The 1,023,269-nt window shown below is 41.6% G+C and overlaps 2 protein-coding genes and 1 long non-coding RNA gene across 11 annotated transcripts; 2 read left to right on the top strand and 1 right to left on the bottom strand.

Annotated features, from left to right (window-relative positions):
- The first annotated feature begins 103,245 nt into the window (after positions 1 to 103,245).
- On the top strand, positions 103,246 to 949,775 carry IMMP2L (inner mitochondrial membrane peptidase subunit 2). Of its 8 annotated transcripts, none has more exons than XM_078851137.1 (6): positions 103,246 to 103,515; positions 139,895 to 140,032; positions 152,768 to 152,871; positions 702,650 to 702,715; positions 806,510 to 806,612; positions 949,134 to 949,775. In XM_078851137.1, exons 2-6 carry the CDS (start codon positions 139,898 to 139,900, stop codon positions 949,251 to 949,253), a joined length of 528 nt encoding a protein of 175 aa, XP_078707263.1. In that variant the 5' UTR covers positions 103,246 to 103,515; positions 139,895 to 139,897; the 3' UTR covers positions 949,254 to 949,775. The 8 variants fall into 8 exon arrangements, 7 of the variants coding, with proteins under 7 accessions (XP_078707263.1, XP_078707264.1, XP_078707265.1 ...); XM_078851138.1 differs by lacking the exon at positions 103,246 to 103,515 and adding an exon at positions 103,651 to 103,957; XM_078851139.1 differs by lacking the exon at positions 103,246 to 103,515 and adding an exon at positions 117,184 to 117,293.
- Positions 255,067 to 265,253, top strand: LOC140905219 (uncharacterized). The gene is made up of 2 exons (XR_012156796.1): positions 255,067 to 255,309; positions 264,073 to 265,253. It is a non-coding gene; the product is annotated as an uncharacterized LOC140905219 (long non-coding RNA).
- On the bottom strand, positions 537,432 to 582,991 carry LRRN3 (leucine rich repeat neuronal 3). Of its 2 annotated transcripts, XM_073328081.2 has the most exons (3): positions 582,620 to 582,991; positions 566,932 to 567,111; positions 537,432 to 540,406 (listed from the first exon to the last, which is right to left on the bottom strand). In XM_073328081.2, exon 3 carries the CDS (start codon positions 540,043 to 540,045, stop codon positions 537,919 to 537,921), a length of 2,127 nt encoding a protein of 708 aa, XP_073184182.1. In that variant the 5' UTR covers positions 540,046 to 540,406; positions 566,932 to 567,111; positions 582,620 to 582,991; the 3' UTR covers positions 537,432 to 537,918. The 2 variants fall into 2 exon arrangements, with proteins under 2 accessions (XP_073184182.1, XP_073184181.1); XM_073328080.2 differs by lacking the exon at positions 566,932 to 567,111.
- Positions 949,776 to 1,023,269: the final 73,494 nt, after the last annotated feature.

Here is a 1,023,269-nt window from a genome sequence, read left to right as displayed (position 1 = left end):
ATATAATAACATGTGAGTCAAAGTTTGTAAGTCCAAAATGATAGTAGAGATGTTGCAATCTGCCAGTTTCCCAGAAGTCTCTCAGGGATACCCAGAATAACTGGGGATCTCTGTCTTCTCATTCAGTTATTCCACCCTGTTAGAATCCAAACAGTCCAAAGATAAAGGATCTCTCTTTGAATCAGTAGTTATAGCTTCTTTTCACAGGCAACAATCTAAGAAGTGTCTGTACCCACACAATGGCCAGTTTCTTTGAATTTAGCTCTCTTCATTTGCATTCAGTGAGTTATTTAGTTACAGGGATATACATAATGGAAATGCTTGTCATTACATTATAATAGGAATAGATAAGTGAAAACAATACAAGTAACATTCCATTAGTTTTCATGAAGTTCTAACACTTGATACACTCTTACATTAATACACAGTTTGATCTAGGGTTATTTAATTACTAGGTATGTATAATGTAAATGTAATGTAATAGTAAACAACAGGATAAACATAGGCAAAAACAATACAATTAACATTGCCTCTGATCTCTATTAACACACAGGTGAATTGGCCTGAATATATACTAATATATTTAACGCCTTTGATAGTCACACACAAGTGAATTGGCCTAAAGCTCTGGCCTGAGCTAGTCTGTCAGTGTCACAGTACAAACACCCAGTTAAAATTGTTGTCAATAGTTTCATGATTGCTTTTCAATATTAACCAACATCTGTATAACACTTGTGATGGTCTTACTTCCAAATAAGGCAGTCAGAGTGTATCTGGGATCCCATAGTGGTAAGTGCAATATGAACTGGCCAGTTTTTTAGCAGTGCAGTACACTGCAGTTCAGAAGCTAGCTCTCTGAATTTCCAGTTATCAGAGGGGTATCCGTGTTAGTTTGTATCCACAAAAACAACGAAGAGTCTGGTGGCACCTTAACAGATTTATTTGAGCGTACACTTTCCTGGGTAAAAAACCCACTTCTTCAGATGTATGGAGTGAAAGTTACAGATACAGGCATAAATATATATTGGCACATGAAGAGACGGGAGTCACCTTGCAAGTGGAGAACCAATACTGAAGGCCAATTCAGTCAGGGTGGATGTGGTTCACTCCCAATAATTGATGAGGAGGTGTCAATGCCAAGAGAGGGAAAATTGCTTTTCTAGTGAGCCAGCCACTCCCAGTCCCTATTCAAGCCCAAATTGATGGTATTAAATTTGCAAATGAATGGTAGCTCAGCAGTTTCTCTTTGAAGTCTGTTTTGTTGAAGAATGGCTACTTTTAAATCTGTTGTTGAATGTCCAGGAAGCTTGAAGTGTTCTCCTACTGGCTTTTGTATGTTACCATTCCTGATGTCTGATTTGTGTCCATTTATCCTTTTACGTAGAGACTGTCCGGTTTGGCCAATGCACATGGCAGAGGGGCATTGCTGGCACATGATGGCATATATCACATAAGTAGATGTGCAGGTGAATGAGCCCCTGATGTGGCTGGTGTGGTCCTATGATGGTGTCACTAGAGTAGATATGGGGACAGAGAAGGCAACGAGGTTTGTTACAGGGATTGGTTCCTGGTCTAGTATTTCTGTGGTGTGGTGTCTAGTTGCTGGTGAGTATTTGCTTCAGGTTTGAGGGTTGTCTGTAAGTGAGGACTGGCCTGCCTGAATTTCCAGTGAAATTTCCAATGATGTTGATGGGCCTTGTGGTGGCCCTCTGCACAGGAGTGAATTTCACTCATAAAAATGTAGCCTTAGCTTTAAATTTAATGCAGATCCTGCCTTTAATGTAGATCTGCATAAAGAGGGGGCCTCCTGCAAATAGAATTTTTCCCCTCTACCATATGGAAATAGGGACTCATTCCCCTTATTCCTAGACCTCAGAGAAGCCTCTTTAAATGGTACCAGTGACTGGTGCTGAGAGAATAGGCAAAGACTGAGGGGGCCAGGCAGGAATGGGTGGACAGGTACGTGTAAGTGAGTGGGCCAGGAAGGAATTTGCGGGGCGGGGGGGTGGCGAGTGAGAGAGAGAGAGAGCACATCACATCATTCCTCTTCAGGCCTTAAGGAACTTTCCTTTAAAAAAAAAAAAAAAAAAACCTACTGCCTGGACTTTATTATCTTTTCTGCACAGCCTCTCTGATCCAGAGGTGGCAGGGTCAGGCATGGCCAGGGTGGCTATTTGGAAGCATCACTCCAATACACCCAGGGTACTGGCAGGCCCGAGCTCATGTGGAAGCTTAATACCTCATGACATAGTGATTAAAAAACTAGACTGATTAACATTAACATAGCACACGTTAATTGGATTAAAAGCTGGCTAACTAATAGGTCTCAATGTAATATAAACAGCCATCGAATGAATGTGTTTCTAGTTGGGTCCCCCAGGGGTCTTGCCCTATGCTTTTTAACATATGTATGAATTATCTGGAAGAAAACATAAAATTATCACTGATACAGTTTGCAGGTGATTCAAAAATTAGAGGAGTAGTAAATAATGAAGAGGACTGATCACTGATGCAGAGCAATCTGGATAGCTTGATAAACTGGGCACAAGCAAACAATTTGTGTTTCAATATGTCTAAATGTGTAAATGTATACAATTGGAACAAAATGTAGGCCATACTTACAGGACAGGGACTCTATTCTGGGAAGCAGTGACTCTGAGAAGGATTTGGGGAACATAGTAGATAATCAGCTGTACATGAGCTCCCATTGCAACACTGTGGCCATAAGGGCTAATGCAATCCTTGTATGCATAAGCAGGGAAATGTTGATTAGAAATAGAGAGGTTATTTTACCACTGTATTTGGCACTGGTGCAACCACTACTGCAATACTGTGTCCAGTTCTGGTGACAACAATTCGAGAAGGGTGTTGCTAAACTGGAGAGGGTTCAGAGAAGAGCCCCAAGAATGATTAAAAGATTAGAAAAGATGCCTTATATACTAATGAAGTTCAATCTATTTAGCTTAACAAAGAGAAGGATAAGAAGTGACTTGATTACAGTCTAGAAATATCTAGATGGAGAACAAATATTTAATAACTGGTTCTTCAAGAAGGGTGTAACACGATCCCATGTCTAGAAGTTGAAAGTAGACAAATTCATACTGGAAATATTGTTAACAGTGAGAGTAATTAACCATTGAAACAACTTACCAAAGGTTGTAATGGATTCTCCATTTCTGACAATTTTTAAATCAAGATTGGAAGTTTTTCTAAAAGATCTGCTCTACGAATTCTTCTACAGCCTGTGTTATATAGGAGGTCAGACTAGATGATCGCAATCATTCTTTCTGCCCTTGGAATCTACAAAATAAAGGAGCTCTGCATAGATGGCTGTGGCTTCCCACAGATCCCTGTGGATCCAGGCAGACTTGGCAGCTTTAGTTGTAGGCTTCATGGCTTTTCTACAGTGGAGGGACTAAAGCCCAATAAGAGAATATGAATAGAATTCTGCAAATGGACCCTCAAAGACAGTTCCTCCCAGCACTATCCTCCACACAGGATATAGTATGAGACGGGCTAATCTGGGCCACTGTTATAAACCACAGCCATAATTTTTATTAGGTGTCCTTATAAGGTCCCTGTGCTTTTAACCCAGTTGTTTACTGATATTTAGTTCAGCAAACTACATTGATTGGTGGTTTTTGTAAACATTAATGTACAACCTTGACATTAGGTGGACCAAACATTGAGAGAGGTCTGGGAATCACCTACTGAAGGTTTAGACCTGCGTGCCTCAATATATGTTCAATCATCGTCAGCTACATAGAGTGACTATTTCTTGGCAGTGGCATTCCTCTCATGCTAGTGGTGAAGAAAACAGTAAAAATTCTCAGTTGTGGATTATTTTAATATGGAACACTTTGCATCTGATAGCACAGGCTGCCACCTCTGCAAACTGCTGTACATCCAGGGTGCCTGGTGCAATGGGTAAACTTTCTGTGCCTAATTTAGAAACCACAATGACCAAAGGAGTTTGATAATGCAGTTCTAATTTGATGCTGTTGGTTTTCCTTTCATAAAAGAAATTATGGGAAGAAAGGAAAGGAAGGGAGGGAGAATTGGAGGTGGAGGGTCAAAATAAGGAGCAGATAAACTCACACTGAAGAGATAAGGATGCAGGAACAACTTTGAATCTAGGAAGCCTCACCCCAGCTGGACATGCTTCAGCTGGGGGAAGGGCTTACAAGGGAATCTCTTCAGCATAGCAAGGTGGCAGGTGGAGAGAGTTCAACCTGCACTCGCTGCCATGGAGGGACTATGTCAGAAGGGTATCCCCAGGAGGAGGACTGCTGCATGAAGCCAGGACTCCCCAGCCTGCAGAGGCCCAGGGGCACCCCAAGGAGGGACAGTACAGTAGGAAAAGACCAGGGGAAGGGACTTAGCAGGACCACAGGTAGCTTCGTACAGTTGCCCAAGAGGGGCCCTGGGTCAGAACCTGGTGGAGTGGGAGAGCCCGGGTTCCCCTACCACTAGATGAGGCTGCCACCTCAGACTCTAGCTGCTAGGTGGGAGCTCACCCACTCACAGGTGGATAATGAAGTAAAGTATTTTTTCAGTCAACCCAAAAACACAGAAACAGAGAATGAAGCTGTGGAAAGAGTTGTGGGGCTTTGGGGGGGGGGTTTGGGGGGGGGAGGGGATAAATAATTCTAATGAAAAAAACGAACCCAGTATAGTAAAAACTGTATAGTATCTATACTATAGTAGAGTAGGCCACCTACCTTATTCCAGCTTAAATGCTTCTGGGAGGGGGTAAGGTAATGGCCTAATGAATAATTTTAGCTTCATGTTTTTCTTTACATTGAATTTTCCGGGGGTTAGGGGAAGTGGGGTTGGAGAGGTGATCATCACAAATTACAGGAGAAAAGAGTCCAAGCCAGTTTTATGATGTTGCCTGTCACTGTTAGAGTTAGCTTATTCCTGGAATGAAGAACTCTATGTGCTCGCTCGCTCTCTCACTCGCACGCATTTTGCCATAACATTCTCCTCTCAGGGTATTTTAGAGAACAATTCAGCCTCCAAATACAATAGCAAGAAATGGCTGCTGTGATACAGCTCATAAACTGTTGAAATTTCTATGGTAGATTTAAATACGTGTTTTATATCATTGATTTACTATTACTACTGGATCCATTGGAGTACTTTAATTTGCTCCATTTGTTTGAAAATGATATAGCAGGGTGACATATTATACCTCTGCATATTTCTGAAATGTTAGTAACCCTGTTATTTCTTCTCACTGTTCATGGCTTCCCTAGAAGTGTCTATTCAAGGGAAGACTCTCATTTAACAGCAACCCAGACTAAACTCTACAGAGTGTGTTTCTGAGGATCATTTTTGTGGGGGATGCTCCCAGTGCTTAATTTATAATGAAAGAGGTGCCGGGGCTCAAGCAATTTTTACTTTCATAACTGATGCAGCAAGCGGACAGAGATGCCAGGGCTATGGACTGCCAAGCCAGGAGGTGCCAGGACTCAACCTTGGCTAGCCCTGGCACAAATTAAGCACTGGATTCTCCACAGGCATGTGCAGTCTCCTAGGATGATGATGACAAGGGTCTTTTAAAACATCAGCCAAGGGAGGCAGGGGATGGTTGCCTGTAGAGCGCACGCATTTAAGAATGTGTGTGTTGAGAGAGAGACTGCTCAAGGGACAGGGATTCTAAAATATATCAGGTCAGTAACCTAGTCAAACAGGATAATGTGGTCAAGGCACTGCACAGACAGTGCTTAAACAAAGAGTGAAGCTCAGTACAAAGTGTGCCCTGAAAGTGGAAATATTTGCTCTTACAGCCTGTTATTCCCCAGGCAAAAATACCTAGGGGTGGGGTGGGGTGGGGATGAAACAGTTTTCAGAGGGAACACGAAGGAGCTGAGCTCAGAGCAAGCTTTCTGCACTCCCCTGACCCTTGCCCTCCTTCCTGGTCTTCCGGCCAGTGCATCCTTCAAGAGAGGCAGTACTTTGCAGGAGTGCCCAGCAGGGGTGAACAAAAGGGTTTCATAGAACAAACTGTCACGTGTGCTTTGAAGCTCACTGCCTGCTGTAATCCAGAGAAGCTTTGCTGTCTGCTGTGAGAGGAGGATTCACTGCATGAGCACTATCTTCAGTCCAGATGGTAACTGAAGCCCACTGCTAGTGATGGTCTGATCAGCATGCTCCTGATCATGAGACACCCAGTTCACCTGCATTTGTACTGTGGCTGCAATAGAGCAAAGGGGTCTGATCCAATGCTCATTAAAGTCAATGGAAAGATTCCTATTGACTTCAGTGGGAGCTGGATTGAACCCATGGTGAGTTGGGAGGAATCAGCTGCTACATAATGAACAGGCCTCCCAACTGAAGGAAAGGCACAGGCTAATACTGAATACAATACACTTTGTTACTAACGTTTTAAAAAATCAACACACTCATGAGCTTTTTTAGCTGATGTATTACTGGGAGAAGCAACAAATACTTAACGTGCCATGCTATTCTTAGTCTATTATGGAAGAGGAAGATAGTGTACGTTGGACAGAAGCCTTTTCATATTGCCAAAGAAAGCTTTCACACATTTGCTGTCGCTCCCCTCCTTCCCTGGATCTGTACTGCAGAACTGAAGTAGGTCCTGTCAATAATCCTAAAGCCATATTTTCAAATGGATTCCAGTCTGAGTTATAGTAGTAAAACCTGACCTGCATGATGATAAACCAGCAAAAATCAAAGCAAGGCAAAAACAGGACTTCACACATATAAACAGAGTCATCCTCAGTGTAGGGGTCTTTTTGCAATCTCTTCACGGTAATAGTTTATTTCCGGCTGACTACAGTGTTTGATACTTTCAAAGCAGTGGGGCGTGACTGTATTCTCCAATAGTTTTAGATCTTTCAAAAGAGTTGAGAAATTATGAACATCATGTTAATTTTTGCCGCCTTGTAGAATAATATCAAAGAATGTATGTTGTTGTCCTGATTTAACATCTTAAGTTATTTCTGTATCCATGGGTTTGCAATTTCATACATTTCCACTTCAGTTAAAATTCATGTGATAGATTTTTCTCCCACCTCCACAGGAGAAAAAGAGAAGGATTCCTCCCATCTCTAAGTGGGCTTAGATATTTGGTTGTCTTTTCTCCCCAGAGATCCAGGGCAAAGGGTTGTTCACAATTCTCCTCACAGAAGATCGGGAACTGAGACAGGGTCTTCTCTCTGTTGGCCCCCACTTGCACAAGAGGAAGGTTATCTCCTGAGGCCAGCAATGCATGTGAGCCTAGCCCAGGGCTGCTGCAGACCACAGTCCAGAATAGTTGTTTTGCCAAACCTAACTGGGTCTTGAAAGGTTCGAGTTCAGTTACAAATTCTTAATGCATAAAGTAGATTTGAATTTAGGAAAAATGTGTCTGCCCAGCCCTAGTAATAAGTAGCTGGTGTCTAGTGCAAGGCAGGGAAATGTGTTTGCAACTGACAGGTTATCCCCTTAATGCCTTTTAGTGAACTAGTTCATCCCCTCCTGCATTAAATGCCTCCAGAGAGGGCTCTGTGGGAGGAGATGGGTATCACAGAGATTTCATAAGAACAGCCAGACTGGATCAGACCAAAGGTCCATCTAGCCCAGTACCCGGTCTTCCAACAGTGGGCAATACCAGCTGCCCCAAAGGGAATCAACAGACCAAGTAATCATCAAGTGATCCATCCCCTGTTGCCCATTCCCAGCTTCTGGCAAAGAGAAGCGAGGGACACCATCCCTAACCATCCTGGCTAATAACCACTGACGGACCTATCTTCCATGAATTTATCTAGTTCTTTTTTGAACCCTATTATAGTCTTGGCCTTCACAACATCCTCTGGCAAGGAGTTCCACAGGTTGACTGTGTGTTGTGTGAAAAAATATTTCCTTAAGTTTGTTTTAAATCTGCAGCCTATTAATTTCATTTGGTGACCCCTAGTTCTTGTGTTATGAAAAGGAATAAATAAGACTTATTTACTTTCTCCACACCAGTCATGATTGTATAGACCTCTATCATATCCGCCCTTAGTTGTCTCTTTTCCAAGATGAAAAGTCCCAGTTTTATTAATCTCTCCTCATACGGCAGCTGTTCAATACCCTTAATCATTTTTGTTGCCCTTTTCTGAGCCTTTTCCAATTCCAATATATCTTTTTTGAGATGCGGCGACCGGATCTGCACGCAATATTCAAGATGTGTGAGTACCAGGGATTTATATAGAGGCAATATGATATTTTCTGTCTGATTATCTATCCCTTTCTTAATGCTTCCCAACATTCTGTTTGCTTTTTTGACTGCCACTGCACATTGAGTGGATGTTTTCAGAGAACTATCCCCAATGACTCCAAGATCTCTTTCTTGAGTGGTAACAGCTAATTTAGACCACATCATTTTATATGTGTAGTTGGGATTATGTTTTCCAATGTGCATTACTTTGCATTTATCAACACTGAATTTCATCTTCCATTTTGTTGCCCAGTCACCCAGTTTTGAGAGATCCTTTTGTAGCTCTTTGCCATCTGCCTGGGGCTTAATATCTTGAGTAGTTTTGTATCATCTGCAAATTTTGCCACAATTTATTCCTACCATTTCTTTCCTATCTTTTAACCAGTTACCAATCCATAAGAGCCTTTGGTGAGGGACCTTGTTCAAAGGCTTTCTGAAAATCTAAGTACACTATATCCACTGGATTCCCCCTTGTCCACATGCATGCTGACCCCCTCAAAGTATTCTAGTAGATTGATGAGGCATGATTTTCCTTTACAGAAACCATGTTGACTCTTCCCCAACTACCATATATACTTGTTCATAAGCCGAATTTTTTTAGTGAAAAAGGGAAGCACCAGAGAAGGGAGTCAGCTTATGAACGGGTATAGAGAGGGAGAGGTGGGACACAGCCCCTCCCCCCAACAGAGGGAGCAAAGAGAGGCAGCAGAGACAGAAGGGAAGAGGCGGGGCCAGAGTCTCTCCATTTCTGGCTACACTGCTCTCCCCCGAGCCTCCGAAGCAGCTGCAGCTCCGGGGCTGGCAGGTTGCAGCCGTACCTATCGGCCTTGCCCCCCCAGAGCAGGCTCTGGCTGCACCGGCTATGCCACTCAACCCAGCCTGCTGGAACATGCTGCGGCTGCACCACCCAGTCTGACCCGCTGGAGTAGGCTGCAGCCGCACTGTCCAGCCTGCCGGAGCAGCTCCAGCCAGGCCAGAGACATCCTCCCCTGGCCCTCCCCAGATAAGGTAGGAAGGGATGGGCTGGGGAGAGTGTGGGGGTCCTGGGCTAGGGGTGGGGTCATGTGGGGGGTGGTCACAGGGGTTACCCCCCTGAATCCCAGCTTCTCCCCCCAAAAAATTTCCCCACCGGTTGCTGTCCCGGCCCGTCAGGGTAAGCAGCTGGTGCGCCGGGACACTTTGTTTACTTAGGTTTACCTCCATGCTCGAGGTAAACAAACCATCTCGACCCGCCGGTGGCTTATCCTGATGATCCGGGAGCCAAAGTTTGCTGACCCCTGAACTATAGGGATGGCTTATGAATGGGTCATAAAAATTTTCCATTTTTACTTACCATCTTGGGTGGGTCAGCTTATAAACGAACCTTATGATCGAGTATATATGGTTAAGTTCATCTATGTTGTCTGACAATTTTTGTTCTTTACTATAGTTTCAACCAGTTTGCCCAGTACTGAAGTCAGGCTTACCGGCCTGTAATTATCAGGATCACCTCTGGAGCCCTTTTTAAAATTAGCGTCACATTAGCTATCCTCCAGTCATTTGATGACTGATTTAAATGATAGGTTACAGGCTACAGTTAGTAGTTCTGCAATTTCACATTTGAGTTCCTTCAGAACTCTTGGGTGAATACCATCTGGTCGTGGTGACTTATTACTGTTTAGTTTATCAGTATGTTCCAAAACCTCCTCTAATGACACCAATCTGGGACCGTTCCTCAGTTTTGTCACCTGAAAAGAATGGCCCAGGTTTGGGAATCTCCCTCACATCCTCAGCTATGAAGACCAATGCAAAGAATTAATTTAGTTTCTCCACAATGGCCTTATCATCTTTGACTGCTCCTTTAGCATCTCAATCATCCAGTGGTCCCACTGGTTGTTCCCCACATCAGTCCTTCCAGGGGCAAGATTTGTCCTCCAATCCCCTTGGGACAAGGTGGCTGAATCTGTCCCTAAAACTTGGCTGATTCTTGGGAGCTCAGAGCCATAAATGCTGACTCTGACCCCTGCGGGAACTCTGCCTGGCACCCTGGAAGCACAGCTCTATTCAAGCCATATGGCAGAGATTCCCTCTGGCTACAGCAGTCCCAGGACCACCATGGGGGTTATGCAGAAAAAGACATACGGCCTTGGGGTGATTTACCTTTTCAGGGCAATGTCTGGGCGGCCCTCCAGGGAAACTCTCTAGCCTGTCCAGTCTCTATTTTACTCCCCTATGTGCACTCCCATTCACAGGGCCTGTGCATGGGGCAATTGTACCATGCTTGGATCTGGGGGCAGAGGGGTAGGTGGAATCCAGACTAGTGTATATAAAACTACAACTGTTCATCATCAGTCTTATCTAGTTTATTTTAGTTGTTTTTATTGTAACAGCTATTGATGAAAGCATTTTATAAATGCCATTAACAGATTGTTGGCACAATTATTTGTCATATCGTTCATGATAATCGTATTACTGTAACCCTAACCCTTTCCTCACACACCTCTTCCCTCTTTTTTGCTAGCCTCACTCCTCATATCATACCCAGAATTAGATTGCAAACTATTTGGGGCTGTAAATTGTGGGGTTTTTACTTGTTCTTTAAAGTGCCAAGATGCTTTTGGGTTACTGTAATAATAATAATAATAATAAACAATAATACAGTATGGTAGGTGAATCTGTGCAGATCGCATCACAAGCTGTCAAAAATACAGTGTAAAATTATTATGCTCCTTTTACTTAGGAAATTACTGCTCCTTTTCTTTGAAAAATGCATTTGGAGTCCTGCATTTATTTGGGTTTGTGAACTCGGCAGCTCCTTGGATTTTGTTATGGTTCATTTGGTTTGGTTATTTTTTAAGAACTCATCAGCCATTCTTTCCAGGTGAGTCTTGAGGAGTCATTCTGAGATCCTGAGGCAGCTACAATGATGTCTCTGCAGAAAACCCTTTGGCTATTTTGCTCATTAGTGACATTTTTATTCCACACAGAACTAGCTACAAGTATCTGACTGACCAGGAATACTCTGAGCAGGCAATAATATGCTTTCTGAAGCAACAGAAATGACAGCACATGGCAGGGTCAGCTTGTTAGCTATGTTTCTCTAATTAAAAACTTTACACATAGTGTAAGGTAAAAATTAGCTGTCAGAAATTTCATCTGATCATAATTGATCACATTAATAAATCTGTTCCAAACCAGACTTCCAAAATCAACTATGATCATGTAATCTCAATTAATGAGTAAACTAGTTAGAATAGCTGTCCATGACTGGACGCTCTACCTTACACAACTAGAATAGAAATAATTCCTGCCTGCAGGGAGAGATGCAGAACTATCTTGTAACTAGGGCTGTCAATTAATCGCAGTTAACTCACACGATTAACTCAAAAAAATTAATTGTGAATAATCACACTTTTAATTGCACTGTTAAACAATAGAATACCAATTGAAATTTATTAAATATGTGTGTCTTTCTACATTTTAAAATATATTGATTTTAATTACAACACAGAATACAAAGTGTGCAGTGCTCACTATATATTATTTTTATTACAAATATTTGCACTGTAAAAATGATAAAAGAAATAGTATTTTTCAATTCACCTCATACAAGTACTGTATTGCAATCTCTTTATCATCAAAGTGCAACTTACAAATGCAGACTTTGTTTTGTTTTTTGAGTGCAGTTATATAACAATGAACAATGTAAAACTTTAGAGCCTGCAAGTCCACTCAGTCTTACCTCTTGTTCAGCCAATCACTCAGACAAACAAGTTTGTTTACATTTACAGGAGATAATGCTGCCCGCTTCTTATTTACAATGTCACCTGAAAGTGATACCAGGTATTTGCATGGCACTTTTGTAGCTGGCATTGCAAGGTATTTATGTGCCAGATATGCTAAACATTCACATGCCCCTTCATGCTTTGACCACCATTCTTCCATGCTGATGATGCTCGTTAAAAAAAATGCATTAATTAAATTTGTGACCAAACTCCTTGGGGGAGAATTGCATGTCTCCTACTCTGTTTTACCGGCATTCTGCCATATATTTCAGGTTATAGCAGTCTCGGATGATGAGCCAGCACATGTTCATTTTAAGAACACTTTCACTGCAGATTTGACAAAACACAAAGAAGGTACCAATGTGAGATTTGTAAAGATAGCTACAGCACTCGACCCAAGATTTAATAATCTGAAGTGCTTTCTAAAATCTGAGAGGGAGGAGGTCTGGAACTTGCTTTCAGAAGAGTTAATAGAGCAACACTCCGATGCAGAAACTACAGAACCCAAACCACCAAAAAAGAAATTCAACCTTCTGCTAGTGGCATCTGACTCAGATCATGAAAATGAACATGCATCGGTCCTCACCACTTTGGATCGTTATTGAGCAGAACTGTCATCAGCATGGACACAGGTCCTCTGGAATCGTGGTTGAAGCATGAAGGGACATATGAATCTTTAGTGCACCTGGCACATAAATATCTTGTGACACCGGCAACAAAAGTGCCATGCGAACACCTGTTCTCACTTTCAGGTGACAGTGTAAACAAGATGCGGGCAGCATTATCTCCTGCAAATGTAAACAAACTTGTTTGAGCGACTGGCTGACCATGAAGTAGGACTGAGTGGACTTGTAGGTTCTAAAGTTTACATTGTTTTATTTTTGAGTGCAGTTATTTTTTTGTACATAATTCTACATTTGTAAGTTGCACTTTCATGATAAAGAGATTGCATTACGGTACTTGTGTTAGGTGAATTGAAAAAACTATTTCTTTTGGTTTTTACAGTGCAAATATTTGTAATAAAAATAATAATATAAAGTGAGCATTGTACACTTTGTATTCTGTGTTGTGATTGAAAACAAAATATTTGAAAATGTAGAAAATACCCAAAACTATTTCAATAAATGGTATTCTATTATTTTTTAACAGTGCGATTCATCAGGATTAATTTTTTTAATTACTTGACAGCCCTACTTGTAACATTAGCATGGTTTCTTGGACTGGACCGTCAGGACTAATCTTTTGGCTGTGGTTATAGTTTCAATCTTTGACAGAGGTCCTGTGATTCTGCATGTATTGTGGGTATAATACTTGACACAGAGGAGTCAGGACCTCCTCTTTGTCTAGTGCTAGGGGAATCTGTGGCCTCTTCAGATGATATATTGATTTTTCATAAAGCAGTAAATACTAAGGTTGGATTAGCCCAGACTGTCTCTGAAAACCATGAGATAAATAACCCTGATACCTACCTTGCTCTCCCAGGGGAAAAGAGGCTTCCATTTGGAAAAAACACCAGAGGTCAATGGTAGATTATAAATAAGGTCAGATGATATGTATTATTGAATATTTTAATTGTCTCAAATTTATTCAGGCAAAACCACTTTTCTATCCTTGTGTTTATATTTCACCTTCCTACGTTCATTTGTCTCTGAGGGCCAGTATTGTTTTATGTTTGGTGTTTTATTCTGAAGAGTTTTCAGAATGCAACTGGGAATAAATGATCATTTCCTTACATAATATACAACAGGAACCTCTAGTTTGTGTCACTAGAATGAAATTAGCCTAAAGCCAAAACAATCGACTGTATATTGCTTTCTTTAAGTTCTAAAAATCATCCAATCTAATGGCTATATGAAAAATTTATATAAGGCCTGGTAGTCACTCAGAGTGAAATTGCAAGCTGTTTATAACGAACCTGTACCATTCATAACCAGGTAGTTCAAAGGCAATCATCTTCCACAGATTACTCTTGAAATGCTCCATATGAGGTTGAGAAGTGAAGCTATCAAATTGCAGTTAGCACATAAGTCTTGGAAGGTATATGAAAAAATTCAGAAACAAATGGATATAACAAATTAGAACTTCTAAAATGCTCTTAGGTATACATGGGCCAGACAGTCCAAAGTCATTTTGGTGCCATTTACAAACATATTTTCCAGGGAGTAAAAGAATTCAAACCCTTATAGCATGCCACAATCTGCAATGGCTTTTTTCCCCCAGAATGGCTAGTATTCTTCTGAAGTATTGCAGGAACTCTAAAAATATTGTTAACGCTTTGAGCATAAAACTCTATAACACTGAATAGCTACATCTCATCGATACGGAATTCCAATTGAAATGTGAACTGTAAAAGCTTCAGAAAAAGAAATCTTTTAAGTTTAATGATTAGCCAAGTAACCGTTTGAAACCGAAGCACCTGAGTTGTGTTATGTTAGTGTAGTTATACTGGTGAGGGTCTATTGACTTCAAAGGAGTTATTCCTGATTTGCACTGGGCCAGACTATGAGCTGATATTTTTTTAAACAATTTCCTCTTCATTTACCTTCTAAGTCCTGAGTTTAGTTTTCTCCTTCCCTTAGTTTTCTCTTTCTGTATAACACAGGCCATAGGACTTCCCTGAATTAATTCCTGTACCACAGATGGCACATGAGTTTGATGTGTCAAGTCACTTCATAACAATCTTTTAAGAAAGTGGCACACGGATTGATAAATAGTTATTAATTTTAAGAAGGTATGTAAATTAATGAAGTTTGGGAGTGCTGAACTACAGAACATCTTTTAGAAAAATGTGATGTCACAGCCACGTAAAAAATTGGAACTCTATTGTGGGTAGGTATATGTTGATCGGTGGTTGGGCAGACAGCACCAATCAGACAAGTGGAGAAGTATATGATTTGTAATTATTTTGCTAAATGTACATTGTGACAAAGTTCCTCCTCTACCTTGATGCGTCTTGCGCTTATTGGTGGATTTGCTCACCTTGGAGCTTCATGGCAGCCCTCATCTTGGCCGTTTTTTGAACTCAGAGTCCAGGTCAACTCCTCCTGTGTCTGACCAGGAGTTGGGAGGTTTGGGGCTTGGCCGTTTTTGTGAACCCACAGTCCAGGTCAACTCCTCCTGTGTCTGACCAGGAGTTGGGAGGTTTGGGGCGGAACCTGGGCCTGCCCTCTACTCCGGGTTCTAGCCCAGGGCCCTGTGGAATGCAGCTGTCTAGAGTGCCTCCTGGAACAGCTGTGCGACAGCTACAACTCCCTAGGCTACTTTCCCAGGGCCTCCTCCCAACACCTTCTTTATCCTCACCACAGGATCTTCCTCCTGGTGTCTGACAATGCTTGTACTCCTCAGTCCAACGGTCCGCGTTCTTACTCTCAGCTCCTCACACATGCACCACAAACTGAAGTGAGCTCCTTTTTAAACCCAGGGGCCCTGATTAGCCTGCCTTAATTGATTCTAGCAGCTCCTTCATTGGCTGCAGGTGTTCTAATCAGCCTGTCTTAATTGTCTCCAGAAGGTTCCTGATTGTTCTGGAATCTTCCCTGTTGGGAAACAGAACGTCCTTTGCTTGCTCCTCAGCTATCTGCTTTCTATTCCTTTCTAAAGCCCCCTGGCCTCGATTTTTCTTACTTTCTGAACCTGCCTTAGTCCCCGCCCGACTGGGCCAGACGCTTTTTTTGCTTTGTTTTGATTCTTTGTTATTTTTTTCCGTCGACGTGCTAATCGGCCCTCAGCTTGCTGCCAGCACCCGCCCCCCCCCCACGCCTGCTTTCGGGCACAGCTATTTGCCTCAGCTGAGCCCCCCAGAGGAGTGGGGGGAAGATTGCCAATTTTGCTTTTCGGAGGGGGGAGTGGAAACCCCCAGACCCAGCCGTTTTGCTGGCAGCTCGGACTTTACAACATTCTCAGCATGCCGGAAGCCTTGGAACACAGCCAACACAGCTGGAGAAGAAGATTTCAGAAGATAGGAGAAATAATCCAGGAGAGCTATAAATCATCGTGAAGGGGGCCGTAAGACTGAGTAATTTTCTGAATTATACTCTCGTGGGGGGGAGTTTGACTGTGGTTACTTGCGCTTGTGGCGGCACAGGGGGTGTGGCGCGGAGCCCGCCCAGATCCATCGGTGCCCCTAACTCCCCCACCCTTACTACAGTTGTCACGGCCCCCCCGCCGTCTGTCCCTGCTGGCAACCTGCCATCTCCCTTCGGATCCAGCTGTTCGCTTTGAACTTTGCCTTTCGGACCGGACATAACGGCCGACCAACCGAGACTCTTTGGACAAACGTGTGTGGGTCTGCCCCCCCCCAGATTGCTTATCCCACAGCTTGCCCCTATTACTGGACCCCGATTTTGTTTCCCCCCCCCCAGTCCGACCCCCTCGGCATTTCCTCCCTCGCCTGCAGCCCGGCAGGGAGGAGCGGTTACTTTGCTTCCCCCCGGTGTCTCCCTGTCTCTCCCTGCTCACAATGGCGGGGAATGAGAGGGGCAAGGCCCCTCCAACAAAATCAGTTGTCCCTCCCCCACATCCCCCCATGCCCGACCCCCAAGGTCCCCCCACCACCACTATTGTTAAGATACTTGCCACACCCCCCCCACTGGGGCACCGGCGGCAGGAGGCACCGGGGTGATCACTGCTGCTGCTGCGCCCACCGCCCCCCCGGATTCTAGGAAACCCCCCCAGCTGGCCCAAAGGGCCAGGGTGGGATGAAAGGAAAGGGGCCCGCAAAAACCACTAAGCCCTCCCTGGCAGGGGCTGCCCCCACCTCTGTGGCCTCGTCATCAACCGTGGCGCCCCTCCCTGCGTTTCCCTCCACCAGCTCTGCGATTGTCCCTCCCCCGGCCCCCAGGACGTATGCCCGGGCGGTGACGGGCTCCCCCCTGCCTGCCGCCTCGTCATCTCGCCCCCCCCACCACCTCCGCCACCATCACCAGCGGCCGGGGCCCCTTCCCCGCCTTGACCAAGAGGCACGGTGTCCGTTGCCTCCTGGTGCCCGCCTCGCCCCACGTGGAGACATACGTGCAGGCGTTGGCGAAGGTGGTAGGACCCACGGCTATTGTGGCGGCCTCCAAGATGTATGGAAAGGTTGTTTTTTTCTTAGCCTCGGAGGCTGCCGCCCAGGAGGCGGTGGAGAGGGGCCTGGCGGTGGGGCGGGTTTTGTCCCCCTAGAGCCGCTAGAAGACCTGGGCGTTCGCCTTGTCCTCACCTCCGTTCCTCCCTTTTTACCCAATGTTGCCCTGTTACCCGCTCTCTCCACTCTGGGGAAACTTGTCTCTGTCATCAGCCCTCTCCCGTTGGGCTGCAAGGACCCCGCCCTCCGTCACGTCCTTTCGTTCCGCCGGCAAGTGTAGCTTCTACCGCCGGCAGGGGCGCGTGACAGAGAGGTGCTCGAGGGGTCTTTCTTAGTCCCCTACCAGGGAGCCCGCTATCGGGTCTTTTATTCTACCGGAGAGGCCCAGTGCTACCTCTGCCACTCAGCGGGGCATGTCCGCAGAGACTGCCCTTTGGCCTGGGGGGAGGGGCACCCGAAACCCCCGAGACCCGGCAGGACATCGGCCCCGTCGCTGCCGACGCCCCTAGCTGCCCGGCACCTGAAACCAACCCTCCTCCTACTCGACCCATCGCTGCTCCCGTCCAGGCCCAAGAGCTACCTTCCCTACAACGCCCGGGCGAGCAAGGGAGTTCCACCCTTGCTATTACCAATCCAGCAGAGCCTATGGAGGAGGGTGTGGCAAGGATATTACCGGGTATAGGAGAGGGCCCGCCCCAAGGAGAAACCCCCGCCCCTCATGCTGTTTCACCGCTATCCCCCCGAACACCTGAACCATCGCCTCCGCCCCCCGACACGACCCCTGCTAACCAACCCCCAGATGATGCTATGGAGGGCTGGACCCTAGTCCAGGGGAAGCGAGGCAAGCGGAAGGCTCGAGCTCTGCTGCATCCATCCGACGCAGAAGCCCCCCGGAAGACCAGGAAAGGAGGCACTGATATCGAGCCTCCCGCCACGACCACGAGTGAGATCCATCCGCTGGTGTCGGGAGGGGAAGACGGACTGGCATTGGAGGGCAGAATCCCCCCTCCACGGGAGACCCTCCCCTCCGAGACTTCTGAGGACGCCCCTTCTGCCTGGATACCACCCGAACCCCCCGCGGACCCCGAGGCGACCATTGAGGCGGGCCCTAGAGGAGAGGCCCCCGGGGTGGCAGGAGCTGGCCTCTCCCCCATGTATGCGGAGATTGAGGCCCTAGATTTGACCCTGGTCACCCAGGGAGGGGATGATCTACTGCCGGCTGGCCTCGAGCTGGGCAACCTTACCCCAGCCTCCCTTTCCCCATGCTCCCTTCCCCTAATTGCCTTCCTGGGCGAGCACCCTGCAGGAGGTGGTCCACCACCTGATGCCATGGCTGCTAAGACCACCATGGAGCCAGTGCCTAGCATTATTGGAAGCCCCCTCCCTTACCCCTTAACCCTTGACTCTGCTCAGGAGGCACTTTCCTTTAGCTGCTTGCCTCCTGAACCCCAGAGCCTTACCCCTGCCCCTGCCCTCACCCCGGTCCCTGCCCAAGTCCCCTCCTCCTGCAATGCTAATGCCACCCCTAGCGTTATTTCCTTTCCGCCTTTCGCAGATTCCCCCCAGGGAGCAGTCTTTGCACTTTCTAGGCGTGACCCATTAGGCGTTGCAATTTTTTCCCTGCCATCCCCTTCCACCCCAAGGCGTGAAATGAATTTAATAACCCCAGCCTGTCAGACGCTCCGTCAGTGGTCCGCACCCTGTCTACCCGCCTTAGCGGACCACGAGGCTGTATTAAGAGCCCCACCAGGGAATACCCCAGAAATCGTAACCCCACCCGCCCATGAGCTGCGGCATGCACTACGGAAGTTCCTAGAACACACCTGTGGCGCCCGCAATAGGGTACAGCTGGCTCTTCAGCTACGGGGGGACTTTGACCAAATCCTCCAGGCCACAAGGGCCCTTATACAGGAGGGCAGGGGGCAAGGAAGGCACGGTGCTGCGGCCTACGAGCGAGCCCGCGGCTTCCGACACGATCTACTCATCCACGGGATGGGTCACGGGTTGCTGTGCAACCCACCGGGGGCCCTGAACACCCCCACCAACAAGAAACCCCCACCCCTCCAGCCCTCCGCATGACGCCTCTTATTATTGTGACCCTGAATAACAGGGGCTGTAGGATGGCTCTCCGCAGGTCCCAGGTGCTCTCTTACCTTCGGGAAGGGGGGTACTCTGTAGTTTTCCTGCAGGAGACCCATACAGACCCGACCGCCGAGGACAGGTGGCAGCTGGAGTGGGGGGACGGGGCATACTTCAGCCACTTCACGACTTGGCAAACTGGAGTGGCGACCCATGTCTCCCCCAACCTACGGCCCGAGGTGCTAGGGGTCACTGAGGCCATGCTGGGCCACCTGCTGCACCTTCGAGTCCGTATGGAGGGGCTCGTGGTTAATCTTGTTAATATCTATGCCCCACAAATGAGCTCACGGCGGCCACAATTCTATCAGCGGGTGTCCGACTTTCTCGGCACCCTAGATTCGCACGTGTGCCTGGTCCTGGGAGGGGACTTTAACACCACCCTCGAGGAACGGGACCGCTCAGGGGCTGAGCCAAGCCCGGCCGCCGCGAATATTCTCCGAGGGATAGTTGAACATCACTCCCTAGTGGACGTCTGGCGTGACCATCACCCAGATGACACTTCCACGTTCACCTTTGTCCGGGTGGAGGCCCATCGGTCACACCACTCTCGGCTGGACCGTATTTATTTATCCCGTTTCCATCTTTCACAGGCCCACTCCTCCGCCATTCGGCCGGCCCCATTCTCCGACCATCATTTAGTCACCATAACGGTCTCCCTCCGTGCAGAGAGACCGGGGCCGGCCTACTGGCACTTTAACAACAGCCTGTTGGAGGACGAGAGCTTTGTGACATCCTTCCGGGAGTTTTGGCTGGCCTGGCGAGAGCAGTGGCATGCCTTTCCCTCGGTGCGGCGATGGTGGGATCTCGGGAAGGTGCGCGCCAAGCTCTTCTGCCCTGACTACACTCGGGGCACCAGCCGACGGAGAAATGCGGCGATAGAGCAGTTGGAACGGGAGGTCTTACAGATGGAGAGGCACCTGGCCGCCAACCCCGAGGACCCGTCCCTCTGCGGAGCGTGTCGGGAGAAGCGGGAAGAGCACCAGGCCCGAGGTGCCTTCGTTCAGTCCCACATCCGCCTCCTTTGGGAGATGGACCGCGGCTCCCGCTTCTTCTATGCCCTGGAGAAAACGAGGGGGGCCAAGAAACACGTCACCTGCCTTCTTGCGGAAGACGGCACCCCCCTCACGGATCCGGAGGAGATGTGTGGGAGGGCCCGTGACTTCTACACAAGCCTTTTCTCCCCGCAAGCGCCAGGATTGGTCGGATCCGGAGTGCTCTGGGAGGAACTCCCCACAGTCAGCGTAGGCGACCAAGACCAACTAGAGCTGCCTCTCACCCTGGCCGAGTTCTCGGAAGCCCTCCGTCGCATGCCCACCAATAAATCTCCGGGCATGGACGGGCTGACCGTGGAGTTTTACCGTGCGTTCTGGGACATCCTCGGCCCAGACCTAGTCACTGTCTGGGCTGAGTCCTTGCAGAGCGGGGTCCTCCCTCTGTCGTGCAGGCGAGCGGTGCTCGCCTTGCTGCCGAAGAAGGGGGACCTCTGCGATTTACGAAACTGGCGTCCCGTCTCACTCCTTAGCACAGATCACAAAATCATAGCGAAAGCAATCTCGCTGCAGCTAGGGTCCGTGATGGCGGACGTGATCCACCCAGACCAGACCTATACTGTCCCGGGTCGCAGCATTTTTGACAACCTATTTCTAGTCTGAGACCTTTTGGAACTCGGGCGGAGAGATGGTCTGTCGTTCGCCCTTCTGTCTCTTGATCAGGAGAAGGCGTTCGATAGAGTAGACCATGGGTTACTCCTGGGGACTCTGCAGGTGTTTGGATTCGGACCTCAGTTTGTGAGTTTTCTCCGGGTGCTGTATGCCTCCGCGGAGTGTTTGGTTAGGCTCAACTGGACCCTGACTGAACCGGTCAGCTTCGGGCGAGGAGTGCAGCTGGGTGCCCCCTCTCGGGCCAGTTGTACGCTCTGGCGATCGAGCCTTTCCTTTGTCTCCTCCGCAGGAGGATGACAGGGTTGGTGCTGCGGGAGCCAGGGCTGTGGCTGGTCCTGTCGGCGTACGCTGATGATGTACTCCTCGTGGTCCAGGACCCGGGCGACTTGGCACGAGTGGAGGCATGCCAGGCCATCTATTCGGCAGCCTCCTCCGCCCGAGTCAACTGGGTCAAGAGCTCTGGCTTGGCGGTGGGGGACTGGCGGCAGGTGAGCTCCCTCCCACCCGCGCTTCAGACCATCCGGTGGAGTGCGGGTCCACTGCTCTATCTCAGCGTTTACCTTTCCGCCACGCACCCTTCCCCGCTGGAGAACTGGTAAAATTTAGAGGGCGGGGTGATAGAGCGGATCTGGAAATGGACGAGGCTACTCCGATGTCTCTCCCTCCGAGGGAGAGCACTGGTGCTTAACCAACTAGTCCTGTCCACTCTCTGGTACCGGCTCAACACCCTGGTCCCAGCCCTGGGTTTCCTGACCCACCTCCGGAGATTGATTCTAGAGTTCTTCTGGTCAGGAATGCATTGGGCCCCTGTTGGAGTTCTTCATCTACCCCTGAAGGAAGGAGGGCAGGGCCTGAAGTGTCTGTACACTCAGGTCCGCGTTTTCCACCTCCAGGCCCTGCAGAGGCTCTTTTATAGTGCAAGTAGTTCGGCGTGGAGCATACTGGCGCACGCCTTCCTGCGCCGCTTCCAAGGGCTCCGATACGACCGGCAGCTCTTTTATCTTTGTCCAAGGGGTTTTCCGCGAGACCTCTCCGGGCTGCCGGTCTTCTACCAGGACCTCCTCCGGACCTGGAAACTGTTTCTAACGGCCAGGTCTGTGGCGGCCACCTTGGGAGCAGATCTCCTCACGGAGCCCCTGCTACACAACCCCCAGCTCCGTGTGCAGGTGGCGGAGTCCCGCTCGGTGCACCAGAGGTTGGTCCTGGCGGAAGTCACGAGGGTCGGAGACCTCCTGGACTACGACCGGAGAGACTGGCTGGATCCCCTGACGCTCGCTCGGCGCATGGGGCTTTCCAGCCCCCGTACCTCCCAGCGCGTACTTCAGGAGGTGAAGGCCGCCTTGACCCCCGCTGCTCGGGCTTATGTCAACCGAGCCTTGTGCGAGGGCGCAACCCGCCCATCCTCTACCCCAGGCCCGCCGGACCTTTCCATTGGGCCCCTACCCTGTAGATCCCAACAAACCCCTCACCCTTTCACTGCAAGCCGGCTGCATGAACTGCAGCCGGTCAGTTTTCAAATTGCACCATGGAAATATTTATACACACTCACGCTTCACACCCTTCACGTCCACACCCTGGTGTCCCGCCCTGATACAAAGTGGCGGGACCTCCTGCCACCTTTGGAGGGTGAGCAACCTTGATGGGCCAGCCTGTATTCCACCTTGGTCCCAAGGCCAGTCGGGTACATCAATTGGCGGCTCCTTCACGGAGCTGTGATCCTCAGTACATTCACGTATCCGGGCGGAGTTCCTCTGGGCGGCATCCACCTACTCCCTTGACGCTTTCGAGGAGCGGTGGGCGCTGTCCGGGGTTCTCTGCTCGGTGACCCCGTCCTGTTCCCTCCGTCTGACCCTTTGATTGAGGGGAAGAGCGAGAGACGCCAGCCCCAGCCGTTGCCGCTGTGGATACCATCATTACTGTCATCTAGGAGGGGTCCTATAATACATGGGTGTCTACCCCCTCCCCCCCACCGCTCACCTCGCAGTCGTGCCCATCTTGCCGGGCACTCTCAGGAGAGGGAGGATCGGTGACACTGGGTGCGGCACTAGGTAACTCGAGGGGGTGGAAGACCACGAGTGTCGAGGAAGCCCCCCCGCTCTGGGCCCAGGCTAGCCTGAACACTTCTCCCTCCTGAAAGCTGCTGTGTTATACCTTCTGTTTGTGTTGTTTTGTTGCATAGTTGTTTTGTTTCCTTTGGTAATTTTGTAAGTGTTACCAATAAACTTCTTTTCTGTTTCAAAAAAAAAAAGAAAAAAAAAAACCTTCCCTGTTACCCTACCCAGGGAAAAGGGACCTGCTTAACCTGGGGCTAATACATCTGCCTTCTATTACTGTCCTGTAGCCATCTGGCCCCACCCTGTCACAACATTTTTAGTCTACATGTATATTCCGTTAGGGTGAAATTCACTCTTGTGCTACCCAACATCTATGCACCTTGTAAGTGCTATTTACATTCTTGAAATAGGAAGTAAATGGCACTTACATGGTGCACAGGCCTTTTGCTAGTTCCCTGAAAAGTAGTGCATTTTACCCTTACTGATCTGTGATCTTAAACCATTTTGAAGAAGAACCTCACTCACCTTTACTTTATGAAATGTCACACTTTATAATCAGCACACAAACAGGCTCTCTCCTCGCCTCTCAACAAAGATGTGTCATGAAGTCTCAGATTACTATCATTGCATTATTTGTATGAAGTATATCACAGAACATTCACTAATATGTTACAAAGTATTATTATGTATGATTAAATCTAAACTTTAGCTGACAAAATACCACGCATCAAAAGTTTGTGTGTTGCCTTTTCCTGGCTTTTTTATTGTTCATTTTTAATTGGCAAGTTTTTCCACTGTGGATCTCCCATTCATGACCACAAATAAAGGAGGTTCAATTGTATTTCAAATGCTTTCAGTTTCACCTTTAAAGTATTGGGTTTTTTTCTGCTGTTGATACACAATCCTAGGGATCAAATCCTAGGGATCAAATCTCATTCGACCACAACAAAAGTTAACATTTCTGATTCTTAACACAAAAAACATTAGTCTTTTAGTAGAGGTTATCCACACACTGATTTAGTTGCAGGATTGAAGTCAGTCACCCAGATTCTCACCTCAGTGATGCCGATGTAAATATGGAGTAACTTCATTGGACTAAGTAGAGTTACCCTGGATTTACACTGCTATAACTTGGAGTAGAATAAAGGTATAATTTGAAGAGATCTGCAGGACATTGACATTTAGAGAGAAATCCTCAATTAAATAAGCCATCAATGTTAATTTGGAGTCAATAGAATCAAGCAGACAGTGTGAAACATTTGCATTACTCATACATATCTGGTGTTGGATGATGGAAATGCTTCATGAATATGGCATAAGGATGTTCATACAGCTACAAATTCATGAACAGTGCAGAAGGTAGCTAAGGAGACAGCTACCTGGCACTTGAACGGAGGGAATAAATCACTGGATTCTACCCTGAAGACATCTAAGTTAAGTAGTGGAATCTTCATATTCGTTTGTGACGGGGGTAGTAAAAAACTGTGTTGTGTTAGAATGTAACCTGGAGGAGTCATGGTAACCGACGCTTTGTTATATACTCTAACTGGGATTCACAAGGGGGATTTAGGTGCTGACACTTCTATTTTAGAGGTGCCTTGCCATTTACTGGAATTCACAAACCCAAATAGGCACCCAAGATCTCTATACAATGCATGAGGAGAATTACTTATTAGATGTATGCCCCTCCATTTCATACAGAACATAGGTCCTTCAACACTGTCTTCTATCTTCAGTGAGCTCTTCCTGCAGCCCTTGTCCCAAAATTATTTCCCTTGTGCCTCCATGTTACCTCCAACCCACTTTCCCCAACATCCGGGTTCTTATCCCCACCAGCTGCCTCCAACACCTGTAGCTTCACCACCCAGCCCTGAAAATTATGACCCTTACCCACTGCACTCAACTCCCATCACCATGCAGTATATAGCCATCCTGAAGTGCAGCACTCATTACACAGCACTCTAGACAGGAGGGCTGAGTATGATAACAGGACATACGCAAACCTGTGATTGTACCGTTCCCCACCCTACCCCCTTGACCTTTGTGTTTCCCAAGCAGTTGTGTTTCTTTTCAATAAATGAACTTTTTTCATTAAATGGATTTTTTTGCTTTGAAACCATTCTTTTTTATTGCATAACTTAAAAGATACTTTAGCCAAGGAAAGCTACAGGCACTGCAAGTCAGTGTATCATACGTAGTAAACACAGATTCCTACTATCATTTGAACCACTGCACTTCACTCCCGTGCAGGGCACCAGACATTACTGGTGGCTTTCAGCCTCAAATTGCTCCCTCAATGCATCCCTAATCCTTGCAGCCCCACGCTGGGCCCCTCTAATAGTCCTGCTCTCTGGCTGTTCAAATTCAGCTTCCAGGTGTTGAACCTCCGAGTTCCATGCCTGAGTGAATCTTTCACCCTTCCCTTCACAAATGTTATGGAGGGTACAGCACGCGGATATAACCGTGGGGATGCTGTTATCGGCCAGGTCCAGCTTCCCATACAGAGAGTGCCAGCGGCCCTTTAAACAGCCAAAAGCACACTCCACAGTCATTCTGCACCGCCTCAGGCTGTTGTTGAACCGCTCCTTGCTGCGGTCAAGGTTCCCTGTGTAGGGTTTCATGAGCCACGGCATTAAAGGGTAAGCGGGGTCTCCAAGGAACACAGTGGGCATGTCAACTTCCCCTACGGTGATCTTCTGGTCTGGGAAAAGTGTCCATTCTTGCAGCTTCCTGAATAGGCCCGTGTTCTGAAAGATGTGTGCAACATGCACCTTTCCAGGCCAGCCTGCGTTAATGTCTATGAAACACCCACAGTGATCCACAAGCGCCTGGAGAACCACAGAGAAATAGCCCTTCCGATTAACGTACTAGGAGGCTAGGTGGGCTGCAGCCAGAATTGGAATATGCATCCCCATCTATCGCCCCTCCGCAGTTAGGGAAACCCGTTTGTGCAAAGCCAGCCAAAATGTCATGCACATTACCCGGAATCATGGTTCTTCTGAACAGGATGCAATTAATGGCTCTGCAAACTTGCACCTACACAACTCCAGTGGTCAACTTCCCCACTCCAAACTGGTTAGTGCCTGATCAGTAGCTGTCTGGAGTTGCCAGCTTCCAGATTGCAATAGCTACCCACTTCTCCACTGTCAGGGCAGCTCTCAATCTCATGTCCTTGCGCTGCAGCGTGGGGGGCGAGCTCCTCACACTGTCCCATGAAAGTGGCTTTTCTCATCCGAAAGTTCTGCAGCCACTGCTCGTCATCCCAGACTTGCATGATGATGTGATCCCACCACTCAGTGCTTGTTTCCCGAGCCCAAAAGCCCCGTTCCACGGTGGTGAGCATGTCCGTGAATGCCACAAGCAATCTCCTGTCGTATGCATTACTTGCATCAATATCCTCGTCTGAGCCCTCACTGTCACTTTGGATCTTAAGGAGTAACTTGACTGCCAAACATGATGTGCTGATGAGACTCGTCAGCATATTCCTCAGCAGGTCAGGCTCCATTCCCGCAGACCGAAAGGTCATGTCCTCAGCCATGAAGACCGATGCAAATAATTCATTTAGTTGCTCCGCAGTACAAAAAATTTTGAAAGATGGTGCCAATTGTGGGTGGAAGTAGAGGGATTGCCGGGATGCAAACCGGTGCATCACGGGGTGTTGGGACAGCACCCAGAATGCCCTGTCCCCCTTCCCACAAGCCAGAATGGGAAGAGGTGCTCTGTGGGATAACTGCCCACAATGTACCGCTTCCAATGCCACTGCAAGTGCCTCAAATGAGGACATGCCAGTGCGCTTGCAGTTGTCAGTGTGGACAGACTGCAGTGCTTTCCCTACTGCACTCTGTGAAGGCTGGTTTAACTCAAAGTGCTCTATATCTGCAAGTGTAGCCATGCCCTAAAGTGCCACAAGGACTCTTCACCTGGTCCTAATTGAAAGCCATTTCACACACTATCAGCAGATACTATACTCAGGTGATGAGCCTTTGATCTTCAGGCTCCGAAATATTCTTTGCTAAGCCTTAAAGATTTTATTTTGAATGAACTCTACTCAAAGCCTGCTTTAGGGAGAGCTTTAAAAGCTTTCAAGAAGAAAAATATCCCTGTGGAACTTAACAAATACAAGCAGATTGGTAAAAATGACCTGCAGGTACTGCCATCTTGGTGAATTCTTAATGACAAATCTGAAAGCCTGAGCTCAATGTTTCCTTATTGCTTTGATAACGAGGTTGTGTGTTTGTAATATCTCCATAGTTGAAGGTTCCAGAACAGCTTCCAGATGCTTCCCTATTTTACATATATTCTATTCTTATTATCTGATCTTGTGAGATCTGTGACTTGGGGTATGACTACACTGGCAAAGTTTTTTATTAAAGCGCTTTAATTACAAGCACAGTTGAATGTCCACACTAGCTCCGTGTCGCTGGAGCACATCCACATTAGCAGCTCTTGCAACGACACACAGAGCAGTGCACTGTGGCAGCTATCCCGCTGTGCAACTGGCTGCGGGGTGCTTTGGGAAGAGTTTGCAATGCCTCATGGGGCAGGTACAGCCTCACATGATGCAGGTTTCTCAATCCCATTGCCAGCTGCTTTTCAACTGAAGTGGGGGATGGGGGGGGAGATTGTGTGACAGTGAGCATGTGTATGGGGGAGGGGGGAGAGACAGTGTGTGTATTGGGGGACAGTGTCTGCATGCTGTCTCGTAAATTCAGAAGTAACCAGTTCTGAGATGTGGGAGAGGGAGACCCAACCTCTGTCAGCCCCCTGTCCCCCGCCTCCCTCCCTAGCTCTGCACAGCACAGCCTCTCTCTGTCACATACACACATATGCACCCCTGCCTCTGTTCCTATTGTGGGAGACGACAGGAGCATTCCTCATTAATTATTTGCTTTGTATCCCAGAGCAGAGCAGCACAGCATGCCCTGACTGCTGGAAGGGAGCTTTGAAAGGGGAGGGGCCCATGCCTGCACGGCTGCTGAGTTCAAACCAATGAGCAGAGCCGTCACTCCAGGTATTGTGAAACACTTCAGGAGGCCAATTACAGCGATAAAAGCAATCAAGGCATTCACACTGGCACTACAGTGTTAAAGCCTCAGTGCAAAAACCTTTAGGACTCTCTTCCGGATAGTTTTATTACAGCACTGCAACTAGGGGTTTTGGCACAAAAAGTGGCTTGTTAGTGTGGACACCTCTGTTGTTTTAATTCAAATAGCTGACTTTTGGTGCAAAAACTTGCCAGTGTAGACCAGGCCTTGACTTCTTCAGTGGGGTTTTGTAGGGTCACAAGGCTTTGCTTTCCTAGAGCTGATTGCAGGCTTGAGGCCACAGGCTGTGCCTGAAGTGGAATACTTGTGGAAAGTGTATGGGTGCAGGTTTGTTTTTTTACACAAAGTGAATGGGGAAAAACTTTTACAACTTCAAAAACACGCAGGGATTTCTTTTTTTTTTTAATCAGCTGTGTAGCCGCAACATTTTGAGGGTTGGAAAAAAACTAAATTTGGCATGGAAATAGCCCTCATTTCATTTGATTTGTCCATATTTAACATGAGTTTTTGCCAAGCTTGTGAAAGTGTGTGGCAAAGAAAGAGAGTCCTGGACTGCTTTGGTGTGACCACAGTATCATTAAATTTAACATCCCTGTGGTTAGGAAAACACCACAGCAGCCCAACACTGTAGCATTTAATTTCAGAAAGGGGAACTACACAAAAATGAGGAAGTTAGTTAAACAGAAATTAAAAGGGCCAGCACCAAAAGTGAAATCCTTGAAAGCTGCATGGAAAATTTTTAAAGACACCATTACAGAGGCTCAATTTAAATGCCTAACCCAAATTAAAAAACAGGGAGAACCAAAAAGGTGCCACCATGGCAAAACAAAGGAAAAGAAGCAGTGAGAGGCAAAAAGGCATCCTTTAAATAGTGGAAGTTAAATCCTAGTGAGGAAAATAGAAAGGATCATAAATTCTGGCAAAAGATCAAGTGTAAAAATATAATTAGGAAGGCCATAAAAGAATTTGAAGACTCAAAGTAATAGCAAAAAATGTTTTAAGTGCATCAGAAGCAGGAAGCCTGCTTAACAACCAGTAGGGTCACTGGACGATCAAGATGGTAAAGGAGCACTCAAGGACGATAAGGCCATTGCGGAGCAACTAAATTAATTATTTGCATCGGTCTTCATGGCTGAGGATATGAGGAAGATTCCCAAACCTGAGCCATTCTTTTTAGGTGACAAATCTGAGGAACTGTCCCAGATTGAGGTGTCAGTGGAGGAGGTTTTGGAACAAATTGATCAACAGTAATAAGTCACTAGGACCAGATGGTATTCACCCAAGACTTCTGAAGGAACTCAAATGTGAAATTGCAGGACTACTAACTATAGTCTGTAACCTATCAAATCAGCTTCTGTACTAAATGACTGGAGGACAGCTAATGTGACATTAATTTGTAAACAGGGTTCCAGAGGTGATCCCAGTAATTACAGGCCAGTAAGCCTGACTTCAGTACCGGGCAAACTGGTTGCAATGATAGCAAAGAACAAAATTGTCAGACATATAGATTAATATAATTTCTTGGGGGAAGAGTGTCAAGGTTCCTTCCCCACTCTGAACTCTAGGGTACAGATGTGGGGACCTGCATAAAAACCTCCTAAGCTTACTTTTACCAGCTTAGGTTAAAACTTCCCCAAGGTACAAATTAATTTTATCCTTTGTCCTTGGAATATCCACTGCCACCACCCAACTCTAACTGGGTTTACTGGGAAATGCAGTTTGGACACATCTTTCCCCCCAAAATCGTCCCAACCCTTGCACCCCACTTCCTGGGAAAGGTTTGGTAAAAATCCTCACCAATTTTGCATAGGTGGCCACAGACCCAAACCCTTGGACTGAGAACAAGGAAAAAGCATTCAGTTTTCTTACAAGAAGACTTTTAATAGAAATAGAAGTAGATAGAAGTAAAGGAATCACCCCTGTAAAATCAGGATGGTAGATACCTTACAGGATAATTAGATTCAAAACATAGAGAATCCCTCTAGGCAAAACCTTAAGTTACAAAAAAGATACACAGACAGAAATAGTCATTCTATTCAGCACAATTCTTTTCTCAGCCATTTAAAGAAATCATAATCTAACGCATACCTAGCTAGATTACTTACTAAAAGTTCTAAGACTCCATTCCTGGTCTATCCCCAGCAAAAGCAGCATATAGACAGACCCACAGACCCTTTGTTTCTCTCCCTCCTCCCAGCTTTTGAAAGTATCTTGTCTCCTCATTGGTCATTTTGGTCAGGTGCCAGCGAGGTTACCTTTAGCTTCTTAACCCTTTACAGGTGAGAGGATTTTTCCTCTGGCCAGGAGGGACTTTAAAGGGGTTTACCCTTCCCTTTATATTTATGACAAAGAGTCAACATAGTTTTTGTAAAGGGAAATCATGCCTCACCAATCTACTAGAATTCTTTGAGGAGCTGTGATGCATGACCAGAAAGGGTTAATCCTCCTGCAGCATAAATGACTCAAATTCAACCCCTAAAAACATATGGGGAGATGATGTTTGTGTATTTACATATATATTGGTAGGGGTCAACAATGTAATTCAACAGTCCCCATCTATGCTGTATTCTGTTAATTCAGAGATCAAAAGAACTGTAAACATGGAATATTGCTGTATTCATCTCTCTTTAAAATGTATAGCTAATCATCTGCAAATGGTGTAAAAACAGGCAACTGACTTATGTTGATTTGTGTAGCTAAGTACCGGAGATTGACCTACTTCAAAGTTGCCACAATTACCTATTGTAAGTCAAGGGACTCCGACCTGTCAAAGAAGACTTGAAATTGTATAAAGGATTCATAGACACTAAGGTCAGAAGGGACCATTTTGATCATCTAGTCTGACCTGCACAACGCAGGCCACAGAATCTCACCCACCACTCCTGTGAAAAACCTCTCACCTATGTCTGAGCTACTGAAGTCCTCAAATCACGGTTTAAAGACTTAAAGGAGCAGAGAATCCTCCAACAAGTGACCCGTGCACTATGCTACAGTGCAAGACAAAAAATCTCCAGGGCCTCTTCCAATCTGCCCTGGAGGAAAATTCCTTCCCGACCCCAAATATGGTGATCAGCTAAACCCTGAGCATATGGGCAAGATTCACCAGCCAGATACTACAGAAAATTCTTTCCTGGGTAACTCAGATCCCACCCCATCTAACATCCCATCACAGGCCATTGGGCCTATTTACCATGAATATTTGAACATCAATTAATTACCAAAATCATGTTATCCCATCATACTATCTCCTCCATAAACTTATCGAGTTTAATCTTAAGGCCAGATAGACCTTTTGCCCCCACTGCTTCCCTTGGAAGGCTATTCCAAAACTTCACTCCTCTGACGGTTAGAAACCTTTGTCTAACTTCTAGTCTAAATTTCCTGGTGGCCAGTTTATATCCATTTGTTCTTGTGTCCACATTGATACTGAGCTTAAATAATTCCTCTCCCTCTCCGGTATTTATCCCTCTGATATATTTATAGAGAGCAATCATATCTCCTCTCAACCTTCTTTTAGTTAGGCTAAACAAGCCAAGCTCCTTGAGTCTCCTTTCATAAGACAAGTTTTCCATTCCTCGGATCATCCTAGTAGCTCTTCTCTGTACCTGTTCCAGTTTGAATTCATCCTTCTTAAACATGGGAGACCAGAACTGCACACAGTATTCCAGGTGAGGTCTCACCAGTGCCTTGTATAACTGTACTAAAACCTCCTTATCTCTACTGGAAATACCTCACCTGATGCACCCCAAGACCGCATTCGTTTTTTTCACCGCCATATCACATTGGCAGCTCATAGTCATCCTATGATCAACCAATACTCCAAGGTCCTTCTCCTCCTCGGTTACTTCTAATTGGTGCGTCCCCATCTTACAACTAAAATTCTTGTAAGGTTATGCATTTAGGGATTAATAACACTTCTCACTATTAAATTTCATCCTATTACTCCAGTTTACAAGGTCATCCAAGTCTTCCTGTATGATTTTCCCAGTCCTTCTCTAAATTGGCAATACCTTCCAGCTTTGTATCATCTGCAAACTTTATTAGCACACTCCCACTTTTGTGCCGAGGTCAGTAATAAAAAGATTAAATAAGATTGGTCCCAAAACTGATCCTTGAGGAACTCCACTGGTAACCTCCCTCCAGCCTGACAGTTCCCCTTTCAGTACAGCCTGCTGTAGTCTCCCTGTTAACCAATTATTTATCCACCTTTCAATTTTCCTATTGATCCCCATCTTATCCAATATAACTAATAATTGCCCATGTGGCACGGTATCAAACGCCTTACTGAAATCGAGGTAAATTAGATCCACTGCATTTCCTTTGCCTAAAAAATCTGTTACTTCCTCAAAGAAGGAGATCAGGTTGGTTTGGCACAATCTACCTTTTGTAAAACCATGTTGTATTTTGTCCCATTTACCATTGACCTCAATGTCCTTAACTACTTTCTTCTTCAAAATTTTTTCCAAGACCTTGCATACTACAGATGTCAAACTGACAGGCCTGTAGTTACCCGGATCTGCAAACCCCTGAGTTTACAGATTCATTAAAAATTCTTGCTAATGGGCTTGCAATTTCGTGTGCCAATTCCTTTAATATTCTTGGATGAAGATTATCTGGGCCCCCCGATTTAGTCCCATTAAGGTGTTAGAGAGTTTTGCTTCTACCTCAGATATGGTAATATCTACCTCCATATCCTCATTCCCATTTGTCATGCTACCATTATCCCTAAGATCCTCTTTAGTCTTATTAAAGACTGAGGCAAAGTATTTGTTTAGATATTGGGCCATGCCTAGATTATCCTTGACCTCCACTCCATCCTCAGTGTTTAGCAGTCCCCTTCTTTCTTTGCTTTCTTCTTATTTATATGGCTATAGAACCTTTTACTATTGGTTTTAATTCCCTTTGCAAGGTCCAACTCTACTTGACTTTTAGCCCATCTCACTTTATCCCTACATGTTCTGACCTCAATAAGGCAGCTTTCCTTGCTGATCCCTCCCATCTTCCACTCCCTGTACGTTTTCTGCTTTTTCTTCATCACCTCTCTGAGATGCTTGCTCATCCAGCTTGGTCTACAACTCCTGCCTATGAATTTTTTCCCCTTTCTTGGGATGCAAGCTTCCGATAGCTTTTGCTGCTTTGATTTAAAATAATCCCAGGCCTCCTCTGCCTTTAGATCCATAAATTCTTCAGTCCAATCCACTTCCCTAACTAATTTCCTTAATTTTTGAAAGTTAGCCCTTTTGAAATCAAAATCCCTAGCTGGAGATTTATTTTTGTTAATCCTTCCATTCAGTTTGAATGGAATTAGCTCATGATCACTTGAGCCAAGATTATCCCCTACAACCATTTCTTCTATGAGGTCCTCACTACTCACCAAAACCAAATCTAAAATGGCATCCCCTCTAGTCGGTTCAGCAACTACTTGATGAAGGAATCCATCAGCTATCGCATCTAGGAAAAGCTGAGCCCTATTATTATTACTAGCACTCGTCCTCCAGTCTATATCTGGGAAGTTAAAGTCTCCCATGATCACACAGTTTCCATTAGTATTTACTTTATTAAAAACATTAAAAAGGGCTCTATCCATATCCAAATTAGATCCCGGCAGTCTATAGCACACCCCAAGCACTATCCCAGGGGAGGCTCTAATAGTTTTCTTCCCCAATGTAATTTTTGCCCAGACGGACTCAGTCATATCCATTTCATCGCTTCTTATTTCTTTACATTCTACCTCATCATTGATATACAATGCTACTCCACCACCTTTGCCTTTATTTCGGTCTTTCCTAAACAGCACATACCCTTCAATAGCTGTTGTCCTGTCATGATTACTATTCCACCATGTTTCTGTTATCCCTATAATATCTGGTTTCACTTCCTGAATCAGTAGCTCTAGTTCCTCCACTTTGTTACCTAGGCTCCTCGCATTGGTGTACAAACATCTTAATTTTTGCTGTTGGCCTTGCTCACATTCTGTACCCTATTAGGCACGGTCATTCTACAGCCAGTATAACCTATTAGACTGGTCTCCACACTGCCCTTCCTCCTTATATACATTCTCCTACCCACGGCTGTATCCTTTATTCCTTCATTTTCTTCCCTCTCAATGCTAAAATCCGGCATGGAGATTACCTGGACATCTCCCAACCATCTCCCCCAGATTCCTAGTTTAAAGCTCTCTTAATCAGTTGTGCCAGCCTCCATCCTAGAAGTCTATTTCCTTCCCTACTCAGATTCATTGAAGTCCATCCTGAGAGAACTGTCCACGAATGCCTCCCAGTGGCCATACATCCCAAAGCCCTCCTTATAGCACCACTGCCTAAGCCATCTGTTCATAGTCATAATCTTGTCACACCTTTGTTGCCCTTCTCTAGGAACAGGCAGAATCCCACTAAAAATCACCTGAGCCTCGATTTCCTTAAGCGTCTTCCCCAGCCTAGCATAGTCTCCCTTAATACTTTCCAGCGAGACTCTAGCCATATCATTTGTTCCCACATGAAGGATAATTAGGGGATTCTTTCCTGCTCCCTTTAGGACCCTGTTCAACCTCAGGTCTACATCCCGTATCTTAGCACCTGGAAGACAGCACACCCTTCTCTTCTCTGGATCGGCTCTGGTTACAGGCCTATCTATTCTTCTCAGTAAAGAGTCCCCGATCACATAGACCTGCCTTTTCCTGGTGACGGTGCATTCTCCAATCTATCCCCTGTTCCCTCTGTCTGCAAGTTCTTTCCATTCCTATTCTCCCTTGTAATCCTCTTCAACCCATCCTGTATCCTCCTGGGGCTCATATTTGGTGTAGTCTCCATTGACTCTTCCCCTTTTCTTACAGGACTAGCCACTCTTCTCTTCTTCCTTGCCCTTGCACCTTCAGTGACTACCTGCTAACCCCCTTCTTCATTTTCCAACTCTGCAAACTTGTTCTTGAGCTCTGTTTCGCCTTCACTAGCCCATCTTTTCCCCTGCTGGTTCTTTTAGTCACATGCTTCCTCTGACCACTTTCCTCACCCAGTCTCCCCTCAGAATTCCTCAGTCCTGCTTCCATCTGCAAGTCTGAGCTTTTCCCTTCAGATACCTCATGTCTTTGCTCCATAATCTGCTTGATACCTCATGTCTTTGCTCCATAATCTGCTTTCTAAACTCTACCAGACTTTCCACCTGCATCTCCAAACCTCGGATCTTTTCCTCCATCAGCTCTATCAGACGGCACTTCATGCAGACAAAACTCTTACCAGGTACCCCCTCCAGGATCATGTAAATACCACAGCTTCCACATCCAGTCATCTTCATTGTGTCTTCCACTACATGGGTCACTCCCACTGCTGCCTCTGCCAGTGCCTTCTCACGTAGGTCCTGTTTGTGTTTCCCAGATTAACCACACCAAAACACCACCACCTACAGCAAAAACAACCCCCAAACAAGCACCACCAGGCAAACTCCCACTGAAACTCCCCTGTTTACAGCTCTGTTTGCTGGCTCCTGTGCAGCTGTCTGTGTCACTGCCTGACTGGCTGCTACCTTTATAGGACCCCTAGTCAGTGAAGCCCCGCCCCCTAATCAGGGCTCAGCTTCTCTCCCAGCACAAAGCCCCTGCAAGCCTCTACACATACAAATACAAAACCAAATACAAATACCTTCTCCTCCAACAGAACTCCCACTGAAACTCCCCTGTTTACAGCTCTGTTTGCTAGCTCCTGTGCCACTGCAGCTGGGTCCTGATCCTGTCATCTCAGATCTGCTTAAACTTCATCAGTTTGAGTCACAAGATTGAGATCCCAGTTAAGCTGGTACACACTGAATATAATATTGGACATTGGACCATAACCTAAAGAACTATTTGCAACTACAAAGCTCACCATCTCTGCTATGAATCTGAACCTCAAGAATTGAACTCATGTCTGTATGTATATTGATCTTTTAACCATACACTCTTTTCTTTTTTAATAAAATTTAGTTTAGTTAATAAGAATTGGCTGTAAGCGTGTATTTGGGTTAGATCTGGAATATTCATTAACCTGGGAGGTAATGTGTCTGATCCTTTGGGATTGATAGAACTTTTTTATATGATGAAGTAAGATTTTCATTAATCCTCATCATATCTGACTTGGATAAGTAGGTGGGTTATCCACCAGCTCCCCGCAGCCCCCCCGCCCTCCCAGCATTTACCTAGAGTGGCTCCGGCCTGGTGCGCACCAAGGGCAGAGCAGGCTCCCTCCCTGCGGTTCCCCGTTCCCGGCCAATGGAAGCTTCAGGGGCAGTACCTGGAGGAGCAGCCAGGGCAACACACAGACCCCTGTGCCCCCCGGCTTCCCCAGGTCCCAGCCCCTTCCCAGAGCGGCGCGGGGGCTGCGCAGGCAGGCAGGCAGGCAGCCTGCCATGCCCCCAGTGTGCGCTGGGCTGGACCCGCCCCATGAACCCTTCCTGCAGCTGAACCCCCTGCCCTGAGCCCCCCACTGAACCCCACACCCCTACTGCACCCTGACCCCCTGCCCTAAGCCCCCTGCTGCACCCCACAAACCTCCTGCACCCCAACCCCCTGCCTTGAGCCCCCCCGCATCCTGATCCCCTGACCTGAGCCACCTGCCACACCCTGAACACTGCCCCCCTTCACCCCAACCCCCTACCCTGAGCCCTCTGATGCACCCTGCACCCCTCCTGCACCCCCTGGGGGCAGGGAGGGGGCGGAGTTGGGGTGGGGATTTCAGGGAAGGGGTTGGAATGGGGGCAGGGAAGGGGTGGGAAGAGGCGGGGCAGGGGCGGGGGGTCGGGATGGTCAGTGGTGCAGCCCTCGGGCCAATGTACTAGTCTTCATGTGGCCCTCGTGGTCATTTGAGTTTGAGATCCCTGGTTTAGAACTTTTCATATAGGCCTAGATGAGGGGTAGCTAATAAAGAACAATACATGGCTAAGAGAAAGCTGGGGTAAACAGATAACCTTGTGTGTTTCAAGTCAGTGAGTGGAGTCAACATAACTCTGAATGTAATTGGGCATCCTTATCGCGAGTTATAGACACATGAAGTGCTGAGAAAGGCCTCACAGTTAACTCCCTAATGCAGGGAGAAGATAGCGGTACACTACCCCTCAGATTCCAGACAGAGTTCGGGGAGAGGCCTAATATGATTGACATGAGTTATGACACCCTCCCCTCACAGATGTATGCCAATCCTAGCCCACAGAAATGCAAGAGTAAAATTATAAACAATTGTTATTGTTATTAAGTACTAATTACTGCTGTTTCGCTTTAAATCTTCAGGAATGTACCTGTTGGTCAACCGGGAGAGCTGCTACCTCATTTCCTTGAACCCCAAAATTAGCATTTAACCTATATACTTTAATAGACATAGTTTGACGGTAATTACCTGTGTCTCAGCAATATGTTAATTTGAGCCATGGGCGGAGCCATTATGTAATCTTTTAGACCATAAAAGATAAGCTTATTGTGCTTATCTTGTCTTGCTGCTAGAACCTATCCAGGGGCTTGGAAAATCCCATCCCCATCGCTTCTCTCCACCCAATGAGCACCCTATATAATCTCTTGTATCAGCTGTTCTGCAGTGTCTCTGAGCCTAATAAGCAAAGTGACACTCTGCCAGTGCTGTGCGTAATAAACTCCTGTGCTTGACTCTACACGGTTCCTTCACAAAGTAAGCTGTAATGGGACAAGAGGGAAGTTCCTCTCATGGATTGGTTAAAAGATAGGAAACGCAGTGTAAGAATAAACAGTCAGTTTTCAGAATGGAGAGAGGTAAATAGTGGTGTCAGTGCTATTCAACATATTCATAAATGATCTTGAAAAAGGGGCAAACAATGAGGTGGCAACATTTACAGATGATACAAAACTACTCAAGATAGTTCATTCCCAGGCAGACTGCAAAGAGCTACCAAAGGATCTCTCAAAATTGGGTGACTGGGGAACAAAGTGGCAATGTTGATAAATGCGAAGTAATACACATTGGAAAACATAATTCCAACTATACATGTAAAATGATGGGGTCTAAATCAGCTGTTACCACTCAAGAAAGAGAATTTGGAGTCATTGTGGATAGTTCTCTGAAAACATCCATTCAATGTGCAGCGGCAGTCAAAAAAGCAAACAGAATGTTGGGAATCATTAAGAAAGGGATAGATAATAAGACAGAAAATATCATATTGTCTCTATATAAATCCCTGGTACTCACATATCTTGAATATTGCGTGCAGATCCGGTCGCCCCATCTCAAAAAAGATATATTGGAATTGGAAAAGGTTCAGAAAAGGGCAATAAAAATGATTACGGGTATGGAATGGCTTCCATATGAGGAGAGATTAATAAGACTGGGACTTTCCATTTTGGAAAAGAGACGACTAAGGGGGGAATATGATAGAGGTCTATAAAATCATGACTGGTGTGGAGAAAGTAAATAAGGAAGTGTTATTTACTCCTTCTCATAACACAAGAACTAGGGATCACCAAATGAAATTAATAGGCAGCAGATTTAAAACAAAAAGAAGTATTTTTTCACACAACGCACAGTCAGTCTGTAGAACTCTTTGCTAGAGGATGTTGTGAAGGTCAAGACTATAACAGGGTTCAAAAAAGAAGTAGATATGTTCATGGAGGATAGGTCCATCAATTGCTGTTAGCCAGGGATGGTGTCCCTAGCTTCTGTTTGCCAGAAGCTGAGAATGAGCAACAGGGGATGGATCACTTGATGATTACCTGCTTTGTTCATTCCCTCTGGGGAACCTGGCATTGGCCACTGTTGGAAGACAGGATCCTGGGCAAGATGGATCTTTTGTCTGACCCAGTATGGCCGCTCTTATGTTCTTAAATGCATGCCTGGACAATTAGCATGGCGGCTGTATGCTAGTTTGTCTTAGTTTCGTCTACTGGTGCAGTGCACCATTCTAGTGCTTTAGTGAAGACACTACTACGCCAACAGGAGAGCTTCTCCCGTGAACTTAGTTAATTCACCTCCCCAAGAGGCTGTAGCTATGTCAGCGGTAGAAGCTCTCCCATTAGCATAGCACTGTCAACAAGAGGGAGGGTGTTAGGACAGTATAACTACGTTGCTCAGGGGTCACACTCCAGTGACATAGTTGTACCGATAGAGATCTGTAGTGCAGACCTGGCCTTAGGCTCCTAAGCTCTTTTGAGGGGTGGTGCTTAGGTCACACCTCCTGTCCCCAGTATTTATTAACTAGCTTAGATGGCTCCCCACCTAGAATGTTGGCTTTTGTGGATTCCATTCTTATGTGCCTCTTGCCATGCAGTGTATGGGGACCCTAACTTGGAGCTGTGGATTCCAATAGGCAGCAGAGCCCCTAAAGTTAGGCAGTGCAACTCTGATCCTAAATCTTCTTTGAAGATCTGGCCCTATGTACCCTTTGTCTCCTCTGGCAGCATAAAGAGAGCTGTAGTCAGTAGAAATGGCCACATAAAATAATCCTTGTGCAAGGGACCTCCCCAGCCAGTTTAGCACTGTCATAAAGGGCTCTGTACTGGTTCTTCTCCCAGCCCACAGTGTAGTGAATGGATCAGGGCATTGCCATAATGATGTACGCTATGGCTATTCTCTGCTTCCTTGGGCCGATTGGAAACAGAGTGTAAGTTAAAGCAGTTTGCTCTGCATCCCTCCTGCTTGTAACTGAATAGCTTAATAGTGATTTTTTTTTTCCTTTCTCTAGTTCCATGAGCCAGAAACATTTAAACCCGAGAAGCTCCCCCTATCCCCACCACAAAAGTCAGTGGCTGCCAGCCAGACACTTCAAAGGCAAATGTTATGTCCTGTTGAGGTTCAGTGGACCATTGCAGAAGGAGAGGCGAGCGGTGACGCCAGAGTGAAGACAAAAAGTGGGAGAAGACTGGCACCACCTTAGGTGACAAAAGGCATTCCACACAACATCCACCATCACAGGCATCCCCATCTAAACACAAAAGAACTTTGTTTCTCAATTCTGGAACAACATCTAGATCACGTGAGGCTACTGATGTTGCAGAAATTGCCAGTGAGGGCCCAAAACGTCTTTCCAAAGAACAAATGAATTGCACTAGAGCTGCAGGTGTTCAGCACCTGTGAAAATCACATTACTGTTGTTTAAGTGCCTAATGTTAGGCAGAGACATTCGACAAATTTGGGTAAAGAGGCTAGAAAAATATTGCTCAACATACAGGATTGCTGTGCTTTGACATGAGCTTTTTTATGCTATTTTAACAAAAGATTTTACTGTTCTACCAGTGTGTGATAAGAATGTGATGTGTTCTGCAATAATAGAAGGCCACATAGAAAATTTCCTTCGATGCCCACTCCAGTAGATTATACATCTTAAATACCAACTGGGAATTAAATATTTCTCGAATTGGCTGTTACTAAGGAATTCGGTTAGGTGAGCTGGCCTTTGTTTCATACTGAATATTATGGGAACAGAAACACACTTGCTTTTTGTGCAAAGTATGAAAATAATAAATATGGATGTTTGTTTCCATTCAACCTCTGTAGCAAAAGACCAGCTTACACTGCAGCAATCTTTAGCCTGAAGTCCCCTTTAAGTCAGATAGGTAGAGGTTGCAGAATTGGGCTCCTGCTCTCCAAGGTTATGGTGAGTCTCATGATTAACTATTTCTGACTCTGTATTTATTTTGGTGATGATGTCATTCAGAAGTGCTGTACATTGTGGAAAGGACCGAACACTTGGAAGCTCAATACAGACCCCAAAAAATCCCATACATCCCCAAAGCTATAACTGTTCTTTGTATTTATTGGTGCAAAATAGATGTCTCCAGTATGGGCTTCTTTCAATGTCATTACGAAGTGAGCATTTATGGAGGATGTCTCACATGGGAGATCAAAGTTGCAATTTCAAAAATGGTTGCTGAAAGCCATTAGAGGAACTGGGGTTCAAACTGTATTTGCTGGTCTGATTTAAAACAGTTTTAAGCAGCTCTGGCTAACTTGATTCCAACAGGAATTTAAATTGGTTCAGCAAGCAGGATGTGCTTAGAGCCAGGATGTTCTGTCACTTTGCATCAGGGCCTAGAAAAATCTAGCCTATGGAAATGACAGAATAAATGTAGCTGCCAAGTTTTCTAAGCATGGATTCCAAAGTGTAACATTGACTGTCATTTATAAATGTAGTGAATTGAATGTATTACAGGGCCTGAATTAAGCAAAACATAGGCAATTCAAAATAAATAAAGCCCAATGTGGAATAAGTGAGGCACAACCATCTTTAAAGCACCTTTTTATAATGGCCTTAGCCAGGGTCACATTGTTGACTAGGAATTTATTATATCTGTCCCCTCAGCTCTGTTTCCTTGGGAGAACACTTTGATTAACTAATATACTATTGTGCATGTGTGAAAGGCACTTGTTTCACATTTGTAGACAACAATATTGGACATGTCACTGCTTTGTGAAGTGGAAGAGGGGAGAGTTTGGAGTAAAAGAGAGAGAACTGTTGGCATCCTCCTTAGTATGCAGCACTCAGGATAAGTGTCGATTCAGTAGTTCCACAGGAGTCAAGGCACAGTAGGATTTCATAATTGTACAGCTTAATGGTTCCTGTATATTATGAAAGACTGCTTCAGCCATTTGACTCACCCACACTCTCAGTTATTGCTCCAGTTGCCTAACCCCCACATGCACCCTCCTAATTTTCCCACTCCTATTTACCATTATTTAGCCATTCAGGTTTCAGTTTTTAATTTACTCATACTTTCACTGTTCAATCTTTCTGTCTCAGTAATTTTCACCTTGCTACCCTTACTCCCATTTTACTCCCACTCTCTTTAAAAGCCTTCTCATGCTGATTTTATGAAATATAGTAGAAGTAAAAGTGTTGTTTTTCACAGAAAAAAACCCACTTTTCATGGAGCAAAATCACAAATCTTACAGGGCAGCATTACATTTCATAAACACATTTTTAATGAACTGCAGAGGAAATTAATTTCCATTCACTTTTTAGCTTGTTGGGGCTCATAATGGGGCCTATAGGCCTTTTTTTGGTTTCGTCCTCTGGGCCAGTACAACTTCATCTCAGCTTTGCCTGTAAAAATACCTGTGAGACAGAATGAGGAGTACTTGTGGCACCTTAGAGACTAACAAATTTATTTAGGCATAAGCTTTCATGGGCTAAAACCCACTTCATCTGATGCATGCAGTGGAAAATACAGCAGGAAGATATATATAGATATAGATATATACACACAGAGAACATGAAAAAATGGGGTTTGCCATACCAACTTTAACGAGACTAATCAATTAAGGTGGGCTATTATCAGCAGGAGAAAAAAACTTTTGTAGTGATGATCAGGATTGCCCATTTCAAACAGTTGACAAGAAGGTGTGAGTAACAGTAGGGGAAAAATTAGCATGGGGAAATAGTTTTTAGTTTGTGTAATGATCCATCCACTCGCAGTCTTTATTCAAGCTTAATTTAACTGTGTCCAGTTTGCAAATTCCAGTTCTGCAGCCAAACCAGACAGTGTCTACGCAAAAGAATTAATGGACACAAATCAGACGTCAAGAATTATAACATTCAAAAACCAGTCAGAGAACACTTCGACCTCCCTGGACACTCAATTACAAACCTAAAAGTCGCAATTCTTCAACAAAAAGAACTTCAAAAACAGAGTCCAACAAGAAACTGCAGAACTGAAATTAATTTGTAAACTGGACACCTTTAACTTAGGCTTGAATAAAGACTGGGAGTGAATGGGTCATTACACAAACTAAAAACTATTTCCCCATGCTAATTTTTCCCCTACTGTTACTCACACCTTCTTGTCAACTGTTTGAAATGGGCTATCCTGATTATCACTACAAAAGATTTTTTTCTCCTGCTGATAATAGCCCACCTTAATTGATTAGTCTCATTAGAGTTGGTATGGCAACCCCCATTTTTTCATGTTCTCTGTATATATATATTTTCCACTGCATGCATCTGAAGTGGGTTTTAGCTCATGAAGGTTTATGCCTAAATAAATTTGTTAGTCTCTAAGCCCTGGTCTACACTAGGACTTTAGGTCGAATTTAGCAGCGTTAAATCGATTTAAACCTGCACCCGTCCACACAGTGAAGCCCTTTATTTCGACTTAAAGGGCTCTTAAAATCGATTTCCTTACTCCACCCCTGACAAGTGGATTAGCGCTTAAATCGACGTTCCCAGCTCGAATTTGGGGTACTGTGGACACAATTCGATGGTATTGGCCTCCGGGAGCTATCCCAGAGTGCTCCATTCTGACCGCTCTGGACAGCACTCTCAACTCAGATGCACTGGCCAGGTAGACAGGAAAAGAACCGCGAACTTTTGAATCTCATTTCCTGTTTGGCCAGCGTGGCAAGCTGCAGGTGACCATGCAGAGCTCATCAGCACAGGTGACCATGATGGAGTCCCAGAATCGCAAAAGAGCTCCAGCATGGACCGAACGGGAGGTATGGGATCTGATCGCTGTTTGGGGAGAGGAATCCGTGCTATCAGAACTCCGTTCCAGTTTTCGAAATGCCAAAACCTTTGTGAAAATCTCCCAGGGCATGAAGGACAGAGGCCATAACAGGGACCCGAAGCAGTGCCGCGTGAAACTGAAGGAGCTGAGGCAAGCCTTCCAGAAAACCAGAGAGGCGAACAGCCGCTCTGGGTCAGAGCCCCAAACATGCCGCTTCTATGATGAGCTGCATGCCATTTTAGGGGGTTCAGCCACTACTACCCCAGCCGTGTTGTTTGACTCCTTCAATGGAGATGGAGGCAATACGGAAGCAGGTTTTGGGGACGAAGAAGATGATGAGGAGGAGGAGGTTGTAGATAGCTCACAGCAAGCAAGCGGAGAAACCGGTTTTCCCGACAGCCAGGAACTGTTTCTCACCCTAGACCTGGAGCCAGTACCCCCCGAACCCACCCAAGGCTGCCTCCTGGACCCAGCAGGCAGAGAAGGGACCTCTGGTGAGTGTACCTTTTAAAATGCTATACATGGTTTAAAAGCAAGCATGTGAAAGGATTACTTTGCCCTGGCATTTGCGGTTCTCCTAGATGTAGTCCTAAAGCCTTTGCAAAAGGTTTCTGGGGAGGACAGCCTTATTGCGTCCTTCATGGTAGGACACTTTTATCACTCCAGGCCAGTAACACATACTCGGGAATCACTGTAGAACAAAGCATTGCAGTGTATGTTTGCTGGCATTCAACCAAAATCCGTTCTTTCTCTCTCTGTGTTATCCTCAGGAGAGTGAGATATAATTCATGGTCACCTGGTTGAAATAGGGTGCTTTTCTTCAGGGACACATTCCTGCTGTGCTGTTTGCCTGTGGCTGAACAGAAATGTTACCCGCTGTTAGCCACGGGGAGGGGGGAGGGTTGAGGGGGTAGTCACGCGGTGGGAGGAGGCAAAATGCGACCTTGTAATGAAAGCACATGTGCTATGTATGTAATGTTAACAGCAAGGTTTACCCTGAAAGAGTGTAGCCACTGTTTTATAAAATGTGTCTTTTTAAATACCGCTGTCCCTTTTTTTTTCTCCACCAGCTGCATGTGTTTCAATGATCACAGGATCTTCTCCTTCCCAGAGGCTAGTGAAGCTTAGAAAGTAAAAAAAAATGCACTTGCGATGAAATGTTCTCCGAGCTCATGCTGTCCTCCCACACTGACAGAGCACAGACGAATGCGTGGAGGCAAATAATGTCAGAGTGCAGGAAAGCACAAAATGACCGGGAGGAGAGGTGGAGGGCTGAAGAGAGTAAGTGGCGGGCTGAAGACAGGGCTGAAGCTCAAATGTGGCGGCAGCGTGATGAGAGAAGGCAGGATTCAATGCTGAGGCTGCTGCAGGACCAAACCAGAATGCTCCAGTGTATGGTTGAGCTGCAGCAAAGGCAGCTGGAGCACAGACTGCCACTGCTGCCCCTCTGTAACCAACCGCCCTCCTCCCCAAGTTCCATAGCCTCCACACCCAGACGCCCAAGAACGCGGTGGGGGGCCTCCGGCCAACCAGCGACTCCACAACAGAGGATTGCCCAAAAAAAAGAAGGCTGGCATTCAATAAATTTTAAAGTTGTAAACTTTTAAAGTGCTGTGCTTAAAGTGCTGTGTGGCATTTTCCTTCCCTCCTCCACCACCCCTCCTGGGATACCTTGGTAGTCATCCCCCTATTTGTGTGATGAATGAATAACGAATGCATGACTGTGAAGCAGCAATGACTTTATTGCCTCTGCAAGCGGTGATTAAAGGGAGGAGGGGAGGGTGGTTAGCTTACAGGGAAGTAGAGTGAACCAAGGGGCGGGGGGTTTCATCAAGGAGAAACAAACAGAACTTTCACACTGTACCCTGGCCAGTCATGAAACTGGTTTTCAAAGCTTCTCTGATGCGTACCGCGCCCTCCTGAGCTCTTCTAACCGCCCTGGTGTCTGGCTGCACGTAACCAGCAGCCAGGCGATTTGCCTCAATCTTCCATCCCGCCATAAACGTCTCCCCCTTACTCTCACAGATATTGTGGAGCACACAGCAAGCAGTAATAACAGTGGGAATATTGGTTTCGCTGAGGTCTAAGCGAGTCAGTAAACTGCGCCAGCGCGCCTTTAAACGTCCAAATGCACATTCTACCACCATTCTGCACTTGCTCAGCCTGTAGTTGAACAGCTCCTGACTACTGTCCAGGCTGCCTGTGTACGGCTTCATGAGCCATGGCATTAAGGGGTAGGCTGGGTCCCCAAGGATACATATAGGCATTTCAACATCCCCAACAGTTATTTTCTGGTCTGGGAAGAAAGTCCCTTCCTGCAGCTTTTGAAACAGACCAGAGTTCCTGAAGATGCGAGCGTCATGCACCTTTCCCAGCCATCCCACGTTGATGTTGGTGAAACGTCCCTTGTGATCCACCAGAGCTTGCAGCACTATCGAAAAGTACCCCTTGCGGTTTATGTACTCGCCGGCTTGGTGCTCTGGTGCCAAGATAGGGATATGGGTTCCGTCTATAGCCCCACCACAGTTAGGGAATCCCATTGCAGCAAAGCCATCCACTATGACCTGCACATTTCCCAGGGTCACTACCCTTGATATCAGCAGATCTTTGATTGCGTGAGCTACTTGCATCACAGCAGCCCCCACAGTAGATTTGCCCACTCCAAATTGATTCCCAACTGACCGGTAGCTGTCTGGCGTTGCAAGCTTCCACAGGGCTATCGCCACTCGCTTCTCAACTGTGAGGGCTGCTCTCATTCTGGTATTCATGCGCTTCAGGGCAGGGGAAAGCAAGTCACAAAGTTCCATGAAAGTGCCCTTACGCATGCGAAAGTTTCGCAGCCACTGGGAATCGTCCCAGACCTGCAACACTATGCGGTCCCACCAGTCTGTGCTTGTTTCCCGAGCCCAGAATCGGCGTTCCACAGCATGAACCTGCCCCATTAGCACCATGATGCATGCATTGGCAGGGCCCATGCTTTCAGAGAAATCTGTGTCCATGTCCTGATCACTCACAGGACCGCGCTGATGTCGCCTCCTCGCCCGGTATCGCTTTGCCAGGTTCTGGTGCTGCATATACTGCTGGATAATGCGTGTGGTGGTTGATGTGCTCCTAATTGCCAAAATGAGCTCAGCGGCCTCCATGCTTGCCTTGGTATGGCGTCCGCACAGAAAGAAGGCGCGGAACGATTGTCTGCCGTTGCTCTGACGGAGGGAGGGGCGACTGACGACACGGCTTACAGGGTTGGCTTCAGGGAGCTAAAATCAACAAAGGGTGTGCCTGTACATCAAGGAGTATTTCAGGCAGGACTGCACGGAGGGTTCCAATAAGAAATGGTGCACCAAAGTTATCGTTGTTATTGGAACAAGGAGGTTAGCCTGGCCTCTGATTGATACATGGCTAGATTAACCTCGCTGCGCCTTCTCTGTGACTGACTGCAGTGTGATCTAGACAGGGGAGGAGGAAAATGAGTCCAAAACAAATCTGGTCTATGTCTTGTTCTGACCCACTCCATCGATCCTTTACATCTTTGGCTGGCAGCAGACAAAAAAGGCGCGAAATGATTGTCTGCCCTTGCTTTCACGGGGGGAGGGAGGGTGGGAACGGGGTCCTGACGATATGTACCCAGAACCACCCGCGACAATGTTTTAGCCCCATCAGGCATTGGGATCTCAACCCAGAATTCCAATGGGCAGCGGAGACTGTGGGATAGCTACCCACAGTGCAACGCTCCAGAAGTCGACGCTTGCCTCGGTACTGTGGAAGCGCTCCGCCGAGTTAATGCACTTAATGCACTTAGAGCATTTTCTGTGGGGACACACACACTCGAATATATAAAACCGATTTCAAAAAAACCGACTTCTATAAATTCGACCTAATTTCGTATTGTAGACATACCCTAAGTGCCACAAGTACTCCTCGTTCCTTTTGCTGATACAGACTAACACGGCTACCACTCTGAAATCTATAAGACACAGGAGACTTGCACAGAGGAAGAAGAAATGGTGTTGGCTTCCTGAAGGCTGCTCTTAGCACATCCTCATGCTGAGATAAACCGTTTCCACATCTCTCAGCTGTTTTTACATACATGAGCAATAAACAAACATGGCAGAAAATTTCGGTGGCACCCAAATTAATATTATGTGCGAAATCTGGGATCATTCTGAAAATAATATAACCCTAAGTGAAAAATAAATACCCTCTGAAGGGGTCTACAGGCCTGTTCACATATAGGGAAGGCCTACAACCCTTTCCACCACACCGCCTCTTGATGGGTCAATAGGATTATGTAACTAAATTGAGCGAGGTTAGATGATTGGGAACAAATTCAGTGGGAACTCATTGCACTCCAAGGTCCAATGGATGTGCAAAAAAGAGGAAACGAAGGAAGTTGCTAACAGAGTGGGGGGAAATCTGGATGCAAACAGTGAAGAACCTTTGTTGTTCTACTAACCCCACAGTGGGTGGACTTTGATTTGTGCACTATTCTCACTGAACCAGCGGGTGCAGCCTGTGAAATATATGCCTAAAAATATGTGCTTTGTGGACTATATGCTAACCAAAACATGATAATTTATGCTAGTGGCCTGTGGTTGGACAAAGGCCTTGTGCAGAACATTGATTCTGAAAGAGGTCAGTATTATTGCTACAGGTCAGATAAATGAAGGCAGCTTCTTAACATTGTATCTCAGTTAGAAGTGTGTCAAAAGTGCTGTTGGGTGTTTGGGTTTTAGCACCTATTATATTTTGATTAGGGCTCTCTTGGATACTTGGCTTTAATGGAATTTGAGGAATTAAAAATGGCTTCACAAATCATTTTTTAATCTGATGAAGAAGGGAATGAAAAACAGGCCTGCTGTCATCTCTGAGTGTTTCAGGAAAATTGTAAATAAAGGAACAAGTCAATGGCTGGTTCACGCTTCATCAACTGCCTAACAACCTGTAACCAGCTAATTACACGTCTTTAAAATGCCCATACAAGAAAAATGAGTCATAATTAAGTTTCTCTAATGAGGGCAGGGGGGGATAGTGATTACTGATGCCAATCAGGTGAGATTTAACTCCTTAAGTAGTCCCTAGCAGTAAAGAATGTCATAGGAAAGGAATCTCATAGCAAATTAATGTTGACTATCTTGTAGTAAGAGTACAGACCACTGGTATTCTAATCTTAGTTCTGACAATGTCTCCTCCCCCATTTGCCCTTCGCTTTTAAGGAAGTCACATCATCTCTCTTCCTTAATGTCCCCAGCTGTAAAACACGGATGATAATGCTTATGCAGCTCAAGAGGATGTTCAAGATTAGTGAATTAATGTTGGTAAAATAAGACAAGCAGATATGCTAAGTGTCATGTCTGAGTTATGTTCCTAGTCCTGAATATTTAGGATATTACCACTCTTTACAGAAAGTCCACACACATTACTCCTTAGGGCTGTGGTATTTACATATTTGTCTGCCCTTTGAATTTTGTGGATCTGTGGAATAACTGTGGGTCAAGATTTTCAGATCCATGCTCCTGCCATTTACACCTTCCCCATTTCCCTCAATAAAGAGGTGTTTGCTTACACATTTTCATTCCCCTCTGCCTGAGAATCAACTTCCTAGTCTTATTCTTACCACTTTTTTTCTTCAGTGCATACAATGCCTAATATACACCAGAGCAGTAAATGTGATAGCCAATAGCTTAGCAAGAACGGAGGAATACAGCTGTACTAAGGTTCTCCCAATTGTATTTTTGGTATTTCCACACAGAATTTATAACCTACACCAAATTGGGGTGGAATTAGTTCTTTTGGCCTGCATTTGTTTTCAAAAACTGAACCATAGTAATTGCACCAGTATAAATACCAATGGTGTAGGTCCTGCCCTGTATCTACTCTAGCACTTACTAACAGTCCTGGCTGCCGTTCAGCTGCACCCCAGAGAGCCCTGCAGATACAATTTGCCCTGCAGACAGGCTGTGTGACTGCTGGTGGCCCTGCATAAAAGGCTACAAGTGTATAGAATTAGCCAGCAAGAAGTTGGGGAACCCAGGCCTAGCTCCCCTGAATGCTAACTGTGGTGTTTCTCACAGGTTTTAATGACACTCACAACCTGCTTCTCATTTACACTCAGGGTATGTCTACACTACGGAATAAGGTCGAATTTATAGAAGTCGGTTTTTTTTAAATCAGTTTTATATATTCGAGTGTGTGTGCCCCACAGAAAATGCTCTAAGTGCATTAAGTGCATTAACTCGGCGGAGCGCTTCCACAGTACCGAGGCTAGAGTCGACTTCCGGAGCGTTGCACTGTGGGTAGCTATCCCACAGTTCCCGCAGTCTCCGCTGCCCATTGGAATTCTGGGTTGAGATCCCAATGCCTGATGGGGCTAAAACATTGTCGCGGGTGGTTCTGGGTACATATCATCAGGCCCCCGTTCCCTCCCTCCCTCCGTGAAAGCAAGGGCAGATAATCGTTTCGCGCCTTTTTTCCTGAGTTACCTGTGCAGACGCCATACCACGGCAAGCATGGAGCCCGCTCAGGTAACCGTCACCCTATGACCCCTGGGTGCTGGCAGACGCGGTACGGCATTGCTACACAGTAGCAGCAACCCCTTGCCTTGTGGCAGCAGACGGTACAGTACGACTGGTAGCCGTCATCGTCATGTCCGAGGTGCTCCTGGCCACGTCGGCTGGGAGCGCCTGGACAGACATGGGCGCAGGGACTAAATTTGGAGTGACTTGACCAGGTCATTCTCTTTAGTCCTGCAGTCAGTCCTATTGAACCGTCTTATGGTGAGCGGGCAGGCAATACGGACTGCTAGCAGTCGTACTGTACCATCTTCTGCCAGGCAGGCAGGAGATGAGGATGGCTAGCAGTCGTTCTGTACCATCTTCTGCCAGGCAGGCAAGAGATGAGGATGGCTAGCAGTCGTTCTGTACCATCTTCTGCCGAGCAGCCATGAGATGTGGATGGCATGCAGTCCTTCTGCACCGTCTGCTGCCAGCCAAAGATGTAAAAGATAGATGGAGTGGATCAAAACAAGAAATAGACCAGATTTGTTCTGTATTCATTTGCTTCCCCCTGTCCCCCGTCTAGGGGACTCATTCTTCTAGGTCACACTGCAGTCACTCACAGAGAAGGTGCAGCAAGATAAATCTAGCCATGTATCAATCAGAGGCCAGGCTAACCTTCCTGTTCCAATAAGAACGATAACTTAGGTGCACCATTTCCTATTGGAACCCTCCGTGAAGTCCTGCTTGAAATACTCCTTGATGTAAAAACACCCCCTTTGTTGATTTTAGCTCCCTGAAGCCAACCCTGTAAGCCGTGTCCTCAGTCGCCCCTCCCTGCATCAGAGCAACAGCAAACAATCGGGCATCTGAGAGTGCTGTCCAGAGCAGTCATAATGGAGCACTCTGATGGGGCTAAAACATTGTCGCGGGTGGTTCTGGGTACGTATTGTCAGGCCCCCGTTCACTCCCTCCCTCCGTGAAATCAAGGGCAGACAATCGTTTCGAGCCTTTTTTCCTGAGTTACCTGTGCAGACGCCATACCACGGCAAGCATGGAGCCCGCTCAGGTAACCGTCACCCTATGTCTCCTGGGTGCTGGCAGACACGGTACGGCTTTGCTATACAGTAGCAGCAACCCATTGCCTTCTGGCAGCAGATGGTGCAGTATGACTGGTAGTCATCCTCGTCATGTCCGAGGTGCTCCTGGCCACGTCGGCTGGGAGCGCCTGGGCAGACATGGGTGCAGGGACTAAATTTGGAGTGACTTGACCAGGTCATTCTCTTTAGTCCTGCAGTCAGTCCTATTGAACCGTCTTATGGTGAGCAGGCAGGCGATACGGCCTGCTAGCAGTCGTACTGTACCATCTTCTGCCAGGCAGGCAAGAGATGAGGATGGCTAGCAGTCGTACTGTACCATCTTCTGCCAAGCAGCCATGAGATGTGGATGGCATGCAGTCCTTCTGCACTGTCTGCTGCCAGCCAAAGATGTAAAAGATAGATGGAGTGGGTCAAAACAAGAAATAGACCAGATTTGTTTTGTACTCATTTGCCTCCTCCCCTGTCTAGGGGACTCATTCTTCTAGGTCACACTGCAGTCACTCACAGAGAAGGTGCAGCGAGGTAAATCTAGCCATGTATCAATCAGAGGCCAGGCTAACCTCCTTGTTCTAATAAGAACGATAACTTAGGTGCACCATTTCTTATTGGAACCCTCCGTGAAGTCCTGCCTGAAATACTCCTTGATGTAAAGACACCCCCTTTGTTGATTTTAGCTCTCTGAAGCCAACCCTGTTAGCCGTGTCATCAGTCGCCCCTCCCTCCGTCAGAGCAACGGCAGACAATCGTTCCGCGCCTTTTTTCTGTGCGGACGCCATACCAAGGCAACCATGGAGGCTGCTCAGCTCACTTTGGCAATTAGGAGCACATTAAACACCACACGCATTATCCAGCAGTATATGCAGCACCAGAACCTGGCAAAGCGATACCGGGCGAGGAGGCGACGTCAGCGCGGTCACGTGAGTGATCAGGACATGGACACAGATTTCTCTGAAAGCATGGGCTCTGCCAATGCATGCATCATGGTGCTAATGGGGCAGGTTCATGCTGTGGAACGCCGATTCTGGGCTCGGGAAACAAGCATAGACTGGTGGGACCGCACAGTGTTGCAGGTCTGGGACGATTCCCAGTGGCTGCGAAACTTTTGCATGCGTAAGGGCACTTTCATGGAACTTTGTGACTTGCTTTCCCCTGCCCTGAGGCGCATGAATACCAAGATGAGAGCAGCCCTCACAGTTGAGAAGCGAGTGGCGATAGCCCTGTGGAAGCTTGCAACGCCAGACAGCTACCGGTCAGTTGGGAATCAATTTGGAGTGGGCAAATCTACTGTGGGGGCTGCTGTGATGCAAGTAGCCCACGCAATCAAAGATCTGCTGATATCAAGGGTAGGGACCCTGGGAAATGTGCAGGTCATAGTGGATGGCTTTGCTGCAATGGGATTCCCTAACTGTGGTGGGGCTATAGACGGAACCCATATCCCTATCTTGGCACCGGAGCACCAAGCCGGCGAGTACATAAACCGCAAGGGGTACTTTTCGATAGTGCTGCAAGCTCTGGTGGATCACAAGGGACGTTTCACCAACATCAACGTGGGATGGCCGGGAAAGGTGCATGATGCTTGCATCTTCAGGAACTCTGGTCTGTTTCAAAAGCTGCAGGAAGGGACTTTCTTCCCAGACCAGAAAATAACTGTTGGGGATGTTGAAATGCCTATATGTATCCTTGGGGACCCAGCCTACCCCTTAATGCCATGGCTCATGAAGCCGTACACAGGCAGCCTGGACAGTAGTCAGGAGCTGTTCAACTACAGGCTGAGCAAGTGCAGAATGGTGGTAGAATGTGCATTTGGACGTTTAAAGGCGCGCTGGCGCAGTTTACTGACTCGCTTAGACCTCAGCGAAACCAATATTCTCACTGTTATTACTGCTTGCTGTGTGCTCCACAATATCTGTGAGAATAAGGGGGAGACGTTTATGGCGGGGTGGGAGGTTGAGGCAAATTGCCTGGCTGCTGGTTACGCGCAGCCAGACACCAGGGCGGTTAGAAGAGCACAGGAGGGCGTGGTACGCATCAGAGAAGCTTTGAAAACCAGTTTCATGACTGGCCAGGCTACGGTGTGAAAGTTCTGTTTGTTTCTCCTTGATGAAATCCCCCGCCCCTTGGTTCACTCTACTTCCCTGTAAGCTAACCACCCACCCCTCCTCCCTTCAATCACCGCTTGCAGAGGCAATAAAGTCATTGTTGCTTCACATTCATGCATTCTTTATTCATTCATCACACAAATAGGGGGATGACTACCAAGGTAGCCCAGGAGGGGTGGTGGAGGAGGGAAGGAAAATGCCACACAGCACTTTAAAAATTTACAACTTTAAAATTTATTGAATGACAGCCTTCTTTTTTTTGGGTAATCCTCTGTGGTGCAGTGGCTGGTTGGCCGGAGGCTCCCCCACCACGTTCTTGGGCATCTGGGTGTGGAGGCTATGGAACTTGGGGAGGAGGGCGGTTGGTTACAGAGGGGCTGCAGTGGCAGTCTGTGCTCCAGCTGCCTTGTCTGCAGCTCAACCATACACTGGAGCATACTGGTTTGGTCCTGCAGCAGCCTCAGCATTGAATCCTGCCTCCTCTCATCACGCTACCGCCACATTTGAACTTCAGCCCTCTCTTCAGCCCGCCACTTACTCTCTTCAGCCCGCCACCTCTCCTCCCGGTCATTTTGTGCTTTCCTGCACTCTGACATTATTTGCCTCCACGCATTCGTCTGTGCTCTGTCAGTGTGGGAGGACAGCATGAGCTCGGAGAATATTTCATCGCGAGTGCGTTTTTTTTTCTTTCTAAGCTTCACTAGCCTCTGGGAAGGAGAAGATCCTGTGATCATTGAAACACATGCAGCTGGTGGAGAAAAAAAAGGGACAGCGGTGTTTAAAAAGACACATTTTATAAAACAGTGGCTACACTCTTTCAGGGTAAACCTTGCTGTTAACATTACATACATACCACATGTGCTTTCGTTACCAGGTCACATTTTGCCTCCCCCCACCGCGTGACTACCCCCTCAACCTTCCCCCCTCCCTGTGGCTAACAGCGGGGAACATTTCTGTTTAGCCACAGGCAAACAGTCCAGCAGGAATGGGCTCCTCTGAGTGTCCCGTGAAGAAAAGCACTCTATTTCAACCAGGTGACCATGAATTATATCTCACTCTCCTGAGGATAACACAGAGAGATAAAGAACGGATGTTGTTTGAATGCCAGCAAACATACACTGCAATGCTTTATTCTACAATGATTCCCGAGTACGTGTTACTGGCCTGGAGTGGTAAAGTGTCCTAACCATGAAGGACGCAATAAGGCTGCCCTCCCCAGAAACCTTTTGCAAAGGCTTTAGGACTACATCTAGGAGAACCGCGAATGCCAGGGCAAAGTAATCCTTTCACATGCTTGCTTTTAAACCATGTATAGTATTTTAAAAGGTACACTCACCAGAGGTCTCTTCTCCGCCTGCTGGGTCCAGGAGGTAGCCTTGGGTGAGTTCGGGGGGTACTGGCTCCCGGTCCAGGGTGAGAAACAGTTCCTGGCTGTCGGGAAAACCGGTTTCTCCACTTGCTTGCTGTGAGCTATCTACAACCTCATCATCATCATCTTCGTCCCCAAAACCTGCTTCCATATTGCCTCCATCTCCATTGAAGGAGTCAAACAACACAGCTGGGGTAGTGGTGGCTGAACCCCCTAAAATGGCATGCAGCTCATCATAGAAGCGGCGTGTTTGGGGCTCTGACCCGGAGCGGCCGTTCGCCTCTCTGGTTTTCTGGTAGGCTTGCCTCAGTTCCTTCAGTTTCACGCGGCGCTGCTTCGGGTCCCTGTTATGGCCTCTGTCCTTCATGCCCTGGGAGATTTTCACAAAGGTTTTGGCATTTCGAAAACTGGAGCGGAGTTCTGATAGCACGGATTCCTCTCCCCAAACAGCGATCAGATCCCGTACCTCCCGTTCGGTCCATGCTGGAGCTCTTTTGCGATTCTGGGACTCCATCATGGTCACCTCTGCTGATGAGCTCTGCATGGTCACCTGCAGCTTGCCACACTGGCCAAACAGGAAATGAGATTCAAAAGTTCGCGGTTCTTTTCCTGTCTACCTGGCCAGTGCATCTGAGTTGAGAGTGCTGTCCAGAGCAGTCACAATGGAGCACTCTGGGATAGCTCCCGGAGGCCAATACCATCGAATTGTGTCCACAGTACCCCAAACTCGAGCCGGCAACGTCGATTTAAGCGCTAATCCACTTGTCAGGGGTGGAGTAAGGAAATCGATTTTAAGAGCCCTTTAAGTCGAAATAAAGGGCTTCATTGTGTGGACGGGTGCAGGTTTAACGCTGCTAAATTCAACCTAAAGTCCTAGTGTAGACCAGGGCTAAGAGTATGTCTACACTGAAATTAAACATGCATGGCTGGGCCATGTCAGCTGACTCGGGCTCACAAGACTTGGGCTACAGGGTGTGTAAATTGCAATGTAGATATTCAGGCTTGGGCTGGAGCCTAGGCTCTGGGACCCCGTCGGTGAGGAGGGTTATTGGGGTATATTTTGTTGCATTTTGCTGAGTATGAGGAGTTAGATATACAGCCACATTCATGAAGAATAGTATACCATGCATCAAGTTTTTTATAAAAGGAAATAACTTGCTCTTGGGCCATCAACAGCGTTATCAATATTTCTTTCCTAAAAAGTGCGGGGGGGGTTTCTCTGTAGTGTCTACATTACTAACGCCACTGTTAAGTGTTCTAGTTGTTCTAAAACTTGTTCTAGTTGGCAGATTAAAACATGATTAGCAGTTGTAAAAACTTTGCGGGATGGGGGGAAGAAACTGCGTGGAAATGAAGAAGAAAAATATGGTCCTCCTTAGGGCTAAGAACTACTAGAAACTAGTCTTGATCTGCTAGACATTAGTATCTCGCTGGATTGTATGTGCTATCGTCGTATGTGAAGTTATGAAGTTTGGCTATGTATGTGTTACTGAAACATGTGAGGTTGAAAACACCCACAAGCAGCCTTTCATATACAACAGTAAAAAGGCCAAACAATGTTAATGGCATGTTGCAGAAATGCACACAAGTACAAGGGTTACCCCAAGAACTGTGTACAATGGAAACCTCTCAGAGATAGCACTACACAATGGGAACTGTTTGACCATCCAGGTCACAGCAAAAAAGCTTTCCAGCAAGTGGAAAGAAGATATAAAAGGGGGAAATGACATCATGATGGGACCTCACTCTCCCTACTACAAACCTGGAAACACCTGAGGAATAAAGACTGAACAGGGGGGAAGTGATAGTCCCAGGCTAAGGGATTTCTAGACTGTGTATGAAAACCAGGGAAACTCAAGCTGCAAAGCCAAGGCAGCTTGTGCCTTAAGAATCTGCCAGCCTGTTTATCACTTGAGGTGAGAATTTGTTAATTCATATCCTAGCTATCTAGTATGTTAAACTCAGTTTACAGTTTTGTTTATGTAGCGCCCCCTCTCCACCTGGTTACCTCCTTTAATGCCAATCCGCTTACAGATTTTGATGGACAGGTCTGGGTTCTTTTGGATCCCGCCACCCACTCACCGGGGTGTATTTTCTTTCTCTTTTTTTCCTATGAAATTATTTGGCGGTGCCTCCATCCCCCTCGCTCCTTCCTGGCAGGGTCACCAGGGCAGCTTGGGCGGAAAATTCTAACTACAGAGTAATCCCCTTTTACTTGCCAAATAGTTGGAGACTTCCAAGAAATAACACAAACACATAAAAATATATTCAACACAATAATTATATTAAACAGGAGTCAAATACAACATAACAGGATAAAACACATTTTTAGGGTCACCGGTGCCCACACTGCAAATACCCATGACTTGATGTAGCAAATGTACAATTAGTGTCCTGTTGGTATGCGTACTTTGCTGGGGCCCTTGATGACCTATAACCACAAAATTCTTCTCTGCAGTGGTTTAGCAGTGTGGCTGACTGGGTTCAGTACAGCCCAAAGGACTCACAAGTGGGAGAAGGTGGTAAATCTCTCCACAGGTGTAATATGCATCAGGTTATAAAATCCTCAAACCCTTACTCCTGGCTTGAGTACCGGGTCCCTAAAACAAATTCCCTGACTAACTAACTAAAAGATGGTGCACTCACAAACTCCATAAATGATCCTCAGGTTTGAAGATGACTCTGGACTCCTCAGTCACTGCAGAGGGGCTGCTCTCTGCTGGTAAGGATCCTCCCAAGGCAGGAATCAGGCAGTCGGTCCCAGGATTTCCCCTCACCACAAAGGGGTGCAGGGCTCAAGGTGTAGGTTACACAACTACACTAACATCCAAACTATAGCCTCCTAGCCCAGCCTCCAGTCACACACTCAGCAGGCAGCTTCCCTGGCTTAGCAGACAGAGCAGAGCTGACCATGTGGTTGACTGGTCTCACCTAGAGAGCTGGAGGGTAAACTCAGCCTGGCTGGGAAGTTTCCCAGCAAACGCTACAAATTGGGAATCATCAATGGGGAAAGAAAAACCCAGCTGAGGGATTGGCTGTCAGGTCCCTAGAGGCCGCCTTCTCAGGGGGAACCCTGCATGCAGGCCTGGGACTCACCAGCTCCCTACACAGCCAGTCCTGCCCTTTTCCTGGCTGGCTCCAGACTGACTACAAAATGGCTTCTCTCTGGGAGGGCCTCTCACTCCCTACGGGTTGTGGGGCGACTCTGAGTCCGCCTTGGCTCCCCCTCCCTACTAGGGACAGCGTGCCTCTCCCTGAGTTGCTAGCAGACAGAGTCCCAGGAATCTATGTAATCTCCTTGGGGGTTACATTTATTTACTAGGTAATCTGCTTTGATCTGTTTCTTATCACTTCTAATCACTTAAAATCTATCCTTTTGTAGTTAATAAATTTATTTTATGTTTTAATCCAAACCAGCATGCATTTGACTAAAGTGTCTGGGGAAAATCTCAGCATGGTTACCACAAGTGTGCATGATCCTCTTCACATTGAGGGAGAGGCAGACCAGTTGTTAAATCCATATACTGGCCAGATTTGACCAGGGCTGGATGGTACTGCTGGGAGGCTCATGGTTACAGAGCCTGCATGTGACTGCAGCTGGGTGTGTCCCTACCTGTGTGAATGCAGGTGAAAGTGCAAGCTTGGAGGGCTTTGTAATTTGTCACAGCAGCACAGTGTGAGCGGGAGCCCAGGCTGGTGGGTCAGAGAGCTCAGTGGTACCCCAGTTGCAGTTGGCACCCCCGGGGGGAACCCGTCACAACCATAATTAGCTATTGTAGGGTAGACAAAGCTTAAAACATGACAGCTGATTCCTAAGTATCCCAATTAAGGCAGCTAGGTCTTGTTTTCAGTGCATGGAAGCTTAAAGAGCAAGCTGTTGTATGGCAGTAGAAAGACAGGGAAGTGTCTATAAAGAGTGAGTGGGTACAGGAAATACTGTAGGTTATTGGAATCCTTACTCTGGACAATAAGGGATTTTATCACTTGGTTTAAGTTACCAAATTTTAGATTTATGTTCCACACTAGCCTGAGGGAAATAAGTATTTCTTCTTTGACTAGATACAGTTGTGTATTCCATTTGGGTGTGTACACTCCATGCACCAGAGCCAGAGAACTTTGCCTAGCAGTACCTGTAGGGTGTGGCACTCATGCTATGTGGCATAGCCACTCCCCTGGCCATATAAGGATGGTGCCACCTGACCCCTTCAATTCCTTCTCATCACCCAGGGCTAGAGTTGGAGCTCTGTGTGGTGTCTTCATGTCAGACTTTCACTTTCAGTTCTCTGGAAGCTTTTCTTGTATAGAGTAGTAGTAATCTCTTAGTTTTATCTTAAGTGTTAGTTTAGTGTTAGTAGAGTAGTTGGTTTCCCTGTGTGATGCCCTCACCAGGGTTCAAGCATTGTTCGTTATGTAGGGGGGCCATCCCCAGCAGTGACCCCCCAACAATGTGCTTGTTGTGTCTTGGCAGGGGACAAAATAAAGAGAGGTGCTCAATCTTTTAGTTGTTCACAAAGAGGACTCAGGTGGTGAGAGACTTGCAGTTGAAGCGGCACCTTCTGGAGCAGGCCTTGAGGCCCACTTTGGCACTGAGGTCTCATCTGATCGGCAGTTACCTTTGGATCCTGCAAGCGATGCTGCTCCATGCTTGGGCTCAGGCATTTCTCCCATTGTTCACCTTCCTCTGATATGGCAAAGAAGAGGTTCCATAAAATGAATCAGGAAAATTCAAAGGCTCAGAGACACTTCTCCTCCTCTTCTTCTTGGAGGAGGGCTGACCATCTTCCTACTTCCTCTGGCATGTGGGATTTAACAGGTCTGTCCAATTGCTGCCTGGTACCACACCAAGAGCAGCAAAGGCCCATACCATCAACTCTAGTTCTGGCTATGGGGCATCTGAGTATGGTACTGACAACATCACACCAGTGCCAACACCATTCCAGGACTACTTTGCCTCTCAGTCCTGGACTAACTGCTGGGTCAGGAGTTCTCTGGTGGTACGGCTTTGACTGGTTCATCCTCCATTGTGCCCCTGGCACCTTCTGGGCATGTTGCAGAGCTGCTAGGTCCAATAGCACGCAGCATTCACTACCTGAACTATTGACTATGGACTCAAGGCACGGCCTGACACCAAAGGTCCCCTCTATGCTGGTGCATCCTTTGACACCCTCATTGTCTTGGCAACAGTTCACTTCTCCCAGTACCAGGTAGGGCTGTGCCACTGGTGTTGATGCCCCACTCCTCTTCAGCATTAATTGCGCTTCCTCATTGGGTTTCAGATGAGTCTGACTGGCTGTTTGCTCCATCAGGGCTGGCTCCCACATTGTCACCACAGAATTTCCAGGATTCCTCAAGATCCAGGTCGGAGTAATCCTCCCACTCCTCATCAGATTGGCACCAGAGATTGCCCTCAGATCACTATCAGTACCAAGATTGGCATCTGACCCACAGTCTGGACCAGGGGTCTTGGCCTGGTCACCAATGCTTTGTCTGTATACCCAGTAGCCTCCATGGAATTCCAGGAACATTCCTCAGTCCCTGAGGTCCCGCTCCTCAACCCACCCCAGAGAGAGGTTACAAGTCCTGACAGTGACTCCTGCTCCCAAACAATCTCAGCTACAAGTGACTGCTGAGTCTGTTAACCCTGGACGTATGGGGCTCTTCTGACTGGATCCTATGGTACAAGAACAGGATCTGTCATTGGTGCAGCAAACCGCCCCTCGTTTTCTCTGGATGACTCTACCATGCTGGAACCTTCCTCTCCCTCAGTGTCTGCTGACTTTAAGGTGTATCAGACCTCCTGAAGTGTATGGCCATTACCTTGGATATCCAGGCAGAATTCCTGCAGGAAAATATGCATAAGCTGCTGGATATTATCCAATCATCAGCTCCATGGAGAGTAGCCCTCCTGATAAATGAGACTGTCCTGGAGCCTGCAAAGGCCCTCTGGAATACCCCAGCTTCATTTCCCCCTACAGTGAAGCATTTGGAGAAATGGTACTTCATTCCCATGCAAGGATTTGAGGGTTTCTACTCCCACCAGACTCCTAACTCCCTGGTGATCACTGCAGCAAATGACAGGTCATGACGGGGAAGGTATAAATCCACACCAAAGGACAGTGAGTCCAAGAGGATGAACTTGATGGGGAGAAAGATTTATACCTCCTCTTCCTGCAGATGGTCATTGCCAGCAGGCATTACTCTCTAAATATGTCTTTGTTAATTTGGCAGTCACATCTATGTTTACAGACAAGTTGGCAGAACTTCTAGGAAAGAGTTTAAAGTGTTCATTTCAGAAGGCTGTTTGGTGGCCAGTACTTTGTTGCAAGCCGCTCTGGACATGGCAGATGTGGTGGCCAGAATTATGGCATTGGCTGTGACCGTGAGGAGGGCCTGATGGGTGCAGAACACTGGCATTGTACCCAACATGCAACAGACTACTGAGGACTAATTGATTGAAGGTCAGGTTTTGTTTTCAGAAAAGACCACCAAAATCTTGCACTCTTTTAAAGGCTCCTGAGCTACTTTACGTGCTTTGGAAGCATGTACTCTGGCTGTGAAAAGAATCAACTATAGTGGTCAGCAGCAATGCTGCTCACATTGTTATTCCAGACAATCCTCCCTTCTTATGTGGCAGTGGGACTACACTAAAAAGAGTCACAGATATCAATGGAGAAGGTTCTCTGTTTCTGGGTTTAACTAGCCACCCCCACCAGCGTCTAGTAAACACTCATTTTGACTCATGTGTCCAGGACAGCGATGCAGTAGTAACCTCTCCCTTCTCCATCCTCCCTATTCAGGGACAGGCTGACCTGCTCTTACACTATTAGGCACTCGATTACAACAGACAACTGGGTCATAAGCACTGTCAGATTGGGTTATGCCATACAGTTCCTCTCCATCTATCCTCCTCAGCCTCTCCCACAATGCTTCCCTTTAGGGACTGCTCTCATGAGATGCTGCTTCTCAAGCAGGTTCAGTCTCTAATTACACTGGGGGCCCCGGAGGAGGTTCCCTTGCAGCATCAGAGGCAGTCATATTTCCTGGTCCCTAAGCCCAAGGAAGGGATGAGATCTATCCTTTACCTCCGCAATATCAACAAATACATCAAATACGTGAGATTCCATCCAGTCACCCAACAATTATCCTCCCTGCCTTGAATCATGACTGGTTTGCTACCCTGAACCTGCAGGATGCTTATTTCCACATAGCAATTCTGCCAAACCACAGGTTCCTGAGGTTTGTTGTAGGTGGCTGAAACTACCAGTACACTGTGCTGCTTTTTGGCTGGTCTTCCGCTCCCCAAGGTTTTACCATGTGTATGACTGTGGTATCAGCATAACTCTGGAAGAGGTGGAATTCATATCTTCCCATATCTGGATGACTGGTTATTGAAGGGCAAGTCCAGAGAGGAAGTTCTCTCTTATGTTCACTTCACATTACATCTACTTTATTATCTAGGTCTCATCCTAAACAGTGGGAAGTCAATGTTGGTTCTAACTCAAAGAGTCAAGTTCACTGGGCTCTAATAATCTATGAGCTTGAGAGTGTTTCTACCAACCAAGCAATTCCAGGCAATCTGCCACCTCTATCTGGAGTTGCAGTCACAAACCTCAACCACATCCTGAGCATGATAGGCCATATGGCCAGTCCAGTATTCCAGGCTGTGCCTGCATCCTCTTCAGATGTGGCCAAAGTTGGTCAGTCATCCAAATCACTATCCCTCGTATATGATGGTCCAACTGCCTCCTGCAATCCTGATGGACAATTTAGGACAAAGTGTGCCAAGACATTCCGTTTGCTTGCCCTCCACTGACCTGGACGATAGTCACTGATGCCTCCTTAATAGGTTGGAGAGCGCATCTGGATTTGTTGGAAGTTCAAGGCCTGTGGTCGGACTGAGAAGTTTTTCTGCAGATCAGTGTCCTGGAGCTTTGTGCCATCTGCAACGCCTGTCAGACCTTTCAGGATCACATCAGGGGTTCTCATACTCACTGGCAATACCACTGTGATATATTATGTAAACAGATGGGGAGGAGCACACTCCAGCATGTTTTGTCAGGAAGCAATCTGTAAGAACTTGTGGGACTAGAACCATTTCAGCATTGCCACTGGAAGCTTAGGCTGGGTTTCTGCTGGAGGACCCTGTGAAGCTAGGACCTGCAGGAAGTACTGTCCCGCAGGGCCTGAGTGGCTGCCCCTCACACCCCACTGATTGCTTCCTGGTTTAAATACTAGATTCGGCCAATCATGGGGAGCTGTCTGAGCAACAATGCAGACTGCTTGCTTGATTCCACTCCAGACCTTACTTGCTGTTGACGCTAGACCAGAGGTGGGCAAACTACGGCCCGCGGGCCCCTGAGCTCCTGGCCTGGGAGGCTTGCCCCCGTCCCGTCCCCCGCAGCAATGCTGCTGCACCGCCAGCACTCATGCAGGGCAGCGCGGCAGCATGTCTGCCTCCAGCCGGGCAGCGTGGCTGACAGACATGCCGCTCTCAGCGGCATGGTAAGGGGGCCGGGGGTCCTGAGGGGCAGTCAAGGGAAAGGGAGCGGTTGGATGGGGTGGAGGTTCGGGGGCGGTCGGTCAGGGGATGGGGAAAAACAGCGGGCGGTTGGATAGGGCAGAGGTTCTGGGGGGGGCAGGGGATGGGGAACAAGGGGGGTTAGATGGGGCGGGGTCCCGGGGGGGCGGTCAAGGGCGGGAACTGGGAGGGGTCGGATAGGGGTCGGGGGCCAGGCTGTTTGGGGAGGCACAGCCTTCCCTACTTGGCACCCTGATGTGGCCTTCGGGCCAAAAAGTTTGCCCACCCCTGCTCTAGACTCTGGCATCTTCTTCTTTCTTGCTTCTGTGTCAGAAAACTGCCTTCCCTGTGGTGCTAACATCTGCCAGGAGAGTGTGAGAGTTGTAGGCTTTAATGGCAGAGACTCCTTACGTGCAATTTTCCAAAGATAAAGTAACCCTGCAGATGCACCCTGGGTTTGTATCAAAGGAGGTTTCCAAGTTTCACTTGAACCGAGTTAAATATCTACCAGTGTTCTTCCCTAAGCCACATTCAACTCTAGAGGAGCAATGTCTTCACATGTTGGATGTCAGCCAATGTTTAGAACTAAGCCTTTCTTTTCCTTGCCTCATTGGTTTGTTTTGTATGCACACCAAATGAAGGGTCAAGTGGTTTCTTCAATGCATACCTTATACTAAAAACTAGCATAACACCCAGTTGCTATGCTGATTGGCACCACACATCTACATATTGAAAATTTTTTACACCAGCCCCACTACACATTTAGCATATTGAGGAATATATTCTGTAAAATATAGTGGTTAAGACCATGTTCTGGAAGTGGCTTGTGTTCATATTTGATTGCAGTAATTAACATTCATAATGTATTATTTTAGAGAAAAAAGAAAGCACAGGGAAAGTTTTGAGAGGACACAATTTGGTGAGTGACGAGGAAGAAAGGAAGCTAATAGGATAAAGAGAAGAACAGTTAGTTACTACTACTACTAATAATAATAATAATTAATAATAAAAATTGATTCACACAGTGTGCCTGTTCCTAACTAGCTATAACCAAAATGATGTTGGCTAAGATTCTAGAATAGATAGATAGATTCTAAGGCCAGAAGGGACCACTGTGATAATGTAGTCTGACCTTCTGTATATAACAGGCCACAGAATTTCTCCCAAATAATTACTAGTTCAAGGGTGGTTAATAGGCAGACTGCAGGTCAAATCCAGACCACCAGACTTTCCAGTGGACCGTGGGGGCTGAAGCCAAGCTGTGGAGCTGGACCGATCAGGGTTGAGGGCACTAGACCGGGGTGAGCAGGGGCTCCGGGAACTGCTCAGGGGCGGGCGGTTGGGCTGCGGGGCGAAGTTGTGTCCCTGGGCGGCTGCTTGTGCAGCCACATTCCCACTGGCAGCAGCGCAGGGATGGCAGGAGCGGTGGCATTGGGGGAGGGGATGTCTCCACACACACCCTGTGGGGAGTCTAATTTGTCTCCACTACACCCTGCCCCTCCAATCAGGGAGTGATGGCGTGTCATGTGCTCACTCTGCAGCCCATTCAGAGGGCAGTGGCTGTAGGGGTCAGGGAGTTTTGACTAGTGGGCTCTGGGCTCTTCCGGGCAACCCAGCTAGTAAGTGCCCTACCGGGTCTTGAAGCATCCACTTGAATTGGGGCACCAAGCATGGCATGTCCCCACCACCCACTGCAGACCCCATCCCAGCCTCGTGCCCTCCCCACCACCATCCTTTGGGGCCAGTACCCAGAGCCTTCTCTAGCCCCCCCCCCCCCACCCCCCAACCAACCTCTTTCCCTAGCCAGTCTGCCTCCAGTTGCCTGCTTCTGCCACATCCCAGTCTCCTCCCCCGACTTCCCCAGGGCTGCTATCTGGAGTCTCCTGGGTCCATCTCACTGCTAGCTGGATCATGGTCCAATAGCTTCACCTCTTGGCTCCAAGTTCCAAAGAACTCACACAGACACCCTGCTTTGCTGCCCAGATCCCAGCCCATACCCATTCCTTCTCCTGCCAGCCCCCATCTCTGCTACTTGGCTCACTGGGGGCACAGAGGAACATTTTTTGGGGGTGGGGCAGCAATACCAGGTGACTCGGCCCAGCCCTGCATGTCCTATTTTCAGTTTAGGGAAATATGGTCCCTCTGGGTGAGGTGGGCAGGGAACTGGCAGGTGATTGAGGAGTTGTGGTGGTGAGGGTTAGGGGAGGGAAGCTGGGTGGGGGGCAGTTGGGGGGTTATACGCCTACACTAATTTTATTTGACAAAACCAACGTTAATACCCTTTGTAAACTCAAAACAAATTCAAAACTTAAAACAGTTGTCTGAAAGTGTTTTAATGCTATTATTTGCATCTATTGGACATTTTATCTCCATCAAAGTCTCAGATATATTACATCTTTCTTTGAGGTTATTTTTAGGTTATACAATGGTTTCATTTAATGCACTAAAAATAAGCAATAGGCCCTGGATATATTACACATCATTGTATGTGTTCATTGAACAGGGGCACGTGTGGTATGACCAATGTTTCTCTGGAGTCTGGACCGTGACAAAAAATAATTGACTAACCCGCCCTAGTGTATATTTTTAGAAAAAATGTCCAATCTTGATTTAAAAATTGTCAGTGATGGGGAATCCACCAGAACCCTTGGTAAATTCAGGGCTTGCCAGGGATGAGTCCTAGCACCTCTAGGCTTGGTGGTTCATAGCCCTGACACCTTTGGGCTTGCTGCATCAGTATGGAAACAAAAAATTGCTTGAGTTACTCTTTCATTAAAAATAAAAAAATGGTAAATTGTTCAAATGGTTAGTTACCCCCATAGTTAAAAATTTTCACCTTATCTCCAGTCTGAATTTATCTAGATTCAACTTCCAACCATTGGATCATGTTATACCTTTGTCTGCTAGACTGAAGAATCCATTATTAAATATTTGTTCCTTAGAGGTACTGTGACGGGCTTAGGCTAGACTTGTACTATTCCAAGTTACTACACCACCCAGATCACCTCCTCCTTTATCCAGTGACGAGGATGATGATGAAATCTACTCCTCCTATCACTCCTTGCTAGCCACAGTTACCAGACCAGGTCCACCAGAACACCATGAATATCACCCCGACCTGAAACTCAAGGGTGCTACAGACACCCATGGATACCACCACCATTGCCATTCCCACGACAGTGGCCTTACTGGGACCCATGGGTGGCATACCGCCAATACTATGCTAAGCCTCCCAGTTCACACAGAGAGACAGAGCAGGGCATTCCCCATCACCCTCTATACCTGGACTCTCTGAACCTCTGGAAGAAGCAATTGAGGAATTGGAGGAGACTTCAGATCAAGAAGTCACCTCAGCTACCAATTTTTCATCCTCCTCTTTGGATGAAGACATCATGCCCCTCCGGCAACAATTCCACCCACATGTAAAAGGGTCGATAAAAAATATTAGGTTTCCATTTCCTTAGAGGGATTTTTGTTCTCCCATCCCACGCAAAACTCTTTGGTGGTAGAGGCTGTGAATGAAAGGGGCAGACAACATCAATCCAGAACCACTCCATATGACAGGGACTGGAAGCAGTTACACCTTTTTGGACATAAGGCCTACTTGTCAGCGACCCTACAATTTAGGATTGCCAACTACAAGGCATTGATGGCCAAAAATACACAAATTATTCAAAATGTCTGAATTTATTGATTTTTCACCTGAGGACAAAAAAGAGGAACTCAAAGCAACCATCTCGGAGAGCCACCTTCTTGCTTCAACAGCCTTACAAGCCTACCTGGACTCAGCAGACATGGTGGCATGTTCCATCGTCACGTCTGTAATCACGCAACAAGCTTTCTGGCTCCAACTCTCTGGATTGCACAAAGTAGTACAGGTTTAAAAATTTTGTTAAAGCTAATTTAAAAAATTATATAATACACAGATTAAGAAAAGAGTGTCTGTACATCTCGGTATAGTGCTTAGAGTATCCACAAATATGTTTGTTTTTAAAGTCATAAGATATGTATAGTGCATAATCACCAATAACCCAAATTTAGGTGAATAAATTTAAGAATATAATTTAGATATTAGCATCCAAGTCATGAGTGATGAACCTGAATACAAGTTATACAGAAAGTTGGTTGTGAAAAGCAAATATAGCAATGAGTGAAGATTGTCCCTCAGTAATTGAGAATTTAGGGTAGGTTGTCCATTTAGAAAATACAATCCATGAGGAAAGTATTTCAGTTACTTTCCCGGCTGCACTTCTCATCAGAACTCCAGCTCATCCCTCCTGATATTGTTGATGTCCGGTGATGTGATCTATGTAGATGTCCCTCAACCATCTGATGGCATCCGACACCATGAGTTGCCGCATCAGCCGAGCGTAGCACTGACCGATTATGCATTCTTTCAATACTTGCTCATTACTGGGGTCCCATTAACCCAGGGCTCCAATGATCAGCGCATGTGTCTGAATCTGGTAACCCTTAGCTCTCAAGGTTTCGGCCAGAGGGGCATATTTCTCCACCTTTCGAACTTGGGCATTGTGGAAGGCCGGGGTCCTGTTCTCAAAGAGCACTGTGACATCCACCATCATGATCTTCTGGTCCTCGTTGGTGATGACGATGTCCGGTTGCTGTTGGCTGTCAGTTCCAGGGATGGCAGAGTTTACTGCCACCTTCCCTACAGGTGGCAGGATGGCTCTGACTAGGTGATCTTGGATGGCATTATGTCGCAGCTGCCAGATTCTGGAATGGGGCTTGCAGCTACACAGGACGTGAGGTCGTGTCTCGTTGGCATAGCTGTACTTCCTGCATTGCTTGTCCCAATTCCCATGACGGAGAGCTCCGTTCAGCGGAACACAGTTGAGCCGGGCCCTGTGGATGAACCTCCAGTTGGCAAATCAGGTGAAGCTGCCCCCAGGGAGGAAGTGGTTGCTGGTGTCCCACTTGCACGTTACCTCAAAAGCCTTGCCCTGGTCCGTCTTCCACTTCAGGTTTTCCACATACTAGCAGAAGATGGCATCCTTCAGGGTCCTCACCAGCATGATTCTGGCTCTTGGAGTGATAATTGTGTGGTCCATGTTCTTCACCTGTGGCACCAGGACTCCCAGCTCATGGCGTTCCTCGCACCACGTCCAGCGGCAGCTGATACGCTTCTCCAGTCGTCGCATAGCGTTGTGGGCACGAGTCCAGAGCGAAGCAAAGTCTCTCCTGTCTCTTCCAAATTTGCCTTCCAGAGGCAAAGCAAAGTCTCTCCTGTCTCTTCCAAATTTGCCTGCTCAGGTAGGTGGCGACATCTTGGTTGGATGGGGTCCTTGCGATTCTATTCTTGATGACATTCTGCTTAGCACTTTCTGTGATGTTTCTTACCATGGCATCCGGGCACATCAGAAGACAGAAGGTGTGAGTGATCACTGCAACGTCACAGAGATCATCCATACGAGGGAGACTGGTGCCGCCCTGCCTGTGCAAGATGTACACCAGTTCACTGCTGGCTCTCTGGGGAAGAAACATTCACTTCTTCACTAGCTGCCTGATGGTGTTGTCTGCCTTGTTAAGAAGTACCTTCACCACGGCAGATCCCCTCAGGACAAATGAGATATGGGGGATCAGGAAGGTGTTCAAAGCATTGATCTTCTGCCATGGTGCCAGTAGGGAGGAGTTGATCCTGGCCACATCTCTAGGATCTCTGCGGTGGTATCCTCAGGTGTCTGCTGGATGCAGAAACCCATGGGAATGCTGAGATGGTGGTATGCTTGCCCATCCTCGAGGAAGATAATGGGTTCACCCTGGATCTGAAACAGTGTCACCTGGACCAAGTCCCTTCTACTGCCATCAATATGCAGGGATGCACACTTCCTAGCACTGAAGCCTTGGAGCTGCTCCCAGGAGCCTCCTGCTTACTATGCAGAGTGGGGGCATGGGGAAAGAGGTGCTGATGACAGAGTGTCCCCCGTACCCCATCTCCACGGAGTGTTTTGGGTTTTCAGCTATATAAACTCCAGTATTTTCTGCTTACGCAGAGCAGCTATGGCTGACTCTCCCTGTATATATATACTTGAATAAAGATCCTCAGGTGTTTCTGGTTTCAAACACAACATGTGGTTAATTTTCCACCACAGCATATTACCTCGATATAGTGCTGTCATAAATATAAAGGGAAGGGTAAACCCCTTTGAAATCCCTCCTGGCCAGGGGAAAGCTCCTCTCACCTGTAAAGGGTTAAGAAGCTAAAGGTAACCTCGCTGGCACCTGATCAAAATGACCAATGAGGAGACAAGATACTTTCAAAAGCTGGGAGGAGGGAGAGAAACAAAGGGTCTGTGTCTGTCTGTAGTCGTCTTGGCCAGGGACAGAACAGGAATGGAGTCTTAGAACTTTTAGTAAGTAATCTAGCTAGGTATGTGTTAGATTATGATTTCTTTAAATGGCTGAGAAAAGAATTGTGCTGAATAGAATAACTATTTCTGTCTGTGTATCTTTTTTGTAACTTAAGGTTTTGCCTAGAGGGGTTCTCTATGTTTTTGAATCTAATTATCCTGTAAGATATCTACCATCCTGATTTTACAGGGGGGATTTCTTTATTTCTATTTACTTCTATTTTTTATTAAAAGTCTTCTTGTAAAACACTGAATGCTTTTTCATTGTTCTCAGATCCAAGGGTTTGGGTCTGTGGTCACCTATGCAAATTGGTGAGGCTTTTTATCCAACATTTCCCAGGAAAGGGGGGGTGCAAGTGTTGGGAGGATTGTTCATTGTTCTTAAGATCCAAGGGTCTGGGTCTGTAGTCACCTAGGCAAATTGGTGAGGCTTTTTACCAAACCTTGTCCAGGAAGTGGGGTGCAAGGTTTTGGGGAAGTATTTTGGGGGGAAGGACGCGTCCAAACAGCTCTTCCCCAGTAACCAGTATTAGTTTGGTGGTGGTAGCGGCCAGTCCAAGGATAACGGGTGTAATATTTTGTACCTTGGGGAAGTTTTGACCTAAGCTGGTAAAGATAAGCTTAGGAGGTTTTTCATGCAGGTCCCCACATCTGTACCCTAGAGTTCAGAGTGGGGGAGGAACCTTGACAAGTGCACATAACAAAATTCATTGATGAAAAAAATTAGAGGGAACACTCATACAAAGTACTTCCTTTTGGCTTGTCAACGGTTCCACAGTTATTCTTGAAAGTCCTTGCGGTAGTGGCAGCTCACCTCTGCAGCCAAGAGGTCAATATTCCCCTATTTGGACAACTGCCTCCTCAAAGCCTTGATTCAAGAATAGGCCCTAGAATCTACCCAAAGCATAGTAGCTCTCTTTACACACTGTAGCTCACGAAATCTTATGCCCAAATAAATTGGTTAGTCTCTAAGGTGCCACTAGTACTCCTTTTCTTTTTGCGAATACAGACTAACACGGCTGCTACTCTGAAACCAACAACAATCAACGTTCTCACCTGTGGAGAGACTGGAGTTCATCAGGGCCTACCTCGACTCTCCAAAGGCTGCAGCCTCTCTGCCTCAGCACAGATTTACCACTCAGAGCAATTAAGTTGATTAAATCCAAGCCAGCCTGCAGACATCGGCCAGGCCCTGCCTCCAACTATTAGGCCCTAGGTCAGCAATGACATTTGTCATCAAGCACAACAGACTACATATGTAATGCCTGCAAGGCTGGCTCAGGGCAGTATATATTCCACACGAAGTATAAACAAGCATCTTATCATGCCAACCAAAGTAAAGAACTCTCTACACTGGTGGACTGAACCACACAATGTCTGTTCAGGAGTTCCCTTTGTACGGCCCCTCCCCATCAGTGATACTCACAATGGACACCTCTCTACTAGGCTGGGGGGCACACCTGTGCAACCACAGTACGCAAGGTCTCCCACAGTATTCTTGTCAGCAAGTTAAGGAAGTATGGGCTGGATGAATGCACTATAAGGTGGGTAGAAAGCTGGCTAGATTGTCGGGCTCAGCGGGTAGTGATCAATGGCTCCATGTCTAGTTGGCAGCCGGTGTCAAGTGGAGTGCCCCAAGGGTCGGTCCTGGGGCCGGTTTTGTTCAATATCTTCATAAATGATCTGGAGGATGGTGTGGATTGCACTCTCAGCAAATTTGCGGATGATACTAAACTGGGAGGAGTGGTAGATACGCTGGAGGGGAGGGATAGGATACAGAAGGACCTAGACAATTGGAGGATTGGGCCAAAAGAAATCTGATGAGGTTCAATAAGGATAAGTGCAGGGTCCTGCACTTAGGACGGAAGAACCCAATCCACAGCTACAGACTAGGGACCGAATGGCTAGGCAGCAGTTCTGCGGAAAAGGACCTAGGGGTGACAGTGGACGAGAAGCTGGATATGAGTCAGCAGTGTGCCCTTGTTGCCAAGAAGGCAAATGGCATTTTGGGATGTATAAGTAGGGGCATAGCGAGCAGATCGAGGGACGTGATCGTTCCCCTCTATTCGACATTGGTGAGGCCTCATCTGGAGTACTGTGTCCAGTTTTGGGCCCCACACTTCAAGAAGGATGTGGATAAATTGGAGAGAGTCCAGTGAAGGGCAACAAAAATGATTAGGGGTCTGGAACACATGAGTTATGAGGAGAGGCTGAGGGAGCTGGGATTGTTTAGCCTGCAGAAGAGAAGAATGAGGGGGGATTTGATAGCTGCTTTCAACTACCTGAAAGGGGGTTCCAAAGAGGATGGCTCTAGACTGTTCTCAATGGTAGCAGATGACAGAACGAGGAGTAATGGTCTCAAGTTGCAGTGGGGGCGGTTTAGATTGGATATTAGGAAAAACTTTTTCACTAAGAGGGTGGTGAAACACTGGAATGCGTTACCTAGGGAGGTGGTAGAATCTCCTTCCTTAGAGGTTTTTAAGGTCAGGCTTGACAAAGCCCTGGCTGGGATGATTTAACTGGGAATTGGTCCTGCTTCGAGCAGGGGGTTGGACTAGATGACCTTCTGGGGTCCCTTCCAACCCTGATATTCTATGATTCTATGATTCTATGGTCCCCATTAGCAGCAACATTACACATAAACCTACTGGAGATGTGGACAATCTGCAGTGCATGCTCACACTTCCTACCCATGATTAGGGACAAAACCATAAAGGTGTTGACGGACAACGTCGCTTGCATGTTTGGCTACAGAAGATGGCTACAGAAGAGTGATAGAAGGCAGATATATTAGTCCCAGATTAAATAGATCCCTGTTTGCTGGGTAAGGTAACAGGGGCAGTTTTTTTTTTTTTTTTTTTGAAACAGAAAGAAAGTTTATTGGTAACGCTTACAGAATTACCAAAGGAAACAAAACAACTATGCAACAAAACAACGCAATCAGAAGGTATAACACAGCAGCTTTCAGGAGGGAGAAGTGTTCAGGCTAGCCTGGGCCCAGAGCGGGGGGGCTTCCTCGACACTCGTGGTCTTCCACCCTCCTGAGTTACCTGGTGGCCTAGAGCGGGGGGGCTTCCTCGACACTCGTGGTCTTCCACCCCCTCGAGTTACCCAGTGCCGCGCCCAGTGTCACCGATCCTCCCCCTCCTGAGAGTGCCCGGTAAGATGGGCACGGCTGCGGGGTGGGCAGTTTAGGGAGGGTGGGGTAGACACCCATGTATTATAGGACCCCTCCTAGATGACAGGAAAGATGGTATCCATAGCGGCAAACGGCTGGGGCTGGCGTCTCTCGCTCTTCCCCTCAATCAAAGGGTCAGACGGAGGGAACCGGACGGGGTCACCGAGCAGAGAACCCCAGACAGCGCCCACCGCTCCTCGAAGGCTTCAAGGAAGTCGGTGGACGCCGCCCAGAGGAACTCCACTCGGATACGTGAGTGTACTGAGGATTGAAAAATGGCCCCACAATCGCAGGACACTTCATGGGCCAACCTCCTCTCTCTGGTCTTATAAATGGCTGTTTTAGCCAAAGCTAGGAGGAGGTTGACCAGAAGATCCCGCGACTTTGTGGGGCCACGAATGGGAAGTGTATAGATAAAAAGGTGGGGGGAAAAATGAAGCCAGAAGCGTAATAAAATATTTGTGAGGAACCGGAAAAGGGGCTGCAATCTGGCACACTCTAAATACACATGCGCCAGGGTTTCCCTCACATTACAAAAAGGACAAGTGTCCGGAATGGGGGTAAACCGTGTCAAAAACACGCCCGTGCTCACAGCTCCGTGAAGGAGCCGCCAACTGATGTCCCCGACGGGCCTTGGGACCAGGGTGGAATACAGGCTGGCCCACCGAGGTTGCTCACCCTCCAAAGGTGGCAGGAGATCCCGCCACTTTGTATCGGGGCGGGACACCAGGGTGTGGGCGTGAAGGGTGTGAAGCGTAAGTGTATATAAGTATTTCCGTGAAGCAATTTGAAAGCTAACCGGCTGCAGTTCGTGCAGCTGGCTTGCAGTGAAAGGGTGAGGGGTGTGTTCGGATCTACGGGGTGGGGGCCCGATGGAAAGGTCCGGCGGGCCTGGGGTAAGGGATGGGCGGGGTGCGCCCTCGCACAAGGCTCGGCTAACATAAGCCCGAGCAGCGGGGGTCAAGGCGGCCTTCACCTCCTGAAGTACGCGCCGGGGGGTACGGAGGCTGGAGAGCCCCATGCGCCGAGCGAGCATCGGGGGGTACGGAGGCTGGAGAGCCCCATGCGCCGAGCGAGCATCAGGGGATCCAGCCAGTCTCTCCGGTCGTAGTCCAGGAGGTCTCCGACCCTCGTAACTTCCGCCAGGACCAACCTCTGGCGCACCGAGCGGGACTCCGCCACCTGCACACAGAGCTGGGGGTTGTGTAGCAGGGGCTCCGTGAGGAGATCTGCCCCCACGGTGGCCGCCACAGACCTGGTTGTTAGAAACAATTTCCAGGTCCGGAGGAGGTCCTGGTAGAAGGCCGGCAGCCCGGAGAGGTCTCGCGGAAAACCCCTCGGAGAAAGATAAAAGAGCTGCCGGTCATATCGAAGCCCTTGGAAACGGCGCAGGAAGGCGTGCGCCAGTATGCTCCATGCCGAACTACTTGCACTATAAAAGAGCCTCTGCAGGGCCTGGAGGCGGAAAACGCGGACCTGAGTGTACAGACACTTCAGGCCCTGCCCTCCTTCCTTCAGGGGTAGATGAAGAACTCCAACAGGGGCCCAGTGCATTCCTGACCAGAAGAACTCTAGAATCAATCTCCGGAGGTGGGTCAGGAAACCCGGGGCCGGGGCCAGGGTGTTGAGCCGGTACCAGAGCGTGGACAGGACTAGTTGGTTAAGCACCAGTGCTCTCCCTCGGAGGGAGAGACATCGGAGAAGCCTCATCCATCTCCGGATCCGCTCTATCACCCCGCCCTCTAAATTTTGCCAGTTCTCCGGCGGGGAAGGATGCGTGGCGGAAAGGTAAACGCCGAGATAGAGCAGTGGACCCGCACTCCACCGGATGGTCTGAAGTGCGGGTGGGAGGGAGCTCACCTGCCACCAGTCCCCCACCGCCAAGCCAGAGCTCTTGACCCAGTTGACTCGGGCGGAGGAGGCTGCCGAATAGATGGCTTGGCATGCCTCCACTCGCGCCAAGTCGCCCGGGTCCTGGACCACGAGGAGTATGTCATCGGCGTACGCCGACAGGACCAGCCGCAGCTCCGGCTCCCGCAGCACCAACCCTGTCATCCTCCTGCGGAGGAGACAGAGGAAAGGCTTGATCGCCAGAGCATACAACTGGCCCGAGAGGGGGCACCCCTGCCGCACTCCTCGCCCGAAGCTGACCGGTTCAGTCAGGGTCCAGTTGAGCCTAACCAAACACTCCGCGGAGGCATACAGCACCCGGAGAAAACTCACAAACTGAGGTCCAAATCCAAACGCCTGCAGAGTGCTCAGGAGGTACCCATGGTCTACTCTATCAAACGCCTTCTCCTGATCAAGAGACAGGAGGGCGAACGATAGACCATCTCTCTGCCCGAGTTCCAAAAGGTCTCGGACGAGAAAGAGGTTGTCAAAAATGCTGCGACCCGGGACAGTATAGGTCTGGTCTGGGTGGACCACGTCCGCCATCACGGACCCTAGCCGCAGCGAGATTGCTTTCGCTACGATTTTGTAATCCGTGCTAAGGAGTGAGACGGGACGCCAGTTTCGTAGATCGCGGAGGTCCCCCTTCTTCGGCAGCAAAGCGAGCACCGCTCGCCTGCATGACAGAGGGAGGACCCCGCTCTGCAAGGACTCAGCCCAGACGGTGACTAGGTCTGGGCCGAGAATATCCCAGAACGCGCGGTAAAACTCCACGGTCAGCCCGTCCATGCCCGGAGATTTATTGGTGGGCATGCGACGGAGGGCTTCCGAGAACTCGGCCAGGGTGAGAGGCAGCTCTAGTCGGTCTCGGTTGCCCACGCTGACCGTGGGGAGTTCCTCCCAGAGCACCTCGCAAGCGTCAGGATCGGTCGGGTCCGGGGAGAAAAGGCTTGTGTAGAAGTCACGGGCCCTCCCACACATCTCCTCCGGACCCGTGAGGGGGGTGCCGTCTTCCGCAAGAAGGCAGGTGACGTGTTTCTTGGCCCCCCTCGTTTTCTCCAGGGCATAGAAGAAGCGGGAGCCGCGGTCCATCTCCCGAAGGAGGCGGATGCGGGATCGAACGAAGGCACCTCGGGCCCGGTGGTCCTCAAGGGCCCGGAGCTCCTCCCGCTTCTCCCGGCACGCTCCGCAGAGGGACGGGTCCTCGGGATCGGCGGCCAGGCGCCTCTCCATCTCTAAGACCTCCCGTTCCAGCTGCTCTATCGCCGCATTTCGCCGTCGGCTGGTGCCCCGAGTGTAGTCACGGCAGAAGAGCTTGGCGCGCACCTTCCCGAGATCCCACCATCGCCGCACCGAGGGAAAGGCACGCCACTGCTCTCGCCAGGCCAGCCAAAACTCCCGGAAGGACATCACAAAGCTCTCATCCTCCAACAGGCTGTTATTAAAGTGCCAATAGGCCGGCCCCGGTCTCTCTGCACGGAGGGAAACCGTTACAGCGACTAAATGATGATCGGAGAATGGGGCCGGCCGAATGGCGGAGGAGTGGGCCTGTGAAAGATGGAAACGGGATAAGTAAATACGGTCCAACCGAGAGTGGTGTGACCGATGGGCCTCCACCCGGACAAAGGTGAACGTGGAGGTGTCATCTGGGTGATGGTCGCGCCAGACGTCCACTAGGGAGTGATGGTCGACTATCCCTTGGAGAATATTCGCGGCGGCCGGACTCGGTTCGGCCCCTGAGCGGTCCCGTTCCTCTAGGGTGGTGTTAAAGTCCCCTCCCAGGACCAGGCACTCATGCGAATCCAGGGTGCCGAGAAAGTCGGACACCTGCTGATAAAATTGTGGGCGCCTGGAGCTCATTTGCGGGGCATAGATGTTAACAAGATTAACCACGAGCCCCTCCATACGGACTCGAAGGTGCAGCACGTGGCCCGGCACGGCCTCATTGACCCCTAGCACCTCAGGCCGTAGGTTGGGGGACAATAGGGTTGCCACTCCAGCCTGCCAGGTCGCAAAGTGGCTAAAGTATACCCCGTCCCCCCACTCCAGCCGCCACCTGTCCTCGGCGGCCGGGTCTGTATGGGTCTCCTGCAGGAAAACTACAGAGTACCTCCCCTCCCGAAGGTAAGAGAGCACCTGGGACCTGCGGAGAGCCATCCTACAGCCCCTGGTATTCAGGGTCGCAATAATAAGAGGCGTCATACGGAGGGCTGGGGGGGTGGGGGTCTCGTATTGGCGGGGGGGTTCAGGGCCCCCGGCGGGTTGCACAGCAACCCATGACCCATCCCGTGGGTGAGTAGATCGCTTCAGAAGCTGCGGGCTCGCTCGTAGGCCGCAGCACCGCGCTTTCCTTGCCCCCTGCCCTCCTTTATAAGGGCCTTTGTGGCCTGGAGGAGTTGATCAAAGTCCCCCCATAGCCGAAGAGCCAGCTGTGCCCTATCGCGGGCGCCACGGGAGTGCTCTAGGAACTTCCGTAGCGCATGCCGCAGCTCATGGGGGGGTGGGGTTACAATTCCCAAGGTATTCCCTGATGGGCCTCTTAATACAGCCTCGTGGTCCGCTAAGGCAGGTAGACAGGGTGCGGACCACCGACGGGGCGTCTGACAGGCTGGGGTTATTAAATTCATTTTACGGCTTGGGGTGGAGGGGGATGGCAGGGGAAAAATTGCCACTCCTAACGGGTCGCGACTAGAAAGTGCAAAGACTGCTCCCTGGGGGGAGTCTGCAAAAGGCAGAAAGGAAATAACCCCAGGGGCGGCATTAACATTGCAAGAGGAGGGACCTTGGGCAGGGGCAGGGGTGGGGGCAGGGGCAGGGGTAAGGCTCTGGGGTGCAGGAGGCGAGCAACTAAAGAAAAGTGCCTCCTGAGCAGAGTCAAGGGTTAAGGGGGAAGGGGAGGGGCTCCCAATAATGCTAGGTGCTGGCTCCATGGTGGTTTTAGCGGTCACGGCATCAGGTGGTGGACCGCCTTCTGCAGGGTGCTCACCCGGGAAGGCAAAAAGGGGGAGGGAGCATGGGGAAAGGGAGGCTGGGGTAAGGCTGCCCAGCTCGAGGCCAGCCGGCAGCAAATCATCCCCTCCCTGGGTGACCGGGGTCAAATCTAGGGCCTCAATCTCCGCATACACGGAGGAGAGGCCAACTCCTGCCACCCCGGGGGCCTCTCCTCTAGGGCCTGCCTCAACGGCCGCCTCGGGGTCCGCGGGGGGTTCGGGTAGCGTCCAGGCAGAAGGGGTGTCCTCAGAAGTCTCGGAGGGGAGGGTTTCCTGTGGAGGGGGGATTCTGCCCTCCAATGCCAGTCCGTCTTCCCCTCCCGACACCGGCAGATGGATCTCGCTCGCGGCCGTGGCGGGAGGCTCGATAGCAGTGCCTCCTTTCCTGGTCTTCCGGGGGGCTTCCGCGTCGGGTGGATGCAGCGGAGCTCGAGCCTTCCGCTTGCCTCGCTTCCCCTGGACTAGGGTCCAGCCCTCCATAGCATCATCTGGGGGTTGGTTAGCAGGGGTCGTGTCGGGGGGCGGAGGCAATGGTTTAGGGGTTCGGGGAGGTAGCGGTGGGGCAACATGAGGGGCGGGGGCTTCTCCTTGGGGAGGGCCCTCTCTTATACCCGATAATATCCTTGCCACACCCTCCTCCATGGGCTCTATTGGGGTGGTACTAGCAAGGGTGGAAACCCCTTGCTCGCCCGGGCATTGTAGGGAAGGTATCTCTTGGGCCCGGATGGGAGCAGCGATGGGTCGAGTAGGAGGAGGGTTGGTTTCAGGTACTGGGCAGCCAGGGGCGTCGGCAGCGACGGGGCCGATGTCCTGCCGGGTCTCCGGGGTTTCGGGTGCCCCTCCCCCCCGAGCCAAAGGGCAGTCTCTGCGGACATGCCCCGCTGAGCGGCAGAGGTAGCACCGGGCCTCTCCGGTAGAATAAAAGACCCGATAGCGGGCTCCCTCGTAGGGGACTAGAAAGGACCCCTCAAGCGCCTCTCCGTCACGCGCCCCTGCCGGTGGTAGAAGCTGCACTTGCCGGCGGAACGAAAAAATGTGACGGAGGGTGGGGTCCTTGCAGCCCAACGGGAGAGGGCTGATGACAGAAACAAGTTTCCCCAGGGTGGAAAGAGCGGGTAACAGGGCAGCATTGGGTAAGAAGGGAGGAACGGAGGTAAGGACGAGGCGAACGCCCAGGTCTTCTAACGGTTCTAGGGGGACAAACACCCCCCCTACCGTCAGGCCCCTCTCCACCACCTCCTGGGCGGCATCCTCCGAGGCTAAGAAGAAAACGACCTTCCCATACATCTTGGAGGCCGCCACAATAGCCGTGGGTCCTACCACCTTCGCCAACGCCTGCACGTATGTCTCCACATGGGGCGAGGCGGGCACCAGGAGGCAACGGACGCCGTGCTTCCTGGTCAAGGCGGGGAAAGGGCCTCGGCCGCTGGTGATGGTGGCGGAGGCAGGGGGGGGCGAGATGACGAGGTGGCAGGCAGCGGGGAGCCCGCTGCCGCCCGGGCGTACGTCCTGGGGGCCGGGGGAGGGACAATCGCAGAGCTGGTGGAGGGAAACGCTGGGAGGGGCGCCACGGTTGATGACGAGGCCGCAGCGGTGGGGGCAGCCCCTGCCATGGAGGGCTCAGTGGTTTTAGCGGGGCCCTTTCCTTTCCACCCGCCCTGGCCCTTCTGGCGAACCGGGGGGGGTTTCCTAGAATCTGGGGGGGGGGTGGGTGCAGCAGCAGCAGCAATCACCCTGGTGCCTCCTGCTACCGGTGCCCCAGCAGGGGGGGTGGCAAGTACCTTAACAATAGTAGTAGGGGGGGGACCTTGGGGGTCGGGCAGGGGTGGTGGTGGGGAAGGGACAACTAATTTTATTAAAGCAGTCTCGCCCCTCTCGTTCCCCGCCATTGTGAGCAGGGAGAGACAGGGAGACACCGGAAGGAGGAGGGGGGAGGGGAAAAGGCGGAATAGCCCCTCCTTCCGCTGGCTGCGGACGGGAAGGGAAAAAATGCCGAGGGAGGGGGGCTGGGAGGAGGGGGGGGAACAAAATCGGGGTCCAGTAAAAGGGGCAAGTTGTGGGATAAGCAATCCGGGGGGGGTGCAGACCCACACACGTTTGTCCAAAGAGTCTCAGTTGGTCGGTTGTTAGGTTCGGTCCGGAAGGCAAAGTTCAAAGCAAACAGCTGGATCCGAAGGGAGATGGCAGATTGCCAGCAGGGACAGACTGCAGGGGGGCCGTGACAGTTGTAATAACGATGGAGGGGTAGGGGCACCGATGGATCGGGGGTGGGGGTCTCCACGCCACACCCCCTGTGCCGCCACAAACGCAAGTAATCACAGTCAAACTCCCCCCCACGAGAGTATAATTCAGAAAGTTACTCAATCTGACGGCCTTCGTCACGATGATTTATATTATTTCTTCTGTCCGATGAAATCTCCGTCTCCGGCTGTGTTGGCTGTGTTCCAAGTCCTCCGGTATGTTAAGAATGTTGTAAGGTCCGAGCTGCTGGCAAAACGGCTGGGTCTGGGGGTTTCCACTCCCCCCTCCGGACAGCAAAATCGGCAATCTTCCCCCCCCTCCTCCGGGGGCTCAGCTGAGGCAAATAGCTGCGCCCGAAAGCAGGCGTGGGGGGGGATGGCCGGCGAAGGACGTAGACGGAAAAAAAACACAAAAAATGAAAAGAAAAATCAAAAAAGCGTCTGGCCCGGTCGGGGGGGGACTAAGGCAGGTCCAAAAAGTAAGAAAATCCGGGCCAGGGGGCTTTAGGAAAGAATAGAAAGCAGATAGCTGAGGAGCAAGCAAAAGACGTTCCGTTTCCTAACAGGGGCGGTTCCAGAACAAGCAGGAATTTGCTGGAACCAGTTAAGGCAGGCGGGCTAATTAGGACACCTGGAGCCAATTAAGAAGAAGCTGCTAGAATCAATTAGGACAGGCTGGCTAATCAGGGCACCTGGGTTTAAAAAGGAGCTCACTTCAGTTAGGGAGAGGTGCATAAGGAGCTGGGAGTGAGAGGATGTGCTGCTGGAGGACTGAGGAGTACAAGAGTTGTCAGACACCAGGAGTAAGGTCCTATGGTTGAGGATAAAGAAGGTGTTGGGAGGAGGCCATGGGGAAGTAGCCCAGGGAGTTGTAGCTGTCATCCAGCTGTTACAGGAGGCACTCTAGACAGCTGCAATCCACAGGGCCCTGGGCTGGAACCCAGAGTAGAGGGTGGGCCTGGTTTCTCCCCAAACCTCCCAACTCCTGATCAGACACAGGAGGAGTTGACCTGGACTGTGGGTTCCACCAGAGAGGAAGGTCTCTGGGCTGTTCCCCTACCCACATGGTGGATCAGCAGACACTGCGGGGGCGGGTTGTTCTCCTTTTCTCCATGCTGGCCAGTGATGAGGTTATCTGAGTGAACGGCAGATTTGAGCCATGAAAGGGGCCAAACTGAGGGCTGCTGTGAATCTCCGAGGCGAGCAAATCCGCCAATAAGTGCAGGACCCACCAAGGTAGAGGAGGAACTTTGTCACTATATATATATAGATAGATAGATAGATAAGGAGAGAGAGGAGGGGCATGGTCACACAGAAGCAATGTGACTATGGAAATAGTACATCTGCCATAACATTGACATCTTAGCCTCCTACCAACCAGGATGCCACAACATCACAGCAGATGCACTGAGCAGAACCTTTTCCCAAGACCACGAGTGGGAAATGAAACCAGGGTACTGCAGAATGTATTCAGATGCTGGGGGTTCCAACTATAGACCTCTTTGCAACAAACCGAATGCTAAGTGCCCATACTTCTGCTCCAGAGTGGGACTCGGACTCCGTTATCTCGGCAATGCCTTTCTCCACAAATGATACACATCTGCTGTACACCTTTCCCCCACCCCTCTCCTAGTCAGGATCATACAAAAGATAAGGACCAACAACTCCAGAGTCATCTTCATAGCTCTCACATGGCCCAGACAAACATGGTTTCCTTACCTCCTGAAGATGGATATGTGCCCACCACACACACTTCCACACTTCTCCTGTCTCAGGATGCTGGCCAGGTCTACCACTCTACCTGAAGGCATGGCTACTCCAGGGTTCTGACACAGTGAAACGACCTGTGCAGAGGAAGTAAGGGACATTCCTTTAAACACCAGAAGGTCCACTATGCAGTATACCTACCTTCACAACTGGAAAAGATTTCATACATGGTGTTAGAATAGGCAAACAATGGCAACTACCTCTCCTCTACCAATGGTATTGGATTACATACTGGAACTTAAGAAATCAGGTCTCTCCATTAGTTCGATTAGAGTACGCCTTGCAGCAATCATTGCATTCCACTACAAAGTGGACAAGTTCTCAATCTTTGCCTACCCTACCACCAAACCTTTTCTCAAGAATCTTCACAACCTCTACCCTGAAATACAAGCCCCCACTCCCTCATGAGACTTCAATCTGGTGCTGCAATGCCTTACAGGGCCCCCTTTTGAACCACTAGCAATGTACTCACTTCTACACTTCTCGCTATCTGTCTGATGAGTGGGAGAACTGAGGGACCTCATGGCACATCCCCCATACACAATATTTTTCAAAAACAAAGTTACTCTATGAGCACATCCCAAGTTCCTACCTAAAAATAGTTTTGTCATTCCATTTGAATCCACCCATCCATCTGCCATCATTCTTCCCAAAACTTCATGGGAACAAACCAAGCAGCAATACTTCATACCCTGGATGTCTGAAGGCTGCTAGCCTTTATACTGAAAGGACAAAGTCTTTCAGAAAGTCAAAGTCTTTCCATCACGGAATGATCTAAGGGAGATGCCATATCCAAACAAAGGCTGTCAAAATGGATCTCTGGCTGCACTGACTTTTGCTATCGTCATCAACAGATACAAACCTCACCAGGGACCCACACACACTCCACCAGAGCTTTTTCTACATTGATAGCCTTCCTCAATAATGTGCCCATTGTGGACATCTGCAGAGGAGCAACCTGGGTCTCTGCCCATACATTCACACTGCACTATGCCATAGAGCAGCACTTGACATCAAACAGTATACTGGGATTTGCAGTTTTATCACCTGCCATGACTGCAACTCCAAAGCCCCTCCCTTCCACGGAGGGGCACTGCTTTACAGTCACCTAAAGTGGAGCACCCCCAGGGACAGTCCTTGAAGAAGAGAAGTTACTCACCCTGTGCAGTAACTGAGGTTCTTTGAGATGCTTGTCCCTGTGGGTGCTCCACTACCCTCCTTCCTCCCCTCTGGACTTTTCACGCTAGAGACTCTGCAGTAGAGAAGGAACTGATGGATGGAGGGAGGGTTGGTCGCACATTGCTATGGAACTTCCCTAGGCAGCATGAGATGGGGACAGCGCATGTGCAGCCCAACCAGGTCCTGCTACTACAGGTCCTGATTACAAGTGCAGAGGCACAGATTTACCTGAAGTGGAGCACCCACAGGGACAGCCAGGTTGAATAATCTCAGTTATTGCACAGGGTAAGTAAACTTCTCTTTTCTTCCTGGTCACTGATAATGTTACTCCTGGGGGAATTCTGTGCCATTGCACAATGCAGAATTTTGCAGAAATTAACCTGCACACAGAATTTCCTTTCCCCCACAGAAATGGACTGCAGTGCTGCTGGCCACCACTAGGGGCCGCTGGACCCCGCAGAGCCCAGATCGCACCTAAAAGACACTGACAGGGGGAGGGAGAGGGAGCTAGAGCAGTGGTTCCCAAACTTTTTGGCATCACGCCCCCTTTTTAATTTTTGAGAAACCCTCACGCCCCCACCTCTCCTTTACCATCATCCAACCCCTCCCCCCGCTCCTTGTCCCCTGACCGCCCCCCTCCCAGGACCCCGCAGGGATTCCACCCCTTATCCAACCCCCCCTGCCCCCTGTCTCCTGACTGCCCCAACCCATATCCATCCCCCCATCCTCTGACAGGCCCCCTGGGACTCCCATGCATATCCACCCCCCCTGCTCCCTGTCTCCTGATCACCCCCCAGAACTTCCGCCCCATCCAACTGCTCCCTGTCCCCTGACTGCCCCCACCCTGGGACCTCCTGCCCCTTATCCAACCCCCTTCCCCCAGCTCACTTACCAGGCTGCTCAGAATGGCAAGACTGGCTTATTGGAAAACCTGGGAGGTGGCCGGGTGCAAGCCGCGCTGCCCGCGCAGCGGCATAGCCACAGCGGAGGGTGAACAGGAGGGGAGGGGCCGAGGGCTAGCTTCCCCGGCCGGGAGCTTAAAGGCCGGGCAGCCTTGTGTCCCCCTTGGAATTTCTTCACGCCCCCCAGTTTGGGAACCAGTGAGGTAGAGGGTCTCTGGCAGCTGCAGTTCCCAGCATACCCTGAGGGAAGGGGACAGTGGTGCGCAAGAAACTCCATGCAAGCCAGGGACCAAGCATCGGGCTGTTTCTCCCTCTGCATCCTGGGCTCTGGGGGGGAGGGAATGTGGGTATCTGGGCAAGGGGGGGTCATGTCTGGGCTGTGGGGGGAGAGGGTGAAGGCATCTGGGCAAGGGGGGGCGCAGCTAGGCTCAGGGGGGAGAGGGTACGGGTATCTGGGCTGGGATGGGCATGACTGGGCTCTGTGGGGAGCGGGTTTGTGTGTATTGGCTGGGGGGCACCATGGCTGGGCTCTGTGGGGAAGGGAGCAGAGAAACAGGAACTGGTTTATCATAGGGGTTTCTTTAACTCTACTCCTTGGGTATTTTTTGTGTGTGTCTGTTATAGACATACTTGCTGACAGGTATTTTGAAATAAATTACCAAAATAATTGAAACTGGTAGGATTGTGTAGGTAGGTAGGTAGGTAGGATTGCAGAATTTTAATTTTTTTGGCATAGAATGCCTCCAGGAGTAAAATGTTAAATAGTGTAGGGTCAAGAACTGATTCCTGCAGGACCTCACTAGAAACAGACCTGCTTGATAACAATTCTCTATTTACAGTTACATTTTGAGACTTATCAGTTAGCCAGTTTTTAATTAATTTAATATGCACTATGTTAATTTTATATAATTCTTTATATATATATATATATATATATATATAAAATTAATTCTTTTTAATAGTTTTTTAATCAAAATATCATGTGGTACCAATTCAAATGCCTTACATAAGTCTAAGTATCTTACATTTATCAATCACATTTGTAATCTCATAAAAAAAAATCAAGTTAGTTTGACAAGATAACCTAGTCTGATCCCCTGCATAACACAGGCTATTATAATTTCACCCAAGAATTCCTGTATTAAGCCTATAATTTCTGATTGAGTGAGAGCACATCTTTTAGAAACCCATCTGCCATGGTTACAGTATAAGCTACACTTTCAATCCCTTTAGTTCTTTGCAAGTGCATCCCCTAGCTGACATGCCAGGCTTCTTGCACTTCAATCTGGGTGAAACCACAAGATTCAACCACTCTGGGACTTGGTCTCCAAACTTCAGCCTGTCCATTTTTTCCAACAGTATTAACGCAACAGGCCCAACTTGATTTGGCACTTGTAAGCCCTTTCACTTTCAAATGAAAGTATTATTTGTTCACTCAAAGGTACATAGCACATAGAGTGAGGGGTAAAATAAATAAAGGTCTACATGCATATTCCCCTTTCCTTAACCCTTAATCTTTCCTTGTAAGCTTTCATACATTTCAGCTAGCCCAGTTACCTTTATCTCTGGATTAAGAGATGCAAACTACCCCACTGTAATTTCTCTCCCCCATCCCCCCCCACCCCATGTCTCCCTAGACAGTCTCTGGCTGTTCACTCAGCCTCCACCATTTTCTAGGCCAGGGGTTATCTAATATTAGATATCCTCCTTTTGATCCTAGACTTAGCCTTGGGAAGAATAAACCACTCTCAATTTGACTAGTGCCAGGTAGGTATATTCCCAATAAATAATTTCCCCATTGTATCCTCAAGGACTTTTATGTGTGTTATTGTTTTACTTTTCTTGATTGATTCCTTTAAGAATCTCTTTTGATGTACCTGGATAGCAAGTAGCCCTTCAGAAACAAACACAAAGAGAGATGCACCATATTCATTAAAAATAATACAGATATTTCCCAGTTTGTCACAACAGCCAGTCTTGATTTAAAGAATTACAATGGATTCCCCATCATTTTATCTCTTTGTCAATTGCCTCCACTCTTAAAATTTTGCAATTTATTTTCAATTTGAATTTGTCTGCTTTCAACTTCTAGCCATTGAAGCTGCAGAGCTGTGAACACATACTTAAACAGGCATTGGGCCAGAGAGAGTATCAGACTGACTCTGGGCAGGGTACTCACCCAGGATGTAGGAAACCCAGAGTCCAGACCCCCTGCTCTAATTAGTTATAAAAAGTGGAATAGCTTTAACAGGAAAGATTGAGGGAGCCCCACATCAAAATAGTCCATAGCTCAGTGGTTAGAGCACTTATCTGGACTCCAGCTTTGGTATTGACTTGACTTGTCTTTGAACTTTGACCACCTCCCTTAGACCTCTGGCCTTCAAGTGGACTCTGGCTATGGTTCTGATTTGCATTTGTCTGTGGACAATGATCTCCGTTTTGACCCATGCCTTCCCCGGTCTGTCCCAGACCTCGATTCCAGGACCACCCTTGGCCCAGGCCCAAACCTACATCTAGCTGTGACCCACACTCCAACCACTAGGCCCGATTATTGGAAGCAGAGCCTGACACCTACAGAGTACTCTGTCTGCTAGGCTAAAAGTTATGAGGGATGTCCTCCTTGTCTAGCTGTTTTCTGTGGAGCGAGATGGCCTCTGAGCACATCTAATAGATCGGGCCCGAAATGTGACATAGGCAAAAGAGCATCTATTCTCCCCTGGTTTGTGGATCACCAACTGGGGCTTAGGAGTCCAAGCAGAGAGGGAACTTTTACCGCAAAACCTACTCACTGAGTGAGTTTAGGCACCTACAGAGTACCCTGTCTGCTAGGCTAAAAGTTATGAGGGACGTCCTCCTTCTCTAGCTGTTTTCTGTGGAGCGAGATGGCCTCTGAGCACATCTACTAGATCGGACCCCAAATGTGACATAGGCAAAAGAGCATCTATTCTCCCCTGGTTTGTGGATCACCAACTGGGGCTTAGGAGTCCAAGCAGAGAGGGAACTTTTACTGCAAAACTTACTTACTGAGTGAGTTTAGGCACCTACAGGGTTAGGCAGTAGCTCAGCAGGGGTTTTGTGAATGCCAATAGGGCCTAAAACCAGGACTTAGATTACTAAAGTGGCAGTTTAGGTATATAGGGCTAAATTTTGAAAGGTTAATGGCAAATCTCAGTGTCTTTGTTCATTAATTCAAACTTGCTACTTCATTAACTAAGATAACTTGACTTCTCAGGAGAACAAATCAAAAGTATCCATACAAAGGAAGTTAAAACACAAAACAGGCAAATCCTCAAACTAATATTCTGAAAACATAATTTAAAAATAAGGGGAAGGTTGTTATGGTAGCTTATAAAAATATCCAAACCCAGTAAGCATCTAAATGAAATGCACAAAACCTGGTGTTTGCATATGTATTAGACATAGGCCCCAGTCCTGTGTTCCTTGTTAATGCAAGGAAAATGCAGGATTGGAGCCTTATGCAACAGGTACTGTGTAATATGTTCAGAGCACTTAGGAGTCACTACTCTAGGGGCAAACAAATATGCATTAATGAATTAAAGCTGGTAAAAGCTGAACAAAACTGTTTTTTATTTTTCCAGATGGCATGCTATTTATACAGTTTAAACAAAGCGTTTGAACTGAAAAATGAAAGTAGAAACTTCCAGGAACTAAATTGGTTTCATCAGAATTGCCATGGTAACTGCATTTGTGAGAAACATTATCGGCAGAGTCAGTATGTATTTTATTCTCTCTCTTAATAACTGATGGATCCAGGGTGCAACCGGAATAATTCCTAAGTAGGAGTGCCCAGAATTCTCCCTCTTCTGTGCTGCATCCAGCTCTTTTCCCTGTGCCACTCCCCATACCCAGTTCTGAGTGCTCTCATGCTGCCTTTGCACCCAGCCCCACACTCTCCCTCCTGTGTGTGTGCGCGCGCAAACACTCACTCTCTCTCCCCCCTTTGCTGCTCCATACCTAGCCCCCTGCTTTTCCCCCTGCTCCACGCACACTCCCTGCCTGTTGGTCCACACCAAGCCCCGTGCTCTTCCACTCACATTGCCCTGCACCTAGCCCTGTGATCTCCCTGCCCCACACTCAGACCTGAGCTCGTACCCAGAGAGGCAGTCAGGCTGAAGAGAAGCATCCCCACCAGGGGAGAGGCTAGTTCTGGGAGTCTCCGATCCCACCCTCCTTCTGTGTCTTTATTTCCCCGGGAAATGACAAAAGCCTGGATCCAATCTTCCCACCCTCCTGGGGACTGATTGTTCCCCATCCACCCCTGCCCACTCCACTTCTCCCTGAGGGCTGGGGCTGCCTGGTTCCCCTGTGTGCCAGGAGGACTGTAAACATGGGAGGAGGCAACGAGGTGCACTGAGTCGCAGCACCACTAAAATTTGGTTTGGTTTTTCCTATGTCCTAAGAGAGGTGAAACCGAGTGTGACATTTCCCAGGTGCGACCTGAACACTTCAGCCTGGGATGCGTTTTATACTGCTTTGCTAGTGAACAACAAGCCCCTCCTGTCATAAATATAAAGGGAAGGGTAACCACCTTTCTGTATACAGAACTATAAAATCCCTCCTGGCCAGAGGCCAAACCCTTTCACCTGTAAAGTGTTAAGAAGCTAAAAGATAACCTCGCTGGCACCTGATCAAAAAGCCCAATGAGGAGACAAGATACTTTCAAAGCTGGAGGGGGACGGGGGGGAAACAAAGGGTCTGTCTGTCTGTCTGTGTGATGCTTTTGCTGGGACCAGGTCAGGAATGCTCTTCAGAACTTCTGTTAAATTAGTAAGTAATCTAGCTAGAAATGCGTTAGATTTCCTTTTGTTTAAATGGCTGATAAATAAGCTGTGCTGAATGGAATGTATATTCCTGTTTTTGTGTCTTTTTGTAACTTAAGGTTTTGCCTAGAGGAATTCTCTATGTTTTGAATCTGATTACCCTGGAAGGTAAGCAGGTAACCCTGATTTTACAGAGGTGATTCGTTTACTTTTTCTTTAATTAAAATTCTTTTAAGATCCTGATTGCTTTTTCATTCTTCTTAAGATCCAAGGGTTTGGGTCTGTGTTCACCTATGCAAATTGGTGAGGATTTTTATCAAGCCTTCCCCAGGAGGGGGGCGGTGTAGGGTTTGGGGAGGATTTTGGGGGGAAAGATGTCTCCAAGTGGGCTCTTTCCCTGTTCTTTGTTTAACACGTTTGGTAGTGGCAGCATAGGGTCTAAGGACAAGGCAAAGTTTGTACCTTGGGGAAGTTTTTAACCTAAGCTGGTAAGAAAAAGCTTAGGGGGTCTTTCATGCAGGTCCCCACATCTGTACCCTAGAGTTCAGAGTGGGGAAGGAACCTTGACACCTCCACATTCTGCTCACAGCTGCGAGCAGGCAAAGTCACTCCCAGCTGAGTATATGAATGTTGTGCCCAGCCACCCATGTATCACATATAGGACAACACCCACATATCCCTCAGTCCCAGCCTTGGCCCCCCAAGAAATGTGTCTTGTACCATTCAATAGCCCACTGGACCATACAAACCCATAAATAGCTTGTCATTCCTACAATAGGTAATGAATATGCACCAGTCTTGTTGTCTCAAGTGGAGGTATCCCAAACACTTCAATCAAACACAATAGTTTAGATAAACCAATAAAATGAGTTTATTAATTAGAAAAAGACAGATTTTAAGTGATCATATGTGGTGATGCATAAAGGTCAGAATTGGTTACAAAAGAAATAAAAAGATAAACATGCAAGCTAATTCTTAAACTTTACCAAGCTAAGCGATCTTGAAAACAAACATAAAAAAGGAGGGGGCGGGTTTCCTCACCCCAAAGCTTACAGCAGTCCGTGCTGGCTGGGAAAGCCTTCCCCTGGTTCCAAAAGCTTCCTTTATTCTTTCACATTTGTAGTTGCTATGAGCAGAGATGGGGGTGAGGGGAGGAGGTAATTTTTGTGTTGTGAGTTATCCATTCTTATACCTTTTCCCCCCTCTTTTCCAGCTGGGGTATAGATAAAACAGTCCTGTGTACATGATGTGCAAAATGTCTTTTAGGTGAATTGTAAATTTCTTGCTTACACCTTTTGCATATTTGAAATTTGAGCAGTCTCAAAGATGACATGTACATTTTTTGTTTACAGTCTCTCCTGCTGGCGAATCGTTGTTTCAGCAGTTAATAGTTTTCTAACACCTGTGCTCAGTCCTTTGTTGTCTCTGAGGAGCTAGTTGTGGACATTCCCCAGAATTGCACCATATTTCAATAACACATATAGTAAAATATCATAGATTTACACACAGTGTTGTTACACACATTTTAACAGGATAATGATATTCAGCAGATTATGAGCTTTGAAATGCTACCTCACAATGCATACTTTGTACAAAATATATCATAGCCATATAAAAGTGGTGAACATGGGGTACAGTGTGTCACACTGAGTCAAATTTTCAGCTCCAGCCAGAGACCTGGCAGGGGGAAGGCTGAGTCCCCCAGCCTTAGAATCATAGAATATCAGAGTTGGAAGGGACCTCAGAAGATCATCTAGTCCAACCCCCTGCTCAAAGCAGGACCAATCCCCAATTTTTTTTGCCCCAGATCCCTAAATGTCACCCTCAAGGATTGAACTCACAACCCTGGGTTTAGGAGGCCAATGCTCAAACCACTGAGCTATTCCTCTTCCCGCTGTGTCTGCACCCACCACCAGAAGTGAATGAGGGTATTTGATTGTTCTTTCTTTCTTTGCCAAATTTCCAAATTGTTTCCTTCCCTCTCCACCATTGCATCCCTGGTTGGAGTTATGATTTGGGTGTCACACAAGAATTTGTTCAAGCTCTCTTGGATTTTTGAATAAATATCACGTCTTCAAAAACTATAATAGAGAGTATGTTGTATATTATGTGTTAGTCCTAATAATGCATGAATACAATGTGCTGCTCTTAGATGAGACAAAAACATTTTGTTTCATTCTGAGGTCAGTTGTGAAGCAGGGCTATACTATGTAGGGTTGATGTCTGCCTCTAGGCAGGATTTATATACCCACGCATTTTGCAATTCTGCAGTGCAATGCTGGATGTATTTCACTATATTTGGGCATGACTGATGTCATATTTTATATGTACATTCTTCCAATACTCAACAAAACACACCATGGGAACACCAACTTTAATTTTTAAAAAAGAGAGAACCTCTACAACCCTGATAAATGTTATCCTTGACGTTTTAGACAGCCTGCCTACTAATGTACAAGGAAATGTCAAGGGCTTTTACAGTTCCTTGCATTCTGTCACAGTGAAGCAAAAAAGCTAAAAGGATTCTCTGATTTATGGTGTGATCCACATCAATAGGCCTAAGTGACAGTCTAGTTACCACTGCAGAGAAAACATGCAATATACAGTATGTTGCCTCCTGTTGAGGCCTTAAGCTCATTTTCTTTTCAAAAGCAAAATTGCCCCACAGACCTCAGCAATGATTTCAAATATCATTGAATTCTCATCATGCCACTTCCATAAAAGATTCTAGGTTTTGGAGTAAGTGCTTTTATGATTTCACTAAGTTTTACATTTATATGATGTCTCTCGATGACAGGAAACTGAAAAAAGACAAACTGTCAGAACTAGCTACATCAGACCTCAGATTTTGCTTCTCTAGGAAGCAAGTTTTTGACACTGGATTATCATGGTATCAGAAGTGTTGCTAATAATTAGTTAGTTGACATTTCCATGTAAGACCCTCGGACCTTATTATCCTGGCAGTTATACACACACCACTCCCGTTGACTTCAATGAGAGTTGTATGTGCACAACTGATGAGATAGAGGCTCATAAGCATTGGAACTTAATGGATGGGCTATTTCAAACTGCATTAGACTGAAACTTCTAAGTAAATGTAGTGATGTTGCTTAGTTCCTTTTCAGAACCAGTGAATTGCACCCCACCTTACAACCTAGGGTAAGATTTTCAAACATGGCTAGTTATGTGGGGTATCCAAATTGAGGTGCCATCAAGGGGGCTGATTTTCTGAGTTCTTAATACCTTCTGAAAATTAGGCCCTTTTGAGATGTTTCAAGCCAGGCACTCAAAAATTGAAGCATGCAAAAATCACTCATCACTTTTGAAAATGTTGCCCATAGGGATGCAGCTGATTAGCCCTTGTGTGTTTCGTCTTTCCTCCTCCCCCAATTTGGGAACGGGCAAGGTAAGACCATTCTCTTTTGCAAACATATTTAGGGAGGGTGGCTTCCCCCTCACATTCCATTTAGCAGCAGGAAGACACTAAATGCTATTGACAGTAGTGCTGGGTGAATTTTTTGGGGAGTGGGATGAAAGTTTTATGGTGAAAAATGCAGATTTGGTAACACCAAAACATTTCATGAATTTGTATCAGCTTCACCAAATTATTCATGTCAAAAACCCTCCCCCTCAAAAATTCCAAAAAACTCACAATGTTTCTTAAGAAAATGTCAAAATGAAACATCTTGAATTTTTGGTTTTGAAGTTACTTTTTGTTTTAAATTTGTTAACTATTAAAAAATCAAAACCCTTTACATGGTTGAAATTTAAATGAAACATTTAGTTGTGAGCCAATGAATAAAAAAAATGTTTTATTCACCCAGCTCTGTACCACACATGTACAGGAAGAAGGCTACGGTGGGTTGACCTGTCCTACACCTATTGAATGAAGATAGGTGGCCCACTCCCTTGATGGTAAGTGTTGAGGCTTGCTTGTTTGGCTCTTTCCCAAAATTAAAATTGCAAGGAGTAAATCAGCTTCTGAAGATGCCAGGTGGGAGAAATGCGCTGACTTGCTGCCCTGAAAATGTCTGGAGACATTTGAAGGGAGTTTGCAGAGCACTGTCACAATTACTGTAAGGGTAAAGTGTGTGAAGAAACACAGGGCATATTGGGAATTTGGGAGGAAGGATGTCCAGTTGTCAATGACATTCCCAAATCTTTGAGTATTATTTTCATAGCAATGCCTCCTCTCCCTGCCCCCGCCCCCCCAAATAAAACATACAGGTTTTTCATGGCTTGAGCATTCATAATGGAAATTTAATACAATTCTAATTAGGGTCTTGCTTGCTGTTAAACACAGTCCATTTACCATAAACAGTGTGTGTGGGATAGCGCCTGGTATAACTTATAGAAAGCATGTATGTGTTTAAATTAACCTGTGATAGAGTGTTGGAAGCTAGCAGGTGAGCCACTGAGGCATCAATCAGCTTCCTGGAGAAGGATGATTGGGAATGTGCAAGCTAATTGGCTGATCAGGCTGGAAAGCTGGGTAAGCCAGTTAGTCCATGCACTGAGTGGTATAAGGAGGACTAGGGTGACCAGATGTCCCCATTTTATAGGGACAGTCCTGATATTTGGGACTTTTTCTTATACAGGCACCTATTACCCCGATTCTTCACACTTGCTATCTGGTCGCCCTAAAGAGGACATAGGAAAGAAGTACAAGGGGGAGAGAGGGAGTAACCAGGGCTAGCTGAGCCCAATGTGTTCAGACATCTCAAGGATGGGAACCCTCTGTTCCTCCCTGGCCTGGCAGGAAATGGTTAAAGCACTATATATAATACTGCTGCATGGGACTGTATTGGTAATAGGAATGTAAATAAATCATATGAAGTTGCTACCCAACGGAGAGAGTCTGAGAGGTTTCTGGGGCAGTTGGGGATGAAGTGTGCCCTGTTACACAACCTATTAGAGAAACGACATTTAAATTTTCTGCTATGCTAATTCTCTAGCTCAGCAACTTGGAAGTTCTGCTGTATTGGTGGCGTTTGAGTGGTTGGTGGAATGAAATCTGAGAGCTAAGCATGGAGAATTAGGATGTTGAGAGGACAGTTGCGTCTCTACAAGAATGTCTCATACCAATTGCTCTGTAGAATGAAAATATAGAAGCACTACTCAAGTCCTATATGCTCTGATATTTGATATCTAAGGAAAACATTATCCCCAAACCTACTGTATCCCAAATATACAAACTTATTATGTTTTCCTCAATCAATTATTTAGTTATTGGAGTTTTTCCTTTTCTTTACTCCATCCTCACTTTTTCTTCCTCTGATGTTTACCTTCATTTCCTAAGGTAAATCTCTCTCTCTCTGTATCGAACTGTCTTCCTCTTCCAGTCTGGCTTCAGAAAGCAGTTTCTCAAAGAAGGAAGAGGAGATTTTGACGGTCAACATGATTGCAATTCTTCCCTCTTCCCGTTTAAGTGTGTAAGTAATTGTAAAGAGAATCTTCAAAAATACGCTTGGTTTTTATTTCCGAGTTTTGTCAATATCTGGATAAATAAATGATAAAAAGATACCAATTGGTAGACAGGGATTGGAAGAAAGGAAAATGTGGTAGATTTAAATAGTGATGAAGTGAACAAAATAGGAAGATAGTTGAGGAGGAAAAGCAAGGTGTAGCAGGGGAAAAGAACATGAAGAATGGAGAGGAAAGGGAAGAAGTGGAGAAATACAACAGAAGAAAATCACAGATACTTATCTTTAATGGTTTAAGTGAAACACAAGTATCAAGTTTTTTTTAAATTCGAAGGCAAGATGGTGTGGCTTCGGGGAATGAGCACAAGGCTGGGTTTCAGGACTACAGCAGAGTCAGTGTCAGAGCTATGTTTAGAACTCAGGGACTTGCATGCAATTCTCAGAATAATCAGACCCCTGACTTCTGATCCCAAACACTTTACTTTGATTCCTCTGAGCCTTTAGGTAACTCACTTACCTTCTCTACCTTCATTTCCCGCTCTGTAAATTGGGATATTAATGCCTACCGACCTCAATAGGGTGTTGTAAGGACTGATTATTAAATATTTGAAAAATGTTCAAAGTTTAATGTGCTTTACTGAAGTGTTTTAAATATTATTAAAAGTTGAGCAACTTATTTTACAAATTATATGTACCTGCCTGACCAAACACCCTTACTTGGTTAGGACACACACAAACAGAGATGCTTCTAGAATTCATAGGAGTCCAAAATTTGTAGGTGTCACCTAATTTTGAAGTTGTATTTGCTGACATGGTCTCTGTTTTGGTTTTACAAAAGCCTCTAAAATACTGATTCTATCACCATCTTGTCTCTTGGTAGTTCTTCCTCCCCATGCCCCCAGACACTGTAAACAAGTCTCCAGTTTTTCACCATGTAACACCCTTTGGGGAGATCTTAAGTGACAAAACAGTAGCAACGCAACCTGTGTGGAACTTGGAAGGAAGAGCATAGATTGCAGAAGGGAAGAGTTGGAGAAAGCACCAGGAAGCCAATCTGTGTGCACAGCAGCTCTGTAAATGGCTTTCTTAATAAAGAGCCAGTTTAAGTTTAGAAATATGGAGTCCTCTCGTGTTGTTACCCAGCATGTAGCATATGAAACATGGTGGTAATGGTCAGTCTAGTGAGACCCACAGCAAGAGTGTGTTATTAACAGGAAAACAAGCAACGCCTAGATACAGAGCAAACAGGCTCAGACTACTAGGAATGTTGGATTTCCACATATTGCAGCACAAGAATGGAAACAGTGGAATTAATTTTTTTTAAAAGGAAGGTAATATAATTAATGTCAATCAACATGGATTTATGGAAAAATAAATATTGTCCAACTAACTTTGTGGGGTTTTTTTAAATGAGATTACAAGCTAGGTTGATAAAGGTGATAGTGCTGATGTAATATAGTGGGATTCCTGTAATGCATAGGACTTGGTACCATGAAACATTCTGATTAAAAACATCCTAGAAAGATACAAAATCAATGTGGTACACATTAAATGGATTAAAAACTCGCTAACCGACAGGTCTCAAAAATGTAAATGGAGAATTGACTGGGAGTGTCTCTAGAGGTGTCCCGCAGGGATTAGTTCTTGGCCCTACGTTATTTAACATTTTTATAAATGACCTGGAAGAAAACATAAAATTATTTCTTTTAATGTTACCAGATGACACAAACATTGGGGGAGTGGTAAATAGTGAAGAGGATAGGTCTCTGGTTCAGAGTGACCTGGATTGGATAGTAAGCTGGGCACAAACAAACAATATGCATTTCAATGCATCTGATCACAGTTTAAAAGTATGTGCGTAGGGAACATAATTTGATAATGGGCTCTTCCATCTAGCAGACAAAAGTCAAAAACTAAAATAACAGCACTTTGAAAGAATAAAATTACAGAGAATATCTGTGCATTGCAGGAAGTACCAACAAGTAACAACAACAACAATATAAGTATGTGTTGGGGGATGAGGGTGAAAGATTTCAGAGTAACAGCCATGTTAGTCTGTCTTTGCAAAAAGAAAAGGAGTACTTGTGGCACCTTAGAGACTAACCAATTTATTTCAGCATGAGCTTTCGTGAGCTCACTTGATCGGATGCATACCGTGGAAACTGCAGTAGACATTATATACACACAGAGACCATGAAACAATACCCCCTCCCACTTCACTGTCCTGCTGGTAATAGCTTATCTAAAGTGATCATCAAGTTGTGCCATTTCCAGCACAAATCCAGGTTTTCTCACCCCCCGCCCCCAAACTCACTCTCCTGCTGGTAATAGCCCATCCAAAGTGACCACTCTCTTCACAATGTGTATGATAATCAAGGTGGGTCATTTCCAGCACAAATCCAGGTTCTCTCACTCCCTCACCTCCCTCCAAAAACCACACACACAAACTCACTCTCCTGCTGGTAATAGCTTATCAAAAGTGACCACTCTCCCTACAATGTGCATGATAATCAAGGTGGGCCATTTCCAGCACAAATCCAGGGTGAAAGAGACAGTGTGTGAGCTCAGGGAGTGTGAGAGAGACTGCCTGCTGCCCCTTTAAGAGAACAGCACTCACTAGTCTGAAGGAAAGCTCCTTCAGACACAGCAGCAGCCGCCAGCAGCTCCGTCTCTCTCTTGGTGAGCCCTGTGCCCCGGCCCCCACACACACACCCTGCTCTGTGGCGATGGGGTACATGGGCAGGGGACAGCCTGACAGTGGTGCCCCTCCGCTCCCACCCCAGCATACAGGAAGCTCCTGGGAGCAGCTGCAGGGGCGGCTCCAAGGCAGGGGGCAGGAGCCGAGGGGCTGCAGACCCCGGGGGAAGGGCACCCCTGTTTATAATGCCCCCCGACCTTTGCTCAGTTCACCCGTATGTAAGGCCGGTCCTGAGAACAACTACCAGGGGTTGTGGTGGACTCTCCCTCACTGGCAGTTTTTAATTTAAGTTTGTATGTTTTTCTAAAATATATGTTTTGTTCAAAGAGTAATGAATTCAGGGAAGTTCTATAGTCTGTGTGTATGCAAGTCAGACCAGATGATCACAGAGGCCGAGTTTCCAACACCAATTTCGGTTCACTGATTTCTGATTCAACATTTTATTTCTTTATTTACCAAGCATGATCTTAACACAGTCCTTAACAAACTATGTCAAATTCAAAGCATAGTTTTTCTCAACAGTCTTAGTGACCAAACTTCTTAGGTCAAGACCCCTTCTTCTGTTTTATGGATGCTTCGTTTGTCCCTTCTTGTGCACTGAATCAATGAACACAGAGAGAGAGAGATAGAAAGAGGTGTCTGCCCCTTCTTTTTATAGTCCTGTCCCCTCTTTGAGGAGCGTTTCCAGCTGGGAGTAAAGGTGACAGGCAGTCTGTGTGGAAGGGTATGCCATGCTATTTCTTTCCTAAGATGTAGATTTTTCACTCTGACCCTTTATCCTGCCAAAGAATGGCCACTTAGCAGGTAATGGCCAATTGCCCTTGTTTACACTTGGCTGAGGGGTCAGCTTGCCCTTTGTCTGTGAGGAACTGGTTTGGCCACTCCCCAGAGTTGGAACATGTATTGGTAACACCATGCAGTGGAATCTTATAACTTTACATACAATGTTTCCACGCATATTTTACCAAGACACACACATTTTACCTGGTCACAGTAGATTAGCACTCTCACAGACTGGAGTAGTCTATCTACCAGACATTCAGGCAAGAACTATAATCAGAAAACTGAAGGCACATTTTGCAAGGTACGGCATAACTAAGGCTGCGCATTTGTCACGGAGGTCACAGATTCTGTGACGGTCCATGACTTCTGCAGCTGCCGGTGTGCCTAGCCAGGGGACGACTTGAGCAGCTCAGGCAGCTACTGAGCCAGTCGCACAGGCTGCTGCTGGGGCAGTCTCAGGCCACCATGCCCCCCTCCCTCAGCAGCAGCAGGAGTTTGGGTGTGGGAGGGGGCTGGGGCATGGGATGGGGTGAAGGCTCTGGGCAGCGCTTATCTTGGGAGCTTGGGTGCTGCTGCGGGGAGAGAGAACTGTGGGGAGTCCTCTCTCTCCACTGTAGCCCTGCGGCATCCTGCATCCCGGCCCCACCCCAAGTCTTCACCCCCAGCCAGAACCCTAACCCTCCCACACTCCAACCCTCTGCCCCAGCCCTGAGCCCCCTCCCACAATCCAAACCCGTCAGCGCCCCCCGCCATTAATTTTGTTATGTGCATCAATATGGAGGTGATGTCACGCTTTGCCTCCAGCATTTATAATGGTGTTAAATATATAAAAACATGTTTTTAATTTATAAGGGGGGTCATACTCAGAGGCTTGCTATGTGAAAGGGGTCACCAGTACAAAAGTTTGAGAACCTCTGTCCTAGGCAGAAGCGTGGCCAGGCAGCTCTGTGCACTGCCTCCGCCCTGAGTGCTGGCTCTGCAGCTCTCATTGGGTGGGAACAGCAGCCAATGGAAACTGCAGGGCTGGTGTCTGCAAGCAGAGGCAGTGCGCAGAGCTGCCTGGCTATGGCTCTGCCTAGAAGCTGAGGGGGGGGGGACATTGCCACTTCTGGGGAGGCACAGAGCCAGGTAGGGAGCCTACCAGCCCTGCCAACCCCCACCCCCCCAGCACCAGCAGGGGTCCCGGGCTGTGCGCCGCTGCCCCCCCCCCGAACCTGCGGTGCCCCCTAGGCCTCCCTCCAGTACTCACGGCGCCTCTGGGCCGCCCCCCGAGCACCCCCAGCACCTCCTGGGCCTCCCCCCCGAGCACCTGCGGCACCCCCAGGCTGCCCCCTCCCCCCCAAGATTTACTTAGGGGTATATAGTACAAGTTATGGACAGGGTATGGGCTGTGAATTTTTGTTTACTACCCGTGACCTGTCCATGACTTTTACTAAAAATACCCGTGACTAAAAGGTAGCCTTAGCCATAACTGACATGCTATGTACAGACAATAGGCCACAGTACATCACAGCAGAATTAAAATGGTTTAGTACTAAATGGAAACTTGAACACAAGATATCTTCCTCTGGGTACCCCCAAAGCAATCAGAAGGCAGAGTCAGCAGTAAAGACAGGCAAGAGACTGATGACAACAGAAAACGGACAGAGGAAGGAATCCCTATCTGGCAATGCTGGACCATCACAATATTCTCTCTCAGGGATTAGACAGTAGCCCAGCATAGGGAGTGACAGGCTGCAGAACAAGGACTCTGCTTCCCATGGGGGTCATCTGCTGCAATCCAGTCGAGGAGCAATGGACAGGATACAGAAACAATTAAGAGAATGCCAAGCTAGGCAGGCAGCCCGTTACAATAAAGAAGCCAAGGACCTGAGGCTTCTATGCACAGATGAGCAGGTCTGGGTTCAACCATCAAATAGCCACACAAAGAAATGGCAAAAGGCAATAGTCCAAACTAAAGTTGGACACGGGTCATATGAGGTAGCTAAGCTACAGTCTCCAGCCTCAGGTAGAGAGGAAACTGAGGACAATGGTGTACTTCTGGCAGACAGCGAGTATACTCAGACAAGACCAGGGCCAGGAGGACTTAGAAAAAGCCTCAGCCATCCTTTGGCCTGATGTAATCAGAAAAAATGTGGCTCAAGAGCAATAAAGAGAACCAACAGGACGCCATCCAACAGAAGGAAGACAGCCATAGCGTGGAAGCAAGTTCCCCACCAGTAGCTGTAACACAAACAAGAAGTAAGAGACTGCTTCAAAGACCAGCATATTTGAAAGACTATGAGACCTAGCAGACAGCAAGGGGCTGGAAGTAAAGTCATGTCCCTACAGTGGGCATGTCACCAAATGTTTGCATAAAAAACACAATAATCGTTGAAAGGAAAGCTATAGCAACCAGCATGGAAGTTGGAGGGAGTAGCACAGACTGCAGGAGGGAAGAGTTTGGAGGATGCACCAGCGAGCTTGTCTGTGTGCACCTGGCTTGAATGCTAACTGCAGTTGTAGCATCTCTATAACTAGTTCTCTTAATAAAGAACCAGTTTAGTTTTAGAAACATGTTGTTATCCAGCGGATGGTATATGAAACAAAAGGTTTCACTTTATTATCAAAAATTTAAAACTTGCTTTCCAGAGAGGCTTGCATTTTATGTTTTAAAGCTTCCAGCAGTTCTTTCATGGACAGCTCTCCTGCTGCGGAAGTGGGGGAGGATCAGTACCTCTTGCAGTAACTGTGCTCACACTTCATTTTTAGCATCTATATCTATGTATGTTGCTTAGGTCTTCCTCATTCTCCAAAAATTCAGGCAGTTCACAGTACTGATATCAGCTATTTAATAGAAACAATGTTGAAATAGGGGAGACAAGTGTGGCTTACTGCAGGGGCCTTCTCTCAACCTTTTTTGTTCTGAGCCCCCCTCCCCACCCAACATGCTATAAAAACTTCATGGCCCACCTGTGCCCCAACAACTTTTTCTGCATATCCAGTAGGTTAAAATCCAGGGAGGGCATTAGGGGGTAGCAAGCAGGGCAATTGCCTGGGGCCCTATGCCACAAGGGACCCTGCAAAGCTGAGTTACTCGGGCTTTAGCTTCAGCCCTGCGAGGTAGGGCTCAAGCTTTGGCTTCAGTTCCAGACCCAGGCGGTGGGGTCAGGCTTTGGCTTTCTGCCTTGGGCCCTAGTGTGTCTAACACCAGCACTGCTCTCTGGTTTATTTTGGCGGATTGCCTGAAACCTACTCATGGCACCCCAGAGGGATACTGACCCCTAGTTGAAAGCTGCTGACCTACTGGATGTAACGTTTAGGGTTACACCACCTTTGAAATGCAAAAAAAAAAAAAAAAGCCGCCCCCGCCAAGGCAAGCCTGCTGCAACCCCAACCACAAGGCAACTCTGGACTCCCCTCCCACAGCTTTAACAGCCACTTATAGTATCTAGAGAGATAACACATATAGATAAGATTGCTATCATTAACATAACAAGTCTCCTCACTCTCCTGTAGGGTGACCAGACAGGAAGTGTGAAAAATTGGGACCGGGTGGAGGATAATAGGAGCCTGTATAAGAAAAAGACCCCAAAATTGGGACTGTACCTATAAAATCGGGACATCTGGTCACCCTACTCTCCTGTGACTCAAAATCCTGTCGCACACACACATGTGGTGCGCTTGCGTGTGGTGGGCAAACAGCTGCTGTATTTTCAACAGTTTTGATCTGTTATCGCTTAAACTGCAGCACCTTTAGCTGGACACAGAAACTTTTAATATTAGATATCCCTGTGTATTGTGATAGTAATGCAAATCTTTAGACCCACATAAAAATACCCTGGCAGATTATTACTCAGGCAACTGGCAAATCAGTAAAAAAAACCAGACAGGCCAGTCAAATATTAGCCAGGTGGTAACTCTAGGACAGGGGTGGGCAAACTTTTTGGCTCGAGGGCCACAGGTGGGTATGGAAATTGTATGGTGGGCCATGAATGCTCACGAAATTGGGGGTTGGGGTGCGGGCTCTGGCTGGGGGTGCAGGCTCTGGGGTGGGGCCAGAAATGAGGAGTTTGATGCGGGACGGGGCTCCAGGCGGGGCAGGGGGTTGGGGTACAGGGAGGGTGAGGGCTCCAGTGGGGGTGTGGGCCCTGGGGTGGGGCTGGGGTTGGGGGTGCAGTAGGGTGCTCTGGACTAGGACCAAGGGGTTCAGAAGGTGTGAGGGGATGAGGGCTGGGGCAGGGGGTTGGGGCACAGGGGGGGGTTGTCAGGGGTGCAGGCTCTGAGCAGCGCTTACCTCAAGCAGCTCCCAGAAGCAGCGGTATGTCCCCACTCCCGCTCCTACGTGGAGGTGCAGCCAGGCAGCTCTGCACGCTGCCCCATCCGCAGGCGCTTGGGGCGGGGGCAGCATGCAAAACCCCCTTGCTGCCCCTACACGTAGGCAGGGCCGTCCCTAGGCAGGGCCATCCCTACCCATACACAAATTACACAGCTGCGTAGGGCACCAGGAAATTGAGGGCACCAAATTTCCTGGTGCCCTGCGCAGCTGTATGCTGCTCCAGCCCCTGCCCCTGCTTCGCCCCCACTGTGCCCTTCCCCAATGCCCCCACTCCTCCTCTGCCCTCACTCCGCCCTTCCCCAACGCCCTTGCACCCACTCCACCCCTTCTCCAAAGCCCCCACCCCTGTCTCCACTCCACTCCTTCCCACACCTGATCTGATCCAGCTCCACCCCCACTCCCCTGAGGACTGCAGCAGGGCTGGGCCTGCACTCAGTGGCAGCAGGAAGTGCAGCGCTGCCGGGGGGCAGTTCTGCCTTGCCCTCCAAGCCTGCCCCCCCCATTGGAGGTCTGGGGCCAGGCTCCCCCCCCGCAAGGTGTGTGTGTGGCTGCGTAGGGCCCCAGAATAGCTAGGGACAGCCCTGCACGTAGGAGCCAGAGGGGGGACATGCTGCTGCTTCTGGGAGCCATGCAGAGTGGGGCAAGCCCCTGACCCTCCTCCCTGGCTGGAGTGCCAGAGCGGGGCAAGTCCTGGACTCCACTCCCCAGCAGGCGCTTGAGGGCTGGATTAAAACATCTGGAGGGCCGGATGCGGCCCCTGGGCCTTAGTTTGCCTACCCCTGCCCTTGGAACCCTAGATGAGGACTCTGGAAACCTGGGTTTTATTCCAAGTACTGCCACTACCTGGCAGGGGTGTGCACAGGAATAAAAATCTGGCTGCTTTTGGAGGGAAAATTTCTGTTCCCATCCCCCTCACGGCCAGAGGAGCCGGCTCTCCTCCCGCTCCCCCATGTCCCCAGGGCTGGAGGAGCTGTCATCTCCCATTCCAGCAGAGTTCTGTGCCCCCACTAATGGGGGGGGGCTATGCCCCTGTTTGTACCCCTTTGCACACGCCCCTGCTGCCTGGGTTTTATTCCCAGCAACCCACTTCCCTTATCTGTGCCTTCCTTTCCACAATGGTAAAATGTGGATGATACTTAATTCCTTTGCCAAGCGCTTGGAGAAAAGCACTATTTATTATATTTCAAAAATTGGGGACAACTTGTAACAAAGATGTCCTATACTACTACTGGTAAGAGACCAAGACTTCTAGCTTGGTGTGAGCCACCTGCAAAAAGGTTAATACTTTTGAAATGCGAAAAGGAGCAGTGCCAGTGGTGATTCACTCCACCACTCATAGCTCAGTAACCTGCAAACACAGAGAGCTCTGGCTGTGCGTGCTGGGTCCCCTGCCACACACGCCCACCCTGAATTCTGCTTCATAGTAAGCCTGAACTGTTTGGCGAGCTGGCCACGCTAGGGCACGGTCAGGTGTGGGGACAGGCCCCGGAGGACACCATTGGCCGTGAACACTCTATTATGGGAACTGAATGACAAGGTCAGAGAAAGCCACTGTAGACAAATATTTTCCCCACAGGTGCATGCTGCAGTGCTAGGGCCTGTCCTGTTTGCTGCAGCATGAGCCAAAGCGTGTGGCAGGATCAACGAGCCTCCGTTTACGCTGCCATGATTTGGCTGGCGGCCCTGGCCGGGAGCCAGCTGGCTGCAGCAGGTTTCCCGTTGCGGGGAGCTGTGGGGCGGGCAAGCCCCAGGTTGCGGAGTGAGCTGGGGCCCGTTGCCCAGGCTGAAGGTGGGGGCTGTCCTCGAGCCGCACCCTGTGCTGAGGGGCTGCTCCACCTCGCCCCGTGCTCGCTCATCTCCAGCTACCGCGCGACCCGACCACCTCCCCCACAACCCCGCGGGGCCGAGCCTGCGCCGCACTGCTGGTCACGTGACCGAGAGGAGGCGGTTCACCAACCCCGCGGCCCCAGCCCCCTCTGGAGGACACGTGTTACGCGCACGTAACGAGCGCGTTCCCGCAGCTCGCGTCAATAGCTCGTTCAAACTGGGAGCGCTGAAAACTTGCGGTAAGTGGCGGCGCGCGGCGATGAGGGGGAGGGAGGAAAGCAACGGCAGCCGGGAGGGATCAGAACAGTCTGGGCCGCTAGCGGCGCGCACGCTGTGTGTGGGGGAGGGGCCTTTAGATAGGCGGGGAGGGAGCGGAGTTCCCGGGTGGGTGCATTCGGGGGACCCAAGAGAAGAAGAAGAGGAGGAGGAGGAGGAGGCCGGGGCGTGCGTGGCGCTGCGGCTGTAGTAATAACCCGAGGAAAGCTGCTCCCTGGCCAGGCGCGGTGCTCGCTCCGTTCGCTCCCAGTTGTCCCCCAGCGGAAACCCGGGAGCGGCTGCAGCCAAACGGCCCCCACCGACCCGCTCGGCACTAGCAGGCGCCTTGAAATAACAACTCCAGCGTCACGCGTTCACGTCACCGGCAGCGGGGAAGGGTCACGACCCGAGAACCCTGCTTAGAAGGTGACCCGAAAATAAATCGTCTTGACAAATGGTTTTATGGGATTTCCCCCGTACACGCCACGGGAACATTTTCTTAAGGACCCAGCCCAACCAGAGCAAAACGGTCCCTTTCTCCTCTACAGCGTATTAGAAAGTTTAGTCTGCGGGGAACGCTGGGAGAGCGCGGCCTGTCCGGTCTGGCGACCCCTTCAGGAAGAGGCGAGTCTTGCAAAGTATAAGACTGCCGCGGGTGAGACTCAGCTCATCCTAATCGCTGGCAGAAACACAGGTGCTACAGTGTATCAAACAGTAGGGGCCAGAGTGGCATGTGGGGTGCTGCCTGTGATCTTAGGTACACTGCTCTTGTTTGAGAGGTCTTTTTTGTGCTGGCCGACTCCTGCTTTGCTGCCTGCCAGCAAGTTATGCTGTATTGCTTCAGCCTGCTGGAGTATACAGCCAATTCATAGGAAGTTCTGTAAGTGGGATTTTTAAGAATACATCCTAAAGGGTACAAAACACTGGAAGACCTTCAGAATTGTTCTATATATTTAAAAACAACTCTGCCACTAATCTGACTCCCCCTCCTTGCTGACAGGATCAAGTCTCTAGTAGGTGTTATGTCACAGCAGGACCCCTCCCATCCTTTGAGTTTCTCTGCCGCTTACCCTGTTAAGATTCCTTCTTGGTGTTTGACTTCTCTCTCTCTCTCTCTCGATTTTTTTTTTTGAGAGAGAAAGAAAGTGTTTAAAGGCAAAGTTGGAGGGGAGAGGAAGAAAGTGAGTAAGAGACCAGATGTCGTCATGTTGAGGTATCCTTCTGCTCCCTGTTTGCTATGGTTCAGTGAGACACATTGATTAGAGCAGAGGCGTCTGACAAAAGAGTTGCTACTGATAGAGGAGGCAGCAGTGACAATACCCACTATTGGAGGAGCAATACAGATATAGCATTATTTTAGTTGGAAAAATGGCCTTCATGGTGGGATGTTTTAACAAGGGGCTTTTACTATAGTTTCAACCAGTTTCCCTGGTACTAAAATCAGGCTTACCGGCCTGCAATTGCTGGGATAACCTTTGGAGCCATTTTTAAAAATTGATGTCAAATTAGCTATCCTTCAGTCATTTGGTACAAAAGCTGATTTAAATGATAGGTTACAGACTACAGTTAGTAGTTATGCAGTTTTACATTTGAGTTCCTTCGGAACTCTTGAGTGAATACCATCTGGTCCTGGTGATTTATTACTGTTTAGTTTATAAGTTTGTTCCAAAATCTCCTCTTCTGACACCTCAATCTGGGACAGTTTGTCAGATTTGTCACTTAAAAAGAATGGCTCTGTTTTGGGAATCTCTCTCACATCCTCAGCTGTGAAGATGGATGCAAAGAATTCATTTAGTTTCTCTGCAATGGCCTTATCACCCTTGAGTGCTCCTTTAGCATCTTGATCATCCAGTGGCCCCACTGGTTTTTTAACAAGCTTCCTGCTTCTGATGTACTTAAATTTTTTTTTTGCTATTACTCTTTGAGTCTTTGGCTAACTGTTCTTCAAATCCTTTTTTGGCCTTCCTAATTATATTTTTACACTTCATTTGCCTGAGTTTGTGCCCCTTTCTATTTTCCTCAATAGGATTTAACTTCCACTTTTTAAAGGATGCCTTTTTACCTCTCACTGCTTCTTTTACTTTGTTGTTTAGCCATGGTGGCACTTTTTTGGTTCTCTTACTGTGTTTTTTAATTTGGGATATACATTTAAGTTGAGCCTCTATTATGGAGTCTTTAAAAAGTTTTCATGCAGCTTGCAGGGATTTCACCTTTTGTGCTGTACCTTTTAATTTCTGTTTAACTAACCTCCTCTTTTTTGGGTAGTTCCCCTTTCTGAAATTAAGTGCTACAGAGTTGGGCTGCTGTGGTATTTTCCCCACCACACAGATGTTAAATTTAATTATATGATGGTCACTGTTACCAAGCAGTCCAGCTATATTCACCTCTTGGACCAGATCCTGTGCTCCACTTAGGACTAAATCATGAATTGTCTCTCCTCTTGTGGGTTCCAGGACTAGCTGGTGTCAAGAAACTTTATCTCTGCATCATGTCTTGAGGTGACATGTACCCAGTCAATATGGGGATAGTTGAAATCCTCCCTTATTATTGATTTTATTTTAATAGTCTCTCTAATTTTTTTTGAGGATTTCACAGTCACTATCACCGTCCTGGTCAGATGGTTGGTAATATTCCTTTCGGTAATATATGTCGGTAATCAGAGTAGCAGCCGTGTTAGTCTGTATTCGCAAAAAGAAAAGGAGTACTTGCGGCATCTTAGAGACTTACAAATTTATTTGAGCATAAGCTTTTGTGAGCTACAGCTCACTTCATAGGATGCATGCAGTAGAAAATACAGTGGGGAGATTTTATATACACAGAGAACATGACACAATGGGTGTTACCATACACACTGTAATGGGAGTGATCAGGTAAGGTGAGCTATTACCAGCAGGAGAGCGGGGGAGGGAAATAACATTTTGTAGTGATAATCAAGGTGCGCCATTTCTAGCAGTTGACAAGAATGTGTGAGGAACAGTGGGGGAGGGGGGAATAAATATGGGGAAATAGTTTTACTTTGTGTAAATGACCCATCCACTCCCAGTCTCTATTCAAGCCAAAGTTAAAGTGTTCAGTTTGCAAATTAATTGCAATTCAGCAGTCTCTCGTTGGAGTCTGTTTTTGAAGTTTTTTTGTTGAAGAATTGCCACTTTGAGGTCTGTAATCGAGTGACCAAAGGATTGAAGTGTTCTCCGGCTGGTTTTTGAATGTTATAATTCTTGACGTCTGATTTGTGTCCATTTATTCTTTTACATAGAGACTGTCCAGTTTGGCCAATGTACAGGGCATTGCTGGCACATGATGGCATATATCACATTGGTAGATGTGCAGGTGAACGAGCCTCTGATAGTGTGGCTGATGTGATTAGGCCCTATGATGGTGTCCCCTGAATAGATATGTGGACACAGTTGGCAACGGGCTTTGTTGCAAGGATAGGTTCCTGGGTTAGTGTTTTTGTTGTGTGGTGTGTGGTTGCTGGTGAGTATTTGCTTCAGCTTGGGGGGCTGTCTGTAAGCAAGGACTGGCCTGTCTCCCAAGATCTGTGAGAGTGATGGGTCGTCCTTCAGAATAGGTTTTAGCTCCTTGATGATGCGTTGGAGAGGTTTTAGTTGGGGGCTGAAGGTGACGGCTAGTGGCGTTCTGTTATTTTCTTTGTTGGGCCTGTCCTGTAGTAGGTGACTTCTGATTACTCTTCTGGCTGTGTCAGTCTGTTTCTTCACTTCAGCAAGTGGGCATTGTAGTTGTAAGAATGCTTGACAGAGATCTTGTAGGTGTTTGTCTGAGGAGTTGGAGCAAATGCGGTTGTATTGTAGAGCTTGGCTATAGACAATGGATCGTGTGGTGTGGTCTGGATGAAAGCTGGAGGCATGTAGGTAGGAATAGTGGTCAGTAGGTTTCCGGTATAGGGTGGTGTTTATGTGACCATCGCTTATTAGCACCATAGTGTCCAGGAAGTGGATCTCTTGTGTGGACTGGTCCAGGCTGAGGTTGATGGTGGGATGGAAATTGTTGAAATCATGGTGGGATTCTTCAAGGGATTCTTTTGCATGGGTCCAGATGATGAAGATGTCATCAATGCAGTGCAAGTAGAGTAGGGGCATTAGGGGACGAGAGCTGAGGAAGCTTTGTTCTAAGTCAGCCATAAAAATGTTGGCATACTGTGGGGCCATGCGGGTACCCATAGCAGTGCCGCTGATTTGAAGGTATACATTGTCCCCAAATGTGAAATAGTTATGGGTGAGGACAAAGTCACAAAGTTCAACCACCAGGTTTGCCGTGACGTTATCGGGGATACTGTTCCTGACGGCTTGTAGTCCATCTTTGTGTGGAATGTTGGTGTAGAGGGCTTCTACATCCATAGTGGCGAAGATGGTGTTTTCAGGAAGATCATTGATGGATTGTCGTTTCCTCAGGAAGTCGGTGGTGTCTCGAAGATAGCTGGGAGTGCTGGTAGCGTAGGGCCTGAGGAGGGAGTCTACATAGCCAGACAATCCTGCTGTCAGGGTGCCAATGCCTTGAATGATGGGGCGACCAGGATTTCCAGGTAGAATACCGCTGGTCGGGGTTCTAGTGGTGTGTGTCTATGCGGATTTGTTCTTGGTGCTTTTTCAGGAAGTTTTTTGAGCAGATGGTGTAGTTTCTTTTGGTAACCCTCAGTGGGACAGAGGGTAATGGCTTGTAGAATTTGGTGTTGGAGAGCTGCGTAGCAGCCTCTTGTTCATATTCCGACCTATTCATTGTAATAACAGCACCTCCTTGTTAGCCTTTTTGATTATGATGTCAAAGTTGTTTCTGGCATTGTGTTCTGCATGGCTGAGGTTATGGAGCAAGTGATGCTGCTTTACCGCAATTTCAGCTCGTGTACTTTGGTGGAAGTACTCTATGTCGAAGTCCACTCTGTTGTTTCAACCTTCAGGAGGAGTCCTTCTTTTTGTAGTCTTGGTAGGAAGTTTCCAGAATCCTTCTTTTTGTAGTCTTGGTAGGAAGGTCTCTGTGGGTTAGTATGTTGTTCAGAGGTGTGTTGGAAATATTCCTTGAGTTGGAGATGCCAAAGATAGGATTCTAGGTCACCATAGAACTGTATTATGTTCGTGGGGGTGGAGGGGCAGAAGGAGAGGCCCCAAGATAGGACAGATTCTTCTGCTGGGCTAAGAGTATAGTTGGATAGATTAACAATATTGCTGGGTGGGTTAAGGGAACCACTGTTTTGGCCCCTTGTGGCATGTAGTAGTTTAGATAGTTTTGTGTCCTTTTTCTTTTGTAGAGAATCAAAGTGTGTGTTGTAAATGGCTTGTCTAGTTTTTGTAAAGTCCAGCCAGGAGGAAGTTTGTGTGGAAGGTTGTTTTGTTATGAGAGTATCCAGAGCTTATTCTTAATCTTTCCGTGTTTGCTATATAGGATGTTGATCAGGTGGTTCTGCAGTTTCTTTGAGAGTGTGTGGCACAAGCTGTCAGCAAAGTCTGTGTGGAGAAACTTTTTAAAAAAGTTCTTTCATGCGACCCTCATGGCTGCCAGCCGAGGTGGGACCGGGAGTGGGCAGGAGAGATTCACATGCCCCTCCCGACAATGTTGCTCCATCCTGCTGCTCCTAGGACCCTCCTAGGGGTTGCACTTGTCAATGTGTCATTCATAAAACTTTTGAGGTCTGTGCCCTGGGGTCCATTCACCTCGGGCAGCTCAGCTCCCTGCAAGCGGTTCCCTATCCCTGCTGTTGCTGGCACAGCCGTAGAGGAGGGACCCATGCAGCCATGCTGCTGGCTCTCTCTGCTGCAGGCTCCGCCCCTTGCAGCTCTCATTGGCTGGGGGAGAGGGACAGAGATACCATCATTAGTTGCTGGGCAGAGTCAGGTGTGGTGGCATGAGGCCAAGGGAGCGAGGGAAAAGGGTGGGAAACAGGCTGGGAGGTGGCGTGACTTGTGAGGCTCCAATGACAGCTCAAGGGGGCATGCTGCCTCCGTTCCCCCTCCCCGAGCACTAACTCCGTGGCCAGTGGGATAAGATAAGGTGAAGATAAGAAGAAAGGAATTAGGTTCTTTCTAGCTGTTGGCGCTGCAGGTCTGTGTAATGAAATGGGGCCCTTTATTTACTTTTTTACCCAGTGTCCCATGTAATGTTGGTAGGTTGTGTAGGAGAGGGCCATCTTACCAGGAGCACCAGAGGGCACTGAACCTGATGGGAGCATAATCCCAAACACACAGGGAGGGTCAGAACCACCCACTGCCCCATCTCATTAGGATAGTAGCCATGCTTCTCGCCCCCTGCATCTGACCAGTGGGCAGACCATGACTGTGCCTCCTCCTCAGCCGCTTTTGTGCCCAAGGAGGCTCAGCCCAGCAAGGTCCTTCTGTCAGCAGGGCATGTAGTGTGGAAAGTGGAGCATGAGCTGCCTTATGGTAGGATGGTGCTTGGTGGTCACTGAGAGACCAGGTTTCTATTCTTGGCGTTGCCTTTGCCAGTGATGTCTTGTGTGACCTTGGGCAAGGCCTCAGTTCCCCTGCTGTCCCACGAATAATAATACCCTCCCCCCCGTGTCTGTCTCTCTCTCTCACACACACACACACACACACACACTCTGCTTGTAAACAGCCTTACAGAGAGATGTCTCAACCTAAAAAAAGGAAAATTGACGACGGACACGGCCAATTCCAAGATAAGTGGACTGTTGATTACTTTGTCATTGGGTACAGACTGCCTCATGCCTGATCTGCAAAAACAAAGTTGCTGTTTTAAAAGACTACAGTATCAAACGACATTACACAACGAAACATGCAGAGCAATATGATAAATATCAGGGAGAAGAGAGAGAGAAGATGGTCTTACAATTGAAAAAAGAATTAGCAAAGCAGCAGTGGCTTTTTCAGAAGGCGAGAAAAGAGAGTCAGCAGTTTTGGCAAGCTAGGTCATGAGTGAAATGATTGCTAAGTGTGGGAAGCCATTTACTGATGGTGAATTTATTAAACAGTTCTTTCTTAAAGTCAGTGAGATTGTATATCCCAATAGGCTGATATTGCTAAAAACATCTCTCCTATCTCCAAATACAAGTAGCAGAGCGTATTCTTGAGCTCTCTAAAGATATTGATGGGCAGCTCCTCGAGAAAAGCACAGCTTTCCACGCATATTCAATCTCAATTAATGAGAGTACCGGTTTTGTTGACAGTGTGCAGCTTGCCATATTTGTGAGAGGCGTTGATGAAAACGTTGCAGTAACTGAAGAATTGCTCAGCTTGCCAACAATGTGTGGTAGAACAATGGCCAGTAAAATTTTTCACTGCCTCACAGAAGCACTGGCACAATATGGTCTGTCATGGCACTTGTTAGCAGGCTTGACCCCTGATGAGGCCCCAGCAATCATTGGTCAAAAAGACAGATTGGTGGCACTAGTACAAAGAAAGATGGCCGAGCAAAATGATGAACAACAAATAGCATTACACTGCATCCTTCACCAACAAGCACTATGCAGTAAATCTTTGAAGTTTGACAATGTCATGTCAGTTGTTGCGAAATGTGTGTATTACATTTGCTCAAGTTGCTTGCAGCACAGACAGTTTTGTGTTTTCTTGGAAGAAATTGAATCTAAATGCAGTGATTTGCTCTGCTTCACTGAGGTGCGCTGGCTAAGCAGGGGTTCTACTTTAAAGAGATTCTTTGAATTGAAAACAGAGATGAAAAGATTCATGGAAGAAATTAAAATGCCTGTACCACAATTTGAAGATCACAAATGGATGACAGATCTTGCTTTCTTTGTTGACGTAACAAGAGATGAATATGCTAAACCTGAAGCTGCAAGGTCCGGGCCAGCTGGGGACAGCAGTGTATGATGATGTGAGAGCATTCACAACTAAACTAAAATTGTGGAAAAATCAGATTTCTCGGGGGACTCTCACTCATTTCCCAGTATGCAAGTCACTTGTGGAAGAGCTCGGCTCTGAAATACAGTTCAGTGGTTCTGAATACATGACTAAGCTTGACCTGCTTTTACAAGAATTTGATCAGCAGTTTGCAGATGTCAGAAAGCACGAAGAAAGCTTCTCTATGTTTGCTAATCCATTTTCTGTTGATGTGAAAACAGCACCATGTGATTTACAAATGGAACTCATTGATATGCAGCGCAACAGATCTTTAAAGATTAAGTTCAGAGAAACCAAGGATGTCACCGAGTTCTTCAGACAGCTACCACCATCTTTCCCAAATCTTTGCAAAACCTTCAGAAAAATCATGTCCTTGTTTGCCAGTACTTACATTTGTGAGAAACTTTTTTCCACAATGAATATAAACAAGTCAAAATATTGAACACAACTGTCTGATGCACACCTTGCAACAATCCTGAAGCTTTAACTGTTCAGTCACTGAGGCCAAACATCAACAAAGCAGGGATGTCTGGCAAATCAGGTGTCTGGCAAACACTAAAAACTCTCTGGCAGGTGAATAATTGTATAAAGTTGTATAACAGTTTTAGTATTTCTAAGAAATTCCAAATAAAAAATACAGTATAAACTGTTTCTTTTCTGAACACCATCTTTAGTGACATTATTGGCCCCCTGGGAGGATTTGAGGACTGGCACTGGCCCTAAAGTAAATTGAGTTTGAGACCCCTAAATTAGACTTTGAATAAAAGAGACTTGCAAAATAAGATGAGAAGAAACCTCACAGGGATTTTCAGAATAAATTAGCAGAATGATTGATATGAGAGGCTTTGGAATTATCTTTGCTGCTCCAGCCTGCATCCAACATCTGTAATTCTTTAAAACTAAACAACATAACTACTACCATTATGATCAGATTTTCAGTCTTTTAAGTTATTTTACTCAATTTTTAAATGTTCAATCATTTTGCATAATTTTATGTGGTTATTTAAAGAAATTTACAATATTCTGTTGGAGAAATTATTGTATACTGTATACATAGTGTATACAGAAGTGAGAAATATCCAGCTCTGTTAAGCATTGTGCAGTATATGAACAGTTATGAAAAAAAATAAACTCTTCATAGTCAAATTGTCTTTTAATGATAAAACTAGTCACTAGCTACAGAGTATTCCTTTGTTCTGAGCATAATTGGAATTTTGATTTGGGATGTTTGGTGAGGACCCTGGGGTTCATGTGCAAGAGGTTTCAAATGGTTTCTGAAATACCCATATCTCCTAATTTGCCTTTGGTTCAGCAGTGGGTTTTCATCTTAAAAAGTATGTCAGACACCATTGCATTATGAGTTCATTCAGGACCTATTAAGCATAGTGACAATTCTAATTAATGTCTGAAAACTACATTTCCCTACTAACTGATGTTTATAGAGGCTGTTTAGATTCTACCCCTCCCCCAACCCCCAAGTTTTGAAAACTTGGCAGGAACTGATGAGTCTTCAGTTTCTAAGCAATTGCTTCCTTTGTATTGAAGATAAATTTATCAAAATGTGAAGGTCAATTTTCTAAACGCTACAAGAACTAAATTAATTGATAATATATATTTCCATGGGATACGTACTAGGAATTATAATGATTAGATAAATTGAACAATGAAACCTCCTGTTAATTAGTTATCAAACAGCTTCATTTCAGTCATTGCAGAGTAAATATTCTTGGATGTACAGACATGTATTTCTTTGTTTTACAATTTGTTTATTTAAAAAAAAAAGACTGTGCCATCAGTTGAGGAAAATATAGTCAATTTGAATAGATTGGCATACACGTTAGAGGATCTAAAATATTTGGAAAATTGTGTGGTTCTAACAGTTATATATATTTCCACAAAAAAATGCACAATATTCTGCCATCTGAACCAAAGAGATCAAATACTTCTAACTGGCATCTCACTGATCTGTTGTTTTGATCCTTCAATATGAAGGAGAATATGGCGTCTCCCATGTTATGAAGTAGGATAATGTATCTTTTGCTTTGTGAAAGTAGTGCTTGCCATCCATCTAACATATTTACAAATGAAAAATAACAACAGCGCTTTGCTCTTGCCTTCCTTCTAATGTCAGGAACATAACTTCTGGACACTTTAATTCTCTTATGTGTTTTTCTCCAAAGTTAGTATCATACCTTTCCCAAAGAATATTTACTACTAATTATTAGGCTTGAGCAAGGTACATTTATCCTTCAGTGTCAAGAAATGGATATGGCAACTGGCAAAGCATGCGTCTTGCCATGAATGTCAGATTCAAAATCAATATGGCAGCAAATACCGCTATGCAGAATGCACTGCGGTTGCTATTGCAATCTCATAGTGCCCGCTAATGTTCAAGGATAAAATTAATAAGTCACGGTAAAGGAAATATTTAAAAAAAAAATCAAAATTTGATACAATCGTATGACTTAAGAAACTAATCTGTAGAAACACTGAGTTCCATATTATGACAGTCAATTTGGCATCATTAGCAAATAATGTACAGTAATAATTTGTACCTTGATATCTTGTTGCGAGGTGCATGAAAAATATGTTTTAGTGACTTTATTCTGATTCTGTCTTTGGTCTTGTATATTCCTCAAGTTTATCCCTTGTGAAATGTTGATAAAAATTTAAAAAGCCCAAACTCCTTCTTTACAGAGATTCTGGGAGGACTAGTTAATTTTTGTAAACGCTCTGCAAATGGAAAGTGCCATCTAACTTGGCATACCCTGTTAAAGAAGTATGGACTGAATGAATGGACTGTAAGGTGGATCGAAAGCGGGCTAGATCGTCAGGCTCAATGTATAGTGATCAATGGCTCCATGCCTAGTTGGCAGTTGGTATCAAGTGGAGTTCCCTGGGGCCGGTTTTGTTCAATATTTTCATTAATGATAGAGGATGGCGTGGATTGCACCCTCAGCAAGTTTGCAGATGACACTAAACTGGGAGGAGAGGTAGATACGCTGGAGGGTAGGGATAGGATACAGAAGGACCTAGACAAATTAGAGGATTGGGCCAAAAGACATCTGATGAGGTTTAACAAGGACAAGTGCAGAGTCCTGCACTTACGTCAGAAGAATCCCATGCACCACTACAGACTAGGGACTGAATGGCTCGGCAGCAATTCTGCAGAAAAGGACCTAAGGGTTACAGTGGACGAGAAGCTGGATATGAGTCAACAGTGTGCCCTTGTTGTCAAGAAGGCTAACGGCATTTTGGGATGTATAAGTAGGGGCATTTCCAGCAGATCGAGGGACGTGATCGTTCCCCTCTATTTAACATTGGTAAGGCCTCATCTGGAGTACTGTGTCCAGTTTTGGGCCCCATGCTGCAAGAAGGATGTGGAAAAATTGGAAAGCGTCCAGCGGAGGGCAACAAAAATGATTTGGGGACTGGAACACATGACTTATGAGGAGAGGCTGAGGGAACTGGGATTGTTTAGTCTGCAGAAGAGAAGAATGAGGGGGGGATTTGATAACTGCTTTCAACTACCTGAAAGGGGGTTCCAAAGAGGATGGATCTAGACTGTTCTGAGTGGTAGCAGATGACAGAACGAGGAGTAATGATCTCAAGTTGCAGTGGGGGAGGTTTAGGTTGGATATTCGGAAAAACTTTTTCACTCGGAAGGTGGTGAAGCACTGGAATGCGTTACCCAGGGAGGTGGTGGAATCTCCTTCCTTTGAGGTTTTTAAGGTCAGGCTTGACAAAGCCTTGGCTGGGATGATTTAGCTGGGGATTGGTCCTGCTTTGAGCAGGCGGTTGGAGTAGATGACCTCCTGAGGTCCCTTCCAACCCTGATATTCTGTGATGATCTAACTTAAGCGTCATTCATTGTTTTCTTCCTTTGGTACAATTTTTAAAATAAATGTAACAAGATTTACTAAGTCATTAAATTGTCATACACATTGATCCCTGTAGGCCACTTGCACAGGAGAGAGGCTTGCTTTAATATTCTCAAATATTAATTGTCCATAAACCCAGGAGAATTCAGAAACTTCCTATCCCTCCCACGTTATGTGAAGATTTGTTCCTTGTTGCAAAATGTGCTGGAAAAGTCTGATTCAGAGATTTCCATGTTTTGAGTTGGCAGTCTTTCATTTTCTTTTTAACAAGGATTATTGATGCTTCACGAATATTTACATATTTTTATTTAAGCAAAGGTAAATGGGAAGTATTCACTATTTGGCTTTTGTTTTGTTTTGGATTTGCCTAAATTTGTTCTCAGGAAAGTCTATGTCCAAATTTGGTTGTTACAAACTATAAAAATCACTATTTGCAAGTGTACAGTAGAACATACAAAGGCTTATGCCTTAATTTTGTGAACGTTTCAATTGCATGGAACATACCATCATGGTCCACTGAGCCTTCTGCATTGTTCTGAAGCAGCCAAACAGAACCTTTAGACAGAGACAAAATGGTGGCTGGTTGGCTGCTGTGTTCTCTGCTCATCTTCTTATCAAAATGGCCCAGGGGAAAGTGCACTCTCTGGGAGTCAAATTATGAGTGTAGTCAGTGGGAGTTTTGGTAATAGGACCAAGATTTCACCCCATGAGTTTTAGATTAACCTCTTCTGCTGACTGGTGTTAAAGTGCACAGAACTATTATAGCCCTTATTATTGAGTAAGGCTTCATGCTCTTCCTCTAGGAGGAAGGCAAGTATCAGCTTCATCTCTTTTTACAGAAGGCATAACTGAGTGGTTGCACAAGATCCTTTCTAACAGAAGTAGGCTTAGAGCTCAGTTCTCTATGGATATGTCTACACTGCCGTTAGACATCTGCAGCTGGCCCATGGCAACTGACTCTGGTTAAGGGGCTTGCTGCAGACCAGAAAGGGCTAAAACCAGCCTGGGAAAGGGCTTCCCCTGGAGAATGAGAAGCAAAGGCTGATTGGAAAGGCAGCCACAGCTGGGGCCACTCCCCAATTAGGTTGTAGCTGGCCCTATAAAAGGCCAGTGAGCGAAGCTTAAGACACTCTCTCTAGCTTTTGAGAGGGAAGGACCTGACTGCCTGGGAGCTGAGCAGGGACCTGGGGGAAAGGCAAGAGGGGCTGGGGAGCTCCAGCCTGACAACCCCCCAGGCTGCAGGGCCTTGTGTGGAGCCTAAACCAGGTTCTGGGGCAGCCCGGGGCTAGGCAGAGGAAGCAGGTCCTACACCCTCCCCCTTCCCGCCCCGCCAAAGATGAGTGGCCATTACATGCTGCAGTCGGCCCCAGTGAGCGGGGGCTAAATGATTGGCAGTAGGCACTGAGGCAAGGTGGGATTAGGGGGTTGGCGGTTCCCTGGGGAGGGGAGACCCAGAGGCTGAGGGGGTACTGCTGGGGCAGAACCCCCAGACAAAGTGGCACCGGGGTCCGGAAGGGACACGGGGGCCAGCAGCGGCGACGACATTGGCCTGCAGAGGGTGCTCCGGAGCTGGAAAACTAGCTAATTTGCAGACAGCCATCAGGAGGCACCCCAGGGGTGAGTCATGCATCATTACAGGGCTGTTTATGGTTTTCGCTGTTTATGGGGCTGTTTATGTGGTGGTGGTGTTGGGCCTGAGACCGCAGCCTGAGCTCTGGGACCCTCCCACCTCAAAGGGTCTTAGGGCCCGGGCTCCAGCCGAAGTCTGAACATCTATACGGCAACTAAATAGCCCCTTAGCCTGAGTCCTACAAGCCAGAGTCAGCTAGTGTGGGCCAGCTGTGGGATTTGAATTGCAGTGTAGACATACCATTATAGGGAACGCCTAAGTTTTATCAACTTAGGCACACTGCCACAACCAGTTTGTGGGCAGCGAGACGTACTGGTTAGAGCCAGAGTCTGCATTCATGAGACAGGAGTCAAGAATTGGCTGGGTCAGGATATTGGGAAGTCAGAACCACAAGGTAAAAAAAGGTAAAAGTTTTTTCTTTGTGAGATTAGACCGGGGGTCAGCAACCTATGGCACGCATGCCAATTTTTAATGGCAGTCTGCTGGGGACAGCAGTGTGCAATTAAAAATCCTGCCCCCGCTCACTGCTCTCTCCTTGCAGGGCAGGCAAGCTTCCCCCTCCCCGCCTCTTCCCACAGTGTGCTGGGTTCCTACCCCTCCTCCTCTCCCTCCCTGCGGCCGATCAGCTGACGATCAGCTGATGGCTACTGAGGGGAGAGGGAAAAGTGGAGCCGCAGCGTGCTCGCTTTCTCTGCTCCGGCAATGTTGGGGAAGGGGGTGGAATCGGCATATCCCCTCCAGCCCCCTGCTGTGAGCCACTCAGGGCAGGGGACTGGGAACACCCCCATGACCCCAGTCCATACCCACAGCCCTCTGCCCTGACCCTGAACCCCCCATACTCCACAGCCCTCTGCCCTGACCCCTGCACCTCCCTCATACACCCAGCCCTCTGCCCTCACCCCTGCACCTCCCCTCACACCCTAGCCCTGTGCCCTGATCCCTGCACCCCCCCACAACCCCAGCCCTGACTCTGGCACACCCCCCCCCCCCACATACCTGGAACCCCCCGCCTGTCTCCCGCACCCTCCTCACACACTCCGAGCCCCCTGCCCTGACTCCTGCACCCCCCTTATTCCCACCCTGAGCACCAAACGGGAGCTTCTGCACACACACACCCCAGCCCTCTGCCCTGACCCCCACACGCCCTGGCCCTGACTCCGGCACCCCCCACATACCCAGCCCCCACCCCCACCCCGTGCCCTGACTCTTCCACCCCCACATCCACATCCCCACCCCCACCCTGAGTACCAAATGGGAGCTCCTGCACACACCGACATTCTCACCTGCACCCCTTGCACCAAATGGGAGCTGCCCAGGTAAGCGCTCTACACCCAAACCTCCTGCCCCAACCCTGAGCCCCCTCCCCCGTTCTAGCTCCTGGCCAGACCCTGCACCCCAACCTGCTCCTTCACCCCCAGCCTTGTTCTCAGTGCACTCCCACACTCATCTCAGTGCAGAGAGAGGACGAGAATGAGCCAGAACCAGGGAGAAAGTAGGAACCTACTCTATGTGGACAGGGCTGGGACCCCACCTGGCAGCGGGCTGAGCGGGGCCAGCAGCTGGGAGCCAGCAGATGGAACCCCAGACCGGTAGCGGGCTGAGCTGCTCAGCCCACTGCTGGTCTGGGGTCCCGGCCACCAGGCCTGCTCAGCCCGCTGCCGGTCTGGGGTTCTGGCTGCTGGTCTGGGGTTCTAGCTGCTGGCCCCTTGCCAGCTGGGGTCCCGGCTGCAGGCCCCGCTCAGCCCACTGCTGGCCTGGGTGAATGGAACCCCAGGTCAGCAGCGGGCTGGCGGTGTAAGATCAGCATTTTAATTTAATTTTAAATGAAGCTTCTTAAACATTTTGAAAACCTTGTTTACATACAACAATAGTTTAGTTATATAATATATAGACTTATGGAGAGAGACCTTCTAAAAAACGTTAAAATGTAGTATTGGCACGTGAAAGCTTAAAGTGAATAAATGAAGACTCAGCACACCACTTCTAAAAGGTTGCCGACCCCTGGATTAGACCATATTGAGTCCTTAAGGTGGCTGGTGACTTCTGTTTGCTGCACCGGTGAATGTTTATAATGTTCCATAGATGGACTTTAAGAATTCTGCTGAAACAATTTCAGGGCTAGCTGCACCTTGAATCCCTCTCTGGTGCTTCTAAATGCACCTCCTGTCAGGTGTTAGGCCTATAGCCTTAACCTATCTTTGGGAGAATCATGGGATTCCATCTAGAAGAGACTTGGTCTCCTGCTATAGCACCCTGTGTACCAACTGTGATTTTCCCAGCAGAACCAGCTGGGCTTGGTACTTGCAAGACCTCCCTCTGGGAGCTGTGATCAGGAGTTAATACAGTGACCAGGTAGCTTTCTTTTTAAAAAAAAAAAGTGTTGTTCAATCTTAGCAGTAAGAACACAGAAAAGGATTTAAAAACAACTAAACAGTGTATGCTCATGACTATTTTACCTGAGGTTTACCATCCCCTGAAAGCTTAGGAAGGCCCAGCTGCTTCAGACCCACTCCGCAGGGCCTGCATGTGTTACTCTGCCCCTTGTGAGTAGCTCATTGACAGCTGCTCTTGTCCCTTTTGCCCCATCAACTTACTTTTTGACAGTATCAAGTCCACTCCCAGCATTGGCAAAACAGCTGTGTAACTTTGGGTTGGAACCAAAAAGTCGTATTTTCACAGCTGGAAGCCCAGGTATTATTTCTTAACCTTCTGACCCATTTACTAGGAGGTGTTTTATCTGAACCCATCGTGTTGTGTTCCTGCTTGTTTCCTGATAGCCCTGTTGTTAAACTAAGCTAACGCATGCAGTAAAATAACCCTGTATTATTATACAGTAAACATTCCCATAAGCCAGTCACACACAGTACTCATACATTAATACAGAGCAGTATTCCTGAATTATTCTGTATCAGCATCATGCCCCGCACACGTGCCATTAGATAAATTGGTATGGTAGAAGAATAGTAGGGGGAAAACTATAGGAGGAAAAAGATTAATAGGCCTCCTTTTGGAACTAGAAAACACTCCCAAATGAAAACTTATGTAGAACTAATATATAGTGACAAAGTTCCGAGCCTTTAAGTGTGGGTCCCTCACTTCCTGGTGGATCCAGGGGCCTCAGAAACTCACTAAGGCCCCAATGTGACCTTCCTTTCACAGTGTAGTGGCAAGAGTCACAGCCTATTGAGTTACTTTCATCACAGGCCAGTATGGGAGATGGAAAGGGGAAATACCCCACAGTTTTTGTTGCTCCATAGAGCTCAGTAGGCACAGTTCGGCCTCCTGAATGGACCAAGTCTTCCTTCCCCTCTCAAGCGGATCTCTGTAGAGCAGTGGTTCCCAAACTTGTTCTGCCGCTTGTGCAGGGAAAGCCCCCGGCGGGCCGAGCTGGTTTGTTTACCTGCCATGTCCACAGGTTTGGCCGATCGCAGCTCCCAGTGGCTGTGGTTCGCTGCTCCAGGCCAATGGGAGCCACTGGAAGCGGCGGCCAGTAGTCCCTCGGCCTGCCTATATATATAGCTTCTGTGTGCCTCAGATATGCACCTTCTCATAAATGAGACAATAATTGTTAAATCTGTATGCATGCACCTACACCAGTGGTGGGCAACCTGTGGCCTGTGGGTGTCACGCAGCCCATCAGGGTAATCCCCTGGTCGGCCGCCGGACAGTTTGTTTCCATTTGCCTGGCTGCCCGCAGCTCCCAGCGGCCACGGGTTGTCGTTCCCAGCCAATGGGAGCTGTGGGTGGCGGGGCAAATGTAAACAAACTGTCTGGCAACCCACAAGCAGATTACCATGACAGGCCACAGGTTGCCCACCACTGACCTGCACAATGCAAAATATTGAAGATGTTTGTGGTCAGACTACATGATCATAGTTGTCCCTTGTGGCCTTAAAGCGCCTTTGAAAGATGACAAAAAAGGCACAAGGATGTAAAGAGGCCACACAATTTTTCTTTTAAGGTAACTGGTTAACAATTAGCTTTATCTCATTCATTACAGCTGCTAGAATAGCAATTAACTAGTTTTGCAAGTTGGACCAGTCATACTTAAAGCAGAAAAGTTCTGTTTTCCACTTGATTTTATATTTCACAGCATGTAGCAAAACCAAGCTCACTTTCTTTTCTGTTGTACTTTTGTATTTTGAAATCTTTCCCTGTTTTCCTTGCAAATCACATAGATGTGGATGCTTCCACAGTGACATTGACGCGCACAAAATTATTTTTCTTCTGATAAACTGACCAAAAACCAGACATTTAATTGGTTTGTGGAGATAAGGTTGTAGCCAATGATTTTAGTTTATTATTCATTTATTGTGTGATTATAATTAACTAACATGTAATGTCATATATAATCGTATGTTACACAGAGTTAAATTGTAGGATTATAGAAGTATGAAATTGATCATTAGTTAGATATCTAATGCATGATTATTCCTTCTAAGTACGTGGGGATGAAATGCAAGGCCAACAGGCAGAAAGATTTTAGCTTAGCCATACTAGGCCTTGGAGCTAAGAAATGCTTGACATAAGGAAGTGACCAAAGAATAACCTGATGCCCTAAGATTACGGGAAGAGATGTATCAATGGGTGATACTGCGGAAAAATTAACAGTAAAAGTAATTACAAGATACCCGGTAATCACATTTTTCTAACACATACCCTAACTGCAAAGTGCACCAAGTGCAGAAATGCTAATCGGGTATAGTCAGAATTACATTATAAAAGAGGGTACCCAGAGTGGGAATATTGAGCTCCCTATAGGAAACTCCAGCAGGAACCATCCGTCTACTGATGATCAAACCATGAGAGACCCATCAGACCCTAACACTACTGTTAAGGATGTGAGTATATTTATATTTGTAACTTGTGCATAGGTATGTAGAGAATTTCTATGTGCTTGGGTATTCATAACTTTAATTGTAACTTTAATAAAACTTGTAAAGGAGACTAAACCTTCTACTTGTGAATATATGTGGTCGTCACTCCCTTGGTCCTTGTGTTCCTAGAGACTCTAAGTCTATGTCTACACTTGCAGAGTTTTTTCGCTGACAGTTTTGTCGGTGCCAGGAAAGTGCTAAAAGAAAAATACTGGTTTGTGTTCACAGGCATCAGAGCGTGTTTACATATGCAGCACTTGCACAGCGGATGAGAGGAGTGCACTATGGTAGCTATCCCATTATGCACTGCTCAGGATACAAAGCAAATCATTATTGTGGCAGGGGTGGATATAAGTGTGTGACAGCCGCCAGAAGCAACCAGTCCTGAGGCAGAAGGAGAGGGAGACCCTGACCTCAGTCCCCGCCTCCCTCCCTAATTCTGCGCAGCACATTCTGTCTGCCTACCTCTGTTTGTATTGTGGGAGGCAGCCGGAGCATTCCACAATAATGATTTGTTTTGTGTCCTGGAGCAGTGACAGCACCGGCTGTCAGAAAGGAGCTAAAGGGGAGGGGGGGCGCATACGTGCAGGCAGGACTGCTGAATTTTAAAGAGTAGCCACTCCCGCTCTGCATTGTGGGACAGCTCCAGAGGGCAATTAGACCTGTAAAAGCAACCAAGAGTCTTCACTGGCACATCAGCACAAAAGCATCAGTGCAAAAAGACTCTTGTTGGGGTGGTTTTATTTTTGCGCTGAAACTCAGTAGTTTCAGCGTAAAATATGGATTTCCAGTGAAGATGCTAGCATAGTTTTTGCATAGAAATCTAACTTTTTGTGCTAAAACTGGCAAGTGTAGACATACTCTCCTACTTGCTTTAGATTTAGATGAACTTTCACTCTGTTAAGCTTCAGAGTAACAGCCGTGTTAGTCTGTATTCGCAAAAAGAAAAGGAGTACTTGTGGCACCTTAGAGACTAACCAATTTATTAGAGCATAAGCTTTCGTGAGCTACAGCTCACTTCCTCAGATGCATATCGTGGAAACTGCAGCAGGCTTTATATATACACAGAGAATATGAAACAATACCTATTGCCACCCCACTGTCCTGCTGGTAATAGGTTTCTACAAGTTTCTACAAGCCATTACCCTCTGATCCCACTGAGAGTTACCAAAAGCAACTACAGCATTTGCTCAAGAAACTCCCTGAAAAAGCACAAGATCAAATCCGCACAGACACACCCCTGGAACCCCGACCTGGGATATTCTATCTACTACCCAAGATCCATAAACCTGGAAATCCTGGGCGCCCCATCATCTCAGGCATTGGCACCCTGACAGCAGGATTGTCTGGCTATGTAGACTCCCTCCTCAGGCCCTACGCTACCAGCACTCCCAGCTACCTTCGAGACACCACTGACTTCCTGAGGAAACTTCAATCCATCGGTGATCTTCCTGATAACACCATCCTGGCCACTATGGATGTAGAAGCCCTCTACACCAACATTCCACACAAAGATGGACTACAAGCCGTCCAGAACACTATCCCCGATAATGTCACGGCTAACCTGGTGGCTGAACTTTGTGACTTTGTCCTTACCCATAACTACTTCACATTTGGGGACAATGTATACCTTCAGATCAGCGGCACTGCTATGGGTACCCGCATGGCCCCACAGTATGCCAACATTTTTATGGCTGATTTAGAACAACGCTTCCTCAGCTCTCGTCCCCTAAAGCCCCTACTCTACTTGCGCTATATTGATGACATCTTCATCATCTGGACCCATGGAAAAGAAGCCCTTGAGGAATTCCACCATGATTTCAACAATTTCCATCCCACCACCAACCTCAGCCTGGTCCAGTCCACACAAGAGATCCACTTCCTGGACACTACAGTGCTAATAAACAATGGTCACATAAACACCACCCTATACCGGAAACCTACTGACCGCTGTTCCTACCTGCATGCCTCCAGCTTTCACCCTGACCACACCACATGATCCATCGTCTACAGCCAAGCTCTGCGATACAACCGCATTTGCTCCAACCCCTCAGACAGAGACAAACACCTACAAGATCTCTGTCAAGCTTTCTTACAACTACAATACCCACCTGCAGAAGTAAAGAAACAGATTGATAGAGCCAGAAGAGTTCCCAGAAGTTACCTACTACAGGACAGGCCTAACAAAGAAAATAACAGAACGCCACTAGCCGTCACCTTCAGCCCCCAACTGAAACCCCTCCAACGCATTATTAAGGATCTACAACCTATCCTAAAGGATGACCCAACACTCTCACAAATCTTGGGAGACAGGCCAGTCCTTGCCTACAGACAGCCCCGCAACCTGAAGCAAATACTCACCAACAACCACATACCACACAACAGAACCACTAACCCAGGAACTTATCCTTGCAACAAAGCCCGTTGCCAATTGTGCCCACATATCTATTCAGGGGACACCATCACAGGGCCTAATAACATCAGCCACACTATCAGAGGCTCGTTCACCTGCACATCCACCAATGTGATATATGCCATCATGTGCCAGCAATGCCCCTCTGCCATGTACATTGGTCAAACTGGACAGTCTCTACGTAAAAGAATAAATGGACACAAATCAGATGTCAAGAATTATAACATTCATAAACCAGTCGGAGAACACTTCAATCTCTCTGGTCACGCGATCACAGACATGAAGGTCGCTATCTTAAAACAAAAAAACTTCAAATCCAGACTCCAGCGAGAAACTGCTGAATTGGAATTCATTTGCAAATTGGATACTATTAATTTAGGCTTAAATAGAGACTGGGAGTGGCTAAGTCATTATGCAAGGTAGCCTGTTTCCTCTTGTTTTTTCCTACCCCCCCCCCCCCACAGATGTTCTGGTTTAACTTGGATTTTAACTTGAAGAGTGGTCAGTTTGGATGAGCTATTACCAGCAGGAGAGTGAGTTTGTGTGTGTATGGGGGTGGGGGGGATGTGAGAAAACCTGGATTTGTGCAGGAAATAGCCCAACTTGATTGTCATGCACATTGTGTAAAGAGTTGTCACTTTGGATGGGCTATCACCAGCAGGAGAGTGAATTTGTGTGGGGGGGTGGAGGGTGAGAAAACCTGGATTTGTGCTGGAAATGGCCCACCTGATGATCACTTTAGATAAGCTATTACCAGCAGGACAGTGGGGTGGGAATAGGTATTGTTTCATATTCTCTGTGTATATATAAAGCCTGCTGCAGTTTCCACGATATGCATCTGATGAAGTGAGCTGTAGCTCACGAAAGCTTATGCTCTAATAAATTGGTTAGTCTCTAAGGTGCCACAAGTACTCCTTTTCTTTCTGTTAAGCTTGAAACTGTTACTCCCAGAGCCGAACCCGCGGTGGTGTAATACCACATTACCCTGTAGCCTTTTATTTAAAGTGAATTTTGTAATGTAAATATAGTCACTTGTTTTTGACCTAAACTAGTTATTTAAGTGGAGAAGAGAGGAAGAAAAAGATTGTTTAAAATAAACTGATATAATTTTTGGTTTTGTAGTTGTTTCACGTGTAGGCTGTGATTGCTTGCCTCTTCTCCCCCAGATGTTTTCTTGTAAAAGAACATCGGGGGTCATTTTCTTTTCTTTGTGGATGACTGCTAACACTGTGTTTTTACTGCTATGCTTCCCATTGCACTTCTGAGAGTAATTTTTAAGTGCTTATATTTGCAAATATATTGTAACTTGGGGCTTTCTGCATATTACTTGATGGGATTCTGCAGGCTGCTTGATAAACAGTGTCTTCTAATGTGCAGGCAAGCATAGGGAATCAAAATAACATTTATATGTAGAGAGCAATCTAAATAGCATCTCTGTTCCATATGTTGTAGTACCCACTAGAGGCTCATTATAATCTTGGACCTTTTGTGCACCAAACACTTCAGTCCAGATAATGCTGTGCTCCATCTGCCCTAATCTCTGAGTTGCACAATGTGAACTTCTTTGTACTTTGACCTGTTATGTACCAACACTTGATCCTTGCTATTCTGTGCAGTGTTGTGATTTTAAACAAGTTTTCTGTACTAAATCTCGAGTTAGCAAGGTTGCTGTTTTATGATGATCAGTTGTCTATTACTTGTTTTTACATTTTTTTAAAAAAAAGACTAATTTGTAAACACTGTGAAAAGGGCACACATTTCCAGGTTATTTCTGTCTACCCTTGCTATTCAATAATTGTTCCTGCAGCAGCATTTTCATGTGCTATGACTTGTTAATATATACAAGGTGCTTCTGGCTGGTTATCGATCCAGAATATGTGCTGTGTTGTTGAATTGTTTGAAGTCCTCTAATTTATTTACTCCCCGCCCCAAGGAATGACTCTTTGGAAGGGTAAATACCTAGCCTGTTCCATTGACACACTAGCCACATTTAGGCTAGTTCCCTGCTGGCATAAAATCTACAATTATTTGTGTGCTTCAGGAGCTACATAAACTCTTTTTTATGTATTTTGGGAAGCAGAAGAACTTTCCAGTGTGAAATTTTGAAATCAAATTATCACAGAAGGCTATTAGATTTTAAACTCTTCTAAAACTTTTGTTTTATTCACTAATATTAATCACTTCTTGTGACTATTTGTATGGAGAGATTTTTTACCAGAATGTATTTTCTTATTGTCCTGAAGTTTTTTTCTGTGAAATTTAATAAAAACCCAAACTGCTCAAACCCATTATCACTTAATGATAATGATAATGTTGTGAAACATCATAAATCTAATCTTTCTATAAGTATTTTGATACGCTATCTTTTGTTGTTGAATTTTTATGTTAAGAAGTTGTTTTGTGCATCAGACTTGCAAAATATCTGTTTAATATGGAAACTGAATTATCTTTCATTGCTCTTAGAGTAAAAAGCCTAGTAAATTTCTATAAGCTGTGCAAATAGTGTCCAAATAGTTATGATTAGAGTTCGTTGGGAACCAGAAATTCCATTCTGTGGGAAATTCCTCATATATATATATATATATAATAAAAATTCTGAAAATTGTCAGTTTGGGACCAATGAAACATTTAGTCTTGAGTAATGGTTTTAAATTCATATACAGTATTATATACAGGTGGATTTGATTTAAATCACTAGTCAGGAAGACTTGATTTAATCATGGATTTCTACATAAAAGTGCATTCTTGTTGGTTGTTGTAACCTTAATACATATTCTTCACAACTCAGATAGATGTTGGTTTCATTTTTAGAAGGTACACACTATACATTTTTAAAGTGATTTATTTTGAAAATTTTTCAGATTAGTTTTACAGCTATGCCAGAAAATGAATGATGGTTTGGTTATTTCGTTTACTAAAGGTAATTGAAGCAGATATTTATGAAGTCATTGGGAGGTGAACTATCTCCAATTCAACAGGTTAATGATTAGTATTTGGAGAATTTTCTTGCCATGCTGTATTAGGAAGAGAACATCACCAGACAGACATCTAAATTAACATTAATTTAACTAAAACAACATTATGTATTCTGGATTTTTTTCTTCAACAGCAAACATGTAATATTTTAACAAAACAAGCATATGCATTTTTTAATTTAGTTAAACATCCAAGTTTTTTAAAATCAGGTTTGTTTTTGTTAAAATTGTTTTTAATTAAAAGAGTTAAATACATTTTTTTTTCTAAAAAATATTTCAACTCAACTATGTCAGCCAGGTCATCATGAGAAACTTAAAATATTGGCTTCTCCAGCTAACTCAGTCGTCTTCACCTTCATTTTCCTGTGTGTTCATAATCTGGAAAAGAAAAACAAGCTTTCCTGCTTTTTCAGGTCCCAAACGATTTTTCAATTTGGAATGAATTAGTTCAAAGGAACAAAATATTCTTTCTACACCGGCAGAAGAAGCTACTACTGTTAAAAGTGAGATTACCACTTCAACAGTCTTGTGGATCCAAGTGCTTAAGTGATATCCACCAGTTCACTGGTGTGACTTTCTTTAAAACATCGTCAGCAAACATATATTTCTTGAATGGTTCACCCTTAGCTCTGAAGTTTATTATAGTTGGCATTATGGAGGGAGGATTGCTGTCTGGTTGCTGGATGTACATGTCCATGTCATAGCCAGCTCCTTTTCTTCAGCAGTTAAGGTTTGATCCTGTACGGAGTATTGAGAATATTTGCAAGAAAATGAGCTGGGAATAGTGCTTGTCCCATTGGTTTTATTTTTTTAATGCTTGTAATTTAGCTCTGTCATTGCATATTTTTCTTTTTAAGATCTCACTCAGTTTCTTCCAAATTTCAACAGCGTCCTCAATAAAACAGCTATTTCAAGGCTACAGAAATAGGCTTCAGGGTACTCAGAATCTGTTCAACATTTCTCTTAAGCCCAATGTTGAGAACTTTGGCTGTGACAGTGCCATCTATTTTTTCATGATTTTTTTCACAAACTGTCATCAGATTAGGCCAGTTCTTGATATAGTGCTCAAAACAATCCACTAATGAATTCCATCGCGTGTCTTGTGGGAGAGTTAGCTTGGTTACTCCCATTTTTTCAGAGCAGCTGCTTCAAAGTGGTTGTTACGGAAATATTTTGCAATTTCAACAACATTAGCCTTTATTTCTGGAACACTGAAGTCTTTGGCTAGGAGGTTCATCAAATGAGTACTGCAACTGTATGTTAGCTTCGGACTCTCTTCTAAATAATTTCTTCTCATCTTGGATACATTAGCAGCATTGTCTGTGACCAAGCTGCGTACTAGACATTTGAATTTCCCCCCCAGTTTGTTATAGCTTTTACTGCTGCTACTTGTAAGTGTTCTGCTGTGTGTGCATTTCCTGATGTATCAATTGTTTCTGTAAGGAAGACATTCCCTTCTTCTGTTGTCACACAAGCACGTACAAGAGGATCATTGTGGACATTGCTCCACCCATCAAGACTCAAGTTAATAATTTTACCCTCTAGACCTCTTGCACACTGCTCAATTCCTCTTTTTATACACTTTATCCAGCAATTTGCCTGCGACATCTGCTCTGTTGGGTGGACTGTATCCTAGTCTTAATGACTGAACCATATTAATGAAGTATGCGTTCTCAATTATACAGAAAGGAGAGTTTGTTGCATAAACAAACTGGGCAATATTTTCATCAATTACCTCGTTTTGTAATCTGATGGTTCTTATGACAAATTTATCTATGGCTGTTTCTGGATGATGGAGTTTTTTTTTTTTTTTTGCTACAGGTGATATACTGTGGCTATATATGATGTGACTGAAACACTAACATTGGCAGGTAACTCTGAAACTATAGAAAATGATGGTGATCTTGAAGGTGGATAGTGTTCAGAATCCTGTATGTTGAGGATGGATTCTCCTAAACAAAATAAGTCAGTGCAGTTATTTAATTATTATTACCATACCGCTCATTTAGTATTACTCATTGCATGCACTGACATTCAGTACTACTTTAAAGGTGAAATCATAAAAGGAAGATCTGCCTATTTCAGCTATTTATTTTTTATCACAACTGCATCTAAAATGATAGTACCATAGAGTAACAACTATATTTTTTGCTCAAACATGAGAATTGAAGAATAGTCCAGAAGGAAGACAGGCAGTCCTTAAGAAAGAAGTATGAAATAAAAAAGTTTATCAATCTGAAGATCCTGCATGTTGAGACATGTTCCTTCCATCATATTCAACACAGCTTTCTCCTGAGAAGAAACACTTCTCATGATGTTGTTTCGTACAGGCAAGCAGGCCTTGCATTTCTTTTTTGCACTGTTTGCATTTTGCATGCATGCCTCTTACCCACAGGTAGAGGAACTTCATTAAAATATTCCCAAACTGTGTCTCTTTTATGGGATGCTGCCATTATAGGTTTTCTGTTCTAGTGAGAGATCTCAAATCAATGAAGGCTACACTCAGAAAGACCTCAAGACTTCTGGAATATGCTGCTCAAACAGTTTTACTTTTGTTTCTACAGCCTATCCCTCCCTTCTCACATTTATCTCCAGACTTCTTTTCCTTGTCCTGATGTATTCTGCCCCCAACAATCTTCTGTTCATTGAACTTTTTGAAACTTTGCACTTTTAGAGAGAGGTAAGGGATTAACTCTGTGTACACAAATTTGCAGAGGACAGTAGGGTTGTGGTCTGTTATTTCTCACCTCTATATATTTATTTATTTATTTATTTTAAAACATTTTTGCTGTTAACAAGCATGTTATCTCTGGAGAGACAAATCCACAGTTTGAGAACTGCAAAACTAAGCATCTCTGATGGTATCTTCTAGACTGAGCACTAGGTCCCATTGGGTAGATTAACCTAAATCGATTCAGAAGCCCCTGGAACCCCATAAGATTGGGGTCCCTAATCCATGAACTCTTGGAACTCATTTACAAAATTTTTCTTAAACATTACATGAATATATTGCCTCCTACTATAGAATTAGAATTTTGAATTCCTATTCGATGATGAGATATCTTTGAGCTATAATGTATCTTATCTAAAACTATCTTTAGATAGATTTTTTTCTCAAAAAGCATTTTATCAAAAAAACTGATTTAAATTAAAAAAATCCTGTTTTTTATTTAAATTGATTTTTATCCACCCTAGAGTTCTCTTATCGTGCCTGCTCCTAAAACTCCATATTCATTTTCACCTTGATTCACAAGTCCAAACCTAAAATTCTGTACTGTTTTCTGTACTCCTACTGTGAAAGTTATCGATCTGCTCACATATACTCTTAGTTGCTGTCCATATGCAACTAACATATACTCTTAGTTGTTCTGGGCAGGGGCTTGATGTGAGATGCCCTGCTGCTCCCTTTCCATTAATATTACAGGTCCTACAGAAAATCTGTCAGGACAGAACTCTAATCCTTATTGCTCCCAACTGGCCGAGACAGTTCTGGTTTATGGATCTGCTGAAGCTCTCAGCTTGGCCACTTATTAGAAATCTGCCCATTTCCAGACCTTCTAACACAAAACAAGGATACTTTTGAGCATCCCAGTCTGGAATTGCAGCTCAAAGCCTGGTATTTGTATGAATATTGGACATAGAGTGCTAATGTTCCAGAATGGTGCAATCCATTCTCAATCAAAGGAGGAAAGTCTACTAGGAGATGTTATTCAGTAAGATGGAGGCGTTTCCTCTTAACTTGCGTTGCTGAGCCCATCTTCAGAATCCTGCTGGGTCCCTGCTGTGCTGGAATATTTATTTACCCTTAAGTCTTTGAGTCTCTCAAAGTTTGAGTCTCTCTTTAGTTCTCTTCAGGTTCACTTAGTAGCAATCAGTGCTTTTCATTCTCTAGTGGATAACTGCATGATCTCCATTCACCCTGCTACAGCTACATTTTTAAAGGGCATGAGCACTTTGTAGCACCTTTCCAGCATTAGTAAATTGAGGTCCCATTGGGGCATGAGCTTTCATTCTTTTGTTTCTCACTAAATCTCCTTTCAAAGCTCAGGCCACAGAGCATGTGGCTAATCTGTTTATGAAAGTGGCCTTTCTCATTGCCATAACATCAGCCAGAAAAGTCAGTGAGTTGGGGCACTCATTGTGGACCTGCCATATACTATCTTCCATAAAGAGAAGGTCTTGCTATGGCACCACTCAAAGTTTATCCATAAAGTAGTTTCTAAGTTTAATATGATGAATCAAACCATCCACTTGCTAATATTTTTTCCTAAACTGCATACCTCTGATAGAGAGGATGCGTCATTCTCTGGACATCTGAAGGGCATTGGATTTTTCTCTATGAAGAACAAGAATTAGTAGGCACCTAAACTGTTAGTTTCTGTAACAGAGAGCTCAAGAGGTCAGGATATATCTTGATATATATAAAGTGCAGAGACTTTCAAAATGTATATCTGGCTGTATTATCCTCTACTACCAACCAGCTCACATCTTTCCCTTGCAGGGGGTGAGTGATTATTCCACCAGAGCACAGACAATCTCTACTTCATCTCTGAGAGACGTATTGCTACTAGAGATATGTAGGCAGCTACCTGGTGCTCCTTGCTCACCTTCATGAGACATTATGCTTTGGTTAAGTCTTCTACTGCAGATACAGCTGTGGGAATACCAGTACTTTAGTCAGCTATCACTTCTGTATTATTGCACCCACGTCCTGTTTGACCACTGCTTGTTAATCTCCCATGTGTGGAATACACATAGAGACCATCACTTGTAGAAGGAATGGAGGTTACTTACTTGTAACTGGAGGGTCTTTGAGATGGGTGATCTGTATCTGTACTGCACTACCTGCACTCCATCCTCTTTCTCTGGATTTGTAATAAGAGTAGGAATTGGAAAGTCATCAGTACACACTGTCCTTTCTACCCTCTGGAGCACAAGGAGAGCTATGGTGCACATGTGGACCAACAGACTCTGCTTGCAAGAAAATTTCAGATTCAGGAGCATGGTGCTCATGTGTGGAATACAGCTAGGGACCAAACATCTTGGAAAAACTTCCAATTACAGGTAAGTAACCTCCATTTACATATAAAACAAAATCATAGCATGCTTTTCAGAGACTAAACTTGACTAACAGGTTAACCTCCAGTCTAAAGAAGTTTATCTCACCCAAAGTTCTTTCCAGCATTAATCCTGGGGAAATTCTGCACCACTGCGCAATGCAGAATTTGCACAGAATTAATGTTCTACATAGAATTTCATTTTTCCCTGCAGAATTGGTGCTGCAGAACTGCTGGCTGCCACTAGGGGCCACTGGACCCAGCAGAGACCAACTCTCCAGTTTGTAAATATAGGACACTGCCAAAGGGGAGTGAGAGGGGGAGCTGGAGGGTTCTGGGCAGCTGCAGTTCTGAGCACATCCTGAAGGAAGGAGGAGGCATGCAGCAAACTCCATACAAGCCCGGGACCCAGCATCGGACTTTTTCTCTCTTGATCCCTGGGCTCTGAAGGGTAGGGGAGTGTGGTTGTCTGGGCTGGAGTGGCACCCTGCGGCTAGGCTCTGGGGATAAGAGGTGTGGGTGTTTGGACTGGGGGGGTTCTGAGAGCAGGGAGTGTGAGTGTTTGGGCTGGTGAGGGTGCCCTGTGGCTGGGCTCGGGGGGAGGGTGGGGAAAGAGGGGTGTGGGGGTCAGAGCCTGAAGCGGCAGAGTTTTCCTCCAAGATGTGCCCAGCTGACAAATGATACACCAAGACGGAGGTGCCCAGCAAAAGCATAATAGAGAAACAGGAACTGGGTTGTCGTAGGGGTTTCTTTATCCCTGTGCACGTAGGGGAATCTTTTTTGTATTGTATTGTTATGGACTTGCTCACAGATATTTTGAAATAAATTACCCAAATAATTGAAACGGGTATGGTTATATAGTGTTGTTTTGACAAAAGATGCAGAACTTTAAATTTTTTTGGTGCAGAATTCCTCCGGGAGTATCAGCATTTCCAGTGAAGCCTGGTCGAGATCACACTTTCATGAAGAAAATTTGCTGTCCATTTACTTCCTGGGTGAGGGATACTGGGATGTCGTCTTTGTCTTCCAAATATAGAAGAGCAAACCTTTAATGTGCACCTCAAGATATGGTTCTCTCCTTCCACCATTTTTCTTGTTAGTTTCTTTCTGAAGTTCTCACAGTCTTCTTGTTTTCATTCAGTTCAGACAAGTGATAAGAGACCTGTTGTGAACAAGGTGACTCAATTTACATGTAAACAGATAGATGGATACGCATCTCTTGTCTGACAGAAAATCTGTTTTTCACCTATACTGATGACCAACCCCCAGACACAAACTTTAACAACATATTTTCAGCGTATATGCATAACTCCTTATGCAGCATCAATATATGTGTTTCTCAATGATATTGATGACCAGTGTGACACCAATTTTCACTTAAGAGATCAGATGACATGCTTTTTGTGAGCTAGAATGTACTTACCAGACTCAGGACATTTCTGTAACCCAGTGGTGGGCAACCTGTGGCCCGTGGGGTGCACGGAGCCCATCAGGGTAATCCTCTGGCGGGCTACAAGTTGGTTTGTTTATATTGACCGTCCACAGTCATGGCTGCCTGCAGCTCCCATTGGCTAGGAACGGCAAATTGCGGCCTGCCAGTGGATTACCCTGACGGGCTGCCTGTGGGCTGCAGGTTGTCCACCACTGTGTAACCCTTCTGCATCCTCTTTCTACTTAGCTTTAAGGTTCTTGAGTCATAGTATGTTTGGCATGTACTGGGAGGAAGTGAGCAGAGTGCCCTGCAGGACTCCTAAGCTTGTAAGGCACTATTGTGGTGGGGAAATTATGCTTTATGGTGTGATTTAGGGAGCAAGGAACCCAATAGAGTTTAGGGGTATGTCTAGAGACAATGGGCTTGTCTAAATTGGGATGAAAAATGTATCCACATTTTAAAACACTAGTAAGTTGTATTTTAATGTATTAGTTGGACAAGATAAATGCTAGTGGCAGCATAGTCTGCAACTCAACAACTTTAATGTGTGTTAAAGTCTGCACTGCCTTATCCACATTAGAGTTTTAAAATGTGATAACGGGTTAGTAACAGCCTTCGAACAATAAATCTTTAAATTCTAAACTAGGAATTTGTCTTGACTATCTCCATGTTTCCCCAGGCTCCTTTGCTTTCATGAATTAGATAACCCAATTTTCTGGCCTCACTTTGCTCCTTAAGTTCTGAATCTTGACTCCTGCTTCCTTTCCCAGCTTTGCCTCCCTGCAAAACTTCTAAATGCCAGTGAATGCATTGTGAGCCTTACTATGTCAGCAGGAATCATGGATCTGATGTATACTCTATTTAGGTCCACTTCAGCTCCTGATAATGTTAAACAAAACAAATGCAAAAAAGGGAAGCATATCTTGTACTGGGGGCAGGAGGCAGGTGATTCAAGGAAGCTCAGTAGGGAGCCAGGAGGGTTGCATGCTCTACCGGAGCGAGGAGAAACCTGAGGCTTTTGACTTCTGCAGGCATCTTAAGCTGGGTAGTGAAAGAAGGAAAGTGCTGGAGACGTTGCAGAACAACTGTCACTGGAGCCAGGGGACTTTGGAATCCTGTTACTTGTATTGAGCTCAGCTTCTGGTGGTGGCTGCTGTTTTTCCATGAGTCACATGTACGCATGGTAACATACAGTACATTCTTAAAGCACTTACATCTCGCATCAAATCCCTGAAGCTTAGTCAGTGACTGACAAAAATATTTATTCCTCCCACCCCCAAAGTAATTAGATAGCGACTGTGATATACATTGGGAATGCAATATTTTGTCTTAACGTTTAGTTTTGCTCTTAAGTCCTTTAGTCATGCTGGTTATTAATTATCTCACGTAACCAAGAGTGTGTGAGGTGCTTTAAAACACAGATAAGACATGGTCATAGGCCAAAAAAGCTTACAAACTAGTATTAGGCATGAAGCAACAAGTGGGTAACAAGACATTAGGGTGGGCTTGTGTAGGAAGGACAGGGGAAACACCAATAATATTATGTAGTTGGTGAAGGCTAATGCATATGTTGATGGATTAAAGAAGTTTTTTTTTTAATGTATTTGGATAGTTTCTTGTAGGTATCACAGAAGTGTATCTTCAAGATGGATTTAAACAAGGAGAGGGTAGTAGTCTGGCAGAGCAGCTTACAGAGGGTCATCCGTGCATAGGAATTGGTGGAGCTGGTGGTGCGGGAAGTGCACAAACAGGGTACTAGGGCTGACATCGCTGGAGGAGTGGAGTGGGCGGGAAGGGACATAAGAGCCAAGACTGGATATAGGGAGGTGTAGAATTATGCAGGGCCCAGAAAGTGAAGGCAGAAAACTTGGAAGTGATGCAGTGGAGAAGGGGGAGCCAGTGAGGGGACTGATGAAAGAGGGTGGTATGACATGGTTGGTTTGATGGGCAAGGAAGGTGATCTCAGAGGCTGTATTTTGTATGGAATAGTTCTAGGAGTGAGTTTCAGCTGATTCAGCCAATGGTTTGTTCTAAAACAATAAGATGGAAATACAGTATTTGTTAAATTTGTTTAGGATCAGTAAGTTTTTAACTTTGTGCTTCACAACCTGTTTCAGATACTTTGCAAAAGTAAATGAAGCAAATTGAGAATGATTTCAGAGAAAATGAGTTAATGAACTCTAATGTACAGGGAGAAAAGTCACTGAATCATGGAGGTAGACATATTAAATCTGTACATCAGTTATGCCTCTCTTATCACCAAGTATCACAGATGGTGATAAAGATCCACATGAGGAAAATCATTTGGAGAAGAGTTTTAAATCTCATGGAAGGCTAACGTCAAGAATGATAGAAAAGATATTTCAGTCTTTTGGGTGAAAGATCTTATCATTGATAAAATATTGAAATCTGTAAAGAATTCAAGTGAACATAGGCAGTGAGTTACATGGGCCTGTGGTGCCCGTGCTCCACCAATATTCAGAGCATGGGGGCCTGGCTCCACCAATGTTTGGGGCTGGGCCTCTCCCTCAGCTCTGCCCACTGCCTCCGCTCACCTCCCTTGGTTCGTCCCTGGGCAGCGGCTGGCTGCTGTTCCCCGCGCAGTTTTCCCTTGCTGGCTGGCTCCTTTCATGCTGTGCCCACCAGCACCACTCTGGCTAAAAGGGAGCGGGGCAGGCTGAGGTGGCTGCCGCTGCTGTGGTCTGCGGAGAGAGGAGGCACATGTGACATGATGGCAGCCCTCCCCCTGGGCCCTGACCCTTCACCAGTCTTGCACCCTGAACCCCTCATCCCCGGCCCCACTCTGCAGCCCTCAACCCCGCACCCTCTGCCCTAGACCCCTCCCACACCCAACCCCCCATCCCAGAACCCTCACCCCCAGCCAGAGCCCTCATGCCCCCCACACTCCCCCACATTGTGCAATGTAGGGAAACTGTTAAACGCTTACTGTTTCCAGTCCATTTTTACATTATTTAATAAAAAAAATATCGGCTTACAAGGCAGGTGTGCGGGAGACTTGGATGCGTTCTAGGCACCACCAAAAATTATACAAACCTGGCGCCCAAGCAAGTGAAAAACGTGCTTATTTATTTTGCAGAGCTGGCTCTTGTTACACAAGTTTAATACTTTATGAAGCTACTCTTCCATGTCTGGGACAGAAATGCAATTTGTAATATTATTTAATTAAATATACTTTGACTGTCTTACAAGACAAATAGTCTGTGTAGCACAACTGTGTTTCTGACAAGGAGTGAACAATAAGAAATTATAATATGTAACTTTAAAAATTCTAGGAGTACTTGTGGCACCTTGGAGACTAACAACTTTAGCTGTAGCTCACGAAAGCTTATGCTCAAATAAAGTTGTTAGTCTCTAAGGTGCCACAAGTACTCCTTTTCTTTTTGTGAATACAGACTAACACGGCTGTTTCTCTGAAACCTTTAAAAATTCTGTAGTTAAGAAGATTGAACCAAATTATTAAAAGAACTACAATATTTTCCTCCAAAAATACTTTGTTCATTCCACATAGTCATACTGGATGACTCTAGACTTCAGAGGAGGGCCCAGTCTATTCTCCTAACTATGCACAAATAACTCCTATTAAAGTTAGCAGAGTTGCACACATGGCGAGGAGAATAAATCTTATGTTTTGAGAGTTCAGTAAGTTAAAATGCTTCTTAAAAAGTAGCTTTTAGTGCTCTAGAACAGTGGTTTCCAAACTTGTTCCGCCGCTTGTGCAGGGAAAGCCCCTGGTGGGCCGGACCGGTTTGTTTGCCTGCCGCATCCGCAGGTTTGGCCGATTGTGGCTCCCAGTGGCTGCGGTTCGCTGCTCCAGGCCAGTGGGAGCTGCTGGAAGCGGCATGGGCCGAGGGACGTACTGGCCGCCGCTTCCAGCAGCTCCCATTGGCCTGGAGCAGCAAACCGCGGCCACTGGGAGCCACGATCGGCCGAACCTGCCGACACGGCAGGTAAACAAACCGGCCTGGCCCGCCAGGGGCTTTCTTTGCACAAGTGGCGGAACAAGTTTGGGAACTACTGTTCTAGAAATATGGTATACTGAAAGTGCTGAAGGTAAACTTGATTTAACCAGAGAAATGGGCAAAACACAGGTATAAATATCTTCACTTTGCTCCCCCAGTGTGCTTCAACACTGGGTTTCAGGGAACACTTTTAGGGATGGAGGGGTATTTCAGTCATATTCATCCAGTCATTTGTTTCTCATCTGTGAGAGCATCAAAAAAAAAATGTGCTGATTGTGCTGGTGATCTGTGTGAGAGAGATATGGACACATGTAAATTAGCAACTGGACTGAGGCCATCAGTTGTATTTAATATATGAATTGCTCTTCTGTAAATGCTGACATATTGCTTGGTTTTGTACATGACACAAATGTATTAATCCCAAGCCCAAAATCATGAATCAAGCATCCTCAAAATTACAAGTGACTCAAAGTTAGATATTTTTTAAAAATTAAATTTATGTTTTTGGTCTGTTTCCTGATTTTTTGAACTCCCCCATCCACCTCCTGTGTGTGTAATTTTCACACACACACACACACACACACACACACACACACACACACACACACACACAGAGTGTTGCCAACTCTTGCAAATTTATAATAAATAAAATGATTTTGGCCTTAAGTGCAGAATCTCTCACTTCAGAACCAAACGGAGATTGGGCACCATATAAACACATAGTAAGAGACAGTGCCTCTCCTGAAGCGCTTACTGGTACTGCAAAGCATGGTGATGAGTTTGTGATATGGGAGTGGGAACTGGGACTCACCAAATTCCTCTCATATAAAATCTACCAACTATCTATTAGATGGAAACAGAAATTCAAACTGGATGATTGACAAGGGAAAATCTGTGTTGCTTTTAGCAATGCCCTGAGGTAGCCAGTCCCCATTAAGGGCTAATGACATACCTTTGAGAATGAGGCTTGCTTTCTGGAAAAATAAGTTTATAAAATCAAGTTCTGACTTTTTTGGAGTTTGCACAAGCAGGGTCTTTCACACTGTGACAGTTTAAGACAGGAAGCCTGAATTTAATATGGTGGACAAGTGTAGTCAGTATATGGATTCAAAGAGTGAGGTGATGTCGTTAAAATACCAGGCAAGGAAGATGCACTTAGCAGCTGTGTTTTGTGTGGAGTGGTGGGTGATGGGATGTTACAAGGATGAAAGAGGATAAAGTTTCAGGAATCAAGACAGGAGACTTGGATATGAAGTGGTGACTTTAGAATTGAAAAGTCTATTTCATCACCAGCCTACTGAGTTGTCCAATCTTACACTCTGCTTTTAACTTATTAATGTTTTGGCAATAAATCAAGGAGTTACAGCAGTGCTGTATGTCCACGTGACTTATATGACTAATTACATTGGGCTGGTGTCTGAAACAATTGCAGTGGTGTTTGCTACACACTTTGTGTATGTGTTACTGTACGACGTTGGGATGAACTTTTATGTCCTGTGTTACAAAATGAATTACATCTTTCATATGCATAATCTAACTCTTTCTCTTCTTAGCCATAGATTTCATAATCTCCAATGGCAGGGAAAAAATATTTGGAAACACTGACATTATACTCTGATTCATTATGCTCCAATTTATTGTTTCCTTATAGTCGATAAGTTTTTGCTACAGATACATAACTGGGTTTTATCTGGCTATATTGCTGTTAACCAGTTTCAGAGTAGCAGCCGTGTTCGTCTGTATTCGCAAAAAGAAAAGGAGTACTTGTGGCACCTTAGAGACTAACAAATTTATTTGAGCATAAGCTTTCGTGAGCTACACTGAATGTATCTGATGAAGTGAGCTGTAGCTCACGAAAGCTTATGCTCAAATAAATTGGTTAGTCTCTAAGGTGCCACAAGTACTCCTTTTCTTACTGCTAACAGTTACATTAAGCAAATGGCTTGACTGTTACTCATTATTATCCAACTTACTTCTAAAAGTAAAATCCACATAAAATGGTTAAAATAGATAAAAAGTTAATGAGAGAATGCCATACATCAAACTCCATTTGTCTGTATCAGCAGATACATAACCTGTTTTAATCACTGCACGTTTCTGACTTTTTCTTCTGTTGTATACATTCATCTTTTCATAGCAGATGCTGAGGAGCACTGACAAATTATAGTTCATTGATCAATAAGAGTTCATTGCTTGATTATGATGAAAAACCCTGCTATTATTTCAGACTTGTTTTTACAGCGTTTCTGTTTTCTTCCTTCATCTTTTCAGATTATGGCACAGGCTCAAGGCTTGGGGAGGAGATACATTAAAGCCTTTTTTAAAGGCTTCTTTGTTGCTGTTCCTGTGACAGTGACTTTTCTAGATAGAGTGGCCTGTGTAGCAAGAGTGGAAGGAGCATCAATGCAGGTAACAAAGCTTTATTTACTGTTAAATTAAATCCATGTTTTTAGCAAGGCCTGTGTCTCAATTTTAAATAACTGATAACCCAGTTTTAAAGGTGGAGGGTGCAGCTGAGAAGGATTCTCTCTCTCCCTGCCTTCCTGATATTGTGTAGTAAAATGAAATGTATGGACAGGGCCTTACGTCATGGAGTGGTCTGCTTTCTAATATGTCACACGGGTACTCTGTAGTATGGCAAGAAAAGGCTCTTGGGAGTAAAACTTCACAGAATACTATAATTCCAAGGAAAGCAAAAAGGTATTTTTTCAACAATAGATCTTGCTAAAATTTTGGCAAATCCAGACATGCTCATTTTACAGTAGTAAAAATTTCAGTGTAGAATTTGGGGTCTGTGGAGGAGTTGTTTGTTTATGAAATGTTCTATTTAAAACACTATGCATTTTAATTTTAAAAGAAAAAACAACTATTACCAGACCTATTATTACTCATGACTGTGTACAGGTATCATTTCAATAAGGAACCTGTGGAACTAGTTGCCGGGGAATGTTGTTAAGGCCAAAACTACAATGGGGTTCAAAAAAGAATTAGATAAATTCATGGAGGATAGGTCCATCAATGGTTAGCATTGCCAACATGGTCAGTGATGCAACACCATGCCTTGGGTGTCCCTAACCTCTGACCACCAGAAGCTGGTAATGGACAACAGGGGATGGAACACTTGACGATTGTTCTGTTCGTTCCCTCTGAAGCGCCTGGTATTGGCCGCTGTCGGAAGACAGAATACTGGGCAAGATGGACCATTGGTTTAATACCCTGTATGGCTGTTCTTATATTGTTAAGCTGGAAAATAGATGGCTTGAAATTGTGCTAACACTTATTTTATTTATTGGGAAAGTGATAGTCTAGTGGGGTTATAGTGTATGCTCGTGATATATAAACTGGTGTACTAAAGCACATGAATATTCTGATATTTTTTGCGGTGTAAAGGGACATTTAAAAGGAAAGAAAAAATTGTCGCTGCTTCCCCTTACTGTGTTGTTGGGACTTTTCAAATGGATGCTGTTTCAATTTTGCAATTCTGTCAGAGTGACTCTCTTTGTCCGTTGCTTCATTGCATTCTGATGACCATATTCCAGTGTGTGTAGCTGCAGTACCTATCTTCTTCTGACAGTGCAATCGCCTGTCCCCCAGTGAAAATTACCTTCGTGTAGCAAGGGGATTGTCTTCCCTTTCTTCTTTAAGGATAATAGCGACTAGGGATGCATCAACTTCTGTTCCATTAAAGTTCCTGGACTTCTGGAGTAGATGAAGATCTCAGGAAGAGCAGAGACAGGTGTTGGGAGAGAGGAAGTGGTCTTGGGGAAAACTCAGGCTATTGTTTCTTTTAGGGACCAGGAGCCTTGTAGTGTAGTGTGGGGCAAGGCCTTCCCTCTCTCCCAGCCAACAGGATAAGCTCTGGGAAAGAGAGCATTATATATTCTTCCTCTTCTATCATAACGAGAGATGCTGGCAGGGGACAGCTAGCTGACTTGGGCCAGCCCAAGAGGGAAAGGACTGAGTTGCAAATGGGCCAGCTGGGAGAAGCTGGCTAAGGCTGCAAGGGGCCTGAAATTAGCACATAGGTCCCAGAAGGAGGGCTGTGGGACTCCTGAATGAGGGAAAAGAAATGTGCTTGAATACAGACTCCAGAAACAGGACTATGGGACCCCGGAACATAGGAGAAGAGACCTAGGTCTTGGAGAGCAGATTTTACTTTTAAAACACCATGTGTTGATGTTTCTCAAACAAAAATTTCATGGTATTTCCATTTTATAGGAAACTTCAAAAATATTTGGTTTACCAAATTTCAAAATGTTGACATTTCCCACTAAACGAGTTCAAGTTTTGCCAGCTCTACTTTTGTCCAATAGCTGAAAAATGTATGTTAATTTTTTAGCCCATTGAGTCAGGACCTCAGATTTACATCTCCTGAAAGGCATTATCTCCAACAATACAATACATTCTAGCACCAAGCTGGAATACTGGTTTACTGCTAATTTGGAGGGATGAGTGTTAAAAGCGAGTCCACATGATCTTTTGTATAAGATAAGTTTGAATAACACAAAAAACATAGTTCAAAACAAAGTTATACTTCTATGCTATATAACATATCTCACATTCTTATGTCATGACGTTTTTCAGAACACTACAAACCTTAACTAATTTTAAACATTGTAATAAAACATTCAGTTATTTTGATGTGAAGGTTTATTAGATCCAAACAAGACCAATCTTTTAGCAGGTATGTTATTTTAAAGAAATGTATCTCTCTCTCATACTGCAGAGCTTGAGAAAGGAAAACTACAAGTCACTGCTTTAGAATGCCATTTCTTTATCTAGCACTCCAGAAAGTGATTTATGTTGAATGCATTTGAAAGCTATAAGATAGAAGGGAATGTGAAATTTAGTCAGTGTGTAGCCTTATTTACCAATAGAATCAAAAGCTCTCACTGTATGATTTCCAAGATTTGATTTGTACTAGACCGCTTAGACTCCTGGCTTTTTGCACTCATCATTCTGGTTCCTGCTGAGTTTGAAATTAAAAGTTATGTCAAGAAGCAAGGAATAGGGCTTTCTCTTTTCAGATTTTCTGATTTTTGTTTTTATTTTGAACCCGGAATGTGTGTAATGTTGCTTCATAATCACTAAAGATTGTAACTCTTTTGATACTCTGGCAAATAGACTGCGTGGAGGTCCTCAAGAAAACAGATATTCTCAATCATTTCGGCAGACTTCACGAATTTCATTGTTTCATGTTGATTTCACATTTTCACAATGTTGAGAACTACCTATTGGAACCTTTCTTCCGCTCAGTCACCTCTTTATGGGTATTTATCACTAATCTGTAAAGTAATGCACCATTCAGTGTGTTTTTTTTTTTTTTGACCACACTTTACTGCTTCATCATCTGACTTTTTTTTCTTTTTAAATGTCCTTTTCTTTAAACCTCTAGTTGAGGGCTTGTTTCTTAGATGGTCAGAGTTATGTGCTCATTTAACATCTTGTTAGTAATACTGAACTTCAAATGGATTTGTGTTGATTTACAGCATTGAATAGATGTGACACAGAAACAGCTGGTGTGAAAATTTAGTAATTTACTGTTACGGATCTTGCAGTTTTTCGTGTAATGTTGACTATATACTTATTTTATAGGTTTCAGAGCAACAGTCATGTTAGTCTGTATTTGCAAAAAGAAAAGAGTATTTGTGGCACCTTAGAGACTAACCAATTTATTTGAGCATAAGCTTTCGTGAGCTACAGCTCACTTCATCGGATGTTTTATAGGGTTACTGTCCTATATAAATGAACCTTCCTTTTCAGTCTATATCTGTTCATGGCTTCTCCTGTTGAGTTACAATGCTTTCTGTTTGTCTGATACATTAAAGTTTCTTTATACTTCAGTGGATTGATCATGTTTATCCTAATCCTGTGGAAAAAGGAACCCCCTGATGGTTAATGAATGTAAGAATTCATATATCCAAATTAGCTGCTTTGAAATGTTAGATTGTGATTTTATTTCCAAGTTCAGCGACAAACAATTGAGTGTGCTAAACTAGGAATTCAGTCTGATGATCAATAACCTCAGACAAAGTACACCTGCCACTGTAAACTCTACACTAGCAAATATTTTTGAATATTATAATCCATTATGCAGTGTACCTGTTGTAATTACTTATTCTATGGCAATTTCTCCTTACATTATTATTGTAATATTAGGATTACTGTGACTATATGCTGCTTTGAATATTTCTCCTCTTCTTCAAGCTATAAGAAAATAAGCCTTGACCTTCTGGTGTCCACCAGCAGCATAACAAATATCAAGTTAATTATTATTTATTGTTAAAGGATGTATTGCTTCCCTTTTACTTACAGAAGCTTGTGACCTGTAAGGCTCCCATCATATGACTGGGACCTCAATTTACATGCTTTTAGTATTAGATTGGTTAGTAATTGGAGAGTCAAAGTGCTGTGTGACTTCTGCACCCTTGTCCTAAATTAGGACCTAGGTGTTCCATTTATACTGAGCTATTAAGCCAGGAGCTTGAACAAACTAGAGAGGTTTCAGACTAGAGCTATGTATGCAACATTCTTGGATTTTGTTTCCTTAAAAATAACAGCATTTATGGGTCCATTTGTTAACCCTCTTTCAGAAATAGCGTTAGGTGTGTTTGTGGATTTTTTTTTTGAACTTGGAGTTTTACTGCTAATAAAAAAGCATGGAGTGTAAGTTACCTGTAAACACAATTTTATATATGGTGTTAGTGTTCATGAAAGATGTCACAATTTATACTGTTTGCTAGAAGATTTATTATTGTTTGCGGGATACTGTAATGGTTAACGTGAAATGAGGGTCTTCTCCTTCAGGTTCTCCTCCCTTCTTCACGCCTTCTTCTCCTAAAGAACTGTTTCTATATGCCTCAGTAAGATGTCATTTCATTATATCAAGATGCTGTTGTGGGGTAGCAAAGCTTGTTATAAATTTCATTGGGTCCCTTGGATGTAATATTAAAACATAGCTATTAATGAATTGGGTACCAAGCCTCTGCCTCCAAACAAACCATGTCAGCAATACATTTTTAAAAACAGTATAATTTTCACAAACTTGGTGTAAGTTTTAGAATGCTGTGGAATACAATGATATTAATATAGCAACATCTATTTAAAATATAAGAGTGTGTATAATGTCACTGCTCATTAGAACAGAAGGCTGGGAGGCAACTGCCAGGCTGTAACTTGTGTGTCACTGACTTGCTGTTTGTCCTTGGGTAGATCAGCTTACTTTTCCATGCCTTAAAATCTCCATCTTTAAAATGAAGATAATACTCACTTATCTCACAGGGACCAGGGGTTGTGAGTTTTGATGAATGCTGACTTCGTATTTTGAAAGCTGTGTAAGCATAAAGTGTGAAATGCATCTACTCTTGGAGCCAGAGGCTCAAATTCCAACTGCATCGAACCCACCCTCCACCCTTATTGGGTTTCTTCACACAAAGATTTAGGCTATGTCTACATGCTGACCATTTATGTTGGCAAAGTATATGTCACTCAGGGGTGTGACTCCCCCTTCCCCCCGAGTGACATAAGTGACGCGTCTCCCACCGACGTAAATACTGCTGCTCGTTGGGGGTGGTTTAATTATGTTGACAGGAGAGCTCCCTCCCGTCGGCATAGAGCAGTTACACAAGAGATTTTACAGCGGCGCAGCTGCATCGGTACAGCTGTGCCATAAGAACGGCCGTGCTGGGTCAGACCAAAGGTCCGTATAGCCCAGTATCCTGTCTTCTGACAGTGGCCAATGCCAAGTGCCCCGGAAGGAATGAACTGGACAGGTATTCATCAAGTGATCCATCCTGTTGCCCATTCCCAGCTTCTGGCAATTGTAAGCTCTCTAGTTTAGACATAGTCTTAGTGTGCAGCAAGCTAGGGTGTGAATGTTTCAAACAGCGGTATGTCAAAGCACACTATGGAACTTTTAGTGCATGGCAGCAGGGTCCACACAGTGAGTTAGTGCACATTTAGGCTAGTGTGCTGTATATTTACAACCTGGCTTTCTGTGCACTAAGTCTCCATATAGACAAGCCCTTAGGTAGATAAGTTGAGTACCAGACAGTGCACTTGTGGGAGTCTTTTAGATGAAACTTTATGTAGCCCTCCCCACCGCTTTCCTCCCTGGGTTACTTGGGAACAGGCAATGCTAACCTGTGTGCCTGGGCACCTGATGTTGTTGATATTAAAGGAGATCCTGAGTATCCCAGTGGTGATGTTGGATAGGTGGGAATACTCTGTCCACCCCTCTACTGCAGTCCCTTTACTCCTAAAGGAATTTAAAATTGGTAGTGCCTCCACCTGGCTGGCCCCTGTACACACTCAATGGCGTGCCTTGGGAACCTTCAGGAATAAACCTATTCTTGTAATATTAATAACAATAATCTGTGGCATGGGTCTAAGTCAAAAATACCAATTACAAATAATATACATCCAATATACTAATATTAGAGTTAACATACCTTTACTTAACTACTTAAAGAAACAGAGTTTCTTAACTGACTGAGATTAAATGCCACTACTAATTTAAATCCACAGGGGACAGTTGAATAAAATCAAATAATATAGTGTAGAGTAATAAATGAAACTTATCTAACTGGCATTTACACTGTCACCATTTACCCCACCCCGGAGTAGAGCTCCCTGGGATTTCAGAGTCCTAGACGCTTGCATGGACATGCTTGAAGATCTGAAGCTGGAGACAGCACTCTGTTGGTTCTGTGTATCATCCCAGCCAAGGCAACAAGCTGCACAGCCCCTCTGAAGATTGGAGTTGGCCCCACCAACTGTCAGCAGCTCTTGGTCCTGGTCTGATAGGAAGATCACTCTGCCTCTTTTCAGACTCAGTCTCTCTGCTGTGCCCCTTCCCTTGCAAGTACTTTCCCAAACATGAGTAGGGGTTACTCACAGCTCCTTCATGGCAGGCTCACCTCAGTCAGCTCCAGGCACAGCAATAGTCTTTCCCCTGGCTCCAGTGAAGCCACAAACCATCTCTGAAGCTCCTTGCTCGATCAAAGCCCCAGCAGGATTTCTGCAGCAGCTCCTGGTATGGACAGATATGACAAGATTATGACTATCAACAGATGGCTTAGGCAGTGGTGCTATAAGGAGGGCTTTGGGATGTATGGCCACTGGGAGGCATTCATGGACAGAGGACAGTTCTCTCGGGATGGACTTCATCTGAGTAGGGAAGGAAGTAGACTTCTTGGATGGAGGCTGGCACAACTGATTAAGAGAGCTTTAAACTAGGAATTTGAGGGAGATGGTTGGGAGATGTCCAGGTAATCTCCACGCCGGATTTTAGCATTGAGAGGAAAGAAAACGAAGTAAGAGAGGTTACAGCCGTTGGTAGGAGGAAGGGCAGTGTAGATACCAGTCTAATAGGTTATACTGGCAGTAAAATGACCGTGTCTAATAGGGTACAGAATGTGAGTGAGGCCAAACAGCAAAAATTAAGATGTTCGTACATTAATGCGAGGAGCCTAGGTAACAAAATGGAGGAACTAGAGCTACTGGTGCAGGAAGTGAAACCAGATATTATAGGGATAACAGAAACACGGTGGAATGGTCGTCATGACAGGACAACAGCTATTGAAGGGTCTGTGCTGTTTAGAAAAGACCGAAATAAAGGTAAAGGTGGTGGAGTAGCATTGTATATCAATGATGAGGTAGAACGTAAAGAAATAAGAAGCGATGAAATGGATATGACTGAGTCCGTCTGGGCAAAAATTAAATTGGGGAAGAAAACTATTAGAGCCTCCCCTGGGATAGTGCTTGGATGTGCTATAGACTGCCAGGATCTAATTTGGATATGGATAGAGCCCTTTTTAATGTTTTTAATAAAGTAAATACTAATAGAAACTGTGTGATCATGGGAGACTTTAACTTCCCAGATATAGAGTGGAGGACGAGTGCTAGTAATAATAATAGGGCTCAGCTTTTCCTAGATGCGATAGCTGATGGATTCCTTCATCAAGTAATTGCTGAACCGACTAGAGGGGATGCCATTTTAGATTTGGTTTTGGTGAGTAGTGAGGACCTCATAGAAGAAATGGTTGTAGGGGATAATCTTGGCTCAAGTGATCATGAGCTAATTCCATTCAAACTGAATGGAAGGATTAACAAAAATAAATCTGCAGCTAGGGATTTTGATTTCAAAAGGGCTAACTTTCAAAAATTAAGGAAATTAGTTAGGGAAGTGGATTGGACTGAAGAATTTATGGATCTAAAGGCAGAGGAGGCCTGGGATTATTTTAAATCAAAGCTGCAGAAGCTATCGGAAGCCTGCATCCCAAGAAAGGGGAAAAAATTCATAAGCAGGAGTTGTAGACCAAGCTGGATGAGCAAGCCATCTCAGAGAGGTGATTAAGAAAAAGCAGAAAGCCTACAGGGAGTGGAAGAAGGGAGGGATCAGCAAGGAAAGCTACCTTATTGAGGTCAGAACATGTAGGGATAAAGTGAGACCGACTAAAAGTCAAGTAGAGTTGGACCTTGCAAAGGGAATTAAAACCAATAGTAAAAGGTTCTACAGTCATATAAATAAGAAGAAAACAAAGAAAGAAGAAGTGGGACTGCTAAACACTGATGATGGAGTGGAGGTCGAGGATAATCTAGGCATGGCCCAATATCTAAACAAATACTTTGCCTCAGTCTTTAGTAAGACTAAAGAGGATCTTAGGGATAATGGTAGCATGACAAATGGGTATGAGGATATGGAGGTAGATATTACAATATCTGAGGTAGAAGTGAAACTGAAACAGCTTAATGGGACTAAATTGGGGGGCCCAGATAATCTTCATCCAAGAATATTAAAAGAATTGGCACATGAAATTGCAAGCCCATTAGCAAGAATTTTTAATGAATCAGGGGTTATAACGTATGATTGGAGAATTGCTAACATAGTTCCTATTTTTAAGAAAGGGAAAAAAACGTGATCCGGGTAATTATAGGCCTGTTAGTTTGACATCTGTAGTATGCAAGGTCTTGGAAAAAATTTTGAAGGAGAAGGTATTTAAGGACATTGAAGTCAATGGTAAATGGGACAAAATACAACATGGTTTTACAAAAGGTAGATTGTGCCAAACCAACCTGATCTCCTTCTTTGAGAAAGTAACAGATTTTTTAGACAAAGGAAACGCAGTGGATCTAATTTACCTAGATATTAGTAAGGCATTTGATACCGTGCCACATGGGCAATTATTAGTTATATTGGATAAGATGGGGATCAATAGGAAAATTGAAAGGTGGATAAGGAATTGGTTAAAGGGGAGACTACAACGGGTCCTACTGAAAGGTGAACTATCAGGCTGGAGGGAGGTTACCAGTGGAGTTCCTCAAGGATTGGTTTTGTGACCAATCTTATTTAATCTTGGCACAAAAAGTGGGAGTGTGCTAATAAAGTTTGCGGATGATACAAAGCTGGGAGGTATTGCCAATTTAGAGAAGGACAGGGGTATCCTACAGGAGGATCTGGATGACCTTGTAAACTGGAGTAATAGTAATGGGATGAAATTTAATAGTGAGAAGTGTAAGGTTATGCATTTAGGGATTAATAACAAGAATTTTAGTTATAAGCTAGGGACGCATCAATTAGAAGTAACGGAGGAGGAAAAGGACCTTGGAGTATTGGTTGATCATAGGATGACTATGAGCTGCCAATGTGATATGGCCGTGAAAAAAGCCAATGCGGTCTTGGGGTGCATCAGGAGAGGTATTTCCAGTAGGGATAAGGAGGTTTTAGTACCGTTGTACAAGGCACTGGTGAGACCTCACTTGGAATACTGTGTGCAGTTCTGGTCTCCCATGTTTAAGAAGGATGAATTCAAACTGGAACAGGTACAGAGAAGGGCTACTAGGATAATCCAAGGAATGGAAAACTTGTCTTATGAAAGGAGACTCAAGGAGCTTGGATTGTTTAGCCTAACTAAAAGAAGGTTGAGGGGAGATATGATTGCTCTCTATAAATATATCAGAGGGATAAATACTGGAGAGGGAGAGGAATTATTTAAGCTCAGTACCAATGTGGACACAAGAAAAAATGGATATAAACTGGCCACCAGGAAATTTAGACTAGAAATTAGACAAAGGTTTCTAACCATCAGAGGAGTGAAGTTTTGGAATAACCTTCCAAAGGAAGTAGTGGGGGCAAAAGATCTATCTGGCTTTAAGATTAAACTCGATAAGTTTATGGAGGAGATGGTAGATGAGATAACATGGTTTTGGTAATTAAATATTCATGGTAAATAGGCCCAATGGCCTGTGATCGGATATTAGATGGGGTTGGATCCGAGTTACCCAGGAAAGAATTTTCTGTAGTATCTGGCTGGTGAATCTTGCCCATATGCTCAGGGTTTAGCTGATCGCCATATTTGGGGTCGGGAAGGAATTTTCCTCCAGGGCAGATTGGAAGAGGCCCTAGAGGTTTTTTGCCTTCCTCTGTAGCATGGGGCACGGGTCACTTGCTGGAGGATTCTCTGCTCCTTGAAGTCTTTAAACTATGATTTAAGCACTTCAGTAGCACAGCTATAGGTGTGAGGTTTTTTGCAGGAGTGGTGGGTGAAATTCTGTGGCCTGCGTTGTGCAGGAGGTCAGACTGGATGATCATAATGGTCCCTTCTGACCTAAATATCTATGAATTTGTGACAGAGCGCCACACCAGCAGTCTGGCTCCTTTCTCCCCCCACCCCAAAATGGAGCCCACTGCCTCCTCTCCCTGCACTCCCTGGAAGAGAAAGTCTCTCAGCCTTTGCCTAAGGCATCATGGGAGTTGTAATCTCTAAGGCTAGATTGCAGCACACAGGATCTTCCCAGCTGGAACACTCCCAATAAAGTTCAGAGGCCCCTCTAATAAAAGGGCCCTACAAATAAAAAATAGGGTCTGTGCATTCTACATAGACTTCAGAGATTCTATGGCACTTTCAATTAGATTAGGGGTTTGTGCTTTTGTCATTGCTTCAATATCCTTTCTTCTCACTATCATGCAGGATGCTACCGTCCAGTCCAGAGGTGGTTGCATTTCAGTGGCCTGAATATAGTTTGTGAATCATTTGCAAAGTAAAGTGCTATGCAAATGTAGATATTAGCCTTTGATGAAAGATGCTGCAAAAATGGAAAGTATTATAAGTAGGAAATAACATTTAAAAAATTCTGATGTCCACTGAAATATAGTTGTAATAAGCTGATTTCCCTTAACTGGTGCTTACTGTACATATAGTTTTTGTGAAATAACTATGATTATACCTGCCATTTCTAAACATTATAGATCAAATTCCATTGACCTGCATTGGAGTTTTGCCAATTTACACCAGTGGAAATTTGACCCTGTGAGTTTAAACCTGCAGATAAAAAGGAAACTATCTTTAGTAATTAGTACCCGACTAAAATAATGTATCATAAATAAATGTTTTATACCTTGTTCTGATGCTGATGTCTATGCATGATCTTCATTCTTGTTAATGTCACTTATAGGTGCTTTAAAACCTTGGTGGATCCATTTTTGTCTTATGTCCATAAGCTAATATCACACAAGTCCTATTTGAAATAAATTTTTGTCTGCCTCTGTCTGGGTAGGAAATAAAAGAGGAATGAGGAAACTCTGTTTATAATGAATAAAAATGGCATTTGATTTTAAGCAGCTTTATAAATAGAAAACAGAGTCAAGGAGAGGCGGGTGAGAAAATAGTGAATCATTACAATTACTTTAGTGAAGCTGAATTCTTTGTCAGAAATTCTAGGTAGTCTTTAGATTTAGCAACATAATTTGTAAATAATTATTGTGAATATAAGTAAACTGAGGCTACACTGAGTGATGACAGATTGATGAGAGCTCTAAGACAATGTGTTGTGAGGACTTCATTTCAATGCACTGTGCCCATTTGTTGTGATCATCATAGATATATCCAATGTGAGCTGGAGAACCCCAGAAGCTAATAGCTCATTGTTGGTGGAATGCTCCACATAAATGTCAAAGAACAGAGAACTGTAAGGTGAAGTCTAAAGTCTTTTCTGCCACAGATCAAGATACATGTCAGTTAGCACTGTAACATGACACCTGGAGCTCATTGAATATTTTCTGATGGAACACTTCCATTGGAAAATGCTGATTTGGTAGAATCAAGACATTCTGCTGTAGCATAATGATTGTCAAAACTTTCAGTGGAAACCAGGTAGGCGGACTAGCCTTGTTTCCTGCCAGCCTGGGTGCTCCCTGCTTCCCAGAGCAGCTGGGACGAAGCTGAAAAATTACATTTTGGTTGTCCTGTGCCTTTAAAAAAAGTTTTTTTTTAAACTTCTGATTCAGGACAAAAGATTTTTTTCAAAATTTTCCACGTGATGGAAATGCCATTTTTTCGACCAGCTCTGTTGGCGACTGTCTATTATGTCCTTGAAGAAGAGGTTAGCAGTCTCAAAGCTCTCTCAAGAGGCAGGTATTTGGTTGGACTGATGCCAACCTGACTGAGTACATTCACAAACTCTAAATCTGTCAAGCAAAAAGGCATGCTAGCAGATGACCTCCATTACATATTTCAGGGACAACATGAGTGATACTTGATACACACTATGGTGGAATGGCTCTTCTAAAAATGGTGTCACTCTTCATGAGTAGTTGTAGTGCAAAGCATTCTTAATTCCTGTTTCAGAGTAACAGCCGTGTTAGTCTGTTTCGCAAAAAGAAAAGGAGTACTTGTGGCATCTTAGAGACTAACCAATTTATTTGAGCATAAGCTTTCGTGAGCTACAGCTCACTTCATCGGATGCATCCGATGAAGTGAGCTGTAGCTCACGAAAGCTTATGCTCAAATAAATTACTTCTTTTCTTTTTGATTCCTGTTGTATCCTAATAAGAGTATGGAATTGCAGTTGAATTACAATTTGCATATTGTGCTGTATTGCAAGATGTACATTGTACTTTACTATAAATATATGGCATTTAACTATATCAGCACCTAATATAAGTAAGTTCCACTGAACATACTCTTCTCACCAGTGATTCAGATTCTGGTCCCATAAAACCAATGGCCCAAAAAATTTCATTAGCTTTAATGGGATCAGGATTGGGACCTCCCAGGAAATGGGAAGGAAGCTGGAGAGGAGGCGTTTTAGGAGAAATGTTGAATTTCTTACTTTTAACCTAAAACTGTTTTCCTCTTTCCTTAGCCTTCCTTGAATCCAGGGGAAAGACAGGTATCTGATGTGGTGCTTTTAAACCATTGGAGTATTAGGAATTATGAAGTGCAACGTGGAGACATTGTGTCATTAGTGTAAGTAATTTCAAATACATTCAATTCATATTTATGCACATCTTGAACCATCAGCATTGTAATAGGTTTTATCTGTAATGCCACGCTGTATTTTTGCATGTTGGCAATAACGCTATAGAGAAGATTGATCATATGAGCAACAAATGCATTATTATTGTAAATTTTCACCATACAAGAAATCTTCAAAGGGTTCATTATTTGCTTGAAAGGAGAAAAATGTGAAGTACTGTGTGGTATTATATAGATGTTTAGAAGAACTGCCAAGAAAAAGACGTGCGGTAAGGTATTTCAGATTTCTAATCAAGTAGAGTGATCAGTTCAATGATGATTATAGATCTGGAATACAGTAGGTTAAAAAAAATACATGGATTAATGGAGTATATGAAGAGAGTATTTTTTTAAGTCATGTTGCTTTATGGATATTTAATTCAGGAGGAAAAACCTTCTGTTTTCTTACTGTTTATCACATATCACAGTAACTTTTTTTTGGAAAAGTCTAACTACCACATTTAAGTTTAAGTAAGATCACAAAAACCAGACTTCTCTTTAAAGTACAACTTTATAAAAAACGGCTTATGAATTAGAACATGGAGGCTTATGTATCAAGCCAAAAGGTGGCACTGTTTCTCTGTTGAAAATATTCAAGACCATTAGAGGACAAAAATTCCATTTCAGTCTTAATGTAATATAGAAATGGAATGTCAAAGTGTGTATCACTGACACAATGATATAATACATTCTCATAGTATATGCTTGGATGGCTTAAGCTTAAGGTGTTTAGTTTTATAAGTAAAATGCACAGTATATAGACTTCAACTGAACTTGTCTTCTAAAGCTAATTTCCTTAGATTCCTTAGGTTTACATCTGTTTTAATGGACCACATTGTTATGGCTATCTGTCTACTGAGGTGGCAATTAATATCTAAATTTTACTACCAATTGTTTAAGCAAATATAAAAAAATCTACTCTAAGGCACGCTGTTCTTTTGTAGGATTATTTTGGATTTATTTTTCTGGTTCTTGAATGGGCTGCTGCATTTTCTGACAGATTTTTCTAAATGCTTTGACTAAAGTAGTATATTATTCATATTTGAGACACCTTACATTTTATGGAGGGCCTCCAAATTAAGGCCAGTTTATTGACTGACTGTGTGGAAGCAGATTCTACATGTGTATACGTACTTCTGCCCAAGTCACATCTTAGAGGTTACTTTAAATACAGTAGTGTATCTGGTTAGTAATTATTGGACTGAATAGAAGGTCAGTGAGTTTAACCAGGCACAAAGTGGAATAACAATGTTACGCAGTCATTATGATTTTAAAGGTTCCCTTCTAAAGTCTGATCCATCTGCATGGATTACTTTCATTTTGTCACACAGATGCCCTGTTTTCGAAACGTTCTTGTTACCAGCCTTTTACACGCTGGGTTATACAGTTGTGTCCTCATTACTCTTTTGTCTTCTGTTTGACAGGGTTGTTCCCTCAGTTAGTTGGTGGTGGAAAGAATATCCACCCATGTGGAAGAGGTCACATAGTAGCCATGCAGCTGTACTGAGTTTTTTTTTTTTCCTTGGGAAGTGTACAGAAGGCACAGAATAGTATGCTCAAAAGTCACTATGAGGAAAACAAAGAGGTGAAATTTAAGAAGATTCAGTATATTTTTTTATGTAGAACTATTAAAGGCTTCATATGTCATTACTTAATTTAGAGAATCTTATTATATGGGTTCATTAGAAATTGAGTTAAACTAGGACGCTGGCCTCTCCCTACTTCCTTCCAAACGTTGGAGAAGTTTAGATCCAAATTTTGTGACTTATGCCAATATATCATTATTCATTTTAAAGTCTGAGTATAACAATATGATGTGGTGAGCCTTGTATGATGTAGTATCCAGGTGAAACGAAATTGTGCAGGCACATGTTTATTAATTCTAGAGAATTAACTTCTGGTACATGAGTCTCTTTTATTGAGTAAATGGGTTAATTTCTTTATCCTACTCACCTTGATTCCCCACCTACAGTTATATGATTCAGTGGTCACTACATATGCTTTGTGTGTGTAATTTTACTAGCTTATTCTTGCATTGAGTGTTTGATATGGGCATCGCTATACTGCTTGTTAGAGGACTCCTTTGGATTCCGAGATTACAGGTATGTGTCGCTACACAGTTTACAGAATCAGCAACTGCATGTACACCCACATGATACATAGTCACTGGTTGTAGATGAGATGCATTATACAGTGGCATCAGTCCTTAAAAATATAAATTGACATACAGGGCCAGATTCTGGCTCTGGGTGTTGCTCTCCTGTCTTCAATGTGGATGAGTAACTGTGAGTTACTGATGGAAGAATTTGGTAGTAGAGATGAAGTTTGTGTAGTATGGAGGCTTGTAAAACCTAATGTGATTTCATAGTTTCCTTTTTAGTTTTAATCCATGCTTATAGATGGATGTGCAACCTGTGTTATATATATTAGGGCTGTCAAGCGATTAAAAAGTAATCGAACTGTTAATAATAGAATACCATTTATTTAAATATTTTTGGATATTTTCTACATTTTCAAATATATTGATTTCAATTACAACACAGAATACAAAGTGTACAGTGCTCACTTTATTTTTGAGTACAAGTATTTGCACTGTAAAAAAACCAGTATTAATCTAATTAATCTAATACAAGTACTGTAGTGTAATCTCTTTATCATGAAAGCTGAACTTTCAAATGTAGAATTATATACAAAAAAACCTGCATTCAAAAATAAAACAATGTAAAATTTAGACCCTGCAAGTCCACTCAGTCCTACTTCTTGGTCAGCCAATTGCTCAGACAAACAGGTTTGTTTACATTTGCAGGAGATAATGGTGGCCACTTCTAGTTTACAATGTCACCTGAAAGTGAGAACAGGCATTCTCATGGCACTGTTGTAGCCGGTGTCGCAAGATATTAACATGCCAGATGTGCTAAAGATTCATTTGTCCCTTCATGCTTCAACCGTCCCAGGGGACATACATCCATGCTGATGATGGGTTCTGCTTGATAACAAGCCAAAGCAGTGTGGCCCAATGCATGTTCATTTTCATTATCTGAGTTGGATGCCACCAGCAGAAGGTTGATTTTCTGTTGGTGGTTCAGGTTCTGTAGTTTCTGCATTGAAGTGATGGTCTTTTAAGACTTCTTAAAGTCTTAAATTCTCCACACCTTGTCTCTCTCAGATTTTGGAAGACACTTCAGATTCTTAAACCTTGGGTCAAGTGCTGTTGCTATCTTTAGAAATCGCACATTGGTACCTTCTTTGTGTTCTGTCAGATCTTCAGTGAAAGTGTTCTTAAAATGAACAACATGTGCTGGGTCATCATGCGAGACTGCTATAACATGAAATACATTGCAGAATTTGTGGCTAAAACAGAGCAGGGGACATACAATTTTCCCCCAAGGAGTTCAGTCACAAATTTAATGCATTATTTTTTAACAAGTGTCATCAACATGGAATGGTGGCCGAAGCATGAAGGGGCATAAGAATGTTCAACATTTTTGGCATGTAAGTACCTAGCAATACTGGCTACAAAAGTGCCATGCAAATGCCTGTTCTCACTTTCTGGTGACATTGTAATTAAGAAGAGGGCAGCATTATCTCCTATAAATGTAAGCAAACTTGTTTGTCTTAGTGATTTGGCTGAACAAGAAGTAGGACTGAGTGGATTTGTAGGCTCTGAAGTTTTACATTGTTTTGTTTTTGAGAGCAGTTATATAACAAAAAAAAAATTACATTTGTAAATTGCACTTTCATGACAAAAGTTTGTACTACAGTACTTGTATGAGGTGAATTGTAAAATACTATTTATTTTGTTTATCACTTTTACAGTGCAAATACTTGTAATAAAAATATTTCAATTGCAATACAGACTACAATAGACAATTTTTTGTCAGAAGGGCGTCACAGTGCAATGAAGTTTGAGACCCCCGTGATATAACCATATACTTAACACTCTATAGCGTATAACAATAATTTTTTAACATTTATCATTAACCATATATTCAATATTTAACCTTTAATAATTAAACATTAGACAATTTAACAGTTAAGCACTTAACACTAATCATCCAGTAAGCACTAGCCAGGCGGTTACTAGATGGGTAGGGGAAGATCTCACTCAGACCACAAAGAACCAGCTTTATTTACAGACAAAATCCACACATTCTAGGAATAAAAAGGTAAAATGGAAGATTAGACTTACACTCCTTCCCTTTGTGTCCCTCTTATTCATCTATTAAATGGTCCTTCTGTTCTGTCAGTAACAGAGTGCTGTCTGCTCCAGCCAGTGGCTTCCTCCCTGCAAGCTGCTGGCTATTTCTGAGGTGAGGAGCTGCCACTGAGGTGAACACTGGTTTCTGGTGGCAGATATGAAGCCCGCTTGGCTGCTGCTGCTGCGGTGGCCTCCTGCTGGCTAGGTAGATGGAACAGCTGTTGTCCAGGACAACCTTGGAATTCCATGATTGCTGCTGCTTTTATTGCTCCTTTACAAGCAGCTGCTTCTTTGCAGAGTTCTACTGCTGCTGCTTCTGAGGTGGCTTCTTCCTTGTAGGTATCTCACAGCTTCTTGTTCTTCCTGAAGGTCCCAATCCCACTACAAATTTAGCCTTTTGGCTGTCGCTCTTGTATACTGATTGGCTGAGCCTGAGTGACCAATCAGCTTTCAGAGATTAGCATATGTGAATTTGGCCCTGCCCAGTCACATGTACCTACACGTAATGGGAAGTTTCATATATTCCTATGGGCTGCTATACATTCCTATGGGATTTTGCTGAAATATTCCCCATCGGAAGTGATGCACTATTGTATCTCTATTACATCATCTGGAAATGATGCAACACTGTTCCCCTATTGCATCATCCCTATGCATTCCTCTGGGGCTTCTATGTACTCCTATGGGATTTTGCAGAGTCATTCCCCACAGGAAGTGGAATTTACCATTGTGTCACAGGAAGTGAAATTATTACATCATAGGTAATGGCTCCCTGTGTCTCTTAGAAATGGACTCCTCCACTACATCATCCCCGTATCTAAAATTTTGGTCAGCCATTTTGGATTTTCTAAATTTAAACTATTGTTAATTCCTATTTATTAAAGCTTTAATTTAAAAACTTATTACTGTTTTAAGCATTCCAAAAGGGTCCTGATTCAATCACCACTCTATAATTGTCCAGCTAAGAGAATTATAACTTTTTCTGATTTTTAAACCCTTTGAGGCTTTTCTGCAAGTTTTTATTAAAGGTGTCTATGAGGTAATTCAGACTGCTAGAGGCAAAGATCTTTTTCTGCAGTGCATATGTTAAAACATAAAAAATGCCTTTCCCCCCTCAATCTCATCTAAGCAGAGCATAAATCCTATATAAGGTGAGCCAAATTTTCAAAACCATGTTTGAGTCGGTTCAAAATGAATTCAACCATCACTAAAATTTGGCCCTTAACTTGGACATTACTGAATTACTAGGCTGTAATTTAAAATGAATAAGGTCTAATGACAGATTTTTTTTCTGGTAATTAAATGAATCTGAAGTACGAATATGAAGTAAATTAATTGAGTGTGTGTGATACATGTGGCTTTCTGCCATGGTGCTTTCCTTACATATTTATGTTGGGTAGCCTGTATCTAAAAATATAAAGCTTTGTTTTCTTTTTTTTTTTTTTAAATGCGTCTAGGTTATCTTCAGTGGTTAGAATCCAAGAACTTCATTGAGGTGTACACAATTAAAAAAGAGAGGTCATATTAATGGTAAAATAGTCCCTGATCCTGCAATAGGTATCATGGTGACCTCTGTGCGGGTAGAACTCTCAACCTGTGTGGAGCACCACTGAAATTAATAGGCTCCACTCACACATAGTGTACTGCAGAATTGGAGCCTATTTTGCCATGATGCCTAGTATAGGTTTGGGGATATCTTGTGTAATATTTTTATTTAAAAAGACATTGCCAAGGAATGATTTATAACACTAACATTTACTTTACATGTGTTTGTTGACAATCTGTGGTGACTGGGAATGAAATTTCCACTCCTCTCTTCCAGAGTTACTGGTATTTTTAATTTACTGTGGAAAAATATGGTTGGAACATTTGCTTTGGAGCCTTCTCCAGTGCGCACACTTGGAATTAGTTTTATACGGGCATGGCAAGAAAAAAAAGGGTAGGTCAAATTTTGGGATGAGTAAACTTGACATTATACTTTTTTAATTCAAACTTTAAAAACAGCAGACATATAACATATTTTAATATAGCTCTCTCTGTCACAGCTTCTTGTACTACTACATTCAGTTCACTAATGGCTGGGACAGTTTGACTCAGTTTAGTAGTGGAAATAGTATTGCTCTGATTCCAAATGCTGAATGTAGAAACTAACTTAACATTCAAAATGTTGTGCTTAATTTACACACTTAAAAACTGCTCATTTTACAGTGACTTACGACTAATGAAGCAGATTATACACCTAGGCATGCAAATGAAATCTTAAAAAAAAAACCAATGTGTGCACACTTGGATTCCAGTTAAGCAATTTTCAGGAACGCTATCTAAAGTGAAAAATGAAACTTCCTATAGTTACAGCATGAAGTCATCCATATTGATTGCTAAGGTCCTTCTAAAGGTTTGAAATTAAACCTTCTAAAAGACTGAAATTGAAGTGGAAAGAACACTAAAATATATATTATAAGGGACAACTCTGGAAATATTGAAATAAATGATCTAAAAGATCTTGTTGATGTGTAATTTATATAATTATATAACCTTTACTAGGCTTAGGAAATAAGTTAATGAAAATATTTACATAATGCCATTTATCTGGAAACTTTCACAAATAGCATTATGTACTTCATGTCCTGAACTACTGTGAAATATTGATGTGCACTACTCCATAGCTTGTGTTTCCCCACATACTATTAGTAGCTGCATTTCAATACTCAGTGAAGTATTGAGGAGGGTAATAATTATTAAATAAATTATAACAATACCTACCTCTTATATTGAACTTTTTTTTGTAGCTCTTGAAATGCTTTACAAAGGAGGGCAGTATCATTATCTCTGCTTTACAGATGGGGAAACTGAGGCAGAGAGGCACAGCAACTTGCTCAATGTCACTCAGCAGGCCAGTGGCTGAGCTTGAAATTCAAACCAGACCTCCTAAGTCCCAGTCCAGTGCACTGTCCACTAGGCCACACTGTCTCTGGCTGTAGTCAAAGCAGTTTATAGACATTTCCTAATAAATTCTAACAAAACCTCTGTGATAAAAGTATGTAGATAGCATATTTGAAATATTGAGCATTATAAAACTATATACATTTTACAGACAGGGAAACTGAGGCAGGGAGATTTTTCTTGTTTGCGGCTCATGTAGCATGAGTTTCAAAGTCTTCTAGTCTACAAACTCCCAGTCCCATGCTTAATTCACTACACCACTCTGCTGCCTGTGATTCCATTTTGTATATCAGTTTATCAAGCACTTTGGGCTCCTGTTCAAATGTACACTTAAAGAATAACTTTAGTCACTGTTTAAATACAACCATCAGATCATTGCAGTAAATTGCAGCAACTATTTAAACAGTTTACATCAAATATGCATGACTAATTAGGTGAGGAAATGAAGAATCTTGTAGAATTCAAACTATAGATGGAATTTTAGGTATGCAGAAGCCAAACCAGTGCCCTGTGACTAATTTAGCTTAACTGCTTACATGGGAGCAAATTCGCAATTAAGAAAATAACAACTATTACCTTGTTTGGACTTGCTGAGAAAAAGATAAAATATGGAAAAAGACCATTTTTAATAAAAGTAAGAATATTTTACTAGGCAAACACACGAGCTGTACTGCCTGTAATAGAAAAAATTCATTTATAACCTTCTGAGTCATATGTTCACTAAACACAATGTCAATTCACATATAACTAAACCTATGAGATTAAGTCTGTTTGTTTTTCTTTTTGAGATATGACTATTATACAACATGATGAAATTCTGTTTCATCTAGGAGCTTTATACAGTAAATTCAGATAGATAATTGCCTCAGCATGGCCTAGATAAAATTTGATTGTGACTTCCATGCTTTTGAGAGTCTTTCCCATACACCAGAATCAACTCAACATTAATTTTGTGATTTTAAAAATATAGTATTTGGGAATCATTTGAAGGCACAAAGATGCTAAATGTAAAGATGCTGAGTCTCTTGTGAAATCATCATAATATAGAGTTGGATGAGTGTGTTTTTTATGGTTATTTTGCTTGTCAAATACTTCTGGAGATAGAGTGCATGGAACCCTGGCCATTCTGTCCCTGTGTGATCTGCCATGTCTCTATAGGTATGCCTACACTGCATCTGGGAGTGAGCCTCCCAGTCCAGCTCCACAGAGTTGTGGTGACAGGGCTCATGCTAGCCTGCTAAAAATAAAATATGTAGACGTAGCTCAGGCTCTCAAGTCTAGGGAGTGGGCTTGAGAGTCCAAGCTCTAGCCCGAACTGCAAAGTCTACACTACTGCTTTTAGCATGCTAAGGTGAACCCATGCTAATGCAAGTCTCTGGACCTGAGCTGGGAGGCTCACTTCTGGATGCAGTTATACATATATCTGATATACTTGTACCAGTTTGTGTATATTTGTTACAGGTGTGTTTGTGACAATCTCTGTTGCTCTCTGACTTCTTTCCACAGGTCAGAATTTCTAAAGGTAGTTGCTATGGTCAGAAAAATGGTCACAATTATTAAATCCCAAACATTTTGAAATAAAGTTGAAATTTATGATACAAACTGAGAAATATGTTAGGCCTTATAAATTTCATGGAAACCAACATTTTGAGTGTTCAAATCATGAATTAACAAAAGTTTCCTTCCTTGTCATCAGTTTCCACCACCCCCTATATAATGTTCATAAAAGCCTATATATTTTACAGTTATTTTATTAATGAGTCTGTGCCTAAGAAGTGTAAAAAGATAATCCATACAAATGTATTTATTGAAAGGTACACTGAATTTTGATCAACCATTGCTACTCTGAACAGTCATTCATATTTTATTTTTAGCGTACTACCATGAGTCCTGTCACCACAACTCCCAAGACTGGGAGACTAAAGAACCTATATAAATGTAAACTTAGCATTTAGAATGCAGTGTGATGATCATAGTTTATGCTTTATTTCTTAAGATTTCAGAAACTTTTTTCCTGTCTCAAATATTGAACTAGAATACCTCTGCTTGACCTTCTGGAGTCTGCCTATTTCTGTTCTATTATTGTTTGTATTTAGGGCTCAATATATAGTCTTCTCGGATGCTGGACACTGCATGAAGAAGCTGTGCTGACATAGAAGTGAAATAATCACTTTACTTTTTGGGCCTTGGTGACCTCAAAAGATCCTCCTCTTTTCTTCTCTTTCTTTGGCTGGAGACAGAATTTTCATTGTTTTTTCTTGATAAAAATCATGTGTGTAATTCTACTTTTATTATCTTATGTACTTTATGGTCTTTTCTTAGATTAGATATTATACTATATATTACAGGTTTTATAGAGTTGGGGAAAGACAAACCTATTGTACCTTGTATTTGTAAAGTGGGTAAATTCTGTTTCCCAAATAAGGTTTTCAAGTACTGTACACAATCCTGGGTTTCATTAAAAAAAATGTTAGAAGCAGGCGTGCTCTAGACAGGCAATTTTTGTTGTACTGTTGAAATTGAAGTTACAGAGGGGAAAAGCTGCCCCAATTAGTCTTCCCTCTTCCTCCTTTCCTCCTCCTGCCCCTCCTGCCAAATGAAGTGAGCAGGCTTTACCAGGAATATCACTTGACTTGATTGCAAGAATCTTTCCTTATGAGTGGAAGGCTGGATTCCTTGAGCCAAAAAGTACCATATGTATGGACAGGCTGTGTTTAAAGATTTTTTTAAAGTTCACAATTAATCCTTAGAATTGGAAAGGAGGTAGTCTGTTTCGTGTTAGGTTCCTGTTAGGTGCGGAAATGAATTGTAGATTTAGAAAACCTGATGAAAGGAATGGCTGTAATGGAATAATTTGTGGAAAGATCCACTTTCATAGCATGACAAATGGAAAGTATACCAGCCAGTGAGACCACCATATTGTGTTCTATTTTATTTCAGTTCTTGTACTAGACTGGTCATCCAGGTATCTGCTTGCCACTTACTGAGAAAAGTTAAATAGTAAATTATCACTGGTTGCAATTTTTGTTATCTTATTTGTTAGCACACATTACGGGTTGATAAATAAATAACCGTCACTTCCATGGTTAAGCTCATCTGGCTGGCTGAAGCAAGCACTTTGCCTGTTGTTGAAGCTGACCAGAACATACCAATCAATATTGATAGAAGAAGCAACTGTCTTTCTACTGCAGCAACATCTATTAGATAAAATGATTACATCAGTCATTTGGTATAATAGGTGTAATATAACAGAGAACAGAACTTTGTAAAAGGATCAATATCCTCTACTTCAAAAATAAATGTTGAGGTACTGTAGCAACAGGAAATGATTACCTTTATTAGCCTTATTCCAATGATATCCCTTATTTAAGGGATATGTCTACACTTATTGTGGATGAATGCTGCGGTCAATAGTGAAGACCTGCTAAATCGACCGCAGATCGCTCTCCCTTCTCTGGTACTCCACCAGAATGAGACGCATAAGGTAAATTGATGGGAGAGTGTAAACACTGCAATAAGTTGACCTAAATTACATCGACTCCAGCTATGTTATTTACATAGCTGGAGTTGCGTAACTTAGGTAGACTTAACCCCGTAGTGTAGACCTTCCCTAAGTATATGGATCTGAGTTTGATAGCCAAAAATTCCTGTTAAAATATATGACTGTGTATACTAATTACACCCCAACATGTGTATATTTGTTTATGGCTGGCTAACTTCTTTACCGGGAGATTGCAGGCTGCAATCCTCATCCAACTAAAGTACTGCTAATGCAGTGGCTGAAGTGTGCTGAAAAAACTATCATTTATTATCACAGTGTGTTTAGTTATTGCTATTATTGCATGTGTGTGTGTACAGTTTTTATTCTCTCCTTAAAAGGTAGCAATGGGTAAAAAATAAAGTTTTGAACAGGTATACTAGATATAATACAATTATTTCACTTGTGTATTTCTACACAGACTGACACCTGTAGACTAATTCAGTCATAACCTCTGGAAAAACTTCCATTGACTGACAGGGTCAGGATTTTACCTGAGATTTTTATAACCTCATGTGTACAAATGCGCACTTGCCATTACAAAGATTTTGCTTCTGACCTGACTGTGCTCATACTGAAATAAATGGGAGTTATGCTGTTGTCTTCCATGGCAGTATTCAGTTGTGAATGAAAAATAAAAGGATAAGGGTTATATTAAGTTCCCACCAGAAATGTAATTGATTCTAGGAAGTGGGATAGAGGAGAGAAAAAAATTAGGTCTGTATGTGACCATTTGTATGAGCTCATATAAATTTTATAAGGTGACCAGGTACCATGGTGGTGGGAGCAATGTAAATATATAGGGAAGACCAGCAATTTTCTAAATCTAACTTGTGAAATGAAATCAGGTTCTTATTCTTTTTGGTCTCCTTTAATTTTTTTGTCAGTATGTGGGGGGAAAAATCCAAAGAAATCTACAAATGAAGTAACTTTTACTATTCTTTCTGTTATTCAGTGGAATAGTAAGCAATATAGAATGGGGTTTTCTCTCTTGTTCTTGATGACCAGCAGTCATAGTATTTTGAAGATAGTGGGTCTAAATGGGCAGCCAGCTGTTTGAAATATTGCAGAGATTACACCTGTGATTTGACTGGCTGGAAAGCCATCTGTGATCCTGTTGCTGTGGCTGACTTACAGCATGATGGTTGACTACTCTTTGGAAGTCATGTTGTGCAAATGGAGTTTAAAAGCTGTCCTGATTTAGAAAGATGTCATTTTTACTTTTTGAAATATTTATAATTTTGATCCTAGGAACTTGCTTTGATTTCAGAGGAGCCTAATGCTATATAAATGCCTGCTGTGCTGTATGTACAGTAAGGTAACAGAGTACACATCTTAGACATTTTTTATCCATATAAAGAATGTGGGTAATTTGGTAGCAGAATTTTTAAAATCAGATAAACCAATAAAATGCTTTGCTGCAGCCAAGTGTGTACAGATTATTTACACAGGGGCACTGGTATGCAGGTACCCTGTTAAAAGTTGTTTACTTCAGTATAATGGATAAAGCATGCTGCCAGGCCATCTGGAATGGCTCAAGAGCATGAGTACCAAACTCAGGGCAGACTGTTAAGAAGCCGGACACAAACTCCAAACGGGTTGGGAGTTCTGTACTTAGATTTTGCCAACCAAGTATCAAGTGTAAACTCCCCAGGCACTGTAATAGGCTAACCATGGAGTCACAGTCAGTTGCCTTGGGTATTCTGATCTATCTTGCCACCCAGGCACTCTTTCTTTTATGATAGATGGTCCCTCACACCAAAAATCACAATTATTCAGATTATTCCCAATTAGAAAGGGCCAGTCACTTACCCCAGATTAACTGCAATTTAGATCTTACACCAAAGAAAATGCCTGTAGCCAATCCTATGATTAACTAAAGATTTACTAAAGATTAAGATTAATTTACTAAAGATTTATTAAAGATTAAGAAAAAGAAATGAGAGTTTTTTACAAGGTTAAAGCAGATAAACATACACACAAGGAGTTAGTTTTATGTTTAAAAAGGTGTTAGAGGCTGCTGTAATATGCAAACTGTATATGTCCTTTAGGGCTGACCCAGGCTCAATAGCTGGGGGTTCCTTTCTTATGCTTAGAAAAATTGCCCTTTCAAAATCCAAGCAGTATAGAGAGACAATTCCTTTTTGTTGGGGGATTTTTATTTGCTTCCCCACAGAGCTCAAACTGATAGGATGTGTTCATGCTAATGTCTCCTCTTCATGGAGGGGTGGGGAAGATTGCAGTTAACGAAGTCTTTGTTTCAGAATGGCTCATTTGGTTTCAGTGGCCATTCTTGGTGGGCAGCACCTAGCCCCTTCTGTAGGAAGCCAGCATTTTACATTAATTAAAGCTTCTTTCCTGTTTGATGACTCAAACAATTACAGAGGATTACAATGCAAGCACTTATCACCGTATAATGTGGCGTACAGGTATTATAAGTGAGATTCATACATGCAGCATCCTACAAGTGTTTCATAAAGTCTAAACACATTTTTATAAATTTAGCGTGTGTTTTAATAATGGTAACATACAGGTGAACCAGACTGGTTCCAGCTGTATGTTTGTCAGTGCTCAGTTGAGTCCCAGGGACCTTGTCATGAGCTCGCACCTGGTCTGCCAGAGTGTCACACACAATCCTGCACTCAGACTGGCAGCTAAAATGAGTACTTCAGCAACAAATTGAGGATTTCAGTGCCCATAGGAGTATGTGGTGGTCAGTTTAGGTGCCCAGATAAAAAACCCCACAATAAATAGTAGCTTTTTATATTAGAATAATAAGGGGAACATTGACTTTTTTCTCTACACCTTTGTAGACCTTTGTTAAGGGCCAGATTCAGTCCTGCACTGAAGAGAGGGGCCTGAAGTGGGGCAGAGAATCTGGTCCTAGGGGGTTACTTAAAATATAGAAAAGCTATAAATTTGCCTCTTTAAAATAAGAAAATTCCAGGAATATTATAATAAATATTCCTTTTAGCTTGTTACAGAAGGAGCATGGGCCAAGATCTTCCCTCCTTCACTAGATTCATGGGAGGAAACTAACTCTGTATACATTTGGGCCTTTCTGTGGCCCCTAAACCATGCTGAGCCCCACAGCTACCTGAATAGTGATCTGTGCTCCAGGATTGGCTCTGTGTGCCTCTGACAGCCCCACCCCTCTGCATTGTGGTGAACCATGTGACTGGGGTCAACCCCTAGCTCCAGCTGCCCTCTGCAGAAAAGATTATACAGCCTTCAGTGGCATAGCACCCTTCCACGGGGAAAGGAGGTGAAATATGTGGTTGGAGAGTCTCCTTTGCGCAGGTATCTAAGGGTCAGGAGCTCGGCTTTGTCCTTCACTGATTGTTCCAGGGTGCTAATCCCGTCCTGCATGTACATGAACTGCCATGTTTTTTCTGTGCAATGTAGTTGTAGCTGTATGAGGCCCATGATATTAAGAGACGAGGCTTCTGTTTGCCAAAAGCTGGGAATGGGTGATGGATCACTTGATGATTACCATGGGCAGCGTGTATCATAGGCTGGGGCAGGCTAAGCCTCGCCAAACAGCCCCGCCTGGCCCCGATCACGCTCTGCCCCAAGGCCCCCTCCTGCTTGCTGCTTCCCTCTTGGCCCCAGCCCAGGCAGGCTGCTTCCTTTCAGGGAAGTGTGCTAGGGATGGGGTTAGGGTGGCTTGGGCTGCTTAGCACTTGGGGGCCCCTGGGCACTTGGGCTGGTTGGGCCATGGCACCTAGTGCTCTGGGGGCTGGAGGTGCTGGGGCTGTCTGCCTTGTGCTCAGGGGAGTCTGGGGGTGCTGGGGCCATGGGGCCTGGCACTCCAGGGCTGAAGGCCCTGGGGTGGGCGGGAGGGGGGGCTGGCAGCCACGGGGAGGCTTCTTGCATGTGGAGGCTGGTAGAAAGTGAACTTGGGAGGCAGTCACATAGCACTACAGGTTGCAGGACTCAACTGCCTACCTTTGGGTTCTGGATTGGAACCCCTACTCACTCTCTGATGAGGCTGGAGGCAAAAAGCCTATCCCTCATACTAGAGGCTCAGGACTAAGAAGTTCCCATATCCCAGAGAATCATGACTCTGGGGCTTTGGTTGGGTGAAGACTGAAGCTCTTTACAGAGCAGTGGAACTAGCCTTTGTTGGACTCTTTACATACCTCGGAAAGGGTGGGAAGCAACTTGTGTGCCAGATGGAGAGCTGAGTCGCAGAAAGATCACCACAGGACGGGAGCAGCTATCAACAGGGGCCACAGAGCCAGAATGTCATGTCCTTGCCCAACTACTAGGTGGTACCAGTGGGGAGCAGACCTCTTTACAGGTGTATATATGGAAATTGCCAAAAAAGTATCTAAAATTAGATTCTGAGCTACTCAACTTCTATCTTACCATGCAGTTTCATCATTGAAAAACTCTGTTGTATATCTCACGTTCTATAACCTGTGCTTGTGATCTTAATGTTCCTCTTAAGCATAATCTGAGATGCTGCCTTCTCAAAGCATTTAAGTCCCAGTGGTGCCAATGAATCTCCAAGTGCAAAGATCTGCTCACAAAGAGCAGCTTCCTGGATTGTGGCCCAGTTGTTCCTCCTTTTCATTTATTTTAAACAATTTAAGAATTAAATTCAAAATAAAAAAAATCTGTCTATATGTATGTACCACTACAACAATCCAGTCTGAAGATTGTCCCCCGAAAAAAGGATGGAAAAAATGGAACATCTTTTCCTAGTGATGATAACCCTTTTGAGATTACCTCATTTGTTCTAGTTTCTGTGAATTTACTCTCCTCTGAAGCATGTCAGTCCCTTGATATCAGGGTTTGCATTTTCCATTGCTAAATTGCTACACAAAATATATTAAAATATTCTGGAAAGGATGGCTCCAATGGCACCAAAGGGTTAACGAAGAAATGCATGTAGAGGGTTTATAATTTGGTTTATTACACTCGGAAGCTAACATGGAGTAATCTCACTTAAGCAACGAAGCATGAACTTTTAAACAAAATACTCAGGTGACTTTAACAGGAAAACAGTAGTTCCCTTGAGGTAATGCTGCTGTAAGAATGGAATTGCTTCTGCAGCTTGTAGGTTTAAAAAAAATTGATCCTAATAATGTTTTAGTCATGTTTATACGGTTTGTTGGTTTTCTTTCCATACAATCATAGAAATACTGATCTGATATATCACTATATGTGATATTTCTTCACACAATACATTATTCCAGAAATGACTTAATAATTTACATATCTTCAAAGTCTGTTGCAGCTGATCTCATATCTTTTAGATGAGAAACAAACTTCCCTTAGGCCATCTTAGTCATATTATGACCAACCATAAGTATTAATTGCAGGATGTTACTTCTAGGAACCATTCAACAAGTATATATGCTGGGAAAATGAATTCTGCTTACATATCAAAAACATTTATTTAAAATCTAACTGAAGATAAAAGAAAACCCTGGGTCAGGAACAGTAGTGAATAAATGGTCAGTCTGAATATTTTTACATGTAAGAAGTGAGCCTGGTCTTTATTTTGTATTATGCTGTCCCCTTCTCAAAAAACAAACACAAGACCGTGGCAAAAATCAAGTTTAAAATGGTAATTATGATCGTTGCTATATTTTCTAGGCAAGTGATATTAGCCAATAGACATGAATGAAAAATTCATCTTGTCATTGTTTTTAATGCAAATAGTTAGTACTGGAAACCTACTCTACCGAAATACATGCATTGTACATAAAGAAATACTGGTAATGAATGGAACTGGTAAAAACCAAATGAAAAAATCAGCTGATGCAAACCTCAGCGAAGGCTGTATATTTTTATAGCATTGTTTGTAGATTAAACATATTTTAGCAATGGAGATTTTTAAGAAATGAATGAGACATAACTGTGTTGTCTTTTTTATAATATTATCCGTTAGTGACCAGTGTCTGATATAACTTATACTTTATATTGACTTTAATTCAGTGGTTTTCAAACTTTTGTGTTGGTGACCCCTTTCACACAGCAAGCCTATGAGTGCGACCCCCCCCCTTATAAACTAAAAATCCACTGTTTAAATATTTAACACTATTATAAATGATGGAGGTGAAGTGGGGTTTTGGGGTGGAGGGAGACAGTGCACGACCCTCTACATAATAACCTTGTGACTCCCTGAGGAGTCACAACCCCCAGTTTGAGAACCCTTGCTTTAATTAGTTCTTTTAGGGGAAGCATTATCTCTCATTATGGGAGTGATGACTTCTAGGTTCTGTTCTACTCACATTTATTTGTATTACTGTGGTGCCTAGAAGCCCTAGGAATGGATCAGGACCCTGTTGTGGTAGGTGCTGTACAAATACAGAACAAAAAGATGGTGCATGCCCCAGAGAGTTTACAATCTAAGATGAGAGACAACAGATGGATAGAGACATAGATGGAAGAGTACAAGGAAATAATGAGCTATTACTGACCAGAATGATAGGCAGAGGTCTCAGTGCACTAGCAGCCTAACTGTAAAGTTTTTTTGTAGGCATCATGACAAAGGAGAAATTTCAGGAGAGTTTATAAAAGAATAATGAGGTAGCTTTGTGGAAGTTTACGGGGAGCTCCTCCTAAGTATGTGGGAGAAAGCATCAAGTAGCTTTTTTGAAATTTTAACAAATGGAGTGTGAAGGTTAGCATCATTGGCCCATTGTAGGCAGGAGCTCACATCTCAATAGTGAATGAAATGATCGGTTGGGTGTGTATAGGCCATGAAAGTGAAGGCATCCAGCTTATGTTTGATGCAATAGAAAAGGGGAACCAGTGGAGGTATGCAGCAGCAGCATTCTCAATGGATATGAGTGGGGGAAGAATTTGTAAAATTTGAATTTCCCAAGGCCAGAGAAAAGGATGTTGCACTAATTGAGTGTGAGATGATAATGTGGATGACAGTTTAGCTTTGTGGATGGATAAGAAAGGCTGTATCTCAGAGAAATTATGCAGAAAGAATTGGCAGTATTTAGAGAGAGCCTGGATGTGAGGACAAAGAGAGAGGTTTCTTATGAGCCAGAGTGACATGCAGGGTGGAGATGTTGATCATGAAAGGAGGGGGCTTGAGAGGAAGAGTGATTAGGAGCTCTGTTTTAACCATGTTAAGCTTGAGCTGATGGCTAGATAACCATGAGGAGACATCCAAGAAACAGGCTGAGGTTTTAGTTTGGACAGAAGACTGCTCTGGAGTACAAAGGTAGATTTGTGACCTGCCATAAGAATATAAGAATGGTCATGGGGGGGTCAAACCAATGGTCCATCTAGCCCAGTATTCTGTCTTCAGACAGTGGCCAATGCCAGATGCTTCAAAGGGAATGAAAAGAACAGGGCAATTATCAAGTTATCCATTCCCCCTATGTCCAGTCCCAACATATGGTAGTCAGAGGTTTAGAGACACCCGTATTGCATCCTTGACCATGTTGACTAATAGCCATAGATGGACCTATCTTCCATGAATTTATCTAATTATTTTTTGAACACAGTTATACTTTTGGCCTGCATAATATCCCCTGGAAATGAGTTCCACAGGTTGACTGTGTTGTGTGAAGGAGTACTTCCTTTTGTTTGTTTTAAACCTGCTGCCTATTAATTTTATTGGGTGACCCCTGGTTCATGTGTTGTATAAAGGAGTAAATAACATTCCCTATTCAGGTTATCCATGCCATTCATGATTTTACAGACCTCATGTTCCCCCTTGTCACCTCTTTTTTTCAAGCAGAAAAGTCCCAGACTTTTTAATCTCTTCACATATGGAAACTGTTCTATACCCTTAATAATTTTTGTTGCCTTTCTCTGTACTTTTTCCATTTCTAATGTATCTTTTTTGAGATGGGGCAACCAGAACTGCACACAGTATTCAAGGTGTGGGCGCACCATGGATTTATATAGTGGCATAATGGTATTTACTGTCTTATTATCGATCTCTTTCCTAATGGTTCCTAATATTCTGTGATGTCTCCAAGATCTCTTTCTTGAGTGGTAACAGCTAATTTAAACCCCATCATTTTATATGTATAGATGGGATTATGTTTTCTAATGTTCATTACTTTGTATTTATCAATATTGAATTGCATCTGCCATTTACTTACCCAGTCACTCAGTTCTGTGAGATCCCTTTGTAACTCTTTGCAGTCTGCTTCAGACTTAAATATCTTGAGTAATTTTGAATCAAATGTTGCCACCTCACTGTTGACCCCTTTTTTCCAGATCATTTATAAATATGTTGAACAGCATTGGTCCCAATACAGATCTGTCGGGGACACCACTACTTATCTCTCTCCGTTCTGAAAACTGATAATTTATTCCTACCCTTTGTGTTCTGTCTTTTAATCAGTTACTGATCCATGAAAGGACCTTCCCTCTTATCCCATGACTGCTTAATGTGCTTAAGAGCCTTTGGTGAGGGACCTTGTCAAAGGCTTTCTGAAAGTCCAAGTACACTATATCCACTGGATCATCTTGGTACACATGTTTGTTGACCCCCTCAAAGAATTCTAATAGATTGGTGAGGCATGATTTCCCTTTACAGATGTCGTGCTGACTCTTCCCCAGCAAAATTGTATTAATCTGTGAGTCAGCACAAAGTTGAATTTGTGTTTGTGGATGAGAATACCCAGAGATAATGTGTTACAGGAGAAGAGAAGGGGACCAAGGATCCAGCCTTGTGGAACTTCACCAGAAAGTTGGAGGAGAGATGAGGATGATCCTCCAAAGGTTGCTATGAGTGATTAGAGTGATTAGGAAGGAGTGATTAGAGAAGTAGGAGGAGAACCAGGAGAGGAAACCATAATGCAAACTGAGACATGACAAGATTTCAATAAGAGCATGATCAACAGTGTTGAAAGTGTCCAACAGGTTAAGGAAAATGAGGATGGAGTACTGGTTTTGAGTTTTGGCTAGGAGGAGGTAATTAAAGACTTTGGGAGTTTCAGTGGAGTGCAAGGGGCAGAAGCTGTGTAGGAGAGGGCCTAGAATAGAATTGGAGGACAGGATCTTCAGACAATGATTTTAAACAATGCGTTCACATACTTGCTGTATGACCTTGGGCAAGCCACTTCTTCCTTCTCTGGTGCACTTTCCCCATCATAAAATATATATTACACTTCATAAGCAAAAATCTATCTTAAAATTATTTAACTTTTGGAAATTTGTAGCTAAGGTTCGAACTACATCTTAACTCTTTCTACAATGGTCTGACCCTTGCCTATCTACCTCAGATTCCATTAGCATTCCACATATAAAGTGGAATAGATATTCTCTCTCTCTCTCTCTCTCTCCTGCTGTTGTTTCTTAGGCCTTGTCTGCACTACGCAGTTTTGTCTACAAAGTGTTAGCTTTCGTCGACAAAACAGTGATGTAAACACTGTGATGCTCCTCCCACCGATGTAACTGCCCTACAATGACAGAATAAAATCACTTGGATGAGTGTCATAGAGCTTTTTGCAGTATAGTTAGAGTGATGCAGCATCAGTGTAGATACTGCACTTGCTTATCTCACCCTGACTGGCTGCCAGGAGGTGTCCCACAATGCCCATCCTCATTTTTCTGGTCAGCAGTTTGAAATCTGCTGCCCTGAAGGTACACAGATGTGCACCTTTCCCCCATTTAAAGGCCTGGGAATTTTTGAAATTCCTCTTTCTGTTTGCTTGGCATGAACAGTTCAGACAGAATCTTCCCAGCTGACCATGCTGGCTTTCTGCAGTAAACGCTCTCCCGGATGGAGAACACCGGAACTGTTGGATCTGCTGAGTCTATGGGAGGAGTAGCAGCCATGTTACTCTGTATTCGCAAAAAGAAAAGGAGTACTTGTGGCACCTTAGAGACTAACCAATTTATTTGAGCATAAGCTTTCGTGAGCTACAGCTCACTTCATCAAGCTGTAGCTCACGAAAGCTTATGCTCAAATAAATTGGTTAGTCTCTAAGGTGCCACAAGTCCTCCTTTTCTTTTTATGGGAGGAGGCTGTGCAGTCACAGCTTTGCTCCGGCTGTAGGAACTTTTGAAACTTATGGGCTTATTGCTTGGAGAAGGGGCATGAGAGGAATACACTGGAGTGTCCTGCTAAGAGCAAGGAGCTGACGCAGACATACCAGAAGGCAAGACAGGTGGCAAAGACATGTGGTGTGGTGGCAAAGACATGCTGTTTCTATAACAAGCTACATACCATCCTCGGTAGCCACCCCACCTCCACCACCAAGAGCCCCGTGCATGCTTTGCGGGGCTGGAGGCAGCGGCCAGTGCATTCAACCCCAAGGACGAAGTGGTGGACGAGGAAGTGGGAGCTGGAGGATGATGTGGAGCACACGACAGGGTATTTTGGTTATCCGGTGCATCAGGATCTCTTTTCTACTCCAGAGGGGTCTAGCCAATCCCAGCACTATGGCTCTGGCATGCAGGATGCAGGAGAGGGGAGCTCTGGTAACTTGCTCATTTTGCTTTGATACTGCACGGCGAGAGGAGATTGAGCTCTCATGTACTTTGTTGCATGGTAGAGCAGGGATAAGGGACAGAAAGTAACAGAGCCTGTCCATCTATGTTGTGGGTCCACAGAGGAAAATTTGTTAATGTACATGGGGATGTCCCTGGAATCCTCCATTGTGATCTCTAGGAAACTTTCCTGTAGGTTTTCTGCAATCCTCTTCTGAAGATTCCTTGGCAGAGCTGCCTTGTTTTTCCTCCTGCTGTAGGAAACTTTGCCGCGCCACCTGGCAATTATTTCTGCAGGGATCAGAGCGGCACACAGGAAAGCAGCATACAGAGCCGGTCTGAAACCATACACAGGCAGGAGATGCACTCTTGCATCCTGAGTTACCCTTAGGAGTGAGATATCTGGTTCAATTACCTTAGCCTGTGGGAAAGGGTACCAATATTCAGAATTGTCTCCCTAGTCACTTGTAGTAACCCCCTTCACAAGCCATCCTTTGTCCCTTCTTGCCCATTCCTCTTGCCACCACTTCCCTCCATGAACTCATCATATTTGGGACTCACACCAACTTGTGTGCTAGCTCAGAGTCAGCAAGAAAGCTGTGTGTAACTTTTGTGATTCATGGCTGTGAGCGCACTCACAATACTGTCTCTGTTCATTATTTCTTTGGCTTCTGCAGATGTGCCTTTGAGGACCCACTCCTTCACACTGGCAGAGCACCTTTGTCAGATAAGGTGGTGAACCAGGAGGAGTAAAGAGGATATGTTTTGCAAAGTGCTGCATTCATCAGATGCATCACATAGCGAAACAAGAGCATGGAGGGAGACAATTTAATGGAAGGCTGAGGCTGGATAGCCTGGAAAGGACTTGGGGGCAGGAGTGGATGATAAAGCTTCTGGAAGGCCAGACAGAGACCAGGAAGTTCCTCATTACTCTGCAATCTAAGCACATTCGTGCATTATTTTCCCTGTGGCCACTACAGAACTCCTATCCATACCCTCTCGAAACTCCTCCACTGTAGTCCTCTTGTGTTCCCTGTCCCTCACAGTACTCTGTACATTCAGTGTTAAGAACTGGTTTCCCAGCAAAAGCTGGAGTTACACACAGCTATGAGAGCCCTAACTGTGAGACTGTTCCTTATTGTCATGTCCCCTGTTTCACCAAAAATTAGTGTTTTGTCCTGTTGTTAAACTTGAGCCTTCAAAATAAAATGACTGTTTCTTTGTGACATGCATATAGCCACTATGTTTCAGTGATAACACTGCCTGATGTAAATAGGAATATTTGCTCACTACAATTAATGCTCAGGAAGCGAGCACTACAGGGTTAATTCAACGTGACAAATAATCATTGCCTGGCTGAATGCATGACATAAAGACATATTACAGGGAATCATTGTCAAAATGCTCCTTTAAAGCCTCCATGTTTTGAATAGCCTCCTGCTGCACCCTGTGACGGGTTGGATCACAGAAACCCCCTTAGGATGGCCACCTGATGTGCCAAGACTACTTCTGCTCCTGCTTTCCTGCCCTGTCAGCTTAGGACTTCAGTGCCCTGCCTGGTTTGAGCCAGACCCGCTAGCATGCTGCAAACCCAGACCCAGGTCTGAACCATGTCCCCTAACAGCTGTAGGCTTAATTGAAAGCAACTTAATTGAAAGTGTTCCTGTCCTTGACACTCAGTTGCCCAACTCCCAGTGGGGTCTAAACCCTAAATAAATCCTTTTTACCTGTATAAAGCTTATACAGGGTAAACTCATAAATTGTTTGCCCTCTATAATACTGGCAGAGGGATATGCACCAGCTGTCCCTCCACCCCCGGTATTAATACATACTCTGGGTTAAGTAAAAAGTGATTTTATTAAATGCAGAAAGTAGGATTTAAGTGGTTCCAAGTAGTAACAGACAGAACAAAGTGAATGACCAAGAAAAATAAAATAAAACATGCAAGTCTAAGCCTAGTACAGTAATAAAACTGAATACAGATAAAATCTCACCCTCAGAGATGTTTCAGTAAGTTTCTATCACAGACTGGATGCCTTCCTAGTCTGGGTACAATCCTTTTCCCTGGTACAGCCCTTGTTCCAGCTTAGGTGGTAGCTAGGGGATTTCTCATGGGGGCTGCCCCTTTGTTCTGTTCCACCCACTTATATATCTTTTGCATAAGGAGGGAATCCTTTGTCCCTCTGGGTTCCCACCTCTCCTTCTCAGTGGAAAAGCACCAAGTTAAAGATGGATTCCAGTTCAGGTGACATGATCACATGTCACTGTAAGACTTCATTACTCACTTGCCAGCACACAGGAAGACTTACAAGTAAAACAGAGCCATCAGCATTCAGTTGTCCTGGTTAATGGGAGCCATTAAGATTCCAAACCACGATTAATGGCCCACACTTCGCATATCTACAATAGGATCTCTTAGTTATATTTCATATTTCTAGTTTCAGATACAAGAGTGATACATTTATACAAATAGGATGATCACACTCAGTAGATTATAAGCTTTGTAATGATACCTTACAAGAGACCTTTCGCATGAAGCATATTTTAATTATATTCACACTCATCAGCATACTTTCATAAAATCGTGCAGAGTGCAACGTCACACACCCCTCTAGTTGCCTTTGTATCTGGCTGCTCAAAATCAGCAGCCAGCCGTCCATACTGGGGAAACTTTTCCCCCTTCACTTTGCAAATATTATGCAGAGCACAGCAAGGATCACTGGAATATTTTCCTCTTTGAGGTCTAACCAGCCAAAACGACAGCACCAGTGACCTTTTAATCGGCCAAAGGAACATTCAGCGGTCATTCTGTACCTGTTGTTGAAGTGCTCATTGCTGCTGCCTAGGTTTGCGGTGTAAGGCTTCATGAGCCACAGGAGCAAGGAGTAGACAGGGTATGCAAGGATCACTATGGGCATTTGCACATCCCCCATTGGAATTGGCTGGTCTGGAAAGAAAGTCTCAGCGTGCAGCTTTCTATACAGTCCAGTGTTCTGAAAGATGCATGCATCATGCCCCTTCCCTGACCACCCTGCATTGATGTCAGTGAAATGGCTCTGCAAGACCATGCAGAAGTAGCCCTTTTGGTTGATGTACTCCGTCACAAGATGGTCGGGGGCCAAAATTTTGATATTGTTGCCCATTCTCTGGGAATCTGGCCAAGAAATAACTACAAACAAAGGTTGAACTAGAGCAGTACTGAGGATTGGTTTATTACTTGCTTCCCTTATTTGCGCAATTATACTCTCACACACATCCCATTCATACTGCTGGCAGACTGCAGGCACGCGGATGTTGGTTTTAATTTTGGGTGGCTGAGACTTTCCAGGTTCCACAGCTGCCCAGAGATCGGCCCGCTAGGCGACGAGAATCCCCGAAGTCCCTTTGGTAATATTTTGGTTTAAGCCGTGCGATTGGTTTCTTACACTATCTCACTCATTCCTTGCACTAATTGGTTGTATATTCATAAGTATGAATACAATTGGTAATATAGCTTTAAGTAGGCATATAACATTACTGGGGATTTTTCACTGCTTGTGGTTTTGACAGGAAACTGTGCAAATTGCACTTCAAGAGCAAGGTAACGACATTACAGGAAACCTACACAGACTGCATTTGAAAGAGCAAAAGGGGGGAGTTGATGGGGGGGAATGGGCTGCCCCTCCTCCTCATGGAGCTGTTGCTGTCTGGGGAAGGCCAAGCCATGGATGGGGCCGCGTCCGGCTACAGATATGCGTTCCATCTATCACCCCGCCACAGTTAGGGAAACCCATTGCCTCAAAGCCTCAAAGCCATCAATTATTTCTTACACGTTACCAAGAGTCACATTCTTCGTAGCAGGAGGTGATTAATGGCCCTGCACACTTGCATCACTACAACCCCCACAGTGGACTTTCCAACCCCAAACTGATTTGTGACTGACTGGTAGCAGTCTGGAGTTGCCATCTTCTGCACAGTGATCCCCACTCGCTTTTCCACAGTGAGGGCAGCTCTCATTCTGGTGTCATCTGCCACAGTGTTGGGGTGGGTTCTGTACACAGTTCCATGAAGGTGGATTTTTGCATCCAGAAGTTCTGCAGTCACTGCTTGTCATCCCATACATGCATCATGATGCAATCTCACCGCTAAGTGCTTGTTTCCTAGGCCTATAGTGATGGTCCACCATAGCAAGCTGCTCTGTAATGCCAGCAGCAATCTTGAATTATTTGTTTCCATGGCAAACAGCAGGGCAGGCATCACTGATTCACTCTCTGTTTTGCAGCTCATGAAATACTGCAGGCGCGCTGTGTTCATAACACTCATCACCAGACTGGTCCACAGCGCAGAATCCATGCGGTCAGGCAGAGGTGGCAGGCTCACAGTTTACAAGGGCAGTTAAAAAATTATGTGAAATGAAGTAGGAAGCTCATTGAATGATGGGACGGAAAGACCTGCATCATGAGATGGCATGCATGACCCCATGAAGTACCACAATCCACTCCAAGAGCTCCCAGCAGCCGAGGATGACAGAGGGTGGCAAGTTGCACAGTGGGATAACTACCCACTATGCAACGCTCTCTCTGTCGATGTGAAAGCAAAGACTGTGGATGTGAACCGCTGACACAAGGAGCATTGTATGGACGTGCACAACCGATTTTGTTATGGTCATTGACATAACTTAAGTTGACTTAACTCTGTAGTGTAGACATGGCCTTAGTATTGATTTATATTGCAGTGCCACCCAAAGGTCACAGAAATTCGTGACTTACCCCCACCATTGTTCTTACTGCTTTGGAGAAAGAGCCCTGAGACTCTGGCCACATGAAATGTATCTCTGCACTCTTATGAGTGCAGTACTTCACTGAAAGCACTTTTAATTTTGGTAATTAGTATCGACTGTAGCTGTTGTGAGGCCTCTCTTTGTTCAGTTTGTAGGGTGGATGGAATATAAGGAAGGACTCTTGTACATCACAGCACGCATTATCTATGTTCTGGATTTAGCAGTATTCTGGTGTGGCAGTCTGGGAATGCTGCACCCCACCAACTCCATTAGACCATAATGTTTCTGTTGAATTTAATATGAGGATACCTTATTCAGTCAATGCTGTACTTCTTGTATCTTTATTTTTGCTATTCAACTTAAGGAGTTTTACACTGCCTCTAAATTTTGTAAGTGCTGCAGAATTTTGTATTGAAAATACATGAGTGCATTGTAGGAACTGTCTTGGGAAACTGGAGACATTCTGACACCTGGGGTGGTGCAGGAGTCTGCTTGGGATTATAAAATAAGATTATCTGGACGTTTTTGAAATGATCATCCATAAAATAATGTAAGAATGTTGATATTTGCATTATTATCACTAAGCTTTAAAGTTAGCACCCCATTGAAGTGAAACCATCCTGACACCCTAGTTCTGCTCCCTCTGAAATCAAGGGCACACCTCTAGGGAATTTCAGTGGAAACAGGACTGGACCATTAGGCTCTGATCCAGAGGCTGCATATGTCAATGGAAAGGCTCCTATTGACTTCAGTGGGCTGTGGATGAGGCCCTATTATTTCAAGCTGTCTGCAGACGCTGTCAGAAATCACTTCACTCCAACTGAGTAAACAACATTGGAAGACTTTTCTCACAACCATAAATGACAAGCTTCATTCAAGTTTATAAATGACAGCTTGGATTCTAACACACTGTTCTGTGGCAAGGGTTTGGGAGCTTTATATAGATGTGTGGCCTGTATGGGAAACTTCCATTCCAAATATAAGATTGGAAAATATGAAAATGGCACGGAATAGTGTGTTGCCTATATAAAATGCACAGGGTACAGTGGAGTCTCTGGTCTGTTTTGAGGTGGTGAATGAGGAGAAAATGGCAAATGGTGAGAATATATACTGTATATAGCAATGAAGACATGATGTAAACACCTAGAGGATAATAGGGTTATAAGGCGTAGCCAGCATGGATTTGTCAAGAACTAATCATGGCAAACCGAGCTAAGTTGCCTCTTCAACAGGGATACTGGCATAGTGGATAAAGGGGAATCTGTAGATGTGATATATCTTGATTTTTAATAAGGCTTTTGACACAGTTCCATATGACATTCTCATAAGCAAACTAGGGAACTAGGAAATTACTGTAAGGTGGGTGCATAACTGGTTGACAGACCATACTCAAAGACAGGTTTCAGAGTAGCAGCCATGTTAGTCTGTATTTGCAAAAAGAAAAGGAGTACTTGTGGCACCTTAGAGACTAACAACTTTATTTGAGCATAAGCTTTCATGAGCTATAGGTCATTTAACTGGATGCATCCAATGAAGTGAGCTGTCACTCACGAAAGCTTATGCTCAAATAAATTGGTTAGTCTCTAAGGTGCCACAAGTACTCCTTTTCTTTTTACTCAAAGAGTAGCTATCAGTGGTTTGCTGTCAAACTGGGAGGGTATGCTAAAGGAGTCGTAGAGGGGTCAGTATGAGTCAACATTTTCATTAATGACTTGGATAGTAGAATGTGAATAGTGGAGAGAATGCTTACAAAATCTGGTGGTGACACCAAGTTGTGGGGGGGTTGAAAGCACTTTGAAACATAGGATGGGATGATTTAACTGGGAATTGGTCCTGCTTGGAGCAGGGGGTTGGACTAGATGACCTTCTGGGGTCCCTTCCAACCCTGATATTCTATGATTCTATGATTAAAATTCAAAACAACCTGGACAAATTGAGAAACTGGTCTGAAATCAACAAGATGAGATTCAATAAAGAAAATGCAAAGTACTGAACTTAGGAAAGAAAAATCAAATGTACAACTACAAAATGGGGAATAACTGGCTATGCAGTAATACTGCTGAAAATGATCTGGGGCTTATAATGGATCACAAATTGAATATAAGTCACCAAAGTAATGCAGTTGCAAAAAGGCTAATATCATTCTGGGCTGTATTAACAGTGTTGTATGTAAGCCACTGGAGATAATTATCCCGTTTAATCACCACTGGTGAGGTCTCAGTTGGAGTACTGTGTGTGTCCAGTTCCGGGCGCCACACTTTAAGGAAGATGTGCATAAATTGGGGAGAGTCCAGAGAAGAGCAACAGAAATGATACAAGATTTAGAAAATCTGACCTATGAAAAAAGGTTTTAAAAAAATTGGGTATGTTTAGTCTTGAGGAAAAAAATACTGTGTGTGGGGGGGGGATGAGGGGACCCTGGTAACAAAAGTCTTCAAGTACGTTAAGGGCTGTTTTTAAAGAAAAGAATGATCAATTGTTCGCCATATCCATTAAAGATAGGACAAGAAATAATTTGTTTAATCTGCAGCAAGGGAGATTTAGATTATATATCAGGAAAATCTTTCTAACTGTAAGGGTCATGAAGCTCTGGAATAGACTTCCAAGGGAGATTATGGAATTCCTGTCATTGGATATGTTTTTTTAGACACATATCTGTTAGGGATAGTCTAGATTTACTTGGTTCAGGGGGCTGGACTAGATGACTTCTCGAGGTCCCTTCCAGCCCTACATTTCTTAAGATTCTATAATTGTTGTCTCTAGATACAGCATTAAGAGAGTGGTCTGGTTGAAGGATTGGCTTTATGTGAGTAGTAGGTGGAGAGCTAAGGGACTTTGGGAACTGCTGAGTTAGAGCATATCTTTCAGAAAGTTATCCAATGTTGAGTTAAAGATTTCAAGTAACAGAGAATCCAGACTTCACCTTTCATTAAGGGTTCCTTCCTGTGCAGTTTATATTAATGAGTATTGTATTATATTTGTTTCACATGCAACTAAAAAGTTTACCTTGTAGTTCTAGCATGTCATTGTTTATCTGTATAGCCATTTCTCATTATTTCATGATCACATTAGTTGTATAAATCTAACATTTGTTGAATGTCTGGGGAGCTACTGTGAAAAAGAATCTGGATTTGAAGATGGTAGAGAATAAATACTTAAATAGTACCTCAGTTACCACAGAGATATGTAGCTTAGTGCCCTTTGGGGCTTCAGTGGTTAACAATGCATATCTTAAAGCAAATAAAAGTGACACCTTGTGAACATATTTCTTGTGTCACATAGTGTTTTATATGTTTTGCTTTAAGGGACAAATTAGTGACATTTTGAGACAGAACAATAATTTGGATGTTGCAAGAACTAGGGCAACTGTAATGAGAGAAGTGTGGTACTGCAGAATACAATCAGAAAGTACATTGTCAGCAAGCAAATGATAATAGCATCTTGTATGCCCAGAAGGCCTGCTGTGATATTTGTGTCTGCTTATGATCCCTTTACCCTCAGAGCAGTCTATTTTTAAATTGGTGCTGGGTATGACCTTAGTAAAGAAATGCTGTTGGAACATATTTAAATGCATGATTGTGCATGCTGTGTTCTTCAGTGCTATAGGACGCTGACAACTAAGTTTCCCCTCCCACCCACCTCAACAGGAGATTTGTATTAGTGTGCACTTTTCCTGAGTTCAAAGACTTCTTTGCTTAACATTAAATGTGAAAACTTTAATTAAAAATTATGTTCCATATCCTTAATGAAGTAATATTTTGGTTGAAGCCTTGAGAAAAGAGTTCAAATCATAGTTTCATCTTTTTAATGGTTTGATGGTCAGACATCATGTTAGAAAATGTGTTAACAAACATGTTTCAACTAATAAAGTGTTAAATATGACACAGCACTTAGTGTAGACAAGGAGAAATCATGTTTTAAAAAGTCTTAATTGGTTGTGGTCAATCCTAGTGGACCACAACTTGTCCTTGTCTAGTTCAGTACTATTTAACATTACCAGTGTTTAACATTGCCATTACTTAATACATTTTTAACATGGTAACTTACCAGTGTAGATAAGGCTTTAGATATTACAGTGCTTGTGAAACAGCCGGAACAGTCTGTATGAAATTCTACAAATAACAGTCTATGGAGTCTACATGGAGTTACATCAACAATCAGCTAGCAGCTAAAGCGGAGTTTCTGTGGGAATTTGGTTTTCAAAGAGAGTGGTGATTTTGTGTTCTGATGGTGCAGTTATTTGTTCCAGGTGTGTGGCTTGCTTCAGTGCTTGCTGGTATCCCTTAACAAGAGGGAAGTACTGATCTCGTTTGTCTTGGTTTAAAACCCAGCGACTAGCAAACATGAGAGCTGTGAATAGCTAGCAGCTAACTGGGGATTCTTTGGAAGTTTGTAAGTGGGAGATTTGCTGTGGGAAGTGGCGGTAGAGGAATTTTTTTCCTTCTCTCTTGTTTCTTCCAGAAGTAGGGTCTAGGTAAACAATGCTGGCTACTTAGGCAGCACCAGAAGTGAACCAAGGAGGAGAGGAGACATAATATGGTAGGCTACAGGAGCTGTGGGATGTACAGGGTTGCCAAATTTGGTTGGACAAATTCCTGGCGATTTCATCATATGACATCTTTAATTAAAGATTAATCTTTAATTCCTGGAGACTCCAGGACAATCCTGGAGAGTTGGTGACCCTAGAGGCACATTACCCTTGAGTGGGTATCTGATAGAAGGTACCTATGCATGAAATGTCACCTGATAGCACTTATGACAGAGAAGATTCAAGGATTAGCAATACAGCTAGAGATGATGATGGAATTCAGACAGGGATTTGTAGGTATAATGCAGGTGGGAGAGAGGAGGTGCTGCAGACAACTCAAAATTTGTGGACACTTCCCAGGGGAAAAAGGACCAGACGAGGAGAGTGTTCCATGGACGAGCGTGAACATAAGGACAAGGCAGAAGAAGAGACTAGCTAGTGGTGGTGAAATCGAGTTCAGTTACATGTTTTCTGCAGTGGGGAATGAGGAGGCGATACTGGCAGAAGGTGAGGTGGTTAGGAAGAAAAATAGGCACACCAGTCCCTACAGAAGAGAAGAAGAGGTGATGGAGGTAGCCAGAGACCAGAGGCTAAGGAAAAATGAGGGGACTGAACAGGGGACAAAACATAACACAGATTCATACCAGCACCAGGAAGAGACAGATCTATGTGGTTGGGGACTCCATGCTCAGAAGAATTGATAGGACTGTCACCAGACCAGATCCAGAGAAGAGAAGAGTGAGCTGTTTTCCAGATGCAGGGGTGAACCAGTAAGTGGTTATACCATTTTAGATTTGGTAATGGTGAGTATTGAGGACCTCATAGAAGAACTGGTTGTAGGGGACAACCTTGGTACAAGTGATCATGAGCTTTTTCAGCTTAAACTAAATAGAATGATAAACAAAAATAGATCTGCAACTAGGGTAATTGATTTAGAAAGGATACATTTAAAAAAATTAAGGGAATTAGGGAAGTGGACTGGACTTGAAGAACTCAAGATCTGAATGTGGAGGAGGCTTGGAATTACTTTAAGTAAAAGTTTCAGAAACTATCTGAAGCTTGCATCCCAAGCAAGGGGAAAAAATTCATAGGGAAGGGTTACAGACCAAGCTGGATGAGCAAGAATCCAAACAGGTGATTAAGAGAAAGCAGAAAGCTTACAAGGAATCGAAGATGGGAGGGATCAGCAAGGAAAGCTGCCTCTTGGAGGTCAGAAAGTGTAGGGATAAAGTGAGGACTGCCAAAACCCAAGCAGAGCTGGACCTTGCAAAGGAAATTAAAACCAACAGTGAAAGGTTCTATAGCCATATAAATAAAGAGAAAACAAGGAAAGAAGTGGGACCACTAAGTACTGAGGATGGAGATAATCTAGGCATGGCCCAACATCTAAACAAATACTTTGCCTCAGTTTTTAATAAGGGTAATGAAGAATTTAGGGGTAATGGTAGGGTAGCTAATGGTAATGAGTATATGGAAATAGAAATTACCACATCCAAAATGAAAGACGAACTCATACAGCTGAATGGGACTAAATCAGGGAGCCCAGATAATCTCTATCCAACAATATTAAAGGAACTGGCATATGAAATTGCAAGTCCAATAGCAAGGATTTTTAATGAGTCTGTGAACTCAGGGGTCATACACTAGGATTGGAGAATTGCTAATATAGTACCTATTTTTAAGAAAGGGGAAAAATGTGATCTGGGAAGCGACAGGCCGGTTAGTTTGACCTCAACTGTATGCAAGGTCTTGGAACAAATTTTGAAAGAGAAAATAGTTAAATGGTAATTGGGATAAAATACAACATGATTTTACAAAAGGTTGATTATTCCAGACCACCCTGATCTGTGTCTTTGAGAAGATACTTGATTTTTTAGACAAAGGAAATGCAATAGATCTAATCTAACTGGATTTCAGTAAGGTGTTTGATACAAGTTCCACATGGGAAATTATTAGTTAAATTGGAGAAGACAGCTTAATATGAGAATTGAAATGTGGATAAGGAACTGGTTAAAGGGAAGACTACAACGGGTCATACTGAAAGGTGAACTGTCAGGCTGGAGTGAGGTTCTTCAGGGATTGGTCTTGGGACCAATCTTATTTGATGTTTTTATTAATGACCTTTGCATAAAAAGTGGGAGGGTGCTAATAAAATTTGCAGATGACACAAAGTGGGGAGATTTTGCCAGTACAGAGGAGGACTGGAATATCATACAAGAAAATATGGATGACCTTGAAAACTGGAGTAATAGAAATGGGATGACATTTAATAGTGCAATAGTTATGCACTTAGGAACTAACAAGAATGTTTACTATAAACTGGGGATTTATCAGTCGGAAGTGACAGAAGAAGAGACAGACCTGAGTATATTCGTTGATCATAGAATGACTACGAGCTGCCAACGTGATGTGGCTATGAAAAAAGGTTAATGCATTCCTATGATGCCTCAGGCAAGGTATTTCCAGTAGAGACAGAGAAATATTTGTACGGTTATACAAGGCACTGATGTGACCTCATCTGGAACACTGTATGCAGTTCTGGTCTCCCATATTGAAGAAAGATGAATTCAAACTAGAACAGGAGCAAAGAAGGGCTACTAGGATGATCCGAGGAGTGGAAAACCTACTTCATGAGAGGAGACTCACAGAGCTTGGATTGTTTAGCCTAACCAAAAGATGGCTGAAGGGAGATATGATTGCTCTCTATGAAAACATCAGAAGCATAAATACCGGGGAGGGAGAGGCGTTATTTAAGTTAAGCACCAATGGACACAAGAACAAATGGATATAAACTAGCCATCAACAAGCTTAGATGAAGGTTGAACTTAGATGAAAGTTTCTAACCATCAGAGGAATGAAGTTATGGAACAGCCTTCCAAGGGGAGCAATGGGGACAAAAACCTAACTGGCTTCAAGACTGAACTTGATAAATTTATGGCAGGGATGGTATGATGGGACTGCCTAAAATAGCATGTAGCCAATCTGTAGCTGCTAGCAGCAAATATCTTCAATGGCTGGTGATGGGACACTAGGTAGGGAGAGCTCTGAGTTACTACAGAGAATCCTTTCCCAGCTATCTGGTTGGTGGGTCTTGCCCACGTGGTCAGGGTACAACTGATTTCCATCTCTGGGGTCAGGAAGGAATTTCCCCCCAGCTCAGATTGGCAGGGAACCCGGTGGTTTTTTGACTTCCTTTGCAGCATGGGGCACGGGTCACTTGCAGGTTTAAACTAGTGTAAATAGTGGACTCTGTAACTTGACATCTTTAAATCATGATTTGAGGACTTCAGTAACTCAGCTAGAAGTTCTGGGGTCTATTACAGAAGTGGGTGGGCCAAGGGTCTGTGGTTTGCAATGTGCAGGAACTTAGTCTAGATGATTATGAATGGTCTGTTCTGACCTTAGTGTTTATGAGGTGTGGACATGATGCTGAAAAGGACCCTGATGGAAGTGGGGAAAAATTAACTGTGCTGCATGTTGGGATGACTGACACCGCTATATTCCCACTGGAATGGATCAAGGATGACTACACTTGGCTGGGTAAGACGCTTAAAGAAGTGAATACTTCTTGTCCCTACAGAAGGAGGATGAAGGTGTTACATAGAAAAAAAAGATCCACAGGCACCTCAAGAATTGGTGCTGTGGGGCTCGTTTTGGGATGATTGACCATTGGGATTCATTCACAGAAAGAAGACTCTTCTTGACTGGTGGACTCCATTGAAGTGATTGGAATGATTGATAAGAAGGGCTTTAAACTAGGAGATGAGGGGAGAAGCATGTGAGGGGCAGGTCACTTGCCAGTATTATCTGGGTATATCTCAATCATTGCCCTGCCATTACAGGGGCCTTGGGCATTGGCGTGCCTTGTTCTCTCCCTGTGACCCATTATAATAGTGTGATCTCCTTTGGACTGTAATACTTTGGTCTAATTTTGGTTGTTGGGTTTAGTGTGCAGGTTATGGTGGCCTGTGATAGACAGTAGGTCAATGTAGATGACCTGGTGGTCCCTTCTGGCCTTAAACTCTATGACGTCATGTTAGAACGCAGCCATAATGAGTCACGTTAATGAATGAATTTAAACATGACCATTTGTACCTATACTGAGTGCTAAGTTTTGTTTAAATTTGAGTCCGCAACCATGTGTCAAAACTGAGTTCTGATGTGATGTAATTCTGAATTGCGCACAAGCCCACAGACTCAAGTGGTTTAAAACAAGAATGAGTAAGAATATAAGAGAAGGTCAGAGAAAAACAAAAGAAACTGCTAACATAACAGGAATTCTGAATCTCTGCTAGTCTCCTCTAGGTTCCCTTTAGGATTAGTAACAGTGACTTTAAAAACAGTACTTTACATTTCTGTACCACACTCCCCCCTTTCACCCAGTCTGTTCTCAACACACTAACTAGTGACCCTTATTTCTGTTAAATCCCTCTTTCCCGCAGCACCCACCCACTATATAGCTATAGAGATTTTCTCAGTTGTCTCCCGCAAAAGCTGGTTTCCCTCATGACAATACAGAAAGTTCTGATTCAAAGTAGTCACAGTTCTTTTGTTACTGTTTGAGAAGTGAATATTATTTGTTGATTGGTATGCGTATAGGCTTTTTCTAGTTGGTTTTCTAGTGTGGTTGAAGATCAGGTGCAAAACAAAATAAAATCTGTAAAATGTATGAATGAAGTTAGATGTATTTGAAAAAGTTTGTGTCTTGTAAAGGCTCTTTTTTTTGTTGTTGTACTAAGGATTTACACAGGGGTTGTAGCTATATGCAAGACAACTCAGCAGGGTTTTTCAGTTCACAGAATTTGCTAATATAGCAACAGTTAAATGACAAGGGAAATTTAAAGTTGAAGGGACTCTTCATCTCATGATTTGTAAAAGCTCTCTTGGGATATTGTTCCAGAAATTTCTGCCAGTAACCATATTTACTCATAATGCATTGCTTGAGTGTTACTATATTCAGCTGTATACTGTTTGCTAGAGCCCTTGAGGTAGTACGTTGCACCAACAAATATATTCTCTAGGTACTTGTGCCACTGTTAGCAATCATATGTAACAGCCATTGGCAATCATAAAACATACAGTGAGCATTTAGGCTTCTGATTAGTACAAAGTATTACTTTAGGCTAGAAACATGCCATCTGGGTATCCTTAATCTATTAGTTTTAGTCCTGCTTTGTGTGGTATCTTAATGCCATTGCAACTGTGACTGTGTCACAGGTTTAGTAAAAGTACTAAGCTTTGTTTTCCACAGTCTTGCAGAATCACATGGCTGCAGTTGACAGGATAGAACAGAATTAAAATAAACAAATACAAATGAATAATGTGCCATTAATTTTTTGTAGTAAACTGTATCTTCAGGAAGATAAGACTAGGGTAGTCTATTTATGGAATATTTTAATGTGGATAGCTTAACTCTTTCCCTCCCCTTTAAAAAGCTATGAGAACAAGTTATGTACTCTGTAACTGGCATGATAGCTAGTTACTTTGTCAACACATGAGACACCTGAGTTTGAAAGTGGCTTCAAGATTTTGATCTTGTAACCAGTGGGGGCAAAAATTTGGCATCTCTATGGTATCAGCACTACAACGATGCAAAATTATTCTTACGTTGATTAACTTTGTTGGGAACTTATGTTTCAATATTACGACTCAAATGCTCAGCTGGTGTAAATTGGTGAGGTTCTGTTAATATCAGTGGAGAAATATTGATTTTCACCAGCTTGACTATCTGTCCCTAAGTCCAGTGTCACTGAAACATTTTTAATAGTGGGGTTGCTGAAAGCCAGCCCCCTTACCCTTGTCCACCTCTTTTCCCCCTCAAGCTGGGGCTGGAAGCAGGGCTGTGTCTCTGGGATGCAGGGACCCAGACAGGGGTAAAGGGGCCGAGGCTGGGGACATAGCTGGGGGTGGGTATGGGGTCAGAGGTGGAGCCCCGGGCGCGGGGCGGCAATCTGGACCCTTGGTGCAGGGACATCAGCAGAGCCTTGGGTGCCAGGTTGCAGACGGGACCCTGGGTGCGGGACTGGGGGCCAGGACCCTGCATATGGGGCCGGGAGCGGAGCCCCGCATAAAACCTGGGGGTGCTGCAGCACCCCATGAACCCCTGCTTCCTATGCCTAAATCCTCCAGTCAACTCTCTGTAGCTTCATTGTTCATAAAAACACATTAAATCTCAAACAATATTCTGTTACAACATAAAACATGAACACAAAAGTCTTTTCATTGATTAAGAATATAATAAACCAAAACTTGGTAGATGTTGGTTTGAAATATGATCATACAAAGCGCTATGTTCCAGTATTGTTAGGATTGTGATATCTGCTAACAAATACAAGGTCCTTTGCATTCTAATTTGGATAATGCTTATTTTATGAATATAGTAAATGCAGTCTAGCCTTTCATTCTGGACCAGTAACAGGGTATTACTGGTTAAAAATGAAAGGCTAGACTGAATTTGTTATATACATATAACAATAAAATAGCTTATTAGGTAAATATTCAATTTTTATACACAGACAGTTCACATCCTGAAGCATTTACTTGTCATGCAGTATCGGAATGGCTCCAAAATGTCATATATGTACACATTATATATGTACACATTATAAAATCATTCACTGCATATTTCCAGTATTTCATAGGAGTAACCTTCCTTTGCCTATAAGTCATATCATCAAAGTGTGGGAGTCCCAGGTGTGAAAAGCTTTGCATTTTATAAGGTTGATATTTATTGATGTCTATAAAGGTCATCTTGCTTTGTGACAAGACAGATAATTTGGTTTTTTTCCCCACAAGCCAGGAGAAGCTTTTTAGTATTCCTTTCTTTTAGGTCTAAATTGAGTATAGTTTTAGCATAGTTTATAATCAAAACATTTTAAACAGTTAAAGCTGAAATGTTAAGTAAATTTATTTGTATTTGTTTTGCAGTTTATCAAATATTGTATCAAAATCCAGGGAGGATTTGATTTAAATCATGATTTAAATCACTAGTCAGGAAGACTCGATTTAATCATGGATTTCTACATAAAAGTGCATTCTTGTTGGTTGTTATAACCTTAATACATATTCTTCACAACTCAGAGATATATGTAGGTTTCATTTTTAGAAGGTACACACTATACATTTTTAAAGTGATTTATTTTGAAAACTATTCAGATTAGTTTTACAGATTGTAGAGAGGTTAGCTGGGGCTCGTCTCTCTCCGGGGCGGCAGGGAACCACACCGCCTCACTAAATTGTGGAATAGGTCTTGCGGGGAATTAGTCTGGCCACAGGAGTCATCCTCTGTGGCCTTTGTGAAGGTGGAAATACCATAGTAAGCCCAGGCCTAGATCAGGGCGGGGCACTGGTGGGTCAGGTGCTCAGGCCTTCAGGCAGGGGCTGAGCAATAACAGTATAGAAACAGTAGGCCCAGGCCCTAGGTTCCAAAGGGCCTGGGAGAGGGGGAGACTGCTACCTGCGAGTTGGGTGGCAGGGGGATGCAGGCCCTCCCACTCCACTGCGTCCCAGCCTGGGGCCCTAGCAGTGGCAGAAGACCTGCTGCTGAATCAGTGGCGATCCTGGCTGCAACACACTGACATGGGTTCTGGCAGTGCTGCAGCCAGACTAGGGTTGGCTGCCCTCAGGCTACTTCCAGACAACCCATCTTGAGGTACCTGGGTCACAGTGGTGTCCTCATGGGGGGTCCAGCACCAGGGGTTCCTCAGGATAGCTGGCCAGGGGTAGACTTGGCAACTCCTTCTGGTAGCTAGCGCGGGGTAGGCTTGGTGACTCCTCCGGGTAGCCAGGCCGGGGCAGGTCGGGTCAGTCCTCAGGTTTTCCGCAGGCCGCTGGGCTTTCCCACTTGCAAGCTAGGCCAGAGGTGTCTGGCCTCCCTGGCGGCTGCTTCCTCAGTGAGCCCTGAGGTCGGGCCTTTATACTTCCAGTGCAACGCCTGACCCTCTCGGGGGCTCCCTGGCTCTGCCAACTCTGGTGACTGGAGGAGCTTGTCTCTCTCCAGGGTGGCGGGGAACCACACCGCCTCACTACACAGCTATATCAGAAAATGAATGATTGTTTGGTTATTTCGTTTACCAAAGGTAATTGAAGCAGATATTTATGAAGTCATTGGGGGTGAACTATCTCCAATTCAACGGGTTAATCATTAATATTTGGAAGATTTTCTTGCATGCTGTATTAGGAGGAGAACATCACCAGGCAGACATTTAAATTGTTTTATTTAACTAAAACAAGAACATTATGTATTCTAGATTTTTTTCTTCACTGCAAACATATAATATTTTAACAAAACAAGCATATGCATTTTTGAATTTAGTTAAACATTCAAGTTTTTTAAAATCAGGTTTGTTTTTGTTAAAATTTGTTTTTAACTAAAATAGTTAAATGAAATATTTTTTAAAAAATAACAAAAATTAACTAGACTATGTCAGCCAGGTCAGTATGAGAAACGTAAAATATTGGCTTCTGCAGCTAACTCAGTCGTCATCACCTTCATTTTCCTATTTTTTCATAATCTGGAAAAGAAAAACAAGCTTTCCTGCTTTTTCAGGTCCCAAACAATTTCTCAGTTTGGAATGGAATAGTTCAAAGGAAGAAAATATTCTTTCTACACTGGCAGAAGAAACTACTGCTGTTAAAAGTGAAGATTATCACTTCAACAGTCTTGTGAATCCAAGTGCTTAAGTGACATCCACCAGTTGACTGTTGTGACTTTCTTTAAAACATCAGCAAACGTATATTTCTTGAATGGTTCACCCTTAGCCCTGAAGTTTATTATAGTTGGCATTATGGAGGGATGATTGCTGGATGTCCATGTCATAGACAGCTCCTCCTCTTCAGCAGTTAAGGTTTGACCCAAGTACCGAGTATTGTGAATATTTGCAAGAAAATGAGCTGGAGATAGTGCTTGTCCCATTCAGTTTTTTAATGCTTGTAATTTAACTCAGTCATTGCATATTTCTCTTTTTAAGATCTCATTCAGTTCCTTCCAAATTTCAACAGCATCAGCAATAAAACAGCTATTTCCCTGCATTTTGTTCAGGACTACAGAAATAGTCTTCAGGATACTCAGCATGTGTTCAACATTTCTCTTAAGCCTGATGTTGAGAACTTCGGCTGTGACATGCCATCTATTTTCCACGTGCAGAGTAGTTGGAAATTTCTGCCCTAGCTGTATCCATAGGGCTGGCTGTGGTGCCCCTCTGGAGTGGCGCTCCCATGTGACGGTATATCAGGTGCCGCTGGCCCTGTGACCTCTCAGTTCCTTCTTACTGCCCATGACTGTTGGTTGGAGCGCCTTGTCTTGCATTGAAAGAGCAGTAGCGGTTTTCTTCATAGCCTTTGTTCTGGTTGTTTTATATAGTTCTTAGTAGTCATAGCGTTAAGTTAGTTAGTTGTCCCGGTTGTGTTTAGCATGCAGCAGGCCGATGCCGATCAGCGATCACCATGGCAGTTATCTCAAGTGTCTGGGAGAAAGCCACAGAAAGGTCAAGTGTCATATTTGCAAGAACTTTTACCCTTGGAACCAGAAGGAGTGGGCTATCTGCTTGAGGCCCCTCCTAATGGAGGTTGCTCTTCGCCCCATGTCGGAGCCCTCCACCATGGATCTCATGCCGTGTACATTGGCTTCGGTGTGCATTGCAATGCCAGCACCGGACTCTGCCTGGCACTGCTCCCCATCACTGGTGCCAGGGAAGCAGCAGATAAAGCGGAGTCCCTCAGCACCGAAGGACAGAGGGTTACAGGCAAAGGACCCGTGTCAGGCTGTGTGCCAGTTTCAGGGCTTCACAGGGGTACCGCTGCAGTCAGATCTTCCAGCCTGGCCAGGGATCCGCCCGGCACCCCGGACCTGTTGTCTCAGAACCACGGCAGTCATTTGCAACCCAACCTGACATCTGACAGCCCGGCTGCTGCTTGGCTAAACATGCAGGAGCAGCAGTGTTCGGCTGAGGTTCAGCGCGTCCTGTTGGGAAGTAGGAAGCCCTCCACCAGAGCGACCTACCTACCTGGCCAAGTGGAAATGGTTCCCCTGCTGGATTGCGGACAGAGGTGTTTGTCCTGAGCGGGCTTCACTACATCTTATTCTGGATTACCTCCTACATCTCAGGTTCCAGTGTTTGTCCCTCTCATTGATCAAGGTCCATCTAGCGGCTATCTCAGCCTTCCATCCACCGTTTGAGGGCAGGTCGGTTTTTGCGCAGGATATCACGGTCAGATTTCATAAGGGCCTAGAGTGCCTCTTCCTGCAAGTCAGGGACCCCATCCCGCTGTGGGACTTGCATCTGGTGCTCTCACAGCTCACATCACAGCTCACGAGTCCTCCCTTTGAGCCTCTGGCTTTCTGCTCTCTCTTTCTCCTTTCCTGGAAGGTTGTGTTCCTGGTTGCAGTGACGTTGGCCCGCCGAGTATCCGAGATTCAGGTGCTTACTTCAGAGCTGCCGTACATGGTCTTCTACAAGGACAAGGTCCAGCTAAGACCGCACCTGGGTTTTCTTCCCAAGGTAGTCTCTCCGTTTCATTCGAGCCACGACATTTACTTACCGGTCTTCTTTCCAAAGGCACAGAAGTCGGAGGAGGAGCGTAGGCTACATGCCCTGGATGTCCGGAGGGCTCTGGCCTTCTACATTGACAGGACCAAGCTATTCCATAAGTCGACGCAATTATTCATCACTGTGGCTGACAGGATGAAAGGTTGCCCTATATCCTCTCAAAGAATTTCTTGGATCACTGCCTGCATTCACTTCTGCTATGACCAAGCAAATGGGCCACCCTCTGTGGTCATCACTGCTCACTCTACCAAGGCACAGGCCTCTTTGGCAGCCTTTCTGGCCCATGTGCCTGTCCAGGACATCTGTAAAGTGGCCACCTGGTCATCTGTCCATAGCTTTACATCCCACTATGCACTGACCCAGCAGGCCTGGAACGATGCTGGCTTCGGTAGGGTAGTACTGCAAGCCGCTAAGCTGTGAACTCCAAGCCCACCTCCGTGGATACTGCTTGTGAGTCACCTAAAATGGAATCGACATGAGCAAGCACTCAAAGAAGAAAAAACAGTTACCCACCTTTTCGTGGCTGTTGTTCTAAGATATGTTGCTTATGTCCATTCCATTTCCCACCCTCCTTCCCCTCGGTCAGAGTTGCCGGCAAGAAGATATACCACCTCATGGGAGCGCCACTCTAGAGGGCACCACAGCAGCCCTACGGATGTTGTTAGGGCAGAAATCTCAGACTACTGTGCACATGGGCGTGTGCACACGTAAAATGGAATGGCCATGAGCAGCACGTCTCGAAGAACAACAGTTACAAAAAGGTAGGTAACGTTTTTTTTCTACCTTATCAATTTTAAAACTGTGGTCACAGAACTATCAAACATTCAATTTAAAATGAAGGCTACACATTCTTTTTCAGAAGCTAAACACTTTAAATTTTATCAATAATATTCAGCATAATTATTAAAGGAGTACAAACTGAGTCAGAAAAAATAGAGTGTCATTTGAATTCATGATTTTTTTAGGACTGAACCTGAAATGAACAAAGATTGTAAAATATTGAATTAATTCACCCTCAGTTATTTTTCAGTGTTGTGTGCCTTTTGTATTTTTGGAGTCCTACCTGTAAGGTTTCTCATTCAGTATAAATACTAAGATACAATATGAACCATAGAATTTAGTTTTCAGATCAGTTTATAATTGCCATTTGACTGTGTAGGTCATATTTTATTTTCCAAACTCAGTGTCCATTTGTACAGTACAAAGGTTTGTCCTGGCTTTAAACAGTTTTAAAATGGTTCAGGCTAACAGAGTTTAAAAGCTATTTAGTTGACCAGGGTAAGCTAGACACAACCATTTTAAAAGCATGTTTAAAATTTTTCTGCCAGTCAGATTTGAAAAACAAAATATCTAAACACAGTTCTAAAATAATAGCTGGTCTTCAATGACCAGACATACAGTGTATACATTATTTTGAACCAAAACACTTGAAAATGAGCTCACCTCATTGATGTGTAAGCTCAAGAGTAAAAGGGGCTTATATATTGATCATCAGGGCTTTGAGTTGTAAAATTCATGGGGGAAAGGTTTTTTAATTATTTCAAAGATAAATATATATTACCCTTTTTGTGAATAACTGTGCTAATGACAAAGAATGGTATATTAGTGAAATGATAATCAAAGGCAATGATAATTTGCTGGACCTCCTTGACTTTAAATGCAGAATAAAGGTACTCTACTGGAGAATTTGCCTCTCGGTGTAAATCTAATTTGGAATTATTCAGTTTCCTAATAATGAACAGAAAATTAGCAATGAATTTGCAATGCAGGGTGGCAGTAAAAGAGGCTAATATAGTTTTGGGCTGTACATTCACAGGCATAACATAAGGTAAGAGAGTTTCTCTATTCAGTTCAGTAGTGACTGTCCCTGGAGTATTGCATTCAGATAGGTATTAATAATCTGAAGTGAGCTCACAGAACAGCAACAGAAGTGATCAGGAGACTGACTTAAGAGGAGAGTGTAAAGGAACTAAGTGCCTCCAGCTCTTGGCTCTTAATGTTCCAACTACACCTTGGCCCAGGTCAGGCCCAGACCTCATGGAAAAGATGTCACTGGTAGAGGTGGGCAAATAGCAGATTTCTTAGTTTGATGACAGTTCCAAAAAAACGGGGGGTGGGAAGGGAAAATGTTTTGTGTCGAACCAGAAAAGAAGTTTCTATAAGTTCTTAGTGAATTATAAATTTTAAAAAAATGTTTTGGGTTGATGTCAGACATTTAAAGTTTTTAAATTAAAAAAAAATTAAGGACATTTTGAAAAAAGTAATATTGAATAAAAAAATCAAAATGTTTCATTGAAAAAAAATATCTGACAGAATGTGTCAGTTTATTTGGAATTCTCATTGGGGTATTTTTTTGGTCTTTTTTTGCCAAATGATTTGGTGAAGTTGACATTAATTCACAAAATCTTTGTGTTTCCAAATCTGCATTTTTCACTGAAAAATTTCAGTTGGAAAATTTCACCCAGTTCTAGTCACTAGGGCAACATACTTATAGACTCCTCTTCTGTATGCAATTCTACAGAGCTTCAGTTTTTGGACCCCTTCATGGCAATCCATTGCAAGTGGGTAATGAAGGCTGGTATCACTGGCAGACCAGCGTAGTGGACATCTACAACTTGATACTATAATAATAAAAATATATTTGGTTAGACTTCATTTCAATTTATCTAAGGTGTGTCCATCTAACCATATGGATTCTTGGATAAAATATTAGTAAAACTACTCTATGCAAAGTGCAAAATGGACTACAAATCTAAATACCTTTCCCCAGACTGTACCCAACAGTCAACCCTTCATCCCACCCTGCAAGAAAAAACATGGGAGAACAGATAAACTTTGCAGCTGTGTGAAGTGTGAAGCTTACTAAATCTGTATTCTGGTGGGGGAGGAAGTGCATTTCAGAGCTGAGACCTCTTCAGCAATATCATCCCTTCTGTGTAAAGCAGAGGGCTCTTAGCCCAGTACCTTAGCTGACCAAATGTGGCATGGTACTCATAGGATGAGGAGCAGACTTTGAAAAAGCAAGGACCTAAACTGAGGCCTTGTTCTGCTTCAGAAATGATTAGTTAAAAACAAAATGGAAAAATGTGTGATATTATTCACTTATTCCTCAAGTCATCTTTTCTACATTGGCCTGAGAAATTCAGTCCTCTAAGCAGAAGCTACCATATTTGTATGGGGTCTGAGTTTATTATTATTATTACCTATTTGTATTGCAGTAGCGCCTAGAGCAGGGGTGGGCAAACTAAGGCCCTGTGTGCTGCTCTCGCCTGCAGGCACTGCCCCCCGCAGCTCCCATGGGCCGGGAATGGGGAACTGTGGCCAATGGGAGTTTCGGGAGAGGTACCTGCAGGTGAGGGACGTGCACGGAGCCCTTTGCCCCCCCCCCCCCCCAGGGGCTGCAGGGACGTGGTGTTGGCCGCTTCCGGGAGCGGCGCAGGGTCAGGGCAGGCAGGGAGCCTGTTTGCCTGTCTTAGCCCTGCTGCGCGTCACTCCCACCCCAGAGCCGCTCCAGGTAAGCAGTGCTGGGCCAGAGCACGCACCCCAGCCCTCTGCCCTGAGCCCCCTGCTGCACCCCACACCCACCCTGAGCCCCCTTATACACCCCGCACCTCTCCTGCACACCGCACCCCCTCCCATACCCCACACTCCTTTCCAACCTCCTGCCCCAGCCCTACATTCATGGCCCTGCATGCAATTTCCCCACCCAGATGTGGTCCTCGGGCCAAAAAGTTTGCCCACCCCTGGCCTAGAGGTTCTGGCCCGTTTGTGTTAGTCACCTTACAAACATTTAACAGGAAGATTGTCTTGGACCCAAGAGCCCAGTCTAAGTACAATACATGATTATAGACATCAGGTGGATACTACAAATAGATGTGGGGAGCACTGGGTAACAGTGAGACGTTAGAACAACATGATAACTGGTAGTGTAACTTTTTGTCAGTCTTTTTTTAGGCATCATGTCAGAGGTGAATTTTAATGACAGGAACAATCTGATGTCCTGTGGATTTTTATGGGTCTTCGTCCTATGCATAAAAGAGAGGCATGGGATAAAGTGTAAAGGGGCAAATGTAAATGGGCAATCCAAACTGACATTATTGGCAAAACAGAGGCAGTGATTAGCATGATTATGCTTATTTGAGTGGTAGCTGTAACTATGCTAGAACCAAACTGTACACATTTGCTATATTTATGTGCACATACAACTTTCTCTAGTAAATTACATAACTTGTAGCGGCAAGAAACCATAAAATGGAAGATCACACACACTATAGCTGATCTTTGTTTTTAGTCTCTGAATATTATAAAAATTTGCAAAATTAGCACCTACTCAGAAAATAATTACAAAAAAAACACTTAAGCTGCAAAGATGATTTCTGAGCTATAGACATACCACTTGCTCACCACTTTTCCGTGTGATCAGTAAAGGTAGTTCACTTTGTTCCACTTCGTAGATTAGTTTGCTGCAGGCCCAGTATCTGTGACCTACCTGGCACTTGTTAGAAGAAAAAAGAGCAGGTTGACCCAGACGCGGATTGAGTAGATGGAATCCTTTATTGCGATACTTGTTCCCCTGGATCCAATTGTCCAACAAGCACTAGATTAATTACATCACACTCTTTTTATTTAAGTTAATATGTAAACACGTACATCTGTTACTGCACCCCAAAAACCCTTATTAAGTAATAGAAACACCAATACTGTTGGTATACCTACCCCTCTCCATTGTTTGCAGCATTACACATGTCATACAAGCATTTTTGCCTTGAAAATACATTTCTTTGCAACAATCCGTTGCCATAAATTTCCCTCAATTTGCAGTTCTCAGGGGAGGGAAGAAGGGGCCATGAGCAGTTCTCAGTGGAGGGAGGAAGGGGCTATGACCCAGGGCTCGCTTATGTAGCTAGGAAAGGAAGGGAGGAGGAGATAACACTTCTTTATCCAAAAGGTATCCTTTAGATCCCCACATTTTTTATGCAGCTGCAACACTTACCAATTCTTAACAAGGAGAAGGGAGGGGAAAGGGGTAACACTTTATCTATTAAGCGAAGGAATAGTGTGTGCTTGGGCCTACTCCCTGATACCATGCCAGCACACCAGCGGTTTTCCTTGTCTGTTAGTTACCCCTAACATGTCCCAACAGTACTGTGAAACTGTAACAATGGCAGATTTGTGCTGGATAGGGCTCTATAAAAGGGATTCACCACAAATTAAAGCGCTGAGAATTGTAGAGTTTTAAAATTCCTTTTAAGTTTTGTATCAATTCATTCAATCTCTTTCACACACAGCCATAGGACTTTATTTATTTCAATGGCATTTTATTTCTGTATTAGAGTTAGAAAGCATCTAAACTTTCTGCTTAGGCAGTACTGTATAGCTAGTGCTGGTAGAGTTAAAAAATTGTCTTGTCCATCTTCAGCACTGAATAGATAATTTTTAAAAAAGTAGACATAAAGATTGATAAAGCTGTATGACACTTTAAATCTCCCTTGACTTCCGCTTTTTTCAGCGTTTGTATTTTAATAGGCAGATTCTTCTCACTTTTACCTCACTGTAGCCGTGAATGGCAATTTTGAGTGTTTTCAGTCCTTGACTTGCCAAATGTCTAATAGGTGAATTCTGGACACTTGAGATTAAAGCAAATTTTCTAACAAATTTGGCAGTCAAATTCTAAGTATTCTGGTATTTTTTTCCTCTTCCTCACCTCACACTAGATTATTAAAATATCTAGACTTTATGAATTTGAAATATAGACCAAACTCATTACTGAACTTCTAGTGTGCAGCAGTATTGTTATACCAATAAACTAAAAACGAGCAGGATCTTATTAAAGGGGAAAAGGCAAAATACCACATTTATTGTGAATACAGACAGAATCATAGTAAGCAGTTAGTTATAGCTATAACATTCCATTCAATCTCATATTTATTCACACGTTCATTCATACAAACACACACACACACACACGTTCTGCAAGGTTGTTATCATAGTTACCAGCCTTAGAGTTGCTAATGCCAAGCCACTGGCCAGGTGGCCTGGCCATGAGGAGGGAGCAGGGCCTTGTCAGATGCTCATCTGATGCTCCTGGAAGTTGGTTTGCAGAATCAGACCCCAAAGTTCTCACTTTCTAGAGTCCATTTTTATAGGAATTTCTTCCTATGCCAGTCTATGGGAATTGCTTCATCATGCTGTTGCTGAATCAATCAGCATACAGCACATTCCTGACGGCTCCGTGCTGCTAGATGTTATCTTGTTCTTTGGTTCTCCCATTCTTGAGGCTGTTGGGTGGATTCCAGTCTGCCCTCCAGGGGCCCTCTGGTTTTTTCCACTTGACGCCTTCTTCAGCCGATGGACACTGGATTCTTAGGCTGGCACCTCCCTGATCATTCAGTTATTATCCACACCAAGCATCCATCCACATAGATCCTCTATCTCTATTTTAATCACAATTGTTAATACAACAAAAGGGCAGGGAGTCTCTGGGTGCTGTTTCTGTTGTTACAGAGTATTGCTTTGAGTCTCTCTCTGTGTGAATTGCTTTGAGAACAGACTCTGTCTTAGAATGTACTAACGCAATTAGCAGCTTGCAAGTTTCACACATAGTGGGAGAGAAACAGTACCGAAAACCAAGAGACCTCTTAATTAGTAATACCCTGGAATTTAAACTGTGGGGAATCAAACTCATTTGTGATTTTAATACAGAACTTCTTTAATATGATCCAACAGTATGGTGCATATGGACACTCAGTGCAGGGTAGATTTATACCCCAACTTGCGCCGAACTAAGTGTTCATATAGACAAGCCCTGAAACAAAACAGGCACAGATGTGATAGTATCATGAATATTTTCCCAAAATGTTTGTTTTTGGTAAATTATAACTCAAAAACAGCTTGGGTTACTGTCTCCAAATATGTTTTAATCTTTTGGTCTCTCTGTGGGCTGGTGCCTTCAGTTATGCCTGTGAAGTTTGAGGTAGATAGAAGGAATTATTTAGTAATTAAAAGTGGTTTCTAAGTATCTGTGGGATCTCATAGAATTGTGAACTCTGCATAGCCCTAGATACAGATGTTGCTAGGGGCACTGGTATAGTTGTTTGTAGGATTCCAGTTATATGGGGAATTCTCTTAAGGCTGCAGAGCTCTGAAAGTAAGCTTATGGGCCATTAGGAAGTCAGGGGAAATAGGGTCTTCACCCATGCATAGTCCTCTCGATGGTGAAGTAGTGGAAAACATAAGGGAGCATGGTCTGAGAAATGTGGGGTTTCCCTTAGAGCTTAGGGGTAAATTTTTCACAAGTTCCTAAATCCCATTTTCAAAAGTGATGCAGGCACAAAGGAACCTATGTCTCATTGAAAGTCAACAAACTGAGGCGCTTAATTGCCTGCATCTTTGGAAAATAGAATTTAGACTTTTAAGTCACATAGGCACTTTGAAAATCTTATTCTTGCTCTAATCTACTTTAACATGGTCATATCCTACATAAGACCTAAGTATGTGACAGATATGGCAGTTTCCTTCAATATCTTTGGGAGATCTTACTGCATTAAGTTCATGTATTCTTGTGGGCCAGGGATTGTATGTAACCTCTTAAGGGGGGAGATGTGACAGATGTGAGACCTGGGGTTCAAGGGACTATACTGAACAATGTGTCAGACAAGAATGGAGTCTTGGAATAAAAAGTGTTAAGTAGTTTTCCTGGGGAATTTCTAGTGGGAGGTGAAAGCAAATTCCCCACCTCAGGTTATGCAACAACCCTACCTTTTGAAGCTTCAATGTGAGGAGTGAGCCATTGTCTGCTGATCACCTGTTACGTAAGGCCAAGATCAAAGGAATGTAAAGGACCACACCATGAAAAGGAAAGATGGAACTTTTCATGGTTGTTCTGGTTCTGAGTAAGAGACTGTAATGAACTTGTAACTGTGGAGAAAAACCACTTGTGAGTTTTGAAGGACTGACACATACCAGATCCTGAGGCTGGGGTTGGGGTTATCTCTGGTAAGCTTTTAAGCATGTGTGTAGGATCCTTTATTATTTTTAATAGGTTTCTCTGTAATGCTTTCTCTTTAAGAATAAATGTGCTTGCTTATAAAGAGCTGTGAGGTAACTTTGTAACTACTGGCAGTTACACTGTTCATAGCCCACAGAGAGAAATCAAAGCGAAAACACTTGCCTGTTTAGGCAGTCTGGGTTGCTGGAAATATCACAGTAGAGGCAGGGAACAGCCTTGAAAATCCCCAGTCAGAAGGGAGAGAGATGTGGGACTAGTTTGAAGAGAGGTGACTGCTGAGGAGCCAGTGGTCTAGAGTGGGTGCTCTCAAGGAATTACAAAGGGGGAATACTGTTGCAGTTGCCCTGAACTGTGACAGTTACTACTAGAGCTGGCCAACAAAAGGAATTCCCATCCTGTGAAAAATGTCAAGTTTCCAAAATTTTTCAAAAGTCAAATTTTTTGTGGAACTGAAAATTCTGAGGTATTTCAGAAACTCCAAAACTTTCTTATTTTGATGTTTTTGAAATGTAATATGCAGGCTACAATCCACTACTGCCTGGGCTTGTCCGCCTGCCATGCTCCTAGAGCTGGCTTGCTCCCCCGAGACAGATGAGTGGATTGTGAAGCAATCAGGGATCCTGGGGAGCTAGGTGAGCCTACCTGCCTGTTTTTCATAAATTTTTTTGATGGAGTTGACACATTCCCACAAAACCTTTTGAATCCATTGAATAGTATTTTCTGATGGAAAACTGTTAGAAAATTTTCCACCATAGGGTATGTCTGCACTAGAGTTAAAAACTCATGGCTGGCCTGTGCCAGCTGAGTAGGGCTAAGGGGCTGTTTAACTGAGGTGTAGACGTTTGGGTTTGAGTTGCAGCCGAAGTTCTGGGACACTCCCACCTTGCAGGGTCCTAGACTCTGGGCTCCAGTCCAAGGCCAAACATCTACATCACAAGTAAACAGCCTCTTAGCCTGAGCCCTGCGAGCCCAAGTCAGCTGGCACAGGCCATATCCTCAAGGGCCAGAAGAAGGTGTAAGTAACACCAACTTAGGTACTCAAGAGTCACTTAGATTTATCTGTGAAATTGTCTCCCAAAATGAAATGTCCTATGAGTGTTATGTTTGGGAATGCCGTAATAGGGCCTTTTATTGTTGAAATTTAAAAATGAATTTAGTGGGAAAAGTTCAAATAAGTATTCCTGGCACGATAATTTACCCACTACTGTTGTTAATAAAATTTGACAGGTAATGACTCTCTCCATCCTATAGTATGTGAAATATCTCTTTTTTTCCCTCTCCCTACACAGTTCTGGGACCTCCTAGTGTGATAGTCAGAAGATTTTCCTTAAAGTGACAATCACTGTGTAGTCTGTTTCAAAAAGTGATATAAAAAATAAAATGAAAAAGAGAGTATGCCAGCAGGAGTCTTTAATGGTACCATATGTTTTTCTTCCTGCCATGATAAATCATCTGTTTAATTAGTTCTAGTAGTACACTAAATGGGTAGTGTTGGCTGTCTTTCATACTGTTTCCATGCTCAGATTTAGATGGGTTGTCTTGTTTGTTTGTATTTTTTGTTTTTTTAGGTTGTTAAGTTGATAAACCACATGGGGGAAAAAGGTCATAACTTCATGAATGATCCCTTGGATCACAGATGCTGACAAAATGAAACCTGAACATTTTAAATTGGTAGGCTGCTGTTATCACGCTAACTGAGCCCATTAAAGTCACACAAGAGAGCATAACTTATTATGTAGCTAAGCTGTGACTTTTTCATGGTTTCATTGTAAACATGACAATTTATGGTTGGCATTAATGGTATTAAGTTGACAGAATTAAAGCCACTGTTTATAGATACAGTTCAGTAACTTGATTTAATTAGTTTCTCACTGAACTGATCTAAGAAGGATTTGAAGCAGTATTTTTGTATGAGTGCTTTAAAGGAAAACTCAACTTTTTGTGTCAAGATAAATAGAGAGAAACATTTAATTTAAAAGTGTACGTGTTAAATGCTTTGCTACTTAATATTTAAGCAGTGTGTAGGCTAATTTACACTGGGGGCTGAGCAGGCCCTTGTCATAGCCAGGTCATGGGTGGCCAGACGTATTCGAGCCAGAGTCTGCAGTACAAGACTGGAGTCAGGCTGGGTCAGGATACCGGGAGGACAGAGTCAGGAGACAAACTGGAGGTCAGAATCACAAATCAGATGCCAGGAGTCACGCCGGGTCAGGATGTCAGGAAATCAAACTGGGGGAGCGGGAGAAGGAGCAGGTAGCACAAGACACAGTCCAGAATAAGGTGGAGCCCAATTGTTCACACAGCTTCCTGTGCCTATTGCTGGCTTAAGTAGGCCCAGCAGGACAATCAGCTGCTACCTGACTCTCACAAATTGGGGCTGGGCTTCATGGGTCCCAGGTAAGCAATCATCAGCATGCTGCCAGATGGAGAGTTGGAGCGTGGCAGACCCAGGTTCGAGACCTGTGGGTCATGACATCAACCCCCACTCCTAGGGGAGCCCTCTGGGTAATGTGGGTCCAGGTGTCTCTGGGTGGCTCCTTTGGAAGGCTCAAATAAGGGCAGGCATTTTCCTCTGGCTCCCACGTGCATTTCTGTGGGCCATAACCTTCCCAACCTATCAAATACCATAATTTGCCATTGGATCTTAGAGTCGAGGACTTCATGTACAATATATTTCTCTTGACCTTGTACCTTTACTGGTGTGGGGTGGTGCTTGGGATCTATGGGGAAATGTGCTCTCAGTGAATGGTATCAGAAGTGGACTCTAAGGGATGAAGGGAGCTGAAACTTAAAGGTGACCAGGTTGATTTGTCAACAAGATGTCAGTAGTCTAGTTTCTGGGAGGGTCTGTCTGTGTGGAGGTGTTCTGTTGAAAGCCATACCTTTTGTCCCATGGAGTAGGTGGGGGCCCTGTTGTCTGTGTTTGTCCACATGCTTTTTGTAGTCCCTCTTTGCCTCTTCAAGGTGTCTCCTCACTTCCATTTGACGGCAGATGGTAGGCAGAAAGGGGTACTCCAGATTCTTGTGGTCAGTAAACATGATACGAGCCCCTTGTAAATAATGTTGCAACTCTTCAAAGGCAATTTTAATTGCCAGGAGCTCCTTGTTCAGGATCTCATAGTTTCACTCAGCAGATCTGAGCTCCCTTGAGTAGTAGGCGATAGGAAGCAGTATATGCTTGGGTCCATGTCTGTGGGAGAGGACTGCTTTGATCGCTGCATTAGGGTCGTCGGCTTCCACTACGAAAGCTTGTGTCATGTCAGGGAGGGACAACATTGGAGTGGCAAAGGCAAGCTTCAATAGCTCATATGCATGCTGAGCCTCAGACTACTAATGGAAATTGGTGTTTTTTCGGAGTATGGCAGTGAGGGGCTTGTTTTGTTTGGAAATATTCTAAATGAAACTCCAGCAGAAGTTTGTGAAGCCTAAAAAATGTTGTAGGTCACACACATTGTGGGGGGCTCCCTAGTCACAGTCAGTCTGGACCTTGCACGAATCCAGCTTGGTGCCTTGTGGAGACAGGATGAACCCCAGGTCTGATCATACATGTTTTCTAGTTTAGGGTAGAGACTGTGTTGTCGTAGTCTCTCCAGGATGGTGCAGACGTGAATGATGTGTTGGTCCAGGTCGTCTGAGAATATAAATGTATCATCTAAGTACACTACACTAACAGGAATTGTCCAGTAGGTCTCATAGCACATTGTAAATGAAATGCTGGAACGTTGCTGGAGCATTAGTCAGTCCAAATGGCATAACTAAATATTCGAAGTAGCCGTACCAGGTCCAAAAGGTGGTCTTCCAGTCCCCACATTCTTGTATATGGATGAGGATTGTAAGCTCCCTGAAGATCCAGCTTTGTGAATATGCAGACAGCCACCATGTGGTCCAGCAACTTGGGGATCAGAAGTAGCAGGTAACCGTTTTGGATTGTTATCTGATTGAGGGCTCGGGTAGTTGAGACAGTGGCAGAGTCTGCCATCGTTAAAAAAAAGGACTGGGATGCCAGCTTGTGAAGTTGATTTGCAGATGAACCTCTGGGCCAGGTTCTCTTGGAGATATTCTTGCAGTGCCGCCAGTTCAGGCTACAACATTGCTTATATCTATCCAAATGGGTATCTACTCCTGGGGGAATTCAGCGTCACTGTGTGCATCCAGAAAATGTGTTCCCCCACCAATTTCTTTGCTTCCTTGCAGAAAATGATGGGGAAGCAAAAGGAAACCGCACTGGGGAAGGGCTGGGGATGCCCCTGGGCATAGTTTGGGGGCCATTGCCCCACCAAACAGAGGTGAGATGTGGAGAAGCACATGGGGACATGTGCCACTGCCCCCCCCTCCATTTCTGCAAGCACATTGCTGCCTGGCTGAAGGAAGGTGCTGCTCAGCTGGCTGTTGCTGACTCTGCAACTGGATGCTGCCTCCTCGGTCCTGGTGCTGGTTGTGCTCCCCTTCTGTGTGCTGGGAGTCATCCTGTTTTCTGTACAACAGTGAGTTCTTGTGGTGGTGCAGGGAAAGGGGTAAGATGGAGGGAAGAGGCAGTGGGGAAGGAAGCGGGAAAGGATGGGGCAGGGGACAGTGGGGAAGGGGGATGAGATGAGGAAGAGAAAGGGATAGGGGAGCCGGGAGGGAAGTGGTAGCCTGGCATGCCTTTGGCAGCAGCTGCAGCCTCCCCATTAAGCAGGCCTATCAAACCCCCATCCCGATGAGCCCCATCTCCCCTGCACCCAGACTCCCCTGCACCCAGGCCCCCCTGCAGAGTTCTGATGGGAAAGTGATTTTTTTATTCTCCCCAGGGAATGAGGGGGTCATGAAGGGTCAGCCAGGAGTTGCCAGGGATCAGGGGAAAATGTAGGGAGTGCATCACATGGAATTGTATTTTTTTCTCTGTTTCCCTGAATAAGGCCGGTAGGGTTACAGTCTCCTCCACAACTGGACCTGAGGACACCAGAAAGCTGTCAGTAGTTTTGATTGTCTGGACTGGTCTTGCGTAGCTGGGGATCTGTAGGGCCTGAGCTGTAGCTGCATCCATGAAATTGTCTGTCACTCCTGACTCGGAGAGTCAGTTGGAGGGGAATCTGTTGAGGGGTGGGGGTCCCCCAGGAATGTGCACCTGCAAATGGGAAGCTTGTGGATGGAGATCAGGGTGTGCCTCAGTGAGGAGTAAGGTATGGGGAAATTCTCATCTCTCAAGATCCTGGCTGGTTACCCTGACCAAGTCTGGGTAGGCTTCTTTCCCCATGCTCTTCAGCATTCATACTAGGCAGGCTGAGATGACATGGCCAGTTTCACCACAGTAGAAGCACAGATGGCACTGGCAGCGCTGTTCATTTTCTTGAGGTGTGAGTCAATGGTGAATCAGACTGGCTTGCATGGGTTTGGTGGGTGATACAGAAGCTGGAGTCATGGTACGTGGTAAGGAAGGCTGCAGGCAACCTCCTTTCTCCTCTTTTTGTTCTCTGAGACTATTATCTATGCAGATGGTGAGATCCACAAAGGCATCTAGCCCCATTGGCATCTCTACACAGGCCAGTTCATCTTTGATTTGTTCCCACAAGCCCCCTCGTAACTGGTACAGCTGTGCTGCTTCGTTCTTTGTATCCATTGTGAAGCAGCGTAAGTGTGCTGCATAGGAGGCCACTGTGCCTTGCTCCTGCCGGAGCCCCTTTAGGGCAGCCAATTAACCTAGAGGCTGCACCTGCAGGAAAGCCAGGGAATGCTAATGCCTAATTGGCTGATGAGTCCAGCTGGGGGAAGAGCAGGGCCAGGCTTATAAAGCCAGGAAGCTGGCAACAGTGGCAGCTTGCAGGGAAGTAGTCTGCAGTCACTCCCTGGGAGAAGGGAGTATGTTTGAGGGTACAGGGTTCAGTAGGCTATAGTTACTCCTGGGAAGAGGGAGTCCAGGGAAGGTGCAACAGGGCCTGAGGGAAAGCAGAACCACAGTTTATGGTCCCTGAGCTGGAACCTGGAGTAGAGCAAAGGCCTGGGTTCCCTGCCAACCACTGAGGATATGGTACCATCAGGTGGTAAGTGGGAAGACTGCCTGAGACTGAGGATGTGGCAATTAGGCAGTGAATGGGAAGACTGCCTAAGTTGGCTGAAAAAAGAATTTGAAACCACAGAAGGGGAAGAACCAGCAGCGACAGTGGGAGGCGTAGAACTATATGAAGCAGTTAGCTGAAGAGCAGCATTATTTGCTCAAGACTCTGCAGGAGATGAGCAGGGGCAGAGAGGCTGGGACAAGAAAAGAGGCCCCAGGGTCAGGAGGCCAGAAGCCTGAGCAAAGCAGTGTTTCGCTGGTGGACACAGGGGACACCTTAAGAGAGAGATTTTCTTATTGGGAAAATAAGAAGCCTCGCCCTAAGGGGAAAAAAAGCAGGAAAGCCTCAAGGGGACTGGAGATGAGAACCACAAATCAGATGATCGGAGTCACACTGGGTCAGGATACCAGGAAATCAAGCCAAGGGAGTAGGAGCAGCAAGCACACAGTCCAGAACAGGGTGGAGCCCAGTTGTTTAGACAGCTTCCTTTTCCTGCTGCTGGCTTAAGCAGGGCCAGCAGGCCAATCAGCTGCTCCAGGACTCCATCAATAGGTCTGCAGGGGTGGAGCCTCAAACTGGGGCTGGGCTTAATGGGTTCTAGGTAAACATCAGCGGGCTGCCAAATGGAAGGTTGGAGCATGGCTGCTCCTATAAACCCTGAAGACCCAGATCTTAGACTCATAGGTCATGACAGTCCTTGCATAACCCCAGAATACAGGGAGCACAAAAATGGTTTTAAGCCCCAAGTGCAGGAAAAGAGTAATTAAGAATCAGGCTCGGTGATATAGTGGCAGATTCAGGATTTGATCTCAATACTTGACTATCAACCTTGCTCTCATTTCTCTTCAGTGCAAAACTTTTATAGACTGATTAGGTGTGTGACTGGTAGATGAAATTAGTGCCCTCCTCAATTTGTATCTCCTTTGTGTTCAGATGGTGGAGTCTTAAGACCTGGTCTACACTGCAGAGTTATGTAAGCTGCCTTGCATCACCGTCATTCTAATTATATAAGTGAGCCAGGTTCTGATCTCACCTACACTAATGTAAATCTAGAGCAACTATATTGACTTCAGTTAGGTTACTCTTGGTTAACACAGGTGTACATTATCAGAATCTGGTCTTTCATCTACATTCTATTCATGCTAGAATAAATTGAAAAGTTGTTTTTGTTTTTTTTTGTTTTTTGCACAAAATACCAGTTCTGTTTTAAGGCTCCCAGCTCCCATGGAAAAGCCCTCCATCCCAGTAACCTCACTGAAGTCAATATACTTGCTCTAGATTTACGTTAGTATAGGTGAGATCAGAACCTGGCCCAAGAGGTTTGACATTTGTAATAAAAAATTGGTTCAGAATATTTTGAGTTGGCTGTTTGTAAAGCAGATTAATTTAATAAATATTGTTGGAGCTCAGGAAGGTATTAAAGTGATGATAATATATGTGGACCAGTGAGAAAAATTAGTGTCTCCTGAAAGGGACTGGTCAGCACAAGCTCCTATAGATGTCAATTAGAATAATTTCCCATAGGGGTGATTTTATAATATTCTCCCATCATCTCAGCCACAGATTGATAGAGCCCTGCAAATCTGCTGATTTCCCGGATGGATGTGGATCTAAATTTTGTCGAGAACCCTGCAAATCTGTGGATATCCACGGACCATGTTTGTGGATCGGATGCAGATGCAAATTTTGTATCCACATAGGGCTCTACAGATTGGAATGTGGGGTAACTGTGCCTAAAATGGTACTGTTGGTTTACAGCTTTGCCATGGAGCTTTCAGCCAGGGGGTGGAGATAAGGACTGTCAAGGTGAAGATTAATCAGTTTGATGATCTGAGATGTGTTATCACCTAATAACCTCCACATAGGGACTGGTCCCTGGACATTATTCTAGAACTGTAGTATGTCTCAACACTCTACATGAGTGGGGAAAAAATGAGACTTGGATTGGCCTGGAGCTGTTTTATGAGGTGAGTGAACTTACCAGAATTATCTTTGGTCGGCTGTAAATCTTCTGTCAATTGGATCAGGATCCTTCTATTTCCCATGTACTGTGCCCCAGCCCACCTGTCATCAGTATTAGTCAGTCTGGTGCACTGCTGGTTTCCATGTAGGGCTACTAAGAACCTCATTACTGTGTAAACTGGGGCAAGGATTTAGTGCTAACCTTTCTGTGTGTAGTAAGTACTACCTACAGAAGGCTGGCAAAGAAGTAATAATCAACTACAGATTTACAGAGTCAGATTTACACTTTTGAACATTTAAATGAAGAATGTTATTGGAAAGTAAAATATGGTCTTGTGAAGTAAGCAGAAGAATTGATAAATTGAAAACCAGAGGTCAACTGATGAAGGAAAGTTAAAAAGACTTCATGAAATGACTAATAGAATAAATTTAAGGGGATGCCAGAGTTACACAAGGCTAGTGTACCATTAAGTTGGAAATTGCTTTTAATGGCATTGAATTATATGAAACTTAAAATGGCTTGACAGAGATTTTGCTTGGCATAACAGCATTGTCAGTGAAATATCCCAGTCATTCTGTAGAGAAAAGTGTACACTTTATTTTATTCTGCTATACTGAGACTACAGAAGAAAATCAAAATATGTAATACCTTTAAACAGAATAATGTGATGCTTGTAAACCTGGAAGGTTTAAATTGAGTAGTCATCCAACATGGTGGAAGTAGTGGAGAAAAATGAGAGCTGGGAATTTGGTTTTTATTGTGCTTGTTTTCTAGACAGGTCTGTAAACTATTTAAAGTGTGAAGTACTGTGTTTGAAAATGTTTTGAATCATGTCACATCTACTGTGGTTTACATAGATGAAGATTTACTTAAATGACGATGTCAGAGTTTTTCCTATTCTCTGGTAAATAAAATTAGACCTTTTAGGGTGAAGTCTGACCTCACTGAAGGGGTAGGATTTCACCCTTCACATTTATTAAACCAGAATATGGTTATTTGCTGGATCAACAAAGAGGCTTGTAGATTTGTCATTATTTTTTTGAAATGTGATCATTCTTTTCCTTCCAACCTCACTTCTTGTTTTGCCTATTGCAAAACGTGATCTCCACACCAACAATAATTAACTTTTAAATCGAATTTTATTAAACAAGTAAAGAACATTGACAGTGGGAGAAGGTGTTAGAAGTTGATGTGGCCATGTTTTGTATGTAGATGTGAAGTTCTGTGGACTACTGACAAAGTGGAAAGGTTTCACTGTGTGGTCACTGAGAAATAACCATGCAGCCATTAAGTAAATCAGTTCTCTTCAGCCAGTCAGAGTGCAGGAAATTGTATAATTGAGAAATTAGTATACAATTATGGGTCAATAACTGCTCGGCATTCTTGCCTTCTGCCTGAGGCAGTTCTGTTTTCGTATAATGCAAGGAACAGGCTGGAGACGTAACTATAAAGACAATGATGAACATGAAGTTAAAACAATTAAAATGATAAAATACTCTACCCAACTATTATGCTATAGTTGATCATCAGGTAGTACAAAGGGTATATGAACAATTTATTTTTAAAAACCGTAGCGAAGGCAATTGTATAGTAGAAAAAAGTTCACTTTAATGTGAAGTAACTTAAAACAGCTTTGACAATGCTGTCTTTGTAAGTCATGGGCTTTCCTGCGTTAATCTTTACAAAGCTGTGCCTATATTATCAGAATGAAGCATAATGTGGCCCCTATCCCCTTTCCATCTGTGTGCCCAACTCTTATGGATGTCAGTGGGAGTTATGCAAGCAGTAGAGTATAGAACCAGACCCCATGGCTAATGTCTCCTGTATTCACGTCTGTGATGCAGAGAACCATCTTGTGCTAACTGAAATGTATGCAAAATAAATGTGTTTATTCTGTATCATGAGCCCTGAGACTAAACTGATCTATGGAACTTATCTGCAGTACTTGATTATTTATAGAATACTGACTGGACTCCTAAGTGTAATTTTGCAAAAATACATTTGTTCAGTTTTGCACACTCTGAATGTATGTGTAAGGTTGGGGTTGAATGCATGCAAAAGTGTGTGTGCTCTTAGGAAATGTAGGCCTCAATGTCCTGAAACAGAGCTCAGAGTAAAACCTGGAAAGAAATCACTGTGATCAGACTCTTCTTTGTTCCATAGTTCTGTTCAAGAAATTGAAGGAATTTCACTGGGATATTATATTATGTGAGATAGTGCTATATATTCCTGCACATTTTCCTATAGTGCTTGGAAATCAGAGTTCATGTATCACTATGCATACAGTAGAAGATATGAATAAAAGTGACATAATCAATCAAAATTTAAAGTCTTACTACATTTTATCTTGCTAGGGATTCTAACTGTATTGGCTGTTCTTTTTCATCCTTATTTTGTGAATGACATTTTCAGCTTAGCCTAGATAAGGAACGTATGTATTTTAGTTTTAAGCCAGAAACAAAATGAAATGGACACTTTTTTCCCAATATGTTGGAAAAATGTGAAGCAGGGAGAACAACTTTCCAAATGACTTAAATATGAATGGGGAAACAATAACTTTTAAATGTGTTTGAAATATCTTGAATATTCGGCCTCTTTTGCCTACTCCAAAAATACTTGGGGTTTCAAGTGACAAACTAGCTTGTGCAGCAAAGCATGTGAAGTGATACTGACATTTTTGTACTGGAGGGAATTTTCACACATTTTTGGGTAGATTGTCTTTAAACTGCAGTCAAAGAAAATAGAAACAGCACAGACCTTGCTCATTTTGGACTGCACTGTGTTCCCTTGACATATAAACCTACTAGAGAATATAACAGATTCATGCGTTGTGGTCCTTGGGTAGGCTGCCCCCCGCCTAGACCCTCTTTCAGTCCCCCAAATTGAACTCTTCCAAGTAGCAGGCCTGTGCCCCCAGTTCTCTTTAGGGTGAGATCTCCTGATCCAACTACTCTCCCACTGGGTTTCTTGGTTAGACTGTGGTTACCAGCTATGTTATTTAGCAGGACTAATGGGCTTCGCACATGGAAGAGTTTTCCTCTGGAAGCCTTTGATAGCATATGTTTGTGTAACACATTTGCAGTGAGACAGAAAGTGTTTGCTTTTAAAAAAAAGAAAAAAAAAGCATGATTTATTTTGCCCAAAAGGAATGCAGCACTTAGAGAAGTGGATTTCAGATAGCAGAGACCTTACTATATATTCCCTTACCTAAACTTAACCTTTAAACTTGGACTGCTGGATAGCAGAAAATTCCTGAATCAGCACTCAGATCATATCCACATAGCTCAGGTGGGTCCAGCTTACACCCCATCTCTGAGGAACAGCCTATGCCAGTGGTTTTCAAACTATTTTTCTGGCGATCCAGTTGAAGAAAATTGTTGAAGCCCATGACCCAATGGAGCTGGGGATTAGGGGTTTGGGATATGGGAGGGAGCTCTGGGCTGGGGCAGGGGGCTGGGGTGCAGGAGGGGGTCAGGGCTCTGGGCTGGGGCCAGGGATAAGGGTTTTGGGGTGCAGGAAGGGGCTGTGGGTTTGAGGGGCCCAAGGCTGGGGTAGGGGTTGGGGGCGTAGGATTGCGGCACCAGCTTACCTCTGGCGGTCCCCAGTCAGCAGCACAGCCGCGGTGCAAATGCAGGCTTTCCGCCTGTCCTGGCACTGCAGACTGTGCTGCATCCCAGAAACAGCCAGTGGCAGGTTCCTGGCCAATGGGAGTATGGAGCCGGTAATGCGGGTGGGGGCAGGGTGCAGAGCCCTGTGGCCTCCCAGCCTAGGAGCTGGACCGGTTGCTTGCCACTTCTGGGGTGCAGCACGGTGTCGGAACAGGTAGGGACTAGCTTGCCTTAGCCGGGCAGCACTGCTCGGTCGCCAGTGCTGACCAGAGCCGCCGCGACCCGGTGCCTTACATTCCGTGACCCAGTACTGGGTCCCAATTCACAGTTTGAAAACCACTGTTCTGTGCTGCTTGCAGTCTTCTCTCTTTGTCTCTTAAAGAAACATTCTTTTTCACTGATACATCCACGGCCACCTACTCTCCCCACTTCCAGTTGATGCCCCCGGCTTGGCAAAACAAAACCTATTAACTTTCCTGGTGTTTGGAAGTAGCATCTCCCACTAATGGTTCTATTGTTCTCTTAGCTGCTTTGAAGGCGTGTACCTGAAGCTGTCTTATCCACTGCAATACTGGGTCAGACAAATGGTCCATCTAGCCCAGTATGCTATCTTCTGACAGTGGCCAGTGCCAGATGCTTCAGAGGGAATAAACAGAACAGGCAATCATTGAGTGATTCAGCCCTTGTTGTCCACTCTCAGCTTCTGGCAGTCAGAGAGTAGGGACACCCAGAGCATGGGGTTGCATTCCTGACCATCTTGGCTAATAGCCATTCGTGGACCTATCCTCCATGAACTTATCTAGTTCTTTTTTTAACCCATTATAGTTTTGGCCTTCACAACATTCCCTGGCAACGAATTCAACAAGTTCACTGTGCGTTGTGTGAAAATATACTTCCTTTTGTTTGTTTTAAACCTGCTGCCTATTAATTTCATCATGAGACACCTGGTTCTTGGGTTATGTGAAGGAGTAAATAGCACTTGCTTATTCTCCCCATCAGTCACGATTTTATTAGATCTCTATCATATCCCCTCTTAGTCATTTCTTTTCCAATCTGAGAAGTCCCAAACCTTTAAATCTCCCCTCGTATGTTCCGTACCCCTAGTTATTTTTGTTGCCCGTTTCCAATTCTAATATATCTTTTTTGAGATGGGGGAGTGGGGATCTGAACTGCACGCAATATTCAAGGTGTGGATGTACCATGGATTTATAAGGTGAGTCCCTTAATTACTGGGCAATTGGCTGTTATGGGGTGGGGATCTCTTAATACACTGTAGAATACTGAAAGCAATGTAACATTCCTTTCTATCAGTGATTTTTAGTCAAACTCCAGAAGTATTACTAAAATAAAAGCTAACACTGGAAAATTATATAGAAATACACAGATTAACCTTTTGTCCCTCTCATTTTGATGTTCTGTAAGTGCAAACTCATGCAGCTCATACCTCTGGGAACTAAGTAAGCAGTGTTTTCCTATGTTACATTGGGGAAGCTGAGTCAGAGGTCCCATTACAAGAGTCAGGGCCAGATTTTTAAAGGTATTTAGGTACCTACTAGTGTTTTGAACATCACTGAACTCTCACCTCAGATGCGGAGGTGGGATTATAACTAGAGCTGAGAAAAAATTATTGGACAAATAGTTTATTTTCCAAGAAATGTAGTTGTGGATCACCTGACGCTATTTGCTGATTTGACTGAATAGTTTTGTAGAAAAACATTTGAGCTAGATTCACAAGGGCACCCATATGCCATAGGAGAACCTGGTAGTGGCACCCCCATACCCAATTTACTTGTGCTTATGGCATTCATATGGGATTTGGTTCTGTAGCAGGGAACTAGGTTTCCCCCCCATCCGAGGGGAGTCCCTTAACCACTGAGCTATTTGCTGTTATGGGGTGGGGATTTCTTAATCTTTCTTGTGGAAGCTGTTCTACTTTGTATAAAATACCTCAGTAGTCATTGGGCATCCCAGGGGAGTGCACTAACCACTAGGCTATTAAGTAGGATGGGGGGCATTGCACCACCACCTGCTGTTTTGTCGATCTAGTCCTTCCTTTCATTTGCTTTTTTAAAAGAAGTCGAAAGTGCCTGGAAACTAAATGTTTAATTTTGGGTTAAACTGAAATTAATTTTTGTGGGCTTTTTTGATTTGCTGAAAATTCTGAAAAAATTCAGCTTCAATTCAGATCAAACCATCCCCCCCCCCGCTCCACCCCCAAGAATTACCAGGCAAATGAAAAATCTGTTATTTGTCCAGCTCTAATTAGAGTACAGGAGCTACTGATTTACAGTCCTGTGATCAGATACACCGCTCTCTGGTAACCTTAATTAGCCCCATATGAATTACTTGTTTTCCCCAGACATTTTCTTTCTTTTGGGCCACTATATACTACTAAAAAAAAAAAAAAGGAGTACTTGTGGCACCTTAGAGACTAACCAATTTATTTGAGCATGAGCTTTCGTGAGCTACAGCTCACTTCATCGAAGTGAGCTGTAGCTCACGAAAGCTCATGCTCAAATAAATTGGTTAGTCTCTAAGGTGCCACAAGTACTCCTTTTCTTTTTGCGAATACAGACTAACACGGCTGTTACTCTGAAACCTATATACTACTAATAGTATATACTACTATACTAATATACTTCTTTTGACCACAGAGACTAGTTGAATAGCCTTATGAAAAACTACTTTAGAGATAGTGGCAAAGAGTCCTGTGGCACCTTATAGATTAACAGATCTATAGTATATAGTGGAAATTTAGTGGAAATTTCCAGAGGCAGGACCTGCGTGCATCCGATGAAGTGGGTATTCACCCACGAAAGCTTATGCTCCAATACGTCTGTTAGTCTATAACGTACCACAGGACTCTTTGCCGCTTTTACAGATCCAGAGTAACACGGCTACCCCTCTGATACTTGACACTTTAGAGATAGTAATCTTTCTACTATCATATGTGAAGCTTCTTTGAATGCTTGTCTCAATTTCCTTTTAAAGAAAGGCACTGTGTAAGAATACTTCTGCAAAACATGAGCAGTGGTGTGGCATTGTTATACTCCACAGCAATATTTGGAATCATTTAAGAATATAGGTCATTTTCAATTTAACAGGGTCTAGAAGCCAAACATAGTTTATTAAATCTTTTGAGTGATTTACATAACAATGCTAAAACAATGAAAAAATCTGAAATCTTCATTGATAAAACGGGGAAAATAACGTACCTACCTTGCTGAGGTTTTGTGACAATTAATTTGTTGTTTTGTACATTGCTTTCAAAATGTAAAACTATTTTATTAACAAAAACAATGAGAAATGACAATGTCAAACTTGAAATTACTATCTGAATAAGTTTAATAAATGTAAATATTCTGGTAGGATTACCTTTTTTCTCAGACTCCCAAAGAAGACAATTTACAAATTATGAATAATTGATGGCATAAGAGGCATCAACTGTACTAAGCCATCAGTGCTTGCTTTTTGTATCAAGGAGGATGAACATAGGGCTAGATTCACAAAGGTACTTAGGTGCCTAACTCCTATGCACCCTGCTATCTAATGGAATTTTCAGCCAGAAGTTAGATGCCCAACCCCCCCCCCCCACCACCACAATGCATGGGAGAAGTGAAGTGCCTAAGAAAGGGATTTTCAGAAGCCCGCAAGCTAAGCAGACACTTGAAACTGACCTTATGTCCCTAGGTCTCTAGGAGTGCCCTAGTCAGCAGGCTATTGCGTCAGTCTCTCTTTCCTTCTGTACAAAAGACAGCCAAGGCGAGCAGGTTGGGAATTTTTTGGGCTTGGGCAAGTGTGCATTTGTGTCCACAATATCTAATAGCTTGGTGATTAGGATACTCTCTTGGGAGGCGGGTGACCCAGTTTCAAATCCCTGCTTTGCATGTTTTGGAGTAGGGACTTGCATGCAGGTCTACTGCATCCCAGATGAGTGCCATTACCACTGGGCTATTAGGTATTCTGGTGACACAAATATGGATGCATGTCCAAACATCCACACTCCTGAGTGACGCAGGTAAGCTGTCCTCACCACTGGTTTAGTGTAGTGTAGACTGTGCTAGTTCAATGGAAGAATTCTTCTGTTGACCAGTTCTTAGGGAACTGGCTTAACTATGCCGATGGGAGAACCCCTCCCTTTGCTGTGGTGAGTGTCTAGGCTGAAGTGCCTCAGCTGTGCTGCTGTAACGTTTCAAGTGTTGACAAACCCTAAGTAACTTTGTGAATCTAGCCCATAGCTTGTGAAGCAAAGGATGACTGTAGCTTCTTGCCCCATCTGTAAGCCACACTTTGTCCTACCTGGCAAACACAAAGGTCAAAATAGCTACCCAAACAGATAAGTTTCCTGGTCCACTCAGGTTGGACACAAGGCTTGGACTCACAGCCCCACATTTCTCCCTTCTCCCCCCCTCTACAAGTCAGGGTGGGAGAGGGCCACTGATGTGTTAAATTTAAGCAGTCTCCAAGAGGAGTGTCTCTGTCCCAACAAGACACAGAATTCTACATATCCCTTTCAACCATCTCTCCAAGAGGAGTGTCTCTGTCCCAACAAGACACAGAATTCTACATATCCCTTTCAACCATCTCTGCCCAAACGGAATAATAGATTTAACCCACTGCAAAGACTGTATAGTCCCCCAAAGTTGAAAAGACTTAACACAATGAACCGGATATATCTGAATGTAATTCTGGCTTGACATAAAAAGAAAATGCAATGGTTAGGAAACATAACATGCATTCCACAGGGAAATGCATAACATTTCTTAGGGACATGGATCAAGAGCTTGCCCCAAACCTTGCACCGCATGTGTGGGTGGGTGGGAATGAAAACCCTGCTGCAAGCAGGAGCGCTTGAATGGTTCTTCACAGCTTGTCAAGCAAAATGTGAAGGGGAATGCAGTTCCCTCCCTCCCAGCCAATTACAAGGTTCCTTAAAGCCTAAGAAATGACCTATGATAAGGTCCCATACAAAGCTATGCTGTGATTGGTGGGAGGGGTGAAGAACCCCCTTAGTCCAATCATCCCTGAGCTGTAAGCTTATGTGAAAGGTATGGGGGGGCTGAACTGAATTCTATTGACAGAATGTTGCTTATTTCACAGATCAATAATTGTTCATTAGCAAAGTGATTCCACTTTGGTGTTTAGAAACAATACTTCTTGTTTGCCCAAAGAAATATCAGTTTCTTCCCAGATAATAGAATAAGTGAAGCAGAAGAATGAGGGAAAAACTGAATGCTAGAATAATGTGCTTGAAATTTAATGAGTCTGTAGTCTGCTAATTTAAGGGTCTTTAGTCTTTACCATATTTTAAGAATTATAGTCAAGTCACTGTGTCACTTTGACATTGGCATCTGACAGACACCAAAACATTTAATTCAGAAAATAAAGCACACATGAACTCCATTTAGCATAGTCTGTTTATGAATTACTAATATGAAAGACCATTGTTTTTATCTTTTTCTTTCCACAATACTTTGCAAACTTCATTCATTGTATGCCCGAATAAGGTTTCAATATGTATTGTAGTAGGATAGTTACTGAGTCCCTCTTTACAGTTATTGATTTTTATTTGCATAGTCATTTGTTGACAGATACTAGATAGGCATTGCATGTTGCTCAACCAACAAATGTAATGTACTGCAGTTTAAATTAACAACTCGATTAATTCACAACTGCTGGGGCACCCCCAGTCATTTTTATTAAATCAGGCCAAGCAGAGTTAAAAGTATGAAAAATCTCACGTACTGCTTGATTATCCTGTTGGGACGATCAGGGTCCAGACATCTCAAGGGGAGAATGGGGGGTCTGAATCCCAAAGAATAAGCAGTTGAATCAATTGCCTGTGTACAATGTCACTGTGCTATAAAAATACACTTATGAGGAGAGGCTGCGGGAACTGGGTTACTTAGTCTGCAGAAGAGAAGAGTGAGGGGGGATTTGATAGCAGCCTTCAACTACCTGAAGCAGGGTTCCAAAGAGGATGGAGCTTGGCTGTTCTCAGTAGTGGCAGATGACAAAACAAGGAGCAATGGTCTCAAGTTGCGGTGGGGGAGGTGTAGGCTGGATATTATGAAAAACTATTTCACTAGGAGGGTGGTGAAGCACTGGAATGGGTTACCTACGGAATCTCCATCCTTAGCGGATTTTAAGGCCTAGCTTGACAAAGCCCTGGCTGGGATGATTTAGTTGTGGTTGGTCCTGCTTTGAGCGGGGTTTGGACTAGATGAACTCCTGAGGTCTCTTCCAACCCTAATCTTCTAGGAACCTGGGATCCCCCCATCTAGCTTGGGGGAATGCTGGGAACCAGTTCAAAGACAATAGATAAAATCATTTTTCTAATACAGGTTATCTAATATGGAAATGTAAACCCTGAGGTTGCATCTTTATGTTTATTTACTGAGTAACGTTTGCTCTTCCTTACTATTTCATCTTTGAATATGTAGTTTTTCTATTAAATAAACCCTTTGTTAATTTTTACCCCAAGCAGGCCTCTGTTGTGCAAATTGTGTGGAGTGTGGGGGCCAAAGGAAGCTGGTATCTAGGGGGACAGGTTGCACGCTTTTTGGGGTGATGAACCAAAGGAGAAAAATCTGAGTGTGCGGTAGTTAAGAACTTGGGAAGGGTGGATTTGGGGAGATTTAGGACTGGAAGGGCGGTTGGTGTTATCCTGCAAGGAGTAACTAGGCTGGTGGAAGCTAGGGTTAGACTTTGTGCTTTTGGGCAGGCCACTGGGGGAGGGCTATGAGCCATTGCAGCACAGCATTAAGGGCCCCCAAGTTTATAGGGCAGGTAGTGACAAAACCCCTTTCTGGTCTGGGTGATCCCCAAAACATCACATCAATGCTTTCTTAGTAGTCCATTAGAGTATCAGTTCTTCTATCACTAAGAAAATCACTCAAACAACTTCCTTGGTATTGATAAACCAATAAAAATGTATTATGGCTAATGAAGTCTGAGTGGCAAATAAAGTCTCTAACAGAGAGAGTTAAAAGCTGATCTTTACTTTTATAGGTACAATATTCCTTCTGAAAACCCACAAATCATGTACAATGTATGCTGCAGCATTGAAACATCCCTCTGTCCCCTTTTGACCTGAAAAAGAATGGCCCCAATGTCTTTTCTGTCTTTGGCCTTTCTTACTGTTGTTTCAGTGACATGGAAGTTGTTTGCTGGAAATTGTATTGAGAAATCATCTTTTTTCTCTTAGAACCTAGCTGTGCTGTGGTGTTGCTATGCTGCTGCAAATAGCCAGTGCTGATGTGCTTACCAGGGTAGATAAATGTATCACGGTAAGTGCAAATACTGTTTTCCCCGGTTGCAGCATGTGTGTCAATGTAGTTATACCAGTACAAATTTCCATAGTTATTACAAGCCTGTAATCTACCCAGGTATAGAAGGTAAAAACTTTGTCACTGCTGATCTGAGTTGATGATCTAAGAGGAAACTTCTCTGGGGCCCCCATGGTGGCTCGGAGCTCTGGAGCCTGCACCACCTGCAGGGGCTCGGAACTCGAGGGCTCCCACCACTCATATTAGAATTGCATTAGAATGATTAAATATTTTCATGGTAGGAGATGTACAGTAAACTGAATCTAGCTAACTTACGAAAACAAAGCTATAACATTGCTGAATTATTTTCTGTTCCAGGGATTTTACAGAATGCTGATGTAGTCAATAAAAGGGCAGTTTCATCAAAATGCATCATTTTTAATTTTTCCAAAAGCCACTTCAGTTTAAGCATAGAGTACTCAAATTTTCACATGAAGGTGAGGAAATCCTTTAAGCCATTTAAAATTTATGAGGAGACTTGTGATTTCATTCATTATGTTGACGATATGCACAGATTCTTTTGAAAATGGATTGGACCAAAAAAAGGCAAACAGACACTGCTGTAATAGCTCTACCCATAGTATGTGCTGTATTATGAGAGTTACTTTTGCTTATATGTTACCCAAGAGGACTGTTTAATGTGCTTGGTTATATAGATCTGCAAATTTTTAGCTGTGGCTGATAGCCATATTGAGGCATAAATTTGCTGTTGATATATTGCTTCTAGGCAGACTACTCTCATTCTGATAGAAATGGGGTCAAGAAATTGATTTTCTGCTTTAGAATAAGACTCATTTTAGTTTAAAACATAATAAATGGCTACTAGATACTGTATATGCAAGCAGATATGTGTTATAAATATTATATATGCAAAAGAAAAGGCTTTTTCATCATGAGGTTTCTATCACTGGTTGATTAAAAGTTTACACATGGAAACATCAGAGAAAGCTTTCTGAATAAAAATAGTATATATCCTCATCTGATACATTTCAAATGATGGAAAGTTGTCAGTGTTTATTAACATTTCTGCTCAGTAATGAATGGCATATTTCAGTACAGCAGCTATTTCAGTATTGTGTCACTATACCATATAGACAGAATGTGCTGTGGCTGCTATTTTAGCTTGTCTGTAGCTAAAGTGCTGAAGATGAATATTGCCTTAGTTCTTTGTACAACCTGACTATGAAGGAAAAAAGGTAAGTGTTAAAAAGATTAGGGCCTGAAAATTTATCAGACACATACCAGTCAAAAGCACATAGGAAAGGGCATTGAAAGAGGGAGGGCCGTCTGAGACTGAGGCACAACAGCTTCAATGTCTTGGCAATTGCTGTTTCCTGAGTGCAACCCTTCTGCCAGGTGGAGCCAGCAGCAGCAAGGGCCGCATTCAGTATCTAGGGGTTCCTTTTCAACAATACAACACAAAACTGGGTTGAGCCCCCACCCAGTGACCTGGGACACACTACCCTCTGGGCACCTCTAAGAGGCAATACTTCCCCTCTCACAAGCACAGAGTCTGATTGTAGCAAAAACTTTTAATAAAAGGAGGGAAGTAACTCAGCATTAATTTGGGAAGACACTGCAACTAGGGTTCATAATAATAAGCCATGAGCAAAAGACCCACTCCCAAGTAAGTTGGGCAGTTTCCTTTCCCCCTCTGGTCCTTAAATCCAGCAACCCAAAAATCCCTTTAACATGCCCCACTCACCACTGCACCCCACTCACAGTTGCTGTCCTTGGCCAGTGCAGCCCCAGAATTCAGAGGTTCAGGCGCAGAGTTCACTTCCCACCCTGAGTGGAAGTGGGGGGCCAAGGAGGCACCTTACACGTTCCACTGCTCCGGCACTCACTTGTCACCCCAATGGCTGCTTACACACCTCTCTGTGGGGCACTGCTCTGGCCCTGGCCCTGGCCCTCCCCACCAACCACCCTGCTGACCACACCTCTCCATCAGCCACCCGGTTGGCCATGTCTTAAGGGCCACCCCACTTAACACAGTTCTCAGTGATTTCAGTTGTTAGTGGAGGAGTCTCACTGGCTGGTACACACTGGGTAGTCTCTTGCAATAGAGACTCTGTTCCAAAGTAGGTCTAATATTTAGATCTAGGTATCAGTGATTTCAGCTTTACAGCATGTAACAAGACTCTCAATTGAGTCTAGCTCTTTTATTATACCATGGAAGGATCAAAAGGTGTCTAAAACCCTTAAACAGGGCCCACAGCACCAAGTGCAAATACCTGTCCCTACCCTCTCTCAATCATTGAGCTTTGGAACCCATGTCCCCTGCCTAATGAGTGCCGTTCAGTTGAGGGTGAGTTCCTCTGTTGGGGTATGCCAGGTGCAGTTCTGCTGCCCTCAGTTCACGCAACAAGGGTACCAACCCTTTAGTACTCCTGCCCCAATAACAAGGAGACTGGGGATCCGACACCAGCCACAAATGATCATTTGGGTAAGCAATCCCATCATGCTGAGCACCTAGGCAGGGTGGGTGTGTCCATGCAAACGAGATCAGCTCCTGAAGTCCTTGTCCACAGCTCACCATTAGATGTCGGGGGAGAGCTCATTCAGACTGCTTACATCAGCAACACCAGTCAGATTGACATAATTCTGTTTAGTTTCACTTCTATCTATAGTGCTCTGAAAAGCAGTGAAATTTAATATGGTTTTGCCATGTCCACTCTGCTACTGCTTGATAAGGCTATAAGTGGCAGCAGAGAAACTGTAGTTGTCAGTCAGCAGATTCAGGAAGACTTCGCTATATCCATTTAAATTCAGTTCACGTATGGAATGGTATCTGTGTAAACATGATGGCTGGAAATTTGCTTTTTATAAGGAAGGTTAAAGTGTGCAGAATATAATGAACTTTAGACCTCTTCTCTTCCCAGGGAAAGAGTCCTTCTCAAGTGGGCCAAGTGGATTTTTTTTTTTCAAGCCCTGTAAAAGATTGCCATATATATAGATGCTCAGTGAATCTATGAATATATATTTACCTTTTCTGAATATCATTTAAAAATTTATATAGACAGTATTTCTCTATCATTACTTTTGGTTTAGATTTGTTTCTATTCTGTGTAGATTCCCTTTAAACAAAGAGGGAAAACTTAATATATTTTTCTTATGAGTTTTCCATTTATATTGGTTCACTACTGTGTGAATTTTGTAATTGAAATTCCGTACTTTCTATGAACTAAAGGAAGCATACTGTCTTCTTGTGACATCATATTTATTGGCTGGAGAAACTGTTATGTGACAATAGTTTCTAGCCAGGTAACGGAGCATGTCAGCAATGTTTCTCTGACTAGTCTAATTCTGTTTTAAAAAAACCCCTCTCGACATGGCAGCTTTTGAAATTATTAAAGCGTCAGTGACTTCACATTTTTAGTAAACACAATGATATTTCTATGGACTTGTCTGTATGGTCAGTGAATGTGTGGCAAGCTAAAATGTAAATCTGTAGCACACAAGCCTGCTACAGTCTGGCCATGGGGACTCTGCTACTGCACACTAGAAATTCTGTTGTGTGCTTTGATCTACTCCCATTTCAAAGTAGAGTAGATCAAAACACGCTATGCATCTTCTTATGAGCAATAGCAGGGCCAGCATTAGTGTGTGGCAGATTAGCAGATCCCAGCTTGCCATGCACTAACTCACCATACAGACAAGTCCTATCTCAAAAAAATACAGTATTTTATATGTTCAGTATGCATTGTTTTTCAAGATGAACAGTAAATACCAAAGATGTAAGTGGTATTATTTGTAGCATGCTGTAAATATACATAATATTTACAGAACATAAGCGACCAGGCCTGTTCCCCCAAAGAGTTTATGACCTAAGACTCAGTCCTTCAAGGAACTCCACACTGGTTTAGTGGTGTGTCTGGGTAGAATTCCTCATAGGGTTGGATCATTATTCTAATGACTATAACATTTTGGATAACAGTGCAAATGCAAGAAAAGATGGGGAATCTGTGGATTGGAAGATCACCATAAGGAGGTCTGACAGATTTGAAGGACAGGATAGGAAGATAATTACATCATCAAATGTAATTATGGTGGGGTGGGAGGCTGTTGCAAGCACAGGGGTCTGTGTTAACGAACACCCTCTATAGTAGTTCTATTCACTCATGATTTAGTTTCCTTTCTTCAGTTAAAAATATCCAGAATCAGAATTACTGGATTATACAAAAATAGCGTGTCAGATTCTGGATCATCATCAAATTTATCTTTTCCCTTTTACTAAAACTGGGGCATCCAAATTACATTTTTTGGAAACACCTCTGTGGATTTTAGACTATTTGAAAAATAAGATGATGCAATTTTTCATTTGGCTGAAAACGATACTTTTCATAACCATCAAGGAATTATATGTAAATTAAAATCACTTCATTAATTTTCCCTTTATGTTTCAAGTCCCTTGAATCTGTTATTTTTCAGTCTTTTTTGGTGTTCATTTTGGGTGATCTTTAGTAAGGTAAAGAAAAAAACATTGTTCAGATTGGGACTCCATTTTTATGCTAAGATTATTATAAGCCATAAGGAGTTCTGTTTTTGTCACTACTTCAGTGGCCTCAAGTAGTAGTTTGGAATCAAGCATACTGGATCATAAATGCCTGCAACTACGTTGAGACTGTATGCCGAACCTGATTCTCAAAGGGGCCTGGAAAACTGAGCCAGTCCAGTTTTTAGTAGAAGAGGTTGAAGTCATTGAAACTATATGATTGGTCTAGTGAAAAGAAAGAAACCTTTATAGAAGTAAAAATTCATATTAACTGAAATGGACTACTGTTTCTTAGATCTATACTCTACTAGATTGTGTCTAGAATTTGGAGATAACGGTATAGTTTTTAGTCCCTAAAGGAGTCCAAGGTAATTTTAGAAGAAAAGAATAAAGTTAGACTTGTAAGCCTACAGAGTGTGCCCACTTTTGACTTACCGGCTGACTGACAATGTTTCATCTTGGTTGGATTCATCTGTGAATGACCTATATATATGTTGGTAACTGAGTAAGCCTTAAAGTTACAGGGCACGTGCTTTATGCTGTATTTAAGCTATGTACTTTGGAACCTGTATGGTACATTTTGTAACAAGATTTATTTATGTTCCAAAGTTGTCTTAAGTTTATGGCTTAATGATAATGACTTAAATGTATATATTGCTTTCATCTGGCACTATCCATAAATTCTTTAAATAACAGTGACTGAAGAATGATGCAGCGTAATTTTATATGAATAGCAAAGGAGAAAGAAAAATGAAAAAACTCCCTTCTTAAGTTGGCTGAATCAAGGAAGGATGGAGACCTGAGTCCTTTGCAGACAAATCGACACAATTCTTAAATTTGCGTTTGATTCCAAAATACTTGGGCAATGGCTGCGTTGTAAAAGACTGTGTGGCAGAAAGTGAAATGTAATTCAGCTGAAACCACAGTGGAGTATTTAAGGTAGATAGAAAATGTGCTCTTTATAGTTGTCAGAGTCTAGATTCCTGGTTTAACATTTCTTATTCTAAAGCATATTCTGTTACTTTATGATATTTTTGAATTGATGGCCAACTTCCATAGGAGAATATGGGGCCAAAATCACTGTCAGTTTTAGATGCATCCTTTCTTGTACCCCGGATAGTACTCTTCTTGATTGTTAAAAGAAAAGGAGTACTTGTGGCACCTTAGAGACTAACCAATTTATTTGAGCATGAGCTTTCATGAGCTACAGCTCACTTCATCGGATGCTGTAGCTCATGAAAGCTCATGCTCAAATAAATCGGTTAGTCTCTAAGGTGCCACAAGTACTCCTTTTCTTTTTGCAAAGACAGACTAACACGGCTGTTACTCTGAAACCTGCTTGATTGTTGTTGGACAGTGTAGCCCTAGTCAAACCTTATTTGTATGCCTTTCAAAGTGGTATTGTTGGTATGAATATTCTGAGCTTTCCTTGCTGTTAACTGTAATAATGACCTCGTAGCACATTAAGCAGTGGGGGCCATTTTCTGGCTTTTTGCTCAAAGGTGTGTGCCCTTTTAAGCACTAGAGAGCTGGAATGGCTTTCTGTTGCAGCTGCAGTGGGGACGCTGACCCATCCTTTGCCAGGTGACCGGAAAGTGGAGGATACTATAGGTTCATGTTGATGCAGGAAAGGCCTCTTTTTCCTGGACCAGGCAGAGCAGCACCCACCCTCCCACCCATAGATGTGGTGAAATACTAGGTTTTGTCAGGATCCACTGTGGGCATTGTGCTAGTTGCTCCTTTCTTGGAGGACTGTTTCCCCTCACTGTCAGATTAGCCAAGGTGAAGTGGGGTTTTATTTGCCTTCCCCACAGCAGGTTTGGGGGGCTTAGTTGGGGCAAACATGAGATAGGAGTTAGGCTGTGATGTCACAACTCATTATGTAAACGTGGGGCGGATGTCCAGTGCAGGTACTCTGTGGGGAAGGGATAGAGTGATCAGATAAAATGGATTGGTAAAAGTTTTAAAGGAACTGTTATTTAAAGGAGCAGAAATGGGGGCGTTCGAGGCACCTGTGCCTGATATGGCAGGGAGCCTGCCTCCCCCCTTCAACCTCATTTGAGGTGGGGGGATGGTGATGTCCCAGCAGTGGGTAAGGAGAACCAGGATGGGTAAAGGGGGGGGGGAGCTAATGGAAGCCCCCCAGGTATATATTGAAATGATTATGGAATTACCTACACTGTACACTTTTATCGGCCAGTTACTCCCAGACATTTAAGAATAAAATTGTGGCCTAATTAAACCACATCCAGTGTCTTTTTCCAGCATAACCAGACAATTCCCTTTGAAACTCTCTGTTCCCTTTAAAGCATGTATTCAGGGTACTATCTAAGGATATCTTGCTACCATTTTTTTCTGTTTTGTTCCTTCTAGATTCTTTGTGAGTGTCTATTTGCTGTATTGTTGAAATTTTCTGAACTACTGTATTAATTTCAAATATTTTTGAACACTCTCTTGATTTTGTATGAAATATCAGTCAAAATTAATTTTTAACTGATGGACCATTTGAAAACTCAAGTGTCAGTGAGAGACATGGCCTATAACAACCGTGGCTCCTTCATTTAAGTGGATTAAGTGGATGATGTTTAAAAAAAATAAACAAACTGATGTTTGTCTGAGGAGGCAGAAAGCTCAGCTCCTAGAAGAGAAAGAATGTGATGCTTTACCCAGTGGCAATTACTTTAGCTAATCAGTGAGTGCAATTTAAGAGCTGAAAAAGTATTTTTTCCCATGCTTAGCTGGAAGAATGGTGTTTATTGTACATAGTCTTGAAAATTTAAGGGAATTTTGGAGGAAGCACAACTGGCAGGGGATGTTCACAGTGACCTCTGTTGTGAATGTGGTGGACTCTCTCTTTCCTCAGAGTGGAAAAAAGCCATGGGCTAAGATTTAAAACAAAACAGGAACCTAAATGTAGGTTTTAAATAGAGTTGGGCAAATTTTTTTGACCAAAACTGTTTTTTGGTTAAAAAAAAATGCAGATTCGATGACATCAACCCCAGATACCAAGAAATCTGTTATCTATAGTTAGGCACTCAGATACCACAAAATGTACTCCAAAGAGAAAGTCTGGGATACCTAAAAACACTTAAAACTGCTTTCACTAAACAAAGACGCCCTACCAGAGAAGAAGATTGCATCATTGAACGGGCCACCCAAATACCCCAGGAGAATCTGCTTCAATATAGCGGGTGGAAACCCCACTAACTGCAGAACCCTAGTTATCACCTGCCACCCTACACCAGAACCCATCATCAAAAAATTACAACCAAGACTTGCTGGGGACAACATCCTGAAAGAAATCTTTCTAGTACTCTCTCTTCTGGCCTTCAATTAACCCCCCAACCTCTCCAAGTTCATCATCAGAAAGAACCTCCCCATGGACCAGGACACCCGAGCTCAAAGTTGCACCCAGATCCTGCTAGAACAACAGATTCAAAACCTACAGACATGTACACAGGTATGATGATCAATACCCCTCACAAAAAACCTTTCAAGATCCATGGGTTATACATATACCTATTCAACTTGTGCTGTACCTCATCCAGTGCATCATATGCCCCAAAAACTATGTGAGAATCACTATGCTCTTGAATGAACTCCCACAGAATAATAATTAAAAAATACACTATTACACATGGGCAAACCCTTTTCACAGAGTGATCATTCTATATGTGAACAATATGTGTAGGTGTAAAGTGGGCTTTGTCACCTCCATAAGAAGAATTTCTAAGTAACCTCCTACAAAAAATTATAGAAATGTTGTTGTTGAAGTTAATTGTATATTTGCTCTAAAATCTTCATTCAGAAAAGTCTCTAGGGAAAACATGAAGTTGGAAACGTTTTGAAGCTTTTGCTTATTTCTTAAATGTTGAAATGGCAAACACTGTTGTGAAATTCATTCTTACAAATATGTTAGTTAATGCAAAGCTTCAAATATAATTTCCTAATACCATTGCTGTGTAAATGGTAAAATACTTTAGGTATCCACCTGGAATCTAATAACCTTGCTAAACTAATAGCCATTTAATTATTGAAAATTTGTTAATAGAAAATTAATTACTGGCATTGCTCAAGCAACTCCTTCACCCAACTCTTCCCTATAAGATCTTCCTTCTTATAGGGAAGAAGGAAGATCCTGGGAACTACAGGCCAGTCAGCCTCACCTCAGTCCCTGGAAAAATCATGGAGCAGGTTCTCAAAGAATCAATCCTGAAGCACTTGCATGAGAGGAAAGTGATCAGGAACAGCCAGCATGGATTCACCAAGGGAAGGTCATGCCTGACTAATCTAATCGCCTTTTATGATGAGATTACTGGTTCTGTGGATGAAGGGAAAGCAGTGGATGTATTGTTTCTTGACTTTAGCAAAGCTTTTGACACGGTCTCCCATAGTATTCTTGTCAGCAAGTTAAGGAAGTATGGGCTGGATGAATGCACTATAAGGTGGGTAGAAAGCTGGCTAAATTGTCGGGCTCAACGGGTAGTGATCAATGGCTCCATGTCTAGTTGGCAGCCGGTATCAAGTGGAGTGCCCCAAGGGTCGGTCCTGGGGCCGGTTTTATTCAATATCTTCATAAATGATCTGGAGGATGGTGTGGATTGCACTCTCAGCAAATTTGCGGATGATACTAAACTGGGAGGAGTGGTAGATACGCTGGAGGGGAGGGATAGGATACAGAAGGACCTAGACCAATTGGAAGATTGGGCCAAAAGGAATCTGATGAGGTTCAATAAGGATAAGTGCAGGGTCCTGCACTTAGGACGGAAGAACCCAATGCACAGCTACAGACTAGGGACCGAATGGCTAGGCAGCAGTTCTGCAGAAAAGGACCTAGGGGTGACAGTGGACGAGAAGCTGGATATGAGTCAGCAGTGTGCCCTTGTTGCCAAGAAGGCCAATGGCATTTTGGGATGTATAAGTAGGGGCATAGCGAGCAGATCGAGGGATGTGATCGTTCCCCTCTATTCGACATTGGTGAGGCCTCATCTGGAGTACTGTGTCCAGTTTTGGGCCCCACACTTCAAGAAGGATGTGGATAAATTGGAGAGAGTCCAGCGAAGGGCAACAAAAATGATTAGGGGACTGGAACACATGAGTTATGAGGAGAGGCTGAGGGAGCTGGGATTGTTTAGCCTGCAGAAGAGAAGAATGAGGCGGGATTTGATAGCTGCTTTCAACTACCTGAAAGGGGGTTCCAAAGAGGATGGCTCTAGACTGTTCTCAATGGTAGCAGATGACAGAACGAGGAGTAATGGTCTCAAGTTGCAGTGGGGGAGGTTTAGATTGGATATTAGGAAAAACTTTTTCACTAAGAGGGTGGTGAAACACTGGAATGCGTTACCTAGGGAGGTGGTAGAATCTCCTTCCTTAGAGGTTTTTAAGGTCAGGCTTGACAAAGCCCTGGCTGGGATGATTTAACTGGGAATTGGTCCTGCTTTGAGCAGGGGGTTGGACTAGATGACCTTCTGGGGTCCCTTCCAACCCTGATATTCTATGATTCTATGATTCTATGAACTCAGGAAGACAGGAAGAATCATCTTTCCAATATATTCCATGTAGAATCAACAACTCATTTAATAACTATTTAATCTAAAGACTGTCTTTAAGAATTATTTAATTTTAAAATATAGTTTTATAAACAAAAAATGTCGATATAAAGAACTGTAGTATTTTGACTTTTCTCAAAACAGAATTTCATTTTTGTCAAACTAATAAAATTGAAGGAATATCTCAGAGAATGGGCCGAATGAAAAAGAAGATAAAACAAACTTTAAAAGTGATTTTAATGCTTTCCTGCCACAAAATGAATAAAGGCAATTAGAAGAGGGTTAGGCAGACTGCACATTGAGGAGCTGAATGTGTTACCTAAGGAAACCACTAAAGCATGAAGTCAACGAAAAAGTGACAGCATCCAACCTGAATCTAAGCAAGCCTGAAAGAGGTGTGTTTTCCTATAATTTTCATGGAAACAGGAAAGAGAGGAAGTATTAAATATATATATATATATATTTGAAGTGAGCACCCCTCATACAGGCCCAACACTCTGTTCAAACAGTACTCATCAACTTATCCTGCCCACCAGCACAAGCAAGCTGCCACAACAGCTAAGAAAAATAGAGAAGACTCAAGAAAAAAACAGCCCAAGGAAAACCTCCCCGAGCCTTAAACATGGATTTGTAAAAGAAAGTTACCTAAAATGCTGCCAAGGTATTAGATTTAAAACTTTTGCTATGACTTTATTGGGGTATGGAAATGCTGTTATAACTCAAAATATTAACAGTTTCTCCTGTTAATCACCAAATGGTTCGATCATGTATTCCTGGAGATAAGACAAGGGCTAAATATTGGTAAACAGAGAGATAAGGGGATTTAATTGAATTTAATATTATTAAAATTCATAATTGGCCTGTCTCCAAGACAACTCCTTATAAGGTTTCTTCTATGTAACTGATTTATTTCCTTTTATTTCACAGAATTTAGTTAAGATTGCTTACTTTACCTGATTATAAACTGTCTCATTATTAATAAGAATAATAAAACAAGTTTCATCTGCCTTTAACAAATTATTTTGTCTGGCCTCTTTTCTCAGGCTCCACCCCTCCCTCACTCCAGCCTCCCTCCCTCCATCATTTGCTCTCCCTCACCTCACTCACTTTCACTGGGTTGGGGCAGGGGGTTGGGGTGAGGGTGAGGGCTGCAGCTGGGGGTGCGGGCTCCAGGGTGCGGCCAGAAATGAGGGGTTCAGAGTGAAGGGCATGTAGGAATGATATCAGGAGGGCCAAATCGCACCTGGAGCTGCAGCTAGCCAGACATGTCAAGAGTAACAAGAAGGGTTTCTTCAGGTATGTTGGCAACAAGAAGAAAGCTAAGGAATGTGTGGGCCCCTTACTGAATGAGGGAGGCAACCTAGTGACAGAGGATGTGGAAAAAGCTAATGTACTCAATGCTTTTTTTGCCTCTGTTTTCACTAACAAGGTCAGCTCCCAGACTGCTGCGCTGGGCATCACAAAATGGGGAAGAGATGGCCAGCCCTCTGTGGAGATAGAGGTGGTTAGGGACTATTTAGAAAAGCTGGACGTGTACAAGTCCATGGGGCCGGACGAGTTGCATCGGAGAGTGCTAAAGGAATTGGCGGCTGTGATTGCAGAGCCATTGGCCATTATCTTTGAAAACTCGTGGCGAACCGGGGAAGTCCCGGATGACTGGAAAAAGGCTAATGTAGTGCCAATCTTTTAAAAAGGGAAGAAGGAGGATCCTGGGAACTACAGGCCAGTCAGCCTCACCTCAGTCCCTGGAAAAATCATGGAGCCAGGTCCTCAAAGAATCAATCCTGAAGCACTTCCATGAGAGGAAAGTGATCAGGAACAGCCAGCATGGATTCACCAAGGGAAGGTCATGCCTGACTAATCTAATCGCCTTTTATGATGAGATTACTGGTTCTGTGGATGAAGGGAAAGCAGTGGATGTATTGTTTCTTGACTTTAGCAAAGCTTTTGACACGGTCTCCCACAGTATTCTTGTCAGCAAGTTAAGGAAGTATGGGCTGGATGAATGCACTATAAGGTGGGTAGAAAGCTGGCTAGATTGTCGGGCTCAACGGGTAGTGATCAATGGCTCCATGTCTAGTTGGCAGCCGGTATCAAGTGGAGTGCCCCAAGGGTCGGTCCTGGGGCGCGTTTTGTTCAATATCTTCATAAATGATCTGGAGGATGGTGTGGATTGCACTCTCAGCAAATTTGCGGATGATACTAAACTGGGAGGAGTGGTAGATACGCTGGAGGGGAGGGATAGGATACAGAAGGACCTAGACAAATTGGAGGATTGGGCCAAAAGAAATCTGATGAGGTTCAATAAGGATAAGTGCAGGGTCCTGCACTTAGGATGGAAGAATCCAATGCACCGCTACAGACTAGGGACCGAATGGCTAGGCAGCAGTTCTGCGGAAAAGGACCTAGGGGTGACAGTGGACGAGAAGCTGGATATGAGTCAGCAGTGTGCCCTTGTTGCCAAGAAGGCCTATGGCATTTTGGGATGTATAAGTAGGGGCATAGCGAGCAGATCGAGGGATGTGATCGTTCCCCTCTATTCGACATTGGTGAGGCCTCACCTGGAGTACTGTGTCCAGTTTTGGGCCCCACACTTCAAGAAGGATGTGGATAAATTGGAGAGAGTCCAGCGAAGGGCAACAAAAATGATTAGGGGACTGGAACACATGAGTTATGAGGAGAGGCTGAGGGAGCTGGGATTGTTTAGCCTGCAGAAGAGAAGAATGAGGGGGGATTTGATAGCTGCTTTCAACTACCTGAAAGGGGGTTCCAAAGAGGATGGCTCTAGACTGTTCTCAATGGTAGCAGATGACAGAACGAGGAGTAATGGTCTCAAGTTGCAGTGGGGGAGGTTTAGATTGGATATTAGGAAAAACTTTTTCACTAAGAGGGTGGTGAAACACTGGAATGCGTTACCTAGGGAGGTGGTAGAATCTCCTTCCTTAGAGGTTTTTAAGGTCAGGCTTGACAAAGCCCTGGCTGGGATGATTTAACTGGGAATTGGTCCTGCTTTGAGCAGGGGGTTGGACTAGATGACCTTCTGGGGTCCCTTCCAACCCTGATATTCTATGATTCTATGAAGGAGGGGGCTCCAGGCTGGGACAGGGGGTTGGGTGCGGGAAGAGGTGTGGGCTCTGGCTGGGGGTATGGGCTCTGGGCTGGGGCCGGGGATGAGGGGTTTGGGTGCAAGAGGGAGCTCTGGTCTGGGAACAAGGGGTTTGGCATGTGGGAGGGGGCTCAGGGCTGGGGGAGGGGATTGGGGTGTGGGAGAGTGTTAGGGGTGTGGGTTCCAGGAGGGATTTTGGGTGTGGGAGGGGGCTCAGGGGTGCAGAAGGGGGTGTGGGATATGGGCTCTGGGAGGTAGTTTGGGTGCGGGAGGGGGTTCTGACCTGGGGCAGAGGGTTGGGGTGTGGGTGGAGGGTGCAGGGTCTGGGACGGAGTTAGGATGCGGGAGGGTGTTCCGACCTGAGGTAGAAGGTCTGGGGTGCGGGCTCTGGCTAAGTGGTGCTTACCTCAGGGGCTCCTGTCAGTGGTGCAGCAGGGCTAAGGCAGGCTTCCTGCCTGCCCTGGCTCCGCGCTGCTCCCAGAAGAAGCCAGCATGTCCGGTCCCTAGGTGGAGGCACGGCCAGTGCCTCTGCGGGGTGCGCACTGCCTTTGCCTTCAGGCACTGCCCCTGCAGCTCCCATTGGCTGTGGTTCCCGGGGTGGGGGCAGCGTGCAGAGGCAGGGAAATGGCGGCCACTTCCGGGAGCTGCATGCAGCCATGGTAGGTAGGGAGCCTAGCTAGTCTTGCTGCACCGTCGACCGGACTCTTAACGGCCCGGTCCTCAGTGCTGACCTGGAGCCGCCAGGGTCCTTTTCAACCAGGGATTCCAGTCGAAAACCAGACACCTGGCAACCCTAATCTGAAATAGAGGAAAGGCAGATATGGTTGCAATACTCAGCTAGTCAGAGCAGTAGGCTTTGTTATCTAAAAACAATCCTTGAAGCTAACTATATAAGCAGTTTACTTTTCGGAAGAGAGAACCGCACCTCTGTGAAGGGAACTTCGGAAATACATTGGTTTACTCTGTTCAAACTATTTTTCTTTAAGTTATTTTAATTATTTTGTAGCTGTGTAAAGTAGAACATGGGTTAGTAACTCCAGACAGGTAATACATTTATTTTTATTCACTAGAAATTGAATAGACATTCTGGAAGGAGACTTCCCCCCAGCCCAAACTCTTATCATTTATATATCCAGTCAGCATTGCTGCCCACAGCCCTTTCACACACATCTGAAGGAAAAGACGGGAAAACATCTGGAATATAGCTTTGATCACAAGAAAAAAATATGAAGATCAAGTTTCTGCTTTTTTTAAAAAAAATTTGCATGGAATGTATTATGCACCAAAATGTGAAGTCTGTATTATTTATAAATAGAGAGTTGAACTGGAATTTAGGAAGACATACTGGGTGATAAATAGGTCTTTTCTATCTCTTACTTGTATTATTCTGATTTATTTCCCCCTTGACTTCAAGTCAAGAGAAGAAAATTGTACGCTTCTGGCCTACTGTTTAAAGCATTTGGCGAGTGCCACTTATATCTCTGTTGTCAAAAACAAATATAGGAATATATACACTGTATTGCCAACCCCAAGCATTCAAAAATCGTGACTCATGTCAAATCGTGAGATTGACTTAAAATTCATGATACAGTACTTAACAAATAATAAGTGGTAGGTTATATTTTGTTGCTTTTTGGTACTGGAATATTTAGGGTTCATGTTTTCAAGCTTTTCTCTGTTTCCATAAGGGCTAACAACTTTTTTTTTTTTAATGAAAACTGAACTTCTTAACTAATAACTTGATTTCAGCAGCTAAGACTCTAACAAAAGCACCAGATATTCTGAGACTCATGAAAAAATTGCAAGAGTTGGCAATAGTTTATACAAAAAAATTCAAAATTTCAGCAAAATCTTGAACAATTTCTTTAAAGAGTGCTGTGTCTCTGGTGTAATGTGATGGTTACTTGACCATTTTTCAGTGTGCTTCAGCATCTAAGGTATTCAGCAGAAGATGACTATATGTAGGGTATTTAAATTGTAACCTGAGGTTGAATTATAAAGTTATACTTAATGCTCCTAAGCCACTTGAGGAAAGTAAGCCTGCAAATGGCATGTTTTCACTGGGGGAAGATCTACTGGCCCCTATATATCTAGCTATTTATACCTGTAATGTGTTGTCATAGAGTTCTTGATATTATCCTAAGGTTTCTTCTAAGAGGAAACAATGGTTAGTATAGTATATGGTTAGTTTTAGGACCCTAAAACTTTAAAATCCTGATTCATGAAGTATACCAGGCTGTAATACTACAAAAACAAGATATCAATTAAAATTTTAAAATATTTAATATATCTTGTTTTTGTAATATTACAGCTTGTATATATGATGAAAAGTTTGAGAAGCATATTATAATCAGGATTTTAAAGTTTTAGGGTGAGCTTTTTTTTAAAGCATTCAGTATTGGCCCCAGTGAAGTCAATGGTAAAACTCCCTTTACCTTAAATGGGAGCATTTAGACCAATGCTGGTTAGTGCTTTTGAAAATCCCACGCTTCGCTGTTAAAACAAGTAGTGTACTTTTGGCATCAGCATATGTTGAATACATTGAGTATTCCAGTGCTTGGTCCAAACGTAACACTACTATTTAATCGTTATTTATAACACCTCTGTTGTTTCAGTTTTGGGGACTTTCTTACAGCTTGGCTAGTGCACCTAAATCCTGATTTGGAGCACCACATCCCCTTTTCTAGTCCTGGCAACCTAGCCAATCCTCAGCTATATCAGTACGTATCAGTCCTGCCTTAAAATGTACACAGTATAATAATATACTTCATGAAATAGTGAGAATTCTTTTTAGTAGGAGTCTGAAGGGGTCACTCAGAGGATTAACAGTGATGTAGTCCTCTGAAAGCCACTGTGCTTTTTATTACAGCAGAACCTGGAAATGCTAGCTGTCTCTTTGTTTGGACATAGTGCCTGTACCCTATACACAGTCTATTCCAGTAAGTGCTATATCTGACATTTCAAGGAGCAGAGTTATACTCGGTGGAATGTAAGTCCAGAGGGAGGGAGCATGGGTTAATTGAATGTTAAGCCCTTTCAAGATGGGCATTTCTATCCCTGAAGGCCTACTTAAAGTGAATAAAAGAATACTTAAAGTTGCAAATTTTCTACTTAGTGACTGAAAATAAGCTGTGCAAGCACACATGAGACCCACTAAACCATAGTTGCCAAAAAGTTGTGAAATTTCCACAAACTATAAATGTCTCATCAGGTCAGTAAGGCCGCTGAGTGGGCATATATTATCTGGAGGGTTATTTTCCCCTCTTTCCTGCATTTTAACTGTGCTGAGTGCAGCTCCGTTTCCTGTTATCAGTTTTTCATCATTCTTATATTGCAGGCAGCCATTCAGTGTAAGATACGTATCAAGTTAGAGGAAGTGGTTTAAGTATTCTTTTGTTTGGTTTTATAAAGCGTAGGCTTTCTAAATGAATTCTGAACTTTCCGTGTTGCCTACTGACAAATACTGTGCATAAGAAACTCATATTATTGTAGGTCACTGAATTCATTTTTAAAATGCCAATTGACATAATTCCTTTAGGGAATTGTAAGTTGCAGTTCATATTATTGTCTAGTACAAATGTGGAAATTCATTGTTTTAGAAGGGATCTCATTTGTACTACAGAAGCAGCTTAACATGAATCAGGTGAGGCCTTTCCAGCTTTTAAATACTACTAAATGGAAATAGCAGACTTACTGGAGTTTTCCACTGTCACTGCCTATCTAGCATTCATTAGAAATTTGGGATCACTTTCCTTACCTCTGGCACAGAGCTTCACTACTGTGGTTGATTCTTGTATTTTGCGTAAACAAAAATGGAAGCTGAAGTATCCATAATGGCCTCAGCTGCTTAGTTCAAAATGAAATCTGGGGAACTAAACGCATGGAGAAAAATAGCAAAAGACAAGCTATCCAGAGCTATTTGTGTAAATGAGTGGCTTTTGATTGGAAAAGCTGGGGATACTACTGGTATTCGTTATATCCTGCTGACATCTTGCATGCATTTAGTTTCTGACAGTCAAATATAGTGCTTGCTAGATGAGAGACGATAGTTAATAAAATTTGCTTGTGACTTTATTAGAGCAGTGCCCAGTAACACTGTTAAAGGTCTGTCAGCAATTCTGTTATAAACCTCCATTTTCTGAAGCTTAAATATTGGCTGTTTTTAATCGTTAAATTTTCAGGATTGATGTTTAACTTGCCAGCCTAAATGCACTTTCCCTTCTTGCCTGTACTTACCTGCTTCAGTCTATCATCCCTCATCAAAAAAACCCAACCCCTTAGTAAATATTGTGCTTTTAAATTAGGAGTCATTGGCATGATTCACCATACTGTTAATCCACTGTATTGCTGGTGTAACGTTAATCTTGTGTGCATGTGTGAGAGAGGGAGGGAGGACTATGGCAGCTGTTCAACACCGCACAACAATTTGGAACAGAAAGGGACAATGCAAACTGTGTCCAGTTGAAAACTAGAACTTGGCTAGGACTCCAGGGTTAACACATCTCATCTTGTGAAAAATGTTATGGGATCTTTAATAAACAAATGATGTTGCTTTAAATTGTATACTTTATCCGAGTGGTTCCCAACCTTTCCCATACCAGGAGTTCTTTTTCCTACCAGGTACCTATGAGAATTCTCTCTTCTCTAGCCATGTCACCACTCTCATTTAGCAAAATAGGAAGGGTGGGGTGGTCAAAAGCCCCTGGTACCTGTTTGAGAACCCTTGTCTTATCCAAAAGAAGTACTACAAAAAAACTATTTCTTCACTTATTTAAAACTAGCCACACTAAAACATTAGGTAATGGACAGCAGAGAACAGATCTACAGTGCCAGGGAGAAGGAATGGATGATGTAGCAGGTCTTCTCCAATTCCAGTTCCCATCTCTAATTTGTAAGATGCTGTCCTTGAATAGTTAACATTCTTGTTGGAACATTCAGCAAAAAGGAAGGGCGATATTAATAATGGGCATTGCATTTTCATTTTATAGTCTGCTTTTTAACTGAGATTACTGAACTTAAAAAGTTTTATTTTAGGTTTTGATTGCAGCACATTTAACAGCTACTGCTACTTAAACTTTTATAGCATCTTTGCATGCCAAGGCATTTCAGACCATTTTTATGTTAGCATTTAACAGGTGTTTCATTCAGTATAATTAATAATTATTTAAAATTGGCCTAAAGTCAGTGAAAGAAATATTTGCTCTCTTTGTGCTGCTCAGGCAGCACAATGGTGATCGAAACCTCCTTTAATTCCCTGTTGAGGATACCCCCAGCATGGAGGAGCCCCCAACATATACAGAGCTGGAGTTAGAACTGATTCCTATGTTGACACTCTTTTCTCCTTTTGGGCCCTGGCACAGGAGGTGGCAAAGGGTAAACTTAAATGGGGAGGAGAGGCCAACATGTGATGCAGACCAGTAATCCTCAGCTGCCATATGGTTTCTAGGGAACCATACTCAGCTGGCGAAAGTTAAAAGCAGCTGCCCCCACCCCTCCTGCAAAGCTGCTGTAATTTGTGCAGAAGATGGAGTTGTGGCAGAAAATCAGGTAGAGAATAATTAGCTCCCTGACAGTCCTCTTCCCTTGGTTGTGGAGATCAGTAGGAAAATGAATTCTGCACAGCCAACACATAAGAAATCTAAAAATGATACATTTTGTGAATGGTGATGTAAAAAGACATTAAGAACCTGACTTTAGCTGATAACCAGTAAAGTAAGATGTCTCTTAACTCAGAGGCGATTAGACCTTGTTTCTATAAAAGGTTTGTAAATCAGCATACCCTTATTACTAATAGAAAACTTCACTAGCAAACTGTACAGCTGGACCAAGACAGGGATTACATGATTAAACCTTTTAACTGTAGTCAGAATTCTAGCTGCTGTGTGTGGTAACTGTTGCCTACTAATCAAATTAGTTGGATTGCCAAGAAAAAGAATTACGATAATCTGTTTGGGACACTATAAAGGCATGGTCCAGAATCTCTTCATCATAAAAGGAAAGAAAAGGCTGATAATAGTTCCGCATTAGGAGCATTTAATATAAAACGAAATTCATAGACATATGTGCTTCGTTGTCCTCCAAGAGGCTGATAAAATAGCAGAAGCAGATGATCTTCAAATAAAGCTGAATAGTAACCTTTTTCATGCTGCTAGCCGGATTCCTATAACTAGTGGCTAAATTGTAGCTGTTTGAAAATGTTAAAGAAGTAGGCTCATTATTACAGACTCCGTGTATTCATAAACTCTACAAAAAAGAAATTCCACTGAAGATTACAGTTGAATTACTATTAAAGAGAATTGAATGCATTTAGCTGTAAAATAAAGAAATATTACTGCTTATGAGAACTCTGGCAAACTGTACATTACTGGGTTGCATGATCTTTTTCTTCTTTAGAAAGATTTGTAGTTATTTCAGATAGCATTGTAATGTAAATGCTCAATGGTGTAGTGCAATAATTGAATATATTTTGTGGTCCTAACGTTGTGTATTTAAAACAGTTCTCCTGCAGAGATGGTTAAGTGATGTAGGAGTAATTTAAAGTAAATAAGATCTGATAATGAATAACTATATTGTTTTGTTTTGAGAATATTTCATAACATTTTAGTTGTAATATTTTCAACATAATTCTCTGCCTGTTTTCATGGGATGTTTCCTACATAAAATATTTTAAAAGCAATATTGTATATTATGCAACTGTATAAAAACAACAGCTGGGGTGTGTCTTTTGCAGAATTGAAGATGTGTTTATTTAGAAAGAAATGGTGGTTGATTAGAGACTTTTTCAAAGGCTGCTAACCTTTGTGCTGTATGACGGTCTGGTTTAGGATAGTTTCATTAGTTGCTGTAATTTGTAGGCAGAAGCATGGTCTAATACTGTACTTAAAAGCAAAGCTCTGTGAGCCAGAAAGATCCTGGCTCTTTTTAATATATGTGGAACACTTGAATCCCTATATAACCTTGAGCAAGTTTATTAAACTATTTTTGTCGGTCACATGAAAAACTCACTTTAGAAAGCATATTTGGGGTAGCGTGACTTTGAACGGAATTACACCGGACCCTCACTAGAACGTGTGTCTATATAACGTGAATTTGGATATAACGTGGCTGGGGCTATGGATCCCAAATTTAAGTACTATACAGTACAATTTTTTTGAGTATAGATGTGATAAATTGACCGCTGAGCACACTCCTGTCGACTGTAGTACTCCACGGGAAGAAGGAGCGCGAGCGCAGTCGACAGGAGAGTGTCAGCTGTTCACGCTTGATCAAGGTGTTATCGCCATTTTAAAGCAGTACTATCGACGGAACTTGGTACGACAAATGATAGAAAGTGAGTTGTCTGTCACCGATTTTCTGAAGAAGTTGACTATAAAAGACTTCTTTTACATTGGCGACGATTCCTGGAATTTGTTACATGCTGAAACGATAAACCGCTGTTGGATGGTGGGACTGAGAGGGTTGTTTGGCCACCAGCTCCTGGAAGAAAATGAAGAAAGCAGATCACAGTCTGATGAGGACTTAGACTTTAAGGGATTTACAGAGGAGGAAGTTGGAAGAACGGACATGGAGTGGATGCAGGAGGTGTGTCAGCAACTGTCCGGGCTCGGGGTAACTGTTCTGCCACAAAATATTCAGTCCTGCACAAGAGGCAACGATGAAGCAGAAGAATTTTGTCCCGTTGCTGAAAGTCTAACGGATGAACAAATTCTTCAGGCAGTACAACCAAACAACATTCCAGAAGCTGAAGAATTGGCCTTTGCCATGAAAGAAGAAGAGGAAGATGAAGTGGACGTAGTTCCAACGTCAACTGCAACCATAGCCGGCTTAGAGACTGCTTTGAGATGGTTTGAGATACAAGATATTGAGCCTATAAAAATTATGCAGCTACGTAGTCTTTTGCAGTTTGCTGAGCGGAAGTGGCACAGCAGCAAGAAGCAAAAGCAACTCACCGGCTTTTTTAAGAAAAACTATTCTAGTTTATTGTAATGTCTACTTTAAATCTCTAATAAAGCAACCCTTTTTTTCTCATTTATTGTTTCCTTCAAGTAGGAGTTTATTTTCTAAGGTTTTCTATACTTTATGGATGTGACATTTACGGTATACAATAATTTCATTTTAACACGGTTCCCGCTATAACGCGGTACTTGGCATGGATCCCAAATCCTGCGTTCTAGCAAGAGTCCAGTGTACCACAGGAGGTTGCATACTCTGAATTATGAGTTGTGTTTTCTCTTCTGTTTCCTGCCACCTTTCTGGAAGAAATCCTGAACACTATACTAAGAAAAAGCTGTAAAACATAATATATTGTAAAATCATAGTGTACGCAGGAAAAACTATAGTTTAATCTCTATTTAGCTCATTGAGATGAACCCTAAACTTCCACCTAGGGTTTTCCTTAACCAGCTAAATCAAGATAAAATGACAGTTTACCCTGTTTACACTAGGATTTTACATGTTAATATCACATTGTAAAATCTCACCTTTTCTAAGTGTGGACCTACCCAAAAAGAAGAGAGTGTAAAGACTTAGTGCTACAACACTAATTTAGTGTGGCAAAATCCCAAGGCCTCAGAATAAAACCATATTATAAAAATCTTTTCCCCATTGTGTAAAACATGCATTGTGTATTTTCTATTATGTGATAATATATTGTACATACAGTAGTTACCCATCTTGGAAACTTAGAGGCTTTTATTATATATATATGTATATAAAACAGATCTGTAGAGTAGTTAATCTAATAGACTGTATTCAGCTCTTCTGTCTTTAAAAATCTGGGATAATTTTGAGGAACCTCAAATTTACTCAGCTGTAGTGATAGCTTTTTCACACTCAGACGCAAAAATTAGGTTATAGTGTTTTTTTTAATTTGAACTGAAAAGTAATTTCAGATAAAACTAAGCATTATTAAAACACATTTGATAACTTATATTTTAATTTGACCAGCCAAACAAAACACAGTTGTAAGGTGAAAGCAGCTTTTTAAAGAGGTATATTTATCAGCATCTAGCAATGTGGCCAATCAGCCACAAAGTGTCCTATAATTTAGCCCTGGTCTACACTGGTGGGGTGGGGGGGTCAATCTAAGTTATGTAACTTAAGCTACATCAATAATGTAGCTGAAGTTTGACGTACTTAGATCGACTTATCGTGGTGTCTTCACCGCGGTGAGTCGACTGCTGGGGCTCCCCCGTTGACTCTGCCTGCACCTCTCGCGGTGCTGGAGTACAGGAGTCGATGGAAGAGCGCTCAGGGATCTATTTATCGCATCTAGACTAGACGTGATAAATCGATCCCTGTTGGATCGATTGCTGCCTGCCGATCCGGTGGGTAGTGAAGACATACCCTTAGTCCTTTTATTGTGAAGAAACAAGATGCACTTATTTTGAAGATGCCTTGAAGAAATGTGAAAAGTTTGCTGTCAGGGTTCCTTCCCCACTCTGAACTCTAGGATACAGATGTGGGGACCTGCATGAAAGACCCCCTAACTTATTCTTACCAGCTTAGGTTAAAAATTTCCCCAAAGTACAAACTTTGCCTTGTCCTTGAACAGTATGCTGCCACCACCAAGCGTTTTAAACAAAGAAAAGGAAAAGAGACCACTTGGAGACGTCTTTCCCCAAAATATCCCCCCCAAGCCCTACACCCCCTTTCCTGGGGAAGGCATGATAATAATCCTCACCAATTGGTATAGGTGAACACAGACCCAAACCCTTGGATCTTAAGAACAATGAAAAAGCAATCAGGTTCTTAAAAGAAGAATTTTAACTAAAGAAAAGGTAAAAGAATCACCTCTGTAAAATCAGGATGGAAAATACCTTACAGGGTAATCAGATTAAAACATAGAGAATCCCTCTAGGCAAAACCTTAAATTACAAAAAGACACAAAAACAGGAAATACATTCCCTCCAGCACAGCTTATTTTACAGGCCGTTAAACAAAAGAAAGTCTAACGCATTTTCTAGCTAAATTACTTACTAACTTTACAGGAGTTGGAAGGCTTACATTCCTGATCTGTTCCCGGCGAAAGCATTGCACAGACAGACCAAACCTTTTGTTCCCTCCCTCCAGATTTGAAAGAATCTTGTCCCCTTATTGGCCATTTTAGGTCAGGTGCCAATGGGGTTACCTTCGGCCTGGTCTATGCTACGAGTTTAGGTCGAATTTAGCAGCGTTATCTCGATTTAACTCTGCAACCGTCCACATGACAAAGCCCTTTTTTTCAACTTAAAGGGCTCTTAAAATCAATTTCTTTACTCCACCCCCGACGAGGGGATTAGTGCTGAAATCGGCCTTGATGGGTTGAATTTGGGGTACTGTGGACGCAATTCGGCGGTATTATCCTCCGGGAGCTATCCCAGAGTGCTCAGTTGTGACCACTCTGGACAGTGCTCTCAATTCAGATGCACTGGCCAGGTATACAGGAAAAGGCCCGCACACTTTTGAATCTCATTTCCTGTGTGGCCAGCATGGCGAGCTCACCTGCACAGGTCACCATGCAGAGCTCATCGTCACAGGAGACCATGCAGTCCCAGAATCGCTGAAGAGCTCCAGCATGGACCGAACGGGAGGTACGGGATCTGATCGCTGTATGGGGAGAAGAATCCGTGCTGGCAGAACTCCGTTCGAAAAGACAAAATGCCAAAATATTTGAAAAAATCTCCAATGGCATGAAGGCAGAGGCTATAACAGGGACCTGCAGCAGTGCCAGATGAAAATTAAGGAACTTGGGCAAGCCTACCAAAAAACCAGAGAGGCGAACGGCCACTCCGGTTCAGAGCCCCAGACATGCCGCTTCTATCATAGAATCATAGAATATCAGGGTTGGAAGGGACCCCAGAAGGTCATCTAGTCCAACCCCCTGCTCGAAGCAGGACCAATTCCCAGTTAAATCATCCCAGCCAGGGCTTTGTCAAGCCTGACCTTAAAAACCTCTAAGGAAGGAGATTCTACCACCTCCCTAGGTAACGCATTCCAGTGTTTCACCACCCTCTTAGTGAAAAAGTTTTTCCTAATATCCAATCTAAACCTCCCCCACTGCAACTTGAGACCATTACTCCTCATTCTGTCATCTGCTACCATTGAGAACAGTCTAGAGTCATCCTCTTTGGATCCCCCTTTCAGGTAGTTGAAAGCAGCTATCAAATCCCCCCTCATTCTTCTCTTCTGCAGGCTAAACAATCCCAGCTCCCTCAGCCTCTCCTCATAAGTCATGTGTTCTAGACCCCTAATCATTTTTGTTGCCCTTCGCTGGACTCTCTCCAATTTATCCACATCCTTCTTGTAGTGTGGGGCCCAAAACTGGACACAGTACTCCAGATGAGGCCTCACCAATGTCGAATAGAGGGGAACGATCACATCCCTCGATCTGCTCCCTATGCCCCTACTTATACATCCCAAAATGCCATTGGCCTTCTTGGCAACAAGGGCACACTGCTGACTCATATCCAGCTTCTCGTCCACTGTCACCCCTAGGTCCTTTTCCGCAGAACTGCTGCCTAGCCATTCGGTCCCTAGACTGTAGCGGTGCATTGGATTCTTCCATCCTAAGTGCAGGACCCTGCACTTATCCTTATTGAACCTCATCAGATTTCTTTTGGCCCAATCCTCCAATTTGTCTAGGTCCTTCTGTATCCTATCCCTCCCCTCCAGCGTATCTACCACTCCTCCCAGTTTAGTATCATCCGCAAATTTGCTGAGATTGCAATCCACACCATCCTCCAGATCATTTATGAAGATATTGAACAAAACGGGCCCCAGGACCGACCCTTGGGGCACTCCACTTGATACCGGCTGCCAACTAGACATGGAGCCATTGATCACTACCCTTTGAGCCCGACAATCTAGCCAGCTTTCTACCCACCTTATAGTGCATTCATCCAGCCCATACTTCCTTAACTTGCTGACAAGAATACTGTGGGAGACCGTGTCAAAAGCTTTGCTAAAGTCAAGAAACAATACATCCACTGCTTTCCCTTCATCCACAGAACCAGTAATCTCATCATAAAAGGCGATTAGATTAGTCAGGCATGACCTTCCCTTGGTGAATCCATGCTGGCTGTTCCTGATCACTTTCCTCTCATGGAAGTGCTTCAGGATTGATTCTTTGAGGACCTGCTCCATAATTTTTCCAGGGACTGAGGTGAGGCTGACTGGCCTGTAGTTCCCAGGATCCTCCTTCTTCCCTTTTTAAAAGATTGGCACTACATTAGCCTTTTTCCAGTCATCCGGGACTTCCCCGGTTCGCCCCGAGTTTTCAAAGATAATGGCCAATGGCTCTGCAATCACAGCCGCCAATTCCTTTAGCACTCTCCGATGCAACTCGTCCGGCCCCATGGACTTGTGCACGTCCAGCTTTTCTAAATAGTCCCTAACCACCTCTATCTCCACAGAGGGCTGGCCATCTCTTCCCCATTTTGTGATGCCCAGCGCAGCAGTCTGGGAGCTGACCTTGTTAGTGAAAACAGAGGCAAAAAAAGCATTGAGTACATTAGCTTTTTCCACATCCTCTGTCACTAGGTTGCCTCCCTCATTCAGTAAGGGGCCCACACTTTCTTTGGCTTTCTTCTTGTTGCCAACATACCTGAAGAAACCCTTCTTGTTACTCTTGACATCTCTTGCTAGCTGCAGCTCCAGGTGCGATTTGGCCCTCCTGATATGATTCCTATATGCCCGAGCAATATTTTTATACTCTTCCCTGGTCATATGTCCAACCTTCCACTTCTTGTAAGATTCTTTTTTATGTTTAAGATCCGCTAGGATTTCACCATTAAGCCAAGCTGGTCGCCTGCCATATTTACTATTCTTTCGACTCATTGGGATGGTTTGTCCCTGTAACCTCAACAGGGATTCCTTGAAATACAGCCGGCTCTCCTGGACTCCTTTCCCCTTCAAGTTAATCCCCCAGGGGATCCTGGCCATCCGTTCCCTGTTGGAGTTGAAGTCTGCTTTCCTGAAGTCTAGGGTCCGTATCCTGCTGCTTACCTTTCTTCCCTGCGTCAGGATCCTGAACTCAACCAACTCATGGTCACTGCTTCCCAGATTCCCATCCACTTTTGCTTCCCCCACTAATTCTACCCGGTTTGTGAGCAGCAGGTCAAGAAAAGCGCCCCCCCTAGTTGGCTCCTCTAGCACTTGTCCCCTACGCTTTCCAAAAACTTCCTGGATTGTCTATGCACCGCTGTATTGCTCTCCCAGCAGATATCAGGAAAATTAAAGTCACCCATGAGAATCGGAGCATGCGATTTAGTAGCTTCCGTGAGCTGCCGGAAGAAAGCCTCATCTACCTCATCCCCCTGGTCCGGTGGTCTATAGCAGACTCCCACCACTACATCACTCTTGTTGCACACACTTCTAAACTTAATCCAGAGACACTCAGGTTTTTCTACAGTTTCGTACCGGAGCTCTGAGCAGTCATACTGCTCCCTTACATACAGTGCTACTCCCCCACCTTTTCTGCCCTGCCTGTCCTTCCTGAACAGTTTATAACCATCCATGACAGTACTCCAGTCATGTGAGTTATCCCACCAAGTCTCTGTTATTCCAATCACGTCATAGTTCCTTGACATCACCAGGGCCTCCAGTTCTCCCTGCTTGTTTCCAAGGCTTTGTGCATTTGTATATAAGCACTTGAGATAACCTGTTGATCGCCCCTCATTCCCAGTATGAGGCAGGAGCCCTCCCCTCACAGACATTCCTGCCTGTGATTCCTCCCGGTATCCCGCTTTCCCACTTACCTCAGGGCTTTGGTCTCCTTCCCCCGGTGAACCTAGTTTAAAGCCCTCCTCACTAGGTTCGCCAGCCTGCTGGCAAAGATGCTCTTCCCTCTCTTCGTAAGATGGAGCCCGTCTCTGCCCAGCACTCCTCCTTCATGGAACACCATCCCATGGTCAAAGAATCCAAAGCCTTCTCTCCGACACCACCTGCGTAGCCATTCATTGACTTCCACGATTCGACGGTCCCTACCAGGCCTTTTCCTTCCACGGGGAGGATGGACGAGAACACCACTTGCGCTTCCAACTCCTTTATCCTTCTTCCCAGAGCCACATAGTCCGCAGTGATCCGCTCAAGGTCATTCTTGGCAGTATCATTGGTGCCCACGTGGAGAAGCAGGAAGGGGTAGCAATCCGAGGGCTTGATGAGTCTCGGCAGTCTCTCCGTCACATCGCGAATCTTAGCCCCTGGCAAGCAGTAGACTTCTCGGTTTTCCTGGTCAGGGCGGCAGATAGATGACTCAGTCCCCCGGACGAGAGAGTCCCCGACCACCACCACCCGCCTTCTCCTCTTGGGAATGGTGGTCGTGGAACCCCCAACCTCAGGACATCGCATCTCATGCCTTCCAACCAGCGGAATCTCCTTCTGCTTTCTCGCCCCAGAGATATCATCTGGTCCACTTTCCGCAATGGTACCTGTGGAGAGAACATGAAAGCGGTTAGTTACCTGTGTCTGTGTTACTGGAACCCGGACATTCCGCTTACCTCCTCTGGAGGTCACATGTTGCCAAGCTTCTTCACTGGCCTCTTGGCTCCTCTGTGCAACCTGCTCTATATCTTTAGAGCTTTGTGCCCCTAGAAGCCTATCCTGAGTTTTGTCCAGAAAATCCTCAGTTTCTCGTATGCAACGCAGGGTCGTTATCTGTTGCTCCAGACCTTCAATCTTCTCTTCCAATATGGAGACCAGCTTGCACTTTGTACAGACAAAGTCGCTTCTGTCCTGAGGAAGAAAGACAAACATGGCACATCCAGTGCAGGTCACAACAGCTGAACCCCCCCCTTCCATATCACCTTCCTACTATGAGCTTCCTCAGAGCAGTTTGCAAGACGTAAGCCTCACTGGGCTCACTCCAGGCGAACTCCCAGGCAAACTCCTGCTGTGAGCTGCTCTGCTGTCCCCCGCTGCTCAGCTGGTTCGCAGCCGCTCAGCTGGTTCACAAAGCTCTGGCTATTTTTAAACAGCCAGGCTTCCCTGACGCAAACAAACAGACACCCTAATGCCCGCCCCCTGCAGGCTAGCAGCCAATCAGACACTCACTCAGGCTCTCACACTGCCCTCCCAGCAAACACACGTTCGGATACTTCCTCAGCAAGCAAACAAACACACACTCGGATACTTACCAGTCCCAGGCAAACTCCTGCTGTGAGCTGCTCTGCTGTCCCTCGCTGCTATGATGAGCTGCATGCCATTCTAGGGGGTGCAGCCACCACTACCCCAACCTTGTGCTTTGACTCCATCCAAGGAGTGAGAGGCAACACTGAAGCGAGTTTTGGGGGCGAAGAAGGTGATGATGAGGAGGAGGTTGTAGATAGCTCACAGCAAGGAAGCAGAGAAACCGGTTTCCCCAACAGCCAGGATCTGTTTATTACCCTGGACCTGGACCCAGTACCCCCCGAACCCACCCAAGGTGGGCTCGCAGACCTTGAAGGCAGAAAAGGGACCTCTGGTGAGTGTACCTTTGTAAATATTATACATGGTTTAAAAGCAAGCGTGTTTAATGATTAATTTGCCCTGGCATTCACGGCCAGTACAGCTACTGGAAAAGTCTGTTAACGTGGGGATGGAGCAGAAATCCTCCAGGGACATTTCCATAAAGCTCTCCTGGACGTACTGCCAACGCCTTTGTAAAAGGTTTCTGGGGAGGGCAGCCTTATTCCGTCCTCCATGGTAGGACACTTTACCATGCCAGGCCAGTAGCATGTAGTTGGGAATCATTGCAGAACAAAGCATTGCAGCGTATGGTCCTGGTGTTTGCTGGCATTCAAACAACATCCGTTCTTTATCTCTCTGTGTTACCCTCAGGAGAGTGATATCATTCTTGGTCACCTGGTTGAAATATGGTTGTTTTAGTAAGCTGACATTCAGAGGTGCCCATTCCTGCTGGGCTGTTTGCCTGTGGCGGAACAGAAATCTTCCCCGCTGTTAGCTATGCGGTGGGGGGAGGGGTGAAGCCATCATCCCAGAGAATTGTGTGTGTGTGTGTGGGGGGGGGGGGTTAGTTGGGTTTCTGCTGTATGCCCCTCCTTTTAAATTGCCAACCCATTTTAAATGGCCAACCCAATGGCTACTTTGTATGGGAAATGAGAGTGCTGCTGTTTGAAGCCATTCCCACATGTTACGAAGGTTAAAGAAGCCAAAAGACTGTGGCTTACCATGGCTGCCTACAAGCCGAATTCTGCTGCCCGGCCCTGCATGCGTGATCTCTCACACAAAATCGGTATACATAACCAGCTGCATATGTTTCTCCTTCCCAGAGGCTAGTGAAGATTAGAAGGTGAAAAAAACGCACTCGTGATGAAATGTTCTCTGACCTCATGCTGTCCTCCTACACTGACAGAGCACAGCAAAATACATGGAGGCAGACAATCTCAGAGTGCAGGAAAACACAATATGACCACAAGGAGAGGTGGTGGGCTGAAGGTGGTAGGTGGCGTCAGCTTGCTGAAAGAAGGCAGGATTCAATGCTGAGGCTGCTGGAGGATTAAACACATATGCTCCAGCATATGGTTGAGCTGCAGGAAAGGCAGCAGGAGCACAAACCATCGCTACAGGCCCTGTGTAACTAACCGCCCTCCTCCCCAAGTTCCATAGGCTCCTCACTCAGACGCCCAAGAAGGCGGTGTGGGGGCCTCCAGCCACCCAGCTGCTACACCCCAGAGGATTGCCCAAGCAACAGAAGGCTGGCATTCAATAAGTTTTAAAGTGCTGTGTGGCCTTGTCCTTCCCTCCTCCCCCACCCCTCCCAGGCTACCTTGGCAGTTATCCCGTTATTTGTGTGATGAATAAATAAAGAATGCATGAATGTGAATCAACAATGACCTTATTGCCTGTGCAAGTGGTGATCGAAGTGGGGAGGGGAGGGTGCTTAGCTTACAGGAAAGTAGAGTGAACCGGGGGGGTGTGTGGTTCCATCAAGGAGAATCAAACAGAACTTTCACACCGTAGCCTGGCCATTCCTGAACCTGGTTTTCAAATGATGCTCACCACACCCTTCTGTACTTTTCTAACTGCCCTGGTGTCTGGCTGCATGTAATCAGCGGCCAGGCGATTTGCCTCAACCTCCCACCCCACCATAAATGTCTCCCCCTTACTCTCACAGATATTGTGGAGCGCACAGCAAGCAGTAATAACAAGTAGGAATATTGGTTTCGCTGAGGTCTAACTGAGTCAGTAAACTGCGCCAGCGCGCTTTTAAACGTCCAAATGCACATTCTACCACCATTCTGCACTTGCTTAGCCTGTAATTGAACAGCTCCTGGTTACTGGCCAGGATGCCTGTGTATGGCTTTATGAGCCATGGCATTAAGGGGTAAGCTGGGTCTCCAAGGATAACTATAGGCATTTCAACATCCTCAACGGTTATCTTCTGGTCTGGGAATAAAGTCCCTTCCTGCAGCTTTTGAAACAGACCAGAGTTCCTGAAGATGTGAGCGTCATGTGCCTTTCCCGGCCATCCCATGTTGATGTTGGTGAAACGTCCCTTGTGATCCACCAGTGCTTGCAGCACCATTGAAAAGTACTCCTTTCAGTTTATGTACTTGCTGCCTTGGTGCTCTGATGCCAAGATATGTATATGGGTTCTGTCTATCACCCCACCACAGTTAGGGAATCCCATTGCAGCAAAGCCATCCACTATGACCTGCACATTTCCCAGAGTCGCTACCCTTGATATCAGCAGCTCAGTGATAGCGTTGGCTACTTGCATCACAGCAGCCCTCACAGTAGATTTGCCCACTCCAAACAAATCTAGTGTATTTCTTGTTTTGATCCACTTGATCTGTCTTTATACATCTTGCTGGCAGCAGAAGGTGCAGTAGAACTGCTGGCCATCATCATCGCTGGGGTGCTCAGCAGAAGATGGTGCAGTATGACAGCTGGCCATCATTGTGTCCTGGCTGCTCATTAGAAGATGGTGCAGTAGGACTGCCGGCAGGACTGAATCGCCATGAGATGAAACTCAAAAGGGAAATGACCTGGCTGAGTCATTCCCATGTTTGCCCAGGCTCCCCGACCGACCTCACTGAGGTCGGCTAAAAGAGCACTCTGGAGTACGGTGACAATGGCTACCAGTCATACTGCACTGTCTGCTGCCAAAAGGCAATGAGCTGCTGCTGTGTGGCAATACAGTACCGAGTCTGCCAGCACCCAGGAGACATACGGTGACGGTGAGCTGAGCGGGCTCCATGCTTGCCGTGGTATGGTGTCTGCATGGGTAACCCAGGAAAAAAGGCGCGAAATGATTGTCTGCCATTGCTTTCACAGAGGGAGGGAGGGAAGGGGGTGCCTGATGATATGTACTCAGAACCACCCGTGGCAATTTTTTTGCCCCATCAGGTATTGGGATTTCTACCCAGAATTCAAATGGGTGGTGGAGACTGCGGGAATTGTGGGATTGCTACCCACAGTGCAGTGCTCCGGAAGTCGACGGTTGCCTTGGTACTGTGGACGCACTTCACCAGCTAAATGCCAACTAAATGCACTTAGAGCATTTGTGGGGGTACACACATAATCGACTGTATAAAAACACTTTCTACAAAACCGACTTCTATAAATTCAACCTAATTTTGTAGTGTAGACATAGCCTTAGCTTCTTAACCCTTTACAGGTGAAAGGATATGGCCTCTGGCCAGGAGGGATTTTATAGCACTGTATACAGAAAGGTGGTTACCCTTCCCTTTATATTTATGACAGTTGCCCCTTTGAGAGATTATAATTTAGGACATAGGTAGATATGGTCAGAGGAACCGAGCCAAAGTTAAAAGCCTTTTCTATGCTATTGCATCTGTAGCCATCCTCAAAGTACTTTCCATGTTAGGACACAGACTCTCAAATCCTGTGGGTAAACGTTATTTGTAGGAACCTCATTGTATGTGGAAGCATTACTTTATTCTGACAGTTCACAACCACAAAATACTGCATTCCAAATGACCAAATACCAAATTCTGCATTCCCTTCTCTTCTTTCAGTATTATATGTACAGTAACCTTTGGTATTGAATTGTTTATTCTTTTTAAATGACTTAATTGTTGTAACATAAATCGACAAAATCTGGGAAATTAAAACATGCTGCAACCAAGGTCCTAGTTTTTTTGCAGTTATTGCCATGGAAATCAGAGCTGGCCAAATAAATTCTGTTAAAACTCAGTAATTACGTTCAGTTTTTTCTGTGCTGTATTCTCTTTTAACCCATATTTTCTTCTCTTATACTTCCTGCCGACTCCTCCCCTCCCTCCTTTTCAGCTGCTGCTTAGCTCAGGTTAATAGAAATCATATGATTAACATCTATGGATAGCCATTCATAGGTTGACAACCCTAATAATTCTAGCTGCCCTTATTATACATGTCTTTGCTTCAATATGACATGCACCCTGAGGATTCGAGCTGAGCTAATATCTCACAGTGAATAATTTATTTGACAAATTTAGCCTCTTTCTGTTTGTGCAACATTTGCAAACAGATTGTGACTTACTTGAATTTATTCATTGTTGAAATTTGACATCTTTTGAATTTTATACTGTTGGGATTGCACACCAAAAGTATTCAAAATTGTTTTGCTAAATTGTGATCAGCCAGTTACATCATATGGTACCATTTCCTTTTTTCTGATTGGATGAGCACATAAGTTTTTTTAGCCTGAGTACTACCATATTAGATTTTAAAATTTGGTTTCTATGGATAATTATATTTGCTTTTTTAAAGTTTGGTTTAGATCAGTTCGATCAATATTTATGAAAAACAAAGACGAGATACAAAGTTGTCGAAAGTGTTTTAATATACAATTAATATTGTTTGACATTTCTTGTACGTTTGACTCAGTTTGTTTGAAAATTAAGAACTTTGGATGATATGGTGCCAAGGACAGGGCACCAATAAAACACTTTAAAATTGGGTAACAATATTCCAGCAACTCTCTTCCCAAGCACCAGAGAAATCTACGTAACATTTCACCCTCTACCAGCCCACACACTTCCACTTCCAATGTCATTAACCTGCGTGCAAAAGACAGTAGCACCTAACATGTAAATGTTTTTCTTATTCAACGCCCCTCTCCCAACATAATTTTACGTAAAAGCATGTGAAAGGACATTTTTACGTGCCCTTGGTCCCAAAATCCCAACACCTATCAGACTGTATCCTGATTTTTTTTCTTACTGAGGTCTCGAGAAGAAGCCAAGGTTGAACAAAATCAGCACAGTTTAGAGTTAAAAGGGCCACAACAGTTTGCAATGTTCAGTTTTTAGGTTATCTCTGACTTAAAATGGTCCCCCATATGAAATAGCCCTAAAACAGCCTTGAATATCAATATTGAGATGACCCAACATTCTAAACCACTTTAGCTATGACTCAGTCTAAAATTATATATTTAGTTTCTAGTTGCTGGAGATTGAACATCTGTGAATGCTTTACAAATAATAATGAAGTCTCACAACACCACTGTGGAACACCATCATACAGATGGCAAACTGGAGACGTAGAGTTGTTAAGTATCTTGACACTTGGAAGTCTGTGGGAGAGATTAGACTATATGGGTCTGCTTTTCAACAATGCTGAGCACCTACATCTTCGATATTTCAATAGAAACCGCAGATTATCAGTGTGTTAGAAAGTAATGTGTGTGTCTCCTCTGTGTGTCTCCCTTAGCCACAAGACCAACCTTCCTCTCCTTTGATTCTGACATTTTAGGTGTCTTGAATTCTGATGTGTGGCATCTACAAATAGGACCAGTTTACTAAAGCACATCACAGCCCTCACAGTGTTCTTAACTACCCTGGATTTAATCTGCTCTAGTAAACAAAATTAAAAATTTCAACATCCTTATCTTAACATTCACATCTTCAAAAATACTAAATGAGTTTTCTTTAAACTTGACTTGTTTGTTGGACCTCATTCAGATATATGAAGCAATGTGGACAAAATCAGCTATTCAATTATCTGTTGTTCTTTTTCTGTTTTTTCTCCCTCCTGTTCCAACAATGGAATGAAAAAAAAATGTCCAATCTGATTCCGTTAATCCTTTAAAAAAATAAGCTTGTCTTAAGGCAGAAACGAAACCTGGAAAATTTCAGTCCAAAAGGAATTGTTTGGGAAAGTTATAAGCAACTGAAAAAGATGCGGTATGATGGAATTTGCATTTCAGCCATAACTATGCATACATAATCTTTTACAAGGACTGCTGTTACCTAACACTTTGATGTCTTCTATTCCCTCTGGCACCTCACAAATAGTCTTTGGCAGTACATAATGCAATACCACTGCCACCACTCCATTATATTAGGAAACTGGTTCAACTATCTATGCAAATAAGGCTATTTTTGTTATTAGGGAAGAAGACATGAAGACCTGATTTTTTTTGTAAAACTAGTTTAGCAGGTTAGTTTTGCCCTCTCAGGCAGCACTTTATTTCCAGTATTTTTAATTTCCGATGACATAATGCAATTTCATAATATTTGAGGGGCAAACCAGATGCCTGATTTTGGGATTAGTTTACTGCTAATTAAAGGACTAATTTTTCTGTCACAAATTTACTAGTGAGTTTGTCAAAATATTCAACAGTTCAACAAACTAAATTGGCCAGGAGAACTTGATTGGGTATTTTCCATTCCACGTAACTTTGGTGCTTATTTTTAAGAGCCATGGGAATAGCTGTTAGTATATGTATTGATTACTAGTCTGCTGATAATATAAGTCAGCTGTGTAGCAGAATAGTGATTCAGGAAGTTAAATTTCAGTGTACTCAAATTTAAAGGGAGGAAAACCCTACCTGAACAATGGATCTGTTGAGTATTTTCATTCTGTTATAGGAATTCTTATTCTATTTCTTTGATGTATAATTTTGTCATGCTACAAGAGTTCATAATAAATTTGTGTCACAATCTGACAGATAATCATTGTTTAACTGCAAGCATGCATGAAAAGTCAAGAGATTCACAATCTGATTTCTCTCTAAAACTTTAGGCCACTGTGAGATGATTAGTCTTATTATAACTTGGATGTAAATGATATAATTTAACAAACAAAATACTATAAAGCTTGTTGGTGCAGTAGTAGTTAAGTACTAATGTAGTAAAGCCACCACAGCTGGCTTCCCATATGAGCAAATGACTGGTTAAGATCAGCAGCAACCATGCATAGGAAAAACAATATTGTCTTGATGAGAGGTGGTGCAATAAAATGTCACTCTTCGAGCTATTATTCTGTGGGTGCTCCACCTGAGAATGTGTGTGGACCCATGCACTCTTGATCTGAGATTTTTAGCCTGCAGTGTCTATGGGTCTGTGCCTGCAACCTACAGATCCTTGTGCTCTGGTGCAAAGATATATGGAGGTGCCGCTGTTGTTCCAGTTCCTTCTCAGCCATCTTCAACTCCAGATGGAGCATTGGGTGTCTGCTGGTTAGCGCTACAGCTTTATTCTATTTTTCTCCTTTTGTAGTATTTCTTTTATTTAATTTTATTACTTGTGAACAGGGTCTCTTTCACCTTTAGTTTGTTTGCAGCCTTTCCCTGTTCAGGTTTCAAAGACCCCTAGTTTCAAACCTTGTCATACCTTCCACACGTCTTGTCCCGTCAGCGATGGGCATTCCAGCTGCCTTGGAGAGGCCCATGTCCCATTGAAGAGCAAGGTCTGAGGGAAGATAGACTGAAGCACCTCCCAATGGAGCGCTCACTGAAACCTGTGGGATCCGATTATCCCCATCCCAGTACATCAGCCACACTGACTTATGAGGCCTTAGTAAGCAGAGCCCATGGACACCTTTGGACACTTGGAAGCATTAGAAGCATTCAAAAAGAAAAAGACTCTATTATCTTGAGAGAGACTCCAAAAGGGGAAAAAAAAAGGGGGGGGGGGATAAGTCATCTTCAAGGCCAGGGAGCAAGTAGACCTCATGTCCCGATGTACATGCGGCCAATGCTTCCATGACACCCAGTATTGAGACACCACTAGCAGCCCCATGTGGCACCATTGTTGATACCAGAATCGAAGCCCTCCCATTATTCCTGCAGAAACAAGGACTATAAGAAATCATCCTCGATACTTGGTCTGATACTGTCTTCCTCCTGCTGTGGTCACAAAGAGCATACAGACCATTCAACCATACCATCTCTGGTACTGCTCAGAGTCACTGTGGATTTCTGCCCTAGCTCATTGGTACTGACCAAGTTAATGTCACATGAGGACTCTGAGTCATGGAGGAACCCCAGTTTCCTTTTCTAAGGGATACCAAGAGAGAATACTCACCAAAAATGAAGCTGGAGTATCTGTCAGTGCACCCCCTAAACACTTGACCTCCAGTACCAACTCGGTTTCCAGTCACACGCTGGCCACTAGTACTGACACAGCCCCTGGTACCGATCTCAGTAAGTCCTCCATTGGATACAGGAGATGACATAGTCTTCAATTCAGATATTTCCATCCAGGACTCCATCACCTACCCATTCCAGCTCTCCTCCCTACAGGTGTTTCCAGAGGAGGCGATCCCAGAAATGAACTATCGTCCCCCATGTCAGCCCTGGCACTAATATTCCCTTCTCCAGTGCTCCATCACAATGGGCTTTTGGCTCCTTATGGTGATGAGTATTATAGGGTGCCCTGGTACAATAGGACCAATACAGACCAACAGCCACCAGTACAGGAGGATCCTGTCCAGAAGCGCATGAACTGATTAAGACCTGATTTAAAAAATAGTAGTAGAATCTCTACAGAACCCCTTGGAGGAAATACAAGAACTGCAACATTCCTTGGTGGATATTCTGCATACCTCCCCCACAGAGCAAGACTGCTTTGTCCTTAATGAAGCGTTACTCTCACCAGCCTATACAGCGTGGTAGACACTGCTACCATCCTGCCCAAGTGCAAGAGGAATGACAAAAAGTATTATGTACTGTCTAAGGGTTTGGAATATTTTTTTTCTCACATTCCACCCCAAATTAATGTCCAAATCAATGACAGGGAGTACTTGGGGCAGAGGGATACAAGGGCCCAGATCTCTCTGGTTAAGCAGAGTATGGTCCCAAAGGCTATGGCAGAGATTGTGGGGGTGGGTGAAAGCAGATTCCTCATACCACAAGCTAAAATCCATGTGGTTTGGGAAGGTTTGGAAAGTGTTTTGATAGAACATCTCCTAGTTGACCTGCTTCTTGGTACTGATTTTTTCCGTGTAGCTCAGGTTAAAGTATTTGCCTGCAGCAGGAGGGAGTTTTATGCTGGGACCCCTGAGGGAAAGGGTAAAGTCTCAGGAACTGCTGAGAGAATGGAAGAGTCTCCTTGATTCTTCTGACAGGTTTCAGAGTAGCAGCCATGTTAGTCTGTGTTCGCAAAAAGAAAAGGAGTACTTGTGGCACCTGAGTCTCTAAGGTGCCACGAGTACTCCTTTTCTTTTGTCTTGTTTCTTCTGTAGCAGGGAGAAGCCACATGCTTCCAGGTTAGAGGGTGGTTGAGGTCAACTCCTGCACTGCAGCAGGAGGCAACACCACATCAGGAAGGGTGTAATGCCTTGCAGGGAGAGAACTGTCCAGGTTTTTAGCTGCCAACAGGTCACAGATAAACCAGAGATAAACTCGGCTCTAGGGAGCATAGAGAAATGTGTCCCAGAGGAGAGCCCAGAGAAGGGGCAGGGGATCTCAGAAACCACTGAGGTGGGTGAGGATTCCTGTGACACTCCAACATAGGGAAGCAGGGTGCTTCCAAGTATAGAATCACAGAATCATAGACTTTAAGGTTAGAAGTGACCATTATGATCATCTCGTCTGACCTCCTGCACAATGCAGGCCATGAAATCTCACCCACCAACTCCTGTAACAAAGCCCTAACTTATGTCTGAGCTATTGAAGTCCTCAAATCGTGGTTTAAAGACTTCAAGGTGCAGAGAATCCTCCAGCAAGTGACCTGTCCCCCATGCTGCAGGGGAAGGCAAAAAAACCCAAGGGCCTCTGCCAATCTGCCCTGGGGGAAAATTCCTTCCTGACCCCAAATATGGCGATCAGCTAAATCCTGAGCATGTAGGCAAGACTCACCAGCCAGACACCCAGGAAAGAATTCTCTGTAGTAACTCAGATCCCACCCCATCTAACACCCCATCACAGGCCATTAGGCATATCTACCACTAGTAGTTGAAGATCAATTAATTGCCATAATTAGGCTATCCCATCATATCATCTCCTCCATAAACTTATCAAGCTTTGTCTTGAAGCCAGATATGTCTTTTGCCCCCACTGCTTCCCTTGGAAGGCTGTTCCAGAACCTCACTTCTCTGATGGTTAGAAACCTTCGTCGAATTTCAAGTCTAAACTTTCTGATGGCCAGTTTATGTCCATTTGTTCTTGTGTCCACATTGGTACTGAGCTTAAATAATTCTTCTCCCTCCGTGCTGTTTATCCCTCTGATATATTTATAGATAGCAATCATATCTCCTCTCGGCCTTCTTTTAGTTAGGCTAAACAAGCCAAGCTCCTTGAGTCTCCTTTCATAAGACGGGTTTTCCATTCCTTGGATCATGTACCTGTTCCAGTTTGAATTCATCCTTCTGAAACGTGGGAGACCAGAACTGCACACAATATTCCAGATGAGATCTCACCAATGCCTTGTATAACAGTACAAACACCTCCTTATCTCTACTGGAAATACCTCGCCTGACGCATCCCAAGACCGCATTAGCTTTTTTGATGGCCATATTACATTGGCGGCTCATAGTCATTCTGTGATTGACCAATAATCCGAGGTCCTTCTCCTCCTCTGTTACTTCCAAGTAATGCATCCCCAGTTTATAACAGAAATTCTTGTTATTAATCCCTAAATGCATGACCTTGCACTTTTCACTATTAAATTTCATCCTATTACTATTACTCCAGTTTACAAGGTCATCCAGATCTTCCTGTAAGATATCCCAGTCCTCCTCTGGATTGGTAATACCTCACAGTTTTGTGTCATCCACAAACTTTATTAGCACATTCCCGCTTTTTATGCCAAGGTCAGTAATCAAAAGATTAAATCAGATTGGTCCCAAAACCGGTCCCTGAGGAACTCCACGAGTAACCTCCTTCCAGTCTGACAGTTCCCCTTTCAGTGTGACCCGCTGTAGTCTCCCCTTTAACCAGTTCCTTATCTACCTTTCAGTTTTCATATTGACCCTCATCTTTTCCAATTTAGCTAATAATTCTCTGTGTGGAACCGTATCAAATGCCTTACTGAAATCGAGGTAAATTAGATCTACTGCGTTCCCTTTGTCTAAAAAATCTGTTACCCTCTCAAAGAAGGAGATCAGGTTGGTTTGGAATGATCTACCTTTTGTAAAGCCATGTTGTATTTTGTCCCAATTACCATTGACCTCAATGTCCTTACTACTTTCTCCTTCAAAATTTTTTCCAAGACCTTGCATATTACAGATGTCAAACTAACACACCTGTAGTTACCCGGATCATTTTTTTTTACCTTTCTTAAAAATAGGAACTATGTTAGCAATTCTCCAGTCATACTGTACAACCCCTGAGTTTACAGATTCATTAAAAATTCTTGCTAATGGGTTTGCAATTTCATGTGCTAGTTCCTTTAATATTCTTGGATGAAGATTATCCAGACCCCCCGATTTAGTCCCATTAAGGTGTTTGAGTTTGGCTTCTACCTCAGATGTGGTAATATCTACCTCCATTTCATCATCCCATTTGTCGTCCTACCATTATCCTTAAGCTCCTCTTTAGCTTCGTTGAAGACTGAGGCAAAGTGTTTGTTTAGATATTGGGCCATGCCTAGATTATCCTTAACCTCCACTCCATCCTCAGTGTTAAGCGGTCCCACTTCTTCTTTCTTTGTTTTCTTCTTATTTATATGGCTATAGAACCTTTTACTATTGCTTTTAGTTCCCTTTGCAAGGTCCAACTCTACTTGACTTTTAGCCCGTCTCACTTTATCCCTTCATGTTCTGATCTCAATAAGGTAGCTTTCCTTGCTAATCGCTCCCATCTTCCACTCCCTGTAGGCTTTCTGCTTTTTCTTAATCACCTCTCTAAGATGCTTGCTCATCCAGCTTGGTCTACAACTTCTGCCTATGAATTTTTTCCCCTTTCTTGGGATGCAGTCTGATAGTTTCTGCAAGTTTGACTTGAAGTAATTCCAGGTCTCCTCCGCCTTTAGATCCACAGGTTTTTCAATCCAATCCACTTCCCTAACTAATTTCCTTAATTTTTTAAAGTTAGCCTTTTTGAAATAAAAAACCCTAGTCACAGATCTGTTTTTGTTTATCCTTCGATTTAGTTTGAACTGAATTCGCTCATGATCTCTCGAACCAAGGTTGTCCCCTACAATGATTTCTTCTATGAGGTCCTCACTGCTCACCAAAACCAAATCTAAAATGGCATCCCCTCTTGCTGATTCAGCAACTGCTTGGTGAAGGAATCGATCAGCTATCGTATCCAGGAAAATCTGAGCCCTATTATTAATACTAGCACTTGTCCTCCACTCTATATCTGGGAAGTTAAAGTCTCCCATGATCACACAATTCCCATTAGTATTTACTTCTTTAAAAACATTAAAGAGGTCTCTATCCATATCCACATCGGATACCGGCAGTCTGTAGCACATCCTAAGCACTAACCCAGAGCAGGCTCTGGTAGCTTTCTTCTCCAATGTGATTTTTGCCCAGACAGACTCTGTCTTATCTATTCCATCACTTATTTCCTTACAGTCTACCTCATCATTGATATACAATGCTACTCCATCACCTTTGTCTTTATTTCTGGCTTTCCTAAACAGCACATAACCTTAATACCCATACTCCAGTCATGACGACTATTCCACCATGTTTCTGTTATCCCTATAATATCTGGTTTCACTTCCTGCACCAGTAGCTCTAGTTCCTCCATTTTGTTACCTAGGCTCCTTGCATTGGTGTACAAACATCTTAATTTTTGCTGTTTGGCCTCGCTCACATTCTGTACCCTATTAGGCACAGTCATTCTACAGCCAGTATAACTTATTAGACTGGTCTCCACACTGCCCTTCCTCCTTATATACATTCTCCTACCCATGGCTGTATCCTTTCTTCCTTCATTTTTTTCCCTCTTAATGTTAAAATCCGGCATGGAGATTACCTGGACATCTCCCAACCATCTCCCCCAAATTCCTAATTTAAAACTCTCTTGATCATTTGTGCCATCCTCCATCCTAGAAGTCCAGTTCCCTCCTTTCTCAGGTTAAGTCCATCCTGAGAGAACAGTTCTCTGTCCATGAATGCTTCTCAGTGGCCATACATCCCAAAGCCCTCCTTATAGCACCACTGCCTGAGCCATCTCTTGAGCATCATAATCTTGTCACATCTTTGTTGCCCTTCTCTAGGAACAGGTAGAATCCCACTGAAGATCATCTGAGCCTCGATTTCCTTTTGCGTCTTCCCCAGCCTGGCATAGTCTCCCTTCATACTTCCAGCGAGAATGTAGCCGTATCATTTGTTCCCACATGAAGGATAATCAATGGATTCTTTCCCTCTCCCGTTAGGATCCTCTTCAGCCTCAGGTCCACATCCCGTATCTTAGCACCCAGCAGACAGCACACCCTTTTGTTCTCTGGATCAGCTCTTGTTACAGGCCTGTCTATTCTTTTCAGTAATGAGTCCCCAATCACGTAGACCTGCCTTTTCCTGGCGATGGTGTGATTCTGCAGTCTATCCCCTGTTCCATGTGGCTGCAAGTCCTCTCGATTCCTATTGTCCCTTGCAATGCTCTGCAACCCATCCTGTATCCTCCTGGGGCTCATATTTGGTGTGGTTATCTCTATTGACTCTTGCCCTCTTCCAATAGGACTATCTGCTCTTCTCTTTTTCCTTGCCCTCTCACCTTCAGTGACCACCTGCTGTGCCCCTTCTTCATTTTCCAACTCTGCAAACCTGTTCCTGAGCTCTATTTCTCCTTCACTGCCCCGTCCTTTCCTCTTCTTGGTTCTCCTAGACACATGCTTCCACTGTCCACTTTCCTCACCCAGCAGTATCCTCTCAGAGTTCTTCGGTCCTGCTTACATCTTCAAGTCTGAGCTTTTCCCTTCAGCCTGCTCATGTCTTTGCTCCGTCATCTGCTCAAACCCCCTTGTAAACTCAATCAGAGTCTCCACCTGCGTCTCCAATCCTAAGATCTTCTCTTTCATCAGCTCGATCAGGCAGCACTTCATGCAGACAAAATTCTTTTTCAGGTTCCCCCTCCAGGATCATGTACGTGCTACACTTTCCACATCCAGTCATCTTCATTGTGTCTTCCACTACTTGGATCACTACCACTGCTGCCTCTGTGTGTGTCATAACCTTCTCACCTAAGTCCTGTTAGACTTGGAAACACAAACAAACCAAAACACCCACCCATAGCAAAACAAACCTCCAGCGAGCATGAAAACACTGCCAGAACACCACACACTCTCTTGAGCCTGTCTGTTCCTTTGCCTGGCTCTTATTCTTCCCCGAAAGCTCCCACTCAAACTCACCTGTTTTCAGCTCTGTTTGCTGGCTCCTGTGCGGCTGTCTGACTCACTGGCTACCTTTATAGGACCCCTAGTCAGAGAGGCCCCACCCCCTAATCAGGGTTCAGCTTCTCTCCCAGCACACTGCCCCTACAAGCCTCTTCTCCTCCAGTAGAATACCTTCTCCTCCAACAGAACTCCCACTCCAAGTATGGGAGGGGCTGAGACTAGCTCCTTTCCAGCAGAAGGCAACATGCCCTCAGGCACAGGGCCAGGAGAGGTGTTGTCAGTGATTAAGGAAACTGTCCCAGTTGTTAGCTGGCAGAGTTTTGCAGTGAATAAGAGACAGAACCCTTCATAGGGAGCACAGAGAAATGTGTCTGAGGAGGGGGCCCAGAGGAGGAAACTGGGGAAGGAATAGTGAGGGTACAGGAATGTCACCTCACTAGTCACGTGAGGCAGGATGCCCAGGACACTAGGAGGACAGCTGTGTCAGCATCTATGCACCAAGGCACTCAACCTGTTACCCAGGTTTTGAGAAGGAACTGTATAATTGACCTCCTGGAGAGGAGGAGTCACACAGCTGACTTTTCAGGGACAGAGAAAGCGGTGGCGGAGTGTACCCTAATCTAGGGCCCAATTTTTCAGGATGCTATTTCTGATATGTTTTTGGAAAGTAACTGTGTCTCTTTTAATCAAGGTGCAGCTCCAATGCCAGTGATAACAGAGGGGTTGGGACCAGGAAACTGCCAGGTGGTAGTTTGCCAGAATACAAATAACCCAACTGACAGAGAAGGGGTTGTTCTCCCCAAGGCTGGTGAGACATAGAGAGCAGTTATGGGAAAGCTGCTGGGAAAAAGTTAATCTGATTGAAGGGTAAATGCACCTAGCCCAGAAAGCACAGATCACAGCTCTCTAGGGGGCAGGGAAGGACTCAGTTCTGGGACGAGGAAACACATGGTAACCCCAAAAGGGGAGCTGGATTTTTTGCATATGTACAGTCCTGGGGTTGGGAGACCACTCCCCAAATGGTCAGCCAATGTGCAGGATCCCCCTGAATGCTTATCTTGCTAGACCCTGAGGCACCAAAATTCCTCAGGGAATTAGAAACATAATTAAATTAAGAGCCCACAGAAAGGGGAACACTGGAGGGAAGGAAAAGCCAGTGACTGACTACATGGGAGAGAGTCAAAGGACACCATGGGTAATGAACAAGCTAACCTCAAACTAGAATATCTGAACAGAGGGTGTGGATTCATAAAGGTTCTTGTAAATGTACATCTAAGATAAAAATGTGGGTATTAATGTTAAGTTTTGGGGATAAGAATTTTGACATGGATGTTAAACCTTATGATGATGCTACTTTTCAGTTAATACCTCTAAATAGGTTTAAAGCTTAGCACAGCAGAGAAACCATAAAAAACCCTGGTTTGCTGTGTGTGAATGGGGAAACGGAGGTACACCACCTCATGGCCCTAATGGCTGGATTCCAAAAGAACTATAACACAAACTGCCTTTGAGGTAGTCAATGACTAACGCTCTTGCAGTAAACTAAGTGGGGAGGTGTGATGTTTTGTACCTTGGGGCAACATCCAGCACCCCCATGTTCATCCTTATAATATGATTGTGTGGTATCTAATGCAAAGCTTGTCATGTTGGGTGTCTTCAGAAGGCTCATGATGCACCAAGCATTGTTGTTATAATAATGTTATAATAATGTAATAGGTTTTAATTTCATGTATATAGTTATGAGTCTGAAAATGTGTCCTCATGGCTTAAAGCAAGCCTAGGCAAAAACTCTCCAAGAACAGAAGGGTAATTCACACCTCATCAGAGCATATATGGGACAAACCCAGCCCAGTCTCACAGGAACAAAGGACACTGGGCTAGGCAAAAACAGAAGATCTGTTGGACTCTCAAATGAGTCACCCCCCTTCCTTTGGTCAGTTTGGGACTGCGATGAGGTAATGCTCACCTGACTCTGAAGTGGGGGGCGGGTGGACAAAGCCAAGAGGGAAGGAAGAACATGATAAAAGGAAGAGACATTTGCCATGCTCTTCCTCTCTCTCTTTCTCTCTCTCACCTACATCAACAGACACCACACCAAGTGACTGAAGCGCTGATCAAAGGGGAGAGCCTGGCTGAAGAGCAACCAGCCAGCCTTTGGTGAGAATCATCTAAGTTTGAAAGGGTTAAGATCAGCTTAGAATGCATTTTCCTTTTAAAATTTCATTTGACCAAATCTGACTTGTTATGCTTTGACTTATAATCACTTAAAATCTATCTTTATAGTTAATAAATCTGTTTGTTTATTCTACCTGAAGCAGTGCATTTGGTTTAAAGTGTGTCAGAGACTTCCTTTGGGATAACATATCAATTTCTTTGTTAAACTGATGGGCTCATATAAGCTTGCAATGTCCGGCGGGCATAACTGGACACTGCAAGATGGAGGTTCCTAGGGTTGTGTCTGGGACCAGAGATACTGGCTAGTGTCATTCGACTGCACAATCCAAGGAGAAGTTTATATGCCAGAGGCTGTGTATGAACAGCCCAGGAGTTGGGGTTCTCACAGCAGAGCAGGGTAAGGTTGGCTCCCGGAGTCGAGGATTGGAGTGACCTAGCAGATCACCGGTCCAAATAACACCAGAGGGCAATGTCACACCTTCACACAAAGAATACAGATAAGGGAAAATAGAATTTTTGTAAATATATTAGATATATTTAAGTGCAGTCATTGCCTCAATGTGGAGTTTTGTGTCCGTGTCTAATTCTTAAATTCTACCAGCAGCCAAAGTTGGCTGGGAACTTAGACAGCAGTTACTCAAAAGAGTCTGTACCTGATCATACAAATGGAAAGATTTTTCTTGCTTTTTCTTTTGGAAGGCTTTAATTTACTAGGCTGTTGTGAACTGATAAAAACCGATTTTTGTACTGTGTTGTGAAATTTAGTGGCTTTATATTTGTTGGTGGAAGAGTAATAAAGTGTGGGACAAGGTAACCATTACAATTTGTAGGAGCAAATAAATATAGTCAGTGTTATAATAAAGGCTACAAGCAGTAAAGATGACTTATGCAGAAGATTCTTGCAACAATAGTGTGTTGTTTTTCTGGAATCTAACACAACTGAAGATGTTGACAATGCAAGTATTGATGAGATCACTTGCAGGTGTTAACTGACCAGCATTGTGATTGGGTTCAACTGAAATGTTAGAATTTTAAGTATATTTGTATTTAATAGGTAATATATTTTAAAATAGTATTTCACTGAATTAACACTGACACATTTCAACTAAAAGTGGTTTGTACAGTTGTCTAATCTTTAAAAGATCTTGCTATCATTGTATACTTTGTTCCTGTCTGTAGAGATAAGAAATCATTGGTCAGTGTGCCCAACACAGAAATATCCAGGTGGGGGTGGGGAACATCTGTACAGTTCCTTCTGAATTGTTTCATTAGGGTACAGCCTGCAAATCTTTGGATCTTTTGAGCTCTTCCTGCGGTACAGGGATTCCTACTGATTCTGAGCCCTCCTGGCCTCTGCACCAATTTGACAGGCGATGCAGCTCTGTTGGATACCCATGAGCAGAAGGAGTTCTGCAGTCTGGCTGTGTTAAGTGTTAGCATTGCTGCTGGGTGTCAGGGAATCAATGTGTGCTTGGCCCAGGCACCCCTTTATGATATCCCAGAGAGGAGCCAGTTCTGTATGAGGGAAGAGGGAAACCTTTCCAAGTGTGGATCTGATGGGAACAGTCTGATCCCATGTTAGCACCTTTCTGTTTCTGCTTGAAGGGTGCTAACATGTCAGTAGTGCTGGAACTATGGGTGGTGCCGCACACTCTGGCTTGAAGTAGAAATAAGAAACACCAAATACATGGTTTTCAGCATCAGCACTCCCACTCTAAAAGCACCCTGTAACGTGGTTTCCGTGGCCAGCATAGACAGATCTGTAAGCAGTACTGTATTTTTATGGTCAATACTAACCTGAAAGTTTGTGTTTAAACATGTTTCTGGAGAAGGATGGTATCATTGTTTCTAACCTCTAATAAACAGGGCCTACATCAAGATTTCAGGGAGTCTGCCTTACTTTTTCTGTGGTCATTTCCTGTTCATTATCAATAATGTATGTTGTGTGCTTTTAGTTCTTTAAAATAGGTTCACTTCCCACCTTTCAAAGTAGTTGATTATCCCTGGAACTGGAATATAGTGTACTCCTGCACTATTGTGAGCTATGTTATTTTTTACAATACTGGAGGATCCATGAGTCTGTTTCTCAAACTACATAACCATCGTATTAGACATCTACTCCATTATGTTGTTGCGTTTTCAAAGATCACAAGTCTATCATCTGGGTAGTCTGAATACATTTGAATTCACCTTTGCCATAGTACTGAAGAAATCAATACTGCAGTCCCACATATAACAAGCGGTGTAGAAATCAGATTCAGGACATCGTTGTGCTGATTCAGAAAGAATTGATTTGTTGTGTATATGGAGTTGTTGTTGTTTTTTTTTAATATAGATAGATGTTAAAAGTTAATTGAAATAGTGAGGACAGTTAAAGAATATGAATCTACAGTACACATCTGCCTATCAAATAGAATCAATGATCTGTATTTCTTATACATTTGTTTATTTTAAATGAATGCTTGATGTAGCTAATATGATAAAGTTTTTAAAAAAGATCTTACAAAATACATATTAGGTGCAATTATTAGAATTTTAATCTCTTTACAGTAGATCATGTAAGTAGAGATTTACTAATATTTTATTATCTTTGCCTTTGGCTGATGTATATCTTTAATTTAGTATAAATTGTTTAACATGTTGCTTATAATGTGACCTGTAAAAAGCATGGATAGTCTATCTTCTATCACACTTTTGTTTTGCAATGTGTGTTCACCAAATCTAGTATTAGTGTTCATGGGTATGGGTTTAAACATTTTGCACATGATTTTTCAGTGCCTCAGTTTTAAAAGCAGATATGTTATGTGCAAAATAAGTGTAATAACAATCATAACTTAGTATTTTTCGTTTGAAATTAAGGCTGAAATTCCCTTCTTTCAGAGGGTCCATACAAGGCTATGTGGACTTCTGTATGTTGGTAAGGAGTAGTGGGGATTTGACTGCTGTGACCATAAGTTCCTTCCCACTTGTACCAATAAAATAAAAACCAGCAGGATCTTATTAAAGGGAAAAAGGCAAAATACCACATTTATTGTGAATACAGAAAGAATCATAGTAAGCAGTTAGTTATAGCTATAACATTCCATTCAATCTCATATTTATTCACACATTCATTCATACAAACACACCCACACACACACATACACACCCACACACACAGGTTCTGCAAGGTTGTTATCATAGTTACCAGCCTTAGAGTTGCTCATGCCAAGCCACTGGCCAGGTGGCCTGGACATGAGGAGGGAGCAGGGCCTTGTCAGATGCTCATCTGATGCTCCTGGAAGTTGGTTTGCAGAATCAGACCCCAAAGTTCTCACTTTCTAGAGTCTATTTTTATAGGAATTTCTTCCTATGCCAGTCTATGGGAATTGCTTCATCATGCTGTTGCTGAATCAATCAGCAGATAGCACATTCCTGACAGCTCCAAGATGTTATCTTGTTCTTTGGTTCTCCCATTCTTGAGGCTGTTGGGTGGATTCCAGTCTGTCCTCCGGGGGGGTCCTCTGGTTATTTCCAATTGACACCTTCTTCAGCCGATGGACACTGGATTCTTAGGCTGGCACCTCCCTGATCATTCAGTTATTATCCACACCAAGCATCCATCCACATACATCCTCTATCTCTATTTTAATCACAATTGTTAATACAACAAAAGGGTGGGGCGTCTCTGGGTGCTGTTTCTGTTGTTAGAGTATTGCTTTGAGTCTCTCTCTCTGTGAATTGCTTTGAGAACAGACTCTGTCTTAGAATGTACTAACACAATTAGCAGCTTGCAAGTTTCACACATAGAGGGAGAGAAACAGTACCAAAAACCAAGAGACCTCTTAATTAGTAATACCCTGGAATTTAAACTGTGGGGAATCAAACTCATTTGTGATTTTAATACAGAACTTCTTTAATATGATCCAACACACTCTCCCCTTTAAAAGGCTTTTCAGTTCTTCTTTGAGTGATTGCACATGTGTATTCCACTCTAGGTGTGCACGCACCTTGAGCACAGTTTCCAGAAAGTTTTCCCTCAGTGGTACCCATTGGGGTGGCTCGAAAGCCCTCTGCTGCCATGCACCTATAGCTCTGGTATAAAGCACTCAGCTGACCCTGTGCCCCTCAGTTCCCTTCTTACCTCCCATGACAGTTGCTGGTACTGCGATCCTTGCTTTGCAAGCTCTCTCAGTGATGGTCTTCCTATTTCTGTACATAGTTAGTGGTAGTAAGTAGTTGTCAGTTTGAGCTAATTTTAGTGAAGTTCTGTAACTTTGTGTTTTAGCAGAGTTTTTGTCCATTCCCGAGTCCCGAGATATGCCTCAGTCACCAGACTTTAAGCCTTGCCCCTCCTGCAACAAGGCTATGCCCCTGATGACCACACTCAAGCCTGAAGTGCCAGAGAGACGCTCACACTGGGGAATGCAGACCTGCAGACTGGCAGAGACTTCAGGCCTTGTACTAAGAAGGACCAGGAGGCCAGGATGAAGTTTTTGTTCATGGAAATGGCACTGAGACCTCCATCTGAGCCAGGCCTCTCAGACTCTGCACTGAGTGCCTTGGCGTTGGCAATACCGGGTTTGCCATGGTGCTGGGCCCAGAGTCAGAAGGGGCCCTGGCCAGCCCAATCCCCTGGCCAGCTGAGCCGGCCAGGAAAGCTACCCCCCGCCTCACATCTTCCCACCCCTGCTCCGCCCCAGCCCTGCCCCCACTCTGCTATTTTACACCCAGACCTGATCTCTCAGGACCACAGTCAGCTGCTGCACCCAAACCTGAGCTCCTTTCATATAATGGCCTAGAAGCTCTATGGCGAAATCCCATAGAGCAAGCTTGCTCAGAGCAAGTTCGTCAGATCCTACTAGGTAGTAGAAAGCACTCAAACAGGGCTGCTTATCTCTAGAAGTGGAAGCAGTTCTCTGGGCATCCCAACGCAGAGTCTCGCCCATGTGTTCATCAGTACAAGACATTCTTGAATATCTATTGAACCTGAAACAACGAGGCTTAGCAATTGCCTTTATCAAGGTTCACCTTGCAGCAGTGTCAGCTTTCCATCCGATGGTGGATAACTGTTCTTTTTTTTCAAATGATGTCTGTCTGATTCCTTAAAGGTGTAGAAGGGCTAGTCCCTCAAGTAAGAGAGCCCGTTCACCCCTGGCACCTGAACTTAGTCTTATAGAAACTTATGGGACCACTCTTTGAACCTTTGGCAACTTGCTCCTTATTATACCTCTCCTGGAAAGTGGTTTTCTTAGTGGCCACCACTTCAGCCAGAAGGCTCTCGGAATTCTGTGCCCTCACATCAGAGCCTCCATGCAGAGTCTTCTTTAAAGATAAGGTTTATTTATGTCCTCACCCCAGTTTCCTACCGAAAGTGGTTTCACAATTTCATCGCAACTGGGCTCTCTATCTATCTGTCTTTTACCCAAAGCCGCATGTAAATAGGAATGAACAATGTATTCACTCACTGGATATTAGACGAGCCCTTGCTTTCTACATAGGAAGAACTAAACCATTCCGAAGGTCCACAAAACTCTTCATAGCTGTAGCTGACAGGAGGACGGGTTTCCAAGTATCTTCACAGACAATTTCATCCTGGATCACTTCATCTATTTGTGCTTGTTACAATCAGGCAGATGTTTTACTATCAGCTATCCTGACTGCTCATTCCACAAGGTCACGAGCATCACCGTCAGCATTCTTAGTGCAGATCTCTGTTCAGGACATTTGTAAACCAGCCATCTGGTCACTGGTACGCACATTCTCCTCCCATTACGCCATCACTCAGCATTCCAGAGATTATGCCAAATTTTGTTGAGCTGTTCTCAGCCAGTGTGTCCATGAACTCTTATCCCTCCACCTATTCAACTGCTTGGGAGTCACCTAGAGTGGAATGCATATGTGCAGCCAGCTGAAGAAGAAAAAATGATTACCGTACTAATCTTCTGTAACTGTTGTTCTTTGACATGTGTTGCACATATCCATTGCGCAACCTGTCCTCTTGGCCCTCTACATCGGAGTTTTCAGGAAAGAAGGAAATGACAGAGTGTGGGGTGGCTGGGAATTTTATACCGGTGCTATAGGTGCACAGCAGCAAAGGGCACTCAAGTTGCCCCAACAGGGACCACTGAGGGGAAAAATTTCCAGCAACCGTGTTCAGGCTGCACACATACCTAGGGTAGAATGGACATGTGCAGTACATCTCAAAGAAGAATGCTTACTGAAGGTTAGTAATAATTTTTTCTCTTTTCTCCGCTTGCACTCACCCCTCTGTACCTTCCTTCCTACTGACAGACAGCTTGATGTCTTTGCGCCCATCTCCAGCTCCAGCTGGTTTCTTCTAGTGGTCAGGAAACCTGACACTTTTACTTGCCCAGGTACTGTTCCTGTCAAGCTTCTGAGCAAGAGAGGAAATTGGGCTGAGCTTTGTTTTTCTTCCACATGGAGGAGTTGGAGAAGGAAGGAAAAGGAGTAACTAGAGGATTATTCAGAAAAGGGCTTGGAGGGGAAGTTGGGAGGGGAAAGAAGGTGCTGCTATTAGAAGCAGAGAAGAGATGGAGTTGGAGGGGAGCCTGGAACCAGAGAGAACAAAAGAAGACAGGTGATACTGGGAGATAGCAGAATGTGGAGCTTTGAGCTAGATATAGGAATAGTCAGGGGGAAGGTGCACATGAAGGAGCCTCCATTAGGAGGTGGGGTCTCACTGGGTCAAGAGTCTTACCATCAAATGGGAGTAAGAGGTGGATACTCACTGATAGTGAAGAGGCAAGGGCAGCATGCTTCACGTGCCCTCAATGGTGAAGTACCTGATTTATTGTGGCATCTTGTGAGACCGCATCAGTGGTCCTCTTTGTTATTGTGGACCTCTGAATACAAATACAGATTGTCAGATTCATTTGATCTTACTTGCATACTGCATTTTTTATGTTTGTTTGGATCCCATTTAGTTTTCAGAGCAGATGTCATAAATGAATACATGGCATTTGAGGCACCTCTTAATACATTAGAACAATTGATACTTTACTAAACGGCACTCAAATACCATGGTACTTCTTACAACATATTTTAACTTACTTATATACTGTATTTTATTTTCATTTTCAATAGTCTTTTAAGTTTGATGAAGTTTTTAAAAATGAAGTTAGTAGCCTCAGTCTCTAAGGAGGAAAGTTAGCGTATTTAACAAATAATCAGAAATACACAATGCTCTGAGAGCTACGCAAATGGGTACTATGATGAGGCAAGGCCAGATGGCTATAGAAAAGTAGTGGGAAATAGATATATTAGCTCCAGGCTAAACAAATTGCTGGTACCAGGATAAGTTAAATGGCAGCTGCTCCAGATCAGTTAAGACACCTGGGGCCAATTAAGAACTTTCCAGAAGGCAGGGAGAATGCTAGGTTGATTGGGACACCTGAAGCCAATCGGGGACTGGCTGAAACTAGTTAAAAGCCTCCCAGTTCGTCAGGTGGGGGCGGATGTCAGGAGCTGTGGGAGGAAGTTGCGCTGTTGGAGAGACTGAGCAGTATACACCATATCAGACACAAGGAAGGAGGCCCTGAGGTAAGGGTGAAGTGGAGCCTGAGGAAGTGGGGGCTGCTGTGGGGAAGTAGCCCAGGGAATTGTACGTGTCATATTTCTAAAAAGTCAGCTACCATAGCTGATACTATTAGGGTCCCTGGGCTGGAGTCCGGAGTAGAGGGCGGGCCCGGGCCCCCTCTGATTAATCACTGAGACTGGGAGACAACAGAGACTGTGCAAGGGAGGATAGCTTCCCCCTACCTCCCTCGCTGGCTTATGATGAAAATGGCTCAGTAGACTGTGACCCTTGTCTCTAGAGAGAGAAGGGTTACGTGGAGGGTCACAGTGAGCCTCTGAGGCTAGGAAAATCCGCCAGGAAATGCAGGACCCATGGAGACAAGGACAGAGCTTTGTCACAGTACTTATTGCAACATCAGAATGAATTCTGAAGACCAGTTATCTAATGAGTTTGTAATGATTTATAATACACAGACTGTCTTGTTGATTGTAGTATCCTGCAATTAAGTAAGCAGCTTTGGGGTGAGTAAGGATGGAGAGCTTTATTCTGTCCTTGATAATGCATTGCAGAAAAAGGATTTTGAAAGAAGGTAAACAAGGAAGCCATGTATGTTGATTCTTTATTTAAAGTTCCTTGAAACTGGTATGAAAAATTAATGTTGTTTACGTGAGACATCGGGGAGAAATTAAGGAGAATCAGATAAATATAGGTCTGAAAGGGACCTCAAAAGTTCATCTAGTCCATTCCCTGCATAAGGGAGGGAGGATTATGTATACCAGGATCATCCCTGACCAATACTTGTCTCAAGGTAAGAATAGAATTGTATGAGAAGGCCTAGTGGCCTACTCCCATTATCTGGTGTGTTGTTCAGGAGGAAGATAGTTCTATTTCCTTCCTCTGGCATCCTCCCTTCTCTCTGTGGCACATAGAAACACGGGAATCTCTTACTATATGTCCTTATCTCTCTCTCTTTTCTGTGCCCATCCTAGTCTTTCCACCCACCCTCTTTCTGAAATTCCTCCATATCTGCTTTTCCTATTTTTTCTGTGCCTACCCGACTTATATTGCTAGCTGCAACAGATTTTGATGGTCTTGGTTTTCCTCCCAACTCCAGATTTTATAGTTTCTCTGCCTCTCCATCTCATCGGAAGTTATGGCCTCTCTTTGACTCCTTCAGGAATTGATGTGCACTCTCTTTCTCTCTTCCCACCCTCCCAACATACACACAGGTCTAGAAGATCTGAGTGCTGCGGAAGAGTAGTGCAGCTTCAAAACAAGGGGTGATTTGCTATTACTGTGTTAGGTTACAAGTTTCAGAGTGGTAGCCGTGTTAGTCTGTATTAGCAAAAAGAACGAGGAGTACTTGTTAGAGACTAACAAATTTATTTGAGTATAAGCTTTCGTGAGCTGCAGCGCACTTCATCAGATGCATAGTTAGTAATTCTTCTATTCCTCTCATGGCCTTGGTGCCACTCTGCATTCTATTCTAAAATCAGACTTTGCAGCAGGAATACAGAGGAGCATATGAGGCAGGGGAAGTGGAAAGCAGTGAACCAGTATTGCTAACTCTAGTGATTTTTATCACAAGTACCACAATACTTGTTTTTTAATGGTGCCCATTAATTTCTTAATATGAATTTACACCCTTACCCAAATGGGTCTCACCACAGAGCAAGCTCCACGTGTCCAGAAACAATTCACTGGCCAGCATGGCCTTGTGGCTGAGTTGCTCAGCCTTCTCCTTGGTCACTGCCTCCTGTTTGCTACTTCTCTCTAGGTCTTTTGTGGCCTAGCCCTCCAGTCAGGTCACTTAAAAGTTCAGTCCCCCTACTGAAAGTCCCAGAATAAATACTCCTTTCAAAAATACTTCCACATTAACACAAACAAAAGTATTTTGCCATTCCTGGGTTCAACTCACCAGTCTCTGCCTCTTTATGGAACACTGGGCTCCTGAGCATGAGTCACTCAAGCAGCTATTGTCTCTCTCCTTAAGCTCTGTATCCCCAGTTCTCCTCCTAGAACAGGGTGTACCTTAGCCTGGTGTAGAGCTTTAGCCAGCTTCTCCCTCATCTAGCCTTACTTAGTCCTCAGGCTCAGAGAGTTTGGCAGCCTTTTTGTGCTGGTGTCTGCTTTGTTATGAGGGAGTAGGTAGCATATATGTAGGCTTGGAAGGATTGGACTTTTATTGGTAAATGTTGATTTCACCATCCACGCATAAATGAATGATTTTTTACAGATAAGCAAAGTAAGAAAAACATTGCATGAAAACTTTAGTAGAGTTTGATTTAAGGCTGTTTTCGCCATATATTTTGACATATGTTGTTGATGGTTATAAAGCTTTAACTTTTGGTATTTTGGAATGTCAGCATCCACTGTCATTAAATAATTACTTAATTTCCCACCACTGTGAAAATTCAGATAAGTAAAAATAGAAAAAAAATGCTTACAACCCATAATTTTGCACAACTATGAAAATTTAAATAGATAAAAAAATTAAATGCTTAAAAGAAACAGTAATATTATCCATTGAAATTATATATATAAAAATCAAATTAAGCCAAGCCTACAAATTGCTAATCTCCATCTTCCAGCTCATTCTCAATTGGTTGAGTGAGAGGGGAGTCTTGCAATGTGCAGCACATAGTGGATGGAATTGTAGCAATGGGGTTCCCAAGCTGCGGTGGAACAATAAATTACATGCATGTCCATATTTTGGCACCTGATCACCTTGCCACAGAGTACATCAATAGAAAGGGCTACTTTTCTATGGTTATGCAAGCATTTGTGGATCACCAGGGATGCTTCACCAAAATGTTGGCTGGCGAGGGAAGGTGCATGATGCTCCCATCTTTAAGAACACAGGACTGTTTAGAAAGCTACAAGCAGGGACTTTCTTTCCTGACCAGCAGATTACCATTGGCAATGTTGAAAAGCCAGTAGTAATCCTGCGGGACTCCGCCTACACCTTGCTCCCCTGGCTCATGAAGTGATACTCCAGCCACCTCGAAGGCACCAAGGAAAGATTGAACTACCGGGTCAGTAGGTGCAGAATGACATTTGTATGTGCTTTTGGTAGACTGAAAGACTGGTAGTGTTTACTCACAAGATTGGATCGCAGTGAAAAAACATCCCAGTGGTTATAGTTGCCTGCTGTTCCTGCATAATAACTTGTGAAGCAAAGGGGAAAAAGTTGCCACCACAGTGGAGATGGAGCGGCTATCTATTGAGTGGGAACAGCCATACACAAGAGCTATTAGACAAGCTCTAGGTGTAGCTATATGACTCAGGGAGGCTTTGAAAGAGCAGTGAGCCACAGTAATTTGTTGTGCTGAACTGTGCTCTACCTGACCCTGCTGTTTTGGGGCCTGTTAGAAATTGTGTGGTGCTTGGTGTACATCTATAAATACAACACGATCAGTGCACCTATTAAATTTTCAGTGCCTGCTGTACATTTATGATTATTACACTGTATTTGTTATGACCTTATATCACACTGTACAGTAACAAGTAAGCTTTCAGAACTGCTAGGTACTCTGCAGTATATAATGTGAACTAGTAGAGAGGAATTACTTTCCAAATAATAGAGTTTTATTCAGTGCAAAGAAAACTCTGTGTAATTTAAAAGCAAATACACTAAAAACTTAATATATTAATGGCACAGAACTTAACAAGGGGAAAGAACATTCATGTCCATTTTTAACTTCACATACAACAACCACTTTCACAGATCAGTGTATGGGAACCTTGGTTGGCCTTAATGTCCCCCGGAGGAGTGGTAGGCGAAGGAATATGGCCCTGATGCCATGTGGAATGCTAATGTTGTGTGTAGCGAGATGCTGTAATTAGAGTTCTCTCTGGATTACAAAGGAAGGCAAGCCCGTGATTGTTGAACATGTAGGTCCACAAGAGTCTGCAGCGTCTGTGTTTGCTGTCAGATAAGTCCCATTACGTCCTAATACACCTCCCTCTCCTTTTCTTGCTGGGACTCCAGGACCTTTCTCCTGTCCACTCTTCCCTTCTCCAGGCTGTCTGCCGTGTTCACCCTCTAGACCCTTTGCTCTTGGTCTGATGCAGCGTAGTTCTATGACGTAGTTCTATGGTAGCAGCGTAGCTAAAACACACATAGGTACCATTGGCAATATAGTCACAACAGAAAGTGAAAGTTAAGATTCAGAACTCCCTTCCCGTGTTCCTGAAAAGTTTTAAACAAGTGCTTATGCACTGTGCCACTCACGGCACCAGCCAGAGTGAGTATGGACCTGATTGGCTGCCTCCTGCGCAGCCTCCCTAGGGATCTATTAACCCCTTAGAGCCCAGTGTGGGGCAGACACCCCACCACAAAGTGACACACAAAGTGGCTGCGATTCTCAGAACCTGGACCAATTGACTGGCTTGCAAGGCTCATGCTATGGGGTAAAACTAGCAGGACATGTTTCTGCTTAGAATAAGCATCTGAGATCCTCCTCCACTGCCAGGATTCAGAGCTAGGAATCAGAGCTGGAGTGGGAATGTCTACACTGCTATTTATAACCCCACAGCCTGAGCCCCACGAGCCTGAGTCAATTGACCCGGCCTCTGAGACTCAGTACTGAGGGGTTTTCTTTGCAGTTTAGACATACCCGGTGAGGGAGATACAGGAGGCAAGTGATGATTAGATTTACGTAGGGGACAGGATAATGTGAGAGAGCATGGAAGGAAAATAAAGTATCCTGTCTAGGTATGAAGAGCACAACAGTGCTAGAAAGGCAGCTCCTCATACCCTAGGGATAGGAGTGTGTTTGTGGTGTCCCCTCTAAGTAGCAAACTGGTAGGCCTGCATTTTTGTGTGTGTATTTAAGATGGAATATGGAACCTGAGATGCTCCCATGCAAACTGGGGGTGGGGAGCTCTCCCTAAACGTGAAAAAAAAATCAGAAGATAGGTGGAAAGCATAATGTATTATTTTTTTAATATCATGGTTTTTAAGTCCATTTCATGATTTTGTCGGTTTGACTTATGATGACTGAACGCTTGGGGTTGATAATAACTGATAATAATGGAGTGTCCATCCATATCTTGACCATTTGGTATGTTGGGAGATGGTATTACTCTTTTTATGGCAGGTAGAAGCAGCAAATAGAGCCTGTGATGGGTATGTAAAACTCAGGATAGTCATAGAACTATTGGAACAGTTGGCATGTATTGGTGCCTACCATGAGAATTTAAAGTAGTTAAGCGGATGGAGGATGAATAAAAACTCAGCACGCTTACAATTTATATGTCACAACTAAAAGTCTTAGGGTACGTCTTTGCTACCCGCCAGATCGGCGAGTAGTGATCGATCTAGCAGGGATCGATTTATCACGTCTCGTCTAGACGCGATAAATCGATCCCTGAATCGACGCCTGTACGCCATCTCAGCAGGACGAGTAAGCGGAGTTGACGGGGGAGCCACCGCGGTTGACTCGCCGCCGTGAGGACGGCCAGGTAAGTTGAACTGAGATACTTGGACTTCAGCTAAGGGAATAGCGTAGCTGAAGTTGCGTATCTTAGCTCAGAACCCCCCCCCCCCCCCAGTGTAGCCCAGGTCTTAAAAGGTGATTTACATCTTTGATAAAAGACTAAAGCCAAACTGGTCATCCCCTCAGAAAAGACAGTCCATGCTGTTCTATTATGCTAAATTATTTGCTGGTTGCTGATTGATATCTTCCGACTTTTGCACAGTATATTAAATGGGTCAGGGTTAGTTTTCATTGTCAAATTTAGCGGTCAAAATTAATTTTAAATATAGCAAATGTGTGGCAAATGATGTCTGAAATCCTTTGCCTCGCTTCGATTTTAAAAATAATTTTAAATTGTATATTCTTCCAGTGCTTGATGCTCACACAAACCTATTTGCCTGAAGCAATGGTAGAAAATAACAAACAAATCAATACTGTAAGACTGTGTTTCTCAACCTTTTTGATACCAGGGACTGGCTTACTGCCTTCCTAAATCGTGTCAGAGAGATCTCAGGGACTGGCTCCAGTCCATGGTTTGGTTGTTGAGAAACACTACTGTAGGATACGTGGTTGCTGTTATATGTGGTTGGACATGCACAATTTTGTGTTATGGTATAAAAAAACAATCCTGGAGAGAAACTGAATATGTTATATTAAAAAAAGGAAGAAAGAAAAGCAAAAGGGCTTCTCTTAGCCAGTTCTATACCACTTTTAATTAGCTTAAAATATTGAACATGTAGAATATATTTATATCTTGACAGCACCCTCATTAAAAATTTTTTCATAGCTTGACACATTCCACTGTGAACTCATCAGGGAGTTTTGGTATCAATTAATTTTGAAACACATACTTTAACGGTTTATTCATTGGATCCAAATTGTTTTGTAAATCTAGTGTTTATTAGAGTGGCTGATAAATAGGACCTAAGGGTTTGTTCTCCCATTAATGTGTGGGGCATGTATGTTCAGAACTTCCATTAGTACTAATAGGAGTTACTGTACCTGCATAATACCCCATATATTGAAACAATAAATCTCTAAGTCTTCATTTTCACTTCTTAGAAATATCGAAGTTCTCCATACACAATTTTAAATCTAAGTGTTTAGTATTGGAATTCTTAGTTGTAAAGGATGTGCCCTTCAGGCCTGGCTTAAAAAAAATCTAAACAGGTTATTAATTCATTCTAAAAATATTTTCCTGCATATTTAAAATACATGCATAATTTACATGTTGTAGTGTGCAAAACAGTTCTGGCATGCAATTAACAGAACATCTATATGTATATAGTAAATATGGCAGGCGACCAGCTTGGCTTAACAGTGAAATCCTTGCTGATCTTAAACACAAAAAAGAAGCTTACAAGAAGTGGAAGACTGGGACAAATGACCAGGGAAGAGTATAAAAATATTGCTTGGGTATGCAGGAGTGAAATCAGGAAGGCCAAATCACACCTGGAGGTGCAGCTAGCAAGCGATGTTAAGAGTAACAAGAAGGGTTTCTTCAGGTATGTTAGCAACAAGAAGAAAATCAAGGAAAGTGTGGGCCCCTTATTAAATGAGGGAGGCAACCTAGTGACAGAGGATGTGGAAAAAGCTAATGTACTCAATGCTTTTTTTGCCTCTGTCTTCACCAACAAGGTCAGCTCCCAGACTGCTGCGCTGGGCAGCACAGCATGGGGAGGAGGTGACCAGCCCTCTGTGATGAAAGAAGTGGTTTGGGACTATTTAGAAAAGCTGGAGGAGCACAAGTCCATGGGGCCGGGTGCACTGCATCCGAGAGTGCTAAAGGAGTTGGCGGATGGCGATCGGGGAAGGTCCCGGATGATTGGAAAAAGGCTAATGTTGTGCCCATCTTAAAAAAGGGAAGAAGGAGGATCCTGGGAACTACAGGCCAGTCAGCCTCACCTCAGTCCCTGGAAAAATCATGGAGCAGGTCCTCAAGGAATCAATTCTGAAGCACTTAGAGGAGAGGAAAGTGATAGGAACAGTCAGCATGGATTCACCAAGGGCAAGTCATGCCTGACTAATCTAATTGCCTTCTATGATGAGATAACTGGCTCTGTGGATGAGGGGAAAGCAGTGGACATGTTGTTCCTTGAGTTTAGCAAAGCTTTTGACATGGTCTCCCACAGTATTCTTGCCAGCAAGTTAAAGAAGTGTGGGCTGGATGAATGGACTATAAGGTGGATAGAAAGCTGGCTAGATCGTTGGGCTCAATGGGCTCCATGTCTAGTTGGCAGCTGGTATCAAGCAGAGTGCCCCAAGGGTTGGTCCTGGGGCCGGTTCTGTTCAATATCTTCATAAATGATCTGGAGGATGGTGTGGATTGCACCTTCAGCAAGTTTGCAGATGACACTAAACTGGGAGGAGAGGTAGATACACTGGAGGGTAGGGATAGGATACAGAGGGACCTAGACAAATTAGAGGATTGGGCCAAAAGACATCTGATGAGGTTCAACAAGGACAAGAGCAGAGTTCTGCACTTAGGACGGAAGAATCCCATGCACCGCTACAGACTAGGGACCGAATGGCTCGGCAGCAGTTCTGCGGAAAAGGACCTAGGGGTTACAGTGGACGAGAAGCTGGATATGAGTCAGCAGTGAGTCTTTGTTGCCAAGAAGGCCAATGGCATTTTGGGATGTATAAGTAGGGGCATTGCCAGCAGTTCGAGGGACGTGATTGTTCCCCTCTATTCAACATTGGTGAGGCCTCATCTGGAGTACTGTGTCCAGTTTTGGGCCCCACACTACAAGAAGGATGTGGAAAAATTGGAAAGAGTCTAGCAGAGGGCAACAAAAATGATTAGGGGACTGGAACACATGACTTATGAGGAGAGGCTGAGGGAACTGGGATTGTTTAGTGTGCGGAAGAGAAGAATGAGGGGGGATTTGATAGCTGCTTTCAACTACCTGAAAGGGGGTTCCAAAGAGGATGGCTCTAGACTGTTCTCAGTGGTAGCAGATGACAGAACGAGGAGTAACGGTCTCAAGTTGCAGGGGGGAGGTTTAGGTTGGATATTAGGAAAAACTTTTTCACTAGGAGGGTGGTGAAACACTGGAATGCGTTACCTAGGGAGGTGGTAGAATCTCCTTCCTTAGAAGTTTTTAAGGTCAGGCTTGACAAAGCCCTGGCTGGGATGATTTAGTTGGGGATTGGTCCTGCTTTGAGCAGGGGTTGACCTCCTGAGGTCCCTTCCAACCCTGATATTCTATGATTCTATGATATATTGCCATTCTGAAAATCACAGGCATATTGGAAACCTTTGGAGATATCTAAAGAGAGTACTTGTCCTATGGATGGCAGAGGAATTTGATTAAAAGTTGGGAAATTAGCCAAGCTAAGCAACTTAAACTTACACTTTTTCTAATAAAAGAACAAACTTTTTATATTCTGACATTGCAAATTATAGATGACACCATGAACTTTATAGGAGTTGCATTATCTACTGTGGCCAAAAAAAAAAAAAAAAGGGTGAGGAGGACATACTGAAGTTTCAGAATACCACTATAAATATTTAATATGGTAATCTCTTCCAAATCATGTCGTATTTTCAACTCTTTAAAAAACATTTATACCAGAAAATTACGTTGGATTACAACATAACCTGAAGGAATTGTAGCATCTAGCATGGTGTTAAACACTCATAGACAGGGACTGGCATGTTTTACATGGTGTCAACTGGTCAGTTTTAACCTTAAGGGCAACATAACACTAAAATACAAATTCACTGTTTGTTGACATTTGTTACTATACAATACTATCTCAATATATAACATGCTAATCTGTGTATTTTAGTTTGTGTCTACATTTTAATAGTCCTAGCTGTGTTTTTATTCAGAACTAGACTGTTATTTCATATGTATTTTAATTTGTTCCTTACTTTTTAAAATCCATTTGCCCGTTTTGAGGCCAACATTTCTTCCTTTCTTTTTTTGATGTTGAAAAGTTAGTTGTAACCTGAACTGTGGAACAGCTAATGCTGATCTGCAATACTAATTTATATTTGTCTTAATGGGATTATCAAGGGACTCCCCTATTCATAATAGTTGTGAGATGGCAACAAAAGCAAAATAATTGACTGAGTCCCCTGAAGCACAACAGGGCATCCTTTCACTGCTATTTTTGTGCACTGTGTGTGTCTGGCTGGAGGAACCTTTAATTGTAAATTGTCCTATTTTTGCTTTCTGATATTTTCTCTTGCAACCATAAAGGTCCTTTAATGTGGCTTTTGTTAGAGTTGTATGATACTTTTTTCTGGGTCTATTTGATCAAAGACAAAATTGGCACATGGCATGGTAAGAAAAAATAATCCATCTTTAAAAGTTGCTTTTCTTGTCTCAACTGCATGATTAGAGGGCTGGCCTCAGAAAGCAAGGTCTTAAGTTCTCACACATTTGCTGTCAATCTAGATCAATGTTCAATTATTTCTATTTTAATTCTGAAAATTTTTGAACTCTAGCACTTGGTATTATTTTAGTATAATTTTCTGGTGAATGCATCTCCATGTCTATTGATAACTGTGCTGCCTTTTTTTTTAAAGGAAAAGAGAAACAAAACAAAAACAGCAGATGCACAGAATAAGCAGCAGAATCAGTGTTGGTACATTATACCTCATTAACCATACTGAATTGTAAGTTTAAAGTATTGGAATTAATGTCTGTTGCCTGCTCATTCTGCCTTGTTTTATCCAAGTCTCAGTTATGTCACCAGGGTGAGCCACCAAGTCTTTTATCCAGTTATTTGAACCCCTGTTTATCTGAGTGTCAAAATAGTTTGGATGAATGTGGTTGTAATGAGTAAGTTTTTATATAAAATATTGTATTAACCAATTGAAAAAAGGGGTCACCTGTAGTGAGGTAGCAAAATTTGTGGATGACACACAATTATTTAGGTTAGTCAAGCCCAGAGAAGTCTGTAAGAAACTTCAGAGGGATTTGAAGTTAATTGTTGATAAATACAAAGTAATGCACATTAGAGGGAAAAAATGAGTTCGTCTTATATCTTATAGGGTTATAAATTAACTGTATTGAATCAAGAAAAGGAGCTGTCAAGATATCTGCTCAGTGTGAAGCTATGGTAAAAAAGATTTTAGACTGCATAAAAATGGAATGAAGAATAATGTGGAAAATATTATAATATCAATATATATATCATTGGCACAGCCTTATCTGGAATAATCTGTGCAGTACTGGTTACTCTGTCTTAAAAATGGATATTGCAGAATTAGGGGCAATGAAAACTCTCATATGAAGAGAGATTAAAATGACTGGGATTGTTTACTTTAGAAAGGAGAGGAAATAGAAAAGGTAGATTGGGAACTCCTGTTCTCCCTGACTTAAACACCAGAACAAGAGTACATGCAACTAAACTAAAAGGTGGCAAATTCAAAACGAATAAAAGGAAATACTTTTTTACGTACAACATAATTAGACTGTGGGATTCATTGCTCTAAGATATCACTGAGGACAGAAACTTTGTAAGATTCAAAGAGGATCTGGATGTTTATATGAATAACATAACTATCCAGGGTTATAATCTTTAATGATAACAAAGGAGTATTGAAAGTATTGAAAGAAAAAAGGTGAAATGTGGATGTTTTAAACCAGCCTCTAACTCCTAAGAATAAGGATGAGACTGTTCTGGGGAGCAGCTTGCCCCACATCTGCCTTGCAGTGGGATTTCTTGCACTTTCCTCTGAAGTATTTGGTGTTGGCTACTGTTGGTGACAGGACATTGGACTAGATGGACCATGAGACTGATGCAGTATGGTGTGTGTGTGTAATGGACTTTCCTGTCCTTACTGTCCTTACTGGTAGGTCAGATTTGTGTGATTTGAGAGAGAGGCTGGGGTAGTTAGCAATTGAAGTAAAGTGTTTTTGTTGGCGATGGTGCCACATTTGTGTGCTCTTGTCTCACAGTGGGAATTAACTAAATAGGGCTAACTCTCAGGAAAATGCATTTCAAAACCTGGGTGGAGGGTATCATAGGCTGGGGGAGGCTGACATGGCCCTGCCCATGCTCCGCCCCCAGGCTCCCTCCTGCAGTTACCACTCTTCCATGGCCCAGGCTGATTGGGGCACCTGGGACTGTGCCACCCGCAGCCCGGTACTCTGGGGCTGGGGGCGCTCGGGCGGCCGCCGGGGGGGGTGGGGGGTGCTTTTCGTGGTGCTTCATTTGTCCATACCTTTCTTTGACGGACACTCAAGCCGTGTCAATAAGTGAGCAAAAAATCTCCCTCTTTAATTTTTCTTCCAAGCTTCCCATCACCTCATCTCTGCCCTCAAAACCAAACTATCTCTTCTTCCGATGAATACGAGTTTCCTTGAAGATAGGTTCAACTCCTAAGTTTATAGCCTTTTCTGTGGCAGCAGTGATGGCATCTTCAAATCCTTTGTCTCTGTAGGCCACAACAAAATCAAGGCAGCTTTTCATCAAAGTAGTAGTGGTTGTGAAGTCCACCGACTAAGTTTGTAGTGCCTTCCTTACAACATTTACTTGGAACATTGACTTGTGTCAAACCACAATTGAGACCAGAAATCTGAAGTCAGTGATCTGGTTTGCCAGGCTTTGCTCCTTGTGTCAGATTCTGGCCTTGGTTTTACTTGACTGTGCCAGTTCCAGCAGGGCATCGTAAACCTCAGTCACTTTGTACCTCACTGACCTTATGCTGTCAATGCAGCTCTCCCAGCGAGTGTCACTTACTGACTTTATGGTCGGATCTGTAACATTGTATATGAGGATCTTCCACCTGATAGTTGAGGCTGAAAACAGGATTTATATCCTCAGGGCCGGCCCACAACATTTTGACACCTGAGGCGGGGAGCTCAAATGACGTCCCCATGCCCCCTTGCTTGGGCTAAAACTTAGAAAGGTTTCAATTCTGCCTTCTTCCTGTTCTACTCCTCTCATGGTACTGCTCTGCTACCTACCCAAATAAAGGAGAACTAACAACTTAAAATGCCTTGTTCAAAAATTTTAAGTAATACTTAACTTTTAAACGCCTGATCAGCAAATGTAACTTTTCTTGTCTGCATAGTAAACACTGGCATTTTTATCTGTTTGAATAATAAAAGTGGTGCTTTCCATGCCTTCTTGGTTGCAAAGATTTGAACTGCTTCCTGAAGGTCCACAGTCTGGGTCATGCTCTATTGAGATGGTTGCAAGGCCGCCCAGCCTCTCCTGTGTCATTGTGGAGCATAGATGTGTTTTTATTAACTTCATCTTGGAGAAGCTGCGTTCTGCACTGGCAACGGTTACAGGAAGTGTTAAAAGTATGTGCAAAGCAACAAAAGCATTTGGAAAGAGGGTGGTAATCTTATTTCTGCACATATATTCCAGAACAGCCTTTGGAGTTGATCCTGCTGAAATGTATCTTGAAAGGGCTTTCAGTTCATCACCTAAATCACTCACATCAATATCGTGCATGTCATCATGTGTCGACACTGTCTCTAGTGCCCTGCATTGCTGGTGTAGGTCTTCTTCAGGTATAGTGAGTAGTTTTGGAATGTCATACAACATCCCAAATATACTGCTGTGTTCCTTGAGCTGCATGAAACGTTCTTCAACTGACTGTATTGCACAATCTAGCACCTGGTTAAAGAATTTAACTTTGAATTGTTGTTTGGGGTCTCTTATGGGATTATCCCGTGCCTCGTTATCAAAATGTCCTCTTCTTCAGTGACTTTTGTATTCTTGAATGGGTGGGAAAATAGCTTCAGTGTGAAGTTCCTCTGTCAACTTCCATGCACTCTTCGGAACGTTTTCAAATCCCTCATCTGACCAGTAAGACTGTAGGTATGACTTTGCTTTGTCCAGTTGTTCCATTACTCCAGATATATCAAGGTCAGCATCTTGGAGTCTCTTGCTTACACCATTTTTTTCCAAACAGTATGTCATGCTGTCAAGGTTCCTCCCCCACTCTGAACTCTAGGGTACAGATGTGGGGACCTGCATGAAAAACCTCCTAAGCTTATCTTTACCAGCTTAGGTCAAAACTTCCCCCAGGTACAAAATATTCCACCCGTTCACCTTGGATTGGCCGCTACCACCACCAAACTAATACTGGTTACTGGGGAAGAGCTGTTTGGACGCGTCTTTCCCCCCAAAATACTTCCCAAAACCTTGCACCCCACTTCCTGGACAAGGTTTGGTAAAAAGCCTCACCAATTTGCCTAGGTGACTACAGACCCAGACCCTTGGATCTTAAGAACAATGAACAATCCTCCCAACACTTGCACCTCCCCTTTCCTGGGAAATGTTGGATAAAAAGCCTCACCAATTTGCATAGGTGACCACAGACCCAAACCCTTGGATCTGAGAACAGTGAAAAAGCATTCAGTTTTCTTACAAGAAGACTTTTAAGAAAAATAGAAGTAAATAGAAATAAAGAAATCCCCCCTGTAAAATCAGGATGGTAGATATCTTACAGGGTAATTAGATTCAAAAACATAGAGAACCCCTCTAGGCAAAACCTTAAGTTACAAAAAAGATACACAGACAGAAATAGTTATTCTATTCAGCACAATTCTTTTCTCAGCCATTTAAAGAAATCATAATCTAACACATACCTAGCTAGATTACTTACTAAAAGTTCTAAGACTCCATTCCTGGTCTATCCCCAGCAGAAACCAGCATATAGACAGACACACAGACCCTTTGTTTCTCTCCCTCCTCCCAGCTTTTGAAAGTATCTTGTCTCCTCATTGGTCATTTTGGTCAGGTGCCAGCGAGGTTACCTTTAGCTTCTTAACCCTTTACAGGTGAGAGGAGCTTTCCCCTGGCCAGGAGGGATTTCAAAGGGGTTTACCCTTCCCTTTATATTTATGACACATGCCACAGCACTAAGCCACACAGAAATTTGAAGTTATGTATGTTTCTGGTGATTCCATTTCCTTCTGCCACTGTTCTCCCATGAACAGTTTCTATCACAGCATTATACTCTGTAATGGCAACTATGGCATCATCTATCTTCCCAGTTTGGTGTTTGCTAAGCTTTATCACTTCTACTTGACTTTCCCAGCATGTGGCACTCAGTGGTTTCAGTGTCAGAGAGGATGTTTCCAGATGTTGCTTCAAAATTTTCCATCAATGGGTTGATGCAGAGAAAAATACATAGATGCTTTGAATTACATTAAAAAATTCAGCAGCCTCACTAGAAGCTGATGCTGCATCACTGAGCACCATGTTCAATGAATGAGAACTGCATGGGACAAAAAAAGCTCGAGGGATCTGTGATTGCACATTTAACTCTTGGATCCGTGTCTGCACTTCTCTGTTCTTTCCTCTCATGTTGGCACCATTATTGTAGCCCTGACCTCTCATGTCAGCTACCGCAATTCCCGTATCTTCCAGCTTTTTAAGAAACACATTTGTCATACCAGCTCCTGTAGTATCATCAATGTCGATAAATTCTAGAAAATGCTCTCTGACAGTCACCATTGCAGGGACATTTTGACTAGGTTCTGTTGTTACAAAATGCATTAAAGTAATTTGTTCCGTATGGCTCTTGTCAGGTGTGCAGTCCAGAATAACAGAGTAATATCTTTCTGACTTCAGATCTGCCACAATCTTCTGTTTGACTGTTTGCCAGTAACTGAATGATCTCATTTTGAATTGTTCTTCTGAGGTAGTAGTGTGTGTACATTTCTTGGGTGGTGACTCTTCTTAGATGGTCCTGGAGTACAGCATCAAACTCAGCCATCAGCTCCACAGTTTTAAGGAAGTTTCCATTGTTTGGCACATACAGCTGATCTGAAGTGCCACGCGGTGCTACGTTTTGGGAAGCAAACATTTTCACAATGGCAATGTGCCTTTTCAGAACATTTTGCCAGTAAAGAGACTCTGATGCACAATCTTCTCTTGATGCTGATCATCTATGGTGGCCTTTAACCATAGTCTCATTTCAAGCTCTTTCCACCTATGGAATGCTCTCTGGTGGTTTGCTGCCTTTTCATGGCATGCCAGATTTCTAGCCAGGTTTTTCCAGTCCTTTCTTCCTGTAGAACCTAGTGTGGCTGGAACATTAGACTGGAAGAGTTTGCAACAAAAACAGTAGGCAGCATTCTGGGTTTTTGAGTACATAAGTCGTGGCTTCTCCACTTTGTCACTGTTGGGGATTTCACACCAGTAATATGTTGGATGGAAACTTCTATTTTCATTGTCTTTGGGGAATGTGAAGTTTTTCACTTGCTGTGGCCCATGCAGTACAAGGAAGTCCATCAGGCTACTGCTCAAGTGGGTCCACAGTCCTGGATCATCTAGACTTCCTAGACTTAAGGAACTAAACTCAGCAGCAGCTGTTTCTTGTGTCTCCACCACACTCTTCTCTGATCTCCACTTTTCTTCAGGAATGTGCATGGTTACATCCATTTGAGATGGAGATATGGATGCTGCAGTAGCTGCCACGTCACCTGCACTCTTGACTAACTGGAATATCAGGCATCTCCTCACCACTCACATCCTCACTGGGGCTGGAAGGCTCACCGTGAACATTTGTGTCTGTGTATCTCAGGAGACATCCTTTCTGATTAGATAGAAAAGCTTCCTTTGCTTTCTTTCTTTTTCTGAATGCTGCCCCAGAGGGGTGTTTTCTTCTTTCACTCATGACTGCTGTTCGGTGCCAGCTATAGTGGCTCTCAACACTCAGTTGAAGGGGACAAATACGCAGGTTGATAGCAGGGCCTGAGTGAGGGAAAATATCTTAAGTCCTAAGGGCCGAACTGGCTCCTACTACGGCAGTTGACTGCCTATTCTCCTCAACTGGGTTCAGGGAAGCAGTAGGAAAAGGAAGCTCCCTGAGAAGCTGGTGTTAATCAGTCCATGCTCGTGGGGGTGCTAGAGAGGTACCTAAGAGTCTCCTCCTCCTCCTCTCTCTCCCTGCAGCTCCTGCTGCTTTCTGTTATTCCCTCTCACCTGTTCTCCTGCCTGCCTGTTATGTCACTTTCCTCCAGCACAGCACTCCACCATCTCCATGCATCAAGAGCAGAGAGAATACATATGCATGAGGAGCAGACACAATTTTCTACACTCTGGGTCCTACTGGTGCCTCCCCACAGTCTGGTACTTGAGGTGGCTGCCTCAGTTCGCCTCATGGTAAGGCCAGCCGTGTCTGTTTTGGGCTGCCTAATTATACTTTTACACTTGACTTGCCAGAATTGATGCTTCTTTCTATTTTCCTGGGTAGGATTTGACTTCCAATTTTGAAAGGATGCCTTTTTGCATCTAACTGCTGCTTTTACGCTGTTGCTTAGCCATGGTGACTTTTTTTTTTTTTTTTTTGGTCCTCTTGCTGTTTTTTATTTGTGAAGAGAATTCTGCTAATGTATGAGGAAGGAGATAAACCTTAGATAAAAATCTCAGTAAATATATTATCTCAGTAGAAGTATATAAGTCAGTCTGCTATGATAGAGTCTGCTGGGTCAGTAATTGTTTTAATAACTAATGTGAATGGAATAGAATCCATATTAAGGGCATCCTCTCCATATTAGAATCCAGTTTTTGAAAAACTCATATTTTCTTTTGCTTGAACAGAACAAAAGATCATCTATAGCTACCTTTCAGGAGGAAAAGAAAGTAGAACTTGGTGAAAATCCTTCCAGTGCCTTCCACGTCTCAGCATAATAAGCCATTCAGTCTGGAACATGTTTTGCCTTTTGTCGAATGAGAAATTTTGAAAGTAGTGATTCATAATGGAAATACTGGCACATTTACAATTACTTCTTGCCATAAATATGAAACAGCTCTGCTTGTTTTTTTAAGGAGAGAATACATTGAGGTTCCTCGTTTTCATCTATTTCCCGTACCTTCTGGAATATGTGCCTTCCCTTTGAATGCCAGCCAAGCTCTGAGGCTTTTATTTGGTTGTTTATTTTTAGATTTTTAAAATGCTTCCATCATAATATCAATGAGTTATTGAAAAGACAAAATACAGTTTTCTTACACTTTCCATGTCAGATACATACCAGCTACCAAAATCACTAATATTTAGTGGAAAAATCTGAGTTATATGCTAGGTGAGTGAACAGAGAGGACTTTTATGCATTATTGTTAATAAATTGATTTCAGATGCTTGATGCTTTATTATCTATTTGCTCAATTATCTGTAAACAGGGGTTACAAGGGTTATCTGAGGAGATTGATGTATGGACACCAAATGGTTTAATTTAGAATATGACATGCTAATCCAGTGCTGTTGATTTTTGCATCTGTAATCCTTTATATTCTCCTCGTAGTATTTCTTGTTTGAATAGTAGGATTGGCTGTTAAGTGGCAGGAAATGCAACAGCAGCTTTAGTGTGGTGTGAAATGAGCAGCTTTTTATGGGAAAAGTAATGCTATCTTTCACAAACAGGTGAAATAAAGCATTATGATGTGGGATTGCTGCAAATGATAAGCATAAATAAAAATCTTTTCAATACATAAAATATTCATTATATTCATGAAGCAGACAGTGTTTAGAACTTAAATAGTTTCAAATAACCACCTCTTTCCCCTACATTGTTCAAGTAGAGCAAACTACAGAAGTTCGGAATTATTCAAAGATCATTGCATTCTATTAGTCCCATACTGAATTTAATTTTAAAAGATTAGCTGCAGCAAGGTGAACAATTTACCATTCCAAATCAATGTTGTTAGTTAAGGGATTTTATATTATGTCAAAACAAATTAATTGTGCATTGTTTTCTAACACGATGAAGAACCTACAGTTATTTAAATGTTAATTATTAGGTTGGAATGTTTTTGTATTACACCTATGATAATACAACTTCTGTTTATGCATCGAATACAGATTTTTAAAAAAAGTTATTGTCATAAAAATAAAGGGAAGGGTAAACCCCTTTAAAATCCCTCCTGGCCAGAGGAAAAATCCTCTCACCTGTAAAGGGTTAAGAAGCCAAAGGTAACCTCGCTGGCACCTGACCAAAATGACCAATGAGGAGACAAGATACTTTCAAAAGCTGGGAGGAGGGAGAGAAACAAAGGGTCTGTGTCTGTTGGTATGCTGCTTTTGCCGGGGATAGAACAGGAATGGAGCCTTAGAACTTTTAGTAAGTAATCTAGCTAGGTATGCGTTAGATTATGATTTCTTTAAATGGCTGAGAAAAGAATTGTGCTGAATAGAATGACTGTTTCTGTCTGTGTGTCTTTTTTGTAACTTAAGGTTTTGCCTAGAGGGATTCTCTATGTTTTGAATCTAATTACCCTGTAAGGTATCTACCATCCTGATTTTACAGGGGTGATTCCTTTACTTCTATCTACTTCTATTTCTATTAAAAGTCTTCTTGTAAGAAAACTGAATGCTTTTTCATTGTTCTCAGATCCAAGGGTTTGGGTCTGTGGTCACCTATGCAAATTGGTGAGGATTTTTAGCAAACCTTCCCCAGGAAGTGGGGTGCAAGTGTTGGGAGGATTTTGGGGGGAAAGACGTGTCCAAACTGCGTTTCCCAGTCAACCCAGTTAGAGTTTGGTGGTGGCAGTGGATATTCCAAGGACAAAGGATAAAATTAATTTGTACCTTGTGGAAGTTTTAACCTAAGCTGGTAAAAGTAAGTTTAGGAGGTTTTCATGCAGGTCCCCACATCTGTACCTTAGAGTTCAGAGTGGGGGAGGAACCTTGACAGTTATGAAGTTTTAAGTTGTCATTTTAAGATTTAATATAATATTCAAAGTAATACTGTAAATAATATATTCCTAGGTACAGTTGATGAATGCAGTGTTGTTGTAGCAGCACTGTCAGCACTAGGATATTAGAGAGACAAGGTGGGTGAGGTAGTATCTTTTACAGGACCAACTTCTCTTGGTGAGAAAGACAAGCTTTTGAGCTTACACAGAGCTCTTTTCAGGTTTGGGAAAGGTACTCAGAGTGTCACAGCTAAATAAAAAGTTTAGCATAAGTGGTTAACACACACTTCAAGGTGAAATGGCGCAGGCATAAGGAAGGAGTGGGTTACAGATTATTGTAATAAACCATAAATTCACTGTCTCTATTCAGTCCATGATTTTTAGTGTCTAACAAAGTTAAGAATGGTTTCAGAGTAACAGCCGTGTTAGTCTGTCTTTGCAAAAAGAAAAGGAGGACTTGTGGCACCTTAGAGACTAACCAATTTATTTGAGCATGAGCTTTCGTGAGCTACAGCTCCTGGATGAAGTGAGCTGTAGCTCACGAAAGCTCATGCTCAAATAAATTGGTTAGTCTCTAAGGTGCCACAAGTACTCCTTTTCTTTTTGTAAAGTTAAGAATTTAATCTCTCAGGCTCATCTTTTGAAAGTGTTGTGTAGCTTTCCTTTGAGGATGAGGACTGATAGGTTAGATACAGAGTGATTACTTTGTGAAAAGTGTTCACCCACAGGTGACTGGGTGTTTTGTCTTTTATCATTTTCCTGTGTGAATTCATTTGAAAGCATAGTGATTGCCTGGTTTCACGCACATTGTTGTTGTTGGGTTATTTAGTGCACTGGATGTTACACTATACCACATGTTGCAATAAGCATGTGTGAGATCCATAGATCTTGAAAGGGGTATTGCTGGAGTATTGATAACTGTAGCGGGGGAGAGATGTCTTTGCAGGTTTTGCATCTGTTTTTCTGGCAGGGTCTGGTACCACTTTGAGTTGGTGTGTCCTGGCCTGTGGTGAGCTTGCTTCTGATTATGGGCTTGGAGAGGTTGGATGGTTGGATGCTCATTGAGCTAGTGGGAGTATAAACAGCAGTGCAGCCACTTGACACCTGTGGGTATGTACTTGGCACTGCTCAGCTGGGTCTCTGCTGCCACTATCCATGCTTCTGCGGCTACACTGCTATTTATATATGTGTTAGCTCGATGAGAGCTAGCGCAAGGATGTGTAAAACAGCAGGGGAATCACACCCCTAGCTCACAGTGCAGATGTAGCCATAGTCCCATGTCTCCCCTCCACTCAAAGCAGGAGGTTACTCTAGGCCAGGGGTTCTCAAACTGGGGGGTCGACCCCTCAGGGGGTCATGAGGTTATTACATGGGGGGTCACATTCAGAGGCTTGCTATGTGAAAGGGGTCAGCAGTACAAAAGTTTGAGAACCACTGCTCTAGGCCTCTCCTCTCTCTGTTTCTAGGCAGGAGCTTTTTCCATTATGATTTTTGTTTTTACATCCTTTCTTTTACATCCTCTCTTTACATGCTCCCTGCCTTTCTAACAGGGAGAGGATTTTTAGAGAACAGGCGTATGCAAGAAACCAGTATTTTAGAAGAATACACAGCAGTTGTAGAAGGCCCAGCTAAGATCAAAGGTGATCTTGCATGCAGCCCCGCTGCACGATAATGCATGCCCTCATCCAGAAATGTGGGAGGCAAGCCCTAAACTGTGTGGGGCAGAAATCAGCAGCAGGAGCTGGCTTTGCAGTACCTCCAAGCCAGCTGGCCATGGCTATTCAATGCTCCAGGCCAAGGTGAAGGATGGTAGCAAGGGCTGACTCCAAAAGCAGCACTGTCGCAGTCAAACTTAAGCTGCTTTCAGCAGTAAGGCATGGCATTTTGGAAACAAAAATCCAGAGATCCATGGGTGTTTTTGCTGTTTTGGCAGAGGTGAAATATGGTGTCCAGGAATGTCTCCAAGGGAGTTTATAAGGCATAGGTGCATGAAAAACCTGTGATTCAGGACCCCACCCCTCAATCACCAACAACTGACATAATAACCAGGTATTTTGTGCTAGCTGTTTGTCAGGGTTTCAAGACAGTCCGGGCTGTGGTTGGTATCTTGATGTCTGCCTTCCCTCTGTCTGAGGGTAGCTTTGATTCCCCCAGGCTATAAAGCAGGAAACACTGTTTTCAAAAACAAACCAAAAAACCCCACTCAACTTCCCTGTATTTGGAGAGTTAGTAAGTTTGGGGGGCTTATCTATCTGAAATCCTTATGTGCAACTTTTCCCCACATGAGATGATTCTTAAGGCTGCACCAGAATTTTCTGTCCCCACAAAGTTTTTCACATGAGCCACACTATTTATTTGTGTTCCTTTTGTGCCAACCCTTCCACAACTAGCAGAATCAGTTGCAAACTTTAAATGTAGTCAGGTCATTCAAATTCTGTATATGCAAAACTAATCCTTGATGAAAATCAAATGCACTTTCAGGATTATTTTGTTAACCTAAGAAAAAAGGTGAAGAGCATCCATATCCACTGATTTCAGATGGATAAGTTCAGTAATTTGTCAGGCCTACACATAGTTCATAAAAGATCACCCTCCTGCTGTGGGGGCTCAATTAATCAGGCATGTAACCATTCCTGTGCAGAACAGCACAGTGCTCCACTCAAGTAATGTTGCTGTACGGCTACCTAGTCTTCAGAGTATTCTCTTATCCATTACTTCAACATAGATATGACTTTGTCTGATATGACTTATGAACAGAGTTTTGCAATCTCTCTTGGTTTTCCTTCATTAAAACCCTTCATATGGTGTTGGAAGGAAAATGAAGAAAATGAAAAACCAAACAAAACTCAAATTTCCATTTTTTGTATACTGAATGAATAAGTAGATAAAGTATCCTGCCTGGAGAAAGCTAATCTTTTGTACTGTTTATTAATCAGAATTTATCTTTTGTCTTCTCAACTTGTGCAGTTGGTTGAGTTAGAGAGGCAGTCCGTTGTCTGAACAGCTGCACTTGCAAGCAGAACAGGTAGAGAGAGAGGTTTTTAAAAAAAGAAGCCACATGCTTGGAATATGTGGAGGAACAACCCAGTTGTAACTGATCACAGAGCACCACTTATCCATTTCAGAGATGGATAAATTATGGATAGTTAAGTAAATTTCTCACAAAACTTGTTACCCCCAAGAACAGACTAGAGATCCCAGAGTAGCCCTCCTATTCCTGGTTCCCAAGTTGTTGACCTATATTAATCGCTTCCTGCTCAGTGAAAGGAGGGGACCTGCCCTAGTAGAATTGCTAAGATTTACAAAGGATCTCCGTATGCCCTTCAAGAAACTCCCCAGAACAGACTAGGGAAGTTTGTAAACTTGTAGTTTTACATCAGATAGCAAGTGAAGTTAATAGGTTTTCATAGATTCCAAGGCCAGAAGGGACCATTGTGATCATCTAGTCCAGTGTTTTTCAACCTGTGTCTGCAGATCCCTATATGTAAGGGTTGGTGAAGGTTATCATTACCATAAAACAGTGGTTTTCAACCGGTGGTCCATGGAGTCTTGTGGGTCCGCAGATTATGTCTAAGATTTCCAAAAGGGTCCGCATCTCCATTCAAAATTTTTAGGGGTCCGTAAATGACAAAAGGTTGAAAATCACTGATCTAATCTGATGTCCTGTATAACACAGGTCATAGAATTTCCCCAAACTAATTTCTAGAGCGTATAGTGTAGAAAGACATCCAATCTCGATTTAAAAATTGTCCATGATAGAGAATCCACCACAACCCTAGATAAATTTTTCCAATGGTTAATTACCCTGTCAAAATTGTATGCCTTATTTCCAGTCTGAATTTGGCTATCTTCAACCTCTGGCTATTGGATTGTGTTATAGCTTTCTCTGTTAGATTGACGAGCCCATTATTAAATGTTTGTTTTCCCCATGTAGATATTTGTAGATTGTTACCTTGTCTTTGTTAAGCTGAATAGATTGAGCTCCATGAGTTTATTCTTGTGGCTCTTTTCTGAACCCTCTTCAATTTCTCCACATCCTTCTTGAGTTGTGGGCGCCAGAACTGGACACAGTATTCCTGCTGTAATCGCACCAGTGCCAAATACAGAGGCAAAATAACCTCTCTACTCCTACTTAAAATTCCCATGTTTATGCATCCCAGGATCACACTAACTTGTTTTGGCTACAGTGTCACTTACATTCAGCTGATTATCCACTACGACCCCCAAATCTTTTTTAGAGTCCCTATTTTCCAGGATAGAGTCCCCCATTCTGTGAGTACTGCCTGCATTCTTTGTACCTAAGATTTATACATTTACATTTAATTATATTAAAACACATATGGTGTGCTTGCCGTCAGTTTACCAAGTGATCCAGATTGTTCTGGTGGATTCTCTGTAACTTGAAGTCTTTAAATCATGATTTGAGGACTTCAATAACTCAGCTAGAGATTATGGGTCTATTACAGCAGTGGGTGGATTAGGTTCTGTGACCTGCAGCGTGCAGGAGATCAGGCTAGTTTATCATGATGGTCCATTCTGGCCTTAAAGTCTATGAGTGTATCAGTGACCTGTCCTCTTCATTATGTACCACTCCCCCAATTTTTGTATCACCTGCAAACTTTATCAGTGATTATTTTGTTTTTTTCCAGGATATTGATAAAAATGTTTAAGAGGGTGGGGCCAAGAACTGATCCCTATGGGACCCCACTGGAAACACACCTGCTTGATGTTGATTCCCTGTTTATAAGTAAATTTTGAGACCTGCCGGTTAGCCAATTTTTAATCCATTCAATGTGTGCTATATTAATTTTATATCATTCTAGTTTTTTAATCAAAATTTCATTAAAACCGCAACTACAAGCTGCCTTTTTCACAAGGATTTTACTTTGTTAGCTTAACAGAGTACTGAAGACAAGTCTAGAATGCAAATACTCTGATAGTTTCGCTTTCATTACTTGAACTGGATTGCATACTATAAGTGTTTTTACAAATAGACAATTTTTCATAGTACTGCTGGAACTAGTTTCCTTGTTTGCCTTATTTTAATCCTTTCCATAACTCTCCTAAACATTTCAAACCTCTCTAAAATGTTATTCATCCAATTAAAATCTCTGTCTTCATAATGACCATTACACATAGATTCATACTTAAAAAATTCAGAGGGCATTGTTTCTACTTTCTCCAGAAGCAGTTTTTTGCCTCCTTGCTGTAGTGAAATTATTTTAGTTTTTTAGTAAATTCAATAGCCCAATCAAGTGCCCTTAACTTCCATTCATGGTCTTGCTTTTCAAGACCCAGTCCAGTTGGGTAGTATAGGCAGTCCTTGGACTTACGACACAGTTGGTTCCTGAAAATTGCGTTGTAAGTCGAAACATTGTAACTTGGAATTACAGTTCACTCCATTGCGGGACCGAGCATCGTAAAGTCGAAACCAATTGTCCTTAGTCAAATCAGGGTGTCAATTCAGAAACGTTGTAAGTGCCATTTGTCATAAAGTTGAGGACTGCGTGTATATCCTGGGTGTGTCTGCTGGTATTTGGTGATACCAGATAAATCAAATTCCTCAGATCCTCTGCTTGTATAGCTGGTGTCACTTTATTTTTTCTTCACCTGAAGAACTTGCATTGAAATCAAGAGCTTGATATTTCAGTTTCTCTTCTAGAGAGTACATTCTTCTGTACTATTTAGAGATGGTCCAAATAAGTCAGCCACTTAAAGTCTCCATCTTGGTTCATATTTCTGATAATTCATTTGAGGTGTGGTGTTAAACTTGGGTAAATTGTTGTGACATTTTGGGGACCCCCCATTCCAGTAAGGCAATCTGTCACCTCCTACCCTTTATCCTTGCGGGTCTCTGTTCTGTGTACCTATGGTTTTGATCCATGACACCAGTCGGCAGGCAACAAGCATAAGGTCTTACCCTGGCTGTCACCAGCTCAGTTCCTGAGTTCTTAACTATCACACATTCAGACTTTTCCCCTTTGGTTGATCACCCTGGAAAATGTGAAATCAGCCCCAAGATACCAGCTTCATTTGGCATATAAACTCCACACAGTTTGCACACCAGAGACCTGCTGTGGATGAAAATAAACAAAGTTTATTTAATAGAAAAAAACGGAGATTCAAAGATGAAAGAGTAAGGGAAAGCAAACATGTACAAGTTACACAGGAAATAAAAAGATGCAACTTCAGGCTTTACACTCTCATATTAGATATAATTCCTTTTCTAATCTTAGTTACCTATTGCCTTAAAATAGTTTTCCAGCACACTCCTTAGCTGTTGGAGGAGTTCAGCATTCCTGGACAGCCTCCCTCCTGGAGACAGTCCCTCAAGTTTTGGTTAAAAACCTCAGTCTCAAGCGTGCTTTTTTAAAGACTTTTTCCTTCTTTTTCTTCTCTCTGTGTATGACAGGTTTCAGAGTAACAGCCGTGTTAGTCTGTATTCGCAAAAAGAAAAGGAGGACTTGTGGCACCTTAGAGACTAACCAATTTATTAGAGCATGAGCTTTCGTGAGCTACAGCTCACTTCCTCAGATGCATAAGCATATGCATCTGAGGAAGTGAGCTGTAGCTCACGAAAGCTCATGCTCTAATAAATTGGTTAGTCTCTAAGGTGCCACAAGTCCTCCTTTTCTCTGTGTATGGTTACTCATGAGTGGGGAAAGTCTTCCTGACTTGATGTTGGAGAGCTGGGATGTCTTTCCATTAACTCTAATGGTCCACCATTATCTTTTCCTGGCTGGACAATGGATAGTTACTTGAAGCTGGTTTTGTGTAAACAACTGGTTTGGGAGGTGCAGTTCCCTGCTTGACTGCTCACCATCCTGCTGTGATATGGAGCTGAAGTTGCACCACACCAAAGATTTTGAGCCCTTTTTAAAAGCATAGGAATACTTAAATTCATAACCATCATCTGTATACATATTGTGATGACCATCAAGTTCAGAACATTACAAACTTTCATAAAGAATTTAATATTTTTAATGAAAGAAAAGGAGTACTTGTGGCAGCTTAGAAACTAACCAATTTATTTGAGTATAAGCTGCATCCGATGCATCCGATGAAGTGAGCTGTAGCTCACGAAAGCTTATGCTCAAATAAATTGGTTAGTCTCTAAGGTGCCACAAGTACTCCTTTTCTTTTTGCGAATACAGACTAACACGGCTGTTACTCTGAAACCTGTCAATATTTTTAATGGTACAGTAACAGAGTATGCAATCAGTTGGTTTAACTGCTTATTTCTGGGGTGTAAACCATCTCTTCTCCCCTTGTGGTGTCTGGACCCTGATTTTTACAATAGTTTCACAAGCAGTTTTGTCTTCTATGATAGTAAGCTTCTATATTACTCAAACAGGAATACTGATCTCTCCTTTCTGAGCCTTGCAGCATCTTTTGGAGTTAGTGGATAGATTACAAGAGAGGCAGAAACATATTTTTTTAAAAAGTTATTTTATGAACTTAAATTCATAACTAGACACCAAACTAGACATAACTAGACATGCTAGACATTCATAACTAGACATGCTAGACACCAAAAATCATGGTCTCAACAGATGCACTAGTTTTATGGCTCATTACAACAATTTGTAACCTACTAGCCCTATGACTGCCGAAGTGTTAATTGCTCACTTCATTTTAAGTGGTTTCTTCCAACAACTTCTTTTGCAGTTTCTTACATAAACTGTTAATTCCTAGGGTGATTAGGAATCCTCTTTTTTGACAAATGTTTCTCAAGGTTTGAAACTTTTAGAAAGTTCTAGTTTGATCAAATGTTGGATTTCTTCCCATATCCTGGAGAATGTTTTTGTCTGTTTCGTTCAAACTGGTTCCTCTCTTGATCCAATTTACAAGACTAATTTGAGCTGTTTAAAACTTTATATCTCCAACTGCACTTTCTGGGTCTCTATTCTCAATATAAAGAAAAGGAGTACTTGTGGCACCTTAGAGACTAACAAATTTATTTATTTAGTCTCTAAGGTGCCACAAGTACTCCTTTTCTTTTTGCGAATACAGACTAACACAGCTGCTACTCTGAAATACTCTCAATATAGTTTTTGCATCCAACTGACTGGATTTGATTTCAGCCTTAGCATCATATTGCATCTGTTGCCGGCTCATCTCCTACATTGCTAAAGCTGCTTTGATTTTCTTCTGCCCAGCATTTATTGCCTCCTCTCCAGATTTAATTTTTTCCATCATGGAAGTGAAATTCTCTATTTCTGTTCAAGCAAGAACCATAGAGCCCTAATAACTCAAAATTTCTCTCCCAGGAAATACTAGTGTGTCCTACCACTTATACCAATTGGCACAATGTCTGAGTGGGTAGAACAGTTTCCTTTTTGGGGGAAAGGATATTTTATCATAATTTACTTTTACTACCTGTAGTGAATATTAACCCTTTCAGTTGACACATTTCTAATATAGTTAATAATAAAATCTGTGAATATCATAATGTATCTTTGCCATGGTAATTTAAATCTCAAATATGGCTGTTATGGTCTCAGATGGACGAGGCAGACCTTTATATACCAGTAATTAAGAGATGGTTTAATTGCTAACAGAACAGGAAAGTGAAATTAAAAAGACTATTCTGTTCTGAAATAAAACTGGAAAAATTAAAAAAAGCATGATGTTTTTGTGTGTGATACCCAAAATTTAAGATTTTGTTTGTTCAGTAAGTCTCAATTACATTCCACAGCCAAAGTCTCTCTCTTTAAAAAGAACTTTTCATTAGAAGCATTTTATAAACAGTGACTCTATTGATGTGAAGCTGTTGATGAATAGGTGCATAAAGAAAACTCAGACTTTCTCTCCTCTTATTACAAAGACTATGATAGAATGTGTGTTAGGAGATATAAAGATTTGCATTAAGGAAAATTATAATGAAAATATTATGAGGCTATTTATTCCAAGTGAGTTGTACTATTGATTTTAATGTGTCCAGATTTTGTCTCTCTGTTTTAGCAGAAAAAGAAAGGATCTAGAAAAAGATCTAAAAAATGACTGGACGCATGCAGAGATTTCTTTACGAGAAGAGATTGTAAAGATTGGGACTGTTTACATAGAGAGGACAGAGAAGTCTGAGGGTATATGATGGAGAGATACAATCTGGTGAATGTTTAGGGAAGGTAGATGAGACACTGATATTTTATATAATACAAGAATATCCATAATTACAGGTGAATAGGATAAACATTTTCCACCCCAAGATTTCTATCATTTTCTCCTAAACATCTTCAACTGGTCACTTCAATGATAGGAGACTGGACTAAGTGTATCCATTGGTCTGATGTGGAATGGCAATTCCTATGTTCCCATAAAATTCCCTTCTGAAATTGAATTCTTCCTGTACTTTCAGACATCACTGAGGGAATGAACAAGTCTTCTCCATCCTTGTCTGTCATGCTGTTGGCCAGAATGGTTACCTTATGTTTTTAACTTAACTTTTTTACGAGGATGGGTTGTTGGCGTATTGCCATCCTGCAACCTAAAGATGTAGTGCGCTGCTTTTCATCTGGTTCCTATCTTTTGACCTGTCTGGCTTGGGTGACCCTGAAAAGACCACCAGCACAGCTCTCAGGGTCATTGGAACACATTGGTATGTTAGTGGCACATTATTCCTGATAAAACTGTTCCTGATAAAAAAATTGCATGCATCAAAAGTATATAGTAAGAATGACAACCTAGACCCTAAGTTAAAGTGGGCATTACTTTCATCAGAGATGTCCGTTGGATGAAGTAATGTCTTTTATTGGACCACGTTCTCTTGGTGGAAGAGGCAAGCTTTTAAGCTTCATAGAGCTTTTCTTCAGATCTGGAAAATGTACCAGTGTGTCACAGCTAAATACAAGATTGTTAAACATAAGGGTTAACATGTTGGAAGAAACCACTTAAAATGAAGCTGGCAATTAACACCACTAAGGTGATAGGCCAAAGAATTTCATTCTCACCCACAACAACTTCACATTTAACAATAAACACTTTGTCCAAACCATATCAACAGCCATGGGTACTAGGATGGATCCCCAATATGCCACCTCAGGGAAGAATTTCTGCACTACAAAACTAATAATAATATACACCTCTATCCCGATATAATGTGACCCGATATAGGGCGGGTTCGCATACAACGTGGTAAAGCTCCGACATGCTGCTCTGAGCAGCGTGTTAAGGGTGCTGGGGCCGAGGGGTTGGATAAGGGGCAGAGGGTCTTGGGGTTGGTCAGGGGCTTCCCCCCCCAGGGTCTGGGAGGCAGGAGCTGTTGGGGGTGCAGTTTTGGGGGCCCTGCAGTCCCAGAGTGGCCCGGGGGATTAGCGGGGGGCTGGGAGCAGCCTGCTCTGCTTCCCTGGCCCCAGCCGTGTCACTTGGGGGAGGGGGCTTGGGGGAAGGGATCCCCCTTGCACTCACTAGCAGCAGCAGAAGCGGAGCAGCCCAGCCCCAGCCCACTTCACTCCGCCAGCTCCCAGCTGCGGCGCTCCGCTTCCCGCCGCAGGTGAGTGCGGAACCTTTCCCCAAATCCCCCCGCACCCCCAGCGACACGGCTGGGGCCAGGGCAAGGAAAGTGGAGGGCGCCCTTTCTCTAACCTCCCGGCATTAACCAGCGGCCCGGCCCCGCCACAGGTGAGTACAGGGGCGGCGTCCTTTCTCCAACCTCCCCGCACTCACTGGTGGTGGGAAGCGGAGCACCCGTGGCTGGGAGGTGGCGTAGTGGAGTGGGCTGGGCCGGGTTGCTCCGCTTCGCGCCGCTGCCAGTGAGTGCCTGTCAGGGGGCAAGGGTGTGGATAAGGGTCGGAGCAGACGGGGGACAGGGAGCAGGGGGGGTTAGATAGGGGTGGGGTCCTGGGGGTGATTAGTGATGGGGTCTCTGGAGGGGGTGGTCAGGGAACAAGGAACAGGGGGACCAAAGCAAGTTCGATATAACGCAGTCTCATCTATAACACAGTGAGATTTTTTGTCTCCCGAGGACCGCGTTATATCGGGGTGGAGGTGTACTTGAGATACATCAGTGATAGTATCATCCCTTGGACTCATGACCTTAACACCTTCATAGATTTCCACCACAACTTCAACAACCCTCCCCTCCCCATCAGCCATCGAATTATCTCTAAACACTTGCCCATCAGTACCATCTTCCTGGAAGCCATGATCAGCTTTAACAATGAAACCCCACAGACAACTATATACAAGAAACCCATGGATCACCACACTTACTATCACAGATCAAGTAACTACCCCAGATACTCAAGAAATCTGTTATGTACAGCCAGGCACTCATATTCCACAGAACATTTTCCAAGTAGAAAGTCTGAGATACTCACATTAACACACTTAAAACCATCTTCACCAAAAGAGGACACTTTGTCAGATAAGTTTATTGCATCATGGTATGGTCCACCAAAATACCCCAAAAGAACCTGCTTCAATACAGAAAACAAAAACACTGACTACACATCCCTACTTGTCACCTACCAACCCACACTGGAACCTATATGGGGTATTATCAAACAATCACAACCCCTACTTGATGGGGACCCTATCCTGAAAGAAATCTTTCCTGAACCCCCTTTTCTGACCCTCAGACAACCCTCACCCCAACCATAGGAAGCTCATCATCAGAAGCAAGCTTCCCACAGACCAGGATACCCAATTCAAAGCAGCACCAGGCCCTGCTAGAACAACAGATGCAAAGCATGCAGACAGATCTCCCTTGCTACAGAGGTCAACACCTTCCATGAGTCCTACAAATGCCTATCACAACATATGTGGTGTACCTCTTCCAGTGCATCAAATGCCACAACAACAACTGTGTGCGTGGAAACAGACAGCCAGTACACTCGAATAAACGCAACCAGAAAAATGATAAAAGACAAAAACACCCTATCACCTTTTGGTGATAGGGTGTTTGGTTCTTTCAGAAAAGAACACTTTTCTGAACAGATCACTCTACATCTGACCTCTCAGTCTGCATTCTCAAAGGAATCCATCACAACATCTTCAAAAGATGAACCTAGGAACTTAAATTCATATCTCTGCTAGACACTAAAAGTCATGGTCTCAACAGTGGCACCGGTTTTATGGCTCATTACAACAATTTGTAACTTACTAGCCCTTCTTTGTCCTATGACTGCAGAGGTGTTAATTGTTCACTTCATTTTAAGTAGTTTCTTCCAACAAGTGTTACCCCCTTATGCTTAGCAATCTGGTACATAGCTGTGACACTCAGGTATCTTTCCCAGACCTAAAGAAAAGCTCTGTGAAGCTTGAAAGCTTATCTCTAACACCAATATAAGTTGAGCCAATAAAATATATTACCTCATCCACCTTGTCTTTCTTATATCTCGGGACCAACGCAGCTACAACACACTGCAATGTACATTATAACAATCACTTCTTAGTTTAGTTTGCTGTAGATTCATCACAATGGTATTTGTAGCTTAGGGATAAACTTAAAAGAAAATGGCATTGTTCATCTTGGTGGACAGCACTTTGATACACTTAATTTCCTTAATTGATTTAATTTGAGTAATAAAAAAAAGATAAAATGTCTGGCACCAGAGAATTTTAGTAGTCTGTAGATAAGGGAGGGATGGGGCAGGAACACAACATCTAGATAAAATAGGTTAATTCAGTTGATATTGTTCAGAGTGCTAAAAGCACAAACTAATATCTGACATGAATGCATTTAGGGTTGATAATGTGGCAATTACACATGGTTAAAGGCTGCACAAATTAGCATGTTTTAACACCATTTAAGGTCATCTTAATCTGGTATGGATGACTTAATTTCATAGGCATTTGCAGATAGTTAATTTTGCCTTGTTGTTGCTTACCAGGAAATGGGGCTTCATGCTGAGTCAGTTTTTCCATAGGTACATGGAGGATTTTGGATTTTCTTTTTTAACATAGTATAGACAAAATAGAGTGTTTGTTTCCCCAAAAGATGTTGCCAACTGCACAAGAGTGTTTATAGTACAGTGTTAAGGAGTAGGTAGAATGTGTTAATCTTTTAAAGAAATTGCAGAGTATATTTTTAAAAATTATATTAAATAAAAAACCTCCTGAGTGCAAAGCCTTTGAGTTCAGTGAAATAAGTTTTCTAATTTCACATTATCTACATTTGTCATACTTCTGTAATTTTGCAATCCATAATATTTTCTAGGTGTGGTATCTCAGACTACATATAATTTTAATGGAGAAATATTTGTGGCTAGATGCATTTGTATATTTAAATTCATAAAAGGTGCCTATACAGAATTCTCTGTACTGTATAGTCATTAATGCATCCAAAGCTCGGTTCATAAAGACCTTCCTCTCCGCCAGAATAAATTTTCTCCTTTTCTGTTAATTCCAAAACCCTAGTCAACCCTCTGTGACAACCAAAAGAATGCCAAGGAAAATACTTCATCCTCACTGTGCCCTGAAGGTAATCAAATCTTGGCTGTGTAGGACCACGGAGAAGTTACTTCCAAAGCTGAAGATCCTTCACAGAGAACACCATGCTTTAAGACCCCTCCCATTTAGACCTGGATCCATAATTGTCACAGAACAAGTGCCTCAGTTCCGGCCGGGGACGTTCCATGAAGAGAGGCATCATACAAAGAAACAAAATCCTGTTGTGATAAAGCATAATGGGATGAGTTACAAGTTTGTTGTTTCTAATGCTTTTTAATACTTAGAGGCAACTCTAGGAAGCCCTGCCACTTGAGAGCTAATTAAGGGGAGCTGGGTTTATGTAAAATTTAAAAGAAGGGATTTTTCTCTGAGGGGAGAGAGACCAAGGAGTTGTGCTGACCAAGAGTAGAGAGCTCTGGGGAAGCATAAAAGCTACTTTGTATGGCTTTGGCTTTTTGTATTTTTGAATTTACTGCTTGTAAAATTTTGCAGAAAAAATGCAGCTAGAAACCTTTGTCAAATTTGAGTCAACCGAGAACCCAGATAGTAAAATCCTACCGCAGGAGGGTGATTTTGTATTTAGACCTGAGCTTCTGGTCTACTTTTTTTCTTATGTTCTACCCTGGCTGTGTGACAGATTGATATATTATAAAGCCAGAAGGGGCTATTGTGATTATCTAGTCTTATGTCCTGCATTACTCAGGCCATAGACATGTATTGGGTTATTGACCGGAATAAACTAATAGGTCAAGGGAACTAATTCCTAGTTACTAAGATTAAGGGAGGAAAGGCCAGCTGCAAGGAAGAGAGAAGTTCAGGAGATGTGACTCATGATCCAGATATGTTGGGAGTTAGGAGAGTGACAAGAGTCACCACGAGGAAGGATTTAAGGGCTTGCTATACCCTACTCAAAAGATAAATTGACATTGTATTTGAAATATATTGTGCAATATATTTTCCGCACAGAGAAATGGGAAACTATTGGAAGTCTAAGAGCTGGTCTAGTCAAAAGTAGTAGGTTACCCAAAAGGAAAAGGAAGGACCAGTTGAACCCAAGGTAACATTTTTTCTATTTAAATTGTTTTCTTCTTCCAATCCAAAGATGTCTGAAGTAACCTTACACACCAGTATAAAGACTTGCAATTTACTTCTTTCTTGATTGAGTCTCTCTCTTTCCATGATGGAACAAATTTTGTTTTATTTAAGCTAAATGAAGCTACTGACCATTTTGCAATGATTGCTACTAGCTGTTAACATTTTTTGACAACTGAGGAGAGGCTGCAAAGAGTCAGAGCCTTAACTCAGTTTTGACTCTTGGTCAAAAACATGGATTAGAGAGTCGCAACCTGGAAGGCAATCTTGGCACTCTGACTGCGGTCATACCAAAACATGGAAAGCATAAGAAACTAAGAAAAACTAGATTGAAGGGGCAAAGATGGTAGCTGTAGAGCTTAAAATCAACATTGTAGACTTCATCAACAGGTAGCCTGTGCAAATCAGAGCATAGGTATAATGTGTACTCCACCAGAGCACAGGTATTATGTATACTGCCTATGAAGGGCAACCTATTACTGAGTTACTTGCAGTTTCTCAATGGTTTTAAATTGTAGAATAATCCAGCCCTGTGGTGGCCAAGACATAGATAACTGTGGGAAGGTCCAAATCCAACATAAAAGATCTAAACCTTCTTGTCACATAAAAATGATAAAAGCAGTCTTGGCCACTGCTGATGTCTGGGCATCAAGGAGCAGATGGGAATTCATCATGACCTGTAGGATGAGAACTGGAGTAACAAGTGGCAGGCATGCCACCTCTGTGCTGTTCCTTCTGTCATTTCTTCCATTTGCTTCCCCCAGTATATGCACATTCCTTCAGGCTTATCTGGACTGAGTCTCAGCCAGTGAGCTCTCAGCCAGACTCCAAGCTCTACCAGCGCCTAGGTAAGTTGCTCAGCTGCACCAACTTAATCAGGAGAGAGCTGAGATTCAGTGTTCGTTGTCATCCACAGATAGTGAACATGCCAAAACCAGCAAATTTAAAAAAATACTTGATAATTTTATTTCATTGTATATTCAGTCTCTTTTCTGTTTATTGTACAGTCGGAATCAAATAGACTTGAGAATTTTTTAATATATTCACTCTAGTAATCGCAAATGAAGTATCTCTAATCTGTTTTATAATGAGTTTTCCTGTTGAATTAATTCTGTCAAATCAAGTGACTAGTTCATATAGTTCAGTATTCAACAAGGCTTTGAACATACTCCTTTGGCTTTAACCACTGCATCACATAGCTGTAAACCTTTCGTCTTCTGTTTTGGACAGTCAGAAGGAATGATTTCAGATGACAATATTCACTTGGCTCTATGCTAGGAGCAATGTGTAACTAAATAGACTAGAGACAAACCCAGCAGACTGTGCTCTGATTCTAAAATTTTGTTTCTCACTCTCAAGAAGTAATGAACAGTGAATTAACTCAGGCTTGGAAGAAGATTGGCTAATTAAACTTGTCTGAATATGTTAAAAAAAAAAAAAAAAAAGTATGGTAGCACAACTTGATCCCAGATATTCAAACTTGTGTGAAACAGAGGCACATTAATAAGAGACCTGATTTTCAGGGATGCTGACCAATTGTAGCTCCTATTGAAGTCCACATGGACTCGTATATCACTTAAAAACACCCCTATAAAGAAACATGCTCAGGTTGTAGGATATTATCTTATGGTAGTCTTAGATTTCTCATGGTGCTCTTGAAGTGTCCAGGTATTACTAGGTTGAGTTCTAATGACAAAACTTGATGAACTTGATTCTTGGAATCCTGAAACACACTCTGAGCTGGCATCGCAGCATAATCATATTGGTTCAGTGCTGCCATTATGACAATGTTACAACATAATAATAATACCTAACTCTTATAAAGAACATTTCATCATTAGATCTTAAAGCACTTTACAAAGGAGATCAGTATCATTATCCCCATTTCACAGATGCCATCACTTTTGCGGATGGGATACATCAAATAAATCATATTTGCAAAGATTTGAGCTCAGTTTAAGGTGGAATAATTAGTGTATAGATGTAATGGGCTGGAGAATAAGACTGCAATGTGGTCTGATATAAAATACTTTTTCGTGGGGGGGTATTAGGAAAGCTGTCATGTCAGGTGTCATTGAAATAAAACTGATGTTAAAGTAGCTGAACATCATTTCACTGAGATGTGGCAGCCTAATCATATTCTGTTTTATATTAATAAATCAAATGGGATATATTGAGGGGCAATGTAATAGCTGTCTTCCAATGTATAGGCCTTTGAAGTGATGTGTAATGGATGTGTGATGCAACACTGATAAAATTGAGATGGACTTGTCACTCTTCATTCATTTAAAATATGTAGCTGAAAGTTTAACACAATATTGAAAGATTTATCAAAAGATAACACATTGCTGATGCACCTATTTAATAGGCTTTAGTATACATCTATCCTAGGTGACTAGCAGTTATTCACCTTAAGGTGTGGAGCTGAAGAACCTTTTTAAAAACTCAAAATGTACAAGTGTCATGATGGCGTAAGTTTTATCTGGAAGCATGGTAGACGTGGAGAACAACATTATCTCAATGAATGTGGATGCTCTGTGTGTGTGTGTGTGTGTGTATCAGGAGTATACTGCAGTACATTGAAGGGGGGGGAATATATATTTCCCTCCTTGACATTTACTTGATGGGATACAGTCTAGAATAATATCAACCATTTTCTTAAATTGTATGTTTAATTACTTGTCTTAAAAATGTTTTCAAAAGGTTAATCAATTAATTTAAATGACTTAATTACTTTTTTAGTTTTATTTTAGATCAACAGAATGGTAATTTAAAACTGACATTCACACTGGTGTGAATGGGCCACACAAGGCTCTTGATGCAACTTGAGTGCATGGAACAAGGGTGAGCCACCATGGCACAGGTGCTGCATGCTGCAGAAAGAAAAGGGAAGTGGTTTGCCAGAGTACTTAATAGGGTGTTGATGGGGTGGGCCAGGTAATTTGTGCTTATGCAGATCCAATAGCCCTAATATCCCCTGCAAGTGTCACAGATGGGATGTGAACACCGTTCAGCCTATAGGCTGGAGTATTGTCTCAGAGCGTACTGTGTTGCAGCTCCGTATCCTTGTCCCAATTTAGAGGCTCAGCTCTCACCTCCAAAAATCATGCTTCCTGCACTTAATTTCACCCCGGATGAATAATTCAAAATAATTATTCTTGGTAAAGTAGAGTATCCATTTTTTTGTGTTTTTATATAGGATTCACCCTTAATCTGTTTTTCTTTATATGTTATGTATCATTAACTATCAAAATCTAATATTGAAATAGTGCATCTTAAAAGTCCAGGATTCATTAAACTGAAAGTTGAGGCTAACTCTTAACTATCCCACTGTGCATAGCGGTAGCATCTGGTAGCACAGATAATAAAGTGAGAACTCAGTTTTGGGGAACCAGATGGCTCAGGAGACTATTAACGGGGTATATGGAGCCTTTAGCTCAGGTCAGTAGTAGTGGGAACATACCTGTGTAAAATGTCTTGATCTCAACTCTGACTTGAATGGACATGGAAAGTGCACTACTTTCTGAATCTTGGAGTGAATTCCTTCAAGTTGGGGTTAAAGCACATTTGTGAGGTATCATAAGTAAGCTTTGTCTGTCTTGTGTTGTTTTGGTTAAATAGGAGGCTTCTGGGTCTGATCTTTATTTACACAAAAAGGCCTCAAAGTGAGTGTAAATGTAATTTAAGCCCATTTTAAGTCTCCTTGCACTGCCATAGTGTCTCCAAAGCCATTTTTTCAGTATCTTGGATGAAAAATGAAATTCATTTACAAAAGATTAATATTTGAAACAACAAAGAAACCCTCATAGATCTATCTTCTTTTGGCACATTTTGTGACACTTCAGAAGTGTTCAACGAAGTTAAAGCTTTACAAACAAAGTTCCACATATTATTTTATTTATATATATAAAAAATAAAAAAACATCTTTGTGTATTCCATATTTTGCCAAAGTGTTAAATTTGATCATTAGGAACTAATGTCCTGTAAATTCCAGAAGGCAAATCTAATGTTATTTGTAACACAAGGCATATTCAAACAGTTGTTTATTGGAGAGCAGTGGACCACAGAATATGCCTCTGGTATCCAGACATAAAACGATCCTGTGCAAGTTGAAAATACACTTCAGTCTATGTTTGATTCTAAATGAAGCACAACCAAAACATTTTGCTGTAATGGTGGGTCTCATCAGCGCTTTTTTTATATGCCTGAAATTAATTAGTTTATGGATGTGATAGTGTCAGCCAAGCAAAGGAAATAATTAAATCCCAGTTTGATTGTTAATTCACCTTCTTGTTGTGATCACCTATTGAAAATTGAAATTGTCTCAATTTCTGTGCCTTTAGTTGATAATTGTTAATTTTCAAACAAGCTAATGTTTAGTAAAGCACATGATACTGGCAGATGAAAAGGATCTTGCATTATGTAAGAATTGCCGCAGAGAACACACAAAGAGTCTGAAAAGCGAACAACCAAATGCTGTGAAAATATTCAAGAAATATCTCTTCTGCCACTGTCAGGATTTTCACCTTGGTTGATTTTAACCAATGATATATTCCAAATTCTGGAAGCAATGATAAACTGCAGTGTGGGTGAGGCATTAGGATATTGAAATACCAAATTATATTATTTTATTGCTTTAATATTGGCTGTATGGAATTTTAGAAAAAAAGATTTTTCCCTTCTGTTTTCGTTTATTTGAAAATAGTCTAAGGCTTTAATACAGTTCAGTGACATAGTTACAATAAGGTTTTGTTCTGACTCCACTGTAAGATAAGAGTTTTAACCATGTTGGGGGACTAATGTGATTTTACAGGGTCATGGATGATTTTAAAGTGTAGACTGGGCATAGTGGTATCCAATTTCTAATTGGATCTTGTTACATATATTCCCTCCTTATACAACTTATACAAGTCTTTTGGACTTGGAGTCAAGAGATCTAGGTTCTGTTCACAGCTCTACCATTCAACTGCTGTGTGGTCTTGGTCAAGTTACTGATTTTTTTTTAAATTCTGAATAGGAAAAAAAGCTGGGAATGCAAAATTTTCTGTGAAATTTTAGAAAAACTTCCATTTCAGGAGAACAGAAACAGAATTTAAAAATTTTTTTGAGTGGGGATCAAAAGCTGGCTGGGGAGCTGAGTAGCCCAGGAAACTAGGAAGCCTGGGATCCTCCTAGCCAGGTGGGTGGACTGAGAGCCAATGCAGCCTGGTAGCTGGGGAACTGGCTGGTGGGCGAGCTGGCAGGAAACCAAAGAAGGAAGCAAACAGGCTGGCCTTCCTGACTTCTATTGAATCAGCATTTTCTGATGGAAATCTGTTCTGTTGGAAAATATTTAACCAGCTGTAATGCCTTTCTTTGTAAAGAGCTTTGAGATCTACAGATGAAGAATGTGGTATAAGAGCTAATCTGATTATTTTATTGTTAACTTTTTTTGTACCATAAATCTGTTGAGTATGTATCACTTCTGCTTTGCTTTGTTTAAAAACTGCAGTGGAAAAAAGATCTAAAAAATGCACTGTAAGGAAAGATTTTGCACAGGTAGACAAGAGGACCTGTTAGGTCCCTTCTTTCTATAACTTATATCTGACTCTATGAATAAAATCAATTGCTGAAATTTATTTACCTGTATCATTCTGAGAAAAACTAGAAACATAACTCAGAGAAAGCAACCTCAGAAATTAAACATCCAACCTTCCAAATCAAGTTTTGTGACCTTTTCCCAACTGCACAAACTAATTAGTAAAGGAAAAATATAACTTTCATAAACTAAATTAGCCACCTAATTGAGTTGATACAGTCCTATGACATAATCACATTAACAACAAAGCGAAACATAGACATTTGTCTTGCTGGAGAAAACCAAACATTTTATAGGCTTTACTTCCTCAGAAGCCTGTAGATCACTGCAAGGAAAGGAGAGTTGTATTCTGTTTGTTCTGTGTAGAATTAGATTATATCTGAAAACAGAAATCACTATTAACATTTTCAGCTATTTTTAATGTTTTAAGAACTCCCCAATGAAACGTAATGGTAGTTTAACTTTATTTGTATTCCTAGCATCTTTTAATTGTGATCCTAGTTGCGAAGATCTTTCATTAATCTATAACTCCAGCATCAATTTCTGTTTAGTAACCATGACTACAGGAAGTCGGAAATGTCAGCTGTATTAAATATTTTTCTGCTGCATATTTTTAAGGGGGTTAGAGGAGGAGAAGGATTTCTTTTTTTGCTTTTTTTAAAGAACATAATTATGTACATTTTCACCATGATTTACCCACCCGTGAGCAACTCCTAAACTACTCCTGTCGTTTTATCTTAAAGTAAGCTGGCACACACTGGTAAACTATAGAGGAAATGATTAGAGTTATTGAAAACTTTAAATAATTCACCTTCAGAATAAAAAGAAAATATATATGTTAAGCTATAAGAAGCCAAAATCACAACCTCCATTCTAAAATGCTAAAGTAGTTCAAATTTAGGGGTGGAATGAAAGAATAGTTCAATTTTGAATCTGAACTGCTTGCCGTTTATAATTTTGGTTTAAGTGTATTATCATAACTATAAAGAACTTATTTTCTGGTTCCAGTTTGGATGCAGATGAAATCCTGCAAATCTTTTGACATTTCCACCATTTTGGGGTAAAATTAATTAGAATGATATACAAGATTTTGGTCCCTCTGTGAAGAAAGTGGGAGTTACCTGTGTTATTTTTATGAATGTTTTGTGCGTCTGTATTTAACCATTTATTGTATGGTTTCCTCTATGGAACATCATTGTTCTAGGGAGTTCTCCACATACACCCAGGAATGAGGCAAGGACTAATTCAACTGCCAGAGTTCAAATGGACAATACAGCAAAACCACTACTGACAGTTTACCTCCTCCGACTTCCCTGGAGAGATGCATTAAACCAGATTGACTAGGTTCAGGTGTCCGAGAACAAATACAGGGACTTTGAAGTGGATATAATACTGCCTGTTTCCGGGTGGAAAAAGCTGAGGATAAAACTGAGGAGCAGAGGCTACAGGGGTATAGTTTCTCTTTTCCAACACTAATACTGGGGGAGTGGTCGAAACAATGGCAAGCTATCTAAAGTTGCAAGGAAAGACTGAAGTTTAGGTAAGATAATAGGCATGTAAACCTGTTGTTTTAAATCTTCCTTCCCTGTTGTGTTCCTAAGGATAAATAAACAATACTTCATTTTGAACAAGCTGTTATCTGTCACTACTTTTCACACTGTTCACATCTCCTGGAGGAAAGTCCACAGCGGGAGCCAAAACCCACTTGGACCTGCTAAGGGTTTGTGGTAGGTGGACAGGAGTGCTAGTCTAACAGTGGAGTGAATTGTGGGATATCACCCTGAGAGAAGCACAGGTCTGTCACTAGGAAAGGGTGCCGACAGAGCAACTGACTCAGTGGTCAATCAAAAGTACAACTCACCCAGGAAATGCAGCAGTAGTAAACGCCGAAACCAAATCCTAGTCCCATCTGATCCTCAGACCTCAATATAGCTCCTGATAATAGTTGCTCCTCCTCACATCCTTAGCTAACATTACAATACAAACAGCAGTTCTTTTAAAACAATAATACAGCTAATCAAACATAAGACAATGGTTATTTTTGAAGTTATTTTTACTAGTACAATGCTATAATATTAAGCAGTTCAAGTCATCTAGAATTAAGCGAAAATGCTTTGTTTCAAGTTAAAATATATGCGGTTTCTATATCAACTATCCCTCAAATTCAGAGAGATCTTTATAACTGCACATACTACATGCACATACTACATGGGGGAGGTTTAGATTGGATATTAGGAAAAACTTTTTCACTAAGAGGGTGGTGAAACACTGGAATGCGTTACCTAAGGAGGTGGTAGAATCTCCTTCCTTAGAGGTTTTTAAGGTCAGGCTTGACAAAGCCCTGGCTGGGATGATTTAACTGGGAATTGGTCCTGCTTTGAGCAGGGGGTTGGACTAGATGACCTTCTGGGGTCCCTTCCAACCCTGATATTCTATGATTCTATGATTCTATGCTTCTTTTTAAAGATCAGGGGAAAAGGGTGTGGAAAAAATAAAGGTGAGCATTTTGTGACAGTAGATACAAAAGCAGCCAATCCCTCCGATTGACAGGTGCAGTGGGAGAATATTTTAACCTATTAGTGTCATTTGAAGCTTCTGTAACATTATTTGTCAGTTTAGGTTTTGAGGGGATATAGCACAATATACACCTAAATATGTTGTGTACACTGAGCAGGACCTGCTCTAGGCACCAGCAAAACAAGCAGGTGCTTGGGGCGGCACATTTCTAGGGGCAGCGTTCCGGCGCCGGCCATGCCGCCCCTAGAAACATGACTCTGCCGCTCCAGCTCCCCTCCGCCTGCTTCCGAACAGCTGTTTCTTGCGGCAAGCCTGGGAGGGAGGGAGGAGAAGCTGAGCAGCGGCGCGCTCAGGGGAGGTGGCAGCGGCGGTGGTGGAGCGGAGGTGAGCTGGGGCAGGGAGAGGTTCCTCTACCCCCCAGTTACTTTCTGCGCTCCCCCCCACACCCTCACTCACCTCCGCTCCGCCTGCTCCCCTGAACGCGCTGCCTCTCCCTCGCCTGAGAGGGAGGGGGGAGAAGCGGAGCGGCGGCTTGTTCCGGGGAGCAGGCGGAGCGGAGGTGAGCTAGGGTGGGAGGTTGCGGGCGGAGCCGCAGGAAGCAATGGGTGGGGGATATGCAGCACCCCCCGGGGGAGGAGGTGGGGCCGGGGATTTGGGGAAGGGATTGGGAAGGGGCAGAGTTGGGGTGGGGGCAGAGGGCACATGGAAAAAAAAGCGGGGGCAGCCAAAATTTTTTTTGCGTGGGCCGGCAAAAATCCTAGAGCCGGCCCTGACACTGAGAATATATTATCTGTATGTATAGTTTTTAAATGTAAACATAATACATCTTTTTAAATTTTATTTTCAGCTTTACAATATTATCTAATTCAACAGTGTCTTCAATTTTAAGTCTTCATAAAATGTATTGTACAAAAATACTTAGCACTTCAAATACTTTTATCTTAAATTCTTTATGAAGATTAATTCTGACAGCATTTCTGAGAAGAGGTCAGTGTTAATCTCGAAGCTGACAATATTTATAAATATTGACTTGTATCCAACCTCCCTTTTTTGGGAAAGGCCACTGAGAGTTTTGGTGATGCAGCTTTGGCAATTTCTGGAGATTTCCTTAACCTAAATCAATCAAATCTCAGGCACAGGTGCGGTAGAAAGATTATGTTGGTGGTATTGGCATATATTGGTCCTATCAATGGTCAAAGATGAAGTGTCTGTGCTGATTCTTTTAGATATGTCAGTTGCCTCTAATATTGATTACCACAATTTTATTTTTGTCCCTTGGGAAGGTTAGTATTAAACTCAAGCAACCATCTCCTGGTGTTGACAATTTTGTTAAATCTCGTGCTGCCTCTGCAGCCGCCTTGGATGTAGGAGAAATAATAGAGTGTGGTAGGAATGGGCCTGAGTAGCAATGGAGCAGATTTTAGGTGGGAGGAGAGTAGGATAGGATGTACTTATACCCTTATGGTGACCATATTTCCAAAAGGGAAAATGGGACATTGCTTGGGGCTAGCCTGAGGTGCCCCCGCCCCCCAATGCAGGGCTGGCCCCAGCTGCGTGCCTAAGCTCCTCAACCCCCCCACCCCCCACACCTGTGCAGGGTTGCCCCAAGCCGCTCACCTGAGCCCCCTTCCCCATGTAGGGCTGGCATCACTGCTTGCCCGAGCCCTGCCTGCCCCCCACCCAAGTCCTTCCTCCCCCTCTGTGTGGCTTTGCCACTCACCCCCCCCACCGCATTTTTCTCTGCACCCCACTTTTTGACAAAAGTAGGCATTTCTCCCACTTGCTCTTGCCAACTGATCAAGTGATCACCTCTGCAGCAGGGGAAGAAGGGCCATTATTAAGAGGGATGCAAGTTATGGAAGCTCCCAGCTGACTCTGAATGGGTGAGGCAGAACCATCTCCCCTCTGTACCTATGCTGGTACAGGGATGTATCTGGCCCACTGAATCCCAAATTACCCTAATCTGTCACTGATATTTGTTAACAATGCTTTTCTGATTGATTAGTACTTGATGCTTCAAGCACTGTGGAATTTGGCCCCATGATCTTTGAGTAGGGTGGAATGGCTTCCTCTTTATTGTCTTGTCTGTGTTATTTCATTCTTATTTTCTCATAGTGCCTGCTTACTTCTGCTTTTTACACTTATTCCTTAAATTTCCTGTTCCAGGCATCACAGTCTTTCCTTAATTGATTTTCTTTTTTTCTTTCTGTACGGTAAGCCAGATTCTGAAAACTAGAGAATGTCATTGTAATTAGTGGCAAATATCCCAATTATTAATTTGGGTAATGTGCCAAATGCTGGGTCAGTCAGGGTACTGTTTGGTCCAAGCCTATATTTTTGGGTCATTGGCTTTTTAGGGTATAAGTTATACAAGTAGGTTAACTGGAAAAAGTACCATTTGGAAAACAATATTTAGCATAATTTCCTCAGCACAGAGTTGGGTTACAATGTTTTCAAATACTTTTCAACACTACCTTATATCTTATAATATTATGGGCCAAATCTTTGGGCTTGAGTGGATGATTAAAAAGGTACAATGATGTCGTAAAGCTCACTTTTACATTCTCCTGATACGGATGTGCAGGGCTGGTCCCACAATATAGGTAAGAGCATTCTGAAGATCGCTCCAACTTACTCTGTCTGGTAATGGCCCCAACGTGCTGAAACCAGAGCTCGGAATCACCATAGCATAGAGCTGTCTTATTCTTCCCTCCTACACTGGCAGCAGGGAGGTGGCCTCCATAGGAACCTTTATGTCACCAGATTGGAGTGATCATCCTGGGCCAGATATATCAGGGGTGCAATGCAAAGCAGCAACACTGCACTAGTATGTCTGACCCCTGGTCTTTAAATTCCAGTATGCAGACTAACTCCTGTATATATCCATCCAGGGAAAAACTCCCATGACCTGAAAGATAGTATAGATTCGAACCGCGGGGACATAGGTTTCCAGATAGATTTCTGTCTTTTGTATAAAAAATGAGTCCTACAAGGCTGCAAAATCACTACAGTTCCTATTTGTACCTGCAATGGCTACCTAAAATACATTTAAATGAGTGGATCAGATCTCATGGATCTCTTCATTGTAAAAGAGTCATGAACTGTTTTCAATGTGTGTAAGTTACTGTGATGGGATAAGGGTCAGCTCCCTCTCCACTCCACTTGGTCTAATGGTCCCCCACCCCAACACACACAGTCACTTGGCATGGCCCTTTAAAAGTTTGAGAGGTTTTATATGCAAAGGAAATAAGAGGTATTGGTGGAGAGGATATGTTTTTGGGCATAAGACATGTTTTGGAGACAGTCACTTCCTGTTTCTTTAAGGGCCTGGGACCAGAAGCCTGGCAGAGTGAGCTGGGCAGAAAAAACTGGATCACTAAGAGTTAGAATGTGGAAGAGAGAAGAACAACAAAGCCCTTACTGAGAGTTGGAAGATACTGTCAGTCCCAATTAGAGTATGATGGAAATGAAAGGATCTGTCCCAAAGAAAAAGGAAGATGAGCATCCCCATTTGTACCAAACATATCACAGACTACTGTGCATACAAAAGGAACAACAGTGGCTTTGCTGAGTGAACTTCTAAGGGCTGTAGCTAAAACAGCATAATTTTTAATCTGTTTGGGACTCTGAAAGGAGCTTGAACATAGATAACATCCTTAATTGAGAGGGGTAAGAGTCTTTGTGCATAATGGGGGGGCTTGTCTCCAAAAGATCAGGAGGTAGCCTTTACAAAGTTTAAGCAGGATGAAGCCCCAATTTTGCTGGGTACGTTAGAACTGGCTCTAGGGACATGGTCTGAAGGCCCTGAATATTGTGAATTATAATGCGCTAAGGAGTACAGTTCACCAGATGAGTGCTTGTAATAAGAGAAGAAGAAAAAAAGCTTAATTTCCTCATATTTTTGTGAAGAAGTTAAGAACATTACTAAGAACTTAATGGACTTTCTTGCAGCAACCAGGCAGGAAGTACCCTCCCAGTCCCCCCCTGCTGGAGATCATGGGCTGGTGTTAATTTTGGTTGAGCCCCTCTTTTCGATACAGGTTGCCTGTGTGTATGTGTGTGTCTGTATGAGAGAGAGAGAGATGTGGTAATCTGCCTCCTTAAGGGTAGTGGTACCGAGATATCAGCTTAGCCCCTATCACCTGGCATGGCCTTTAAAGGTTTTAGGAGTTTTTGATATGCAAACACCTAGGAAATAAGGAGTATTGATAGAGAGGAAGAAGTCCCTGGGAATAAGTAGTGTTGTGGAGAAAGTCAGTTACTATTTCTTTCAGGGCCCAGGACCAGGAGCCTTGCAGAGTGGGAGGAACAAGGCTCCCCTCTCATCCAACCACTCGGGGATCAGCTGGGAGAAGCATAGAATGTATGTTTCCTCCTCTCTTATAGCAGGACAGACACCAGCAAGACAGTGTTTGGCTGCTGAGCTCTCCTAGCCTGAAGGCAAAATAATTATTTAGGCGAAAAGGGCCAGCTGGAGGAGAATCTGGCAGAGGCCTTACAGCTGACCTAAATTACCAAATAACCCAAGTTCCAGGAGCAGGGCTGGACTCCTGGCTTAATGAGAGGCAGAGAATGACTCTTTAAAATAGAACCCCAGCTCCAGGAAGGGACTTCTTGAACAGGGGCAAGAAGCCAACTAGGACTCTTTATATGGACGTAGAGTGGACATGAACTCAGCAATTAAGGAAGTGAGTAATTGATTAGAAGAACCTAGGGGGCCGCTGTGTGCAGTGTACCTGCAGGGCCACAAAGAGGCATGATGAAGGGCAACACCCTGTCACAGTTACGTATCCAAATTCTGCATCTTAATGACCTGTTCATCTTAAAATTGTCTGTGTCACAGATGCCCCTTCCCCATCACTTTGTTATTTCAGATTGGGAAGAGACAAATAGTTGTAGAGAGATTTGGGTTTTCTGCTTGTTTGATCAGACACTTAGGGGATTATGAAGGAAATCTTTATAATAAAAAGTGAACTCATCTATAACGTTAATTTCAGTAAGTGGTCTAGAGCCTTCTGATTACTTTTTCCTTTTCCAATCCATCAAATGAACTGTAATTTCAAAGAACAATTTTCATATTTTAAATCCTTTTAATTGTAGGTTAGAAGCTGAACCATGGCTAAGGAGATTCCACAACCTCCCTAGGCAATTTATTTCAGTGCTTATCCACCCTGACAGTTAAGAAGTTTTTCCTAATGTCCAACCTAAAGCTCCTTTGCTACAATTTAAGCTCATTGCTTCTTGTCCTATCCTCAGAGGTTAAGACGAATAATTCTTTTCCCTCCTTCTTGTAACAACCTTTTATATACTTTTAAACTGTTATCCCTGATGACTTCCCGAACAGCCAGTACAGACCAGTACTGACCCATATTCGCATGCAAATTCTAGTTCTCTACTCAAAACTGGCACCACACTGGATCTTCAAAAGAGCAGACTGGGCCACTTTCACTATTACTGAAGGCAATATAATCTCCCGCATCCCCCCAATTGTGAAGATTTTTGACGATTTTACTGTGCTCCTAATATCCACTGAAAAAAAGAACATTCTCCAGGGACACAGGCCATTATACACTGTTTGTTGGACTGCAGAGAGCCAAGAGCTCCTCCACAAATAATAAAAGTAAAGAGACCCAGAAATTGGAAAAGCTCTTCTGGCATCACTGGATGCAGCAAGGCAGAAATGGTGGCTTGAATGTGTAGAAGATCTAAACTTCACACTCGAGCAGATGTGCCTGGAATTTACTGAGACACCACGGGGATGCAAATTCCACATATGCCACTAGGCTGCAGGTGACAGTCAATCCCATCTCTGCTAAACTTTTATGGACACCCAAACAGCCAGTGGACAAGCAGTATCTCAGACAAGTCCAGAATCAACTCCCGCAGGTGATGTCTAAACATAGGCACCAGCTCTGTGGGTGCTCTGGGGCTTGAGCACCCATGGGGAATAAATGGAGGGTGCTGAGCACCCACGAACAGCCTCCTATCAGCACCTCCCCTCCTCCTAGCATCTCCTGCCTGCCGGCAGGCCCTCCCAATCAGTGCCCCCCTGCCTTTCACCCACCGCACTCAGCTGTTTTGCAGTGTGCAGGAGCCTGGGGGAGGAGCAAGGACGCGGTGCTCAGGGGACAGGGCGGAACTGGAAGGTAAGAGGCAGGACCTTGGGGGAATGGTTGGAGTGGGGTGGGTGGCTGCGGCAGATCCGGGGGTTGAGCACTCCCTGTCACTTCAGAAAGTCAGCACCTGTATGCCCAAATGTGCTCTACCATCCCACTGGTCTGGACTCTTCACAAGTAAGTAGATCAGTGCAACCATTGCAGCCATGAAATTGGAAAATGCAGTGGAAAAAGATGGTATCTATCCCAAGTTCCTATATAATCTGGGTCCACTGGCATGGAAATAGGTGATGCAGCTTTTCACTAACATCTTAAAGACCAGTCAAACCCCTCACATGTGGAGAGAGGTCAAGGTCATTGCACTCTTAAAGCCTGGAGAACCTGCAGACCACCCTTCTGGTTATAGGCCAGTCTCCCTCCCACAACGTGATGAGCATATGATTCTGAACCAAATTGGGCCAATTGTGGATGCCAGCCTACCAAGGAGCAAGCTGATATTCAAGTGCACAGAAATTGCTGCAATCAGGTGCTGGCCCTCGCTACAAACATTGAAGCTGGATTCCAAAAAAACTCAGGATCAGTACTGCTTTCCTTGTTCTGTCATTGACACACGACACAGACTGGAAGAATGGTCTGTTGCTGAAACTGGCCAAAGTGATCCTGTGTGTGTGGATTCTAAGGCTGCTGAACACCATGCTTAGTGGCCGAAGGATGCGCATATATCTTGGAGGTCAAACCAGCAAGCCACACACTTTCAATAATGGGCTACCACAAGGTTCTATACTTGCTCTGATTCTCTTCAGTGTATACATGACTGATATGTCTGAAACAGTAGTGTAGAAATGTGCGAATGCTGATGATTTGGCAATCACAACTCAGGCCCATAGCTTGAAAGAACTTGAAGTGACCTTTGCCTCTGACCTTAAGACCATGGAGGAGTACTTCCAAAAGTGGCAGCTGAGACTAAATCCAGGCGAATGAGTAGTCTCTACTTTCCACCTTACAACAGAATCACACAAAATTGTCTGTCGAGTCTTGTGGTGGAACTGTTCATTATGATCCAAAGCCAACATATCTCGGTGTCATTCTTGATTGAACACTGACCTTTCATGACGATCTCAAGAAAGTCGCTTCTAAAGCAAAGACTTTTGTGTCAACGTTATTCATAAGTTAGTAGGAACAATTTGGGGATCAGTTGCTCCAGTGCTACGGACATCACCCTGGTGTACTCAGTGGCAGTGGACTGTGCACTAGTGTGGACAAGAAGCTGCCATACCCAACGAGAAATAATTGGCTTAGTTTGCAGCAAGGCAAATTTGTTAGAGATTAGGAAAAACTTTCTAACTGTAAAGATAGTTAAGCACTGCTACATGTTATCTAAGAATGTTGTGGAATTCCCATCCTTGGAGGTTTTTAAGGGCTAGTTAGACAAGAATGCGTCAGGGATGGTCTAGGTATATTTGGTCCTGCCTCAGCAGAGGAAGAACGGACTAGATAACCTCCTGAGGTCTCTTCCAATCCTCTGTTTCTATGATTCACCAACTCAGGAGCTACATTATATCCTATATCGGTGAGCTCAGAAATGTTCCATGCCATGTGTGAACCAGGGCCAGGTCTTGGATCATAAACTTTCAATAGTGTGCTTCCTTAACCTTTTCAGAGGCATCTAGCTAGTGATATTGGAACTGTCCTTTCAAGTCAGGTCAAAGGGTAGGGGAAAGAAATGTTACATAAGTGGAAGAAAGAAGTGGACAGACCGAGGCCAGCAACTGAGCTCCGTGCTAATGGAGCTGCCTTAAATGTAGAATTTGTGCTTCGTGATTAGGCTGCATGGATTGATGCTGAATCACAGCTGTTTGTGGAGTCTCTGCACTGGCACTCTTGGTGTTTGGATTTTTAATGAGTCAAGCTTCACAAATCTCCTGTGAAAGGACATATAGTTTATTTCTTTTGATCCCTTAAACTAATATGTCACTTAATTCAGTTTGCTTTATTTCCTGAAATGAATAGAATTATCTTGTACTGAGGTGAGTACTGATTTTGTTAGCAGTACCTCTGTGGTAAGTGTTGTTTAAATAATAATAATTCGGTTTGAAGAAAGGATTCCATGTACAAGCCAAGTCTAAAGGGGATAACAGTATCCCATGATTTAAAATTAATTAGCTGTAAATTTATGTAGCAGTGATCTTAGATTAGCATTAAAATGAATCTTAGAATTGTATTGTGTTAGCATTTACTACCTATAGAATTGATTAATGGATTGTTATTTTACATTTTATTTCCAATTTAATTTTACGTAAGATAAATTACATTAAATAAACTTGGGAATGAATGGAAACTAATCATAATATTTTCAATACATTATAAAAATAAATAGATTTTTTAAGATTTATCTTTGTGTAAATTTCCTGGTTTTATTATAGGTGATTCTGAGATAATTGCTGCATCCAAGTAATGTATTTCACCCTAATTTATTCACTCTCAATCTGAATGTAGCTTTTCTCTGGGAATTTCCTTGGCTTTTTATTTAATAACATCATACATGAATAGTAAACAAAATATCCAAAGAGATTGTTACCATGTGATATCTTTAATGATATGAATATGGAGCAGTGATCTTACATTTTTTAATTTTATGGCCGTATTCACTGGTATGGTCAGGATGTTATATGTTACTGTGGAGCAGCAAGAGCATACTGGCCAGCTAAGCTTGGTTTTCAGGCTGTTTTTTTCATTACTAGTGCTGCCTAAAGCAGCTGGAATGCATTCCCCATTATCCTCCAATCTCCTGCCTCCACATTCCCCGCTGCACACAGTTGTTTCCTCTTCTGTCCTGTTCCCCAGCACCTATGTTCTGTATCCTACACACCATTTAGATTCTCCATCTGTTTTTTACCCCACATTCTCCTGTGCATATACCAGTATCCTCCATCATACCTCCGCTGTTGAATAGGTCTGGTAAGACAGCTTTATAAATGAAATATTTGGAATCAAATATATTTTTGGTAATTTTTCATAACTGAATGTTTGTCAGCAGAGGTTGGTGCCCTCATACAAGATGCTCTTATTCAAAAAGGCCACTGTCTTCTGTTATTTCCAGTGAGAGTGAAATCAGCAATCATCTTTATTAAGAGCAAGTGTGACCTCAGTCCCATTGAAAACAATAGGAAATAGCCACTTTGAAAGAGGAAAGGTGGCTTTCTCTGTAGTGGAACACACATCTAAGCCCATACTAAAGGAGAAACTTTCACTTATGAATACAAAAAGGAAAAAATGATAATTTAAAAGACTGTAATGCTACCATTTTGGATAGGGATTATTCTTTATACCTAGCAAAGTGGTAGGATCCCTGTGTTAAGTGCAAAACTCAACTCAACCTTAACTGTAGAACACCAAAAATGCTTTCATAATACTTAGATAAATTTTATGCCTTACTGTACTTGAGGGATTGTATATCATATGCATCGTGCTTGAAGAATGCTAGGATGGGTAATATTCAGTCCTGGATGAGTGACATGTTCTGTGCATAAGTGTCACAGTTTAAAGGTCTAATATCTCATAGCCCCACAGGGTTAAAAATAAGAGCTTTATGCCAGTGGGAAAGGAAACAACTGCACTTTCTAACTGGATGCAGCAGTTGCTCCTAGGTATGAAAGATCTTGAGACATAAGACTTAAAAATCAAAACTTAAAGAGAATTTATTTTAGTACATTTGTAGAGGATTTTATGGCTCCCTTTAAGCCGTGTACAGTTGAACTAATGGTAATTAATATACCTGTTGGCTGTGTGTCATTGATTTTCTGCATTGTTTGTTAAATATGAAGAAAGGGTTTCAAAAGGAATATAGTATATTACGTATACGGTGTATATTAAGTAATTTCAGAGTGATATACATTTACTCATAGTTTGATGTATTGGTAAAATAGATGAATACTTTTAAGAATAACATTGGACTGATCCATTTTTGGATACTATAAAAAACATCCTCTATGGTGTTGTAGCCTTTTTAAGTTAATATTTGTCAATTTCTAATTATACTGTGTAGCAACTAATTACACTATGTTAATTCTGAAGTACATTGGAAATGGATACCTTGAATATGAAGTGGAATTTTACAATCTTGTAGTTTATTTTGGTAGTTTCATATATTGTTTGCAGATATTAAGGAACAAAATTAAGGTTGGTGTAAACTGGATGGAGTAGTAGTGGAGAACTGACAGCATCCCAAGTAGTTAATTTCCACACTTAATTTTAAAGTGTGAAATATTTGTAACGGTGTAATTTTTTTGAAACACACTTTCAACTATAACACTTTTTTAAATGACTTGTTTATGGATTTCTCGGATTGTGACTGGGTAATCAAGGTTTTAATTAGATTACACTGCACATAGAAGAAGAGCCCTGCCCTGATAGATCTGTTGGGATTTATCTCCTGCAGACTTCAGTAAATTGGTGGTAGGTGGGATGGTGTGTTAGGGAAAGGGTTGAGCCAAACAGACAAGTAGTTTGCTTTAGAAGAGGTGAAGCTATTTTAAAAACATTTCACTAATGAAAAATGCATAGGTCTGTCTTATCCATTACTAAAAGTGCACAATCACTAGCTGGTGCTGGAGCTGAAGCACTACATAATATCAAAGGCACATATTATAAAGCTGAAGATAAACAACATATAGTTATTCATTTAATGGACTGTTTTAAAATTATGCTCCAAGACCTGGTAACTTTTTCTTTTTAGAAAGAGTGTCTGTAATAGTTTTGTCAGAAAAATAAAATCAATAGTGGGCTACAAATACTTTGCTACAATGTGGCAAACAACTGCTTGTCATTATGGACGTGGCATGAGTCATGATCCTTTTTTATTAAAAGGAGTTTATTCAAGTTCTAAAAGTAAATTCATTTGTATGTAATAAGTAGAACATTTTAACACTCTTTTCTGAGTCAGGTTTTTATTATAAACTTATCTTTGGCGTGCTTTGAAGTTAATCATGTTTATAACAGAATGAATAATTATGACAATTATTACATAGATTTTTTTCCTCCTAATTTGGAAATTTGCTTCCAAGGTGTTGAGTGTGTTCACTGATGAGGACATGCACCAGTGAGGACAGGCAAATACCGAAGTTAAAAAATGGCTGATTGAAAAGGCTTCCACATGTTAATATGAAAAAAACTAATTTAATTATTCTCAAGTTCAGGGAGCTCTGATAGCAATTGAAAGGTCTGGAAGCCTAAACAGATTTTCCTAATCCAAAGGCATGAAGAGGCATGCAATCTTCAGTGGGTCACTGCACTACTTTTGAGATATTGCCAGACGTTGTATAGAAGGACTCTGTACTTACTTCCATAGATCCAGGTGCCATCAGCCCCAGATTGTGAGCTGATTCACAGTCCAAGGAAAGCACACACACTCTTCAGCTCCCTTCCATAAAGAGATGGTTGGGAGGATGATCACTCCACTATCCATGTTGGGTTTCTCTAGAGTGGGGCTGTTTTCCCAGTCAAGAGAATGGGAAAGGAAGCAATTCTAATCCCTGCTGCTAGAGTCATGAACTTGCAGATGATAGAAATAATACTTTGATACCCACACAATGTCATATACAATAATTCATAAGAAGTAGAGACAGGAGACATCAAACAAAATGCTTGACAGTATGATCTGAAGGAAAACACAGGTAAATAACAATTCCTTACAGTGTATGGGTGATGTCCTAAATATAAAGGGAAGGGTAACCACCTTTCTATATACAGAACTATTAAGTCCCTCCTCGCCAGAGGCCAAACCCTTTCACCTGTAAAGGGTTATGAAGCTAAGATAACCTCGCTGGCACCTGACCAAAATGACCAATGAGGAGACAAGTTACTTTCAAAGCTGGGGGGGACAACAAAGGGTCTGTCTGTCTGTGTGATTCTTTTGCCGGGAACAGATCAGGAATGCTCTTCAGAACTCCTGTAAAAAGTTAGTAAGCAATCTAGCTAGAAATGCGTTAGATTTTCTTTTGTTTATTGGCTGGTAAAATAGCTGTGCTGAATGGAATGTATATTCCTGTTTTTGTGTCTTTTTGTAACTTAAGGTTTTGCCTAGAGGGTTTCTCTATGTTTTGAATCTGATTACCCTGTAAGGTATTTACCATCCTGATTTTACAGAGGTGATTCTTTTACTTTTTCTTCAATTAAAATTCTTATTTTAAGAACCTGATTGCTTTTTCATTGTTATCAAGCCTTCCCCAGGAAAGGGGGTGGGGTGGGGGATATTTTGGGGGGAAGACGTCTCCATATGGGCTCTTTCCCTGTTCTTTGTTTAACACGCTTGGTGGTGGCAGCATCGGGTTCAAGGACAAGGCAAAGTTTGGACCTTGAGGAAGTTTTAACCTAAGCTGGTACGAATAAGTTTAGGGGGTCTTTCATGCAGGTACCCACATCTGTACCCTAGAGTTCAGAGTGGGGAAGGAACCTTGACAGGTGATAAGAAGTTTCCAGGCATCTCTGTCCACTACCTCTCCTTTTTAAGGGCAGTAGCTGCTGAGCCCACACCTATGTCATTTGCTCTGGCCAAATTTGTCTCAAATCTATGCTTTATAAAGTCAAGAACCATTGACTATCCGGAGACTTAATTGTAGGACACTAGTACTCAGGACACTAGATGCAGTATGGTTTCAGAAACAGAGCCAGGAGCCAGCTAGGAAACTTCCAAAATGCTCTAGCAGCAAAATACATTTTTTTAACTATTAGTAGATTGCAATTAGTAAATCAAATTACAGAATTTCCAAAATAACGTTGTAAAAAGATTTTATTGGTTTAAATGTACAAGAACACAACACACAAAAAAGGTTCTTGATATCTTTATGGTTATAGAAATTGTAATATTAGCATGTAGACGTCATAAGATTTCTCTGTCTTCTGAAGGTCAAGGAGTCAATCTTTTAAATCTCTGAGACATTTGAGGAAGACTTTAGCTATCAGCCAACTCTAATCTTGGGATATTCACTGTACTGGGCCAGGCATGCTGTTTGAATGCCACCTAAATGTTTCTTAAAGAAAGACTTGCACACTTAAGTATGTTACATGAAGATTTCACATAGGCTCTGTAAAAGATAGTCTCAATGCAGTCCACACTTACTCATTCCTGACCGCTTCTCAATGTGCAGAAAGAAAGAAATAGGAGACCCGCCCTGATAACCCTAGACTAAAAAAAACATTGTTTGCTATTACTCTTGGCAACACAGTATACACTGGAATTAACAAAGAGGACTTAGGCTCCTAACTGCCCCTTTAGGCACCATTCACAAAACCACTGCTCAGCTGTAACCTCACCTTGTAGGAGTCTAAAGTCCCTAGGTGCCAAAGTTTCCACTGGTAAAGTCTAAATGGTGCATAAATTTCTGCTGGTGGGCATGCACACAGCCGCCTACGACCACCACCAATCTGCCTGGGGCCTATATCACACCTAAGCTCTGTTGGGATTTACAAATGGGCATTCCCCTTGCCTGTCTTGCCAGTGGGACCCAATCCAGTAGGCATTCTCAGAACGTGCCTAACCTGCACAAAAGATGGAGGATATGCTTCCCCCATATCCCAGTGGGTAGAATACTAATCCAGGATACAAAAAACCCAGGTTCAAATCCCCACTCTGCCTGATTCAGAGTAGGGACTTGAATACAGCTCTACCACCTCCCCAGTGAATGCCCTGAGCACTGGTCTGTTGTTTATTCTGGAGTGGGTCTTTTTCAGTCTCTCCTGTTGAAGCCATTTCATTTTGTATGAAATAGTTAATCATTGGGCCAGAGAGAGTAAGACCTGTACTACAGATGTCTGGTTGGGGCACTCTTGGAGGTGTTGGGAGACCTGGGTTTGAGGGTTCAGGTCCCTTCTTTGAAGGCCAATTTGTGCCCATGATTAAAAACCCTTTTTCTAAGTCTATTTAAAATACTTCCTGACACACAGACTTGATTGGATTGGGATTGCTGGGCAAAATGAAGCTTTCTAAAATCCAAATGTTAAATTCACAGATGCTATGCAAGATTGTGTCAGGATATATCAGGTCAGTACATAGGTGTATGTGAATTTAAAATAATCTAAACTAGCATAACTAATATGTCCAGGTAGCATAAGAGATGGATGGAATTTGAAAAAGCTACTGACAGAAGAGTGTGTTGAAGTAACACCCACTCTATTTAATATACCTCTACTTCTTTTTCTGCTGTCTTGGCTTTTAAGTTACACCAACCTGGGTTTCCATAGACACTGGAACAGACTCATCGCTGGTGTACCTTTGTTTGCAAAATTGATTAATATGGCCAGTTTAAACTTCCTTGGACTCACTTATTGATGTGTAATGTACACTACCATTTATGTAATCTCTGAGTCTGGCAGCAAGAATTCATATATTTATGCTTTTTTTGGCACCAGTTTTCTAGTATTTTCTGATACTTAGATAAATGTGTGTGTAAAGTAAGTCTCAGGGCACACTGAAGTTGTAACAGTTACATGGGAATTTGTGTAACAATTACTCAATGCTGTTTTGGGTGCAACCAGGATAAAAGAATCCTTTAGTAAATTGTCTGTAAAAATTGGCAGTCTCCAGGAATCACTGCACCATGTGTGAATCCTTGGGTGCAGCCCAGTCAGATATTGCTGTCCCCTTACGTGGGTCACTGGTGAGTCTGTCAGGTGAGATGATATATCCCACAAATTCCACTGTGTCCTTATCAGACTTGCATTTCTCTAGCTTCACGCAGAGGTGGTTCTGGTAGAGAGTCTCCAAGTGCACTGATGATGATTGCGGAAGTCCTGACTAAGTAGGGGAGTCCTTGCATTCATTGGGGATCTTGTGTGCTTGGACAAACTCCAGATCGATGAAATTGCTTGAGGATTCAAGTCCATCAGCATCTCCATATTGGTGTCAGGCATTGCAGGGTGCTGGCGTTGGATAGGGAGTTAGAGATGTACTGGCCACTGATTAGTCATCACCAGGGTACCAGTGTATTGGTGCAGACTGCTGGCGAGAGGAGAAGGGCACCATCCCAACCCACATACCCATATTGGGACTGCAGCTTGGTATTTCCTGACCAGAGCACAGATCAGATCTTGGCAGGGCAGTTTGATGCAAAGTGTCCTGGTTCCCCATAGTATAGGCGTAGATCTGATGCCCAGCATTGGTTCTTTTCTGGGTTGGAGAGGAAGGGCCAGACTATATTCTGCACTTGCAAGATGACAACTTGGGCCTGCAAGGTCTGTAGGGCTCCCACTATCTCCATCAGAGAGGTATTGGCCTGTGTAGCATCCATGCTCACCGTGTATGCTCTAATTCCCATATTGTTTGGGTTTTTGGGCTGCTTGAACTGCCATCTGGTTGGGGCAGGAGTCAGGCCTACTGATTAGAGCAGGAGTCAGTGGCCAGGACTAGGAGCCCAGAGACAGAACCAGAGGCCAGATGTCAGAACCAAGGGTCAGAGCTGGGGTACCTGGAGTGAGGCAACACATGGGCAAGGCTGGGGCCAGGGCAGGACCAGGGCTGAGTCCAAGGTGGGAGCAAGGTTGAGAACAAGTAGGTACAGGCACTGTTGCAGCCATTGGGCAAATGCTATGAGAAGTCACCAAACTGCTGCTGGCCTGAAGTGCTGATCTGCCGATTCTTCCTACAGTAGGAGTCAGATAGGGCAGCCAATCAGGCAGCCTACAACAGCTGCACTCATGAGGTTGCCGGGAGACTGGTTCTGCTGCAGGCCCTAATTCCTGACAGGGAGCAGGTTAACTACACAAGGAAATATGAAATTGACTATATACCAAATACTGTCAAATGCAAAAGTTAAACAACCTGAAAAAAGAAAGAAATGCTTCTTGGTAAATTATTTCAGTTTTAGTAATCTTATATTTTACAAGTAACAGTAGTAGTACATAATTTTTAGGCAAAAATGTAGGGGGGGTTCAGTTTGATCATGTCCCTTCTATTAAAATCTCTCTTTACAAATTTTATATCTGAGCTAGCTTATATGACAGATATGCTCAGAGTTAGTTATATTTCTAATATTGAAGTCTTTCAGACTCCCAGTAGACTCCCACCCAAGTCCTGAGTGCATGTGAATTGGCATACCTCTGCTGAAATTAACAGAGCTACCTGATTTATTGAACCTGAGGATCTGATTTATTGAGTGTTTTGAAGATGCTGCTAAATGTAGTCTTCCAGCCTGCTATGTCCTTCTCTTGTCCAACTTCCGATGAAATAGATAGAGAAAGTGGGCCTGTGAGTGTGTGGCTTTTTCTCTTCTGTTTGATTTTGTTATATGTTCTTTTTCTCATTACACTGGGAACCATAAAGCAACAGATAAGATAAGCTGTGTGTATATCAAAAGTATGGAAATATTGACTTTAGTAGGTCAAATTGATTGATCAAATTGGTTTAATAATTGTTGAGCTTAAAATGGCATATTATATACTTATAAAAATTATAGTATGTAGAAGTATTGTGTGTTGTGAGTCAGTACAGACAGCATTCTGTCTGGATAATATTTTCTGTTTTAATTTAATAATTGAATCCTTTCTACTGCATATATTTAAATATTAGTTGTCTGTTTTTAATTGTATATTCATGCAATTGAGGGAAGTGGCCTTAACATACTTTCAGTTTGTTTGTTTTTTGCACAATATGTATTTTATGTCATTCATTCATAATTCTTTGGTTATACATATTCAGTAGTTTCATAAAATCCTGGATCCAGTTCTTCTCCCATTGAGGTCCAGAAGAGTTTTGTTATAGGCTTCAGTGAGAGCAAGACAGTGTTATACATATAAAATGTTAGGTTTTTAGAAAAGAGAATGGGCATTGCAATATGCTTTCTATATTCATATACTATTGAGATCTGAACACTTCACGAGTTGCAGAGTAAGACAAAGTGTTCATACTTAATGGATGAAAATAAAAAATTATCTGCTGTCATGTATCCTGTTATCCTCTGTGTGTTTGGCTATGTCTTTTTTTTTTTTTTAATGAGTTTTGAGTACAAGCTGTTTGGATTAGAGGTTTAGACTAATAGAACATGTCACTCAGGGGGTAAATAAATGGTTTGTAGTTCATATAGTTTGCAAAAAAAAATGTAATTGATTCCTGATTTTTAATTTATTCCTGAATAAGTACATATACAGTGATAGGCCTTAAAAACGTACTAATTACTTATTTGTCTAAATAAGTATTTGCAGTTAAATAACCTCAATATTTGCTTCATTTAAAATATTTCTTATAGGAAATATGAGAGATAAATGCGGTGTTTGTCTTAGGAAAGTCTGTCTAGTTTTTAAAGCTCATCTCTATACATGTATGTTTATAGGGCCAAAGTCGCACCAGCATGGAGAGAGTAATTGTACAACCCCAGAGTGCACACGTGTTAAGTAAGCTGCAACTTTACAGTTGTGCCACCTTTGGGGCACTTTTCTGCCTTAATACTGACCTTTTAACAATAGAATGTAAATAATTTAGATTAGAGAGACAAAGTGGGTAAGGTAAACTTTTATTGGACCAATTTCTGCTGGTGAGAGAGACAAGCTTCTGAATTTACACAGAACTCTTCTTCAGATCTGGGGAAGAGTTCTGTGTAAGCTCATAAGCTTGTCTTTCTCCCCAACAGAAGTTGGTTCAGTAAAATATATTATCTCACCCATCTTGTCTCGCTAATATGCTGGGACCAGTGCTGCATACAACCATTTAGATTGTCCACTGACAGTATCAGATTGGTGGTATGACCTACTAGATCTCTCTGCTGCACTAGTAAGATGATAGCCTAGACTGCTGTTGTGCACACAGAGAAAACCTGGAAGAGCAATTCAGGCTTTTTCTGCAGATTTCAGGTATTTGCATGGTCTGTTGGTACAGAGAGAGTGGCAACATCAGCTATGCTGCTCTGCTAGTAGCTGAGTAAAGGCATTGGTAGATTTGCTAAAATGCTGGGCTGGACTAGGCTGCTCTTCACATGCATTCTGTGGGAACCTGGAGGAAGGGAACGCATCACAAAAGCTGCTTAAAAAGGAAAGTCAACAGATTCTGATTACTGAAAATCCAAAGCATTAGAAGAGGAAGTTCTTATGTTATAAAGTTCTCTATAGTGGAGAAGAGTAAGCCTAAGGCTGCTCTCAGATGGAGGTAAACTGGGGTCAGATAAGGTGCTGCATGGAAAAAACCCTAAACTGCCTCCATAATGGTAGAACAAGCAGACCTAAGCCATTAGTAGTGTCTAGACCTGTAGATGCCTATATATGAGAAATAATGTTAAATTTTGTAGGTTAGCTGACATAGCATTGGAGCATCTTTTCTTTTTAATGAGCATCTCATAGATCACACCAAGACATACTGATCACACCTTGCTTTGCTTCTTTCTGTGGCCAAGAAATCAGACACTCTCTAGGAAGTGCCCAGTCACCATTTTTCTTCATTATTATCTCTTCAGTGGTATCAATTGGTATTGTTTAGAAAGGCTGTCTCCCCCTAACTCTGTCTACAGGGATTGTAAATTATTCAGCTGTAATGTCTTGACATGAACATTATTAGTGTCATTGGATTCTTAGGGCATTGGAATTAATGGTGGAGAAGGTAAAGAAGATCCTTGGTTCTCTCTATTCAGGCAGGGCTGGATTTACACCTTATGCACCCCTAGGCACAGCATCTTCAGTACCTGCTCTCCCCCCACCTACAGCTGACCTTTGTGTTTTAGAAAGGTAAGGCACCCGTAGGCACATGCCTGCTGTGCCTAATTGGAAATCTGACCCTACTCAGGAAGACTTGGTATTGTCTTAAGTGTTTGCAAATATGAATTATCTATATTTTTTTCCTTTTTCCCTTTGACTTGCTCTTATTAAGACATAATTGTGAGAGAGGTGTAGCATGATAAATACTATAGTATTAGTTACAAACAGGGCTGAACCAAAACCCTGAAGTTTGGGAAAGTTTGACTCTGCTGCCTATATCTACTATAAATAAGAAGCTGTTGATAAGTAAATATAATATGTTGAAGAAATAGCTGATGATTTAGTTATTCTATATTTGCAGCTATAAAAGTGAGACAAACAAATGACTATAGACGGAATTTATTTAATAGCTGGCTGTTCAGAAGATATTTCAGTATACTTAATATGAATAAAGGAAAAGGTTGAGAGGTGGGAAATACAAGCAATATGTATCTCACAAGTATAGATTAATATTTGAAAACATCTGCCCTCAATTGAGTTTGTATATTCTAAAAAGGATGGAGGAGACACCTTGTAGAATGATTTATGACCATGATTATACTATTATCAGTGGAAAAACACTGCAATTTACAACAGTTGTGTTGTAATATTTATATTTACAGAAAGGAGATCATATTTACTCCCTATATTCAAAGGTGTGTAGCCTCTGCTTAAGGATTAGTATAGACTTTGTTTGGGAGGCACTTGTTTTAGATGACAAGTAAAGCGCATTGCAATTGTTTTGATTTTTTTTATTTGTAGACCACCATCAAAAGAGCATTAAATTGTACACACTCTGGTCAGATTATTTGTTTATCATCATTCTTTAAATAAAATGCACACAGTGAGGTTCAAGTACTCTACATGAGATTAAATAAATAGTCTTCATTAAATAATATATAAAAGAGAAAATTGAACAGAAATTCTTCTGGGAAAATTAACTTTCTCTTTTCCAGTCTTAGAATATTAGTATTTGAAGAGCAGCATTATGTTTGTTGCTCTTGGTTAATGTAATGTGACTATCAACAAAATACTGCTGCGTTTGAATATTAAGAATTGCTGGAACTGAGAAGGATGGAATTTCATACTGTAGATGCAAATTTATATGTTGTGTGGACTTACATTATCAGTTGGAATTCTAGGGTCTATATCATTATGAACCTAGTGAAGGTCCCTGGTACTAGATCCTTGAAACCTGGTTGCCATGTGCAAAGTGGCTGCAGTTTTAGTTATGGGCCTGTAGCAAGGTGGAGCACTCACCGCCGCGGCACCTCCTGCTGGTCGTCTGGGAATTAGCTCAATTCCAGCACTCGGAGAGCCTCCTGCTAGCCGCTGTCTCTCCTGCCTCAGGCCCCCGTGTCCCTCCTGCACCCCGGTGCCCTTTTATCTTGGGGTGCTGCTCCACAGCAGCCCCCAACACTCTGGGTCTCCCTCTCCCCATTTGCCCACCTTGCCTCAGTGGCTACTGCCACTCATCATCTAGTCCCCTTTCTCAGAGGCAAACTGCAGTCTGTAATGGCCACTCATTATTGGCAAGGGGGTTGGACCAGCTGCCTCTGCCTATCCCCGGGCTGCACCTCTGCAGCTCCAGTACCTGCTTATGCTTTTAACAAGGCCTCAGCCTGGGGAGTTGCCAGGCTGGAGCTCCCCAGCTCCTCTTGCCCTTCTCCAGCACTGCTCTGCTTCAGGTACACTGTGCTCCCAGGCAGCTAGGTCCTTCTCACTCCAAGGCTAGAGTGAGACTGACCCAGTTTCTCCCTTACCCCTTATATCAGGGCCAGCTGTGGCCACCTCCCCAATCAGCCTACCCTTTTCCCTAGGAGCGGGGTAACCCTTTTCCTTTTTGCCCCTCTATAGGGCTGTAGGGAGTCAGCAGCGTCGAACAGCAGCTGAGGTGACTGAACAGGTCATCCTCGAACAATTTGTGCACATCCTGCCGACCCAGGGGAGGGCCTGGGTGTTGCGGCACCGGCCACAAAGTCTGAGCATGGCCGTCGCGCTTATGGAGGACTTTCTCGAGGCAGAGGCCCCGATAGGACCAGCCGCCCGCCCCCCAAACCCTGGACCCAATGCACAGAAACTTGAAAGGAGGGGGGCCCACCTTCCAAACCAACGCACCCCACTGTACCCGACAACCAGATGGCGGCAGGACCGATTTTTCCCAATGCCCCGAGTCCACACCGCGTTACACCCCTGGATGCTTAACCCGACCACCGGGCCCCAGCCATCCCTGCAGCCCCACCGATGCACCCACGCGGCCGGGGTGCCCAGAGGTAGGACCTTGCTTTTGATGTGTCGAGTACCGTCATTTGCAACGGGGCTGTCTGCGATGGCCTGCAACTTTGGCCTGGTGTGCACTGGGGAGCGACGGGCCCATCCGCCCTCCGTGGCCAAACTGACAGCTCCCATGGGAGTTGCCGGAATCCACGTGGTTGGTCTAGTTGATTCAGGCTGTGGGCAGACCCTTGTCCATCAGGCGCTCTTCTCAGACACCGAGTGGACCATTGGGGAAGTACGGATTCAGTGCATCCACGGAGACGTAAAATCGTACCCCACGGTTCAGGTCCCCATCACGGTGAACGGAGCAACTCAGTTAATGAACGTGGCAGTGGCGTCATCCCTCACCTATCCAGTGATCCTGGGCCGCAACTGGCCAGACTTCGTCGAGGTGCTCCAATCCCTACCCACCAAAGAGGTGTTCGAGGGAGCTCCACCTGAGAGGATGACAGGCCCTGACTCGAGGTCCGACCCTGGAGTTGACCCAGGTCCCACCCCCGGGCAGGATGGCCTGGAAACGGCTGGTCCCCCTCCTGACCTGGTGGACTTTAGCCAAGATCAAAGGGAGGACCCTATGCTACAGTTTGCCTATGAGTAGCTGGCCCGGGTGGACGGTGAGGTCGTGGAGGTGCGATGCACCACCCAATAGCCTAGGTTTGAACTCAACCACGAGCTGCTCTACCGCCTTGACTGAGACCCCCAGACCCAAGAGGTCTGGACCCAACTCGTGGTCCCCCGCATCCATCATCGGGCTGTCCTGAAGCTTGCACATGACATCCCAGCTGCCGGCCATTTAGGGCAGGAAAAAACTGTGGCCAGGGTCCACCGTGAGGTGAGGGATTACTGTGTGTCGTGCCGGACTGCCAACATGCAGCCCTGGCAGGGGTACGGAAGGCCCCCCGGTCCCTTTACAGTCGTAGGTGTACCATTTGAGCGGGTAGCAATGGACCTGGTCAGGCCTTTTCCAAAAAGTAAGGCGGCCATCAATACATCCTGGTCCTGATGGACTATGCCACCCACTTCCCCGAAGCCGTCCCCTTAAGAAGTATCACCGCCCGCACTATTGCTCCGGAGCTCATGAAGATCTTCGCAAGGGTGGGCTTCCCACAGGAAATACTCACTGATCAAGGGACCAACTTCACTTCTAAGCTGTTCCGTCAGGTGTGTGCCCTATTGGGGATTAAGAAATTGCAGACCTTGGTCTACCATCCCCAGACTGACGGATTGGTCGAATGGTTTAACTGGACCCTGAAGGGAATGTTGAGGCGTTTCCCCACCCAGGACCTCCGCCAGTGGGACCAGCTGCTCCCTCCTTTACTCCTGGCAATTCGAGAAGTCCCACAGGCGTCCACGAAGTTCTCCCTGTTGGAGCTCCTCTATGGGCAGCAACCCCGCGGGGTGTTGGACCTCTTGAGGCTGCTGGCTAAATAGAGAATGCGACCAGCTGGTGAGAGTTTGCGGATTTAGTGGAGAATCTCCTGCAGTGATACTACTAACTCCAGTAAAAAGAAAGGAGGACTTGTGGCACCTTAGAGACTTAACAAATTTATTTGAGTAGAAGCTTTCGTGAGCTACAGCTTACTTCATCGGATGCATTCAGTGGAAAATACAGTGGGGAGATTTATGTACACGGAGAACATGAAACAATGGGTTTCGAGAGTGATCAGGTAAGGTGAGCTATTAACAGCAGGAGAGTGGGGGAAAAAACCTTTTGTAGTGATAATCAAGGTGGGCCATTTCCAGCAGTTGACAAGAACGTCTGAGGAACAGTGGGGGTGGGGGAATAAACATGGGGAAATAGTTTTACTTTGTGTAATGACACATCCACTCCCAGTCTTTATTGAAGCCTAAGTTAATTTTGTCCCGTTTGCAAATTAATTCCAATTCAGCAGTCTCCCCTTGGAGTCTGTTTTTGAAGGTTTTTTGTTGAAGAATTGCCACTTTTAGTCTGTAATCAAGTGACCAAAGAGATTGAAGTGTTCTCCGACTGGTTTATGAATGTTATAATTCTTGACGTCTGATTTGTGTCCATTTATTCTTTTACGTAGAGACTGTCCAGTTTGACCAGTGTACATGGCAGAGGGGCATTGCTGGCACATGATGCTGGCATATATCACATTGGTAGATGTGCAGGTGAACGAGCCTCTGATAGTGTGGCTGGTGTGATTAGGCACTATGATGGTGTCCCCTGAATAGATATGTGGACACAGTTGGTGACGGGCTTTGTTGCAAGGATAGGTTCCTGGGTTAGTGGTTCTGTTGTGTGGTGTGTGGTTGCTGGTGAGTATTTGCTTCAGGTTGAGGGGCTGTCTGTAAGCAAGGACTGGCCTGTCTCCCAAGATCTGTGAGAGTGATGGGTCATCTTTCAGGATGGGTTGTAGATCCTTGATGATGCGTTGGAGAGGTTTTAGTTGGGGGCTGAAGGTGATGGCTAGTGGCGTTCTGTTATTTTCTTCGTTGGGCCTGTCCTGTAGTCGGTAACTTCTGGCTCCTCTTCTGGCTCTGTCAATCTGTTTCTTCACTTCAGCAGGTGGGTATTGTAGTTGTAAGAACGCTTGACAGATATTTTGTAGGTGTTTGTCTCTGTCTGAGGGGTTAGAACTAATGCGGTTGTATCGTAGAGCTTGGCTGTAGACAATGGATTGTGTGGTGTGTTCTGGATAAAAGCGGGAGGCATGTCGGTAGGAATAGCGGTCAGTAGGTTTCCACTATGGATGTAGAAGCCCTCTACACCAATGTTCCACATAAAGATGGACTACAAGCCATCAGGAACACTATCCCCGATAATGTCACGGCAAACCTGGTGGCTGGGTCCAGATGATGAAGATGTCATCAATATAGCGCAAGTAGAGTAGGGGCATTAGGGGACGAGAGCTGAGGAAGCGTTGTTCTAAGTAGCCATAAAAATGTTGGCATACTGTGGGGCCATGTGGTACCCATAGCAGTGCCGCTGATTTGAAGGTATACATTGTCCCCAAATGTGAAATAGTTATAGGTGAGGACAAAGTTCAGCCACCAGGTTTGCCGTGACATTATCGGGGATAGTGTTCCTGATGGCTTGTAGTCCACCTTTATGTGGAACGTTGGTGTAGAGGGCTTCTACATCCATAGTGGAAACCTACTGACCGCTATTCCTACCGACATGCCTCCCGCTTTCATCCAGAACACACCACACAATCCATCGTCTACAGCCAAGCTGTACGATACAATCGCATTTGTTCTAACCCCTCAGACAGAGACAAACACCTACAAAATATCTGTCAAGCGTTCTTACAACTACAATACCCACCTGCTGAAGTGAAGAAACAGATTGACAGAGCCAGAAGAGGAGCCAGAAGTTACCGACTACAGGACAGGCCCAACGAAGAAAATAACAGAACGCCACTAGCCATCACCTTCAGCCCCCAACTAAAACCTCTCCAACGCATCATCAAGGATCTACAACCCATCCTGAAGGACGACCCATCACTCTCACAGATCTTGGGAGACAGGCCAGTCCTTGCTTACAGACAGCCCCTCAACCTGAAGCAAATACTCACCAGCAACCACACACCACTCAACAGAACCACTAACCCAGGAATCTATCCTTGCAACAAAGTCTGTCGCCAACTGTGCCCACATATCTATTCAGGGGACACCATCATAGTGCCTAATCACATCAGCCACACTATCAGAGGCTCGTTCACCTGCACATCTACCAATGTGATATATGCCAGCATCATGTGCCAGCAATGCCTCTCTACCATGTACATTGGTCAAACTGGACAGTCTCTACGTAAAAGAATAAATGGACACAAATCAGATGTCAAGAATTAGAACATTCATGAACCAGTCGGAGAACAGTTCAGTCTCTCTGGTCACTCAATTTCTGATCTCAAAGTGACTATTCTTCAACAAAAAAACTTTGAAAACAGACTCCAACAAGAGACTGCTGAATTGGAATTAATTTGCGAATTGGATACAATTAACTTAGGCTTGAATAGAGACTGGGAGTGGTTGCGTCATTATATTAAATAAAACTTTTCCCCCTTGTTTATTCTCCCCGCCCCCCCCCAACTGTTCCTCAGACATTCTTGTTAACTCCTGGAAATGTGCTGGAAATGGCCCACCTTGATTATCACTTCAAAAGGTTTTCTCTCCCCCCACCCCACTCTCCTGCTGGTAATAGCTCATCTTAAGTGATCACTCTCCTTACAATGTGTATTTTTTCATGTTCTGTGTGTATATAAAATCTCCTCACTGTACTTTCCACTTTATGCATTCGATGAAGTGAGGTGTAGCTCACGAAAGCTTATGCTCAAATAAATTGGTTAGTCTCTAAGGTGCCACAAGTACTCCTTTTCTATAAGCATATTACCTTGATGGGATGATGTGCGTCCTCCCTGGGGCCAGTGCTTTGTGACCACCCTGCTAGAAATCTTCAAACTAATACTGTTGTAGAGATCTGAATAACTGTTCAACCTACTGACAAATGTAAGGGCCGAGAAGCAATTGGAGATAGTTGAGGAGAAGACGCCAGTTGTCAGGTTGCTAATGACTCTATGTACTGCAGCACACATTCCTCTGTGCCATATGGGTGGCTGGCATTCCAGATCCTGAATTTGCACAAAATTATTAACACTTTTTTCATAGCTCTACAACATACATTGAGCCAGTGAGTTCCATAGTGCTAGAAGTAGAAGCTTCTGGTGCCAGCTCCCAAAATCCATCCCTATGGCAATGAGACAATGCATCTGCTATGCTGTTATGAACCCTGGGCACATGCTTGGAAGAGGAGCAAATGTTAAGGCTTAAACATTGTAGCCATACCCATACCAACCTTATGACCCTCTATGATCTGGCAATTGATAATGTATCACTACCATGTCGTTGCACTCAAATAACATGCTTTTATTAGCAAACTCCATTCCCAAAATGGCCACTGTAACCAAAATGGGGAAAAATTCCAGAAATTTCATGCCCCATGCTATCCTTTTGTGTGTCCAGGAGTAGGGCCATTGCTGAGTGCAAAACCCATCACTCCCAAAGCATCCAAGTGGATTTTTAAATCAGCCTGCAGTAACCATTCCTCTCTTCATAATGACACACCTCCAAATCCTTCTCCATCTCTCTTGTAACTCTTATAAAATGGTGAGGTCATTCTATGCCTGTGATGGCTGCTGTCAGTCAGGCACCGAATGCCTGCCCCGAGGCTACTACCTGGCAGACAAAGTTAAAGTGCTCTATAATAAATTGCAGCTCACAGTGTAACTCACTTGGTTCCGACACCTCTCCTAGTACCGATACCTCTCCCAATAGCTCCTGAAGCTTATCCTGAGTTGCGATATGCCAGCCCTCTTGTCGAGCTTGATCCGCAGGTAGGTTAGTGTAGTGGAACGTCCCTATGTTTTTCCTCCACTAGGGGTAACCCCAATTTTTTAGCAAGAATCTGAAAGGTGTCTAACAGCTTAACACACTCATCCAACTTTACCCTGCCCATCAACAAAAAATCATCTAAATCATACACTACTTGCCGTAATCCAGATTCCCGCATTACTGCCCAGTGTATCAATGTACTAAATTTTTGAAATGCAGACCACGATATTGCACATTCCATTGGCATATCTTTATCAAAATAAAATTGTCCCTAGAAAGATAAATCCAAAAAATTGAAGTCCAACAGATTCACTGGCAGCAGTCAAAAAGCAGACTTGATATCACACTCAGCCATCATTTCCCTTGAATCACAAGACCTAACCATGCACATGGCCTCATTAGTAGAGGAATAGCGCATCGAACACAAAGGTGGGTCTATTCCGTCATCAACTAAGTTACCCCATGGGTATAACAGATGATGAATTAATCCATATTTACCCAGGTTGCCAAGGCAACCTTAATTCAGCCCCCTTGTGTGTATACTTTAAGATATAGTCTCTAATTACATGATTAATTACAGTTTTTTCCACAGGACCTCTGCCTTATCCATTGCATAAGACAGATGGTGCTGACTGAATGGGCAATTATTTATTTCTTTTTAGGTTCATCATTCAGTGTGTGACACACGCCTCATTTACTACATGTCATCCAGACTTTGCACTGAATACAGAATTATTAATGTTCTGATGGGCTTTACTGTGTGCTCTCATTGTAGCACTGAATGCATCACAAACAATTAATAGATTTATTTTCACAACCCCCCTGTGAGTTAGGATTTACTATTGTCCCCATATTACAGATGGGGAGCTGAGGCACAGATATTAAAGCAAAAATTGTCAAAGATAGCCACTAATTTTGAGCATCTAAATGTTACTTGGTTCAGGAAGAACATTGATAGGAATTTACTAGATTCTCCCTGGCTGGCAACTCTCACAACACAATGACAGTTAAAATAGGAGTTTTCTCCCTCTCCTCTCTGGTGATCAAAATGAAAAAAAATCCGCTCCAAATTTCAGGGTTTTTTTGCCACCACCCGCCTTTCTCCCCCCCCCACTTTTTAAATCCATGGTCTGGCTCTGAACTGTCTGTCTCATGAGCACCAGCACTAAAAAGGCTTGGAACTCCTAAAGGTGGCATTGGCCTGAATGCCGAGATGGATGATCGCAATAGTTGCAAACTCTGGGATTATTTGCATAAATCTCTTCTCTTTTCTGTTCTCAGTTCTGCAACTCTTTCTGGTGGAGACACAATATTGTTGGGCTCTTTGTTTCCAAGAGGCAGGCTGATTATTGCCTTGATAGGTTAACCTGCTACACAAAGCCAGTAAAGATATACCCGTGCTAATTGGAAGGCCACAGATACATCATGTCTTATAACTGATATCCTGGCCTTCATAGATCTCACAAAGGTTTTAACCTGCTCATCAGAAAGGGTGTTTTCCAAGTGCTAGAAATAATTGGTTTCTCTGCAATCCTCCTCAGTCTAATTTGATTCTTTCATGATGGCATGAAGGCTACAGTCCAATATGCTGGTAATCAGCTTGACAGCTTTGAAATCTGCAATGGTGTCAAACACTCATGTGTTTTGGCACCAACACTCTTCAGTATATTCTTCTGTTTGCTTCTTTGTCATGCTTTATCACCTAGCACTGAATGTATACATCTCCATACAAGATCAGATGGAAAACTTTTCAACACTACCTGTCTAAGAGCAAAAAGCATATCAAACACTTGGTGATAGGAGAACTTCTTTTTAACAATGACACAGTGCTTGTTGCACACAGTAAAGAGGAGCTCCAGCAACTTTGCAATTGCTTTGCACTAGATGATGATGAGTTTGGACTATTAATTATGGCACAAGGTGTGTTGACTGCACCAAAAGTTTCAATAGCTAACGCCACACTAGAAGTCATGCACACATTCTTCTATCTAGGATCAACTGTATCAAATAACTTATTTCTTTATGACAAGATTAGTTCTCACTTGGGCAGGCAGCTGCCACATTTAGCTAACTGATCAACTGTGTGTGGGATAACAGGAAGTGAACATTGAACACCAAGATATAGATCTACAAGACGTTTCTGAGCATGCTGCTATGTGGGGGCGAGACCTGGACTGTGTACAGTAGAGTCGAGAGAAAGCTAAACACCTTCCACGCCCACTGTCTTCATCATATTCTAAATGTCAAGTGGGAAACCAAAGTTCCTGACATTGAAGCACTTGAGAAAATAAAATTGCCAAGTCTAATTACTGTTCTCAAACACAGATGTCTCTGTTGGCTTGGTCATCTGCACCAGATGGACACATTCCAAAGGATCTCCTGTATGGAGAACTTTCAGATGCCTTAAGGCCACTGAGATGACTCTGTCTCAGGTTTAAGGACGTTTTCAAGAGGTACTTGAAAACTTTTAACATCGACACCGCAAGCTGGGAAGATGTAGCTAGCAACAGGCTATGCTGGAGGGCTATGCTGCACCAGGGGGTCTGAGGCTGAAGAGAGGTGGTTGAGAGAAAGGAAAGCGAAGAGAGTAAAGAGGAAAGTGCATTAAGCCTTAAGCACTAGTCGTGCGATGGCTTCATCCTCTGGCCCCGTATTTAATGGCTGCACTGTTTGTGGCAAGAACTGTCACTGGGAATTGGGCTTTCTAGCCACTTGAAAGCTGCAGCATAGTAAGTGAACTGCTTTCGCACTTACCACGTCGTTTTTCCAGACGGACAGTTGTGTAGCCACAGAAATTTTGCAATGCATTTATTTCAGCAATTGAATAATGAACAGTATCTAGTTTACTGAAAGCAGAATAACTGAATTTTTTCTAATTTGGTATCCATTTCTGTTTAAATTTAGTTGAAATTGAAATAACTACAAGACGTCTAGAATATTTCAGGATATATACATGTACTCAAAGATAAAATATTTATTATATCATATGGATTAAATCCCAAATCATTCATGTACAGTATTGCTGTGCCAAAATTATTTGATGCATATAATGCTTCTAAAGCAAAATTCAATAAATGCTGTAATCTCCCTGGAATGGCATTTGAAAAAACTCATAAATTTAGAGTACACAGTTAAGTCAGTGAATTCAAATTAATGAAATGGCTTCCCACACAAGCACCATAGTAATTTACATATTAATTTCCGCTGATGTTTTTTTAGGGATGTAACAGACTTGTACTAGTCATATTCGATAAAATACAACAGATTGTGAAACAACAAACAGTGAGCAGTTGGGTATGATTTATCTTCTGTTCCATCAGATCCTTATTTTTCCCTGAAAATGCTTTATCTACATTATTAATGTCTGACAATTGTTTTATATTTTATGCCCTGAAGCAGAATATTTCTTTATTTTGCATATTGGCTGCTTTCGTAACAAATTACATTTATTTTTCATATTATGACAAACATAATAACATAGAAAATAAATCAAGACATGTAGAGATGGGCACTAATGCTAAGCAGTTATATGTTAGTGGGCAAAAGATGTACTTATTTTAGGATGCAGAATAGAAATGTAATTTCCATTGGTTATCCTATACTTCCATTCAATACCATTGTGTTTGTTTTACCCCTGACTTCGAAAGTTTCCCCACAAATGTGGGGAAAGAATGATGTGGTGCCAGCGTGAAATGTGCTAGCAAGGTATTTTCTTCAGAAGATAGCTTACCTCAGCTCATTTCTAGTAACCTCCTACAGAAGTCAGGTCTCTTGTCAAATGAATTTTCTTGTACAGTACTACTTGTTTTCTAGGCATTTCTCCAACTGAGTGGCTTTATAGAATAGGTTAAGTTTTATGGGAAAAGTGCTTGTTGTGAAACGATAGGTCGGGCTCCATACAAAATCTTTAGATAATCTGAAATTGCTAAAGCTTTAAAATATCTATGATGAAAAAATAAAAGAAAATGCTGTAAGCTTAAATGACAGCTAAATGTCAAGTAAGGTAAAGATCAGTGTTGTTTTGTTTACTTAATGAATGTCTCAGCATTACATGAACATTCAAGCACTTCCTGACATGTAATAGCCATCCTCTAGAGGAGCAGCACTATATATATCTTATTTAGATCTGCACTTTGGTGGGGGTGGGGGTCACACAAAGACACTGGGAATCTGAAAAAGATCCCAGGAATGAAATACCCTACTCCTCTGCTGATGTGAACCTCTTAGGAGAAGGACATTTCATAAAATGTCCCACACTGAAAAGAGCAAGTAGGGGTGGTATCAACAAATGTTTGGCATTTGTTCATATAACACTTGGTGAAAGGTATTTTGAGAGATTGGGAAGAAGATACAACATGGGTCTTTAAATCCATTTTGTCCATGAAATGTTCTGTTGGCTTTTGTTTTTCTGGTATCGAATCATTAATAAAATTTTTTTTTCCCCTTTGGCTCAAAAGATTTTATATCTCATCTCTTTTTACTATTTGTCATTTTATAACACATTTTTATTATGAGACTAACTTTTGAATTTCAAACAGAAAATACTTAATAAGTTTTAGGGCAGTCAATGAATTGCAGTTAATGCACACGATTAACTAAAAAAAAATTATCGCGATTAAAAAAATTAAACACGATTAATCGCAGCTTTAAACGCATGTTAAACAATAGAATCCCAATTGAAATGTATTAAATATTTTGGATGTTTTTCTACATTTTCAAATATATTTATTTCAGTTACAACACCAAATACAAAGTGTACAGTGCACACTTTATATTATTTTTATTAAAAATATTTGCACTGTAAAAATGATAAACAAAAGAAATAGTATTTTTCAATTTACCTCATACAAATACCATAATGCAATCTCTTTATCATGAAAGCGGAATTTACAAATTTACAGGTTTTTTTGTTACATAACTGCACTCAAAAACAAAACTATGTCAGAGCCTACAAGTCCACTCAATCCTACTTCTTGTTCAGCCAATCACGAAGAGCAACAAGTTTGTTTACATTTACGGGAGATAATGCTGCCCACTTCTTATTTACAATGTCACCAGAAAGTGAGAACAGGTGTTTGCATGGCACTTACGTAGCTGGTATTCCAAGGTATTTCCGTGCAGATCTGCTAAACATCCATATGCGCCTTCATGCTTCGGCTACCATTCCAGAGGACATGCTTCCATGCTGATGACGCTCGTTAAAAAAATGATGTGTTAATTAAATTTGTGACTGAACTGCTTGGGAGAGAATTGTATGTCTCCTGCTCTGTTTTACACCCGCATTCTGCCATATATTTTATGTTATAGCAGTCTCGGATGATAACCCAGCATGTTGTTCCTTTTAAGAACACTTTCACTGCAGATTTGACAAAACGCAAAGAAGGTACCAATGTGAGATTTCTAAACATAGCTACAGCACTCGACCCAAGATTTAAGAATCTGAGGTGCTTTCCAAAATCTGATTGGGACAGGGTGTGGAGCATGCTTTCAGAAGTCTTAAAAGAGCAACATGCCAATGTGGACACTACAGAACCCGAACCACCAAAAAAGAAAATCAACCTTCTGCTGGTGGCACCTGACTCAGATGATGACAATGAACATGTGTTGGTCTGAACGGCTTTGGATTGTTATCGAATAGAACCCATCATCAGCATGGATACGTGTCCTCTGGAATGGTGGTTGAAACATGAAGGGACAAATGAATCTTTAGCGCATCTGGGATGTAAATCTCTTGGAACACCGGCTACAACAGTGCCATGTGAATGTCTGTTCTCACTTTCACATGACGTAAATAGGAAGCGGGCAGCATTATCTCCTGCAAAATGTAAACAAACTTGTTTGTCTGAACGATTGGCTGTACAAGAAGTAGGACTGAGTGGACTTGTAGGCTCTAAAGTTTTACATTGTTTTATTTTTGAATGCAGTTATTTTTTGTACATAGTTCTACATTTGTAAGTTCAACTTGCATGATAAAGAGATTGCACTACAGTACTTTTATTAAGTGAATTGAAAAATACTATTTATTTTATTTTTACTGTGCAAATATTTGTAATAAAAATAAAATATAAAGTGATCACTGTACACTTTGTATTCTGTGTTGTAATTGAAATAAAAGTATTTTTTAAAATGTGGAAAACAGCCAAAATATTTATATAAATAGTATTCTATTATTGTTTAAGAGCACGATTAATCATGATTACATTTTTTAATCACTTGACAGCTCTATTTTTTATATATTGGGCGGCTGTAAAAAGAATAGAAAAGCTTAATTGCATTTGAAATACATATTAGGTAAACTAGGGAACTAGGCAAACTTCTGGCTGAACATTGTACAATTCCACAGTATAGAGACTGACAACCATATTTTACTGAGCTATTAGACACAGTGCATCAGAGTGAATTTTAGAAACTAATAATACCTTATGTGTAATCCACCTCCCACATATTCTAATTATTTACAAATAAAAGGCATCCCTGGTTACCCAGAAGGCTTAATCTCAATTTCACTTAGTTGCCTATAATGGTAAACTGTTTCAGAGTAATACAGTTATTAGTTTACCCTTGCAACTTTCATTAACTATTCATAATTGCTGATCCTTCTTGATGTTTGTGAGATCAGTGAGTAACAGTTTCTCTACTAGATAAAAACACAGTTCAGTGCAATGTGAACAGAAAGATGTAAATTAGACTAATGTGAAAACTAAATATTTCTAGCATTTAAACATTATTTTCTTCCTGTGTAGACAGAATGTAAAAGTCAGTTGGCTTCTTTATCTCCTTGTAGGGCTTTGTCAGCATAATTTGCATATTAATTTGTGTATTTTTCTTTTTTGATTTATTCCATATAGCATGGCTTCCTGCACTAACCAAAGGTGGAGTTTATTGGATACATCCTGTAAAAGAGCCAGATGGCTGAGTGTTAAATATCCAGGTTTTATAAGCAGCTTCCATGTGCCTATAAAACATCATCTCTGAGAGTTCATTAGGTGGTAAGCTTTCAAATGCCATTAGGCTGAGCAGATGGATATCAGGTCTAGTCTTTGCACAGATAATGGATAAAATTGCAGAGACTAAAGAATGCTTTTTCTATGAATACAAGGTAGAGCTCAGGAAAAGAGTAAGCCAAATAATTACCAATTATGATGATGATTTTGTTGATGACGGCTATGAGGACAGTGCAATTTTCTAAAGATTTCTAATTTGGTGGGGGAAAATGGTACATATCCTTTACTGTGAATATAATATGAATGATACATATCTATATGTAAGTTTCATATTGTTGCTTTCTATACAGTACCGCACAGAATCATAATAGTCAAATGGTTATGTCTCCATAATGGTCACCTTAAGTTTGAACAGGAGGGGTAGGTTGGGTTTTTTTCAGTAGGGAGTCACAAATCAGGCTAATTACATTTCATCATGTCCTGTTATACTCACAGTCATTTAGTATATCTAAATACAATTTTTACTAGAGCAGAGTGTCCTTTAGATTTGTTTTAAAGGCCCACATTTCCAGAAAGATAAAACACTCAAGAACAGTGACAGTAAAAACAAAAAGAGAAAACTAACATGCTTACAAATGTTTTCTTCCCACAAAGGTGCTCTTTTTCAGTATTAGTTGGATTCATAATATGGTGAGGGACCTGAAGCTCTTAAGATGGAAGTTATTTGGAAACACATTTGAATTAATGTAGGTTTTATCTAAATTGAATTGTTTTGTAACTTCTCTAGGAAATCAACCACATACAGGAATATTTAAAATGAACTTGGGAATGGTGATCATTAATAACATAGACTACAAAAGACTTTTCTGAAATTCATTCTTAAATATCTGGAAAATTCAGTGATATTTATTCTAACCAAATATTATCTTTGGGTGAAGTTAAAATGTGAATTTTGAGATCATTACAACTTTTATTTAATTGGACAAAATTATTTGATGCCAAGCCTCTACCTTTCCCTACCCACTAGTTTAGGATGCAGGGAATACTGGGTGCATAGCCCCTATTCATCCCCTCTACCCCCATGCTTGAGGTGCAATGTGGGAAGCTCCATTCCATAGAGGCATGTTGCACTTACACTTACTTCATTTTGAAGTCTTGTTAGTCTGCATCGCAAGCTACCTCCAAAATTAGTGTTTCTAATTTGGACTCTGACTTCATACTCTAGGTATTTCCTTCATTTAATCTGTACCCTGCTACTTTTTCCTTTAGCAGCATGTGAACTCCAGCAAGCACTTGGAGCTACTTCTTCACCTGTAATTGTTGTTTGCGTAATTATCCTGGCTTCAACCAGCGTATGGAGTGACTCTTTTTCCAAAATGCATATCCTTCACATGATAGCACTTTGCACTGTCATTGAAGTAATTGGTCAGAAATCCGTTTTACTCTTGATATGAAAATTGTATTGTACATGTCAGTAATGAGACACATACTTCACCAAAATTGTATTTTCTGTTTTGGAGGATAGATTGAACATACAAGCAGATCCCATAAAATATGTCTAGGGCTGTGTTTTGTTTTGCTTTTGCTCATACTTATAACTTAAATGACATACTTATGTACAAAACACTGTGCAAATAGATTTATGAATAAAAGAAGTGAGACAGTTTCTTTGTCCACTAAAGTTTGTTTGAATTTATCACGTTTGATAAAATTTTGCACATACATAAAAAATTATGCACATTTCAAGTGATTTGGGGGAATCTTGATGACAAGATAACATCAAACTAATCAGAGTACAGAAACAATAAGGAAACAATAAGTGGCAGATTGATAAATACATCTAAGTATAAATAAATGAATCACATTTTTGAATTATAGAATTTTCTCCTAGAACATTGAAAGGAGATTCTGTGTAGAACTGCTGAAGATTTAAATAAGCAAATGAGATGTATTCATTGTGTTCTTACCCTAGTTTCTCATGCAAGTATTCCTTATAGATGTTTCCATAAAATTATATATCAGGGATCGGCAACCTTTGGCACGCGGCCCATCAAGGAAATACACTGGCGGGCCGGGGCGGTTTGTTTACCTGCAGCGTCCGCAGGTTCGGCTGATCACAGCTCCCACTGGCCGCGGTTCACTGTTCCAGGCCAATGGGGGCTGCGGAAAGCGGCGGGGGCCAAGGGATGTCTATTTGAGTGTGGCTTTGGAAAAACTATGGATAAATATATAGTCTGGTTTAGATGAAACAGGGATACAAATGTAGTTAAAAAATCAGGCTGTGACCTTAAGGCCACTTTGTCTTTGAAAAATTGGGTATACAGAGGTCTTGCTATCAAGGCCTGAAATTTGCCAACTCTGCTTGCTATGGTTATTGCTATGAGAAAAACCATCTTCTGACAGAGGTGAGAGAGAGACCCTGTAGCTAAAGACTCAAATGGTGGATCCAACGGGGCTGCTAATACTTTGTTAAGGTCCCAGAAAAGAAGTGTCCTTTACCAGAGGGGAGAGACAAACAACACCATTTAGGAATCTGACAACCATGGCGTTACAGAACACTGACTTTCCTTAAACTGGAGAATGGCTTGTTGAGATTGTTGCTAAAGTGGACCCTCAGGGAACTGTTAGAAAGTCCAGAAGTTTTAAGGTGTAACAGATTCTCCGTCTAAAATGTCTTGAATCTTGGTATAGATGGCTAAACTCCCTGAAATGCAGACCGGATCAAGAATCACTTCCATGTAGCCAAGTAAACTGACCTAGTGGACTACTTTCTACTATTAAGCAGGATCTGTTGAACCATCTCTGAACAGCCCTTTTCTGCTTGATCTAACCCAAGGGTTCTCTCTAACTGGGGGTCGGGACCCCTCAGGGGGTCGTGAGGTTATTACATGGGGGGTTGCGAGCTGTCAACCTCCACCCCAAACCCCGCCTTTGCCTCCAGCATTTATAATGGTATTAAATATATTACAAAGTGTTTTTAATTTATAAGGGGGGGAGGTCATACTCAGAGGCTTGCTCTGTGAAAGGGATCACCAGTACAAAAGTTTGAGACCCACTGATCTAACCATTCAACATCCATGCTGTGAGGCACAAGCTGCTCGAGTCTGGATGCCATATTTGACCATGGTCTTGTGACAGAAGTGGAAGAGGACATGCAAATTGTGTTGAGAGCCTGTGAAGATTAGAGAACCAGCACTGTCTTGACCATGCTGATGTAATGAGGATTACCTTGGCGCAACTTGAGGATGATCTGAGGGATTGGGGGAAAAGAATATATTTAGCCTCTGTCCCAGACTCAGCAGAAAAGCGGACCTGGATTGTGACATTCCTGAGAATGAACTGAGATTTCTTCTTGTCCTGTGTTGTGAATAAGTCCCCAGACTGAATTCCCCAGGTACTGAAGATGGTCCTCAGCACACTATTATTTAGGGACCATTCATGATTCCAGGAAAAATTCCTGCTGAAATAGTCAGCCAACTGATTCTGGGAGCCAGCTAAATGAGTGACAATGTTATCTTTGATGCAAAAATGCTAGCACTTCATTGCTTCCTAACAGAACTGATTGGATCAGGCCCCACCTTGTCTGTTTATGTATTACATTGCAGTTGTCCTGTCCTAAGTATCTGAAGCAGCAAGTCGCTGATGTTAGTGAGGAAAGCCTGGCAGGTGTGGCAAATCATTCAGTGCTTAAAGAGTTTGTTATGTAGCAGTGCCTCTTGTTCTGTCCATAATGCTTGGGTTCACAAAGTTGCTAAGAATGCATCCCAGCGTATCACTGAAGTATCAGTAACTATTGCTTTGGCCAAAGAAGGATGAGAATAAAGGCGTACGTCCACATACATTGCTCTGATCTGTCTACCCCACTAGGGACTCTAGGACTGCAGGATGAACCTGGATCAACTTGTCTGGAGGATGGTGATTTTGGGTGACAGACTAACATCAACTACCCCTGAAGAGTGCAGAGATGCAGCTTTGTGTAGTGAATTATATAAGTACATGAGGCCACGTGGCCCAGATGCCTTAAACATAGACTGTGTGATGGAGTGAGACTTGAGAGACAGGAAAAACTGGTGAATTGCTTCAAACCAATCTTGTGGGAGAAAAGCCATTGAATTAGTAGAATTGAGTAGGACCCCAATGAACTCTATTTTCTGTGTTGGAACTAATGTGGACTTTCCCTTGTTCAGTGCAAGATCCAAATGATAGAATAGACATAGTATGAACTGGATGTGGCAGAGAATCTGGCCTTCGGATCTGCCTTGCGCTATCCAATTGTCGAAGTAGGGGAAGACTTGAATCCCCTCCCTCCTCAAATAAGCTGCCACCACTGCCATGTATTTGGTAAATACACACAGAATGGAAGACAGGTTGAAGGGGAGTATTGCCACATGGAAGTAAGCATTGTGAAGACCGAGGGTAGTGAACCAGTCATGATTTAATGAGGGAAGGATTTTTTTCTATGGTGACCATGCAAAATCTCATATATTTTATGGATTTGCTGAGATTCCAAGGTTGAGTATGGTTGTCAAACCCCCATTGGACTCAGGGATCAGAAAATACCATGAATAAAATCTCTTGCTCCTTTCTTCTATGGCCCCTGAAATGAGTAGAGTCTGAATTTATAGAAGGGGTGACTCATGAGATATGTCTGTGAGAGGCACGGGTGAAAGTAGGCTGTTGACAAGGTGGGTGGGTAAAAGGGGCAGCTGCCCCAGGGCCTGGTGATTTAAAAGGGCTCAGGGCTCCCAGCCGCTGTCGCCACTACCACAGCAGCAGCTGAAGCCCTGCCCCCTTTTAAATCGCCGCCGGAGCCCTGGGCGGTGCAGGCCAGGCAGCGTGATGGGCTGGCAGGGGGACGCTGACCCCAGCCCAGCCCCTTCAGCAAGAGGCCCTGCCCCTTCCAGGGGCCTGGAGTCAGGCCCCTGTACTGGTAAGTCTTCTGTGTTACTTTCACCCTTGTTGGGAGGGGTCAGGGTAGGTAGGTGGGGCAGGGGGATGGGGAGGAATTGGATACAGTGTCCCAGTTGAACAGCACTTTAAGTCTCACTTGACTGTGGTTATGGCTTCCCAGATGTTGAGGAAGTGGGACAGTAAGGCCCAAACAGGAGCAAAATGACAGGAAGATCACTCCTAAATGGATTGCTATCCTTGAGGTGGAAGTCAAAAGGGTTGCTTCTCAAAAAAATGATTGAGGACTAGTTGGCTGGCTGGATTTGGAGCCAAAGGGTCTCTTCCTCTGCAGTTTATGCCTCCTCTTGGAAAAATCATGTTGTCTAGAAGTATAAGTATGTAGCCTGTAATACTCCTGGGAGCATTGTTGATACTGCTGTGATTGCCAGGCTCTGTACTGCCATCTTTTTGTGGCTGGAGTATAGATTCTAACTGTGGTGGGATCCACAGGGTGCAGCCTGGGACTGTGGGACTGCTGTGCCCCCTTAACTTTCCAGGCTGTCTATCTAGGCTGTCTCTCACAATGTTTTGCTAGTGACAAGCAGCAAACCCCTTCAGGTGCTGTTATCACTCAGCACAGTGGAGGCCCACAGCTAGCTAGATTACATGAATGCGCCCAGAGCCACTCATGAATCACACAGAGAAAGGCACCAGCCACACCCCCCCCCCCAGCTCCCAGCCTTGTATCTCAGGAATATATCGTCTTGCACTGCTCAAGACCCTTTCTTGAGCAATTGAAGTTTATTAATTGTTTCACCTCTTCATCGATGGAAGGTGGATATACACCAGCCTTTGTAAACCTGAGCAGATTTATCAAGCACTTCAGGCAAACTCACTGGTAAAGATCAACAGTAAAACAAGTTGATTGATTAAAGGATAGATTTTAAGTGATTATAAATGTATAAGATTATATATCAGCAAAAATGTCAGAGTGGTTGGCAAAATAAAATAAAATATAAGCACTCAGTCTAAATCTTAACCCTTATCGTACTAGACAGTATTAGATCAAGCAATGTTCTCACCCCACTGGATCTTACAGTCCTTAATATACAGTTTGTCCCTTAAACCTGGGCCAGTCTCCCTTGTTAAAATCTTTTGCCTTCTCAGCATCATTGTTGCTTGCAGCATAGGTGGGGGAAGGAGAAAAGGGGAAGCACGAGGCCACTTGTTCCTTTTTATACCCTTTGCCCATGTGCTTGGAGAACATAAGTCCAGGCATGTCTGATGGGCATCGATGAGTCACAAGGTGAAGCAATATCCCAGGTGTGTCTCCTGTGAGTGAGTCATTTAATTGTAACTCCTCTGTTGGACAGTGGCTGGTAATGTTTTTTCGGCACCCGCCTGGGCATTGGTTAGCTCACTTGTCCTCGTCTCTGGGGATCTAATATCTGGGTTATTCCCCAACTTACAACATATTTTAGGGACAACCATACAACACATTCTCATAACTTCATTTGCATTAATGATAAAAATATGTAGAACAGTAGGTTTCAGCGGATCATAACCTTTCCCATGATACCTCACATGACATGTTTTATATGCAATATCACAATTATATACAAATGATGAATATGGGGGTTACAGGTGTCCCTTGGGGTGTTGAGTGTCACACTAACTAAGAGAGCATAGTACAGGAGTCCTTATATGAGTGTAAAGTCTCATCAGTTTTTTTTTTAGAGCAGAAGTGAGTGCTGCAGTCATGTGCATTGATTTCAGGCTCAGTAGCTATTCCGCATATGGTACTGGAGTCAATGATATGTTCCTGTCATGTTACCAGGGAGACATAGGTTGAGGTCCTGGCTGTAACCTGGGTACCTCAGGATTCCCAGTGATGTTGCGAACCCTTCTTCGAGGAGGAGGAGGAAGTTTCTCATGGATCAGGAATGGCTCCAATTTGTTTTATGGGTCCTCTATTATGGAGGCTGCATGGAAGAAGATTGGCCTCTCTTTATCCAAGGAGAAGAATCTGAGTCCAGAGGCCTGTCAGAAACTACCATAGCCTCTATAACTGTCTGAGTGACTGGGCAATCAGATGAAGCAGACTTCATGTGGCTGAAGCAGACCTCATCACCTGCTATATGAGGTGCTGTTTGAGATTCAGAACTCTTATCAGCATCTTTTTCTTGAAAGAACAGCAGATATTGTACCTCTTTTTAAGGTGTCCCTTGCTGAGACACAAAGGGCAATGTGTGTGTGTGGGCGGGGGGGGGTGGTGTCAGTATTTTTAATAGCTACCCCATATGACAGACATGTTAAAGCCTGGTGAGTGCGTACCACCAGGCTTCGCATGAAACTAACTTAAGCTAACTACGGGATACTAACTACTAACTAACTATTCTTAAGAAAGACAAGGAGAAAACTTGTTGATGCAATAACTGTGCGGTAAACCTCCCGGGGAGCTCCAACTAAAGCCATGGCAGTGAGAAGGAACAGAGGGAAGTCAGGGTGATACGTAGCTTCAGGGGAGGCCACAAGGAGGTGCAGAGCACGTGCGCCCCAGCTGCAGTACGCTAGGTGTGTGCACACCTGAGTAGAATATACATCTGCAACCACTCAAAGAAGAACATACTTTTAACAATTACAGGTGGCTAAGAAGTTTGGCAGACAATTCACAATGAATAATTTATTCTGTGAATTTACCTCGTTCTCTTCATGAATTATCCATAAATAGGTAATTAATTTTTACACATTTGTTGACTATTCATAAATGTTTAGTGAGTTGTCTATGTGAATACTTTTCTGACTGGAGACTGACTGCTAACAATTTTGATGCAAGCATTTGTTCTTTGTGATTTGTTTTTTTTACCTGGGGGTTGAACTAAGTCACAAGCAATTGTTTCTGTTTGCTTATTGAATGCTCTAACCTTTTCAGAATGGGGGAGTACCTGAAGAATATAAACCATGTTCCCATTCTTTCAATGGACTGGGGAAGGAAGCATTTTTGGGAGAGAGATATTAAGAATTAAGCTGGTTTAGAGATTTTTTGAAGTTTTAAAATTTTACCTGCTGTCCTTTGTATGAGAGAGCACATTTATTGTCTTTGGCACTCAGGTTTATTCAGTCCACATGTGCACTACATTTTTCCCTGTACATTTTTATTTAACTATGCATACATCTGCATTACAGCTCTCTTTCCTTTAGAGTGTTGGGATTTAGTTTTTTCAAAAGCCAATCAAATTCTTTTGCCAGGGTTTTGATAGTGCATCTTATATCATTCTGTTCTACATACTTGCACTTCTTAAAGGGACAGTGATAGTTTGCCTTTTTTTAAAAAATAGAAAAAAAAATTAGAACAGATATCAGATCTGCCTTTAGTCTTTAAATTCAGCTCAGATCATCACAACCATTTCAAGTTTCTTATCTACTTTAGATTTCCTGGTTGACTAGAATAGTATCCAACAGAATCTTTCGATTGGTATACTTGCGAGATAGTTGTTCAGACTATAATGTACCAAAACTAGCTGCCTCCTATAAATGGATTTGTTGTGTTGCAGCTATTAAAATCTTACTTTTCCATTCATGAGTAGATAAGACACCACCCTTGACCCCTCAGGTAGGAGCTAAGGGTCTGCAAAGACATGAGCCTCTATAGACTTTTGAAAAAAGAATCCATATTTGCTTTGGAATTGGCCTTGTGTACTTATAGTCTGTGTCCTGGAACTCGTAATATTTTTGGTGTAGTACAGAAGCAGGCATGAGTACAGTTATGCAATCTAAACATATAGACAGTCAACTATAGGGTAAATCCTGAACCAAGAGCTCAAAAATCAGTTCGTTTGAAGCCTCCTTACTATTCTTCAGTTCTATGAATTACATTTACTGCGTTTTTAATCTGATTTTTGCTACTTTACTTTGTTTATTTGATGTTCTTCCTGCTTTAATTCTTTACACTTTAGAGGCTTTGATACCAGACAGCTCAAATTTTCCAGAAGTGATACTCACTTCTAAGAGTGCTCCCTGTTATGTCTGCGTGTTTTTATGTACATCAATGTGTGCATATGCATCAGGTACTGTAGTGTACAAAATCAGAGCCTGTCCTATTGACTTTGGAAAAATTGGGCTTGTTTTTAAAACGGGCTAAAGTCACCTGCAAGCTTGGGGTGTTTTTTCTTTTTCATATCAGGTGTCCCATTTGGGACACATCTATAATATTTACCTTTACTGTTTGTAGATTTTAGTGATTAGCTGTGTCTCTTAGTTCACCACACAGCATCATTATTTATGGTTTGTCTTTCATACTGATGCCATAAGGGATTAAAATCCAGATGGTTTCACTTCACTTCCTGGTTTATTCTGTGGAAATTCAGCAATTCTCAGTTTAGTAAAAATTAAGTACTGGACAAGTGTGTCCTCTTAATTTGTCTAACTTTGTTACGACTGTTACAAATTTAATTAGTCTGAACCAAGAGGTTCCCTGTATTCCAATTCCTCCAATAAACTTGGGCAACATATATCAGAATTTGAACTTTAAGTATAAGCATAGGCTTAGCCCTATTTTCACTAATCACTAAGCTGCTTTAGGATACGTGTTTCGGAATGTCATCAAAAACGTTTTTAAGAGCTTGCCTACATTTACAAGTTGTACCACTTTAACTATACCAGTAAAGTGAAAATGGTACAAACCTGTTAATGTGGATGTGGTTCTATTGGCATAAAGATGCTTTATGCTGAGGCAGCTATACTTATACAGGAAGGGGAATACTGCTATTTTAAAACAATATAACATTTTTTTATTTAATAAAATATTTAATTTAATTTAATTTATTTAATTAAATCATACCTAACTGAAACTGTGTGTGAAAGAGGCATATATATGTTACTGATATCATTTGATGAAGTTAATATATTATCATTAAATGCAAGAAGACATCATATTGTAGTGGGATTCCATTTGAAGTGTTTTTATTTTATTTACAACTGTTTTTCCTTGTAAAAACTGACTTATTTTGCAAAAGGTTAAGGAAGGATGATAAATTGACTTGCACTTTACTTTGTCATTTGGCACTTTTTAATTAAAGAACATATGTACAGTTTATGAGAACTGATGGAGATGTGAGGATTGCGGCTATAATTAGTGCTTCCATAAATGCTATCCAACTAAATCCAACCAGAAGGGTCATTCATTAAAAAAGTATTTGTGGCTTTGAAAGCTTATTCAAAAGCTCATGGGACGTGTTGCAATCTTTCTTGTCTTTAAGTGGTTTAAATGTATTATTGCCCCCTTGGCTCGAACTGTTAGACATTATTTGGGACCTTACCAGGTTATTTCCCAGGATATTAGGAAAAACTTCTTCACTAGGAGAGTGGTGAAGCACTGGAATGGGTTACCTAGGGAGGTGGTAGAATATCCTTCCTGAGAAGTTTTTAACATCAGGCTTGACAAAGCCTTGGCTGGGATGATTTAGTTGGGGATTGGTCCTGCTTTGAGCAGGGGGTTGGACTAGATGACCTCCTGAGGTCCTTTCCAACTCTAATTCTATGATTCCCTTATGGGAAAAAATGGATGATAGAGTCAGATATCTGTTTGGTGTAATCCTTTTATTTATAAAGAGTGTACACAATGTCCTGTGTTCTTGAACACAGTAGGAACAAACTATAGTAGTCAGTTACCTTGTTCAGAAACCCAGGTCTGCTTTCTAGCCAGTGTTGTGCCCCAAGGAACTCTGGCTCTGCTCTCTCTCGGAGTCAAAGTCCTGTCTACTTCTCTGGTTTTCTGTTTGCCTTTCCCTGGCTTTCTGGTTAATCTTTGCCAGATGCACAAACACAGATGCAACAATTCAATTCCCCAGACCCTGCATTTGTAATCAATCTCAGGGAAACACATCTTTTTGTTTCTGACTTAGTTCTTGATCAGGCCTTCCCAGGCAGCCCAGAGCCTTGGGTGGTGATTTCTCTTGTTTTAGGAATTGTAATCCATAAAAGAGCTTAATTGCTTCTTCTGATTAGCTTGAATGAAGGGTGGCTAGCAGGCTTATCAGCTTTAATGAGGTCTGTGATTGACTATAGATCAAAGACATGCTTGCTAGCAGCCATTAATATTTTCCAGTATTTTAGCTCACCCTGCATGAAGTTTAAAATGGTGATACCCTTAATGACCGATTCCAGACAGGAAGGAAATAAATCATTTTACAAATTAAAATTTGGGTTAGTGATGTCAAAATACCCCGACAGAACAACACTAGGTAAATCTATAAATAACTACCAATCATTTAACAAATTAAAAGTTCTATGATTCGTAGCTATTTATAGATTTACCTAGAGTTGTTCTGTCAGGATATTTTCACATCACTAACCCATACCAATTTTACTCCCATCCAACTTTCCTTGGAGCTTTTCTCTCCCTGCCTGGTTTCCTTTCAGCCAACTGAGAGATGTCTCTTTCAGTGGACCTCTGATCAGTATTTATGTTTCTGTGGGGTCTTGCTGAAATAAATATCAATTCTTTAAAAATCTCTGTCACAACTCTTCCAATCTCAGCATCCACACCTACATTCTCACTGTCTGCGGGCAGCCAAGCTGAGATTGTGTCCTGATACCTTTTCAGATCATTCTTGTGAGTTTAGACCCAATTGTATTCTGTACACCACTTCATTTCATAGATATTCATAGATATTTAGGTCAGAAGGGACCATTATGATCATCTAGTCTGACCTCCTGCACAGCGCAGGCCACAGAATTTCACCCACCACTCCTACCAAAAAAAACCCAAACTCACACCTATATCTGTGCTATTGAAGTCCTCAAATCGTAGTTTAAAGACTTCAAGGAGCAGAGAATCCTCCAGCAAGTGACCCGTGCCCCATGCTACAGAGGAAGGCGAAAAACCTCCAGGGCCTCTTCCAATCTGCCCTGGAGGAAAATTCCTTCCTGACCCCAAATATGGCGATCAGCTAAACCCTGAGCATATGGGCAAGATTCATCAGCCAGATACTATAGAAAATTCTTTCCTGGGTAACTCGGATCTCACCCCATCTAATAGCCCATCACAGGCCATTGGGCCTATTTACCATGAATATTTAATTACCAAAACCATGTTATCCCATCATACCATCTCCTCCATAAACTTATCGAGTTTAATCTTAAAGCCAGATCTTTTGCCCCTACTGCTTCCCTTGGAAGGCTATTCCAAAGCTTCACTCCTCTGATGGTTAAAAACCTTTGTCTAATTTCTAGTCTAAATTTCCTGGTGGCCAGTTTATACCCATTTGTTCTTGTGTCCACATTGGTACTGAGCTTAAATAATTCCTCTCCGTCTCTGGTATTTATCCCTCTGATATATTTATAGAGAGCAATCATATCTCCCCTCAACCTTCTTTTAGTTAGGCTAAACAAGCCAAGCTCCCTGAGTCTCCTTTCATAAGACAAGTTTTCCATTCCTCGGATTATCCTAGTAGCCCTTCTCTGTACCTGTTCCAGTTTGAATTCATCCTTCTTAAACATGGGAGACCAGAACTGCAGACAGTATTCCAGGTGAGGTCTCACCAGTGCCTTATATAACGGTCCTAAAACCTCCTTATCCCTACTGGAAATACCTCTCCTGATGCATCCCAAGACCGCATTAGCTTTTTTCACAGCCATATCACATTGGCGGCTCATAGTCATCCTATGATCAACCAATACTCCAAGGTCCTTTTCCTCCTCCGTTACTTCTAATTGATGCGTCCCTAGCTTATAACTAAAATTCTTGTTATTAATCCCTAAATGCATGACCTTACACTTCTCACTATTAAATTTCATCCTATTGCTATTACTCCAGTTTACAAGGTCATCCAGATCCTCCTCATTTATTCATGTTAAGACAGTATCTGGTCCCTCCAGATGTTTATCCATCTTAGTGTCCCTACCCTTTCTCCTAGGACTGTGGCTCCCAGATCAGGTGCCTTTTAAAAGTTTCCTGTTATCACTTTACATTGTAGTCTTCTCGTTTTATCAGAGGATATCCTCATTTTTTTCTCTAGCAAAGATGTGAACTTTTTCAGTTTTGGATTGTCGGGTTTCTACAGAGTCCAAATGGTCCAGATTCCTTTCTTCCTCTTCAGGGACTCCGTACAAGAGGTTTTCTAGGGTTCTTAACTCATGCACAAATATGAGGAGTGCTGGGTTTCACTTTCTGCTCTCAGTGACTTCTGTTCTATAAGCCATCAAAAGGATGTGGATAAGCTGGTCCCAGTCCCTTTGGTGGTATTCTACAAATGTTGCCAGCTGAACCTCCAGAGTCGAACTGAATCTTTCCACTATCTGATCAAATCGTGGGTGTTTTGGGATGGTGAGAGTTTTATGGATCCTTAGAATCTCACACATTAGATTCAAAATTTTTCTCTTGATTTGCATGTAACTCACCCAGAACCTCAGATCTGGTGAAACATTCATTCACTATTACCTTCACTACTATCACAGCCCCTTGGTTTCTTATTGGGTAAACTTCAGGCCGTTGTTTGGGAAACTTTTGGCTACTCTGCAGTCCACTCTTGCCGTCCAACATCTGCGGTTCTAGCGGATGAACCAGGAACATTTGTAGTTCTGCAAATTATGGGCCAAGAGGAGACAGCAATCTCTTCCTGAGCGCACTCATTCCACCAGAGCAACCAAGTCCTTGCTATCCTGCTTAGGGGAGTGTTTCAGTTCTCCTTCTAACAAGGGTGTCTGGACAAGGCATCAGTATTACCATGCCTGTGCCCAGCTCTGTGTGTGACTGGGAAATCATATCATTTCTTTTTTTCCAGCCACCTGGTGAATTGCCCCTGAGGATTGCTAAATCTAAAGAACCATAGCTGAGATTGGCCTGCCTATAATTTATACATTTCCTTCTTTTTGGAACATTTTTTTTTTTTGCAGTACCAGCATTTAACTTAACTACTTCCCCTAATTTTTGCATTTTTGCCACTATCCCCTGATTTACAAATCAAATGTATCATTTTTTCTAATTGTTCGAATGTGTCATGAACCACATAGAATACCCTCTTCAATCACACATATTAAATATAGAGCTGTACTTTCAGGGCTTATGGCAGTCAACTTCCCTATTTCTCTTTAGCAGCTACTTCCTTTATTGTTGGGTTGCTGCAAGGAAAGATTCAGGTTTTGTGACAAATTCCACACCCTTTTGGAGTATACTTGATCTCCTTTCACTGATCTTGATCTGTAAGTCCAAGTCCAGTTAAGCATTTATAAATTGATTCATTGCTAATTATCCTGGAAGTCCTCATGGATATCTGGATATGCCAGGAACACAGGTCTCCTTAGGTCCTCTTCCAGTTCAGGTGTTTCTTTTCTTCTCCTTCTAGCTCTTAGCTGTGTCTTGGCGAGCTCAGATTGATTGCTTGATCCAAACTTCATATCAAGAGAGTGTACCTTATCTGGCTAATTCAGTCTTTTTTCTGCCTGTAAATTCTGCAGCACCATCAGATCTGGGCAATTCAAGTTGGCTGCTAGAAACTGTTCACTCTGTTCATCACCCAGCTATACATTTGGGCTATGATGTTGATCTCAAGTAAATAAGCCTCCCAGGGAGTTTTCCCCTGAAATATATTTATATTACCTGGGCTGGGATAGTCTGACCTCCTCCCTTCAGGTCTCGGTGGGTTACAAAGGAGGTAGAAGCATTGTAATTGTCCTGTCTTGCCAAGTTCTCTGACTGGCCCAATTCCCCATACAGGTGGCAGTTTGTGATCCTTTGATTTCCTTCTCAAAATTTTTTTTTTCAAGCTACTTAAGTTTTTGCTGCAGCTCATCTCTGTTAGCAAGTTCCAAGTTGGCCAAAGATTTTCTGGTGTCTCGTTTTCTTGCAGAGCTGTGCCAAATGGCACACGTTCTGTGCCTCTCCTAAAAGTAGAGCAAAGACTTTTAGTATTGTTTCATATTCCCTGTGTGTATATAAAGTCTGCTGCAGTTTCCACGGTATGCATCCGATGAAGTGAGCTACAGCTCACGAAAGCTCATGCTCAAATAAATTGGTTAGTCTCTAAGGTGCCACAAGTCCTCCTTTTCTTTTTATAGTCTCACCAGAATGTCTGGAGGCATTTTGAGCCTGATCCTGTGCCCCACTGAAGTCTACTGGAGTGTTTGCTTTAATGAGCACTGGATCTGATGAATAGGCATAATGTCTCTGGCCCATAAGGTAGCACTGTGTATGTGTGGAACCTTCTCCCCTGTCCCCCGCATGAGTCCACGTGTGGAATTTATATGGGTCCCTTTGCATTTAAAATACTTTATTTAATCATAATATATGATATATATGACATATATATGACATAATATATTTAATAATAATATATATTACCTTCAGCTATAGAATACAAAGCTTAAACAGACACAAAGAAAATATATTGTGAGTCTGTTTTTTCCTTTGAGGTTCTGGTTTTACATCTTAGTTTATTAATTATACTTTTACATTAAAATTTTAATAGTTGTAAATTATGTATCATGTCTTTAATGCAGAGGGGGGCAAACTACAGCCCGGCTCCTGAGCTCCTGGCCCAGGAGGCTAGTCCCGGCCCCTCCCCTCCTGTTCCCCTCCCCCACAGCCTCAGCGCGTTGCGCTCTGGGTGGCTGGGCAGCGCAGTTGCAGAACTGTGTCCTGACCAGGTGCTCTGGACGGCACTGCTCTAGCGCCACCAGCCACCGGTGCTCCAGGCAGCGCGGTAAGGGAACGGAGGGGTTAAATAGAGGGTAGGGGAGTTCGGGGGTGTGGTCAGGAGTCGGGGGTGTGGATAGCGGTCAGGACGGTCAGAGGGCGGGGAACAGGGGGGCTGGATGGGGCAGGGGTCCCGGGGGGGCAGTCAGGAATGAAGGGGGGGCAATCAGGGGTGCGGGGTCTGGGGGTGGTCAAGGGACAGGGAGCTAGGGGTAGTGGATGGGCTAGGAGTCCTGGGGGGCCTGACAGGGCACAGAGGGGTTGGATGGGGCAGGAGTCCCGGGGGAGCCGTCAGGGGGTAAGAAGCTGGGGGGTCACATAGGAGGCGGGGGCCGGGCCATGCCTGGCTGTCTGGGGAGACACAGCCTCCCCTAACTGGCCCTCCATACAATTTTGGAAACTCTATGTGGCCCTCAGGCCAAAAAGTTTGCCCGCCCTTGCCTTAGTGTCTATTTATATACATAACGGATTATTAAAAGCAGTCATAACTAGGAAATTATTAGTGCTTTTTCTGTTTAATCTTTCAAAGTTAGATTGACAACAGTCTTACAAGGATATGACAAATTATTATCTTTATTGGATTATTTGCAGGTGAGATTCGAAGCTTTATTTGATTAATCAGTACTTAAATTAATTATGCACCAGTTTATAGTCAGCAAAATTAAACATAACGACTCCAGGTGTGGAATGTTGCCTTGCTTTTCAAATGGTAGTTTCAACTAGATAATAACTACTTAAGTATGGTGGTACTTTGGTATTCTTCTTTATTCATCTGAGCTTGTGCAGTCCTCAGACAATCTGGTTGCTTATCACAGCACTACACAAAGGAATGATGCTCGCAGTACCTGGGATGCAATTTATAGAAATTATGTCTATATGTTTTAAGATTTCAGAATAACATAAGTGATTATTGGAGAATCTATTTTGGCTCCATAAAGTCCCTCTGTGAAGCTTCCCTTATGATATAATGTTTCAAAGTTTATGACAGATGTACTTTTTCTCATGAGTTCCAAGTAATTTTCTGTCTTTTGTATGATGATATTGGTATAGTAAGATTGGCTGGAAGAAATCTGGTGTATTAAAATCACAGCAGTTCATTCTCCATATCATTAATTTCATAATATCTTTTTCTGTCCAGCCAATTTTTTTCTCTCTCAATCTTTGTCTCCACTTATAAAGATTGAAAGAGAGAGAAAATTGTAGAGAAAGTGATATCTTAATTTCCTTCACAAATCCTTGACAGTAGTTTTTGAAGTTTAACATTAGTTTGCAGATTTCTTGCTTCTGGGATTTAATAGATTTTATATTATGCTTGTTAAATTTCCCTGCTGTTACGGAGGGAAGGTTATTTCTAAAGATGTAAAATCTGTAATTCCTTTGTGTTTTATTTCCCGGGCATTTAGTATTTTATACCACAAACTATCTCCAACTAACCAATTTCAATCATAGAATCATAGAATATCAGGGTTGGAAGGGACCCCAGAAGGTCATCTAGTCCAACCCCCTGCTCAAAGCAGGACCAATTCCCAGTTAAATCATCCCAGCCAGGGCTTTGTCAAGCCTGACCTTAAAAACCTCTAAGGAAGGAGATTCTACCACTCCCTAGGTAATGCATTCCAGTGTTTCACCACCCTCTTAGTGAAAAAGTTTTTCCTAATATCCAATCTAAACCTCCCCCACTGCAACTTGAGACCATTACTCCTCGTTCTGTCATCTGCTACCATTGAGAACAGTCTAGAGCCATCCTCTTTGGAACCCCCTTTCAGGTAGTTGAAAGCAGCTATCAAATCCCCCCTCATTCTTCTCTTCTGCAGGCTAAACAATCCCAGCTCCCTCAGCCTCTCCTCATAACTCATGTGTTCCAGTCCCCTAATCATTTTTGTTGCCCTTCGCTGGACTCTCTCCAATTTATCCACATCCTTCTTGAAGTGTGGGGCCCAAAACTGGACACAGTACTCCAGATGAGGCCTCACCCATGTCGAATAGAGGGGAACGATCACGTCCCTCGATCTGCTCGCTATGCCCCTACTTATACATCCCAAAATGCCATTGGCCTTCTTGGCAACAAGGGCACACTGCTGACTCATATCCAGCTTCTCGTCCACTGTCACCCCTAGGTCCTTTTCCGCAGAACTGCTGCCTAGCCATTCGGTCCCTAGTCTGTAGCGGTACATTGGGTTCTTCCGTCCTAAGTACAGGACCCTGCACTTATCCTTATTGAACCTCATCAGATTTCTTTTGGCCCAATCCTCCAATTTGTCTAGGTCCTTCTGTATCCTATCCCTCCCCTCCAGCGTATCTACCACTCCTCCCAGTTTAGTATCATCCGCAAATTTGCTGAGAGTGCAATCCACACCATCCTCCAGATCATTTATGAAGATATTGAACAAAACCGGCCCGAGGACCGACCCTTGGGGCACTCCACTTGATACCGGCTGCCAACTAGACGTGGAGCCATTGATCACTACCCGTTGAGCCCGACAATCTAGCCAGCTTTCTACCCACCTTATAGTGCATTCATCCAGCCCATACTTGCTTAACTTGCTGACAAGAATACTGTGGGAGACCGTGTCAAAACCTTTGGTAAAGTCAAGAAACAATACATCCACTGCTTTCCCTTCATCCACAGAACCAGTAATCTCATCATAAAAGGCGATTAGATTAGTCAGGCATGACCTTCCCTTGGTGAATCCATCCATCCATCCATTTAGTTTATGATAGCTCTTTTGTTTTTTAAAAATACTGGGAACCTCCTGAGAAAAATGTTAGGAATAATTAGAAGAAATAGCTATGGACACCTCAACAATGGTTTTCGTAAAACATTGTCTATAAAATTAGACTTTTGGTCACTTCTCATTTGGGTTAATATGGCCTTTCACTTTCAGAAGCATAGAAGATTAGGATTGGAAGAGACCTCAGGACGTCATCTAGTCCAACCCCCTGCTCAAAGCAGGACCAACACCTACTAAATCATCCCAGCCATGGCTTTGTCAAGCCAGGCCTTAAAAACCTCTAAGGATAGAGATTCCACCACCTACCTAGGTAACCCATTCCAGTGCTTCACGACCCTCCTAGTGAAAGGGTGGTTTCCTAATATCCAACCTAGATCTCCCCCACTGCAACTTGAGACCATTGCTTCTTGTTCTGTCATCTGCCACCACTGAGAACAGCCAAGCTCCATCCTCTTTTGAACCCCCCTTCAGGTAGTTGAAGGCTGCTATCAAATCCCCCCACACTCTTCTCTTTTGCAGACTAAATAAGCCCAGTTCCCTCAGCCTCTCCACGTAAGTCATGTGCCTCAGCCCCCTAATAATTTTCTTTGCCCTCCACTGGGCTCTTTCTAATTTGTCCACATCCCTTCTGTAGTGGGGGGACCAAAACTGGACACAGTATTCCAGGTGTGGCCTCACCAGTGCTGAATAATCACTTCCCTCGATCTGCTGGCAATGCTCTTATTAATACAACCTAATATGCCGTTAGCCTTCTTGGCAACAAGGGTACACTGCTGACTCATATCCAGCTTCTCATCCACTGTAATCCCCAGGTCCTTTTCTGCAGAACTGCTGCTTAACCAGTAGGTCCCCACTTTTGTCCATTCCTAATGAGCTAATAGAATATTGGCTGTGAAAGAGGAACATCGAGAGCTGTTTTGGGTTCCTTTCCTGTCTTTCCCATCTAAACTATTTCTTGCATCTCCTTTATAGCAACTATGCCAGCACTATTGATGTTAGAATCTCAGTGCTTAATGTAAAGCTCTGGAGGATGTTTTTACCAAAGTTTTCATGAGATTCCAGAAAACTGCATATTGCAACAAGAAATAAAATGTAGAGTACAAAATTGCTGATAAGTTGCATAAAAGACAGTGGCTCACTATGGATTTCAAGGAATTTTGACATGTATAGTATTTGCATATTTTACTGGCCAAATTCAGACAGTCCATTCTGGTACATATAAAGGTAAAAAGAGGCAACTAGGAGTGTAGTATCCAAATGTTAAGTCCCACTCTTGGCTCCTTAAAACCTAGAGAGTTTGTACTCTAGAAATGTACTATGGACACAGTATCAGACGATGTAGTTTGCATGAGTCCTGGGGGTGGTGATGTTGTATTTTTTACACTATCTATTCTGAAACTAGCTCGGTAGCTGCTTCACATTTTACACAGATTTTTCCTGCCGTGGGCAGCTGAGATATGGGCTCATAATGACATTGCTTTTGCAGTATTAATTGTACTCCTGCACTCAGGAAAATTGGTGCAAGGCCTGAATTTGACCTTATAACAATTTACAGATTTAGATCATTTAATATATTAATAATTCATTTCACAGGCACTAACCTAAGTGAGCGGTGACTGTGGGAGAGACTGGTAAAGTATTTTGTTTATGTATAGCTTTTTTGGTTTAAAAGTACAAGTACTTTAATTATATATTGTGCAGACATCCAAAGACTTCAATAAATGGACATATTTTATTAAATGAATGTTCTAAACTGTGTATTTGGTTTGGAGAAGGATTATTTTCTCCTTTATCAATTCTTTCATTCACTGTTATACACAATTACAGTATTTCCCTTCCTCTCTTGTACTCTTTTAACTATTATTAACATTCTTACAATATCTTTGTTGTATTTGGCCTCATGGGTTTATGTAGTCCATTTAAAGACAAAGATACATTTTAGCAATAGAATAAATTTGGCTTATTTCTGTATGCATGTGGTTGTAGTAATGTAGGCACGGCATCATGGCAATCCTTTTTGAGGAGCACTTTCTCTGGTGACTTCCTAGACCCAAATAACCTTCCCCAGAATAGAGTTACCCTTTTGAAATGAATTGGTTTTCCCAGTGTAATGGAATGGCAAACTATATTGTACTATTCAGCCACTAGGTGGCGCTGTGTGTAAAATACCTCATTTACATAAACCTCATCCATATCTGACATTAAAGGATCTTATTACAGACACATCTGGTTTGTATAATCAGGCATTGTGATCAGTCCATATTTGGTACAGAAGAACAGGACAGCCAGCATAACTTTCTTGGCTTGGCCCTTTCTTTTTTGCAAAGCCAAAGACTGGTAGGTCTAAAGTGGCCATTTTGCATCTCTCTTCCAATTAAATGTGTCTCTTATGCTTTCCTCTGCTTATTGCTGAGGAGATAGCACATTTTCACAGAGTATAGAAGAAGAAGAAAGAAAAATAACAATATTATTAAAGCCCAATGTTTGTTATATGACACAACGTGGCTGATGTGATTGAAGAGCCATTGGCCATGATCTCTGAAAACTCATGGCAATCGCGGGAGATCCTGTACGATTGGAAAAAGGCAGATATAGTGCCCATCTTTGAAAAGGGGAAGACAGAGAATCCGGGGAACTACAGACTGGTCAGCCTCACCTCTGTCCCCCCAGAAAAATCATGGAGCAGGTCCTCAGGAATCCATTTTGAAGCCCTTGGAGGGAGGAAGGTGATTAGGAACAGTCAACATGGATTCACAAAGGGCAAGTCATGCCTGACCAACCTGATTGCCTTCTATGACAAGATAACTGGCTCTGTGGAAAGTGGTGGACATGATATACCTTGACTTTCGCAAAGCTTTTGATATGGTCTCCCACAGTATTCTTGCCAGCAAGTTAAAGAAGGATGGATTGGAAGAATGGACTATAAGGCAGATAGAAAGCTGGCTAGATTGTTGGGCTCAGTGGGTAATGATCAACAGCTCAGTGTCTAGTTGGCAGCCAGTATCAAGCGGAGTGCCCCAGGTGTCGGATCCTGGAGCCAGTTTTGTTCAAAATCTTCATTATGATTGGGTGGATTGCACCCTCAGCAAGTTCACAGGTTATACTAAAATGGAGGAAAGGTAGATAAACTGAAGGGTACGCATAGGATCCAGAGTGACCTAGACAAATTGGAGGATTGGGCCAAAAGAAATCTGATAAGATTCTACAAGGAAAAGTGCAGAGTCCTGCACTTAGGATGGAAGAATCCCATACACTGCTACAGGCTGGGGACCGACTGACTAAGCAGCAGTTCTGAGTGTTACAGTGGATGAGAAGCTGGATATGAGTCAGCAGTGTTCCCTTGTTGCCAAGAAGGCTAACAGCATATTAGGCTGCATTAGTAGGAGCATTGCCAGCAGATTAAGCGAAGTGATTATTCCCCTCTACTCGGCACTGGTGAGGCCACATCTGGAGTATTGTGCCCAGTTTTGGGTCCCCCACTACAGAAAGGATATGGAGAAATTGGAGAGAGTCTAGTGGAGGGAAACAAAAATGATTAGGGGCTGGGGCACATGATTTACGAGGAGAGGCTGCGGGAACTGGGCTTATTTAGTCTGCAAAAGAGAAGAGTGAGGGGGGATTTGATAGCAGCCTTCAACTACCTGAAGAGGAGTTCCAAAGAGGATGGAGCTAGGCTGTTCTCAGTGGTGGCAGATGAGAGAACAAGGAGAAATGGTCTCAAGTTGCAGAGGGGGAGGTCTAGGTTGGATATTAGGAAAAACTATTTCAGTAGGAGGGTGATGAGGCGCTGGAATGGGTTACCTAGGGAGGTAGTGGAATCTCCATCCTTAGAGGTTTTTAAGGCCCGGCTTGACAAAGCCTTGGCTGGGATGATTTAGTTGGGTTTGGTCCTGCTTTGAGCAGGGGGTTGGACTAGATGACCTCCTGAGGTCTCGTCCAACCCTAATCCTTTATGATTCTATTATTTTATTACATGTAAAATCCCTATTGCCTATTTATATTGTAATTCACCAATTTATTTCTATAAAGTACTTACTGTACAGAGTTCTGTATTTTGGACATTTTGTTTTGTTTGTCAAAACAGCAATCCTAACTAGAAAATGTTTCATTTGCCATATTTCTTTACCCAATAAAAGTAAATTTACTATGATTTATGATCTTTTTTTTTCAACTACATATATACTATATGATTCATTCATGCTCTGAAAGAAAGTCTCAATGGGCCATCAAATAATGATATTTGTCACTTCCTCTCTTAACTTTAAAGCTTTTATTTTCATCATGCAAGCCTTGCACTTGATTTCATTTTTCCAAATGAAGCAAGAGATTTGTCCTGGGTGTAATAGCTTCAAATCAAGATGTAAAACATGCTGCTTCTTTGCGCCTTGTTAACACTAAGATGTCACATACCTCTAGCAGCATGCTGGGATAGCACTGACTGCTGGCAGCACACTCGGAAAGCACCAACTTCCAGCCACACACTGAGATTGTGCATCATCTTGTAAACCCTGGGTTAACTTTGCATACTTGGTGCCTTGGCTTAGTTCCTGTTTCTATCTCACAAAGCAGGAGCTTTAGTTTTTTACCCATCAGTGGTAAATCTAACACTAAACATTATTCTTCTGAGCTTTCTTAAAGTTGCTCAATGCTTTTTTTGCCTCAGTCTTCACAGACAAGGTCAGTTCCCAGGCTGCTGCACTGGGCAGCACAGTATGGGGAGGAGGTAAGCAGCCCTCAGTGGTGAAAGAGCAGGTTAAGGACTATTTAGAAAAGCTGGACAAGAAAAGCATGCACTACTTCAGCTTTTTCCACTTCACCTGTAGCTAGGTTGCCTCCCCCATTAGATAAGGGTCCCACACTTTCCCTGACCTTCTCCTTGTTGCTAACATACCTGTAGAAACCCTTCTTGTTACCCTTCACATCCCTTGCTAGCTGCAAGTCCAATTGTGCTTTGGCCTTTCTGATTACATTCCTGCATGCTCAAGCAATATCTTTATACTCCTCCCTAGTCATCTGTCCAAGTTTCCACTTCTTGTAAGCTTCCTTTTTGTGTTTAAGCTCACCGAAGGTTTCTCTGTTAAGCCAAGCTGGTCAGATGTCCAAATATTTCATTATATATTTCCTTAGTGGAAATGTCTATAGTCTTTATATTCTGAGTAAACATTTAAAGAAATATTTTTAACATGCATTTTCATGCATGTTTTACAATGGCTGCAAATGTATATTAATACTGTATGATTCCTTGCAGTGACTAAAACTCACAGTTAGACATTAAAATTTAGACTCCTCTATATAATATCTTTTAATGTTTACTGGTTAGCTTTATCATTTACCACTAAAAATGAAATTTAGAACACAAAACATCATGCTTAAAGCTTCAACCACACTAAAACAAGGAATTAAGAATTAAGACTAAAATAGTAATGTGTCAGTGACACATTTCACTGTACCAAGATATTTCAGAAATCTCCAATCATTGAGTAGTATTGTCTATCACACGTGTTGTTAGAGTAGAAACTATTAATGAAATCTGTCTGGTTTAGGTTTTTACGTGGTGCCTGTCATGAAGGTATCTAAGCACTATATAAAATTAAGGTATACAAAAGCCTGGAAATAAAAGGTGTTTGTTTCTCTTTACTCCTCCATGCAGAGGAGCATGACTTTATTGTATACAGTTTTTTTAAAACAATTTTTATTTAATAGATTTAAAAAGGAATGTGAACCAACACAGAATGTTTGCTTTTATTCTTGTGGAACACTTTTAATTGAAAAATTGTGACCTATGCCTTGAACTGAATGCTGTCAAACTTAGCTCAGTCTGATCTCCCCTAGCAAAAGTTTTCGCATCTAGGATCCTGCCTGAGAGCTGAGTCTGGGTTTTTCCAGCTGTGTTTTCCTGTGGAGTATAGTTATTTTGGGGTTTGGGTTAAGGTGGCTTCAAAGGTAGGCAAGTCCCAGTCTGTTCAGTGACCTATGTAAAATATAGGTTTAATTTAGTTGCTCTGAGAAAGTGTGTCTGCTTTGTGTGTCTATTTCTAAAGCGATGTTCATTACTTAAGAAATATTCATCAGAAGAAATTCAGGCTAAAAATATGAGACATTATCATCCTCAAATATTTTAAAATGTTTCTTTTTTGGGTATGCAGCAATATGTTTCACAGAGATAGTGAGACACAGAAATGATCACCCTAATCACATAACTATCGAAGTGAGAGATGCCCCTGCAAAGGAAACAATCTTAAGCAGTGAAAGCCCTCACTTCTCATGTTTCTTTGTAGTGGTTTGAGTAAGAGGAATATAAAAGTGTGTAACATACAGCAGCTGCAGCCCAAATTCATTGAAGTTGGCAGAGCAGAACAGAGCAATGCAGGTTTGATAATGTCTCAGGGTGATGGGCAGCCTTTGTTCTTCACTCTGTCTGGTGAACTGTAATACACATTCTCACTGTATGCTGAATATGATTTAATTATTTCATGTAAGAGCAGCAAAACTGAATAGTCTGAACTGTCTCTTTCCACATGTTTACATTTTTAATCCCCATGTATTTAGGGGGGGATTAAACATGACATGACATGACAACATGACATTTTGATTCTACTGTCTGTTTCTTAAACATCACCTACTTTACAAAGAAAGCTTAAAAACTATAGTTACTGTAACAGGTAAAGAAGCCAGACTAGCTTCATCCCAGTCTGTTAGCTCAGTATCTTCAGGTAATTGAAAATAAGGGCAGAATGGTACAGTTATCTGTTTATTTTTCTTTTACTACTCTTTTTATGTTTCAAAACATGTAATGGTGGGTACTTTTGACACTTGTGACACAATTTGCATTTTTTGTTCATATTTACTATTGTTTATTTAAGGCTGATTTACAGAAACTGCTGTGTTCATTACAAATGTATTTTCTTGTCCGACGTCATGAAAAGATAAATGCTGTATTAGTCTTGTAGCTCATTATTTTTCTCACTTTTGAAGATGAAGTGAGAATGGAGCAAAGTCACATCTGCTTAAAATGGAGCAAAGTCACATTTTCAGAGATGGCCTGTGGGATTTCTGGCACAGCATGACAGAGCTGCTTCTTTGATTTGCTTGTTTTTGGGGGAACTAACAATTATAATAATGGAATTGCATCTAAAAGATCCCATTTTTTTCAGCAAATAACATCATGAATAATTACATAGTATTAGCAGATACACAATGATAGAACAAAGTTGCTTTATTTGTAATTGGGGATTGAAAAATCCACTTGCCCACTTGTTGGTGAGCAAGAATCTTTTCTGGGCATGTGCCATCAATTTTAGAATTTAAGATTTTATTTAAAATAAATATGTTTTTACCTCTTATATTTGCACACAAAAACTTCTACATGTAAACCAGAGCAGTGTCATCATCCTGTGTCTGCAGAACTCTGTGGGTATCAGTGAAACTAGATAAGAATCAGATCAGTGTCACTATACTGCAGTTTGAGAAGCTATGAGAACAGTGGAGGTAGACACAGGAGCTATTCACTGTGGAAGAAGATTCAAAAATGGAAGTTGAGGTAGAGCTGGATTATCAGAGACCCTCAGACCATTATCTTGCAGCAGCCAGGCAGCTCTAAGGTGGCAAGTATGAAGAAGGTAGAGAGGAAAGAATGGATACCATCCTGGTAGGAACTGCAGAACCTTCCACTTTCACTGGAGCTAGAGTGGGAGGGGACATTTTCACCTTGGTATTGCCCCTAGGCAGTGGGGACTCTTGTCCTAATTTGTTCCACTGACTACTAGGTGCCTTGTACATTTTTAAAACTATGTGCGTGAGGGATGGGATGGGTCAAAGAGATTGCTGAGGGGAGAAATGGGGGAGAAAAGTCAATGGGAGGGTCCACAATGCTGAAAGAGGAAAAATGAACACAATGACAGAGAAGGACAGAATCTTAAAACAGTTGGCAAACAACTGTTGTAGCAGGACACCTCCCCAAAAAGATAAAGAATAAAAATAGGAAGTGGAGGGGAAAGACTTTTGCATTCCTTTCCACTTTCATATTGCCTGAAACGCTCTCAATAAAAAACTCCAGTACCAAAAAGGGCTTTCAATTCCATCTTCAGCAGATAACCAGAAGTAATACATACCCAACTTCTTCAACCTTGCAATCTAATGTAAAACCTTAACAGTGACCTCATATCATTTTATGAACAATGATCTCATATCAATTATATCAACAAATCAGCACATATGAGTATCTTACATTCCATGCATTAGGGAAATTATTCTGCCATAGCATTGCTGAGGCCATCCCACAGTGGGTTCAAATTTGTGCACATAATTTCAATTATAAAATGCTCTATAAAAAACGCTACCTGTACATAAATGTTGTATGCTGATTCCTAGATTATTGACTTGCACATTACAGCAATTATACAGTATTAATATACATTTTCAGCCATTGTGAAACATGCATGAAAATGCATATTAAAATATGTCTTTAAATGTTTACTCAGAATATAAAGACTATAGATATTTCCACTAAGGAAATATACGAAGAAATAGTTGGACATGTAAAATCCCTATACCTATTTATATTGTAATAAAGCAAAATTCTTTCTATAAAGTACTTACTGTACAGAGTTCTGTATTTTTGACATTTTGTTTTGTTTGTCAAAACAGCAGTCCTAAGAAAACATTTCATTTGCCATATTTCTTTACCCAATAAAAGTAAATTTACTATGATTATAAAGGATCCACAGCAAGTTATCTGCTTTTTTTGCTTCTCTTGCCCAGACCCCAGAATCTTCTAGTCCCCAGAGTCAACAAAGATTTCTACTCCTTTTGATCTTCTTTTAGATTTTAAGTACTCCACAGTAAAGCCAGCTCTGAGATATGCAAATGTATCCTAAACTTTTCTTTTATGAAATTCTAATATACTGCAACTAAAGACAGGACCATAGAAAGCTCCAGGGGTTAAATCTTGGCCACACTGAAGCCAAGGAGAGTTTTGACTTCAGCGGGGCCATGATTTCTCCTCGGATGTGAACACCATTGAACTTTGGACCAATCCCAGCTTTTACGTTCCATGTCCATATTTAGAAATAATCGTAACTATTGTATGTAGTAAGAACATAAGAATGGCTATACTGTTGGGCCAACAGTCCAATAGCCTGTCTTCTAACAAAAAGAAAAAGAGTACTTGTGGCACCTTAGAGATGAACAAATTTATTTGAGCATAAGCTTTCGTGAGCTACAGCTCACTTCATCGGATGCATTCAGTGGAAAATCCACTGATTTCCCACTGAATGCATCCGTTGAAGTGAGCTGTAGCTCACGAAAGCTTATGCTCAAATAAATTTGTTCGTCTCTAAGGTGCCACAAGTACTCCTTTTCTTTTTGTGAATACAGACTAACATGGCTACTCTGAAACCTGTCTTCTAACAGTGGCTGGCACCAGGTGCTTCAGACGGAATGAACAGAATAGGGTAATTATCTGTAATCCTGTCTCAGCATCTGGCAGTCAGAGGTTTAGGGATAACCAGAGCATGGGATTATATCCCTGACCATCTTGGCTAATAGCCATGGATGGACTTATCCTCCATGAAGTTATCTAATTCTTTTTGGAACCCAATTATACTTTTGGCCTTCACAGTCCCTGGCGACAAGTTCCACAGGTTGACCATGCACTGTATGAAGAGGTACTTCCTTATGTTTGTTTTAAACCTGCTGCCTACTGATTTCATTGGGTGACTCCTAATTCTTGTGTTATGTGAAAGTGTAAATAACACTTCCCTATTTGCTTTCTCCACACCGTTTATGATGTTTATAACCTCTCTCGTATTCCCTGCCAGTTGTCTCTCTTGTAAACTGAACAGTCCCAGTCTTTTTAATCTCTCCTAATACGAAAGCTGTTGCAAACCCCTAATCATTTGTGTTGCTCTTCTTTGTACTTTTTCCAATTCTAGTATATCTATTTTGAGATGGGATGGCCAGAATTGCACACTGTATTCAAGGGGTAGGCGTCCTAAGGATTTATATTGTGGCATTATGATATTTTCTGTCTTATTTTCTATCCTAATGGGTCCTAACATTCTGTTGGCTTTTTTGACTGCTGCTGCATACTGAGTAGATGTTTTCAGAGAACTATCCGCAATGACTCCAAGATCTCTTTCTTGAATGTTAGCAACCATTTAGCCCCCCTCATTTTGTATGCATAGGTTGGATTATTTTTTCCAATGTGCATTACTTTGCATTTATCAACATTGAATTTCATTTACCATATCCTTGCCTAGTCACTAAGGTTCGTGAGATCCCTTTATAACTCTTCACACTCTACTTTGTACTTATCTATTTTAAGTAATTTTGTATCATCTGCAAACTTTGCCACCTCACCATTTATCCCTTTTTCCATATAATTTATGAATATGTTGAACAGCATTGTTCTCGGTACAGACCTTTGGAAGACCTCTGTCCACTGTGAAAACTGACTATTTATTGCTCCCCTTTGTTTCCTATCTTTTAACCAGTTACTGATCCAAGAGAGGACCTTCCCTTTTATTCTGTGACTGCTTAGTTTGCTTAAGAGCTGTTGGTTGGGGCCTTGTAAAAGGCTTTCTGAAAGTCCAAGTCCACTATATCCCCTGCATAACCCTTGTCTACGTGCTTATTGTTACCCTGAAAGAATTCTAATAGATTGGAGAGGCATGATATTCCTTTACAAAAGCCATGTTGATTCTTCTCCAACATATTGTGTTAATCTACGTGTCCGATATTTCTTTTCTTTAGTATAGTTTCAACCAATTTGTCTGGTGCTGAAGTTAGGCTTACCTGCCTGTAATTGCCAGGATCACATCTGGAGCCCTTTTTAAAAATAAGTGTACATTAGCTGTCCTCCAGTCATCTGGTACAGAGGTTGACTTAAGCAATAGGTTACATACTGCAACCAGAAGTTCTGCAATTTCATAATTGAGTTGCTTCAGAACTCTTAGGTGAATATCATCTGGTCCTGGTGACTTTTTACTCTTTAATTTATCAATTTGTTCCAAAACCTTCTCTTTTGACACCTTAGTCTAGGATAGTATCTCAGATTTGTCACTTAAAAAGAATGGCTCAGGTGTGGGAATCTCCCTCATTTCCTCTGCAGTGAGGACCCAGGAAAAGAATTTGTTTAGCTTCTCTGCAATTGCCTTGTCTTTTGTGAGTGAACCTTTTAGCACCTTGTTCGTCCAGTGGCTCCACTGATTGTTTGGCAGCCTCTCTGCTTCCGATGTACTTACATTTTTTGTACTGTTGTTGTGTCTTTTGCTAGTTGTTCTTCAGATTCTTTTTTGGCCTGCATAATTATTGCTTTACACTTGACTTGTCAGAAGGCTTGTCTACACTTACATTTTATAGCACTCAACTTGCTGGCTCCAGAGTTTGAAAAATCACCCCCCTGAGCGCAGCAAGTTTGAGTGCTTTTAAAGCACTAGTGTGGACAGGCTCCGAGTGCTGGGAGCCATTCCTCTCATCGAGGTGGATTAACAAGAGCACTGGGAGAGCTCTCTCCCAGCACTTGCGTGTGACCACACTCATGCTTCAAAGCACTCCCACGGCAGCGCTTTGAAGTTTCTAGGGTAGACTTAGCCAGAATGTGTTTGTTTCTTTTTTCCTCAACTGGATTTGACTTCCATTTTTTGAAGTGTGGCTTTTTTATTCTAACTGCTTCTTTTGTTCTGTTTAGCCATGCTGGAATATTTTTGGTCCTCTTGTGTGTGTTTTTTTAATTCGGGGTATACATTTGATTTGAGCCTCTATTATGTTGTTTTTTAAAAGTTTCCATGAAGCTTGCAGGCATTTCAGTCTTGTGACTGTTTCATTTCATTTCCATTTAACTTCTCCCTGATTTTTGTATAGTTCTCCTTTTTGTAGTTAAATGCTATTGTGGTGGGTTTGCTTAGTATTTTCCCCCTACAGGGATGTTAAATTTAATTATGTTATTGTCACTATTACTGAACAGTTCAGCTCTATTCACCTCTTGGACCAGATCCTGTATGCCAGTTAGGACTTAATCAAGAATTGCCTCTTCCAAGAATTGCGTTCCAGGACTAACTACTCCAACAAGCAGTCATTAATGGTGTCTAGAAATTTTACTTCTGCATCCCACTCTGAGGTGACATGTACCCAGTCAGTATGGGGATAGTTGAAACCCCCCATTATTATTGGGTCTTCTGTTTTTTGTATCCTCTCTAATTTCACTGAGAAAAGACTACATAACAAAAGGAGGAGACATAATTCCTTAAAAAATTATTAAATTGAAAGATAATTGACAGTATGTTACAACTAAGTATGGTGTATGACAGACATTATACAATTTTATTACATTAAGTTGCAGCGGTCATTTCTCAGGGGAGGCTGGGAGGTTGGGATTGCTACACAGGTGTTCCACCTGGGTTCTCAGATTTAATCCTCAAGCTAGTAGGTGTCGGGTATTTTTTCAAATGATGGTGACAATCTATATCTGACTGGACATAATGTATTCTGTAAAAAATTGATGTGTAATATTTCATGATGATATAAAATAGCATTTAAGAACATAAGAACGGCCATACTGTGTCAGACCAAAGGTTCATCTAGCTCAGTATCCTGACTTCCAACAGTGGCCAATGCCATGTGCCCCAGGAGGAATGAACAGAACAGGTAATCATCAAGTGATCCATGCCCTGTTACCCATTCCAAGCTTCTGGCAAATGGAGGCAAGGGAGACCATGCCTGCCTAACATGGCTAATAGCCATTGATGAACCTATCCTCCTTGATTTATCTAGTTCTTTTTTGAACACTGTTATAGTCTTGGCCTCACAACATCCTCTGGCAAGGAGTTCCACAGGTTGACTGTGTGTTAACTGTGAAAAATACTTCCTTTTGTTTGTTTTAAACCTGCTGCCTATTAATTTTATTTGGTGGCCCCTAGTTCTTGTGTTATGAGAATAACACTTCCTTATTTACTTTCTCCACACCAGTCATGATTTTATAGACCTCTATCATATCCCCCCTTAGTCATCGCTTTTCCAAGGTGAAAAATCCCAGTTTTATTAATCTCTCCTCATACGGCAGCTGTTCCAAACCCCTAATCATTTTTGTTGCCCTTTTCAGAACCTTTTCCAATTCCAATATATATATTCTTTAAGATGGGGCGACCACTTCTGTACGCAGTATTCAAGATATATTCTATATTATATAGAGGCAATATGATATTTTCTTTCTTATTATCTATCCCTTTCTTAATGCTTCCCAGCATTCTGTTTGCTTTTTTGACTGCTGCTGCACAGCGAGTGGATGTTTTCAGAAAACTATCCAAAATGACTCCAAGATCTCTTTCTTGAGAGGTAACAGTTAACTTAGACCTCATCATTTCATATGTATAGTTGGAATTATGTTTTCCGATGTGCACTGCTTTGCATTTATCAACACTGAATTTCATCTGCCATTTTGTTGCCCAGTCACCCAGTTTTGAGAGATCCTTTTGTAACTCTTTGCAATCTTCCTAGGACTTAAGTATCTTGAGTAGTTTTGTATCATCTGCAAATTTTGTGACCTGTTTACCCCCTTTTCCAGATCATTTATGAATCTGTTGAATAGGACTGGGCCCAGTACAGACCCCTGGGGGACACCACTATTTATCTCACTCCATTCTGAAAACTGACCATTTATTCCTACCCTTTGTTTCCTATCTTTTAACCAGTTACCAGTCCATGAGAGAACCTTCCCATTTATCTCATTACTGCTTAGTTAAAATTTGTAGTTAAAATTTTATTTATCAAAAAATTGTATTTTAGCTTTTGAAGACAAAGTGGAAGAATGTGACTCCAATAAAAAAACCATGGTGTTCAGGCAGGTGGATGTTTTTGATTCGTATCTTATAAAAATAGCCACTGTACTTGAGCTTGCAGTGGTTGTGGCTGAATTTACAAGTCATACAGAGATGTTTGCTTTCATATAGGAGAGCAAGACTGCGACAAAGAATTGATTTTCCTTTTTTAATCTTATAACCTGTCTGTAAATATTGATCATGCTAAGTGCATTGTAGTCTACCTCTTTAGGTTAATTTAATTGAATCTTGCATTTCTATAATGCCCTTTAATACAGAAAGATCCCAGAACACTTTACAAGTCTAGATAACTGTATTGACATCAGTGCATTATGATGGGATTACACCAGCCTAACCAAAATAAGAATTTGTGTCTTTGATGGGGCAGCTGCCGCACACAGGTAGAAGAAGGATTAAATGGAGGCTGCGCAGAACCCAGCCAATTAAAAGAGGGCTTATTGAGCCAGCCAATAGGAAGAAGGCTTAGTGGAGCAGCCAATCAGGGCCAGGCTGGCCCATATAAGGAGGGCTACTGAGCAGAACAGAGGTAGTCTCTTCCTGGAGGCCAAGGAGGAGGATTGGCTGTCCTGTAGGAGGGTTGAGAGAGAAAGCACCACGGAAAGAGCAGTATTGGGCAGGGTTAGGGGAAGCAAGAGGGAGCTCCAGCCTGACAGCTGCCAGACTGAGGCCCTGACATAAGGGCGGAGAAGCTGCTAGGGCTGCCGGGAAGTGGCCCAGGGAAATAGATGGCGGAGTAGGAGGAGGGGCAGTATGTGGCCTCTGGCTATAGGGTCCCTGGGCTGGGACCTGCAGTAGTTTGTGGGACAGTCCTCAGTCTTCCCCACTTGCCACCGAGGGGAGTGGCCAGTGCATGGACTGCAGTTTGCCCCTGAGGCAAGTGGCTGGACTTAGGACTGTTGGGTCCCCCAGAATTGGGGAGAGAACTTAGTGGGGCACAACTGGAGGGCTGTGTGCAGAAAAGGATGCTGTGGTCTGGGGAGTGACGTGGATCCTAGAGATGGAGGCGAGAGTGACGACGGGTGAGACGTCACTAGATGAGGGTGCTCCGGCCAAATGAGAGCTAATTCCCAGGACGGCCAGCAGGAGGCACTGCGGTGGTGAGTCCCTCCCCATTACCGTGTGTTTGTGTTTTTGTATGTCTTCTAAATCCATTCTTACTGTGCATATTGTAAAGGGCCATGACCACCTACAGCACTACATAAATAACAAAAATGTAAGACAGCTTTGCTAAGCTTCACTCATCCATTTTCCTGGGGGGAGTAATATTTATTTATTCTGACAAGTGAATAAAATATCATTGATTTTTTCTATTATTATTGTCAACTTCATAAGAGTGGAGAAGTAGGGGTTGTGCCTGGGCTGGTAAATTTCCAAGAGAATTTTACAAGGTTGACATAAAGTAAATATTTTTTTTTACTTCCCTTTTCCTCTCCACACTGAAATCTAGCCAACTATAGATTTGAAAACAATCGTTCTTTTATTACTCATTGCAACATTTCACAATAATTTAGGCCAAAGAAGTGAAGAAGAATGTATCTAATTGAAATCATAATGAACTTCTAGGTATGCAGAAGGTAATTACAAGATTTGTACTTTTGAGGGCACTCGTGTTGCTACTGCTACTTTTGAAAAAAGTGCCAAAGGTGTGACAGCCACCATTCTGAGTAACTGTGAGGACTGACCTCCAGATCTGAAAGAACGAGTCTCCACAGCTTGAGCTGAATGGCCAGGCTCTGTAACAGATATCCTCTGTGGACTAGGCACAGATATGGACATGTAGTACAATCTGAACTGTGGGTTACAAGGAATTTGGAGGAATTTAATTTTGCCTGTCATCCAATTGTAAGATGCTCTTCGGGGTAGGACCGGCTTTTTGTTCTGCGTTCATACCGTGCCGAGCAAAATGGGGTCCCGATCTGTGACTAGGACTCCTAGGCACGGTGGTTATACCAATAAAAATAATTTATTATTGCTCATAAAAAAATAAAATAAGAAGACGCCTCCAACAGGACAGCAGCTTCTAATACTGGGACTAGGACTTCAGTACTGTCTGTGGGAAGAACCCCACCTACTGAATCCAATCCTCCTGTTCCAATAAAACCTGGAGATTTCAATGGGGCGATCTCTTCCAAGTACTAAGTAGCTTTGCTTAGCCTGTGAGATATGACAAGCTAAGATTATAGCCTGACATTGGAAGAAGCTACTCAAAATTGACCTTAAAGATTATGTTTTTAGCTTAGAATCTAGATGCTTAGTTTATTGCAACTTCAAATGAGATTGAGGTAAGAAAACCCTTTAATTTATTTTTTTACGAATTGTAATTAAATTATTCAAAGAGTACAAATATCTGCTAATAATACAATGCTTTTATACAGTTTTTTTAAACTTCCTGTAGTAATGAAAAAGCACAACAAGTGCTGATATGTTAAATTGCAAACTAATTAAACAGAAGTTGTTGAGAATGACCTTTGCCTGTGGCAGCACTTGTAAGATTCAATTATATTTAAAGGTAAAATATATAATTAAACAACTTGTTCGAAAGCAGTCAGATTGGCTTTCAGTAGCTTTCAGCTGTTTTATCTTGCCTTGTACCCTAGAGAACATACTTCAGTGTTGTAACTTTATGTAAATTTTATAACTGGCATCATTGATTCCTTTATTTATCCTTTGCCACATTAACAAGGCAGGGGGCATCGGTTTTCCAGAGTTCCATTCAGTTCTAGGCCTTAATTTATTGGTCTTACTCTTCTGTGTCGTCTTTTGCCCCAGTATGAAAATACTTTATTCAGCCCATTTGCAAGACCGCTGCCCTCTTTACATTCAAATTCCTCCCATCTTTCCTGTGATGCCTAAAAGAAACTTGCTAAATTGTCACTCATGAGCATAAGTTACATGCCCTATTTATTGATACTGAACATAACCATGCACTTCTTCTTCCCCTCCCCCATCCTGCTATCTACTTGTCTGTCTTTAAACTGTGAGCTACTTGGGACAATGAATGGTATTACGCAGGTACGGTACCCCTTAAGAATGCTACTCTCTAAGTGGGGAACTTAACTTACAACAACATCCTGTTTTCACTCTTGTACAGCCATGTTTGGCATTGTTAAAAATGTGCAAGTACATACCATTGTTAAGTTATTCTGAATCTCAAGGACTTCAGCTGTTTACATTTTTCCATTTTCAAACTGAGAAACCATATTTACATTTGTAGAAAATACAGTGAACACTAGAACTTTTGTTGTTAGCCTTGTTTTGTGAGGAAAGGGGATGATGAGGATCTTTTTATGGCTATTCCAAACAAATCAATACCAGAATGCATTGCTACCTTTAAATGGCTAACGCCCTACATAACTATACTGCCATCTGCAAGAAGTTTAATCATGAAAAAAGCTTGTTCATAGTAGCAGATTACAAATATCCTTTATGAATTGGAACCTGAGCCAGGAAAGCTTACCAGACAACTGATGCCTATTATATTTTTTTTCCAGTTTAACTTCAAGATTGACAGATGCCATCATAAGAAATAATCTGATGAACATCATAAGGAATAATCTGAACTATTTTTAAACATTAATGCATTCTAACTGTATCTAATCAAGGAAAAAAAATCTGGCTGCTACTGTGGTTCACTCAATGAAACCACCTGAACAATATTTAGTGATGGTCGAAAAACCAAACAACATATTTGAATGTACTATTAAGAAAGGGGCAGGAAGTAATAATTGCTGTTGTTTATTATTTTGCAATGTACAAAAGTGTGCTAGGTACCTCACAATGCAAGTAAGAGGACATAGTCCCTTTCCCAAAGAACTTTTAAGACATGATGTAACAAAGGTGAGAAAGTATTTAACAAAACTGTAGTTAGTACCTGGGGGTGAAGAAAATGAAACCTCAATAAGGTTGTGTGGTTATCTCCATTAGACTGCTGATAAGTCACTCCTTCACACCTTTGGAGTCAGAAAACACAGGTTCTTGAAATGGGTACCTATATCTTAGGTCTGGTATCCATAATGAATCCCCTAAGGTCACTTGTTCATTAGAGCTAGTGGAAAAACAGAATTCCTGTCCTGTAGAAAATGCTAAGATTTTAAAATTCCATTTTGTCCTGAATTGGGACAAAACATAAAAATGTTGTCGAGAAATGAAATATATTTAAAAAAAATTGTTTCTACCTTATAAAAATGTTTTGTTCTTCAAGTATATGTCAGTGTGAATCTCACTGTGTGTGGGTTTGTGTCTCATGCATGTGAGATCAGGGTACTTTAAATATCAGTGTCCATCAGGGCCTGCTTGTGCTCTCATGAGAGACCATAAAGGGTGGGGCAGCTGTGACCCTCCTTCAGTTCCCTTTTACCATCCATGTCCATGAGATGAACCTGTATCTGACTTGCTACTCGTTAGCTCTGGCTACATCTCAAAATTCTTCAAAAGCTACAGGAGTCTTTTGATCCAATGATAAAGAACCACCATGAGGGAAATTGACCTCTCTGGACTGAATATTGATGGTCAATGCTCCTTGTACAGGCCATCTTAACATGTTGGATTCTAAACCTGTGGGCTTCAAGCCCTGCCCATCCTGTGACAAATTAATTCTGCTGAAAGATGGGCACAGCAGATGTCTCTTCTGTTTAGAAGAGACCCATATTCCTGTTGCTCTGTGCACATGTTCTCACCTTCCCCAAACAGATCCAGAGCAGAAAGATCAGCTGCCTCTACCTACAGGACTCAGCCACCATCACACCAGGAAAGACACTGGACTGGCCAATAACGGTATTGCATGCTGTTGTAGTCTTATTGATATTACTGGGGTCTGTATTCAGATGCTTCTAGGAGCTGATCTGCACCACATTCGAGGAAGAGAAGGAGATCTCATTCCCTGATGGCATCCCTGGCCAAACCAGCAGCACCAGACAGGGAAGAATACCCAATGGAATGTGACCTGGGGGAAGACCAACAACAATGTTCCACTTCACCACCTCAGGACCTGTTATTTTGGTCACCTGATGAAGTGCGGTCAGCACTGGTACTGATGCTGTATGACTTCATTTCAAGAACATCTCATGAGTATTTCATAGACTGTAGAAACAGAGAAATCTATGATACAAAAAGTTTCATAAGTTACATGCATGCCTAGTTTACCAGGTCGTCAACCATCTTCCACATGGAGACTCTGATAGGTTTATACTTCAGGTCCTCCCATAGGCAGGCCTATTTCTGTTGGTCCCAGTCTCATGCCTGTCAGTTCTCACAGTGGACTCTGTGAGTTCTGTATGTTCTATGAAAGTGACGCCATTTTGTTTAGTTTCTGCATCTGACCATTTAGTTAGGAATACTATCATTAACAACCCCATAAAGATATATATAACATTTATGAAGTTAATACAGTAGTCTCTGAATATTCTGTTGTTTATAGCATTGCATCTGTCACTCTTTTCAGTTCTACCCAACACATTTCCAAAATGCAGAAATAAAAGGGGTTTAAAGACAGGCAATAAAAATGATGAGGTGTGGAAACACTTCTACATGAAGAAAGAGTGAAAGGGCTGAGCAGAGGCATTACACATGCTAGTAGGCTGGAACTTCTCAGGTGGTGGAGTGTGATCTGTAGGCTGGTCCAAGGCAGTAGATGCCCCTGGTGGTTGAAGAGGCCACAAAATCAGTCTCTTTCGGACCCAACAGGAGCCTGAGTATAAGTAAGGAGGAGAAGCTCACAGTATGTTTCTTCATTAAGAAAAAAAAGTTAAAAGTTGAATCAGTTTATTGAATTATTTTAATTGCATAATCATCTAATAGCTAAACAAACTATATTGGGATCTATTTGTAATAATGGAACATTTAGTGATACTTTTTCATTTAAACATATTTTATTTTATCAACCACATCTGAAGAATGAGGATAGCAGAACAACCATTGAAATGAAACTATTTTCCCTACTAACAGCATATTGCATACTAAGGGTTCATGGGAAATTAAAAGATAAAAGCAAACACCAATCTCTGTATTTAAAAAAAAAATCTTGTAGTAAAAGAACAATACGTTTGCAAAGTCAAACACTCAAAAGTTAAGAAATGTCAAGTTGAAAGTTGAAACATTTAGATCCATAGCACAGACCTCTCTCTTGGTTGATCTGATGAAGTAATTAATAGTAGCAGATTCTGTTCGGCTCTGTATCAAACAGCCAGTATAGGGGAATGGACATCTACTTTGACAATGGATTTCCCAGATATTTGCTGGGAAATGCAGCAAATACTGTAGAGTAATGTTGAAACTCTGGAATCCTGGATTCAATTTCAGGTTCTGGAGGGGAGTGACTGCTCAAGTGTACATAGACCCTTTTGCTGCTCCTTTCCCAGTTTGTCTCCATCTGTTCCTTTTACCCCACAGTCTGCTTTCCCCACCCCACACACATCTGCACCTCCTAGTCTGCCTCTGTCTGTCCTAACCTGCCCTGTCCTCCTCTCTCACACTTCCATTCAAGCAAGTCCAAGTACAGCCAGCAGTGGGGAGTCTGGTGACGTTGAGATTACAGGAGAGACAGTCTCCACATAGTTCTCAGGCCCAGCCCAGAATGGACCCCTGGCATGCAGAGGAGTAATTGGTAGAAAAGTTCTGCTGAGCCCCTATATACTCTGTGGCTCAGATGGAGTGTGTGTAACCCCCTAGTCAGTGTGCTATCTGTAGGGATCCTAGAAATCTGTTTGCCATGGAAAAATGCAGAATTTACATTTTTACAGAGAATCTTTAGTATTTATGTTTTGTAAAAAAATAAAAACATATATTAACTACAATGTATGGAACCCATTTATCTGATCTAATTGGGACCGGGACCAGATGAGTTGAGCAAAAATTTGGATAATCTGGAGAATGGGCAAGGCACTTTAGTCCCAGGCAGCAGACCTCGGGCTGTCAGTCCCAGGCAGGAGCCCTGTTGCTGAGGGGTGACAGCAGGAGCCCCACCTGGGGCTGAATCCCCATTCTCTGGATTATCTGAATTTTTGCTTATCCGATCTGGCCCCAATCTCAATTCGATTGGATAAATGTGGTTCCACTGTACATTGTGGATAGGGAAACTAATGTTCAGCATTTCATTTTAAGTGCAGAAAAATGTGGATTTTCAAATTTTGGGTTTTTTTATTGGAGAATTTTGTGTTTTTAGAATCCCTGGTTATGTGTCTCCCTCTGTGCTTGATCCACAGAGGATGTTGTCTGTTACAGTTCTTAACTAGAGAGCCTGGTTCGTTAGCTCAAGTTGTAGAGACTCATGCTTTTAGCTCTGGAGATTCCTCGTTCAGTCTGAGGTGTTGATCTAGTTGATAGCAATTATGTGTGCTCAGTACTGTTAACATCTAGGAGCTGTCAGGGGATGGAGCATGCTCTGTGTAGATGGTCTTGTCAGAGAATAATACTGCAGCCCATGGCCCTTGGCCCCTGAGCAGAGCTGGGTGGTGTAATGGCTGGAGTCCCTTCCCTGCTGGTAGGACAGAGGCTGAGCCAAATTTGGGTGAATAGCATTGCTCCCACTTCCACCTCCCCAAACTTTTTTGCAGTCCATCCAGTGCCCTTGCTGCAGTCTCTATCAAGCCTCTACTGAGCATGTTCAAACTGTGATTCTCAGGGGTTTATAACTTGTCCAGATTTGGGTGGATTTTCGCAGGAACATCAAAAGGTATAACCTGACAGAAGGGGGACCCCCTGCCAGATTTCAAGTTCCTGCTCCAAAGCACAGAGGCCTTCAAGATTCTCAGGGAAATGGTTGTAAGAATCTTATAATATTGGCAAAACAATGTATTTTTTCCCTTACCTCATTGTCAGAAACAGCTGAGCCATTTTAGCTGAAACTTTAAAAATAAATGAATAAAATCAACCCGAAGTAGGGACATATCATGGAAAATTTCAGTCTAAACGGTTAAGTTTGGTAAAGTTATAAGCAACTGAAAACAGGGTCTCATAATGGAAAATATTGAAAAGAGTACTTTAGCTATGAAAGAAATGAAGAAATATTTAAAATTACCCTGTGTTTTATACTTATAGAGAAGTTACAAGCTAATTATAGTCTTTCTGTGCAGCAGCAAATACTACGGCAGTGGTGTTTCAGATGACTTCTCTTATTGGTGTGAAAATAACAGTTAAAGAATACAGTGACAACTCTAGATGAATAGCTTTGGTCGATAGTTTGTACGCTGCTTGCTGGAACTGAAGGCTAACGGCTGTCAACCACATCTACATGTGGACATAATTTTGGACACAATTCAAACAAATATCCATCTGAATTCTTGGAGTCTGTTTTATAGTTCCACATAGGAGTGAAATATGTTCACTGACAGGAACTACATTGCGTCAATTTGATCTTAATGCTTCATGATACTATGTTTCATGATACTATCATATCATATTAAAGGAACTTAAGCCAAATACACCTGTCAGCAGTTTCCCTAAAATCCCTTTCTCCTTTTCCTACCATTATTTCCTACCATTATTAGGAAAATAAACCTAAAAAAGAATCAATACTATTTATCATTGTAAACCCTCTGAGCAAGGACTGTCTTTTCATTATATGTTTGTACAATGCCTGGCACAATGTCCCTGTCTGGAGCTTGCTACTACTAATTATAATTAATTATCCCTTTCCTGTTAATTCATTCTGATATGAGAAATCCCATTACAAATAAATCAGGTCTGCTTTAAATCCTTTTATCAAATGATAACTTTTGAAATTGGATGTAACAATCATTAGCATTTCCCCTTTATTTTCATATGTAGCTTACATTATCTAATTATGTGGAAGGGGTATTTTTCTAAGTAAAACATTTAGGGTCATAGTCAGGTTGTATTCAAATTTGTGGGGGAAATGGCTAAAGATTAACGATGCAGAAGCAGTTTTCTTGTGGCCTGTTTTCTAATTTGTTTGAGGTCCCATAAATTGGTGCTTGTCCAGAATGGTAATAGGGTATGGAGCTTTTCACCTCTGGGACTGTAATTAGGGCTCACTGCATAATGTGATTGTGTGGCTCCAAAGATTGCAGCATAATATTTGTTCTTTTTGATTTTGCTGTTTAATGTGCTGTGGAATCTAAGCTTTCATTTGTTTTTAAAAATAAAGTCTCTAGCCCTGATGATTATCCAGATAGTCCCATAGTGTCTGCTGGGCTTAGCGTGGAAAGAGAAATGGATGGACAAAGAAGTAACTGATGGTGCTTACCTATTTCTCAGACCTGCCGTCTTCTGGCCCTGATGCAGTTTTAACCATGCCAGCTGGTAATGGCCCCTCAAAGGCAATCTGTCAGCTGAGAACACAGTAGCGCTCCTGCCATCTGTCCTGGTATGTTCCCTATACAAACATCAGGACTGGTAATGATGTAGAAGCTTGTTAAACCAGATGAGGACTTTCCTAGGCTAGGCGATTTTCAGCTTGTGAAATACAGCCTGTTTGTGGTTCCTATGCACTACTGGTTTGGGGCTGATAGAATAATCTGCAGGACTTCCAAAATTTGGTGGAATGTAAAGGAAACTAAATGTAACCTGAAAATAAACAGAAGGAGGATTGCACTGTATTCTGGGTGAAGAGTGATGGGGAGAGGGCAGGGCTCAACTGCACTAGGGTTCCTGCCAAGTAATTCAGGGTCGTATAACTTGCATCTTATGACCTGCGTAGTACATGGGGCCTCGACAGTCGTTCAGAATTGGACAGCTATTACACATTATAGCTGGTCAGTGATGTCTGTGAGATGAGTTGGTTATCTCAGTTCGGCTCCTAGGAGATAAATATTGACGTCACAAAAAGTATCAACACCTTTGGTATAAATACTCAACCTTGTGAGGAGACCAGCAGAGAAGCCAGTGATTAACGGCCTGGAGCGTGAACTATCTTCTTGCACCTGGCTGTGGCCCCTTCAGGACCGGGTTGAAGCATACCAGCATGGCAGTGGGGGAGCAAGAACTTTCATTTCTAGAGCCAGTGCTGTGCTTGTTCTGTAGATAAACAGTTTTGATTTTTAGTGCTGTCAATCTATCACTTTACATAAGCAATAAAATACAATTTTAAAAGCCCATACGGAAATGTACTTGCATTACGTATAAAACCAATCATGGTGATGTGATATATCAGCAATAGAATTTCAAAAACTAATACTGAAGATAAGCACTCAAAATGGAGAAGTTTAATATTGGATTTTTTAAAAATAATATAATGTATATCAGGGGATTTGCCATTTTGAAAAATTGTAGTTGCCCTTTTTATTTCAGTGAAAGTTATTTTAACATTGAGCATTGACTTCTTACCCTACGACAACTATTTAGCATTTAAAGAAAGCTTCTAATTCTGTTAAAAAATCTGCATCATATGGTTACTTTAATTCATGATAATAATCCAGACAGACTCTGACTATTAGATCAGTTTTAGTAACAGTGTTTCCCAAAGGCCAATCTTAATTTCTGAGTCATTTGTTGAAGTATGTGAAGCTCTAAGAGTATATCAGAATCCTTAGTCGTCATGTTGCATTATACTTTTCCAGCATATTCAGGTTTTTTGCTCCAGAACCAACAGTAAGATTCAAGAGGACCAATTTATGTATCTTGTTCTCCATAACATTTATGATTTACTTTCAGGGATGTGCATTTTCAAAATCAGGTTGTGGGTTTTTTTCCCCCCATGGCTGCCCAGCAAATGTTTTGAGCTCTGCAGAAAGCCTTTGTGGAATCCCACAAGACTTCAGCTGAAGGTGCTGATTTTCTCTTTTTCGAAAAACTCACTTCATTTGTGGAGAACAGTGAACGTCCAAGTCCTTGAATATCTGTACTTAACTACTATTACATATTTTGAACAATTACCATGTAGATCTATGATTTTCATTCAGGGCTGGATCACTCGAGTTCTGAGGCAAGAGATACTAACCTTTACGTATGCATAGATGGAACAATTAAGTACTGCTTGTAATATTGTGTTCACATACATATATAATGTAAAACAAAAAATACTTTATCTCCCTTTTAGATGTGCTTTATATTTTTCTAATTATGCCCATGTAAGGTCATCATCTTCATTTAGTGTCAGAAATTAGTTGTTGGAAAACTTTGAGAAATTATCTGGCGCAGGACCAAATATCGTTGATTCATAAATTCCAAGGCCAGAAGGGACCATTGTGATAATCTAATCTGACATCCTGCATAACACAGGCCATAGAACTGCCTCAAAGTAATTCTTACAGCATATCTTGTAGAAAAACACCCAATCTTGCTTTGAAAATTGTCAGTGATGGAGAATCCATCATGACTCTGGGTAAGCTGTTCCAAAGATTAATTTCTGTGTTAAAAATTTACACTTTTTTTTCCAATCTGACTTTGTCTAGCTTCAACTTCCAGCCATTGGCTCATATTATACCTTTGTCTGCTAGACTGAAGAGTCCATTATTAAACATTTGTTCACCGCATAGGTGCATATACATAGGCGTGTGTATGGGGTGTGCTGGGTGTGCCCAGGCTCACCCTAATGCAGGGGTCAGCAACCTATGGCATGCATGCCAAAGATGGCACGCGAGCCAATTTTTAATGGCATGCTGCTGCCTGCCGGGTCCCAGCCGCCGGTCCCGCTCAGCCTGCTGCCAAACTCAGGCCGGCAGCGGGCTGAGTGGGGCTGGTGGCTGGGACCCGGCAGGCAGCAGCATGCCATTAAAAATCCTGCCCGCTCTTCTCTGTGCCACACCCCCACTCTTCCCCCAGCATGCTGGGTTCCTGCCCCTCCTCCTTTCCCTCTCTTCTGCTGATCAGCTGATGGCCCTTGCAAGGGAGGGGGAAAAGTGGAGCTGCAGCACACTCGCTGCTCCGGGGAGGAGGTGGAGAAGAGGTGGGGACGGGACTTTGGAGAAGGGGGATGGAATCAGGACATATCCTCTCCAGCCCCTTGCCGTGAGCCACTCTGGACAGGGGGCTGGGAGCACCCCTATGACCCTAGCCCACACCCCCAGCCCTGTGTCTGACCCCTGCACTCCCCTCACACACACCCAGCCCTCTGCCCTGACCCCTGCACTCCCCTCACACACCCCAAGCCCTCTGCCCTGACCCCTGCACTTCCCCACACCACAGCCTCCTGCCCTGACCCCTGCACTCCCCCATGACCCCAGCCTTGACTCCACACCCCCTACACATACCCAGCCCCCCCACACCCCATGCCCTGACTCTTGCACCCCTCACACTCCCACCCCCATGCTGAACACCAAAGGGAGCTCCTGCACACACACCCCACATTCCCACCGGACCCCTTGCACCAAATGGGAGCTGCCCAGGTAAGCACTCCACACCCAAACCTCCTGCCCCAACCCTGAGCCCTCTCCCTCATTCTAGCTCCTGGCCAGAAAGGAGCTAACCCCTAACCCCCAGCCTGCTCCTTCACCCCCAGCCCTGTGCTCAGTGCACACCCACCCTCAGCTCAGTGCAAAGAGAGAGCGGAAGATAATGGGCTAGAACCAGGGAGAAGATAGGTACCCACTCTATGTGGGCTGGGCCAGGATCCCAGACTGGCAGTGGGCTGAGTGGGGCCGGCAGCCGGGACCATGGCTGGCAGGACCCGGCGGACAGAACTCCAGACCGACAGTGGACCGGCAGTGGGCTGAGTGGTAGTGGGCTGAGCCGCTCAGCCCACTGCCAGTCTGGGGTTCTGGTCGCCAACCCCTTGCCAGCCGGGGTTCTGGCTGCAGGCCCTGCTCAGCCTGCTGCCGGCCTAGGTGAACGGAACCCCAGGCTGGCAGTGGGCTGAGCGGGCCAGTGGCATAAGATCAGCATTTTAATTTAATTTTAAATGAAGCTTCTTAAACATTTTGAAAACCTTGTTTACTTTACATACGACAATAGTTTAGTTATATAATATATAAACTCATAGAAAGAGACCTTCTAAAAAACGTTAAAACGTATTACTGGCACGTGAAACCTTACATTAAAGTAAATAAATTAAGACTTGGCACACAACTTCTGAAAGGTTGCCGACCCCTGCCCTAATGTCTCAAAAAAATAAAAAGTAGCTTTGTGTTTTAATTTAATTGCATGATATGCTCTTTTAGTTTTAAAGTGTCGATTGTTGTCTTATGGAATAAGCACCTAATTACATAATAGAGATGTTGTAGAAATGTATAGAAAGCCCGTGTTCACTCACAGCATGCGTCCCACTACTGCAGCGCCGCATTACCACTGGTCCTCCCTTCCCCCTCCGACTACTAGAAAATTCTTTGACCTGTATAAGCGGCCGCATCAGGCATGCCCAGCACAGTGTCTACAGTGTTTGTAATCTTTGTCGCGTGTACTCTACTGAAATAGCATAACAAGCCCGTGGCTTTACTTTTAATTCAATCATATGATACCCCCTTTTAATTTTAAAATATGGATCGGTTCATTGTCAAGATAAGAAAAGGAGCAGACTAACTGAATTATAATAAATGTGCTGATAGTAGTGCAAATACCTCGGACTCCTCGGTTAAGAATTTACATGAAGATAGTGCCGCCACCAGTTCCATAAACTGCAATAAATTGAGTAGTGCAATAAACTGAGTAGTGACCAACAGAAACAGACTTTGTCTCTTAGTTCAGATCAGTGTAGTTCCTATTCAAAGCCATCAAACATTCCTTCTGATGACCCAGTCTCTGATATTCCAAAAAATAGATTAGAATGTCGGTCTCAATTATCTAGAGGTCCGTATCAGCCTAGAATGACCATGTTTCCTAGAAGTAAAATAGCCAATAAACAAAGAAGTTTTTAGTCTGATTGGTATGAAAAGTGTAGGTGGTTAGAATATAGCCCATCAAAGGATGCAGCATTTTGCATTTACTGCGGTTTCTTCTCCTCTAATGATGCAGCAAAAAAGGTCACACTGATCCAGCATTTATTGATAAGGGATTCAGAAACTGGCATAGGGCTAACGAATGTTTTAAAAACCACCAACTGTCAAAATCTCTTGTGTTGAGCTGTTCTTCATGGTCAAGTTTTAATGAAGGAAAACCTATTGATGTATTGTTGGATGAGGGCAAACAGGCTTATCTGTGTAAACAAGAAGAACAGTGCCATAACCAAAGTGTAATGGAGTGACTGACTGACATTGTTCTGTGTTTGGCGAAAAATGGGAGACCATTCAGGGGTCACAATGAAAAAGCTGACAGTTTTGAGAGAGGTTTATTTCTAAAACTTGTCAATATGCTCCAGAAATATGATCCCGTAATGGCAAAGGACGTGCAACAATCTCCTCGAAACGCTACCTATCTGAGTAATCGCATCCAAAATGATTTAATTGTAGCCTTGCACAACGTTGTGCAACAAAAGATTGTGTCTCCACTAAATGGAAAAATGGTCTCAATAATTGCCAACGACACTACTGACTGTGAACACCATGAACAGATGTTCATTGTGACGTGGTATTTTGACAATGAAAAACATAGTTCAGTTGAACATTTTATGTCTGTTCAGAGACTATTAACAGTTGATGCTCAGTCTGTTTTTGACCAGTTAAATGACGTCCTTGGCATTCTTAAAACTGACTGGTCATCAGTGATATCTGTCTGTTTTGATGGCGCATCTACTATGTCTGGATGTACTGCGGGAGTTCAAATGAAATGTAAAGAAAGAAACCATGAAATACTCTATGTACACTGTTATGCGCATTGCTTGAACCTCATCCTAGTAGATGCATGCACTTCAAGTAAACAAAAGAGAACTGTCTTTGATTTTTTTGGTGTTGTTCAGACTCTTTATGCCTTCATGGAGGGGAGTCCTGTGCGACATGCAGTAATGGAGAAGATTTCACAAGAAGTAGGATCCCAGTCGAAGACTTTAAAGTCCCTGTCAAACACAAGATGGGCATGCAGAGCAGAAGCAGTGGCTGCTGTAAAACAAAACTACTCCATCATTTTACAAGCTTTACAAGAGATTATTGAAACAACTCACCTTGCTGACGCTAAAATAAAAGCCAGGGGCCTTATCCATGAACTAAATTCATTCGCGTTCATCTTTGCCCTTTCACATGATGCAAGCTATTCTCCAGATGGTGGTAAAAGTGAGTAAGTCTCTTCAAGCTCCAGATCTCAACTTACTTACTACAATGACAGGGGTGAAAAGCTTGTGTAACTCTTTGGCTGCGACGAGAAGTGGCCCAGAATATTTTCAATCTATTTTCAATGACAGTGTGAAAATGTGTGTAGAGAATGATATATCGATTCCTCCAGTTAAGAGAAAAACGTCCACTCATATTGATGATGCGTTTGAATCCCAGTATCACTTTGATACAAAAGAGGAGCAGGAAAAAATAACTTCATTTTACCCACTCCTAGACTCAATGATTACCGGCATGGACCAGCGATTTGAACAGGAGACTTGTAAAATTGTGACTGCAATGGGAAAACTGCTGAACTTAGACATTGGCAGGGACAATATGAGAATCATTGCCAACAAATCTGAAGTGTCCTTGGATGAGTTGGAAGCTGAAGTCGGATTGCGTCGGGGTTATGATGGATCTGTTCCTAAAGGTAGCACTACGAACACCACCAGAGAGTGGCTTGATTAGCTAAAGGAATCGGATCGGTCTTCCATGTTCTAGGCCTTTTACAAATCTGTTCAATGCTTTGCAGTCTTACCTGTTACAAGCTGTTCATGTGAAAGAGCCTTTTCAAAACTAGCACATGTAAAAAAACAAACTAAGAAGTACAATGTCCCAACAGCGCCTCGACTCACTCATGATTTTGTACATTGAACAAGAATTGGCTGTCAGTTAATTACAATGACATGATTGAGGAATTTAAGTCCGTAACACCTGGTGAGCGACATCTCATTCTATAGGACAGGAAGATGAAGAAAGCTTAATCTGTTTTGGTCAATTTGGGTTAGCTCATTATCTGGTTAAAGGTAAAGATCATGAAAATTGACTGTATCTTTGTATACGCCTGGTTATCACTACAGCAAAAATTTGGTATTTTGTGTCTTATTTTTTAAGTTTGTATTTTTTAAGTAAAGTTTAGTTGTTAATTTAAAAAAAAATTAAGTTGAGTTAAGTTTTAGTTTCTTTAGTTTGTTTGATGAATAAAAATAAAGTCCTTTATGATTGACTATTCAATAAATGTTCGCCTTGAAAAAAAAATTCCCTGGGTGCACACCCTAATTAAATGTGCTGCGCCACGCTTAGGTACGTACAGACTGTAATCAAGTCACCCCCCCAACCTTCTCTTTGCTAAGCTAAATAGATGGAGCTCTTTGAGTCTATAAGACATGTTTTCTAACTCTTTAATCATTCTTGTGGTTCTTCTCTGAATCTTCTCCAATTTACCAACATCATCCTTGAATTGTGGGCACCAGATCTGGACACCATATTCCAGCAGCAGTCACACAGTGCCAAATACAGAAGTAAAATAGCCTCTCTACTACTACTCAAGATTCCCCTGTTTTGGACACAGGATCGGACTGGAAGCTCATGCTTAGCTGATTATCCACATGACCCCTAAATCTTTTCGCAGTCACTACTTCCCAGAATAGAGTCCCCCATCCTATAAGTACGACCTAAGGTCTTTGATCCTAAATGTATACGTTTACCTTTAGCCATCTTAAAACGCTTAATCTTTGCTTGAACCTCGCTTATGAAGCAATCCAAATCGCTCTGCATCAGTGACCTGTCCTCTTCATTATTTACCACTCCCCCAGTTTTTGTGACATCTGCAAACTTTATTAGTGATTATATGATGTTTTCTTCCAGGTCATTAATAAAAATGTCATACAGTGTAGGGCTAAGAACTGATCTCTGCAGGACCCCACTGGAAACACAGCCGTTCAATGATTATTCCCTGTTTTCAATTACATTTTGAGAGCTATCAACAGCTTTTAGTCCTTTTAATGTGTGCCATATAATCTTGTATCATTCTACTTTCTTAATCAAAATGTAATTGGGTATCAAGTCAAATGCCTTACAGAAGTGTAACAATATTATATCATCACTATTACCTTTATCAACCAAGCTTGTAACCTCATTAAAAAAAAAAAAGATATCATGTTAGTTTGACAGGCTCTATTTTCCATAAATCCATGTTGATTGGCATTAATTATATTACCCTTCTTTAATTCTTGTCCCATATCAGCCGCTCTTGTCCGGGATCAATGTCAGACTGGCAGGCCTGTAAATATCTGGGTCATCCTGTTTACTCTTTTTAAATATCATGAATAATAGAAATGTACAGATATTTAGGATTATGTTCTGTTCTTCTGAAGGTCCATGCGCCTAACATGCCTATTTGTAGGATCACTGCATATGATACCTGCCTCAAATCGATCTGCTCTTCAGTTTTCACTGATTTGCTGTTTGTAGATCTAGATGTGGGTGGGATTCCCAGATCTACACTTCTGCCAAACATAGTCAATGTTTACCCATATGCCCAGATATAGGGCTCTTCTTAGTCATTCTTGTGCCTACCATATGTCTTGCTCTGGCTTTCAGTTCCAAATGGGATTTCTTTACATTTCTTTTACACACATAACATAACACAACACAGTGACTTTGATTGGTGATATATGAGGATTAAATCATCTTTCACTGAAACTGTGGGTTTTGACTTATCATTCAATTTATGTATGAGTAAGAATTGATGTGTTGTTCCCAGTTTTTGTACCTAGGGTTGCCAACTTTCTAATTGCATACAACCGAACACCCCAGCCCTCGCTACATCCCCCCCTCCCTTGGCGGCTTGCTCTTCCCACCCACACTCACTTTCATTGGGTTTGGGCAGGGAGTTGGGGTGCAGGGGAGTGAGGGCTCCAGCTGGGGGTGCAGGCTCTGGGGTGGGGCCAGGGAAGAGGGACTTGGGGTGCAGGAAGGCACTCCAGTTTGGGGGGGGGGGCTCAGAGCTGGGGCAGGGGTTGGGGCATGGGCTTACCTCAGGTGGCTCCCAGTCAGGGGCGCAGTAGGGCTAAGGCAGGTTCCCTGCCTGTCCTGATTCCACACTGTGTCCCGGAAGCAGCTAGCAGGTCCAGCTCCTAGGTGGGCGGGGGGGCAGGAGGCTTCATGTGCTGCTCTCGCCCGCAGGCACCGCCCCCCGCCCCCAGCTCCTGTTGGCCATGGTTCCTGGCCAATGCGATTGCGGAGCCAGTGTTCAGGGTGGGGGCAGTGCATGGAGCCCCGTGGCCCCGCCCCACCTAGAAGCCAAGCCTGCTGGCTCTTTCTGGGGTGCAGCACGGTGCCAGGAGAGGTCGGGACAAGCCTGCCTTAGACCTGCAGCACCCCGATCAGACTTTAAATGGCCCAGTCTGCGGTGCTGACTGGAGCCACCAGGGTCCCTTTTCGACCAGGCGTTCCGGTGGAAAACCAGACTCCTGGCAACCCTACTTGTACCCTAAACATAGTTGTTAAGAGTCACAAAATACATACAGTCCACAAGTAAGCAAAGTATCACACTTGACTATTTATTGCAGTATTTTACTGAAGGGATTGCAATATTTTTGGTACTTTTCTTAGTGAAAGGAAGTATTGGAAATGTGCCTCGTATTTTGTATGAGTACTCTTTTGTGGTCTCTCAATCTTTATGCAGCTTGCAACCAGAAAGCCTGGTGATAGAGAGTGAGGAAGATAGAAAAAGCACAAACAAACAAACAAACCTGTCCTCATAAGAGGACCAGTGTTTGCTATCTTATCTACCATGAGGCTGTACAACAAACAGTGTTATGTTCTCTGTGTTGTTCCATATCTGGGATATTTTGCTTCTTCTGTTCTTTCCCACATCTCTCTCTCTCAGAATAACTGTTCATATATGTTAACTCCAGACCCCTTTCCCTCCCCATTTATTTTTACTTCTGCCCTCTTTTGTGGTCTCTTTTGTACATTCACCACATCCTGGATCTTCCACCTTGCAGGGAATAAGAACTCTGTCCTCTGTGCAAGGCCCACTGTGGCCCCTTACAGTTGCTGTCAAGCTTGTCTCCCTCTAGTATAGATGGTTATCTGCATGTCTCTATGACATTCATAGGCACCAGCACCAGAGAGAGTTGCACTTTGCAGAGGCCCAGGAAGGTAGATCTGGTTGGCATTTGCACTCCTAAACTAGAAACTAAACCCACAATTTAGGGGAACCATTTGCATGAAGACTTGTGGGCAGTTTAATTGAATTGCTCTTAGTAAGAAAATATTTAAGTCATGCATGTTTCATCTTTACCCATGTTTACTAAATAAGGCTATGAGAAACTTTTATAACAAAACCTGAAATCAGGCAAAGCTCAGCTTTGTTACTAAAACAAACCTTTTAAATATGTTTGTGTTAAATCTCTCACTAAGAGATGTTAGGGCCTGTTGTGGGACATCCCATCTTCCCACTTATCTGTGTTGTAAATTCTGGTGGGGCCCAGTGGACTGAAATTCACCTTCCCGTTGAAGACACCTTTCCACAGAAGGCTGCTGCCCCCTTTCTCTCTTCTGAACTTTCAGGTGGTGGCAACAGGTCTGATCCCATCTCATGTCTTCTTGGAGAAGTTAAAGCAGGCTATGCTCAACTACTTTGTCTAATATCTTCTATGGAGTGTGAGCATCTTGTCTGCCTCATCCTACTTTCTGTGTAAATATAAGTTGACCGTAGTTACAAAAGACAAAAGTATGTTTCACCCCTCATATATGCTGGGGTCACTACCACCATCTTTTGATTCAACCCAATACAGGTATATTTATCAGAGTGCAAGATTTTTTCCAGTAAGTTAGTGGTCTGAATTAGTCTATCTTTAATTGTCATTAACCTTCTCTTTGAGCAAATGACCAGTTTAGTTATCCTGTAAATTCATTTGGGTTTTCTCTTCCATGCAAACACTTTTCATTGTATTAGATGCTTGTTCCATGAACTGTTTGATCCCCTGAACAGGGCAAATTGTGTTTACTATAGCAAAATGCCTTAAACAACATTTTGTAATTTTAAAAAACAAATAGATGTTATGATTCGTGAAATGAAAAACCAGGACATTTCAGGTGTCCCACAAGAAGTTAAGTGGATACTATGGCATCATATGTATCCATATGGCATCCAAACAGGAATTGGGCACTTCACATAAATAGGACCTGTTGAAATTTAGAATAGGGACTGTTAGTAAGGTAGCAAAGTCAAAGGAAAGGAGAGAGTGCTGGAAGGCTCCCTAGCAGCTGGAGGTAGGTGACACCAGGAGAGAAGCTGACAGTGACAGGGAAACCTTTCGACCAAGATGTGGAGTGAAAGAAGCTGGTGTTTGAACCTACAGGGAAAGGTTTATGTATTACCTTGTAAATTGATAGTACTGCTGCTGCTTTTGCCACTGGTGGACCTAGTAAGAGCCTGCTGCTGTTTCCCCATAGAGCCTTGAAAGCACATTGTCCTGTTAGGCAGAACGCTCCAAGAAAAAAAAAAGTCAGAGCAGAGTAACTGGTAGGAGCAAAAGATGCTGAGCAGTTCCACTAAGTGAGATGGGGAGCCTCCAGGGGAAGGGTGATGAATCAGTGGACAATGTCATCTGGGAGAACTGGGGTTGGGGAGAGAGGAGGAGGGAAGTTAGTAGCCACCAACAGGGCAGAGGCAAGCCACAAAGACTCTGTAAAAGAGTGGATACTGCTGTCATTATTCTGCAGATCATCTAGCCTCTAAGTGTGACCCTTTACTAGGTTCTAAAATTTCAATTTAAGCTTTCCTTCTTGTGCATACAAATTATAATGGCATGATCTCTTGTTGAATGATAATATAACTTGCACATACCATTCTAGTATGTATGATTACCAATTTATCTGAAGCCCCCCTTGCGAAGGTGCATAGGTTATGTGATCCATATCTTAAAGGAAGCATGGAGAAAGTTGACATCAAGTTTGTGTTTTGAGGATATTGGGAGAGGAAATGGGATAAAGCAAGGAGTCTGGTACCAGTGTGGACCATATGTGGAGGCTAGTGGGGAAGGCTGATCTCTAGCTTATAATTAATAAGAGTGTTCAGAATTTTTCTGAAATGGTGGGGATCTGTGCCACTTACATGAAAATTAGTTGGAGGGTTTGTTTGTTTTTCAAACTTAACTTCAGATTTCCTGACTTTCAAATAGGTGTGTTTCTATGTGTTTTCAGCAGTCTTATAATCTTATTTTAAAATTAATAGAATGAGTTAAGTTTATAAATAGCTATCTAAGTATATTTTTATTGTACATTTCTTTATTTAAAAAAAAACAGAGCCTAAATCTTTTAAAGGGTATTTTCCTCTTCCTTCTTAAAATCATTTTAAGTATTAATTTTAGAAGGAGTTCTTATAGAAATGAATGAAGAAAATGACTATTGAACTTTATACTCCTACATGGGCTAGCTAAGCATTTACCATTTAATGACTTCACCAGTCATTTATTTCTCTGTGACCTTCGTTTTAGTATCAAAAGAACAAAGACTCTCTCAGTTTATGCTAATATGGGCTTAAAAGTAACTGATTTAGATATATATTTTACATATAGAACTCTGCTTCTCTTTTAATTTTCAAATACTTGCTTCCACTCCTAATTATGAAGATTATTTTATTGTAAAACTGTCAGTGTATTGCACAGTTTTTAGCAGATTTGTTCTTGAGATTTATGTGAACAGATGGTAAGGTGAACATCACAGCAGCACCTAAAATATGAACCGTGGCTTGAAGGTCTTATTCAGGAAAAGGACAAAACTAGTGCTGTATAACTGACAGAAAATGCAATGGTATGTAAATTTTGGAACTTCATAAATAAAATAAAAAAATCTTGTTTTGAACAGCTGTTTGAAGTCAAATGACTGCAGTGGAAACTAGCTTAATTTACATAATGATTTCATAGGCTAAAATATTAGCTATCATCTCATTGATTGAATTGTCTGTTCATTAATGCAAAATATTTATGCAGTTCTTACAAATGTCTGTCATAATCCTTGCACAGAAAGACAGACTGAGTCAAATTGAGAGTGAAAGTAAAACATTTATATTTGATATATCTATGGTGTTGGATTAGTTGCATATCAATTTTGGAAGTATTCATATCCTTCTGGTTGTAAGTGTGTTTGCTGTTTTAAAGAGAACATTAAGTAGTCTCCTTTGTAAATTGAGGATTAAAAAAAACAATGTTAGAAAATAAAAATCCTTCTTGTAATTTTATGCTAATCCCAATTCCAAATTAATGCATTCTCTGAACTAGTCCTCTCAGTCTCCTTGAATGAGGATTGTTCTGAAGAATTTGTAGTGTAAGGCCTGGATTATGCATTGAGAATCAGTAGTATGGATGGGGTCTACACATTCGCGGCCGTGAAAATTGCATCACAAAATCTGGTCTCTGCTGTGAAATCTGGTCTCTGACCACCCAGTTCTGAAGGCAGAGTGGAGAGCAGCGGCTGCTGGCTGGGCACCCAGCTCTGAAGGAAGCACTGCCACCAGCAGCAGCACAGAAGTAAAGGTGGCAATGCTGTGACCCCCTGTACTGTGACCCCCTGTACGATAGGCTTGCAACCCCGTTTTGGGTCTGGGCCCCCAGTTTGAGAAACATTGTGGAGAAATCACACATTTTTCATGGGTTGGTCACTACATAAATGGGAAATTTCGTGGATGTAACCCATCTGCAAAATTTCCAATTTATGTCGTGGACAACCCACGAAAAATGTAAGATTTTTCCACAATTTAAGTAGACCCCTAAGCATGGACCACAGTCCTTCTTGTGCAGTCCAATTGAGTTCATTGGCTCAGGAGTCTCATCAAGGCCACACTGGCACAGGGATCCACTCTCGTGAATTTCAGAACATAATCAGTCCTTAAGTGATCTCAACTCTCTTTCTTCATGGAAAATCCTAAATTTCTCATTACGTTTAAAAAATAATATGCTTACAACAAGTAAAGTGGAGATTGTTAACTATTTTCCAATGAATTCTCAAGTAATCATTTGTGTATGTGAGGGTGGATTAATCCGGTAATACACCAAATAATTTATCATTGGTATAAAACTTTCTAGGAAGTCTGTCAATGCACATCTAATCTTTCTGGGCTTCCAATTTTATCAAAATTATTATTCCTCTGGAGACTGTTTTCTTCCATTGATCAGTTATGAAGTAACAATTAGGGCATTGAGAAAATGCATTAATGTGTTTTGAAATGTTTCAAACTTCCAGATAAACTATTTTGTTTAAAATCAAGACAATTTCCCCAATAATTTTTAGAGTTTTTCCTTTTTTTCCCTTTTATGCAATATACTCCCTCAAAAGCCAATTGGAAACACATTTTTACATTCCCCAAAATATGTAGCTTGAATTAAGAAAGGTTTGATGAAGGGCAGAATGCAATAGCATCTAAATCATATTCATTAGCTAATGACAAAATTAGCCCAATGGCATCTAAATCAGACTCATAAGCAACTTCGTGAAGGGATCTTGTCTCCCTATGTGTCTGAAAAGCACCTAGCATATTGGATTCCTAAACTTGCTACTTGTTCAATGCCAGTGGAGGGGGTTCACCTACACAGAGCAACTTGAAGGATTGGTGTTTTACAGCTCAATTATTTAACTAATAATCGTAACTATGCATTTCATCCTTCTAAATCTTGTATTAAGTATCATATGGCTTATAGAGCAAAATTAATATTTTAAAATAATTACATTTACTATTTTCGTAGGGCTGCCCTTCAGTAAAATCTATGTAACAATATTTGATTTATTAAACATCACATTTGTCCTGGAAAACAAATCACATCTTACATATATTTTGTTATTTTGATCATATTCTAAATGCATGAGCATCAGAACGAATATTCAGGAATGTGACTGAGCAGAAACAGAATTTTTTGGAGAGTAAATTTATTCCTAGGATCCATTGATTTGAAACAGTGCTCTCACTTAACAGACATAATACTTTTTGGTGTTTACTTTTGAAAATTATGCTTTTGAAAGTTATGTAACTAGTAACAGCACTTAGATATCACAGTGATAGGCACTTCAGAAGTACCTAAGGCATGGTCTACACCTGAAACGTAGGTTGACCTACCTACATTGGTAAGGGCTGTGAAAAATGTCATGCCTTATGTGACGTAGTTAGGTTGAAATAATTCTTCCATTGACCTAGCTACCGCCTTTAGGAGAGATGGATTTACTACAGTGACAGACTGATGTCATCCATCTCTGTAGCACTTGTAGTGTAGGCATAAACCACTGCACATCCTTGGGAAGAGGATAAGTATTTCTCTGTTGTGCATCAGTTAAACTGTATCTGAATTAGTAATCCTATCTGCACCTGTTGGATAATTGTAGGGGATTCATTAAAGGGCCACAAAGATACCCAACTGATTGAATTATTGTGGAAGTTATGGAAGTTTATGTATTATCTGATACAGGTCAAGAATACAATAAATAAGAGAATTTGATTTGATTTGCTACATAGCACACTTTGGTAAGTAGTTTAGATGTGAGTTTAAGTGTCTGATTCAAAGAGAATTAAGAGAACAAAATAACAGTTTCATGCTGCCCTTACAAAAGGGAGATACAAAAAAAAAAAAAAAAAGAAACCATTTAGTTCAGAACTAACAAACCCAGAAAAGCAAAAAACCTATACAACAGAGTACAAAATCCTAAAAGTACTAAAAAATAATCCAGTGATAAAATCACAGGTTCCTTAACTTTTTTAGCTCTGCCATGTAGTAAGGATTAGTTTTGATCCAGCAGTATTTCAGGGGAAACTTGTTGATTTCTGGCACCAGTAAAGTTCCGCATGTGCATGTTTGCAGATTCAGTCACAGTGTTATTTGTGGATGCCAAGCACAAAATAATCCTTTTTTTGCCATAAATGTGTTTGAAAATGGTGGCAAGCAGTTCAAATGCTAGCAGGAATAGGGTCTTTGAAATATATTCTGATAGAAAAGAGTGTTTGGGGCAGATTCTCAGCCCCTGCTTTGCTCCTTTTTTGCCACTCAGGCATTGTAAAGGTGTGGTGACTCACCATTACTATCTTGCCAGTTCCTAGGACAACCTTCCTGCAGCCATTGGCACAGGGATGTATATGATGGGAAGTAAAGAGGGAATGTTGGGGGCTTCAACTGTACCCTGGCAAATAATTTCTTGGGTACTACTGCCAGCTAGTGAAAATTACTTATTCCAATCATTTTTACTATATATTATAGACTTGGTAAAATGGGTAGTATGATTCTTGTTAGCATAGTTCTGTTAAACAATCCAAAGGCACACTGAACCCCAAAACTATACTAGCTACAGCCATGTTGGAAAACATTTGTTGGAAAACAGTACCATGATTTATTACCCAAGATAAGGAATTTGCAACATGTCTGTGGCCACCTAGCACTTACACACTTGTCACTTTGTTTGATACGTTGGCTATTAAGAACTTCACAGTGATAGAATTTACATCCTCCTTCTCTAAAACAAAGGCCACTGCTGATACCATTTGAAGTAGAGGAGAAACATTCTTAGCGGTGAGCCTCTTAGGATAGTTAAGTGGTTTTGATTCAATCCAGTAGAAGACAAAGATACGAGTACATCCTAGTCACTTCATTAGTCTCTTCAGCTGTTTATTAGCTGAACAAAAGCAAGTAATATGCAGGAATGTCATAGCTGTGAGTAGTCTGTAAACTGACTATATATATAATATCGATAGAAACCTGGTAGCATATTTTGCTTTCTTATATTTGATTCTGTTGACACAGAATGCACTCTGCCAACATGATTAATGACTCTGATTAAGCAAACCTATGTTCTTGCAGAGTACAGACATAATTATACATTTGCAAAAACTTTCCAGTACTAAGTACAGTAGTTTTTAGGAAATGGAAATCTTATTATCATATAGGGTGCATTACACTATAACCCTGAAATAATGCGACATTTTTTCAGCTTGTGGAATTTTCCACAGTATATTGCTTGATAATTTTGTCACTTGATATGAAGAAATTCAGCAGAAGAATGGCAAGACACATGTGAAGGATGACTTATGTCCTCAAAGGAATGAATAAAGGAGCCATGCCAGGGATGCACATCTTACACATGATAACCAGCCTGAATAATAGATCATCAGACACTGTTAAGGTTGATAGGCCCCAAGTTAATATAACTTTAAAAACTTTTATTTTGTGTAGTTTCATGCCACTAAAAAGGAAAAGAAGACATATTATTGGGCAGCCAAAATATAACAGTCGCATAAATATTTTTCTCACTGAATAGCTGTTTCTTCATGTAAATGTAAGTCAGTTTGTTGGATCATATTAAAGAAGTTCTGTATTAAAATCACAAATGAGTTTGATTCCCCATAGTTTAAATTCCAGGGTATTACTAATTAAGAGGTCTCTTAGTTTTTGGTTTCTTGTTTTTACTCTCCCTCTCTGTGTGAAACTTGCAAGCTGCTAATTGTGTTAGTACATCCTAAGACAGAGTCTGTTCTCAAAGCAATTCTTTGTAACAACTACTACTCACATAGAGAGAGAGACTCAAAGCAATACTTTGTAACAACAGAAACAGCACACAGAGATTCCCCACCCTTTTGTTGTATTTATCTCGCTTTGTTAACAATTGTGATTAAAATAGAGATAGAGGATGTATGTGATGGATGCTTGGTGCAGATAATAAATGAATGATCAGGGAGCTGCCAGCCTAAGAATCCAGTGTCGATCCGCCGAAGAAGGCGTCAAGTGGAAACAACCAGAGGACCCCTGGAGGGCAAACTGGAATCCACCTAACTGCTTCAAGGATGGGAGAACCGAAGAACAAGATAACATCTGGCAGCACGGAGCCATCAGGAATGTGCCGTCTGCTGATTGATTCAGCAACAGCATGATGAAGCAATTCCCATAGACTGCCATAGGAATAAATTCCTATAAAAATGGACTCTAGAAACTGAGAACTTTGGGGTCTGATTCTGCAAACAAACTTCCAGGAGCATCAGATGTGCATCTGACAAGGCCCTGCTCCCTCCTTGTGTCCAGGCCACATGGCCAGTGGGTTGGCACGAGCAACTCTAAGGCTGGTAACTATGATAACAAGCTTGCAAAACCTGTGTGTGTGTGTGTGTATGAATGAATGTGTGAATAAATATGAAATTGAATGGAATGTTATAGCTATAACTAACTGCTTACTATGATTCTTTCTGTATTCACAATAAATGTGGCATTTTGCCTTATTCCTGTTAATAAGATCCTGCTGGTTTTTATTTTATTGGTATAACAAGCTGTGATGTTTGCTGTTATCCAAAACACTTCTGTTCTTCTAGAGTCTAGATGGCTGGACCATCTTCTGAAGATATTTAGTAGCTCTGTACAATGAGACACCTACCAGTGGCTCTGGAGGGACAAGTAGCTCTGAGGGAAGAAGTAAGTCATATTTGGGCAGTGGACTGCTGATGGGTGTCTGGAAGGTCTCCAGTAATTATATAGTGGGATGCTAGCATTGCACTGGTCCTCCTGAAGTCTCCATCAGCTCTGGAGAGGGAGCAGGATCCCTGAAGAGTCCAGTTGATGGTGCGAGGGTATGAGGTAACCATGGGAAGTGCTGAGTATGTGTTATTGGTTCAAGACTTTGCCAAGGTCCAGGTGCAGAGCTGCAGTTTCTGAGGTCAGTGAGAATCCTACTTTTGCCTTGCAGTTTGTAGTTATAAAGTTTCTGGCTGATGTTGTATGTTTCAGCAAATGGTTATGTCCAAAAATCCTGTTTGTTTTGAAGGCAGTCAAAGCTATCTAAGCATATTCTCTGCCACCTTTCCTTGGGCATACAGTTTTTTAGATGCTGCCAGCCCAAACTACCTTCTAAGAATGTATATGGCCAACATCAACATAGTATCTGAGTTCCTTACTAATATTAGTGAATTTATTCTCACACATCTCTCTGAGGCAGTGAAGTATTATACACTTTTACAAAGGGTAGCTGACTCACTGAAAAATTTGATGGCTTGCCCATGGTCACAAGGAAATCTGTGGCAGATATGGAACTTGATTCCCAGTGTCCTAATCACAAGACCATCCTTCTTCTCTTGTTTCAAAGTAATATGTGAAAGAGGAAGTAAACTTAGTGACACTGTCTCAGTTTTGATGGGACCCCACAAATGCCCCTCTGCTCATTCTTCATTTGGAAAGAGCACCAAGGATTTTTGTGTACAGGGCCAGGATGGAGATGGATGACATCAGTCTGCCACAAAAAATGAAATGTGACCGTACTACCAAAATTATAGACAATAAAGGAGAAGGGATGCAGATCATGATAAGTGAAGACTATGTCAGAGATCTTCTGACTAATTCGAATGAATTCAAGTCAGCAGAGCCAGATGCTATTCACCCCACAGGGCTAAAGGAATTAGCTTAAGAAAACTCGGAGCCAATAACAATAATATTTGCAAAGTCATGGATGACAGGAGAGGTCCTGGAAAACTGGAGAAAGGCTAACATAGTGCCCATCTTTAAAAAGGAGGAGCCAGGGAACTAGAGACCTGTCAGTCTGACCTCGATACCTGGGAAGCTACTAGAGCAATGTAGAAAACATTCCATTTGCAAATACCCGGAGAATGAAGCGGTGATCGCTAGCAGCCAGCATGGATGTACTAAGAATAAATCATGCCAAACCAGCTTGGTTTCCTTCTTTGACAAGATAACTGGTTTGGTGGATAGGGGGAATGCAGTGAACATAATATATGTAGACTTTAGCAAGTTTTTTGACACAGTCCCACATGACATTCTCATAAGCTGGAAAAATGTGGGCTCAGTAGAACTATCATTAAGTGGATACATAATTGGTTAAACAACTGCAAACAAAGGGTAACTATTAATGGAATGATGTCAGATTGGAAGGAGGTCTCAAGTGGGGTTCCACTGGGATCTGTTGTGGGTCTGGTGTTATTTAACATCTTTATTTAACATCTGTGTTCCTAGATGTAGGAATAGAGAGCATACTGGTCAGATTTGTAGATGACACAAAGCTGGAAGGGAGTTGCAAACACTGTGGAGGGTAGAACTAAAATTCAAAGGGACTTGATAAATTGGAAAACTCGGCTATAGACAACAAAATGAAATTCAACAAGGACAAATGTAAGGTGCAACGCTTAGAGAAGGAAAACCAAATGCACAAATACAGAATGGGGGATAACTGGCTTGGCAGCAGCACTGCTGAGAAGGATCTGGGGATTGTGGTGGATCACAACCTCAACATGAGTCAACAATGCAATGTTGTTGCAAAAAAAGCAAATCTAATTTTGGGTTGTATTAACAGAAGCGTAGTATGCAAGTCACGGGAGGTGACAGTACTGCTCTACTCAGTGCTGGTTAGGCCACAGCTGGAGTACTGTGTCCAATTTTGGTCACCGCTGTATAGGAAGGATGTAGAGAAACTGGAAGGGCAAACAACAAAGATGATCAAAGGGATGGAATGTAAGCCATATGAGCAAAGTCTGAAGGAATTGGGTATGTTTAGTTTGGAAAAAAGTAGATTAAGGGGGGGCATGAATACTTGAAAGGCTGCCATAAAAAAGATGGAGAAAATTTGTTTTCTCTTGATACAGAGGCAGGACAAGAGGCAATGGGTTCAAACTACACCATAGCAGATTTAGATTAAATTTGAGGAAAAACATCCTAACTATAAGAACAGTAGGACAATGGAACAAACTGCCGAGGGAAGTCATGGAATCTCCTTCACTAGAGGTTTTCAAAAAGAGGCTGGATAGCTATCTGTCTTGGATGGTTTACACACAACAAATCTTGCATCTTGGCAGTGCATTAGACTAGATGATGCTTGTGGTCCCTTCTAACCCTACGGTTTTATAATTCTATGATAGTTGGAGCTAATGCTGCTTGAACCATACTTTCAGGGATAGGTCGGCACAGTTATCACAGTTTACTCTGGCTTGAGTGGACCAGGTTTCTTTCCTTGGGGATCACAGTATTTGCAAGTTGAGAGGGTCTCACTGCAGTGACATTTGCTGTCTGCAACTATCATCCCTTCCAGAGAATATTTTCAGGAAACTCCTTGATGGGAACTTCACTACTTTCTCTGCTGCTCTATTAATCAGACCATTACTTATTGTTCTTGGCACACTATGCTCAAGACAGGCCTAGGAGTGGAATTAACATAGTTGTTTCAGGCCCCACAGTATGCCAACATTTTTATGACTGACTTAGAACAACGCTTCCTTAGCTCTCGTCCCGTAATGCCCCTACTCTACTTGTGCTACATTTATGACATCTTCATCATCTGGACCCATGGAAAAGAAGCCCATGAGGAATTCCACCATGATTTCAACAATTTCCATCCCACCATCAACCTCAGCTTAGACCAATCCACACAAGCGGTCCATTTCCTAGACACTACTGTGCTAATAAGTAATGGTCACATAAACACCACCATATACCGGAAACCTACTGACTGCTATACTTACCTACGTGCCTCCAGCTTCCATCCAGGACACACGACACGATCCGTTGTCTATAGCCAAGCTCTAAGATACAACCACATTTGCTCCAATCCCTCAGACAGAGACAAACACCTACAAGATCTCTATCAAGCATTCTTAAAACTACAATACCCACCTGCTGAAGTGAAGAAACAGATTGACAGAGCCAGAAGAGTACCCAGAAGTTACCTACTACAGGACAGGCCCAACAAAGAAAATAACAGAACTCCATAGCTGTCACCTTCAGCCCCCAACTAAAACCTCTCCAGAACATAAAAGATTTACAACCTATCCTGAAAAATGATCCCTCACTCTCACAGATCTTGGGAGACTGATCAGTCTTCACTCACAGACAGCCCCCTAACCTGAAGCAAATACTCTCCAGCAACCACACACCACACAACAAAAACACTAACCCAGGAACCTATCCTTGCAACAAAGCCCGATGCCAATTCTATCCACATATTTATTCAAGTAACACCATCATAGGACCTGATCACATTAGCCATGCCATCAGGGGCTAAATTCACCTGCAGATCTACCAATGCAATATATGCCATCATGTGCCAGCAATGCCCCTCTGCCATGTACATTGGCCAAACCAGACAGTCTCTATGCAAAAGAATAAATGGACACAAATCTGACATCAGGAATCATAACATTCAGAAACCGGTAGGAGACCACTTCAACCTCTCTGGCTACTCAGTAAAAGCCTTAAGGATGGCAATTTTGCAACAGAAAAGCTTTAAAAACAGACTCCAATGAGAAACTGCTGAGCTTGAATTAATATGCAAACTAGTTACCATTAACTTGAGTTTGAATAGAGACTGGGAGTGGCTGGGTCATTACACAGAGTGAATCTATTTCCCCATGTTAAGTATCCTCACACTTTGTCAACTGTCTAAATGGGCCATCTTGATTATCACTACAAAAGTTTTTTTCTCCTGTTGATAATAGCTCATCTTAATTAATTAGCCTCTTACAGTTTCTATGGAACTTCCACCTTCTCTGTATGTATATATATATATATCTTCTTACTATATGTTCCATTCTATGCATCCGATGAAGTGGGCTGTAGCCCACGAAAGCTTATGCTCTAATAAATTTGTTAGTCTCTAAGGTGCCACAAGTACTCCTGTTCTTTTTACTCTCCCTATATTTTTACAAATACAAAATTTACATATAGGTTAAAAATTGTGTGGTGAGATGGGAGGAATCCTAGGGCACAGATAGTGTAATCTTAAAGGTTGACAAGCTGCTTCTCTGATATTTGTTTAAACAGAGCTAATATAACATTAAAATACTGTATTTGTTTGTAGGTCTCCTCAGAACATTTTTGTAAGTGGTCAGCAATATTTTATTGACCTTACATAATGACCTTGGTTACTGCAGGGAGTCCCATGGGTAGATTGTTCTAGATTAGTATGAATGGTCACAGAACAAGCACATTTCTCCAAATGTGATCAGATTCAAATGGAGTGGAAGAAAGCCAGATTTAATTCTGACACATCTCAAGATTAGAATGTCAATGCAAATGGAAAGGCAGTGTTGTGCCTTGGTGTTGCTGGTTTGGAGTCTGAGGCTGGGAGATGTCAAGAAGACAAAGCTGTAAATGATAGCGTGTGAGTGCTTTACATACTGAGGGGGAAATGTTGGTGTCTTTATTGTTTGCACAGTGTTAATACTTTAAATCATTATACCTTTATGCTTTCTGTGGGGAATCAGGCAAAAAAGGCTTTTTCTATCTTTGTTCCTCTCTCTTTGGAGAGATGTCTATTTGCTTAAAGACTGGTTATTGAATTGAAGGTTGCAAAACAGTAGTTCAGAAAACAAGCGCAGCAGTATACTCAAACATCCTCTTCTCTGGTTTCTGGGATTTAACTATATTGGTGATTTATTTCTGTTTGTTAATTAGAATATAACAGCTATTTTAATTTGGAAAGCTTGTTAGTAACAGCCCAACAGCCCTCTGAGCAACAGTAGATAACCTTCTCTGTCCTGCTTGGGGATTAGCGAATGCTACTTTGGGAGCTTGATTATTATTTTAGCGTAAATGAGTCCAACAGCAGCTTGTCCAAAAAACAAAAGAGGGTAGGGATTTGGGAAAGAAGCAGAAAGATTCTGCTTTTGGTTATTAACTACACTCATCAACCCAAATTAGCAGCAATAAAACCTTTCATACTTCATGAAGTAAAGTGCTAATAATTTAAAACATCTTTATATCCATGATTTTTTCTTAGTTCTATGGATGGGTTATATTTTTTTACTTACCATGTAGGAATTTCTTATTGTTGAGTTTGAGGTAGAAGCTGAACCTATTTTTAAAATACACCTTAGACATAGAACTTGTTCACTAGGAATATCCTGGTTAAACTGAAATATAGCTGTTTATTTTTATAAACACTTTAAAAATTTTTATGAACAATTGTTAAGCAGTGGCATACAGTTTTTGATTTAGACATAGACCGGATTTCCACACTGGTCTAAAGGAGAATAAATTATTGCTCAGACCTGAACAAATTAGGGGTATAGGTAGTAATATATTTGTTGCCTGGTAAGCAGAAAATTTGTACTTGCATTGTGTGTAATTTATTATTGAAAATTTCTCCAAAGCAGAGGTGAGAATGAGAGATGTTGACAGCCTATGGTGTGTCCATCCTCTACTGCGGGGGTGGGCAACCTACGGCCCGGAGGCTGCATCCGGCCCTTCAGACGTTTTAATCTGGCCTTTGAGCTCCTGCTGGGACACGTGGTTGTGGGCTTGCTCTGTGTGGCTCCTGGAAGTAGCGGCATGTCCCCCCTCTGGCTCCTCCGCATACATGCAGCCAGGGGGCTTCGCACACTGCCCCTACCCCAAGCGCTGCCCCCGCAGCTCCCATTGGCCAGCAAATGGGGCCAGTGGGAGCTGCAGGGGTGACACCTGCAGATGGGGCAGCACGCAGAGCTTCCTGGCTGTGCCTCCACGTAGGAGCCAGAGGGGGGGACATGCTGCTGCTTCGGAGAGCTGCTTGAGGTAAGGGCCGCTCAGAGCCTGCACCCCTGAACTCCGTGCCCCAACCCTTTGCCCCATCCCTGATCCCCCTCCCACCCTCCAAACCCCTCGGTTCCACCCTCCTGCACCCCAGAGCCCGCACCCCCAGCCAGAGCCCTCACACCTCTGCCCTGGCCTGGAGCCCCCTCCCGCACCCTGAACTCCTCATTTCTGGCCCCACCCCAGAGCCTGCACCCCCAGCCTTCCGGCCTCCGGCCTCCAGCCTCACCCCCTCCCAAACCCCAACCCCCAAGTTTGTGAACATTCATGGCCCACCATACAATTTCTATACCCAGATGTGGCCGTCGGGCCAAAAAGTTTGCCCACCCCTGCTCTACTGGGTAGGCAAGAAATAATGTCTTGGGTGTAAGTCTAACTTTTTCTCTTATCGTGGCTTTGGTAGTGTTCCCTGGCAATCTTTCAATGGTTATTTTTGAGACAGACATACAGGGATGAAAGTAAGTTAAAGGACTTACCGGTATGCCGGCGTCCTGAGCAGGGGCATGGCCTCAACCGGAAGAGGTGTGGCCTCAACCAGAAGAGGCGGGGCCTTAAATCCCTGGACCCTTTAAATCTTGATTTAAAGGGCCCGGGGCTCCAGCTGCGGTAGTGGCAGCAGGGCGCCCCAGGCCCTTTAAATCACCCCCGAGCTTCCTGAAAGAAGTAAAGGTTGAGTTTTTTTGAAAAACCAAAAGGCTTTTGCTCTTCAGAGCAACACAAAATCCAATACATTGGTACAAGCTAATGTTATAGCTACCACATACAAATGGAACACAAGATGGATAAAATCCCCTTTGCTTCTGCTGACAGCAGTCAGTTCTATAAGCAGTGCGGTTACTAACCCCCAATCACTTCCACAAATCAGACTTCAAGAATTATAACATTCAAAAACCAGTCAGAGAACACTTCAACCTCCCTGGACACTCAATTACAGACCTAGAAGTCGCAATTATTCAACAAAAAACTTCAAAAACAGACTCCAACGAGAAATTCCAGAACTGGAATTAATTTGCAAACTGGACACCATTAAATTAGGCTTGAATAAAGACTCGAAGTGGATGAGTCATTATACTAACTAAAAACTATTTCCCCATGCTATTTTTTCCCCCTAATGTTACTCACACCTTCTTGTCAACTGTTTGAAATGGGCCATCCTGATTATCACTACGAAAGTTTTTTTTCTCCTGCTGATAATAGCTCACGAAAGCTTATGCGCAAACAAATTTGTTAGTCTCTAAGGTGCCGCAAGTACTCCTCGTTCTTTTAACGATAGCAGTTGCTTGTACTACAGTTATAATGTGCACACGCTCTCTCATGAGACGTTGCGTGTGTTCTTAGTTGTACTGAATTTTTGTACCTCTAATAAGGAAATGGGAGAAAACCCTGAATGGTTTCTAAAATGTAATTTTACATTATTCCTGGTGGAATCTTAGAAATAATGACTGTTACTTCACCAGTTTTTTCAATAAACAAGACAGAATAATTGAATATACTCACAAAACATCTGCCGATGTTCATTACTTCAACTAAAAATGAGTATAATTAATTTTATACCCTTATAACCTCAAAATTAATAGTCATTTTCTTATCATGCAAATTACTAATACAAATACCTCTACTCCAAACCTCTGTCTCCTTCTGTCTGAACCAAAATCTCAACCTATCTCTCTGATCTCTCTTCATGGATGATTAGTCATAGGCTCAAGCTCAATATGGCTAAAACAAAGCTCTGAATCTCCCCCCTAAGCCTTCCTCCAATCTCATTGCTTGATCACAATACTACCACCATCCTGCCTGTCACTAAGGCCCATAACCTGGGCATGATCTTTGACTCTGCATAACATCTCCAAGATATGGGCTTTCCTATCCACCCACACAGCTAAAACTCTCATCTAGGCTATCATCATCTCACTTCTTGGTTACTGCAACATCCTTTTCTCTGTCCTTGACAAATGCAATATTGCCTCATTCATTTCCATTCAGAATGCTGCTGCAAAGATCATTTTCCTACCCTATCACATTGACCATGTCAGCCTTCTCTTTGCATCTCATTGACTCATATGCCAGAAGGGACTCTCATGATCATCTAGTCCGACCGCCTACACATTGCAGGCCACAGGACCTCAGGCAGAATCCTTCCTTTGACTTCCCCTTCTCTACCATCTTAAACATAAACTACTTGTCTTCACTTGCAAGGCCCTTCACGGCCTGGCTCCACCCTACCTATCATTCAGTGTTGAGATGTTGACTCCCATTTCTGATTGGCCTGTGTTACCATCACCCATTCATTAAATTTTCAAACAAGCACCTTCATGCTTTCTCTCATGCTGCCCCTCATATTTGAGAGGACGTAAACATCTGCAATGCTACTTAACTGTCCTCCTTCAAATCCCTCCTTAAAACTTTCTTTTCCATGATACCTAAAGAAAAAATAACAATGGTTAAGGTGCTGGTGTGCTGATACCACAGTGTATCATGCTGACCAATATTATCTTATTGTTTCTTTGTTCTCCACTGTCTGTCTATATCCATGTGTTGTCTGTTGTCTTATACTTAGATTGTAGGCTGTTCCTTGCAGGGGTCATCTTTTTGTTCTGTGTTCATACAGCACGTAGCACAGTGTGGTTCTGATCCATAACTGGGTTCCTATGTGATATGGTAAAACAAATGATGATGATGCTATAAGATAGAAACCTCAGACATAAATGTGCTCTTACATAAATTTGCATTAATGTTTGATGTAGTTTTGGACCAATTTTTGAAAATCTTAACAAGACTGCACACTAACTTCACAAATATTTTTCAGACCTTATTGTGGAAAGACACCACATCTGAAAATAAGTTGAAGATATCTAGTGTGCATGCTGCAAATACCTAGCAAACTTAATTTAGTTTTCTAAGTGCTATATACACAATTAAGAGAATCAAAATTTCATCCTAACCCCAAATCTCTTCATCCCTCCATTTTCAATATTTTTAAGTGACTGTTGTCACTAGTTTGTCTCCAGAAGGTAAATATTACCAACATTCTGCAGTGATTTTTGTGGGCAGGCTTGTGACAAAGATAGGTTTTGTATTGGATTCCAAAGGTGGAAAGAATAGGAGTCATCCTGACTTCCGGGGCAATGAGTTCCGCCATCGGGGGCTATTGCCAAAGAGGTTAGTATCAGGATCTTTAACAAGCTCTGAAACTGAAAGGGGAGCCACTGTAGAGCAAAGGACACCCTCCTGATGCATTTTTTCTGGTGTTTCTTAGGTAGTAGGTAAGCACATAAGGGGAGTAGAAGGAGGCAGTTGCTGAGATATTGGTACGAGTCTGAGTGGTTCTGTGCAGAGCGTTAGGAGAGGGAGGGGAAGCCTGAACATGATGAAGAAAGACAGGAAAGTAATGGAAGAACAAGGATCCATCTCATGGGATGAACTACAAGTTTTCTTGTGCTGTGTCCATTACTTTTTTTCAGTCAGATGCATGAAAAATAACTACTACACCTTAACCTTCCAAAAATAGAAATTGGGAGACTGTTCTGAGTTAATTCAGATCTGGCTAGTGAAACCATTTCAGAAACCCATTTGAATCTAAGATAAAACATGTAATACCTGCTGTGTGGTTTAGCAAATAAATCCTCTCATTTCTCAAGTTTATTTTGTAACTGACAAAAGAAAATTCACGAGAGTGAATTTGTAGATCTTTCCGGACTACTTTTATCTCCCTATTAGTGAGGTCGCTACCCAAGTACACAAAAATGGAAACTTAAAGTGGGCAAATGTGGCCTCATGAAATGAGATTCCCAGGGCTCTGTGGTCATAGGGGGAGTGAATGGGGCAGTGAGCTAGGGGTAGAGTAGCAGGTTGCAGTGCCTACCTTATTAGGATGGGATGGGTTGTGTCACTCAGAAAGAAGATAAGGCCTTACTAGGAATATAGGGGGTAGAATCTGTCTGGAGAATTTAGGAATGATTGAGCAAGGTTAAAGCACCTCTAGAGCTGGGTCTCACATTTTGGTGGATCATAGCAGCATTTAGGCTAAATCCAGCTTGATTTGGTCCCCACAGTCCTTCAAATCCAATTGCTGTCTGGGAAAAAAAATAACAGTACCCTTGAAAATTCATTGGAAATATAATTGGATTTCTTTTGTTTTAACTGTTTTCAATCTGCATTTTCTTTTCAAGCTTATAAACTATTTTTCATGGAGAACCTCACCATTTGATCAATGAAAAGTTAACAAGTGTAGTACTCCTTTCCCATTATTTTGTTGTTAAAAATACAGTATCTTGTCTACAAATTATTGAGAAGAACAGTTAAATAGTAGCTTCTGTCATTCAGAGGGTTTATTTAATGACGCAATATGCTCAGTTAAAGTAAAGTTTTGATTCAAGGCAGTTTGCAGTTAAACCAAGCCATTTAGTGCGACATTGCTTTAAAAGTCTGATGTGTCATTTTCATAGGTTCTGAAAAGAATTATTAGAAGACCTGAGTTTGTACCTGCTGAAACCGTGCAGGCTAGTCCCAAATATATAAGCATTTGCAATATGCCACTTCCTATGACATTAATAATAGTCTGTAAACTATGTCTGACAATGTGCTACATAATTGTGGAACGGTACGTTGAGGGTTGTAGGCCTAAGTAAAATGATTTAGTGTTCTCTGAAAATGTTGATGGAAGCAAACAATTCCTTGCAGTATTTGAAGCAGAATACAGTTTTTTGGGGTTTTTTTGAGTTCCTAAAAGGATGTGGGACTGGGGGTGGGAGGATTTTGTTGTTCTTGTTACCAATTAAGATATTCTTTTTTTTAAAAATGAAAAGATGATGCATTTTGTACCCACAACTGCAATCATTCAGTATATTGTGTAAGTAAATAAGCTAGTATACATAAACACATAATGAGTTTTTAATTTAGAGAGAAAGGAATCAGTGGGGCAAAGAGAAGATGTAAAAGTTGGAAGAATTTGCCTTGTGGAATAACTTATGAATCACTTGAATAAAAACCCAATGGAACAAGCCTTTTTTGGACAAAAGAATGCAAATATATTAAAAATTAATACTTCAGTGTAATTTGAAACCAATGGTGCCTGAATTGTTATGTGCCAAATTAGGTTGCTGTAAACAATAACAAAATGGTTGAGTGTTCAAATGAATTCATGGAGTTATTTAAACTTTTATTAGCATGTTTAATGAGATGCAGTGAAAGTGGGAAATGTGTAATTTTGTGACGGGTGACCTGAATCAGTCTTTCCTGCAGCATAATATGTTTTTGTATTAATTTTAACTTTAAAAGAAATAACTTAATAACACTACTATAAACAAATTATAGGATTACTTTACTGTGTTTATTCTTAATGAAAGAACAGAACATCTCAAAGAGCTTGTGTTGGATCCCAGGTAGGTGTACTGCTATCAGAAATAGATTTTTTTTAAAAAACTTTGTATAGAGGAGAAATTTCACTGCAAGTTTAGGAGTGATAAGGGATAGATCCTGTCTTATTAAATATCTTCATTAATTATCTGGTAGGAGACCAAATAGCTAGTAAATTAAATTCTCAGATGATGCTAAAGTGGGACAAGTTGCAAATACTAGGGAGGCCAGACAAATTATATAAAGTGACCTAGAAAGGCTGCAAATATACAGAAAATAAAAAAATGAGTTTTATCTCTTTGGATAGTGCTTGTTAATAACTATAATAACTTTTTATTTCAAACAGATAAGGAATGCTGACATATCTATAACTATACATTTGTCAACTGTAAAGTTCATATATTAATTTAGAATTGGAAACAGTAATAATGTAACCTACCTAACCATCTAGATCACTCCATCTGGCTCCCACCACTTTCATAATAGTGAAACTCTCCTTTTTCAACCTATTCTCTAACCTTTGCTCCCTCTCTTCATACTTATAAACGCACTACTACATTTGACACTCTCAGTCATGACATCCTTCTTGATTTATGACACAATTTTCTGGTATCTCAGTCACCTTGTTCTCCTTGTTTGCTCCTACTTTGTCAAACACTTACTTTTTGTGACCTGTGCTTGACACTCTGCTAGGCCTTTCTGAGGATAGATCTCTCTACTAGGAAATCTTTGAAATTTCAATGTTTCATGGACTCCCTTTTTTCTGTCTCATCTTTGATACGATTCTGCTTTCACTGAGCTCTATATATCCCTTCCTGGGTTTGACCCTTTATTATTTGGATATGATACTGAGAAAACACAGTCTTGGGGGTCAATACAATGCTCTTGATACTTGGACTCAGAATGCTGGAGTTCCCATGTCTGAAGGATTATGGTGGGAGCTCTTTAATAAGAATATCTTACACTTATATGCCGCTTTATCTTTGACTACAAAAAATAAACTGCATCCTAGATCCAAGTGGGGAAGAGGCAGTATTAACTTCCAATAAACCTATGTCCAAAGTGCAAACGTTTTATGATTTGGAGGTTTTTCTTTCTTTCTGATTGAGGATTTGAACTTTGAAGTTCCTAAAGGAATATTCATATTCCCTTTCTATATTCCCCCCTCCCCCCTTCAAGGAAACCTTTGCAAAGTATTAGGGAGGTTTTCAGTTTAAAAATTTGTTGTGTCTGTTTTTTATTTCAAGAATGCTTCATGTGTATATTTACTTGAGAAAGTATGCTGTATACTCCATATTACATTAACATTTCTGTTATGTAGGTTTTTAAATCAACATTAACTTTTTTGTTATCCAGAATCCACTAAATGTTTTTGGTTTATCTAGGTGCCTTCTACAAGAAAACACAGGGATAGCTCTCCTCCAGCCTTGCTGGCAGGAACGTGCTTAAAGCTATTTGGGGGTTTTATTTTATTTTATTTGTTTTATAACTATTTAAGGTGTGGGGATGCTGATGTGTTTGAGAGGGTTAATGGGGGAAAGCTAAGTTGAAGAGATGGGTTTTGGCATTGTGTTCTGAATGTGATCATTCTTATTTTACTCTTTATTGTTTATCCCGATATAATGATACTTAATGCTTATTCAACAAATGGCTGATCCTAGATATTGTCTATCAGCCAGCTTGATGTTCTCATTGGTTTTCATATGCCAAGGCAATAACATTTTGATAGTTTTAAAAAATGTGAAGGTTATGGCTTTAATAGTTATCAGAATGGACATTTAATGTAAGTGTGTGTGACCATCTTTTGTTGTAATTGTAGATCAAATGCTAGGTGCTAACCACTGTGAGCCAAATTTTCCCCTTGACTGCAAAGGAAGCATATGAGATTGGGTGTGGTAATGCAGAGTGCATTTAGTATCTGAGCACTAATAAGGGAAGTAGTATGCCTATGTAAAAGCATAATGTCTTCTGGATGTCTGTTTGGAGTACACTGGCTAGTGACACTTCTTACGCTTGTACAACAGAAGCGGCAGTGCTGATCAGCTGGTGGCTATTAGGTTTGGGGCCATCTGTACTTCCCCTTGCCCAGGAAACTGCTTCCCGTGGGGTATGCCAGGGAGTTAATTGTATGCTATCCCTGGAGCATTGGCAATACCTGGCAATGATTCTCAAACTGTGGGTCATGACCCCAGAGTGGGTCACGACTCTGCTTTGATGGGATTGCCAGCGCAGAAAGCCACAGGCGGGAGCTCCACAGGTGGCAGGGGGCTAAAGCTGCAGCCGGGAGCTCTGCGGTAGGCAGGGGGCTGAAGCTGATCTCTGTGCTTAGTGGGACTGAAGCCCCAAGCACCACAGGGCTGAAGGGGGGAGGACGGAGGGTTCTCAATTTTTACTAGTAGGGTTGTCATGATTTTTTAAGTCCAAATGGGATCACCAGCACAAAAAGTTTGAGAAACACTGGACAATAGCATTATGCTGTCTCCTGTACCAGGAGTGCTGAAAAGGAGAGCGTGAATGGAATTCCTGAATTTATATAGCTCAGCCATACTAGAACCATTTGGTTATAGTGTACCAGAGCTGATATAAAACAATATTTGTTATTTTTGTTAGACCTCCTTTGCAACATGGATAGGGTAGGAGTATTTTTTCCAAAATGTATGTGTAATGGAAGGCAGATAGACTGATATGTTTTGTCACTGAAAACTTGTATTTGTGTGTATGTGGGAGCTTATTTCTGTTCTAAAAACCTGTATTGAAAAGGTGCCACTTATATTATTTTTACCTCTATATTTGATGTATTTTCCTGTTTGAAGAATCCATATACAATTTTAGGAGACACAAGAAGAGATGAAAACTTTTAGGTTTCTATATGAGCACTAGTAACCAATTTGAATTGCTGCTACAGAATTCCAATACACTAGACCCATCGATTATCTAATCAGTAAGATACTGTGTATTTTGACAATCTGCCATTGAGACAGATTTATTTGACCTTGAATACAAAAAGTTGTTTCTCTAACTGTTGCCTCAAAGGATTTTGTCATCTGTGAAAGCTTTTTCATGTATTTTTCTAGCCTTTTCCCCCAACTTCACAGATGAGACAAGCAATGAGATTAGATAAATGTTACTGTGCATTAAGAAGAAAATCAAACAATTAAAGATATTCTTAGCTATGTTTTAAGTTGTGTCCTTCCTAATAGAATAAACCTTATAGCACATAGTTAAATGTCATAACTAATGTAACCTGCAAAGATATTAGAAACAGCTTATCTCAAAGGTCCAGTGACAGACTTATTCAACAGTGTTCTGTCTAATATTTAGCTGCAGTACATTTCATCTGAGCAGGCACTTGGGTCTCATGATGATGGGTATTGTGTAAGAAACTAAAGAGAACAGAATAAAGAGACTCCATCACATATTTTGAAATGCCAAGATAAAAAACTTTGTTTAACTGTATTTAAGGTTGAAAATACCTGTCATTTACTTGAATATTACCAACTGCACAATGAGGCTTGTTCTTTTGTTTAAAAAAAAGTAGAGACAAGAGATTATAATTTAAATTTAACCTTCAAAAATAAAAATTCAAAAGCAAGAATATTCACAATAACAGCCATGCAAATTACTTTAAATATTCTCTATTATTACTGTACTGTGAACAGCTGAAAATCTGAGACAATGGTGCTGTCCCCCACCCCTTTTTTTTTTTTAAACAAAGCTCTACATTCTTGTGAGGCTTTAATGCTAGAGTTTGTGATAGGTGCTTTCAGTCCTAATTGTTACTTAATGTTTATGTCTGGGAATTTTCTTTCGACTTTGTAATAGGTTGTACTTACCCTTTTAATGGGGTTCCTTGTTTATTCAAGAACTAACAGAATTCTGCGACTTGCAGTCTAGGGCCTGTAGGCATGATCATGCACCATTAAAGCCAGCGGGGTTTTTGTAGGGCTGCCAACCCTCCAGGATTGTCCAGGAGTCTACAGGAATCAAAGATTAAACTTTAAGATTATGTCATGTGATGAAATCTCCAAGGATACATCCAACCAAAATTGGCAACCCAAGGTTTTTGCCATTAACTTAAATTGGAGCAGGAACAGGCCTCTGTGACTACAGGCTGGAAATGAAGCTTCCTGGGGGTTGGGATAGAATTATAGAAGGAAAGCTCTTTGCCCAGTCATAGGAGATCAAAGAAAAGACAAGATTTGGAGTGACTGTCCTTTTGGAAAAGGCCTAGGAGGGAAAGAAGGAACCTGGGCTTGGAGTAAATAGTGGTGTAAAAGCCTGCTTGCGAGCACTGCACTGAGGGATAATTTATGATTTAGGGGTATGGTGAAAGCAGAAGAAGAAAATGGATTGGAATGAGAGATGTTATATGGTTTTAGGCTAGTATGTGCAACTTCTCTTATTGAGGAGTGCAGGTCCAGGGGTCCAAGAGAGGATGGCAGGAAATCCCTTCACTCCCCTGTAAAACACCTTACACGTCCCTAGGCACATCTTGGACTGTTTAGCTTGAGGAATATCAAACAACTGTTTTCTTGTTTGGAATTTTCACTACCTCAGATTGAATGGGAGAATTTTGTGGTTTAGAGGGCTAAATAACATTAACTACCTAACCCCTGAAGGGAAACTGAGACCATCCATACTCGATGCTAGACCAGATGAGCAATTCCATTAGACTTCCAGAGCTGGATTTCCAATTAGGTGCAGTAGGCATATGTCTAGGGGTGCCTTACTTCTCTAAAACTGTGTAGACCATGAAGGTCAGCAGTAGGCAAGATGCTGTGCCTAGGGACGTGTAAGGTGTAAATCCAGCCCTGCAGACTTCTTAAGGATCACAGGAGTGGGGAGCTAGGATACTGTAGACTTAGAAACCTTTCTGTGTATATATATATATGGTTGAAGTGTTGACAGGACCTTAATGGTGTCTTGTAGCCAAGCTTAGGTCTTGCTCATGATAGCAAGTTATAAAACACTGTTAAGACCCTTCTATGCTACAAAAGAGAATTGTGCTGTAACCAGATCTTCTGACATGTTAGATCTGCAGTGTAAACTGGGCAAAAGAATGGCAGAAGAGTCTTCCTGTTTGGTATTTTTGGTACCAAATTTACTCCCCCCCCCCATGGCTGTATACTTAGCATTTAGCTTGTTTTTGGCTTTTGTGATAGTTTTCAGACTTATACTGAAATTGTTTTGCCAAAGTAATCTCATACTGTACTGTAAAGGCATCACTGTAATGGGGACTACCCTGGCTTGTATAGAAATCATTTTTCTAGTGCAATCCAACATTATAATGGTATAATCATAATAGAATCTATGTGGACCGGCACTGAAATTGCTTTACTATTGTAATCTCAGATCACAACTGTGTTTTAAACTGGGTTTCTGTGGGCAGGCATTGGAATTATTTTGCTATCACTGTGAAAATGTAATAGGTTCTTCAGAGTTACTGTATTTTGAAGTTATTTTGCTATTGCAATCTTGCATTGTAATGGCATTGTAATTTAATTATGATGTTGTCAATAGCATCATGACTAAAAAAAAATATGAAGCAATGCGACATATGCTCACCAGCTGTTTGTCAAACTGAATTGCCTTAATGGTTTATATTTTCCAAATTGCCAAATGGAACTAGTACAGTTTAAGCACATGCTGCCAGCAGAATTTTATTTTTAAATATCCATCATGTTTTGATCTAGAATTGGCAAAAAGATCCCAAACTGTGTCCAAGTTTGTTCCCACTTAGAAATTCAAAACTGAGATGACAAATTTAAGCTTTAATAAAAATTGCCATAGCTTAACCAATAAAATAAATGCTCAGTTAATTGTAATTCAGCTTACTAGACAAAGTAGCAGAAAAAGAATAAAATCTGTTCTCCCCCTTTTGTCCACCCACCAAATAGCATGCCAGGGTTAAGAAACAAATCTTCAGGGGTGTTCTTTTCTCCTAACTCACAATAACTATGGGGCAGCCTTCATTGCATGCTTTGGTGGTTATGGAGGCTCCACTGGGTAATCACTTCTACCCATTGTCGGTAGGAACAGTCATAGTTGGCTTCCCACTCCCCTCGCCCCCACAATAGTCCATTTGAGGCTGGACCAGAGCTGTTGGGAGGCAGCATTTGCTTAATATGATCTCCAATTCCCAATGCAAGGGCAAGTGACCCTGACACATTCTTCTCTTTGTGGTAGTCTCCCCTGGGGCCTCCTTTTGTGGCCCAGTTAACATCATTAGTGGAGAAGTGACCTTGGATAGTCTTCATTAGCCTGATCTCTGTAATTAGCCCACATAGCTTAATTCTTATTCACAACAGGAATATCTGAGAGATTTCCTAATTCCCTACTATTTCTATGTAACAGGAACGATCAGCAAACGATATAATTCCGTATTCAGGTCCTGATTCACATCTAGGGGTACCTGAAAAGATGGAATAGAGTTAGGTCTGATCTATCGGTAAAAGTTTTGCCAGCATAGGGATGTTGGTCAGGGCTATGATTTCTTTTTACTGACATAGGTATGCCAATGAAAACTCTGGTTCTGATGCAGTTATACTGGTACTGTCCTCCAAAATATCTGGTTCTTGCCACTATCCAAGATAGGCTATCAAACTGGATGGTGCTCTGGTCTATTCTGGTAAAATGGATGGGGTTTGTTTTTTTTAATGATAAGATAAACCAATACTATACTTCGCTAGTTTTGAAAAATAAAAATGCAATTAAGATGAAGTAAACTTAAGGGCAGAATAGTTAATTAGAAGAAAATGAATGTACATAACAGGCTAAGCAGAGTATTTGAGGGAAAAACAGATAGCTATAGTAAGTAAAAGATGTTGACCTGGATCCTGCAATGACTTTTGTCTTAACTTTATGCATATGAATAGTGGGACTATTCACAAGCATAAATCCATGCAGGTTTGGAGTTTAAAAATACAGGTTTAAAATTGAAAATTTAATTTTCTGTCTTCTTAGAAAACAGGAAAGCCTTCTTTTCTTCTTTTAATTGAATAGAGGTATGTTTCTCTTACAATTTATGTAAATTATGGACTAATTTTGGTTGTCTGATTAAACTAGAAAACTCTGTGTTGTAGAATAAAATTGACAACTATAATATAGTGAAGCAAAATTAGGGTTTTAAGATAACAAGGGATATTTTGTAATATGATATGCTCACTAAATGAAGCATGACTAATATAAAAGGAATATGGTAGATGTGGTTTGAAGAATTTCTGTTTCCAATACATCAGATATTTCCGTACTTCCAAAGGATTGCTTTATCCAATCATTCCTCTAACTGAGCCTCTGGTGTATAAATGAAGCATTGTATCTGTTCTCCCTCTTATTTTATACCCTGAACTAGTCCTATGAAAGATAGATTCGGTTATTGTTTAGTTGAAATGGAATTACTGCAATTCCATAAACAAATTGGACCTCATTTAGATGCACTTTGTTATAAATTATCTTGGAGGAGATTGGATTTCTCTCCTTGCTGATGTTCTTCGGCTGTAGATTAAACTCAGAGCATCTAAAAGGGACTGAGTTATTGCTCAATTGAATGATCACTGAACAACATACACTTGTCCTTGTTCTGCCATGTTGTTATCATCTCTATTTCCCTAAAGCATATTCAGCAAAGGTTATAGTAAAAGAATCTCTGTTTTCTAGGATTTTTTTTATTGTTTATCCCAACTTTTTCTTATTCAGCTCCATGATTCACAGCCCCGATAGTGCATAATTCTTCATTATCTGGAAAGGAAAGCCATTTCATAGATTGGTTAAGGGCATTTTCCACAGTCAGGTCAGCTGGTAACCATTTTTCACATTCAGTGTTAGGCCACTTTGAAATTTAACAGCATGTCTTTATGAGCTGCTGGAAATCCTGCTGCCTTTACATTTTCCATTCTAAATGTTTGCACTTGTTTATTTGGGTGTGTAAAAAATGCTTGTTAAAAAACACACCCACACACCATGCCCAGAGATCTTTAGGACTGCTAAATAATATCTTATTTTCATCCTGAGGCTGTGTGGTAGTGAGAGCGACAATGTAAATTCTTACACTTCTAAGCCAGCTACCTCTAATCTAGTGTTGGTTGGGCAAGTTACCTTCCAAAATACAGTACTTCTAATCTGAGCTATTTTTGCAAAGAGATAATCATGCTAATTAATGTTAAATTATATTTTGTGGTTTGCTGATATAACCTTTCATAGGGGAAAGTACACATTTAATTTAGCTGAGCGTAAAATAGTATCACAAGGTAAAAGAGCACACTTGCAATCATTTAGCTAATAATTCCCACAAAAAAGCAAGTTTGTACTGTGTATATATGAGTAGCAAATCTGGGATGTGCTAGATGCACGTGTTGATCAAATTAGTTTACATTTTATTGCTTTTTGGCATCTTCCAAAAAAATTTTTTTACAAGGAAGTGGAGGAGTGATAATGCCTAATTAAAATGTAAAATAATAAAACAGTAGGAGAGTGGCTTTTCTTACTGCTGAGTTAGCTGATTTATAGTGTGTGCTCTCTTTAAGCATTTCATAGACAGCACTTGGAAAACTAACAAAGCACAGCTTCTATGTTTGTCTCTCTGAGACATACCAGTAAATCTGATCAGATAAATAATGTGATGTTAATGTACAGTGTACTGCTGCAGAGACTTCAGTGTGGGTTTTTAATTGTCTTGACAATATCAGATGTGTTTACTGCAGAGGAGAATTTAAGAAAACATAATTGAACAAACCATTAATATGAATCAAATTGATAGGCTACGTGTAGGTGCCAAATATAAAAGGCAGGATGGCAGTGTGAAGTTGTTGAAAGGATGTGGAACTGTTTCCAACATAAAACAATGTGACTGTCACAAACACAGTACATCAGCTTTGTTTGCATTAAAATATGGTGTTCTTCTTCAATTGATTATCCACACAGATTCCATTCTCAGTGTGCATGTACCAGATGCATAGGAGATTGGATTCTTTTTAATAGCCGTGTGACCACTGTAGCCAAGGTTATTAGGAGCAGGGCTGCCTCACTGGCCTCTCAATTCCTTCTTACCGCCCCTTGCTGAGAGATGGAACTCTGTGGTGGAACCTCTTAACCAGCAAGAGATTTTTTGGCTTTGTTATTCTAATTCCTAGTAGTTAGCTAGATAGGTAGGTAGTAGACCCATTAGTTTAAAAGCGAAAACAAGTTTAGATAGAAGTTCCCTGTGGATAGGGTTTCTGTGCACTTTCCCCACCCTCCTGTACAGGGCTAGACTGCCTTGTATATGAGACCAAGATGACTGAAGTAATGACATAACTAGAAGTGGAAATATGGGTGGGCCTCAATTTATAAGAGAAGGAAATGACCTGTTCCTAGGACAATTCATGGGGTTGGAGGCTGAACTTACCTACAGTTGCATGGGGAAGTGGGTCTTCGTGTTTATCTTTGGGCATAGCCACAAGTAGGCCTGGGAAGGCGTGGAGGAAGGGGATGGGGAAGGGAAGGCTCCTGGGCTGTATTGCTGTGTTGGGAGGTGGCAAAAAAGCATCTGCCCCACAATGAATCCCTGCCTTGTCACTGGGACAACTCCAGGGGTTTGGAGACTGAAACCCTGGCTGGGCTGGGCTCCAAACTTTGCTCATAAGGGATACTGCACCTTCTCCTGCATGCCTGTGGGCAGGACTCACCTCCGAGCTGAGTGTAGGATCAGTCCAGGTCCTTGGACTTGGACAGACTCTTTCCTTCCCTTGCTCCAAATCTTCACCACCAGCTGTATTCTGGAGTCACACTGAACCTGGCTAAGAGAAGAGTCTAGTGCTGGGATGGGTCAGGAGCCCTCGTGGCCCAGCTCTGGCTGTGGAGAGGAAAGGGACCAGGCGTGCTGCCTCCTCCCCTTTTTCTGGAAGCAGAAATATTGAACAGGGTGGTGGGCAGCAGGCAGGAGGCATCGGGCAGGAGCCGATGAACTTTGGGTAGGCCTGCATGCTAATTGGGTGGACCATTGCCATGCCCCAGGCCAAAGGCAAATCTCCAGGATTCAAGATCTTCCCCTCCTGTGACACAGCAGTGCCCATCAGTGATGGTCATGCAAGGTGTTGTCTATGCTTAAGCAAGGGCACGTGCCTGAATGCTGCCTGGTGTGCAAGACATTCTGAAAGCACACCCTGAAAGCCAGTGAGAGAAGACTGACATTAGATATCCTGGAGACCTCTATTCAAACATCCTCAGATCCAGGTAAGCCAGGTGGGAGACCTTCCTCCCAGCCACTCCTCCGGTGACCTGTGAGCCACACTGCCATTCCCCTCCAGCTAGGAGGCAGAAGGCCTCTCCTAAGGCTTTGACTTACCAGAGCCTTAAGACAAAGCCTTGTATAATCTCTAAAGCAAAACCAGCACTGACGGTTGATTCCTAGAGTAATTACCATGCTGCTCCTAGTACTGCCCAACCAGCTGACCCTGTACCAACCACACTGACACCAAGGAACCCAACACTGAGCTCATTGGCACCAAACACCATGGAGCGAAAGGAATCTGCACCCTAGAGCATCTTTACTGGTATCGATGGCCTCATCAGCATCATAATGTTTCTTGACATGAGAAGAATTAGGAATGGGACTGGTGCTGGATTCCCTGATCATAGACAGACACAGAGACAATCAACAGGCCAGATCCATCCTATGACTTACTGGTACTGGCCATCGATGTAATGAGACTGGACTCATCAGGCACTGTTCCCCACCAATGGAGGATGATTTTGCTTTCCCAGTGTCTTCAGACAATTGCAGCAGACCATCTTCATCAGACTGTGACTCAGTGGGTGTTGAACAGACAATGCAAGGAGGAATTCACAAGAGGCACTCACAGATCAGCAGATTTCATTAAACAAACACTGAGCTGGTTTCCACGTATGTACCCTCCTTGCCCCTCCCTCAGCCCAGTACCCATATTAACCTTGGCCATATTGGGCCTCTTGGGGAGTAAATCCATACATCAGCTGCCTCAATGAACTCCAAGCCAAGAACATCCTTGCCCAAACACCTGCTGAAACTGGCCTTGATGCCCACTCCTCAACAACTCATAGTAGAGGAAGAACAAGAAATGAGTGTGGATGATCTTTTCCCTGAACACTAACAGCCAGTGCCCATATCCTTCTTGTCCTGGCACAAAGCAGCCAACCCTCTATCCATACCCTCTTTAGACAAGTTGAAAATCATTTAGGATTTGAGTAGAAGTCTAGTAGATACTCTTGACATTCTGTTCAAGATCATACAAGAAAAAAAAGCACAACTTGTTGGACATTCTCTCCAGTCCTCTCAATTAGGTACAATGGCCCTATTGATCGATGAGAGGTTGCTAAAACCAGCTATCTGGCACACTCCTGCATTGAATCCTGCCACTTCAAAATGTGCTGATGAAACAGATGCCAGGAAAATGATTTGAGTACTTTTTTCCAGCGCCCCACCTGGGATATTTGATCACCCAAGCTGCACAGGAGAGGTCAAAATAACAAACTAGGTCAATCTCCAGAGAAAAGAATCCTAAGAAACTGGACCTTTTCAGATGGAAAGTGTATTTCTCAGGATCTTTAACTCAGAGTCACTACCTATCAGGTGCTCCTGGCAAAGTACAACTTTCTGCTATGAGATCAACTCTCCTCATTAGCAGACAAACTCCCTAATGGATGTCAGGAGGAGCTAAGATCCAAAGGGCAGCTCAGTGCTAGAACTGTGCTCCTGAAGGCACTGGACATGTCAGACATGGCAGCTAGGACCATGGCAGTAGTGGTGAAAAATGAGATGGTTCTACTGGCTGCAAATATTGGGCATCCCTGACCATAGAGGAATTGCCACTTCAGGGAGACAACTTCTTTAATCATGAACCAGATAAGGTGTGAAAGATGTGAGTGATGGCCCAGCTCTTAGGCGTAACACCACCACTGCCACCAACAGCCTCAATCATGACGGAGGGGTGGCTGGGTCAAAACTGAGAGAGGCTGCAACTCCACAGGCCAGATCCCAACACCACTAATTCAGGTTTGGCTGGCCCACCCACCCCAATCTCCAGGCAGCAGGAAAGTGCGGACAGGGTGTTGGGATCATGGTGAAACCTCTCCCCATGTTGAGCAGACGGGTCTCGATGCTGAGTGGAGCTGCCTCCTACTTTGTATCCTGGGCATGGTCTCTTTCACTGCTGTAAGTAACAAGGACCAGCCCTGGGGCCAGCATGCATAGCAGGTCCTGCACTTAGATTGTGCCCTGGCCTGGGCCCGTCAGTCTGCCTCCCAGGCACTCATTGTTCCATGCTCTCTTGGTATTTATTTTTTGTTTTTTTTAAAATCACACTTACACTAGAGTTTAGTATAGGGCAGCCATTGAATCAGGAGGATACATCCACCCCAGCCTCAAGGTCAACAAAGACAAATCCACACTGGCTGAGACACAAAGCATCAAATTAATAGGAGCAGTGTCAGGTTGCTAGGTTAGCAAAGGCACACCTAACGGCAACAAAGATTCCCAACAATGACAGATATCGTATGACAGCTTCACACACAACCACTAATGCAAGTGAAAACCGCTCTGAAGCTTCTGGGACGCGTGCTGGAGTGTACTTATGTCATGCATCAGACCAGACTTCTCCATTGTCAATCAACTTTTAATGAAGACCGAAACATCAGTGACCATAACATCAGCCAGGAGAATAGGGGAAATCCAGGCCCTTATGGCAGATCCTCCCTATACCGTTTTCTACAAGGACAAGGTTACTTTAAGACTATACCCTAAGTTCCTGCCTAACATTGAGTAATATAAAAATCTGAAACAATCTGTTCATTTCCTGGTCTTCTTTCCTAAACGTCATTCTTCAATGGCTGAACCCAAACTTCACACCTTAGATGTGGTTAAGTTGTTGTCTTTTTACTTGGATAGGACCAGATAAATTAGAACCTCACCAAGACTATTTGTGACATTTGCCGAATGGATAAGAGGACAGCGGATATCCTCAGGGAGACTAACTAAGTGTGTTTTGGACAGAATATGTACCTGCTATTTTCTTTTGAATATAGAGCCATCTGAACACAATAAATCCAGTTTGACTCAAGCTTATGTGACTCCTCTTTGAACTATACTTTCGACTGAGATTTGTAGATCAGTGTGGAGTTCAGTACACATGTTTACCACTCTCTATGCCTTGGTACACTTGCCTCTAGGTCAGATGTAAGCTTTGGCAGAGTGGTCCTCCAGTCGATATTCAAGTAGGATGTCTCTTACCTACCTCCAAGAACAGGATAGTGCTTGCTATCACTCAAATAAGAAAGTATTGTTACTTACCATACAGTAATCATAGTTTTTCAAGATGTGTTGACCACATATATTCTATGGCCCACTCTCTGCCCTCGCTGTTAGGGCCTTGGCAGTTTTTAGGACACTTGGCAAACTCAGAGGCAGTTGAGGCCAACCCTCCATTTATATTTTCAGCTATGATGGTTGCAAGGGCTCCCAGGGTGCAGGTATGGCCCTAACAGATGCTGCTGTTCAAACAAGAGATGTTGTCTACCCAAATTCATACCTAGTTACTGTAGGTCAAGTAACCATACATTTTGGTATTACCAATACCACTGAAACTCTCTAGCAAGCCTGTGAAGCTCTGTGTGTGCACACACATGGATGCAACAGTGCATATGTTTTCACACTACCTTGTGAATGCACTTCCTCTGAGCAAGAACAACATCATGTTGCACTGTCACTGTGTTACTCTGTACCACAGAGCCATTGGCCATTGCAGAGCCATTGGCCATTATCTTTGAAAACTCGTGGCGAACCGGGGAAGTCCCGGATGACTGGAAAAAGGCTAATGTAGTGCCAATCTTTAAAAAAGGGAAGAAGGAGGATCCTGGGAACTACAGGCCAGTCAGCCTCACTTCAGTCCCTGGAAAAATCATGGAGCAGGTCCTCAAAGAATCAATCCTGAAGCACTTGCATGAGAGGAAAGTGATCAGGAACAGCCAGCATGGATTCACCAAGGGAAGGTCATGCCTGACTAATCTAATCGCCTTTTATGATGAGATTACTGGTTCTGTGGATGAAGGGAAAGCAGTGGATGTATTGTTTCTTGACTTTAGCAAAGCTTTTGACACGGTCTCCCACAATATTCTTGTCAGCAAGTTAAGGAAGTATGGGCTGGATGAATGCACTATAAGGTGGGTAGAAAGCTGGCTAGATTGTCGGGCTCAACGGGTAGTGATTAATGGCTCCATATCTAGTTGGCAGCCGGTATCAAGTGGAGTACCCCAAGGGTCGGTCCTGGGGCCGGTTTTGTTCAATATCTTCATAAATGATCTGGAGGATGGTGTGGATTGCACTCTCAGCAAATTTGCGGATGATACTAAACTGGGAGGAGTGGTAGATACGCTGGAGGGGAGGGATAGGATACAGAAAGACCTAGACAAATTGGAGGATTGGGCCAAAAGAAATCTGATGAGGTTCAATAAGGATAAGTGCAGGGTCCTGCACTTACGACGGAAGAACCCAATGCACAGCTACAGACTAGGGACTGAATGGCTAGGCAGCAGTTCTGCGGAAAAGGACCTAGGGGTGACAGTGGACGAGAAGCTGGATATGAGTCAGCAGTGTGCCCTTGTTGCCAAGAAGGCCAATGGCATTTTGGGATGTATAAGTAGGGGCATAGCGAGCAGATCGAGGGACGTGATTGTTCCCCTCTATTCGACATTGGTGAGGCCTCATCTGGAGTACTGTGTCCAGTTTTGGGCCCCACACTTCAAGAAGGATGTGGATAAATTGGAGAGAGTCCAGCGAAGGGCAACAAAAATGATTAGGGGACTGGAACACATGAGTTATGAGGAGAGGCTGAGGGAGCTGGGATTGTTTAGCCTGCAGAAGAGAAGAATGAGGGGGGATTTGATAGCTGCTTTCAACTACCTGAAAGGGGGTTCCAAAGAGGATGGCGCTAGACTGTTCTCAGTGGTAGCAGATGACAGAACGAGGAGTAATGGTCTCAAGTTGCAGTGGGGGAGGTTTAGATTGGATATTAGGAAAAACTTTTTCACTGAGAGGGTGGTGAAACACTGGAATGCGTTACCTAGGGAGGTGGTAGAATCTCCTTCCTTAGAGGTTTTTAAGGTCAGGCTTGACAAAGCCCTGGCTGGGATGATTTAACTGGGAATTGGTCCTGCTTTGAGCAGGGGGTTGGACTAGATGACCTTCTGGGGTCCCTTCCAACCCTGATATTCTATGATTCTATGATTCTATGATTCTACTTTTGCCCTACCAGCAGCCCCTGGTTCCATGCATACTACAACCCACCTAGCCAACTCTTCCAAGCTACATAAATGTATAAATAATTAAATATGTATTTGTGTGCGTGTGTACACACACACACACACACACACACACACACACACACATCTACTTGTCTGTATAAATCAGCTAGATTCCCTGTAGGCAGAGTGGAAGAAAGTGGGTCTTGAGATAGACTTAATTGGAAGGAAAGTAGTGGCTTGGTGGAGAAGCTCAGGAAGTGTGTTCCATGCATACCAGGAGCTCTGAAAGAAGGCTCAGATATATATGCAAGAAGCCGAGAAGACTGGCATAGGCAGACGATCAGCAGGAAATTGGGCAATGGAAAATAGACCAAGGGCAGACTTATGGAGGACTTTGAAAGCTGTGACGATAAGCTTGACATTGATGAAATACAAAGGCAGGAGTAAATGGAAAGATTCAAAACCTGCTACAATCAAAAAAGTAGTAAGGAAAGTGACTTCAGGAACAACATGTCTGGAATGGTGGGGGTAGGTCATTGTGGCTGGCAGGGATGCAAAAGAGAAGGATGTGCCAATGATTGGAAAATGATGAGGAGAATAAGAGTGCTTAGAACAGGACAGATCCTAGAGATACCGTGGCGGAGGAGGTAGTAGGATTTGGATGTAGGTGAATGTGGGGCAAAGAAGAGGAAGAAGTTTAAAAAAAACCACCACCAACATATGGATACTAGTGTAGATACTAGTGTATCAGAAAATGGAGAAGCAGAGATGGTTTGGAAGGTTAATAATTTTAATAAGTTCATTTTGGGGCATTCAGTTTAAGATGACAAGGAGACATCCAAGAAGTGGTGTTAGAGGCATAGGTTGTGATACGGAATGGGATAGTAGATAGGTCGCAGGGCAGGATGTGGGAGAGACAGACAGATATGTGAGTTATCAGCAAAGAGAGATGGTGGTTGAAACTATCTGATGAAGGAGTTTGTTCAGAGGCAGAGTGCAAAGTTAAAAGAGCAGGGGTACAAGGACCAGGCCCTTCTTTGTAATTATCATGTCAGAACAAAATATTTTTTTTCACTCATTTTTGATTGACTAAAGTTCATGCCTAGGAGTTTGAAGCATGACAGGCAAAAGGTGTGAATTTTTTTCTTACCTCAGTGCAATTTCTATGTTTCAGTTTTTTCAGTGGTCATGTCAAAAACATCTAACTTTAATAAAACAACCTTTTCCTATTAGAAGAAAAATTCTTTTAAAAACATTTTTGATTACATGTCTGATTCAAATTGCAAACCCACATAAAATGTCAAGTTATTGAATTACCCTTCCAAGAAGAATAGACTTTTAAAGTAATGATGGGTTCCAGTCAGGGTGCTTAAGCAGAACTAGTAAAGAGCTTTCATTCTGGCATAGTATGACATTGTATTTGTATGGAAAACACAGCGGCCAGAATGCAGTTTTAAGGCAAGCTTCTGTAATGCATTATCTAGTGTGTAAGCCTACACAAATACTTAACTGGATATTAACAAGTACTTTAGAAAGATACCTTGCATTAAATAGAGAACATTTTGTTATGATGAAAAGTCTACAAGACAGCTCTTAAAAGAATACTGGTGTACCTCTGTCATTCCTTAAAAAGGATAGATATCTTTAAGAGAGGAGATTTTTTCCAATCAGAATTACACACTGCAGACATTACTTCATCTTAAATATTATGTGTAATAAGAATTACTCATTCTCTGGATTAAAAAGGAACTGATAAGAAACATTTGGACATTTATATTTTCTCCACCTAGTCTGTGGTGCTTACAGCTCCCATTAATGGTCATGACACTCCTCCATGCACCCCAGTAGCAAGCATCTAGAACAAGGCAGAAGACTAGTGGATTTTGTTAGCTGCATGAGCCATGAATGTATTTGAGTATATAATGGGAGGTTTTGGTCCATCTTCTCTATGTGTTGGTATGGTAGAATGATCTGGGGGAATAAGCACAGACCTAGATGTTTTGATTTTGGACATTTTTACAAAAGCAAAGGAATAGATTCACAAAATGCTGAGGGACGAAGCGGTCATTCTCACTCTCTTTCCCTGGCCCAGTGACTGTCCATTGTCATCATAAATGACTGTGAAGTGCCACTGTGAACAACAGTGAATAGTCATGGGTCCAAGGAGAGAGAACGAACACTCTACAGCCTGATAGTTCTAGAACTCTCCTGAAATGTAGGAGACTCAAGTTCAAGTCTGAGTTGCAATGACTAATTTTTATACGCAATGGAACAGCTTCAACAGGAGAGGCTTGAGAAAGATCTAAAACATCCCACAGCCTTCTTTCCTGCAACATGGGAGATCCAAGTTCAAATCCCTTCTCCACATCAGGCAGAGTGGGGGCAATTGAACCCATATCTCCCATGTCTCAGGAGAGTATCCTAATCACCCATTCCCCATCTGCTTTGTGAGTCTAGTCTTTTGCTTTTGTAAAAATGCCTGAAATCAAAACAAAAAATATTGGGTCGAAAGGAAACATTGCTTCAATCCAACTCAATATTTTTTTTACTTTACTTTGCTAGGAATTACCCATTTTTGATTCGATCTGAAACAAAACATATTTTCTTTTTTCTTTTTTTTTTTTGGAATTGCCAGTGAACCAAACAATCTGTTATCTGTCAAATTCTACTATCAGGCTTCTTGGGCAAGTCATATTTTACTTCACTTTCCCCACCAGTAAAATGTGGATAATACTTAACCTAACTGAAAGAAGTTTGGATTTAATAAATATTTGGATTAGCTGATGCTCTTACACCTGCTTCAAATGTGTAAAATGCTTTTGCACTGTTAAGTCCTTAAGTACAGGTTTTATATTATTTTGGATGGGGTCATAAAACATTTGTCTGAATTTCACTGGAAACAAATTTTTGGCTACAGGTAATTTCCCTAGTTCATCTGCTTCAATGTGCGCAGGTCTCATGTGGTTATAGGGAGGATAAGAGGACCTTACTGCCCAGTGTGGCTTTGTAGGACTGGGACCATTTTTGCTCTGAATATTTATAAACTTATCTTTCCTAGCAATTATAATACTAGTACATAGCAAGATCTCTCTCATATGGTATATGGCAGCTAAAGTGATACAACGCAGGAATATTTAAAAGGTATGATTTACAGTTTACCTATGTCCTGGTTTTTCACTAGGTCCTTAGCCTGATATCTTTTTGTATAAATGCTTATTCCCAGCATCTATGCGAATAGATGATACCATTTGGATGAAACACTGATTTCTGACCCTAGCTTACAATTCCTGCTCTGCACTAGGGATCCTTGTTTTTAATAAGGGTCCTGAGGGCTGTGGCTTGCAATGCAGGCTCTGGCAGCATGCCTCCATTGGAACTGCACTGTCAGGAAACATGGCACTGTTGAAGAGCTAAGGCTGGCATGCAGCCATGGGGTCTCCAGATATCCTGGATGCTTCGGGGGCAGGATTCATATCCTTTTCTGTGAGAGGAAGGAACAAATCCCACTGCCATGATGAAACAATTGGAGACAAATCTATGAGGAAAACTTAGTGGGAAATTTCCTTTTCCTTTTGCTCTTTCCTATGGGAAGAAGCAATACATACTTTAATTTTTGTAATCATGCTTCACTTTTTTAGCTTAGAGGCACATAGAGAGTGAAGGTTGTAATAGTTATGAAGCTCCCAATGACAATGCAAGAGCGTGAGTCCCAACCCCAGGGCAGACTGTTAAAAACAAACAAGGCCACAAACCCCAAATTGGTTGTGAGTTCTAAACTTAGATTTTACCAACCAACTTCACCAAATGCAAAGTCTTCAGGCACTTTAAGAGCCTTAACATGGAGTCATAGACAGTCCCTATGGGTACTCCAGTCTGTCTTGCCACTCAGGTGAGCATATCTCTGTGATAGCTGGCCCCTTACACTAAGAATCACAGCAATATTCATGTTACTTCTAATCCCAAAGGACCAGTCACTTATACCAGGTCAATTGTGCTGTAGGTCTCACACCAAAGATAGCACGTGTAGCCAATATTATACTAAACTATATGAAGATTTATTAAATAGGAAAAGGAAATTAGAGAGTTATTTGCAAGGTTAAAGCAAGCAAGCAGACACATGAACGAGTTACAGTGTTAGGTTTCAAAAATTAATATAGGCTTCTATGATTAGCAAGCTCTATTTGTCCTGTAGAGCTAACCCAGGCTAAGCAGCTGGAGATCTCTTGCTTATGTCTAGAAACTCCTTGCCTCCCATAATCCAAGCTCAACAGAGATCCTTAGTTCTTTTGGTTTGGGGTTTTATCCCCCTCCTGCCATGTGCTCTGAGCTGCAAACTGAGCTAATAGGAGGAGTCCACTTGAATGATTCATCTTCACAAGGAGGAACGTAGAACAATAATAAGAGTCTTTAGTCCTTTTTGTTGATGGTTTCTCAATCCAGATGTAGGAAGTTTCCAGTTGTAAGATTCAACCCTAGTCTATCTGGTATCAATGGGTCTCCTCAGTAAGGAGGTGTGTAACAATTTCTGTAGAAGAGCAGCTCTTCATGCTGATGTCCTTCTCCTGTATGGAGATTCATACAGTCTCAGAGGCTCACAAAACAGCCACTCAAATATTACATTACAGTATGGCACACAAATAGTACAAGTGAGATTAATGTATGTAGCAACTAACAATCATTCAATAGTCTAAATACTAAACACTTGCTTATAATTCTGCTACTTATTTTAATCGATATTAATGCACAAGTGAGCTACATTAATTCCAATGATATACCTCTGTATCCAGTGTTACATGGGGACCTTGGCATGAAGTGGCACCTGGACTTCTAGCGTCACAATAGTTAGTAGCATTGGAGTGACCTTTATTTCTTCATAATTGTCAAATATTTGTATAAAAGCAGACGATTAGCATCTTAAATTTCAAAACTAAAAAAGATTTGAAATAACTATAGCATTATATTTGAAGCAAAGCAGCTGACTAATCATTTCTTGTTTTTTATAGACATCACAAAAGAGAAGAGTTTTAAGTACCGATTTGAAGGATGACAATGAGCTGGTTTTGTGCATATGTATGGGGTGCTCCTTCCAATGCCTAAGGTGCAGCATGGGAGAAAGTGCTATTGGAAAAAAATTAAAATGGGCAATGGAGACCGGCATCATTTGTGGAGTGAAAGTGTACTGTATAAAAGAAGTTGTGTGGTTTGTGGACAGGTTGTAAAGGCGTTTTAAAAGTGAAGAAAAGTAGTTTGCGTTTGATGCACTGGTAGAGAGGGAGCCAGTGGAGGGATGGCATATATACAAGATAGTGAAGCAATGAGCTAGAAAATGGTATTTGCATGCAGTATTTTGAATGGGTAAAAAAGGTCAGAGAGAAGGATGTTTTAGTAGTCAAGATGTGAGATGATAAGGCCTGGACAAGAGATTTAGCTGTATGGATGGACAGAAAAGGTAGGATCTTACAGAGAGTATGCAGCTATTTAGCTATGTAACAGGATGTACTCACCGCTAGTAGTGCCTCCTCCTGGCTATGCTGAGAATTAGATCTGGCCAGGCATTGCGCCCTACTCTGGTAGTGTCTATCCCATCATCCTCTCGTCCTGCGGACCTCTCTCATTCCAGGAACTGTAGCCTCCTCTTTGTGACTTGGCCCTCCAGCCGGGTCATCATATGTGTTCCTCTTCTAGGGGTGGTGTAATGAAGTCTTTCCAGGACAAATTTTCCCAGGCAGTCTGCTTTGCTCTGCTGGCCTGTGCCTCACCCCCAGTGGCTGGTAGGTGAACTCAGGCCCACCCTCTGCTCCAGGTTTCCAGCTCAGGGGCCCTCCAGTCAGCAGTCAAGGCCTGCACTGTCCTACCTTTCTGCATTCCCCCTGAACCTTTTCCTGCCTTCCTGTGTTCACAGCCTCCCAACTCACACCTCTCAGGGAGTAACGGTGGACTACCCTTTAGCCCCAAATGCACCTCCCTTCTTCCAGGGAGAGACTGCAGCCTCCTCTGTTGCCAGCTTCCTGGCTTATATAGGTCCTACCAGTTCCTGCCCAGTTGAGCCTGCTTCCAGTCAATCCCCCGCTCCCTGGCTCCTCTCCGGATGCAACTTGTGGAGTTAATTGGCCCACCTGGCCATCTTAACTCCTTCCAGTCCTGTGTGGGATGGACACCTCATCACAAGCTAACTGTGATTTCTTTTATTACAAAATATAGAACCAGACACATTTCTGACAATTAATTCTAAAGGCAGCTCTTGCTTGTAGAATACTGTTTTTATTTTAATTTTACAATCTTTAGGGTTTAAATGAGGTACATGAACAGATGTGAAAACTGATTGTTCAGTGCAAATTTTACAGTTGCTATTTACCATTACCACTGCCAGATATCTTACTTCCCTCTTGACTTTTGTATGTACAACACATCTGTGTGCAAATACTGTGTATCAGAGTCTACTGTGATGGTGAGCATCAGAGAAATGCCTATACTTACATTAATTAAATAGATATGTTTCCTGAGAATATATTTCATTTTCAAATTGTATGAAAAATTATCCTGTTATAAATTTATGCAATAGTATATAGAATCATCATTACAGGCTTTGCAACTTGTGACAATAATATGTTGTATAGTGAGTAAAGGTCATCTGGGATGGCCACCTTTTCTCTTGCTTAGCATACATGCTTATGCAGTCTGTGTTGGGAATTAGTGGTGAACAGCAACAAACTGATTGATTTTAAAAAAATCCTTTGTCTTCTCTCCCTCCTTGATTTTCTTTCTTCTTTAATAGACTCTAATAGATCAGGTGTTAATATGATGATAAACGTAATGAATGTCATCTTTCAGTATGCAATTTTCTTCAATGTGTGTATGGATGTAATTATTATGAAAAGTCAATAAAATTCTAAGGGTTTTTTTAAAAAACTGGAGAGCAAAGCTCTGTGACTTTATAACAACATAATGTTGTAGGAAGTGTAAGAATAGACATCTTTATGTCTGAATGCAGTTGATTTTTAAAAAATTGAAGGATTGGCAGCAATAATTTTGTTGGTATCTCAAATGAATATTTGTAAGGGAATGAGCTTGAATTGACATGAACAGTATTTACAGATGTATTTAGTGTTGTAAAGTCATTCTTGTGCTATGAATGTGATGCTCAATTATACTGGCACTTTTATGTTGTGTAGGTAATTTTCTTACATGCAGTGATCCTGTGTTCTATAATACAGTACGAATATGGGCTCAGATTTTCAGCATTGTTCAGTACCGATAATGGGGGCCAGATTTACAAAAGAGCTCTGCTCCCATTTAGCCTCCTAAATGTAGTGACTTGGCTTTCAAAAGTGCTTAGAACCCAACTGTACTCTTTGAGAAGCTGTAATTATTATGGCGGTACAGAGCTGTGGTATACTGAACCTTTAAGGTACTCAATAGTACATGGGTTGAGCCATGATTTGCAGGTAAGTGCTCAAGGCAGTTCAGCTGCTAGCCCTTGTAGGCGCTAGCTCTGGTGAGTTCCAGTAATCACTCAGACACTTGACTAAAGGGAAGGGATATTTTTCTAGGGATGCCAGGTTAAGACAGAGGTTGTAAATACCATAGGTACAGTGAGTTAACCAGTTACACATCAAGATAAAACATAATGGTTCCTAGCTTGGTCCCTGGGAGTAGTCCTATAGAGGGATACAGCTCCACAGGGTGCCCTTTCCTGTCTGTTCCTTAATTAGAGGCAGTTAGGTATCTGTGAGTTTCGAGGCCAGGATCAGTCCATGGTCTGTGTCATATTGTTGAGGGCCCCTTTGGGTTATCTACAGGGTTGCTAGCTTTGTAATATTTAAAAACCAGACCCCCCCCCATGCCTCTTCCCCCAAGGCCCTGCCCCCACCTCTTCCCTGCCCTGCCTCTTTTCCCAAGGCCCCTCCCCAATTTGCTCCTCTTCCCTCTCCCCACATCACTCACTGCTTTTCCCCTGTCCCAATCTATCCAGGTCAGGAGGGACTCACCTGCAAAGCCGGGGCTGGGAGTTGCAGCTGCCCAACACAGATAGGAGGTGGTGCCAGCTGAGTAGGGGTCCTGCACGGGTGATGACCTGATGCCTTCCTACCTTCCCTGCCCGCAGTAACTGTACTTTGGGTGTCCAGTCAGTGGACCTGACTTTCTGGTTGAAAACTGGTCAGCTGGCCACCCTAGTTGTCTCCCTACTGTTGTGGCAGTCCTTTCTGTACAGCTCCTGCTAGCAGTCTGCTAACAACTCTGGGGACAATTAGGCTACAAGGCTTCACCGCAGCTCCTGGTTGTATATAATTTCCTTTTGCAAGAACTGTGCCCCCCTTTCTCTTGGGTGTCACAATCAGAGCACCCAGACGTTACCAGGTTCAACTAATCTCCAGTGTATGGGGCGTTTGGCTGCCATAGTGTTCCTAAGGGTCTCATCCCTTTAAGAGTCTGGGGTAGCTGCTGGCACTGTGTCATGAGAAAGAATTTGCATAGCAAGCATTAGTTATAGTTGAAACTGAGTATTAATATATTTTATGCAAGTGATTCAAATCCAGTGGTAAAATTTTGCTCACTAGATAACTAATTTAAAGAGCAGTAGAAATATCAGCAAATAACATTCTACATGATTTTTAAAATAGGTCTGCTAGGTAACTGAACATAAATGGCCAATAAAATGTACTATCTAAAATTATAAACTGGTTGAAATATATGGAGTAAAAGATTTGATGGTAATAATGAAACAACCAGTGAGTGGACTTGATTGTAGAAGGTGGAGTTTCAGCCTTAACTCTGAATTATCAGGCTTTGTGAGTTTAAATCACAGCCTAATGTTATTGGTCTTTGTGTGATTTGATTTCCAGTGGACTGCTGAGAGGATTTCTGTGGCTGAACTCAGGAGACAGATGGAACCAAGTCATGTACTACTCCCATGTTCCGGGGAAGTCTTTTAAACATTATTTTTATTAAGTATCTTCTTTTTTTAGTCAGAGGAAAAAGCAAAAGGCTGTTTCCTACTCTACAGGATGGATCTAACTATATTAGTTTTGTGAGGTAAAGCTTTAATTCTTTTGAAAGTCAATTTTTGTCTTCTTGCCAATAGTTGTGTAAAGGACATAAGTCTCTGTTTGCATAAGTGAGTACAACTCCTTTGATTTCAGTGGAATTGTACCTGCTTTCACCAGCAATGAATTTACTCTGAAATATCTGTGGAAACTCTTGCAAATATACTTATTCTGGTCTAAAGTTCCAGTCTGGCAACCAGTGTATAGTTTCTTTTAGGGACCAGTGTATAGTTTCTTTTAGGGACCAGTGTATAGTTTCTTTTAAGCTACTAGTGTGGGAGATGTATCCTAGGGGTCACTTCAGATTTAAAAGCTTCTCTTAAAGTCAAGTATTCTGTACAATACACATGGAAGAAGTATTATGAGCCAGACTAATCCCTAGAGAAATGTAAGTTGTCAAGGTTCCTCCCCACTCTGAACTCTAGGGTACAGATGTGGGAACCTGCATGAAAAACCTCCTAAGCTTATCTTTACCAGCTTAGGTCAAAACTTCCCCAAGGTACAAAATATTCCACCCGTTGTCCTTGGACTGGCCGCTACCACCACCAAACAAATACTGGTTACTGGGGAAGAGCTGTTTGGACGCGTCCTTCCCCCCAAAATACTTCCCAAAACCTTGCACCCCACTTCCTGGACAAGGTTTGGTAAAAAGCCTCACCAATTTGCCTAGGTGACTACAGACCCAGACCCTTGGATCTTAAGAACAATGAACAATCCTCCCAACACTTGCACCCCCCCTTTCCTGGGAAATGTTGGATAAAAAGCCTCACCAATTTGCATAGGTGACCACAGACCCAAACCCTTGGATCTGAGAACAATGAAAAAGCATTCAGTGTTTTACAAGAAGACTTTTAATAAAAATAGAAGTAAATAGAAATGAAGAAATCCCCCCTGTAAAATCAGGATGGTAGATATCTTACAGGGTAATTAGATTCAAAAACATAGAGAACCCCTCTAGGCAAAACCTTAAGTTACAAAAAAGATACACAGACAGAAATAGTTATTCTATTCAGCACAATTCTTTTCTCAGCCATTTAAAGAAATCATAATCTAACACATACCTAGCTAGATTACTTACTAAAAGTTCTAAGACTCCATTCCTGGTCTATCCCCGGTAAAGACCAGCATATAGACAGACACACAGACCCTTTGTTTCTCTCCCTCCTCCCAGCTTTTGAAAGTATCTTGTCTCCTCATTGGTCATTTTGGTCAGGTGCCAGCGAGGTTACCTTTAGCTTCTTAACCCTTTACAGGTGAGAGGAGCTTTCCCCTGGCCAGGAGGGATTTCAAAGGGGTTTACCCTTCCCTTTATATTTATGACATAAGTAATATCAATAAAATTCTACAACAGATAGTTTTGGTCCTGAGGGTTCATCTCTTTCTGATGAAAAGCTCCTCTCCAGCACTCACCCTGAATTATTTTGCCATGGCTGTGGAGATCTTTAGGGGAGAATGGCATGTGTCTAATGGCTGAGGTAGCCTGCTTGACTCTCGTAGGTGATGAGGAATCACCAGAGAAGCTGGATGAAGTAGATCCTCAAGCCCTCCTGCACAATACAGAGATTTGCTGCTGAACTGAAGGATCATGCTATATAGGGGAGGTGTACGTTCTATGAGACCTCCTCAAATTTGATTGCTCTTCCCCAGTGCTGCATTTTCTTTGTGCACATCTGGGTGAGTTATGCTATAAAAAGGCCCTCTGCACCTACAAGAGGGGGCATGATTTCTCTGTGTGACTAGTGATTTTGGGAGTTGAAAGCTTTTTCACATGAATATCTTATGAAGTCTCAGTTTCCAGCCAAATTCTTATCTTATGAATATGTAGGCATTTGTTTCTCTTCTTTGATAAATGTATTTCTTTCCCTTTTGTACATTGCATGCCATGAAATTAGAACATTTTTGTAAAGACAAAAAAAGAAGAGAACAGTTTCCCATCTACATTAGTATTGCTTTTAGCTTTTTTATTTTTGAAGTATAGGAGGTGACTCTTTTCTTTTTACTCTTACATTTCATCCACAAGCAGGGCCGGTCTTCTCTCATAGGTGGGTGACATCATTTTTAGTTTAGCAGCCTGGACAGTTGTTATGGGAGATATTTGATGCCAGAAAAACACTGATTGCTTTAAACTGCTGCAGTTAGATTACGATAGTTAAGGTGGGAAAAGCTAAATAAATGGCTTGGATTATTGGATTTAGAGAGAGAACAAATGCATAGGCAGGGCTGCACATTTCTCAGTTTCAATGTCTGCAACCTATTCTGTCTTCAGCAGTTGTCTGATATTAATGAGTTATTTAACTCACAATTGTGCCATTTAAACAAAGCCACAACGTGGTGACAGGCAGCACCAGGAGATATTCTATCTCATAGAGATGCATGCCTACTTCTGCATTTCTTTATGAGGTGCAGCTAACATCCTCAGCCCTTGCTGTTGGTCTATGCATGGGGAGGTAAAACCATGGCTCTACCTCCTCCTGTTCCCTTTAAGGCACAGGAAGGGTATGGATGTAGCAGTTCCTATGTACAGGGGAGTGCAACTCTGCTTGGCCATTATGTGGGTTTTTTGTGCTTCCCCATCCCCACTGTACATCTATGTAAAGCCAAATAGAGTCTCTCTAAGTGAACACAATGGCCTGACAATAAACATGACTGTGCTGCTTGTCTAACATTAGGTGTATTTACATTTTCATCTTTATATTTTCAACTTCCAAGGTTGAATTGAGAGTTCACTTTCAGTGAGCAGCTACCATAGTTCTGGGGTACATGTTGCTGGCTTGAAAACGGCGATAACACAACATGCTATCATTTTCCAAGATATAGCAGTTTTATGGTACTTTAAAAGTATTCAATGGATCCATCAGTTCTTCATGGGTATTTTCTATTGCATTACATACTTAGAAAGAAAAGTGTAATTTCTATATCTGAAGAGACAAGTAAGATGTATGTCTGTAATTTCCAAGATTTCTGCTGGGAATCAGTTGCTGCTGATTTTTATCTGTCAGCTTGCCCTTGGCCCCCTCAAGGGAGGCCCAAATGATAGTACAATCCATCAGGAAAGCATGATGGTTGTCATTGTTAACATGTCATGTGCTGGTGACACAAATAGCCACAGCACACAGATAGTCTCTGTGAGATTGGTGGGGACATTTACCACGTTATAAACAATGGGAGTTTTTAGAAGTTTTTGCAGTCTGGAAGAGAAAGCTATGAATTAGTTAAGACACCACTTTGGCATAATAATAGTGATTTGAATAACAGGATAACTCATATTGGTTTAATGAAAATATAACATATAATTGAAGAACTAAGGAAACTTTATATACAAATACCGCAGTGTTTATAAAGAATAGAAGGAGAAAATTGATAAAATGCAAATACCAAAAGGAATCTTACCTACTGGTATGCAGTTTAGCAACTTGTCTATTACATCATTTCTTGGGAAGGCTGGTAGTCTAAAGCTCACTATTGAAACTAGAGTTCTGTCTTACTCTTGTGCTACCTCCAACATTGCCTAAAGCCAGTTAAGGCCCTAGTCCAGCACACCATTTAAGCACATGAGTAAATTTAAGCATGTGAGGCATTGCACTGCAGTCAATGCACATGCTAAATGCAGTGTTTAAAGTGGTCTGAAAAAAGTGGGAGTCTATCATTTTCTACAGAAATGAAAGTGCTATTACATCTGCCTGTCCCCATCTGCTCTCCCTCCCTAGCCCCCATGTCTGTTCTGCCCCTGTCCTCCATCTATTTTGCCCCATATCAGTTTTTCTCACCCCCTCCTTTCCCCCCCCAGCTTACTTCTGCAGATCCTGTGGTTCTTCTCGCCAGGCCTGGGGGACTGCAGCAAGGTACCCTCTCCTCCTTCCAAGGCTCGGTGCTACCCGGAGGAGAAGGGTGGAGCAGAGGAGCTGTTTTTTTTGTTCAGAGGAAGGGAGGGGGAAGAGGGAGCCAGAACTGGCCTGAGCTGATCCCTTCCCTCCTCCTTTGAGAATCTTTAACTCCTGAGGGAGCGGGAGAAAGCTCTGTCTACTTCCAGCAGCAATTATAAGTGGCTGCTCTTCCCCAGGAGGTGGGCAAGTGGGGGAAGCAGCCAATCAAAGGGGTGTACCCCTCAGCCATCTGGGATAAATTGTAGAAATTTTATTTCACAGGTCTGTGAAGTGGCAAAACTCCCATTGATTTTAATGGGGCCAGGATTTCGCCCTATAGGTCTAGGGTCCAAGTGAACACCACCTCAGCTATAAAAAGACCCAGATCCTTGTCACAAGAAACTCCTAAATTCAAGGACACCCAGGATAAATAAAAGTTTTGAGCTGTCACTGATTGTTACTCAAGCACCTGTAACTGACTTTCACCAAATAAAATAAGCTATCATCTTACCAGTCATTGCATACATATTATACGATTAGCCTTCAAAATATTCTCTCTTCCAGAAATGCTTCCTTTTATTATCTATACTCACAGTTACTTTTAAAGATACAGGAACTTTTAAACATTTGTCATATCCTTATATGCGATCTGTCTCGGAGTAAAACATGCATGTTCCAGGAATATCCAAGGTTACACCAAAATAAACAAGAAGAATATTGCTGACGCATGCCTAAATCCCCATAAATTTCAGTGAAAATATCCCCCAAATATTTCTTAACTTTTATTAATTATATAATAATGAGTACATAAAACCTACAGGTACCTCGTCCATAACTTTGCAGTTCTCTCATGACTAAGACATTTATTTTCATAAAGAGTTGTGATACTGGTATGGATTGTGAAGTTTAAATGGGTATGACTGTACAACTTCCATCTTTTTGCTAGATAATTAAGGCACAGCCTGGCAGCCCAATGGTATTCTTTGTTATTTATTAAATAGAGAAGTAAAAGAGGACACAGAAAATATTGTTGCCTTTGAACAGTTTTTTCCTCAGAAGAGGAAAAAATGAACAGTACAAAACCATTATTAAAAACCTGTTACTCTTACATATCTGAAGTAGATGCCATAGAAATATGAAAAAAATAGGTAATTTATAGATACAAAAATAATGAGCTCTGTACAGTAGTGAAGGCTTCTAGTCATTTTCATTTGTAACAAATCTTCTTGTTTATAATACATAAATTACTTCTCTAGAACTATTTCTTCTTTTTTTCTAGCAACATTATCCTGAAATTGGTAGTTTGCTGCCGGAGATGACTAGTACACATATCCTTTCACAAGAAGAGAGTAGCTATTTTGATTAGTCATATATAATAATCAAAGATACAAATCCCTGAGTACAGTGTAGCTGATTATTGATTCTGTTATTATATTATGTGTGAAATATACTGATAGAGAGCATCAGCATCATTTTGCCATTGTATTCATGTTACTAATAATTTACAATCCTGAATTACAACCAAGGGAAGACTTGCATATCCTGAGAATAGGTGCAGATTAGTTTTTCTGGGTATAATACAGTAGATTTATGGAAAATGCTCTCTGATCTAGTATTCTGAAAATGTTGAGCACCTTAGTTCTATTTCATTCCTCTAAATTAACATGGAAACTACATAATTATCTTGCAAGAATCACATTGAATGAGTTTCTCTAAGAATTTGCAATTGGTTTAATTGCCTCTTGGATGCAATTAGTGCACACCTGTGTACAGATACTAGCAAACCTTGATATAAACAATAGTACAAAGCAGCATACTCCATTAAATGAACTATTCTGTTCTCTGTATACAAAAAGCCCCTCATTACTTGGTGATCTTAAGAGTCAATTTCAAAATGCTTATTGATTGACTGGACATCAGCTATTAAAAATAAGCATTTTGAAGTCGAAGGGCCTCTTTTCTGAATGATTTTCTACTGATGATATACTTACTATTGAGATTTGAACTGTTCCTAGAATAAAATAGCTAAACTATTTACCTTTTTTATGTAAAATATGTATTGAAATCAGAAATCACTAGGCAGGACGGGCATTTATAGTGCCCAGTGCCCAGTGAACAGTTATATTTTAATGCATTTTCTTATCAGCTGCATTATGAGCTATTGGTTCACAAATAATGACTCTTTCCTTCTATCACTAGCACCACTTTTTAGTAATTAATTAGGCCAAGATTATCTTTCTGTCCCTAGAGTTAAACAACAGGAGGCTTGCAGCAGAGATGGAGGGACCCCATTTCTGAAATTCATTCCTACTTGTGATCTGCCAAACCTGAGAATGGGGACATTTTAACATGTTTTTCATAAGGTATCTATTATTAAATATGGTGAATTGGGAGTAAGGCAAGGAGCTGTCTGGCTTTGATTCCAACTGGCCATTTTGTAACTGTACTATACAGTTTATTTCTATGTAGCACTGTCATGCAGAGCCTTACAAAAAAAGGATAGACACTTAAAGAAAGACACTCCTAAACTTATGCCTGAAAGTTTTAAGGCAAGATTTCAAAATAAAAGTAATACTCCCTCTTGGGAGGAGAGGAAGGAATTGCAAGTGAAAGAACAACCTCCAGCTAAAAATGAGCTGGAATGGTGAGTAGAGCAGGAGAGGGAAGAAAAGGAGAATGAACATACAATGTCAGATCGGAAGGCTAAGATGAAAACCAGGAAGCCAGTTTTGAAGTAGATTCAGTTATAGCAAGCAAGTGGAGAGTGATGGAAGATAAGAGTGATTTGGTCCCTTTTCCTAAATACATTTTGGCCAGCGCATTTTAGGTTCTAAAGCCATATTGTCAACTTAAAAGAGAAGACATGGAAATAATAATAAATTCATTTAAGAAAGTAAATTATTTTAGGCAAGAATATAGATTCCAGCTGGAGCATGGTTGTAGTACGAATGAGTTCTGGCAAGGTTACAGGAGTGGTGAAAGGAGACTCTCAGACAAGATGTGAATGAGAAAAGAGACTTTACCTTGTGAGATTGAATCAGATATTCCTATATCTGTACATTAAATATATACAAATTGATTACTACCATAATATTTATTCAGAATTAAGGATTTTGAAATAAATAGGTGCCTACTAAACACCATGGACCAAACATATTGTCCCTTCATACCATGCAAAAACTCTGATTTACATTTGTCCTTTTAGTTTTTAAATATTGCTATATACATTTTATAATCATTGTTTTAAGATATTGAAATTTAATAAACTGTGACTAATAAGTGTTCATGGAAACCTAAAACTTTGCTTATTTAAAATTACTTAGTATTTCATTAGTACAATCATTTGATAAGTGCCATTACCCTAGCTTTAGAAGAGGGGGAAACTGAGGTACAGAGAGTTTAAATGACAGCAAAACCTTATCTGACCTATTTTATTTTTAGTTTACATAGTGGTGCTTTTTGGTGAACACTAAAAAGAATTCTATATTGTCACCTTTTGAATATTTAAGAATTTTAAAATCAGTCTTTCAGTTTCTGACATTTTTCTGTTAACAAATGTGTGTCAATGCATAACACCAGCTTTGTTTTTGTTTTAAGCTATGCACACTGAGGCAGGGCCTCAGCCGTAAGGCAATGAATGTTTAAAGCATTTATGCATAAAGCTGCCTCAAAGGATAATTAGATTATTATAATGATACTTGCTTTGAGATAGCTAATTAAAAAAAATCTATTGCTCCCAAGCCTAATTATTTGAGTAATGATAACATATTAGCAACTGTGAAACTTCAGTTACTGCCAGCCATGGTTTAAAAAAATAATTAAAATAAACAAATATGGTAATCAGGATTTCCCCATAAGATCCTAAAGGGGGGCAGCTTTACTACACTTTCATTTAATACTCTTCCATATTTCTGTTTCTAAAGTACTTCTACTCCTTATAATCCTGCACATACACCTGGTAGCCTCATGTACCTTTATGGTCAGATTCTCTGATGTGGTATGCCAACACCAGAGAATTTTGGTCCTAAAGCCAGCATATCCAGCCCTGGGAGATGATTTCATGGCACCCCATTACACTGCATTGTTTTCAGTGACTAAGAATTAGTGTAGAGGCTCCTATGCCACCCCTCTCTGCTTGCTGGTATAGGTGGTGAGGCCTTGAGGCACCAACACTATACTCGTGGCTGCCATTTTGACCATTAACAGCTTGTATATCTATGAAGACTGCTCTAGTTTATGTCTGCGGACCAACCAGCACATAACCAAACCAGGACTGTGGGAGTACAATGGTGAAATTTATGATGTCTCTGGAAATTAACTTCCACCATATGCTCCTCAGCTATAGCATAAACATAAAAATAAGCTGTTCATGGTTTTTGTTTTGTTTTTAGTTTAAAGCTTTCTAATTTTTTCCAGTGATAAAGTTGAGGCCATTTCAAAACATTTCTCCACCCTTCCCTGATCGCTTCAGTGTGAACAATCATATTGGACATAAAGGAGAAAGCAAGAAAACTCAGGTTTCATGGATATAATGTAATTATAAGGTTATGCTTCACAGCTGTGATCTCTTCATCTTACGTAATTTAATCATAGTAGACATGTAGTTAATGACATGTAGTTAATGACAGCTGTTTGTTTAACAGTCATCCATGATGTCAGAATTCTACCAATCACTAAGAAACTGTCACCGTCTTGAAATCAGACTGTACAAGTATCAAATCAGCTGGAAAGTTAATCTTCTGTGAATATAAAGATAAATGGAAAAGGACAAAGTAAACGCTTTAAAAGTAACATTTTTAAAATGAAGTCTTGTGATATCCACAAAACTGGAACAGAGAAAAGAACTTCTCAGGAGCAATCGTTCTAAGCTTCTGATGTATGGGTAGTTAGCACACATTTTTAACCTTCTTGAAGAAGCAGCAGTTTCTAACAAAGTCTTAAAGCACAGTATAGAAGCTCAGTTTTTTTTCTGTAGCCACTCTCAGTCTGATAGTTGGCTAAGTTAAAAAGTTCACCTCTGAGGAAGATGGTGGGTGAAATCCTGGCCACATTGAAGTCAATGGCAAAACGCCCATTAACTTCAATAGGAGCCAGGATTTCACCTTGAATCTCTATATTTGCATCTATCTACTATAAATATGTTGGAATTTGTAGTGAGCATGAGGAGAGTGTTCAATATATAGCACTTACTTTATACTCTACTTAGAAGCACTAAATGTTTTTAAAAAATGAAGGAGGCTTCAAAAGGATTTGACAGATTACAGGCTGATGACAGTACTGTTGCAGTTTCAGTGGAAATATGGCTTGAAGTAATTTAAAAAAAACCTGGAAAAATACAAAGACAAAATTGAAAAATGATTTAGAGAAGCTACCACATTATTCCATTATTTAGCAAACATGACTGATACCAAATGCAAGGTCTGAAGACTTAGCCAAGAACAGCCTGAAATGTGAACAGTGGGACATGATCCTGGGTTCTTCTTTCCTTCCTTTTCTAGCATTTAAAATTAAAGATCCAAGTTTCTTCTCCAGATCTATAATTGTGAAAGAGATTGTGTCACACTTTGTTGCTTATAATGGTAGGAAATGGTGGAAGCAAAATCGCCAGAGACAACGCAATTGATGTCAGGATTTTGTCCAACCTGCTCCTCGTCAGGCAAGCTTATTATTACCACAGTCAGATTACCTCAAGTGAATTTTTGTAATAGCTAGGGTTGCCAACCTTCTTGGATTGGCCAGGAATCTCCTGGAATCAGAATTAATCTCCTTGTGGCTACTGAAACCAATATGGGAGATTTTAGTGAGCTGCTAAAAGTCCGGTCGGCAGCGCAGCGGGGCTAAGGCAGGCGCCATACCTGCCCTGGCTCCACGCAGCTGCTGGAAGCAACCGGCACATCCTACACACAGGGGCAGCCAGGGGGTCTCTGCACACTGCCCTGCCCCAAGCTCCCATTGGCCAGGAACCATGCCCAATGGGAGCTGCGGGGGCCATGCCTGCAGGCAGGGGCAGTGCGCAGAGCCATCTGACCGCCTTTGAGCCTAGGAGCTGGATGTTCTGGTTGCTTCTGGGAGCTGCCTGAGGTACGTGCTGCCGAACCAGAGCCTGCACCTCTCACCCTATCCCGCACCCCAACCCCCTGCTTCAGCCCGGAGCCTCCTCCTTCACCCAAATTTTCTCCTATATCCTGCACCCTGCACCCCTTCCCATACCCCAACCCCCTGCCCCAGCCCTGAGCTCCTTCCTGCACCCAAACTCCCTCTCAGAACACACACCCCAAACCCCGCCCCAGCGCTGAGCCTGCTCCCACACCCAAACTCCCTCCCAGAGCTGCAGCCCGTCCCGCACCCGTGCCCCAGCCCAGAGCCCCCTCCCACACTCCGAACCCCTTGGCCCCACCCTCCAGCCCGGAGCCTGAACTCCTTCCCACACCACAAGCCCCTGCCCCAACCCGGTGAAAGTGAATGAGGGTGGAGGAGAGCGAGTGACAGAGGGACGGGGGATGGAGTTAGTGGGGGTGGGGGCCTCAGAAGGGGTGGGGTAGGGTTGCGGACTCAGGGAAGGGGCCGAGGGCAAGGCAAGGGTGTTTGGGCTTGTGTGATTAGACAGTTGGCAACCCTAGTAATAGCCTTTGTGGTGAAAGTCAAATAATTTGGCTTAAGTGTAGCTAAAGACATACACAAGAAGTGGCAGGTTTAATTTAGTAGGCTGGGGAAATGATTATTTGTATTCTTGTGTTTTGCTCACAGAATTACAATTTTTTTCTTAAAAAGAAAAGGAGTACTTGTGGCACCTTAGAGACTAACCAATTTATTTGAGCATGAGCTTTCGTGAGCTACAGCTCACTTCATCAGATGTTTACCGTGGAAACTGCAGCAGACTTTATATACACACAGAAATCATGAAACAATACCTCCTCCCACCCCACTGTCCTGCTGGTAATAGCTTATCTAAAGTGATCAATAGCCCGACTTGATTATGTAAAGAGTTGTCACTTTGGATGGGCTAGCACCAGCAGGAGAGTGAATTTGTGTGGGGGGGTGGAGGGTGAGAAAACCTGGATTTGTGCTGGAAATGGCCCACCTGTTGATCACTTTAGATAAGCTATTACCAGCAGGACAGTGGGGTGGGAGGAGGTATTGTTTCATGATTTCTGTGTGTATATAAAGTCTGCTGCAGTTTCCACGGTAAACATCTGATGAAGTGAGCTGTAGCTCACGAAAGCTCATGCTCAAATAAATTGGTTAGTCTCTAAGGTGCCACAAGTACTCCTTTTCTTTTTGCGAATACAGACTAACACGGCTGTTCCTCTGAAACCTGTCAATTTTTTTCTTGGAATAAATATGTGTATGGAATGAACTACATTGGGTGTGTTTTTTTGTTTCCTTTCAGAATATCTTTGTGGTGTATTTTCAAGTCTCTACCTGAAATTTTTCAATGTCTTTTGTTCAGAAAGGACATTTTTATCAGGTTGGGGAAAGTATCAGAAGAACCCTGATTGTCACTGATGTCTATCTTTTGGCTAGGACTGAAAGTTTTCAGTGCTAGAGACTTGACTTTCAGCTTCAACCTTCTGTATTGGAAAATATTCAGCATCAGCACTATCACGTTTAAAATTTGATATTTCTGGTGCAAAGAACCATTTTCCTTTCTAACATGCTAATGCAGAGGGAACTTACAAGTTTTAATTTTGGTGTTTAAAACTTTCCCTGCCACTGATCTCCTAGTCACTGTTCTCCTCTTGCTCCAGGCTGCCACTGCTCTCCTCATGTGAAACCATGTTGTGGTCCTTGTCCATATTCCATCCTAGATAACTTACTTCCTGAGATGTTGATCAAATCCTCAAAAACAGTTCTTGAATTTAGAAGTAAGCAATCCATATTAGTCCCTTTAGAAGGCTGACAGGCTCTTTCTTTTCCCTTCAGTATATGCTTCTCTGCATCATCTAGCATCACTTTAATTAGGACTGGGGCCAGTTTTGCATATTTTAGAACGTGTTTTATATCAGTTGTACTTTTACCTCAGTGAATAGAAAGAACAGAAATTCTCCATTGATTCTCATTATTCTGTTTTCTTAATGCATTATTTATGTTCCACATGTAAGTCTGTAAAAATTATGCTGTAAACATTAGAACTTTAAACAAATTTACTGAAGGGATTATGCAAGAACTTGATTTAAAGATAGTAGTAGTGGGATATGAAGTAGGTGGATACAAAATAAGGCTTCCTTCTGAAATAGTTTTTTTGCAGAAGAGGAAATAATTATTTAAGAGTACTTTATATAGTTACTCTTCAGATAAAAGGATTTGGAGGTCTAACATGAAGAAGGCTTTGTCTTTGGCAAAAGAAGAAACACGGAAATTATTAATTGTAATTGTACAAAATATGTTTTAATAGAAATGAAACCTGTGGTAAGGGTTTAGTAGTATGTGTGTGTGTAAAGGCAGATTTACATACACTAATATAAGGAGATGTCTTTGGGTGTTCTCTTTTGGTACCACTTGCACAGGGGCACTGATTCAATCTATATTTCAGTGCAAATAAAAATGAGCTGGTTGAAGATTTTATACGGTTGGCCCAAGTAGATTAAACAAACCAAGAAAAGGGTCATGTGCCTAAATAAAAGGACCTTTTACTCCAAGGTATTACTAAGGAATTTGAAAGATATCATTGTGCTTTCTACTGTGAAAATTGAACAGCATAAGGTCAGGTTTATTAATATCTAAATGTATTACATAACTTGATATGACTGCAGATAACCATTTTGAGAATATGGGCTTTGCAAAAACGATGTTGAATGAATCAGACTAGAGAAGAGATTTTAATCTTCTGTTCCTTTTCCTGTAATGTTCTAAACTCTCATACTGTATATATCAGTGAAAAGAATGTTATACCTTTATTAAAATCTCAATATCTGCATTTATATTTATAATGTTAGAAACATAAAATTGAAGCCTACAAGTTCTGAAGGATATAAAGAAATGTTTTAATAGAGATGCTAAAGTGCTCCTTCCAAGAGCCAATAAAACTGAAAAGCATTCATTATAAATGTAATAAAAACTTACGAGTCCCATTTTATTAAAACTACTACTGCTATTCCTGCTGGATCTGAATTACTTAAGGGACAAACCAGTGACATCTTGTGTCTAGTAATGTGGTTTATGTCTCAGATGATGTCCAGTGAAATGAGATTGGTGGCTTTAACATGCTCTCCTAATGGACAGCCCTTTACATCATAAGATTACAACTCCCAGTGTAGAATACTCAGTTTCTGATTATAACAGGCTCCTGTCTGCAGACCCTGAATTACTTTTCATTTCTTGATTTATGACAGGGAAAGTGTATGCTTTTCATAAGTGGTATGTTAGCAATATTGTTTGCTAGATTCCTAGAACTTGTGATAGGTCATATATATAGTGTAATCCATACTAGGTTGCAGTATTGCTTGACTCTCTAGAATAATACCACTTTCAGTTGATTTGTGGACTATGTGATGTTTATAGCATATTGATCCCTTGACAATTAACATGACATGGACTATCTCATGCTGGAGGGTCATTTTTTAAATTTCCTTCCTGAAGTGTCTATTTCCATAGATTTTAATTATCAGAAGTTTTATATGTGGACTGCTTCTCCAAATTTCTTTTTATTGGGACCATTTTCATACTCGTGTAACTGAAACATGTCAAGTCAAATCAATTCTGGCATCAGATCAAAGCATGTGAAATATTGTGTGAAATCAAATCATATCTGGCATCAGTGAAATCTGCTCAGACATTAGCATGCCCAAGTTCAACAAAGGGTGAGGGAAGTGGAAGTGGAGGATGGCATCACTATGACTGAGAAATAGTGCTGTTCAATAGGAATGTCCCTAATCATCAGACTGGCCACATGGACCAGCCTAAAGAGCTCTAATTTTCCACCTGTCCAAGTACCTTGGATATGGGGGATGGAAGAAAGAGGAGAAGAGAGAGAATGGTGGGGGGAGGAAGAGGAGAGTGATTTTTTTCAGGAGAGATGATAAAGGAAGGAAGAACCAGCCCATCTATATAGCACTAAGTGGGAAAGAGAGAAGAGTGATGTGCTGAGGACAAAGTAAGAAAAAGAAACAAAAGACATAGAATCATAGAATATCAGGGTTGGAAGGGACCCCTGAAGGTCATCTAGTCCAACCCCCTGCTCGAAGCAGGACCAATTCCCAGTTAAATCATCCCAGCCAGGGCTTTGTCAAGCCTGACCTTAAAAACCTCTAAGGAAGGAGATTCTACCACCTCCCTAGGTAACTCATTCCAGTGTTTCACCACCCTCTTAGTGAAAAAGTTTTTCCTAATATCCAATCTAAACCTCCCCCACTGCAACTTGAGTTGTCATCTGCTACCATTGAGAACAGTCTAGAGCCATCCTCTTTGGAACCCCCTTTCAGGTAGTTGAAAGCAGCTATCAAATCCCCCCTCATTCTTCTCTTCTGCAGGCTAAACAATCCCAGCTCCCTCAGCCTCTCCTCATAACTCATGTGTTCTAGACCCCTAATCATTTTTGTTGCCCTTCGCTGGACTCTCTCCAATTTATCCACATCCTTCTTGTAGTGTGGGGCCCAAAACTGGACACAGTACTCCAGATGAGGCTTCACCAATGTCGAATAGAGGGGAACGATCACGTCCCTCGATCTGCTCGCTATGCCCCTACTTATACATCCCAAAATGCCATTGGCCTTCTTGGCAACACGGGCACACTGCTGACTCATATCTAGCTTCTCGTCCACTGTCACCCCTAGGTCCTTTTCCGCAGAACTGCTGCCTAGCCATTCGGTCCCTAGTCTGTAGTGGTGCATTGGGTTCTTTCATCCTAAGTGCAGGACCCTGCACTTATCCTTATTGAACCTCATCAGATTTCTTTTGGCCCAATCCTCCAATTTGTCTAGGTCCTTCTGTATCCTATCCCTCCCCTCCAGCGTATCTACCACTCCTCCCAGTTTAGTATCATCCGCAAATTTGCTGAGAGTGCAATCCACACCATCCTCCAGATCATTTATGAAGATATTGAACAAAACCGGCCCGAGGACCGACCCTTGGGGCACTCCACTTGATACCGGCTGCCAACTAGACATGGAGCCATTGATCACTACCTGTTGAGCCCGACAATCTAGCCAGCTTTCTACCCACCTTATAGTGCATTCATCCAGCCCATACTTCCTTAACTTGCTGACAAGAATACTGTGGGAGACCGTGTCAAAAGCTTTGCTAAAGTCAAGAAACAATACATCCACTGCTTTCCCTTCATCCACAGAACCAGTAATCTCATCATAGAAGGCGATTAGATTAGTCAGGCATGACCTTCCCTTGGTGAATCCATGCTGGCTGTTCCTGATCACTTTCCTCTCATGCACAGAATATTCAGAATAGAAATCCCATCATGGTGGGCAGCCGAGTCTGGAGGCATGAGGAATAAGGTAGGACTATGAACAGAGATAAACACAGAAATGGAGCAGGTATTGTGTGGTATAAGATAGCAAATACAGTAAAGGGGCCTGGAACTGGAAAAACTTGTAAGAGGGGAACAAACTCAGAAAAGTGAATAGTTTTCTTTCCCCCACCTCTTATCCTGTAATGTACTCCTTTTTTCCTTCTCCCTTTCTGTAGTGGGGAGGCTGTCTGGCCGAGGAGGTAAAGGCCTTTATTTACCCTTCACTATGAGAGATGGTTGGTTTTACTGTTCCTTTTGGTTCCAGATACTTACACTATGTGGCCCTTATTACCTGTGTCATATGTGGTCAGACTTACAGCTAGGTCATAAAAGACTCCTATTTAAAGGCTTAATACATGAGTTTCTCATTTTCACTCTTACTGGTGAGTGGATGACCACCCACTTGCTATGATAACATAGAACAATTGACCCTATGTGTACCGTGACCAAAACTAGGAATTCTTGTTTTCCCATGACACTGATTGAACAGCCACTGTTTAAAGTAGTCCATAATCCTCTTCTGAATGCAACCAAGAATTGCCATTGAAAATTGTGACGGCTTAATTTTTTTTTGTTTTTGCCGTGTAAATGATGACATTGAAAAAGGGGACATAAGGAAACTTCCCAAATTTTTGTGGAACCACTGGTTCATCATGGTTCCTTTATGTGAACAGTAAATGCCAAGGTACTTTATTCAGTGAGTGAATTTTTTGTGGCACAAAAGGTTCAATACAGTGGATCCTCCTTTTCTTGTAAAGCTAGAAGAAATTGTCAGTGTATTAAATGAACTCTTTAAATTATGTCCTTTGTGGTCTGAGAGACCAGCATAGAGAAGAACCAATGTATATTAGGGAGGAGAGTCTAAGATGCCAGAATATGGGGACAAACCACACTAGAAATATGGAACAATCATTAACATAAAGTGAAATGGTAACTTTCTTTTGCTGTTTATTATGAACTTTATCAATAACTGTAAATACACTACTTGCTAATTTGGAATAATTTTAAATACCTTTATTAATTGTTTTGTCACATGCAATGTCTTTCAATTCTTTTTGCCTAAATTTTGGTATGCTGCCTGTCTGACCAATGTTTTATTGAATGCAAATGGTGACTGAGTTTAATAATGTTAAATTTAGGGACTGTTGTAGATTTGACTGTTAGTACAACAAAGGACTCAAGGATCTTATCCCAGGTTGCTTTTGTGCTTTTAATTATCTCTCTCCTACATTTACTTTGACTTTCTTGTTAGTTCTGTGTGTGAGATGGGCTAAAATGCATGCTGTCTATTAAAATATATTTTTCACTGAAACATTGCAGTGTGACCTTTGAATTTATGTAATTCAAAAAGATAATTGCTTTTAGATGCTTAAGTCTGACACTGTTAGGATCAACTCTATTAATATGTTGCTCGTAGTTCCATACTGTTGAGTCTCTGTTAGTCCCAAAATATCTAATTTTGAGAGTTGTGGGGAAGTTGAGGGGTTATATTTTACTGAATCTAATCTTTTCTGATTAAAACTATTTTTAAACAACTCAGCATGATGTAAAAGTCAAGCAAACAGAAAACATGTAACTAGAATTGTTCAAAATTGTAACCTATTAAATAATGTAAAGACTGGGTTGCAAGGCAAAAATCTACCCTTGTGTAGCAGTTGGCAAAAAGATTTTGATTGAAAATCTGCAGCTAAAAATTGTTGACTCATTTATAATTAATGAGCATATTGCCCTTGTTCCATGAATAGCAACTTTTGAAAACTATCCTAATATGTCTCTGTGCATTCAATGGAACTTGATGTTGTTTGGAAATTAGTGTTTAGAGTCACCCATTTTTCTATCAGTCCAATTTGTACCAGATGTACAGTAGCAGCCATCAAGTGAAATAGAACAGACAACATTCCAAAATCCATTCCCAACAGTGCATCTGATATTCCATAGGTATTAATGAAATTTCAGTTTCCACTATCTTTATCACTGAAAACGGTGGTGAATAACCTCAAGTAGACAGATTTCAAGAGAGCCTTCTAAGTGTACATGAGAATAAGTGCAAAAATGAAAACTTTGAGTTACTGCCCCAGGGAAATTTAAACCATTTCTGACATTTCACACGTATTAAATACTGTTCTGTTTTGTTTCATTTTTTTTAACAAACTGGATGCAGGAAAAATAACCACATTATAATAAAAGGAGACATGTTTATACCACTTCAATGCATGAGTTTTTTAATTCATCATCCATTATGGAAAAAAGGCGGTAGACCTTTTGCTTTGTATGTATTCTGCATTTATGGATGTTAGATTTCTAAACATTTGAGTCTAAAGTGTCCACTGAGATTTCCTTACCAAGCTTGGTTTATTAGAGCCTAAATGATGTTTCAACATAAAAACAATGTTTAAATTGACCAGTTTATTATGGGCGGTTCTCTACTATTTTTGATTAGCTGAGACTCAGTTTAAAAAAGATACTCAACCAGATTCCTCTTTCTGTACCACACAGCTTTCTCATTCCTGCTTGAATTTGCTTAGCAAATTGGACAGAATGTGACACTATTAAAACAATTAAATACTAAAAACAAACATAAATATCAATGTTAATATTCATAATTAGCATACATCTTGTTACAAGACTTTATACATTATCATACTTATGATTATCATAGGGAAAAGAAAATGGAAATTGAAGAGAATGAGAACGGTAACTTTTTCACGTAGTGTTGTCAGTTTAAAGACTTTCAGCAGTGGTTGATGGCTCCTTACCTTTCTTTGGTTGCTCTGTGCTTCCATACAAATTGGCATTCTCTGTGTACTGAATTAATGAACAGAATACCCTTTGGTATACTTCACACACACACACACACTCAATTTATGTAACTAGGGATTTGGGGCAAGATTCTCAAAGGACTTGTGATTTTAGGTGCCTTTGTTTTTGCGTGCCCAACTTGAGACACCTTAAAAGGTAGAAGTTCAGCACTTTCCAAAAATAAGGCCTCTTTAAGGTGTGTCAGATTGGGCGCTCTAATATTTAGGCACTCCAAATCACAAGTCACTTTTGAAAATCATTGCCTTAGCATATGTGCTGGCAAAATAGGAAGGACAGTCAGTCATTCAGACACAGTCATGTAATATTAAGTGTACAGCAGATTACTGTTTAATAAGACAGGATATAGAACTGTGTGACCTGTTACTTGATTTGTCCTCTAGAGATCTATGTCTTAGAAATAGATTAACATGCAGTGAAGCAAGAGCATTAAGGCAATCAATGAAGTTTTAGAAGGCTATTGTGAGATTTGGGCTAGGAGACCAGGAATCCATTCATGGGTGGAAGACTACAATTAAAATAATGGGAGGACTAGGCAGAATACGTATAGCTGAAATAAATTACTGATGAAGGAGAGTGGTTGGGTACAGTTGGGAATTAGAAAAGCGAGTGAGCATGGACAGCAGAATGAATGAAGTCTGTTTCAAAATGGTGATACCTTCCTTAACACTTATTACCTGACTAGATGTCTCTCTCTTTGTCCTGAGTCTTGGAAGCATATCCTTCTCTGCTTTCTCTGATACCATATGAACCATTTCCTAGCTACAAAGCTAGAGAACATGCAACTGCACTGCAAAAGGACAAAAGAGGCTCACATTCTGCCTGCCTTATACCTGCTGCGGTCCAGCCTTTACTCCCTGAAAGTACCCTAGGCTCCTCTGCCAGTTGTCTTTTACCACCTGCAGTTTTCCTAATGTGTATCATTTCCCCCTCCTTCCCCATCACCCTGCAGCTTGTGCGCCTCACTGGCCATGCAGAGTAGTTAGCTCAGGTTAGGTTAGCACTGGCTGGCCTAGTGCAGTGGAGCATCCCCACATGCCAGCACCCGTGTGGCTACATCCGCCCATTTGCTGGGCTGGATTTCTAGCAGGATGTCATGTGATTCTAGCAGGATGTCACAAGGTGCATTAAACTAGGCCACTCTATGAATTAATTTGCAGTGTATTGTGGAAGAACTTGTCTGTCCTTCCTTGGTTTCTATGTGGAAGTGCCCTTATAGGTTTTACGGCTATCATACCACAGCTTTACCACAGGCGTAAACTTCTGGCCAACTGGCAGCATGGGAGAGGGATTTCCTGAATGGTATCTCTGTTCAAATACTGTGGAAGTTCAGCAGAAACGGAGGGGGCAAATGTGGAGTTAAAACACATTTCAGAAGAAGGGAGGAGTTAGACAAGAGAATACAACCCAGGTAGAGTTGTGGGATAGGACAGGGGGACTAACAGCACCCACGCTAGATCATCCTGCATTCTCTCGATGTGCCAACTTAGGCTGAAGTAAAATCCAAGCTCAAGCCTGTATCCTTAGCTATGCCAGTTAACTTGGGCTTAAATCACCCTCAAGCCTGCTTTAGAGATTTTTCTGTGTGGACAGAAGGGGATTAGAGTGACGCCTGGGCTAGTTCTTCAGTAAAGATGTACCCACCGGGGGAGGTAGGACACAATGGTAGGCTGAGCAGAAGAAGGGTTTGGGGTTTTTTGGCAGTATGGTTGGAGGGACCAGTTAAGTATCAACCCTACATCATCTTTTAGCATCCCAAAACATTTCCTGTTGCCAAGCACATTATTCATGGCACTTGCAGACAAGACTAACATATCTGCAGCCATCCTCACAGCTAAAACCTGAAGAATGTAGGTTTTTATACATTTGAAAAAAAGTATGCATTTTAAATAAAACTACTTGGACCTGAGGAGAGAGGCACAGATGGAGGGAGGGAGAAAGACTCTGAAACTAGTTTCCCTGTGTAAGCCCTGGAACTGCATCACCCTCCCACTCTGTTGCTTCTGTGCCACAGCAAGCAGCTCTGCTCTGTGTGGGTAGATTTAGATCACAGACCTTTGTGTTTTGGTAACAGGCATCCTTTCCTCTGCTCTCCTCTTCTCCCACTCCTACCAGCAGTCTGGCCCCAAATTTTGACTTCAGGTTAGTTTGTGGCTAATATTTGTGCCCAGAGGAGAAGGGTTGCGTCCGCGGTGGGGGGGGGGGGGAAGGAGGAGGGTGTGCTAGCCCCATCCTCAGTGGGCCTTGTTGGTCAGAGAGGGCCCCTCATTATACTTGAGCAGATAGGCTGAAGCTGGGTCCTCACAATGTGCTGCTGCTGTCATAGGGGCTGAGCAACCACGTGGGTTACAGGAGAGAGTAGAGCACTGTCCAGCAGAACCAGTGTCAGCACTAGATATGGACAAAAGTAGGGCCTGTGTGACATGCGGACAATTCTGGCCAAAGGGCATGTGTCCTGCACCCGAGAGATGGATAGGCCATCAAACCCTCCATCCTTTCCTTCAATATGGGCCAACCCAGTTCCTGCCATGCATACTGCTGATCCGTTAGGGCTGTCCTTTCTGGGGGAGCTAGTCCCTCTGGAGCCCCCCATTTTCCAGAATGTGATGCTGTTGGTGTGGTCATATAACAGTCACTGGACAGCTTCTTTGGAGAGTTGTGTTTTGTGTTTGAGAACCTACCAGTTCCAGCTCTTCTGCCCAGGCAACCTCCTCCTGAGGCCCCAGGGAATAAGACCACTATCTTAGACATGAATGACACTTCAGATCTGTCTTTGTCCTTCTCAGGCTCCCAATCCCATAAAAAAGAAGTCTTCAATAAGGTCTGAAACATCTACCAGGATTTTCAATGTATCCCTCTCTGCATTTCATTTTACTCCCCATCTGACTCTCTTCCGCAAGAATTTCAATTTAATGCCTTCTCACAGCATTTGATTAAGCTAACCATTAAGCTTCTCCCTAGGCCATTTCATTTTAAACCTCACCCCTCCAGGCATTTCATTTGAATCCCTCTTCTCAACATTAAAAGTCTGTGGGGGGTAGTTCCAGGAGTCTATCTCCTCTCTCCCCCAATTCTCTGTTAATAATGGAAACCTCTTCTTTTTCTGCCCTTCCCCACTGGCTTGGGAGAGGGGCAGCAATGGGGCCTCTCCTCCTGCCTCCCAGGCATGGGGTTGGAGGGAGGGTCACTGCTGGAAGTCAAAGCACGAGGTGCAATTAGAAGCAGCAGCAAGTCCCTAGCTGGTTGTAGCATACAGAAGTATTCCTAGCCCTGAAACAAGGGAAGGGGAGAGAGCATTATCTGTTCCATGTGCTAAGGCTCCAATCTATGGCCCAGAAGACAGGGGAAATGGAAAAGAGTAGCAAGCAAAAGGGACTTCCTGTTAGACTAGGGATTTTCCCTATGTACCTGTAGGAAGGTGGGAAAAACCTTCTCTACAAGGAAAACCTTTAGCTTTGGCGGGTCTACATGAGGTGTCAGGGAATGTTCTTATAGGCAGAGGGCACAGAGGAGGGTAGGGGTTGGAGGCACTGGACACAAGATAGCGCAAGTGGGTGGGAACATTTCATTTACGGACAGAAATATTCCATAACTTTGAAGCATGAGGTATGGGCCACTATCAGAGATATGATATTGGACTAGAGAAAATACTAGTCCTCTCCAGTGGGACTGTTCCTCCACAGAGAGTAATACAGAGGAAATGATGATAGAAGTGAGAAATAGAGAAAATGGTATGGAAATGGAGAGAGTGAGAGTAAGAAAGAGAGAAGAAAGATGTGAAATCAGGAATAAAGTAAGAAAAGATAAACTCTCAGGTTAATGAATTTTACTTACTTTATTACCGTTTCTTTTTTAAATGTGGTTCCCTGACATACACACTCTGTCTCTACAAGCTTGGGGAGAAAAGAATGCATGGATATTCTCTGCATTTATACTAATACTTCTGGCTATTCTTGATTCTGTAGTTAAATAATTTGAGAGGAGGTTGCTGCGGTCTTGAAAATTCCCTCTTTCATTTTTATCAGAGTCATTTAAGTGAGGAGTGTCCCTGAAAGTGTGAGTGGGAGGGTTTAAGCCTCCCAAAAACCCCCAGGCCAACTTTGAGCGCAAGAGTCTGAAGTGACTTCAGAGACCCTTTAGTATTATTTGCACCACTTCTAGCATTGCTTCAGATCCATGATTTCCCATTAATCAACTTTATCCCTATCGCTAGAAGACATAGAGTATAAGTATTTTATTGGCTCAAGCATGTCTGTTACGAACTTTAGAAGAATGACTTTCCAGTTATCTACATCACATTCTTGTTGCAGATTTTCCACCATCAGATTGTTGAAATAAGAATTAAAGAATGATGCTGAAGTTCCTACTCCAGGATGCTACTGATTACTTTCCCTTTTGTACATTGTCTAAATCAAATCCACAGCATCACTGGTAACAAAACCATTATCTCAGATATACCATTTAACAGCAGCAACAAAAATCAAAGGTGATAACTGTTGTGGCAGACATACCTTATACATAGGGCTGAATTGGGAAACAAAAGGTGGCAATACAGCTCCAAGAATTAGACCCCCTGGCCTGACAAAGGAAGTTAGTGGTTTTTATGGCCCTCTAATAGCTTAAAGTTGCCCACCCCTGATATGAATGTTCAGAATATGATCATGCATATTCCTTGGGCTCCAATGGGCTTCCCCTAGGGAGCTCAACTGGACATCCAAGTTAATACTTGAGTTGAATGGGGCAGTTTATATCTCTCGGAGCTATTGTTCCAGGATTTCTGCAGACTCAAATAGATGTCTCTGTATTCCTTACACTTGGCGCACATTTCTGAGGTTACGGCTACACTTACAGCGCTACAGCAGCACAGCTGCTATTACCTCCCTGAGAGGCAGTAGCTAGGTTGATGGAAGAATTCTACTATCAACCTAGTGCGGTCTATACAGTAGGTTGACATAGCTACGTCTCTCACGGGGGGTGGATTTTTCACATCCCTGAGATAGATGTAGCTATCCTGATGTAAGTGTTCAGTGTACACCATCCCTGAGGTTTTCTTCACAACCACAGACTTTCTTAAAAAAAAAAAAAAAAAAGAGAGAGAGAGAGAGAGGGAGAAATAGAACTGAGATTCTGGAGAACAAGAGGGCAGCTTCAGAGAGGTGCCAGTTTGCCACCGCTGCATATTAGCCCAAGCTGTGTCCTGACTGTACACACAGAGAGTAAACCGGAGTGAATGTAACTGTTCCAGTCTTGTCCTGTTCTGAGACAGATAAAGCCTGTTGCTAAAAGTGGACTCAGAGGAGTTTTTACATGTTAGTTTTGTCTGTATACAGTGTCGATCACAGGATATTAGAGAGACGAGGTGGATGAAGTAATATATTTTATTAGACCAACTTCTGTTGGTGAGAAAGACACAGTTCTTCAGGTCTGGGAAAGGTACTCCCAGCATCACAGCAAAATGCAAGGAAACCTGCACAAAAGATGAGCCTGGGAGCTTACCTGCATTACTCTGTTAGACAGTTACCAGAGACACTGCATTTACAACAATCTAACCATGGGCAGCAGGTATCATAGGCAGGGGGCGGCTGTGCCTCTCCAAGCAGCCTGGCGTGGCCCCACCCACGCTCCACTAGGCCCTCTCCTGCCTGCTGCTCCCTTCTGTGGCTCCGGCCATGCCACCCGCCTGCCCGGGGCTGGAGCCAGGGCCGCTCTGGCCACACTGCCCACCTGCCCAGGGCTGGGCCTGGGGCTGCTCTGGCCATGCTGCTCACCCACCCAGCACTGGGGCTGGGGATGCATGGGGGGCAGCAGCTGAGGAGGGCGGTGTGCTCCAGGCTCCAGTGGGAGAGCAGAAGAGGCGGGGCTTCTGGCACAGGGGGAGAGGCACGGGGCTAGCCTTCCCCAAGGGCGCGTTAATCTAACCCACTAACCCCCTCTTTTTTGTCCTATCACTACAGAGGTGTTAACAGACCACCCTACCTTCAATGGTCCATTAGGATTGTGCTAACTACTTACCCTAAACAATCTGTTCCACCTTGTATTTTGTTGTGACATTGTTAGTACCTTTCCAAGACCCGAAGAAGAGCTTTCTTAACTCAAAAACTTGTCCATCTCTCCAACAGAAGTTGGTCCAATAAAAGATATTACCTCAGCCAGCTTCTTTCTCTAGTTTTGTCTGTTACTTTCAGATCTCACTAGTCTTGCTACTCTCAGCTGATTATTGTTCACTGAGTAATCATTTGAGGCACAAATTGCCAGGAATGTAATGAAGGCAACACGTATAGTACTTTACAAAAATGAGTTAATTAAAGCCTAGAGATGGTTGAAATTTTTTTGAGAGAACAATTTTCCATCAGAAAATGGAGTTGCACTGAAATCAAAATGTTTTGCAAGAACATGTTAACTTTAATAACATTTCTGATGTGCAAAAAAGAATCATTTTGACGTCTGGTCATTCCGATTTCCTGTTTTGTTTTGATGTTGACACATTTCATTTTGATAAGATAACATGTCATTTCATTTAGTTTCCACTTTATTGTATTATAATAATTTTAATATTACATTTAATTTTAATATTATATTTTATTGTATTACCTTATCAAAATGAAACATTGTGATATTATCAAAACAAAATGATTCAACGTTACCAAAATGAAATGTTTTGATGTTTCTGAATCAACATTTTTTAGCATTTCCATTCCATGAGAAATTTTGACTTTTCATTCCAACTGTGGAACAAAAACAAATTTTGAAATATCAGAATTTTCAGTGGAATGGATATGTGATTTCCTGACTAGCTCTACTGGAGCCCAGTTGGAGAATTGGAATGAGGTCCCAACAGATGCTAGCCAGATAAGTATGTCTGAACAGGATCTCACCTACAACTGCATATGATTCTTGACACATGGGGAAAAAAAACATTTGTTTGGGGAGTTATTGAGCAAACACTACTGAGGCAGAGACAGGGTAAAGAGATGAAAGGGAAAGAGAGAGGAGCACAGAGATTAGAGTTAGGATAGATAGCAAATGGGCTGATTGTACAGAAACTTGTATCAGAGCCCACAACAAAATTGATGGGACCCTGGAACTGTCTTATGAAACTGGGCCTTCAAAAGCCTTTTGCCTTTTCAAACAATTAGAGGTATTTTATTAGTAATTGTATTAGCATTTATGTAGCAGTTTTCATCTTCAAAGCACTTTGTGAGCATTTGTGAACAGACTCCTGTGTGGAAGATAAATACTACTTTCCCAATTTTAGAAACTTCTTATCTTAGACTCAGAGAAATTATAGATGGAAAAGATCTATTAGATTATCTTGTCCATCCTCCTGGCAGTGCAAAATTATTTTCTAATGAAGTTTATTTTTTAGTGTTTTGTCCAGCTTAGGTCAACTTACTGCGGTGTCTACACCGCACTGGGCCGATGGGAGACACTCTCCCGTTGGCTTACCTTTCGCTTCTCATTCCGCTGGAGTACCAGAGTCGATGGGAGAGCGATCTGCGGTTGATTTAGCGGGTTTTCACTAGATCCACTAAATCAACCCCCAGTGCATCACTTGCCGAATGTCGATCCCCTGTAAGTGTAGACATGCCCTCAGGCATGAGTTTGAATCTGGAATTTACATATATTTTCTTTGAAGATTTCATTAGCACCCCTAGATACATAACATATCCACTCAGCCCATTTTCCAAGATGTTGCCCGAGTAGGTTTGTACTCACTTTGAAAATGCCGTTCACGTCCAAATTCTTGCTTGGGAGCTGGAAAATTGATTTGCACACCTAAATGTGTTTTTTTTTTTTTTTTTTAGTCATTCAGTGGACACAGCTTTTGAATATCTAGCTCATTCTGCTTAGTGTATACAGTCTGTCTCTTTTGGTGCATGTATGTCTGCTACCCATTTTCCAGATAGAGTATACAGAATGCTGTATAGTTTGATCCTAGCTTTTAGGTCCAACACAATTGGGATTACTTTCTATTTCTGTTATTGATATTTCCCTATTTAAACAATTTATTTTTATGGTGTTTATAATCCCTCATTTTAATAGGATAAAATTTTGGATGTGTATACTTTTGTTTATTTTTAATTGATACTAGTGAGATTTCTGCATAGAAAGACATTGTATTGCAGAATCACTCTGGCAGGTACAGCTAGGGAAAAGTCGTGTCATATGAGTAAGGGAAAACTTTTTTCCCCCCTCCCTCAGACAAGACTAATCTTTCTAAACATAAAAAATAACAATGATCAAATTTACAATGAAATAAGATATAACAGGAAGTGTTGGAAGCCATATACATTCTCGTTAGGGGAGGCAGAGAAAAAAGTATTTTGTTGTCATCATACTAGAGCCTGAAAAATAGATCACACACTTGAAGAACTCACTGAAAAAAGACAATTCCAAGCAAGCTACTCTGAAAAATAAGGAAATGATATAGCTAACACCAAGTAGCTCAGTGTTCAGTGTTCTTAGCTGCTGGCCAGACATTTAATTTAGCGTAAAAAATGGTGTGAAACTGTGCTTTAGAACATAAATCCAGTATCATTGTTTGTTTTGACACACTGACAACCAACCACTTTAGGTAACTTCAACTGGTACTAATAGAAAAAAATTATCTCATCAGTAGACACACCACCAAAAGCTGACATTTAGGAATGTCCTATAAATAAAACCTAATGATACATGTATGCAGCTTGACATATTGAGGCTAGTCTATGGTAGCAGTTTGTGTGTGCAAGCATTTGGATAGGGGAAGACATCCTTTTATTTCAGAGGATAAGTCTTCATAACAGGTTTCTTTTAGGACAGTTCAAGAACACCAGCACCTTAGGTATGACAATATCTGGGGTATTAGTATACTGGAACTTTTCTAGATAAAAATAAAAGATGCTCATAAACATACAATCCCCCAACTTGTTTGAAACAATACTACATCAGTGCACACTACCAAGATCTGCATAGGGGAGTTAGAGCACAACATACTTGTGTGGTCTACAAATCACACCCCCATTGTGTGGTCTCCAGGGTCATGCAGACAAGTCCAAAGATTCATGGGAAGTCTGTGAGCTGTATGAAATGCTGTACGTTTGACACCCCTGACTTATATGAATCAAGTCATGGAAGAGCATCTGGACAAGCAAGCACCATAAACAACATCTCAAAGTCATTTTGATTTGGGTTACTTATATGCTTGTATGTAAACCTAAACTTTCTGGGAGATTTTCCATTGACTTCAGTGGACTATGGATCAGGCCATTTTGGCACTCTTTGTCAGTGGTCTTGTAGCAAGTATTGAAGTATCTATGCAGCAGATAATGAAAACATTAAGAAAAGCTCTATGAAGATATCTCTCTCCTCCATTTATTAAGTGATAGTGCAGTTTTACTTATAAATGTTGGGCAAATTTCTGTCTGGCCAGTCCAGGAAGCATTTCACTTTTTCATTAAAAAAGGAGCTTATATGTAAGAGACTGTGTAATCTTTTTGTAGTAGTAATTGATGTAGTGGCTTAACACAGCACAAGGATGGTGTTTAAAGCCTTCTGCCTTTAAGACCTGTAATTCAGCGTCTGCTATATGGAAACCAGAACAGTGGTGAAATCTGTTTTTTTGTAATTGGTTGATGGGATGCAGAGGAAGGGAAAACCAAACATTTTTTGGGCACTACTAAGTGAGCATGCCAAGTTTTAGTATGTGACTCCATATTGGGGACGCTGCAGTCTGAAAGTAGAAACAAGGCAGGTTGTTGGGCTTTCAATGAATTTGGCTACATTTATTTAAATGAAGAAAAAAGTAAGCCAAAAGATAAACACATTTTGGAGAGAAATTGAATTCTCCTTTATGGCCTTCCTTGTGCTGATCTCCACTGTCAAAATCTTGTGCCTTGCCACATACCCATACAATCCAAAGTAATAAGAGAGCTGGGATCCAAAGAGACAAAACATTTCATTTAACCAGTAATTCCAATAAAAGGACTTGACCATATCAGGAAAAAAAATCCTTAGGACTGTTGTATTAGAGTCTTAAAAATCCCAAATCCTCTCAGACTTTATTGCTTATGTTACTGGAATGTTTGTATATTCAAAGGATAGAACTTGCCTTTATTTATCTCGTCTGTGCCTTTAGTGGAGTTGCATAGAAGTAAATGAAGGTGGTATTTAGTCCCTAGTCTTTATTAATGTTTACTGTTACTAAATTACATGAAAGACAGATTTAGAAAGGTGAGTACTGTAAATGATTACTTTTATATATTATTGGTGCCCATGGAGAGTCTCATTAACACTCACAGCTTGGAAAATTCCTTCAACTATCCTACTGTGCTCTGGAAAACACGAGTACTGTGCAGACTTTATTTTTTATGCTTCTGTGTTTTGTATTAGTGACTTACAAGGCATTATTGCAGCCTCTTTAAGGCAAGTAGGATGTCATATGGAAAAGAAATTGAACATAGGCTGCAACTGTTTCCTTTTATTCTTTTTATGAAACAGTTTGCATATTTTTAGTATAAATAAGAGAGATTGGTGAGATGAAATGTTTATATCAGCCTTACTAGTTTATATGTCCTTGAAACCTCTTTGGTGATGTCTCTTCTTCAACAGTTGCTATATTAGCAAGTCTGAATCGTGCATACTCCAGCCGGAAATTCTACTGATGCTGGACTAGTGTAAGAAGTAATCAATAATATGGAGGCAGTGATAAAAAGCCCTCAATGCTGTCTTCTCAAGTTAGTTTGTAAAATTATATTTGTGAATAGAACATGCTTTTTGTTTTCTCCTTTTTGGCATACTCTACACTAAATGACATTTGTAAGTAGTGTGTGTTTTTTTCTAGTTTTTCTACAGTTTTGTATTTAATCTCTTCCACCTTACTTTAAAGATATGCAGACTAAGTATCTTTACAGTAATAAAGTGAAAATGTTTGTGATACTTCTTGTAAACAGTGACAAGCAGCCATAAATCCATGCCCCAGGTCAAAGTCTGGCTGAGCTTTTATCTTCCTGCAGGCTCAGAGCAGTATTGCCAACCGCAAACATTCAGAAATCATGAGGAATATCCCTGAAGACCGTGAGAATAGCTTAAAAATTGTAATTAAAAATAATAAATGTGGGTTATTTTTATTTGCCTCCTGGTTTTTGAGCCTTTAGGCTGGTGGGGTACTGAGTGGTAGAAAGTGGCCCAGGGATGCAGCCATAAGTCACTTGTGTCGTGTGCCCCCCCCCCCCCCCCCGGCGCTGTTCCTCAAAAGTTCTTGTCAACTGCTGGAAATGGCCCATCTTGATTATCACTACAAAAGGTCCTCCCTCCGGCCCCTCCCCCCCCCACTCTCCTTCTGGTAATAGCTCACCTTACCTGATCACTCTCCTTACAGTGTATATTGTTTCATGTTCTCTGTGTATATAAATCTCCCCAGTGTATTTTCCACTGAATGCATCTGATGAAGTGAGCTGTAGCTCGCGAAAGCTTATGCTCAAATAAATTTGTTAGTCACTAAGGTGCCACAAGTACTCCTTTTCTTTTTTCTGGGTATTGGACATCATTGCTTCTCACAGGGCCCGGGAAAGGAGACCAGTGGATAGGGAGGGCCTAGGCTCCCCTACCAATCACCTTGTTATGGAGGACACAAAAACGTGTTCTTCCAACCCCCCACTCCCACCCCTTGGGGAAATCTGGAAAGGATAGAGACTTTGCAAACTGCATGCTGGGACTGAACAACAACAGGGGTCACTAAGCAGACTGAAGGTCCTCCCCCACCCCCGGGCAGCTGAACTGCTCAACTTCAGCTGCATAGGTAGCTCCTGTGGCAATAGAGGCTGGGCTGGATTTCAGGTGTTTTTGAGTTTGTTCTTGATGAGGATCATGAACAGTGTTCTGTGTATTCATTTATAAACCGGACATCTGAATAAATTATCCCTGCTCAGACAGGCTGTTATTTAATCACATGCAATACTTTCTGGTATAGAACAACACAGTGGCTAGGAGTCCTTAATATTATGACTAGAATATACTTTCATGAGATTGCCTTCATTGGCCATAGATAATTATAAGGATGGAAAGTGTGTTCATAGGCAGACTGTTTTGCTCTTAGGCAAAATGTCAAAAATAATTATTGGTATGCAATACACTCTCCAGAATTAAAATGTATAGACATACTACATATGTAGTAAATTCTCCCTGTTCACAGTACATCACACAGTGTTTTTATAGTGTTTTATATTGTGCCTGAGTTTAAAAGAACACTTGGAAATATTAGAAATAAAACATATTTAAAATAAAATCTCCATGTTATGATTTACGCAGGGTGGATTTTTTTCAGCTTGGAAAAATGAAAATAATCTACCAGTTTTACTTTTATTTATACTAAATTTCTACTCCATGGTACTTTCTGTCTCTCACGTGGTAGCATATGTGAGAAAGTGGGGATTTTTTGTAATATTTTTAAAAATCCTATGTGTGCCTCAGTTTCCCCCTATATTTTGTATTCCCCAGTAGGGGAAAAAAGGATTGTTTGCTCCCAGTGCAGGCTAAGAGATGTATGTGTCATCTAGCTCTCCAAGTGGACTGAATGGATCATTAGCCACGGCCAACCCATATCAATGGAAAGTCCAATCAATGGAAAGTCCAATTGACATCTAGCAACCAACAACCCAGATGGAGGAAAATTTCCCCACCTTTTAGCAGGGAAATGGAGCAGAGGCCCTAGCCTGAAAACAAAGTGTGAGAATAAGAGCTGGCTTCTGAAAGACACTGGGGGCTCGCTGGCCTGGGAACTGACTAAGGAAGGAAGTCAGTGAGAGAGACAGACAGCCTGAAAATGCAGTTCACAGCAGCTTCGCTAATGGACTGCTCTGGAATGACCAAAATGGCCTATGTTTTAACCTTAATTTCTCTATGCTAATTTAAGGACTTCCTGTGCTGTGTTCCAGTTTACAAGTAACCCCTACTGTTTTGAAAATGTGGTTTGTGTTGCAGTAAATACTTGATGAGGTGCATTAAACCCCAAGTACAAATAGACTCTATTAGGAGTCTGTCTCAGTTGAGCTCACTGAGCAGAGCTCACGGTGTAAAGCAGGAGTGCTGAAGTCCCCAAGGTTCAGTGTCAAGAGGTAATGAGTCTGTGTAGTCTACCCTGAAGGAGGAGTGAGATCCCCTGGGGGTCTGTCACATCAAAAGGGGTTTCTCTAAGAGACTACTCCATGTTGGGGTTGTAGCACCAATATTGTGGATACATGACAGCATAACAATGCAATCCTTGGATGACAAACACTGCAGGGGAATGGTAATTTGTTTTAAAAATGGTCTCCACTGAAACATAAGGAGAAACTATAATGGTACCATAGCTTTTCTAAAGCTTGTTTTAAAAACTTAAATTTGGGGCCAAATTTGACCCTCTCACTGTCTCTGCATTAATGCTCAGTCTATTTCATAAACGTATTTCCTCTATGGAAATTGTGCAAGCAATTAAAAACAACCTATGAAAAGTCTCTTTGGAAAATACTCCTGGGATAGAAAGTGGCTGGCACTGGGCAGGGCGGAAGAAAGAACACTCTCTTCTCCCCTCCTCCCCATTCAGAGGGGCAAGGCACAATCCCAATCCATGTATGCCCAAAGTTCATGGACTTGGGGCTAGGCTCCTCAAAGGCATTGGGAGGTGTAGCACAGGGACAGGACCTTAGTTTTAGTGCCCATCCCCTGATAGCCAGGGAATTGCATATTGCACACTTTTATAGGGCATTGCAGCTTCTGTTCTGCAATAACACTCCTACAAGGACCCAGAGGCTTTCCATTTGGGTCAGTGAGAATGATTCAAGGAGTCCTGCTACTGCTTGTTAGTCCACACAGCCAGTAGATTAATGGGAAGTGAGTTTAGTCTGACTATTATATGTTTTTAGCATGTTTTAATCAAGAGACGTTAATATTAACCTTATGACAGACCAGTGTATTTCTTAAGAATATCACTTCGGTTCTGTGATGAAATCACCTCTTAATGGTCTGTTTGTTAAGCTAAATAGATTGAGCCCCTTGAGTCTATCATCATAAGGCATGCTTTCTAATCCTTTAGTCATTCTTGTGTCTCTTCTCTGAACCCCAGTTTATCAGCATCCTTCTTGATGGTTCCCCGTGTAGAGTTTTTAATAATTTTTATGTGTTCTCTGTTGGTTTTCTGTCGTTCTAGTTCTTAATCAAAAAGTTGTACTTTACCAACTCAAATGCCTTACAGAAATCTAAGTATATTGCATTAACTTTTATCAATCACATTTGTAATCTTATTAAAACAAGATATCTGTTTTCCATAAACCCATGTTGATCGGCATTAATTATATTATCCTCCTTTAATTCTTTATTAATCAAAGCCATAGCCACAGGCTATAGCTAAACAACCTGGAAACTGTTTCTTCTCCTACACATCCATCTGATCATAGGATCAATATGATTCAAAATCTCTTTATAAAATAAATATATACTAGCTATACACTAAAAAAATACTATTGGTATAAACACAATCAGATTTCTAAACTAGACAGATGTTTAAGTTAGCACAGAAACTTTTCTCCATCATAAATTCTTATTAAATTGATGTTGTTGTTACTTTTGTTCTCACAGCTTTTACAGTAATATTGTAGATACAGGACAGATGTCATCAGATCAACCAGATTTTTAAAATGTTTACAGATAAAACTTCCATTTTAATGGAGATATTTAATGGAAACTCTTTTTTTTTGCTGTTAGACACTAATTTAATATAATTTTAAATATATTCTATAACTAACTATAAATTGGCAATGTTTATATATCAATAATGTGAACATGCTTCGGCTACATAGTTCCTTGCCCACCAATCCTTTTTTTATCATTACAAACCTATAATTATTATTTGAACATACATTGGTTTAATCATTAGATAAAAGGAAAATATTTGAAGGATAGACAATAGGGGTAGAAAACCGTAAGAGAAGTTGTTCTGTCTATTTTCATGTGTTATTTGTTTCATCTGTTTATTTTTATATTATCCAAAAACAATTTTCATATTGCTTGATATTTTTCTGTATTATCTTGAAACTTGTACAGTAGTTGTTTGTATGAGGTTGTTCACATGTTCTGCTAGTCTTATGATTCATTCTTCTTTGCTGTTACTGCACCTCTTCATGATATTAATGTTATTTAGAGGGGAGTTTTTTGGAAGCTGATTCTTATCCACTGTATATTCTCTACCATTCTCTATATTCTCTCTTTAGGTTTATTATAGTCCCAAGTGTACAAATTGTATTATTACTGTTATTTCTGACTGTAACTTATTTTGTAACAAAATAGAGAGGGCATGCCACAATGTTTGTTCGGCATCTTTTGCCAGAAATCATGTATTGTAGGAAATGTTTGTAGAGGTTTGTGAAACATTTGCAATGAAACTCTCAAATCAAGTAAATCTTTCAAGTTTCTTTTGAGACCTAAACATAGCCAAACGTTTGGGTGTTCAGAAGCCACACCCATATCTAAATTTCCCCAGTGACCACTATCTTAAAAATGGGGCAACTGAAAACTGTTGATTGAAATCTTGATACTGAGCTGAATTTTGTGACTTGAACTCATATCTGCTGTTAGATTAACCTGGGCTCAATTTTAAGCAAAACTGAGCAAATGTATATTTCTGATCAAACTTTGATCATCAAAGCCAAATGTGGTGTACATGGTTTTAAACAGGAAGTGAATTTCAGTCCAAAGTCTTGAGAGAATTTTTTATCTGCTTTCAAGTTTCTGAATCTGATTACTCATTACAAAACAAATGGGGTGGATGCCTATGCTAAGTTACCTCAGGTAACCACAGGTAAAGCTAGATAACTGAGCAAATCTAAGTCGTACGCTCAACTCAGTGGCATTTATCTGTCTGTCTGTTGTGTGATAAGTTTCAAAAATTGCATACAATCCACTCCAAAATTTCAGTGTATGTTCTAGGTACTGATGGGCAAAACTCTATTGATATTGGCAAAAAACAGAAAGCTTCAAAAGCTAAAGTGAGGACCACACTGTGCTCTTTGGCATTCTCTGTTAGTGTCTACACATATCAGACTAGAGCTTACTGGAAGGTTACATACACACTTTGTTGCTCATGTAGGCTGAGCTCTGTTATCTAACATTTCTAAGTGCAAATGGAAGCCTGGCTAGGGACCTGGTTGGTGGAGACCGGATTGGCTGGAATGGGGGGAAGTGGTCTGGCTGTTGGGAGGGCTGGTTGAAGTGGGGATATGAGGTGCAGCTGGGTACACAGCTCAATGTACATGAGCAAAGGAGGGTGTGACCCTTCGGTTATATCTTCACAAGTAGCTGGTGGCTGTCTGAATATATATGAATAAGAAATAACATGACATCAAAAATAGCAGAACACTGAACTTTATTTATTTATATGGAAAAATATTTATGAATCACTTTCTGTATTATTTGCCCAACTCTGTATGTGTGTTAGTATGTGTATTAACACACAAAAAGTGTCACAGTGCTTATATAACAGTGGTGAGTGCCTTATAAAACACATAGATTATATTTTCGTTATGGTTGCTAATAGATTTGTATATCAGGGAATATTGCAGTTTTTTAAAAAAAATCCTTGTGACCCTTTTTCTCATTTATACTGAGGCCCCTTTACACTGCTCTGGTGGTGTAAAGGGGCCTTATAGTGGGCATAAATTACATTTACAAGACTACAGGCCTTGATAAGTCTTTGATTGACATAGGAGATGAGATATTTGACAATGCTCAGGACTTGAGCAGCAAAAGCAGGGAAGTTCTTGTAACTGCACACAGTGGCTATGGTCTCCCCCCTGCCTCCTTTCACTGCTACAAAGACAGGTTTCCTTAGAAGATCCTGTTTAAGTTAAAGGTTTAATAAAGTTGTGTAATCTTGGTCAGAAGACTGTAATTCTTAACTCCATGTTCATTGACCCTCTTCCATTCACAATATTGTCTTATATGAGTTCGTTCAAATTTGGTGTGGTAGTATTTTTCAGTCCTAGAAATTCTCATTCCCAGCCAGACACATTCAGAAGGACGATAGAATGGTCCTGCTTTAGGATGTGGTATTTTGGGGCTAAAAAAATGAATTAGGAGATGGAGTATCCTTATTTTTATGCATTTTCTAATTATAGGATCTGCAATTCACCCTTGTAGTACCTGCTGCAAGAGCAAATGGCTCCTTTTAAAAACAGAAAAACAGGTGTGCAGAGGAAAATAAGATGGCAACTTATCAGGTCATGTGTGCCTTTTAGTGTACTTCTGCTTAAGAAGTTTTGTTAGGAATAGAACCTTCTGAAGAGAGAGTTTGAAATCCCACAATTATCTTTCCATTCCATGGCTTGGATTTTTAGCTGCTGGCTGCTTACTCATGTGGAAGCAAGCACATTTTACATTTAAAAGCACTTTAGCTTTTGCTTGGATAAAGTTTCTCTTGCAACTGGCAAAGTCAGACCAACCCCAAAGCTTTAGAAATAAATGTACATTTGCTGTATTTTGGATAGACAGAATATGTAATTTATAAGTAAAAAGCATTTTTTCTAAATTTCCACAAATTAAAAATAATTTCACTTAAATCATCACTGTGGGTAGCATTGAAAGTCTTTTTAAAATCACATGCCTAGTAAAGACTCAAGTTACAAAATGTGGATGCTGACTTGGGTTTTGAACCCTTCCAACTTTTGGCAGTTTTCAGAGCTGGAGCTGTAGGCCTAAAACTTGTAAATATTCATGCACATGCATAAAATTAAGCATTTGAATAGTTCTTTACTCACTTCAGTGAGGCTACTCACATTCCTTAAAGTTAAGCTCCTCTAAGTGTTTGGAAGATTAGCGTTTTATTTTGGACTGTTGTAAAGGTCACTTGCAGATTTTTGATCTTGGTTTTGGTCTGTAACACCTTAAACATTTTTCAAAATTTGAAATATTTTTTTCCAAATAATTATTTATTTAAATAACCTCTGCATGCAAAATGTTTTTTCCCTGTGAAAGGTGACCCTCACTGGCAGTGCTGGCCCGTGGTCAAGCAGGGGTGTGGCTGGTGGTCCCCCTATCGTCTACAATTCCACCTATTGGCGTCAGTTTCTTCTTTTGCGGCTCACCCCTTCAGTCAGGTCACACATTCTAGTTCAGGGGTTCTCACAACAAAATTTTTGGTGGCCTCAGAGTGTGGCCACCAACATGCTGGTGGTCGCGCTGATAAGTTTTCCTAAAATACTTAATTAACTTTAGGAAAAACCAATAAATATGCACATATACATGTCTGAATCATAATTTATTTATGTAGGGTTTTTTTCAGACTCCGTAATAATCATAATTTACAGTTGTTGCTATTCTTCACTGGACCTAAACAGAATAGAAACACAAATAAGGTGCTTTGCATGTTCTTATCTTTTTGTTGTTGTTGCTTCTTTTGCTTTTTTGATTGCGCTTTTTTTCTTCTAAGACTTGCTAGCTGGTAAGTCTTCTGCTGTGTAAAGTGATATTTGTATGTTTGTTAACAGCCCTGGCAAGCCCTGAGACAAATTAAGCCCTGGATGGGGAGGTGGCAAGGGAGGCAGTGTGGCCCAGGGACAATGACAGGGCTGATGAGCCTGGGGCCAGAGCCTGAAACCAGAGCCTGCCACCACATGGATGGAGCCCACAGCCCTGTGGCCAAAGCCTGCCTCGCCTACCCCAGGGAAAGTGGGGAATTCACCAGCTGCCTGCACCTCCAGCGTTTGTGTTTCTGGAGGGGGGCAGGGCCCAACCACTGCTGGCGGCCTTGGAAGAGGGGCCACTGCTTTGAGGTCCCTCCCACACTCACAGCCCCAGAGGCTATGGCCGCAAGAAAAGCCCTGGTGGCTGCGTGCGGCCTTGGTGGCCGCATTTGAGAAACACTGTGGTTCACTTTTTTTATGATATACATAGAAGAAGTTCAATAACACAGAAGTCTTTTCATGCCTGCAGGAGCTTCGGGACTTTCTCCTTAACTCTGGGACCTGGGGTCTGGACCCTTGTGTAGTCAGAGTCATCTCCAGCTAGATTCCCCACTGATATGTAGACTCCTATTGTCCTACTTTCAGGAGTTAATAGGGGAGCTTGGGCTCACCCTCTCCACTGGGCTCTGATCCAGGGCCAATTGTGGACAGCTAAGTTCTGCACATTGGAGTGCTAAATAGATGCCTCCCTGGATCACTTCTTACCTGAGGTCCCCGCCGTCCCTCTTTTTTTCCTCTGATGGGATAAATTAAAGAACTGAATTGAAAATAAAGTTTCTTCTGACCTTCCCAAGCAAACAATCACCAATCACTTTTGCAGGTGTGCTCATGTCAGTGTGGTCAGGTCTTAGGCAAGTAGAGACCCTGGGCCGTTATTTCCTAAAGCTCAGAGCAAAGGTCTGTTCCCTTCCACAGCTTGCCTTCTTCTGAGCTGCTCTGCTTCCCTTTTAAGGTCCACCTTCAGCTTGTGCTGGGGTGGTTGGGAAGGGCACCATGAACCCAGAGCTGCTCTTTACCCTTGTTCTCCAGTGTGGGGTTTGTACACCCTATCGCGTCCCCCCCTCAAAGCCCATTATTTCAGATGAAAAAAATTGCATTCTGAGACCCCACCTCTCTTCCTCAAACCAGATTTCCCTCCATCTGCTGCATATTTCTAGAAGTGCTATTAGCTCCTCTTGAGGTTCAAACATGCCCTCTAGAATGCATCAGCAATTGCTGTGTATTTGATAAAATCAGCTATTGTGCATATGTGCCAATATGTTCAATTGCATGGCTGATTTCTCAATCAACAGTATATAGCAATGAGCACTGCCTTTTGGCAAGCAGGAGTAGTGAGCAAATTTGTCTTTATTCTTGTTTTTTTTTTTGTACATTCAGCATGGAAATGATGATGATGTAGGCTACAGAGAATCTTTAGATATTAGCACCCAAAACATGCAATGCACTTTACAAACAGAGCCTGTTTTAGTCTTTGGAACCTGGAGGGAAATGTGAATATAGATATAAATATTCAATACAAAGTGTCTCTGTTTTAGCTCAATTTCTTTACAATCCCAAATATTATGTAGGAGCTTCATATGGTACCACCTTTTTAAGACCAGGGCTGTCTAAATTATTGTATAGTATTGAATTCATCTGCTTTGTGACCAAATATAGTTGCTTGAATGAATTATAGTTATTTTGTGTTTTTAGTGCATCTTACATCTTTCTGTTTATTAACTAAAATAAATTGAGAATACTGGACTGTCATTTAAAGTTGTAATGATTGTAAATAACCATAAACTCCACTTTAACACGTACCTCATGTTTCTAAGGAAGGTCATTACTCAGGTTATTGATTAGGTGAGTGTGTTTAACTATTTGCTATTAGGAGGCTCCTGTGTCACCTAAATTCTGTCAAGTCAAGTGGCATGAGCTAGACAGTGGCAATGAATCTTACTGACTGTTGTGCCATTCAGTGGCTACGTGAAAATCATCTGTTATGCTGTCTGAAGAAGGGTTTCTCTTCACACAGGCCTTATCATCTGTCCAGAGAACAAATGATAGTTTTAGCTTGGTCAATACAGTATAATTTCCACTGGGCCTTTGATCTAAGAAATTTGTTTTCAGTTACAAAGTTTATATTTTTGATCAGGGAAATGCAAGGAAATGAAAGGGAAGAAAAAAGAGTTAATGAGTGAGCGAGATGGCATCGTAGATATAATGTACGGGTAGTATACTTCTGGAGACCTGGGTTCCAAAGGGGATTAAGTCACAGGTAAAATGAGTTTGGTCTCAGTTTAGTCTCAGGTGAACATTCATCCTTGTCAAAAAGCTGCTACATGTGTTGGTATGATTTTAAGTCTCTCTTCAGAAGAAGCTCAGAACGGGGAAATGATAAGCAGTTGTATTGCACACTAAGGCCCAGAGCCTGCAAACACTTGTGTGATGCTTCACTTTCTTGCCATGAGCAACCCCTTTGATTTCAAGGGGGCTATTCATGGTAATAAAGTTAATAATGGGCATAAGTGTTCACAGGATTGGGGCCCAAAACTAAGATCCAGAGTTGGAACATTTTGAAGAAGTGGTACAGTTTTCCTTCACTATGCCTGACTCTGGTAATTACCATCAATCTCACCACCATTAGCACCTTCAAAACAAAATTAAACTACCCTCGAAAAGTCTGACATAAAAACAACTGAAGCAAAGTTAGTAATCTGAGATCACATTTTCTTCATTACACATTTTTATTGCCTCTGGATGAGGTGCTTTATTTTGCTTTTATTTTCTACTATTTCAATATGTTATAATGGTTCTTTTTATTAACCTTTCGACTCATTATATGTATTTTCAATTTACATGGACTGCTCTATTTGAGTACTGCTGTGGAAAATGATTTCAGAGCATATGCATTTCTTTTGATCATTTTCTTAGAGTCAGTGTTTTGTTAAACATGAAAATAGAAGGTGCATTTTTTAATATATGTATTTGCTGTCTGGAACCTAGTAAAAATGAGGTCATTTGGGAGTACAATTTTAATTAGAAGTTTAATTTTGTAAATAAATTTTTATTCACAGTCTAATTACATCATAGCCCTTGGATAAACAGAATCAGTGCTGAAGGAGAGACTGTACTTAGATGAGTGTGTCCACAGACTTTTTATCACCTAACTGTTGTTCTTCAGTGGAGTACACTGACATCCTTTGTGTATGGCACATGGTGTAATAACAGTGCCTTGGCAGGTTACATTTTCCTTTCTACCACAACAACAACTGTACTTATTCTCAACAAACCAAAGTGAAATTTTAGATCTTTAGATATTTCATTCCATGTTCATGCCAACCCTTGTGCAAATTGACTTTTAATTGTTCTACACTGTGCTATACCTATTTAAAATGTATTAATATTGTTACCCTCACTGACCCGAACAGTTAGCCAATATTCTGGGTCTTGCGGGTTGTTTGTTAGGAGGAAAAATTGATGATAAAGGCAGGTATTTCTTTGATGCAATCTTGTTTCTTTACAAAGAAGTCAAAGTCCTGTTTCCCAGAACACAGTAGGAACAAACAGTAAGCCGTTTCTTTGCTCACATCTCCAAGCTTCTTTCAGCCAGCACTTAATCAAAAGTGCTCCCTCTCTTCCCTTTCTCTCAGGGCCACCTTACTAGTCCTTCTCTGGCTATCCGCTTGACTTTTAGCTACTTCTCTCTGCCTGCTTCTTGGTGCTTCTGCTCACCGACACATACAGCTCCATCAAATAATCCCCAGTGAATCACTCTGCCTACGTAGGTCAGTTTCTGACCAACCTTGCATGTGGCCTGGTTTTTTTGGGTTATGGCTCATATTGCTTCATATTGCATATTGTCTTATTCCAGAAAGGAGCTTAACTGCTTCTAACATTTATCCTGACTGAAAGCTAGCTGTCATGCCCACCAGCTTCAGTGACATTTTTCCTAATCTCCGCCATAACCATTTGAACTAGGTTTCTTTTTCATGTAGCAATTCTGGTTTATTATTTCACTCTTAATTTTGTCCTTATGTTAATTGCTAACTTTTATATATAGTATTTATCACCCAAGTTAAAAATGAACTATAAACTGTTCACTTTCTTTTATACATTGCATCATGACATTGTAGTCTTTCCATTTTCAGACAATGAAGCTGCCACTTCACAATTAAAGAATGTTGGTTGTATCACTTGTGAGTCCAGTTAAGAATGTAAGCTTTTGTGATTTCACATTCTGCCATGGCTAGAGCAGGTGTGCTATTGTTGCTGGCCAAGATGAGTATACTGAATGAGGTTGCCATTGCAGTCATATCAGATGTTGTGTTGCACAAGCATGCCAACTCTTATTATCAATCCAGCATATTTTCTTCATTGTTGAAAGGTTTGATCAGAAGCTGTACTTGTAAAGTGCTCTGTGTCAGTCTATATGGGTAGTTGTTTTTGAGTATGCCTATTAAAAATATTGTCCATTTATACCCTTTCACTGTTGCTTTTTTTAACGTTTCTTATCCATTACTAATAAGTGATCACTATAGTCAGTGCCTAAAAGCTATCACTACTGCGAAAGTGAGTCAAATCAGCCTTACTCTGTAGGAAATGGGTTTAGATTTGACTGAGATATGAGCATTTGAAAATTACCTACCTCATACATATGGTACAGAGTTTTCGGTTATGCATATTAAGTAGGCATGCAAGAAAGGGTGGACAGCACATACAAGTGAAGTACTTAACTCCTAATTTATAAGAATGATCCCAACCGAGACAAATGTTGTGTATATCTTGGGAAGCCCAAGTTTTGGCAAACAGAGCCTTCTCTTACAAGTAGTAGAATAATGGTTTATGGAACTCTGCACAGATCTGGGTGACAGGAGGTCCTGCATTCTATTGCCCCTCTTTCCTGACTGGTTTAAATAATTCTTTGCACTTTGTTATTCCTATTGATGAGGTCTTATGCTGCTAATGCTACCTCTTGCAGTTTCACAAAGAATGCTCTCCATTTTACAGATGTTTTAAAAAATAAGATTTACACATGTTTTTAAAGTGTTTAGAGAGCTACAGATTACAAAGCATCTGGTAAATGAAAGGCATCATCATTATTCAGATTTTCTAGTTGAGATAAAGGTGCTGAGAATTTGATTGCTCTGGAGGTGTTGTGGAATGGTCGAGGAAGAGTATGTATTTAAATACATATTTCAAATAGATTCTTCTATGCAAGAAGGGTAATTCAGTGGGCATTCAGCCTTCTTACAGCAGAGGGATAGAACCAGAACAAGCAGCCCTGGGCTGCGTGGCAGTGACCCTGGTGCTGATAGCCTGCAGGTTTAGTTTTGCCTCCTCATTTCCCTGCAAGCTCCTGCAGAACCCCTTGGTGAAAAGCGTAACATTTTCAGTGGCTTAAACTGAAAACTATTTGTGGATTTGGAAAGATGAGGTCCTACTCAGACTGTACAGCCAGGCTTTTGCAGAGATGAAAAAACATTAGGTATTATTCCAGCAAGCTCAATGAATAGCTCCGAACCAACCCAGACAACATTGCGCATGTTTTCAGAAATCCTACAGGCCATTTCACATGTATATCTAAGACCTTGACCTTGACAGACCAGACTGGTGTTGGAAAAATGCTTTACAATTTTGTATTGCATAATCTGAGAGGAAGTTTTGTGGTCACATAGAGACTATGTGAGATGTACATAGTCATGGGGCCAGAATAAAACTTGCACATTCAGGCCAAGATTTTCAAGAGAGCAGTGATTTTGTATGTCTCAGTTCTTGAGTGCCCAACTTGAGATGCCTTAAAATCATGACTTTCAGAGATTGGTTGCTCAGCGCTTTCTGAAAAAATCAGTTTGGGCAAAATCACTGGTCACTTCTGAAAAATTTTGCTTCTAGCTAAATGCTTATACTTTCTGACTTTGAGTGCCTTAACTTTGTAACCTTAATATAGGTTGTTTTTTTTTAAAGCTTCAGTAGAAGGGACACTGTCAATATAAAATTCACATACTATCTGAACATTTGTTACATATAATTACAAGTAACACAATTATTTTAATTGAAAAAGATTAGAGAAAATATCTCTCTTTTTCAAGTGTACATCTGACAGCACTTTTCATCTAGTCATTTTCACTGTTTCAGTTAGTGAGTTTCCCTGTCTTTTTGTTTGTGTGGGTCTGTCATCCAGTCTTTCACTTCCAGAGAGTCTCCTGGTGTCCAGGTATGGTATTGCAGGGATTGTCTAAGCCTAGCACCCCCTTTTGTTTTTCTAGGGGCCACAATAGTCTGTCATTGTATATGACCTAGCTCTCCAGCCAGGTCACTATTCAGTTCTTTCCCTTTTCGGGGTTAATAGAAAAATCCCCCAAACAGGAAACTCAAAGCCTAATGGCTTCAAAGCCTGTCTCATGGTCTCTAGCTGTTCTTGGTTTCTTTTATCTTTGTCACTCATGCTTCCCATCTTGGTCTAGAGAAGAGGTAGGGGAACCCAGGACCACCCTCTCCCCTGGGTTCCAGCCCAGGAACCCTACTTAGGTTCCTCCAATCTCTCCACCATTTTCTCTGGGCTACTGCTACCTTTACTTCACTCATCAGCATCGTCAGAAGATCAGCAGGCTCTGTTGCCCCCACCTTGACACTGTGATTTTTCACAGCTTCTCCTGGGACAAGCTCAGACGCATCACCTACAAGCCAGTCTCTGTTCCTCTCTGTAGTGGACTATCAGGATCCTGACAAAGACAGATAGGACCAAGGATCAGAGCAAAGTCAAACCTGAGGCTGGTAGTAGCAGAGGAATTCGTAGTCAGATTCCAGGCCAGGGTCAATACCAAGAGTCAGAGTCTGAGTCTTGTTTCAGGTTCTAGATTAAGAGGCAAAGTCCTAATCAAACTAAGGTCAAAGCCAGGGGTTCAGGAGCAGGAATGCTCCTGGCAGCTACAGGAGAGCCATACTGTTACCTGGATACTTCCTAGGACACCCCTTAGGGCAGGAAGACAATCAGGAACCATGAGACTATTGCCTGTCAGACCCCTTGATGCAGGACTTCCCATGGTCTGTGTCCAAAGAAGGTTGTGGGCAATGGAGCACAAGGTGGTTACAGCTGTTGCTGTGTGGCAGCATGGAGGTGTCTTTTACCTATCAGCACTGCCTACTCGGCTTAGGTTCTAGACCCACTAGAATTTACACAGATTGTATTACTAGCAGTTCTTTGCCCTTAGCCTTAAGACAGTCATTAGCTTTCTCCTTTGAATACAGGTTCCCCTTCAGCCCTCTTTCTCTGGGACTTTTTTGCCTTAGAATAATCTGTATTCCTCTCCTTTGAACAGAGGTTTCCTCTCTGGGACTGGGGTTGTCTCTGTCCTCTTTGTCTTAGAGTAATCTATCTTACTCTCCTCCCAACAGGAGATTCCCCTGTCCCTGGAGCTAGGGGTGTGCCTCAGGCCCCCTGCCTTACATTAAGTCAATTGCAAGGCAGCTCCCCTTTACTGAACACTCTTCCTTAATAATCTTCCAATCTGGTGGGTTCAGCAGGCCAGTATTTTGCTATCAACATCTCTCTGCTGCGAGGGAGGAGGCAGTCTTTATGCTGCTCCCCTTCTCCTAGCCCCTTCTCATTGTTTGGGTGAGAGGGAAGCCTTGCCCTGTCCTCTCTGCAATGTTTCGGGCCAATTTCCTGATTCCTTCCCTGAGCACCGTTCATTCTCAGGTCTCTTAGCTCTCTACATGTATGTTTTGGACTTTTCTAAACCCAGAAAGGGCCAAGACAGGTGGCAGAGTGGGCTGAACACTAGACGCTGCTACCCTCTATGGTGGACTACACCATCTCTGGGTCTTTCTCACAGGATCAGTAGAGGAAGCATTTAAAAAAGAAAACAAAACAGGATTACTGGCAGTAGGACTCAAGCAAATATAGTACCCGAAACTACTTTTAACTCATGTTTTAAAATCAACTAGAGAACTAATTAAAGGTGGGCCAGATTTACAAAGCTACTTAGGTCCCTAAAGGTGCAGATAGAGACCTATTAGGATTTATGAAAATGCCTAAGCAATTGTGGCATCTACCTCCCAACCCACTGAACTCAATGGAAGTTAGACATCTAACCAACTTAGATACTTTTGAAAATCCCAGTAGGTCCTTATCTGTCTAAATACCTTTCTAAAATCTGACTTAGTGTTCTGGACCAATGTTCATATTCATGAGTGTTGCCTACATGGCACTGAGACCAACATGCTTCAGTTCAGTGCTGTTCATCTTGTCATTACATACCCAAGAGTGACCAAAGACATTTCTCATGAAAGTGTTCTGACACTTTGAGATTCAGTTAGTGGTAAGTCTATATCTCTGGGTCATACAATATAATATTATGGAAAAAATTTCTATTGTGATTTTTATGTTGCTATGTGTGTATGTGGAAGGACAAAAACCATGTTGCTTCCACCCATGAGTGTGCAACTCAACAAATGCAAGGCAACCTTTTTGCAAAAAGGTATCACAATTATGACAAATGTAAGGTAGGTAAACTTTGTCACTTTGTTTAACAGTGTGCTAATAATGCTTAGGTCTGTTTCAACACACAATATGTTTTTGTTTGGTGCTGGTTGGTACATAACCTCAATCTATGAAATGCAAATTTTAATGCCACGGTTTACAAGAGCAGCTGCAAAACAGGATGTCATTATCGGCAGGTCTTTCTTTGAGCACACAGTTATTCACAAAGGGCTTTTCCTTTAATAAGTGCTTCTGACACCTCTGTTAATGCACTTAAATGAGATGTATTAAAAAATCTGCCTGAGTGGATTTTAAACTTCAGTTTCAGTGATAGGTCATGAGTTGCTTTATCTAACCTTACTTTAAAGAAAAGTCCAAATAACTTATAATACCAGGAGGGTCACATTGTTTTCCCTGTACAGGCTCATCCATGCATTCACCAGAGTTTTTGGATAATATAGATCATTTTATCTGAGGGCATAATTTTTCAAGGCACCTCCAGGAAGAGCTGATAGTTTCAAAATTTTTTATCTAGTCAGTTGCGACTCTGTCTGTGTTTTTGTTCACTGGACTCTTCTTGCAGATATGAAGAAACAAATATCATATCAGCAGTGCTTTGTTATGATAGAAAAATGACACGATGACAGAGAGGGTATGGTATCCATAGAATTGGCCATCAGTTGGTTGCCACTTGACAGTCGAGAGAAACCATGAGTATTATCATCATCATTTGAGCCTTTTTTTTTTTTTGGTGATCTCCTGATTGTTGCAGGTCTACTTCTTGTTTTTAAAATCCTTTTTCTTATATGTAAGCGTAAAGGCTGCAGAATGTTGGTGCTACTGTATCATTGTGAAAAGTTAGAATGTTTTTGGCAATCGCCACCCTGCACTTAAGCAGGGAGGAGTTTGGCTGGCTGGCTGGGAGAAGAAGGCAATGCTTTCTGGCTTGGGGGAGAAGGGGAAATGTAGGGCTGCTGAGAAAGCAGTCAGCGTGGTGGATAACTCACCACCTAAGAACGAGGGGTTTGCAAAGGTCAGCTGGGCCTGGTCCCTCCCCTCTTTGGCCAGGTACAGTGGGGGGTTTTTCGCCTTCCTTATAGCAGGTTCAGGTAGGCTCTCTTCATGCATAGCATGATGGGCGGTAGGCCATATGTTGCAACTCTTCATTTAAGTGTATAGCGGATGTTCAGTGCAGGTACTCCATAAATTAAGGCACAAAAGAATGAAAAAATGGCTTGGAAAAGGAATTAAGGAGAGGTGCTTGGTAATCGAGCAAGCCGGGGGCAGCTGGGGACTCCTACGATTGGTACAGCAGGGAGCCAACCCCCTCCCATCGTTATAGTCCACCTTAACCCCTCCTACGAGGTGGTGTGGTCCCGGCAAGGGAATTGCTGGAGGGACCTGAATGAAAAGTGGTGAAAGCCTCCCCACCTCTCTGGAATTGGTAAGATCCCAGCAAGGGAATTGCTGGCAGGACCTGGATAAATAGTGGGGCAGCTGTGGAAGCCCTCCCACCCCCAAATTGTCTGGAATTGGTAAGGTCCCGGCAGGGAATCTGCTGGAGGGACATAAATTTTGCACCTGCACTGCACACATTTTATCCATCGGGTTAGTCCCAGACATCTGTCTAATAATAAAGTTGTGGCCTGATTAAACGCATATCTAATGTCTCCTGTCATTCTTTCGGCATAGCCAGACAATGAGCAAACAAGCAATCAAACTAGCTGACTTACAGCAGCTGGTACTGTCAGTATTTTGTTTCCTGTAACAAACTTGTTAGTTGTCATGTTTCCAGGAACAAATATACCTTGATGCTGAATTTTTCAGCTGAATTTGTAAACTTCTCAGAGGAACTATTTTTTCATTTGCTGCTGTGGCATTGTTTCTCTTGGTTGTAATAGGGATATACCTCAAGGCAGTGACTGCAGGAAATCTCAGTTTTCTTGCCGATAGCACCCTACCCCCTAACATCTACTCTGGTTCTCCAGGGAACAGAGCAGATAATAAGCTCTCCATGTGATCAGTGCTAAACCATGGATAGTGAAGGTTTATGGGTCTACATTACCAGAGACTGTTTTTCTTTTTACGTCGGAGCTCATTCGTCTAAGGTGGGTCTCTTCTACAGGGCAGTGCAACATGCTGGCATGGCTACGTCATCATGGTTCTGCCGTTCAGTTTATGTAATATGTAATGTAGTTCACTATTCTCAGGTACACATTGTTCTGGCTTTGAATTAGTATGAGGATCAGGCTGCAGAGTCTTTCAACATAATATCAAGAAAATGAAAGGGAGGTAACAAAAACACCAATATAGTAAAGTTAATACCAGTATTCATGAAATAAAGTTCAGTTTTAGGGCACTAATGGATTTACTGGCTATTTTTCAAAAATCTGATTAGATGGAGAAATCTGATTAGATTTAATGATTAAAAAGCGTTTAAAACATGAAATAAATAAAAACAGTTTATTCATAGTTAAATGTGGTTCATCTGTTAATGTAGAAATACTAGTGATAGAAATTTAGTGGATATCAATAACTCTCTCTCTTTGCAGAGGAACACATGAAAGAAAACCAAGCTGGCTTTGCTGCAATTGGCAAGGCTACTTTCTTTTCTAATGATGTGAGGGTTTAAAATGTACTGACCTACTCTGAGCTTACAAAACTGGCTCCCAACCAAGTCTACTGTTTATAGTTACTGCTGTACTCTTTACTTAGTAACATACTTAATGGGATGATCGTAAATTTGGACTTCCAGCTAAATGAGTTTAAAATGCTTAACAGGAGGAGCAAGGATTCAGGTGAAGGGTACAAAAAAGAGAGACAGACACCCTAAAAAATATAGGTTTGTTGTACATACCAAAATAAAGTTCTGATTATTTTATTACCTTAGAAGTGTAAATGTTTTTTGCCAAGTGCAAGTTTTCTTTTAACAAAGTTGTCTTGGATAAAAACAGCATTGAAAGTAAAATTAATGTGTTGCTTCTGCAATGTCAACAGACAGCAAAATTTGTCTGGTAGAAATCAACAGAGGAATCTCTCGTGATAATGAATGTCCTTCATTCTGTTAGCCAGTTTTTCAAGTAGATTTCTATTTAGTAATGGTAGTCTATGAGCTTGTTCAATAACCTAAGTAGTGTCTGGAAAGCACAGAGAAAGCATAGGAAAAGATCAGTGTCTATGGCATAAATCAACACATTATAAAAATAAAAAAATCTGTTCTTTATACCTGGGGGAGGTAATACTTTAAAAAAATAATAATTCAAACTTGTTGAAATCTGGATTAAGTTTTCGATCATTCCTTTTACTCTAAGTGTCCCTTTCTATATACAGATCTCAAGTTGTTCTCCTCACAAGATGCTATCTTACTTTTTCAAATGTATTTAACAAAAGAGCTTTTGCCAAGTTTCAAGTCTCAGATAACAACAGAGATATTGGTTGGAGGTTAGTTTGCCTTCAGCTTTTATTGAATTATAAAAAAATGTACTAATAGACTGAGCCTACAACATGAATCCTACATTTTTAGCAGCAGTTTGAACCTAAATTATGTGTTGTTCTTGAACTTTGGTAGATTTTCCATCACTGAAGTCTTTAAATCAAGACTGGATTCATGGGCAGCGGGTGAGCCAGCCTTTGGGGGAAGCTAGGCCCCCAGCCTCTCCCTTTCTGCCCAAGACCCCACCCCTACCCCTACCCTTTTCCTCCATGTCCCCCACCAGTGCCCAGAGCACCCCCATTGTGGCCGCCGGCTTTCCCACCGCAGCCCTGGCTGTCTGAGCACCCCCACCCCTGGAGTGCCAGGTGAGCAGCCCCAGCGTCCCCAGCCCCGGAGTGTTGTGTGGGCAGTGCGGCATCAGCACTCCCAGCCTGAGTGCCGGGTGGGCAGCATGGCTGCAGTGCCCCCAGTCCGAGCCCCGGAGAATTGGGTAGGTTGTGCGTGGGCGGGGCCATTAGAGGCTGTTTGGGGAGTCTCTGCATTCCCTAGCCCATGATACCCACTGCCCATGACTGGATTTCTTTCTAAAAGAAAAGGAGTACTTGTGGCACCTTAGAGACTAACCAATTTATTTGAGCATGAGCTTTCGTGAGCTACAGCTCACTCTTATGCTCAAATAAATTGGTTAGTCTCTAAGGTGCCACAAGTACTCCTTTTCTTTTTGCGAATACAGACTAACACGGCTGCTACTCTGAAACCTTTCTAAAAGAGACGCTCTCACAAGTTGGGTTCAGTGGACGAAGTACTATGGTCTGTGATACACAGGAGATTAGACTACACGATTGTAACAGCTCATTGGGACTTTGATTTTTGTAGCAAACTAGCAATTCTACAGTAGGATGAAAAGCATTGAAATACAGAAGTATTCTATTGACTTAAATAGAAATATTAATAATATCCAATATCGCATGGCAGTCCTTGATTACATGTAATACTGTGTTCAATTCAATAACAATCACTGTATTTCAATGCTTCTCCAACCATTTCTAGCTACCCTAGAATTTCCAATTTATTGCATAATAAATTGTTGGTGTGTAACAGAAATCAAGGCATCTTGCTATAGAAATTCAGTCGGTATTCTCTTCACCCCTTTCTCTTCTTCTGTTTAGGGGCTAAGAGGGGACTCAGGGACGAAGAAGGACATGGGGTTTGTTCCACCCTTTTCTTCCCATTTCAAGTCCCAGGTCCTTGATGGTATCCCTGTGGGAGGAAGTGAGTAAAGGTACATGATTCCCCCTTTTCCTTCTTCCTGACCCAGCAGCACCTATTGGTGTTTGTAGGAGCTACATGGCTTTTTCCTGAGTGGATAAAAATTGATTTTTTTAAATAGTAAAATATATAATATATATATATATATTAAAATTGGTAGCTTTTATAAAATTTAAAATAAATATGTTTAATTTTTTTTAAAAAATTACTATGACAACCTACATTAATCCCTAAACTTACTAAAATATTAAAATAATTTAAATAAAATAAAACCCAAACAGTACCTGTTTGCTGCTGAAGTTTTAAAGAAAATCAGACCACTCAACTGGTTGAAGTTGCTTGCTATGCACATGGAAATAGAGTTTGCTGACGTGCTAACCCAGCTTTCGGCAGTAGTGATCTCTTCTGCAGGAGCAGAGAGAATATATTTCTCATTTCAATTTATCCAACTAGTTTTGTTCAATGACTAGCTCATTCAAAGTTGAGAAAGTAATTAGGAGCTAAAAAGCACGAAAGCTTGTTTTCTTCTTCCAATCTATGAATAAAAATTAGGTGTGATAGGATGAAATCTACTAATTCTAAAATCTTGAAGGATGTGGTGACCAGTCATAGTTGCTAATTATAGATAATAAATCTTTTATTTAATAAATCAATTAGTTTTAAATACAAAACATGTTTTGATAAACTTCCTTTTTTTTTCTTTTGTATCCAGAATATTGAAAGTAGTTTTATTTAACTAATAAAAAACAAATTTTAAATGTTGTCTTATGTATTTTTAATTGAGCTCCAATTTTCATCCAAATGCAACTTGATACAAATCACTTCTCTCCGGCCACCAGCTGCCTGTGTGCCCCCTGCTCCTCCTGAGACCTCTGGCCTACCTTGGCACCACTCGCCGCTGCCTGGTGAGCAGCTGCTGGGCTCAGACCACGGGGGTGGCGGGGGCAGCCAGGGGATGGGGCTGGTCGTAGGAGCTGGTGCAGAGCCCACAGGAAGGGGCGCTGGCCGGGATAGGCGAGCAGAGATGAGCACGCAGAAGTTGCAGGGCGTCCAGGTGGCTGCTGATGGAACCATACTCCCCCCTCACCTTCCGGTGTGTGTTCAGCCCACGCTGGTCTCTGCCTGCTTCTCCGGGTCAGCCAGCACAGGGCCACATCAAATTTTGAAAAACCACATGTGAAAACTGAAGCAAAATCCTTAGCAGAAAAGTTTGAACAGTACAATATTGCTGTTTTTACCTTTTTGTGGAACCATTTACTTCAAAGAATTAATGCCATCAGCAAATCGCTGCAAAAGGTTGATACAAACTTGTTGAATGCTGCACAATTGTTAGCCTTGGTTACAAGTTTTGTCATAGAAGTTCAAAATGACTATAGCTCGGTGAAAGCAGAGGCACTAACATTAACAGAAAATATAGCTTCCTTTGATATAGCTGTTGAGAAGCATAAAAACACCAGGAAGTTATTTTTCGATGAAACGAGACACAATGAAATCAATTTAAAAGGGAAAAAGAAGATCATGGTTGAGACAGTTAATGTTATTTGTGACACAATAATAGTGCAGTTGCAGAGTAGAGGTGAATCTCTAAAGAAAACTGTTGATTTATTTTGCGTGTTTTTTGACAGAAGTATGGACGAAAATGCTAAAAGACACTACAGTAAGAAATTAAGTGAATTCTACTGAATGGGCATAGACATAAATCTTTTTGAAGATGAAGTGAAACATTTCATTCATTTCATTGAAAATGATGAGGTTTGTGCTTCAAGATCACTAGTTGATTTGTATAGACTTGTACGTGACTTAATTGATGATTTTGTAAAGAAAAAGTATAGAAAAAAGCTATCTGAATAAATTTTTTTTTCAAATTGAATAAGTTTCTTCAGAGGAAGTTAACTTTTATTTTTCCATTCATGCATCATTTATACTTTTTATTTTTACACATTTTTCATGTTAGCATAATGCAAATACAAGCTTTCATCTAGAGCAGAAGTTCTCAAACTGTGGTCTCAGAACTCCATTCAGGTGGACCGAGGAGAGGTTATTATGTTTTTTTTTTAATAAAGCACTCTTATCCAAGGCACTTTACAATAGTTAGCTAACGATACAAACAATATTTGGAAAGATCATTAAGTGATCTGCCGAGACCCTCAGCACTTTTCAAGTGGTCTGTGGAAAAAAAGTTAGACTACAAAAACAATCAAGGTACCTCACTTTATTTTCATTTACTTCCTATTGCTTATAGTATAGGAGGAGGATGAAGAAAAAAGAAGGAAAAATGGGGTTGGGGGTAGAGGAGATAAGAGAGAATGTTCTTTTTCTTGGCTGGGTCCTGTGGGGGGCCCCAAAAATGAAGGCCCAACTAACTCTAAATCCGCCACTGCCAAATTCATTACACTGGAGATGAATTTGGCCATTTTAAAAGCCTGTAACAAAGGTGGCTGTTTCAAAAAGCACTTCTAAAGTAGCAAACTTGAAAGTAGCTCATCTAGATGAGGTTTAAGAACAATTATAAATGAAAATGTGTATTCCTATTTTGGACTAATCAAAATATGGCAGCTGTAAACTGGGGTCATAATTCGTTCTTGTAATTGGTGAGGCTGTTGGTAATAATGGATATTATGGAAGCAAGTAGATTGTTTTCTCACGAGAATTTCTTACATGATTTATTTCCTTCATCTGATGCTATTTCTCATCTGTTTGTTTTATGTGATTAAGGATATATGTATATCATTTGCAGTTCTAAACCGTATCACTTTAGTCATTATGCTGATACTTAACACAACTGTGTCTTACTCTGAATTGCAAATCATCATGCACAAAGAACAGCAGATGAGTTTTTTGTTTTGTTTTGATTTTTTTTAAACCATAAGTAACACTCACAATTTGAACAATTTTAATTCCTAAGCTCCTCTCAACCCTTCCCAACCAAAAAATCCCCAAAACAACAACCCCCCCCAACAACCTACCTCAAGCAGAATTCTGACCATGTAAAGGGAGAAGTGCCATAAAACAGATAAAAAGAAAGAAAAAAAGAAGTAGAAAGGAATTGAAATAATAGGAATAAATGGTCAATTTTCAACATAGCAAAATGTTAACAGTGGGGTGATGACCCAGTTTGCCCACTAAGGCTTCTGTTGTTTGGGAAGGAGGTGCCAGATCAATTTCAGTGTTTACAGATGAGCAGTGGGACCGTATATGTTGCCAAATTAAATGAAGTTTAACCACTTAGTCCAGAGAAGAGCAATGAAAGTAATTAGAGGCATGGAGAGACTTCTTTATGAAGGGAGATCAGAAATATTGGAACTGTTTCATTTGGAGAGTGGATCAGTAATACAATTTATGAAAGAGGTATGCAAAATAATGAACAGCATAATGAGAGTAAAGTGAGCATTCTTGTTTACCTTTTACCAAGAAGAAAGGTACATCCAATAAAACTGAAAAGCAAGAAATTTAAAATTGATTCAAATGGTATTTTTTTTACACAAAGCATAATTAACTTGTGGAATGCATTGCCATAAGGTTACGAAAAATTGTTGAGTTCAAAAAAGAATGAGATATTTTTATGGATAATGAGGACATCTTGTTAAAGTAGTTGGGATACAAAAAATATATAGGTCATAAGCTAACCACTAATTGGCAGGACATAAGAAGAAATATCCCCTTGGGCAAGTTATTTCAGAATTGTCCACTACACGGTTTCTTGCTCCTTCCTCTGAAACATCTGGTACTGGCTACTGTCAGAGAAGAAACTGGGTTAGAAAGATGGTCTGATCTGGTATAAAGAAACTGTTAGGGTTTTTTTAAATTAGAAGTACTGTAGCACTGCCTTGCAAAATTCTACTTGTCCATTCACCATGTGGAAGCTTCTGTTGTTGTTGTTGATGCTAGGTAAAAGTATATTTGTTTTATGATTAGTATCTGTCATCATGATAAAGGGTAGGGGAATAGAATTTATGCTGGTTGTTAAATTTTTGTGACAGTATTTCAAAAATGCTGTAGCATAATAGATTGCATTATACAATATTAATATATAATCCTTGAAATTTGTTTTGTATATTTTCTTTTACAGTTTTTAAATTATAGACAATGCAATCTACATATACTGATTTGACCAGTTGGAAAGAATCACATTATTTCTCTTAGTCATACAAAAAAGTAGTAATCTTATTTCATAATTTTCTGATTCTATGCTGGAGCACTTTCTGTGTCTGAATAGCAAAGCTGCAGTAAAATATTCATTTTCTAAATAGAAAAGAAAGAAAGCATTAAAAAGCCTGCATACTATAAGGATTCTAACAAATAGTGATTATAGTAATGTCTTGTAAAGGTACTCACTCACAAATATACTGATCTTTTCTTGGGCTCATACTGGTAGCAGTATTGGTTTCAAATATTTATAACTATAAAATATATCTATCATTTAGGCATGCCTTTTTTCTTTTGTCTAACACAATTCCTTTGCATTATAGTATTTAGTGAATGGCAGATACTGTGCATTCATGCTAGTGTATATTATTGCTAATGTCTATTCCTCTGTAAACAGATTCTTCTGCTGCGAAAAAAGTGTTTGGTATTAATAAGTAACCAACTCACTCATAATTGAAACCAGCCAATGTATTTGTGATATTAATATATTAATCTTACAGTATCTTATCTACAGTAGTGTAGAAAATTCAAGGAAAGGTAGAATTATTTTAATAACTTTTGACACTTACTTAATATTAGTAAAAGACACTTTCATCCCAGAGTATTATATACCTGGACATCACTATTACTACTAATACATACACCTATACCCCGATATAATGCTTTCCTCAGGAGCCAAAAAATCTTACCGTGTTATAGGTGAAACTGTGTTATATCGAACTTGCTTTGATCCACTGGAGCGCACAGCCCCGCCCCCGGAGCGCTGCTTTACCGCGTTATATCCGATTTCATGTTATGTCTGGTCACGTTACATCGGGGTAGAGGTGTATTTCCAGATGTATCCCACTGTTAAGTAATTTTTAGTGAAAAATTGTTTTTCCTTTGTTATATTTTTTCTCTTTCTCTTCTCTCAACTGTATATATATTTCTCTGTCTATATTTTTTTTTTAAAAAAATGTAAGTGAACAATCCCATTAAGCAATAGACAGTTACTGAAATTTCCCTGGAGTTCAGAATTATTGGCACACAATAGTCACAAAGAATTTTTTAATTGACATTTAAGCAGTTATTCAAGAAAGCCAAACTGCTATAGTTTGGTTTTCATTTTAGGGGACTTTTTAAAACAACAATTTTGTGGGTTAACGATGGCTACCAAAGGCATATTCATTTGCCAGAGATAATCATTGGGGATGGACACTGTGAAAGTTGTTTTCCACAGTTGTGCCTTTACACTGACTTGCCAAAGCATGGATTTTGAGTCTTTCCTGAAAAGAGACTGTCAGTCACACCAAATGGTTTTGTGTGTGTGAGCGTTTTGGGTTTTGGTGTTTTGGGTTTTGTTTTTCTTCTTATGGCTGTATAGTAATAATTAGAATGAAAGAAACTAGAGGCATGCTCACCTTTTGTCACATCTTCTTTGGTGCCATCTGTGATGGGGTGGACTAGGCCCAAAGGCCCCCTATTGGAGGGTCAGGGTTCTGCCACACCCATCCCAGGAAAGGAGCAGTGGAGAGGTCCTCCAAGTGACCTAGAATGGTTTTGAGGAGGCAACCAATCAGAGGGGCTGCTGGATGGCCAACAGGGACCAGGAGAGCCATATAAAAAGATGCTGCAAAACAGAGCGCAAATTGATTGTTGTTTGGAGCTGGAGAAGAAAGGACTGCATGCCTGGCTGGCTGGAAGAGCAGCAGAACCAAAGAGGGGCTCCTGGCTGGCTGCTAGGACTAAGCCAAAGACAGTGTTCTAGCAGGGACTGGGGGAGCAATGAATGAGCTCCAGGCTGTTTGCGGGGACTGAATAGGGACGGAGCCAGGGAAGGGCTGCAGGAAGATAGTGTCTCCAGGGAAGAAGCCCTGGGGATATGGCCCCATACCGGGGTTGGGACTAGTTAAAGACTGAGTCTAGGGTGGGCTAGAGAGACACCACCAGAAAGACACCGAGATAGGTCTTGGTGGACTGTATAGCCCCAGAAGGGATCTGTTCTGGCTCATATGCAGACAGTGTGTGTGACTCAGCTGGAGGGCTGAGTTGCTAAAAAAAACCCGCCTGAAAACCATCTAAAGGGGTCACTGGAACGGAAAGAACGCAGATACACCCAGCCAGACAGGGCGCTTGCGAGAGTTGGGTGCCGACCCCGTTACACCATCACAATAAAAGACATTTTGAAGAGTTCCACTTTGGACAATTTAGCAGTTATTATCATAGGATCTATTTCAGTGGTGGGCACGAAATGCAGCTCCCATTGGCCAGGAATGGTGAACCGCGGCCAATGGAAGCTGCAGGTGGCCGTGCCTGCAGATGGTCAATGTAAACACTGTCTTGTGGCTTGCCAGTGGATTACCCTGACGAGCCACAGGGTTGCCCACTACTGATCTAGTTGGTTACATTTTCAAATTCTTTGATCTAGAAATTGCATTTTTGTAATTTTGATTATGTAGAGCAGGGGTTGGCAACCTTTCAGAAGTGGTGTGCCGAGTCTTCATTTATTCACTCTAATTTAAGGTTTCATGTGCCAGTACTACATTTTAACGTTTTAGAAGGTCTCTTTCTATAAGTCTATAATAGATAACTAAACTATTGTTGTATATAAAGTAAATAAGGTTTTTAAAATGTTTAAGAAACTTCATTTAAAATTTAACTAAAATGCAGAGCCCCCCAGTCCGGTGGCCAGGACCCAGCACCGGGTAGTGTGAGTGCAACTGAAAATCAGCTTGTGTGCTGCCTTTGGCACATGTGCCATAGGTTGCCTACCCCTGGTGTAGAGACTTCACTGCATGGTACATGAGTCAAATTTTAATAAGTTTCTTACATCAAAATTTTCCCCCCTCCCTACTTTGTGTCCTCTACTTGTACTAGATTAGTTGCTTTGCTATGTATCTTTCTCTTTCTAGCACTACCATTTTAAGAAATAATAGCTTGTTTAATGGGTGTCAGCTCAGCAGCCATGAAACACTTTTCTTCCTATTAGATGTCAAAAGAAACGTGTTCCACGGCTGCTGAGCTGATTCCCATTAAAATAGCCATTATTTCTTAGAATGGTAATGCTAGAAGCAAAGTCATACATTTGGGATGAGTATTTGCATATGAATACGCAGAATGCACTTCCAGTTCACATCTAGTTCATAAGTATGTGTGAACTTGAGTTAACCAAAACATTTGTTTGTTCATTTATTTGTTCTTTCTTGATTTTCAGGAGTGAGAAAGATGTACAATATGGCTATTTACTTTTAGAGTCCCTGTCTTTTGGGGCTATCGGTTGTCCTTTCTTTAAAAAAATAAATACTCTGTAATTTCATGGTACAATAAATCATTTTTTACTGTGCTGCAGTTCTTTTTTCCAAATTCTTTATTAAAACTATGGATACTTGTGATGTTCAGAGCTACCAATACATAAGTGTTTCACAGTTTATTTACTAATTTAATAAAAAGGCTAAAATGCAAGAACATTTTTAAATACTAATAAGGATCAGTTTAAACCAGGCGTTTTCAAACTTCATTCCACTGTGACCCCCACTTCTGACAACAAAAATTACTAGATGACCCCAGGAGGGGGGACTGAAGCCTGAGCCTGCCCAAGCCCTGCTGCCCTAGATGCGGGAGGGGGTGGTGGAGCCAAAGCCCTACTGCCCTGGGCAGGGTTGGGGGACAAAATCCAAGCCCAAGGGCTTCAGCCCAGGCAGGAGGCCTGTTACTTGAGCCCTGCTGCCCAGGGTCGAAGTCCTTGGGCTTTGGCTTTGTCCCTGGGCCACAGCAAGTCTAAGTCAGCCCTAGCAACCCCTTTAAAATGGGGTCCCACTTTGGGGTCCCAACCCACAGTCTGAGAACTGCTGATTGAAACCAATGGTAGGAAAGCCAAAACTCCCATTGGCTGCAGTGGGGCCAAGATTTCACCTCACGGTTAAAATTGACACAATGTCTTGGTTTTTGTCTTGATATTGCAGCATATGTTGTGTGTGAGGATCATACGTCTTGATCCTGTAGTCACGTGAGCAAATGCTAAATTTTACTCAAGTGAGTAGCCCCCAAGTCCGTGGTTGCATGATCAAGGCCACGCTTTATTCTGAGGAACCGTGAATATATTCCTATAAGAGATGAACTTATTATAGCGTATAAATCTTAACTCTGAATGCTATTGCTTTTGTTGTTTTAAGACAGAACATTAACATTATTTAGTAGTTGCTGTTTATTTATTACAAGTAAATGGTTGAAAACAGTAATGTAACCCTACAGAACATATGCTTCTATAATTTTTAATATGGAATATGGAGAAGAATAGAGATTAAGTAACGATTGTCTCATTGTACTGTGAAATTACTGGGGATCTTTTTTTAAAACAAAAGCAAAAAAGCAATGGTACGTGAGAGACTTGTTAGTAAGAATTTGACTGGGAGAATTACTCAATGGAATGTCTCCAGAGTATCAGAAAATGTGATTTCTAGACCAAAGAATTTGAATAAGGATTTGGAAATGTGAATTTGTTTCTGCTTCATCTAACCAGATTCTGTATAATGTGGTGTGCATTTAGGAAGAAAATTCCTGGTTCTTAATAAGGCAAGAATTCATGCTGAGGGGGATATGAGTAGTCATTCAGGGAACAATTGATTTTGCAGAATCTTAGACTTGGTAACTTGTTGGAAATTTGTGCATTTATTATACTGTGTACCTATAAAGAAAATATGAATTTCACATTAGTGTCTGTTTTATTAGATGAGAATTTAAACGTGAAATTTGTTCCTTCTTTAATCGTAGAAATGTTTTTTGTTTACCAACATCTGGAAGTTAAATGAGATAAGAAGGATTTATAGAGATTAGATAAATAGAGAATATGGAGCTAATTATGGATTTAACTGTTGAAGACCCCATAAAGGAGAGGATCAATAGCAAAGGAATATTCATTGCCAGTCTCAAAAAGGAGTGGTTGACTTTGGGATGAGGAGAACTAGATTCCTGAAGACTTTAAATGTGCCAGGTGACCAAGAGGTAATGTCAAGATCAGTGGCAGCACTGAGGTCAGGAAGACGCAAGGTTCAAACAAGCAAAGGCTGTGTCTGGTTTTTTGGTGGGCACAAGGTAGCAAACTCTAAATTAGTATAGTTTATTATGTGATTAAAATGATTAATTAGAGTAATGTCAGAAGATAAAATGAATACTGCATACTTTTTGTTGGATGCCTTTTTAAATTTTGAAAAAGGTGGCAGGGTGGAAAAACAATTAATATATTGCTCCATTAAACATGCTCCTCAGGACACAATTGGTTTGTGCTATCAAGTTGAATGGTTAGTTACAAGATCTCAAAGGTAGTAGTACAGGTTGTTCTCTCTGGTGGCAGGGACTTCATTTGCGTGTGGAGAAAAGAAAAATGATTGGAGCTGCAGTCTGTTTTTGAAGTCTCACAGGAAAATAGACAAAGTGACTCGTCAGCAGGCATCAGAAACAAGGATCCTAAAACTGATCAATCTTGGTCGCCTGTGATGGTGATGTTGCAGTGTGAGTGCACTATGTGTTATACATATGACAGAGAAATTAAAAAATAATTTGGAAAAATCGTGAAATGAATGATTGAAATATTTGGAACTTGGAATGTACAGGTCTCTTGTTATTTATACTTAATATATAGTGACAGAAATTAAATCTGTAAGAGACCATGTTTAATGCTTAATCTCAAGTACTTTTGCCTGTGATAGTTTTATTGATTGAGTCGTTTTAGAAGAGTTTGTGGCACCTGTATTCTATGATCATTTGTTCATTAGAAATACATAATATAGAGATATTCTGCCTGTTTTAGATTAGTGTTTCATGGCATACCCCTCCTTACATTTACCACAAAAGTAGGAGTAAAATATATATCAGCGATAATGATGAGCCAACATAATCTATTTCTGTGTCTGTGTATTTGTTTCGAGAGATTGACAGAAAATACTTGACCTTGAAAGAGAGTGGGGAGTGGGCAAGTGAGATTTTTTTTTAAAGTTTTGCTTTAAATTATTATAAAGTTTTCAATTTCTCACAACCCCGTTTTCTTTAATCATCCCTCTGCGGTCATGACCCACCAATTGAGAAGTATTGGTTTAGATAATCCCTCCAAGGCATCCTTAAACAAACTTTTCTAAATTTATCAGAGACATCTTAATTTTTCTTTTCTAGAATTTCCCTTTTCACCATCTGCTAATACTACTACTTCAGACCTGATCATATTCTTACCTAGCCACTCTCCCTATTTTATTCTTCCCAACAGCTGGCCGTGGCCATTTGTTCTCCCTTCTAGCTCATAGACTTTAAGGTCAGAAGACCATCATGATCTGTCTAGTCTGACCTCCTGCATGTTGCAGGCCACACAAACTCACCCACCCATTTCTGTAATAGGGCCAATCCGACCCAGGGGGAAATTTCTTCCTGATCCCAAATGTGGCAATGAGTTAGACCTTGAGCATGTGGGCAAGAGCCACCAACCAGATCTAGGAAAGAATTCTCTGTAATAGCTCAGAGCCCTCCACATCTAGTATCCCATCATGGCCATTGGATATATTTGCTACTAGCAGTCACAGATTGGCTACATGCCATTGTAGGCAGTCTCATCATACGGTTCCCTCCATAAATTTGTCAAGCTCAGTCTTGAAGCCAGTTAGATTTTTTTTGCCCCCCATGTTCCCCTTGGAAGGCTGTTCCAAAAAGTCACTCCTCTGGTGGTTAAGCCTAAAATTTGTATCTATTTGTTCTTGTGCCAACATTCGCACTTAAGTAGCTCCTCTTCCTCCCTGATATTTATCCCTATGCTGTTTTTATAGAGAGCAATCATGTCTCCCGTCAGCCTTCTTTTGGTTAGGCTAAACAAGCCAAACTCTTTGAGTATCCTCTTATAGGGTAAATTTTCCATTCCTCGGATCATTCTAGTAGCCCTTCTCTGCACCTGTTCCTGTTTGAATTAATCTTTCTTAAACATGGGAGACCAGAATTGCACACAGTATTGCAGATGAGCGCCTTGTATAATGTTGCTAGCATTTCTCTGTCTCCGCTGGAAATACCTCACCTGATACATCCTAGGATTGCATTAGCCTTTTTCACGATCGCATCACATTGGTAGCTCATAGTCATCCTGTGATCAACTGAGACACCCAGGTCTTTCTCCTCCTGTGTCATTTAAGTGACAAGTGGATTCTCTTTCTATTGTCCTTCCTTCTCCATCTACTTCTTGTAGCTGCCCTTTCTATCCTGGGAATATTTTAACTATTTGGTGAAAATTCCTTTGCGAGAGTGCCAGCCAAAACTCCAGGCTTTGTCCTGGTTTGAGATTTCCTCTGGATCATTTTCAAAGCATATTTATTTTGCACAATATTCCTGTGCTTTCCCCAATTCTGAAATTTTAGTGATTCTGTTGTCATCATGGTAAAGCTGTAGATTTATGTTTCCTGTGTCGTTGACTCCCCTCAGTTGCACACAAGAATAAACCTGAATTCAGCCTGAAACTGCAAGCCTGAAAGAAAAGGAAAATGTTTAGCATATTATGGTTGCAATCTTTAGTTTTAGTTTTGCAAACAAAACTAATAAATTATATTTTAAAATGACCAGTGCTAGTACAGGATGAAAGATTTTTACCTCACAATGTAAAACTGGATTATCAAAGTTTCATTCTTGTATTTGGGAGGAAGCAAGTATTTGAACCTGTTTGTTTTCTTGTATGTCAATGGCTTTACCATATGTGTTTTATCATCCAGAGCAATGAGGGATAGAAAGGTCTAGTTGTGCTCATGGAATGACTGGAAAACAAAGAATAGAAAAAATTGTAATATTCAATGTCCTCTTGAATATTAGACATTAGTAGTTCAAAGTATTTATCTTGTATATGGAAGAATATTTGAAAGGTGTTTTCTTTCTGCCTTATGAATACAGTTTTAAAACACAGGGGCTCAGAAGAGGAAGACCTGAAGAAATGAAGTCCACAACTGCTCAGAGACAAATTAGACAACTTATAGAATAAATGCATCCATGGTTACATTGTGTAGAATAAAAATCTGTAATGGAAATAAAATCTTATGCTTCAGGGCACAAGGCAACTTCTGACTGAAGAGGGTTGGTAACTGCCCTTATGGGCATGCCTCATGTCTGATGAGGCTCATTAAATCTGAATTATACAAAGGTACCTACATTATGAACTGTTGTATCAGTAACAACTGTTGTATCTGCCCTTAATTTCCCCAACCAGTCTAGTCCAGTAAAATTAGCACAATATCATTTAAATTTAAATTCAATTTATGTTATGCTGTCCCACAAATTTCATAGTGAAAAATGTATGGTTGCATGTTAGAAATTTTTGGAAGACAGCTGGCGATTTTGATAGCTTTGTTAGGGGACAGCTATAGTTTTTGTCATCTTGGAAGGAGTGGGTGTCAGTTATGTTTTATTTGCACTTAAGAGGAAATGGAAGCTATTAAAATTGGAGAGAGAGGATGCACACACTTCCAGACCTTCAATGTGACTAGGGTTTGGCAATATGGGTAAGTCACTCAAATAACTTAACACAAAGTTTATACTTTGTTTTCTTCCTAAATCTTGGCTGTTCCTAGGGCTTCCCTGCAAAATCTCTACTGTTTCAGAGAGCCACTTCATCCTATCTTCCACTACTTACTAGGAATTAATTGGACACTCCTGATCTAAGCTTGGACTAGCTAACCAAAAATACTTCTGCAGTTCTATGCAAGCCTCTAACAGCTTAACACATCAGTGCTGCTTTTGTATGCAGGCTCCTAGAAACTGTTATTCTAGTACAGTCTGCCTGGCTTTCAGGTTTTCAGTGGATCCACAGTGTATTTACCCCAGTGCTTTTGATTTTTACAAATAATTTATTTTTCTTCCAAATGTTTTCAGCTGCTGTGCTTTCTTCTTGCAATTTTGCTTCAGAGATTACTTCCCTACATGTTTAGATACTCATGCAATGGAATCTTCACTTATCCCTTGCCTTGCTCCTTTTTTTTTTTTTGTCTTTTCTTTTTTTTTTAACAAAGGCTTCTTTTTTGTTTACATGTTTTTAATCTCTCTGGTAAAGCAGGGACTTTTTTGCTCCTTTGCTTAAATCCTTGAAAAGTGGAATAAATATGCTCTGGATGCTAAGTAGAACAAACTTGAAGATGTGGGCATACCATGGATTTATATAGAGGCAATATTATATTTTCTGTCTTATATTATCTATGCCTTTCTTAATGATTCCCAACATTCTGTTTGCTTTTTTGACTGCCACTGCACACTGAGTGGATGTTTTCAGAGAAATATCCACAATGATTCCAAGATCTCTTTCTTGAGTGGTAACAGCTAATTTAGACCGCATCATTTTATATGTGTTATATTTTTCCAATGTGCATTACTTTGCATTTGTCAACATTTAATTTCATCTGCCATTTTGTTGTCCAGTCACCCCGTTTTGGGAGATCCTTTTGTAGCTCTTTGAAGTCTGATGGGGACTTAAGTAGCTTGAGCAGTTTTGTATCATCTGCAAATTTTGCCACATCACTGTTTACCCCTTTCTCCAGATCACTTATGAATATCTTGAATAGAACTGGTCCCAGTACAGACCCTTGGGGGACACCATTATTTACCTCTCTCCATTCTGAAAACTAACCATTTATTCCTCCCCTTTGTTTCCTATCTTTTAACCAGTTACCAGCCTTTGGTGAGGAACCTTGTCAAAGGATTTCTGAAAATCTAAGTACACTACATCGACTGGATACTCCTTGTCCACATAGCTTGTAGACCCCTTCAAAAAATTCTAGTAGATTGTTGAGGCATGATTTCCCTTTACAAAAGCCATGTTGACTCTTCTCTAACAAATTATGTTCATCTATGTATCTGACAATTTTGTTCTTTACTATAGTTTCAACCAGTTTGCCTGGTACTGAAGACATGCTTACCAGCCTGTAAGTATCAGGATCACCTCTGGAGCCCTTTTTAAAAAGTGGCGTCACATTAGCTCTCTTCCAGTCATTTGGTACAGAAGCTGATGTAAATGATAGGTTAGAGACTATAGTTAGTAGCTCTGCAATTTCACATTTGAGTTCCTTCAGAACTCTTCGGTGAATACCATCTGGCCCTGGTGACTTATTACTGTTTAGTTTATCAGTTTGTTCCAAAACCACCTCTAATGACACCTCAATCTGTAACAGTTCCTCAGATTTGTCACCTAAAAAGAATAGCTCAGGTTTGGGAATTTCCTTCACATCTTCAGCCATGAATACTGATGCAGAGAATTCGTTAGTTTATGTACAATTGCCTTTTCTTCCTTGAGTTCCTTTAGCATCTTGATCGTCCAGTGGCCCCATTTGTTGCGTAGCAAGCCTTCCTGCTCCTGATGTACTTTAAAAAAAATGCTATTACTATTTGAGCTTTTGGCTAACTGTTCTTCACATTCTTTTTTGGCCTTCCTAATTATAATTATTTGCCAGAGTTTATGTTCCTTTCTCTTTTCCTCAGTAGGATTGAACTTCCTCTTTTTAAAGGATGCCTTTTTGTCTCTCACTGCTTCTTTTGCTTTGTTGTTTAGCCACTGTGGAACTTTTTTCATTAACATACTGTGTTTTTTTAATTTCGGATATACATTTAAGTCAAGCCTCTACTATGGTGTCTTTAAAAAGCTTCCATTCAGCTTTCAGGGATTTCACTTTTGGCGCTATACCTTTTAACTTCTGTTTAACTAACCTCCTCATTTTTGTGTAGTTCCCCTTTCTGAAATTAAATGCTACAGTGTTGGGCCGCTGTGGTGTTTTCCCCGTCACAGGAATGTTAAATTTAATTGTATTATGATCACTATTACCAAGTAATATTCACCTCTTAGACCAGATCCTATGCTGCACTTAGGACTAAATCAAGAATTGCCTCTTCTCTTGTGGGTCCCAGGACTGACTGCTCCAAGAAGCAGTTATTTAAGGTGTCAAGAAACTTTATTTCTGCCTGTAGAAGTTCTCAAATGGGGGTGATGAGATTATACAGGTGGCATGTCGGGTGAGGAATATGATTTTGGTTCGACTTGAGGGATGCAGTGAGAAAACTGAATAGTCCATAATGAAAGAGAATTCAGTACTCAAAGTGAGAGACATTAGGGCTTGGGCCACTGTTTTGGCAGAAAGGATACCATTGGTTTGGATATGGGCGTGAAGGAGTGAATGTGGGTGAATTATGCCAGAGTTGTGAACTTGGATGCTAAAAAAGCTAGTTTTCAGAGTAACAGCCGTGTTAGTCTGTCTTCGCCACATGTACTCCTATTTTTTTTTAAAAAGCTAGTGGAATTATTAAGAGTCGATGGTGTAGTGGAAAGAGGAGATTTCCTTTGACATGTTGAGTCTGAGGCCTTGTCTCCCCAGAGTTTGCTGATATAGCTATATTGTTATAGCTAGACTGGCACATCCTCCTATTGGAAACAGATTATGCAGGCAAAAGAATCCTTTTGCTGGTATAGTTTATACGACTTCCCCAAACATAATAAGCTATACCACTCTGACTGCCTATACTAGGTTCTTTGCAAGTATAGCTCGATTGGTTGGGGTACTGGATCCTTGAGTCACAAATTTCCTAGAGGGAACAATGCTGTCTGTAGCACCTTCTAGACAAGGTCATACATTGCTCCTTTTCAAGAAAATGAGCTGCCTGCCCTGATGAATCCTCATATGTGCTAGCAGGATGACATCTCCTCCCCCAGTGTGGTTCCTACCACTGAAGAACATAACTACCCAGTATGTGAAACTAAGTATGGCTCCCCAGACACCTGAAGGGAATTTATTGTCTTCCAACAAATACATGTAACAGATGTTCTCTGACCATTGGTTTAATGAATTGCTAAACAAAAAAACTTCCACTACAATAATCTGGTAAATTTTGGCAGCCTGAAGGACCTTTTCAAAAAAAAGGAAGGAACCAATACAGCCTACCTCCCTGAATTTGTCAAATAACACTGAATAAGTGGTACATAAAACTAAGAACAAGGAGCAAAAACAGTTTTAATCAGAGAGATGAGTGTTGGAATGGCCTGGGTGTTTTCCTGTGTTCTCATCTCTTCGATTACCATCCTTATGCTTAAATTTCCAAAGTTACTTCTGACTCTTTTTCAGTTTTGAATCTACAACTATCTTTCTGACAGACCAGTCTAGCTCTGTTGATGAGACACATGTTAGTTATCAAATAGTGACAATAAAGTCCAGCCTTATTGACTAGTAAATAGGTATTTATTTGAGCAGCACAATTCTATTTGTTCCTGTGCTGCCATTTGGAACTCAAACCATCCTCTGTTTTTATGAACCTTTAATTATTAAACCCTTTCAATGAAAGTTAGATGCCTAAACTTCTTAGGTGTTTTTGAAAATCTCAGTAGGCCACCTGTCTGCATTTTTAGGAAATCTGGTTCTGTCTTTTGATCAGTTATTTATTTAACCAATGATTGTGAGCCAAGCGGGCTGGATAATAAGAACTCTACCATCCTCATATAGACATCATACAAGCTGAATGTATATAAAATCACTCTGAGCATGGTGGAAGTATTATGTTGCAGCCAGCTTGTGAAAGCTCAGGGACATAAAGTGAGCTTTGGTTTACAAGAAACTTTGGTTATCAGGGGCTAATTACTTAAATAAGCTATGGACTGTGGAACTGGAATGCAGACTTTTCAGTGCTGCCAGAGTTATTGTTTGCAAATTTGGCCCGGGAGCGTAAAACTCTTCACAGTGCTCTGGCTGGCTCTGAACAGGTAGGGCTGTTCATAATGAGGAATAGCTTGCGAAGTCTACTATTGTGTATCATCTTTTTTATATTATCAAAGAAGGAGTCTGCTTGTGATTATACCTGAAATCTGCACTCGAATCCATAACACAATACAACCCTTTTGTTTCATGTTGTTCATACCATTGTGCAGAATTAAATAATAAAGAATAGCACAGGGAGAGATAAATTAATAGAGAGAGTAGTCAAGGAAGAAAAGAGATGTTTCAAAAGAGAATTTTAAAAATAGAGGAGTTAATGAGACAGAATGTAGCTGTAGAGAAGAATGTCATGCCACCAGTGGTGAGATTGTGTGGAAGGGCAGACAGGAGAGCAATGCTAAATAAATGGAGGGAGTGAGAAGGGTAATGGAGATCAGTTTTGAAGATTTTAGAAAGGAGGAGGCAATTTTGAAGTGGATTCCTTAGTGACTGGGGAGCCAACAGAAAAAACTGAAGGCAGAGATAATGTGATCATATTTCTATGTATGTGTGAGTGGGTAGGCAGCAACATTCTGCAGATTTGAGACATAGCTATAGAGGAGATAGCTGCATTAATCAAGGTATGGGGAGATAAAGTCATGCAAGTGGATGAGGATTATAGGAGAGCTTGAGTTGAGGCAGTGATGTGAATGTGCTATGTTATAGAGGTGGTAATAGGAGATCTGCAGGAATTAGGAAATCGGAAGAGAGAAAATGTTCAGTTTTACATTGTCCTGAACACCATTGTTAATGGGTTTGAATTTGTGCCCTTGTATGTGTGCAAACGTATTGTATACGCACATAATTTGTTAATACTTAACATTTATTGGTTTGAAAACTTCTTGGTATTTATGGAATTAAAATGTGTAGAATCTTAAATGTTAAGGTTGGTAAGCACTTTGATTTTCAAACTACACAAAAAATACAGAACTGATACAGCTTATAGAACCATTTTTAGTCTGATGAAGCAGAGATTAATAACAATAATAAATGTTTCGAATTTTATTTTTATCACCAGCTGTCACAGTATTTTTATTAGTAAAATAATTTAAGAAGGCAAGAAGGTAAATAGCCGCCTCACCAACATATTTATCTATTGCTTTTTTTTTCAAGAAATATTGGGGCAGAATTAAATTAACAAAACAGACTGCTGCTGTGAATCAGTCTAATTTCACTTAATCCCTTTATTACTTAATAGATAAAATAGACTAGAACATAATGTTTCCCTAATAGTAGTTTAATGAGGATGGATTCCTTATTTTACAGAAAGCAACTTCTGAATGGGTATTTTTATTTTTGCAAATTTATTGGATTCTTTGCATATACTTTAAAAATGATATTTCAGCCAACTCTGCGTATTGTATGTAATGTATTTAAATGTGGTGTATGATAGGACTACATGATTTTTCTCTTGTGGTTCTGTATAAATATGAAGTCATTCTGTCATTACTATAACTTCATCAAAGCATTTTCTTTCCTACTGTCTTTGGTGACCTCCCAAACAATAGCTCGGTTTCCTTGCTGATAGAAGTATATAAGCTAAATATATTTAAGTTTAGCTAAAATTCAAACTAGAGACAGAGAGAAAAACACTAAGTAAATGTTAATTATCTTGAACATCACTTCATACTTAAAATAGGAAATAAATAGGGCTGTCAAGCGTTTAAAAAAATTAATCATGAATAATCGCACGATTAATCGCACTGTTAAACAATAATAGAATACCATTTATTTAAATATTTTTGGGTATATTCTACTTTTTCAAAGATGTTGATTTCTGTTACAACACAGAATACGAAGTGTACAGTGCTCACTTTATATTTATTTTTTATTACAGATATTTGCACTGTAAAAAACAAAAAAATTGACCTCATACAAGTACTGTAGCGCAATCTCTTTATCAGGAAAGTTTAATTTACAAATGTAGAATTATGTACAAGAAAACCGGCATTCAAAAATAAAATAATGTAAAACTTTAGAGCACGGGTCGGCAACCTTTCAGAAGTGGTGTGCCGAGTCTTCATTTATTCACTTTAATTTAAGGTTTCGCGTGTCAACACTACATTTTAACATTTTTTAGAAGGTCTCTCTCTGTAAGTCTATATATTATATAACTAAACAATATATTTTGTACCTATCGTTGTATGTAAAGTAAACAAAGTTTTAAAATGTTTAAGAAGCTTCATTTAAAATTAAATTAAAATGCTGATCTTACGCCGCCGGCCCGCTCAGCCCACCGCCAGCCTGGAGTTCCATTCACCTAGGACAGCAGTGGGCTGAGCGAGGCCTGCGGCCCGGACCCCAGCTGGCAAGGGGTCGGCAGCCAGAACCCCAGACTGGCAGTGGGCTGAGCGGCTCAACCCGCTGCCACTCAGCCTGCTGCCAGTCTGGGGTTTCATCCACTGGCCCCTGCCAGGCAGCGTCCTGACTGCCGGCCCCTCTCAGCCCGCTGCCAGTCTGGGATCCCGGCCCTGCCCACATAGAGTAGGTACCTACCTTCTCCCTGGTTCTAGCCCATTCTCCTCCTCTCTATCTGCACTGAGCACAAGGTTGGTTACAATTTGCAGGAGATAATGCTACCTGCTTCTTGTTTACAATGTCACCTGAAAGTAAGAACAGGCATCTCAGGAGAAGAAGAACTGTTATAGCTGGCATCGCAAGATATTTACGTGCCAGATGCACTAAAGATTCATATGTCCCTTCATGCTTCAACCACCATTCCAGAGGATATGCATCCATGTTGATAGGTTCTGCTTGATAACAATCCAAAGCAGTGCAGGTCAACGCATGTTCATTTTCATGATCTGAGTCTGATGCCAACAGGAGAAGGTTGACTTTCTTTTTTGGTGGTTTGGTTCTGTAGTTTCCACATTGGAGTGTTGCTCTTTTAACTCTTCTGAAAGCATGTTCCACACCTCCTCCCTCTCAGATTTTGGAAGGCACTTCAGATTCTTAAATCTTGGGTCGAGTGCTGTAGCTATCTTTAGAAATCTCACATTGGTACCTTCTTTGTGTTTTGTCAAATCTGCAGTGAAAGTGTTCTTAAAATGAACAATATGTGCTGGGTCATCATCGAGACTGCTATAACATGAAATGTATGGCAGAATATGGGTAAAACTGAGCAGGAGACATGCAATTCTCCCCCTAGGAGTTCAGTCACAAATTTAATTAACACATTTTTTTTAACAAAAACAACGAGGAGTCCGGTGGCACCTTAAAGACTAACAGGTTTATTTGGGCGTAAGATTTTGTGGGTAAAAAACCAACTTCTTCAGATGCATTTTAACAAGTGTCATCAGCATGGAAGCATGTCGTCTGGATTGGTGGCCGAAGCATGAAGGGGCATCTGAATGTTTAGCATATCTGGCACATAAATTCCTTGCAAAGGCAGCTACAAAAATGCCATGCAAATACCTGTTATCACTTTTTTAATCTCTCATCAATGTAAACAAACTTGTTTGTCTGAGCAATTGGCTGAACCAGAAGTAGGATTGAGTGGACTTGTAGGCTCTAAAGCTTTACATTGTTTTGTTTTTGAGTGCAGTTATGTAACAAAAAAAAAAATCTACATTTGTAAGTTGCTCTTTCATGATAAAGAGATTGCACTATAATAATACTTATATGAGGTGAATTGAAAAATACTTTTTCTTTTATCATTTTACAGTGCAAATATTTGTAAAAAAATAATATAAAATGTGTAGTGTACACTTTGTATCTATGTTGTAAATGAAATCAATATATTTGAAAATGTAGAAAAAAACATCCAAAAGTATGTACTAAATTTCAATTGGTATTCTATTGTTTAACATTGTGATTAAAAGTGTGATTGATCACAATTAATTTTTTGAGTTAATTACGTGAGTTAACTGCGATTAATCAACAGCCCTAGTAATAAGAATACAGGGCAAAATTCTGCACTCAAATATATAAGCACAACACCTGTTGAAATGTGCATGCAAAAGAAACAGAATTGGACCCTTGATCTACAAAATGAAATAATCCCATGCTATAATGCTTGCTATATGGAATCTACAGTAGAATGGGGGAGATGAGTACAGACAAACAATGACTGTATGTCATTGCTGTTTCAAAAATGGACTTTCATACTGAATGTTTTCTTCTCGGTTTACCCACATGGATCATACATCCCTAGCATGAAACTCAGATTACAGGCATCAATATTATTTTGGGGTCACATGCATACCCATTACATCTGATCAGGAATTTTCTGATGAATTTATTTATTGAGAGCAAAACATTTTGTGGATGTTTTTAATTTTATGAATGTTCAATTTTGGGAAAAAAAAGAAAAGAGAAAAACAACATTCTGATGTTGAATGGTTCCATTTTGACATTTTCTGAATAGAATGTTTTAATTTTTGTTTCTAAACTACTTTTTGTTTTGAAATGTCTTTTATATTATAAATATTTAAAACATAAAACTGATGAAAATACTTTCAAACTTGTGGATTTTCCATTAATTGCAGGAATTGATGGAAAGGACAAGCACAGGTCCTGCAGTGCATACTAAATGAAGTCCAGAACAATAGTATATATATACATGGTGCTTTAAAAGTGCCAATTTCACAAAGCTGAAAACAATAATGAGCCAAAGCCCGCTGGGAGATAGAATGATGTGAATGATAATACGTCTTTAAGAACACTTTACTAGATACCCCAACAGCCACAATGCTATAATGAAGAAAGAAGACCATATTGGTTAAAAACTGGCCTGGGTTAGAGGGGAAATGAAGACAGCAATAAAAAAGTACTATATAATAAATAGAAGAAAGGGGAATTTGATAGTAATGAATATAAATTAGAAGCTGTTCCTTATTTGGGGAAAAAAGGTTATGTAGTCATATCATATAACAACACTCTTTCCATACCACTAATATCACAGGAGGATGTTAAACATCAGATACAAAAGATAGATATTTTTAAATCAGCAGGCCTGGATAACTTGCATCCAAGAATTTTAAAAGAGTTGGCTGAGGAACTCACTGGTCTGTTAATGTTGATTTTGAATACTAGGAAAGTTCCAGAAGACTGACAGAAAGCTAATGTTGTGCCAAAATGTAGAAAGGGTAAATGTAAATTGTGTAATTATAGGCCTCTCAGTCTGACATCAATCTCAGTGTTGGGGTAGAATTACATGCAACTAAATACCAAAGCCCCAAAACCAAATCACCTCAACATTTGTATCCAAAAGTTAAAAAACAGACAAGATTTGGTCATTATACAAGTACAAGCTTTTGGATTTTGTTATAATAAAATTCCCTGACAAATCTATATTTGCAGAAGATAAAGAAATGTTGACCATTAAAGAATCACAGTGTGCTCTCCAAAACCCTCTTTTTTCTAATAGATTAAAGGGTAGAGCTGGGTAACATACATGTATTGAAATAAATCTGAAGGATTGTTTAATGTTAAAATTAAAATTTGATAATATTTTTAATAAGTTTTAATAATGGATAGTGAATGAGTATAGATAAGTTAACACTTAAGACAAACCATGGCCTGGCATGAGTGTGGTTTTTGCCAGTTCTTCTTTCATATAAACAGCTGATTTGTTTAAGATGATGTTACTGATGGCAAAATAATTAATGTGTCACGTTGGAAGATGTAAGTAGGAGATATACAAACATGAAATGATAAATAAAAAAACCCTTTTGTGAGAACACTCAGGAACAGGGTGACCAGGATGACTCAACCCAGAAAAATGCAAATCCAGTAGTAAAAATGTAGAAGTTAGGGAACTCAAGTTTGCACCTACATAATGTACAGGTTATTTAATGTGGGTAACTTGTTAAATACTGATTGGCCATTGCTCAGCTTTCCTCCAATTTGAAAATGTGTAATTTTCCAATGAATGGGGGCCTAGAACTGGACAAACACTGGTCCAGAAACTGAAGGACCAGCCCAGGAGGCGATTATCATGAAAGGTGCAAGAACTTCTTGTTGCCCCATAATGAGGTAATTTGGGCCCATTTACCCATCTTGTCTGTTATTTGTCTGTGATAAATGTATGTTCAAAATACTGTAAATGATAATAATTCTGTTTGAAATTGTTTAAATAAAGGCAAAAATTGTTTAAGCCTAAATTGGGTGGACTTGTTACTCAGTTTCCCACCTTACACTCCCAGGCGAAATAATGGAGTGGCTAATATGGAAGTGAGGTATGAGAATTAAACAAGGGTAATATAATTAATGCCAATTAACATGGGTTTATGGAAAATAGATCCTGTCAAATTAAATTTGATATCTTTTTTGGATAAGATTACAAATTTGGTTGATAAAGAAAATAGTGTTGATGTCTTAGACTTCTCTAAGGCATTTGACTTGGTGTATCATGACATTTTGATTAAAAACGAGAAAGATAATAGATTAACATGGCACATATTAAATGGATTAAAATTTGGCTAACTGCTAGGTATAAAAATGTAATTATAAATGGTGAATTATCACTGAATGGGTGTGTTTCTAGTAGGCTCTCTCAGGGATTGGTTCTTGGCTCTATGCTTTATAATATTTATACTCATGACCTGCAATAAAACAAAATCATCACTGATAAAATTTGCAGATGACACAAAAATGTGGTTAATAATGAAGAGGATAGATAATTGATACAGAGTGATCTGTATTGCTTGGTAAACTGAGCTTAAATAAATGTATACACCTAAGAACAAAGAATGTAGGCCATACTTATACAATGAGGGACTCTATCCTGGGAAGCAATTGGGGATTGTGGTGAATAATCAGTTGACCATGAGTTCCTATTGTGACACTGTGGCCAAAAGGGCTAATGCAATCCTTGCTTGCATAGGGGAATCTTGAGTAGGAGTAGAGAAGTTATTTTACCTCTGTATTTGGCACTGGTGTGACTGTGGAATAGTGTGTCCGTTTCTGGTGTCTGCAATTTAAGAAGGATGCTGACAAATTTGAGAAAGTTCAGAGAAGAGCCATGAGAATGGCTAAAGGATTAGAAAACGTGTTATTCTGGTAGACTCAAGTAGCTCAGTCTATTTAGCTTAACAAAGAGAAGGGGAAGGGGTGACTTGATAACTGTCAATAAGTACATACTTGGAGAACAAATATTTAATAATGATCTCTTCACTATCAGAGAAAGGTATAACATGATCCAATGGCTGGAAATTGAAATTAGACAAATTCAGACTGGAAATAATGTGTAAAATGTTAACAATGAGAGTAATTAAGCATTGGAACAATTTACCAAGGGTCGTGGTGGGTTCTCCATCACTGAGGATTTTTCTAGATGATATACTCTTGGAATTATTTTAGGGAAGTTCGATGGCCTATGTCAGGAGTGGTCAAACTGTGGCTTGTGAGCCACATGCAGCAATTTTACTGCTAAAGTGCGGCTCACAGAGCCCCGCACATCTTTCCCCCTTCCCCCGTTCTCCATCTTCCAGACTGTGGGAAGCTCATGCAAGCAGGAGAGTGTGATGGGGGGCGGTCTCAGGACTTCTGTACAGCGGGGTGCACCTGCCAGAGTTTGGGGCTTCAGTAGGATCAGGGCTGAAGTCCTGACTCCCGACAAGCACCTCCCACGGGACTGAAGCCCCGAGTCCTGGCAGGCGCACCTTGGCTCTCAAACTTCTGAACATTGTTGTATATTACTTGGAGGGTCAGTAAGTTTGGCCCCGCCTGGCGTGTGTTATTAAAGGATGTCAGATTAGATGATCACAGTGGTCCCTTCTGACCTTGGAATCGATGAACCTGTGCTGTGTGATCACTGGCAAACATATTAATTGTTTTTGGTGCCTAGGAGAAGGCCATATCCTGGACAGATTTTCTGTCTGCTTTGTCTTCTTCATTAGAATCTAAAAGTTTGGGAGGATTGCCTCTATGTTCTATTAATTGAATAAGGTTCTTGTTGCCCAGTCAACCAGTTCTGGTATTGAGCATCCAGTGCCACTAATGTTGAAAGATGCTTTCACCCCAAAATTCTGGTCTCTGCAAGTGGCTACTTTGGGACTGGAAAAAGTGGAGTTTTGGTGCCTGGCTTCTCCCTTATTGAATTAGGTAGGAGCATGATGTTCTTTTGTATCAAGCTCTGTGCAGGAGCTCAAGAATCCAACTCAACATTTCTTTGGGATTTTAACATCAGAACACAATTGTTTCCATCTGGAAAGAAAAGAGGGAGGCATAATGCCGACAGATTCCTCTGCTCCCACACAGTGCCAAGGAAGACAAGAGATTTTTTTACATTTACATTTGCATTGAGACCTAATCCTTCTCCAACACTTCAGTATTAATGGAGATTGGTACAGATGATGCCTTGGCATTGGCTCCTTTGCTATTGTCCCCTTTACTGAAAACTGTGAAGGCTTTGGTATAGACCCCAAAAACATTTTCTAGGTGGTGAGAGGAACTTGTTCCAGTTATGCCTCCATGGATTCTTTCCGGTTTGGTCAATCCTGGCAAGGATCCTCCTCTTTCTTTCCACTCTTTAAATGTCAGTACTAGTGCCATTCTTTGCAGAGATTAAGACTCTTGTTAATCTCACACCTGGGCAATTCTTGAAGGGGAAAACACAATTATTTACCAGAGTAACTATGGTTCTTCAAGATAATTGTCCATATGGATCGGTGTTCTCTGTTAGCCTTTTTGTTACTTTTTTTGTGTCTTCTTTGAGGGATTTCTGAATTAATGGAAGGTTCTAAATGGCAGTTGGGGTAATATTCCCATCTATACCTCAACATGAAGGGAGAGAGTGTGTGGACACTGCTTGCTAAGAGCTTCTGAATTTGCATGCCAACAAGGCACACTTCTTGATAGTGTGAATCCTTGTGGACAGTCATCTCAAAGAGCTACAATTGTTATGGGAAGTAATGTCTATCTTTTGGACATCAATGCCAAACTTCCTTTCACAGCTGAGGTAGGGTATGTGACTTTCCCAGAAGCGTAAAGGCTGTTTGGAGCACAGCATGAAATTATCAACATGAATGAGGAACAATAGCTACTTTAAGGTAAGGCAGATGGAGTTGTTTTCCACTCCCGTAAACCGTAACGTTAGAAAGAAATCAGATATTTTAAGACCTGGTAAAGCCCATCTGACCCAAACTGCCTGGCGTTTTCAGCTTTACCTTACTCCCACATTACTGTCACTATTTTTGTCTGAATTGCATTGTATGTTTATGCTTTGCTTCCTTATATGGTGCTTTTTCTCAGTCACTGATTTTAACATTTCAACCAAGTGTTTCTTTTAAGGATTGCAGAACTCATTAAGAGGTTTACACTTTTGCTATTCAAATAAAATGTCTTTGTTCTTTTGGTGGGGAGTGGGTGAGTGGAGCAGAAGGGAAATACTGAATTTGAGTGATAATTTATTTACTGAGTCAGACTAGCATCTTCCTAACTGGCAGTAAACATACCTTATATGGTGCTTTTTCTCAGTCACTGATTTTAACATTTCACCCAAGTGTTTCAGTGATTGCAGAATTTATTAAAAGTGATTGCAGAACTTATTAAAAGGTTTACACTTTTGCTATTCAAATAAAACATCTTTTTTATTTATTTTTTTGGTGGGGGGAGGGAGTGGAGCAGAAGAGAAATATGGAATTTGAGTGATAATTTATTTACTGAGTCAGACTAGCATCTGTCCTAACTGGCAGCATGGGGGATGATGTGACAGTGCTGGCAATAATGCTACTGGGAGATAAGCTAGGGAGCAGAAGGGATGTTGGAAGGTAGAGCAATTGAGCAGCTGCATCAAGGCAATACTGTCTGCAAGTAGAGGACTGTGAAATAATAAGAACTGGGAGAGAGAAGGTCTGGACAAGTGAGAATAAGAGATTTGCAAAAGTGCTTATTAGCAAGGAATGAGAACTGTTCAGTTACAAGTCAAGACTCAAGAGGATCTTGGAGGGATCCAACAATTAATCCAGAAAATTTGAGGGGTTTCAATTTCTATTTAGCTTGTTAAGGTTTTGTATCCTAATAACTGAGGTCCCCTTCTCCAGAGGGGTTCCTCAGTGCAAGACGATACCATGATGTCATCTGGAAGGAGGGTCCCAACTATGGGGTTGTTTCCCTAGACCACATTAGACCAGCTTGGCTTAACAGTAAAATCTTCGGTGAGCTTAAACACAAAAAGAAAGTGTACGGGAAGTGGAAACTTGGACAGATGACTAGGGAGGAGTATAAAAATATTGCTTGAGCATGCAGGGGTGTAATCAGGAAGGCCAAAACACAACTGGAGTTGCAGCTAGCAAGGGATGTGAAGGGTAACAAGAAGGGTTTCTACAGGTATGTTAGCTAGAAGAAAAAAGTCAGGAAAAGTGCGGGACCCTTAATGAGTGGGGGAGGCAACCTAGTGACAGATGATGTGGAAAAAGCTGATGTACTCAATGCTTTTTTTGCCTCGGTCTTCACAGACAAGTTCAGCTCCCACACTGCTGTCCTGGGCAACACAGTATGGGGAGGAGGTGAGCAGCCCTCAGTGGTGAAAGAACAGGTTAAGGACTATTTAGAAAAGCTGGATGTGCCTACGTCCGTGGGTCCAGATCTAATGCATCAGAGGGTGCTGAGGGAATTAGCTGATGTGATTGCAGAGCCATAGGCCATTATCTTTGAAAACTCATGGTGATCGGGGGAGGTTCCGGGCAATTGGAAAAAGGCAAATATAGTGCCCATCTTTAAATAAGGGAAGAAGGAGAACTTGGGATCTACAGACTGGTAAGCCTCACCTCAGTCCCTGGAAAAATGATGGAGCAGGTCCTCAAGGAAACCATTTTGAAGCACTTGGAGGAGAGGAAGATGATCAGTAACAGTCAACATGGATTCAACAAGGGCAAGTCATGCTCAACCAACCTGATTGTCTTCTATGATGATATAACAGGCTCTGTGGATATGAGGAAAGTGGTGGATGTGATGTATCTTGATTTTACCAAAGCTTTTGATATAGTCTCCCACAGTATTTTTGCCAGCACGATGAATGGGCTATAAGGTGGATAGAAAGCTGGCTAGATTGTTGGACTCAACAGGTAGTGGTCAATGGCTTGATGTCTAGTTGGCAGCCAGTATCAAGCGGAGTACTCAAGGGGTCAGTTCTGGGGCTGGTTTTGTTCAACATCTTTATTAATGATCTGGATGATGGGATGGATTGCACCCTCAGCAAGTTTGCAGATGACACTAAGCTGGCGGAGAGAGGTAGATATGCTGGAGAGTAGGGATTGTCCAGAGTGTCCTAGACAAATTGTAGGATTGGGCCAAAAGAAATCTGATGAGGTTCAACAAGGACAAATGAAAGGGGAGTTCCAAAGAGGATGGAGCTGGGTTGTTCTCAGTGGTGATAGATGCCATAACAAGAAGCAATGGTCTCAAGTTGCAGTGCGGGAGTTCTAGGTTGGATATTGGGAAACACTATTTCACTAGGAGGGTGGTGAAGCACTGGAATGGGTTATCTAGGGAGGTGGTGGAATCTCCATCCTTAGAGGTTTTAAGGCCCAGCTTGACAAAGCCCTGGCTAGGATGATTTAGTTGGGGTTGGTCCTGCTTTGAGCAAGGGGTTGGACTAGATGACCTCCTGAGGTCTCTTCCAATGCTTATCTTCTATGATTCTAAGGTACCATAGTTTGATGTTAGTTCTGTTTATTTGGGCAAGTTAATTTTAAGGGTTAGTGTTTGTCTGTTAGATCTCATGTAAACAAATCACTACAGCCCTGATGCTCCAGAAACACATGCTTAAGTTACATGCATGCTTCACTTTATGCATAGGAATAATAACAGTGACTTCATTGTGACTACTGGCACACATATAGTTAAGTATGTATGTAAGTGTTTGCAGGATCAGACCTTACAAATATATTGTTAAAAATGTGCAGCTGTTAGAGAATCCATGTTGAAAGGAAGGAAGAGGAGGGCAGGCAGCATCATGAAGAATGCATGGACATTGCATAAGGGACTTATGGTCAGCAGGGTTTATCCATGGGTCCTCAGGCCCAGTGTAATTAGCAGGCTTACTTTCTTGGTGTGGCTTCATACATGCTGAGTGAAGAACTAAGATCTGTTTAAACTCTTGATTTTTTTAAAGGATATTCTCTTCCAGGGATTTCTCTGCAGAAGGGGAGAATATAGGCTTAAGTAATATCTTTGGTTCTGAAGGTTTAAATCAGACCTTTAAAGTTAGTTTAAGTTTTTGGTAGATTAAGTGCATTATTCATTTATTATAGGTAAATTAAATTATATCTTCAGGGTTATTTTTGATGGTTAAATTTGCTTTTTCTTACATAGAGAGAGACAGTCACAAAATTGGAAGTATTTTATGACACATGAAAGCACACTTTATTTCTAGATATTGAAAGAATGAATGATGTAGTATTTCCTTTGTGTAATAAAGACAGGCTGCCTTTGTACTAAACTATCTTCTGTATGAATTACAGCAGGCAGAGGCAGGGTGTGTACTAGACAGAAGGCAATATGTTGAAAGAAATTCAGAGCTTCTGTTTTGTGTTTGTTTATTAAACTGTCACCCTCTTATGCATGTGCACAATAGACTGAAGGGGAGAAACATTTAGTGAAAGGAATCTGTTCATTCAGGAAGAATTAATGGTTGTATACCGGATTATAATATATGTTTATGATATCACCACATGTAAACAAACACAAGAGAAATATCTCCAAAATGCTTTTAAAAATCTTGGAGGCGTGACGATTCAAGCTAAACTTTGCTGATTCTCATAAGAACATAAGAATGGCCATAGTGGGTCAGACCAAAAGTCCATCTAGCCCAGTATCCTGTCTTTCAACAGCGGCCAATGTCAGGTGCCCCAGAGGGAATGAACAGAACAGGTAATCATCAAGTGATCTATCCCCTGTCGTGCATTCCCAGCTTCTGGGAATTTGAAGCAGCTTCTTAAATTGTTTGACTCTACATTATTGCAGCTCTCAAAACACTCTACACCCATTTCCAATCAACTCAAGTTAGATTTAGAGATGTTGAAAAGTTAGTGAGGGTCAAGGAGAATGGAAATAAAACTGCTTTTGACACTGCACCTTCATCACTCAGAAAAATGAGATTGTAATTTAATCTCTCTCTAATTCTAGATCCCAGAATATTTTCCTGTTATTTTTGGTTTCATGGCTCTATTAAGCATGATTGCATTTGCATTGTCTGAGATTGGGAAGAAATATGGCATAAAAAGTAAATTTGGAGAGAAAAAAATCTAATCTGCGACTATATATGTGCATAAAGTATTTTTTCATTGGCTGTGGAAAATAGTAGTGATAGTATCTTATTGTAGACAGTTTTTTCTGTAGCACAAGCAAGGGAAAACGATATGGTAGACTGTATGACAAGAACTGGTAGAAGAGGGTGTGTTTTAACCCTACCCTAAAGAATAAAATATTTCCACAGGGATTTTATTACTGCAAATTAAACACACAGTTATGTGTTGTGACTGCCTAAAAACTACTGGATGATTGCTTTAAAGATTTACGGAGAAAATTATCCTCTTATATTACCAAATCCGCCCCCCCTCCCACAGTATATGATGTGGAATAAAGGCTTGTGTAGCTTTATACATACACCTGCAATAGTAGGTCTGTAGATGTCTCAGTCTATGGTTGAACTCTCATTGTCAAGAGCTATGAAATTGAAGATTAGAGACAGCATGTAGATCCCTGCCCAACAAAGTACGTAAGCATGTGTGCAGTGTTAAGCATGTGAGGAGTCCCACAGATGTAAGTGGGACTATCCATGTGCTTAGCATTATGACCATGTGTAAGTGTTTTGCTGGGTTTTCTTTAGTTAAACAGGCTTTTTCATTTTATATTTTCCATGAAGCAAGACTTTGAGCTTGTTCAATATATTTTTCTGTAACTAGGAGTAAAAGGAAATTCCATTGCCACCATTTTTCGGTTTTGCTCAGGTTCTGATTGCTCTGACAAATGCTGATAATAATTACATGGGAGGCAGTGGGCAAAAGCTGTGCCACTGCATGCTTTTTCATAGCAGAAGTTAGCCAGTGCTTTCCATTATTCTAAAAACACAGTCCAGATTTGTGATCATTTGGGAGCCATCTCTGTAGTTTTCCTTTCTTCAGATCAATCCTTTTCTTTCTATTGGAGATTGGAAAGCTTTTTTCTATAACAATTGCAGTTTTGTATCCCTCTGTGATAGTGTTGCAATCAACTACATGAAATTGCATTACTTTTGTTTGCAGTTTTTTCTCTTAATTTGTCAAAAGTGGCTTTTGAAAGACATTGCCTTAACCAAGTAGAAGCCTATTTTTGTTTTCAGAAAATGTTGTGGTTTTAGCAATGAAATATAGTTTTATAGCAATGAGGCTTCTTGTAGTCTGTGTACTATCATATGTTCAATCAGCCACTGTAAGGTCAGTTTCCTTTAATCACTGGCAAGTCCCACTATTACTTTTTGCCATATATACATATATATATGCATTTTTTAATTTGCTTTGTCTTTGTTATAATGATATTTTGCATTATGCATTTATTGGTGATAGCTTGAGAATTCTAGCAGACTTTTATTCATGAATAGAATTTAATCACATACATTTTATTTACTCTTTGCACACTGTTTTATAGAGTTAGAGAATAAGAAGTCACTCAATGAAGTTAATGCCAGAAAAATTTCAACCATATAAAAACACTTCTTCACATAGCGTTTAGTCAGTCTGTGGAATATGCACAAGGTTTTAGTGTCAGATGTTGCAAGTGGGTAATTTTAAAATAAAAATAACTTTGTAGTCATGCAAGCTAAGATAAGAGTAATCGATTTTATTGCTTCAGGGCACCTTCTGGTTGCAGGAATCAGTTGGTCAGATGCATTGTGGGATTTTTGTCTTCCTCTGGGCATTGAACAATGCCAGAGGAAGACCACTGGATTTGATATGGCAAAATCCATTTCCTATATCCTTCTGCAGAAAGCATAAGAGCAACAGAAATATTGATAATTAAACTAGATTAATTTAGACTTAATGTTCCTCATTTCAGGAGTAGCCTTATTTTGTTTGTCAATAAATTGCCATGAATGCTATAGCACTATAAGTAATAATTATTAATGACAGCGTCAAACAACGCATTCAGACTTCTCTTGAGTAAACAGAAGTGACTATGTTTTAGAGAGATTTCTTTGTATTGCTTCCAAAAAAAATACATTTCAATCTTTAGTGACGGTGGCTGTTATTAATTTTTTTTATTGAAACCATTGCCATTGCAGCGGAGTGCCTCACAAATATTAGTAGACTAAGGCTCACAGCCTCCCTGTGTGGTAGGAAAGTATAATTGTTGAATAATAATGACCCATTTTACTGATGGGTAAATATAGGTTTCCCTACCATCAATCTTTTGTGTTACCCCCAGTTTCATCCTCTCTCGGGATGCAGGCTGGTTGTCAAAGATGCTTTCTTTATAGCGTTGGCAGCAGAGCAATATGTTTTGCGTACTAGAGGATATACTTAAATATTTCATTGATGATACTAATAATATTTGCACATGGTGAGTAAAGGATAAGTTTCTGGAAGGGAACTAGGGCTTTGAAATTGGGCATATATTCATATATAGTGTATTATTTTATAAAGCAATTTTCTTTTAACTAGAACAGTTTCAGTCATACTTTAACTGGGCACTGAACAACATTAAAAAGCCGAACTTTTAGAACCCCTTCTTAAAGGGAAAGCAGGCTGTGCAGTGTGGGGGAAAGGGAGGGGAAGCAACTGGGCGGAAGGAGCAGGGAATGCTATTTATTATTATTATTTATTATTTGTATTACCCTAGTGCTTTGGAGCCCTAGTTTTGGTCAGGACCTCATTGTGCTAGGTGCTGTACAAACACAGAACAAAATGACAACCCTTGCCCCAAAGAGATTATAATCTAAGTATAAAACAAAGATGGATATAAAATGACAGGGAATTACAAGGAAGCAATGAGACTATACTGGTCAACATGGTAGGCTGTGATCTCAGCACATCTTTAGCCTAGCCATTGTCAAGTTTTTTTTTGTTGGCATAATGGGAAAGGAAAGTTTTAAGCAGGGATTTGAAGGACGATAATCTGATAGTTTTGCAGGTGTTTATGGGGAAAGCCTCCCATGCATAAGAGGCAGCATTGGAGAAAACAAAGGTGCTCGTTTTGGGGGCAAAAATTGGGGATTGGTCCTGCTTTGAGCAGGGGGTTGGACAAGATGACCTCCTGAGGTCCCTTCTAACCTTGATAATCTATGATTCTATGAAAACTTAACAAGTGGGCAATGCAGGCTGGCATCATGGGCCGACTGCAGGTGGGAGTCAACCTTTCAATACTGAATGAGAGATGTTAGGTGGGGTGAGACCTTGACAATGAAGACAAGTATCTTAGAATATGGCAGAGAAGAGGGAAGCAGTGGAGGGATACAACAAGAGACATGACATCGTCAAAGCGACAGGATAGGACACTGGTCTTTGCAGATCATGACCAGAGCTTTGGCTCCACCCCCACTTCTGCCCCCTTTTTAAAATGTAAAAATGTTAAAAACTTTATTCTTAGTCAGAGTCATCTGAGAGATCAGAAAATCATGTCTTGGGAAACAGAGGTGTATTTTCCCATCCACTGACTCATTCTTTTATTGATAAAGATCATTTACAATTTGTGAGTAATGGAAAAATATGTTAAGAATAACTTAAACATATATTTAGGTGCCCTTTTAATCAGTGTGTTGGGTGTATTTTTATCTAATCCAAGGCTTTTGTGTAATAACTGGAGTTATATTTTGGCTGCATGTGACAATTATCTAAACTAAAATATATGTGAGCTGTTTACTAGCATTTAAGCAGTGTTTGCCCAAATGTATGCCAGAGTTCTTATATGAAATGCAGCTACTAGGAAGTAAAGTTTTAACCTTATATCAAGAGAACACAGTATTCATCGATGTAGTAATATCAGCCCAACAGAAAGAACTTGGGTATTATATATGTTGTATTGAAAAACTGCATCAACAAGACTTTTCAGTCTTGTCTTGGATAATGCCATTTCTGATATCTTAAAACCAGCTACTGCCTTAACATCTTCTATAGTTGGTACCACATTCCAAAGTGAGGTTTACTTTACTGGTACTGCAGATATTCAAATATGAAGATAAGGAAAATAAATTTCAAATCCTGCTCAGCTTCTGTATTTAATAGTTTGAAACTACAATAACAGTGGCTTTAATGCATTGGATTCCTGAAAGATAACTATTTAAGAAAAGAAGCAAAGTTGTGTAACATAATCCCATTTCCCATCCTTGAAAAAATGAAATATAACTATGTAGTGGTTTGTGCTTACAGTGTACAGAATAAATATGCTAGTTAGAGCAAGATTAGGTAGAAAATAAGACAAGAAAACTTTGAAGGGTTGAAATCATAATTGGTATTAAAATATAGATAATTCTCGGGAAAGTTCTGAATTTGTGTCAACTATGCAGTTTCTGGTCACATAATGTAGACCTATCCTAAACACACAATTTCAGAAAAAAAATTTAGTCAGTAGTTTGCTGATCCATGTGATTTATTCTGCCTTTTCTTTTACTGTGGCAATTTGGAAGCTGTGCATTCCCAAGTACTGTCCAAGTCACTCACTGTGCACTGAGAAACTCAGGAATATAATTTCATGAAACTCAGAAAAGTCATGAACTGGAACCATTTAGAGCATATTACACAAAATCCTTGGGTAAATATGAAGTAAGGCATTCATCATGATGTAACAACCACCATTGTAGAGTTAAGATTGTCACTGAATTTCCACAATAAAACTGATTGAGCCCCCTCCCCTCCTCCCCACCCCCCCCGGTCACCTAAAATCCACAAACAAAGAAATAGTAGCCTGAAAATTGGATTATATCTGAAGCTAAATTAAGCCAGGGGCCCCTGAAATAAGACACCTTAAACAGAGGTGTACACCAGAGTCCAAAAAAAGAAAAGAGGACTTGTGGCACCTTAGAGACTAACAAATTTATTTGAGCATAAGCTTTCGTGAGCTACAGCTCACTTCATCGGATGCATTCAGTGGAAAATACAGTGGGGAGATTTATATACACAGAGAACATGAAACAATGGGTGTTACCATACACACTGTAAGGAGAGTGATCAGGTAAGGTGAGCTATTACCAGCAGGAGAGTGGGGGGGGGGGCTTTTGTAATGATAATCAAGGTGGGCTACATGGCTGCTACTCTGAAACCAGAGTCCAAAACATTCTCAAATTTTATTTGCCACCTTACAGAAGAAGGCGGGAGGAAGTGGGCAGAGACAGACAAAAACGAAGATAGATGGAAGTAGATAAATCTAATGTACTGGATTCAGTTCATCAAGATCTAATAGATATGACCAAAGATTAGAATGGACTAAACTTTAAGGGCTACACAATATAGATAAGGATCTACTAGTAAGATTTTAAATAGTAACATCAGACTGGATTGTAATTTTGGATGAGTTCAAAATAGCACAAATTAGCGCTGAACAGCTAAGCTTTCATTTAATAAAAGGAGGGGGGAAATGTAGCCTTTAGCCATATAGCAAAAATCCTTAAAATGTAAATTGAAGTTAATCAGTTAATCTCTCTAAAAATTAAGACACTCAAAAAGACTAATTTAATAGAAAGTTTTTTCTAATGTTTTTTGGCAGATTTTAGTTTCAGAACAGAAAGTAGAAGACATTTAAAATTAATTTTATTGCATTCATCCATTTGACAGGGACCATTTCACTGAAGTGAAAAGTCAGTTAAGACTGATTTTATGGTATTGCATTCCAAACTCTAAATTTTTTTTAGAAGCAAAGTTGTGTGTAAAACAATTCTATTCTCTATCCTTGAAAAGCTGAAATTTAAGTACTAGTGTGATTGCCTTTTACACTGCCTCCTTTCTCTGATTTGAGATTCCTCATGCCCTTTTTGAGTCCCCCCACTAGCCCCAAGAACCTAAGGCCTCCTAGTGTGCTCACTTCCTATGGAACTTAGGTAGACTGTAGGAAGTGGGTTAGTGTAATGGCAAATCATGGAGCTTGGAGGGGAAGGACATTGGTGAAGGTGACTATAGGTAATTCCAGTTGGGTGGGGAAAGTGGTGGAGGAGGGAGAGCAATGGGAATCGGAGCATATGGAGATAGTGGAAAAGAAGAGCATATGGTGGTGGCATAAGGTGGTGGTAGAGTGGGGTAATTCTCCCCTTTTGCAGGTCCTTTGGTGAATGCCTATGATCTTGGAAAGTTCAGCAGCACCCCACTGCCCTGCTGTGAGCCTGAGTGTGATTATTGAACCAAGCCTCATTAAGCTTAGAAACAACAACCACCTTTAATGATTCAGACCCTTATTAGGCATGGCAGACCCTGACAAACTTAAATAGCATTGTCAGATCCCTGACAAGCCTAAACAGGATCATTGGGAGACAGCCTATTCTACTTATGTTCATCAGCAGGCCAGTGATGTCATTTTATTTTGGGAGCTTAGAATCTTCCTTAAGACTTTCAGGGAGACAAGAGGGTTTGGTTGAGCACTGGAAATCCTAGGCTTTCAGGAATGTGTGTCTGGGGAGGGACCTCCATCAATTTCCATGCGGGGCAGCACAATGAGCCCCTTCAGGATAGTCTGTGACTCGTACACTTACTCACATGGAGCTGTATTCTCTGCACATCCTATTAGGGGACTGCATGTGAAGAAAGAGGAGAGTCACAGGAGTGGCATGAGCAACACCTCTGATTGGCTGTTTCCCATAATCCTCTTGCTCTCCCCTTTCAGTAGGCCATATAAGGCAGCTACAAAGTGTGAACCATGGAAAGTCTGCAGGAGAGAGGCTTCACTCCTGCATATCATGGAAGAATAGAACTTTGTGTCTGTAGATCTTATGAAAGAGGCATTTGTTAAATAGTCTGCTCCCACCTCTGCATAACATTTCCTGTTCCCCTCAGTCCTAGGTTAGAAATATTTTTGAAAAATTAGAAAACACCCAGACAAAAACTTTTGCTTTTGAGTTGAGGTTTCAGGTGATTTTAAGCATATACTATCTCATGAGCATTGCGTTAAAAACAACCATTAGTTGTGTGTTTGTACAGCTCCTAGCACAATGGAGTCCTGGTTCATGACTAGGATTTCTAGGCACTCTGGTAATACAAATAATTAATCCTATTAATACTGATAGAAATTAGGAAATTAAAAATAAAGCTTTCACTACTTAAACAAGCTGACTCTTACTCAACCAGCCACAACTTTAACTGCACCATTGGACTTAGAGCAACGTAGTAGTAGCCTAAAGAGGACAATGTTATATAGGAGTTTTTAAAGTTAATCTTGTAAAAATATGCCCAATGCAACCATATGTAAGTGAAAGTTTGAGGAAACAAGGCAATGAATGGAGGCCAATGACTATATGATTTATAATGGTACCATAAGAATCTCCTTAATGAATGTCTTTTCAAGATTTTTTGTTAATTTAGTTCTTAAAGGAGTTCAGTGCAAGTGTGGTGTAAAAAGCATTAATGCCATCATTTCTTGGCTAATTTATATGTGTGTGTGTCTGTGTGTGTGAGTGTGAGTGTGAGCAAGCATGCACGCACACACTCGTGGTTTGGAAATTGATGGAAGAATGAATGAGACCTCCAAATATTATGCCTTTTTGCTTTAGTGGTGTTAACTTGTGCATTGTATTGTGTTAGCTTTTGCAGCTCAGCTCACTTGTGTTGTATCTGCTGGAATAGAGTAAAGTTGTGGTCGCTCTTTGGGTGAGAGTCCATACCTTGTTTGAGAAGTGTAAATTTAATTTTTAATTTTCTTTCTAATTTTTCTTTTTTAATTCAGAAATTCATGAAAGCTAATGAATTTACACTTAAATCACAGATATATACCTTAATACCATATTGTCAAAATTGTGAGTGGAGAATGTACTATTGTTTGTAATGTGGTTACCGGCTCACTGGGCACCTCCTATGTACTACATACCTATGCACTGAACTGGAATCTTCTTTAAAAAATGGGGAGTGTATCTGCTGGAATGAAATCCTGATCTATTAAAATCAATGGCAATTTTGACTTCTCTGGGACCAGGTTTTCACCTGTGGGTCTTAATCCATCACATTGTTGTGCAATTGGTGGACAGGAGGGAGGGTAAGGTTTGTTTTGCTCTATTACAAACATGAGTGGAAGCTACTTGTAGTCAGAGACTTGTTTAAAATCTTAATGAGCTGAAATGAATCTTAAAAGCCTTGCATGGCCTCACCCTTACGGCCAACCTGGAGTTGCAGCTTGCAAGAGATGTTAAGAGTAACAAAAAGGGTTTCTTCAGGTATGTTGGCAACAAGAAAAAAGTCAAGGAAAGTGTGGGCCCCTTACTGAATGAGGGAGGCAACCTAGTGACAGAGGATGTGGAAAAAGCTAATGTACTCAATGCTTTTTTTGCCTCTGTCTTCACCAACAAGGTCAGCTCCCAGACTACTGCACGGGGCAGCACAGCATGGGCAGGAGGTGACCAGCCCTCTGTGGAGAAAGAAGTGGTTCGGGACTATTTAGAAAAGCTGGAGGAGCACAAGTCCATGGGGCCGGATGCGCTGCATCCGAGAGTGCTAAAGGAGTTGGCGGCTGTGATTGCAGAGCCATTGGCCATTATCTTTGAAAAGTCATGGCGATCCGGGGAAGTCCCGGATGACTGGAAAAAGGCTAATGTAGTGCCAATCTTTAAAAAAGGGAAGAAGGAGGATCCTGGGAACTACAGGCCAGTCAGCCTCACCTCAGTCCCTGGAAAATCATGGATCAGGTCATCAAGGAATCAATTCTGAAGCACTTAGAGGAGAGGAGAGTGATCAGGAACAGTCAGCATGGATTCACCAAAAGCAAGTCATGCCTGACTAATCTAATTGCCTTCTATGACGAGATAACTGGCTCTGTGCATGAGGGGAAAGCGGTGGACGTGTTGTTCCTTGACTTTAGCAAAGCTTTTGACACAGTCTCCCACAGTATTCTTGCCAGCAAGTTAAAGAAGTATGGGATGGATGAGTGGACAATAAGGTGGATAGAAAGCTGGCTAGATTGTCGGGCTCAACGGGTAGTGATCAATGGTTCCATGTCTAGTTGGCAGCCGGTATCAAGTGGAGTGCCCCAAGGGTTGGTCCTGGGGCCGGTTTTGTTCAATATCTTCATAAATGATCTGGAGGATGGTGTGGATTGCACCCTCCCCAAGTTTGCAGATGACACTGAACTGGGAGGAGAGGTAGATACGCTGGAAGGTAGGGATAGGATACAGAGGGCCCTAGACAAATTAGAGGATTGGGCCAAAAGACATCTGATGAGGTTCAACAAGGACAAATGCAGAGTCCTGGACTTAGGAGGAAGAATCCCATGCACCGCTACAAACTAGGGACCGAATGGCTCGGCAACAGTTCTGCAGAAAAAGGACCTAGGGGTTACAGTGGACGAGAAGCTGGATATGAGTCAACAGTGAGCCTTTGTTGCCAAGAAGGCCAATGGCATTTTGGGATGTATACATAGGGGCATTGCCAGCAGATGGATGGACGTGATCGTTCCCCTCTATTCAACATTGGTGAGGCCTCAACTGGAGTACTGTGTCCAGTTTTGGGCCCCACACTACAAGAAGGATGTGGAAAAATTGGAAAGAGACCAGCGGAGGGAAACAAAAATGATTAGGGGACTGGAACACATGACTTATGAGGAGAGGCTGAGGGAACTGGGGATGTTTAGTCTGTGGAAGAGAAGAATGAGCGGGGATTTGATAGCTGCTTTCAACTACCTGAAAGGGGGTTCCAAAGAGGATGGCTCTAGACTGTTCTCAGTGGCAGCAGATGACAGAACGAGGAGTAATGGTCTCAAGTTGCAGTGGGGGAGGTTTAGGTTGGATATTCGGAAAAACTTTTTCACTAGGAGGGTGGTGAAACACTGGAATGCGTTACCTAGGGAGGTGGTGGAATCTCCTTCCTTAGATATTTTTAAGGTCAGGCTTGACAAAGCCCTGGCTGGGATGATTTAGTTGGGGGTTGGACTAGATGACCTCCTGAGGTCCCTTCCAACCCTGATATTCTATGATATTCTATGATTCAAAAGCACAGGTTGAAAGGGGTCTGAGAATGGGTGCATCTGAGGAGATATGGGTTTAAGTGCAACCCTTCACATCAAAATGAGGCACGTATCTACTTCTTACTTCTGTTTCTGAGTAGAAGTAACTTGATGGCTGTGCAGCCGTACTCTCTTTAATGCAGGTGTGGATTTCCTTAGATCCCTGTTGTGCTCATCATGCTTCATCTTATCCTTATAGGCACAACTGTGTGCCCGTACTGTGTAGAATCTAGAATTGACAAGTGGGGAGCCTAATTTATGGCAATGTTTGAGTTTATTCTGTAATTGTTTAAATAAAGTGACAATGTGGTTTTTGCACATACTTAGTTATGGGGTTGTAACATTCTCATTCTGAGCCCTGGCCTTTTTTTGTTTAATTGCTGTTGAGTAGTTAATACATAGATCTCTGCCACCATCTTAACATAGAGCTACTCAAAGAAATATGATCTGAGAAAAAATGTAGCCTCTGTAATAAAACCCTGAAACAAACTTTCTGTGAGTAAATATAAACATTAAGATCAGATACAAGTTTTTAAATGATCCCATCTCCAAACGATTTTCCCATTTAATGTTTATGGTCAACAGAATTTCATCAAAGAAAATGTGACTCTGCTTACTCACTTTCCTGTAGTTTCAGGAAAATCTCAGACTAAAGCAAATTTGCACTCTGATGGAATCCTACAAAACTATAATGATACTGAAATTTATGATACCTGTATAATGGGATAGTGTTATTTTCCTTAGTGTCTAAAACAACCAGTATCATTTGTTTCCTACTAGTAAACCCTAAAAGTTACCATCAAAATCCAGGGTTCTTTAAACTTTCCACTCCTTAGATCAAATCACAAGAGAGAGATCTTTCCTGGGACATCCCTGCTCCCAACCCCCCTGCTCCCAACCAACCTATTGCTTGGTTCTCAAAACATTTAATTCTACGGACCACCACAAAGAATTCCGCAGGTCTCTTGTGGTCCATAGATCCCACTTTTAGAATCACTGATCTAATGGATAAATCTCATAGTCTTTATGCAGGTAATACTCCCATTGAAGTGAATGGATATATGCTCATTTAAGGATAGGAGTGCCTTGCCCTATTTAAAAATAACACATAGCATTTTTTGTTGGTATACATCAAAGTGCTTTTCAGTGGAAGTTAAAGTTCATTAGAACTGGGAAAAATGAGATGTGGAGTGGTGAAGTGACTTGCTCAGGGTCACACGGGAGGTGAGTGGCAGAGCCACTTTATTGTAAGGAATTTCTCCTTGTCATAAATATAAAGGGAAGGGTAAACCCCTTTGAAATCCCTCCTGGCCAGGGGAAAGCTCCTCTCACCTGTAAAGGGTTAAGAAGCTAAAGGTAACCTCGCTGGCACCTGACCAAAATGACCAATGAGGAGACAAGATACTTTCAAAAGCTGGGAGGAGGGAGAGAAACAAAGGGTCTGTGTCTGTCGGTATGCTGCTTTTGCCAGGGATAGAACAGCAATGGAGGCTTAGAACTTTTAGTAAGTAATCTAGCTAGGTATGTGTTAGATTATGATTTCTTTAAATGGCTGAGAAAAGAATTGTGCTGAATAGAATAACTGTTTCTGTCTGTGCATCTTTTTTGTAACTTAAGGTTTTGCCTAGAGGGGTTCTCTATGTTTTTGAATCTAATTACCCTGTAAGATATCTACCATCCTGATTTTATATGGGGGATTTCTTTATTTCTATTTACTTCTATTTTTTATTAAAAGTCTTCTTGTAAAAACTGAATGCTTTTTCATTGTTCTCAGATCCAAGGGTTTGGGTCTGTGGTCACCTATGCAAATTGGTGAGGCTTTTTATCCAACATTTCCCAGGAAAGGGGGGGGGTGCAAGTGTTGGGAGGATTGTTCATTGTTCTTAAGATCCAAGGGTCTGGGTCTGTAGTCACCTAGGCAAATTGGTGAGGCTTTTTACCAAACCTTGTCCAGGAAGTGGGGTGCAGGGTTTTGGGAAGTATTTTGGGGGGAAAGACGCGTCCAAACAGCTCTTCCCCAGTAACCAGTATTAGTTTGGTGGTGGTAGTGGCCAGTCCAAGGACAACGGGGGGAATATTTTGTACCTTGGGGAAGTTTTGACCTAAGCTGGTAAAGATAAGCTTAGGAGGTTTTTTCATGCAGGTCCCCACATCTGTACCCTAGAGTTCAGAGTGGGGGAGGAACCTTGACACTCCTTCTTACAAGAGATTTTCCATCTGAACAGCTAGAAATAGAGTTATCAATCTCTAATTTAAATGTTTAAGTATATTTTCAAAATTGGTGTGATTTTGACCAACATTTAGGTATTACATATGTCAGGTATCAGGGTTATAGGAGAGAATGAATGCCCTCCTAACTAGCCAAACAAACATATTTGCTTCACTAATAGAAAGTCAAGACTAGATTTTTAAATAAAGAGCATGATGATTTGGTGTGAACAGATGTATTTATTCAGCTGAAACAAAAATATTTTTTTTTCGTTTCAGTGCTTATCATTAGGTGTTCATTTAGTGTGCTGGTTCACACCATTGTGCTGAGTTACTGTTGCTTGAAACAAATGAGATTCTCACCTCTGAGCTGTATCAGTAACATGTTCTAAATGTAGCTAGATTCCAAAGATTAACATACAAGATACATGAGCAAGTTCTTGCTGACCTATACAGTACTTGCATTGTAATAGGTCATATTTCAACTCCTGTGTTTTTGATAAATAGCTTGGCTCTAAAAGCTCTGTCCAAGGTTCTGAAATCTCTTATGATATATGAGCATGTCTAGCTGATAAATTCTGATGCCAGCCTGTGTGTGATAGTGATTCATCAGGTTTGTAAAATTTGTGTTCAGCAAAACGTATTGAATTTATAAAGATCCAAATTTGGGATATTTTAAAATTAGTACTGGCGTGTTCTCCTTTCTAGTTTTAAACATCTTTCTGAAAATAACTTGCACATGCTCAGAAACCACTAGGATTTAATCAGAAAGTGTCAACTTTAACTTGAAAGTAAATTATTCATTTGTAATACATCAAATGAGATGATTTTCTGTATTAGGAATGCTTACAGACCAATGGCATTATGCAGCAGGCCATGAATAAGTGGAAATGTTAAATGTCTGTTTGCTAGTGGACACACACAAAAATGAACAAGAAAGCACTAGAGAATTTCAAAGTTAGGGTTCTGACCTACACAAATGCTGCCAATAATTCCAGAGAAATGTTTCTTTCAGGTGAATTCAGAAAGATAAAATCTATTTGATTACAATACTTTAAAAATATTAAAGCATAGTAAAAACCAAAATGCCTTTTGTCCTATTTTTTGTTTCATATGCAAGAGACTTACATGTTATTTTAATAATTTTTAATTCCCTAAATGTACTGTTTTCATTCCCTAAATGGAAACTCCATTTTTCCTTCTGGCTTAGTTCTCTGTATTTGTATACACAACCACTAACTGGAATATGGTATCAATTTTGCTGCTAGGTTCTTCATCTGTCTCTACCACCTGGAGGTCAACACTCCTTTAGCATGTCATATCTCAGTTTTGAACTACTTTTTCCACTGAATCCAGGAATAGTCAGATTTACTCCATCCATATAACAGAATTAGGATTTAAATTTAAAGTCAGCAACAGTGTCCATTTGCTGTTTCAAGGCCCAGCCTTACTCCTAATGAATACAAGGGGAATTTTGCCATGAAGGCCATTGTGAGTGGGATCAAGCATTCATTTTATTTCAGTGTACATCATTCAGTTATTTGCATGTCACATCTTCAAAGCTGGAGAGTTTAAGAAACCTTTAATTGGTGGTGGTTGCTGTTGTATCAGAACAGAATTGTGCAGACCCATATAGAGATCCTAAATGTCAACAAGATTGCTAAGTTATGTTAAAAATTGTGCGAGTTTTCTGTGTGCCAAGAAACGTAAACTTTAGACACTGTTAATAATTAAATTGGCCTTTTTATTGCAGCCAAAGTATTGGATTTACATTATTTGAGTCTAATAATTAAATCCAATCTTCAGGCACCAAGTAAAAAAAATAAATCTAATTCGCTGACAGCAGTAGGTCCCTGTATGTTTCTCCTTTGGGTGAAGAGAGGGGTGTGTGTGTGTGTGTGTGTGTGTGTGTGTGTGTGTGTTTTAATGACCAACAGGTAAAATATATAGTTATTACTTCTTAACCATATGGATAACTGCTTTATACAGGTATTTATTGTGTTGTTTATTGCTGTTATACAGCCTAAAAAAACAGCAAAAATTTCCTATGCGGTCAAGCCTGCATTTCAACTGGAAAATATATAAAGAGATTTATAGAGAAAGATTTTATAAGACATGAAAATGAATTTGTTTATTGTCAGAGAGGAGCTCCCAGATGGATTTTCTTTTTTTAAGAAACAAACAAGCCAAAAACTCTTTTGATTTTAATCAAAAATGTATTTTTCCTCATAAAAAATGTTTCACATACTCACTGCATCTACTCTACAGAATTTGTCCATTTCATTACACCATGTGTCAATTCTAATTTATCTGGTCACTGCAAAAACACGCTGCTAGTGTGTGTAATACAGCACAGGAAGAGGTATTGCTCAGTTCTACTACTCTTACTTAAATAAAAAAAATACAGAAAATGTTCTTGGCTACTTGCACTGTATTCCAGACTGAAAAGTCACATGGAAGTTCTAAAAAAATGGAGTAATTGTATTTGGTTGGCACAATACCCTTAGAAGCCAGTTAGTTAAAAATCTTTTTATGCTGAATCAGTACATATTCCCATTTGTCAACACCAGCAGCAATGCCCAGACTTCTGATCTCTAAAGAGTAATACTTTTTTTGCCTTTTTATTTAGCACAACTGCAGTCTTGTGCTTTTCCAACATTGGTGTTTACATTGATGTTTCATGACATATTCGTTGGTACTCCTATCACAGTTGCTTTTACTTCCAGGGCTGTGCTTTTGTCTTTGCCAGTGTCCCAAAGACTGATTAGAGGAGGATAAAGTTCATTGAGTGAAAAGGATTGTTTCTTCAGGTAATTCCTTAAATAGCTGTGTCCTGCATCGCAGTTAATTTCTTGTGAGATGCAACTGTAGAGATATACCACACAGATGACTCCCAAAAGAACTCCAAGGCAGGCAAGGAATCCTGTTATGTTTGTCTTTTCATAATCTTTCACTGCAAGGTCCAATCCTTTTGTGGTGACATTGACACATTGTTTTTTATTCTGCTGGTAGATGGTGGGAATGTCTATACAAATTTCATATTCAGTTGATGGATTTAGATGAGTAAGATTATACACCTTTATATCAGATGGAATTCGAACACTCTGTGCAGCCGGAGAGTTCTCGGTCTTCTGAAATGCAGTCCATCTAATGCTGGATTTCAGAATTTTAGAACTTGCTTTCCAAGACACCAAAATAGAATTAGATTGCACTTCTTTTATTTTAATCTTCAAAGATCCATTGCTGTCTTGGGGGAAGGAACCATCCACTTTCATCATAACTGATTTTAAATCTGCTCCAACTAGATTAGTTGCTATGCATGTATATAGTCCACTTTCTTTTTGTGTAACATCACTTATGTCTAATGTTCCTTCAGAATGGACATAGTATTTATCAGTAACCATATTAGGCAAAAGTTTGCGACCTGATGGTGTTATCCAGTATATTTCAGGTTCTGGTTCTGCTGTTGCTCTGCAGTGTAAAGAAATATAGCTGCCAGTTTCTAAATCCAGAGTTGAGGGAAAACTTTCAGGCGCTATCAGTGGGAGGCAGATTTCCATCATTTCCCTAAAGTGTACCTGCCTCACATTCTGGCCTTGAAATTCTGGAGGATCCACACAAAATAATGAATCTGGCTCCATGAATCGAATGTTGGTTTTATTCATGTTAATCCAGCGGATGACACAATCACATCTGATTGGATTGCTGTGTATACTGATTTCTTTGAGGTTAGGCAAAGAGTCTATTGTATTGCGGTATAGGGCACTAAGTGCATTACTATTGAGCATGAGTGATTCTAGCTTGGGAAGTTTATAGAAAGCGTTTGGATGGATGTATGATAATCTGGGGTTATTGGTAGCTTCTATTTTTCTTAAATCTGGCAAATTGTTAACAGCAAGACTATCTATAGAAATTAGTTCAGGCATGTTATTAATTCCCAATTCTTTTAGGTGCAGCATATTGCTAAAATCTCCTCTTCGTATTCTGTTAATGGGATTCTTATTTAGATCCAAAAATTTGAGATTTGTAACCTTTTGAAGAGCAACATGGGGCACTTTAACAAATCTATTGTCATAAAATGAGATGCTTTCTAAATTGTTAAGGCCAACCAAAGCATTATCAGGTATTTCAGTGAGATTTATGCCTGCTAAAACCAGGCTGCACAGATTGATAAGAGGCTTAAAGTTCATTTCTTCGATTCTGATTATTGGATTTTCCCCAATCATGAGAATCTCAAGGTTAGGAATAGCTTCAAACCACTTACTGTTGATCATCTGTAGGCTATTTGAATTGAGATGAAGTCTGAGAAGATTATCAAGGCCTATAAAAGCTCCTGATGCAATTGTGGAAAGCAAATTGTGATTAATATAGAGTTCTTGTAAATTGTTCAGTCCAGACAGACATTCTTCAGGCAGCTCAGTAAGTTTGTTTTCCTCAAGGTACACCGAAAGAAGCTGTGGCATCTTTCTAAGGTTAATATTGATCACTGAGGATAAATTGTTTTGAGATAAATCAAGACCAGTAAGGTTCACTGGGAAATATACTGAGTGTTCAATTTTTGCAATGTTGTTTGTCTGTAGAAGTAGAACCTGTGTGTTAGCAGGCAGTCTCGTTGGGAAATTAACAAGGCCTAAATCATTACAGTCCACTGTTGGAGCTTCCATGTATATGGATCTTGGGGTAAACCAAGGTCTGATCTCACATGTACATGACTGAGGGCAGTCTACCTTTTTATCTACAGCTTGTACAAATGCAGTGATAGCTAGGCCAAGTAGGAAATGAATTTTGAGTGGCATGTCCTTCATCTTAGCTCAAGTCTTCAGAAAAGTAAATGGCCCTTAAGGATACCACAGATGCTGTTTTTAACTTCAGTAAGAGCTAGTCATTTGATAAAACAAATACTTGCATTTGTCAAATGATGAATGCCAAAGAAGCACAAAGACTTTCTTCCTGAAAATAAGTGATAACCTCGTAACCACCTTGTCCAATGATAACAGGCATGCTGTGGAAATGAAGGTCACTGTCTCCTTGATGCCATAAAACTGATAAGATTTGCGATGATGAAGCATGTATAGATGGTCATAGAAGATTAAGCAATTCATTTATTTACTAGTATTAACTTCAGATCCCATGATTGATTAGTGTTGGCAGGAATGACAGGATGACCTAAAATATAAGAAGAGGAAATAATTAGCCATCTCTCTATAATATTAATTATTGCACATAAGAAAATAAAATGGCTGTGGTTTCTAGAGTATTGCAGTGGCATCTATTCAGCATAAATAAAGTTAATATAGTAATATGTCTTGCAGCTTGTCACTAGGGTACTTAGCTCTCCAGCAAGCTGAAGTTCCAAAAAATAAAAAACAAAATATATCACTGAGATTTTTCCACATATTTCAGGCTATTTTAAAATATTTTTCTTTCCTACTGTTATCACTAAAAGCAGACTCTGCTATATTGGCTTTGAAATCTTAACCACTGAGCTAAATCTTGCAGAGTATGAATGTTTACTCTTTGAACACAGAGTTTATAAATATAAAGAACACAATTTATATGTAATCAAGGAAAAAGGAACAGTTGCATTAATATACACCCAAAATGAGTGCATCCTGAGACATGCCCATGAGATATTTATACAGTAACATACAAAATTGATAATGCCTGTGTTTTATCTTTTCCTAATTGTTTTATAGCTGCTATTCTGGGAGCAAGCTTGATTTTTAAAGATATAATTGGAGGGGAAAGTGTACTTTGTAATAAATTGTCTGTCATATTGGAAATTCAATCTAATTACTGCCCGTCTTATTTTTACTTGAAAAATCTTACATTGCATTAGGATAACAAAGGGAAAGTGCCTTTATTGCAGTCAGGGAAAAAAAGCACACTTAGCTGATAATGCTTTCAACTCAGAGTCTGAGCTCCACCATTAAGGTGCCAAGTCTCCGCAGTCCTCACTGACTTCAGTGGGTACTGAGGGCTCTCACTGCCTTCTGAGCTGTGCTTATCTTGTAGAATTATACTTTAAAATATAGCCTGTCTCCAGATGTGTGGTAGCTCTTTCCCTCTTAAAGAAACTGCTTTGAGCACATTCAAAACTATAGTGTGAGAAAGTTCTGATGTCTTTATGCATGAAATGGGACACATACTACTGCATTTATTTTAAAACAGCAGACTGTGTACCAAAGCTCACCATACAGTGTCTGTCTCTGGAATCAACCATACCTTATACATTTATTTTTCACTTTGTCTTTTACTTCTAGTATTAAAATTCACAATGGCATAGTTTACAAACACTAAGATAAGGTCAGTGCTTCATTAATATTGATAAATGCATTTTGAAATGTCACTGGTATGGACAGACGGAAACACTCCACACTTGGCAAAAGGTTCCTGTCTTCAGAGATGTAAAGCATATAAAATCTGAAATAGCATCTGATTTGGCTGTTTTCCTGCCATTTGTTGGCACCAAGTCCTTATCTATAAAACTGACTTTCATGTTACAGATAACTAGTATGTGTTCTGCTAGTGATAAAAGCTATCTCAAATTAAAATTGCTGAAGTAAGCAAGAGAGGCATACTGCAATTTCTCCATCCTTTCCTTTTTCTGCTTTAGAAGGAATGCCGATTGATCTTGTGTCCAATCCACTTATTTAAGATCTACGTTACTGCCTATATTTTCCTTTTTTTAAAATATTTGCCTTCTGTTTCTTATTTGCATCTTATCCATTCAATACTGTATATAATTTTAGTTGCTTGCATTAACAAATATATGTGATTTGTTTTTTTGTGTTTTTTTTTGTGGTACAGTGATGGCTCTTAAAAAGTTGTCAGTTTTATTTAAGAAAAATAGATAAGGTTGCTTTAGTATCTTCAGCATTCTCTTCAACTTCCTCATGCTTACTCCAGCAAATACCTTGATTACTGTAAATACCATAGTTAAATAACTGCAAGTAATTAATAATTATCTAAGACATTTGGCAAGTTTTTGAGGTCTGCTCTTTGAATACATGTAAAGATTTTTCATCACTTAACTTTACAATATAACTATATTAATAAAATGAACAGAAAATGTGTGAGCTAAACATACAGAAAACAGTCTGCTGCTTTGGAGTTTTATAATACATTTTTACGGCAATGGTCCAGATCATCCTGAAATGCAAAGAAACCCTGGTACAAAATAAGATAATTAAAATATAATCTGTTCCTTCATTTCTTGAAATGAGGTAAACTTTAGATTTACAAAGAAATAAACATATGCCTGGTCAGTTAATTCTTGTAACTATGGGCTTATCTAGATGGAGAGTTAGTGTGCGAAAAGCTGGGTAGTTAAATATACAGTGCACTAGCATGCTGCACACTAAGTCTCCAGGTGGACCCTACTACCGCGTTCTAACTGCCTAGGTAAATCCTCACATTACTAATTTATAGTCTGGAAGCATAATGGAATAAAATCTCATTCTGTGGGCAAGTGAGTGACAGAAAGGTAAGGAGATATCATTTGATTCAAAAAAATCTACAGAATCATAATTTCAATGAAGTCACCCTCTGAGGCATGGCAGGGGGTGGTGCTGTCACACACCCCCCCACCCCACCCCCAGCTCCAGCTCTTCTGGTTGGTGGAAACTTTGATAATACAATGTGGTCAGAAATGTGTTGAGTTGGGTGTCATTCAAAAGCCCTTTTTCATGAGCACCCTGGTATCAAACATGACAAATCTAGAACAAGTATGTAGATATAAATTAGAGAAAATGTTTTAAAATGAACACTTTTAATTATACTTTAACATAGGGATGCATTGCCCACAAAAAAAAAATACATTGATTTTGGAAATCTTTGAGAAGACACCTAGCCTTGTAGGGCTGAAAACGTTTATTCATCAAAGTCATCATTGGTGTCGTTTCCAGCTAGGCACAACTGCTAGACATGTTGTCACACTGAGCCTCATCCATGCCACACTTGTACATCTTCATACAAGGGGGGCTGTTGGCCAAATATTTGTAGAGTGGTGAGCATCTGGTCTTTGCACAGGAGCATTTTATTAACTGAAGGATTGTTTAAGGAGTGCATGGAATTTCACGCATAACTGCTGTGATCAATCCATCCTGCAAGACCCATCCATACCCTATGGTGGGAGGGGAGTAGTTTTGGATGTGCTTGATCATGTGGAGCCACTATATTGCTTGATAATTTGCCCTCTTGATAGCAGACATAAATGTACCCTTGATGAGTGGCAGTTTTTCTCCAGATACTTCTTGGAAAACATCCACCAAAGTAGGTCTACATGTGTCATAATATTGGTCTTCAAATGGTAAACTTGGCATATGAATGCCTCCTGTGCATTTATTACCTCATCAGTGTCTGTCTCAGCTATTCCGAGCACCTTCAGAACAAGGAGAGAGTCTTTGGAGGCTGAATCAAAGGCCTTCCAGTAAGATAATTTCCTTCCATTAGTGTCACATCCTGAAAGGGAATGGAAACCTAGTAGTGCTTTGAATGGTGCAAGTGATAGGAACACATCTCTGAGGAATCTAAAATGATTCAGTTCCGCAGCAACAGACGCTAAAACAGAATATTAATGAAGTCTTGGGTAGTGTCTAGCACTGGAACATCTATGTCTTGTGAAAAGATCTAGAGTTTTGTAGCACCTTTCCCTGTGGCAATGATCGCATGCAAGATAATTTTAGTGTTAGTTTCTCATGGGAATTATGAAGAAACTCCACTTACCAGTGTGAGGTAGCAGCTTCATTTTGCCATGCAACAATGAAATTCTTTGAGCAATTTTTCGCATGTTGGAGCTTTTTCCTGCAACGTATGCAGTTAACTAGACCTTCGTTGGAGTATCAGACAGTGACTTCTTCATTGTGACACTGGAGATGTTCATTGAGTCAATGATTTTGTACTGGACAGGTGCAATACCATGGAATCTCTTCTTTTTGGTAATACTTTAATTGATTCCTCTGCATACATGTCAAACACAAAGTGGATTTTGTCATTGGTCCAGTATTTTCTCTGTAGCTTCATAATGAAGTGTTCAGCCAAGTCTTGGCAGGTATTGAAAGTTTCTGGTTTGTTGAGAGCTCATACTGCAAGTGTACCATTTATGATTGCTTCACTGAAAGGTCTCTGCTGGCATAAATTACCCTCACACAGGTGTCATCAGGTGCTGGATTAACAAAAGTATGAATGTGCATTAGTTTTCTTTTGGCCTGGCACATATGCATTGTTCCACTGCATTGGAATATCAATTGTGTTTCCATGGAGAACTTGTACTTTCCCAAAGTGTTATGTAGATCAACATCATGCTGGGATCTCAACCTGACCAGGAGAAGAACAAACTATGACATGTCTGTGGTTAGCTCTGTAATTGCCCTGCTACCTTCATTCTGACATTTTTCTTTGCATTTGAGCACAACTTTAGTTTGTTCTTTTTGATTGGATCCCATAGATTGATAAATTGCCATTGGTAAATGCTCCCCTTGTCAAAGGCAGTTTTTCTCTTTTTGTCTGTTTCTTGGAAAACATCTGCCAACGTTCGGTAAAGTGCCACCAAGCATTGTGTTTTAACCAGCTTCTCCGCTGTAGTATCCGCCAAAGATCCAACTACTAGTGAATACTCTTTGGCTCCCCATTGATGCCTAAAAATGACTAAGACCAAAGTAAAAATAAGGACTTTGTAATAAATTACTTTGGGATTGTTATTCATTATGTTTGGTAATGTATGTAATGTAACTCTGTGCATACCATTTGCAGTTGGATTCCAGTAATTTCTGGCTGGATGCTGACATCTTAACCAGTGCCTCATTACAACTCTTTTGTTATAATAAACAAAGCTGATAATCAGTACCACTGAACTGCTTCTTTTTTTTTTGCCAGTGATAGCAAACCAACTTGGAGCACTCCTTCCATTTATAATCTGTAGCATTAAAAAAATTAATAAAGTACCATATTCTAAGCATTAGCTGATAACACACTACTGTCAATTGAGGGCCACAATTTAACTTTGCAAAGGTTTGACATGCTTGTATTAAAAATCAACTTTTTAAAAATTATAATTTAAAACATTTTCTCAAAGATATATGTACATAATTGTTCTAGATTTGTCATGTTTAGCACTATTGTATTTTTTGGAAGGAAAGAGCTTTTGAATGAAGCCCAACTTGACTCATTTCAATTGACATTATATTTTCAAAATTTCTATCAGCCAGAGGAGTTGGATGCGGGGGTGGAGGGGAGAGGGAGTTCCCCCCATCATGCTGCAGAGGGTAACATCATTGAAATTATAATTCTCTAGATTTTTACAAATCAAATGACACCTCCCTTACCTTTCTCTCATTAACTTGCCCATGGAATTAAACCTACTACCAGACTGTTAGGTCCCAGTCCCGCAAGCTGATGCTTGCATGCAAACCCCTGTTTCTGTGTACTGCCCCATTTACTAATGGTCCATCTGCAGGGATCAGCTTGCAGTGCCACGTCCTTATAACCAAACTATGTTTCAAAATGCACAGACACAACTCCCTATGTTAAAAGCAAGGCTAAAAAGATGGGCCCAGTCCAAAATCCCCACTTGGGTAAACTTCCTATTGATTTCTGGTATTCTACTTAGGGTTTTTTATTACAATAATTTCTGTGGAATTCAAACCTTTTTATAAGGATGAAAAATGCAAAACTAAACTAGTAGTATTTGAATAGTCATTGGAAATTTTACCTAACTGAGGCCAGATTCACAGAGGGCCTTAGGGAAGTCCCAGATTTAGGTGCCACCGGTATTCGTAAAACTCCCACTTAACTGCTGCTGAAGTGTATTGGTGCCTAAACTCAATTGGTGCCCAAGATTTTTCAGTAAAACTTCCCTAGATGCCTATATTCCTCACTCTGGGAGCGTGCACTGCTGCCTCACTCTAAGCAGTTGGATACCTAGCTCCTGCCTGAGCCCCAGAGCAATCCACATGCCTAAGCCCCTTTGTGAATGTAGCCTTAAGGGCTACTCTACACTATCAGTGCTAGCTCGGTGCAGCTATACTGATGCAGCTGCGCCACTGCAGCACATCTGGTGAAGACGCTTTATGCTGATGGGAGAGAGCTCTCTGTCGGCGTAATTACTTCACCTCTGCGAGAGGTAGTAGTTATGTCAGTGGGAGAGCATCTCCTGATGACATAGTGCTGTCCACACCAGCGCTTAGGTTGGTGTAACGTGTGTCACTTGTGGGGGTGGCTTTTTCGCACCCCTGAGCAATGTAAGTTATATTGACACAAGCAGAAGTGTAGACCTGCCCTAAATGACCTCAGAACTGGGCCAAATCAGTGTTGTTGATAATCATTGAGTCAAGCCACGTCCATTCATTTTCCCCAAAGACAATTATACTCCTACAGTTAGTGTAGGGGTTAAAATTAAAAAACAAGATGCAAACTAGGGGGACTAGATTTTACTCTAAGCTTTTGTATGGCTAATTCTTTAACTTGTCATTTGAAAGCAATTATTGTGTTTTGGCATTTGTTTGTTTTTTCCACATGTTGTTACAAACCGCTCTATCACTTGGATAGGAATTGCAGGAAATCTAATTGACATTGTTCCACTAGAGACTGACACGATTGATTGATTTCTAAAAACCTGTGTGAGAGGTAACCCAAGGACTGGTTTCTTTGTTGTGATTCAGTGAAGAGTACAAATTCAAGTACCACTTTCCCTTGAACTGAGAAAGTATTAAAACATGTTTGACTCATTTAGTAACACTTACAGTCACTTTTAATATACAGTCACTCATCCCTGAACTCAGGCCAAGCAAGCACTCAGTAAAACAATCTTTTTGCTGATAGCTTATTTGAACTTCTTACACTTGATAATTAATTGCTCTATAGTCGGGTTAAAAAGGCAATGGTATGAATACCATGGCTGAGGATGTCAAAGGAGCCTAAGTGAGTATGTTACCCATCTTTCACTGAGATTTAATGAGTTGGGTACCTGCACCACTCAGACTCCTTTGAAACTCCCAGCCAAAGTGAGTTAGGTGTCAAACTCCCATTGGAATTCATTGGGAGTTGGGGGTCAAACTCACTTAGACTTTTATGAAAATCCCAGCCATATCTGGAAGGGGGAACCAAAAACCTCTCTTTTTGTTTTATTATAAATATAATTTTCATTTAGACTAGGTAAAATCTTTCGCCTGAGGATCACCACACTCTTTGCAGACATCAGTTCAGACTCACTTAGGATAAGTGTTGTTATTCCTTTTGTACAGGACATTGAGGTACGGAAAGATTGTTCTATAACCAAAGTCCAACAGGACACCTGTGGCAGAGTCAAGGAAAGTACCTAAAATACTTGACTCTCAGTCCTGAGTCTTAACCACAAAACTCATCCTTAGCAGATACCATGTTTCATTTTAAAAGGCATGTGGTTTTGGTTTTGAATAATAATATTACAATTTTGACAGCTTTGAAAATGTTCCTGGGCAATTTCTGTATCTGAAATGGAGTTATTATTTATTACTAGTATCATATTAAATATTTTATCTAGTACTATGCGTGTGCAGGGTGCTTTACTTAGTGCCCATCCTAGAAACCCTTATGCATGTATTTATTTTTATGCACATGAGCAGCCCCATTAACTTCAGGGTTTGCACAATCAGGATCATAATGTCTAGGACATGGTCTCTGCCCCAAAGAGCTTACTGACTGACATTTAGCTCCTGCAACGACTTACATTCATGCTTTGCTTTTAATATATGGGTAGTCGGTTTGATTTTAGAAGGATTACTTGCATGCATTAAGTTAAGCCTGTGTATACATTTTTGCAGGATTAAGCCTTGATTAATCATGAGAAGAGAAGATGCTCAGGTAATAACATGGGTGGGGGAAGGAAATAGATAATGTACAGAACAAGACTATTGGGGCGTTTGGGTGGTAAAGTGTGTGTCAGGTTAGCGGGTTTTTTAAAAAATATAATTACATTTTTATGTATGACTTCAGGTACCATAATGAATGGGAGAGCAGCAAATCCCTGGATTCCTAATGTAGATTTTCTGGTGCTACACTATGAAACCAAACCACAGAATCAAGTTGTGCAGCATTCATGCATTATGTATAAAATGATATGTAGAAGGTTAAATGTTTCTTACTCCGGCCACTGTGAACTTTCTTTATGTCAACTGGTTGTATTGATTTTTGGGTGGGAGGGGTGTTGGGTATGATTATTTTCTAAGATTGAACAGAGGTGTACAAGGGACTTCAAAGTCAGGAGTCACCTGCAATTTACTGTTTAAAAAACTAACCTGCATATAAATTGATATTTTGCATTCAACATTAGAGTGTGAAAATTTCATTTTCCTTTAAAAAATGAAGCCTTACTGCATTAAATGTTTATATTGGAAAGTAAATACTCTGTAAGGCTTCACTTTTGAAACAATATAAAATGTGCAGCCTCTTTAACGTTGTATGCAAAATACCACTCTGTGTGTGTGTGTGAGAGAGAGAGAGATTATTGTACCTACCTTCACGTACCTACTCAAGGTTTATATTGCATATGCAGTATTGGATGAACTATGAAAATAGATACCCAGGTATACTGGGAGACTTCTTGTGAAAGCTAATATGCCTCTGGCAAAGAGATTATCCAGTACTATTACCTGTCAACTAAAACTCATATACTGAGGAATTATCAGGTTTGTCATTTTCTTGCTGTAGTGCAGTTAGATGCTTCCTGCTTAATACAAATTTATTAGATATGTAGATGATTTTATTCTAAGGTAAGAGTCTCCTGAACACCTTGACTGGTACTCCCTGTCTCCATTAAACATTGCCGATAATAGTAAACAAAGGGTACTCTCCCTACCCCCTCCAATTCCAATACAAATTCCAAACCAAAATTTTCCTACTGAAAATTATCATTTTTTGGTATTAATTACTTCTGATTTTTTGAAGCTGAAATACTTTGGTAAATTAGATCTTTGTGCAGCCCAATCTGGAGTTTTGGGGGGAATTATCCACAAGGACTTGCTTAGTTTTATTCAATCCATATTCACACAAAACTCCCATTTCAACAGTCCTGAATAAGGTCTGAATAAAAACTGAGCAAAATCTTTTGGATTTGTCCCTAATAGAAATGGATAAATTTTAAACTTGCAATTTTGAAAGTAGTAATAAGAAATACAAAGAGAAACTGAAGGGCTAGGAGAATTTATCCAGATCCCATGAACAATGTGTATGGCATTTGCTAAATTTCTTAAGAACACACTCATTCAAGTAGTGCTGCTTCATCAACATTTAATTTAAATGAAAAATTACACAGTTCTATTAAGTAGGAATTTTCATGTGATAGCTTTTCATTTATGAGCTAGTGAAGATCTTTTATGTTATAAAGAATGCTTAATGCAAGTGAATAGAGTAATCAGTAACTATTCCTTTAGTGTGTATACAATATTTTCTCATCTAATTCAGTACAGACATATAAGAATCCAAAACAGAGGCGTCCATGATGTCTGCTGCTATTTGCCTAAACCTCTAAGTATTGTTTATAATTTTAATACTGTCTTTATTTACTTAGGAATCTAACTTGAATCTGTTCCAAATCTTTATGGGCAGGTTTGTTATCCTTTTTGGAAGTCCTTTACCACTGGTTGAAATCCACCCAGACTCCTTCATTATAGTGATGTCTGTTGTTTTTTTAAACAAATACGTTCAGTACTCTTTGAAAGTGTGTGACCCTTTTCAGACTAATTATCTGTCCTGTGAGCAATGATTGGTATGCCTTAATTAGCTTTGTTTCACTTTCTGTCATTGATTCACAAGGGGGCGTTACCATTGTTTGAGCTGGGAAAGACCTTCAGGGAATGGATAAACTGAAAGTCGTTTCTCATCACTGAAGCAACAGACAGCTAAGAACCAAGTCAGAGTGGACAGAAAGGAAAAGAAGCATGTCAGGCTTTGGCAATCTTTCTTTTCCACTTCAGCAGTTAGAGAGACAGTGATAAAAAGTAAAAATGCAGCAGTTACACTGTAATATGCCCTGCTGGCAATAAGGCAAACATTTCAATTCACAAGGACCAATTTTGAGGTGGCAAGCATTTTCAAAGCACAGCTGTTTATACACAGCTACCTTTCAGATATGTCCTGAGAGAGGCATTTCTCAATTCCTGCCATTACAAACATTTTCAGCTGTTTCACTGGACAACAATTCTGAACATGTCACTAAACCAGAAACAAGGGAAGGGAAGATATTATACCTTGCTTTATTATAATTATAGCACTATGTAAAGGTTCATTTTTCTAATGAAAAGTGGAAAAGTTATGCATGTCTGAGTTGAGATAGATGGAATTTTGCACATGTTCAATTGCTGAGAATATGTGCTTCTTCCTCATTTTTCCTTTTGAACGCACAATACACACTTTCTTTAGGTATATTTCTTGTCGTTAATATTATAAGAAAAATTAACACTAGAGAAGTATTGTTAACAGGAAGCAACCTTTTTATTTACAACTAAAATCCCTATTTATTTGATGCATTTGAAGAATTATGTTTGGTGCGAGATTGTGATTTTAACAGACAAAGTGGAACAGGGATTTTTGTGATGAGCTATGAGCAGCGCTAAGGTAAGTGATGCAGTTTCAGGATAAACCAGCAAAAGACATTTTATTCAAACAGATATTTTATAATAGGCCTCGTCCTGGGATAAGGGATGGATTTCACCTGCTCAGTCCCTTGTGCTTCAGCTGCTTAAAGTCCAGTTACTTTGGCTTTGTGAAAAAGGTGAAGTGGATTTCAACCTAACTACATTGGCTTGCTTTCTTTCCTTCTCCAAGGTTGGACATGGGAATAGTTTATTTAGAATCCTGCTTCTTTTTATGGCCATGATCCTAACAGTTGAGGAGAAAGGGACTGTTATATGTTCTCACTTGAAAACCATGGGTCAAGATTTTCAGAAGTGACCATTAATTCTAGGTATCTCAATTTTGAGATGTCCAACTTGAAATTCCTTAGAGGTGCCTGCTTTTCAGAGGCTGAGTGCTCAACACTTTTTGTAAATTAGGCTTCTTTCAGGTATCCTTAGTTGGACACCCCGAAATTGAGACACCCAAAATCATTAGTCATGTTTGACAATTTTAGCTCTGGTTATTGTTTATTGTTGGTTTTTTTAAAAAAGTTGGTAAATTTCAGGTTCTGTCTTCAAATGGTTCATTTGTGAAACTAGAATTTGCAGTGCTCGGCATTTACTTACGTTGTGGGGTGCAAAGAAGACAGCAAAACCCTTTGTATTCAGCAGATTGATATATACTAGAAGCAATTTACAGTGGCTGAATTGTTACTTCAGCATGTATGTTTAATCTTACTTTGTTACCCTCTTACTTATCCTCTTTCTTTCTGTTTCCTTCCCTGGTCTAGATTTTGCCTAAGGGAAAGCCAAAGGCTTAAAATGTTTTATATGCGAATAAGACAGGATAAGGAAAAGGAGTGCTTGTGGCACCTTAGAGACTAACCAATTTATTTGAGCATAAGCTTTCGTGAGCTACAGCTCACTTCATCGGATGCATACTGTGGAAAGTATAGAAGATCTTGTTATACGCACAAAGCATGAAAAAATGGGTGTTTACCACTACAAAAGGTTTTCTCTCCCCCAACCCCACTCTCCTGCTGGTAATAGCTCATCTAAAGTGATCACTCTCCTTACAATGTGTATGATAATCAAGGTGGGCCATTTCCAGCACAAATCCAGGGTTTAACAAGAACGTCTGGGGGGGGGTAGGAAAAAACAAGGGGAAATAGGTTACCTTGCATAATGACTTAGCCACTCCCAGTCTTTATTCAAGCCTAAGTTAATTGTATCCAATTTGCAAATGAATTCCAATTCAACAGTCTCTCGCTGGAGTCTGGTTTGAAGTGTTTTTGTTGTAATATCACAACTTTCATGTCTGTAATCGCGTGACCAGAGAGATTGAAGTGTTCTCCGACTGGTTTATGAATGTTATAATTCTTGACATCTGATTTGTGTCCATTTATTCTTTTACGTAGAGACTGTACAGTTTGACCAATGTACATGGCAGAGGGGCATTGCTGGCACATGATGGCATATATCACATTGGTGGATGTGCAGGTGAACGAGCTTCTGATAGTGTGGCTGATGTTATTAGGCCCTGTGATGGTGTCCCCTGAACAGAAATGTGGGCACAGTTGGCAACGGGCTTTGTTGCAAGGATAGGTTCCTGGGTTTGTGGTTCTGTTGTGTGGTATGTGGTTGCTGGTGAGTATTTGCTTCAGGTTGGGGGGCTGTCTGTAGGCAAGGACTGGCCTGTCTCCCAAGATTTGTGAGAGTGTTGGGTCATCCTTTAGGATAGGTTGTAGATCCTTAATAATGCGTTGGAGGGGTTTTAGTTGGGGGCTGAAGGTGACGGCTAGTGGCGTTCTGTTATTTTCTTTGTAGTAGGTGTACTTCTGGGAACTCTTCTGGCTCTATCAATCTGTTTCTTCACTTCCGCAGGTGGGTACTGTAGTTGTAAGAATGCTTGATAGAGATCTTGTAGGTGTTTGTCTCTGTCTAAGGGGTTGGAGCAAATGCGGTTGTATCGCAGAGCTTGGCTGTAGACAATGGATCGTGTGGTGTGGTCAGGGTGAAAGCTGGAGGCATGTAGGTAGGAATAGTGGTCAGTAGGTTTCCGGTATAGGGTTGTGTTTATGTGACCATCGTTTAATTTTCTTTTTGCGAATACAGACTAACACGGCTGTTACTCTAAGACAGGATAAACTCTCTCATTTTAAAACAATCAGAGGAATTCTTGCATCATAAAAAATACTTTATACCTGTGGGCATCTCATGCACTTGAGATTTTCTTTAATCTAAAAATAAAGATAATTTCTGGAAAACAGGTGTGAAGGAATTTACAGTTTTAAAGAGGCCTACAGTTTCTTTTCTGTTAGTTGGATCCGATTCACGAATGCATTGACCTTCACTTTGTGCTGGAGTTAATCAACTTATATCTATGGACAGGCATAGAACTAGAATAAGGCAGTGGTATATCAGGAACCTATATCAGAAATTATCCCTATTCACTTAGGAATTCTTGTAGTATTTTGAAAAGTATTATAGTAAATAAGATGTATAGCATTGGAAAATAAAGTAACTCAAGTAGTAGAAATAACATGATATATTGGTATCCTCTATTAGGAATGCAGCAGAGTGAGATGCAGTGTACATGAACGTTTATATTCTCAGAGAATTGATTGCATGTGTTCTGTTGGAAGAACATTCCAAAAGACTTGGATAAGCAGTTGATAAAGGACCATTCTTAAGTAGTTGAGGAGCTTTAATATGGCACCTCTACCCCACTTATTTTGAAGTAGGTTGCCAGTGGCTGGTAAAAGCTGGACCAGATAAGTGGCAGTTAGCTATGTGGACACTTGCCTGTAGGAAGCAGGTAGGGTAAGGTGTTCTGTTAGGCACAGTATTTGATTTTACCATAGCAAACTACTACAGTAGCAAGCTACTATGTGAGTTCATTGTCAGGAGGATCCTGGATTAGTTTTTCCAACATTTCAGATTTCCTCTATGTAGATGTCTGTTTTATATGCTTTTTAGATTTAATTGGAAATTTTCTATCCATTGAGCATTTCTGACAATTTGTCTGAGTGGTTAGCAAATAAGGGGGGGGAAGGGGAAGAGTTCCTTAAAGGATATTTTCTAGAGGGAAATCTTAATTTCAACACTACAAAACCACCTCCTTTACTGAATTTTGATCAGCTACATTTCTTTAATAATCCCAGTGTAAAGTGTACAAAACAATCTGGCAGGTGAGGTATTTAAATGAGTGGAGATAAAATGTAAAATGATAGGAACATATTAAAAAGTATAGGCTTTAATTAAATTGGAAATAAATTGTGGACAAGATATGCAATTTTCTCATTTATGCTCATTCTCCGCATTTACTTGCAGTCTGTAGTGATTAGACTCTGTTTAGTGAATTGCATCTATTTGGACTAATTATAAAGGAAACTTTAGAATGAATCTGAAATGTGATTAGATTATGTGATTCCTGATTTAAATATCATATGATGAATGCATGATACTATTATGTATAATTTTTGTCAGTAATGCATTACCTATATTGATTCCCAAAGGATTTTCATTTCTTGCAATAAAAATGTTAGTATTTTGTCATATATACATTTATCTAAGCATGAAAGTGAGGCATGTATAGTGTTGTATAAAAAAACGTATTTTCTCAGAAGTTCAAAGAAAAATAGTCAGAATGTTCAAAAAATACTTTGGAAGGAGAATTTTTCCAAATACTTATAACTTTGGTTTTCTTCTCTAAGTATGTTATGTTAACAATGCTGTGCTGTATGAACATTTCACCACCACCTAACTGACTTCTCTATGTAGCCAGTAAAGGCTACAGAACAATTATGCCAAATATAGTACCACTGTAGAGTGTGTGGATCTGTTATTGGACCAATTTCTGTTGGTGAAAGAAACAAGCTTTTGAGCTTACACAGAGCTCTTCTTCGGGTCTGGGACTACCATGGCTACAACTACACTGCAAACAACTGTGGATTTAGACAATTATAGTTTATTTTAATTTAGGTGCATCCATAGAGGCTCAACCTTCCTTTGCCAGTCATTATGTCGGTATTGGAAAGCATTTACTGGCAGTTACCAAGGCAAGTAATAGGCAGGGAAACAGTCAAGTTCTCGGTGTGGGTGATTGTAGCCAGTTACCAGATTCTTCAAGCAGATGGCCAGCATTAAAGATAAGAGAGCCACTTTGGGCATGATTATATAAAGGCACCAAATCCATACAGGAGAAATGAAGTGCTTATGGCTGTTAAAATAGTCCAGTCAGTTTCAAACAGTGGCTGACAAAAAGTATATTTGATGTTTTCCTCTTTATGGCTTCTAAAACATGAATGATAAACATGCACCTAACATCTAGAATTGGATGCCCTCAGGTGGCTGCATTATAGATAGAGGGAAAAAAGTCATTTAATTTGGTTATTTGATTTGTGTTTATCACATTACATTTCCCCCTAAATATATTCCCTTCTGGATTTTGATTTATCACTCAGCCAAACACAGATCCTTAGGAACTATAACAAAGTAGCCATCATAGCAAAATTTGACTTTATTTTGGTTATTGCTTCACTTATATATTTTTTCAAAGACTAGGGTTTAGGTTTAAAAGATGGGTAAAGATGTATTTATTATTTGACTGTTTGTGTCATGTTCATTTAATTTATTTTATATTGTCAGTGTTTTTAATGTCTGGAATGGCTTTTAGGCCCAAATGTTTAGTTAGTTTCCCTTGCAATAATGGATGTAGTGCCAGTTTGAGTCAATTTTAGAGAGAGGCATATGATGTTAAATATCTTTTTCTTTAAAGAGAGAAATCATCTCCAGTGCATATTGTATTGCTTTAAATTGGAAAACCCTGAAAGACCAACAAAGGCATTGTGACTATAATTTGTATCAACAGAATCAACACCCCTTAATGTTTTGTCTCAACATTCTACACAGTTTAAGGAATGTAAATTGAAGTTCTTCGTAAATTGTATCTTTAGGCATAATGATAAGTGGAAATGTCCACCAAATAGCACTGTTAAATTCATTTTGATGTGTTAAAAAATAGTGGATGAAAAATAATGTTTTATATGACATGTATTTTTCCCTGTAATTTAGGTCCAATTTCTTTTACTTTATAATTTGGGGTTATTAATTTTATCCTGAGCCACAGGGGCAAACAGGTTTACAATGGACAGTTAAACACAAATAGGTATTTTTAACTTTGCTTTAGGCATTGTGAAGAAGTGGATTGATGAAAAGACAGTTATGGGATGCTAAAATTGACAAGTGATCATTTGTAAAGCAGAAATTACTCATTATAATATTCTTTGCTAAGAATGGGAAAAGTAAGTTCTGGTCTCTGCAGTGTTTTACAGTGTTGGAGTGATTTATTCATGCTCATAAATTACCAGCTGGTAGAGATACTGTCATTTCTAATTCCAGAAAGAGTTTTGATTTGTATTTATTTTTAATTATAGTTTTTGCTCAGCTGAGCACTTAATTAATAATAATACATGTTCAAGTTGATTTTGTACATGATTAGCAAAACAAATGATGTTTCCAAATCTGAAGTTATTGTCATTTCATGCCTATATGAATATATTCAAACTCTTCATCAGCTCTAATCCACAATGTAGGATTATTATGGTTCCTTTCGTATTGTCCCAGGAACAGATACATTAGAATGCAAATCCTTTCTATTTTTTTTAAAAAAAGAGCAAAAGGGAAGGATAAATATACTATATCGCACATATAACTAAATCCAATATCACATTTCTAGATTTGGTATTGAACTTGAATTAATCATACACTTCCAGAAACATTGACTGAATCTCCTTAAAGTCTTCTTGCTTTCCTTGTAAACTAAAGGTAATTTGAGTCCAAGTTTGCTAACTCACTTAACCCATTTTACCAATCTGTGATGTTCAGACTTACAGCCAATTTCCTTTTTTTTTTAGTATAATCCTTTTAGTACTTGCTCTTAAAAGGATTTTTTTCTGTGCTTTGTTTAAATTGACAGGATCACTCAAATCCCTTAATATTAGATGATTTGGCTCACTAGCAATGTCACTGGCCAGGATCACTTTAATTTAATTTGTTCCCTGAAAGGCCGAGGACATATCCATATCATAAATTTGTATTTGATTCTCACCTGTTCCAGCATTTATCATTCTTACTCAGTCTTTCTGCATTTTGGACACAATGTCTGAGCATGATCTATAGTATAAATTCTAATGTTGGGTCTAATGTGCATGTTCTTGCATAGTTTTGTACAGTATTTTACTGTTAATAAGTTTACCGTGACCCGTTGTGTTATCAGTTTGTCTGTTCAAGATTTAGGGAAGGTTCTCCAAATTTGTGCACATAAGTGCACTTACACATTGGTGTCATCTTAGTATATGATGCAAATATGTAGGCACACAAATAAGCTTTTTGTGCATGAGCATAGCCAGCTGGGTATTGCATGCCCAGGCATATATTAGGCGTGCACAAACGTATGTGTGTAGGTGCATGTACCTAACTTTGAAAATATGGCCCTTATTACAAATCAATAGGAAGGAAGGACACTAAGAATTCTGAGTTTGGTGTTATATGAAAATACCTCTCATGTTTAGTAGTGGGAGTGGGGATGTTAAAGTGAACAATCTTGTTATTTGTTGTGGGTGAAGTGAGAGAGATTAGCCATTCAGATTATTCTTTCTGTTTGTGCTTGTAAAGGTGAAGCCAGATAGTGGATCTAGATAGAATGTTGGGACACCAGTAATGACTATTTATTCATGTCAAAGGACCACTTCTTATAGAACTGTCAAGGAGGATGGATTATTTCAAAGCATTGTATTCAGCCTTCATTTCTCCATTTTTATTTTTTGTTTCCACATAATTGGTCAAATTCTCCTGCCCATCAGTGGAACAATTTGTCTGAGTAAACTGAGCTAGGTTTGACTTTAGGTATGAGTGATCTTGTTCAGCTATTTATGATTGATCTTATTCAGCCATTTTCTCTGACTTTCTTCTTGTTTCAAGTTACTATGTCTTTCAGAGATTTAGCTACTGTAAATTCACTGGGAAGAAATTATCCAACAAAATTAGCTCTTTTTTCAGTTTGCAAACTATTTGTAACCATGTTATGATTTTTACTCATATTTGCATTTGTGCAAATGGTTTATGCAAACATACTTCAGCCAATACATTGTTCCCAAGCTGTCTGATTCAACTCTGTGATTTATTTATTTACAATTCATTTTTCATGATATGTACTATTGGTAGGGCTGCAGATTTGTCTCAGCATTTTTTATCAAAAATTTCGGACCAGTTATGGTAAATTTAGTAAAAGTCATGGAATTTAGAGCAAAAATAGTGTGTAAAGTCATGGGGTACCATTTAAAGTGCAGGGGCTACATGGTGCATGTCAAGTCCAGCCCATGAGGGGAGGGCGGTCGGAGGCCCTGAGGGACTGGGATTTGCAGAGTGGAGCCTGGTCCACACTTACTCCACAGCAGCAACTCCTGTCACCCAGGATTGTCAGGTTCTGCGCTCCAGCCCATTCCTCTTGCCATAGTGTGCAGGTGGGGCCTGCTCCTGGGCAATGCCTCACCGTATCCCCCCACCTTCTTGGCCCTGGCACCACTGGATAGCCTGCCCTGAGCTGGTCTGTGGTGGCAAAAGTGGTTGGGCCATGTCCCCTGTGGGCCTACTGGCTGGGCAGCCTGTGAAATCCTGGAAAATGAAGAAAAATCCCATACAGACAGAAAAATCCCAATATCCATGACATTTTTACTACCATGACAATCCTGCAGCCCTAAACTTAGTCCCCAGAACCATGTGGTATTGTTTCTGTTACCTAAGTGATTGTCTAAAACTTCACTAACAAGAGGAGAATGAATAAGGAATACTGATGTTTTGCATGTTGACTACCTGGATAGTTTTAAGAACAGCCATTCCACAAATATTCCTGAGAATGAAAACCATTAATATTTGTGAAAAGTGAAAATAAAAGGTCACAGACAGAATTGAACTCAGCAAATATTTGAAATTTCCACTCTTCCCTTCCCTCAGCTTACAGAGAATAGCAATATGTTCTTTTGTAAACCACTTTGCCATCTGTGGGTGACAAGTGCTATATGAGATCTAGGTTTTATTATTGTTGGTACAAAATATAGTGTGCCCTAATATATTATTTGTAAAGGCAGGTGAATAGAGGGCACATCTTTTGAAAAACTCAAGAACTGTTCCTCTCTCTGTGTCCAAATGCTAATATTATGGAAATGATCTACACTAAAAAAGGGCTCATAAACAATTCATTACAGAAATGCTACTCCAGTTCTCTCTTAAAAATATCTATATTTAATAGATCTTGGCATGTTGTTCTTGCTCTTTGAATTCACAAGCAATCTTCTCCAGAATGTATAAGGCTGTTGTAAGGAAGAACTTGACTGGCAAATATAGTGAAAAGTCTTACAGTTCTTTTATCAGGTGCCCCAAGTATATGCTGTACCATCCTCAAGGGGGAGGCATACATAGAGGAAGTATATACTATATTGAAGGTAGCAGTAAAGGGATTGTCATCAAATTTGTATTGCTGATTAAATTGCTCACTTTTGCAGAATAAAAAATCATTGCTGTTTTGAAGGCCATAAGGAAGTTTCTGCACAGGTGTTCAGAGATGTAATGTATCTCCAAAATGGAAGAAACATTTTAGTTACACATAATAAGCTAGATGAATCCCTCCTTTGGGAGGGGATCCTGGGAGCAGGAAATTTCCACGAGCTTCCCTTCATAGAGATGTCCCACAATTTCCTTGGGGTGTTGGCATTTGCCTCTATTATTCCCTGTGGAAAAAGCAGTGGTATGGATCCCAAATCCCACATACTCCCAAGATCTTTTAAAGGCATAAGGCTCTCCACGTAGAGGCACCAGCTTCTGCTCTCACGCAGCCTGGCCCCAATGAGCAATGTTGTCATGGACTTTCCACCCTTTACATAAGGGAAGAGTGTCTGCTCACAGCGAGGAGCCAAGCCAATGAAGTATCATAACTTTCTAGTGCACTACCTGTGAAATTTGGGGAGTGACAATGCTCAGCCCTCTTAGGCCTTCCTCTTCCTACACATCAGTCTTGGGGAGCAGGAAAATGGTGTCTCAGAGGTGGCTGATCCCGCACCTTCTCCCGCCCACCCTTTCATCCAGGAAGAGGAGATCCTTTTGGAAAGATGATTCCTCTGCACATGGAGCCTAAGTGGGTTCAGTCTCTTGCAATAATGGGGAATAGCGCCTAAAATAGTAGGCCTAAGTGAATTATGAATGTTTACAAAATAGCATTACTTGATGGAAAGCTAGGTATTAAATACAGTAGCTAGCCCAGCAATGCCAGCAAATATACAGTAATTCTCAAAGCTGAAGTTGAAGCAAGTAAACTGGTACATTTAGCTTTTCTATTGTTAATCTCTTACCATTATATTTCTGACCTCCCTATCCTGGTATACTATATCTCCTAGAAAAAGCAAGTTTTGAAAGTATCTCCAAAGTTAAAATTGATAATGTGGAACATAACTTAATGTACAGAGCTGCTTAAGCTTCCTAACATGTATGTTTTCATGCTGTGACAAATCAGATGAAATTTTTTCTGTGTAATGGGAAGCAGTGACAATTAACCTCTTTGACCCTCCTTCACTGCCCTTTCTGTATTGGCCTTGCTCATCAAGATTCCATTGCAATCAATGAAATGGCAGAATGTTGCTGATGCAGTACACTCAGAAGCACAGCCCGTGTGTTTGACATGGCATTCCTGGACCATTCAGCAGTAGTCAATTGGGTGAAATTCTACAGCTGAGTGACTGGGAGCATGGAAAGTATGTTAACTCATTTCTTAAAAGTGATAGGATCTTCTGCTTTTCAAACTCCCATCCTTCATGAGAGACAACATGAGATAAAGAAAGAGCGAAAGAAATATCAAGTAGAGCTTGAAAGTTATTTCAGCTGTCAGTAGAACAAGAAATGATCTACTTGACCCTTTCAGACATTATAAATCTGAAGATAGTGCTCAGGGATAAAAAGCCATGTGGGTAAGGCCTATAAGAATCTGGGCCTTCAGCATTCCAGGATACAGCTTTTCAGGGTTATTGACTTGATCAATTAAATCACGGTTAATAAATGTGATGTTAACAATATGAAAATTACTCTGACTATCATTGATAAAGGTTAGTCTAAAATTGAATATTATCAAAGAAACACTCCAGAAATCAAACAGTTGTAGTTAAGGATTATGAACTATCTGCATTTGTAGTGTTTTTATCCAGGTGAACTGCTCCCCCAATAGGGCTTTCAGAGTATTAGCTGTGCTTCTGCTGGTGCAGAATTGTGATGGAGGCCAGCTTGTTCCCTCTTCCCTTTTTGCCATCTCCCTGAAGTGTGATAGCTAACAAGCAGCAGGTCCTTTATGGGGAAATTGGGAAGCCAGCAGCAGCTCTTTCTCACCCTTGCATAGGGTTACAGATGGCAGCTTGCCCTGCTGGTAGTGCTGGAAGTTGTCTGGTGGTGGGAGGGAATCTGTCATTTCCTTGTAGTCACCCAGTGTGTGAATGACTGTGGAGCTGATATAATGCTGGCAGGACTGTGGAAAATTTGGGAACTTTCCAGTCTCATCTACACTACCTTGACATGAAATTAAACTGTCTGCTTACGGTGTTGCTTCTCTTTATCCTACCCATGACTCAATCTACTCTGGGGTGAGCAAAATATTCTTGGCGGCAGAAGGGTCTTTCTGATCCCTCAGAACTACTTTTTCATACTAGTGAGAAGCAGACACTTAGTTACTGCTGATGGGGAAAAGAACCTGAGGATTATCTGTGGTATCACAGTGAAGAGGCAGGGCTTCACTTGGTTCCTAGGAAGATAGGGGAGAGAATTAGTAAACAATGATATGGGGTTAAAAAAAGGGAATTTTAAATATCAAGATGGGCCTTATCCTTTCAGTGGACCTTTTAAAATGAATTAGTTTACTATTTTGGTCCAGCTGCACTTAAATTTTCAAACTCCCACTACTTTTGTGTATTTTATCCCCTAAAGTCATAGAAGATTCTCTGCATAGTCCATCAAGTGCATTGGATCAGACTGGGGACCGGTTTGTGCTAATGTTGCCAACCCTCCAGAATTGGCCTGGAGTCTCCAGGAATTAAAGATTAATCTTTAATTAAAGATGGTCATGTGATGAAATGTCCAGGTATACATCCAACCAGTACTGGCAATTCTATTTGCGGCCCTAGTTATACAAATAACTTGCCATATGCAGTATCAGAATTCATTCATTTTATTAATATTTTTCTTCCACATTTTCTACTGTCTAGCATGTGCAAATTAAATAAAAAAAATCATATCCTTTCTATTAATATTTCTGCTGCAGTCCATTTGTGTTGCAGATCTCAAACATGGAACATTTTGTGAAAAAGAAGATAAATGTCTGTGTGGCCTGTTCAGAATGCTGGATTCATAGTAAAAAAGGGTTTCAGCAGAGAATGAGCTGATAGAATGTGGTACCATCTACTTTGCACTGTAAAGCTTCTCATTGCCCATCTTAGGATGAATCCTTGCTTTGTTAGTTCTGATACTTCTTATAAAGGTCAGTGTTTAAAACAGATCATTTTTATGTTCTGCCCTAGTTAAGAGTACCCTGTTACATCACACAAGAGGTCATTACTAATGGTTGTTAAACAAGTTTTTTAACTAAGGTCTCAAAATATATTACTGAGTTTTTTCAGTTACATAAATCCCATGCTTACATGTAAGAAATCAAACCAGAAGATTATTTCTACATACTGATAAGGTTGCAATAAGGCTGGTTCTCCAGCTGAAAATATTGGCAGCGTTATGATCTGTGCAAGCCCTGGAAGGTTGCAAACACTGGCTTCACAGCAGGCTGAGCTATTCAAAGGATAGGCTGGTCTGCCTTAGAAACCCCTTTCTTATGAAGCTGCTGTGGAGTAACAGAGCTTGTGAAAGGTTCCTCTAGCACTTGAGTGCTGGGATCTCCCAACTCAGCTCCCACAACACTGTCATCTGTGGTGGCATTACCTGATTAGATAATACACTGTCAGGACCGAAGAACTCTTTTGATACTGTATATCATTCCCCTTCATGGGCACTGTTAAAAGGTTAAATGGCATCTAGGTCCATTCTGTGAACTAGATTCAGCTAAAAGTGCCCAGATTAGCTTGTTGTTTGGCTGTCCTTGCCAAAGTGCAGCTAGGCGGCGGTCTCCCTCATTTAGGAATACTTAAGCTACAGCTACACTATGAGTTAGGGGTGTGATTTCTTCCCCCCCGCCCCATGTACTTATACTTGTGCTAGCTCTCATCGAGCTAGCGCAAGTATAAATAGCAGTGTAGCCACCGTAGCACTAGTGAAGGCATGGCTTAGCTATGCTGAGTACATACCCACTTTGGCTGTGTTGCTGTTTATACTCATGCTAGCTTGATGAGAGCTAAAGCATGAGCTTTACTTCTCCAGGTTGAGGATATGGATATAGAATGCCTTCTGGAGCCCACATGGGCACAGAAGCCAATACTACAACCCTTGATTTCTTTATGTGCAGACACATAAGGGCCAGGCACAATCTGGCCTTAAATCACTGTAGACTTGTTTTTGCTTGCTACCATTGTGAAATAAAGCCTAATTACACTAAGCACAAACATAGCAGCAGAAAGAAAATACAATGTGTAAAACTGTGGGCCATGAAGGCTCCTTGATATGGATGGAATAGGATTCCAGAGATAAATCCTTTAGAGGGTTCATTTTACCTCCAAATTACTGTTCACTAGCTTTGAAATAACAAGTCTATGGCCTTGACATTTAATCAGAGCAAGAATGGCATTTATTGAATCTCATATTCAGGATTATTATTTCAGTAACTTACCAATTAATGTAATTTTTTTTCTTGAAAGCCAGAAAAATGCACAATGCTTGTTGTTTTTGTACAGACTTCCCACTCATCACCTCATATGCTAGTGATTTCTCTTGGATATACTTATTTGGTCACTTTATTTGTAAAATACAATATAACAATATTTTATCATAAGTACAAGGCATTTTTCAAATTTTGTGTGAGTAACAAAGGAAGCAAATGCTAGAGACTGGACAGCTATAACTTTACAGTTTCAAAAGGAAATAAGATTAACTTTCTACTGAAATTTAAGGAGAGCAGATAGTCCTACTGAAGTGGCATTATATAAGGACTAGAAGAAGGAATGTGCTATAGACCTAGCACTGGCTGTGCATAGGGTTACTGTTCTTGAATGATTACATATAGATAGCTCTAGGCTATGGGTCAGATTCAGGCTTAGAAGTACCTAAAAAGCATGTGGGGAACCACAAGATGCAATCTTTATACCCTCCCACAAAATTCATATAGTTTGCACTCTGCAAGTCCTCTGGGAACCATGGAAAGTGTTAGGTCCTAATTCACTCAGTACCCCCAACCCCACTCTTCTACTGAGATTAATCATGCACCTGATTATATGTGATCTCCGTGAGAAGTTGTGTAGGGTTTTTTTGGTACTCACAGGATGGCCTGAACATGGATCTACATTAACCATACTTTTGTAGTGTTAACACACACACAAAGTTGAAATGGGTGCATGTTTGGCTTTATATGTCTATTCTATATATGTGACTAAATTTTGAATTAGGCCTTAAAACCTCATTTAGCTGATGAGTGAAATGTTTTGCTCTAACAAGTACTGTATGTACTATTTGGTAGAAATTGCAAATGATATAATAGTTTGACTTTGGTTTCACTGTTTTCAATGGAAACTTTGATTATATTTTACTAGGATTTATAACCATCAGTAATTGTTTTGCATCTTAATATATAGAGAAGTAGGTTGAATAAATGCATAGCATATTAGAAATGCCATTAAGCAAATGATTCTACATGGAATTGCTGAATTAATGAATGCTTTACCTCTCTTCTGAACAAAACACAAATTTTCCCCAATTATTTTACAATTGATTTCTCTATATTGTGGCCCAAGGGAATGCAAAAAGTCCATTTGTATGTATTTTACTATTCTGTTTCTTTAGTTTGATTAAATTAAACATCAGAAAAAATTCATTTTATTATACACTTCTGAAGGTGAATTAGTATGTTTTTCAAGAGTCTAATGACTTTTTATGGTTCTCTGTTTTCTAGACAGGCACATTCTAAGACATTGAATCTGCATTTCTTAATTATGTTTATTGCTTATTTGTCGGCAGCATGGACTTACATATTCTGCTTGTGTGGAAATAAAGGCATGCGCCTTTCACCTTTAGACTACAAGTTTGAATCCAGCAAGTGTGGTAGCCACTGCATTCTGCCATCATCAGATGGCTATTTGTGGTCCTTATGAAATGAACTTGATCTTAGTCCAGTTCCTGGACAGATTTCCACATCAAATAAACCATCACTACAGTTTTGTGCTAATTGGCAAATTGTCTTGAGAGAGACCAAGTGTGGAACAGACATGGAAAAGACTATCCTCTCACTCCGAGAGGTAGGCCTACCAGGACATGGTTGAGGCACATTCGCAGAGCAGCATAAAGAAGTATGTTTGTATTCTTGCCAGGAATGCCATATGTGTTGTGGTTTTTTTTAATTCAGTCTTGGGTGTTTGTATTTTATTCAAATTCCAGGCAGTTGGCTGCGCAGGCTGCGTAGACTGTTGGTCCTTCATCAGTTGAGACTGAGCCGATCACAACACGTCTTCCAATCTTCTCTCGCTCTGGCCATCCTTCACCATGCTTGTCCATATCTCCTTCTTAGGAAATCATCCCACCTCTTTGGAGGCCGACCACATGGCCGTTTCTGTTCTCACAGACACGACTCGGATATAGCTGCCATCCATCTGTTGTCGCTGAGTCGGGCCATGTGTCCCGCCCACCGCATTTTGCTGAGCCTGCTTTCAACAACAACGTCTTGCACTCCAGACTGCTGCCTAATTATTTCACTGGGGATGTGATCGCGGAGTGAAATGCCCAAAAATGTTCGTTCCATCGCCGTGTGTGACAGACTGTTGATGTTCTTCAATCTTTGTCAGCGACCATGTTTCACTGCCATATAACATCACTGGAAGCATGGTCAAATTAAAAAGATTCGGACAAGTTGTTTTGCTGATCTTTCCTTGGAAGATGTCCTTGATGTCATTGAATGCGCACCATCCAGCTTTTTTTCTGTGTGACAGTTGGCCTTTCTGAACGTGGCGCATGTTGACTTCCTGGCCCAAATAAACGGCAGTTGGTTAAGTTTTTCAAAAGTCCTTTCTCCCCTAGGGGTTGCTATGGATAGATGCAGAACACATGTTTCTGAACTTTGCTCCCCCATCTACATGCCTCAGCCACTAGACTCATTCCTCTGGCCCAGAGTCTCTGAGGACATAGCAGAAATCAGCAGAGGCAAGGAAAGTAGACAGAACAGCTGTATTTGCTCATCTTCTTGCCCATTAATGCTGCAGAAAATGGGGAATGGGGAAGATTCAGGGGGGACTGATTATTTTTCCCTCTTCTCATTTCAGCATAAAGGGGCACAGACAAAAGCAAAGGGATTATAGGAAGACAGGCAGTAAACATATATGGGAGATGGATGGGGGAACAAGATGGGGATAGAAAAGGGATACAGTGAGGTACTAGTTTGGAAGCAGAGATGAAGAAGCCTGAAACTACTTCCTCTATGGGGAAGCTTAGAGGAGAAGCAATGCCCCTCTCCTTAAAAGAGGAGAGAAGACCTGAGGCTTTCTGTGCTGAAAGAGAGAGGGAGTGTGTGAGAAAGCCACATGCCTCCCCATCTCCCAGAAAAAGAGAAACAGGAAGATACTTCCTGAAGATACTGGAGGAGAGACTATGACTCCTGTCCTCCTTTCAAAGATGCTGAAGTCCACGTACATAAGTAGGGGAAGAGCGAGCATATGCTTCTCCCCTAGCAAACACATGCCCCGCCCCAATCTGAGGTGGCCTTGGGCAGACACATCTTATGAAAGATTTCAAAGGTTCAGATAAGTATCCTTTACTTCTAGATGTTTATCTAAACCCACAGCTTTTACATCCTGGTCCTAAAGGTTTAAAGTATATATTTAAAATATAATATATAAAGTTATTTAAAATTTACTTAAAAATCACCTGAATGGACACACAACCTTCTGGTGTCTGGGGACCTGTCAGTTCCTAGAGCCCAAGGTTATTTGGAGTATTATGGAGAAATGTTTACATGTTGGCAGTTAGGCTTCCTTTCTTGTATCTCTCCTCTGGCTAAAAAGACTTCACTCTCAAATGACTAGCAGTCTGGCATCTTTCATGAGCCTGAAATTCACAAAACCGAAATATATCTTCCACAGCATGATGTAGACCCAGGTTCAACAAAATATGTCTGTGCATGGTCTCTGCATGAAGACTTTGAGAAATTAATAAAACCATTGGCCTTTCAGTAATTGGTCATGGTGGGTCAAATTTTCAAAAGCACCCAAGTCTCATTTTCAAAGTAATGTAGTCTCTTAGGAGCTTGAGTCTCACTGCAAGTCAGTGGGATTTAGGAGTACAACTGCCTATGTCACTTTTGAAAATGAAATGTAGGGGTAGATTTTCAAAGGCCTAAATAGCAGTTCGGCACCTAATTCCTTGAAAGTCAATAGCAGGCACCCAGCTGCAATTTGGGCCTTTGAAAACCTGCTCCTTAAGCTCCTTAATCATGGTTTTACCAATATGACCATTTTTGGTAAATATCCCCTTTTAATTTCCGATAGGTTTGAGTGTATAGGGAAAGCTGTCAAAAGCTCTGAAGCCACTTAGGTATTTTTGAAAATTTTAACACATCAATGTCTGGTACCGATGTAACATTATAATAGAGCAGTAACAAAAAGGGAATGCAGAAAACAACTATGAGATTGGACAAATACACTGTCCCTCCCCATTCAACACTCTTTATTATTTTCTCTGAGCGTCATATACATTATTAGACATAATGAAATTTTGAAATGTTTTGAAATACAAAACACTGATATAAAACTAGCCTTTCTTGAACATGCTTATCATTAAAACTCTTGGGAAATATGTGTACATGTTGTGTCACTTAATCCTCATATCTTTGCAGCATAGAGAGATTCTGTTAAAAGTACATGGCAATATTTTTTTTTTCAGACACTGCTCTGTGTCTCACAGACAAGCTGAGTAATCTGTGGCAGTTGCTAGGGTAACCAATTTTTGTGATTCACGGAGTAAGTCTAAGAGTAAAACACATGTAAATTGACAATGAGCTACTGCTGTTCTGGAAAACAGTAATATATGTACTCTTGTTTTGTCAATTTGTTTTCTATTAAGATACCTATATAGTATATACATCTCAATATGCAAATGATTGCTCTTTCTCATATTCTGCCCTTTTTTTGCACCACCCATTCCTATGTTGCATAATTGGGGAGATCTTTTTATGCTCATTTTATCATTTTATCTTCAGGTATTTCTATGCCCTCTCTCACCTTGCTATCTAAGCCCCAATCACATGTAAAGATTATTCGTTGAATAATTTCTTTCAGGAAATAATTTTTCAGAAAAGTATTCTATAGAACATTTAATTTGTTCGTGATTAGGGACCAAAACATTAAGGGCTCGGTTGTGCCCTTGTCCTGATCAGTAAAGGGGAGTAAAAGTCCCCTGCGCAGTTACACAGGACCTACCCAGATCGTAAGTCTGGATACAGAGATGAGATCAGGAGGTTGTGCTTCTATTATCACCTCTATGAGAGCAAAGCAGAGAGGTGCGTGGAGTAGGAGGAGCCATGTCTCCAGGTACTCATGGTGCACACAGTGCCCTTATTTTAGTAATACTGACAACAGACTTGCTTAATGTAGAAATATATAAATAATCAAATAAAATTATTGGGCAAATAATTAATGTCTCAAAATATTAAAAAAAATAGCATGAAAAGCTCCCTCTCCATTCCCTACTCCCAAAGTAGTGACTAATAGAAGAATACTTCAAGACTGTTCCCCCTAAAATTAGTGCTAAGTACAACTCATTACAGTGAGATATACCTTAAAATGGAAATGAAACTTGTCTTACAGTATGGATACCATTATTGAGAATTCTGGAATTTAATGTTTGGGACCAATTTCTCCCGATTTACACTCCATACGGCTTCAGTGGGGTTACAAGTACTGTACTATAAATCAGATCTCAGAGTAACAGCCGTGTTAGTCTGTATTCGCAAAAAGAAAAGGAGTACTTGTAGTCTCTAAGGTGCCACAAGTACTCCTTTTCTTTTTATAAATCAGATCATAATTTGAAATCCTTTGTGTAAAGTAAAATCTTGTCCCTTTTTTTTTAATGTTGGGAATAAAAAGATATTGATTGGCTACATATGGATACTCTAAAACATAGCAAAAACAACAAGGAGTCCTTGTTGTACCTTAAAGACTAACAAATTTATTTGGGCATAAGCTTTCGTGGGCTAAAACCCTCTTCCTCAGATGCATGGAGTGAAAAATACAGGAAGCAGTATATATATATATCACAGCACATTAAAAGATGGGAGTTGCCTTTCCAAGTAGGGGTGGGGGGTCAGTGCTAACGAGGCCAATGCAATTAAGTTGGAAGTGGCCTATTCTCAACAGTTGACAAGAAGGGGTGAATATCAAGAGAGGGAAAATTACTTTTGTAGTACTAACGAGGCCAATGCAAACTTCAAAAACAGACTTCAATGAGAAACTGCAGAACTGGAATTAATTTGCAAACTGGACACCATCAAATTAGGCCTGAATAAAGACTGGAAGTGGATGGGTCACTGCAAAAAAGTAATTTTCCCTCTGGTGATACTAACACCTTCTTGTCAACTGTTGGAAGTGGGCGATGTCTACCTTGATTGTATTGGCCTCATTAGCACTACAAAAGTAATTTTCTCTCTCTTGATATTCACCCCTTCTTGTCAACTGTTGAGAATAGGCCACTTCCACCTTAATAGAATTGGCCTCGTTAGCACTGACCCCCACCTCTCCACTGTGGGAGGTGGAGAAGAAGCTTACAGTGACAAGTGACCCCTCTCTAGAATGGGAAATACAAAAAATTCTCTTCTTGTGAATAAACAGGTGTCAATTTCGTCGCAAACATAGGAGCAGAAACCCAGAGCCACAGGACTCAGGTACCTAACTCCCACTTGAGGTGCCTATATCTAAACTTTAGACTTCACTGAGATCCTCAAAGCCCCACTTGGCTGCTGCCAAACCCTAGAGGTGGCTAAAACCCCTTGACAACTAAAGTTCCATTGTTAAAGTCCCAGAGGCACCCAAGTTTCTGCCTCTGGGCATGCGCACTGTTGCCTCAGTCTCGGTGCCCAGTCCCTATTTCACACTTAAGCTGCAATGGGATCCTTAAGCCAGATGTAACTTGTTGAATTCCTGACTATCTTGCCTGTGATGCCTGAGCCAGTAGGCGTGCTCAAAGCATGCTTAGACCCACACAAAATGACCAGTGGGATGAGGGGAGGAAGAGGCAGAAGTGAAACTCTTAACCTTTAGCCTTCTCATTAGTGGCTTCACCTGGGATGTCGGGGACCTGATTCAATACCCCCTGCTGCCAGAAGAGAAGGAATTTGAACTTGAGTTTCTCTCCTCCCTGGTGAGAACCCTTTTGCAAAGCCTAAGTCCCTTTGTGTGTTTGGGCTAAATTGTCTCTGTTCTCAGATTATTCAGTGCTGCCTCTTTGAATTTGAGACCTGAATTATGTAGCAAGCCCCAAGGAGAAGGATCAGAAACATTGCTTTCACCTGTTCCAAGTATATTATGGCTCCCATCAGATTCCTGCCGTGCTGGGATACCTAATCAGTCTCTGTTGCCTGACAGCTGAATCAAATTTGCGGGATGAAACAAATGCTCTTCACTTACCCCATGGAAGGAAAGGACTTTAGCTTTGGGGTTCTGCTGTGTAGGATTTATGTACTCGATCGGAGGCATACAAGCACATACATTATAGAATTACTATAATTCCAAGGCCTTTGCTTATGAAATACTAAACTGACTTGATCTGATCTTTAATACTGGGATTCTCAGAAAATCCCCTGTTCGTTTTGGGTCATGTGGGTGCAATAAAGTATATTATCTGTCTATCAAAAACTTTGTTTTATGAGCAGTCTTTCTGCGAACAAGATTGATTTTACAGGAGTTAACATTTTCCTCAGTCATGAATATTGGTCAGTGGCATATTGCTGCTCCTGAAAGAAATACATTTCAATGCAGTGACAGGGTTGATGTCATCTATGAAATTTGGTCAGCCCTTTGAAAGTTTATGATTAGCCTCTGCAAGAGAGGTTAAAAATGGTGTCCAAGGCTTATTCTGCAGCTTGTACACTTATGATATCCTAGCTCTTATCAAGTAGTCTTATATCCTGACCCAATTATAAACATTTGCCTGTCATATTTGTGTTGAATATTTATATTTTTTGTTTATATATAATATCAGTTGATTTTTTTTCTTAACTGTAATGTCGTATACCTTATTTAATATTATTGGGGTGAAATAATTACTGCGATTTTGTTATTTGGAAAAAAACAATAAAAAGCAAATTATACCAAAAATAAGATTCTTAGGGGCTGATCCAAATCCCATGGAAGTCAGTGTAAAGATTCCCATTGACTTCATTGGCCTATGGATCAGGCCCAGAGAGTGTCAGAGTAATGATGCAGAAGAGCTCTTAAAAACCAGAAACTGAAATATAAAGAACACTCCCTCAGTAACATTGTGATTTCTCCAGTCAATGCAATAGTAAAAGAACTTTTATTCAGAAGCAGAGAGCCAGATCCCTGGTTAGTGGAAATTGGTACAACTTCATTGAATTCGATGGAGGATCTGGGCCAGAGCCCTAAAAGCACTTGAAAGTTTGGAAAACATATGGATAATTTTATAGTTCAACCAATAATTTTTTAAAAGTACACCCACATTTATTACAGTGCTTTGTATAACATGGCTTACTATTGAATGCTACTCATTAAGGCCAACATTTTCAAAACTGGATGTCGTTATACTCCTAAATCCATAGTTATATGTCCAAATAAAAGTAATTTTCAGAAGGAGTGAGCACCAAAAATCCCACTGAAATCAGTTGAAACTTCAGATGCAAATCTCTTTTATTTAGATGCCTAAATATAGATTGGGAGCCTAAATTTAGACACCCATGTCTGAAAACTTTGGCTTGTGGCAAATACATAATTTTAAGGAAATTATTGTAAAATAAAGTTATTCTATTTCTGTCAAGTTCTGCAATAAAATCATGTTTTTACTGGTGCATAATGTAAGCCTTTCTATTCTTTTTAAAGCATCTTACAACTGCTTTCAGGAGGCAATAGTAATAGGAATCCAGCTGAGAAAAGATACCTGCTATTACATATGTGTACACTATGGATTTATGTAGGTGTCCAGTTTAGACTAAACAATGAAATCAGCATGAAGTACAGAACCTAATGCTGTCTCGGAATAGTAATAATAGACATGATATCAGCAATGGCACAAAGATCAAGGATAAGCAATCTGATGTTACTCTGATCACCCCTGCAAATATCCTGTAAAAATATACCCTAGAGTTTGCGTATATCTTCAATATAATCTACTATACAGTGTTCTTGTCACATTTACTAAGCATCTGAGCTCACTTCAGTCACCTTTACTCATGCTAGGTAGTGTCTTACTTGTGGCACAATGTAAGTAAAAGTAGCAGAATCAGGTCTTATGAGAATTGTTTCTTTATAGAGTTTGGGCCTGATTCTCAGGTTACTAGAATCAGTTTTACACCAGTGTAACTCCAGTGGAATTATGGCTGACTTACACAAGAGTGAATGATGCAGAATTAAGTCCTTTGTGTAGTATTTGTTTCAGTATTGTAATAACATCTTTTTGAAAGACCAAGGAGAAGGGGTTTGTGATCTGATACATGAAGAGCTGAAGGGGTTTGAGTGCTACTGCGATCCCTCTTCCTCTTCCCAAAGGACATAAACCGTTACCAGAGAGGAGAATTCAGGCTGATGGGGAGATGAGTGGGCTTGGTTCAGGTCAGGTTTGCCAAAAGATTCAGAGTAAACCTGAGTGTAGAGTAAGTAGAGGCAAAGTTTCATTGCAGGCTTTTGGCATAACCCTGCTTTCAGTATGCAGGGGAATCAAGTTTATAACTCTCATTACTACGAACGGAAGTATAAGGGTAAATCCTTTGTTTATTTTCTATAACTACATTTCAAAATACTTCTGGAGCACAAAACTTTGTCTCATATTAGGCACCTGGTCACACAAATGTGACGTAAAAGTTGGTTCTTCCTTTTTATGGTGAATTATTGTAGCTTTCAAAAACTGAAATATCCATGAGTGCCCCTCCCCACCTCACCCAGATATTCTGTTGGCTGTGGAAATAATGAAGTGCTTCACTGAAATATGTTTAACTACAGTGCATTGAAATATGCAATATAAAATTAACGAAAAGTGCTCCTTTAGTGTAATGCTAAAGTGTGAAAGCTGTACTGATAGTGATGTTACAGTACTGGACTCATATATGCTCATTTTTGAAATTTGTGTTTCATTCCTCATGAATTATTTTTTCAAGGCTAGACACATATTAAATATTGAGGAGGTTTGGTCTTCCTCATTGAGAATGTAATACTTTAGTAACAGTCAGATGTTCTATTGGCTGGCTTCCTGCACAACTGTTTCCCTCACACATGTGAAGTAAAATGCGCAATAGGCAACCCAAATTAATCAAACTCCAATTAACCAAAAACTGATTAACTGAAGGCTGGTTATGCTCCCAGGATCTCTCAGAGCACAGCATCTGAAAAACCAGATGGTGGACTCTTCTCTGGATTCTGGGGATGGAGATCCCGAAGGCAGGCCTTTTAAAGCTGGCTGGCTTGACACCCCCCCCTCCCTTCATCTGAAATCCTGTTTATCTGAAGGCTTTGGATGTCCTCTAGACCTACGAAGAAATAGGATTGCACTAAAATATGTGAAATGACTAGAATTTTTCCAAACAATGAAAAAAAAGACCTCTTTGAGTTATTCTTTTGTGTCTGCTACCTTCCTGTATGAGTTCAAATGAAGCAGCATGATGAGTTCTGCTTTCTTAGATGGAAAAATGATGAAAACACCAACAGGTGAAAAGAAAAGGCTCTTAATGCCCCACTCTTGCTTCTGTTGATATCATTCGGACTTTTGTCATTTATTACAATGGAAGTAGGATTGGGCCCAGTGGTGGCAATTCTTAGGGCCATCTGTGAAAGGATTTTAAATTGCTCTGCTTGTTATAGACGTTTTAATGTTAATAGTTTCATTTTGTTGGTTTTTTAGCATAACATTCTCTTATAATTAGCTTTACACAGAACTCAGTTAAAATGTTGCTAAGGGGAAACAGAAACCAACACAATTAGTGAAAAACAAGTATGAATAAAAGAGAGCAATTTCAGTTAAGGCTTCCCACGATGTTTTTTATCCAGCTCAGTTGTACTGGGATACTTGAACATAAACCAAAATCACCCGGAGTATATGAAATTGCCCACTTTAGAGACAACATGATAGAGGGCCATTTGTGCTGTAGTATCTGTTGCTAATGAGGAAGAATTACGAACATCAACATGAGTTGTTAAGCAAAATTTCCTTGGCTTATACCCCTACTAGCACTGTTTTATTACTCCCTTTTCATTTCTTTCCATTTTGTGAGTTGTATTTAGTAATATAATGTAATTTGTATTGTAGAAAGAAAAATGTACATGTTACAGAATCTGATAATCATATTTACGGGTATGTTTCCAGTGGGTGGAAGCTCAACTTCCTCACTGGTGGGTGCATGTTGTGTCTGTATGTTAGTGCCAGCTACAAAGCGGATGCAAATGTGACTTATTTGCTCCTCTTCCTACTGGATTTGAACTTGCTATTGAATTGGAAGGGATGGTGAGGGGTGACAAAATGTTGGCACGCATTTTGCTTGGAAAAGACAGTACACATTCTGAAAATGTAACTCTTAAAACAAAATGCATGGTCAGGTGTGAAGATTAATATTTTATAGAAAAGTTGAAGAGTTCACACAGTGCCTTAATTGGCTTATGCACTTAGGATCAAATCCTGTTAGTGACCAATGTTACAGTATAGCTGCACAGAAGGGGCTGGGCTTAGGGAATTTGGTAGGGATCTCCGGGTCCAAACATTCAGAGAATTATTGGGTCTCTGGAAGGGAGGAAGTATGGCCAATGGATCTGTAATTACATGGATCTGCTAGCTGTTCTCTCTGCCCCTCATGGATGTGGGATACTGTGACTTTGCTGATACTCTTAGGGACAGGATCCTTTTCCCCATGAATATCTGCAGTGCACAGCCTTTAATTGGGCTATATGGTAAGTACAAAATGTTTCCCTTATTATAATACACGTGACAAGCAACTGAAGTGTCAGAAGCTGGTGTGTGTGTGTGTGTGTGTGTGTGTACATATCCTTCTGACACTTCAGATATATATATAAAACATATATAAAAATAATGTCTGAATAAACTACACCAAAGGAACAGTCAGGAGGATGCATAATCTGAGCAGTGTGTGCCAGGTGAATCTGCTTAGCCCCATATTTGCAGGTACATCATTTTTGTCTATCCTCACATCTCAGCATTGTCCCCATAAAGTAGCATTACTATCATTCATCATTTTGCCTTTCTTAAGGCAGCGTGATCTCTCCACACTTTATCAAGTAATAACCATGCTAGCAAATTCTGTTAAAGGGAATTAGAGTGAATAATGAAATCACCTTATTGCGCACGTGTCATAAAAATAACTATTGTACAAGCTCAGCAGTTGTTTTTCAACTTAATACCTGGTCATGTGGGAAAAAATATACTCTAAAGGGCTTAGTCCAGTAAAAGTATCTGGGATAAACTCTCAGCACCAGGCATAGAGAATTAGTCACACCGCTCCTATTTATTGTTAAGTGGCATTAATGGGAGTTATGAATCTAATCTGACTCCCACAATGCTGGAAATGGAACTCTGTCTGTCTGCAATATTTTATTTTTCATATTCATAGATTTTTGTTTAGAGCTTTGCAAGAAAAATAAATGAAAATTTGACCCATTTAATTGTTTTCTAAGCTTTAAAATTGGGAGTGGGGGGAACAACTTTTAGGAGTCTGGCTATTTTCCATAATGAACACCTAGAAGACTGCTGTTTTGTGACGGTTATGAGAGCAGCTAGAGTTTGCTGTTTTGGGTAGAGGAAAGGTTTCTGGGAGTCTGGGCCATGTTGGGATTCTTGTCTAGAACAGGTCCTGACTGGTCCCTCTTCCTTCCTAAATGTTCCACTTCCCTGCACTGCCTGCTCCTGACCTCTCCACCAGGACAGAACCATGAAGGAGGAGAGAGTTTGCATTGGGCCATCAGGCTGATGGTGAAGAGGATTCAGCACACCGCTGCTGGCAATGTGTGTGATTAGGCGAGTGTCAGCACAGGGAAGGCTAGGGATAATGATGGGGGGAGAGATAGCTCAGTGGTTTGAGCATTGGCCTGCTAACCCCCACGTTGAGAGTTCAATCCTTGTGGGGGTAATTTAGGGATCTGGGCCAAAAATTGGGGATTGGTCCTGCTTTGGGCAGAGGGTTGAACTAGGTGACCTCCTGAGGTGCCATCCAACCCTGATATTCTATGCCTGCTCTGGAAGAAGCCCCTTTCAGGGGTTGATGGGAGAGCCAGGGAAGGTAGAGAAGCACTTCATTAGGAAATAAGGGAACAGGAATGGGACAAGGGAGAGGAAAATATATATAAAATCCTTTTAAATTTAGAACTAACCTTATAATTTTTCAAGGATTGAGAAAACTTCTCTTTACATTTTAAAAAATCTTACGCAGGTGACAAATTTCACACTGATTTTAAGCACAATGCAAATTTACATGGCATATGAAGGAAAGAGAAACTCAGACCTAATGTACAATGCAATGTTTTGTTCTATTCACAGCAAAGTTATGTCACTGCTGTGAAACTGAACCATAGGTCTTGATTCAGGAAACCACATGTGTATGCTTAAGTTATCCTTACTCAAGAGAATGCTTGGGTGCTTTCCTGTACTATGACCATAGTGATGAAGCTAACCAACCTTATTGTCATTTGCAATTTCCTCTAATTGTATAAAATCATTCTAACAGCCCACTAATTTGCTGAACTTGGTGTTAATAGCACCACATTCCCTGCATGAGGAATTTCCCACAAGGAGATTTCTGTTTTCTTTTCAGTGACACTGTCCACCCTCTTGTGATTTTCGGTCCTAAGAGGCTCAGTAAAGTATGTCCCAGTAGATGATTTTGCTGGTGTTTGTGTATATTTGTCTCTCTATCTCTCTCTATGTATCTATTATGGTGCATGTTGTTGTTAGTCTCTAATTTATTCAGCAAGCCTTTGCAGAAATTGGCAGCCTCCTAGATAAGAGTATTGTATAAAAAGTTTTTTTTTTTTCTTAATGCAGGTAGCTAGATGTCCAGGGGATTCTTGATATAGTTGAACTTAAAGCTGATATTTCAACTTTTTTCTTAGAAGACTTCTTTAGAGACTTTAATGTATTTCCCGGCAGAGTAGTTGTTATTCACATGAGAAGAAGCCTCCAGTAAAAGACTCCTGGGATAATGCTAATAAACCGTAGGCATTTTGAAAGATTTTTTTTGTCAGCTTTTTTACTCAGATTTGCGGACTTTACCTCCAAAGACAGAAGCTTAAACAGTAAAGGAGATTAAGTATTTATTTTGTACTAATGTTGTTGAAAGCTATTTCTCAGCTTGATTTAAGTAGAAGGGGGCAGATTCTCTTCTGGCATAATTCTGAAGTCATTGGAGTTACACCACCAGAGAATTTGGCCCAAAGATTGCATTTAATGCCATAAATAGTAGTAACAAAAATAATGTGAAGCCCACAGCATTTGGTTTTGGACCAGTTTACATTAGATCATAGCTTTATGTCCCATGGCATAGCAGCTACAGAAAATGTGCTGTCTAAAAGAAAATATGTTAATGAATAAAAATGTTAGATCAAGAAGAAATGTCTCCATATTGCACTATACCAAAATTTAATTTTTTAATGTAAAATTGTGTGCTTTTATTTATATTTCCATTCAAAATTGGGTCATTTGAATGTATTTATAAGTGTGAATTGCTTTCAAGGCAAACTGATAAGTAGAACTGGGAGTGGGAAGAATGAGAGAGATGCAAGAATAAGCCAGTTTCCAAATGTTTCATAATTTAAGACTAAGCATATAGTTGAAGGAAAAACAGCCTGATAAATGTAATCATGTTTATCAAGTGATGCCTTTGAAAATGTCTTTAAATAACGGAAAAGGAGTGCTCCTCCAACAGCAAGTAACTGGAGTCTATGGTTTTTCTTTGTCATTCACTTTATACTGGATTTTAGGTGTTTTACTATATAGTGCCACATTTTATGTGTATATAAATAAAATTTTATTATTTTTTCACTTTTTGAATCTTTCAACATAGCTCTCAACTAGTACAAACTGGAGTCCTATCTGGAGAGGTTAAAGTTAACAAGCCTTTTGAGAAAATTGTAGTTATTGTGTATTCTCACCATATTGTTCTTCCTCACCAGTTAGGACCCCAGCTACTTTACCTAAAGCCTAAAGTGGGAATAATCCAGTTCAGATCCAGGAGGGATCCTCAACTGATACAAATCGAAATTGCTCCATTCACTTCGCTCAATGTGTGCCAGTTTATCCCACTGGAGGAAAGGGCCGTATATTAGGGAGGTTGATATCAGTGATATCTAGCATGTCTATTACTTTCAAATTGTGTCTTTGTAACCTTACAGTTCATCTAGACCAGTGGTTCTCAACCTATTTATCACTGTGGGCTGCATATGCCTGTTATGTGGGCTGCAGGTTGAGAAGCACAGCACCACTCCCAAAAAAGCCCCAGCCCCCTATGCTCAGTGCCCCCTGCCCAGAGACACCTCCACAGAGCGGGGCCAGGCAGGCCCTGGGTGCTAGGACAGGCAGCCAGGACCCGAGTCCCAGCTGCCCAGGGCCAGGAGCAGAGCCCAACGTAAAACCTCGGGGTGTTGCAGCATCCCTGCAAGCCCCTCATTTCCAGAGACCCCCCACACACATTGCCCAGAGCACCCTCCCCCTCCCCGCAACCTGCCCAGAGCCTCACTCTCCTGCACCCTGCCCCACTGTGGCATTCACCAGCCCCCTGCTGGCAGGAGTGCTCCCACAGGCTGCCACATGCTGTCTCCCCTCAACCAGCCCTGCCCCCAGCCAAATCAAAGCACAAATTTTGAATTTTTTTTAGCACACAGATAGGCCGCAACTGTGTGCTAATTTGGCCAATTGTGGGCCGTGGGTTGAGAACTGTTGATCTAGACTGTAGATGTCTAAAAAGCGTTTTTGGTACCAAAAACATTGAGGAATGCTCATTGTGACCTATAGATGACTTACAATAATAGCATTCAGCTGTTTACAAACTGCTCAGTTGAATAAATAAATAGCATGTACTGCATTTTCCCACTTACAAAGACTTACAATGAACAATATTGATTTCTTTCTCATACTGATGCACCTAATGACATCTGCTGCACTTCTTTATGTTCCAATGGCATTTCCACTCAGTAAAGTAAAACATTTTAATTGCTTACTGAAATTTCTTCCCAAATCTATGTATGTAACCACAGCCCTCTTATTAAAAGGAAATTTACTTTTTTTTTTAAATAACAGTTTGGCTTGAGTGTATTATACAGGAAGAACTGTACAGGTATATTTTAAAAGGTGACCTTCTTTTGAGAAATCTTTTACTTCAAAAAATACAAAAAACAAAAAATAATTTTATGAGTGATTTATGTCAAATAAATTTTCCATTATGCCACTTTGTAGTTTGTCTTTAGTAGTATTTTCAGAGTACAAGGTAGAAGAGTTTACAAGTGTCTCTGATAATAATCTAGAGATATTAACTATGCCTTCTGATTTTTATGCTTTTCTTTACCTTAATACGTTATTGGGTAGAAGAGGGATACATGAGTTACTGGAGTCATTGAACTATATTTCTGATGCCCCATAACCTGCTAAAAATGTCTTAATACAATGCAAGAAATCAAATTATGTTTAATTGTCTCTATCTGGAGGCTTTCCTTATTGAAGCAAGATAGTGCTTATCTGACACCAGGCTGTGTGTTTTTTACTGCTTATCTTATTCTATTACATTAGCTTCTACAAAAACTTAGCTATTGAACGAGCTCTTTAACTGCCAGCTATTTAAAGTGATAGTAGTTCTTTTTGATCAATAAAACAGAATTATGTTTGTTCCTGGAATCCATATAAAATTATTCAGTTTAGGGGTCAAATTCAGAGAAAGTAGGTGCAACTGCATTAATTTGAATTATTCTGATTTACACAAGGTCTGAGTTTTGTCCTCCTGTGTCCCCTGTTAATCACAAGGTGGTTGCAGTACATTAATATTTTTATAAAGCTTCTTATGCTAAACCTATTAATAAGGATTATGCATGATACTTTATTATATGCATTGCAGGTGGCAGCATGTTACAGATGGTCTGGTCTAATATGGTACAAACCAAAAATACCCACATGCTCCTGGGTACTCCAAACAAGAATTGTGATGTAATTCCCAAATCGACCATCTCTGAAAGGGGGTACTTCGAGGGTTGCCATAACAATATCAGCCAGTCATTGTCTCTGACACTGTGATATACTTTAGGGAGGCTTTAGGGAGTATTAACCATAATATAGGGTCACAATACAGTTCGGCTGGGTTAATGGGTAAGAATGTCTTAGCTGTTTATCAGGACATCTGTGTTTCCTCTGTACTCATGAGTGCAATGAATGCATGTTTCAAAAGCTGGAGTATCTTTGTAAATAGTGTAACAGTATGTGAAATAGTATTCGTGGCAAAAAAGAACAGTGGGTCTTAGGTTTAAAGTTATCAGGGTTAACTTTTAATGGTATTGATTATGTAAAATGTGAATGAAAATAAAGATTCAGAACTCTGGACTGTGACATATAATTCAGAAAAAGTTTTCATGCAATAGTGCTCTCCATGTAACAAGAAGAAACAATTTCCTCATTGCACTGCCACATATTGTACCAGTACAAAACACAGGGTTGCAGTTCTCCTTTAAACAACTAAAAAACCCCATGCAGTATGGCTGAAAAGGTAGATTTAAGTAATAAAAGGAGAAGTTATGTTGTATGATAAACCTGTATATGTTCTAAACAGTCTTCCATTCATAAAGCAAGTTTGCCCCAGTACCTTTCATTTTGCACTCTGAAAAGAAACCTTTTATTAAGCTTGCATATTTTCCAGAGGGAAAATAAAATGCTGTGGCATATTGTCAGAGCTGCTTTACTGTCATCATTTACAAGGGTCATCTGAATTAATTGACATCTTCCCGTATATATTGTTACACTACCCCTTTTCTGATATGTTTATGAGAAGGTGACAGGTATGCAGCAGTTGACTGTCTTTTCATGTTTGTCTTCACTGTAATTTGAAAATTTGAAAAGACATATTTGAAAAGAAAATTGAAAAGAATAACTCTGAAGTTGCAATTGTACAAGCATATAATTATGTTGCTACAAAGGAGCAGATTCCTGTTGGTGTTTTTGTAGGGTGAACGGGGTGAACTGCTTTAATACCTACATTTTATTCCATAAAACAGAAAAGCTATGTAGAAAGCTTTGGAAGCATACACTAGACAGCTAACCTCCCCTTTGCATGGCTATGAAGTAAAATCTCTTAACCTAGCTTTCGCAGCTGCCTAAGTCACTGATCCATGTATGCTGATGGACTTTACTGAACATGTTTTCATCTTAAGGGAGTTATACTAAAGCCTTTGCTTATATTGGGTGAAAGGTATGACACACAAGTACACATACTAAGCATCATCAAATCAATCATGATATTTCATATTGATTATATAGAGAATTTTTAGCTCTTATCCCCCCGTCTGTTCCTCTCCTTTTCTCCCTCCCCCCTCCCCAAACATCCCCTGTGTGAGGCTCTTACTCATTCTGATCAGCAATCCTGGGCAAAAACTAGACATATGAAAACAAAGACATTTTCTTACAAATAAACTGAAAAGCCTTCTTGTAGAAAAACAGGCTAGTGGAAATATAGCAATTGATTTGAACAATACTCTTCTCAAATGAAAAATGTACTTTAGAGCCAGCCTGCTGTGGTCTTGTTAATTACCAAAGATTAGAACTCTTTTGCTTAATGTTATTCTTTTTACCTAGTATGTGTCAGTTCTAGCTACCGTAGCAATCAGAGCTTCACACTGTCCCTTTTGACTGTTAAAAAGGAATATATTTTTTAGGGGAAGTCATTTGCCACAATCCCTAAGATGTAACCTGGCAGAAATTCAATAACTGTTTGTGATATGCTCATTCAGCTTTGGTGCTCAGTGGCTTTAGGTCCTGACAGACAACGGCATTTGCCTTAATCCAACCATTGGAGAGAGAGAGGAAAGAATAGCTGTCCTGTATCTTGTTTTATTGGTTTCAAAACACAGGGCAATTGTGTAATTTGATTTTGCGTTGCAAGGACTGGGGAAAATGTTTTGTTTTGTTTTTTTAAATCCTTTGATGTTCTTTCAAGCTAGCAAATGCACACATCTCAGAGACCTGCAAACACATTTAGATCATCTGTGAGCCAAAAGGTGGTTGCATTTGTATTCTGAACGTAAACTAAAATTTGGAAAGAATCTAATAGAATAAGTTGAAGAAAACAAGAAAGCAGTGATTGTGTAAATGAAAATATAAACTGTAGAACGCATCACATTATATATATATATATAAACAAACTTACCCTGCAAGAGTCGTTTCAGTGCTGGAGGACTTCTGCATCTGTATATTTGGATTCCTTAGTGCAGGTAACCACATACTTGTGTTAATGCCAGGGTGTGAAGAGTTGCATGCATATATAGCATAGGATACATTTATCTATAGATATCCTACAAAAAGAGAGAATCTGTGTGCTGCCAGCTGAGATCCCTTATGTTTGCCAGAGCTCTGTTGCTGGCTGGCTGAGGCTCACAATCCAGTGAAGAGAAAGATGCCTGCTAGCTCTTCTTATTTCTCCTTGTTTCCATGGTGGTTAGAGCTGCATCGTTCACCCGATCAGTTGTCACACTGACATGGTGCTGCCTGCTCAGCGGTCATTAATAACTGAACATCCTCCACTCCCCAGAGAGGAGCCAATAGCTTCAGAGTGCCAAGATGTAGCACTCGCAGCTACTCCAGTCTGGTTGGCTGAAAAATCCTGTCTGTTATATGACATTGCTGCTTAGGGTACGAATAAAGGGAACAAGTCTTTATATGTTTCTGGGTATCTCTTCTGATTCGGGAAGGGTATGGAGCAGTGCTTTCATATTTTTGTGGGACAATGTAGGATATTTAATTTAATCTTTAAGAGGTAGAAGGAGGGTATCTATGCTCAAAGCAACAGATCAGAGATCACTAAACTTCTACCCAGGTTGCTTTAGTTCAAAAGCCATCACGTACAGATTGAAGTCATTTGGTAAAGCATTTTCTTTTTCCTGTATCTTTTGCTGTTTTAATTTTGGACAGTATAGATGATTTACCAATCTCTCTTTCCCTCTTTTTAAAAGATAGAATATTAAAGTTTTTTATGTGCATTGGTTGGCTAAAAATCAATTTTACACATGTAAAATGTAGTATTAATAAAATGAACAGATTTGTTTTAAAAAATCATTGGGTTTTTTTTCCCCCCTCCTGTCCAGTTCACTGGTTACTGTATGGCCATTTAGTAAAGTGAAGCAATTGACTGCACAGAATTTTCTTTTTTTTCCTCCTTATAATATTTTCTTTAGTACTTTGGGGACTATTGCAGAGGCACAGACACTGTGTTTGTCCGTATCTCTGTAAACAAAAGGCAGGCAAACTATAGTATGCATCTGTGCAGGCTTCTGAGGTTACAGAACAGTTCAGAAAATGTTTGTTTTCCAAAAATTTATTACCACTTTATTTCCCAAACAACAACAATTAGGTGGATCTTGTTCAGAAAAAAACCTCCTCATTACGAAAACTGTATCGTGTAAAGAAATGACTTTGTAACGGGGGACAAAGAATAGTGTAATATAAAGATCTGTTTATCAACAGGTCAAAACTAGAAAGGATAAATCTTGCATAAATCTCCTACTATAACCCTGACTGAGACAGGCCACCCTCTAGTGGAATGAAATGAAATGTGGTTTTCATTTCATTTTCTTCAGCTTTGTTTGAAGAAAGATTGACAGTCATGTCTAATTGCACGAGGGATCAATATTTGTTTCCTAAATGAAACAGCAACAAAATGCCACAGTACTATTAAAATAATAGTTATTGTTTTGTGAGCACTAAGTATCACATTGAATCTTAGATTATAGGCTTTATTAATTCCCTGAGGAATTGGTTTTATGCTTTATAAAGTTGCTTATTTTATAACATGTGATTTAAAAATAGTGCTAAATACTTGGAATAAAAGTCGCTTTGGAATAACACGTTAAGAGCAAATAGGTGCAAAACCCACACATTCCTTGCTGATACTTACATTAGTAGTAGATATAAGGACACACACATCTTGATTTTTCAAAAATATGTCAATGCTGAATTTATTTTGAATGATGAAAACATCTTTTACAAGTTGTTTAAAGGTATGTGCAGGTCTCTTCTTACTTTTATATACGTGCACGTGTGTGCGCACACAATTTCAATGAATCATTCAAGAATACTAAGGAGCTGTACACTTCAGTTTCTAAGTAACATATATTGTGTAAGAATCATGCAAAAACTGATGCAATGATTTGATATATGAAATTCAGATTATATTTTTACTACATAAGTGTTTCATTTTGGTTGATTCATATGGGCTATATACTTGGAGGGCTAAATAATTAAATCAATTAGAGTGCACTTGCATAAGGAAAGTAAGTTTTGATATGTAATTAAAATACCTCCTTGATTGACATGTATGTGAAACTACAATTTAACTGATATAAGAATATACTTTTTAATTATATCAAAGAAGAGAAATAATTTAATTTTCATTTCAGCTAATACCAAAGATTTTTTTAAAGATGTTTTCAAAATGCTTGCAACGTAAACTACTTTTTATAACTGATACAATTATGATGATTAAGGTTCATTAGAAGCTCTTTTCCTGCTGATTTCACCAACATGTTTGGTAGTTTTAAAATAGCAACATAATTTATTTCACCAGATTTATATATAGTTTATTAGCTTTCACTCTGCAATTTTTTTTCGTCAGACTGTGAGTTGAGGGGCAGAGTGAGGGAGAAAATAAGATGTGCAAACACTAAAATGGAGTTTGTTTTCACTGGGTTTTGCATACTAGATGAGTGAAACATCAGAACAAACCCAATAATTATTGGTTGAAATGGAGAGTTAGTTTGATGCAGTAGACCAAGGGTAATTAATCTGGGAGTTGTAACCACTCTTCTCTATAGCGAGGGAGGGAGGTTGAAAATTTTTTGTTGTTGTAACACATGGTCATAGTATGGAAAAGGTTGAGAACCACTTTACTAGACTATTAATGTGTTGTATGTTTACAGTTGTTAAGAGAGTTGATGGTGACAGAACTTTTATTACTGCCATTATTTGGAAATTAGCTCTTTGAATGCACACAGAACTGTGTTGAAGAGATAAGCAGAAGTGCTTAGAAAGCTTAATGGAAATTACATACTAAAAAAATATGTTAAAAGACTGTTTTCTTAGGTCGCAAAGTCAAACACTTGAAAGTTAGGAAATGCCAGATTTAAGGTTTCCATGCAACCTTGATTCTGCCTCCTTTTGCATCCAACTTGTGAACTGCATGAGGCAGCGGTTCTGTGGAAAACATAGTTTGTGATTGTGTAAGTAACGCAGAATAATGCAGACACACAAGGGGGTTGAACTGAGGTTGCATGGGCAACTGTGAATCTGACATTTCATAACTTTTGAGTGCTTTTGCAATCTAAGCAACATTCTTTTAATGTAGGTTATGTATGTAATTTTCTAGGTGTTTAGTTGTTTAAAGGAAAAAGATAGAAATAAATTCTACTTTTTACAACTGTATGAATCACCAGCAGGGTTTGAAACCTGAATCTTCAGTACAGCTTGATCTACAAAACTAACTGTAGCTGACTACAGGAGAAGCCTGTTATCTTTGGTGGGGAAGAGGGAAATGGGCCACTGGGGCTATGTGCTGAGTCTGGTTGGGGAAACTATGCCCAGCTCTTTCTGTCTCCATCCTCCCCCAGGAGTTGAAGGCGCTCCTGTCATATGGGGTGTCCCAGATGGAAGGGTGGCCACTGGGGCCAAGTACTGTATTCAGGGGGGGTTGTGGTGAGGAATAATGACAGCTTTGCCTGGCCCACTCCTCAGTCTTTCTCTACAGTTGATTCAGCAGCTCACAGGAGTTTCCAGTACAGCATGTGTGCTGCTGTTTGTGTGGTGGCATGGGCCCAGACTTAGAATGTTAATGTTCACAAATTACTGTGGCACTTTGGCAAAATTTTCCTGAGGAACACAAGTGAGGGAAGGGGAATAGCGATTTTTAATAGTTTATATTTCAGCCAAACATGAACAGATTTTTGAGTGAAGAAAAAAAAAAAGGCCATGTTTCTAGCCCCAAAGCTTTTTCTGAATTTCAAAGTGTTGCTGGTATTAGAGCTTCTAAAAATGCTTGCTAGAATCTTTTATATGGAAAGAGTTAGGCAACCTAAATATGGGTGTTGCCACCAACTCCTTCTTTGGCAAGTACTAAGGGTTACTGATCCTAAAAGGGTGGCAATTAAGCAGAAGGACGCAAGAAATTTAGTCCACAGTCCTGTAAAAGGGATCCCCTATGGACTTACCGTTACATCCATGTAAGGACTCATTAACTTCAGCGGGACTCTGTGTGGGTGTAAGAGCCCACCCAAATATATGTCTTTGTAAGATCTGGGCCTTAGTGAGCAGCACAATAAGGGCAAATTTCATATATGTTTAAATTTCATATAAGACATGTTTAAATCTGAAGGTGACTTAAGTGAGGTTGAATATGGATTTAGTTAATGATCTGTTGCTTAACTTGATAACCATGGGAGTTTTGCATGTTTCCAGGTGTGCTCAAGTTCTTAATCAAATGGCAACTGTGCTTCATATGTTGGAATTCAAAATAAAGACTTAGGGCAAACTCCTGGGTTATGCCAGAACTGCAGTCTACAGAGCGCAGACAGGGCAAGTTGTCTGCAAGGTTGACATGAAGGCATCTGTCTGAATGTGTTCTGCACTGGAACTGGTCTGGTTCCTGGTGCAGCTTGGAAAAATATCAGAACTACTTTAATTTCTGGCCAAATACCCCAGCCCTAAGTGTGGGATCCGTCCATATTCCCTTTCCTTAGAACATGTCCCTTTATTGGGGCTGCGAGGGAGTGGAATAGAGACTGCACCGCTTCTCTGTGTCACCTTGGAATTCCCTTATTCAAAGGGAATCCAGAAGGAGCTACAGTGGTGCAAAGCAGCCAGAACATATCGGAATTTAAGAACCACAGGTTCTTATGTTTTCAAGCACAGTGTACTCCTTATTACACTTTAAAACTGATTTTGCCTCAGCTGTGTTTGACATTAGATCTTTGAAGACAGAAAGATCTTCTCAACCACTTCACAGGGATATAACTGAGATGTTTGGCTCATAATATATTAATAATATTAATGAATGTATAATTTATAAGCACTGGACACTGAAGGATTTTAGTTCTCTCGAGACAAAGGCAGTTCAGCTGAAAATGAAATACAAGAATGCTTTTTCCTCGGACAAAATTATTGGATTTGGAATAGGACCCATCCAGAATGTAAAGGTTCTCTCAACAGCCTCAGTCAAACTGTATTAGATTCAACTGAACAAGGCCAGCAAGTTCTCTTCCTTCTCCAAAATTGACTTTTCTTGCACACACACACACACACACACACACACACTCACTCACTTTTCATCAGTTTGCCTGTCAGTCTGACAAAGTATATAATAGTGATTATAGAGCTGAAATGTACTAGACGTAGAGACCATTTTCCAGGTTTCTCCTCCAGAGAGGGCCTTGTTGTTCTGTTCAAGATTCTTAGGGGCAGGTTGTCAGGTGGCGTAAATTGTCACATGCTCCCAGGTCCTAGTCTTTTTGAGTTTTTATGGGACATTTTCCTCTGCAATATTAAGCTTATTTGTTGTATACCTGTCTGTGTTGGTTGTCACTCCTAAGGACAGAATTTCAGATGTGATTTTCCTAGCTTTTTTGGCTAAAATCAGACTAACGCTATTTTATCGTAGTATTGTCTCTGCAATGTTATGTAGGGAGATAATAGCAATTCTAGATTATTTACAATTTGCAGCTGTCTTTATGGGAGCTATATTGCTGCCTTGGAAACCTGTATAAACAGGACCACATTCTAGATATTGTAGATGATATCCTTATGATTGCATTTACTTTTACTTCTGAGCTCAAAAAAGTAAAATAATGATTTTTCCCTTATCAATAGCATAAACTCAAACTTACTTCATGGATAATTGTTATGGCATGAACAAGGCAAAACAAGGAACAGGCAGGATGAGTGCAGCACATGTTGAGAGTATGGTTAGCTCAGAATACTAGGTTAGATCAAGTACAGTTTAATATATATAAATGTAATGAATGTTGAAATGAATTGACTAGTAATTATGGTACATAATTTTGGGTTTTCAATCCACAGATCCAGCAAATGATTTTTTATAAAAGGACACAAATATATTACACTTGTATTTTGAAGAAGGACATATGTTTAATTAGCAAAGCAATACATATACCCCCACCCTCTATAATTTTGCCATCACAGACTTTAGGGATTCTCACAAGCTGCATGATGTTTTCTGTGAGCCTATCTGTGCACTAATAAACTGGGCAGGGGAGGGACTTACTGGGAGAGGGCTGTTTCAAAGGCTTTCACACAGTTCCCATTACTAAGGAAACCACTTATTTTGTCTGTACATGCTTTGAATAGAGCTCTCATTTGAAGTCTGGTGCTCAAACCATGAGAATTGCATTATGGCACTGAGAAAGAAATGGGGAAAACAAAAGAAGCTTAAATACCACAACTTTAACGAATGCAATCTAACAATATTGTGCAAGAGGTAGAGTGTGTGTGACTGGATGTGTGAGTACACAATATTTCACAGATCCTTTAAAAATTGAAGGCTTTGCCTGACCATGTGTTAGTAAACAAAATAGGTAAAGCAGACTTTTTGACCTATACTCCTTTTCTCCCTTGCTATGACACTGCTGAGAAATTCAGCATGCAACTTGTGTGGCTCCAAATATGGACCATGAATGATCTGGGGTATGACTGCACTCCAGCTGGTATCATGTCTTCCGGCCCGAGTGGACAGACACATTCTGTGAGCTTGCGTGCAAAAAACAGCAGTGTGGATGGTTGCTGCACAGCTGGCAGCATGGACTAGCTCCCCAGGAACAAGCCTGCCGGACTCCCTGGAGCCTTACTCAGGTAGTTAACCGGGCTGCCACCTGTGCTGCAAAGTCCACACGCCTATGTGTAATGATCTAGCTAGGGCAGAGCTAGTGCATATCTGACTTCTGGGTTGGGAGGCAAGCTGCCAGCGGCCGTGTAGACATACCCTTACTCTCTGAAACGAAATGTGATACCACTGTGAAATAAAAGAAGGCGCTGCTGTAATAACAAGGGCAAAATTGTGGTTATCATGCTGTCTGTGGATTCCACAGCTGATCACACATTCTCTTGGAGATGAGTGTCTGTATGTTTTTGGCAACAGTGCCCAATCCACTGGTAAGGGTAACTGCCAATACACACATAAATACATTGACATTCCATCAGGGTAAGCCAAGCTTCCAGATGCCCACAATGTTCATCCAGGTCCCAGAAATGTTGGCCAATGACTCTGAATCAAACCCCATTTTAAAATTCAATTAAAATGTCCCCCTATTATTGACTGCATAGTGCTCAGTTAATATGCTCAAACGTAGGCATTTGAATCTGAAGGCATTGACTCTTAAGACATATTCTGCTATGTACACTCAAAGATAATGAGTGTTCATGAACTAAAGTAGGAAGCATGTAATCAAAGAATAGTGCAAATGGGTTTACTTCCTTCTTTCCCCTTTCCCTACATGAGGTGAGTAGTGGAGAAATCTTAGCATGTGCATCTTGACAAATAAATGTTCTTATTCAGCTTTTCCAAAGTCAGTGCCTGAATTAGCTTAGCAAACATTACATAAGACTGAAGACACAGACAGAAAAAGATATCACATTACTTAAATCCTTCAGTATTGCCCTCGGACTTTTACATGACTTCATGGAATCATATAACATCAAAGATGGTGCTAGGTTTGTCTACAGAAGCTGATTTCCTCTGAAAGTACAAACATGCTCTACTAATGCTAATTTTTTTTCTGGTGGAGGTGATGACTGTTTAATTTATTTTGAAATGAGAAGCCTAAAGCTGCCAGCTGTTGGGGGCGTCTGATGTGTCCACAGAGTGTTTACTTTAAGTGTATGTTTAGTAGTTCAGGTGACATTGTTGCTGACAAGAGAATTGTTCTGAAGCTAGTATATATAGAGTAACTGGCTTTTTTCCCCACAATTAATAAGCAAATGGTCTCATATAAATTTTCTTTTAACTCCCTGACTTGTGGAAGAGAGGAAGAATGACAGCTGTGGTGAAGATAAAATGTCCCTGGGCTGACTCAGTTGAATATTTCTGGGTGTTATAAAGTAGACGACTTTAAATGACACAGAGCTGTATTGTGTCCTCTAAGAAATATCAATTTTTAACATTCCAGGGTATATTTGTTGGTTTACTCCTAGCCTGGTTATGTTCTGTTTTCTTGTAGTGTGGATTCAGAACGTGTCTCCTGGGACACTAAAAACACTGATATTCATTATCATTATATTTCTGCTTGCAGCAAGAAATAAGGGCACTCCTATTCTAAGGGTACTCCTCAGGAGACTCCTGTTCCATAGCCACTACCACAGCACAACAATGGCGCTGCAGCTGTGCTGCTGTCGTGCTGTAGTGTGGACACTTCCTACATTGATGGAGGGGATTTTTCCACCAAAGGAGGTTATCTCCCACTTTGAGAGGCGATAACTAGGTTGATGGAAGAATCCTTCTATCAATCGAGGAGTGTCTATACCAAGAGTTAAGATTTACCTACCTACAGGGCTCGGGTTGGAAAATTATTCACACTCATGAGTGACATAGACAGGTCAATCTGATTTTTTAAGTGTAGACCAGGCCTGAGTGTATGGTAACACTGATAATTGCCATTACAAGCTAATCCCTGCATTTCCAAGACAATGCATAGGGACTTAGCCCATGACTTCCATCAGTATTGTGGCAAAGGAGATTAAACTAATAACTTAAAATATCTGAGAGATGGAAACCCTTAGAAAAGGTTAACAGCCACTTCAGATACAGCTAGCACAGTATTATTTGGTGATAGGTGCTGTTGAACTTGAGACGCTGTTAACAGTAGATTGCTGAGCCCGTGAGTTTGGGAGAAAGGTTTCTGGTAACTTATAAAGAGAGACAGTCTGTCTGGAGATCAGATAAACATGGACAGGTTAAATTGTGACTGGCCACCTAAGTTTGCAGTGAAGGATTTTTTGAAGGTGTAAGGGGGGCTGGGACAGGGGTGTGCCTCAGTGGTGGTAAAATGTTTTTCAGGAATAGCAAAATAATGCTAAGGCCAATCTTGCTGCTCACACTATACTCTTGGGATGTCCCAGTTAACTGGTGGAGGAGGTTATTACTTATCACCCTACCTGCCTACTATTGTTATATTTTTTTTTCTTCACCAGTTCCAGTGGGTCTATGTCTCATGATTCTGAAGTTGATGATCTAAATCTAAATGCCCTATGTCTGTATAAGTTTTGAACTGCTCAGTGCCTTGAATAAATTATGATACTACAAAGTGTTCAATAAGTACTCCAAAACATTGTCATCATTTCTTTATAAATTATATGGAGAACCTCAGTATATTTACTTACTTACTTTCCATTCTTATTTTTGTGTTTAAAAAATGCTCTGTAGAAGGCTTCTGTTAAACTGAGTTCAAAATTTTATGATCTTGGCTAAGGCAAGGCACAAGTGTTATCCGTTATTCTAGATAGTTTTTATTGCTTTCCCAAGCCATCCTAAGTAACAAATGTTTTTTTTCAATACTGAAAGTACTCAAACACAAATGAAACCTTTGTTCTCAAACACAAATCACTAAAGAGTTAAGTGCAGGAATCAACCTGCCTCAACACAAAGCAACTGGACAGGGTGCAAAAAAGGTCAAGGTATTAAAATCAAGTATCCTATCAAGTATGCAATTTCTTACACCTATTAGTAACTGTGAATTACTAACTCTTCTTGTGCTAGCTGAATGTAAAAGTGTCATGATCATTAAACAATGTGATTAATAGATCCTTTGAAAAGAGATCTAGGGTAAGAAGGCTCAGTAATACTTTTTGTTACAACCACCAAACCTCTTTTATTTTAGCATCATCTGAATCGTGTCATTATTAAAATCTTCATAAACTTTGTCAAGAGGTTCAAGAAATAGAAAGATTTTTTTGGCAACCGAAAGTTAGTTTGTAATTGTCTGAAGACATTCTCTATGATGGATATGCAGACACCTTGCTTTTAAATGCTGCACAACATCTGTTTCAGATGTTTACACTGCAAAGTTAAGTCAACCTAATTTACATCAGCATACAGCTGCTGCAGTAATTACATCGCTTGTGTGTGTGTGTACACTTTGCTCCTTGTGTCAGTGGAGCATGTCCTCACCAGGAGCACTTGTATCAATTGTACTGTGAGTGTTGGGCATTGTTGTATGGCTTCTGAAAGCCAGTAACAGTCAAAGTAAGCAATGCAGTGTCTACACTGACAATGCATCCGCCTAACTACATCAACATTGACTCTATGCCTCTTGTGGAGGCGGAGTTATTATGTTGACGTAACAAGGCATTTAAATCAGCAGGAGCGAAGTTTTAGTGTAGACACTTACATAGTTAGATTGATCTAAGTTGCATTGCATTGACCTAACTCTGTAATGTAGACCAAGGCTCAGTGGCTTGATTCGTAGATGCCAAGGCCAGAAAGGACTTCCATGATCTACTCTGGTCTCCTGTATGAGACAGGTGATAGAATTTCCCCAAAATAATGCCTAGAACATATCTTTTAGAAAAACATCTATACTTGATTTAAAAATTGACAGTGAGAGAGAATCCACCATAACCCTTTGTAAATTATTCTAATGGCTAATTACTCTCACCATTAAAAAAGTACACCAGATTTCCAGCCTGAATTCGTCTAGCTTCAACTTCCGGCTATTGGATTGTTATACCATTGCCTGCTAGATTGAAAAGACCATTATTAATTTTTTGTTCCCCATGTAGATATTTATAGACTGTAATCAAGATGCCCCCTAACCTTCTCTTTGTTAAGATCAATAGATTGAGCTCTTTGAATCTACTACTGTAAGGCGTGTTTTCTAATCCTTTAATCATTCTCGTGGCTTTTCTCTGAACTCTCCAGTTTATCAGCATCCTTCTTGAATTGTGGGCACCAGAAGTGGACACAGTATTCCCGCAGCAGTCACACCAGTGCCAAATACAGCAGTAAAATAACCTCTCTACTCCTATCTGAGGTTCCCCTGCTAATGTATCGTAGGATCTCATTAGTTCTTTTGGCCAGTGTCACACTGGGAGCTCAGTGGAATAGGGCTTTGAGTACATTTGGCTCTGCTAAAGAGTGGTCTTATGGAAATTAAGCATTTAGTTTCCTGATGGGAAGATGCTAGCAATAGCAGCAATATGGCATTCCTTAGGGCTTGTCTACATTGGAAGTTATTCTGAAATAGCTATGCTTGATTAACTGTTCTTGATTAACTCCATATGTGGATGCTTTTATTCCAGAATAAAAGTGCTCTATCCCAAATTAGCATAATCCCGTCTGTTTCTCCTCCCTCCCAGAAAAAATGCAAAGAAATAAAGCACTCTCATTCTGGAATAAAAGCGTTCATACATGGAGATAATCAGTAATAATCTGCTTTTGCCTGAGTGAGGATTTAAGGATGAGGTCCAATGACATCATGAAAAGTGAGAAATGGTGGCTTGTGTTTAAGTTGTTTCTCCTTGTGTCATCCTGCCAATTCCCAAATCAGATTGTAAACTCTGTGAGGCAGGGTGCTTGTTATTTTTATGCATTTGGAAAACAAATGTACTATGTGATATAATAAATAATAGTGAGAAACACAGGTAAATGTAAACTCTGAGTAAAATCCTAGCTCAATTGAAGTCAATGGAAGTTTAGCCATAGATTTCAATGTGGTCAGAATTTCACCTGTAATTTTGGCATAAGCAGTACTGTGACAATCTGAGGAAGTTTGAAGTCCATTTCCTGAGGGATCCTGAAAGAGGAAGAGAGATTGGTTTTGAAAAATGTAGCTTGTGGGTTTATTTGCTCTGTCTGTACTTGGGTAGATTTTGATTTCACACAGTTTACATTCACCTCTGGCATGCTTTTTTTTTTTCTTTCTTTTTTTGTACTGTATTTCCAATAAATTTGCCAGAGCACACAGAGATATTTGCTGGTTGGGATCATCTAATTTTTCACCTACTAGATACACAATTGTGAGTTTTGTATGTGCAATACCTATGAATCAAGTTGAAAGCCTTTGAAGTCCTGGCTTCATTGAAGTCAGTGGTAATTTTGTTATTGACGTGAGTGGGACCAGGATTTCACTCTCTGGTTTTAGCCCACTTTGAAAATTTGGCTCTTTAAGTCTGTGAGCAAGAGTTTTGTTTTTTCTCTGCCTCTCCAATTGTACACTTTGTTTCTATATCATGCTTTCTCCAGTTATTCTGGAACTTTATCATTCAACAAAGTATTTAGATCCTCCTATCTATCTAAGTACATCTAGTCATACCATTAGTTTAAATATTTCTAAGGCACATGCCACCTTGGAATTTAAGCACTGAAGTTGCATGGACCTACCTCCCCTTTGAATACAACAACCAAAAAATGATTAGTTTTCAAAATGTTTAGTTCTGCTGACCATCCACCAGCTCTGTAGCTCAAAAATTCAGAGGCATAGGTATACCCAAGGCCTCTAGAAGGGCACAAGTACTTGTGTCAGGGCATTTGCAAAGGATAAAAAAGGGAAGCAGCATTATTTTTCATAATGTACAGTTAATTCTCTTGACTTTTTGAATTTTTAAAAAGTTGCCTCATAAATATGTAACATTGGACTAGAGGATTAAGCCACCCTTGCTATGTACTTATATTGTTAGCTAACAATGATAAAATGAGTTTTATATCTGCTTTTGGAAAATATATATTTTTAAAATGTCAATTTAACTTGTTTCATTTACATGCAGTTTATTTAATCTTTCATGTTATTCTTCAAGCAACTATGGCTTGAACTATAGATCTCTTCAAGCAACTATGGCTTTCCCCTTTGCATTTATGAATTTTCTTTCAAAATAAAAAGCAATTCTTTAGAAAGTTTTCAGTTTTGGTGGCTATATGTTCTAGCTATCATTCCATTGCTAACTTTTCTCCGCTGTCAAACAAAGTATGAGATGCTCCACTCAGTGATGTGATGTGATGAGGCTGTTCTTCAAGTGTGGAAGGGTCTATTCAGAATGAGTGATTTCTGGAAATACTTTGCCAGTCTTGCAGTTAGATCTCTCTATTGTTTGTAGTATAATCAAAGAATCTACATTGACTAATAGAGCCACTAATATTTTATATGGAACGGTTCTTATATGTTTCTTCTTATGGTTCACCTTCTTTCTGATCAAATTTGATACTATATTATCCCAGGCCTGTATCTTAGGCTCTTTATTTCTCTGTGGATGCTCTTTTCCAGTGAGAATTTTTATTGTAGTTCTATACATAAAACATAACAATAACCTTATTTTTTCTAACCATGACAAAACTTTGTGCAGAAAATAAAATCATTATTTTTTTGCTAAACTTACTTAGGAATAACTCTAGCTTCCAGTGATATTGTGAAGGAATTGATGTAGTTCATTCTCATTATGAAGAGCTTAGATCCTATTGTAATGGGTCCTATACAAAACATAAGATTGATAAATAGATTCTTATATATGAGAAAAGCAATATTTTGTAATATTTTCTATAATACTACAATAGCACTTTTGTAAATTATAATGATTTGGACCATAACTGGAGAATACTGTGGTACAATATTTTTATAAGGTAGTGCACATTCTTTGTCACAGACTTTATTCTGCTATTTCTGGTTTTGTCATTCGTATCACTTTATTATTTCACTTTCATACTATTTTTTATGAACTATTTGTTGAACATACCAGGTATTTAAATCCTGAAATTCCTTTGTTTTCAATGATGGAAGCATTAGTGGAATGTGAAAGCATAGGAGCTACAGTAGAGGCAGGGCCGGCTCTAGGCACCAGCTAAGGGAGCTGGTGCCTGGGACGGCAAATCAGAAGGGGCGGCACTTCGGCCGTTCTTGGGACACCACTCCTTCCTCGGTGGCACTTTGGTTTATTTTTCTTCTTTGGCGGCTGCTTTTCTTTCTTTTTTTTTTGCTTTGCCTCTTGGGGCGGCAAAAAAGGTAGAGCCGGCCCTGAGTAGAGGACTGAAATGAACTTACTTTTCCTGCTACATTTTTCAAGGCTTCATTAATAATTGGCTTTATAGAATGGTTTAACTTAAATTTAAATAATGGATTGTGACAGGATCATATGTGAATTGGGTTATGAAATAGGCCCCTAATTATTTACAAAAAACATGGAAAAGCCAATCAAAAACTACAAAAAGTAAAGTCTTCTGAAAATATTTTGGATACCAGCAAGATTACGTACTACCAGTGTTCATGTCAGCATTCTTACCATGTGACCTGCAAAATCTCTATTAAAACAAAGTTGAAGATTGAAGTGCATTATGACAACTGCGTGGCTAAAACCCCTAAAACTAATAAAGTATATTAATACAAAACAAATCTTCTGTACCCAGGGTCAAAACAAGGAACATTCTCAGTACTAGAGAATGATTTTGTTTTTGCTGTATTATCTATAAGAAACTAACTTTACAGTAGATAACACACTTATTCTGATTTTCCTAGCAAGAAAAAGTGGGTAGGACATTTTTCTTTTTTCAGAGCCTGATAATGGTTCATGACTGAAATGTAGGCAAGTAATCTAGTGACAAGGATGACACTGCTGAGAATAAATAAAGCAGGTGGTGAGATAGGGAAAGTAAAAGTTTGGAATGTGCCATTCAGTAGCACATAAAATAGTATGAACTCAGAACTTTAAGATGTGTTGATGGTGCTGGGTGCGATGATTCATGATTAACTACTGTGTTTAGGTATCAGAGTAGCAGCCGTGTTAGTCTGTATGCGCAAAAAGAACGGGAGTACTTGTGGCACCTTAGAGAATAACAAATTTATTTGTTAGTCTCTAAATAAATTTGTTAGTCTCTAAGGTGCCACAAGTACTCCTGTTCTGTTTTCAGGTAGTTGTTACTTTCTCAAAATTTGATCTGAAACTTTGCCTGTTTTGTCCTCCTCCCCAATATGAGTTTTCTTGTTTTGTTGATTCCCCTGTTTTTAAATGAGGTGGGCATGAGGTGAAAACATCTTTGTAATGTAACTTACATCTGAGTTGCAATAACATTGATTTTGTAAATTCAAATTGACACAATAACCAATTTGTTAAATTGTTGAGGAAAAACACAAGTTTCTTTACTGACTGAACTTACACAATAATCTATGCCAATGCATTCTATTGTATATTTCACAAATATAGAATGGTAGTGTTAAATCAGTAAGAAAAATACTGTTCTCATCTAAGGGATATATGATGGTCCTTATATAAGAGGAATTTGGTGGGTCTCTGTACAGGAATGGTCAAATCAGGGTTGAGCCATGCTGGCAGGGTATATCTTTCTGTTTATTATAAATAAGTTGTTATATGGCCCTCGTCACCATGATATCTGAGTGTCTTCCAGTCAGCATTAAGATTTGGCATCTGTGGTTTGTTCTTTCTCTCATCATCTCCCCAGGGGGAGAATAGTGTGTGCAGGGTCGTGTTTTGTTTTTGTGGGTCTCTTTAAAAAAAAAAAACATAATAAAAAGTACCCACGGCTATGTGTTTATGTTATAAATGGCAAGGTTGAAGAAGTGTGCCTTACACTTTGAGCGGATGGTGGTGAGACTTGTGAAGATCCTTAGTGCCTGTGGGAGTTCATTCTGTAGTCTCAGACCAGCTGCCAAGAACGTTCTGTCTCCTGCACAGATGAGCTTTACCTGTCTGGTGAAAAGTTACCTTGAGCCTGTGGAGTGGAGTTGTCAACCACTTTCTCCACCTCATAGCTGTGCAGTAGGTGTGAAAAAGCTTTCCCTGCTGATACCTTATAGATCAGTGGTTCTTAAACTGTGGGTCAGGACTCTAAAGTGGGTCGCAACCCCATTTGAACGGGGTTGCCAGGGCTGGCTTAGACTTGCTGGGTCCCGGAGCTGAAGCCCGAGCCCCACTGCCCAGGGCCGAAGCCAAAGCCCGAGGGGCAGCGGTGCTCAGGTTATTGGCTCCCTGCCTGGGGGTGAAGCCCTTGACCTTTAGCTTTGGCCCCCCGCCTGGAGCGCTGGGGCTTGGGTTGGCTCAGGCTTCAGTCCCCGTCCTGGGGTGCTGAAGTAATTTTTGTTGTCAAGGTGCAATGAAGTTTGAGAATCTCTGCTATAGATAAACATAGGATGTCATTTACCAGGGTTATCATTCTGATGCCTTTTAACATTGCTAATGTTGGACAATTTTTTAAGCTGAAGTTCTTCTCTATGCAAATATGTAAATTAGCTCATAAATAATTTGTATAAGCTATCCCACATAATGCTGCGCAAAACTCTGCAGTTGTGTTAGCAGCACGGTGTCCATGCTATGCTTTAAGGCAGTGATTCTCAACCATTAACCCTATATTACAACAGAAAAATGTTCTAGATTTCTTCTCCCCTAGTTCTGGAACCCGCTTCCCATCTAGTCATAAAGAAAGAGAGAGTGATAAAGACTCCTCATGACCTGTTTGTAGGCTCCCTGGGCGTTGTGCTCCTATGTTTTATGGCATATGTTTAAGTACTTTAACTAGTTAACCCAAAATGCCACACTATCCATGTCATGCAATGTGGGTGAAGTAAAGCTTTGAATTTCCTGAATGCTTAATTTGTGAATTTCCTTCTTGGTAAATGCATTTCAAACACTAAAATTCTAAACCACAGTACTGCATTTTACACTGCATAATATTTTATTTGGTTTATAGTCAGCAATTCAAATACAATCACTGAATACTTTGCTAATTATTTTGCTATTACCAAGTGCTAAAACCTTTAATGATAAAAAGGGAAGTGTGGAAAGAAAAGAAATACAAAATAAAGAGAACTGCATTGCAGTGGAGTAAAATATACAATGTAGGTAGTTCCAGTATCACCGGAGTTGAAATGAACACATTTTTATTTACCATGCAACTTTAACCCAGTATATAACTTGCCATAACAATGAAGCAAAAATGGGGGAAGGGGGAAATCATTCTTAAATTAGCTCTTTTCAGTGTACGAATCTTACCATACTCTGCCTTTCAATAGTGTAGGCTCAAACTACAGTATTTTTAAAGTGGTATTGATAAATCAGGTAAGCGACAATAGTGACATGTGGGAGGGTATTGATGGCTGCCAGCAAGCATGTCTTTACTATGGACAACCAGCTTCACCTTGCTGAAGCTAATAGGTGTGCTAGCCACCTATCCTTCAGGCTAAATGACAGAGCAATTTAAAGACCTTTTGAGTAGAGATAGCGGAAACAACAGAAGCCATTGCCCAAGGCACTGCACCACATGGTAAGGTGGGAGCAAGAACTAACTGACAGAGAATAGGGCCAGGTCTACACTACATCCCTGAGCAGCGTAGTTATACTGACATAACTGCCTCTCAGAGAGGTGGATTAACTATGCCAATGGGAGAAGCTCTCCCCTCAGTGTAGGAGCATCTTCACTAAAGCACATTGCCCGTGTAGCTGTGTGTCAGAATCAGACAAGATCAGAACTCAGAGAAGATGTGTGAATGTGGCCCTCAGAGGAAGCAGAGAGAGAGAGAGAGCTCCTTATGGACAGAGTACTGACTGGAAAGCAGGCTTGGATTTCTGAATAAGAAAAGCTGCCTCCTGCTGCTTGTTCCTACTCTGTTCAAGAAAACAGGACTTTGTGTACATCCTTTGCAAATAGACAGAATTGCACTGAAGAAACGCCCAACTATCAGCAATTTCTCCTCCTAATGGAAACAACTCAGCAAGGTCCTGAATATTGACTAACCACTCAGACCAAAGGATAATAATATTAAAGATGACCTATAAAAGAAAACGAAAAGGGGTTCTGCCTTGATTTTTGCTTTTCTTTGGCACAAAACAGGTCGGAACTATTTCTGGGTGGGGGAGTTTATTTTCTAGCTTATGGCTTTAGGGCTGATCAGGAAGGGCTGATCAGACGGTTGCTCCAGCCATGGGTGAGGAGAGTAAAAAAAAATTTTTCCCAAACAAACAAATATTTGCTTGTTTTTATCATTAGAAATACAGGACTGATTTACTCTTTCTAGTGACATCTAAAGAACTACATAAACAAGGTTTATGACATCACAGGTATCAAGAAATTGATTGAGAAGGGAAGTTATATTTTTATATATATTATACGATATACTACATATAGTCTTTTAGTCTGACCTTTCTGCTGCATGAAGTCATGGTAATCTCTCATGCTTATCTGTCTCACTGTGTACATAGGGGTCAGTTTTTCAAACCTATATATACTTACAGCTGTTTGCAAAGATCACATTTTATCAGTACATATACATAAGCTTGAAAAATTGAGTGTGTTCTGTAGCTTGCAGCACCTACATACATGAGACAGATAATTAAACAATTTGTTTACTCTGAATTGTCAGTAATAAGTTTGGGTTATATTCATCTTGGAAACAAGTGCATATTTATCTTAAACAATCTTTGATTTGTTGGCCTGGTTGAAGTTTATTACTCCTCTGTATACAAAAAATAAATCAGCAAGTGTGATATGTTATAGACTTTGGTTTTTCATTGGTGAAAGAGATGTTGGCAACTTTTCCAGTAGCTTAAATAATGAGGTGATGTTGGCCACTTGTACAGAATTTAGATTTTGGCAAGAATAATCCCTCACCACAAGTACGTGTTAGCCTGCGTGTAGGTACCGTAAGTTGCGTATACAAAAACTCTGTCGTGATGCTGCATTTACTGAAGTAAGCTATTTAAAAAGTAAATGGTGTGGAGTTGGAATCTCAACTAAAATAAGGTACAGGAATAGAAAATAAAGCTTAAACTGGTATCTATGGCTTTGGCCAGTGGAGAGATTAGTGTTCATGCTTCCATTATAATCCTTAGTTTTCCAATTTTCATAATTTTCTGAAAATTCTCCTTTATGATTAAATCTGTAAATGGTTGGTATATCCCAGAAGTGTGTGTGTCGCTGCACTCTTGTGACCATGAGAATCTTATTTTTTTCATTCCCTGGCTTTGCTGCATTTAAATTTCTAAACTTAATGGTGCATTAACACTGCCTTTTTGTACTTAATATGTATTTTGAGCTATACGGTAAAGTTATTTAGCACTAGTTTATGATTAGTATTCCAACCCTCTGAGGTGATTGTTTAATTAAACATCAAAGCCTGCCAATATTGTGTCTCTGGAGATTAGAGAGAGAGGTAGGATACATTCAGAAAGAGAGGACTAATTCAGAATTCCATAGTAAAAATGAGAGATAATCTTGACTAGAATTTTTATGTACAGCATAATACCTTTGGGGGTAATGCATTTTGAAGATTTAAAGTGCAACTATGACTCTCTATGGACAGGGACTTAAGACCCAATCTTACAAACACTCATTATGGGCTGAGTTAATATTGCTTCGTGCTTATATAAATGCCTTAGTAAGTGCTTTCAGGATCTGGCCCCTTCATTATTGATCGTAAAGTGTTTTACATGGCTGGATGAAAGGCAAGAAATGTATTGCATTAAAGAATTGCAAAGTAATTAGTATTTTTTAGTTATAACTTACTTTTATATTGTCTTTGTCTTGTGAGTATCCTGATGTTTGTGTCTCTTTAAATTGTTTTTTTCCCCCATAGGCTGGGGAGGGGAGCAGGTGAGGTCTGAAAGGCTCACCAAACTAGAGGGTTTGTTCCATAAATTCTCTAACTGGAATCTATTGTCTCTGAGCTCTCTCTGTTCTTATACCTTAATTTACTCCTGGGCAAATTCTGTGCCACTGCACGTTCACAGAATTCAAGCCTCACCCCGTACACCCATACCCCCCTCCCACAGCCCTCCCACCCAAAATCCACCCTGCTGAACCTCAACCCCTGCATCAAGAGCCCCCCTGTACCCAGGCCCCTGCCTATAGACCCCCACCCCTACACCCAGACCACACCCCACTGAGCCCCCTGCATGCGAATCCCCACCCTGATGAGCCCCACCTTCCTGCATCTGACCACCATGATGATCCCCCCCGTACCCAGATCTCCACCCCACTACCCCACTGAGACCCAACTAGCTGCTCCCAGACCCAGCCACATCAAGCCCCACTCCCCCAGCACCCAGACCCCCCCCCTGAGTCCTCCACACCCAGACCCCCTCCTGCTGAGCCCCACCCCCCTTCACCTGGAACCCCTTGCAGAGTCCCATTACCCCTGCACTGAGAACGCCCCAACAAGCCTATTTTCATCCAGATATCCCCCCCATGCCTGGACCCTCCACCGAGCTACCTGCACCCAAATTGTCCCACCCCACACCTGGATCCCCCCACACTGACCCCCTCCAAACTTGGATCTTGCCTTGTTGAGCCTGCCTGCCCTCACCTGACACAGAGGAACAGGGCCCTGGGGTGTTTCTGTGGCAGGCCAAGCCCTTGCACTGTCAGGGTCAAGTGCAGCCTCACCTCTGAGTGCATGTCCCGGGAGTGGGAGCTGCAGGGTGATCTTCCACCTCTCTGCAGCCAGTGGCCTGTGCTCCCTGCTGCCATGTTGGAGCCACTACATTCATTTATTGACAAATAAAACTTGCAGAATTTTAAAATATTGTGTGCAGAATGTTTATTTTTTGGGGGAACAGAATTCCCGCAGGAGTACTTAATTCTCACAGGAAGTTATATGGTCACTATGATTAAATTACATTAGGGAAGGGATAAATCGCATTCAAAGTAGGAAGGATGGGCTAGCAGATAGGGCAGTTAATTGGCACGCAAGAGATTTGGCTTCAGTCGCTGGCTCATTCACAGGCTTCCTGTGTGACCTTGAGAAATGTACTGTGAACCTCAGTTCACCATCTGTAAAATTGAGATAGTGTGCCCCTAATTCACAGCGTTGTCATAAGGATACATGCTTTAATGATTATGGGTGCTCAGATATTATGCTGATGAGAGTCAAATGAGAACTGATTTAGATAGGCTATATTTATCAAATACCAACAACCCAAGTCTTGACTAGGTAAGATGACTGGCATCACATGTGCTTATCATAGCACATTTTATACATGCTATGATTAGTCTGCTGCTCCCACTTGCTGCTGCGTACCCCTCCTCACCAGCACACCTTTGTTAATCCTGTCCCCAGCTCCAGAGAAGCAACCCTCTCACTGCCCAGACCTTTTTCTCGCTCCACTTCTTCTCTAGGGCATGCCCATCATAATTAGAAATCATGTGATCTTATTACTGTGATCCTTGTCTGTCCTCATATCAGTCTTTCCTGTTTGTCTCATTCAGGATGATAGATCTAAAGTTATTGTGTAAACTCTTTAGGTCAAGGACCATTCTTTTGCCTTTGATCTGTAGGGCAGCTAGCACACTTTTGAGTGCTTTGTAAATTATGAATGATGAGAATAACAGAACCAGTAATCCCCTTCTCCTCAGACTGACCTGTTACCTCCCGCTACCCCTTCTCCTTCCATGACGAAGGTTTGTATTTGTGTTAACTGTTCAGCCAATATCAGTGGTCATTATTTGCTATTCAGAAGAATGATTGCACCACACCTTTGGGGGCAAGGGGGAGATTTGTCTGCCTGGCCGAATGAAGGGAACAGTGCGTTATGCTGGGGGGAGAGGGGGAAGAGGAAAACTCCTGCAAAAAAGAAGAATGGGTCCGCGTGATCGCTGATCCATCCCCTTAGAATGAAGGGTTTAAAAGGGGCAGCCCTATGTCTGAAGCCTCCCTTTTTCATGGAGCAGGCTGAGGCAGGACCCACCCTCCCTCCCCTTTAGGTGGAAAAATACCAGGTTTGGTCAAAACCTGCTGTGGGCATTGGTCAAGACCTACTATGGGGTCTGGGAAGGAATTTTTCCCTTACCACCAGATTGGCTGAGGTGAAGTCTGGTTTTTTTCGCCTTCCTCATAGTAGATTCAGGAAGGGCTATGTTCATGAGTGGCAGGAAGGGTGGTAGACTGTATGTCACAACTCATTCTATAAGTATGTGGCAGATGTACAGTGCAGGGACTCCATAGGGAAGATATACAGTGACCGGAGAAATGGATTGGAAACGGACTTAAAAAGGCGGTGTTCGTTAAAGGAAGGGAATGGGGATGGGAGGGCTTCTATGATTGGTGTGGCAGGGAGCCAACTCCTCTTTCTTATAGCTCACCTTAATCCTTCTACAAGGGGGCGGGGTGGATGGTAAGGTCCGAGCAATAGATTGGCTGGATGGAAAAAGAAGGGGAGCTGGTGGAAGCCCCCTGGGTAATTATGGAATAAGCGGGGTTACCTGCACTGTACACATTTATCTGCCAGTTAGTCCGAGACATCTACAAACAAAATTGCGGCCTGATTAAGCCCATGTCAAATGTCTGTTGTCCTTCTTTCGGTATAGCTGGACAATCCAAAAATAGTAGATTTGTCTTATCTTTAAATCATGTTCTATGTCAAATAAGTTTATGTACCAAATGAATGGAAGAATATAATGTCCTAGTGGGGGAAAAAATGGCCAAAGCTTTTAGCTTTCTCTTTCATACTAGCAGCCTGTTCTATTAGAACTGAAGTTTGAATTAGCTTCAGGCATGCTGGCCGACATATCTCTACGCAGCAGTATGAGAAAAACTCTCAAATGGATATTAATGTTGTTGTACAATGTCTGTAAAACTTGTATGTGTACAATTTATAGTAATGTTTTCATTAGTTGTCTTTCTTTTGAAACCAAGATGACTGGAAATTGCCTTTGACTGGTGTGACACCATGAATTAGAAAGGACATGGCTTTAACTTCTCATTGAGACAGCAGTGTATTATTTTAATATGGCTTTGGAGAGAAACAAAGGAAAGCTAATTAATGTGTTTATGTAAATTCTACAGATGACAGTGTTAAGCCACAGTCAGTTCTGCTTTTCCAGGGAAGGAAATTATGGTAGTCTTGTTCATGCCTGTTGTAATAATTTGGGGCCTACCAAAACAAACAGTTTCAAGAAATATGAACCCTCTGGATTTCAGAGACAAAGCAATGAGACAAAACACTAAGGAGTAAAATCATCTGACAAACTGATTTCACACTGACTGTAGAATGAAGGATATTACTTCAAGTGCTGATGAGTAATTGAACTGCAAAATGCTGTGCTGCATTACCATGACAATAAAACATGAAAGCCTTGTCTACACGAGGTTCTTTTCTGAAAAATTTCTCATGGTTGATAAAACTGGCAAGTAGAAAGGAACTAGTGAGAAGCATAGCTTCCACTTCCTTCCTGGACCCAGAGGAAAAGCTCCCCCTTCTCATTGTGTGTAGCTGCTAACAGAATAAGAGAAGCTCTTCTCCCTGGTTGGTGCAGTGAGAGCTCCGCCTCCTGTTTCAACCTATTTTAACCCTTGGATAGACCTCCATCTGTGGTAAAATGGTGGAAGTGCTGTAGACAAGGCACGGCAGCTACTGGTCTTTTTTCTACCATATTGTACAGACCTGTTTTGAGCAGGTTTAGATGACTTTCTGCTAAAATACCAGCCGGTGCCTGGTGCCCCAGCTGCACTGGTGTGCCTGTTGTTTTTATCACTGATGGACCTGTTAGCGTGTCAGTAACGGTCGGAGGTTTTTCAGGAAAAAATGGCTAGTGTAGGCACATCCTATGATGTATTTATGAGGTTAGAAATCCTCAGTTGTATCACCAAAGAGAAATGTAATTCTATACAGAACTCTGAATATACAGGGCCATTTGATCCCAAGTGGAAAAGGGCACAACTGTCTTGAAGTCAATGAAGTTGTGCCTGCTTACACCAAGGCTGAATTTCTAAGATGTCGCAGTAAGACAGATTGTCCTTGTGTCTTGGTCTACATTGGAGTGGGGGGATTGATCTAAGTTATGCAATTTCAGCTATGTGAATAACGTAACTGAAGTCGACATACTTAGATCGACTTAAGGTGGTGTCTCCACCGCGGTGAGTCGGCTGCTGCCGCTCCCCCATTAACTCTGCCTGCGCCTCTCGCAGCACTGGAGTACAGGACTCGATGGGAGAGCACTCGGGGGTCGCTTTATCACATCTAGCCTAGACGTGATAAATCGATCCCCGCTGGGTCGAACGCTGCCCGCTGATCCGATGGGTAGTGAAGACATACTGTGTGTGTAAGTTACTATGCTTGTTCTAATGAAGGGAAGCTACTTAACTTTTCTTTATAATGTGTAGCACAACAGGCATGCTCATACATTGAATTTCTTTCTTTTTTTTCTTCTAAAATTGTATTTTATTACATTTAGTGAAGCGTTCATCAGGCTTGTAATTATTTTATCTTTTCTCTAGATGGGAAGTACTTTGTTATGTTTGGTCATTGGCTGATAATGTTTAAATGGTGATCATAGAAAGAAAACAAATTGACTGAATTACTGTACTGTCAAATATTGACATTAATTCTGTGGATAACATTAATGTAGCTTTTTTGCATAATTGGATATAATACAGGTGAGAATATACATAGTAAAGCATGTGTAATTGTAAATGTTTCTAATTTTATTGTAACTGTTTAGCTTTTGTTAATAACATGAATGTTCTCAAAGATCAGCATCAATGGTAAATGGATATTATACTCATGCACATACAAAATCAATGTTTTGGTAATTTAAAAATCATAAACATAGTTATAAATGGGTAGGTGAATAAAATGCAAAATGTTAAATTAATTCTAAAGTTTGTCTGTTATTAAGCTTCAAATGAAAAAAATCCCAAATTAAAAAATCCCATACAACCTCAATCAACTTTGAACAACCCAAATTTTGGCTACCAAAAATAGTGACACTGAAAATATTGTGAATCTCTACAGAAATAATGTTCATACAAACCCTATTGGAAAGGTAATACGGAGGATGAAATGAAGCATCTGAAATCATCATAAAATTCTGTGTCTCTCATTGAAAACTGAGAACCTTGCATCTGCAGAGTTACAAACTGAGACCCTCAAAGCTCCTCAGTGTCAACTGACAAAGGGTTCACTGTCCTGTTACAGCAAACCTGACAAACTCACTACTTCTAACACATTGTTGCCATAGTATGTATCTGTAAAGAAGTTTGTGTAAGGTATCTAATGAAAGCTTATATTATTCTAGTCATCATAAGGGTTGTGTGATGTATGTATGGGTGATAATTGTATGTATGTTTGTACTAATAATGGGTTTAAACCAGGTAACAAGGCAGGGTTGATAAACAAATTTGTCTTAGCCCTGGTCTACACTGCGGTAGTGGTGGGGATCGATCTAAGTTATGCAACTTCAGCTACGTGAATAACGTAGCTGAAGTCGACATACTTAGATCGACTTACTGTGGTGTCTTCACCACGGTGAGTTGACTGCTGATGCTCCCCCGTCAACTCTCCTGCATCTGTCGCGGCGCTGGAGTACAGGAGTCGACGGGAGAGTGCTCGGACATCGATTTATTCCCGCTGGATCGATCGCTGCCCACCGATCTGGCGGGTAGTGAAGACATACCCTTAGACAAAGGAAACTTGATTTACCTGTCTGCCTCGGTCTCTGATGTAAATCAAGCAGTTATAAATCCAAAACACCAATGGGAGAGACACTTGCATGTAAGTCAACAGGAAAAGCCAGGTTGATGGGGGGATGTGAAATTAGCATGGGAAGACACTGGAGACTAAAACCACATGGGTTTGTCTTATCTCTGGGGTCAAAACCATGATTTTGGGGGACATATAAGCAGAAGCAAAAAGACATTTTGTTATCCATTGCACTGAGGAAAACTCTTGGATCCTGGTTTTGACTGAAAACCAGCAAGCTCTATAAACAGACTTTACGGGTGAGAAAACTGCTTTAGCCAAAGGATCGTAGCCTGCTAAAGTTATGTTTCGTCTCTTAGAAGTGTGTTATACCCAATTCTGTTTTCACTATCCTTAGCATCACTTAGCATCTCTGTTCTTTATTAATAATCTTATTATATAGTCACCTCAGTGTTGTAATATTAAAGTGAAGTGTGAATTCTTCCCTGAACCAAACAGGCTGGTATGCTCACTGTCTCTGTGAAGACAGAAAACTTTGTAATTTCTGTGACTGTCTGGGACTGGATACTACAGGGGAATGCTTTTCAAAGTGGGTGGTGATTTGGGTGCACCTAAAATTAACCTGCAAGGGGAAGTAAAGACTGGTAGAGCTTCTGAGTAGATCGTTTGGGTGGCTAGCAGATTGGCGTGACAGGGACCTGACATCAGTTTATCACCAGCTTGCTGAGGCAAGAGGGTAATGAGGTGATTCACAATCCTGGGTGCTCCCAGAAAGTGTCATAAGAACAGCAGTACTGGGTCAGACCAAAGGTCCATCTAGCCCAGTATCCTGTCTTCCGACAGTGGCCAATGCCAGGTGCCCCAGAGGAAATTAACAGAACAGGTAATCATCAAGTGATCCATCCCCCGTCGCCCATTTTCAGCTTCTGGCAAATAGAGGCTAGGGGACACCATCCCTGTCCATCCTGGCTAATAGCCATTGATGGACCTATCCTCCATGAACTTATCTAGTTCTTTTATGAATGCTGTTATAGTCTTGGCCTTCACAACATCCTCTGGCAAGGAGTTCCACAGGTTGACTGCCGTTGTGTGAAAAAATACTTTGTTTTTTTTTTTTCAATCTTCTGCCTATTAATTTCATTTTGTGACCCCTAGTTCTTACTATGAGGAGTCCCAGTATGTTTGAGCAGATTCTATTCTTGCAGTTACATTTTTTGTAATCGCATTGAGTTGCACTAAGGCAGGGGTTCCCAAACTTGGTTCGCAGCTTGTTCAGGGTAAGCCCCTGGCAGGCTGTAAGATGCTTTGTTTACCTGAGCATCTGCAGGTACGGCCGCTCGCAGCTCCCAGTGGCCGTGGTTCACCGTTCCCGGCCAATGGGAGCTGTGGGAAGCGGTGGCCTGGCCCGCACTGCTTCCCGCAGCTCCCATTGGCCAGGAATGGCGAACTGTGGCCCCTGAGAGCTGCAAGCGGCTGTACCTGCAGATGCTCAAGTAAACAAAGTATCTCGCGGCCCGCCAGGCACTTACCCTGAACAAGCCGCGAACCAAGTTTGGGAACCCCTTCACTAAGGTAATTGAGTTTGCCTCAGTGGGGACGTTGGCCTGTTATTTTAGCAATGCTTCCAATATTTCTTGTTCAACCAATAAATTAACTTGTACCACACCATTAAAATGGTGATTTTTTTTTTATTGTGAAGAGTTCTATATAATAGAGATTGGGATAAACATGCAAACTAATGCAGGGGGCCGGGGGAGGGTGGAATCTGAAAGTATGTAGGAAAAGTGACGCACAAAGGTATCCTTAGAGTCACTTACAGGATTAGATATAGAGGCATTTATATCTGATTCAAAAAGCATGATGCTCAGCCAAATGAAATCCACTGAGATTTACCTGTCACTACACTGTAAGTAGCTAAGAAATTTAAATGAGTCTTAAAGAGGCTATGAAGTTCAGGACCAATTGATACAGAATATAAACACTGATGAACTAAACTAATGTATTAATAAAATCCTCTCTGTACTTTATGCAGTGAATATAAACTTGAGAAAGATCAGACCTGTTAAAGGACATTCAGTTCCTCTGAATTTGGCTGTGTTTGAAGGCCCTGGAATGGGATCAATACATTGTTTCCCAGGTCTCTTAGAAACAGTTGTTGCGGCCAACATATTTTATGTTGTTCCCAGAAGTACCATCCCCATAATGCATCTCTTCTAAGACTGAGATGGTAGTTGTAGAAACCTTTCTCAGCTTGATGCCATGATGTCATTCATCTCAAGGCAGCATTTTTTTACTTGAATATCATTGGTGTGGATTTTGATATCCTTGGTACTGCATGCAGACATTTACAGATGTGCAGATCAAAATACTCTGTTTTGTCAGTTTTTTGCAACATTTGTCATTCCAAAATTCTCAAGTATATATACATTAATAATAGTTCTTGGCAAAGGACAGAAAGGGTGGTGTGATTTACCTCTCATACAGTGTACATGAGGATCAATTCTATTTCAATGAATAGTGTTTCAAAGTAAACCTGGTGTGAGAGTATAATCAAGCCCAGAAAGTGGAGAATCCCTCATTTAAAACTGCTTTCATGTACACTAATTAAGCTATATTTTGTATTCTCTTAGACATGTGCATTGCTACTGACTGCATGTCACTGAGAACAAAATATTTCCTTGGGATTTTACATATACCAATAACTTGACACTTGCAATGTGTTACTTTAACTGGACAGCAGGAGCTATCATTCTGCCAGTGCAACCGGGAGACAGCATTTGAATTGGGGAACATCGGCTGCCAGTCGAAGTAGGCTAAAACCAAGAAAATAAATAAATAAAATAATAAAACATAATGGGAAGAATCTCTCTTCCACAGAGTTTATGTTTTTATGAAGTGAAAAATCAATATGTGTAGGAACGTTAACTTTATTACATGTTGAAACATTAACAGAGTGAGAGAGCTTGGCTTAGTATGTGCTTGGCTGGAATAAAGATGGCTGTGCTGAGTGTAAAGGACTTGAAAGATTTTAGTCCACAGAGCTGCTTCTTTCCCAGGTGTGCCATTTGAGCTTTTGCCTATTACTGCAAATTAGCACTTCAGCGATTGTTCCTGATACTATAGATCCATCTAATTTCACTTTAAAAATGAGATGCCTTTTCTGGGTCACTTTTCCTCAGCAGTTGTAAAGACCTTAACTATATTTTTTTTAAAAGATGCTGTCATAAATATAAAGGGAAGGGTAAACCCCTTTGAAATCCCTCCTGGCCAGGGGAAAGCTCCTCTCACCTGTAAAGGGTTAAGAAGCTAAAGGTAACCTCGCTGGCACCTGACCAAAATGACCAATGAGGAGACAAGATACTTTCAAAAGCTGGGAGGAGGGAGAGAAACAAAGGGTCTGTGTGTCTGTCTATATGCTGGTCTTTGTCGGGGATAGACCAGGAATGGAGTCTTAGAACTTTTAGTAAGTAATCTAGCTAGGTACATGTTAGATTAGGATTTCTTTAAATGGCTGAGAAAAGAACTGTGCTGAATAGAATAATTATTTCTGTCTGTGTATCTTTTTTGTAACTTAAGGTTTTGCCTAGAGGGGTTCTCTATGTTTTTGAATCTAATTACCCTGTAAGATATCTACCATCCTGATTTTACAGGGGGGATTTCTTTATTTCTGTTTACTTTTATTTTTATTAAAAGTCGTCTTGTAAGAAACTGAATGCTTTTTCATTGTTCTCAGATCCAAGGGTTTGGGTCTGTGGTCACCTATGCAAATTGGTGAGGCTTTTTATCCAACATTTCCCAGGAAAGGGGAGGTGCAAGTATTGGGAGGATTGTTCATTGTTCTTAAGATCCAAGGGTCTGGGTCTGTAGTCACCTAGGCAAATTGGTGAGGCTTTTTACCAAACCTTGTCCAGGAAGTGGGGTGCAAGGTTTTGGGAAGTATTTTGGGGGGAAAGACGCATCCAAACAGCTCTTCCCCAGTAACCAGTATTAGTTTGGTGGTGGTAGCGGCCAATCCAAGGACGACGGGGGGAATATTTTGTACCTTGGGGAAGTTTTGACCTAAGCTGGTAAAGATAAGCTTAGGAGTTTTTTCATGCAGGTCCCCACATCTGTACCCTAGAGTTCAGAGTGGGGGAGGAACCTTGACATGGTGGCATAGTGGTGGGATTAACCTGAAATCATTTTGAGATCCAGTTGAGATTTTTTGAACTAGAAATACAGATTTTAAAAAGGAAATTTTTTTTTTCCTTTGGAAAGGAAGTCCAGAAAGCAGCTGAAACTGAAAGCAGCTTGTTTTTTCTCTGCTTTGTGGCCAAGCAGAGACAAAAGGGGATTATCTTTGTGAATTGCAGGTTTTCTTTGCCTGGAGGCAGGGTACTTAACTCCTGCAGGGAAATTCACAGTCTTCCAACCCAGAGTTTTTTTTTCTTTTCTTCCTAAAAGTAAATAGGGGGTGTGTGTTCTACCCATTTGCTTTTTCTTTGAGCTGGGTAAGCAGGTTTCCAAGTAGTTGGAGGTTTTTTGCTTTAATTTGGGCCCAGAGCAGAGACAAGGGAATTGTCTTTTTCTGTAGGCTGACAGTCACTATCAGAGAACAGGTATTCTATTCCAGCACAGCAAAATTTTACAGCCAAGTTTTGTTTGTTTATTTCTAAACCTCGGGTGTAAAGTTGTTAAAAACAGAGAGGTTAGAATGACCAAATCCGCAGCTCGACTACAGCTGGAATTAGCCAAATTTCAGGCTGAGGAAAAACAAAGGGAACATGAAAGACAGATAGAACTCATGCGGCTGGAGAAGGAGGTACAGGAGGCTGCCCACAAGAGGGAAATGGAGGCAAGGAAGCATGTGGAGGAGGAGAAGGAAAAAGAGAGGAAGCATGTGGAGGAGGTGGAGAGGATAAAGGCCCGGCAGAATATACCAACAAACCCTAGCAATCCTTCTCCAGGTACCACTTCCCATCCCAGAAAGTTCCCCACCTACAAGGCAGGTGATGATACTGAGGCCTTCTTAGAAAACTTCGAAAGGGCCTGCCTTGGGTACAACATCTCTACTGACCAATACATGGTAGAGCTGAGGCCGCAGCTCAGTGGACCCTTAGCTGAGGTGGCAGCTGAAATGCCTAAAGAACACATGAACAAGTATGAACTGTTTAAATCCAAGGCGAGAGTCAGAATGGGGATAACACCCGAGCAGTCTCATCGGAGGTTCCGAGCCCTAAGGTGGAAACCAGACATGTCATTTACCCGACATGCCTACCACATTGTGAAACATTGGGATGCCTGGATATCAGGAGCAAGTGTTGAATCTCCAGTAAATTTGCCCTTCCTAATGCAAATGGAACAATTCTTAGAGGGTGTTCCTGAGGAAATAGAAAGATACATCCTAGACGGGAAACCCAAAACTGTAATCGAGGCAGGAGAGATTGGAGCCAGATGGGTGGAGGTGGCAGAGAAGAAGAAAACTGGTCTCAGTTGGAGCGGAGACCAGAAGGGACCACCCCAGACCACACCCTATTACCGGGGGCCGCCCAAAGCCCCACCTACCTCCCAAAGAACCCTCCAGACCCCTTATCGTCCCACCACCCCGTTCTCCAGCAAACCACCTCGCCCCAGTGACCCGTCAGCTGGACGATGTTTTAAATGTAACGAGCTGGGGCATGTAAAGGCCAACTGCCCCAAGAACCCCAACAGATTACAGTTCATTGCACCGGAATCACACCAGAGGTCCACAGGCCCAGATACCTCCCAGATACCCTTGGAGCGGAGGGAAACTGTGAGTGTGGGTGGGAAGAAGGTCACCGCGTGGAGGGACACCGGAGCACAAGTGTCAGCTATCCATGCTTCCTTAGTGGACCCCAATTTAATCAACCCCGAGATCCAAGTGACGATTCAACCCTTCAAGTCCAACTCTTTCAATTTGCCTACAGCCAAGTTGCCTGTCCAGTACAAGGGCTGGTCAGGAATGTGGACTTTTGCAGTCTATGATGATTATCCCATCCCCATGCTGTTGGGGGAAGACTTGGCCAATCATGTGAAGCAGGCCAAGAGGGTGGGAACAGTCACCCGCAGCCAGGCTAAACAAGCCGTGAGGCCTAGCTCTGTTCCGGAAACTTCTTTCAGGACCCGGTCAGAGGTGATGGACCCAGACCCCAGGCCAATGTCTGCAACAGCAGTAGTGGATCCAGTCCCAGAGACCCAGATGGAACCAGTCCCAGAACCGGAACCAGCCGAACAACCAACACCAGACCCCGTGTCAGCACTGAATCCAGTACTTGCAACCTCAACACCAGAGGGCCCCACCGACCCTGAACTGGCAGCAGCCGATAACCCGACACAAGAGGCTCAGCCAGAGCCTGAATCCCAACATAGTGCACCAGTGGAGAGCGGTTCACAGTCAACAGAAACAGCTCCATCCCCTATATCGCTTCCAGAGGGACCAAGCCTAGGTCCACAATCCAATGAGGGACTGATGTCTCCAGCATCAAGGGAACAGTTCCAGACCAAACAGGAAGCAGATGAAAGCCTCCAGAGAGCTTGGATGGCGGCACGGAGCAACCCACCGCCTCTCAGCTCTTCTAATCGATCCAGGTTTGTTGTAGAAAGAGGACTTTTATACAAGGAAACTCTTTCTGGTGGACACCAGGAAGACTGGCATCCTCAGAGACAGTTGGTAGTTCCAACTAAATACCGGGCCAAGCTCTTGAGCTTAGCCCATGATCACCTTAGTGGCCATGCTGGGGTGAACAGGACCAAAGACCGTTTGTGGGGGGTCATTCCACTGGGAGGGAATGGGCAAGGATGTTTCTACCTATGTCCAGTCTTGTGAGGTGTGCCAAAGAGTGGGAAAACCCCAAGACCAGGTCAAAGCTTCTCTCCAGCCACTCCCCATCATTGAAGTTCCATTTCAGCGAGTAGCTGTGGATATTCTGGGTCCTTTTCCGAAAAAGACACCCAGAGGAAAGCAGTACATACTGACTTTCATGGATTTTGCCACCCGATGGCCGGAAGCAGTAGCTCTAAGCAACACCAGGGCTAAAAGTGTGTGCCAGGCACTGGCAGACATTTTTGCCAGGGTAGGTTGGCCCTCTGACATCCTCACAGATGCAGGGACTAATTTCCTGGCAGGAACTATGAAAAACCTTTGGGAAGCTCATGGGGTAAATCACTTGGTTGCCACTCCTTACCACCATCAAACAAATGGCATGGTGGAGAAGTTTAATGGAACTTTGGGGGCCATGATACGTAAATTCGTAAATGAGCACTCCAATGATTGGGACCTAGTGTTGCAGCAGTTGCTCTTTGCCTACAGAGCTGTACCACATCCCAGTTTAGGGTTTTCCCCATTTGAACTTGTATATGGCCGTGAGGTTAAGGGGCCATTGCAGTTGGTGAAGCAGCAATGGGAGGGATTTACACCTTCTCCAGGAACTAACATTCTGGACTTTGTAACCAACCTACAAAACACCCTCCGAACCTCTTTAGCCCTTGCTAGAGAAAACTTACAGGATGCTCAAAAAGAGCAAAAAGCCTGGTGTGATAAACATGCCAGAGAGCGTTCCTTCAAAGTAGGAGACCAGGTCATGGTCTTAAAGGCGCTCCAGGCCCATAAAATGGAAGCATCGTGGGAAGGGCCATTCACGGTCCAGGAGCGCCTGGGAGCTGTTAATTATCTCATAGCATTCCCCACCTCCAACCGAAAGCCAAGGTGTACCATAATAATTCTCTAAAGCCCTTTTATTCCAGAGAATTAAAGGTTTGTCAGTTTACAGCCCACGGAGGAGACGATGCTGAGTGGCCTGAAGGTGTCTACTACGAAGGGAAATGTGGTGGTGGTGTGGAAGAGGTGAACCTCTCCCTGACTCTTGGGCGTATGCAGCGACAGCAGATCAAGGAGCTGTGCACTAGCTACGCGCCAACGTTCTCAGCCACCCCAGGACTGACTGAACGGGCATACCACTCCATTGACACAGGTAATGCTCACCCAATTAGGGTCCAACCTTACCGGGTGTCTCCTCAAGCTAAAACTGCTATAGAACGGGAGATCCAGGATATGTTACAGATGGGTGTAATCCACCCTTCTGAAAGCGCATGGGCATCTCCAGTGGTTCTAGTTCCCAAACCAGATGGGGAAATACGTTTTTGCGTGGACTACCGTAAGCTAAATGCTGTAACTCGCCCAGACAACTATCCAATGCCACGCACAGATGAACTATTAGAGAAACTGGGACGGGCCCAGTTCATCTCTACCTTGGACTTAACCAAGGGGTACTGGCAGGTACCGCTAGATGAATCTGCCAAGGAAAGGTCAGCCTTCATCACACATCTCGGGCTGTATGAATTTAATGTACTCCCTTTCGGGCTGCGAAATGCACCCGCCACTTTCCAAAGACTTGTAGATGGTCTCCTAGCAGGATTAGGAGAATATGCAGTCGCCTACCTTGACGATGTGGCCATATTTTCGGATTCCTGGGCAGACCACCTGGAACATCTACACAAAGTCCTTGAGCGCATAAGGGAGGCAGGACTAACTGTTAAGGCTAAGAAGTGTCAAATAGGCCTAAACAGAGTGACTTACCTTGGACACCAGGTGGGTCAAGGAACTATCAGCCCCCTACAGGCCAAAGTGGATGCTATCCAAAAGTGGCCTGTCCCAAAGTCAAAGAAACAGGTTCAATCCTTCTTAGGCTTGGCCGGTTATTACAGACGATTTGTACCGCACTACAGCCAAATCGCTGCCCCACTGACAGACCTAACCAAAAAGAAACAGCCAAATGCTGTTCAGTGGACCGGAAAGTGTCAGAAGGCCTTTAACAAGCTTAAAGCGACACTCATGTCTGACCCTGTACTAAGGGCCCCAGACTTTGACAAACCGTTCCTAGTAACCACAGATGCGTCCGAGCGTGGTGTGGGAGCAGTTTTAATGCAGAAAAGACCTGATCAAGAATTCCACCCTGTAGTATTTCTCAGCAAAATACTGTCTGAGAGGGAAAGCAACTGGTCAGTCACTGAAAAAGAATGTTACGCCATTGTCTACGCTCTGGAAAAGCTACGCCCATATGTTTGGGGACGGCGTTTCCACCTGCAAACCGACCATGCTGCACTGAAGTGGCTTCACACCGTCAAGGAAACTAACAAAAAATTTCTTCGGTGGAGTTTAGCTCTCCAAGATTTTGATTTTGACATCCAACACATCTCAGGAGCTTCTAACAAAGTGGCTGATGCACTCTACCGTGAAAGTTTCCCAGAATCAACTGGTTAAAATCGTCCTTGAGATGTGGAAAATATTGTTAGTCTTTATGTACTTGGTAGTATATTTAGAGATGCATGTGTCTTATTAATTCTGTTTTTCCTAGAGCTCCAGGAAGAAATCCCAGCCAGTGTTTCACCCTAGCTGAGATTTGGGGGGCGTGTCATAAATATAAAGGGAAGGGTAAACCCCTTTGAAATCCCTCCTGGCCAGGGGAAAGCTCCTCTCACCTGTAAAGGGTTAAGAAGCTAAAGGTAACCTCGCTGGCACCTGACCAAAATGACCAATGAGGAGACAAGATACTTTCAAAAGCTGGGAGGAGGGAGAGAAACAAAGGGTCTGTGTGTCTGTCTATATGCTGGTCTTTGTCGGGGATAGACCAGGAATGGAGTCTTAGAACTTTTAGTAAGTAATCTAGCTAGGTATGTGTTAGATTATGATTTCTTTAAATGGCTGAGAAAAGAACTGTGCTGAATAGAATAACTATTTCTGTCTGTATCTTTTTTGTAACTTAAGGTTTTGCCTAGAGGGGTTCTCTATGTTTTTGAATCTAATTACCCTGTAAGGTATCTACCATCCTGATTTTACAGGGGGGATTTCTTTATTTCTGTTTACTTCTATTTTTATTAAAAGTCTTCTTGTAAGAAACTGAATGCTTTTTCATTGTTCTCAGATCCAAGGGTTTGGGTCTGTGGTCACCTATGCAAATTTTTATCCAACATTTCCCAGGAAAGGGGAGGTGCAAGTGTTGGGAGGATTGTTTATTGTTCTTAAGATCCAAGGGTCTGGGTCTGTAGTCACCTAGGCAAATTGGTGAGGCTTTTTACCAAACCTTGTCCAGGAAGTGGGGTGCAAGGTTTTGGGAAGTATTTGGGGGGGAAAGACGCATCCAAACAGCTCTTCCCCAGTAACCAGTATTAGTTTGGTGGTGGTAGCGGCCAATCCAAGGACGACGGGGGGAATATTTTGTACCTTGGGGAAGTTTTGACCTAAGCTGGTAAAGATAAGCTTAGGAGTTTTTTCATGCAGGTCCCCACATCTGTACCCTAGAGTTCAGAGTGGGGGAGGAACCTTGACAGATGCTAAATGTAAAGTTAATTTGTTTAACTTTTAAGGTTTCAAGACTCCATCAATAAGTGATTTTTATAATGGGTTTGCTCTTTTTTCCTTTTTTTCTAAAGCCCAGAAGTTATCAAGGATTTTTTGATGCTAGATTTCATGTCAATCACATGGTGATCCATAGAATCTAGAATCCCGCAGAGGTTACTTGACCAGCTGTTCTGTGTCTTTGAAAGGTAGTGTTGAAGTTCCTATCTTCTTAGCTTCTCATTTGTATGATCATCTGCTGGGTTACTACTCAGGTCTGATTCTATAAATAGTTGTTATTGTGCATATTCTTACCCCTGCGTGGAATGACAAGTCACTAGGATTCCTTCTGGGATTGGAATATGTGTGATAGTAACTTTTAGCTAGTCCACAAAGGGACTTAGGTGTTATGGCATTCTGTGGTGCAGTCCAGACCACTGAAGGGCTATGTCACCCTTTCCCTGGGGTGCCTCAAAATGCTCTGCTGCTGTAGCTCCCAACCTGGGCCCCTCACAAACAGCAAAACAGCATTCAGGTTACACTCGGAGTGTCTGTGTATAGCCACAGCCCTGGTCCAGCAACTCGGACCCCAGCAGTCTTGAGTAAACACCAGCCACACTCTGGCTTCCAGCAGCCTTGGTTACTACATGCAGAATGACCCCAGCCCACTCCCAGTCCAAATTTTCCCCTCAAAATTGTGTGTTCTGCATTGCCATCCCCTGGACAGTTCAGATATACTAGGTCCTTTGCCCCTCTAAGAGGCTCAGTATACGACAGTGTGCTACCCTATATGGATTTACCCACATAGTTCACAACACTGAATTAGTTTTGATTAGAGGATAAAACAAGTTTATTTAACTACAGGTTTTAAGTGAGTACAATTATAAGGCATTTATGATGGGGTGTACCAGGCCCTTTGAGGCCTCCAGCCTGAGACCTTGATGTCCTACCACCACCTGCCTCAGGAAAGGAGCAGTGAAGGTGGGTCCTCTAGGCCTGCTTAGAAAGGCTGCAGGGAAGTAGCCAATGAGAATGCAGCTGGCTCAGTTAAGAGGAGCTACAGGGACTAAGCAGGTCAGTTGCTGGCTGGGACCAGAAGCGGGAAGAAGGACTGGATCACAGAGAAACTCTCCAGGCAAGGAGGCCTGGGAGATACCTTGTTCAAGCAGCAAAAAGACAGAGAACCCAAAAGGTGATGGGACCGAGTGGGAAGCAGCCCGGGGAAGGCAGCAACAACTATTAAAGGGAAGCAGTATGTAGCTGCTGTGTTGGGACCCAGAGTAGTGGGCAGGTTGGGGTCCCATCACTGGGGAAGTGGCCTGAGCCTTGAGGAGGGGATAAGGCTTGCTTAGAACCCCCAAGTGAATGAGAGGACCTAAAGGGACATCAGAGAACCACTGAGGACAAAGAGTCTCCAGGGACAAAGCTGTGGGGACAGTGCTCTAAAACAGTGCAGCAACAGACTTAAAAGCTGGCCCAGAAGGGGGTGAGAACTGAGACCAGAGACAGGGCTGCAGATAATCACAAGGACACAGTGATAGGCCTTGTTGGACCTTTGTTACCCTGGAAGGGCTGAGCCACTAAAAACTCGCCTGATGAGGGCAACAGCCAATGTGGGGCTCCAGGAACAGAGAAAGGAAAGAGTGCATTATTTCACCCAGCCAATGAGGTGCTCATGAGAGGTGAGTGCACTCCATCACAGCATTAAAGTCAGAAATGGTTACAAGAGACTAAAACTAGTACTAAAACTTAATCAACTAGACTTAGTTCAAGGTAAAGTCCCTTACCACATGTTCCCAGTAACATTGCTGACCAAATTCTCAGGCCAGGATCTGCTCCCCAAGTCCAAAGGCTGTTTCTTTTGTCTTTTTGGGTGAAAGGGAGAGAGACTGATAAGGAAAATACCTGGAGTGCTTTTGCTCTTCATTTTCTCTTGAGGGTTAGTCCGAGATAAAGTTCCTTCCATCTGTGAGTATGGAGACAAAGAGTCTGGTGGTGAAAGAGGTTGCATTCTGTTGTTTGCTAAGATGCAAATCTCTTTGTTCCTGCCCCACACTTTCTTCCCAAAGAATGGCCATTTGATAGGTGATGGCCCATCAACTTTAATGACACCTTCCAGAGGCATCAGCTTGTCCATTGTCTTTGAGAAACAGGTTTACTCACTCCCCAGACTTGTTCGGTAAACACACTTCAGTCATGATTTCCACTTATGTTCGAACTTTACATGTAATGTTGCTACACCCATTTCAGCATATTATTTACCAATGAGTTATACATTTTTTCAAACGATACATCACAAGGCATATTTTATACAAAGATTATTACATTAGCATGTAGGGTATGAATACAAGGGTGCAGTCGATCAGTGTTTCAAAGCTGAGAGGAGAACAAGGGTTTTGAAGAGGGGTTTCCCACCCCTCAGGTGGTGCCCCAACCCCGGCCTATAGAGTCATTCTCACTCAGTGGCCCAATGCATATTTATTATTTATGAAAAGTGGAACAGCTTCAACAGAAGAGATTGAGAGACCAACATCAGAATATCCCATTGTCCAGTGACTAGGGCACTGACCTCAGAGGTGAGAAAACATCCTGTTTAAATGGCTTCTCCTCATCCTGGGGGAGAAGGAATTGAACTAGTCTCCTGCATCCTTGTTGAGTTCCTTAATCGCTGGCCTAAAGGGAGAGTTCCTCCTATTTTTTGTGGAATTAGGCAGTCTCTGAATATGCCTACTGGATTGGGACCCACAAGCAAGACATCTAGTGAGCTTAGGCACCTGTCTGAGTCTCTTTCTAAATCTGGGCCAAAGCAGCACTGTGAAATGACAACTTTTTGAGATTTAGACTAAGATGGAGAAAAGGAAAAATAAGAATATTTCAATTCTGGCCAAACTGAACTGGATATTACTCTTTCTTAGGTCAGAAAAAAAAGTTAATTTTTTAAATTTTCTAAGGTTATTTATTTATTTTGTATGCTTCTGCACTTTCAGATTCCAGCTGGGAATTGGATTTACCAAGAAACCACACAATAGAGACTGTTTTTATGATTTTCCAAAACAAGTGTTGCCATGAAATCTCTCAAGTATCTATTCTTGTGAAATAATCATCCTTGTTTCCATATCACAGGAGACTAGATGAAGTTTAGATAAGTATACACATCTTGATATCTATCCAAACTGAATCATCAACTCTTTCAAGGTTTCAGACTAATTCCTACAGTTGTAGTTGGCTAATCAAGTGTAAAGAAGTCATAACACTTTCCCATACTGCTGTTAGTATTCCACAGCAAGAATGAAATTTCTTCCATTAATGTAACAGAAGTTGCCTCTGGTGGCAAAACATGGTAAACACTTATGAGTCCAGGCTCTTGAAAGTGTACTTAGTACTGTAAAGAACTCTTATATTTTAATATTCTGGATGCCTCTTAAACTCTTTTCTTTTTAACATATATTATTATACAGATATATTAGATGCAAGTTTGCAATGTTACATGGCTGCAAAATTAGTTAATGTAATTTTTGGCTGTGTAGCAGAGCACGGCAGGACCCCCCCCAGCTCCTGCCTCTGCTAGGTCCACAAAGTCACTTTGAGACCCTAGGGCTAGTCACCACTGGTACAGTTTATTCACAGGCTTTTCCCGCCACCATTTTACCATGTACAGTTGGCCCTTCACTGTCTGCAGGCAGGAGAGACGAGCTATCTCTCTGCTTCCACTCCCTGCCTTTCCCCTTTCTTTCTGCTCCCTCTGGCTTCCTTCCCCTGAGGCTTTTATACAGCATCCAGCTAATTAGGTGACAGCTGTCTCTGCTTCCGCAATTAGGGCAAGGTTATCTCCAGCCGGCTCTAATTTATCCCCGTAAATGGGAGCTGGCGTGACAGAGGGCTGAATCAGCAACACTTTGCCCAGCACCCTGTCACAGGCTGTATGTGTAAAGGCATTACATCATTAAACAGGAAGGTAATAATTCCTCTCCATGTCATTCTCGTGTGACATCACTTGGGTTATTGTTTTCAGGTCTGGCCACTGCGCTCCTGAAGAGATATGTTTATAATTTGGCTAAAAGATTGCTAATTGGGTAGAGGATTGAGGAAGATAAATCTAGAAATAGTAGGCCTGGAGCACCCATGGAAAAAAATCAATGAGTGCTTAGCACCCACTGGCAGCTAGCTCCCCCCTCCCTCCCTCCCAGTGCCTCCCACTGGCCACAATCAGCTGTTTTGTGGCATGCAGGAGGCTCTGGAAGGGAGGGGAATGAGGCGTGCTTGGGGAGGGGGTGGAACTGTTACCCACTCAATTGAGGGCACCCCATCTATACCCTGTGGATAAATGTAAAGTAATGCACATTGGAAAAAATAACCCCAACTATACATACAATATGATGGGGGCTAATTTAGCTACAACTAATCAGGAGAAAGATCTTGGAGTCATCGTGGATAGTTCTCTGAAGACGTCCACCCAGTGTGCAGTGGTAGTCAAAAAAGCAAAAGGGGTGTTAGGAATCATTAAAAAAGGGATCGAGAATAAGACGGAGAATATCTTATTGCCCTTATCTAAATCCATGGTACACCCACATCTTGAATACTGCGTACAGATGTGGTCCCCTCATCTCAAAAAAGATATACTGGCATTAGAAAAGGTTCAGAAAAAGGGCAACTAAAATGATTAGGGGTTTGGAACGGGTCCCATATGAGGAGAAATTAAAGAGGCTAGGACTTTTCAGCGTGGAAAAGAGGAGACTAAGGGGGGATATGATAGAGATATATAAAATCATGAGTGGTGTGGAGAAAGTGAATAAGGAAAAGTTATTTACTTGTTCCCATAATATAAGAACTAGGGACTACCAAATGAAATTAATGAGTAGCAGGTTTAAAACAAATAAAAGAAAGTTGTTCTTCACTCAGCACACAGTCAACCTATGGAACTCCTTGCCTGAGGAGGTTGTGAAGGCTAGGACTATATCAGGGTTTAAAAGAGAACTGGATAAATTCATGGAGGTTAAGTCCATTAATGGCTATTAGCCAGGATGGGTAAGGAATGGTGTCCCTAGCCTCTGTTTTTCAGAGGGTGGAGCTGGATGGCAGGACAGAGATCACTAGATCACTCCCTCTGGGGAACCTGGCATTGGCCACTGTCGGTAGACAGGATACTGGGCTGGATGGACCTTTGGTCTGACCCAATATGGCCTTTCTTATGTTCTTACCGAGGGCTCAAGGCATGACCCAATCAATTTAGGCACCCCTACCCTTTCCCTTCCAAGGGCTCAGTGTGTAAGGCACCTATCCTTACCCATGGGGCTTAGGAAGAAACTTGGTCAATTTAAGTACCTGCTCTTTCCCTCTGGGCTCAGGGCTTTATGGGTCTGCAGAACCTTTTCCCAGTGAAAGATCCTTACACAGTTGTGCTCTAAACATTTATTTATTAGCAACACAGACATACCAAGCAAATCTCTTATGTTTCCCACTCCCAATTTCACCCAATGGCCAGTCAGGATTCATTCATCTGGGGGTTCCCGGCGATGCCTCTGCACGTCACAGTTGTGCGTAGGGGTCAAAGTTCCAGCAGGTTGATGTTGAACTGCAGTCTGGAAGTGGTTCCCAAAGAGCATTGTTTTTCATTTATATTATATAGGTAAAACTAGCTCCTTCCTTCAAATGTACTAAACCTATCACATTATCCCACACTCCTAAATAACAAAAAAATTAACCAATTACACACTGGCATCTAGGTGTCCTCCTTTCTGCCCAAGTTCTTTACATTTTATCTTTCATGCCAAAATTGTAACTTAATTGTGACCTTCTCTATTTGGTCAGCATAAAATGCTGGTCAGAGCTTATTTTACCATTTGATGAATCTCTTTCTGTATCCTCCCTAATTTCCCAGTGTCTTTACAACCGTGGTGGTTATAACTTTCGTTAGGGACATTTATCAGCAGCAGAACATTCCTTTTTTCAATTGTAGTGATGAACTCCCTGAGTTTCACCCAAGGCTGGTTTAATATGGGATGGAGGGGGGAGGGTATTGAGCAGGTCCCAGGCCTACAGAACAGGGAAGGAATAGACAGGACACAGAAGTAGTGGGGGGCAGAACGAGGTGGGGCAAGGGGCTTCAGAGAAGGGGTCCAATAGGGGTTGGGACGGAGTGGGGATTTGAGCACCTTTGGGGCCCGGAGAAAGCTGGCGCCAGTGATGTAATTGATTGAAGTTAAGCCAGGGAAAATTTAGGCTGAGTACTGGGAAAAGCTTCCTCAGAATTAGATGTATCAAACAGTGAAATGATCTCCTGAAAGAATTGGCAAAAGATCCCATTGTACATCACATTCAAAACTTCACTGACAAAATACTAGAAAATATACCATGGAGAACAATCCTACATTAACAGGCAAATGGAAGGGCCTAATTTTATCCTCATTATGGTAAACTGCAAAGGGAAGTAGTCTCCTTGCAAACTGAGCACCACCTGGATCAAATCTCTGGCTATGTTACCCCAAAAAATGGATTTGGGGGCATCCCTAGAATAACCTGCCTATCGCCCCCTTCATCTGTTCTTCCCAAGGTAAAGGTTTCTGGGGTAGTTAAGGAAACACTGAAAGGACACAAATGTAACCTTCTGATAAAACGATTGACACAGGCAGTATTATTTTCCTTAAATAATGTTTTTTATTAATGTAACTAATAATTCCTACTACAATTTATCCTAAATTGAAAACCAGACACAAATCCCTTATTGCAAGTTAAAGAGCATTTAAACTGCAATAGTGTACAGTTTAAATTATTCTAAGCATTGCACTCTGTATGCTGGATGGCCAGTCCATTACAGATCGCTGACAGCAGTTCTTAAAATGTACTTTAATTTTTACATAGGAAAAATAGAAAAATACAATTAACACACACATACATTTCAAACACACCCATTCTAACTCTAATCCTATATTAAACTACAATAAAAACCTAGCGAGCTTCTTCTATCTGTGGACTATGCTGCATTGCTTGTGGCTGCTGCTGCCTGCTGCTGCTTTCTCCGCCACTGTCAGCTTCAGTCAGCTATCAGGTTCTGCTCTGCCTGGTTCTGCTTCATCGTCTTTTCCTTCTTTGGCAGCTTCTCACCTCCTTGTCCACTCGTCTCCTGACTGACTTTCTATGCTCTGACTGTCTACTTTTATACAGTTCTGTTAGCTATTAGCCCCTTACTGCTCATTCTTATCACTCAGTTGTTTACCACAGAGTTGTGCTGCACCTGTTTGGCTGTCTGCCAATATATATATATATTTTCTCCAGCTGAACTTTTGACTTGCTGAACTTTCAATCTGCTGAACTTTCAGCTTACTTTACACATTCATTCACAATCTGCTATACTACACATTCATTCATACTCACTGTTTACTTCAAAGTTATGATCTACTGGTTGCTTAGAAATATCATGTTCCCTACATCTTCCAATTGTATGTGATCTGCAGCTTCTCATGGTGGAGTGACTCTTGCTTATTCAAAATGGAGATCAAGAATACAAAATGGAGTGTGGGGAATTTCTCTGGTATCGGCTACGTCGGTAAGGTAGTCTCATTGGATATTCAGATCATCACTGGCAATCTTATCGTGCCATCAAACTTTTGGATCCCACAAGATCACTGGCTGTGAAGTGGCATTCCTTGGTAAACATGCTTCAGAATTCATTGGTCTTTCATTCTAATAATATGTCCATACTAAGAAAACCACCAAAACGAAACCAGTGCTGATGCAGGTAGTTGCTGGGTTCGATTTTGAATATCCTTATTTTTGATCTTGTCTTGCCATTTAATATGGAGCAGCTGACAAAGACGAGGAGACTTGAAAACATCATGTCCTTAGCCTTGTTCAGCACCCACATTTCAGTTGTGTACAATAGAGTTGGTATAACTATAGTTCTGGAGCTCCACAGCTTCTTTGTTGACTGCTTGCATACATTCATTACACTGTAGGTGTGTGCGCCTTGTGTACTGGTGCCAGACAGTTTAAAACTAGTTTAAAACAGTTGAAACTAGTAGGTACATCCACCGCTGACCTCCTCATGCTGTGATTGATTGTATGAAGGGTGTAGAAGCTTGGCCCCTCCTCCAGTTCCTTCTGATTATCGGTGGTTGAAGCATTGGTGTTCCCTGAGAACAACTAACTACTCAATGTACCTAGTGATACTCAGAAAGTCTATGGACTTTTGCTTTTCTTGTAAAGTTTTAAAAAAATAATTTTAAGTTGATTTCATTTGATTTAGTCCATCATTTGGGGTTTTCCAGTCTGGTGGGTCTCTGAATCCCACCTGTACCAGGGAATCTATGCCAAGGTCCCTGAGGTTCAAACCTTGTGCAGGCTGCAGGAAGTCCATGCCTGCTAGTGGCCCTCACTCCCTCTGCCAAAAGTGTTTGGGTGAGGTCCACATCAGTTGTAAGGTGCTCTATGTGTCGTGGCTTCAAGACTAAGATGAAGAAGATGAGGGAGGAGTGCCTTCAATATATCCTCATGGAGGCTGGCCCTAGACTGGTGGCAGAGTCCCCTTAATTAGTTAAGGGAAGCTCTTTGAAGACTCCTTCCTGAAGTGGTCCCCTGGCTGTGTCACCTGAAAGAGACTGCAGAAGGTCTCTGAAACTATCCTCTTTGAGGCCCAGGGAATTGGAGTCCCAGTCTCAGAAACACAAGCAGTAGTCTGCAATTGGGTCCTGGTGTGGGGATCTTCGATGGAGTGTCTTTTGTGTACTGAAGGTTGAGCATGCCCTTTGGTCCGCCATGCCCTGGTACTGTCTCAATCAGAAAGACTGAGCCATTGATTCCAGTGCCCTCTCAGGGACTCTCAAGACTGGCTACCTTTCCAATGGCAACAGAACAGTCTTTCCTGATCGCTGTAGGTCAACAGCCCGGTACTAGCTATGACAGTGGTTAATGCCATGGCTAGAAGCTTATTATGCCTGTCAGTACCACTGTTGCCTTTGCTTCAGGGTGAAGACTCTTGCTTGGCACTGACGCATCCTTCTAGATTGTTGGCACTGGGCTGCTTGTCCATGGCACCACCTGCCTCAGGCTTATACTATCACCTTCCATGGGGCCAACTCAAGATCCCCTGTGCTAAGTATTACTGTCAGCTAGGATGCTGTCTGTTCTGCCCATAGAACCATGCTCCAGGAATAGGTCCCAATCAAGGTAACCGAAGACCCCCTCATAGCACCACACAACCCTGGTTTGCCAGGAACTCTGAGTTGTCTTTTGACTTTGAAATTGACTCTCATGTTTCCTGGAACCAAAAGTCTAGAGTCCACTCTCGTCACTGTTCTCATTGCCAGGGCTTGGAGAAGGGTCCATCCAGGGAATGGGACACTTGGGCTGGGCAAGGCTGGGGCCAGGTACTGTAGCAGGCCCCCACTGTCTGACCCCAATGGCCCTACTGGTTGCCTTTGGGAATGCCTCAAGCATTCAGAGCAATATCACATTGTACTGTAAGCGTAGATGTGCCAGGAAGGATCTCCCAGGAGGCTCTAAGTGGCAGTCCATACTGAATTGATTCCCGTACACTTGACTTAACATTGCTGGCTCGGGAACAGTCACCCGGTACCATAGGCTATTCAGGTATTGCAAGACCAACACAGAGATCCATCCATTTTGCCTCCAGTTCAATCGTCTTTTCCTCTTCTCTTACTGAGGCCCTGGTACTGGTGGCATCATCCCTGGTATCAGATGACATTAAAGCATACCAGGAGTTACTCAGGAGAATGGCAGCCTGTCCGTGCATTCAAATGGAATTTGTAGCGGAGAATACACTCACACTCACAAGTTCACTGACATTCTCCTTCCCATTGTGGCAGGGAAGGTGGCCTGCCTATAAACAAGATTATCACTCAGACAGCCAAAGTGATCTGGCAGACCCCTTCCTCCATTCCTCCGGTGACCAAACAAATGGAACAGAGATACCAGATTCTGTCCCAGGGTTTGAACAGGTCTGTCTACATCCCATTCCTTGCTCATTAATCATGGCCATGGTGAATGAGAGAAGTCATCAGTACTACCCTCAAGGACAAAGACAAAAAAGCTTGACATTTTTGGCTGAAAAATTTATTCCACAGCAAGCCAACGATCACACCTTGTTGATGTATATGACTTTTCCAACGGGAAAGCCATATCACACTCTGTCACCAAGTTGCCTAAAGATTTAGTCAAGCAGTTCCAATTGCTCATGGCAGAGGGTTGCCTTATTGCTCATTCAGCACTGCAGAGTTTCCTGGATGCACCGGACTGTTGCCAGAGCTATGGAAACAACTGTAATGATGTGCTGTTCCTCTGGCTGCATAGTAATAGCTTATACTACTAAGGGAGTAACACCTCCTGATATACTCCTGGCACACTCGACCAGAGGACATTTATCCTTGGTTGCATTTCTGGTACATGTTCCTATTTGTAGAGCAGTGATGTGGTCCTCGATCCATACTTTCATCAGACATTATGCAATGTCTGCTTCCTCAAGGTAAGATGCAAATGTAGTCAAGGTGGTCTGATGAAACTCTGAGCCCCACCTACTAGGGTAACAGCTTGGGAGTCACCTACTGTTTAATGGACATATGCAAGCACTTGAAGAAAAAAATGGTTACTTACCTTTCTTGTCACTGGTGTTCTTTGAGATGTGTTGCATATATCTGTTACACAGTCCATCGTCCTTCCTGACACATCAGAGTCTGCTGTAAGTTTCCACTGCCAAGTAACCAGACATCTCTGGGACATCTCTGCCCTTTTTACTCTTGCACACAGCATAAGAAACTCAATAGTGGGCAGGGTTGTTCCTACAGGTACCATTAGGGAAAACTCTCTGGTGCTGATGCATGAGGCATGCGCACATGTACAGTGTAAGGGACATATGGAACACAGTTCGAAGATCAACAGTTATGAGAAGGTAACTAAACCATTTTATGGCAAGCCTGATGCCATGACATCTTGACAGAGATTGCTGAAAGGCTTGAAACATGGCAGCAGAAACTGCTGCTGTATGAGCATCCATATCCTTTGAACATCCTCCAGCACTGTCTATGACAGTGCACAAGTAATTAACAGTTCCTTCTGCTTGATGTCCTGTCAGGACAGGTTAATACTGAGCTATTTTTAATCTGGGGCTAGAGGCTGCTTGATGGTAATGGCCAGGGGCTTAGTTTTATCCAGATTAATAACCAAACCAGTGTGCTCTGCTTCTTGTCTGATCAGATTGGCCATCAGCTGCAGTGAATCACCAAACTGAGCCAATAAGACAGTGGCGTTGAGTATATGAGTTCTTGAAGCAGAATGGTATTCAGCTCAATGCCACCCACAGCTGCCTCCTCAAGCTTATCCTTATCCACCAACCAATCTATGAATCAATGCTGATATTCAGCAATGACGGTAACAGAACGAAGCCTTGCTGAACTCCCACAGAGATAGGAAACCAAGCTGTGTAACTGCCACCACCTTGAACACAGCTTTTGATTTCATTATAGAACTCTATAATGACACTCCTCTCAGGGATGCCGAGTCACCTCATCAGATCCCACAAACTTGCTTGATGCACAGAAGTCTATAAAAAGTGCTTTGTATGACTTATTAAATTCAGTCATCTTCTCAAAAATCTGTCTTAAGGTAAAGATCTGGTTGACAGTGGAACAAACAGGTCTAAAGCCACACTGACTATATGGTCTAAAGGTCTAAAGCCTTCCCTTTGTCATGAAGTGTATCATTGATTTGAGACATTAACAGAGATGTGAAGACTTTCCTGAGACTAACAAGAGTACAATATTTCCATAGTTCCTACATCCAGCCTTATGCCCCTTTTTGAAAAGATGGTCTGGACGAGTAGTTGACTCCAAGAGTCCATTGACTTCAATAGAACTACACACGTACTTGAAGTTAGGCATGTGCTTGAATACCGTGGAAACTGGCCATGGCTAAGGTCACAGGAGAACTATAGTACAGGGATCGGCAACCTTTGGCCCTCGGCCCACGCCGCTTCCCGCAGCCCCCATTGGCCTGGAGTGGAGAACTGCAGCCAGTGGGAGCTGCGATCAGCTGAACCTGCGGACATGGCAGGTAAACAAACTGGCCCGGCACACCAGGGGGCTTACCCTGGTGGGCCGCATGCCAAAGGTTTCCAATCCCTGCTATAGTACAACATTTGTCCAACATTACTCTACAGCATTTTTGCCTCTTTACTTGTGGAGAAGATGCAGAAATGTGTTTACACGTTACATCTATTTTTCTGTTTCAGAAGACCAATTTCTGAATTATCTACAGCATTCATAGATGGCTGCTCTGGTTCATTTGGCCAGATAAATCAATTCAACCTTGGCCTTTATTTGTTTCTTTGGTAGGTTCCTGACTTTGCTATCTCTTATGTTATAGGTATAAGAGCTCAATAGGTCTGAAATCGGAGTGACAGCAGGGCCAACACAAGTACAGTACGCTACTGTGGTTTGGTCATTTGATTGCATATTACAATGTATACAGAATGATCTCACAAGGTATTTTACAAGGGACAATCCTTGATTAACTGTCCTATAAAACCGAAGACAGAGAATCAGTTCTGCAAACTGGAAAAAAGCCCTTTCATAAGGATGCAATGTGAGGTAAAATCTTTAGTTCAACGTGTTCTATGGTGAAACCTCCTTTTCTCTATTTTCCTTATTTTCTCTCTTTTAATGTATTGCAGTCTCAGTCCTTTTCTTTATTTTTCTTTTACTCTTCCTGGAATTTCAGTTCATTCTGTATGAAACTGTATATTTCTGGTTCACCATATATAGTACTTAGACCAACATGTTTGAAGTTGGGTGCCTAAACTTAGGTTAACTAAAGCCTCATTTTCAGAGGTTCCAAGCAAGCGCACCTTCTGGTGACTTCATTGGGAACTGTGTGTGATTAGTACCTCTGAACTATCAGACCACTCTTATTCAGGAGCTTATATGTAATCAATCAATCTTGAATGTTGTGGCCTTTGCCATTACCCAAAGGCATCCATCTTTCTAAGAGTTATATCACTCATATATCTAAATTTCCCTCTTGTACAAATCTATTGTTGTACTATTGTTTATTACCATAGATTATTGCCATCAGCAATACTAAATCTTGAAACTGAAGCTTTAGAAGCTCTGGATACTAGAAGTGTTCCCTTTCCATTAATTCACTCTTAATTCTTCTCTATTTTTGGTGTAGCTTTCTATATACTAGCCCTTAAAGGTTCAGGAGAGAACCCTTCTGAGCTGAGGACACTCTATCCAAAACTGGTCCCCACAAAGGAATGTGTATCTACTGCAGATTTCATCCTAGAGTAGGAAGAGGTAAACAATTGAGTTTGCTTGGCAGGTGGTCTGAGTTATCCAGTCAATTAATCCTGCCAGAAGCATATAATGTGTCCTAAGAAGGATCTGCTGAGTGATCATAGAAAGCCTACAAAACACAAATGTCTGTGATTTTGGTTTTTTGTTTCCTTTTCTTTCCTTACTAGAGTTTAATGATTAAAGAAAAAGCACCTGACCTGGGACCTGAAGCATAGTCACTGTGCCTTATCTTTTCTTCTGTTCTATAAATAAAGCAGCAGGGGAAACGCTGTGATTAAGGAGAATGAGAGAGACAAAGTGGGACTCACTCATCTCCTGGGACCAACACAGCAACAACATTGCAAACATGAATGAGAGTGTCAGATGTCTCTTGCTGGACTCAACTAAGTGCTCCTTATGAATCTGCCACAGACTTCGGGTAACACACTTGGGCCTTAGGAAGTTGAAGATTATACCTACAACAATTAGTAGCTGTATTTTGTTTTCTTCACTCACAATCCATGGTAGAGAATGGCTCCTACACTGGAAACAACTTCGTCTTCAATGTAGCTCACTACTCTTGCTCTTGCCACCACTGGAATTCTTCTTGGAATTATACTGGGCTCAAACAAGAGATAGGGGGGAAAAAAGCTTTGTCATGATTCAAAACTTCTTTTTCTTCCTGTAACTGTAGCACAATGAAATAAATTTCAGCATTTTGGAAAATAAACCAGATCACATGGTAGTATCCAAACATTAATTGGTAGTCCTTAAGGCAAAATAACAAAGAACAGAAGAACTCTTTGATCTCTAAGAGCAGGATTTTTTAAAGATAACAGCTGAATTCTTACAGACAGATAACTAGTCATATTCACTTTTATTTTAGTTCAATTATTAATGATTTGTGTATGAAGCAAGGAAGTTTACTTATAAATTTAAAATGGACTAGAGAAAAAAATCCATTTAAAATATCAACACTTAAACCACCATAAAGGTATTGTTAGTCCACATGAGGCAGTGAAATAACTGTGAGACTTAAGAATTAAAAAGATTGAATTAAATGACTTTTAGGCTGGCATTAAAATATAATTTAAGTGTTTTCAAAGAAGAGTAAGAGCATAACTGCATGTATATAAAGAGAGAAAGAAAGAGAGTTGTCTGGTAGTTAGTACAGGTAATGAAAATCAGGATTTGAAGTTTGTCAATTTTTCATAAATATCTGAGGTTTGAGCGCCAGATTTTATTCATGGTTTGTTCCAAAATGATCACAGTAAACAGAGGATCTGACCCTCAAAGTGTTAATGATAACTAAAGTAACATGGAACTTAATCAGAGATGCTCAAAATGAAGATACCAGGTATGCAATAAAGCTATCTCCGTGTCACAAAAATCTTCATGTCTGAAGGGAAAGAACATTGTTTTATCTTTAAACCGTTTAACCACTGAAAATGGTCCAAGTACTACCATAGAAAATTTAAAATGGAATTCCAGTTAGCTGGTTAATTCAATGCATTTGAATTATTATTTCATCTGAATAGAAAACATTTTCCCAACTGACTGCTGCAATCCAGATACTTTCCTTTTTCAAAAAATGGTGACTTATTCTACTCTTTCAACTAGTACAGCTTGTTCCTTTGGTATAGGTATTCATGACCTTACATAAAGTATCAAATCTCATTTCCACAACAGGCTCTTCCTTTGGTAGCCTAAATCTGTCTCTTATCTGGTGGTGGTTTGGCTGCAAGAATGAAGGTGTGAATGAATCTACAGCTAACAAAAACTTTCGTCAGATTCAAAATCTGCATATCAGCCAGCTTGTGTGACACACAATTGCAATGGGGGTAGGTTTGAGTTAACAGATGCCAAATTTGCATTTCATTTAATGTTTAGGTATTTTTGGTAGCATGTAAATAAAGCTGTCACAATGTTTCTTGCTAAGTGACTTTGGAACTGATGTTGAACTGATGGCACCCAGCATAATACCTGAGCCCAGACTCTTTTGCGGTTTATATTCCACATAGCTGGCTAAAAACTGTGAAATAAACACAATAGAGTATTTTCCATTCAGGGAAGCCTTAACAAGTCTTTATAACAAAGAAATAAGGTACACACTACAAATGTTTGGGCTCACTATCTTACCGCAGTATAGTAACGAAATAATTCAGAATCATCACATCTTCCTTTCACACTAATTTTTTTATTCGACAAACTTTGGAGTGTTTCTTTACAAACAAAACTCTTCTGTTGGCCACAAATGAGTGATATATTTACAGGCAAGAACTTATGAGCCCCAGGATAACAATGATTCAATTTCCTTATCCTTGGGGGGGTTTATAAATATCTGCCCTAGCTGCTAATACATCCTTATGCAGTCTCATCTTTCTGAAGATTTCATATAAAGAGACAGGATGTGATACACAATTCAGCCAGAATGACAGTATCATTGGCACACACTTTAGATTTTCATTTCACAAATGTTGGTTTAGAATGGCACTGTGCGATAATTTAGTTATACCAATATTGTTAACACTTTGTACAGCTACTTAAAATTGTATTACAAATAGGGCAAATCTTCATCTGGTGTAAATCAGCATAGCTCCACCAATGGAACTCCATCAGTGGAACTGCATCAGCTGAGGATTTTGCCTATTGATTTTAGAAGAATCACACATTTCTAACTAGAAACTATTTTAAAAATCTAGGTATTGGTTCAGTTGAAAGATACTTTAATACCCATACGCCCAGTATTCCTCTCACTGAAGGCCCTGGGATTTTGCCATTGTCTTCGGTAAGTGCAGGAGCAGAAACTACATCTTATGGCATATGTAGCCCTCTGCAACCCTGAGCAATGTAGTTAAGCTGACCTAAATTTGTACTGTACCCTAGCCCTTACTGTCATGTTATTGCTGGTCACAACTCAAGTCCCCTTTAGGAACAGCAAGTAATTAGGAGTTTGCAGTGGTCACATCTTTTAATTTTACTCAACGGAAACGTTTACATGAGGGATAATCAGCCAGATCTGATCCTGTTGCCTCCTGGGTGTGATTTATTTATCATTAACAAAAATAGATCTGAAAATGCCTTGCTAAGTAAACCTCATATTCTTGCCCCAGTCCCTCCTGGAAATAAATCATGTTGTTTGTACAGCATAAGGATTAATAGACTTCTGTGAGACCATATTAGGTAGGAACAGTAATGGGTTTTTTTTTGTTTGTTTATTTGGGTTTGTTTGATTTTTAAAGAAACAACATGACAAAGAGCATGGCAGCCCTTACTGTAATAAACAGCCTTACTGCTCATCAAAATGATTGGTCAGGGAGTCTCAGCAAATAATGCTGTCAAGGTTCCTTCCCCACTCTGCACTCCAGGGTACAGATGTGGAGACCTGCATGAAAAATCCCCGAAGCTTATTTTTACCAGCTTAGGTTAAACTTCCCCAAGGTACAAACTATTTTACCTTTTGCCCTGGGACTTTATTGCTGCCACCACCAAGCCACCACCACCAATATAGAACAGGGAAAGAGCCCGCTTGGAAACGTCTTTCCCCCCAAAATCCTCCCAAACCCTACACCCCCTTTCCTGGGGAAAGCTTGATAAGAATCCTCCCCAATTTGCATAGGTGAACACAGACCCAAACCCTTGTGTCAAGGTTCCTTCCCCACTCTGCACTCCAGGGTACAGATGTGGGGACCTGCATGAAAAACCTCCTAAGCTTATCTTTACCAGCTTAGGTCAAAACTTCCCCAAGGTACAAAATATTACCCCTTGGACAGGCCGCTACCACCACCAAACTAATACTGGTTACTGGGGAAGAGCTGTTTGGACGCGTCCTTCCCCCCAAAATACTTCCCAAAACCTTGCACCCCACTTCCTGGACAAGGTTTGGTAAAAAGCCTCACCAATTTGTCTAGGTGACTACAGACCCAGACCCTTGGATCTTAAGAACAATGAACAATCCTCCCAACACTTGCACCCCCCCCTTTCCTGGGAAATGTTGGATAAAAAGCCTCACCAATTTGCATAGGTGACCACAAACCCAAACCCTTGGATCTGAGAACAATGAAAAAGCATTCAGTGTTTTACAAGAAGACTTTTAATAAAAAATAGAAGTAAATAGAAATAAAGAAATCCCCCCTGTAAAATCAGGATGGTATATATCTTACAGGGTAATTAGATTCAAAAACATAGAGAACCCCTCTAGGCAAAACCTTAAGTTACAAAAAAGATACACAGACAGAAATAGTTATTCTATTCAGCACAATTCTTTTCTCAGCCATTTAAAGAAATCATAATCTAACACATACCTAGCTAGATTACTTACTAAAAGTTCTAAGACTCCATTCCTGTTCTGTCCCTGGCAAGCGCAGCATACAGACAGACACAGACCCTTTGTTTCTCTCCCTCCTCCCAGCTTTTGAAAGTATCTTGTCTCCTCATTGGTCATTTTGGTCAGGTGCCAGCGAGGTTACCTTTAGCTTCTTAACCCTTTACAGGTGAGAGGAGCTTTCCCCTGGCCAGGAGGGATTTCAAAGGGGTTTACCCTTCCCTTTATATTTATGACACCTTGGATCTTAAGAACAATGAAAAAACAATCAGGTTCTTAAAAGAAGAATTTTAATTGAAGAAAAAGTAAAAGAATCACTTCTGTAAAATCAGGATGGTAAATACCTTACAGGGTAATCAGATTCAAAACATAGAGAATCCCTCTAGGCAAAACCTTAAGTTACAAAAAGACACAAAAACAGGAATATACATTCCATTCAGCACAGCTTATCTTCTCAGCCATTTAAAGGAATCATAATCTAACACATATCTAGCTAGATTACTTACTAAGTTCTAAGACTCCATTCCTTTTCTGTTCCTGGCAAAAGCATCACACAGACAGAGAGAGCCTTTGTTTCTCCCTCCCCCCAGCTTTTGAAAGTATCTTATCTCTTCATTGGTCATTTTGGTCAGGTGCCAGCGAGGTTATCCTAGCTTCTTAACCCTTTACAGGTGAAAGCATTTTTCCTCTGGCCAGGAGGGATTTTTAAGGTGTTTACCCTTCCCTTTATATTGATGACAAATGCATATATTCAAACAAACAAAAAAGTAAAGAAGGCTACAAACAGAAATTGACAAAATGTGCTTCAAACTATTAGGATTCATAGTTTTAAAGAGAAGAGCTGCTGGCCTGGAGGAATGGTTCAGAAGTAGAACAGGAAATAGTTGTGACTCTGCTTTAGACGAGAGATGGAGAATGTCTCAGTGATCAGAAACTCCGTCTCGCAGTTGGGAATAAGCTGTCTGTTTCACCACTAATACAGTAGCAAATCCTATCTACTGAGTCACTGAACAGTTTAATGACAGATTTCAGAGTAGCAGCCGTGTTAGTCTGTATTCGCAAAAAGAAAAGGAGTACTTGTGGCACCTTAGAGACTAACCAATTTATTTGAGCATAAGCTTTCATGAGCTACAGCTCACTTCATCGGATGCATTCGATGGAAAATTCAGTGGGGAGATTTTATGTACACAGAAAACATGAAACAATGGATGTTACTATACACACTGTAAGGAGAGTGATCACGTAAGGTGAGTTATCACCAGCAGGAGAGTTGGGGGGCGGGGAAACCTTTTGTAGTGATAATCAAAGTGGGCCATTTCCAGCAGTTGACAAGAACGTCTGAGGAACAGTGGGACGTGGGGGGGGGGGAGATAAACCTGGGGAGATAGTTTTACTTTGTGTAATGACCCATCCACTCCCAGTCTCTATTCAAGCCTAAGTTAATTGTATCCAGTTTGCAAATTAATTCCAATTCAGCAGTCTCTCATTGGAGTCTGTTTTTGAAGTTTTTTTGTTGAAGAATTGCAACTTTTAGGTCTGTAATCAAGTGACGAAAGAGATTGAAGTGTTCTCTGACTGGTTTTTGAATGTTATAATTCTTGACGTCTGATTTGTGTCCATTTATTCTTTTACGTAGAGACTGTCCAGTTTGACCAGTGTACATGGCAAAGGGGCATTGCTGGCACATGATGGCATATATCACATTGGTAGATGTGCAGGTGAACGAGCCTCTGATAGTGTGGCTGATGTGATTAGGTCCACACCACACGATCCATTGTCTACAGCCAAGCTCTACGATACAACTGCATTTGCTCCAACCCCTCAGAAAGAGACAAACTCCTACAAGATCTCTATCAAGCATTCTTGCAACTACAATACCCACCTGCTGAAGTGAAGAAACAGATTAACAGAGCCAGAAGTCAACAGTACCCAGAAGTCACCTACTACAGGACAGGCCCAACAAAGAAAATAACAGAACACCACTAGCCATCACCTTCAGCCCCCAACTAAAACCTCTCCAACGCATCATCAAGGATCTACAACCTATCCTGAAAGACGACCCATCACTCTCACAGATCTTGGGAGACAGGACAGTCCTTGCTTACAGACAGCCCCCCAACCTGAAGCAAATACTCATCAGCAACGACACACCACACAACAGAACCACTGACTCAGGAACCTATCCTTGCAACAAAGCCCGTTGCCAACTGTATCCACATATCTATTCTGGGGACACCATCATAGGGCCTAATCACATCAGCCACACTATTGGAAGCTCGTTCACCTGCACATCTACCAATGTGACATATGCCATCATGTGCCAGCAATGGTCCTCTGCCATGTACATTGGTAGATTATCACTACAAAAGGTTCCCCCCCCACCACCACTCTCCTGCTGGTAATAGCTCACCTTAAGTGATCACTCTCGTTACAGGTTTCAGAGTTACTCTCGTTACAGTGTGTATGGTTACACCCACTGTTTCATGTTCTCTATGTATATAAATCTCACCACTGTATTTTCCACTGAATGTATCCGATGAAGTGAGCTTGTAGCTCACGAAAGCTTATGCTCAAATAAGTTTGTTAGTCTCTAAGGTGCCACAAAAGCACTTCTTTTCTTTGAACAGTTTAACTGGTAGTTTCTTTAGGAAAATGATGGAGGGGCAGATATGCTAAAAGCAAAACATTCTTTTAAGTTCTTCAGTGTAGACTTTGGATTACCTGACTGACCAGCATGTGGAAATACACAAGTCCAAATTGTTGATAGCTGCTATGAATAGATAATATACTTAATAGCTTTCTTGGTTGTTCTCCTCTCCTCCCGCCACTCATCACTTTGAGTAGCATCATATTTTTGGCCTAACTTAATGCTGACAGGAAGAGTGAAATATTTCATTCATTCATAGCACCTTCTGCTGTTGAGGGTGTATGCCCTCAAAAAGTCAGGTCAGTCTATTACTTTGGAGTTCTGGACTCCTCATTGTTTATAGATATTAAAATAGCTATAGTAGCTAAAATAGCTATGATTCCTTTCTAGTCTTTCTGTGGACAGTCGATCTCCTGAAGTTTTGGAAATTATCATTTTATATTTTGAGCAATTTTACTATAATAGAAATGTCCATTATTTTGCAATGTATTGCTCTTAATCTTTTACAAAAATCTGCTGCACTAAGAAAGTACTTCCAAAAGGTAAGAAATGGAGTAATGGGTTTGTAACAAACAGCTTCATGCTTGTACAAGAGCTCCAAATACCCTGTCAGGTCTAAACATTAAACAGTCATCTCCCTTGACCGGATTGGTCAAGTAGTGTGTGGTACTAAACATTTAGCAATGGTATATAATTTATCAACTCACTCTTTCAGATAAATATTACATAGACAAAAATAATTGAGGAATCATAATAATTCTTAAGTATCAGAAAAGAAAAATACTTGAATGGTTTCTAAATGCATTGAAGAGAGGACACCAGAGTTTATTTATGCTGTAAATATTATTTCACAGTTCAATCAGTTACCTTGCTGTGTAATAAAAGACCCTGAAATTAAAATGACCCTTCTTCATGAAATATAACTGTAGGATTCATTTGCTATGAAGCCGCCTTGATTTGATCTTACTCCGACTGAAACGGAAAATGATATCCAGCTAATGCATCTGAAGTGGGTTTTAAAACCATCCAAGGCACTCTTGTGAAATTAATGACTTTTGCTTTTGGCCTCAATTACATCTTATAATTCCCCAATAGTAGACTTTTCTCCCCTTTTTCTTTCTCCTCTGATTTTATGTATCCCATTGGTCGTGTTTCAAATCTAAGAGAAATACATACATGAGAGGTATTGTATATTTACAAAACAAAGCACACCTGCCCACATTTGAAGAAATAAGTCTTATAATTAATGTTCTTTGCCATTTGTAAGTAGTTAAAGGACAGCTCAGCCTTTTAAATATTAAAGTAGCTAACAGCTTGATCAAGAAAATCAGGTAACAGCGGAGCAGCATAATGACTGCAAAATGTTAATTAAATTTTTTCTTGTAAAAAATTTTCATTTTCAGTCTGACTGAGCCTAGACAACAGAGTGTTATGAGCTGTAACCTAGATATCTGCTCATTATTGATCCTTGACATTTAGTTTACAAGAACATTTATTTTGTTGCAAAGCACTGTATCACTTAAAGAATATTTATAAATTAAAGTGTTCCCTTTTAATTGCAATAACCACATAGTGAATTTTGTTGTGGAGTAATATAAGTAATGTACACAACTAAGTGCTCATTTGGATTTATTCGCATTCAAAATTAGTCACCAGTTTCTTGTTTTATCTTTATTGCACAGCTTATCAAACTTGTGGAAGCGTGTGCTAAAAATGTTCCTTTTTAAAAAACGAGGCTGCTTTACAATATTAATGGCAACATTCCATTAACCCACATCTAGATAATTTCCTAGCCAGGAAAAAGAGTGTGAGGAATCTGATCATGATTCTGGGACTGATTGTGGTAACATCGTAGCTACTCTCGTTTGCAGTCAAATAGCCTTACAAAATACTTCTTGAGCAGGAGAACCCTCTGAAGGCAACTAAATAATGTCTTACGCATCTCCTTAAAACTTTCTAGTGTGTGCATTCCATTACAAATTATCCATGGTGCTGGTATATAGACATGTTTCTGTTGTTAACCTGATGAACAGAGATGCCCTCTAATTTAGCATCGTGTGCAAAGTTAATGAAAAATGATGACTATATGTAATATATATCTCCTACTCCAAAACTGAATTCCTTATAGTGGGTCCACCTAATGTGTATGTCTGGGTTTGAATTATAATGGAAATTCTCCTGTTGTGCGGAGTGCCTGGTTGCAATTCATGTCTCCTGACTGAGCCTAGTTTCTTCTGAGGTTAGGGTCATCAAGCTTTATTGCCTTGTGTAATTTCAGCACTGGCATCGACCTGGTTGGTTATTGTCCAGTGGGTTCACCTCTGCAATTTATTTGTCTTTCTTAGGTTTTCTCCAGTTAGGGTGGAGGATCTGTTTTATTAGTCTGCTCTTGGAGAATAATGGAGCATTTGGATTTCAGACCCCTGTTAAGAAATAGGGCTCAGCCAGTAGACCTCTCGCTCAAAGGTTAACTTAAAATTATGGTTTTCTGCTGTCATTGACTATATCAGTATGATGAAACACCTTCTCCCTTTGTTCGACCCTCATGTAGTATATGGATGACCTGTAACAGAGGATTCAAGAAGGAAAGAGGCTAGAGAACTGATGGTAGAAACTGCATTCTGAATCTGAATGATTGTTTCTTATCTTAGCCTGTGGATGTAATGAAGGCAAGGAAATGGTTCTTTTTCTCCATTATATATCATCTGCTAAAAGCCAAAGAAATGGAAACTGAATTGTCTCTTCTTCAATACAGCATCAAGTTTTAATCTGTTTCATGGATTAAGTCACTCTGATTCAGTTTCGATTGACAACCTCTGTGACAGCAGATGTTATGGGAAGGTGGGGACAAATGCTTCTCAGTGAGGTTCTAGAGGAGCTCAGGACCTTCTGGCTGTGATCAGTGTACTGGATCCATACTTCTTTTCATTGGTAAACTCTTGTGGTAGCACATGGATCTGTTTGGTAGAGATTGTGAGTGCCTTCCTTTTGGAGGAGAAGGTGTAAACTTCTCCCAAACGAGTGATTATTAGCCACATGCTCAAATAACCATCTTTTGACACTGACAATCTCAATGATTATCATCCTGTCTCTAATCATTCTTTCTTCAAAAGTTTAATTATTAAGAAGATTGTTGAGACAGCTCTGGCACCATGCTCAGAGAACCTTGACCTCCGTCAGTTGGATTCAGACTTGGGTATGGGCACAAAGACTGATCTGGTCTCATGGTCAGTAGTCTCCTTTTGTTGATCTTGAAACATCACATGTCCATATTGATTCTTTTAGATTTATGCTCCCAGCTGCCTTTGATACTATTGATCAAGTGTTGGTTTTGACACATTTGAAGAATGTGGCAGGGATAGAAGTCATTTTGGGTTAATGGCTTCATTATTTTCATAGATTCATAGATACTAAGGTCAGAAGGGACCATTTTCATCTAGTCTGACCTCCTGCACAACGCAGTCCACAGAATTTCACCCACCCACTCCTGTGAGAAATCTCTCACCTATGTCTGAGCTATTGAAGTCCTCAAATCGTAGTTTAAAGACTTCAAGGAGCAGAGAATCCTCCAGCAAGCGACCCGTGCCCCGTGCTACAGAGGAAGGCGAAAAACCTCCAGGGCCTCTTCCAATCTGCCCTGGAGGATAATTCCTTCCCGACCCCAAATATGGCGATCAGCTAAACCCTAAGCATATGGGCAAGATTCACCAGCCAGATACTACAGAAATTTTTTTCCTGGGTAACTCAGATCCCACCTAATATCCCATCACAGGCCATTCAGAAAACCCCCCAAATGTAATATTAAAGGCTTGCCCGTGGCTGCTGTCATGTGAAGTGCTGCAAGGTTCCATTCTATCACTCCTCTTAATTATTTGTGGCATGTGACACTGCTGAGTAGATAGTGATGCAATGTCATTTATAGTCTGATGTTATTCAGCTCTGTATATCCATTTCAGCTGACCCAGACAATGTGACTTTTTACCATATCTGACCAAAATTGGTGCTTGTATGAAAGATAGCTTTCTGAAGCTCAGTCCTGAAAACACCAGAGATGATGCTGATGGGAAAAATCTGGAGGACATCCTTCAAATGTCTAGTCTACCTTCTCCAAGTTCTGAAAGAGGCATCACTATCTGGCAACATCCCTGCCACTCCGTGCCCTGTGGTCGTCAGAATATTTGTTGTTGTATTTCTAGTACCTTTCAAGATCAGACTGTGTTGAAATCAGTGGGAACTTTTATGAATATTCTCTGTGCCAAAGTTAAAAAGAAAAGGAGTACTTGTGGCACCTTAGAGACTAACCAATTTATTTGAGCATAAGCTTTTGTGAGCTACAGCTCACTCTATCGGATGCATCTGATGAGGTGAACTGTAGCTCACGAAAGCTTATACTCAAATAAATTGGTTAGTCTCTAGGGTGCCACAAGTCCTCCTTTTCTTTTTGCGGATACAGACTAACACGGCTGCTACTCTGAAACCTGTGCCTAAATTATGGTTACAATCAAGGTTATATTTTTATTCTTTAGTTTGAAAGTGACTGCAGCTTTTGAAAGAATTCAGAATGACAGCACTGAAGACTGAGGGGAGATATCTAGCTGAAGTAAATTGTCAGAGCTCCATTGCCTTCAATGGGACTATGGCAGTTTCTACCAGCTGAGGATCTGCTCTGGAAATCCCCCATTTGTCTATTGAAGTGGTCTAGCACAGGCAATGACAGTGCATTTGTCTCTTATGTACTTCACAACGTCTCCACTTCCATATCCTATTGGTATGATAATGTTAACCCTTGTGACCTGTGTGGCTAGCCAAAGTTCAGGGTCTTGCAGATTGTTCCAATTAGGAGGAGAAACTGATGATGGCATCAGGTACCTTTGATACAATCCTGTTTATTTACAAACAATGTACAAAATCATGTACTGAACATAAGAGGAACCAAACAGGAGACAGTTTTCTTTTTCACAAAATCAAACATCTTTTAATCAGCACCAGATTCAAAAGCCTTCTTTGAGATCCACAGGCTTTGCTTGTCCAGGCTGCCTGGCATTTGCTTCTGTTTCTTTGCTTAGAGAGATAAGAGAGATGGCTTCTGCATGCTGCTTTGCTTGTCTTTCATCCTCTCTTCCCACCTCCCCACTCCCCATATTCAAACAATACCCAGTAAAGACATCTGAACACATAGTTCAAATTTCTGAGTAGCCTAGAAGGGTGTGCCCTTGTTTTGGGAGGAATTTGTTTTTATTTCATAAAGGATTTTAACTGTTCCTACTATCTTAAATGAAGAGAGGCATTACACCCATCACCTTCAATGGGGTTTAACCCAACCTACCACAACAGGGTAGTTCAGTCTCCATACTCACACAGGCCTTGGCTTCTCTGCTGAAACTGCCAACACAGCTTCCAGTTTCCACAAGTATTTTTTTTCCCCTTTGTAATGTGGATAGCTCTCCTCTGGGAACTGACACTAAGAGCATCAATAATTCACTTCACATAAGCCGATGAACATGTATCACTCTCTGACACCATCCTGGGTGAATGTACATCACTATTCTCTACTGGATAGGACCATACCTGCTCGAATGTTTATAGTTTGTACATGTCTCATTCTATAGTGGTTGGCTTTCAAAAATGATAGAGGCCATTTTGCTTGTACTGAATGCTATTATCAATTCTCCAAGAGAAGGATGCTTTGGATTCTGTTTCCCATGTCCTACTTCTGTATTTAACCGATGACTAGGGTGTCTGTATACATATGCAGCAGAGAATCATTGCATACTGTACTAATGACCTGGGCTAAGGTTGCCAATCCTCCAGGATTGTCCTGGAGTCTCCAGGAGTTAAAAGATTAATCGTTACTTAAATACTATGTCATGTAATGAAACCTCCAGGAATATGTCCAACCAAAATTGGCAACCCTAACCTGGGCTGGATTCCAAGTAGTGACCTAGAAGTAAAGTGCTTAGTATCCCATTACCCTGCCTTGAGCTATACAGTCCAACTCAGTATTGCACTTTAAGACATTAGTCCCATCACTACAAATTAAGCAATTTTCTGTTTGCTGCAATATTCCATGAGAGAGACTAATCTTCTTCCCCTTGGTGCTCTGTGTTTCCTCTTCCTTGCCCTCATCCTTTGGTGTTATCTAGTTTAATAACATTATTATTATTTACAAATAGCTTCCAAAACAAATGAGAAACAATCATAACCAACATTATAAAAACAATTTAAGATTCATTTAAAATGATAGGTATAGTAGTTTTTAAATAGAAACATTAAATGGTTCTGGACTACAAAGAAAATGATCATTCAGTAGCTCAGTTACTGTAGCGTAAGTCTAGTGTGGTAATACTCTGTTAAATTCTGTGGTAACAAAAGTCGGACAAATGTGACAAATATTAACAATATCACAAGCAACCCAAAAACCCCCAAAACAAAAACAAACGTGGGGTAGAAATAAAGATAATTTAGTTTTCTTCAGTTTTATGTGGAATGATACTGCGTATTTATTGCAATGGCATAAATTCAAACTAGACATATTACCTCTGAGTTTCAAAGCTCTGCTTGTGGCTCCTAAGAGTCTGAATACCACTGTGTAAAGAGAAGTGCATTGCCTGAATGGAAATGACTGGTGGCATTGTTTGAATATTGAAGTTTATTATTATGTGTAAGAATATGTAAACAGTTGTTTATGGAATACACTTAAGGCTCATCAAACATAACTGTTGTGCATTCATTGAATGAAGAATTATTGGGCCAGATTCTGCAGCTCCAACTTAGGACAATAACGTACCATGATTTTTTAAAGTCTATTTTTAAAGTGGATCCCCCATTGACACAAGGATGAAATTTGCTCAAAAATCAATGACACAATAATGGCGCTCAGTTCATACTTAGTCATTTCTTGATCTATAGCTGGGACCTGAGGTGTACAGAGCAGATCATAAAATATTTAGGAAATGGTGAAACAGACCACAGAAAAATATGAGAATTGAGAACATTCTTCCCTTTCTAAGAAGCTACTGAACAAGAGTGAGGGACCACATCAGTTGGGTGAAGTGGGAGAGAAGAGGAATTTCCCTCCCTTCTTTTGAACAAATTGCTGCTTACAAGTTGTGCTTTGGGCTTTTATGAGCGTATTCCTTAGCTGCAGTAGGGTTCGCTAAGCCTATCTCAGTTGCTCATTTTCAGCTCAGGAGAAAAATACGTGTAGAGTAATTGTTGTTAGAATAATATTTGTGAGATTTTTTGTTTTGTTTTGTTTTTCTCTCAAACTCATTTTTCACAGAGCTATTGTAGAGTTTTTCCATTTTAGTCCCTGCCTTGCTTTAGATTACAGACATGTCTTTTATTCCTTTTCACTTTTATGTCTTTTCTATAGCAACATACTTAGATATCAGGGGAGGAGAGAAGGCAACGAAGGGAAAATTCACAGGGTTAAAAGAAAAAGATAGAAGTTTATTAGTGACATACAATTCCTTTACATAGATAAAGATGGAGGAGGGCCGGGGAGGATGATCCCTCAGAGATAATGAGAATAACGATGATAGGGTTTTTTGGGGTGGGGAGGGTTGACCCATAGGAACCTTTATTCAGTAGTGAATATATAAGAAGCTATGCAGAAAGGAGTACAGAGACTTTATGATTAGCCATTGGTGTTGGTTTATATATTTATTTTGTTTCTGTAAGAAGATGATTATTAAGCAGATACAATAGTGATGGCAGCTCTAACTCATCTATGGTGATTGCAATATCAAATTTGTATAATTTGCAGACAAAGTCTCCACTAAGAAAAAATTAATAATTAGTTTGCAGTAACATAACTTGCTGTCAGTGTCTGATGTATCAGAAAAATTAGCAAAGCAGGGAGTGACTAGAAAGTAACTATTGTCGTAGTAGAAATAACAATTCATTACAGCTGGCAAAGTATTCTTTAATGTTATACGTGCCACACTTGGAAAGTCATATTCAATGACTTATTTGCAAACATTAATAAAGATTCATTCTTTTCCCTTGTGGTGTCGTTGTATGCTTGTGCAGGAAAGAAGATTACAGAAGATTGCATGGCAGTACACAAGAATTCCTGCAAAATGCTACTTATATATTTTATCATATAATTTTTTGACACATATTTAAATAAAGAGAGATTTTTAAAGCTCTTTAGCTATTAAAACACACAGGTCCTTTCTTTATTGAAGGGGTGGACACTTACCCATTGTACTGTCTTTAGAGGATGACAGTATTAATTTTAACTTCCAAAGGATGCTGTTTGTCATGGCTCCATTATTAGGACGTTGGGTCTATCATCAATCTAAACCAAGAGGTGAGTGCTCAGCACTTCCTGAAAATCAAGCCACTTCAATGTGTCTCAAGTTGTACACAGAAAAAAATGGAGGCCATCAAAATCACTAGTCACTTTAGAAAATTTCAGCACTTAATTCTAGTCTCTGCAATCACGTTTTCATATTTTGGGACTTTGCCACTTAACTCTAAATATCTGTATTGAACTACTTGTTTTGCTCTGTGTATTTAAAATTAGGAGAAAAGAAAAAAGAAGTGAACATTCTACATTGAACACTATTTCAAGTTTACTATAAAGGCATGTCATCATTGTTCTCTTTGAACTTGCTTCTTGTCTTTGGTCTGTGGTCAGTTTCCCATGCATCTTATGACCACAGCCCAACAAGTGATGGACCTTTATATGAGGAGGGCTCCATAGTCCTTTTTTAAAAAAATCTGAGAATCCCCAAAGGGGTAGAGTCCAGACAACCATTCATTCATTACTTCCTCTTAGAGATTGAAGGTTTAATTTCCTTGGGACAGTGCATTAAATTCTCCATACCAAAGTCTAAGACTCGAGTGGTCCAATTAAAATAAAAATGTATTAAGAACAGAGAAGCTGTTCAAGATTAGAAGAAAATAAATGTTCTGTATGTCATATCTAGTCTGACACTCAGCAAGCTCATCTAGATAGGTCTCCTTTGGATTTAATTATAATGTCTAAACATTTTAAGTTTATAGAAAGTCTTTTCTCCCTTCTGAGTGTCATGGCCAAAAAGCGTCTTAGAGGGGCAGTCTCTGGTTTCAGGTGTCTTAAGTATCCCCTGTTTCCCTCACATTCCAGTCCTTTAAAGTCTGTGATCTTTTCTGATAAAGGATCATTATCAAATCAGCCTTTAAAATATGTTTTTTAAGTGTACCATGCGGTGTGAGGGGGAGGCAGTGGAGAGGGAAGAGTGAGGTCTAACTCACTGTTCTCCATAAAATGGTTATTTTCTCCTATACAATCTAACAACCCCTCTTTTCCCCTGCATATAAGTCTTTGAAATACCAATTTGATCTTGCATACAGTTTGGGCCTTGTCTATGGATAGAAAGGGTTTGCCAGTATAGCTATATAATAAATAACTCTTTTACTGATATATGCTTGGCGTCCACTGGGAGGGAGTTATTTTGCATATATTCCTTATATCAAACACAATAAACTATATCAGAAAAAGGACTCTTTTGCACGTATAACTCTGTCTAGACTAGGGCTTTTGCTGGCATAGCCATGTTGGATAGAGATATGTAGCTATGCCAGCAAAACTTTTAAGTGGTGACCAGGCTTAAATTAGCCCAGAGGAATCAAGCTGACTGAATCCTGGTTTGCAGGTGAATTATTTCTGGCTGGAGATGTTAAAATACTGTCTTTAAAGCATCAGTATTTCTGTTTTTAGTTGTTTCCTCTTACCTGTGTTTCTACTCTGTCAAGTATGAGTTATTGCAGTGTAATTGTAGCCATGTTGGTCCCAAGAAGAAGAGCTCTGTGTGACTCCAAAGCTTGTCTCTCTCACCACCAGAAGTGGGTCCAATAAAAGATATTATCTCACCCACTTTGTCTCTCTAAGTATGAGTTATTGACAGATTAAAACCAAATCTGCCCCAAAATGGTTGAATTATTTTTTTAACTCTAAATAAAAGTACAGGGAAATGGGAACTGGTAACGTTAAGTTTCTTGTTGGTGTGGGAGTATATTTAATAAAATCCGTTGTTTTATTTCTTCTAATAAAGACTTTCTAATGGTTCTGTTTCTTTCTGTTGTTTGTTAGATGCATGGTTGTGGTAATCAGCTTCAAATTGAACTATGCTTAATTCTTGTTTTACTGAACTACTGATTCAGTGTTTTCAGGTACATTCTGAGCTGGAATTTCCTAGCTATTTATATGTAAATAGGCAAGTCTTCTGTAATTGGTACTTGAATAGCCTGCTAGCAGCCCAGTAATGTAATCTAAGTTGCACATTTTTTCTTTGTTATCCATTCATAATGGCATCGGAGGGCAAACAGGCAACATACTTTTCTGTGTAATAATAGAAAAAGAAGGAAACTTTGTTTTAAGGATTAAATGTGGCTATTTTTCAGTACCATACAATGTTAGATATCGCACAACAACTGAAGAGGGAGAAAAAGGTACTATTAGCTTCTAAATGCTAAGAAAAAAGATTTGAATTGTTTGTTTCAGACAGAGAGAGGGGAATAGGAAATGGTGGAAAACTGGGATTTAATTGAGTTGAGAGTCAAGATGTAGCATACCTTACATCAGGCAGATAGAGAATACATCTTTCACTGAGGGCCTGATTCTATGCCCACTGAAGTCAATGGGAAACTTTCCCCTGTCTTCAATGGACTTTGGGTCCAGTCCATATGGAAGATTTCCATGTACTTATTTTGCAGATAGAAATGTTTACATTAAAGGTAAGCCTACTCTGACTATAAAAAATATGATATCTATGAGCCTACACACAAGTTGCACTGATTTAACTAAAATCAGTTTTTAAATCGATTTGTTATTCCAGTGCAAACCCCTCTGTGTACACACTTAAAATTCAGTAACAACTGGTTTACGTCAATTTAGCTTAAAATGTGGTCAATTAACAAATTGTGGGACATACCTAAAGACTCCTTATGTACCCATATTTAAACATGTGCCTAAATCTGGAGCCATAATGGCTTACTTACAGCTAAAAAAACATTGGGTGATAAGGGCCTGAACTGAATGATGCTTTTAACTGTGTGGGCAGAGAAGAGGGCAGCATAACAGAGTAGAAACTTTTAGGACTCATCATAAGAATACAGGGGTCTTCAGACCCCTGTTCCCAGATGCTGGAAGCCTACACAGAGATGAAAAGGTATTTTTGTTGAGTCACTCTAAATTTATATGACCTTACCTCTCATCTAGGACTTTTAGGCTGTATATACGCTACACACCTTTTAGCGACACAGCTGTGCTGCTACAGCCATGCCGCTAAAGGTGCGCAGTGTAGCCGCTCTTTGTCGGCGGAAGAGATCTGTGATTACTCATAATAGCTGAAATAACTTCAATTCACTATTCATACTCGTTTGTCTTTGTTCCAGGGCCTTCTGAGGTGCTTTCACTGGATTTTGAAGCGTACTGTTGATGATTAGGCATCTAATTAGTTATATAGGGAGAACAAGGTTTATGTGTATTTGTTAAAAGTACATCCTGCTTTTGCTTTAATTTTCTTTTAGTTTTTATGGCACATGTACCCATTGCAACACTTGAGCTCCTTCTGTAATTGCCAGGGAGAGGAGTTTCTAATAGTATAGCAGAAGGAATGCAATCATATTTACATGTAAACAGACTGTGGAACTGACATATGTTTTATTTGGATTAGCTGCCTCATTACTGTTTTCCATGCATTGAGAACATACTTCTATATATTATCAGAAATGCTACAAAAAGAGGAGGATATGCATTTATCTTTACTACAATACAGTAATAATATGAGATTGCTCTTTTACTGCACAGAAATAAATGTATTCAATGGCTTTGAAGATTACATTGCAATTACAAACACAGAAGCAGCTTTAGGGACTTCATTGTATTCATACATTTTCTTTCCCTGCTTCATAGTGAAATATTGATGTCTCCTTCACCTGTCAACATTTCTGTCTCACGTCAGAATTCAGATTTTAAGCTATAATCATGGCCCATGTCAAGAAGCGAATCATCTATGGAGCTGATCTAAAGGAGACTCCTCAGCCTCCTTCCTACATAGTCACAGGCTATGGCTACACTGGTACTTTACAGCGCTGCATCTTTCTCGCTCGGGTGGGAAAAAACACCCCGCTGAGCGCAGCAAGGTACAGCGCTGTAAAGCGCCAGTGTAAACAGTGCCTCTAAGCTAATCCCCTCATGGAGGTGGAGTACCAGGAGCTCTGGGAGAGCTCTCTCCCAGCCCTGGCGCGCGACCGCACTCGCACTTCAAAGCGCTGCTGTGGGAGTTTCGAGTGTAGCCATGCCCACAGCTTTCCAAGGGGATAGTACCCTTTCCAGATCACTGTGATGTGCTGCCCAGTCCCACCCTATTCCCAGAGGTAGAGTCACACAGGACCAGCTCTAGGGACCAGCAAAGCAAGCACGTGCTTGGGGCAGCCCAATTCCAGGGGCAGCATTCCAGCCACCCTTTTTTTTTCTTTTTTTGCTTGGGCAGTTGTGCTCTTGGCGCTTGGGGTGGCAAAAACCCTAGAACCAGCCCTGGAGTCACAGAGTCTACCCTACCTATTTCTTGACAATCTGGGTATATACTGAGCATGCCAAACATCTTAAACGGAGCAAGTGCCTGCCCGCCTGCCTAACATTCGACCAGGATCAAAATGTTATTGATGTCAAGAAGAAGAGACCTTTCTGCCCAAAGGTCCATCAGCCTGCCCATCAGCCTGCCCCCACTTATTGGTGGGAAAAGGAACTAACATTTTAAGCACAACTTTATGCACAATAATTAAAAATCTGTAAAGTGTGTATCCTTCCTGCTGGGACTGCGCCATTCAAGGCTGATACTTGGCTTTTAAGACTCACTTCTTTCACAGTGCCAATAAAAAGTGTGGGGTGGAAAAAGGCTTAACATTAAATCTTCCTCTTACACCTTGTCTACACTGGTGGTGATGTGTAGGGGATGTGTAGCTACATGTCACAGTGAAAAGCAGGCTGTGTTCATGCTCACTGAGGTGTGTATGTGTATCAACACATGGGGGTGAAAAGCAAGAGGGAAAGGCTCTGGCAGCAGGACACTACACTGCTAAAAATAGCAGTGTAGACAGGGGAGGTACTGTGTGGGCATGTAGAGAGCTATGTAGAATATATACCCTGTGGGTCTGGCTTTTCTTGCCGAAGAAGTGCCTTACCACCTATACTGCTATTTATACCTATGCTAGGGGGTCACACAGTGTATGTGCGCTACACGACACTGCTAAGTGTAGACATTGCCTTAGATGGTGAGCTCTTCGAGTCAGGAACAGTCCCCATTTTGTGTCTTGTACGATGCCAAGCACATTGTCAGTAGTCAGGAAATTAATAACAACTTTAATTCTTCAAGGCATGGTACAAACCTTGACTAACTAACAGGGTTATTTCAGCTTTAGGGTTGATAGTATAGTAATGATGTCTGAGAGCTATTACTCTCAGAAAATAGGGATTTGGAGACAGGAATTTGCTTTTCATTTTTATTTTGTTTTGGCCTTGTGCAGTGGAAAGGTCTTTTATTTGGATAAAACAGCTTGCTGCACAGCCAATGTATGTGGCCTATAATGCTTTCACACGCTAGAAGGCTGTGTGGGGTTGTTGTTTTTTCCACCAGAGAAGTTCCTGAACATTCACAAGATCAAATGACCTTCCTTCAAATGTCCTTTCAGACAATGAATCATTGTGAAGTACTGTCACTTGCCAACCAACGTTTAAATGATAAAAATAAAAATTCATGCAACTCAGGTTTGGAAGCATTCAGCTGGGCTTTAAGTCAGAGCCCAGGATTCCTACAAAAGTGTTATGTCAGTTGTTGGTTTCAATTTTTCTTTAGTCATACAGCTGCAGAGATTTCTTACTTTATACTAAATTTTGTCATACAATTATAGTCCAGGACATGCTAACACGGTATTCCATAACTTCTATTCAACTTCTGTGAAACTCACTATGAAATAACTTTATTATTTTGTACAAGAGGTTAGGGCTACTAGGAACTAGGAAGGGATTTATTTGTAAAAAGAAAAAGATAATATACAATAGCAATATTCATTCAAAAAAGTGGGTTTATTTATGTATCTTTAAAAACTATGTACAATATATGGATGTGACTTAAAGACCTCTTGATGCCAACTTCCAGAAGGAACCAGGGCACATAGGATACAAGGGTCCCCTGAATTCTCCAACAGAATGTCATGAAAAGTCTCTAATGAAAGCCTGCATCATACTGGTCAGCATAATCATTGCAAAATGTATGTATAGAAAATATGTGAAGAGTTATGTATACATACCAAAAAATATGTTCTCTAGGTGTGTGAGTTAAGAGGTCTCTAAAAGGTAATCCACATACTCCTGGCAGGCAGGGAGAAGAGTCACTTATCTCACTGGCTGGTCATATGTAAATTGAGTATTGTATCATTTTCAATGAATGCTCATATATGTGTATGTGTGTGTGCTGTGTGTTAAGCAGAGTGGTGATACAGAATTGAATATTACGAACGGCTGGGTACTATTCCTTTGGGAATAGCAGATCTAAGAGTTCTGTGGGAGTTCAGTGGAGCAGGGTCTGAGCACTCCCGAGGGACACACAGAGGACTCGGAGATTGGAGTGTGCCTACAGTTACCCTGTACAGAGAGAGTGAGGTCTGTGGAGGCCTGGAAGGCAGTGTTTGTCTTGCCAGAGACTGGGTTATTTTCAGAGAGCTGATCCACAATCAGTACAGACAAGACTACCTAACGCTAAAGCGGGGTGCCTTACAACCCAGGGAAGTGTCACAATGGGATATATGCTGTTACTGAAAAAATAAAATGAGTAATAAGGGTCCATCTCTTTGGCCTCACTTTTCTTTGCTCTGCCTTTGTAAGGCAGCACAAAGCAACTGGAAAGCTACCCTGAAGTGGCAATTCAAGATTTCTCTGGTGTAGAGGAATTGTAGGCTGGCTCAAACCTGCATGTCTGGCTCTCTGTCACCCACTCCTCTTCCAGCATAGTGGGTGAGTCAGGAGCTGGGGGCACACTGCTCTTGAATCATCTGGGATCTGAAGTCCCATTAAAAGTCAGAGTAGATTGCTGTTACACTAGGGGCTGGTTTGGTCCATAGCTCCTCCATGTTTGGGGGAGGAGGAAATGTGGTTTAGAAGCCAGCATTTTCAGTACTCCTAGGGATTGAGCCCAATGTGTTTCATCTTGAGAACTAGCAACTCTTTCTACAAAATATATAGGAATGCGAAAACCATCTTGGACACCACTGAAATGCAGCCACTTCTGGAGTGCAATGTTAATTGATTTTGAAGTGTTTCAGGCTTTAAAAATTCTTTATTAATGCTATCACAATGCTGCAGCAGAATGAGCAAGTTTTATCCCTTCTTCTGAAGCTTTGAGAAGGGTTATAAATGTGTGCATGTGTTACATTTTCAATTAATTCTGTTGTCCTCTCTTGATCACTTTGGAAAATACGTTTAAGTGGCTTTGAGGTGATTTATTTAATCTTACTGAGTCACACACTTAAAAAATATGTGAAGAATTACCCTAAGAGAAGAGCTCTGTGTTCATCATTACTTTGTTGTGACTATGATTTGTAGAGTTAAACAAATGAAATAGGTTGACATTTCAATAACTGTTCAATGGACCAGACACTTACTAGTCTGTTTTCAGCATAGTTTGATCAAACAGAGATGTGACAAGCATAAAAACAAATTAAATCCTTCACTGGAAACAGTTGTCCATTAATTCATACCCTGATGAAAACTGGTCTTGTAATAATTGTCACTTTAATATACTGAGATTGCCTTATCCTTTCAATTTGTTTTATAATTACTTCAGCTGAATGGGTAACATCAAAGAGTGCATAGCATAAACATCAATACATAATTTTCTTTTAAAAACTTTTCTGTGTGTGAATTTAGTACTTGTGAAAGGTACAAGATTAAGAGCTCTTGACACTGAAGTTCTCTATTCGCACAACAGTTAGTGCATGGGCAATAGCAGTGCAGGATTGCACATGCTGCCCTTCCACTCTGCCCCAACCTGGACCTGGAGGTTCACCTTTAAGTATGGAGGATAATTCAGTTTCCATGAGCATTGACCTGCTAGCCTATCTGTGATACAACAAAAAGTGCCAACAACAGTGGTGATTTTAATGATGCAGCCATTTTCTGGTGAGGACTGCATTAGGCCCACCAACTCAGTTCACATATGCTATCAAACAACCTTTAGATAGTAACAACCATTGGACACTGTTGTACTTGTAACAATAGCTCTTGGAGTCAGTGGATTCTGAACCTGGCCCCATTGGGATATAACCTTTTGTAACCCTGATTTGTGTTGTGTAATTGTGGTGAAGAAATGAAGTTACTGGCACTTTCGTATGTGACACAGTGATGATATAGGCTGAATTCTGTTGGGGATCCCTTAGCATCTCTAATCTAGAGGCTCTGGGTGAAATCCTGATCCTGCTAAAGTCAATGGCAATTTTATTGTTGACTTCAGTGGGGCCTGCTGGGATTTCACCCTTTATACCTAGAACTGTCTAAACTTTGCAACGTTTCTTTTACCAAATTGTACACAAATTCTTTTGCTGTTTCTGTAGTTCACATGATTACTCTACTTCCTGGTCTCTCTACTCCTCTCCCCATCCCATCTTGAGAGGACAGTTATTTGAAAACTCTATGGTATTCATCTTAATTTTCTGTTCCTTATTCTGGTTTCTCTACCAAAATGAATACTCAGCCCCTCTGTATGTTTTTAATTTTCCCTATTTTTTTTAAAGGTGAGAACTCACTTCTCACTGTATAATAGAATTTTGTTGCACATAGAAAAACCATGCTTCCTTATCAGCCATTCAAGAATTCACAAAATTATGAGAGAACTTCAGAGAATCTTGGATACTGACTACCTGGCAAGGAGATAATGATAAGTTATAGTATGCTTGGGTCTTTGGCTTAATGCAAGGAAGCCAAATGACTCTGAGGCACCTCACATCAGATAGGGTCACTGAAAATAAATTCCTGAGTTGCCAGATTGATTTCCTGCATATCACTGAATGGAGGCAAATCTCTTTCATCTGTGTAGTTCATGTACATTTTCATTTATCTTGAAACCATGGCAAGATGATCAAATGTGTAAGTCAAAAAAATCACTGCAAAAACTATACTGCAACTTCAGCACTCACACAAGTTATGCTTGTAATGGTAGCAATGGACAGCTAACATTATGGCCATTTTTGGTTCCTATAAACCCATATTTCTAGTGATTTTGGTAGTTAATTTTCAATAAAGTCACAAATAATTCACAAACATTTACTCACCAAGAGGCAGATTGTGAAACCTTTATTCCTGTGGTGACAGGTTACTTACACTAGAATTCCCATTGACTTCAAAGTTGTCACAGTTCAGGGCCACTGCACCTGTATTTCCCCTCAGTGGTCCAGCAAGGGCACCCACTCTCAAGTTTCTATCTTCCCAGCCATTGCCTTTCTGGGTGGAGACATATGTCTCCCTCCCTTCTGACTGCGGTATGTCCAGGTTGCACAGTTCCCTGCTTACTCTGTTATCCTGGGCTTGACAGGTTGCCCAAGGATGTCTGCTTGTTTTCCCTTCAGAGACGGTTAACAGATGTAATTGACACAGTTATGTGACCACACAGCACTTCCTATGCAAGCCTACTTTATTCTGAAGGTAAAAAGCATTGCAGAGAAATATATTAAAACAATCAAAGAATCTACCCAATGCTAATAAGCTTACCAAAGTTACCTCAACCCTAACAGGGATTCTGGCAGGCTAAGTCCTTCACCCCCTCATCCAAGGGGATTCCTGGTGGTTAGAGTTCATCAAAGCTTCAGCTCAGAACAAGTATCCAGGCTTATGGGACCTCAGTAGTTCCAGTCCTTCCAACCCTACTATAGGGATTGGGGCCATCCATGGATCAGGGGCCCTGTCTGTTTCCTGGATGAGGAAGAAAGCCCTGAGTCAGTTTAAAACCCGGCTATTTATCTAAAAATACCTCTCTTTGTCTGTTGGTCCCTGGAGAAACCACTTTGGACTAGTTTATGTGAACCTCTCCAGGTTAGTGGCTTCAAAGGGCTGATAACGGAGGAAGTACATTATTCTCCCCCTTCCGTGCTAGAGAAGGTATGTACAATGCCTCAGTTGCACATACACAAATGCATTTTTAATACAATGGACCACAAATGTACTAACCCTAATTTCATAAATTTTATTGAATTAATGTAAGCTTTATCTTAATTTCATAAGGTTTGTTCAGGGTATTACAGAATATTGTCAGTTTGTCACAGCTCAGCAATGGAAATAAGGGGTTTGCAATCTGGTCCCAAGTTATTTGGTTTTAGATATTATTTTTATCAAGTAAAGTTCAAAATGCAGCACAGGAGATCATGGCTACTCTCAGATGTGTTGTGTTTTTCATAATTCTTAATTCCATGTTAATGAAAAAAAGTCAAGAGAGAAATAACGTGAATAGCTCAAGACAAATGGTTACATTAAATTAGTGTTTCCTCCACAAACAAATTATAATGAGTAATTTTGGGGTCAATTGTGCAAGGTTTACCATGTTGTTTGATGCTTAGTCTCATGAATAGTCTCCCTGATTTTACTGGTTGACTTAAGTGAGTAAGCACTCAGCAACATTAGTAAGTGTTGCATACTGTATTATCCTAATAGATTATTATAAAATACTACAGCTCCCTCTGCTATCTAGAATATTATTCATTTATGCAGTAGCTTAATCAATGGAAGTCTAAGGGTATCCTGTTACAGTACTATCAAAGGGGGAAAATTATATGAGACTGTCACTTCTTGATCATAATTTTGTACTCGATTATGGTGTCAGTAGTTGTCAAGGTTCCTCCCCCACTCTGAACTCTAGGGTACAGATGTGGGGACCTGCATGAAAAAACCTCCTAAGCTTATCTTTACCAGCTTAGGTCAAAACTTCCCCAAGGTACAAAATATTCCCCCCGTTGTCCTTGGACTGGCCGCTACCACCACCAAACTAATACTGGTTACTGGGGAAGAGCTGTTTGGACGCGTCCTTCCCCCCAAAATACTTCCCAAAACCTTGCACCCCACTTCCTGGACAAGGTTTGGTAAAAAGCCTCACCAATTTGCCTAGGTGACTACAGACCCAGACCCTTGGATCTTAAGAACAATGAACAATCCTCCCAACACTTGCACCCCCCCTTTCCTGGGAAATGTTGGATAAAAGGCCTCACCAATTTGCATAGGTGACCACAGACCCAAACCCTTGGATCTGAGAACAATGAAAAAGCATTCAGTTTTTTACAAGAAGACTTTTAATAAAAAATAGAAGTAAATAGAAATAAAGAAATCCCCCCTGTAAAATCAGGATGGTAGATATCTTACAGGGTAATTAGATTCAAAAACATAGAGAACCCCTCTAGGCAAAACCTTAAGTTACAAAAAAGATACATAGACAGAAATAGTTATTCTATTCAGCACAATTCTTTTCTCAGCCATTTAAAGAAATCATAATCTAACACATACCTAGCTAGATTACTTACTAAAAGTTCTAAGACTCCATTCCTGTTCTGTCCCTGGCAAAGAGGACTACAGACAGACACAGACCCTTTGTTTCTCTCCCTCCTCCCAGCTTTTGAAAGTATCTTGTCTCCTCATTGGTCATTTTGGTCAGGTGCCAGCGAGGTTACCTTTAGCTTCTTAACCCTTTACAGGTGAGAGGAGCTTTCCCCTGGCCAGGAGGGATTTCAAAGGGGTTTACCCTTCCCTTTATATTTATGACAGTAGTATATTTCCATTTCTTAGCATGGGTTCATATCATCACATTTTAACCTACTGATCTGAGAATCTAGCAGATGAGCCACTGCTGGGGGATAAAACAATCTGAAGTCTTTCTTTCCAGACTCCAATCTAAATGTGTCTGTTTACCTAAGCATTTATATTGTGCTTATCAGTATGGTATCTGAGCATCAAAAGCTGTGATGAGAATTTGTGTATCCTGGCACTACCAAAAAAGCATGCTAATCAGCAGTATTAGGGTATCTCTCAGGCAGCGGTATGACATTATCTCTCCAAATATATATCCCATATAGTTTTGGAGATTTGATCTTTGTACTATTCTAAAGCTTCTGGGAGAAGATAGTGAAAATGTGTACTTCACACGTACTCCTTAAAATGATTGTATGCAATTTTAAAAAGTGCAATTGAATTGATGATTACAACTTATACTTCAAAACAAGTAATGTTTGTAATCTGCATACTATTACTAGGAACACTTTCACTATCATTTTAGTTTTTCTAAGGAAATATCTTTGTATTAAAGAACAGACCTGCTGCATTTTGCTCTTTGTTTGTAGACTGCTAAAAAAAAGTGAAAGAATACAAATGAAAAAAATATTGAAACCACAATCAAAAAAAGGACATACATAATGGCATGTTCATGCAATAGTGAATCTAGCCTTCCTTAAGGATATCTTTACTCTTTCTTTTGCCACTGACATATTTGGGAAATTTTCTGAATATTTATCTGAAGAAACTGTAGGCATGCTGATACAGTTAAAACCATAGCTGTCCAATTACCACCCAATTTCAAATAAGCCAGGGGGTAGGTTGGTATAATAGTAGGGATACTGACACAGAGATTTCATGTCTTAATTTACTATGCAAATAAGGGAATATATTTAAAAATAAAAATATTGCCTTGAAGCAGTGTTACAGAGCACAAACAAGGTTCAGGGATTCTATTTAATGTCTATTCAGTGCCAGTTATATTGCTATCATAACCATAGGATTCTTAACTTGCACTCAAGATGCTTTATTTACTCCGAGCATATTTTCTGTTGTAGATTTATTTATGGAGACATATTTTTTCTTGATGTACTGTCTATAAAGTTACCTTAAATTTACTAAATACTGGTTTAATTATTATTATTTTTCTTTCCATGCAGTTTGACACATCTGTATAAGGCTCCTAAAACACAATGGGGGCCAGAGTCATTGAAGCTGGCTGGTACGGGAGGGGATAATTTACATCCGCATGCCTTCCTTCACACAAGTGGGTAATTAACCTAAATGAAGGGCAGATGGTGTGGTGATCATCTACATTCTCTTTGGGTTTTCACCAGGCTGGGCATCTGCACTGTGGGTTTTTTAGAAGCCCCTTGAGTACAGATTGTTGAGGCATGTGCATCTTATAGCTACACTGGCCATGTTCCCTCTCTACTACTTTCAGCATGTCCTTTAGTACAAGGGAGATTTCAGCCACAGCCACCTCCCAGGGCAAACCTTCCACTGCTGGGAGCCTAAAGAATGGAAGATTACATGGCCGCTAGAAATAAAGCCCAATATTAGAATTAAATGACATATAATAGAATTCTAGGATTTTGGGGTTCTGGAATCCCACCATAGCATGACATTAGGATAATGTAGAAAACCCAGTAATTGTCCTACTTCTCTGTTTCCAGAAGCAGTAGGACTGGGAGTTGAAGTCCATTTCACAATCAATTCTTTCCTTCCCCTTTGAAAGCATTAAAATTGTGAAGGTGAAGGCAAAGGCTTTCATTTGCCTGCTTCCAATTCCTCTGGGTAGGCTAATGGTGAGAGGCCCCTTTGAAGACAGCAAATATTTTTTAAATGACAGACCTCCTAGTCTTTGCCTAGCCTTAATGTACTCTAAAAGACTAATCTTGCCCTCCACCCCATATAAGCTTTATGCTAAGTACAATTCAGGTAAAATCACACTAATCCGAGTATTTGAAATGACTAACAAGAAACTTCTATCAAATTAATGTTTCCCCATTCAAAATGTGAATAATGTGGAATAATACTATCATTATCTTATTTATTTATTTTGATAGAGCTAAATGTATTATTTATTTATTTTATGTCAAAGATGGAATAATACTGACACATGATGCAGACCCAAGATCAGAGTCAGTAAAACAAATATTTACTATCATTTCACTTTTGTGTCCTTGTACAGCTTTGGATCAGAGAACAGTTACAAGAGGAGGCTGAAGCCCACTAGCTACTAGTAGGCTGGCCCAGATCATATGAGAAGTTTGATTTCCTTTCATGAAATATGAGACTGATTCTGCACTCATGCAATATTTGGAACTCAGGCAGGGCCTTATTTAAAGTAAAATACCTGTTTCCTACCCTTATGGCTTTAAAGAAATCCTGTGCATTGCTAAAAGCACATTAGGAATTTCCATCCAGCTTATTGTGTGGCCAGAGGAACCCAGGCCAAGAAACCTCTCTCTCCCACAGAAAGCCCCCATCCCCCATGGGCTTTGCCTCCGCCAAACACCGCCTCCCCATTGCTAGCCCCTCCCAGCTTGGTATTGTCTGCAAACTTTATGAGTGAACACTCTCTGTGCACTGTGCAATGATTATCTAAATCATTGATGAAGATATTGAACAGAACTGGACCCAGAACTCGACCCTGCGGGACCCCACTCGTTATGCCCTTCCAGAATGACTGTGAACCACTTATAACTACGCTCTGGGAATCATTTTATAACCAGTTATGCACCCACCTTATAGTAGCTCCATCTAGGTTACATTTCCCTAGTTTGTTTATGAGAAGGTCATGTGAGACAGTATCAAAAGCTTTACTAAAGTCGAGATATAGCACATCTACCACTTCACCCCATCCACAAGGCTTCTTACCCTGTCAAAGAAAGCTATCAGGTTGATCTGTTCTTAACAAATCCATACATATCACCTTATTATCTTCTAGATGTTTGCAAATTGATTGCTTAATGTATCAGACTGGATCGCTAATGCTCCATTCTGCATCCAACTGATCAAAATTTCCTTTGGGGATAATTGTGCCCAGGGGGCCTCTTTAATTGAAGTGTCTCCTTTACTTCCGTGATCCCAACAACAATATTATTAAACACATTCTGATCTGTTATAACCCCGTGAAACCCAGTGCAAAGTGTTCCCCCTAGCCTTCAACCAGGGGCAATGCTAGGGAGGGGCATGAATGGTCAAATGCCCTTCCCAGACTCGTGGAAGGGGCACATTCCAGAGGGAAGGGGAGGAAGCTGTCCCTGTCCTGTCTGTCCCATCCAGTTACAGCTGTGCTTAGGTATGTGCCTGGACAAGAGTAGCCTGCCTGAGCTCGCTGGAGTCGCTCTGCCTGCTTCTACCTGCCCAGTGAGCAAAGAAGGGGACCTTCTTTCTTGCAGTGGTGGGGAAAAATGGGAGGGCTCAGGGGAGAGAGGAAGTGGGGACTGCCGGGAACACTGGAGACAATCATGGGGGGACAGAGAGGCAGCATAAGCCCAGGTCAAAGGGTCTGGGGGGGTCAAAGAAGGAGCCATATGGCTGGCCTGGATGGGTGTTGAGGGGAGGGGGGAGCAGAATTGGATTAAAATTCAAAATGATCTGGACAAACTGGAGAAATGGTCTGAAGTAAATAGGATGAAATTTAATAAGGACAAATGCAAAGTACTCCACTTAGGAAGGAACAATCAGTTGCACACTTATAACATGGGAAATGACTGCCTAGGAAGGAGTACTGTGGAAAGGGATCTGGGGGTCATAGTGGACCACAAGCTAAATATAAGTCAACAACGTAACACTGTTGCAAAAATAGTGAACATCATTCTGCGATGTATTAGCAGGAGTGTTGTAAGCAAGACACAAGAAGTAATTCTTCTGCTCTACTCCACGCTGATTAGGCCTCAGCTGGAGTATTGTGTCCAGTTCTGGGTGCCACATTTCTGGAAAGATGTGGACAAATTGGCAAGAGTCCAGAGAAGAGTGACAGAAATGATTAAAGGTCTAGAAAACATGACCTATGAGGGAAGATTTAAAAAAAATTGTTTGTTTAGTCTGGAAAAGAGAAGACTGAACGGGGACATGATAATAGTTTTCAAGTACGTAAAAGGTTGTTACAAGGAGGAAGGAGAAAATTTGTTTTTCTTAACCTCTGAGGCTAGGACAAGAAGCAATGGGCTTAAATTGCAGCAAGGGAGGTTTAGGTTGGACATTAGGAAAAACTTCCTAACTGTCAGGGTGGTTAAGCACTGGAATAAATTGCCTAGGGAGGTTGTAGAATCTCCATCATTGGAGATTTTTAAGAGCAGGTTAGACAAACACCTGTCAGGGATGGTCTAGATAATACTTAGTCCTGCCATGACTGCAGGGGACTGGACTAAATGACCTCTCGAGTTCCCTTCCAGTTCTATGATTCTATGATTCTTTGTGTCAATCAACTCCTCCTTCCACTGGAATTCAGTTTTCCCAGAGATGTTTCCTGCATTTTTACAAAAAAGGGTTTTCCCTTTTCAAGAAACAAACAAACAAAAAAGACATTTTATTTTTGTATATTTTAAATTATTTTTTAATTCACTGGACTTTGGAGCAGGCACCCTGTCAAGGCTGGAAGGAGGACTTTTCAATGCAGTGCCACTACAATAGGCAGGACTGTGTAAAAAACGGAGCCAGCTGGTGCTCTCTCTCAGATGTATCACTCTGTGATTCCCCAGTGAGGATGAACACATTCTGTAATGCTGTGCCTCATAGAGGGTACTCAAATACTGTGGTGTTGATGGTTGTAGAAAAACAGCTGAATAGACAGGAAGAGGCTGCTTCCAGACTGCTGCGCTGGGCATCACAACATGGGGAATAGATGGCCAGCCCTCTGTGGAGAAAGAGGTGGTTAGGGACTATTTAGAAAAGCTGGACGTGCACAAGTCCATGGGGCCGGACGAGTTGCATCCAAGAGTGCTAAAGGAATTGGCGGCTGTGATTGCAGAGCCATTGGCCATTATCTTTGAAAACTCGTGGCGAACGGGGGAAGTCCCGGATGACTGGAAAAAGGCTAATGTAGTGCCAATCTTTAAAAAAGGGAAGAAGGAGGATCCTGGGAACTACAGGCCAGTCAGCCTCACTTCAGTCCCCGGAAAAATCATGGAGCAGGTCCTCAAAGAATCAATCCTGAAGCACTTACATGAGAGGAAAGTGATCAGGAACAGTCAGCATGGATTCACCAAGGGAAGGTCATGCCTGACTAATCTAATCGCCTTCTATGATGAGATTACTGGTTCTGTGGATGAAGGGAAAGCAGTGGATGTATTGTTTCTTGACTTTAGCAAAGCTTTTGACACGGTCTCCCACAGTAGGGCTGGATGAATGCACTATAAGGTGGGTAGAAAGTTGGCTAGATTGTCGGGCTCAACGGGTAGTGATCAATGGCTCCATGTCTAGTTGGCAGCCGGTGTCAAGTGGAGTGCCCCAGGGGTCGGTCCTGGAGCCGGTTTTGTTCAATATCTTCATAAATGATCTGGAGGATGGTGTGGATTGCACTCTCAGCAAATTTGCGGATGATACTAAACTGGGAGGAGTGGTAGATACACTGGAGGGCAGGGATAGGATACAGAGGGACCTAGACAAATTGGAGGATTGGGCCAAAAGAAATCTGATGAGGTTCAATAAGGATAAGTGCAGGGTCCTGCACTTAGGACGGAAGAACCTAATGCACAGCTACAGACTAGGGACCGAATGGCTAGGCAGCAGTTCTGCGGAAAAGGACGTAGGGGTGACAGTGGACGAGAAGCTGCATATGAGTCAGCAGTGTGCCCTTGTTGCCAAGAAGGCCAATGGCATTTTGGGATGTATAAGTAGGGGCATAGCGAGCAGATCGAGGGACGTGATCGTTCCCCTCTATTCGACATTGGTGAGGCCTCATCTGGAGTACTGTGTCCAGTTTTGGGTCCCACACTACAAGAAGGATGTGGATAAATTGGAAAGAGTCCAGCGAAGGGCAACAAAAATGATTAGGGGTCTGGAACACATGACTTATGAGGAGAGGCTGAGGGAACTGGGATTGTTTAGTCTGCGGAAGAGAAGAATGAGGGGGGATTTGATAGCTGCTTTCAACTACCTGAGAGGTGATTCCAGAGAGGATGGTTCTAGACTATTCTCGGTGGTGGAAGAGGACAGGACAAGGACTAATGGTCTCAAGTTGCAGTGGGGGAGGTTTAGGTTGGATATTAGGAAAAACTTTTTCACTAGGAGGGTGATGAAACACTGGAATGCGTTACCTAGGGAGGTGGTAGAATCTCCTTCCTTAGAAGTTTTTAAGGTCAGGCTTGACAAAGCCCTGGCTGGGATGATTTAATTGGGGATGGGTCCTGCTTTTGAGCAGGGGGTTGGACTAGATGACCTCCTGAGGTCCCTTCCAACCCTTATATTCTATGATTCTATGATTCTAAGAGGGAGGGCTTTTGGACAATGTGGGAAGGGGCACAAAGAACAGACCCTTGACTTCAGTCCTAGCAACTTCTTAGCTTTAAATAATTAATAATTATTTGACCAACATTTCCATTTGAATTTGACATCCAGTAGTTCTTGTGCTCAATGCGTAAATTTTTACTTTATAAATACTTACAAATAAATGATCAAAGCATTATATTATTTTACCAAGCTTGTCAGCTGCTCATTAGTTACGCAGATTGTTCCTAATTATAGTTTACATAGTCTTATAGATGTAAAACATATAAGAAGGAATTGCCTGGAATGCATATGGAATTCATGAGGACATACTTTGAATTTGTGGTGTTCTTTTTGTTATCTGACTTTCTAGCCCTTTAAAGCAATTGCTGCTTTTTTATTATTTATTTGTATTACCATAGTGCCTAGGTAGCTCTATGCATGGACCAGAGCATCATGGACAGGGCTAGGCTCTGTATAAACATAAATCAGAAAGATGGTCCCTATCCCCAAAAGCGTGCATCTAAGTATAAGACAAAAGACAGCAGATGGAGACAGACAGACAGACAGGGGAGTGACAAGGAAATAATGAGATAATATTGGCCAGCCTGATTGGCAGTGGTCTCAGTACACCAGCAGCCTAGCCATTGTCAAGTGTTTTGTAGGCATCACAGCAAGAGAGGAATTTGTAGCACAACAGTTTGTGGAGAGATTCTCCCATATCTGAGAGACAACCTGGGATAAAGCATGAAACTGCTTGTTAGAAAATTTAACAATTGGATGATGGGAAGTCCCGGATGACTGGAAAAAGGCTAATGTAGTGCCAATCTTTAAAAAAGGGAAGAAGGAAGATCCTGGGAACTACAGGCCAGTCAGCCTCACCTCAGTCCCTGGAAAAATCATGGAGCAGGTCCTCAAAGAATCAATCCTGAAGCACTTGCATGAGAGGAAAGTGATCAGGAACAGCCAGCATGGATTCACCAAGGGAAGGTCATGCCTGACTAATCTAATCGCCTTTTATGATGAGATTACTGGTTCTGTGGATGAAGGGAAAGCAGTGGATGTATTGTTTCTTGACTTTAGCAAAGCTTTTGACACGGTCTCCCATAGTATTCTTGTCAGCAAGTTAAGGAAGTATGGGCTGGATGAATGCACTATAAGGTGGGTAGAAAGCTGGCTAGATTGTCGGGCTCAACGGGTAGTGATCAATGGCTCCATGTCTAGTTGGCAGCCGGTATCAAGTGGAGTGCCCCAAGGGTCGGTCCTGGGGCCGGTTTTATTCAATATCTTCATAAATGATCTGGAGGATGGTGTGGATTGCACTCTCAGCAAATTTGCGGATGATACTAAACTGGGAGGAGTGGTAGATACGCTGGAGGGGAGGGATAGGATACAGAAGGACCTAGACCAATTGGAAGATTGGGCCAAAAGGAATCTGATGAGGTTCAATAAGGATAAGTGCAGGGTCCTGCACTTAGGACGGAAGAACCGAATGCACAGCTACAGACTAGGGACCGAATGGCTAGGCAGAAGTTCTGCGGAAAAGGACCTAGGGGTGACAGTGGACGAGAAGCTGGATATGAGTCAGCAGTGTGCCCTTGTTGCCAAGAAGGCCAATGGCATTTTGGGATGTATAAGTAGGGGCATAGCGAGCAGATCGAGGGACGTGATCGTTCCCCTCTATTCGACATTGGTGAGGCCTCATCTGGAGTACTGGGTCCAGTTTTGGGCCCCACACTTCAAGAAGGATGTGGATAAATTGGAGAGAGTCCAGCGAAGGGCAACAAAAATGATTAGGGGACTGGAACACATGAGTTATGAGGAGAGGCTGAGGGAGCTGGGATTGTTTAGCCTGCAGAAGAGAAGAATGAGGGGGGATTTGATAGCTGCTTTCAACTACCTGAAAGGGGGTTCCAAAGAGGATGGCTCTAGACTGTTCTCAATGGTAGCAGATGACAGAACGAGGAGTAATGGTCTCAAGTTGCAGTGGGGGAGGTTTAGATTGGATATTAGGAAAAACTTTTTCACTAAGAGGGTGGTGAAACACTGGAATGCGTTACCTAGGGAGGTGGTAGAATCTCCTTCCTTAGAGGTTTTTAAGGTCAGGCTTGACAAAGCCCTGGCTGGGATTATTTAACTGGGAATTGGTCCTGCTTTGAGCAGGGGGTTGGACTAGATGACCTTCTGGGGTCCCTTCCAACCCTGATATTCTATGATTCTATGATTCTATGATTCAACATCCCCACCCCCCACCCCGTAACATGGTCTGAGTGTGAGGAAAGAGGCTCTCAGAAGAGGCAACTGTAAAGGCAGTGTCAGATGAAGGGATCCACTCTCTGTAAGAGCCAGGAGATGCAGAGGGAGAGAGATGAAGAGGCTATGGATGGCTGTAATCTTTTTAGAGATGGAGTGAGTGTCCCAGAGACAGCAAGAGAAGGAGAGGATGGAAGGGGGAAGGAGGGAGGTGGCCATGCGATTAGGAATGGAGGCTTATGAGGGGCAGAGTAGTGGTAGGAGCAGATGTTGGAGTAGAGAGTGCCGGGGCTTGGGCAGATGTCATCAGAGGCAAAGAGGAGGAGATGTATATGGAACCTCGATTTGTGCTGGTGGAGAAGAGGAGGAACAGGAGTAGGCAGAGGTTCTGGAAACTGTAGAGGTGTGAATGTAACTGGTTAGGGAAGAGGGAGCCAGTGGGGAAAGGAAGGGGGAAGGATGGATGCTATGATCCAGAAAAGGGGTATGGCAAGAGCCATTTTTGACTGGGTGAGTTGTCTGTTATTTACCAAGAAAACTGCAGATGTTTAGTAGTTTTCAGGAAGCAGTGATATTTCATATTGCTGTACGTGATTGAACATAATAACATGAGGTATGAAAAACATGTAAATTGAGAGTTATGCATTGATAGGTTTTAATTATATCAAGCCTTTCCAATGCCCCACAAAGACTCTGGAAATGCATTTAAACGTTTGCTTTATTGTGCGCCATGGAAATAAGATGGTGTTGCTAAAGATCACTTGTTATTTTGAATCAAATGCTTACCATGTCTGGGAAAATTCATTATACAGTTGTATCCTTTTTGATTATTTGATGATCTGTTCTGCATTTAAATTTGTGGACAATGGTTACTTAATCTAAGGGCTGGTCTACACTGAAAACATTGACATAACTAGGTGTGTAAAAAATCCATACTCCTCTGTGATGTAGCTATGCCAACCTAACCACCACCACCCCCTCCCGTGTAGACAGTGCTAGGCTGACATAAGAATTCTTCAGTCAATCTAGCTACCGCCTCTCAGGGAGGTGGATTAACTATAGCAACAGGACAAACCCTTCCATTGCTGTATTGTCTACACTGAAGCACTATAGCAGCATAGATGCAGCACTGCAGCTGTACCGCTGTAACATTTTAAGTGCAGACAAGGCAAGTCTAATAATTATTTTTCTGGTTGGATGCTCAAGTACCATTGGTCAGTTTTCTTTTTTCATACTCTTTCTCAATACATTTATAAGGGCGTGGTCCAAAGCGCATTGGAATTCATGGGAGTATTGACTTAAGTGGGCTCTGGATGAGGCCCTAGATGTAGAAGACTCACAACTTTCTATGTCAAAATATTTGAGAATGATGCCATATTCGTAAGTTGATATAAGAGGCCCATTCATCTGTTTTTAGTGCACATAATGAAAAATATGTTATAAACAGTGTATGGTGGGGAAGATATCTCCTCCCCCATAATCTTTGTTGGAAATCTAAATAGAATTGTTCAACTCAATGTAGACCATCAGAATTCAGCCATAGGTATGAAATGATGCTACTTCCATAAATTGTAAGACAAAACAAAGTTTTGCAAGTCATAACATTCTAAGACTTATGAACACCAATGGCTTTATATAAATGATACGAAACAATAACTTTAAAAAGACTCAGATTGTCTTGGATTTTACCTATGTAGAGAGCTGGAAACGGCTGTGGGTTTTGACTGAGGGATACTGTCGGATTGTTCCCTCTGGGCAGAGGGATTGCCTTTCCCCCAACAGTGGAATGTAAATAGGATTCAAAACCTGTGGCTCTCCTGTGATCTCTTGAAAGTCCAGGCCATCTACATAAATGCTCTGTGCTTTTTGCAATGTTTCCTTCTCCCTCTTGTTGAGCCTCCATAATGGAATTGCTTTGGCAGACAATTGATCATCCACTCTGAAAGCCTGGAAAGAAACCTCAGATTCCAGAAGAGGAAAGCTTTAATTTGGTCGTTCAGTGGCTACCTTTTAAAAACTTGAAAGTTACAGTTTAGTAAAATTAACTTTACTGTAGCATTGATAGCATTCATGAATTCAGAGATGCCAACTCTCCTGAATTTTCTGTAATCGTCCCAATTTTTACATGTAATTACAAAATTCAGGCTTAAAGCTACTAATTTTGTGTGTGTGTGTGTGTGAGAGAGAGAGAATCACCACCACTTGGGACCGTTGAACACAGCAAATAACTTTGCCATGGCTGGGGGCACTCTTCTCCACCACCCCTATGGCATGTGCGCAGACATGTGCTATGGCTTCTCCTCCCCGCCACTCCTGCAGACTGCTCAGTCAAGGTCTCATAGGAGGCAAGCTGCAGCAATTTTGAATAGGTTGGGGCACTGCTGGATTTACCGCACAAGCCACAAGCTACATGTTGTGCTTTATTGCCTTGTGTGGACTCTGCTGGGCTACATTAACAGAGCTGCACCAGCCTGGTCCACCCAGGGCTTTAGAGCACAAGCCCAACACACAGCCTACAGCTTGGTCAGTGAATCCAACAGTGCCCCAAGCACCACTGACAATCGCTGCAGCTTGCCTCCTATCAGAACCTCACTACACAGCCTGTGTGGGAGGAGAATCTGGACAGAAGAGGGAGAAGAAGAGGAGGATCATCCTGGGAAGAAGGTCCAGGCCTGGGGCTGGCCAAGATATTTAAGGGCCCTAGGAGGTATAGGAGGGCAGGTTTGCTGGGGCTGATCCTTCCTTTCTCCCTGTCTGGGGGGGGGGCAATGGAGTAATCCAGGGGGTCCAGGTCCCCTTGGAGATAGACAGGAAGGGGAGTGGAGGGGGGAGAAGCCCCTGGGAAGCTCCAGGGGAAGAGAGAGGTTTAAGCAACATCCCTAATTTTTTTCATAAACATCCCTAAAATCTCAGAGCAAGGTTGACATATCTGTGAATGTGAAATAATGTGGAATCCTGCATTTACAGTGATGCAAATAACACTAAAATTATCAAGCTCTGAAATGCAACTGCTGAAGTAAGAGTGATGCAGAGGGAATTAAATGGAGTGGGCCAAAAAGGTGGGAAAAGCATTCTCTGGCCCTATTTACTCCACTGTAGATCTGACATAACTGAGGCCCCTGAAGTGGAGCAGATGAACTGGTCTACCCAATTTAAATAAGGTGAATTTGGACATAGAAATTAAATATGATTAAGACCAAAGAAATGGTTAGACTGAAGACACGGTAACGGAAAGTCATGAAAGTAAAATGCCAAGGAGCCATTGTCGACAGTCACAAAACCCATTAATTGAATTAACAGAAATCTATTTAATCCTGGAATCTGCTCCATGTGGCAGTCAAAATGTTATTCGGTAACGTTTAGAAACAAAAAGCCATTATAAATAATTATATTTTACACATTTAAACTGTCCTTATCAAAGGAATGCTTCCAAACAGTACTGTGGCTGCAGCAGCAAGAGCCGTAATTTGCGAGCTGTGTGTATTTCAAGAACTGGTTCCCAGCAGGGTTCCCAGCAGGTCCATGATTCTAAAATCATTAAATCTCCAATCCCATATCAGAATCAAAATAGGTAAATAGGGTATTGCTGAAATAATGTGATTTACTGCTTAAGATGATGACTATTTCACACAACAGACAATAGTAACTAACATTTAAGAGCTTTATTAACTATGAAAATAGTTTACCAAATAAACATGACTGGAAGAAATGAATGGCATGTAGGAAAGCAATTTTTTTTTTTGAAAAAAAGAACAGTGACCCTTCCATCACAAAAAAAATAAGGTCTCCCGTTTCCACTGATTCTATTGTTAAATATCCCTTTCAAAGCACATGTTGTTATGTTAAACAAAATGTCCTTGTTACTTTGAACAGCTCAATGTTACAGGGATGAATTGCCTGATTTTTCTACTTAATAGTTTTGTGGTTTTGAACTGACAAATGCTAATGTTTGGTAGAAGCTTTTCAATATATATAAATCCCCCACTTACAAAGATTTATTGATCGCTCACTAAAGGATGTGCTTTCTGCAATATCTGTGTCCAATAATGACTCACAACAAAGGCCAGGAGAGTTCAAAACCTTGAGATTTAATCTATGTACTAACCAGATACTGCAGGGCCCAGAAAGTTCCATCTTTTGTAAATACAGGCTTCCTGTTTCTCCTTAGCCCACCTGCATCCCACAGAGCATCCCCCTCTGGTTAAGGATCTGTCTTCATTTTCATGCTAATTGCTTTGTCCCATGTTTTACTGACTTCTTCCTATTGCTGACAACACGTCAGGGCTGGAATTTTGGAGAATACTGGGGGGTATCTTGCATGTAACTGACTTATTGACAATTGTTAGCGGTGGGAATAAATTCAGGAAAATATATCAAGCTAAAAGTTGTGAGTATGACTTTCCTTTCCTTTTCTCTTCTCCAATCTTGGACTCATTCTGTCCAGGCTCATGCAGTTCTCTTGCTTGTTTTTTGACTAATGGATTCCCTGGTTTTACTATTCTCCCTCTTTTTCCTGGTCTGTCTTACTTTGATGAACACTGTTTCATTTCATGTCATTCTTTATCTTTTTGGTATTTGCCTGCATTCTCTGTTGTCCACTCTGTATTTTCTCCTGTATTATGTTGTCTCTTCTCCCTTCCTCCCTGTTTGTCTGTCAGGGTATTTATACTGCCCTTATCTATGTCCAATTCTTCAAATGGTTTAGTGTTCACATCAGGTGATGGGTTTATGATGGTCATGAGAGCTGATGGTGCTAGCACCTACCTGGAATGTGTGCTCTCACCCTTGTTTTCCCCTGTATTGTCTCTCAGGGATCATCCCACCCATCTCTTTTTGCTTCTCTCCTATTTATCACAGTTCCCATTAAATTCCTGTTGAACACCCATTGTTCATCCTCTCCCTCTGCCCCTTTGAAGTCCAGCCTCCTTTCTCTCCCCTTATTTGGGTTCACTCCTCAGGTTTCTCTTCACGGCTAAATAGGGTGGTTTTTACAGAGAGAAAATAAATGCACAGTAATCATCTCTCTGCAAAATCCTTTTACAAGTGTCTTGGTGCCTGTTGTGTTTACCATGAGGTAGTGAGGTGAGGACAGCAGTCTGTCCCTTTGCCTGGAGTTGATCTTGCCTCGTTTATTTTATATAAAAACGACAGTGCCTCATCTCTGCAAGGAATTTATAGAGGGATAGCTTTAATTATCCCACAGTAGAAACACATCTCCACTTTCTTTTTACTTTTTTTCCACCTTTTCCACTTGGTTCTGCCGTGAAGGAGAGAACCTGGTGCAATCTTTCCCTGTCCCATTATGTACCAGTAGCTAACAGCTAAGTAAATCATTCATACAGTCATTTCCTGAGGCCTGCTCATGTGACCAGAGGCTCCACTGGCAAATCAGGGGAGGAGCATGCTCAATTGCACACAGGCCATTGGTGGCTGAGAGGAAACATGGAGAAACCCTAGTTCCATTAGTTAGAAGTCCAGTTTACACCCCCAAAGAGGAACAACACCGATCCTCCTGGGCTTGCAAGATTGTACCTGGGTGTCTAATTATCATTATTAATTTTATTTTTTGTTATTGCTTAATATGATTTTATTTATTGTTATATATATTCCATAGGTGCCCATCAATATAATAGGTGCTGTTACAGGCATTTAGAAATATAACAATTTTGTTCAAGATTACAAACCATTTCTGAGCTTTTCTCCCTCTAATTTTGGTAGAATTACCAAAGTTTTAATAAAAGCAGTTAACTTTTAAACAAGAAATTCTAGTGACTGTTTTTAAGCTTAAGTTTGAGTCCTGGCTCAGTGGATCTCCAAACGTAATGAGTCACATAAAATAAAAGAATGCGAAAGACTGGCTCTGACAATTGTGATGCTTTTCCTTCCATCCCCATAGATGGCAAAAGGTGCAGTCCTAATGGAAATTAAACAATGTATTTTACATTTTTCTGTTCAGAGATCTTGCACATCACCTATACAACATGTACTTTCTCAGGGGGCATCCAAAGGGTGTATGTCCTGCTGTAATTTTACTAAGAGCTGGTGAGATTTTCAGTAAAACCCAGGATGTGATTAAACAAATACAGTTATTGAAACACCTGCACATTTGAATTATTCACGGCAAGAGTAGGTTAGCAAAAGTAAGTGCTTTACTAATGTTATTTCAGTGGTGGCTTTTTGCTCATATCAATTTAATCGTATAACTATTTAGACAGTGAGCCAGTTTTTGCCTTGTGACTTAAGGAAATAATTCTTTGTCCTCACTATGCAGTTGCTATCCAATATGTTGTTAAATTATTTTTTTTACTTGTTTTGAAAATTCACAGTATACAAACTATCTATTAAGGGGTGTGGTTTGTCAAGTATAGTATTGCTTGGTTTGATGCAGTGCATTTTGTAAATTAATTAATAATAGTGCACAGAGTCCTTTACATGAATGTAAAATAACTATCCATTTGTGGATAACAACAAGGTTAGGTTAAAGCTCAAGTAGCTACAAGTTGCTTATAATCATCTTTCATACTATATATCCTTTGTGATGCAATGAATATTCACCAAGGGAATGATAATTTTAACTGAGTGATTTGTAGCTGGATGTTAGCCAAATTACTTTGACTCTGGGGACTGAATACAAGTGATATACAAGGACAACACTATTATAGTCACTGTGAAGTTGGCAATCTGAATAAATATTAAAAGTAGTATTATGCCTGAATATATTCTTAATCATAACTGTCTTGATATTGGCTGAAAATTTGGTTACGTTTGGATGAACTATTCATCTGAACAAATGCTTGAGTGATCTTATTAAAGCTGCTTAATGAAAGTGCTGTACACTATGAAATTCTTGCCATGATATTTGGGAATGCAGTTAACTAAAATAAAGGTGTAACAGTGGAAGTTACTTTCATAGAAGAAAAAATATTTGTACATTACATTATAATGTTTAGATTACATTCTTAAAGGCATTGCTGTTTCGTTGTGACATTTTGTTAGATGAAAATTAAATATCTAGTCTTTGGCATTCTTAAAAGGGATAGTGAATGAATAATAATTCTCATGCATATTACTAATAACAGTTCTATGGTGTAAAATGTTAAAACTAGGTATTCCATAGCATATAGGTATATTCTCATTTTGTTGCCTTGGAATCTATGCTCACTCACCTGTGGATTGTTAAAATAGATCCCTGAGAGTTTAAAAACCTTTCCTGTCTATTTGGGGGGAGGGATAGCTCAGAGGTGTGAGCACTGCCCTGCTAAATTCAGGGTTGTGAATTCAATCCTTGAAGGGGCCATTTAGGGATAAGGGCAACAATTGGGGTTTGGCCCTGTTTTGAGCAGGGGGTTGGACTAGATGGCCTCCTGAGGTCCTTTCCAACCCTAATATTCTATGAAGAGGCAGCAGTTTCTGCATAGTTAAGGTTGTCTTCAGCTCTCTTTAAAGAGCTCTATTTCAGCACTCTTATATCTTTTGTTTTATACTAGGTTTGTCTGGAAAATTGCTTTAAAATCTCTGAAGACAAAGACGAATGTTCTAACATGAAAAATGGCTTGTAACTTCCAACTTACCCAGATGCTTAAATCTCCACAAAAACACATGCACTACCTACATTTAAGAAAATGGTTTATAGTTAAGTGAAGCTGTTCACAATTTTGTGTTGTAGATAGTTTAAGCTCTATCCCAGTTCCAGGTATTTCAAGTGGGAATTATAGGCCCAATCTTTTTGCAGTTTGTATTAGTGGAAGTTTTCCTACCATTTATTTCAGCAGGGGAGTGTGTGTGTGTTGTGTTGGAGCATGTTGTCTTTATTGACTGGGTGAGGTTTTCTATAAAAGACAGTGAACAAAGATCTTGTTTTTTGGCTCAGATGGTAGAAGCCTATTTGTTTGGAGCCAAAGAGCCACAGTTCCAGCCTAGCTTATGTAGCTATGCATTGATTAGAGAGGTAATAGTCTCTCCATAGTTAAGGTTGCTACTACATGCCCACTGTCAGGCTTATTTTGATCCCTCTGTAATTAAATAAATCTTTATGCATTCATATTTTTAATTTTGTGTCCTTGGTAAGTAGAACATTGTCTGAAGATTTTAAATACATTTTGTAGTCTATCCGATACTTAAAAATGGTTCCATTTTGAACATTTTGCCAAGTGTCTAATGTCTCTTTGTGGTCCTCTGCCTACCCTATAGAATCGCATTATACTTCAAAATTGGAAAAAGGTTGATTTTTGACATCAGTATATGTAAGAGGCAGTTTCCAAGAAAAGGGATATTAAAATGACAATTTGAAAGCAAGGCATTCTGTGTTCATGATCAAGATCCCTCAACAATGTAGCTGATGGAGGAAAAAATGGACTGATCAAACAACATGGGTTCCACCATTTTCCTTTAGATAAAATTCCACACTCTCACTTTTAAGATGATTTGTTGTTATGGAGTTTAATATTTTTATATTATGAATGCCTTTTTAATGTAACCTATTTATATTTAAATAAGAAATGTTCCCTTATGCCCAACTCCAGTTACAATTAATTTTGGGTAACTCTTGCATGACAGTTGATACCTCTTCTTAGCCAAACAGTTAATCACACTGTAGTTTGGGATCCCAAAAGAAATGGTGCAAGAAATAGTAGCAGAAAGTGGCATCCGGGGGAAATCATGACTGGATAACATGGTTGAGAGGTAATATTGTTTAGTAGGTCTAGCAGCATAGACACAAGTCGCCTTGGATAACATTTTTGTCAGAAGTTAATGAAAATAGAGAGAAACTTTTCCCCTGCTTTGCATGTATTTATTTTACAAAGAATGTTAATTAGAAATTATGGGCCAGATTCTCTGCCTCCCTGAGTTTTTGCTCAATGCAGCAGAGAGGGGGCTGTAAGGGAGCTGCTTATGCCTCCTTGATTTTCTGCCCAGCTTCATCCTCAGGGTTGTTCTAACTTGCACTAGGGGACAACAGTCCCCAAGTATCCTATCAGCTGAGGATACTTGGAGCATTCTGCTCTCCCTCCCCAACATTTGTTGACATGCCTCCTGTACTGGGGCTGTGGGGGGATGACATAGGAGTTATGGCTAATCTCTAGTTCTGTGCCTCCTGAGGACCCACTAGCACAAGGGAGATTCCTAGCAGAGGAAAGGAAGGTAGAGCAGGGCAGAGAATCTGACCTGTATATATATAAAAAGAGCTCTCCTCCATCCTGCAGATCAGTGAGCCTACTAACATGTATAAAGTCAAGTACATCCTTAAATGCTTTGCTGGGTCAGAGCTGGAGTTCACAGCACCTTGCAGGCTAGAGCACAAATCATAAAATTTGTGTGACTAGTACATACATAATCATTGTGACAGGTAAATAACATAATATACAAATAATGGGGAATTGAATAGGTTTCAATAATTTCCCATTTGGATGAAACCTTCTATCTTAATTACTTGTATTTTTTAAATTTTAAAATTTAATTTCACTTTTTTAATTGCAAGGATCATTGGGTCTTCAATGATTCTGTTATGAAACTACAGAATAATATTCTTTATTTTATAGAAACTCAAGAGCAGTATGGTCTTTCAACTGCTTGTTGTAAAATGCAGAATGTATTTGTACATTCAAAAATAGGTTTGTACAGGAAAATATTGTACATTGTGAATACATGTCAAATCTGTTTATCCTTTTCTTTTACAAGAATGGACTAATAGCAAGTAAAGTTTTACTTGTGAAAATTCACTTAGTGCTGTCTGGGTGCCTTGCAGACAGTATTCTGTAGATTATTTAAATCATGTAAAGTTGCCACAATGGCAATTTGCACTCACTTTGTCTCTTTTTGAGATGTTTAGTCATTTCACTGTTCTGGAGGCCAAAATAGCATAGGAACATTAAAGAGGAACATTGCCAGAGTCATAAGTCTTCATTGGCTTGACCTACATCTTGAAGTTTATTGTTTTCCCATTTTGCTGTTGTCATTGGGCTTGAAAATCCTTTGTCCGTTCATTTTTACTGGCAAGTAGGGTTAGTAATAATAATAGCACACTTCTCTTCCAATACTTTTATTAAAGTGACTATTAAAAATGTATGTAGTTCTTCCTGTATGTCCTCAAAACAAACATACTGAATTTAACATGTTTGAATTTCATCTTGTGCATACTCATTCTAAATCGTCAAGGTGAGAAGTATTACCTCAGTGTTCATGAAAAAGGGCTCCCTTGTATTTTGTAGTCATGTGAGAAAGGTAAGGGGAGCCTCCATCTGTACAAAAACTGTACAATTTTGAAGCATAAACATCTTTTGATACAGTAGTGAAATATGTCAGCTTTATGGGGTTGACCAAGTGAATGGTCATGTAACTTGAGAGGAGTGAAAAAATATGAGATGAAGTACACTGTCCTTCATACTGCATTCAGTTCTTCTTATGATGAACCTTCACCACTAGGGTGGAGCTTCCTGCTGTCCCAGTAGAGAGACTGGAATTCAAATAGACCCACCCCTCCACACTGTCTAATACTCTCTTTTTTGTTCGTTTAGAATATTGTTTGTTTAGAATATTTTAACAAACAAAAAACTTGGCTAACGGGTTTGTTTAGAATATTTTTAACTCAAAAACCACAATAAACAGTGTGAAAAATGAGGTTTTTTTATTAAGGATTACACACTTATGCAATTAAGGGAAGAGAAAGCCCTGAGCCTACATCTCTATCAAGTTAAGGAAAACAAGATTTGACATTCCTGATATCTGTGCAGTAAAAGACAAGCAGAAATAAACTCTTATTGGGAAAAAGTAAGACTCTCTAAGGGTTTCTGTCAAGATTCCTTCCCCACTCTGAACTCTAGGGTACAGATATGGGGACCTGCATGAAAGACCCCCTAAGCTTATTCTTACCAGCTTAGGTTAAACACTGCTACCACTGAAGTGTTACACAAAGAACAGGGGAAGTGCCCACTTGGAAACGTCTCCCCCCCAAAATATCCCCCAAAGCACTACACCCCCTTTCCTGGGGAAGGCTTCATAAAAATCCTCACCAATTTGCATAGGTGAACACAGACCCAAACCCTTGGATCTTAAGAACAATGAAAAAGCAATCAGGTACTTAAAAGAGAATTTTAATTAAAGAAAAGTAAAAGAATCACCTCTGTAAAATCAGGATGGTAAATACCTTACAGGGTAATCAGATTCAAAACATAGAGAATCCCTCTAGGCAAAACCTTAAGTTACAAAAAGACACAAAAAACAGGGATATACATTCCATTCAGCACAACTTATTTTATCATCCATTTAAACAAAACAGAATCTAATGCATATCTAACTAGATTGCTTATTAACTCTTTACAGGAGTTCTGACCTGCATTCCTGCTCTGGTCCCGACAAAAGCATCACACAGACAGAGAGAATCCTTTGTTTCCCCCACCCCCTCCCCATCTTTGAAAGTATCTTGTCTCCTCATTGGTCATTTTAGTCAGGTGTCAGCGAGGTTATCTTAGCTTCTTAACCCTTTACAGGTGAAAGGGTTTTTCCTCTGGCCAGGAGGGGTTTAAAGGTGTTTACCCTTCCCTTTATATTTATGACAGTTTCTTTATATGTATTATAGAGAATCCCTAATGAGATTACCTTTAAGGTTAATGAAGCAAAGTAGCTGAAAAGTAGTTGGGTTGGTGTTCTGGGGCAGATGATGGTACTTGGTTTAAGGTCTACACCGACTGTGGTGAGCAAAGAGGCATTGAGCTAGGGGGGAGCAAGGACCATTTTGTTTCCCTTGTTGTTACTTATCATTGTTACTGTGCCCTACTACTACAAAATAAATACATGATAATATGAATACTAACTTTGATCTATAATGTGATCCTTCTTATCCCTTGTCTACACTAAAAAACTTGCCCTGTTTTAGCAACATGGATGTTAAAAGAAAAGGAGTACTTGTGGCACTTAGAAACTAACAAATTTATTTGAGCATAAGCTTCCGTAGCTCACGGAAGCTTATGCTCAAATAAATTTTTTAGTCTCTAAGGTGCCACAAGTACTCCTTTTCTTTCTGTGAATACAGACTAACATGGCTGCTACTCTGAAACCTGTCATTGATGTTAAAGTGATCTACTTAAACTGGTTTCATCCCTGCTTAAATCAGTTATCTTACTTTGGCAATTTATGGATGCTAAAATAGTATTAAACTGGTTTAAGTGTATCTACATTAGGAATTTGCATTTGTTTAATTAAATTGATTTATAACTGAGAGATAGTTGGTTGCCATACACCAACAATACAAAAGATTCAGGTTGTTTCCAGTCCCATGAGACTAGTCACTTACCCCAAGTCAATTTGTACCTCAGATCTCACACCAAAAACAATGCTTGTAGCCAATCCTACAGTAAACTAATTAAGGATTTACTAATTAGGAAAAGAAATGAGAGCGCTATTTACTAGTTGAAGCAGGCAACATATATACACTGATGAGCTGCCAAAATCTTAACAACCAGTTCCCTCCTCACCCCACGAGGACTCCTTGTGGACCCCCTTGTGGACCCCCTGCCCCCCAGGACTCCTTCTCCATCCAACTCCCCACGTTCCTTGATGCCCCCTGGGGACCCCTGTCCCATCCACCCCTTTCCCCTGACTGTCCCTAGAACCGGGCAGGAGGGTCTTGTGGGCCACTGTAGTGGGTGCCCACCCCACCCCACCCCTAAGAGCTAGAGGGACCTGCCGGGGGGTGAGGTGGGGAGTCCTGGCGGTACTTACCTCTGGCTGCTAGGGGCGGGGTAGCGTAGCTAGGGAGGGATGAGGGGGAGTGGCCACTCCCCCCCCGATCACATCAAAAGTGACTCCTTTGGTGCTGACTCCATGGGTGCTCCGGGGCTGGAGCACCCACGGAGAAAATTTGGTGGATGCAGAGCACCCACCGGCAGCTCCCCTCCCTGCCCCCGGCCCCAGCTCACCTCCGCTCTGCCTCCACCCCTGAGTTATGCTCCGCGCCGCTCTGCTTCTCCCCGTCCCCAGCTTCCCGCGAATCAGCTGTTCATCTGGGAAGCCGGGGAGGGCTGAAAAGCAGGCGGCGGCTTCGCGCTCAGGCCCAGGGAGGCGGAGGTGAGCTGGGGCGGGGAGCGGTTCCCCTGCGTGCCCCCCAGGTTACCTGCTGCGGCGCGGGCGGCCCTCTTCATGCTGCTCCCCCCCACCCGCCCCAGCTCATTTCCTCTCTGCCTCCCTGGGCCTGAGCGCGAAGCCGCCGCTTGCTTCTCAGCCCTCCCAGGCTTCCCGTGCGAACAGCTGATTCACGGGAAGTGGGAGGCAGAGAAGCAGAGCGGGGCGGTGCTTTCAGGGGCGGAGGTGGAGTAGAGGTGAGCTGGGGCTGGGTGCGGGGTGGGGAGCTGCCGGTGGGTGCTCTGCACCCACCAAATTTTCCCCGTGGGTGCTCCAGCCCCGGAGCACCCATGGAGTCGGTGTCTAAGGTGCCACTTTTGGCCAGTTGTTAAATTTAGAAGCCCTTTTAGAACTGGTAGCAGGACAACCAGTTCTGAAAGGGCTTCTAAATTTAATAACCGGTTCCAGTGAACTGGTGCGAACCGGCTCCAGCTCACCACTGCATATATACACAAATGAGTTACATACAGTCTATGGTTACAAAAGGTGATTGAGTAGTTGTAATCTGTCAGCACTGGATGCATTTTAGAGTCCAAACAACAGAGATGAAAAATTTTCAAGTCAGCTATCTTTATTTCCTTCTTTCAGAATTCAAGCTGACTGGAGGACCTTTCTTGAATATAGCACCTTCATGGGTGTGTGAGGGCTATTAACCCAGTCTTTGTATTGTGATGTTCTACACTGGCCCATTTAGTTTTGATAGTCCTTCTTGTTGGGCAGGAGAACTACTCCTGCCTGGGTTCACAAGTTCAGAGCAGGCATTTTTACAGTTATAAAGCAAAACTTACCTGTTACGGTAGAGCAGATGTCTCCAAACTGTGAGGTGCACCCCCCTAGTGGGGCACAGAGGAAACATTGGGGGAGCACAGTGGGGCCCAGGCCTGCTCCCATGGGGGTGGGGAGGGAGCACCATTCAGTCCCTCCCCGCCTCCAGCTCTGCTCTGGTCCTGTTTGCAGTCAGGTCCCGGCTCCTAGCCCCAAGACTGGCCTTATACCCAGCCTTGGCGCGGCTCTGCTTCCAGCCTGGGGCCGAGGCTAGCGGTGGGGGCAGGACCGGTAGCAGAGCCACACCTGGCTGCAGGCCTGGCTGCCAGCCCCCACTGCAGCTCAACTGCAGTTTCGGTCCTGCGCCCCGCCTCAGCCCCTGACTGTGGTTCTGTCCCTGCTCCTGGCCCCAGAACCACCCCCAGCCTCGGCCGAGCCTCGGCCCCCTTACCCCTGTCCGCATCCCCTCTTGAGCCGCATCCCGGCTCCCAGCCCTGGCTGAGGGGTGCGGTAAGGGGGGGCATAGACAAGGGTAAGGGAGGGCATGACCCTCAAAATTTTGGGGGCCACTGCCTTAGAGCATGGGATACAGACATTACCAGTAAGATTAATGCATGTGTAACCCGTGTGCCTAGTAGGGAGATATCTCTTTAAGAGATCGATTGGGGGTGGGTAGGAATAAATGATGTCGGGATCATTGTTGCTAGGCAGATGCACAGTTAGCTGTCCACACTCAGAAGTTTCTGGAAGGTGGTGTGCTAGTTTTGGGCATGGTCATCAGGTTCCCTGTTGGTGGACTCAGACTCCATGAAGGCAGCTGCTTTGCCAAAGGCCTCCTGACATGCCTGGCTTGGGAGAAGCTGAGCCCCAAGAGCAGAAAGCCAGGCTGTTTTCTCTAATTCTGAAGCATTTGGCAGCCAGTTAGTGATATGGTTAACCCTCCAAGCAGGAAGCCCTGACTGTTAATTATAGAAAGGGGAACCTGGAATTGAAAAATATTTTTTATAGTTTAATTCTGTACTTTGGATGCTGTTGGATGTTAGCCAAACTGTTATAAATTGTCTCAACTAGTGTGATGCACCAGCTTTTTTTTACTGAAATGTGATAATGGGGAAAGAGTAATTTATTTTCCTAGCCTCAACTTTGTGTTTTCTTGTAACAGTTTATATATAGATATAGATATAGACATATATAGATATAGATATATAATTAATGGAGTGGTTGGTTAATTGGCTAGCTGACTAGCTAACTGAGAGATTTTTATGTTTCTTTATCATAAGATTTTATAACGTTGATACTTAAGAATTAAGTTAATTTCTTTTATTCCTTTGGATTTGATTGTGGGGAAGCTGACCCTGTGCAACCCTTGCTGGAAATCTGCGGTGGCTGAATTCTGGGTCTCCAGGTGCTTTTCTGTGGGAGCTGGGTTTTTTAGGCACTGGAGAGAGGCAGTGAAGTAAACTCTAGTTTATACATGCAGCAACTTACAACATTTTATAGAGACTAAACACATCCTTACAAGTCTAATATCTGTCTTGAACAATACTAAAATCCAGGTGACCTGATCTGGTTTCCAGCTATGAATTTAGCAGAGCTCAGCTGATGCCTACCGACTTGGCAACAGCTGACATCTGATCTACCAGAATCAAAATCACAAACCTATATTCTGGGTCAGTGAGCAACAAGGCTTCTTTCTAGCTGTTAGAAAGGTCACAAGTGAGAAAAGCCTGAACCCAAATCTTGAGTCTGAACACCCTTGAACTTTGGGGAAGCTCAGATCCAGATCTGAATCCAAAGTTTTCTGCTTGCCCTGAGGCAAAACCCCAGATCTAAGTACTCAAACTTTAACAAAATCCAGATGCAGTCTTGGGGTATGTCTACACTTGGAGCTGGAGGTATAATTCCCAGCTCAAGGCAACCTACCTACACTAGCTGTGACTGAGCTAGCATGCTGTAAGGAGTAGAGCCACATTGGTGTGAAGAACTAGCTGCCCCAAGTACAATTTTGTCTGAGATTCTAGGCGTGTCTCTGGGCAGCTAGACTCTCCCACTGCTCTTGCCACTACGGCTACACTTTACCTTTAGCATACTAGCTCAATCAGAGCTAATGTGGGTATGTCTCCTCAACCTGCAAGTTACATCTGCAGCTCAAAGTGTAGACATACTCTTTGTGGCTCATCTCTGCTCGGAAGGTGAACCCTCTTTTATGCCTATGAAGTTGTTTAAATGGTCTCATTTTACTCTGTGATTAAGCCAGTAAAATAGCTGTAAAGCCACTGGGAAATCTTTCTCTTTTTTATAAATATCTACTTTTTATTCTTACCCCAAAATTCTCCAACCAATTAAGATACTGCAGTGATTTGATATGAATAGTCAGTTGCATGTTTCTGGTAACTGTGTTGCATTAGGATATCAAATTTGTTCTCTCAGAGCACTCTTACCTTTTGCCTGGCCTTACTGGTTTACTGCTAACACACACGTGGGGTTCTTTTGGTGTGACATGTCACTTCAAACCCTAATAATAAAAAGCAAACCAATGACAACTGAAACAGACACTTTATGTAATTGGCTTTGTACAATACAATCATTTCACAACACGATAATGCGGATAGTAACAGTTGTCACCAATGGAGTTTCTTTTGTTTGCTAGCACATTGCATTCAGAGTAGTTCATTGTGGCATGGAGACATCTGCACAATAAAAATAAATTGATCACAGGATGGATGGGTTCTTGTTGCAGAAAATAGCATTCCATCCAGCAAGTAGAAAGATGAAGCTCTGCTACCCTTCCTTGTTTGAATGAGTCTCTTTTCTGAACCATCTGAGGGGAAAATGGGAAAGCGATGTCAGTGCTCAGGAAGGGATGAGGCTAATTCTGTTTAAATAAAGAGAGGAAGGGAAGTGAGGTGTACTTAAAAGGCACGAGAATTATATGAAAGCAAGGCCTGTGAAGTCTAATTCTGCTATCAACTGATTCTGCTGCCAATCGTCAAGTTATAAGGAGGCCATCAGCCAATAGACAAACCTATGTCTGTAGGAATTGGTTAATAGTTTGTTTAGGAAAGGCTGTGCTTTCTTTGCTCAGTGTGTTTTGTTCAGTCACTGCAAACTGAGAAATAAATTAAATTAACATGCTAAACATCAAAATGTTATTCTAGTCCCTCCTTCAAGTGGGCCACACAGTCTTCACCATGGTGAAAACGTTTTTCTTTTATAATAACTTTAATTTCCAGGCAACCATATGCAAGAATATTGGGGCACTTTAACTTATAATTAAAATAAATTTTACAAATGATAGTTCTATTTGACCTTAGTAAGAACACAGGAATTACAATCCTATATCTGTAGACTGGTCTCTGAAAGCATCCAGTACTAGATGCCTTTCAAGGCAGTGTTTCTTAGCTAGTGGGTTGTGACCCTCAAGGGAGGTTTATGGAAGGCAATCAGGAGGTCATGAGATTTTGAGAATTTACTATAATGCTAAAGCAAAGAAAATACTCTAATACTCAACTATGAAAGTATTCTCCCCATGCTTTTTTAAAAAAAAGATTTGCATTCTTCTGAGTGAGTTTCTAAGTTTCACTTGGTCCAGCATTCAGGTTGTTTTGGGGTTATTTTGCCAACACTTGGCCAGTCTATAAGATTACCTGTTTTTTGTTCAAAGAGCTTTTTAAAAAATCTAAAAGAATTAAACATTTTATTATGGTCATTTAGTTAAAAGTGACAGTTAAGAGGAGCATAAACTGTTTACCATTTTATGAAATTGTAGAAGTTGGCTTGTAAGTTCAGGCATTAAGTCTGGGAAGAACCATATGACTATGAAGATGATGGATATACAATTTGAGGAACTTTGATTTGAGTTTCCATTTTACATTACAGCTGTAAATGATTCTTTCATCTGCTCCTGTATTCCATGTATACAATAAATAAGTGAGATCATTCTTAGTGTTCTCCACATGGAAATAAAACATGGTGCATGTGGACAAATGCCACATGGGTGATTTTTTTGGAGTTTCTAGTGGGTGATAAATGGGCACAGGATTTTCAAAAATGGTAGCTGGAAACATTTTGGGTGCATTATTTTATGATATAGTTTTCAGTTAAACTATCTGTGCGATAGATCTTTGACATATGCATTATTTTGTGCACATAGAAAATTATGCCCCTACTGGGTGCATGCACCTGGTGCTCTAAAAAATAGTAATTGTTATCTTAGATGTTTACTATACAGCTTCTCCCAGAAGATCCCGAAGTGCATTACAAACTACAGGAATCCCATCACCACTTGAGTCATCTCTGCAACAGAGGGTGCTACCAGGCAGACTGCAATATCCACTCACAAATATTTATATTTAATTAACCAAGAAAATTATCTGTAATTTTATCTATTTTATCTATTTTTCTTGTTAGTACCATTAGCTGCTGTGTTTCTGTTTCCTTGAGTTTCCTTTTTGTTTGTTTGTTTGTTTTTTTTGGTGGGGAAAAATAATCTAGATATCTAAATGTGAGAGGGTAGGCTAAAATATTTGTGGGTTACGTATGAGACCTATAAACCTCCTAGAGAGAATAGCAGAAGATATCCTGATGTTTCTGTAGAATCTTCAAAGATCTGTTTGGATCTGCTCAAATGACCAAAGTCTCTTAGGGCAGTTTTTGTGCAGAGCTCCCACTGATGTCACTGAGAGTTCTGGACACAAAACAAGTGAAGAATATTGCAATTAGTATCAAATACAGCCAAAGGCTGCATGACCTTCTGACACAGAAGGTCAGTTTCTGGCTAAAAATACCATATCAAAAAGTACTTCTTAGTGTATTTCTCATTGGTGTTCTTTGCTGGGCAATCATATGCAGGTCATAGTCCATACTATTAGAGTCATGTCATTCATAGTAGCCCATCTGTGGTTAGTTCAGACTCACTTGATCAGTAGAATGGGCAGCCAAAGCTCATTTTATACTTTTTACCAAATGCTGCTAGTTAGACTAAAAGCTGTTATTTACAGAAAAAAAAATTAGGTTAACTTCTTTTTATTGAAACAGCTTTTAGATGCTGGCATGTTCAAATATCTCCACCCCTGTCTGTGTATTGCTTATTACAATATTCCAAAGCTTTGCACATGGTAGTTTGCCTATTGATATAAATGTATAATAACATTCACAATTACTGTTCTAAAAATGTTTGGCCACTTTGCAGGGGATTTACATTTTCTATTCTATTATTACAATATCATGTTGTCAAGGCTATAAATATGGTCTCATTATCTCCAGCTCCTTTTAGAACTGTTATAACTCCTTAGCATTGCATACAAGGTTTAAGTGAATAGAACATTATATAACTTCAGAAATACCAGGTTTTCGGTTTTGTTTTTGTGTGTGTTTTGCATGTAAACCATATATATAGCTTTTTATGATGTCTTCATACATGATTGTACTTCTATAGCAATAAAAAGGCTGACTTTAAGAAATACAATTTGCCATTACTTTTGTCTTTACCTTTTGATAGCTGGAAAATAATTTGCTTTCATTTTCCTAAGACATAAACACTGAAAAAGCATCTATTGTGTACACCAAACTCTTTTTATAAGAATCATTATAACAAGGGTAAAACTCCTATTGACCTCAAAAGAGCTGTTCTTAATGAGTTTTTCAATGGATTTACATTGACATAATGGCACTACTCTTAAAACAATTTATTTTTTATTTTTTCTGGCAGTCTGAGCATCTTATTTTGTGTGACATCCTGGAATTCTAGTAATGAGAGTTGCAAAGGAGCAGCTGGTTATCTTTTCCATCTCCCAGCCAATGTAGCAGTATTCCCTACAGTATGCTTTCAGGCTAAAATCCTAGCCCCATGGAAGTCAATAGAAGTTTTGTCATTGACTTCCATGAGGTCAGGATTTTGCCTTCGGTATTTTGTCCAGTTTAATTTTATATGGCTTGGGCAATAGGGCTCCCACTTTCATGGGAGTCTATTCCATGAGCAAGTGGAGTTTGCGGTTACAAAACTGTACTTGATACCCAATTACACCATTGTAAAATGTGTCTTGCTCCTTAGTGCGTATACTTTTCAAATACTTAAAGAAGGCTTTCATGTCCCTTTTCAGGGTCTGATCCTGCATTCTGCTCAGTGCAATCCCCTGTTTGCGGTGCAGGACCCCTTTCTTCTGTGGAAGTAAGATTAGAATGCTGAACACCTCAGAAGATCAGACCTATAGTCTTCATTTTACCAAGTAGCACACATTTGTATTAGTCTTTCCTTTACTCCATGATTGGAACTCTATTTGCTTTTTGTTGTCTTCCTTGGATTCTCTCCCCTAGGGATAGTTACAACTGGAGTAAGTCCCCTCTCTGGACGCTGTGGGTGTAAACTAAAAGGTAGTTTCCCTAAATGTAGTCCTCTTTAACAGGGCTAAGTTAACGGGAACTATACAGGGGAATTACAACGCAACATATTAGTGCACACTGCAGTTCACACCCCCATGGTCCAGACTGCTGGGCTGCGTAGACTCATTAGTGCCCAAGTTCTTTTTGAAAATTGGACATAGGTTCCTAAATCACTGAGGCACTTCTGAGAAATCTATCATACACACACATTTGCTACCAATTATTTGTTCAATAATTTGTGGGGATGTTTACACTAAGAACCTTCTTGAAACCTTGTAGAAAAGAATGGATGTTTGGAAACTATTCATTTTGGTTGTACTAAACCACTATGGATTGCTTAGGATAACACCTCTCTGTTGGAAGCTGGACACTTTGAATCCAAGCAGAAACTAAGTCCATGCTCTGGAAGCATGAAAACACAGAAATGTACATTTTCAGTGTATAAAATACTTTAAAAATAAGTATAGCTAGCTTACAGTTATTACATAAAAAACTCATATTAGAGTTCAGAAATTTTCTATGAGTATTTTATTATTGTTCCTTTCCAGAGGCTTTGATTGTGTACTCTGCAACCTTTTGTAACAGAACTAAGTCATTCTGTTTCTGTTATAGCATAAAGTGTTTTGGGAGTTATGTTAAAAATAGTTTAGTTCACACATAAAAGCCTAAGCAACAGGATAATATAACAGTCAGTCAATAGTTTACTTTAGCATAACAAGCATAAGAAGTCCAGATGCCCTGGTCTCCGATTAGCTTGCTTAATATTAGTTTGGCTTAGAATTCAGCAGGTAAGTAATTCTAAGTGCACTCTCTAAAGCAAAGGTTGAGGTGATGAAATTTTTCAACACTTTAGGAAAAGGTGGAAGTGAGGTGAAATGGCAAGGGTAAAACAGCAGATAATTAATTGAGTCTCTTTGTTAACAGAGAGGAGGTCAAGTACACATAACCACCGCAGTTACACAGTTTGCATTCTAAACAGCTGAGTCATTTAATTTCAGAGTGATTAGACTGGAGGGCTGGGAACTAATTAAAATGAGATTTTAATTCAGAAGAGTAGTTATATTTTCAAGTTAATATAGTACTTCCAGGTTTTCAGATTGACTAGTCACATTGTTTTGCAGTCTACCCATTAATTTTATTGCACTGAAGTGTTTTAATTAGAGCTTTCAATTTTCTTTTTTGTTTTTCTTATTACTGCACTTGAGCCAGTTGGCTGAAATCTGAAAATGAGAGCTCATCTTCAATTGAGCCTGCGTTTGACTTTGCCTTTCAGATTTTCAGAACTACATATAGGATACACAATTTTGATTGCTAGGTCCACTTTTTTTAAAAAGGGGGGGAAAATACCAAGATGGCTTTGCTCGATTCATGATAGAAAATATCCATTTTGTTTCCATACAAGATAGTTGCTGCACTTCTTTTGTGGAGTTGGCTACTGGTAAAGACCCAATCTGGAAAGACCTTCCACCACCAGTCAGAGGTGACAAAAATCTTCCATCTGGGCCATCTCAGCTACTGGTGAGACTGCAGCTATGTAACAAGTCAAGGATATACCAAAGATCTCTGAATCAGTCGTAGAGTACCCCAAGCCTCTCATTCTTCCTCTTCTATCCCACACTTTGGGAACCATTTGTCCCAGATTTGTTAACACATGGCAAACCATTCCTTCAGACTGCTGTGATTTAGGAATAATCATACTGAGGCACTCTCTTCAGTTTCAGAAATCCCTCTCGCAGGAAACTGCTACATCTATCTGTCTGAGGTACTTAGGTGGCCCCATCACCGCAGTGTTTGAGCTCCTCACAATCTTGAGTGTATTTATTCTTCCAACAGCTCATATTACAGATGGAAAACGTAGGCACAGAGATTAGTGACTTTCCCAAGATCATGTAGGCCAGTGGTTCTCAAAGCCAGTCTGCTGCTTTTTCAGGAAAAGCCCCTGGCATGCCGGACTGGTTTGTTTACCTGCTGCGTCTGCAGGTTTGGCTGATCGCGGCTCCCACTGGCTGCAGTTCACCGCTCCAGGCCAATGGGGGCTGCGGGAAGCAGCGCGGGCCAAGGGACATGCTGGCTGCCCTCCCTGTAGCCCCCATTGGCCTGGAGCGGCGAACCGCAGCCAGTGGGAGCCACGATTGGCCAAACCTGCAGACGTGACACGTAAACAAACCGGTCGGGCATGCCAGGGGCTTTCCCTGAACAAGCGGCGGACCGGCTTTGAGAACCACTGATGTAGGCAGTGTGTAATGGAGCAGGGAATTACACCCTAACTACTGGAACATCCTTCCTCTTTGCAAGTAAAGGTCTTGGCTCTTTTGAAAATGGGAGTCATATAGGCAGTGGTAGAGTTTACCTCAGGGAAAGTCTTTTATGCCCAAAATGAATAGTTGCTTGCACCCTATTCTGGACCTCCACTAATTTAACAAATACTGAAGGAAAATCAAACTTCACAGGGTTTTCCCTGTGGAGCTTATTCTGCATTCTCAACCTTCAGGACTGGTTTTGGGCCTTCCTCTTTTGAAAAGCTTATTTCCATGTCTCATTAAGGCAAAAGCACAGGAAATACTTCAGGTTCATTATGGGCAAGTGGAAGACAGTATCCTGTCAGTCTTGTGGGTATTAACCAAGTACTTGGCAGTTGTAAAATCAAAATCCATAATCTGTATCTGGATGATTGGCTCAAAAGAATTCATTCTCAAAATGGAGTAGCTCACCGCGGCAGGACACTTAATAAACAAAAATATACACATTGATCCAACTCTCAGGTTTTTCTAACCTTTGTGGAGGCTTCCTAGATCAGGGGTCTTAAACATGTGGCTGGCCCGCGGAGTTATTTCCTGTGGCCTGCCATAGGCGCCAAACCCACGGGCAGCCAATCCTCTCTCCTGCCCTACCCCCCATCCCGGGGCACTGCGTCCTTGCTCCTCCGCCTACCTCCCAGCACTTTGGAATGGGGACAGGGAAGGGGAGGGAAGAGGTGGGCAGGAGCGGGGCCTCATGGAAGGGGTGGAGTGGGTGTGGGTCTGGGGCAGAGGGGGGGCTTTTGTATCATTGTATGAAAAGGTTTCAGTGATGCGGCCCTCAGGCCAATGTGCTAGGCCTCATGTGGCCCTCGTGATGATCTGAGTTTAAGATCCTGCTCCCAGATTAAACAAGGGCCCTAGTTTGCACCCAGATTGGGTGCTGAGATCTCATCCAGGCACTGGACCTAGAAAAATTCAGACTAGAAGTCCCAATGAGATTTAATTTGCAAGTATTAGGCCTAATGTTGTCCAGCACCTTTGTTGCCTGCTTTACAAGATTATAGATCAACCTTTGCTAATGTGGGTGAGTCTGCATATAGACTGTATGTGCCAGTATTTCCCCACAGCGGTACAAAGACTCTTTATGGTGGAGGACACTGCCAGAAAATGTCTTGAAGGGGATGCCTTTCTCTGAGCCCATTCCTCAGATAAGGGTAGACATGGATGTCTATTTCTTCATTAACCTGTGCTCTTCATCGCTCACACTTTCATGAGCATGGCATATACACCTCTACCCCGATATAATGCTGTCCTCAGGAGCCAAAAAATCTTACCACATTATAGGTGAAACCGCGTTATATCGAACTTGTTTTGATCCACCGAAGCGTGCAGCCCCGCCCCCCGGAACACTGCTTTACCACGTTATATCCGAATTTGTGTTATATTGGGTCAGAGGTGTATATGCAAATTTTCCAAATAAAAATTCTACAGTCTAGGTTAGGGAACATAGTTAGAATCTTTAATTGTTCATGTTCTTTGGAAGCTTCAGCAGTCAACGCTTCACAGTATTTGGAGCAGTGTGACCCTTTCTGCGTTGCACCTGGCAGATATTAAAAAACACCAGGGCTGATTCCTCATCCCATTTCACAAAGGAAGTCACTTATAGTTAGTATCCTACCAAAGGGGTGCTATTTGTCACAAAGGAGGAGAAAACGGGATTATTTATCAATAGCAACTCTTGTTTTCCCAATGAATTATGTCCAAAGAGAGATACTGACCTTCTCCCTCCCACTCTGTTTCAATACCCAAATCTAAACAGGACTTCTGGAAATAGAGGGGAACTAAGGGATTGCTAGAGAGTGGAGTGCATGTACATCAGGAGTCTGTAGAGGTTGAGGAATTGTATGCATCTCTTAACTGCCAATTGCTGCTTTAAAAGATTTCATGGCTATTTGGCTAGGCACACGACTCCTACAGTGGAGTTTTGTACAGGCAATTAATTTGGATGGTTATTATTTATTATGATTTGTATTACAGTAGCACTTAGAATCTCAAGTCATAGGGACCCATTGTTCTAGTTGCTGTACAAATGTAAAAAAACAAAACAAAATACCCAGTACCTGTCCCATAAGGCTAGCTTGTGATCTAGGATTATTGCAAGATTTTGCTTTTCAAGCGAGAGGCTTGAATATGAAATGCTAACATAGTTCAGAACATTGAATCGTGGAATTAAAATCAAGAATTACTGTATGCCATTACAAAAATAGTTTTTCTGGTATTAATTTTATTACTGCAAACATATTTTCCACTGGAGATACAGTGCTAATCAAGCATTGCTGAAGCTTACACTCAGTCAACTGGCACAACTCCAGCCTTAAAGTGTAATGAGACTAAGTTTCCAAGATGGATGAAAAATAGTGGATATTCAGCATATGATTCATTTAATCAGCTTTCATTACAATTGAAGTCTGCTTCTTCAAGTTTAGCCTACAAGGAATCCAAGACCAATTGAAGAATGTTTTGAGTTGCTCTTACTTTCTGTTCATAGTGCCAATATTATGGATGGTTACTTGGCAGACTTTTTATTAGGAAAATTTGCATATATGTCACGCTTATGAAAGGGTGAGAGAAAAGGTGCACAGGTTAAGCCAGAAATTGAGCCAAATGCTGTCATCCCCGTTACCCCTGCTCTGTAGGCAAGAATGGCATAAAACACTACAAAATTGCAACAGTAATGATGCAGTTCAGGGTATCAAGGAATATACCTCTGGTGTGCCTCTTTCTTCAGCAATGCAGGGGCAGGGAAGAGAAAAGGGTAGGGGAGTAGTCAGTGGATCAACCATATCCCATATCCATAGAGCTGAAACCCCTGCTAGGGAATGTGAAAGGGATCTGGCTGTAACTGCAGAATGTAGTTGTGGCAGTGGAATGCTGGCAGTGCTGCTGTGTACCAAGGGGAATTTTCCTCCACCCCACCTTCATTCTCTCTGCAATCTTTGGGTTGGTCAGGGAAGGACCTCTTTTGCCCTGCAATGCCATCAAGTGCTATAAAGGCTTTCCTACATACCGTTGTCAATGCACTTCATTTCTGATTTGCAACACCCCCGCTGTTGACTAGTATAACTGTAGCACCCCTCCTGAGCAAAATTTGTCAATCATAGCAAGATGTGTGATGTATTTTAGTTTTTTTTTTTAAGGTTAATTTTCTAACTGTGCGTTTAGTGCTAATGTGAAGTGGATGCATTCACTTTAGTCACGCTAGAGGCCAGGTGCAGCATGGGCACTCCCTCAGTCCTGAGCTGGAGAAATCACTTCTAAGGGTGGGAAGGCAATGTGTTTTGCATGATCTTTCAATTCTTGACCCCTCTGTTGAGAGTGCCAACAAGATGGGAACTAAGGATGATCTGATGATGGCTTTGTGATGTGGTCACAAACTTCCTATGAACAGATCTGGAGCGACTGTTTACTGTTTTTGTGGTGTCCACTAATGAGGACACTACGATTTGAACTAGGTTGTCTTGGCACTTCCTATTTCACAGGGGTGTTGTAGGGATAAATACATGAAACTGTGAGATGCTCAAATACTATGGTAACAGGGGCCGTATAAGTACACAAGATATGTGAGAAAATGTGTTGCATTAATCATTCTTTCACCTAGCTCCCCTACTTTTTTAAATCTGCGTCATGTTACATGATTATTCATTTCACATCCAAGCTTTTACCATGATACAAGTTACATTTTCTTCAGAAAATAGATGGTTTTCCTATAATGATGGCCAGAAAAAGAGGACAACACTAAATGGGGTATTTCTCAAAAGAACATATTAGAAAATACATAGTAAAAATAGGGTCCAATTCTGAAGCAGTTCTTTGAGCTCTTAAATAGGTGTTCCATGCACCACATGGCTCATAGCAAATATCATAATAGATTTATTATCAGGCAGGCCAAACACAGTACCTGTACACTGATGCTATTAGAATGGTCACTCTCCTGTGGCATCACCACTAGAATTTAAAGATGTAGTGGAAACTTCTTGGGAGAGGAACAGTGGGGTAAATCATGCTCAAAATATTCTTAAAAGCATAGTGTCCTCTATGAAAGATGCTTTAAGTGTTCTGTCTGTTTTGATTTTCTTTGTGTAAATAATAGTCAGTTAAGTCACTGGCTGGCATAAATCCCATCTGGTATAATCTGAAAATAAACCGTGCTGTTTAAACATTCTCAAAGTATACAAGAGCAAAGCCACATGCAGACACATAGGATCTGTAATCTTCAGGCACCTCTCAAAATGAAGTTTAAATATCTCTTCTGGGACCTATTCTATATATGATCAGTTGACATCACAAATCAAAAGAGAGCACAATCCCCGCAAATAAAAGCTTACCAGGGAAATGTAATATATTAAACAAGTACTGCTTATCATCAAATGCAGTCTAGTTCTATTTAAATTGCATTACATGATTCTTGATGGTGGATTAATAGTAAAACTATCCTCTCTTTGTTCCATACATGCACCTATAAACCCTGGGTGCTCTTTGAAGTAGATCTTTATTTTATGATGCAGCAGTAATTTAAATGGGCTCTGCTGGCATTCAAGTCTAATTTCTTTATTCTTTTAGTATCAGATACAGTACTAATGTCTGTTGAAAAACATAATTGCTTTTGGCTTATCCACTGCCTCTGAGCATCAAACATTGTATATGACCATTATCCAGGATCTGTGGGTTATTTTTTATTCTTATAAAAGGCCTCACACTCAGCAGGCTATGATCTTGCATGGTATTTGGAGATATGTGTTCCTATGTCCCTTTAGAGAGTGAAAAATAAAGCAACTGCCTTCTTTCACTTAGCCTCCTGGGACCTTGGGACAGACCGTAATAAGCACTGTCTATGGAAAAGCTTGCCGCAACATCAGTTCCAAGTTCTTATACATAAATTGCTGTAGACAACTATTGGGAAGAAGTTACTAAGATGAATCAAAGAATGAAGGGAATAGTAGAATCTGAAATAATATAAGCAAAAATGCAATGGAAGTTTAATTATAATTGTAAATGAATTTATGAGAATCATTGTTTGAAATTGTGCTAATTGATTTCCACTCAGTGTAAATAGTCTGAATGGGAGGATAAGGCAATTGCCCACCCAACCCCCTGCTGCAGTATAAGCAAAGGCCTAGAGCCTTCAGGTACTCTGCAGCCCTTTAATCTGAGAGCAGACATTCTAGCTGGTTCTGCAGCTGCTCAGATCCTCTTCTGTCTCTTCCTTCTCCTCTACAATTCTCATCCTGTAAATAGCTTCTCTAACACATTCCTCATACTCACCCCCTCTCAGCTTGTTGCCTTCCGGATGAGGTTATCTGCCTGGGAACATAAAGCACTACTGCTCCTTCGCTTGCTCCTCATGCTCTGAAATGGGTGTAGTAGGTTGGGGAGGATTCTTCTGCATCTGTTGCTCTGAAATTCCCTCCTCTTTTCTCCAAGAGAGTCCCAGCATGGGGTGTAAGGGAACATAAGAGCTAGCAAACAGGAGCGGCTAACAGGGGAGTTTTGCGAGGGAGTTTACAGGGGGAATGTGAGGGGGTTAGATACACTTAACAGTCCTTAAACTTCTTTAAACTTAAAGCCACAAACACCCCCCGATTAAAACAAAAAACAAAGAACAACAGAGGAATGAGCTTTAGGAGTTAAAAGATAATTCAGGCAGAAGTCCAGCAACAGAGTGGGGGCTATCCAGTTTATTGCACCCAATGCAGCATGTATGATTACCTGCCCTATAGGCAGGTGGCCTATGTGTGCATTCCATACAAGGAGCTCCTGGCCCTCAGAGACCATGTACGGGCTTTGAAGAACAGAGTGGCTGAACTGGAGGAGCTAAGAGAGACAGGTACATAGATGAGACTTTCCTGGACACAGTAAAATGGTCCCACCCCTAATCTGACAGCCTCTGTGCTGTTGGGGAGGGTGAAAGTCTCACGGAAGGAGAACATCCAACTGGAGCAGAGGGAAAAGATCCCATAGTTGGGACCCTCCTTCCAGATGATGATGTAGTATCCTCTCGCACTGAGGATACCTCTCCGCGTGGAGAGGGAACTCCAGTTGTTAGGAAGAGACAGATATTAGTAATGGGCTATTTGAAAATTAGAAACATAGATAGCTGGGTTTGTGATGACCAGGAGAACCGCATGGTAACTTGTCTTTCTGGTGCAAAGGTTGCGGATCTAGATAGACTTATGTGTAGTCCTGGGAAGGAGCCAGTGGTCGTGGTACATGTAGGTACCAGTGACATAGGGAAGGATAGGAGAGAGGTCCTGGAAACATGTTTTTTTTAAAGGGAAATCATGCCTCACCAATCTACTAGAATTCTTTGAGGGGGACAACAAGCATGTGGGCAAGGGGGATCCAGTGAATATAGTATACTTAGAGTTTCAGAAAGCCTTTGACAAGATTGAACTAAAGTCTTTTAAGCAAAGTAAGCTGTCATGGGATAAGAGAGAAGGACCTCTTATGGATTGGTAACTGGTAAAAGATAGGAAACAAAGGGTAGGAATAAATGATCAGTTTTCAGAATAGTGGTGTCCCCCAAAGGTCTGTACTGGGCCCAGTCCTATTCAACATATTCATAAATGATCTGGAAAAAGGGGTAAACAGTGAAGTGGCAAAAATTGCAGATGATACAAAACTACTCAAGATAGTTAAGTCCTAGGCAGATTGCAAAGAGCTACAAAAGGATCTCTCAAAACTGGGTGACTGGGCAACAAAATGGCAGATGAAATTCAATGTTGATAAATGGAAAGTAATGCACGTTGGAAAACATAACCCCAATTGTACATATAAAATGATGGGGTCTAAATTAGCTGTTACCACTCAAGAAAGAGATGTTAGAGTCATTGTGGATAGTTTTCTGAAAACATCCACTCAATGTGCAGCAGCAGTCAAAAAAGTGAACAGAATGTTGGGAATCATTAAGAAAGGCATAGATAATAAGACAGAAGATATCATATTGTCTCTATATAAATCCATGGTACGCCCATATCTTGAATACTGCATGCATATGTGGTCACCCCATCTCAAAAAAGGTATATTCGAATTGGAAAAGGTTCAGAAAAGGGCAACAAACATGATTGGGGTATGGAACAGCTGCCATATGAGGACAGATTAATAAGACTGGGAGTTTTCAGCTTGGAAAAGAGATGACTAAAGAGGGATATGATAGAGGTTTATAACATCATGACTGGTGTGGAAAAAGTAAATAAGGAAGGGTTATTTACTCCTTCTCATAACACAAGAAGTAGGGGACAGTGTTTGAAATTAATAAGTGACAGATTTAAAACAAAAGGAAGTATTTTTTCACACAACGCACAGTCAACCTGTGGAACTCCTTGCCAGAGGATGTTATGAAAGCCAAGACTATAACAGGGTTAAAAAAATGAGATAAATTCATGGAGGATAGGCCCATCAATGGCTATTAGCCAGGATGGTCAGGGATGATGTCCCTAACCTCTGTTTGCCAGGAGCTGGGAATGGGTGACAGGGGATGGATCACTTGATGATTGCCTGTTTTGTTCATTCCCTCTGGGGCACCTGGCATTGGCCACTGTCAGAGGACAGGATACTGGGCTAGATGGACCTTTGGTCTGACTCAGTATGGCCTTTCGTATCTTCTTATGTTTTTATAAGGAACTCCATTGGAGTGTCTTGACTGAGATATATCCCCATTAAGGAAAAAAGGGGAGAAGGCACTCTTTTTCTTCCCCTGTTTTGAGAATATCCACTCTCATCCAGGAGATAAGAGGAGAAATATCCCATTTTCCTTCCAAAGCCACTGATGATAAGTGCTCCCAAGCCAAAAGGTGAAGTGAGACACCCCACACCAAGGGGAAATGGCCCTGAAAGCAGGAGCTTCCCAGCAAGTGAAGGACTTCTAAGCAGGGGTAATAAGAGTGCCTTGAGAGAGAAACAGTTGTGGGCAATTGGTGGTGTGTGTCATATGGGATGGAGATAGTAGGTGTGTGGTGGAAGTATATGGAGGTACAGATGGTGGGTGTGTCAATGTGTGAAGGTGAAATGAGTGAGAGTGCTGCTGAACTGATCTAGTGAATGGATTTATGGATGTCTGTGGGTGTTTTAGAGTAACAGCCATGTTAGTCTGTATTCGCAAAAAGAAAAGGAGTACTTGTGGCACCTTAGAGACTAATGCTCAAATAAATTGGTTAGTCTCTAAGGTGCCACAAGTACTCCTTTTCTTTTTGTGGGTGTTTTAGTGAGTGAAAGGTTTGGGTAGGTAGTAGAAAAGGAGGCAGACCTCTCAGAAGGCTCATGGGAGCAGAAACCTTGCAAGATACCTTGCACCTGGTTTCCGACCCAGTCCTTCTCCTGTTCTTAGTCCCCACTCCATTCCTGACTTTTTGCATTTCTGTTTCAATAATCCTATTTTGGCTGGCTCATGTGGCTCTGACCCAATATGGCTGATCAACTTCAACTCTGACCTGATCCTATAGTGGGACACTGGTATGAACTTTTCCTTCTAACTGTGATCCTCTAGACTTGGACCATGTTCTTGAGTCCCCCTCCAACCCAGCCCTGGTCTTGACCTGTGCCCCTGAAGTAGGGTCCTGACAAGAGTACCTCATTTAAAGAGGAATTGGGTAGCAGCAAGTTATTCTCAGATTTGGTAACTTTTGGGGCCCACTGCACGGCTCACCTATTTTCCTACAGTTTTCATCAGGAGAGAAACTGGGAGATGGAATGGAATTGGGTCTATGTTAAAATGGTTTTCAGGAGATTTGTTTTTCTAATGGGTCACTGATATGCTTCCTACTATTGCTTCTGCTTTAAAAGTTTTTGTAATATTCCTGGACAGTTTGATAGATACTCAACTTCATAACAAGGGGAAATGTGTGTGTGTGTGTGTGTGTGTGAGAGAGAGAGAGTTGCAGGCTGTGGCACTGAATCAGGGGAGCTTGAGAGACCAGCTGAGTAAGCACTTAATAACTTGTAAGGACAGTTGCCAAAGAGTTTCTGGAACCTGTTCCCCTTCGTCAGGCTCCGTACAGAGTGTGTACAAAGATGTCCCAGAGAGTGGTGTTGCCATTAGGGTATGGCGGGTGAACACAAAAGGAGAGACTGAAGGACCAAGTAGGAGACGGGAGTTGATGGAGGGTGTTGGTCACAGGCATGCCTGACAGAATGTATGTAAATAAACGTGTGAAGGAGTTGCCTATCTCACAGCTAGAGAAAGAAGAGTGAATAATAATTACAAACTTTGCCAACATTTGCACTAAATAATTGTAAATACTTTGTAAACAATTGGGGGGAGGGATAGCTCAGTGGTTTGAGCATTGGCCTGCTAAACCCAGGATTGTGAGTTCAATCCTTGAGGGGTCCATTTAGGGATCTGGGGCAAAAAAAAATAGGGGACTGTGCCTGCTTTGAGCAGGGGGTTGAACAAGATGATCTCCTGAGGTCCCTTCTAACTCTGATAGTCTATGAGTCTAATGTTTTTTCTCACTTTTTGACCAGATCTGAAGCCAGAGTGGCTAAAATGTTCAGTAACATTCAGTAAGAAAGATTCTGAAGCCAGAAATTGCCTACGTATTTCCTCTTTATATGTCTTCCATTGCCAGTTAAGGTTCCTATCCTTCGTTGAGCACCTTTCAGGTGAACCTTTGTGATTACACTAAGCTCAGTGGAAAACTGTGACCTTAGAATATTCTCTCTCATCTACGGTCTATTATTTTTTATCTTTAGCCAACTGAAAATCCCTTGTTTAGCAGTATCTATATTTTTGCGTCCTGTTAAGTCCAATTCTTATTTGTCTTACATTTGTTTTTGCCATTTAAATGAATTCTAATCAGAATATGAACATAATATGTATTTTATATTACTATATCTGTTCTGGCTTCAGATGTTAAAAAACATTCGTGATTTATAATAATGATGTATAAGGGTTTCTTGAAAGTCTCTTTGATAAATCAGTTTTTTTAATGTGTCCTTACTGGCAGAAAAGTGACCACAGTGAGAATGAATGTTCTTACCTCTGATTTAGAATGATGTTTATTCAAGGTCATTACAATTATTGCTGAGTGGGTGCAAATTAACACAGAGGTCAGTAATTACATTACAAAATGTACATGCTAATCAAACAGAAATGCTTGTGAGGGGAATTTAAAAGAACCTTTAAAAGTAATGTGTGAGATAGAATTTTGAAAGGGCAGACTTAAAATTTGATGGCTGTTTTTATTCAGTCTTTAGCAAACACACACTTTAGCACATACATTATGTATTACTATTTCCCATTGGTTAAAATACATTTTACAGAAGTACAAGTTCATACTTAGCCTAAATGAATAAGAGATGAAATAAATTACCTGTGAAATTTTACTGAAATGGTTTAATTTACATTAACTCTAGGGGGTAAAAAGTAATAGCTCTTCTCTTAGGCCTGATCTCAAGTGAGCCGTGGCACATAGAGATGCTAGTGATGGTAGCAGTGACAAGTACTGTTGGTGCACCAACTACTAGATGCGACTACGTGGGCATCTAAAATGTGGTGGGTTCCTCCCAAGAATGACATGCAAAGGGGTCACAAAAACCATCTCTATTCTCAGATTGGTAGAGATAAATTGAAGAGATGAGATGAGTTAGCTTGAAGGAAGGGTACTTCAAAGAAGTGTCACATTAAATGACTTTAAATGACAGTAAATAGTATCAGGACTTAATTCTAATAATGACTGAATTATCACATTTGAAATTATGGCCTCACCAGGTTCGAACTGCCATGGCCACATATTGTTCCGGAGAAAACATCCTTTGATCATAGGAATCCTTCCCACATAGGAATTATAATTTCCTTATCTGTGCTGCGCAGATGTCTCTCTGCTTTGATCCCTTTCTTTCTGAGACTCTGGACTGGACCTCTCAGCAATTTGATCTCTCTTATGGAGACTGGAACTGTGGATTTGAATCTGCATCAGTCCCTAAGATGACATTTCCTTCCTTGGGCTTGTCTTCACTATTGAATTAACATGAAGTATTGTATTATTGTTCCTGTTAACTTGATCCATGCCTCCAAACAAAATTCCATTATGTGTGTGGAGGTAGTAGTAACATGAGTTGGCATGACCAGGGGTATAGGACAGACCGCAAGTGAATTTCTATTGATAGCTGTTAATTTGACCTGTTGGGTTTGTAGGGTTGTAGATAAGTACTGTAACACAACAGTCTTGGGGCACCAGTTCTCCAGTGTCTCCCATAATCATCCAAGACCTTTGTGGCCCTTTCTTGCCCGTTTCCTAACCATAAGTAAGACTAAGATTTTGTTATGGTTATTTTTAATAAAGGTCACGGACATGTACAGGCAATAAACAAAAATTCATGGAAGCTGTGACCTGTCTGTGACTTTTGCTGCTGTGACTCCATGGTTTCCCCCGCCACCATGGTGGCTGGGAGCTGTGGGTGTTTCCCCTTTGCTTGTGCCAGCTGGAAGCTGCAGGGTGACCCCCTCCACCCACGGAAGCTGGGAGCTACAGGGTGACCATATTTCCCAAAGAGAAAATGGGACACCCCCAGCCATTCACCCGAGGTGCCCCCCTCCCCACCTCTCCTCCTGAGGTTGTTGCTCATTGCTGGAACCCTGAGGAGTCTGTCACCTGTTCTTAGAACCTTGTAGGGTGCCCCCTGTTGCTTGTTGCTGCTATCGCCTGTCACTGGAACCCTACCAGGGCCCAGCTGGCTGACAGCTCCAGAGTCCTGCACCCCTGGGGCTGAAAAAGAGAACGTCACGGAGGTCTCCAGAAGTGACGGAATCTGTGACTTCCATGACCTCCGTGACATAAATGTAACCTTAATCATAAGTCATCTACCACTACAAATAAGCCTTCTTGGTGTTCTGTCCCCCTAGTTTCATGTGGCATCCAGTATTCATGACTGAACTCCTCTCTGGTGAGTTTCCCATCCAAAGTCATCTTAGCTTAGCCTTTGAAGAATGTGCCCTAAGAAGAAGACATGCTGCCAGCTGGCCAGAGGCTGACACCACGACACTGGTGGATTTCTGGAGTGAGACTAACAGGGCCCAGGATGTCAGGAGCAGGAACTGTGATGCAAATCTCTGTGGTGACATTTCTAACAAGCTGGCCATGCTTGGAGTCTAAAGTACAGACCGTCAGTCAGTGCCAGGAGAAAATCAAAACATGGGCTACCTGATGGCCTTTCTTAAAAGTAAACAAATGAAAACCTATATTAAGAGAACATGGAAAAATTATATTGTTTGCACAGTTAAGTATTTCCAAGTCAAAAACTGGGGAAGTCTGAGTATATCACAAAAAGATACATGATGCTAATGTGAGATTACAGAAATGTTTTTTTATATTATACTGCATATTTAAGTAGTAGTATGAGTGTATATCTTAATGTATATGCAGAAGGGTGTAGAATTCAGATTGTATATGCAGGGTTATCTTTGCTTCCTGATAATTGCATGCTTAAGTGTGCAACTGTATCACACTCAACATAGTGTTATATGAGAAACAATTTTCAGCTAACACTTGATACATTATGGCACTTTGTATAAAGCTGAAAGTTTTAGAAAATTCTACCTGTTTTTTCTAAAGTCCTTCTTTGCTCACCTATGCAAGATTTGCCTCAATTAGTTTGATAAATATTAATCTCATTTTGAGTTTTTTCAAAGTGAATGAATGACATGAATATTTAAATACACTATACTATTAAAGTTTGATGGAAAATTCAGGTTTATTTGCAAAGGTCCCCACATCATCAATAATGGGACATTCTAACTTCATCAGTGTCAAGTGTCTTCCCCATTTCTTCTGCTATAAAAAGAGTTTCAGAGTAACAGCCGTCGATATGCATCTGAGGAAGTGAGCTGTAGCTCACGAAAGCTTATGCTCTAATAAATTGGTTAGTCTCTAAGGTGCCACAAGTCCTCCTTTTCTTTTTATAAAAAGAGTGTTGATTATCTTAGACTTTGTATTCAGCTGATATTTTACCCTCAGTTTTTTCATGATGGTTTGAAATAAGAATGATAACAATAGATTCACTTGAGCTGGAACATCATGATTGATGCCATATCAGGGAGAACATGGAATCCCATAATGACTTTAATAGTGCCTATTTCTTTGTTGAATTTCTTTTCATTTTCTTAAAACAACAGGCACATTACTGACTGTGTAACCTTATCCCTTTCCCAGGTCTCCTAAAAACCCTGAACAGAAGATCATTAAACGAGTGATTGCTCTTGAAGGAGACATTGTCAAGTAAGTATTTTGGCCTTAATCTGACTTATTATAGGAACACTGGCTTTTCAGTAAATTTTGAATGAGTATCCTAAATGACAACTTTTTGTATTTTCTTGCTATATATTCTTAACAGGAATGTCAGTGTTGTACATGTCAATCTTTTTGAATGAGATAAGAAATGTTACACAAAGGTAATCTTATGAAGGTGCAAATCCTGCTCACCGTATACAGTATTTGATTCCCCCATTGCAAATTTATGCCAGGCAATTGTAAAGGAATTTTTATACGTGAGCACAGTCTTTCTGGTAGGACTGATAATATTTATAGAGCGGTTGGCAGATATAAAGTTCACACACTGAGTACAGTGGTTCACACAGGTATCCATCGTCATTGCAAGGTTTTTGGGGGAATATACAGCCCCCTTACAGCAAAGCACTGTATCAGGAGGGTTTATAGACAAATTGAGCTCTGAAGAGTCTGTTTCTAGGTTTTGGGATGTCCTGGGAACTAGACTTTTCTAGGACTAAGAGAAATTAAGGCTCAAGCTTATGTGATGCCTAAAAGTGTTTGCATTTTCCACACATTTTTAAACCCTCAGTAATGATAACGCTTTGCTCTTATGCAGCACTTTTCATAAGTAGTTCTCCTAGTGCTTTGCAGAGGAAGTCAGTATCGTCCCTGCTTTGCTCAGAGATCAAAGGCTGTCATGTTCTCACTCTGTTACAACCACTTCTTTTGCATAGAGTTGGCTCTCCTTACCTAGCTGTTTGGCTCCTCTCACTGTTCTGGTTTGCTCCCCCTGCCCCAGCCAAAAGGTTACTCTTCTACTGTGTGCTGCAATTGGACACTTGGAGTTCTACCTCTAGAGTGGCCAACATAGCTGAGACTACTAAGCTGGTTAATCAGCTATTCTTCAGTTCCCTCTTCACTGGTACCTCTTACTGCTGTTGTTGCCTATTCAGCACACCCACCTGTCTTTCCGCCCTGCCCAACAACAAAAATGAAACCAAGGAAAAATAAAAAAATACAATAAAAAAGGGACTCACAAAATCCTGTTACTTATTCTTAAATCTGGTGGGCCTATTGTTTAATATGGCTCTGGGGGAGACTGGCTCTGAACAGGTTTGTCCTCACACCAGTCATGATTTTATAGACCTAAATGGAGAAAGTAAATAGGGAAGTGTTATTTACTCCTTCTCGTAACACAAGAACTAGATGTCACCAAATGAAATTAATAGGCAGCAGGTTTAAAACAAACAAAAAAGTATTTCTTCACACAACACACAGTCAACCTGTGGAACTCTTTGATAGGAGATGTTGTACAAGCCAAGACTATATCACGGTTCAGAAAAAGAATTAAATTAATTCTTGAGGATAGGTCCATCAATGGCTATTGGCCAGGATGGACACAGGTGGTATCCCTAACCTCTGTTTGCTAGAAGCTGGAAATGGGCAACAGGGGATGGCTCACTTGATGATTGCCTGTTCTGTTCATTCCCGCTGAAGCACTTGGCATTGGCCACTGTCAGAAGGCAAGATACTGGGCTAGATGGACCTTTGGTTTGACCCAATATGGCCGTTCATATGTTCTTATTTATTTGAACCTTAAACCCACCTGGCCATTGACACACCCACAAGGGCCACAATGACTCACAACAGATCTATGGATATGGTAACTGTATGCATTTGCAGCTGGACAAATTCTGTGCTGGCATTAATTCTATTAACTTCAGTGAAGTTAATGCCACAGAGAACTTTGTTCAATATATTTAGAATTCCAGAGAGACCCTTAAGTACACTGATAGTTATTTTTGTTATTACTACAGTTAGCTCAGTGTACTGGTCTTCTAAATATATAATAGATAATAAATGGTAAATTTCCAAAGGGTTGAAGCCCAACACTCCTTTGTATAGACAGTTATTGACAGAAATCTAAGTATTTGAACGTCTGTCTTCTTGAGAAGTGCAACGGGGCACAGACTCACCCCATGGCAGCTTCTTGCTGGCTGTCTGGGAATTAGCTCTTTTTACCAGCTCCAGAGCACCCAATACCGGTGTTTTGCCATTGCTGGCCCCCGTGTCCCTCCCAAACCCCAGTGCCCTTTTACCTGGGGTGCTGCCCCTCCAGGCAATATCCCACAGATCTGGGTCTCCCCTCCCCAGGGAACCCCCCACCATCTATCCCCACCTTGCCTTAGCCTATGGGCTAGTGCCAGTCACCATCTAGCCCTCTTTCACTGGGGCCAACTGCAGTCTATATAAGCCAGTCATCAGAGGCAAGGGGGGTTTGGACCTGCTGCCTCCGCCTACCCTTGGGCTGCCCTGTTGCAACCCCAGTACCCTGTCTTGGGCCATCTGCCAGGCTTGCAGCCTGGGGTTTTTCCAGCCTGGAGCCTCCCAGCCCTGCTTCGCCTCAGGTACCCTGGTACACTCCCCAGCAGCCAGGCCCATCTCCCTCCACAGCTAGAGGAGACTCTGTGTGCTCCTGGCCCACTGCCCTCTTATAAGGGCCAGCTGGGCCCTGATTAAGCCAGCTGTGGCCTGATTGGGGCATGGCCCCCAGCTGAGGCTGCTCCTCCCAATCAGCCCCACCTTTCATTCTCTGCCACAGCCCTCTCCCTGGGCTGTTTTAAGCCTTTTAAGGCAGGAGTGGGTGACCACCCCACTACAATTAGCACCGGGTTTTCTAATAAGATCCCACTACAATTAGCATGCATAATGTGGTTACTCCTTCTGGCACCAGCATTGCCCCTCTGCAAAGTATTCACAGATGCATGAGGACTTGCAGATTGGCTTGTCATTGGAGGAGAAATCTAGACTGCCAGCCCAAAACCATTGTCTAGTTCCTAGGGAACAACTTGCTTCAAGAATTGATTCTACTTTGAGACCAATGTGGACCGCAAACCCTGATGCTGCTCATACAGCTGACTCTCCAGGGACCATTGCTTACACTCAAAGCTTGCATAACAAAAAGTAACAAAATTAACAACAACATAGTATGTCTTCCCAAGTCTGAACATTTGCTTACATGCCAAAACCCTATAATACTTGGAAGGCTATGTGAAACAACAGCACTGAGTGACGCCTTCTATAGCAATCTGTCTTCACACAATAGCTTCTTTCTGTGCCATTTGGCAATATATTTGCCAAAATGTTGTAGTTAAAAAGGGGACGATTAACAACCAGTTTAGTGGTTCCTCATTCATTTCCATAGGAATGTTGTTGAAAATGGATAGCAAAATAAATCAATCCCAAATTATCCTACTTATTATTTTATAATATTAACATTTTACAATGGGTTCTTGAGTAGATGGATCGGGGGGGGGAGGGGGGAGAGGTTCAAAAACATCTAAGGTAATTAGTCATCCAGTTCCCAGAGATACTTTTGAAAAATCCCACCCATGATGATAAATATACACAAACCTCAAATGCCTTCCAATATTGAATGTTTCTTGAACTATTTTGGTTAATTTCTGGTTAGAAGCATCCTCAGAAAAATACTTACATTTTATAACTTACCTATACACATTTTGTACCATTGGAACAGATCTTTGAAAAATTTACAACTTTTCTCCTTTAACTGTTGAGAGTAGAAATACATACAGAATATAAATACAGGTTTATATAAGTGTGACAATTTTTCCCTAAAATTTGAGTTCTTTTATTGATTATTTTCAGTTATGGTATTAAAAGGAGATATGTGACTAAAACATGGAAACAAACAGGAAGTCACAGTAAATTTGGTAACCTAAGATAGGTGAAAAAAACACAATCAGACATTTTCCTTTCCAGTTGATGAATCTGAAGACAAGTATTTTTCAGAAGCAACATGAAGTTAGTATTGTATCAACCCAATATACTATGATTATGTATCCATTAATATGTTGTATCAAATTATCTGGCCAGTATGAAATTATATTATGAGTTAAACTAAACATAGATTGGAATATGCACAAAATATATTCATGAGAACTAAATTCATCCTCTGCTTAGTTCATTGAATAATTGCAATGAAAATGTTTGGAAGTCTCGAGCACTTCAGTAGCAGAAAAATTACCCTACTGTACCTAGAAAGAATTTTGCTGCTCTTCAGGTTTATCTGTACTTTGAACTATGTTTTAAAGCAGTTTATAGGAGTTATGGTAGAGGTACTGTCCACAGTTGTTTAGAAAACTTGCTTTTGAAAATTAATTGGTCATACACTCTTTTGGTAGGGACAAAACTTGTTATTGTCCTAGAGGTCGAGTGTGCAAGCTGCTCCACTCCTAATTCCAGGGTTTGGATACAGATGGTTTGTGCCCAGATGCCACACTGGTACTTTCATTATTTCCCACACCTGTCACTTCACTGATTAATCAGAGCTGCTCCATGTGCTGAAGGACAGCTGTTCCCTCAACACATGGAACAACCCAGTGCTCCCTCTCCTTTTCTTCTGGAAATCATGGGACTGGAATTGTGCCAGCAAAGAGTAGGCTGCGTAATGGCAGCTCCTGCCTTCTCCACTCCTCACTCAGCCTGGGGGGTGGATATCCCCAGGCCTTAGGGTGCATGTGCATATCAGTTGTGAAGAGAACTGTGTGAGGTGTACCAATTGTTGAGGGGGTCTTTGGGCAGTAAGTCAATTGTGGGATGTGGGGGAGGAGGCTGTGTTTGTATTAATTGTGTGTGGTAGGGTGATATCAGTTGAGGAGGTTTGTGTGTGTGTGTGTGTGTGTGTATTGATTGTGGCTGGAGGTCTTTGTGAGGGTGTGTGTGTGGATTTATGTGGAGCTTTGGGTATGTGGAGGGTCTGTAGTGTGTGTGCAGTCTGTCAAACACGAGCAGTTTTGTAACAGGTATGTGTGAGTGTGTGTGTCGTTCTGCATGGGGTGGCCAGTATCAGTTGTAGTGAGGATCTGCATTGTGTGGGGATCTTGTCTGTATCAAGTACTGATTGGTGAGAACAGAAATAACGTTGGAAGACAGAATGAAATGGTTTGTATTGTGGGGAGTGCCAGAAAAAATTGGTGTTGGGTGACTGAATCAATTGGTTTGTTATTTCAGTTGTGGCAGTGATAAGAGGGGCTTTGCCAGGGAGTGGAACTAGTGGGAGATTAGCAAGCAGTGCTTCCCCGGGTGGATGATGGGCAAGGAGTTCTTAGCGAAATGTGGACTGTAGCACCGCTCTCCCAAACTGAGCATCAGAGAATGATGCTAAGTCCAAAGAGTAATGCCTGGTGAAAGTGTGCACTGAATTCCACGCTGCTACTTTAGACACTTCCACCAAGGGAACGTGCCTAAGGCTCTCATGGAGTAGATTTTAAACCAGGAAGTACTGGTTTCCTAGCTAAGATGTAACAATGTTCTATACATCTCCTAATCCAGTATGAAAGTCTGGTAATGGGTTCTCCCAGGAATCTCTCCTATGTATCTCTCTGAATAACCTGTTAGATTTTCTAAAGGGCTTGGTCTTTTCCATGCAAAAACAGAACACTTTATTTGCATCTTGGGTACTGATGACATGCTTCCTTTGGTGAGAGTGAGAATTCTGCATTGAGATAGGTGGAAATCTACGACCACAGTAGACGTGAAGCTGAGATAGTGACTTGTCCTTGTAGACCACAGACAAAATAGAGTTACCTTGAAGTACTAAGCTCACGCACCCTCCCAGCAGACATAATCACAATTGGAAGTTCACTTTGATCAATCTCTCACAAGGAGGAATGCCCAGAGGCCCTGTAAGAAGAAAGAGGTTATTTACCAGTAACTGTTGTTCTTTGAGAGTTGTCTGGGTATATTGACGCTATTCACTCACCTTCCCCTCTATGTTGGTGGTCTATAGAACATCAGGACCCTGTGATTTCAGAGAAGGAACTCAGGTGGTTGGGAGGTGCACTTTCTCATAGAGAGCAAGGCAATTATTTCACCCTTGTGCACTCCCCAGCAGACACGACTTTCAAAGCCGTTCTGCAGCTTGACAACAGAGCTGCCATATCCCACGAATGTGAAGGTGCAGAGTGATTTTCAAGGTAGAACAGCTACTGTTAAGTCCCTCCCGTCTTTTTCCCTCTTTTTATAAGTATCAGACCCCCTGCCTAAATTTCCCATAGAGTAATAATCTGTGGAATTGAACAAATAGGGATCCCAATTAGAGGTGAGCAAAATTTTTCTACCAGAACATTTTTTGGAGAACAATGTAGATTCGGGTCAACCAAAACATTTTATGAATTCATGTTGAATTCACTGAATTGTTTCAGCTGAGAAATACCCTTAAAAATACCTATTGAAAAAAATCTACACTTTTATTTACACTTTTTAAAAACAAAACATTTCAAGATTTTGATTCAAAATGACTTTGTGTTAAATTTAAAGTTTTCTTCAATTTTAGTTTTAACTTTTTAAATGATTTAAAAGCTCAGAATTGAAACAAAACATTTAGTTTTGGTGAATTGAAATATTTTGTTCAACTCAAAATTGTTTTTTTTTAAATTCACAGAAAATTAAAAAAAAAAATTCAGTACAATTTTTTCCTGATTGCCTGCAAATTGAAAAAATCAATTATACGCACAGCTCTAATCCCAGCCTACCCTTAATGAAGGGTATCACTGCTGCATATTGTAATAATGGGGAGTGCAAGGTTTAATATGGTTTTAGTGTTAACCTGGGAAAGGGAAATAGCAAACTCAGAACAATGCTGTGAGAAATGTTACACACACAAACAGAAGTGAAGAAAAATGCTTAGCTGAGGTCTTAAATCACACTGTTATCAGATACAACAAACACAACATAATACAAATTGACATAAAAACTGGATTATGTTACCAGTGTAAAGAAATACAGCATCCTGCTTCTTTTAAATTTGATATTATCTAAAAAGCTATCTGCCTTTAAAATAACTGTCATGGAACAGCAATATATCTTTATCTCGCTTGTTCTGAATAGACTATACAAAAGCGTGTTGACCTATCTTTCAGAATAAGTTGTCATAAATGCTGTGTATTTCATGCCATTAACCAAAACAAGTGTAGCTAGCTTTTTATTATGTCTTGTCTTGAGTACTGTAGACAATGAAAGTAATATTTAGGCAAAGCCGTTACGTCTATAGAATAGGTTTCTTTACAGTTGTTTGTTTTTATATTAATTTGTTATGACCCCTGCTGCATAAAAAGGCTAGTTTTGCGTTCTTCATGTGTAAAAGCAGAGACTAAATATAAAATAATAAATTCATAAACTTTAAAATATACAGGGTTCAGATGTAATTTTGGCAGACCACAACAGAGGAAAGATCAGCCCTGGGACCAGTGTGGCTTTGTTTTGTAGATTTTCCATGTAGTCGAAAATAATAGACCACACATTTTTTCATCCTTTAAAACCTGCTGTTAGGGACTGAAAATACTGCGAACTCAGTGAATAAAAAATCCTGGCATTTCACTTCTGAGAGCTTGGTTCCAGTCTAGCTGGCAGTCCCAATGAAGTGAGTTATGTGGTGTCTTTTAAATTCCCAGCATAGTGCAGTCCACATCACCAACCCATCACAGACCATTTGACTTTCAGTAGGTAGCAGCAATTCTTCATTGGGAGATTTCAAAGAACAGGCAGAAAATCACCTTTCAGCCCTAGAGAGATGTTATAGGTTAACACTAATAGCACTGATGGACAGTGTGCAAATCTCACACAGTCCATATCCCATAGACAAGACTTTATTTGTCTTCCATGAATTCACAGCAGAATTCACTTTGTAGGAAGGAAATTGTTAAAAAAAATCACTGGAGACTATTTAAATGATAATTCTTTCAAGAGAGAGGCTACGTTACAAAAAGTCATTACTATCTAATTTATTAAAAATAAGTGCTGGTATTAGAAAACATATTGAATCACTAGAAATTAAACATTTTAAAACCAATTTATCTTAAACGTGCTGTTGAAGCTACAAAAATCTATAGTAATCTATCACAGATAGTTGAGTCATGCTATGTACAGTCCCAGAAATAATGAAGTTTTATGAGAAGAAAAACTGTATCAAAATTGGGTTTTTACTAGTAAAACTTAAAATGATGGCTATTTAATAACCTACTGTACTGCTTTTTTATGGCCACTGCCATAATCTGATGTTATGAGTCTACTTGACTTAGACCATAGTTTGATATTCAGCTCTACACTATAGACTGACCCTTTTCCCCCACCCCAGGAAGTCTGTATTAAAAACAACAGACAGACTTGTGTCCAGGGGTATCATTAGATTATTAGAGGTCGATGTTCAGAATCCTGAATATTTCAACATGAGATCAATGAATTTTTCAAGTGTTTCTTGCTGTTGCTTCTCCCTTTATCTGTCTGCCTATCTTCAAACTAAGTGCAAATAACAGAAGCTTTGGGTAGTTGTGTGAGAAGTGACTGTGTCTCTTAGGGATTGTATCTCTAGTACTAATTATGGGGTGTGGGAGGCAGATGGCAGTACCACCTATTAAGGTTGCTTGACACCTCCTATTATAGCCATATGTGCTGAAATTTTACACACTGGGTATTTGCATGCTCAGGGCTGGATTTTCACTTCAGTTGCAGAACTGTACTGCTATGGGCTGAGCTGGGTTCAGGCACCTGAAGTGAGAGTACAAAGATTGTCTCTCCTGTGCTCTGAGTGACTTCCCTATTGGTGTCAGGCATCATGGAGGAGGAAGCTGCCTGATTTGAATTCAGAGGTGACAAGATCTGGATCTACACAAGCGGGTGAGGAAGTAGATTGGGACAAAGCTTGTAATGACAGTGAGAGTGGGACTGGAGGTTGGTAGAGGAAAGAGGGGAGCTGGGGGTTATAGTGGGGGGAGACTGGGACTGGGTGGGCAAGGGGGAGTGGGAGCTAGGGGAGGATATGGGTGGGACTGAAATTGGAAGAGGAGCAACTAGATGAGACTGGGACGGCTAGGTGAAAAGAATGAGGCTGGAACAAGGAATCAGAAATGAGGAAGAGATGGGACTGGGACAAAGAGAGGATGGAGGCTATGGGGCAGCATAGTCTGGGTCCACTAGAACACACTCCCCTCCAGAGCCTAGAATAAAACTCAAGAATGCCGAGTCTCACCATTCCTTTTATCAGCAAATATCTGTGGAAACCATTGGCAAAGTGTCCCATCCCCCTCTAGAATAATAGAATCATAGAATATTAGGGTTGGAAGAGACCTCAGGAGGTCATCTAGTCCAGTCTCCTGCTCAAAGCAGGACCAACCCCAACTAAATCATCCCAGCCAGGGCTTTGTCAAGCCGGGCCTTGAAAACCTCTAAGGATGGAGATTCCACCATCTCCCTAGGTAACCCATTCCAGTGCTTCTCCACCTTCCTAGTGAAATAGTGTTTCCTAATATCCAACCTAGACCTCCCCCACTGCAATTTGAGACTATTGCTTCTTGTTCTGTTATCTGCCATCACTCAGAACAGCCTAGCTCCATCCTCTTTGGAACCCCCCTTCAGGTAGTTAAAGGCTGCTATCAAATCCCCCCTCACTCTTCTCTTCTGCAGACTGAATAACCCTAGTTCCCTCAACCTCTCCACGTTGGAGATGCAGGTCTGGTTGAGTTTAGAAAGGGATTCGAGCAGATTATGGAGCAAAAACATGAGGTATCTGAAGGGAAAAGCTCAGACTTGCAGATGGAAGCAGGGCTGAGGAATTCTGAGGGGAGACTGGGTGAGGAAAGTTGTCTGTGTAAGCATGTGACTAAAAGAACCAGGCAGACGAAAAGACAGGCTAGTGAGGGAGAAATAGAGCTCAAGAACAATTTTGCAGAGTTGGAAAATGAAGAAGGGGCTAAGCAGGTGGTCACTGAAGGTGGAAGGGCAACGAAAAAGAGAAGAGTGGCTAGTCCTATAGGAAAAGGGGAAGAGTCAATGGAGACTACACCAAATATGAGCCCCAGGAGGATACAGGCTGGGTTGAAGAGGATTACAAGGGAGAATAGGAATGGAAAGAACTTGCAGCCAGAGGGAACATGGGATAGATTGGAAAATAGCACTGTCACCGGAAAAGGCAGGTCTATGTGATCAGGGGCTCTTTACTGAGAAGAATAGACAGGCCCGTAACCAGAGCTGATCCAGAGAATAGAAGGGTGTACTGTCTTCCAGGTGCTAAGATACGGGATGTAGACCTGAGGTTGAAAAGGATCCTAAAGGGAGCAGGAAAGAATCCCCTAATTATCCTTCATGTGGGAACAAATGATATGGCTAGATTCTCGCTGGAAAGTATTAAGGGAGACTATGCTAGGCTGGGGAAGTCGCTTAAGGAAATCGAGGCTCAGGTGATCTTTAGTGGGATTCTGCCTGTTCCTAGAGAAGGGCAACAAAGGTGTGACAAGATTATGACTATCAACAGATGGCTTAGGCAGTGGTGCTATAAGGAGGGCTTTGGGGTGTATGGCAACTGGGAGCATTCATGGATAGAGGACAGTTCTCTCGGGATGGACTTCATCTGAGGAGGGAAGGACATAGTCTTCTAGGATGGAGGCTGGCACAACTGATTAAGAGAGCTTTAAACTAGGAATCTGGGGGAGATGGTTGGGAGATGTCCAGGTAATCTCCACACCGGATTTTAGCATTGAGAGGGAAGAAAACGAAGTAAGAAAGGATACAGCCGTGGGTAGGAGAATGTATATAAGGAGGAAGGGCAGTGTGGAGACCAGTCTAATAGGTTATACTGGCTGTAGAATGACCGTGTCTAATAGGGTACAGAATGTGAGCGAGGCCAAACAGCAAAAATTAAGATGTTTGTACACCAATGCGAGGAGCCTAGGTAACAAAATGGAGGAACTAGAGCTACTGGTGCAGGAAGTGAAACCAGATATTATAGGGATAACAGAAACATGGTGGAATAGTCGTCATGACTGGACTACAGCTATTGAAGGGTATGTGCTGTTTAAGAAAGTCCGAAATAAAGGTAAAGGTGGTGGAGTAGCATTGTATATCAATGATGAGGTAGAATGTAGAGAAATAAGAAGTGATGGAATGGATAAGACAGAGTCCGTCTGGGCAAAAATTACACTGGGGAAGAAAACTATTAGAGCCTCCCCTGGGATAGTGCTTGGGGTGTGCTATAGACCGCCGGGATCTAATTTGGATATGGATAGAGCCCTCTTTAATGTGTTTAATTAAATAATACTAATGGAAACTGTGTGATCATGGGAGACTTTAACTTCCCAGATATAGACTGGAGGACGAGTGCTAGTAATAATAATAGGGCTCAGATTTTCCTAGATGCGATAGCTGATGGATTCCTTCATCAAGTAGTTGCTGAACCGACTAGAGGGGATGCCATTTTAGATTTGATTTTGGTGAGTAGTGAGGACCTCATAGAAGAAATGGTTGTAGGGGACAGTCTTGGCTCAAGTGATCATGAGCTAATTCCATTCAAACTGAACGGAAGGATTAACAAAAATAAATCTGCAACTAGGGTTTTTGATTTCAAAAGGGCTAACTTTCAAAAATTAAGGAAATTAGTTAGGGAAGTGATTGGACTGAAGAATTTATGGATCTAAAGGCAGAGGAGGCCTGGGATTATTTTAAATTAAAGCTGCAGAAGCTATCGGAAGCCTGCATCCCAAGAAAGGGGAAAAAATTCATAGGCAGGAGTTGTAGACCAAGCTGGATGAGCAAGCATCTCAGAGAGGTGATTAAGAAAAAGCAGAAAGCATACAGGGAGTGGAAGATGGGAGGGATCAGCAAGGAAAGCTACCCTATGGAGGTCAGAACATGTAGGGATAAAGTGAGACAGGCTAAAAGTCAAGTAGAGTTGGACCTTGCAAAGGGAATTAAAACCAATAGTAAAAGGTTCTATAGCCATATAAATAAGAAGAAAACAAAGAAAGACGAAGTGGGACCGCTAAACACTGAGGATGGAGTGGAGGTCAAGGATAATCTAGGCATGGCCCAATATCTAAACAAATACTTTGCCTCAGTCTTTAATCAGGCTAAAGAGGATCTTAGGGATAATGGTAGCATGACAAATGGAAATGAGGTTATGGAGGCAGATATTACCATATCTGAGGTAGAAGTGAAACTCGAACACCTTAATGGGACTAAATCGGGGGCCCAGATAATCTTCATCCAAGAATATTAAAGGAATTGGCACATGAAATTGCAAGCCCATTAGCAAGAATTTTTAATGCATCTGTAAACTCAGGGGTTGTACCGTATGATTGGAGAATTGCTAACATAGTTCCTATTTTTAAGAAGGGAGGAAAAAAACGTGATCCGGGTAACTACAGGCCTGTTAGTTTGACATCTGTAGTATGCAAGGTCTTGGAAAAACTTTTGAAGGAGAAAGTAGTTAAGGACATTGAGGTCAATGGTAAATGGGACAAAATACAACATGGTTTTACAAAAGGTAGATCGTGCCAAACCAACCTGATCTCCTTCTTTGAGAAAGTAACAGATTTTTTTAGACAAATGAAATGCAGTGGATCTAATTTACCTCGATTTCAGTAAGGTGTTTGATACCGTGCCACATGGGGAATGATTAGTTAAATTGGAAAAGATGGGGATCAATATGAAAATTGAAAGGTGGATAAGGAATTGGTTAACAGGGAGACTACAGCGGGTCCTACTGAAAGGGGAACTGTCAGGCTGGAGGGAGGTTACCAGTGGAGTTCCTCAGGGATCAGTTTTGGGACCAATCTTATTTAATCTTTTTATTACTGACCTCGGCACAAAAAATGGGAGTGTGCTAACAAAGTTTGCAGATGGTACAAAGCTGGGAGGTATTGCCAATTTAGAGAAGGACAGGGGAATCATACAGGAAGATTTGGATGACCTTGTAAACTGGAGTTATAGTAATAGGATGAAATTTAATAATGAAAAGTGTAAGGTTATGCATTTAGGGATTAATAACAAGAATTTTAGTTATAAGCTGGGGATGCATCAATTAGAAGTAACGGAGGAGGAAAAGGACCTTGGAGTATTGGTTGATCATAGGATGACTATGAGCCGCCAATGTGATATGACCGTGAAAAAAGCTAATGCGGTCTTGGGATGCATAAGGAGAGGTATTTCCAGTAGAGATAAGGAGGTTTTAGTACCGTTATACAAGTCATTGGTGAGACCTCACCTGGAATACTGTGTGCAGTTCTGGTCTCCCATGTTTAAGAAGGATGAATTCAAACTGGAACAGGTACAGAGAAGGGCTACTTGGATGATCCAAGGAATGGAAAACCTGTCTTATGAAAGGAGACTCAAGGAGCTTGGCTTGTTTAGCCTAACTAAAAGAAGGTTGAGGGGAGATATGATTGCTCTCTATAAATATATCAGAGGGATAAATACCAGAGAGGGAGAGGAATTATTTAAGCTCAGTACTAATGTGGACACAAGAACAAATGGATATAAAAAGTTTAGACTTGAAATTAGACGAAAGTTTCTAACCATCAGAGGAGTGAAGTTTTGGAATAGCCTTCCAAGGGAAGCAGTGGGGGCAAAAGACCTATCTGGCTTTAAGATTAAACTGGTTAAGTTTATGGAGGAGATGGTATGATGGGATTTTGGTAATTGATCTTTAAATATTCATGGTAAATAGGCCCAATGGCCTGTGATGGGATGTTAGATGGGGTAGGATCTGAGTTACCCAGGAAAGAATTTTCTGTAGAATTTTCTATGAATCTTGCCCATATGCTCAGGGTTTAGCTGATCGCCATATTTGGGGTTGGGAAGGAATTTTCCTCCAGAGCAGATTGGAAGAGGCCCTGGAGGTTTTTGCCTTCTTCTGTAGCATGGGGCATGGATCACTTGCTGGAAGATTCTTTGCTCCTTGAAGTCTTTAAACCATGATTTGAGGACTTCAATAGCTCAAACATAGGTGAGCGGTTTTTTGCAGGAGTGGGTGGGTGAAATTTTGTGGCCTGCGTTGTGCAGGAGGTCAGACTAGATGATCATAATGGTTCCTTCTGACCTTAGGATCTAGTATCTATGACTCTAAGTCATGTGCCCAAACCCCCTAATCATTTTTGTTGCCCTCCGCTGGACTCTCTCCAATTTTTCCACATCCCTTCTGTAGCGGGGGGACCAAAACTGGACACAATACTCCAGGTGTGGCCTCACCAGTGCTGAATAGAGGGGAATAATCACTTCCTTTGATCTGCTGGCAATGCTCTTACTAATACAGCCCAATATGCCATTGGCCTTCTTGGCAACGAGGGCACACTGCTGACTCATATCCAGCTTCTCATCCACTGTAATCCCCAGGTCCTTTTCTGCAGAACTGCTGCTTAGCCAATTGGTCCCCAACCTGTAGCGGTGAATGGGATTCTTCCTTCCTAAGTGCAGGACTCTGCACTTGTCCTTGTTGAACCTCATCGGATTTCTTTTCGACTAGTCCTCCAATTTGTCGAGGTCACTCTGGACCCTATCCCTACTCTCCACCATATCTACCTCTCCCCGCAGCTTAGTGTCATCTGCGAACTTGCTGATAGTGCAATTCACCCCATCATCCAGATCATTAATAAAGATGTTGAACAAAACTGGCCCTAGGACCAACCCCAGTGGCACTCTGCTTGATACCGGCTGCCAACTAGACATGGAGCCGTTGATCGCTAGCCGTTGAGCCCGACAATCTAGCCAGCTTTCTGTCCACCTTATAGTCCATTCATCTTGCTGGCAAGAATGCTGTGGGAGACCGTATCAAAAGCTTTGGTAAAATCAAGATACATCACATCCACCACTTTCCCCATATCCACAGAGTCAGTTATCTCATCATAGAAGGCAATCAGGTTGGCGGGGCATGACTTGCCCTTGGTGAATCCATGTTGACTGTTCCTGATCACCTTCCTCTCCTCCAAGTGCTTCAAAATGGATTCCTTGAGGACCTGCTCTATGATTTTGCTGCGGACTGAAATGAGGCTGACCAGTCTGTAGTTCCCCGGGTTCTCTTTCTTCCCTTTTTTAAAGATGGGCACTATATTTGCCTTTTTCCAATCCTCCAGGACCTCCTCTGATAGCTACGAATTTTCAAAGATAATGGCCAATGGCTCTGCAAATAAATCAGCCAACTCCCTCAGCACCCTTGGATGCATTAGATCTGGACCCATGGACTTGTGCATGTCCGGCTTTTCTAAATAATCCTTATGTTCTTTCACCACTGAGGGCTGCTCATCTCCTCCCCATTCTGTGTTGCCCAGTGCAGCAGGCTGGGAGCTGACCTTGTCTGTGAAGACCGAGGCAAAAAAAGCATTGAGTACTTCAGCTTTTCCAACATCATCTGTCACTAGGTTGCCTCCCCCATTCAGTAAGGGTCCCACACTTTCGCTGACCACCTTCTTGTTGGTAACATACCTGTAGAAACCCTTCTTGTTACCCTTCACATCCCTTGCTAGTTGCAACTCCAGTTGTGCCTTGGCCTTCCTGATTACACCCCTGCATACTTTAGCAATATTTTTATACTCCTCCCTAGTCATCTGTCCAAGTTTCCACTTTTTGTAAGCTTCCTTTTTGAGTTTAAGCTCACCAAAGATTTCACAGTTAAGCCAAGCTGGTTGCCTGCCATATTTGCTATTCTTTCTGCACATTGGGATGGTTTGTTCCTGCACCATCTATAAGGCTTCTTTAAAATACAGCCAGCTCTCCTGGACTCCTTTCCCCCTCATATTAGCCTCCCAAGGGATCCTGCCCATCAGTTCCCTAAGGGAGTCTAAGTCTACTTTTCTGAAGGCCAGGGTCCATATTTTGTTACTCTCCTTTCTTCCTTTTGTCAGGATCCTGAGCTCAACGGTCTCATGGTCACTGCTGCCTAGGTTGCCACCCACTTCTACTTCTCCTACAAATTCTTCCCTGTTTGTAAGCAGCAGGTCAAGAGGAGCACGGTCCGTAGTTGGTTCCTCCAGCATTTGTACCAGGAAGTTGTCCCCAACACTTTCTAAAAACTTCCTGGATTTTCTATGCATTGCTGTATTGCTCTCTCAGCAGATGTCAGGGTGATTGAAGTCCCTCATTAGAACCAAGGCCTGTGATCTGGAAATTTCAGTTAGTTGTCTGAAGAAAGCCTCGTCTACCTCATCCCTCTGATCCGGTGGTCTATAGCACACATCCACCACGACATCACCCTTGTCACCTCTAAACTCAACCCAAAGACTCTCAACAGGCTTTCCTCCAGTTTCATACTGGAGCTCTGAGCAATCATACCGCTCTCTTACATACAGTGCAACTCCCTCACCCTTCCTCCCGAACCTGTCCTTCCTTAACAGTTTATACCCATCCATGACAGTGCTCCAGTCATGTGAACTACCCCAAGTTTCTATTATTCCAATCACATCATATTCCTTGATTGTGCCAGGACTTCCAATTCTTCCTGCTTGTTTCCCAGGCTTCTAGCTCTGGTCCACAGAGAGGATGACAACCTACTATCGCTATTAGTTACTCCATTAGCTCAAGTAGCAGAGGTCTCTGTGGTGGACCTAAAAGTTCCAAGCCTGCTTATGACTCATGTAGGTATCAGTGTAATGCCACATGATGGAATTTATGTTTTTATTTTGTTTGCTTTAAAAAAAAACTTTAGAAATTTCTCTCTGTCTCACACACATTATGTTAAAGAACATTAATAAGATAGCTCGGGCAACCTTAATTCTGGCACTTCCTAACTTTTGAGTGCAACTTTTGACACTGCAACCTTAATAATGTTCTGTTAATGTAGGAATTTTTGTGTGTGAAATATGTATGTATTATGAAATTTCACCATAAATTAAACGTTTGTGGTGGAACCACTTTGTCTTCTATCTGTAGTTCACCATAGTTTTAGTTTGGAGTTTTAGGAAACATCCCAGTTAAGGCTTATGCAATACACTTATCAACACTAATTTGTAGATTCTGATGGGATCTGTCAAGTCTGTAAACTTCAGTTAGACTTAAGTTATAATTCTTGATCATGAGTCTTCAGCACTGAAACAATCCTGAAAGCTTCCTGGCTTGGAATTTCCATTGATTTCAATGTGATTTCCATACATGGAGGCCTTACATGATTGCATCCCATTTCTATAAATGAAAATGATATGAATATGTATTGGTACAGTATCAATAAGCTGGAGAAATATCCTGGCAATGCTTTTGAGAGTTTGTTTAGTTTTCCTGTGTGTACAGTTAGCTTCAAAGGATCAGTTGGCCTGTTGGCTCAGAGACCAAAGTCAGACAACAAAGCTTGACCTTCCAAAATTTTAATTTACTCAGATCTATTGTTAAGGATCTAGAAGAGATGTGATTGCTTTGCACTTGATTTTTGTAAACCTCTCCCCATATAGAATGTGTAGGCTTGGCTTCTAGTAAAACATCCTCTTGTTTGTGAAATGAGAATGTTTGAGAGAGAAACCACTGAGAGACAATAAACATGGTACCCCAACAACACTATTTTTACAGAGTTGCTATTCCGAGTAGAACTAGGAGCTCAAACAAAGAACAAATATAAAATTTCTGTGGAAGAGAGAACACAAAGTGACGTTCTCGGTAGCGTTCTGACTTGATAGCATTTGTATCAGCACTGAAACACAAATGGCATTTGCCTCACAGTTGATCCTGCAACAGGGAGAGAGAGAGAGTTACATTTAAAGAAGCAGTTCGCTGAACTCAATGACAGCATCTCTTTTAAGACTACAAAATTATGAACTGTGGTCTACAAAAATAATTCTAATCTACTATTGTCATTAATGATGATGGGGGAGAAAACTTTTTAAAAGATATGTAGACTTTTAGGCGTAGCATTCCTGCTGACTTTATATGGAAATCATATGGCTAAAGCACTGCACGGTTCTTTGCACAGTATACACCAGTATGTGGATGCAGTAATGACATAATTCTTTCTCTTCAAACATTTCTCTCAAATATTCAATAAAATATTGTTAGCAATAATGGTGTATAGTACCACATTGCCAATGTGTTAGTAAATATTGCATGGAATCTGAAGAAAGATATTGCAGTTAATTTAAAAAAAAATCCATAAGCTCATATTTTCTTGTCAGAAACTACCTAATGCCAAGAACAGCACAAAGTGTGATTCAGGAGGCGAGGGGGCAAAAAAATGGCTTTGGCCACCCAGATTCTGGCTGTACTAGGGGCTAGTGCAATCCCTGCTGTAAATTACAGCAGCCCTGGGGCATACAACTTACATGCAGAACAGAATAGCTATATCACAGGGCACTGTGGTTCTCTTTTCTTCTGGCCCAATCCCTTGCATGCGCCCCACAATTCTGGGCACAGAAAGTGGTGGGAAGTATAAGGGTGAGTATAACTGCCCTATGTGTCTCCTGCACTGGAGGAAGTTTTTCTCTTTGTCTGTTGATACTACTTATGGCACTCACTTGCTGCTGGTATGGCGTCCCAAAAAGCATAAAGTTGATTCCTTATTGAGAGGTTGTGGGGGAGGGAAATACCAGTTGCACCTGGTCTGTTGTTGGTTTTCAGACACATTACCCATTTTTGGTGTAGTGCTTTCTTTGTTAGAGGGTCAGACAGGTATAGAAGTTTTGTCATGATTTCTTTGGGAAAACCTGGGCATGCAATCATTTGTAGAGCTTTTGCTTTCCAAAAAAATCTCTATTTTTCAATGAAAGTTGATGTAGTGCCAAGATGTCAGGGATTGGAAACAACACACGAAACTAATAATCTCAATGGGAGGCTCAAAAAGATTGTCTTTATGAAGTCTTTTTTTTTAAAGATAAGTAGCAAGTCAGTAAAATGCATGAAAGTTTGAGAACTAGGTATTTAATAATAATAACAACCATATTACTCTATTTATTTTCATTTCACAACTTATATTATTTCATTTATTATAATCTCTGCAACAGACAAAAATTTTCAAGCCTAGGTGCCCAAACCTAAGCTTCAATAGCCTTATTTAGGCACCTAAATAAAAGATGACCTGTTTTTTCAGAAGTTCTGGGTACCCTCACTTTCCTTTATCTAAGAATTGCCAATTGAAACGGGGTGGGGGAATTATCACAAATATTGTAATGACTGTATTAATGGTCAAAGTTGTCATCATTTATTATTATTACAGTAGTGCTTAGACCCCTCAGCCAAGATCAGGGCCCCATTGTGCTGTGCACTGTACAAAGTAAGAATCAGCCACGGCCCTGAAAAGCTTAGAGTGTAAAGACTCAAACCTGTGAACACTCAGGCATATGCTTAACTTTAAGCACATGAACAGTCCCACTGAAGTCAATGGGGCTCTGTGTGAGCATAGCAGCTTTACCTGTCTGAATTTCATTGCAGCATCTAAATAGAAAAGAAAGACAAAGCATAGGAGAAAGGAAGTAGTAGTTTGATTGATGGGGAGCTCAAGTACAGAGAGATTATGTCACTTGCCTGAGGTCATACAGAAAGCCTGTGGCACAGCTGTTAGTTGAACCCATATCTCTTGCTTCCTTATCCCAGTGCATTAATCCTCCTTAAAGTTGATAAATGCAAGTTTCAGGGTACTGTCTGTAGCAGATTGTAGACAAGCTTGAAATTGTGGGATTTAGGTGTGTTTCAGGCTTGCCCCTACTCCCAATGTATCCAAGACAAAACTCCCATTAACTCTAATGGTGCAGGTTCAGGCCTTTGGTATTTTTACAAATCAAAGGGATACATATGGAACAAAATGAGCACTGTACATAAGTAAATTCTCCTGCTTGTTACTGCAGGTGTCAATACCAGGAGAGGGAAAGTTGCTTTTGCAGTGAGCCAACTTTCCCTCTCCTGGTATTGACACCTGTCATAAATACAAAGGGAAGGGTAAACACCTTTAAATCCCTCCTGGCCAGAGGAAAAACCCTTTCACCTGTAAAGGGTTAAGAAGCTAAGATAACCTCGCTGACACCTGACCAAAATGACCAATGAGGAGACAAGATACTTTCAAAGCTGAGGGGGAGGGGACAAAGAGTTCTCTCTGTCTGTGTGTGATGCTTTTGCCAGGACCAGAGCAGGAATGCAGGTCAGAATTTCTGTAAAGGGTTAATAAGTAATCTAGTTAGATATGTGTTAGATTCTGTTTTGTTTAAATGGCTGATAAAATAAGTTGTACTGAATGGAATGTATATTCCTGTTTTTGTATCTTTTTGTAACTTAAGGTTTTACCTAGAGGGATTCTCTATGTTTTGAATCTGATTACCCTGTAAGGTATTTACCATCCTGATTTTACAGAGGTGATTCTTTTACTTTTTCTTTATTTAAATTCTTCTTTTAAGAACCTGATTGCTTTTTCATTGTTCTTAAGATCCAAGGGTTTGGGTCTGTGTTCACCTATGCAAATTGGTGAGGATTTTTATCAAGCCTTCCCCAGGAAAGGGGGTGTAGTGCTTGGGGGGATATTTTGGGGGGGGAGATGTTTCCAAGTGGGCACTTCCCCGTTCTTTGTGTAACACTTTGGTGGTGGCAGCGTTTAACCTAAGCTGGTAAGAATAAGCTTAGGGGGTCTTTCATGCAGGTTCCCACATCTGTACCCTAGAGTTCAGAGTGGGGAAGGAACCTTGACAACACCTTTTTATCAATTAATTATTGATAAGTGGAGTGGACTACATCCACCCTGATAGAGTTGGCCCTGTCAGTACTGGTTCTCCACTTGTAATGTCACTCTCTTCATGTGTCAGTATAATAATTCCTGCATCTGTAATTTTCACTCCATGCATCTGAAGAAGTGGGTTTTTTACCCACAAAAGCTTACGCCCAAATAAATCTGTTACTCTTTAAGGTGCCACTGGACTCCTCGTTGTTTTTGTGGGTACAGACTAACACGGCTACCCCCTGATACTTTAGGAAACTGCGTCTCGCTGCACTTGTAATCAGATATTTGCAGTAGTACTGCCTGGTCGGAGTCACGCTGCCTCAGATGGTTACAGAACACCGTATGACCAACCCCCCCACCCCAGTTCCTTTTCTACCGCCTTTAGCTTGAGATGGAGCACTTAGCAGAGCCTCTGTACTTTAACCTAGTTAGTCTAGATATTTAGTCAATAGTTAGTTTTTGGTTAGTTTTATAGTTACGTCTCCTTCACTGTTTATTTTCTTTCTCCTTTATAAAAAAAACAACCTTTTCCCCCTAATATTAGGAAATTAATAGGGATGTCAAGTGATTAAAAAAATTAATTGCGATTAATCACATAATTAATCACGCTGGGATGCATATAATAATATGTCCCTTCCACAGGAGGTCCTGAGGTTAGGAGCTGACAACTTTCAGTACAAAGTACTGCCCTTTGGACTGTCCACTGCCCCATGAGTATTTTCAAAAATTCTCAGGGTAGTGGTGGCTCACGTCTGCAGACAAGGGATCATTATATTTCCCTTTTTGGATGATTGTTTACTCACACAAAGCATCGACTTAACAAGGGGCACTAGAAGCTACTCAAAACACAGCAGCTCTTTATACATGTCTAGGCCTACAAATAAACACCCAGAAATCAACAGTCACACCTTTGCAGAGACTGGAGTTTTTTGGGGCCTACCTCAGCTCTCTGGAGGCTACACCCTCGCTGATCGACAATGATTTACGACTTTACTAAAGCTAATCTCCATGACACTAGACAGTCCCTAGACATCAGCCAGGACCTGCTTCCAACTGTTGGGCCACATGTCTGCAACGATGTTAGTCGTCAAATATGCCAGACTGCACATGTGATGTCTGCAAGCCTGGCTCCGGACAGTGTATGTTCCACACAGACACAGCGTAAACAAATGTCTCATGGTGCCAAACAAAGTGAAAGACTCTCTACAATGGTGGACACAACCAAATGATGTTTTCGTAGGAGTCCCCTTTGCACAGAACCCTCCAATGATGATAATCACTATGGATGCTTCCCTACTAGGTTGAGGGGCACACTTGTACAATCACACTGTCTAAGGCTGCTGGTTCCTGTCGGAATCCATTCTTCATATAAACCTACTGGAGCTACGAGCGGTTCACAGTGCATGTTCCCATTTCCTAACTGTGATCAAGGACAGAACTATAAAGATCCGCTCAGACAACGTCACTTGCATGTTTTATATCAACTGGCAAGGGGGAAAGCCGTGGTCACACTCCCTATGCATGGAAGCCATGCTACTATTGAATTGGTGCATCAGTCACAACATCGACATCTGAGCCTTCAACCTACCAGGAGGCCAAAACACCACTGCAGATGCACTAAGCAGAAAAATTTCCCAGGACCATTAATAGAAAATAAATACTGAAGTACTATAGAGCAGTGCTTCTCAAGCTATCTGATGTGTGGGACCAGCAATTTTTTTTCCAATGTGCGCACAGACCGGCAGCTGATGGCTCGCAGACCAGCACCGGTCCACGGACCACCACTTTGAGTAGCACTGCTATAGAGCATATTCAAACTGTGGGGATTCCCAACTATAGACCTTTTTGAAATGACCCAAAACACCAGCGCCCACACTTCTGCTCCATAGCGAGATCAAGACACTGTTCCCTGGGTTATGCTTTTCTCATCTAATGGGATGCACCCCTACTGTATGCCTTCCTTCCGACCCCTCTTCTATCATGGGTCATACACAAGATCAGGACAGACAACTCCAGAGTCATCTTGATAGTCACCATGTGGCCCTGGCAAATGTGGTTTCCTTACCTCCTAAAGAGGCCCACGTGCCCACAAAGCACTCTTCTACCTCATCTCCTCTCTCATGATGTGGGCCAGGCCCACCACTCAAAACTGACAAGACTCCACCTCAAGGCGTGGCTACTTCATGGCTCCAAGAAATCAAAATGACCTTTTCAGAGGAAGTAAGGGGCATTCTTTTAAACAGTTGCAGACCATCTATGCAACATACATACCTGCACAAATGGAGGTGATTCAATACATGGTGCCAAAATAGACAAGTCATGGTGGTTTTCCCTCCTCTACCACTGTTACTGGACTATATATTGGAACTTAAGAAATCGGACCTCTCCATAATTTCGGTCAGAGTATACCTCGCTGCTGTCACAAGCATTCCATCACAAGGTGGATGAGTTCTCAATCTTTGCTCACACAGTCACCAAACATTTTCTCAGGGACCTTCGTAACATTAACCCCCAAATATGAGCCCCTACTCCATCATGGGACCTCAGTCTGGTGTTATGAGGCCTTATTGGGCCCTCACTGAACCACCAGCCGTGTGTTCACTACTCCACCTTTCAATGAAGGTGGCCTTCCTCATCACCAGCATATCCACCGGGTGTGGGAACTGGGAGCCCTCCTTGCACAACTCCCCATACACAACATTCTTCAAAAACAAAGTTAGCTTAAGACCATGTCCCAAGTTCTTACCTAAAGTTGCCGTCTTATTCTATCTGAATCCGCCCATTCATCTCCCATTGTTCTTTCCAAATTCCCATGGGAATAAATGAGAAGCAGCACTCCACACCCTAGATATCCAAAGGGCGCTAGTCTTCTACATTGAGAGAACAAAGACTTTCAGAAAGTCACCAAAATTATTCCTTTCTATCACGGAACAATCAAAGAAGATGCCATATCTAAACAGAGGCTGTTTAAATGGATCTCTGGCTGCATTCACTTTTGTTATCACCAACAATAGTTACAATCCCCACAAGGGACCCGCACACACCCCACCATAGCACTATCCGCTTTGATAGCCTTCCTTAACAATGTCCCCATTATGTACATCTGCAAAGCGGCAAACTGGGCGTCAGCCCATACATTCACACAACAGTATGCCATAGAGCAGCATTCATCATCAGATGCTTTATTCAGACTTACAGTTCTATCATCCACCATGACTGCAACTCCAAAGCCCCTTCCTTCCACTGAGAGGTACTGCTCTATAGTCACCTAAAGTGGAGCACCCACAGGGACACTTCTTGAAGAAGAAGAGAAGGTTACTCACCCTGTGCAGTAACTGAGGTTCTTCGAGGTGGTTGTCCCTGTGAGTGCTCCACTATCCTCCCTCCTCCCCTCTATTTCGGAGTTTTCACACTGGAGACTGTGCAGCAGAGAAGGAACCATGGAGGAGGTTGTGTGGGGGTTGCTGGTTGCATGGCACTATGTAACTGCCTGAGCTGGTTTGAGACGGGGAAAGCACAAGTGCAGCTCAACCAGGCACTGTTACTACAAATCTCCGATTACAAGTCGAGGGGCATGCAGTCACTTAAAGTGGAGCACCTACAGGGACAAACATCTCAAAGAACCTCAGTTACTGCACCGGGTGAGCATCCTTCTCATTGTCCTCTGCTTTGGATTTGTAAGCCACAACTCTTTTGCAACTCTTTTGACTCTCTGAGTCCCTCTGTTTTCTATGATGGGAAAATTAAGCAAAAATTCCACAAGTTCAAACTCAAAGGGTCACATTCTCAGCTAGTGTAAACCGTCATAGTTTATGTCACCAGAGTTTTGCCAATTTATTCCAGCTGCACAACTGACTGAAGTACTGTTATACTGAGTTTACCCTCTTGCAAGATTTTCCTTGGGAAAGTAGGATGTGGCCTACAGTACACCACAAAAAGTCAAGTGCTTTAAAGATTTTATTCAGTTATATTTTAAAATTTCTCCATTATGTAAATACCTGGAAAGGGGGAATATAGAATTATATACAGACTAATAGTGGGTTTGCTACCCTTTGTTTTAAAATACAGTGGAAAGGTACTGAAATTCCCTATTTGTTGTTTTTTTTGTCTCATTAAAATTACACTTTGTCAAGTCTATTTAGTACAGGCGCATACATTACTGCATTGTTTGTCAGACGTAAACAATAATTACCCATGTTTTAATTTTTAAACTTTGAAGTGATTGTGTTTATTGTTATGTAAAACTGGCAAATATATGTTGGGAGAAATATTAATTGTAAATTGTTCATTACAAAGACTGCCTCTATAGTTTTGCACTGCAAAGTGATATTGAAATGTGGGTCTGAATGGTTCACACTAGCAGAACTAATAAGGTTTTGAAATTGATCATCTTACTGGTTATGCGATTCAAATGAGAATAGGAGTGAAAATGACTATTATCTTTTTTCATTATTATGGAACTGACTATTGTTGACACTTTCAGTGAAGTAAATTGTGTGATGAAACTGTAGTATATTTGGGGTATGTCAGGTAGCAAGCCGTGAAGTTGGGGCTTCAGCATCTGTATATTAAGGAGCCAAAAATATTTTCTGCTTTGGTGTACTCAGTTGGTACTGATTGCACAAATAATTTGTGCTCACTGAGCATTATGCTAAAAGCTTTTTAATATGCAACCTGAAACGTATGATGATACATTCTATGTTCAATATTTCTGGAACTTCAGGTATTTCCAAGGTAGCATTTCTAGGAAATAGGCTTCAACACACACACACACACACACACACACACACACACACACACACACACACACACACACACACACACACACACACACCCTGTTTAATCCTATAGCATGAAGAGAAGCAAGTGATACACACATACACACCCTGTTTAATCCTATAACATGAAGAGAAGCAAGTGATATATGCTGAAATAGATTTTAATAGGATTTTCTATAATTGAAAACCAAAGCCTAGTGACTTACTATTAGAGATAAAACTCTAACAAGTGATGGGTCTATAAAGGGAATGGAATATAATAATGGATGAGGAAATCAATGAACAATTTAGAAATAGGTATGTACTAAAAAGAAAGGTGACCTTGACTGGACTTTAGGGGGTAACTTTGGGGATTGAACAAATTAATCAGCGCTCCAGTGCCAATGCAACTTTCTGGGCAAAATAAAAATAAAACTGCCTACATAGAACATGATGGAGATGGACTGGAACTTATAATTAGAAGTAGCAATGCTGTGTGCAATCTATGGTATTACAAACCATTTCTTGTCATGTTTCCAATATAATATACATAGGGTGTGATCATGTTTAAAAGGAGGATTTAGGATTTATAGCAATAAAAATCATTCTACTGTTTCTAAAGCTTATGCAGTTAAAAGTTTAATTATTCAGGTTTGCAAGAAAGGGGAATAGAGACTAAGTTAATAAACCAGAGAGATATGCTTTGTAAATGAAGAAGAAAGCTAATTAAGCCAAGCATAGCAGTATAGTATTAATTTTTAAAAGTGCTTCTAGCATATTTGTAGTAAATCTTGCAACAGCTGCTGCATATTTCCTAAGAAGTTATCCTACAGTTTAAGTTTAGCATCTTTGCTGCCAAGGTTTCTTAGCCAGGTAAGAAAATTATATTATTAGGCACTATGCTAATATGTATTTCAGTACAGTTAACTCTTTGAGCCATTTTGATGAAAAGAAAAGAGAAAAATTGATACGGAAATGTATCTAGGCACCAGAATATTTTACATTCCAGTAAACTGGATTCAGCTAAAACTAATTATTTTCTCTTTGAGAGGAGTCAGAGGTTAGTATGGGGCATTTGCTCCTCTATCCTAAGAGCTGTGTCATGTGGGGTGCTATAGGGCTACACTTCTCAACCTGTATGTAAGACAGTTAAGGGAGTTAGTGAAGGACTGCATTTCCTGCTATATGACCATTACACCCAGCACTACATCTCTGTTTTATCAGACCTGGATCGTGAAATTGATAGGGCTTTCCAGAGTTTAGGTGAAGTTGGAGCTTTTCTGAAAGTTGCCTGATTAAAGTAGAACCTGGTTAAGACAGATGTACTGATTGTAAACTGGGAGAAACAACTGGTAGAGATAAAATCTGCTTTTTTAATGAAGAAAGTTTGCCTACATTTGGTTCTCAGGTTCATAGTTTAGGGGTCTTACTGGATCCTCAACTGCTTCAATAGTCCAGACACAGCGTTAGCAGTGGCCAGAGTGTGTGCTTCATCATCACGTGGCCAGGAGTTTGCAACTTTTTCTGTCAGTCGTGGTCCTCACCACTGTGACCCTCACTTTTACTGCCTCCATCTTATTGTAATGTGTTCTGTCTGAGGCTACAGGTGAAGCCCATTCAGATAAATTAGCTGGTGCAGAATGCAGTGGATCATTTAAACAGCAGGGCTTCTCACAAGACTGAATTGGCTTTTATGTAACTTGGAGGGGCAATTCAAGATATATTTTGGACAATAAAGCCCTTTAAAGTTTGGATCCTCTGTATCTTAGTTATCAACTCTTTCATGTTGTATCCCTGTGTTTGAGATCAGCTTGAGTTTAAAGTCCCTGGACATGTTTGTGTTGAGGCAGAATGTTCTTATTGGAGGGTTCTCAAAGTTGGCATTCAGTTTTCTTCCTTGATGCTATGGAAGCTGGGCCTGTTGAAATTCAGAGCACATTGAAAGGCCTATCTATTTTATTGTTGTTTTTTTCTGAGAAGGGGGTCTGAGGGAGATAAAGAGGGCTAATTTTCTGTTTTCCTGAATCTAGGGGGGACTCTGTCCAAGATGGTCAAAAATGTCTGGAGATTTTGGGTGCCCATATTCTGAGATACTTTATAGAGGCCTCTTTATGGTGTTGCATGGAATGTTTTGAAAACTTGAAAATCTTGGTTTCTTTTGACAGTCGGCCTTTCTGGGTAAGATCATGTGTATATTTCTGAATGAAATAATTAAATTACATGTGCACATGGTGCTCAGTATAGGTAGATCTACATTTATCAACATAAATAACCATACAAAATCTGTGGCTACTGTGTTTTTGAAGACTGCATAGGGCTCAGTAAACCACAAAACATAACCTCCATGCTCAGCTAGTTTATACAGCTGGCATGAAGAAGACCATCAAATAGAAGTAACCAGCCTTTAGAAGTGGATTGATGAAGTAGAAGGCTCTTGCTTTCTTACATTTTCTTTGTAACACCCTTATGACTTCAGTGAATCTTACAGGCTTGGGTTTGTAACTCATTGATGGAGAATGGGAGAGCATCCGTTTTGTTTTGTTTTTGTTTTATCCTACCAGAGTACTGGAAGGGGAAAAGAAAGAAAAAAACATCAAAGATCCTTATGTGCTTACATTTTTGAATCAATAACCCTTTAAAAATCTTACTTGATGTTCTGACATCTCTATTTGTGGCATCATCATAAGGTTAATGCATATAGCTAATCCGTTTGCTTCTACTGCTTCTAGAGTTCTAGTGTTGCATACTGGAAGATGTTAACATGTAAAAGTGTCTTGTCAAGATATGCTTAGAGCTATTTTACAGCAGTGGGTGGAAATCATACTGTAGCTGATGAAAGCCTACCATACTTATCCTGAGAATCCTCCATGGCTAGGGCATCAAGAATGGTCATGCTAGTAACAGCTATGGGCTGTTCTCAGGGCATTCATCCTATTTTCACCAAACCTTTGATTACTATGTGTTGCAGTTGGGCAGAATAAGGACAGTCAGAGGCTACACATGGGAGACATATGACCTCTATGCCCCCCCCGCCCTGCCATTTGCTTCTTGTCTTCTACTGAGCATGCTCACATGGACTGAACATGCTCAGTCTGCACCCCCGCTATCAGCAGGCATGGTTTCCTCTCTGAGGACAGTCACTCTGCTTTGGAGAAGAGATTGGATAGAACTGCTGATGTGGTAATCTATAATCATCTACAGCGGGAGAAAAGGCTCATATTTCTGTTAGTTCTATTTATTTCTTTATATAAATTGTTCCTTGTCAGTCACATGGCATAGGAGATACAAAGGTGCATTAAGTCTACTAAGTCATGCTTGTAGTTTTCCTTATACATTTCTTTCCTTTTGCACCATGTTGAGATATTGTATTTGGTCCTGAGAAGTGGGGAACAATGAAAGATTATGGAATCATTCAAACAGTATGAAAATTTATATATGCAAGAAAAACTTACAAAAGTTTTAAAGAGTGAAAGTGTAAGTTAGACCTGCTGGCAACAAAAGTGATATGCATAACAGAATCATGATTCATTTCAATTATTCACTATTTAAAATCCACCTTGTTTCTCACTTTACAGTGAATGGAAGCTTTTTGCCTAAGTATATTTATAAAGCATAAATTAAGCATATAATATATGCTTAAATGCATTGCATCTAATTACAAGGACTTCAAAACATCTGTTGCTCATTGAAGACAAATTCTGATATTCTGGTTAGTTTAAACAAAACAGATTGGAGTAACAGACTTCATGTCTTTCCAAACAACCAAAAATTGCTAAGATGTTCTGAAGTACCTGTTGTTCCCCATCTGACAGTCACAGTGGCTAGCAATAAATGCAAATCTGAAAACAAATTACGTTGTACAACTTAAATTGTTTTGTGTGCAGTCTTGTTGTTCTTGAATTGTTCTATTATGCTACTACAATATGATCATCAACAGGACATCGTTGAAAATGGGATTTGTGTCCCAGTAGGTTCCTGGAAAGAACAGAATGTTTTTCACTGATAGTGAAGATGAGACTCCTCCAGCAATTGTCCCTGAAAGTCAGATAAATTTAATATAGTTACTCTATTTTTGGTTTTGACTTCAATTTAAAGTATTATCACTGATAAATATTAGTGTTACCCACTATGGTAGTTATTTCTTCTGCCATACTGAATAAATCTTGGCAATGGTGTAGCTTTTGATTCGTTACTATGATAAATATTTTTGACTTTATCTTTGAGGTTATCTTTGTCATTTTAACTGCATGTATAACACTATTAAAATAAAGGGCCATATCATCAGCTGGTACAAATTGACATATAGCCATTGATTTCAGTTTGGGCTAGCTGTTTATGCTGTGTCCCCAAGAATTGACAAGCCTGAACACATTTTCTAGCCAATAAAATTTAATTAGAATTAACCTACTGTGACGGGGTCGGGCCAGATGGCTACAGGAAAGTGATAGAAGGCAGATATATTAGCCCCAGGTTAAGTAGGTCCCTTTTCCCTGGGTAAGGTAACAGGGAAGGTTCCAGAACAATGAGGAACTTTCTGGAAACAATTAAGGCAGACAGGCTAATTAGAACACCTGCAGCCGATCAAGAAGCTGCTAGAATCAATTCAGGCAGGCTAATCAGGGCACCTGGGTTTAAAAAGGAGCTCACTACAGTTTGTGGTGGGCGTGTGAGGAGCTGGGAGCAAGAGGCACTAGGAGCTGAGAGTGAGAACATGTACGGTTGGAGGACTGAGGAGTACAAGCATTATCAGATACCAGGAAGAAGGTCCTATGGTGAGGATAAAGAAGGTGTTGGGAGGAGGCCATGGGGAAGTAGCCCAGGGAGTTATAGCTGTTGCACAGCTGTTCCAGGAGGCACTCTAGATAGCTGCATTCCACAGGGCCCTGGGCTGGAACCTGGAGTAGAGGGTGGGTCTGGGTTTCCCCCAAACCTTCTGACACAGGAGGAGTTGACCTGGACTGTGGGTTTACGAAAATGGCCAAACTGAGGAATGCTGTGAATCTCTGAGGTGAGCAAATCCGCCAATAAGCGCAAGACCCACCAAGGTAGAGGAGGAACTTTGTCACAATACTAATTAGCAGGCAATAATAAATAGCTTCGTAGAGTTTTGCAGAATATAATATACTTGCAAATGAGAACATTTACACAGCTCCAATACATGAAAGATCACATATGTAATGTGACAGTTCTGCCCTTCTCCACGGGGAGTACAAAGCAGTCATTTCCCTAATCTCCCAGTCATACTTTGCCCTATGGCCCACCCAATTTACAGGATGACAGCTTCATATTTACAAATCATTAATCTCAGCACTACATGCAGACTTCAAAATTGACTTTGTTTAGAGACCTCACTAATAACTCAAACACATGGACTACCTCTTCAGTAGTCAGACTGAATGTTCCTTACCATATGTAACAACCTGGCCCAATCTTACATTCTGGAGGGACACCAGTCTCTTGTTAGTGGACCCAACCAATGGATCCCACATGCTTCTAAACCTCTGGGTCTGGATAGTGACTAGAGCTGGGTTAAAATATTACAAGCTTTGATTTTTTTGATATTTTATTTTGAAATTTCCTACAATTTTATTTAATTAAAATAAGTTAATTACTCAAAATTTAAACAAAATCTTTGTTTGACCTGAAATGATTTCAGAATTGCCAGACGAATCCCCCCCCTCAAATCCATTGTCTATATAGCTCTAGCAGTGACAGATCAGAGTTGCTAGCTCTAGATCTGTCAGTCATACTGACTGGTGCAGATCCTGTGTCTGACACCCTCCTTGGGCAGTGGGACCCTGCAGTCCAGCCACCTAGTGCCCACCCCAAACCAATCCCCATCCCTCCAGAGCTCCAAATTGCTTAGACAGGTTCCCTCAGAGTTCCACCTCACCATGAGGTGTCCTTAGCTTTTCAGTTAATGCCTTTAGGGATGGTGTGGCAGGCGAGCAAGGAAGACAGGCTTAGCAAAGGACTTTTTTAACCACAGCACTTTAATCTTAAACAGCACTGGAGAGTTACAGATCTTTGAAAAATAAGAGTCCTGAACACTTCCCCGATAGTCTGATCTCACCTTCCTGTGAGCCCTGGGTTAGGTCAGTACCAATAGGCTAGGCAGCCCTTCTTATCTTCTCACTCTTGGGCCAGGTTTCCTTATGTGGCAGTGGATAGTCTCCCTTTGCAAAGAGCACCCCTCCTTTAAATAATGTCTCTGACCTCTTCCAGGTGACCAGGGTGAGAAACTCCTGTCCCTTCCTCCAGGCAGGCTTCTGTGTAGAGAGTTCACTGCTCTTGTGGATGGTCCAGTAGCTGAGAGACAATCAGAGTTGATGGCACTAGATTTCTCTATGCCAGCTTCTCAGATATATTTATTTCTTTATTTAACATGTTGTTATGATAGTGCTTAAGGACCAGTCAAAAGTGGGGGTCCCATCGTGGTAGATATTATACAAACACAAAGTAGAAGATGAACCCTGACTTGAAGAGCTTACAGTCTGCATAGCCATTCAATTACATGTTATGCTTCTATTACAAAATGGATGCTCTTATCCACAATGGAGGCTGCATACACCTGTGATTCTCAACCCGGGGTACATGTACCCCTGGGGGTACTCAGAGGTCTTTCAGTAGGTACATCAACTCATCTAGATATTTGCATAGTGTTACAACAGTCTACATGAAAAGCACTAGTGAAGTCAGTACAAACTAAAATTTCATAGATAGTGATTTGTTTTTACGGCTCTGTATACTATACTCTGAAATAATACAGTATTTATATTCTAATTGATTTATTTTATAATTATATGGTAAAAATTAGAAAGTCAGCCATTTTTTGGTAATAGTGTGCTGTGACTCTTTTGTATGTTTGATTTTGTAAGTTTTTAACTGAAGTGAAAACTTGGGTGTACACAAGACAAATCAGACTCTTGAAAGGGGTACAGTAATCTGGAAAGGTTGAGAGCCACTGGCATACACCATGAAGGTCATACTCCAAAATGAATGTTACAGCACAAGAGTGGAGCATCTGAAAAGAAATGGCATTCACAAAAGCAGATGGAGTTCACAATCTGACACAGGCATGTTTCCAATCTGTCACAGCCACAACCTGCTGGCATACCAAAAATGGCCTGATTAGTTCTGGATGTCTAAAATAAAAATGCCAACCCCAGTTTCTGAGCAGACCTATTGGAGAGGGGTTTTTTCATGCAACAAAGTTTCCTTTTTATCTTTAAAATTAAGTCAACCTTGGATGAGTTGTCAGATCATGCTCTTCAAAAGGTAATATCAAAATGTGTTAGTACCTCGTGACTTGTCACTGCAAATTGAATGTCAGTTCAGGTTAATTCCAACACATCCAAGCACACCATATCAAAACACATTGACCAACATTTTGCCAATGCCCAGCTCTGAACCAAGCCTACAACCACAGCCCATCTATGTACCCAGTAGACCAGATGGTGCTAAATATTTAGGCTTTCAAGCTCAAGAAGGAGAACTGTGCACCTGAAAATTAAAGAAAACACAAATAGTGTAAACACAACTACTGTAAATTACAGCTGTGTTGCACCATCTAATCTGCCATGCAATTCATGAGAAATCCTGATAAAAGACCAAATAGCCTATAGGAACCAATAAGACTTAATGATCAAGAGCTCTGTTTTGTGAGAATACCCCAACTTCAGTTTTTGACGCAACAATACTGATTTTCACATGTTATTTTTTTTTAATTTAAACCCTCTAAACTGCAAGGTTATGAAGGTAAATAAGCTGCCTACTGTTGTGCAGGACAGAGTTTCCCCACTTCGGCATAGAAATTACTGATCCTGTATCTTTTTGGTCAGTTTTTGAAAACTGATTACTTAGCTAATGTCTAACTTCTTTTAACTGTCTAAATCCTGTGCCATGATAGTGTGCTGCAAAGAATCCCCTGCAGAAATAGGAATCAATTTGCTTACATTCAGGGCACCAAAGAAGGCCAATGACAAGATATTTCTTTTAAAAAAAAAAGGGTCTCACACCCATTCATGCAAATATTACCAAGGGACCCTCCAAACCAATAAAGCCAATGGGAATTTTTCCATTAACTTCAGTGAACATCTGATCAGGTCCTTACACAACAGCAAGCTCAAGAGGTTTTAAGAGATGGGTTAATGCATATCATTGTGGATCACCATAGTCCTGGCCTGAACTTCCATGTGGCATCAAGCCGAGATACCTAAACATAACATTGGAAATCTGACATTCCTGCACAAAAAATTATATTCCAGTTAGCTATAACTCTCTCAGTCATCTCAGAAATACAGGAATTTAGTTATCACTGACATTTCCTTCTCAACGCCCCATGCCAGTCCTTGTATCTTGTCATCCTGGAAATGGGAGGACACAGCAGCAATGCCGTTGTTAATACCTGGAATGTTCTTTAGAGTGAAAAATATATTGAGTCCGATACAATGCAAAACAAATTCCCTAATAATTTAATTAGCAAGGGAGACTTAGATGATTGATTATGTATTATATAGAAGACAGACAAATTTCCAGGCCAAAATGAAATGTGTCTGTTCATTAATTCCCTCTCATCCACCCCTATATAGCCATTGCACCAAAGATTTGAAAAAAATGTCTTTTACTGTGGCTGCTTCCATCCAAGAAGTCCAGATCCTTGTAAAAATATATCAACACCAAATCACCAACTGTGACACACAATATCTGTGAAGTGTGAACCCCACTCTGAGCTCCATAATAAAATCTCTTATTTATTTAGGAATGTCTCCTAACCCAGTAAATCATCGTGCACTGCTTTGAGACACTTTGATGAAGTGATGAAGGAATCACATGCTTGCCATTACAGAGACCAGCTAAGAACAAAGAGCCCTAACAGGAGCCACCACCCTCCATACAAAACAAAGATGTTTCAAGAGTGATTGCCAGTGTCACAGGGTGACCTTTGCTTTCACCTCTAAAGTTTTGCAGTTTCAACACTTTTTCCCTAGAAAGTCCAAATTCACCATCCCAGAATCAGTTTAAATCCCTAAGAAAGTTAATATTTGAGAGGGGCTCTCCAGTGTCTCAACAGATAAAGGCCATGATCTGACTATTAATGACCAAAATAAGGCCATCATATGCTGGCAATCATATGAATTATTACTGCATGCAGATAAAAAGTCATCTACATTAAGAGTTACTCAGATCAGACTAGATTCCTTTACCAAAGCCCATTTCAAAGAAACTTAAATCTTTCAAAACTGTTCATTAAACAGCAACAACCTACAGACAAAGCTTTGTTAAAATAAAAGTTTCCTTGAAATTGAAAATCCAGTAAATCAGAGTTCATGATGGACTGGTAACAAGCAAAATGTACATTTTACATCAGTTTTGCCAGTAATGATCAAACTATTTAAAAAAATGGAGAGATGTATATGTAGTAAAACAGACTGCTACTAGGGGAAGTCCTTGACCAATTCTCCTTTTGGGTACAAATAGGACTTACACCAAGCATGGACAATTTTAGCCCTGAAAGAATTTTAGGAAGTTAAGGGCTAACACAACTGGACCTAGATTCCACTTTATGTGGCACCGTAACTAAGTTACATGTGCAAAATGAATACACTCCCAAACAGATGTTACACTTCTACATTCATTTTCTGAACATTCAAATATACCTTTCTAGTCTCCAGATTGCCTTTTTCCTCACTGACATACACAGACTCTTCCTTCTAATTTGCACCATTAGCTAAATTTATCTTCTGTGTAATTTAGTTGCCTCTATTTGAAGCTTTAGCCTAAATGTCAGAATAAGTTTCAAAGTGTCTAGGATTTGACGCAATGGCCATTAGCCAGGATGGGCAGGGATGGTGTCCCTAGCCTCTGTTTGCCAGAAGCAGGGAATGGGCGACAGGGCATGGATCACTTGATGGTTACCTGTTCTGTTCATTCCTTCTGGGGCACCCGGCATTGGCCATTGTCAGAAGACCGGATACTAGGCAAGATGGACATTTGGTCTGACCAATTATGGCTGTTCTTATGTTCTTATGTTGATTGAATTACTGGAGTTTCCATTTTCTTCAGTGTGGTACAACTGTTTCATATTTTTAAAATGATTTATTTCAAATCCAAGGAAACTAATAGTGATGCAATACATATTTACATAAGTAGAAAGTAATTGGGAAACAAGTGGGCAAAATTTCTTTCTGTGTTGAAATGATGACTTGCCAATGAGAATATAATATGTTGTCAATTTCACAATACAAAATTATTCATATAAACTATATCCAAACATTTTCTGCTGCAATTAAAAATTATGTCAATGTTTTTGTATGCAGTGTTGCTGCAACCATGTCGGTCCCAGGATATTAGAGAGGAGCTCCATGTAAGCTTGAAAGCTTGTTTCTGACACCAAAAGTTGGTCCAATAAAAGATATTACCTCACCCACTTCATTAATGTTTTTGACATTTTATGTTTAGATTTCTTATTTGATATTTAAGGAGTTATTTAAATTAAGCACCAGTGTGGATACAAGAACAAATGGATATAAATTGGCCATCAACCAGTTTAGGTTTGAAATTAGACAACGGTTTCTAGTCATTCGAAGAGTGAAGTTTTGGAACAGTCAACCAAAGGGAGCAGTGCGGGCAAAAAAACTTAACTAACTTCAAGACTGAGCTTGATAAGTTTATGGAGGGGATGGTATGATGAAACTACCCACAATGGCATGTAGCTGATCTGTAGGGTGACTAGATAGAAAGTGGGAAAAATCGGGATGGGGGGGGGGTAATAGGCACCTACATAAGAAAAAGCCCCGAATATCGGGACGGTCTCTGTAATATCGGGACATCTGGTCACCTTACTGATCTGCGACTGCTAGCAGCAATTATTTCCAATGGTTGGTGAGGGAACACTAGATGGGGAGGTCTCTCAGTTACTATAGATAATTATTTCCCAGGTATATGGCTGGTGCCCACATGCTCAAGGTCTAACTGATTGCCATATTTGGGATCGGGAAAGACTTTTCCCCTAGGTCAGATTGGCAGAGACCCTGGGGTTTTTTGGGTTTTTTTTTTGCCTTACTCTGCAGCATGGGTCACTTGCAGTGTAAACGGTAGATTCTCTATAACTTGAAGTCTTTAAATCATGATTTGAGAACTCAGAGGTTATGGGTCTAATATAGAAATTGGTGGGTGAGGTTCTGTGGCCTGCAATGTGCAGGAGGTCAAACTAGATGATCATGATGGTTCCTTCTGACCTTAAAGTCTATGAGTCTATGCCATCCTAGCAACAGTATAGGCCTATTACTAGATGGAGGTGGTTAAAATTGTTAATAATAATGCAGGAAAAGGCACTTATGTTCAATACACCTTTCTGTTCTGTATTTGGAAAGAAACAAGACGATGTGCTAATGTAGTGCCCATCTTGAAAAAAGGGAAGAAGGAGGTCCTGGGAACTACAGGCCAGTCAGCCCCACCTCACTCCCCGGAAAAATCATGGAGCAGGTCCTCAAGGAATCAATTCTGAAGCACTTAGATGAGAGGAAAGTGATCAGGAACAGTCAGCATGGATTCACCAAGGGCAAGTCATGCCTGACTAATCTAACTGCCTTCTATGACGAGATAACTGGTTCTGTGGGTGAAGGGAAAGCAGTGGACGTGTTGTTCCTTGACTTTAGCAAAGCTTTTCACACGGTCTCCCACAGTATTCTTGTCAGCAAGTTAAAGAAGTATGGGCTGGATGAATGCACTATAAGGTGGGTAGAAAGTTGGCTAGATTGTCGGGCTCAACGGGTAGTGATCAATGGCTCCATGTCTAGTTGGCAGCCAGTATCAAGCGCAGTGCTCCAAGGGTTGGTCCTGGGGCCGGTTTTGTTCAATATCTTCATAAATGATCTGGAGGATGGTGTGGATTGCACCCTCAGCAAGTTTCCAGACAACACTAAACTGGAAGGAGTGGTAGATATGCTGGAGGGTAGGGATAGGATACAGAGGGACCTAGACAAATTGGCAGATTGGGCCAAAAGAAATCTGATGAGGTTCAACAAGGACAAGTGCAGAGTCCTGCACTTAGGACGGAAGAATCCAATGCACCACTACAGACTAGGGACCAAATGGCTTGGCAGCAGTTCTACAGAAAAGGACCTGGGGGTTACAGTGGACGAGAAGCTGGATATGAGTCAACAGTGTGCCCTTGTTGCCAAGAAGGCCAATGGCATTTTGGGATGTATAAGTAGGGGCATTGCCAGCAGATGGAGGGACGTGATCATCCCCCTCTATTCGACATTGGTGAGGCCTCGTCTGGAGTACTGTGTCTAGTTTTGGGCCCCACACTACAAGAAGGATGTGGAAAAATTGGAGAGTCCAGTGGAGGGCAACAAAAATGATTAGAGGACTGGAACACATGACTTATGAAGAGAGGCTGAGGGAACTGGGATTGTTTAGTCTGCAGAAGAGAAGAATGAGGGGGGATTTGATAGTTGCTTTCAACTACCTGAAAGGGGGTTCCAAAAAGGATGGATCTAGACTATTCTCAGTGGTAGCGGATGACAGGACAAGGACTAATGGTCTCAAGTTGCAGTGGGGGAGATTTAGGTTGGATATTAGGAAAAACTTTTTCATTAGGAGGGTGGTGAAACACTGGAATGCGTTACCTCGGGAAGTGGTGGAATCTCCTTCCTTAGAAGTTTTTAAGGTCAGGCTTGACAAAGCCCTGGCTGGGATGATTTAATTGGGGATCAGTCCTGCTTTGAGCAGGGGGTTGAACTAGATGACCTCCTGAGCTCCCTTCCAACCCTGATATTCTATGATTCTATGATTCTGTCACATGAGGATGAGGATGTACCTTCTTGTCCATTAGTGAGCAAAGATGATGGTAAACAACATCTACTAAGGATAGATATTTAAAATCAGCAGGCTGGATAACTTGCACCTAAGAGTCCTTAAAGACCTGGGTGAGGAGATCTCTGGCCTGCTAATCAAAACACATCTTGGAATAATGGGAATAATATGGAATACTGGAAGAGTGCTAATGTTGCGCCAATATTTAGAAAGAGCAAACAGGATGACCCAGGTAATGATAGGTCAGTTAACCTGACATTAATCACAGGCAAAATATTGAAAAGTTGGTATGGGATTCAATTTAAGGATAGGAATATAATTAATGCCAGTCATCATGGTATTGTGGCTGGTAAAAGTATAGATAAAATAGACTTTGGAAAGTATTTGACTCAGTACCTCATGACATTCTGATTAAAAAATTAGCACTATGAATATCAATAAAGCATTCGTTAAATATATTAAGAGCTAACTAACTGACAGATCTCAAAAAGTAGTCATCAGTGAGGAATCATCATTGGCGGAGAGTGTTTCTAGTGGGGTTCTGCAGAGATCGGTATTAGGCTCAGCACTATTGAACGTTTTCATCAATGATCTGGAAATTATTATAAAATCACTGTTGATAAAATTTGCAGATGACACAAATGGTGGAGAGGTAAATAATGACTACAGAGCAGTCTGGATCACTTGATCTATTCAAACAAACTGTATTTTAATATAACCAAATGCAAAGTTATATATCTAAGAACAAGGAATGTAGGCCAGACCTGCAGAATGGGGGACTGAATCCTGGAAAGCAGTGACTCTGAGAAGGATTTAGGGGTCATATCGAGCAAGCAACTCAACAGGGCCATTCCAGCACTCCCAGATCATAGGGCCATTAAGAAGCCTCAGCCATGTCCCTTTTTCTTGGTCATGCCTCAGACAGCAAGGATCAGAAGCAAGTTAGTATAGGAAGTGCTAAGACAACACAGAGATGCTCCTAGGCAGGGAGAATCCTCTTGTATGGTTGGACCCTTTAGCTTCAGGGTTTCTGTGCAACAGTGGAGTACCAAAAAGCAGTCATATTTTCATAGCGAGTAATATGCCAATTTTAATCTACCAGAAAAGGACAGTTGAAATCTCAATATTTGCAATCTAGATTTGAATGATGCTTAAATCCAATTACTGGAATAAAAAAAAACTCCCGACATTACTGGTGTCACAAAATGGGATGTAAAAGATGCTTCTGCTGTTCGTGGTTGCTAGGATTATTTATTCTCAGTAATCAGGACTGAGTATCAAATAGTTGGAGTGACCGTTTGAGAATGTAGATTGTTGGTATGCTCAAAGGATTTGCTAGGAGGGGCTACTTCCTTTTAAATGCATTATAAAAGCTTTTGTTGATTTATCATATGGCTCCTCCTCTTCTCACATCACTTTTGGATTTTGAAGGTCCACTGAAAAGTTGGAACAGATTCAAAAACTTCCACTACTACAAAATGTGTGCTTGTGCTTTGGGGGAGGTGATTGAAGTGTTTTTTAGTGTCTTGATGAAAACTGACAAGAAGCATTAAATACCTCATTAAATCGGCATCTTTTTTTACTCTTTCTAATGCATTTCTGCCTGAGTCTCATTTATACTGAGACATTAGAACTGAGCACTTTTACACAAACAAATTATTTTAGGGATTTGTGTTTTGTTTTTAAAGAAATATTTTATTCTATTTTTACAAAATTTTCTTATAAGCAGTGTAACTTTTCATTCATAGCTGTAATGAAAGGGCTTTCTCCCTGTGATGGGGTAGTCTACTGTCAAAGGCATTAGTGCTAGTGGTCAGCCTACTCTGCCACCTGGCATGGCCTTTGAAAGGTTTGAAAGGTCCAGTAGAAAGATATATAGAAATCTAAGCGGAATAGGGATAGGGAACAAGCAAACCAGGGAACTAAGACTGCTTGGAGAGGGAATCTTGTTATTGTATCTTAAGGACCTAGGGCCAAGAGCCTTTGAGAGAAGTTGGAGCAAGGCTTCCCTCTCACCCACCAATTGGGAAGGAATTGGGAGAAGGGGAACAGCATAAAGGCTGCCTCCTCCTCATAGCAGGACTAACTCTGAAAGGAGAAGCCTGGCCTGCTGAACCTTCCAGATTGGAAGGAGGGTAATATTGACTACTGTAAGGCGGAGAAGCTGTCTGAGGTATAGCTCCTGTCCTAGAGAGAAGGCTCAGGGGGAACTTCTTTTTTAAGGTGAGAGGTACTGACTGTCTTAAGGTAAGGGGCAGAGAAAACTACTAACCATACAATCCAGCTGTGAGACTGGCTTTTAGGAAATGCCTCTGTAGCTGACCCAGAAGCTATGAGAAGCCATAACATCAAGGTGGGGGAGCAAAATCTGCAGATCTGGTGAAGATGCCAGTGAGCAAGGTAAAGGCAGGAGTGGTCCAGGGAAAGTGACAAAGGGATTGAAGGAATGGTACTTATCCACTTGAACAGGGTCCACAGGCTGGAACCCAGAGGAGAGGGTGGACCTGAGTTCCCCTACCACCACCCCCAGACCAAGAGGGGAAACATGGTGTTCAGAATAAAAGAGGGGCTGGGAGATGGTTTTGAAGGCTATTAGCTTTTGAGTTTCTTATTTTCTGGACTCTTCTGTTATCTCCTGAAAGGTGAATGAACTGAATAGGGACTGGCCAGAGGGCTAGCCCATGAATAATGACAGACTTTTGTGGCACCAGCACATGTAAAAGGGTCACTTGACTGAGAGAACCCCTGTAACACTGCACCCAGACTCTAGCTGGGACTCGGGAGGTGAAAGTTGTGATTACACTCCCCATTGCAGGAGAAATGTGAATAAAATATTTGTTTGAACCAAAAATGCAAATATCTCCAACTTCAGGCCAGTCTCTTCTCATGATTACTGTTATACTCTCAACTAGGGAATATAATTCTGGAATATGCTTCTTCTATTCCTGCTAGTCTGATTGTACAACACTTGTGTTTATTTCCTTCTCAGGGTTGTTATATTTTGAAGTTCTCCTTCTGGAATACTTAAAAAAAATCAGGTTTACTTTCATAGGGGGAGAATGTACTTTATTCAGATTCTGTTAAAAAAAATTTTCAGAGCAGTCATTTTATTTTAAATGATCAGAAAACCATGTTAATTTCAGTTTAGTTGCATTGAAACTGAGGCAGTGCTAACTGCAGTTCTCCCAAGCCGTTTTCCTAACTTAGCTTCATTTCAATCCATTTTTAAAAAGAGAATAAAAGATATTGGCTTAGATCCTTAGCTATGGTACATTGGCATAGCTCCATTGAAGCCTATTGAAAGATACTTCGAAACAAATTATATGTCTGAGGGTTTTTTCCTTCTCATTTTAGTGTTAGGGACACCAGATAAAGAGAAGATAAAGATCTTCATTTTTAAAATGTCTGTTCCTGCTGCTTATTCCTCACGGGAACTTTTAATTGGAGCCTTCCTGTATCCAATCCCTGTATGTGGAATCCTTCTCACGTAAAGACTGATCCAAGACCCCTACGACACAATGTGGCTTGCTATCCTGCCTTGTCATGCTCACAATCTACTAGGGCAGTTGTCCAGCTCTCTCCCCCGTAGGTGCTGACTTTTGGTTTTGCTGGTGGGTGCCCCATCCCAGCTCCGCCCCCTTCCCTAAGGCCCCGCCTCACTCTGCCCCACTCCACCTCTTCCTGTCCCTGCTCTGCCCCCTCCCCTTAGTCCTCTCCCCTGAGCATCTCCTGCCCACTGCTCACTCCTTTCTGCCTCCTCCTGCCTTGAAGGCGAGGTGGGTGTGTGTTTGGGGGGGCCTCAGCCTCCCCCAAAAACTAGCAATTTTCAGCATATTTGTATACTTCTTTCATATTCTGTTATTGAATGTATCATTGGCATCTTAATGTAATCATTAAAATAGTAATGAAATATATCATTACATTATCGTGAATTACAGTATATTAAAATCATTACACTCAGCTACAAGCTGTCTTCACTAACATCCCAGTGGAAAGACATTACGTTCACTCTGGGCTTCACACCTGCTTAGAGCCTGTTTGGGAGCTGAGGCCACTGATGGCTGTGGGAAGAAGGTGGCTGGGCGGGACAAGCAGTAGACTCTTTCTCCTTTCCCTTCCTTTCGCTCTCCCTGCCCCTTTCCCTTCTCTTGTTTCTTCTCTAAGTCCTTGCTCCCCTTCCTGATGTTTCCCCCTTTTGCTTCCCACCCATGTCCCTTTTCCCATCTCTCTCTACTCCCCACCTCCTGACGGCTCTGTCTAGTGCCAGCTCCCCCCCCCATACACACACACTCAAAGTGGCAGAGGAGATTTCCCCACACCTTGGGTGGGAAGGTTGCTGAGTGGTTAAGGCACAGGCCTCAGGCTCAGGTGTTCAGGATTTGATTCTCTGCTCTGCTACAGACTCCCTGCTTAGCCTTGGGGAAGTCACTTCACCTCTGTGTGCCCTAGATTCCACCTGCCAAATGGGGCCAATACTGACCCTGCCTCCTAGGCTAAATCCATTCATGGCTGTGTGATGATGGGGGGAATGGAGATACCGAGGTGAGTAGAATTTCTCCACAGCCTGAGAGTGAGAGCCAGCTCCACAGGGGGACGGGAGAGAGATACGGGCACAGGCCAGCTCCACACAGGGTGGGGTTGGGGCTTCAGCCCTGCAGTTTCTGCCAGTAGGATGGCTGGGGTTCCTGAGCCATGGACTTCAGCCCCACATCTTCTGCCAGGGTCCAGGGCTTCTCCTCCCCCTTCCCCCCACAGCGCGGCTCCTTCCAGAATCCAGGGCTTCTCCGCTTCTGCAGTGCAGCTCCTGCTGGGGTCCGGGGCTTCTCCTCCCCCACCCCCACCCAGCACAGCTCCTGCTGGGGTCTGGGGCTTCTCCCCCCCCACCCCCAGCGCGGCTCCTGCCGGGGTCCAGGGCTTTTCCTCCCCCTAATCCACCACTGCACCCAGCCCTAGCCTGGCTGAGCTCCCTTGGGTCACCTGATGCCTGCTGTGGCTGGAGTTGGTGAGCAGGGGCTGGCTGTGCTGCTGCTGATAGCCCAGCACTGCTGCCCATGCCTAACCCTAAGGCTTTTTTTGTGAGACTCACTCAGCCCCTGCCTGAGCAGGGAGGTGGGAAACAGCTGATCTGAGCCTGCCTGCCAACCAGTTGATTGCAGCTGCCGCAGGCTGCCCCTAGGAAACAGCTCATCTGCGGAGGCACCCGCAAAACAGTTGATCCCTGGCTGCCAACCGTTGGTCATCCCAGTGGGTGCTGAGCACCCCCTATTTTTTTCTGTGGGGGCTCCAGCCCCGGAGCACCCACAGAGTCGGCACCCATGCTCTCCTCATTCCACTCTGACTGGCCACTCCCCTTCAGAGGTTATTTTAGAAAACATAGGGTGAAATCCTGCCCCTATTGATGTCTATGTGAGTTTTGCCACTGAGTTCAATGGAGTCAGGATTTCACCTTTTGTGGTTTGGGGTTTGTACCACTGAAAATAGTTTATATTATATAAATGAAAAAGTATACACTATTGAGTATCCGTGGAACTTAATCTGCTGGCCCTATTCTATCTGTGTATATGATTGGAAAACCTGACATATATTTCTACATCCTACTCAAATAAAGGATGCAGATGTCATTTCTGAGCTGTATTTTGGAAGGGCCTCTGGAAATTTGTCACAGTATGGGGCATCTCCACAGCCACAGTATTACACCTGATGGGCAATATGTCAGGAGCAGATGCAATAAGAAATATATTTTTCTCGAGTCTTGATGGCATACTTTGATTTATATAGATATTCCAAAATAGTATTTTCAAGATTTTCAAGATGTGCTGAATGCATCACTATATAAGACATAGTTAATGTAGTTGTAAATAATCCTTAGCTAGTCTTCACAGCTTCTCTTTGCTGTGGTCACTTGCTTCAAGAAAGTGCAGAGCAGTAACCTAGAAAACCCTAGAGCAAATCTGTGACTGCATTACCAGCTCATCATTGGTATAATCAAGTACAGTAGGTTTTACATTTTTCCTTATTTTATTACTATGGAATGGCACAATAATAAATTACACTGCAGGGCTTTAGAGGTTTTAGCCTGGAGGAAGTTTATATTGAGTAAGTTAATTTATGTTTAATCATCCTCATTTAGTACTTTATTCTGTGCTGTGATCCATACTGTGTTGCACTGAAAGTTGAAATACTCTGTGTGTTTCAGGGGCTAGTAATAGCCTCTGCCTGAAACTGCTGCTCCATCAGGACATGATAGTTTTTCTGGAAGTGTTAGGTTGGATATGAATGTCTAAAGTGCCTCAGTCTGTGGTAATGAGTGGGGCAATATTTGACCTGAAAGATTTTATTCCAATACATCTGTTATCCACATGTCTTGTCCACAACTAGCTTATCAAGATCTAACTAGATGAGTGTGATATGTTGCATACATAGTGTCAGAATAATCAATGTAAATGAGCTTTCTCAGATGTGGATCAACAGGGAGCCGCCTGCCTGCCTGTTATTCTACATATTGTTTATCTAAATCAAAGGTCAAGGTACAAAATCATGCACTCAGTAATATCAAATGGATTTGACACACATGCTGGCAGAGTTTTTGTCAATAAACTGACGAATGGATTACACTGACATTTTTTCCCTTCCATGGCATTTAGATAATGGATGCTCTTTTTATGTAATACGTAAGCTAAGGGCAGCATAACACTAAAGAGTTAATACATGGTTTTAAAAAGAATGTATTTAGGACAACAGGTATGAGAGAATACAGTGCAAAGGAAAGTGATAATATTAAAAAAGTAAGAGCATATTATGGCATGCATCAGGCCTTTCCATTTAAAACAAAACAAAACCAAAAACCCAGCGTGACATGTCTTTCACTTTATTGATGTATGCTGCAGCTTGGGTGACATATCACAGCTAATAAGCCAGTTTGTGATGTGCTGCTTATTTAATTGAGAAACAGGACATATGTCATAAAATGTTGCAAACCTAAGTGCAAAATATTGTAATATACTGTATATTGGTCATATGCAATATATGTTTTTTGGGGTATACATGTACTTACAACAAATAAGACATGGGAAATGAGGACAGAGATTATATAGATCTTATTTTCTTGACATGTGTATGTTGGCAAAAAATTCTGTAATTTTGGCAAAAAATTACTATTTTCAAATAAAGATGAAAGCAGTTACTTATCAGTCGTGTCTATTGTATGCTGTGCCCTGAAAAGAAATGGCTAAGGAGTTGGTTCTGGATTAAATAGATAGTATGACTCTTCTGGTGAATAAAACAAAATGCATGGAAACCTATACTTGGTTGTGCTATGATTATGAGTAAAATATTGACCCTGTTTGCCATATTGACCCTGTTATCTGGTTATGAAAATCCCACTTCAAGGCAGGTCTGCACCTAAAACAAGCAGAACAATGGACGATACTGGAAATCACAGCGTTAGAGATTAAATTAGGTTGTTTAGGCCAGCTACCTGCCAATGCAGCATTGTTACCTGACATACATTTTCTATTGATTTGTCTAGTTGAGTTTTCTAGTCCTTAGTGATGGGGCTTCCATCATTTCCCGAGGAAGACTTGCATAATCTAATAAATCTTCCTCTTGGGAAGGTTTTTCAAGATCTGATTAGATGATCACAGTGGTCCCATTTGGCTTTATAATCTATGTATTCTATTCAGCCTAAATTTTCACTAAATTTTGTCATAATATTTTTTTCTAATGTACATATTTTCATTTTATTATTTATTATTACATCCTTCTTATGCAGGTAGAAACTGATTTCTTCCATCCCTCTCTGTCACTGGCTGCTTCTATCTGCACTGTGGTGTTAAGTTTGACTGTCCTGCCTTCCCTGCTAAGGGTTCTTCATAAGGTTTCTTTTGAGCATCCTTGTTTTTTTCATACTGGTTGGTTTCCACTTGACAGCTTTATGTGGGAGTCTGTTTGTTGGCATGTAGAGTACATGCCCCAACACTTCCTTCTAATTCTAGTGGAGACAGGAGACTGGTTAGTGAGTTCTCTGATCTGGTACTTGGTGATAGTCTTTCCAACAAATGCCCAGGCACTTATTTTCAAAGCATCTAGTCATGATTCTAATATTTTAATAGATCTCCAGCTATATGTAAGCACTGAAATTACATTTGACTTGAAAATTGTATTCAATTGTGGTGTTGCATGTCTTTGATTCCCATACATTGTTGAGTTTACTGAGTGCTGTAGATATTGTTATTTTTCAAGTCACCTTTTTTTTTCTTTTAAGATTTCCATTGGCCAGTATGGGACTGGCAGTCAGTTGTCTGGGGAAGGGAAACACTGAGATTGGATTAGGACCTGGGAGGAGGGAAGAAGACTGGGACTGGCTGTACCAGGCACTAAGAACAATTGAGGAGAGCTAGAGTGTGGAAGGGATGGGATGGGAGAGTGATCTGAAATGTAACTGAAGTATGGAGCAAGAACTGGGGATCCAGGCCTGTCTGGGCAAAGAGACTGGGACAAGGACCCCAGTGATGCAGGAGACTGGGACAAGAATTGGCAAGACTGAGATTGGATGAGAAGCCCAAGGAGGGAGACTGGGACTAGGAGCCAGTGGCATCGGGGGAGAGAGAGAGACTTTGGATAATGTGATTGGGTGGGCTTGGCCCAGAGGCCCCCTACTAGAGGCCTCAGGGTCTTCATAGAATCTCAAGGTTGGAAGGGACCTCAGGAGGTCATCTAGTCCAACCCCCTGCTCAAAGCAGGACCAATCCCCAATTTTTGCCCCGGATCCCTAAATGGCCCCCTCAAGGATTGAACTCACAACCCTGGGTTTAGCAGGCCAAGGCTCAAACCACTGAGCTATCCCTCCCTCCCTCTTGCCACACTCGTCCCTGAGAGAGACACTGGACAATATGATTGGGTGGACTAGGCTCAGAGGCTCCTTACATGAGACCTCTTGCAGCACCCGTCTTGCAGCACCCATCCCAGGAAAGCGGCAGTGGAGCCAAGTCCTCCAAGTGGCCTAGAGAGACTGTGCAGGAAAGCAGCCAATCGGGGGAGGCTGCAAAGGCTAGTCAATCGGAGGGTTCCAGGCTAGCATAAAAGGAGCTGCAGTGTAGACCAGAGTCCGTTCCTTGCTGGAGCAAGAGGAGTGTGTATTCCTGGCTGGCCAAAGGGAACTGCAGCACCACGGACAGATCAGTGCTGGCAGGGCTTGGGGGAGCAAGAAAGGGCTCCTAGCTGGCTACTGGGCCTGAAAATAGAAGATCCCTGAAGTAAGGATGAAGCACCGGTGAAGGCTGGAGCCATGGGGAAGTGGCCCGTGGAACTGAAAAGAGTTTAGTTAAAGGGACATGGCATCATGAGGCTGCTATTCTTAGAGAGCCTGGCTTGGGACCCGGAGTACTGGGCAGGCCTGGGTCCTCCCCTTCACTGATAGGCACTGGGGAATTGGCCCACAATTGGACAGCAAGAAACTGCTAGAAGAAGTCACCATAAACTGAGAGAAGTACAGAATGGGATGCTTGTGAGAGGTGGGTGCCATGCTGTTACTGGGGGGAAACTTGAATTGGGTAAAGAGACTGGGACTAGTTGCGAGGGGAGAAGGAGAGACTGGGAGTCTGAATTGCGTAACTAAGAGGTTGGAACTGGGATGGGAAGCTTGAGGAATGGAGACTGGAACTGAGTAGGCAAGGAAAATGGAACTGAGACAAGAAGTTGGGGTGGGAAGAAATAGGACTGTAAAGGGGTCAATAGCCCTATTGTAAAGGGGAGCAGTTTGCGGGGGATGTGGCAGAAGGGTTCAAGTTTGGGAGGAATAGGCAAGAGTATGACCACTAGAAACATTTTCTGTTCAGCTGTTACATGATAATGACATGAAGAATTAATTTGAATTATTTTCTGTTGAGAATGAGACTTACTTAAGCAAAATTGGGCATTTGTAGTTAGGTTCTGACAAATGTTTTATCCCAACATTTTGGGTTGGCGTATAGTCATCTGGTTTATAAATATTCAAACTACAGTGTGTAGCAACAGGAGGATTAAAGCCCTGGACTTCTCTCTGCAGTAGTTATGTGCATTTCATTGTCGTGAAACATGAAAAGGCCATGTAGAGAACAATATTTTCAAAAGTGCCTAAGTGACTTGGTGCACTGAGATGTCTAATATATACCTGTACAACTGAAAAAATTGAATGAACAAGGACAATGTGCTTTAGACCCTGAAAAAAAATTACTTTTCCTGTTCCATGACCAATTCCCCCTAAAGTTCTGATCAACCTGTGGTAATAAGTTGTCAATGTTGTCTGCAGTAGTGAATAAGCACTTGAGGGCATGCTGGTTGAAGAAAGGACACAGAACTTTAATTGCATGAGTGTTCAGCTCAGTCTGAGTTTGCTCTATGTCCTGGAAATATCTATTTCATATTGGGCATGCTCAGATGCTTAACACATTCATAGAGGGCTAGATGTTTGAAGGTATTTAGACACCTAAAGATGCAGGTAGGTGTCTAGTGAATTTTCAAGCAGAGTAGGTGCTTAAACACTTGTAGAAATCTGTCCTATAGTATCCTATACTAGTAGCATGATATTAGCAAATGGATGCCTATCCTTACAGTGACATTTTAAATTGTTTGCAATAGGCAAAAACTTGTGATCCAGCCATTTTGTGTTCCTCTCTATAAAGGGCACATTTTGTTCCACTTTTTTATCATTTAAAAACAATAATAATAATAATACTTACACATGAAACAGTGAATGTTAGAGGGAAGAAGGTAGAGTTCCTGGGAATAGGTTGAAAGGAGCTGCATGCTCAGGCTGTACCACTGGGCTTCATTTAGATGGAGCCACTAGAAAAATCTGCTCATATTGCCCTGGACTCTGTTGAAGAGGGGAGGCGGGAAAGCTCTGCTTGATAATAATCACAATAATACCTAGCAGTGTATATAGGAAAAAGACACTCTGCACATTGAACTGAATGCCTAACTGAACATGCAGTTCCATCCTGTCCCTTTGTTCAGTATCATCCTCTCTTTTATGCAATGTTAATGGCTTCTGATAGTTCTGTGCTTCCCACAAATCTCACCCCTTCTTTCACATAAACAATAGCTTTTAAAACAAAAAACAAGTAGTAGGGAAAATACCTCTTTTAAAAAAAATTATTTTCCTAACGCTGGACAATGAAAATGAATTAAAATAAAATATGATTTTTTTCCCTTTAGACAGAATAATTATGTAATGTTAGCCTCTGAAGCATATGAAGAGAAAAAATAACTTGTTGCATGAATTCTCCATTTAATTTTTTTCCCATCTGTCTTACTAATCTTTTATTCCATGGGTATCACCATGGTAGAATATCATTATTAGAATGACACTTTACCCTTCAGTAACTTTTTATTTAATGTGTTGTTTTGCTGGTTTGTTTTGTTTGTTTGTTTTTCATTTGTCTCTGTTGATTTTCAAAAATCCAATCTATCCTTTGGTAATGTGATGTGTGGGAAATGGAGAACAAAGTACTACAAACAGAGTGCTTTTAAATAAATTGTAATTAATTACGTGTGCAAATACATTGACTAAGTTTGGGTTTGCAATTAGATAACTGATTATGTTGAAAATGGCCTTGCATGCTTAAACAGACGCCTGTGCCTCTGGCCCATCCAGTTCTTTCTAGTCTGTTGAGTAAGTGTGCAATCATTTTTTTGCTACTAGGTGCCACCTGTTCAGGCAGCCCATCAAATACAGCACAGAAGTGGGGATGAATGTATTACTACAGCACTTCTAAAAATGACTTTACTGCTGGAGGAATTGTATGCCACTGCGCATGCGCAGAATTTATGTTCCCCGCAGATTTCTTTGTTTCCCCACGGAAAAATGACTTTTTGATGGGGAAGCAAAAGGAATCCACAAAGCCATCGTGCAACCCTCCCCAGCAGAATCTTTCAGGTGCCCAGGGCAGCCAGCCGAGAGGCAAATCACCGTGGGGTGGAGTGGGACGGGGAAGACACGGCTGGTGGCTCCTACCCTTTGCTAGGCTCAGCTGCTAGTCCCGGCTGGGCTGGGGAGGACGGGACTTCCTCTTCCCCTTCACGGCATCTGGGGCCAGGTCAGACCCACCCCCAGATTTCTCCCCCAGCTGTAGGAAGCTCGGCAAACTTCCCCCTGCCCAGCCCTCAGTGCTTCCTGCACCGGTCGCTCCTCAGCTGCAGGGAGCTGTACAGGGAGCTGCTCCCCTAGCTGTCCAACTCACATGCATCCAGACCCAGACTCTCCCGCTGACCCTCACCCCCCCACACCCAAAGCCCCCCCGCACCTGGACCACCCTGACGAGCCACCCGCAACTGCATCCCCACCTTATGGAGCCCCAACCAGTTGCACCTGGATCCCAAACCCACTGAACCCCACTCTCCCAGCATCTGGACTCCCACACGGCCCCCCCACACCCAGACCCCCCCTGCTGAGCTCTATCCCCCCCACATTCAGCCCCCCTCCCCGCTGAGCACCAACCACCTTTGCCTGGATCCCCCTGCAAACTCCCATTACTGTTGTACCCAGAACCTCCCAACAAGCCCCTGTGCATCCAGATCTCCCCCCCAAACAGAATTCTTTCAACCCACACCTGGATCCCCCCACACTAAGCCCCTCCACACACAGATCCTGCCTTGCTGAGCCTGCCTGCCCACACCTGGTGCACCTGGCATGGAGGGGCAGGGCTCTGGGGTGTTTCTGGGGCAGGCCCGGTCCTTGCGCTGTGTCAGAGTTGCGTGCAGCCTCACCGCTGAGTCCGTGTCCTGGTGCGGGGGAGCTGCACAGTGATCTCCCACCTCTATGCAGCAAGTGGCCTGTGCTCCCCAATGCCACACTGGAGCCTCCACATTTATTTAACAAATACAGTTTGCAGTATTTAGCATAATTTTTAAATTTTTTGGCACAGAATGCCCTCAAAAGTAATCCTTGTACCTCTCCTTATTGTAAACTTTAGACTCTCAACCCTAGCCCTAGTTTTAAGATCCAGCAAATGTCATTTTCCAGTAAAAGAGGATCTGCTGCTGCCCTATCCTTCCATTCTACAAATCCCAATCCTTCCTTACCCTCCTCAGTTTTGAGCTACTGTTTCATAAACTTGTTCAATTTTTAAAAATCCCTTTTATATTTCTCTCCCATAAGTGAAGACCTATCTCTCCATGAATATCGATCATGATATCACCCACTGGTTAGATGGCATCAGCAAGTAATCTGCTGATTTGTCCCCCAGTGGTGGACTGACCTTCTGGTTGTGGCAGAGTAGAAGCTTGGTGGCAAACTGCACACTGTTGTTGGAAGAGCTGAAACCTGTACTAGATCGAAGAACTTGTGAAGGCAGATTTTGATGCAGAATGCTTGTTTACTAAAGTCCTGGTAAATTTGATTCAAAATTATAAGTACTAATTAGATAGCTAATTCTTTGATCGGCTTCCAAACACAGATTAATATCACCTTGCTTTCTTCCACATAAAAGGGGGCTGCTGGGAGCCAACCCATTACTTAAAATTTTAGTGGATATTTTGAGAAAGGATGTTTATTAAAATGCATAAATATACACCTACAATTATTTTTACAGAATAGAAGATACTTTGCTTATTTTAAAAAGCAGAGAGATTTCACTGAACATTGTGGACTTTCTGTAAGTTCCCTTGTGAACCTCATTGGCATTAACAGGATTGGTATACAAGAATCTGAGGGCAGTATTTTTACTATAAATTTGGATTATGAAACATGAGGTACTAATATCTTCTATATAAATAAACACATGGGTATTTTTAAAATATAACGTTGTCTTTATCTGCTCATGTATAATCCTGGAATAGCTAAAACTTTATTAGATCTGACATATAGTACAATATATGTGACCCAGAAATTTCACTAAATAGGTTACCCAGTTGCAGGTGCTTTCTGAATTTTTTTAAAAAAATGTATTCGTAAAATATAACATCAAAATACATTAAAATTTGAAAGCAATAAAGAGGACTAGCACAGCACGCACAGATGTTGGTTAGAACCAATGGCTGTCTTGTTGTTTGTATTAAAATGCAACTAACGTATCTTTTCTTTACTCAATATTAATTATTTCAGTTGCTTTGAAATACAATCCTGGAGCCTTAAAATCCCTGTACTGCATATGTCTTTGGAGAACATGGACCATCAAATATAGTTCTTTCATTTGCTAATGCACAACATGAGGAAATTAACTTCACCAATTAAATTGGTTAAATGTTAACAACAATTCAGAGCGTTATTCTTTGGAAAACAATATCTAATGAGGCTTTGAACCATTCTGAGATGCTGGATTTATTGCTGGTTTTATATCACTTCCTCTATCCAAAACTCCAACCAAGTAAGACACTAGGGATGACGTGTGAGGCTAACTGAATTTCTGTGCTATGGTTTATGTCATTGTTCCTTATTTGAAGGCCTTTTGGTATCAAGTTCTCTTTTTTTTTGCATGTGCAGATTTTTTTCTAGAGTATTTTGGGCATATGTACGCTATGAAGTTAAGTCAACTAGAGGTAGGTTGACATCCAGCCACAACAGTAATGAAGTCAGTCATGTGTGTCCACACCATGCTCATTGTGTCGGGGGAGTTCATCCTCACTAGTAGCGCTTGCGTCAATACACAGAGCAGTGCACCGTGGGTAGCTATCCCACAGTGCAACTAGCCACAGGTGGTTTTGGGAAGGGCTTGCAACGCCTCATGGGACCAAAACATTTTGTCGCAGGGGGGCATGGGAACATGGCTTTGGCCTCCCATGATGCAGTTTCCTACCTCCCTCCCTCCCTTGGTATCAAGGGAAAACAATCCATACTTTCTCGTGCCTTTTCTCGAGAGCCTGGTTTGTCCATGCATACACCATAGCCCGAGAAGCGTAGACTCTGCTCAGCTATGCACTCTTGCTGTGAGCATTACCAGCATCTCACACCTTATCCTGCAGCATTTCCAGAGTAGAGACAGGAGCTGCCATACAGAACATTGTGATGTCCTGCAAGCAGCCCTGCTGCAAGCCATAGAACGAAACAATTCTCGGGTGCTGCTGGCAGTCATGCAGTAGCTGAACATGGTGGAGTGCTGTTTTTTTGGTCCTGGGAAACAAGCACTGACTGGTGGGAGCTCATCGTTATGCAGCTATGGGATGATGAGCAGTGGCTGCAGAACTTTCAAATGTGAAAGGCCACTTTCAAGGAAGTTTGTGCAGAGCTTTCCCCTGCAATGAAACACAGGAACACTAAAATGAGACCTACTTCTTTACTGTCAGAGTGAGTGGCAGTCACCAGGGAATCAATTCGAAGTTGGTAAATCCACTTTGGGAGCTGTTGTGATCCAAGTGTGCAGGGCCATTAATTGATTTCTGCTAAGAAGGGTAGTGACTCTGGGCAATGTGCAGGACATAGTGGATGTTTTTGCCATGATGGGGTTCCCTAACTGTGGTGGGGCACTAAATGGCATGCATATCCCTATCTTGGCACTAGACCACCTATCCAAAGAGTACATAAACCATAAGGGATGATTTTTAATGGTGTTTCAAGCACTAGTGGGCCATAGGGGCGTTTCACTGACATCAACATGGGATGGTCAGGAAAGGTGTATAATGCATGCATCTTTAGGAACACAGGTCTGTTCAGAAAGCTGCAATCGGAGACTTTCTTCACAGATCGCAAAATAACCATTGATTATGGTGAAATGCCAATAGTGATCCTGGGAGACCCAGCCTACCCCTTGCTCCCGTGGCTCATGAAGCCACACAGTGGACAGCAGTAAGGAGCGGTTCAACAATAGGCTGAGGAAGCACAGAATGATGGTGGAATGGGCCTTTGGATGTTTAAAGGGTTGCTGGTGCAGTTTACTTATTAGGTTAGACCTCAGTGAAAGCAATATCCCCATTGTTATCAATGCATGCTCTGCTCCATAGTATCTGTGGGGCAAAGGGAGAGAAGTTTCTGCAGGGGTAGGGTGGAGGCAGATAGGTTGGCAGCTAATTTTGAGCAGCCATATACCAGGGCAATAAGAAAAGCCCAGCAAGGAGCTCTGTGTCTCTGGGAGGCTTTGAAAACCCGTTCAGTAATGATCTACAGCAATGCGCACCACTTCTCTGTGTTGTGCCTTCCCATACCATCCCCTCCATTGAATCAGTTTCCCTCTACCCCCACCCCATGATTGGAATATATAAAGAGTATTTCATTCTCAAAACATTGACTTTTATTGCATAAACATAAAGAACCTGAAGAAACAAGAAAATAATGTAACCTTGGGCAAACGGTGTCATAAAATTGGGAGGGGGAAAACCCAAGTCAACTTGTCTATTAAAGCACAGTAGTCTTGCCAATAGAACTTCGAATGGCCACCTTTTGTTCTTACACTCAACACTGGGAGAGGGAACTAAGGGATACTGACTCTTCTTCCCCCTCTCTTCTCCCCCCCCCGCCGTCTCCTGGAATGTTTGGGGATTGGAGATTGGGAACAGGGCAATGCTTGCAGGCAGTTCTGCAGAGGGAGTCTAGCTCTTCTGGTTGAGCTTCAAGAAGATGCTTCAACATATCTCACTGGTACTTCATAATGTGCAACATCTCATCATGCATGGCACACTCATGCTCCTGGGATGTTCTCATGTCCAGTTTTTCAGACAGTGAAATCCTCCAGGCTCTTAGCTCCATGTCAGTGGTCCCAGAGGAGTTCATTATCTCACTGAACATGTCATCATGTGCTCTCTCTCTCCACCTTCTAATCTGCAAAAGCCTCTCTGCCAGCATGGAGGATGTGCTAAATACCAAGCTTTCCACTATCAGGTATGCAAAGCACAAAGCAACCATTGTCAGTGCATACCCTGAGTCTACTGCAAGGTTTCTAGTTTAAAAAAATCACTCCCCTTATTACACTCAAGTGCAAGCCAGAACATAATCAGAATCTTTAGCTATTCAATGAACTCATTTGTGCTTCCAGTAATGGTGAGTATGTTCCAGAAACATGAGCCTTGTGCTGCAACTTGTGGGAAACCCATGTCAGGTGGGCAGGTGGACAATACCCCCTCCACCTAGCAACATGGACGTTGCTTTGAGACCAGGGATCAGTGTTGGGGCAGCGCCTAGCCTGGGAGGTTTGTGACCATGAGAGAATACAGGAAGCACCCCGCCCTTTCCTTAACACTGCTGGTAATAGTCACCTTGGACTTGCAGAATCTGAGTTCAATGCCAATCCCTGCTCACCGAACCACACGCATGTTAGGGAAAGTGTGGCTGAAGGACCCAGAAGTCACCATTGATAGTGGAGCACATGCTCTATTGTTTGTTGTATGAGCACTTGTAATGAAAACTTCCACCGTCTCCCCTGTGTGATATCAGTTTCCTGAGGGTAACAGAGGTGGTAAGGGAGCAGATGCTGCAATTGTCTGGGTACGATTTATGCTGTGTACTGCAATGATGCCAGCAGAGTTAATTCTGGAGTGGCATGGGAAAGTGTCCTAGCCTGGTGGAAGAAATAAGGCAGCCTTCCTCAGAAACCTTCTGCAAAGGACTGCAGAGTACCTCCATTAAAATTTCCTAGAGATCTCCATAGAGGTTTCCCATACCGTACTTGTGCACATGAACAGTCTTTTCTTGGGGGCACCCTCTGTATAACTAGAGTGGTCACTGGGAAGCAGATACCCACTGCATCTCACTCCCCCCCCTTCAGATTAAACAAAATAGAATAGCATGTAACCCGTACAGTTTAACTGGAATTCATACTCACTAGGGGTGCCTTCCCCGGCATCACATGTTCCTGGCTCTCTGGGAGAATGTATCCACCACTTGCCTGTCTCCCATTCTTCTCCTCCTCCTCCTCTTCCTCATCCAAGATGTCCTCCTCGTTGCCTGGGACTCAGACTCCTGGGAGGTATCCACGCTGCATTTGGGAGTAGTGGTGGGGTCAATGCCGAGAATCCCAGGAAGCTCATTGGAGAAGCAGCATGTCTTTGACTTACTTAACTTACTAGGCAATATGCTACTGTCTACCCAATGACAAATCAGCCTGCAAAGTGTGCTTCAGTGCTTAGAAAATACAGTAGATTAGCATTCCTAAATAAAAGTGCATCTGTAGAAGTGAAAGTAGAGAATCTGCATGACCCTTTCTTGTTTTAGCACTTCATTGTCACCTTTCAACAGATTGTCTCTCTTGCGCTAGAATGATTTCAACATTCAGTTTTGAGATGTGTCAAAATAGTTTTTTCCTTGTGGCCTCCTTTGGGTTGTCAAGCCTGTTTGTTATTTCAAGACGTAAGAGTCACATTACTAAGTGGATGTAAATGTGTGGTGAAAGCTGCAAACATTGTCAGCTTGAAAAAATGTTAGGAGAAAAGAGAGAACAACCAGAGGCATAACTAAATCAATCCTCTTCCTTCCTCAGAGAGCAGGGTGGGTACTGTTGTAGCAATGTATTTTTTTCTCTTAAAACACATTTTTGTTGATATGGGTTTGAAACATGTACACATTTGAGTACATAAATCATCTTATTTCAGGAATGGCACCAAAGAGGATACAATAAAAGGAATTCTCTATTTTATAGAACTATATTTAGCCAAGTATTCCCATGTTTTTAAACTTCACCCTATAAACCAGTTCTTCATTGGCTGTACATTGTGAAACTTCTGAAACCCCAAATAGCTGCCTTGTATGGAAAAGACACTTAAATCCAATTCCTTACATCCATTGTGGTCTGCAAAAATTGATTGACACCGCTGGAACATGGCTGTCAAGGTTCCTCCCCCACTCTGAACTCTAGGGTACAGATGTGGGGACCTGCATGAAAAACCTCCTAAGCTTATCTTTACCAGCTTAGGTCAAAACTTCCCCAAGGTACAAAATATTCCACCCGTTGTCCTTGGACTGGCCGCTACCACCACCAAACTAATACTGGTTACTGGAGAAGAGCTGTTTGGACGCGTCCTTCCCCCCAAAATACTTCCCAAAACCTTACACCCCACTTCCTGGACAAGGTTTGGTAAAAAGCCTCACCAATTTGCCTAGGTGACTACAGATCCAGACCCTTGGATCTTAAGAACAATGAACAATCCTCCCAACACTTGCACCCCCCGTTTCCTGGGAAATGTTGGATAAAAAGCCTCACCAATTTGCATAGGTGACCACAGACCCAAACCCTTGGATCTGAGAACAATGAAAAAGCATTCAGTTTCTTACAAGAAGACTTTTAATAAAAATAGAAGTAAATAGAAATGAAGAAATCCCCCCTGTAAAATCAGGATGGTAGATATCTTACAGGGTAATAAGATTCAAAAACATAGAGAACCCCTCTAGGCAAAACCTTAAGTTACAAAAAAGATACACAGACAGAAATAGTTATTCTATTCAGCACAATTCTTTTCTCAGCCATTTAAAGAAATCATAATCTAACACATACCTAGCTAGATTACTTACTAAAAGTTCTAAGACTCCATTCCTGGTCTATCCCCGGCAGAGAACAGCATATAGACAGACTATAGACAGACACACAGACCCTTTGTTTCTCTCCTTCCTCCCAGCTTTTGAAAGTATCTTGTCTCCTCATTGGTCACTTTGGTCAGGTGCCAGCGAGGTTACCTTTAGCTTCTTAACCCTTTACAGGTGAGAGGAGTTTTCCCCTGGCCAGGAGGGATTTCAAAGGGGTTTACCCTTCCCTTTATATTTATGACAATGGCATATCACAATATCCTTATTAGGCACTGAAAACCATGTTCTGTTAGTCAGGGAGATGCTCTAGAGTAGTTAAAATGTTAATGGATGCTAGGAAGAGAAAAATCAATCTTAAAAATCAAGACCAATTTTGCTCACTTATAAATTATATACAAATATGTAAATTCTATACTACAAAACGCTGCTGTTATTTACTTTGTATTCCAATACAGAAAACACATTCAATCTCTTTTGCTGCACTACCTGAACTGTTTGGATGAAGACTATAGTGTATTTTTTAATATTTGTGGTGGTTACATTCTTTGGGAAAGGCGATCCAGTAGTACTTTTATTTATTCTCTCTTGCCCCTAAATTAAGACTTTATCCAGTTACATTTTCTTAAGTTTTTAGAAACTTTGGGGAGTTTTACATGCAGCAAACATTTGCCTCCTCCCTCTCCCCTCACTTACTTGTATGAGATAAAATCCTTAAAGTTGGCCCTGTTGATAGGTGATTTTTAGTATTTTCATTCATAAAATTTTCTTCTTGAGACCTATTTTTTCAATTATCCATTTCAACCTTTGCTAGAAAAGGTAAATGCATTTTGTGACGGGAAAATCATTATACTGTCATGGGTTGTCCTCTAAAGGACCCACATTTGTTTTGGCTTTATCAATGCATTTCTCATGGTTGACCAGCTTAGTATTCATTATGACAGCTACTATTTGGAGGTTTCTAAACCTGTCCTAGATTTTACTGGTGTTCAAGCTCATCTGCTCAATTATCTTTGTGTGTGTTTTTTTAGTCTCTCTGACTTCCACTTCTAAGTTCCTGATTTGGAAGTTTTGAAAATGATTCATTGATAATAAGGAGCTTAATTAATCTCTGTAGAAGTCAATTATATATATATTTTTCTTGCCTTCTATTATTTAAGCAAAATCTCCCAGTTTAATTTTGGAAAATAATGCAGTGACTTAACAAGCCTGGTGTCATGTCACTAGTCTGTGCTACAGTGCAGGTCTTCAGAGAAAGCCACCAGTCTGTTCTCCCTTTTCACTGCCTCTAGAGAAGGCAAGATAAAATGAGATGCAGTTCTTGGACCACTCTTCCATGCTCTGTGGTAACAATAAGATGAAAGCAACTTCCTCCTATAAGCCCATCCATTCCCACTCAGAAAAGAGAAGGATCCCTCTACTTGGCAACCCTCACATTCCCTCTTGTCTCACTTCAGCATAAAATACTTTTTTTTAACACTAAGCATCTTGAACTGAAGTAAATTAAAATGAAATTTTTTTTGATTTCTCTTCTCATTAAATGTGCAGGTGTGACTAATGATAGAAAGTACTGCTGCATTTCACTGTTTCATATTATCTGGAGTTATTGACTACTGAAAGGTGCTGGCCTGGCAGCCTTGGAGAGTAAAGTTGTACTAAACTTACCCACAGAACAGATGCTATACAGGTAGCACAGGCTCACTATCTCTTAAGCTCCACTGAACATAACAGATTTTGCTTTGAAGGCTTGTAGCAATCAATAGCCCCCACCACTCTGTCCCTTGCTCTTTTCTTTTCCCTCAAAAGTGATGTTTATGTACATTCACTGAGGCTCAGTTGTATATCCCTATTAAATACTCCAGTCTCTCTCTCTTGCACACACCCTAACAGTTTTAAACAAGAAAAAGTGTCAAAACATTTATCTGTATGATCTTCAGTTCTGTCTGGCATAGACTAGTTTTCTTATAAGGACAGGGCATAATATAAGGAATGTCTGTGTAATTAGGCCTTTACATAATTATTTTGGCAGATCCTACAGTTTATTAATTTAAACTGAATGAAGTTACTAATTGAGACTTTTATTTTGTTTTACCTACTGCTATGGCACCCCAATCCCTTGGTAATGGATGTTCTGTGGCATCAAGGCAATGTGGTCTGGTAAATAGGGTACCATTGGATTAGGAGTCAGGCTTCTGTGCACGGTTTTGCCACTGACTTGCTATGTGAGAGTGAGCAAAGCACTTCACTTCTCTATGCCTCTGTTTTCCCCCTTGTGTCCCTTGTCTGTTTTCCTTATGGATTGTAAACTCTTTGAGATAGGACTGCTCTCTCATAGTATAAAAAGGTTAAATTAATCACAAAGGAATCTAATCAGGCTGAGGCTGATGTCTCTTCCAGTAAGATGTTATTACTAAGTAACTTTAACTGTAATAAAAGTATCCCATGTAATATTTTGTGGCGATTGTTTAAATGAAGCTCTACAAAGATTAAAAAAATTGAGTTAGATAACTATGGTCTGAATCAAATGTGCAGCGACAGGAAAAGATTCAGTCAGGATCAGTCTTCCCAGTCATTAACTAGTGCTACTAGGCATATTAATAAGGTAAAGAAGGAAATGAATCTCAGCAAATACTGACCTAATCCACCAAAAAATTTTGATTTCAAATTTTGATTAAATAATCCAGGACCACACTGTAATAAAATGTGAATATCCCAACATATAATTCAGACCTCTCAAACATATGTTATTAACCTCTCCGTCAGATGTAACAAAACCTGCTGGCAGATCAAATGTGATAATATCAGAGAAAGAGCTAGTCATGTACTGTACAAACCAGGGATCTTTCTGTAATGTGGCAAGATGAAGTGGAGTGAAACGCCATAAATTTCATGGGCAGAAAGATTCATCTGCAGCTGAGCAGCACTAGTTATCTCCCAATTTTCTCAGACAAAATACAAATTTAGAACAGGTCATTAGTTTGATAAACCTTGGACTGAGACAGATGTCTCCAATATTACAGCAACCTTTAGTGATGTGCAGTAGGTACCAGTTGAAGTAGCTGCAGTTTTTCTACTAGATATAAAAGACAAATTCACCTGATGCCACTGTTTGGAAATAGGAACAATTAATCAGTGTGTGCCATATGTCTGGATGAAATAAATGGAAAACATAACATGGCAAGTGTACATATGCTTATGCAATAGTTGTATTTTTAGACTTTAGTCCATACTATACATACACATGACTAAATGGACATGCTTTTGGTACTTATTTTTCAAGTATAGTACTTTTGAGTATACAATTTTTTTTTTAAATAGTAAAATGCCGAATCACACTGATATTCCTAGCTTCTGTGTCCATATGACAGAGGGCATCATTAAACTTTCCCTTTAGTGTCCTTTCAGTCACAGTAAAAAACAGAGTGCTATCATGATGATAGACTTGGAAAAACTGTACAATAATTGCTGGACAGCTACTTAACAAAATAATCTCAGTGTTCTGCTGATATAATTTACAGCGGTGACCACAGAAAAGCATAGCCCCATTAGAAACTGAAGATCCAGATATTAGGACCTGCATTTTCCCTTCCAGTCTGTTTCCCTATTTCAGACAGAGCATGCATATAATTATATATCTACTGAATGCCATATCTTGGACCCTTAAAAATAATCATGTGTGTGCAGATGAACTGTGACACTCCTTTGTATGTGGAGTCCTTTATATTCATTCTACTGTGTCAGAATAGTAAAACCTGGTAAAGGTAAGCTGTATTTTGTTTAAATATTCAAATCTCATAGAGTAAGTCTTAATTTATTCCTTAGTGCGCTGGCCTTGAAATGTTTTACACAACACTTGCATATAATCAAAAACTACTGTCATGTGGACCTTTCATTTCAGACAGTTGTCATAAAAAGTGACATGCACGAAAGTTCAGGCAGTTGAAGGTGCCTTTTGCCCCCATTTTGCCTTTTGCCATTTGGTGTGGAAATAAACACTTTGTATGTGATTAGCCAAAGATAGAACTTGAGATACTTTAAAAATAAATTTTTAAGTAAATTCATAGAATAGTAACAACAATCAGTTGGATTTATCTAAAAAAGGAAAGCAGTAAGCTCTCACAAAAGATTCCATTGAAATTCTGTTAAGAACTTTGTCTGACCGGTACACTGAAAGTACAATAGAAAAGTATAGTGTCTGAGATTTTAATGTGGCGGTAAGTCTGAAATAGAATATTAGGTAATTTGTTCTTGTCAGCTTTTTAAATCTTTGTGTTTTCTCTATCAACTCACTAACATTTAAACTTCTCCAAGAAGAGTTATGTGTAAAAAGGGAGAGATGTTTAAGGGTTGAAAGATCTTACTGTCAGTAGGGCTGCCAACAGTCTCAATGCACAAACCCAAACACCCTTGCCCCGCCTCTTCTCTGAGGCCCTGCCCCCCCTCCCTCCATCGTTCGCTCCCCCCCCCACTCACTTTCACCAGGATGGGGCAAGGGGTTGGGATGCTGGAAGGGGTGCAGGCTCTGGGCTGGGGAGTGGGGCTGGGGGATTTGGAGTGTGGGAGGGGGCTCCAGGCTGAGCCTGGGGCAGGGGTGCGAGAGGGGTACAGGCTCTGGGAGGGAGTTTGGGTGCAGGAGGGGGCTCAGGGCTGGGGCAGGGGGTTGGGGTATGGGCTCTGGCTGGGCGGCACTTGCCTCGGGAGGCTCCTGGAAGTGACTGGCTCTTTGGCTCAGGGGCATCCACGCGGCTCTGCATGCTGCCCCTGCCTGCAGGCACTGTCCCCCCAGCTCCCATTGGCCACAATTCCTGGCCAGTGGGAGCTGTGGAGTCCCCACTTGGGGTGGAGGCAGAGTGCAGAGACCCCTGGCAACCCCTGTGCCTAAGGGGCAGAGGGACATGCCAGTTGCTTCTGGGAGCCGCGCGGAGTCAGGGCAGGTAGAGAGCCTGCCTTAGCTGTGCTGTGCCGCCAACCAGACTTTTAGCAGCCTATTAAAATCTGCTGGATTGCTTTCAATAGCCACTGGGAGATTGAGGCCGATTCCAGGAGACGCCCAGCCAATCCAGGAGGGTTGGCAACTCTAACTATCAGCTTGCACAAAGTTTAAAAAAAAATTGCTATTAGTGTGGAATTTCTGCCTCAGTTAATTACAAGCCTTTCACTATTTCAAAAGGATTGATATATTATACCAAAAAGATTGTACTACATGAACATGACGGTCCCTGGTTAAGCTAGTGTTTTTTTTTTCTGAAAAATCATTAGGGGTTGTATTTTAAAAAAAGAAAAGGAGTACTTGTGGCACCTTAGAGACTAACCAATTTATTTGAGCATGAGCTTTCGTGAGCTACAGCTCACTTCTGTAGCTCACAAAAGCTCATGCTCAAATAAATTGGTTAGTCTCTAAGGTGCCACAAGTACTCCTTTTCTTTTTGCGAATACAGACTAACACGGCTGTTACTCTGAAACCTGTATTTTAAAAGTTATTGTGGTTTATTTACAATTGCCTTATACTAGTGTTGTAAAAGATAACCCTTGCCCGGCACTCCAAGCCCCCAGTCCTTCAATTTGTTGCTTGTGGTCATTGCAGTTGAGTTACATGATGGTCATTGCAGGATTGGAACCTAAAGAGACAAGACAGATGACTGGTAGGAGAACAGAATTTTTATGATCCTTAGTTTACATATGGGAAAATGAGGCACAGAAAGATGACGTGACTAGGAAGGGTGTGGGAGAGCCAGGAATTGAACCTAGCATTCAAACAGTCCAGTCTATTACCTTAATTCCAACACTGTTCTTTCTTGTTTGCTGTATACGTTCTGGAAATTCTTAAAAGCCCAGAAATAGCTTTACACCCATTTTCTCTGACCATGCTACTTATGGTAGTATATAGTATGACACTTAGAGTACAGCTACCTTGTACACTCCTTTCAGCGGTGTGTAGAGTACAGGCACTGCACACACTATCATGGGTATAAATAACTCTGTATGCGGTGGGCAAGTGGAGTAAAGATACTCTTGAACCCTATGGGTATGTACCCTACAGGGTTTTCTCCTCGCCCCAGCACTGCTACCTGCATACACTATTTCGAGCAGTGTAGTGTCCTTCTACCTCCCCATTACTGGAGATTTCCCCTGCCACAGGGAAAGACTTCAGCAGCAGGGAAAGACTTGTGCTGCACAGAGCTACTGGACCCTTTCCCTGCCACACTGACAGATTACTGCAGTAGGGAAAAGCTCCAGCCAGGGAGGGAAGGTTTGGTTACTCTCTGTAGCTGAGCCTTTCCCCACTGCCTCTCCCCTGTCAGATTCTTTCACTGATTGTTGCTACACACTACAGTGTGGATTCAGTCTGCTTTTCACTATGACATGTAGCTACACATACCCTACATGCCACCACAAGAGGTATGCAGTGTAGACTTAGCCATACCGTTTGTCTACACTGCAGCTGGGAGTAAGCCTCCCAGCCTGGGTAGACAGACTTCTGTTAGCGGGGTTCAAGCTAGCATGCTAAAATAGCAAAATGGACATTCCGGATGGGCCCTTAACTGAAGGGGATTGGATGGGCTTGAGAGCCTGAGCTTCTCCGTGAGTCAGAATGTCTACATTGCTATTTGTAGCATGCCAACTGAAGCCCAGGCTGGGAGAATCACTTCCAACTTCAGTGTAGCCATACTGTTATTGTCCTTAATTTGCAAAGGTGCTGAGCACCTGCAACTCCCATTGATTAAATTAAAGTTGTTGGTGGCTGACTCTTCTGGAAATCAGGTACATAGTACTTAATTTTTAAAAAGATCTCATTCATAGGCATGTAAAATCTACCCCAGTAACTAAGTATTTTTAAAAAAATCATATTGATGTATATGTCTGAGTCCCTCACAATCTGAATTTATCCTTATAACACCCTTAGAGGTAGGGAAGGGCTATATCCTAGTTTTACAGATGGGCACAGAAAAAGTAAGTCACTTGCCCAAGGTAAGTAAGACTTGTCTACACTACTGCTTAAGTCATGTAAGTTGCATTGTTCAGGGGTGTGAAAAACCCATCCCTGAGTGACATAAGTTACATCGACTTAAAGCGGTATCTGCACCATGCTATGTCAGTGGGAGATGCTCTCCCATGGACATAGATTCTTCCTCTCATTGAGGTGGAATAATTATGTCGATGGGAGAGCATTCTCCTGTCAGCATAGCGCGTCTTCACCAGGCATGCTACAGTGGCACAGCTGCATTGGTGTATAGGAAATCTTTGAAAGAGCAGGGAATCAAACCCAGGCTAGTGTCCTAACCACAGGACCATTCTTCAACTTCTGGAAGTTGATTGTTTCCTAAATCAACCGCCAGCTGTAATAATATTGTGTGTGTAATCCACAAAAAATGTGAGTGCCTTTATCCAGAAAGGCAAGATGGGACTCGGGGAAGAATAGCACAGTGCTACCCCACAACTGCTGAGGATCCTTTACTTTTCTTCATGCCCAGGTCTCCCTGTAGTTTGCGTTGGCAATGCAAGCCCCATCATGAAACACTTTTGCTGGGAAAAATGCCAACATTTGAAAATTCACCCTCAATTTGAAAAGCTCTGGAGACACAACAGCTGCCCTGATTATAACATTTTGTTTGGTTTTGTATTATTAGGGGATTACAGATTGTTAAACTGAATGCAGGGAAAGTGGCCAAAGATTGGTGGTTTCGGCAATTTTGTTGCCTCAGAATAAAAAGCTCTTTTCAATAAATCTGAAATGCCACAGAAGGTTTTCTTTTCTGCTTGCTACTTGGTGTAAAACAGATATAAGTGAGATCAGACTCAGCAATTGGTGGATTTATCTAAGTAACTGCACTTGGCACAGAAACATGGGGTGAAATCCTGGTCCCACTAAAGTCAATGGCAAAACTCCCATTGACTTTAACCAGGGTGGGATTTCACCCATGGAGAATAATCTACCTCTTGTGTAGAGATGGTCCATGGGACATTGGCATATGAGAGAGATTTACTTGCGGGGGAGAGGGGAATAACATTAATGAATCATATCTGAGAATTAATGCACACACATCAGGACATTCAATGTTATAGTTCCCATAGCAACCGTAACTGTATCACATTACACGTTTCTATTAGGGCATCAGGTTTTAGCAGCATGTAGTGTAATGTGCAGGGGAAGGAGCTGTAGTATCTACGGGATCCATTATTTTGAATTTCTTGACATCCCTACTTTTAAATTCTTCACTTTAATGTTGCATTAACCTTTTTATCCACATCCCAAAGGCCATCTGGTGTTTGGGAAATACCCTGTTTTGTGGTGTGGACAAACTGTCCACTAGCAACTAGACTCAGACCACCAACTATTTTCAGCAAACTGTGGTCAAATGGTAACAAACTTCAGTCCCCATTGATCTGGAGTGGATCTGAACCAGTGATTTAGAGGTGAATGCTTTCATGTATCATTAGCTACCCTCTGAGCCACCCACCCTTAAAAAAAGTTATTTTACTGTTTCCAGATGTAAGCTTTTTGGGACATAGACATTGTCTTCATTTTATGTTTCTACAGTGCTTAACACACTTTGGGCACTACTGGAAATAAGCAATAATAATATCCACTGGAACGTGTGTCTCTGACCTCATGATCTTGTTGGTGTCTCTCCATTTTTATCTCCTTTCATAATTTCTCTACTAAAATTATAGAAGAATTTGGGTACATGACACAGGTGCCTAATATTAGGCAGCCAAGTTTGAAATTTTGTCCTGTCTTCATATTTTCTGTTGTACTAAGAGTTAGCATGATTAGTATCCAAATGTTTTGCTGCTGATTCCTTTGTGAGCTGCTGTTGGCATGCAGGACATGAGAGTAATCAAAGAAATCCTGGTCTAGCTCTGCCGTCCTGGATCAGACAAGCTGCTGCCTGAGTACTTTCCCCACTTCTAGCCTGAAACTGGGGGTGAGGGGACTGAGACTGCCTAATGGCTCCCTTCTCTGGCCCATGAGGAGAATGGAAAAGAAAAACTCCTCTCTGACAGGCACTTGGGATATGAGGAAAAATTTCCACTGACTCCCTGAATCCAAAAAGTGTTGATTGTATGAAGTAGCTGGAGCAACAAAGTGGTCTATATAATAACTCCCATGCTGGCCTTGTCTTCCACAGGAGCCCTCCCCTTTTAAACTTATGCCTGGAGTGTGGCATGAGAACTTGCCTTCCTTTTTTTAGAGTCATGACTAAATACTAGCTAGCTCTGTCACCTTTACTTGCTATTGTGAAGGTAGCTGTTGGTCCTAGGGAAATCAGCTTCCCTAATCCGTCTGGTCTGTTTCTTAAGTGGGATGGGTGACTTGTATGTCCACAATCCTCCCCCCGTGCCGCCCTTCCACTCCTGTGGCAGACAAACTCACAAGCTTCCTCCTGGGTTCCATCACTGCTACTAAATCTTTAAACTGTACTCTTAGACTGAGATGCTTCCGGATATTTGGAAATCCATAAGAAAACTAAAGGCAAGTAGAATATAGGATTATATTTGTTCTCAAGTTATCTGGATATTATCAACATCTGGATGTTGTGGCACTTTTCTATTCTTATTGATGCTCCATCTACAAAGTCACTTGCTACTAAAGAGGTGTAGGACAGGAGTGATAGGTAATCTAAAGCTCGAAAGTCCACATTGCAGTATTTTTTCCCCTTGCTGCTCTCTTTTATCTGTCTTCCTCCTGTTTCTGTACTTACTCTTTTGTGCTACAGTACTGTTGCTGAATGCTAATGATCAAAATCATGCTATGAAAGTTTTCCTGTAACAATAGATTTTTGGTGTGGAACATCCAGCTGAAACGGTTTTGAGTATCATCATTAGACTCATAGTTTAGCAATTGTGTGGGAGTATATTCGGGCCTCATCAGGTCAGTTATTGCAATAACCCTACATGTCTGCCCTACACCAATGATCTTTTTGTTTTTTCTTTTCAAGCTGCTTAGCAATGGTGTACATTTCCCTTCCTTCTCATCCCCACTGGAACTGCTTTTCTTTATGCATTTTTGTCACGGTTTCCATCATTTTTGTACTCACTGTTTTTTTTACACCTTCACAAACACTGCTTCCTTAACTCTCAAGGAGACCCTATAGCTTCCTAGGGTTCTGTGGCCATAGAAATGCCCAGAGAGTTGGGGCTCACAGATCCACCTGATAATCTTCTGTCTTCCAGCTGCTGGTACCTATACTGAGGTGCCACTAATCAGGGCCAGATTATTATTATTATTATTTATTATTTACTAGGTTTTCAATTTTGAATAGACAGGCAGGAGACTAGCAGACACAACAGAGAGCCACGTAGCCAATGGGACTTTGAGGAGTGGCTGACTACTGAACATGTATTTTAGAAGGTGCATCTGTGCTGGCCAGTATATGGGAATAGCTGTAGCTGTGAAGAATGGAGGAGTCTTTTAATGGACGTTTAAAGGTGAATGAGACACAGGCCTGTGAAGAGAGAGAAGGGCTCAGCTATGGACCTTGTTAAGAAGAGATGTTCTATGCAAGGGGCTGACATATAAAATGTCCCTGATATTTCACAAAAATGGCATGTTCTGTCGAAATACATTGGGTTGATACCACAATGTCAAAAGAGGTGCTTCCTCCCTCCAGAAAGTCTCTTCTGCTGCTGCAAAACACAAAGGCTAGCATAGAGCAGATAGACAGTGAGTTGGTGGATGAGGAAGCACAAAGGGTCTGGTAACATGGGAAAGAGAAAGGGAAGGTGTGTGAAGGGTAACAAACAGGAAACAGACGGGACCATGAGCAAAATGAGCCATAACACTTCACAAATGCCTCACAGGGGAATGGCCACTCAGTTGTTGTGGAATTCTTCAAGTTTTGCTCTCAGGTTGCTAGCAGCACATCACTGCTAGTATTGGTTTAACTTAAAAGTTACTGTGAGCTGGCAGAGCAAATGGTATAGGCAGAGCCATCACTTCCTTCCTCTTCCTCTATAAGCCGCTCTGACTGATGCTTGTCACTTCTTCTGTCACAACCACAGCATTACTGCAAATAGCTCTTTAGCTAATTTGTCTTTTCAGTGGTGACATTCTGTTCACTTTAAGCACTCCATTGCCTTTCATTGTCTTTCTTTAATGCAGTGGGAGATTAGCCACTAGGCCAATGGGGCCCATGCCCAGGGGCCCTGGCCAATTGGAGGCTCCTGGAAAAATGGGCACCTCCACACCCCAACCTGCTCCTGCAGGGGAGCGGGGTCAGGGCATAGGGGCTTGTCCTGCTCTTCCTGCCCATCCAGCACTCCTGCTGCGGAGCGGGGCAAATCCCCACGCCCCGACCCAGCTCCCTGGCAGGAGCGCCTGGGAGGATGCGGGGGACTACTGGAGGCTGAAGGGATGGGAAGGGGCCTGCCGCTTGCCCAGGGCCCCACAAAACTGTAATCTGCCTCTGCTTTAATACAGTAGTTTGTACTGACTCATCAGCCTAGAAGAAGCATAGCAGAGTGAAATGAATGTGTACTGGGGCAGGAGATTATAAACTGCTGCTATCAGATTTTAGTTTCTTAACATCTGATAGCAGATGATAGTGTGAGTATCCTTTCCCTCAAATGCGCTATAACTGATTCATCAAATTTGGGGGAGGGTTGATTTTTTTTTCTTTCTTTTCTGCTATCTAGTTTTATTTCCCATTCCAGTTTTCCACCTGTTTTCTCCCATAAGACAACAGAATGACTTTTACATCTAATTTGTCATACTCAGTGATCCTACACAATTTTCTCAAACAAACTTTCTCAAGAAATCACTAAACAATGTTCTTCTGACACTCACACAACATGATTTCTAAAGATTCTCCATTATGACAGGGAACGCTAATGATTATGGACTAGATTGTTTTCCCTCCCTTAAGTAGCTGAGCAGCAGGGGCAGGATTGCAGTCGTGAGGCTTGGGGAATGCAAGGACTACTACTGAGATGCTTCTGTCCTGGAGCAACTCAGCTTAAAGGAGGGTTGGAGCTATATCTCCCTCTGCCACATGCTGGTCAGCAGAACTGGTAAACTGTGCAAGGGGAGTAGGGAAATATGCTGCACCTCCAAAAAAGGGTTGTAAGATGTTCAAATGTATTCTGGGGGCGGGGGAGCATGCCTTTCTCTGAAGAGCAGTGATTGGTCAAAACTGAACATGGGGTTTCTTAGTGTTCTGAGGCAGTACAGAGAATCCTCTTTCTTAGCTGCTTGGCTGGTGTGTCTTGCTCACATGCTAGGAGTCAAACTGATAACCAGATTGGGATCAGGGAGGAATTTTCTCCTAAATTAGACTGACAAGATTTCTTGGGATTGTTTCACTTTCTTCTGCAGCATGGGGCATGGATCATCTCTTACCTAATCAATTTCCTGCCATTCAGGGGCCTCGGGCATTAATAGCACCTCTGTCTCTGCTGTTCTCTGCCTGTAGCACACAACAGCTTAATCTCTTGATGGCTGAAATGCTTTATTCTATTCCATGTTATTAGGCTCAATACAGGGTTAGCTGGGGGAACTTAATGGCCTGCAATATGCAGGATGGCAGACTAGATGGTCTAGTGGTCCCTTCTGTCCTTAAACTCTGTGCACCTGTAACCCACACACCTCCTGAGTGTGGTACTCTGTCCCCCTCTAGTTCAGACTAGATGGTCTAGTGGTCCCTTCTGTCCTTAAACTCTGTGCACCTGTAACCCACACACCTCCTGAGTGTGGTACTCTGTCCCCCTCTAGTTGTACTGAGACCACTTAGAGATTAATGTGTCTGCTACAGCCATGCAGTAGAGGCTCATGCATTGAGCTTCAGAGGTCCCACGTTTGATCCTGCAACAACCAGGGTCTGTCAGTGTTACACACCTGTATTGGTCCCCCCTATAGCCCAACTAGGGAGCTCTCACTGCTCCGGCTGAAGTAGGGCCACTTTGCATTCTCCCCAGTGCAGGAATATGTCTACATGCCACAGACCCTGTGTGAGTAACATTGTGGTTGTTACAAATGGGTCCACACCACTAAGTGCAGATGGGAGTCTAAACATCCAGTTTGGAAGCAGTCCAAGGTGAGATTTGGACTAGGCTCATCTCTAGTTTAGATTCAGAACATGTGGTGCAAAAAGCTGCATTTTAATCTTGATTTGCACCTCTTCTTGCACTGTGATGCATATATTACTCCGAAAATCCAGTCTTACATGTGTTACTCATATGAGTAAGGACGTGCCAAATTGGGCCCATAGAAATAAAGTTATTTTCTTCACAGCAAAACTGATGAAACACTTTTTTTGAACTCCTAAATGCAAATGTGAACAGATGGGATTGGTGATACAGTTGTAGATTATTAGAACAAGGTATAAAAATTGGTTTCTCTTGATCTATTAAGGTAATCATTATTGCTATAAAAACTGAGGAAATGCATGTTTAAAGCTGTCACTATAAAAGGATGCCACATAAGCACTAAAATAGGGAAAGGATAGTATTGTGGTTAAGGTACTGGATTAGCACTCAGGAGATCAGAGTTAAATTCCCAGATCTACCTATGTGATTGTAAAATGGGGATAATGGTGGTTCCTTATTCCCATTTCTTGTGTGTTTTGTCTGTTTGGATTGTAAACTCTTCTGGTCAGGGACCTTCTCTTGGTATGTATATGCTGAATAGAACATCTAACACAGTGAAGCCCTGATTTTCGTTAGGGTCTCTAGGTACTTCTGTAAAACAATTAATAATAAAGTATTTGCTATTGTGTTTATTGCAATAAGTGGTGACCAAGAAGATCAGAGTTGAAGACATGTTTCAGAGTTGAAGACGTGACATCATCAAAACCATAAATACAGCATCAAAGTACCAATGGGAAAGTGGGTATGCAAATACAAAACTTACTGTATGCACTTCACTAAGGGCTAAATCTTCCCACTGTATGCAAAGGCCTAGTATACAGGTCTTGTGCCAAAGATCTCTATGAGGGGTGGGGGAAGTTGGAATTTTCTTCTTGATGCTTGCAGCAAACTTTTTTTCCTGGCAACTACTGCACAAGGATCTGGGGGAAAGGATGTCTTCAATCCTTTGAGTCTCAGGTCATCCAATTGCCCTCTGATCCTTTCGGAACTGGCAGTGTGGCTGCCTTGTGCCATGCTTCTTTTGGTTCCCTTGCTGTGGTTGTTCATTATTTCCTTTTTCAGTGTGGCTGAAGCAATGGAGGTGAAGTTAATGAAAGGTTCAGCATCAATTGACAGTGCAGGCTGCTGTGTAATTTATGGAACATTGCTATAAAACATGCTGCTGTAGTGACCCTGGGCTTCTCTGTCATAAAAGACAGGGGTTACTTGGAGTAATAAAGTCATCCCCATCCCCCCACTGACTGCAGGGCTGTGTTTGTTTTAGCCTCTTAACAAAGGGGGAGGGGAATACAGAAAGCACCCCTGGGCCCTTCTCTACCTAGTGTCCAAGCCAGGTATGTTTCTCATTCATTAAATTTACAGCAAGTAAAGCCAAAAAGAAACAAATATTCCAGAATACCCAGCATATCTATTATTTAACCCCTACTAGTCCCAGCTATCACCCTACAGTAGATACATAGCTAATATGTTTCCTTTTCAGTGACCACCTTGGGATGGGATGCTTTTGGCACAGCTTGGCTCTTCCGCTGAACCTTAAAGGACTGGTAAAGACACTCTATTACAAGTGAGAGTAACTCATCCCTAATTTCACTCTCTTCTGACTGGCATATACATATAACCTGTATTTTTAAATATGCTCTTGTCATGAAATGTCTGAAGTTATGTGTCGGGGATTATACTGCATTCCCATCGTTTGCTCTACATGCTTCCCCGGCCTCAGGTTTGCATGAGTAACTTTCCCCCTCCACTGCGCTCCACAGAAGAGGGGAGAGAAGTGGTTTAAAGACCATAGTTTTCAATAAGTTCAGGGTCATAACCACTTAGTGGAGTTTCCCCCCCGTAAATTAGTCCTAGCTAGACTTATGATTTCAACGTTGGGTGAAATAGATTTTTTTTCTCCCCTGCAGCTGATAAACCCGAAACATGTCTGTTTCTCTGTCTATTAGAATTAAGACTCTTCTTTACTCTAACTTGCCTGTCATCATTGAATCTTGTTGTATTGCTTCTTTAGGATCATCTGATCATGCTAATAACAGTATAGCCACTTCATTCCAGAAAGACCACATGCTGGGTGCCTCAGGTCATATATAAAGGTCTCTCAAATTACTTTTCTATTTTAATAAAACTAGAACAGCTGCAACTGTGTCTTTGTGAAAATAATACAAGATTCATTTTCCTATTACTGTGATTTCATACTGGGGAGAAGGATCCAATATGAAACTATTTTTAAGCTGATTGTATCATTTTTGTGATATGTTTCTCTGCTCTGTCTTGATTCTTTTCTGCTTTTGTTGATAATTATAGCAAGAGTTCAGGATCAATGTACAAAACTCTAGGCAAGATTACACCAAACCAAATCAGAAATACATCCATTGAAACACTTCATAGTTCCAAAAGAGGAAATGTAAGAATTCTTCCATTCCTTTTATTCTACAGAATTTTCTCAGAAGAGAGAGCACCAAATAAAAAGCTCAATAGGAGCATGCTCCTGTTCCTATTCAAGTCAATGGGAGTTGTGCCATTGAACTCAATGGACACAGGATTGGGATATTCTGTTGGTATTAAAGTAAAGATGTTCAAAGTAGTCTGAAAATTCCATATTGAATGAACACTTGCTTGGTTTAGTAACATTAAAGCAGAAAAACCATGCTGAGAGATGGAAATCGGCGAGCGTAATGAGAGATCAGCTCACTCAACACTGTGAGGTTACTGGATGCAGAGAGAATATTTTTGAGGATAATGCCATTTCCTTTTATAGTTGATTTTAGATGACTTGTTTGAGGATCTGCAGTTTGAAGTTTTCACTACTTTTCAGGGTTTTGCAGTTACCAAAGCAATATGGAATCCCAGTATTGAGTTTTGGAAAAAAGAAAACCTCCATTAATGCCCGACCCTAAGAATACAGGATCTGCTTTTTAAAGGGGTTTTTAGGCTCAACAAAGCACTCTTTATTATTGTCCAATGCTGGATTGCCCGCAAGTGAACTCATTCGGGAAAATGTTTAAAGATGGAATCAAACGACAAGCAGTATTCTACTGTGGAAGGTGTCAGGATAGCCCTAGGTAAATTTTTTCCACCTATGAAGTGCCCCACATTGCTGTAGGTTCTAAGGTCAAAACTGTACAACTATAACAATGTTCAGCAAATATAGAGAGACAAGGAGGGTGACATAATATCTTTTATTGGGACAACTACGGTTGGTGAAAGTGACAAGCTTTCGAGCTACACAGAGCTCTTCCTTGGGTCTGAAGTAGCTCCATGTAGCTCAAAAGCGTGTCTATTTCACCAACAATAGTTGGTACAATAAAAGATATTATCTCACCCTTTTTCTCTCTAATATCCTATGACCAACATGGCTGCTACAACATGCAAACAGTAAAAATCGGTCTGTTTTTGACAGGATAAATTTCAAATAAAATACTCATGAATACCTGCAGTTCCTGCTGCTATAGGTATGGTTGACGGAAAATAATCAAATGGGATTCCAGATGAGTTATTTTCCACCAAACATTCTGTAGGTACCCATATTTGCCCTTAAACTGAAACACCAAGGGATATCTTAGGTTATCCTTCCAGGGAAAGGGTTTGTTCGATACTAATAACATTTACCTTAAATGATAAAAGTACATTTAAATAGTGAAACCTTCTGGAAAATAATCTAGATTCAATCATTTAAAATACATGTCATTAAAGGATAACTCACTTCAGATACACCTTTCACTGTAATCTATTTTACTTCAAAAAAAAAACAAAACAGGAGCTATAGGAGACATAGATCACCACTTGTCCTGAGTACTGTTACTTGTCCTGTGTTTGCTTTTATAGACAGATGCTAGTGGGAGACTTGAATTTTACTTTCTTCCCTGATGGTGGAATAAATAACATAAACCAAGACACACAAATTTAAGTTTATTGTACTTTGAAATATAGAAACAGAGAGAGAGAGGCTTTCTTCCTGTTCATTTCAATCTGGATTATAGAATGGATGGAGGGCGGGGAAGAGAAGAATTTGAAACTGTTGCTCCAAATGTTTAGACAGTTGGCTGGAAATTAAAACCAGCTGTTGTGTACTATGTTCTCTCTGTTTTTTGCTTGTACTGAGTGTCAGGCATGAAGATACCAACATCATTTAATTAATGAGTTTAATTAGAATTGTAAAGAAATCATGGAATTAGACACCTGTGACTTCAGTTGTCCAAACATGTTTAGACTCCTCTTCCTGAAATATAAAAATGACTTTATTGGGATTTTTTTAGTCTTTCCATTCAGTAATTTTGTGTGTCCTCTGTTAGAAATCATTACTGAGGTCTCTTTGGAACACTGTGTATATTAGACTTTAGCAAAGTGGCATGCCAGTGGTGCTGGAACTAGGGGTACTGCTGCACCCTCTGGCTTGCAGTAGTAATAACAAACACCAAAAACATAGTTTTCATCATTAGCACCCCCCCTATAAAATTGTTTCAGTACACTGTGGCAGATTCTCACTTCAGACAAAATTGCTACGAGCTGTGAAATTGACAAAAATAACAGCCAACAGTCATGTAAGGAAATCAGTGTCTACACAGACACTAGATCACCCTAACTACACCGACATAAGCCCTACACATCCTGTCGGCATAGTAGGGGAGTTACATCATCAGGAGGAGTTTTTCAGTGTGTACATCTCCGCTGTTTTGCTGACGAAACCTGACTTTTGTCGTCAAACCTATGTAGTGTAGAGAAGGCCTAAATGTTTAGTTTCACGTCTTTTTCTTTTGTCCAAATTTGACTTGCTTGATCTTCAGGCATATCTAAATTTTGGATAGATTTGAATGATCTATCTTCAGTGGAGCCATTAATACACACTATACAACTAGACTGAATAATGTGAGTATCAGAATTAGCCAAATTTCATCGATAATTATTATCTAAAATTTAGCTCAGCTTTTCAATATGATCCAATACTCATTCAATGGCCATGGCAGAAGTTCCCTATATCTCTGGCAAAAAGGAGAACTCCTTTTGCTGTTTCAAGTGTTTTGTTATAGTTTTTATTAAGAATTGCTTTCTTAAAAATGCACTTCAATTTCTTTGTGTTGTAGTCACATAAGGTGATGGAACAAGTCACTAAACACTTATTTGTTTGTTCAAGCATATTTGTATGTTCCTTAATATTCCCTGTTTTTTTAAAAAAAGTTATTTCCCAAAGTTCTACCCCTAAAGGATGATTTTTGATGCTAGTGGCAATCAATGAACAGCTCATCACCACCCTTAGACCAGAGACTCAATACTGAACTACTACACAGTTCTATTATGCTTAATAGTAACAGCCATTCACAGTTTTTTTAGGACTTCTTTCCTTCACCATATTCTAAATATTCCGTCTCAGTAGACCTTGCTCATTTGTGTTTCTCCAGATCATAAGCTCCTGTTTCCAAATATTTTACTTTCACAAGTGATCATGAGGCAAACTTTAATCACAGCGCCTTGTGCTTTGTTTTGGCCTTCTTTTCCATTCAAACTCACTCTTTATCTCTGCTCATATCAACAGTACCTTCTTCACAGGGTTTTATGAGGCTCAATTCCTTAAAGTTTGCAAACTTCACAGAATATCAGGGTTGGAAGGGACCTCAGGAGATCATCTAGGACCTACGGGTGACAGTGGACGAGAAGCTGGATATGAGTCAGCAGTGTGCCCTTGTTGCCAAGAAGGCCAATGGCATTTTGGGATGTATAAGTAGGGGCATAGCGAGCAGATCGAGGGACGTGATCGTTCCCCTCTATTCGACATTGGTGAGGCCTCATCTGGAGTACTGTGTCCAGTTTTGGGCCCCACACTTCAAGAAGGATGTGGATAAATTGGAGAGAGTCCAGCGAAGGGCAACAAAAATGATTAGGGGACTGGAACACATGAGTTATGAGGAGAGGCTGAGGGAGCTGGGATTGTTTAGCCTGAAGAAGAGAAGAATGAGGGGGGATCTGATAGCTGCTTTCAACTACCTGAAAGGGGGTTCCAAAGAGGATGGCTCTAGACTGTTCTCAATGGTAGCAGATGACAGAACGAGGAGTAATGGTCTCAAGTTGCAGTGGGGGAGGTTTAGATTGGATATTAGGAAAAACTTTTTCACTAAGAGGGTGGTGAAACACTGGAATGCGTTACCTAGGGAGGTGGTAGAATCTCCTTCCTTAGAGGTTTTTAAGGTCAGGCTTGACAAAGCCCTGGCTGGGATGATTTAACTGGGAATTGGTCCTGCTTTGAGCAGGGGGTTGGACTAGATGACCTTCTGGGGTCCCTTCCAACCCTGATATTCTATGATTCTATGATCTAGTCCAACCCCCTGCTCAAAGCACGACCAATCCCCATTTTTTGCCCGAGATCAACTTAACAGCCCCCTCAAGGATTGAATTTACAATCCTGGGTTTAGCAGGCCAATGCTCAAACCACTGAGCTATCCCACCCCCACACCCCCAAAAATAAAAAAAATTCCAAATTTTTGCCCCAGATCCCTAAATGGCCCCCTCAAGGATTGAACTCACAACCCTGGGTTTAGCAGGCCAACACTCAAACCACTGAGCCATCCCTCCCCCCACTTAATTCTACAGCCAACCTTTATTAGATCTGTCTCAAATTTACTCTTAACTGCTTCAGGAGCTGTCAAGGTTCCTCCCCCACTCTGAACTCTAGGGTACAGATGTGGGGACCTGCATGAAAACCTACTAAGCTTACTTTTACCAGCTTAGGTTAAAACTTCCCCAAGGTACAAATTAATTTTATTCTTTGTCCTTGGAATATCCACTGCCACCACCCAACTCTAACTGGGTTTACTGGGAAACGTAGTTTGGACACGTCTTTCCCCCCAGAATCCTCCCAAACCTTGCAGCCCACTTCCTGGGAAAGGTTTGGTAAAAATCCTCACCAATTTGCATAGGTGACCACAGACCCAAACCCTTGGATCTGAGAACAATGAAAAAGCATTCAGTTTTCTTACAAGAAGACTTTTAATAGAAATAGAAGTAAATAGAGGTAAAGGAATCACCTCTGTAAAATCAGGATGGTAGATACCTTACAGGGTAATTAGATTCAAAACATAGAGAATCCCTCTAGGCAAAACCTTAAGTTACAAAAAAGACACACAGACAGAAATAGTCATTCTATTCAGCACAATTCTTTTCTCAACCATTTAAAGAAATCATAATCTAACACATACCTAGCTAGATTACTTACTAAAAGTTCTAAGCCTCCATTGCTGTTCTATCCCTGGCAAAAGCAGCATACCGACAGACACAGACCCTTTGTTTCTCTCCCTCCTCCCAGCTTTTGAAAGTATCTTGTCTCCTCATTGGTCATTTTGGTCAGGTGCCAGCGAGGTTACCTTTAGCTTCTTAACCCTTTACAGGTGAGAGGATTTTTCCTCTGGCCAGGAGGGATTTTAAAGGGGTTTACCCTTCCCCTTATATTTATGACAGGAGCTAAAATAATTTGGCTTAGATTCTGTTTAAATTGTAATTCTCTTCCTACCCACCCTCTTCTCAGAGTTTGTCTTTATGTTGCTGTTGTGACAAAGGTCGAGTCTCGGTGATCACTTTACAATTCCAGTTAAACTGCCAATGAATTGCTGTTGATTTAATTTAACACATCACACTTTGTACAAGTCAATAATACACAATAATTATAAAATACCACCGTATTGTTTTTATCTGATATCTAAAGTCTGCAGAGTTTTGGGGAAACTGTACATGAGCATAACAATTAACCTTTTTTTCCTGAATGCCACTGGAACCTATTTATCCAATGTCCTTCTGTCCTGAGACAGAAAGATATCTTTCTTCTGAAACTAGACTATGACCTCTTCTGCCAGAATATAATAGAGTGATTATTCATTACGAGTGGCTGATTTGTGACCTGTAGGTGCTACCCTTCATTGGAGAGGGAGACTTTCTAAGGGATAAATGTGAATTTGACACCTAACAGCCATATCTCTCTCATAATGCTTTAAAGATCTCCAGTGAATAGGAGCAGTAGGGGAGTACATCTGCTGCTATGCAATATCCACTTTCTAGCCACCAAGCTCCATTGACATAAGTGAAGCTTACAGCCTTTTTTCTTCAGCAAAAATGGTGGCTGAGTGTATGCTAATTTGAATGCACTGTGTGAGTAATTTCCAAGTTACTTTTGTAAATATAGTTTATTGATATATGTGGCTGCAGATGTAAGGCTAAGAAATTCTGAGGAAGATTTTTTTTAAAAAAAACACCAAAAAAGGACTTAGGAGCACAACTCTCATTGCCTCACAATACGATTTGTGCACAGAAGTCCTTTAGCCGCTTTTGAAAACCTCCCTGATACTTTCACATGAAAATGCTGCCAAAAGGCCTCAAGTGCCAGTAAAGTGTCAATCTTTAATTCATGGAAGTGAAAGTATTTAGGATACATCCTTGCATTTCCTTTTGAAAGAATGATGACATGTAAAATTGATATTGAGTTAAATTTAAGCTGTACTAGAGATAATTTATTTTTGGGAGGGGAAGTGGGTACCTTTTCTACATTAGCAGCCCTAACATATTTTATATTCTTTCTTTTCTCTCAAATTGAGTTGTAGAAACAAAAAGGACAAATGATGCCTTACTTCTGCTTTAAAGCTCTCTTTTCATATTCAAGAGACAGAACTTTCAAAATAAGTAATTTAGAAACGGTTATGAAAAATATTTGCATGACTTTCTGCATAATTACACAAATTAAAATGCTTCTTTACTGATGTAGGACTTAACTGAGGGTTTTTTAAAAAACTCATAAATATCTGAATTTCTTTATCTCAAATTACATGAGAACTGTAACAATGATTTAATTCTCAATGACTAGACTAGTCAACTAACACTTTCAATTGAGAAAGAAGATTTTCAATAATTGGTGTAAAGTAAAAAGAAGGGAGCATTTTAGGGTTTGGACATCTTGGTATTAGCGTGAAACTGATAAAAGTCTGGCAAATGTGAACAAAACGAGGACCAATATGAAACTTTGCACTAAGTTTTCCTGAGATATTTGTGAACAAGTTCAGTAAAACAAGTTGACTCTTTTCAGTTTGTTTTCACTCTCCTCAGAACAGCATGGCATCACTTGGGCCTGGGACCAGAAATGGAAGTGCAGAATGACTAATTTAATTACTATTATATGCTAATAAACCCCCCCTCCCAAAGCTGAACGCTTCTTAGATTCACCAAATATTAAAGAGTATTTATAGAGTTTATTATGGCATTTTACAACTGCTAACTTGAAGTCTTATCATATCAAACAGCACAATGTCTCTTTTAAAAAAAAACCTTGTAAGAGTTCAAAATGGTGAATAGCAGTTCCATTTACAATCAGATTATAGTGCCCCGGCCCTGCATACAATTTCCCCTCTCAGATGTGGCCCTCGGCCCAAAAAGTTTGCCCACCCCTGTTCTAGTGGATCAGGTGTCTGTTAAAAGTAAGTAAATGAAAATATTTATGCATAGTTCCAAATGCAAGAGATAATTCTCTACATACACACTTATTTGATACCACTCCTGACATGGAAGTTAATTGTTATACCTTCTTTATAACTTAACATTAATTTTTTAAAGTATCAAACTCAATCTGCTTTAGGCAATGTATAGAAAAATGTAGAACTGTGCATTGTGTGAAGAAGTACTTCCTTTTGTTTGTTTTTTAAACCTGCTGGCTATTAATTTTATTGGGTGATGTCTTGTTCTTTTGTTATGTGAAGGGGTAAATAACACTTCCCAATTCACTTTCTCCACATCATAAATGATTATGATTTTATAAACCTCTATCATATCTCCCACCCCTTAGTCATCTTTTTCCAAGCTCAAAACCCCCAGTCTTTCTAATCTCTCCTCATATGAAAGCTGTTCCATAACCCTAGTCATTTTTGTTGCCCTTCTCTCTATCTTTTCCAATTCTCATACCTTTCTTGAGATTGGGTGACCAGACCCGCATGCAGTATTTAAAGTGTGGGGGTACCATGCATTTATACAGTGTCGTTATGATATTATCTGTCTTATCATTTATCCCTTTCCTCATGGTTCCTAACATTCTGCTTCCTTTTTTGACTGCTGCTACACACTGAGTGGATGTTTTCAGAGAACTATCCACAGTGACTCCAAGATCTTCCTTGAGTGGTAACAGTTAATTTAGACCCCATCATTTTGTATGTATAGTTGGGATTATGTTTTCCAATGTGCATTACTTTGCACTTTCAACATTTAATTTCATCTACTCCTTTTTTTTTTTTTTTGCCCTGTCACCCAGTTTAGTGAGATCCCTTTGTAACTCTTCAGTCTGCTTTGGACTTAACTATCTTGAGTCATTTTGAATCATCTGCAAACATTGCCACCTGACTGTTTACCCCTCTTTCCACACCATTTATGACTATATTGAACAGCATTGGTCTCAGTACAGACCCCTGGGGGATCCTGTTATTTACCTCTCTCCACTGTGTAAATTTACCATTTATTCTTACCTTTTTTGTTTCCTGACTTTTAACCAGTTACTGATCCATGAAAAGATCTTCCCTCTTATCGTATAATTGTGTACTTTGCTTACGAGCCTTTGGTGAGGGACCTTGTCAAAGGTTTGCTAAAAGTCCAAGTGCACTCTCTCCACTGGATCACCCTTGTCCACATGTTTGTTCACCCCCTCAAAGAATTCTAATAGATTGGTGAGGCATGATTTCCTTTTATAAAAGGCATGTTGTCTCTTCAACAAATTATGTTAATCTGTGTATCTGATAATTTTGCTATAGTTCAACCAATTTGCTTGGTAATGAAGTTAACATTACTGGCCTATAGTTGCCAGGATTGCCCATGGAGCCTTTTCAAATAATTGGTGCAGGATTAGCTATCCTCCAGTCATCTGATACAGAAGCTGATGTAAGCGATAGATTACATACCACAATTCTACAATTTCATATTTGAGTTCTGTCAGATCTCTTGGGTGAATACCATCTGGTCCTCAGAAATTACTACTATTTAATTTATAAATTTGTTCCAAAATTTCCTCTATTGACACCTCAATCTGAGAAAATTCCTCAATTTTTCACCTAAAAAGTATAAGTCAGGTGTAGTTTTCTTCACCTTACTCTTGCGACAGTAGTGTAGCAGAGCTGTTTGTTCTGGGGTCTGTGCATAGTGGCCTTTTTGTAAGGGTAATTTACCCAAATAAACTGAGGGTTTGTGCACTACTATTATCTCAACTATTATAAGATTCAGTCTGCATTTTCATGAATTTTAGTACATCCATAGCACTTTAACCACTTACTCATCACTCATCCTGTGCGGTAGGTAAGTACAAGTATCCTTATTACAGATATGAAGTTAGACAGACATGACAAGGCCACAGAGAAAGTTGGTGTCAGAGTTTAATTAGTATGCCTAAGTCTCACAGTTTCAGCCATTTGTTTAGTGCACTTGCCCATAGTGCCTCTTCTGTTATTGAGCTGTCTTGTCCCTCCCCTCAAAATGTGCAGCCAGAAGTCACATTGTCTGCTCAACAGTGTAGCCATCTCCATTTCTGGCACTCATCTGTGTGGTGCCTAGTGGTGGCCCAAGTGCTATCAGCAGAAGCCAGGTAGAGCTTCCCACCAAGCTGTGAATTGACTTGGGTTCCTTCTGAAAAATCAAGATCTGTGGTCATCATTTTCACAGATTTCAAACACTAACACTGAGCACTGTAATGGGGATCATGAATATGTGATCTTTATGAAAAATCTGTGACTAACTTTGAACTCAAAGGATCTGTTTCTATCTGTTACACTAAAGGGTCTTTTCACAAAGTAGAGTGCTAGACATTACCCTTACAACCTCCCCCCCCCCCGCAATTCTCTTCTTTCTCTCTCTCTAGGCCCCCTTAAATCATGTAGGCTTCTGTGGATATAGACATTGTGGGCTGCAGAGAGCAGCTCTGGCAAGGGGGCTGAGTAGCAATGCAAAGGCCAGGTGGCTGTCTGAGGATGACCTTTCTTTTCCTCCATATTTGTTGAGGGGCTGAACCATCTGCATGTGGTGGGGAAGAAACTCCATCCTCCAACTGGAAGGATTAGAAGAAAATTGAGTTTTGATTCTCCTGCATAGGAGATGATGGGGCTTTCTCTTCTGTTAGTTCAGCCTCTTTGTCATATCAAAATTCATTCAGTATAAAAACCAGAACTCCTCTATACTATTGAATGTACTGTCAAAATATAGTAGGGTCAAGAGCTTTTACAATAATTTCTGAACATGCTAGGTGAGAGGGCAAAAAAGTGTCAAGGCAGCATTGTCAAGAAAAAAAGCCTAGATGAATATAAACAAAAGATTAGTACTAAGAGGAATAGCCTAGGGCATCATATAAGACTTGCACATTCTGCAGAATAAATTTGAATGGTTGGGAGAATTTAAAATACATAAAGTTGTGATACTAAATAGATTCTGGGCCAACTCTGCTTTTAGGTAATTGGATTGCATGAGTGTAAGTAACAGAGCAGAATCTGAACCATTACTATAATAAAGAGGGATAGGAGGATTTTGTAATCAACTATTGGAAAGCATTTCTGCAGGAGGTTGTTGGGTCAAATACTGCTTTCACTTATTCTGGAGTATATCTGGACTGTTTACTTCAGCTCAGTTGACTTCAGTGGAGTTCCTTCAGACTTTATACCAGTGTACGTGAGTAGAATTTTGCCCAATGTATTTTAATTTTAAGAGTAGATCAAATGTAAAAACTGGATATGGATATTTGAACTCTTGACTTATACAGTTAGCAGTATTGTTGGGTTTTGTTTTTTGCTTCTATTTATCCTTTTGTTGTACACTTGCAAAATCTCCAATTGAGTAACACCATTAGGATTTACTATTTTTATTTAGTTACCCCTGAATATCTAGTAAATATTTTTATGCTGGTAAAATTATGTGGCTTGTGATAATGTATTCAACAGATGGCAACTGTGGTAGCTAACCATTCACAATATTGTACTGTAGTGCTAAACGGAACACAATCAATCTAGCATGTTAATTCCTAATGTGAATAGGTACTGAACTGGTATGATCAGTGGTACTTTTTATCAATAAATAGCAAGCAGAATAATTTTCATAATCATAACTTGGAAGATGGGTATGGTATTGTCAATGAAGTAATAAAGATTTGCAAGTGAAAGAATAAGCGTAGTAGAGAGATGACTTTTATTGTGTTCTATTTTTCTTTTGCTGAATCTGCAGGCACATTAGCCATTTAAATTAGCTGATTTTTAAAGGTGAATTGCTGCTATTTTTCTACAGAAAATTACTGTCTTTAAAAACGATATTTTTAAATTAAAGAGAATTATAGTTCTTTTGAGTAGGGGAATGTGCACATCAGTAGACTAAGATAACTTCAGTATGTCAAATAACAGTGAAGATTCATGTATAAATATGTGTAGAAATACTTGTATTCACTTACTTCATTCACATCTTTAGATTGCATAATATAGTGCATATCTTTCAATGTTAACATATTGCACATTATATATAAACAGCAACTTTAATATGTTCTTACACTCCTTTAAAATGGAAGCATGCAGTAGTGTCAGATACACGTAACAATGATCATTAATTGAAAGGAGTACGGGCCTGACATAAACATTCCACAATACCCCATTAGTATTGGTCTCATAGCATCAGTCTAACAAATCTGGAAATAAAGGGCCAAATTCTGCCTTCAGCTGTGCCATTGTAAATCCAAATCAGCAGAACTCCTCCTGGTTTTCTCAAACAAAGGGTTGAGGAAGTACTGGAGTGGAGGAGACTCATAGTGAGAAGGATATCTGTGTTGGGAAGGATAGAAAGACAGTGAAAAGGAGGTAGTTCCAAGAGGTGGGGAAACAGTGTAAAAGGGATGGTGCAGGAGAGGCAAGAATGACAGTGTTGGAGGAGTGGTGGCGTTGGAAGGGGCAGGCTGGTTCTGGGGCCTTCAACAGTGACCAAATTTCTAATGCTAGAGGTTGAACTCTTGGACCAAAAGAGCAGAAGAATCTCTACTTCCTGGAAGAAGAGTGCTAAGAGCATAGGCTTGCTAGATTCCCCCTGTTCATGCAAGCAGAGCTGTGGGGAAAAGTGAGATTCCCTGTGCATTGAGTGTGCTGTATATGACAGGCCAAGTGACTTGAAAGCGGTTTCAGCTGGAATGCAATTGAATGAGTCAGAAAGAAATGTTTTGTGAGAAGGGAAGAAGATGTCATGGAAAGTAACTGAAAGATGAATAAAGATGATCTGACCCAGAGAGAAGTCAATTTTTTAAAATACAGCTCCTCCTGGCTCTGTTGGTTGGTGCCTGATCCTGTAACTTATCTGATTCCAGTAATTATAAAATTATCTGTAGTGGCTTTAGCTTCTATTGCCTAGTCTTTAGTTAAACTGTAGAGTGCGTGGCTGATAACTAGGGGACCCAGTTTACAGTTCCACAGCCAGTTAAGGAAATGTATGGTGGTTTCTTGTATACAGGAAAAGCATTTCAAGGCATGTGCAAAATCTGTGCTCCAGCTGTACATTGCATCATTAAAACTTGTTACAGAATGATGAAAGACTAAGCAAAAAGTTATCTACAAAAGGAATCACCTCATGTAACACTCTTGCAAGATCAAATGAATTTTGGGTTGTAGCAGGAAGTAAATGGTATGTGGAGGAGACCACGAGGAATAACACCAGAAAATAAAATAGCCAGATACACAAAAGAAGACTACCATGTGATATAAGATCTGTGATAAAAGGGTACAAAAACTGGGCATGGAAAGTAAAGCAGTTTGATAAAATTAAACCCATTAACTATAAATCAGAGAAAAGGGGTGTTTTAAAGGATATAATCCATGTTTGCCAGGTAGGAAAATTTGACCATGAAACAAATTCTCAGGATATGACTATACATTAAACAGTATAATAACATTATGAATAATGTTTTGGAACCCCAAGAAATAAAGAAATAAGATATTTTCTTTTATTTTCTTTATTAGCAGTAGTGTTATTGTAGCACCTAGAAACCCCAGACATGAACCTAAACCCTCTTGTGCTAATTGCTGAGCAAAACACAGAACAAAAAGATGATTCCTGCCCCAAAGTGCTTACAATCTGTTGCCTCTTGTCTTACACTTAGATGGAAACAGACTAGGGGAATACAAGAAAACAATGAGACAATATTGTCCGCATGATTCATAGATTCCAAGACCAGAAGGGCCCATTTGTGATCACCTAATATGACCTCCTTTATAATAAAGGGCATAGAACTTCACCAAAATAATTCCTAGAGCATATCGTTTACAAAAACTTCAATTTTTATTTAAAAATCTGTCAGTGATGAAGAATCCACCATGACCCTTGGTAAGTTGCTCCAATGGTTAATTACTTTCTCTGTTAAAAATATTTCCAGTCTGAATTTTTCTAGCTTTAATTTCAATATCTAAATGGGTAACATTTATAGACATAATCAAGTCACTCCTTAGCCTTCTTTTTGTTAGACTCACGGAGCTCAATCTATTTAGCTTATCACTGTAAGGCATTTTTTCTAATCCTTTCAGTCATTCTCATGCTCTTCTCTCCACCCTCTCCAATTTATCAACATCCTTCTAAATTGCAGACAGCAGAACTAGACACAGTATTCCAGCAGTGGTCACCCAGTGCCAAAAAAGTGTAAAAATAATCTCTCTAGTCATACTCCAGACACCTCTATTTATGCATCCCAGGATCACATTAGCCCTTTTGGCCACAGCATCATACTAGAAGCTCATGTTCAGCTGATTATCCACCATAACCCCCATTTTTTTTTTCAGAGTCACTGCTTCCCAGGATAATTTACCCATCATCAAACATTCTTTGTTTCTAGAAGTATACAGTTACATTTAATAATATTAAGATGCATATTGTTTGCTTGAGCCCAGTTTACCAAGTGATCCAGATCGCTCTGTATAGTGACCTGTCCTCTTAATTATTTAGCCCCAATTTTTATGTTGTCTCCAGACTTTATCACTGATATTTTGTTTCAGGTCATTAATAAAAATGTTAAATAGCTTCAGGCCAAGAACCCCACTAGAAACATACCAGTTTGATGGTTCTCATGTTTACAGTTTCATTTAGAGACTTATCAGTTAGCCAGCTTTTAATCCATTTTATGTGTGCAATATTAAATTGATATCTTTCTAGTGGGGCTGTCAAGTGACTAAAAAAATTAAACGTGATTAATCACGTGATTAATCATGCTGTTTAAATAAATGGTATTCTATTGTTTAATATTTATGGATGTTTTCTACATTTGCAAATTTATTGATTTTCAATTACAACACAGAACACAAAGTGTACAGTACTCATTTTATATTTCTGATTACAAATAATTGTACTCTAAAATACAAAAGAAATAGTATTTTTCAATTAATCTAATCTAAGTACTGTAGTGCAATCTCTTTATCATGAAAGTTGAATTTACAAATATAGAATTATGTACCAAAATAACCCACATTCCAAAACAAAACAATGTAAAACTTTAGAGCCTACAAGTTTGCTCAGTCCTACTTCTTGTTCAGCCAATTGCTAAGAGAAACAATTTTGTTTAAATTAATGGGAGATAATGCTGCCCATCTTAATTACAGTAAAAAGAAAAGGAGTACTTGTGGCACCTTAGAGGCTAACCAATTTATTTGAGCATGAGCTTTCGTGAGCTACAGCTCACTTCATCGGATGCATGCTCAAATAAATTGGTTAGTCTCTAAGGTGCCACAAGTACTCCTTTTCTTTTTGCGAATACAGACTAACACGGCTGTTACTCTGAAACCTTAATTACAGTGTCACCTGAAAGTGAGAACAGGTGTTCACATTGCACTGTTTTAGTTGGTGTTGCAAGATATTTATGTTCCAGATGCGCTAAAGATTCATATGTCTCTTTATGCTTTGGCCATTGTTTTAGAACACATGCTTATTTGCTGATGAGGCTCATTAAAAAAAAAGGTGTTAATTAAATTTGTGGCTGAACTCCTTGGGGGAGAATTGTATGTTTCCTGCTCTGTTTTACCTGCATTCTGCCATATATTTAATGTTAGAAGTCTCAGATGGTGGCCCAGCACACGTTCGTGCAAATTTGACAAAATGCAAAGAAGGTACCAATGTGAGATTTCTAAAGATAGCTACAGCAGTCAACCCAAGGTTTAAGAATCTGAAGTGCCTTCCAAAATCTGAGAGGGATGAGGTGTGGAGCATGCTTTCAGAAGTCTTAAAAGAGCAACACTCTGATGCAGAAACTACAGATCCTGAACCACCAAAAAAGAAAATCAACTTTCTGCAGATGGCATCTGCTTCAGATTATGAAAATGAACATGTGTCGATCTGCACTGCTTTGGATTGTTATCAAGCAGAACCCGGCATCAGCATGGATGTATGTCCTCTAGAATGGTGGTTGAAGTGTCAAGGAACATATGAATCTTTACTGCATCTGGCATGTAAATATCTTGCAACATAGGCTACAAGAGTGCAATTCAAACACCTGTTCTCACTTTCAGGTGACAGTGTAAACGAGAATCAGGCAGCATTAACTTTTGCAAATGTAAACAAACTTGTTTGTCTGAGCGATTGGCTGAACAAGAAGTAGGACTGAGTGGACTTGTAGGCTCTGAAGTTTTACATTGTTTTGTTTTTCAGTGCAGTTAAACCCTACATTTGTAAGTAGTACTTTCATGATAAAGAGATTGTGCTACAATACTTGTATGAGGTGAATAGAGAAATACTGTTTCTTTTGTTTACCATTTTTACAGCACAAAAGTTTGTAATAACTAATTTAAAGTGAGCACTGTACACTTTGTATTCTGCGTTGTAATTGTAAATCAATATATTTGAAAATAGAAAAACATTCAAAAATATTTAATTTCAGTTGGTATTCTATTGTTTAACAACACGATTAATTGCGATTAATTTTTTTGTTAATCATGTGAGTTAACTGTGATTGATTGACAGCTCTACTTCCTAGTTTTTTAATCAAGATGTCATGTGATACCAACTCAAATGCCTTACAGAAACCTAAGTATATTATATCAACACTATTACATTTATCAACCAAACTTGTAATCTCTTAAATTAGATTGACAGGATCTATTTTCCATAAACCCATGTTGATTTGCATCAATTGTATTTCCCGGGTTAACTCTTATTAATCCAGTTCTGTATCAGCCACTTTGCTATCATTCCTGGGATCAGTGTCAGACTGACAGGCCTATTAGCTAATTTTTAAATATTGCCAAAACATTTGGCTTTCTTCCAGTCTTCTGAAACTTCCCCAGTGTTGGAAGACTTATTGAAAATCAACTTTAATGATCCACCGAGCTCCTCAGCCAGGTCTTTTAAACTTTTGGACACAAGTTATCCAGACCTGCTGATTTTAAAATGTCTGACTTAATTAATAGCTGCTGTTTAACATCTTCCTGATATACTAGTGGAATGGTAAGAGATATCGTATGGTATGACTACATCATCTCTTCTCTTCCCCCCAATACCAAACAGAAATATTTATTGAACATTTGTGTCTTTTCTGCATTGTTCCTGTAAATTGTTCTACCATTTCCATGTAGTAAGGGACCAATACCATTTTTAGGATTCTTTTTGTTCCTAATATACTTTAAAAACTCCTTATTGTCCTTAACTCTGCTGGCCATAGATTTCTGTTTGAGTCCCTACTCTAGCCCTCTTGTGCCCAACGAGATTGGTCTGTTCTACTTAGGTCAGGCCATCCAACCTCTAGTTCTAAGGCTGTGGTCTCAGCACACCAACAGCCTAATTTGTTGTCAAGTTTTGCGGGCGTCAGAGGAGGATAATGAGTTCATCCTGCAGATGTTTTTGCTGAGTCCCCCCAAAGCATGAGGGACAACATGGGAGAAAGCTCGTAAGCCCTTGTTTGAAAATTTAACAAGCAGGCTTTGTGGGGCCAATCAGAGGTGGGAGTTGACCATTCAATAATGAATAAGAGGTGATAGGTAGGACGGGGATGGACCATGAAAAGCCTTGAAAGGGAAGGCAAGGGACAGCATGTTTGATACAATAGACAAGATGAGCCAGTAGAGGGATGCAAAGAGAAGGAGTGACATGGTCAAAGTAATGGGCTAGGAGAATGATCTTTGAAACAGCATTCTGAATGGATCTGAGCAGAGCAAGATTGCATTTGTAAGACTTGAAATGATAAGAGTTTGGACAAGAAGTCTAGCTATATGGATGGATAGGAAAGGCCATATCTTAGAGGTCTTATAAAAGACTTAGACTTAGCCTGGATATGAGGACCTAGAGACAGGTTGGAGTTGAAGATGATACCCAGGTTATGGGCCTGAATGACAGGCAATATAGTGGTGATGTCTACTCTGACTGAGAGAGAAGGTAGTGGAGTGAGATTGGGAGGAAGATTCAGAGCCCTGTTGAGCTTGCTCTGATGGCTAGACATCTATGAGGAGATGTCAGAGAGACTGAGATCTTAGGATAGAAGAAAAGATAATTTAGAGTAGAGAAAGTTATTCCTAAAACTATTTTTTAGGCAAAATGAACATCGAGCTACCAAAAGGAAGCCTGAACTGGCTTGAAGATACTAAAGTTGGAATCTTTGGACAAAAGATACATTTATGGGCATTACCAACAAATGTTCACATGACTGATAGTAGCAGTCTGAGAGTGATCTGAAGATAGTGACTGATCTTTGAATGTAGAAAGAAACATGAGACAGAAAAGATTTTATATCCTTATTAGAATAAAAAATAAAATAGGAAAAAAATTAAACTTAGCTTATCATTTTGAATATTGAGTAATATAATTACACGATACGTGTGCAGTTGTACATGAAAAGTAGTAGTGGTGATAATGGATCTCTAGTAAAACACTAGACCTCCCAACCCCCCAAAATCTGCTTTTTCAGTTATCCCCCACCCCAAAAAATGTTTTGTAATGTAAATCCAATAGCACTGAAGTCCTTTTAGTATTAATACAATGTCAGCAATAAAACAACTTGTTAGCCACTGAGGTTACCCTATGAAAATGAGTTAACGAAACACAAAATACATTTCTTCAGATTTCAAAAACAAATGGTAAGGTGTAATTTTAGGTACACTCTTACATGAAAAGTGAAATTGTTCATGTTCAACAAACATTTAAATGTTAGTCTTTCCTTTGACTTTAATTGGAACTGCATTCTGTCCCAAAGCACCAAAATATTGTCTTATGCCTAATAGACTATTCAGAGTTTGATTGCTCTTGACACAAGACTCACAATACCAGAAGAGAAAAGATGCAGGAAAATCTGAAATTGTGTAGAGAGAGGCAAAAGAGCAATCAAAATGGTGACACAGTTTTTATGGGAAAATATCATGTTGGGTCAATATTATATTGGCATAAGATGAAGAATTCCAGTAAGTCAATGGACTTGCAACTGCTTAGGCCAAAAATACATTGGTTCAATTGATTCTAGGAAAGTTTAAATAATCCATTAACATTAGTCAACTGTTATAGGAAGGATTGTTGAAACTTTTTAGTAATTGATAAGGGCAGCTATAGAGCTTCATTGTAAGCATGGGAGAAAGGTTGAGGATACTAAATTTACCTAATTTTATCTATAAGAGGATAGCTGTTTCTGAAGGAGATCCCTCTCGCTGCATATTGGCAGAATATGAATTATTCTTTTAACATGAGGAATACTTTATTTTAGTCATTGGATGGGATTTGCACAGAGCCAGACAGCAAAGGCTTATTGCCCCCAGCTCCTCAGTTTAATGTTTTTGTGAAATGTTAAAATGTTTGTCTGAATTTTGCTCAGTAATGTATAGGGTCTAGTTTTCCCAGTATCATGCAAACTTCCCCCATTACTCTCCTGATGACACCTCATACCTAATCCACAACATTCCGTTTATTTCAGTCTTGACTCTCTCCAAACCTGGCACTACTAATTGAGTTTAAATCAGTTCTGTTCTGGAATTAGCCTTGAATAGAAACTTGGGCAAATTTCAGTGTAAAATGTTATTAAGGCTGAATAAGAGTCAAGAGACAGTGCTTCCTTTCTTATGGTAAGGCTGGCTCAGATGCTTCCCAATTCAGATGGTGGACAGCATAGTTTGTTTGAGACACTGAGGTGATGAGGAAGCCCAGATCAATTGTGGTCCCTCCCCATAGCAGCGATCACTTTTTCTCTCATTGTCTTTAATTGTAGACCATATTGTCCTCCCCTTGGTCCTTCTGACTTTTCTTTCTTTGCCATCTCCTTCTCTGTTATAACATAAAGAAGTGAATACAGGAGCAGTGAGCAACTGTGAATCTGAGCTATGTGCAATCTCTTTAGGCAGGATACCTACATTCTTCACTTTTTATATAATTTTGCCATTCTTAATGAAAGTGGCAAATAGTTTCATTAGACTTAACGCATTAGATCAATAGCATATGCAAAAGAGCTTTCGTAGAAAGGTGTTTAACATTCCTGAGTACATTAGTCCACTTGATATTTTAGAAGGAAAAAATGATATTTTTGGAAGAAGAAAACTTCTCAGAAATCATTTTGTTGCCAAAATGTTTTTATGGAGAATGGGAGTTGGCTGTAAATCCTGTATGCCCACTTACTCTAGAGGCAATGCATTCATCTTAATGTTATGACAACAGTACAAAATAACTGGAATTAAAACAAAACTTATTAGTTGTATTCCATGAGACTATGGACTTTTAACTGTGGAGACTGGGCTTTATTAGTAAAATTGACATAATAAACAATAAAATATAATGCATGTTACAATCTATTGCTCTGTTTGACTTCTAGTTCAGCTTTAAGTTGAATATTTTTTCCAGCTAACTTGTCTTCCGGAAAATAATAAATTTATTCTGTTTGTTCTGGAGTAACTCTATGGTGGTTCAGTGACATAGATAACTATATACTAGGAAGCAGATGAGATCACCTGACTTGTTTTCATTTGAGTATCTTCAGGATGTTAAGACAAATGTCTAAAAGTGACAGGGTTGTGCTTTAGTCACCACCATACACAGCTACAACATCAGAAACTAATGTGAAATGATTTAATAGGCCTGTTTTCATTTTGTGTTTATATGTGCTTATGTCCTCCAGTTTTTTTTTAAGCGTTTAACGATGAACAGCTTACGTAAGTTATGCTTTCCTATAAATTGTTAAACGTATGTTGGATTAAATCCTGGCCCCATAATGACAAAACACCCATTCGTTTTGATTGCTATGGCCAGGATTTCACCCACTGTTTCTAAGATGAGATTTTGCTTAGGTTACAGTATTTAGCATGGTAAGCTGGTGGGTTGATCCATCCGCTGTGAAAGGTAAAATCATGTTCCAGGCAACTGCTTTACCCAGAGCTATTCTTGATTATTTATAGAGCTGACCAGAGGTGACAATTCCAAACTCGCAGCAACTTTTGAAGTTTCAGACTTTGGTTTTATTTCATTCCAATGTGAAACAAAAACATTCCAATGCTAGAATGTCCGATGCTAGAATGTCCATTTTTTGGATCAAAACCTGAGCTTTTCTGTTTGGAAAGGGGGGTATGTGCATGTGGGACTAGCCTGGGATATGGGACATCCAGGTTCAAGTCCTTGCCCTGCCTGATTCAGAGCACAGGTTTTTTCATCCTAGGTTACTCTGAGTCAGGTGGAGCAGGGATGTGATTATAGGTCTCTCACATCCAAAACCAGTGCTTTAGCCATCAGGCTATAGATGTGGGAGATTTAATACAACACCTCGCTCCATCAGTGTTTCCTGTGAACTAATTTTCTTTTTTATTTCATTGGTGGTGACTAAAACCATGATCAAGTTTGCAGAGATTTGCTAGATCTCTGTTACAAGAGCTTAGCAGAGGGGCTTTTCAGTCTTGGGAATCAAACCCCCAAAATTTCAGTTGCATTCTGGCAGTAAAATAGGTGCATATTATTGACTCAGGAATAGTTTAGGTAATGCTGTAAGGGCACTGGCAACAACACTCCAGAGCCCAAAGACAGATGTTTGATCTTTCAAGCCTACCTCATCCTCAAAGATTGCATGTTTTCTCTTGTGCTTAATTCTCAAGTGCTTAATTAAGTTAGCATAAACGTGAAGTTATTTAAAATTTGTCTTTACTATGCAACTTTATTCTCAGTAGAATGTATTCTAATAATAAAAACATCCAGAGTGCCATATATAATCTTCCAAACATTTCACTCCCCCTTCTTTTTTCACCCCCAACTCCAAATGCCCCAAACCCACTATCTAGAGAGATGGAAATATCTATTATAATGTATATAACTATTAGGTGTACTTTAGTTTACCTGTATGGCTGCATAGAGTTAAATCAAAGGAGGCTGTCAGGCCTTGTCTACACTACAAAACTTTGTAATGTAGACAAGGCCTCAGGGGTGAATCAGCAGGAAATGAAACAATGGCAAAGAAAAATGAACTATCACAGAGAATGTCAAGGGTTCTTGGGGAAACAATGGGGGTAGATATTGATTGGAGAATACAGTGAGGCTGGTTTGATTTACACCAGCAGCCTGTGCGCCCCCTCCACCCCACCCCCCCAAACAAGCTGTTACAGTGACCAGAGATTACTGGGGCACTCTGACCGTGCTTGCTTTTCTGTAGCTATGCTCCGCTACTAATGTAGGGAAGAAGATGTATGACTGACCGTAGCAGCTCTGCGCCACCCAAGTACGTCCCTTACCTGACCACAGGAGGATTTGCCCTACAAATACATTATAGATTACCTTTGTTACAGAGGGGTTTGCATTTGTTCATTATCTACTTCAGGGGCTCTCAACCTTTCCAGACTACTGTACCCCTTTCAGGAGTCTGATTTGTCTTGCACACCCCAAGTTTCACCTCACTTAAACTACTTGCTTACAAAATCAGACATAAAAATACAAAAGTGTCACAGCTCGCTATTACTGGAAAAATTATTACTTATTTTTACTATATAATTATAAACTAAATCCATTGGAATATAAATATTGTACTTACATTTCAGCGTATAGTATATAGAGCATTATAAACAAGTCATTGTCTGTAAGAAATTTTAATTTGTACTGATTTTGCTAGAGTGCTTTTGATGTAGCCTGTTGTAAAACTAGGCAAATACTAGATGAGTTGATGTACCCCTTGGAAGACCTCTGTGTATTCCTAGGGGTACACGTACCCCTGGTTGAGAACCACTTACCTACTGTGTATAAAGAGGGACTTATTCATGCAGTGTCTGTCCCCTGGTGACACCCAAAGGCACAGAGACTGAGAAGGCTTTCTGATTTCTCAAGGTCACATGAAACTGAAGGTAATCATTCCTCATCTAATTTGTCTCAGCCAAGTCTCTCTCTCTGGCACTCACAGCTAGCCCTAAAAAAGCAGATTCCTCTTGCTTTGTGGGCAGGTGGTTAGAATACCATACAGAGCTCATTTTTGACTGTCAAGATTGAAATTACTTCTCAGCCAAGGGATAGGTATAAGAGCATCTGTTAACTATTAAATCATCTGAGAGAGGTAAAAACATTATGCTGGATTAGAAATGTATCCTTGATTTGCAGTGATTCCATAATAATTTCTTAAGCAAATTAATTTCAAAAATATTCTGTGATGCTAAAAAATACCAAAACTTCTGTAGATCCACTGATCCTAAATGGGATTAGTGTCCTCAACATAACAAGTTACTTTTTTTTTTTTTTTTTTTGGTATTTACATGTTTTAGGAAAGGTGAGGCTAAAATCTTGAAAACTGTAATAGTGAGAGGTTTGATAATATGTGGGCAGTAGTAGCATATGTTTCCACTATAGATCTGCCAGCGATCTGAATCTCTCCCTTGTCTCATCTATTCCTGCACTAAGAACTTACATCAGCATACCTACGTCTCTCAGGGGTGTAAAAAATCCACACCCTTGAGACATACCTATACTAACCTAACTCCCGCTGTAGACAGCACTACAATGGAAGAAATTCTTTCACTGACCTAGCTACCATGCCACAGAGATGTGGATTAACTACAGCAACGGGAGAACCCCTCCTGTTGCTACAGTGAGTGTCTACGCTGAAGCACTGTAGCAGTGGTTCTCAACCCACGGGACACTTGCGGCCCAATCAGCACACAACTGTGGCCCATGTGACATCCTCAGGGCCATACAGCTAGTATATATATATTGTGTAGATGCTCTGCTGCGATAGCATTTGAGGTATAGACTTTATATGACTCCCATCACATCTCTAAGTACCTCCATCTGAGCACAGTAGTATCTGCATTCTATGTTATTCCCATGTTGTGTCTCTGAGATGCCCAAGGGACTGAGATATTGGAAAAATAATTTTTCTTTACTTCTGTTTCAAGACGTAAGGCTTCAGAAATTAAGAGTATTGTTTGTAAAGAGTGATGTTCTTCCATCCAAAATAAGTCTAATTGTAACCCCATGAAAGTTAGTAAAAGATTACTAAATTAAAAAATACTGAATTAGCAATTATTTAAGCAAGTTGTATTCCTAAGAATTCATTGAGACATAATATAAACTTTCCATTAAATGCTTTGTATCCGAGAGCTCACAAAGCGCGGAAGATTTCAGGGAAATGTTGTTAATTGTAGCAATATTAATTCTTAACTAAGGAAGAGGACCAACCACTTGCATCATTTGCAAAAGTCAGAATGAAAGCTCATTCAATGGACTTTTTGTAATACAAGTCAAGTACAGAAGAAAAAAAATTACTACTAAATATAATAGTTCCTCAAGTGCTTTATATCTTAATTACTTGAGGGGTTTTCTTTGTTTGTTTGTTTTTGAGAGACAGAGCTATTGCTTACAGTCTTCCATTTTTTAGAGTCAGTTTCTATCATAATCATCCACTTTTTATTTGTATGCTATTGAATCTAGAAGCTGCATTGCACTTTCCTGCAGAAGTTTGCTGGAAAAATGTGCTTGACTCTGCACCTTCTTTTTCTGCTTGGAAATGCTGTTGTAAGTTAGTGACTCTGCCCAGGGTGATTATATGAAAAGACAAATGGGGAATTGTTTTCTTTCACTATATCTGCCCAAAACACTTAGCTAGTGAAATGTATGAATGGTGTTTTGATGTACTTGGAGAGAGAGCCTCATCAACCATCTAATGCAAGCGGTCTCCTCACTGTTACTTATTACCAAAGGGGTATTAAATTTCTATGAAGTTCTTGTGAGAAAGCAGCAGAGTCAACAATGAATTGACTAATTGTAATTATGGGAAATGTGCTAGACTTAAGGAGGTGGTGGCGGTGGTGGCGATGCAGGGGACAGGGGAGAAATAAGCCTACAAATCGTTTTTGCTCTTCTTAAGAAATCTGAAACACTTCTTCACAAAAGTCATTAAAAACTAACAGCTGTCAGTAACTAAATGTGGGTTTCTGAACTCTGTAGCCCAGCTTGCTTGCAGGAATGATTTATTGATTTGCTGCACAGTAATTCAACAATGAAATTATCTTGAAAATTAAAAACAGCATTAAGTAATGGATCCAGTTTACACTAGCATGAGTTTACTGTTATAACTTGCTATTAATGCACATAATGAAAGATATAAATAACCTTTATTACAGACTTTGAGTTTGCAAACAGTCAAAACCACTTGGGAGGTTAAAAAAGGAACATTACAACAAGACTGAGGTTTGCCCTGTCTATGAATAGAAACAGAAGACTGTTTGAGTAAACACCGGGGAGGGAGAAGTCCTTTTGAATCCTTTCACTGTGGCAGCATCTTCAGGAGCGAGGCGATCCATGAAAAATTGGATCCTGTTTCCTGTGAAGTCAGCTAGCTTGGCAGCAGACTGAAACTTTGGCGGCGGGGTGAGAGGCAACCTACCATATTAGATAGGAAACTAACTGTTACGAGTAGACTCGGGTTCACATTTTATTATTTTATTTGGTATTGTAAACATTTGCTTCCATGACACTCTTGTTTCTAGTTGAGTCTGTATTCTTTCTTAAACCAACTTTTTGTTCTATGATAAATGCTCACAAGTGCTGTGTGTTATACAGGAGTGTTGGTTTAAGGTAAAACTAGTAAACTGAGGTACACTGCTCCTTTGGGAGCAGAGGATTTGGGAGTTCTGTGAGTAGCCAATGTCAGGAACTGGATATTACAGAGGAATGATTTAAGACTGGGTTGTACCTACTGTGAACCTTCCAGGCAAAGATAGGGCTGGAATAGTCTAGAGGAGAGTGCTTAAGTGGCTGAAAGGCTGGTGGTGATAGGGAGTTGACACCCAGTCAGCAAAAGGCAAGATTCCCTCATGCTGGAGGCTGGGAGTAACAAGGGGACCTCAGTCCTGGGTACCCAAGAACCATGACATCATTATCCTCATTTAATTTATTTATTTTTTGCTTCTCAATATGAGAATTTTGCAGATTATTTCCTTTTAATGACTACAATGTCCATAATCCTCTTACATACAGTAACAAAGATTTTTTCTGTCTTATTTTAGGGGCAGAAATACTTATGCACTGAATATTGTTAAAAGTAAAAAGAAAGACCAACTATAACTCCTATCATCTGTAACAGCTTCCATAGGTGCAGACTCCGTGGGTGCTCTGGGGCTGGAGCACCCATGGGGAAAAAATGGTGGATGCAGAGCACCCACTGACAGCCCCCCGTCAGCACCTCCCCCTCCCCCGAGTGCCTCCTGCCTGCCAGCAGGCCCCACTGATCGGCACCTCCCACTCCCTTCCCATGCCTCCTCTCCACCGCAGTCAGCTGTTTCACGTGCAGGAGGCTGGGAGCGGGGCGAGGAGCAAGGACATGGCATGCTCGGGGGAGGGGGCAGGAAGTGGTGGGGGTGGAGCGGGGGCGGAAAGAGGTGGGGCGGGAGTGTTGAATTGAGGGAAGGGGTGGCATGGGGGCGGGGCCTGGGGCAGAGCTGGGGGTCAAGCACCCACCGGCACAATGAAAAGTCGGTGCCTGTGACAACTTTCCTTTTGCACTAGGCCCCTGCAGTCTCTGATTGCACTCCTGTACCTATAGAAGCCCCACTGAGGTAGGTGGAGCTCTGTGCAGGTGTAAGATCCACCCATACAGATCAGATTGCATTTCTGTGTTAATAGATTTGGAAAAGCTGTTTCTCCTCCCACTCAAGGTGTGCTAGTCATAATAAAAGAGGATATTCTTGGGGATTTTGTGGTGGCTTCTTGAAGACATTTTGATTAAAAAAACTAGAATGATATAAAATGGCACACATTAAGTGGGTTAAAAGCTGGCTAACTGATAGGTCTCAAAATGTAACTGTAATTGGGAAACTTCATTGAGCAGGTGAATTTCCAGTGGGCATTCGCAGGGATTGCATCTTGGTCTTATGCTATTTAACACTTGTATCAGTGATCAGGAAAACAACATACAATCATAAAAAACATAAAGTTTGCAGATGACACCCAAATTGAGGGAGTGGTAAATAATGAAGAGGGCAGGTCTCTGATTCAGAGAAATCTGGATCACTTGGTAAACTGGGCAAAAGCAAACAATATGTGTTTTAATATAGCATAATGTAAATGTATAATCTTAGGAACAAAGAATGTAGGTTATACCTAAGGATGGAAGACTCTATCCTGGAAAGCAGCAAATTTGAAAAAGATTTGGGGGTTGTGGTGGATAATCAGCAGAACATGAGCTTCCAGTGTGATGCAGCAGCCAAAAGTCCTAATGTGATCCTTGGATGCATAAATGGGAATCTTGAGGAGGAGTAGAGAGATTATTTTACCTTTTGTATTTGGGTCTGGTGTGACCACTGCTGAAACAGTGTCCAGTTCTGGTGCGCACAATTCAGGAAGAGAAGAGCCACGAGGGTGATTAAAGAATTATAAAACATTCCTTATAGCAATAAACTGAAGGAGCTCAACCTGTTTAGTTTAACAAAGAGGTTAAGGGCTGACTTGATTATCATCTTTAAGTAACTACATGGGGAACAAATATTTAATAATGGGCTCTTCAGTGTAGCAGAAAAAAGTATACTATGATCCAACAGCTGGAAGTTGAAGCTAGACAAATTGAGACTGGCAATACAGTGTAAATTTTTAACTGAGCGCCTATCCACAACGGCCCCTTCTGACCTGGAATCTATGAACTACAAATGAAGTCTTTGAGTGCCACAACCCACCCACCGCCCCCATCCCCCCGAGTATTTGTGTGAAGTTTTCCTTCCATTCTGGTGACACACTCTCTCTCATGAAAATAATTTGGGGAAATGTAGGAGGAAGAATGGGAAGGAAATAAAGAGGAGCACTTCTGTAAAAGTGAGCTGCGCTGGAAGAGGTCCTTGAGTAGAGGATGTTGCTTTGACTGGAGTTGGGAAAATATTGAATAGTTTGGTTTGTTGCTTCATGCTCTTTTGTGTTCTTTCTATGAACGTATGAACAATCAAATTTTATTAGCAAAAATTTTCATATGGGAGTTAGTATGATAGGGCCAAGAATTTGGGCTACAATGACGTCAAGAATAGTAGTACCTTTGTCTTGTTCGTTATTTCCGTTACGTCATTCACTACATACTCACCAGCCTATGTACTGAATGAAGCAGAGAGTCTGTGGCAATCATAATATGTGATTATATTATTAATGACCATATTGCACTGCATACAGACAAGAGGGTAGAGTTAAAATATTACTACAGGCTTTATCAAGTCCCTAAGCTCTCCAGGTAAAATTCACCCATGTGCAGAGGGCCAGCCCAAAATCTGTAGAATACTTTAGTCTCTTACCTTCAAAACAGAATTTAAGTGGGAATTAAGTGATGTCTAGCTATGTCCATAACAGTAGTGGAATAGAAAGTAGGTATTAAATAATTTTGACAAGTAGACCACTTCTCTGGGCTTTCATTTTGAAATACTTTATTAAAACGTGTTCTTGTATAGTATTCTATAAAAGTATTATTGAAACAGAGCAGGGGAGCTGCTTAAAGCATTTAACTTATTTCCTAAGAGAATTCTTAATAGCATGAAAACATCTCTGTTGTTATCTCAAATATGTTTTGATAAGTACAACCTTATAGCTTCAAGGAAGTTTAGCTGTGTCACATTTATAAAACATTATAAGTCATGGGTAGAATTGCAAAATGCCACAGTGTTTTACATCTTGCAGAATTTGGGGCTGTATTCCTTAAAAGGTATATATATTTACCAACCCAAGACATTTTTTGGATCTGTTAAATTATCTGATTCATTAACTGAATTTTGGAAACTAATCTTTAATCAGGCCAGTTTCTGATTATGTGTGTCTCTGAGTCCATTTTCAAAGAAGTGGGTTCTTACCTTGTCAGCTGAACTGCAGAAGGAACTTCCACTGAAAAAATAGTTCTCCTGGCGTCATTCTTTTAGTTGCCCACAAAGCTATTTTAAAGTGGGATTGTTGGGGTTTGCAATTTGTAAAATAAATAATTAGTGCTGATCATTACTTCCTACTTGCTTCCAAGCTAAAACCTGCCTAGAGTTATGTATCCATTTTCAGTGTATCTCTTGTCACATCGTAGGTAGCTGGAAATGTGGATTAAAATTAGATGAAAAATGCATTGTGGCTTGATGAATCAATAGTTATTGAAATACAAATTGAAGTTAATTGCCCAATTCACTTTTTTGGTCAAGAGATAGAATCTGAGCATAAAAGAACCTTTAATTTATATATTTATAGACTATTTTCCAGGACACTGTAGTATCTCAGAACATCACAAACAGTAACTATCCTCATAACATCCCTGTAAAATAGAGATGTATGATTGTCCCCACTTTACCTATTGGAAACTGAGGTCACAAAAGAAATTAAGTTACTTGTCCAAGGTCGCAGAGGAAAGTCTGTGTAAAAGCCAGGAATACTCTTCAGATCTCCTTAGCCTTAACCAGATCCAGTGCATTGACTAGAATAAACAACCTTTCTCCCCAAAATAAAATTATTGATCTAAGACCAGAAGTAAGCATGAATACAGTCTTTACCATCATGCTCTATTACACCTCTAGTAGAGTTAACATTGTATTGAAATGTATAGCATACATGTCTGATAGGGTCTGAACATTTTAGGTTTGTTTTATACCAGCTACATGTAAACCTGAAAAATGACATTCTAGGTCATTTGTGCCCAACTTTTGCACACAGGACAACTTGCTAGAAGCCTAAGGACTGCAGATAATTTCATAGAATCATAGAGATATAGGGCTGGAAGAGACCTTGAGAGGTCATCTAGTCCAGCTTCCAGGGCTGAGGCAATTTAAAGCTACCTAGACCATCCCTGACAGGTGTTTGTCCAACCTATATTTAAAAACCTCCAGTATCCGGGATTCCACAACCTCCCTTCAAAGCCTGTTCCTGGGGTGAACTGCCCTTATACAGTGGAACTCTGTTTATCTAATCTAATTGGGACTAGGGCCAGATCAGATAATGGAAAATTCAGATATTCAGGAGACTGGGGAAAGATCTTTCCCATCTCCAGCTGTCAGCCCTGGGCGGCAGGGCTCAGGCCATCTGGGGCTGACAGCTCAAGCCCCACATGGCCAGTTCATTTAATATGGAGGCTCAGATAAACTGGGTTGTACTGTAGTTAGAAAGTTTTTCCTAATATATAACCTAAATCTCCCTTACTGCAGATTAAGCCAATTATTGCTTGTCCTACTTCCAGTGCACATGGACAACAATTGATCACAATCCTCTTTGTAACAGTCTGTAACGTATTTGAAAACTGTTTGCCCCTTCCTCCCCCACAATCCATTTTCTTTTCTCAGTACTAAACATGCTTAGTTTTTTAAATCTGTCCTCATCAGTCAGGTTTTCAAAACTTTTTATCATTTTGATTGCTCTTCTCTAGACTCTTTGCAGTATTTTTTTTAGCAAAGTCTGATGCCCAAAACTGGACACACTTCTCCAGCTCAGGTCTCACCAGTGCCAAATAGTGTGGGACAACTACCTCCTCTTCAGTTTTGATTCTGTCCCTATAGTCCCTATTAACATGACTTCACATTTTTTCCTATGGTATGTCAAACCTATCTTCTCCATTACTTCTTTTACTTGGTTTGTACATTTTTGTAGTCCGTTGGCTTCTTCATTGATAAGAGTGATGACGTCAGCAAAGTCTAGATCCGTTAGCCAGGAACTGTTCCATTTTAGGCCGTATGTATCACTGTCACATTGTTTTAATCCATAGTTGATGACTAGCATAAACAAAAAAGGAGACAGGACAGACCCCTGTCTTGATGCTGAATGGCTGCTCCCTCCTTCACCTCAAACCCCTCGTCCGCAGCCCTAACCCAGAGCCCGCACCCCCAGCTGGAACCCCCACCCCCTATCCTCCTACCACAGCCCAGTGAAAGTGAGTGAGGGTGGGGGAGAGCGAGCCAGCAAGGGAAGGGGAATATAGTGGGTGGGGGCAGGGCCTCAGGGAAGGGGTGGGGCTAGGGTGTTTGGTTTTGTGCAATTAGAAAGTTGGCAAGCTTATGTGTGGTACTGGGCAGGTTGGAATTGTGAAAGATGTTGAAAATTGATGTTAAATTCCATGAATGAAATGTAACAGTTTTTTGTATTCAGGATCTTGGGTTTGTGTTCTTCTCCAAAATTGACACATCTAGTAACATGGTGCTTCCTAGTCTCATTCTGGGGCACTGGTTCAGTACTGACTTGCAGCAAAGAGTGACCCTTCTTGAACCCCATGTACCACTTTCTGCAGCACTTGGGCTTCCCCTGAAGGACTGCCCAACTCAATCCTGTTTAGCTTATGAAATTTGAGGAGATCATAACCCAAGATCACATGACTGCAGGAGTCTAAATGCTAAATCTGCAGCCAGCGCAGAGCTGTCTGGTTATTTTTGCTAAATAAGATGGTGCAAACATTGCACTGCACATAGGAAATTTGTCTTAAAATACCTTCATATTTAAGTACAACATATGATCACCTGAATTTTACTGGAGTGAAAATGTGATGCTTCAAAGAGTTCATACTAATGATTATGGAAAAGGTTGATTACCTGCTTAGTCATTCAGTAACGTACATGTCTTTTGTTTCTTGCTGTGTTAAGTATTTGCAAAAAGAAAACGTGTTTATTAAAGAAGGACCTAATACTGGAAACACTAGCACATGTGTTCTCATGTGGTAGGCATACTGAAGTCAATGGTACTACTCACAAGCAGTAAAATTCTGCATGCATTTAGCTCCGTTTGAAGGATCAGGCCACAAGGTAATAAATAACAGGAATTTCTTAACAAAAATGTTTTATGTTTATTTATTTGTTTTGACCTGTGTGTATATATATATATGTACACTGCTAATTGTTGTTGCATCTGTCTTTTAGAACCATCGGGTACAAAAACAAGTATGTGAAAATTCCTCATGGCCATATATGGGTGGAAGGTGATCACCACGGGCACAGCTTTGACAGTAATGCTTTTGGCCCGGTAAGTCACATTCACTATGTATCATTTTATGTTTGCAGTTGGAGAGCAAATCATATCTGATGCGTTACTCAGATAAGTATTCATTTCCAGTATTAGCAGTCATGATTTTAGAGAGAATCCATGTGCCTTGAAATGTTTCTTCTAATCAAGATGGAGGGACAGATCTTGCTCCATTCTCTTTGCACTACCTAAGTGGCACAAATAACAGAGATTGTCTTTAACTCCCCTGCAAGAAGCAGAGGGAAGAACTGAGGGGCGAGGAAGCAGTTTTGAGGGATGGGGGCAGCTGACAGATGGTCCCTTAGGATCTGTTGCCAGCTGATGCAACTTCAAGTTTTTCCCTCCCAGTAGTTCTCTCCTGATTTGGAGCCAGTGGGCTATAACGATACTCAGCAAATGTTAACTGATAAATCAATATGTTGAAGAAAGTATGAAGTAATGGGCACTTTGTCTGTCTAATCAATTCTCAATGTAAGAGGGAAAAAACTCACCCTAAATGGCGAGTGTCTCCAGTTGCATACAAGTATTTACAAAACAAAAGCTAAAAACTCAGATTTAGAGTGCTAAAATGACATGACCTGGATACACCTGGTCTCTATGGAAAGACGGGATGTCCTTTTCAGGGTTTCAGTTTTCTGGCTTTTTTTTTTTAATTGCTCACTTTGTCTGACATACAGAAATTTAGGCTCATCTTCTCTGCATTCTGCCCTGGAGATATTAATCATTTTTCTCATGTTATACATGCAGTTTTGTTTACCTCTTTACTTAGAAATGATTCTATTCTAAAATGATAAAACGACTGGTTGTCATGGGAAATTCATGCCAGATTCTGTGACCCTTACTCAAATTCTGTTAGCACTTTACATCTGAAGTAGGGCCATTTAATTTAATTAGACTATCGTGGAGTAGATACTGCTCAATTTAAGTGAGGGTGGCAGAGTTTGGCCTCTGATAATCTACCTCCAATAACGTGACATGAAGAGGAAAGCGTGAGAGTATCTAAGATTCAAAGACCTCCTACCTGGCTGGACCAGTGGGATGCTATTGCCCTAATCTCTTTCACCTCCCTTGTAGTTTGTCTCACTATCTGCTTCAAGGGCCACATCACTAATGATTTTTTTTTTATTCTCCCTTTCTGCTCTGTCAGTTTTTTGACAGTAAATTTTAGAGTTCCCCTTTTTTTTCTTTTTTTTCTTCTTCTGGCCACTAGACTTTTTTTTTTCCCACTTGACCCATGCATATCTCTCCCTCTCTGTATTGTTACTGGTTGTCTTTTTATCCACAGTCTCTCTCACAATCCCATCAATACCCACAATCCCATCCTCACCATTTTCCTGTTACTTCTTGTATTTTGTCATGGTAACCTCACCAGTGTAAAACTACTCTGAAATATTTAGGCCTTCTGTTCACTAGGAAAAAGGTGTGTTTTTAACTTGCATTAGCTAACACATGTTAAACAACATGTGATAAAATCCTAGTGAAGACAAGGCAGTTAGTAGTTTTCACAGGAGTTGGTAGGTCAAGGTACATCCTAGTCTCCCCCATTGTGCTAATGCATGTGAAAACTATAAACTACCTTTTCTCTGCGATTTACCTCATGTTTGTTACCATGAGATAAGTTCCCACCTCTTTTCTGAGTGAATAGGCACTGTCAGAGAACTATTGTGATAACTTTTGACAATGCAAGCTTTCTAGCATTCCACACAGTTGACTTTGGGAAATATGTATAGAACCATTTAAAAGGTTTGTATTGGTTGAGTTAAATTTTGAGTAAGTATCAAATGTAAATAGATATTTTTCTTCAGATTTAAATTATAGCAGCAGTTGAAAATATAAAGGAAAAGGTGACAAGCGCGCTCTTGTGGGAAGAAACTAGCTATGAGGATTGACTAAAAATCATAAATATGTACATCTGCAGAAAAAGATAAAATGCAGACTTAGGGATTCTTTAGCTCCTATTGACTAATGTTTCGCCTACACGTGTTTTGGTTTGTGGAGGCAGACTTACATATGTTATGAACAGATTGGCATATCACAATGTCCATTCCTCTGCCTGACCAATTCTTGTAGGATACTGAATATATTAGGATTGTACTCTCAAGGCATTCAGAGGCATATTCTTCTTCTTTTTAATATCTTTTCTTTCATAAGAATAGAACAGTCAGTCAGAATGAAAAGACTGCACAATGGCAAGAAAGGAACCCAATGTCCTTGCTTTGTTGTAATAGAGGTCACTCTAGAGAGTAGTTTGAATGTTATCTGTGCCACAACTCCAATTTGGAGGAACCAATGCATTTTCCTGGGTTAAAAGGGCCCAGTACAAAAAATTATCTTTAATGTAGATTACATTTTAGGGCTATTAACTTTGATGGTATTCCTTTAATTACAATAAAAAAAAAGCTTATATACTATAGATAAAGTCAGATATAGTTATGTTTTGTGGATAAGCATAATGAATTACATGGGCATATATGTAAATTATGGAATTGAGAACAGATAGAAATCATTTTTTCACTTGTAGAATAATGTGTAATGGCTTAATGGACTAGGTGATAAGACAAACATATTGGGATCATTCAAGGGCTAATTTATATGTCATCTTTGGGGGTTATGAATCCTAAAATGTGAACGACCTTTGACAGATGATGATAATCATTATATAGTTCCTAAAACATTTTATCCATTGTATCCTTTAGCCTTTTTGTATCTATCTGATTTTAGTAGGACCAAGATGAGAATTTCAAGGCATGTATAGACAATTTTCTCAAGTTTCAGAGTAGCAGCCGTGTTAGTCTGTATCCGCAAAAAGAAAAGGAGTACTTGTGGCACCTTAGAGACTAACAAATTTATTTGAGCATAAGAGTGAGCTGTAGCTCACGAAAGCTTATGCTCAAATAAATGTGTTAGTCTCTAAGGTGCCACAAGTCCTCCTTTTCTTTTTTTCTCAAGTTTATACATTAAAATACTTTTTTTTTAACTGTAGTGAAAATATATTGCAGAAAAAGTCAAGGGACCCTCAAAATGGCTTTATAGTTCCTCTCTGTCTAGTAGGTTTTTTTTTCTGACTTCAATTTAAGCATTAATTTAATTCAAACACCACTACATCTATAAACTGTGCTGAATTAGTAACACAGATAACTGTATAGTATAGCTGGACGACTACTGATTTAAATGTTAATGTAATCCAGCATGCAAGGAAGTTATTTAAGTAATGCAGTTGTTGAATTTTGTCCTTTAAAAAACTGCTTTGTGCAGCACAGACAAAAAGGTACTGCATTGTTGTTACTTTGATATTGCCTGGTTCAATCTGAGGTCTTCTCTACACTGCCCCACAGTTTGGACTATAGGAGAATGAATAGCAGTGCACACCAAAGTGCTGAGCTGTAACACTCCACATAGGACTCTGAAGGTGTGAACTAAAGTTTCTTGTTTGTGGAGCATAATAATAAAGCAACCTAGGAACCTTTAAGTTTGTGCCTGCAATCCACACAGGGGAATTCCAGCACAGCTCTTTGGTATGCACTGCTATTCACAACTCCACAGTCTGAACTGTGGGGCAGTATAGACATAGCATAAGTTTTGCAAGTCATGTCTGCCATTTATATTGGCTGAAATAAGCTATTTTAAATGCCAGGCAATAACCACGAAAAGAACTCGGTGATCCTTGCCGCCTTTGTTTTGTTTTTTAATTTAAGGGATGAAAAAATTACATCTAGAATGATTTTAGTTCAGTTAGCTGGACTGGGTTAGTGATATATCTTCAGTGAACCAGTTCTGTTTTCAAGCTTTTATGAGGGTAAAGCCAAACATTTATTATATCACCTTATTCTGGTTTAATTGGAATATTACAGAGACCTAAGAATGCAGTGTTGGATGATATATGGTTTTGCTTTTAAGAGACTGCTTTATGTTTTTAATTCCAGTAAAGCTATTATTCAGTTGTGAGTTCATCTAAGAAATGTTTCTTGGGAAAGAATTGTGGCAGTAGTACTACACAGTAGTAATAACAAATTCTTTCAAATTAAATACCAGGATTCATTTTGTAAATGTACTACTTCTATAGCTACTACTTTACTTTTCAGAATGTTTCCCAGTTTAGGATTTGAAAGTGCTTTACACAATTAATGCCTGATAGAATGCCCATTGAAGTCAAATGGTACTTGTTCAATTGACTTTCATAATGAGCCTGCACATAGCTGGCATCACAGAGACTTGGTGGGATGATACACATGACTTGAATATTGGTATAGAATGGTACAGCTTGCTCAGGAAGGACAGGCAGGGAAAAAAGGAAGGAAGTGTTGCCTTGCATATTAAAAATGTATACGCTTAGACTGAGGTTGAGATGGAAATAGGAGACAGACTGTTGAAAGTCTCTGGGAAAGGATAAAAGGGGTAAAAAAACATGGGTGATTGTCATGGTAGGGGTGTATTACAGACCACCTAACAAGGAAAGAAGAGGTGGATGAGGCTTTTTTTTAAACAACTAACAAAATAATCCAAAGCACAGGACTTGGTGGTGATGGAGGACTTCAACCTACTCAGACATCTGTTGGGAAAATAGCACGGCACAGATTGTCCAACAAGTTCTTGGAATATATTGGAGAAAAAAAATATTTTGGAAGGTGGAGGAAGCTACTAGGGGAGAGGCTGTTTTAGATTTGATTTTGACAAATAGGGAGGAACTGGTTGAGAATTCGAAAGTGGAAGGTTGCTTGCGTGAAAGTGATCATGAAATAATCAAGTTCATGATTCTAAGGAATGGTAGGAGGGAGAACAGCAAAATAAAGACAGTGGATTTCAAGAAGGCAGACTTTAGCAAACTCAGGGCATTGGTAGAGAAGATCCCATGGGAAGCAAGTCTACGGGGAAAAACAATTGAAGACGGTAGTTTTTCAAAGAGACGTTAAGGGCACAAGGGCAAACTATCCCACTGCGTAGGAAAGAGAGGAAGTATGGCAAAAGACCACGCTAGCTTAGCCAGGAGATCTTCAATGATCTAAAAATCAAAAGAGTCCTATAAAAAGTGAAAACTAGGTCAAATTACAAAGGATGAATATAAACAAATAACCCTAGGATGTAGGGATAAAATCAGAAAGGCCAAGGCACAAAACGAGATCAAACTAGCTAGAGACATAAAGGGTAAGAAGAAAACATTCTACATACATTAGAAGCAAGAGGAAAACCAAGAATAGGGTAGGCCCGTTACTCAATAAGGGTGGGGGGATAATAACAAAAAATGTGGAAATGGCAGAGGTGACTTCTTTGTTTCGGTTTTCACCAAGAAGGTTGGTGGTGATTGGATGTCTAACATAGTGAATGTCAGGAAAAATGAGGTAGGATCGGAGGCTAAAATAGGAAAAAGAACAAGTTAAAAATTAGACAAGTTAGATGTCTTCAAGTCACCAGGGCCTGATGAAATGCATCCTAGAATACTCAAAGAGCTGTCTGGGGAGATATCTGAGCCATTACAGATTATCTTTGAAAAGTTATGGAAGACCCCATGAAGAGAGAGATTCCAGAAGACTGGAAAAGAGCAAATATAGTGCCAAACTATAAAAAGGGAAATAAGGACAACATGGGGAATTACAGACCAGTCAGCTTAAGTTCTGTGCCAGGAAAAATAATGGGGCAAATAATTAAGCAATCAGATTGCAAACATCTAGAAGATAATAAGATGAGAAGTAATAGTCAGCATGGATTTGTCAAGAACAAATCATGCCAAACCAATAGCTTTCTTTGACAGGGTAACAAGCCTTGTGGATAGGGAGGAAGCAGTAGATGTGGTATACCTTGATTTTAGTAAAGCTTTTGATAGTGTCTCACATGACCTTCTCATAAACAAACCAGGGAAATACAACCTAGATGGAGCTACTATAAGAATAGTGCAAAACTGGTTGGAAAACTGTTCCAGAGAGTAGTTATCAGTGGTTCACAGTCATGCTGGAAGAGCATAATGAGTGGGGTCACACAGAGATCAGTTCTGGGTCCAGTTCTTTTCAATATCGTCATCAATCATTTAGATAATGGTATAGAGAGTACACTTATAAAAGTTGCGGATGATACCAACCTGGGGGGGGGGAATTTGCAGGTGCTTTTGAGGATAGGATTAAAGTTCAAAATGTTCTGGACAAACTGGAGAAATGGTGTGAAGTAAATAGGATGAAATTCAATACGGACAGATGCAAAGTACTCCACTTAGGAAGGAACAATCAATTGCACACATCAAAATTGGAAATGACTGCCTAGGAAGGAGTACTGTGGAAAGTGATTTGGGGGTCATAGTGGACCATAAGATAAATATGAGTCAACAGTGTAACACTGCTGCAAAAAAAGTGAACATCCTTCTGGGATGTATTAGCAGGATTGTGTAAGCAAGGCATGAGAAGTAATTCTTCTGTCTAGTCTGTGCTATTTAGGCCTCATCTGGAGTACTGTATCCAGTTCTGGGTGCCACATTTCAGGAAAGATGTGGACAAATTGGAGAAAATCCAGAGAAGAGCAACAAAAATGATTAAAGGTCTAGAAAACATGACCTATGAGGGAAGATTGAAAAAATTGGGTTTGTTTAGTCTGGAGAAGAGAAGGCTGAGAGGGGACATAACAGTTTTCAGGTACATAAAAGGTTGTTACGTGGAGGAGGGAGAAAAATTTGTTCTTCTTAACCTCTGAGGATAGGACAAGAAGCAATGGACTTATATTGCAACAAAGGAGGTTTAGGTTAGACATTAGGAAAAACTTCCTAACTGTCAGGGTGGTTAAACACTGGAATAAGGGGAGGTTGTGGAATCTTCATCATTGGAGATTTTTAAGAGCAGGTTAGACAAACACCTGTCAGGAATGGTCTAGATAATACTTAGTCCTACCATGAGTGCAGGGGACTGGACTAGATGATCTCTCGAGGTCCCTTCCAATCCTATGATTCTGTACAAAAGCCCAATGGGAGACTTTCTATTGACTTTTATCGACTTTCCATTGACTTTATCAGTACTCAGGATATAGTTTGAAATGCTCTTTAATTTAATAAATCATTCTCCAGAATCTGCAGCATTATATCCTCTTCTACATGGATCCTAAAGTGATCCTGTTTGAGTAGAAATAGAACTTTTCTATGGCTTCACACTACGATTTTTTGACCTATGCTGGTGTTCCTAGCAAGATATACTTGTACTTAATTTAGAAACTCATTGAACGTACATTTTGGGGATTATTTTTGTTTTCTGGGCATGAAGAGTATCTATAGCTCCATCACTACTAACTCAAATGCAGTTTTCAGTTTTGGTGACTGCAGCACTATAAAGAATTATTTTTGACCAGATTTTATTTTCAGATAGGAGAAATGTTACCATGTTGTGGGTTTCTCAGTATTAAGGTAGGCATTTAGTCCATTTGATCTCAATGCCTTGTGTAAATCACTAGTAGTCATGTAAAGTGACCATCTTTGTTGGACAGAAATAAGGAAAAAATCACATGAAAAATAAGGGATGACACTTTATTTTAAGGGACACTTGAAGGAAACACCATTTCCCATGGCATACCATGTATATTTTTTTCTCGTGTGTGCTTTTATACTACCCTCAAGTATACATTGCCATCATCATAAGCATCAATTTAATGTTTAAAATAGTACTTATAGTGAAATGTATTAAAACTCATAATATCTTTGACTTTTTTTTAAATCCATTCATTAAACTCCTTACATGTACAATTTGAAATTAACTTTAATTTCAAGCTCAGCCTTAACAGAATCAATATTTAGCAGAAAGAAAAGGAGTACTTGTGGCACCTTAGAGACTAACCAATTTATTTGAGCATAAGCTTTCGTAAGCTACAGCTCACTTCATCGGATGCGTACTGTAGCCACAGTATGCATCCGATGAAGTGAGCTGTAGCTCACGAAAGCTTATGCTCAAATAAATTGGTTAGTCTCTAAGGTGCCACAAATACTCCTTTTCTTTTTGCGAATACAGACTAACACGGCTGTTACTCTGAAACCTGTCAATATTTAGCAGGTTTCTGCAATCTGTCCAGGTATGTTTACACAAGAAAAATATTGTTTCCTCTGCTGCATTTGAGCATAAATTCCTCAAGTTTTAAGAAATGAGGAGAAGGAGCTGGCTACCATGTTTCAAAGCCTACCCCTTCTCCTGCACACAGTATTCACTGAGCCTTCTTTGGGATAAAACATACTAGTGCCCTTATGTGGCAAGCATGTGCTCTTTATTTCGCCACTAAAGAACCATTCCCTTTCCAGAAGTTTTCTGATTTCTTCTTAGCACTTCCTTACTTACGTTACAAGTACAAAAGCTGAGGATTGGAGTGGAGAAATTTCTGAATATGTAATGTCATGTTTTAACAAAGTCTCAAACAAGAAGCCAGATACATGATTTTTATTGCAGGTGTGCAATTCATTGCAGTCTTAGGACAATGCAAAAGGAAAATCTTTTTTTAAAGCTTTGTGGCTAGTTTTTGTTAAGATTGGTTTCTTCAGTCTGAATTCTACACTGAAAACATTGCTTAATGCTGGTCTGCAAAGATTTGATTCAGCCTTCTCTTACTTATGAAATAAGGGAGTCTAGGGATATCCCTTAAAATAAGGGACAAGTGGTCACCCTAAGAGACAAATCAATAAAATAAGACTGTTCCTTGAAGTAAGGGATGGGTGGTCACCCTATGTCATGTTGTCAGAAATGTATATTTAATGGCAGTGGGTTAAAAGCAAAACATTAGTGAAATATGTGGTCCACTGTTAATATAGAATTAGCAATGTTAATAGTTATATACATTTTGTTCCTTTTAAAGGAATAAGATAAAAATGTTCCCAAATATAAATAAATTGGTTCAATGTAGGGAGAGTTGGTAATAATACAATACTTTCATTGATTAAAAATGGCCATGTAAGTTCAACTTTTTTTTCTGAGCAAGAATATTGATTCAAACAGTCTTGCAAAGTTCTTTCTGTAATGGTTTGTGTGATTCAAAATTATGATATATAGTAGTTGACCTCAATGTTTCTTCCACTCTGAAAGGTTCTATTGGGAGAAAATTGCTGGAACCTCTTCTCTACATTACACGGATGTTGTGAGGATAAATGCATTAATCTTTGTTGTGAGGCACTCTCACACTAGGATTGTAGGAGCCATATAAGATAGAGCGGGTAACATTCCTGAAAATAGACAGAAGAAACTTAATATGTTTGACCATGGTACTTGATAATAAAAAAAATTTGCTCTTAAGTGTGAGCAAGTCTGGCAGAAAAGAGGGAAGGAAGAATTTGACTGATCCTTCATGCTTGCTGACAGAATTTCCAGTTTGAGGAGCCATGACCAAACCATTTAGAAACTCCATAAACAACAGGAGTTCAGAGATGAATTCATTCACTCCTGATAAAAGGTTTAAGGTTTTACATGTATAGTATTTTCTAGGAAACAGCAGGAACAGGTTTAAGTTTGAGAAACTGAAAGAATTTGTAAACCATGTTGCTTCTTGTAAAATCCATCCGAAGTGCTGTTGACATTTCTGTGTTCATGTATATCCAAACATACCAGATGTGTTGTATTCAGTGTATTGATGCTTTATGCCCATATTACTCAGTCCTGAGGTTTCACTGGCCTGTTTTAGTTAACTGTTAATTACTTTATAAGATCCTTGAAAGAGGTACCTCAAGTTCTTTCTTGTTTATAAAGTATCACATGCAACTATGATGCAGTACAGATAAGTAACAATGAATAATAAACATTCCTCTGACATAGAAAGATACTTATTTTATGTGTTGTGAAAAAACAGCTTTTGTGTTGGAAAAGGTTATTAAACTGATCATTCTGTTGAAATAATTTGTTGCCCAGGGGACTCCAAGGCAAAAATTTCACAGCCGGTGCTTAATTGGTAATGAAAGAGGTGCCAGGGCTCAAGAAATGATATCATTTTAAATTTTAAACTTGTTATGACTTTGAATATATGGCAGTTATTGTCATTAACAACACATTCAGTCATAACAAGTTTATTTGAAAGAGTGGCTTAGATGTTTACAACCACATATTTTACCAGGGATATAACCAGGGTGGGGCGAGCGGGGCAGCTGCCTAGGGTACAAAGCTGGTGGGAAGAGGACGTGCAGAAAAATGGGGTGGGTGGGGGAAAAAAAGGTAGGGGGTAGAGCCCTGCAGTGGGACTGGGATCCCAGGGATACCGTTACCATACCATGCCACCCTTACTTCTGTGCTGCTGGGCTCCTGGCCAGCAGCCCCCGTTCTCTGGCCACGCAGCTCTTTCCTAATGTTTGAAATGAGAGAATCACTATGCTCTGGAATGAATTCGCAGAGGAAAATGAAAAAAGACAAAAGCCCCCTATATCCTGTGGGTGAACATTTTTCACAAAGAGATCACTCCATATCTGACCTCTTAATCCTCATCTTCAAAGGAAACCTGCACAATACCTTCAAAAGACGAGTCTGGGAATTAGTCATAACTTTGCTAGGCACTAAACATCGTGGACTTAATAAAGACACTGGTTTTATGGCTCATCATAACAATCTGTAACCTATTCACCTTCCTTTGTCCTACAGCTGTAGAGGTGTTAGCTGTCCACTTCACCTTGAATGGTCTGTTGCAACATGTGCTAACTCTTTATGCTAAACAATCTGTTCCACCTTGTATTTAGCTGTAACACTCTGAATATTTTTCCCAGTCCTGAAGAAGAACTCTGTGTATGCTTGAAAGCTTGTTTCTTTCACCAACCGAGTTTGGTCCAATAAAAGACCCACCTTGTGTTGCTAACATTGTTTATAGTTATTTTTGTTCACTTGGTCTCAGGGCTTTCAGTGCTTAAAAATTAACCTTTGTCAGAGATTTCAAATAAATGTAATTTTCAGTGAATCATCTCATTCAGTCATGGACCAGTACCAAAAATTCTCACTGTCCGATCAGGGGAACAGCAAGAGGTTTTAAACTCTGACATATTGTGACCCTTGAGGGCTACCAGCGAATGCTGTGTTCAGTCATAAATCTGGGAATCTTATCGAGGTTCTTGTGGGATTAAACTTGTTCATATTGTGGACCACATTTTAGAAACGTACTCTTCCTCTCCCATTTATGGTGACATACCACTCTGTGACAACAGCACTTCCTTACATGGAAGTATTTAACGTATGTTTAGCAGCCTTTTAATGCAGTTTAGCATTTGGACTCATAAAAGAGAACCAGCAGCTCTCTACAGATCACTAGCATGTACTCTCTACAACCGTTTGATAACCATAGGTATATAGAAAAGGAGTACTTGTGGCACCTTAGAGACTAACCAATTTATTTGAGTATAAGCTTTCGTGAGCTACAGCTCACTTCATCGGATGTAGCTCACGAAAGCTTATGCTGAAATAAATTGGTTAGTCTCTAAGGTGCCACAAGTCCTCCTTTTTGCGAATACAGACTAACACGGCTGTTACTCTGAAACCTGCCATAGGTATATAGCATTTATTTCTGAGCTTGTCACATTGCAAGATTTTGAAATATAAAATTGCACTACTCTAATTACTAACTTTCTTTCTTCCTTCATCCACTTCAGTTCCAACGTGATTTTCGTGGGCACTGTCTTGAAAACTAGTAGGAGAACTGTATACAAGAGCTGTAGCTTTATACCATCTGGAAGCAGGAGATCCACTTTACACATGGTCTGAAGCAGGATCTGGTTATCCTTGTGGGTTTGTGAGATATCAGCTGCTGAATGCCTATCAGATTGAAATGGGGGGAGGAGGGGAAGCAAGATTGTATAAAAATGAGGTGATTTTTAAGATTTAATATTTCTTAGCCTACGGGGCTAGAATCCCTGGGCAGGCTACCACAAATACACCAATGCCAGTGCGGGTGCTGGACTAGTAATTGGAAAGGAAAGAAAGATGTTTTGCTATCACCTGTCATGACAGATAATATAAACTGGTGGAAGTTGCATACCCAGTTATATTAATAGTGAAAATCTGTTTTGTTCATTGCAATTAAAACAAAAAAAAAGAGATCCTTAGAATTCATATAATGTAAAAGTGATTTATCTAGTATTTTCTTAAGGAGACACTCGATTGCATTTCTTAATAGTAGAGTAAATGATCCCTGTAATCATTGCTTTCCCCCCTTTGGAGTAGAGTATGCTAAGTGGTACTTCTGCCATATTACACCTTTTTGGAATTTATTAAACACTTTCCTGTATGGATTTCAGAAATGTTGTTTGTAGAATATAGCTTTTTGGTTGGCATGTAGCCAAGTCAAAAGGTTGAAGAGCTATGGGTTTCCACAATGTTGCTAGCACACTCAGGTTCCACTGTAGTTAAGCTAGTTGAAAATTTTGAAGTAGGACTGAAAGCTCACCAAATACAATGTTAGCAGTTTAGAGCATTCAGTTTTGTGTTGTGCCAGGGACGATTGATATATTTTGTTTTAATACCAAGGGTTGGTTATATAGCTTGAAACTTCAGATAACTTCATTTTTCTGAGATTGGGATTTGTATAATTTAGGTGCCAAAGTGATAGACTGTCGGTCTGCTCTATAGCAGATTTGAAACTAGTATCTAACATTGATTTTTGGCCATGTACATGCTATATCTAATATAAGACGAGACGCATAAGATCAAAACAAGGTGTAGTACACTGGAAGAAGAGTGGAATCAGAAAAAGTAACTGCCTCCAAAATTCCCTAAAACTGTTGCTTGGAAAGTTTTACCTGTATGGCTTGCCTTTCTGTGATAGCTAACTTCAAATCTCACTGACTTGGGCATCTTTGTGGATCAGTTTTTACATGAGGAAGAGCTGTTTTTCACAATTTGCTAGGTTGATCTTGTTCCAAACTCTCATGTTGATTTTATCTGCCTTTTGGATTTTAATTGACAAAAAATAGTGTTTAGTGTAGCCCTTTTGGCCAACAAAACAGATTTTTCTTTTCTTGGCATGTGAAAATGCAGAGCATGCCCCTTGCTCTCACCAAAGAAATGATAGCTGCAGAGGCTATGAATGCAGCAGGATTTAGGTCTTTGGGAATTCATTAGGAGGAGCATCAGTATGAGCAGGATGGATTTAGGCAGTAATAAATAAGAGAAATTGTAATAAGAGAAAACAACCTGATTCCAAGAACTTCATGCCAGTGATGTATTGATGATTTTTGAAATGCAGCTGGTCTAGGTTAACCCATTGAAATGAAAATTTTAAAAACTAATTCCTGGATAGGGCCAAATTGCATGCTATATGGGTCTGTGGTGGTCCATAAAGCCCTCACAAACAGCTCTGGTGGTAAGACATTGACACAATAGCTCACAATGAATGGAAAAGCGGGAGGAGGAGGAAAATAGATGCCAAAGGAAGAAGATAAATTACTGGAAGTTTTGAACTCCAAATACAACCCTTTGGAAACTAGCTAGTCCCTGGTTGGTTGTCAACTGGATAATTTCAAATCTATCAAGCCACTGGAGGAGGAGGTAAAATGTTCTGATGCTTGGCTGAGGGAACTGGGTGACAGGCTAGGGAGGTGAGAGAGAGCCTGTTGGAAGGAGAAATAAGGGAATAACAGCTGACTGGAAGCCAGGGTTCCCGCTTGTTGGGGATAGGAAGGAAGTGAGAAGAGTACTCAAACTGAAGGGGAGCATGAAAGTATACTTTAGTACTTTAAGATAAGCATGTGTGTGTGATTCTCCTCCCCAAACTCTACACATTTGTAACATTGATGCAATGTAGACATATTTTTAGTGCCAAAGAATAAAACTTTTCTTGCTTTCTTTCCCTGTATCTTTCAATTTCACATAATTTTTTTTTTTTTTAGTCTGTGTATATTGTATTAGGAACTTTGTTGCTTACATTCAGATCCGTTAAAAGTGTCTTCTAAAGGGATGTTTGCTCCTTACATCTAAGTAATGTGAAGCCTGGTCTTTTTTGTTCCATGATACTCTAAGGTGTTTTGTGATGGCTAATACAAGGCAACCTGGTAACTTGTACAAAGGATTCTTGGACCTGAAGGTACGAGGACACTTTCAGTTGACCTGAAAACAATACAACCTCTTTGTTGAAGGAAATAATGCAGAGATAAGAAATCAGAGCCCTGTTCCTTAAAAAAATAAATGTAGTAGAGTTGTGCTTCTCTCACTGCCACTAACTCACCTTTCTATCCACTAATGATTTTTCGTCCAGGTTTGTCCTTGACCCAATACCTCCTTTAGTTCGTGTAGATTTCCAACTCCTCTTTCCTCGCTCTCATAGCACTGCTCTCATTCCTTTCACACTCATCCATGTACTTACTCTGATACAGCCGTGTTCCCCAATACTCATTCAACTCCAAACCTAGATCTCCACATACAGCTTAAAGCCAAAATCTATATCCTTGCAGAGGTGCCACTTTCAAACTGAAATGCACCAGAATTGCCATGCACATTTGGAATATAGGCACAAATGTCAACATCAGCTTCTAGATGGAGATCATTATATTGTGAGGATTAGTATGTTCATACTGCACAGTGACGGATAAAAGCTCCCTGTTGCTAAATACATTATACTGTTTCTATTTAGCTGTACTTTGCTCTTAGATAGAAAAAAAGCTCGAAATGGAAGTTCCTTTCCCATATTCAAAATCTGTAGGTAGAGCCCTGTGTGGATACAAAATTTGTAACCACATCCGATCCACAAAAATAGTTTGCGAATATCCGCGGATATACAACAGATATCCATGGATTTGCAGGGCTCTATATGTAGTCAGTGGTGAACTGTTACATGGTTTCATTGTTCTTAGAATCACAGAAGGTTAGGTTTGGAAGAGACCTCAGGATGTCATCTAGTCCAACCTCCTGCTCAAAGCAGGACCAATCCCAACTAAACCATCCCAGCCAAGGCTTGGTCAAGTCAGGCCTTAAAAACCTCTAAGGATGGAGATTCCACCACCTCACTAGGTAACCCATTCCAGTGCTTCACCACACTCCTAGTGGAATAGTGTTTCCTAATATCCAACCTAGACCTTCTCCACTGCAACTTGAGACCATTGCTTCTTGTTCTATCATCTGCCATCACTCAGAACAGCCTAGCTCCATCCTCTTTGGAACCCCTCTTCAGGTAGTTGAAGGCTGCTACCAAATTCCCCCCTCACTCTTCTTTTCTGCAGACTAAATAACCCCAGTTCCCTCAGCCTCTACTCATAAGTCATATGCGCCAGCTCCCTAATAATTTTTGTTACCCTCCACTGGTCTCTTTCCAATTTGTCCACATCCCTTCTGTAGTGGGGGGACCAAAACTGGACAGAATACTCCAGGTGTGGCCTCACCAGTGCTGAATAGAGGGGAATAATCACTTCCCTTGATGTTCTGGCAATGCTCTTACTAATACAGCCCAATATGCCATTGGCCTTCTTGGGAACAAGGGCACACTACTGACTCATATCCAGCTTCTCATCCACTGTAATCCCCAAGTCCTTTTCTGCAGAACTGCTGCTTAGCCAGTCGGTCCCCAGCCTGTAGGGGATTCTTCCTTCCTAAGTGCAGGACTCTCTGCTCTTGTCCTTGCTGAACCTCACCAGATTTCTTTTGGACCAATCCCCCAATTTGTTTAGGTCACTCTGGACCCTATCCCTACCTCCAGCATATCTACCTCTCCCCCCAGCTTAGTGTCATCTGTGAACTTTCTGAGGGTGCAATTAATCCCATCATCCAAATCATTAATAATGATGTAGAACAAAACTGGCCCCAGGACCGACCCCTGGGGCACTCCGCTTGATACCAACTGCCAATTAGCCATCGAGCTGTTGATCACCACCCATTGAGCCCGACAATCTAGCCAGCTTTCTATCCACCTTATAGTCCATTCATCCAATCCATACTTCTTTAACTTGCTGACAAGAATACTGTGGGAGACCGTATCAAAAGTTTTGCTAAAATCAAGATATAATCACATCCATCCTTTCCCCATATCCACAGGGCCAGTTATCTCATCATAGAAGGCAATCAGCTTGGTCAGGCATGACTTGCCCTTGGTGAATCCATGTTGACTGTTCCTGATCACCTTCCTCTCCTCCAAGTGCTTCAGAATGGATTCCTTGAGGATCTGCTTCATTATTTTGCCAGGGACTGAAGTGAGTCTGACCGGTCTGTAGTTCCCTGGGTTCTCTTTCTTCCCTTTTTTAAATGTGGGCACTATATTTGCCTTTTTCCAGTCATGCAGGACCTCCCACCGATCACCATGAATTTTCAAAGATAATGGCCAATGGCTCTGTAATCACATCAGCCAACTCCCTCAGCACCCTGGGATACATTAGATCTGGACCGATGGACTTGTGCATGTCCAGCTTTTCTTTGCTGACTACTATCCATTCTACTTGTATTATCTCAGTAGATCCATAAAGGTTAATTAGTCAAACAAGTTCAGAAAAATTAAATTATACTTAATTGGTGGAGTAATTGTTGAGAAGATGTCTGTTTTCCCTAAAGTCATTTATTGCTGTAGAGATTTTTTGCGAAGATGTGTATGTTCTGTGATTGCCATTTTTCAGTTTTACATTGGCTTTCAAAATATCCATTGTATTTAGAGGAGCTTAGTAAGATTCAAAAACAGAGTAGATATTTTAGATGGATAATGAGAACATCCACAATTACATTATAAAGGATAAAACAATTTTTAGGAGGAACAAAATCATCATGATTCATAATGTAAGCTAATCACTGACCTGTATAGGTTAGGAAGAAATTCCCCTTATTTACAGGATATTGCATAGTGATCCATTACGGGCTTTCTTGCACTTTCCTCTAAACCACTGTCACAATATCTATGAGATACAGAACTATCTGGTATCATAATAAGGTACATTAGCATGAAGTACATTCAACAAAATAACTTTCAGTTAAAGATGTACTATACCAATATATTAAATAACTGAGGCAACCATTCTACTGCAATAATGTATTACATTTGCATTAGTAAACTAGATGGAATTCTTATTTCTCAAGTGATAAAGAAATGCAGAATAGATTGCTTCATCTTTAAGCTGCCTCTTTAAATAAATAAGAAAGATAAACAAATTACTTGATCATTTAATATAGTTGGGCAGTCATGGCGATCCTTATTTCACTACACTGTTACAAGGTGCACCTACATAAAAGAAGACTTGCATCTTAAAAAATACAATGTAACAGAAATTCTATTTTTGTTGGAGGGTTTTGAGAGTTTTGTCCTGGTACATCATACAAAAATTTGTTTGACAGGATCACAAACTGAAAAGCCACTTGGGTTACCTCAACAACAAAGTAGCAATGGAGCATGTCATTTCAATTTGTCACTCATTGGCTGTCTGTGTGTGTGAAATCTCCACTCCTCAGCCCATTGCTGTGGGTTACTAGATAGGAACAAAGTTTTAGAAGTCACAGAAATATCACACTTCACATAACAAAAAAGGAAAAAAATAGAGTCAAGTGAAGTCTATAACCCAAACATAGTTCCCATTCTCACAGGCTCTGCAAATTCTTTGTGAACATTAACACCATCTGAATTACATGGGCATGCTGATATCAGTTTTACTCTTGTTGCTATGTATCAACTTATTAGGGTTTTGTTCTTCAAAACAATTGCTCTGAAAAACAGTGCATTATTCCTTCCAGCCTGACACACACATTCAATACCACACAAATTTTGCCCACTGTTACAAGCTCTTCTCCTAGCTGCATCACCCCACATCTATTGAGGGCTCACCTTCCTAATTCTCCTGAGAAATTTAATGGAGGCCCATGTTTATAAAACAGCAGCACAGAACCACTTTGTTCACCTAGTTTTGAAAGTTCTGAAAACTCAAAAGAATTAAGAACATACAAACAAGATGAAAGTTTCTGAAAATAATAGAAAAATCTATCCTGACACCCAGTGTTTCCCTTTCTTCTCTACTGTTTGATAAACTGAGAAAATAATCAAGTTATGTTGTACAGATGATAAAGAGTAAAGAACCTGCATCTGTTAAACTGAGATACTGAGTATTACGAGGTCTGCATATGTCAAATTCTAATAAAGTATCTTGTCGGTTTGCAGAGAAAGTTGAGAATCTGATGGCAGCTTACAGCTTAGAAAGGGAAAATGAGAGGAAAAATAAAAATCTCTATGCCTTAGCTTCTGCAAAATGCAACTTTTCTGGATTTTCCCATTCCTATTTTCAAAGGCATGTAAGATCACAGAAGACAAATGATCACATCTCATTTCCACAGCACATGTGTGGCCCCCAAAACCATTTACAGTAGATGATTCCTCCCCTGAAACTAATTATGCTATGAGTCTATTGTGTATAACAAAGAGCTAGTAAAAACAACCCATCAGATGAAAAGTTTTTAAATAAATCCTTCCACATCAGTGGCTGATATCTGAACGCCAAATTAAGTCATCCGTCTGAGTAGACATCAGCACCGTAGGTTAAATTTGTATGTAATTGCGCTGAATTTTGTTTACCAACTGTTTTGTAGCATTTAAATGCTAATACAACTACTGTACACTAGTCTCCTATAGTATGTGATGGTTTCTTCTTTGCTTAGTGCCATCTTGTGTTCTAGAAAATCTCTTGCCTCAGTGAGAAATAGCAGTCATGCAAAATTAACCATAACATGACTCTACTTAGGGTGAAATTGTGTTCAAAGATATCAAATTCACTTGACAAAAAACTTTTTCATTATTATCCATGGATAATATGAAATATTAATATATGAATATTCAATATTATCCATGGTTTTATGTGTCAGAATGGGCAATCTCTTTTTTTGAAAGAAAACAATTTAATCCAAGAGAAATTAGTATTGTCTGCAAGTTGAGGTAATTGAAGATCCAAAGATAACCAGGAAAGATAAATTAATTCTTGGGAATAATATCAAACAGTTTACTCTTCTGCCAGAATTTCACTTTACAAGACTTTCTACTTAGCCATCTAGAGAAGGTCTCAATCTACATTTGAATGTATGTATTTTAAAATGAGACACAGGGAACTAAAACAATTAAATTTTCATTGAAAAAAATGCAGAGTTGCTTCTATAGTTTCTGAAATAAAAACTTGCATTATGCCTTTGAAATGGAACAGTGCCAGCTTTCTGGGGACTAATTTAAATGATTCACAGAATAACAATATTACATAGCATTAATGACAGTTTTACTTTTCATGTCTTACCATGAGTCTTCATTTCCATGAAATCTTTTGGCATTAAGTTTGGAACAGAAGAGAGAAGACTCATATTTTTCAAGCAATTATGTGCTCATCATTTTAAAATTTCAGAAATGTTTGCTAATTAGAGTACCATCAGCTTTGCTGTTAAGGGGAGTGTAGTGGGGTGGTCACCCTGCTCCTGCCTTGAAGGGGTTAAAAGCAGCCCAGGAGAGGGCTCCTGCTGGAGAAAAGCTGATTGGTCAAGCAGCCACAGCTGTAGCCAGTGCAATCAGGGCCCAGCTGGCCCTTATAAGAGGGCAGTGGGCCAGAAGGAGGAGGACACTCTCTCTTGGCCTTTAGTGGGAGAAGGGCCTGGCTGCTGGGGAGCGTATCTGGGTACCTAAGGTGGAGCAGGGCTGGGGGAAGGCCAGAGGAGCTGGGGAGCTCTGGCCTGGAAACCCCCCATGCTGCAGGCCTAGTGTAAGGCCAAAGAAAGGTACTGGGGTTCCAGAGGGCAGCCCAAGGGCAGACAGAGGCAGGAGGTCCAAACCCCCTTACCTGTGTTGAGTGGCTTATGTACTGCAGTCTGCCCCAGAGAACGGGGGCTAGTTGATGACTGGCAGTGGCCAAAGACTGAGGCAAGGTGGGGATAGAGGGTGGGGGTTCCCTTGGGAGGGGAGATCCAGAGTGTGGAGGTTACTGCCAGGGGGCAGCACCCCAAGAGAAAGGGGCACTGGTGTCCTGGAGGAGCACGGGGGCCATGGATGCAGGACACTGGCCTGCAGAGGATGCTCCAGAGCTGGAAACAGAGCTAATTCCCAGAAACCAGCAGGAGGTGCCGCAGGGGTACCAAGTCCTGACCCTGTCACAAGGAGTTACAAATAAGTACTGTAATGTACTTGCCGGACTCCAAATTGGTGCAAAGTCCGACTGTTGGAGTCCGGCAAGGCTGCCTTCTTTTTCCCACACTGTTCAACATCTACTTGGAGGACATAATGACTGATGCCCTAGAAAATCACATATGCACAGTCAGCGTTGCGGGGGGGCGAACAATCTCAAATCTTCGGTTTGCTGATTACACTGATGGCCTGGCAGGCAGCGGAGATGAACTTGCCAACCTTGTGAAACGATTGGATGAAAGCTTTGAAAAATATGGCATGGAAATCAGTGCAGAGAAAACCAAGCTGATGACAAACAAACGTGATGGGATCAGCTCACATATCACAGTCAGTGGACAAGAGCTGGAGACAGTGAAACCGTTCAAGTATTTTGGGGCAATCATCACTGATGAAGGATCCAAGGCAGAAATTTAGGCAAGAACTGCGCAGACATCAGCAAGTGCAAAGCTAAAGCCAATTTGGAGGAATAAGAACATCTCCCTGAAACTGCTGCACGCATTGGTCATCTCCATTTTTCTGTATGCGTGCGAGACATGGACCCTTATGGCAGAACCTGAACAGAAAATACAGGTAGTAGAGATGAGACGTTCCGTAAAATCCAAGGCATCTCCTACTTAGACCACATCACCAATGAAGAGGTCTGCAACATCGTCATCCAATGCGCTGGGTCATATGAAGACCTCCTGACAACCGTGAAGAAACACAAACTGAACTGGTATGATCATGTAACACGATCATCTGGCCTATCCAAGATCATCCTCCAGGGGACAGTACGGGGAAGAGAAGAAGAGGTAGACAGAAGAAGAGATTGACAACACAAAGGATTGACAATTTAAAAGAGTGGACAGGAATGGACTTTGCAGAGACTCAAGCACTGACACACAATCGTCAAGAGTAGAGACAATTGCTTGATTGGTCATCAGTGATGGTGCCCCAACAATGAATGCAGTTATGGGAGTGGTGGTGATGATGATGTCTGTAATGTACTAGTGACATTGAACAAACTCTTTGGGAGCTACCAGACTCCATAAAGGAGTAAGAGGAATCTGTTTATTTGCTACAAAGGTTCATTTCTATTGCTCTAGAAAACTTTTGAAATAAGTCAAATATTAAAAGTGTAAACAAAGTTCAAAATTAACTTTTTCAGGGTAGTGTGGCATCAGGGTGTCAAACAGGGTGGAGGGAATGGAGACTTCTGGTCGTCTGAAGTATTTGAAGTAGTTTCATTAGCTGTCCCTATTGCAGTCAATAGGAGTTTCACCATTAACTGGAGGGAGGCCAGGATTTCACCCCAATCTTTTCTCAAAGACTTGGCTGAGACTCCAGGAGATACAGCAGAGAAGTTGCATATCATGGGGAGAAGTGACTTTACGGCACTTTTGGACCTTTGCAATCTGGGGCTGCTATGGCAGTTGGAAAGGCCTCTGTGTGATTTAGACAGTCTTGGGGAGCCTGTTTGTTACAGCAGCCTCCTAAGGTTGCCTTATAGGATGCAATGCTGCTCAAAATCTCCTCTGTGCTATGTGCTGTGTCCCTTTTCCTGACACACACCTCCCATTCTTAGCTCTGGCCCCAACCTGTCCCCTCTGACTGACCTTGTAAGGGCAGCTTTCAGAAGACATCCTTATGGCTCTCTTCCATAATGCCTGTGCCAAGATTATAATACTGTCAGACAATCTTTCAGATTTGAGAGTGTTTTTTAGTTCTAAAACTTGTCTGTCATTAAATAATTGAATATAAATTAGGTGAAACTTGGTACTGAATTTTTATCTGTAAATATTCAAACCCAAACCTTATCCTATACATTAGCAGGTTCATAGACTGATTCAGACATTATGGTAAAGGCTGGTATAAATTACAAATGTATCCTTCATTCAACCTAATCTTATTTGGAGTCTGATTTACCCCAAATCTCTTTCTTTAAAGTAAACTGTGGATATTCATGGTTCCTTTTCTTTCAGCATCTGAGAAAGTCTAGATGCATTTGAAAGGGCTGTCTCACGTGATAAGCCTTTGGAAAGGCATTTCATCTCTCAGACACAGCAGCCATTGTTAGTTCACAGGAAAAGGGACTATAGATTTCTGTTTATATAGATGGAACAGAAAATTTGCTTTTATATGGTGTCTTCTATACTTCAAGGTAGTTAAAATGCTTTTAAAAATCCCAGTTGAGTTCAGTTGTAGTTGTAGTGTGTATGAGTAGGCAGTTGCATCTGCTATGAGACAGTGCTCTCAGTAATAGCACATAAGCAGATTTACAAATTAGGAATAGTTTAACTGAGAGAAAGTATATTGAAAATGACCACAGCTAAGACAATAAGAACATCAGGGGAAGTACACCATCTGGGAAAAACATTAATATTTGAAATGGATGGCATATTTTTCAGCACTTTTTTCCATTTCTGTCTTTCACAGGCAGAAAACACCACAGGGCCAGAGACTGTATAAAACTCATATACTTCATGCCAGAGACATTCTCTTCTGTAAAATACCTCTCTGCTCTCAACCTGGTTTCTGGAGTACATGGCAAGATCACAAAAACCACTACTAAACTGGCACTAATTGGCACTCTTTGCAGTCTCATCAGGGAAGCCGAGAACTGTGACAATGTCCCAGCCAATGGTCCATCTGAAATGAATTTGTACTATTTTTTTGTAGGAGGGATGGACAGAGGAGTTTGATAATGTCAGGACTGACAGAAATGTTTAACCAAAGTTGCAGTCAAGCTAAACCTGACTCTTCAAAGAAAATATATAGACCAGGATTTTCACTATCTGAGTGGTCTAAAGCTAGGTTCTTAAATCCATAGTTACAGACCTAAAAAGTGGCCTGATTTTCAAAACTGCTGAGCACCTAGCTCTTTCTATTGACTTCATTAAGAGATGCTGAGTGGTCAGCAATCTAAGAAAATTAGGCATCTTAATAAGGTACCTAACTATGAACTTAAAAGTCCAACCTCAGGCTCTCATTTATGAAAATCCAGGCTTTAACTTTTTTTAATTTGAAGTTTTCTGAGCGTCTGGCTTCCTTAGGCTCTCATTTATGAAATTCCAGGCTTTAACTTTTTTTATTTGAAGTTTTCTGAGCATCTGGCTTCCTCCCCCTCCCCCACTCCACCTCCACCTCCGGAAGCTGAAGCAGATAAATATTTTAATGTATTTTCTCACATTACTTCTAGGACAGTTGAAATTAAGAAGATGTACTATCTCAGACCTCATAAGGATTTCCACCTGATTTCTGGATCATTGTGGTTTGGATTAGATTTCACACATTGGAATACTTATCTCAACGAAACCAAACATCTACACTCTTGAGATTTACTGATTGCTAATTTGTAGTACATTGCCCCACACTACCATCAGTTGCTGTATGTAGACATTAGCTGTGTTTAAATTAGTAACAACTCTTAAAGAGACTCTTCTTCTTTTGAAGGAATATAATTTATCGATAATTTTGAATGATAGTAAGTTCAAGACGTGGAGAGAATGATCAGAAATTCCATTGGTGATGAAGAAAACTACTATGATGTTTGTGTAGTGGAACAGGTTTAGATATCAGTGATTATTCCTCTTAGAGTTGGGGTGTTAAGACTGTAGATGAGATTTAGGAGATTTTGGGTTCATATTCTGATTCCTCCACAGAGTCCTTGCATGACCTTGGGCAAGCTCAGTAATCCCTCTGTGCCTCCATTCTCCATCTATAAAATGGGCATAATGATATTTCCTTGTCTCCACCTTTTGGCTGTCTTATCTGTTAAGATTGTAAGCTCTTTCAGGTTGTAAGCTCTTAGGTTGTAAGCTTGTATATTTTCTCAGTGGGGCCTCAGACTGTTGGGCCCTCTAGATGCTACTGTAATACAAATAATAATTATTAATAAACTGTTAGAGAAAGCACGTGCACAGCAGAAAGAATAGAGATTACCACTGTCAAGGTTCCTCCCCCACTCTGAACCCTAGGGTACAGATGTGGGGACCTGCATGAAAAACCTCCTAAGCTTATCTTTACCAGCTTAGGTCAAAACTTCCCCAAGGTACAAAATATTCCACCTGTTGTCCTTGGACTGGCCGCTACCACCACCAAACTAATACTGGTTACTGGGGAAGAGCTGTTTGGACGCGTCCTTCCCCCCAAAATACTTCCCAAAACCTTGCACCCCACTTCCTGGACAAGGTTTGGTAAAAAGCCTCACCAATTTGCCTAGGTGACTACAGACCCAGACCCTTGGATCTTAAGAACAATGAACAATCCTCCCAACACTTGCACCCCCCCCCTTTCCTGGGAAATGTTGGATAAAAAGCCTCACCAATTTGCATAGGTGACCACAGACCCAAACCCTTGGATCTGAGAACAATGAAAAAGCATTCAGTTTCTTACAAGAAGACTTTTAATAAAAATAGAAGTAAATAGAAATGAAGAAATCCCCCCTGTAAAATCAGGATGGTAGATATCTTACAGGGTAATTAGATTCAAAAACATAGAGAACCCCTCTAGGCAAAACCTTAAGTTACAAAAAAGATACACAGACAGAAATAGTTATTCTATTCAGCACAATCCTTTTCTCAGCCATTTAAAGAAATCATAATCTAACACATACCTAGCTAGATTACTTACTAAAAGTTCTAAGACTCCATTCCTGGTCTATCCCCGACTAAGAAGACTACAGACAGACAGACCCTTTGTTTCTCTCCCTCCTCCCAGCTTTTGAAAGTATCTTGTCTCCTCATTGGTCATTTTGGTCAGGTGCCAGCGAGGTTACCTTTAGCTTCTTAACCCTTTACAGGTGAGAGGAGCTTTCCCCTGGCCAGGAGGGATTTCAAAGGGGTTTACCCTTCCCTTTATATTTATGACACGCCCCCCAAATCTCAGCTAGGGTGAAACACTGGCTGGGATTTCTTCCTGGAGCTCTAGGAAAACAGAGTTAATAAGACACATGCATCTCTAAATATACTACCAAGTACATAAAGACTAACAATATTTTCCACATCTCAAGGACGATTTTAACCAGTTGATTCTGGGAAACTTTCACGGGAGAGTGCATCAGCCACTTTGTTAGAAGCTCCTGAGATGTGTTGGATGTCGAAATCAAAATCTTGGAGAGCTAAACTCCACTGAAGAAGTTTTTTGTTAGTTTCTTTGACGGTGTGAAGCCACTTCAATGCAGCATGGTCGGTTTGCAGATGGAAACGCCGTCCCCAAACATATGGGCGTAGCTTTTCCAGAGCGTAGACAATGGCGTAACATTCTTTTTCAGTGACTGACCAGTTGCTTTCCCTCTCAGACAGTTTTTTGCTGAGAAACACTACAGGATGGAATTCTTGATCAGGTCCTTTCTGCATTAAAACTGCTCCCACACCACGCTCGGACGCATCTGTGGTTACTAGGAATGGTTTATCAAAGTCTGGGGCCCTTAGTACAGGGTCAGACATGAGTGTCGCTTTAAGCTTGTTAAAGGCCTTCTGACACTTTTCGGTCCACTGAACAGCATTTGGCTGTTTCTTTTTGGTTAGGTCTGTCAGTGGGGCAGCGATTTGGCTGTAGTGCGGTACAAATCGTCTGTAATAACCGGCCAAGCCTAAGAAGGATTGAACCTGTTTCTTTGACTTTGGGACAGGCCACTTTTGGATAGCATCCACTTTGGCCTGTAGGGGGCTGACAGTTCCTTGACCCACCTGGTGTCCAAGGTAAGTCACTCTGTTTAGGCCTATTTGACACTTCTTAGCCTTAACAGTTAGTCCTGCCTCCCTTATGCGCTCAAGGACTTTTTGTAGATGTTCCAGGTGGTCTGCCCAGGAATCCGAAAATATGGCCACGTCGTCAAGGTAGGCGACTGCATATTCTCCTAATCCCGCTAGGAGACCATCTACAAGTCTTTGGAAAGTGGCGGATGCATTTCGCAGCCCGAAAGGGAGTACATTAAATTCATACAGCCCGAGATGTGTGATGAAGGCTGACCTTTCCTTGGCAGATTCATCTAGCGGTACCTGCCAGTACCCCTTGGTTAAGTCCAAGGTAGAGATGAACTGGGCCCGTCCCAGTTTCTCTAATAGTTCATCTGTGCGTGCCATTGGATAGTTGTCTGGGCGAGTTACAGCATTTAGCTTACAGTAGTCCACGCAAAAACGTATTTCCCCATCTGGTTTGGGAACTAGAACCACTGGAGATGCCCATGCACTTTCAGAGGGGCGGATTACACCCATCTGTAACATATCCTGGATCTCCCGTTCTATAGCAGTTTTAGCTTGAGGAGACACCCGGTAAGGGTGGACCCTAATTGGGTGAGCATTACCTGTGTCAATGGAGTGGTATGCCCGTTCAGTCAGTCCTGGGGTGGCTGAGAACGTTGGCGCGTAGCTAGTGCACAGCTCCTGGATCTGCTGTCGCTGCATACGCCCAAGGGTCATGGAGAGTTTCACCTCTTCAACACCACCACCACATTTCCCTTCGTAGTAGACACCTTCGGGCCACTCAGCGTCGTCTCCTCCGTGGGCTGTAAACTGACAAACCTTTAATTCTCTGGAATAAAAGGGCTTTAGAGAATTAATATGGTACACCTTAGGGTTTCGGTTGGAGGTGGGGAATGCTATGAGATAATTAACAGCTCCCAGGCGCTCCTGGACCGTGAATGGCCCTTCACACTATGCTTCCATTTTATGGGCCTGGAGCACCCTTAAGACCATGACCTGGTCTCCTACTTTGAAGGAACGCTCTCTGGCATGTTTATCATACCAGGCTTTTTGCTCTTTTTGAGCATCCTGTAAGTTTTCTCTAGCAAGGGCTAAAGAGGTTCGGAGGGTATTTTGTAGGTTGGTTACAAAGTCCAGAATGTTAGTTCCTGGAGAAGGTGTAAATCCCTCCCATTGCTGCTTCACCAACTGCAATGGCCCCTTAACCTCACGGCCATATACAAGTTCAAATGGGGAAAACCCTAAACTGGGATGTGGTACAGCTCTGTAGGCAAAGAGCAACTGCTGCAACACTAGGTCCCAATCATTGGAGTGCTCATTTACGAATTTACTATCATGTCCCCCAAAGTTCCATTAAACTTCTCCACCATGCCATTTGTTTGATGGTGGTAAGGAGTGGCAACCAAGTGATTTACCCCATGAGCTTCCCAAAGGTTTTCCATAGTTCCTGCCAGGAAATTAGTCCCTGCATCTGTGAGGATGTCGGAGGGCCAACCTACCCTGGCAAAAATGTCTGCTAGTGCCTGGCACACACTTTTAGCCCTGGTGTTGCTTAGAGCTACTGCTTCCGGCCATCGGGTGGCAAAATCCATGAAAGTCAGTATGTACTGCTTTCCTCTGGGTGTCTTTTTCGGAAAAGGACCCAGAATATCCACAGCTACTCGCTGAAATGGAACTTCAATGATGGGGAGTGGCTGGAGAGGGGCTTTGACCTGGTCTTGGGGTTTTCCCACTCTTTGGCACACCTCACAAGACTGGACATAGGTAGAAACATCCTTGCCCATTCCCTCCCAGTGGAATGACCCCCCCAAACAGTCTTTGGTCCTGTTCACCCCAGCATGGCCACTAGGGTGATCGTGGGCTAAGCTCAAGAGCTTGGCCCGGTATTTAGTTGGAACTACCAACTGTCTCTGAGGATGCCAGTCTTCCTGGTGTCCACCAGAAAGAGTTTCCTTGTATAAAAGTCCTCTTTCTACAACAAACCTGGATCGATTAGAAGAGCTGAGAGGCGGTGGGTTGCTCCGTGCCGCCGTCCAAGCTCTCTGGAGGCTTTCATCTGCTTCCTGTTTGGTCTGGAACTGTTCCCTTGATGCTGGAGACATCAGTTCCTCATTGGATTGGGGACCTAGGCTTGGTCCCTCTGGAAGCGATATAGGGGATGGAGCTGTTTCTGTTGACTGTGAACCGCTCTCCGCTGGTGCACTATGTTGGGATTCAGGCTCCGGCTGAGCCTCTTGGGTCGGGTTATCGGCTGCTGCCAGTTCAGGTTCGGTGGGGACCTCTGGTGTTGAGGTTGCAAGTACTGGATTCAGTGCTGACACGGGGTCTGGTGTTGGTTGTTCGGCTGGTTCCGGTTCTGGGACTGGTTCCGTCTGGGTCTCTGGAACTGGATCCACTACTGCTGTTGCAGACATTGGCCTGGGGTCCGGGTCCATCACCTCTGACTGGGTCCTGATAGAAGTTTCCAGAACAGAGCTAGGCCTCACGGCTTGTTTAGCCTGGCTGCGGGTGACCGTTCCCACCCTCTTGGCCTGCTTCACATGATTGGCCAAGTCTTCCCCCAACAGCATGGGGATGGGATAATCATCATAGACTGCAAAAGTCCATGTTCCTGACCAGCCCTGGTACTGGACAGGCAACTTGGCTGTAGGCAAATTGAAAGAGTTGGACTTGAAGGGTTGAATCGTCACTTGGATCTCTGGGTTGATTAAATTGGGGTCCACTAAGGAAGCATGGATAGCTGACACTTGTGCTCCGGTGTCCCTCCACGCGGTGACCTTCTTCCCGCCCACACTCACAGTTTCCCTCCGCTCCAAGGGTATCTGGGAGGTATCTGGGCCTGCAGACCTCTGGGGTGATTCCGGTGCAATGAACTGTAATCTGTTGGGGTTCTTGGGGCAGTTGGCCTTTACATGCCCCAGCTCGTTACATTTAAAACATCGTCCAGCTGACAGGTCACTGGGGCGAGGTGGGTTGCTGGAGAACGGGGTGGCAGGACGATAAGGGGTCTGGAGGTTCTTTGGGAGGTAGGTGGGGCCTTGGGCGGCCCCCGGTAATAGGGTGTGGTCTGGGGTGGTCCCTTCTGGTCTCCGCTCCAACTGCGACCAGTTTTCTTCTTCTCTGCCACCTCCACCCATCTGGCTCCAATCTCTCCTGCCTCGATTACAGTTTTGGGTTTCCCATCTAGGATGTATCTTTCTATTTCCTCAGGAACATCCTCTAAGAATTGTTCCATTTGCATTAGGAAGGGCAAATTTTCTGGAGATTCAACACTTGCTCCTGATATCCAGGCATCCCAATGTTTCACAATGTGGTAGGCATGTCGGGTAAATGACATGTCTGGTTTCCACCTTAGGGCTCTGAACCTCCGACGAGACTGCTCGGGTGTTATCCCCATTCTGACTCTCGCCTTGGATTTAAACAGTTCATACTTGTTCATGTGTTCTTTAGGCATTTCAGCTGCCACCTCAGCTAAGGGTCCACTGAGCTCCGGCCTCAGCTCTACCATGTATTGGTCAGTAGAGATATTGTACCCAAGGCAGGCCCTTTCGAAGTTTTCTAAGAAGGCCTCAGTATCATCACCTGCCTTGTAGGTGGGGAACTTTCTGGGATGGGAAGTGGTACCTGGAGAAGGATTGCTAGGGTTTGTTGGTATATTCTGCTGGGCCTTTTTCCTCGCCATCTCCTCCACATGCTTCCTCTCTTTTTCCTTCTCCTCCTCCACATGCTTCCTCTCTTTTTCCCTCTCCTCCTCCACATGCTTCCTTGCCTCCATTTCCCTCTTGTGGGCAGCCTCCTGTACCTCCTTCTCCAGCCGCATGAGTTCTATCTGTCTTTCATGTTCCCTTTGTTTTTCCTCAGCCTGAAATTTGGCTAATTCCAGCTGTAGTCGAGCTGTGGATTTGGTCATTCTAACCTCTCTGTTTTTAACTAACTTTACACCCGAGGTTTAGAAATAAACAAACAAAACTTGGCTGTAAAATTTTGCTGTGCTGGAATAGAATACCTATTCTCTGATAGTGATTGTCAGCCTACAGAAAAAGACAATTCCCTTAGTCTCTGCTCTGGGCCCAAATTAAAGCAAAAAACCTCCAACTACTTGGAAACCTGCTTACCCAGCCCAAAGAAAAAGCAAATGGGTAGAACACACACCCCCTATTTACTTTTAGGAAGAAAAGAAAAAAAAAACCTCTGGGTTGGAAGACTGTGAATATCCCTGCAGGAGTTAAGTACCCTGCCTCCAGGCAAAGAAAACCTGCAATTCACAAAGATAATCCCCTTTTGTCTCTGCTTGGCCACAAAGCAGAGAAAAAACAAGTTGCTTTCAGTTTCAGCTGCTTTCTGGACTTCCTTTCCAAAGGAAAAAAAAATTTCCTTTTTAAAATCTGTATTTCTAGTTCAAAAAATCTCAACTGGATCTCAAAATGATTTCAGGTTAATCCCACCACTATGCCACCATGTCAAGGTTCCTCCCCCACTCTGAACTCTAGGGTACAGATGTGGGGACCTGCATGAAAAACCTCCTAAGCTTATCTTTACCAGCTTAGGTCAAAACTTCCCCAAGGTACAAAATATTCCCCCCGTTGTCCTTGGACTGGCCGCCACCACCACCAAACTAATACTGGTTACTGGGGAAGAGCTGTTTGGATGCGTCCTTCCCCCCAAAATACTTCCCAAAACCTTGCACCCCACTTCCTGGACAAGGTTTGGTAAAAAGCCTCACCAATTTGCCTAGGTGACTACAGACCCAGACCCTTGGATCTTAAGAACAATGAACAATCCTCCCAACACTTGCACCCCCCCTTTCCTGGGAAATGTTGGATAAAAAGCCTCACCAATTTGCATAGGTGACCACAGACCCAAACCCTTGGATCTGAGAACAATGAAAAAGCATTCAGTGTTTTACAAGAAGACTTTTAATAAAAATAGAAGTAAATAGAAATGAAGAAATCCCCCCTGTAAAATCAGGATGGTAGATATCTTACAGGGTAATTAGATTCAAAAACATAGAGAACCCCTCTAGGCAAAACCTTAAGTTACAAAAAAGATACACAGACAGAAATAGTTATTCTATTCAGCACAATCCTTTTCTCAGCCATTTAAAGAAATCATAATCTAACACATACCTAGCTAGATTACTTACTAAAAGTTCTAAGACTCCATTCCTGGTCTATCCCTGACTAAGAAGACTACAGACAGACAGACCCTTTGTTTCTCTCCCTCCTCCCAGCTTTTGAAAGTATCTTTTCTCCTCATTGGTCATTTTGGTCAGGTGCCAGCGAGGTTACCTTTAGCTTCTTAACCCTTTACAGGTGAGAGGAGCTTTCCCCTGGCCAGGAGGATTTCAAAGGGGTTTACCCTTCCCTTTATATTTATGACAACCACCAAATCTTAATATTTCTGGGTCTCATCTTGCTGCCTTCTGCTGGAACAACTGCAGTATTAGGCACTCCGTTAATGGCATCACTAACAAAATCCAAAGGCATTTTCTTTTGCCAGGTCTCTTTTACCAATATAGTAATATAATCCCTTTAATCTTATTTTTGGCAGGTAGAGGTTTTTATAAAATGCTACTGAGGCTGACCTTCAGATATTTTTTGTAGTTCCCTGAATTACCTCCCTTTCTTCCACCCAGGGGTGAAAGTAAATTAAAGGACTTACCGGTATGCCGGAGTCCTGAGCAGGGGGCAGGGCCTCAACCGGAAGAGGCGGGGCCTCAACCGGAAGAGGCAGGGCCTTAAAGCCCCAGGCCCTTTAAATCACTGAGGAGCGCTGGGGGCTCCCGGCTGCCACCGCTACCCCGGGGCTCTGGGCTCTGGCAGAACTTTAAAGCGCCTGGGGCTCGACTGTGGTAGAGGCTGCCAGGGCCCCGAGCCCTTTAAATCCCTGTCTGAGCCCTGCTGCCTGAGCCCTGGGGTAGCGGCGGCCGGACTCCGTCAGGAATTTAAAGGGCCCCGGGACTCCAGCCGCCGCTACCTCCCTGGCCCTTTAAATCCCCTCCGGAGCCCCGCCGCCACTACCGTAGGGCTTCTGCACCAGAGCTCCGGCGGGGATTTAAAGTGCTGGGGTGGTAGCGGTGGTTGGAGCTCCGGGACCCTTTAAATTTCTGCTGGAGCCCTGCTGCCGCTACCCCAGGGCTTTAAATTGCCATCTGGGAAAGCCGGTCCCGGTACGGCACACCGGCTCTTGCTGGTACACCGTACCAGGATGTACTGGCTTACTTTCACCTCTGCTTCCACCCAATACCTCAAGAAAACTCACAACTTTTGTTTTGCCTTCCAGTGCTGACCTTTGCACTAGTGATTTTCCTTTTGCCAACTGCTGTCTGAATTGACTTCCCAAGTACTGTATTTTTCTGTCTGAAATGACTGTAATATTCTCAGGGCAGGGACCATGTGTTTCATGTGTCTGCTAAAACCTGTATACACCTTTGACACTCCATAATTATTAATAATTTTTCAAAATTACTGTGCCATTTATGCAAGGTAGCCTATTTCCCCTTGTTTTTTCCTACCCCCCCCCCAGATGTTCTGGTTTAACTTGGATTTAAACTTGGAGAGTGGTCAGTTTGGATGAGCTATTACCAGTAGGAGAGTGAGTTTGTGTGTGTATGCGGGGGAGGGGATGAGAAAATCTGGATTTGTGCTGGAAATGGCCCACCTTGATTATCATGCACATTGTAGGGAGAGTGGTCACTTTGGATGAGCTATTACCAGCAGGATAGTGAGTTTGTGTGTGTGGTTTTTGGGAGGGGGGTGAGGGGTGAGAGAACCTGGATTTGTGCAGGAAATGGCCCAACTTTATTCTCATGCACATTGTGTAGAGAGTTGTCACTTTGGATGGGCTATCACCAGCAGGAGAGTGAATTTGTGTGTGGGGGGGTGGAGGGTGAGAAAACCTGGATTCGTGCTGGAAATGGTCCAACTTGATGATCACTTTAGATAAGCTATTACCAGCAGGACAGTGGGGTGGGAGGAGGTATTGTTTCATATTCTCTGTGTGTATATAAAGTCTGCTGCAGTTTCCACGGTATGCATCCGATGAAGTGAGCTGTAGCTCACGAAAGCTCATGCTCAAATAAATTGTTTAGTCTCTAAGGTGCCACAAGTACTCCTTTTCTTGTCACTTCAGTTACTTTTTGTCAGATAAATGTTATTTGTCATGACAGAGCTTAGTGCTCAGTAATATATGTTCTCAGTAATGTTTGAAGTGTGTGTGATTCATGTTAAACCTTTATCTTGGTTGAGAGTGAAGAGTGTGCACTTAGCATCTTGACAAATTTGAATCTTAATGCAGAAATGTAACACTCTCCAGTCTTTTACAGTAGGGAAGACCACACAGTCCTCCTCTATGGGTTTGTTTGTTAGCATTGTTCCATAGAAAAGGTTTATGTTGCCACGGCTTCAGTTTCCATATAATCTTCTACAGTGGAATTTAGCAAAGCAAAATGAGGTAGTCATATTTGCATACACACAAAACTGTTTCCTACTGACAGTCAGCTCATTGCTGTAAATAGAAAGCAAGGTTTCTTAGCAGAATCAAAATGTAAGACACAATGTAGCTTGATAGAAATATTACGGGCTCTACAAAGATACTATCATCTAGTGAAATGTAGAAGGATTAAGATTCCAGTAAAATGCTGACTATTGTAGTGACTTCTGGACTTTCTAGTCATTTTTGCTTTTTTTTCCTTTTGAAAGGTAGGAAGAAATATGCCTTCATAATAATAAATAACATAGCAAGGTGACACCAATAGCCCTTTCAGTCCCAAGTTTCCCCAAATCCATCCCCTCAGAGTTCTTGATTACCAAACACTCTGACTTTTCCCCTATGGTTTGTCAGTTCCCCCATGTGAATCCAGACCCCCAGATACGAGCTTGCTTTTGGCACACCACTCCACACAGTTTGCACACCAGAGACCTATTTAGGATAAAAATAAACAAAAAGTTTATTCAATATAAAAATCAACAGCTGAAAAAAAAGGAAATAGCAAGAAAGCAAATCTATCCAAGTTACTCAGAAAATAGACACAACAGACACTCAGACTTTACACTTTCAAATTAGATAAAATCAGTTTTCGAATACAAGTTACCTATTGCCTTTGAATATTTTCCCAGCCTGCCCCTGCCATAGAGAGGATCCAGTGTTTTCATGGAGAACACCCAACAAGTACCTGTCCCTCAGTCATCAGTTCAAACCTCTTCCTTTATAAAAGGTTTCTCCTTTTTCCTTCTCTCTGAGTATGGTCACTCAATGGTTATTCAGATTGAGGAAATTCTAGCTGGGAAGCCAGTGACATCCCAAAACCACAGTGGCCCATCATTTTTGTCTTTTCCTAGTTCGTACCATGCTAGGTGCTTGGAACTAGTCCTGTCTCATCACGGATGCAGTCCCTCCCGACCTGACTGCCCACCAGCCTGCTGTGGGTTGGAGCTGAATGTTGTAGCACAAATTGAGCACAGTTGTATATATACACAAATACATTCTCTGTATACATATTGTATCATAATCATCGAATTCAGACACTACAAGCTTACTGCGTATACTTTTATAGTACAGTAACATTGTACATAATCAGTTCATTCAACTGCTTATTCTTTTGTGGTTCATACCTCCTGTTTTCCCCTTCGAGTGTCTGGACTTTGAGTGGGCTTTTGGCACCTGACAAAGTGCCCTATACACAGCTAACCAAACATCGAGCTGCCTCCTCCGCCCCCCACACAGCTACTACAGCGTGCTTCCATGTTGCCAGTACAAAAATCCACAGTGCACTGAAAACAAACGAGAGGAGTGGAATCAATGATTTTAACACCAGAATTAATAACACACAGGTACTACATGGATTGTATTAAGCATTTTCATATTTAGTTCATAAAACTCTCCATGTTTTAATTTGTCTGTTGCTGCTGCCGAATTTCCAGACCCTGGTGCAGAGAACCCTGCTACAGAAGGGCCATGTTACCATGCAGTACACAGGTCCTTTACTATATAAAGTAAAACACTGGAAAAAGATAAAGGGTTGAACATAATAGTAGACTAATTGTCAAGTTGATATTTTTAAATAGAAGAAATTCTACGTTCTATTGGCAAAATGCCTAGCAATTTAAAGAATTTTGGGGTTTATGGTAGATTAGAGTCAGGCTAGCAGTGTGCAGAACATTTATTATTACTTATTATTTTATGTCACCCAGGGGAGTGCTAGACATTTCACAGATGGCACAGGACTCTCTTTGTGTAAATGAGTTTGCAAGCTAATGCCCCAATCCTACAAGAAATTTCATGAACCCCCCATTGAAATCAGTGGGGCTATGGGCTGATGCATTGGTCTTCCCATATGGAGCACATGTGAGGATCAAGTTCTAACTGCTCTTAAGTCAGCCTAGAGCCTGGGCCAAGTTGCCTTTTAGTTCTGCAGGTTTGGGTACTGATTGCACAGTGTGTGTGTTTGCCTGACTTTTTAAGGAAAATATTGGAGAAAAGAAATTTTCTTGAGAGCTCTTTCTGGGGATGTCATAGGGGACTCTCAAAGTCTGTTTGTGACCATGCTATTTCCTGTTTCATTTGAAATCAAAGTTATGTGTAAATAAGACAATATATATGGTTCTTATCTCTACTTTAGAAATAATGAGCTACTTAAGAAAAGAGAACTAAAAATATTGGTGTGTATTTTTTTCCCAGAGAAAATTTTTGATCTGACCCAATTCAGCTAATTTGGCTATTCTAATCTCTGGTTTCTGATTCTAATTTAAGGCATCTTCAACTGTGCTATTTTGAGTTCAGTGTCCTGCTTTGCCCATAAGTTTTCGTTTTCAAGAAAAATCTAATGATTTTCAGCCCAAGCTTTTTTGCAGTTAAAGTGGTTTTCCATTAAGCACTGTCAGGCTCAAGCATGAGGCTGCATGACTACCAGCCATTCTAATTAGGGGGCCAAAAAAGAAAAGAAAAAAAAAACTTAAAAAACCCCACAAGAGTCGTGCATGGTTGGGGAGGAGGGGCCAACAACAACTGTGGAACAAATTCTGTGACTTCCATGGAGCTATGCCAGGGAATCTAGCAGGGAATTTGGCCCTCTAGGTGGTTTCATAAATTTAGATGCAGTTTCTGCATGTGGTGATTTTTAATTTGTCCTTTGAAAAGTTGTGCCTTCCCTTTTTACTCCCTGCTTTCACATCCGTTCCCCCAACGGTGTGCCATGTGTTATTACACTCCTTATCGTGAGAGAGCAGCACTTTGTGTCTTGTCTGGCAAAAGCCATATAACTGGCAGACCCTTCCTGCCCCTATGGTTTTCATATATCACCTCCATCACACATACAGCCTCTGCTGTCCTGTGGCTTGTGAACCTGAACTCATATTTCCCAGTTGGTGAGACATCATGCTGCTACTCACCATCTGGCCAGCCAGTGTCTGCATCCAAAGAGGTTTGAATTAGGAGTCTGAAGGAGCTAATTATGTTCAGTGAGTGTTTCATGACATGTTATAATAGCCAAACAAACAAGAAATTAATTGCAGAAATGTTTTCTCCAGAAAGTCCCTATTCAGCTGGTTTCAGTATTTCTCAAACTGTTTTTTATGCATATTGTCTATTTTGTTCTATATATTTGAAAGTCTAGTTAGCACATTTTGCATAACTGATTCCTTCATATGTTCTGAATTACAATCCTTTTTGGAATTGTAGACAGACAAGCGCACATAATATCTTATGTATGCTTCATTTACAGAGGCCAGTCACTTTCACACTAAGTGCTTTAATGCAGGTTGTTCAGTGATAACATTTCACTCTTGGCTGTGAATTTCAGCGCTCCCAGGCAACATTATGTGCTTGTTATTTTTGCAAAGAATGCTCATTTGTTCTATAAATGTTCACTTTGCCTCCTTCCCAAACTGAACTGCAGCAGGATGAAATGCTCTGTGAGAAAATATATTTGAAGAAAGTTTTGTAAGCAAAATTTCGGTTTGTGGTAATTTTTTAAATTTACATTTAAACATCTTGTCTTTGACAAGTTCCTGATTGTTGATAATAGGTAAACTCTGATTTAAAAGCCCAAGAATTCATTATTACCCTTGGGGCAGTTTTCTGCCTTTGAATTCATGATATAGTTATCTCTTGATATTCTACACATAGTTTTTATGCAAAGATCCCATGACATCCACAGAAGCCTTATTCATAGCTAGAATGCAGCATGTGAAAGAGAGATCTCTGATAAATGTGGGTACAAGATATACAGTATGGGTCAGAGTGAAGGATTTGGCTCTTCCTATTCTTGTGAGCTGTGACTGAAATGTAACTGTGAACGCTAGATATGCATGTCAAATATGTTGTTGTTAGTCATTTTATTTTTATTTATTTCAATTTACAAAAATGCCCAAAAGGGTAAGGCTATCCATATGCTCTAGTGCTGACGAGGTAATTTAAACACATATCCTAAATGTAACAATTTAACATAACGCACTGTAAATTCTCTTCCTCCTCACAATTCTTTACCTAAATAAGTCCCTTCATTTGCATATACTTGTGGGGAAAAGCTGTGCATGGCAACTGTAGGTTGTATTTATATTTTAAATGTGTTCAGAAACTTTTTGAGATGAGTACTAAAACAACTATGATTAAATAGCTATTGAAAATTATTTGAAAAAGACCCTGATAAATTAGTATAACAAAACTAATTGGGAGTCAGGGCAGAGCTACACTACCACTTAAGTCGACCTAAATTATGTAGCTCCGGGTGGTGAAAAAAGCACCCTCTTGAGCGATACAAGTTACAGTGACCTAAGCACTGTCCACACCGGCGCTATGTTGGCAAGAGACATTCTCCTGCCAATATAGCTTCCACCTCTCACGGAGATGGAGTAATTAGGCCGACAGGAGAGCGCTCTCCCTTTGGCATCGAGCATGTTCTCCAGATGCACTACAGTGACGCAGCTGCATTGATACAGTTGAGTCGATGTAGCACTTCTAGTGTAGACTTGCCCTCAGACACTGGAGAAGGATGATGACTGGCTGATTCTGAACTCTTATGATCAGGCTTCCTCCAAAATAGATTTTTACCAAATTGATTCTCACCTCAAAGCCTCTATAGCCCTCAACAAGGTGTCTGACACTCATACACCAAATATACCCTGAGAAATTGATTCTCCCATGTGGCTGGGCTTCACTTGATGTAGGGGGAAAGGAGGGTTGTATGAGCTTGTTGCAGCTGCCTGATCCTGCACTGTCCACCTTTGATGTAAGTTACAACAGCTCAGTAACTGCTCTAATTTAAGCCACTGTCTCTAAATGACCTTACAGTGGAGGGTAGGCAGAGCAAAACTCTCAGTGGTACAAAGCAGCCACAGCAGACTAAAGAATCCAGCCCCCAAAATGGAATCTCATTCATGTAGTCTGACCATGAAACAGGAGGGCCAAGAACAAACATACTTGCCGTTAAAAGCTATGTCAGAGGACATAGCCAGCATTAACTCCACCATGGGCATAGTCCAGTCTATACAGCAAGGTCTTACTGCTCCAATAGAAGAAGTTGAAGACCAGATATCAGCTTTGACATGAACTGCTGAAGAAATAGAGACAAAGGAAGCCAGTCTGAGAGAAACCTAGCAGGAGAAAGCTCTGGCTCTAGAGGGCAAATCCTAGAATCTTCTAGAGAAATGGAGCCAGTTGAATTCCTGTAGCAGATGCTGCTACAGCTCCTGAAGCTACCCAAGGTTGTATACCTGGAGACCAAACAGGCATCCAGATCACTGGCATGAAGCTTGAATGGAGCTTTACCCCACTTACCTTTGTCTTCCCACCATTTATGCCATATCTCTGGAGTAACAGTTGAAAGCATGGGTGGATCAGAAAAAATCCATATGACAGAACTAACACAAATAAGTGTAATACTGAAACCAAATTGGCTCCCCTTACACCTTGGCACATGCTTTGTCATGTTCCAACATTCTAGTTTATCAGACTGTCAACCTTCAGGGGTTACCTTAAAGCAATATTTGAACACTGTACAGCAAAAGAACCACAACAAACCAACCCAGAATTTGTGTGTTCTAAGGTTTTTCTCCTTTCCTTACAGTTTCCAGCCTACCGTTCCTATGTTAAGATAAATTATAAATTTTGGGAACTTAAAAAGGCTTTTGTTGCAAGAACAACTAATAATAACTTTTAGATAAAATTAGAAATGAATTCTTCACCAATGATCTTTAATTCAAGATGCTTCTACTTGCAATAGTTTGGGAATATATATTTTAATGAAACAGAAATTAATTTCTGTAGCACAGAATTCACAAAACAAAGCAGTGGATGAGGAAAGCAGAATTCTAGGCTTGCTTCATGATCTAGTGATAGTGTGATCGCAGGTGCCCAAGTTCAGTCACAAGCCTCCATGCTGATAAACCTACAGTATAGTGTAGTGTCAGAATGGGCAGGTATTGCTTCCTATTGCTGTTTAGAAATCACCTCTGGCTGTTGCAAGGATCAGTGTTGAAAGGCTCCAGAGTGAAGAATATCCAGTCCTTCTGGAGCCCCTCAACATAGGGAAATTTGAAAATTACAACTCCATGTCCATGTCATGTTTGTTTGAGATTCTAGTTGTGTGTCCAACTTGATTCAAAGCGCAGTATTTTTGTTGGCCGGTAGCATTTTCAATTTTTGTTTTTATACTATGAGATACAGAATGTCTGCACTTTATTAGCAATGAGTTCCTCAAAATAAATTTAATCATGTCACAAAAACAGGTGAGTGAATCACTCCTTCCTGCTGAATTCTTGAACATTCCCAGAAGCATTCCACTAGCTGGATTGCAATATTTCAGTAGCCTGCAGCCCAGCCTCAGAAAATATTTCTTCACATTTGTTTCTGCTAAGTACTGTAGAGTGCTCTTTTTATGGCTCTATGAATAGAATTATAGAAAGTTGTGGCGCAAATGTTTACAAGCTAACAAAAAGCAGATACCTTTGGTTAGATTTCAGATTGTGAGCAGAGAATGCTGGGGACAGTCTCAGTGTATTTCTCTGCATTTTGTCATGCTAGGGGCATATGATCATAAACATTCCAGTCTTTAAAAAGAGGTTAAAATAAATAGTTAAATAAAGATGGAAAATAGAGGATATGGATATCTTCAGTTCTTTAAACAGAATTTATTATGTTCCAAGTTGCATCTTGTTAAAAGACAAACATAACATACATTAAATTATTAATCTATCCATGACATTTAGTACTTTGAATTATTCATAATTTGTTTTTGTTGGTTTTTGTGCAGTGTGGTGGTAGGTTTTTTTGTTTGTTTGTTTGTTTTAATGAATAGAGCTTTTATCCAGACCACGGCCAATCAAACTGATAGAAACAGAAAACTTGTCCAGTGGGCGGTTGTTAATGTGGAAAATCCCCTTTCAACTTTAGAAGCCCTATTCATAAACTATCAGCTAAGAGTCCTCACTTTTCACCTTCAAAGCCCACTGCTTTCCACTGCAGAACACCAAATCTGTGTTATCTACTCATCCCTTCGGTCTCAGTGTCAAAATACCACCATTTATAATCTTCCTTTGCACAGTAACATAACTCATAATATCCTTTTTGTTTAATTCTCTTCCCTCCCATGACTTCACCTTCATCTTATCTTCACTTTCTGTTTCTCTCTGATTTAGTCTGTAAGCTCTTAAAGGCAGGGACCATGTCTTTTAAATCTTTGTAAACTGCCACACAAAAAGTATCATCATTTATACAGCGATGGTCTGCTCTTAGACAAAACACCATTGGCAAGTGCAACAAACAATGGGGGAATAAGAGGATGAAAGTTGTAACAAACGAGTGATCTTTGAAAAGGGGTGAACAGTGAGGTGACAAAATTTGCACAGAATACTCAAATTACTCAAGATAGTTAAGTCCAGAGATGACTGTGAAGAGTTACAAAGGGATCTCACTAAACTGGATGGACTGGGTGACAAAATGACAGATGAAATTTAATATTGATAAATGCAAAGTAATGCACATTGGAAAATTAAATCCCAACTCTATGTACAAAATGATGGGATCTAAATTACCTGTTACCAAGAAAGCGACCTTGGAGTCATCATGGATAGTTCCCTGAAAACATCTGGTCAATGTGCAGCAGCAGTCAAAAAACCTAACAGTGTTAGGAACCATTAGCAAAGGGATAGATAATGAAACAGAAAATATAATAATGCCTCTATATCCATCCATGGTACGTCCACACCTTGAACACTGCGTGCAGTTCTAGTTGCCTCATCGAAAGAAAGATATATTAGAGTTGGAAAAAGGTACAGAGAAGGGCAACAAGAATAATTAGGGAGGGGTATGTAATAGCTACCATATGAGTGCACATTAAAAAGACTGGGAATGTTCACCTTGGAAAAGAGAAGACTAATGGGGGATATGATAGCAGTCTGTGAAATCATGAATGGTGTGGAGAAAATGAATAAGAAAATGTTATTTATCCCCTTCACATAATATCAGAGGTGGGGGTCACCCGACAAATGAATAGGCAGGAGTTTTAAAGCAAACTTAAGAAGTACTTCTTCACACAATACACAGTCAATCTGTGGAACTTGTTGTCATGGGATGCTGTGAAGGCCAAAAGTATAAGTGGGTTCAAAAACGAATTAGATAAGTTCATGGAGGATAGGTCTATCAATGGCTATTAGCCAAGAAGGGCAGGGATGTAACTCCATGCTCTGGGTTTCCCTAAACTGACAGGAACTGGCCATTCTTATGTTCTTAATAGTAGATTGGCTAGGTGTACATTTTGATGGTTCACATATAGATATTTTAATATAAAATATACCTCACTAGCCTGTTTTAAAATATTTTGCTTGTTTATAAATTAACATGGTCAATAGAGGGACAGGGTCAGTGTGGAGCTAAGGTGTATAAAAGAGGAGAAATGGGAGATGTTAGAAGGAAAAACACAGAGATGGAGAGGAACAGTGGAGAAAAGACTGGAACAAGAAAAAGGAATGGAAAGAGAGGAGAACAGGTATAGGCAAGGAACAGAAGAATGGAAGGGTGAAGGCAGGATGGGCAAGTATAGTTAATTAATGGCATTAAAACAAGTGGCAACACAGATTCAATCAGTTGTTGAAAGGATATGGACTCCTGGAGTATAGTGGTGGCGGACTGACACTGACTCAGGGGCTTTTTGTAGCCCTCTCAGTAGCACACATGGTGTTTTTGTTCTGCTCCACACGTCTCTTCACACAGTACTGTAATCCTTGCATACCCACATAAATGTATACATAATCTTGTCCTACAACAGCAAAGAATTTGCAGGAGGGAAAGAGAAGGTCTGTGAGCTAGGTTAGGGCAAGTTTATTTGAACCAATGTGCGTTAGTCTATTTAAAAACACTAGTATGAAATACAGTACAACTAGCATGCTTACCTTTTGTCAGTAAAACCTAAAACGAACAGAAAAAGCCTATTTTTGGTTTCTTGCTTTTTACCGAAATATTATGGCCTCATTATATAATGATCGCTTTACTGTTTATTCTAGGGAAAAAATGGGGAAAACCATAATTTTTTTTAAAAAGGTGAGATACAAATAATGTTTGTTATGTTAATGTTCCTGTAAGTGTTTAAAATATTTAAATTAATGTCAGATTAGTCCAAGGTGACAGGATTATCAGGGTTGATTCCCCCCCCCCCGAGTATCGTTAGATCAGTTGTTATTTTTTTATGAATGAAAATAAAGCATTAGCTTTCTTCCATTAGCTTGCCTTTTTCAACTACAAAATGTGAGAGATTTCCCAAAGATAATACAAGAGTTAGAGAAGCCAGCCATTTTCAAGGACATTTTGAAGTGGATATCTCTTAACAACCTTTTTGTTACAGAGTACAATACAAATTTTCAGCAGAGTAGAATTATAGTAGTCATGTCAAATGTCAAGGAAAACTAGCATTTTTTAGAACCAGTAAAAAGTAATTTGGTATCACTTTAATACTTTATTAATCATTAAGATAGCACCTTCAATCCAAAGATTTCAAATTACTTTCCAAACACTAATTTAGCCCCACAATGTTGCTTTGAAGTAGGCAAAAGTTATCCTCATTTTACAGATTATGACATTGTGGCTCAGAGGCATTGTACCTTGCCTCAGGTGATACAGGAAGTCTTTGACAGAGTCAAGGATACAACTCCAGTATTATGACATCTAGTCCTGTACTCTAACCAGACCTTTCATTGTCACTTAGAAGAAGTCCACAACAAAGAACATTCTTCCGAATTTTAATTAGTTATTGATGTAGATGTAAATTAAAAGTGAATGGTAATTATCAAGGGCTCAAGTTTAAATAAGCTGGTTAGCTTTCTTCATAATCCTGTCTCAGTCCAAATAGTCTTTGATTTTATGACAGTTCTCTTACAGTGCAGTTGTCACTGGAGATACAAGAGATGGTCTGAAATATAGGAAGAAACACTGAAATAATTTATTTCTCAAAATCTTCTACAAAGTTTTTCCTTGCTCTGCCTAAGGCTGGAAAGAGATTTATTAAGCTAATTAGATAGAGAAAAATTCAGCAGTCCTTTGAAGTGATATTTGTGTTTGTGTACTTTGAAAAACTTGAAGGATACTTACAGTATAGAAGGTTGCATTTACTTGTGTTTTGAGGCACAGAAAGGAAGAAAATAATAATCCTGGTTAGCAGCTATTCAACTCCAGTATGTTTTTGTTATACACAATATGCTGATTTTCTTATGTTACAATGCAGCCCTTAATATCTAGAAACATACTGACTTTTATACTGGGTCCTTGTGAAGATTTATAATTAATTTATTTGAAAGCTTTTGCATAAGGTCTTAGAGCATCCTAAAAAACAAACTCTTTAGGTGAAGTTTCAGTGGTTTCTATTTATAAAATCAGTATAAAATACATAATATTGTGATTAATATTTTTAGCGGTTAGATATTTTTCATCTTGTTCATCTCCTTATATAACTGCACATCCTATAGGCCCAAATTTTCAAAATTCCGGAGTCACTTGCTTCTACAAGAAATGTAAACATATCCATGGATGCACAAGTACAGTGATCCATCTTAAATATTCAACATTGGCCAATAGATTTATATACGTCTCACAGTTACTTCCTGTTGTACATATGTGTAAAAAACAAAAATGAGCAACAACAAAATCTAAGTAGCTCTAGCATATAGCAAAAGAGGTATTCATCTAAAGCGCTTCACAATTGTCTGAGCTGTGATGAAAAATCATAATAGCTGTTTATTATAAATTCTTATATCTTTGTTTAGTTTATGAATATATTACCCTTTATCACATTTCTCACAAGAATAATTCTTTGGATTAATGGTGAGTAGATTCAATTTCTAGACTTTTCTGTGACACCTTCTTTATTAGTCAGAAAGACCATGCTACTGGTGACAAAACAACAGTTGGTGTTTACAAAACCTTATTGTACTCATTACATTCTGTAAAAAACCCACAAAACAACATTTTGGTATTTTTCTGTGTCTTTTAGAAATACTCTGTAATTTCTATTTCTGCTGTGAATGATTTTTGTTATCTCATAACAAGGAGCATATTTTTCTGGATTGCTACTTGCAGATATGTTAGAATGCTCTATATTCATGAGAAGAAAAGCGGTTTCTGAATGATACTGTGAAAAGGAAATGTATAGAATTACTGGTAACAAAAAGCAGCTTACAGGCCTTGATGACAGGTCAGAATAATTTAGAGACAGAAAAGACACGTAAGAGTATCTAGTCCATTTGCTTTCCAGTAGAGTAGAGGATTGTTCTCTACAGCATATTTCCCAGAATCAGGTCCAGTCTAACTGAAAATAATACAAAATATGAAAATAATTGTCTCTTTCAGACTCTTTAACCATTGATTATTTATATATTTTATAGGGTTTTATTTTTATATTGTTTTTGCATTACTTCATGATATGTCAGTAGTAGTAGCTTGTATTAGGACATGTCATGTGAGGCCATGATGTCATATTATACACCACTACTACAGACATGTCATGAATTAATGTAAACATAATATAAAAATAAAATCCCATAAAATGAAATCTGAAACAAAAAAATTTCCGAGAGGAAATTTTAAATTTTTTTAAACTAAATTTTGCAAAATGGTTTTTTTCAAAATTACTGTTTCCCAGGAAATTTAGAAAGTATGTTTTTGTTCCAAATGTGAACAAAAATAAATGTCAAAATATTAAAATTATCTGCAGAATGCAACTTCTGAGTTTTGACCAGCTGTAGAAATAACCTGCCCCAGGTATATGGACCCCTTACGATTTACATCATCCTTCCCCTGAGCAAGGGTTGAACCCAAAATCAGAGTGTAACGGATTGGGTTTTCATTATGCTAACGACTGAAATGTGGGTTGGTAACTGGTATAAGAAGGTGCATCCCCAAATCTAACTCCAGTCACCTGACATGCAAAAGGGAGTCATCAAAATGAGGTAATACTCACAGTAGATTGTGCAGATCTTAATAGGATAGTCCCTATCCTTTCATCCTTCCTGTGACTAGCACAGAAATAGCTAACAAGCCATTCCACATGTGGCCTGCACTATATGAATCTTACTGCTTCTCATCTCAACCACCAACTATTTTTGGTCTGCACATAGTACCGGAGGCCTTGCAGCTGGGAGGTGGATGACTTATTCCTTAATTGTTCTGCTCTATGGTTGTTTGCCTTCCCTCTTCTTCCACTGTTCTGAGGGGCTCTAAAAAGGATACAGTGGGATCAAGTTCAAGTCACTTTAATTTCCACAATTGGCCCTGAAATTTTGATTCCCTAGCTGCCTCCAGGTATCCAGAGCAGCACAAATGTTGGATTTAACCAGGAGAGGAGCTGAATACTGAAGTTTGCATTAAGTTCAGTAGGAGTGGCAAGCACTCATGTCGATTCTGAATCAAGCTAAAAAAGGAATGGGTGTCTGCTTCTCTATGAGAAAACTCCAATTTCAGTCTCAAGGTGCAGGTATTACGGGGACAGAGCTCTCATTGCATCATTTGCAATGAATTTTTTTCTTCTATAACATTTTGTGGTGACTGTAGTGGTCAGTAGAGCTTCAGTGTTGAGCTTATTCTCACAATATGTGTAGCATAAACAATAGCAACACAAGTATCACCATACTGCTCTGCTACTGTATATCTAGGGTTGTGAGATTATTTTAGTCTTTAATCCCATTCAGGCCTTCCTTTTATTTAAGAATAACAAATCGTGGTGATTTTTGTGTTATAGATGCATGCATGGCAGGAATGAAATTGAGACTGCATCTCATTACACAGGCCTCCTGAAAAGCCATCAATTGATTACTTTCTATCACTTCCACCTGTGTTGAATTCAAATCAACACGCTATCAGTGAATAACCCATGATTTAATGATAACATTTTCACCTGTCCACTTAGGGCCGTATCCAAAGCCCTATTCAAAGCCCATTGTGTGACTTCAGTGGGTTTTGGATCAAGCTTTTGTGTAGACATGAGCCTTGATGGCATTGTCCTGAGTGGTCAGATGGATGTGCAATGAAAAGGATGCCAAGACTGGTTTATGCAAGGTAATCAATATATATATTAAGTGTATAGAATTGAATAGCAATCTGCCCTACAGTTCTCTGGGTGACAGATCATTTAAGTTACCTAATTACCTACTATTTTGGCAGTACACAGTCACTTAATGAGTCAGATATTTCAGTCCTGCCTCATCTTTAGTATTCACAGATGTTAAATCTGTTCATTCCCATGTGAGCAGTTTTGATTTGATCTACTTAAGAAATAAAATGTGAGTTTGCACATTTTTTAAAGATAAGATATCTGCTTATTTTTGTTCAGCATTGCCTCGCGATCCATTTCTGCTGTTGTTGAGACTTGTATGTGACACCAATAGCTCGGGTACCTCAATTTTTCTTCCTCAATAATTTTCATCTTTTTTTTTAGATTAAGATAGAGGAGAATGTAGATATATACTTATAATGGCTTCCCCCTCCCCCCCTTTAACTGTTTGGTAAACATCCAGAGATTCTGAACGTATCTATTTGATAAATGCAAAGAGCTTTTAAGCTCATGCTCATCTGTTTGTTTATTATGTTTTCAGACTTTTCCAATTTCTGTTTAGTATTCAGTGAAATAGTATAAAGAAAATTATCTGCACTGCAGCTACAGAGGGATTACCTTCACTTTTGCTTTTCAGTAGGAAACCAAATGTAACCTGGACATATCTCTGGACATTTGCTCTGTTTTTCTCCATTGGTTCATGATAAAGATAAGGGTTTCATGAGTTTTAAGAGACGAGAAGTGGTAGAACTAGCACTTTACTTAACGTGAAGCTCTTCAAAGAGATGACCTGTTGTCATAAATATAAAGGGAAGGGTAAACCCCTTTGAAATCCCTCCTGGCCAGGGGAAAGCTCCTCTCACATGTAAAGGGTTAAGAAGCTAAAGGTAACCTCACTGGCACCTGACCAAAATGACCAATGAGGAGACAAGATACTTTCAAAAGCTGGGAGGAGGGAGAGAAACAAAGGGTCTGTGTGTCTGTCTATATGCTGGCTTCTGCTGGGGATAGACCAGGAATGGAGTCTTAGAACTTTTAGTAAGTAATCTAGCTAGGTATGTGTTAGATTATGATTTCTTTAAATGGCTGAGAAAAGAATTGTGCTGAATAGAATAACTATTTCTGTCTGTGTATCTTTTTTGTAACTTAAGGTTTTGCCTAGAGGGGTTCTCTATGTTTTTGAATCTAATTACCCTGTAAGATATCTACCATCCTGATTTTACAGGGGGGATTTCTTTATTTCTAATTACTTCTATTTTTATTAAAAGTCTTCTTGTAAGAAAACTGAATGCTTTTTCATTGTTCTCAGATCCAAGGGTTTGGGTCTGTGGTCACCTATGCAAATTGGTGAGGCTTTTTATCCAACATTTCCCAGGAAAGGGGGGGGGGTGCAAGTGTTGGGAGGATTGTTCATTGTTCTTAAGATCCAAGGGTCTGGGTCTGTAGTCACCTAGGCAAATTGGTGAGGCTTTTTACCAAACCTTGTCCAGGAAGTGGGGTGCAAGGTTTTGGGAAGTATTTTGGGGGGAAGGACGCGTCCAAACAGCTCTTCCCCAGTAACCAGTATTAGTTTGGTGGTGGTAGCGGCCAGTCCAAGGACAACAGGTGGAATATTTTGTACCTTGGGGAAGTTTTGACCTAAGCTGGTAAAGATAAGCTTAGGAGGTTTTTCATGCAGTCCCCACATCTGTACCCTAGAGTTCAGAGTGGGGGAGGAACCTTGACACCTGTAGAGTCTTCATTTTCTGCTTTCTTGTATGCATCCTAGCTAATGATTTGAAGGGACTCTTAAATATCAGAAAAGTGCTTGTTAGCCCAAGATAGTGGGACACTCCCCAGAAAGCCAGGAGGCAAAATTTAGCAGAAGAGGACTGAAGTGGGGGGGAATAAGAAGATGAAGTTGTGTTAATATATTACAAATATGTGAAAACTGAAATTATTTTTCCCTGCAATACCCTGAACTTTACTGAAGTTCAATGTATGCACAGCAAATTGCAGAAAAACAATCATAGTCAATAATAGCAGTATTGTTTTATTTTGAGAGTCCCACTGAAATTGATGGGGATCAAAGATTGACTTTGATGGGAACCTTGAAGATGTTTTAATGGATTCCTTGCACACGCTCTAGAGTTTGTTCCTGTCAATGCATTTGGACCAGAAAGTAAACAAGATCTTGCTGCTGTCCAAAGAAAGATTGGTGTTACTTGATTCGTTTGTGCGAAAGCGGTAAAAATCAAGGGAGTCAATCATTCTCACAGAGGAGGAGATGAACAAGCCAAAGGGGTTATATAGGCTTCCTCTGCTTCTACAGCCAGGATGGGTTAAGGTTGCTGAGGTTGATGATGCATGTACGTTATAAACTTACACTGAAAGCATAGTTGTATTTGTTGCATTTTTTGTTTTGTTGCCATTTTTCAACTGTTATTCCCCTCATATCTGTATTTTCCATTTATGGTCCTCAGTGTGTCTCACTGTGCACACATTAAATAAAATCTCACCAGGAACTTCTGCACAGTTCTCTGTTCTTGGGATTGTATTTTGAACTATGAGATAGAGATCTGGTATATTAGCTCTTAAATTCCCCTTTGCGGGTAGAACTTAGGTGCCTATTTGATAGAGTTTATTGAATACTTGATACGATTTGCCTCATGTTTAAGGGGCACAAAAGGTCAAAATTCTCATTGATTGAATTTTCAGCATTACATTAATGACTGACTGTTTTGGAAGTATCCATATGAACATCAAGAAAACAGGTGACTGTGACCTTTACAGTAAAGGCCAATTCAGTTCTGGAATAAGCAGACTTAACTCCCAGGGCTTAATTTGTCCCAGCATCTACATTTATTTCTCTTTATAATTATTCTAACCAGGTGGTTTTGAAAGAGGTTGTTACCAGACTATACACCTTTTTCTAACACAACATTGTGTGTATTTATTGCTCAAGGAAATCAGAGACTATAGTAAGAATAGAGAACATGTCACTAGAATGGGAGTAACTATGCTAATCGTCCTTAAACCTCTGAGCATGCCCAGTGCGAACAAGTTGTTTCCAGATGCCTGAACAGGTTCAGTCTGATCTGCATACTCATTAAGTTAATAAAAGTTCTCTACCTTCTCTCATGAGAAATCTGACTCCTGAATTGTGTAGTAAACATTGCAACTAATTAACTTTCTTGAGAAGGGTCCATATATAGTGCAAGATTCCCCCCATGCTCAAGACCCTGTGTGTACTTCTTGACCTAAATTCTAAAAGTCCCTTGGATTCTGCAGCACTGTGCTGCAGTGGATTGCAGATTGAGATAAATTTAAGTGCTCTGTTGAATAATATAGAAGTAATTCAATCAAAGAGAAAAGGAGTACTTGTGGCACCTTAGAGACTAACAAATTTATTTGAGATAAGCTTTCGTGAGCTACAGCTCACTTCATTGGATGCATGTAGTGGAAAATACAGTGGGAAGATTTATATACACACAGAACATGAAACAATGGGTGTTACCGTACACACTGTAACAAGAGTGATCAGGTAAGGTGAACTATTACCAGCAGGAGAGCAGGGGGTGGGAGTAGGGTTTGTAGCGGATACAGACTAACACGGCTGCTACTCTGAAACCTGTCAATCACTACAGTATTCCTTGTGTTATTCAGTTCAAGCTTAAATTTAGTTTGTTACAATGCCCTACATTTTTAATCTTCAAGGCACTGTGGATATTTATACTACAAATGCAAAGCTGATTTGTGTAAATTTTAAGGGAGAGAGCCTCAGGTTTTGGTAGTGGGTAGAGGACAATGGGCATGTTTAGCAGCTGGCAAGATTTGGGAGGCAGTTTAGGATTGTGGGATAAGCACAGTGGGTGGATGTTCCTTATAAAAGGATGAACAGTGATACAAACAAACAGTTATGTTTCTCTGTCTTTTGTTCTCAAATCTAAAATGTCTGTTTTCCAAGGCTTATTGTATTATAATTACTGTGGCCAGATTCTGCAACCCAAACACTTGCTGAGTAGCACTTTACCCCACAAGAAGTCCCATTTGAAATCATTATGATTACTTGAGCAAAGGTGGCAGAGTCTGGTCTTATATAAACTTAGTCCCGGTATCACTGGAATCACAGACATTTTACTACTACTTCGAGGATGTGTCGGGGTGGATCTCACAATAGGTATGCATGCACCTCACTCTTGTGAGAGGAATTTTTATAATAGCAATGTCCATAGGGGCCTCATGTGTGGCCTGTGCCTCCTTGTGCTCCTGTACAAGAGCACAAAGGGAGGGGCAACTGTGACTCTCCCTCAGTTACCTCTTGGGAGGTGTCTGACTTGCTACTTCTTAGCTCAAGCTAAATTTCTACAGATCATTCCATCTTTCTGAGCTCAAGATTGTTTTGTGATTGCTCTCAACTTGCAGGGTGCATACCTTTTTAGAGCTATCCCTCCAGCTGCAAGAAGTGCCTAAGATTCACACTGAAGATCCTAGATTATGTGATGCTTGTGAAGGATACAGGGCTACCATTTAATTCTCTCACAGTTCTTCTGGCACCAGTATTGGTGTGTCACATGCCAGTATAGTTGGATTCAATCATCTCCCATCAAGAATATCAAAATTCAAATAAATCCTCTTTAACTTGCCCTCTGGTTAAAGATCTGACTCTCATGTGAGACTTCAATGTTGTCCTGAAACTCATGCAGCCTCCTTTTGAACTACTGTCAGAGTGCTCAGTATACCACCTTACCAACAAGACTGTCTTTCTCATGGTCATCACCTAAAGATGGTAAATCAGTGAGCTCCAAGACCTCATGTACATCCTTCTATGTTGACAAGGTGGTGCTGAAATGACAACTCAAGTTCATCACTAAGGTGGTCTGAGAATTCCACCAGAACCAATCAATTACCTTGATGCCAGGGGAAAAGAAATTGCATACTTTGGACATGTTCAGAGCTTTCCTTTATTATTTTGAAAGAACCAAGCCTTTCAAGCAGTCTCCCTGCCACTTTGTTGTTATAACTGGCCCCTCAAAAGGCCAAGCCATTTCATTACACATAATCTAAGTGGACCACTCAGTGCATTTCCATCTGCTTTCAGATTGACAGATTAAACCTCTCCCTTTGAACATAAAAGTGCATTCCACCAGGGCAGAGGCAGCATCTTCGGCCTGATTTATGAACTTGGAAATTTCTGAGATCTGCAATGTGGAGCAACCTACTGAATTTTGTTAAACATTATGCTTTTTGTTTCACTAGTACAGATGAAACTCCTCACTACCACCATCTAAGGATGATGCAGTTTGCCCCTCACCTACAGTGGGATTCACACTGACACATGCTAGAAGAAGAAAGAATGATTAGTTATTCTACAGTACCTGTGGTTCTTTCAGATGTTAGCTGTGTGAATACTGCAAGCCACCCTCTATCCCACTTTTTCAGAGTCCTCAGCACAGGGCCGTCCCTAGGGGGGTTTGGGGCCTGGAGTGGAAGTGATGAATCCGTCACTTCCAGGACCAGCCGCACCCACCAATCACACTGGCCCATGGAGGCCCCCAAAGCGCAGGGCTCGGGGCAGTCATCCCGATTCACCATACCCAAGGGATGGCTCTGCCTTAACAACATGGGCTTTGAACAGTGTGTGACAAGCCAGTTGTGACTCTACAGCTCACTAACTTGCTGAGCACCAACTCACTGCGTGGACCCTGCTAGAGTGCAGTGAAAGTCCTGGAATGAAGCTTAGCATACGATGCTGTCAGGGTTCCTTCCCCACTCTGAACCCTAGGGTACAGATGTGGGGACCCACATGAAAGACCCCCTAAGCTTATTCTTACCAGCTTAGGTTAAAAACTTCCCTAAGGTACAAACTTTGCCTTGTCCTTGAACAGTATGCTGCCACCACCAAACTTTTTAAACAAAGAACAGGGAAAGAGACCACTTGGAGACGTCTTCCCCCAAAATATCCCCCCAAGCCCTACACACTCCCTTTCCTGTGGAGGCTTGAGAATAATATCCTAACCAATTGGTTACAAAATCATCAAAGATCCAAACCCCTGGGTCTTGGAACAATGGAAAAATCAGTCAGGTTCTTCAAAGAAGGATTTTATTAAAAAAAAAAGTAAAAATAATCTCTGTAAAATCAGGATGGAAAATACTTTACAGGGTATTCAGATTCAAAACACAGAGGAACCCCCTCTGGGCAAAACCTTAAAGTTACAGAAAAACAGGAATAAACCTCCCTCTTAACACAGGGAAAATTCACATAAAACAAAAGATAAACTAATCCGCCTTGCCTTGCTTACCTATACTGGTTGCAATATTGGAGACTTGGATTAGGATGGGTTAGAGAAGATGGATTTCTGTCTGGCCTCTCTCAGTCCCCCCACCCAAGATTTGAAAGTATCTTGTCTTCTTATTGGTACTTTGGGTCAGGTGCCAGCCAGGTTAGCTGAGCTTCTTAACCCTTTACAGGTAACAGGATGTTGCCTCTGGCCAGGAGGGATTTTATAGCACTGTATACAAAAAGGTAGTTACCCTTCCCTTTATATTTATTACAGATGCATTGTAGATTTTCACCTGGCTTTCCGTGCACTAACTCACCATGTAGACAAGAACTTAGATGAGAGAAGATGCTGAATTAAATGAATAAAGGTTAAAAAAAATAGCAAAGATCAACACTGATAGGTCCTAGGCTGACATCCAGCTCTTCTTCCCCCTCTGTAGGGAGGGATTGGCCACTGGCTCACCATTCAGGTAGCTTTGACAAAAGTATTGCCTTTATATATTTAATTGTTCTGATATCTTCATTTTTATGTTGCCCTCATTGTCTTGACCTGGTCTGTTAGTATTTGTTTTTTCTAAATCTAACTGTCCTCTGATGTGGTACAGAGTCTCCATGTCACTTTGTGCTGCAGCAGTCTGTGCATCTGTTGCCATTTTGTCTATAAAGTCTTCCTAGCACTCTTTTTGGACACTTTATTCTTTATGGCCTATTCCTCCTGGATTCAGTGTCTGTGCTCTTGTTCTTCTTTGATTTAGTTTCAGTTTAGTTCTATTTCCATCATATATCCTCAGATAAACATTTGTTGTGATGATTATTCATGAATCCCAGCACTACTGCATAAGTTTTAGTAAAAGTTTTCTTTACCTGTTTCCATATCTTGGCAACATTGTAAATACAACAGGTGGAAAAAGGCAGAATAGCAAAGCCAGACTTGAGAAAAAGATATCTGTGCTCCACACCAAACTTTGAATTTTTAACCCCATTGTAAAATCAGACTTACTATATGGTACTGAAACTTGGAGACTTCAGACCTTACTATCTAAACTCCAGGTTATCATAAAGAGCTGCCTTAGACAAATCCTCAATATCAGATGGACAGACAAAATCAAAAGAGAGAAATAGGGGGAGGACAAAACAGAAACCAATAAGATTGGAAATTATGGAACAAAATTGAGGAGAGGGCTAAGACATACATGGAGGAAAGATCCTAATAACCTAACAAGACAGAAATTGCAATGGAACCTGCAGGGCAAAAGGCCAAGAATGACAAGTGTAAGCAAGATCTGAATGAGCTCTCCCCTGATATCTAGAGATGAGCAGGTTGGGGGGAAGGACTTCAGGGCCAGGTTGTATTTACATGAACACACCTACTCTGCCTAGGTATCCAGTAGACAGTTGTGTTGCCAAAGTGATCAGTATTGATAGGTGTTGCGTTACAAATCACCTTAGTATTGAATGCGTAGGTAATGAAATGTTGTTTTTCTTATTGTATGAGTAAAGGGCAGCAGGACTGTATGTAGTGTTTCCTGATTGGGGGGCTCACCTCAACTAAACTGAACTTGCCAAGCAGGGGGTTTGGATGCCAGAGGTGGAACCTCAGGAGACTGACTCACAGAGGTCACAGTAAAGAGGCAGGTGGCAGCAGAAGGTGATGACACAGGGCCATTGGCAGCGGAGCAGATGATGATGTGGTGGAGTGAACGATGGCACAACGAACAACAGCAGCGGAGTGAACGATGGTGCGGTGGCAGCAGGCAGCGGCACAGAGTGGATGGCGGCAACAGTGAGGCAGTTGTTGTGGCAGCGGCAACAGCGGAAGCATTAGATTGATGATGTTTCTTCCCCTCCTCCGCCCTGGGTGGGAAGTGAACTCTCATGAATGCAACTCTGAACTCTGGGTCTTCGCTGACCAAGGAGAGCAGCTGTGAGTGGGGTGTGGTGAAGGGAGAGGGGAATGGCATGTTAAAAGGACATTTGTTGGACACAAGGTGAGAAACAGAGGCATAGGACACCGCCCAATGTATTCTGGGGTGGAAGTTTTGCTCATGGTCAGATGTGTTCAAATCATGGTTGTGATGTTTTCCCAAATTAATGCCCGGTTCCTTTTCCCTTTTAATAAAAGTTTTCTCTGCTGTACACAGATTCACTGCTGGCAAGTGGGGAAGTATTGCACCCTAGATTATTGCCCCCCTAGAGGCACCCGGGGTGGTGTTTAATTTTCCCAGATTACTAGGTGGGGATTTGAACTGTTTCTGTGTTGTATTGTTAAGAGGGACCACTGGATAGTGAACCTAGTCCTTGTTGATACTGACTCCACCTGGCAGAAGAATTGCACATGGAAATGCACAATAAGACTGCAGCAGGAGACCAGCAAAGATGGAAGGCAGTGGTGGAGACCCTGTGCCCCACATGGAATAGAGAGGCATGAGGAGAGAAAGAAAGATCAGCATAAAGTTTTAATGAAACAATGTTCACATTTAGGTGCTGTCAAAAAGAATGCATAAGGTAACTGCTGGTTTTAACAGCAAGTTCATACCCCATTAATTAATTAAACATTTTTGTTAAGCTTGTTTCCATGGATAGGAGGGGTTGACCTTTGAAATGTTCCCTGATGATATTTGGATATAATAATAGCCACATCCTGAGAAAGTGTTGCAATTTCAAACTGAAAATAGCCCATAGTTATAGGCTATATTAAAAGGACTCATTCAAATGCTGCTTATTAGGCAGCCAGCGTACTGTGCATAGCCCACATAGAAACACTTAGTGGAACTTGAAGAATGACTTGGAAAATTAAAAGTTAAAACGAAGTTTTGTGAAAATTCCTTACCTGCACATAATATAGAACATACAGGTGTATGGATATCGATATGGAGGGGTCTGATTCACCGCTGTGTAACTTCAATTTTGTGCCCATGTATGTAACTATTGATTTTCACTGTGGAGAAAGACATCTATTGACTTGACTATGTAGAAATAGTAGGTCAATTAATACATGAACAGGATAAAATTAATGATTAAAATGGCTGAGATACTGAACTTTTAAAAATCTCTAACAAAAATGAAAATATTGATGATCAGAAAATAATGGAAATCTTATAAACTAACAAACAGGCAAAGAAAAATTTGCAAACATACAAAGCAGCCATTCAGAATAGTCAGGATATTAAGGAAATTGGTGTTCAAACCTACTGAACCACCAAAAGTTATTTATGAAAAATCATGGACAAAAGATTAAGTATTGATATAGTGAAATCAAGCAATTACAGAGGCTATTTTCAATAAAGAAATATTAGTGATCCTGGCAATTACTATTCCATATATCTGCCTTCTCTTCTAAACAAAATAATGGAATTTTTATGAGGGAAAAAAATCACTGAACATCTAGGGTTTGATCTTGTTTTCACTGGAGACAGTGGTAAAGTTCTTGCTGATTTATATGGGAGCAGGGTTGGACTCCTAAAGTATAAAATAATTCTGAGCAATTAGGCAGAGTGGGATTATGAAAAATAATTGTCAGACAAACTTCACTAATTTTTTGATAGAATTGCAAAATTAGTAAACAAAGGGAATGTAGTAGATGCAATATATTTGACTTTTTGTAAAGCATTTGAAACTGTGTCCCACTAAATAGTAATTAAAAACATTAATTCAAATTGACTGGGATAGGAATACCCTCATATCCTCTGTTTATGGCTATTTAGCCAATTTTCAAAGAGTAATGCTAAATAGCAATATATTAGGTTGTGGTACTTGACAAGTGGGTTACTATAGGGATAGATTTTAGCACTGGCCTTATCCTCATCTTCATTAATGATATTAAAGAGGGAGCATAGAGCACATCAGTTGTTACCTCAAAAACAGAATTCAAATATTCCCCAAGAGTTTCCCCTGTAAAACAGCTCACCTGTTATAACCAATCTGTTCTCATCAGTGATGCATCTCCAGGGTGGTCAAAGAATCTTGGGCTTGCCAGGGGTTCCCTGTTTCAGAAAGTCCCCAGAACAGCTCACCTATTACCCCCAGAGGGTACAGATACAGGATTCTGATAAAGGATTGACACAAGTAGTATCTTTTGCAAAACAAAGCACCCGTTAGTGGTCCAAACACAAACCTCTAAACACAAGCTAAAAAGCACCTGAACCACAACATACAGTTAAGATGATCCTAAGTGGCTGCGCCCCAGTTCAGATGGCCAATCTTCCACAGGTAGCTGACAGCTGCTGGCAATAGTTCTTAGCTGTTCTTTAGGTTAAGTCTCATCTCTCTCTGGTTTCCTCTCAGGTTTCTGCTTCTCTTCTTCCTCTGCTGCTTCTCTCCTGCTTCTTCTTCTGTGTCTCCGAGAGTGACCACATTCCAAAATCTGTCTGTCTCTGACACTCTTTACACACTCTGCTGACAGATTTGATTGACAGTTGTTTTGTTTACTTTTGCTTATATTTTCCTGTCAGAGCTCTGCAGAGTGCGTACCATGTTGCAACATTGTTTCTAATGTACCCAACTTCATGATCAAAAATTACCTCATTATTTGCCATATTGCAACATAGTTTCCAGTGTACCCAGTCTCATGATCAACAACTGTCTCACTCCTGCTAGATGTGAACCAATGTAGGATTTGGTGGAGATGTGCAGGGTTTCTGTAGAACTACAAAGATACCGTGTGGCGCGCACTGTGAAGCCTGCAGTTTTCTCAAGTTTTGATACACTTTTCAGCTAGTGCCACTGTAAATCAATTTTTCAAAATTTAATTTCTTTTTTTCACAGATGCTCTGTGAAGACAAACCTATTAGGAAGGCATTTGAGTGCGTCACACTGTTCTATGTAACCAGCTTGTACATATTTAAAACTGGCTTTTCCATTTATCTTTTACAAGGACTATTTCTGAAACACCACAAATTACATTAACATAAAAGGTACAAACCCCATATATACTTGTGTGTATATATATATATATAAGAATATACCTGTAAGGCTTTACCATGCAGAATACATTGTCAGAAACAAAAGCAGTGATATGTTAAATTCTATATCATTTTGGGGCCAGATTCTACTCTCATGTACATGCATGCAGACACAATGGGGCAGTTTCTTTGCCCTGATCTGCTCCTCCTCCATCATTCAGGTGGTGCAAAGGAAACCAAAATCAATTCCAAATTCCTGTCTGGGATTCCCCTGGTGTAAGGGAGTCCCAACATGTGTACAGCCAATTGAATTTTCTCCTAAATTTCTCTCCCATTGGGTGACTGGAGGAGCAGGTCTGCAGCAGGAGAGAGAGAGAGAGTGATTAGAGCACAGTGGGCTTTGGCAATTCACAGCTGGCTATACTGTAGTCTGTAAGGATTAGTGCTAGTGTTGAGGCTGGGACAGAGAATCAGGGAACCACGACGACCTTTGTCCAGCCCTGCCTGTGTGCTTTGTTCAGTAGAAGCTGGTCATAGCAGACAATCTGCCCCATTGTGTTCAGAGGGATTGTGCATATGTAACTGAGAACAAGAATATGGACTCCAGTTACTTAGTAATAGCTTGAAAATGTTACCACAATTAGAGATGGTCAAACTTCCAAGTTCAGAGACCTGATGTGGCTCAAGTGTAATCAAAAGTTCAGTGCTTATCTGAATCTCTGGAATCTGCAAAACTGGGTTGGAAATCTTATGAGAATAAATTGTTTTATGAGATTACTTGAGCTCCCTGCTTGCAGTACAGCCATAAAGGCTGCAAAAAAAAAAAAAAAAGCCTCTCATGTAGGATTTGGCACTTTTGCTTCTAGCTAAAACCAAGAACTTCCCAGGAAGCAAAAATGAAAGATAAAGAATAAAATTATCTGAACTTGTCTAAACCACACTAAAGGTTTGTGTCAGTCTTATTTTGATTTATGGGCAAAGTTTCAAATCGGTTCTTATTGTCTCCAAACTGGTTTGCACTTACCTAAATAAAATTCACAGCTTGTGGGTTACATCGTATCTGTCAAATCACATTAGATTTCCACTATAGTCTGCAGATCATTTTCATGTAGTGAAACTGCTTATATAGATATTTTTGTGAATTTTGTAGAAAGACTAAAAATAAATTTTCTTTCTAGTTTGGTATTTCCCAACTTGCATTTAATGCAAAAAGCAATTTTTTATGAGACTATGAAAACCACCTGTGAAAGTGGAAAACAGATAGCACCCAGCAAAGTATGGATATGACAGTCATTGTCAATCCTAAATGTTCAAAAATCGTGAGTCAGACCCTAGAAAATAATGACATTGGCTTAAATATAATGAAATTTAAATAAATAACTATATAGGGTATTTACCTTCTGTTTTTTTAAACCTTTAGCGTGTTTTTTAAACCAGTCCTATTAAGCTGAAAGCATCACTTGTCATACTACACACTACATACGACACACAGAAGCTGTGAACATTCAGTGTGGATCTCAATACGTAGCAGATTTGAATATTAGGCCACATACTGTGGATTTTACCAATTATTTTTCCCGAGACACAAAAAGAGATTACCCCATACAGAATGCTTCAATACGAAGAAGTAAGCTACTCCAAGAAAACGATGCTCCTTTGTGACAATTCTTGCACATACTATCCATAATAAATATCTGATAAAAATGATTCAAAAGCCATAAAATATATATTCACCACATCTATAATACAATTTGTTTAGCGCATACGAAGCTTCAAAATAAAAACAGCACTGTAGCAAGTCATATGGGAAGCAAGAATGAGTAAAAGTTTTTGAAGGCATTATGAAGGTGACACATTACTGTTTTACTGAAATTTTTTCTGACAAACCCCATTTCACACAACTGGCTTGTGGTTTTACTAACGCTATGAGCGATTTTTCATCCTCAGCAGCTTTGACATAATAAATATGGAAGGTTTACCACTGAATGATATTCTTCAGTTTAACTGGCACTACAAAATGAACCTGCAGGCCTAGAAAGCTTATTCTAGGAGATGTAATCCTTGCCTATCACTGACTACTTTCTGGAAGTCAGCAGCACTTTCCAGATCTTTCAAAATGCAATTTCCTATGTGGTCTTAATAATTGAAAATGGTGGCTGTAGTGTTGTTTCTGTTCTAAGCAAAACATGTAAGAAGGCAGAAGGATTCTGTGCCAAAGGTCAGTAGCCCAGCAGGGATATGAGAACCTCTGGCACGAGGTAGGAATGAACCATTGGTAGCATGGTTATTTCCATCCCCAGTGTTTTCTTAGGCTAGCAAGGCCTGACACCTGGACATTGAGCAGTTTATAATGGAATGAAACCAGTTTTTATTGCGGGGAAAAGTTGATTTGCTTCAAAGTGCAGCTCTACTCTGAAATGTGGTTCTGTAAAAATAGAATTGTGTGGCTCCATGTTAATTGCCTGTAAATGAATTCCAGATCAAATATGCTCAGTTTACAGTACATTTCTAGCTAACAGTACTGCAGACTCATCCTGGGCTCTGATGGTATGTCAACACAGCAGGTGGGAGTGAGTCTCTCAGCCTGGGTAGACAGACTCACGCTAGTGGGGCTCGAGCTAGAGCACTAAAAATAGCAGTAGCAATGGGGATGTCTGGCTCAGATGGAAGCTTGGACTGTCACATACACAGAATCCCTTAAGCTTCTGAGCCCAAGCCAGAACATCAACATTGCTATTTTTAGTGAGCTAGTTCAAGCCTCACTAACACAACCCTGTTTACCCAGGCTGGGAGGCTCACTCCCAGCTGCAGTGTAGACATAGCCTGAGGGCCCACAACTGGTTTGTTTCCTTGCCCATCACCCTCAGTGCATGGCCTCATGGGGCAGGATTTCTTTGCTCAAATCCAAGAAGATGCCCTGTGCAAAACAGCAAAGATGAGATTTAAAAGGCGCATCACAGATGCAGCACAGAAACTAAAAGACACAGCACAGAACTCCCAGGGAAAGGGGTAGCTGAGATGATTTTAAGCCATCTTTGTGCTCTTCCAATGCTGAGTAGCTTTGGGACCCCCTGTTTAACTTAAACAGTCCTGGGAGCCTATCTCCATTGCATCAGCCTCCCATGGTTGCCCTATAGGCTTCAGCACTAGCCAAAATCACAACTGCGCAGTGAGCTGCCTTAGTCCTATCATGCTCCTTCACTTTCAGCCCCAATCACAGCCTAACCTCCACAGTGGAGCTTGTAAAATGGGTAATCAGGATGCAGCCATATGGCTGTCTTCTCCAGAGCCTGTGTCAGGGGATCCCTTCCCTGGCTGGATATGGGGCTCTGAGTTCTGTTTTACACCATTCTGGCCCTTTTACTTGGCAGAAAGGAACAGAGGTGAGGATCTAACCCCATGTTTGGCTGGGTGCTAAGTCCTTTAGCTCTGAGAAAACAGATAAACACGCATATCCATCTTTGTTACTGTATTTCCAAAAGACAGATTTCAAGTACAACCTTTCTACTCTGGTTTTCTCTGTGATGAATTCACTACTTGAGTTCAGTGCATCCTCTAGAAAAGTAGGCACTAACTGTAGTGATGGGGTGCCATTTAAATACTTAGATAGACTGTAGTTCTTAGTTCTGTATGTATGTTTCCAGAAAAGAAGAGAGTTTATAGTTTGAAACTACTTATTTTATTTAAAAAAACACATGAGAGAAGGAGAGCACTATTCAGTGCTGTAGCGTGCCTGGTTTATGTCTGTTTTATGCCTGTTGCATGTAAGTTAATCATAATAATCCATTTCAGGTACACTAATAACCATGCTTTTTGCTTGCTCAGATGTTATTTGGGCCTATTGTATAACAGATACAATAGAGCAGATAAGTGGCAACAGTGACAACAGACCTGTTGATTAGCAGGACTGTGCTATTCCATGACCGATTCTTTATCTGATAATGGAATGACTCTCTTGTGTAAGGATGCAGCTTATTATATCTTGATCCTGATGTACACTACAAACTTATGTCAGTATAACTACGTCACTCAGGGATGTGGAAAATCCACACCTCTGAGCGATGTAGCTATCCCGACATAACCCCCAGTGTAGACAGCGCTATGTCGATGGGAGGGCTTCTCCTGTCAACATATCGACCCCCTCTTGGGGAGGGGAAGCACCCATGCTGACAGAAGAAACTCTCCTGCCAGCATAGGTAATGTCTTCACTAAGCGCTACAGGAGCACAGCTGCCCTGGTGTAGCTCTGCAGTGCTGTTAAGTTTAGACAAGGTGTTAATCATTTTAAATGTCTAAACCTCATTCAGCATAAAGACAAACTAAACCACCAGCATTGGTGCAATGACTACAAGGCAAGTGCCTCCTGTGTGGGTTCTGCAACATTTTGACAACGTGCCTGTGGTTGAAACTGAAGAAAACTTGCAGAAGTTGTAATCAGTTCTTCCTCCGATTATCTGAAATGTATTACCTCAAACACCCTTAATGGAAGCCAGGGAATCAAAACAGCTTAACCAAAACAGCACAGCTTAACCCAGACAGCCATGTCGCATCTCTGTGTCCTGCCCTGAAGTGTAAAATTTAGACTGTGCTGTGGCTTCAGTGCAGTTGATAAAATTGTATATGACAGTTACTACAGAACATTTAATACAGGGGATGATTAATTGCCTTTCTTCTCTTAACATCAACATGAATTTCTTTCCAAGTTCTGTTGTTTTGCACAAGGCAAGCCATATGATGTTGATGAAGATTCAGATTATGTACGACGCTGCAGTTGGATGTTTTTTTGCTATATTTAAAGTAGTTTGGCTTTTTTAAACTGAATTAGTTTTTAATATTACAGGCACCAATTGATATATGGAATGTGAGGCCACTGAAAGAGTGATTTCAGTGTTTGCATCAGTAAAGTCATTGAGTTGGCTACGGTTGTTTGACATAATTGTTTCTTTTAAAAATGCTTTAAGGAAAGGGTAAATTGCATGTATAAAATATTGCATGGTAAAAAGTAAGAAAGAAAGTGAGACAGACACAGAAAGAAAGAAATAGAAAAGTGGCAACAGTGATCAGACCTGTTGATTAGCAGGACTGTGCTATTTAATGACCTATTCTTTATCTGATAATGGATTGACTTTCTCTTGTGTAAGGATGCCGCTTATTATAGAGAACTTGGAAACATATCCCTGAACAGTGTGGGACCAAAAAAGTAGAACACAGTTTGCTGTTACAGAATAAGCATGTATTTTATTCACAAAGTTTCTAATATATCTTTTTATTTGTCATTATCATCACTCATCCATTGTATGGCATGGGTCATGTTTTCCTTTGAAGTAAGCACTACTAAATTGCTGCAAAGCAATAAATCTAGACTGGTAGGTATTATATTTATGTGCAGTGTGAGTATTAACTGTGGCAAAATGATGAGAATAGTAAACATTTTTCGGGACCCCTGAAAGAGACTATCCATCTTTTACTTGACATAAAGTAGAGTCTCAGGTCTTGGTTTAAAAATCAGAAGTGTCTGACCCTGAGTTGTGGTTATCAGTGACAATTCTTCCACTTCTACAGACTTAGTGCTGTTGTTCCCTCTTTTCAGTACCTAACATGTCTGCTTTTGTTTGTGGGTATTGCTACAGCAATTGATCTATGGCTGATATGCCAGTGCTTGAGCTGGCTGTCAGCGGTTAAGTGAGAAGTATGGCCAGTTAACTTGTTCCTTCAAGACACCATGTAACCCCATATAATGATAATAACCATCTTTACTGCCACAAATCCTTGATTCACTCCTGACCCCAAATGTCCTACAAGTTAGTCTTTGAATACTTCAGTGCTTATGTTAGAGTCCAAGCCACGTAAGTCAGTTGTGTATTGCAGCATTCACAGTTCTAGATCCCCTTGACAATCTGAATACTACAGTAGCTTGCCTTTCATAGAGATACTTATAGCTTGCATACTATGATGATGTCTATGAAGTCTTCCCTGAAGTTATTTTCTAGGCATTCCTCTTAATAAAAATATATTTTTACAGTTAGTTTTTTGGACTATTTCTATCATATGATATAGTATAAGCTTATGAATAAGATACTGAGACTTGGGGAGATCTGGGCTTTGTTCCTGGTTCTGTCACAGAGTTTCTGTGTGACTTTGGGCAAGTCACTTAGGGTACATCTACATTGCAATTAGACACCTACAGCTGGCCCATGCTAGCTGACTCGAGCTCTTGGGGCTCGGGCTAAGGGGCTGTTTAATTGTGGTGTAGACGTTTGTGCTTGGGCTGCAGCCCAAGCTCTGGGACCCTCCCACCTTGCAGGGTCTTAAAGTTTGGGCTCCAGCCTGATCCAGAATATCTACATCTCAATTAAACAGCCCCTTAGCCTGGTTCCCATAAACCTGAGTCAGCTGGCACAGGCTGTGGATTTTTAATTGCAGTGTAGATGTAACCTAAGTCACTCTGTGCCTCACTTCCTTATCTATTACATGGGCATAGTCATCCTTTTTCAGCTGACTAGGTTGGTGCAATGAGAAATCCATTATGGAATATGAAATGTAGATATTAAAATGAGGAGCACTGTAAAAATTCCTGTAAATAAATTAATTACATTAAAAAGTTTTCATTTTGATTCATTGTTACTTTTAGTCAGCAATTTGGTACACAAACTCACTTTCACCCTCTTTACTTGTCAGAATTATTCTCTTTGATCTTTTAACCAACTTTTCCCCATTTGTAATAGCTTTCTGTAGTTGGGTCATTCTGCCTAGACGATCTCACTGATTTTCAACCCCAAAGCTGCAACTCAAGGTGATTCTGCAGCAAGAAGTATGGCATTGCTCCATGAGTTTCTATTAGTGAAATTAGAAAGCACAACACTACCTCTTTGCATTTTGGTGTATATACATTACCTTATTTTCCTCAAGATTGTTCATGGCTGCTCTAACTGGAAAGACATGAACGAATGCTGAGTAGAGATGGTGAAAAATGGGGAAAAAATTGTGAACATTTTCACTATTTGTCCTGACATCCCATTTTTGATAGAAATTTTCACAATTTCAAATATTTCAGTCCTCTCTAGTTCTCAAACTTATGACTAAGGCTGTAATATTTTGATAAGCTTGGATTTACCGAAAACATGAAATTATGCAATGGCTGGGAAAACCTTTGCAAAATGTGAAGTTCAAACTTTTCCCCTTTCTTTTTATTTTCTTTAAACTGTGCACGACCAAAGGAAATATTCAGCACTGTGAAAGTGATTGATCAGTGTCTCTCACCATGATAGGGATGTATGTGAGTCCAGAGGCAAGTGAGGGTGAGCTGGCTTTGGTGTTAGCTAGCCATCCCTTAGGCCCTCTGATAGAGCCCAAGCTTAATGCTCATTTGAAATCAGTGGAAAGATTCCTATTGACTTTGATGGGCTTTGGTTCAGGTCCAGGCTGAGCTTGCAGATCAGACCTCTGAAAGCAGAAGGAGGAGAAGGGAAAAGGAAACCCAGATGTGGAGAAAGGAACCAACTCTCTCCAAGGACACTACTGTATTTCAGGGCCAGAGAAAGCCTGTGCTCCCAGTCTTCTAAATTCTTGTATTTCTTCTGTCCCTCCTCCCCTTTCTGCTTTCAGTGCAGAAAAGTGTGATGGTCACTACATGAGTGTGTGAGTTTATAAAAAACAACAACCACCAACATGCTGCCAACATGAGCAAATGCTGGGGAAAAAGCCTGAAACGTGTGCTACTTAAATGGAATGCATTTAACATGTGAAGCACACCTGTTGTTTGGGGGTCACTTGGATGAAATGATCTTGTTGTAGCTCATAAAAATGAAAATATTCGCAGCTATTTCTGCAAGGTACTGTTTCTGAAGACTCATTGCAAAACCTCAGCATTGCCTTCCTTGCCAGTAGTTATAAGTTGGAGAGGTTGTTTACTTGCTTTTTTTCTACCATACAAAATACTTGGATAATTACATCTTTTTCAAAGAGTAACCCATGTGGTGGTGGTGTAGCTTGGTCCTTATTACTAAACAGCACATGTGACATTCAAGAGGTAGCATTCAACATGCACCTGTATTAGGTGAGAGTTCACCTTATGTTTGACAAGATACTGCATTTTGCCTCTTTATTAGAAGTCTTGGAGGGCAGGGGAGCATCTGAGCACAAAGTTATCAACCTCTCCCCACCCCTAATTAGGATGTCCTCAGAAGCTGCATGGCTATATAGAAGAGAATAGTCATTTTTATTTGCCACACTCTTTCAAAGTGTGTGAATTTTTAACTCTTCAAGGCTTTTGTCTTTTCCTTCCCCAGAGGGCCTTGATACCTTAGTTTGATGCTGCAAAAAGGGGAAGTGTAAGCACCTATATATAAATTAGAAGTCTGTGCAGCTGATCAAAAAAAGAAAAAAATTGCATTTCACTTTAAAATGTTTTTTTATACTATCCTGTCCTGGTCAGATGTTAGCTTTGACATTCATTTCGTGGTTTGGCTTCAAGTAGCTGGTGACCAACATCACCTGGCAAGAAAAAATGCATTAGGCTTCAGTTAACCATTACAATGAGAGCTCTAAATCGAACTGCAGATGTATACAACAATTATATTTTCCCCTCAGTAATATTGTTGGCTTTCAGCATCATGGAGGAATGCCTGATTAAAAGAAAGCCTGCAAGTTAATTCCCAACATGCCCCTTGGCAGCTTTTTCATTTCACTTAGAGGTGGGAGCAGGTGGTGTCATTTAGAATTAAGTACATCATATCTAAGTTGGCAGGAAAACACCATTCAGTGATGAAATGTCTCAGCAATGAATCTCATTAATTGTTCACCAATTTGTGATAATTTTATTTATATGTGCATGCTGTAATGCAAGTACAATGAGGTGTCATGTGTTTGAATTGTATTTATTGTTGAATTTAGCTTAAAGCAAAAGACTGGAGCCACTGAAGAAAAACAAGTTCTTTAGTAGTGCTTTGAGTATTAATCTATTCCCTACATCTATTTATTAAAATAAGGAAGCAACATATTACATTTCTTAAAGTTGCCATGCAAAGGAGACAGCTTCAGACTGCTGATTCTTGATATTGTTGAATAACCCATTCTGAGCATGCTATATTAGCATCTGTGCAACATAAAAATGTAAATTCCCATTCCTATACTATCTAGCTGTTTTCTATGGTATTGCATTATTACAAATCCTTATATTTGCATGCAAAACTGCCCCTGACTTTAGTGGGAGCTATGCATGTTTAAGGGCTGTAGGACTGGGCTAATGCTGTTATGTTGTGGAAAATCAAAAAAGTATTTTTTTGCTGTTTTTTGTTTCTCTCCTCCAGTGTGATTTTTGCAGACAAATCACAATGGGATTACCCTAAATATACCTAGAATGGGCTCAGTGATGCCTTATCATTATAGTCCTGCTTTGGGATTCTGCCATAGGGTCACTTAGTAGCTCACACTCACCTCCCTGCACCCCCAGCTGTGCTGACCAGGGCAGAGGGAAGAGGGGACCATGCAGAGGTGAAAGTAAGCTGGTCCGGTCCGGTACAGTGTACTGGCAAGAGCCAGTGTGCCATGCCGGACCGGACCAGCTTCCCTAGGCTGCCACTTTAAAGGGCCCCGGGGCTCCCCGCAGCGGCCAGAGCCCCCGGGCCCTTTAAATCACCCCCTGAGTGCTGCTGCTGGAGCCCTGGGGTAGTGGTGGCTAGGGCTCTGGGGGTGATTTAAAGGGCCCGGAGCTCCACTGCAGTAGTAGCGGCTGGGGCCCTTTAAATTGCCCCTGAGCCCCGGGGCTCCCAGCTGCCTCTGTAGCTGGTAGCTCTGCGGGTGATTTAAAGGCCCCAGGGCTCCCAGCCAGAGTCCTGAGGCCTTTAAATCTTGATTTAAAGGGCTCGTGTATTTAAAGGCCCCGCCTCTTCTGGTCAAGGCCACGCCTCTTCCGGTTGAGGCCACGCCCCCTGTTCAGGACTCCGGGGTACCGGTAAGTCCTTTAAGTTACTTTCACCCCTGGGACCATGCCACTGCTGTTTCCCTATCCTCCTTGAGCACCAGGGGAAGTAGGAGGGGATAGCTGTCAGTAACTTGGGGAATGCATGGACTACTATTGTGCCTGTCTGCTACAAATGGCCCAAGACGGGGAAGGTTTTTAGCATCATCCACTTTAACTATTGGTTAAAGCAGTTATGGTACTCATTTTAAAAATTAATTGAGCCAAAACTCAACCCTTACATACAAACCTCTCCCTGTTTCTAAAGGGGAGAGGAGAGAATTTAGATGCTTGAATCCATATTTGCACCTATTATTTGATTCCAGGTTGGTCTGTAATTTCTCATTGTGTTCAGTAGAGTTGTGCTTGAGGTAGGTCTACAGGATTTAGGACTCATTTAAGACCACCAAAAACTGCACAGGAGTAGTACAAGCGCCACAAAAACAAGCCTTCTTCCATACTGGCTTGTCCCTGAGACCACACTCCTTCCCCATAGCGCAGAGACATCCAGTGGCCAAACAACACACCTGCAAGTCAATATTATTACATCTTCATGACAGGAAAAGATGGATTCAGGTGGAGAAGACAGTGAACTGAACATTACTAATAATAAAGAGGATAAGCTACTAAATAATAAGCCTAGTTCTATATTGTATTAGTGACAGCAAGTAAAAGTGAGACTACCACCCAATGAGCCACAGTTAGAAGTGTGGTGTTAGAACTAAAGTAACAATTCCCCTTTATGAGGTCTCACTTTCTGATTTAGTTTATCTCTTACTAACTTAATTAGCCTGATCTGCTACCCTGGTGTTAGACTAAGGAATGCATCACTAACACATGCACCTTTACTACCATGATAGTATTACAACATCTTTGCCACTCAGACCAGTTCTTTTCCATCTCTGCCCTAGTTGTCTCATTTAGCTAGAATCTTCCTTGCTCTTTTGATGCGTCAGTCTGATTCCCCTCAAAGCATAACAATGCTATTCAGAGCAACTTTCCATGTTTTATGAAAGCAATTCTTTTAAAGAGCACCCTCATACTTATTTTTCTCCAAATATGTTGTACAGTGAACTTGGTCTGAGAAGTTCAGACACCGGACAGAACAATGATAGCTTGTAGACAATAGCTCTTTTACATTTTCTTTTACAGAATAATTAAGTAAACATCAAAATGCTCAGGAAATATTTGTCTCACTTGCTCATCTCCACATAACTGTTGCCTGAAAATCATCTATTGTGCTTGAATCCTGCTCTTTTACTAGAATCTTGTTTCCATCTGTCTAAATTTCATGTTAAAAAGACTCAATACCAGCAGAAAATAGCTGACCTTTATAAAGTGGCACTTTAATATACTGGCATGATTTTAATGCTGTTACACACAATGACTGTAATAATTAATGTTATCATAATGACTTTGCTGTTATTATTATGATCCATTTTTTCCATTATCATCCAATGCCAGAATCTAATTTAACTTACGAGTTACATACTAGACAATTAATGTTGGACTCATAAACAGCCTACTAGCTTCATTATAACTCACTGTGTTTAGTGTTAAGTACAACGAAGAACCCAACAAAGTTTTTAAAACTTTTATGACGTGTTTTATTCAAACATCTCACTTAGAATAGTTACATTAATATACACTACAAAAATGCAAAACATTTTAACAAGCAAAAATCTGTGCATCAAAAGTAAGACATTTAACCCTCAATTTTCAAAGTTGTACAGATATTAGTCACCTCAAACCTACATTTCCAAAAATTACTAGGAATTTTGGGTGCTTCAGTTATTGTGCCCCCAAGATGAGACACCTTAATGGGACTTGATTTTTCAGGGTTTGGTGCTCAGCACTTTCTCAGATTCAACCTCTTTAAAGGGTCTCAAATTGGGCACCCCAACACTGAAGCACCTAAAATCACTAGTTACATGTGAAAATGGAGGCCACAACTTCCCACTCACTTTTTGTGGGGTTTGAGGCTAAATCCTTTAAATAGGGATTGGCTAATTTATTTATAAACAGAGAATTGGTGAAGTGTGTTGGTTTCAAAGTCAGCCAACATAACATAACACAGAACTGGAAGGGACCTCCTGGGTCTTGAAGTCCAGTTCCCTGCTGTTGCCAGCAACCCCACCATATAATTTCATTCATAAATTTATCAATCTCCATCTCAAAAGTATTTAGGTTTCCTGCTACCACTACTATTGGGAGGCTGTTCCAGAACCTCACTCCTCTGATGGCTAGAAACCTCCTAATTTCCGGCCAAAATTTACTCGGGTCAGTTTGTACCCATTTGTTCTTATGCCAACACTGTCCTTTAGTTTAATTAGCTCTTCTTCCTCCCTGGTGTCGTGTCCCCTCCCCGCCATTATATTTATAGAGAGCAATTGTATCTTCTCTTCAGCCTTCATTTTCTTAGGCTAAACAAGCCAAGATCTTTTAGTCTTCTCTCATAAGAAAGGTTCTCCCTTCCCCCTGACCTTCCTCGTAGCCCTTCTGTGTACCTGTTCCAGTTTGATTTCATCTTTCTTGAATATGGGTGATCAGAGTTGTATACAGTATTCCAGATGAGATCATAGAATCATAGAAAATTAGGATTAGAAGAGACCTCTGGAGGTCATCTAGTCCAACCCCCTGTTCAAAGCAGGGCCAATCCCAACTAAATCATCCCAGCCAGGGCTTTGTCAAGCCGGGTCTTAAAAACCTCTAAGGATGGTGATTCCACCACCTCCTTAGGTAACCCATTCCAGTGCTTCACCACCCTCCTAGTGAAATAGTTTTTCCTAATATCCAACCTTGAGCCCACTACTCCTTGTTCTGTCATCTACCACCACTGAGAACAGCCTAGCTCCATCCTCTTTGGAACCCCATTCAGGTAGTTGAAGGGTGCTATCAGATCTTATCAGTACCTTGTACAATGATATTAATACATCTCTGTTTCTACTGGAATTACCTTGCCTGATCTGCCCTTGGAACACTGTTTCAGATTCAAACTGATCACTCTGCCATGAAGGTTTTCTAAATATCTTGCCTATATGTTTCCCTCTTACTTGCAATTCCTTTTACCATACTATAATATTTCCTATAAATATTTCTTCTCTGTCCTCGGTGTTTACACCTTTTATGTACAAGGGAAGCAAAGATGGCCAGTGTTGACTGGCATCCCCTCCATTAGTGAAAACATAAAGTTATTGTAGTCATGGAGTTCTACAACCCATTAATCAAAGCTAATCCCTTGGCCTTCACTTTGATCTGGTTACTCCTCTCATCCTCCTTTCCAGCCAGCTCAGCTCTTCTCAGCTGAGTCTGGACTAGTCCTCTCTTCTCTTCTCAGCTGGCTTACTCAGTCTTTTAGCTGCACCCAGAGGCCTGCTCTCACTTCCCTCCCTACATCCTCAGCCTGCTCCCCTGATTTGGAGGGAAGGAGGAGAAAATCAAGGTCCTTTATTTTTCTTTGAAGGGGGAGATGGCAGGATATTGGCACTACAATATTGGCATCACATTGCCAGGAGGTGTTGGAGATGGATTGGCCATGTACGTCGTATGAAAACTGATTCCATCACCAGAGTAGCTGTAAGATAGACACCTGAAGGCAAGTGAAAATGAGGCTGTCTGAAAACAACATGGCGAAGAGCTGTGGAAGCTGAGCTGAAAAATCTGAGGCCCAGCTGGGGAACTATTGAACGTCTTGCCAGAAACAGACACGAGTGGAGGAGCTTCGTTGCTGCCCTAAACAGCAGAGGTGTAATGTGAACATGATGATGATCTATAAAAAGGGGAATTAGGACAACCCAGGGAATTATAGACCATCGGCTTAACTTTGATACCAAGAAAGATAATGGAGCAAATAATCAAACAATCAATTTGTAAGCACCTAGAAGATAAAATCCTGTCAAACCAACCAAATGTTCTTTTTTGACAGGGTAACAAGCCTTGTGGATAGGTAGAAGCAGTAGATGTGATATATCTTGACTTAGTATGGCTTTTGATACCCTCTTTTATGACCCTTTCATAAGCAAACTAGGGAAATATAGACAAACCTCCTATAAGGTAGTGAACAACTGGTTGGAAGATGATAGAGTTCACAGTTAAGCTAGAAGGGCATATCCAGTAGGGTCTTGCAGGGATCCATCCTGGGTCCAGTTCTGTTCAATAATTTCATAGATGATTTGGATAATGGCATAGAGTGCACATACAGTTTGTGGATGATACCAAGATGGGAGGAGTTGAAGCATTTTAGAGGGCAGGATTAGAATTCAAAATTATTTGACAAACTGGAGAAAAGGTCTGAAATAAATAGGATGAAATTCAAGAAGGACAAATGCAAAGTACTACACTTAGAAAGGAATAATCAATTGCACAAATACAAAATGGGAAAAGACTGCCTAGGAAGTTGTACTGCAGAAAACAATCTGGGGCCTTTAGTGGATCACAAACTAAATATGAATCAACAATGTAATACTGTTACAAAAAATGCAAACAGCATTCTGGAATATATTAGCATGAGTCAAATGAGCAGGACACAAGAAGTAATTCTTCCACTCTACTCAGTACTAAGGCGTCAGCTGGAGTATTGGGTCCAGTCCTGGGCACCACACTTTGGGAAAGATGTGGACAAGCTGGAAAAAGTCCAGAGGAGAGCAACAGAAATGATTAAAAGTCTAGAAAACATGACTTATGAGAAAAGATTGAAAAAAAATTGTGTTTGGTTAGTCTGAAGAAGAGAAGATGGGGGCGGGGGGGGATATGATAACAGACTTTAAGTACTTAAAAAGAGCAGTGTGATAAATTGTTCTTCTTATCCACTGAAGATAGGACAAGAAATAATGGGTTTAAATTGCAGTAAGGGAGATTTAGGTTAGGCACAAGGAAAAAGCTGCCTAACTGTAAAGTAGTTAAGCACTGGAACAAATTACCTAAGGGGGTTTGTGGAATCTGTCACTGGAGATTTTTATGAACGGGTTAAACAGACATCTGCCAAGGATGGTCAAAATAATACGTAGTCCTGCCTCTGGGCAGGGGACTGGACTAGATGACCACTCGAGATCCCTTCAAGTCCTATTTTTCTGTGATTTTATTATTGTGTTTTTGTTGTGCTTCCCAAAATTGCACAAGTCATTGTGTCTTCTTCCAGTCCAGTGCCTTCCAGAGCTTCCTCCAGGGTGGTCCGTCTTCACACTGCTCCCCAGTGTGGGGATATGTCTGTCATAATTACCATGCCAAATAGTAATATTCAGGGTTGACACTCTTCAGCCTAAGCCCTGGGATTCCGCCCATCTCTGAACCCTCTCGCCCTTTCACTGCAAGGGGAAATGAGTCTACACATGCAGGGGTGTGCACACTTAAGGTCTCCCTTTCTTCTTCCAGGTTAGTATGGTCCACCAGTCACCTCCCCAGTCTCATGTTTACCTCTGACATGGCTCCTTTGAGCCTTTCACCTGCATTGGACACTGGGAGCAAGTCATCATGAAATGACAAACTCGCACACCGCTTTTAAAATCCCTGTCTTTACTTCTTATTAATCTGAAAATGGGCCTCCAGAATGCTTCAAGGAAAATTAAAAGCTGCTGGACACCCTGTCAGTCTTATCCGAATGGAAAAATTGCATATGGATTCCAAAACCTGTTGACCGATCAGAGCCAAAGCCTCTGGGAAGTGCAGTTCAGATTATACTGCTATCATAAGGCCAGGCTGCTACTGTATGGCCTGAGGGTTTCACATCTGGGAAGGGGAGGAGCATGAGAGACAATCAACTCTTCCTCCCTCTGCCACAGCCTAGCCAATGGCAGCAGCGAGAGGCAGAGAATTCTCTCCTTCTACACAGCCCTCCTCCCTGTCCAGGGATGGTCTCCACATGTATTTTGGACAGAAGCTTGTCCCTCCCTTCCCCACTCCTTGCAGGGCTCTAGCAGTTGTTTTCTCCTGCTGGAACAGTCAAACATCTCCCCTGCCCCAAGATGGGTATGGAGGAATTTTGGGTTGCAATTGATTAAGGTTCATCATATTGCAAACCCCAACTTTTCAAAAATCAAGAGTCAGACTCCCGAAATCATGATTTATGAGATTTTTAAACGAAGTATTGGTTTGTCTTTGTTTCTTAAATTCCTCCCCGCCCCCCCATGTGTGTGACAATTAGTGCTGCCCAATCTCCTAAATGCATAGAGGAAGGAGATTCTGGCCCCTGCTGCAGGCCCCCCTACATCGGCCCATCCCCTTGACCCACAAATCAATCCTTTCACCCCAGCCCCCACATCAGTTCTGTCCCCCCAGCCTCACCTGTACTCCTCCTGCATCTCCTGGGGAACTTCATCCCCCTCTCCTAGACCTGGGGGATACTGCAAGGGGGTGGGCAACTCCACAGATTCTTCATCCAATCCTCCTACCTCTTGCATGGCGGGTGTGGCAGGGGGACAGTGATAAGTAGTAGAGAACAGCTGTCCAGTTGCTCACAGGAAGGGAGTGGGAAACAAGGAGCGGGCAACCCTGAGGTGCTAGGCTGTTTCTGCTCGCTGCTCCCCTGCTGGAAGAATGGTGTTAGCTCCTGAGGTGAAGGAGAAGAGAGCGTTGCTTGCCTCCTGCAGTAACCCTGATTGGCTGCTCTTTACCAGGCGCTAGGAAATTGGGGAAGCCAGACAGAGGGCTTTTTCTCCCAGGCAGACCTGAAATCTTCATGAGGGCAGGCCGGACAGGCTCCCAACCCCAGATAAAATCCTGTGACTTGTGAAAAAATCATAGGAGTTGGCAATACTGGCTTCATTGTATTTTCTGAAGCAAACTTCTGCTGTTCTATAATGCAGAAACACTACACTGGTAGTGTTTCCACTATCTAGGAATATTAATATCCTGTAATCAATGCTGGCACTTTGCAGTTCATTGCTAATTTAGGTTGTAGAGTTTAGTTTCTACTTACCTATATGTAAGCACCTGCCTGTTTTTTATAGTTGGAGAATATTAATTCTCTCCTAGTAAATTTCTGTTCAAAGTGATTCTGGAAAATCTGGAGAGAGCAGCCTCTGGTGCCAATTTCCCTCTTTACTAATTCATTTCAAGACCCACAGTGGAACTCATTTGTGTAGCACGAAGGTATAATTTGACACTTCTGATAAATAGGCATGGTATAGGAGTCTGATCCAAAGCCCGTTGCAGTCAATAAAAAAATTCCACTGATTTCAGAGAACTTTGGAGCAGACCTCAATGACATATATCATATTGCCACATCTCACTACAGGGCCACTCATTTTTAAACCCAAATTTACCTGTGTCTCAACACAAACCTGTTCTTTATTTTTTTATTTTTTGGTAAATTAATGACATGAAAATACCAAATCTTGAAAAAGAGATTCAGACAGAACTTACAAATAAATCCCATGTCATTTAAAGTTTCCTCTCCCATTGTTTGGTGTTTTGTCTTTTATTTAGGCCTTCACCACACATCTTCAGTCTCAGTGCCACACAATGGGTTCTCAGCAAGTTAAGGGCTATTGCTGATGTAACTCTTCTGCCAGTGATTAATGGCCAGGTCCTTACTCACAATTTTTTTCTGAAATTTTAATAACTCTGGCTTGAACCCCTGTCTAGTAACCTTGGAATCTACCTATCACATTGGGAGCAATTGATTGGCAAGCACAGTGACCAAGCTTCTTTGGGAGGTGCCCTTGTTATAAACTCTCCCTGGCCAAGACCTTGTATTTTGGGGGGATTACACTGCCTAGCTCGAGGCCTTCCAACAGAGAAGTGATGGCAGATGCCTTGATCTGTTGCAGTGCCCCCTAGCAATGGCATTGTAGGAGTGATACATTCTCACACTTGTGCCTTACCCCCCATATCGAACCGTTGGTTGCACTTCTGTTTCCATCATGAAGTGCCTGTATGGCAGATTCTGCTGGCAGAAATGGAAGAGTGAATTGAACCCTGAATATGCAGAAATCACTCACTCACCAGTAAAATGCACCTGTCTCTACAATGGGATGTGATAGCCCTTCTACATCATCTGTACCATAAAATAATTTCATTTTTTAAAGGAGAGGAAGCATTTACTTTTCCAACTAACACAATAAACTTCCTTATTTGTTATGCTGTAGTTTAAAGATGCTGTCTCTAACTCTATCCAAGATCAGGCCATAATGACTGCAAATGATAATTAAACCTTTTAAAAAGGGAGTATAAGTCTTAGAAATCAATATATGAAGCTGCAGTACTTTACATCTGCCATTGTGATGTTATTCTACAGTATCTCACAAAGTGACTGTGCTAGAAAACATTTCATTATATAGACAGAACAAATTTCCTGTAACTTAAAATGTAATGAATAATTCTTTTCAGCTGAGGCTGATATGGCTGGCATGATATGAACAATTTTGATGATAGTTTAATTCTGGAGATGTCACTATAAGCAAAGGTCCCTCTTTCTTGATGGAAACCAACAAAATTTATGCCCGTTTATTATACACTTGATCAGATTGCTGTGGGGTTTAACAGACTAATGTGAGATACCAGGGCAGTAAACTTTTAGAGTATATGTTTTTAGATTTAGGGCTAGATTGTGCCTTTATGAACTTCCCTGGATGAGGGCAGGTGTGTAAGCTGCACCACTCCAGGATTACTCCAGAAGGCATTGTGTCTATGACACCCCTCTGAAGCACAGTTCCCCTTCCTTTTTCCCTCTTTCTCCAGGATGTAATAGTAATTTGACGCCATGTCAGCAGCAAAGTATCAGGTCTATACCCACAGCAAATTATGGCACTGCATGCACTAGCTTACCTGCACAGGCCAGCATTTTAGGGGGAGGAAGAAGTTACTCACTTTGTGCAGTAATGATGGTTCTTCAAGATGCGTGTCCCTGTGGGTGCTCCACAACTCACCTTCCTCCCCTCTACTTCAGAGTTCCTGTCAATGACTCTGCGATAGAAAAGGAACTGAGTGGGGCTAGCCAGGGCATACTGGTGGGGCACAAGGAGAGACACTGCATGTGCCTAACAGACCAAAGTTCTCCGATAGCAGCGCAGGGACCCTAGCATGCTTACAGTGGAGCACCCATAGGGAAACACATCTCACATAACCATCGTTTCTGCTCCAGGTGAGTAACTTCTTCATCTCCTGCCTTTGACTTTGCAAAGTGTTTATTTTAAACTCAGGCTATTAAGAAAAAAATAACGGTATATATAGCCTAAGTGGTATTTGAACCAGATTTCAAGAGATAAGAAATCAATTACATAATCTACTCTGCCAGTGGTATTTTTCAGTTTTGGATTGGAAAGACAAAATATTACACCATAGAAATATATTTTTTACAAAGATTTGTCTTGGGAACTGTCACATTACTGATGACTACCCCCAAACACTAGTAGCAGCTACATTTATTTTGCTTTTCATGTCACACTATTTTTGAAAAAATTTCAAAGGTGGAATGCAGGAAAAGGATATTCAGAATTCTGCAGAGAGACTAGGCAACGACTTAATAGGCTTTTATATTATTTGAAAAACCTAATAATGTACATATTTTACATTCACAATTTAATAATATTTAAACATTGAAGGAATATATGTTTATAGATATGTGCTGAGACTTTTTTACCCAGAGTAATACACCAAATGAATATAGATGTTCTATGCTTTTAAAAAAGAAGATGCGCTGTTCTTTCTTCATCTGTCAAATTAATAACTTTATTCCTTGGATGCCTTAGGAATATAATAGGGAATAAATTTATCTTGAAAAATCACAGCCTTTTCAGGTGGCTTCTTATTAATGTCACACACATAGTATATGTAAGTAAAAATGGTTTTAGTGGTCCATAAGGAGATCATGCAAAGCTGAGAACAATAGAGAATTGCATTCAGATACTGCAGTGTGAACAACATTATTGGCATAGATGGCACTATGTGTAATATCATGCCTTTCCTTATATCGTCATAATATCTAAATACTATAGGTTGAGTGTCACATTTTACTCTGAATTTCCTCACTTTTGTCACTACGAATAGGCAATTATGAACAGGGATGGTTATACAAGTTTGGTGAAAATAAGAGTTGGTTGAATCTTCAGTGCAACTCTTAAATCCAAATCAGAGTTTTACATTGGGTTTGCTAAAGTCTACAGGTTAGATATTGGAGAGTTTCCAAAGTCACAATTGTTGTTTGACAAAAGTTTGTGATTTTGTTTCATGTGCTTTTCTAGCTTCTGAATTTTACTTTAACTGCAATTTCATGGAGATGATTATTTTTACCTCTAAACTATTCGTTTTCGTGCTCAGTGGAAAATGGACTTGGTTTTGCTCAAAAAGGTAATATCATGAGTAATAGGCCTGTCAGCCTGACTTTGATCCTGGGCAAAATAATGGAATGACTGATATGAGACATGATTAATCAAAAATTAAAACAGAGTAATATAATTAATGCCAATCAACATGGATTTATGGAAAATAGATCTTGTCAAACAAGTTTTGTTTTGATGAGTTTACAAGTTTGGTTGATAAAGGTAATATATTTAGACTACAGAAAAGCATTTGACTTGGTATCACACAACCTGTTGATTAAGAAACTAAAAAAATACAAAATGAACATGGCCATATTAAATTGATTACTGGCTAATTGATAGATCTCAAAACGTAATTGTAAATGGGGAATTGTCATTGAGAAGGAGTGCATCTAATGGGGTCTCAGAATTTGGCTTATGACTCTATGCCATTTAATATTTTTATCAATGACCTGGAAGAAAATGTAAAATTATTTCTGATAGTTTGCAGATGACACAAAGTTTGGCGGAGTGGTAAATAGTGAAATGGGCTGGTCACTGATAGAAAGCCATCTGTATCACTTGTTAAGCGGGGTGCAGTCAAACAATATGCATTTCATTATGGCCAAAATTTAAGTTGTATATCGGGGAACAAAGAGTATAAGTTGTACTACCACAATGAGGGAATGCTATATTGGGAACCACTGAGTCTTAAAAAGACTTCATAGAATCATAGAATCATAGAATATCAGGGTTGGAAGGGACCCCAGAAGGTCATCTAGTCCAACCCCCTGCTCAAAGCAGGACCAATTCCCAGTTAAATCATCCCAGCCAGGGCTTTGTCAAGCCTGACCTTAAAAACCTCTAAGGAAGGAGATTCTACCACCTCCCTAGGTAATGCATTCCAGTGTTTCACCACCCTCTTAGTGAAAAAGTTTTTCCTAATATCCAATCTAAACCTCCCCCACTGCAACTTAGCAGTCATAGTTCATAAGCTCATAGTGTGATGCTGTGGCTAAAGAGCTAACGCAATCCTTGAATGTGTAAACACGGGAATCTCGAGTAAGAGAAGGGAGGTTTATGTTACCTTGTACGTGGCACTGGTGTGGCCGCTTTTGGACTACTGTGTCCAGTTCCAGTGTCCACACATCAAGAAGAAAATTGAAAAATTGGAAAGGATTCATAGAAGAGCCACAAAAATGGTTAACGGAAAACATGCTTTATAGCAAGAGAATCAAGCAGCTCAATCATTTTCATTTATCAAAGAGAAGGTTTGATTCAGCACTCTGGTTGCTGTCAATCCAATTAGTTTCCCCAGAGAAAGGCCTGACTGAGAAAAGCTGGGGCTAATTACTAGATCAGTCTGAGCTGGAAGAGCTAATGAGCTAGTTAACCTATTAACTGAAATAGCAAAAGAGGGAATGAGAGAGAGAAAGAGGGAGAGGCTAGCAGGGCCAGCGTAAAGGAAGATCTGTGTGGAGAGAGCTCTTCCCTCTCTTTTCTCTGGCAAAATAGGGTGTTGTTTGTGTGTCACTATAAAAGGGATTGCTGCTTACAAACTGTAGGTGTTAAAGCCATCTGTGCAAGAAGACCGGAGTGGAGGGCTGTGCCCTGTCACAATGGGGTGGGGGTGGGGTGGGTTGTCTGGAATCTTTCCTTTATCCATGCTAATGGAGGACCTGATAAGGGAGTCAGTGCAAAGGTTTGGCAGGCTCGGCAATGGAGGAGACATTGCAATGGCTTGAAGAACAGCAGAAGATGCAGAAGACCCTGCAGGCCTTCCAGCAGACCTACTCCCTGGAGAGATAGTCCTTGCTTGCCTGGCAGGCTGAGCAACAGAAAAACCTACAACACTGTATTTGAGAGCAAGCTCCTGTGCAGTGTCGGCTAATCCAAGGTATGGTAATGGCAACCAGGCACAGGTGGTGGGCATTTGTATAAGATGGACTCTGTGGTTGACTCCGACATATTCTTGGTCACTTTTGAAAGAGTAGCTATGGGTGCAGGTTGGGACAAGGGAACTTGGGCCCTACAGCTAGCACGCTGTTTGGCAGGGGAAGTGCTATGTGTATGGCTAAAACAGCCATCCTAGATTGCGTGCCTGGGATGTAAATTGCTGGTGGCTGCGATGAGACAAATAAACTACATGTTGGGGTTTACAAACCAGAAGTGTTAGAACCATTTGTGTGAGAAGACAGGAGCAGAGGGCCACACTCTGTCACAATACTACAAATACTTACATAGGGAATATAGATTTGATCATAGAGGGCTCTTCAGTCTAGCAGACAACGGCATCACAAGATTGAATCACTGTATGTGGTAGCTAGACAACTGCAGACGAAATAAGGCACAAATTGTTAGTGAGGATAATTAGCCACTAGAACAATTTACCCAGGATTATGTTGGTTTATCACTTACATTTTTAAATCAAGATTGGCTGTACTGTATTTCAAACGTAGATATTGGAATTGAAGCAGCAATTAATTCACAGAAGCCTTATGGCCTGTGTTATGCTGGAGATCAGATTAAATCACCATTTCTGGTCTTAAAGTCTATGAAACTGAATATTTTATTTTCACATAGTGCTTTCATCCATGGATCTCAAGTGCTTTGCAAAGGAAGTGAATGTTGTTATTTCTATGCTTCAAATGGGGAAACTGAACTACACAGAGGTAAAGTGACTTGCCCAAACTCATGTAGCAGGTCAGAGACACAGTTGGGACTGGAACCCAGATCTCCTAAAACTAGTCCAGTGTCCTATCCCCTGGATCATGCTGCATGAGCAAAATAACAAGATATTCTGAGATTGTCACATTTGGGGTCCAAAACAGATAAATCAGAGAAACTTTAAATGCTGAATAGTTTTGTATTTTATTAATAATTTTTCACATGCTTCCTGGAAGTACCCTCTGCCTAACTCAGTAGGCCTCATTCTTTGGTGCTCAATGTAATACTTTAAATTGCTTATACATACCCAAAGGGATAATAAAACAAATACTGATTACCTTCAAGTAAAAATCAAAAGTATCCAAAAGTCATCTGAAACTAGGGGAGAAAAACACATCTTATTTCCCAGATTCAAAACAAGGATAAATCAGTTTTAGATAGCTGAGCACAAGAGTATCAAATGTAATCACATTTCGGACATACGTTGGAGGAGGTGGACAAAGAGAGAGAGTGAACTTTCTAAGGTAAAATGTCAGTATGGGGTTTTAAGTATTTTGGTTTCCACTATATTATGTAGTCCACATAAAGGTAGCAAAAATGTATCGTTACACTACTGTCAAAACAATTCAAAGGGTATAGCTAATGTCATGTAAGACATGTCAGTTCAGCAGCAACATTACTCATACTCTAAAGTATTGTATCTCTCTAAGCCAGTGGTTTTCAACATTTTTTCATTTTCTTCAGACAGTCACAAATAGCATAGAATTCCACCTAAGTTACCAATGTAAACAAAAAAGAAAAAGTTTTCTCATCCACTGAGATTAAAAACATTGACAAAGTTCAATAACATAGTTATATAAGTGCACCCTACAGAGTTTATTCCAGTACCAGGAGAAGTGTAAGTAACTGCATGCACCCTAATTTCTTTTGAAATATTTGGTGGCATAAAAGGTAGTTGGAGGAGTGGTGAGCATAAGTAAAAATAGAAGGTTTACAGTGAGGGAGAACATATTTTGGAATAGTTCTAGATAACAGTTCAGTGCTATCTCATAGGATCCTCATTGTCCTGGAACTCCCTATCACCTTAAATGGGTCCTCTGTTTTAGATACTGGGGTTTCAGAAAGTGATTCCTAGATACTGGCAAACGTGCAAAGGTGGCCAGCAAAACTGGTGAGAAGCTTAGTGGGGGCAGGACAGAAGGTTGCAGTGGGGACCTGTATGTATTGAAGACACTGTGTCCTTATAGGCTTCAGTGTGTAAAACTTTGTCTAATGAATGTTGGGCAGAAAGGGGAGCAAAAGGACTCAACTGGCTGATTTCCCCACCCTGCCTTCTCCCTTCCTGCCTTCTCTCTAGTTCTTTCTTTTTTTTAATTGACTGGTGATGGGCAAGGTGTCCCAGTTCCCTGGGTAATCACAAATGTATTATCTACTAAAGACCTTAAGTCTGCAAATCTGTGATGCCCCGTTCAGCAAAGTCTTAATTATCCAAACGATATAGGTATCCTGTGATAGAAAGATCCACTGTAAGAATACCTAGTTGTGTTGACAATTCAGAAGGATCCCAGTTTTGATTTATGAAGATGTTAATCACTTAATAAGCACCCATTCCTTGCTTTGGGCACCTTTTACAGCAGCTACAATTTATGTTCTTTTACTAATATAAAAACTGACAAACAATCTGTTAATTACATCATAAATTCATAACCTCCAACAACTCTCATGATAACTTCTCATCCTCTCAGTCAACCTCCCACTCAAATGCCTCCTAGAAAACATGGTTGTAGTAGCATATCCAAAAGGTTAATAAATCTGGACTAGAGCAAACAGATTGCATAGTCAATTGCATTGTTCATGAAGAACAAACTGTCAGGAACTCCCTCCCACTTATAGCAAGGGCATTCTCTGTTGATTTCAAATAGGATGACTCCATCTCTCCTACCAACAGACATGCAGCCATTCTGCACCAGCAACACTGGAAAACTGTTTTGTTTGTTTGAGGGGATGCAGAGAATAATTTTCAACCTGAAACTATTGATGGAAATGATAGATTAAGTAAAGATGATTACACAAGTTATAGTCTGCTCAGGACAGTAAAATAGTACAGTAATAGGACAGTAATAGTCAAAGCCTTGCAAAAAATGCAATGTGATCTTTTAGTCAGGACTTTGGCTTTAGCACCCTGTTCTCCGACGTCACCCCACTTTGGGTGAGAAACAGGGTCCATTGTGCCAAGCTGGTGTTTGAGACTGAGCTCATTTTGGACCCGGTTAAAATATATTTTAGGGGTGTGTGTGGGGTTTGCAATCTGATTGGTGCCACCCCCCCCCCCGCCCCCGTGTATGCTTGGAAGGTCTGTATTGCCCATACCGCTGCCAAGCACTTCTTTTTACAGGGTCTATATTTTACCTCTGGCTGCTGCAGTGCCTGGGAATTGTATGCTACTGGGATTAGCCGACCCACCACGTTTTTCTGGAGGAGGACGGCCCCCAGTGCCTCTGGACCTCAGGACAGCCGGAGGTAAAAAGGTTTGGTTGTATCCGGGAAAGCGAGGGCTGGTGCTTCCAAGGCAGCTCGCTTTAGGGCATCAAAAGCAATTTTGTGCGTTTCCTCCCACTGCCATTGTGCTTTTTTTTTTTTTTTTTTTTTTTTTTTTTGAGTAATGCCCGCAGGGGACGGGTGAGAGTGGCAAAATCAGGACTGTGATTCCGAATAAAATTAAACCCCCCCAAAATGGTGCACAGTTGTTTTAAATTGGTGGGTTTCTTCATCTCACACAATGCACAGACTTTGGCTACCTCTACTAGCCTCCCGTTTTCCCCCAGGGTAATGCCCTGGTAGATGACTGACCGCTGAACCCGTTGTGCCTTTTTTAGTGATACCTTAAACCCAGTCTCCTCCACTTTATGTAGCACAGTTTTAGTAATGTTTCGCACCGGGGCTTCGGTTCCCTGTTCACTAACAAACTATTTACATATAAAATGACGTGGCAACGGACTTCAGAAGGTAGTTTATCTAGCATAGCCACCACATGTTGGTGTGCAATGGAGGGGGCGTTATGGAATTCCATGGGGACTCGGGTAAAGGTAAATTGTCTCCCCCTGAACTGAAATGCAAAGTAGTACTGGGAGGGAGGGGTAAGGGGTAAAGCAAAAAAGCAGTTAGCTAGATTGATTACCGAAAACCATTTGTTTTGTGGCTGCACATGCAGCAAAACCTCAGGCATTGAAGCGACCACCAGTGCCATCATGGGGGTATTTTGGTTTATTTCACGGTAGTTTATGGTGAGGCGCCAGGTCTGGCCCACCGCTTTCAGCACTTAGAAAACTGGGCTGTTAAAGGGGCTGTGGATAGTCCGGAGCACCCCCTGTTTTTCCAGGTCAGCAGTTACTCCCACTATACCCTCCTTTGCGGCTTTGGAGTAAGGATACTGACATTGTGGGGGAACGGGGGACCCTACCACCTCGACCAGTGCCATCTTATGCCTTCCACACTCGGATGGATACCTTTGCCACACCCCTGGTATGGCCCGTCTCCACTATGCTTCCTCCTCTGCGGTCAGCGCTGCTACAGCAGTGGTTGCAAACCTCCCCCTCTCATCTCAGGGCAGAGGTACACACCTCTCCTGCTATAATGTGCCCCTTTGGTTGTAAGGATTAAACCAAAGCCCTGTTCCAGCAGCCATGGCATCCCCAGAATCGCCGTTTCCATGGAAGAAGGATCAATGGTGAACGAGGCATGAAAAACAGTTCCCACAATGGTAACCCCTCCCAGGTCTGTCTCTGCTGGGGTCCTGAGTTAAAGGCAGATACCTAAGTAGGGGGTCCCAGATTCCCCTCAACAGGGGTAAAATTTAACACATTAATACCAGCCCCAGTGTCCAAGAGGGTCATGCAGGGATGTTTAGCAACCACAACAGCGATTCTGGGGCGGCGGTTTGAGTCCCAGTTTACTTTACCCCGTTACTGCCAGCAGGACCCCTGGCAGACAATGGGGCTGCCCTAATTGGAGCCCTCCCCGGGATTCCCAGCCCATAGAAGTTGGTCACAGAGCTGGCTATAATCTTCCACCAGAGGGGCAGACAGGGAGGCTGCTGCCACGGGACAGCGTGGCGGCGGCTGATCACCTGCCATATGAGCCCGAGTCTTGTGGATGCTAGTGACCCGTTTCTCCCTTCCACCAGCAGGATGGTGGGTTTTTTATCCCATTGGCTTATATCCTCCCCCAGAGCCCGGAGGGTGCACCAAGTTTGTGTACACACCCACATTGCTGTTCTTTCCCTATCCACTTCAGTTACTGGCGAGGGCTGGCTCTACCTGGAGCGCCGATTGGACCGGCTCTCCATTGATCCCTTTCCCCCTGCTGCCAGCACCCAGTTGGCATATGTGGGGGCACCTCCCTCCCCCGGACTGGCCTGGAGGGTCACTACTTTTGCCTTTTTCACTGGTTCCCTGAAATGCTTAGTAATTTGCAGAATTTTTTTTTTAGGGCCTCCCATATGACCGGTTCACCCTCGGCCCAAAGCCCCAATTTATCCTTCCACCAAGTATTCATCCCTTCTGTAAGTTCCCATAACTGAGCCACAGCCCACAGAAGCTGGGACAAGTGGTGCTGTGCCTCGTTGATGGGTCAGCTTTGCTCCAGGACCGCTGCAATTAAACTTTGTTGATAAAAATAATCTAACCCTGTTTGCCCCGGGGCCTGATCTAGATTGGATAAATATTTTCATTTCTTCCTGGTGGAGAGAAGGACGTTTGCCACCGTTTGAACAATAAGCAACCCCTATCCGTGTAAGTTGGCCACCATGATTCTTATGGTGGAAGCTAGCTCCGGGCTGGCAGCGGTGAGCACTTGCTCAGTTTTTTGCTGGGACAGATTATTTACATGTATAATGTTTAAGAGGGAAAAGAGCCATTTTAAAGGGACCAAGCTTGCGAGCCAGCATGGAGATGTCCGCCGGGCCCAGCGGACTCTGAATTCTGGCTGTAACATGCTGAGTCTGGATCCAGTTCCCCTCCTGAAGTTGTTCAGTGAACCTCTTCTCGGTCTTAATGAGGGCTGCTATGGGGACACAGCAAGGTTCCACCCACACTTGGGGATTCTCACCAAGGGAGAAATTAAAGCCCTCACAAGGGTCACCCGAATCATCCCCCGTGAGGCTCGCCACCTGAATGCACAGCCGATTGATGTTTTGATTGTTCAGTCTTGGCAGCCGGTATCAAGTGGCAGCCGGTATCAAGTGGAGTGCCCCAAGGGTCGGTCCTGGGGCCGGTTTTGTTCAATATCTTCATAAATGATCTGGAGGATGGTGTGGATTGCACTCTCAGCAAATTTGCGGATGATACTAAACTGGGAGAAGTGGTAGATACGCTGGAGGGGAGGGATAGGATACAGAAGGACCTAGACAAATTGGAGGATTGGGCCAAAAGAAATCTGATGAAGTTCAATAAGGATAAGTGCAGGGTCCTGCACTTAGGATGGAAGAATCCAATGCACCGCTACAGACTAGGGACCGAATGGCTAGGCAGCAGTTCTGCGGAAAAGGACCTAGGGGTGACAGTGGACGAGAAGCTGGATATGAGTCAGCAGTGTGCCCTTGTTGCCAAGAAGGCCAATGGCATTTTGGGATGTATAAGTAGGGGCATAGCGAGCAGATCGAGGGACGTGATCGTTCCCCTCTATTCGACATTGGTGAGGCCTCATCTGGAGTACTGTGTCCAGTTTTGGGCCCCACACTACAAGAAGGATGTGGATAAATTGGAGAGAGTCCAGCGAAGGGCAACAAAAATGATTAGGGGTCTAGAACACATGACTTATGAGGAGAGGCTGAGGGAGCTGGGATTGTTTAGCCTGCAGAAGAGAAGAATGAGGGGGGATTTGATAGCTGCTTTCAACTACCTGAAAGGGGGTTCCAAAGAGGATGGCTCTAGACTGTTCTCAATGGTAGCAGATGACAGAACGAGGAGTAATGGTCTCAAGTTGCAGTGGGGGAGGTTTAGATTGGATATTAGGAAAAACTTTTTCACTAAGAGGGTGGTGAAACACTGGAATGCGTTACCTAGGGAGGTGGTGGAATCTCCTTCCTTAGAGGTTTTTAAGGTCAGGCTTGACAAAGCCCTGGCTGGGATGATTTAACTGGGAATTGGTCCTGCTTCGAGCAGGGGGTTGGACTAGATGACCTTCAGGGGTCCCTTCCAACCCTGATATTCTATGATTCTATGATTCTATCTTCCTTTTATTACGAACACACTGCCGCTGTGGCGTATTCTGAGTACAAAGGGTTAATTCTTTGACGAGTCCCTGAAAGACTGGTACTTGCTTAGCCAGTGCTTCCAGGTGGGTGCGTTCTGCCTTTTCTGCCTGGAAGTCCTGTCTCAGGGCTTGCAACTTGTCCTGAACATAGGCCTGGGTTGCTGCCTGGTTAGTAATCTGCTTTCTCGCTTTCCCTGCTGATTTTGCAACAGCGTTAGCAACGTATACTACTACTGTGCTTCCCCAAAAAACCGGAGGAAGGGGGTCATTGGGGTGTAACACTACTAACCCTGTCACCCCAACCCTGGAGTGGCAGCACTCCTCCTCTTCCAAGAGGCCTGTGTTTGTCTGTCGCTCACCGGAGCCATGACAACAGACTGCTTTGGTGCTCACCATTGCCTGAACCCCTGTCCTGCTTTGATGCTTACCCCTGCCTGGGCTTATAGCCTGTTACGGCTCTGCCATGGTTGCTGGCCGGAGCCCTAACTCTTCGCTGCCACACACTGCTTAAGGGCTGGGATTATAGCCTACCACTAAACCCACTTTTTCTTTTGAGGCTATCCCTGCCACTCGGACTGGGAGGAGGCATGGCCTTTTTCAGAATCCAACGTGAAAGGACAGCCACACCCGCTTACACTGGGACAGAGGCAATAGGGCTAGCTTTTATTCTTTAAGTTGAAAAAGATAAAAGGAACTTCGTATTGCTAGAGTTAGTTTGCAGTGATGCCCCTATCCCCACTTAAGGTATTCCCACCTTTAAAAATAAGTACATCTAGAAAAGATTCCCACTTCCCTGAAAGTAAGAAGTCCATCTTTTATCAAAACATTTTCTATACAATATGTTTCCCTCTTCAGTTTTCTGTGGCAGACCAGATGCATGAATCTAGTTCCTGCATGCCAGCAGATGGTCACAGTTCAATGAGACTTATTAGTGATATCATCCACAACATACAAGGAGCTTGCAGAATGCAGTGGACTCTTCAAAAGTAGATTGTAAAATGTATTTTACAAAGCATAGTATATCACAAAACTTTGAAATCCTCAACTTCAACGTATCTGCTATTTGGAAAAAAACCCAAACAAACGAACAGCCCTGAAACTTTGTAAACCTGAAGGAAGAGGAACTGGACTGACATTAGCTTCCCTGAGCATGTGCAACTCTGGGCTGCAATGTGCAAAGTGGAAAGTAGTTGCTGGAAAGACATGTGAAAAAAGAGAAGAAGATGTGAAGTAAAAAGCAGTTTCTCTGTTGGAAAATGTGACATGTCTTGGTCCTGCATGTCAATTTTGGTTTGGAAAACTTGTTAAAGAGACAGTTGATTTGGGTTCTACCTTAACAGTGATTTGGTGACGTTTCCAGTTGCACATTTGTAACGTTCATTCCACTTCTGAGCCATAACCCACCAGTTGGGTGCTTATTGACATATGTCAAACAAATAGGATATCTGGCAGGTTTGGGTGATAAAGGACAAAAATAGAGGTTCTATCTACACACTTACAATCTGCTGGATAGTTTTAGTCTAACTGTGGAAAGGATTATGTAGTTCACTAGGCTGGAGGCATTACACTGCAAAATGGAATCACTATGACCACTTGTTTAACATATCCCAATGCATTCTGTTCAAATGAATGGGGTCTTGTTGAACCCACATGGTCCTTGAAAGTATATTATGTGCAGTACTGAAGGGGATAATACAGTATGTTTAAAATAAGACAAGACTTCTCACGACATCTCTGATATCTCCATATGTAGCTTCCCATCCCACTCTTCCTTTTTGTTTGAGATTCATAGTCCTATCCCATCCCTGGCTAGAGCTCAATGTTACAGAATATTTCAGATTTAAATTTTTCCATTGCTTTTTTCAAATTGTATTATGTTTGTTTATGCTGATAAAACAAAGAGTCCTCACCAACCCAGAGTAAAGGAACAATTATGAACATTGAACCTGAAGGAGTTATTTGGTGAACAGAATGGCAAAACTCCAATTTTAACAGATCAACCTTGGGTTCTTTATAGAATAAAAGGGCCTTTGTGAATTCAAAATCTGTCAGAACAGAACAGGACAATTAAACTGATTCAAGGTGTGAGTCATGAGAAAAGATTAACCAGTTTTGACCATCTCTGCTTCTGAAGGTTGGAAATCATATTGGAAATTTTCACTGCGGTGTTCTACAGCATAAGATCCCAATGGAAAAGAAAATTATATATGCCACTGAGCACACAAGGATAGTAACTACTCAAATTCAAAACTATGAGCCCTTATGTAATCTTGCTGGGTTATAAAGTTGTGTAGTATTACGTTGACAAGAAGTGGTGCACATAGGATAAGGCAGCACAATAGGACGAAAGGAGGTAAAGAAGTTTAAGCATCAATTTGGAGGACTGTTTAGTAAGTAATCATGATGCAAAAATTTTATAATCTACAATCAATTCTACAGAGCAATCTGGATTGCATGGTAAAGTAAGTTCGCTGGAACAACATATTTTAATACAGCTAAAATGTAAGGTCATACAGCTAGGAGAAAAGAATGTATGTTATACTTAATAATAGGATGGGGAATTATGTCTTGAAAAGCAATGACTCTGAAAGGATCTTAGGCATCATGGTGGAGAAGCAACTAAGCTGAACCTCTGAGAGTGATATAGTGGCTAAGAGAACAAATGTGAACTTTGGATGTGTAAGCAGGGGTAATTTGAGTAGAAATAAGGGGGTTGGTATTACTGTTATATATTACACTGACATTAGTGAGATCTTTATTGGAGTACAGTCTCCAGTTCTGGTAACCACACTGTAAAAGAAGAATGTTGATAAATTGGATGGGGTTTAGAAATTGGATGGGGTTTAGATGGGGTTCAGCTTCAAGAATGATTTGAGGTATGGAAATCTGCCTTACAGTGAGAGAATAAAGAAGCGCAATCTATTCAGTGTATTCCATAGCAAGTTAACAGGTGACTTGATCATATTGTGTAAGTGACTACATGGGAAGAAAATTTTTGATAGTAAGAAGTTATTTTATCTGGCAGACAAAGGCATAACAAGATCCAAAGGTTGGAAACTGAAGCTAGACAAATTCAGGATAAAGGTGCAATTTTTTTTTAAATGAATATGTTTAATTATAGGAACAATTTATCTAGGACCAGTGGCACTAACAGAAATCATTTCTTGTCGGTACGCTGCACTCATGGGAGCCCTGATCTCCCAGGAACAGCCGCGGAAGGAGCAGAACATGGGGTGGCCGGGCGGCCTCACGCCAGCATCTCCTCTAGCGCAGCAGCTGTACCGCCCTCAGGTCCCCGCAGCCTTGTCCTCTGGCGAGGCTGCTGTACAGACCTAAGGCAGGAGGACTCAGACGACACAGCTGCTTGGAAGGGCTGGGGGCGGGCTTCTCCTGTGTCTTTCCAGTACACCATACTGGCTATAAATATCTTACTGGTCCGGTGTACCATACTGTACCACCATACTTGCACCACTGTCTTGGACTGGGATGAATTCTATGTCACTTGAAGTCTTTAAATCAAGATCTTTCTAAATGATATGCTATAGCTCAAACAGAAGTTATGGCTTTATGCAGAAATCACTTGGTGAAAATCTATGGCCTATGTTATGGAGGAGGTCAGACTGGATGATGATGATAATGGTCCCTTCTGGCTTTAAAAATCTATGAAAAACGCTGTATAAGCACACCGACACTCATCGCCACATGGACATAGCATTTTTTCGTAGATTCATAGATTTTTAAGGCCAGAAGGAACCTTTAGATCTTCTAGATTGGCCTCTTGTATGACACAGGCCCTAGATTTTTTCACTCACTGGCTCTTGCATTGAGCTTTCTCCTTGAAATCCATAACCAGTCATCTCAAAAATCACAACTATCAGGTTAGAAAAAGGAAAGATTAACTGTGTGATGACATTAACTGTGTGATGAAGTAGATTATGACAGCTGCCACATCAATCTGGGACATTGCTTTTGCTGGAGGAGTGTTTGCTGTGTATATGCCCACCATGCATATATTCCCAGGCATAAACATTCCTTATGCTAGGGCTAAGGACATATATGTAAAACTTTTTAAGAAATATCATTAGAACACTGTAATTTTTTAAAAAATAAACTAAACATTTGAAAGGCAGTGGAAAGGTGACACTTCACTATGTGAAACATGGTAATAGGAGGCTTAATACTTTGACACTGGCAAATGACCAGAAGTACAAGAGCTCAGAAGAAGTTAAGATGATGGTCTGGTCATATCAAGAAAAGGAGACTCTCACTGTATTACTATAACTATTCATCTCAGTAAACTTAAGTGCCACAGACACAGTCATGTGGGCATTTTCAGCTCACTGAGAAGGAATTTAGCTGGAGGACTACCATGAGTAATGCAAGTAAACTACCACATGAACTTGGGCAACTTTCATACTGTTCACAGTTCATGCATGCTCATGGAAGAAAAGTGTAATATTGGTGAGGCTGGAAACGCCACAGACCGCATTTTGTCCATGCACTAGCAAAGCAGGTTTGTTCCCTAGGGCAGGCTTTTCAGATTTATCTAATCTCCTTTCAAATAGCTCAAACAATAGGGTTGTCATTTAGAGGCTATCTCATAGTCTAGTACGTCTACATAGTGTTACTTTTCTAAATAATCAGCTAAAAATGGATTTTGTTTAGGTTCCTCCTATATAAAAATCTTAGTTATAACTTCCGGACATGCCGGAATAATTCCACTCCCTCCTTGGTGTGTTCCTCACCCTACACATTGAAGTAGAATGGGCAATGCTAATCCAACCCATGGAGATTCCTCCTGATCCAGAGTTTGCTGGTAGCTCCTTCTCCTGTAGGAGGAGATAAGTGGAGATGTTTCCTATGCATTTGAGATAAAAAGAAAAATATGCTGCCTCCCCCTCTGCCCCCCACCTCCAAGCAGCCTAATGGGATAGGAATGAGAGATGTTTGACTTTTTTATGTGTGCTTGAATTTAGGTTGAAAATTCAATAGGTAATGCTCCCAAGGACCCCAATCCTGCGAAGCCAAATGTATGTGCTTAGCTTTAAGCGCATCAGTGCTATGAGTCAGTTGACTTCAAAGGGAATATTTGAATGCTTAAAACTACACTCATGAATGAATTTTTGCAGGATTGGGGTCACAGTGACATGAGAGGGCGGGTATTCTTACCTCTAAAAATCAGAAGACAGCACAAAAAAATCAAGACATCTGTTTGTTTTCAATTTGATTGGCTGTTTTTGTATTTTATTTATATTCTTGGGATTGACAATGCATATTATATCTCTCCTGATATACCAAGAAAATGAAAGGCATTGGATGTGCAACTTCCTTCACTTTCAACCATCTTCCTTTCTAAACAGGGATCATGCATTGAAATTACAACCCTGTACTTATGTTTTATAATCTGTTACCATGGAGATATTACCACACACACAGGATGATACTTTCATTGCATACAATCAAACAGGAAAAGAATGTTGATTAAAATGGGTGCACAGATCTCATAAGCCATAATAAAAAAATAAATAATGGAAAAAATGAACTTGATTTGGTTTACATTTTTTAGTGATTATCTTGATCACATAATTGTTTATATTTTCTGCTCTAGATTTCCTTGTGTTTGCATTAAGTATATTATATGTGGTGTTTCTTTTGTTTTAAAAATTCTTAATTTAGGTGGCTAACTAAACAGTATTAGGACAAGGAATGGCAGCCTGACAGCTATGCTATAATTGTGTTAGTATTTCCATTATAGAACTCTATGATAAATATTCCCTATGGCCTTAAATTGGATCTGAAAGTGAATTTTTTCACCAAATCTGAGAGAGAACACTTCCCACTGTCTCCCCTCCCCAATTCAGCCCAGTTTTAATTATGAAAATGTAAAACAAAAATATATTTTGGACATTTATAAATTTTTGATCAAAAGCATTTCAGAATTTAACATTGGCAACTCAAAAGGAGTGTGGGTTTTACAATGTGTCAGTTTACCTGTATGATGACTGTCCTGGACAAGATGGAATATTTCTTTGCTGCTACATTAACCCATTTTCCAAAATCTATATTTCTCATATAATATACACCTCTTCCCAGCGTGGTGTATATGTGATGCTTCCCTGGAGTGCCCAGCATTGTGAGGCACCTGCTCACCTCCTGCACTTAGCATGAGGAAGTCTTGTGCATGCTTGCTGTGGATCAGATCCCTGAAAACACCAGCCTCTAGCCACACAAACACTGCCTTCCAGGCCCCTGGAGGCCTCTCTCTCTTTGCACACATTAGCGATAGGACAAAACAAAGACTCAGACCAGACAAGTTAGGAGATTTGGAGGAGATGTTAGTACTGAATATTTTTATTATTATTTTACTCTTCCTTGTTTTGTCTCTTATATAATGTTGGGATGCAGAAGGCATTTGAATTATGAGGCATTAGTGGGCTGTTAGTCTGAAGGGTACTTGGAACCCTAAAATTGAGAGGTGGTTCCCTGCCAGTTGGGCAGTGTGAAGGAAGGTACAAAAGTGTCCATGGGAGAAGAAGAAAGAGGACAATGGAGCTGTCATCGTTTATGAAATAAAAGATGCAAAGTAGTACATGAGATTTATATGTATATACATCATAATGAATTTACGCAAAAGGGCAAAGGTAGGGCTGCCATGTAAACCTTATCTCTGATTCTCATGACTTTCATGGGTGTAGATTAGAACTTGCACATTCAATTAATTTAGATATTTTGGCTTTGTTATATTGTAGGTGTAAATCTGGAATAGAAATTTATTACTGGGATGAACCAGCTGTTCTGCTGCACTTCAGAAATTAATGCCTGGGAGACTTAATTTACAAAGCTATTAATATGTAGCATCTCCTACTTTGGCTATGTAGTGTCTGACTTGTGAAGCCTTAAGTGAAATACTTGGTGATAATGTTTGACACTTTCCCCATGTAGGCTCTATTAGTGTGCTTAGAAAATGAGTTTTGTTTGGGAACACGGGCACTATTTAATCTCTGCAGGTTTATATAGCCAGTAACTTGAGAAACCTTGTGTTAACAGTTCTCTGCAAGAAACCCTGCCGTTTTCTCTCAAAGCACATCCAAAGTTACTTATTTTGATACTATGCCAACAAAGAGTTCTTGTTCATAACTTCATTCTTATTTCCCTTGTAAGACCCAGATTGGCTGAAAATGATTGAAAATTATATGGAAATATATTGAAGGCAAGACTGAATGGAATGTGGAACTTAAAAGTCAGACAAAAGAAAATACATTGCAAATAGCCAACCTGGATGAAAATCCTTTTATTTTTTAGTATTCACCCAAGAGTTCTGAAGGAACTCAAATATGAAATTGTAGAACTACTAACTAGAGTTTGTAACCTATCATTTACATCAGCTTCTGTACCAAACGACTGGAGGATAGCTCATGTGATGCCAATTTTAAAAAAAGGCTCCAGAGGTGATTCCCAGCAATTACAGGCCGGTAAGCCTGACTTCAGTATCAGGCAAACTGGTTGAAACTATAGTAAACAAAAATGTCAGACACATAGATGAACATAATTTGTTGGGAAATAGTCATTATGGTTTTGTAAACGGAAATCATGACTCACCAATCTACTAGAATTCTTTGAGAGGGTCAACAAGCATGTAGACAAGGACGATCCAGTGGATATAGTGTACTTAGATTTTCAGGAAGCCTTTGACAAGGTCCTTCACCATAGATTTTTAAGCAAAGTAAGCTGCCATGGGATAAGAGGGAAGGTCCTCTTATGGATTGGTAACTAGTTAAAAGATAGGAAACAAAAGGTAGGAATAAATGGTCTGTTTTCAGAATGGAAAGAGGTAAACAGTGGTGTCCCCCGGGGTCTGTACTGGGACCAGTCCTATTCAGCATATTCATTAATGATCTGGAAACAGGGGTAAATAGTGAGGTGGCAAAATTTGCAGATGATACAAAACTACTCAAGATACTTAAGTTCCAAGTGGACTGCAAAGAGCTACAAAAGGATCTCACAAAACTCAGTGACTGGGAAACAAAATGACAGATGAAATTCAATGTTGATAAATGCAAAGTAGTGCACTTTGGAAAGCATAATCCCAACTATACATATAAAATGATGGGGTCTAAATTAGCTGTTACCATTCAAAAAAGAGATCTTTGAATCATTGTAGATAGTTCTCTGAAAACATCCACTCAATGTGCAGCAGCAATCAAAAAAGCGAACAGAATGTTGGGAATCATTAAGAAATAATAAAGATAGATAATAAAACAGAAAATATCATATTGTCTCTATATAAATCCATGGTATGCCCACATCTTGAATATTGCATGCAGATGTGGTCGCCCCATCTCAAAAAAGATATATTGGAACTGAAAAAGGTTCAGAAAAGGGCAACAAAAATGATTAGGGGTATGGAACAGCTTCCATATGAGGACAGATTAATAAGAACGACTAAGGGGGGATATGATAGAGGTCTATAAAATCATGACTGGTGTGGAGAAAGTAAATAAGGAAGTGTTATTTACTTCTTCTCATAACACAAGAACTAGGGGTCACCAAATGAAATTAATAGGTAGCAGGTTTAAAATAAACAAAAGGAAGTATTTTTTCACACAATGCACAGTCAACCTGTGCAACTCCTAGCCAGAGGATGTTGTGAAGGCCAAGACTATAACAGGTTCAAAAAAGAACTAGATAAGTTCCTGGAGGATACATCCATCAATGGCTATTAGCCAGGATGGGCAGGGATGGTGTCCTAAGCCTTTGTTTGCCAGAAGTTGGGAATGGACGACATGGAATGGATCACTTGATGATTACCTGTACTGTTCATTCCCTCTGGGGGATCTTGCATTGGCCACTGTTGGAAGACAGGATAGTTGGCTAGATGGACCTTTGGTCTGACCCAGTGTGGCCATTCTTATGTTCTTATGTAAAATAAAGAACTAAAAATTCTTGGCCTTCTGTGGTGTTTTATGCATCCATATTTTCTTCAGTCATCAGTCTAACAGGTAAAGTGCAATAAATTACCATGTCTACCTTTTGGCAGTAAGTATAGATCAACACAGCACCCCATCCTCATAATTTGTTTAGCTTAGCAATACTCACTTTTCACTGTAAGCTGGACTCTATTACCATTTACCTTCAGGAGAAGTGTTTGTATACCGCTACACTTGTAACTACGTGAAATGATAAATTTAATACATTTGATGCTATTGATGGTATATTGCTATTTTCTTTGACAACCAGCATATTTTCCTCAGCAACAGCACTGAAAAAAGTAAAACACAGACCTTTTTGCTGGTATCTCCTTGTTATATGACATTTATTTTTCAAATATTTATAAATAACAATTTATTTGGACTGGTATGAATTGGCGTAATTGATATAAATCAAAATTTTGTTTTCTTATTCAAATGCAGTGTTCATTTTGAATTATGTACCTTGCTGTTGGCACTGTAGTGCTTATTCCCAGAGTAAAATACATTTTTATTTCACAGTCTGACAATCAAGGCATCCTACTCATCAAAGTCACTCTCGTCAAACACCTCATCGTTGTGGATGACAGGATCAGCAGCTTTTTTGACAATGTTCTCGCACTTCTGACACTTATACAAGTCTGTGCAGGAAAGCCTAACAGCAAGACAGAAACACCTCCCTGTTTGACATTTCACATGTTAGCAGGCACAGTGGACTGCCTGCAACATTCTAGCTGGTGTTGGATGACTTGTCATCCCAGTGATGGCAAGCTCTTTGTTTTCTAAATGCCATCCATGGCCAGCAGATGAAGGAACATTCATCCTGTTAACAAGAGAGGGCTTCTTTATAGCAGGCTGGTAATTTGCTTGTTTGCTATGTTGATGTAGAGCATCACATGCTGGTGGCATGCTGTGTGAAGTCAGTGAAGGTGATGCTAGACAGAACACCTTGTATATGGCATCATTGACTCCTATGGTGAAGTTTGGCCATACAACTGGCGCACACATTTCTCAAGCATGAGGAATGTTGCACTTTAATTGTGAAGTTTTCCCCAAGGTCTGTGAAAACATCAGGGAACTCTTCACTCTGAGGCCACCGCAAATGCTTTCTCTTTCCCTACCCACAGAGGGCACTTGTGAATGTGTGGAGTCCAATAAGGGAGGTACAGACCTTTGGGCCTAGAAATGAGATGATTTTCTCCAAATCAATAATGTGGCTTTGATTGCCAACACCAGAGAAGAAATGCAAATTGACTGGCAGTTGTGACTTAAGACTGATGCTTATGACAGCAATATTTGTATCTGGGCTCCTAATTATCACATTCTGATCGTCCTTGGCAGTATGTTTCAAATGAAGAAATTTACATGTCACATTCTTTACGGTCACAACTTAATTCTCAACAGCTATGACTGTCACTGAACGATTCTGTACAACCAGGCAGTGACCATCCTCTCCATGGGCTATGAGTCCTTGCCTACAGCTTGCAAATCTGCATCCTTCCACATGGAGTACAAGAATTTCTGAATTGTTTCCTTATTGTTGCCATCAGGAAGAAACTTCTTTTACTGACTGGGGTTTTCTGGTCCCTTCCATAAATTTGTAGGGTTTGGGAACCACAAGCTGCTCGGTATGACAGTTCCATATTTTTGGTGCTCACATCGGGATACTGATCTATGACAAAATACAAATGAATATACTTGTACTTTCTTGCAAGCTTAATCATGTACGCTAAAATGGATTTTTCCGTTTGTGTACCTCTGCAGTCATGCCTGCCATCACTTCACACTGTCTCATTATAGCAGCTCTCTCATGTTCAGCATCCGCCTCCTCCTCCTGGTATGATAGATGGCCACCATGGCCAGCACCTGGAGGAGGTTGACAAGGAGGTTTCATGACTTTGTGGATACATGGATAGGGTGTGCAAAAATCCCCCTCATGCCACAAACGGTACAGATGTTAGGGTGGGGGTGAACTGTACCAAGTACATGGCCATGCTCATGGCTCTGTGACGGAGCCGCCAACTAATGTTCCTGGCGGTTGACAGACCTGCCCACTGGAGTTATTCATCCTCCACAGGTGGTAGGAGGTCCCACTACTCGGTGTCAGGGCAGGACACAAGGGTGAGGAAATGAGAGGTGTGGAGCATGAGCACGTACAGCTTTTTCCTAAATGCGGTTTGGAGATTATACAGCCGGCTTGAGATCATGCAGGGGAGGAGTGGGGTGTTCGTGTGGTACAGGCCAAATGCCAAGGGCCAGAGGTGAGCGAGGCTTGTGTCATGGCTAATTATTGTATTCCAAGAAGTATAATGTCACAGTTTGTTTAGAATGGAAACCACTTGAGATGATCCCATCAAGTGTCTAATTATCAATACAAGGCAAAGTGATTTAGGTGTCTGGTTTTGATCCTTAGATGCGAGGTAAATAATATCTTGGCAAAGTGATATGAGTTTAAGATCCAGATCATCTGGAAGATCAACATAACCAGCCAGAGTTGGTGCCTGTGCTGCTCCAGAAATCCAGGCAATCGAATTGTAAAATTCAACTGGCATGACAGACTTTGCAGCATCAACACTTAAATTGATTGATGTTGGTGGCCAGGGACAACTCATTCTAGAACTTTCATCCAGTATTCTCTTTATGATCAATGCTGGATTGTAGGCAGTCCTAGTTGACTGCATATCAGAACTAGCGCACTCGTTGTTGATCTATGTGATGGTAACTCAGCTTGTGGTTGAGAATGAATTTGGTGCTTTTCACTCAGAATTATCTTTGTAGCTGCTCCTGCCTCAGATTGATAAGGAAGTCTATTAGTAGGCATAGTTGCTGATAGTGTGTCAATGGACATCAAACATTCTTATGGCATGGTTAATGAAAGGTGAGGTGAGGAAAGTCATGTTTCAGACAACATTTCAATCTGTCAGCTCTGTAATATGAAAACTTGCATGATTTCTAAAAAACAGGATTCTGGAGCACAGGAACACTGATTGTAGTTTTGAGGCATGGGTCTTGCTACTGTGTTTTAAATGTATATTTTATTATTGTTTTCAAAGTTTACTGCCAACTTAAAGATTAGAAAAATGATGTGATGTTTAAATTTCCATTTGTCTTTACCATGATTTTTGCCTAAATGATTATGAAACAGTCTGCCTATACAATGACTTACTTGTAATGTGAAGAATCAAGACCTTCATGATTTATTAACATGAAACTGTGTGTATGTCTTGTCAACCGCAACACCTCCCGGTCTACATTGAACCTTTGGTGGATGATAGTGGCACAGGAAATCTTGTAGGCTTCACTGTACATTGTGCTCAGCACAGTTAGTCTTATCCTGATCTACTGCCTTGTCAAAAATCTTGGCTAGTCTCTGTAACATATTTTATAGTACCAGACTTCAGTTGCCACACAATCTTATCCTTGTATGTGAACGGCAATGCTCTGATCCTCTTTCAACTCTGCAGCTCTTTTTACCTTTCCTGAATCTGTGCTGCCTGCCTAGATTAAATGATCCTTCCTGTGTTTATGGGTTCCAGTGGTGTATCACTCTCTTTGCCTGTTTATGATGTAGATGTCAGGAAGGACTTGTCCAGATGCATGAACAGGGAGGCTAGATCTTGACCAAAATGTCATCCTGGGGCTGGGCAAAGGTGTGAAACTGGTGCTGGAAGAGGTAGACTGTCTATCAGCCTGTTTCCCTGTAATATTGACAGCTGAGCACAGCATTTTCTTGCACTCTCTATGAACGTTTTGCCTATAAAATGGCTACAGCAGGTGGGGTAGAGCCCTGTGTCACTGGTGATGTAATCAAATTCTTTTGACAGGTGCTGTTAAAATGATTCAGCAATGTATCAATTATCCTCATGCAAGTCCAACCAATGCTTGAGCACATTCATGGTATTTATCCCACCTGGTGTGTAAATAGTTACAGCAGACTCTTTGACTGAGGCTCCATGCATCTAACAATGCAAAACAGTTATAAAACTGGATTTCTTGTGAATCTTAGATGATTAAGAAAGGATTTCCTGGTCTTTGTCACAATCCTTGAGTGTAACCCAACAGCACCCTAACTTGGGAGGGGTGGTGGGTGGGCAGGGGGCCATGTCTCTCCCACTTTTTAACAAAATAAACATACGTTATTTCCCATGGTTATTTCCAAAGGTGCCTGATTTCCCATGCCCTGTTCATCTGGCAATTCCCGGGTCACAGCTCCCTCGTTAATGCCTTGGCCAGCTGTGAGCCCTGGGCTGCAGGTAAGTGCTCCAGCCATAGCAGCAGAGCCCAAGCCGTTGCTCTGGCACAATCATTCCCAGGAAGAATAGAAACTCTGAGGTGCTGGGGACCAAGACAGAAGCCACATCAGAACAGGGGCTGGTTGCTTATTGGGTGTCCCTGCTAATTGGGCATGGGGTGCCTGAGTTATTCACCTAGCCGTGAGCTGGGCTGGACAAAGCCTTGGCTTCTTGGGATTGAGTGGAAGAAGACAGCACTGGAAGCTGGCGGCCACTGGCCCCAGCAAGGCACGAGTGCCAGGAGAAGGGGCCTCAAAGCCGGCTTGCAGCCATGGGTAAGAGTCTGAGTGCTTTGGACTCAGGAGTGGGTAGGCAAAGCTCTCCTGCAAATGATTGACCGCAGCTGCTAGAAGAGCCAGGAGCTTGAGTCCTGTGTGCTTGCCCCTTGTTCACACCACTGTGCCATGGCCACCTCAAGGATGACCTGCTGCAGCAGCTGGAGTGCTCCAAGCTGCTGGAACTGGTTATTGTTAGCGCTCCTGCATCTTATGGCTGTTGGCTTCTCTGCACCATTGAGGCATATTGGCCTGTGTTTTCCTGTGCATTTTTTGGGGGCGTACTTTATAAAAGCTTATGCCTCAAATGCCGAGGTCCTTAGCATGTAGAGCTTTGCCTGAGAAAGGGATCAGTATCTCTTTCTCCAGACATCAATCGATCACTGTCTCCCCATATCTACTTTCTAAGGTGCTTTGAAAAGTTACTAATTCTCTAGCTCCCTTCAAGCAGCTCTATTGTACCTGCCGATGAGAATCACTACTTTAATTAGTTTTTATTAAGCCAGTCATTACTGGCATTAGCTGCATAGCTCGGTGCTCTTTCCTTGTTCCTGCTGTTATCTTTTGTATAAAAATGTGTCTGTCACACAAAGGGTTAACCTCTCTTTGTTGTGAGAATCTGCAGCGATAAGAGATTGTTTCCCCACAAAAGGTTAACTCTGATCTGAGGGCTGTTCTCTAATGGGATGCTGTCCAGGTTCCTTTCTCCTGTTCAGTCTCCTTGGTCATTATTAATGGGATGTGCACCCCTCTCCAAAGCACTCTAGAGCCCCTCCCTAGAGCATGACATCCGATACTGATCCTGAGCCACTGCTGAGGCTGAAAAAGTGAGACTGGGAACTAGATAAAGGTGCAAGAGGAGTTAGTGCCTTTAAGGGAAACTCCAGACCCTCCACCACTGGGTCTGGAACTGGGGGGGGGCCTACGGCCATGGTCCCCCCAGTTTTTAATAAAAGAAACATGAATTTCCCACCCCCCAGAGGCTACCCGTATCTGCCCATAGTGGAGGAGGGGCAGTGAGGGCAGCAGCTTCAGCAGATGCTCAGTCCATCTCAGCCTGCTCAGTACAAGCAAAGTGGGAAATCTCGGGAGGCACAGGACCCTAAATGCCCCCCCCCCCCGCGTCGCAAGGTCAGTACTGGGTTAACTGCCTTTCTTCTCTGGTGTTGGCAATCAAAGCCACATTATTGATTTGGAGAAAATCATCTCAGCTCTAAACCCAGTACAGACCTTTGGGCCAACTTTCCAACATTTTCACACTCAATGCCAAACAGAAAAAAGCAAACAAAGAAAGTCTAGGAGACAACAGTGAAGTCGCTTCCTGAAAATCTACATGGTTGACAATGTACATGGTTGTGCTTGCAATATCCCATAAATATTAATTATTGTGAGGAAAATGTGGTGGTGCAAGCAGCTTTTACTGTGTTCCCACTCTATCTTTTTTTGTTAGAAATTAAATTTATCATCTTCTGAGACATCAAAACCTCCCTGTAAGTTATAAAGACCTTCTGTGCTATTTTTCTACAATGCTGACACTAAGGCAAATCTGCAGTTTGTCAGGAAAATGCATGCACCTATGAATCTTTAGGAAGAAATTAATTTAAAGTATCAGTCATTTATCATCCAACTACTTTGCCCAGAGTTAAAATGGAACACATTAATATCTATACTGAACCATGAGTATTACTGATGATAGAAAAATTGGCGGTGAGGGGTAATGTTTTGCCCCAGAAATTGTACCAAAATAGAGAGATATGGCTGGTTATTGCACATTTTCTGTTTTGCATGATCAATGAGAAAAAAATTAGTGTATAATAGACACTAGATGGAACAGAATTCTGGGCTTTATAAACAATTTCATACATAATTCAAAGATAAAATAAAGGTTTATTGAGCATTTTAAACATGTTTTCACCTGTGTATCATGTTGTAACTGTATGATGCTTTCACTAATCATTTCAATACATTTTTTAATATATTTCAAAATCATTTTGAACCATCTTGGGCCTAGATTAGGCAAATATTGTGGAAATTATAGCAAAAAATTCTTTAATCAGTATAGTATCAAAATTGGTTGACAGCCAGATAACTTTGGATGTGCTGTTACAGAAAACTGCAGGGTTTCCTCTAACTTCTAACACAAGATCTTTCAGGTTATTGCCTACATAACATTGGATAGAATTGTGGTGCCCCTTTTGCTGGAACAGAGTGATACAATAATGGGCCTCACCATATGGCCTAATGGATGTTCAGCATGTTTTAATTTTGATTCCTTTTCTAGTGCGATAACAAAACCAAAATTAAATACAATAAAGCTACTAGAATGATGATGAATATGTGTCTTTTCCTTCATTAAAAAGTGAATCTGTAATAGAATATTGAATTTTAAAGCAAATGTGTTGTACTTGGATCTTTCATTTGTCCAACAGAAACATTTTATTGTATTTCATTTTCTCAGAACTTCTCCAACTTTTACTTTGTTGTGATGAATATTGGGGTTTTGGTGACTCTCATGAGACATGGGAGTACAGAAGATAAATGATGGCAGTAGATAAACAGAATGTCCTTTAGTTATTCCTCAGAGGTAACCTAGTTTGTGAAGGCATACATTCTGCAAACTGGAGCCACCAACACTGCGAGCAGTACAGAGAATCCAAATCTGCCAGTGTATCATATCAGTACTGTGTGTGTGTGCGTGCACACACGTGTGCACAAGCATGTGGGTGTGTAAAAACTAATATGCTGGAATAGCAATAAGTACAAAAGGGAGCCCAGAATTCTCATGCTTCTCTAACTCTGACTCTTGAGGTCCATTATAATGTTACAGAAGGCTCTTCAGACTTTAATTCTGGATAAAGCAAAAATTAGTAAAATAATGTGATAGGTGGCAATGTATCTTTAAAATACAATTGAGATCTGGTGCTTTCTGACAGTATCTTGTTTCATTGAAACAAGCAGCATTGAAAATACCATTTTATTTCCTGCAGCTATTTCAATAGTTCAATAAGGGGGTCTTAATTTTGCATCCTGGAGTTTTGCAAGCCCACTTCTGAAATGCAGTTGACTGCACTGAACATGGGAACTCACCCATTTGAGTCTGCAAAACTGGGGGCTGGCATAGGTTAGCTGAAAATTTTATTAGTGACTGGTGGGTAGTTTGACAAAATAATTCATTATAAACATTTGCTTAGTTAAAATGTAATTTAATCTTTTAATTTAATCTTTCCAGTTGGTTTTCATACTCTACCATTATAATTCCACTGGAGATGTTCACAGCAAGAATCATTAGTGGCTTATCTAATAGATCCTTCAAAGAACATATTTGAAGTTTGTACATCTTGTGCAGGAAACTTGCTTCTGGCAGTCACTGGTGGCAGCCCCACTGGAGTTAATATTGCCACAAGTTTCAGAAAGCAGATGATAACCTGGGTGTCTTGGTGTCCTTGACACTCTCACTGGAAAAAGACTGAGATTTTTGAGATATTTACTGAGGACACAATGGCTTAGAATTCTTCCTTTGTACCAGTTTTTAACTGATTGCCTGGTGCTTAGAGGTAAATCCTACAGTTGTAAGTCCAATGTAAGACTAAACTACCTGTAATAGAGATAATGAGTTGATGTATAAATTGGAGATTACTAAAATAATCACATTACTAGCTTTAAACTACTAGTTTGTTTTCTTATTATTTATTAGTTTATTTGTACAGTGTCCCAAAGTGTGCTAGCCTCAAAATATCCATCAGAAGGGACCTGAAATGATACTGTGGATCATATTCACAGCATCACCATCTTGATGTAAAATCCAAGCTGGCAGGATTGTGAAGAAGGCAATGTAGTGGAAGACTCTCTGCATGATTCACTTGTTATCTTGCAAATGTACTTACATTTCAATGCTAGAAATAGAAATTTGTGTTTAAGGAGATAGACCCTAGTGGGCAGAGGGCAGATGAGTTTCCTGAATGTTCAGGAAGAATGCTTTGCACTTTAAATGATACAAACTTTGTGACAAGCAAGAGAAAATCTCCAGATTGTCTCAACGTTGAGCATTTGTCACCAGGTTTGGCTGAGTGGGAGTAGGTAAGGTGACAGGGAGGTGTAAATATCGTTGAGTATAGAAGGATGAGCTTTTTACCAAAAGCCATGCTTGTCTCTCTGGACTTCAGGGAGCCAGAAATTTCATATGTTTGGCACCCAAAAGAACTTTGGTTTGTGAGTGAGTCATTGTTTGATTTTGTAATAGTATGTTGGTGGGGTGAAGGGGATGTGGCTGTGATTGGCTGAAATCCTTCACTTAGCTATAATACTATTGCTATGCTCAGAGGTATCTTTGCACAATATATATCCTTAAAACTCTACAGCACATGTTTTTCCATCGTAAATCTGGCAATTATTTTATGCTTTTTGTGAAGTATTTTAAGTTTTTCAACTATTTGTTCTTAAGTTTAGGCTGCACATAATGCTTCTAAGCATTAGAAAGGGATTGGAGTTTTTGGGATAGTGGAATCAGTTTTTAATTGCACTCTTAATAAATGTATTGGTTTGGAATTAAGACTAGAAATATATATATTTAAATCTGTTTTGCAGTCCTTTCTGTAACACTCTTGGAAATTATTTCCACACCATGGGGACCTCTTCTGGGAGAAGCAGGGTGTAGCAACCACAGATGCCCCCCACAGCTGCTCAGTCACTGAGAGTTTTGTACTTCTAAGGAATGTGTAATTCCTAATTATGAGGGCAGCCTTAGCTTGGCACAGAACTTGTAGACTCATCTGTTGCTACCAGACATTTGCTGTCCATATTGCACTATAAGATCTATAGGACAAAAGCTGCCTTAAATCACCATGGAAAAGTGGTGTCAATTGTTAAAGGATACTTTCAACCTGAAAATCACACTTCTGTCTGAATGTGCTAGTCTCATTCTCGCTATAAATAAGACCTAAGATTACCAGGACTTGGTGAATTTTCTCCATGTTTTTAGAGTGTTTACTTTGTGTATCTCATAGCACTTTATATATATTCAGTAAAGCTATATATTTAGGCCCTGATCCTGCATTATGTTTGTCATAAATATAAAGGGAAGGGTAAACCCCTTTGAAATCCCTCCTGGACAGGGGAAAGCTCCTCTCACCTGTAAAGGGTTAAGAAGCTAAAGGTAACCTCGCTGGCACCTGACCAAAATGACCAATGAGGAGACAAGATACTTTCAAAAGCTGGGAGGAGGGAGAGAAACAAAGGGTCTGTGTCTGTCTGTATGCTGGGTCTTTGCCAGGGATAGACCAGGAATGGAGTCTTAGAACTTTTAGTAAGTAGTCTAGCTAGGTATGTGTTAGATTATGATTTCTTTAAATGGCTGAGAAAAGAATTGTGCTGAATAGAATAACTATTTCTGTCTGTGTATCTTTTTTGTAACTTAAGGTTTTGCCTAGAGGGGTTCTCTATGTTTTTGAATCTAATTACCCTGTAAGATATCTACCATCCTGATTTTACAGGGGGGATTTCTTTATTTCTATTTACTTCTATTTTTTATTAAAAGTCTTCTTGTAAAAAACTGAATGCTTTTTCATTGTTCTCAGATCCAAGGGTTTGGGTCTGTGGTCACCTATGCAAATTGGTGAGGCTTTTTATCCAACATTTCCCAGGAAAGGGGGGAGTGCAAGTGTTGGGAGGATTGTTCATTGTTCTTAAGATCCAAGGGTCTGGGTCTGTAGTCACCTAGGCAAATTGGTGAGGCTTTTTACCAAACCTTGTCCAGGAAGTGGGGTGCAAGGTTTTGGGAAGTATTTTGGGGGGAAGGACACGTCCAAACAGCTCTTCCCCAGTAACCAGTATTAGTTTGGTGGTGGTAGCGGCCAGTCCAAGGACAACGGGTGGAATATTTTGTACCTTGGGGAAGTTTTGACCTAAGCTGGTAAAGATAAGCTTAGGAGGTTTTTCATGCAGGTCCCCACATCTGTACCCTAGAGTTCAGAGTGGGGGAGGAACCTTGACAATGTTGCATACAGGCAGACTGTTGTGCCCACATGGTGCTCCAATAAAGTCAAAGAGGATCTGTGCAGATGCAGCTGTTCACCCCCATACAGTAAATTTCAGGATCAAGGCCTTTATGAGTTTCCCCTGTGCTGAAAATATCCCTTTTTGCACCTGAGTATGAGAGCAGAAAACATTTTTGGTTTGTTCTTTTTAAAAGGAATTAAAACAACAAAGGAAATCCAATACATGCTATTTTAAAGGTGCTTTATCAAAAACTGGATTTTTTTAAAAAAATAGTCCATTTTACAAAATTCAAGTTGGCTGTTCCCGTAACAGGAAACCTTCATGCAAGAAAATTAGATGATACATTAAACAAGTGCTATTCGAAATGTGTTGCAGAAACCTTCAAAATCACACTGTTGTCTCATAGTCTTTTGTAAAAAATGATACATTATTAATTTAGTTTGGTTTGTCAAGCTGAAAATTGAATAAATGCAATTAAATATTATACTATATGAAAGTAGTAAATACACAGGAAAATGTTTTATTCACTATGAAATTTTCATTGCTTTGTTCTCTTAGTACAAAGGCATAACTTCCCATTGATGTTACTGCAAATTATGTATGCATATTGTAGGATAAATACAATGCCAGAAGGCCTGATTCTGCGTTCCTTGCATACCTCAAACTTGCACTGATTTTTCAGCTATTCAGTGGGAGTTTAGCATGTGCAAAGAGTGCAAGATTGTTAACAAAGCATCAAATCACTGCTTTCCATTCTACCGCAGATCTCTCCCATTTCTTGCGAAGTGCAAGGTTTTGGCCAGCCCTTTCATGGCCAAGCTGTGATGGGATGGAGTAAGGAGCCTTTTCTCCCAGCCCCTTACGTAGCTCATGTAAAGGCCTACCAGAACCGCAGATCATGTTCTCAGCGGAGTACTGAGCTGCTTTTAGTGATATGCTTCTCCACAAGGAACAATTAGGTTCATAGGGGATAGGGTTACCACATAGCTGGTATTTGACTGGCCAGGCAGGTTTTTTTATGGATTTGCCAGTTGCCAGAAAAAATAATTTAATCTGCGAGTATTTTTTATGTGGGTCTAAAGATTTGCATTATTATCACAATACACTGGGATATCTAATATTAAAAGTTTCTGTATCCAGCTAAAGATGCTGCAATGTTCCCACTTCCACAGTTTAAATGATAACAGATCTAAACAATTGAAAATACAGCAGCTGTCTGCCCACCAACATGCAAGAGCACCATGCGTGTGTGAGAGCGGCTATGAGTCACGCGAGAGTGAGGAGATGTGCTGTGTTGTCAATCTTATCTATACATGTAATCTCTCTAGATACTATAAGTGGCTGTTGAAGGGGCAGTTGCAGGGTTGCCTGGTGATTGGAGGCTGGGGTTTCGGCAGACTTGCCTTGTGGGGGGGTGCCAGTTTTTTTTTGTATTTGAAAGATAGCAACCCTAACTGGGGGCAAAGGCCAAGTATGTGGCACTGTCATAAATATTAAAGGGAAGGGTAAACCCCTTTAAAATCCCTCCTGGCCAGAGGAAAAATCCTCTCACCTGTAAAGGGTTAAGAAGCTAAAGGTAACCTCGCTGGCACCTGACCAAAATGAGCAATGAGGAGACAAGATACTTTCAAAAGCTGGGAGGAGGGAGAGAAACAAAGGGTCTGTGTGTCTGTCTGTGTGATGCTTTTGCCGGGGATAGAACAGGAATGGAGTTTTAGAACTTTTAGTAAGTAATCTAGCTAGATATGTTTTAGATTATGATTTCTTTAAATGGCTGAGAAAAGAACTATGCTGAATAGAATGACTATTTCTGTCTGTGTGTCTTTTTTGTAACTTAAGGTTTTGCCTAGAAGGATTCTCTGTGTTTTGAATCTAATTACCCTGTAAGGTATCTACCATCCTGATTTTACAGAGGTGATTCCTTTACTTCTATTTACTTCTATTAAAAGTCTTCTTGTAAGAAAACTGAATGCTTTTTCATTGTTCTCAGATCCAAGGGTTTGGGTCTGTGGTCACCTATGCAAATTGGTGAGGATTTTTACCAAACTTTTCCCAGGAAGTGGGGTGCAAGGGTTGGGAGGATTTTGGGGGGAAAGACATGTCCAAACTACGTTTCCCAGTAAACCCAGTTAGAGTTTGGTGGTGGCAGTGGATATTTCAAGGACAAAGGATAAAATTAATTTGTACCTTGGGGAAGTTTTAACCTAAGCTGGTAAAAGTAAGCTTAGGAGGTTTTCATGCAAGTCCCCACATCTGTACCCTAGAGTTCAGAGCTGGGGAGGAACCTTGACAGGCACCATAACTCCCCCCCCACCCCCCACAGAGTTTCATTAGCAAAGAGTGAAGTTAAATGCAAGTTAAGTTGAAAAAGTGGAACGTTAGTAAATCCTGTGCGCTGTCCATGTGGTTGCATTGCTTCCAGCCCATCTCCTCACATTTCCTGTTTTCCTGGTGTCTCCTCAATAATGGCCCCTCCTGGGAACAAGGGCCCTCTGACTCTAGTTCCAGTGATCATGATACAATGAGGATATCACCTCACCTATCATGAGGATATTATCTGCAATTATTAAGGATAATATCATGAGGATATTAATATCATGAGAATATTATCTGGAATTATTTTCACACCAAGGAGTCCTATCAGTGCTTGGGTGAGTCTTCTTTGGAACATCTCTGGAGCTGGATTTATGCTTATTGGCATGCATAGATATCTGTAGTGACCAAATAGTGTTGCAAAGGCTGTCAGTATTCTGGACTCTTTATCCAGGTTTATGTGACAAAAGCTGTTCCTGACATCACAGACTATAAAGATTCTGACTTTGGAGAATTCTGGCAAGATGTCATCCATTGTGGGCAGTAGATAGTGGCATCTCATGTCCATCTTAAGTCCAGTGACTTTGGACAAATATGCAGATGTATAATTTCCCTGATGGCTTCTTTACCATCATGCTGCTTACCCAGCATATACTGGCCTCTGCAGGCAATATTGTAACCCTGCTCTGCACACTTTCAAGCTCCTTATGTACTGGATTACACAGTGCCACTGGAATTTTCCTTTGTGGTAAACACACAACTTCCACTGTGGGGTCTACTTCCAGTTGCAGCTTTCTTTCGAGGTGCCCATCGCCTTCGAGAACTTCCTATATGCTTTTAAAATTGTTTCCATTGTCTGTGGCCTGTATGGCTGTATTCCCCAAGAGGGATCTGGGGTGCTTACCATCCACCACTGCAAACTGCAGTGGTGCTATCTCTTATTTTTTGGGTTAGTTACTATGAGGTCACAGTTTTCCGGTGGGCTGCATTATGCTCTTGTTGTACATTAGACTGTGCCTTCTCTTTGTAATGCATTTGTTCAAGTCCAATTTACTCCAAGGAATCACATTGCAGGAGGCTTCACTATCCAGCTGAAATCACACAGGGCATTTCCCTGTTGCCGTTGTCACATGCACAGAATTTTGCACTGTCCTCTGTTGCTTTCCTATCCTGACAGCCTGAACTCGATATGCTCAGACTCAAGGATAGAGTCATGGTATCATGACCACTGTCTTATGTGCAATTCCTCTCATGTACATGACTGACTGAATCTTTCTTTCTGAGAACTGCTTCTGCTCTTGCACACACAGCTAAAATGGCTCAAGTTGCCACTTCCTTGTAATGCTGTTCTAGTGCAGGGCACTTCTTTACCTGTTCATGCTGTCTCACACCGTAATGCATCTCACCATGGTATGGAACCCTTGCCACCTGCTCTCCTTTGCTGTTGTCTCATGACATGTACTTCTGGGGGTACTGTGCCTCATAGGGCTTTCATCCTTTCTCTTGAGGCCTCCACTGCATGCCCCATTTCTAAGCATCTGTCTAATGTGAGATCACCTTCCTGGAGCAGCTGGTCCCAGAGGTTATGATCCCAAGTGCCACAGACTATCCCTGTTTTGAATTAGGGAGTCTGTCAAGTCCCCCACTCCCTCTCCTGTAGCAGCCAGTAAGACAATAAGAAAGGGATCTACACCCTTCCCCTTCGGATTGGTCTTTACTGAAAAACCTGTGTCACTCTGCAGTTTTGTTCTGCTTTGGAGACTGTGATGGGGTTCACTCGCCACTGCGTCACCCCCTGCTGGATGTCTTGGGGATCAGCTCTGTTCACCAGTGCGCCCTCTTTTGGTGGTGTCTCGCCGCCATCACTTCTGCTCTAGGACCCATATCACTCTTCAGGACACAGCCCTCCAGCAGTGCCGCACTCTGTGCTCCTCACTTCCAGGGGTCGGGGGGGGGGTGTACTGCAGTCTGATGATCCAGCCACTTCCCTCAATGGCAACTGCTGCCCAATGTTTGGTCACATCCTTCGTGGTGATGGACCCTGTAGATGGCCACCACTTGCTGTGTCCCCTCGGACTCCTCTGTAGATCTCCCTGGGCCACTTCCCTGCAGCCCCAGGACCCTCTTTGCCCTTGCCTTAGGGCCTCAGCCTGCAGATCCTTGCAGCCCACCAGAAGCTGCCTTTAGCTCCCCGGGTCTCTGCCACAGCACTGCTCTGTCCGGGGTGCCTGCTGCCTTCAGCTTGCAAGGCAGCCCTTCCATCTCCCTCCTCAAGCTCCAGGGAGTGACGGAAGCTGCTCTGCAGCCCTTCTTATATGGGCTAGCCTGGCCCTGATCGGCTGCTCCTCACAGCCCTTTTCTGATTTGCTGTCTCCCGCACAGCCTCCCTAGGGCTCTGTTAACCCTTGAGAGGCCAGTGTGGGGCAGGTGCCCCATTACAGAGACAAATAGTTCCGCAAAGCTCCTAGGTGAGCTTCAGAGTGGTGCAGACCTCTCTTCCCTTTTCCCCAACAAGGTAAAATAACAGTTTGACTTTTCTGCTATTGCCATCCTCTTGCATGGCCAGCTCTGTGTACAGCTCAAATTCCTCCTTCCACCGGGTCCATCTCTGGGCTAGGTTTGTGTCTGCAAAATCCAGGGGGACTTCAGACCAAGTTCCATAGCTCATGCTGCCAGGTGCTGCACTGCAGAGAACTCACAGCTCAGATACTGTCACCATGTTTCATTAGCAAAGCGTGAAGCTGAATACAGGTTAAGCTGATCACGCGGAACTTTATTCAATCCTGTGCACTGCTCTGTCCATATGGCTGCACTGCTTCTAGCCCAACTCCCCACATTTCCTGTTTTCATTGCATCCCCCCAATAACAATCGCTTCAGGGAACATGGGTCCTCTGACTTCGGTTCTATTGATCATGATACACTGCACCACTTAAAAGGGTGTTATGGATTTCTGTACACCCCATGCAACTGGCTCTCCGTGGTGTGCTGCTGCTCTGCCTGTAAGTCACATGTCCTAAACCAGCTCTAAATGATTAGCCTCCCCTTGAACTATCAGTGATTCTTCTGGCCCCATAGAAACTAATGAGATTTCTGCAATTGACATCAGAAGAACTAGTATTTGGTCCTTCACACTTTATTAAAAGAATCTTACATCAGAAGGTTTCTGTCATTAACTTGCTTCTGGGTGCCAATCTGGATCTATTTGTTAACCTGTTGTAATATATTATGTGTGTTCTCTTGGTGTACAAAAAAGAATTTCTTTGAGCATTGAGCTATGAATAATATTGGTGTTATCCTAGTTTCTCTTTTCTTCAATACTCCTATTTTTGTTTCTTCTGGATGTTTCATCTCATTTCCTTGAAGCTTCTTGATTGTGCTTGGCTGCTGAATTTTTTTTTTAAATTTGTCTGTAAAAGGCTTGAAGAAAGGAGTTGAAATGTCTAGACTAAAGAAAAACAAAGCAGAATTAACAGAAGGCTGAAAATATATTTTTGAAAGAGCATGTAAGGTAAGGCATCTTTCCCATAAATCTTTGTTACTCTCCTTATGTAGGCTCCAGATATTGTGTACGTTATTTTAACATTGCATTCTAAAACTTTGTGAAACTACTGGTTTATTGATTTGCCAGTGTTCACATGCAAACTATGACATTTTCAAATGAATTCATGAAAATTTGTCTTTCCCTCTGGCAAGCACAGTTTTTTTTTCCCCTACTGGAATTTGTGTTCAGACGTGAAAGCTTCATAATTTCCACAAAAGGGGCATATCATTAGCATGAGCCGATTTCTGGCAGGTCTTAATCCTATGGAAGACCTGGTGCTGGAAGTCATCAGCTAAAGTGGAGTTTTGTGTGGGACTAAGTTGGGGTGAAAGATGAGTAAACCTTGATGCCTAAATGAGAGTAAATGTTATCTACAGGATAAAGCACTGGACTGGGTCTCAGGAGACCTGGGTTATTTTCCAGGCTCTGACAATGACCAGTTGGAAGACCATGGGTGAGTCATTTTCTGCTCTGTGCCTGTTTCCCCAATTGTAAAATTGGGATCATAATACTTTTTCCTATATGAGCTAGGTATTATTACTGTTATTTTATTATAAATACTGCCCTGGAATGCCGTTTGTTTGTAGTTTTAGAGATAGAAGTCCTATAGTTTGGAGGCGAGCCAATATCTCAGTGTATAATTTCTACCCTGCTGTCACCTTACAGACAATACCTTGTTTTCATTTGCATGAAGAGGTGCAGTTCAAGCCAGAATTTTGCCCCCAAAGTTTTCAGGTTTGTTGTTTCACTGGCTGTGATAAGTTTGTTTTTTGTTTGCACAGTCCTGTTTAAAACGCCTATGCTATTACGAAAGTGAACTAAACTGACTAGCAAGTCAGTCCTCTACTGCTGTGAAGTAGCTTTACATTGACAAATATGCTCTTGCAACTGTTTCCAATAGGCGGAATGTGTTGATGTGCTGCTCAAGGCATATCAGTATACAGGAGTTGTAACTGTGCTTTCATTTTTCAGAAAGCATGAAAAGTGTATACTAGAGAAGGAAATATGCCAAAAGAAATCATTACTGTCACTTCAGATTTGGCCTCACCCTCAGAATCCTCAATAAAGCAATCCCTGCAACATTTGGATACTGGAAATTTTTATTTCAGTGGAATATTTCTGCCACTGTAATTAAAAGCCAGCCAAACTTACTCAAAACTCTTTATTTGTGAAGTGATGGAACTTCTACATGTATCTGAGCTAAAAAAGTGGCAGCTAATCGTATCCTGTCAACAATTTATTTTACAACAAACATTTAATATTTTTTGCCAAGCTTTAGATGTACCAGTTGGTGGCTTTAGATTGCTTTCTCTATTCCTACACTAAGAGAACTCAAAAAGAGCTCTGAGTTTTCTCATACACAATTTTATCCATCCAGTTTTGGAGTGTACCATGTCACAGCGGCAAATTATATGTTCCGTGATTGCTATAAGGTGACATGTAGGAGGCATATATGCTACAGGGTAGACTGACAACCTTTAAAAAAATCATCATTAAAATAAATGTCCTAGAATAGTATTAGTCTTGTGCTAAATCTAATACATGTCTTGGGGTTTTTTTTCTATCTATCTACATTTAACAAAGGCATTTGAATTTTTATCACATTTTATACAAAATAAGTAAATACATATAATAGGAACTAGATATTCCAATAATAGAATGCACAGTGAAGTACAAGGAGCTATTAACATCAGACCTATTCCAGGAAGGGATAGACAACTGAAGGCAATCTATTTCCAAGTAGCCAAGATTTGGTGTTAAGCTGGCAATCAGATTTTGACCTGTCCACTCCAGCTTTTCCCCTTTATTTACGGGGGGAAATGATCATAAGGATTTAGCTTTTTTTTCAGTCCTTCCTAGCTCTGTCAGAAGGAAGAACCCTGCTGGTATATCAGAAAAGGGACTGCAAAAGCATAGTCTCTCCTGATCTCATTCCCCAAAGCCTATTTGTCACGTCGGCAATGGGATATAGTAGTCATAGACTTCACCCCTGGGAAGGCAGAAGAATTGGATGGTTGTGTACACTGCTGCCTCATATGCAGTGTCTTTGCTGAGCTTTTACTTTAAAATTTGTCGGTAGTATATATCAGTGGTACAGTTCCACTGGAGGGAGATTTAATGTAGATAAGGTGCCATTTCTATGTCATCTAGTTCTGCAAAGATCAAGTCTAGCTGATAAGGTCATAAAAACTTTCCAGGTACATTACTACTCTAGATCCCCTACTGTTGCTTTTTACTGGTGGAACTCCACTGGTGGTGGGAATTTTAGGAAGTCCATGTTTACAAGACCATAGGGAGCGTCTGCATTCATGATATGAAGTAGCCTCTATGGCTTCGATATGTGTAAAGAAACTATTTCAACCCTGGTGACAGATGGTAAAAGCATCAGTGGATTGTAACTGTTGTGGAGGAGTATGGGGAGAGGTGGTTGCTAAAATTGCTGTGTCCCAAGCCCATTTGTGGCTGAATAAATGGTAACTCGCATTGTGAACTGCACTTACAAGCCCAAACAGGAGCCAAAGCAGAGCGCAGACTGTAAGTGGTATATACTCATATTATACTAACCTGCTTATAATACAGAACTATGTATTCCGCACAAACTGTAGCTTCTGAGCAGCTTCAAGAGTAAGCATACGCAGAGCATATCACAGTAGTCCAGGCAGTTGCGTCAGAGGCATGGATAACTATGGAATGGTCTGCTCCGGGAAAAGTCCCAGGGAGGGATAGCTCAGTGGTTTTAGCATTGGCTTGCTAAACCCAGGGTTGTGAGTTCAGTCCTTGAGGGGGCCATTTAGGGATCTGGGGCAAAAATTGGGGATTGGCCCTGAGCAGGGGGTTGGACTAGATGACCTCCTGAGGTCCCTTTCAACCCTGGTATTCTATGATTCTAAGTCACGTGTGAATCCATGAGCAGTACTAGATCTAACAGGAGCCGGTGTAGGTGGGCTTTTGGGGGTATCTTGGCTAACCTGCTTAAAAGTAAACAAAGACCAAGACTCATTTTCCATATACCAGTGAACAGCAATCAGACTGTAATGCCTTTCATTCAGTTCTGAATCTGTAGGTCAGAGGTGAAAGTCTCCATATCCAACTGCTGAGACATTCAGTTCCTTCTCATCACAGTCAACCATCTGAAAGTAATGCTTTTAGTTATATTTTTGTTAGGCACTCAAATGACTTCTGGTTGGAATGTCATATGAATTATTTATTATGATTATTATATTATCTGTTAAGAATAAAACCCGGTTTAATGTGAAATTCTCTCCTAAACATATTTCTACTGGAATCTAAATCTGTGCTTTTGAATGCTTTACTGAAGATTTAGAGAAATATGGCAGTTAGCATTGCTGGGTTTTCATTTGAGGCACCCAAATTACAGTACAAGATATTCAGTTTTATATCTCTCTATCTATCTGTCTGTCTGGATTGGGATCTGTTGATTTACTTGATGTATTCTGTGTTGTGTGATCTGTTGAGTACCTGATACATGTTTTTAAAATTATGTAAATATGGATAATCTTAATCAACTATGGGGAAACTAATCTAGTGTAGCAAATAAATACAAAACTATATATTTACAAGCACCTAAATACATAATAAGCCATAACAGCTGGAGCTCATGTTTTCTTCTGTATACTATACATCTGTGACAAGAAGGGGAGTTGACAACCAGGACTTCTATACCGAATTTGTTCCGATACTAATTATATATGGGAACCCCTCTCCCATATAGGTCTGCTCCCTAATACAATGTTAATGTAATGTTCATGGTCTAGCTTTAAAGCAAAAAAACGGGAAAATTCAAAGTTAACGATGTAGCACCTTCCTGGAATTAGCTACTTGATTTCATCTGTTGAAATCCCTTTGCACAGGTAGCAGGGTAAGCTCTAGTGCTCAGGAATTTTTAAACTGAATTTTTTTTTGCTGGAAAATGCCATTAACCAAAACTGAACCCTTTTGCAGGAAAGGTTATGTTTTGATAAATTTCTCAAATTGAAATTTTTTGAAAGTTTCTATATGTTTTGTTTTGACTTTATCATAGATATTTAATTAGATATTAAGGTCAGAAGGGACCATTATGATCATCTAGTCTGACCTCCTGCACAATGCAGGCCAAAGAATCTCACCCACCCACTCCTGCGAAAAACCTCTCACCTATGTCTGAGCTATTGAAGTCCTCAAATCGTGGTTTAAAGATTTCAAATTGATAAAAATTCGTTTTTCACTTTAAAATTATTTTTTTGTTTTGAAATTTAAGCTAATTATAGTAAATGGTCAAAATTGAAATGAAATATTTCAATTAACCCAAATCTTTTTTTTTCCCCAGATTTTCAATTCATAAACATTTTTGTGATCGACTTTTTGTCCCAATTTGGAATGGGATTTTTTTTTAAATCTCTAATTTTCACAGAACAGGAAAAATTGTTCTCATCCAGGTCTCGTAAGGGCAATTTATCATCCTTCATTCTAAACATCCGAATGTTTAAGGGATTAAGCAGAGTCATTAAAAATGGATAATGTGTCACAGCAAATTGTTATTAAACAATTCAGCATTTATATAAATGTTATGTGTTCTACCTTTTTCATTCCTGGCATTTATTTTTTAATATTCCCCAGCAACCATAAAATTCTGACATAGTTATTTCAACAGTAACCAGTTAGTGATGAAGAATATAGGGCATGTAAGTAGGATTTTTTTCTAAATAGAAGGATTCTAAGATGTTTTTGTCAAGGGGTGTCAGCTATAACAATATTTCTGGAACATGCCTTTTTGTAGGAAACTTTATTTTCTGCATCCTGCAGGGGATGAAACAAATGAATAAAGAAAAAAGTTTGCCATCTCAAGGCCATAAGTTACATGCTGCTAAAATGATTTGGAGATGTCAAGGGCAAGAGCTTTTTGTACTTTTACTTGAGGAGTTATTAATTACATTTGGTATATTGCTGTATTCACTTTACATTAGTCTCCTTGTTTGCTGCTGTGCTTTGCTGCTTTCCGTGTTCCAAGCACAGAAGTGGGCATTGTATAGAATCCTCTGGGAGTTACCGATGTGGGGAGTTACTCAGCCTGGTGTAAATGGCACAGCCCCACTGGTATTGATTAATATCAGCTGATTTATGCCAGCTGAGGATCAGGCCTGGATATTTAATAAGGGACTAATTTTACTGTCCTTATGCACACAGAGTAATACCTTATTATGTGAGCCAACTTGTGTGTTTCAATGGGATTATTGGTGTAGTAATGTACTACCTGATATGAATAGGGGGAAGAGACCCTTTCCTAAAATGCTGAATAATCAGTTTGTGACAGATCACACACTCATATGACAAACACCACAGAGCTCAATCACTCCCTATTCCTCCTTCTTCCTCTGGCCACTCTGTCAGGATTTCCCCTGACTCCTACTGTCTTGGGACTGTCCTCCAGAAGCTTTCCCCAGTAGGGGGTGGGGCTGCAGAGAAGTCTGATACTACACCTTAACTTTTCACCAGATTCCATATGGGATCCTGGGGGAGGAAGATGTGCATACCCTTGACCTTAAGTTTGTGCTCTCCTTGATGAAGATGTTCTGTGCCTATGGAGGGCCCTGAACAGTCCAGTATAGGGAGACAGACTGTGGTAGTGGTGTATTAACCCCATTCTATGCAGGATGGGAAGGATCTGTGTGGAGGCTCCCCTGCCAGCTACTGATCAGGGTCTGCCAGGTTTGCAAAATTTATATCATCTTCTATCACTGAATAAGTCTGAAGCACATCATGCCATTGCTAAATGATTTGCTTTGACTTCTTGCTGATTTCCATATAGAGTTTGGCTCTGTGGATATGGGGAAAGCAGTGGATGTGATATATCGTGACTTTAGCAAAGCTTTTGATATGGTCTCCCACAGTATTCTTGCCAGCAAGTTAAAAAAGTATGGATTGAATGAATGGACTATAAGGTGGGTAGAAAGCTGGCAAGATTGTTGGGCTCAATGGATAATGATCAACGGCTCAATGTCTCAGTGTCCAGTATGAAGTGGAGTACCTCGGGTTGGTCCTGGGGCCAGTTTTGTTCAACATCTTTATTAATGGTCTGGAAGATGGGATGGAGTGCACCCTCAGCAAGTTTGCAGATGACACTAAGCTGGGGGGAGGGAGAGGGTCCAGAATGACCTAGACAAATTGGAGGATTGGGCCAAAAGAAATATGATGAGGCTCAACAAGGACAAGTGCAGAGTCTTTCACTTAGGACAGAATAATCCCATGCACCGCTACAGACTGGGAACCGACTGGCTAAGCGGCAGTTCTGCAGAAACGGACCTGGGGATTACAGGGGGTGAGAAGCTGGATATGAGTCAGCAGTGTGCCTGTGTTGCCAAGAAGGCTGCCATAAATAAAGGGAAGGGTAAACACCTTTAAATCCCTCCTGGCCATAGGAAAAACCCTTTCACCTGTAAAGGGTTAAGAAGCTAAGATAACCTCGCTGGCACCTGACCAAAATGACCAATGAGGAGACAAGATACTTTCAAAGCTGGAGGGGGATGGGGGGGGAAACAAAGGGTTCTCTCTGTCTGTGTGATGCTTTTGCCGGGACCAGAGCAGGAATGCAGGTCAGAACTCCTGTAAAGAGTTAATAAGCAATCTAGTTAGATATGCATTAGATTCTGTTTTGTTTAAATGGCTGATAAAATAAGTTGTGCAGAATGGAATGTATATTCCTATTTTTGTGTCTTAAGGTTTTGCCTAGAGGGATTCTCTATGTTTTGAATCTGATTACCCTGTAAGGTATTTACCATCCTGATTTTACAGAGGTGATTCTTTTACTTTTTCTTTAATTAAAATTCTTTTAAGAACCTGATTGCTTTTTCATTGTTCTTAAGATCCAAGGGTTTGGGTCTGTGTTCACCTATGCAAATTGGTGAGGATTTTTGTCAAGCCTTCCCCAGGAAAGGGGGTGTAGTGCTTGGGGGGATATTTTGGGGGAGAGACGTTTCCAAGTGGGCACTTCCCCTGTTCTTTGTGTAACACTTTGGTGGTGACAGCGTTTAACCTAAGCTGGTAAAAATAAGCTTGGGGGTTTTTCATGCAGGTCCCCACATCTGTACCCTAGAGTTCAGAGTGGGGAAGGAACCTTGACAAAGACTAACAGCATATTGGGCTGCATTAGTAGGAACATTGTCAGCAGATTGAGGGAAGTGATTATTCCCCTCTATTTGGCACTGGTGACGCCACATCTGGAGTATTATGTCTAATTTTGGGCCCTCCATTACAGAAAGGATGTGGACAAATTGGAGAGAGTCCAGCGGAGGGCAACAAAAATGCTCAGGGGGCTGGGGCACATGACTTATGAGGAGAGGCTGAGGGAACTGGGTTTGTTTAGTCTACAGAAGAGAAGAGTGGGGGGGGGAGGTTGATAGCAGCCTTCAACTACCTGAAGGGGGGTTACAAAGAGGATGGAGCTCGGCTGTTCTTGGTGGTGGCTGACGACAGAACAAGGAGCAATGGTCTCACATTGCAGTGCAGGAGGTCTAGGTTGGATATTAGGAAACACTATTTCACTAGAAGGGTGGTGAAGCACTGGAATGGGTTACCTAGGGAGATGGTGGAATTTCTATTCCTAGAGGTCTTTAAGGTCCGGCTTGAGAAAGCCCTGGCTGGGTTGATTTAGTTGGTGTTAGTCCTTTATTAGTTTATTATAAGAAAAAATAATGGGAAATGGCCCACCTTGATTTTCATACACATTGTAAGGAAAGTGATCACTTTAGATAAGCTATTACCAGCAGGAGAGTGGGGTGAGAGGAGGTATTGTTTCATGGTCTCTGTGTATATAATGTCTTCTGCAGTTTCCACAGTATGCATCCGATGAAGTGAGCTGTAGCTCACGAAAGCTTATGCTCAAATAAATTGGTTAGTCTCTAAGGTGCTACAAGTACTCCTTTTCTTTTTGCGAATACAGACTAACACAGCTGTTACTCTGAAACCTGTCTTTCTCTACTTGTAGTTTACTAGCGTAAACAGTCTGTGTGGATTCTTATAGACCTGTAGAAATTACGAAAAGATTATAGTGGGGACCTACTAGGTCAGAATAAAATATTCGTACACTAACAATAAATGCAGAGTTGCAACATAAAATTTTAAATATATCCACCTCTTCAACCTTTTCTCAGTTTGTAACTCCAGAAAATGCTCTCTAGTTAAATTATACAAGTAGTGTGAAAGAGAGCTAAAATTCAAACTCTATTAGGATTAACACAACTATATAAAATGTTATAAAAATAATAACCATAAACCATTACAAAAGGTTACATTTTCATTAACCCAAAGCAAAACTGTTCTGCAGTGCGATGTTGTGATGGAGAGATAGTCACATTGGACTCAAGCTTCCAGACTTCTGACAGTAACTCTGTCAAGTATTTAATAATGAAACAGCAAACTATTTATATTGGCCATCTTATGCTCATTCCACGTCAATCATTTCTTCCCTTGGGCAGGTCTTGATGGAATTTCATATTTGCTATTTTAATACCATTTATCTAGACTTTTCATGTGGGAGCTGGATGGACACCTAAGGCTGGGCACTGTGCTCTTGTTGAGTTGGAGCACACTGGGCACACCAATCTATGGCATTGCCTTGAAATTGCCTCTCTATCTACCATCCCCAGCAGTACAGCCAGGGGGTTCTAATGTTTTTGCCTTTCAGTGTCTGTGGACTGCTTGGTGTCATTTTTAGGCCTCAGTCTTGAAGTATTTAGGTAAAACTTGGTCAACTGGCAATTTTGCAAGTAGTATGCGTGACTGAGTGAGAGTTCAGGATCCGGGCCTTAGACAAAATGTGGACTATCTATTACACAGGCAATGAAATGTAAAAAAAAGAAACACTAGACATTAAAATTAAACCAATAATTTTAAAGAGATATTTTAGAATTTAATTATGGGCAATAATTCCTTTGTTCTTTAAACAGAGTTGTCTTGTCAGTAGAAATGAATATCTTTAATTCAAGCCTTCTACGAGCCGGCTTTATTTTTAATGGAAGTATGTTACCATGACACAGAACACAGACAGACAATTCTGACCAGCATACAGCAATGTGTTTGTGATGGCTGTGATGAGGGTATCTCTACCACTGAGCTGTGTTGTTTCTTGAGTGAAAATTTTAAAGCCACACAACTAGATATAACAAATATGTTATTTAGACGGGTTCTGAGTCATTTTATGTGTCTAACCCAAGGCTTTGGCTTTAATATTCTCATACTTCCTCACTCCCAGAACTGTTATCTGGTATAATGGTATTTAATGAATTGTATTTGGGAATCTTTTTTCTCTAGTCAAAGGCACTCAGATTTCAACACTCACCCCCCCCCCACCACCACCACACACACAACCTTGCCTTGATGATCTATCGGCAGGTGTTGTTATTGTCCGGCTATACCGAAAGAAGGACAGGAGACATTTGACATGGGTTTAATCGGGCCGTAACTTTATTATCTGTCTGGGACTACCCGGCAGATAAAAGTGTACAGAGCAGGTAACCCCATGTTTATTCCATAATTCCCCCGTGGGGCTTTTGTCACCTTCCCCTCTTTTTCCATCCAGGTCCCTTCAGCAAATTCATTACCGGGACCTCACCATACACCCCACCCCCATCGTAGGAGTTTTAAGGTGGGCTGTAAGAAAGGGGGGAGTTGGCTCCATGCCGTACCAATCATAGGAGTCCTCAACTGCCCCCAGTTTGTTCCTTTAATGAACATTCCAAGCCATTTATCCAGTCACTTTATACCTTTCCTATGGAGTACCTGCATTGGACCCCCACCCTACCCGCAAATAATGAGTTGTGACATACAGCCTACTGCCCTTCATGCCAGGGATGAACAGAGCCCTTCCTGAGCCTGCTGCGGGGAAGATGAAAAAACCCTGACTGCACCCAGCCAATATGGTGGTAATGGAAAAATTCCTTCCCAGACCCCCTAAAAAGGGGGCGGCCAGTGCAATGCCCACAGCAGGTCTTGACCAAATCTGGTATTTCACCACCTAAAGGGGAAGGAGGGTGGATGCTGCTTCAGCCTGCTCCATGTAAAAGAGAGGCTTCAGATGCAGAGCCACCCCTTTTAAACCCTGCATTCCTAGGGGATGAGTCAGTGACCACACTGACCATTTTACAGCAATTTTCATCTCCCCACCCAGCCATAAAGCACTGTTCCCTTCATTTGACCAGCCAGCCAAATATACCCTCAGCCCCCCTGCTTAAAGGTGCAGGGCAGTCATTCGCTTTTAACTTTGCACAATAAAAAGGAGGACTTTTGTTATACTTTTTTCTGAGGAATAACCAATTATTAATGAGACTGAGAAATGTAGTATTAGTGTATGTCTACACTGCAAAGAAAATCCTCCAGCACTGAGTTTCAGAGCCCAAATCAATTGACTTGGGCTCTTGGGGCTCAGACTGCAGGACTAAAAATAGCAGTGTAAATGTTCCCCCTTGGGCTCGAACTCAGGCTCTAAGAGACAGATACACACACACGCCATGAGGTTTCAAAGCCTGAGCTCCAGCCCAAGTAGGAACACCTACACTCCTATTTTTAGCCTCACAATCCAAGTCAATTGACCTAGGCACTGAGACTTGGTGCTGCATGTTTTCTTTGTGGTTTGGACATATTCTTAGAGACTGTGCACGGATCCTGCAGCAATGAAGTCCAATGGAGCTTTGCCATTGACTTCAATAAGTTTGGGATCAAGTCCTTTGGGAAGTGATGCCAACTTGTCCATTTTTTTTTATGCTACCTGATGTCTTTTCTCTATTTCATATCGTCTGTCCAAATAGCTTTTGTTATGGGGAAAATTAAATTTCTGTTAACCTAGGATTAAGTTCCCAATTTACTAGAAATCTCATTAGAAGAGCAGAACTCAGGATTTCTACCATCCAGGAATGGTGCTAATATCAGAACTCACATACTAGCGATCATTTAGCCTCAAATCTGAAGCCTGAGCTCTAGCCTAAACCTAATTCAGATCCAAGTATTCTGGCTTTATCCAAATAATCATAATGCCTTTATCCAGTGATCACTGCACTTCCCAGTTTATATATTAGGAATCAAAGCATACTTAAATTCCAGACCAAAGTTTTCATTTTTCCACCCACTACTTCTACTTTTTTCCCTACCATCAGGACCGGCTCTAGGCACCAGCAAAGCAAGTACGTGCTTAGGGCGGCACAATTCCAGAGGCGGCGTTCCAGCCATCCTTTTTTTTTTCGCTTGTGCGGTTGCTTTCTCAGAGCTTGGGGCAGCAAAAAACCTAGAGCCGGCCCTGCCCACCACCCTAGATGGCTGGAATTACATATGTTTGGACAATCGGGAATCTTACTGTACATAATTTATTAGCCTTCAAAAAGCTCAGTAACACTCAAATTTTTGTGTCAGATAGGGTAATTCATGGATGTAACCAGTTGATTTAGTCAGCTGCTTTAAAGAAGGCATGTTAACACTACACACCCTAAGTTCAGACAAATTTGAACCACACAAAACTGAATCAGAAAAAATGCCAAAAGAATGCATAAACCTTGGGTAGCAATAATAAATAGTCCTGTTGCCAAACATTCCTCTTCTCCCCTCCCCCTCCACTTATGGATGTGTAGCCTTGAATACTTAATACAAGGGCCTGACCCAACTCCCATTGACGTCAGTGGGAGTCTTTCCATTTGCTTTGATCATTCTAGGGATTCAGTGCCCATTGAAGTAAACGAAAAGATTCCCATTGAATCCAGTGATCACTAAATCTGGCTTATGGTGCATTTTATTTTTAGTGCAATCTACAAGTGTCACAGTAATCTGCATTACACACCAGTAGCTGTCCCAGTCAAATGTCTCTGATGCAATTGGCCACCATTTGGGTCTTATATTACTGGACAAGTGACGCTGATGTCTTCCGTGTTTTTTTCCTTCCCACTGTTTGAAGAATAAAGACTTTTTTATGGTAGAAAAGCATGTTTTTGAGTGAGTCTCCATGATCAGAAACATGGGTTTAGTATGCTGACAAAAAGATTTCATGGCATTCAAATTTTTGCTGCCAAACCTAAAGTGTTCTGGAAAAAATGTTGATAAAGTTGGCAAAACCTAGAATTCTACTGAAACTTGCCCTTCCCATATATTTATTTCTAAAGCTAAGTTCACAATACTTCAGGAAGGTTATTTTAAAAGTCACTATCTACTAGTAATTTCCATAAATCTCCTTCTGTACTCATTAGAAAAGTGCATGTTTCCATGAGATGTGATGACATGGTGTGGCACTGCTAGATATCATACCCATTGGAAATAATATCCTTGGTCAAAAGCAAAATGCAGCGCAATAATGTACTGTTGTCCACTTACCTTGGGGTAATGGTACTGACAAGTCTTGCAACTACTAGTATTCCACGTATTATCTGTTGAAACCAGTAGGATTCATGAGGTTGGGTTAGACAGATTCTTCTTTCTTTCTTTCTCTAAAGAAAATTAAATCCAAAAATAATATATTTTGGGGGTCTGATTTTGATGTCCTTACTCAGGGTGAATAGCACCTTAATTCTATTAGTTCAATGGGACTCTTTGCCAAGTAAGTACTCTGTATGAGGTTTGCACGCTCAGGCCCTTAATGTTAAAGTTGTGTTCTAAACTAATTGATTAAGAAATTCAGTTTGAGGTGACAGTTCATCTTTAAAGTTATACCATTATTCTAAAGGAACATAGGAATATATTTTTGGCTATAAATAGTTTTGTTTTTTTCATCAGGAGGGGGTTAGAGTTTAGATCAGCAGTCACAGGAGATATTCTATTAAATTGCCATTTTTTGTGAACTGAAGACAACAGTCGCCATTATGGATTATAACCACAATCAACAAAAGAGTAAAAACCCTAATGGGATATGTGTGTTTAATTCCATCTTTAAATTTTACTTTCTTTCCTGCTAGTATGACTAAACAATCAGAACATTGTTTTTATTTTAGTATTTGACTTATTTATTCTTATTGCAGTATATTCACAGACTTTTAACAAGCATGAAGTATATTTTCTGTAAACTAAACAAAATTCAAATACATTATTACGGAAGTAACTCTAATGCTTCTTATTAGCATTTATATATTATAGTTTTTCTCATTCTAAGCAGCTTGGTTATGAAGAATAAAGTGCATTATATTTATGAATGAAAATATTGTAGAGATGGGCTTAACCAAAATTTCCCCAAACTTTGAAGGCTGAAGGGATTTTCAGAATCCAAACTCTTGACATCCTTTAATGTCCCAATGTCATGAGAAACTTGCAAAGTCCTGATTGATGCGGTGTGACACCCAGTTCACCAAGTATCATTGTACTGTGTCTCCAGATGCTGGCATCCTAATAAGGGGCAGAATTAAGGGTGTATGAATGTGTTGTGGGGCAAGTGCTACCTTAACTATGCACTTCCTGGTTTTCTTATATTTTAACACCCAACAAGGGATATGCTATGGGATCTAAAATGAACATTTCCTGGTTGACTAACATTTGAGTTTATGGTGTCTATGTTTCATATTCTGGAAGACTAAAGGGAGCATTTGTAATGGCAGCAACTGTAACTCAGTCTTTACAAAATATTTTTTGTAAGTGAATAAGTAATACAAGTCACTTTTTGGTTTCTAACTGGAGCAACATATCAAGTATAAAATAATGTGACATGTTGTTGTCTGAAAACTATTTCTGACATGGCTTTAGGATCCAGTCATAAATTATTTATAAGATATCATTTTAGATTATTTACAAAAAGTTCTGAGTGTGACTTCTTGTTTTGATATTTTTAAGCCTCCTAAAGAGTTGCTGCTAAATATGGGGGGTTAATTTTGCCTTGACTCTAAGTAACAAATCACAAATGATATTCATCATACTGAATGAACTTTTATTGTGTAGCACCCATAAATTCAGTAGAACAACTAAGGCAAGGCTTGGTGTACTGTAGGTTTCAGATATAGGGTCTGATTCTCCGTTGCTCTGTACCTTGGATAGATCCTTACAGCAAATCAGGTAGCATTTTACACACACATTGCACTAATGTAAATGACTGCACGAAATACAAAGTATTGGGGATTAGGCCTGGAACCAGTTGTTTGTTTGATTTTTACTTTTATCCTACTTTTGAGGTAAACCTTAATTTTTTTAGAGAAGGGCTCTGCTTATGTCTAATAGGTTCATGTGTTTCAACAAGTTACTTTAGGCTTTTAATTAATAAGTAGTTTCTGATGATGAAGGTGTTGGTTGTAATTCTGCAGTTTAGGCTGCATGGAGCTTCTCAGTTACGTGTATTTTATCATAAGGAGCTAGCTAGGATAAATTGATTTTTTTAACAGAAATTGAATAGGTTTTATAATGTCAGCTTTTTAAAATGAGTTAGGTTTTGTTTTGTTTTGTTTTGTGTGGTGAGAATGATCAACATATGTTAACTATATTCCTTGTGCGTAAAATGTGTAATTTTCTGCTCTGTATACTTGTTGCTATAATAAGGGCCCCGATATTCCCTGATTCTGTGGCTGCAGAATTCATCCCTTGGCACCGGCTTGTGCTTCTGAATCTCAGCTTAAGAAAAAGTATCCTTTACAGCTGAGGTGGCGACCTTGAAAATATGATCTGAGGATAAACAGATGCGTGAGGTACCTGCCTGGGTCTACAGAAAGTTTGAAACAGTAACTTTGAAGATGTGCCCTGCCCCATTAATCTCAGTCAAGGCCCTGTATATGCTATAATTCTGTGGACATAGAATTTAGTATTTTTCCAGGATGCTATAGAATTACCATTTGGCTGCAACCAGATACTGGGCATTTTGTTTTCTGACTCACTGCTCTGTCTGGACCCGCCTGCTGTGGCATCTTGTTCTCCAGCTTTCCCCACAAGGGGAGTTAATTGGTTTACAGTGGATGCACTGTTCCATAGAGCCAGCCAGCCAAGGATCAGGGAGCCAGAGCTGGAGTCCAACTCTACCAGGGAGTGGGGGAAGCTAGAAGTGTAGGCTGGTAAGCTGTGCTGCCTTGGGAACAATGTAGTAGCCAAGACCCAGGAAGCCTGGAAGATGAGCCACTGAGGCTACCCTTTTACTGCTTTTAGCAGAGGAGGACCTGGACAGCAGGGAATGAGAAAAATCCAAAACTCATGTGTAACAGGAAAGAGGGCCTGCCCATTCCCATTCCCTCCTTCCTTCCATTTTGCCACTGGCTGAACAAAGGGGTGGGGTGGAGCCAGCTGATTAGCTGCTGGGTGTCCCCTTGCCTATTTAAGCTAGCCATGGCTTTTCAAAAAGCCTCTTTCTCTCTGCTTAGCTGCACTGCTCTCCCTCCCCTTAAAAGTAGATTAGAAGCTCTACTGCTTATGATGGTATGTTTCTGAACAATCTCCTGTTTTTAGGGAAAGGGAAGGAATTTTTCCCCTGGGGCTAACTTAGTATGTGGTCTGGTCTTTTTTAACCTTCCTTGCAACCTCTTGGAGGCACAGTTGGGTAGAAATGGTACGATTCAAAGTTCATATAATGCAGTTGAAATTACTGACTTGTTGCAACTTGGGGCCCATGTGCTGTGTGGGCAAAGGCTAAAAGGGCTAGCTCTCGGAGGTAAATGAGACTTGAGATAGTATAGTTAGATTTTGTACTCAAAGAAGGAGAGTAGCCTGAAGTCTTTGCAGACTGAGGTTCCTATCACTCCAAAAAGTTTCCACAACAGTGCTGAGTCTGTAAGGAGGTTCTACCCTGAGTTGTTGTTTGGTTTGTGGTTAAAGCCCTATAACTCTCAGTGGAACAAATTAAAAGCCTGATACTTGAGAGCAGGCTGAGGGCAGTGTGGTGCACCTCCCCAAGGTTTAATTAATAAAGTTGCTGTTTGCCATTTAAGCCAATCCCATGTGTTTGCCATTAATTTGCCTGCTTGTCCTCGTCAACAGCTACCTGTCACCTTCTTTCCTGGCACACTTGTGGGAAGGAGGTTCTAAGCTGGGCTCCTAGGACAACATCACAGGATCAGTGGCTCAGGGAGTGGAGCCATGGTGACTGGAAAGTATAGTGACAAAAACATGCTCAGAAATAATCAGTGTCAAAAATAATTCTTGATAAACTATATGTCACTGAGCAGTAGTTGTGTGGGAATTGGAAGGGATGGGAATGAAACTATTTGATAGTGGTGGAATAAATTAATATTGGTGCAGAATTTGGCAGTTGTTGCAGTGGACTTTTAAAGAGTGTTATTGGAGAATTTAGGGATTGTTATTGCTCAGTTTGATCCCCTTGTGCTGTGCTGTCCTCTTCAGAGCTTGATCCCCCTACTTGAAATCCTGGGACTGGTGAAAGGCGTGTCCAAATGCAGCTGGCACCTGCCAAATTTCCATTCTGTACTGGGAGCTGCAACAGGGACAACAGATTTTCTCCATCTTCAGAAAGTTATCAAAGTTAAAATAAAAGTTCAAGCAACTCTGTAATCCCATCCAAAATTTTGATTCTATCTATGTCTTACTTAATTCCAGCTCCCTTCAGATTCTTGCCTTGGCCTGGTTTTCCTTCAGTTCTTGTAAGAAACACATTTTCTTCTATCAAAAGATACATGCTTAACCTTTTCAAATTCTTTATTTAAAATGGCATGATTTTGACTCACAGTATGTAGTTCCTTCTAAAAGGTTAAAACTTATATCCTCAAGTCTGGAAACATAGGGTGCATATACCTCCAGTTCTTCTTTCTTCAACTGTATTCATGGTGTATAAGATCATCTGGTTTGAGGCTTCTGAAGAGAAGGCTACTTCTCATTCACCTCTGGCTGACTGTGACTCCTTTCAGACTGGAGACTGAAAATACAGCGGGAGAATGCTGCTATACTGAAGCACAGGGTACTTACTGCTATTTGCTATACAGAAGCTTTGGTGGCTAGTTTGCCTTTTCAGGGATCTTCCTACAATAACCCAACAGAAAAAGCACAAAACATCACTGTGAAAAGAAGACAGTATAGTTTTTACCAAGGACCAAATGTGCTAAGCAAAGTCGTTTAGTAGCTGAGGAACAGGAGCCCCCTTACAAATAGTTCAGCACACCTCCATTAGTAAAGTAGCAGTTTCAGTTGTAGTCTTTCCCCTTTACCTTAAGAATCGCTGATGTGATTCTATGACTCTTAAGAGCAAACTGGGAAATCTATGTTCTATTAGTGATGGTCTCAGAAACATCTTGATTTTGATATGTGGATCATCTACTTTATTTGTAAGACTCTCAAGATCCCTGAAACATAATTAAACTTCAGAGTGAATGTACAGGAGCCCTAGATTTTTCTTCCGCTAGAGTAGAATAATGAAAATTTGTCTGATCATGTGATCTGTGCATCTCATTACTGCTGTCTCCTCAGCTAATTTCTCAGATGCTACTAGATCTCCAGGCATTGCAGAAATAGTGATGGATAAGCAGTCTGTTGTTGATCTAAAATGTGATTTCAAGCCCCAAAATATTAAGATACAAAATAACTCCTGAGTTTTACAGCTGCCAGAGGCAAGTGCATATTGAATAGATTTGTGTTACTTAATAAGTCAAACATTTAAAATTCAGTTGGATTTAGTTAATATTTTGACAAGAAGTGAAAGAGCTCCACGTGATGATTTACAGTGCAACTGCATCAGGAAGTACTGATATTTGTGTAAATACTGAGAAATTAGGTGGTTTAAGAGGATAACAAATTAAGACCAGTTAGCTCAGAACCAGAATGTAAAATTGATTTATTTTATCTTACTTAACTGTAAGAATGTGCTTAAGTGCTTTGCTGAATAGAGATGAACCTTATGCTTCAGGTTAAGCACATGCTGAAGTTGGGCTTAATTGCTCAAGAATGATTACAATAAAATATTTATTAACTACGCAAATAACTGAATTCATTAATCTTCCACTGCAAAAAGGTGAACAGCTCTGTGTGTGTATTAAAAGTAGAACCTAATATCTCAGTGAGAAAAACATAGCTTTTTAGGTTTCAGAGTAACAGCCGTGTTAGTCTGTATTCGCAAAAAGAAAGGGAGTACTTGTGGCACCTTAGAGACTAACCAACTTATTTGAGCATAAGCTTTTGTAAGCTACAGCTCACTTCATTGGTATTCATCCGATGAAGTGAGCTGTAGCTCACGAAAGCTTATGCTCAAATAAATTGGTTAGTCTCTAAGGTGCCACAAGTACTCCTTTTTTTATAGCTTTTTAGGACACGGTGGTAGCTTAAATGCAATTATAATGTATGGAGAAGGAGGGAGATATCCATATTATGTATTTTATGTAGAGCATGGCTCTCAGTTTACCTGCCTGATGTGATTCCGTCTGACTCCACAGTGTTAAGAAAAGAAGGTAGTTTGGGAGAACAAGCAGGAAATGAAACAGACAGAGAGAAGATACCTCCAAGAGTCTTTTAGAGAACAATGGGGGACTGTTAATCAGGAAATGCTTACCTAGCTCTAGCCAGGTTAACACATTTATTTTCCCAAGGTCAGAGCTTAGGATCAAAGGGACACTAAACTATTAAGCCCTTCCACCTATTTCAGAAGAGAGCATCAGCTGTTGGAGGTGAGACGGACAGAGACACTGCCAGAATATAACAGCACAGGTTTTTTCCCAGCCCAGAAGTAAGGTCTCTGAACTCAGTGGGATGTACCAAAAACTTTCAAGCAAAGGATAAGGTTTAGATCAGACACAGACATATAGGCTTTTGTTGTTTTATCCATCTTCACTGTCTATTATTTACCTTTGAGTGAATAAACCTGAGGTTTGTTCTGATAAAACTGTTTTGAGTCACTTTAATCAGCCAATGGCCACAGGCTCCTGAGAGACATTTCCTTGCAGGTGCCAAACACAGTTGGGCCTATCATGTTTACATGATTCAGAAACAGGGGTCTGTAACCAAGCGATCCAGTCCAAGAGTGGCTGGACCATGGTGTACCACACTTGAGAGGTGAAGGAAGCTGAGCATGTCATCTCAGGGGGGCACTTGAGAGGGTCTGAAATGGGGTCTAAGACTCCCATTGTAACTCTGACAATATATATAATAGGAAATATTTTATTACTGCCATGACTAATGAAATAGAAAAGATAGTTATATAAAGTTTAAGTTTTTATATGAATATGAAATGAATAAATATGATAGTCTATGCTTTTAAACACTACACAGTAAAATATCAAGAGAATGCAATATCCTTCCTTCTCAGCCTTCACTGTTAGAATATGTAGATATGTAAAAGTTAGGGCACCATCAGGTGATACTAGCTCTCCAGATAATGTAGTACCTGAACACTGGAGTTGAGCCAGGGATAAATTTGGCCTCCTGTATTTCTAGTCAAGAACATACTTGAACATACTTGAACTATTGATATGTCAAATGCTCAATGAGCATAAAAAACTGCCTTAGCACCTCAATCGGGCTGGACTCTACTTTCATACAGTGGGGCTCAAATCCTGAGAGAGGAGATTGCCTCTTCACCAGTTCCTTTGCTACCTCCCACTAGATCCCTGTGTGAGAGGAGGGTCTTTCTTGCTGAAGGACAGCTGGAAAGGATGCAAGAAGGTTAATTTCTTCTGCACCCTTCCCTGCACCTAATCATCCTTCAAGGTATTTAAACACTCTTTTGAGCTGTCTATTTTAGCTATGGTGTGTGTGTTTTGGAGGGGAATCAAATATCTATTAAGCATATTTATGTTTCTCCCTGTAAATCTTTCAGCTCAGTGTGAGTATATATAGACTGCAAATGGTTTTGATAGAATGTACCATTTTCAATGAGCTGTGGGTATCTTCACACAGAGACCTATATCAGAAAGTCTTTTACAATGTTAATAACATACCATGCAGCTATCTAATGACACTTTGATATCCTTGCTACCCATCAAATATCTGCTCCCTATTGGTTTTCAACAGCATGTTTTCTGTAAGCCAGACTGCTTTTGTATGTCATTATATAAGAAAATATAAACAAGCCTCACAGTAGGGCTTTTTGAAAGATTTAATTAAGTGGAATGGTCTGCTGAGTGTTTTTTTTTTCTGCCGAGTAAGAGAAAATCAAAATGATTCTGATAAAAATACCCAGAGAGCATGATTCATGTCAATCAAAAAACATGAACTTGCATAGTACGTAAGAACTGGGAAAACTATGAGTGTGATTACAGATCTGTTTGCTGCAACCTACAAATGTGTTCTTTTGAAAATTTTAAAACAATTCATCTACCTTTTAAAAATCTCCTTCTTACCAGGCAAAACTGTAGTATCATAAACATGCTTTTCCAATTTGTCTTAACAAGGATAAAATGTCTATTATCACATCCATTTTTTATTAACATACGTCTTCTTGAACTAGGTACTCTAGCTACTGCTTAGTACTGTCATACCAGAGGAAACAAATTATGGTCATAGGTCATGATTTCATATGTATAGTTGGTAACGCTATTCTATTGCACTAGTGCCTAGAAATCCCAGTCAGGATCAGAGGGCCTGATCAGGGAATAGTAATTCTCAGAACAGATTTTTCCATTTAAATATATCTAGGAGGTTGTAACAGTTTCTTCAGATGTGAACCTAGCTAGCATCATCTGTGTCTTTGTCACCTCAGGGTTAGACTGCTGAACAGTATGATTTACAGTGGTTGTCAGTTAACTTCCAGGCAGAATGTAAAGTAGTGAAACAAGCTAAATGGCATGGGACCTATCTACTTAGAGACGTTCTCTCTCCCAATGCCAGATACTACCACAGTTATCATCAGTGGAAACATTCAAGTTGGAGCCTCCTAGTATAAAACAGAGGAAGATACACGCAGGATGCTGTCCACTAAGGGTTCCTTAACATTGAAATCCACTCCTCTCCTTGGTCCTAAATAGTCATAATTTGTTGCAATTCAGGGTATGTTGTAAGGACCAGCTATTTTCCTGGGCTTGTGGGGCAGATAGTGGGAACAGGGGGAATGGGCTGCTGATTTTTTTTTTAATTATGGGTGAAGATTAAGGGATAATGCTTACTGGAATGCTTTATTTTATTATTTAATTTTGTATGTAATTTTAAACGGATCAATTTAAATGGAGCTTTTGATAAGTCCCATCTTGTTTTAAAAATAAAAATAAATAAGTACACTCTATAAGGAGGGCTAGATTTTGAATTCACCCAGAAAGCAAAGCTAGTGCGCAATTCTACAGTTTGTATCTTGGTAGAAGCATTTTAACAGAGGTGCGCTATGATCTGCACTGTCTGCTGGTTGCTTTTGGTTGGAGTTTAAGGTGTAAATTTTGCCCAGTAAAGCCATAAATGGCTTGAGACCTGCCTAACTAAAAGATTGCCTGTCTGTCTTCTTGTGTTAGGGATGTTGATCACCAAAGGCACTTGAGCAATATCACCCTCAGTTAAATTAGTGAGGGGCATTCTCTGTGAGAATCTGTTTTCTTTGGAGCTTCCCCACTTTGGTATGAACTAGCCAGTGCCCTCAAGGTCAAGAGGTATGTAGCAAAACATTTTTATTCTCCTCAACTTTTGAGCAGGTTAGGGAATTATGAGTGTGATGAGTGGTGGATAAATTGTTCTTGTTTTGTTTTGCTTGCTCATTGTTTGGTGTGGGTGAAGGTGTTGGACTTGTAAAACATAAGACTAGTGTGTTTAAATATTGATAAGACAAGTATGAGCACCCTTTAATCCAGGGGTGGCCAACCTGAGCCTGAGAAGGAGCCAGAATTTACCAATGTACATTGCCAAAGAGCCACAGTAATATGTCAGGTTTCAGAGCAGCCATGTTAGTCTGTATTCGCAAAAAGAAAAGGAGGATTTGTGGCACCTTAGAGACTAACAAATCTATTTGAGCATAAGCTTTCGTGAGCTACAGCATAAGCTTTCGTGAGCTACCGATGAAGTGAGCTGTAGCTCACGAAAGCTTACGCTCGAATAGATTTGTTAGTCTCTAAGGTGCCACAAGTACTCCTTTTCTTTTTAGTAGTATGTCAGCAGCCCCCAGTCAGCTCCCCCACCCCCACTCCCAACACCTCCCACGCGCCAGCAGCTCTGCCGATCAGCGACTGCCCCTCCCACCCCGCACCTCCTGATCAGCTGTTTCATGGCGTGCAGGAGGTCCAGGGGCAGAGGGAAGGAGCGAAGGCACAGCAGGCTCAGGGGAGGGGGCGGGAAGGGGTGGAGTGGGGGCAGGGCCTGTGGCAGAGCCAGGGGTTGAGCAGTGAGCACCCCCTGGCACATTGGAAAGTTGGGGCCTGTAGCTCCAGCCCCAGAGTCGGTGCCTGTACAAGGAGCCGCATATTAACTTCTGAAGAGTCGCATGTGGCTCCGGAGCCACAGGCTGGCCATCCCTGCTTTAATCTTTTCTCTTCTGCATTTAAATAAAAAAGAATAAAGACATCAATATTAAAAATAACTTCCTGGAATTGTGCTGTAGGACATCTCCTGTTAGCCACTCAGGAACTGGAAAATATTCATACTAACTAATGTAGAACATAGTGTGTGTGTGGGGGAGGGCAGAATATTATTCATAGGGCACAAGGTCTGGGTGTATAAGGTCCAGATCTCAGTTTTCTGTCAGAGTGTTCCTGGACAGGAAAAGAACTCTTTTCTCAATAGTGAACATTGACCCTGAAATATAACTCCCCTTCTACTTCTTAAAAACCCAATGAAAACCTGATTTGTATTTTAACCAGTTTACTCAGCTCAGCAATGCTGGTAACACTCACACTAAAGACTGGTTTTCTAAGAGCCAAACTCTGCCTGACACTTGTGTGAGTTCATAGTGGAAGCAGAGGGTATAAGGAGCCGCTCCCACATTGTGTACTCTTGCATATGGGCCAGTCAGAATGAGAGTTTGTGGACTCTAAGGAATATGGGAACAACTCTATTTATATTCCCTGGGGAGCACCCAACATCACAAATGGAGGGGAAGCCATGGTCCTATATCCTGCCTGCCTCCTGTGCCAAGCACCGGCCAGCCAGGGGGAAGAGGCCCTTCCTATAAAGGAGTGATGTAATGGGTGAATGTGCAGCTTTTGGGTGTCCAGGAGCTCCAAAAGCAGTTTTTCCAGTGTTTCCTAGGGAGAGCAGGATTCCACACTGGCCCTAACTATGTCATGCCTAAATGGCACAATTAAGCCTTATATTACTGACATGCAGCAGAACAAATATGTTAATCAACTTCATGTGTAATGTACAGCATTTCTAAATGGGGTGTTCAGTCAAAGCAGACAATGTTACACAATCAGAGGCAGTATAATCAGGTGAAAAATGTAACTAATACTGACACTCTCAGAAGGTACTGGTGCAAAGTATGCTTGACTGGAATTCACACAGAAGTTTCAAAATTTGTATGCATTTCTGAATAATTAATATATATAGACTTGGGATGTATCTGCTACATTCTATTTGAAGATAATAAATGTATTGTAATGACAATTTCCTGCCACTTAAATTACCAGTTCTTTACATTTTTGAAATGCATATAGACTAGTGCTTTTTAATCTGGGGCTGTTTCATAAAGACTATTAATACGTTCGGGTCTTCTGTTGAGTAACATGACATAGTGACAGCCTTATTTAGGCTTAGAGTTTTGGTGCATCAGTCAGTGAAATATTAAACAGCTCTAAACTATTAAATGATCATTTTTTTGGTATATGCACCAAGCAAGCATATCATGCTGTGCACTAAAGCAAAGTCTGTCTTAATTTTTGCAACTCTTTGGGCTAAAAATCTTTAAAATAGTAGAATGATTTATAAATCTTTCTGTAGGCCTATCTAGAATAATAGTTCTGTAAACCATAAGCAAGGAAGAATCTCACAAATAATTTCTAATAAAGTTATACTTATTGGAGATAGAAGACTAACAGTAAAATATTGTAAATTAACCTCAGTTTAAAAAAAGGACTTTTGAAAAGACAGAGGAAGAAATGGAAAAAGAACATTACTAGTTATTGCTGTCATCTCAATAACATATCCTTGACAATTCCAAGAATTCAGTGCATTCAGTCAGAGGAATGTATGTACCAGGCCTTTTTGTTAGTTTATCTAAGTCAGTCATTGGCATTCGTAGCTGCTTCCTTATGAAAGTGCAGGGAAAAATCCTGCATATTTCTTAATGTCCTTAAATCCCCAGTACTTTGATACTGTTATGAATGTAAGTGATGATAAAAGGTTAACCAAGCTCTCTCTTGCCTCTGTAATATCTTCATCTATGTGTGAAATTTATCATTTGATAACTAAAAAAATTCTTTGTTTTGCCCCTTTTAGAACTCAGGCCTAATCTAGCCACTCAGTTCTGATTGACTAAGAGAACACAGTTCACTTATTTTGTTACTTAATTCACTACCCTATTTTGATTCAGTCAAGAATATGAACCTTATTAAGAATTCAGTTAGTGCCCATCTACTCTGATATGAACATCTTAATTTGCAAAGACACATTGGAATGGGGTAGGTACAATTCTTCTACAAATTTCAAATAGCTATTCTATGCCACACTGAATTTTATTCATTCTGAGAATTGGTCTTAGCATTTAGATTTTGAGATCTCTAAAATGTATATAGATATACATGCATGCACGTACACACAAACTCATACAGTATGTATACAGCATTTTGTGTGTGTATCTATCCACCTCTATTGCATATACAAAATGTTAAAACTGGTTTTCAGAAAGAATACTCTTTATATTTTGTCACAGAATACCTGTCTGAAATTCATATAATAATGATTATGACTACACCATCCCTCTGTGTGTGTGTGTGTGTGTGTGTGTGTGTGTGTTTTGTTTGAAATTAAAATGATCTCATTAGAATATTGGGAACTCCAGCTGAATCCTTGTTTGAGTCTACAGTAGGGCCTTTGAATGGAAACACTTATGTTATGCTTTATCTATGTTGGAACTACTGCTCCAGCTATAATACTAACAAATCACTTAGTACAGGTTGAACCTCTCTAGTCCAGCACCCTCAGGACCTGACCGGTGCCAAACCAGAGAATTTGCTGAACCATGGGAGGTCAACATGTAGCGAGTGGGTCTCTTTTTATTTTTATCTCGCCGAGGTGAATAATCGGAACACTTGCAATGCCACCTAGCCAAGGCTTACCGGCTCTCTTCATAACAAAGTGTTAGTGTTGTTTCACAATTTTACTGTATTGGCACAAGGAAATAAGTAGATAAAGCAAAAAAAAAAACAAAACAGAAAATAAAATCATGCCAGACCATGGATGTTGCTGGACCAGAGAAAGCCAGACTAGAGAGATTCAACCTGTAACAACAGTAGTGTCCTGCGTGCTTTTCTTCATCAGTTGATGGCTCTATTAGGTTTGACTTGTAGGAGTGGGGTAAGGCTGGGGTGAATGAGTGAAGTTGTCAGTATGTTGCTTTTCTTACTGTAGTTGACACACGCTTACTGCATTTTTATTGTGATAAACAAGGTAGCATCTTGCAGCAGTAACAGCCAGCAGGATCATTTAAGATGAACAATTTGAGGTGCCATGTGCTTTTTAAATAAAATAATTCCTTAGTTCTCTCCTTGGTGTGTTTCTTACATGCATGAAAGAATATCAACATTTGCTTCTTCTACTCTTGTTCATTACCACAGGTACTTCAGCTGGAGGAAGTGGTTTCTCTGGGGTACTACTTTAATCCACAGGATTTTATGTGTATTGAGCTTTTCTCCTGCTGCTATACTTGGGAGAGGTTGATTCAAAGTTCAGCAATGTACAAAAAATGAAATGTAATAGCAGTTTACTTTCCATTAAACTATGGATTTTTTTAAGAGGCTAATTTACTGAGAAAATACTCGGAGACAGTTTTACATCTACGATCTAATATCAAAACCCTGTGTAATAGTCTTTCTTAAAGACAAACGATCTAATTTGACACATAGCTATCCCGCACAATACATTTTGGTTAGTATTATACCTGGCATACTAGCTAGTTGCGGAAGTGTTTCCATTCTAAGATCCTGTTTTCAGTTGCTCCATAACTTTCCAAAGCATTCACCTTTGGGGCTGAAATTTTTCCAGTGTTTTTGTCCCTTTGCATATCAGTGTCCACTTCATGTGGCATACATGTAGGGGTTGTAGTTGTCTGATGATACCTCATATGGGTTGCAGTGTGGGGAGGTAGGTGACAGCTGTATTGGGTCAGGTTCTCTTAGGGCATTTGGGTGGCCTGTTCTATGATGCAATCTACTTCTCTAGTGGAGTGTCCTTGTTCAGTGAAGGTGGTTTTGAGTGTGTTAAGGTCCAATAAAAGATATTACCTCACCCACCTTGTCTCTCTAATGGGACCAACACACCTACAACAACACTGGATAAAACTAATTTATGATGGCTAGAATAGTTTCTTATGGACCTTCGTGCTGGCTGGAGGTCAACAAAATGCATAACACTCTAGCCCCACTCTGAAACACCTTCTCTGTGGCCCAAATGCCCCCAAAATGCCATTAGAGAAAGGGGCCCAGATATGCCAACTTTACACCAGCCCAGGATTTCTCCATATTGGAGGAATTTTCCCTTGCCCTTTTAGGGCTGTTTTAAGGCCACTTTGTGCAGTGAAATTTGTGGGATGCAGGATTCAGCCAACAATGTTTAGCCTGAATAGGACCCCCAAATAGTTAAACTAATCTAAAAGAACAAAAAGTATCCAAAATTGTCCACTGTCTGTCACAAGGTAACAAACTGCGAGCAGAAAATCTAAAATGTAACAAGAATTCCACAGAGTTGGACCTGCACATTGCTCCTTTATTAAACTTATTTGCAGAAAAAAAGTGTTTAATGAATATACTACTTCAGGGGAAAGAAACCCTAATTAGAAACAACAACTTTTATTGATCTTATTGTTTTTTTGTTCCAAGCTTGGGTGAATTTTACTCTTTGTGCTTTGTTTATCATTGTTTTGAAGCACTTGGAATGCCTGTGGCATATAGATAGATTATAACTCAAATTGAGGGGTGAAAACACGAGAGACACGTCAGAGTCATAGGTTGGCATATGCTTTTACAATGTTGTTTTCTAAGAGTTGATGGAATTTCTCACATACCATATAACCTGTGGCATTAGTATTATTTCTTTCTGATTTTGTTTTTAAAGAGTTTAGAGTTCCTCTCTGCCAATGGCATTCTATAGGCTTCACACAGTTTAAATACACATTAACAAGACTAAAAGACAAAACACAAATGAAAAAGACTAAACTTTTTACAGGCTTGAAAGTGATAAAACAAGATCAGTCAGAGTTAATGTTTTTAATTAGTGTTTCTCAAGAAGAAGTACATTCTCATTAGACTTTTCTTCTTCAAATACAGCTCAATAAGGGAACAATGTGCTAAACTAATGCTGAGGAATTCGTGTTATGCTTTAGATTTTGTGCTTGTGGTTTGCTACCTTCTGACAGAAAGTGGACAATCCAAGATTCCCCTTACATTCTGTTGGAATCTTTAGTATAATTATAATAGGGTCCTAAGACTTAAGTAGTCAGAGGCCAAAAAGGGATGGTATGCTGTAGAGATACATAGGTAATTCTGCCCTTTCCTCTGATTGCGCGTGTCTCTACCTCTGTATTGCTTCATGTGAGCAAATCAACTGCCCATGTGTATTAGCAATAAAGAAACTGCTGTGAGGACCATGCTCTTGGTTCCTCATTGGAGTGTCTCAGTTAAGCTGTGTTCCCCAGTGCTGTTCTTTCTCACCTTGTGTTTTGGTGCAGAAATCCGGGTCTCAACCTAGTCTCTGCCATTAAAGACCCAGTGGCAGCATCCAGGGATTGAGGGAGTAAAGCAGCAGAAGATGGCAAAGGAAGTCAGGGGGGAGCATGCACAGTAGAAGGAAAATGGAGGCATGAGATACAGAGTGTGGGGTGGAAGCTGGAGCAGCAGAATGGGGAGTAGGAGCTGACTTTAGTCTTCCAATCCAGCATTTTTCCAGAAATGCCCATTTAACACAGGATACCACTAGTCATGTTCCTCTGTAAATCAGCTTTGTTAGGAAGAGGTTTTGTTTCTTGAAACAAATCAGAAGATGGTCAGTAGAAGCAATTTTCAGGGCATGACATTCTGTCAGTGTCATGGGGCCATTGGCCTTTTAAGGAGAGTCAGGGCCTAGCTTACCCATGGAGGCCCTCTAAAAACCACCTGGGAGTAATTGGTTGCCCTAGGTAAGTGTTTAATGTTCAATTAGTAGAGGAGCATCTGCACCCTAGAAAACAGGCTGCCTGAGCTCAGTCAGTGAGTGTGCTCAGGAGGAAGGTGCTCTGAGGAGAAAAGGCTTATAAGGGGAATGCAACCCCAAGAGAGAACAGGAGTAGCTTAAAGGGAGAAACTGGGAAGGACCCAGAGAGAGAGAGACTGTTCCCCAGGTGAAGGGAGTAGGAATATCCTTAGAGAAGGATCTAGAGACTTTCCAGGGGAAGGAATAGTGGTTCTGAAGGTAGGAACCAAAAGTTTGCTCTCCAAAGAGAGTTGTGCTGTTGCCGGCACTCAGTGCCGAGAGGCAAAACAACAGCAGGGGGTCGTTACCCGGTGTGCTTCACTCAATAATCAAAATGGGGTGGAGAAGCAGAAAAGTTTATTTGCAGCTGCAAACAAGGTACAGGGAGAATAGAATCTCAAATCCTGCACACCAGAGCAGGTCATTACACACACTTTTATGTTCCTTAATGCTACTGCACTACACATCAGCCAATTAAAACTTTGCACAAATACTCTGCCTTCCTTATATGGGTTACAACAATGTTTATTTCCTGCAACCTCTGACAAGCATTCCTAGCAACTTGAACAACCAACACATTCTGTCTGGCCTTGTAGCTCTCTCCTATTATCTTTAACTTGGCGTCAGCAAACCTTACACTATAAGGCATTATCTGTGGCTGCAACATTGTTTTAAGAGCAAAAGAGCTTACTTAAACCAGCCAGGCCTGAATTCTATTAAGGGGGGTTGAGAAGAAGCCCTTAGGCCTTCAGCAGGGAGACTTCCTCGACCCTTATGGCCTTCCATCCCCTCGACTTAAATAGTGGCCATGCCCTGGGGTCTCCAACAGTACTGAGGCTGGGATGGTGAATGCCTTGGGGAGTACCAGAATAAGTCCTTGCTTATGTTTATATTAATTTCTGTTGTCAATAAATGAGCCCCTCAGAAGAGGGTACTCTTTAATACCCAGAAGGTCTGTTTGACTTGTCTGTACCTGGCTGAGGAGAAACTAAGGCACGGCTCCCCATTGCCTGAACACTAGGGGACATGCAGCCAGAAGCAGTGTTCACAGTCAGATTCAAATATATTTTGACTCCATTATTTATGTTCTCTCTGTATATGGAGAAATTCAATTGAAATCAACAGGTGACCATGTACTGAGAGAATACAGGCTAGATGTGAGAAGAGAACGTAGTCCTCCACATCAGTAATACATCTTTGCTTCTTATATGCTGCACTGGTGATTGCATCCATTTTATTATTTGTAGCCAACACTGTAAAAGATATCATATAATGTGATTAACTAAGAGTACAAATCCCTGTGATGATAGTGTGCTGCCATGGCATCTGAACTCCAGTTAGTGAGATAATTAAAATAGAGAGTATTCTTATGCCCAAAACACTCAACCAGCTATCCAGAACAACAGCAATACTGAAATCAAAATGTAACAAGTCTATCAAAAAGAAGCTACCAAACAACGATCACTCAGAAGCATGGACTTAGTTGGCCTCCCCCTTAACGTAAAAGGAAAACTGCAGTGTTCCAAGGCAATCAGCAAGTGAAATAAGATAACACACAGTAATTTCTGTTAGATACTGTGGCTTGTTAACTCACCAAATTATATGCAAGTAATTCAGCACCTGCTTAATCAAGCTACAAAATATGGAATTAGATATCTGCCACTTCAACTTCAGTGATTTGATTATGTAGAAGAGAGAGATTGGTGTATATACATCTAATCCTATGAAATTAAATCAGGAAAATTAGCTGAAGATATTCGTAGGGGTCTGTTTGGTGTCTATTTGCATAAAATGTCAAAATACCTACTTATTCAAAGAAATCTTTTTGTGGTGGGAAGTGACGATGGAATTGAAGATACGTGTCTACTGTAGTTGTATTGGGTTAATAATAAAGAGGCTAGGAAGGTACCCAAAGTGTTTTCTGATTAAATATAAATCTTGTCTGGGAAAACTGCTTTTGCATTATAAGAGAACTAAAATTTGTGAGTAACTGTCAAGACTCAGAGCTTAAAGGATACAGACTGTGTCCAATTATCAAATGTGGGTTAAGTTAGGTGCCCAAATTTTTCATTTTAGCCCTTAAATCAGCACAGAGTCAACCAAAATTCCCATATTTGCTGTCCAAATATAGTGTTGTTTATAATTTTTGGTACTTTCTAAGTAGAACAATAATAATGGCTTCTCTTTTGGTTTGCAGACGTAAAATAAAAATGACTGAGTGAATGACTGTTAAACAGAATGTGGGAAAACTCTGTTGAACTCCAGGGTCTGCAAAATCATTAGAACTTAACATAAGTCTTTTTAGGTATTTTGCAAATAGCATTTACATTTCTCTTCCATTATGTCTGTAGCACAAGTCAATACAGTTCTAAATTCTTTGCTTTGTTTGCCCTTATTTGTCTTATAAAATCATTCACTATATATTATTTCAAAAAATAATTGTTACATTTTATTAACGTCTGTTGTTGGTGCAGGTTTCTCTTGGGCTTTTACATGCTCGTGCTACCCATATCCTGTGGCCTCCAAGGCGCTGGCAGAAGTTACAACCTATGCTGCCCCCAGAACGTATACCACTTCGCAGTGATCAAGAATGACCTACATGTACATGATGGAGAAATGAAATATTGATACTAGGATTAACCATCAAGAGGGGTTGATGGTGTAACACAACAAATAAGACCACCAATTGTACTATAACAGGTACTGCTGCAGCAGAAATTCCCTTATGTTAAGGTGTCACTTTAAAATCACATGGTGCATTATTTTGTCTTGGAGTAATTATTCTGTGATTGTGGAGTATTCCAATGTTCAATTTTCCAGAAACAGTAAAATATATGAGCCATTGTCTGTTCCAGTGCTCCTGTTGATAAGACATTATAACAGTCTATAAAATGTTTTAATCTTTTGGTTTTGATTTGTTTCTTTAACAGCTTGACAGATCCTTGAAACTTAATATTTTGTTAAAAATGTGAAGTCAATCCAGTACTTCATCATTTCAGTTGTCTGAATATGTAGAAGCATTTACTCATAATATATCATTTTGAATTGCACTATAATTGTTAAAATTGAAAAAGCAGCGTTTCTATAGATGAAAAGCTAATTGTACAATTGTCCAAAAAAGAATAAAAATGCATCTTTAATCCAGTTATTTTCTTTTTCATTTAATGCAGCTTGTTGTTTTTATTAATAAATTGAATACATAATATTTTAAATTTTGTTTTTCATTGACATTTAATATAAACATTCCTTTTATATCCATTTGTTGAGACAGAGTTCCAAACAAAATATAATACTCATTACACCACAGCATCTACACAAAATACACTCTGTTGGTTTCTTAAGTACAATCGCTTAGTGTTAATATAGATTGCCACATTTATTTGGAAATTTGTAAAAAGCTCCTTTAATATTATAAACACATTCCTCTACTAATGCACAAGTTTCCAGAGGCCGCATTATCAGTGAAGGGGCTTTGACTGATTTCCATTGATGAGTGACATTTCATTTCCTACATACTGAATTTTACTTCAGAGGGGATAATATTCAGAAGGATTCAACAGCTGGCACACCTGCGCTAGAGTTATGCAACCTTTCTCATCAGACTCCAAAACAAGGTGAAACTAGGCCTGGTGTTGGGTTTCAGTGCTAAACTGAACTTCTGAGAGGACTTAGCTATTCTATTCTATACAGGTTGCTCAATAATTCCAGCCACTGCTAAATCTATCTATCTACCCCATCTACTTATTATGACTCCCAGCACTTTGGTATCCTTGAACATCATAAACCTAGACCAGGCTCCCTTTCCTTCCACCAAAGCCTCTCCCCAGTGTGACACCCCCCTTTATTAAAACTAATGTGGTTTGCTTCGTTGTTAATTACAGTCAGTCTTTGATTACTTGGATTTATTTAGGGAGACTGAAAACACTGATTTGTAATTCTTTCACAAATTAATCAAGAACACTAGAATGGATTCAAAGAATTTGCCACAGCTATAATTAGTTTGGGAGACAGGGACATACAAACCTACATTAAAGAAAAAGACGGAGGCGGGGCAAACAAAAACAAACAAAAGTAGAACATGTTACATGAATGCCATCTCTGGTGTCATTGTAGGTGTCATAAATATAAAGGGAAGGGTAAACCCCTTTGAAATCCCTCCTGGCCAGGGGAAAGCTCCTCTCACCTGTAAAGGGTTAAGAAGCTAAAGGTAACCTCGCTGGCACCTGACCAAAATGACCAATGAGGAGACAAGATACTTTCAAAAGCTGGGAGGAGGGAGAGAAACAAAGGGTCTGTGTCTGTCTGTAGTCGTCTTGGCCGGGGACAGAACAGGAATGGAGTCTTAGAACTTTTAGTAAGTAATCTAGCTAGGTATGTGTTAGATTATGATTTCTTTAAATGGCTGAGAAAAGAATTGTGCTGAATAGAATAACTATTTCTGTCTGTGTATCTTTTTTGTAACTTAAGGTTTTGCCTAGAGGGGTTCTCTATGTTTTTGAATCTAATTACCCTGTAAGATATCTACCATCCTGATTTTACAGGGGGGATTTCTTTATTTCTATTTACTTCTATTTTTTATTAAAAGTCTTCTTGTAAAACACTGAATGCTTTTTCATTGTTCTCAGATCCAAGGGTTTGGGTCTGTGGTCACCTATGCAAATTGGTGAGGCTTTTTATCCAACATTTCCCAGGAAAGGGGGGGTGCGAGTGTTGGGAGGATTGTTCATTGTTCTTAAGATCCAAGGGTCTGGGTCTGTAGTCACCTAGGCAAATTGGTGAGGCTTTTTACCAAACCTTGTCCAGGAAGTGGGGTGCAAGGTTTTGGGAAGTATTTTTGGGGGGAAGGACGCGTCCAAACAGCTCTTCCCCAGTAACCAGTATTAGTTTGGTGGTGGTAGCGGCCAGTCCAAGGATAACGGATGTAATATTTTGTACCTTGGGGAAGTTTTGACCTAAGCTGGTAAAGATAAGCTTAGGAGGTTTTTCATGCAGGTCCCCACATCTGTACCCTAGAGTTCAGAGTGGGGGAGGAACCGTGACATGGTGGCACAGTGGTGGGATTAACCTGAAATCATTTTGAGATCCAGTTGAGATTTTTTGAACTAGAAATACAGATTTTAAAAAGGAATTTTTAGGAAGTCCAGAAAGCAGCTTTGAAACTGAAAGCAGCTTGGTTTCTCTCTGCTTTGTGGCCAAGCAGAGACAAAAGGGGATTATCTTGTGAATTGCAGGTTTTCTTTGCCTGGAGGCAGGGTACTTAACTCCTGCAGGGAAATTCACAGTCTTCCAACCCAGAGGTGTTTTTTTTCTTTTCTTCCTAAAAGTAAATAGGGGGTGTGTGCTCTACCCATTTGCCTGGAGACAAAAGTGGCAGGGTTTTTTTTAGGATTTTGATTTTTTTTTGTTTTACAAGGAGCACAGGTTTGAAAAGAAATTTTTTTTTTCTTTGGGCTGGGTAAGCAGGTTTCCAAGTAGTTGGAGGTTTTTTGCTTTAATTTGGGCCCAGAGCAGAGACAAGGGAATTGTCTTTTTCTGTAGGCTGACAATCACTATCAGAGAATAGGTATTCTATTCCAGCACAGCAAAATTTTACAGCCAAGTTTTGTTTGTTTATTTCTAAACCTCGGGTGTAAAGTTAGTTAAAAACAGAGAGGTTAGAATGGCCAAATCCTCGGCTCGACTACAGCTGGAATTAGCCAAATTTCAGGCTGAGGAAAAACAAAGGGAACATGAAAGACAGATAGAACTCATGCGGCTGGAGAAGGAGGTACAGGAGGCTGCCCACAAGAGGGAAATGGAGGCAAGGAAGCATGTGGAGGAGATGGAGAGGATAAAGGCCCAGCAGAATATACCAACAAACCCTAGCAATCCTTCTCCAGGTACCACTTCCCATCCCAGAAAGTTCCCCACCTACAAGGCAGGTGATGATACTGAGGCCTTCTTAGAAAACTTCGAAAGGGCCTGCCTTGGGTACAACATCTCTACTGACCAATACATGGTAGAGCTGAGGCCGCAGCTCAGTGGACCCTTAGCTGAGGTGGCAGCTGAAATGCCTAAAGAACATATGAACAAGTATGAACTGTTTAAATCCAAGGCGAGAGTCAGAATGGGGATAACACCCGAGCAGTCTCGTCGGAGGTTCCGAGCCCTAAGGTGGAAACCAGACATGTCATTTACCCGACATGCCTACCACATTGTGAAACATTGGGATGCCTGGATATCAGGAGCAAGTGTTGAATCTCCAGTAAATTTGCCCTTCCTAATGCAAATGGAACAATTCTTAGAGGGTGTTCCTGAGGAAATAGAAAGATACATCCTAGATGGGAAACCCAAAACTGTAATCGAGGCAGGAGAGATTGGAGCCAGATGGGTGGAGGTGGCAGAGAAGAAGAAAACTGGTCGCAGTTGGAGCGGAGACCAGAAGGGACCACCCCAGACCACACCCTATTACCGGGGGCCGCCCAAAGCCCCACCTACCTCCCAAAGAACCCTCCAGACCCCTTATCGTCCCACCACCCCGTTCTCCAGCAACCCACCTCGCCCCGGTGACCCGTCAGCTGGACGATGTTTTAAATGTAACGAGCTGGGGCATGTAAAGGCCAACTGCCCCAAGAACCCCAACAGATTACAGTTCATTGCACCGGAATCACACCAGAGGTCCACAGGCCCAGATACCTCCCAGATACCCTTGGAGCGGAGGGAAACTGTGAGTGTGGACGGGAAGAAGGTCACCGCGTGGAGGGACACCGGAGCACAAGTGTCAGCTATCCATGCTTCCTTAGTGGACCCCAATTTAATCAACCCAGAGATCCAAGTGACGATTCAACCCTTCAAGTCCAACTCTTTCAATTTGCCTACAGCCAAGTTGCCTGTCCAGTACAAGGGCTGGTCAGGAATGTGGACTTTTGCAGTCTATGATGATTATCCCATCCCCATGCTGTTGGGGGAAGACTTGGCCAATCATGTGAAGCAGGCCAAGAGGGTGGGAATGGTCACCCGCAGCCAGGCTAAACAAGCCGTGAGGCCTAGCTCTGTTCCGGAAACTTTTATCAGGACCCAGTCAGAGGTGATGGACCCGGACCCCAGGCCAATGTCTGCAACAGCAGTAATGGATCCAGTCCCAGAGACCCAGACGGAACCAGTCCCAGAACCGGAACCAGCCAAACAACCAACACCAGACCCCGTGCCAGCACTGAGTCCAGTACTTGCAACCTCAATGCCAGAGGGCCCCACTGAACCTGAACTGGCAGCAGCCGATAACCCTACACAAGAGGCTCAGCCGGAGCCTGAATCCCAACATAGTGCACCAGCGGAGAGCGGTTCACAGTCAACAGAAACAGCTCCATCCCCTATATCGCTTCCAGAGGGACCAAGCCTAGGTCCACAATCCCATGAGGAACTGATGTCTCCAGCATCAAGGGAACAGTTCCAGACCGAACAGGAAGCAGATGAAAGCCTCCAGAGAGCTTGGACGGCGGCACGGAGCAACCCACCGCCTCTCAGCTCTTCTAATCGATCCAGGTTTGTTGTAGAAAGAGGACTTTTATACAAGGAAACTCTTTCTGGGGGACACCAGGAAGACTGGCATCCTCAGAGACAGTTGGTAGTTCCAACTAAATACCGGGCCAAGCTCTTGAGCTTAGCCCACGATCACCCTAGTGGCCATGCTGGGGTGAACAGGACCAAAGACCGTTTGGGGGGGTCATTCCACTGGGAGGGAATGGGCAAGGATGTTTCTACCTATGTCCAGTCTTGTGAGGTGTGCCAAAGAGTGGGAAAACCCCAAGACCAGGTCAAAGCCCCTCTCCAGCCACTCCCCATCATTGAAGTTCCATTTCAGCGAGTAGCTGTGGATATTCTGGGTCCTTTTCCGAAAAAGACACCCAGAGGAAAGCAGTACATACTGACTTTCATGGATTTTGCCACCCGATGGCCGGAAGCAGTAGCTCTAAGCAACACCAGGGCTAAAAGTGTGTGCCAGGCACTAGCAGACATTTTTGCCAGGGTAGGTTGGCCCTCCGACATCCTCACAGATGCAGGGACTAATTTCCTGGCAGGAACTATGAAAAACCTTTGGGAAGCTCATGGGGTAAATCACTTGGTTGCCACTCCTTACCATCATCAAACAAATGGCATGGTGGAGAAGTTTAATGGAACTTTGGGGGCCATGATACGTAAATTCGTAAATGAGCACTCCAATGATTGGGACCTAGTATTGCAGCAGTTGCTCTTTGCCTACAGAGCTGTACCACATCCCAGTTTAGGGTTTTCCCCATTTGAACTTGTATATGGCCGTGAAGTTAAGGGGCCATTGCAGTTGGTGAAGCAGCAATGGGAGGGATTTACACCTTCTCCAGGAACTAACATTCTGGACTTTGTAACCAACCTACAAAACACCCTCCGAACCTCTTTAGCCCTTGCTAGAGAAAACTTACAGGATGCTCAAAAAGAGCAAAAAGCCTGGTATGATAAACATGCCAGAGAGCGTTCCTTCAAAGTAGGAGACCAGGTCATGGTCTTAAAGGCGCTCCAGGCCCATAAAATGGAAGCATCATGGGAAGGGCCATTCGTGGTCCAGGAGCGCCTGGGAGCTGTTAATTATCTCATAGCATTCCCCACCTCCAACCGAAAGCCTAAGGTGTATCATATTAATTCTCTAAAGCCCTTTTATTCCAGAGAATTAAAGGTTTGTCAGTTTACAGCCCAGGGAGGAGACGACGCTGAGTGGCCTGAAGGTGTCTATTACGAAGGGAAATGTGCTGGTGGTGTGGAAGAGGTGAACCTCTCCATGACCCTTGGGCGTATGCAGCGACAGCAGATCCAGGAGCTGTGCACTAGCTACGCGCCAACGTTCTCAGCCACCCCAGGACTGACTGAACGGGCATACCACTCCATTGACACAGGTAATGCTCACCCAATTAGGGTCCACCCTTACCGGGTGTCTCCTCAAGCTAAAACTGCTATAGAACGGGAGATCCAGGATATGTTACAGATGGGTGTAATCCGCCCCTCTGAAAGTGCATGGGCATCTCCAGTGGTTCTAGTTCCCAAACCAGATGGGGAAATACGTTTTTGCATGGACTACCGTAAGCTAAATGCTGTAACTCGCCCAGACAACTATCCAATGCCACGCACTGATGAACTATTAGAGAAACTGGGACGGGCCCAGTTCATCTCTACCTTGGACTTAACCAAGGGGTACTGGCAGGTACCGCTAGATGAATCTGCCAAGGAAAGGTCAGCCTTCATCACACATCTCGGGCTGTATGAATTTAATGTACTCCCTTTCGGGCTGCGAAATGCACCCGCCACTTTCCAAAGACTTGTAGATGGTCTCCTAGCGGGATTAGGAGAATATGCAGTCGCCTACCTTGACGATGTGGCCATATTTTCGGATTCCTGGGCAGACCACCTGGAACATCTACAAAAAGTCCTTGAGCGCATAAGGGAGGCAGGACTAACTGTTAAGGCTAAGAAGTGTCAAATAGGCCTAAACAGAGTGACTTACCTTGGACACCAGGTGGGTCAAGGAACTATCAGCCCCCTACAGGCCAAAGTGGATGCTATCCAAAAGTGGCCTGTCCCAAAGTCAAAGAAACAGGTTCAATCCTTCTTAGGCTTGGCCGGTTATTACAGACGATTTGTACCGCACTACAGCCAAATCGCTGCCCCACTGACAGACCTAACCAAAAAGAAACAGCCAAATGCTGTTCAGTGGACCGGAAAGTGTCAGAAGGCCTTTAACAAGCTTAAAGCGACACTCATGTCTGACCCTGTACTAAGGGCCCCAGACTTTGACAAACCGTTCCTAGTAACCACAGATGCATCCGAGCGTGGTGTGGGAGCAGTTTTAATGCAGAAAGGACCTGATCAAGAATTCCACCCTGTAGTGTTTCTCAGCAAAAAACTGTCTGAGAGGGAAAGCAACTGGTCAGTCACTGAAAAAGAATGTTATGCTATTGTCTACGCTCTGGAAAAGCTACGCCCATATGTTTGGGGACGGCGTTTCCACCTGCAAACCGACCATGCTGCACTAAAGTGGCTTCACACCGTCAAAGAAACTAACAAAAAACTTCTTCGGTGGAGTTTAGCTCTCCAAGATTTTGATTTCGACATCCAACACATCTCAGGAGCTTCTAACAAAGTGGCTGATGCACTCTCCCGTGAAAGTTTCCCAGAATCAACTGGTTAAAATCGTCCTTGAGATGTGGAAAATATTGTTAGTCTTTATGTACTTGGTAGTATATTTAGAGATGCATGTGTCTTATTAACTCTGTTTTCCTAGAGCTCCAGGAAGAAATCCCAGCCAGTGTTTCACCCTAGCTGAGATTTGGGGGGCGTGTCATAAATATAAAGGGAAGGGTAAACCCCTTTGAAATCCCTCCTGGCCAGGGGAAAGCTCCTCTCACCTGTAAAGGGTTAAGAAGCTAAAGGTAACCTCGCTGGCACCTGACCAAAATGACCAATGAGGAGACAAGATACTTTCAAAAGCTGGGAGGAGGGAGAGAAACAAAGGGTCTGTGTCTGTCTGTAGTCGTCTTGGCCGGGGACAGAACAGGAATGGAGTCTTAGAACTTTTAGTAAGTAATCTAGCTAGGTATGTGTTAGATTATGATTTCTTTAAATGGCTGAGAAAAGAATTGTGCTGAATAGAATAACTATTTCTGTCTGTGTATCTTTTTTGTAACTTAAGGTTTTGCCTAGAGGGGTTCTCTATGTTTTTGAATCTAATTACCCTGTAAGATATCTACCATCCTGATTTTACAGGGGGGATTTCTTTATTTCTATTTACTTCTATTTTTTATTAAAAGTCTTCTTGTAAAACACTGAATGCTTTTTCATTGTTCTCAGATCCAAGGGTTTGGGTCTGTGGTCACCTATGCAAATTGGTGAGGCTTTTTATTCAACATTTCCCAGGAAAGGGGGGTGCGAGTGTTGGGAGGATTGTTCATTGTTCTTAAGATCCAAGGGTCTGGGTCTGTAGTCACCTAGGCAAATTGGTGAGGCTTTTTACCAAACCTTGTCCAGGAAGTGGGGTGCAAGGTTTTGGGAAGTATTTTTGGGGGGAAGGACGCGTCCAAACAGCTCTTCCCCAGTAACCAGTATTAGTTTGGTGGTGGTAGCGGCCAGTCCAAGGATAACGGGGGTAATATTTTGTACCTTGGGGAAGTTTTGACCTAAGCTGGTAAAGATAAGCTTAGGAGGTTTTTCATGCAGGTCCCCACATCTGTACCCTAGAGTTCAGAGTGGGGGAGGAACCGTGACAGTAGGTCTGTCATTCTTTCTGATTCTCTAGTTCAGTCCTTTCATCCTTGTTTGCCTCTTGGGTATCAGCTAGGCAGTAGCTCTCACATATGTTGACAGGCTGGCAGAGTCCTCTTTGCCCTTTTGGTTCACTGACATCCATTCTTCAGCAATGCCAGACAGTTGTCAACAGCACTAAAGTCCTTTTAGTTCATGAAAAGCACCATGATTATCTTAATTATAATATTTCAATTCAAGTCAGTTGCACAGCAACAAGAACATTTGATAAGATTCCTTAGGTTCGCAAGCCTATTCTTCATGTAGCAGAGAGTGGCAGAAAGGCAGAGCATGGAGATGGGAGAGATTTTAAGGGATTGAGCAAAGGGTAAAGTAAATTCTGTCCCATAGACTCAGATGTGATATGCTTCAAAACCTCCTGGTACTTAGTTAACTTAAGCCCCAATTTATACAACTGAGTTTGTGCAGGCAGACACTTGCACCTGTTGCATTCACTTCAGTGGGACTCATCACAGGTATAAAACTCAGCATGCATGGACCCAACTGTGGGTTTGGGGCCTCAAATACCGTCTGCCTGGACCAACACAAGAAACATTACATTCAGATGAAAGAGCTGAAAATATTTGGTCTTCAGTATATTGACCTTGCTAGGTCTGCAAAACTAGTTCTTGCAACAGAAAAGTGTTCTGCTATAATCTTGGCACCAGATAAACGTGGGTGACATATTCCCCTATGTCCTAATGCAAATGATGACCAGAGATTATTCACAGCATGACACAAAACTGCAACTAAGGCCACCTAAAAATCACTAAATTCACATCACTGAATGTGAAGGTTCGACAAAGGAACACACAGAAGCAGCCGCAACCGCACAGAGACACAAAAAATGGTAGGTTCCTTCACCCTGGCCATGCCTCAACCTTCTCTCGTGTTGCACTGGTTCCACTGCACAGAGGAGGGGGCTGGCTGGGGTTGGCCTTACGGGCCCAGTCAAGCCACCATGAAGTCCATAAGAGTTTTGCCATTGACTTCAATGAGATTAGGACTAGACCCTCAATTACTGGGGCAACACCCACAATATTACAACAGTAGAAGAAAAATACATATGTAGATCTTAGTTTCTTTCTGTGCAGGGAGCTGCATAAGTGCCCTGAAGAGGTTACTTCAGCCATGCATTCCTTCTCCCGTGTGCACCTCCCTATTATGCAGCATTGCTATTCTGGCCTGGTGCTGAGTTCTAGATTTCAGCCACAGTGAAAGGCAGGGTATACCAGCCAAGCTATTGGTACTACTGGCAAACATGAGCAGCAACAGCTGAGGCTGACAGAATGAAATTACATACAGCTGCAATGCATCAATACACTAAAAGGAAGCAATAAAGAAACTGGAGAGCAGGTGCAATGGATTGCATTGGTGCTCTAAATTTGTCTTTCAGGATTTCCCTGCAACAGAGAGACATTAATTGTCAGAGCAGACAGAGCAAGCTCCCTCTTACAGTCATTCTTCCTGTAACATACTTAGAAATGTAGCAAGAAAGTTTAGCATAGCATTTCACAAAGCACCATGTGTTCGGTGGTGAAGCCTGTGCTTGCTACACGAAGAATTCACACAGTGGTAAGAGGTCAGTGCAGCACTAGAAGGGGCAACATAGGGCCCAGTTACAACACACAGTACTTTAATAAATAATGGCTTACTCCACAGTTACATGGTTCCTGAAGCACGAACACGAATGGAATACCACTCCCCTGTTAGGCATCAGAGACCACTGCACCGACATACAAACTACGCGAGCGCAAAACAGGAAAATCAGTTGCTGTCCTGCTGAATATTTGTCTTTGATTTTTCTTTCACAAGGGTTTTTTTTTCAGATTTTTCCCCCCAGAAAAATTCATAAAGAGTGTAAGCTGTGTGCAAACAGCATTCTCGCTTGCTGTGTTTTTCAGAAGCAAACTACAGCAGGAGTAACGCATGGAGGTCCCAAATTTACTGTAAGTGCATGGAGTCAGAATCTAGCCACTGGTCGGCTAGACTGCTGGCACAAGCCTTTGAGCCTGTGCTATATCCCTGAGTGTCTCCTTACCTAGTGTATCAATGATACTGTTTGGCATATTTAACCAATATTTCAGACACAGAAAAATTACTAATCCATCCTGTCACTAGCCAGTGTTCCACCTTGTGTGGCCTATTAAATTACTTGCACAAGGTCACAGAGAATGTCTGTGACAGCACTAGGAATTAAACCAAGATTTCCTGGATTTCAGACCACTGTCTTAATTGAAAAACTATCCAGCCCGCTGAGCAGGTAACTATTGCAGATTGCTCAAGCTCCTTATGCCAGGTTGCTGAAGGAATGAGATGATGCTTTTCAGTGGTATGGTTTCTATTGGCAGACACCCTGGGGGTTTTTCACCTTCCTCTACAGCACGGGTCACTTGCTGGTTTAAACTAAATGGTGGAGTCTCTGTAACTTGATCTCTTTAAGCCAGGACTTCAGTAACTCAACCAGAGGGTCAGGGTCTATTACAGGAGTAGGTGGGTGGCCCGCAAAGTGCAGGAGGTCAGACTAGATGATCACAATGGTTCTTTCTGACCTTAAAGTCCATGACAATATACCACTGTAATGCAGTTGCTGTCAGAGTAAAAGACTTGGGAAAAGTCCTTCATAACCGAACGTTTACTATATGGCAAGGGTGGGCAAACTATGGCCTGTGGGCCACATCTAGCCCATGGGATTACCACCCCCTGGGTGCTGCAGGGCTAAGGCAGGCTTCCTGCCTGCCCTGGCCCCACGCCACTCCCGGAAGCAGGCGGCACCAAGTCCTTGCGGCCTCTGGGAGAGGTAGGGAGGGGCAGAGGGCTCCATGCACTGCACTCACCTTCAGGCACTGCCCCCCACAGCTTCCATTGGCTGGGAACAGGGAACTGCAGCCAATGGGAACTACAGGGGAGGTACCCACAGGCGAGAGCTGTGTGTGGAGCCCTCTGCCCCCACTCCCGGGGGCCACAGGGATGTGGTGCCAGCTGTTTACGGGAGTGGCGCAGCGCCAGGACAGGCAGGGCGCCTGCCTTAATCCCACTGTGCATCGCTGCCACCCCAGAGCTTCCCAAGGTGAGCGGCGCCAGGCTGGAGCCCACACCCCAGCATCCTACCCTGAGCCCCCTGCCGCACCCCTCCTGCACCCCAACCCCTTGCCCTGAGCCCCCTGCCACATCCCTGCTGTACCCCAAGCCCCTCCCCTGAGCCCCTGCATACACCCCGCACCCCTCCTGTGCCCCAATCCTTTGCCCTGAGCCCCTTCCTACACACCACACCCCTCCCACACTCTGCACTCCCTCCTGCACCCCCAACCCCCTGCCCCAGCCCTACATTCATGGCCCTGCATGCAATTTCACCACCCAGATGTGGCCCTTAGGCCAAAAGGTTTGCCCACCCCTACTATATGGAGGCTTATCCAACCATCTCTAAGAAGTCTGGGTCGAAACCTTTAAGTGCTTTAAGGCTTGAGTTTTAAGGTAAGAGAAGAGGCTAGATGCTAGTGGGGAGAGTTGAGATTGGCATACATACAGGCATTTGCAGCCTTTGGTCATGTGTTACTGAATGTTGCAGTAAATTTGGTGTCAATTTTTAAAATTTAACCTTTCCTGCTGAGTGTCAATTTTTTTAATTAAAAAAAAAAGTTGTGTTGCCTGGAACAGTGGTGCTCAGCCTTACCAGCTGGGCAGTGAAGGTTTTTATATTTTGTTTTGCTTGCAAATATACTAGCTTACAAGGTAAATCATCACCACTGTCACTCAGGATTCACCTTGTAAGATAGAGATTTTCATGGCAAATATTGCCATTAAGCAAGTAATTTTTCTGTCCAAAGTTGTTTTTTGCTGGGACTTTTTTGTGGGCTGCTTTACTATCTTTTAACAGCTGAAAACCTGGACTTTAATTATTTTTTTAAAAAACAGCAGCTATTTCTTCACTGAGCGATGGTCCCTAAGTAGATTCCAAAAGTGGGTGCGCATGTCCATCATGCACCGGAGCCAGCAATGTTCATAGTAGAGACTGTTGACCCGCATGTGCGTCATGCATCACCCGTGTGGCACATTCGAGGCTTTAACAGGCTGTGCGGGTCGACACTGCTCCAGTTCCCTCTTATTGTCACATGGCCAGAGTATGAACCCTCAGTGCTCTTAGCTTGCTAAGAGAACTGCTCTTTGTATATAGTTTTTGTTTTTAGTTGTATTTAGTTGTCCATTTGTAGAATGTTAGGTCTTTTCTTGGACTTTCCCCTCTGTGGGGCATTTCCCTGAACTATGCCCCAATGGGACAGTTTTAAAAACTGTTCTTCATGTCCGTGCACCGTCTCTGTGAGGGACGAACACCACCATTGTCTTTACTGCCTTGGCAAAGCCCACACTGTCACCTGTTGCTCCATCTGCCACTCATTCCCATCCAGAATTCGAGCAGCCTGAGAACTTCTCTTCCTCAAGTATGTTGTGGAGGAGGCTATGCGCCCACGTGCACAGTCAAATCCAGCACCACCGGCTCCGCCGGAGTGGCATGTGTCACCATCAGTGCGTGTCTCTCTGGGCCTTTCCCATGTAGTACCAACAGTACCAGCACATCCGTCAAAGCCTCTCCATGCATCTATAAGAAGCATGGCCATGGGCATAAGGGTGGATCCCCATTGGGGATCATGTCCAAATGCAGCCTCATCTCCCTGAGCCCTGCCAAGTCGGGTGAGAATTCATGCATCGATGCAGATACCCCTGCTGCAATGAAGTTTCATACGAAGCACAAGCCGCTCCACAGATGCCATCCTCAGCTCTGGGGCCTGCACCACCATCCTCTCCTCTGGCACTGTCGACACTTCTGGGACCATCTGGTCTTTCATGCCCAGACCCACGTACACCGGGGTGCTTGTCCCCTTTTATGCCAACAGTTGAGCTTACGCTGGCTCTCCTCCATGCACCAGTCCTCTGCCCGCTTCAAAACTTCTGTCTCCGGCAGATGAGCCCCTCCTACTCCTCCAGCATTCTCTCTGACCTTCTCTGCCAGCACCCCCAATGGATGAACCCCTTCTCCTCATGTACCGTCCTGCTCTGCCAATGGCACCAATGGCCCCTCCTCTGCCAGCCCTGTCTTTGGCCTTGGAGTGGTCCTCTGAGCCAGACTAGCCTTCTCACCTGCCCAATCCTACAGCCTGGACTTTCTGCATTGTCCCTACCTGTCAGTCGCCCCATGGTTCTGCTACCTGTGTGTGCTGCCGATGCCTAGTGATCCCTAGACCTGGTCCTACTGGGCTGCTTGGGACCCCTACCATGACCATGGAGTGCAACCATGCCCACATCACCAGTCAACTATGACCCATGCCACTGCTGCTTCCATTTCTGTTGGCACCATTTGCACCAGTGGCACCCCCAGACCCCACTGGCACTTCCTCATCACTGGATGGTTTGCTTCTATTCCCAGCCTTTCCCCACTCAACTGCCATGCCCAGTGCCATGGATTACTTAGCTGCATGGGTGAAGCTCTCAATCATCCCGTGGAGGACATCCAGGGCCCCCAGAACCAATTCTTGGACACTCTACAACCCCTGGGATCATCCTGTACTACACTGCCAATCCACAAAGCCATCTTACACCTGGCTCAGACTATCTGGCACACCCCAGCCTCCTACACCTTTACCCTGAAGCAGGCAGAATGCTGCTACTTCATGCCATCCAAGGGTATGGACTTTTTATTTACCCACCCGCTGCCTAACTCCCTTGTGGTAAATGTGGCCACTGAGTGTGCTGGCCAGCAACATTTGTGGTCCACACCTCCTGACTGGGCTGCGAAGAAGCTGGATCTTCTAGGACATAAAGTCTATTTATCTGCAAGGCTGCAGTTCCACATTGCTAGCTATCAGGCCATCTTGGCCAACTATGACTTCCTTTCGTACTCTAAGGTAGCAGACTTCCAAGCCTTCCTGCCTCTGCAGAATCAACAGAACTTTCAAGATCTCCTAGATGAAGGCAAGTTGGTTGCCAAGATGGCTCTCTATGCTGTGGTTGATGCTGCTGACACTGCATCCCCACCTTCTAGCATCCAGGGTAGTGCTCTGCCACCACTCTTCAGTCCAGCAGGCTTCCGAAGGAGGTACTCTTGACAATCATCAGTTGTTCAGTGGTGAGACTGATAAATCCTTCCACTCCTTCAAGGACACCTTCCGGTTGCTAGGCATCTATATCCCAGCTCCTGCTCTCAGACAGCAATGGTCAATTTTCTGACCCTGTCATCATGCTGCCTACTAGCCCTACCCTCAACAGACGCCTGAATTGTCCTGCCACCAACTATACTTTTAGTGTCCTCATTGCGCCTGTACTACTACCTCCATTGACTCCACCTTTCCACTATGTCTGTCTAAGCAGTCCTTTTGACTCTTTGCTCGAGACCTTCTAACCTTCTTCCATCTCTCCAGTCACACTGCAGATTATCTTTGGGAGTCATCTTGCCCTCCCTCTTTGCCCACCACTGGGGCAAGATCACCACCAATAGCTGGGTGCTCAACATTGTTCACCATGGGCACCTCATTGTATTCCTCTCCTTCCATCCTTGCAGCCCTTCCACTGCATGCCCTCCAGATCCTTCCCAGTGCCACCTCCTCTGGGAGGAATTGGCTGCCCTCCTCCAAAAGAGCGCCATAGAACATGTCCAGTGATGTTACCAGGGCCGAGATTTCTACTTCCCTTATTTCCTCATGGGTGGCCATTGCCCCATTCTGGAGCTCTTATCATTGAACAAATTCACCCACAAGCCATTTCTGTATGCTCCCCCTCCCACTTATTATTCCATCTCTTCTCCATGGAGCTTGGTTTGTGGCTCTTGATATGAAGGATGCGTATTTCCATATAGTCATCCACCCCGCTCATCACGTTCCTCTGTTTCATGGTGGGACATTTCCACTATCAATTTCGGGTCCTTATCTGTGTAATTGCCACCAATCCCCATGTCTTCATGAAGGTTTTTGCCATTGTGGTATCCTACATGCAGCACCTGGGTCACTTTGTCATTCCCTATCTGGACGGTTGGTTCCCTGTGGCCCCATCCCATGCCCGCCTCCTTACCACTTTACAGACCCTCCGCACCCTCCTCAACAGTTTAGGAATTTGCATTAATGTGGAGAAATCAGTCCTTGTTCCTACCCGCACAGTAACTTTCCTAAGGGCTGTCATAAATATAAAGGGAAGGGTAACCACCTTTCTGTATACAGTGCTATAAAATTCCTCCTGACCAGAGGCAAAATTCTTTCACCTGTAAAGGGTTAAGAAGCTAAATTAACCCCGCTGGCACCTGACCTAAAATGGCCACCGAGGGGACAACATTCTTTCAAATCTGGAGGGGGGGGGCAAAGGGTTTGGTTTGTCTGTGTGATGCTTTTGCCAGGAACAGATCAGGAATGTAAGCTTTACAACTTCTGTAAAGTTAGTAAGTAATCTAGCTAGAAAATGTGTTAGATTTTCTTTTGTTTAATGGCTTGTAAAATAAGCTGTGCTGGAGGAAATGTATATTCCTGTTTTCGTGTCTTTTTGTAACTTAAGGTTTTGCCTAGAGGGATTCTCTATGTTTTGAATCTGATTACCCTGTAAAGTATTTACCATCCTGATTTTACAGAGGTGATTCTTTTACCTTTTCTTTAATAAAAAATCTTCTTTTAAGAACCTGATTAATTTTTTCATTGTCCTTAAGATCAATGAAGGGTTTGGGTCTGTGTTCACCTGTACCAATTGGTGAGGATATTATTATCAAGCCTTCCCCTGGAAAGGGGGTGTAGGACTTGGGGGGATATTTGGGAGGAAGACGTCTCCAAGTGGGCTCTTTCCCTGTTCTTTGTTTAAAATGCTTGGTGGTGGCAGCATACGGTTCAAGGACAAGGCAAAGTTTGTACCTTGGGGAAGTTTTTAATCTAAGTTGGTAAGAATAAGCTTAGGGGGTCTTTCATGCAGGTCCCCACATCTGTACCCTAGAGTTCAGAGTGGGGAAGGAACCTTGACAGGGGCTCACCTGGACTCTGTTGTGGCCCATGCCTTTCTTCCCTCTGACACCTTCCGTTGACCTCACCACTCTCATTGCGCAGCTCTGCTGTCATCCACATACGTGTGTCCATTGGTGCCTTTCCCTCCTGGGTCATATGGCAGCCTGCATCTCTGTCACACCGTATGCCCATCTTCATATGCATTGTCTCCAGCTGTGTCTCCGCTCTGTCTATGATCTCCAGTCCGACCACCTAGACAATCCGGTCCTGATATCCCCCTCTGTCCTCATCGCCTTATCTCCCCCCATACCTTATGTCATAAATATAAAGGGAAGGGTAAACCCCTTTGAAATCCCTCCTGGCCAGGGGAAAGCTCCTCTCACCTGTAAAGGGTTAAGATGCTAAAGGTAACCTCGCTGGCACCTGACCAAAATGACCAATGAGGAGACAAGATACTTTCAAAAGCTGGGAGGTGGGAGAGAAACAAAGGGTCTGTGTCTGTCTGTATGCTGGTCTTTACCGGGGATAGACCAGGAATGGAGTCTTAGAACTTTTAGTAAGTAATCTAGCTAGGTATGTGTTAGATTATGATTTCTTTAAATGGCTGAGAAAAGAATTGTGCTGAATAGAATAACTATTTCTGTCTGTGTATCTTTTTTGTAACTTAAGGTTTTGCCTAGAGGGGTTCTCTATGTTTTTGAATCTAATTACCCTGTAAGATATCTACCATCCTGATTTTACAGGGGGGATTTCTTTATTTCTATTTACTTCTATTTTTTATTAAAAGTCTTCTTGTAAAAAACTGAATGCTTTTTCATTGTTCTCAGATCCAAGGGTTTGGGTCTGTGGTCACCTATGCAAATTGGTGAGGCTTTTTATCCAACATTTCCCAGGAAAGGGGGGGTGCAAGTGTTGGGAGAATTGTTCATTGTTCTTAAGATCCAAGGGTCTGGGTCTGTAGTCACCTAGGCAAATTGGTGAGGCTTTTTACCAAACCTTGTCCAGGAAGTGGGGTGCAAGGTTTTGGGAAGTATTTTGGAGGGAAGGACGTGTCCAAACAGCTCTTCCCCAGTAACCAGTATTAGTTTGGTGGTGGTAGCGGCCAGTCCAAGGATAACGGGTGTAATATTTTGTACCTTGTGGAAGTTTTGACCTAAGCTGGTAAAGATAAGCTTAGGAGGTTTTTCATGCAGGTCCCCACATCTGTACCCTAGAGTTCAGAGTGGGGGAGGAACCTTGACACCTTATACCACCATCACCCCAGTTGCCTTACTTATCAGATGGGGCAGTCATTTGGATTGCCACACAGCTTAGGGCCTCTAGTCACCCAGGGAAGTACGGATACACATCAACATCTTGGAGCTATGGGCGGTCCACCTTTCCTGCTGGGCCTTCCTGCCTTTCACCTAATCCTGCCATATTTAACTGGTGTCGGACAACATGACAGTGGTTGTATATATCTACAAGCAGGGCGATTGTATATATCGACAAGCATCCTCCTTTGTAATTGGTGCCTCTGGCATGGGGCCACTTTACACACCGTCCAGCTTCCGAGTACCAGCAACTAACGGACTGGACATGCTCAGCCACTCCTTCCATGCCTACCATAAGTGGGAGCGCCATGACCCCACTCTCTGGTCCATCTTTCGCCTATGAGGTATGCCGCGTTAGGACCTCTTTGCGATGCCAGAGAACCACAAACTTCCTCTTTTTTTTCCGGGGGCCCTCAGCCCAGGTTCCCAAGACAACAGCCTTCCCTGGACCACCAAACTCCTCTATGTCTTTCTGTCCAGTCCTCTGCTTCCCCAAGTTCTGTGCAAAGTGTGGTGCGACTGGGTGATGGTTATTCTCATAGCCCCCTCTTGGCCTCACCAGTACTGGTACAGAGATGTCCTTCACCTCTCCACTTGCCCTCCGATCCACCTCCCAGGCCGTTTGGATCTCCTCACACAGGCGCATGGTTGGCTGCAGCACCCCAACCTGAGCCCTCTCCATCTCATAGCTTGATATTTGGATGGGGATCATGTGTAGACAGAGCATGCTCTGCCCCCGTCCACGACATCCTTACCCATAGCAGAGGTCTGTCCACTTGGGCATGTTACTAAGCTAAATGGCACCTCTTCATCACTTGGGCACTCCATCACCAACAACCTGTGGACTCTGTCTCCATTCCCGTCCTTCTGGACTATCTCCTCCACCTCTGCCAGTTGGGCCTCACCCATTCCTCTGTCCAAATCCATCTGGTGGCTCTCAGTGCCTTCCTTCCCCCTGTGGATGGCTTTTCCATCTTCACACACCTGACTACCTCCCGCTTCCTTTGCAGGCTTCTCAATGTCTTCCCCGCTGTGAGGAAAGCTATTCCCTCTTGGGACCTGAATCTTGTCCTCTCTACCCTCACTAAACCTCCATTTGAACCACTTGAAACCTGCTCCCTCATTCACCTTTCCATTAAAGTGATCTTTTTAGTGTCACCTCATCATGGCAAGTTGGCAGCCATGATGGCAGGACCCACCATTAGACAAGATCTCCCTGTGTCTTCATCCCAAATTTCTCCCCAAGGTGGCCTCCCCGTTTTCCCTCAACCAGTGTGAACACCTCCCAATCTTCTACCCAAAACTGTACACCTCCTTCCAAGAACACACATTTCACACCCTCAGTGTATGCCGCGTATTAGCCCTTTACCTCCACTGAGTCTTCATTGTGGAGAGCTACCGGGGCCTCAACTTTCCAGCGACTCTCTAAGTGGATCGCTCGTTGTATCGTGGACTGCTATACACTCTCCTGTGTTCCCCCCCTCTGGGAGTCGCAGCCTACTGTACTTGAGCATATATTGCAATGTCAGCCTTCCTTGTGGCTATTCCATGGCAAGACATTTTTAGGGCAGCCACTTGGCCCTCTGTCCATCTTTTCCACCCACTATGTCATCACTCCTGCCACAGCGATAGATGTGGCAGTCGGTCAGGTGGTCCTTCAAACTGTGTCTTCTCAAGAGCCCTCGCACCCACCTCTGCACTGAACACTGCTCGCTACTCTCCCATGTTTGGTATCCACATAGGGACCATCACTCAAAGAAGAGGAGGTTATTTACTGTAGCTGAAGGTTCTCTGAGATATGTGGTCCCAATCTGGATTCTAATCCCACCCTCCTGCCCCTCTGCTCTGGACTCTTTTGCTTCCTGATACGATAGAACTGGAGCAGCGTCGACACGTACAGTCTCTTAAAGCTTTGGATGCACCATGCAATCAACACATGATGCAAGTGTGGGTCAACGGATACTACCATGAACAGTTCCAGCTCCAGTGAAGGGTGCGCATGCGCACCCACATTAGGAATCCAGATAGGGCCCACACATTTCAAAGAACCTCCAGATACAGTAAGTAACCTCCTCTTCCAAATATCAGGCTGTTTTAATAATACAGTTGAAAAAAACCTGAGGGCTGAGAAAATATTTTCATTTTGGCTAACTAGTTGAAGTCATGCTGAAACTGCACATTATGCATTCTCATCTTTAACCCAGTCACAGATGGCTCTGCATTTTATTTAACATCTAACTTTGCCCCATATTTTTCTAATTGACTTTAAAATTGAATTGTACATCCTTCGGGGGCTGCTATAGATCACCTGCAGGATCTTTCTTAAATATACTTCAATTAATAAATGAAGCAATTGACAGAAATTTGTTTTTAACATTCCCCATAGCCTTACACAGTTGATTATTACAGGGGCTCATCATACAAATTATTACCAAATCATTCTGAGTGCTTTGATGCCTAAAGATCTAAGAGCTGCATATTCTACTTGAACCTGCTTTTCACACGGCTATAATTAAAGAAATGTATTTTCTTTTTTCTCTCATTGAGCCCTTCAGTATGAATTTAGGTCCTGAAAGGGACATAGGAATGAATTAACTCACTGGTTCAGATTGTGGTCAGTACCTGATGTTCCCTATCATGAACAACTATGTATTAACTCGCCCATAGGGAAAGTTTCTTTCCAACCTCTGGTAATGTTAGTCATATGCCTTCAGGCATGAACATTTAACTTCCTTATTTATTTTTGATCCTTTCTAATGTAAATGTGGATGTTCTCATTATCTAGATACTTGTCTAATCCTTACTTTCAACCACAGTATAGGAAAAATCTGTCAGCCGATATGTTTCAAGTGATGGTTGGCTCACTAGAGTTTGAAAATTTTAGTCTCAACCACTTGTAAAATGGAGCTAGATAGATGTACCTGGCCCTCATATCCATTGTATCTGTGCACCTCACAATCATGAATACATTTTAATCACAACCAAAGGTAAGAAAGTATTGTAAAATGCTTTGAGATATGTAGATGAAAAATACTATATAAATGCAAACTATTAATATAGCTATAATCATGATAGCTTATACCATAAGAATACAGCTGATGGAGATCAAAGGGATTGGGGCAGAGTGTGGTCACGTGTCAGATTCCTAGCCTTTTGTTATCCCAGTGTCTTAGTCTTTCAGCAGCCATTTGTGGACAATCCTGGAATCGCTAGCTACAGTATCTTTCATTAAGAAATTATCAACTGCTGTAAAGATTCTTTGGAAAATAAAGCTTTGACACAAAACTTGCTTGCCAGTTGAGTAGAACTTGTAATGGTTAGAAAAGTTGCTTCTGCAAAGTCAGGCATTGCACCTGAAGTGCGGAGCCACTTGGGTGCAGTATACCTAGTACTGATGCCCAGGCAAAGGCACATTTTTCAGAGTATACATTTTTGTGGAAAATGAAATCTCTTGTCATATACCAATTAACAAGACATTATTTTAATGTGTCACCATGGTACCATTGACAAGACTCCAAGCATGATTTTAGAATGGCAAATTATTCCCTGGAAATGTCCAGCAGGGCCTATGCTAACATCAGAGATGCTGAGGCCCAGGAGTTAGGATGGCTCTTACCAGGGTTTCATTCTCAGTACAAAGAAGGTTGTTAAGTCTCCAAAGGGAAAGAACCATCAAAAATAAAAATAGAAAAAGGGAAAACTTAAAATAAAGGAATTCACAAAGACTGACAGCATTATGACTATGATAGAAAGCTCTGCTTTTAAACCTTTAGACGTTCTTGAACTTTATTTCAACAATTATCAAGATTTCCTCCTGCTGCCAGAACTCTAAAGGGTCACTAGGTGCATTAAATGCCATGCAGTGATCTTCTTCTGAAAAACTTTTAAGCAAGGGGAATTGCATTCCCATTCTGTTATAACTTTTAAAATCCATTCACACCTGAGGCTTTGAAGGACTAATTGGGCTAGAGTTCAAATCTCTTCTTTTTTAAATCAACCTTATTGGATGTGAACTGACTCCCCAAGAGAAAAGCGAACACTTGATTAGCACTACTTGAATGTAAATGCTCCTTGAATGTTTTCAGCTAGAAAGAAAGAAAACTAATGAAGAAAACTAACGATATTTGGTCCTTTAAATAATAGTAATTTAAATTGCTGCTGCCTTGTAAGACAAAGGAGACTTAAAAACCTATTATAAAACCCCACTTTGTAATTAGAAGTGTCAGATCACTCTCATCAAGATATACAGAACCCACCACAGTATACTTGGAGACTATCCTAGCTTTTCATATGACTGGAATTTTACAAGGCAAGTTACCACAAAATAACTCAGAGATCTGTCTAAGGAATTAAAAATGTAACCTCCCCCCCACAACCATCTGCCAGCTCATTCTTGGGACCTTTTCATATTACTCAGAGGAATCATTGAGCTTGCATTTGAACCCATCAGAGCAGGCAAATTAAGGTGTCTGTCTTGAAAACTAGTTTTTGCTCTCACCGGTTTTTCCTGCAAGAATTAATTACATACTTAAGTGACAGGTTTTTTCCCTTCCTGAGAGTATCCAAGGAGACACTGATTTTAAAATCAGGTTTTTCTTTTCTCCACAAACTAATCTCTCCTTTTCACATAAATGTTTAAATTCTTCCCTGGACCATATGTGTTCGTTGGATAGATTACATCACATTGTGGAGATGAGAAATGCATCTTAGGAACGTACTATATAGGAAAGAGCAAGAGTTCAAGAGCAAGAGTTCAAAGGATCACACAGAACTAGATTCATAAAAAAAACTAAGGTCCCTAAGTGCCACTTTAGGTATGTAAATCCTAGAATCAGGCCCTTGCTGGGATTCACAAAACCCCCACTCAGCTGCTGCTGAACCCTATAGGTGTCTAAATTTTTTCAGGAAAAGTTCCCTAGGTGCCTAGGGCTCCGTTTCCGTGCATGCAGACTGCTGCCTCACTCTAGGCATCCAGATGCTAAACCCAGACTGATGCATGATCCAGGGAAAGAGAGGTATTCTTCTGCCTATCTCCTGCAGGGCCCGATCACTAGGCGAGCTCAGAGCTCACCTAATGGATCTGGCTCCCGTAGGCAAACCCACACAAAACAGCGGGCATGCGGAGCTCCCGCCTCATAACTTTTAACTCAGTGTTTAAGGTACTCACCTGGGATGTAGCAGACCCCTAGTCCTTTGCCTAAGAGGAAGAAGGGATTTGAATAGGGATCTGCCACCTCTCAAGTGAACACCCTAGCTTCAGGGGCACTTACCTGAGAGGTGCCAGAGCCCAGTTCAAATCTCTTCTCCCCCTCAGGCCAATGGGGGACCGGAACTGTTTTTTCCCCGCATCCCAGAATGTTACCCTAACAACTAGGCTAAACTTATGAGGGAGGTTGTTGTCCTCACTAAAACAGCATAGGTGCCTATTTCCAAGAGAGGGTTTGCAACTGAAAATCCCACACAGAGAGGAGCCTCCCTGCAGCCCAGGCTTTGTCGCTGAACTCCCGGAGATGGATGGGGCTTAGGGCACACCCCTCCCATTGGCTCGCTTAAGCAGGGAACTGCCTAGCATGCTGGTTTTCGTGATTCCCATTGTCTGGTGCCCCATTCATTGTATATGAAGTGTGGACGCCTAACTCAGGCTTTGGAAATTCCAGTGATTTTTCTAGGCACCTAAAATTTAGGCATGGTGATGCTGAGGTAACACGAAGTAAGAAAAAGTGGGATAATGTGTGGAAGAATTATTGTTTGTGAGCCTGAATGATGGTCCCCTCCCCCAGCACATATTCATCAGTTTTCACCTCACTGTACTGAGCAAGGCTTCTCTCTGCTTATTTTGCGTTCTGTGTTTATCTATTGTTGCTTGAGACATCAGAGCAGAGGTTAATGTTTCCCAGCTTGCTTTATGCATGAGGGCAGTGGTGTCTTGGTCCGAGGGGCAGAGATAAAGCTATTAAAAACTTTCAAGTCACAGGAGGCTTACCTGCCTGTGCTGAGTGGGCTTGAGGGAAAAGAGTCTTTCCTTTATAGCAAATAATCCCACGTCTTGGATGAGATGCTGCACCATATAGTTATGTGATATGCAACTATAATATTTTTGAACTTGTTCCTCTCAAACGTGTTCCTTATAAATATTAAACCTACAATTCTCCTGATCACAGCTAATCCATTACTACAGGTACGCAAGGAAGAGTTTACAGTAAAAGGGTGAATTCACCTTGTTGTAGAGGGCCTTATGCAAGGGGGCTACAAGGAGGAGCCTGTGCCCTTTGTGCATTGCAGATGAGGTCCAGGCATTATCCCACATAGGGGCAGTGGTGAAGAAAGGCAACAGGAGCCATTTTTATAAACTTCAGTTACCATAATAAACTGTATAAGATGAACATGGGCTGTGAATACCACAGTGTCTGGTATGCCATAGTGTTTGGGGGGTGGAAAGGCCCGGCTGCACTGCATCCCCTATCTAGGATCTGCGTTAGGGCTTAATTTTACATCCCCAATCTTCCCCCACCCTTGTATTTCTCCAGAAGAGGTGACACAGGGTGAGAGAAGAACTGCCAAAGGATGGGAATAAGATAGGGATGAGATTCACACACAATAACATCATCTTGCGTTAATTAGGGTTCTTTTGATCTCGTGTTATTTCTGCTTTATTTTATACATTGTAATTTTAACATTTTAATTTTCTCCTTAGTCTAGCAAAATACTGTGTCACTAATGCTGTGTCTTTTAGAAATCACAAAGTCGTAAATGTTGCCCTTTTGATGTCCACACCTGTATTTGTCTGGAATTTCTATGGACAACATTACAAGAAGCAGCACCCAAATACTGTGTTTCACAGAGGCATTGTTCTTCTTTGAGAATTGCTAGCGAGTGTGGATCAGAGGTGCAGTGCTCATTTTTCATTTCGGTCTGTTTAATTTGAGCTTTCCTTACATAGCAATTTACACAGCCAAACTATGTCTGACAGATGATACATGGCCTACCGGTTGGCTAGACAAAGCTAATGTACGTCCTGATTCAAAAATGGTACTTAGTCACACGGCCAACCCTAAGCATGTGAATAATCCCATTGAATCAAAAGGGCTACTGATGTGCTTGAAGTTCGATGTGAGCTTAACCAGCTGGCTGAGTTAAGGCCCTATTTTAAAAAAACCCACAAAACACAAGGTAGAGGTTGTGCTACCTTTGATCCTGATAATACATCAGTTTGATACAGGCAGCCCCAGGTTCATCTGCACAACCCTATTGACATCAGTGGGGGTACCCAGGGGCTGCCTCAGACTTCTGCATGGATCTGGTTGCAGGATCAGGATCTATAATTTGAATGCCTTACATTCAATGTACGCCTGTAGCTTTAGAGGCTGGGATGAGGCTGAATGAAGCTATTGCACTTTGAGGTAAAGTGTACTCAAAATTACACTGCAGTCAACTCCCATACATGACACAGGTGAAACAATTGCATTATTTTGCTATCATTCAACGCTTAACTATCACAGAAAACATCCACAAAATATAGTATTTCTAAAACTTGTTATTGTATAGAATAAGCTCCCATTAATACAGGAAAGACCATGTATCATCTCCCAGGATAACTGAGTTCCTCTGGCTGTCCTGAAGTTAACTCTCCAGTCACAGACAGATATAATGGCTATAATGAAATAACCACCTTGGACTTGCATTTTAACAGGCACACAGTAAATAGCTGCTCCTGGCTTTTGGCCTTTGTGGCTTTTAGTCATGGTGGTGGATCCTGATACTATTGTCCTTTGATTCTCTAGTCTTCGTAGCATACTTTTTATCCCAGCATCACATCTGGTCCTCTGTGGTGTCCTTTAGTTAAAATCTCTCTTTGCAGAGAGCTTTTGTAATCTCTGCACTTTTAAAATGGATCCTGAATATTTTCCCCTCTGTCTTTCCCCCAGGGTTTCAAACATGTCATCTTCTCTTGTTTTTCCTTCCCAACTTCGTTTTAAAAAGTCCTCCCTCAGATCGACTCTTTCTCATTCCCAGGTTTTTCTGATCTGCTCTACTACTCCGTCCTTCTCTCCTCTAGGGCTGCTTTTCTTTCCTAGCAGCCTTGGAAAAATCAGCTCTACTTTGGCCTTGTCTGCAGGTCTGTGGGCTCTTTCTAAGGGCAGCAACAATGTCCTCTGCTCACTGTTAGTTCAGCTCCTCTGCACCCAGACACAGTCACCAGCTGCAAACACTGCACAAATAATGGCTTTTGCAAATCTCCCAGATCAGCAACAACTTTAAAGAAAACACTCTAATAGCTGTGTATTCTTTGCAGTATCACTGTAAAAATCAATAAATCAATTGAAACGAGATACACCATTTACTAAATCATACACTCACAGAGATGGAAAAGAACCTTCTCTGTGCTCAATCCTGCACAGTGCTGAGCACTCTTGGATGAAATTCACTCCTGTGCAAAGCACCAGCTCAAGGCCAATGCCTCACTAAAGTCTTTAAGAGGACCTTAAAGTGGGTCATAGACCTCGTGTTGGCCCTCTGCATGAGGGTGACTTCCTTGTGAGGAATTGAGCAAGACTTCATTGGGCAATGAGGGTGCTCATCACTTTGAAGGTGTTCTCAGCACCTTGCAAGAGCAAACGCTGACTGAAAATACTAAGCATGGAGTTTTCTGTTGTTAGTTTTCAATTGTCCGATAGCTACAGTGGCTTGCTCAGATGACAAGTGAAATGCAACCAAATTCTGACTGGGTGGAAATGTTAAACTATTCTAAATTACCATATAGATGCAAACTCTTTAATTATGGACTGAAGGGTTTAGAATTACAGACAATTAATTAAAAAAATCCCACACTTTCAGCACTGATGCTGCTTCAGCTCTTTAAACACCAGCCCATTAACTAAATTGGAGATATTGAACTGATGAACAGTGTTTATTTCCAGTAATCTACCCTTCAGCCTTCGAATGGGTTCAAATACATGTTTTACTCATGTCTAGCTGCATGAATGAAAGGTGACTATGTGAATAAAACTAATTTGCTACCAGGGGGAAAACTACACTGTTACATAGCAATCAAAGTTGATGGGCCTCATCGAAGGTTTAGCATATTACAAGACTTGCCAATGCTTGAACAGGAATGGTATAATTCCCTTAATTAATGTAGGTAGTTAGTATTCTGTTGAGAAAGGAAAAGGCTGCAATGGAGAAAGAGAGAGATTTTATCTTTTGGCACGAGAAAACATAGACATTTATAATATCCAAGCAGAAATGTCTTTTTACCTTGGTACAATTTCCAGTTGCAGAAGAAGATTCTGAATAAATATCATAAAAAGAAAGTCATTCCATTATACATACTTAAGGAATCAATTTTCCATTCTCCCAGAATATAAAATAAATAACACATCTTTGATGTTCAAATACTTATTTTTTTCTGAGTTTCCTTTAGAAGATCCTCTGTCCTCTCAGGACTTATACAATGATAGAATTTCCTTGGATTTGCTTGTGGTTTAACACCATTAAATAGTAATAAGTGCTACAAATACTGGACTGTCAAATTATATTTAATTAAAATAAAAAATCCAAGCACTTGCTATTTATTTATTAAATAAGATGCCATGTGTATCCCCAGATGATAATATGTTCAAAGGAAGAATAATTAAAAGTATACTGTGGAATACTATAACTTACTGGGTCTGATGTCAATCTTCCTGGAAATCTGGAGCTCAGTGTATCTAATTGTCTAAAAGTATATGTGTGGCTGTATACTCCATAGGTGAAATTCACATCACTTCTGCATGCAGTATGAGTATTTGAACTTTGTGCCAGGAGCTAACTACCAGTTGGTGGGGATGGAGTCTGCAGTGCAACCACTTTGTAGCATTTTGTGACTTGCCCTTGGCTTAGAATAGCAGTGCTTGCTCCTCTGTACGGGGGGGTTCTAAGCTTCAGGATCTGCACAAGCCTGTTGATATTGTCCTGCCTGTGTTGTTCCCCACCATACTGGCAGAGAGCCCACTTCTCTAACATGCAGAGGGTGCACAAGTCACCCCTGCATGGCTGACCTACATGTGCCCCGGCAATGGGGTTCTCTAATGCCCTTCTCTAACGAGTGACTTTCACCCTCAATGTGAGGACTTAGGGCTTGATCCAAAGCTAAGTGAAGGTAATAGAAAGATGCCCATTGGCTTTATTGGGTTTTGGATCAAGGGAGCATAATGCCAGCACATTATACTTTTTTGCTTTTCCCTTTTGAATTAATAAATGGGTTAGTATATTCAAATAATCATAGATATTCAGAATTACACATTCTAATACACAGAAGTGGACCCTGCAGGAAAAAAAGACAGCAGAAATGTGATTTAACTCTGCCACAGCTGTATTAAGTAACACATCTGGGAGCTATCTGGAAATAACTCATCCAGTGTAGGTCATTTTTCCTTTGTGATTGCTCTGTCTGGCAGTGCCCATCAGCACCCCACCCCATTAAGTAGTCCCGGCATCATTACTGGGATCCCACTGCCCTCCCCTCATATGAGGGTTAAGGGGCTTGGGAAGAGGTTTTGTTTTTTTCCCCTCACTATGCCAGTCAGTAAAAGCCCCAATCCCATTTTAGGAGATGAATTCTCCTAATCTGCTTCCAATTCCAGTTTATCAGGGAATTGGATCCCTTACTGAAGGGACTTATTGAACTGCACGGCACACCTGCCAAGTTGTGACAAAATGAATTTTACAATGTAACCTTTCCCCCAGGTGCCTGGGCTGCTAAGAGGAAGGTGAAAAACTCCCAACCCACTCAGGCAAATCTGGCAGCGAGGGAAAAATTCTTTCCCACCACAAAAAAGGGAATGGGCAAGATGCCCACAGCAAGGCCCCCAAACCTAATCCTACTCTGATCCCAAAGGGGAAAGGGGGAAACTTTCCTTTCCAATGCAGAATGGCACCCCTTCTCCCAGGTTGGGGGATGGGCTTATATAAACCCTCCCTTTGGGTCCTTGGAAGCCAATAGGCTTATACAGTACCTGTCTGTCTAACCAATCAGCCACAGAGACCCCCACCTCCTCAAGCCCATGAAGAGACCGAATGGCCACTAGACGAGTGTGTGTGCACATTCTGTATAGGAGCCAAGGTTTTGCTTTCATCTGCCAACCCAACAAACCTCACCACCTCTGAGGCTATGGAAGGGGAAGCATTTCATAGACAATACATTGGTGAGAATACAGCACCTTCTACATTAACATTATTCACCCACATTTTCAAACCAAGAAGCCAAAAGTTAGGCCACTAAAATAAATGTTTAGACACTTAAATAAATGCAGCTTTGTTTGCATCATTGTCAAAAAAGGACACATTTTGAGAAGGTTTTTTTTTCAATAAGTTGTTTTTTCTTGCAAAAAAATCATAAAAGGATTTTGTGCATTGTACCATAACTGAAGAGAGAGAAAAGAACTGACATGCTATAATCTAAGCGAAAATAAGGAAAACAAAAAATTAGCTTGTATTATCTGTTTTGAGGAGCAACTATTAGTGGTAGTTAGTGACTAAAAGCTCTTCTGAGCATTGGCCAGTTGTGTAGGTGTCTAATGGTTGGTTTAGAAGCCTAACGTTCAGCTTCTAATTTTGAAAATGTTGGCATATACCTTTAAGTGTATTATTTTTTTCATCACTTAGAAAGTTGTTCCTGATACCTTGTCCCCCTCTGCTTATTAGAACAGCACAGCGCATTATACAATTGAAATGATGACAGGAATAGAACATTAATTCATTTATTATATAACAAGAATTAAGCAAAACTGCCATTAACAGCAGTGGAACGTTTGCCCACGTAAAGAATGCAGGTCCCATCTCTTTCTTTTTATTTATTATCCATGTATTGCTTTTCATTTATTAGCTCCTTCATTTACTGTACCTATCTACAGCTGTGCTCAAGCGTACCTCCAGCAATAATTAACTGTACCACTGCTTGTAAACTAGAGATGAAGTGTTAGTATTTCATGCTTTATGCATGCACTTTTCGTATTAAACAGCTATTCTGAAAACTTAAGCTTTTGCTAATACCCTCTGCTCCCAAATCTGTGTACCTGCTGATTTCCACTGAGCCTAGAGAGCCTGCAGTCGGTGATAAATCTTGGTTTAAACTTTAATGTGGTATTCTGTGGATGAAGAGGATAAGTCACATAATCATCCCAGTCACGTGCAACATGGCTGAATTATGGTTTACATATGAATATACAATGTTGCTGCAATCTGCACTCACTATGAGTTTAAATCTGAATATGAAACTCTCCGGGTGGAAAAAGAGGAATGTTATCATTACAGTAACTATTAACAGAGATGTGAGATCACGACGATGGTATTATTTTCCACAGGCCAGCTCCCCTTGTTCCATACATGAAATGATGCAAGAGAAACCAGCAGAAGAAAATAATTAAATGGGTAACATTAATGCCCCCAGTTAATTTGAAGTGACTGTGAGAACCATTTTTGTTTGCTAGTTTTGCCATTCAAAAACAAAAATCTTTGCAAGCTTTTCATGAAAAATACCTGTCAGTTTCCAAAGGCTAAATGTACATTTTTAAATTCAGCAGACTGTTTCATCTAAGAGGAAACTTCTTTATAGGCTATCAGTGCTGAGAAAGCTAAATATTATATTGCTGATGTAAAGAGAGATTTACTTCTGTATATTCCGCTCTGGCTTCCAGAAGGATTTCTTATGCTTTTCAAATTCTGTCACCCTAAAGCAGCAATGTCATCTGTCTTTGCCTGTAGCTATCTACATGCTGTAGTGTTCAGAGAAAAAAAACATAATTGACAGTCACTGGGATCCCAAGGGCAGCTCCCATGATCAATTATGTAAACAGGCTGGCAGTTACCAAAGTGAACAGAGTTCATGAATCTAACATAACAAGATTTGTATATGAAAAGATGTTTACTCTGGATGGCATAGGGTCACTACCTGACCCAGAGCTTCCCCATACTACCTCAAATATGTATTTAATGAAGCAGTTGTCGCAGTGTGAAAAGCTTTTACCTGCAATTTAATTTGGCCCGGATTTGGACACCCTTACTCATACTGAAAAGTAACATACTCCACGAGGCGGTGGATTGAAGTAAATGGACCTACTTGTGGGGTAAGGTGCTACTAAACTGCAAAAAAGTATAAACATCTGGCCCTTGAATTTTATATGAAAAAAATCAGCTGTATGTGTATTGTACAACTGAGAAAGTGATTCTGTTCATTGGATAAATGTTATTTGTTTTGATCCACCCCAACCTTTTTAACTGTACAATAAGCATGGTAGTTTCATGACCCTAATAAATACAGGGTTTAATGCTTCTAAATTTGACTGCTGGAATAGACTGTGATGTTTTATGCCTGTTAGAAACATGGAGAAGAAATATCATCTCCGTGGTGCCTAATGGGAAAGAAAAGCTCAAAAGCCCATTAACCACATATGCATGAGTCTGTAACATTTAGTCAACATCTGATAGCTGTTGTTTCCCATTTCTGATAGAAAATTTCTCAGCTGAGTTGTTTCTTATATTTGTAGACTAGATATCAGCGATCAGCTTTCATTACAGGTGTGCATGTTATCTGAAACCAGCACAGTCAGCAGGTTTTGATGAGCAAATAAGGGCCTATCTAAACAATGTGCACAAATACACATCTCTGTGTTATTCTATTCCTTATATCACACCCATCACCAAAGTGCTAAAGAAACTTTGAGAAAAAATCCAGGTAAAAGTTAGGTTTAGTGTTGTTTTAAAACACTCTTAACAAGATATGGTGGTACTTTATTGGACAGCCTAGCCACATGCTAACTCTTTCTCAAGCCGGATGGTAAAGTTTTTTATACTAGAAAAATGAACGATTACATTTTAATTACATTTAAATATATATTTAATTGAAAGTGAAAGGCTGAGGAAAAAACTTGAATGACACTAATCTTGCTACTCAGATGTTCAGTACACAATGTGCTCATTATCCTTTATTGTTCCTCTATATGGCATCTGATGATGGCCCATAGAAGACTTATATTCATTGATAGACAAAATATACCAGGAATGGGTCCTTTTCTTTATGTTCATGTTAAGTGAATAAGGTGAGTCACTTTTGTAATGTTTCATTAAGTTGTCATTTCCATGTTCTTACTTTGGCTTTCACTCTTCAAGATACAGACATATCTTCTGTCTAAAAGGACTTTGAAATCCCCTCATTGTGAAGTTTACACGGAGACATGCCAAACTTCAGCAAGGGAAATCAAAGAGCTATGGAGACATGTTATCCAGATGCTGTATCTCAATTTCATTTGGCTATATTGTGCCACATCTCAGGAACGTGTGCACTGAGTGTTCCAAAGGGGCCGAGAAAGCTCTATAATCATGGCAAAAGTGAGTACCTTGGCAGATAAGCTCGAAAGAGACAAAGTATTCTTTTTATATGAATAGCTGTTTGTAGAAAATGGATGATCCATGAGACTATACCAGGGTAAAGTTGGAGATGAGACTTTGTATTGGACACTAAAGTGGAATCTTGCCTCAGTCGTGAGTAGAAAGGAGTAACAAAGGACATAGCAATTTATAATGGGCAATAACATTGTCATTTTTACTCTATAAATGACTAAAATAAAGGTATAGTTCAAATGTATGTCAGGAATGAGGGGGAAGGAAAGTGACATGAGATATTTGATACCAGAGAATGAGTCTCTGATATGTTGGCCTGCCAATGGGTTAGGAAAAATAGAAGCAGAAGAGCGAATGGCTTGAAGAAATTTTAGGTATTGTTATTGCCTGGAATGATAGCTATCTTAATTAGATGTGTTATGCTACGCCTTTATTTTGTTTTAATTTGATTTTTTCTATATTCTTAATCTTGTTTTACTACATCCCATGTGGTTCTAAGAGGTTTTACACTATGATTTGTGAAATTTCAGGTGCCCGGCCCTGGAGAAATTAAGCAACCTGCAGCTCCTAAAGAAGTAGTGAAGGAACAGTGTCTGTGAACTACCCCAACTGGGAGGCTTCATCAAGAGCGCATGGAAAAGGAATCCTCTCCCAAAAGAGTATGACTTGCAGGGCTGTGTCCTAATGCAGCACAGGAAATGCTTAATAACCACAGGGGAGAACCACTTGAGACTTGGGTGCAAAGTGACCCTGTGAGATTTTCAATTTCCCATTCAGAGATTTCACCTCACTTCCGAGGTGACCAGAGAACTTTGATCTGAGGGAAATCCTCATTTCTAAAACTAGGATACAACTATCATATGGGACAAATTATAGATAGTATGACAGTTTCCATTAGCTAGGAGATCCTCACAATGTAAAAACACACATGTTGATTGCCAGCCACATGTGGCTCTTCAGAAATTAATATGCGGCTCTGTCATAAATATAAAGGGAAGGGTAACCACCTTTCTCTATACAGTGCTATAAAATCCCTCCTGGACAGAGGCAAAACCCTTTCACCTGTAAGGGTTAAGAAGCTAAGATAACCTCCCTGGCACCTGACCCAAAGGACCAATAAGGGGTTGAGATTCTTTCAAATTTTGGGGGGGGGGGTAGGTGGGGAGAAGGCTTTTGTTTGTGCTCTTTGTTTACTTGGTTGTTCTTTCTTGGGACTGAGAGAGGCCAGACAGAAATCCATCTTCTCTAACCCATCCTGATCCAAGTCTCCAATATTGCAACCAGTATAGGTAAGCCAGGCAAGGCGGATTAGTTTATCTTTTGTTTTATGTGAATTTTCCCTGTGTTAAGAGGGAGGTTTATTCCTATTTTCTGTAACTTTAAGGTTTTGCCCAGAGGGGGATCCTCTGTGTTTTGAATCTGAATACCCTGTAAAGTATTTTCCATCCTGATTTTACAGAGATGATTTTTACCTTTCTTTTTTTTTTTAAATAAAATCCTTCTTTTAAGAACCTGACTGATTTTTCCATTGTTCCAATATCCAGGGGTTTGGGTCTTTGATGATTTTGTAACCAATTGGTTAGGATATTTTTCTCAAGCCTCCACAGGAAAGGGGGTGTGTAGGACTTGGGGAACTATTTTGGGGGAAGACGTCTCCAAGTGGTCTCTTTCCCTGTTCTTTGTTTAAAATGCTTGGTGATGGCAGCATACTGTTCGAGGACAAGGCAAAGTTTGTACCTTGGGGAAGTTTTTAACCTAAGCTGGTAAGAATAAGATTAGGGGGTCTTTCATGAGGGTCCTACATCTGTACCCTAGGATTCAGAGTGGGGAAGGAACTTGACAGGCTCCTTGTATGGGCACCGACTCCAGGGATGGAGCTACAGGCGCCAACTTTCCAATGTGCCGGAAGGTGCTCACTGCTCAACCCCTGGCTCTGCCACAGGCCCAGCCCACACTCCAACCCTTCCCGCCCCCTCCCCTGAGCCTGCTGTGACATTGCTCCTCCCCCTCCCCCGCAGAGCCTCCTGCATGCCACAAAACAGCTGATCGGAAGGTGCGGGGAAGTACTGATCGGCGGAGTTGCCGATGGGCAGGAGGCGCTGGGAGCTGTGGGGGGAGCTGCTGTGGGGCTGCTGCCATATTACTGTGGCTCTTTGGCAATGTACATTGGTAAATTCTGGCTCCTTCTCAGGTCAGGTTGGCCACCCCTGGTCTAGGAAGACAGCTGGGTGGAAAATATTTGGGGTGTTGTCATAGAAAATGTAGACAAAATGAATAAAAAGGACTTTTTTCAACATTTTAGTGAAAAAATAGAATAGGACTTTTAAGGTGTTGTGAGTTCTTGTTTTTCTGTCAAAAGACTGAACCTTTTTTAGGAAAGAAAGCCTCAATGCAAATTTTTTAATTTAGTTGAAAACCCAATTTGCCATTGAAAAAATGTTTTGAGGGAAAATTTTCAGCCAGCACTAGCTAGGAGAAACTGTTTTTCGCTTGATTGTTCCTGGTGGATCAGAGGACTCAACTAAAATACCAGCTCTCTCTGAAAAAGCAAATGAAAATAGCTTTTGTTAAACTGAGCTAACAATACTGATCACAAGATTCTGCTCAGTCAGAGTCCTATGTGACTGGCAAAATCACCTCTTTGAATTAACCAGTCTTAGGTTTAAACCAGCCTGATAAAAAGCCCAATCGAACACCAGTAGAAATCAATAAAAGAACCACCATTGTCTCTCTGGACATTAAATCACACTCAAAGTTTAAAGCTGGATTTTTGTTCACTATTAATATTGCAGTAGCAACAAAAGGCCCCAGCTAGGATCAAGGCCCATTCTACGAGGTGTTGTCAATGGAACGAGCTGCTCCGATTTTCACAAAAAAATTATACGCAGCTCAGAGGTGAGAGGAAATTTTGAGCATACCACTTCCTGAATCAACACTCAGTTTTGGGTATTTTAATGGTTTAAATCAAACAGTTCACACAGCTCTAATGCAGTTGTAAGCTCATCAAACTAGCACAGTGCCTATACGTTTGATTAGCCACACTTCCTGTCTTGACATGTTTTCTGGCGTATGATATAGCACGCTCACCAGGTGCTGTACTTTCCCTTTGTCTTCTAACTTCCTTCCGTGTGACGTTGCTCAGATTTGATTGTTTGAAATCAGTATGAAGAATTCAATCAATACACTGAAAAAAACAAAAAATATCAGTCTGCAAATGTTGTTCCGACAGCTTCTTGTTTTGTGCTCACTTCACCTCTCTTCAGATTGCTCTGATGTTTACTTTAGACTTCTGTGTCTTCGACGACAGCCTTTGTGCATTAGTAGCTGTCCATAATTCCGCTTTATTTTTGCACTCCTGGTCAAGTTGATTATCATCACCTTTTTTCCTGAGTGGAGCTGATGAAAATCCTTTTACTCTTACTTCCTAGTTCCTGCCATTCTCAGTTTTCACTCTATTACTTAATTCCAGACTCATCCTGTTTCTTTTTCTCTAGACATTTTTTTGTTACTGCTTCAGAAGCCTTTTTTTTACAAGAGATTTTCATGTTGCGCCACTTTTCAGACATAAAGAAAAAAGAACTAATCTAAATAAATAAGATAGCTACCTTTTTTTCCTGATGGCGTTTGTACCTTTGGAATGTTGTTAGTACATTCATTTATTTAATATTTGACACTTTTCCTGGAAGTAAGTGTAATTACTTAGATACCTAACAGGCCTAGACTGATGCCTCTTATGTGACTATTAATGAATCATCCAGTCAAATGCTGGAAAATTATAGGTAATGCAGCTAGGGAGCAAAATAAGCAGAGGACTTACATGTAATTGGAACACAATAAAGATACCAGACCAGAAGAAAGACCAGGGGCTTATTACGGATAATACACTAAATCCATCAATGATATTATCTTAATTAAGGAAGAAGTCTTAAGGCACATCTGCTGTTTTTGCTTCAGAATTTTTGTCTTTAAATAATGCATTAGTTTTGGTCCTCATCTTAGAGAAAAAATATCTCAGATATTCAAAAAGCACAGAACAGGGTCACCAAACTGAAACAGAGTTTAGTCTGTACGAGGTTTAAGGTATTGTACGAGGTTTGCCAGATTTTGCCTTTAGTGATTAGAATTAAACAATGACTGGAATGTATTATACATTCTGAGAGTAAAAAAACAGACTGATGGCTAAGCAGTGTTTCAAACAGTGACTAAGTCAAAACCAAAAGGTCATGGATTGAAGTTAAATAGGACACTGACCTATAAGTAAGCCTATAAACATGATGCTGAAATATGGAACATGTCAAGGACTTCAACTCTAACAAGAGTTTGAATTAGCTAAATAAGGAGCTGGATAAATTGTTGGAGTGAATTGGAGAGCAGAGCCAGAATGTGGGCTTCAGAGGTTATATATGGATTGGTTTGATTTTGATCTAGATGAAAGCAAATTAAGTAAAACAAAATAGTCTCAAGCGATTAGGATCAGGATTTGACACACTATATGGTCTCATGTCTTAAATATTCCTACTCTGTGTTTCGAATCAATCGCAGTTCTACTGATAGAGCTATGACTGCCTGTAAAGTAAATATAGATACTGTAGGTAGGATGAGGATTATTCAACATGACGAGGATGTTTTTTCCAAAAATGTATCCCTTAATGTTGAGTGCTCCTGACTAATGCGTTCTACCATGGGCTAGGGCAGTGCCACCAGATATGTCAAAAACAAGATAGTGAAAATCTTTACCACCAAACTGAGTAAATATGCAAATTTATTTACACAATTTAATACACAGAGAATGGAGAGATTACATCTGCTAAATACAACAGTGCCATACTCATTCCTGATACAGTCGTATACCTATGGAAATCAATAATAAATGTATTGCACGCATACGGAACAGCTATTTAAAAGGCTTAGAAGTCTAGAAAATGCAAAAAAGGAACAGAGGAGAGAAAAAGGTTTAATAATTAATTAATTAAACTGCCAAACTACCTCCTCCAAACAAAAAACATCCTGATGGATGCTCAGCCCTAACACAGATAATCCATCCAAGCACATGAATAGACTAGTGATAAAAAAGGCCTATATATCAACTTCTTACAGAGACAACTCCAGAAATGATTTCTGTATGAGATCATGTGGGCTAAATTTTGAAGAAATGAAGCCAGACATTCATGCACAGTTAATGACACATGCAAATGGATATGTCACCTGGGTAATTGCATGTAGAAATATAGATGCTCAATTGAATGCATATTTTCCCAGGGCAAATGGAGCTCTATTAACTGAATGTTTTGCCCTAGATGTCTATTTTATTAATGTGAATAAAGGGCGTTCTTATATTTAGCCATATCTAGGAGAGTAGTACATACATCAATGCTGACTTTAGTCTTGTACATCTGTATAATTCTTTGACAGGAGACACCTATTTACCCATTCAAATTAAATGAAATCTAATAGCATATAGAGAGAGCAGATAAACAAAAATAACCAACCTCTCTGCAGCTTTCAAAGCATCCCTTTATTCTAGCATTCATCCTCTGGTTGCCAGCCAAATGTACCGACTCACGAATTTTGTCAGGGTATGTGAAAGAAAGTAACAGAAACATTCTGGCATAATTATAGGGACACATCTTTAGCTCCTCAGGAAAGTGGACTTAATGTGATTTTTGAAGGTATGTCCACACTCGTGACAGTACATATATTCATGCATTCTGCCAGTGCATTCTTTGGAAAGTTGCTTCCTCATATGTTTATTGACAGAGATCCGAGGATAGAAATATCCTGTTTTACAATGCAGTAGTCATCCCCACTCTTCTTTAAGGGTGAGAGACATGGACGACATACCAAAGCCATCTTAAGTGTCTGGATGGGACCAACAGCATTGCCTTAGGAAGATTCTCTGTACCAAAGGGAAAGCTCGTCCCACCAGTGACAGAGTTCTGTCTGCAACTAACATCACCAGTATTGAGGCGAAGATTATGAAACATCAACTTTGCTTGGCTGGCCATTGTGTGCAGATGACTGATACCAGTCTTCTGAAGCAAATCCTCTTTTCTCAACTTAGTCATGGTTAGAGAACTCGTGGAGGACAGAAGAAATGCTACAAGAACACCTGAAAGTATAGCTTAAGAAGGAAGGCATTGACCCCATGAATTGGGAAGAGTTGGCTGGCAATAGACTGCGGTGGCATCGTATCATACATCAAGCTTCAGCCCGTTTTGAAAAGAATCGCCTTGCTCAAGAGGCTGTGAAACAACAGAGAAGGAAGGAAAGTGTACAGCATCCCGGCCAGCAGTAGTGCTTTCTCCAAGCAACCACCTTCACATATATGGAAAACCCTATAGAGCATGGATTGGACTTCTCAGCCATCTTAAGTCTCATCAGTGACTTTTCCCCTGGCAGGGATAGTTGATGAGTAGTGTTATGGTAGATGTCACCAGGTGACATGGTTACATATAGTCTTCCTGGCTTTTTTTCTTAGCATGCAAGCAAATTTGGAGGGCAGGTCTACACTACAGCCTAAGTCAATATAACTTATGTCGTGCATGGGTGTGAAAAACCCCTCGCCCCCCCCCAGCAACACAAGTTTTGTGTTATCCACACCAGAGCTTTCCCATCGGCATAGCATGTCTTCACCAGATGCGCTATAACGGTGAAGCTGCACCGGTGCAGTTGTGCTGATGTAGAACTGTAGTGTAGACTTGTCCTTAGTCTTGGGAAGACAGGCTGTATTGTTGTGGTTAGTGTTTCCGTGCCAGGTTCTGGGTAGATGAAGACTGTTTGAGCAGCAGTAGAGTTTGTCCTCTGCCTTGTTCTCTGACTGGAGCCAATTTTTGAGGCAGAGTTGCTCACTGGGAATGAGGCATAGTGTTTGGTTGAGTTTTGTGAAAGAAAGGGACTGTCTTGACTGCTATTTCTGCCCACCCAGGACTGGTATATATGTGTAAATAAAACAAGTCACAATTAGAATATACCCAGACTTTGCATCACAGATTATTCCTTCTCTGGGAAGCTCACCTGCAAGGCCATAGACATCTGCTACTGTTCAGCACCAGGACAACATTTGTACATAGACTTCTACAATTAATACATATGAGACTAGGTCAAGTGTAACTAAAGTTAAACAAACGTGTCTTTAAGAAAATAAAATGAAACACTTAAGCTTTTGTTTTTAGCTTACTGGATTTCTCTCTCTTTCCCTCCAGCTCTTTCTCGATCACCGGTCAGATAAAACTAAAATGATAAATATGTATATATTTTACTTGCCAAGTAAATGTGCTGTGGCATTACTTTTCTTCCACAAAAATATCACTATATCTGTCCCCTGAAATTTAAAATAGTCCCTGCCCTGTAGCATTGCCTCTGGAGGCAGAATTCTGTTCCTCCAACTTTCCATGTTTTACACTAATTATGTTAATATTTTTGCCTCCCAGTAAGACCAAGAAGACAAGAGATGGCTTCTATTAACATATCTACTCTGAAGTGAAATGTTCAAGGGTTTTTTTGTTTGGTAATAGAAATGAAATCCTTTTCATATTCTAGAGAACTATATAATCTAGTTTCACTCAGGGTACCAGAAACTCTGAGGCCAGTGCTCTCTCCGACATTCATGCACAGCAAGAAAACCTCATTTAGAATGAGATTAAGACACAGTGTTCTCAGATTGAACATTTTTTATCTTATTTCAGTAGTACAGGCAATTGTTCTATTCGTTCAAGTGCTTGAATTCTATAGGATAAAGTTGAATCATGGGATATTCTGCAGCGCTCCAGCTTAGCTGTCATACTGAGCCTAATCAGTGAATGTCATTGAATTGACAAGTTTTTTCAAATGAGGCCACAGGAGACGTCTCAGACAGCTCTTGGTTTTCTGGTGACCAGGTTCATCAACCTTTAATTTTAAGACTTCTATACCTTACTTTCTAACTTAATACAAATTCAATAAAACTAACTATCTCAATTTGTTGAAGATGCTTACCAATGTAAGCTATAGATACAGTAATAAGAGTTTCAATTGGTCATGAACCAGAGAGTCCTAGTCTGAAGCCTGATTGGGAGGGGCCAGGATATCACTAGTAAATAGTTGAAGGCAATTCGGGAAGTCAGGTGTATCAAGTGATCATTTCTTAAGTACTAACTGGATTCGAGCATGCCTTGTGGGGGAGGGCAGACTTCCTTCATCAACATCGAAGGAAGTGTTGACAATCTCAGTTGGTAGGGGGTCCCAAATGCTCTGGATTCTCTTTTACTAGCAAACTACAGCATGGATCATAACTGAAGGTGATAGTTCAGTCTTCTTGCTAGGCAAAATCCACTTCGTGTTTGTAAAAGACACTTCACAAAAGCTTACCACAGCTGAAAATAAACCTCAGGACTTCAACTTCCTGTTAATCAATGCATGGCACAAGGTCAGGGAGTCATGTATTGTCTATAACCTCCTGTCTGACTGTGAACAAATTGCCTATTCTATCCTCAGCCTCAATATCCCATCTGTTTAATAGGCAGATAATATATCTCTACCTCACAGGGATGTTGCCAATTAAAGTCTATTAATGACTGTGAGGTGCTCAGATATTGTGCTGAGGAATTTGATAAATGTAAGCTGCTTCACACTTGGCCAGATGATACTGCAGGCTTAGTGCTTAGCTCACCTCCTCACCTCAGAGCTACTATTTACACCCCAGACCTCCATACAGTTTTTGCAGATGGTCTCTTTCTTTATAGTGCATCGGAACATCTTGATCTCTGAGTTCCTTGACATCCATATCTGGATCCATATTTTGCACCATGCATTGATGGCATCACCCCTTACAGAACAGATGATGCAACATATAAGGTCAATACCATTCTGAGTGAAGGATCCAGCCCCTGCATAAACATTGGCTAGAGCCACCTATTGGACTGGGGATTGTAAAATGAAAGTCAGTACTGATATTTTGTTTAAAGACTGCACTGGTCGTGATTGGGAGGAATGCAGAGATAGCTCAGTGGTTTGAGCATTGGCCTGCCTAAACCCAGGGTTGTGAGTTTAATCCTTGAGGGGGCCATTTAGAGATCAGGGGCAAAAATTGGGGATTGGTCCTGCTTTGAGCAGGGGGTTGGACTAGATGACTGCCTGAGGTCCCTTCCAACCCTCATATTCTATGATCCTCACCTTGATTATTTGACCTTTTTTCCCAGAATGGATGCTGACAATCTGATTGGCTGAGTCGAGGAGGAGACTATGGATCTCAGAAGGGCAGTATCCCGGAATCAGTTGATTTTGCCATGCTGAGGAAGTACATAGCATTGTGAAAATCACTGGAAGGTAAATGAAAAGTAATGATCTTCAGCTTTGCTCTGAATCAGATGAGCTGCAGTGAGTCCCATCAGAAAATGTACCTGAAATTGAGCATGAAACTGAATGAGTATTATGCAAAGCATTTGGTGACGTCTAACTAGAATATTGCTTTGACTATATTTGCCTTCCCTTCTATATTCTTTTTTGCAAATACTTGAGCAAAATTTTTTGTGTACAAACATTCAAGTTAGGAGAAATTGGGCACAGGCTCATTTAATACAAAAATGAAATTTACAGAAGATCATTTGGGGAACAGAGATGCTGCCTGATACACAGTGTTTCTTATGGGGGGGGGGCTGATATAATATACTGTTAAGCACACTTTGCTGCTGCTCTGAACAGAAGTTCAGGGCAACTTGCTTGCTTCTAGCCACTGCTTGCTGATAAGTATCTTATAGATTCTAGTTCGCAAATGGGGCAAGACGTACCCCTGGACTCCAGACCATATTCCTGTGGGTATGCAGTGGCTGGTGTATAGGCAGGAAGTATTTCCTGGTTTGCCCTTAAATGCTCTGGAGTGTTTGTCTTCTGCTTGGGCAAAGGTTATAGAGACCTTATATGTGCTCTTCCTTGCCTTGCATACCAATATAGCAGCCGACAAGATTTGGCCCTAAAGTAGAATTTACACAAGTGACTCCTAAGTAGTGTGTGCTAATATCTAAACAGAATTTATTAGAGCATTGCATTATTAAGGGGCTTTTAACGTTTGGATTCAGAACAAAAACTGGGAATTGAAACTCAATGAACGACAATAGGGCTAATTATAAAATGCATAACTACAGTAGGCTTTAATGAATGCAAACTGCAGCATTGCTTTAACTAGCCAAGAGAGATGAGATGCTGCAATACAGTCTTTCAAGCCATAGAAATGTTCAAGTGTCCTACAAAATAATTGCACTCTGAAGTGTTCCTTGTGGCATGGGAACACCAACAAATAAATAAATAAAAGAAAAGAAGAAGAAGAAGAAGAAAGAGAGAAAGAAGGGGGAAAAAAGAAGAAAATCAAAAGATAAAGATCCCACTTTCCTTTAGTTTTTATCTCAATTTATATTACAAAAAATATATTTGTGGTTTAAATTATAAAAGCAGCACTCTACACTTTCAGTACAGGGCCACTGAAATTCTTAGAAAAAAGAACAAGGAGGACTTGTGGCACCTTAGAGACTAAAAAATTTATTTCAGCATAAGCTTTCGTGGGCTAAAACCCACTTCATTGGATGAATGCAGTGGAAAATACAGTAGGAAGATTTTATATACACAGAGAACATGAAAAAATGGGTGTTGCCATACACACTGTAATGAGACTAATCAATTAAGGTGAGCTATTATTAGCAGGAGGAAAAAACCTTTTGTAGTGATAATCAGGATGGCCCATTTCCAACAGTTGACAAGGTGTGAGTAACAGTAGGGGGAAAATAAGCATGGGGAAATAGTTTTACTTTGTATAATGACCCATCTACTCCCAGTCTTTATTCAAGCCTAATTTAGTGGTGTCCAGTTTGCAAATTAATTGTAGAAACTGCTTTTAGCCCACAGAAGCTTGTGCTCAAATCAATGTGTTAGTCTCTAAGGTGCCACAAGGACTCCTTGTTCTTTTTGCTGATAGAGACTAACACAGCTACCATTCTGAAACCTGAAATTCTTAGACTTATTAATGTTAAAACTGAAAATAATTTGTTCAACATATCCTGGTGTGAAGCAAATTTTCTCATGACTTGAAGGGGTCATAACAGTTTCCCCAGTGTCTACAAGAAACCTATTGCAGGACATAATAGATAATTGAAAAAGTTGCATACATTATATCTACCCACATGAAGGTTAAAGTAGTAGAATAAAACATGTTCTGGTTAAGTGATGCTATTAATGCAATGACTTCACATATAATATTTCTAACACATTAACATTTAATAGCACAGATACTTTTGCTTGCATATTATATTAACCAGTCTTTCTCTTAAACTAAGAAGGGTTTGCAGAAAATGGAACATTTATTTTTAAAATAAATCACTATTTCTCTTTGCCACTTACATCCTCTCACCCTACACAGTTAATGTGGTCTGTATACTGGACCTAGGAAGGAGAGATGAATCTGAGCTGAGTCCTGATCTGAACTTCCCCAAATCCAGGAAATATTCAGATTCGGAGCACTGATTCTGGATGCACATCAAAAAAGTGTTTAGGGGACGAAGGACAGTCTAGTGGATAAGGCTCTGGCCTGGGACTTAGGGATTTGCATTCTTTCCCAGCTCAGCCACAGACCTCCTGTGCCTAATCTACCCTCTGCCGCAAAAGCCCATCTGTTAAATAGGCAGACAATACATTCCTACCTCACAGGGATATTGCAAAGCTAAAGTCTGTTAATAACTGTGAGGTGCTCAGATGTGCTGAGGAATTAGATAGAGACAACACGTTGGTTTGGTCCTCTCTCTGTGAGTGGGGAAAAACCACGATAATTTCTGGATTTCGGTTAGCATTTTTTTCTGATATTTTTATGTTAAAAAAAATGTTTCACAGTCAAAAACTGGCTGACTTTCCTGACATGCAAAGTTACGAATGATCTGGGCCTAAAGGAGTCAGCAAAGAAAGCCAAGGCAAGGAGTAGAAGGCGTTGCTAGTATGTTACTTTATGATTTGGAAAGCCCTGCTGGGTTATTGGTACCCTACATTATGTGCCTGATGCAAAGCCCATCAAGCTCAAAAGGAGTCTTTCCACTGGTTTCAAATCTAGCTCTCTGAGCCCAACAAATCAATCATCCAGTCACACTCACACCTCATGACAAAGTGCCAGATTTTCACTGCTAACTTCCTTTTTTTGTGTGCCTGTAGTTTTGTCATTGCAAATCAGACATGCAAACATCTGTGTGGTAGAATTTGTACCTCCAATTAACTGCAGCCACAATTAATTGTTGGGCTAAGAAAAAGGCAGCCCTTTACAAATCTGGCCCAGAAATTGTACTGTGGCTGTGCTAAAATTCCTACACGTCACCTCTGCTACTATTTTATATTTCAGAAGATACATAAGGATTCCTCAGTTATACTACTAAAAATTATTTCCCTTCACCAAGTTAGTATCAGTACAACAAAAATACTTGCAAGTCTTGGTACTTAAAATACACATAAGAACACCAAAGATAAATACTAATTGGTGGAAATTCAGCATGCAGGATCAGTTCAGATGTTTAACTCTGAACTGATCCACAGCACAGGCAGGAATGTCTGTGAGGGGAGGGCTCCTGCCTCATACTGAGAATGAGGGGCAAGCAGCAGGTTATCTCAAGTGCTTAGATACGAATGCACAAAGCCTTGGAAACAAGCAGGGAGAACTGGAGGTCCTGGTGATGTCAAGGAACTATGACGTGATCGGAATAACAGAGACTTGGTGGGATAACTCACATGACTGGAGTACTGTCATGGATGGTTATAAACTGTTCAGGAAGGACAGGCAGGGCAGAAAAGGTGGGGGAGTAGCACTGTATGTAAGGGAGCAGTATGACTGCTCAGAGCTCCGGTATGAAACTGTAGAAAAACCTGAGTGTCTCTGGATTAAGTTTAGAAGTGTGAGCAACAAGAGTGATGTAGTGGTGGGAGTCTGCTATAGACCACCGGACGAGGGGGATGAGGTGGATGAGGCTTTCTTCGAGCAACTCGCAGAAGCTACTAGATCGCATGCCCTGGTTCTCATGGGCGACTTTAATTTTCCTGATATCTGCTGGGAGAGCAATACAGCGGTACATAGACAATCCAGGAAGTTTTTGGAAAGCGTAGGGGACAATTTCCTGGTGCAAGGGCTAGAGGAGCCAACTAGGGGGGGAGCTTTTCTTGACCTGCTGCTCACAAACCGGGAAAAATTAGTGGGGGAAGCAAAAGTGGATGGGAATCTGGGAGGCAGTGACCAGGAGTTGGTTGAGTTCAGGATCCTGACACAGGGAAGAAAGGTAAGCAGCAGGATACGGACCCTGGACTTCAGGAAAGCAGACTTCGACTCCCTCAGGGAACGGATGGCCAGGATCCCATGGGGGACTAACATGAAGGGGAAAGGAGTCCAGGAGAGCTGGCTGTATTTCAAGGAATCCCTGTTGAGGTTACAGGGGCAAACCATCCCGATGAGTCGAAAGAATAGCAAATATGGCAGGCGACCAGCTTGGCTTAACAGTGAAATCCTAGCGGATCTTAAACATAAAAAAGAAGCTTACAAGAAGTGGAAGGTTGGACATATGACCAGGGAAGAGTATAAAAATATTGCTTGGGCATGTAGGAATGAAATCAGGAGGGTCAAATCACACCTGGCGCTGCAGCTAGCGAGAGACATCAAGAGTAACAAGAAGGGTTTCTTCAGGTATGTTGGCAACAAGAAGAAAGCCAAGGAAAGTGTGGGTCCCTTAATGAATGAGGGAGGCAACCTTGTGACAGAGGATGTGGAAAAAGCTAATGTACTCTATGCTTTTTTTGCCTCTGTCTTCACGAACAAGGTCAGCTCCCAGACTGCTGTGTTGGGCATCACAACATGGGGAATAGATGGCCAGCCCTCTGTGGAGAAAGAGGTGGTTAGGGACTATTTAGAAAAGCTGGACGTGCACAAGTCCATGGGGCCGGACGAGTTGCATCCGAGAGTGCTAAAGGAATTGGCGGCTGTGATTACAGAGCCATTGGCCATTATCTTTGAAAACTCGTGGCGAACGGGGGAAGTCCCGGATGACTGGAAAAAGGCTAATGTAGTGCCAATCTTTAAAAAAGGGAAGAAAGCCAAGGAACTACAGGCCAGTTCCTGGGAACTACAGGCCAGTCAGCCTCACCTCAGTCCCTGGAAAAATCATGGAACAGGTCCTCAGAGAATCAATCCTGAAGCACTTACATGAGAGGAAAGTGACCAGGAACAGTCAGCATGGATTCACCAAGGGAAGGTCATGCCTGACTAATTTAATCACCTTCTATGATGAGATTACTGGTTCTGTGGATGAAGGGAAAGCAGTGGATGTATTGTTTCTTGACTTTAGCAAAGCTTTTGACACGGTCTCCCACAGTATTCTTGTCAGCAAGTTAAAGAAGTATGGGCTGGATGAATGCACTATAAGGTGGGTAGAAAGTTGGGTAGATTGTCGGGCTCAAACGAGTAGTGATCAATGGCTCCATGTCTAGTTGGCAGCTGGTGTCAAGTGGAGTGCCCCAGGGGTCGGTCCTGGGGCCGGTTTTGTTCTATATCTTCATAAATGATCTGGAGGATGGTGTGGATTGCACTCTCAGCAAATTTGCGGATGATACTAAACTAGGAGGAGTGGTAGATACGCTGGAGGGCAGGGATAGGATACAGAGGGACCTAGACAAATTGGAGGATTGAGCCAAAAGCTGATGAGGTTCAATAAGGATAAGTGCAGGATCCTGCACTTAGGACGGAAGAACCCAATGCACAGCTACAGACTAGGGACCGAATGGCTAGGCAGCAGTTCTGCGGAAAAGGACCTAGGGGTGACAGTGGATGAGAAGCTGGATATGAGTCAGCAGTGTGCCCTTGTTGCCAAGAAGGCCAATGGCATTTTGGGATGTATAAGTAGGGGCATAGCGAGCAGATCGAGGGACGTGATCGTCCCCCTCTATTCGACATTGGTGAGGCCTCATCTGGAGTACTGTGTCCAGTTTTGGGCCCCACACTACAAGAAGGATGTGGATAAATTGGAGAGAGTCCAGCGAAGGGCAACAAAAATGATTAGGGGTCTGGAACACATGACTTATGAGGAGAGGCTGAGGGAACTGGGATTGTTTAGTCTGCAGAAGAGAAGAATGAGGGGGGATTTGATAGCTGCTTTCAACTACCTGAGAGGTGGTTCCAGAGAGGATGGTTCTAGACTATTCTCAGTGGTAGAAGAGGACAGGACAAGGAGTAATGGTCTCAAATTGCAGTGGGGGAGGTTTAGGTTGGATATTAGGAAAAACTTTTTCACTAGGAGGGTGGTGAAACACTGGAATGTGTTACCTAGGGAGGTGGTAGAATCTCCTTCCTTAGAAGTTTTTAAGGTCAGGCTTGACAAAGCCCTGGCTGGGATGATTTAATTGGGGATTGGTCCTGCTTTGAGCAGGGGGTTGGACTAGATGACCTCCTGAGGTCCCTTCCAACCCTGATATTCTATGATTCTATGAACTCAATTTCTTAGGGCCAACACACATCAAGGATGGCAACCTTCCTCCTCACACACCACCTCTGTCACCAAGTATGGTTCACCTTGCTTGTTGCTGGCTCCTTGGCCTGCTACTTGTTGCCACTTACTACTTCCCGCTGGCACTGTTTGGAGAAATTCAGTAGTGATGCTTCCTGTTCCAGTAACATGCCTGCTTCCCAAATGATGACTTGATGAATCTCCTCTCCTCATTCTCACTGCATCTCATTGTATTCCCTTCTTCCTCTTGCACCTTAAAATCTTGCCTCCTGCCTCACTGAAATACTGGTACTCTCCTCATTTTCTTCCTTTCTCCCTGTGTGCTTCCTTTCTTTCCCTCTTGAAGTACCCTTTTGAGGCTCTCTTCTGCCACTGCTTTCTCTCCTTTTCCTGGGAGTTCTACCTGTCCACTCTGATGCCCCACTCCTTCCTTTCCCCACCCCCCACAGAAAAAGTAATATAGCCAGATCCTACTCTCAGTTACACTGGTTTCAGTTCAGAACAACCCCACTGCCATTAGTCAAGTTGCTTTGGCTTTACCCAGGCGTAAGTGAGAGCAGCATTTGGCTCACCCAGTGTGCTGGTTATTACTAACAGAAAATCCTATTAATCTTCATCTCAGAACAAGAAGGGTGAAGAATTGATAGAAAAAAGCTGCACCTTTGTGATATGAGCTAAAAACACTAGCTCACAAAGGTAAAATGTAAACAACTTTCTGGAGAATCAGATTAATAGCTAGAGCTGCTCTGCTCCCATGTTTATGACCCAGCCCCTTGTGAACAAAAGTGGACTTTACACTTCAGCAATTGGCTTTCCCATACAAAGAGGCATGTATTGCTGCTTTTTCTCTTATTTCTGAAAACAGACTTTCCTAAACCCACCAGCACACTAATCTTTTTTGGCGTCAAAGCTGTTTAATCATTGGCAGAGTAACAGTCAGTGGCTGGATTAGAGGTCTTATCTTGCTAAGACCAGCAACATCAGCAATCGATATATGAATGACTTCCTCAAATAATACCTAAAGATGGAGAAAACATTTTTCATAAGTTTACCGAGACGATCCTAACTCTGCAGATGTAGTTGCAAAGTAAGATGGAGGCATGTGATTATGTGAATACCATTCAAGCTCACATCAGGTTGCAAGGGAAGAACATTTCAGCCTAGAAACATTGGCAAATAGCCTTTTGCTACCCTTTTCAAGCAGACCAACCGATGCAGCTTTCAAGCTTTGACAGACAAACCCAAATTTCACATTGATCAGCTGGCTGTAAAACTCAGACTAATTTTTGGCTCTGACATTCCCCATCACTGACGCTGCAATCACAGACAGAACCAGTTTATTTATATATTTAATGAGAATAAGTCTGTCTTTGCAATCTTAGTGAGGGCTCCTCCTTTTGTATAATTGGGCCTGATCCTTGCCTGTTATAAATCAGTATAGTTGACTCAAGGCAAGGTTATGGACCATTTTATGTATTAAGCATTCTGATCATTGTAAAATCAGACAGATTGCTAGCTGGTGTAAATCCATATAGCTCCATTGAAGTCAATAGAACTATGCTTATTTACACCAGCTGAAGACATGGCCCTTAAAAAGTGTAGTGAGGGAATGCACCATCTCTTACTAATGTAACCCTTCTGCCAGGTGGAGCCAGCAGCAACCAGGGCTGGGTTCAATATCTAGGGGGTTCCTTTCCATCGATACAACACAAAATCGACTTGAGCCCCCACCCAGTAACCTGGGAAAATTACACACCACCCCTGGGTGCCTCTGAGAGGCAATACTTCTCCACTTGCAAGCACAGAGTCTGAGTGTAGAAAAGAAACTTTTAATAAAAGAGGGATGTAACTGGGTGTTAATTTGGGAAAACACTGCAACCAGGGTTCATAAACATAAACCATGAGCAAAAGATCCATGCCCCAAATAAGTTGGGCAGTGTTCTTTCCCCCTCAGATTCATAAGTCCAGCAATCCAAAAGTCCCTTTCATGTGCCTGACCCTTCTCTGCACGCCGCTCACAGCTGCTGTCCTTGGTCACTGCAGAACCAGGGTGGGAGGGCTAGCTCAGTGGTTTAAGCATTGGCCTGCTAAACCCAGGGTTGTGAGTTCAATCCTTGAGGGGACCATTTAGGGATCCGGGGCAAAAATTGGGGATTGGTCCTGCTTTGAGCAGGAGGTTGGACTAGATGACCTCCTGAGGTCCCTTCCAACCCTGATATTTTATGATTCTATGATCTGCAGAGTTCACCTCCCACCCTGGGTGGAGGGGACCGTAAAGAGGGACCTTACTCGCCCCTCTCTGTGGGGCTCTGCTCTGGCCCTCGCCACCAACCGCCCAGCTGGCCACATGCCACGCCTCTCCACCAGCTGCCCTTCTGGATGCATGCTGCGCCTCTGCATCAGCTGCCCACATACTGCATCTCTCTGCCTTACCAGCCACTCATTCACCAGGTGACTGTCAGTCACTTTCTGCTGCCACCTGCCTCTCTGCTGTGACCTGTACACATCAGTCTCTTAGTAATCTTCAGCTTTTTGCAGGCTGGGCAGAAACACTACCCCCATCTCAAGTGATTTCAGCTCTCAGTGATTTTTAGCTCTTAGCAGGCCAGGCAGAAACACAGTTCTTCCACAACTGATTTCAGCTCTGATTGAACATTTAAAATAACAAAGAGCCTCCTAATGAAGCCTATTTAGCTTTTTCTTTGAACAGTGGGGAGGAACTGGTTTAACCAGTCCAGGAAGGAACCTTGGGGAGGGTTTGTAGCCTCCTAGTTGGGACACCTAGCCCCACTCCTTTTACTTTCGTAGGGCTCTGGCATTTGAGCCCCTGGCTTAGCGAGGTTCAGCTGAGGGTGACCTCCTTATTTGGGACAGGTTAAGCACAGTCCTGCTTTCCTGTATTCCTACAATAATTTCAGCATTGGTAACTGTATTTCACTACCCCTGTATTCAGGACTAAAGTGACTTGTACTGAACACCAGCCAAAGTTGATTGCTTTGACACTGCTCCATCTTCTGAATATCTAAGCAGGGCAGGAGCAAACTGTATTTACATAAACACACTCAAAGTCTCTCCCCCTCTCAGGTAGCCGTCAGAGAAGCATTCATTCAGACCCACCTTACACTAATATTTTCTTCCTTTCCTTCCAATTTCCTTACCTTGCAACTCAGTTTTCTCTTTCCTCTCTATTTTCCTTCCTTAATATCCCAGTCCAGTCATCCAAATCCCACTGAAACTCTGCTGAGGCCACAGACCTATTTCAGGTTTCTCCACAGAAAGGCCAGCACTGCCTGCTTAATTGCATGTGCTTTCAACCATTAATACAGAGCTCCACAACAGCATTGCATGGCCACTCAAAACCAGTGCCTGCTGAACCTCTATCTTGCAAATACAAATCCAACTTGGGGTAATAGCATGCTCAAAACTGCGTGTGTGATTCTTTGCTGTGCCTCTGGAAATTGCAGCAGAGTAGTCACAGCCGAGTGGGAAAAAAAGTGTCTTTATGCCACCTTTCCATCCTCAGGATTCTGGACTTATTTGGGGATCATAACAACCTCTGGCATTAGGGAACCTAGGGGGTTATTTAATTACTGCAGCCTGCTAAGGGCAATATATATTGGTGCATGCTATGGAAACTGCCCCCACTCCTGGCATACTCCTTGTGCTGGGATATTGGGAGGTGGGCAGTGCAGGGTCTCTTACACTAGTTGTACACTGTGCCGATGTCAGAAGAATGCTCTGTTGATCCTTTGCAACACAGTTCCAGCCCCTTTATGCTGCCAGAATCTGTAACTGAATCAGTCCTTTTGTAGCTAAAGATTGTTTTGCATCTCAATTTCGAAACACACTGAAATAAACTGATGATTCTTATTCCTGCTGGTTCAAAGTGAATTAAATTGAAAACTTGAGTGCAGTATACTTGTACAATATTCCCTTACCATGTTCAGCAACATCACCAGCTAACAACCAACATTTTTTCCTTTCGCATCTCTTGGTTGTTAATTTGCCTACATGTTGTAGTGAACAAGCTCCAAGGCAAATAGACTGAAAATGTGCGAAAATAGCACGTAAAAATATAAATCAATAGCAGCAACACTTTGATGTAGACCTCTCTATCTGTGAACAGCAAGTGAAAAACATGCATTGCCCTAACAAACATATTTAACTTATGCAACCATCACTTATGGCAACATATAACCTGAGGTCTTACTGACCTTGGCAGCCTTACAAGGTTTTGGGGACTGAGTTGATTTTCCTCATCTTGGCATATGAAGCCGCAGAGTGTGCCACTGGCTCCATCTCCTAAGAGTGCTTGTGGCATGAACATGATGTGGAAGCAGCTACTTTTTATGTCACAGAAACAGGAAAATCATGAGTGTCAGCATAGACAACTTTACCAACCAGTTGCTGAGCACTTCACAAAGATGGAGGCTGACTCTAAGTACTAGTAAAATGTTCAGTGAATATTTGGCGTGTATAGTTCTCACCGAGAGTGAAAACTGGCGAAATCCCAGAAGTCCTTGCGTGGGGTAAGAGAGACAATAATAAAACTATTTCCATACAGTTAGCCCAGGTGTGTGGAAGTATTATCTGCCTTAGCTACTTTATGTCTCCCATTTCATGGTATTGGAACTCCTCACAATCTGTAGTGTATTTATCACCATAATACCCCTGTGAAGTAGGGACCCATTATCCCCAATTTACAGGTGGAGAAACTTGATTTCAATAGGGATTAGGCAGCTAAATACCACTGAGGATCTGGGCCTAAGTGACCGGCTTAAATATGAGTTGTTGGTCCCAGCAGGTAGTAAAAGTTTATATTCTGGCCCATTGATAATTAATACAAAAAGGTGCAGTGAGTTACTTGCGCATGCAGCAGTGTTTGCTATGCAAGCAGTACTTGATGGACTGATAGCAAACACAGGAGAATAGGAATTGCCAGACTGGATTTGACCCCAGGGGCATGTAGTCCAGTGTCCTGTCTCCAACAATGGGTGCGGCCCTCCGACCTAGTGCCTTGGCCAGAGCGCCGGAACGGGGCCAAGCCGCGTGGTGCGGCCCCCGACACAGTGCCCTGGCCGGAGAGGGGCTGAGCCACGTGGTGCGGCTCGCGGGCTGTCTTAAAGCGGCTCATGGGCCGGATCCAGCCTGCGGGCCATAGTTTGCCCACCCCTGATAAAAGAGCGTCTCTATGTCCCATACAGAACCCGCTTTAATTCTGTAGTATCCTTTTTGAGATGGGGTGACCAGTACCGCACACAGTAGCCTAAGGGAGGCCATATAATGGTGTTATAATACTTTGGTATTATTTTATATTCCTTATGCATCGCAACATCTTGTTTGCTTTTTTGACCATAGCTGCACATTAAACAGAGGTCTTCATTGACTTGTTCACAATCAGGTCTGGGTACCTTTCCTGAGCTACTATAGTTAGTTTAGAACCTTGTATGGTGTTTGAGTAGTTCAAATGTTTTCCTTCAGTGTGTGCTATTTTCCATTTATCAACACTGAACTTAATTTTCCGTTGTCCAATCACCAGACTTGGTTAATCTCCATGTAGTTCCTCACAGACCTCTTGACTTGATTAACCTGAATAACTTTGTGTCAGCTGCAGATTTTGTTACTTCACTGTTCATGCCCTTTCCAGATTGTTAATAAACATATTAACCAACACAAGACTTAATATGAAGCCTTTGGCCAAGATGAAGATTGACCAGTTATTCCTATCCTTTGTTTCTTGTCGCTTAGCCAGTTTTTTTCTATGACAATATTTTCCCCTCTCATCTATGATTACATTAATAGCCTTTCCTGAGGGACCTTGTCAAGATTTTTTTGAAAGTCAAAATAAAATGTGTCAACTAGTTCTCCTTTACTGACACTCAAAAAATTCTAATAGATCAGTGAGACACAGTTTTCTTTTGCAGAATACAGGCAAAAATTCATATCATGACCTTCCTGGTGTTTTATTAGTCTACTTTTAATTATTGTTACAACCAACTTACCAGGTACACACATCATCCAACTGGTGTTTTTATTGCTCCAATGTGTTCCCAAGATGTACTCCATTGTGCATTTAAAAACCCAGCAAATGTATATTTTGTTCAGAGGCTCAATGATGACTCCAGCTGAAAACACCTAAATAGCATACTTACCTGTAGGCACTGGATTTTTCTGAAGCTGCACAATCAATCTGTATGATAGATGGATCAGAAACTGGCCCCTAGTAAGGGACCTTTGCATTGCTTTAGAGGCACCAATAGCCTAATAATGGCTTAATTGGCAACCTGGGGATTCCTCTGGGTAGCATAGAGTCAGTATACAAACTTCTTTGCCACACGCAGCATAGGAGCATGAGCCCATGAGGAAGGGGGCATATCTGGGGCATTGCCATGCTCTGCTGATCCCCTTGAGGGCAGTTGCAGTTCCCAGAACTTACAGCGTGATGCTTTGTGGCACAAGGATCAGGGAGCTGCAAAGGTAGCAGTGAGTGTAGAAGGACCAGTCCTGAGGATTTGGCTTAAAATGTTTGCATTTTCCCCATTTATTATGAACCTTTGCTGCAGTGATGATCTCTCCACATGTTGAATTTTATTAATTTGCATTTGTTTTAAGAATGATTGCTCAGCAGCCTCACTGAAGAAATTTTTCCATTGAATTAAGGGGTAGCATGCTTCCTACCAATTCTTTCCTTCAGAGTACGTATTTTAAGGACTCTTTTTACATTAGCAATAAATAGCTCCAGGTGAATACAGTAATCTCTTCATTCCCACCGAATGTTGTTTTCACTCCACTGGTCTTTCTGGAATACTAATTCAACACCTCACAGTATTATGCTAATTAATCTCTGAAACAAACACATGAGGCAGTTTATCTTTGTGTTTTGGTGGCTTACATCTTGCTAAAATATATAGCCTTCTGATGTGTGTATGTATGCATATATGTGCATAAACAAAGACACACAAATTCCGCCCCCAGTATAGGTTGCCAGTCCATAGACACATTAGAATTACAATTAAAAACAGTTGGAATCTTATACACTTTAAAGTACAGCATGTGTTTTCCAGTCCCTTTTTGATAACTGCAGCTATAATATAATACAGTGACAGAAAAGTAAATTACACACCAAAAAATCCATTTCCATGCTAATGGAATGTGCTGTATGAGACTGTTAGCATGCTTTCAGAGAGCAAATAGATGTTATTTAAGAAACTCACTCCTAGAATAAAGGTGTGCATTAAAATTACTGACTATAAGGATTCTAGTCAGCTAAGAAATCTATTTCCTTTTTGAATAAAATTGTTTATTTCTGAAAAGAAAACACAGGATGAGATCAATACAAACTAAAGAGCAGGGACATTCTCTCTCACTTTATGGGCTGGGATCTTTCATTTCAAAGCCCTCTAACTATGCCAACAATAATACCTTAAGAATGGATGAAATAAGATCTTGAAATTCTGTGTATGTCAAGTGAGAGTAGTTTCTTTCCAGTTTTCATACTGCAAGAATCAAATTCTTCTTTAAAAGCTTTGAGCTGGAAAAAACACCATGGAAAATTTCAGCTGAAAGCTGTCATAATTGTAGCTGCACAAAATAAAGAGAAATTCTCTGTGTGTGTGTGTGTGTGTATGAGCGAGACTGTGTGTAGGCACCAGCATGTACTTTGCTGACTTTTTCCCCCTGAAATATGAGTAAGCCCTGATACTAAATCCCTGATTTGTTTCTCTCCTCAAATGAAAAGGTTGACAGACCTCAAAAGCAGACAGGTAAATGGCACAATCCCAGAGGCTGCCTGTTGATAAGCTTTGATCTCCAACAGTTTTGCTCAGTCTCTCCTTCCTTGCACTATAGTATATAGTCTATATATACTGCTGAAAGAGTGAGAAGTGGTAATGCCTTTCCAGGTGGAAATGGAGTAAAGCTGGGCAAGTACAGCAGGAGAGTTATCATGATTATTCTTGTAAATACAAGTTATTGATTTGCTTTGCTGGTGTTCACAATCACTTTTATTTGGAGTCATTCAAGTGAGTAAGTGCATGGGCTCATGGATGCTCTCAGAGAGGAAAAGCATTGTAAATACTAGAGAATATTTCAAGTACTCTGACAGCCATTTTGAAAAGCTCTTTTGTTATCATTTGCACACAGTGGATTTGCTGGTCTGTTGTACATGTTTGTAAACAGTTAGCAAAAGAGAAGAAATTAGTACTCCCAGTATTCAAAAATCATGAGCCAGGTCACAAAAATTATTGGCTTTAAACATGACCCCTGCGGTCACATACTATGGAAGAATAAAGAAGAGGAGTACTTGTGGCACCTTATGCAAGGCACTGAATTTAGCCATATGGAGTGGAAATCTATCAACTTCATTTATCGCTAAGGTCCACAAGTACTCCTTTTTTTTCTGCGGATACAGACTAACATGGCTGCTACTCTGAAACCTGTCATTATGGAAGAATAGGCAACACCTTCTACAAATCCCAGAAAACAGCGAGGTAAGGGGCATGCTGTTTTGCATGAGAGGGTCCCTGGCAGGCAACAATCACAGAAGGTCAAGAATGGACATGGAATAACCGGACCAAGTGAATTTGCCACCTTCTGACAGTAGTAGTGCTGATGTTCCAGGGGAGCCCCACATCCAAGCAACAGGGCAGGGAACCTCACAGGCTAATTGAACATATTTATTTCCTCAGTAATTTGGTATACATAGTTGAAATTGCATATTATGTTAATGTTGATTGTTAGGTGGTGTTATTGTTATGTTTCGCTGGGGCTGGAAGGTGTGAGGAATTGTATCTTTAAGAGGTTCTGGAAAGACCTGTGTGGTGGTTATGTTATGCAGAGGCTCATGTTACCCAATACTGACCAGTTAGAACTCAGACACTGAAGAAAGCAGTCATCTGACAGATTCCTTGGCTTGGAGACTCGAGTAATTACTGAACATCAGAGGAGCCCTGGGCAGGAGATGGCCTATAGGATCCCTGCTATGGAGCTATGATGATTGACACCAGTTAAATCTACAAAATGAGACCCACTAGACAGGGCTTAATATACACTTTCTTGTCACTGGTCCACTGGAAGCATATCTTACATTCAAATTTGGTTAATGTGGCCAAATCCAAGCTTAAAACCAAATGGTTCTAGTTTTTTTCCATCCAAATGTTCAGTAATATAAAGAGGTTGCCAATCCAGGTACAGAGAAATACATTACAAATAGGCTTGGAAGAATTTGATTTTTGTTTATTTGCAATTTCAGTGGATAATATTGATGTTTATTTTAAAACATTTTAAAATATTTTTGTTGATTCATTTTCACAGTTGTGGGAAACTATGGGGGGCTCTGACAAAATAATTATGTAATGACACTAGATGTTTACATTCAAAAAGTTAATCCTTATAGCTGATAAAACACAAACTGTCAACATCACATGTCAAAATACACTAAGTACATTTCTTTAAATTAAACTCTAATAAGTTCTCAAGCAGCATTTGCTTATTTGTACATTTCAATTACTGTCAGTGGAAGTATTTTTTTACCCAGTGGTTTGTGTCTGGTGAAACTGGTGTTCACTGATGTTTACCAATAAAAATTGAATCCTTCCAAGCCTGGGTACAGATAACATGAGTTATTCTACCCTGATGTTTGTGCCATGGTTCTGTTGAAAGTCAAGGTGACAAACCTTTAGAATTAACATTTGGATGATCCATGCTATTTCTTTCAGCTTTCATTGAGATACTCCCACTTAAGATAGATTTCACTCTCTGCCAGCTCTTTGCTTAGGTTAGTTTGTGGATTTTCATGCAGCTTCCAGTGGAAATCTAAGCTTTCAAAAGATTGCTTCATGACTTTCATATTACTGAATGATGCTGCCAATTGCAATATTAATACCTTCAGGAAGTTTTTTTATTCCAATGGCAATAACTCCTGAAGTTCTTGTCAAAATGTCCTCTCTACTACATTTCTCCCTGTGGCTTAGGAGCAATTTTTAAAAAAAAATATATATGAATGCCATCAATTGTAGGGTGAGTCACAAAAATCCACTGACATCACTCATCAAAATAACAACAATTACAATTTAAAGTGCAATCAGAAGTTTATAAGGTACTTTTGCAGCTGGTGCACAATTTTTTGTGAAACATTATATTACATAATCTTCTTTGTCACCTGTTTATCTATAATCTTTGCGATTGATGCGCCTGTTTTCAGTTGTCTGGTTTCTTTAATGTCAACTGTATAGTGAAGTGATGCTTATATCTGTATAACACAGACATTTATAACAAGTGACTCACTGGCAAAACTACTTCCCTTATTCTTGTTGAGCTTCCTTCCTTCCTTTAAATTCCATATTCTCATTCATTAGTGTATCTACTGATTGGAAATAATAAATATCAAATTTAAAATTTAACCTTTCCATCAGCAATATTTTTTCAAAACACCCACAGTTCGATTGCCGTCCGACGAACCTTACAGGCAACAATTTACGGAAATTATGTTCCGTTTTTCCGTGAGCCTCTAGTGGTGGAGATGATACTTCCAGTTTGGAGAAATGAAGGGAATCCAAGGTTATTAGTAATATTTCCATAAAGGGTTCATGTCTAGCTATTCCACCTGGAAGCAGGCAGGGCACACCCTGACTGTTTTGTAGAAGCAATGCTCTAGATAGAGCTAATAGATAATGCTCTAGATAGAGCTGATAGATAATGCGCTAGATAGAGCATTGCTCTATCCAAGGACAAGGACTAGATATGAACCATGAGAAGTTGATTAAAAGACAGTGACCGTGGGAGGCTTTCTTAGCCTAGGCTCAAGGCCTGAGAACCAGGATTGTAGTAGATAAAAAGATGGTAAACAAGTATATTAATCAACGTCATACATTCCTTTGTGTGTCTTTTTGCGGTAGAAGTATGTAATGCATAGGGGGGAGAAATATAATAAAAGGGGAAGGTGGAAAGCTGGGGGCAGAGCAGCCCATCTCAGCTGACCAGCCTGCTTGCTTGCATAAAGCTCTGTTCTGTCTCATCGTTGAACCGCCACATTTCCAATTGGCAAGAACATTACTATAACAGGTTTAAAGATATACAATTAAAACAATTACATTAACATCAGTAGTTTATGATGTGGTCTAAGTTGGGTGAAATTCTGGTCCCATGGAAGTCAGAGGCAAAACTGTCACTGACTTCAATGACAGGGTTCAGAGTAGCAGCCATGTTAGTCTGTATTCTCAAGAAGAAAAAGGAGGACTTGTGGCACCTTAGAGACTAACAAATTTATTTGAGCATAAGCTTTTGTGAGCTACAGCTCACTTCATTGGATGCATTCAGTGGAAAATACAGTGGGGGGATTTATATACATAGAGAACGTGAAACAGTGGATGTTACCATACACACTGTAACGAGAGTGATCACTTAAAGTGAGCTATTACCAGCAGGAGAGTGGGGTAAAAAAACTTTTTGCAGTGATAATCAAGGTGGGCCATTTCCAGCAGTTGACAAGATCCTCTGAGGAACAGTGGGACATGGGGGGGGGAATAAACAAGGGGAAATAGTTTTACTTTGTATAATGACCCATCCGCTCCCAGTCGCTATTCAAGCCTAAGTTAATTGTATCCAGTTTGCAAATTAATTCCAATTCAGCAGTCTCTTGTTGGAGTCTGTTTTTGAAGTTTTTTTGTTGAAGAATTGCAACTTTTAGGTCTGTAATCGAGTGACCAAAGAGATTGAAGTGTTCTCCAACTGGTTTTTGAATGTTCTAATTCTTGACGTCTGATTTGTGTCCATTTATTCTTTTACGTAGAGACTGTCCAGTTTGACCAATGTACATGGCAGAGGGGCATTGCTGGCACATGATGGCATATATCACATTGGTAGATGTGCAGGTGAACGAGCCTCTGATAGTGTGGCTGATGTGATTAGGCCCTATGATGGTGTCCCCTGAATAGATATGTGGACACAGTTGGCAACGGGCTTTGTTGCAAGGATAGGTTCCTGAGTTAGTGGTTCTGATGTGTGGTGTGTGGTTGCTGGTGAGTATTTGCTTCAGGTTGGGGGGCTGTCTGTAAGCAAGGACTGGCCTGTCTCCCAAGATCTGTGAGAGTGATGGGTCATCCTTCAGGATAGGTTGTAGATCCTTGATGATGTGCTGGAGAGCTTTTAGTTGGGGGCTGAAGGTGATGGCTAGTGGCGTTCTGTTATTTTCTTTGTTGGGCCTGTCCTGTAGTAGGTGACTTCTGGGTACTCTTCTGGCTCTGTCAATCTGTTTCTTCACTTCAGCAGGTGGTTATTGTAGCTGTTAGAAAACTTGATAGAGATCCTGTAGGTGTTTGTCTCTGTCTGAGGAGTTGGAGCAAATGTGGTTGTATCGTAGAGCTTGGCAGTAGACAATGGATCGTGTGGTGTGGTCTGGATGAAAGATGGAGGCATGTAGGTAGGAATAGCGGTCAGTAGGTTTCCGGTATAGGGTGGTGTTTGTGACCATCGCTTATTAGCACCATAGTGTCCAGGAAGTGGATCTGTTGTGTGGACTGATCCAGGCTGAGTTTGATGGTGGGATGGAAATTGTGAAATCATGGTGGAATTCCTCAAGGGCTTCTTTTCCATGGGTCCAGATGATGAAGATATCATCAATGTAGCACAAGTAGAGTAGGGGTATTAGGGGACGAGAGCTGAGGAAGCTTTGTTCTAAGTCAGCCATAAAAATGTTGGCATACTGTGGGGCCATGGGCGGAACCATAGCAGTGCCGCTGATTTGAAGGTATACATTGTCCTCAAACGTGAAATAGTTATCGGTGAGGACAAAGTCACAAAGTTCAGCCACCAGGTTTGCTGTGACATTATCGGGGATAGTGTTCCTGACGGCTTTTAGTCCATCTTTGTGTGGAATGTTGGTGTAGAGGGCTTCTACATCCATAGTGGCTAGGATGGTGTTTTCAGGAAGGTCACCAATGGATTGTAGTTTCCTCAGGAAGTCAGTGGTGTCTCGAAGGTAGCTGGGAGTGCTGGTAGTGTAGGGCCTGAGGCGGGAGTCTACATAGCCAGACAATCCTGCTGTCAGGGTGCCAATTCCTGAGATGATGGGGTGCCCAGGATTTCCAGGTTTATGGATCTTGGGTAATAGTTAGAATATCCCAGGTCGGCATTCCAGGGGTGTGTCTGTGTGGATTTGTTCTTGTGCTTTTTCAGGGAGTTTCTTGAGCAAATGCTGTAGTTTCTTTTGGTAACCCTCAGTGGGATCAGAGGGTAATGGCTTGTAGAAAGTGGTGTTGGAGAGCTGCCTAGCAGCCTCTTGTTCATATTCCAACCTATTCATGATGACAACAGCACCTCCTTTGTCAGCCTTTTTGATTATGATGTCAGAGTTGTTTCTGAGGCTGTGGATGGCATTGTGTTCTGCACGGATGAGGTTATGGGGCAAGTGATGCTGTTTTTCCACAATTTCAGCCCGTGAACGTCGGTGGAAGCACTCTATGTAGAAATCCAGTCTGTTGTTTCAACCTGCAGGAGGAGTCCACCTAGAATCCTTCTTTTTGTAGTGTTGGTAGGAAGGTCTCTGTTAGTTAGTATGTTGTTCAGAGGTGTGTTGGAAATATTCCTTGAGTTGGAGATGTCGAAAATAGGATTCTAGGTCACCACAGAACTGTATCATGTTCGTGGGCGTAGAGGGGCAGATGGAGAGGACCCAATATAGGACAGATTCTTCTGCTGGGCTAAGAGTATAGTTGGATAGATTAACAGTATTGCTGGGTGGGTTAAGGGAACCACTGTTGTGGCCCCTTGTGGCCCATGTAGTAGTTTAGATAGTTTAGTGTCCTTTTTCTTTTGTAGAGAAGCAAAGTGTGTGTTGTAAATGGCTTGTCTAGTTTTTGTAAAGTCCAGCCAGGAGGAAGTTTGTGTGGAAGGTTCGTTTTTTATGAGAGTATCCAGTTTTGAGAGCTCATTCTTAATCTTTCCCTGTTTGCTGTAGAGGATGCTGATCAGGTGGTTCCGCAGTTTTTTCTTTGAGATCATGTGGCACAAGCTGCCGGCATAGTCTGTGTAGTATGTAGAGTGTAATGGATTTATTACCTTCAGTCCTTTTGGTATGATGTCCATCTGTTTGCATTTGGAAAGGAAGAAGATGTCTGTCTGTAACTGTATGAGTTTTTTCATGAAGTTGATAGATTTCCACCCCATATGGCTAAATTCAGTGCCTTGCATAATGACAGGTTTCAGGGGACACCATCATAGGGCCTAATCACATCAGCCACACTATCAGAGGCTCGTTCACCTGCACATCTACCAGTGTGATATATGCCATCATGTGCCAGCAATGCCCCTCTGCCATGTACATTGGTCAAACTGGACAGTCTCTACATAAAAGAATAAATGGACACAAATCAAATGTCAAGAATTAGAACATTCAAAAACCAGTCGGAGAACACTTCAATCTCTCTGGTCACTTGATTACAGACCTAAAAGTTGCAATTCTTCAACAAAAAAACTTCAAAAACAGACTCCAACGAGAGACTGCTGAATTGGAATTAATTTGCAAACTTGATACAATTATCTTAGGCTTGAATAGAGACTGGGAGTGGATGGATCATTATACAAAGTAAAACTATTTCCCCTTGTTTATTCCCCCCGCCCCACGTCCCACTGTTCCTCAGACGATCTTATCAACTGCAGGAAATGGCCCACCTTGATTATCACTACAAAAAGGTTCCCCCCCCTCCCCCCCGCTCTCCTGCTGGTAATAGCTCACCTTAAGTGATCACTCTCATTACAGTGTGTATGGTAACACCCATTGTTTCATGTTCTCTATGTATATAAATCTCCCCACTGTATTTTCCACTGAATGCATCCGATGAAGTGAGCTGTAGCTCACGAAAGCTTATGCTCAAATAAATTTGTTAGTCTCTAAGATGCCACAAGTACTTCTTTTCTTTTTACTGACTTCAATGTGTCCAATAATTCACTCAGTAATGCGTTTTCTCATAGGTAGTTGCATGTTGCACAAGGGCATGTCTGATCTGAGGTTGATATTACAATATTAATAGCAAAAGGCTGATGCAATGAAAGTGCCCTTCTCCAACACTATTAATCCAGTACCCTCTCAACTCTTAAGCAGCATAAGCAATAATATTTGCTGTGATATTAATATAATTTGTTTCTCCGTTTTATAAAGTTTTAAAGGCTGGAAATGCTTTATGCCAGTTTTTAACATTTAAAAATCATCTGTGTTATTGGAGACCGAAAAGCTGTGTATCTATGAACAATTGTTGATAAAATGGGAAATTTAAGTAAAAACATCATCTTACTGCTAGAATAATTGTCTTTGTGAGGCATAGTTGTGCAGTTCCACTGATAGTCTGAGAATGAAAGGTCAGTGTTAGTGAGGTCGAACACTGAGTGAGTGTGTGTATGTGTTTGATATAGTAATATGTATGTACTCCACAGAGCAAATGTCCAATATTGTCCCCTACCAGCTAAAATTTCACTCTGTACTGTATTAAATATATTAGCATCAGTTAGGAAATGTTATCTGTGAGGTTTCTCAGGAATTCTTTTTCCTGACTTTCATTGAGGTTCTGTTTTGGTGGAAACTTTCTAGCCAGCTTTAAAAGATATTCTGGAACACGATTAAGTATAGCTTTCTTTAAAGATGATTACCCAGCCATGAATGATACTATATTAAAATATTTGAGGCTAATTTCCCCAAATACCATTATTTTTCTTCAGCTCTATCACACTATATAATGTCCTCCTTTTGAGTGTGCTGACTGAGTTCCTTCAGAAAGTTTACTCCTGCGTATTTTTATATACCTATTTATTTATTTATTTATTTTCAGTAAGACATCTAGAGTAGATTTTTTTTGTCTGTTTCTTACTGGCAGCTGTTGTGCAAGCCATCCTGTAGGACCGAGTTCATCTTGCCAAGCTCTGCATGATGTTTTCATCACTACTAATACAACGTCCATCTGTAATCTGTTTGATAACTTAATGCCTTTTAGTACACCTGTCTTTTATCATAAATTCTATTCTCAGGCCATGCCTCATACTGACTGTGTTGAGCCAAATGGAAACAAGCTTTCTGAAACTTGCACAAGTGATGCTATTTCTTAAAGAGTAAAATGACTCATGGATGATGTAAATGTTGACCAAATGTAATGTGTTAACCTCAAAATTTTCAGAGGAGCTGTTCAGCCTGGTTAAGCACTACAGCTGTGTGAAAGTCAACAGTTCTGCCTCACAGGGATTTGTTCACATTTTCTTCCGTTGCAGTCTGCCTGGCTTCAGATCCTCTGAATATTTTTATTTAATTGGAACCAAATTTCAAGCTTAACTCTGACCGAATTGTTATGTTTCACATATAAACTATGTTGAACTATGAATTTCAAAGCATTTTGATTCAAAACCATAAACCTGGGGTTGTCAATTATTTTTTGTCAAGGTCCAAGTTTCTTGGTCAAGTTATAGTCAAGGTCCAGACTCCAGAGAAAATAATAAAAAATAACAATAATTAGTAAATAAAAAGGTTTTGGGGTCTGCTGAAAAGCATCTGGCGGTCTGGATTTTTCCCACTGTATGCCTGTTGACGATCCCTGCCATAAATTGTCTTATGTTAACCCCCAAAAATGTGTGAACCTTAACTAACCTTTTCTCACATCTGATCTTTTGTAACACAACCCCAAAAAGGCAAAGTCTGAATGGCTTCAGTTTATGTTACAAGTATTTTACACAGTGCTAGCAGGGAGCCAAAGGCTGACATGGTTCCTTTACATGTATTTAAAGGAACCCACATAGTATAGTCAGGTCTCCGCTCCACGACTGCTTAATCTAGTTGAAGCTATAAGGCAGATATTGTGCAGCACAGGCTGTTTCTCATTCTGGAAGCTCACAAGGCAGGAAGAGCCACAACGTTTGCACATCCAGCATTCTAAATACTGTGTTTATTTCATCTGAATTCTGTATCTTCTCTGTCACGGGATGTGATAACATGAATTGCATGGCACTATAAAGCTAAGCTGGAAATCTCATTGGGATAGGCTTTTATTTTATTTCATTTTGCCAGATTTCTGATAGTTCCTTCCCCTGATGAGATCAGAAATACACTATGCCTTTCTCCTGGTACTCTGCCACTATAGTTTCCACTCCCAGCAGATGTGTGAAAATAAAACATGATGGGAGGGGAAGCTTTAAACAAAGCTTTCCAAACCCTGAAATGGGGCAGTTTGGTTTCAGTTCAAAGCACTGGTAAAGGTTGTTGTCAGTTCCTGTATTGCACAAACTGGTTCACCTGTCTGTAGTTAGTAAGAACCAAATTGTACCCTTCCCTAGAGATACCCATGAGAGAGGGTAGAGATGCAGCCAGGAGTTTTCTTCTAATTCTTCCCTCAGGGGAGGCAGGAGAGGAAGCAGATGCTGAAACCTCTCAGCCGTTTATAAGCCCAGGTTGCACTGGAAAAGGAACAGCTCCATGGAAGGTCAGACTCTCTTTGCTTTTTCTGCCTCCAGCACTGCTTGCTATCCCCTGCAAAATAACCTTCTCTGCAGGTGCAGAACCAAAGCTAGTGGTGTTTCAAACAGCTTTAATTTAGGCATCAATTTGGTTTGTAACATCCACTCTGTAGGTAGGGGAGAAAGCCATGGAAAGCAACTCATTTCCCTGCCCTCAACCTGCCTCTGCAGTCTCACAGAGCCCCTACCCCACATTATTCCCATGGAGAGGATCGTGGAAGGTCTGGGGAAGGGTGGAAATAGGAATTAGGTAACCGGACTAGATGGAGCACTCATTTGCTCTGACATACTGTGTCCAACCATGGTCAATGTCAGATACTTCTGAAGAAAGTGGGCAATTATGGAATACCCTGCCCATAGAGGAAGTTTCTTTCTAACCTGTGTGGGGCTGGAACCAAAGCCCACCAAAGACAGTGTTAGTCTTTCCATTGACTTGTATGGGATATTGATCATCCTCTTGGTGCTTTCACTTGTGCCCCAAAGCATAACTGTTTAAAATTATATCTGGTGCTTGTAGGTAGGGCTAGCCTGACATGAGTAATTAAACACATGGGGAGAGGCCTTGTTTCTGGAAGATTGGATTAGGGAGGTAAACAAATCAACACACTAAAAATAGAACATTTGTGCTAAATAATTTAAGTAAAATCGGTCAGTAGGCTAAAAAGACAGAATGTCTGAGACAGCTAAGATAAGAGGGAGAACACCCAGGGAACCATTTACTACAAACAAGATAACAATGGACCAGATAAGAATGTAGAGGTAAGGTAAAGAGTATGTCGAATGTGGACAATGAGTCTACTGCATAGGGATTGGTTCCTATAAAGTAACCAAGCCAAGGAAAAATGTATATTAAATGCAATAAGATGTGTCATGTTGTAACAGGGTGGCACCTGCCTCTTGCAAGAATGCCCCACATGATTGATGGTTTCTTCTGCAGGTCTTCAGTGACTCAGCCCTCCGGCCAAGACACACACACCGTCTGTAGGCTGAACAGAAAAACAAACCCCTTCCAGGGTATACAGACTTTATCTTCCTCTAAAGCTTCCTCCCTAGAGCCACTGCCCTCTATAACAGGCCACCAGGGTACATTGCGATACCCTCCATTGGTGCGTCATTTTTGGCAGCTCCCTCACCCCCAGGCTCAGTCTTTAACCAGATCAACAGGGTCCATCATGGTACTCTTACTTGGTCTGGCTAGGTAAGGCTCACTCCTTACTCGGTCCCCGCAGCCAGCCAGGAGCTCCTTCTTAGCTCCCCGCGTCTTCAGCAGCCCTCCCTGCACTGAGCTGTGCATGGTCCTGCTGCTCTTCCAACCAACCAGGAACCTGGTCCTCTCTCTTCCAGCTCTGCTGCTACTTTTATACTGCCATCCTGACCCCTGACTGGCCACTCCAGCAGCCCCTCTGATTGGCTGTTTGCCCGGCAGTCACTCTAGGCTGCCTGGAGGATTTCTCCTCTGCTCTTTTCTGGGGCAGACTAAGGCAGGGCAGCGAACCCTTCAGCACGGGGCGTCTGGACCTAGTCAAGCTTGTCATACATGTATGTAAGCAGAGAGTGTTTCTGTGTAACTTTGGAGCTGTAATGTATCCTGCATCCATCCCTCTGTATCTGAGTATGATTAGCTCAGTGTAGCACTGCTGTATGCCAAATAAAGATACCCGAGTGACCAAGTCTGAAGTCAAACTGAGTTCTTGGGAAGCTGAATAGAAAGTGGTCTCAGAGGTAATCCCAACAGTGCTGTCATCATCTTCACCTCCATGTTCCATCAGGCCCTTAGGCCAGATTTGGGTGTTCTCCACCCACTGAAGCAAGAAGAGGCCCAATGGCTTTATAACACTCTTTTAACTATTGTACAGATAGAAAATAGTGAATGTTTGAACTTCTTTCTGGAGAAACTGAAGCCTGGGAACAAGCTGAATTTGTGAAAGCTTTATTTTCTTGGTCATTTCTCCTGTTTAATTGACCAAATCTATCTGGAGGGAGTACATTAAGAGCTACAGTATGTTTGCTTTGTGTTGGACAGAATTATACCCTTTCATGTCCATAGCTTGCAGTTTAGCTGAAAGGTTTAATTGTTCCTGACTTCAACATTCCTCATTAATTTGCATTCCAGGCAGGATGCTTTATGGCTGGTAGATTATTTGACATGACACACTATTGCAGGAATTGTTTCTTCCAAGCAACAAGATTGCAAATTATTTTTATTTTCTAATTTCTGTTGCTTTTACCCAGTCTGAATGACCCCAGTGAACCTTGCTTAAAAAGAAAATGCTAAAAATAACAGAGCTCATTGCAATTTTATACTAATTTCCTTAAATACATGGGAGTGCCTTAAGATTTCATCATCCTGGGTTCCGTGAGATACCTTTTTCTATATGTTTGTATGGCACCTAGCACAATGGAGCCTGATCCTGATTGGGGCCACTGGGCATCTTTGTGATATACATAATAAATAATTATTATTGTAGTGCATTGTTAGTTTTACCATAATTAAGGATGCATACATAGTTTGTGTACCACATGCTGGGTAATAACATGAGAGGACTCCATGTTTCTAAAACTAATCTGACTCTTTATTAAGAATACATTTACAGAGATGCTGAATCTGCTGTAGCATTCTAGCCATGTGCACCTAGGCTGACTTCCTGGTGTATCCTCCAAAGTCTTCCTTCCTACAATCTGTACTCCTGCCTCTATGTTCCATGTACGGTGCTAGGGACCCCAACATCAGACTTTGATCCTAATACAAAAACTTAATAATAACCTCAGCTATTAAGTCAGAATAACTTCCCAAACTTATGGACTATGAGCAGTCAAATGTGCTGATCTATTGATATCATTGCTATAAAAACATAGGAGGTCACTGTTAAGTAGAACTGAGCAATTTTTTTGTTTGGGGTGGAGGGAGAGAATAGTAAAAGTATATTTGCCAAAAAATGAAATTTCGGAGCAACCAAAACTATTCATGATTCAAGTTGACATTTAAAATATCATTTTGTTTGACCCACATTAATTTTTATTTTTTTAGTGAATAAATAAATAAATAAAATAAATAAATAAATAAAAAGCAACACCAAAAAAGTCAGTGTTGGTTTTAAACTAATCAGTTAATTTATTATTTATTTTTCAGTTCTGCCACCCAACCAAAAAAAAAAAAAATCAGTTATTTGTTGAGCTCTATAGTATGGTTTTGCAATAGAGTTCAAGTTTGCGCAAGCTAGCCTATGGATTGCCTTTAGATATCTGTTGGAGCTAGATCATAGAATCATAGAATCATAGAATCATAGAATATCAGGGTTGGAAGGGACCCCAGAAGGTCATCTAGTCCAACCCCCTGCTCAAAGCAGGACCAATTCCCAGTTAAATCATCCCAGCCAGGGCTTTGTCAAGCCTGACCTTAAAAACTTCTAAGGAAGGAGATTCTACCACCTCCCTAGGTAACGCATTCCAGTGTTTCACCACCCTCTTAGTGAAAAAGTTTTTCCTAATATCCAATCTAAACCTTCCCCACTGCAACTTGAGACCATTACTCCTCGTTCTGTCATCTGCTACCATTGAGAACAGTCTAGAGCCATCCTCTTTGGAACCCCCTTTCAGGTAGTTGAAAGCAGCTATCAAATCCCCCCTCATTCTTCTCTTCTGCAGGCTAAACAATCCCAGCTCCCTCAGCGTCTCCTCATAAGTCATGTGTTCCAGTCCCCTAATCATTTTTGTTGCCCTTCGCTGGACTCTCTCCAATTTATCCACATCCTTCTTGAAGTGTGGGGCCCAAAACTGGACACAGTACTCCAGATGAGGCCTCACCAATGTTGAATAGAGGGGAACGATCACGTCCCTTGATCTGCTCGCTATGCCCCTACTTATACATCCCAAAATGCCATTGGCCTTCTTGGCAACAAGGGCACACTGCTGACTCATATCCAGCTTCTCGTCCACTGTCACCCCTAGGTCCTTTTCCGCAGAAAACCTTATAAATTTGGCTGGCTTGTTGCAGGCAATAGAAAGGTTGAAAGGAATGCATACCTCCTTAACTTCCTTTTTCCATGCTTGTACTGGCTTTTAGGTGGCTGGGATATGTCCTGCTGCAATCTTAACTATCACAAATAATTGTGTTTGCTTGGTAATTATTATTCTAAATGTCCCAATACTAAAAAGAAGGCACTTTAACTCTTTTTAAAGCAAAAAAAACCTTTAATGTTGTAAGAGCTGTCACTGTAATTTTCATTCTTAAGGTGGATGGTCCTACAGGATTCACATACTGATCAAATGACAGTACTCTACAGTTCCCTCCCTGACTCTTTTGAATGTGGAACAGAAACCAACAAGACTGAAACATTTTAAATTTCTCTTAGTAAAAAACCCCAATAAATATGTAATAAGTTATTGTAATACAATGAGCTCCACCTTGGAGGGCTTGGTGTATAAGCCATTTGAATTCTTCTTTTGTGGCTTCTAATCTTATGACTGCTTCAATAGAATGAAATCCTTGTACCTCATGGTTGCTTATGCTCTTTTTTTTTTACTAAATCCTGAAGTATTTACATTAAGTAAATGGGAGTTTTGCTTGAATGAAGACTGAATATAAGCTAAGGCCCTGATCCTGCAAATACCTAATAACTTACAGAAGTTTACTCATGCGTAGTGCCATTTACTTCAGTGATCCCATACACATGAGTAAAGTTACATGTGCTGCAATGTTTGCAGGATCCAAGTAAAGATTGCAAGATTTGGGCCATTGTTTATTTGTATTTTTATACTATACACATGAGAAATAAATTAATAATTCATTACATTATTTCTGTAACTATGTTAATATAGTAACGGAACAGATAGCCAAAACACATGCTTTGAAAATAGTTGGACATTACACTGGCAAACATTGCATGTTCTACATTTTTTTTTTTTAGATCATGAGAAACTCTTTTTTTACTTAATATTTTTCATTATCTGTTTGACAAAAATGAAATGTTACTGTAAAGTGTTCCAGAAAGGTGTCCAATTCATTGGAAATAATTATTCAAATGAATTTGGGCTCCTTTTTTCTGTTTGCAAATTGTTCACAAAATAATCTTGATTGATTATTTGAAGATTCTAGAGGCATGTGAATAATTCTTGAATATTCACCAAATATATATATAAAAAATCAGATAACATGTTTGTGATTTTTTTCAGTATTTTCTCAACTTTAGACATGAGTTGATGGTGAGTATATTAGGTAATGGAACATTACATATGGAGATGAAACAGAGAAAAGAAAGAGCAGAAATTTAATGAGGTAGACTTGTGAAAGTCTCAGAATAAGCTTACACATATTTTTTGCTCTTGGTGCATAGGAGGAGACCCTCCCAGTCTTGTGTTCTTAATTCTCTCTTATGTTCTTTTGACGATTAATTTTTGTTCAGTGATTTTGAATTCAGTTGATGGGCATGACGAGGTATGGTTCTGGTTAGTAGGTGATGGAAAACTGTAATGACAGAAAGACAGGTATATACTGCATAATCCATACATTATACTTTCAAGTTTTCAGTCCTTTTCTCAGCAAAAAATGACATGAAGAGCTGTTCCAGAAAGACACTATTTTTAATGGCTTGACACTTAACTCAAAATAATTTTGTATTTAATAATGGTTTATTTTTTTAAATCTGTAAACAAGTAATGCTGTAAACATACAAGAGTGGTATTTAATGCTTTTCAAGTCAATACCATTTCTTATGAAAAAAGTTTACCTATGAATACTAGAACTCTTGACTCTAATACATTCTGACACTAAGTGAAAACCAAAAAAATATTTATTCTCAACATTAAAAGGGCACATCGTTTCTGAGAAGACATCAGGAGATATCCCATGACACTAGTTACCAATTCACATATCGAGAGAAAGGCAGTTTAGTTGCTTGCAAATAGAACATACTGTGATATCTCTTTTAAAATTTGTGTTAATAACTCCCAGAACTATCATTGATATTTACTTCAGATATGTACAAATGCTACTGCTGCACTATTAAGTCTCCAGTATCATATGCAAGTAATGCTAAAGGTCTAAATTGGACATACAACAGGGAGGAAATGAAGAATTTCAGACTAAACATTTAAGTAGACCCTTAATCTTTAACTACTCCTGCTTTATCAAAAATAAAATCTCAGACACAATGGACTATGTGTTTGGGATGGACCCTAAGCCATCCTTGAGAGGAAGGATGGTCTTGTGGCTAAGGGTTTAGCTTGTGCCTCTGCAGATATTCATTCAGTTCTTGGCTCTGCCACGGATTCCTGCATGACTATGAGCAAATCACGCTCTGTACTTCAGTTGCCTGTGTGGGATGGAATGATAACATAATGTTTCTTTTTTTTACTATTCACTCTGTTCTAATCTAAGCCCATGCACATCCCAGTTCTACTCTTCCAACATGTCTACTCTGCCCCATGACCTCCTCTGAGGCCTGGAACATTATAGTTAGTATTGGCCAGCCTTCCCCCTACTGCTCATATCATCCTAGCAATGCATGTCTTTTGTGCTGGAGGGATGGGACTCTCCATGCCTCTACCATTTAGTCCACCTATGATATCATTTAATCCAACATAATTTTGGCTTTCATTTGGTCTATTTTCTCATTCTCCTCTACTTTTGTAAAGCATGACGATGATGATTATTTATCAATCAATACATATATGGGTCTATTCCTGGCTCTGTCTGAGCAGGACAGAAAGAAACTCTACACCAACCTGATTTTATCCTGACATGATTGAGGCTTGTGTGGAAGACGTTGCAGGGCAGCTCAGCAGCAGCTTTATGACCAGGACCCATAGAACTGCAGAGGGGAGTTCCTGTGACTGCACTCCCTACCTCCCCTCTCAGCCTGAACACTTTGTTTGTGGATACTGCCCCCCTCTCTCCTTTGTGGGCCACACAAATTCATAGATTATCAGACCAGAAGGCACCACACTGATCATCTAGTCTGGCCTCTACTATCCTGCAGGGGTTGCACTATCGCCTTCCTCACACCCATGGATCTGCCACAGAGCAGAGAGAAAGGAGCAGGAACGTGGGGAAGAACTTTGTCAGAGGGGTTCTAAGAGAGGGGTGGGTGGGCTGATTGCCCAAAGCTGGGAGGAGCTCTTCAGCCATGATGGCCATTTAACCAGATGAGCGCTCTATTTCCTAGCTTTTATCCAACAGTACTGTTTCGGCTTTTAAGTCCTTTTTAAGTACCCTGCCTCACACCTCCATGTAGTTGGTTTAGCCCTGCATCTGAACAGGGCTCCCCATTGTAATCATCAGAGACCCAGGCATGGAACCCCCTTCAGAATATGACTCTGCGCTACACGGCAGCATGGCCATGATTTTGCCCATAGGCTCTTGATGCTTTTATTTCTTCAGTGATAAAATGGAGATAATACCTAGCTCATAGGGTTGTTGTGAGACTTAATTCATTAACGTTTATTGGCACTTTGGAATCCTCAGATGGAAGGCTCTGTACAAATGCAAAGTTTTTATTCAAGATCATGATTCTTTTCTTTTCAGTGTTTTATGCAAATAGGTATATACTTTGGGGCATGAGTTGGTTGGAAATAACACCTCCAGTAGATGTTCTTAAGTTAATTAATAAAGATACCCAGTGTGGTGTTAAATTATTCATTTCACTTTTAGCATTTTAAAAGTCATTCCAGCTGGGATAATACTAGGAAATATGCTTACCACTAAGTTTGGCATTGCAGTTAAAACTCACTGTATAATACATATCTTCTAACTAGTAGTATTTACGTCCCAATTTGTAACTTGGCATTTTGCCACGATGTTGCCTACAAAAAAGACGCGAGGAAAAGAGAGAGAGAGAGAGAGAGAGAGAGAGAGAGAGAGAGAGAGGAAAAAACAAAAGCAAAAGGAAAAAAGAAAAAGAAAACAACCACCCACAGGCCACAACAGCTTGCTTTCCTGAAAGCAAAGGAAAAGCAATCAGTTTTCAACTCTGTATCACAGTTGTAATTTTCTGTTAAGGTCTTTGAAGCTTCAAAATATTTCATGCTGAGCAAGTTACTGTAGTTTTAGACTTCCAGTCATAAAATGTTCTGATAACTTGTGTTCTAATTTAGATTGCTTCCGCTATACTATATGACACATTATATGGATTAAGCTCCCAAAAAGGAATCTATTGAGGATGGGACAGTGACAAGCTTTATTCTAAATACTGCATCTGTACTGCTGACAACAACACAGTAGGCTGTCTGTAGCTTTGTTAACTTCACCTGTTATTTTTATTTGGACAGGGGCTGTCTCTGGTATCTTTGGCTTTTCGAGATATGTGTATGTATATGTACACACACACACACACTCACACACAAAGTTCCAACACTTTATATAGCTAAAAATACATAAAGACACTATGTTTTGTGTTAGTTAAGACTGGCCTACAGAAAAGATACCCTTATACAAATCTCAAAAGCCAAGAAATGGAAAGTTAAGGCACCCAACAGTAGTACATAGCCTTCACTCTTCCACCTTCCCACTAGTCGACCCTCATCACAAGAGACACTCACCACGAGCACAACCATCACGGCTTTAATGCTGAGCCAGTAGAGAGGCCCTCCTTCCAGCACCCTCTTCCCCAGACCCCCCATCCTTCCTTATCACCACAAGCAGACCAGCCTTTCCCACCTACTGTTACTAATGCGCACTCCTGCAA

Source organism: Lepidochelys kempii, chromosome 1 (assembly GCF_965140285.1).
Source record: "Lepidochelys kempii isolate rLepKem1 chromosome 1, rLepKem1.hap1, whole genome shotgun sequence".
Classification (NCBI taxonomy): Eukaryota; Metazoa; Chordata; order Testudines; family Cheloniidae; genus Lepidochelys; species Lepidochelys kempii.
Note: the sequence above shows the minus strand (reverse complement) of the source record. Positions and strands in the feature narration are given on the sequence as shown.

Excerpts from the sequence above, each read along its gene's own strand:
- IMMP2L (XM_078851136.1), top strand. Across the intron at positions 140,033-152,767 it reads TGGAAGGAGCATCAATGCAG|CCTTCCTTGAATCCAGGGGA; the intron begins GTAACAAAGCTT and ends CTCTTTCCTTAG. Across the intron at positions 152,872-702,649 it reads GGAGACATTGTGTCATTAGT|GTCTCCTAAAAACCCTGAAC; the intron begins GTAAGTAATTTC and ends TCCCTTTCCCAG.
- LRRN3 (XM_073328081.2), bottom strand. The coding sequence starts at position 540,045 with ATGAAGGACATGCCACTCAAAATTCATTTCCTACTTGGCCTAGCTATC.